The 1,153,433-nt window shown below is 38.4% G+C and overlaps 4 protein-coding genes and 1 non-coding gene across 12 annotated transcripts; 3 read left to right on the forward strand and 2 right to left on the reverse strand.

Annotated features, from left to right (window-relative positions):
* Positions 1 to 219,408: 219,408 nt before the first annotated feature.
* On the forward strand, positions 219,409 to 225,268 carry Magea13 (MAGE family member A13). 2 transcript variants are annotated; one of them, NM_001013962.1, is made up of 3 exons: positions 219,409 to 219,484; positions 221,111 to 221,242; positions 223,808 to 225,268. In NM_001013962.1, the coding sequence occupies exon 3, from the start codon at positions 223,857 to 223,859 to the stop codon at positions 224,799 to 224,801; it is 945 nt and encodes a 314-aa protein (NP_001013984.1). In that variant the 5' UTR covers positions 219,409 to 219,484; positions 221,111 to 221,242; positions 223,808 to 223,856; the 3' UTR covers positions 224,802 to 225,268. The 2 variants fall into 2 exon arrangements, with proteins under 2 accessions (NP_001013984.1, XP_038955607.1); XM_039099679.2 differs by lacking the exons at positions 219,409 to 219,484; positions 221,111 to 221,242 and adding an exon at positions 221,324 to 222,184.
* Positions 225,269 to 425,186: 199,918 nt separating this feature from the next.
* Fgf13 (fibroblast growth factor 13) lies at positions 425,187 to 951,387 on the reverse strand. 7 transcript variants are annotated; one of them, XM_017602169.3, is made up of 8 exons: positions 951,175 to 951,387; positions 948,183 to 949,216; positions 929,405 to 929,612; positions 616,898 to 617,065; positions 501,541 to 501,651; positions 495,797 to 495,900; positions 430,757 to 430,955; positions 425,187 to 426,638 (listed from the first exon to the last, which is right to left on the reverse strand). In XM_017602169.3, the coding sequence occupies exons 3-8, from the start codon at positions 929,451 to 929,453 to the stop codon at positions 426,502 to 426,504; spliced, it is 768 nt and encodes a 255-aa protein (XP_017457658.1). In that variant the 5' UTR covers positions 929,454 to 929,612; positions 948,183 to 949,216; positions 951,175 to 951,387; the 3' UTR covers positions 425,187 to 426,501. The 7 variants fall into 7 exon arrangements, with proteins under 7 accessions (XP_017457658.1, XP_017457657.1, XP_063136412.1 ...); XM_017602168.3 differs by lacking the exons at positions 948,183 to 949,216; positions 951,175 to 951,387 and adding an exon at positions 930,257 to 930,461; XM_063280342.1 differs by lacking the exons at positions 948,183 to 949,216; positions 951,175 to 951,387 and adding an exon at positions 930,036 to 930,270.
* Positions 467,225 to 467,301, reverse strand: Mir504 (microRNA 504). Its single transcript, NR_032743.1, has one exon. It is a non-coding gene; the product is annotated as a microRNA 504 (primary transcript).
* Positions 714,134 to 714,829, forward strand: LOC120099243 (high mobility group protein B4-like). The gene has a single exon (XM_039100304.2). The coding sequence runs from the start codon at positions 714,268 to 714,270 to the stop codon at positions 714,772 to 714,774; it is 507 nt and encodes a 168-aa protein (XP_038956232.1). The 5' UTR covers positions 714,134 to 714,267; the 3' UTR covers positions 714,775 to 714,829.
* A 73,340-nt stretch (positions 951,388 to 1,024,727) lies between the features above and the next one.
* On the forward strand, positions 1,024,728 to 1,025,336 carry Ptp4a1l3 (protein tyrosine phosphatase 4A1 like 3). Its single transcript, XM_039100406.2, has 2 exons — positions 1,024,728 to 1,024,919; positions 1,025,013 to 1,025,336. Exons 1-2 carry the CDS (start codon positions 1,024,815 to 1,024,817, stop codon positions 1,025,334 to 1,025,336), a joined length of 429 nt encoding a protein of 142 aa, XP_038956334.1. The 5' UTR covers positions 1,024,728 to 1,024,814.
* The last annotated feature ends 128,097 nt before the right edge of the window (positions 1,025,337 to 1,153,433 follow it).

Consider the following 1,153,433-nt stretch of genomic DNA (forward strand, 5'->3'; position numbering starts at 1 on the left):
AATGAAAACACAAAAAATATCATTCTATTTCATCCAACAGCCATCCATTATAAGTAACTCCTCAGCCAGGGTTAAGACTTTGTGACCCTGCTCTCCACACCTTCATATGGGTATTTTGTCGGACTTGAATGTGCACAGGTCTTATATGAATGTTGTCATAAATACTGAGTTCATATATGCAGCAGCTCTTGTATCTGGAAACTACCCTTCCATTGTCATCTAATTCCTCTGGCTTTTTTTTGGATCTTTCTGCTTCCTCTTACACAATGATTGCAGAGCCTTGAAAGGCTGAGCACTCCACACTCTCTTCTTCTCTGAACATTTACAAGTTGTAGGTCTCTGTGTTAATAGCCATCTACAGTAAAAAAGAAGCTTCTCTGATGAGGGCTGAGAGATGAGTTGAATAACGGGTATAATGATTACTTATTAGTAGTTGCTTTGATTTTATGCCTGTTTAGCACAATTATAGCAGTAGATTTTTCTCCTAGCACCAAAACTCTGTCTCGACATAGGTTTTTGGCCCGATAATGGTGTCAGGTATTTATTTGATTCTGTGGAGTAGAACCTAAATCCCATCAGAATTGGGATGTTTCCTCCCATGGTGTTCAGGCCACTATTATGTCACTATTAAAAAGTGGCTCTCTTTCCAAGCTGGTCAGTATTGTACCTCCCAAGGTTCACATCTGGTCCATCCTCATCCCAAGGTTCACATCTGGTTCATCCTCCGGGAGCCTGCAGAGCATCTTTCAGCATTTTAGCTAATAGAGAAGAAGCTTTCAGGTCCATGCTAACTTAATTTAAGCATGCTTCATGACTGGAGCATGTACCTTCAGCAACAGTGTCTTACTGTTAAGGTCTGGAGTATAACCAAGGGTTGTGGAAAAAACTGTGATATTTGGCAGTCTACAGGACCCTATTGAACAACAACTCAAGAAAAGATAGCCTAGTCCCCTCTTTTTTTTTTTTTTTTTAGTTCTTAATAGGGATATCATTGCCTGTTAAAGGGTAATGTCATCTTAAAAACAAAAAGAAAGAAAAAAGAAAAACAAAACCCAAACACATAAGAGGAATGCTACTTCCTGGTATTTAGCATGTATTGATCCTGAACTAGCCAATGATTATATCACTCCGGCAATTGTCTGTTTAGTACATGTATTTATCATCAAAATAATGTTTGTGTTTGTTTACTGTAAGTCAGGTACTGTGTTGTGTGCTTTACTTGTATTTATTTGATTTCCATAAATGCCATTTTGTGGCTGGAACTTGTACTATTAATCTTACACATGAGGATACTGAAAGTTAGATAAAGGAATTTACTTGTGAAATGTCATGTATCACTTAAGCTAGAGATCTAAGATATGAAAATGTATCAGTGTGACTCCTACATGAAGTTACCCTTTACTTTACTGTCTCCCAAGCAATTTTATCTTATCAACTAAATTAGATATAGGTTCAAATCCCTCAGTCTATCTTTAACTCTAGAGTCAATCTGTCACCTCCTATTGAGATTATGGACAAATTACTTCAATTCATTACCCTCAATATCCTTGCCTGTAAAATGGGAATAGTATCACTTAATATATAGTTGGTGGTAGATAAGATGAATTTATGTATGCAAAATATTTAATGTAACATTTAGCACATTGTAAATATTAAGAAAATGACACAGGGAATACTACTATTGAACAAAATTTGAGTGTACCATGAAGAATATTGTACCTTTTGAGATGGCACCCAGATCATGATAGCTTATCAGATCATGTTTCTCCATTTATACAGAAATTACCTTTCATGCTCAGCACCAGTACAATAAATTTACTAGTTCTTCTGTAAGGATGGATAATCCTCTTCAAAACTTCAGCAACTTATTACTGTTTTAAATCTATAGACATTATGTAGAAGTTACTACATGTTTTAACATTATGTGAGCAGTGAGAACATTAAAATAAAACTGTGAGATAGTCATCTTGCATTCACGAAGCCAATTGTCCAATAAAGAGAAATATCCGTTGAGAGTACTGAGTAGCATGTAATTGAGTATTCAGTACTACAGTAATTACACGGAGAGGCATAGATGTAGGAAGATGTATAAAAGGTAAATTATAATTCACATCTGAGCCATTTATAACAATATATATTCCTAAAGCACGAAAGAGGTGCAGCATTGTTTCTCCGTTAGTTACTCTTACCATTTCATTTCTGTACTTGCTGTTGTTTTTCTCCTTCCCCCCAGTTCTCATCTCTACTGGGATTGAACTTCATTTTCCTTTTGTGTCCCAATTTTGTATCCTCTCAGTCTCTACCACTCGAATTATTTCCCATAATGTAAATAGTCTTGTCATCGTGTCTGAATCTGCAAGATTCCCCAAACACCACAGAAAATCTATAGCTGCTAAGCATCTGACAAAGAAATGTAGCTATGCCACAGTGTTCATCTTTCCTCTTTGCTTTAAGACCAACGGTACCTAAATGTGGAAGCTCTATAGGTAAATGATAACAAGGCTTACTGTTGATTGTCCATCCTGTAGACCAGGTTGGGTAATATGGTACATATAATAACTGTATGAAAATTATTGTATACTTTTGAATACTTACAGTATTCTCTTTGTCTTACTGAAGCAGCCATTAAATACCGCAGAGTGTAATTTCATATATATATACATATATATATATGAATAATGATAGAATATATACTTTAAGGTACAGGAGTATATCCAGTAAGAGTTGGGGATAAGGAAAATATAGCAGAGATGAATGATGAGAAGGTGATCTATGTTGGACTATGCCTCTCCCTCAAATTTATGTGTTAATAACCCAACCCCAGAAATTGGTCTTATACTAATTGCATTTTTTTGCAGACAGGACTAATGAAGGCAAGATTGTACTTGACCAAAGATAGGCATAAATCTGATACAATTTCCTCATATATAAGGATAGATTTCAGCATACATTTGCATTGATACAATGTAAATTTTACAATTGTAAAATTGCAGTAAAAACGACAAAACTGCTATGATTTTGGAGATAAGCCTAGAGTAAATTTATCCTTGGAGGGTCTCAAAATCTCCCAACACTGCTACAGCTTTGATCTCTAATATTTAATATCCAGAGGCAGCAGGCAATACATATCTATTGTTTAAATCATCCAGTTTTAAGTATTTTGTTACTGAAACACAAAGAAACTAATACTACTACAGGGGCCAACAGAGTATTTAAGCTCCTCGGAGACATTAATGTTCATATCTCTTTATAGTCTCTTCTCCCTATATCCAATGTCCATCTGAAGACATTGCCTCTTTTAGACAAAATCTAGTTGTGATGTTTAACATTATTCCTCAACTTGACTGAAAGCCACAAGATGCCCAGTTAGGTATTAAATATCACTTCTGAATATGACTGTGTGAGTGCTTTTGTAATAGAGTAACATTTGAATCTCTGAACTCAGTAAAACAGATTCTCATTTTCAATGCTACAGGACATCTAATCCATTGAGAGTCCTTTATATAACAAGGTGGCAGAAGGAGAATTTACTCTGCTTACGATGAGACATTTTGCTTCCAGTAAAATTAGTCATTAGAACTTCTAGCTTTCTGCCTTTCAGACCTACAACAGGACTTATGCCATGATTTTCCCATAACTTGTCCCAAAATTCCGGAACAACTGGATTCAGAATGAATTACATTACCATTTATTTTTGGACGTCAACTTTGCAGAGGGCAGACAGATTGTGAGAAACCATAGCATCAATAACCATGTTAAATGCCTTAATAAATGAATCACTCCTAGATCTAGGCAGTATAAACAGATATCTGTCTGCCCTTTATTCTGCTTCTTTAGGCAGCCATTATTAATATACATGCAACAGTTCTCCAGACACTAGCAAATTCCTAGAAGATGACAGTAGACTCTTAATTCTTCTTCTTAACTATGATATATAGATCCACTACTTGAATCATTGTGCAGGGAATAGCTGTTTCGAGACCCCTGGTCCCAAACTATCCCATATGATTGTATATAGACACACTTCAGAAAAAACCCACAAGCCAGATCTCACATTATCTGTTGGTGATTTTCACTGAAAGAACAAGATGGAAATGGGAAATTTACAGTAAAGACACATTCCTAGTCTCTGAAGTATCTGCTAAAAGATACTGAATTCATTATCCTTTAGCACTTTGGCACTAAGGGTGACATTATATTGTGAGTGATGAAGACAGAAGCCTGCCAGGAATTGAAGATAGCTACAAATCATGATTATAAGTTTTTCATTGTAAAAATAATGAAGGTTAAAGAACAAGTTCATAAAGAGTAACAAGGCAAGAAAAATGCTTATTCAAACTCCGGGTCCTATCCACACCCCCACAGACTTACTTAGGGACTTTCAGTAATGCTTAGTCTTCTTTTAAGTTACAGCAATTTTTATTCTGAACATAACTCCTGCATAATGAACAAACGAGCCTTTTGTGATGAATTGGGCTGTATTTGCATTCTCTAACAATGAGGCCAACACTTTTTTCCATATAGAGCCAGGAAGTAATAATGTAGTTTCTGTTACAACTACTCATGTGTGCTATTGTTGTGGAAAAGTGACTATACATTCGCCATAAACTGACACCCATGTTTGTGTCAATGGAAAGTTGTGATTTTAATTGAAAATGGGATTTTTTCATACAATTTATCCTGATAACATTTTCACCAGTTTAGCGAATGGACTACCATTTGTAGAGATCTTGTATAGATAGCATAAAGGGGCTGATATTTGGCTGCTTGGCCTTTGAAACCATATTCCTAATTTCAAAGCTTTGGTGTTCAGATTTTTCCTGGGAAATGTCATTTTAGGGTCTACATGGCTTTTCACTTTATCATCAAACAGAAAAGAGAAATAAATAAGTCTGTCTCATGATCTCTTTTTAGAGCTTCATATTGTCAACTCTGGATTAAATTAATGCCAACCTGTGACCTTTACATTGCTTCTTTTAGAGCATATATGCTCATAAATTTCATCATGAAGAACAAAGAAGAGATTGCCACAGGGTGACTCCTTCAATGATGAAATGATGTTGAAAGAACAGGACGAGACTGTGTCTGGCGTCCTTGCTACTTATCCCTGTCTCTGTCCTTGACAGGCTCAGTACCCACTCACAGTCATCTCAATTCTCTAGTGTAATAACTCCTTCCATGCCCAGTTTATGTGACTGTTGCAAGAATAAAGTCAAAAGATCACAATGAGAAACGTGAAGGCGTTTTGCAAAAGGTTGAATTAAAGCTAAATTCAGCTTTATGGAAAAGAATCATTATTATTGTTATAAATCTTTTCCCAAGGAGGGCAGAAAAAAGAGAGAGAGAGAGGTGTCCTCTGCATAGCTAGAGAACTTACAACTGGTAACAGAATACAAAATCCTCATGGTGTTGCAGAGGCAGGGCAAGGGAGGGCAGAGAACTTCAGACAAAGCTGGGGCAGTTCCGAGCATTCCCCTTAGACTGCCTGGTTGTTGTGTCATTTATATCTAAATTGATTCTTTCCCTCTTAGTTGTTTCCTGGCAAGTTTATTGGAAATAACAGGTGCTCATTATTGAATTCTCTTGTTTGTTTTCTCCTAGATCTATAAAGTCAGTACCAAGCAGCCAGAATTCTTGGACACTAAAGTAAGTGATTTATTTATCTATAGTTATCTATTGTATCATGTGAGATAGGCTTTACTTCTGTGTCTTAAAACTGCTTTGAATTTTAAAGGCCTTATTTTATTGTAAAAACAAATAGAAGTAGCTACTCTGAGAAACTTAGATGTGACAGAAAGGAACAGTTCTCTGATTGAAAAGTCTAAATGTCAGTGCTTTTGAAAAAACACAGGAAAACATACAGAGTCAGGGTGCAGGCTGAGAGGCCAGACTTCATAACATCTCATGGGGAAATGTTTTTTGGCTTTGAGCCTGGAGTGTGAGGACTGTTTTGTCCAGTGGTAGGTGCGGTGTAGTCATACATGAGGGCTGGTTTGGATATAGGATCGGTCAATAAGCTGCTATGTAATGTTAGTTAAGGTAATTATTCACTTGTGAATTTTGTCTTCTCTAGAAAATAAAGTAATCTTTAATGTGATGTGCTCTAAAGATTCTCCTCCATCCACTGTATACAGAATGGGAATTTAAGGACCTGGCTCATAAACCAGTAAAGCCTAGTGTGGAGCTTAACACTCGTCAACCTCAGCAAACACTGGGATGCTGCTGTAAGATAGGAATTGGGAGGAAAATGTTCACAAAGTTTCTAGCCATTGACTTCTTTTATTTCGCAGAATGCACACAATTTCTTTCTTTCATGTCTAGGAGAGTGCAGAGGGACTTCGATGGTGTTTTTTTCAATTGGTATTTCAGATCAATTTCTTATATTGTCTACATTTCATTTTGATGTTAAAATATTTGCCTAGAAACAAATTTTGCATGGTACTGAGCATGAAATTTTAGAATGCATTTAGAAGATAGTTTTGACTATAGATTATGGAAAGCAATTTTAAAACCAGGATAACCTAACCTTGTAGCCTCATCAGAGGCCTTTAATTCCAAACTGGTTCTGCCTATAGGTTGAGTCTAGAAAGGTAGAGTTTCTGGAAAGAAAATAAAGACATGTGAAAGGCTTTCTCCAGAGAAAGAGAAAGAAGATTGGGCTCCAGAAAACAAGGAAGTAAAAGAAACATTTACAGTAGCGTGGAAGTGTTCAAAGGCTCGGGCGTCTAGGATTCATTGTAGTGGATGGGAAAATGAGGTCTAGTGATGGTGCGCTGAGCCCCAGGACAGGTGCAAAGTTCTGCTGGCACTACTCTACAGCTGTGAGTGCTGAGCATCTGTTTACTATCATACCTAACTTGCAGTGCCTACTTTTTTCCCATTCTGCAGACATAGAGATAATTTAGATCTGGCCTCTACTCTTCACGGTTCATAGCTCAGTGAACGTGCTATTTTCATAAATGGCTAGTTAAAATATCTTTGGGTCATGTGCGATGCACAATCCCAGCACTGTAGAGGCTGAGGCAGAGGATCATAAATTTGGGGGCCAGCTTGTTATAAACAGAAAGCTTGAGACCGAATTGGGCTATATCATGAGAACCTGCATTAAAGGGGCAGAATTAAATCATAGTTGAAGACACTGTTCTAGTCTCTTTGCCCAGTTTAGAATGTGACAAAATATTTTTGTTGTGGTCTTGACAAGTGATTCAGAAAGAGATAGAGATAGAGATAGAGATAGAGATAGAGATCGAGGGAGAGAGAGAGAGAGAGAGAGAGAGAGAGAGAGAGAGAGAGAGCGAGCTAAAAGAAGGGGTACTAGACTGTAACTTGGATGAGAGGATACAAAGAAGAAAAAGGGATGGCATTCAGACTTGATTGAGAAGGTGAGTGAATGGCAATGCCGTTCAGGGTGGGGCATCCTAGGAATATTGACTACGTGTGGAAAACATGGAGTAGGTGTGCATCTCTAGAAATAGCCAGCGGAGGTGTTTGTGGCACAAATCCTTCTGTTTTCAACTTCAATTTTTGACCTTGAAGAGGTTGTTTCTCACATATCCTGAGGGGAAAGAACTTGATTCTTTTTCAGGGAATGGTTTATAGTCTGACATCCCGAGCTTTAACTCAGATCTGTGTGTACTAATTACAGTCTAGTTTTTCCATCCTTACGAAGTCCAACGCTTTGCTAATGCTCTTAGGGTTCTAAAATGATGAAAACAAACAAACAAAAAAAGCAGATGAGTGAACGTTCGACTAGTGTCAGCCCATATTTATAAAGTTCTGCCTTATCCATGCCTACCTGAAATTTTAAGATTGTCATTCTCTTAAGGAACCTTTTTGAACGCCATTGTGACAATTAAGTTCAGGCAGAATGAGGCCACATCTCCAGATGTTTTATCAGGCAGCAAGATGTAAAGTGACAAGTACTTCTGTCTGGCATCTCTTCTTGATGCTTTCTTTAGGGCTGAAAGCTTGAGACTTTATTATGTTGGAGTCAATATAGAAGGAATACTGGACTCGTAGTCAGCAAACACCTATTTTACTTTATTGTTTAGTAGCCAGATGACTCTAGTGTAGACAGTCCCTGTAGCTGTAAAGTGATGAGTTAAAGTAATAGTAGTTCCATCTCTGTCAGCCCCAGAGTTCTAGAAAAATACACATAGGGAAGAACTGCGCACAGATGACTACTACAAATTATTCTGAAATGGGCCGAAAGGAAACAATGACTGCTCAACAGCTCTGATGCAGAGATCTTTGAAGGAGCATTAACTGATAGATGAAAGGGCAATTAGAGCAGATTATTGTTCATCAAGCATGTGCCTATCCTAGAAATTAGCCCAGTGCTTTTCTCCCCAAAGGTACTGTCCTAAGTCATACAGATGCAGTTCTGAGATGGAGATAGTCCTGTGTGTTTTTTTTTCTAAAGAGAAAACCATTTGACCTGAGGTTAGCCCAAGAGTGTTGGCTTATTGGACTCCGCTAAAGCCAGAGGTAGCTGTAGACCAAGATAATGCTTTCAAGCTTAGCTATGTAGGGAGTGAAGCAAGGTCTGTGGCAGTCCATATTATCCCTTCAAATTATCTTTCCCATTTGCTGCAAATAGAGAGAAATGTACCCATAATGCATTGGAGTACTGGGACTACTTCTCAAACAGCAAGCACAGCCTTTCCAGTTTCACAAAAGAAGAAGCTGACATAGGCAATGCCTCTGCAGTGTGGCTAGGTACTGTAGAAGGTAATTGGCTCCACTAGGATTGTGGTGAGAGTTCACCTCATCTCTGCACTCTAAGCATCTCTGTCACAGTCAATCAAGAGCCACAAACTAACACAGCCAAATGCAAAGAAAAGATGGGAAAATATACAGTGATTGATGAAGGATTACAGATGTGGGGCTTATGCCCCATAATCAGCCCCTTTTTGGCTCCCTTTCAGAGTGGATCTAGTTACTGACAGTGTTATTCATGGCTTGTGATGACTACACCCATTGAGCATAAGGACGTGAGTGTTCTAGGTCCTGCTTCTCCTCAAGTTCTAGGATCAGAATACTCTTTTCTAGAAAGTTCCAAAGAAGAGATATCAAGAGATCTGGTAGAGACACATTAGATCTTGAGTCTGGGAAGTTTTTCAGGTCCCAATATATTGATGGCAAAATTAAACTTCAAAGTCAGTTTACCTTGGTGGAACAATCAACCATAGATCCCTTTTATGGATGGTTCCCAACTAGAGATAGCACTAGTCCCCTACCCCATCCTGAGTTCTCTTCATACAGGGGACTTTTGGAAATGTGTGAAGACGTTTTAACCTGTTAAAATCCTTGAGGTCCTGCTGGCATTAATAATCAAGAAACTTCAGTGCAGTAAAAAGTCCTGTATTTGGGAAATGACAACTCTGATCTACCAAGGGCCATTGTAGATCCATACCTGGCTGTGCTCATTTACAAAATTGTGAGGTTAATGTCTTATCTTACCCCATCCTTTTCTAACAAGAAAGAAATGGGACAGGAAGGAGGGCAACAGACATTAAATCTAGTCTTTACTCTGGCATTGTACCCTTGTACAATGTTATATAAACTGCCTCATTGCCCTCAGTTTCTGAGTTGGTAAACAGAGAGTTAAAGCTGCAATGAGTGTCAGAAACTAACACAATTCAACATTTTGTGTTCAGTCCTTTTAGATCATTAGAGTATCTGGTCAGCAGATCATTAAGAACTCCAGTTTCTGAACCCTGCCACAGATCTTCTAAGTCAGAGTCTAGGAAAATGGGATCCATGCTTACAGCCAACTCCACACGCTCACAGTGAATCCGGAGAAAGAAAAATAAAACATTAGAAACCATAGTTCAGATATCCAGAACGAGTGAACCATATGTGGGCCAGCATTTTCAGAGTATAAAGAAAATGCTTTCCTTTTTTATTTCAGAACTAAATCAGCATTCATATAATAGAAGGCCTCTCCACAGGACTTTCCTGGTACTGCATGCAAAGTCTCCGTGCAGAGTATTAGGTCATATTGTCAAGCTTGTGTACCGACAAGGGGCCAGAATCTGCTGGAGGTTTCGTGGTAGTGGAGCAAGAGGGTCTCAGAGGTAGCGGTGTGACTTTTCCAGGTGTCAAGACTTTGGTAACTTAGAGGTGTCAGGCTGCTCTTAGAATAGTTGCCTACCAAACCCATGCCTTCTCTAGTAGCTGCCTATAACAGAGCTGAAAGCTCAGGCCTCATGTTCCAATTCATGCTAAAGAGAGAGCACTTCTTTTCAGTCTTAGCTTTGTCTCCATAGTCTGTGTCCTCAGTACAACTCCAACATTTACCTATTTATTTCACTACAATGGATAGAGGTGACATACTGAATGCAATACACCTGCAGAGAATTGATAGCTCCCCTGGGTTTGGCCCATAGAGTTCTTTGCTCTTCTCTCCACCAACCAAAAGGTGAAAGCATCTATCAGTATTCAAAGCCCCAGAGGCAGACTGAAATGCACCTTAGAATAGATTGAGGAAGGTAGCTCCTTTGGCTTAGAAATGAATGAATAATAAAGTGTCAAACAGATTGCTTTTCTTTGTGTGGGAAAGATGCAAGTGTGTGTTCCAGGGAAGCGTTGGAGATTTATTAGCTGGCATTGTAGATGACCTTCCAGCAGACAGACCATCAGTAATCACCCTTTTTACATAATGCAAAGCGTGTGGACCCCAGTTTCTTCAGGGAATCGTAGGCTCTCTAGTGCCTTGGAGAGAATAAATGGAAATCAACTACTGAGCATAAGCCAGTCCCCCCATTTATTGTATACTCTTCGCCAACAGAATATAGGCACTTCCAAATAAAACTTTACACATCAACATGTCTATGGCATTAAAAACATTAAAATTAAAAAATCCTTTCCATAGCCTTCATCAGGTAGAGAAGAAATTAATGATAAAGTCATGTTTGAAGTTTGGGCCTCAGTTTCTGCTCAGAATAAATGTTGAAACCTGCAAATATCCACGATCCAACAGTTTGAAGTGAAGATTTAATTACTGGTAATTAATTTATCGAGCACTTTGCAAAGATCGAACCAAAGGCTAGAAGACAATGTGCTGTCAATAAGGAGGGGGCATTTTATATCTGTTAGAAAGCCTGCTGGGTATTAATCTGCCCTGACAGGAAGAAAACAGTTTGGTACCTGACAGAGTTGATAAATGTGACAAATGTAGGCCCCACATTTTAAAATCAATATGGAATGTTATTTTGGAGCGAACCAGCATCAAGCCAGCATACCAAACTAAATTGCTAACAAGAAGCATGGAGACTAATTGTTTAAATGAATTCCAAGAGGCAGACAACAATTATAAGAGGGGAGATAGAGCAAGAGCATGCCGATAAAAGGAAAATGGCTTTCGCTTGCTTCAGACACACTTTTCTCTAATTAAAAGGATCTTTGGAATGGAAAAAGGGCCTGTTATGGCAGAGCACTCAGAAAATGCAGGCAAGAAATGAGCAAGTGTTCATTAAGCTCTCTGTATGGCCAGTGTGCAATTTGGACCTCAAAGTGTACACTATAAATCAGAAGCGTACACTGCTATGGAGCACTTGGAAGATGCCAGGATCTTTTAGGGCAGATACTCCCAGCCATGCCTTCTGTTTTGCCTGGATCTATTTGTTTACTCAACATTTATCCAGAGCTCCTGAGAGGCATTAGTGAATGGAGCAGCTTCTCTGCTCTCAATGGTACAAGTGAAGGAAGCTCTAGGTGGGAAAATGGTGCCCCATATGATGAGTGTTATGACTGAGCAAAGTGCTGGTGAGGAGAGAGAAGGTGCACCAAGTCAGACCTGTCATGTGGGAAATATGGGCCTTCAGGGTGGGGGAGTAAGGGGGACATCACTGCCTTATAAGAGAAGGGGAGGGGGAATGTGGGGAGGGACTGTGTGAGGGAAAGGAGGCAGTAATTGTGATGTAAGTTTAATAAAAATAAATAAATAAAATACAGGCCTTTCTATCCTGCTTAGAGATGCAGAATAATGGAGTAAATTTGAGCAGGGTTCTGGGATCCAACACCATCCCGGGTTCATAGCCAGCTTTAAGCAGTCACTATTGTGCATGACTTGAGCATAAGTTACTAATTTTTATAAACCTTGGTTTCTTTATTTGCAATGATCACACCCACTTCCTAAGGATACACAGATTAAATACCATGAGATCAGATGACATCCAGTGTGTTCACAGTGGTGTGGTGGTAGACATATTTTTTTTTTTGAGAACAGCAATGCTGCTTTATTCTTTACTAAATGATTTTTAAAGTTCTGAACATTTAAACTGTTGTCCACATTTAACAGACATACGGTGATGTACAAAGAGATTTTGTAATTTAGCTAAAATCACAAAATAAGATTCTGTATTTCCCTTTCTTCGAGCTGAGTCAAGATACATGTTTAAACTTCCATTCTGAAAGGAAAAGATGTTATTGGTAGTTTAGAATTGGTACCTGTGCTTTCTGCTTTCGGTTGTATCAGCAAATGCTCACAGTCTTACCTTAAAGGGCAAGCTATAGAAATACAGACACACATATCAAGCTGCTGATCGCAAATAGAGCCATCAAATTGGGATTATATTTCGGCTCACAAAAGCTCTTTTCTTATCTGTATGCAACCCTACAACTTGAAAAACTCCATTTTTCTCCAGTGATGAAACCTTGAATATGGAAAATACTTTTTTTTAAATCAAGGAATGGTAGCCTTCCTTTAGGTTTGGCTGATTATATTGCTAAGTTAAAAGGACATCAAAGGAGACCAGGCATCCCAGCAGTCTTGGAGCACAGAGATGGGGAACACATCAGGTTAACTATAGACCTTAGTTTCAGATTTTCTGACAGGAGATTTTTTTCCTACATTTATTCAGAAAATATCCTGTGCAAGCAGGGGAAGTATGAAGACATGATGAGCTCATAACCTATATTGGATCACAAGTTTTATCAATGGGGCAAACACCTGTTGACAACTTGTTACCAGGCTTATAGGAAGTGTTAGACATAGAATACTGAATAAATCCATGCTCTCTGTTCCCCAGCCCCAATGAGGCTCCCAGTCTACAGTCCTTACAAAATTATGAATGTGGAATGGAACTAGGGAGATAGCTTAGCAGCTAAAAGAGTAACTGTGTCTGCATAGGACCCAGGTTTGACTCCCAGCACCATCATCGGCGCTCCAAATCATCGATAATTCCTATTCCAGGGTATTTGACTGACCCTTTGGGCCTCTGTGAGCACTGCAAGCATGGGACACAGAAATGCACACAAGCAGAGCACCCACACACATAAAGTAAAAACAAAATGTTAAGAAGATTACTAGGGTAGGGAGAGAGACCCATTTCATCCTTGAACTTTCCTCCTTTGCACCAATGGGCTGTGGTTCCCCTTTGGATTCTGAATTTAGTCCCTCACTTAGGGACATAGCCCTGGGACCGAGAAGATTGCTGTATTTTCAATTATATGAAGCCTAAAATGCTTTGAGGGAAAAAACAAGACAGATAGACACTATATTCAGACATGCAATCTCATCAGCCAGGAAGCAAGGCAGCCAGAGGGTACAGAGACAGCCATCCGTCTTCCCTAGCCCAACCCAAGAACAAACAATCTTCTCTGAATATTAAAGACCTGGGAACAATTTAGAGAGAGTTTGCACTTGCTTTCTCCCATCCTCTTCCCTGAAATGCAATTCTGGTGTTGAGAGAGGTTCTGACTAAGTAGATAATACAGCCACATATTTTCAAAGGCCCTTCCATGGCTTTTTATCCTGCACAGCATCTAATATGTGTCAAACATTTCAGATTCAAGTGAATATGAAAAGCACATCCTCAGTCAGCTTTTCCTTTGGTCAGCAAGTCAGGGACTAAGGTGAAAATCAACTGAGGGGGGGGGGTTAAAGTCCACACTGGGGCTCCTTTGCCATCCATCTCCTCTTACTCCCTCGTAGTTTACTAATCATCTACTATGTTCAGAAATAATATATCAATAGTGGCATTGTTAGGGGCTTTCGACATGGTACTGAACTCTTGTTGCTCTTAGGAAGTCACTTCCCTTTCTGAGCCTGAATTTCCTGACCTTGATACTGGACTTAATTATCCTTTTCAATTAATGGGATCATATTTATTAGATATTTGATATATGGCAGACCCTCACTAAAGATGATCTGACAGGAGAAGTCTCCTCAGAGATTGTACTCCTGTTTGTACCTGGACTCCCTTTCTACTTGAGCCATTTAATGTAAATAAAATATTCCAAAATTCCTCTTGACCTTCCTTTGGGTATTTACTAATCCTTTTGGTCTTCATTTTACTGCCAATTAAGAGGTTAGGCATCCATGCAGTATTAGTACAACCAGATCAAAATGAGCACATTCTGTCATCATTGAGAATCTGTATAATTTAACTGATGCAAATCCTCTGATAATGAGAGAGTTTCATGTTCCATATGAAAACAGATCTCTGGTAATTAGCATCCTCTTGTCATCAGTGTGTTCTGGCGGGTTGGCTGAATGGCTTGGGTCAGTGATTGGCAGCACTCCAAAGCCTCATCTGTGGGGAGTTCCAGCCTCTTTGTAGGCTGAAAGGAAATGATTTAGAAAAGGGACAATCCTCAACACTTCTATTACCTCAAAGTGGTGTTGCCCTTAGCACCCTCTAGGCCAGTGGCCCCAAACCTTTTCCAGTCACCGCATCTCTCTAGTCTACTTTCTGTAGTCCATCTACTAAATTGGCATGTCTGGGGAGGATTTAGTATGTGACTTGAAAAAAGTCTATTTTGTTTTCTCGTACTCCCAATCTTCCCTTCTCTTGAATCTACTGGATGTGAATCTTATGAAGGTTTCATGCCACCCCCACATAACACTAGCCGTACACATGTAAACACACACACACACACACACACACACACACACACACACACACACACACACACAGAAAGGAATGCACCCACTAACCCCCACACTTCTAGGTAGTTTTAAAACAGCGACAATGGGCTTGGCTAAGCTTCAGTGGGCTTGAAGATGTGAGGGGAGTCTAGAGAATTAGTCTAGGAGGCAGGCAGGAACTGGGACAAAGTTTCTGGGGGCTCTGGATGCAGCTGTGGCATGCTTCATCTTCCGTTAGATGTGCTTCCTCCTTACTTTGCTCTGCTCATGACTGAAGTACAGGATTTAGAGTCCAATTCTATGCCTTTAGGCGTTTGTAGCAAGACTAGGGCAGAAACACCCTCTGAAAGGCAGCAAGGAGCCAGGCTTCTCTAATATCCCCTGCACCGTGAACAACATGAGAGACCTATTTCACTTACCGATCCATTAGCAAAACCCAAATCTCTGGGTCTCTTCACTTGTTGCCTAAGATAATTACCAACTTTCCCTTTCCATCTTTCTCCACCTATATCAGTTTGTCCCCTCTTATATTGTAAAGGTTTGTAATGGTTGTATTGTTATACATTCCCACCAACAATGTATAAAGGTGCTCTTTCTCCATATCCACACTGGCATGTGTTGTCTTTTTTATTCTTGATTTTCACCATTCTAATTGAGGTGAGGTGGAATCTTTTTCTTTTTTTCTTTTTTTTTAGTTTGATAAATCAACTTTCTTTTTCTTTCTTTCTTTCTTTCCTTTCTTTCTTCCTTCCTTTCTTTCTTTCTTTCCTTTCTTTCTTCCTTTCTTTCTTTCTTTCTTCCTTCCTTCCTTCCTCCCTTCCTTCCTTCCTTCCTTCATTCATTCACTTTACATCCAGCTCACTGCCCCCTCCCAGTCACCCCCTCCCACAACCCTTAACCATCCCCCTCCCCTTCTCCTCTTAGCTGACGGGGGCCCACTGGGTATCTCCCTACACTGGCATTTCAAGTCTTTTCGACACTAGGCATATCTTCTCCCACTAAGTCAAAACAAAGCAACCCAGCTATTTAAAACATATTCCACAGACAAGTAACAACTTTTAGGATAGTCCCTGCTCCAGTTGTTTGGAATCCACATGAAGACCAAGCTGCACATCTACTACATATGTGTGAGGAAGTCTAGGTCCAGCACACATATGTTCTTTGGTCAGTGGATCAGTCTCTGAGAGCCCCAAGAGTCCAGGTTAGTTGACTCTGTTGGTCTTCCTGTGGAGTTCCTATCCCCCTAGGAGCTGTGATCCTTCTTCCTATTCTTCCATAAAAGTCCCCAAGTTCCATCCACTGTTTGACTGTGGGTATCTGCATCTGTCTGAGTCAGCTGATGAGTGGAGCCTCTCAGAGGATATCCAGGCTAAGCTCATGTCTGCAAGTATTACAGAGTATCAGTGATTGTCCATGGGATGGTTCTCAAGTTGAGCTGGTTATTGGTTAGCTGTTCCCTTAGTCTTTGTTCCATCTCCAATCCCTAATTTTCTTGTAGACAGGATAGGCTTTAGGTATAAGGTTTTGTGGATGTGTTGGTGTCCTTATTGCTCCACTAGGGTTCCTGCCTAGTTACAGGTGGCAGCTTCCCCTGGCTCCATAAACTTAATGTGGTGAGTCACAGCTAAAGATACCCCCATTGATTCTTGAGCAGCTCCCTTATCCCAGGTCTCTGTTCCTTTCTGGAGATGCCCCATACTCCCCTGTCAGCTGCAGGTTTCCATTTTTTCTCATGGCCATCCAACCATCTCCCTGCCACTCCATACACTTGAACCTGAAACCTCCACTTCCCTCCAGATCCCCTCTCCATGCAGTTCCCTCACTCTATCTGCTTTCCATGCCCATTCCATTCCCCTTGAAGTGAGACTCAAGCATTCTTGCTTGTGCCCTTCTTCCAGTCCAGCCTTCTTGGGTCTGTGGAGTGTAGCATGGGCATCCCGTGTTTTATGGCTAATATCCACTTATAAGGGAATATACATGTCCTTTTGGGATTGGGTTTCCTTAACTCAGGATAATATTCTCAAGTTCCATCCATTTGCCTGCACGATGTCTTTGTTTTTCATAGGTAAATAGTATTCCATTTATAGATGTGCCACATTTATCGATTCTTCAGTTCAGGGATATCTGAGTTATTTCCAGTTTCTGGCTATTATGGATAAAGATGCTATGAACTTATTTGGGCAAGTGTCCCTGTGGTATACTCGGGCATCTTTTGGGTGTGTGCCTACAAGTAGTATAGCTGGATCTTGAGGTAGAACTATTTTCAGTTTTCTGAGGAAATACTGAATCAGTTTCCAAATTAGTTATACCAGTTTTCACTTTCACCAGCAATGGAGGAGTCCCCTTGCTCCAAATCCTTGCCAGCATGTGCTATCACTTGAGTTTTTTATCTTATCCATTCTGACTGGTGTAAGGTAGAATCTCAAGAGTGATTTTGATTTGCATTTCCCTGATGACTAAGGACTTTGACCATTTCTTTAAGTGCTTTTTGGCCATTCAGATGCCCCTGTTGAGAATTCTGTTGACCTCTGTGCCCCATTTTTAATTGGGTTATTTGGGTAATTGGTGTTTAAGTTCTTTATACATTTTGGATATTAGTCTTCTGTCAGATGTAGGGATCCTTTCACAATCTTTAGGCTGCCATTTTGTATCATTGATTGTGTCATTTGTCTTACAGAATTTTAATAGTTTCATCAGGTCCCATTTATCAAATATTGATCTTACAGCCTGAGCCATATGGTATTCTCTTTAGAAAATTGTCTCCTGTACTGTCAGGGGTATTTCCCACTTTCTCTTCTATGAGATTTAATGTATCCAGTTTTATGTTGAGGTCCTTGATCAACTTGAACTTGAGTTTTGTGCAGGGTGTTAAATGTGGATCTATTCACATTCTTCTACATCCAGACATCCAGTTAGACCAGCACCATTTGTTGAAGATGCTTTGTTTTTTCTTTGTATCATTTGTTATAAAAAATCAAGTGTCCATTTTATTTCTGGGTCTTCAATTCTATTCCATCGATCAACATGTCTTTCTGTACTAATATCATGCAGGTTTTTAGTCATTATTGTCATGTAGTACAGCTTGATGGCAGATATTCCTTCAAAGTTCTTTTATTGTTGAGAATTGTTTTTACTATGCTGGGTCTTTTGTTTTTCCATATGAAGTTGAGAATTCCTCTTTCAAGATCTATAAAAATTGTGTTGGAATTTTGATGGAGATTGCATTGAATAGGTAGATTGCTGTTGGTAAGATGGCTATTTTCACTGTTAATCATGCCTATTCAAGACTATGTGAGATCGTTCCATCTTCTGGGGTCTTCTTCGATTGCTTTTCTCAGGGATTTGAAGTTTTTGTCACACAGATCTTTCACTTGCTCTGTTATAGTTACACCAAGATATTTCATATTATTCCTGGCTATTGTAAAGGGCATTGTTTCCCTAATTTCTTTTTTGGCCAATTTATCATTTGTATAATGGAAGGCTACTGATTTCATTGAGTTAACTTTGTATCTAGCTACTTTGAAGCTGATTATCAGCTGTGGGAGTTCTACTATAGAATTTGTGGGATCGCTTATATACACTATCATATCATCTGCAAATATCAATACTTTGACTTCTTTTCCATCAGGCCATCTCCCCGCCCCTCCTCACACCCAACCCTAAATTCCTCCACTGCCCTTCCATTTCTCCTCCCATCCAGTTTTCTCCCTTCACCTGTCTTCCATTACCATTCCATTCCCCTTCCAAGTGAGGATCAAGCACCCTTGCCCTCCTTCCTGTCTAGCCTCCTTGGGGCTATGGAGTATAGCATAGGCATCCTGTATTTTATGGCCAATAATCACTTATAAGTAAATATATACTGTGCATGTTCTTTGGGGACTGGGTTCATTTTTATAATTTATATCCCCATGATCTCCTTTTGTTGTCTTATTGCTTTGGCTAGAACAGTAAGTTCTAATGAATAGATAGGGAGACAATGGTCAGCCTTGTCATATCCTTGATTTTAGTGGACATGCTTTAAGTTTCTCTCCATTTAGATTGATGTTGGCTATTGGCTTGCTGTATATTTCTTTGATTATGTTTAGATATATGCCTTGTATCACTGATATCTCTAATATTTTTAAAATGAATGGGTGTTGGGTTTTGCCAAAGGCTTTTTCAGCTTCTAGTAAGATGGTCATGTAATTTTTAAGTTTGTTTACATGATGGATTATGTTAATGGATTTTTTTTTACAGTGAACCATCCATGCATCCCTGGGATGAAACCTACTTGATCATAATGAGTGATCTTTTTTATGTGTTCCTGGATTCAGTTTGTAAGTGTTTTATCGTGTATTTTGCATCACATAAGAGAAATCAATCAAAACTACTCTTTCTATGTTAAGTTTTTGTGTGGTTTATGTATCAGGGTGACAGTGTCATTATAGAATGAATTTGACAATGTACCTTCTGTTTGTATTACTTTGAAATACTTTGCAATACTTTGAAAACTATTTTCTGTTCTTTGAAAGTCTGGTAGATTTCTCCATTAAAACCATATGACCCTGAGATTTTGTTTGTTTGTTTGTTTGGGAGACTTTTAATGACTGCTTCTATTTCTTTAGGGGATATAAGCGTGTTTAAGAAGTTTACCTGATCTTGATTAAACTTTGGTAAGTGGTATATTTCTAGAAAATCACCCATTTCATTAAGATTTTTCAATACCATGGAATACAGGCTCTTAAAATAAAACCTAATGATTCTTTGAATTTCTTCAACATCTATCATTATGTCTCCATTTTCATCCTTGATTTTGTTTATTTAGATACTGTTTCTCTGTATTTTGCTTAATTTGACTATGGGTTTGTCTATCCTGTTGATTTTCTCAAAGAACCAGCTCTTAGTTTAGTTGATTTTTATATTGTTTTCTTTGTCTCTAATTGATTGATTACAGCCCTGATTTTATTTCCTGCTTTCTACTTGTCTTTGTTGGGATTGCCTCTTTATCTTTTTTAAAAATGACATTTCAGATGTACTTTTAAATTCTGCTTATGAGAACTTCCTAATGTCTTTTTTTAATTTTATATTTCTTGGATATCTTACGTAGTTACATTTCAAATGTTATCTCCCTTCCCTCCTCTTCTATAACACCCTTCCACCCCTCCCTGCTTCTGTGAGGATGTTCGTACTCCCACCAACCAATCCACCCTCAATGCTGTGGCATTTCCCTACATTGGGGAAACTTCATGGAACCAAGGGCTTTTCCTCCTATTCATGCTGGACAATGCCATTGTCTGCTACATATGTGCCTGGAGTCATGGGTCTCTGCATGTGTACTCATTGGTTGATGGTTTAGACCCTAGGAACTCAGGTGGGCTTTGGTTGGTTGATATTGTTGTCCCAATGGTGTTGCAAAACCCTTCAGATCCTTTATTCCTTTTCTCTAACTTCTCCATTGTGGTCACCTTGTTCAGTCCAATGGTTAACTGCAAGCATCTTTATCTATACCAGTAAGGCTCTGGCAGAGCCTCTCAGGAGACACCCATATCTGGCTTCTGTCAGCAAGCACTTCTTGGCATCAGCAATAGTGACTTGATATGGTGGCTGTATATGGGATGGATCCCCAAGTGGGGTAGTCTCTGGATGACCTTTTCTTCAGTCCCTGCTCCACTCTGTCCCTGTTCTTCCTCCTGTGAGTATTTTGTTCTCCATTTTAAGAAGGAATGAAGCATCTATATTTTGGTATTCCTTCTTCTTGGGCTTCATATAATCTGTGAATTTTTTCTTAGGTATTCCAAGCTCTTGGGCTAATATCCATTTATCAGTGAGTGCATACTACATGTGCTCTTTTATGACTGGGTTACTTCACCCAGGATGATATTCTCTAGTTCCATCCATTTGCCTAAGAATTTCATGTAGTCATTGTTTTTAATAGCTGAATAGTGCTCTATCGTGTAAATGCACCACATTTTCTGTATCCATTCCTCTGTTTAAATATATCTGGGTTGTCTCCAGACTCTGGCTATTATAAATAAGGCTGCGATGAACATACTCAAGCCTGTGTTTTTGTTCTATGTTGGAAAATCTTTTGGATGTATTCCCACGAGGGGTATAGCTGGGTCCTCAGGTAGTACTATTTCCAACTTTCTGAGGAACCTCTAGATTGATTTACAGAGTGCATTTACCAGCTTGCATTTCCACCAACAATGGAGGAGTGTTTCTATTTCTCTACATCCTTGCCAACATCTACTCTCATCTGAGTTTTGATCTTAGCCATTCTGACTGCTGTGACATGGTTCTCAGGGTTGTTTGGATTTGCATTTCCCCAATGACTAAGGATGTTGAACAATTCTTTAGGAATTTGAGAATTCTTTGTTTAGCCCTGTACCCCATTTTTAAAAATAGGATTATTTGATTGTCTGGAGTCTAACTTCTTGATGTCTTTGTATATATTAGGTATTAGCCCTCTTTCAGATATAGGTTGGGTAAAGATCTTTTCCCAAATCTGTTCGTTGCCATTTTGTCCAATGGACAGTGTCCTTTGCCTTACAGAAGCTTTTTAGTTTTATGAGGTCCCATTTATGTACTTTTAATCTTACAGCATTGGCTATTGGTGTACTGTTCAGGAAATTTTCCTCTGTGCCAATGGGTTGAAGGCTCTTCCCCACTTTCTCTTCTATTAGCTTGAGTGTGTCTGGTTTTATGTGGAGGTACTAGATCCATGTGGACTTGAGCTTTGTACAGCCTGCCACATTTTTTATTGTAGTAAAAATTCATATTCTCTGGTGAAAAATCTGGTGTAATTCTGATAGGTTATTTTTTTTCAAATTCATTAGAACTTTATTATAAGGAACATGCAAATAAAAAATACCACACAGAAAGTTTAATCCGACCCAAACTACATATCTCAATGAACACCTATATAGATAGAGTAGCCATTCTGTAGTTATGGAACTTTATATTGGAATTAAAATTCTCTGTCAAAGAATGTTTTTATGCTCTTATATGTCTCCAAAAAATCGAAAGATCCAGGATACTGTAAACTAGAGAAACTATCAACTACCTTATTTTACAACTCAATTGTCCACTTATAAGTGAAATAGAAGGAAATATGAAATCATATGTATATATGATAAATATGAATAATATATATATATGATATATATATTAATGAAAGCAAAGAGGAGACTTTTTAGGAAAAGTAAAGATCACAGCAGAAGGGAGAAGAAAAGATCCATGATATGCTTGAATACAAATGCCATTATGAGACCCACAATTCATATAAGAAATATACATTGATAATGCATTTTAAAAAGAATACAAAGGATATCTCAAAAGATATTTATGAAACACGTTGGAATCTTTAGGTAGGAGGTATCTGGAAATTCTGTAGTAGTGGAGTCTGGCTGGGTGACGTAGTGGAGTCTGGGTGGGGGAAGCCACTTGTTTTACGTTGCAGAGGGCTGCATTATCGTGTTGTGGCAAGAGTCCAACTCACAGTGATTTCGGCTGTTCCATCCTATTGCATTTCAGTTTTTTTTTTTATTAACTTGAGTATTTCTTATATACATTTGGAGTGTTATTCCCTTTCCCGGTATCCGGGCAAACATCCCCCTCCCCCCTCCCCTTCCTTATGGGTGTTCCCCTCCCAACCCTCCCCCCATTGCCGCCCTCCCCCAACAGTCTAGTTCACTGGGGGTTCAGTCTTAGCAGGACCCAGGGCTTCCCCTTCCACTGGTGCTCTTACTAGGATATTCATTGCTACCTATGGGGTCAGAGTCCAGGGTCAGTCCATGTATAGTCTTTAGGTAGTGGCTTAGTCCCTGGAAGCTCTGGTTGCTTGGCATTGTTGTACTTTTGGGGTCTCGAGCCCCTTCAAGCTCTTCCAGTTCTTTCTCTGATTCCTTCAACGGGGGTCCTATTCTCAGTTCAGTGGTTTGCTGCTGGCATTCGCCTCTGTATTTGCTGTATTCTGGCTGTGTCTCTCAGGAGAGATCTACATCCGGCTCCTGTCGGTCTGCACTTCTTTGCTTCATCCATCTTGTCTAATTGGGTGGCTGTATATGTATGGGCCACATGTGGGGCAGGCTCTGAATGGGTGTTCCTTCAGTCTCTGTTTTAATCTTTGCCTCTCTCTTCCCTGCCAAGGGTATTCTTTTTCCTCATTTAAAGAAGGAGTGAAGCATTCACATTTTGATCATCCGTCTTGAGTTTCCTTTCTTCTAGGGATCTAGGGTAATTCAAGCATTTGGGCTAATAGCCACTTATCAATGAGTGCATACCATGTATGTCTTTCTGTGATTGGGTTAGCTCACTCAGGATGATATTTTCCAGTTCCAACCATTTGCCTACGAATTTCATAAACTCGTTGTTTTTGATAGCTGAGTAATATTCCATTGTGTAGATGTACCACATTTTCTGTATCCATTCCTCTGTTGAAGGGCATCTGCGTTCTTTCCAGCTTCTGGCTATTATAAATAAGGCTGCGATGAACATAGTGGAGCACGTGTCTCTTTTATATGTTGAGGCATCTTTTGGGTATATGCCCAAGAGAGGTATAGCTGGATCCTCAGGCAGTTCAATGTCCAATTTTCTGAGGAACCTCCAGACTGATTTCCAGAATGGTTGTACCAGTCTGCAATCCCACCAACAATGGAGGAGTGTTCCTCTTTCTCCACATCCTCGCCAGCATCTGCTGTCACCTGAGTTTTTGATCTTAGCCAATCGAACTGGTGTGAGGTGAAATCTCAGGGTTCTTTTGATTTGCATTTCCCTTATGACTAAAGATGTTGAACATTTCTTTAGGTGTTTCTCAGCCATTCGGCATTCCTCAGCTGTGAATTCTTTGTTCAGCTCTGAACCCCATTTTTTAATAGGGTTATTTGTTTCCCTGCGGTCTAACTTCTTGAGTTCTTTGTACATTTTGGATATAAGGCCTCTATCTGTTGTAGGATTGGTAAAGATCTTTTCCCAATCTGTTGGTTGCCGTTTTGTCCTAACCACAGTGTCCTTTGCCTTACAGAAGCTTTGCAGTTTTATGAGATCCCATTTGTCGATTCTTGATCTTAGAGCATAAGCCATTGGTGTTTTGTTCAGGAAATTTTTTCCAGTGCCCATGTGTTCCAGATGCTTCCCCACTTTTTCTTCTATTAGTTTGAGTGTGTCTGGTTTGATGTGGAGGTCCTTGATCCACTTGGACTTAAGCTTTGTACAGGGTGATAAGCATGGATCGATCTGCATTCTTCTACATGTTGCCCTCCAGTTGAACCAGCACCATTTGCTGAAAATGCTATCTTTTTTCCATTGGATGGTTTTGGCTCCTTTGTCAAAAATCAAGTGACATAGGTGTGTGGGTTCATTTCTGGGTCTTCAATTCTATTCCATTGGTCTATCTGTCTGTCTCTGTACCAATACCATGCAGTTTTTATCACTAGTGCTCTGTAATACTGCTTGAGTTCAGGGATAGCGATTCCCCCTGAAGTCCTTTTATTGTTGAGGATAGCTTTAGCTATCCTGGGTTTTTTGTTATTCCAGATGAATTTGCAAATTGTTCTGTCTAACTCTTTGAAGAATTGGATTGGTATTTTGATGGGGATTGCATTGAATCTGTAGATTGCTTTTGGTAAAATGGCCATTTTTACTATATTAATCCTGCCAATCCATGAGCATGGGAGATCTTTCCATCTTCTGAGGTCTTCTTCAATTTCTTTCCTCAGTGTCTTGAAGTTCTTATTGTACAGATCTTTTACTTGCTTGGTTAAAGTCACACCGAGGTACTTTATATTATTTGGGTCTATTATGAAGGGTGTCGTTTCCCTAATTTCTTTCTCGGCTTGTTTCTCTTTTGTATAGAGGAAGGCAACTGATTTATTTGAGTTAATTTTATACCCAGCCACTTTGCTGAAGTTGTTTATCAGCTTTAGTAGTTCTCTGGTGGAACTTTTGGGATCACTTAAATATACTATCATGTCATCTGCAAATAGTGATATTTTGACCTCTTCTTTTCCGATCTGTATCCCTTTGATCTCCTTTTGTTGTCTGATTGCTCTGGCTAGAACTTCAAGAACTATATTGAATAAGTAGGGAGAGAGTGGGCAGCCTTGTCTAGTCCCTGATTTTAGTGGGATTGCTTCAAGTTTCTCTCCATTTAGTTTAATGTTAGCAACTGGTTTGCTGTATATGGCTTTTACTATGTTTAGGTATGGGCCTTGAATTCCTATTCTTTCCAGGACTTTTATCATGAAGGGGTGTTGAATTTTGTCAAATGCTTTCTCAGCATCTAATGAAATGATCATGTGGTTCTGTTCTTTCAGTTTGTTTATATAATGAATCACGTTGATGGTTTTCCGTATATTAAACCATCCCTGCATGCCTGGGATGAAGCCTACTTGATCATGGTGGATGATTGTTTTGATGTGCTCTTGAATTCGGTTTGCCAGAATTTTATTGAGTATTTTTGCGTCGATATTCATAAGGGAAATTGGTGTGAAGTTCTCTTTCTTTGTTGTGTCTTTGTGTGGTTTAGGTATAAGAGTAATTGTGGCTTCGTAGAAGGAATTCGGTAGGGCTCCATCTGTTTCAATTTTGTGGAATAGTTTGGATAATATTGGTATGAGGTCTTCTATGAAGGTTTGATAGAATTCTGCACTAAACCCGTCTGGACCTGGGCTCTTTTTGGTTGGGAGACCTTTAATGACTGCTTCTATTTCCTTAGGAGTTATGGGGTTGTTTAACTGGTTTATCTGTTCCTGATTTAACTTCGATATCTGGTATCTGTCTAGGAAATTGTCCATTTCCTGAAGATTTTCAAATTTTGTTGAATATAGGTTTTTATAGTAAGATCTGATGATTTTTTGAATTTCCTCCGAATCTGTAGTTATGTCTCCCTTTTCATTTCTGATTTTGTTAATTTGGACGCACTCTCTGTGTCCTCTCGTTAGTCTGGCTAAGGGTTTATCTATCTTGTTGATTTTCTCAAAGAACCAACTTTTGGATCTGTTGATTCTTTCTATGGTCCTTTTTGTTTCTACTTGGTTGATTTCAGCTCTGAGTTTGATTATTTCCTGCCTTCTACTCCTCCTGGGTGTATTTGCTTCTTTTTGTTCTAGAGCTTTTAGGTGTGCTGTCAAGCTGCTGACATATGCTCTTTCCTGTTTCTTTCTGCAGGCACTCAGCGCTATGAGTTTTCCTCTTAGCACAGCTTTCATTGTGTCCCATAAGTTTGAGTATGTTGTATCTTCATTTTCATTAAATTCTAAAAAGTTTTTAATTTCTTTCTTTATTTCTTCCTTGACCAGGTTATCATTGAGTAGAGCATTGTTCAATTTCCACGTATATGTGGGCATTCTTCCCTTATTGTTATTGAAGACCAGTTTTAGGCCGTGGTGGTCCGATAGCACGCATGGGATTATTTCTATCTTTGTGTACCTGTTGAGGCCCGTTTTTTGACCAATTATATGGTCAATTTTGGAGAAAGTACCATGAGGAGCTGAGAAGAAGGTATATCCTTTTGCTTTAGGATAGAATGTTCTATAAATATCCGTTAAGTCCATTTGGCTCATGACTTCTCTTAGTCTGTCTACATCACTGTTTAATTTCTGTTTTCATGATCTGTCCATTGATGAGAGTGGGGTGTTGAAATCTCCCACTATTATTGTGTGAGGTGCAATGTGTGTTTTGAGCTTTAGTAAGGTTTCTTTTACGTATGTAGGTGCCCTTGTATTTGGGGCATAGATATTTAGGATTGAGAGTTCATCTTGGTTGATTTTTCCTTTGATGAATATGAAGTGTCCTTCCTTATCTTTTTTGATGACTTTTAGTTGGAAATTGATTTTATTTGATATTAGAATGGCTACTCCAGCTTGCTTCTTCTGACCATTTGCTTGGAAAGCTGTTTTCCAGCCTTTCACTCTGAGGTAGTGTCTGTCTTTGTCTCTGAGGTGTGTTTCCTGTAGGCAGCAGAATGCAGGGTCCTCGTTGCGTATCCAGTTTGTTAATCTATGTCTTTTTATTGGGGAGTTGAGGCCATTGATGTTGAGAGATATTAAGGAATAGTGATTATTGTTTCCCTTTATATTCATATTTGGATGTGAGGTTATGTTTGTGTGCTTTCATTCTCTTTGTTTTGTTGCCAAGACGATTAGTTTCTTGCTTCTTCTAGGGTATAGCTTGCCTCCTTATGTTGGGCTTTACCATTTATTATCCTTTGTAGTGCTGGATTTGTAGAAAGATATTGTGTAAATTTGGTTTTGTCATGGAATATCTTGGTTTCTCCATCAATGTTAATTGAGAGTTTTGCTGGATACAGTAACCTGGGCTGGCATTTGTGTTCTCTTAGGGTCTGTATGACATCAGTCCAGGATCTTCTGGCCTTCATTGTTTCTGGCGAGAAGTCTGATGTGATTCTGATAGGTCTCCCTTTATATGTTACTTGACCTTTTTCCCTTACTGCTTTTAATATTCTTTCTTTATTTTGTGCGTTTGGTGTTTTGACAATTATGTGACGGGAGGTGTTTCTTTTCTGGTCCAATCTATTTGGAGTTCTGTAGGCTTCTTGTATGTCTATGGGTATCTCTTTTTTTAGGTTAGGGAAGTTTTCTTCTATGATTTTGTTGAAGATATTTACTGGTCCTTTGATCTGGGAGTCTTCACTCTCTTCTATACCTATTATCCTTAGGTTTGATCTTCTCATTGAGTCCTGGATTTCCTGTATGTTTTGGACCAGTAGCTTTTTCCGCTTTACATTATCTTTGACAGTTGAGTCAATGATTTCTATGGAATCTTCTGCTCCTGAGATTCTCTCTTCCATCTCTTGTATTCTGTTGGTGAAGCTTGTATCTACAGCTCCTTGTCTCTTCTTTTGGTTTTCTATATCCAGGGTTGTTTCCATGTGTTCTTTCTTGATTGCTTCTATTTCCATTTTTAATTCCTTCAACTGTTTGATTGTGTTTTCCTGGAATTCTTTCAGGGATTTTTGCGATTCCTCTCTGTAGGCTTTTACTTGTTTATTAATGTTTTCCTGTGCTTCCCTAAGTGTGTTCATGTCTTTCTTGAAGTCCTCCAGCATCATGATCAAATATGATTTTGAAACTAGATCTTGCTTTTCTGGTGTGTTTGGATATTCCATGTTTGTTTTGGTGGGAGAATTGGGCTCCGATGATGGCATGTAGTCTTGGTTTCTGTTGCTTGGGTTCCTGCGCTTGCCTCTCGCCATCAGATTATCTCTAGTGTTACTTTGTTCTGCTATTTCTGACAGTGGCTAGACTGTCCTATAAGCCTGTGTGTCAGGAGTGCTGTAGACCTGTTTTCCTCTCTTTCAGTCAGTTATGGGGACAGAGTGTTCTGCTTTCGGGCGTGTAGTTTTTCCTCTCTACAGGTCTTCAGCTGTTCCTGTGGGCCTGTGTCTTGAGTTCACCAGGCAGGTCACTTGCAGCAGAAAAGTTGGTCTTACCTGTTGTCCTGAGGCTGCAGTTCGCTCCCGGGGTGCTGCCCTCGGGCTCTCTTTGGTGGCAGCAACCAGGAAGATCTGCGCCGCCCTTTCTGGGAGCTTCAGTGCATCAGGGTTCCAGATGGCCTTTGGTGTTTTCCTCTGGCGTCTGAGATGTATGTGCAGAGAGCAGTCTCTTCTGGTTTCTCAGGCTTGTCTGCGTCTCTGATGGTTTAGCTCTCCCTCCCACGGGATTTTGGTGCAGAGAACTGTTTATCCGGTCTGTTTCCTTCAGGTTCCGGCGGCATCACAGGCAGGGGTCCTGCCGCTCCTGGGCACTCCCCCACGGGAGCCCAGAGGCCTTATACAGTTTCCTCTTGGGCCAGGGATGTGGGCAGGGGTGGGCAGTGTTGGTGGTCTCTTCCACTCTGCAGCCTCAGGAGTGCCCACCTGACCAGGCGGTTGGGTCTCTCTCTCACCGGGTCTGGGAGCAGAGAGCTGCTGCGGGCCGGGATCCGCGGGTGTGGGACTTCCAGTAAACACAGAACGTGCCCGGTCCTAGAGAAATTCTGCTTCCGTGTGTCCCAAGCTCCCCAGGCAGCTTTTTTGCAGCAGAAAATTTGGTCTTACCTGTGGTCCCGAGGCTCAGGTTCGCTCGTGGGGTGCTGCCCAGGCTCTGATAGGTTATTTGACCATTTTCCCTTACTGCTTTTAATATTTTTCCTTGTTTTGTGCATTTGGTGTTTTGACTATTATGTGATGGGATGAATTTCTTTACTGGTCCAATCTCTTTGGCATTTTGAAGGCTTCTTGTATTTTCATGGGCATTTTTTCTTTAGGTTAAGGAAGTTTTCCTCTCTAATTTTGTTGAAGATATTTACTGGCCCTTTAAGTTGGGAATCTTTTTTAGATTTAAACTTTTTTAGTTTAAATTTTTATTTCTAGTTGACACAAGTCTACGTGTTTTATAGGGTAGAGTTTAATGGAATGACTAAAATAGTTTATTGTATGAGACAAAAATCCAGTGTCTTCCACTTTAGTTTTTGACAAGTTGTCAGAACTGCATGACATCTTCTTTGAAAAAAAGTTACCCGTCTTGCTGGCACCAGGCTTTTCCTTCTTCTAGCATGAGGTTCCTAGAGAGAGAAATTCTAATATCTTGGATACCACTGTTTCAATAATCTTATAAAAATAAGCTTCTTCTCTTAGGGAATGTTTGTGTTAGCTAGGAGAGCTACACCAGCACTTTCTTATCCTCCTGAGGTCTATTTTCCATAATGTGTTACTGATTCTCATCCAGGAGTGGTGGTTCCTTTACTAGTCTTCTTGTTAATATTCATAGTTGTTTCATGTTTTATTAACATTTTCATGAGATTTCCAGATGGCTAGCCTACCAAAGCCTCTTTTCTAGCTCAATCCCTCTAAACATATGGTCTGGACTTTTACTTCCCTGAATAAAGAGAGACTTTATGTTTGTTTATGTTTATGTTCTGTTTCCTATCATACTTCCAAATTTTCATTGTACCTGTTCACATTTTCTCTAAAAGAACAACCATTTATTTGTCTGAAGGCAATCTGTAGAACTTACTGATTTGTTTATGAGAAAGTAGGTGGTTGATTCTTCTTTCTTTTATCATATCTACTCAACAGTCAAAAATAAGCTCTGGTCAACTTGAGACCAGACAGCTGACTCAGACAGATACAGACACGCACAGCCAAAAGTGGATGGAGCTTGAGGACTCTTGTGGAAGAATAGGAGGAAGAATTGCAGTCCATAAGGGGATAGGAACTCCACAAGAAGACCAACAGAGACAACTAATCTGGATGCCTGGGAACTCTCAGAGACTGTACCACCAATCAAAAACATACATGGGCTGGACCTAGGCCTCACTGATCATATGTAGCAGATAGACAGCTCACTCATTTTCTGGGTCTACCAACACTTGGAGCTGGGGCTCTTCCTTAAGCTGTTGCCTGTCTGTGGATCCCATTCCCCTAATTGGGCTGCCTTGCCTGACCTTAGTGGGAGAGGTTGTGCCTAACCCTGCAGAAATTTGATGTGCCAGTGGGCAGGGGGCAGGGATAGTTATGGGGTCCCCACCCTCTTAGGGGAGAAGGGGAGGGGGGATGAAGGAAGGAAATTTGTGAGGGGGAGTCCTGGAGTGAGCAGTGATTGGGATATAAAAACCAATATACAAACAAAAACCAACTGATGCCAAAAAAAGCACAAAAATGAAGAGAATCAGACAATCACTTGTTTCTACTACACTCCTTTAAAATGGGGGTGTCCTTTGAATTAGCATTTAAGATAATAGAAGGGATCAAGATGAAGGGAATAAAGTTTTGCAGGAAACACTGGCAAATGAATAGTTCTCAATTACTCAGAGGCTGGGAAGAAAACAGAATGGGGCAAGTAAATATAACATTGACTTTTGTGGTATAAGGTCATTAAGTATCTCAGAGAAAGTTGTTACTGGTTCCTTCAACCAAGAAGTCTAGGTTATGATGTAATGAATTAAATCAACAACAGAGAGGTAGGAGAGATAGGTAGGTGACAGAAATGATATGAAAGGAGAACATGTTCAAGATGTTACCTCCAAAGTGGAGGTGCCTAGAGCAGGAATATGGACAGGGGAATTAAACAGTAGAGACAGGAACAGTTTAGATATGAAAATACTACAAAGACTGAAATTATTTTAAAAAGAATGTCTTTCTGTCCATAAAAAGTGAAAATCTACCCATATATCTATCTTCAGTTTTCGTTTCTGGAACTATAATAAATAATTCTTTGCCTTATACTGTTACAAAACATTTCAATGATGTGTGACAGACATTTCATAAAGAGATATCACAAAAATGTGTTCTACTAACTCCAGAAAGGTAGCCCAGGACATACCAAACTAATGATTGTGCCAATATCCAAATTGATGAGTCAGTGAGTTTTTTTAAGGTTTCTGACAGGAGTATTGGTGAGGGCTTGCTTTTAGGAGCAAAAAATGACTCAAAAGGAGCTGCATCACCAAAAAGTCAAAGAGAATACAAATAATGACTTGTGAAAGTTGCAACCATGGAGCTCTATGTATAGCTTGAAGTAAGAATTTTGGAGGCACTTTAGGATTTTACTACTACAAAATGCCCTCCGGTTTCCAATTATTTGCATTCTTCTTAAGAGCAAAATGTATTCCCAAGAGATTTATCTTATCATAGCATCAATTGACACTGTTCATCTAACTTAATTTTCCATCAGTTCATGCCATCTGAATCTCATAAGATAAATGAAGACAATATCTCTTCTTTGATCTTTTAAAATGATATGTTATTAATTCCCATGATTATCCTGTAAATTATAGGTGAAGGAACTGACACAGGGTGAAGTTAACTTTCTTGTAGATCATCTATTACAGATTAAAATTCACCGTTCAGACTTGAGCTGAGGTATGTGGAAAGTTGTTCACATTCCAAAGAATCACATTCTAATTCCTTCTTGACAAGGAAAGAGTCTCAAATTACCAGCCACTTTTGTAGTAGCCAAACTTTGGATTTAATATTTTCATATCAGAGAGCTAATAAATAACATCAAATTATTTTAGAGTCAATGGATTTCCTAGTAATATTCTAGCAGCAAAGGTGAGAAATACATTAGAACAACAGTGTGAATTAATGCACAATAAAATGACTGTTGGTGACATTAATTAAACCGAATGAGAAAAAAGGGAGAAGGGGGATGGGAATGTGAGTACTGAATACCATTCTGCATTACTGGATATGTGATTCGGGACAAATAGCCTTTTCTAAGCATCAAGCTTCTGCTTCTTTCTTTTAAAAAAATGAAGATGAAATGTTTTATTACTTGAAGATCTCAAGGTCATTTTCAAAATCTTGTAATTCTAACAAGAGAATCCACCAACAGGCAGGCAAATGCCATGCTTTGGCATTTGGTAGGGAAATGAGATACACTTGTTTTGGATTTCGTTATTTCCATCTTAAATGGAAAAATCTCATATACACAGACATTGCTTTGACATCAGAATATACCACAGAGCCCTACAGAACATTACAGGGGAAAAGTGCAGGATCTTTGCAAAACAAAGATAATGGGGGAAGCCATTGATAACCATTACTCAAGCCGCTGTATTTCTGAATACCTGCCTTCTGGGCAGTGATGGGAGAAATGAATGAGGCCTGAGAAGGGGTGATTTCCTGGAACATGCAAAGTGGGGAAGCTCAAAGGCCTGGACTCCTTGGGCATGAGAAGTTACACTGGAATCTCTCCCCTTTCTTCTTCTTACCTGAAGTACCAATTTATAGCTTGCATTTTCCTTCCCTCCACTAAAAACCCCTACAACATGTTTTTCCTCACTGTACAAATACTACGCAATAAAACTAGTATGTGTCAGGTATATACCGTGTGGTATAAAATGCATAGGATATAGAGCCATCATACTCACTCTTTATTCAGAATTTCCAATCCTTCATCTTCCTCAGAGGATTGGAGACAATTATTCATCTTTCAGCACTCAGGCTGCATCTGCCATGAAACTTGTGGAAGGTCCTCTTCCTATCCTTCCACTCCACTTTTTTTCTGTGACCTCTTCCTGCATTCAACCCATTCTCTGGCTGTGATTCATGTAGTTTGCACATATACAATTGTGCAATTCCAGTAGTTTGTCAGGAGCATGAGAAACAGAGTGTTGTGCTTAGGATGCAGGTATGCGATCCGGTTCCCAAGGCTGTCCTTAGTGTCATGACCTAGAGATAGAATCACTGTCCATACTATCACTGGGACCGTACTGAGCACCATGTGTGTTGTCTTACTTCACCTTAAAAATCATTCTCTAGGCTCAGTTGGGCTATAGTCAAAATTACCTGACAGTATGCTAATCCAAGTCTGGAATATCCATTAGTGACCTATCATCCATCTCTGGCTCCTAGAAATGTGCCAGCAGTTAGAAATTACCTCCTCCCAGCTTCATTTCGCTCCTGCCAATATTGCATAAAATTTTATTCATTTGTATCGTTTAAGTCCATATCAACTACTAGCTTGGGTGTGGAAGAGAGAGAGAGGGAGAAAGAAACCCGGAACTGTGTTGCAGCAGAGAACCTATATAGAGAAAATGGTCCTCAGGCGCCTCCAGAGCCATTGGGATCTGATGAAAATGAATCTTGAGGCACGAGATGGAAAACAACCTGAGACAAAGTGATTACAGTTGGCCCGACCACACACTTAGGTTTGCCAAGTGCTGCTTAGAGATTGTTTTCATAGAAGAGCTGCAAAGGGAAAATGCTTCCCCAATATGCTCAGTTTCCTTGACTACAAAGAGACCAAAGCTGCCCAGCTTCCTGAGCCTAGCCAAATGCACCCCTGTTAATGGCAGCAGGGTCTGCTATAAAGCAACCGCTTCTCCTCCAGACAGGGGCACATTAGTCCTCTGTGTCATGCAGATGAATTGGCCTACTATGTACAGGTTATTGTTTTTACTAGAGAGGAGACAACATTAGAAAGGAAAGCCGCCATTATTTTAAAACAGATGCCACAATGATCCTTTCGTCTTTTTTTGTACAGAAAATTAATTTTTCTCTCTGTTTACAGCCATTACCAGTAAGCTCTGGGCTTCATGAAACCACTCATAAATCATAATTGTATTGCTGCAGATCATCAGTGGGCAACAACGTCCTTTTCTGTCTTTTAAATAATCATTTTACAGTAAAGGACCTGCAAAAAAATCAACTAGATTAACATAGGCACTCAAATAAGTATTTGCCAAGACTCAAAGTCTATACATCTCAATGAACTCTTACTAGTACATATTCTAATCACTCCAGTTGTATGCTTTATGTTAACAATTTTGAATCTGTCATTGGAATGGTCTTTAATAAATCACTTGATGGTTCTCATTTTGTATGCTCCAGCATTCCATATACTCATCCACTCGGCCAATTTTGGAGCCACCTAAAATCATTATTCAATTCCAGACAGTTATAAAGCTGCTGAGAGCTCTCTCTTAAAATATGCTTTATCAACTGCAAACAAGGAAATCACCTGTAATACTTGGCTAATATATGAAGATGTATGTGAACAGACTTTGAAATGTGTGCACCTGTGTGCCTGTGCGCCTGTGTGCCTGTGTGTGCCTGTAAGTGCCTGTGTGTGTGCGTGTGTGTGTGTGTGTGTGTGTGCGTGCGTGTGTGTGTTGTGATAGAGAGGAAGAGGGAGAGAGGGCGAGAGAGAGAGAGAGAGAGAGAGAGAGAGAGAGAGAGAGAGAGAGAGAGGAGAGATTGATTGCACTGTAGGAACCTCGGGGAAAGAGTTGATTCTCTTTTCCTGAAGTCTGAAAGCTTACTTACCAAGGCCTTCAGAACCTTTTATTAGCCATAGGATAAAATGCAGAAAGAGGAAAAACTGTCCTGTTAAGTGATTTGTTTGTTTGCTTGCTTTTTACTTCTCAGAGGTGAAAGCAAACTGAGCAGTCCAGGGAGACAGTAAAGGGATAAGTCAAGAAATAAGGATAGTCAGCTAAGAATCACCCAGGCTTTGCTGTGAAAGAACAAAAAATGTTTATGGCAGTTGTCAGGTGAACCTTTACCCTAATTGGAACTACCCAGAAATCAGAGACAGCCACTTCTATGAATCCAAACCAAAGTAGACATCCTAAAAACACTAAGCAGGTCTGATGATGAACACAGTTGAAGTATGAGATAGGCACAGATGTACAGGGACAGAAGGGACAAAGAGGTCCAGGGAAAAAATCAGGTCAAGGTATTTGTTTTCAAGTTCTTAACTCTTAGAGAGCTGAATTCTTGAACTCAGTATGGTGGTTCAATATAGGTCCCATAGTTTTTGCCCAAGCTTAGGTTAGCTGTTGCCCTAGATCCTTAACAGTGGGCTTTTAAGTCAATTGTATGATCTTAGTACAGGCAAAATCACAGTGGTTAACACCAAGAGTTGTCATAAGCACTGAGGCAGGAATATAAACTGCTTGAAACAATGCATGAGCAAGCAGACTGAGAGTCAAATCAACAACTATCATGAAAATTAGACTCTGTGAAGTAAGATGTGCAGTAAAATGGTTTTGAAACTAGAGAAGTAGGTAACTATAGACACTGGGCAGATTGGTAATTAATCTTAGAACTTTTACTCACTTTACATTTGATGAGAGCATGTGATTTTGCCCATAGCTGAAGTGTTTAACCAAGACTGTCAAAATTTCCTTAATTTTTGTGAGTGATTCTCTGTGCCTATAGAGTCAGGAAAGAAGTTGTCAGTTGGCCTAGCTGTGGAGAAAAGAAGACTGTAAATGATAGATATTTCACTCTCTTTGCAACTGCACCCAAATAATTGCTGGGACACTCAGTCTCGCTCACACCTCTCATTCTGAAATCAAGCTGATCCAAGCCCTCCTCTACTTTTGCCTAGATGTCTACTGTAGTTTCTGAACTGGTATTGATGCTTTCATGTTTGTCCCCTGTTCAACAATCTATGCTCAAAACGCAGGTACAGGAGTCCCACTAAGCAATGATACTGAGTTAACTGCAGGGAGTTACTTCACTCTTCAAGCCCCTAACTGTTCTCCCTCTCTCACTGGAGAAGAGAAGTGTCACAGATCTATACAATTAAGCAAGTTGCATGTCTTACTGACTTAATCTCCTACCTTCCTCCTTTCTAATCATGCTGCAGATACACTGTCTTCTCTGCTCTTTTTTTCAATGCCAAGCAAACTTCTACATTGCAAATGTTGCACTTCTGTTTCTGCCGCCTGGGGCACCATCTCCGTGACTCATGCAAAGGTCACTTCTTCATTATCTTCAAGTCTCTGCTTAGACAGCCTAACTTCAGAAAGGCTATCCATGCCTTGTATATCCAGGAAGAGGCTCCCATCTGCCTCCATCATTCTTTTATTTGCTTTTCTGTCACAGCCAGGTATTCTATCTTAGATCAGTTTGTTTCCATATTTCCCACACTGGAATTTGTGGAAACAGAGGCTTTAATTGGCTTTACCCATAACTACATCATCTGCTCCTAGAGCTAAGTCTAACAAATAATAGAATTCTCAGCAAGCACATCTTTATTACTGGTTAAATGAATGAGTCTATGTTTCCCTCCTGTTAGGCTGAGGGGATTCCTTGGTTATGATGGTGTGTATTCAGCACAAGGCTGAATAGAATTTGTGTGTGAAATCAAAGCATACGCTGCATTAATTAATCATAAATCTATTTTAACCTATTAAGTAATCATATCCATATGGGTTTTGGTTCAATGTTCACAGGATGAACCCCAAGCCATCCCAAGCCTGTTGTTGATATATTACCTGATAGCTATTGCATGATGTTATCTGGAATCTTAGAGTGGAAAGATTTTTGAGCTCAGCTCTGAAAACCTAGCAGATGGTATGCAAATGTGATATTACTATCAGATATCACATTTGCATAAGTACTGTATTTTCAAAGGAATTTATTGCTTCACAAAAGGCTGGACTAGAAATGGTACATTATGTGTTTCCCATTAGCTCTCGAATGTGATTGCAGTACAGGTAATATACTGGGTAGCTGTGCTTTGCACAGGTTTGTGTGGTAAACCCTGTAAATCCCCTAGGCAGATCCAGGTATGCATTGATGTAGGATGAAGCCTTTAGAAATTGGTTTGCCCTAGTTTTCTACAATGGGGAATGACAAAATGGGCCTTCATTGCTACTTTTCTGCCTTATTTCCATCTTACCCAGACTGGCTCTGCTATATAGTTTGCTGTGACTAGAACAATCCTGTCTTCATGTCCTCAGCTCCACACATAGAATCTTCCTGAATAGAAGTTTCTTTGATTTCTTCTTTGCCTCTTTAAATTCTACATATCCACATAATGACCAATAAGTTCTGCTCTAACCACTACAGATTTAACTAGTGGTACCCATGTTATCAATCAAGTTTTTTCGTAGCTTTATAAGGATCATATTGGATAGGACATAGGATCTTAAAATATACTCAACTTTTAATCCTGACTTTATTCTTTGGCTGTCTGACTTTAGGAAGGTGACTTCACTTTTAAAGTAAATCAATCAATTCAACCATCCATCTATCCTCCCCCACCCCTCCCTCCCTTCTGTCTCTGTCTCTCTGTCTGTCTGTCTGTCTGTCTCTCTCTGTCTCTCTCTCTGAGATAGGTTTCAGTGTGTAGCTCTTGCTGCCTTGGACTCACTTTGTAAACTGCAGTGGCCTTGAACTCACAGATTTACATGCCTCTGCCTTCTGAGAGTTGGGATTAAAGGCAAGAACTACCAACCAACGCTAGCTGGTAAATCATATCTTACTATCAAAATGGTAAATGGTATAGTATTATAATTAAAAGCAATCAAACCTTCAATGCTTCAATCATACTCATAAGAAGACATAAATAACTTTGTAAAATTATTACCTTATCAGTAAATTGTGGTGATTTCATAGTACATATTACATGATATTAAAACATTATATGGTATCTCATAAGTATATAGAATTGACTTATTAATTTAGAGGTAAATAAATTAAGATTAAAAACATTAAGTGTGACAAATTGAAAAACATTTAAAAGGATATATAATGATCAAGCTGCACCATAGGTCATGTAGTTGATCAGCAAAAGAAATCCTTGTTTAAAGAAGAAAATAATAAAACATGGACATCCAAAAGTGGTGTAACAATTGATGTTCATCAGTCCATAAAAATTAATAGTAATCAGGAAAATATAAGCTGTAGCTAGGTAACAAGTTAGTATAAAAATCAGACATAGAAATATCAGAAGAAATTAGCATAAAAAGGTTTTAAAACAGATATGGTAAATATGTCAAGGGGTTTAAAGGGAAATGTATATCAGGGAAGAAATATAATCAATAGAAAACAAAATAGAACTTTTAGAGCTGAAAAATATAATAGTTGTCATGAAATATTTACTGGATAATCTTAGGAGCGTATTAAAGAATTCCCCCGGAAAAAAAAAAAACTGTTGAATTTGAGGACCTGGCAGTAGAAAAATACAGAAAGAAAAATACAGAAAGGAAAATGACCAAAAAGAACTTTAATGATCAGAGGGACAATGTCTACAGATGAAGCAAGTATATGATCCCTGATTCAGAATTCTGGCTTTAAGTCTAGGAAAAAATGTTTGAAGAAACAATAGACAGGCAATTTCTTTTTAAAAATTTTTGAGGTAAACATATAATTTTATCATTCCATCATTTTCTGTTACTATTTGCTGTCTACAAAGCCTCCATGTATCATTTTTTTTCAAATTTATAGCCCCCCTTTTTGTTACATAGATATTATATATGTATTCTTAACTACAACCTGCTCAGTTTTTGTTTATATAATGTTACTTGTGTGTATATCTTTTCATGGATGGCTATTTGATCTTTCACAATTTGGTGCATTCTTTCCTGAGCAAGAGAAAGACTATTAGGACTGAGCCCTCATGCTCCTTACCCTTCTGTTGGTGATGTCCTCATTTACCTCATATTGGTGAGACTTTATAGGTGGGGTTTACTGACATTATTTTTTTTAAAGTAAATAAATGCTTAGTTTTAAAAGACGCCGGTTGGCTCGGACACCAGAGAAATGTGAGCATGCGCTCCAGCTCAGACCTTGGCTGCCCTGAACCCCTGGTGTAGATGCTCCCATTTCTTGGGCCTCAGTTTCCTCCTCTGCCATCACAGAACACTATTCTGAGGAGTTAACATAGGGTGAGAGTCAGAAGTGCCCACTATCTCCTGTCAGCATCGACCTTGTCCTTAGCGCCAGCCTTTCTCACTGTCATTACAAGATGACAATGCTCTGTCCTATATACCCATGAGAGGCAGACTGAGCTCCTTCGGGAAGAAAGCACAGAGTGTGTGTGTGTGTGTGTGTGTGTGTGTGTGTGTGTGTGTGTGTCCTGGACTCACTCAGCCTGGTCTCAAGCAGGAATGTCACCTTACCCTTCTACACTTAGACTTTTAGTGTGTGTCGAACTGACTTAATTCAAGGTATTGACAGAGGGCCTGACTGTCCCCTGGAAACAAGCAGGAGACAGGAATCATTGTTCAATCCAAGTGGTCCAACTAGTCAACGGTGCCTTTTGGAGCAGAAGAAAGGGAACCCTGGGGTAAGGGATGCTTCTGGGGATTCTGGAAGGGAGCTCTCAGAGGGGGAAGCAGGTTAGTGAGGGGTGGAGCGGCTGTGCTCCCATGGGGCCCCAGAGCCACACCCCCTTCTTCTGCAGCCCCATGTTGAGGGTGCTTTGTACCCCAGCAGCCACCTTTCCCCGAGCATTAGCAGGAGGTCCCAGGCAATGTCTCCCGCTGCAAGACACACTGCTGGGCTGACATTATTTTTAATAAGAGACATAGTCTTTGACCCTCTTGCTATTACGATATTTCTCTCCCTTCTTCCACCATGATCCTTCTTGAGCCTTAGATTATGGGAGTTGTGTTGAAGGTACATCAGTTGGGAATAGGCTAAGCAGTTCTCTATTCTGATTGATAGTACTTTTCTGTAATGGTCTGTACAAAGAGAAGTTTGCTTGTTGCAGAATGAGGACTAGACTTGTTTTTAAGGACAATTGCTTATAGATGGTTGTTAGGCATTGCTGGTTTAGTAAAAGAGTGTCTTTAGGATATCCTCTAAGATCCACAAGTTCACTATTCATGGGTGGTTGGCTGGAATTCCAGTACCAGACAGATTTTATGTTTATTATGTGGGTCTTAAATTCAATTAGAGAGCTCTTGGTTACCAATAAAGTATGCATGCCACTATTGCACCCTTAGTATTTTCGCGCCATACTGGTATTATTTGTGTTTTAAATACATCGTTGGCATCATATCTGGGTAGCATATTTGATTGTTTCCTCTTTAGGAGGCTTACATAGTGGCTTCTGGTACCTTGAAAACCTAGTCCTCATGGAGGAAGTTTTCAGGCCAGTTCTAGGTTGGGTCTAATATATCACGTATCTCAAGCACTTGGTGTCTTCATCAATAGGGAATTATTTTCTGTCTTTGGTGAACATCTATGGGCCTATAACATTTAAGGAGTTTCTTGAGGACTTGTCATGGTTGTTATTGGGACTTTTCTTAGAGAGAAAAAACCCAATCTGGTTCTTAGAGAAAGCATTGTCCTCCCAGATGAGAGATTGTCATTCAAGCTATGTATGCATATGTATACACAGACATACACAAATTGTACATATTTTACATACAGGGATGATAATATGACTCCTTTGGACTTTTTCAGGTAGGCTTATCATTGTTACACTTCTTCTGTATCTATTTTCTTTCTTTTATTGAGATAAAGAGGTTTTTTAAAATATAGGTAGATATAGCTATGCATATACTTAAAAATGAATATAAGTCCCTTTTCAGATACATGATTTACAAAGACAATATCCCCCAGTGCATACCAAAATCTGCGACTGTTCAGATCCCTTTTGCAATGCTCACCTATAACTTTATGTACTTTTTTCTATTCTTTCACCATTTCATTGGATATTTTATGTATTTACATTTCAAATGTTATCCTCTTCCCCACTCTCATGCCCCTCCACCTGCTACTATGAAGATGCTCCCACTCCCACCTATCTACCTCCAGCTCAACGCCCTGGCATTACCCTACACTGGGAAAATGAGCTTTCACAGGACCAAGGGCCTCTCCTTTCACTGAAGTCAGACAGTGCCATCCTCTGCTTTGGTTGGTTGGCATTGTTGTTGTTCTTATGGAGTTGCAAGCCCCTTCAGCTCTTTCAATCCTTTCTCTAACTCCTCCAACAGGGACCCTGTTCTTAGTTCAGTGCTTTGCTGCTAGCATTCGCCTTTGTATTTGTTGTGCTCTGGCTGAGCCTCTCAGAGACAGCTATATCAGGCTCATGTCAGCATGTACTTCTTGGCTTCATCAATATTGTCTAGTTTTGGTGGCTGTATACATATGTGCTGGATCCCTATGAGGGGCAGGATCTGAATGGCCATGCCTTCAGTCTCTGATTTGTTCCTCCTTTTAAGAAGGACTGAAGCATCCACATTTTGGCCATCCTTCTTGAGCTTCATGTGGTTTGTGGACTATATCTTTAGTAATTCAAGAATTTGGGCTAACATCCACTTATCAGTGAATGCATACCATGTGATTGGGTTACCTCATTCAGGGTGATATTTTCTAGTTCCATCCATTCGCCTATGAATTTCATGAAGTAATTGTTTTTGACAGCTGAATAGTTCTCTATTGTATAAATGTACCACATTCTACTGTTGAAGGGCATCTGGGTTCTTTCCAGCTACTGGCTATTATAAATAAGGCTGCTATGAACATTGTAGAGCATGTGTCTTTATTGTATGTGGGAACATGCTTTGAGTATATGGCCAGGTATACCTGGGTCCTCAGGTAGTATAATGTTCAATTTTCTGAGGAACCTCCAGACTGAGATCCAGTGTGGTTGTACCAGTTTGCAATCCCACTAACAATGGAGGAGTGTTCCACGTTCTCCACATCCTCGCCAGCATCTGTTGTCACCTGAGTTTTTGATCTTAGCCATTTTGACTGGTGTGAGGTAGAATCTTAGGGTTGTTTTTATTGCATTTCCATGATTACTAAGGATGTGGAACATTTCTTTAGGTACTTCACAGCTATTCTATATTCCTCAGCTGACAATTCTTAGTTTGTCTCTGTACCCCATTTTTAATGGTGTTATTTGTCTCTCTGAAGTTTTACTTCTTGAATTCTCTGTACATCTTGGATATTAGCCCTTGATCAGATGAAGGGTTAGTAAAGATCTTTTACAAATATGTTGCTTGCCATTTTGTCCTAATGACAGTGTCTTTTGCCTTACAGAGTCTTTGCAGTTGAATGAGGTCCCATTTGTTGATTCTTGCTCTTAGAGCATAAGCCATTGGTGTTTTGTTCAGGAAATTTTCTCCAGTGCCCATGTGTTCGATGCTCTTCCCCACATTTTCTTTTATTAGTTTGAGTGTATCTGGTTTTATTTGGAGGTCCTTGATCCATTTGAACTTAAGCTTTGTACAGAACGATAAGAATGGTTCAATTTGCATTCTTCTATATGCTCACCTCCAGGCTAATGAGCACCATTTGTTGAAAATGCTATCTTTTTTCCATTGGATGGTTTTAGCTCATTTGTCAAAGATAAGTGATCATAGGTGTGTGGGTTCATTTCTGGGTCTTCAATTCTATTCTACTGATCTACCTGCCTGTCTCTGTACCAATACTTTTCAGTTTTTATCACTATTGCTCTGTAATACAGCTTGAGGTCAGGGATGGTGATTCTCCCAGAAGTTCTTTTATTGTTGAGGATCGTTTTTGGTATCCTGGGATTTTTGTTATTCCATATGAATTTGCAAATTCTCCTTCTAACTCTCTGAAGAATTTAGTTGGAAATATGATATGTATTGCATTGAATCTGGAGATTGCTTTTGGTAAAATGGCCATTTTTACTATATTTATCCTGACAATCCATGAGCATGTGAGTTCTTTCAATCTTCTGAGACCTTCCATTTCTTTCTTCAGAGACTTGAAGTTCTTGTCATTCAGACCTTTCACTTGCTGGCTTAGACTCACACCGAGGTATGTTATTTGTGACTATTGTGAAGGGTTTCATTTCTTTCTAATTTCTTTCTCAGCCTGTTTATTCTTTCAGTAGAAGAAGGCTACTGATCTGTTATAGGTAATTTTATACCCAGCCACTTTGCTGAAATTGTTTTTCAGGCTTAGTAGTTCTCTGGTGGAATTTTGGGGTCACTTAAGCATACTATCATATCATCTGTAGATGGTAATATTTTGACTTCTTCCTTTCCATTTTGTATCACTTTGACTTCCTTTTGTTTTCTAATTGCTCTGGATAGGACTTTGAATATATATTGAATTAGTAAGGAGAGAGTGGGCAGCCTTGTCTAGTCCCTGATTTCAGTCCGATTGCTTCAAGTTTCTCTCCATTTAGTTTGATGTTGGCCACTGGTTTGCTGTATATTGCTTTTACTATGTTTAAGTATGGGCCTTGAATTCCTGATCTTTCCAATACTTTTAACATGAAGGAGTATTGAAATTTGTCAAATGCCTTCTCAGCATCTAATGAGATGATCATGTGGTTTTTTTCTTTGAGTTTATTTACTTAGTGGATTACATTGATGGGTTGCCATATAGTAAACAGTCCCTGCATCCCTGAGATGAAGCCTACTTGACCATGATGGATGATAGTTTTGATGTATTCTTGGATTCCGTTTGTAAGAATTTTAGTGAGTATTCTTGTGTCAATATTCATTAGGGAAATGGTCTGAAATTCTCTTTCTTTGGATCTTTGTGTGGTTTAGGTAATTGGGGCTTCATAGAAGGAATTGGGTAATGATCCCTCTGTTTTGATTTTGTGGAATATTTTGGACAGTATTGGTACGAGGTCTTCTATGAAGGTCTGGTTGACTTCTACACTAATCCCACCTGGTCCTGGGCTTTTTTGGTTGGGAGACTTTTAATAACTTCTTCTATTACCTTAGGAGTTATGGGAGTTTTGGGGGGTTTATCTGGTCCTGATTTAACTTTGGTACCTGGGATCTGTCTAGAAAATTGTTTGTTTCTTCCAGATTTTCCAGTTTTGTTGAATATAGTATTTTGTAGTAGGATCTGGTGATTTTTTGTATTTCCTCAGATTCTGTTGTGATGTCTCCCTTTTCATTTCTGATTTTGTTAATTTGGATAACCTCTCCGTGCCCTCTGGTTAGTCTGGCTAAGGGTTTATCTATCTTGTTCTGTTTCTCAAAGAACTAGCTCTGGATTTCGTTGAATCTTTGTATAGTTCTTTTTGTTCTACTTGGTTGGTTTCTGCCCTGAGTTTCATTATTTCTTGCTTTCTGCTCCTCTTGGGTGTATTTACTTCTTTTTGTTCTAGAACTTTTAGATGTGCTGTCAAGTTGCTGGTGTATGCTCTTTCCAGTTTCTTTTTAGAGGCACTAAAAGCTATGAGTTTTCCTCTTACCACTGCTTTTATTGTGTCCCATAAATTTAAGTATGTTGTGCCTTCATTTTTATTACATTCTAAAATGTGTCTAAGTTCTTTCTGCATTTCTTCCTTGCCAAGATATCATTGAATAGAGCATTGTTAAACTTCTATATACACCTGAGATTTCTGTTGGTTTTGTTGTCATTGAAGATGAGCCTTAGTCTGTGGTGATCTGATAGGATGCATGGGATTATTTCAATCTTCTTGTATCTGTTGAGGCCTGTTTTGTGACTGATTATATGGTCAATATTGGAAAAGGTACCATGAGGTGCTGAGAAGAAAGTATATTCTTTTGTTTTAGAATGAAATGTTCTATAGATGTCTGTTAAATCCATTTGGTTCATAACTTCTGTTAGTTTCTCTGTGTCTCTGTTTATTCTTTGTTTCCATGGTTTGTCATTTGCTGAGAGTGGGTGTTGAAATCTCCCACTATTATTGAGTGAGGTGCAATGTATGCTTTAGTAAGGGTACCTTTATGAATGTAGGTGTCCTTTCATTTGGAGCATAGATATTCAGGATTGAGAGTTTATCTTGGTCGAATTTTCTTTTGATTAATATGAAGTGTCCTTTTTTATCTTTTTTGATATCTTTTGGTTGAGAGTCGATTTTATTCGATAGTAGAATGACTACTCCAGCCTGTGTCTTGGGACCACTTACTTGTAAAATTGTTTTCCAGCCTTTTATTCAGAGGTAGTGTGTATCTTTGTCACTGAGGTGTGTTTCCTGTATGCTGCAAAATGATGAGTTCTCTTTACATATCCAGTCTGTTAGTTTATGTCTTTTTATTTGTAGAATTTAGTCCATTGATGTTAAGAGATATTAAGGAATAGTGATTGTTGTTTCCTGTTATTTTTGTTGTTAGAGGTGGAATTATGTTTGTGTGTCTCTCTTCCTTTGGTTTTGTTGGGAGAAGATTAATTTCTTGCATTTTCTAGGGTGATCTGTGTTGCAGTTTTCCATCTATTATCCTTTGTAGGGCTGGATTTGTGGAAAGATATTGTGTAAATTTGGTTTTGTCATGGAATATCTTGGTTTTTCCATCCATGTAAATTGAGAATTTTGCTGGATATAGTAGGCTGGGATGGTATTTGTGTCCTCTTATGTCTGTATGACATCTGCCTAGGATCTTCTGGTTTTCACAGCTTCTGGGGAGAAGTCTTGTTTAATTCTGATAGGTCTGCCCTTATTTGTTACTTGACCCTTTTCCCTTACTGATTTTAATACTCTTTCTTTGTTTTGTGCATTTGGTGTTTTGACTACTATTTGATGGGAGGAATTTCTTTTCTGGTTCAATCTATTCAGTGTTTGATAGGCTTCTTGTATGTTCGTGGGCATCTCTTTCTTTAGGTTAGGGAAGTTTTCTTCTATAATTTTGTTGAAGATATTTACTGGCCCTTTAAGTTGGGAGTTTTTGCTCTCTTCTATACCTGATATCCTTAGGTTTGATCTTCTCATTGTGTCCTGGATTTTGTGGATATTTTGGATTAGGAGTTTTTTGCATTTTACATTATTTTTGATGGTTTTGTCATTGTTTTCTATGTTATCTTCTGCCCCTAAGATTCTCACTTCTATCTCTTGTATTCTGTTTGTGATGCTTGTGTCTATGAATTCTGATATCTTTCCTAGGTTTTCTATCTCTAGGATTGTCTCCTTTTGTGATTTCTTTATTGTTTCTATTTCCATTTTTAAATCCTGAAAGATTTTGTTCCATTCTTTCACCTATTTTGTTGTGTTTCCCTGTAATTCTTTAAGGGATTTTTGTGTTTCCTCTTTAAGGGCTTCTACTTGTTTACCTGTGTTTTCCTGTATTTCTTTAAGGGAGTTATGTTCTTCTTAAAGTCATCTATCATTATCATGAGCTGTGATTTTTTAAATCCAAATCTTGGTTTTCCAGTGTGTTTGGATATCCAGTATTTGCTTTAGTGGAAGAACTGGGCTCTGATGATGCCAAGTAGTCTTGGTTTCTGTTGCTTAGCTTCATGCATTTGCCTCTTGCCATCAGGTTGTCTCTGATGTTAGCTTGTCTTGCTGTCTCTGACAGTGACTTTGTTGGGAGCTATGCCCTTAAAACCCTTCATTATTGATGTTAATATTATATTTAGGGTTAAGTATGACTGGGTTCATTCAGCAGTCAGGATGATTGAAAATCTCCAGCCAGCTGCAGAAGGCTAAGACAAATCTGGTGGTCAGGTTGCCTAGTGATATTACAAACTTGTGACCTTTCTGAGAACCCAACATCCTGTTTATGTCAGCCAATTGCGTGACCACAGGAGCACAGTGTCCTTGGCTTGCATAGATGTTTCCTGGTTCCCTCCTCCCTCTGTTACCACTGCTATTATATAAATTCAGCCTTGTGAAAAAATAAAATTTGTTGCCTTGATCAGACTTTTGTCTTGGTGTCCTTCTTTGAGTCTCTTGTCCTCCATTCTCTCCTAGTTGTTCCCAACCTTCGCTGATGGCCCTGCGTGTCAGGGCATGGCTTGACCCTCCTATAAGCCTTTGTGTAACTCTTGTAGACTTTTCTTTCAGCAGAATCTTGGAATGGAGAGCTGCTCCTGGGTTTGTGTGTGTTGAAGCATCCAGGCAGGTGGCTTGGAGCAGAAGAGTTGGTCTTACCTCTGTTCTCAGGTGTGTCAGTGTTCCTGGTGACTGGCTTTCAGCTCTGGGCTCAGGTAGAACCAGGATGGTTCCTGCCCCTGCTCCTTGGTTCCTGTATTCAGTGGGCACCAAGCAGGTTCCTCTTTGACCAGGAATGTGAGCAGAAGTGGTAGGCTCCCTTGAACTCTCAGGATTGTCTGCACTTCTGAGAGTCCAGCTCTCTCCCCCATGGGATTTGGGTACAGTGACTTGTGGGAGTAGTTCAGCTCAGGGCACAGGCAGAAACCAGAAATATCTTATCCAAGACTGCTGCTGCCTATGTGTGTCCTGAGGCCACCATGTGGGTTATTTAGAGCACAAGAGTTGGTCTTGCCTCTGCTCTCAGGTGTGTCAGAGTAGTATTTTATAGAGCATATGTACCACATTTTCATCTTCCATTCATCCATTAAGGAACATTTATGTTGTTATACTTTTTAGCTATTGTGAGTGGAGCAGCAATGAACATGTTGGAGCCAAAAGAACAACTCCCTGTTTCCTAAAAGGTCTAGGGAACAAATAGCGAGTGCCCTCTTCCCTTTGTTCTGGTCATTTTGGCAAATTACTGGAAGATGTGTGCCAAGGCTACCTGTATTCTGTTTGAATACACAGATAATTTTCATGTTACAGTAGTGACTAAAATCTGGCTTCAAAAATTCTTTAAAATATAAAAATTAATTGACAAATCTGATAAAGTGTGTTACACATGTATTGCTGATATAATTGAACATTTTTTTCTGTAATAGATTGACTATGTATTTCTGTCATTATCTATTAAAATATATATATATATATACATATATATATATAGGACGTATCTGTTTTTATCTGTCATATCTGTAAAATTTCATCTGATCACTCCACCAAAATCTGATATTGCTAAATATTAAAGTGTTCACTCTTAAATAGCAGATTTACAAATAAGTAACATTCTAATTTAATTCATTCAATATGTAGTTTTAAGTTGTACTAAAATTGTCCTCATCCCCTTAATATTATCTTTTCCCCTCCTTGCCCCCCTCATTCAGAGTTTGTTTCTTCATCTTGATGGACAGACTGCTTCAGAAACTAGTCCCTTATGTTCCTTCTCAGTTCAAAAGAAAAGAAACTCTCATTATACAAATGTTCCCAACAGTGTAAGGAAGAAAGAGAGTGCCTTTTAATGAAAGTGCTCAGCAAAGGAACAAATGTTCAAAACTGTTGTTGCTTGAAGATTTGAGAATATTAGGTCATCCTAATAAATCTAAGAACTTTGTCCATCTAGATCACTTTAGCATTTTAAAATAATTAGCTAGACATCTGTTGTTAACAAGAAAGAATTGGCTTTTAAGAAATCGTGATATTTGAATATTTTTTAAAGCCCCTACTCTATGAATGTCTGAGCTCTTACCTAGCATGTGTAAGGTCCTTGGTTTAACTTCTGGTGCTTCAAAAATAGCAAATTGCAAACAGTATAGGCATCTTGTCTGGAAGATACATAGAACTTGCATCAGAACAAGCAGTTCCTGTACAGAACAGCACACAGAGCCATTATTGTGCTGGAATGTAATCAGCCTCACCACTAACATTATTTGACCCAGCAATAGTAATGATCCATTCTGGGTTCAGTTCGGTAATGAACATAGGACAAATACCTATGAGACATGAGACGACTCACTCTATGGCAACTGCTAGGTGAGATATTTGTTTTTAGAGTACTGAGCTGAATGATTTATATGAGGAATATCTCTACCAGGCTGGTTGGCCTTTGATATTCTGTATATTTGGTATATAATGAATCATTATATTATTACACCATATATTTTATATTTTAGTATTATATTAGCCTCTACACATTGTAAAAATTGCCGTTTCTATTGCTTTTTACATAGAGTATATGGTGGCCATATTTCTGACTTGTTTTCCATGATGTAATTTACCCTAGAAAATTGAAGAAGTCTTGTTTAAAATGGTTAATGAAGCTTTGTTTGATTAGGGATTCAAACGATCCTTGTAGGACATTACCATAGTTTTGGATATGGTTTGGATCTATTCCATTAGGGCTCATCTTGTGAAGTATAATTCCCATTGTGAGGAGGCAGTTATTTCCTAAAGAAAATGATATAATAGAAAGGATTATCAAGATCATGGGAAAAGACTACAAAGGCATCCTTGAGGTTAAATTATCTTCTGACCAGAATACCAAAACTCTGGTTGGTTAGTATCAGTTATGAGGCTTGGAAATGCTTATGAGAGTGTCCAAAGACTCATGGCCCATCTCAAGACTCTAATCTGTATTATGGTGCAGCAATCCAGCTTGACTGTGGTTCAAGTGGATACTAAGTCTGATGTATCACACACTTAGTGATACTTAATGATGTGCACATGACTAAGATCCTGAAGGAACATAAAATAAAACATCCACAGAATCCCATTGGCATCCATTGAGAAATCTGGCAGGTCCAGGAGAAGCTTGTTTCTGAAGTGGGGGCAGCTAGCAGAGAGCACCCCCACTAGAGTAAGGCTTATTGAAGCCATGAGAAAAGAAGCATCATGGATAACAAAGACAAATAAAAGGATTAGCATGCAATTACTGCTTGAGAAAATTGTAATCATAAAACTTGAAGCCTTGAGAGTCAAAGTATGTGATGGACATTACAAAGCTATAAAGGAGAGGCTTCGTGGCTTAACTTTCTTTCTAGCATTCTCAGGAGGATAACATCAGAGCATTAGATTTAAGGTCAGCCCTATGGGATTTCAATCATGCCACAGGCTTTCTACTTGCCGATTTCTCTGTGTTGGCATGGGAGTGTGTATCCTGTGCTTGTGTCACCACTATATATTAAAAACAAAAACGAAAACCAAGCTTCTCACAGCCAACCTTGAACTGAGGACGGAGTCTCCAATGGAGGAGTTAGAGAAAGGACTGAAGGAACTGATGGATTTGCCACCCCATAAGAACAACAATATCAACCAACCAGACCCCTGCCCCCAGAGCTCCCAGGGACTATACCAACAACCAAAGAATACGCATAGAGGGACCCATGGCTCCAGCCATGTATGTAGCAGAGGGTGGCCTTGTTAGGCATCGATGGGAGAAGAGGTCCTTGGTCATGTCAAGGCTCAATGCCCCAGCGTAGGGGAATGTCAGGGTGGGGAGGCAGGAGGAAGTGGTGGGGTGGGGGAGCACCCTCATAGAAGGAGAGGGAGGGGGAGGGGATAGCAGGTTTCTGGAGGGGAGACCAGGAAAGGAGATAACATTTGAAATGTAAATTTAAAAAATCCAATAAAAATAAACGAAAAGAAAAAAAGAAAACTTATTTTGATGTTTTGAGTTCACACCTGGAAGGAGTTTGCCTCAGATTTCAGATGAGACTTTCAACTTAGGAATTTGAGTTAATGGTGGAATTAGTTAACATTTGCGATAAATTGGGAATTAGAAGATTGCATTTTGAACTTTGAAAAGGACATCAGTTTTATTGTCCAGAGGAACACTGCTAAGTTTTGAGTATGGTTTCTTTATGTCCTGTAGTGAACCATGTGATATTCTCATTATTATTGTATATATAACTTGTCTTTTTGTGACTGGTGATGAGTACCTTTTCAAATGTTTATTGGTCATCCATGTATTTGCTTTGGTTAAATGTCCAATCATGTCTTTTGGGATATGTATTGGATTATTCACTTACAGTTTATTGGAATGTAGATTCTCCATATATTTCAGTTATAAGTCTCTTGTCAAATGTATGCAATACCAACATTCTCTTCCATTTTGAAATTTACCATTTTGTGAATAGTAATGATTTTATTAATGATATTTATTAATGGACAACACATTTTAATTTGCTAAGTCTACATTATAAACTTTTCTAAAAATGGCAGTATTTTGGACTTTATCCTAATATCTGAATCATCCCCTTGACATAGGCATTTCCTTCATTCAACTAGCAGCCAAGCTTATGTCTATGAATGCTAACTGACCCTTTGGGGCATGTAAAACATAGAAATACACTAGAAATGCTCCCCTTCATACCCTTTCCCAGTCACCTCAATCAAAAACCTGTATTTTCACAAGATCCCAGACAATATATTCAGGGAGTTCTGATTGGTCCTTTGGGATAATGGCTCACCACCAGCCTATCCTGTAACCATGTGGACAGTTTTCTCCTTTATCAATACCACACAGAGTCAAGTTAATGCACCTTCCTCAAGTCACTCTTACAGTAAGACCTTATGTATGTGAATAGGTGGATTTTCATACTCATTGTTGTTAACCATCAGTAATTACTTTTACTTCAGATCCTCTTCTACAGCCAGGGAGCCTCAGGAGAGCATCTACATAATTTTATTTTATATATATTCAAAAACCTGTTTGCTCATCTCTCCTGAGACATGGATGAGTCAAGCAATGTCTTTTCCCTGCCATCTGGCTAGCTCCTGTACAAATTCATTATGTCCCTGCTCTAGAAGAAACTCTATTTAAAACTCATAAACTGGTTGAACAATTACTTTCTTCCCTTCTGTGTTCTTGGTTATTGTTACAGGGCTTTAGTAGACAATATTCCTTTTCCCCATTAATTTGCTCAGCTCTGTTTAAGAAATGTCTCTGCAGGAGAACAACTAATTTATATAACTAAATAGCATTCATAGAAAATAATTATAATTCTGCAATAATAAACTACATTGACATCTGCACATAATGACACTTAAAAGAGTGTTTTACTACAGTGCTTGCTGATCACCACATTAGACCTGTGTTTACAGGAATTTTTCCATTGTGCCATCAAAATGAGGCCTTAGATATACTTCCAAGTTCTAAGTTGAACTGCTTTATCTTTTGGGGAAATGAAATAATTGACTAAGCGATTTAGTCAATAGATCAGTGGGCTGTGTGCAGAATTCTACTTACAAGCTTTATTTTTTTTATTAACTTGAGTATTTCTTATATACATTTCGAGTGTTATTCCCTTTCCCCGTATCCAGGCAAACATCCCCCTCCCCCCTCCCGTTCCTTATGGGTGTTCCCCTCCCAACCCTCCCCCCATTGCCGCCCTCCCCCCACCAGTCTAGTTCACTGGGGGTTCAGTCTTAGCAGGACCAAGGGCTTCCCCTTCCACTGGTGCTCTTACTAGGATATTCATTGCTACCTATGAGGTCAGAGTCCAGGGTCAGTCCATGTATAGTCTTTAGTTAGTAGTTAGTCCCTGGAAGCTCTGGTTGCTTGGCATTGTTGTACATATGGGGTCTCGAGCCCCTTCAAGCTCTTCCAGTTCTTTCTCTGATTCCTTCAACCGGGGTCCTATTCTCAGTTCAGTGGTATGCTGCTGGTATTCGCCTCTGTATTTGCTGTATTCTGGCTGTGTCTCTCAGGAGCGATCTACATCCGGCTCCTGTCGGTCTGCACTTCTTTGCTTCATCCATCTTGTCTAATTGGGTGGCTGTATATGTATGGGCCACATGTGGGGCAGGCTCTGAATGGGTGTTCCTTCAGTCTCTGTTTTAATCTTTGCCTCTCTCTTCCATGCCAAGGGTATTCTTGTTCCCCTTTTGAAGAAGGAGTGAAGCATTCACATTTTGATCATCCGTCTTGAGATTCATTTGTTCTAGGCATCTAGGGTAATTCAAGCATTTGGGCTAATAGCCACTTATCAATGAGTGCATACCATGTATGTCTTTCTGTGATTGGGTTAGCTCACTCAGGATGATATTTTCCAGTTCCAACCATTTGCCTACGAATTTCATAAAGTCGTTGTTTTTGATAGCTGAGTAATATTCCATTGTGTAGATGTACCACATTTTCTGTATCCATTCCTCTGTTGAAGGGCATCTGGGTCCTTTCCAGCTTCTGGCTATTATAAATAAGGCTGCAATGAACATAGCGGAGCACGTGTCTTTTTTATATGTTGGGGCATCTTTTGGGTATATGCCCAAGAGAGGTATAGCTGGATCCTCAGGCAGTTCAATGTCCAATTGTCTGAGGATCCTCCAGACTGATTTCCAGAATGGTTGTACCAGTCTGCAATCCCATCAACAATGGAGGAGTGTTCCCCTTTCTCCACATCCTCGCCAACATCTGTTGTCCCCTGAGTTTTTGATCTTAGCCATTCTCACTGGTGTGAGGTGAAATCTCAGGGTTGTTTTGATTTGCATTTCCCTTATGACTAATGATGTTGAACATTTCTTTAGGTGTTTCTCAGTCATTCGGCATTCCTCAGCTGTCAATTGTTTGTTTAGGTCTGAACCCCATTTTTAATAGGGTTATTTGTCTCCCTGCGGTCTAACTTCTTGAGTTCTTTGTATATTTTGGATATAAGGCCTCTATCTGTTGTAGGATTGGTAAAGATCTTTTCCCAATCTGTTGGTTGCCGTTTTGTCCTAACCACAGTGTCCTTTGCCTTACAGAAGCTCTGCAGTTTTATGAGATCCCATTTGTCGATTCTTGATCTTAGAGCATAAGCCATTTGTGTTTTCTTTAGGAAAATTTTTCCAGTGCCCATGTGTTCCAGATGCTTCCCTAGTTTTTCTTCTATTAGTTTGAGTGTGTCTGGTTTGATGTGGAGGTCCTTGATCCACTTGGACTTAAGCTTTGTACAGGGTGATAAGCATGGATCGATCTGCATTCTTCTACATGTTGACCTCCAGTTGAACCAGCACCATTTGCTGAAAATGCTATCTTTTTTCCATTTGATGGTTTTGGCTCCTTTGTCAAAAATCAAGTGATCATAGGTGTGTGGGTTCATTTCTGGGTCTTCAATTCTATTCCATTGGTCTATCTGTCTGTCTCTGTACCAATACCATGCAGTTTTTATCACTATTGCTCTGTAATACTGCTTGAGTTCAGGGATAGTGATACCCCCTGAAGTCCTTTTATTGTTGAGGATAGCTTTAGCTATCCTGGGTTTTTTGTTATTCCAGATGAATTTGCAAATTGTTCTGTCTAACTCTTTGAAGAATTGGATTGGTATTTTGATGGGGATTGCATTGAATCTGTAGATTGCTTTTGGTAAAATGGCCATTTTTACTATATTAATCCTCCCAATCCATGAGCACGGGAGATCTTTCCATCTTCTGAGGTCTTCTTCAATTTCCTTCTTCAGTGTCTTGAAGTTCTTATTGTACAGATCTTTTACTTGCTTTGCTAAAGTCACACCGAGGTACTTTATATTATTTGGGTCTATTATGAAGGGTGTCGTTTCCCTAATTTCTTTCTCGGCTTGTTTCTCTTTTGTATAGAGGAAGGCAACTGATTTATTTGAGTTAATTTTATACCCAGCCACTTTGCTGAAGTTGTTTATCAGCTTTAGTAGTTCTCTGGTGGAACTTTTGGGATCACTTAAATATACTGTCATATCATCTGCAAATAGTGATATTTTGACTTCTTCTTTTCCAATCTACATCCCCTTGACCTCCTTTTGTTGTCTGATTGCTCTGGCTAGAACTTCAAGAACTATATTGAATAAGTAGGGAGAGAGTGGACAGCCTTGTCTAGTCCCTGATTTTAGTGGGATTGCTTCAAGTTTCTCTCCATTTAGTTTAATGTTAGCAACTGGTTTGCTGTATATGGCTTTTACTATGTTCAGGTATGGGCCTTGAATTCCTATTCTTTCCAGGACTTTTATCATGAAGGGGTATTGAATTTTGTCAAATGCTTTCTCAGCGTCTAATGAAATGATCCTGTGGTTTTGTTCTTTCAGTTTGTTTATATAATGGATCACGTTGATGGTTTTCCATATATTAAACCATCCCTGCATGCCTGGGATAAAGCCTACTTCGTCATGGTGGATGATTGTTCTGATGTGCTCTTGGATTCGGTTTGCCAGAATTTTGTTGAGTATTTCTGCGTCGATATTCATAAGGGAAATTGGTCTGAAGTTCTCTTTTTTTGTTGTGTCTTTATGTGGTTTAGGTATAAGAGTAATTGTGGCTTCGTAGAAGGTATTTGGTAGTGATCCATCTGTTTCAATTTTGTGGAATAGTTTGGATAATATTGGTATGAGGTCTTCTATGAAGGTTTGATAGAATTCTGCACTAAACCCGTCTGGACCTGGGCTCTTTTTGGTTGGGAGACCTTTAATGACTACTTCTATTTCCTTAGGAGTTATGGGGTTGTTTAACTGGTTTATCTATTCCTGATTTAACTTCGGTACCTGGTATCTGTCTAGGAAATTGTCCATTTCCTGAAGATTTTCAAATTTTGTTGAATATAGGTTTTTATTGTAAGATCTGATGATTTTTTGATATTCCTCTGAATCTGTTGTTATGTCTCCCTTTTCATTTCTGATTTTGTTAATTTGGACACACTCTCTGTGTCCTCTCGTTAGTCTGGCTAAGGGTTTATCTATCTTGTTGATTTTCTGAAAGAACCAACTTTTGGTTCTGTTGATTCTTTGTATGGTCCTTTTTGTTTCTACTTGGTTGATTTCCCGCTCTGAGTTTGATAATTTCCTGCCTTCTACTCCTCCTGGGTGTATTTGCTTCTTTTTGTTCTAGAGCTTTTAGGTGTGCTGTCAAGCTGCTGACATATGCTCTTTCCTGTTTCTTTCTGCAGGCACTCAGCGCTATGAGTTTTCCTCTTAGCACAGCTTTCATTGTGTCCCATAAGTTTGGGTATGTTGTACCTTCATTTTCATTAAATTCTAAAAAGTTTTTAATTTCTTTCTTTATTTCTTCCTTGACCAGGTTATCATTGAGTAGAGCATTGTTCAATTTCCAAGTATATGTGGGCATTCTTCCTTGATTGTTATTGAAGACCAGTTTTAGGCCGTGGTGGTCTGATAGCACGCATGGGATTATTTCTATCTTTCTGTACCTGTTGAGGCCCGTTTTTTGACCAATTATATGGTCAATTTTGGAGAAAGTACCATGAGGAGCTGAGAAGAAGGTATATCCTTTTGCTTTAGGATAGAATGTTCTATAAATATCCGTTGAGTCCATTTGGCTCATGACTTCTCTTAGCCTGTCTACATCACTGTTTAATTTCTGTTTCCATGATCTGTCCATTGATGAGAGTGGGGTGTTGAAATCTCCCACTATTATTGTGTGAGGTGCAATGTGTGTTTTGAGCTTTAGTAAGGTTTCTTTTACATATGTATGTGCCCTTGTATTTGGGGCATAGATATTTAGGATTGAGAGTTCATCTTGGTGGATTTTTCCGTTGATGAATTTGAAGTGTCCTTCCTTATCTTTTTTGATGACTTTCAGTTGAAAATTGATTTTATTTGATATTAGAATGTCTACTCCAGCTTGCTTCTTCTGACCATTTGCTTGGAAAATTGTTTTCCAGCCTTTCACTCGGAAGTAATGTCTGTCTTTGTCTCTGAGGTGTGTTTCCTGTAGGCAGCAGAATGCAGGGTCCTCGTTGCGTATCCAGTTTGTTAATCTATGTCTTTTTATTGGGGAGTTGAGGCCATTGATGTTGCGAGATATTAAGAAATAGTGATTATTGCTTCCCGTTATATTCATATTTGGATGTGAGGTTATGTTTGTGTGCTTACATTCTCTTTATTTTGTTGCCAAGACGATTATTTTCTTGCTTCTCCTAGGGTATAGCTTGCCTCCTTATGTTGGGCTTTACCATTTATTATCCTTTGTAGTGCTGGATTTGTAGAAAGATATTGTGTAAATTTGGTTTTGTCATGGAATATCTTGGTTTCTCCATCTATGTTAATTGAGAGTTTTGCAGGATACAGTAACCTGGGCTGGCATTTGTGTTCTCTTAGGGTCTGTATGACATCAGCCCAGGATCTTCTGGCCTTCATAGTTTCTGGCGAGAAGTCTGGTGTGATTCTGATAGGTCTGCCTTTATATGTTACTTGACCTTTTTCCCTTACTGCTTTTAATATTCTTTCTTTATTTTGTGAGTTTGGTGTTTTGATTATTATGTGACGGGAGGTGTTTCTTTTCTTGTCCAATCTATTTGGAGTTCTGTAGGCTTCTTGTATGCCTATGGGTATCTCTTTTTTTAGGTTAGGGAAGTTTTCTTCTATGATTTTGTTGAAGATATTTACTGGTCCTTTGAGCTGGGAGTCTTCACTCTCTTCTATACCTATTATCCTTAGGTTTGATCTTCTCATTGAGTCCTGGATTTCCTGTATGTTTTGGACCAGTAGCTTTTCCTGCTTTACATCATCTTTGACAGTTGAGTCAATGATTTCTATGGAATCTTCTGCTCCTGAGATTCTCTCTTCCATCTCTTGTATTCTGTTGGTGAAGCTTGTATCTACAGATCCTTGTCTCTTCTTTTGGTTTTCTATATCCAGGGTTGTTTCTATGTGTTCTTTCTTGATTGCTTCTATTTCCATTTTTAATTCCTTCAACTGTTTGATTGTGTTTTCCTGGATTTCTTTCAGGGATTTTTGTGACTCCTCTCTATGGGCTTCTACTTGTTTATTTATGTTTTCCTGGAATTCTTTCAGGCATTTTTGCGATTCCTCTCTGTAGGCTTCTACTTGTTTATTAATGTTTTCCTGTGTTTCTCTAAGTGAGTTCTTCACGTCTTTCTTGATGTCCTCCAGCATCATGAACAAATATGATTTTGAAACCAGATCTTGCTTTTCTGGTGTGTTTGGACCTTCCATGTTTGTTTTGGTGGGAGAATTGTGCTCCGATGATGCCATGTAGTCTTGGTTTCTGTTGCTTGGGTTCCTGCTCTTGCCTCTCGCCATCAGATTACCTCTAGTGTTACTTTGTTCTGCTATTTCTGACAGTGGCTTACTGTCCCTATAAGCCTGTGTATCAGGAGTGCTGTAGACCTGTTTTACTGTTTTCTTTCAGCCAGTTATAGGGACAGAGTGTTCTGCTTTCGTGCGTGTAGTTTTTCCTCTGTACAGGTCTTCAGCTGTTCCTGTGGGCCTGTGTCTTGAGTTCACCAGGCAGGTCACTTGTAGCATACACGTTGGTCTTACCTGTGGTCCCGAGGCTCAAGTTTGCTCGTGGGGTGCTGCCCACGGGCTCTCTGGGGCGGCAGCAACCAGGAAGACCTGTGCCGCCCCTTCCGGGAGCTTCAGTGCACCAGGGTTCAAGATGGCCTTTGGTGTTTTCCTCTGGCATCCGAGATGTATGTAAAGAGAGCAGTCTCTCTGGTTTTCCAGGCTTGTCTGCCTCTCTGAAGGTTCAGCTCTCCCTCCCACGGGATTTGGGTGCAGAGAACTGTTTATCCGGTCTGTTTCCTTCAGGTTCTGGCGGTGTCTCAGGCAGGGGTCCTGCCGCTCCTGGGCCCTCCCCCACGGGAGCCCAGAGGCCTTATACAGTTTCCTCTTGGGCCAGGGTTGTGGGCAGGGGTGGGCAGTGTTGGTGGTCTCTTCCGCTCTGCAGCCTCAGGAGTGCCCACCTGACCAGGCGGTGAGGTCTCTTTCCCACGGGGTCTGGGAGCAGAGATACTTACTAGCTTTATGAACTTGAATCTCAATTTCCTTCCTATATGAAATGACTACATAAAATATTCAATGAAAATAAAATTTGGAAAAAAAAGGAAAATGTCATGTGAAGATCAAATTCAAAACCATTAAGGGAATACTTTGGTTCACAGTAATTACTCAATAAATTCCATGCTGTATAACTATTATTTCAGAGAGTGGCCTTGTCTCTTCCCTAGACCTCTATGTATCCTACAAGTGAAAGTTATATTTTATATCTGAATACATATATGATTTTATGCATACACCCATGATATTAGGAATTTGGCTATCAAAAGAGGCCTGGGTAGCTGAAAAGAGAGTATACAAGGGGAAAAAACAAAAATAGCTAAGCAATATATAAAAAATTTTCATTGTCTTTTGAAATTAGGGAATACAAATCCAAACAACTTTTAGATTTCATCTCACCCCAATCAGAATGGCAAAAATCAACAAAACAAGAGACAAGAAATGCTGTAGAGATTTGTGGGACAAGGGAATCCTCATACATTGTTGGTGGGATTGCAAACTGATATGGCCATACTGGCAACCAGTGTGAAGAAGTCTCAAAAAGCTAAAACTAAGTCTACCATGTGAGCCATCTACCTCATTCCTTGAAATTTGCCCAAAGGACTCTGACTAGTCCACAGTCATTTATTCAACCATGCTCATTGCTACTCTATTCTCAATAGCTAGAAAGTGGAAGCAAACCAAATGTCCTTAACTGACGAATGGATAATGAAAATCTAGTCCATATGTACTATGGAATACTACTCAGTTGTAAAGAAATATAGAATGATGAATGTCGAAGGTAAATGGATGAAAGTAGAAAAAGATCCTATTTAGTGACAGAATCCAGATGAGAATGACAAGTGTCACATGTTCTCTCTCATCTGAAGTTCCTTAAGTTCAAATCTTCAGATGTGAGTACATAACCTGGAGTTACTTCAGGAACCCTGAGAGAAAAAACAGGAACCATTCCAGTGAGAGAGTGTTTATGACCAAGAAAGTCTGGCAATAGTACAAGTATGTGATCTGAAGAGAAAAATGGGAAATGGGAAAATTGGGAGGTGTTAATTAGGGAAGGAGAAGTAAAATAAATACTGAAGAAGGGAAGCAGATAAAATAACAATAAAGTACTTATGAAATATATTTTAAATGATAATTTCAGATATGTATCGACAATCCTCCCCATAAGAGCCTAATGCAGAAGCCTATTATTGGCATGACAGGGTGTAGCAGTAAGCCTTTTTTCCCTTCTTTAAATGATTCTTTTAGTTTTCATTACGTATACATGTGTGGAGTCTGTGCACGGGTAGCAGGTGCCCACCAAAGTTAAAAGAGGGCATTTAATCCTCTGGGCCTAGAGTTACAGGTGGTTTTCAGCATCCCAAAATGGGTGCTGGAAACAAAGCAAAACCACAACAAAAGCAGGTTCTCTGCTTGTATAGTATGTTTTCCTGTGCGTGTGTGTTAGCTTTAATGAAAAATTATTTGTCATCCATTTGGAAGTTTACGTTAGCCAAGAATACTTTATACTTGTACAAATTTAGTTAAACATAAAATGTATACATTTATGAATATAAATACTAAGCAACTATACATTTGAAAGACATGTCTGTTGCAAAAGTATATTGTCTTTAATCTTTTGATTTTCCATTCATCAAAAAAGGAGCGTAGATAAAAACAACAGCACATGAGGTCCACTGTGACTACATAAATTGGCTTCTATGACCTGCTCACTTTGGAAGACAGGTAACCAGGCTGGCCTTGAGCACACGATCTTCTTTTTTTTTTTTTTTTTTTTTGATTTTTTTTTTTTTATTAACTTGAGTATTTCTTATATACATTTCAAGTGTTATTCCCTTTCCCGGTTTCCGGGCAAAATCCCCCTCCCCCCTCCCCTTCCTTATGGGTGTTCCCCTCCCAACCCTCCCCCCATTGCCGCCCTCCCCCCATAGTCTAGTTCACTGGGGGTTCAGTCTTAGCAGGACCCAGGGCTTCCCCTTCCACTGGGAGCACACGATCTTCTTATCTGCGCCTTCTGCACGTAGTATTGAATGCTTAACTGAACTAACATTTAAAAAATATAGTATAATTCTTCCAACGAATGCTGAAATACTGCTTCAAATAGAGATTATTCTCCATTAGAAAGACACAACTGGGGGTGGGGTGGGGTGGAGAGATGGCTCAGTGGTTAAGAGCACTGGTTGCTCTTCCAGAGGTCCTGAGTACAATTCCCAGCAACCACGTGTGGACTCATAACCATCTATAATGAGATCCGGTGCCCTCTTCTGACCAGCATATATGCATGAAGAATGCTGTACACATAATAAATAAATCTTTTACTAGATATTTTCTTTATTTACATTTCAATGATATCCCCTTTCCCAGGTTCCCCTAGGGAAACCCTCATCCCATCCCCCCTCTCCCTGCTTCTATGAGTGTGCTCCCCACCCACCCACCCACTCACTTCCTCCTGCCTCCCCGCCCTGGCATTCCCCTATACCGGGGTATGAAGCCTTTACAGGACCAAGGGCCTCTCTTCCCATTGATGCCTGACAAAGCCATCCTCTGCTACAAAATGCCACTGGAATCATAGGTTGCTCCATGTTCACTCTTTGGTTGGCGGCTTAGACTTTGGGAGCTCTTGGGTGCCTAGTTGGTTGATATTGTTGTTCTTCCTATGGGGTTGCAAACCCTTTCAGCCCCTTCAGTCCTTTATTTGCCTGTAGTTTGTTTTCTCAGAGGCTAACTGCCTCATTCACTAGCCTAGGGTTAGTTTTGGAAGCTTCTAGCCTCTGTACATTCTTATCTAGGCCCAGAATGTTTTCAGCCTGAGAATTACTGCTGAAAATACTCACCCTTTCTTGTTCTTTGTGATCTCTGACTGGCTTATTAAACATAGCTGTTATGGCTCAAAGTAATCTCCAAACTGACTGATTCAACCTAGCTTCTCTTGGCCTCTCATTCTGTCTTCACCTGTTTCTAGCTTGTTCTTTCTCTGCAACTTGTCTCTGTAAAACTCTCTCAGTAAAACTGCCTCCTTTCTCTTTCTGCACTGCCCTTCAAGTGGCTTTCCTTTCCTCTCTCTTCTCATGAGAGTTGAGCATATCATATTCTGTCAAAACTTTCTGTGATTCAACACTTTGTCTGCTCCTACAACATTAGGGTTTCTAAGTGACTCCCAAAATAATGTACCTATTGCTGTTGCCTTTGGTTAAACAAGAGGTGGAAAGTAAGTTCGTATTGCTGAAGACACCATGCAATTCAGAAACAAGACCCAGAGGACCCTGATCTGGAACTTAACCTGAAAGCCTCCTCCCTGAAAAGGATGCATCTGTAACACAACTCCTGCACTTAGGACAATAAAGAATTGTTGACTAAGAGTTTGCAAAAAGATTATAATAGTCAGCAGAACAGGAAATATACTATGAGATTTTATGTTCTAGAAATGCTAGAGAAGGCACACCCATAAAGAATAACCTAAATGCCAAGGAACATATTAATGTGGACAGGAATGAACTTTTGAGGCCTCAGCTCTAGACAAAGAACCACAGGCAAAGTGGGAGAAATGGTCTTCCGTAGGGAAGAGTATATCAATCGTTTAACCAATATCTAATGATCAGCCTCGAAAAAACACAAGTGGTATTATAAGACTGAGCAGGTAAAATTTATATACCTGATAATATAGTGTATATTTTATAATTTTGTTTATAATTTATAATATACAATATTATATTATATTCACATGTAAATATAAATTATAACAAATAAAAAATAGAGGCCATGAATTTGAGAGCAAGAGGAGGTATATATATGGGAGGGATTAAAGGGAGGAAAAGGAAGAAGGGGAAGTGGGAAATAATGTAATTATATTACAATCTCAACAGCTAACAAAACATCAGAACCACCACAGATGATGAATTGGTGTGCATAAAGACAGGCAACGAAATGATTCTTAACTGTTGTTCATTTAACTTTTGGGCTTGTTTTGTGGGTCTGGGAACTATGGGGAGATGTGCATGGAGATTAGAAAGCTGTTTTGAGTACCTTTGCTCATTAAGCCAGCTGAAGGCCTAAGGATGCTTTTACAACTTGTCAGCTCTGCCTACAGAAAGAAAATAATGATTTTTTAATGTGTCCTGTCAGAAATTTTCAAGAATTTCTGGACATAAGTCTAGAGGATGCTAATTAAGCATGTGAAAGATTTTTCCCTTTTTAGAAGAGATTGGGGGAAGTGAGAATGCCTAGTGGGTCATATCATATATTTATCTGGAATAATATGCAAACATATCAATGCAGACACTCCAAAAGGCTACTGACTGACTTTTTAAACTACTGTTTATTAGGACAACAGGAAGTCATATTCTTAAGTTCTTTGTGGTATCTCTCTTAAGAACCTGCAAACGTTCCCTCCCTATCCCTTGGCAGCCTGTGTAGGGTATGTGGCACGATGTACCTGCCTGTTGGGATTTTATTGGAGTATAAATTAGCGAGCTTTTACTGTGAAGGCAACTGCTTGGTAGGAAATCAGCTTAATAGCTAAAGGTTACTCTTAAATATTACATTGCACATTTATTTTATGTCCACCTTGGAAAAGTGCTTATGAAGGAGGGGTGTGCCAAAGAACACTATTGATTTGAGAACCCTTTCCTGCAGTTTGGTACATGCTCTCATTAGACAAGCTCTTGAGATGTGAACAACTCTCTCTTCCTGCAGCAGAAACTTGGAGAAAATGGCTGCGCTTATGATGTTGCAATCTCATTTCTGATCCTCCACTATCAAATACAAAATCTTTTGGCCTTTTCTTGTGTTGTTATTTGAACTTCTTCTTTCACCATAAAGTGAGAAGATGGTAATCAGCCAAATTCTTCCAACATTCTAAGGTAACAAGCATAGCACTCAATTCACAAAAGTCCTTTCTTAGTGACGCATTCAATCCTGTCACGATTCTTTCTTCTGCTAACACCATCACTGTGAAGTTACAATCTATAGTGTTCATTTATTATTTGTGAGCATTTATACTAGTGATTTCATGTCTGAATTCATTTGTTCTAATTTAAATTAACTAGAATACTAAAAGTTCACTCATAATCTTGACAGAAGAATTAAAAGAAAGAATGTATCTAAAATAAATGGAATTGTAAAGAAAGACAGACCATGTCTAATATTTGGAACAATACCTAAAATCTAGTGGTCACTGTACAAGTATTGAACTCTAGTTGGTATTCCTCTACCTGTGAAGTAATCTTTCCTCAACTCCAGCGTCCCTCAGAATCCCAAATCTTTTCTGTTCCCTGACTCACTGGTAGGTAGTCCTATTACAAGTCATTCCCTGTCCTTGCTCAGGAAATCCTTGATAGTGTCCTCTACTCCCATTCATCTCTCCTCTTTTTGTACTGCAAATGTCTGGAGGAGTAGGAGGTATCCCTTGTTTTCATAAGTGGTAAGTACCCTTATCCCATAGCCTCCATGGTAAGTGCCCTTATCCCATAGCCTCTATGCTTCATGCCATTAAAGCCTGGAATACTCCTTACTGGCAGGGCTGACTTTGCTATCTTGGAAACTGTCTTAAGCCTTGAATTTTCCTCTTATCCCCAGACTCTTGGCTCAAGATGAACTGGGGAGTTGTGGAAAGGCACTGTAATGTAGTTTCTGAACCAAGCAACCATCACAGGAACTGGCTATAGGCAAGACCTAGCCACAAAACACATAGGACATTGATTTTTATTTCATTCACCACAAAGATTCATGGGATTGATTATGGTTAAGTGACTGTGCTAAGCTAGGTTGATTATAACAACCTCACAGGGCCTTTGGAAGGGAAAAGTAGACTTTTGAGGTGCAATTGCTCAGTTTTAGTGCTTCGACTCATTATCTCCTTATGCATAAACAACTAAAACCCTTTCCCTTGACAGAGCTGGGAGAGGGTATATACTCACTTCACTTCCCTGAATGCCTTGGTTGCATCTACGTAAATTTGAAGTAAGCAATAGACAGAAAAAACATCCAATCTAGTCAACCAAGCTTCTACAAACAAGCCCCTCTCAAGGCAACCTAGCTGGTTTATGGAGGGACTAGAAGAAATTCTTTAGAGGCACACTTGCTAAAACAATAGATTCATATGTCATAACATTGGAAGACACATGGATCTTCCCTACATGGAATGAAATACCCATTGCAGTAGTGAGCCCCCAAATTTTACTTTTAATTTAGTATGTTAAGAGAATGTCCTTCTTGCAATTATTAGTTTTATTTGGCCTTACTATGTTTTCTTATCAATTTTAAAGCTGCTTTTACAGTTCTTACCTCCAATGAGATAGTTTGATAATCACATCTAAGCAGAGAATGGGAAAAATAAGACCGAGCACTACCTTTGTTATGTGCCCTCTCCCAAGAAGTCCTCCTACATTGTGGCTTCTGCTTACGTATCAGAGAAGCTTTACAACAATATGTGTTAACTGAATCGATGGAAAACTGAATGTAACATGGTCATGTTTATCATGCTCTGTTTAAAGCACAAATTTAGAGAGCAAATAACAAGGCGCCTGGCACACAGCAGAAAGGCTTTCAACAAAGGAGCTCCCTGCTTTTTTCCTGCATCCACAAAGCTCTATCCCTCCCAAGGAGTCCTGTTCAAAATGCTGTAGGAAATACTTCATTTCGGGCTGTCTTCCCTCAGCACCTCTAGAGACTTCCTCCCACACAGCTGGTATGTGCATTCAGATGGCAAGTGACTCAGGGATGATGTCAAGAGGGTGATGAAAATCACTTCAGGAGAAAAGGGGACTCTGAAGGCAGAATTGACTACTGCCTCAGAGCCCATTGATCAAACTGAAGAGGTACAGCTAAAGAGATCAGAGGCTTTGCTGAAATGGAATTTGTTAGATCTATTCGTTTCCCCACATCTAAATAATTTGGAAAATTAGGGAAAGCTCAACAGGAAGCATGTAGCTGTTGCTGCCACTGAGGACCTTGATAGCCCAACTTACGTAATTGAAATGGGTACCATTTTCTGACTGATCCAATACACTCTCTCAGATTCTCAATAACATGCTTCTTCCCTCTATTTCTCTTGCCTTTCTGAATGTCTCTGTGTTGTATTGCATGTTCTTGCCTTCGTTGCCTTTGTCTCTGTCCTTACTTTTATGACCTGCTATCTTCCGAGTTGATTTGCTCCTGTCTACTGCACTCACAATTGGGAGGTACACTATTAGGCTTGCAAATAAACGAAGCATTTCACTTAAAAGGAAATGAAATATTTTAACATGTATAACTGTATAAAAAGACAATTGGGTCTTTGATAGGTGCTGAGGTTCTATTCACAAGAGGTATAAAAGCAGAAGTTCAATGGGCCATCGATTAAGAAGGTGGAGAGAGTGTTTACAGTGTGTGATGTGGTCCCTGAATGTTCTGATATTCTATGATCTTAGTAGGATCAACCCTTCCATTTTGCTCATGAAAGAGCTAAGGCTAGGAGTCTGAGGAGACATTGTACCTGTGCAAGGTTTCTGATTTCCTGGCCAGGGCTTTCTTTATTATCATATAGGTTTTCTAAAATAACCTTCAGTCCTGTGTTTTTCTGGAAAATTCTCCTTAAATAAATGAATTTTTGGCTGTCATCTATCAGCTTTGTTCCCAATATAACACTTTCTCTTCCAAAAAACCTCTTCTACCACCAAATATAACACTCATACCCAATAAGGAGAAACATTCCAATTTTTAAGAAGAAATGTGTTTGTGCAAAACTACCAAATGTCCCATTTTTAATGAAACAAACACAAGGGTAGGGGTTATCTATGGAATTTTGCTAACAGCCTCGGCCTCTAGTAAATGCTGTCTATGCTTATTTTCTTTTAATTTTAAAATGTATTTATTTATTTAGTGTGTGTATGCACTTGTGTGTATGCACATGTGCACAGGCCACAGTGTTCTTGTGTATAACAACTTGGCAGCTCTTTGTTTTCTCCTTTTGGGGATCAAAATCAGGTCATCAGGCTTGGTGAGAGGCACCTTCACAGCCTGACCCACCTCACTGACTAGATCTGCCATTTGTTTCATTGTATGTGTTCTTCCATCATCATTACTGATAAAGACACACTGTTGAGCACCTTCTTGTCTGGCTGCTAAAAGAGGAAGTATTCATGTAAGGGTGCCAATCAACACCCTGCATCAGGCAATGGGAGATTAGGGACCAAGAATACTCAAGTGAGCTTGCATGTGAAAGGAGTGCTGGAAGAGATCCCTAGGCCTAAAAGTAAAGCCTCAACATGTTGTATGACAAATAGCTGTACTAATAAGCAGAGAATACAAGTATGTCAGACTCCAGGAACAATAGAAAAAGGAAGTTCAGTTTACTATGAGGCTATATGAAATAACATTGAAGAAAGAGGAAACTAGCTGTGGAAGATGAGAGGTGGCATAAAGAGTTTGGACTTCATTCTACAGCTGCCTGAATGCCACTGGGAATTTCTAAAGGGCAAAGGAGAGGGATAAGCTTCATAGGAAGTATTTATTTTTAGCAGTATTCACTTAGCTTCCATGTGTAGATTTTTGAGACTTGTGATCATAGAGAAATAATTATATGCATGTGTGGATGGAACCAGTGTCTAGGGATATGGGTAATACCTTCTTTGTGGCCTGGTTATTTATGAAAAACAATACATTACATTTTAAAAGCAAAAACTAGAGGGTGTTATTGACGTAAAAATCGATAGATCAGTCTTTAGACATTTGAAGTATTTGGCTAGTTTCTCATTTGAAAGGAAATACAAAAACAAGGTGAGTATTGATTCCTTGTTATAATTATGCATGAGCAAAAGCATCTGTATGCCAGTGACTATCCTTCCTTCTTTAAACACAAATAAACCTAAATAATACTCAGTGTCAAATGAACAATTTTTCAAGTTAACAACAGTAACATGGATTTAGATTCCTATGTATGCATTTAGATTTCTGTGCGTGCAAACTTGCATGTCTCTGCATCTGTGTATGTTTCGTCCTTTTTGTCTTGGTTCTGTTCCTTCTGGTTATTTTGTTCTATTCCTCTTTTTTGTTTTTGCTTCATCTTATTTTACTTTATTTTATATTTTTATTATCCCTTAGCTCTCTATCTGTTTTCCAAGGAGAGACAGAAAGTGTGAATCCAAATGCAGAGGGAAGGAAGAAGGAACTGGCAGGAGTTGGAGGAGGGAAACATATAATAAAAATATATTATATGAAAAAAGTCTATTTTCAATAAAGGAGTAAGTAGTACCTGAGGTATCTGACAGAGAGCTTTCACTTAAAAACAAGAACAAAATTGATATATACATATATACAGATGTACATGCACTGCTCTTCCTGGTGATAATAAAACTTTGTTGTTTTCCATGTTCCCTTCCTGATAAGAATTCTTATATAGAGCTTATTGTGCACTGATATTTACCCACTTATATGCGAAGTAAATATGCTTTAACAGAATCCTGAGGCACAAAAAATGAAACAAAGATGTTGAAAATACAGTTAAAAATAAGAATACTCCTAGCTGAGCAGAGCCTGTACCTCCTTCCCAAAATCATCCACCCACTGCATCCTAGGTCACCTTCTCTCCAGGGTGACCTTCCTTTCTCTCTGCAGGAAGTAAATGGGGGCAGGGATTAGGTCCCTCTGATACAAATGTAACTTGAGGACCCAAGGTACCATTTGTAAATGAATGTGCTGTGATATGAGCTAGATTCTTCTGAAGACAATTCAGTTAGGGTGAGAGTAGAGTTTTGAAACGGGACTGTCCAGTTGAGATGAACAAACCAGATTTGTCTAACTGGTTCATCTCCCTCCTCGTGAAAGTTACTGTTGTAGTTTCAGTCTTCAATGACCCCTAAAGACCCATACACCTAAGATGTGACCTAAAGTGACACTGGGAAGTGGAGGAACCTTTAGAAGGTAGGGCCTAAAGGAAAGAAGTTAGGCCACAAGAAAAGTCCCCTTAAGAGTGAACGTGATTCCATTTTTCTTCTTTCCTACCAACCAGAAAGCAGTCATGTCCTACTCCCATAGCATACTATGTCATTGCAGGTTTTCTAAAAGAAATAAATAACCATATACAAATAAAGCCTCTGAGATTGTTACTAAAAGTGAGAGTGCTTAAATAGCAGTGTTAAGGAATATTATTGCTGTGAAGACACCATAACCACAGGAACTGTCACAAAAGAAAACACTTTATTGGGGCTGTCTTACAATTTCTGAGGTTGGTCCTTTATCAGCATGGCAGGATGCAAGCAGACATGGTGCTGGAGAAAAAAAATAGCTATGAGCTCTACATCAGGATCTACATGTAGTCAGGAGAGAGAGAGAGAGAGAGAGAGAGAGAGAGAGAGAGAGAGAGAGAGAGAGAGAGAGAGAGGAACAAGAACCAGAACCACTGGGTCTGGCTTGTGCTTTTGAAACCTCAAACCTCAAAGCACCCTCCACCCCCAGGGACATGTCTACTCCAGCAAAGCCACACATCCTAATCCCTCTGAAGTAGTGCTACTCCCTGATAAATAAGCATTTAAACATATGAACCTATGGGACCCATTTTTATTCAAATCACCACACTAACCATACCTGAAGCTCTAGGTGGGTTATTAAATACCACATACTATAAAAATTACTTTCAGCATCAAAAGCAAAGGTAAAGACAGAGACTCCTCGCTGCTGAAGATGTTTGAATATATTACTGTTGAATGCGTGCTCAGCTCTAGACAGGGCACTTGTACCATCACTTTCAAGGTTCAGGAAGCATTGCAGAAGACTGGGTACAAATAATATAAGGGCCAGAAGACAGAAGGGGAGATGTGAAATATCATCTTCAGGGTATGACAAAGCTGTTACAAATATGTTGCAGTTAACCGCACTGGTTGTGCCCAAGATTGGACTTGCCAGCAGCCAACAAGGAAATGGGGAAAAGAGTTCATGAGAACCCAGCCTTTCTTGCTGAAGCATTCAGGAGGGGGGTAGTGTTTATCTTTAAGGGTATAAAAGTGAGCCTACCATGCTCCAATGGATAGTGTGAAACCTCTAAACCAGTGGCCACATGTGCTCTCCTGGTTAAAACCAATGGAACACAGAACAAAACAAGGCATGGATATAGGAGAGGGATATGTTGAGTTGAGGTTAGGTGATGAGGGTGAGGGAAAGACTGTAGAGGTGAGGGAGTCAATAGAATGTACTAGATACACATAAGAAACAATAAATCTCGTCAATTAAGAAAAGGAAGCCATTTGCCTTAATTTGTTCTGATTACTCCAACTTTTCTTAGCCTGTATTTCAAGTCATACAAGTCTTTAGGCCATCATGTATTACAAACTGAGATTTGACATCCTGTGACTACACACTGTTAATCAGGTTACAATCGTTGTACTTCTTATTAGTGATAAAATAGGCTTTAAAGTCTTTTCCCTAAATGCTTTTGCTTTTATTTCATGATTACTAAATATCAAGTACCATGTTAATCAATTTACATGCATTGAATATTTCATTAATTCATTGTAACATATTGAATATGAATATTTGTCACTTTTCATAGAAGAGGAACATTATTGAAAAAGAATACTGTCTTAATTAATCAAGATATAAAAGTTGGGGCCAGAAGAGATGACTCTCCAGTTAAGGACATGGCTGCTTTTCCAGAGGGATCTGAGTTTCATTCCCAGAACCACATGTCATCTTAAAACCACTTATCAATTCAGTTCGTGGTGATTCATACCCTATTTTGACCTCTGTGGGCACGAGACATGCACAGTGTACACACACACACACACACACACACACACACACACACACACACACACACACAGCAAAACATTAATACTTAGAAAATAAACATCAATTTTTTTAAAGAAAGATCATAAAGTTTCAGAGTAGAGTCTGGAATTTAGGTCAGCCTCATTCTTGTGACTGAACTGTTAAGTGCCCCTCTGCTTACTGTTATACTATGGTTCCTTCCAACTCCCATGTTAGTTTTGTTTTAGCAGCAACATCATAACTGTAAAATCCTTGATGGGAGTACTCAGTAGGGGGATAAACAAGCCCAGAGTTAACACTAAATGTCTGAGTCCTATGGGAATTAGGTCCACTGGGAAACTTCTGTGGCTATACATTTGGAGAAATTTAAAAAAATAAATAACTCTTCTTCTGATATTTAACCAAGGATCCCAGTATGTGGAAAACATTTGCATAATCCATGGTCTTTTGTTTTGTTTTCCCTTCTTTCGGTGTTCTAATAGCTGTTGGAGTATAACACGGAGGTGGATAAACAGTCATGCACAAAGCCTGACTAAAGTCTGACTTTAGAAGATGTCTTTCTTTTTTTGTTGGATGTTCTTCATTTTCTCTCTTCAAATTCTTAATGATTACTGAGCAAAATACCCATATTTCCATTTTGCATGTGGCCACTTGGCCTCAGAAATTACAAGGCGGAACATGGATGGGTCTGTGGGTCACAAGAACAATAGGGAGCTAGGTTCACATCTCTAACCGGAGCCTGTGTGAAAATGAAGGAGAGCAGGATGATAAATATTTAAAGGAACTCTTTTCTCCAGTGATCGGTATTACAGCCCCTTGAGTGATTTTGTATTTTGCAAATGATTCTGCTGTTAAAAATATTCAATAAAATGGTGGACTCAGAAGAGGTGACCTACACTTAGCTCTGGTGGACTCAGAAGAGGTGACCTACACTTACCTCTGGTGGTTGGTTACTCAGAAGGCTTTTAATGTGTTTGAACCTCAGTTTTCTCTCTGTAAAGTGAGGATGGTAATGTCTACCCTCCATAACTGAAAGGATATTTATGAGACGCCAATGAGATTATCTACTACCTTTATATCCTATTCAATTTTGGGAGGTAAATATACTTATTTAGGTTCCGAGTCCCTGCATATTAATTTCCTAATCAATAGAGCAAGCAATTATGAATATAAAAACAAACAAATGTAAGAGAAAATGTACAAGAACTAGGCCAAACCAAAGAGAACAAAAACCTTGCAGAGAAGGTTACTTATCTATAACTGTGGTATTTTCGAGGTCTTGTTTCTTTTCTTACTGTTTTCAATAACCATCAAGATCACATAAGATCTCATTTCATAGCTCTCAATATGTTACTTTATTACACATCATCTCAAAGTCTAAAAAGAAGTGGAGACCCTTTGGAGGGAATCTATGGATACATGTCTAAGTTCTAAATCCTTGTACTCATCTTTCTCCTCTCCTATTTGTTGGCAGATTAAAAAAAATCTTGTTTCTAAGGAAAAAAATATATGAACTAGCATTTTTATCTGTATGTGAAAAATCTGTCAACCTGCCACTCTTCTACCCTTTCTAGGTAGATAAGACTTTTATTGGATTTTTTTTAAAGCCAGACAAGCCTGCACCCCTCCAGAACTGTTAGTTTCTTATCCTGTTGACTGGTGTGAGATGAGGAACCTAACTATTATTACAGGTCATATTTTTATATAAGCTTCCTTTTATCTCCTGTGGCTGTTCTGACAGTGTGCAGGAAAATTGATCTATACAGTGGCTTCAGTTTGGTGCTTGTATGTCTTAGTTCCAGAGCAAAATGCACAATATGCATTTCTGATATACAATCTGGGTTTATATCTATTTCTTTCAACTCTAGAAATTTCTCCCTTAGAGGAAATATATATCTATTTTAGTAGATATGCAGAAGGACCATGTGCTGTTTCACAAGTTTAGGGATTGGCAATTTATCAAATACTTGCTAGAACTATCTCATATCCATGAAGCCCCCTTTGGAGGTCAAAGGCTTGGCCTAATTTACACATGAATTATCCCAACATTGAACCAGCTCTGTGCAGCTTGACCATTAAAATGCTGTGAAACAGTGACCAGCCATTCATGGTAGTGTTTCCGTCATCACATGCACATGCATATGGAGTGAAAAGGTCATTTTGCAGTTACCTACATTTTATTCCATATTGTCGTATCACCAAAAGCCATTCATAAATGCATTTTCACATCCCTATGGCTTAGCCTCTGGTCTTATCACAGATACTGCCTTAGTAGTTTGGCTATTTCTTAAAAGGCAATAGTACTCCTGGATTAATGTCCTCTAAGGTGTTTCACTAGATTTGTCAAGCTGCTCTAAGGCTGATTTGTCCAGGTGCTCTAAAGCTGATAGATTGAAGCACTTTCAAAGGTACATATGTGCTCAGCATTCTGCCAAATATACCCCATAACAGCAGTAGTGACAAAGAGGAAACAAACCGGAATGATTCCATTTATTTTCTAGCTACTCAATTCTTGCTTAGCTGTTCTTAAGGTGCTGAAATGAAGGCTGCTGATGACAAGGCAAGAAGTCTGCACGAAACAGAAACTTTTCAAGGAAAGGACTCTCAAAGCGAAGAAAAAAGCACGATGTGTCTGAATATGAGGATCAACCAATGATAAGATGGTTTTGTCATTTTTAAGAAAAGAGGGTTGAGTTCCTCACCCAAAGGAGGCTTTTCAGTGGGTATGGTAGACACAACACTAGAAGGAAAAGCAGCACTGTACAGGCTATAAGAACCAGATATCATCCTGGTCTGAAATTCAGACTTAAATTTGTTTGGATGACCTTGAAAAAGTTACTTAAATATTTTGTTTTCTTTTTCACATTCACAGAAATTGGCCAGTATTAGTACCAACTTCATAGCATTGTGAAAGAAAATGAGCTCACCCAAGAACAACAACAAAATGAGTGAAATGTATGTCACACTAGAAACACTTAGTCAGTTACTATTCATATGGTATGTAAGTGAGAAAAAGTCCAGAGTTAGTAATTACAGTACTAGCCAGTCTTGGAGCCACAAGTATTATTAGTCTCTTAACCATCCCACTACTGAGCAATGGGTGTCTATCCTCTTCATCTACCTGAACTGTTGAATGAAATACCCCTCCTTGTTCCTCATCATACAGCCTACACCCTCTGCAGCTCCTATCTTTCTTCATGGTACTTTACCTAAACCACAAAGCATAGCCTAACTGCACAGCACTACCAGGTCCATACTTAACATGTCTCTACATCATTCAAAGTACACCCTCCATCATCACCTCCCACAGGTACACAAGCACTCTTTCTCATGCTTGTTCCAGGACCATGAAATACAATAATGTCATTGACAATATATAGAATATATAGATTTAGAATAGCATCTCAGGCCCATCTTGTTCGTAAATAGGCCACCTTTTCTATATTTCTATGTGCCTTGTCTCTCATAGTAGAAATAGTGAGCACTGCATGGCTTTGCATGCCCCTCTCCTGCTGTCTGCCAAGCAAATAAAAATGGCTGGCTTTAACTGACTGACTGAGACATTCATTACCTGGAGTTCAAAGCCCTTCACTTTATACTCTGTATGGGTGCCAAATCACAGAAAGAGTCCCTTCCTGCACCACAGTCCCTACAACAATTGCTGCCTCAGAGGTCAATGTAATATTCCAGCATGCAACACGAGTGATCTGAACTCACCTGCCTGAGGGTCTCACTTCATTTTGGTGCCTGTGTAGAATGTGAGTTGTTCTAAAAAACAGATTTTTTCCCTCAGAGTTTGAGTCTGGCTATTGATTCCCCCTGTACAGGAAATGAGACCATAGTAAAGAGCTCAAACTTATTTGACTCTCCCAATCCTCTGTACCATCAATCCAGGTCTCAGGCCATTGGCTGAGGACAATAGAAAGCACTAAGGGCTATTGCTAGGTGAAAATTTAATTGAAGAAAATTAATACTATTTCCCCATTTCCAGTTGTCAGTTTATACCATGCCATATTTTCATGGGTTTTTAAAGGGTTGTTGAGCCTTTATTTAGTATCTTCTACTCTTGAATTTCTCTTCACATTGTGAAAACTCTTCCTCCTTAGGACAACCCCTTACTTGCCCAAAATCCTATTGTGAAACCTCGTGCAAGTCAATTCACCTCTTTTGTCTGAGTGTCAGTTTCTATTAGAAATGTACAGAGACAGAGTGCTTTTGAATGTCTTCTTCAGTGGAGTAGCTGAGATAATCATTTATTGTATGCCCACTTACTTCTAAAATAAAAAAAAATATGCTATATTCTGGCTCTGAAAGTCACCCTTGACATGGGAAGAATCTGTCTCTAAACCCACTAGGATTGCATGGACCAGGACAATGATTAGGAAGAAAGAAGCCCCAATGAAATCAATTCTCACTTTCTTCTGTAGATGAAGTCTCCAGAAGGCTGAAGCCATTACTTAGATCCCTAAAACAACGTAGTGACATATAGAGGGAAAAGGACCTCACAGTTGTAAAACCTGCTTTTCAGGCTTGCTTTGCTTAACCACTGTCTAGGTAGCCAAATCACATCCCTTCTCAGGATCTTTTACCCTGTTTTAAAAGAGAAAGTTCGACAAAGTATCTCCTAAGGTCTTCTAGTTTGGATATTCTGCTGTTCTCTAGAAGGGTTTCACAAACAATGTAACTCAGTAGAGTCCCACAATTCTCTACCTTAGGCCAGGGTTTGGTTGCTAAAGGAAACAGATGAGTAGAATTATATGACAATCCTCTCTGCACAAAGGAGTCACACAGAGCTTATTAATGTTAGCAGGCTCATCTTTGTGTCTAGATGATGGGCTATTCATATTATTGTTTTATTTGAATACGAGCAACATGGACAGTCAGAAAAAAAGATATTGGTTCTTCATGGCTGCATTGTATGCTCCCACTCTAAAACAAACACTGTGATCTCATGAGCTCATAAGTAGAGAGGGCTATGTAAAATAGAAGGCACTATAGAAATGTGAGCAGCTGCTCAAATAGCAAACCATTCATCCCGTTGGCAGTCCTGATGAAGCACTGTTTTTGACTGTTGCAATTTTTCTTGAAATAGGTGATTGATCATAGGACTCATGTAACCATAGAAAGATTACCCAGCTTACTGTATTTATAACCTCCGCCCTGCCTAAAAGGAAAAAATGGCTATCTAGCCTTTTAGTCCAGGGACACTTAATTTGGTTTCATTACATTTTAGACTTTTCTTTAAAAAAAAAAAAGCAGTCATTTTTTAACTTGTAATCTGGTTACCTAATGCCTTGCTAAAATCATTAAAATTGATTAAAATGAAGAAGCAATGCTTTAAAATGAAAGAAAGAGGAAAATGATTGGATTTGTAGGTTTTAGATTATCTTTCAGCAAAGATTGAATTGCCTTGATGTTGATTGAATAAAGGACACTCTAAACAATTGTAAACTTATTCAAAGTCTAAACTGTGTTTTCTAGGATGCCTGGGCATGAAGTTATCACTGTCACTTTTGTTTTATAAGCATAGATATTTTGTAATGCATAGATAATGTGCTTTATGGAGGGTTTTAAAGCTCCTGCATATTTATTTAAAGTGTTTTTGCTAAACCAAATAGAAAAAGTTTAGTACATTCCAAGGCACTTGCATTTTCCAATTTGGATACAGAGATTTATGACCTCAGAGCCTCTAATTTACATAACCAAGAGGTGGCAGTATTACATCCATTATATATTCACTATGCCATGTATCACATAACAATAAAAATGAAGTGTGAATAAAATATGTAAAATATATTTCTCTTCTTTCAAAACTGCTAAAACAGTGATAGCTATCCAATACAAGTCATTAAATTATGATGCTTCCTTGTAAACAGCAATCATCCTTCCAAGCTAAGAGCCATGATTTAGTACCACTACTGAGTTTATTACGACTATCAGAATTCACAAACATCTAGCTTGGTTACCACCACATTTTGGCAAATCATTCACTTGCTTTCCAAATATATGTGGAAATCAATTCTAAAAATTACCAGATGCCCTGAAGGAAGACACCTTGTTAATGCAAAACAAAAACAAAGAAACAACACCCCCCAAACCAACAACAAACAAAAATAACCCACAACTTGCACCTCAAAAGGAATAAGAAATAATTTATTCCGAAGCCAAATTTGAGTGACCTTGACCTGGGATCACAGACAGAGGAACACAAACACTAAACTTTAATGTAGCAAGAGCTTCATGAAGGTTTTTTTAAATAGTAACAGAACAAAGAATGCCATAAATCAATATATTTTTTCAAATGTATTGTAGCATCAACAAACAACAAAATATGCTATAGGATTTATGTGCTATTTGATGACATTTTAATCCTTTGGGTTGATAAAAGCTAAGAGTGTGTGTGTGTGTGTGTGTGTGTGTGTGTGTGTGTGTGTATGCATTCTAAAAATGTTTCCCTAATAAACTGAAGGATGTAGGTCTTACACAGAAGTAAGCAAAAATGGCTATATAGGTAAGATAGTACAAGCTAATTTGGCTTGGAACCTGAAACATTGCAATTCCTCCTATCATTGAATTTTTAACCAGCCAATTGGCTGTATAGATGCTTAATGTAGCTGAAGTTCTTCTTCTTTTTTTTTTTTTTTTATTAACTTGAGTATTTCTTATATACATTTCGAGTGCTATTCCCTTTCCCGGTTTCCGGGCAAACATCCCCCTCCCCCCTCCCCTACCTTATGGGTGTTCCCCTCCCAACCCTCCCCCCATTGCCGCCCTCCCCCCATAGACTAGTTCACTGGGGGTTCAGTCTTAACAGGACCCAGGGCTTCCCCTTCCACTGGTGCTCTTACTAGGATATTCATTGCTACCTATGGGGTCAGAGTCCAGGGTCAGTCCATGTATAGTCTTTAGGTAGTGGCTTAGTCCCTGGAAGCTCTGGTTGCTTGGCATTGTTGTACTTTTGGGGTCTCGAGCCCCTTCAAGCTCTTCCAGTTCTTTCTCTGATTACTTCAATAGGGGACCTATTCTCAGTTCAGTGGTTTGCTGCTGGCATTCGCCTCTGTATTTGCTGTATTCTGGCTGTGTCTCTCAGGAGCGATCTACATCTGGCTCCTGTCGGTCTGCACTTCTTTGCTTCATCCATCTTGTCTAATTGGGTGGCTGTATATGTATGGGCCACATGTGGGGCAGGCTCTAAATGGGTGTTCCTTAAGTCTCTGTTTTAATCTTTGCCTCTCCCTTCCCTGCCAAGGGTATTCTTTTTCCTCATTTAAAGAAGGAGTGAAGCATTCACATTTTGATCATCCGTCTTGAGTTTCGTTTGTTCTAGGGATCTAGGGTAATTCAAGCATTTGGGCTAATAGCCACTTATCAATGAGTGCATACCATGTATGTTTTTCTGTGATTGGGTTAGCTCACTCAGGATGATATTTTCCAGTTCCAACCATTTGCCTACGAATTTCATAAACTCGTTGTTTTTGATAGCTGAGTAATATTCCATTGTGTAGATGTACCACATTTTCTGTATCCATTCCTCTGTTGAAGGGCATCTGGGTTCTTTCCAGTTTCTGGCTATTATAAATAAGGCTGCGATGAACATAGTGGAGCACGTGTCTCTTTTATATGTTGAGGCATCTTTTGGGTATATGCCCAAGAGAGGTATAGCTGGATCCTCAGGCAGTTCAATGTCCAATTTTCTGAGGAACCTCCAGACTGATTTCCAGAATGGTTTTACCAGTCTGCAATCCCACCAACAATGGAGGAGTGTTCCTCTTTCTCAACATCCTCGCCAGCATCTGCTATCACCTGAGTTTTTGATCTTAGCCATTCTCACTGGTGTGAGGTGAAATCTCAGGGTTGTTTTGATTTGCATTTCCCTTATGACTAAAGATGTTGAACATTTCTTTAGGTGTTTCTCACCCATTCGGCATTCCTCAGCTGTGAATTCTTTGTTTAGCTCTGAACCCCATTTTTTAATAGGGTTATTTGTTTCCCTGCGTTCTAACTTCTTGAGTTCTTTGTATATTTTGGATATAAGGCCTCTATCTGTTGTAGGATTGGTAAAGATCTTTTCCCAATCTGTTGGTTGCCGTTTTGTCCTAACCACAGTGTCCTTTGCCTTACAGAAGCTTTGCAGTTTTATGAGATCCCATTTGTCGATTCTTGATCTTAGAGCATAAGCTATTGGTGTTTTGTTCAGGAAATTTTTTCCAGTGCCCATGTGTTCCAGATGTTTCCCTAGTTTTTCTTCTATTAGTTTGAGTGTGTCTGGTTTGATGTGGAGGTCCTTGATCCACTTGGACTTAAGCTTTGTACAGGGTGATAAGCATGGATCGATCTGCATTCTTCTACATGTTGCCCTCCAGTTGAACCAGCACCATTTGCTGAAAATGCTATCTTTTTTCCATTGGATGGTTTTGGCTCCTTTGTCAAAAATCAAGTGACCATAGGTGTGTGGGTTCATTTCTGCGTCTTCAATTCTATTCCATTGGTCTATCTGTCTGTCCCTGTACCAATACCATGCAGTTTTTATCACTATTGCTCTGTAATACTGCTTGAGTTCAGGGATAGTGATTCCCCCTGAAGTCCTTTTATTGTTGAGGATAGCTTTAGCTATCCTGGGTTTTTTGTTATTCCAGATGAATTTGCAAATTGTTCTGTCTAACTCTTTGAAGAATTGGATTGGTATTTTGATGGGGATTGCATTGAATCTGTAGATTGCTTTTGGTAAAATGGCCATTTTTACTATATTAATCCTGCCAATCCATGAGCATGGGAGATCTTTCCATCTTCCGAGGTCTTCTTCAATTTCTTTCCTCAGTGTCTTGAAGTTCTTATTGTATAGATCTTTTACTTGCTTGGTTAAAGTCACACCGAGGTACTTTATATTATTTGGGTCTATTATGAAGGGTGTCGTTTCCCTAATTTCTTTCTCGGCTTGTTTCTCTTTTGTATAGAGGAAGGCAACTGATTTATTTGAGTTAATTTTATACCCAGCCACTTTGCTGAAGTTGTTTATCAGCTTTAGTAGTTCTCTGGTGGAACTTTTGGGATCACTTAAATATACTATCATGTCATCTGCAAATAGTGATATTTTGACCTCTTCTTTTCCGATCTGTATCCCTTTGATCTCCTTTTGTTGTCTGATTGCTCTGGCTAGAACTTCAAGAACTATATTGAATAAGTAGGGAGAGAGTGGGCAGCCTTGTCTAGTCCCTGATTTTAGTGGGATTGCTTCAAGTTTCTCTCCATTTAGTTTAATGTTAGCAACTGGTTTGCTGTATATGGCTTTTACTATGTTTACGTATGGGCCTTGAATTCCTATTCTTTCCAGGACTTTTATCATGAAGGGGTGTTGAATTTTGTCAAATGCTTTCTCAGCATCTAATGAAATGATCATGTGGTTCTGTTCTTTCAGTTTGTTTATATAATGGATCACGTTGATGGTTTTCCGTATATTAAACCATCCCTGCATGCCTGGGATGAAGCCTACTTGATCATGGTGGATGATTGTTTTGATGTGCTCTTGAATTCGGTTTGCCAGAATTTTATTGAGTATTTTTGCGTCGATATTCATAAGGGAAATTGGTCTGAAGTTCTCTTTCTTTGTTGTGTCTTTGTGTGGTTTAGGTATAAGAGTAATTGTGGCTTCGTAGAAGGAATTCGGTAGGGCTCCATCTGTTTCAATTTTGTGGAATAGTTTGGATAATATTGGTATGAGGTCTTCTATGAAGCTTTGATAGAATTCTGCACTAAACCCGTCTGGACCTGGGCTCTTTTTGGTTGGGAGACCTTTAATGACTGCTTCTATTTCCTTAGGAGTCATGGGGTTGTTTAACTGGTTTATCTATTCCTGATTTAACTTCGATACCTGGTATCTGTCTAGGAAATTGTCCATTTCCTGAAGATTTTCAAATTTTGTTGAATATAGGTTTTTATAGTAAGATCTGATGATTTTTTGAATTTCCTCTGAATCTGTAGTTATGTCTCCCTTTTCATTTCTGATTTTGTTAATTTGGACGCACTCTCTGTGTCCTCTCGTTAGTCTGGCTAAGGGTTTATCTATCTTGTTGATTTTCTCAAAGAACCAACTTTTGGTTCCGTTGATTCTTTCTATGGTCCTTTTTGTTTCTACTTGGTTGATTTCAGCTCTGAGTTTGATTATTTCCTGCCTTCTACTCCTCCTGGGTGTATTTGCTTCTTTTTGTTCTAGAGCATTTAGGTGTGCTGTCAAGCTGCTGACATATGCTCTTTCCTGTTTCTTTCTGCAGGCACTCAGCGCTATGACTTTTCCTCTTAGCACAGCTTTCATTGTGTCCCATAAGTTTGGGTATGTTGTATCTTCATTTTCATTAAATTCTAAAAGGTTTTTAATTTCTTTCTTTATTTCTTCCTTGACCAGGTTATCATTGAGTAGAGCATTGTTCAATTTCCACGTATATGTGGGCATTCTTCCCTTATTGTTATTGAAGACCAGTTTTAGGCCGTGGTGGTCCGATAGCACGCATGGGATTATTTCTATCTTTCTGTACCTGTTGAGGCCCGTTTTTTGACCAATTATATGGTCAATTTTGGAGAAAGTGCCATGAGGAGCTGAGAAGAAGGTATATCCTTTTGCTTTAGGATAGAATGTTCTATAAATATCTGTTAAGTCCATTTGGCTCATGACTTCTCTTAGTCTGTCGACATCACTGTTTAATTTCTGTTTCCATGATCTGTCCATTGATGAGAGTGGGGTGTTGAAATCTCCCACTATTATTGTGTGAGGTGTAATGTGTGTTTTGAGCTTTAGTAAGGTTTCTTTTGCGTATGTAGGTGCCCTTGTATTTGGGGCATAGATATTTAGGATTGAGAGTTCATCTTGGTGGATTTTTCCTTTGATGAATATGAAGTGTCCTTCCTTATCTTTTTTGATGACTTTTAGTTGGAAATTGATTTTATTTGATATTAGAATAGCTACTCCAGCTTGCTTCTTCTGACCATTTGCTTGGAAAGTTGTTTTCCAGCCTTTCACTCTGAGGTAGTGTCTGTCTTTGTCTCTGAGGTGTGTTTCCTGTAGGCAGCAGAATGCAGGGTCCTCGTTGCGTATCCAGTTTGTTAATCTATGTGTTTTTATTGGGGAGTTGAGGCCATTGATATTGAGAGATATTAAGGAATAGTGATTATTGTTTCCCTTTATATTCATATTTGGATGTGAGGTTATGTTTGTGTGCTTTCATTCTCTTTGTTTTGTTGCCAAGACGATTAGTTTCTTGCTTCTTCTAGGGTATAGCTTGCCTCCTTATGTTGGGCTTTACCATTTATTATCCTTTGTAGTGCTGGATTTGTAGAAAGATATTGTGTAAATTTGGTTTTGTCATGGAATATCTTGGTTTCTCCATCAATGTTAATTGAGAGTTTTGCTGGATACAGTAACCTGGGCTGGCATTTGTGTTCTCTTAGGGTCTGTATGACATCAGTCCAGGATCTTCTGGCCTTCATAGTTTCTGGCGAGAAGTCTGGTGTGATTCTGATATGTCTCCCTTTATATGTTACTTGACCTTTTTCCCTTACTGCTTTTAATATTCTTTATTTTATGCGTTTGGTGTTTTGACAATTATGTGACAGGAGGTGTTTCTTTTCTGGTCCAATCTATTTGGAGTTCTGTAGGCTTCTTGTATGTCTATGGGTATCTCTTTTTTTAGGTTAGGGAAGTTTTCTTCTATGATTTTGTTGAAGATATTTACTGGTCCTTTGAGCTGGGAGTCTTCACTCTCTTCTATACCTATTATCCTTAGGTTTGATCTTCTCTTTTGGAACTTCAGGTAGCAATTTTATTTCTAGACATTAGAAAATATCAGAGAATTAAGCATCACATCAACGAATGTATGAACTCTTTAATGCCATTGAAAAGTTGCCTTTGCTTACCTTCCAAATATTTTTGATCATCTGGTAGCTATAGCATATAATCTATGAGTCAAAATATAGCCCAATTATAGTTTACCTAAGCTACTCAAATCTCCTTTGTTTTACTTTTAGTTTTCTCTCTATAACCAGTCTTAGATATAAAATATAATAGTAGAAACAAAAGGCAGTTAAAAATTGAACGTGTTGGATTACCCATGTCCTGTCAAACTATTCTTAGTATAAAATCAATACCATAAATGCATGTGAGCAGTCAGGGATATGTATTGCAATAGAAATTCTTTTCTAAAACAATTAATTTTTTTTTACTTATTCACTTTACATTCTGCTCACTGCCCTCTTCCCATTCACTCCCTCCATAATCCTTCCCCCTTCCCTTTTTCCTTTTTCCTTTGAGAGGGTGGGGACCCCTGGGTAAGCCCCCTGACCCCTGCGCGGCTAGGTGCTTTCTCTCCCAATGAGGCCAGACAAGGCAGCCTAACTAGTAAAACATATACCACACACAGGAAACAGGTTTTGGGATAGCCCCAGTTACAGTAGTTTAGGACCCACAAAATGGTCAAGCTGCACATCTGCTCCATAAGACCTGGGAGGCCTAGGTCCAGCCTTTGTATGTTCTTTGACTGGTGGTTCAGACTCTGAGAGCCAAAAGGGCCCAGGTTAGTTGACTCTATAGTAGTTCCAATCCCTCCTCCTATGCATCCTTAAGAATCCTCAAGCTCTTACTATGTTTAGGCATGGGCCTAGAATTCCTGATCTCTCCAATATTTTAACATGAAAGGGTGTTGGATTTTGTCAAATGCTTTTTCTACATCTAAAGAGATGATTAGGTGATTTTTTTTCTTTGAGTTTGTTTATAAGGTGGATTACATTAATGGATTTTCATATATTGAACCATCCCTGCATCCCTGGTCTGAAGCCCACTTGATCATGGGGAATGAAGGTTTTGATGTGTTCTTGAATTCAATTTGCAAGAATTTTATTGAGTTTTGGCATCTTATTCATAAGGAAGATTGGTCTGAAGTTCTCTTTTTTGGTAGGGTCCTTGTGTATCAGAGTGATTAATTATAGCTTCATAGAGCGAATTAGGTAGTGCTCCTTCTGTTTCTACTTTATGAAATAGTTTGAGGAATCTTGGTATCGGGTCTTCTTTGAAGATCAGGTAGAATTCTGAACTAAATCCATCTGGCCTGGGCTCTTTTTGATTGGGAGGTTTTTAATGACTTCTATTTTTTTTTATGGACTTGTTTAGAAAGTTTACCTGCTCTTGATTTAACTTTGGTACTAGCTATCTGTCTAGAAAATTGTCCATTTCATCCAGATTTTCTAGTTTTGTTGAATGTAGACTTTTGTAGTAGGATCTGATGATTTTTTTAAATTTCTTCAGATTCTGTAGTTATGTCTCCCTTTTCATTTATGATTTTGTTAATTTGGACACACTCTCTGTGCCCTCTAGTTAGTCTGGCTAAGGGTTTATCTATCTTGTTAATTTTCCCAAAGAACAAGTTCTTGGTTTTGTTGATTCCTTGTATAGTTCAATTTATTTCTACTTGGTTGATTTCAGCTCTCAGTTTGATTATTTCCTGCCTTCTACTCCTCTTGGGTTTATTTTCTTCTTTTTTTCTAGAGCTTTAGGTGTGCTCTCAAGCTGCTAATGTATGCTCTCTCCAGTTTCTTTTTGGAGGCACTCAGAGCTATGAGTTTTCCTCTTAACACTGCTTTCATTGTGTCCCATAAGTTTGGGTATGAAGTGTCAACATTTTCATTAAATTTCAGGAAATCTTTAATGTCTGTCTTTATTTCAACCCTGACCAAATTATCGTTGAGTAGAGATTGTTGTTTCACATGTATGTGGATTTTCTGTTGTGTTTGCTGTAATTGAAGACCAGTTTTAGGCCATGGTGGCAATTTACTGCAAACTAACAGCCGATATCAAATTAAATGGAGAGATACTTGAAGCAATCCCACTAAAATCAGGGACAAGACAAGTATGCCCACTCTCCCCATATATATTCAATATAGTACTTAAAGTGCTAAATAGCACAGTAAGACAACAAAAATAGAACAAGGGGATGCAAATTGGCAAAGAAAAATTAAAGGTATCACTATTTGCAAATGATATGATAGTAAAAATACGTGACCCCAAAATTTCTACCAGAGAACTCATAGAGCTGAAGAACAACTTCAGCAATGTGGCCGGCTATAAAATTAACTCAAATAAATCACTAGCCTTCCTTTATACAAATGATAAACAGGCTGATAAAGAAATTAGGGAAACAACTCCCTTCACATTAGCCATAGACAATGTAAAATATCTTGGAGTAAGTAACTCTAACGAAAAAAGTGAAAGATCTCTATGATAAGAACTTCATGTCTCTCAAAAAAGACATCGAAGACCTCAGAAGATAGAAAGATCTGTGCTCATGGATTGGCAGAATTAACATAGTAAAAATGGCCATCCTACCAAAGGCAATCTACAGATTCAATGTAATCCCCATCAAAAATCTCAACACAATTCTTCAAAGACATGGAAAGAGCAATTCTCAAATTATTCTGGAAAGGCAAAAAACCCAAAATAGTGAAAACAATTCTTAACAATAAATGAACTTCAGGGGGAATCACTGTCCCTGACCTCAAGCTCTACTACAAAGCAATAATGATAAAAACTGCATGGTGTTGGTACAGAGACAGTCACATTGATCAATGGAATACAATTGAAAACCCAGAAATAAAAACATACACTTAGGCATACTTGCTCTTTGACAAAGAAGTCAAAAATATACAATGGAAAAAGAAAGCATCTTTAATAAATGGTGCTGGTCCAGTGGAAGGGGAAGCCTTAGGTCCTGCCAAGACTGAACGCCCAGTGAACGTGATTGTTGGGGGAGGGTGGTAATGGGGGGAGGATGGGGAGGAAAACACCCATATAGAAGGGGAGGGGGAAGGGTTAGGGAGATGTTGGCCTGGAAACCAGGAAAGAGAATAACAATCGAAATGTAAATAAATACTCAAGTTAATAAAGATGGAAAAAAAATAAATGGTGCTGGTCTAACTGGCAGTGTGTTGTTGCCGTATAATTAAAGCTTCGGAAATGGTTCCTCTTGCATCCGTGTGCTCTCACACGCTGTCCCTTGGTGGGTAGTTACTCCGGCTATGCTGGTATGGCCCCACGCCACGCTAGCACCAAGCATTCTATAGCCTAGCATGGCTTTCTGACACAGACTCTGCTCACACTCTTAACAACCCAGTTAAGTCATGACTCAACAAACTGTAACCCAACAACCAGATTTATGTTAAATACTCAATGTACAATACATTCACACAATTAACTTACAACCAATTGATAAGGATATAAACTACCCACCTAGATAAGATAGATAAGATGTCTATAGAAACCCATCCCTTAAGAAATATTCCTAACAACCTGTATCTATGTAGAGATGCATGGCGAGGATCATTTATGTCTGCCTCCATCCCGCTTCTCCCTTTCTGCTCCTCCCTCCCCTTCTAAAACCTCAGTTCCCACCTCCTTTTATTCTCATCCAATGACAGGGCTCATTTTATCTTGTGTCTGCCTTCACCTACATAAGGAAATCACCCTACAGTTTGTATGTAGAAAAAATGAAAATATACCCATATTTGTCACCATGTACAAAGCTCAAGTCCAAGTGGATCAAGGACCTCAACATAAAACCAGATTCACTTAATCTAATTGAAGAGAAAGTAAGAAAGAGCCCTGAACGCATTGGCACAGGGGGAAATTCCCTAAACAGAATCCCAATGTTCATGCTCTAAGATCAAGAATTGATAAGAGCTTGAAGGGGCTCGAGACCTCATATGTACAACAATGCCAAGCAACCAGAGCTTCCAGGGACTAAGCCACTACCTAAAGACTATACATGGACTGACCCTGGAGTCTGACGTCATAGGTAGCAATGAATATCCTAGTAAGAGCACCAGTGGAAGGGGAAGCCTTGGGTCCTGCTAAGACTGAACCCCCAGTGAACTAGACTGGTGGGGGGAGGGCGGCAATGGGGGGAGGGTTGGGAGGGGAACACCCATAAGGAAGGGGAGGGGGGAGGGGGATGTTTGCCTGGAAACCGGGAAAGGGAATAACACTTGAAATGTATATAAGAAATACTCAAGTTAATAAAAAAAAAAAGAATTGATAAATGGGACCTCATGAAACTGGAAAGCTTCTGTAAGGAAAAGGACACTGTCAATAGGACAAATTGGCAACCTACATATTGGGAAAAAATAGTCACTTACCCCACATCCCCTAAAGGGCTAATATCCAAAATATATAAAGAACTCAAGAAGCTAACCATCAAAAAACCAAACAACACAATCGAAACATGGGGTATAGAACCAAACTGAGAGGATTCACAACAGAGGAATCTCGAATGGCTGAAAGGCACCTAAAGAAATGTTCACAATCCTTAATGATCAGAGAAGTGCAAATCAAATGACCCTGAGATTCCACCTTAAACCAATCAGAATGACTAGGATCAAAACCTCAGGTCACAACACATGTTGGCAAGGATGTGGAGAACAAGGTACACTCCTCCATTGCTGGTGGGATTGCAAACTGGTACAACCACTCTGGAAAACAATTTGGAGGTTCCTCAGAAAATTGTAAATATTACTACCTGAGGACCCATCTATACCAATCTTGGAAATATACCCAAAATATGCCCCACCATGCCCCAGGGGTGCGTGTTCCACTATGTTTATAGCAACCTTATTTGTGAAAGCCAGAAGCTGGAAAAATCCAGATGTCCCACGACAGAATAGATTTTAAAAAATGTGGTTCATTTACACAATGGAATACTACTCAGCTCTCCTGTTATCTTCTTGAGACATCAACTTCTTTAGGCCTTTTTCAGTGGGCTTATGACTTCAGCCAAGGGAAAAAAATCAGTAAAAACAAAAAGAGTACATGCCTGAAAAATGACAAAGAAAAAAAAAACTTTTGTAACATTTGAAAAAACTGAAAAGCCTTTCTTTCTTTGATGCTAAAATTTAATGTAAATTGGTTTTTTGCTACATGTGTTCCTTCATATTCTAAGTGACTTCATGGCTTCCCTGTTGTCTCTTGAATAAAGTGTATAGAATGGGCTTGTGGCATATGCGTTTCATCTGGTCAGTGGCTCTTTGATACTGTACTGCTGCTGGGACTGGACTGGAGCCTGAGCCTTTGGGTGGCTGGGTTCCTCTTGGGGGAAATCGTAGAGAAGAGGGTGAGGTGGTCCATTCATGTTTTCTTAAACTGTTTGCAGAGACGTTCAAAAGGCAATTGGCTAAACCTCCAGGCAGTACAGTAGTCTTGTATTCCTTAACATTTGTGTTTAGGTACTGGTACCGTTTTTGTTTAAGAAAATGATCTAAGTTTTGGCTTTAAAGTTTAAGTTATCTTTAGTATGATAGTGATATGAAAATTATAGGATTTGTGTGCAGAGAAGTTTTTTATAGATTGCTTTGTAAAAAAATCAAACGTATTCTACCTTTTGCAATACATATGTGTGATAACTTTAATACTCATGACAGTTAAGTGCAATTATTTCATAGCTCTAAAAATACTACTTTTGTGGGTTCCTGCAGGTGTTTTCATGTCTCTGCAAAGTGACACATTTTGATGCCTTCTTGACAAAGTGGTAGACATTTTGTAATTTCTAGAAACTTTGTATCCATATGGTATCAATGAAAAATAAAGAAAACGAAACTGTGGGTCATCTTTTTTATCTGCAACAGTCAAAAAAAGTAGAAGAAGAGGAGGAGGAGGAGGAGGAGGAGGAGGAAGAGGAGGAGGAGGAGGAGGAGAACGAGGACATCCTGAGTTTTACAAGCAAATGAGTAGGACTATAAAATATCATCCTGAGTGAGGTAACTGAGACCCAAAAGGTCATGCATGGTACATACTCACCAATACGTGGATATTAGCACCCCCCCCAAAAGTACAGAATACCCAAGACACAGTCCATAGAACTCAAAAGGTCAACAAGCTGAAGGGCCCAAATGAGAATGCCTCAGTCCCACTTGAAAGGAAGAAGAAAGAAACTACAAGGGGGGGAGGGAGTGAAGGAGGGACAACAGAGGTAAAGGGGATGGAGCTGGGGAGAAGGGAGAACATGATCTGCTATTGGGTGTGAGAAAAGGACTGAAGCCCTGAGGGCCAGCAGAATGAATGGAGACAGGTGACTTCAGAAGGAAGGAGATTGGGAGAACCCTTCAGAATGTACCAGAGGGCTGGGAAATGAGAGATTCTTAAGACTCAAAGGAGGGGAGGTACATGAAATACCCTACAATGGGGAGAGGGACCTTACTGAACCCACCTCCAGCATCAGGTGATATCAAGTGAGGGATGGTGTTGCTATCCCACAGTCAAAGCTCTGTCCCATAATTCTTCCTCTCTGAAAGAGCTGCAAGGCTGGAAATGGAGAAGAGCCTGAGGAAAAGAAGGTCCAGAGACAGGCCCAAAGTGGGATCCAGCTCAAAGGAAGGCCCCAAGACTTGACACCATTACTGAGGCTATGGGACACTCACAAAAAGGGAGCTATCATGACTGCCCTCCAAAAGACCCAACAAGGAGCTGAAAGAGTCAGATGCAGATATGTGCACCCAACCAATGTACAGAAGCTGCTGATGCCTCTAGTTGAATTAAGGAAAAGCTGGAGGAAGCTGAGAAGGAGGGCAACCCTATAGGAGGACCATCAGTCTCAATTAACCTGGACTCCCGAAGGTCTCTCAGACACTGGACCACCAACCATGCAGCATACACCAGCTGAGATGAGGCTCCCAACACATATACAGCAGAGGACTCCGGGGTCTGGGTTCAGTTAGAGAAGATGCACCTAGCCCTCAAAGACTGGAGGCCCCAGGAAGTATAGAGGTCCAGTGAGGTAGGTGGAGTGAGGACATCCTTGTGGAGACCAGGGGTGTGGGGAGGTATGTTCTGTTGAACAGTTGGAGGGTAGACTGAGAGGGGAATAAAATATGGAGTGTAAAATAATATTCTCAAACTCTGTCCACTGTTTGGCTGTGGGTGTCCGTATCTGTCTCAGTCAGTTGCTAGGTGGAACCTCTCAGTGGACAATGTGCTCCTGTCTGCAAGCATAGCAGACTATCATTAGTAGTGTTAGAGATTGATGCGTGCCTGTGGGTGGGTCTCTAGTTGGGTTATTGGTTGGTTATTCTCTCAATCTTTGCTCTAGTCCCAATCCCTGCATTTCTTGTAGATAGGATAAATTTGGGTTAAAAGTTTTGTGGGTGGATTGGTGTCTGTATAGCTCCATTGGGTTTTCTGCTTGACTACAGGTTCCATATCTCCAATGTAGTGAGTCACAGCTGAGGTCATCCCCATTGAGTCTTGGGTACCTCCTTTGTCCCAGGTCTCGTCTCTTCCTGGAGATGCCCCCTAACCTCCTCACCCCAGTCAGTTGCAGATTTCCATTCATTTTCATGTCCATTTAGTCATCTCTCCTGTCCTTCCCTATACCTGATCCTGAATTCCCCATTCTCCTCCCTATCCTCACTCCCTCCCAATTCTCTCCTATCTGCCTCTTATGACTACTTTATTCCCCCCTCTAAGTGAGATTCAAGCTTCCTCTCTTGTGACTTCTTTCTTGTTTGGTTTCTTTGGGTCTGTGGAGTTTAGCATGGGTATCCTGCATTTTATGGCTGATATCCACTTACAAGTGCATTTCCTTTTGGGACCGGGTTACCTCAGACAAGACATAAAGAGATATTACCTGTTTAAAAATGTGTAGTTCATAACCTGGGATTTAAAGCTAGATTTGTTATATATTGAATGTCAAATGCCTCCCAAACCCATGTGTTTTATAATATATAGGCTTAGCCACTATATGAGCACTATTAGGAGATATTAAGACTTTGAAGACTTGGGGTCTATTGGAGAGAATTTTGGACATCAAAATGGATTTTCTTTGAAGGGAATGTTGTGGCCTAAACACCTTCTTCCTTATTTGTGCTTCACAAATGCCATGATATCTTATGTTCTATTGCTGTGAAGATACACCATGAGCAAGCTAAACCCTTATAAAAGGAAACATGTATGCTACCTTACAGTTTCAGAGGTTTTATTCAATTATCAAAGTCTTTGATTCACAGTCCTGGAGGGGAAGAGGGGGGAGGTGCAGGAGGAGGGGGAGAAGAGGGGGAGAGGGGAAAGAGGAAGAAGAGGAGAGAGGAGAAGAGAAGAGAAGAGAAGAGAAGAGAAGAGAAGAGAAGAGAAGAGAAGAGAAGAGAAGAGAAGAGAACAGAGAAACAGAGAGGGAGAGATATGTAACCTTGGTGTGAACTTTTGAAAACTCAAAGTCCCCCCAGTGACACACTTCCTCCACCAAGGCTACAGTTTGTCTAGTAAGACCATACCTCCAAATCCTTCCTAAACAGTCCATCAACTACGGACTAAACATTCAGATATATGAGGAAGCCAGTCATAGTCAAAGCCCCCAACACGACATAACTGCTTTCCTCTGTTATGTGCTTCCACAATGATGAATCCTTGGCCATAGGCTCCTTAACAGTGAAGGCAGCCAACTTTGGACTGACACTTCTAAAATGATATGTCAAAACATCCCCTTTCATCTTTCAAAATTGATCACTCGGGGTATTTTACTACAAGAATGGAATGTGTTTGACTGGTACAGAGTCTTTTTTATTCTAAATTTCTTAATTGTTCTACAGTAAAATACAAGACAAAATGCCAGTGAGTTCCAAGTATGATTTGGTTTATGGAAACACACTCAGCAAAGAATTCTGTAGTTGTCCAAAGGTATAAAATTGGACTTCATGCTTCTGGCTAATATTCCCCTTAAAAATAAAGATCAAGACTCTATGTTTTTTCTTTATTCAATAAAGAATTTAGGTCTATATTATGAATAGTGACTAATCCAGGAGGAAATAGACAAATGCCAACCTGATTTAGAAATTTATTAACTGACTTCTTTTAACAAGAAAATTAAAGATTTTTGTCTATGTAGTTCCTCTCTCTCTCTCTCTCTCTCTCTCTGTGTGTGTGTGTGTGTGTGTGTGTGTGTGTGTGTGTGATTCCTTGCTACCATTCACAGTGCTGAGGTACCCTAGGTGTAATGATGTCAGTGAGTTTAAGGGGGTCTTTAAAGGGTGATATTGGTTTCAGGAGCAGAAAATCCTGACTTTATATATTTGTGCACAAAGGAACAAATCATTAAGGACTAAGATAGAAGATTAAACAATAAAAACAATAGAATCTATAGAAATCGAAAGCTAAAGGTATTATTTGCAAACATTTTTCATTCCATGGACTACCCTATAGACCCAGGGCTACAGAGCATTCTTCTGCTTGGAAAAGAAGGAGTGAGTGCTCTGAGGCAGAACCATCTGTGAAAGATGACAATTAAAGCAAACTCATTTTTGCTTTCTACCAAAGATATGATTTATAACCTAGTCCCAAAAGACTGAAAGACCCGTGTGCAATGATGAAGACATCTATGCATTGAATTATTAACTTTGTCAGTCCCTATTTTTAAAAAGTCAAGTTAATGTGCTGCCCTGGATGTCTGAGCCTCATTTTCATCTGGAGAAAGCAGCATCAAGGATGACAGCTTCACTTCTCTTCTTCTTTGTTAACTAATGAGTTATCTGAAGAGATGAGTTACAAACAAGCCATCTGTAAACAGGAAAGGGCATGTCTAAGGAGAAAGCCCATCATTATCACTTCAAGCTTTAGATCAACTTTAGTTTTTTTTTTTTTGGAAAGCTAAATATTAACTCTCATCTATCAGCAACACAGTAGAAATTCATTGCATGGTGGTCTGCTGGGCTTTGCCTTGTGCTATATAGGCCTGGTGCATACAATAATATAAAAAAGATGGGTGCTTTTATCTCAGAGAGTTCTATTCAGATGGTAGATAGGCAATTTTAGTCACAGTAAAATACATTTAAGAAGTGACATCAATTTACAGATTAGTCTTTGACCTTGGACACATTAACGTTTCAGGTTCCCCTTTTCATTTGTATGGAATAAGATGTTTATCATCCGTCTTGTTTGTATTTATCACATACCTGCTATATGCTAAGTTTCAAAGTAGTCACATTGAACATAAAAGAAAAAAATATTTCACTGCATGGAGCTTATGGTCTAAATGAAGTGATTAACCAAGGTATGCAAACACGCCATTGACTATAATGTCAGAATTCCATATTTTATGAACAAATATAAAATAATGATGATATAAAGGATGGACATTAACGTTTTGTTATAATGTACTACTAAGACATCATTGTGGAGTAAGATTTACAAATAGATTCCCAAAGAAAGAAGGGATCCAGATATCTAAGGATTCAATGGGAGAACATTCTAGGCAGGGGGAGACAGAAAATTCGGTCTACAGCAAATAAGCCTAATCTGTTGTAGGTAGAGTGAGGAGTGTGGTGCAGAAATGGAGAAAATCCAAAGCAATTAGACGTACAATAAAACTCAGAAGGCCATGATAACTTACAGTTTCATTCTAAATACAATGTGAAGGTGTTCTGGTTAGTTTTGTGACAACTTAACACAATCTAGTCAGGATTATCTGGAAAGAAGGACCTTCATTTGAGAAAATGTCTCCATCAGTTTGGCCTGTAAATAAGTCTGAGGAATATTTTATTTATTAATTATTTACATGGGAGCATCTAGCCCTTTGTTGGTGCCATCTCTCTAGGCAGATAATCCTCTGTTATTTAAGATAGCAGGCCAACCAGAGATCATGAGAGCCTGCTCCTGAATCTTACCTGCTAGAGTACTTGGGAAAGCACGCCCTGCACCTCGCCAAGGCAGCACAGTAGAACTGGTTCTGGATGTTGGTGTTGCATATGAGCTCCCAGGGTGTGAGTATGAGAGAGCTGCCCCTGCCTTTTGTCTACAAGGCAGTGGCACAGGTGAGGGAGAGATGACATCTTCCCCTCCTTTGTCTCTCCCTGTAGAGGGCAGATTGGAGAGCTGGCCGTAGTGTCATGAGAGTGGGAAAAGTGGCCATGTCTCTCATGAGCTGCAACACTCTGCAGACCAGACTCTACACCTCACCTGGGCAGCAGGATAGAGTAGGCCATGTTTGCAGGAGTAACTAATGAGCTGGCCCCGAGGGCATGAGAGTGGGAGAACAGGCAGACTGGCCAGCTCACATAGCTCTCAGGCCCAGGGCTTTGAATTGGCCCACTCGGTCTACGAACTGCTAGAGTGCATGAAGGGCCAAGTCCTACAGATCTGAAACTACAGAATCTCCATAACACTGCGCAGCAACAGGATATACAAGAGGAGTCCCATTGAGGTTCCAGTATTGGAGGAGTATCAGAAGCCAGGGGCCTTGTACCAGATCAAAAGTCATTGCAATGAAAATTTGCAAGCAAAGAAGTGTGGACAAAGGGTATAATGTGGGACACACTGTGACACACTACAACTTCTACAACAAGATTTTTCTCTGTTGAGGTTAAGGTTGAAACAATGGAGCATTGGTATGAGGAGATGGAGAGATGAGTGGGATTGGGGTACATGATTTGAAATTCCCAAAGAACCAAGAAAAAGGTTTTAAAAAAGAAAGTAAAAGAAAGCAAGTAGACCAAGCATCCTTGGAAGTGCAAGCCAGTAAGCAGCATTCTTCCACGACTTTGCTTCAGTTTCTGGCCTGACTTACCTCAATGATGGATTGGATCTGGGATGTGTTAGCCAAAGAAGCCTTTTCCTTGTTCAGGTCACTTTTTATCACAGTAATCAAAATCAAGCTTGGAGAGAAAAAAAGGTATTTGTAGTCTAAGCAAGGTGGCAAAAGGCTTACAGTTTTAAAGATGCAGCTAACTGTTGTGTGGTAAATTGATAGTATAGTAAGGAGTGGTAGAAACAGAAAATAGTTAGGAAGCATTTCCATGGATCCTGGCATGAAAAGATGTTGGCTGAGACTGTGATGGCTATCAGAATGATGGTAAGAACTGCTCACTCAGATTTGATATGCAAGTTGAGATAAAGCTTATGTGGTTCCTGGATGAATTGGTTACACTGTGTATTGGGTAGTCAGGGATCATGAGGTTTTCAATATACTGGGGGCAGTTTAAGGCTTAAAGTAACACTAGCTGAGACAGGGTGCACTATGAGAGCATAGTTTGGAAGAGCTCCAAGTCCATTTTTGCTTATCATCACCATCCTCCTCCTCCTCATGGTCACCATTATTATTATTTTGTCATTGTTGTTTAAGGATTTTTGAGACAAGGCCTACCAGTATATTCCAAGGTATCCTGGATCTCACAAATGTAGCCAACCATTTTGGCTTCAAATTTGTGATTTCCCGAGCTTCTGGCTCAAGACTACTACAGTTACAGGTGTGTGTATCCCAGACTGGGAGGATCCTAAGTGCTTCTAGACATGGAAAGTTTGGTGTTCACATTAAGTATTTAAGTAGAAATGTTGAAGCAGCAGTTAGAAATATGTACTTAGAACTTATATAAAATATGGTGAACTATGAAAGATGAATTTGGGAATTTTCTGTGCAGAGATGATTTTTTAAGCCATAGAGATGGAAAACATCAATTTTTAAAGGGGAAATTGTAGATGAAGAGACGACAAAATATTGAACCTTGATGACTACATGACTCAAATGTTAGACAGATTTAAGTGATACAAGAAAGAATAATTAGTGTAGAGGAGACAGAAGGAGAAGCCACAGAAAATCACATTTGTGAAAAAAGGGTCCTATGGTGGAGTTGGGGAGGTCAAAGCCATATGAAACTCGATAATTGGATAACTGAAGTAGAAACAGAAGTTTCTGAGAAAGGAGGGGAGAATAGTTGCTGGAAAAGTTTCTTTAAGTAGACAACAGACTATCAATGCTGAGGTTACTGGAATTTAATGAAAGCAATTTAAAAATTATTAAGTTTATATGCAAATAATTAATACTGTTATAAAAACTAATGCTTTTCTATTCCCCAAAGTTGGTAAATTCACTTTATGCTTCTCTGTATTTTCACAGTGCATAAAGCCCATTAATCACTTTTGTTGAGTACTAGTTAGCTGTGCTTTAAGCCCATAACAATTTTAAGGCCAAAGAGACTGCACCCATATGAAACACAAGGATTTTGCTACAAGCATTTTGGCATTGCCCACACCATTTTATCCCTGCTAACAATCAGAATCAAAGAGATTACATTTTATCTCAACCTGCATTTCATGACACATATACTACCCAGAGGGATAATACGTTGCCTTGAGTCTTTAATAGAATGCTGTGACCTGGGAAGAATATAAACAGGATGAGTCAAAGTTTTAGAGAAGTAGCTCTAGGTGAACTTCCTAGTTAAGAAGTGCTGTAGATTAGAGGGCAAAACATATTGATTTCTGCCTTGTGTTTAATGGGGTAGTCATGGAAGCAGAGGGAAATCAAACTTGCCCTGGAATATAACTTTCAAACAAGCATTGAATTATTGATATGCAATTGTCATTTTGTTCTCACCCCTAGGTGTCTAATCTATATATATTTGTGACTCAAGCCCTATTCATTCAAAGACAAATGTTGGTGGAAGAATTTATGCTACTATTGACTTCCAGCTGTAGAGCTTCTGGAAGTCACCACTCTTCTCCGTATTCACGTATGATACTCAGCAAAAATGAAACAGATTTTTGACTTAACGAAAAGCAAATACCGAATGCCATCTGAGGTTTACCTGACAATCTTGATAAAAGTAAAGAATCCTCAATGTAGCCAAGAACGAAAGATGATCTGTCTCCTGGAAGAACTCCTGTAATCACCATCCCTAGTTTCTTAAGGCTGAAAATGGAGCTGCTAAGTTAAAAAATAAGCAAGCATTACAATGCATATTGCAGCCTTACATATGTTCATACATGTGTACACACACACACACACACACACACACACACACACACACCCCATACCATTTAATCGCTAAATATTAACTCTGCAAGAACTTTTTCATGGAAAATATAATGAACAGACATATAAGCTCTGCTTGTTGCCATATTTATTTGCAGAGCTGATTGTGCTAATTTCTTCAAACTTTGGCTATGATAAGAGGTGATGGGGAGAAAAAATAAGAAGCCCTGTGATATTGTATAATTATACACATGTAAATGATTCTTTTGTGTATCATCGAGATGCACAACTTATCTAATATCACTATGCTCTGAGAGCTCCAACAGAATAAAAAATAAAGCAAACAACTAGACTTGGGGAAAAGATTAACTAATGCAAAATTCATGAATCCCCTACTCATTCACACCTGCTGTGATTCTATCACAATGGATGAAATGCAGTAGTGAGTGATTTTGAACAATTTTGATTTAATCTTCTTAAAAATACTTGACACCAAAATTATTTAAAATGTGGCTTCTTTGCGTGGTATGTCTTCAGAAGATTTACCCTTTTACAGAGATTTAAATTGAAGGATATAATTTGGTTCAAACTTCAAATGAGAATCACAGAAGCCTCATTATAGTCAAAGAACACTTTACTATCAGTTGAGTCCTTAATTCCCAATATAAGAGTATTTCAAGGTGATATCTTAGGAAGAGGATTAACTCATGAGGATGGAGCCCTCAGACCCCAAAGATCTCTTGTTTGCCCCTCAGCATCTGAAGATACAAAATCAGACCATAATCTTTAAGCTGGAAAGTAAAACCTTACCAGACAAAAGAGGGAGAAGAAATAAATTTATGTTATTTAAGATGTGCAGGATATGTTATTGTTATAGAAACATACATGGATTAAACTATACCTTTTATGCTCATTACTTTTTAAAAGATTTACTTTTATTTTATGCAGACAGGTGTTTTGCTACATGTTTGTATGTGTAACATGCACATGTCTGTCACGCACAGAGGATAAAGGAAGGGATCAGGTCCTTGGAACTGAAGTTACAGGAAGTTGTAAGCCTCCATGTGGCCTCTAATGATGGCCATTAAACTGAGCAACCAGTGATGCTAACCACTGAGCCATCTCTCTGGCCCACTATGCTCATTTCTTAATGGGATAAAGTTTCACAGATACATGTGTGGTTTGCAGTAGCCAGACCTCTGAGTGTATTCCAACTCCAGATGGCTATTACAAAACTAAAATCTATTGGTTCACATTGCAAGTGAAAAGAAGTATACTGGTAGCTGACAATGACTAAAGCAAGGAATTATTCTCTTTCTTGAACATAGTCTCTTCATTGCTGGCAATCTCCAAGAATCTGTCAATTTTGTTCTCCAAGATTTGTGTTCAAATACTAGGGTGAAAGGCTTACTGCTTTGCTTTAAATCAGGCTCCCCCATTTAGACCAATGGGTGATCCTTAAAGATTAAGATTATCTGTGACTCCGTGAAACTTGTTGATATCCTAGTGAAGTGGTTATTATGTGTAGAGCCACCATATCGTGTGTCATAGACTGTATTCAGGAGGGATAGTTATTGCCCACCTGGCATCTGGAACCGTTCATATATAAACAAGATAAATACAGCACCAAATAAAAGAAAAATAAATGATTTGTAACCACATGTGGGTTTTTCCCCAGTTAACCAATGTGCTTCCTTTTGTTGGACTGTATTGTAAGCCTACATACACCTGCATTTTGCAAGGTCATTAATCCTACTTTGCATTCATTTTCTGAAAGTAGTTGAGAAATGGACACAGGAGTCAGGTTAAATCGAATATTTGTTTATAATCCATAAACCAAAATCAAAAGACATAATTTTGTCTGGTTTCCAAACCAAGGTTTTCATATTACTTTCCCTTATGTGTACAGCAGGAGAGCTGCATTTGGAGAAAGTTGGGTCTATAGAGTAGGCGGTACTCAGTTAAGCACATGGAATGCCTTGAGCAGAAGTTACAAGGACAGAAAAGAGAGCCTCCTAGTTTTGCCTTTAGAAACCTGGCCCCAACCTGCCTGTCAAAACCAGGCAAGAGTTAGAGAGACGTGTCCTCAAAAATGGAGAAAGCAAGAAAGAGATATACAGTGGATACCTAGTGATGCCCTGCTGTATCTTAAATCAGGCAAGTCATGTTTGTTCCCTAGGAAAGGAAGAGAGAAGTAAAGACAGGACCTTTAAATGTCTTTCTGATACCACTTCCTCCTGGGAATGAAGCGATAGCTCTCTCCTGGGAAATGAGGACAGAGAAATGGAATGCACTCTACTGAAAATTTTATTTCTCAGGGCCAGGATTATAGCATTTTGCCATTCTTAGCCTATGTATTTTCACTCTGTGTCATAAATATTTTCTATCTCATTTACATTGTCTTCCAAATTCAAATTATAATGACTGTATAATACCCCATCATTAAATCATTGCCACTTTACTAAGCTAATTTGCCTTTATTAAATATTTAGGTGGTTTAATTTTCTACTCTGCACAATATTTAAATGGTCCTTGCAATGGCTGTATTCTACTTTCCTATTGTTTTGTATCATTTCCTGACAATGAATTCTTAAAAGTCGGATTACCATGCCAAAAGGCTACCATACACCTAGATCTACATGTTTACCCTGCCATGAGTAATAAGGGACATGTGCCAATAGACTATACTTTTGTAGTCATTGTCCTTAATAAGATTTTGGCTATAATGGCTATAAAAATCATTTCATTTATGTTCTTGCTTAATTTCTTTTTACATATGCTTGTTTAGTAATTGCTCTCTCTCTCTCTCTCCTCTGTGTGTGTGTGTGTGTGTTGTGTGTGTGTGTGTGTGTGTGTGGTGTGTGGTGTGTGTGTGTGTGTGTGTGGTGTGTGTGTGTGGTGTGTGTGTGTGGTGTGTGGTGTGTGTGTGTGTGTGTGGTGTGTGTGTATGTGTGTGTGGTGTGTGTGTGTGTGGTGTGTGTGTGTGTGGTGTGTGTGTGGTGTGTGTGTGTGTGGTGTGTGTGTGTATGTGTGTGTGTGTGTGTGTGTGTGTGTTTGCTGTCTGCCTGTGACATCTTTATGCATGGTACATGCATATGAATGTGCACCCTTATGTTGAGGTGAGATTAGAAAATTGGGTGTATTCCTCCATCTCTACATTTCCTTGCCTCAAGACAGGGTATCTTTCTGAACCGGAAACTTACCATTTTTGGCTTAGCTATGTGGCCAGCAAGCTTTCAGAATCTGCATGTTTCTGTCCCCCACTTCACCTCCAGGCATGTGGAATTAGCAATTCAGACTCAGCTTCCTGTGCTTTCAGAGGAGCAGTTTTACCTACTGAGCCTGCTTCAGTATTTTCTCTTAAAAATTCTCAGCCTTTGTTATTACATATCTGTTGAGTACGTTAATATTTTCTCATTAATATGAGTTCTATTGCTTTTCTTTTTATTGGCATATATTTGTTGTACATCGAATGGCTTTCATAAAGCCATTTTCATACAAATAAGCAATGAACTTTGACAATGTTCTTTTAATGGTTAACCTTTCCTTTCTCTGTGTTCCTTTGCACTTAGACCGTTTCACTTTTACTTACATGTCGTGTATATGCATGATTTTATGTACTTATGTAAAACATGGGAGTCATGAATAATAGATAACATGTACAATTTGTCCTTGTGAATCTGACTTAATTCACTTAACATGATAATCTATAGTTCTGTACATTTTCTTGCATATAGTATAGTTTTATTTTCATAGCCTACTAAAATTACATTACACACACATGATATATATCAGTTTCTTTATCCCTCTCTATATAAATCTTTGATACATTTATTGTCATTAAATCTTTGATCCAGTTGTTATTTTTCATGTGTTAATGTTTTGTGTGCCTACGGAGATCTAATTTTATGGGGTTTGCTTCATCTGTTTTTCCCCTTTCAATTCTTGAATAGATTCAAAATTAAAAATTCATTCAGCCACTTATTATGACATTTTTGGGGGACTGGAGATATTTTGGAAAATCTTGTCACATGTCTGAACCTTGAACTAGCCCATAGTTTGTAAGTGAATTAGTTAAGCTCCAACTTTGATATGCCCACCACCTTATTCATGCTGAAAGATTCTTTTTAAGCAAGTAAATATGGATCACAGCGGGAAGTATTAACTTCTCACACTTTCCAAAGAGCACAAACCTTCTGTTATTCCATTCACATAAAATACCAGTTGACAGATGGCACTTGCCAGAAAGAAGAGAAGAAAGGCATTTGAATAGAAATTTAGAAAGGGAAATTCTCTCAAGAGAAATACCTGTATGTATGATTGGATATTTAAGAGATAATAAGTCCAAGCCTAAGAAAACAGAAACTCTAAAGGGCGAAATAAATTATGTCCTTAAACCTGAATTAATTTTTAATTAAGTATGTTACTTTCACTGGCTATTTACTCTGTCTGGGCCCAAATTTTCTTTACATTTTAATAAGAGAATTTGGCAAGATAGTTTTATTAACTCTGTTTTAGCACTACTATTGTGATTTTTCATCTATTCATTCTATTCATTCATTTATTTATTAATGGTGTCTTGATACCATCATCCATGTCAGACACACTGCTAGTACTGCAAATGTAATATTAAATAAGAACAGCCTCTGTCTTCACCAAATTTAGTGCGGTATAAATACATTTATTATTTTTATTTTTATTTATTAAATATATCATATTTATAATATATCATATTGAATTATCACATGATGTACTGTACATCAGGAATGAGATCAAAAGACAAAAGATGACTAAATGAAACTTAGGGTGAATAAAGGAGAGAAGAGGTTAGAATCACATAGAGGATTCAGCAGGAGAAAAAGCTGCAACAGGAAGTCTGTGAAGCACAATCGTTAATCTATTGCATTTAGTGTGAAGCACAGTAATCTGGAGATTTATCTAAAGCAAAAAGATAGGGTTGAGCTCATTAGGGCACTCTTGTGTTCGCCTATGGAATCTGGGATAGGGTTTTAGATAGGACAGCACCATGGTCACATTTGTATTCTAGCAGAAGAATGGAGGATTGGGTGGAGGAGAACACAAGCGAGGCTAAGATGAGTTAATGTGCTGAAAATATGTGGCTGTGAGCTTCTTGTGCTTCCAAAGGCTTAAATCAGAAATGATCATGGATGCAAGTGGTTAAGCATTGCATAGCCGAAAGGTCAAATGGAAATTAAAATCCACTCCTTGATCCAGTTGCTTTGTGTAATAATAAGATTTGTTACCCTCCTGGAAGAAACACTGTGTCATAAGTCATATAAAGACTTCATGGAGCTTGTAAGCACTGGTCCTGAAGAGAGTGACTAAATATGAGTTGAGAAATATTTAAGAAAGATATAGAAAAGATTTAATAATACTTTGTGTTGAAAAATTGTAGGTCTACACCAGGTCCTCTATGTATGTGTTATAGATATTAGCTCAGTGTTAAGGCGGGACTCTTAACAATGGGAGTGGGTGTGTCTCTGACTCTTTTGCCTGCTCTTGGAACTCTCTTCCTCCTATTGATTAGCCTTCTCCAGCCTTGATGTCTTTTACCTTGTTTTGCTCTCTCTTGTTTTGTTGTATTTGGTTGTTGTCTTTTGGAGGTCTGCTCCATTCTGAAAGGAAATGGAGGGGGAGTAGATCATAGGGAGAGAAGACATGAGGCAGGGGAGAAGATGGAAAACTGTGGTCAGGATGTATTTTTAATAAAAAAGAAAAAATACAACTACAAAATATCTAAGTGTGTCACTAATTTTTCATCTCATTGAATTTTCATGTGCATAATTCTGAAGTGTATAAAAATTAAGATAATTTATTTAAAGAAAACCCACTACAGTTAGCAACAATTTCTACTTGGAGCATTTCCTACACTGTATGTGGTATACCACAGCCATGGGTTGGGATGACCTATGAAAGACAGCAAAGAGAAATTTCTAGGACCTTCATACTCATGTCCTTTAATTTCTTATTTCTTCTCATTTTCACACAAACCTATTCAGAAAGGAAAATGAAATAAGAAGAGAGCTGGAATTAGAAAGGATAACGGCCTTACCTTGTTTACAGACATAGACAGAAGGTGGGATTCTGGGTTCCCAGCCTTCCAGGCCAAGATCACTGCTTTACATCTCTTGGCCTCTGTGAGGAGCTTGGCAAGTAGACTCACACTACCAACTGAGGGTAGAGACACTGCAACTGAAAATCTACCTTACTCTTCATTAATCATTATGGAAACATTAAATTGAACATAAGAGGTTGCAAGTAAAAAAAAAGTGGATTCAACCAAAAAGAATACTGTGAGTCCTTTTGGGTTAATGAAGCTATCTGAATTGAAAGTGCCTTTCCTCTCTGGCAGACACTCCAACATCTGTGCCTCTGCATAACGAGCTACCCCAAACACTCCTGGAAAAGTAGATATAGATTTCATTCGTTGAGATTGGGAAAAATGGAGGATGAGGAAGATTTAAAGGAAATTATGACTTTTTTGTTTTTTGTTTTTTTGGCATGTGAGACTGCGGGAAAATATAGCCACTACTATTCACCTGGTTTTGTGTCGTTTTATATTGTATCCATAGTTAGAAAAGTATTAGGGCATCTTCAATTCTAATGCACTGTGGGATGATATGAATGGGATTGAGGAGTAAAAGAAGGACATCACCACCTTTCCTCAAAGGCAGATGTAGCCTAGTCCTGCCCAAATCCCCTACTCATATTCAATGTTATTGGGTCTTTCTAGTGCTACTGTATACACACTTTTCTGGCCATTGCTTCTCCTGTTGAAATACTATGCCTCAATTTATGCTCCTAAGTGAAAATTTTCTCTTCCACTTATCAGAATAAAGGAGCCCTGGTTTGGCCCCACGAGGTAAAAATTATTAGCACACATGGTAGGCCCAAGCCTGCGGTGCCTTGTCTATGTTCTTTTTCCTCAAGGCTTAAGGTTATTATGTCTCTCCTCTCACTGTGATCATCGTGCTCATTTCTAACTCTTTTACAGAGGATGGAAATCTTCAGAGGGTTGGATGGGTGGGGTTCTGGCTCAGAAGTCATTTTAGGGTGGTATGGAAAAGGCACCATCTCAGCTCTCCATCCCAGGAGACTATTATATTTCCTGTTTGGCTCATTGGAGGTAAATATTCTGCCCTCAACGCCTGGAGAATATGATTCCTTTTGTTACCTGATGTTTATATTCCTTGGCAACTGCTCATTATGTATCCATGGCAGAGAAAGGTCTAAGCAAGGGTTGAAGACTGAGCGGTGGAAGCCAAAGTGACAAGAGATCCTAGGACATGGTATTTCCTTCACATTTCATTCTTTTTATGGTCTCTGTATCCACTATATCTCTAATCCCACAGTTGCCCCAGAAATGTCAGTCCAACCAACATGCCGTTATAATTGAGGTGCTTTTTATCATTTGAAGGCTTTAGGAGTTAAGCTTAATAACTCGGCTACGATACCCAAAAGACTTTTCAAATTGTAACTAAAGCTTCCTCATTATCTCATTCCATTTTAATTTACCACACATGTACAATATTTGCTTGGCAGAATGATAGCTCACTATACACGACCAGACACAGGTAATAGGAAAACACCCCATAGAGAAATAGGAACTAGATGAGATATGTTAAATAACCCCCTTGTGGATGAATCTAACTTTGGAAGAAAAGCCACAATCACTATGGAAGGTCCAGGACAAGACATCCAGCAGACAGAAATGTCAAATCATGCTCATAGTTTGTTGCCTCTGCACTGTCTAGCTATTCTGTACCCCTACAGTTTTCTCAGGGGGTTCACTGTATATGAAGTTTCTTCTCTAGGGTGGCTTCCCTCTCCAACTATCTGGTCAATCTTTGGTTTCAGACTGCATAGATGTCTGCCTCTTTTCAAAAGCTCTCTAGGAACAGTCAAAGACTATTTTGATTTCTTACACGTCTATAACATTTTAAAATGCTTTCTTCATCTGTGTCAGTGGGAGGCTGAAGTTAGGCCTTTGTACATGCCAGTACTCTCCCATTGGACTACATCCTGGACAATTTTAAATTAATTATTAAAAAGTACTCATTGATCCATTTCTTTTTTTCTTTTTTAATCTTTATTAACTTGAGTATTTCTTATTTACATTTCGATTGATATTCCCATTCCCGGTTTCCAGGCCAACATCCCCCTAACCCCCCTTCCCCTTCTACATGGGCTTCCCCTCCCCATCCTCCCCCCAGTACCACCCTTCCTCCAACAATCACCCTCACTGGGGTTTCGGTCTTGGCAGGACCAAGGGCTTCCCCTTCTACTGGTGCTCTTACTAGGCTATTCATTGCTACCAATGAGGTTGGAGCCCAGGATCAGTCCGTGTAGTCTTTGGGTAGTGGCTTAGACCCCAGAAGCTCTGGTTGGTTGGCATTGTTGTTCATATGGGGTCTCGAGCCCCTTCAAGCTCTTGCAGTCCTTTCTCTGATTCCTTCAACGGGGGTCCCGTTCTCAGTTCAGTGGTTTGCTGCTGGCATTCGCCTATGTATTTGCTGTATTCTGGCTGTGTCTCTCAGGAGAGATCTACATCCGGTTCCTATAGGCCTGCACTTCTTTGCTTCATCCATCTTATCTAGTTTGGTGGCTGTATATCTATGGGCCACATGTGGGGCAGGCTCAGAATGGGTGTTCCTTCTGCCTCTGTTCTAAACTTTGCCTCCCTATTCCATGCCAAGGGTATTCTTGTTCCCCTTTTAAAGAGGGACTGAAACATTCGCATCCTTCTTGAGTTTCATGTGTTCTATGCATCTAGGGTAATTCAAGCATTTGGGCTAATATCCACTTATCAATGAGTGCATACCATGTGTGTTTTTCTGTGATTGGGTTACCTCACTCAGGATGATATTTTCCAGTTCCAACCATTTGCCTATGAATTTCATAAGTCATTGTTTTTGATAGCTGAGTAATATTCCATTGTGTAGATGTACCACATTTTCTGTATCCATTCCTCTGTTGAAGGGCATCTGGGTTCTTTCCAGCTTCTGGCTATTATAAATAAGGCTGCTATGAACACAGTGGAGCATGTGCCTTTGTTATATGTTGGGGCATCTTTTGGGCATATGCCCAAGAGAGGTATAGCTGGGTCCTCAAGTACTTCATTGTCCAATTTCTCCAGACTGATTTCCAGAATGGTTGTACCAGTCTCCAATTCCACCAACAATGGAGGAGTGTTCCTCTTTCTCCACATCCTCGCCAGCATTTGCTGTCACCTGAGTTTTTGATCCATTTGGTTTTGTGTGTTTGTCAATGTACATGTATGTTCATGTGTAAGTAGGTGTGTACCCACCTACATGGGTGTGTATGTAGGGACCAGAATTCAGCCTCTGGTGTTTTTCAGAAAATTCTCCACATTGTTTATGAAAGAGTATCCCTCACACAGCTCTAGAGTTGTAGAGGAGGCAAAGCTGGATGGTCAGTCTGGCTAAGGGATCTCCCTGTCTTCATCTCTCCAACACTGTAATCGCTGGCATGCAGCACCATGCCTGGCTTTTCCTTGTGTTCTGCAGATTACAGAAAGCACTTCCAGACTCAGCTATCTCTGTAGCTGTGTCCTAGGCATCTTTAAACATGCAATACTTTTTTATTATGCAATACTTTTTTCATTCACAGAAGACTTGCAAAATAAGTAGCAGGTATCATGTTGCAATGTGGCACTATTCTCCAGCACATATTATTTTAAAATCACGGTGTGCTCCTGAAGATAATGGCGTTAGCAAAACATTGAATCTTATAACATGAGCTCTATACTTAGCTTGTATTTCGTCAGTTTTTCCATAGATATTTTCCTTTGTTCTTGACCCTAAACCAGGACAATCCATCATCCCATTTAGCTGTAAAGTCTCCTCCAATTTGCAGAAGGTTTTGGTTTTCCCTTGATCTTTTAACTTTGACATATTTGGGAAATACTGGTCAGGTGTTTCTTAACATGCTATATTTTTACAGTAAAAAATATTGTTCTTTTTCTTTTCAATATCTTATTTGTCAGGAGTTATTATATCCAACACACACTGAAGAGAAGAATAACCTTCTACTGCCTAGATGAAAAATAACCATGAATTCCCAGATGTTTGTTGAACTAATAAACTAATAAATGTTTGAGTGAGTACTTAGGCTACATCCAAATCCTCCTTAAAAACTTATGTGCAGCATTCATCACTTTAGTGAATTTATTCCCTCTTATGGATTCCATGTTTATAATTATCATACTTTGTCTTTTCTCTCCATTTATTTAAGCAGTTGCTTACATCACTATGGGATCACAGGCATTTATTTTATACTTTGAATTATATTTCAATACTGCTTCAATATGTTTTCTCATCTTCACTTTCAAGTGTTAAACATAGGCAGATATTTACATTTGACTTCTTTTTGACATCATGTGTGACATTTTATTAGTTTCCTGGACATGGACCCATCTTGTTTTATTGAACTGTCAGTCCTTTGGCTGGGGAGATAGCTTAATAGTTAATGTGTGTGTTGTGCAAGAAGCATGAGGGCCAGAGTTTGTGTTTCCCTAGAACCCATATGAATGGTGGTTGGATGTGGTGTCCTTCCTGTAATTTCAGTCTTGCGGAGCAGAGACAGGGGATCCCAAGAACAGGGTGGCCTAGTAAGATTAACCATACCAGTGAGTTTTGGGTGTGACTGAGATACCCTGCTTCAATCAGTAAAGCTGAGAATCTAATCAAGGGTGGTTTCTAATATCATCATTTGAAAGTCACAAGAATGTGCACAGGTGTGTGAGGACACCTATAAGCATATATGCATGCATACACTCACACGCATGCAAACACACATGCACACTCATATAAAAATGAGAAAAGGGGTCTTGATTAAAGGAATGGTGTATCATATATGTGTCTACAGTGTTGAACGTAGTGCCAAATGCAAACACACACTAGGTCCTAGATTATTGTCTGTTGAAGTAATTAGATGAACAGAAAGATGGAGATGGACAATTGATGTCAGTGGCAAAAGGAGAGCCCAGTAAGTCCAGCCAAGCCTGTGGGAGGCCAAAGTTGACTTTTCTAAAACCATTTTCACTGGGGGTATCAGCTAAAGCAGTTACAGTCCAACTTATGAGCATACCTGCTAAGACAAAGGAATGGTGTTATTGACTGGATACATGAAGACAAAGCATCTCTACTGGTGTGTCCTCAGAAGCATGGCCTTGCAGGTTGAAAAAATATTTTAAGAACCCCAGAAAGCATCAGGTGCACCTTCCTGGAACACAACGTCCTTAGGGGCTCCTTTGGGATGGAAGTTTGCCATGATAACGTATGTATTTTGGATCCTGGTGAGGATCAAGATAGTAGCAGAAACCAGAGTTGTGCTAGTTCAGCCAGTGAGAATGTTTGGATAAGCCATTTAATGCTTTAAGGAAGGCTTTCTCTTATCTCAGTGTTTCTGATGTGTATTTTCATTCTGTTTGGCATCACTCCGATAGGAAAAAGCCAACATTTTAGAATATCTCTAATTCTCACCCATTGTTTTTGGTACGGACCATCAATTCCAGTTTCTGAATCAAAAGATTAAAGGTTCTGAAAGCAAAGCATATGCAGCTCAGAGCAGTTTTGCGGCTGTGTCTATGTTCAACTATTAAACAATTAGAAAAAATGTGTACTCAGAATGGCTTCCTCTTAGGATGCTCAGAAGGAAAAAAAAAAGAGTTCATCATTGTTGTTGCAGTGTGCACCTTGTCTGAACACGTAACAGAGAAGGCCGTGCAGCTCATCAGACTTACACTGGACTCTTCTCTTTCTGCGTCACACTTGTGACATGACCAGGAGTAAATTGCTTAAGCTCAACCCAGCTTCAGTTTTTGCATCAATGAAACAGTGATCAATGTGCCTGTCTAACAGATGATTTTGATAAAATCTTGATAAACCTTCTGCCCCTAATGTGGTACCGTGTCTACAGCAGCTGCTCAAGAATGACACCTGTTCCAAAGGTGTCACACACATTTCTTACTCAGTTTTCTCTCCTTACAGTTGCAAGTCCATGTCTAGTCTGCAGTCAATACCTGATATTGCCCTACACCATCTGAATTCACTGTCTCCTTTCACACAACTGTCATGTCCTGTGACTTACAACTTTTTCTCCCTTTGTGTGTGTGTGTGTGTGTGTGTGTGTGTGTGTGTGTGTGCGTGCGTGTGTATAGCTTAGCTCCAAATGGATCAAACAAGTTTGAATGTGTGACCATCTGTAAAAGGCCAACTAAATCAACTTTCTTGTATTTACTTCCCTCCCTTGAAGCCATCCTATGGCTTTCTTGACAATTCATCATGCCATGTCCCCATAGCACACTCTAGTAAAGTGGGATGGAGTCTCTTGCTTTTTATTCCTGGATAGCCACATTGTTTTCTGATGCAGTGAAACAAGTTGTTGTTTCTGTTATTGCTAATAAAAGGTGAGGAAAACCTTACTTCTCATCAGGCAGAATCCCAATAAGGAGAAGGATTCACACATGGGAATTGATCACCACCTGAAAGTTCTGACTGAAATGCAGTGATTAGTTCTGGCTGTTCCTTGACTTCTGGGTAGCCGCAATCTAAAAGCACAGAGCTCTGGGAGCTGCTCAGCTTTGTCTGCATCCAGCCTGCTCTGGCTGATACAAATAAATCTGAGCAAAAGCCTTTAGGTCAGACTCTGGCAGAATAGCCTATAAGCTGACAACACATAACCAGAACATATCAAGACGATCTATAAAAGTTATATAGCCTGACCTCATGCAGCACAAGATAGAGGTTCTATAATGAGGACTAATTGACCATTTCTAGGAAACCAGTCTCCTAACGCCACCAGGACTTCGATTTGAACTGTGCAGCTGAGAAGACAGTTGGTAAGTGGACAAGATATTTGTTTTGTGAATATTTGAAGAGAAACCATAAAAGAAAAAGCTGAAAAAAATTCATTGTGGTCAGTGGGGCAGGGAAAAGATTAGGGAGCTTACAGTGTGCCTTTCAAAGCACCAGGAGGGCTCCATTGTTAAAGAAAGCAGCATGTGACTGAAAGGTTAAAAGGGGTCACTCTCTGGATCTCCCTCATCATTAAAATAATTTCACTACTTAATATTGGTTGGAAAGTTATTTAGGACTAGAAGGCTACCAGCTTCCTTACAGGATAAGTCTCAAAAACCAGGGGACAAGGACAGGCAGTGTCATTCTGATTGGGATAAGAATTGAAAATGAAATAGACGGGGTTAGCCATCTGTGGAAATCTTTTCAGAAGCAGCCAGCCCTAAGACATGACTGCAAATGTGGTGCTAATGAAATAAAATCAACTTCTGAAACTTTCTCCAAGAAGATGTCAATCAAAATGCCATGTATTTAGGACCTGCTGCAATCTCAGAATTGTTCATTAGATTGGGCATCATAAGAGCTAGAATCCCACACTGACTTGCTAAGTGTCTTTGAAATTGCTTGACCTCTATGGGACTTAAATATTTTATCTGCAGCATACAAGAGGTTTATACCCATCTGATCCAATGTCTGTGTTATCTGAGAACATTCACTGTGATGTGCTATGTAAATTATATAAACCCTAAAATAATGGATTGATAATGTTGATATTGATGACAGCGTTGTTGATGATGATGGTTAAAATGAGAAAAATATGGATGGACATTGGCTGTTTTATAAAATGAAGAATTGCAGTATATTTTCCTGTTAGGTGTGACTATAACTGGGTCTCCCTGCTTGGTCTAAGGATAAGTTAGAATGCTATCTTGTCTGCCTGACACTACACTCCAAACACAATTACTTGTGATTTTTCATGCAAAACCTCCAATCACTTCAGGGTCATTCTTTCCACCTGAACATAAGAACTTTCCTCCCCTTGCCAAGTGCTCTGTTTCCCCCCCCCCATGTTAAAGCATCACCCACTTCTGCAAGCAAGACTTTCTAATTGTGGGAGAAATCATGGTGTATCCATGCCTTAAGCACTTTGTCTTTTCCCCTACCACTTCCTTTTGTTTATTGTTTCCCTAGACATACGTGCATGTAAAATATGTCATGTCAAAAGTATTTGACTTTGTCTGAGTCACTAACCTCAGCCTTTTATCTAAGTTCCTTGGAGCAGGACCCACATTGGTTGTAAGTCTATCCTTAAACATCACTGAGCATTCTTAATTCTTTTTAAGCCAGTCATGGTTACTGGAGACCACCAAATCTCTATCCAGTGTGATATTTTATTATGGGATTCTGTAGTTTATTCCAATATATGCACAGCTTTCTCCCAGGGCTTCCAATTTTACCAGCTCTTTTGTAAATCCAGTACTAGAATTATTGACTGTTTAAGACTGTGTTTGACATTGGCAACATATTGCTACCATATATTATTCATTTTGATTGCCTTGGAGAGGCCCTGAGATCGGGTTCTGAATTGGAAAGAATATTAAACCAAGGCACCAGGGAAATTTTGTTTTAAGTTCTAAGACTATCATCAACTAGCTGTGAAACCTTGGAAAAGTCACTTTATGAGTTGAACTTTATTTTACTTATTATGACATTGAGGGTATCACTGCTTGTCTGCCTGTCTCATTGAGAATTTGTAAAGATTTCATGGTATCCTATGCTTGAGACATCCATAGCATTCACTACACTGTGCTTTAACTGTTTGATATTTTTATGTGCCTCTTAAACATGAGTCACAGTTTTGTGATGGAAATCCCCTCTGTTCCCCCAGAACCTATTAGAAATCCAGGCACCTATGACTGTATGGGGTAAGGATTGTAAAAATGCTCTTCAACTACAAATAGTCTCTTCAGTGCATTACATCATCTCCTGGTGAGGTAAACACTATCTTTGCATACTCGTGTTTAGCAATAGAGTAATAGACTCAGGGGAGTAAACCATGGTGTCCATGGTGATACAAAGAGCTAATGGTGGACAAAGGGGGCAGTCTCACTGTGTATTGACTTCTAGTGCTGTTTATGCCTCAGTATAATAGTCTGTGTGCAGTTTTCTTGCCAATATGTATGATTCTATTCATAGGAATTTTTATCTTTTATCCTAGACCATGTATCATAAAGTCAAGGAAATGCTTGATCTAACCCAGCACTTCTTTTTTATTTAAATTTTTTGTTGTTTAATGAACATTACACAGTGTAAAAAGTGGCCGATAGCCTCATTATTGAACCTTTTATCAACTTGGTTCAAAAGTAACCCATGAGAGCAGCAAAGTCAGTATCAAAAGATTCTAAGCAGGACTCAACCCAGCAAGAAATTGGTACCAAAATGAAGTTAAAACTACTTACATATGGGCTACAGTTTGAGGATAATAAGTCAATTGACAGACAGGCCTTAAATCACGTCAAACTACTTGCTTCTCAGAAACTAAGTATGTTGCTTCTGTTTTGTTAAGGAAATGTTGTTTCAGGATTCTTTATAGCTACAACGAATGCTAAAGGAGCAGTAATCACCTTTAGGAAACAAGTATAGGACAGATTTCTGACACGTTGCAATGCAATTGCAAATGTGGCGACTCAATCCATTACTCTGAAATAGCAGCAGCTGCAGAGGTGTTGTCACCATAGCAACAAAATAAGCATAGCTTGTGGAAGTGGACAACAAGATCTTAGTGCCCTACACACTTCTGTGTGAAAATAGTTCAGAGCAGATTATGCCAAGTCATGCAACACACAAATACCCATTTTAATACACAGAGCACAGTCCCTGAAATCTTTCCTAGGGTCGACTTCTGGGACTCAGTAATGGCAAGTGTACTGAGGAATCAAACCTTGCTGGGCTCTAAAACCCCTGCATGGGATTGAATTCCAGGTTTTGTCATTGTCCTTCTGCCCTAAGAGGATCTTCATATTTCTCATCTAGTATATTGCAATAAGCATTTAAGGAGTCCCCTGCCCTGTTTGTGTGCCCAAGCTGCCTAAATCTTTGTAAATAAAGTAGTTTAGTAGAATATCAGCAGTTGAATTACTTCCTACACTATGCTCTTTTAAAGGTACAAAGTATCTATAACACATTAACAATTTTGTTTGTATCAGCACACTGGCTTGAACTAGTTTTTTCAAAACTTTAACAAACTACTTTAAAAAAAATGTATGTCCAAGCAAAACTGAGTGAGAAGTATGAAGTTCTCACACAACTTGTCCTCACAGGATATATGCCCACAACTCCACCACTGTCTATATCCCTCACCACAATGGTATATTTATTATAATCAATAAGCCTATGCTGACGTCTATCACCCCAAATCCATAGTTTATATTGGGTTCTTTCTTAGGAAACACTGAAATTTACACTGGAATAAAGCTCAATGCCAATTTCTAAGCTTTGTTAGGTTACATTTTGAAATTAAAGATGCCATACTATTTTTAATAATTAGTTGTTCAATACTCAGGTAAGTTCTGGATAATGAATTCTACCATGCCATAAATTTGTTTATACATCAACCCCTTAGGGAATAATTGTTCTCATTAGCAACATTTCCCACAGTGCTGAAGTCTAATTCTTTCCTACTATTAAGGGCATGGTGCCAAGGAACAGTACCAAAAAAGAAGAGATAGGAAATCTGAATTTTGGAGGGAGAATAGAAAGGTGCCAATTTGACAAGTAGAGGAATAACATCTGTGAGCTGAATTGTGTTGTAGCCCAAATCCCTGTATACTTAAATTAACACAAAGAGCCTATTGAGTAAACAATTAAATGAACTTAACTCATAAAGATAGAGCTGTCATCCAGAAGAACTGGTAACACTTTAATCAGCATTTCTTTACCTGGAGTTTATACACAGGGCAAAAATAACCATCTAACAAGCTAAGAAGCCCAATCATGCTGATACTGTGACCTTGGACTTCCATTCTCCACAACTGTTAGAAAATAGGTTATCTATTGTCAAGCCGTCCAGCTTATGGCATTATTTTTGTTTTGGCAGCCTGGGCTGATTAACCTAACCTCCAAAGAGACAGTCACCTATATAAGCATAAAGTAACATAAGCAAGTGTTTGCACGGAGTCATAGGTGATGAAAGCAGACTGTAGATGCCATCTTAGAGCTCTTTGAAGCTAATAGGGAAGCAGGGTAGAGTCTGGTGTGTGTTCTTTACAGTGGTAGTTACTATGCTTTATGAAAAACTTACAAGAGAAGCTAGTCAGAAAATGAGGCTGGAGTCAGGAAGAGTTATTGGAACTGCTGAAACTGGCAGTCGTGATAAAGGATTACCTGATTTGATTTTCAAGTTTCACTCTCCAGTGCTCATATCATCTCTCAACTGAATCCTCCCTAGAGTTTAATTGTTCTGAGATAGAGTGGCCTTATTTCCTTCCAATTTTAGCAACCCCATTTTTCCCCTTCTTGGCAGCCAATCCTAGATCAATGATTCTCAGAGTTTATATATACACCCACAATTCCCCAATTTCTTCTTTTGCTGACAGTTCCAGATCCATGGGGTCTGTAGCTAAATGGCTCAAGCATCAGGAATGCATCCACTTTAATTGTGACAGAGATCTTTTCACTTCCGTTTCTCCTTCAACCTGGTAGCTATACTTTTGTAGTTTGTGTGATAGTTTTCAATGCCAACTCCCTGCAACTTATCTATAGTCACCTGAGAAAGGAGCCTTGAGTAGGTAGGCCTTTGGGCATGTCTGTGAGGTGTTCTCTTCATTGTTTTAATTGAGGTGAGATGGCAGACACACCCTGAGTACAGAGAGCATTATTCTATGTTTGCCCCCAAACATTATAAGACCAGAGAAATCAAGATGAGAGCAAGACAGCACCATCATTTCTTTTTGTCACTAACTGTGGATATGATATAGCCAGCTATTTCAAATTCCTTACTCCCTGATTTCCCTGCACTGGTGGAGTATAACCAGGAAGTTTAGGCCAAACAAATACATTCCTCTTTAATGTTGACTGCAGTTAGGGTATTTATCACAGCAACAGAAACAAACCCACAAAGCTGTGCATGAGGACTAGAACAGTATTCCAACACAAAATATTCTCCTTGTTGATTCTAGAAGGACCTCCAAAAAGAGTTCCTCCTTCATTATGCAGAGGAGAAAGTATAATCTGTTTTTTCATCAGTAAAGTGGTCCTAGCACACTTTTGACATGTGGGCCTGAAAAATTATGCTTATTTGGAAAACAGTGACTCTTTTAGAATTTATCTTCCACCTCTTACCTAGATGACTGGCGTGCTTACTTTATGTTACTCATGTGGCCCAGTTAGCATTGAAGTCATTGATTCAAGGCTTCAAACTTGACAATCTGATATTCTATAGATGTGTAGGACATTTATATCTTTTTAGACCTCTTTATAACAAAGGATGAGAAATTCCATATAGACATGGATAAATAACCTATGAATGTATGTCATTCATCCTTGAAAATTATTTTAATTCACTCTCATTATAGTAGAAAATAAAGATTTTGTCAATCATGGCCACATTTTTGTGACTATATTATTTTTCTCAAAATAAGCTTGGGCTATTTGCCACCTTCACTGGGTATTAAGCTAAACACCATCTAATTCGATTTCTTCAGGGACCAGACCATTAATTAAATGGAGACATGTTGGTGTCTTAGTTACTTTTCATTTACTCTGATAAAATACTCTGACAAAAACAATTTAAGGAAGAAAGGATTTATTTTGCCTTGCAGTTCCTAAATGATATAGTCCAGCAAGGCGTAGCAAACATACCAGGGATGGAACAGGTGGGCCAACTACTCACAACGGAAGCTCCTCCCTCCCTCCCTCCCTCCCTCCCTCCCTCCCTCCCTCCCTCCCTCCCTCCCTCCTTTCTTTCTTTCCTTTGTGCTCTTCCTACTTCTTTTCTTCTCTTGAAGCATGGTCTCACTATGTAGCCTTTACTGGCCCAGAACTCTGTAGACCAGGCTGGCCTCGGACTCACAGAGATCCAGCTGCCTGAGTGTGTGCCACCATACTAAGCTTACTGGTCTGGTTTTTATATTGGAGGCTAAGGACCCAAAACGTGAAATATGGCAACTAAACATCTAGCAGAAGAGAAAGGCCTGTAGGGTAAGTTTGGGAAGCTATTAAGCCATAAAAAATAAATTCTTGGCCATTTTCTACTTGTTATTTGGCCACAAATTTTTATCCATCTGAAATAAATAGTTGTAGGTTTTACTTAAATTCTGTAGCCCAGAACCAGTTCACATAGCAACATCTAGCTACAAGAAACCTTAAGAAAGTGTTTCAATATTATGTGTAGCTTAACAAACTCCCAACTCAAATGCACAAAGAGTTCTTTGAGGAGGAAGTAGAAATAGATGTTGAATAGATAATTGCCCTGGTTTGCAATGCAAGCAAGCCTACTGGAACCACAGTGAATATTTTCTTTGTTTGGTATCAACATTGGAAAATTGTAATTTATGTGTATAGATGTTTTGTCTGTATACATGTGTACATGTGGCCAGATGAGGGCATTAAATCCTCTGAACTGGATTTATAGACAGTTTTCAGTTGCCATGTGGGTACTGATAATTGAACCTGGGCCCTCTGCAATAGCAGCCAGTAGTCTTAACCTCTGACCCATCATCTCCCCAGGCCCAATATGCCACATTAGTTTTATTGTTGTTTACATCATTTGCTTTTTTATTCAGCACTTTTTTTACAAAGTTATTTATTTTCCATTCTTATTACACTGTCCCCTCCCATCCTGTCTTTCCAGTCTCTTCATCTTACCTTCCCTCTCCACACCCACCCCTCTTCTCCTTCTCAGAAAATCGGAGACCTCCCATGGATATCAACCAACCTTTTCACATCAAGTTGCAGTTAGACCAAGCACATCTGCATGTTTTTCTATTGAGGCTCCATGAGGCAACCCAATTAGGGGGAAGGGATCCAAAAGCAGGCAATATAGTCAGAGACAACTCCTGCTCCTGCTCTTAGGAGTCTCATATGAAGACCTAGCTACACAACTGTTATGTATGTGTTGAAGGCCTAGCTCAGTTCCATGTATGCTGGTTGAGTGTTCAGTCTCTATGAGACCCTCTGGGCTCAGGTTAGTTGATTCTGTAGGTTATCTTCAGGTATGCTTGACCCCCCTGGCTGCTTCAATCACCTTCCCTTTTCCACATTCCCTAATGATTGGCTGCATCAGTTTCGCATCAGTTCCTGGGTTAAGCCTCTCTGATGACAGTTATGCTAGGCTTCTGTCTGCAAGTATAGCATAGTATCATCAATAGTGTCAGGGGTGGGCTCCTTCTCATAGCATGGGTCTCAGTCTGGGACAGTCATTGCTTGGCCCTTCCCTCAAATTCTTCTCCAATTTTACCCCTGCGCATCTTGTAGGCAGGACAAATTGAATACCTAAGGTTTTATGACAAAATTGGTGTTCCAATCCCTCTGTTGAAACTCTTGCCTGGTTATAGATGACTGATTCAGGCTCCAAATTACCCATTTCTAGGAGTCTTAGCTAGTATCACCCTCATAGATTCCTGGGAGTTTCCATTGTTCTAGGTTCTAGCTTGCCCCAGAGACTTCCTCCTCCCTATCTAGTTGTCTCTCTCAGTACTGTCTTCCTCCATCTTCCCCCACCTCATCCTTGAATTTTTAGAGATCTGAAGCTTAAGTAACCTGTTGAGAAAAATCACAGAAGCAGTCCACATTAAGTCATTTAAAGTGATGTTTACAGGTAGCAAGGTCTCTTGTCATCAGTGAGGCCAAACTGTTAGACTTAGCACTTCACATGATGCCTAACATTGTTTCCAATTCTCTAAGTTTCCAGGGGGAGAGAACATTCAAATGCATGTAACTACTTTGGCTGTGACATATGTCTATGATCTCAGTTCAAGAGAGAGAAGCAGGAAGGTTTTGACTTAGAGTATGTCTCTGTACACTAAATTTTGAAGTTCAACGGACCTTTGCGCGTGAGAATAGAGGACCGAGAAATAAACCTGCATGGCTGTAGTCACTGAGCTTAGTAAAAAAGTGTCAAAAACATACATTGGAGAAAAGGACATTGTCTTCAAAACTGGTACTAGAAAAATTGGATATCTACATATAGAACAATGACATTGGATCCACATTTTTCACTCTGTGCATAAAATGAAGTCAATGTGGATCAAATACCCAAATATAAGACCTGAAACTTTGAAAGTGCTGTAGGAAACACATAGTAAGAAGTTTCAAGGTAATAGGCATAGGCAAAAACTTTTTAAAGGGCTCTGGCATGCAGGAAATAAGCCAACAGTGACAAATGAGAATGCATGAATTTTAAAAGCTCCTGTAGAGGAAAGGAAAGCATTAATCTTAGGAAGAGGCAACCTACAGAATAGAAATAAACCTTTGCCACTCATCTAGTGGGCAGATAGTTAATATCTAAAATATATAGAAAATTAAATACACAAAGTACAAATTAGCCAATCAATTAGTAAATGGATTCATAAAACTGAAGGATCAATTCTTAACAGAATCAATACAAGTGAGCAATAAATACTTGAGGAAGTATTCGACATTCATAATCTTCTGAGAAATAGATATTGAAACTATTTTGAAATTCCATCACACTGGTTAGAATGACTGTCATCTCTGGAACACATGGGCACTGGAAAAAATTTCCTGAACAAAACACCAATGGCTTATGCTCTAAGATCAAGAATCGACAAATGGGATCTCATAAAACTGCAAAGCTTCTATAAGGCAAAGGACACTGTGGTTAGGACAAAACGGCAACCAACAGATTGGGAAAAGATCTTTACCAATCCTACAACAGATAGAGGCCTTATATCCAAAATATACAAAGAACTCAAGAAGTTAGACCTCAGGGAGACAAATAACCCTATTAAAAAATGGGGTTCAGAGCTAAACAAAGAATTCACAGCTGAGGAATGCCGAATGGCTGAGAAACACCTAAAGAAATGTTCAACATCTTTAGTCATAAGGGAAATGCAAATCAAAACAACCCTGAGATTTCACCTCACACCAGTGAGAATGGCTAAGGTCAAAAACTCAGATGACAGCAGATGCTGGCGAGGATGTGGAGAAAGAGGAACACTCCTCCATTGTTGGTGGGATTGTAGACTGGTACAACCATTCTGGAAGTCAGTCTGGAGGCTCCTCAGAAAATTGGACATTGAACTGCCTGAGGATCCAGCTATACCTCTCTTGGGCATATACCCACAAAATACCCCAACATATAAAAAAGAAACGTGCTCCACTATGTTCATCGCAGCCTTATTTATAATAGCCAGAAGCTGGAAAGAACCCAGATGCCCTTCAACAGAGGAATGGATACAGAAACTGTGGTACATCTACACAATGGAATATTACTCAGCTATCAAAAACAATGACTTTATGAAATTCATAGGCAAATGGTTGGAACTGGAAAATATCATCCTAAGTGAGGTAACCCAATCACAGAAAAACACACATGGTATGCACTCATTGATAAGTGGCTATTAGCCCAAATGCTTGAATTACCCTAGATGCCTAGAACAAATGAAACTCAAGACGGATGATCAAAATGTGAATGTTTCACTCCTTCTTTAAAAGAGGAACAAGAATACCCGTGGCAGGGAATAGAGAGGCAAAGATTAAAACAGACACAGAAGGAACACCCATTCAGAGCCTGCCCCACATGTGGCCCACACATATACAGCCATCCAATTAGACAAGATAGATGAAGCAAAGAAGTGCAGGCTGACAGGAGCTGGATGTAGATCGCTCCTGAGAGACACAGCCAGAATACAGCAAATACAGAGGCGAATGCCAGCAGCAAACCACTGAACTGAGAATAGGACCCCCGTTGAAGGAATCAGAGAAAGAACTGGAAGAGCTTGAAGGGGCTCGAGACCCCATATGTACAACAATGCCAAGCAACCAGAGCTTCCAGGGACTAAGCCACTACCTAAAGACTATACATGGACTGACCCTGGACTCTGACCTCATAGGAAGCAATGAATATCCTAGTAAGAGCACCAGTGGAAGGGGATACCCTGGGTCCTGCTAAGACTGAACCCCCAGTGTACTAGATTGTTGGGGGGAGGGGAACACCCATAAAGAAGGGGAGGGGGAGGGATGAGGGGGATGTTTGCCCGGAAACCGGGAAAGGGAATAACCCTCGAAATGTATATAAGAAATACTCAAGTTAATAAAAAAAAAGAAAAAAGAGAATGACTGTCATCATGAAAATAAATCACAAAAAATACTCAGGGAAGAGAACACTTACACACTGCTGGTGAATGGGTAAACAGCTGCAGCGACTATGAAAATCCACGGTTATGAAAATAGAATGTCCATAAAATCAAGCTGTCCAACTCCTGAGTATATGCCCAAAGGACTCTGTAATGGTACTTTGTCCATTCTCTGATCAGATACTCAACAAGATATAACATATAAGAAGAAGTGTTTGTATTGGCTCACAGTTTGAGGATATAGGTTGTTGTGGTAGGGAAAGTGTGATAACAGAAAAAAGAGGTAGCAGGTCTAACTGAGTCTATAGCCAGGAAGCAAAAGGAGGTGAGCGCTGGCTATCAACTCTCTTTCTTCTTTTTATTTGGTCTAAGACCCCAGACACAGGAATAATACTGTCCACATTTAGGAGGTCTCACTGGAAGATGGACTTGGGGATTCACTGAATCTCTTTGCCCCATATTCACAATGTGGCCACACTGGATAAATCTCCCTTTCCTGCTTTCACCCATTTGCAAAAAGGCCATCTCTTGAGGATACATCCAGAGTTTTTCTTCTAGGTGATACTGTATTCTGTCAAGTTTACAGTCAATATAAACTATCAGATAATCTATGGCAGCCAAATCTATACTGCTCTTGTAGAGAACCTGAGTTCCCTTTCCAACGCCCATATCAGGTAGCTCACAACTGCCTGTGACCATAGTTTCAGGAAATCTGATACCCTCTTCTGGTCCTCCAGGTACTTGCTCTCTCGCATACACATACCTACATAGAGATACACACATATATGCATAAATAAAATCATTCTAAATATCATTCTTATGCCAGTTGACTTGTATAATGTAGCCATTGTATCTTTGTATGTATAGGTATGTTTAGCATATATGTGCACATGCATGTGTATGGATATATATATATATATATATATATGTGTGTGTGTGTGTGTGTGTGTGTGTGTATAAGTGTGCATGTGAAGGCTGGAGATTAACACTTGATGGTGTTTATCAATTCTTTATCAATCTTTACAATTTTATTATTTAAATGCATGTCTACTTTATCTGCAAGCATATCAGTGCTTCATATGTATACTTGATTCCATCAAAAGCCAGAAGAGAGTGTTGGATCCTTGAAACTGGAGGTATAAATAGTTGGTAGCTTACATATCAGTCTTGAGTATAGAACCCTTGTCCATTGAAGAAAAGCCAGTTATCTTAACCACTATGCTTTTATTCACTGTGCTGTTTTTGCAAGGAAGAGTTTGCTTGACAAGGAGTAAGGACTCCACTTATCTGTGTATATAAAGGCAAACACTTACAATGGAATTAGGGACCGTGCTTCATACCCAGCTTTTACATGAGTATTGGTGACTCGTATGTGCTCGTATGGCAGGCACATTAACTAGCATGCTGTCTTCACCCTCTTGGTAATAGAGAACAGCAGCAACACTCTAAGTTTTTTTGGTGTTCAGTTTAAATGACAGAGAGTACTTTGCCTTTCTTCTTTTTATGATAAACATAATAAATAATAATGTGATATTAATGGTAATGTTTTAGTAGACTTTCAGTGTGACAGCAGAAACTTTTTGACTCTTGGACTATTAGCTCAGAGGACTCCAGTCTCAGAAGGCAATATATCCTCTAAAGGTGCCCCTAGACAATGACTTCTGATTTTGTCTAACCACAAAGAATAGGAAGTGAGGACAACCAATAAGGGAAATCAAACAGGGTTTTATTGAGACAGAGTAACAGCTCACTGGTGACCTCAAATTGTTCCCAAAAATTTCACCCAGCACTAGTATGAAAAACAAAGAGCAAAAACAAACACAAAGCAAAAAACAAAACAAAACAAAACCAGGAAACGGCTGTACATTTTCTCACTTAGGTAGTTTTTCCCTCTTGAGAAGAAAATCAGGAGCAGAGAAAAATTATGTATTATATATATCATGTATATTATAGATTGCTTCTATATCACTGTCTCAAAATTATTTTTAAAGTTCACTAGTTATAATAAACTGTAGTCATATTATACTTTATGATAGACATATCCTAGAAAGTTAAAACATTCTGATGCTACTTTTCAAGTTATTAAGTTCTGCTGTTATTCATTGCTTCATTTGATATCCTTGCTCTCCTGTTATGGTAGTCGAGCATGAGTAGTTATTAAACCTGGTCTCAAATGGTTAAATTCTGTCTCTGTGACACACAAAAGGAAATGTCTTCCCTGACATGGAGAGTTGCCTGTTCACATAAGACTTGTTTTGTTCCATAAAAGTATGAGCAGGTGTGTTCGTTTCTCAGTGAAAGCTTTAGAACCTACCCGTGCTGACTGTATTACTTTCCCTAAGTCAGCATAGCCTGCAAGATCTAAAGCACGGTGCCCGAGTGCAATGAAGGTTCAAAGTCTGCAGAATACCCTGATTGAGCACATGCTACAACTGAGCAAGAAATCCATGTTGTTGGAAGTCACGACTCTTTTAATTTTAAAATTTGATTTTTTTTTGGTGAATCGATGAGATTAAGGTTATTTTTAGAAGCATGGTTATACTAAGATTTTAATACTGCTTGTTATATAGCCTCATAACCAGCTTACCTTGGAGAATATAATGAGATATGAAAATTGAATCTTAGCAAGATATCAGAGAAATCAATTCAAGCCAGTTTGTGAAAAGTAGGTTACAAAGGTATCCTATAAGACTCCAGTCTGCCAAATAGACCAATGAAAGAGAATAAAAGACACAGAAGTAAACCCATACAGCTTCAGATATCTAATCTTTGACAAAGGTATCAAAAAACTACATCAGAAAAACAGCCTCTTCAGAAAATAGTGCTGTGAAACCCATGCACAAATAGAAAAATTGAAACTTGATTCATATCTCCCTAACCTATACAAAATTCAATTCGAGATAGACAAAAGACCTTAATCTAAGATATGAAACACTGGCTGGTAGTAGAAAATAGGAAAAGCGTCCCAAGATCTAGGCATAGGCAAGGATTCTTTTTGTGAAAAGACTAGTAGCACAAGAAATAATTCCTAAAATGAACAAATAGACTTGTTTGAAATTAAAGATTTCTGCATGACAAAGAAAACAACAGCAGAATGACAAGCAAGAGAAACAGAAAATTACCAGTTATGCAGTCACCTTAAAAGGGATTAATAGCCAGAATATGCAAAAATTTAAGATATTAAACATCAGATCACCAAAACACCCATTCAAAAAATGTGCAAAATAATTGATAAATAAGTTTCAAACGAACATGCACAAATGGCCAAAAATGTATTTAAACATCATTACCCTTCAGAGAAATACAAATTATGTGTTTTGAGATTTCATCCTACCATAGTAAGAATGTCTTCCATCAAAACAAATGATTACAAATACTTTTGAGGCTATGGTGATAGAACACTGCTGGTAAGAATGTATACTAGCTCATTCCCTATTAAAATCATTAATGGAGTTCCAAAACAAGCTGAAAAGAGAATTAGAATTGCCATAAGGTCCAGCTATACCATACTTTATATCAACAAACATACTTACTTATTCATGTTTATAGCTGACCTCTTCAAAATATAGAACAACTCTGGATGCCTATTAATAGATGCGTGGATAAGGAAAATATGGTAAAAATGTACAATAGAGTTTTATTTGACTCACAAACAGAATGAAATTATGACATTTTTAAGAGAGTGGATTCAACTGGAGATAACTGTGTTTAAACTAAAAAACAAAACAAAAACAAAAAGGAAACAAAACTCAGAAAAACAAGCACAGTTGATCCAAATTTTGCTGTCCATGTTAAAAGTAATTGCAACTTTTAGACAAGTTAGGTTCACCAGTGAAAAGAGAATAGAAGCATTTAATAAATGAATGGCATTGTGATGGTACCTAAGCCTAACGACAGATTCATAGTAGACTAGAATAGCAGTCATATCTAAATCCATAAATCCTAAAGTTCTTTGTCTCCCTCTTAAATTTTCCATGCAAGAAATCCAATTGCTTATGCATATTCTTTGAAAATACCAAATCAGACACTGGAAATGCAGTTCATTTGACGCAGTGACTGTATACATGAAATCCAGCATTTATTCTCCAGCGCTACATAAACCAGACTCAGTAGAGCATCCCTGTGATCCCAGCATTTGGGAGGTGGAAGCAAGAGGATTAGTTGTTCAAGGCCATCCATGTTAATGTAACAGAAGTCTGTTCACACGGTGATCTTGCTTTTAGGAGAGAAAACGTTTAAAAAGTGCTCCACTGAGGCCCAATTCACTCTAGAGGTTCAGTAGTTCCACAACTGCCCCAATATCTCCACAAACACCATGTATTTCTTTTGAAAAGACTTTACAAATGCTTCTGATGATGTGCTGCTACAAAGTTCAGTTTGGCACATAGGTTGCTTTTTATAGGTGGTAACTACTTTATATGGGTTTGAAATGCATTTCAATTTTAATTTGTTTATAGAATTCTTTGTATAAGATACACTACTAATGTTAACACCTACTAAATTAAAGATTCGATTGCATTTTTATAAAACAGCAAAAGACTTTCTTTATCATTAGAGTTCAAACAAAGCTACATATGTGTACACACATATTGTGTACAGGTACAAAGCCATATGTCGTGTATAGGTACATACATATATGGTAAGCTACAAAAATGGACTATTTAAACAAAATTCAAATGAAAGTGGATGCAATGGAAGCTGAACATAGTAGGAACATCTGAAGTGTTCATTTTATTACTAGTCTTGTTTTTTTCTTTTTTACTAGCATATATTGTTATACATAGTCCTGGGTTTAATAAGGACATAAAAGTATATTCTGTTCTTTGATCATGTTCTCCCATGCCCTCATTTTCCTTCTCTATCCACCCCATGTTCTTCGTCAGTTTTGCTTGTGCTTTCATGACATGTGGGCATACTTGATTTTATGTCTTTCTATAGACTTTAAGATATACAAATGAAAGAAGATATGTGATAACTATTTCTGAATCTGACTTGATTTACATGGTATAATTGCCAGTTTATTACTTAAGCGAATATTTAAGAAATACCTACTAGGTGTTAGGTGCTGGATAAGTAATAGTTGACACAAAAGCAAAATGTCTGCTCTCATGGTGATTGCATTAGGAGAGCAGAAGAGTCGATTTGTAGGACTAATCAGTAAGATACACTAGAGATAAAATGAATATCAAAATATGAATTACACAATGTTCCAAAGTAAAAAATGAGTGGCAGGAAAGCACTTATGAAAATGTATAGAATATGACATATCAGATGTGGTATGATTTTATATAAGTGAAATGGGAGACCTCTGGAGGGTATGAATGACATGAATGGATATTATCTGGTAGACATCAGAACAAGATCATTGTTCAAGTCTCATAGTTATTTTTCTTGTGCTCTGATAAAATATCATGACAAAAGAACTTAAGCAAGTAAGGGTTTGTATAGGCTTACACTTTCAGGTGTATATTGTCATGGAGATGACATGATAATAAGCAGGAAAGGCATGTTGGCAGAAGCAGTGATCTGGCTAGTCATATTGGGTACATTCCCAGGAAACAAAGATTAACAGGAAATAAGGCAAGGTTGTAAAAGCCCTAGGATTACCCCTAGTGATGCCCTTCTTTCAGCAAGTTTCTACGTCTTATAGGTTCTACAACAGTGTCTTCATCTGGAAACCAAGTGTTCAAACACATGAGCCTATGTGAGTTCACATTTAAACAACACCCAGCTTTACAAAACCTTGGTTTTCGTCCCAACACTAAATAAATTACATGTGTTCCTACATACCTATAATCTATACATATACATAATCTATAATCTATACATTATGAATTCAGGGCCAACCTGGGATACATGAAACCCTGTTAACCCCAAAAATACTAATAATGAATGAGACATAATTTAAATAAGATGAATGGCATAATTGGTCCCCTGAAGCATTTCCATGAGGATAAGTATTATGGTGTTAAGTATATCAAGGCCTGAATTCTAGAAAATGTCAACTATTAGTAACTTTGAAATTTGTCTATTAAACAATAAGGGGAACAATAGCATACTTAAGAAAAAGACATACTGGTGACAGGCTAAAGTCAACTGTACCTACTTAGAAGCTATCACGATTCAGTCTACCTATGCAGTAGTGCTGTGGCCAGGGCCCGGTGACAGGCGTTGAAGTAAAACTTCAAAGCAGGTTCTATTTGAGAATATCTCCAGGGATTTGTTCATCTTTGCAGTCCCACCTTCCTGCAGAACATTCCTTCCACCTTGAAATCCTTAAAAAATAACTCTCAGGCATCCAGGTAGGATCCCCCTATGTCATGTAGAGATCATACTTTTGAAAGTAATGCTATGTGACAAGACACACTGCTTGTCATTATTCTGTGCCTGGGAATTTATTTTATAGCTGAGAGCTAGAAAAAAGAATGGACCTGAAAGTATGCTCCAAACAAAGATGTGCTTGTAGAGAAGTTTGAAAAATAAGTGGAAAAATAATGGTAGGTTGTCTGCTTCATATTTCAGTCACTGTCCTGTCACTTGTACAGGGCCATGAAAAGAGTGAGTTGACAGGCAGATACTGAGATTTCTATGCAGAACTCCTTGTCAACTTCCATTTTCCATGATACGAAAAAGGGAAATTTTATATGTGAGAAATAGAGAAAAAATGTTAGAAGAGTGTGTTCATACTATATAAAAGATCATATTTGTGAGTGTAGACTTGCTGTGCATAGTAGCTGTACCAGTAGCTCCATTCCTTTTCTTTAAGAGGGTCTTATAAACTAGAGCATTAGCATTGACACCATGGTGAATTAGTGTGTTCAGAGTCTAGTCTGATTCAGATAAATGATAAGGGGCAAAGAGAACAGAAGGGAAATGTCAAGGACGTGGAGGGAAATTTAAAGAGTCATTTTCATTGATTTATTTCTTCATAGAGAAGCGAGATAGCAGACTTGCAAAGCATGGAGAAGGTACTGATATTAATTTGACACTGAGTTATTAGGACAAAACAAATACAAATGAGACACCTATTAATGTCACAGATATTGTTAACAATATAAAGAGGTGTTTTCAGCATAGTTGTCGTGGCACAGATCTATAATTTTATCACTCTAGATTGTCCCAACAGGTTTGTGAGGTTATGGACAGACAGCACCGTGTACATAGCACATCCTAGGCACAATCAAGCTACATACTGAGACTCTGCCAACTCCAAGACGTTAATTAATTATTTTAAAACAGACCTAAAAGTAAAGAGTTCTAGGTCATTGGTTAAAATTACTATCCAGTGCTCTGGTATAAGATTTGATCACACCTAAAACAGCTTAAGTATATAAACCAAAGCCTGGACTTGGTGTCCTTTGTTACACTAACATTTGAATTAGCGATGTATATGGGCTGTGGTAAAAACAAAGCATGAGTATTCTGTCTCACTTGTTGTATATAGTTAAGGTGGGTTAAATATTTTGCAATATGGACTTCACCCCAAAACCATAAGTAGCAAATTTTAGAGAAGCATTGTCAGGAAGGCAGCCCTTCCGCACAAAACAGAATGGCTAGAAAATAGACTACTAATGGGCTCATTCAAGAGGTAGTTCTCCTTCACAGGAAAAACTGTCTCCAAAAACTAGGATTTGACCAATGATAGAAAAGAGACATTTTATAATGTGTGAGTAATGAAACATAGAAAGCTGAACAGTGAGTCCTTCTGAGATACTACTTAAATTGATCCAGAATCTGCCTGGGGAGGTATCAAAGCCATCTTAGATGAAGTAAATTAGAAAAAAGTTAACATTCTTTACTAGTACTGAAACTGGTTCTTGAAGCTGGGCAGTGGGGCACATACTTTTAATCCCAACACTTTAGAAGAAACACTAGATGGATCTCTGAGTTTGAGGCCAGCATGGTCTACAAGGTGAATTTCAGGACTGCTGGAGCAACATAGTGAAACCTCTTCTCAAAAAAAACAAGAAAAAGCAAACAAACCAACCAAAAAATAAAACTAAAGTAAACCAAAACAAGAATTTGATTCACGAATTGGTTATGCTGTTATTTGAAATACATAGTAGACACATACAAAGATGCACACAGAGTTATAACTAATTGTACATATGTTTTTATTTTATTTTTTGTAACACAACAACCATATTTATGTGTTAAATACTCAATGTACAATACATCCACACAATAAACTTACAACTAATTGATAAGGATATAAACCATCCACTTAGATAAGACATAATTTGCTCATCTGACACACAAAATCCTGTACACATCCATTCCTTAATAATAGTCATAATAACTTGTAAATGTTCAGAGAGAAATCTTAACATCTGCCACCATGTTCTCTCAGCTGCTCCCTCTCCTCACTCCAGTCTTTTCTGTCTCTCTAAAACTTTTCTCCTGCCCATCTTTTCTTCTTTTATTTATTTATTTATTTTTTTATTAACTTGAGTATTTCTTATTTACATTTCGAATGTTATTCCCTTTCCCGGTTTACGGGCCAACATGCCCCTAATCCCTCCCCCTCCCCTTCTTTATGGGTGTTCCCCTCCCCACCCTCCCCCCATTGCCACCCTCCCCCCAACAATCACATTCACTGGGGGTTCAGTCTTAGCAGGACCAAGGGCTTCCCCTTACACTGGTGCTCTTACTAGGATATTCATTGCTACCTATGAGGTCAGAGTCCAAGGTCAGTCCATGTATAGTCTTTAGGTAGTGGCTTAGTCCCTGGAAACTCTGGTTGCTTGGCATTGTACATATGTTTTTAAACTTAGGTTTATAAGTATAAATAAATATTGCCCCATACAGGCCTAAACATATAGCCCCTATACTCATCAATCTAGTAAGGATTTGTAAATATTAAGCAAATTGGTAAATATATGAATAAATGTAGGCAGACACTGAGCTAAGTACTCTGAAAGAAAATATTATACACTGAGGAAAAATGTGAGCACTAAAAGTTTATTATATGTTAGAGAAGATTTCCCAGAGAAAGTAATACCGTTTATTTAAAACTCAAAATTTTACTACATTTGGGCTGTAGCTCAGTGTAAGGCTGTAGCTGAGCACTTTTCAGCTGTGTAAGTTCCTTGTTTGATCCCTAGCACACATGTACAAGTACACACATATTCACAGATACATACATATACATACATACATCTTATCTATATATTTTATTTGCATAGCTATGTATAAAAGGTACTTCTTTGATATATATTTCACAAATTTTTGGACTTTTCAAGTATCTGCCAACAATGAACTCATCTAGTCATCCAAAAAAGAAAGCAGGTATGCTTAATGTTGAGTGTGGCGGATTATTCTGTAATCCAATCTCATGAGACTGATGCAGGAGTAACACTCGGGAGTTTGAGGCCAGCCTGAGCTACTTATTTCTTGGTCATCCTGGGCTATAGAACAATACCTGCTTGAAAAAATAATCCAAGTTTCCTTCATAATAGTGTCCTATGTTTTTGCCTATTGGCCTATACTGAGCATCAGGGTGAGGAGCAGGCATGTATGATGTTTTCTGGGCCACTTTGCTTGCTAATGCTTCTTTTTGTTTCAGGCAACGATAACTCTCTGTGTTCCTCTAACAATCAGGACCACATTTCTACCTGGCAGTGATCAAACAGCAGAATAAAATTCTAAGAAACAGAACAATAATAAGACCCAGTATGAAGGCTGTAAGAGGCTAAGCAGAGTGTATTTCAGTAGCATTTGGTTAATATGAAAAAATTAGGTTTCCATATTTTGGGTTAAACTGGAAATTTAAAATAAATTAGCCTAGAAATTTAAGTTTAATTGTAGAACTCTAAATTCTTTTCAGAGAATACATACAGTGTTGAGGTCAGCAACACTGATTAGATTAGAACTAATCTTATTCATAAAGTACTGAATTGTACATACATCAAAATTTTGATGCAAATACTAAGAACAAGAAAACAAAATCAAAGAAAAAGGAAATTTTACTAGGAAGAAGAACAAAATTTAGTTAAAATAATGTACCAATAATCAAGAATATTAAAAGGGGAAAATAATTTTTGGATAAAAAGAAAAACAGGTAATAATAATTATTATATCTATGAAGCATTTTATTATACTTTTATGATCATTTGTACCCTACTTGCTAATTTCTTCTATTTGTCACATAAGAGAGGTGAGAATACTATATTGAGCATGATGACATGACTTTTCCATATTGAAACAATATGTCTTCCTTATTCAGTACTTTTATCACAGGGTTTATTTATAGCTGGCTCCATCATTGTTTAAGACTGTGACACATGGCTAAGGACCATTTCAGACCCAATGAAGTATTAGGATCAATACATCTACTACGAATCCCAAGTCCCTGTCTACCTTTAGACTTCATTATCTTATCTTCACTACTGACACTTTGCTTCAGACACAACTTCAAGAATAAATTAAGACTTCCAACAAGATTTAGGAAACAGCCTGAACTCCCACACTGTGAGGTCCTTGTGTTCTTTTGAGCATAAGTTTCTATGTGACTATATTGACAGTATGAACATCCCCACATACACACACAGATAGAGAGATAGAGATAGATAGATAGATAGATAGATAGATAGATAGATAGATAGATAGATAGATAGATAGATGATGGATGGATAGATAGATAGATAGATAGATAGATAGATAGATAGATAGATAGATAGATGGATGGATGGATAGATAGAATCCCTAACGGATCAAATAAAGATTTCAAGTTCTTGTAGATTTCCTAAGCACATATACTGAGCTAATTTCTTCATGTGGCACACACTTGACACACTCCCAGTAAAAACTAGTTCTTCCAATTAAAGATTACTCATTTCACTTTTAGTTGTTCAGTTGAGAAGCAGTTAAACTTATAATAAGCAGACACTTGTACAGTGTGCAGTGGGAGAACGCAACAAAGGCTAAGAGACTATTTCTGCACTTTAAGACACCAGCAGGGGATATGGGTGGGGGTATGGGGGCAATACCAGGGAGAGCTCCCCGTTCTCAGAGGAGAAGGGAGGAGTTGCTCATACTAAGATGAAAAGTGAATAAATAAATAAATATTACACAAAGAGCCTGACCTTACTACAGGAGAAATAAAGAATGATCAAAGCATATCTGACTCATTTTTCTTCACACTTCCATAATTTCTCATAATGGGTCATGGCTCACTATTTAATTCTACATCTCCCTATTAGAGTATTATTTTATTAATTGTATAAGTTAGCTTTATACACTCAGCAAGATTTTGCTGTGTGATTAGCCACCCCTTAGTTTCATAACCTAAACAGAAAACATTAATTTCATAGTTATATGGATTGGTTGAGAAGTATTTTTGGACTACATCAATGTAACATGTCTCTCCTGACATCATTCTTTTTTCTACAATATATTATGCAATTGGCCAAAAGTCAAATGTCCTAAGGAGTCTCATTTTCATCTCTGGTTGAAATGCTGTTCACTTGAGTGGCTGGGCTGAAAGGAACATGTATCTTTTGACATCTTACATTGTGCTGGGGTTCATTCAAATGGTGATCATTCCAGGAAGAAAAGAAACTTCAAAACACTTGTACTTTTGTGGGTCTCTGCTTATTGCCATCCTTTGCTGCATGAAGTCTTTCAGGAGAGAGTTGTGCTAGGATCTTGTCTAAAAGTATAGTAGGGTATCATTAATAGTATCAGGAGTTGGTTCTCTCACATGAGAGGTCTGAAGTTTGGACAGTCACCATTTGACTGTTCCCTCAATCTTTGTTCCATCATTATCCCTCTGCATCTTGTAGGCAGGCCAAATTTTGAATCAAAGATTTTGTGGGTGGGTTGATGTCCTCCTCCTTCTGCCTGCCTAGTTACAGGAGGTGGCCACTTCAATCTCCATATCCCCCACTGCTAGGAGTCTCAGCTTGCTGAGTCACTATCATAGACTCCCCTTAACCTCCACCATTCCAGGTCTTCAGGTAATCCCAGAGATACCCCTCACCAGTAACATCCCCTCTCTCCCTCCCCCTCCCCCTCCTCATACCGCATTGCTATTCTCAAATCCCTCCTCATCCCCTCTCCCACCCAGTTCCCTCCTTCCAGCCACTACTGATGTCTATTTTATTTCCCCTGCTGAGTGAGATTCAGGCTTCTTCCCTTAGGTCCTCCTTGTTACTTAATTTCTTTGGGTCTGTGAATTGTAGCATGGTTATCCTGTGTTTTATGGATTAAATTAAATGGACAGAAACTTAAAGCAATTCCACTAAGATCAGTAACAAGACAAGGCTGACCACTCTCTCTATTCAATGTAGTACTTGAAGCTCTCAACTGGAGCAAAAAGGTCAAGGGGATACAAACGGAAAAGGAAGAAGTATTGCTGTTCAAAGATATGATAGTATATACATAAGTGATCCCAAAAATTCTACCAGAGAACCCCTAAAGCTGATAAACACCTTCAGCAAAGTGGCTATATCCAAAATCAACTAGAAATAATCAGCTAAGTATCTTATACACTCAAGGATGCAAGCGACTGCTAAAGATTTAAAAATCCCCTAAATTGGGATGTGTGTGTGGTACTCAGACTTCGGTTGAGTAAACAAGAAAATTTCTTTCACAGTGATGTTGGCTGAGGATGACTATTTGTGATAATTTGTTGTGTGAATGAGTGCCGCCATGACCTACCTTGAGATATCAATGTTAGTTTCCCAACTTTCAGTTCTCCACATGTTTAGCTTGGCTTTTGCCAGGCTACAGAACATTTATGCCATGGGAGAGGACCAGCAGAGGCAGGGTATTAATAGATAAGAGAATTGATGCTCTCCTGGTTAAGTCGCAGGATGTAAAACTGCATAGGAGCCAACGCTCAACAGACTCCAGTGTACGCCACATGTCCCTCTGACTTGAAAAGAATAATACTTTAAAAGACAAAATTAGAGTCACATCTCTTAGAAACACCAAGCCTTTCCAAGTCTGTGATCTTTTGCAACTGTACCAATCATATGACTATGATGTTGGTCCTTATAGTAACATCTTGGAAGGTTGAGACAGAAGGTACGTGAGATTGAGAAAAGGCTGTGCATAAAGATCTGTCTGGAGACTCAAAGATGAGTCTATACCAGTGACTAGTTAGAGAGTAAATCAGAACCTAAAGCCCAGAAAGGCCAAAGACAGCATTTGTTTCAATCAGGAAATATGCTGTCAGAGTATGCTTGGGATACCACTTCACAATAGACCCTCATTGTCATTTCGAAGTCAACAAGTACAAAGAGAATCTTCCCCATGCCATTCACTCCGTACCTCTTAGCCTACCTTTCTTTTTACTGGGTCATAATGGCACTTTTTTCTCTTCTCTTCTCTTCTCTTCTCTTCTCTTCTCTTCTCTTCTCTTCTCTTCTCTTCTCTTCTCTTCTCTTCTCTTCTCTTCTTCTCTATTCTCCCCCTCTCTCCCCCTCTCCCCCTCTCTCAGTCTCTCCCCCTCTCTCCCCTTCCTTCCTCTTCTCTCCCTCTCTTTCCCTCTCTCTCTGGTGGCTCTGTTTCCTTCCTTGGTATTTAGCTATGCAAGATAATCCAGCAACTTTGGAGTATTTGTATCCATGTTTAATGACTGCTATTCCTCCCATATATTTGGTGAATTCCTTCAAGCATTTATTTTTAGAAGAGAATCTTTTGTCATTCACTGTGTCCCCAAATTTCCTGCTTTTTATGCCATATTTGTGACATTCAATATAGGGAGAAGGGAAGCCACAACACTATTTACCAAGGTTTCTTCCCTTTTTTCTTATTTCCTTTGTTCTTCCACAATTATCTGTCACTTGCTCAGAAAGGTTTCTGTTAAAGAGGCTGATATGGAATTCATTTGTAATTATAAATGTGTGGTTTGGTAAGTCCAGACAAGTGTGCAACCACATAGAACACTGAAGCTGAGTTAGAGAGCGTGTTCATTACTCAGAAAGTTCCTTATGTACTTTACATCTGCTACCTGCTCTTTCATTTATCTAGCTTCCAGTATCACTTGCTTGCTTTCTCCCTCCCTCCCTCCCTCCCTCCCTCCCTCCCTCCCTCCCTCCCTCCCTCCTTCCCTCCCTCCCTCCCTCCCTCCCTCGTTCCTTCCTTGCTTTTGGTTTGTTGAGACAGTTTCTCCTTGTGTAGCTTGGTTGGCCTGGAACTCATATAGACCAAGCTGGCCTCCAACTCAGAGGTCTTGCCTGCCTCTGCCTCCTGAGTGCTGGAATTGAAGGTGTAAGCCATGAGACACTAATTTCTATGGAATGCATGTTAGGTGTCTGAGTTTAGAGATCATAAAATTAGGACAAATTCATCTATATGTGCTTCTTTCACTTAACAATTTTGAGATTGTGTTGATCATTATCACCAAATAACTTGCAATTAAAATTATACAATTCATTCATTCATTCATTCGTTGATGAAGACAGCTTCCAAGTATAAAGCGGCTTTGAACATTCATGTAAAAGTCATTATGTGGACATACATTTTGCTTCTTTTAGATTAATTCTTAGAAATAAAGTATTGAAATTATTTAAATTCATATGATCACAACAAACTATTTGTCACATGATTTTTCCACGCAGTGTGCATGTTTGGTACATCACAATATGTGCCATTGCTAACATTTTCCACTTGGCCAATTTATTGGGTAAGAATTGGCATTCCAAAGATGTATATTCTTGATTTGCTTCTTTGACATACGATGCTGCAAATATTTTAACAGTTTATTTGCCCTCAATAAAGTGTGTGTTCAAATAAATATTAGAAAAAATGAAATTATATACATCTGGTGATAGCTTTTCTCCAGAAGACTCGAGCATTCCAATTAATAAAGGGCAAATATTTGAACACAGTGCTCATTTTTTTGGTTGTGTCTTTTGAGAAGGAGGATTTCTTTTAACTTTTTGAAGAAAAGTTTATTATTTTTACTTTTCAATATCCTTAAGAAAGTTCATTTTTTATTTTATTTTTTGTGGATATTTTACATATTTACATTGCAAATGTTATCCCCTTTCCTCTTCTCCGTACCCCCTCCCCCTGCTTCTATGAGGATGCTCCCACTCCCACTCCCCACTCCCACCTCAACATGCTGGCATTACCCTAATTGGAGAAATGAACCTTCACAGGACCAAGAGCATCTCCTCCTATTGGTGTTGGATAATGCTCAGCTATTAAAGACTGACCCTGGACTCTGACCTCATAGGTAGCAATGCATATCCTAGTAAGAGCACCAGTGGAAGGGGAAGCCCTGGGTCCTGCTAAGACTGAACCCCCAGTGAACTAGACTGGTGGGGGGAGGGCGGCAATGGGGGGAGGGTTGGGAGGGGAACACCCATAAGGAAGGGGAGGGGGGAGGGGGATGTTTGCCCGGATACCGGGAAAGGGAATAACACTTGAAATGTATATAAGAAATACTCAAGTTAATAAAAAAAAATATATATAAAAAACAATGACTACATAAAATTCTTAGGCAAATGAATAGAACTAGAAAGTTCATTTCTAATCAACATTGCATCTATCTATACCTGCTTCAGATTCCACATTTAGCATGGATTCTCATGATAAATAGATGTTTAACTCCACCTATTCTCCTCTTATTAATTATTATTGGAGTATTTACATCTTCCACACACTTTGTGCGATCCCTACTACAATGTTATTTTTACTAAATTATCTTTTATTTCACGAATATAAAATAAAACACAGTATCTTATATTTACCCGCTTATTCTTTTTGAAATTTTTTTGTGGAACTTGTTTCCCACATAACATAATTTCCTTCTATTACTTTAGCATTTATTTTATTTCAAGTCTGTTAATGGCAAACTGTCAGCTTTACTTATCTGGAAGTACCTTTTATCATTTGTCTTGTTGGATAGATACCGACTGACAAGCTTCCTCTTTTCATTAAAATGCCATAGTCTTCTGCACTATACTGTCTGATGAAGAGCCAGTACGTCTTCTTAATATTTCTTTCATACATGTTATTTTGTTTGGTATTATGGTTGTCTTCAATATTTTATCTTTATAATTTGCTTGCAAGTGTGACCTAGTTTTACTTATTTTGGGTTGTTTATTTGAAATTGTAATCTCTCTTATTTTTTTAGAAAAATGAAGCTATAAATCAATAGTTTGTGTCCTTTTGGAGAAATTTTTATCATCACTTTCCAATTTATGTACTCTTTCAGTAGCCTTTTCTATTTTTATACTAGTTGATTTAGTCTCTATCTGCTACATCTAAAATCTGAGTAATCAAATCAATTTTTATTGATTTTTCTTTTAGCTCTTGACTATTTATCACATTTTCTTATTTCTCTGTATGTTCACTAACTTAATTTTGGACTTAACATTTTGACACTAGACTTGGTTATATTTGGAAAGTTTTCATTATTCACCTGTTACCTTATAGCTGCTTTGGCTTATATGCCAGTAAGTAAGAACTATCAAAACAGCATGGTAGTCTAAGCTACTCCTAATTGCTAAGACTCAACTTGTAACGTTCAAATCATCTAAAAAGAATGCAGTTATATTGCTTGTAGGAAAATGAATGCAACTGGAGATAACCGTATTAAGCAAATTAAGCCTTAACTAAATTGTGCATTTAAGCTCATTAAGAAAGCTATAACTCATTTTCTTTCATTTGTGGTTCCTAGATTCTATAGAGACACATGAAATCATGTATGTATATATGACATGAAGTAGAAGTGGAACTGTCTGACAGAACTAAGGAGTAGCAGGAAAAGGAGGAAAGAGAAAGAGTAGGGGAGGTGGCTCGGGAGTCACATGTTCAATTTGCAGCGTATACTCATACAACCGTGTTATTAAAAAAACACAGTACCTATACAATGTATATATAGCCAGTGAAAATGTAAACGTATACCAAAGTTTACTTTTCTTCTCAATTGGAAGTAGATTGAGAGCCAGCTTCACTGTAGTTCATACTCTTTGGGACCAGCCTTTCTGACCTCTCAGCTGTTTGCTAACACTTCAGTGTTAGGGAGGAATATACTCTGACTAGATTACGTTGCCAACAGTTTTTAGCACTGATTGACCACAGTATCTCTGAACGCCTGTCCTGTACTAGCTGCTGTCTAGTACATCCTCCCTGAGTCACCCCCCCACCCCTGTAACTGCACAGACTATTCAAGAAGTCATGCAACAACCTCTGTCAGACTCCATGGCTTCTCTCTGTTCAGCTCTTTCTTTTCAGTGCTCTTCTGTTCAGATTCCAGCCATTTTGGCATTCCAGAACATTCATTTTAACTTCCTATGGTCAATAGGGTTTTTCTTATGCTTGAATTCACTGCACTTGAATTCCAGGTCTCTGTACAGTGTTTAGGGAATTGTCCTCAAGCAGAAACCTCTCTGTTGCCCAAAGTCTGCAAACTATAGCTTTAAATGCTTTGTCCAGTGCTACTTCTAATGCAAGGACAAGGCAATTGTTTATTTTGGTAGAGAGAAATCTTAAAAGCATTTTAAAATCCTTCACTGTGGTTGTGGGCAATCATCATGCCTCCAGTGAGAGATGTGGAATATAATTATAGCCCTTTAAATTAGTCCTCCTCTTTGAGATGATACCATTTCAAAAATCCTGTACTCATTAGGCTAGAATTAGTAGAAAGTAAATAAGCCTTGTGAACAGATCTTCATGGTCACTATTTAATACTCTACCATTTAGCAGTTATTTTTATTTTTACATGTTATTCAGAGTGCCTACTACCTCTTTGCACATGACTAGGTTCTCTAGTTTTTCATGTGATTTATATTTACAAGACATTCGCTATGACTACAAAGAAACACATTCTACTATTTATTGTTGAGAGCAACCACAACCTAACATGAAACCCAATGTCTAGTGAGAGGGGCAGACAAAGAAACATTATAGGCAATGTATCCAAGTTAGGACACTATCTAGTACAAGAAGCTAGAAATGGACATATATAGAGTATTGCTACCTTTTTTGTTTACCTGATAAAACCATCCATTACCTTGCATATTTATTGATATTTTATTTATTTTTAATCTGTACTCAAACTTTTGTCTACCTTTAAAACCTCCCTTGATATTTCTTTAGCACCCACAGAGACATTCCCTTTAATTCTTGCTACATCATCTACTAAAACACAAGCTTTTGCAGAAAGTATTTTAGTCACAAGTATAAATCTACTGGTTTGCATAGGTTGTTTTGATCACAGCTTATAAATTTGCAATCACATTATTGGGAAAACAAAATGTAATTTTATTGTTTCTTTGCCCATTTACAGAAGAGAATAAAAACATTCATTCAACAGACACTACTTTTATGATTCATCTATATTTAGGTGTTATATAGCTGTCTTCTCTAAATGTGTGCTGCTACAGAAAGTAAGGAGGAAGGACACATAAAACACCCCCCACTCTCCCCTTCATTGACAGGCTAAGACTCTGAGTGACTCTATTTGATAGGTTAAGTATTGACCTACAAAAGCAGAGAAAAATAGGTCAGGGGAGAAGAGGTAAGCCTGATGCAAAGAACTTGAAAGTGGTTGCCTTAGAATTATACAACTTTTAGGGTGATCAAAGAGAAGAAGGCCAAAGGGGTTCTTTCATGTGCTGGAAAAATAGGTTTCAGAACATTCTCATGAAAAGTCAGCAGTGATGTTGCTTAACTGATAACTGGGTTTCCTGGAGACCTTTCCTATACTTTTAGTCTAGCATCAGCAGTTTAATCAGTTTCATGAAGAAAAAGAAGATCTTATTAAAAGCCTCTGCTTTGACTTTTCTCTTTCTCTCCTGCTCTCTCACACACTGTTCCAAATCAACCAGTAAATGACAAACCTACATGATGATGTCTTAGCTCATTAATGTGAAAGGAAGTGGGAGACGTACAGAATGGCAAGTAATGGGCATTAAAAATAACTGCTAATTGATGACGTATTCAACAGTCCAAATGGTGGACCTTTCGCAGCGCTATATTTAGTATGATTTGGATTCATCCATTAAAATTCTTCATTTCAGAGGAAATGGAAAATGGAGTTTTAGATGAGGAAAAAGTGTTTTTTTTAATGAAAAAGAAATGTGTGTAAGACATCCAAAATGCTGAGGATTAGAATCTCAGGAGAATTTGTCTAGCCCCTCTCAGTTCTCAGCCTGTAGTATTTAGGTTCCAATTAATTTGAAAAGAAAATGTATTAAGATTGGTAAGAAATATTTACCATGTAGTATTTAGGTTCCAATTAATTTGAAAAGAAAATGTATATTAAGATTGGTAAGAAATATTTACCATCAGTGAAAGAAAAGAACAATGAAAATTTTGGGAGGATTGTTTTGCCACAGGGTAACAAAAAGGCAAGGGAATTGAATGCCTTATATACTTTGATTGTTAAATGTAAATATATGACATATACATATACATATATATATATATATATATATATATATATATATATATATATATATTGCAGAACTCTAAACGACTGCTTAAGCCGGTGGTTCTCACCTTCTAGGTTACAACCCCTTTGGGGGTCAAATGACCTTTGCCAAGGATCTCATGTCAGATATTTATATTGTATATCATAACAATAGCAAAATTACAGTTAGGAAGAATCAACGAAATTGTATGGTTGGGATCATCACCACAACAGTCAAAGGAATGTAGCGTTAGGAAGGGTGAGAATCACCACCTTAAGCAGAAGTTTCAAATACTGTTATTTAAATCTTCCTGTTCTATTTTATTTCTAAACCTTTTGGAATCCCACTACACCTCTGATTTACTGACTGAATCTCGATTTGCCTTACTTTATCAATTTTTAGGTGGATAAGTGATAATAGCTTCTTTGTGGTGTTATGAGAATCTAGTGAAATTAGAGAATATTATATATAAAACAAATGTTTGGTTAGGTGGAAGTCATTTAATTCACCAAAATGGAAACTCAATGAAGTCATAAAATGTGCCTCACTTATAATTACATGCCCAGTGATTCTCTGGTACCAGACACATGGTAAACATGATAAATAATGAGCCCCAGCCATCCCCTTAGAAAGGTTATACAGTTGTAATTCATACAAGAGATAAAAAGGGTGTTGTTGGTCAATTCTCACAGAAAAAAAAATCCAGAGAGTCAAATAAGGAAGTACTAGGTCAGAAAAACTGACTTTTGGCTCTGCTCTTTAGTTATGAAAATAGTCAGATTACATTGCCTCACCACTAGAGGGCAGAGAGACAGCAGTCTGTTTTTTCTAGCAAGCAGTTGAGTAAATGAAGAGCATACAGTTTTGTCTGAGGTCTTCTAAGGTTTCTTCTTTTAATGATTCTATCATATAAGTGATACCTAATAACATCCCCAAAGCAACATGCGTTTATAGGAAGTCTCTTACATAGCATCATGACTTAATAGTGTTGCATAAAACTATTTGGTAGAGGAACAATACTGAAGGGTTTTGTTTAAAGTGTTAATGGGTGCAATTAGTCTCAGTTTGACTCAGAAGTACCAGCAAATGCATCCATAAAAGTTCATGCAGATATATTTTCCTGGGATCTATTACTCATCATAGTAATTTCATTATTACATTTTCTTGTATTTTGATTATATACTATATTCCTCATCCTGTTCCCTCTGATTCCTTTCTTGTTTTACTTTCCAAACACTTTCTTTGTTGAAATGACTCTTCTATAGGAATACTAATGTGAATAAATAATCTAGAATTTATCCGTAGTCAAAGGAACAACAAAATCAGAGGAACAGAGGTCAATGTGAAGTGGTAGCAAATTCCCATTGTAGAAAATTAAAGTGAAAAAGCTACCACCCAACCCCAAAAGAGACGCTCAGCAACCTTCCAGCTTATGCACAGTAAATAGAAAAGTGAATTTCATTATGTAATACGGAGAACCAGCCATCCCTGAACATTTGATGATTAACATTTGATGATGAAGATAACATGTGGATATTTTATTTTTATGGCATTCTAACTAGAGTTATGAAAGGGATTCACTTTTCAGTATGATTTCAGACCCTCTGACAAAAACAGCTTTGCTGTTTTTATTTGTGCTATTATATTGTATTACCTATAAGTTACTAATAACAATTTGTAGTTAGATTTTATATTATGTGCTTAATTCCAGTCTATTAAAAGACTAACAACTATACTGGATAAAGATGACAGGTGTTAGTCAGAAAGGCAGATATCAGAATTCATATTGTTTACATTCTATCTTTTGTGAGAGCATCCCACCCCACCACTACTCTGTGTGTGTGTGTGTGTGTGTGTGTGTGTGTGTAATATGTGTATTTCTTCATAAGAAAACTAAAATGGAATAACACAATTTTAAACTGTGGCCTTAAGTGTTAACTGTTCCATTTTTTATTTCATTCTTTTTATAAACGAAGAGACAGAGATGTGAAAACTTCCATTATTCTTGAGCTTTGGGTACACATATTCTTTACGTTGTTGCTAGTTAGTATAATTAATCACATGTCAGTATGTACAGAATAGTGGAGAATGTCCAAACATTGTATTTGTATTTCAGGATGGACAGCAGTTTTATTGCAAAGAAAAGATGCCCCACATGATGAGATATTCTTTTCTAGTACAATATAAGTAATATGCTCAACTAGATTTGGTGAGCTGAAGACCTCAGCTGTGTCACTTGGTTGAAACAATGACTATTGTCTTGTTTCACATTAAAATTGAGGTGGCTCAGACTTTGTCCTGTCTTTCAGAGCTGTGCAGTCTGGTGTGTAAAGGAACTGGAATGACTAAACTCATTTAGGTAGGCACACATATACCTATCAATCAGTGACTCAAGCCTCCTGGCACAACTGACACAATTGGAGAAACTGGTTATATTTCATTGTAGAAATATGAAACTATTATCTGTCATGGAGTTTAGGCCAAATTGAGGAAAAAGGTAGAAACTGGCAAGGTTTTTTTTTAATGACTAGAGAATATACTAATATCTACTTAGAGAAGCGCAGGAGGTACAAATAATGCAATGCTTTTGAAATATATTTTATTCAAGATATATTTTAAAGCAATTTTACTGAGATATAATAATATTCATAGCAAAAGTTCACTAATGTTATGTAGGAAATTAAATGACAATGACGTTAGTATAGTCAGTGCTCCCAGGCAACCATCTTCCATCCAACACTCTTATATTTCTAATGAAATTCTATTCTTCTTATGTACTTTAGTCACAATTCTCCTCATTCTGCATCTATTATATGAATGGAATCGTATAAGCACTTTAGCTTAGCATAGTGACTTCAGGCTCATGGATGCAGAGGCATAGATCCATATACCATTCTAATGTGTTGGTAAACAGTATTCTGTTGAACAGATCTACCAGGATTGACGTATTTGTATTGTACAAGTACATGAGTTTTTGGAACATTATTTTATATTATTTGATGAAGTCTGATTTATCTACTTTTTTCTTTTGTTGATATGCTTTGGTGTTACATCCAAGACTCTTGCAGAGGCAAGGTCATGTGATTCACTCCTGTGATTTATAATTATTATGTAATTTTCACTCATGTAATCTATTTTGAATTATTATGGTGTAAAGTAGGTATATAATTACATTCTTTTCCCTAGATATTTTGAGACTATTCTTTAAAAAAAAAAGACTGGGGTCTCTGGAAAGATGGCTCAGTGGTTAAGAATATTTGCTACACTTCAACAGGACCAAAGTTCAGGTCCAAGAATCAACATAGTAGTTTACAACTATCAGTAGTTCTTCAGTTCTAGAGATATTCAGTGTTCTCTCATTGTTTCTGTGGGCAGCAGGCATGCATGCAATGCACATATGCACATACATGCAAGCAAACATGCATACATATATAATAAAGGATAAAATCTTTTTTCTCTTGGCATTATTTCATATTTTTATTGCAGGTTGATATTTAATACTTAGCTAATAACATCCTATCAGGTACAAAAAGGATAAATCATTCATTTATTCCATTACATATTTCTGCTTAGTGTCAACGATACGACTTCTTGGGCACATCATCATGGGCACATCATCACTCTGTCCTGTTATGCATTGACAAATAGCTTCTTTCTATTGTGTGGGAAGCCTTGCTTCTAGAAGATCAGTGTTATGTTGTTTGTAAAAGCTAAGCATACTCTCAGTCACCTGATGCTCATGTTGCTACTTAAGAACAAACCAAATACTTTGTAAGGTAGAGGGTTCATTAAAAATAACAAACAAAATAGTAGCATATAAAAGATAAAATCTTTAAGAATCTACTTTTTTATCATTGCGTGGTTCCTTATCTTTATCAGAACTCACAGACAGGCTTTATTTGTAGGCTATCACTCTCATTGCATCAGTGTTATGCCTACCACAAGGACATTACCATACCGTCTTTTTAAATGAAATTGTAGTAAATTATTCAAATTTATTTTCAAGATTAAATTGCTTTTTGTATGTCTTCTTGATTTGCATATTAATTTATTATAAACTTGTTAATCACTGCAAATGCACAGGGATAGCTAGCATTCAATGTGAAAAAAATATAGAGTGCTCTGATAATTTATTCTCATTGCCAGCTTGACTGGGTTGGGAATGGTGTAAAAGACACCCTTCTGGGTAAGTCTCTGACTGGGTTTACATAGAGATTTATGTGAGAAGGGAAGATGCACCCAGAAGATGAGCAGCACTATTCCCTGGCTGGGGTACCAGGCTGAAGGAAAAGGAGAGGGGGAGAAGGATACCAGCATTCGTGTCCCTCTGCTCCCTCACTACTAAGGAATGTGACCAGCCACATCATAGACCCATTGGCATGCTTGTCCACCATGGTGGACTACATCCCTTTAAACAGCAAGACAAAATTCATCTTGTCTAAGGTTGCATCTGTCAGCTATTTCGTTCTCGCAACTATGGAAGTCACATACACAAAGCATTGAAATCTTAATAATAGTAAGGCTTCCAATCTATGAACTCAAGGTAGCTTCTGTTTAGCTCCCTTTAATTTCTTTTAACAAATAACAGTTCCTAGGAGAAAAGTTTTGCAGGATTCTTTCTTTTTGCTTGTCGTCTATCTCTTATCACACTGTGATATCTCTCCTAGCATCCCTATTGTTTTATGCTCTGGCATTTTCATGGGTAATATTCTTGATGTTAAAGGACACCTGGGCTTAATATAGGTTTGCCATTTAAGTTTTGTGGGATCATTTGAAAATTAAATTTTATTGTATGCTCAAAAGCCCTCTTATTTCAAATAGAGAAAATGTGTGCTTTAAAATTACTATAGCAAATCTATAAATATTAGAGTGTTTTCTCAGTCTCTGGTACATAACGACCATTCAATAGTTGCCATTCTCCATCATACCACTGTCCTATGTCAAAATAAACATTGCCTGAAGATGAGCAGGATCATAGTGCAACCAACTTCTGAGACTATACAATAACCTTCTGAGGATAAGAGTATGTCAAGGATAATTTCAGAAAGGATTTATGGCATGTCCCTTCATTCCCTTACAATTAAGTATGTAAGGATTTACAAACATGTGGAGATCCAAATTTTGCCTAATGGTACTGACAGTGTTAACAGAAGAACAGAACTAGAAATGAAATAATGTCTAATGCTCATTAGTGATGACGCTTGCTGTCATATTCTTAGGTAGAAAAGATCAACTCCATATTGGAGTGGCCTATAATGTTTTGTATAATTAAGGAACCTGAGATCAGCAGAGGAATGAGAGAAAGGTTAAGATTTCAGTATGGGTTTTCTAGAAGGTCCAATGGGTTCCGGGTAGCAGGCTTCCTTATGCTATAAGTACATTTATCACTGGCCCCAGTGCCCAAGTTCTTAAAGGCTTCCCTCCAGAGAGATCAACCCCACTGGCTGTGTACTGATCTGGTATAAAGCCTTTTGTAGTTGCCTATGGTTAGGTGTGAAAAAAAAATCATGTTAAGCTAAATTCAGAGACAGCCTGCAGGAATCTGACCCTGTGACACATTGGGTACTTCTGGGTCTTTCCTCTAATCTTGGTGCAAGTCCTTGTGTCCCTGTAACTCTCTCATTTTACATGCTTTCAAAACCAATACCAAGTAGATAACACTGCATTCTGCTGTGACCTCAGGAAGCCACAGGGCCTTTTTCACCACAGCCATAAAGCCTTTGAAAGCTTAGGTCGCTGAACTTGGAAAAACTGCTTTACCTGATCCTTTACCTGCTGAGCACCCTGGAAACATTCTCTTTATTCAGGCTGTCTTTCACCAAATGAAAATCTTTAAATTAATTTGCATTTACACCCTGTAGCCTTCAGTAGAAGAGTTCTTTTCCTCGGGGAACCTTTCCCATTTCTTCTAGTGCAAACAAAAGCTGCTTCTTCTTAATGGCACTTCTCTTTAGCAACCTTAGCCTCTTTATCCATACTTGGCATTGCAAGCAGCTGTAAATGTAGTGTACTCCCAAGATGCACATGTTTTCAAATGTTTCTATGCCTTTTGCTTTCCACTCTGACTGTAAACTTGCTTAAGAGCAGCAAGAAATAATCATAGCACAACCTGGATACTTATTCTGTGTTGATTTCCCCCAACGAAACCAATTATTCCATTTTGTTTCAATGCAGCTTTACTCAATACAGATCAAATAGATTTTCTTGTTCCGGAATGTCATGACCACTGGACAAATTCCCAAGGGAATCTTTGTGGCTGGCTATCTGATATTACATAAGAGCAGTCTGAATTCCGACATTCATAGTAACACTTAGGTCTTCCAAACTCCCTAACCAATTTGACCATTAAATGAAGCTCAAGGCAATACCCTTCATCTCTAAATCCTTCCAAATTCTTTTTGAAAATTAGTTTTAAAAGTATTCAAATCATACGATCAGGTTTAATCTCAGCAACAAGCCTATTTCTCTGATCTCATTTTTTTTCCACATAAGTACTTTCTCATTGCTGTGATAAAATACCTCACAGAAAGAACACAAAGGATGGAAGGATTATTTTGGCTCTTGGTTTCAGGGACATTTCTATCCTTAACAGGAGAAGGCATTGCAGTGGGAACAATTCCATGCATGGTTTGGGAGGAAAGTAACCAAGAGACTTACTCATGTGATGGCAGAGCACAAGGCAGATTTTACACCAGAAGAACAGTGGACAAAATCGTATTCTGAGGTCCACTCCTAATCACCTGCTTTATATAATCAGGCCCCAGACTCCACAGCCTTCAAAACAGTGCCACAATCTGGGTAATGAGCCTTCAGAATATAAATCCTTGAAAGACATTTCATTTCCTATTCAAATCATAATAGTTCCAGCATATGACAGAGTAGATATTGATTTAACTGCATTAACTTCATTATGAAGAAAAAAATAAAACTCTAAACTTCCTCTTAGAAAAGATGCTGACTTATGCACAGTTTCTTTTTTTCCTTGATATCTTCTGCAGGAGAGACATACTAAATTCTAAGCATCAGAAACATTGCGACTCAGCATTTCTTTTTATATTCTATGCCCAGAATTCGAATTCTACTTAACTGAGCCCACACAAAGAGCTAGACACTGATTTTTTTTGGATGGTCAATAGAGCATAAATAAGAAATGCTTTTACACAATACACCTTTACATTCAAGTGGGAGATAAAGGAATGGAATCAAATAATTCTAATATAATATATGATTCCTTCTCTTAATAGGGTATGTACCATACACTGATATACTAGAGAAAGGAATGTCACCTTACATTACAGACAGACTTATAAGAGTAGAAATATTTACTTTGAATCTTGCAATTTTCTCAGGAACTATTATGATGAAACAGGTGGATAGTTGCCACATGAGAAGGATTCAAAATCCACCTGAAATTAAGATAACTCCTACATGTGCATATATGAGACAAACCAAGAAACTCAAAAGAGCCCACTGGCCTTTTCTTTTGATTTACAGCTTAATCATACGAGCTCAATGAATATTTAGAGACTATATGATATAAAAAGAACAATCAGAATAAGCTATTATGTCTTCTTGAATCTCATTTAAAACCTAATTAAGTCTGGTGGGAAGCTGGCAGAGGCCTGTCTGGGTGGAAGGAGATAGATCTCTTTGTGAAAAGGAAGCATCAGGAAGTCAGTTTCTTCCTCTACAAAATCTAGCATTTTTACTTAAACTATGTATTTCAATAGTGGAAGAAGACACATATGCTTAGAAATAGACATTCTCATTTACTAAATGTTTTTCAGAAATGGTTTCATTTGATCCACAAGCAAGACTTTGAGTAGAAACAAAAATGATGTGCGCTATGGACCATCTTACCCATATAAATAAGCTCCCAGAATGAAAGAAACATGCCCAATGCCACGACACATGTCAATCAGCAGTAAATTGACAAGTAAAAATGATGACTGTTTCATACTAAATACTTTGTTCTCTAATAAACGACAGTTTTCTAAAATCTGCAACTTTTTATGGAGCAAATTATGCTATAAATGTATGATTTTTATTAAATTGCTCCAAGGTAATCTTCACTTCAGTTTAATTGAATTAATTCACTTCTTCATAATAAACCTAATGCATAGTTATATCTATTTTTGGAAAGAGGTAGGGACATGCTAAGTAAATTTTATACTGTAAAATATTGCATTTTTAAATTTTATTTCAATATTTTATTATTTACATTTCAAATGTTATCCTCTTCCCCAGTTTCCCCTCTGGGGACATCCTATACCATCCTTTCTCTCTCCAGTTTCTTTGTGGAGGCACTCAGCTAGGAGTTTTCCTCTCAGAACTCCTTTCATGGTGCCCCATAAATTTGGGTATGTTGTGCCTTCATTTTCATTAAATTCTATAAACTCTTTAATTTCTTTATTTCTTCCTAGACCAAGTTATCATTGAGTAGAGTGTTGTTCAACTTTCATGTGTACATGGGCCTTCTGTCATTTTTGTTGTTATTGAAGACCTGATAGGATGCATGGGATTATATCTATCTTCTTGTATCTGTTGATGCCTGTTTTGTGACTGATTATATGGTCAATTTTGGAGAAGGTACCATGATGTGCTGAGAAGAAGGTATATTCTTTTCTCTTAGGATGAAATGTTCTATTGATGTCTATTAAATCCATTTGATTCATAACTTCTGTTAGTTTCTCTGTCTCTATTTAGTTTCTGTTTCCATGATCTGTCCATTGATAAGTGGGGTGTGTGGAAGTCTCCCACTATTATTGTGTGAGGTGCAGTGTATGCTTTGAGCTTTAGTAAGGTTTCTTTTATGAATGTAGGTGCCCTTGTATGTGGAACATAGATATTCAAGATTGAGGGTTCTTCTTGCATTTTTCCTTTCATGAATATGAAGTGTCCTTTCTTATCTTTTCGATAACTTTTGGTTGAAAGTCAATTTTATTTGATATTAGAATGGTTACTCCAGCTTGTTTCTTGGGACCATTTGCTTGGAAAATTCTTTTCCAAATTCTGAGGTAGTGTCTGTCTTTTTCACTGAGGTATGTTTCCTGTATGTAGCAAAATGCTGGGTCCTCTTTACCTATCCAGTCTTTTAGTCTATGTCTTTTTAATGAGAAATTGATGTTAAGAAATATTAAGTAATTGCGATTGTTGTTTCCTGTTATTTTTGTTGTTAGAGGTGGAATTATGTTTTTGTGGCTATCTTCTTTTGGTTTTGTTGCAAGAAGATTACTTTCTTCTTGTGTTGGAGTTTTTCATTTATTATCCTTTGTAGGGATGGATTTGTAGAAAGATATTGTGTAAATTTGGTTTTGTCATGGAATATCTTGGTTTCTCCATCTATGTTAATTGAGAGTTTTGCAAGATACAGTAACCTGGGATGGCATTTGTGTTCTCTTAGGGTCTGTATGACATCTGTCCAGGATCTTCTGGCTTTCATAGTCTCTGGTGAGAAGTCTGGTGTAATTCTGATAGGTCTGCCTTTATATGTTACTTGACCTTTTTCCCTTACTGCTTTTAATATTCTTTTCTTGTTTTGTGCATTTGGTGTTTTGACTATTATGTGATGGGAAAAATTTCTTTTCTGGTCCAGTCTATTTGGAGTTCTGTAGGTTTTTTTGTATGTTCGTGGGCATCTCTTTCTTTAGGTTATGGAGGTTTTCTTCTATAATTATGTTGAAGATATTTACTGCCCTTTGAGTTGGGAATCTTCACTCTCTTCTACACTTACTATCAGAATCTATGTCTATATCTATATCTATATCTATGTCTATATCTATGTCTACATATAACACATACCAATTTGGCATAAAAAATGTCATTTGGACACTGATGAACTTATGAATTTTGTGATAGGTTCAATGCAACAAATCTTCAGCTGATTCAAGTCATTTGTATGGTTTGCAGTTTTAGGTTAATAATTTGATGAAACTATTCATTGGTATTGTTTTCTGTTGAAGAGGTGGGAATTCTGAGCAAACTCTTGTGGACTACAGAAAGAAGTTGAGTGAACTTTCTAATAAGAATTCATAAATGATAATCAGAAGATCATATTTGGTAGAAAATGTTAAAAAGTTTCCTAAAGGGAGACTCTGAACACTGGGGAGGGAGAAATGATGTAAACAGAAAACAGCAGTGACATATGTTGAGTGGCATGAACAATGAACCAATTAAAGTATGGAGTAATTTGCATTAGGAAAGCTGTACCCAAGAACATACTTATACATGCTGAATGGTATTTGAATCCAATAACATATTGTCCTATAATCATAAATTTATCCTTTAATAAATAATGAAAAAGTGCATGTATCTCAAAATAAATCATATTAAACTATGGTTAAAAAAAAGTTTCCTAAATCACCACTACCACCTAGTTCTTGATGTACATGATTTGGTGGTAACTTGTAAAGTTATATAACTACTGAGACACATCTATAGTAGAAACAAGAATTTATTGCTGAGATGTTTTAGTGTCTGTGAGTTTTAAAATAGATTTGAGTATTAGTCCTGATTTGAAACATCTCATTACCATCATCAAAAGGAATATTTGGTTCTGAAGTCTTCCATATTTACTGTCTATCTTTAAAATATAGCCAGGGGATTTTAGTCCTTGACATTTACATTTATCTAATTTATTGTCCACGGGCTTTGAATGCTTTGAAATACTTATTTAATTTAAATTAATGGCCCATGTACAAATCAAAGAAAGCTAAACTAATTAAGGCAGAAAAGTCTCATCTGGCACATTAAACTCTAAGATTTATTGCAGACATTCAAGATTTGATTTTGATTGCGTTTATTGAATCAAGCCAGGAAGCTATTTTACTTTAATGTTTGGGCTAGGTTAATCTATAATAAAGTCTATCCTAACAATAGAGGGATGAATTCAATTTAGGTCAACATTTGAATGCTCTGTGCCATAAAAATAAATGCTAGATACTGAGATAAAGTGATGACAAGTGCACTTGAAGAAACCCTCAGTCTTCTGAAGAAGAAAGAGGACATAATGTCACCATGGTTACATTTCCTACCTTTTCCCACTGTAAGTTAGGATGTAACTTCCAAATACTTAACGTTTCATATACATACACATATATTTTCAAAGGAATTAGTTGTCTTATAATTGGGTAACAATGCCACACTATGCACCACACGTTAACAATGGAAAACCCCAGTGGGTTTTTTTTTTCCGAATTGCTGGTGGTCTCCCCAGTCTGAGAAACAGCCATAGGGTATGGAGGCTAGCAGTGAGGTCGAAATTTATTTATCTTTGGAAATTCTTCTTTTGTCAAATGTTCTTTGCTATTCTAAGACCAAACGCCTTTGGTTTTGGTAATAAACTATTTCTATTAGCAGCAGGGGAATTAAAAAACAAACAAACAAATAAACAAACAAACAAAAGCAACCTAATTGCTAGGGCTGTCTTCTCTCTGGCTGGCCAGGCAAGAGACTTGGACTCTGTAATGCTTCATGAACCAGAGAGAAAAGAAAAGGAAAGAGAAATTCATTTACACAGACAATGCACACAGACATATATACCTTCATAGACACATATTTCTGGTCAGGCCCAACCATCTGTTTCAATCAACTCCACAAGTTTTCCCCATATTTACATGCCTACACATATACCTACACATGTATGTATGTATATGTATATATACATACATATAGACAAACAGGTATATACATATATACATTTGGATAGGTGGGGAAGAGCACCAGATGCCAAACATACATTTGTGTGAATGAAAGGTACACAGCCCTCAAACCACCAACTTCAATATTTTTCTTCGTTCTTTTTTAATACACTCTTAGACTAAAGTTCTTGAGAAAATTATCTCATAGATAAAATTTTACACAAAATGGGAGTTATAGAAGGATGTTGATATTAAGTTGAAAGCACTGTTTCATTCAATACACTCATTGTAAGTTCAGAGCAACTCTTTAACATGGTCTTGCTTTATCATAGTGCATACCTCTGGCTTTATCCTTAGATCTGACCTAGAATGAATGTTTCTTCCTAGATCACAAATTTTTCCCAAGCCTATTTCTCTTCATAGTGTAGTAGTGAAAGTTCATTGTAGTCCTTTGTTTACTCTTCTATGAGGAGGGTGCACATCCTATTCTTGATTCTAACTTTATTACATCTTTCTGATAAACCAACTAATATAATTTATTAAAACTTTATTCCTAAATTTATTTTAATCAAATCAGGAAATCTTTAAAATCATTAGTTATATAAACAGTATTAATTCATGAAAGTTCATCTTTATGTTGATTTGCAGGAAATTTGCTCAGTAGAGTAGGCTAATGCCCAGGAATCCTTAGGTTATTTAACAATGACAGGAAAGAAGTAGCAGCTGCAAGAAGCAATCCTGAGATGAAGTTTCGTGGGACCTTGTCTCTCAGAGCTCACCTATCACAAAGCATGCAAAAATGATCAGCTATCTCTGAGGAGGTCCTTGGCTAGCCCTAACCTCTTCTAAATGTCTATGTCTCCTAGAGCAAATGTTTGCTCTTGAGGTCCTATATAATGTCCCCCCACCCTTATAGGCTTTTGGCAGTATTGTTGGTTTTCCTCCAGAATTTTATGGTAGAACCCATTTGTTTCACACCTTTCTCCCCAAGCGTGGATTACCAGTGAAGAAGGAGTAAGAAGTAGAAGGAGGCTGAAATTGATGAAAGCCACACATACTTGAATCATAGTCAATAAATCCAGATAGCACTTACCTGGAAGCTTCATCTATACTGGCTGCTTTCATAGTACAAGAAGGTGCTTATACAATACTGGAGGATAAAAGTAATCAGCAATGTTACCTATCTCTGAACGCTGCAAGCTACAGTAACGTGTTCTGGCAAGGTACATCCACTGGTGCAATAGAGAAATGAATACTATAGAGTAGCTCATAGCATTCAGGTTGAATTTAATGGCCACTCCATAAGGTGGAACACATAGCTGGCACCATTACTGGGGCAAATAACAAATGCCTACATAGGCCATAGACCCAAGAATTTCTTGAGAAATACAAAATAATATTGATCCTATCCTATTAACTGGGTATACTATTAAAATTACTCGTAATGACTTATTGCTATGCCTATAGATTAGAACATTTCTCAGTCCTGATAAGAAATGCTACTTACTGCTATAGATAGTAGATTAGCAGATGCCTATAACTGGTCATGGTGCAGAGAATAAAAATTGGCAGTGCTTGGTTCTAAATGGGACATCTATTTCACATCTTTGCTACAAGGCATGGATTTTCATGGAAGGAGGACTAGAAGCCCAAAAGATCCACAGATAGTGGATGATTGCAACAAGAGAGTGCTCTCCTGATGCTTCACATGGTCTCATAGCAGTTGTGACAACATGTATAAGATTTATGTAAACTCAAAACAAACAATTTCAACATGAACAGGGGATTTGGGCTTGAAGGCACACAACTAGTTTGAGGAGCAGTTCAAATTTTTAGCTTTTGGGAAAGGGAGAGTCCATTTTCTTTAAGTGGTCAACCCCTTGTAGGGTGACCATGCTTTAGTGAATGACCCCACATGCAAGAGTATATGAGCAATTGTTAAACTAGATGGAATTTTTTTTAAAAGGACATAGTTGGGTAAATAGAAGAGCTTGATAGATCTGAAGGGGTTAGGGAATGGAGGTTAATCTCAAAATACATCACATGAAATTGTCAAAAATTAGTATAAGTATTTAAAAATAATTTAAAGGGTATAATTTAAAAATTACTCCCAATAAAATATTGATTTCTGTATTTTTTTAATTTTTTAATTTTTACTTTTTTATTGGATATTTTATGTATTTACATTTCTTTTTTTTATATTTTATTTATTTTTTTTTATTAACTTGAGTATTTCTTATATACATTTCGAGTGTTATTCCCTTTCCCGGTATCCGGGCAAACATCCCCCTCCCCCCTCTCCTTCCTTATGGGTGTTCCCCTCCCAACCCTCCCCCCATTGCTGCCCTCCCCCCAACAGTCTAGTTCACTGGGGGTTCAGTCTTAGCACGTCCCAGGGCTTCCCCTTCCACTGGTGCTCTTACTAGGATATTCATTGCTACCTATGAGGTCAGAGTCCAGGGTCAGTCCATGTATAGTCTTTAGGTAGTGGCTTAGTCCCTCGAAGCTCTAGTTGCTTGGCATTGTTGTACATATGGGGTCTCGAGCCTTTTCAAGCTCTTCCAGTTCTTTCTCTGATTCCTTCAACGGGGGTCCTAATCTCAGTTCAGTGGTTTGCTGCTGGTATTCGCCTCTGTATTTGCTGTATTCTGGCTGTGTCTCTCAGGAGCGATCTACATCTGGCTCCTGTCGGTCTGCACTTCTTTGCTTCATCCATCTTGTCTAACTGGGTGGCTGTATATGTATGGACCACATGTGGGGCAGGCTCTGAATGGGTGTTCCTTCAGTCTCTGTTTTAATCTTTGCCTCTCTCTTCCCTGCGAAGGGTATTCTTGTTCCCCTTTTAAAGAAGGAGTGAAGCATTCACATTTTGATCATCTGTCTTGAGTTTCATTTGTTCTAGGCATCTAGGGTAATTCAAGCAGTTGGGCTAATAGCCACTTATCAATGAGTGCATACCATGTATGTCTTTCTGTGATTGGGTTACCTCACTCAGGATGATATTTTCCAGTTCCAACCATTTGCCTACGAATTTCATAAAGTCATTGTTTTTGATAGCTGAGTAATATTCCATTGTGTAGATGTACCACGTTTTCTGTATCCATTTCTCTGTTGAACGGCATCTGGGTTCTTTCCAGCTTCTGGCTATTATAAATAAGGCTGCGATGAACATAGTGGAACACGTGTCTTTTTTATATGTTGGGGCATCTTTTGGGTATATGCCCAAGAGAGGTATAGCTGGATCCTCAGGCAGTTCAATGTCCAATTTTCTGAGGATCTTCCAGACTGATTTCCAGAATGGTTGTACCAGTCTGCAATCCCACCAACAATGGAGGAGTGTTCCTCTTTCTCCACATCCTCGCCAGCATCTGCTGTCACATGAGTTTTTGATCTTAGCCATTCTCACTGGTGTGAGGTGAAATCTCAGGGTTGTTTTGATTTGCATTTCCCTTATGACTAAAGATGTTGAACATTTCTTTAGGTGTTCCTCAGCCGTTCGGCATTCCTCGGCTGTGAATTCTTTGTTTAGCTCTGAACCCCATTTTTTAATAGGGTTATTTGTTTCCCTGCGGTCTAACTTCTTGAGTTCTTTGTACATTTTGGATATAAGGACTCTATCTGTTGTAGGATTGGTAAAGATCTTTTCCCAATCTGTTGGTTGCCGTTTTGTCCTAACCACAGTGTCCTTTGCCTTACAGAAGCTTTGCAGTTTTATGAGATCCCATTTGTTGATTCTTGATCTTAGAGCATAAGCCATTGATGTTTTGTTTAGGAAATTTATTCCAGTGCCCATGTGTTCCAGATGCTTCCCTAGTTTTTCTTCTATTAGTTTGAGTGTGTCTGGTTTGATGTGGATGTCCTTGATCCACTTGGACTTAAACTTTGTACAGGGTGATAAGCAGGGATCGACCTGCATTCTTCTACATGTTGACCTCCAGTTGAACCAGCACCATTTGCTGAAAATGCTATCTTTTTTCCATTGGATGGTTTTGGCTCCTTTGTCAAAAATCAAGTGAACATAGGTGTGTGGGTTCATTTCTGGGTCTTCAATTCTATTCCATTGGTCTATCTGTCTGTCTCTGTACCAATACCATGCAGTTTTTATCACTATTGCTCTGTAATACTGCTTGAGTTCAGGGATAGTGATTCCCCCTGAAGTCCTTTTATTGTTGAGGATAGCTTTAGCTATCCTGGGTTTTTTGTTATTCCAGATGAATTTGCAAATTGTTCTGTCTAACTCTTTGAAGAATTGGATTGGTATTTTGATGGGGATTGCATTGATTCTGTAGATTGGTTTTGGTAAAATGGCCATTTTTACTATATTAATCCTGCCAATCCATGATCATGGGAGATCTTTCCATCTTCTGAGGTCTTCTTCAATTTCCTTCTTCAGTGTCTTGAAGTTCTTATTGTACAGATCTTTTACTTGCTTGGTTAAAGTCACACCGAGGTACTTTATATTATTTGGGTCTATTATCAAGGGTGTCGTTTCCCTAATTTCTTTCTCGGCTTGTTTCTCTTTTGTATAGAGGAAGGCTACTGATTTATTTGAGTTAATTTTAGACCCAGCCACTTTGCTGAAGTTGGTTATCAGCTTTAGTAGTTCTCTGGTGGAACTTTTCGGATCACTTAAATATACTATCATATCATCTGCAAACAATGATATTTTGACTTCTTATTTTCCGATCTGTATCCCCTTGACCTCCTTTTGTTGTCTGATTGCTCTGGCTCGAACTTCAAGAACTATATTGAATAAGTAGGGAGAGAGTGGGCAGCCTTGTCTAGTCCCTGATTTTAGTGGGATTGCTTCAAGTTTCTCTCCATTTAGTTTAATGTTAGCAACTGGTTTGCTGTATATGGCTTTTACTATGTTCAGGTATGGGCCTTGAATTCCTATTCTTTCCAGGACTTTTATCATGAAGGGGTGTTGAATTTTGTCAAATGCTTTCTCAGCGTCTAATGAAATGATCATGTGGTTTTGTTTTTTCAGTTTGTTTATATAATGGATCACATTGATGGTTTTCCGTATATTAAACCATCCCTGCATGCCTGGGATGAAGCCGACTTGGTCATGGTGGATGATTGTTTTGATGTGCTCTTGGATTCGGTTTGCCTGAATTTTGTTGAGTATTTTTGCGTCGATATTCATAAGGGAAATTGGTCTGAAGTTCTCTTTCTTTGTTGTGTCTTTGTGTGGTTTAGGTATAAGAGTAATTGTGGCTTCGTAGAAGGTATTCGGTAGTGATCCATCTGTTTCAATTTTGTGGAATATTTTGGATAATATTGGTATGAGGTTTTCTCTGAAGGTTTGGTAGAATTCTGCACTAAACCCGTCTGGACCTGGGCTCTTTTTGGTTGGGAGACCTTTAATGACTGCATCTATTTCCTTAGGAGTTATGGGGTTGTTTAACTGGTTTATCTGTTCCTGATTTAACTTCGGTACCTGGTAACTGTCTAGGAAATTGTCTATTTCCTGAAGATTTTCAAGTTTTGTTGAATATAGGTTTTTATAGTAAGATCCGATGATTTTTTGAATTTCCTCTGAATCTGTAGTTATGTCTCCCTTTTCATTTCTGATTTTGTTAATTTGGATGCACTCTCTGTGTCCTCACTTTAGTCCGGCTAAGGGTTTATCTATCTTGTTGATTTTCTCAAAGAACCAACTTTTGGTTCTGTTGATTCTTTCTATGGTCCTTTTTGTTTCTACTTGGTTGATTTCCCGCTCTGAGTTTGATTATTTCCTGCCTTCTACTTCTCCTGGGTGTATTTGCTTCTTTTTGTTCTAGAGCTTTGAGGTGTGCTGTCAAGCTGCTGACATATGCTCTTTCCTGTTTCTTTCTGCAGGCACTCAGCGCTATGAGTTTTCCTCTTAGCACAGCTTTCATTGTGTCCCATAGGTTTGGGTATGTTGTACCTTCATTTTCATTAAATTCTAAAAAGTTTTTAATTTCCTTCTTTATTTCTTCCTTGACCAGGTTATCATTGAGTAGAGCATTGTTCAATTTCCACGTATATGTGGGCATTCTTCCTTGATTGTTATTGAAGACCAGTTTTAGGCTGTGGTGGTCCGATAGCACGCATGGGATTATTTCTATCTTTCTGTACCTGTTGAGTCCCGTTTTTTGACCAATTATATGGTCAATTTTGGAGAAAGTACCATGAGGAGCTGAGAAGAAGGTATATCCTTTTGCTTTAGGATAGAATGTTCTATAAATATCCGTTAAGTCCATTTGGCTCATGACTTCTCTTAGTCTGTCTACATCTCTGTTTAATTTCTGTTTCCATGATCTGTCCATTGATGAGAGTGGGGTGTTGAAATCTCCCACTATTATTGTGTGAGGTGCAATGTGTGTTTTGAGCTTTAGTAAGGTTTCTTTTACATATGTAGTTGCCCTTGTATTTGGGGCATAGATATTTAGGATTGAGAGTTCATCTTGGTGGATTTTTCCTTTGATGAATATGAAGTGTCCTTCCTTATCTTTTTTGATGAATTTTAGTTGAAAATTGATTTTATTTGATATTAGAATGGCTACTCCAGCTTGCTTCTTCTGACCATTTGCTTGGAAAGTTGTTTTCCAGCCTTTCACTCTGAGGTAGTGTCTGTCTTTGTCTCTGAGGTGTGTTTCCTGTAGGCAGCAGAATGCAGGGTCCTCGTTGCGTATCCAGTTTGTTAATCTATGTGTTTTTATTGGGGAGTTGAGGCCATTGATGTTGAGAGATACTAAGGAATAGTGATTATTGCTTCCCGTTATAATCATATTTGGATATGAGGTTATGTTTGTGTGCTTTCATTCTCTTTGTTTTGTTGCCAAGACGATTAGTTTCTTGCTTCTTCTAGGTTATAGCTTGCCTCCTTATGTTGGGCTTTACCATTTTTTATCCTTTGTAGTGCTGGATTTGTAGAAAGATATTGTGTAAATTTGGTTTTGTCATGGAATATCTTGGTTTCTCCATCTATGTTAATTGAGAGTTTTGCAGGATACAGTAACTTGGGCTGGCATTTGTGTCCTCTTAGGGTCTGTATGACATCTGTCCAGGATCTTCTGGCCTTCATAGTTTCTGGCGAGAAGTCTGGTGTGATTCTGATAGGTCTGCCTTTATATGTTACTTGACCTTTTTCCCTTACTGCTTTTAATATTCTTTCTTTATTTTGTGCGTTTGGTGTTTTGACTATTATGTGACGGGAGGTGTTTCTTTTCTGGTCCAATCTATTTGGAGTTCTGTAGGCTTCTTGTATGCCTATGGGTATCTCTTTTTTTAGGTTAGGGAAGTTTTCTTCTATGATTTTGTTGAAGATATTTACTGGTCCTTTGAGCTGGGAGTCTTCACTCTCTTCTATACCTATTATCCTTAGGTTTGATCTTCTCATTGAGTCCTGGATTTCCTGTATGTTTTGGACCAGTAGCTTTTTCCGCTTTACATTATCTTTGACAGTTGAGTCAATGATTTCTATGGAATCTTCTGCTCCTGAGATTCTCTCTTCCATCTCTTGTATTCTGTTGGTGAAGCTTGTATCTACAGCTCCTTGTCTCTTCTTTTGGTTTTCTATATCCAGGGTTGTTTCCATGTGTTCTTTCTTGATTGCTTCTATTTCCATTTTTAATTCCTTCAACTGTTTGATTGTGTTTTCCTGGAATTCTTTCAGGGATTTTTGCGATTCTTTCAGGGATTTTTGCGATTCCTCTCTGTAGGCTTCTACTTGTTTATTAATGTTTTCCTGTGTTTCCCTAAGGGAGTTCTTCACGTCTTTCTTGAAGTCCTCTAGCATCATGATCAAATTTGATTTTGAAACTAGATCTTGCTTTTCTGGTGTGTTTGGATATTCCATGTTTGTTTTGGTGGGAGAATTGGGCTCCGATGATGCCATGTAGTCTTGGTTTCTGTTGCTTGGGTTCCTGCGCTTGCCTCTCGCCATCAGATTATCTCTAGTGTTACTTTGTTCTGCTATTTCTGACAGTGGCTAGACTTTCCTATAAGCCTGTGTGTCAGGAGTGCTGTAGACCTGTTTTACTCTCTTTCAGTCAGTTATGGGGACAGAGTGTTCTGCTTTCGGGCGTGTAGTTTTTCCTTTCTACAGGTCTTCAGCTGTTCCTGTGGGCCTGTGTCTTGAGTTCACCAGGCAGCTTTCTTGCAGCAGAAAAGTTGGTCTTACCTGTGGTCCCGAGGCTCAAGTTTGCTCGCGGGGTGCTGCCCACGGGCTCTCTGCAGCGGCAGCAACCAGGAAGACCTGTGCAGCCCCTTCCGGGAGCTTCAGTTCACCAGGGTTCCAGATGGCCTTTGGTGTTTTCCTCTGGCGTCCGAGATGTGTGTACAGAGAACAGTCTCTTCTGGTTTCCCAGGCTTGTCTGCCACTCTGAAGGTTTAGCTCTCCCTCCCACGGGATTTGGGTGCAGAGAACTGTTTATCCAGTCTGTTTCCTTCAGGTTCCGGTGGTGTCTTAGGCGTAGGGGTCCTGCCGCTCCTGGGCCCTCCCCCACGGGAACCCAGAGGCCTTATACAGTTTCCTCTTGGGCCAGGGATGTGGGCAGGGGTGGGCAGTGTTGGTGGTCTCTTCCGCTCTGCAGCCTCAGCAGTGCCCACCTGACCAGGCGGTGAGGTCTCTTTCCCAAGGGGTCTGGGAGCAGAGAGCTGCTGCGGGCCGGGCGATTTCTGTATTTTTAATTTTTTTTTATTTATTTTTACACTCCAGATTTTATTCCCCTCGAAGACAATCCCCTGACAGTTCCACATCCCGTACCTCCTCCCTCTTCTCGTCCCCACTCTCCACAAGGATGTTTCCACCCCACCCACCCTAACAGATCTCTAAACTTCCTGGGGCCTCCAGTCTCTTGAGGATGCATCTTCTCTGACTAAACCCAGACCTGAGAGGCCTCTTCTGTATATGTGTTAGAGGCCTCATCTCAGCTGGTGTATGGTGCCTGGTTGATGGTCCAGTGTCTTGGGGGTCCAAGCTAATTGAGACTACTGGTCCTCCTACAGGGTTGCCTTCCTCCTCAGTTCCCTACAGCTTTTCCCTAATTCAACCAGAGGGGTCAGCAGCTTCTGTCCATTGGTTGGGTGCACATTTCTGTATCTGACTCAGCTGCTTGTTGGATCTTTTGGAGGGCAGTCATGATAGGTCCCCTTTTGTGAACGTCCCATAGCCTTAGTAATGGTGTCAGTCTTGGGGCCTGTTGCTGAACCTTTTTTTTTCTTCAGGCTCATCTCCATTTCCATCCCTGCAGTTCTTTCAGACAGAAAAATTATGAGTCAGAGCTTTGACTGTAGGATGGCAACCCCATCACTTGATGTTCTGTGTTTCTGCTGGAGGTGGGCTCTAGAAGTTCTCTCTCCCCACTTTAGGGCATTTTATCTATGGTTTCTCCCTTTGAGTCCTGAGACCCTCTCAACCTCCCAGGTCTCTGGTACTTTCTAGAGGGTCCTCCCAACCTCCTTCCCCCAGAGGTTGCTTTCCATTCTTTCTGATAGCCCTCAGGACTTCAGTCCTTTTCCCCCACCCAATACCAGATCATGTTCCCCTCTCCCCCAACCCCCATCCCTTTCCCTTCCTTCCCTTCCCTGTTGTGGTTGCTTTTCTCTCCCTCCCAAGTGAGACTGAGGCATTTTTACTTGGGCCCTTCAGTTTGTTGCCCTTCTTGAGTCCTCTGGACTGTATCTTAGGTATTCTCTACTTTTTTTTGGCTAATATCCACTTATAAAAAAGGATTTCTATAAATCAAAATATGTTAAATTGCCTCAAATATTTTTCTGGATTAACTTCTTATCTATGATAATTAGATTATTTTTATATAAAGTGAAATAACTGATAAAATATTGGAAATTGTCACTTTTGATAAACTAGATTGTATCTATTTTATATTAAATGATTTGTATTATAACAAAAACAGTTTTTTATAAATAGCTCTATGTGACAGTACATGCCTATCTTCCCAGCTTCTGAGAGGTAGAGTAAGAGGATCAGAAGTTCTGGACTATCATTAGCTACAATTTGAGGCCACCTTGGCTACATAGACCCTATTTCAGAAAAGCACAGCAAGTTTTTCTGTCTATAGGTTGAAACAGTAGTTATAAAATTGCTGCCTTTGTATACTGCTATAAAGTTGGGAGGCAAAGAATTGGTAAAGAACGTTTTACAGTTTTGTAAAAGCTACTTGTATCTAAACTAGGCATATACTCTTATGTTTCAAAACTCTTATTTATTAAAACTCTACAGATTGTCCCATAAATCTTCTGATCTATGTTTGCCATTGTTATTTTCTTGGATTTTGCTTTCCATGCCTCACCTGCAATTGCCTTTTATGGATGCCCATCTTTCTCACATAAGGTTTTATCACTTAGAATTATATAAGGTTGACTGGAGAAAAATCATGTCACTTGCAGAGAGAAATACATTCCAGTGCACTAAATTCATCTAGTGACCCCATCTGAGTGAATACTGAAGACTGTGAAAAGTGTGAGAAAGATGTGTATCATGACATCATCACACTGACAGTCACTTGGAAGTAATTTGAACTTTCAGTATTAAATCCAAGATTCCTGTTCTGTATATGTTATTATCCCTTCGTCGTCTTTTTAACATCTGATATCTCTAAACTTCCGTTGACCATTTCAGGGATGTTAAAAATTTCCCCATTCATTGATCTCATGCTCCTTGTTATTTTGCTCGGTATTATGGTTTTACTTTATTTTTATTATATCATATCTAAATTAGTCATTAATATGAAAAGGAACAAAAAGTGTTGTATGTTTTCTCTCTTTTGTGGAGTCCAGACACAAATGTATGAGAAACACACTCACATGCATACGTGTATGCATACTCACACATTCAGACATATATGAAAAGGGTAGCAATAAGAGGAGAGGGGGGAAGGAAACATGGGAAAGTCATTTGGAAGAAAGAAAGCATAAACAAATTCAAACACACACACACACACACACACACACACACACACACACACACACGAAAATACCATTAAACCTACTATTTGACATCACAAAAGTCTTACAGCCAAAGAATAAAAAAGATATTATTGTTATAACAGGAATTACTAAATTTCTTCTGTAAATATTTTCAGCAGATTGTAACTAAGTCAACTTAATTGTCATCTAAGCTCTGCTATTGTTCATGCTCAACAGTTCAATGAACAGGAGTAGTAGTGTCCCAGCAAAACTGTCTTATAAAGCTGGTGTGTGGTCTACAGCTAATCTGCAGAACAGAGAGTGTCAGTTTCTGATTTACATACTTAGGGCTTTGTCCAGAGTTTATGAACATAGAGTTTAAAAGAAACAGATACAAAAGATACAAAACAACATAATCAACCTTGTTAACCCTGTTTCTTAAAGATTCAATTTCTTTTTGAGAAATCTATCTTCTTTGTCAACTTTCAGAAAAAAAAGCATAAACATTCTTTATGCAATTACGCCTAAAGCATTAGTATTCTTTTGTAGCAAAGAATTCCTGAAGTATTTCTATCCAGACTTCATAATCAAATTGGCATGGTAAGAAATCCACGGTGTGTGTGTGTGTGTGTGTGTGTGTGTGTGTGTGTGTGTGTGAAAGTTCTGGTTGTTTTCATCAAAAGGCCCTATTCTAATATATAATTTAGTCTATTCTACATTTAAAACCATTTAATTTTGGTACAAATATGGACAAACACTAGAAAAGAATGTGGAGGAGATAATGGATTCATGAGAATAAAATAATTAGAGCTGATTCTACTTTTCTAGTTATAATTGCCCAACAAATAAAATCCTGGTTAAAACTGATTCATGTGTATCTTAGAGAAAAAAAGAGGTCAAGTTTTCAAAAAGAGTGGTATAATAGCACTAGCTAAACAAAATGACTCAATTAGCCTTATGTAACACTGCAGGTTGTCCAATGGAAATGATTTTAAGAATTCTCTTTACTTAATGTTGTCCTGATGACACACATTCTGATACACAGATTCTCTGTTTCTTCCTTCGACATCTGTTTGCCCATATCATGTGGAAGCTATGACATACAACTTTAACCCTCCTCTTTAGGCCCAAGATATTTTTCTTATAACATCTAGACCATCAACCTACTAATAATTTACCATTAAATTAATACCCTGATAATTTATCCAAAGAGCTCCTTATTCAAGATCATAGTTTCTCAATTTTGCAATTGACTGGTTGGTGAGAAAATAAAATGGCTAGCTAATTTGTCTCAGTTTGAGGTAACTTTAAAGAACCGTCTGGGCTCCCATACTTTCCAGCATTTAACTGAGATCTGTTTGCCTCATTTTCAATGCACGTATTAGTCATAGTTATTACCAGCAGCACTTCCCCTTAAAATTTTATCATTAGCCATCTCTATCCCATTATCTGCATCTGCGCACATCCTCTATCCACCCTCCTCCCCTGCAACAGGCTCTCAGGGACTCACACCTCTAGGGGAAGTTACAGGGTTTCTAAGTGCATAAAAGCATATAGTGTCTTTTGAGACTTAGTCATAGAACTTGTGTATATCTTCTTCTACCCATTTTTAAATTATTTTAGTATCTTTCTGCTGTTAAATATTGATGATTAAATAATCTTACTGGTTTTAAAGATGTTTTCCCTTGCATATTTTATAACGAGCACCATTACACATGCAACTTACACGATAAGTTACTTAATTCCATAGTCTTAGAAGGTAGATAATGCTGTTGTCCTTTTGTTAATGGTGAAATAGTAGAATTTTACCACATATTTTCCCAAATACTTGCTTGACCTTTACATGGTATTTGTGAATAATTCCTAGTTCTCATAGCCGTGTATAGTACACAGCTATGAGAAAATGAATAATCATGCTATTTGAATGATATAATGTTGGGGAATTTTATCATTGGAAAGTTCTTATGTTAATGAAAAATTTAAGAATTTTCTCTGAAAATCTGGATTGAAGTGACACATATATAGCACAGTAGAGCCATACTTATCCTGTTTCTTATCTGCAGTCCATCAATGCTGTAGCCTTCAGTGTTCTTGTGCTCATACAAGTCTATTATAATTTAGTCACTGAGGGGTTCTAATGCTGATAGATCGTCTGATATTGTTAAATCTCCTGTTGCACAGCAGAGCAGATATTTTAAGCATCAGGTCAGCTCATATTTGAATAAAGGTGGATTTAGTCACTGATCCCTTCTATTTGTCCTGTCTGCCATTTACCTTAGTGATTACTTTTCTCCAACCTCCCTTGATAATCAGAAATGATTTTTGTGGCTATTCAGATATTATAGAGGGAACATGAATTTAGCAGAGAACTTTGTACAATTGAGAACTATGTCCTCACCTCTCTCCATTAAAGTGAAGAACACGTTTCTTTGAGGAACATAGGGTAAAGTTGTAATGCTTTTACCCACCCAAGTGAAGGATGATTGATTTGTCTTATAAGGTGCCTTCTCTTTCTTCCTCACTTCACAAATACAAGCAGAGCAAAGGCTGCTTTTTTATTCCCAAGAATATAAAATGCTATAATTTAATGCTAGACAAACTTTTAGAAAACATAAATGAGATTAAAACCTAATGATTCTAGACCATAACTTGGTAGACTGGCATCCAACCCTTCATTGTCACTTCTACTGATGATTTTTGATATGAGCACATACACCCTTTTCATCTTAATATGATCAATGGAAGTATTCTCCCAAAGGAGAGCACAGTTTAACATGCCTTAAAATCTGCTCTATAGTATATTATTAGGAAAATGTAGGCTGATAGATGAAGTGATTTAACGTCTACCTCTAAATTGTTGTCATTGCTTTAAAAATGATAATAACCAGGATCCTGAGACAGTTAATAAAAATCACAAATGAAAGCTCATTGAAAAGCAATAAGGTTTAAAAGGTTCTTCAGTGAATGGAAGTGAGCCAAATCAGAACAAATTTTGATTTTGTTGTATTTAGAATTTGTGGACTGTACTAAATTAGCAAATATCATTCAGACTTCCTGACATTAGTATTGTTATTGATATTGCTCATAGAGTGAAATTTCTATGCAGAGAAATTACTTTTGTGAATGTGCTTAGTGGACTACAAAGAGATTTTATCCCATTTCTGAGTCTGGGTTTACTCTACATTCACTTTAGTTGGCAGTAGAAAAGTCATTCTATGAACGTACTGTCTTTTTCAACATTGCCTCCCCATTTTTCAACAGTGTCTCTTTTAATTTATGCAACTGTGATGTCAAATAAGAGAGTTTAATGTGATTTTTTAAATTCTGCAAAATCAGATGAAAAGGGCTTTCCGTCAATTTGTTTTGTTTCCTGTTTTCTAGTTTTAATGATGATATATTATTGCAAAAACTTAAAATTTAATCATTAGATGATTATATCAATACATATAGTTCTATTCCTCACTGTTTAGTGCTCTTTGAAATTTTTTTCATGTAGTTCTTCTTTTCTTATTCAGTGTGCTGACAGTACAAACTAAAAGCCATTCCTACGTTTCTACAGATGGTTCAGCTTTGATCACATTTCCTCAAAGTCTTTTGAATGATGTAGCTAGGAGTGAGCTTTCCATCTGACATGACCAATAGTTTTCAAACTAGAAGTGCAAGTATTTTACAGCAAAGTTTCACTAGGTGTTATTTTCTCTATAATAACTCCTTTGTGAATGTTTATTAATTTTGGTATAAGTTGTACATATCCCAAGCCCTGTGGCTGGTTTTCCTGCGTGATGATTGAATTGGTTTGGTATTTACACTGTTTTGCATGTGTTTTATTAACAGCATTAGCATAAAGGTATGCTTATCCATCTAGCTATTTAGGCTTCTCATCTGCATATGTTTTGGGATTAACATTTGATGCTACTTTCCTTAGCTTTCCATTTTGATATCCCACTGTAAATGTAAATGACATGAGAACAACTCTTTAAACTGACACAATAAAAAAGGAGATTTTTCAAATGCCAATATTAAAATGGGTAACCAGTTTTCTACAGCTCATGTGCGATTTTTTTGTTCATTTCATGTGTTCGATATCTAGTATAATTTCCTCCCAGTTATCTAAAGACAAAGAGATAGTCCCTGGATTAAATTGTGAATTCTTCAAAGATGACAACCTCCTTAACCTTGATTATGGACCCTCAAGATCCAGCATGGTGCTCAGGGGCTATGGTCTTTGTAAATTACAGACTGATTACCTGAAAAAAAAACAGGCATGAGGAGATAGTTAATTAGCAATTAAATTCTGTAATTTATTAAATGGCATTTAATAAGTTCTATAAAATCACACTTAATCAAAAATGAGCTAGTGTCATTTTAAAAGAATAAACATGACAGGCACACTTGCTGGAGGCAAACATGAATACAAATAGTCCATTAAAAAAAGTGCCACATAAGATTGTCACCAATAAAAACCTTGCATACCCCATAATGCCCTTAGTTTTCTTTGGAAGTGAATTTCAGAGAAATCTTCTTTAAACAGAAAAAGCACATGGGTAATTCTGTGCATTCTTGATACCTTTTATTTCTCTAATTCATTATTTAGCTAGGCAACTCTCTGAATTTATGTATAGGAGAAGTAAGTATTGGTAAAACAGTGAACTCATCCCAGAGAACAAACACACTTAAAAACTTCTCATCACTCTGAGCCAAAACATTTGTGCCACTATTGTCCCCCTGAGCATATGTTGTCATGGTGGTTGTTTCTGTAGATTGGTACCCTGTATGGTTCACAGTTGGCTAAGACTGTCATCTTCTCCCCAACAGAGTACATAGCACCTTCCTTTTCAATCAGGAAACAATTGCAAACATCTTAGTTAGGGGAGGACTTTGTGTCTTCCTATGTACAGATGCCAAAGGTATAAGAAGGAAATCAAGAAATAATACCTTTTGTCATGACTTCAAAAATACACCTTGTAATAACTTTGACCAAGCTAGTGAAAGACTTGTATAATGAAAACTTTAAGAAATCAAAAAACAAAGAAAGAAAAAAGAAAAGAAAACTGAGTATGACACCAGATGTCAGAAAGGACTTCTTGCGAGTTGGTAGAGTTCACAGCATGAAAATGGCCACTATACCAAAAGCAATCTAGATTCCCTATCAAATCCAATGGAATTCTTCAAAGAAATTGAACAATGTTGAACTTCATATGAAAATAGACATACACACAAACATAAACTCACACACACAGATAGAGACAGACAAGAGAGAGAGAAAGACAGAGAAAATAGTTAAAATAGTACTAAATAATAATAAAAGAATTTCTAGAGGTATCACTGTTGCAAATTTCAAGTTGTAATACAGACCCAGGGTAATAAAAACAATATGCTATTGGCATAAAAACATACATGTCAACCAAGGAATGGAATTCAAGATTTAGACATAAGTCCAAACAGCTGCCTATCTTTGTACCAGCTGCATGCTGCTTTTACCTCAATGGCTCTATAGTATAACTTGAAATAAGGTATGGTGATGTCTTCTTTTGTGTCTCTACATAATTTTTGAGACTTGTTTGTCTGTGTCTGTGTCTGTGTCTGTGAAGAAAGATCCTGACATTTTGGTTTGGAATGCACTGGATTTATAGGTCACTTTTTTAAAATGGCTATTTTCAAAAATATTAATTCTTACGACCCATGCACATGGGAAGTCTCTCAATCTTTTGGTGTCTTCCTTGATATCTTCCTTCAGTGATTTAATGTTTTTATTGTATAAGTCTTTCACTTCAAAAAAGACTTTCTTTAAAGGCATTCCACAGGAAAGGAAATAATCTCACAAAATGACTAATGAAGTTGTGTGTTTGTTTCTTGATAACAAAAGAAAGTATAGCAAGCAAGAATAAAGACTGTCTATAGAGTAAGGGTAAATGTTTGTCAACTATACACCAGAAAAGAAATTCACATATAGAAAATGTACAGAACTATAATGTACTGAAGAGACAGTTCTAGAAAGAGGGAATACCATATGGTCACTAAATGTCTGCACAAAAACCCACATATACAGGCATTAGGGAAACTGAAAGCTGCTCTGACAGTCAATTTCATTCCATTCAAAATGACTGGCATTAAAAAGTGGCAAGAATCCTTACTAACTGCTGATGGGAGTGTCAGCTGGTACAGCCACTATGGAAATATGTATGGTGGGTCCTTAAAAAGAAAAAGAAGTAAAACAACCAATTGTTATATGCTCAAAACACTCTAAGTGAACATATTGGTAAGATATTGGCATGTCCATTTTAGTGTTGCATTATTTAAAATATCCAGAAAGTGGAAGCAACACACACATCTGTCGCTTCCTTTAAACTTTACTTCTACGCATGGGCCTATTACCAATTAGACTATGACAGTCTATGAATTCATAATATTAAGAGTAATCGCTGATGACTAAAACAAAAAGGTTGTGCTTTAACATTCAAATATGGCCACGTAGTAAATGATTTCAAAAATTTTAAAAATAAAATTGTATCACAAAACAAATAACCCCATTTTATATTGCTAGTGACACCCAAATGTAGTAAGTGGGAGCAGTCAAAACAGTGTATTATGTTTCTTTCACATAGAGCAAATGCTCTTAGCTCTGAATAATGGTGGCAAACATGATTCTAAAATTACAGCTCTTTCTTCAATAGTTTCCCCCTTAAAATGTAGTCACAAGTCATCCTTTGTGAAAGAACACTAAAGGAAGACTACTATTTGGGTAATTTTTAGAGAGCTAACTCATTTGTACTCAATTAGAATTCCTCCATGGGAAAAGATACAATAGGTTTTTATAAGTCACAGTACAGTAATCCTTTCTGATGTAATAGTCACAAGATTGTTTCTCTCTCCATGCTAACCTTTGTCTGTAAACAAAAGAACCATGGAATTAAACTTTATTTTAAAATAAAAAATTATACCTAAAAGCTTATTAAGATCTCTTAAACTGAAGTTCATGTATTTTATTATACAAAAATTGTTTGATAATGTTTTTAACATATTCGTGACTGTACTGGTATGGATTCATAGTTTGAAAGAAGAAACTGCATCAATATCAATATTACACATGTAGCATGAACGTTAGGAGAAAGAGAAGAAACACAATGTTTCCCCTTCTTCCCAGAAGCATTTCTGCCTTAAAGCCCTTTATCTGCTTGGATTAGAAATCACTCTGTTTTGACTCTTTTTTTTTCTCATTATGTAGTCAAGGTGGTTTACAACCAACCTTGGTTGGCAAGTCCTGAAGTTAATGGCAGGCACCACTACACCTGACCTAGATTAGCAATCTGTGAGAAGTGGGGTGGGGGAGGAAAACAAAGATAAAGGTCACCACATTGATTCAATGATTGACCCAAATTAAAAATATCTAACACACATACAACATAGTTTGTTTCCTAGGTTATAATTATGCACAAGGAAGTTGATTCTTACCCTTTCTTTACCTTATGTAATCTGTATCAAGCTGCATCACTTGGATGCTTGTAGTAGTGGTGGTAGCTGTCGTGGAAATTTCTGCAGCAGCAATGACTGTGCATGTATTCAGCACACACTGTGAGGCACACTTTTAAGACTGTGCATGTATAAATTCATTTGATCACACCATAATCACAATGTGCTTCTTACTTATTACCATTTAATGGAAAGACTCTTTGCCATAGGATAATCACGATAGAACACTTTGCCCAAGTGCACAAGGCCGAGTCAGAATTCAGAAATTTCAATCGTTTTCTTGTTGGGGCCTATGCCTTTCACCGTATCATCCTACCACAAAAGGTGAATCCTGGCCATTGGGATGACATAGACCAACACAGAGGAAATGGTAGAAACTTGAATAAGCCAGACATAGGAGAAGTGACCACTGCAACATCTGACTTGTGTGAGATAAAGCTGCTTTGCTTTTGCACCTAGTAAGAGCAGATGTTTTGAATAAGAGGAACATAACTGTCTTGATTTTCCGGAAGAGTTTATCATGCCGGAAGGAGAGCAGTCACTCTGAGGTAGACTGCCTGAAAAGATGGGGAAAGAGGTGAATGTGGGCACAGGGCAGATAATGAGGTGGTGAGTGGCAGAACAGTGGGCCAGGAGAGGCAGAGACCTGGCTTCATAAGCTTTGGATTTTTTCCTGAGTGAAATGGAAAATCTTGAACATCTTTTTGCAAGCCAGTGTCACGGTCTGGTTTAATTTTAACATGGCTATTTCTGGATGGTTGGTTTGTTTGTTTCGAAGAAAATACAGGTTTAAAGGTGAAAGCAGGTAGACCCATTAGTGAGAATTGAATGAACTCAGGGGCATGAAATCTGCCTGAGAGTTCAGGTTCCCTGCTCTGGAAAAACCAGTTTCAATTGGAGCCCAAAGGAACTGGATATTTTTAACCGTCAAGTAGAGAGGGAGAGGAAATGTGTAAGGAAGGTCAAATGGGGGAGTGAATAGAGCATAAGAAAGCTGGTTAGTTCTCTAAGGTTTTAAGTTAGTTGCCACATATAGTAAGAAACTTCTAGATTAGAGGAAAATGCATTTAATGTTTCAATTTAATGTTTCAGAATGCTAACAGACTAGTGAAGCCTCTGTGATCATTGCAGACAAAGGGTAGAAAGACTAGGAAATTTTCAAGACGAAAATCTGACGATTGGCCTTTATGCTCATAAAAGTCTCTCCCACTTTAAACATCTCAACACCTTCTTCAAAACCTGAAAAGTATCACTGTGTTCTGAATTGCTATATGTACTTTCCCTTGGCTTCTTTAATAGAGAGTGGCTCCATTTTCTTCCCAAATAAAGTTGAATATAAGCACAGCATGTCTCCTGTGAATCCTAAGCAGTCTAGTGTGCTATGAAAGCATGATAGATGTTCAATCACTAATGACCTAAGACTTCTTCCAGTATATCCCTAGGCTTTTTCTCTGGGATGCAATGACTGTAGCATTCTGGGAAGGAGGTAGCAATAATGGTTTTATCAATTAGTATATTTACTGTGACTAAATCCAAATGATGAAATTGTTGTTTTTTAAAACCATTTTGAATGTAACACACAGATCATCTGAAACCATTTCTGCAGATTAACTTACAGCCAGTATTTCACCAAATTTCATTTAGGTAAACATCTCTAGAATTAAAGAATCTAAATCTTTCACTCTTTTTCTCAATGTCTCTCCCCTTCTCCTTTCTTCTTCCATCCCTGACCCATTTCTCCTTTCCTCCAACCTGCTTTTCTTCCCCTCTCTTACCAAAGTCTACTCCCAGGCTTAAATAATAATAATGAAAGAAAAAAAATCCTATACACAATGGCTTAAACCAGGCAATTATATATATATATGCATACATATCATATTATATATGCATCTATGATTGTATATAAATATGTCTGTGGTATACATATGATATATGTATATATGACTAAATATACCTATCGTATGCATACATACACACACATACACACATATGCATACAATTATTAGGTACCTATTTATTTACATATACGATATTATAAAAGACTGTAAAATGCCCTGCAGAAAAGCAGTTTCACATTTTGTTATAGAATTCCTTTCATCATCTGTCAATATGCTAAAGTTCATAATAATTATGGGTATCACTCTATCATAAGAAAATGTGTCTCCTGGTTTACCTACTATTACATATATTATACAACTACTTTATAATAGCAACCAAGCTTGAGTCTATTCAATGAATTCATTTAAGCAAGGTAAATATGGGATGTTTACAAAGCACTTATCTGAAGACCAATATATGCACATTTTGAATCATGAGTAACAAACCACATTGAATTCAGGTGATAAAAGTTACAAGCTGCTACTTCAAGTGGAAATCTATTTGCAGACAAGGTGCACTGTGTTCAGTGTTTGTCTTCCAGTATAAGACTGAATCATATTTGGCAGAGAACTCCATCTGGAAACCTCTAGGGATTCATTAAAACCAGATAACACTGAAGCATAGCAAATTGTTTTCTATTTGGACTATAGTGCCAATTTACTAGATGCATGGAAAGTAGGATGATTAAGTAGCATCTTGTAAGGACATACATCTAGCCAGACAGTTCCTTAAAAGGCCAATATTTATACTTGACCTAACTTCTTTGGATCATGAGACCTAAACACAAGTGACAAGAGATGGCCTAATGTATGGATGTCTTGAAGAGTGAAAATTCAATTGCACTGCTTTCTGTTAGAAATATTAGTGCACAGATATGCCTCATTTGTTTGACATAAAAATAGGAATAGTCACTCTGTAGAAGGAACACTAATAGGGGCATTGCCTTCCAGTTCTATTATGAAACATGGGAATCTCAAAGCAGATAGAAATATTTTGTTAGTCAATAGACCAATCTATCATTATTGTAGAGCATTTGGAGAAAAATACAGAAGTAAAATGAAATTCACCTGGAATCTGATTTTTCAGCTGTTATAAATGCTGCCATTTGATGAAATTCTATATTTTAACTATATATTTATAAGCATTTCATCATGTATATTTTGAAAGAAATGTTTTCTACAGTAAAAACTGTTGCTTGTTTTTACATCACTGATGTTGCTTGATTAATAGCCGCATATCTATTCTTTATAATATTTATATGAGTACATTCTATTTCTAGTGTATCTAACCCTTATTCCTCCTCAAACTCCCCTAAATTATCTACAACATGTCCCCTTTCAACTCTGATTTTTTCTTTTGTAATGCACTGAATTCAATTAGAGTTTCCTGTATGCACACATATGCACAGAAGTGAAGTGAGACCAATCACTGGGGCATAAGTAACCTACCAGTGGCCGACTCCCCCCCCCCCCACCCATACAATGATTCTCCCTCTATCAGCAGCCATTAACTGCTAATAGCCTCAGCCAGGGGTCAGGACTCATGATCTAGAAATTTGACTGGCTTGAATTTGTGTATGTCTTACACAGGTGATGGCAGCAGCTGTGGGATTGTCACATCCAGAAGAGAGAGTTCTACAAAAATCTTCCACATACGCTGGCTCTTACAGTCTTTCTGCCATCTCTTCTGTGACATTCTCTAAGCTTTGAGAGGAGGCTGTTGATATAAATGTCCCAATTAGAGCTGATCTTTCACAGTCACTTATGCTCAGCATGTTGACCAGTTATGAGCCTCTGCATTAAGCGTGACCTACTGCAAAACTCTTTCTCTGAGCAAGACTGAGAACAGCACAGATCTACAAATATAAGCATAAATATGTAGAGGGCAGTTTAACAACATGGCCATTTAGCAAAACAAAAATAATAGACAAGCCCTACAGTCTCTGATACCCTCAGCCAAAGAATTAAATCCATAAGCTTTAATAGTTGTTAAGTTTTTAACCACATACACATTACCAGAATTGGTGTGTGAAGCTTATGTTAGCAATTTTGATTAACTGTTCAGAAAATGATTTCAAAGAGGCATAATTGCGTATAATGATATCCCTTGAAAGGGGAAGCACCAATGGATGATAAATAGGTCCTTTATAGGGACAGTTAATTAGTTTGTTCTCTAGAACTCTCTAGTAGGAACTGTTGGCCATTGTACAGGTGGCTTATCTACAAATCAGAAAGCCATAAGTTCTCATTCTAATCTGCCATTAAATTGCTACTTAATCTTGGTAACTTACCTATATATGGAAACTGAAGGGAGCTTGGAGAGGGATATATTTTAAATGCTCTGAAAACATATCTGGTCTAAATAGAAGGATAGAAGGTATGGGTGATATATAAGATACTCAATGATTGAATAGAACCTGCAATTCAGAAAAGCCATCCAAAGTAAGACTGCATTAATGAAAGATGAGAAGAGAGCAAAGAGCCACCATAGCAAGACTCTTAAAATGATTTTCATGGAAAAACACAATAAAACGTCTTTTTACAAAATAAATGTCTTCCCTTTGCTGAATTTGGAATCTTGGTATCAAGATCCCTTGATCTCCTTCCTATCATGAAATTTCTGTTTATTTGTCCACATTTTACTTGCAATCTTTATTAAAGCATTTGAATGGCGTAGATCTGAGGTAAATACCAAGCTGGGTTGTTTATTATACTTGAGTTTAGAAATATATTATCAGGAAGAATATTATATTTTTATCATAATAGAGTTAATCTTTTCTATCATTCATCTGCTATTAGTTCCCCTTCAAATGAACAAGGAAAATAGTTGTATGTATGTATTTGTAAGCTTTAATAATGAGGATTTATTTTTATTTTTTGGCTCAATTTTCATAACTCAGTGTAAGAGAATCTTATTAACTAGGTGGCTGTTTTAGACCTTAGAGCTGACAGAGCAGTTTATGAATGATACAAAGAACAAAGCTTTGACAGGTCTCACAATGACAAAGTGCCAGGCCCTGAGACAGGCAAAAACTATGAATTTCAAAATCTGTCATAAAATTGGTTTGGTTTCAGTAATCATAACTTTCCTTCATGAATGGGGAAGAGAAGCCCCACTTTCGAAGCTGCCTCCTCTTGTTTTCTCCATCACTGCCATGCTGGCCTTCATTCAAAGTCAGCATAGCACCTTTGAGGATGGAGGGGGAGGAGAAAACTCTGGGAAAACTAGAGATTTTGCCTAGTCATTCACTATTCCCAGGCATAAGAAAAAAGGGAAAATGGGTATTGAAGAACAGAGAAAGAGAGAGGAGTGAAGAATAAGAAATATCAAGTATCACCCTGCCACTTCAGTGATTCCTGGGGTCCTCTCTGTGAAATATTTGGGGAAACAGTAAGAAATAGCACAGAGCAGCATTGTGTGCAATCAAAGATATGAAAGCAGTACTACCTTCCCTTAAAGAAACAAACTAAATGATGTAGATTCCTTCCTCACTGACACTTGGATCAAGTGATAGCTGGCAGCATAGCCATAATTTCTCAATTAGTATATTATGAAAATTAACATGGCACCAGGAACTTTGTATAGTAGAAGTAGCCAGATAATAGCATCTGGAAATGAAAGAAAAATAAGGAAGAAAGGCACTTAGAGAAGCAGCCAGAAGTCCCAACATTTGTGGACCTTCATGCACACAGCTGTGAAGGAGTCCCCAATACAGTTCTTGTAGGCCCCGGGGAGACATGAAATTTCAAATTTCTGCCTAAGAACAGAAAGCAAAGGGTTAACTAAATTGCTAAATCAGCAGGGCTGACATGAAACTCTGTGCTCTAATATTCTGTTTGTATCTATTCTAAGTGGTCAGTGGTCAGTTTAACTGTGGTACTTCTTTTTTTTTTTTCGGAGCTGGGGACCGAACCCAGGGCTTTGCGGTTGCTAGGCAAGCGCTCTACCACTGAGCTAAATCCCCAACCTCACTGTGGTACTTCTTAATAGGATGTTGGATCCTGAAATTCTGGTCCTGAGTATTCATAAACACAAACCCCACTTTCTGCTTCATCCTGTTGGGAATAAGCAGCCACTCTGATGTACTTCCTGTCTTCCCATCCCGCACCTAAGTATGATCAAGCACAGCTGGTGCCATTAGGCCAGTCAGACTTCTTTAGAGAAGTGGAAAGATGTGGCTTGTTTTGTGAACAGCAGCTTCCTGCATCTCAGGAACTATCTGTTCTTAGGTAAGTGGGGCTACCAGACTTACTTCAGCCCATACAGGTCCTTGAGACTTGGAAGATCAAGTGTCTTCAGTCTCATAGCTCTCGTTTCCTGCTGTCTTTTCAGTCTAGCTCTTAGTTTTTGGATGAGAAGGCTGAATGCAACAAAGCAATAGTATGTCTGTCTGAGGCATAATTTGAGAGCAGCTTTGGGTGGAGGAAAATTAGCATAAAATGTAATTATTCATATTCTAATATAGAAGGTACACATTCCCCCACAAGCAAGCACAGGGAGATCTCAAAAGTGGCTTAGGGTCCACAATTCCCACTTGTCATTTCAGAGTGTGGGTAGAGTCTGGCCAAGAGACAGATCAATGAGCTGGAGTAGCTTTCGTAATCTTACATAATGCTATCAGGCATATTGTACATCTTTAAAAACCCAGAGAAAATATATAGGGAACTCAGAGACGAGTGTTGTACAAAGTAGGAGCTATGCTGATATAAGTAAGCAGACATGAAAGCCAGATGAATCAGTTTCAGTCCCAGGAATTGTATACATTTACATTTTTGTGAATTTAATCACCTTGATTTGAGTATTCTAATTTATCTCACGGAACTTCTAATAGCACCAATTTATGAATGTTTGATGCAAATTCACTAAATGATATATATGATATGCAATATGTTATATATTATATCACAAGCATGAGATGTAGATTAGGTTACTCTCTTTTGTTCCATTTTGTCCTTTGTTTCAACCTCATGGAAGAGAGGAGCTTGAGACCTGGAGGCACAAGTGGGCCTAGGAAGGTTGAAAAGTGAACAATGACTCAGCACAGTACTCCTCTTCTCCAGAGCATAGGTGATAGCAAACTCTTTGTGCTGTCTGTGCTGTCAAAGGCTCCTCTGTAGCAAGCTAAGGCACTAAAACAAACAGTTCATTAAGTCTTAACATTGAATGGAGTATGACAAGAGGCAGGAGGAAAAAGTAAATGTATTCTAAGGCCTCTTTGGTCTCCTTTGTGCCTCTTTGTGCTGTGAAGATTGCAGGCAGCAAGATGATCTTTCTAAGGGACAGGCTTGTAGAGTTTCACTGTGCTCACTTAGAAGGCCAGGATTTTCACTGCAAATGCCTGATAATGGTAGCCATTCATGAAATCCCACATAGATTCCTCAGAATTTGAAGGGATAAGCTAAAATTCATTAACATTATGGGCCACCTTTTGTAAGAATATGCACCAAGGAAAACATTGCTTTGCTGGGAAAAATGTAAACAAGGGTGACTGCCAAGCAACCTGCCCTACTAGCCTCACCTAGGATCAGCTATAAAAGTTCTACACAGACCTCATGGAGTAGTGGCCCACAGCCCAGAAATACAAAAAGTAAATTGAAATCAGAAAAATAGCTGAAAGATGTAAATACATATGAGTCAAATTATTTCCCTTTCTAAACTCTGCAGGTGCTTTCAGAATGGCCAAGAAAAATCAAATGCATTGAAAAATCCACCACAAATTGTATATGGAAAACTAGAACTCCTTGTGCTCTGCTTTTAGAAAATAAATTAGAATTAGAAGTCATTTCTTTTGTGCAAAATGAAACAAACAAAGAAAAACCAAAATCAAAACCTTAAGTCCAACTTTTTTACAATGGTGCATTTTAAAATGAGTATTCGCCTTATGTAACTTAAGAAATGGGCCTTTGGGGACATAAAGAGAAGAGGGAATGAATTATAATGAAGCAAGCATAAAAGGACACAAGTGTAACCATTTGGTCAACTGCTTTCTCATTGGTCATACTGTTTTAACAACCAATTTGAAGAAATCAGTTGAAAATGTCACTAAACAAAGGGAAGAAGTTATGCGTTTGGTTTCCAAATTGTGTATTTGGAGGTAATACAGTGACATGAAATTCATATTGACATGAGCCTCTCTTTTACTACGTGCTACATGCTATAGCTAAAATCTATTAAGTTCTGATTCTTAGCACCTAAGTAGTCCATGTATGTCTGTTATAGTTCTTTTTGGTGATGAAGGAGATATGATAATTTAGAAAGGCAAAGAAAGAAAGAAAATTAGTTTCCATTAAAATTAAAGGGAAGCATTAGCTGCCTTCATTAAGCCAAGTCAGAGCCATTAGGAAATGAAATTACATATCCCAAATAATGAAGTCTACAGACAGAGCAATAAGTATGGAGTCTATTTCTGTTCTAAATGTATCCAGTATTACTTCAAAACCCTGCCAGCAGCATAATTCATTCTCTCATTTCCCTTTCCTAGAGTTTTAGAACTTTATGTAAGAGGCTAAAATTAACCTGTATTGTAAGACACTTACTAGAAGGTTATTCATGTTTTTAGTCCTTGTCAAACTAGTCTGTTAGATGGAAAAATTTCAAAGGAAGTCCTTTCTTTACTTGTATTTCTTCCATGCTGCTGTATTAGTCAGAGTCCCAGGAAGAATAAAATGGCATGCCCAAGCAGTATATCTGAGGATGGGTTAGACTGAGAGAAGCTGCTGCCATGTTTAGGGTAGAAAGAATCGGAGGAGCAGCAAGGTGTGCTACCAGAACTCATAGGGGCCTAGAACTATGGAGAAAGGATTCATTTAATGGATTGTAACCCTTGGCAAATTATGACACGCACTAACAAAAGCATAGCCAAGTTGGTTACAGGGTGGCAAATCAGTGCCTTGCCTATAATCTGATTCATTCTGTGCTTTTGTTCTGTGCTTTGATCATGGTATCTTCCATGGATTGAATCTGATCAGAAGTCCCAGTTAGGGATTCAGAAAATGCAGTGCCTAACCCATGCAGAACAGCACAAAAATCAGAGCAGAGCATGCCGATCAGTGAGTCTGCAGGAACAAACGGGAAACCAATTCAATTCAACTGTGAACAATAGGGTTTTAAAAATGACAACATTCCTTCAAACATCTCATTTCTCCAGATTCCTTCTCATATATCATTGTTCATAACAAAACTCTTTTGTTCATATGAGTTCACATGAGCATCAATTCTATTGTGTCTGGATAGCCACACATCACTTCCAGCTCTTACATTCTTTCTGGCTCCTTCTCTACAGGGTTCCCTGAGCCTTCAGGCAGGGGATTTAATGGAGACATTCCCTTTAGGACTGAGTATTCCAAAGGCTCTCAGTCTTCACATTGTCCAGATGTGGTTCTCTGTATTTGTTCCTCTCTACTGGGAGAAGGGAGCTTCTCTGCTAATGGTTGAGGCAAGGCACTGACATGAGTATAGCAGAATTTCATTAGAAGTAGTTTGAATGCTGTATTCCTTTAGCAGAACCATACTATGAGGATTTCCCTAGGCCCATGGCTTACCTAAGGTTCTGAACATTGTCAGGAATAGGTATCCAAAATATTTTCTTACTTTCCCTTCTATGTTCTCTATGTACTACAATTTTCTTTTGTTCCTCTCTGTGGTTTTTTTTTCTTTTATTGAAAAGACGTTCCTTTTCCTACACAACATATATTCTGATTATGGTTTTCTTCCCACTTCCTCTCTCATCCAGATCCACACCCTTTCTGTCTTTCATGAGAAAACAAATAGGCATCTAAGAAATAATAAAATAAAATAAGATATCTTCTCTAGCTACACATACAATGCAATAGAGGGCTAATATCCAAAATATATAAAGAACTCAAGAAGATAACCTCCAGAAAAATGCAATAAAAAGGGGGGGATAGAACTAAACAGAGAATTCATAACAGAGGACTCTCAAATGGCTGAGAAGCACTTAATGTAATGTTCAAAGTCCTTAGCCATCAGGAAAATGCAAATCAAAAAGACCCTGAGATTCCACCTTACACCTTTGGCTAAGGTCAAAACTTCAGGTGACAGCAGATGCTGGCAAGCATGTGGAGAAAGAGGAACACTCCTCCATTTCTGGTGGGATTGAAAACTGGTACAACCACTCTGGAAATCAGTCTCGAGATTCCTCAGAAAATTAGAAGAACCAGCTGTACCACTCTTGGGCATATACCCAAAAGATGCTCCACCATGCCATAGGGGTACATGTTCCATTATGTCATAGTGACCTTGTTTGTGATAGCCAGAAGCTAGAAACAATACAGATGTCCCACAAAGGAGGAATGGATACAGAAAATGTGGTTGATTTACACAATGGAATATTACACAGCTATTTAAAACAAGGACATCATGGGTTTTGCAGGCAAATGGATAGAACTAGAAAATGTCATCCTGAATGAGGTAACTCAGACCCAAAAGCACATGCATGGTATGTGCTCACTAATAAGTGGATATTAGACAAAAATTGTACAGAATACTCAGGATACAATACACAGAACTCTAAAAGGTTAATAAGCTGGAGAACCCAAGTGAGGATGCCTCAAACCCTCTTGGGAGGGAGAAGAAAGCAATCACAGGAGGGGGGAGGGAGGCTGGGACCTGGGTGGGAAAGGAGATAGGGAGGGGAAGAGGGAAACATGATCAGGTATTGGGTTAAGGGAACAGAACTGAAGCCCTGAGGGCCAGCAGAAATAATATAAACAGGCAACCTCAGGAGGTAGGATGTGGTAGGTCACAATATACCAGAGACCTAGGAGGTGAGAGACTCTTAGAACCCAAAGGGAGGGAGGGACCATAGATAAGATGCCTTACACTGGGGAGAAAGAACATGGTCTCTTCTCCTCTCAGCTTTAGGACCTTACTTGTTACAGAGCAATGCAGGACTTGTGTATGCTTTTTCAAGTCTCTGTGAGTTCATATATGAGGCAACCCTGTTGTGTGTAAGGGCCTTGATTCCTTAGTGTTGTCCGAACTCTCTGGTTCTTGAACCACTTCTGATTTCTCTTCTACAGAGCTCTGTGAGCCCTGTGGGGAGGGATCTGATGGTGAGATCACTTTTAAGACTAAGTGTTCTAACATATCTAACTCTCTGAGCATTATTTAGCTGTAGACGTCTCGACTTGTTCCCATATACTGCAGGGGAATTTTTTTTATGATGACCAAAAAAATGAATGGATCTATGAGTATAGCAGAGTGGGGTTAGGAGTCATTTTCTTGCTACATTTTGTTGCTACATTGCTAAACTAAAGACCTGGAGCATTTACTTTTATCTTAGGTCCCTGGCCTATCTACCTTAAGGTCTTGGCCACTCAATCAACATTGGGTATGGGGTTCCATCTTGGCGAGTAGGTCTTCATTCAAATAAGATATTGGTGATTATTCACACGTGCTTTGTGGTACTAGTGCACCAGTATATCACCAGGTTATCATTGTAGGTTAATGGGTTGTACCTGACTTGGTGTTTACCTCTCTCATTAGGTACTGGGGAGAGAACCTCCCAGTACTAGTACTAGTATGGATACTAGTCCATTGGAGCGAATGTTCTAGGTAGGCATGAGCTTGACTTCTCCATGTACTGAGTTGTATAGGTGCTGTCTTCAATAATAGAGCTTACTGTCAATGTATAGAGAGCTACCGTCTTAGAAATAGCCTGGGCTTTGGACAAGAACATATAATCCATTCACAGTACTGGAAGCTAGAGCCTCATTTGGGGATGAAAAATGTCAAAATGGGGCTCCATCTTCACATTATTTCCAAATTTCATTTAGATTGACATTGTATATAACAAATCCTGATAACAAAACTAGAAGAATGTGACTGGTGTGGCTGCACTCTCCTTCCAGGGTAGATAGCTGCACTCCTTGAACTAATTCATCCAGTAAATAACAAATACAATGATTTGGTTGAACTCTAGAGGTTTTGTGTTAGAATCTTGATACTTATTGAAGCAGCAGGGACATAGTGGGAGCGGAGCATTTTTCATTCACAAAATGCTATTCATGTCATCTGTGCTGAGGCTTCTTGAAAACCTAATAGAAAGCACATACACCTATTTTGCTTTACTTGGGAAATCAAGTTAGAGAAGTGGTAGATTTCTGCAATTTGAATGGATAATTCTTGCATGTTGGGGTCAAATTTATAGCTGAAACCTCCAGTCAAATACTTCTATGAATTAGTTGTGGTTTCTGTTTTTCTCAACGAAACAGTGCTAAGCAGTGATGGCACCATTAGAAGGCATTTTACTCTTGTCAGGTTCTAAGCCCATGAAAGGCTTAATGAAGATCTTGCAGGACTCGGTTTCAGGAGGTTGGAAAGAAAATAAGTTAGGCTTAGTTCACTTTTTGAGCTTCCTTTCTAACTATGTGATACTTTCTGTTTCTCTACCATGTTATGGCAAGAAGCCCTCACTGGAAACTGAATAGATTATAGTCCAATGCTTTTGTATTTCCCAGTCACAGAAATTATGAACCCAAACTATGTACTCTTAAAACATAGGCTATAAATAGCAACTTATAACAACACTTGAGAGACTACAACCATCACCTAAAGCATGTGGGCAAAGGGACTCTCTCTGGTGCTCTGGTGTGTGTGTGTGTGTGTGTGTGTGTGTGTGTGTGTGTGTGTGTGTGTGTGCGCGCGCGCGCATGTGTGTGTGTAATTATTAGATTCAAAAGTAGCAATGGATGCATGATAGTTTATGAAGTCATGTATATCCATTACCAGACATAATGTTAAGAAAAGACCTGAAATATTTCTAAACTGTTGCCTCGGGTAGATCCTATTTTAATGGATGAAAAAAACCAACCAACCAACAAAGAAACAAAACAAACAAACACACTAAAAGACAGAGTCTTTATTTGTGTTCCTGGATGTCAAATGATTTCTTGTTAAAATATTGAGTATTATCTTATTTCAATGACTAGTTATTTTTATTGGATTTTTTATTTAAATTTCAAATGTTATTCCCTTTCCTGGTTTCCCAGACATAAGCCCCCATCCTATCCCCTTCTCCTTCTTCTATAAGGGTGTCCCCCTCCCTAACCACCCTTCTCCCTGCCTCCTCCCCTGACATTCCCTGCACTGAGAGGTCCAGCATTGGCAGAACCAAGGGCTTCTCCTTCCATTGGTGCCCAACAAGGCCATCCTCTGCTACATATGCAGCTGGAGTCATGGGTCAGTCCATGTGTAGTCTTTGGGTAGTGGTTTAGTCCCTGGAAGCTCTGGTTGGTTGATATTGTTCTTATGGGGTTGCAAGCCCCTTCAGCTCTTTCAATCACAAATAATAGTCTTCAAAAGAACAATGTGGATAATTGCTAAGCAAATAGTTGGCTGGGAATTTCTAAAGTTTTGAAGGTCAGCATCAATTTCAGAAGGGAGAGAATCTCAGAGAGAAGGCAATGCTTAAGGTTCCTTAAGGGATAAATGTCATGTTTAACAATGGAGTCTTAAGTAGGGAGAGGAATAGTTTTAGCCATGCTATAGGGAATATGTTCTATATAAAACAATGTTTAATGCTTTAAAACACTACATCCTAGGCAATAGAAGTCTCATACTACCTTCTAGGGTAAGAGAACAAAATTTTGCTACTTAATATTTCCTATAAATGATCAGGTAAGTTATTTTCTCCATTGGGGAGAATATCATTTTCCTAATTGTTTGGCAAAGATTAGAACTATACTAGTTAGCTCTTCTTGAAAGGGATCTAGAGAAAACATGATACATGAGGGGAAAAAGATCAAGTGATAGAATATGACTTTGCCAACAGCAAATTGAGGACCTAGACTTTGAGCTGCTTCTGGCTTTTTGGCTATTATAGCATTTTCCTGGAGACAAGAAAGCAAGTTAATACAATTCTTAAAAGTTAATCATCAGTATTTTTTATATTCTCAGAAAAGAGAAATACAGATAGTAGTTGATGTTTTACATGGAAATGTCTATGAATATCCCCTGAAATATAATATTTTAACAAAGTATAATATATTGTCTATAATCTATAGTTCTTGAGTTGATAAAACTGTATTATATGTTTAACTTAATACACTAACTGTACGGGATAGTGATTATTGTGTGTAATTTTGTAAATAGTCAGAAAAAACAAAAAAAAAACATTTGAATGAATTTGAATTCAACTGCCACAAATCATATAACAAAAAAGTAAATGAAATCCAAAATTAAATTTCATATATTCAGATTAACTCTAGGAATTATTCTTGTCTGTGTAGTCTGTGTTGTTACATCTTACCAGTGAAAGAAATCCTATGTATTTTTCCAAAAACATGTGTCTACATCTTTTATAACAACTATTGTAATGCAAGCTTTCTATCGTAACCACCCTGCACTGCCACAGGAGGATGACATCTTCCCTCATCTTCAGTATATTCTTCCTAAAAATGTGTAAACAGAACAGATGCAATAGACAATATGCTATTTAAATGCAAATCAAAAACTGAACATATGCTTTTTCTATACTGAATAGTAGAGAAAATTAATTGATATACTTTGGAAAAATAACAAAAATAGTTATTTAAATTTTTGTGGCTGTTTTTCAAATTTCAAAAATTATTAGGGCATATTCATTATATGAAGTGACATGATTTGTTATGACATTTTTGTTTGTTTGCATCACATACTAGGCTCCTGTCTATCCCTGTTTCCTTTGCTTGTTATTCTTCCTCTACTGGCTTCATTCCTCTTTCTATTTTAAAGTAGAAGTAAAAGCTATAGTTCTAATTATATATATATATATATACATATATATATATGGTACACATGATACACATACACACACACATATATATATGTATATATATATATATATATATATATATATTTCTGTCTGTCTATATTCTACATATAAGAGAAAACATATAGTTTGCCTCCCTGTGTCTGGATTTCTTTTCTCTGCGTGATAATTTCCAATACTGGACTGTGCATACAATTATACTGAACATTATAGGTAAGTAAAAGTAATATATCAGTACCATTTTAGTTCAGTAGATAACTCACTATTACTTATGAGTTTCAACTATGCAATACCATGTATTATCTATTTGTGTGTATTTCTTCAATGGTCAACTAACTTTACTGGGGAGATTTGGTTAAGACTGTCAGCACACATACCTCAAAAGAAAATTGAGCACATCAGAAACCACTAAACTGATTATAAATATGGGCCATATAGCTTATTGTAAATATGGGCCACAGAATTTACTATGTTTCTTTCCAAAAAAAATGCTTTCAAAAGGATCCTTTTTGTCACAATCTCAGCAACTGGCAAAGTTGCAGAGTATCTATATCCTTGACTTCTTTTGAATACTTAAAGATCTGCATACCTCCAAGCACATGCAATGCTATACAATGCCATTAAGATCTGATGCTCATTACCAGGCAGGATACCTCTAATGGGAACTGTGATTGCTTTCTGCTACCACCTTCACACCGGTTGACACTCTATCTATTCTATTGAGCTGAAATGGCTTTTCCAGTTGCTGTAGGGAGGTTTTCCTCATCATCAGTGTGAAACGCTGGGCTTATAATAGCCACTGCCTGGAGTTAGAAGCTAACAATCTATTACACCAAACTCAGAATCAATTAAACTGCTTTATTGAATCAATGACTCAAACGTTCATCAAGCATCCTCTCCAAGGCCCTAAAGCACAGCCATTCCTTCCTTACATATCCATTAGCTCAATGTTTTTCCTTCTTTCTAATTCTCCTGTATACCAGTCCATTTTCTATTTTGGCAAAAGATACATACTATATGTGATAGGCCAAGGGAGTGAATGTTAGTATAATACCACCTAATAGCAATTATAATAAAGATGGTAAGGGTAAGAATATGAATAAATAAAATATTAGTATTTACTATCCTAATAATAAATATTTAAAAAAATAAAACGACCAAAGAACCATCAAATCACAAAACTTAAGAAAACAAAATTGTCATGATTAAAGTATGCTCTGTGCCAGGACATTGAAGATAAAGATCCTATACCACACTGCACACGGATGTGTATTTTTTTTTATTATTAACTTGAGTATTTCTTCTTTACATTTCGAGTGTTATTCTCTTTCCCGGTTTCCGGGCAAACATCCCCCTCCCCCCTCCCCTTCCTTATGGGTGCTCCCCTCCCAACCCTTCCCCCATTGCCGCCCTCCCCCCAACAGTCTAGTTCACTGGGGGTTCAGTCTTAGCAGGACCCAGGGCTTCCCCTTCCACTGGTGCTCTTACTAGGATATTCATTGCTACCTATGAGGTCAGAGTCCAGGGTCAGTCCATGTATAGTCTTTAGGTAGTGGCTTAGTCCCTGGAAGCTCTGGTTGCTTGGCATTGTTGTACATATGGGGTCTCGAGCCCCTTCCAGCTCTTCCAGTTCTTTCTCTGATTCCTTCAACGGGGGTCCTATTCTCAGTTCAGTGGTTTGCTGCTGGCATTCGCCTCTGTATTTGCTGTATTCTGGCTGTGTCTCTCAGGAGAGGTCTATATCTGGCTCCTGTCGGCCTGCACTTCTTTGCTTCATCCCTCTTGTCTAATTGGATGGCTGTATATGTATGGGCCACATGTGGGGCAGGCTCTGAATGGGTGTTCCTTCTGTGTCTGTTTTAATATTTGCCTCTCTCTTCCCTGCCAAGGGTATTCTTGTTCCCCTTTTAAAGAAGGAGTGAAGCATTCACATTTTGATCATCTGTCTTGAGTTTCATTTGTTCTAGGCATCTAGGGTAATTCAAGCATTTGGGCTAATAGCCACTTATCAATGAGTACACACCATGTATGTCTTTCTGTGATTGGGTTAGCTAACTCAGGATATTTTCCAGTTCCAACCATTTGCCTACGAATTTCAAAAAGTCATTGTTTTTGATAGCTGAGTAATATTCCATTGTGTAGATGTACCAGATTTTCTGTATCCATTCCTCTGTTGAAGGGCATCTGGGTTCTTTCCAGCTTCTGGCTATTATAAATAAGGCTGCTATGAACATAGTGGAACACGTGTCTTTTTTATATGTTGGGGCATCTTTTGGGTATATGCCCAAGAGAGGTATAGTTGGATCCTCAGGCAGTTCAATGTCCAATTTTCTGAGGAACCTCCAGACTGATTTCCAGAATGGTTGTACAAGTCTGCAATCCCACAAACAGTGGAGGAGTGCTCCTCTTTCTCCGCATCCTCGCCAGCATCTGCTGTCACCTGAGTTTTTGATCTTAGCCATTCTCACTGGTGTGAGGAGAAATCTCAGGGTTGTTTTGATTTGCATTTCCCTTATGACTAAAGATGTTGAAGATTTTTTTAGGTGTTTCTCAGCTGTTCGGCATTCCTCAGCTGTGAATTCTTTGTTTAGCTCTGAACCCCATTTTTTAATAGGGTTATTTGTCTCCCTGCGGTCTAACTTCTTGAGTTCTTTGTATATTTTGGATATAAGGCCTCTATCTGTTGTAGGATTGGTAAAGATCTTTTCCCAATCTGTTGGTTGCCGTTTTGTCCTAAACACAGTGTCCTTTGCCTTACAGAAGCTTTGCAGTTTTATGAGATCCCATTTGTCGATTCTTGATCTTAGAGCATAAGCCATTGGTGTTTTGTTCAGGAAATTTTTTCCAGTGCCCATGTGTTCCAGATGCTTCCCTAGTTTTTCTTCTATTAGTTTGAGTGTATCTGGTTTGATGTGGAGGTCCTTAATCCACTTGGACTTAAGCTTTGTACAGGGTGATAAGCATGGATCGATCTGCATTCTTCTACATGTTGACCTCCAGTTGAAACAGCACCATTTCCTGAAAATGCTACCTTTTTTTCCATTGGACGGTTTTGGCTCCTTTGTCAAAAATCATGTGACCATAGGTGTGTGGGTTCATTTCTGGGTCTTCAGTTCTATTCCATTAGTCTATCTGTCTGTCTCTGTACCAATACCATGCAGTTTTTATCACTATTGCTCTGTAATACTGCTTGAGTTCTGGGATAGTGATTCCCCCTGAAGTCCTTTTATTGTTGATGATAGTTTTAGCTATCCTGGGTTTTTTGTTATTCCAGATGAATTTGCAAATTGATCTGTCTAACTCTTGAAGAATTGGATTGGTATTTTGATGGGGATTGCATTGAATCTGTAGATCGCTTTTGGTAAAATGGCCATTTTTACTATATTAATGCTGCGAATCCATGAGCATGGGACATCTTTCCATCTTCTGAGGTCTTCTTCAATTTCTTTCTTCAGTGTCTTGAAGTTCATATTGTACAGATTTTTACTTGCTTGGTTAAAGTCACACCGAGGTACTTTATATTATTTGGGTCTATGATGAAGGGTGTCGTTTCCCTAATTTCTTTCTCGGCTTGTTTCTCTTTTGTGTAGAGGAAGGCTACTGATTTATTTGAGTTAATTTTATACCCAGCCACTTTGCTGAAGTTGTTTATCAGCTTTAGTAGTTCTCTGGTGGAACTTTTGGGATCACTGAAATATACTATCATATCATCTGCAAATAGTGATATTTTTGACTTCTTCTTTTCCAAACTGTATCCCCTTGACCTCCTTTTGTTGTCTGATTGCTCTGGCTAGAACTTCAAGAACTATATTGAATAAGTAGGGAGAGCGTGGTCAGCATTGTCTAGTCCCTGATTTTAGTGGGATTGCTTCAAGTTTCTCTCCATTTAGTTTAATGTTAGCAACTGGTTTGCTGTATATGGCTTTTACTATGTTCAGGTATGGGCCTTGACTTCCTATTCTTTCCAGGACTTTTATCATGAAGGGGTGTTGAATTTTGTCAAATGGTTTCTCAGCATCTAATGAAATGATCATGTGGTTTTGTTCTTTAAGTTTGTTTATATAATGGATCACGTTGATCGTTTTCCGTATATTAAACCATCCCTGCATGCCTGGGATGAAGCCTACTTGGTCATGGTGGATGATTGTTTTGATGTGCTCTTGGATTCGGTTTGCTAGAATTTTATTGAGTATTTTTGCATCGATATTCAGAAGGGAATTTGGTCTGAAGTTCTCTTTCTTTGTTGGGTCTTTGTGTGGTTTAGGTATAAGAGTAATTGTGGCTTCATAGAAGGAATTCGGTAGTGATCCATCTGTTTCAATTTTGTGGAATAGTTTGGATAATATTGGTATGAGGTCTTCTATGAAGGTTTGATAGAATTCTGCACTAAACCCGTCTGGACCTGGGCTCTTTTTGGTTGGGAGACATTTAATGACTGCTTCTATTTCCTTAGGAGTTATGGGGTTGTTTAACTGGTTTATCTGTTCCTGATCTAACTTCGGTACCTGGAATCTGTCTAGGAAATTGACCATTTCCTGCAGATTTTCAAGTTTTGTGGAATATAGGCTTTTATACTAAGATCTGACGATTTTTTGAATTTCCTGTGAATCTGTAGTTATGTCTCACTTTTCATTTCTGATTTTGTTAATTTGGACACACTCTCTGTGTCCTCTCGTTAGTCTGGCTAAGAGTTTATCTATCTTGTTTATTTTCTCAAAGAACCAACTTTTGGTTCTGTTGATTCTTTCTATGGTCCTTTTTGTTTCTACTTGGTTGATTTCAACTCTGAGTTTGATTATTTCCTGCCTTCTACTCCTCCTGAGTGTATTTGCTTCTTTTTGTTCTAGAGCTTTTAGGTATGCTGTCAAGCTGCTGACATATGCTCTTTCCTGTTTCTTTCTGCAGGCACTCAGCGCTATGAGTTTTCCTCTTAGCACAGCTTTCATTGTGTCCCATAAGTTTGGGTATGTTGTACCTTCATTTTCATTAAATTCTAAAAAGTTTTTAATTTCTTTCTGTATTTCTTCCTTGACCTTTTCTATCATTGAGCAGAGCATTGTTCAATTTCCATGTGTATGTGGGCATTCTTCCCTTATTGTTATTGAAGACAAGTTTCAGGCCTTGGTGGTCTGATAGCAAGCATGGGATTATTTCTATCTTTCTGTACCTGTTGAGGCCCATTTTTTGACCAATTATATGGTCAATTTTGGAGAAAGTACCATGAGGTCGTGAGAAGAAGGTATATCCTTTTGCTTTAGGATAGAATGTTCTATAAATATCTGTTAAGTCCATTTGGCTCATGACTTCTCTTAGTCTGTCTACGTCTCTGTTTAATTTCTGTTTCCATGATCTGTCCATTGATGAGCGTGGGGTGTTGAAATCTCCTACTATTATTGTGTGAGGTACAATGTGTGATTTGAGCTTTAGTAAGGTTTCTTTTACGTATGTAGGTGCCCTTGTATTTGGGACATACATATTTAGGATTGAGAGTTCATCTTGGTGGATTTTTCCTTTGATGAATATGAAGTGTCCTTCCTTATCTTTTTTATGACTTTTAGTTGAAAATTGATTTTATTTGATATTAGAATGGCTACTCCAGCTTGCTTCTTCCGACCATTTGCTTGGAAATTTGTTTTCCAGCCTTTCACTCTGAGGTAGTGTCTGTCTTTGTCTCTGAGGTGTGTTTCCTGTAGGCAGCAGAATGCAGGGTCCTCGTTGCGTATGCACTTTGTTAATCTATGTCTTTTTATTGGTGAGTTGAGGCCATTGATTTTGAGAGATATTAAGGAATAGTGATTATTGCTTCCTGTTATATTCATATTTGGATGTGAGATTATGTTTTTGTGCTTTTCTTCTCTTTGTTTTGTTACCAAGACGATGAGTTTCTTGCTTCTTCTAGGGTGTAGCTTGCCTCCTTATGTTGGGCTTTACCATTTATTATCCTTTGTAGTCCTGGATTTGTAGAAAGATATTGTATAAATTTGGTTTTGTCATGGAATATCTTGGTTCTCCATCTATGTTAATTGAGAGTTTTGCAGGATACAGTAACCTGGGCTGGCATCTGTGTTCTCTTAAGGTCTGTATGACATCAGTCCAGGATCTTCTGGCCTTCATAGTTTCTGGCGAAAAGTCTGGTGTGATTCTGATAGGTCTGCCTTTATATGTTACTTGACCTTTTTCCCTTACTGCTTTTAATATTATTTATTTTGTGCGTTTGTTGTTTTGACAATTATTTGACGGGAGGTGTTTCTTTTCTGGTCCAATCTATTTGGAGTTCTGTAGGCTTCTTATATGCCTATGGGTATCTCTTTTTTTAGGTTAGGGAAGTTTTCTTCTATGATTTTGTTGAAGATATTTACTGGTCCTTTGAGCTGGGAGTCTTCACTCTCTTCTATACCTATTATCCTTAGGTTTGATCTTCTCATTGAGTCCTGGTTTTCCTGTATGTTTTGGACCAGTAGCTTTTTCTGCTTTACATTATCTTTCACAGTTGAGTCAATGATTTCTGTAGAATCTTCTGCTCCTGAGATTCTCTCTTCCATCTCTTGTATTCTGTTGTTGAAGCTTGTATCTACAGCTCCTTGTCTCTTCTTTTGGTTTTCTATATCCAGTGTTGTTTCCATGTGTTCTTTCTTGATTGCTTCTATTTCCATTTTTAATTCCTTCAACTGTTTGATTGTGTTTTTGTGGAATTCTTTCAGGGATTTTTGTGTCTCCTCTCTATGGGCTTCTACTTGTTTATTTATGTTTTCCTGGAATTCTTCCAGGGATTTTTGTGTCTCCTCTCTATGGGCTTCTACTTGTTTATTTATGTTTTCCTGGAATTCTTTCAGGCATTTTTGCGATTCCTCTCTGTAGGCCTCTACTTGTTCTCTAAGGGAGTTCTTCATGTCTTTTTTGAAGTCCTCCAGCATCATGATCAAATATGATTTTGAAACTAGATCTTGCTTTTCTGGTGTGTTTGGATATTCCATATGTGTTTTGATGGGAGAATTGGGCTCCGATGATGCCATGTAGTCTTGGTTTCTGTTGCTTGGGTTCCTGCGCTTGCCTCTTGCCATCAGATTATCTCTAGTGTTACTTTGTTCTGCTATTTATGACAGTGGCTAGACTGCCCTATAAGCCTGTGTGTCAGGAGTGCTGTAGACCTGTTTTCCTGTTTTCTTTCAGCCTGTTATGGGGACAGAGTGTTCTGCTTTCGGGCATGTAGTTTTTCCTCTCTACAGGTCTTCAGCTGTTCCTGTGGGCCTGTGTCTTGAGTTCACCAGGCAGGTCACTTGCAGCAGAAAAGTTGGTGTTACCTGTGGTCCCGAGGCTCAAGTTCGCTCGCGGGGTGCTGCCCACGGGCTCTCTGTGGCGGCAGCAACCAGGAAGATCTGCGCCGCCTTTTGCAGGAGCTTCAGTGCAGCAGGGTTCCAGATGGCCTTTGGTGTTTTCCTCTCGCGTCCGAGATGTGTGTGCAGAGTGCAGTCTCTTCTTGTTTCCCAGGTGTGTCTGCCTCTCTGAAGGTTTAGCTCTCCCTCCCATGGGATTTGGGTGCAAAGAACCGTTTATCCGGTCTGTTTCCTTCAGGTTCCCGCGGTGTCTCTGGCGCAGGGGTCCTGCTGCTCCTGGGCCCTCCCCCACGGGAACCCAGAGTCCTTATACAGTTTCCTCTTAGGCCAGGGATGTGGGTAGGGGTGGGCAGTGTGGTGGTCTCTTCCGCTCTGCAGCCTCAGGAGTGTCCACCTGACCAGGCGGTGGGGTCTCTCTCCCACAGGGTCTGGGAGCAGAGAGCTGCTGTGGGCCGGGATCCGCGGGTGTGGGACTCCTGGTAAACACAGGAGGTGCCTGGTCCTAGAGGAATTCTGCTTCTGTGTGTCCCGAGTTCACCAGGCAGGTCTCTTGCAGCAGAAAAGTTGGTCTTACCTGTGGTCCCGAGGCTCAAGTTTGCTCGCGGGGTGCTGCCCACGAGTTCTCTGTGGCGGCAGCAACCAGGAAGATCTCAGATGTGTATTCTTTACAAATTACTCTATACACTGCAGCCACACATAAAGAATAAAATTTATTATTTAAGCAAAATTAGTTCTACAGTTAATATGATAAAGAGATGTGTATAATCCATTAATAAAATATGTAAAAGAAGAAATTCTATTTCAAAATCAATTTGAAATAATTAAATTGTCACAGAATTAGTAAACTCAATGAAACAGAAGAAAAACTCTTGACATGTATTAGTCATTGTTCTCTAGAATCTCAGAACTTATGGGTAGTCTGTATAGAGTAAGGGTATTTGTTGATGACTTACAGTCTGTAGTCCAAGTCCCCAACAATGGTCAGCAGCAGCTGTGAATGGAAGACCAAGGATCTAGCAGACAGGCAAAGAAGAAAGGATCTTCCTCCTTCCGGTGTCCTTAGGTAGGTCTCCAGCAGAAGGTGTGCATCACCATGCCTGGGTCTGGGACTTGCTTTGTCCAAGATGACCTTGAACTCAGAGATCTCCTTGCCTTAGTCTCCTGGGATTCGTAGCCACTTTGCCTCAAGTTGTCCATACCAAGATCCAGGTCAGAAACTTGTATCTCCCAGCCTCCAGATCAGGATCACAGATGAGCCTTCCAATTCTGGATTGTAGTTCATTCCAAATACAGTCAAGTTGACAACCAGTAATAGCCACTATACTCACATACAAAACATGTATAAATATATAATTAAAATTCTGTATTAATTTAGTAGGAAAAGGAAATATAGCACATATGATGAAGCAAAATTTGGTATAACTTTATAAAAGTAAAAACTGCAATGGGAAAAAACCTGATCAAAAAAAGTGGGTGTTTTAATTTATTTATTTACTTATTTATTTATCAATTTATTTATTTATTTTTACACTCCAGATTTTATTCCCTTTCCAGTCCACCCCATGAGAGTTCCACATCACATATATCCTCCTCGACCCCCCAACCCCCTGTCTCCACAAGGATGTACCCTCACCACCCACCCAAACCTTGGGCCGCCAGTCTCTTGATGGTTAAGTGCCTCTTCTCTGACTGAATCCAGACCTGGGAATCCTCTGCTTCACTTGGGAGGGAGAAGAAAGCAACCACAAGAGGGGAGGGAGGGATGGAAAAAGGGAGGGAGAGGGAGGAAATAATAATATTATCACAAAATTAGTAATAAATATTTTAAAGAATTAAAACTACCAAAAACTATCAAATCACAACTTAAGGAATGGAGAGAGGGAGGAAGAGAGGAGGGAGGGAGGGAGGGAGGGAGGGAGGGAGGGAGGGAGGGAGGGAGGGAGGGGTGAAGGGACGTGGGAGGGAAAGGGTATTTTGGTGGGGGGGGGAGAGGGGACCAAATAATGTGTTTAAGACTTCGTTGCTACATAAAATTCTATTAGCAATTCAAAATTTGTAACAGCTCCCAAAAGTTGTCATTTATATGAATTCAGTAAATACATAAGATACAAAAATATATACAAATAACATAAAGACAATATTTAACCTATTATACTGGCAAGTACATGCAAAATTCTAAAATCAGGTATTGGTAATTGAATATAGAATAGGAATCCTGAGAGAATCCAACTGAGAGGGCAATCTAATGACTTTCTGAAGGCAGTCCAGCAATATGAGCCAGGAACTCTGAAAACCTTCATCAGCTGGAAGACAACTTTTCTGCTTCCAGAAATTGATCTGAAGAAAATATGAAAATCTGAGATTTAGATGAAATAATGCCTACTTTTGTGTGATAATACATTATGCTCCAAGTTATTTCTTATTTTTTCTTTTCCCTAAGTCTCTACAACACAAGGAATAAATTGCTTATCATCAAAATTAAATGAAGAAACCATTGAATTAATAGAAAACATTAGAGATGAGACCCTAAACTTACATGTTCCTCATAAATACAGAATAACCATTTAAAATGCTATTTTTGGAGACTATGTCAATTCTGGCTTCTGGCCCTAGTGACATATCACTTTTACATGTTATAAGTCAAATACTATAAAAAAAAATCTCTCTCACCATCATTCCTGACCTACAGAAGAAATCTAACACTTAAATTCTTTCTTTTTTATTCTTTTATCCTTTTCTAGAGTCCAGTCTTTATCCCCCTCCCTGTCTGCCCCCCAAACTGTTCCCCATCCCACCCGTCCCATACCTCCTCTCCCTGCCTGGTGGTGGTGGCTTGGTGTCTGAGAGATTTTGTGGATCTGGGTTAGTTGAGAATGCTAGTCTTCCCATAGGGCTGCCCTCTTCAGCTTCTTCCAGCTTTCCCCCAATTCAACCATGGGAGTCCCTAGCTTCTGTCCATTGGTTAGGTGCTATTATCTGCATCTGACTCTTTTGGTTGCTTGTTGGGCCTTTTGTAGGGCAGCCATGCTAGGCTCTTATCTGCAAGCAACCATAATGTCAGTAATATGGTCAGGACCAGCAGCCTCCCCTTGAGCTGGATCCCAAATTCTTACTACTTCTTCTCAACACATTCCTAGGGCCCTAAATAATAGTGATTTCTTTGGTTGATGATTCCATCATGGAACATAATTTTCTACTGAGCTTTACAGAATACATCTATTCCTGGGTTTCTACTTTCCAAAGACTTTTTATTGCTTCCTTTACCATTGGCTAGGGTAATTCTGGGTTTCCACATCCCACAGAATGGGGTCTGTACGATCTTCTCTAGTCTTTCATGACATATGTGTTGTGAATGTTTCCTATCAGAGTCCTTGCTAGAGTGTTAAATCTTTTGTATTCTAAAGAAGTATCTTAAATCAGTGGGTTCTCAATAATTCACCACTGGGCTCTAGCTCCCTTGTAGAAGCATGCTCAAATATCATGCCAAGGGGAACTATGACATCTACAGACACATGCCCCAGTGCTTCATTTAATACCTTCCAGCATACATAAAGCCTGACTTAAGTGCACATCAACACAAAAAAGCAGACATGGCATGGTGATATGTACCTGCAAAGCAAGCACTATGGAGGTAAAGGCAGGAAAGTTGGGAGTTCAAAGTCAGTTTTCCATTTATTTAATGTGTAATGTTGATCCTTTCATCAGAAATATGATCTACTATGTCAGGCCCTGCAGAAACTTACTCCTATCTATTGGCTTAGAATCCAGGAAATGAGGTAGGACAAATTAGGGGGATAGAAGGCACCATTTGTGTTGTACTGGGGAGGCCCCTACAGTTTCTTCCCTCATTAAAGAACTATTAACTTAAATTCAGACTGCTGTCTATGCTGCTTCTGGAGAAAAAGTGCCGATCCTGTATCCTACAGATTATGTTCTTTGGCTCTGCCTGTTCTGTCACATGAGGTCTCCTGTTATACTACCAAAGGGCTGCATTACAGAATATCATTACAACTCAGTTAAAAACCAGCACTCCATCATAGACTACATGAAAAGTGTAAAGTTTTGCTTCACACAGCATTCTAAACAAAAGTCTAAAAATGTCGCAAAGACCAAATGTCTTCAAGACTACAGAGAAAATTTTAATATGCTTAAAAAGAGTTTAGATCAAATAAAGTGCTTTCTGACTGTGACAAAAATGAAAAGTGACCAAACAAAGTAAAAATAAGTCAAAATAGATTAACAATGAAAATTAGAAAACATTTTGAGTTGAATAATAACAAAACACAACATACTAGAAATATCATGGGATACAACTAATATGATAATAACAGGAATCTTATGATATTGAGTTCTAGATTATAAAGGAAAAAAATCATACCCAGGCTCTAATAGTACACAAAGAAAAGTAGGAAAAGAAAAGAACACCTAACAAAAATCAAGGACAGGGAATATGTAAAGATAAGAGGATTGGGGCTGGGGAGATAGCCTGGCTGTTACGAGCACTTGTTCCTGTTGTAGAAAACCTGTGTTTGGTTCTCAGAATCCACAGAGTTACTGAAAACAATCTTTAATTTTAGTTCCAGGAATTCTAATGCCTCCTATCACTTCCATTTGCTTCTGAATGCTTGTAGTATGCATACACACACGCGTGCGCACACACATGCACACGTGCACACACATGCATACACACACACACAAACACACACAAACAGACATGCACATGCACATGCACATGCACACACGATTTTTTTAAGGAGCTGTGAATTTGAAAAACTAAGGACAAGCAGATATTTCAAAAGTCAAAGCATACAACCTGACTGGCCAAGAAAAAAGGATCATTAGGTAGATGAGTCAAGAATGAAGAGTACATCTGGGTATGGTGGCACATACATGTAAATCCCAACACCAAGGAGACAGAGACCAGAATCTCAAAATTACCCTGGTCTGTGTGCAGAATCCTAATCCAGACTCTACAACAAGAGCCTGTCTCAAGAGAAGAAAGTAAGAAAGCAGGAGAGGGGGTTGCTATACACAATGCTGGTATCAGTAAGATAAACAATTATTAAAAACAGAACAATCACAAATTCTGTAATTTAAGTGAAATGTATGGGTTCCTTAAAATATTTCAAAACCCACTGGATGAAACTTGGGCAACCTGAAACGTGCTATGTAACTCTAGAAAATGAAATAAATTTTAGCTTAAATATTTTCTAACTAAGAAAAATCTTACCGCAGAAAGTTTCACTGAAAGATATTATCAAGTGTTTAAGGAAGAAGTAATGACAATTCTGCAGAAAATCTTTCATGAAACATAATAAAAAGAACTGCTTCATAACTCAACTTATGAAACCAGCATTCTATTTCTAAGGCAATCAGATAAAGACATTCTAACAAAGAAAACTGCACATTAAAGTCTACCATAGTTTCAATTCAGAAATCTCCAATAAAGTACTGCCAAATATAAGCTCACAATGTGGAAAGAGGAGAATGCATTCTGAATAAGTAGGGTTTCATGTCAAAATAGGTCATGATAATAGTGTTTGAAAGGAGAAACCCATGAAACCATTTCAATAGATATTGAAGAGGCCTTTGAGAAAATTTAGCACTCATTTTTGATAAAAGGAAAAAGTTACAGAAATCTAATAGTAGAAAATAACTTCCTTAACCAACTAAAACTTACAACTCCTAAAAGTTTTTCCTCTTTTGTCATTGACGATGTGCTTTCCTCTATCCATCCTTCCATCCATCCTTCCATCCATCCGTCCATCCATCCATCCACCCACCCACCTACCTATCCATCCATCCATTCTTCCTTCTTTCTTTCCTGCCATCCTTCTTTCCTTCTTTTTGGTACTTGAGTTTTAACCTAGAGTCTTGGATACACAGAAGAAAATGTTCTACCATTGAGGTACATTCCAAGCCTTCTTTTTTATTTTGATTTGAGACAGTCTCATTAATGTTACCTAGGATGACCTTGACCTCACTCTAGCCAAGGAAGATTTTGAATTGAAATTTCTCTTGCCCCATCTTCTTGAGGATGTGAGATTTATAGGCTTAAGTTATCAGGCCTCCTCAGTATTTAGTAATGGGGAAAAGGGTTTACATGAAAAGTGACCTGTCAAAACATTTTAACAACTTACTATATGCTTTTGAAACATGGGTTAATGGAAAATATCAGTGGCTGTGCAGCCTCTCAAATACACACTCTCTCTCTCTCTCTCTCTCTCTCTCTCTCTCTCTCTCTCTCTCTCACACACACACACACACACACACACACACACACATATGACTATAAATGTCATATCACCTCTGTCTGATAAGTATTCAAAATAATGCGTTTTAACACTGTATCCTCATACATACATACCCTCTCTGATTAATTCCCTGCTACCTAGTGCTACCTCCATTTCCCCTGTCAGCCCCAGTGCATTTCTTTATTGAATTATACATATTACCACATGAGTGAGTGTGGAGAAGCACGATGTTTAATAGCATTTTATTGAGAATTTTAAAATCTTCCTTGTATGTAGTTGCTAATCTTGGTTGTTTCCTTGACTATATCTTTAATCTTAACACTTAAAAACATGCTTCTGGGTACGCTTTTGAGAGGTTTTCTTGTCAGACTATCTTCAGATATGTAGATAGCAGCTAGTGGTAGTAGCCAAAATAAAGGAACATAGAAGGAGAAAACTTTTAATACTGCCTGCTTTTTTCATGCTCACTGGCCAAGTTCATTTATTTTTTATCCTGTCGCTGGGGAATTCCTTTAGTGAGCTTCTTCAGGCTTCCAGAACAGACTTAAGAGCACCAGATCTCCGCAGGAATCCACTAAACCTTCAGCACCAGATCAGGACTGCTGAGATATCTAGCCTTTTTGACTGAGCAACTACTGGATTCTTGACCTCTGCATTGTGAGACACCTGTAGTATGAAATATTTTATGTTCCTGGTTCTTTAAATGACTCTATACTATTCTTTTACAGTTGGCTCTTAGACTTCTGGAAACACTAGTGGATATAAAAGCCTTGGAGTCTGAGAGTTAAAGAGAATAAGGAGAGAGGGAGAAAGGAGTAGGAGTAGAATAGAGTAGTGAGACTGGGGAGTAGGTAGAAGTAAGGTCCAGACGACTGAAGGGGTGTGCCAGACAAAAAGACAGAAGATTGAATAGGGATAAAGAAGAGAAGAGATTTTGAAGAGTAAAATAAGAGACAGTTGAAAGTGAATTTGACTAGCAGGCCGAGAAGACAACAGGTGATAGTTTGGCCAGAGGAAGCTGAACTGAGCCAGAGAAAATACCGTTAGGAGACAGATGAAAGAAGAACCCATGAAGAGCCCACAAACAACGTGGATTTGAGATTATAAAGACAAAGAACAAAAAGCAACTTTTCTTTACAAAACCAGAAAACAGCCATTGATCGGCTATCTGAACCACATTATGTACATAACTCTGTTAAATATATCTTTATCTATATACGTGTATCTATATAGATGTAGATGTTTCGATCTACATTCTAAAAAGTTCTGTTCCTTTAGAGAACATAAATACAGATTGTGGTACCAGCAGTGCGTCTGAAGAAACATAATGTTAAGAATGAACTTGTTTAATTGGCTTGATATTATCTGATGCTGATTTTGTAACTAGACAAAATGTAGTTACTAAAGCCTCCTCTGATAGCACGGAAAGGACTAAAAACCATGGTGTGAACCACTTAAAGAACTTATCAAGACAAATGTACTTGCTGATCCTGAATCGCCTCTTGTGGGGACAAGGAGTTCAGTGACTCTGTATGTAAAACTTTTGGTCATTTGTGGAAAATAAAAATCTGGCTTAATGATGAAATTAGCCCACTCCAGATTCACATAGACAAGGTTTCTAAGTTTCCCTTGGAAGAAAACGTTTCCCCAGTAGCCACAGACATCAAATTGCAAAAATCAAACCCAAATCTTCATTATATGATTGGCTGATTTGCAAGCCAATTTCAAATGCCAGCCTCAAAGAATGTCATATTTTAAAATGAAGGTACTCATTGAAAAATGGAAGGATCCTAAAACTTGGGGTGGAGATATATTAGCAGAACCTTAATAATACTCAGGACTTGGAACCCTCCAATTCTGAAACATTTTTTAACCTGAAGACATAGTCATCTTGATTGTATCAGACGATGCATTCTTAACCGTAATTCTCTGTAGCATTTCCCTTTCCACATTTTTCACGCAGGAGTTATTCCTGCGTTATCTGTAGAATCAAGCCACAGTGATGTCCCTAAAGACGAGACCAGGTAAGACAATGTGATATCCTGAAGGAACCCATCATTGCTGTGTAACCAGATTCAAGACTTAGCAGGCTTACAAGCAGGTATACAAAGTGTTTTTCATAAGGAAGTGTTATGAAGCACTGAAGAGCTCAGTGAGTCTCTACACTTGATCTTAGCCAAAAGGCCGAGGAGCGATTAAGATAAAATAAGAGTCTCTTAATTTATCCAAACAAGTCTTAGGGCTATTTATTGGAATGGGTTTCTAGTTAGAGTAGATTGGGTAGCTCAAGTGATTTCTCGAGTTTTGACTGAAGTCCAGTTCACATTGAGTCCCCAGATTCATTCTGTGTGCACTTTTGCAGCTCCAAAATGCATATTCTTTGTGTGCTGGGTAATTTTATGTCTACTTGTCATAAGTTCAAACCACATGGGAAGAAGGAAGCAAGGAATCTTATTAAGAAGTGACCCCACCAGATTGGCATGTGGGCAAGCCTTTATTGCATTTTTTCTATTGACGAATGGTGTGAGAGGAACCATCTCACTGTGAGCAATGTCATTTTTGAGGTGATTGTCATGGGTGCTATAAGAAAGCAAGCTGAGCAAGTTATGAATGCAATAAGTAAGCTCTGCTTCTTTATGGCTTCTGCATTATTTCTTGCCTCCAGTTCCTGCCTTGATTTTTCTCCTGACTTCTCTGGATGGTGGACTATAAGGTGTAGAATGAAATAAAAACCCTTTTCTCCCTAAGTTGCATGTGGTATGGTGATCCATCACAGCAATAGAAACTAGGACAGTTGCCATGCATATATTTAGAATTTGGAATCCCACATTATCCTTTCATTTTACCTCAATATCGGGTGTGTGTGTGTGTGTGTGTGTGTGTGTGTGTGTGTGTGTGTGTGTGTGTGCGTTCTTGCACTTACCACACAGCAACAGAGCTTCTAATCAAAAGCCCGTCTCAGATGTTTCAATGAAAAACATTGTTACTATTTTAGTTATTTTTTCTTGTGACTGTGACAAAATATCTGAAAAGAAGAAATATTTAGTTGGACTTACAGTCTAGGGTATGCTGTCCGTCAAGGTAGTAGAAGTACGAGGATATGAGTACAAGACACTGATGTAATACTCCATACAGTCAGGAAGGAGACCATGCACTTGATGCTCAATTTACTTTCTCCTCTTCATTCAGTCCAGAACCACAGCCATTTCAGCTCATGGTTTCAAAAGTTTCAGTTCATAGTTACCCATCACTCCTCATTCTGTTTCTGTGATGAAGTAGAATGTTATGGAGGAAGAATGTGGTAGAGGATAGCTCCTTGCATTGTGGTACTTAGGAAGCAGAACCATAGGCAATATGTATACTTCAGGCTCATCTGCCCAGTAACTTATTTCTTCCACCGTTTAAAGAGTTCATTAACTCTGACTTTAATACATAAAGAGAAGTGTGCTCTCATGATCCATCCACCTCATCACAGCAGCATCCTCTAGGGACCAAGATTTTAATATATGGGCTTTGGGAAAGGTCTTCTATTAAATATATAACTACTAATTATTTCTTTCTGTTAAATCATTTACTACTCCTTTCCACTGCTTATTTTTTCAATTTTGTGTTTGTATTTCTCTTTTGCTATCATCTCTTCTCTTTTTCTTTGCAGTTAATGAGTTTAGATACATGACATTGCTTTGTGAACCTTTAATGGAATTTAGGGTGGTAGCACAAAAATATGAGGGTTTTCATGTGACATTTCCTTGCTTCTTTGTTGTCTGGTGTATATTACATATATAATGTACCCAGTCTAATTATACATTCTATGAATTTTAATAATTTTTAAATTCTTCTGCCCCCACAGTACAGTTTTAGAACATTTCTATCACTTCAAAAAGGGTTTATGGCCATGTGTTGTCAACACTCACACCCACATCTAGGCCCAGGAACCAGTGATGGTTTCTGTAATTATAAAGTCTTTATTTATATATCCTTATATGAAGAAAATAAAACAATACACATTTCCCTCTGGATTTCTTCACTTAGAATTATGATTTTGAAGTTCACTCATGTAGACTGTATTAGTAGTCTGTCTCTTTTAAAAGGCAAATAGTATCCCAATAGATGGATAAGCATACAGCTTAATTCTTTCATCAGTTGATAGGCTAGAGATCAATTCCCATGGTTTGAAAAAGTATTTTATTTATTTTTGTTTTATGTGTATGGATTATGTACCATATGTGTGCTGTGCCTGTACATGTCAGAAGAGAACACTGGGCTGGAGTTACAGATGGCTGTTAGTCATCATACAAATGCTGTGAAGTGTACGTAAGTCCTCTGCAAGGTCAACAAATGCTGTTGACTACTGAGCCATCTCTCAAGCTCCTATAGCTTTTATTTCATATAAATGAATTTTATATAAATAATAAAACAAACAAGATTGTGGAACATTTTTATAAGTGTTTTGAGGGAACTTTACAAGTCAGTTGGGCAGATAACTGCCATCTGATATGTTTATGCTTAATTAAATAATTTGTCAAAAATATTTATGAAAGTATAAGGAGGATAAATGTAGTGTAACACAGGAGACGAATGGGAGGGAGAAGGGAGTAGAAGAGAGAGTTGATGTTAAAGGTAACTGTCTCCAAAATATATGGTATGTTATGGATCATACCTTGAAACATTATGCATTTTGATCCTTAATCCATACTCGTCAATACTTGCTATTTTCTTTGTCTGGTTGTAGCTATACTATTATGACCTTATATTGTCTTTCTTTTTCTATGTGTGTGGCTGTTTACACACACATACACACACACACATACACACACACACACACAGAGAGAGAGAGAGAGAGAGAGAGAGAGAGAGAGAGAGAGAGAGAGAGAGAGAGAGAGAAACAGACAGACAGTCTAGAGGTCTACCTTGGAGTTGGAAGTCTTCCACAATTGTTCCCCACCTTATATTTTTGAGTTGATTTTTCCCTGAACCCAGAGCTTACCAGTTCAGCTAGTGGTCCAGAAAGACCTACTACCACTGAGATTACGGTTGCATTCTGCCTGTTTTTTCACTTTCTTGTAGGTGTTTAAAATTGGAACCCTGGTCCTAATATGACAGCGAATGCTTTATTGACAGAGTCCTCTCCCTGGGCCTGTGGTTTTAGTTTAGGTTTTCATAACTAATAATGTTGAGCATTTTCATGTGCTTACTTACTACAGCAATGTATTTCTGATGTACTTACTCTCGTACCAGTTCTTTTTTTTTCCGTTAATTAATTTATTTACTTTATATCCAGATCACAGCTTCCCTGCCCTCTTCTCTCAGACCCATGCTGCTGGGGTATGGAAGTACCACTGGGGAGGAGGAAGGAATGAGGGGTGCTTGACTGCATTTACCCTGTGCGGGTGCTGTTTGGTGCTGGGCTTTCAGGAAGTGCTGAGAGCCACTCAGAGAGTGGAAAAACTGCAATCTAAGATGTGGTAGGCCAAAGCTGGGGTTCTCTGACTCCCTGGCATCCAGTTGCCGCTGGAAAACCCACAGAGGAGTTCGGAACAAAGTTGTGGCCCTGTAGGCTGAGTACAATGGCAAGCCTGGGGCCTGGGAATGGGGAACTCCAGCTTAGCTCATTTGCAATTGTCCTTAGCTTAGCTCCAGTTGTCTGGGAGCAGAGAGGTCTTCTTTGGAAGTCTTAGACAGCAACTGGGTAGGCAAAGACCTTTTCCATGCTCCCCATGGCAGTTCTTGATGAAAGAGACAGTCCACATTTATCCATACTGTTTACTGACTGTTCATCATGGAAAATGGATGCATACCACCTCCACAGGGTGAGCCAGAGATTGGTATCTTTTGCAGGGAGGAATGTCTAGGAAGGGAAACTTATTGGCTAAACCCTAAGGGCCTCTAGATATCTTATTACCATGGAAAACTCTGTTTTGGGCTATATGATCACGGGTTACTTTTCCTATGTGGGAAGTGTGGCACGTGTTCTGGGCTAGGAATCCAGTAGGGAGCAAGGAGATACCTACCATCTCGGGTGGATGCCAGGTGGCCGTGGGTGCCAGGTGGCCAGAGTTGCCAGGGTTGCTAGTGTTGCCAGTGTGCCAAGGTGCCAGAGTCTTGGACCCATTCAACCTTGCCAGGTTTCCAACACTCTAGCCACTCTCTTTAGCCACTCTAGTCCACCTCTCTAGCCACTGCAGCAGCTGTGTGGGCAGGGCAGTGCAAGAGAGTGAGCACACCAGCTTCTCAGCCTACATTGTGGTGTGCTAGGGGGTAGGCCTATGGGGCTGGGGGAGGGGTGGAGAGCAGAGAGTGTGTTGATTCTAAAACAAGATCTGGAGAGTGCTATTAAAAGGCAAAGGGGCAGGACCAGGAGTGGAGAATGAGGAAATAAAGCAGAAAGGAGGGACAGGGAAAGGGAGCGAGGAAGAAAAAGCAGTCAGGGAGGAAAGAGTCAGAGAGGGAGGGAGGGAGAGAGGGGGAGGGGAGAGAGAAGGGGGGAGGGAGGGGGAGAGTGCTAGCAGCCTGGACCACTGTGTGTGTGTGTGTGTGTGTGTGTGTGTGTGTGTGTGTGTGTGTGTGGTGTGTTACTCACAGTCTTTGTTTAATCTGGAGTTTCAGTGTGGGTGTGAGAGGGTCACCAGCTGAGATATGAATCAGCTGGGTATGCTCCACATTATAGTCCAGGCAAGGTCCACTGCCTCACATCCTTCAATCCTCCTCTCCTCTCAACCCAGCTCCCTTTCTGTACTATTTTCTTGCAGATAATTTTCTTCTGCATATTCCCTAACACCCTCTATCCACCCTACCGATTCCCCCCTCCCCAAATAGGCTTCATTTCAGCTTTCACTCCATATTGTTTATATGATTATCTCATTTCCCTCTCCTTTTAGGATCTCTTTCTCCCAAAAACTCATGGTCCTTTTTCCAGTTTCATGGACCCACCACCCATACACAAATTTTGAATCTAGATTTCACATGTGAGAGACAATATGCCTTTGTCTTTCTACATTGTGCTTGTTTCACTTAATATGACGATTTATCTCCTACAACTTAAGAGCTTTATATTTATTTAAAATTTAACATCTCAATATCTTCTTTCATGAACCATACCATTGGTATTGTATTTCTTAATTTCAAACTCATAAATTCTCTTCTAACATTTTTAAGTTCTACCTCTTAAATTTTGATTTAATTTTAGGGTTAATTTTTAATATCTTGAGTATTTTCTCAGTAATGTTATGTAGATAGCATATGTAAACAAGAAATTGCATATATGTTTATATATGGTGTCAAAATACCACAGAACCATTTTTCCATAAGACAATCCCTCTCTACCACATTCATTGCACAACTTTACTAAATACCAGTTGATAACAAATATATAGGCATTCATATATTCAGTTCATTTCTATTTAAAATGTCCCCTTTTCCTAATATCATATTATTTTTACTTTTTAGTTTATAATATATTTTGAAATTAGGTTAATGGGTATTTTCCAACTTTGTTTTCTTTCATAATTGTTTTTTAAATATTGTTATCTTCTTTTTTCTAACACATAGCTATTATGAAGAACCTATTTGTGCAAAAACAAATCCACTTGGGAATTCTATACAGATAATTTTCCCACATGATTAATCTATGACTATTAAGTATCTCTGTGTTTATATTTTTTCTTCTCAGCTGTAGTGTATAATCTTCAAAATAACTCTAAGATGGGGATCCTAACTTTTTCATTTAAACATTAAACTTTCATGAATATTATTTCTAAAGACTACTTGAAATAATTTCACCCTCTTTTAGAACTCGAAGATTCTTGAAAAAAAAAGAATTTCCATGTTAATAAAAATAACTAGGTATACATAAAACTATAATTTATATTGTAAACAAATAATGCTTTGTCAATTTAGAGGAAAAGACTTAAGATAAAAATTCAAATTAACAATTTATGCTAATTAAATATAAATTATTTTCAAATATATTTAATTCTTGGCTGTCAGCTTTGATGTAAGAATACTCTTAAGTTTAATACTTATGGTAAATATATGAGATCAAAAAATCTGAAAGGGGAGGGGTTAGGGGGCTGATGGACAGGAAACCGGGAAAGGGAGTAACATTTGAAATGTAAATAAGAAATACCCAATTTAATAAAAATGGAAGAAAAAATTCTGAAAGAATATACACAGAATACTCTATAAATACATTACTTCTTTATTCATGGACATAGAATCCTTAGTATCTCACAATATTATAAACCTTTTTAAATATCATATACAAATTTTTTCAGTTACTTATAGCCACAATTATACTATATACCAGCACATTTGTTTAGCTCACATATCTCTATGTGAGCAATTTTAGGCTATGATTTGCTGGGAAGCTCTGCTAATCGCAAATTTTCTAGAAACTGATGACTCTTTACTGAGTTGGACTGTGGAATCAAGCTGCGCTCCTTTTCCCCACTCCGTTTTCTTTGGTATTCAAACAAACTACCCCAAGTTATTTTATTTCTCTGAAAAAGAGTAAAGTTCCATGAGTAAGGAGCATCACAGAAGCCTCTTGAGGCTTAAACCCACAACTAGTTCACTCTTCTGCCCGCCTGTCTTTCTCCACTCTCCAAGGCAAACAACCCAACCCTACCAAGATGTGAACTTGGGAGGACATGGAGGGAATGTGACTCACAGGATGGATGAGGAATCTGAAAAAAAAAAGGCAACAAAACCTTAGACTAGCTAATTATTGGAATTCTGAAGTCAGTGTGAATTCAGCTATGATTATTTAAAAAAATCACTTTTTTCAAAGCGAATTTCAGTAACAGTTATGCTATTTAACCTGGTATGGTAACATATTCCTGTGATCCTGTGAACTTTGGAGATAGGAAGAAGACCTCTGACTATAAGGGAAAACTGTTTTGTCTGAGGATTTCTTCCACATTCTATGTCTCAAATAAATACATTTCTAAAACAGGCTTATATTGGGTATATAAACCTATACAATATCTCCAATCTAAAGACATCTCAATAATGCTCTGCAATACATAGATAATTTATTTAATATGTACTAAAAACAACTGACTTTGTACTTTTGAATCTGTGTTTTATGTAATTTTTTTAGCCATTTGTATGATTTGGATAGCTATCCAATTTTAATAGCTGTGTATTTGAATACTCCCTCAACATCTTGCTATAAGGAGACTCTTGAGTGGGGATTTAACATTTCAGTTGGTATGATTTTTATAAAGTCAGATTCCACATAACCACTAAATAGTAGAAATATCTCAGTGCATTGCAAAAAGAAAAGTAGTATTTGACATGTAAATAGACTATACTTATTTAGAATTGTAGAATTTATTTAGAATAGTATTGGGAACAGATAGAAATGACAATTCAAACAAACACCAAAAATGTATCAAAAAGCTTGTATTTTGTCTGAATTCATGGTTTTACTCTGGGTTTCTGTTTAACAAGAGAATAGAAATTATTTGACCCAATGAATTCTACATTTCAGAAAAATAAAGAACCAAATTATTTAAATGCAAGAATTTCAAAAATCAGATGTCAGTAAAAGTTTTAGTGTTTCACAGTGTAGACACATTAAAAATATTAGCCCCAAATTCGAATTACCCAAGATACAATCCATAGACCACATGAAGCTCAAGAAGAAGAATGACCAAAAAGCAGATGCTTCGGTTCTTCTTAAAAGGGGGAACAAAAATACTCATAGGAGGGGTTATGAAGACAAAATTTGGAGCTGAGACTGAAGGAAAGGCCGTTCAGAGCCTGCCCCAACTGGGGATCCAGCCCATATACAAACAGTCACCAAATCCTGACAATATTGCTGATGCCAAGAAGTGCATGCTGACAGGAGCCTGATATAGCTGTCTCCTGAGAGACTCCGCCAGAGTCTGAGAAATACAGAGGTGAATGCTAGCAGCCAACCATTTGGACTGAGAACAGGGTCCCCATTGGAGGAATTAGAGAAAGGATTGAAGGAGATGAAAGGGTTTGCAACCCCATAAGAACAACAGCACCAACCAATGCGAGCTCCCAGGGACTAAACCACTACACAAAGTCTATACATGGACTGACCCATGGCTCCAGCTGCATATGGCCTTGTTGGGTACCAATGGGTGGAGAAGCCCTTGGTCCCGCCAAGGCTAGACCCCCCCACCCAGTGTAGGGGAATGTCAGTGTGGGAAGGGGGGGGGTGAATGTGGAGGGGACCAGCCTTATAGAAGAAGGGGAGAGGGATGGGATAGGGGACTTATATCCCGGAAACTGAGAAAGGGAATAACATTTGAAATTCAAATAAAAAAATAACCAATTTAAAGAAAAAAAAATCCACATAGCATCCAGATGGTACTGCGTCTTCAGAATTCCCTGAAATTTAAATGAATCATACATTTTGTTTATAGGTAAATATGTGTTTGGACAAATCATTGGTTCAGTACAAGTCCGCAGCTATTCGCTATTCTGTTGTTCCATGAGGATCATTTTAACAGCTGATTCCTGAGTCCTCATTATTTATAAAGCCTGAGGCAAATGCCGTGTTTTTCCTGACATGGTTCTAGAATATTTCTATCGAAGAAAGGAGACTAATACTAATGATAGTAAGTGATGTTTCTGAGTCTTCATTTTAAGAGTCAGATGGTCAGTATGTTGTTTAATCCTCAGAATTCTAACATTAAATATTATCGTATGCTCATGTTATCAATGAGATAATGAAGTCTTAGCATGGACAAATAGCAGGGACATGGTCTCATAGCTAGTAAACTTATGGCCAATTTGAAGGTATTTCTGTTGAACGGGGCATTTCATTTTTCAATTAGGGACAAGTGGTCTTTTTAGGAAAAAAATCCAAGGGAAGAAATTTATTAGCTATTAAGTAAATGACTCATAAATATGTATTACATATAGAGAAAGATAATTTTAGTCAATGGAGTACACAAGTAAAGTTCAAGCTCTAGGGAGCATATTTAAGCAACGATGAGGAAGTTGTCTTTAAAACAAGGCATAGTTTTCTATTAAAAGCTGATATACCTGCCTTATGAGATATGAAGGAAAGTGTGGGGAAAATGAACCTGGAAAGATAGTTTAGAGTGATGGTAACATATTTTTAATGCTTTTAATAGAAAACTATGGGGGGCTGGAGAGATGGCTCAGTGGTTAAGAGCACCGACTGCTCTTCCCAAGGTCCTGAGTTCAAATCCCAGCAACCATATGGTGGCTCACAACCATCTGTAATGAGATCTGATGCCCTCTTCTGGTGTATCTGAAGACAGCTACAGTGTACTCATATATAATAAATAAATAAAATATTAAAAAAAAAGAAAAAAAAAAGAAAACTATGCCTTGTTTTTAAAGACAATAGCTTGCTGCCATAGAAGATTTTTTATAATCGTGAATGAGGGATTAAAAATGATGAGATCTTCATGCTAAATGGTGCTTTTCTGTACTACTGTTCAGAAAACTACAAGCTTCTGTTATTATGGCAGGACTAATTATGGGAATGTATGTCTGGTCAAGATTCAAAAACCACGGTAAGAAATGTTATCAAAAGACAAAACATGTCTCACCCACAGCTAAGGAGTTATTGGCAATTGATTGCTGTTTAAGAGTTAGAGTCAAATTGAAGTGTGTGGTCCCTGGCTGGCCAAAATCTTCTAGTGGAAGGCTGAATATGAGAAGAAGGCCTAATAAGGGAAGAATATATGGGCAGCACAAATTAAACTTGAAGATGCAAAATTGGATGGGTAAAGAAAGGGGATGGACATTGGAGGACTTAGGAGAGGGCTGAATATGATTAAAATGTCATACAAGATTCTCAAAGAAATAATAAAAATGAGAAAAAATATAAAAGAACTAAATCATAAGACAATAATTTTAATGGGTATGATAGTCTTTATTTAAGACTGAACCCCCAGTGAACTAGATTGTTGGGGGGAGGGGGGCAATGGGGGGAGGATGGGGAGGGGAACACCCATAAAGAAGGGGAGGGGGAGGGATTAGGGGGATGTTTGCCTGGAAACCGGGAAAGGGAATAACACTCGAAATGTAAATAAGAAATACTCAAGTTAATAAAAAAAGAAAAAGAAAAAAAATGAACAGAGCCATTCTTTAGTTGAGGGACTTCTAGGCTGTTTCTAGTTTCTGGCTATTAATATTATTAATAAACTATTAATGAACATAGTTGAGCAAGGATGGAATAGACTATCTTTTAGGTATATGCCCAGGAGTGGTGTAGCTGGGTCTTCGGGTAGATCAATTTACAGTTTTCTGCCAGATTTACTTCCAAAGTGAGTGTAGTCCTTCTATCTGGAGCGTCCATCTCCCATCTTTTTCCTAGATTCATTCCTAATGATCACATGGCACGTACCTTGAGTATCACCACCTTTTCCAAAAGCTACCTTAGCATATAGTCCCGTATTCATCTTAATTCAGTGTATGATTGGTGGACTTCCTATCTCTGCTTCTTCCCTCCTATACTTCTGCTTTTCTACTTTTATTATGTTACAGTAGGCTGTTTTGTTTTTGTTTAAAATTTTTATTGAAAATAATTTTGTTCATACAATATATTCTGATCATTGTTTCTTCTCCCGCAACTACTCCTAGATCTTCCATACCCACTCAACTTGACCCCTTCTTTCTTTATTTAGAAAGAAACAAGTAGGCAAAATAAGAATGAAGTTCAAGGACAGGCTGATTCACATATGGACCCTCAGATTTTGTATCATTTATATTTAATGATGTATTTGCTGAATAAATGAACATACATATGGCTGGGCATCTACTGCATTTGGCAAAGCAATTTAATTTCTTCAGTCATGATGTTAATCTAAAATGCTACAAAATGGAATGAGATGGACTTTCTTTATAATGAATCCTAACTTTTACTGTGTTGGTTATTTATTTTTGAAAGGACAACAAAGGTTTGAACTAAATAATGAGTAGAGCTGAACTATTTCAACCACAATTGCTCAAGAATAAATACCACGGCACACAAAATGCACATTAAATAATTAACTCTAAGACAAATTTGAAGTATTGTGTACTTTTCACATTAAATTTCAGGCACGATTGACTCTACTAGTCTTGTTCCTTTTGTCCACAAATGGGTCCAGTTTTCTTCATTATTAAATTTGATATATTATCTGTGTTTGTAGTAAGATATAGGACCCATTTCCTAATTTCAAATTATTGACAGAAATCCTTGGTAAATATTTGAACTAGTGACTTCCTATTAATATCAAATGCTATCATGATATGAGTAGAGGTATCATATAACTATGAATTGGTACTTTGTGGTAGCATGAAAGACAGCCTTGTTCCTGGTCGAGCTAAGACTTGAAACCCCAGGAACCCTGAAGGGATGGTAGGCACTTTGCCTGTTCCCAGACATCAGGCCCCTGTCACTAGCCGCAGCCCCCCATAGATTTGTGGTTATCAGTCATGTAAGGGCAACACCCCACGCCCTTCAACATATAGAGGATGTTACATATGGTCTCCTAGGCACAAGACAGGTCTCCATTTTAATGAGGTTCCTAAAGACCTGGAGACTAAGCCAATAAGCTTTCCTTCCCAGACGCTTCTCCCTGCAAAAGGTATTTATTTAACCTCGAGCGCACCCTGAGAAGTGGAGGTACTGTTTTATTCATCTACTTTCTGCCACGACAATAAATGCCTTAAAACCACGGACTGTCTCTTTTCACCTGGAGTCATAGAGGAGGCCTTTGCCTACAGAGCTGTTGTCGAATCTGTAGAAGGCCTCTCTGTGCTCCCAGCCACAGCTCCAAGTTCAAGCCAACTGCAGACAAGCCAAGGACTCTCTCCCATTGATCCAACCAGAGACCCCTCCCACCCACCCCCTGCCACAGGCTAGATCCAGCATACAGGGGTGGGGAGGTACTCCATTCTTAGTTCTTCTGTGGCATCCAATGGCGCCTGAGTGTCTGGGAGCCTGAGAACCAGAGGGCCTCTGCCTCCTTGCTTGCAGACCTGGAGATCCCTGAACCAGCACCACTGTCCCATACCTCTGACTGTGCTCCCCACCCCCAGAGCAGTGTCAAGGGTCTGCCCTATGGCCCAACACACACTTGGTGATAGTGTATGGTACGTGAGGTCAACTTTCTATGCTCTGTGCTGGAGTGGACATAACCATACATTACTTGGCTCTTTCTCTAATTTCAACACTTAGGTCTGTGGAATTCTAATACTATAAATTCAAATAGATCTTAATTCTCTTTTCATGGTGTTTATACTGTGATGGAAGCTTCAACTAGGTTTTTGAATTCATATACAAACACCTGTTGATTGACTGGTTCCCTAGTGCCATATGAATCTATCGATATATACAACATATATATCAATATTGAGTTCTTGTATTGGCATGTTATTTCTTATCTGCATCAGAAATTACTTAGTATGGGATAACGTACTACAATTTTCTCTCATAGAGGAATTTAGGACTCAAGATTTCCATCCTGAAAATGTAATGCTTTCATCTACAATGATGAATTGTAGGTCATATTTAGAATATATAGACTTAAGAGGTCTCTATATACATAAAAGAGTGTGTGTGTGTGTGTGTGTGTGTGTGTGTGTGTGTGTGTGTTTTACATGTACATAAGGTAATGTCTGACTGCTGGCTACAGAGATAGATAACCGTATTATCTATTCATTCCAAGAAGCACAGCACCATCATCACTTATTTTGTTATTCTTACTTCACATGATATTTTATTTTCCTAATTGTATACATCATGTTATTCCTTCTCTTGGAAATCAGAATTTAGATGGCCATCAATGATTTATTACAATATCATCACTAATTAGATCAGCCCTCACAATGAAACAGTTAGAAATTTTATTCATGTGCATGATTTAGGATTCACAATATATTTTCTACTTCCCACATGTCAGCATTTGACTATGCATTGTTTAAGGGATTAAATTGTCAATAGAATATTTATAGTCATCTTCAGTACTGTTTGACCTATGCCTCAAAATATGTGGAGTGAAATGCAAGAAGAAAGCTCCAACCTTTCAGCAATTTGAACCTCTTTTCCCTCTCAATTCCATAGACATGCGTGGTCTATGAATATTTGTATTTATTTATAGTTCAATGACTTATACATTAAATAACAGAAGAACATGACAAGTAAGTGAAGGTAAGATTATAGGAAAACTTAAATAATGAGAAACTGATTTTCATATGTATAAAGATTTGATTTACTTTCAGTTACATTGTAAAAATATCTTGAGTTTTGAAATTTAATTGAAATCCCTCCAGGAAAACATCATCAATACATCTTTTTACATTATATTAGTGTTATCTTTAAAGTTAAGCATTTCTTTTTCAAATATCCTCAAGAAAGAACATGGTTTAGTTACACAGAAAGGAGCCAACAGAAATACTTTTGGCACAGAACTTTGCACGCTGTCAGAATATAACTTATTTCTGTGCACTTAAGAATATAGAGAGAAGAAGAAAGAATATATTTTCCTCTCAGAGCTCATTGTTTACTACATTCTCTTTGAGATGAGTGGGATAAAATTAAATAGCTTATAAAGCCCATGATTTTCACCCTTTGAAGCCAAAATAAGACGAGCTTCATCTAACTAAACTTTGTTTATTCCAAATATTCTAACTGTGGGTTAGATTACCCAGGAAGCCCTTCTGAGAAGGACTCTCCATGCTATAATATTTTTTAATAAGTACCCTTTAAATACAAAGCAATGGAGAAGGGAAGGAAAGAAGGAAAAACATACTCTGGGACAAATAAATTTTGATGCATTCCAAAGCAGCCAAATTCAAAGCCCCCAGGGACCTCTGAAACCACTGTTGCAATTCAAAGATAGTACACACCACAGTGTATGGATAGACTGGTCTTACATGTGCCTCAATCAACTATTCATTGTGTCTTGTCCAGCTTGACATGAGTTCTGACATTCAGAAAGGGCCCTTTCTGCAAATAAAATGATCTCTGCCCTAATTACTGCAGATAGTCTGTTGATAGAATTCCCAGTAGCTAGAGCAATGATTCCTCCTCTGAAGGACATTCTGAGCACCACATCACTGTGTCCATTCATTGTGCTAGGCCTTGAAATGCAGAAGTAAAAACAATGTTTGTTCTTGATAAGTCCAGTAAAGGCCTGGAAGAACTCCAGAGATGCTGATGTATCTATATTGAAAGGTTGGAGGAGATGGGGCTTGTATACAAGGCGAACACAGTAGCTCAGGAACACACTTGCTCAGGAAGAATGGAACTTGTGTGTGCTGGTTGGTTTTGTTTTCTTTCATTTTTTTTATTTTACAGGTGTTCCCAACTTGTTGGAAGGTGCTGTGGCACTTACCATAGATGACATCTTCTCTTTGTTCCTCTCCTATAGGTCAGTGTTCTCTGAAAACTCACAGACACTTCCAAAACTATGGTGTAACCTGTGGTCCACTAATCCCTAAGCATCTATCAGTGCAGTCAAGTCAGCATGCAAAATTAGGCATCAAAATAGGTTTCTATGCAAAATGAATATGTACAGCATGATGGACTTGTAGCTTTGTATCATCCTTTATAACAACAATGGTCTTCTCTTGTGGCCTACCTCCTAGAAGAGTCTGAATCAAGTCGTCTAGCGTTCTTATACTTGCAAGCAGAAACAAGATTAATTCCTCATCATGTCAAAAGCCTTCCAAGTGGACTGCTTTCCTGCTTTTTTCTCATTTCTCTGTACTGAGAATATACTATATATGACAAGCAGATGATGTATCAAAAATTTCAAGGGATTATGGCAATATTATTGCTAAACCTTTACCATAGTTCTCAATGACACACAAGAGAAATGTTATATTTTGCAATGCGTATATAAGCTGGTAGTTATTGTTCCCTGCTGATATCTTCCTTTGCCTTGTTTCTCATTACTCCCCCATATTCAGAGTCAGAATGAAAAAAAGTAGTACTCTAAGGATGTCTAATAGCTTGACATCTAATCAAGTCAATATTCTTTAAATACTTCTTCAGCCAATTTTAAGTAAAGGTGTGGAGGAATGAATTTTCTAATGATACAATATTATTCCTCTTTATATTCCAGGTAAATGATTTTCAACATTAATTTATTCTATACAGTTTCTAACTTCTGACAAATTATTGGGAAACAAAGAAAACCATTTAAAATATAACAATTAGATTAAATTTCTAATTCCAAATAGATATAAATTGACTTTACTACTGAATTTAAGTGAGTTTTCTTTGACTAGCTTCAAATTTGTGTTGAAAGGAGTGTAGTTGGAACACGCAACCAAGACATGTGTTGTAAAAACCATTCAACAATAAGAATATGACACCATTAGGACTATATTTTATCTCTTTAAGATATCACATCTTTCAGTTAAAGAACATGCAACTTCTATATTGCCTATTATCTGATGAGTCATAGTTAGAACTATTTAACATTAAACAAACGAAAGCACATAAAATGATAGATTGACATCACGTGTAAGCTATTGCTTTCCTGAATTGGGTTCTAGCCCTAATCACTTTGTCTGGTTAGCCTACGTATTTGTACATTTTCAGTATGCTATAGATTCTTTTTTGAAGAAAAGCTTTTATTAGGGGGTAAAGAAACACATACAGCAAGCACACAGAGAAAAATACCCTCCTCAAAGCATGGGTGGGTTCCTCAAGAAGCTGAAGTCTTGTGCCATAGATTACTTTTTCCCTTTTATTTAGAGATAGATTCTTTTCTCATTTAATATATCCTGATCAGAGTTTCCCTCCCTCTACTTTTTCTTAGCCCCTTTCCCTCATTATCCACCCCCTTTCTGTCTCTCATTAGAACTGAACAGGTTTCTAAGAGATAACAAAATATAATGTAAAAAATAAGGTAAAACAAAAACCATCATATCAAAGCGAAACCAAGAGAAAAAAGAGACCCAAGAGAGGGCCCAAGAACCAGAGGTCTATTCATTTATATACTCAGAAATTTCATAAACACATCAAAATGAAAGCTATAATATATATTCAGAGAACACCACTTCGAACGCTCCATGTTCAGTGAGTTATGTGAGTATTTTCTTCAGCCTTACTGTCAATTTGTGGAGAGCAACGTATTTTTTTTTGCCTACAGCTTGGGTTGTTTGAAGATTTCCACAGGTCCCCTTTGGTCATCAACTCAAAAGGATATAACCCGGATATGGCCATTTAGGACTCCACTATGATTGCCTTAATATATTTTGGGAAGTTTACAGTGCACTCTTTTTCCACAACACCCCTCGAATGCCTCTCAATTCTAACTGTCTCTTACCTCATTTTTTTCTCTTCCCCATGTGATCCTCCCATTCCAGTCACCCTTGGCTCCAGTTCTCCCATAAAATCTATTCTATTTTTACCTCCTAGCAAGTCCTATGTTTTCCTCCAACCCCCTTTACCTAACCTCTTTTTGTCTATGGATTGTAGCTTGTTTACTATCTACTTAATAGCTAATATCCACTTATAAGTTAATGCATGCCATATTTATCATTCTGGGTCTAGGTTTCCATACTTAGGATGACTTTTTCTGGTTGTATCCATTTGCCTTCAAATCTCATGATGTCAAATGTTTTAACAGCTAAGTAATGCTCCATTGTGTAAATGTACCACATTTTCTTTATCCATTCTTCTGTTGAGGGACATCTGGGTTGTTTCAAATTTCTGGCAATTGCCATAGATTCTTAAACATATGCTTCTTGGCTACACTGTTAGGTCTTTCTTAAGAAGCCTATCTTCTTGACAGATTATAATCGTATATAATTATGAGGTACATAGTCATGTTTTATATAGTGGTAACAAATATGTCAAGATAATGAATGGATTCATCACCTTGAATATTCACCATTTGTTACTTCTAAATGTAACTCAATATTTTTTGATTAACATCATGTCATTTTATGATCCTTAGTCTCTAATAACCACAGCTTTTCCCTTTCAACTTTTAAGACTTTTGACTGTTTGATATTTCACATATAAATAAGATTTCACTTAGCATAATGTTCTCCAGGTCCATCCATATTATTCAGAATGACATAATTTCAGTATTAAATCATTCTATCCTATATGTAGACTACAGTTTATATCCACCCATTCATTGATGAGGGCTTAGTTTGATTATATAACTTGCCTACTATATATAGGGAGTCAAATACCTGACCAGTATAGAGTTTCTGCTAAGTCTTATCTATTCTGTGAAAGTTTATGTAAAGCCTTTCTTATCACCTTGAAGCCTCAGAGGCAGAGTTAGGGAATTTTTCATTTCTATAAGGCTATCTACATAACTTCTGGGCTTGCATTCAATAATTGGTTTAGATTTTAGAAACATTTGTGGGGCAAAGATAGTTCAATTTTGAATAGATATAATTTGGAATTTCTTCTAGGACATCAAAGAACTGAGACCCATTATTTTGTTAAATATGGGTAACTTGAAGGTTTACAGGAGAAAATTGGGAAATAATTTCTCATGCTTTCTTGAATCTCTGTGTCTTGAAAGCAGAATATTCTATGTAAAAGTTCTGGATTTAGGAGGGTTTTTAACCAAAATTAAGGTTTCCCAAAGTTAAAGAGAATGAACCCTGAAAGAAGTGATTAGAGGAAACATGATTTAATACAGAGCACTGAGAGCTAAGATCCTATCTCTTATTTTCACTTAGTAATCTGTGAGGTGCTTGAGAGATGTTTCAGTGGTTAAGAGGAGTTGTTGTTTTTGTATAGGACCAGAGTTCAGTTCTCAGAACCCATGAGGTGGCATACTCCCATCTATTACTCCAGTTCCACAGGATCTAATGCCTCTGCAGGCAACAGATAGGCACAAAATGCACAAATATCTATGCAGGCAAAATTCTCACTCATACACATAAAATAAAAACTAAATAAATATTTTAATAAAGTAATGATCAGCAGTTATGACCTTATCTAATTAGCCCTTCATATGTACTTACCTTAAGAGCTGGTGTGTTTTCAGTGTTGTCAAATTTTCAAGCAGAATTCGACTACCCTTTCCTAAGATGTAGTTGCATCATCATATATTTCAATCCTCACTTACCACACAGATTACCAGTCTACATGTTTTATTCTTTTCCTTCTAATGCCAAACATAATAATGTGCACATAGTATAGTCTTTCTCTTAATATTTCTGTGACTTGGCACTTATTATAAGTGTATTTGATACAAAATGAGAAGTGTTTGAAATTGGTCTGATAATAGGGCAATTGTGAGCAGACTCATGCCCAGAGCAGTCTCATGCAGAGGGGAAAAATATGATAAAATTGTGGTATAATGTAGGGAAGGAAGGGAAGCTTCTTCTATGTCTTGTGATATGATTTTGGAGCAATCAGAGAAGATCACAGAGGTTGATGAAGACAAGACATTTTAATGGTGAGTAAGCAAGAATCTTTACATATAGTGCTGACCATCTATATGAGGCATTTGTTGGACATTTTTCATTTAATGTTTAAGAATCACTGTAAAACAGATGCTGTTTTAACAAAAGGCTTAGATCCATTATTAATGTAATTGATTTTCAATGATAATAATAAAGAAAAGTGGAATAATATCTGAAGCCCTAAAGGTTTCTAAGGCTTTTTCTGATATACCAGTTTTTCAAGTCTATTTTTAATATATGTTAGCATGGGCATGATAGGCCACAATACATTAAATTAGTATGTCACAGTAAAATTGTTTGTGGTCAAATAAGTTAAGCATACTGAAGTAAGTAAGTTGATCTTGTATATGTATTGCAGAATTGTCTAAATTTCTTGATATTCTAAGTGTTTTCATTAATCACTATGAAGGAGAGAATTTCCTAAATTAGATTATAGAATCACTTTCTTCATAGGTTATGCATTGCCATACCTCATGAGATTAGTGTAATGTCAGAGTTGAGAAATATACTGCCTTCTACTCTTATAGCAAATACACGTATTAAAATATCTTCCTTTGTTTACAAAGGAAAGCAACCAAAACAAAATTTGTATGACTTCTATGATGCTTTTCATTCAGAAGTTATAAGCAAATGCATCATATGGCTCAGAGGTCTGCAAATGTAGTTTTGCTTGCACATTGTTTTTAGAAGTTCTAGTGTTGCCCTTCTTATAGTAATAAAAAGTATTTGTGCGTCAAGTTCTGGCTATAAACTCTAATAATTGATTATGGTATAAAGCTAGGTGGTCTACTGGTCTTTGATTACTGCTTTACTTTAGTTAACCAGTTGGATTTTATTTCATCTTATTAAAGAACATGATCCACCATGTCTGTGTGTAATTGTGTAAGAAAATAAAGATGGTGAGATGAAGTAGTTAGCCGATACCTTTTATAGTTCCACTTAATTATCAATTCATGTTGATGGCATTCCCCTTAGAACTTCAAAATAAGTGTAATATATACTATCTATTAGTTTGTTATGAGCTAGTTACATTATGATTTCATGTCATTTATGTGTTTGTTTGGGAGTGTCTGTATAGTGTGCACATATGTGTGCAGGGGCAGGGGGAGAGTATGCACTGAGGTCAAAGCAGGTCATCAGATGTCCTCTATCACTCTCCACCTTATTCTTTTAAGGCGAGTCTTTTGCTAGGGTTGGAGTTTGTTTTCTTTCAGCTAGAAGAGCAGCCAGCAAGCCTCAGGTATCTTTCAGCCTCTGGCCACTTCAGTGCTGGAGTTATAGGCATTCACAAGAACACACACAGCTTGTTTTGTGGGTGCGGTATCCACATTTCAACCCTCATGCATACACAAAAAAATATTCTTACCATCTGAGCAACCTCTCTATCCATGATTTTAAGTAAATATATTAAAATACAATTGTAATTCAATTTGATGCAGTATGTGGAAGTATAGGCTCTAGACATACTACTTAAAGTCTCTACTCCTTATTAGTAATGTGGGTGTCAGAGGCCAAGTAACATATACTACCTGATGTTTAGTTGCTTCTTCTGTAGTATGAAATAAAGGTCCCCTGAGATATCTTAATAGATAGCACTTTCTGTCATGCCTGAGGATCTGTTTTATCCCAGGCCCCACATGATGGAAGAAGAGGACTCCAACATGCTGTTCTATGATCTCTACATGTGTATTATGGTACATGTGTTAATGGATGCCCACATAAAATAAAAAAAATGGATAAATAATAAATATATAAATAAATATAATAAAACATTTAATGCTGACACTATAACTGGTAGCTCATTGCTAGAGTGGTTGCCTTATAAGGATGAGGACCTAAATTTAATTCCCAGTCCACACGATATTAAGTAATACTAATCTGTAGCTAAAGCAATATTAAATTTAATGAACACACCTTTACATAGACAGAAAGAGGGAGGGAAAGGACAGAGAGAGGAAAGAGAATATGTGACCTCATGTGTACCTCTGAAATATAGTACTATTCTATCATTATTGATAGATTAACTTTAGGATGTCTCAACTCTTTAATGTTTATGCTTGAGAATCTATTAGAATCTAGCTGTTAAGAAATTGGCTATCCAGCAAGCTAATGAATGTTATACCAGAATGCCTACCTGGTTGTAAAGCAAGAAAATATAAGAAGAAAAAAAAAGTTTTAGAAACAAGTACTGATATTAATTGCAGAAAAGTTTATCTACACAGAAACCAAGGGCATACAAGGCACATTTTTCAAGAGTTCAGCTACATTATTGCAAAACATATCACTAAAGAACAATCAACTACTTTTCCAGACACTACCAAGAAAAAAATCATGTGAAGAAAATAAAGACTAGCATTGACATTAGTAACAGGATACCAGATTAAAAAAAAATAAATCAGAGGCTGTGGACCTTGGCTTCGACAGTAACAGTTTATAGTTTCTCTGGGAACTGAGAGTCTTTGGCTAAGAAAAGGCAAGAATCAAGCCGTACAGAGAGTCACTCTGGACCTTAAACCAAGGTAAGAGGATTCCTTGAGATGGGGGATTCACAGAATTTCTTCTGAAGGGGATCTCATAGAAACATTACGTTGTTTTCCTCTAAAAGTCAGGATAGGGCTTTCAGAGACAGGCATTTTTGATTCTCCGTAGTCCAGTGGAAGTATTTCAGGAAAATAAGAGATGTTATGAAGAGAAAATACTTCTAAGCAGGAGCCTAGCATGTTTCTGTCTCCCGGGAAAGGTTTCATCCAACAGTGGATGGAAACATGCGGAGACCCACAGCGAAACACCAGGCAGAGCTCTGAGAGTCTTGTGGAAGAATAGAAGAGTGGGGGATAGGATTGAGCTAGCAGGAGGGGTTAAGGACACCACAAGACTTACAGAGTCAACTAACCTGGGCTCCCAGTGACTGAACAACCAACCAAAGAGTATACAGGGGCTGGGAATAGCCCCCATTCATATTTGTAGCAGATGTGTAGCCTGCGCCCCCTAACAATTAGAGCAGGGCTTACTCTGACTCTTGCCTGCCATTAAATCCCCTTCCCCTAACTAGACGGACTAGTCAGGTCTTTATGTGGAGAGTATACACTTAGTCCTGATTTGACTTGATGCCCCAGGAAGGCTTGAAGTGGGTCTTGACCTTTTCAGAGAAGGGAACAGGGGTGGAGGGACTTGTAAGGGAGGGAGCACTGGGAAGAGAGGAAGTGGGTAATGGGAGAGAGAAAGGGGTGTGACAGAAATGTAAAGTGAATTAACAAAATAAAGTAATGAGGAAACTGGACAGGCCATGGAAGAGAGAGTGAAAGACAGACAGACAGACACACAGAGAGAAACACAAATTGGCAAGGGAGGAGGGAAAGGGGGGGGGAGAGAGAGAGAGAGAGAGAGACAGACAGACAGACAGACACACACACACACACACACACACACAGAGAGAGAAACACAAATACTTTAAGTCTCCAACCTGAATTACAGAAAAATCATACAGAAACCTATAAAGCTATTTCTGAATCTCTTATGAATTTGTCAAACAAGGGCTGCCCCTCAGTCCCATATTGGTGATCTTAGTGTAGTGAACATTCAGATTTCAAGAGTGTGGCCTCAGGAAGACAGAGATAAAAGATGCTGGCAATTAAGGACATTGTGCTAGCAATAGAGTATTTAAAAATATAGTCATCATGTTTTTTATTAATGGCATATTAATGAAGGAGTAAAGGACTGCTATAAGGAGATAGTTAACAATTTTGATTTATAAGTTGTTATTTTAAAAGAATTAAGAGTAATGTTCCTTTTGCATTTGCATATTATATGTTGAAAACTCCCCTGCTCCACCTCTCTGCTTGTTGCCTTTTCCCCAGTATTTCCCTTTGCAAGAACACATCCTTCCTGTATTCTAATATAATCCACGCCCTCTCTTTTTCCTCTCTCCCCCCTTCTCCCCTTCTCTCTTTCTTTTTCCTTTTTTAACTTACTTAATTTACATCCTGTTCACTGTCCCACTCTCAGTCAGCCCCTTCTACAACCCCTCTCCATGTGCTCTCTTTCTTAAGACCTCTTTCCCTCCATACTGCAGCCCCCCCCCCTTAGTTCCATAACCTATCCCACTCAGTGAAACCGGATGTGAGGCAGACTGTCTTTCTTCACAGCTTCCTGTAATAAGTGGATCTGACGTATAGTGACTTCCGTTCTGGCTATCTGAAGAAGGAGACGACTCGAAGCAGTGTGTGGACTGCTTCCTTCAGCTGAAGGAAGCGTTGCAGGCCCTGTGGTGCTTGAAGGTGAGGATTTGGGAAAAGTTAAAGGTACATTGGAGGGTATAAACCTTTCCTCACAAATAGAATAGCTGTTTCTGCCCCTCATTAGCCCCCTACTTGCTGGCCCTGGTGAGAAAGGCCTGACGCTGTGATCTGGTTTATGTCCGCCTCCATTTTGGAATCCGAGGGGTTTTTTCTCTGATAGTTTTGCCCTGGTCCACAGAGGGAAGCATTCCTAGCAAGGCTAGAAGGACATCAGAGTGGGACAATATTAGAGTCACAAGGACCTCTTCCAGAGAGAGGGTAGCTTCTTGAAACCCAGCCCATCGATGAGGCCTTAGAAACTGCCCCATCATGGCCCTCAAAAGGTTCGACTTCTATATCGTCACTATGTGTGGAAGGCATACGTAGGGCCTGCATAAATCCAAATCAATCAAAGGGGCTCCCACTGCTGAGATGGGCAAGTAGGCTTGAGCTCTCGCCACCAACAAGAATCTTTTTTAAAAAAAATTATTTATTTTCATTCTAGCTGTTGTGGGACCCCACCCCCGTGCCCCCTCTGGGTCACCCTTCCACAGTTCCTCATCCCATTCCTCCCGCCTTGCCTACAAAAGGGAACTCTCTCTCTCTCTCTCTCTCTCTCACACACACACACACACACACACACACCCACACACACACCCACACACACACACACACACACACCCACACCCACACACCCACACACACACACACACACACACACACACACCCACACCCACACACCCACACACACACACACACACACACACACACACACACACACACACACACACATACACTAGATATTCCTCTTCCGTGAAGCCACTTTTCTTAAATTAACTACTTACTGCAAAGGAAAAATTAATTTCTCCCAGGAAGTTTCCCTGAGTATCCAAACCAGCTCACATGCCTGGCAGTAGATGGCCACACAAAACAAGCTTGGAGGTATTATTGGAGATTTTGTTTGTTTCATTATGCTTTAATATATTTATTTTCCCCATACTGGTCTTTTGCTTGTATATTATGGTTTCTGATTTTAATTCATTAATTAATTTTCCCCTTACTGGTCTTTTGCTTGTATATTGTGGTTTCTGATTTTGAGGGTTATTAATTTATCTTTTCTTTTTGTTTCATTTTGTTTTTAGACAATGTTTTTCTGGGTATAAGTTTTACTTGTGTGTGTCTGCCTGCATGTGTTCGTGCCTACAAACACATACATTTGCATGTATGTGTGTGTGCTTGCTTGCATGTACATTAATGCATATGAGTGCATGCACTCACATGCATGTCTATACATTTCTCATTCTCTTAGTTTCATTTTGTTCATTTTATTTTCTTGTTTGTCTTCTCCGTTTACCTTTCTTTTTTGTTTTGTTTGTTTGTTTTGCTTTGTTTCAAGATAGGATTTCTCAGTGTAACCTTAGCTGTCCTGGAACCCTTTTTTTTAAGAGAGAGCAAAGGATGCTTAGAGTTAGAAGGGTGGTGGAGTTGGGTGATCTGGGAGGAGATGCTGGAAGGGAAATGATGATTAGAATATATTGGATAAAATAACTTTTCACTATATAAATATAATATAAATTGAAACTATTCTTTTTTCACTACTAGCCCTAGAAGGCTACAGACAGATATGTCTGTATGAGAATCCCCTCATTTTTTGGTTGTCAGAGACTTCACAAAGGAGGGGGTTGTTTATATGTTGGGTATTTTGTTTTAGATTTTATTTACGTGGGAGGAATCTGAGATGGTGAGATTTGGTTGCCAGAAGGGAAGACTATGAGGGAGGACTAACGAACCTCTAATTCAAGCACATACTGGATTGTGCTGCTACTGCTGCCTAGATCTAAAATATACTAAGCAGGAGTTGCAGTATGGGTCATTTTTTAGCTTTTCTCTTAGGGATGGCAAGTCATTGTCTTAGGGAGGGCAAGTCAGTAGAGGTGGCTATATCTGGTTAACCAAGTAAGGAGACCTAAGTTATGTTAGCTAGTATGAGAACCCTGAATAAAGATAGAAGGGATACCCAAACCCTTAGACATTTGCTGCTCCTTCCCTGGGAGATCCTGCTTTCTGGTTTACTGATTTGTTGTGCTAGTATTCCCCCTGCAGTGTCAAAGGATTAGCCATTTATCAAAGGGAAGTATCTCAGGCCTTTCCAGAGTCATTTAGAGGATGGAGAGAAGACTCCTTTGATGGAAACAGATGGAGTCCAGTCCCTAATTACAGCTCTTGGGGTCTATCCCATAATTACTGCTATTAGGGCCTCTCCATTCCATAATTGTGTGAATCTTGCAAAATCTACTTCCATCTAGCAGGTAACCCTGGGAATAGGACCCAAGTCTGAGCTTATGGTCTATGACCTGAGCTCTCCTATGAGTTGCTCATATGGAAGCTACAGGTACAAAGGGCATGGTTATTGAACTAAGTAATATCCAGAGACCATACAGCAGAAGAGAGTTGATAGGAGGCAGGCCCATGAGACCCAAGAGAACTGTCTAAGGTAAATATTGAAAAAGCCTTTGCCAATGCTGACAGGTTACAAAATGTTCTCATTCTTTCTCTCACCTCCAGACCACTCTCTATAAACTTTCTTTGGCCACTTATTGGAAAACAAATTAGAATGTCCCACAGGCAGAAGCATGATCAAGGCCTTGAGGGCCAGCTAGGAGAGGAGGTTCCTGCAGCTAAAGAGGTATCTGCTGCTGAGGAGTCCCAGGACACCTCCTCATCCTCTGCTTCCGTCCAAGCCACTGCACCAAGCAAAGCAAGTAAAGTTTCTGGTGATCAAGCAGCGGGAGGTCAAAGTACCTCAAAGGCCTACCTATACTCCAAGTTTTTGCTCAACAGTAACCTTCAGAAGAAGGTTACTGATTTGGTGAAGTTTCTGAGTTTCAAGTATATAACAAATGAGCCTGTCACAGAAGCAGAAATTCAGAAGCATGTTGTTAAGGAGTACAAAGGCTACTATGCATTGATCTTCAGGCATGCCTGTGAATGCATGGAAGTGGTCTTTGGCATTGAGGTAAAGGAAGTGGATTCCTTGAATCACACTTACAAGCTCCTGAAAATCCTTGACCTCACTTATGATGGGCGCATCAGCAATGAAGAGGGGATACCGAAGACCGGCCTCCTGGTGCTGATCCTTGGTGTAATCTTCATGGAAGGCAACCGTGCCTCTGAGAAAAAGATCTGGGATGTGCTCAGTGTCGTTGGTATGTATCCTGACCGGCACGATTTTATATGCGGGGATCCCAGAAAGTTCATCACTGAAGATTTGGTGTTAGAGAATTACCTGGTGTACCAGCCTATACCCAACAGTGATCCTACAAGCTATGAGTTCCTGTGGGGCCCAAGAGCCCAAGCTGAAACAAGCAAAATGAAAGTCCTGCAGTTTTTCTCCAAGGTTGCTGGGAGTAGCCCTACTTCCTTCACTGCTTTATATAAGGAAGCTCTGAAAGATGAAGAGGAGAGAGCCCGGGCTCTCCTTGCATCCACAGCCATATCTACTGCTGCGGATAATTTGGGTTCTGGGGAGAAGCCCAGCAGTGTCTCCCACCCTGAGTAAATTAGGCTGGTTTTTCATACCATGTTTAAAGAGAGCAATCAAGCCTTCAAGCACAAGATATTTCAGTTTCTTCTTACTTTCTGTACAGTTTCAGATGTTTCACTTTAAAATGTTTATTAGCTTCAGTCTAGACTCATTCGGTGTATTACTCATGCATGTATTGCTGTATTTCAGAATAAGAGCCTTGTTATTGTTAAAAACGAATTGAGAACATTTTCAGCCTTGAGACCTAGAGGAAGATCAAATAGCATTGTGACTAAGTTTTTCTTAGAAATTGGAATCTTGTTAAATAGTATCTGTAACTGCAAGAAAGATGTAAAAAAAAACTTGGTTGATGCTGGAATTCCTGTATTCTGTTAATCTGCATTGTAAAACTAAAGATGTACACCTCACACACTTGGTTTAGTCAAGACTGCATTAGAAATTAAAGCTTAATAAACTGTACTGACTTGTTTTCTCAGCAAAAAGTGTCTGTTCCTTGGAAGACATTTTAATAATTGAAAATTTAAAAAATCAGTGAGGGTATTTTAGCAGTGTAAAAAACAGTTCATAAAGGGACTGAGGAGATGGGATTCCAAATGACATCTGGGCACTTTGGGGGCTTTGAGAAACCATAGATCTTTTTGTGAGTATTAGTCCTTTTGTTAAGGTTGATGATGGTTTTATTTCTGCTTAGATGAAAGGGGATCCTGAGACTTTTGAGGCCCAGGAATCACCACACAGCTCTGAGGGGAAAAGGTACCCCAATGGAAGGGTATCCTGCTACACGGAAGCACAGGAAACACACAGCTCTCAGGTGGGACTGTGTCTCAATGGAAGGGTATCCTGAGACTCGGGAGCCCAGGAAACACGTAGCTCTGAGAGGAAACCTTAACAGAGGTGTTGCATCTCTTAAAGGAGGGTATCTCTGGCTAAGGTCAGGCGCTCAGGAGCCTCAGCCCTGCTCCTTCAGCATTGCAGCTCCCAGGTAATGGTACCCCCAGCCAAGCTGGGGGTGCTCAGGAGCCTTGCTCCACTTCCTCAGTTCTTCCTTTCTTTTTATTACTTCTTGGCTTCTTCTGATGAGAGAGACATGATCACACAGCAAATCTCATAAAAGAGACATGTTGAGAGGTTCCAGGGTATGGAGGACAGCCTGCCAAGGCTGAGCTTACATAGGATTTCTTAGGCGGCAGAGCCTCCTCTGCATAGAGATTTCCAGACTGAGGATTGGTGGGATTTCAAGTGCTGAGCTTGGAGAGTTCAGGGATTGGTGGCTTTCACTCACATTTTCCTATATCAACACATGGGTTAGGACAGGATGACCCTCTTGGCTGCAGGCAGCTTTGGCTGAGGTGGTATTACTAGGGAGCTGCTTCCAGAGGCTTGTGAGGAAACATGGACAACTCCTGTGATGGTACCTCACAACAACCATAGGCTGAAGATGGAAAAGAGGTTCTGGTTCCCCCATTTTGATAGCTTCTCCAGTGCTACCTTAAGGTGGCCACAGGCCTGGGTGGGAAATAGGTGCCACGGCTTTAAGGGCTCCTGAAGTGTGACTAGTCAGGGACTACAGTGGTGGGAACCAGATTCTCAGTGTGTCTGATACATGAGAGGAAAAACTTGGATTGGAAAAATGCTCAGAGAATTTCTTTTGATCCATGGCTAAAAATCGAATCTCTACTGGGGATGGGGCAGTTATACAAGGTGATTTGAACTCTTGTCCCAGTGCAATTGCACATATTACCGAAGTATAGTATACACAGTACCTATAAACATTTCTGGGAAATCTTATCTACTCCCTGAATGTGGTTGCTAGAATTATCTAGGTTGCAGTTTTGTTCCTGGTATAGGAAAACCCACTCTACTATAAGGTCGTTTATGATTGGGTGATTGTGACTTTTGTTTGAAAAAGTTAAGCAAGGATAGGGTAATTAGTTGCAGTTAAATGAATGAAAATAATGATTCGAATAGATATAAGCTTTAAAGGGAAAAGTCCTGTGAACTGTATACAGCTTGGGGCTATTCCCTCACAAAGAGGTTTAAAATAATAATATATATTTTTCACGAAGAAAATGCATCTGTTTTGTTTGAAAAATTGCATAAACTATTGACATTTGTAAAAAATACAACATGTACAACACAAATATGCCTAGTATTCCATACATGCCCTAAATTCTACAAGATGGATCAAATCTGTTTTACATATAAGAACTCAAGACTCATCGCACCTGACAGCTTGCCTGAGATCATATGGCTAGGGAATGGCAAGTCTGAGAAATGATTCCTGGTCTGAGTTCACCAAGGCCTATACTTTTCCTGCTCTCACAGTTCACTTCTTCTTTTAGCAATGTTTTTAAGCACCATAAAACAGAACCTTTAGCAAAAGTACTGGAAATACACTTAAAGAAGGAAACTGATATTAAAAAAAAGATTCATTAATGAGTTTCTCTAGCATCTCCTAACCAGCACCTCAGAATCTACGCCAACTAGGTACTATTTTGTTTCACCCCAGCACTTTACAAAATTACAGCACCCTTCCCCTGATAAGCCTCTATTCCTCAGATCTAACTCTTGAAACTGGCTGCTGAAAATACCATAACCTCTTTTGAAGGTAATATGTTACTTCCTGTGGAATGACCCCATATTAATTCCCTGACATAGAGCAGTCCCAGTTTCCACAGAAGGGTTCTGGATATCCCACCCCTTATCTGAAATCTCTTTGATCCTTGAGGCAGTTCAATGGATCGTACACTTTGGAAAAATTTTTTGGTGTCTGCTCATACCCACTCATCCCCTTTAATATACTCTCAGATTACTTTACAAATGAGATTTGAGCAAAGTTTGATGGGGAGGGAAGAAGGAAGGAAAATGAAAAACTTTGAAATTAACAAGTAGTATTAGGATTTTAATATGAAACCTTATTTCCTCTTCCCTCGGTGCTTAGGTGAGCTCCATGGAAGAGGCGGCTGAGTGTAAGAGCCAGAGGGCATAGATGAACACCAGGAGAACAAGCCCTCTAAATCAACTAAGCAAGGCCCAAATGAACTCAACAGAGACTGAAGCAGCAAGCACAGGGCCTACAATCAGTCCTCTGCACATATATTATAGCTATTAGATTAATATCATCATGGGACTCCTGACTCTGGAAACGAGAGGGTCTCTGACTTTTTTGCCTGCTCTTGGGACTCTTCCTGTTGGTTTCCTGAGTCCACTTTTCATATGATAGTTTTTGATTAATCTTTTATTTTGTCCTATTTGGTTGTTATGTCTTAGGAACCTGTTATTTTCTAATGAAAGACAGAAAGGGAGTCTATCTAAAGGGAAGGGGAAATTATACTCAGGATGTACTATATGAAAAATAATATGCTTAATAAAAGGAAAAGTGATATATTATTTTAAGCAGGACACTGATCAAATACAGAGACCAATGGGCTTCTTTAGATTGCTAAAAACTAAAGCCTTCTGTATAAATGGCATATGAGAAAGACCATAGAACACACATAGGAAACCGAATCTCTAACACCCTGGAAGATGTGTAGTGGTTCCTTGGTGGACATTCTATCTCTAGTTAGAAAAGTAAAAGGTGTAAAAGGTTAGCCACACATGCATGGCATCTGTGTCCTGTCTCCACTAAACCTTGAGAGCTGGAGATGCAAATCAATGATACAAAAGTACAAGGCTCAATGTTCAATGCTCAATACTACAAAAGAAGAAGATAGAAAAAAATCTTGGCCCCCAACTTACCTAACTATACAGTGTAGCATATGTGCATTTCCTGAGCAGAGAACCCTATACTTTCTGTTTAGGAGTTTGGGGTATTGATTCTTGCATTTTTACTTTATTAGTTTTAATAGAGGTGAGCAAAGGAGTGGAAAACTCCAAGAACATAAATAAAAGCTTCGTTTTGGCTCTATGAGTAATTTTTTACATATACTATCATCATCTCAAAAGGATACCCTAAGAATGGAAAAACTTTCTTCTATTTAAAAGGAATAAGTTTTTAAAGCATTCTTGTATTTTTCTAAAGTATTGATAAGATTTTGAAGTTTGTTTAGAAATTATATCTATTGAATATAATAATTAATTTCTTACTTTGTATAGTTATTTTTTCTTTGTCTCATTCATCTTCAGGATATTTCTATCTCCTTGAGATGAAACTGTTTCTTCATACACAAATAAAGATAATCTAGGAGATCAACAAAGGGTTCTTGGTCTCTGGTATAGGAAGGAGAGAGAGGGAGATTATAGAGAGGACAGAAGAGCATGAAACAGAGCTTGGAGAGAATGAGGACATGGTAGTGAATAACTACGATTTCAAGTTTGCTTCAGACACTTCTCAGTCCAGACGCATCCTTTGGGTTGGTGAAGTGAGCTGTTAATCAATCTCTCTCTCTCTTTCTCTTCCTTTCTCTTTCTCTTTCTCTCTCTCGCTCTCTCTCTCTCTCTCTCTCTCTGTCTCTCTCTCTCTCTCTGTCTCTCTCTCTCTCTCTAAATAAAGTTAGGTTTGGGGGTTTTCTTAACTAATCTTCAAAGGCCCAAGGAAAATATTGTTAATACATCTACATATCTAGTCCTTCTACAACTACCTCCTTTGATATTCTTATGAGTCCCTTCGTTTTTATTATTATTATTATTATTATTATTATTATTATTATTATTATTAACTTGAGTATTTCTTATATACATTTCTTTTTTTTTTCTTTTTTTTTTTTATTAACTTGAGTATTTCTTATACATTTCGAGTGTTATTCCCTTTCCCGGTTTCCGGGCAAACATCCCCCTCCCCCCTCCCCTTCCTTATGGGTGTTCCCCTCCCAACCCTCCCCCCATTGCCGCCCTCCCCCCATAGACTAGTTCACTGGGGGTTCAGTCTTAGCAGGACCCAGGGCTTCCCCTTCCACTGGTGCTCTTACTAGGATATTCATTGCTACCTATGGGGTCAGAGTCCAGGGTCAGTCCATGTATAGTCTTTAGGTAGTGGCTTAGTCCCTGGAAGCTCTGATTGCTTGGCATTGTTGTACTTTTGGGGTCTCGAGCCCCTTCAAGCTCTTCCAGTTCTTTCTCTGATTCCTTCAATAGGGGACCTATTCTCAGTTCAGTGGTTTGCTGCTGGCATTCGCCTCTGTATTTGCTGTATTCTGGCTGTGTCTCTCAGGAGAGATCTACATCCGGCTCCTGTCGGTCTGCACTTCTTTGCTTCATCCATCTTGTCTAATTGGGTGGCTGTATATGTATGGGCCACATGTGGGGCAGGCTCTGAATGGGTGTTCCTTCAGTCTCTGTTTTAATCTTTGCCTCTCCCTTCCCTGCCAAGGGTATTCTTTTTCCTCATTTAAAGAAGGAGTGAAGCATTCACATTTTGATCATCCGTTTTGAGTTTTGTTTGTTCTAGGGATCTAGGGTAATTCAAGCATTTGGGCTAATAGCCACTTATCAATGAGTGCATACCATGTATGTCTTTCTGTGATTGGGTTAGCTCACTCAGGATGATATTTTCCAGTTCCAACCATTTGCCTACGAATTTCATAAACTCGTTGTTTTTGATAGCTGAGTAATATTCCATTGGGTAGATGTACCACATTTTCTGTATCCATTCCTCTGTTGAAGGGCATCTGGGTTCTTTCCAGTTTCTGGCTATTATAAATAAGGCTGCGATGAACATAGTGGAGCACGTGTCTCTTTTATATGTTGAGGCATCTTTTGGGTATATGCCCAAGAGAGGTATAGCTGGATCCTCAGGCAGTTCAATGTCCAATTTTCTGAGGAACCTCCAGACTGATTTCCAGAATGGTTTTACCAGTCTGCAATCCCACCAACAATGGAGGAGTGTTCCTCTTTCTCCACATCCTCGCCAGCATCTGCTGTCACCTGAGTTTTTGATCTTAGCCATTCTCACTGGTGTGAGGTGAAATCTCAGGGTTGTTTTGATTTGCATTTCCCTTATGACTAAAGATGTTGAACATTTCTTTAGGTGTTTCTCGGCCATTCGGCATTCCTCAGCTGTGAATTCTTTGTTTAGCTCTGAACCCCATTTTTTAATAGGGTTATTTGTTTCCCTGCGGTCTAACTTCTTGAGTTCTTTGTATATTTTGGATATAAGGCCTCTATCTGTTGTAGGATTGGTAAAGATCTTTTCCCAATCTGTTGGTTGCCGTTTTGTCCTAACCACAGTGTCCTTTGCCTTACAGAAGCTTTGCAGTTTTATGAGATCCCATTTGTCGATTCTTGATCTTAGAGCATAAGCCATTGGTGTTTTGTTCAGGAAATTTTTTCCAGTGCCCATGTGTTCCAGATGCTTCCCTAGTTTTTCTTCTATTAGTTTGAGTGTGTCTGGTTTGATGTGGAGGTCCTTGATCCACTTGGACTTAAGCTTTGTACAGGGTGATAAGCATGGATCGATCTGCATTCTTCTACATGTTGCCCTCCAGTTGAACCAGCACCATTTGCTGAAAATGCTATCTTTTTTCCATTGGATGGTTTTGGCTCCTTTGTCAAAAATCAAGTGACCATAGGTGTGTGGGTTCATTTCTGGGTCTTCAATTCTATTCCATTGGTCTATCTGTCTGTCTCTGTACCAATACCATGCAGTTTTTATCACTATTGCTCTGTAATACTGCTTGAGTTCAGGGATAGTGATTCCCCCTGAAGTCCTTTTATTGTTGAGGATAGCTTTAGCTATCCTGGGTTTTTTGTTATTCCAGATGAATTTGCAAATTCTGCTGTCTAACTCTTTGAAGAATTGGATTGGTATTTTGATGGGGATTGCATTGAATCTGTAGATTGCTTTTGGTAAAATGGCCATTTTTACTATATTAATCCTGCCAATCCATGAGCATGGGAGATCTTTCCATCTTCTGAGGTCTTCTTCAATTTCTTTCCTCAGTGTCTTGAAGTTCTTATTGTACAGATCTTTTACTTGCTTGGTTAAAGTCACACCGAGGTACTTTATATTATTTGGGTCTATTATGAAGGGTGTCGTTTCCCTAATTTCTTTCTCGGCTTGTTTCTCTTTTGTGTAGAGGAAGGCTACTGATTTATTTGAGTTAATTTTATACCCAGCCACATTGCTGAAGTTGTTTATCAGCTTTAGTAGTTCTCTGGTGGAACTTTTGGGATCACTTAAATATACTATCATGTCATCTGCAAACAATGATATTTTGACCTCTTCTTTTCCGATCTGTATCCCCTTGATCTCCTTTTGTTGTCTGATTGCTCTGGCTAGAACTTCAAGAACTATATTGAATAAGTAGGGAGAGAGTGGGCAGCCTTGTCTAGTCCCTGATTTTAGTGGGATTGCTTCAAGTTTCTCTCCATTTAGTTTAATGTTAGCAACTGGTTTGCTGTATATGGCTTTTACTATGTTTATGTATGGGCCTTGAATTCCTATTCTTTCCAGGACTTTTATCATGAAGGGGTGTTGAATTTTGTCAAATGCTTTCTCAGCATCTAATGAAATGATCATGTGGTTCTGTTCTTTCAGTTTGTTTATATAATGGATCACGTTGATGGTTTTCCGTATATTAAACCATCCCTGCATGCCTGGGATGAAGCCTACTTGATCATGGTGGATGATTGTTTTGATGTGCTCTTGAATTCGGTTTGCCAGAATTTTATTGAGTATTTTTGCGTAGATATTCACAAGGGAAATTGGTCTGAAGTTCTCTTTCTTTTTGTGTCTTTGTGTGGTTTAGGTATAAGAGTAATTGTGGCTTCGTAGAAGGAATTCGGTAGGGCTCCATCTGTTTCAATTTTGTGGAACAGTTTGGATAATATTGGTATGAGGTCTTCTATGAAGGTTTGATAGAATTCTGCACTAAACCCGTCTGGACCTGGGCTCTTTTTGGTTGGGAGACCTTTAATGACTGCTTCTATTTCCTTAGGAGTTATGGGTTGTTTAACTGGTTTATCTGTTCCTGATTTAACTTCGATACCTGGTATCTGTCTAGGAAATTGTCCATTTCCTGAAGATTTTCAAATTTTGTTGAATATAGGTTTTTATAGTAAGATCTGATGATTTTTTGAATTTCCTCTGAATCTGTAGTTATGTCTCCCTTTTCATTTCTGATTTTGTTAATTTGGACGCACTCTCTGTGTCCTCTCGTTAGTCTGGCTAAGGGTTTATCTATCTTGTTGATTTTCTCAAAGAACCAACTTTTGGTTCTGTTGATTCTTTCTATGGTCCTTTTTGTTTCTACTTGGTTGATTTCAGCTCTGAGTTTGATTATTTCCTGCCTTCTACTCCTCCTGGGTGTATTTGCTTCTTTTTGTTCTAGAGCTTTTAGGTGTGCTGTCAAGCTGCTGACATATGCTCTTTCCTGTTTCTTTCTGCAGGCACTCAGCGCTATGAGTTTTCCTCTTAGCACAGCTTTCATTGTGTCCCATAAGTTTGAGTATGTTGTATCTTCATTTTCATTAAATTCTAAAAAGTTTTTAATTTCTTTCTTTATTTCTTCCTTGACCAGGTTATCATTGAGTAGAGCATTGTTCAATTTCCACGTATATGTGGGCATTCTTCCCTTATTGTTATTGAAGACCAGTTTTAGGCCGTGGTGGTCCGATAGCACGCATGGGATTATTTCTATCTTTCTGTACCTGTTGAGGCCCGTTTTTTGACCAATTATATGGTCAATTTTGGAGAAAGTACCATGAGGAGCTGAGAAGAAGGTATATCCTTTTGCTTTAGGATAGAATGTTCTATAAATATCCGTTAAGTCCATTTGGCTCATGACTTCTCTTAGTCTGTCTACATCTCTGTTTAATTTCTGTTTCCATGATCTGTCCATTGATGAGAGTGGGGTGTTGAAATCTCCCACTATTATTGTGTGAGGTGCAATGTGTGTTTTGAGCTTTAGTAAGGTTTCTTTTACGTATGTAGGTGCCCTTGTATTTGGGGCATAGATATTTAGGATTGAGAGTTCATCTTGGTGGATTTTTCCTTTGATGAATATGAAGTGTCCTTCCTTATCTTTTTTGATGACTTTTAGTTGGAAATTGATTTTATTTGATATTAGAATGGCTACTCCAGCTTGCTTCTTCTGACCATTTGCTTGGAAATTTGTTTTCCAGCCTTTCACTCTGAGGTAGTGTCTGTCTTTGTCTCTGAGGTGTGTTTCCTGTAGGCAGCAGAATGCAGGGTCCTCGTTGCGTATCCAGTTTGTTAATCTATGTCTTTTTATTGGGGAGTTGAGGCCATTGATATTGAGAGATATTAAGGAATAGTGATTATTGTTTCCCTTTATATTCATATTTGGATGTGAGGTTATGTTTGTGTGCTTTCATTCTCTTTGTTTTGTTGCCAAGACGATTAGTTTCTTGCTTCTTCTAGGGTATAGCTTGCCTCCTTATGTTGGGCTTTACCATTTATTATCCTTTGTAGTGCTGGATTTGTAGAAAGATATTGTGTAAATTTGGTTTTGTCATGGAATATCTTGGTTTCTCCATCAATGTTAATTGAGAGTTTTGCTGGATACAGTAACCTGGGCTGGCATTTGTGTTCTCTTAGGGTCTGTATAACATCAGTCCAGGATCTTCTGGCCTTCATAGTTTCTGGCGAGAAGTCTGGTGTGATTCTGATAGGTCTCCCTTTATATGTTACTTGACCTTTTTCCCTTACTGCTTTTAATATTCTTTCTTTATTTTGTGCGTTTGGTGTTTTGACAATTATGTGACGGGAGGTGTTTCTTTTCTGGTCCAATCTATTTGGCGTTCTGTAGGCTTCTTGTATGTCTATGGGTATCTCTTTTTTTAGGTTAGGGAAGTTTTCTTCTATGATTTTGTTGAAGATATTTACTGGTCCTTTGAGCTGGGAGTCTTCACTCTCTTCTATACCTATTATCCTTAGGTTTGATCTTCTCATTGAGTCCTGGATTTCCTGTATGTTTTGGACCAGTAGCTTTTTCTGCTTTACATTATCTTTGACAGTTGAGTCAATGATTTCTATGGAATCTTCTGCTCCTGAGATTCTCTCTTCCATCTCTTGTATTCTGTTGGTGAAGCTTGTATCTACAGCTCCTTGTCTCTTCTTTTGGTTTTCTATATCCAGGGTTGTTTCCATGTGTTCTTTCTTGATTGCTTCTATTTCCATTTTTAATTCCTTCAACTGTTTGTTTGTGTTTTCCTGGAATTCTTTCAGGGATTTTTGCGATTCCTCTCTGTAGGCTTTTACTTGTTTATTAATGTTTTCCTGTGCTTCCCTAAGTGTGTTCATGTCTTTCTTGAAGTCCTCCAGCATCATGATCAAATATGATTTTGAAACTAGATCTTGCTTTTCTGGTGTGTTTGGATATTCCGTGTTTGCTTTGGTGGGAGAATTGGGCTCCGATGATGCCATGTAGTCTTTGTTTCTGTTGCTTGGGTTCCTGCGCTTGCCTCTCGCCATCAGATTATCTCTAGTGTTACTTTGTTCTGCTATTTCTGACAGTGGCTAGACTGTCCTATAAGCCTGTGTGTCAGGAGTGCTGTAGACCTGTTTTCCTCTCTTTCAGTCAGTTATGGGGACAGAGTGTTCTGCTTTCGGGCGTGTAGTTTTTCCTCTCTACAGGTCTTCAGCTGTTCCTGTGGGCCTGTGTCTTGAGTTCACCAGGCAGCTTTCTTGCAGCAGAAAATTTGGTCTTACCTGTGGTCCTGAGGCTCAAGTTCGCTCATGGGGTGCTGCCCACGGGCTCTCTGCAGCGGCAGCAATCAGGAAGACCTGTGCCGCCCCTTCCGGGAGCTTCAGTGCACCAGGGTTCCAGATGGTCTTTGGCTTTTTCCTCTGGCGTCCGAGATGTGTGTGCAGGGAGCAGTCTCTTCTGGTTTCCCAGGCTTGTCTGCCTCTCTGAAGGTTTAGCTCTCCCTCCCACGGGATTTGGGTGCAGAGAACTGTTTATCCGGTCTGTTTCTTTCAGGTTCCGGCAGTGTCTCAGGCGCAGGGGTCCCCCGCTCCTGGGCCCTCCCCTATGGGAGCCCAGAGGCCTTATACAGTTTCCTCTTGGGCCAGGGATGTGGGCAGGGGTGAGCAGTGTTGGTGGTCTCTTCCGCTCTACAGCCTCCGGAGTGCCCACCTGACCAGGTGATTGGGTCTCTCTCTCACCCGGTCTGGGAGCAGAGAGCTGCTGCGGGCCGGGATCCGCGGGCGTGGGACTTCCGCTAAACACAGAACGTGCCGGTCCTAGAGAAATTCTGCTTCCGTGTGTCCCAAGCTCACCAGGCAGCTTTCGTGCAGCAGAAATTTTGGTCTTACCTGTGGTCCCGAGGCTCAGGTTCGCTCGTGGGGTGCTGCCCAGGGGCTCTCTGCAGCGGCAGCAACCAGGAAGCTCTTATATACATTTCGAGTGTTATTCCCTTTCCCAGTTTCCGGGCAAATATCCCCCTCCCCCTCCCTTTCCCTATGGGTGTTCCCCTCCCAACCCTCCCCCATTATCGCCCTCCCCCCAACAGTCTAGTTCACTGGGGGTTCAGTCTTAGCAGGACCCAGGGCTTCCCCTTCCACTGGTGCTATTACTAGGATATTCATTGCTACCTATGAGGTCAGAGTCCAGGGTCAGTCCATGTATAGTCTTTAGGTAGTGGCTTAGTCCCTGGAAGCTCTGGTTGCTTGGCATTGTTGTAAATATGGGGTCTCGAGCCCCTTCCAGCTCTTCCAGTTCTTTCTCAGATTCCTTCAACCGGGGTCCTATTCTCAGTTCAGTGGTTAGCTGCTGGCATTCGCCTCTGTATTTGCTGTATTCTGGCTGTGTCTCTCAGGAGCAATCTACATCCGGCTCCTGTCGGCCTGCACTTCTTTGCTTCATCCATCTTGTCTAACTGGGTGGCTGTATATGTATGGGCCACATGTGGGGCAGGCTCTGAATGGGTGTTCCTTCAGTCTCTGTTTTAATCTTTGCCTCTCTCTTCCCTGCGAAGGGTATACTTGTTCCCTTTTTAAAGAAGGAGTGAAGCATTCACATTTTGATCATCCGTCTTGAGTTTCATTTGTTCTAGGCATCTAGGGTAATTCAAGCATTTGGGCTAATAGCCACTTATCAATGAGTGCATACCATGTATGTCTTTCTGTGATTGGGTTACCTCACTCAGGATGATGTTTTCCAGTTCCAACCATTTGCCTACGAATTTCATAAAGTCATTGTTTTTGATAGCTGAGTAATATTCCATTGTGTAGATGTACCACGTTTTCTGTATCCATTCCTCTGTTGAAGGGCATCTGGGTTCTTTCCAGCTTCTGGCTATTATAAATAAGGCTGCGATGAACATAGTGGAACACGTGTCTTTTTTATATGTTGGGGCATCTTTTGGGTATATGCCCAAGAGAGGTATAGTTGGATCCTCAGGCAGTTCAATGTCCAATTTTCAGAGGATCTTCCAGACTGATTTCCAGAATGGTTGTACCAGTCTGCAATCCCACCAACAATGGAGGAGTGTTCATCTTTCTCCACATCCTCGCCAGCATCTGCTGTCACCTGAGTTTTTGATCTTAGCCATTCTCACTGGTGTGAGGTGAAATCTCAGACTTGTTTTGATTTGCATTTTCCTTATGACTAAAGATGTTGAACATTCCCTTAGGTGTTTCTCAGCCATTCGGCATTCCTCAGCTGTGAATTCTTTGTTTATCTCTGAACCCCATTTTTTATAGGGTTATTTGTCTCCCTGCGGTCTAACTTCTTGAGTTCTTTGTATATTTTGGATATAAGGCCTCTATCGGTTGTAGGATTGGTAAAGATCTTTTCCCAATCTGTTGGTTGCCGTTTTGTCCTAACACAGTGTCCTTTGCCTTACAGAAGCTTTGCAGTTTTATGAGATACCATTTGTCGATTCTTGATCTTAGAGCATAAGCCATTGGTGTTTTGTTCAGGAAATTTTTTCCAGTGCCCATGTGTTCCAGATGCTTCCCTAGTTTTTCTTCTATTAGTTTGAGTGTATCTGGTTTGATGTGGAGGTCCTTGATCCACTTGGACTTAAGCTTTGTACAGGATGATAAGCATGGATCGATCTGCATTCTTCTACATGTTGACCTCCAGTTGAACCAGTACCATTTGCTGAAAATGCTATCTTTTTTCCATTGGATGGTTTTGGCTCCTTTGTCAAAAATTAAGTGACCATAGGTGTGTGGGTTCATTTCTGGGTCTTCAGTTCTATTCCATTGGTCTATCTGTCTGTCGCTGTACCAATACCATGCAGTTTTTATCACTATTGCTCTGTAGTACTGCTTGAGTTCAGGGATAGTGATTCCCCCTGAAGCCCTTTTATTGTTGAGGATAATTTTAGCTATCCTGGGTTTTTTGTTATTCCAGATGAATTTGCAAATTGTTCTGTCTAACTCTTTGAAGAATTGGATTGGTATTTTGATGGGGATTGCATTGAATCTGTAGATTGCTTTTGGTAAAATGGCCATTTTTACTATATTAATGCTGCCACTCCATGAGCATGGGAGATCTTTCCATCTTCTGAGCTCTTCTTCAATTTCTTTCTTCAGTGTCTTGAAGTTCTTATTGTACAAATCTTTTACTTGCTTGGTTAAAGTCACACCGAGGTACTATATATTATTTGGGTCTATTATGAAGGGTGTCGTTTCCCTAATTTCTTTCTCGGCTTGTTTCTCTTTTGTGGAGAGGAAGGCTACTGATTTATTTGAGTTAATTTTATATCGAGCCACATTGCTAAAGTTGTTTATCAACTTTAGTAGTTCTCTGGTGGAACTTTTGGGGTCACTTAAATATACTATCATATCATCTGCAAATAGTGATATTTTGACTTCTTTTCCGATCTGTATCCACTTGACCTCCTATTGTTGTCTGATTGCTCTGGCTAGAACTTCAAGAACTATATTGAATAAGTAGGGAGAGAGTGGGCAGCCTTGTCTAGTCCCTGATTTTAGTGGGATTGCTTCAAGTTTCTCTCCATTTAGTTTAATGTTAGCAATTGGTTTGCTGTATATGGCTTTTACTATGTTTAGGTATGGGCCTTGAATTCCTATTCTTTCCAGGACTTTTATCATGAAGGGGTGTTGAATTTTGTCAAATGCTTTCTCAGCATCTAATGAAATGATCATGTGGTTTTGTTCTTTCAGTTTGTTTATATAATGGATAACGTTGATGGTTTTCCGTATATTAAACCTTCCCTGCATGCCTGGGATGAAGCCTACTTGATCATGGTGGATGATTGTTTTGATGTGCTCTTGGATTTGGTTTGCCAAAATTTTATTGAGTATTTTTGCGTCGATATTCATAAGGGCAATTGGTCTGAAGTTCTCTTTCTTTGTTGGGTCTTTGTGTGGTTTAGGTATAAGAGTAATTGTGGCTTCATAGAAGGAATTCGGTAGTGCTCCATCTGTTTCAATTTTGTGGAATAGTTTGGATAATATTGGTATGAGGTCTTCTATGAAGGTCTGATAGAATTCTGCACTAAACCCGTCTGGACCTGGGCTCTTTGTTGTTGTGAGACCTTTAATGACTGCTTCTATTTCCTTAGCAGTTATGGGGTTGTTTAACTGGTATATCTGTTCCTGATTTAACTTCGGTACCTGGTATCTGTCTAGGAAATTGTCCATTTCCTGCAGATTTTCAAGTTTTGTGGAATATAGGCTTTTATAGTAAGATATGATGATTTTTTGAATTTCCTCTGAATCTGTAGTTATGTCTCCCTTTTCATTTCTGATTTTGTTAATGTGGACACACTCTCTGTGTCCTCTCGTTAGTCTGGCTAAGGGTTTATCTATCTTGTTGATTTTCTCAAAGAACAAACTTTTGGTTCTGTTGATACTTTCTATGGTCCTTCTTGTTTCTACTTGGTTGATTTCAGCTCTGAGTTCGATTATTTCCTGCCTTCTACTCCTCCTGGGTGTATTTGCTTCTTTTTGTTCTAGAGCTTTGAGGTGTGCTGTCAAGCTGCTGACATATGCTCTTTCCTGTTTCTTTCTGCAGGCACTCAGTGCTATCAGTTTTCCTCTTAGCACAGCTTTCATTGTGTCCCATAAGTTTGGGTATGTTGTACCTTCATTTTCATTAAATTCTAAAAAGTCTTTAAATTCTTTCTTTATTTCTTCCTTGACCAGGTTATCATTGGGCAGAGCATTGTTCAATTTCCACGTATATGTGGGCATTCTTCCCTTATTGTTATTGAAGACCAGTTTTAGGCCGTGGTGATCTTATAGCACGCATGGGATTATTTCTACCTTTCTGTACCTGTTGAGGCCCCTTTTTTGAACACTTATATGTTCAATTTTGGAGAAAGTACCATGAGGAGCTGAGAAGAATGTATATCCTTTTGCTTTAGGATAGAATATTCTATAAATATCTGTTAAGTCCATTTGGCTCATGGCTTCTCTTAGTCTGTCTACGTCTCTGTTTAATTTCTGTTTCCATGATCTGTCCATTGAGGAGCGTAGGATGTTGAAATCTCCTACTATTATTGTGTGAGGTGCAATGTGTGTTTTGAGCTTTAGTAAGGTTTCTTTTACTTATGTAGGTGCCCTTGTATTTGGGGCATAGATATTTAGGATTGAGAGTTCATCTTGGTGGATTTTTCCTTTGATGAATATGAAGTGTCATTCCTTATATTTTTGATGACTTTTAGTTGAAAATTGATTTTATTTGATATTAGAATGGCTACTCCAGCTTGCTTCTTCCGACCATTTGCTTGGAAAATTGTTTTCCAGCCTTTCACTCTGAGGTAGTGTCTGTCTTTGTCTCTGAGGTGTGTTTCCTGTAGGCAGCAGAATGCAGGGTCCTCGTTGCGTATCCAGTTTGTTAATCTATGTCTTTTTATTGGGGAGTTGAGGCCATTGATATTGAGAGATATTAAGGAATAGTGATTATTGCTTCCCGTTATATTCATATTTGGATGTAAGGTTATGTTTGTGTGCTTTCATTCTCTTTGTTTTGTTGCCAAGACGATTAGTTTCTTGCTTCTTCTAGGGTGCAGCTTGCCTCCTTATGTTGGGCTTTACCATTTATTATCCTTTGTAGTGCTGGATTCGTAGAAAGATATTGTGTAAATTTGGTTTTGTCATGGAATATCTTGGTTTCTCCATCTATGTTAATTGAGAGTTTTGCAGGATACAGTAACCTGGGCTGGCATTTGTGTTCTCTTAGGATCTGTATGACATCAATCCAGGATCTTCTGGCCTTCATAGTTTCTGGCGAAAAGTCTGGTGTGATTCTGATAGGTCTGCCTTTATATGTTACTTGACCTTTTTCCCTTACTGCTTTTAATATTCTTTCTTTATTTTGTGCGTTTGGTTTTTTGACTATTATGTGACGGGAGGTGTTTCTTTTCTGGTCCAATCTATTTGGAGTTCTGTAGGCTTCTTGTATGCCTATGGGTATCTCTTTTTTTAGGTTAGGAAAATTTTCTTCTATGATTTTGTTGAAGATATATACTGGTCCTTTGAGCTGGGAGTCTTCACTCTCTTCTATACCTATTATCCTTAGGTTTGATCTTCTCATTGAGTCCTGGATTTCCTGTATGTTTTGGACCAGTAGCTTTTTCCGCTTTACATTATCTTTGACAGTTGAGTCAATGATTTCTATGGAATCTTCTGCTCCTGAGATTCTCTCTTCCATCTCTTGTATTCTGTTGGTGAAGCTTGTATCTACAGCTCCTTGTCTCTTCTTTTGGTTTTCTATATCCAGGGTTGTTTCTATGTGTTCTTTCTTCATTGCTTCTATTTCCATTTTTAATTCCTTCAACTGTTTGATTGTGTGTTCCTGGAATTCTTTCAGGGATTTTTGTGTCTCCTCTCTATGGGCTTCTACTTGTTTATGTACGTTTTCCTGGAATTCTTTCAGGGATTTTTGTGTCTCCTCTCTATGGGCTTCTACTTGTTTATTTATGTTTTCCTGGAATTCTTTCAGGCATTTTTGCGATTCCTCTCTGTAGGCTTCTACTTGTTCTCTAAGGGAGTTCTTCATGTCTTTCTTGAAGTCCTCCAGCATCATGATCAAATATGATTTTGAAACTAGATCTTGTTTTTCTGGTGTGTTTGGATATTCCATGTTTGTTTTGATGGGAGAATTGGGCTCTGATGGTGCTATGTAGTCTTGGTTTCTGTTGCTTGGGTTCCTGCGCTTGCCTCTCGCCATCAGATTATCTCTAGTGTTACTTTGTTCTGCTATTTCTGACAGTGGCTAGACTGTCCTATAAGCCTGTGTGTCAGGAATGCTGTAGACCTGTTTTCCTGTTTTCTTTCATCCAGTTATGGGGACAGAGTGTTCTGCTTTCGGGCGTGTAGTTTTTCCTCTCTACAGGTCTTCAGCTGTTCCTGTGGGCCTGTGTCTTGAGTTCACCAGGCAAGTCACTTGCAGCAGAAAAGTTGGTCCCTGTGGTCCCGAGGCTCAAATTCGCTCGCAGGGTGCTGCCCAGGAGCTCTCTGAGGCGGCAGCAACCAGGAAGATCTGGGCCGCCGTTTCCGGGAGCTTCAGTGCACCAGGGTTCCAGATGGCGTTTGGTGTTTTCCTCTGGAGTCAGAGATGTGTGCAGAGTGCAGTCTCTTCTGGTTTCCCAGGCGTGTCTGTCTCTCTGAAGGTTTAGCTCTCCCTCCCATGGGATTTGTGTGCAGAGAACTGTTTATCTGGTCTGTTCCTTCAGGTTCTGGCAGTGTCTCAGGTGCAGGGGTCCTGCCGCTCCTGGGCCCTCCCCCAGAGAAACCCAGAGGCCTTATACAGTTTCCTCTTGGGCCAGGGATGTGGGCAGGGGTGGGCAGTGTTGGTGGTCTCTTCCACTCTGCAGCCTCAGGAGTGCCCACCTGACCAGGCGGTGAGGTCTCTCTCCCACGGGATCTGGGAGCAGAGAAACTCCCTTAGTTTTATTAGTACTTGTCTAGTATAACAGTTGTTTACTGAGAATCTGAATATTTAATTTATTATAGGAGTAAATATAAACTAACTTGCACAGATTTATATGGCCCTACTTGAAAAAGGGCCCTTTGTTTGGTTTGATGCTTTATTCTTGCTAAATTGAAATTCTTTCTGTGATATGGTTTTCTGTGGGTAGATTCTAATGGAACAAGGAAGCATGCGCATAACAGGGGAGATATGCTAGGCATTGAATGAGGACTGCAGGCAACGTGTGTGCTAGTGTGCCTATCCAGAGCACACATACAGGTATAGAGCATGTTGGATCAGCATGTGACCCCAGTGGAGTATAAAGTCTAGTACCTGAGTCCATGTTAGGAGCAGTTATGGTGTCAGAAGCTATAGGACATAGATGGAGGCAATTGTTGGAAAACAAAGAAGTTGACATGTCTATTTGTTCCCAGAGCCTAATGCTGCAGCATTTTTACAAATATTAGAGTCCCTGCCCTGAATGTCAGGATAGAATCTGGCTGTTCTCATGGAATAACATGTTTTAGCAAGTCACTGTTCCATAAAATTAGAGAGTGGGGGAAGAGAGGAAGGGAGAGGAGGGGAGGGAGAGAGAGAGAGAGAGAGAGAATAACTATTATAGTAATATATATGTGTCAGGAAATTTTCAGAATATTTCAGACTGTACGATATGTAGTTTTGGACTCTGCAAAATAAACATCCCAGTCCTAGAATCCGTTTATAGATGATATTCTTGCGCAGGAAACAATATGCTTCCCATATTGAAGACTTGTGTTTTTGCACTTTTTTTCTTTCTATTCTACTTCTTTTTTTTTTTTTTGAGACCAGCATTTTTTAATGGTGACTAAGGTTTGGCAATATTATGAACACACACAAAAACTATGCAATATAGAATGAACTTAGTATTTAATATATTTCAATAGGACGAGATCATTTATTATTGAAGTAAAAAATATTCCTTTTCCTTTATTTACTATTTAGTTTATTTACATTACAAATTGTTGCCCCCCCTCTACGAATTTGTTATTCCTTTCCCCTCCTGTTTGCTTCAGAGAGAGTTATGCCCCCACCCATTCATTCTTGCCATCTCACCCCTCTAGCATCCCCCTTCCTTGGGGCATCAGGTTTCTACAGGATTAAGAGCATCAGAGACTAGGAGTGAAGCTCTGAGGGCCAGCAGAATGAATGGAAATATATGACCTGAGGAGGTGGGAGATGGGGGGCTCTAGAGTGTACCAGAGACCTGGGAGATGAGAGATTGTCAAGACTCAAAGGGAGGGACCCTAGATAAAATGCCCAACAGTGGGGAGAGAGAACACATAGACTCCACCTCCAGTAGAAGAACAGGGCATCAAGTGGAGGGATGGGGTTACCATCCTACAGTCAAAACTCTGACCCAGAATTGTTTCTGTCTAAAATAACTGTAGGGACAAAAACGAAGAAGTGCCCAAGGGAAAGGAGGTCCAGTGACAGCCCAAATTGGGACCCATTTCAAGGCGAGGCTCCAAGGCCTGACACTGTTACTGATGCTAAGTGTCCTGCTTACAGATAGGAGCCTAGTATGGCTGCCCTCCAAGCTGCCCAACAAGCAGCTGACTGAGACAGAAGTAAATTCTTATAAAAAACCAATGGACAGAAGCCGGGGACCCCTGTGGCTGAATTAGGGAAAGGTTGGAAGAAGCTGAGGAGGAGGGTGACCCCACAGGAAGACCAGCAGTCTCAACTAACCTGGACCCCTGAGATCTCTCAAGACACTGAGCCACCAACCAGGCAGCATACACCAGCTGATGTGAGGTCCCCAACACATATACAACAGGGGACTGCTGGGTCTGAGTTCAATCAGAGAAGATGCACCTAACCCTCAAGAGACTGTGGAGGCCCCAGAGAGTGGGGAGGCCTGGTGGGGTGTGGGGAGTCTGGGGGAGGTGAGGGTGTGGGGACATCCTCTTGGAGACTGGAAAGGAGGAATGGGATGGGGAGCTGTTGGAGAAGAGAACAGGAGAGGGAAAATGACTGGACTGTAAAGAAAGATTAAAAATAATAGAAAAAAAGAAAAAGCGGTTAAGACAAAGTGGAGAATATAGGAGTTTATTATGGGGCAGGAGCGAGGGTTTCCATTTAAGAGGTATACTAGGAGAGGTGCACTAACAGAAAACATGGTTCAGCAAGTACTTCTCAGTGCTTTCCACATGAAGGACCCTGTCATAAAGGTGGAAAATAGAAAAAAAAAAAGCATCCTTCCTTTCCTTTCCCACTAAAGCCGGACAAGTACCAGCCCATGAATGCTCTGGTTGGTGGCTTAATTTCTGGAAGTTCCCAGGGATCTGGATTAGTTGATACTGTTCTTCCTATGAGGTTGTCAGTTCTTACCCTAACTATTCCATAGAGGTCCCCGACCTCAGTCCAATGCTTGGCTCTTAAGTATCTCCATCTGTCTCAGTCAGCTGCTGGTAGAGCCTGTCAGAGGACAGCCAAACTAGGCTCCTGTCTGCAAGCACACATGGCATCGGTAATAGTGTCAGGGTTTGGTGACTGCCTATGGGATGGATCCCAAGTTCGGCAGTTCTCTAGATGGCCTTTTCTTCAGTCTCTGTTCCATTTTTGTCCCTGCATTTCCTTCATTCAGGAACAATTCTGGTTCAAAAATTTTAAATATGGGTGAGTGGCTCCATGCCTCAAATGGGGGCCATGTCTATATCTACTAGAGGTGGTCTCTTTAGGTTCTATCTCCCTACTGTTGGACATTATGGCTAACGTCATCCCCATTGGGTCCTGGGAGCCTCTCACATCCTTGGTGTCTCGGACTTTCTAGAGATTCCTCTTGAACCCCACTCCACATTGTTTCATATTTCCATTCATCTTCCTGGCCCTCTGGGCTTTTCTCCTGCCCCCCCTTTTCTCTCTCCCACAAAGGTCCCTCCCTCCCTATCTCTGCCATCCATAATTATTTTGCTCACCCTTCTAAGTAGGATTGAAGTATCTATACTTTGGTCTTCCTTCTTGATAAGTTTCATATGATCTGTGGATTGTATTGTGGGTATTCTGAACATTTTGGCTAATATACACTTATCAGTAAGTACATACCATACCTGTCCTTTTGGGTCTGGGTTACCTCACTTAGGATATTTTCTAGTTCCATCCACTTGCCTGCAAGAAAAAAATGCCTGATCATAATCATCTTGGAAATTAAAACAAACAAGAAACAAAACAAAACAATTCTTTCCACAAGGATGATGGCCAGATTGAAGTAAGATCTGGGCCAGCACTGGTAAATATCACTTTTGTGATAATGAAGTATTTACTACCAGTGGCTATTTGGCACATTAGATTATGCTAGTATAACTAGGAAGGAGAAATATTTAATGTAAGTAATTATATGTGGCAAGCGACTAATATAATGGATAGCAAAAATTTAGTTATTGATTTTTAGGGAGCCCTAAAAAGAGAGTCTTATGTTTACTTAGGTTGAATAAAATTTGAGGATACTGTGGGTTACTTTCATAAATCAAGGGTTGGGGCTGGTGAGATAGCTCATTGGTAAAGGTACTTGGTATCCAGCCTGTTGATCTGAGTTTGATCCCTGGGATACATGTTGTAGAGGGAAAGAACTGACTCCTATGTGCTCTCCTCTGGTTTCTGCATGCATGCTTTAGTGTGTGCATACACTACCACACAAACAAACAAACAAATATGATCTGGAGGTTAGAGAGACATCCCAATGTTTGAGAGAACCTGATGCCCTTCCAGAGGACGTGGCTTTTGTTCCTAGTCCATTAAGTCAGACCATTCAAAACTGCCTGTATCTCGCGCTTCAGGAGATTTTGTCCTATTTTGGCCTCTGTGGTACCTGTACATTAGTTATACACATACTCATAAATAATATTTCTTTTAATACTGAAATATTAAATATTTAATATTAAAAATGAAAGATTGTCAAATGGTTGCTCAGATAACTTCATTGTGGTCCCACAAAGTGTAAATAGAACAAAGGAATAACTAATTATATGGGGCAACTTTTATACTTTATAAAGAATTTCTAACATATAGCATGTCTAAGTGGAATGGGGGAAAAGAAGAGATGCTTCTCTGAGTCCATTCCCGGACTGCAGACTTCTGGTTGTATAATCTGATGTTGGAAATGGTACACTCTCAAAAGACTTTTTCCAGCTAGATAGATGTAATACTGAAGTCATAAAGTCACTTAGGCTAGGTGGTTATGTCTGCTTCTATTAAATCCTGGAAGAAATAAACACTGTTAATCTTTGAGATTTATAGTTCTATTTTCTACTCCCGATTTTAAATATTTTATTACTAAAGTTTTGTTATGAGAAATAAGGAAACTAAATAGAAGATTTTTTCTTCAGGTTATCTACATTTTCTTCCCATAAGTCCTCACCTCACAGCTTTAATAGGTTTATAAAGTTATATTCCTACATACTGTCAGGTAAATATGGTGAAAATGGGATTCCTGAGTTAAACAATAGTTGATGTTAATTACTCCTAGTAAATATATTATATAAGTTGATAGAAGCAGTTGCCATAATTAGTTTCTATATTTATAACACTAAATTCATATCTTTTATGTGACTCTTGATTTCAGAAAAATATGACTGATATGATTATTATTTATTTAACAATTCAAGGGCAACAAAAAACAAGTTGATTTAATGATCAAAGTTGACAGTGCATCCTGTACTGCAAGTACTTTATACACAGTGTAGGTACCATCGGAGACAGCATGGTCTTTGCATCAATGAAGCTCATTGAGTAGATGAACAGGTAACTTCTCAATGACAGCTCAGAAATGAACAGCATGAGGGGGAGAAACTGGGAGGTGTGTGGAAGCACAGAAAGCACACAAACCAGCCTAGGTTGAGGTGGGAAGAAAGTGGATTATTGAACACATTTCTGCACCAATTTAGATATGACTTTTATATTGAATATATAAATATGTGTATTCTTCCCTTGGAAACGACTGGTCCTTAGAGCTGCCCCATGTTCCCAGATAATATATTCAGTTTAAGTGCATGAATTTGTAGAGTAGCCAGTATTTTTTGGCCATATTGGTTCAGCCATTAGACAGATTAACAGAAGAATAAAAACCTGAAGGGTGAAATTAGCAAATATTTCTAGTTTTCATGCATCAGAATGCATCTCTTTCAATGACTGCCTATTCTTATTGCTCCAAGTCTTACAATGACTCCTTACCCCGTGGAATGTTGTAGTGTTACAGAACTCTGTTCTTCCTGCATGTCATAACCTTTATCCTCCCTCTTGAAAACAGAGTCTCTAGAATTAAGGGTATGGGGACCTCAGAAGGTTTGATCCAATAACATTTCATGATGAAGAGGAGAGAGGCTCATAAACAGCTCATAACTATGTGTAAGTGATTCAAAAAGCTGTGTAGGGCTGGCCCTTCCATAACAATAACAGCATTGGGTAGCTTTGCTAGGGAGGGAGATTTTCTTATCTGTGAAGTTTTCTAAGCTCCATGCTTAGAATCCATAACTTGTCCACATTTTTGTAAGTAAATCCTTACCCATGTTCTTATGAATAGTATAAATTGAAAACACAGTTATCCAAAGAGTCCAGTGCTTTCAGGTCCAGGAAAAGAAGCAGTCCAGTAAGCAGTTTTCTATTCTACAAAGAAGCAGAAAATCTGCAGCCATGCCCTTTGCTCATAATCATTCTTAGAAGGATTCAGGCAAAGATCCTCAAGTCTGTTTCCTACCTTTCATAGTGGAAGTTTTAGTGAGGTGATATTTCATATGAGACTGTGCGAATTTTGTAAACAGAAGGTCAAGTCCTGGACCTTGCAAGGCATCAAGGAAAGAAACAGAAGGAAGAGTGAAGTATCTTCTCATATTAGAAAGAATTCTAGAGCTGCAAAATGCTGCCTGCCAGACCCTAGACATTTCAGTGTACCACATTTGCTTTACACAAACTTCCATTTAAATATTGTGAGGGCTATGGTTTCAGACCAGCAGAGGGAAATGTCTCCTCAGCATCAACTGAAGGAACCCATGGCTGAGAGAGCACGCCATGATAGATATGCTACACTTTCTGAGCAGTTTCCCCTTTAAGGCTACAATCCTGGTGCTCCTCTTTGATGTTTGCTAAGCTCCATGAAGGGACTCCAAGGGAATGGAGGCTTTCTGGGAGAGGACTCAATTCCTGTCATCAAAGAACCATTGCCAGCCTTTGAAGACACAAACAAGAGGACCAATGGGGGGTATTGGAATGTTTCCCTTCGCACACAGCATATGGGCTGGTAATATAGCCCTCCCAATGTGTTCTCCTCAGTTGTTTCCAGGCAGGATCACAAACTCTCACTGTTTCATAAGTTCATTGTGAGAGAGAGATGTTTGAGAGACATGTTTGAGAGAGAGGAGGCTTTTGTGAGGTAACTGGAGGAAAATGAGTAGGAGAGGAGTCCCAGCCTTGGGAAATAGCAGGAAAAGGTCCAGATGGAGAATTGGGAACTTTCCTTTCCTATACACAAATAGGTACCCTAACTCCTCCTGACCAAGCAGTAGCAGGCTCCTAGGATGCTCCAAGTTTTCCCACTCGTGGCATTTCTTATCTTCTGGGTTAAGGGGGTAATGTTTGTTTTGAGAAAGAGAGACTAACTTATACAATAGCAGAGTGCTAGGTTTGTAGGTGGGTAAAGAGCTTTGAGGGAGGATTAAGAACTGTCCCTTCACCCAGAGAAATACAAGGTACTACTATATATTTCTCAGGAAGAATTATCTGGAGGTTCTAGGCTATAGCTCCTATCTTTTATTTTCTTTATTGATTAATTAATTAATATCAAACTCTGCTCCTTTCCCATACCCCCGACCCCCAAGGTCAAAGGAACACAGGCATTTTGTGAAGTGACTGGACAGGACTGGGGTGAGTGAAGAAGGACTCACAGCTTATCTTAGTATTAGGAGTAAGGAGAAGCTCAGAGAAAGGATTGGGGAAAATATTGAGGGAAGACCAAGGGGCTTCTCCCCAAGGATATAACGTTTCTGGCTCGGCTACCAGTAGCAGCCATTAGTGGCAGGCTCTAGGGGTGTGCTTTTGATTTCCTTAGCTTCCACCTCATGATGTGTCTTCAGAGGAGATGGAATTGTCTCAGTCTTGGTGAATGAGTAAGTTCTTTGTATCTATAGATACATGGAGCTCTAATCCCATCTGCTTAGCAGTACTGGTCTAAAGGTCCAAGACCACAGGAATTGTGCCATTGTCTTGAGATTCATATGGAGGGTTTTAGTGAGGGAGCCCAGACTTGGAAAGCTCAGGAGGAGTACTAGTCTTACATAGAAGGCTTGAAAGGAAACATTGGAGGCTCCCTGTCATCCACAGTAATAGAGATAACCCAGGTTGCCCCAGAAGAGACACAGGTAAACTTCAGGCCAAGTCTTTGCTCCTAATTTTTGTTTTCTTCATTTTATGTTGTATCATAAGAATAAGGAAGGCTTTTGCGTATTTTGGTATTGGGAGTTGTGATAGTAATCCTAGTCTTGAGGGAGACAACTCTTGAAAAACCAGTTGAAGCTTTCCCTATCAACACTGTAATATGTGGGCCCTAAATCAGCTTGTTTAGGGAGATGTTGTGTGAGGTCCCAGCTAAGGCCCTGCCTTGTCTTGTACCATGTTCCCCTGTATATGATGTTCAAAAGCAAGAGTAATGAAAGTTTTTTGTGAAGGAGATGAACTAGGGTCCCCAGTGGAGGAGTTCCCACCCGGAGAAATGTGGAAGCAAGGTCAGTGCCTCAGAATGTACTTGAAAAAAGAGGGAGGATTGAGGTGTTTCCCTTCCCTGATAGAGTGTTCTGGACTTAGGAAGCTCTAGATAGGATGACTGCTATGCTGTTTCAGGGGTTCCTTTTAAAGAGGTTAAGTGAAGTAAGGTTCTGGAGGTGGAGGCTCGACTTGGGTCAGACATGGAGGAGACCTAGTTTGATAACTGACAAGGATGTGAATCTGAGAAAATACTCCCAGGAATCTAGTCCTGCTTTGGCAATTATCCTCGATTGGCTTCTGCTGATTTTTCAGTGTCGTGAGTACACTGTGTCAGAAACAGGAGTGGAGACATTTGTGTCTCTCAAAAACATGAGAATTTACTGGACCACAGGAACTTCACAAGATAGTTTTGTCTGCTGCAGTTCAGTAAATATTCCTGCTTTGACTCAATAAATATGTCCACAATCACAGATTCCTTTATTCAAATCTCAATTAGCATATTAATCTACAAGTCACAATTTATATTTTACACATCACACTGTAGTGTGTGTATGTGTGTGTGTATTCCTGTGTGTGTGTACACATGTATGTATGTATGTATGTATGTATGTATGTATGTATGTATGCATGTAGTAAAATGGCTAAGAAAAGGTTAAAGGGACTGCAGAGTTCAGAAAGGCTGTCATTAAAAAAAAAACAGGCAGAAAGTCTCTGTAGGGAACCTGGTAAATTCTGCAAATTTGAGGTGCAGAGCTGGTCCAGGCTCAGAGTTTAAATGCAGTTCTTGTTGACAGGCAATTTTGAATGTCAATTTTAAGTGGATGGTGTCCCATAGGTAGGAAGCTGCCATAGAGCTAGAGTTCAGGGACAGAATCAGCTTGTTGCCTATGGCAGCTTTTCTAAATGACACTTGGGATATGGTGATAGTTCCATGAGCCTACAGCATTCCAGTCTTGGGATGCTCCTCCTTGTATAGTCCCAGATGGGAGGGTTACAGCTGGTGTGCTCAATAAGCTCTTGTGCTTATGTCAGAATTTATATATTTACAGGTGTTATTATTCATTACTTATCAACTTGGGCCTGCTGGTATGCTAACATACTGTAGCTTTTTCCTTGTTATATAAGTATAATGTAGAGTCATTCTGAATGCAGTTACACTCCTAAAGAAGCAAGTCAAGTCAAACTGTTGCTTTTAAATTAGCATAACTAAAAGACAGGCAACACTGCATGCCTGGAGTTTTGTACTACATAGAATAACCCAGTGGAGGCCCAATCTTTCTCAATACACCCACTGCTCTATTCCTGAGAGCAGGAAGCCAGCAACTCTGGAGGAAGAATTGCACATTCATTTTACCTGATACATTGCAGAGGCTGAAGGTGTAAATCTTAAGCAAGTGGAATCCAAATATAACTCAGTAAGAAAATCAGTGTTTCTTTTAAATGAAGCAGAGCTGTGGTGGTCACATTATAGCAAACCATCTTAACCCAGGTTGGAGAGTTCCAAGTGGACCATAACCCAGTACAAGGTGTATGTGCTTTAAAGATTTGGCTTAGTGGAAAACCTTTTTTTTAAAATACATTTATTATTTGTGTTTGGGCATGTGTACGTGTGTGTACTGTGTTGTGTTGGGGGTGGGTGTGTGTGAAGTCTTTGGAGGTCAGAGGACAACTGTACAGTTGGATTTCTCCTACTCTTCTATGAGCTTCAGGTATTGAGCTCAAGTTGTGTGCTTTCAGGGATCTGCCCAGCCACCTCACTGTCCTGGACAGTTCAGTCACTTCGGCCAATGCCAAAGTCTGCTTTATCACTACAACTACATGCTTTATGTTATCAACTACATTATTTGAATTTACCAATCGTTTGTGAAATGCATCAAATACTGCTTTGAGTTCCTCAAATAACGTGTCTATGTCACAATTACCCATAGGATTTCTCGGATTCTAATGCACTCACGTCTCTATGTGATATTTCTCTCCTTTTGATTTTAATGTTTGGCCCCATAGGAATTTATCAAGTGTCATTTACTCTCTTTTTAGTATTATAGGTGAAAGTGTATCTCTGTAGTCATCAGCCACTTCTGATTCTTTTTCATTTGTATAATTTGTCTCCTAACGTTATGCTTTTTATTACTGTGTCTAGTGGGTTATCATATGAAGATACTTCTGGATTATCCTTCTTACATACTGAAATCTGTGTGATCAATATCCGAGCTTTTCTGAGGTTTCTTCTAATTTTCCGAATATTGGCATGTCTGGAGGTGCTTGACAGTTTATGCTCATTTTGAGCCCATTTGTGTGAATATAGGGCTATGTCATTTGTGCATGCACATTACTTTGGAAAGATACCATTTGTTTTTTAATTACAGATTGTCAGATTATAAATGCGGTGAGTTCTCCATGTTGTGCAGACACTGAGGCGCCTTGCTTGATGAGGACCTTGTTGTACCAGAGTCTAAGGGCTGTTACTCTCCATTTCGCTTCCCTGAAGACATGAGGCTTTCTCATCTGTAATGCTGGCGTTATGCAGGGTAATTAACCACATTGGACCCACCTGATCAGCATCCTCTGTATAGAGACCTGGCTGCCTCTTGAATAGTGTTGTGTATGTCATTTCAAGTATTGTTTTTCAGTCTTTAAATATCTTATATTGGAAGGCCATACAATTTTCTTATTTTTTTTTTGTATTTAAAAAAAAAACTATACAATTAGTTTTGTCAAAACTCTACCTGCATTTTTCTAGTACAAAGAATAAAAACACAACCCGGGTAACATTTTTAAAAATCTATTTCAATACATGTCAATTCTTTGAGACTCATGCAAAGGAACTATACTCTTGGTTATAACAGGGCTTTGTGCCAGTTAAAGGCTCCATGTAGTTTACTGCCTCATACGTTAGCCAGACATATTTTTCAAAGGCTATATATTTGGTTGGTACATATGACAATTTAATCTAGACTCCTGGAGCTAAATTGTATTCTATAGGCTTCTTTGTCTATAAAGATTAAGCATCATAATCATGTGTCATCATAATTTCCAATCTTAATGGTGCAGTGGGTATTGAATATTGTAATCTTGGAAGGTATGGTTTTTTAATGAGTTTAGTATCTGGTCTTGCTTTTATCTTTATGTAAATTTCTGTGGCTTTGTTGTTGTTTTCTGTATAAAATTACTATGATACTTAGGTTATCTTTAGATTTATCTCTCAAAACCAAGCAATTCTTCTAATGTTTTGATATATATATCTCAAGATGTACCTCAGCTATATTCTTACAAAGAATACATCTTGAGGTACATCTTGTTACATATACTTTCTATTACATGTAATAATTTTATGAATTACCCCCTTAATATCTGATAATATACTTGGGAATATAGATAATATAGTCTCTATAATTATTAAGCTATATCACTCATTAGATTGTAAAAGTGGTAATAATCAGGTAATAAAGTTACTAGGCAAAACAGGTATTTATTAATATCCTTTGAGCAGCTACATTATGTTTTGTGTGTTTCACTTACATCTGCCCTTTAATGGGTAACATTTGATAATGTGCTATGTAGGTAGAATAAATGGGGCTTTTTTGTCTTTACTACTCTATATGTCATAGTTTCAAGGGTTTTATTAGTCAACAGCTTTTCTATATTATAACTGTCACATCCACGCCTCAAATGTTTTCTACCTCATATGAGTAGTTCCTTTGCCACTCAGTGCATCTATTTTGTGAAGTTTTTTTTTTATTTCTTGTTTAGTTTCTGGTTGAGCAGTTTGTGACAGGAACATTGCCCTGTTATTTTTCCAGTGATAAATGTGAACAGGTTTCTGTTATGTGAAGAGTCCTGATTTAGAAGTTATTTGGTTATGAATGCTATCTAGAATGGCTGCATATGACATATTAAAACTTGGTAATATATAACATATGGTAATATGGTGGACCAATACAATCATTAATAAAACTTATAGGTATTCTAGTACATTTTTAATATTTTATTTGCTTATTTTTTGTTTTAATTTTCCTCCACTTTTTAGATTTCTTCCTCTTCCCACAAAGTCCACTTTTTAATTTCCTCTATCCCCTTTCTCTCTTTGCCTCTGCTCCCTCTCTCTTCCCTCCCTCCATGCCTCCCTCCCTCCTCCCTCTCTGTGTATATCTACATCTACATTCCACATATGAGAGTGAAAAAATAAACTTCCTATGTCTGGCTTATTTTGCTTGACATTACATGCTCCAATACTCTAATTCTATCCATTTTCCTGGCAATAAAATTATTTCACTTACCTTAGATAGAGCTGAATACAATATTGTTGTGTATATGTGTAATTTTTCTTTGACCATTAATTTGCTGATGAACATATAGAGTAGTTGTAGTCTTGACTATTATAGATATGCTATGATTAACATTGGTCTGCAAGTATCTTTGGAGTCTGATGATCTGAACTCCTTAAAATATATACCAAGGAGTCCTTATATCTTGCTCATATTGTAGTACTATTATTTTGAGAAAGTCCATAGTTCTTTTCATTGTAAATGGACTAATTTATATTCCTACCAGAAAGTATATGAGCTCTCTTTTTGCTTTGTATGTTCATCAGCAATTATTGTTTACTTGATAAATGCCATTCAAAAAGAGTGGAGAGTACCATCACTGTCATCTTGAGTTGTATTTACTAGATGTCTAAAAATGTTAGACACACTTTATTTTTTATTTGGCCATTTGTATTTGTTCTATACATAATTATGTGTTCACATAATTTACCTATTTAGTGACTATACCATTTACTATTTTGGTGTTTAATTTTCTTATTTCTTTATATATTCTATATAAAGAACCCCATAAAACAGAAAAATACAAGATTTTGTAGGCATAATTTTTGTGCACTGTTTAAAGATTATAATTGTATTATTCAAATGCTAGTTTCTGTGCCCTTGTATCTTGTTTCAATGAATTTGGGACGTTTATTCTTAGAATCTCCTGTCTCAAATTTGTATAAACATTTCTCCTCATTTATTCTCTGCCTTGCCAATAAAAGCTAATGAGCCAATACAGAGCTTTAGAGAGAATAACGTGGGGACTCAAATTCTAGGAGGGATAGAGAAAGTAACAGGAAGTGAAGGAGGGAGCCAGGAGGAGAGATCAAGAAAAACATCAGGAGAAGAAAGTAGGATCAAGAAAGGATGAAATAAATGCAAGTAAGACAGGAGTATTGTCTGGGAGGAAGTCTAACTAGCGTGGAGGTTTAGAATGGAGTAATGATTATTCAGTATTTGGCTTATCTAATTTAAACAAATCATAGTGTGATGTATTAGCTGGTTAAGAAATAACTAATGTCACACTAAATTTTGAATTTATATTAAAATAAAAATCTTGTTATAGAATTTTCCCATTCTCAAAGTTGTACATTTATTCTGTTCTTTCTTTCAAAAATAAAGCTTTTAATTTTATGCATTCACAATCTTCAAGTCTTGTTTATTAATAAGAGTTATTGCAGTCCTTATCAGAATGAACATGTTTATGCCTATATCTTGAAGTGGTTCCTCTATTTTCTATATATATTTCAATATAACAGGTCTTATATTAAAAAGTCTTGTCCATTTTAATTACTATTTGTACATGGTGAGGGCTTTGATGGTATATCATACTTCTACATGTGGATATCATACAGACAAAAGTTCTTTGTCTCTAGCCTTTATTTCTCTGACATCAATTCCATCCCACTAGGGTAAGAGTCTATGTGCCTGTGCCATGCTGGTTTTGTTATTGTGTCTTTATAATTTGTCATCTGGCCACTGCTCCTCTGTCTTCGCCTCTCATCTCAGTGAAATAGTCCCGGGATACATGCTATCACTTCTGTGAACCATCACACCCAAATTTTTATGTGGGTTTACGAACTCAGGCCATCAGGGTTTCAGCACAAACACTTTCTTCACCCACTGAACCTTTTCCTTCTCTCTGTACTTTTTAAAAGCTATCATGAATGAAATATGTTTTATTTTTCCTTCTGTCTTTCTTTCTTGGTAAATTCATTATTCGGTATATAGAAAAGATCTTTGTGTGGTAGGTAGGTGTGTGTGTGTGTGTGTGTGTGTGTGTGTGTGTGTGTGTCTGTGTCTGTGTCTGTGTCCTGATTTATCCAAATTTAAGAGTTTTCTAGTAGTCTTTAGGATATTTGAATACAGAATCTGTGGTAGTTTGAATGATAATATTCTCCATAGGCTCAGGCTCAGGTGTTTGAATGCTTAGTTCTCATTCTGTGAAAGTCTTTGGAAAGGATCAGAAGACAAGGCCCTGTCACTGAAAGCACACTGCATTCCAGTTGATTCTCTCTGCCTCCAATATGCAGGTAAAATGTAAGTTTTAGCTACTGCTCCGGTGCCGTGCCTGCCTACTGCCATAGTCTCGCCATCTGGGATTGTTACCACCCAAATTAAGTTTATTTCTTCATAAATTGCCTTGGTTATGATATTTCACCATGGCAAGAGAAGTATAACTATGACAGAACCAAATCTGAAAATATAGTTAATATGACTTCTCTCCTTTCTTATTTATACTTTTCCAATTGTCTCATTACTAGAACTAAGGCATCCTGCACCATTCAGAGGCACTTGATAAATGTCTGTCCCCTTCTGCCTTTGCTTCTGAATTGTCACTTTCAACATCTGGCCTTGTATAATCCCACCTTCTGAGTTGTTACGAGTTCCATCTCGCCAACTAGACAATAAACTCCTATAGGGTAGAAGCCACCTTACTAGTTTGTGTGTGTGTGTGTGTGTGTGTGTGTGTGTGTGTGTGTGTGTGTTACTAGAACTAAGACATTCAGTACTACATAGAGTAACACTGGAAAGAAGGAACAACCTTGTAGCATTCCTAATTATAGAAATGCTTTCCTGCTTTAAGTTTGTTGTAGTTTTTATTGTATTAACATGCCTTCCATCTATTCCTGGCTTCCCTGGGCTTTTATCATAAATGGAAGATAACTTTGTTAAATTTATCTATTTAAATGATCATATGTTTTTATCTGAGTCTATTTATGTTCTGTTTATACATTTTAATATGTCAAACCATCCTTGTGTACCTGGAATAAAACCAACTGAGTTGGAATTTATGATCATTTAGTGTTATTGGATTCAATTTTGCAAGTATTTATTAAGAATTTTTGCATCTATATTCATGTGGGATATTTCTCCATAGTTTTATTTTTTAGTATATCCTTCATCTAGTTTGGCATAGGTATTTTTAATGGCTATTTTATGTATTTACATTTCAAATGTTATCTCATTTCCTGGTTTCCCTTCCAGAATCCCCCTATCACATCCTTTCTACCCCTGCTTCTACAAGGATGTTTCTCCATCCATCTACCCACTCCCACCTCCCTGCCCTGGCATTACCTACATTGGGGAATTAAACCTTCACATGACCAAGGACCTCTCCTCCTATTGATTCTAGACAATGCCATCCTTTGCTACATATGTGGCTGGAGCCATAGGTCCTATGTGTAGGGTACCTTAGAGTCTTGTCCTAACACAGCTGGACTCAGCACATGCACTGTATTTCCCACACAGTAGGGCACAAATCCTTTAACTTGCTCCCTGAGGCCTACAATGTATCATTTCTTCCTCTGCCCTATGTGTTCCTTCTCTCTGGATAAGGTGTTCTTGACTACCACCTGTCTAAATTCAAACAAGATCTAGGATCTGGTGGTAGTAAAGATACTGTACATAGTCTATATAGAAAATGGATAGTGAAGAGGGAAGAAAGGAAAGAGCTAGTTTTTTACTTAGTTCTAAGAATTTCCAGTTTTATCCACTAAGTATTAAAGGCCTATCCCTACAACAGTACATCGTCTATTAGAGAACGTGTTATGGTTGTTATTTGAAATGTATGTATTGTTTTCGGATTTGATGTTCTATTCCTAAATTAGTAGCATCTTTGAACATACTCAAGATAACAACAAGCAAAGAGGTGAGTGGATGGCAAGATCAGGGTCAAATTAATAATCTTTAAACTAAATTCCATTCATTAAGCAATATATTTGAATATGGGACCAAATGCTTATTATCAATGCATTCTCACTGTGTTGCCACATTCCAAACCTGCTTCTAAGAGAACAATCAAAAGATGTTAGTTCTAGTTCTTGGGAATTAATCCAGGATAACCCAGATGATACATTCCAAGGCTGGGGAAGAGTTTATCTAGAGTACATAGTGTTCCTTTCCTTCTATTCCAAGGTATGCTTTTGTTTTTTACTTAATTTCTCATGAATATAAAAATGTCTCAGTTAACAAAGGGACACTGCTTCCAAATATTCAAAGCAGAAACAAGGATAGCATAATGTGTGGTCCGTCTTTACTTTACTACTAGGGTATTCTTGCCGTATGTCCAGAAAATTGCACAGGTGACTATGCCCTGATGATAGCATTTCAGTCATGTCCTAGAACTTTCCTGTATCATCATTCCCTTCCTACAATCAGTCCTAACATATTCCTGTCCAACTCAACAACCTAGCTTGTTGGCCAGCTCAGCATGGTAGCTGCTTCTAAAGGCTGTGCCTTTCATACAATGGCCCAGATTCAGAACATCGCTTTGACATAATACCACACACCTCACCAGAATATTCTGTTCTGGTACAGTAGTAGCATTATGTATATAATTCATGGAGGAATGTTATCATTGATTATCAGTACAACAGAATGGAGAGGTTTGGTCCTTTGGAATATGTTTTAGTCCTGAAAGTTAAGCACTAGTGAATAAGCTTAGCACCCTTAGAAAAGGGATGGAGTTTGAAGAGGGAACTTTTTCTTTTTTTCTTTTTTTCTTTTTTTTGTTCCAGGTTCATTGTATGACATGGTTTTATAATCTTCAGCATAGTGCCATGAAACTTGTCCCCAAACTAGGCCTTTATCCTTTAAGTACATATTGAATTTTATTTTATTAACTTGAGTATTTCTTATTTACATTGGGAGTGTTATTCCCTTTCCCGGTTTCCAGGCAAACATCCCCCTAATCACTCCCCCTCCCCTTCTTTATGGGTGTTCCCCTCCCCATCCTCCCCCCATTGCCGCCCTCCCCCCAACAATCTAGTTCACTGGGGGTTCAGTCTTAGCAGGACCCAGGACTTCCCCTTCCACTGGTGCTCTTACTAGGATATTCATTGCTACCTATGAGGTCAGAGTCCAGGGTCAGTCCATGTATAGTCTTTAGGTAGTGGCTTAGTCCCTGGAAGCTCTGGTTGCTTGGCATTGTTGTACATATGGGGTCTTGAGCCCCTTCCAGCTCTTCCAGTTCTTTCTCTGATTCCTTCAACACGGGTCCTATTCTCAGTTCAGTGGTTTGCTGCTGGCATTCACCTCTGTATTTGCTTTATTCTGGCTGTGTCTCTCAGGAGCGATCTGCATCCAGCTCCTGTTGGCCTGCACATCTTTGCTTCATCCATCTTGTCTAATTGGATGGCTGTATATGTATGGGCCACATGTGGGGCAGGCTCTGAATGGGTGTTCCTTCTGTGTCTGTTTTAATCTTTGCGTCTCTATTCCCTGCCAAGGGTATTCTTGTTCCCCTTTTAAAGAAGGAGTGGGGGCTGGGGATATAGCTCAGTGGTAGAGCGCTTACCTAGGAAGCACAAGGCCAAGGGTTGGGTCCCCAGCTCCGAAAAAAAGAATCAAAAAAAAAAAAAAAAGAAGGAGTGAAGCATTCACATTTTGATCATCCCTCTTGAGTTTCCTGTGTTCTAGGCATCTAGGGTAATTCAAGCATTTGGGTTAATAGCAACTTATCAATGAGTGCATACCATGTGTGTTTTTCTGTGATTGGGTTACCTCACTCAGGATGATATTTTCCACTTCCAACTATTTGCCTACGAATTTCATAAAGTCATTGTTTTTGATAGCTGAGTAATATTCCATTGTGTAGATGTACCACATTTTCTGTATCCATTCCTCTGTTGAAGGGCATCTGGGTTCTTTCCAGCTTCTGGCTATTATAAATAAGGCTGCGTTGAACATAGTGGAGCACGTGTCTTTTTTATATATTGGGGCATCTTTGGGTATATGCCAAAGAGAGGTATAGCTGGATCCTCAGGCAGTTCAATATCCAATTTTCTGAGGAACCTCCAGACGGATTTCCAGCATGGTTGTACCAGTCTGCAATCCCAACAACAATGGAGGAGTGTTCCTCTTTCTCCACATCCTCACCAGCATCTGCTGTCACCTGAGTTTTTGATCTTAGCCATTCTCACTGGTGTGAGGTGAAATCTCAGACTTGTTTTGATTTGCATTTCCCTTATGACTAAAGATGTTGAACATTTCCTTAGGCGTTTCTCAGCAATTCGGCATTCCTCAGCTGTGAATTGTTTGTTTAGCTCTGAACCCCATTTTTTAATGGGGTTATTTGTCTCCCTGCGGTCTAACTTCTTGAGTTCTTTGTATATTTTGTATATAAGGCCTCTATCGGTTGTAGGATTGGTAAAGATCTTTTCCCAATCTGTTGGTTGCCGTTTTGTCCTAACCACAGTGTCCTTTGCCTTACAGAGCTTTGCAGTATTATGAGATCCCATTTGTCAATTCTTGATCTTAGAGCATAAGCCATCGGTGTTTTGTTCAGGAAATTTTTTCCAGTGCCAATGTGTTCCAGATGCTTCCCTAGTTTTTCTTCTATTAGTTTGAGTGTATCTGGTTTGATGTGGAGGTCCTTCATCCACTTGGACTTAAGCTTTGTACAGGGTGATAAGCATGGATCGATCTGCATTCTTCTACATGTTGACCTCCAGTTGAACCAGCACCATTTGCTGAAAATGCTATCTTTTTTCCATTGGATGGTTTTGGCTCCTTTGTCAAAAATCAAGTGACCATAGGTGTGTGGGTTCATTTCTGGGTCTTCAATTCTATTCCATTGGTCTATCTGTCTGTCTCTGTACCAATACCATGCAGTTTTTATCACTATTGCTCTGTAATACTGCTTGAGTTCAGGGATAGTGATTCCCCCTGAAGTCCTTTTATTGTTGAGGATAGCTTTAGCTATCCTGGGTTTTTTGTTATTGCAGATGAATTTGCAAATTGTTCTGTCTAACTCTTTGAAGAATTGGATTGGTATTTTGATGGGGAATGCATTGAATCTGTAGATCGCTTTTGGTAGAATGGCCATTTTTACTATATTAGTCCTGCCAATCCATGAGCATGGGAGATCTTCCATCTTCTGAGGTCTTCTTCAATTTCTTTCTTCAGAGTCTTGAAGTTCGTACAGTACAGATCTTTTTTTTTTATTAACTTGAGTATTTCTTATATACATTTCGAGTGTTATTCCCTTTCCCGGTTTCCGGGCAAACATCCCCCTCCGCCCTCCCCTTCCTTATGGGCGTTCCCCTCCCAACCCTCCCCCCATTGCCGTCCTCCCCACCACAGTCTGGTTCACTGGGGGTTCAGTCTTAGCAGGACCCAGGGCTTCCCCTTCCACTGGTGCTCTTACTAGGATATTCATTGATACCTATGTGGTCAGAGTCCAGGGTCAGTCCATGTATAGTCTTTAGTTAGTGGCTTAGTCCCTGGAAGCTCTGGTTGCTTGGCATTGTTGTACATATGGGGTCTCGAGCCCCTTCAAGCTCTTCCAGTTCTTTCTCTGATTCCTTCAACGGGGGTCCTATTCTCAGTTCAGTGGTTTGCTGCTGGCATTCGCCTCTGTATTTGCTGTATTCTGGCTGTGTCTCTCAGGAGCGATCTACATCCCGCTCCTGTCAGTCTGCACTTCTTTCCTTCATCCATCTTGTCTAATTGGGTGGCTGTATATATATGGGCCACATGTGGGGCAGGCTCCGAATGGGTGTTCCGTCAGTCTCTGTTTTAATCTTTGCCTCTCCCTTCCCTGCCAAGGGTATTCTTTTTCCTCATTTAAAGAAGGAGTGAAGCATTCACATTTTGATCATCCGTCTTGAGTTTTGTTTGTTCTAGGGATCTAGGGTAATTCAAGCATTTGTGCTAATAGCCACTTATCAATGAGTGCATACCATGTATGTCTTTCTGTGATAGGGTTACCTCACTCAGGATGATATTTTCCAGTTCCAACCATTTGCCTACGAATTTCATAAACTCGTTGTTTTTGATAGCTGAGTAATATTCCATTGTGTAGATGTACCACATTTTCTGTATCCATTCCTCTATTGAAGGGCATCTGGGTTCTTTCCAGTTTCTGGCTATTATAAATAAGGCTGCGCTGAACATAGTGTAGCACGTGTCTCTTTTATATGTTGAGGCATCTTTTGGGTATATGCCCAAGAGAGGTATAGCTGGATCCTCAGGCAGTTCAATGTCCAATTTTCTGAGGAACCTCCAGACTGATTTCCAGAGTGGTTTTACCAGTCTACAATCCCACCAACAATGGAGGAGTGTTCCTCTTTCTCCACATCCTCACCAGCATCTGCTGTCACCTGAGTTTTTGATCTTAGCCATTCTCACTGGTGTGAGGTGAAATCTCAGATTTGTTTTGATTTGCATTTCCCTTATGACTAAAGATGTTGAACATTTCCTTAGGTGTTTCTCAGCCATTCAGCATTCCTCAGCTGTGAATTGTTTGCTTAGCTCTGAACCCCATTTTTTAATAGGGTTATTTGTCTCCCTGCAGTCTAACTTCTTGAGTTCTTTGTATATTTTGGATATAAGGCCTCTATCGGTTGTAGGATTGGTAAAGATCTTTTCCAAATCTGTTGGTTGCCGTTTTGTCCTAACCACAGTGTCCTTTGCCTTACAGAGCTTTGCAGTTTTATGAGATCCCATTTGTCGATTCTTGATCTTAGAGCATAAGCCATTGGTGTTTTTTTCAGGAAATTTTTTCCAGTGCCAATGTGTTCCAGATGCTTCCCTAGTTTTTCTTCTATTAGTTTGATTGTGTCTGGTTTGATGTGGAGGTCCTTGATCCACTTGGACTTAAGCTTTGTACAGGATGATAAGCATGGATCGATCTGCATTCTTCTACATGTTGACCTCCAGTTGAACCAGCACCATTTGCTGAAAATGCTATCTTTTTTCCATTGGATGGTTTTGGCTCCTTTGTCAAAAATCAAGTGACCATAGGTGTGTGGGTTTATTTCTGGGTCTTCAATTTTATTCCATTGGTCTATCTGTCTGTCTCTGTACCAATACCATGCAGTTTTTATCACTATTGCTCTGTAATACTGCTTGTGTTCAGGGATAGTGATTCCCCCTGAAGTCCTTTTATTGTTGAGGATAGCTTTAGCTATCCTGGGTTTGTTGTTATTCCAGATGAATTTGCAAATTGTTCTGTCTAACTCTTTGAAGAATTGGATTGGTATTTTGATGGGGATTGCATTGAATCTGTAGATTGCTTTTGGTAAATGGCCATTTTTACTATATTAATCCTGCCAATCCATGAGCATGGGAGATCTTTCCATCTTCTGAGGTCTTCTTCAATTTCTTTCCTCAGTGTCTTGAAGTTCTTATTGTACAGATCTTTTACTTGCTTGGTTAAAGTCACACCGAGGTACTTTATATTATTTGGGTCTATAATGAAGGGTGTCGTTTCCCTAATTTCTTTCTCGGCTTGTTTCTCTTTTGTGTAGAGGAAGGCTACTGATTTATTTGAGTTATTTTTATACCCAGCCACTTTGCTGAAGTTGTCTATCAGCTTTAGTAGTTCTCTGGTGGAACTTTTGGGATCACTTAAATATACTATCATATCATCTGCAAATAGTGATATTTTGACCTCTTCTTTTCCGATCTGTATCCCCTTGATCTCCTTTTGTTCTCTGATTGCTCTGGCTAGAACTTCAAGAACTATATTGAATAAGTAGGGAGAGAGTGGGCAGCCTTGTCTAGTCCCTGATTTTAGTGGGATTGCTTCAAGTTTCTCTCCATTTAGTTTAATGTTAGCAACTGGTTTGCTGTATATGGCTTTTACTATGTTAAGGTATGGCCTTGAATTCCTATTCTTTCCTGGACTTTTATCATGAAGGGGTGTTGAATTTTGTCAAATGCTTTCTCAGCATCTAATGAAATGATCATGTGGTTTTGTTCTTTCAGTTTTTTTATATAATGGATCACATTGATGGTTTTCCGTATATTAAACCATCCCTGCATGCCTGGGATGAAGCCTACTTGATCATGGTGGATGATTGTTTTGATGTGCTCTTGAATTCTGTTTGCCAGAATTTTATTGAGTATTTTTGCGTCGATATTCACAAGGGAAATTGGTCTGAAGTTCTCTTTCTTTGTTGTATCTTTGTGTGGTTTAGGTATAAGAGTAATTGTGGCTTCGTAGAAGGTATTCGGTAGTGATCCATCTGTTTCAATTTTGTGGAATAGTTTGGATAATATTGGTATGAGGTCTTCTATGAAGGTTTGATAGAATTCTGCACTAAACCCGTCTGGACCTGGGCTCTTTTTGGTTGGGAGACCTTTAATGACTGCTTCTATTTCCTTAGGAGTTATGGGGTTGTTTAATGGTTTATCTGTTCCTGATCTAACTTTGGTACCTGGAATCTGTCTAGGAAATTGTCCATTTCCTGCAGATTTTCAAGTTTTGTGGAATATAGGCTTTTATAGTAATATCTGATGATTTTTCGAATTTCCTCTGAATCTGTAGTTATGTTTCCCTTTTCATTTCTGATTTTGTTACTAATCACACACTCTCTGTGTCCTCTCGTTAGTCTGGCTAAGGGTTTATCTATCTTGTTGATTTTCTCAAAGAACCAACTTTTGGTTCTGTTGATTCTTTCTATGGTCCTTTTTGTTTCTACTTGGTTGATTTCAGCTCTGAGTTTGATTATTTCCTGCCTTCTACTCCTCCTGGGTGTATTTGCTTCTTTTTGTTCTTGAGCTTTTAGGTGTTCTGTCAAGCTGCTGACATATGCTCTTTCCTGTTTCTTTCTGCAGGCACTCAGCGCTATGAGTTTTCCTCTTAGCACAGCTTTCATTGTGTCCCATAAGTTTGGGTATGTTGTACCTTCATTTTCATTAAATTCTAAAAAGTCTTTAATTTCTTTCTTTATTTCTTCCTTGCCCAGGTCATCATTGAGTGGAGCATTATTCAGTTTCCATGTATATGTGGGCATTCTTCCCTTATTGTTATTGAAGACCAGCTTTAGACCGTGGTGGTCTGATAGCACGCATGGGATTATTTCTATATTTCTGTACCTGTTGAGGCCCGTTTTTTACCAATTATGTGGTCAATTTTGGAGAAAGTACCATGAGGAGCTGAGAAGAAGGTATATCCCTTTGCTTTAGGATAGAATATTCTATAAATTAGTGTTAAATCCATTTGGCTCATGACTTCTCTTAGTCTGTCTACTTCTCTGTTTAATTTCTGTTTCCATGATCTGTCCATTGATGAGCGTGGGGTGTTGAAATCTCCTACTATTATTGTGTGAGGTGCAATGTGTGTTTTGAGCTTTAGTAAGGTTTCTTTTACGTATGTAGGTGCCCTTGTATTTGGGGCATAGATATTCAGGTTTGAGAGTTCATCTTGGTGGATTTTTCCTTTGATGAATATGAAGTGTCCTTCTTTATCTTTTTTGATGACTTTTAGTTGAAAATTGATTTTATTTGATATTAGAATGGCTACTCCAGCTTGCTTCTTCCGACCATTTGCTTGGAAAGTTGTTTTCCAGCCTTTCACTCTGAGGTAGTGTCTGTCTTTGTCTCTGAGGTGTGTTTCCTGTAGGCAGCAGAATGCAGGGTCCTCGTTGCATATCCAGTTGGTTAATCTATGTCTTTTTATTGGTGAGTTGAGGCCATTGATGATGAGAGATATTAAGAAATAGTGATTATTCATTCCTGTTATATTCATATTTGGAAATGAGGTTATGTTTGTGTGCTTTTCTTCTCTTTGTTTTGTTGCCAAGACGATTAGTTTCTTGCTTCTTCTAGGGTATAGCTTGCCTCCTTATTTTGGGCTTTACCATTTATTATCCTTTGTAGTGCTGGATTTGTAGAAGATATTGTGTAAATTTGGTTTTGTCATGGAATATCTTGGTTTCTCCATCTATGTTAATTGAGAGTTTTGCAGGATACAGTAACCTGGGCTGGCATTTATGTTCTCTTAGGATCTGTATGACATCAATCCAGGATCTTCTGGCCTTCATAGTTTCTGGCGAAAAGTCTGGTGTGATTCTGATAGGTCTGCCTTTATATGTTACTTGACCTTTTTCCCTTACTGCTTTTAATATTCTTTCTTTATTTTGTGCGTTTGGTGTTTTGACTATTATGTGACGGGAGGTGTTTCTTTTCTGGTCCAATCTATTTGGAGTTCTGTAGGCTTCTTGTATGCCTATGGGTATCTCTTTTTTTAGGTTAGGGAAGTTTTCTTCTATGATTTTGTTGAAGATATTTACTGGTCCTTTGAGCTGGGAGTCTTCACTCTCTTCTATACCTATTATCCTTAGGTTTGATCTTCTCATTGAGTCCTGGATTTCCTGTATGTTTTGGACCAGTAGCTTTTTCCGCTTTACATTATCTTTGACAGTTGAGTCGATGATTTCTATGGAATTTTCTGCTCCTGAGATTCTCTCTTCCATCTCTTGTATTCTGTTGGTGAAGCTCATGTCTACAGCTCCTTGTCTCTTCTTTTGGTTTTCTATATCCAGGGTTGTTTCTATGTGTTCTTTCTTCATTGCTTCTATTTCTATTTTTAATTCCTTCAATTGTTTGATTGTGTTTTCCTGGAATTCTTTCAGGGATTTTTGTGACTCCTCTCTATGGGCTTCTACTTGTTTATGTATGTTTTCCTGGAATTTTTTCAGGGATTTTTGCGATTCCTCTCCGTAGGCTTCTACTTGTTTATTAATGTTTTCCTGTGTTTCTCTAAGGGAGTTCTTCACGTCTTTTTTGAAGTCCTCCAGCATCATGATCAAATATGATTTTGAAACTAGATCTTGCTTTTCATTGTTTTTTGATATTCCGTGTTTGCTTTGGTGGGAGAATTGGGCTCTGATGATGCCATGTAGTCTTGGTTTCTGTTGCTTGGGTTCCTGAGCTTGCCTCTCGCCATCAGATTATCTCTAGTGTTACTTTGTTCTGCTATTTCTGACAGTGGCTAGACTGTCCTATAAGCCTGTGTGTCAGGAGTGCTGTAGACCTGTTTTCCTATTTTCTTTCAGCCAGTTATGGGGACAGAGTGTTCTGCTTTCGGGCGTGTAGTTTTTCCTCTCTACAGGTCTTCAGCTCTTCCTGTGGGCCTGTGTCTTGAGTTCACCAGGCAGGTCACTTGCAGCAGAAAAGTTGGTCTTACCTGTGGTCCCAAGGCTCAAGTTTGCTCGTGGGGTGTTGCTTATGAACTCTCCGCGGCCTTTCCGGGAGCTTCCGTGCACCAGGGTTCCAGATGGCGTTTGGTGTTTTCCTCTGGCGTCAGAGATGTGGGCAGAGTGCAGTCTTTTCTGGTTTCCCAGGCGTGTCTGCCTCTCTGAAGATTTAGCTCTCCCTCCCACGGGATTTGGGTGCAGAGAACTGTTTATTTGGTCGGTCCCTTCAGGTTCCGGAGGTGTCTCAGATGCAGGGGACCCGCTGCTGCTGTGCCCTTATCCAAGGGAACCCGGAGGCCGTATACAGTTCCTCTTGGGCCAGGGATGTGGGCAGTGTTGGTGGTCTCTTCCGCTCTGCTGTCTCAGGAGTGCCCACCTGACCAGGCTGTGAGGGCTCTCTCCCAAGGGGTTTGGGAGTAGAGAGCTGCTGCGGGCGGGGATCCGCGGGTTTGGGACTCCCGCTAACCACCGGAAGTGCCCGGTCCTAAAGGAATTTTGCCTCTGTGTGTCCTGAGTTCACCAGGCAGGTCGGTTGCAGCAGAAAATTTGGTCTTACCTGTGGTCCCGAGGCTCAAGTTTGCTCGTGGGGTGCTGCCTACGAGCTCTCCATGGCGGTGGGGACAGCAACCAGGAAGATCTGCGCCGCCATTTCCAGGAGCTTCCGTGCACCAGGGTTCCAGATGGCGTTTGGTGTTTTCCTCTGGCGTCAGAGATGTGGGCAGAGTGCAGCCTCTTCTGGTTTCCCAGGCGTGTCTGCCTCTCTGAAGGTTTAGCTCTCCCTCCCACGGGATTTGGGTGCAGAGAACTGTTTATTCAGTCGGTCCCTTCAGGTTCCGGCAATGTCTCAGATGCAGCGGACCTGCTGCTCCTTGGAAAATTTTTATTTTACTTCTATTCTATTTATGCAATGAAACCTCGATCTTTCTGATTTGGAATCAGACATCAACTCTTATCAGATATCTGATTTACTTGACCCTTGTTCTTGAAATTCTCAGCCTCTAGAAGCATCTTATTATTCATATAATCAGAAAATTAATTCTCATGCATAAAAGTTTAGTTTGGACAATGACACCAAGAGTAATGGGGTTTCTATGGATATGAATTTAATACTCTAACAGAACTCTTCATTGCAAGAAGGAGAACCAGAGACTTGTTCATCTGTTTATGAGCCAATCTGAGGAAGCCTTCCAAGCCTCTCATATATGGAAGGACCCAGAGAGGAAAATATTCTAGGGTTCTTAAGGAAGACTGTATATAAAGAACTAGTCCAGAGACCAAGAGTAGCTGCTACTCAGTCCTGAATCCAGAGTTCTGTATAGCCTGATGAAGGATCTAGGACGAGAGAAGATGTGGAATGTGGGTAAGGTGTGAAGTGATTATACAGGATACTATACATAAATAAGCTTGGGGGGTTGGGGATTTAGCTCAGTGGTAGAGCGCTTGCCTAGGAAGCGCAAGGCCCTGGGTTCGATCCCCAGCTCCGAAAAAAAGAACCAAAAGAAAAAAAAAAAAAGAGTGCTGGTTGCCCAATTCTCAGCACCCAAATGATGGCACACACTGCCTCTAGACCCAATCATAGTGAGTCCAACACCGTTTCCTAACCTAACCACCATGGGCATATGCACATGGTACACAGACAACCACGCAGCCAAAACATTTCATACACAAACATAAATAAGCTTGGAAAATGCTTGAATCAGTATCAGCAGATAGTTCAAGTTTGTATAACGTGGCAGGTCTAAGAAATGGTTCAGTGGCACTCCAGATAGCTTGGAAGATATCCTTGCCTCAGCTGGTGGTCTAGTGGTTAAATGCACAGTGGTCATTTTACAGGGTCTGAAAGCTGCCTTGATACCTACAGGGTGGTATATATTTCTCTTCCTTTTTGTGGTTCAACCATAGAGGCTAGATGGGTGTCAGGGTAGTTTGAGTAATGGATGCTGCAGCCAAGACAGGCAGGAAATACAGTAAAAAGAACTATGCAGTCCAAGACAGGGGAACTGTAGAGAAAATGCCCTGGAAATAATTGCTTTAGTGACACTTGGGTGAACATTGCAAAGACCTTAATTTAACCTGCTGATTAGGTTAGGCTGCATCAACAGAGGTCAATTTGATAATGAAGGTCTAAGGTTATACATTCAACCATCTTATCTCCTGCAAACATGAGTTATTTCCAAACACAGCAACATGAATCTTGATAAAGCCAGAGGGTAACAGAAAGGAAGAAAATGCTCACAGAAAGTCTTCGTCCTTCTGCCTCTCCCTCCCTGCACATCTCTTTCAATACACATAGGCATGCTTGTGCTTATGCATGCATATTTGTGGATTGATCCTAATGTGTGCATTGTTAGTATTCAATCTCAGGTCAGTTATAAATCTCTTGTTTTATAAACACAAACACACAGGCAACCAGCAGTCCTACAATAAAGTTTATTACAGCAAGCAATATTTTGTCCAAGTACCTGCAGACTAGGAAGCTATTATTTATCTTCGGTAGTTGTTGGGCAATGGTTGTCCAAATTTTAAGTGAGGGAGTCATCATTCAAATTGAACCTTTCCATAGAAATATAGTTAATGAACATGAGGAAGCCAAAGCAATTCAATTATGTTATTGTGAGAACATTAAGACCAGCGTTTTGCCTACTCTCTAAACTCTTTTCTCTTGGATTCAATGAGTCCTAACATTCATTTCAAAATCCCAGGCTTCCTCTAAATTGAACTAAAAAGCTCTGAATCAGAAGACCTTTTCTCAGACACAGTCTTTACTGTAGCTATCTAGGTGTCATTCATTTCACCCAATGTTTAAAATCCAAATTTTGTTGTCATACTCTCTGATACTATAAGCATCCTGTGGATCACCAATTTCTGTATCTCAAACATATCTTATGATCTATTTCTTGTTTCCCTGTCCTTCATACATACACTTAGTTTCCCTTAGATACACATCTGTTTCATTCTCAAAAATATTGCCTAATTCCTTCAAGTGTACTATCTCCCCTTTAGATTTTATAGTATCTCTTCTTTTCTACTGACTCCAAATCCCTGTCCTTTATATCTGTCCTTTAAGTTCTCCTACAGGTCAAAAGCTACTGCTTTTACCAAGCAATAAAGACATCCCTCTGACTTTAAAGTATTTTTCCTTCTTTTCAACTTATTTGTGAGTCCTAGTCTACCTTTCTCAGCAAGAGTAGGGAACCTAGATCATCTAGCTTCCACCCGACACCTTTCTCCTTGAACATGCTTCACATTCACCTGGACTGATGTACAAATTGCCTAATCTCGACACCAATCTCTTAAAATATGTGGCTTCATTCCTTTTTAGAACATAAGGCAAACTTATTCTTAAAAGCATTCCATATGTGGAGCTGAGAAAACTAATTTGGGTTTTATAGCACATACTTTAATAACTATGTTCTCACAACTTAAAGGATATTTATTTTTATTTTAAAATACGTTATTTATTCATTGAAAATTTCAAACATCTATATAATGTGTTTTGGTCATATGCACCTTTTAGTAGCCCTTTTAACTCCTCCCATACACCCACCATCTACCCTGCCTTCCACCTTAATGTCCTATTTTCTTTTAAGCCAGGGGTTCAGTTAATACTACCTGTATGTGCAAGAAAAAATGCCACTTCTGTATAGATGTTCTCTTAGCAATGCTTTTAAGCAATTTATTTATTTTTTATTCTATAATCTCGTTTTGTATTCTAGTCATTATCCCCCTCCTGGTCTGTCCTCTGACTATTCCCTATCCCATCCTCTTCTGCCATCTTCAAGAGGATGTCCCCACCACCATACTTCACTCCACCAGACCTCCCCTTTCCCTAAGGTCTCAAGTCTCTCGAGAGTTAGATGCATTTTCTCTCACTGAGGCCAGACCAGGCAGTCCTCTGCTGTATATGTGTTGGGAGCCTCATATCAGCTAGTGAGTGTATGCTGCTTGGTTGGTGGTCCAGTATCTGAGAGATCTCAGAGGTCCAGGTTAGTTTAAACTACTGGTCTGCCTATGGGGTCGCCCTCCTTCTTAGCTTCTTCCACTCTTTCCCTAATTCAACCACAGGAGGTCCCCAGCTTCTGTCCATAGGTGGCAGGTAAGGGGTCTGCATCTGACCCTTTCAGCTGCTTGTTGAGCCACAGAGGGCAGCCATGCTGGGCTCCTGTCTGTAAGCACATCATAGCGTCAGTAATAGTGTCAGGCCGTGGGGTCTCCCCTTGAACAGTATCCCAAGTTGGGCCTGTCACTGGACCTCCTTTTCCTTGGTCTCTTCTCCATTTTTGTCCCTGCAGTTCTTTCAGACAGAAATAATTCTAGGTCAGAGTTTTTGACTTTGAGATGGCAACCCCATCCCTCCACATGATGCCCTGTCTTCCTACTGGAAATACACTCTACAAGTTTTCTCTCCCCACTGCTGGGCATTTCATCTAAGGTCCTTCCCTTTGAGTCCTAAGCATCTCCCCCCTCCCAGGTCTCTGGTACATTCCAGAAGACGAGGGGAGTTCAGAGAGGGAGGGGGTGTTGAGGGGATGATGATCCCTGTCTGCTGGGCTCCTTGGGGTTCCCAGCTGCTGAATTTGTTTGGAAGGGTCCCTTACCTGTTGCCCTGCATGCAGCAAAACTCCTCTTTTAAGCAGTTTTTAACGTTTACTTACATAGTTTTCTTCACGTTTATTGTTTCTGAAATCATTGGCTTTTTATGTCACCTTCTTCTCCCTCAAAGGATAACCTATGCATTCATGTAATTCTTGGAGCAGCTCTACAACTCTTCAATGACATGCAAAATTTCTGGAGAAGCTGGAAATCTCACTCTGTTCCTGACCTCTCTCAGACTGCTTTAGCTTCTTGAGTGCTGGGATTACAGATGTGAGCCACTTCTAATGGCAATACCATGCCTTGGTGTGATTGGTATTAAACACAGTATTTCTGTATTTGAATGGGTGGAATTTGAGTCTATAACCCTTAATTAGGGAAAAACAACTATGAGATCTTATACGTATGGAGTCAGGAGCCCAGAAAATGAATACAATTGTACATTTAATTTTATGCAGGTGCAAGAAACTTATTTCAAAGTGGTGATGAGATTGTATAAAAAAGCCAGATGACTGTAATTTCATGTTTACTGATGGGAACCAAATCTTTATGAAAGTCTTTAAGTTATAGGGAGAATGGGGTAGTGTGTTATACTTGCATCATATTTATCCAATTTTCATTTATTATTTTGTCAAAATAAAATTTATTTCCCCTTTGAGCCTTTTTGTGACATCTCCAACTGAACGTGATTGTGCTCCAAGTTGCCCCATAGATTATTATAGCTCTACCTATCAATTTTAGTCTTCTAATAGTTAAACCCTCCCTTTTGCTGTTTGAACTTGAAATGTACACACTGCTATATATTCAATTCATTTGAGGTTTTACTGTGTTTTTCATGTCTATATTAAACGTTTTATTTTTCTCCTTTTTCTTAAACATATGAAATAGTTATAAGACTTATTTCAGCTCCCTGGCCTGTTAACTCTATCGTTGATGTCGATGTCAGTTTTAATCAATTGCTTTTGCTCCTCAGTATCGATCTTAATTTCATGCTTCTTCAAAATGCTTGCTAATTTTGATTGGATGTCACACATTGAATTGTGAATTTACCCTGTTGCATTCAGGATATTTGTAATTCTATAAATAAATATCCTTGACCTTTCTGCCACGATCTAGATAAGCTACTTTGAAACTATGTGATCTTTTTAGGTATTACTTTGAATTGGGGCAGGGGGGGAGCAGGGCTTACTAATGGCTAATATTACCTTATTAGTAAAGCAATAATTCTCAGAACACTTTATCTCCTGTCCCCAAAATCATGAAGACTTTTACTCTGAGTCATAGGAAGAAGTATGTCCACCCTCACGTGGGTCTAGACTTTACTTCTTATGGAGATATCTACTTCCGACATTCTGTCCTGCAGATTCTAGACACATGTCACTTGGACTCTACACATTCAGTTCAAGGAGACTGCCCAACTGATATATTACAGCCTGCATTATCTCCCAGAAAGTAGATATAGGGAATTATGTGGTTTACCTCATTTGCTTTCTACTTCTCTGAAATTAGTGCTTTCCGTCTCCTGATGAGCAATAAGTTGAAAACTGTTATTTCATAGTTCTCATAGATCTTTTCATAGAGTAAAATAAAAATTCAGTCCTATAATGTATTATAACATGGCATAGAAATCCCATAACCAAAAATGAAAAATCTAAGTTACATAAGCATTATAAATATCTCAAAATTTCAATCTTATTCAAATAAAAATCGAGATTAAAGGATGATGCAACACATACTTATGTTCCTATTGACTTCTTATGTACAGCTGAGAGTACTGAACAAAATTTCAAAAATAAATTTAGTCTTTGGCAATTAAAATATAATTTCTTTGTTTCCTTATATATAATTTTATACTCTATCATTTATGAAACACACACCAATTACATTATTTTTAATTAAAAATATTACAAATACTTAAAAATAGGTTTTGGACTACCAAAAATAAACACATGTTTACTAGATAGTTTGTTTACAGTTCTGACCCACCTTTTGTTGGTTTCTACGCATCCTCTGGCAAGCCTACTGCTTGTTTAACTAGAAAGACAAAAAATGCTATCCAATTAATAAGCCATGATTAGTCATCTAACCTCCCCGACAGCTTCAAATACAATACTGCATAGAGGGAAAATAGCCTGATTTTAATACCCTCAGTTTAAAATCAAGTTTCACTTGAAAATGTGTATTTTGTTTAGCCCTTGATCAGACTCTCAAAGACATGGTTGCATCTGATATTTACATGAAGGACAGTATAGAGATAATATTGTAAAAATGATTTCAAGCATGTTTTATAATTACGAGTGTCACAATATGTCTCCTGTAAAATCTCATAAGACATAAGTTACATTATCAAAATATATTTACCAGTCATTGCTGCCATTAAATACCAATTGTGCTAAGAAATATACTTACTAGTCCCTGGTTTTCTATAAATCATAAAATGTTTCCAAAGAGCAATTAGTATTTTTCATAAACTGTCATTCAACCCATGATTTATTTTTGTTAATGGGAATATTTTATCCTACTTTTCTGTTATTGTACAAATTAATAAGTTTGATGTGAGATTTTTATACCTACATATCAATTTTTTACAGTGTCCTTACTCATTCCCCACTGTCTCTTCCCAACTTCTTAGTGTTCTTCCCCACATTATGTGTTCTGTTCTCTTCTTTTACCTTTCAGCTTGTTTCCTGCCTCTCAGAGTCATCCCTAACATAAATCTAGATTTACCACATGAGAATAAACATGGCTTCTTAAGTTAATGCATTATTAGAACTCACAAGGAAATATAATATAATGGCGTTGTTATTCATAAGTTTATGAATGCTTTTTGCAGAACATAACTGCTCCACCTAATTCTGTACCACTGTAATGTTTTCATCCATCCACTGTCCTAATGAAGTCAGAAAGGTCACTTACATGACTGCCTGTGATTGGATATAGTTTGAGCCAGAATAATATATTCCTATATTCTCCCATTTAGAAAAAACATATTATTTATCTAGATGAACATTTCTGTTTTCTTGCTATGAAGACTATCTTGCTAAAATACATAAATATCCAAGTTTCAGCAAATTATTTTGTTCTAAACGTATTCCTACTGCTTTTCAGCTGTAAACTAGATGCACAATATTTTCAATGGAATTTCTTGTTGGTGTTTTGAATTTTGGTCCTTTTGGATTTATCAGATAGGACTCATTTTATAGCTCAAACTGACCTGGCAAACGCTGACAGCTCCTAAGTGCTAGGATTTAAGGCATGTACCACTATGCTTGAACTAGATTTTGGTGTTTTGAAACACAAGTTTATTTTCTGAAAAAAAATAAGTGAATTAATTAATAAGCACAGATATGTTTACCAATACAATTTACCAACAACATTTAGTATTAATTTCCTTGAAACTTAGTGCTGTTTCTTTCTGCCATAATCTTGTTTCATTTTGTGTTCATTTGCTATATATATGTAAGTTATTTAGTTACTGCTCTGTGCTATTAAACACATACAAACTCAGATCAACCTTAAGCCACTTTGTCACTTATGTGATTACTTTTAATGTCCGTCTATTTTTACTTGTTCTGTATATTTCTGTTACCTTTTTATATGTGCACATTTTCCTGTAGTCTGTAATTTTCAATACTGTATTAGCTTTTGACATTTATCTATTTGTGTACTTATTCATTGTGTTGGAGATTAGTAAGGTCTAGTGTATGGTCCAATATTTTCTTATTTTTCCAAGAAACACTTTTTGTTAATTTTAATACTATTTATTGTATTTCTAGTTTCAATTTTATTACTTTATATTCGTATCTATGTTATTACTATTCTTCTTCTTACCTTGAGCTTAATTTGCTTATGTATAAACTATTTTAGGGTTAAAGTTGACATAATTAAAATATTTTTCTTCCATTATTATACAAGAATTTAATGACATAAAGTTCCTATTAAACAGTTTTATTTGAATGCCACTAATTACAGTACAAAAGTTATAATTTCCCCCAATATATTAAATATGGTTTAGCAAACTATATGTCATGTAATTTTCAAGTCTCTGTGTAGACTTGCCACAATAAGAAATAATACTAATGAGGGAGGCATTTGCACATAATGTATTCAACAATGAAATCACTGCTTACTTCTAAAAAAAACATTGACATGATCACAGCTATTTTGAAGAAAAATCAATCTGGAAAAACAGCATAGATTGGAAGCATGAAATAATGCTCCTTCTTCTAGCTAGCTATGCCCTCTCCTAAAAGAAGAGAGTCTAAGAAAGGAAGATCATTTTTTTCTAATCATAGGGGTCACTGTGGATGTCAACCCAGTATGAACGCACAACCAAATTTACTGGTAATAATGTCATCTGCAATGAAATTAACATACAACTTACCTATATGAATGAGTGACTATCTTAACCATTGTTATTAATAGAAGTATATTTACATTTAATATCTGCTTTTCCAACTGCACTTTGTTTTATATGTGTGTGAGTGTATGTGTGTGTGTGTTTGTGTGTGTGTGTGTGTGTGTGTGTGTGTATGAAAGGATATTGTCTAAGACAAAATCAGAATCTTACAATTTGGGTCACAATAATTTTACTCAAAATATATAATACATATATGTATAGATGAATAGATCATAAATCTTAAAAATAAAAAATCAAAACATTTCAACAAATCTCTGGGAGCATAGTAATCCAGTTGTTAGCAGACATTTGGCTAAAGAGGCAAATAAGATTAAGTTGTAGTGCTCAAAAATAATTTTATATTCTATTTGGAAATGATTCTGCAATTTTAAAAGTTTTTTCCATCTATTTGTTTTCGAGAAGAGCAATCACAAAAGCCATGTTACATAATCAGGGACTTAGAACAGTCTCATAATTTGGTATATCAAAGCAAAGTAATAATTTCTTGTTGCAAATGAAAGAAAGGTCAAGTCTTAGCTATCCATAAACTTAAAGTGTGTAGTGGGACTTTCAATTTCTACTTCTTGCTTTTGTTTGTTTGTTTGTTTGTTTGTTTGTTTGTTTGGTTGGTTGGTTGGTTGGTTGGTTTTGCTTTTGTGGCATTGGAGAAACAGCTAAATCATTATTTGGTATAAAACCTTCTCATCAGAACATCACACTGCAGCTTTCAAAGAACACTTGAGAACATTCTCAATGGCTCACTTATTAATAGTTTTCCATGTAAACTCCTCTCCTAATGTGAAAACGTTTGAGAAATGGTAACATGCCAAGATAGTCTTCCTTACACATGCACACAAATCATGTTTGCTCATAATGTCAAGGTGTTAATAGATTTCCCCATGTTACTGACTGAGCTGTGTCCTCACGAAAGGAATTAACATCCTAACCCATAAACTGTGATTTTTGATTTCTGATGATATATGGAAGGCATTAGAGTGAACACTAATTGAGCATAGCTGCAGTGTTTTAAAAAGTGATGAATAATGTGGGTCGAGGACACAATAGGAGATTGCTGCATGAAGATGAAAACAAGGGATACAGTATCTATCTGACATATACCACCAAAGAGCCCTTATTTGGTGACATGCAGTTGACCTTGCTCTGTTGTAAGTTTGCTTTAGACTACCAATCTTCTTACTGCCTTCTAACTACTTTTAATGAAATAGTATATATTATATTTGTTTGATTATGGATAGTGTCTTACAGACAACTTGTTTCCTAGATGGGTAGGAATTTTGTTTAGAATAGATTATACCAAGAGTCTTACTACTAATTTATTTAATGTTTTAGATGATGAGATTTGAGTTATTGTACCAGTTATAAAGTTGGTACTTGTGGTTTAAAGCTGATGGTAGAAATAGCATGAGCCTTTGATAGATATTGGAGCAGTGTTAATGCATTTGAGGCATGAAAGAAACACGTATATTTGGGAAGGCAGAAAGCAAACTGTTCTTAGGGAAATTACATTCCTCTAAAAGATATAGTTACATATAATGTGAAAGTGAGCTTGTTTAGTAATTGATTCTTTGTAGATAGAATAAAAATGTTAGGTGAAACTCTCCTGCAATATGACAGATGTCCCCGTGAAAAGAGGTATTATAATGTGAAGATGGAGACACTGACCATGGCATGTGCAGATGGAATCATCAGATAATGGGTGTAATGCAGATACAAACCAAGGAATAGTCACTTGGAGGGAGGCAGAGGTGGACAGATAGGTGGATAGGTAGGTAGGTAGGTAGATAGATAGATAGATAGATAGATAGATAGATAGATAGATAGATAGATAGATAGATAGAGTCAATGTGGGTTTGAACGTCTATGTAGAATTGAAAGTATACATTTCTCTTTTTATTGTTTTGTGCTGTGTATTCTTTAATACTTTGTTTCATAATTCATTAAAATACATAATAAATTCACCTTAAGAATTCCATCTATGAAATCTAGAATCTGTACAATGGCTAGTGGCAAAGTACCTTGAATGTAATATATACTGTATATTGCTCCAATTTGTACAAATAATGCTGAGTAATAAACCTTTTAAGATCCTCCCATAATTTAGTGAACTACTGAAGATCAGGCTTTAAAAATGGGAAGTGCTGGTAGCAGGCATTTTATTTCAGTATTCTGATTCGCTACCTGACTAACCTTTGCTTACTCATTGATTAATGTGTTTGTGCTTTCCATGAGCATGGGGCTGAATATCAAATTTGCAGCTGACTCACTACTTAATGGATAGACCAATACACCCTGTTTTAAAATGCCACGTTAAAAACTGTGTAACATAAAATGCAGGAAATTATCAAAAAGAAACAAAAAAGCTTTTACCTATGGTACTGCTAAAAATAATATACTAGTTTCCTTGGTGTTGCTGGAATAAATATCATGACCAAAGGCAACTTGGAGACAAAGGGACCATTTGCTCTATACTTCTAAGTACTAATCCATCACTGAGAGAAGTCAGTACAGTAACTCAAGAAGAGTCCTATTGAAGAAATTACAAAGGAACATAGCTTACTCGTTAGCTTCTTTAACTTGTGTGTCCATTTTCCTTCCATACCAATTGGAAACTGAGAAAATATCTCACAAACATGACCATAGGCCAGTCTGATGGAATCAAATTTTCAACTGAATTTTTCTCTTTCCGGATGGCTCTTGTTTGTGTCAAGTTGACAGAAACAAAAAACAAACAAACAAAGCAAAAAACAAAGAAACCTAAAACAGACAGGAATCTTCTCTATTACCCGGGATATATATCTAGTCTCCCACACATATAAATTTTTTTCTCTTATTTTTTTAAAATAAATTATTTTATTTATTTACATCCCCATGTTGCCTCCCTCCTGATCCTTCCTCCCAGAGTTCTTCACCTCATCCCCCACTTCACCTCTGAGAGAGTGCCCCGTGGGGCATCCCCTTACCCTGGGACATCAATTCTCTACAGGATTAGGCTCATCCTCTCCCACTGAGGCCAAACCATGCAGTCCTCTGGGTGGGGGCCATAGAACAGCCCATGTATGCTCTTTCTTAGTGGCTTAGTTTCTGGGAAATCCCAGGAACCAAGTTAGGTGACAATTCTTGTTCTTCCTAAGGATGCCATCTTTTTCAGTTCCTTTAATCCTTGTCCATCTCGTCCATAGGGTTCCCTGACCTCAGTCCAATGGTTGGCTGAAGTATCTGCATCTGCCTCGGTCAGCTGATGATAGAGCCTCTCAGAGGACAGTCATGCTAGTCTCCTGTCTGCAAGTACAATATATCATCAGCTATAGTGTCAGGGTTTGGTGCCCACCATGGGATGAATCCCAAGTTGGACTAGTCACTAGCTGGCCATTCCTTTAGTCTCTGCTCCATTTTTCTCCCCGCATTTCTCTTAGACTGGAACAATCCTTCAAAAAAACATTGAAGGAGGGTTTACGGCTCTTGCAGAAGGCTAGAATTTATATCTCAGAAACCATGATGCACAGTTTAAAACACTCCAGGGGATTCTTTGCTCTTGCTCTCTTCTGACCTCCATAAATACATACACAACCACACACAAACACACATAGACATGCACACACACACAGATACACACACATACAGACACATACACACACAGTCACATACACACACAGTCACACACACACACACACACAGACACATACACACATACACATGGAGGAGGTGGGGGGAAACAGAGACTAAATCTTGAAAGAAAAGGTTTAACAAGTATCTGTTTTATGTCTATCATGATGTTAGACATTGAGACAATGAGTGACAAATACCATATGACCCCTATTCAAGGAATTTTAATGATATGAAAGTATACACAAAATGACAATTTTGGTATATGATAACAGGAGTCATCTGAATCAGCCAGGATGGCCCTATAGGAAATAGGAACTAAGCTAAATCTTTAAAATGACAGTTAAATTCTAAGGAGATAATTCACACAAACTAAAATTAGATCTAAGAAGCATGCTCCATGTATTATATATACAGTTGAAAAGTGTTGCTAATCTGAAACTAAAATCCGACTAAATGGCTTGTATTTATATTTCCTAAAACCAAATTAATTAATTGATTAATGAGAAAAACATTATCAGAATAGAGTGTATGAAAAAAATGTTTTCAATAAGCAATGCAACAAAAAAGACATACAGTGTGAGACAGTGGGAAGTACATCCGTTTTTCCAAATGAGACACTTGTGCTTACTCTTGGGGAGATAGTTGGCCACTAACAAGTTCTTAGTAGAATAACAGCCTAATCAGATCTCTAAAGAGAGGTATGAAATTTCCAACAACCTATGGTGAATTCACTGAAATGAATAAAACTTTGGAGAGAGAAAACTTTAAAATTGTCTAAGGCTGGGTGTATCTAGCAAAGTGAATGGTAGTTTAAAATGACTGCTAAGGGTAGAGATATGGGTGTGGAAGAAACTTTCAGAAGCAAAATCTTGAAGTTATGTTGGTTGAATAATTGGGGTAATCAAAAATAGGAAGCTTTAAATTATCCTAATGATCTTACTTTAATGACTAGCTGCAGGTGGCTGTTGTTTATTTGTAATGACGTCATATTTGGACAGGTTAAATTGCTAGTGATTTTTATTCTGATTTTTAAAATTGGTTTCTCTGTAAATATGAAATACATTCTCTTGAGTTTCATTTTTCTTGGTGACAAAATAGGAGTGGATTATCTTTGAAAACAGAATATTAAGTAATAAGTAATTTGTTTAGTTCTCATGGACCATCCAGATGGAAATGAGCACTCTTTGTTGACAACACAATTTGATACATTAAAATAATGCTAAAGCTATAAAGTCTAGAGAGCCAATGACACTTATACTTGTAGTTGGTAGAATTAAAATCTTTCTGAAGGGAAACTGTCCCTCAAGATTTTTTCTACTATTGACACATTGATTTAGTAAAAGCAGAATTTTGTAAACTTAATATACAATTATGGCCAAAACCCCATGGTAAAGTTCTAGCTTGTCTTACTTGTAGGATTATTTTATATTTAATATACTTGAATATATTGAGAGGAACTATATCTTATAAGAGGCCAAAGTGCAGAAAAGAGCTAAAAATAAATATATATTACAAAATGCACATGCCATTTTCATCACAAAACATGGCCTTCTGTAAACAGTAAGATGATTGACTTGTTATTATGTGAGCATTTGTAAAAGAGCCTGCTTTCATTCCGGTTTAAAATCTCTGTTTTCTAATATTGATTGAAGTCTTAGATAGAAAATGAGTTTTTCTAGTTAAACATCAAAGAATAAAATGATGTGGGTAAGAATTGAGCTTCAGATGAACATTTTAACAAGGAGACAAGGACATTTATATTAGTCAAGACCTATGAGTACCCCACATATATGCATCAACAATCCACACACACACATTGTGTGTGTGTGTGTGTGTGTGTGTGTGTGTGTGTGTGTGTGTGTGTGTATTATTGAAAGACTAAAGTGCCAGGCATTGAACTAAGCAATTCATTTGCTAATTAATATATTTTTTCAAACAAAAACTATGACAGATATATGGGTATTCTCTTTTTTTTCACTGAGAAAATTGAAACTCAGAAATGTATTCCAAATTTACAGAGAAATAGTAACTTTTCATAGTTTAAAAAGTATTTAAGACTTTAAGACTATTATTTTATGCATTACAAAATATTCATATTAAGAATATGTAAATATGTATGATTCTGTGCATTCACATATGAAGATAGCCATGTATAAAGTTAGAGGTATATGTACAATTATACATAGAGTAAATGCAGGTGCTAATGCATAATTTAATTATATTTTATCATTGTCAAAATAACCATTGCTAAATTTACTGCTTGATTTATGATTCATATAATTTCTCAAGAGGACTAACAGAACATAAATCATGCCTTTTCTGAACAACTATGCAATTAAGTATGCAACATTTTGTTGTGCCATATGTCAATTAATCTTCCTAGATTTGAGACATAGAATGCAGAGTTGAAAACTGCTTCAAAGCTAAGGAAGTCTAACCTTGTTTATGTAAGAAATAGTCCCTACATGGAGGATCCATGGCTTCAGATACATATGTAGCAGAGGATGACATTTTCTGACATCAATGGGAGGGGAGGCCCTTGGTCCTATGGAGGTTTGATGCCTCAGCATAGGGGAACGCTAGGGAAGTGAAAGTGAAGCGGGAGTGGGTGGTGGGTAGGATTGCACCCTCCTAGAGGCAAAAGTGGGGAGGAGGGCTAATAAGATAGGAAAGTTTTAGAGAGGAAGCCAGGAAGGGGGATATCATTTGAGATGTAAATGAATGGAATGATCAATAAAAATAAATTAAAAAATAAGAAAAATGAAATAGTTCTGAAATCTGTTTTTGTGGTAGCTGTCCAATCTCTGCTGTGACTAGCAGGACAAAAGAAATTCATACTATTGATGGTGAAATACAGTCCATAGAACAATTTGCTTTTCCAGTATTTTACCTTTTTATTAATTTTATTTTTAAATATATTATTTGAAAATTTCATACATATACACTATATATCTTAATTCTATCCTCTCTTCACTCACCCCTCTAACGTCTCATGCTGAGCCACTATCTCATCTCCTTCCCAGATTCAATATTTCCTTTTGTACTTGGTTTATTTTTTAAACCCACTGAGTCCAATTAGTGCTGCCCATATGTCCTGGGCATGAAGTCATCCGCTAAGATATACAATATAGGTAACTTTCCAATAGCCAAGCGATCTTCAGGCAGCCTCAGTTGTTAATAGATTTGGGACCTCTGGAGCCCCTCTTCCTGAGATAGAAGATGTACTCTAAATCTGGGTCATATGTTCTGATGGCCGCCTACATAAAAGGACCTGGAAGAAGGAAAGTTTCGCTTTTGGCCTGCTTAGCCTCACTCTCACTTGGAAGGTCATTTGTCCTATTCCTGAGGCATTTCTTCACTGGTGTTAGAACCCATTTCTTTGGGATTCCAACACAGCTCTCTGGCAGCTCTCTAGGTCTTTCCTGGGATTCTAGAAACAGACTGTGACTGTGGAGATATTTAGTCTTATGGACTAAACACCTACCAGATCTTTGGATTTCTATCAGGGACAGCCATTGTTAGACTACTTGGATCATGACCTGTAAGCCACTCCAATAACCCCCCTTTAACATATTTGTTTATTCTATTGGTTCGGTGTCTTTAATACACAAATTCTCTACTCTGGAACAGTCCTCAATTCCCCTCATAAAATTGTTAGTTATCCTGTGGAGTTCCTATCCCCTTCAGGGTCTGCAATCCTTCCTCCTATTCTTCCATATGAGTCCCCAAGCTCCAGTCACTGTTTGGCTGTGAGTGTCTATACATACTATCTTTAGTCAGCTGCTGGGTGAAGCTTCTCACATGCTTCAGTCTGCAAGGATAACAGAGTATCATTAATAGTGTTAGAGATCGGTACTTGCTAGTCTCTGTCCATGCATTTCTTGTAGACAGGATACATTTTGGGTTGAAAGTTTTGTGGGTGTGTTGGTGTCTCATTTGTTCCACTGGGGTTCCTACCAGGCTACAAGAAATGGCTTCTTCAGATTCCATATTCCCAATGTAGTGAGTCACAGCTAAGGTCACCTCCATTGTTTCTTGGGCACCTCCTTCATCGCATATCTCTTTCTCTTCCTGGAGATGCCCCCCACCGTCTCACCGCCTTTGTCAGTTGCAGATTTCTATTCATTTTCATGGCCATTTGGCCATCTTTCCTGTCCTTCCTGATCCTGGAAAGCCCATTCCCCTCGCCATCTCCCTTCCCTCCCAGTTCTCTCCCTCCATTTGCCTCTTATCACTTTTATTCCCCCTTCTAATCTGGACCTTTGGGACTCTCAGAGTAAGAACCACCAATCAAAGAACACATACAGGTTGGACCTAGGCCTCCCTGAATATATACAGTAGATGTGCAGCTTGGTCTTCATGTGGGTCCAAAACAACTGGAATGGGACCTATCCCAAAAAGCTGTTGCCTATGCATGGGATATGGTCTAGCTGGGCTGCTTTGTCTGGCCTCAGTGGGAGAGAAAATGCCTAGCCTTGCAGAGACTTGAAGTGACAGGGTTGGGGGGCGGTTCTCAGGTACCCCCCCACTCAGAGGAAAAGGGGCGGGGGAATAGGAAAGATTGTGGAAGGGGGTGACCAGGACGGGATCAGTGAGTGGGATGTAAAGTAAATAAGTAAAAACAATATTAAATTAAATTAAAACTATTAAAAATCAGCTTTTCACTATTGGGCCAGTGGGTATATCTTGCCATGCAATCATAATTGTAACTCATGGGGTCTACAAGGTAGGTCTGTTGTCTTTTCTTCACCATCATGTAAAGCACAAAAGATATCAATTGTGCATATGTGCACACATGTGAAATATATGTTCTTCCTTAAAACGTGAAAGTATATCTAAATAGAAGTATTTTTCTATTGCTTATCACACTATGGCTAAAATGTAGGTTTGAATTACTAAACTATTGAATTCTCAATAAAGAAAAATAGTTTCTGAGGAGTTCAATTTGATATTCCATTGGAATCTGTGGCAATTTCTAAGCTAATGGTTTAAAAAGCATTAAAATCCTATTATAACTTCTGGGTCAACTGATGACAACAAGAGCTGAAATATTTATGCCAACAGTCTGCAACTACCATGACTACTCCACATGAGCATTATTAGTCTTAAAGCTAATTATTAGGCTTAAGAGGTATCTACTAGGTTGTGGCATCTGCCCATATAACAAACATATCTCCTGAGTATTTATAAAATACATTGACTTAGTGGAGCCAAGTAGAGAGATTAAACCAGGAAAACCCTGCTACGACATTCTTAGCAGGTAGGCTTTCACTATTTGAACACATCCTAAGATTGCTTTGGGGTTTTCTAAATTGCCAGGAGATCTCACTCCTTTTCTGCCCCTCCATTCCACGCACACTGCTTTAATGAGCTTGGACTGTTTTCACATGATAGAGTTACTAAGACACTCCCCCTTGTTTCCATTTCATTCTGTGGCACTGAGTCCAAAGGACAGAAATCTTTTTGTGTTTCTATACTGTGGACTCTGTTGATGCTTCTGTATCTTTTATTGCAACTGGAGTCTGTAGCCGCTGGGACTTTGCTTTACCTTAGCTTCCTCCCTATCTGTCACATTGCATTTATTTTAAATCAAATAATATATATTGATATTTCATTGTTCCTGTGTTTTTCTTTGTTTCCATTTATCACTCTAAGCTGTGAGCAGTGAGGTTTGAGAGCAGACTTTGAAATATGTCAGCTGTGTAGAGCCGAGGTTTGAGAGCAGACTTTGAAATATGTCAGCTGTGTAGAGCCCAGATACCAAAGAGGTTTCCGTAGCAACGGGAGATGTGTGGGGAAGCCTCGCGCACACTATAGCTTAGGAAACAGGATTTATTTTACTGAGGCTTCCCTTCAGACACACAGTTATTTTGTAAGTACAAGGATACTAGGTTTGTGTTAGTTTTAGTACCAAATATGCTAAAACTTCTCGACACACACTTTGCACTGGGTATAAAAAGTGACTAATAGGGAACACATACTGTTTCAAAAATAGTTGGTGTCTTATTTAGGGTTTTAGTGCTATGAACAGACACCATGACCAAGTCAAGTCTTATAAGAACAACATTTAATTGGGGCTGGCTTACAGGTTCAGAGGTTCAGTCCCTTATCATCAAGGCAGGAGGATGGCAGCATGCCGACAGGCCTGGTGCAGGAGGAACTGAGAGTTCTACGTCTTCATCTCCATCTTCTGAAGGCTGCTAGTGGAAGACTAACTTCTTTCCGGGCAGCTAGGAAAAGGGTCTTAAAGTCCACACCCACAGTGACACACCTACTCCAACAAGGCCACACCTCCAAATAGTGCCACTCTCTGGGCTAAGCATATTTAAACCATGACAGTTGGAAAATCAACAGAGCACTATTAGGAGTAAAGGAGTAAAGCTTGTATCACTGACAAATAGCCAAGGAAATCTGTGCTTTCATCATAGATATAGTCACTAAAATAGTGGATGCTTTCTGGCAATGTTTTGCCCCCATCTTTACCTATAAAATGTCTTCTATATATAAAACATTTGCTTCCTACCAAAGTTTGAGAAATGACTTCATCCTTATTTAGCAATGAGCACACCTAAGTAAACCTCATCATTTTATATTTTGGCTACTGTAAAAACCTCGGCTCTCCATTTTTTTTGAGGCAACCAGTTGTTATTTGTTTGACCTGTTATCATTTAATTTAATATCTATAAAATGGTAATCCAATGCTTCTAATCTGTTTGCTTGACCCCTGGAATTATAGTTAGATCATGACACAGATATTGGGCATAGATACTTCCAAACCTACCAGGAAGCAGTCAACCCCAAGACATTATGGACAACTATTCTAGAATAACAGAAGTCCATGTGAATGTAAGAACAATTGTAATTAAACCCTGAGTGTAGATGTAAAACATTTTTGCAATGCAAAACCTTACACAAAATACTTAGATGTAACAGCAATTTGCTCTCTCAAGACTGTTTTCCCGTAATGCTTTTCTTTGTAATGATAAAATGGCTTACTAGGACTCCTTCCTTTCCATTTATTTCCACTAGCACCTTCTATACTCATCTGGCCTTTACATTCCATTATCATTCTGTCAAAAGTCAACTTAATAAGCTTTACAACTCCTACACAATTATTTTGTTAATGTCTAAAGTGACTTCAAGTTTCAACTAGAACCTACCTCAAATTTATGATCAGGACATTTAAAATGCTAGAGAATCTTCTAAAGTGACAGTGAATAAATGTATAGGAGGGAACACAAATCAGTAGCAATATTTTATAATGTCAAGGTCTTACCCAGTTCTAGACTTCAGCTTCATTATTTGTAAGACATTGGAACAAGAATGTGTCTAGTGAATAAGCAGACAATCTCATTTACAGATAGTGAAAATGGAGGCTATATCTCCTAAAATGTAAAAGGAGAGATTTAAAGATGCTTTTAATTTGAAATATATTTTCAAGTCCTTGCTGATATGTAGTTTAAATCTGAGATACATTTGACCGACATGACCATTTTTCTTTGGATATTTTGTAGGGCATGTGACCAATGTCCATATTAATGGAACTCATGCTTTTCCCAAAAATTGGAATTTGGGGCTGCAGCTCAATACTAGAGTGCTTGCCTACCATGTGGAAGGCCTTGGCTTTGATCCACAACCCACACCATATCCCTCAGCCCTAGAAATCTTATCAATAATTTTCTGTTGCTTATAAATTACACAATCTAAGTTTTTTGTTAGAGTGACCCAAATGGACTAAGATAATCTGCATAGTTAAAATAAAGTGTAATCTCCCCTGTCTAGGTTTTATAATTTGTTTGAGAGCACTGAGATGTTCTTCCCTTTAGGGTAGAGGGAATGCTTTAAAATGATAAATATCATTCCGATTACTTGTAACATTTATAAATGCTAAGTATCTGTCATAAAAAATATTAAGAGCTAGCTAAAGCCTCAGCAAGCTATTTCACTAAGGACAAATACTGTCCTGGAGATACCATGAAACTTCCTCTTGGTTCTCCTTTGTTCAGGAGATTTTTAACCAAAAGAATGGTAACTTGACTAAATTTCCTATTCTGCATGTTTTCTATGTTGGTTACTAAAGTGGTCAATGTAATTCAAAATCCAAGTACATATCTATCGAATAATTAGTGTGGTTTAAGAAGCAAATAGCTTATAGTTTAAAATTGGCAAGTACGTATTGAATGGGTGCCATGGTGAATGACTAGTTGGTCCCAAGTTTCTTTCTATAGTCTTACTCGAGAACTTCTATATTTTTGTTTCCAACCAAATGCTTTGATCAATTTTAACCAATGCATTATATTATGGTTTCAGATATCACACATGTTTCCAGTCGGAAGACTTTATTTGAGTGCCAGGTCTAATAGCTGATTCTGTATACTAGACACATCATTTGAACCATGGGCACTTTCCCCAAAAGCAATTTTGTCCATAAGTGAACTCCCTTTCCTACAGCTACCATTCAAATCACATTCACTTCTCTTTCAAAATAACTTTGTTTCTGTTAATAACACACTTGTATTCTCTTAAGATATTCAGGCTTAAAACTTGGGGTTATGCCTGGAAATTTCCACTCAGACATCTCTCACTCCAGGTCTCTCACTCCAGTGTATTAGAGTTTTTCCTTTTAAAAAGATTCATTTCCATGAAAATGTTCCTTCTTTCTCTGCCTAATCCCACATGTTTACCTTCTTGTCCTACTACTAAAGAGGCTTGTTGTCAAGCTCTCAGCTTCCCCATTTCTTCTTACTCCAAATAACATTTTGAGTCAGGTTATTTTTATTGATGACACCAAACAGTTGAGAGATATGTGTAAAACATTATATATATGCATATATATATATATATATATATATATATATGCACTTCAGCTCGTGGTTTTAGAAAGCGGTGCAATAACTCATATCAAGGTATTCAGCAAGCAAAGAGAGAGAGTTTGTCAGGGCTCACCCTGTGCTCTTTTCTCTTTTTACCTTTTTATGCTACACAGGATCTCAGCCTGTAGGTGGTTCTACATATATACAGCATGGGCCTTTCCTTTTAGTTAATCCGTCCTGGAAGTGTGCTGTCTTAATTCTTAGGTATCTCTCATTCTAATCAAGTTGTGAATTAAGATTACCATTATACCTCCTACCATAGAGAGATTATTCTGCATCTCTTAACAGTAAATAGCATAGGTTTACACTAATCCTTACAGCTGTAAACAAAACTCATCAAACACCCAAACAGTAAGTTAAAGTGTTCTACATTCCTTACATCCATTAGCACATGATATACACTAAAAAATAAAGGAGATATGAATAGAAGGTAGATAAGGAATCCAATGGGAGACCAAGGAGTGAAAAATACACATAGAAAAACAAAAGGTTGTTAAACTTGACATTAGCTCCTTAGCTTCAATTTCAAAACAGGGTTAAGCAGAGAAAACAGAAGGATGTTAAACACTATTCCCTTAACTTAAACATCAAAACAGGGTTTATAGATGTCATGGCTGAAGTATTGAATTTTGAGATGATTTTGGGAGATTACATCAAGGGACAAAATTGAATGATTCTCCAAAGAAATAACATATGTAATTTATCTTGCAAGACTGCCATCAAAGGCATTTCAGGCTCCAAACCCTCTAATTTTCTACTTTTCTGAGTTTTACAGAAAATTTAAAAAATAAGCCCTATGTTTATGCTCTGGTCTGAATGTTTGTATTCTTTCCAAATTCATGTGTTGATGTGCAAGCTCAATTGCCTAGCTATACCATCTGCTGTGGCTTGAGCAACAAATTTCGTGGGTTGAAATCTCAACCCAATTAAGATGTGATTGTTTCAGTGAAGTGAATAGGTGTCAAGGGGCACATCATTTATTAATGAACCTAGTGCCTTTATGCACGTGATCCTAAGGACGTCACTGACCTTTCTTGTCATGTAAAGATATATTGGAAGGTTTTATACGGTAGTCATTTCTTCTCATCCTTATCGTGATCTATGCTCAGTCAATAACCAAATTCTGGTCAATTAATTCACCAAACTTTTTTCTTGCTCATATAATTTATCTCAATGTCTACTTCCATGATATTAATCATGATACTATTGTGTATTATTATAATGATTTAATCTTTCCATTTTACTCTATTATCCATAATTTAGAGTTACCTATCTAAAATACCAATATGATTTTATAGCTGCCATTCTAAAACCTAATCATTAATCTCTTACTTTGTGGTGCTTTAAATGAATATAGAAAAGAAATACATAATTCATCTTCTTAGGGATCTGGGGGATTAGGAGGAGGTAGAAAAATACAACACTATATAACCTCTTATGAGTTTTGAATATGAACACAAAATATGATTGTAAGTAACTACAGCAAAAAATTCTTGACAAAAATATCATATAGTTAAAAAACAATAAGACATCTAGAAAAGTACATTCAAAATTGGAAATAGTTTTACCTGAAAACCCAGCTATATCACTCCTGGGCATATACCCAAAAGATACTCCACCATAGCACAAGCCTAGGTGCTCTGTTATGTTCCTAGCGGTCTTGTTTAATGGCTAGAACCTGGAAGCAACCCAGGAGTCCCTCCACTGAAGAATCGATACAAAAAATTTGGTTTACTGATACAATGGAATACTATTCAGCTATTAAAAGCAAGGACATTATAAATTTTTCAGGTAAATGGAACTAGAAAATATCATCCTGAGTGATAACACAGACACAGAAGCCTAGCGTAGCTGTCCCCTGAGAGGCTATACTAGCAGCTGTCTGAGAAAGATACAGAAACAGACAAGCATTGAGCAGAGGTCAGGGAACCCTATGGAAGAGATGGAGAAAGGATTGAAGGAGCAGACTGGGATAGCAACTCCATAGGAAGAACAATATTGTCAACTAACCTGCACCCCTAGGAACTCTCAGAGACTGAGCCACAAACCAAAGAGGAAATTACATGGCCTGGACCTAGTGCCCCGCACAGATGTAACAAAGGACTACCTTGGCTGGCCTTGATGAGAGAGAATGTGCCTAATCCTTTAGAGATTTGATGACCCAGGGTGGGTGGATTCCCTGGAAGGGGGCACTTTCAAGTCAGTGGGAGATGATGTAGAGTTCTGCTAGGTAGCAAGAAATGTAATCGTTCATTTCTACAGGAACAGTTAATAATAGCATTTCTGCCTCCTGCCATGTGACTATGAAATCAATGAAATCATTAGGTGTCTATTTTTCTTTGCATTACTCCCTCAAAATGTAAATCTCAGAGTTCTTCACATATAGTTCTGTGATACACTGCTTACTTAGCATGTTGGAATTCCATTTCTATGTACTGTATCAAAACAAATTAAAATGCCAGAATGCTTCATTAAACTAGTCATTTCTAGCATGAATCCCTTAGAGTACCTATATACTTCATGATTTGTGGTCCAGCCTTGCCACAATGAAAACAGTATACAATGGTCTAGATATTAGGTGTCCTTTCCAAAGAACTAACAGTATAAGAATATACATGTTTATAATTCCTTAACCCCAAAATGTAAGAAACAGCTTTATTTCTGAGTATAAATTTTAATACTTAGAAGTTTCATGTGGTCAATATACTATATATTAATAATATTGAGACAGATTGAAATTTGAAGTATTCATATGCCTGAACTGAAACTTGATTTTTATCACTAAATCAAGGATAAATAATGAAGACAGAGTCCCACATCACTTCTGGTTAAGATTTACTACCAATAAGTATCGATCATAGCAGATGTTTTAAGCAACTATGATATGGTGAGTTTGTGAATATTAGGCACCATAAAAGAGAACATTTTTTTTTGTGTGTAACAGAGTTCAAATTTATTCTGTAGTGATAAAAGACAACTTACTGAGAAATGTAAAATTTGAAGCCAGGCTACTTTAAAGGATGATGAGGATGTGAATGCATTTGAGTGTGAGGATGGTCATATATGAGGGACATAGGGGTATAGGTTGTGGACTGGGGCAAGAGTGAGTTCAAGACATGTACGAACACCAAACAAATCTCATCTTGAGACCAGCAGGAGTAAGGATCATTCCCTCCCTGTTCTGGGTCTGTATACTCCAGGGCATGTAGCCTTACAATCCCCTATCTCCACCATCATTCAGGAAGTCATGTAGCTATATTGGTCAAATTACAAACCGAAGCACATGGAATCCCTTCTTATGCAAATAAATCATTCTCTGCTCCTTAGTAATAGCTAATAATGAATATTCCCCTGAAAACCCTACCCACACCCCAAGGTTTAAATAGGCCCTGTTTCCCCTGAATAAAGAGAACTGTTTCACTGCATAGTACTTAGAAGATCGGTTTCAACTTTCCTCTGGCAAAGAAGAGGTGTATCACTGAAAACCATCTTGTAGACCATGTTACTTAGTCAGATCAAGATCTGCAGATCTGATCCAGCCATTCTGGTTAGGCTTTATCCTTCCAGCACAATGTGCAACAATGTCCGAACATCTTGAGGGAAGAAGCAGGATTCATAATGATAAGCATACTTGCTGGAACACATAGCATGAGAAGAATACCCTGAATACAGAAACAAGGAAACATCAAGAAGAGACTGGGTCAACATTTAGGGTTAGTGAAGGGAGTGAACATGCTATAACCTTTAAAGATAGAATGAAAATAAAGGGACAAAGTATGGAGCAGAGATTGAAGGACAAGCCATCCAGAGATTGCCCCACATATGTGTGTGTGTATATACATATACATATACATACATATATATATACACACACACATATATATATATACATACATATATATACATATATATATACATACATATATATATACATATATATATATATATATATATATATATACATACAGCCACTAAACCCAGACAATATTGATGAAGCCAAGAAGTGCATGCTGACAGGACCCTGATAGAGCTGTCTCCTGAGATGCTCAGTCAGAGCATGACAAATACAGAGGCGAATGCTAGCAGCAAACCATTGAACTGAGATGAGGTCCCTTTTAGAGGAATTAGAGAAAGGATTGAAGGAGCTGAAGGGGTTTGCAACACCATAAGAACAACAATACCAACCAACCAGAGCTCCCAGGGACTAAACCACAATCCAAAGAGTACAGATGGACAGACCCATGGCTCCAGCTTCATATGTAGAAGAGGATGACCTTGTTGGGTATCAGTGGGAGGAGAAACCCTTGGTCCTGCCAAGGCTGGACCTCCCAGTGTAAGGGAATGTCAGGTCGGGGAGGCAGGAAGGGGTTGGTGGATGAGTGGGAGAACACCATCATAGAAGAAGGGGAGGGAGTAGGGGATAGTGGGTTTATGGGTGGGAAACCAAGAAAGAGGATAATATTTGAAATGTAAATAAAATATCCAATAAAAAAGGGGGCAGACCACCAATGGACTGAGCACAGGGACCCCAATGGAGGAGTTAACAAAAGGAGTGAAAGAGCTGAAGAGTTTTGTATGGCTCCAGGTGCATATGTAGCAGAGGATGTACTTATCTGGCATCAAGAAGAGAGGCCTTTGGTCCTGTGAGGGATCGATGCCCCAGTGCAGGGGAATGCCACAGCGGTGAGTTGGGAGGGTGAGAGAGGGGAGGACCCTCACAGAAGCAGGGGAAGAGGAGATGGGACGGTGGTTTGCAGAGGGAAACCGGGAAAGGGGATAACATTTGAAATGTAAATAAATAAAATATATAATAAAAAAGAATAAAATGTCTATTCTTGAAGAAAAAAGATAGAAAAGCAATTTAAGAGGTCATTTTTTTGCTGATGCCAAGAAGTGCTTGCTGACAGGAGCCTGATATGGCTGTCTCCTGAGAGACTCTGCCAGACCCCTACTGATACAGATTAAGATGCTTGCAGCTCACCATCAGACTGAGCACTGGGGCCCCAGTGGAGGAGTTAGAGAAAGGACTGAAGGAGCTGAAGGGGTCTGCAACTCCATAGGAAGAGCAACATCAACCAACCAGACACCCCCCCACCCGCCCCAAACTCCCAGGGACTAAACCACTAACCAAAGAGTACACATGGAAGGACCCATGGCTACAGCCACATATGTAGCAGAAGATGGCCTTGTCTGGAATTAATAGGAGGGGAAGCCCTTGGTCCTGTGAAGGCTCATTTCCCCCCTCCCTCCCCAGTAGGAAAATGTCAGAGTGTTGAGATGGGAGTGGGTGGGTGGGAGGGGCAGCATCCTCATAGAAGCAAGGGAAGGGGGGATAGGATGGGGGAGAAACCAGGAAAGGGGACAACATTTGAAATGTAAATACATAAACTATCCAATAAAAGAGGTCAGTTTTATTCAGCAGTCAATGAAAAGCTATCTTTGAAATTTTTGAGTATGAAGTCAGAAGATTAACACTATGTTTTGGGAAGATTAATCTTGCCATATGATTAATTTCAAACAAGCCATATACATAGGTTCTATGTGATGCCATAGGAGGTGTTTAATTCATACAATTGAAATCTATTTCCTCTTGTCCTTGTCTCAGTAAAAGTAAACCGCTGCGCAAAGCAAACAGGTCAATATCCCTCTACTTACAGAGCATCCCTACTCAATTGCCACTAAGAAGTATTTAAAACTTGTCAGAGTGTTGTGAGGAACTGGGCTATTGGTATAAATAAAGCACAAGCACACACTCTGAAGCTGAGCACTTGAATTACATGTCAATACCCAAACTCTTTCAGGCTATGCTTTGGTTCTCTTTATGATATATCAGTGTGCTGGGGTTGGTCTGGATGAGTTAATTACAATTATTCCACAGTAAAGGAAATAAAGAGAGGACCATCTCGGACATTTATCAAGCATTTCTTCAAGCTGCCCATTATCTTAGGCAATTTCTGTGCATGTTAGTAGTGAACCATTTCTTAGCTGTGTGTTAGTAAACGAATATCTCTCTCCTCCCACTTCACCCAAAATTCCACCCTCTTTTTGGAAGCAATACAAAACATCTATATTTGGCACTGCTTTCTCTTTAGGAACAGGAATAAGTAGTTTTCTTCATTCAAAAATACTTTACTATCAACCACCACAGGAAGCAGAGTGAACTCCAGTCAAACACTATGGATGTCCCTGTGATTAGCTGCCCAAATCACAAAAGGAATGACCAGAATGGTTAGTGATATAACCTCATTAATACTCATTAAGTATGAGCTACAAATGCATCTTCATTGTCCCTCTCTTTTTCACTACTTTTGATTGAATATTAATGTCTTCTCTGTAAGCTGTTATCATCAGATATGTCATGATATAAATTACCCTGTCATGAATAGTCTAAAACTCTAGAATAGTTTTGTTACAGGCATTAGAATAGTTTGAAGATTTTAAAATGTATTATTGGGTAAAATTCTTCAATACCACAATAAAACACAGACCACTGTTTTAGATTTCATAACATCATGCCTATGATACTAAAAATCTCACTTCTCAGAGTTCTTTCTTTTTTTTTTTTTTTATTAACTTGAGTGAGTATTTCTTATATACATTTCGAGTGTTATTCCCTTTCCCGGTTTCTGGACAAACATCCCCCTCCCCCCTCCCCTTCCTTATAGGTGTTCCCCTCCCCATCCTCCCCCCATTGCCGCCCTCCCCCCAACAATCTAGTTCACTGGGGGTTCAGTCTTAGCAGGACCCAGGGCTTCCCCTTCCACTGGTGCTCTTACTAGGATATTCATTGCTACCTATGAGGTCAGAGTCCAGGGTCAGTCCATGTATAGTCTTTAGGTAGTGGCTTAGTCCCTGGAAGCTCTGGTTGCTTGGCATTGTTGTACATATGGGGTCTTGAGCCCCTTCAAGCTCTTCCAGTTCTTTCTCTGATTCCTTCAACGGGGGTCTTGTTCTCAGTTCAGTGGTTTGCTGCTGGCATTCGCCTCTGTATTTGTTGTATTCTTGCTGTGTCTCTCAGGAGAGATCTACATGCGGTTCTTGTCTGCCTGCACTTATTTGCTTCATACATCTTGTCTAATTGGGTGGCTGTATATGTATGGGCCACATGTGGGGCAGGCTCTGAATGGGTATTCCTTCTGTGTCTGTTTTAATCTTTGCCTCTCTATTCCCTGCCAAGGGTATTCTTGTTCCCCTTTTAAAGAAGGACTGAAGCATTCACATTTTGATCATCCGTCTTGAGTTTCATGTATTCTAGGCATCTAGGGTAATTCAAGCATTTGGGCTAATAGCCACTTATCGATGAGTGCATACCATGTGTGTTTCTCTGGGATTGGGTTAGCTCACTCAGGATGATATTTTCCAGTCCCAACCATTTGCCTACGAATTTCATAAAGTCATTGTTTTTGATAGCTGAGTAATATTCCATTGTGTAGATGTACCACATTTTCTGTATCCATTCCTCTGTTGAAGGGCATCTGGGTTCTTTCCAGCTTCTGGCTATTATAAATAAGCCTGCGATGAACATAGTGGAGCACGTGTCTTTTTTATATATTTCTTTTTAACTTGGAAAAAAAGGTTTCCAGTATTTCAATAGTCAGATGATTGCATTAAATATATCTTATATGATACTTAATATTTAATTGGCTACTGTAACTAAAGAGACATGATAATCCAGTGTTGGAAGTCTAAAATGGTTACCCAAAAGCATATGAAATGGAGAATGCCAACACATTTAATTCATTCTTCTGAGAAAGTTACATTACATTAGGCATGCATCCTTTTTCACCTTAGTAAAGAAGCCAACCAAAATATAAAGGCCTGCTTTCTCCTTTAATCCTATTAGCTGTCTTTTGTTTGTCCTTCTATAACTTCACTTCAATATCAGGCAACTTTGAAAGATATTTTTCTCTTTTATTACAGATACCTCTAGATATATAAAGGATTTAATATCTATAAGCCCATGAGTCTAAAATTATTTTCAAGACAATCAAGACAATATTCTTTTCTGTTTTCCAGAAGTTTACCTGTTCTGCCTACTTGGTATTTTCTCCTTTTTCTTTCAAGAGCACTTCAAACTCAGTTTTTTTGAAAGCTCTCATGCCTTAGTAAATATCTCCACATCCACTCAGGTTTATAAGTTGTACTTCTAAGACATCAGCTTTAAAGACCTCCTATGTCCTCAATATATGTAGCTAACAATATGTTTCCTAAAGTCCTACTTACATCTGCAGTTAAATATGATTTTACTCTCTCTAAATGTCTTCCTTTTCAACAGCAATCCCAGGGACTGCCTCAGCTCAACAGGTATTCTACTTTACCTTGTTTGCTCTGTAGACATGTAGCTTATGGCGATGTGCCCTGGGAGCTTGGAATTGCTCTATTTCTTAGTTCTCATGCCACTGGAGAGTAGCCACAACAGGAGGTCATGCCCATAAGTTAGTTACTAGAATTACAGAAGGGATCCAAATCTGTAAGTAGAGAAATTCTGTGTGGAGTACTGTAGAATGATGAGATGATGAGAAAATATCCACAGAGGGTGCAGTAGTTAGGATGCAGGAGCTGAGAATATTGTAATGTCTTTACATGGAGATGTTAGCTTGTCCATGATCTTGATGACCAAGACCATGCTTCTAAGGATGAAGCTTAGCCATCAGAATTCCTCAATGTAATAAAATGGAACCTGATGTATACTTTGATTTTGACAGGGGTCTGCAAGAAGCAAAAAACAGGCAAAAGAAAGATCTGTATGAACACAGACAATAAGGGCTTTGCGGTGCTATAGTGGAAAAAGAAAGAAATTAATACAATCACATTAAAATGTAAGGGAATTTTTACATATTGCTACTTCTATGTTTATTGCAAATCAAATTCACCAAATTATTCAAATTAGATCTTAATCTACTGAAAGTATGGTGTGCTTCATCTTTTACCAAATTCATCTCTATTCTGCCTTTCTTTCCATCTCATTTCTTTACTGAGTTTTTGGGTTTTTTTTTCTCCTATATGCTGAGAAGTACTCTGCCACTGAGTTGTGTTATCTAGCCTGCCTTTTACCAGTACTACAATTTACCAGACTTTAAGAAGCTTTAAGGACTTAACACTTCACAGTCTCTGCCTGGACCTATCTTCTTCCAGTTGTTCCCACTGCTTTCTTCCCCACTTCTTCCAGGCCACAACTCAGATAATATTTTATCACTTCTACTTGTGCTTACCAACCCACATTATGATCCCCTAAAAATGTTAGTTGTACCACAATAAAGTCTTACTCTTTTCTAATTGTTTCTTTCTAGTAGCCCTATGATTTTTAAAATAATACCAATCATTTAGAACATATTCAATAAATAATGTTTGTGTGAAAAAGGAATACATATTGTGATACAACTTAGCCATAAAATATTCCAATGAGAATTGTGGATAATATACTTGAAAGAAATGATCATTATAAAACCTAAACTAAGTTTGATGGATATAATGCCAATAAAAATAAATTAATTAAAATGGCAATTCTTCCTATTAATTACTAACAAATCCTAACAACAGCCCTGCTTGCTTAAGCAGCATCAATCTGGTAGGACAGAATCCAAGAACTATGACAATTTCTGCCAACACCCACTCTGATTCCCCTTTACCCCATCCATCTGTTAACTGTTTCTATTCATGTACTTGGCTGGCAGCTTTGTTTTCAGTCCCATCTAAACTTTTTTTCACCAAAGGAAAATGCATAATCTCAATGTGTAGTACATATTTAGCCTTTTCTTGCTCAAGATTTAGTGCTGGTTCCTTTCCTGGGCATTCTGAATTACAGCCTCATCTTCTCTTTAGTGGTTATCATACAGCCAAGCCCCTTGCCATATTCACCACGTTGCTGATGAGAAATGTTTGGCTTTTTAATGGACTGTGCTAAGCACCTGTTTCATAATGGGAGTGTACAGACACGCTGACTAAGTTGTGTGGGGGCAGTATTACTGTGGAAACTCAGTTTCAAGTTGCTTGAGTAGCTCTGCCTATGGCAATTAGAAGAATAAGAGTGTTTGCATGCTTACAAAATTGTAGGGAGGTGAAGCTAGAAATGAGTTTTTTTAGTATTTAAAATATTAATTTGTTTTGGTTATTGAAAAAAGAAGCTAAACAAAACACCTACAGTAATTATATGGGCTTTCCTCTATGAAGGTTTTGTATGGAACTAAAAAAAAATCTAATTATATCAGTGTTGGGAAGACAATAATAGGAAATTCAACACTGATATAATTAGACCACCTAGAGTAAGGAAGTATTCAAAGCCTCAGACTGTTAACTTCCTTAGAGTAGCTTTTTTTTTGAACATATTATGTAACTCAGGAGACAAAAATTAAAATTATATTCTCGCTTAGTTTACAGTTTAGTTATAGGTCAAATATTTTCATAACCAACTTCGGATGGAGCATGACACATTTATGAGAGACTTGAAATAAGGACCAAGGTTACTACTTGACTCTACAAGATGGATATTGATAGTTCCAACTTACCTAAACTCTCTGGATCTCACACTCCCTCCTGTAACGAGAAGATTGAACATCAATGCTGACCAGCTAGTGAGCCTAAGGGAGGATTTTCAAAACATGATGGCATTTTGGCATTTAGCAGGAAGATAAGAATGATACTATTGAAATAGACTTGCCATTCCTATAAATAAATAATTGTCTCCTCTTTAAATTCGTTTTAGATCCCAATCATTAACATGACATCCTGGTACCTCCCCTCACTCAGTCTCGACTCTATCACCATCCCCTTCTCCTCTGAGAGTGTGGAGCTCCCCCTTGGATATTCCCCCATCCTGGCATAGCTAGTGTCTGTAGGAGAGGGCACATCCTCTCCCACTGAGGCCAAACAAGGCAGCACAGTTAGGGGAATGGGACCCACAGATAGCCCCAACGCAAGTTGTTTAGGGGACCACACAAAGACCAAGCTGTACTTCTACTAAATATGTGTGGTGGACATAAAGAATCAGAATGAAAGTGAACTTATACAGTTCCAAGTTGTCCATATTTTCTAGAAAATAACAAAATATTAACATAAGTATTCAGTTTAAAGAAGCATAATATAATCTCTAGAATAAACGCTAAACAGTCCCAAAAGAAAAATATAATTTGTAAGAAAAAAAAATATCAATTAACCTATGAAGAAGTAGCACAATCAACAATGCAGGGGTCATCACTAAGTAATAGTGAATTTATAGACCTAAATTATAGCATACCTACAATTATAGTCATTCTTAATGGTTAAAAAACAAAACCACACTCCCTACTAGAGATACACTTCATTTATAAAGACACAAGATATTGGAAAACATGCTGAGTGGTCAAAAAGTTGGATAATGTGAACAGTTCATATGCAAAAGCATAACTTGATGTATTATTCCATATAAATAGACTTCAATAAAATATCAACCAAAATAAACTAGAAGATCTCACAGCCAACCTAGCCACAGAACATTAATTCCACAATTTGTTCTGCCTATAAGATGTGCAAGGGCAAAAGATGGAACAGAATTTGAGGGAATGACCAATTAATGACTGGTTTAGCTTGAGACCCATGTCATGATAGGGAGCCCACCACGGGCCCTATTAATGATATTCTGCCGTACTTGAAGACAGGAGCCTGGCACAACTCTCATCTGAGAGGCTTCACCCAGCAGCTGATGAAAACAGATGCAGAGACCCACAGCCAAATGTTAAGTGGAGCTTGGGAAATCCTTCGTAGAAAGGGGAAGAAGGATTAAAGGAGTTAGAGAGGTCAAAGACACCACAAGGAAACTTACAGAATCAACTAACCTGAACCCAAAGGGGCTCATAGAGACTGAACTGCCTAACAGAGAGCATGGGAGGGATCTAGGCCCTTAGCACATATGTAACAGTTGTGTAGATTGGTCTTAATGTAGAACTCCTAAAGCAGGAGTAGGGGCTGTCTCTGATTATATTGCCTGCCTTTGGATCCCATTGTCTTAGCTAGACTGCTTTGACTAGCCTCAATAGGAGAAGATGTGTGTAGTTTTACTGGAAAAAAAAAACAGCAAAAAGTGATGTTTATCAGGATGATGTAATGGCAATCATGTTTATTCATTTGTTTGATTGAGAGGGCTTTTTCTGTTTTATTTTGTTTTCTTTTCCCTTTATGAGAGAGAGAGAGAGAGAGAGAGAGAGAGAGAGAGAGAGAGAGAGAGAAGAGAAAGAAAAAGAACAAGAGAGAACATGGCATTGGGTGGGTAGGGAAGATCTGGGAAGAGTTAAGTGAAGAGAAAATCTTTATCAAAATATATTTTATAATTTTTAAACCATTTTCTTTTTGAGATTATAACATAATTGCATCTATTCTCCCATCCCTTTCCTCCTCCAAACATTTTCACACAATCCTCCTGGTTCCCTTTCAACTTCATGGCCACTTTTTATTGTTCCTCCCTGCACATGTACATGTTTATGTATGTGTGTGTAATTACTAGATATAATCTGCTCGGTGTGAATGGTTTGACTGACCATTTGGTATTGGACAACCAGTTGTTTGCTTTTTTTCCTCTGGGAAAGACTCTTTGTCTTGCTGTCACATTCCTTATTGTCTGTAGTTGTTTATGTAGGGTATAGGCCTCATGTGTTTTCAATCATTCACGGTGACATGTCTATTGTTGTTGTTATTGTTCATCTCACATTTGGAAAGTCATGTTGGTGAGATGTTATGGGTTTACGTTCTGACATTATTAGAAGACATAATCCCACAGCAAACTTCCTGATCCTCTGTCTCTTAAGATCTTTCGGCTTTCTTTTTTTTTTTTTTGAAATATTACAAGTAAATCTTTATTTAAAAGAATAATCACCATTATTATCTATATGGTCTATATAATAATCATATATGATGATAATGTCGGCTTTCTTTTCCACAGTGTTCCCTGAGAGTTGGGTGTGGAAATGTTTTCTAGATTTATCAAATTAGAACTGGGCTCCATAATTCTTCATTTTGATTAGCTGTGGTTTCATGAAATGGTCTCCTGTTGTAAAAAACAGTTTCCCTGACAAGCGATGAGGACTACTATATGTGGGTATACAGATAAACATTTAAGCTATAGTTAAGGGTTACGCTGGTTTACTTAAGTGGTGGTTTTAGGTTCTCCCAGATCCACAGCTTCACTATCTCTGAATAGTTGGCTAGGTTTCCATCACCAGGCATATTTTTCCTCTTGGTGAGTAGGTCTAGAGTCCAACTAGAGAGCTTTCAGTTATTGCCAAGTGTACGGGTGCCACTATTGTGTCTTTAAGGTTGTTGTCCATCCGTGCCATTGTGATGTAGAGGCAACATAGTAGGGTAAGACTGTAACTTGTTTCCCTTTTTTGGAAGCATGGATAGTACTTTCTGTTATATTGAAAGTTACTCCTCAGAGAGGAGATATTCAAGTCAGTTCAAACTCAACACCCTCTGATCCCTGTCTAAAGTTTGTGATGTTTTCAATGATACAGATGGGACTACTACCTTTGTATGTGTCTTTGTATATATCTTTCTTCAAATATATATATTTGCATGTATGTATGTGTGGATGTATGTATGAATGTATGGGGAGAGGGGGAGAGAGAGAGAGAGAGAGAAGTAGTGAGGAAGGTATAGATTTAAGAACGTAAATCAAGAATACGCACACACACATCCACAATTTGAATAAATTTTTATCAATTACTTTGAGTTTATTACTCTTTATGTCACTCAGCATATTGTAATGGCTAAGTGCATATTTATTTCAAGTGCAGAAAATCAATGTTGGAACTATAGAAAAGAAGCCCAAAATATTCAGAGGGACCAAAAGCATACAAGTTTTATGTTTTCTAGTCACTAAATAGAAATCAATAGCAATACAATACCTAGGAAAAGCGATTTAGTAAAAACTTCAAATGACAGAGCAGGAAGAATGAAATTCTAAGAAAATTAGAACATATTTCAACTGAATAATAATGGTTAACAATAGAAACAATGAAGCTATATGACATATTTATATGTCTCAAATGTCATGGGGAGCATATAATACAGTACTTACAGGAACATTTGTTACTTTAGTTTCTTATAAAATGGCTCATCTCTGTGGGTCCAGCAGAGCTGGCCCTACCACTCACTTACTTTAAGATGATATGGGTGCCAGGGAGATGCCCTTCCCACCTCTTGAGCTAGCTATGGTGGTGTGGCCTCAGGTGAGCCATCCTGAGGGCATGGGCGCAGTAGAGCTGACCCTGCCCCTTGCCAGCTGCAGCATGAGCTAGTGGAGTTAATGCTGGAGGGCTTATCCAGGTGGTGCTGGTACCGATACAGGTGAACTAGCAGGCTGACCAGCTCGGCTACCACCCAGGCTCAGATCCAGGGCTTTAATTTAGCTCATTCCAAAATCTACGCCATCTATGAACTGCTTGAGCTCATGATGGGGCCAGTACTGCAGAAACGAAGTGCAGGATCTCCATGACACAGGACAGCAGTATATCTGAGAAGAGTCCATATGAGAATTCAGTATGGATGATGTAGCAGAAGCCAGAAGCCATGCGCCAGACCAATGACTCATTGCAATGAACAAAAGGGTATAGTATGGGACACACTGACACAAGACAGATTCCACAATGAGATGTTTTCTATGTTTATCTGTTTGTTTGTTTATTTGTATGTTTGTTTTCTTTGTTTTTATTTTATTTTGGGAGGTAGGTTGCAAAAGCAGAGGGTGAATATGAAGAGTTGGGGAGATGAGTGAGATCGGGGAGCATGATATAAAACTCAAAACTCACAAAGAATCAAGAAAAAGTTAGAAAAGGTTTCCAATTCAAAAATGTAGAAAAAAGCAAAATAATATGCAATGCTTTACAATATGTAATTTTTATTCATTAATTAAAAATAAATATATTAACATTGTAATGTTCATTACAAAAGCAGTATTTTGTAATTTTTGAAATTAGAATATTTAGATAGTTTTCCACATTCCATTTCCTCATTCTTACCTTATCCAGAAATCAATATATTTTCAATATAGTTATATAAAAGTATATATAATATTTTTTGAATATGTATTTCTTGAATATGGTGGGTGAAGGATCGAGTAGCAATATTTTTAAACTAAATATAAAAAGAAAGTAAAAGCAAATGAATAATGAAATTAAAGAAAACTTTCAGCTAGACCACTTACCTCACATGTTTTACCATGATACCCAAATCCAGTACTGAAAAACAGAAGATGAAATCAGATACTTATGAAGTGGAAAACGACAAACATTAAAGAACATGAAGAATTTAAATACAAAGTCAACAAAACAACATTGTATGCTCATGAATTGGAAAACTTCATAGTTTTCACATGCCAGTGATTGTCAGATTAGCCTATAGATGCAGTCCAACCTGAAAGACAATCTTGCTATGATTTTGGTAGAAATTAATAATTGGACACCCCAAGTGCAATCCAAATTTAAAGACCTGGAATAGTAAAAAGCCATTATAAAATAATTGCAAATTTAAAAAGACTGCAAATTTAGAAAGACACACTACTTTAAGGATTAATCTAAATCTACCATAGTAAATATTATAGCTGTTGTCAGAAGGATTTATGAAGGTAAATTTAGAAAGAGCCCTGCATACTTAAAAGTTTTTAATACACCCCATTGTTGAAAGGAGTTTGTTTTTTAAGAAATAGCAACAGAAGAGCTGAATACCCATATTGAAAAGGAATGAAGCTCAGCCACCGGCACCCTAAACAAAACTTCGCAATGTGTCATTGGCATGAATGTAAAATAATGCATATTGCACATTTGTTCAATTAAAAACAACCTGGTAATATAAAAGAACGAGCTACTGATTCATGAATCAATATGGGAAATCTAAAACTTATGTCAAATTAAAGAAACTTTCCACAAGAAAGTACATACTGTATGATTCCACTTACATGAACTTCTGTAACAAGCAAAACTAATCTGCTGTAGAAAAGAATCAGTGCATTGCCTCTAGTGGGAATGTGGTTGGATGTGACTGACAATTAGGCATTAGAGAGCTTCCTGAAGTCATGGTAATGTTCTGTATTTTAATAGAGATTTGAGTTACATCAGTGTAATCATTAATATTGAATGCCTTGGTACATACATTTCATCTTGAAGAGCTTTCAGTAGAATAAGATAGCTGCATACTATTTGTTTTAAATGTATTGAATAAAGTCAGAAAAATTAGTTAATGACAAAGCGGGAATTCTAGCAAGTAAATTCTAAAATCTAAATGGCATATACTTTGTTTCTCACTGTACCTCTACTTTAACTTGAATGTTTCAAATATTTCATTATGTGTTTGTTTGTCTCTTTGTCTATCCCACTCTTTTGTTGTTAATTATTATTGTTGTTGTTGTTATTATTGACTATTTGTATTCTTTTGGTTTTATTTTATTTTTAATGGATTTTTTATTTATTTACATTTCAAATGTTATCCACTTTCTGGTTTCTCACCCATAAACCACCTATCCCTTCCCCTTTCCCCTTCTTCTATGAGGGTGTTCCCCGACCCATTCACCCAAACATTCCCACTTCCCTGCCCTGACATTCCCTTATACTGGGGTTTGAAATCTTGGCAAGACCAAGGGCTTCTCCTATTGGTGCCCAACAAAGCCATCCTTGATACATATGCGGTTGGGGCCCTGGGTCTGTCCGTGTGTATGCTCTTTGGAGGGTGGTTTAGTCCGGGAGCTCTGGTTGGTTGGCATTGTTGTTCTAATGGGGTTGCAAACCCCTTAAGCTCTTTCAATTCTTTCTCTATCTCCTCCAATGGCGACCCCGTTCTCAGTTCAATGGTTGACTTTGAACATTTGCCTCTGTATTTGTCATGCTCTGGCAGAGCCTCTCAGGAGACAGCTATATCAGGTTCCTGTCAGTATGTACTTCTTGGCATCAGCAATATAGTCTGGGATTGGTGACTGTATGTATATGGACTGGATCCCCAGGTGGGGCAGTCTCTGAATGGCCTTTCCTTCAGTCTCTGCTCCAAACTTTGCCTCTGTATCTCCTCCTATGAATATTTTTCCCCCTTCTAAGAAGGACTGAGGCATCCGCACTTTGGTCATCCTTCTTCATCAGCTTCATGTGGTCTGTGGATTGTATCTTGGGTAATCTGAGTTTGTGGGCTAATATCCACTTATCAATGAATGCATACCATGTGTGTTTTTTTGTGATTGGGTTACCTCACTCAGGATGATATTTTCTAGTTCCATCCATTTGTCTAAGAATTTCATGTAGCCATTGCTTTTAATAGCTGAGTAGTACTCCATTGTGTAGATGTACCACATTTTCTGCATCCATTCCTCTGTTGAAGGACATCTGGGTTCTTTATAGCTTTTGGCTATTATAAATAAGGCTGCTATGAACATAGTGGATCATGTGTCCTGGTTATACATTGGAGCGTCTTTTGGGTATATCCCCAGGAGTGGTATAGCTGGGTCTCCAGGTAGTACTATGACTACTTTGCTGAGGAACCTTCATACTGATTTCCAAAGTGGTTGTACTACCTTGCAATCCCACCAACAACGAAGGAGTGTTCTTCTTTCTCCACATCCTCTCCAGAATTTGCTGTCACCTGATTTTTTTTTTTTATCTCAGGCATTCTGACTTTGTGAGGTGGAATCTCAGGGTTGTTTTGATTTGCATTTCCCTGACGACTAAGGATGTTGAAAATTTCTTTAGGTGCTTCTCAGCCATTCGATATTGTTCAGCTGAGAACTCTTTGCTTAGCTCTTTACCCCATTTTTAATGGGGTCATTTCATTATATGGAATCTTACTTTTGAGTTCTTTGTATATATTGGATATTAGCCCTCTATTGGATGTAGGATCAGTAAAAATCTTTTCCCAATCTGAGGGTTGCCATTTTGTCCTAATGACAGTGTCCTTTGCCTTACAGAAGCTTTGCAATTTTATAAGGTTCCATTTTTCAATTCTTGATCTTAGAGCATAAGCCATTGGTATTTTGATCAGGAAATTTTCTCCAGTGTCCATGTGATCAAGACTCTTTCCCCCCTTTTTCTTCTATTAGTTTGAGTGTATCTGGTTTGATGTGGAGGTTCTTGATTCACTTGGACTTAAGCTCTGTATAGGGCACTACAGATGGATCGATCTGCATTCTTCTACATGCTGACCTCCTGTTGAACCAGCACCATTTGTTGAAAATGCTACCTTTTTTCCATTGGATGGTTTTAGCTCCTTTGTTAAATACCAAGTAACCATAGGTGTGTGGGTTCATTTCTGGGTCTTCAATTCTATTCCACTGATCTACCTGCCTGTCTCTGTACCAATACTATACAGTTTTATCACTATTGCTCAGTAATACTGCTTGAGGATGGTGATTCCTTCAAAAGTTCTTTTATTGTTGAGGATAGTTTTCTCTATTCTGGGTTTTTTGTTATTCCAAATGAATTTGCAAATTGTTCTTTCCAGTTGTATGAAGAATTGAGTTGTAATTTTGATGAGGATTGCATTGAATCTGTAGATTGCTTTTGGCAGAAAAGCCATTTTGCTATATAAATCCTGCCAACCCCTGAGCATGGGAGTTCTTTCCATCATCTGAGATCTTCAATTTCTTTCTTAAGAGACGTGAAGTTCTTGTCATACACGTCTTTCACTTGCTCTGTTAGAGACACACCAAGGTATTTTATATTATTTGTGACTATTGTGAAGGTTGTCAGTTCCCTAATTTCTTTCTTATCCTGTTTATCCTTTGAGTACAGGAAGGCTACTGATTTGTTTGAGGTAACTTTATATCTAGTCACTTTGCTGAAGTTGTTTATCAGGTTTAGTAGTTCTCTGGTGGAACTTTTGAGGTCACTTAAATATACTATCATGTCATCAGCAAATAGTGATATTTGACTTCCTCCTTTCCAATTTGTATACCTTTGACCGCCTTTTGTTGTCTGATTGCTCTGGCTAGGACTTTGAGTATTATGTTGAATAGTGGGGAGAAAGTGGCCAGCCTTTTCTAGTCCCTGATTTTAGTGGAATTGCTTCAAGTTTCTTCTCTTCATTTAGTTTGATGGTGGCTACTGGTTTGCTGTATATTGCTTTTACTATGTTTAAGTATGGGCCTTGAATCCCTGATCATTCCAAGACTTTTAATATGAAGGTGTGTTGAATTTTGTTAAATGCTTTCTCAGCACCTAGTGAGATGAATGTGTTTTTTTTTTTTTAAGTTGGTTTATATAATGGAGTCTGCTAATGGAGTTGCATATATTGAACTATTCCTGCATCCCTGGGATGAAGCCTTCTTCATTATGATGGATGATTGTTTTGATGTGTTGTTGGATTCAGTTTGCAAGAATTTTATTATTTTTGCATGGATATTCATAAGGCAAACTGATCCAAAGTATTTTTTGTTGGGTCTTTGTGTGGTTTAAGCATAACTGTGGCTTCAAAGAACGAATTGGGTAGTGTTCTTTCTGTTTCTATTTTATGGAATAATTAGAAAAGTTTGGTATTAGGTCTTCTTTGAAGGTCTGAAAGAATTTTGCACTAAACCCATCTGGTCCTGGGCATTTTTTGGTTAAGAGACTTTTAATGACTGCTTATGGTACTGTTTGAATGGTTTATATGATGCTGATACAACTTTGGTACCTGATATCTGTCTAGAACATTGTCCATTTCCTCCAGATATTCCAGTTTTGTTGAGTATAGACTTTTGTAGTAGGATCTGATGATTTTTAAAATTTACTTATTTTCTGTTGTTATGTCTCTCTTTTCATTTCTGATTTTGTTCATTTCAATACTCTTTCTGTGCTCTCTGGTTAGTCTAGCTAAGGGTTTATCTATTTTGTTGGTTTTCTCAAAGAACCAGCTCCTGATTTTAAGTTCTTTTTGTTTCTACTTGGGTGATTTTAGTCCTGAGTTTGATTACTGCCTGCCATCTACTCCTCTTGGGTGAAATTGCTTTTTGTTTTGTTTTGTTATAGACCTTTTAGATGTGCTTTTGAGCTGCTAGGGTATGCTAACTCCAGTTTCATTTTGGAGGCACTCAGAACTATGAGTTTTCCTCTTAGCATTGCTTTCATTTTGTCTCATAAGGTTGTTTGTTGTCCTTTCATTTTCATTAAATTCTAAGAAGTCTTTAATTTCTTTCTTTATTTCTTCCTTGACCAAGTTATCATTGAGTAGAGCATTGTTCAACTTCCATGAGTATGTAACCTTTCTGTTGTTTTTGTTGTTATTGAAGACAAGCCTTAGTCTCTGTTCATCTGATAAGATGCATCGGATTATTTCAATCTTCTTATGTTTATTGAGGCCTTTTTTTTGACTGGTTATTTGGTCAATTTTGGAGAAGGTACCATGAGGTGCTGAGAAGAAGGAATATTCTTTTGTTTTAGGATGAAATGTTCTATAGATATCTGTTAAATCCACTTGGTCCATAACTTCTGTTAGTCTGTCTATGTCTCTGTTTAATTTCTGTTTCCATGATCTGTCCATTGATGAGAGTAGGGTATTGAATTCTTCCACTATTTTTATGTAAGGTATAATGTATGCTTTGAGCTTTAGTAAGGTTTCTTTTATGAATGTAGGTACCCTTGCATTTGGAGCATAGATATTCATTATTGAGAGTTCATCTTGGTGGATTTTTACTTTGATGAATATGAAGTGTCCTTCCTTTTATTTTTTGATAACTTTTGGTTGAAAATTGATTTTATTTGATATTGGAATGGCTACCAGCTTGTTTCTTGGGACCATTTGTTTGGAAATTTGTTTTCCAGCCTTTTACTCTGAGGTAGTGTCTATCTTTGTCACTGAAATGTGTTTCCTGTGTGCACCAAAATGCTGAGTCCTCCTTATGTATCCAATCTGTTAGTCTATGTCTTTTTACTGGGGAATTGAGTCCATTGATGTTGCTGTTTCCCTGGGTTTTTTGTTGTTAGAGGTGGAATTATGTTTGTGTGCCTCTCTTCTTTTGGGTTTGTTGAAAGAAGGTTACTTTCTTGCTTTTTCTATGGTATAGCCTCCTTGTGTTCCATCCATTATCTTTCATCAGGCTGGATTTGTTTAAAGATATTGTGTAAATTTGGTTTTGTCATGGAATATCTTGGTTTCTCCATCTATGTTAATTGTTCGTTTTGCTGGATACAGTAGCCTGGGCTGGCATTTGTGTTCTCTTAGGGTCTCTATGACATCTGTCCACAATCTTCTGTCTTTCGTAGTCTCTGTTGAGAAGTCTGCTATAATTCTGATAGGTCTGCCTTTATAAGTTATTTGACTTTTTTACCTTACTGCTTTTAGTATTCTTTATTTGTTTTGTGCATTTGATGTTTGACTATTATGTGATGGGAGGAATTTCGTTTCCTGTCCAATCTGTTTAGAGTTCTGTAGGCTTCTTGTATGATTATGGGCATCTCTTTCTTTAGGTTAGGGAAGTTTTCTTCTATAATTTTGTTGAAGATATTTACTGGTTCTTTAAGTTGGGAATTCTTGCTCTCTTCTATACCTATTATCCTTAGGTTTGATCTTTTCACTGTGTACTGAATTTCCTAGATGTTTTTGGTTAGGAGCTTATTGTGTTTTACATTTTCCTTAATGTTTGTGTCAATGGTTTCTATGGAATCTTCCGCCCCTGAGATTCTCTCGTTTACCTCTTGTATTTTATTGGTAATGCTTGTGTCTATTACTCCTGATCTTTTTCCTAGGTTTTCTGTCTCCCTGGTTCCCTCCCGTTGTGATTTCTTTATTGTTTCTATTTCCATTTTTAGATACTTAATAGTTTTGTTCAATTCCTTCAGCAGTTTGGTTGTGTTTTCCTGTAATTCTTTAAGGTATTTTTGTGTTTCCTGTTTCAGGGCTTCTACCTGTTTACCTGTGTTGCCCTGTATTACTTTAAGGGAGTTATTTATGTCTGTCTTAAAGACCTCTAACATCATCATGAACTGTGATGTTAAATCAAAATCTTGCTTTTCTGGTGTGTTGGTTAATCCAGGACTTGCTGTCGTTGGGGAACTGGACTCGATGATGCCAAGTGGCCTTGATTTCTGTTGCTTAAGTTCTTGCCCTTGCCTCCTGCCATCTGTTTATCTCTGGTGTTAGCTGGTCTTGTTGTCTCTGACAGTGGCTTGACCCTCCTGTAAGCCTGTGTGTCAGCACTCCTGGAGACCAGCTTTCTCCAGTGGGATCTGGGTACAGAGAGCTGTGGCACTGGGTCATCTCTGGGTTCTGTACAAAACAGGAAAGATCTTTTCCCAGACTGCTGCTTGGCTCCTGTGTTCACAAGGCTTCAGAAAGGCTCTTCTTGTGCCAGGAATGTGAGCAGAGTTGTTGTTGGTGTCCCCTGTGCTCTCAGGATTGTCTGCCCTACTGAGATCCTGCTCTCTCCCTAGGGGATCTGAGTACAGAACACCTATTTGTATTCTAATGAGAGTGGATTTGGGTTTCAGTGGGTGAGGAAATAGAAAGAATCTTGAATAGAAAGAAGTTGAGGGAGGAGAAAGCAGAATAAAATATATTTTATTAAAAATCTGTGTCCAATAAAATTTTGACAAAACTCAAGTAGTCAAAAGGAATACATTTATATGTTTATATGCATATACATGTCTGTTTTGTATTGTTTTGTCCTTCCCAATCCCATTCATCTTTCCATCTCTTCATAGCAACCCTCCACTTGCAACCTACCTCCCAAATTAAAATAAAAAACAACCAAAGGCCAACCAAAACAAACATACAAACAAACAGACATAGAAAACATCTCACTGTGGAACCTGTTTTGTGTCAGTGTGCCCCAGTAAGTCACACCCAGAAGTAAGCAATGAATGACAATAAAAGGGTAAAAGAGCCAAGACCGTTTATCGCTGAACCTGCAACGTTCTAGCTCTTCATAAAAGCCACAGCAGTTCTAATCAATCAGCTGTACATGGATATGGCTTCTTATTAGAATTTTGAATTTATATAACATAGTGACTTAAATGACAGCATCTGTGACCCACACCTTCATTTCAGCGTGCATCATGCCCATAACAGTCCCTCAAGCACATAAACTTATGCTCATAAATTATACCCAACTTAAGTTATTTCTAAGTATGAGAAGTAAAGACTTTGGCCTTATCTTTGGGGAGGTGGATTTTTATACACTGAAGACCAAGACTGGCTGGGGGACTCAAATCTTTAGGTCTAGAGAAAGGACTTTAATAAATCCCCAAACATAAAGACATGTATCACAGGGGAATAGCCAGGCCAATTGGAATCAATGTCTATCATGGCTGGAGAGAGAGGATTTGGGGATATATAGAGATCAAATAAGGTAGCGAGTGTTAAGTAAAAAGTCTAGTCAGACAACTTTCCAATTAGTAGAAATCGGGGAGATCAGAAAAAAAGTTGATGATGGTTTAAAATATAGTCAGCTATCTCTGCTTGGCTTCCCACTTCCTGCTGTGTGTGGGTGGAGCTGAGCTCATAGGTGTTGATTGGGAAAAGCAGGACTTGAAAAGACTGTAGATGTTCTGTCTTTACAGAAAGGGAGTAGGCAATGTTAAGTTTTACCTTTTCAATAGCTTCAGCTCATCAATAGAAGTATCTACATATGGTCAGTTGAGAGAAACAGGTAGGGAAGGGATACAATACACTTCTATTTCCAACTCAGATGATGATAATGAGCTTCACTACATTCTAATTACTGACTTTTGCCTGGAGGAACATCTTGGCTTTTCCAATTAACAATAATTGAATGTTATTGTTTATTCTTTGTTCTTTTGCTTTGAGCCCATCCAATTACTGTGTACGGTTTTCATTTTCTTGGCTCTTAAAATTGCTTCCATTATATTTTTTTGTTAGGAGATTTTTCTTAGATCTCATCCTAGTTACAAAGGATTTCCTGCTGTATGTTTAAATCATAGTTAAATTCTTGTATTGTGGCACTTACTAAGAGAGAGGATAAAGTATCTATTTGGTGAATAATGGAAGTTACAAAATAGTGCTTTGAATTTTTTAAACAAATCATTTTCATCTCTTTAAACAAGTATCAGTACAAGATATATGCAATTTAAACTTAATTACATCTTCTTTGCAAACCAGTGACTTCAAAAAATTTTCTTTGGTGATTAATCAATCCAAGAGCCATTCTGTCCTTACTGAATTTCACACTGTGGGGCTCAGTCCACATTAACAACTCAGCAATTTGGCCTTGTTTGTGAAATATTTTGTAAACCAATCACAACTATAGATTTTCCAAGCTAACACTATTTTTATTAAGTGACAAGAAAGTGGTACCTGTTGTAACTCATGTATTCCACACTTGCTGTCTATATCACTTAGTCTGCTTTATTGTATTCTTTTACTGTTCATAGTTTCCAAATGTTAAGTATAAATATTTTCTCCTTTTCTTTATTCCCCCTTTCACCTTTCCTCTATATTTTCTCTACCTTCTTCCTCTACCTTCACTCTCCTGCCTCTCCTCTTCCTCTTATTATTCCTTATAGGGTCTTTCTCATAGCTCAGGCTGGCCTTGAACTCATGATCCCCCTGCCTTCTCCAATATAATAATAGCATTATGAGTCTGTACCACAACACCCTGTTAAACATGAAATAACACTTGATGACAGAAAAAAATTTATACCTTTATTTGCCTCATAATGTAAAATAACTTGGGTAAGAGTAGTATCCCAATGTCAGATGACTAGTATATTTCAGTATCATCCTCTCCTCAATGTACTGGCTACATTTGTGCTATGTGAGCAGCCTTGGGTCTGATGTTAAGTAAAAGGAAACTTTAGGATTTAATGGTTCATCTACAACTTCTTGAAAACATGCTTTTGCCACACTGTGGACTCTCAGGCCAGTTGGCCAATTTTCTGATAGGAAGGAGTAGTATAGAACAGTCACATTTGTAGCTATTTTTCCCAGGCTCATTCAAAAATAATTCTATATTCTAAAGACCAAAACACAATTTTTTTTCCACTTTGTTTTTTTTTTTTTTGTTTTTTTGTTTTTTTTTTTTTAATTAACTTGAGTATTTCTTATATACATTTCGAGTGTTATTCCCTTTCCCGGTTTCCGGGCAAACATCCCCCTCCCCCCTCCCCTTCCTTATGGGTGTTCCCCTCCCAACCCTCCCACCATTGCCGCCCTCCCCCCATAGACTAGTTCACTGGGGGTTCAGTCTTAGCAGGACCCAGGGCTTCCCCTTCCACTGGTGCTCTTACTAGGATATTCATTGCTACCTATGGGGTCAGAGTCCAGGGTCAGTCCATGTATAGTCTTTAGGTAGTGGCTTAGTCCCTGGAAGCTCTGGTTGCTTGGCATTGTTGTACTTTTGGGGTCTCGAGCCCCTTCAAGCTCTTCCAGTTCTTTCTCTGATTCCTTCAATAGGGGACCTATTCTCAGTTCAGTGGTTTGCTGCTGGCATTCGCCTCTGTATTTGCTGTATTCTGGCTGTGTCTCTCAGGAGCAATCTACATCCGGCTCCTGTCGGTCTGCACTTCTTTGCTTCATCCATCTAGTCCAATTGGGTGGCTGTATATGTATGGGCCAAATGTGGGACAGGCTCTGAATGGGTGTTCCTTCAGTCTCTGTTTTAATCTTTGCCTCTCCCTTCCCTGCCAAGGGTATTCTTTTTCCTCATTTAAAGAAGGAGTGAAGCATTCACATTTTGATCATCCGTCTTGAGTTTCGTTTGTTCTAGGGATCTAGGGTAATTCAAGCATTTGGGCTAATAGCCACTTATCAATGAGTGCATACCATGTATGTCTTTCTGTGATTGGGTTAGTTCACTCAGGATGATATTTTCCAGTTCCAACCATTTGCCTACGAATTTCATAAACTCGTTGTTTTTTATAGCTGAGTAGTATTCCATTGTGTAGATGTACCACATTTTCTGTATCCATTCCTCTGTTGAAGGGCATCTGGGTTCTTTCCATTTTCTGGCTATTATAAATAAGGCTGCGATGAACATAGTGGAGCACATGTCTCTTTTATATGTTGAGGCATCTTTTGGGTATATGCCCAAGAGAGGTATAGCTGGATCCTCAGGCAGTTCAATGTCCAATTTTCTGAGGAACCTCCAGACTGATTTCCAGAATGGTTTTACCAGTCTGCAATCCCACCAACAATGGAGGAGTGTTCCTCTTTCTCCACAACCTCGCCAGCATCTGCTGTCACCTGAGTTTTTGATCTTAGCCAATCGCACTGGTGTGAGGTGAAATCTCAGGGTTGTTTTGATTTGCATTTCCCTTATGACTAAAGATGTTGAACATTTCTTTAGGTGTTTCTCAGCCATTCGGCATTCCTCAGCTGTGAATTCTTTGTTTAGCTCTGAACCCCATTTTTTAATAGGGTTATTTGTTTCCCTGCAGTCTAACTTCTTGAGTTCTTTGTATATTTTGGATATAAGGCCTCTATCTGTTGTAGGGTTGGTAAAGATCTTTTCCCAATCTGTTGGTTGCCGTTTTGTCCTAACCACAGTGTCCTTTGCCTTACAGAAGCTTTGCAGCAAAACACAATTTTTTAAGACTACTCTCTTAATAGAATCCTTCAATAATTTATCAAAATTAATTTTTGTGGCCAGGTGTAGTGCTTTGTGCCTTTCATCCCAACAATTGGGAGGACCAGGCAAGTGGATAACCATGTCTCAAATTTTTTTCTTATTAAATATGTTGTTTTTATAATGCTGTACCAATATGTACATGCACACACACACACACACACACATACACACACACATTTCAAAACTTCCTTTATCTCCCCCCATCCCTTTCAAGTACACTCTCATCCATACAATTCCTTTTCCCACATCCATGTTCATTTTTTCATCCACTGAATTTAACCAGGGTCATCTACGCCTGATTAATTTATCAGAGGCTATGCAGATGAAGAAGATGATTGCCTGTTCCCTAGAATCTAGCCAATAGTTTGCTAGGGAGAAGTAAGTAACTGTGAGCCTCTTTCTTATTCCTGATTTACCATTGAGATGTCAAGCCTTGTGCAGGTAGCTATATCTTCTGTGAGATCATGCTTGCAATGCTATATTTTACTCAGAAGATAGTATTTTTCAGCCCTACTCCTTGTCCTTTAACTCTTTTTATTCCCCCCGGAGCTGGGGACCGAACCCAGGGCCTTGCGCATGCTAGGCAAGCGCTCTACCACTGAGCTAAATCCCCAACCGTCTTTTAACTCTTACAGTCCTTCTGTGTCCTCTTTGATGATCTCTGAGCCTTAGAGTGGGTAGTTTTAATGTTTAAATTAAATTTTATCTGCACATCCTTCTGAAGAGATTCAGTACTTTTACCTACTGCAATAAATATTACTTTGTACAAATAAATCACTATTAATATATCTATGGATATTCTCTTTTCATTTAAATTTTTGAAGTAGCTCTCGAGTTAATGTGAGCTTTGTAAAAAAAAAAATTCCTAGGGATGAATAATGAACTATCGTTTGTTGTCTGCACTTTTGCCAAATATTATTTTTGGGACTCGTTTCTATTTCTTGAAAATAGACACTTCTAATAAGGCTGAACATAACATTTATGTAAAGGTATAAATGTAAATATTTAGAATACAGATTGATGTTGTATCAATTTGCCTATACATGAATAGTTAGCTTCCCATTCACTATGTCCTCTCTTCCCAGGCTGCCCTGCATCTCCTGAGCCCTGTGCACTCCTGATGGGTCTCTCCTTGGATGGTCAATGGGGAGAAATTGGTGTCCCCCTGTGGGCTGATGGCTTAGTAGGGAGAATGCTCCATGCAGATCAGCTCTTTGTGGGCAGGTTTCACATCTGAGGGCTGTGGGAACACCCTAGCTCTGGGAAAAGATGGAGACTGGAAGTCTCTTTTACTGTATGTATGTATGTATGTATGTATGTATGTATGTATGTATCTACTTACATGTCTCTATGTGTATGTGCTTGTGTGTTCATATGTGTTTGCCTACATGAAGATACATTTAAGTATGTGCTCATGGATGCCAGTATATGTATACAGGGAGCTGAGGAGCATTTGTGACAGTGGTTTTTTCACTTTACTATTTGGGTCTTGGAAATCAAGCTTAAGTCATCAGACTTGGTGGCAAGTACTTTACTCCTTGAGCCATTTTGCAATATCTAGAATGAATTCTGAACTTATACTTAGAATGTTCTGCTTCACTTGATCATATTATTTAATTGTATCTCTTTCTAAGGCTTTGACTGTGCATCTTTTTTTTTTCTGGTCTGTGAGGATGTCCATGTTTTGTAAGTGATGTAACATGATGCAAACTTAAAGGATGGCAGCCATATGTTGACCAAGGATGTTCATATTATGAATATCATACACATTTATGAATTGAGTAAGAATTTTCTCAGGGAGATATTCTAGAATCAAAATGAATAAAATTTAAAATCTTCATGGATACAATATACATTTTAAAAGTAGACATGTCCATATTTCTTCAGAATGTATGCTCAGTATCCTGAGACACGGCTACCTTGTTTGTAACACTCTCCTTACACAATTCCTTCTTGTTCTTGTCAGGTGTCCAAAGTATAGTTTCTTGGGTGATGTACAACATATTGATTTCTTACAGTTCTTTTAAGGAAGAGTGTTGGTTGGTAGATCTGGAGAGCCTGGGACTCTTGAACTTGCACTACTAAGAGTATAAGCATAAACCTTTACATTCAACCATACTATTTTCTTTTCTCCACTCTAAGATATATTTCATGTATTTCTACCATTTCAGGCAAAATAAAATCATGGTCTTATTTTGTTTTATGAAAATCATTTTTCTGTATCAGTATGAATGTAAACAATTCTTTCCTAACTCAGTGTTCCATTTGTTCCTGTCTTAAAAATGTTAAGACACAAACTAAGTGACCTCAGAATTCCTCTTCAGGTTCTCATGCCTAGGATTTATTACTATGTGCATAAATGTATCGCTTTAACCCATGGAATCAATTTTCTTAAATGTCTTTACCTTTCAATAACTGTTTATTCAATGCTTATGAGGTATAAAAATTCCAATCCAGATGACAAAAATATGAGGAGGAAAAAGTTTTTATTCTGTTAGTGATAGATAACATTATTCATTGACAAAAATTGTGATAGCTGGGTATTTTTCAAGTCAGAGAAGAGTAACCATGGCAACATGGGTTAAATTGACTATTGCTCTATAGTAAGCTGTCAAGTCTTTACAAAATCCTTCACTGTAATAATGATACTGAAATAAGAAAGCCTGACTAATTTCTTAGTTAAAATAAATATAGTTAGTTAAGTAATTTGAATAGACTATTGAAAAAGTCTATAAGAAATTGTATAAGGATTGAAATGAATCTGAATTTGAAATACAAAATAAGATTATCATTTGTATATGCCATTTTGTTCATATCACTTGAATTCAGTAGTCTGAAATCTTGCAAAATTGATAATCAAGAATGGATTCATATTATAAGTGTGTATTATGAATAAAAGGGACATCTGGCCAATTGCTCGAGTAATTAAAATCAAGACATATTTTTTAAAAATTCTAACATTAATATTATAAAAATGATGGACAGAAGGATGCAGGGTATGTGGGGAAATAGCAAATAAACAATGTGAACAATTCTTTGGAAGAGCCACTTCTAGAAATAGCTTGGGATTCTAAATGGAGTGGTTTACATTTGAGCTAGTTATTCATTTTATCTTAACTTATACTTGTGTCATAGCAACTTTTTTCACTACAAAATTTTGCTTCCCAGATTAAGTTAAACTTGAACAGTCATGGTTCATTCCTCAGTATGACATTCTACCAGCAGTGCTAACATAAACTCAACTCCCCAATCCTACTTTAGACACTCGAACTTTCAACTCCATTTTTACCAAGAAGACTCAAGATTAAAACTATCTTTGTTGAGTTCCCTCAAAGTCATTCCGCCTACTTCTGATCAGCCTCTCGCTTCTTTTATTTCTACGAAGAATTGTTCCTCCCTGATATTAAATCTATTCACCCTTAACACCCCTTTGATGAAAGGATTCTCTTCAGTATCTTTCATCTAAGCATCTATAACCTACTTTTGAAATTCTACTTCTTTCCTTTAGGCTTCAAATAAGGCTTTAACAACTGCTTGGTGGGGTATTTACAGGAATCTGTTTCAGACTCTTTAAAGTACAGGGGTTTTGTAGTAGCTATCATCACTGATTTGTAAAACTCCTATCCAAAATGAAACTTTTTCCCAATTCCTGAGTTGTGTTTGAAAGAATTATTTATTACCCTTTATCATCTTAAACTAGCTGTTGAACCATTATTCCTAGTACAGTTTGAACCATTCATCTCCTACATTGATATATTATAATACTGATGTATGTTCTCTATTGCTACATTATTTTAATCAAAACTCTCATTCTTTTATTGTTAATATTACAGCAAAGGCCTCATAACTCATAATATTCTATCTCCAGTTCATCCTTCATACTACCAATAAGGTGACCTCATTATTAACAAATACATGTATTAATACACGGGTGCATGCTTGCGTGTGTGTGTGGTGTGTGTGTGTGTGTGTGTGTGTGTGTGCGCGCGCGCTTGTTTCCATGCTATACACCATGCTAACACATGTAGAGGTCAGAAGAGAATTCGTGGGATTCCATCATGTGTGGACTTAATGTTATCAAACCCGAGTCATCAAACTTGGCAGAAAGGAAGGCACTTCAACTAACTCAAAGGCGATCTCTCTCGTCTCTGTTTCTCTGTCTCTGTCTCTGTCTCTCTGTCTCTATCTACCTATCTCCTTCTCAATTGCTCCTCCCTTTCTCTCCATTTGTCTGTTTATCTCTGAATGTTTCTCTTTGTGTTTCTGTATCTCTGCCTATCTCTCTTCCCTTCTTTTTCAACTTTAATTTCTAATGATTTGAATATTTAAGTCATTCTTTGAAAATTCTGTGCATGTATGCAATGTATCTTTATTATATCTAGCCGTATTACAATTTCCTACTCTCTAGATGCCCCCACAACATTCTCCCTCCTTTATGTTCTTTATATCACTAAGTCAAATTTATGATGCCTGTATGAGCATGGAGGTGGTCCCTTCCACTGGAGCATGGGCAGCTTATAATGGCTACACCTAAATCCATCTTTTACTTTAGAACTCTAATGTCATGCACCAATTTCAACACTTTTTCTCAGTCCAGAGAAAAAAACACTTAAACTAGTTAGCATATGACTGCATCTGAAGCCACATTTGCTGTTTTTTCTATAAACCTTGCTCCTTGGATATACTTGACTCTCTCTTTTTAGATAGGACTCTAGTAATTTCTCATGTTGGTAATACTTGTCCCTTTTAACAACAACCTTCTTCTCGTGTGTATTACAATTCAATGACAGTTTAAATTTCAAATCCACCAAGAAGACTTTTAAATCAATTTAATTACCATATAAAGCAATAAATTTCATTATGACATTTTCATACAAATATCTTGCTTTACTTTGTATTCCTCCATCTACCCTATTGTTAAATTTATTGTTCTGGTAATTTTAATTAAAGGAATATTATAAAGTAACTAGAATGATTATTTGAACATTATTTACAATTAACTGTATGGAAATTTTTGATAACTAATAAGTTGATAAAGCATCTTGAAGTTTTCTTTTGATAACAGACTTTGTCACAAGTTCAAGTACCCATTCATTCCCACTTGAGTTAAATGGATACCATGTGAGCTGCTTTCTAAACTGGCTTTTATGCTCAGCCTATGTTTCTAATATCATGTGAAATGATTTAAGACCTATTTTCTACACAAATTGCCAAAAATAAAGGTGTCCTAAAAGGAGGCTCAGTCAATTTTCTTAAAATCCACATTCACCATTCATCAAACTCTTTATCATCCATCTTGCTCTAGTCTTATATTGTAGGTCTTAATCCTGCTTTGACCCTGGAGGATTCTGCCCATTACCCTAACTCCTACATACAATGCTTAGTTGAATTTGTCTATTTATCTGGTTTCAATTGTACCATTACCCCATAGACAATGTTATTCAGCACCATAAAGACCAAAGGTCAGATCCATGCTTTACTGGAATTATAGGTCAGGTACAACACCTTCATCTTGTAGAAGAACAGAGGTAAAATAATCTGCAAGATCTAATTAATATTTTGTAGCCTCATAACCATAATTCCAGTGGCAAAAAATTCCAAAACCCAGAAATAAATGCAAAAAGTTTGTAATAGATATATCAGTGACATTTTAAACAGAGGCAAAGGTTTTAAAGAGAAGTCTAAAAGTGGTGATGATACCAGTAGGAAGTTATATTGCTTCTATGTATAATTTTTTGACAAGTTATTAGGGATGTTATAAGAACTAAATATAAAAGAACTAAAAAGCACCTGTCAAACAAAGGAAAATAATCTTCATAAACACCACAGCAATAAATAGTAATATTTTTAACAGAATGAAATCTTTGACAATTTGCAGAGTGACTAATTTCCTAAAGCAATTCCTGAGTCCCTGCAGCTCTTGGATGTCTCAGCTGAGTTTACTGTCCCTGCTAAATGACCATTGCCATCTTTCACTTACAATCTTGCCTACCACGCCATCATTCTGATTTCTTACATGCAAAAATAGCTGCCTTTATATTTCATGTCTTCTTTCCAATATCCAGACTAATATAACGCAGTGACATGAATAATGGCCAATCTGCCATACCATGCACTGTACCTCATAGCATGATTCATTGATACAGTTTTGGTAGTGCAATGCTTCTTGATTTGAAGTTCTGGAGGTCTATGGTTTCCTTCTATATTAACTTTGAACATGCCCTGTCAGAATTCTTACGCACCGTGCCTTTGGGCTGAAGAATGATCTTATTTTGAAGAACAAGGACTCTAGAATTCAGCATAGCACTATGGTTTGCACACTGATTTAATCTCCTTTTTGTGTTCATGTCCTTCTTTACAACAGAAATAATGGCCAGCCCATAATTTTACAAAATATCCCATTTCCTTCTCTCTCTCTCTCTCTCTCTCTCTCTCTCTCTCTCTCTCTCTCTCTCTCTCTCTCTCGCAATTATTTTAAGTAAATGAAAAGTCTATCATCAGTGATTTTACTGAGGGAAATCTTAACCATAGCTTATCTGCTTACCTATGATTTTAATCATCCCCACTTCCTCCAAAATTCCTGGGAGAGCATTTCTTCACATTGAGAAACATCCTCTTTGCTTTGGGGATATTAATGCTTTTCAAAACCTTATATATTAAAAGGCATGAGTGGATGGAAGCCAGTACTACGTTTAACTGTGCTAATGACCAATCTAACACAGTACAACAACCTGACCAAACATCATGTTAAGACTGATGCCATGCAGACCTGCCATCATCATTCAAATTACTGGAATTTAAAAGCTATGTGTGATGGCAGTGAGATCCAGAGCTGTTTAAAGGTGGCATGCAGAGCACAGTTTTGGGGGTGTACTTTTCATATCAGATTCAAATAGATGCTGAATTTATACTCTGGGACAATGGAGCAAGCAGTTTTATGGGATATGGTTGACATTTCAACTGATTGAGATATAAATCTCCAGTTTTTGCTAGGTATCCAAGACTGTCAAAGTGACTGAATTGTTTGATTGAGGTAGAAGGCAAAAGAGATCAGGCAAAGACAGGCAGATATCAAAATTGTAAGGTAAAAATTCTGAAAGACAGAGTCAGAAAGACACCTAGTGCTGAAGGCCCAGGAAGAGAACAGGAAAAGGGGAGCAGAGCTCAAATAATGCTATTTCCTCTCTCAGCCCTTTTGTTTCTTGGTTTTGTTTTCGGGCAGGACTCCCACAGGCCTAGATTTTGCTGATGCTTGCCTATGTTGTTTGCTTGTTGGTTTTTAATGCAAGCAAAGTATTGAATTAGTAACGGGTAACTTCCTCCATATTTACTCTTTCATTTATTTTTCCCTATGTTATTTTTTCTTTTCTTGAATATTTTCTTTATTTACATTTCAAATGTTATCCCCTTTCCAGGTTTCCCCTAAGAAAACCCCATTTCATCCCCACAACCCCTGCTTCCATGAGGGTGCTCCCCTACCTGCCCTGGCAGTCCCCTACACTGGGGTATCTAGCCTCCACAGGACGAAGGGCTTCTCCACCTGTTGATGCCAGATAAAATCATCCTCTACTACATATGCAGCTGGAGCCATGGATCGCTCCATGTGTACTCTTTGGTTGGTTGGTTTAGTCCCTGGGAGCTCTGGTTGGTTGGTGGGCTTATGGGATTGCAAGCCCCTTCAGCACCTTCAATCCTTTCTCTAACTCCTCCATTGGGGACCCCATTCTCAGTTCAATGGTTGGCTGTGAACATCCGCCTCTGTATTTGTAAGGCCCTGGCAGGGCCTCTCAGCAGTTATTTCAGGCTCCTATCAGCAAGCACTTCTTGGCATCCACAATATTGTCTGGGTTTGGTGTCTGTACATGGGATGGATCCCCAGGAGGGGCAGTCTCTGGATGGCCTTTCCTTCAGCCTCTGCTCCACACTGTGTCTCCTTATTTCCTCCTGTGATTATTTTGTTCTTCCTTCTAAGAAGTACTGAAGCATCCACACTTTTGTATTTCTCTTTTAGATACTGTAAGAGGAAAAGATACAAAGACAAGAAATGTTCCAAGTTGTTTACTGTATGCTTTGGGAGGTGACAAAATTTGTGCATATCAGTTCTATACTGAAAGTGAGCTATGTGCCAAGCAAGAGGTCTGACTTATGAAGGGGTTGAGAATTCAGTTTTATTACCTCTGTATTCATCTACATCTTCCTTTCCCCATCTCACAAGGTATCACAAGGTGGAGCAATTCTTTCCTTTGTGCATCTTACGCCCTCATAGAATTTCCTTTCTTCTTCCTAATTCCTGTTTTGGGATCAGAGACTGTGATTATTTTATTTCTAGTCACATCCCCATATGACGTGTAATCAAAAGAAAAGGGGCAAACTTTTTTTTTGTTTGGTTTGGATTTGTTTTGCTTTAGCACATATCCCAGGACCTCAATTTAATGCATTTTTGTAGTAGTTAAACTAATATCATTTTGATATGATTTATATACAATGAACTCCTTCCATTTAGTGCTCAAATTTTTTATGTTGAATATATATTTTTCTTTTTCTTTTTTATAGGTTGTTTTATTTAGTAAAATTTCAAATGTCATACCCCTTCTGGTTTCCCCCCACAAACCTCCTATCACATCCCCCTCCAGCCTGCTTCTGTGACAGAGCTCACCCACCCACCCACTCACCCACTCCTGCCTCACTGCCCTAGCATTCTGCTACACTGGGGCATCAATCGTCCCCAGAAACAAGGATCTTCCCTCTCATTGATGCCAGGTAAGGCCACCCTCTGCAACATAAGTTTCTGGAGCCATGGGTCCCTACATTTGTACTCCTTTGTTGGTGGTTTAGTACTTGGGAGTTCTGGGAGGGGGTGTTCTCTTTATTTGTTCTTCCTATGGGGTTTCAAATCCCTTGAGCTCCTTCAGTCCTTCCCCTAACTCCTCTATGGGCATATCCATGCTCAGTCCGATGTTTGGCTGTGTGCATTCACATATGTATAGGTCAGGCTCTGTCACTGCCTCTCAGGGGACAGCCATATCAGGCTCCTGTCAGCAAGCACTTCTTGGCATCAGAAGTAGAATCTGGGTTTGGAGTCTGCAAATGGCATAGATCAATAGGTGAGGCAGTTTCTGGATGGCCTTTCCTTCAGTCTCTGCTCCACTCCTTGTTAATTTGGATACTATCTCTGTGCCCTCTGGTTAGTCTAGCTCAGGGTTTATCTATCTTGTTAATTTTCTCAGAGAACAAGCTGCTGGTTTAGTTCATTATTTGTATACTTCTCTTTGTTTCTACTTGGTTGATTTCAGCTCTGAGTTTATTTCCTGCCTTCTACTGCTCTTGGGTGAATTTGCTTCTTTGTTCTAGAGCTTTTAGGTATGCTGTCAAGCTGCTGATATATGCTCTCTCCAGTTTCTTTTTGGAGGCACTTAGAGCTATGGGTTTTCCTCTTAGTAATGCTTTCATTGTGTCCCATAAGTTTGGGTTTGTTATGTCTTTATTTTCATTAAATTCTAAAATGTCTTTAATTTCTTCCCTGACCAAATTATCATTAAGTAAAGTGTTATTCAGCTTCCATGTGTATGTGGACTGTCTGTTTTTGTTGTTATTGAAGACTAGCCTTACTTAGGTCATGGTGATCTCATAGGATGCATAGGATTATTTCAATCTTCTTGTATCTGTTAAGGCTTGTTTTGTATCCGATTATATGGTCAGTTTTGAGAAGGTACCATGGGGTGCTGAAAAGAAGATATATTCTTTTGTTTTAGGATGAAATATAAATATATAAATATCTGTTAAAACCATTTGGTTCATAACTTCTGCTGGACCTTTTTTCCCATTACTGCTTTTAATATTCTTTCTTCGTTTTGTGCATTTGGTATTTTGACTATTATGTGACAGGAGGAATTTCTTTTGTGGTCCAATATATTTGGAGTTCTGTAGGCTTCTTGTATATGTGTATCTCTTTCTTTAGGTTAGGGAAACTTCCTTCTAATAATTTTGTTGATGATATTTACTGTCTCTTTAAGTTGGGAGTCTTCACTCTCTTCTATACCTATTATCCTTAGGTTTGATCTTCTCATTGTGTCCTGGATTTACTGGATGTTTTGGGTTAGGAGCTTTTTGTGTTTTACATTTTCTTTGATAGTTGCGTCAATGTTTTCTATTGTATCTTCTACACCTGAGATTCTCTTTTCTATCTCTTGTAGTCTGTTGAGGATGCAACCTTTTATGACTCCTGATCTCTTTCCTAGGTTTTCTATTTTCAGAGTTGTATCCTTTTGTGAGTTCTTTATTGTTTCTATTTCCATTTTTAGATCCTGGATGGTTTTATTCAATTCCTTCACCTGTTTGGTTGTGTTTTCCTATAATTCTTTAAGGGATTTATGTGTTCCCTCTTTAAGGGCTTCTACGTGTTTACCTATGTTGTCCTGTATTTCTTTAAGGGAGTTATTAATGTCCTTCTTAAAGTCCTCTATCATCATCATGAGATGCAATTTTGGATCAGAATCTTATTTTTCCCATGTGTTAGGTTATCCAGAGCTTGTTGTGGTGAGAAACTAAGTTCTGATGATGCCAGGTATCCTTGGTTTCTGTTGCTTATGTTCTTGTGCTTGCCTCTGGCCATCTGGTTACCTTTGGTGTTAGCTAGCCTTGCTGTCTCTGATTGGAACTTTTCTCTCGTGTGAGCCTGTGAGCCTGTGAGCTTAAGTGTGTCAACATTCTTGGAGATTAGTTTTCTCTGGGTGAGATTGCGGTCCTAAGGGCTGTGGCACAGAGTCTGATCCTGGGTACAGATTATATCTGGAAGGATACTGTCCCAGGCTATACTACAGTTCCTAGGTCCACTGGGCCCTGGGAAGGTCCCACTTGGGCCAGGTATTGGGGCAGTACTGGTGGTCTCACCTGTGAGCTTAGGTGTGTCAACACTCCTGAGGGACAAGTTTTCTCTGGGAGAGGTTTTGAGGTGCAGAGGACTATGGCACATGGTCAGCTCCTTAGTGCTCAAATTTTGATAGATACATATGACCATGCTGCAAACACCACAGTCAATAAATAGGACATTTTCATCATCCTGCAAAGTTCTCTCCAGTCCTTTTGCCATCCAGGCCTGTTTCTGATTCTAGACCACAAACTACTAATACTTTTGCTATATCATACTAATGATAAGATTTTTTTTCTAGATTTTTTTTCTAGAATTTAATACACATGAAATAAAACTGTGGAACATTGCACCCATAGTTTTTCACTCCGTGAATTCAAGAATCCTTCATATTATCATGCGATCACAATATTTTTTGTATCCCTCAATAAAATTCTTAATTGATTATAATATCTTCCCCCATATTATTCAAACATTTTATCATGAGAAGTGAATAAATGTGTTCCAAATAATACATGATAACTTGTACTGTGTTGCTAGGTAATAAATATCAAGAGATTTCAAGCCCTTTTAGCGTTGTGAAATGAACTTGAATAAATTATCCAAGTATTACATTATTTTTAAATATTAGAGCTATGGAGTAAATTTTCTTCCCTTTTTTTGGCTTTCTCTTTGTCAGCATTCTTAGTTACTGTTTTTATCTTATATATAGATTACTAAGCTATAGTAGTAGTGGAAGGCAGGAAATATATCATAACTATCATTTTCTTGTCATTAATTTGGACTTCTGTCATTTGTATTAGTAACAAGACTGAGTGTCTTTAACTGAATATTTTAAGTCACTTTTTCAACTTGGTAAAGGTTATTTCAAACTATAGCTTAAAGATACAAATGGTCAACTTAGCCTCTTTCACAGACACTAAAATTAGTGTAGCTACTGATAAGTGAATGGATAAAGAGAGCTCCAATAGTAAACCTCTCAGTGTGGAGAAAGCTCACTCCTCCCTCAGGAAAACTTACTTACCTTCTTTTCGGCCATTGTGGTAATACAAACACAAGTTAGATCTAAAGCACATACCCACATATTCACTCTTGATAGAACTGGATTTTCTTGCTTATTTTTTGCACTCAAATATATAAATAGAGCCAATCTCACTTTAGAAACCATTGCTACATAGTGGAATTATTGGCTGTCAGTGAGCAGAGAAGTGACCTGAATAAAAATGTGTTGTAATTGCATTAACCTGGTGATACCATACAGATTTCATTTCAGAGAGGAGAAAAATGGATACAGAGGGAGCAGTTAGAGGTTATGTTTGTTTTTATTTTTGCATTTCAATTAACATCTAAAGAGCTAAACACTCTCAGAAAAATATTTTTCTTTTCTCACATATTGCATCCTGACTGCAGTTTCCCTCCCTCCTCTCCTCCCAGTCCTGCCCTTATCTCACCTTTCTCCCCAGATCCACTCCTCTTCCATTTCCCTTCAGAAAGGTACCTACCACCCAGGGATATCAACTGAACATGGCATATCAAGTTTCAATAAGGCTAGGCACATTCCCTCAGATTAAGGCTGGGAAAGTGAGCCTAGTAGGAGAAAGGGGTCCCAAAAGTATGTAAAAGAGGTAGAGGTAGTCCTCTGCTCTCACTGTTAGGAGTCTCACAAGAAGACTGAGTTACACCACTATAACATATATGTGGAAGGCTTATGTCAGATCTAGAAAGGCCAGATTCTTTATTCAGTTTCCGTAAACCACTATGCCCCCATGTTTGTTGGTTTTCTGCATTTTCTTGTAGAGTCCGTGACTCCTCTGCCTCCTACAATATTTATCTCCACTCTTCTACAGGGTTACCTGAGTTGTGCTCATGTTTGACTGTGGGTCTTTTTGCATTTTTTTCCATCAGTTGTTGGATGAAGTCTCTCTGATGACAACTGGACTAGACACTAATCTATGAGCATAGCAGAAAATCATTAGGAATCATTTCATTGATTTTTTTTCCCAATTTTGCCAGCCCCATTGGTTCAATCCTATGTCTCTGGAGCCTGGCCCTCCAAGCAATGTCGGGGGCGAGCTCCCTCTTGTGGCATGGATAGGGACCCATCATTGGTTGGCCACTCCCATAATTTCTGAACCACCTTTACAGCAACACATTTTGGAGACAGGACAAATTGTAAATTGAAGGTTTTTGTGGCTCTGCTGGTGTCCCATTTCTTCCAATGGAAGACTTACCTGGTTACGGGAGATGGGCCATTCAGGTTTCTTATCCCCCATTACTAGAAGTCTTAGCAAGGATCACCCTCATAGATTCTTAGGAGTTTCCATTGCATTTGATTTCTACCTCGCCTTGGAAATGCCCCCCCCCCCAATCCCAGTTCCAGTAGTCTCAAGCAGAAATTTCTCCTTCCATCCTCTTCTTGCCTGATTCCCTACTGTTCCGGTCATGACCTGACCCTCAATATCTATTCTGTTTCCCTTTCCCAGGGAGAATCATGCATCCCTCCTTGAGCCTTTATTGTTATTTAAGCCTCTCTGAGTCTGTGGATTGTAGCATGATTATCCATTAATATACAGCTAATATCCTATCATAAGTGAGCATATACCATTTTTGTCTTTCTGGGTCTGAGTTACTTTCTCAGAATGATTGTTTTTCTAGTTCCATGCACTTACCTGAAAATTTCATGTTATTTTTAAGAACTGAGTAATACTCCATTGTGCAAATGTATCATATTTTCTATATCCATGCCTCGGTTGAAGAACATCTAAATTTTTCCCAGTTTTTTACTATTGTGAAGAAAGCTGCTATGAACATAGCTGAACAAGTGACTTTGTGGTAAGACATAAGTATATCCTTTGGGTATATGCCAGGAATGGTATAGCTGGGTCTTTGAGGTAGGTTGATCCCTGATTTTCTGAGAAACTACCTTATCGATTTCTTTTTTTTTCTTTGATTTTTTTACTCTTCTTTAAAATTGCATTTTTAAATTGGCATTTTTAATGTTATACTATTTCCCAGTTTGTCCTCCAGAAACTCCCTATGCCATCACACATCACCCTGCTTCTATGAGCGTGCTCCCCCACCCATCTGTTCCCTCCCACCTCCCTGCCCTGGCATTCCTCTACACTGGGGCATCGAGCCTTGACAGGACCATGGGCCTCTCCTCCCATTGATGCCCGACAAGGCCAACCTCTGCTACATATGTAGATGGAGCCATAGGTATATCCCTGTGTTCTCTTAGGATGGTGGTTTTGTTCCTGGGAGCTCTGGGGGGTCTGGTTGCTTGAATTTTTTTTTCTTCTTATGGCATTGCAAATCCCTTCAGCTACTTCATCTTTCTCTAACTCCTCCATTGTGGACCCTATTCTCAGTTCAGTGGTTTGTTGCTAGCATTTGATTCTGTTTTTGTCATGCTCTGGCAGAGCCTCTCAGGAGACAGCTATATCAGGTTCCTGTCAGCATGCACTTCTTGGCATCAGCCATATTGTCTGGGTTTGATGTGGCTGTATATGAGATGCATCCAGGAAGTCTCTGGATAGCCTTTCAGTCTCTGCTTTACACTTCATCTCAATATTTCCTCCTGTGAGTACTTTTATTCCCCTTTCTAAGATCTGAAGCATCCACACTTTGGTCTTCTTTCTTCTTGAGTTTCATGTGGTTTGTGAATTGTATCTTGGGTATTACCAAACTTTTGGGCTAATATTTGCTTATCAGTGAGTATATACCATGTGTGTTCTTTTGTGATTGGGTTACCTCATTCAGGACTATATTTTCTAGTTCCATCCATTTGCCTATGGATTTCATGAAGTCATTGTTTTTGATAGCTGAGTAATATTCCATTGTGTAGATGTACCACATTTTCTGTATCCATTCCTCTGTTGAAGAGCATCTGGGTTCTTTCCAGCTTCTGGCTATTATAAATAAGGCTGCTATGAACATAGTGGAGCACGTGTCCTTGTTATATGTTGGAGCATCTTTTGGGTACATGCCCAGGAGTGGTATAGTTGGGTCCTCAGGAATACTATTAATTTCTAAAGTGGCTGTACAGGTTTGCCCTCAAACCATCAATAGAGGAGTGTTCCCCTTCCTCAACTCGAGATTCTTGCCAGCATGAGCTGTAACTTGTGCTCATTATCGTGGCCATTCTGACAGGTATATAACACACACACACACACACACACACACACACACACACACAGACACAGAGACACACACACATGTGTGTGTGTCTCTGTGTCTGTGTGTGTATACATACATTTTGTTGCTATATATGCAAATAGCCCCAAACCACAAAGAACTGCTACCTCTGCCTCCAGTTTTCTCCTCTCTTCAATGCAATCTGCATGCAAGCATACTGAGTCCATTTAGTATTGTGTCTAGGGAAGAACACTTGGGATTGGATAACCTATCAACAGCTTTTTTCTGAAGAAGACTTTGTTTGTCTTTCTTAGCAGCTCTTAATTCTCTTTCATACTTCATTTAGGAGTAGAGCTCTTATGAGATTCCCTCCATGCATGTTTGGATGTTAACTGGTGATATCATCATGCAGGTCTTGTTTAGGCAGCCATATTGTTAAACTTTCAAAGGTGCTACTCCCTGTCATATGTAAAAGACACTGTGGTGCAGCACAGGTCCTTTTTTTTTCTTTTTTCTTTTTTTTGGAGCTGGGGACCGAACCCAGGGCCTTGCGCTTTCTAGGCAAGCGCTCTACCACTGAGCTAAATCCCCAACCCCAGCACAGGTCCTTTTATGATTCTGTTGGTCCTCTTCCATCACATTCCCTCAACTTTATTGGTTGTGTTAAAGACATGTCAGATGGAGATAAATCTACCATAGTCCATGGTTCTCTGTATTGTGATAGTCTCTGCTACAGAAGAAACTTCCTTGATGAGGGTCAAGAGCTACTCTTATCTGCGTCTATAAGAATATGCACATAGAATGCAGTTGGGAATGATGGAGTAAGAAACTACCTGTACTTCTAGAGAGTTGGTACTTCTCTAGGGTCCAAGGCTTCACCAGTACAGGTAATTGGCTCCACTTACAGTACCAGACAGACTTAAGTCCCCTCCTACTGAGTAGTATTTAAATAAATTAGATGGCTAATGGCACAATACTCCTAAGATGTTAATGCTGCTACTGCATCCTTGGGTATATTTTGCCATGCTGGTCATTGTTATGGTTCCTAGGCTTTATAGCTGGGTAGGAATCTTAATTGCATTTCTCCCTTGGCAGTTCACAAGGCCTCTTCAGAATCTCAGAGCTAGTCGTCAAGGAGGATTCTGAATGTCAAACTAGTTTGAATCTTTTGAATCTTCTTTATGAAGTGTGATGTTTTCAAGAATAAGATCTTACCTTAGAGTTCTGTGAGACAACCACAATTAACAGCAATATCCTATATTGTCTCGTGGACTCTCCCTAATGAAAGATTTGAAGGAAATATTATGTGCTCTGACACTGAGGTTTTATTTAGATAGTTATGACTCATGGGGGGAGCATTATTACCCCTAACTAGTTTAACTTTAAGTTGCTTATATACATATGCATATGCACTTATGAATATTATATATGTAGTTTTAAGTAAACAAAATATCTCTCTATGGCTTTTTAAACCATTCTTAGTACATACATTTTAAAAATTCTTATTAGAATACTGTAATACACATATGCATATGCATCCCACATGATTCATTTAGTTATAAAAAGCAAAATTTTCTAGGTCAAAGTATATGTCAGGCTACAGTATTGCAGAATGAAATTTCTTTATTTTTTTTTTTAACTAGAGTATTCTTCTTTACATTTCGAGTGTTATTCCCTTTCCCGGTTTCCGGACAAACATACACCTAACCCCTCCCCCTCCCCTTCTTTATGGGTGTTCCCCTCCCAACCCTCCCCCCATTGCCGCCCTCCCCCCAACAGTCTAGTTCACTGGGGGTTCAGTCTTAGCAGGACCCAGGGCTTCCCCTTCCACTGGTGCTATTACTAGGATATTCATTGCTACCTATGAGGTCAGAGTCCAGGGTCAGTCCATGTATAGTCTTTAGGTAGTGGCCTAGTCCCTGGAAGCTCTGGTTGCTTGGCATTGTTGTTCATAAGGGGTCTCGAGCCCCTTCGAGCTCTTCCAGTTCTTTCTCTGATTCCTTCAACAGGGGTCCTATTCTCAGTTCAGTGGTTTGCTGCTGGCATTCGCCTCTGGGTTTGCTGAATTCTGGCTGTGTCTCTCAGGAGCGATCTACATTCGGCTCCTGTCGGCCTGCACTTCTTTGCTTCATCCATCTTGTCTGATTGGATGGCTGTATATGTATGGGCCACATGTGGGGCAGGCTCTGAATGGGCATTCCTTCGGTGTCTGTTTTAATCTTTGCCCCTCTATTCCCTGCCAAGGGTATTCTTTTTCCCCTTTTAAAGAAGGAGTGAAGCATTCAATTTTTATCATCCGTCTTGAGTTTCATTTGTTCTAGGCATCTAGGGTAATTCAAGCATTTGGGCTAATAGCCACTTATCAATGAGTGCATACCATTTATGTCTTTCTGTGATTGGGTTAGCTCACTCAGGATGATATTTTCCAGTTCCAAACATTTGCCTACGAATTTCATAAAGTCATTGTTTTTGATAGCTGAATAATATTCAATTGTGTAGATGTACCACATTTCTGTATCCATTCCTCTGTTGAAGGGCATCTGGGTTCTTTCCAGCTTCTGGCTATTATAAATAAAGCTGCTATGAACATAGTGGAGCACGTGACTTTTTTATATGTTGGGGTATCTTTTGGGTATATGCCCAAGAGAGGTATAGCTGGATCCTCAGGCAATTCAATGTCCAATTTTCTGAGGAACCTCCAGACTGATTTCCAGAATGGTTGTACCAGTCTGCAATCCCACCAACAATGGAGGAGTGTTCCTCTTTCTCCACATCCTCGCCAGCATCTGCTGTCACCTGAGTTTTTGATCTTAGCCATTCTCACTGCTGTGAGGTGAAATCACAGGGTTGTTTTGATTTGCATTTCCCTTATGACTAAAGATGTTGAACATTTCTTTAGGTGTTTCTCAGCCATTCAGCATTCCTCAGCTGTGAATTGTTTGTTTAGCTCGGGACCCCATTTTTTAATAGGGTTATTTGTCTCCCTGCGGTCTAACTTCTTGAGTTCTTTGTATATTTTGGATATAAGGCCTCTATCTGTTGTAGGATTGGTAAAGATCTTTTCCCAATCTGTTGGTTGCCGTTTTGTCCTAACCACAGTGTCCTTTGCCTTTCAGAACCTTTGCAGTTTTATGAGATCCCATTTGTCGATTCTTGATCTTAGAGCATAAGCCATTGGTGTTTTGTTCAGGAAATTTTTTCCAGTGCCCATGTGTTCCAGATGCTTCCCTAGTCTTTCTTCTATTAGTTTGAGTGTGTCTGGTTTGATGTGGAGGTCCTTGATCCACTTGGACTTAAGCTTTGTACAGGGTGATAAGGATGGATCGATCTGCATTCTTCTACATGTTGACCTCCATTTGAACCAGCACCATTTGCTAATAATGCTATCTTTTTTCCATTGGATGGTTTTGGCTCCTTTGTCAAAAATCAAGTGACCATAGGTGTGTGGGTTCATTTCTGGGTCTTCAATTCTATTCCATTGGTCTATCTGTCTGTCTCTGTACCAATACCATGCAGTTTTTATCACTATTGCTCTGTAATACTGCTTGAGTTCAGGGATAGTGATTCCCCCTGAAGTCCTTTTATTGTTGAGGATAGCTTTAGCTATCCTGGGTTTTTTGTTATTCCAGATGAATTTGCAAATTGTTCTGTCTAACTCTTTGAAGAATTGGATTGGTATTTTGATGGGGATTGCATTGAATCTGTAGATTGCTTTTGGTAAAATGGCCATTTTTACTATAGTAATCCTGCCAATCCATGAGCATGGGAGATCTTTCCATCTTCTGAGGTCTTCTTCAATTTCTTTCTTCAGTGTCTTGAAGTTCTTATTGTACAGATCTTTTACTTGCTTGGTTAAAGTCACACCGAGGTACTTTATATTATTTGGGTCTATTATGAAGGGTGTCGTTTCCCTAATTTCTTTCTCGGCTTGTTTCTCTTTTGTGTAGAGGAAGGCTACTGATTTATTTGAGTTAATTTTATACCCAGCCACATTGCTGAAGTTGTTTATCAGCTTTAGTAGTTCTCTGGTGGAACTTTTGCGATCACTTAAATTTACTATCACATCATCTGCAAATAGTGATATTTTAACTTCTTCTTTTCTGATCTGTATCTCCTTGATGTCCTTTTGTTGTCTGATTGCTCTGGCTAGAACTTCAAGAACTATATTTAATAAGTAGGGAGAGAGGGGACAGCCTTGTCTAGTCCCTGACTTTAGTGGGATTGCTTCAAGTTTCTCTCCATTTAGTTTAATGTTAGCAACTGGTTTGCTGTATATGGCTTTACTATGTTTAGGTATGGGCCTTGAATTCCTATTCGTTCCAGGACTTTTATCATGAAGGGGTGTTGAATTTTATCAAATGCTTTCTCAGCATCTAATGAAATGATCATGTGGTTTTGTTCTTTCAGTTTGTTTATATAATGGATCACATTGATGGTTTTCTGTATATTAAACGATCCCTGCATGCCTGGGATGAAGCCAACTTGATCATGGTGGATGATTGTATTGATGTGCTCTTGGATTCGGTTTGCCAGAATTTTATTGAGTATATTTGCGTCGATATTCATAAGGGAAATTGGTCTGAAGTTCTCTTTCTTTGTTGTGTCTTTGTGTGGTTTAGTATAAGAGTAATTGTGGCTTCATAGAAGGAATTCGGTAGTGCTCCATCTGTTTCAATTTTCTGGAATAGTTTGGATAATATTGGTATGAGGTCTTCTATGAAGGTCTGATAGAATTCTGCACTAAACCCGTCTGGACCTGGGCTCTTTTTGGTTGGGAGACCTTTAATGACTGGTTCTATTTCCTTAGGAGTTATGGGGTTGTTTAACTGGTTTATGGGTTCCTGATTTAACTTCGGTACCTGGTATCTGTCTAGGAAATTGTCCATTTCCTGTAGATTTGCAAGTTTTGTTGAATATAGGCTTTTATAGTAAGATCTGATGATTTTTTGAATTTCCTCTGAATCTGTAGTTATGTCTCCCTTTTCATTTCTGATTTTGTTAATGTGGACACACTCTCTGTGTCCTCTCGTTAGTCTGGCTAAGGGTTTATCTATCTTCTTGATTTTCTCAGAAAACCAACTTTTGGTTCTGTTGATTCTTTTTATGGTCCTTCTCGTTTCTACTTGGTTGATTTCAGCTCTGAGTTTGATTATTTCCTGCCTTCTACTCCTCCTGGGTGTATTTGCTTCTTTTTGTTTTAGAGCTTTTAGGTGTGCTGTCAAGCTGCTGACATACGCTCTTTCCTGTTTCTTTCTGCAGGCACTCAGCGCTATGAGTTTTCCTCTTAGCACAGCTTTCATTGTGTCCCATAAGTTTGGGTATGTTGTACCTTCATTTTCATTTAATTCTAAAAAGTCTTTAATTTCTTTCTTTATTTGTTCCTTGACCAGGTTATCATTGAGTAGAGCATTGTTCAATTTCCACGTATATGTGAGCGTTCTTCGCTTATTGTTATTAAAGACAAGCTTTAGGCCGTTTTGGTCTGATAGCACGCATGGGATTATTTCTATCTTTCTGTACCTGTTGAGGCCCGTTTTTTGACCAATTATATGGTCAACTTTGGAGAAAGTACCATGAGGAGCTGAGAAGAAGGTATATCCTTTTGCTTTAGGATTGAATGTTCTATAAATATCCGTTAAGTCCATTTGGCTCATGACTTCTCTTAGTCTGTCTACGTCTCTGTTTAATTTCTGTTTCCATGATCTGTCCATTGATGAGCGTGGGGTGTTGAAATCTCCTACTATTATTGTGTGAGGTACAATGTGTGTTTTGAGCTTTAGTAAGGTTTCTTTTACGTATGTAGGTGCCCTTGTATTTGGGACATACATATTTAGGATTGAGAGTTCATCTTGGTGGATTTTTCCTTTGATGAATATGAAGGGTACTTCCTTATCTTTTTTGATGACTTTTAGTTGAAAATTGATTTTATTTGATATTAGAATGGCTACTCCAGGTTGCTTCTTCCGACCATTTGCTTGGAAATTTGTTTTCCAGCCTTTCACTCTGAGGTAGTGTCTGTCTTTGTCTCTGAGGTGTTTTTCCTGTAGGCAGCAGAATGCAGGGTCCTCGTTGCATATCCAGTTTGTTAATATATGTCTTTTTATTGGTGAGTTGAGGCCATTGATTTTGAGAGATATTAAGGAATAGTGAATATTGCTTCCTGTTATATTCATATTTGGATGTGAGGTTATGTTTGTGTGCTTTCCTTCTCTTTGTTTTGTTGCCAAGATGATTAGTTTCTTGCTTCTTCTAGGGTATAGCTTGCGTCCTTATGTTGGGCTTTACCATTTATTATCCTTTGTAGTGCTGGATTTGTAGAAAGATATTGTGTAAATTTGGTTTTGTCATGGAATATCTTGGTTTCTCCATCTATGTTAATTGAGAGTTTTGCAGGATACAGTAACCTGGGCTGGCATTTGTGTTCTCTTAGGGTCTGTATGACATCAGTCCAGGATCTTCTGGCCTTCATTGTTTCTGGCGAAAAGTCTGGTGTGATTCTGATAGGTCTGCCTTTATATGTTACTTGACCTTTTTCCTTTACTGCTTTTAATATTCTTTCTTTATTTTTTGCGTTTGGTATTTTGACTATTATATGACGGGAGGTGTTTCATTTCTGGTCCAATCTATTTGGAGTTCTGTAGGCTTCTTGTATGCCTATGGGTATCTCTTTTTTTAGGTTAGAGAAGTTTTCTTCTATGATTTTGTTGAAGATATTTACTGGTCCTTTGAGCTGGGAGTCTTCACTCTCTTCTATACCTATTATCCTTAGGTTTGATTTTCTCATTGAGTCCTGGATTTCCTGTATGTTTTGGACCAGTAGCTTTTTCTGCTTTACATTATCTTTGACAGTTGAGTCAATGATTTCTATGGAATCTTCTGCTCCGGAGATTCTCTCTCCCATCTCTTGTATTCTGTTGGTGAAGCTCGTATCTACAGCTCCTTGTCTCTTCTTTTGGTTTTCTATATCCAGGGTTGTTTCCATGTGTTCTTTCTTGATTGCTTCTATTTCCATTTTTAATTCCTTCAACTGTTTGATTGTGTTTTCCTGGAATTCTTTCAGGGATTTTTGTGACTCCTCTCTATGAGCTTCTACTTGTTTATTTATGTTTTCCTGGAATTCTTTCAGGGATTTTTGTGATTCCTCTCCGTAGGCTTCTACTTGTTTATTAATGTTTTCCTGTGTTTCTCTAAGGGAGTTCTTCACGTCTTTCTTGAAGTCCTCCAGCATCATGATCAAATATGATTTTGAAAGTAGATCTTGCTTTTCTGGTGTGTTTGGATATTCTGTGTTTGCTTTGGTGGGAGAATTGGGCTCTGATGATGCCATGTAATCTTGGTTTCTGTTGCTTGGGTTCCTGTGCTTGCCTCTCGCCATCAGATTATCTCTAGTGTTACTTTGTTCTGCAATTTTGACAGTGGCTAGACTGTCTTATAAGCCTGTGTGTCAGGAGTGCTGTAGACCTGTTTTCCTGTTTTCTTTCAGCCAGTTATGGGGACAGAGTGTTCTGCTTTCGGGCGTGTAGTTTTTCCTATCTACAGGTCTTCAACTGTAACACAGTTCCTGTTGGCCTGTGTCCTCTGTTCAGTATGCAGGTCGCTTGGAGTAGGAAGGTTTGTCTTACCTGTGGTCCCGAGGCTCAAGTTTGCTTGTGGGGTGTTGCTTACGAGCTCTCCAAGGGGGCAGCAACCAGGAAGACCTGTGCCGCCCCTCCCGGGAGCTTCAGTGCACCAGGGTTCCAGATGGCGTTTGGTGTTTTCTTCTGGAATTAATAATGTGTGCAGAGTGTAGACTCTTCTGGTTTCCCAGGCGTGTCTGCCTCTCTGAAGGTTTAGCTCTCCCTCCCATGGGATTTGGGTGCAGAGAACGGTTTATCTGGTCTGTCCCTTCAGGTTCCGGTGGTGTCTCAGATGCAGGGGACCCGCTGCTGCTGTGCCCTTATCCAAGGGAACCCAGAGGCTGTATACAGTTTCCTCTTGGGCCAGGGATGTGGGCAGGGGTGGGCAGTGTTGGTGGTTGCTTCTGCTCTGCAGTCTCAGGAGTGCCCACCTGACCAGGTGGTGAGGTCTCTCTCCCACGGTGTTTGGGAGCAGAGAGCTGCTGCGGGCAGGGATCAGCAGGTTTGGGACCCCCTGCTAAATACTGGAAGTGTCCAGTCCTAGAGGAATTTTGCCTCTGTGTGTCTTGAGTTCACCAGGCAGGTCGCTTGCAGCAGAAAAATTGGTCTGACCTGTGGTCCCGAGGCTCAAGTTTGCTCCGAACTTTCATGTAGAACAACCACTTACTTATGCATAAATGTGTAGGTTGGCAGTCTGTACACAACTCATGTTGTATGACTTATCTGTATTCCACATGTTACTGCTTAAATCTCCTTATGTCTTTGAAATCATTTTGTTGGGTTGGATGGGGCCTGAATGGTCTCAGATGACCTTTCTGCCCATTCAGGAGCTATGGTGTAAAGACTTCCTCGACCTGGTAAGCCCTTTTTTACTTTTTCCATGGTCCTTTTTCCATGTGTTATCTATCTCATTGCCAAAGATGTTAGGCCAGCCTTGTTCACAAAGTTCTACAGATCCAAGCAAGAAATAGCCAAAGGCTACAAAACCTCTTAAAGCATAAGTGTGAAATCATACAGTGCCAATTATGCCATGTTCTATTGGTTAAGGAAAACTTATGGTACCTCATATTCAAGTAAGCCACTCAATGAAAGTTGGCACAAAGGAGTATTACAAAAACATGTGCACAGAATGAGAGTATATATCAGGATTATCTTTCAAAACTAAATTTCACCAACAATGTGAATCTTTTTATTTTGGTAGATTGTTACAACCATGAAAATATCATAGTATGTAGAACACAATAGAATAATAAATATAAGAATCCTCCAAGACATGTAAACTAAGAGCAAAAGGAATTTGCTAAATCACTTACCACAGGGTAATTGACAAAAGTTAAATATTATTTCAATGTTCACCATTAGCCCCCATTTTCCAACTTTAGACATTGGGGTTAGAAGAAACTAGTCTACCTTAAGTATTCTTGATGATCAGATTCCCTTTATTAACATTTCTAAGGTGCTTGAGCACCACTAATATTAAGGTTATCGCTTTTCCTTCTGATTGTTCATGTCAGTTTCAGAGAAGTCAGCTACTTGGATGTCCCTTAGTAGGGCAAAATAATTCATCCACAAAACCATCACCTCTTCATGAAGTTATACTTCAGTCTGTTGAATGGTTCCAAACTTTCCTTGCTATGCCACCGAACAATTCAAGTTGATCGCCATGTTCTTCCTTAACCTTTCAGCTTTAGAAGAAACATTCCCAGGACCTTCAGCGGTTCTCCATTTTCATATCCCCCTCAGGGCACATATATCCTCTATAAATAACCATATGCAGATAAGCACTTATTTGCCAGTCTTACTTTCAAAATATACTATGTGGAAGTAGATAACAGAACACAGTACACAATGATGATCTGATTTGTATACAGCAAAACAAAGCTGTTCTGTTATCTCTTTTCCTTTGTCATTTAGGTTTGAGTAATGCAAACAAATAGTGCATTAGCTTTTTGGGAAACTACATTTTGGAGTTTACATATTTCTAACAAACTAACCAAATAATTGAACATAATAAATTGTCTCAATCTATTTTTGTTTGTTTATTGTGATTTGAGGAAGTCTATTTTTGTTTGTTTATTGTGATTTGAGGAAGTATGTCATTCTAGCTTCCCTGGAACTCCTTGCATACGTTAGACTGACCTCAAATGTGTAGCTATCCTCCTAGCACTGCTTCTAATGCTGCGATTAAAGCTAAGTGCCATCACCTCAGAACACTACTTTAATGTACTTCTCTTAATAACATGCTAGTAGTGCTCTGAAAACTCTGACCTTCCAAGATCTCTAAGTCGTTCTCCTTGTGCAATTGTTCATCATACAAACGAGCTCAGTGGACTGTTGCTCATCCTCTTAGAGAATGGTATCACAAATATTGGGCTATTGGATTACTAAAGGATAATTTATGCACTTTGTGTAATTATGTAAGAGAAGGGACCAAAACCTGAAATGCCCTCTAAAATCACTGTACCTTGTTTTATATCCTGAAACAAGTTGGACTTTTTTTTGGATTTGTAGGAAGAATGAGTTACTGAACATATAAAGAGAGCAGTGGACCAGGTAGTACTGAAGTGTTGATTTGCCTCCCACCTCTTCTAAATATAGAGAATACCCTCCCTCAGTGTCTTAAACATGAAAGCAAAACTTGATATTATGCATCAAGACTACCATTTTATTAAAATACAATATCCAAGAGATCATGAATACTATAATCTGAGAGGCAATAAAACAAGTAAATTTCATTCTTCCTGGAATGTTGTAACTTTCAGATATTTAAAACGAAGTACAAACCTCACATGTGTTGAAAAACTATTATGAGTGAAATATAATTGCACCTTAACATAATATTATCATTAGCAGAATCTGATCTTTGTCAACATGTTTGCCAAACAGCCCCTGTGTCATGGAGAACAGCTACTATACCATGTACTAGACTGCTTGATAATATATTTTTACTCATTCATATCGACACATAAAAAAACAGAAGCTTGAAGGATTAAATGACCTCCTTCATGTCAGAGCACAGAATGACAGAGCAATACTGAAAGCAAGTCTTTCAGAATGAAGAATGTCCATTGTCACTCGTCAATGGTTTCCCCAGCATCATTTTCACATAATCCACTGACAATGTCTCACTGTGTTTCTAGTTAAGGACTGAGCTCTATGGACCAGACCCTTTTTGTTTGATTGATTGATTTACTTAAAATACTAAAAACTTGTAACACAAAGTTACTTGTTTGAGCAAAAACATAAATAAGTAGCAGAACTCATCTTAGCTGAATCAAGATAACACAATGATTCACATGTCCACCCTTTCTGGACATTTTCTTCTGCATTGCTCTATTATGATAAAACAATTTCTAGGAAAAATATTTATTTTTCTGTTTTTCTTTTATTTCTGAGATTATAATATCATTTCTCCCTTTCTTGTTGTCCCTCTATATCAGTGGTCTTCAACCTGTGAGTCACAATCCCTTTGGCAAAATTCTGTCTTCAAAAATAGTTACATTATGATCCATAATAGTAGCATATACTTACATGCAAGTAGCAAGTAGTTACAAAGTAGCAACAAAAGTAATTTTCTAACTAGGGGGTCATCACAACACAGGCAACTGTATTAAAGGGTTTCAGCATCATTTAGGTTGAGAACCATGCTCTCAACCCTCCCATATACCCTTCCTTGCTCTCTTTCAAATTCATACTCTGTTTCCTTAATTGTTGTTTCATGCATATATAAGGTTCCTAATATGTTGACTATCTCTTTCAAATTCTTTTCATGAGCAAATTTTTTATTTGTTACAAATGTCTTCATTCAAGTTATTAAAAATTACAGATTGGGGTAGATTGGGGCCTAACCACGCCTTGCAGTGTGGCATGATTTAGTTTATTCTAGAACTGCAGGGAAGATTACTCAAAACCTCTCTGACTGTAGTGAATGGAAAAGAGCTGAATACAGCGATCTCTACTGGGTAGTCAGCCTGTACTTTTAATCCAGAAGGGCATCATGAGAAGGAATCAGGACTGCTTTCTCAATTCATCATTTCAAACTCCATAGTGTCAAGGTGCTCCCTCAGACCAGGGTTCATCTCAATCCCATAAGAAAAGACATTGCTAATACAAATACATATTTTGATGTCTATAAAAAAAATTTCATTTAAAATGCCAAATTATTTATATGACAAAGTGAAATAGCCAATGCACACTATTCTTAGCTCAATCTGTCAGAGTACATTTGCATAATATCACAATGTACTAATTTCAGCTGTTTGTAAGAGCAGAACCAGACTGAGCACAGCCAGAAAACAGAGTGGAAGCAGCAGAAGACGCTACAAGACTGCTTTTCATTAATAAAAAAAGCTTCAATAATGGCCTCCAAAAAATAACACTTGTCAAAGCATAAAATGGGTGCTGTCTAAGGAGTATTGATTGATCTCCACAAGCCAGGAAATTAGAAAGAGGAGAGTCATGGTACAACAATTCATCTTTGTCAATAAAAGAAATATGTGTTTCTATTGGAAACTATCTCTTTTCTGGGTTCCTAGGATGAGGTCATTATGAACCGTGCATTTCTGTAGTAACTTTCATGTGTTATCTCAGGAAGTCATTCAATTGCAACAATTACACGTGCTTAGACTTGTCACTTTAAACCACTTTTAATCACATGCACTTACAATAAAAAAAAAAAGCAAAGTACCACAAGGGTAAAATAATCTCCTGTGTATTGAGGACGTTCTCTTTGAAGAACTTAATGTCAGTGAAAACTCAAAGTTATATTCAATTATCTGCCTGGATAGCAATCTTTTCATTAGAAGAGAAGTGTCTTGAGAGCAACCATATCCCCAGAAATGAGATGACTCCCTGGAACAAAACAATACTTAGCCATTCATAATATCAATAAATTAATGGATAAATACTTTAAGATGTACCCTCAAAAATTTGTCTATAAGCAAAGATTCACATATTGTTAAGGATAGCTATGTTTTTGTTTTCAACAAAAATTGTGGATGTCGTATGTGTTAGGTATTGGACAAGAAATAACTATACAGAAAAATAGTTTTTGCCTTCATACAATTTATAGTTTGGTGACAAGTGGCCAAAAGTATGAGATAGATTTCTATTCATGTTAATTAGCTATCATAAAATTTACTTGGGGAACAGGTAATGAACAGGGAAACTTAAATGAGATTTTATTATATTAACTTTCTAAAATTTTATTTTATTTTTTACATATTCACTTTGCATCGTTCTCACTGACCCCCTCACAGTCACTCCCTCTCACAATCTTCCATTCCACATTCCCTTCTCCTTTACGCAGATGTGCTCCCCTCTGGATATCTCCCTGGCACTTCAATGTTTTGCTAGGCTAGGTGCTTCCTCTCCCACTGAAACCCGAAAAAGCAGCCTAGCTTGAAGAACATAGCCCATATACAGGCAACAGCTTTTGGGACAGTCCCAGCTCCAGTTGTCTGGGACTCACATGAAAACCAAGCTGTGTATCTGCTGTATATGTGTGGGGAGACCTAGGTCCAGTCCATATATATTCTTAGGTTGGTGGCTCAGACTCTGACAGCCTCAGGGGTCCAGGTTATTTGACTCTGTTGGTCTTCCTGTGGAGTTTCTATCCCTTCCAGGGCCCATAATTCTTCCTCCTATTCTTCCGTACGTGTTCCCAAGCTCCATTCACTGTTTGGCTATGGGTGTCTGTATCTGTCTGAGTCAGCTGCTGAGTGGAACCTCTCGTAAGCAGTCATGCTAGCCTCCTGTCTATAAGCATAACACAGCATCATAAATAGTGTCAGAGATTGGTGCTTGCCCATGAGACGGGTCTCAAGTTGGGCCAGTCATTGGTTGGCCTTTCCCTCAGTCTCTGCTCCATCTTTGTCCCTGCATTTCTTATAGAGAGGATACATTTTGGGTCCAAAGTTTCGTGGGCGGATTGGTGTCCCTATCACTCCACTGGGGCTCCTTCCTGGCTATAGGAGGTGGCCTCTTCAAGTTCCATATCCCCAATGCTGTGAGTCACAGCTAAGGTCACTCTCCCATTGATTCTTGGGTGCTTTTGTTATCCCGGGTCTCAGTCTTGTCCTGGACATGCCCCTCACCTATCAACTTTATTTACTTATTTACATGTGAGACAGGCTCTCATAATGTAACTCTGGTTGGCCTCCAAGACACTGTATATCCAAGGCTGGACTCCAACTCATGATCCTCTTGCTATAGCCTCCCAAAATGCTAGGGTTCCAGGTGTGCTCCACCACCACAGCACAAAATAACCTACATGATAGAAAATGGGCCTCTCCTGTTTTGTAGGGTTCTTATGATCTATGGATTCTACTTACAATTACATCAAGTTGCTCTTTTAAATTTAGTTTTGTGAAAGCTAAGCAGCTGTCCTTACATGCAACATTTAAGTATGGGAATTGCATTCTCCTTTAGCTCATTTATTTTCACTTACAATGTCTTTCTTCTCTCTATAATATAAATCCACAAGCAAACAGGAAACAGAATAAAGTGTGATACATGCTATGTTATTTACTTTAAAGCATCCCAACCCTTTAATTTAAAACAACATCACCAAAACCAATGGTAAGTACTTCGGAGTCTGTTGCCATATCATCACGGTACTTTTAATTTAGATGCAGTTAATTTCCATAGCAGTTTAGCTGAGAATTTGGCAGGAAACTCCTGAAGAGTTATTCTGCTTCTGCAGAGAATGTGCTTAATATGTAATAAGCGGATCTCCTGTGCAGTGGTGCTGGTTTCATGCTTAAGGTTAAAAAGTACCCTGGGCATTCGTAAGTTAACAAAAGCTTCCTTTTCTCCACCTACATCAGCAGCAGCATTGCTCTTCCTGGAAGTGGGATATGGGTAAAGTCTGCTGGCCTTCTGAAGCTTGTGCACCAGCACAGTGGAGATGATATCCAAAAGTTTTGTGGGTTTAATTTCTATGATTACAAAAAATGGCATACTCATAATTATATATTTGTGATAAACAGAAAAATACAGACAGGATAATAATAACCCACAATCCTATGGCATGAAGCTAGCCAGTTTTATTTTTATTTGTTTATATTTCTGCAACAGAGTTTCACTATGCTACTAAAACTATACTGACTCTCACTCTGTAGACTAGGTAGGGAGGCCTTCAGTTCCCAGAAACCAGTCTGTTTCTTCCTTCTAAGTGTTGGTATTAAAGACATGTACCAGAAAGCCTGGCTTAAGAGTATCATTTTATGTTGGACTAAGTAATTTCACGTTTTTGTCAATCCGTCCATCCATCCGTCCATATCTTTCTCTCTCTCTCTCTCTCTCTCTCTCTCTCTCTCTCTCTCTCTCACACACACACACACACACACACACACACACACACACACACACACTCTCTGTGCGTGCACACACACACACACACATTTAACAAGCTCCTTAGTGAACTTCTCAGTCCAAATTAACGCTAGGTCCTGTGGGTTTCTATTTGATTATTAGGGACTAATTAACACACCAAGGGGAATTTTCACACAAAGATACCATGAAGGACCACTAATGGGATCTTTCTTTTTATTCATTCATTTTAAAAAATTTTTATTTTAGAACATCTCAAACACAAAGTATAATAAATTAATGAAACTACATGTATTCCTTCACTCAGTTTGAATAGCTGTCAATGTTCTATTACTCTTGTTTCTACTCTTGCCCCTAAAACACAAGTAACTTGATTGTTGCATTCAAATACTTTTTTTTCTGTGGATCAAATTTGCATATTTTAAAATGGGTACATTTTAACCACATGAAAAGCAATGACTTGCCTAGCCAGATGGTACCCTAGTATCTCTTTACAAAAAAGCCTCCCTTCAGGAACTTCAAGAAAATGGAATACTGCTTCTTCATGATGGAGAGATGGCTCAGCAGTTAAGACCACACTGTTTACTTGAGGTTCTGTTGTTATCACCTACATAGTGGTTCACAGCCCCAAGATGTCCAGATCCAGAGTATTTGATACATTTTTTCTGCACTCTGTGGGCATCTGGAACAACATGGTTCACATGCATCATGCAGATAAGATACTTATCACATAAACATAATATAAATCTAAGAAAAATTCTACCTCTTCCAGGACTTAGTGTACATGTTCACATATGGAAATGCTCTTGTGTATGGTTCCTAACTTGTTTGTTTTGTTGCTGTGAATATGAATAATTTATTCATATTTGTCATTGATTCCCCATTGGTGTCTATTTGTAATCCATAAATATATGATATTTACCAACTTTACTATTGCTGAAAAATATTGAGCATTGGTAGTTTTAATTACTATGAATTCGAAAACTACACAATTCTGTTGCACAATTTTATATACAGATGTATTTTATCTTACTAAGTAAATGACAAAAGTAGTAATGGGAATTTCAACTTTTATATTTCCTTTTATGAAGAATTGCCTGATTTTTCCAAAGTGGATGAACAAATTATAACTCTACCAACAAGATGTGACGATCCTCATGCACAGTAGCTGTTGCTGTACATTCTGTTGAAATATTTGTTCTATTCATTAGTATGACTCACTCCCTACCAGGTACAAATCTCGGCAAAGGTCTGGTCAGAGTTCAGTGGATACCAATGACAGAATGTCTACAATGTCGTAAACACACACACACACACACACACACACACACACACACACGCACACACACAAACAGTCAGGCTGGAATACTGGCATACAGGACACAGAAAATAAGCACTGGTTATTAGTGGCTATGCCAATCAGAGCAAACTCCCACAATCTATTTCTTGCTATATTTGGGGACAGTAAAGGATAGGGTCTCCTATAGGTATAAGAAACAGAGTTTTTCCTGTTCTACAAGGACAGAGTAGCACTTATCAAGGGTATAAATGAACTTCCTCCTGATGAATAATCATTGTTCTGGGACTAACTCGCCTACCAGATTTTTCTTACCGTATCCTCAAATACTTGGTGGTCATTTTATTGGACCTGATGAGTAGTAAAGCCCATGATTTCAGGATATGCCTAACTCTAGGATACAGGAAAATGGCAGTAGACAAGGACTCATCATTTTGAGGATTACATTAACTCTTATTTTGAAATTTCTTGATCCTCAAGATATGCTGAGCTAGAGCCTTAGGACAGGTAGATTGCATAGTCTTCAAACCCTATATACCTGATGTCATTAGCATGCAATAGCCATACTCTTTCAACCTATGGGTGTGCTTCTAGCTCCCTTCAGTTCTTGACATTCGATCTAGATGTGTTTGTGAAAGATCCAGGAGGAGAAGAAGCCTCATGGAATGTTAATGACATGGAAGTCTCTACAGTATTAATGATTTGGAGAAGCAAATTCCAGTGGAGACAGTACAGGACTAATTCTCTCAGAAGAAGTCTAGAAAGATCCACTGAGCTATATAAAGTTCCACTCTCGATAATGACTGAAAGTTGGAAGGTGACACAGGGAGGGCAAGCAGGGTTGCAGAGTAGTTAGTTTGGGATTAATGAAGCTCTGAAATGAGTATTAAAGGACCATGAAGAAAATACAAAAATAGAAACAAAATTGCAAGTATGTTCATGTTTTTATTGTATTTATGTATGAGAATCACAATGAAACTCATTATTATATATACTTAGCATATGTTAATTTTAAAGGTACACCATTGACTGGCCATGTGATTATGCCTATATGTAAGTCATTTCAGCATTCTTTCTCAAAGTACTAGTAGATGGATTCATATAATTGCTGGATGGGGAAAACAAACCTTGTTGAATCTTTTAGCCAGCCATATGTTCAAATGATATGAATTGTGGTTAAGAGTAAGACCACGTGACTATATAGTCCACATCCTAGTTAACTTTGGGTTTCCCACTTCTTTTTTTTTTTCTTTAAAATTCAGGGCAATTTTACTTCTGAACTTAAGAAGACTCTCCTACTCGTATAGGAGATATTCAGAAAAACCTGACAAACACACAAATTCCTGAAGGAGAAAACAATTGGATTTTCCCATGCAGGCATCAGTAGCCATCTGATACAGTAAATGAAACAAAAATGTGAACATTATCAAAGGATAACAGGTCCATGGAGGAAGAACTTGCTGGAAGGCTCTAGTTCTTCCTATGATTTGCAGACAGACATAGGTAACAGATTCTTAGGCTGTACCAAAAATAATTTTTGATGAAAATCTCAAAAGAATCTAACTTCTACTGATTCCATTTCTGGTTTAACCCCTTTTGGCCTCCAAGGGAATTTGAGAAACATGTGATTGTGTTTGCATTCTTTTTAGAAATATTCTAAAAAACTTTTTTGACTCTATGCCTAGTTTCTTTTTATTCTTTTTTTTCTTTTCTTTTATTTTTTAACTTGAGTATTTCTTATTTACATTTCGAGTGTTATTCCCTTTCCAGGTTTACGGGCCAACATCCCCCGAATCCCTCCCCCTCCCCTTCTTTATGGGTGTTCCGCTCCCCATCCTCCCCCCATTGCCGCCCTCCCCCCAACAATCACGTTCAGTCTTAGCAGGACCCAGGGCTTCCCCTTACACGGATGATTGTACTAGGATATTCAATGCTACCTATGAGGTCAGAGTCCAGGGTCAGTCCATGTATAGACTTTAGGTAGTGGCTTAGTCCCTGGAAGCTCTGGTTGCTTGGCATTGTTGTTCCTATGGGGTCTCGAGCCCCTTCAAGCTCTTCCAGTTCTTTCTCTGATTCCTTCAATGGGGATCTTGTTCTCAGTTCAGTGGTTTGCTGCTGGCATTCGCCTCTGTATTTGTTGTATTCTTGCTGTGTCTCTCAGGAGAGATCTACATGCGGTTCTTGTCTGCCTGCACTTCTTTGCTTCATACATCTTGTCTAATTGGGTGGCTGTATATGTATGGGCCACATGTGGGGCAGGCTCTGAATGGGTGTTCCTTCTGTCTCTGTTTTAATCTTTGCCTCTCTATTCCCTGCCAAGGGTATTCTTGTTCCCTTTTTAAAGAAGGACTGAAGCATTCACATTTTGATCATCCGTCTTGAGTTTCATGTGTTCTAGGCATCTAGGGTAATTCAAGCATTTGGGCTAATAGCCACTTATCGATGAGTGCATACCATGTGTGTTTCTCTGGGATTGGGTTACCTCACTCAGGATGATATTTTCCAGTTCCAACCATTTGCCTACGAATTTCATAAAGTCATTGTTTTTGATAGCTGAATAATATTCAATTGTGTAGATGTACCACATTTCTGTATCCATTAATCTGTTGAAGGGCATCTGGGTTTTTTCCAGCTTCTGGCTATTATACATAAGGCTGCTATGAACATACTGGAGCACGTGTCTTTTTTATATGTTGGGGCATCTTTTGGGTATATGCCCAAGAGATGTATAGCTGGATCCTCAGGCAGTTCAATGTCCAATTTTCTGAGGAACCTCCAGACTGATTTCCAGAATGGTTGTACCAGTCTGCAATCCCACCAACAATGGAGGAATGTTCCTCTTTCTCCACATCCTCCCCAGCATTTGCTGTCCCCTGAGTTATTGATCTTAGCCATTCTCACTGGTGTGAGGTGAAACCTCAGGGTTGTTTTGATTTGCATTTCCCTTATGATTAAAGATGTTGAACATTTCTTTAGGTGTTTCTCAGCCATTCGGCATTCCTCAGCTGTGAATTCTTTGTTTAGCTCTGAACCCCATTTTTAATAGGGTTATTTGTCTCCCTGCGGTCTAACTTCTTGAGTTCTTTGTATGTTTTGGATATAAGGCCTCTATCTGTTGTAGGATTGGTAAAGATCTTTTCCCAATCTGTTGGTTGCCGTTTTGTCCTAACCAGAGTGTCCTTTGCCTTACAGAAGCTTTGCAGTTTTATGAGATCCCATTTGTCGATTCTTGATCTTAGAGCATAAGCCATTGGTGTTTTGTTCAGGAAATTTTTTCCAGTGCCCATGTGTTCCAGATGCTTCCCTAGTTTTTCTTCTATTAGTTTGAGTGTGTCTGGTTTGATGTGGAGGTCCTTGATCCACTTGGACTTAAGCTTTGTACAGGGTGATAAGGGTGGATCGATCTGCATTCTTCTACATGTTGACCTCAAGTTGAACCAGCACCATTTGCTGAAAATGCTCTCTTTTTTCCATTGGATGGTTTTGGCTCCTTTGTCAAAAATCAAGTGACCATAGATGTGTGGGTTCATTTCTGGGTCTTCAATTCTATTCCATTGGTCTATCTGTCTGTCTCTGTACCAATACCATGCAGTTTTTATCACTATTGCTCTGTAATACTGCTTGAGTTCAGGGATAGTGATTCCCCCTGAAGTCCTTTTATTGTTGAGGATAGCTTTAGCTATCCTGGGTTTTTTGTAATTCCAGATGAATTTGCAAATTGTTCTGTCTAACTCTTTGAAGAATTGGATTGGTATTTTGATGGGGATTGCATTGAATCTGTAGATTGCTTTTGGTAAAATGGCCATTTTTACTATATTATTCCTGCCAATCCATGAGCATGGGATATCTTTCCATCTTCTGAGGTCTTCTTCAATTTCTTTCCTCAGTGTCTTGAAGTTCTTATTGTACAGATCTTTTACTTGCTTGGTTAAAGTCACACCGAGGTACTTTATATTATTTGGGTCTATTATGAAGGGTGTCGTTTCCCTAATTTCTTTCTCGGCTTGTTTCTCTTTTGTATAGAGGAAGGCTACTGATTTATTTGAGTTATTTTTATACCCAGCCACTTTGCTGAAGTTGTTTATCAGCTTTAGTAGTTCTCTGGTGGAACTGTTGGGATCACTTAAATATACTATCATATCATCTGCAAAAAGTGATATTTTGACTTCTTTTCTGATCTGTATCCCCTTGACCTCCTTTGGTTGTCTGATTGCTCTGGCTAGAACTTCAAGAACTATATTGAATAAGTAGGGAGTGAGTGGGCAACCTTGTCTAATCCCTGATTTTAGTGGGATTGCTTCAAGTTTCTCTCCATTTAGTTTAATGTTAGCAACTGGTTTGCTGTATATGGCTTTTACTATGTTTAGGTATGGGCCTTGAATTCCTATTCTTTCCAGGACTTTTATCATGAAGGGGTGTTGAATTTTCTCAAATGCTTTCTCTGCATCTAATGAAATGATCATGTGGTTTTGTTCTTTCAGTTTTTTGTTTATATAATGGATCACGTTGATGATTTTCCGTATATTAAACCATCCCTGCATGCCTGGGATGAAGCTACTTGATCATGGTGGATGATTGTTTTGATGTGCTCTTGGATTCGGTTTGCCAGAATTTTATTGAGTATTTTTGCATCGATATTCATAAGGGAAATTGGTCTGAAGTTCTCTTTCTTTGTTGTGTCTTTGTGTGGTTTAGGTATAAGAGTAATTGTGGCTTCACAGAAGGAATTTAGTAGTGCTCCATCTGATTCAATTTTGTGGAATAGTTTGGATAATATTGGTATGAGGTCTTCTATGAAGGTCTGATAGAATTCTGTACTAAACTCGTCTGGACCTGGGCTCTTTTTGTTTGGGAGACCTTTAATGACTGGTTCTATTTCCTTAGGAGTTATGGGGTTGTTTAACTGGTTTATCTGTTCCTGATTTAACTTCAGTACCTGGTATCTGTCTAGGAAATTGTCCATTTCCTGCAGATTTTCAAGTTTTGTGGAATATAGGCTTTTATAGTAAGATCTGATGATTTTTTGAATTTCCTCTGAATCTGTAGTTATGTCTCCCTTTTCATTTCTGATTTTGTTAATGTGGACACACTCTCTGTGTCCTCTCGTTAGTCTGGCTAAGGGTTTATCTATCTTGTTGATTTTCTCAAAGAACCAACTTTTGGTTCTTTTGATTCTTTCTATGGTCCTTTTTGTTTCTACTTGGTTGATTTCATCTCTGAGTTTGATTATTTCCAGCCTTCTACTCCTCCTTGGTGTATTTGCTTCTTTTTGTTCTAGAGCTATTAGGTGTGTTTTCAAGCTGGTGACATATGCTCTTTCCTGTTTCTTTCTGCAGGCACTCAGCGCTATGAGTTTTCCTCTTAGCACAGCTTTCATTGTGTCCCATAAGTTTGGGTATGTTGTACCTTCATTTTCATTAAATTCTAAAAAGTCTTTAATTTCTTTCTTTATTTCTTCCTTGACCAGGTTATCATTGAGTAGAGCATTGTTCAACTTCCACGTATATGTGGGCATTCTTCCCTTATTGTTATTGAAGACCAGCTTTAGGCCGTGGTGGTCTGATAGCACACATGGGATAATTTCTACCTTTCTGTACCTATTGAGGCCCGTTTTTTGACCAATTATATGGTCAATTTTGGAGAAAGTACCATGAGGAGCTGAGAAGAAGGTATATCCTTTTGCTTTAGGATAGAATGTTCTATAAATATCCGTTAAGTCCACTTGGCTCATAACTTCTCTTAGTCTGTTTATGTCTCTGTTTAATTTCTGTTTCCATGATCTGTCCATTTTGAGAGTGGTGTGTTGAAATCTCCTACTATTATTGTGTGAGGTGCAATGTGTGTTTTGAGCTTTAGTAAGGTTTCTTTTACGTATGTAGGTGCCCTTGTATTTGGGGCATAGATATTTCGGATTGAGAGTTCATCTTGGTGGATTTTTCCTTTGATGAATATGAAGTGTCCTTCCTTGTCTCTTTTGATGACTTTTAGTTGAAAATTGATTTTGTTTGATATTAGAATGGCTTTTCCTGCTTGCTTCTTCCGACCATTTGCTTGGAAAGTTGTTTTCAAGCCTTTCACTCTGAGGTAGTGTCTGTCTTTGTCTCTGAGTTGTGTTTCCTGTGGGCAGCAGAATGCAGGGTCCTCGTTGCGTATCCAGTTTGTTAATCTATGTCTTTTTATTGGGGAGTTGAGGCCATTGATATTGAGAGATATTAAGGAATAGTGATTATTGCTTCCTGTTATATTCATAATTGGATGTGAGGTTATGTTTGTGTGCTTTCATTCTCTTTGTTTTGTTGCCAAGACGATTAGTTTCCTGCTTCTTCTAGGGTATAGCTTGCCTCCTTATGTTGGGCTTTACCATTTATTATCCTTTGTAGTGCTGGATTTGTAGAAAGATATTGTGTAAATTTGGTTTTGTCATGGAATATCTTGGTTTCTCCATCTATGTTAATTGAGAGTTTTGCAGGATACAGTAACCTGAGCTGGCATTTGTGTTCTCTTAGGCTCTATATGACATCTGTCCAGGATCTTCTGGCTTTCATAGATTCTGGCGAAAAGTCTGGTGTGATTCTGATAGGTCTGTCTTTATATGTTACTTGACCTTTTTCCCTTACTGCTTTTAATATTCTTTATTTTGTGCATTTGGTGTTTAGACTATTATGTGACGGGAGGAGTTTCTTTTCTCATCCAATTTATTTGGAGTTCTGTAAGCTTCTTGTATGCTTATGGGTATCTCTTTTTTTAGGTTAGGGAAGTTTTCTTCTATGATTTTGTTGAAGATATTTGCTGGTCCTTTGAGCTGGGAGTCTTCACTCTCTTTTATACCTATTATCCTTAGGTTTGATCTCCTCATTGAGTCCTGGATTTCCTGTATGTTTTGGACCGGTAGCTTTTTCTGCTTTACATTATGTTTCACAGTAGAGTGGATGATTTCTATGGAATTTTCTGCTCCAGAGATTCTCTCTTCTATCTCTTGTATTCTGTTGGTGAAACTTGTATCTACGGCTCCTTGTCTCTTCTTTTGGTTTTCTATATCCAGGGTTGTTTCCATGTGTTCTTTCTTGATTGCTTCTATTTCCATTTTTAATTCCTTCAACTGTTTGATTGTGTTTTCCTGGAATTCTTTCAGGGATTTTTGTGATTCCTCTCTGTAGGCTTCTACTTGTTTATTTATGTTTTCCTGTGTTTCTCTAAGGGAGTTTTTCATGTCTTTCTTGAAGTCCTCCAGCATCATGATCAAATATGATTTTGAAACTAGATCTTTTTTTTCTGGTGTGTTTGCATATTCTGTGTTTGCTTTGGTGGGAGAATTGGGCTCTGATGATGCCATGTAGTCTTGGTTTCTGTTGCTTGGGTTCCTGCGTTTGCCTCTCGCCATCAGATTATCTCTAGTGTTACTAGAGGACAGTGGCTAGACTGTCCTATAAGCCTGTGTGTCGGGGTGCTGTAGACCTGTTTTCCTGTTTTCTTTCAGCCAGTTATGGGAACAGAGTGTTCTGCTTTCGGGCGTGTAGTTTTTCCTATCTACAGGTCTTCAACTGTAACACAGTTCCTGTTGGCCTGTGTCCTCTGTTCACTATGCAGGTCGCTTGGAGTAGGAAGGTTTGTCTTACCTGTGATCCCGAGGCTCAAGTTTGCTTGTGGGGTGTTGCTTACGAGTTCTCCAAGGGGGCAGCAACCAGGAAGATCTGCGCTGCCCTTTCTGGGAGCTTCCGTGCACCAGGGTTCCAGATGCTGTTTGGTGTTTTCCTCTGGAGTCAGAGATGTGGGCAGAGTGCAGTCTCTTGTGGTTTCCCAAGCATGTCTGCCTCTCTGAAGGTTTAGCTCTCCGTCCCACGGAATTTGGGTGCAGAGAACTGTTTATCTGGTCGGTCCCTTCAGGTTCAGGTGGTGTCTCAGACGAAGCAGACCTGCTGCTCCTGGGCCCTCCTCTACGGGAACCCAGATGCCGAATACAGTTTCATCTTGGGCCAGAGATGTGGGCAGGGGTGGGTAGTGTTGGTGGTCTCTTCCGCTCTGAAGTCTCAGGAATGCCCACCTGTCCAGGCGGTGATGTCTCTCTCCCACGGGCTTTGGGAGCAGAGAGCTGCTGTGGGGCAGGGATCTGAGGGTTTGGGACTCCTGGTAAACACCAGAAGTGCCCGGTCCTAGAGGAATTTTGCCTCTGTGTGTCCGGAGTTCACCAGGCAGGTCGCTTGCAGCAGGAAGGTTTGTCTTACCTGTGGTCCCGAGGCTCAAGTTTGCTCCTGGTTTCCCACTTCTATGTCTTTCATTCTCTCCTCCTCCATTCTTCTATTTTTGTATCTCTATTTATTTGCAGCATATTTCAGGGCAAAAGGATTCAACTTGATTTTTGTTGGCTGCACAGGACTGGCCTGAAAGGGAAATAGTATTGAGTTTAGATGTACAATTATTTTTGGAATTGTGTCCTTATTTAAAATTCCATGTTTTTTGCCACATAATGCTTATTACAACTATTAAAGAAAATGGATTGGAAAATTTATACTAATTCAAATTTGTAATTTGTTACATTAAGCTTTTCTATCATTAGCCAAGTAGAACTTAAATCTTTTGTTTGAATTGCTAGGAGACCTCACCTAGGCAACTGAGAGTGAAGAGTCACTTTTAGCTAATGACATTAGAATATTCACAATGGCATCATCATATAACCCCCAAATGAGTTTATGTATAACATTGAGTTTTAATACTCTAGTATCTTTTAACTTATAGCCAATGCTTCTGTGATGATAATACCAGAAAATGAATCATTATACTCAGACATGATATGTTAGTTAAATGGGTTTAATTGGTCATACATGTTGTGCCTCTTGTAGTACAGAATATAGTGTCCTGAGTATTTCACTTGCACAGTACAAAAAATCATCATGTAGCATGAAGCCACATTTAGATGGGGCAATAATGTTAGGATTAGCATTTCATGTCAACAACTTATAACTGAAGAATTAGCCCCAAATTAATAACCACTTTAGAACCTTGGAAGAATAGAGATTTCCCAGCATTTCCAAATACTCTATTTGATAGAAACCAAAAAACTGAGGAACTCATGTTGGCACAAAACATAGAATTACCTGAAAATTGGGGAATGAAGCAGGACAGTAGTACTGAGTCTCTAAAGAAGTGTCCTGTAAATGGTGCTTATGGATTTTTCATGGATTCTTTGAAACACAGAGTTGCCATGATGATTACAGTATCCAATTTATAACTACATTTTTACTTTCTTCTTGAGAGCTTGGCAGAAGGAGAAATATCAAATTTTTATCAAGTTTAATTTTTAATACATAGTATTTTCTGTTAGTGATGATATAGAAAGATTTTGCCTTACATTGCTGAAATAAATCTACTTGGTCATAATGTATTTTCTGTTTTATGTATTAATGGACACAATTTCACAAATTTTGGTATGATCATTTTAGATTTGTATATTTGAGAGATGGCATTCTGTTTTCTGTTCCCTGGATGACTGACTCTCAATAAAAAACAAGCAGGCTTCTAAGGGATGACAACCAAACATTGCAAACTAAAATATAAGAAGAGAAAACAAACCATCACATCGAAGGTGGACATGACAAACAAACAGAAGTAAAATGGCCCCAAGAGAAGGCATAACATTTTATCAGAAGTTTTTTTTTCAGACTACAAAATTATTCAGAAAATGTTTTCTCTGTTTCCTAAGGTTGTATAAAATTATTTGTTTCTGAACTATTTGATAGAACTCATCAGTGAAATGATCTGAGCTTGAGGTTTTATTTTGATAGATTTATGATTTCAGTTATTCTGACAGATAAAAGACAATTCAGACATTTTTCTTTCATCTAGTGAGTACTTGGATGAGTTGTGCTTTTGGAATCAAATATCCTGTATAATGTATTAAATCTGAGTCTGATCATTCATCCTTAATAGTGGCTATTTAGAGTTTTCACTCTTATTTTCTTGGTCTTTTAGACTTTTATGAATTGTATTACTGTCTTCAAAAATAAACATTTCATGTACTCTCTTTTTACAATGTATGTGTATCTTTATGGGATAAGTATTGTATATCACTTCAATATAGTGCTCTGAGTTCATTTTGATGCTGTTTTTATGGTGTTATAAAACAGAAAATAAATATTTTCATCTGTTATTTCTTGTATTTCCTATTTTTATACATAATTTTCCCTAACCCTTTCCTTTCTCAAAGCCCTCCCACATACCCCGTTTGCTCTCATTCACTGTTGTTATTTGTTTGTTGTTGTTCTTGTTTGTGATGGTGGTGTTGGTGATACTGGTGGTGGTGGTAGTAGTGTGTGTGTTCCTAAATATATAAATACAACCTGCTACGTCCATATACTATTACTTATATTTATATGTTTTAAGGGCTGACCATTTGGTACTAGACAACCAATTACTGTGCTCTTCCCTAGCTAAGACTGCTTCTCACACTCTCTACATTCCTTAGCTCTCTATGGCTCTTTGTCTATGGGTTTATTAACTCTTCCTTGTTAGCATGTGTATTGGTATCCCTGTTCAGGTCATGTTTAGGTAGCAAAGACTTTATGGGGGTACTTTCTGAAATTCCTAGAATACAGAGTCTTACAGCAAATTCCCAGATCTTCTACCTCTTACAGGCATTAGCCCCTTTTTTCCCACAGTAATCCCGGAACCTTAGGAGGAAGAGTTGTGTTGTAGATATATCAGGTGGGACTGAGCTCAACAACTCTGCATTTTGCTTGGTTGTGGTATACTGTAATGGTCTCCATCTACAATAAAGAAAAGCTTCGTATGTGATGGATGAGAACTGTATTTTATATTGGTATAAGGACAAATATAGTTAGGGGCTGTGTTGGTTTTTTAATGTGGTGGTCGTATTTCTCCTCCAGGGCCTATGACCTCACTAGACCTGGGACAATGTACACATATATCAGTGCCATTGTCAGCTACCATGAGAGAAGCTTCTTATTGTAGTGAATGAACCCAACACAGAAACCCACAAACAATGGTTAATTAGTGTGAAAAAGAGATACTGGAGTACTCAGTCCTAAACAGGATATCTTCATCAAATTCTCTCACTTCCCAGAAGAGGAGACAAAAAGATTGTAAGAGCCAGAGATACTGAATAACTCTAAGCAAACAGTATCCTCCAGCCACAACAAGATTGCTGCACATACGAACTTATAGAGATTTTTTACACAGGTCAGACAATGTCTCAGGGTTGAAAGAAGCAAGTTGACATACATGCATTGTCACCCTTACCCTAGAATCTATGTACAGTTGGTACCCATTTGCAAAGGAAAAAAAATTAGTCTCCTTTAGGGGAGTCTCACTGAAGACACTAACCACTCTCCAGGATAAGCTCTATACCTAGGAAAAGATGAGATGTCCAGCACAAAATGAACTTGATATTTTTGTGTACTTTTTGTCTCATAATTTTGTGAATATTTTGATTTTCTGATTTCGTTTTAATAGGGTTTGTAGGGGGTGGTTCTTGTCTTTGTCTCTTTTTAATTGTTTCTTTAAAAGATAGAGAAAAGAAGTCATGGAGTTGGTTGGCTAAGGATGTGGGGCTGTAGATCAGGGAAGGGTTGAGAGAGGGAAAAAGTATGATATAGGGCGATTGGCTAAGTTTACAGAAGCAGGCATGAATTCCCTTCTATTGAGTGGGCCTTAAGTCCAATTAGGTGTCTGTTAGTTAGACCCAGGATATATATTCCACTATTACACCTCTAGGATATCTTGTACTTTGTATTTAATGCAAAGATTAATATAGTTACACTTGGAATTACAATTTATCATTTATTCTCTTAGAAAATTATGGTTTTCTGTTTTGCTCCTTTTGTTCTTTTAATCTCACATAAAAATAAAATATTTAAATATTTATTCTATATACTATTGACTACAATTAATGTCTTATGAGTCTTAGAAGCTAAATATATGAAAAAATGATAGCCATTATTATATTTTAAAAGATAACTTAAAATTAAAAGAAAATAAATTTTCTTATATCTAGATAAACCTTCCTTAAATGAAGTTTGAACAAAAGGTTTTAAAAACTTCAGTGGGCAGGAAAGACAGTTCATCTACAAATAAACAAATATCAGAGTACCATCAGGCTTCTTATGGATAAATGATATTGGAAAACAATTCAAGTGGCCCTTCAAAATTCAGAGGAACCTTTGACTCAGAGCTCCAACACACACACACACACACACACACACACACACACACACACACACAATTTACCTATATATTATATTTATATTAAATTTTTGAAAATTGCACTAACGCATTAAATGTAATTTAATATTAACTCCCACCTTTCTCCCCAAATCTTATAAGATCCACGCCTACTTCTCCATCCCCTCGTTTCTATTTTTAAATAGTACATTGAGTGCAATTTATGTTCCATACATATTCATGCATAGAAGACATCTCCCTTAAGCTGTTAGTCAGGGGGCTCCCAGCTAGATGCTTAAAACAATGTAGGCTATGACATTGTTACTGATTGCTGACCAAAAATGATTTTATGGCCCTATTACTCTACTGAAGACAGCACAAACATTGATCACAAGACATTGATGAATTAAGTTGATAGTGAAGTTTCCCTGCTGGGCAGCTTTCATTGTAACGGAAAGTGCTTTGATAGCTTCTGGGAAGAAATAGTCTTACTCAGCTGTGAACCCTATGAATGACAAAAATGAACATTATGGCAAGATGTGTCAGTGGGTGCAATAGTGGCACAGATGTGGTAAGAACATACCATTTACGGATGGATTCAAGAGCCACTCCATAGGAAGAGACACATTCATGCTACTATAAATCTAGCTAAGAATCCATGTTTGGCGAGCTTATGGCTCCCAGAACTAAACCCACTACTATTTGATAAATAGAGATACAACTTCCCTCTAAATTCATACTTCTGTCCTCATAGGAGTGCCACTCTCTGAGCACATCAGAGGAATTTATTTGTGGGGTGAAATATGGTTACCTCAGAAACTCATAGCTGGTCTAATGTCTCTCTCTATATATATATATCCATATATATCTGTATATATCTGTATCTATGTATATATATATATATATACATATACACATACACATACATATACATACACATACATATATACACATACACATACATATATACACATACACATACACATACACATACACATACACATACACATACATATACATATACATATACATATACATATACATATACATATACATATACCCTCCCCCCCTCAAGCTCAGGGACCACTAAGAAGAGGTGGCTGAAAATGGATTGTTTTAAAAAAGTGAAAGCTGTATTTTCATTTTTCCTTATTTTGTATAGACACATCGTAGGGGTTGGATAATAAGTATTATTTTTACTGTAATGTCTTCACTTGTTTTTATTTTATTTAATATTTTTTTATTTTACACTCCAAATTTTATACCCCTCCTGGTTCACCCTCTGACTTTTCCCCATCCCATACCACCTCCACAGCCCCTGTCTCCACAAGGATGTCCCCAATCTCCCAATCCGCACCCCACCAGAGCTCCCCACTTCCTGCGGACTCCAGTCTCTTGAGGGTTAGGTGCATCTTTGACTGAACCCAGACCCAGCAATCCTCTGCTGTATATGTATTGGGGGCCTTGTATCAGCTGGTGTATGCTGCCTGGTTGGTGGTCCAGTGCTTGAGAGATCTCAGGAATCCAGGTTAATTGAGACTGCTGGTCTTCCCATGGGGCTCATCCTCCTCAGTTTCTTCCAATTTTTCCCTAATTCAAACACAGGGTTCAGCAGCTTCTGTCCATTGGTTGGATGCATCTGACTCTTTCAGCTGCTTGTTGGTCTTTTGTGGGGAGGTCATGATAGCTCTGTTTTTGTGAATGACCCATAGCCTCAGTAATAGTGTCAGGCCTTGGGGTGCCCACTTGAGCTGTCACTTTGGGTTATCACTGGACCTCCTTTTTCTCAGGCTCTTCCCCATTTTTGTCTTTGCAATTCTTTCAAACAGGAACAATTATGGGTCAGAGTATTTGACAGTGGGATGGCAACCCCATTCCTCACTTGATTCCCTGTCTTTCTGCTGAAGGTGGGGTCTACAAGTTCCCTCTCCCCTCTGTAGGGCATTTATTTAATCTAGGGTCCCTCCCTTTGAGTCCTGAGAGTCTCTCATTTCCTAGGTCTCCAGTACATTCTGGAGGGTCTCCCTACCTCCCACCTCCTGAGCTTGCCTGTTTCCATTCTTTCTGCTGGCCTTCAGAGTCTACACTTGTTATATCCTTTTAATGAATAAATTTGGATCTTTTTACTTCATACAGTTAAATTAGTTGTAATAAGTTTCATTCACTTTCACCGTGTTATTTCCTTAAATTGTATGAGTTACAGACTCATGAATTTCTTCAGCTATGCTCCTGCCCTTTGTTCAGCGCTATGGCGTGCCTTATATGACAGGGCTGTTGTTGTTGTTGTTGTTGTTGCTGCTGCTGCTGCTGCTGCTCCTGTTTTGGTCCAGTTCTGGTTGGCAACAACATAACATTCTGAGTCCTTTGGGAACGTTGGAAATTCATTAGCCTGTTCCTGTATACTGATTCTCTTTTCCCTACCTCATCAGTTTGTTTTCCCTTATGCATGGATAGACTCAATGGGACACCTCTATAGATCTATGAGCATTTTCCTGTCTGCAGCACTGCCTTACAACTTACCAGGTGTATTGATTTCTCTCAGGTCTGCCTTTTTATTACTCAACTCAGAAAACTAGTTAGCTCTGTTCTGGTGGGCCTCTATTCCCATAAAAGTTTAGAGAAATTTTAGGTGATTAATTTGTAATTTTGAAGAAATACCTCATTATTTTCCTAGTCTTTGTGAAAATGGTCTTATAGTGCCTGGTGTTCTATAGAGAAATTGTTGAGTCATGGGGGTTTTCCAGCTTGCTGGATGTTTAAGCTAAGGAGGGGTGATATAATCTCTATTTTCCTTTTAATTTTTCTGACGCTTTAGTAAAATATGTTCTACAAGAAGTGTGTGTGTGTCTGTCTGTCTCTGTGTGTGTGTGTGTCTGTGTGTGTATTCAGATTATACAGTTGTGATGTTTTCATATATGTGTGTATTGTGAAATCTATATTACTCGCAGCCCCCTCACTCCCTCTACCTCCTGTGTTTATTTTGTTCTCCCTTTATGTAGGATTTACAATCCACACTTTGGTCTTTCTGTTTTTTTAAGCTCTATATGCTTTGTGGGTATTATTGTGGTTATTCGGGACTTTAGGACTAATATCCGCTTATCAGTAAGTGTATACCATGTGTGTTTTTTTGTGATTGGGTTACTTCACTCACCACAATATCTTCTAGTTCCATCCATTTGGCTATGAATTTCGTGAAGTCACTGTTTTTAATAGCTGAGTACTACTGCACTATGTAGATGTACCACATTTTCTGTATTCATTCTTCTGTTGAAGGACATCCGGGTTCTATTATAAATAAGGCTGCTATGAACATAGCTGTACATGTGTCCTTGTTATATATTGGAGCATCTTTTGGGTATATGCCCAGGAGAGGTATAGCTGGGTCCTCAGGTAGTACTATGTTCAATTTTCTGAGAAATGGCCAGACTGATTTCCAGACTAGTTGTACCGGTTTGCAATCCCACCAACAATGGTGGAGTGTTCCTCTTTCTCCACATCCGCGCCAGCATCTGTTGTCACCTCAGTTTTTGATCTTAGCCATTTTGACTTGTGTGAGGTGGAATCTCAGGGTTATTTTGATTTGCATTTCCCTTATGACTAGAGATGTTGAACATTTCTTTAGGTGCTTCTCAGCTATTCAATATTCCTTAGTTGATAATTCTTTGTTTAGCTCTGCACCACGTTTTTACTAGGGTTATTGATTCTCTGGAGTCTAACTTCTTTAGTTCTTTCTGTATATTAAATCTTAGCCTTCTATCTGATGTAGGATTGGTACAGATCTTTTCCTAATCTGTTGATTGCCATTTTTACATAATAACAGCGTCCTTTGCCTTACAGAAGCTTTTATGAAGTCCCATTTGTCGATTCTTGATCTTAGAGCATAAACCATTGGTGTTCTGTTCAGGAAAATTTCCCTAGTGCCCATGTGTTTGAGGCACTTCCCCACTTTTTCTTCAATTAGTTTCAGTATATCTAGTTTTATGTGTTGGACCTTGATCCACTTGGACTTGAACTTTGTACAGGGTGATAAGAATGGATTGATCTGCATTCTTCTACATGCCGACCTACAGGTGCACCAGCACCATTTGTTAAAAATGCTATCTTTTTCCCAGTGGATGGTTTTAGCTCCTTTGTCAAAGATCAAGTGACCGTAGATGTGTCGGTTCATTTTTGGGTCTTCAATTCTATTCTACCTGCCTATCTCTGTGCCAATTCTCTACAGGTTTTATCACGATTGCTCTGTAATACAGCTGGAGGGTGATTCCCCCCAGAAGTTCTTTTATTGTTAAGAATAGTTATGCACTCATTGATAAGTGGCTATTAGCCCAAATGCTTGAATTACCCTAGATCCCTAGAACAAACGAAACTCAAGACGGATGATCAAAATGTGAATGCTTCACTCCTTCTTTAAATGAGGAAAAAGAATACCCTTGGCAGGGAAGGGAGAGGCAAAGATTAAAACAGAGACTGAAGGAACACCCATTCAGAGCCTGCCCCACATATGACCCATACATATACAGCCACCCAATTAGAGAAGATGGACGAAGCAAAGAAGTGCAGGCCTACAGGAACGGGATGTAGATCGCTCCTGAGAGACACAGCCAGAATACAGCAAATACAGAGGCGAATGCCAGCAGCAAACCACTGAACTGAGAATAGGCCCCCGTTGAAGGAATCAGAGAAAGAACTGGAAGAGCTTGAAGGGGCTCGAGACCCCAAAAGTACAACAATGTCAAGCAACCAGAGCTTCCAGGGACTAGGCCACTACCTAAAGACTATACATGGACTGACCCTGGACTCTGACCCCATAGGTAGCAATGAATATCCTAGTAAGAGCACCAGTGGAAGGGGAAGCCCTGGGTCCTGCTAAGACTGAACCCCCAGTGAACTAGACTGTTGGGGGGAGGGCGGCAATGGGGGGAGGATTGGGAGGGGAACACCCATAAGGAAGGGGAGGGGGGAGGGGGATGTTTGCCCGGAAACCGGGAAAGGGAATAACACTTGAAATGTATATAAGAAATACTCAAGTTAATAAAAAAAAAAAAAAAGAATAGTTACCTATGTTGGCAGTATCAGGCACGAGTATCTTACTACTGAAAGGCCCTTTAGTCCAAATAACATCTTTGATTAACCTCAAAATTTAAGTACCACTATTGGACCTTAGGGAATATTTTGCCTGGCCAGTCCTTTTTATTTGCAGTCCATTCAGCTGTGTAGGACTATTTATTACTTTCTTTCCTCCATTGGAGGCTTGTATAACACCTTCCTATAAGAGCTAAATCTCAGAGAGAATGCTCCAAAAAGCAATCTTATAGCTTAACAATGTAAGATTAGTTCCAAATTTGTATGGTAGTGCACAAAATTGAATAACAAAACACATGTATTTGTTTCTATATATGTGAATATTTATATGTAAAATATATTTAATAGGTTGTGCCATTATAAATATATAACAGTATAGTATAGTTTAGTATACTATAATAAGATAAAATAAAATGAACACATCAGAATCAAATAAAAAAGATGGCATCATTTTCAATTTTTAAACAAAATATGAAGTTATATATGCATACGTAACAGGACCTTGTTTTTGGAATAATAGAATATGCAATTGGAAAAGGGTATGTGATTTCATGTTTATAGTGGATATCTCTGGAAATAATTATTCTTGTGATAAATTTTATAAATCCTTAAGTAAAGACATATAAATTGCCTAAATATAAAAATTACTGAAATTTACTTAATTTGTTCAATAAAGATATGTGACATTATGTATTATGTGTTAAGTATTATGCACTTTAAAGCATAAAACTCTTGAAAGAGAAAAGGTTTCCTATTTTCAGACCCATATAGGTTCTGGAATTTCTATGCTGTGGGGCAGATATTAAATGAAAGATTCCCCCTTTTTTTGTTATTGTTTTTGTTGATGATGATGCTTTGTTTTTATGGGGTTTCTTTCTTCTTGTCATACAGATTCATGAGGTGGGTCATTGATGGACAACCAATTATTTTCAAAGCACAAATTAACTAGAAATTATTCTTATAGTGAAGTTCTCTATTGGTCTTTGTTTCCACTTTCACTCTTAAGTTTTTGGTTAATATGAACTCATTGGTGTTTTAGGGGAAGTTGTACATTGTTGCATTGGCTATATTACACCGAATTCATAGAGGAAAAATATTTTTGTTGATACTTGATTCAGTTGTCAACAATGCTTGAGATTCTATTGGAAATGTAAAATTTTCTTTTCTATTATGGCCTAACATACCAGTTATTTCTCTTACTTTATGGTCACTCTGATCATTTGTGTATGACTTCCTGACATATGGGGAAATCTTTTGTTTTGTTTGCTTGTATTTATTGCAGAGCTCTGAGACAGAGTACACATGATTCTTTCTGAGAGCAAAGAGAAAGAAATATGAACAGCAGTGATGGAGCTCTGTGAGGAAGAATGGAGGCAGAGACTGTTTTAGTTTTTGATTTTATGAGTTATGTGTTTGAGGCTTTTGCTGAACAGAAATTTATTAGGAAGCTAAGTGGCCAGCATTATAACCAACTTTTACATCTGAAGAAACATTAGGTACTTTGTATTTGTTAATACTTGTCATGAAGTCAGCCATAAACTTTGATGCCACTTACATAATTAAGTTTAGTATGAAAAAAACATTTATAGATCTCTTCTTTATAATTTCGAGAATTTATGTGTGTGGGTGTATACACAGTATATATATGTGTGTGGAAGACAGAGTAAAATCTCAGACAACTCACTCTTTTAAACTTTGTATTGTTTAAGAATTCCATATATGCATATAATGTGTTTTGAACAAATCTATTTCCCATACCCTTTCCTCAAACTCCTTCTTTACCAACCACTTCTCCTTCCTAACTCCACTGTCTCCCTTTTAAAAATGCACTGGTTCTGCTCACTGCTACCTACATGTACACAAGTGTAGGACCATAGCCTCTCAGTGGTCACATTCCCAAATAAAATTAACTTTCTCTCCCCTAGCAAACATCAATTGACAGTATCTTCTCAGCTATGACTGAAAGTTCATAGGCTACCCCATATCTGTGCTAGAATTTTAGCTTATTTGATAATTTTCAATATTGTACATGCAATCACAGCTGCTATGAGTTCATGTTTGCAATATCCTGGTCATACCAGCAAATACTGTGTCATTGTGTACATCTGCTATTTCTGGTTTTAACACTCTTTCCATTCTTTTTGCACCCTCTCCCATGATGATCCCCAAGCATAGGAGTAAAGAGTTGTGACATTTCCTACATGGTGACCAATTACGTGTCTCTGTATTAATCACCATGTACTGAAACAACAGCAACAGTAACAACAAACTTTTTCCAAGGACTCAGAGCAATGACTTATCCAGGATTAGATTTTTGGCTCAGTTAATTGTACCAGTTTTGAATTCCCTCTGGTGGAACAGGCTTTATATCCAATTATAAGTATTGGATATAAAGTTACTAGTTACTGCCATACCATCCATTCCACTATTTCATGCAACAGTAAATCCAACTAGCCAGGTGAAACATTATCATAATTTTAAGCGTTCACACTTAGGTAAGACTATTGATCACTTCTCTTCTCTGGTATAATACAGAACACTCTCCTGCCATCTGAAAGTTAACCAGGAGGGATGAAGCTCCCATGTCAGTTTCAGCTTGATTTTTTCCATGCCCTAGGTTCTTGACATCAAGTTCTGGAGGACAGCTAAGGGAAAAGTCAATAACTTTTAGTTTTGGAGAAGTCTATGGAACTCTACTGTGCAATGGGCTTTGAATTTGTTAGCCTATGGTGTATGAGAGAGGCTTTTTATTCCTGTAATGATGTAAATCTATTTATACTCCTTTTTGTGCATATATATGTGTGTGTGTGTGTGTGTGTGTGTGTGTGTGTGTGTGTGTGTGTGTATAACATGTACTAGCATATATTTTGGGAAGCTTCTACAATAGTAGTCTCCCATATGGAATTCCAAAGGTATTAAGCATTAGTTATTCTTCCTTTACTCTGACTTCCTATTTCCCAACCTCATTTAAGTCTTCCTAGTCCACTATCCGTTTTTTTCTACTTTACATGATTTGTGTTCTATACCCTTCCTTTAATAGATTTATATCTTGTATCCACATGTGACAAAAAAACCTATGGTACTCGTTTCTATGATTATTTCCAATTCCATCTTTCCCTGAGCTCTTTATTGTTATTACATCTGAATAACATTCCATCATCCGCATGCCAGCATTTGATATCTGAATAATAAAAATGTGGAGCATGCATCTATTCTGGTGGTAGTGCAAACTGTTGCGCCCACTATGGAAATCATTGTGGAGAGTCTTTAGAAGGCTAGAAATATGTTTTCTGTATGATCCATTTATACCACTCCTGGGAATATTGCCAAAGTACTCTAACCTTTAGCCCCTCTATCCTAGTGTTCATGATACTTGATCATCCATGTTCATTTCATATTTATTCATGATAGTCTGAAATTGGAAGGACCATTTTTAAGACAGTGTTTTTACCTGGACTTGAGGCTCTCTCAAGTCGTCTCAGGTGGTAACACAACAAACCTATTTCCAGTTCCCTAATGGAGCAATTTCTAGCATGTTCCAGTCTTACCACACTTAACCTTTAAGAGTGAGTTGCAAGAATCAACCTTCTGCCATTATTACAGCCCCATAGACCCCACTTCTAATATGTGTTCAGGTAAAACTGTGGGCTCTTTTTTTTACACATGCTTATTAATGTGACATTAAAATGAATGGGCAGATGCAAGGAGGAGGCTTATTTTAGTTTTCCATTATCTTAAAAAAGCTTTACTATTAATAGTATTTTAATTATTTTCACTAAAATGAGCAAACATGATAAATCGTGAATATTACTGTATATTTTTACTTTGAGGGAAAACACACCTAAACATAAATATTAATTGTATATATGTGAAAAATGACATCATACACCATCCATAATAATGAATATTATATAGTGATTAAACAGAATATATAACCTGGGACCATGCAAGTGAGTATTAAAAAATCATCATTTTCTGTATTTAATGAGGTAGTCAACCATTTAATAGGTACCCTACAGAAGACACAAATTCAGGTGTCCTTTAGTAACAAAGTACTAGGCTTTGTCTCTGAGTAACTTTTTTTTTCTGTTTCTATCATCTCTTAAGCTGCTTAGATGCAATTCAGCCTTTTCTGTGGAAAATCACATTTTGTGACTACACAAAATCACAGCCATTGAGGGTGAGTCACTCTACATTCAAGCAAAATTTTTATTGAGATTAATTTATGCTAACAAGGGTAATGGGCTGCCCGTGAGTGATGATATAGCTAATGTAAAAACATGAACTAGTTCTAAGCATGAGGTGATCTTTGGGATCAGCCAGTTGGTAATGAAGCAGACCTCTTCCACCTCTGAGATGCAGATATAGACCTGTCAATCCCTTATACTCCCTAAGGCCTATGCTTCCCACAGTTTGACAGTAGCTAGTGAAAACCAAAAATGAATTCGGGATTCCTTCACAAAAATCTTCTTGGCACTTAGTGTCTTTTCAGGCACCTAAGCAGCAGATAAATCTTAGCTTTGTGAAATCTGACTGTTTCTCTCTCCTTGTAATGGAGATAAAACTAGGGGAAAAGACCCTCAATCTCTGACACCATAGTGATATGCTGCAAATTGATGTGAATATATTATTGTCATCCAAGTACAGACCCCTCTAGCTCTTACTTTGTGGTCTTTGAAAGACCTGTTACTAATAGATTTCCCTGGGAATGTGATAGCTACTTGATTCAGTTTACCACATAATCTTTGCTTTGCAGAATGTGGGTAGTGTTAGTGGCCTCCTGATTCTTCAAGTGTTGCCAGCAGTGATTTTATATCTGGGGGTGCTGAGAGTCAAAGGGATTGAAGGGTTTCTCCAGATTACTTGTGTAGTATTGGCAATTGTTATCTACATGCTGAGAATCCTCAATAGATGACTTTTGCCTATGCACCAGTGACATGGTTTATTTACTCTTTACATTGCCATCATGGGCATTATTTTTACATTCTTATTCACTTACACTTAGTGTAAGTGTACAGGTATTGCTTTAACATTTCCACCTATACTTACACTGTACTTCGAGCATACCCATCTTATGCTCTACTCCTTTCTGCTAACATTAGTGCAATCATTTCTTTTAGTCTATCTTTTAAAGTTTCCAATCACGAGAGAAAATATACACTACTTTTCCTTTTCTGTCTAGTTTCTGTAAACTTACAGCTCCATTATTTTTCCTGCCAATGTATTTGAAATCCATTCATCTGTTGATGGCCACCCGGGCTGATCCTTGAGTACCAAGAATACTCTTACACTAAACAATGCCCTGCAACTATCTTTCATATGCTGACTTCATTTCCTTTGACTATTATTCAGAATTCTCTAGAGGAACAAAACTGATAGGATAAATATAGTAAAGTGGGAGTGTTAGCTTATACCATGTAAGCTGGGTAGTCTAAAAGTGGCTGTTTTCATACTGGAGAGGATGAGAGCCAGTAGCTGTTCGGTCCATGAGTCTTAATACCCCAGCAGTTACAATCTGGAATGGAAGACCTGGAGGATCTCTGGAGAACTGCTGTTTTTCCCTCCACATTCGAAGCCTGGAGAAGCTGGGTTTTGCTATCAGTGAAGGGAAGTAACAGCAGTGAGAGCAGCGGTGGTGGCAGCAGCAAGATAGATGAATTTGCCAGTGAACCATGAAAGCAATGAGGAAGAACTCCTTCATCTGGTTGCTACTAGTAAGATTTGAGGTATGTCTTTCACCTTCACTAAATCCTGCCTTGAAATTATTCATGGACCTGCCCAGAAACATGTCTGATAGTTGATTCCAGATTCAATCAAGTGGAGAACATGGATTAACTATCATAAGTATGTATCTAAGATGATGTGGATATATTTTATGGTCATGCTTCTTTCCATACCGGATTTCCACCCCCACCAAAAATGTATGAAACTCCTTTTTCTGTGCATTGTTACCATGGTTTGTCCTCAGTATAACAGAGCCCTGGCTGACCTGGACCTGCATTTTAGACTAGGCTAACCTCAAACTCACAGGGATCAACCTGTCTCTGCCTCCTGATTGCTGGGATTAAAGGGATACAGCACAATTGCCCAGCCTGCCATGCTTGGTTCTGTGTTTTAATAGTCATTCTCACTGTGGTGACATGCGGTTGCTAAACTTCCTTTGCAGAGGGAGTCATAAAGTAAAATCTACCTCTTTTACCAAAGTCCCAGCAACAACTGGAGGCATAATTTCACCAAGGTTCTTGCAGGGAAACAAATGAATTTATTGGGTATCCATACAGAGACTATGGGCGGGGTTGCTTACAGGGGTAAGGCACTCTACCACAATCACCACCCAAAAAGCCTTACCCAGCAGGGATGAGAGTTTCTGTGTAGTTGCATAGAGTCCCACTCTAGTCTTCTATGGTCTCTTTATAATCTGGCCGTACCCTCAGGCCACATGAAGAGTTACCAATTGGTAGAAATCAGGTGGAAAATCTCATGCCCGACTCTGGTCTTATATAGGTGTGCAGTGGAGAATAGAAATATAACAAGCCCAGCGGAGATGATCTTTTACAAGCGGTCGGGGTATGGTGTTCAAGGTTAGCTGGCTCTCCATAGTAAGTTCCAATACAGTAGGACTACATACTGAGACCCAGGCTCGAAAAAGTGTGTGTGGGGTGTGAGTTACACTTCTTTTCAAGTCAACACTTGGGGTGCCCTCCACATGCAGTTTTAAAGGCCCTGGGGGACTTACAGAAGTCAATTCTTGAAATAGTCATGCCCTACTTGATTTGCCTTACCATTGTGGCACCATGATTTCATGTTGGGAAGGGAAAGTTCTCTAGCAGTAGTCTGTTTGTGACAGCTGAGTTCAGCCTGTCTTGTATTGTGGCTGTGCTTACTGGGCCTTTTAATTTTACTTTGCTATTACTTTGTTCAGATGTCTTTATCCAAATAGTTCCCTTCTCCTTTTCTGCAAGTATACATGAGTATAAGTGTAGAGTCTGGAGAAGAAAGAAAATTTGATATTTGTCTCCTCCTATCCCTTACCACACACACTACTTACCTGCTCTCATTCACTATAAGGAAGGTTTGGTTTTGGTGGTAGTGGTGGTGTTTTTATCTTTGTTTGTTTTGTTTTGTTTTGTTTTTTCGTTTGACTTTGAACTCCAAGGAAACAAATCTTATGCCCAGTTGCTGGCACTGAGATACTCTTATTGAATTGGTGTGCCTCTCCTTCCACTCATCACACTACATTTCAGTGTAAGGTGCCACGCAAAAGTCAGATTGCAGTTTGATCTTATCACTTTCTGCTTTAGCCACATTCTTGACAGTTGTATTTGGATTCTTTAGGCAGGATCACTGTTCCTCAGTTGTGGAATATTGTTCATGTATTAATCCGTAGGATTTTGGATAAGACCATATATAACATATGTATGGCTGAGATAATGCATCAAGTATATTACAATAATTTTTAAACCACATTGTTGATTTGAGGAAACCATGTGACATTTAATTAGATAGTTTTAATGATAGATAGATAAGAAATAGAGGAGTGATTTATGTTATAGCTCAATTACACAAGTATGTCAGCTTTATGCTACATAGTCACTGTAACGCAGTGAGCCTAAGTTTTTGCAACACTATTACAGTATTTAGTACCAGGTAACAGAATGGGGAGCTAAAAGATGATCAACACTGTAGGGTTTTATTATTCATTTATTAATTATAATTATTTATTGATCTGACATTGATACAAACTTTACATATAAGCATTCCTGGAGTTTATAGAGGCAGGATTCAGAGTTGGTGTCTTCAGAGCTGGTTTTTGTTTCCCCTTCACGATTACACTTGCAACAATTCAACATAACACACTGTCAGAGACAAGAAGGAAGGAAATTTATTACACTCACCTTCTGCTATTTTATCAAACAGAAATAAATCCTGGACACTGTGCCCGTGTCTCCTGAATGAATTCCTCTTCTAACTTTGGACATGAGACCTTAGTGCATCCTTTCCCCTAAACAGAGCACTTTCATGAGATGAATTGTTAGTTAAGACTTGAGAGCTAATCTTCTTCAAAATTTTTTATTGTTTGACCCAAAATAGAAATGTTGACAAGGAAGCAATGCAGTCCAAAGGTCACCCGACAAACCATACAAACATTGATCTCAGTCAGACGGGGATACTTTATTGAACACACACCCTAAGGCTGATCAATCAGGGTTGTAACTCAGAATAAGGGACTGAGGCTACAACTCTGAACATCTTTCTTTGTCAGCCACAATGGTCATAAGCAGGTGCAGGAAGTGCTGCCAAGTGGTCAGCTCTGGCTCAAGACATAGCAGTTTATATTGACCTTTAATTTTATAGGTCCTATGTAAAGTTTTGTGGAATTTCTTAAGATTAACAAACCTCAGACAGAACATATCAAGATATATGATCTGTATGAGCTTGCTCTGAGTTAAGTTACCTTTTCTGTGTTAATGACTGGCAAGCATATTACAGCAACAAAATGAAAGAGCTGGCAGGCATGGAACAAAATGGCTACCGCTATGATGGGGAAGGGAGCTCAACAGGTAATAAGAGGGTCTGTTCTGCCATAGGAGAGATAGAACCTAGCAGTGATTCCTGTGGAATGCACAGACTATGATAAGGCACTATATCTTTTGGTGAGGTAACCCAATAAAGAGATCACTCCTCCACTTAAATTCTCAAACTTTAAAAAAGAACCCAAGGGGTTGGGGATTTAGCTCAGTGGTAGAGCGCTTGCCCAGTAAGTGCAAGACCCTGGGTTCAGTCCCCAGCTCTGAAAAAAAAAAAAAACAATTGTCTAAAAAATGATATGGATTAGGGGACACCGCTAAGTTTAAAACAAATGTTCATACAGGTGTAAAATGTTTTAAGCAGCAGAAATCTGAGATCAGGGTGAGGGCCTGGTAAGAGTCTGGTGAAGCCCTCCATTTTGCATTATGGACACTTACCATCTCACTATGTGCTTGCATTGCCCCCACCTCCTATGAGCAGAGAACCAGATAAATGAGCTCCCTCTCTGGATTCACTGCTAAGGACATTATTTTCATCATCTCAGAAGCTCACCCAATTTGACCCTAATTAACACTGATTAGGCACTATCACTAAATATAGTCATCTCAGTGATTAGACCACACAGGAATTTGAAGGGGGTTTGAGCGATTCAATCCAAAGCAAATGACGAGAGGGTAAGAGAAGCAGGTGGAAAGTGACTAAAGGAGAATTCTTTAAACTTCATGGCAAAATGTAATAAGAGATATCCAAACAAACTAATCTAAATGAAAGTTGCACATTATACCAGTTAACTCAGAAGTAAAATTTTATGTACAAAGCCATTTATATAGGATTCGCAAAGTACTAGAAATTGAGGATAGTGTTGTATAGTAATTTTCTTGAAATTAAAACATTCCATAGAAATTTCAGAAAGGAGTCCCACACCCTCGGATCCCGGCCTGCAGCAGCTCTCTGCTCGCAGACCCCGTGAGAGAGAGAGACCTCACCGCCTGGTCAGGTGGGTACTCCTGAGGCTGCAGAGTGGAAGAGACCACCAACACTGCCCACCCCTGCCCACATCCCTGGCCCAAGAGGAAACTGCATAAGGCCTCTGGGCTCCCATGGGGGAGGGCCCAGGAGCCGCAGGACCCCTGCCTGAGACACCACCAGAACCTGAAGGAAACAGACCGGATAAACAGTTCTCTGCACCCAAATCCCGTGGGAGGGAGAGCTAAACCTTCAGAGAGGCAGACAAGCCTGGGAAACCAGAAGAGACTGCTCTCTGCACATACATCTCGGACGCCAGAGGAAAACACCAAAGGCCATCTGGAACTCTGATGCACTGAAGCTCACGGAAAGGGCGGCGCATATCTTCCTGGTTCCTGCCACCACAGAGAGCCCGAGGGCAGCACCCCGCGAGCGAACTTGAGCCTCAGGACCACAGGTAAGACCAACTTTTCTGCTGCAAGTGACCTGCCTGGTGAACTCAAGACACAGGCCCACAGGAACAGCTGAAGACCTGTAGAGAGGAAAAACTACACGCCCGAAAGCAGAACACTCTGTCCCCATAACTGACTGAAAGAGAGGAAAACAGGTCTACAGCACTCCTGACACACAGGCTTATAGGACAGTCTAGCCACTGTCAGAAATAGCAGAACAAAGTAACACTAGAGATAATCTGATGGCGAGAGGCAAGCGCAGGAACCCAAGCAACAGAAACCAAGACTACATGGCATCATCGGAGCCCAATTCTCCCACCAAAGCAAACACGGAATATCCAAACACACCAGAAAAGCAAGATCTAGTTTCAAAATCAAATTTGATCATGATGCTGGAGGACTTCAAGAAAGACGTAAAGAACTCCCTTAGAGAAACACAGGAAAACATTAATAAACAAGTAGAAGCCTACAGACAGGAATCGCAAAAATCCCTGAAAGAATTCCAGGAAAACATAAATAAACAAGTAGAAGCCCATAGAGAGGAGACACAAAAATCCCTGAAAGAATTCCAGGAAAACACAATCAAACAGTTGAAGGAATTAAAAATGGAAATAGAAGCAATCAAGAAAGAACACATGGAAGCAACACTGGATATAGAAAACAAAAGAAGAGACAAGGAGCTGCAGATACAAGCTTCACCAACAGAATACAAGAGATGGAAGAGAGAATCTCAGGAGCAGAAGATTCCATAGAAATCATTGACTCAACTGTCAAAGATAATGTAAAGCGGAAAAAGCTACTGGTCCAAAACATACAGGAAATCCAGGACTCAATGAGAAGATCAAACCTAAGGATAATAGGTATAGAAGAGAGTGACGACTCCCAGCTCAAAGGACCAGTAAATATCTTCAACAAAATCATAGAAGAAAACGTCCCTAACCTAAAAAAAGAGATACCCATAGGCATACAAGAAGCCTACAGAACTCCAAAAAGATTGAACCAGAAAAGAAACACCTCCCGTCACATAATTGTCAAAACATCAAACGCACAAAATAAAGAAAGAATATTAAAAGCAGTAAGGGAAAAAGGTCAAGTAACATATAAAGGCAGACCTATCAGAATCACACCAGACTTCTCGCCAGAAACTATGAAGGCCAGAAGATCCTGGACAGATGTCATACAGAGCCTAAGAGAACACAAATCCCAGCCCAGGTTACTGTATCCTGCAAAACTCTCAATTAACATAGATGGAGAAACCAAGATATTCCATGACAAAACCAAATTTACACAATATCTTTCTACAAATCCAGCACTACAAAGGATAATAAATGGTAAAGCCCAACATAAGGAGGCAAGCTATACCCTAGAAGAAGCAGGAAACTAATCGTCTTGGCAACAAAACAAAGAGAATGAAAGCACACAAACATAACCTCACATCCAATTATGAATATAACAGGAAGCAATAATCACTATTCCTTAATATCTCTCAATATCAATGGCCTCAACTCCCCAATAAAAAGACATAGATTAACAAATTGGATACGCAACGAGGACCCTGCATTCTGCTGCCTACAGGAAACACACCTCAGAGACAAAGACAGACACTACCTCAGAGTGAAAGGCTGGAAAACAACTTTCCAAGCAAATGGTCAGAAGAAGCAGCTTGAGTAGCCATTCTAATATCAAATAAAATCAATTTTCAACTAAAAGCCATCAAAAAAGATAAGGAAGGACACTTCATATTCATCAAAGGAAAAATCCACCAAGATGAACTCTCAATCCTAAATATCTATGCCCCAAATACAAGGGCACCTACATACGTAAAAGAAACCTTACTAAAGCTCAAAACACACATTGCACCTCACACAATAATAGTGGGAGATTTCAACACCCCACTCTCATCAATGGACAGATCATGGAAACAGAAATTAAACGGAGATGTAGACAGACTAAGAGAAGTCATGAGCCAAATGGACTTAACGGATATTTATAGAACATTCTATCCTAAAGCAAAAGGATATACCTTCTTCTCAGCTCCTCATGGTACTTTCTCCAAAATTGACCATATAATTGGTCAAAAAACGGGCCTCAACAGGTACAGAAAGATAGAAATAATCCCATGCGTGCTATCAGACCACCACGGCCTAAAACTGGTTTTCAATAACAATAAGGGAAGAATGCCCACATATACGTGGAAATTGAACAATGCTCTACTCAATGATAACCTGGACAAGGAAGAAATAAAGAAAGAAATTAAAAACTTTTTAGAATGTAATGAAAATGAAGGTACAACATACCCAAACTTATGGGACACAATGAAAGCTGTGCTAAGAGGAAAACTCATAGCGCTGAGTGCCTGCAGAAAGAAACAGGAAAGAGCATATGTCACCAGCTTGACAGCACACCTAAAAGCTCTAGAACAAAAAGAAGCAAATACACCCAGGAGGAGTAGAAGGCAGGAAATAATCAAACTCAGAGCTGAAATCAACCAAGTAGAAACAAAAAGGACCATAGAAAGAATCAACAGAACCAAAAGCTGGTTCTTTGAGAAAATCAACAAGATAGATAAACCCTTAGCCAGACTAACGAGAGGACACAGAGAGTGTGTCCACATTAACAAAATCAGAAATGAAAAGGGAGACATAACTACAGATTCAGAGGAAATTCAAAAAATCATCAGATCTCATATAAAAACCTATCTTCAACAAAACTTGAAAATCTTCAGGAAATGGACAATTTCCTAGACAGATACCAGGTACCGAAGTTAAATCAGGAACAGATAAACCAGTTAAACAGCCCAAAAACTCCTAAGGAAATAAAAGCAGTCATTAAAGGTCTCCCAACCAAAAAGAGCCCAGGTCCAGACGGGTTTAGTGCAGAATTCTATCAAACCTTCATAGAAGACCTCATACCAATATTATCCAAACTATTCCACAAAATTGAAACAGATGGATCACTACCGAATACCTTCTACGAAGCCACAATTACTCTTATACCAAAACCACACAAAGACACAACAAAGTAAGAGAACTTCAGACCAATTTCCCTTATGAATATCGACGCAAAAATACTCAATAAAATTCTGGCAAACCGAATTCAAGAGCACATCAAAACAATCATCCACCACGATGAAGTAGGCTTCATCCCAGGCATGCAGGGATGGTTTAATATACAGAAAACCATCAATGTGATCCATTACATAAACAAACTGAAAGAACAAAACCACATGATCATTTCATTAGATGCTGAGAAAGCATTTGACAAAATTCAACACCCCTTCATGATAAAAGTCCTGGAAAGAATAGGAATTCAAGGCCCATACCTAAACATAGTAAAAGTCATATACAGCAAACCAGTTGCTAACATTAAACTAAATGGAGAGAAACTTGAAGCAATCCCACTAAAATCAGGGACTAGACAAGGTTGCCCACTCACTCCCTACTTATTCAATATAGTTCTTGAAGTTCTAGCCAGAGCAATCAGACAACAAAAGGAGATCAAGGGGATACAGATCGGAAAAGAAGAGGTCAAAATATCACTATTTGTAGATGATATGATAGTATATTTAAGTGATCCCAAAAGTTCCACCAGAGAACTACTAAAGCTGATAAACAACTTCAGCAAAGTGGCTGGGTATAAAATTAACTCAAATAAATCAGTTGCCTTCCTCTATACAAAAGAGAAACAAGCCGAGAAAGAAATTAGGGAAACGACACCCTTCATAATAGACCCAAATAATATAAAGTACCTCGGTGTAACTTTAACCAAGCAAGTAAAAGATCTGTACAATAAGAACTTCAAGACACTGAGGAAAGAAATTGAAGAAGGCCTCAGAAGATGGAAAGATCTCCCATGCTCATGGATTGGCAGGATTAATATAGTAAAAATGGCCATTTTACCAAAAGCAATCTACAGATTCAATGCAATCCCCATCAAAATACCAATCCAATTCTTCAAAGAGTTAGACAGAACAATTTGCAAATTCATCTGGAATAACAAAAAACCCAGGATAGCTAAAGCTATCCTCAACAATAAAAGGACTTCAGGGTGAATCACTATCCCTGAACTCAAGCAGTATTACAGAGCAATAGTGATAAAAACTGCATGGTATTGGTACAGAGACAGACAGATAGACCAATGGAATAGAATTGAAGACCCAGAAATGAACCCACACATCTATGGTCACTTGATTTTTGACAAAGGAGCCAAAACCATCCAATGGAAAAAAGATAGCATTTTCAGCAAATGGTGCTGGTTCAACTGGAGGGCAACATGTAGAAGAATGCAGATCGATCCATGCTTATCACCCTGTACAAAGCTTAAGTCCAAGTGGATCAAGGACCTCCACATCAAACCAGACACACTCAAACTAATAGAAGAAAAACTAGGGAAGCATCTGGAACACATGGGCACTGGAAAAAATTTCCTAAACAAAACACCAATGGCTTACGCTCTAAGATCAAGAATCGACAAATGGGATCTCATAAAACTGCAAAGGTTCTGTAAGGCAAAGGACACTCTGGTTAGGACAAAACGGCAACCAACAGATTGGGAAAAGATCTTTACCAATCCTACAACAGATAGAGGCCTTATATCCAAAATATACAAAGAACTCAAGAAGTTAGACCGCAGGGAGACAAATAACCCTATTCAAAAATGGGGTTCAGAGCTTAACAAAGAATTCACAGCTGAGGAATGCTGAATGGCTGAGAAACACCTAAAGAAATGTTCAACATCTTTAGTCATAAGGGAAATGCAAATCAAAACAACCCTGAGATTTCACCTCACACCAGTGAGAATGGCTAAGGTCAAAAACTCAGGTGACAGCAGATGCTGGCGAGGATGTGGAGAAAGAGGAACACTCCTCCATTGTTGGTGGGATTGCAGACTGGTAAAACCATTCTGGAAATCAGTCTGGAGGTTCCTCAGAAAATTGGACATTGAACTGCCTGAGGATCCAGCTATACCTCTCTTGGGCATATACCCAAAAGATGCCTCAACATATAAAAGAGACACGTGCTCCACTATGTTCATCGCAGCCTTATTCATAATAGCCAGAAACTGGAAAGAACCCAGATGCCCTTCAACAGAGGAATGGATACAGAAAATGTGGTACATCTACACAATGGAATATTACTCAGCTATCAAAAACAACGAGTTTATGAATTTCGTAGGCAAATGGTTGGAACCGGAAAACATCATCCTGAGTGAGCTAACCCAATCACAGAAAGACATACATGGTATGCACTCATTGATAAGTGGCTATTAGCCCAAACGCTTGAATTACCCTAGATCCCTAGAACAAACGAAACTCAAGACGGATGATCAAAATGTGAATGCTTCACTCCTTCTTTAAATGAGGAAAAAGAATACCCTTGGCAGGGAAGGGAGAGGCAAAGATTAGAACAGAGACTGAAGGAACACCCATTCTGAGCCTGTCCCACATGTGGCCCATACACATACAGCCACCCAATTAGATAAGATGGATGAAGCATAGAAGTGCAGACTGACAGGAGCCGGATGTAGATCGCTCCTGAGAGACATAGCCAGAATACAGCAAATACAGAGGCGAATGCCAGCAGCAAAACACTGAACTGAGAATAGGACCCCCGTTGAAGGAATCAGAGAAAGAACTGGAAGAGCTTGAAGGGGCTCGAGACCCCATATGAACAACAATGCCAAGCAACCAGAGCTTCCAGGGACTAAGCCACTACCTAAAGACTATACATGGACTGACCCTGGACTCTGACCTCATAGGTAGCAATGAATATCCTAGTAAGAGCACCAGTGGAAGGGGAAGCCCTGGGTCCTGCTAAGACTGAACCCCCAGTGAACTAGACTGTGGGGGGGAGGGCGGCAATGGGGGGAGGGTTGGGAGGGGAACACCCATAAGGAAGGGGGATGTTTGCTCGGAAACCGGGAAAGGGAATAACACTCGAAATGTATATAAGAAATACTCAAGTTAATAAAAAAAAGTGTAATCAGAAGATGGTGTATAGAAAAACTATTTTCATATACAATAAAGAGATATTAATATATTGTGTATATTAAGAAATTATTTTTTAAAAATATAAAATTTTGGGGTTGGGTATTTAGCTCCCTGGGTTCGGTCCCCAGCTCCGAAAAAAGGAACCAAAGAAAAAAAAATATAAAATTTTTCTGAAAGATCATTATTGCTATCAAGACATACTTTGATTATTTATGGAGAATTGTAAATTTTCAGAGCATCACTAATCTTAAAATTTTATTCCCTATATTATATTAAATACATCCCACATATTTATAGAAGTGTTTGAAAGGAAATTTGTGAGTCATAAAGAGATATAACTTTAGAGGAACCTAAGAGATAATTCAGATGTACTTAGCCCACTTTGCTCCTATGTGTAAGATCTCTTTAGAAGAATTTGCAATGTTGAAGGCAGTAATATGAATTATTGTGAATTTTTGTAAAATAAACAAATAAATAAAATTCATGTATTTTGACAATTCTAAAAAAAAAAAAGAAATTTCAGAAAGTTCCTGAAAATCCTAAGAGTCACCTATTTTCAGTTTTCTTGTATTGCTTTGGCTCTTATAATTCACTTACTGAGAACACTTGGCCTGGGTTGAGGCAGATATCCTTAAGTTTGATGTCAATATCCTCCATCATGTCACCAACACAGTAATTTAGAATATGAATGGATTTAAGCTGTTATGGGTTGAAAATAATATTAGAAAACATTTACCCTCATTTTCCAGAATCCTCTATCTAGTATTTAGTTTGCAACGCAACAATCACGTGCAATAATTCCTCCCTTCCCAAATACTGCAGTATCTCAGGAGACAGAGCACTGCTTCTTTGAATGTCTCTCAGTATTAGGAATTTCAGCTTCTACTGATCCAAGTCTATTGCTATCTGTTGGTCACCACATGGACGTGGACTGGCACTTGCTAATTAGAGGGCCAAAGGACTCAGCCTCCCAAATTAAAATTAGGCTCTAGACCTGCAATATTTCATCCACTCCACAGAATCATTGACGTTTTGATCAGCTGGTAGGCCCTGCAAAAGCATCTGTTGGAGCTTCTGTCTCGGCACATGCATTTATAGTATTAACAGTTTATAAACCATCGTAAAATAATAAACGTTTTCTTTGTCTTAATAGACATTTAGGGTCTTTAATGTAGCTAAGTCCTCTACTTTGAGCATTTCATTTGCTCACTAGAGAAGTCATTGTTGTTTTCTGGATGCCAGTTAAAAGATAAGAAGAGGCTGCTAGTAAAAATGGTGACTGAACTTGATACCGTGGGGCCTTAAATTCAAGCCTCAAACTGCTTTCATGCTAGAACATGGAATTTGGGGTACTGTGTGTCTATGTGCTAGGATAATGTTCACTCATGCCTGGCTCATGAATGAACTATTACGGCCTTTGTAATGAGAGTTGAGATTTTGCATCTTTGCGTCTATAACTCAAGTTAAACTTATATATAAGTACATGAAAGTCCTTTTGGTTTATGCATATTGACATTGAGTGCTCAGCCATATTATAAAATAATCCTATTTTGGTTTCTGTGGTAGTGTTTCAGAAAAGGTTATTAACTTGATTATTTTTTAATTTACCACATTAAATTAAAATGAATTTTATGATTATTTTTAATTAGGGTTTGATTTTTTGGAAAAATAAAGATGAATTCGCAAACTACTAGATTTCACCATAGGACACACATGACCCCATCTCAGATCCCAGCTGCCCCTCCTGCTAGTCCTCTTCTACTCATGTCCCACCAGCTCCTCCTTCCTTTTCTATGCCACATATCTTTTATTCTGGGAAGGGAAAATGACAATCAAAAAGCACATATTCATAACAGTAGCAAAATTATAGTCATGGGGTAGCAATGAAAAGAATTTTACAGTTGGGGGTCACCACAACATGAGATACTGTATTAAAGGGTCATAGTATTAGGAAGGTTGATAACCACTGTATTAGAATCACCTGATGAATTTCTGTAGGAAAGGGAAATTTCCATCTTCTTTCCATCTGAGTACTCAGCCCTAGCTAACAGACAAAGAAACAAACACACACTGTATTGTATCGGAGACTGGAAGCAAACACCTACCACTGGTTTTGTTTTCCTATTCAACTCCAGCTCTAAGGCAATTTCATTAGATCCTCTGTAGGTAGACTTGAATATTACTATTATTTTCAAGTCCTCAGGCCTATTCTCATATGTACACATGATTAAAAATAACTGCTTTGTATTAGCAGAAGGCTGGAAGCCATGAATATCTTAAATATTCCTGTTATTTTAATGACCCTCTGCCATTATAGAAGAAAGAAATTTCTCTCAGGTTCAGATGTCTTTTTCATTTCATATCTATTTTGGATATAAATGCAAATTACATCTGCTGATGAATGCAAAATTAATAAAACTATTGGTAACCATTTTGTAATTTATAAAGTCCATTTATTATGTTCTCTTTCTTTAAATAGTCTGATCATATTTATTTTGAGACAAATATTTTTGTAATCTCTACTCATCATAGCTAACATTTTATTTAATGTGTATGGTGTTTCAATTAAAAATGTAACATACTTTTAAAAACAATTTCTTCTTCATTAGGCATTTTGGATGGTTGTTTTAAGTAATACTGCAGTGAACGTTTTCATCTATATTACATTTAGTATATTTTGAATAACTTCCTAAGCATAAGTCCCAGAAGTGGAATTAATTAGTGGGAACCCATGAATATTTTATTGCATATTTTAAATTACTTTCCAAGAGGTCTATAAAATGTGTCATAAAATTTTCTCCATTTGAGGATACTGATCCAGCCATATGATTGCCAGAATGAAAGCATATGGTTACAATTTACGTTTTAGAGCTTAATAGACAAAAAGATCTTGTACTGCTTTCTCTTCGAGGTTTGTCCTTGAGTATCAGCAAGGTTAAATGCTGGTCTACTTGTAAATATTTTGCCTGACTACTACTTTATATCTATTTATTTAAAGTAAACCCGGGGGACTAGACAGATGGCTCAGCATTTAAGAGCCCTGTCTGCTCTTTCAGAGGACTAGGGTTCAATTCCCAGCAACCACATAGCAGTGACAGATCTGATACCCTCTTCTGGTCTCCAGGGGGATTGGGTATGTACACATGTGCTACCCAGGTATATATACAGGTAAGAAACCCATATTAGTGAAGAATAATATAGTACTTAAATTAATTATAATTGACTGACATTAAATGATAAAATAATATAAAACTTAAAGTGAGTAGGACCTGAAAAAGTAATACTAACAATAATTTATTTTAAGAGTTCATGAATAATCAAATGATGATGTGGTATGATTTAAAGATTCTCATTATATAATTCTTCATAATAAACTTTTACATTAATATCCACAAAGTAAAATTCATGATCATCTCTCAATATTTAATCTGAACCACAAAAATCTAGAAAAGCTAGACAAAAATCTCCAGCTGACTTGTGAACACGTGAAGAAGGAAGTGAAATTAAACATATATAGGGGCTTATTACTCATCTCTTAAAGTTATAGGCAGTATTAAAGAAAAATGCCATAATCATTTTATATCCAAGTTATACTACACAGTAAAAGAACTTTTAGAAATAATGTAATTTATAAAAAAAGGTCAAAGAATCTACTTTGTGAGGATCTTGCCAATCAACTTTCCAAACAGCTAACTATCTACAACATTTATTTTGAATTCTGTGTTGAGAAAAGTAATGTAGTATTTTATATTCTCTTCTTGTGTACAAAATTAATGTTGCTGAAATGTATTCCAATCAATTTATTTCACTACTATAAAATATTCTATAATTACATGTTGCCTGTTTAACTATGTATTTCTCTATTTGCAAATATTTAGGCTACTTCTCATACTTTCCTCACAGTATTTCCACAGGTCTCTGAGTGCACATGTAGGAATTTTACTGAACTTTATACTGAGGAATGGATCCAGAGAGATACAAATTTCTATTTACACAAAAACGTTTTAAAAACCTTTGCATAAAAGCTTCACTACTTTACATATGCAGTAAGCATACATGAGGATTCCAAATTATGTATGTCCTTTTCTAGTGTTACATAACATTCTGGTTTCAAGGTTTGGGGGAATCATACATACAAACCAGCATTCTGTGCTGTTCCACTACCCATATTTCTTTTTTTTATTTATATTTTATTAGTTAGTTTATGTATTTACAATTCAAAGGTTCTCCCCTTCTCTCCCTCGCCCATCCCACCTCACCTCTCCCCCTGCTTCTATGAAGATGCTCCCATTCCCAGCCCCCACTCCCACCTCAACACCCTGACATTCCCCTACACTGGGAAAATGAGCCTTCACAGGACTAAGGACTTTTCCTCCTACTGATGCCAGTGGCATCCGCTACATATGCCACTGGAGCCATGGTCCCTCCATGCGTACTTTTTGGTTGGTGATTTAGTCCCGGGGATCTCTGGGGGGAGGGGAAGATCTGGTTGGTTGATATTGTTGTTCTTCCTATGGGGTTGCAATCAACTTTAGTTCCTTCAGTCCTTTCTTTAACTCCTCCATTGTGGTCTCCATGCTCCCATAGTTAGCTGTGAGCATCCTCATCTGTATCAGTAAGACTCTGGCAGAGCCTCTCAGGAGACATCCGTATCTGGCTCCTGTCAGCAAGCACTTCTTGGCATCAGCAATAGTGACTGGGTTTTGTGGCTACCAGGTGGGGTAGTCTCTGGATGACCTTTTCTTCAGTCTCTGCTCCACTCTTTGTCCCTGTATTTACTCCTGTGAATATTTTGTTCCCACTTCTAAGAAGGGCTGAAGCATCCACATTTGGTCCTTCTTCTTCTTGGACATCATATGGTCTCTGAATTGATTTTTGGGTATTCCGAGCTTTTGGGCTAATAACCAGTCATCAGTGACTGCATACCATGTGTGTTTTTTTGTGATTGGGTTACCTCACTGAAAAGGATATTTTCTAGTTCCATACATTTGCTTAAGAATTTCATGTAGTCATTGTTTTTAGAGCTGAGTAGTACTTCATTGTGTAGATGTAGCACATTTTCTATATCCATTCCTCTATTAAAGGACATCTTGGTTCTTTCCAGCTTCTGGCTATTATAAATAAGGCTGCTATGAACATAGTGGAGCATGTGTCCTTGTTATATGTTGGAGCATCTTTTCGGTGTATGCCCAGGAGTGATATAGCTGGAACTTTAGGTAGTACTATATCCAATTTTCTGAGGAACAGCCAGAATAATTTCCAGAGTGGTTGTACCAGTCTGCAATCCCACCAACTATGGTGGAGTGTTCCTCCTTCTTCACATCCTAGCCAGCATCTGCTGTCACCTGAGTTTTTTTTCTCAACCATTCTGACTGGTGGGAGGTGGAATCTCAGGATAGTTTTGATTTGCATTTCACAGATGTCTAAGGATGTTGAACATTTCCATAAGTGCTTCTTGGCCATTCGATATTCTTCAGTTGAGAATTATTTGTTTAACTCTGTACTCCATTTTTAATAGAGTTATTTGATTCTCTGGAATATACCTTCTTGAGTTCTTGTACATAGTAAATATTAGCACTTTATCAGATGTAGGATTGGTAAAGATCTTTTCCCAATCTGTTAGTTGCTGTTTTGTCCTATTGACAGTGTCCTTTGCCTTACAGAACCTTTGCAATTCATGAGGTCCCATTTTCAATTCTTGATCTTAGAGAATAAGCCATTGGTGTTCTGTTCAGGAAAACTTCCCCAGTGCCCATGTGTTTGAGGCTCTTCCTCACTTTCTCTTCTATTAGTTTCAGTGTGTTTGGATTTCTGTGGAAGTCTTTGATCCTCTTGGACTTCAGCTTTGTAGAATGAGATAAGAATGGGTCAATTTGCATTGTTCTATATGGTGACCTCCAGATGAACCAGCACCATTTGTTGAAAATGCTTTCCTTTCTCCACTGGATGGTTTTAGGTCTTTTGTCAAAGATTAAGCAATCATAGGTGTGTGGGTTCATTTCTGGGTCTTCTATTCTATTTCATTGATCTACCTGCCTGTCTTTGTACCAATGGCATGCAGTTTTTTTTAATCACAATTGCTCTGTCCTATAGCTTGAAGTCAGGGATGTTGATTCCCCAGAAGTTCTTTTGTTGTTGAGAATAGTTTTTGTTATCCTGGGTTAATTGTTATTCCAAATAAATTTGCAAATTTTTTCTTTCTATGAAGAATTGAATTGGAATTTTGATGGGGATTGCATAGAATCTGTAGATTGCTTTTGGCAACATGGCCAATTTTAATATATCAATCCTTCCAATCCATGAGCATGGGAGGTCGTTCTAACTTCTGAGGACTTCTTCAATTTCTTTTTTCATAGACTGGATGTTCTTGTCGTACAGATCTTTCACTTGCTTGGTGAAAGGCACAGCAAGGTATTTTATATTATTTGGGACTATTGTGAAGGGTGTTCTATTCCTAATTTCTTTCTCAGCCTGCTTATCCTTTAAGTAGAGGAAGGCTACTGTTTGTTTGAATTAATTTTATACCCTGACAATTTGCTGAAGTTGTTTATCAGGTTAAATAGTTCTCTGGTGGAACTTTTGGGGTCACTTAAGTATACTATTATATCATCTGCAAATAGTGATATTTTGACTTCCTCGTTTCCAATGTGTATCCCTTTGACCTACTTTTGTTTTCTGATTGCTCTGGTTAGGTCTTCAAGTGCTATATTGAATAGCAGGGAGAGAGTGAGCAAACTTGTCTTGTCCCTGATTTTAGTGGGGTTGCTTCAAGTTTCTCTCCATTTAGTTTGATGGTGGCTACTGGTTTGTTGTATATTGCTTTTACTGTGTTTAGGTATGGGCCTTGAATTCCTGTGATCTTTCCAGGACTTTTATCATGAAGGGGTGTTGAATTTTGTCAAATGCTTTCTCAGCCTCTAATGAGATGAGCATGTGGTTTTTCCTTGAGTTTGTTTATATAGTAAATTACGTTGATGGATTTCTATATATTGAACCATCCTTTTATCCCAGGAATGAAGCCTACTTGATCACAGTCAATGGTCATTTTGATGTGTTCTTGAATGCTGTTTGAGAGAATTTTATTGATTATTTTGGCATTGGTATTCATAAAGGAATTTGGACTGAAGTTTTTTTTTCCTTTTTAGGGTCTTTGTGTAGTTTAGGTATGACCATAATTGTGGCTTCAAAGAATGAATTGGGTAGTGTTCCTTCTGTTTCTATTTTGTGGAATAGTTTGAAGAGTATTGTTATTAGGTCTTCTTTGAAGGTGAGATAGAATTCTGCACTAAATCCATTTAGTCCTGGGCATTTTTTTGGTTGGGAGAATTTTAATGACTGCTTCTATTTCTGTAGGAGTTATGGGGTTGTTTAAATGGTTTATCTGTTCCTGATTTAACTTCAGTACTTGGTATCTGTCTAGGAAATTGTCCATTTCCTCCAGATTTTGAAGTTTTGTTGAATATATGCTTTTGTAGTAGGATCTGATAATTTTTTGTAAATTTTCATGATTTATTTTGTTATGTCTCCCTTTTTATTCTGGTTTTGTTAATTTCAGTACTATTTCTGTACACTCTTGTTAGTCTGGCTAAGTGGTTTCTCTGTCTTGTTGATATTCTCAAAGAACCAGCCCCTGGTTTTGTTGATTCTTTGTACAATTCTTTTTGGTTTTACTTGGTTGATTTCAGCTTTGAGTTTGATTATTTCATTCTGTCTACTCCTCTTGGGTGAATTTGTTTCTTGTTTTAGAGCTTTTAGGTGTGTTGTCAAGCTGTTACTGCATGCTTTGTTCATTTTCTTTTTGGGGGCACTCAGAGCTACAAGTTTCCCCCTTAGCACAGCTTTCATTGTGTCCCATAAGTTTGGGTATGTTATGAATTCATTTCCATTAAATTCTAAAAAGTCTTTAATTTCTTTCTTCATTTCCTCCTTGATGAAGTTGTCATTGAGTAGAGCATTATTCAGGTTGTATGTGTATGTAGGCTTTCTGTGGTTATTGTTGTTATTCAACACCAGCATTACTTAGGCCATGGTGAATTGATAGGATGCATGAGATTGTTTCAATCTTCTTGTATCTGTTGAGTCCTGTTCTGTGACTGATTATATGGTCAATTTTAGAGAAGGTCCCATGAAGGGCTGAGAAGAAATTATATTCTTTGGTTTTAGTATGAAATTGTCTATAGATATCTGTCAAATCTATTTTGTTTCATTACTTCTTTTATTTTCACTGTGTCTCTGTTTATTTTCTGTTTCCATGATCTTTCCACTGATGAGAGTTGGGTGTTGAAATCTTCCACTGTTATTGTGTGTGGTCCAATGTATGCTTTGAGCTTTAGTAAAGTTTCTTTCATGAATGTGGGTGCCTTCACATTTGGAGCATAAATATGCCGAATTGAGAGTTCATCTTGGTAGATTTTTTTTTCCTTTGATGAGTATGAAGTGTCCTTCTTTATGTTTTTTGATAACTTTTGGATGAAAGTCGATTTTATTCGATATTAGAATGGCTACTCCAGCTTTTTTCTTGAGACCATTTTCTTGAAATTTTTTCCAGCCTTTTACTCTGAGGTAATGTGTGTCTTTTTTACTGAGGTGAGTTTCCTGTATGGAGCAAAATGCTGGGTTCTATTTATGCATATAGTCTGTTATTCTATGTCTTTTTATTGGGGAATTGAGTTCATTAATGTCAAGAGATTTTAAGTAATAGTGATTGTTATTTCCTGTTATTTTTGTTGTTAGAGGTGAAATTATGTTTGTGTGGTTATATTCTTTTGGGTTTGTTGAAAGAATAAGTTCTTGCTTTTTCTTGGGTGTAGTTTCCCTTTTCATTTCTAATTACTCACAAGTTGATTATTTAGTCTATTGTATTACTCATGTTGTTCCTTTCAGAACTTATTTATTTTTATTTCTTTTAAGATTAATACCAATATATTGTTCCTCTTTTAAAACTCTAAATTCAATCATGTATCCCCACTTGCTCTTTTTCACATTCATGCTTCTATTTTCATTAATTCTTTTGACATATATGTGTATATTTTCTTATGTTTGTATGTATGAACTGCTCAATCTGTATAATGTAACTTTGATATGTTTTTAGTCTTTACATGTGTTAACCTTTTTCTTATTAAGCACATCCTGTTTTTAATCTTAATTCGCAATGAATTTCTTGTACATCTATATTAATTATTCTTAATGAAGGTATAACTGTTCTTGAGGGAAATTTTGAAAATTTTATTTATTTGAATGTTTGGAGTATATTATTAGGCTTTAGTGGTAAAAGATAGGAATGTTACATACCCTTCACATACAAACATTATTTTTCTTTCCTAACTGCTAATACCTGCACAGCTATTCATGCAGACGATGAATGCATCTATAAAGCTATATTATATTGTATTAGTGAATGTTTCTTTTTATTATATTATCCATTGGACAATATCAAATTTTTCACATATTTTTCCAGTGGAAGTTGAGTATGTCATGCTTTATTTTTATTGTTCTCAAATGTCTAATATTTTACATAAGTTCAAGCTCAGAGTGATAAAAACAAGATTTCGTAGTTGCATTCCACAGTAATAAAAAGGTAAAAATGAGCTTTAGGCACATTGTGAATATTACATTTTTACATAAATAATAAGGGATTTACAAGCTTTCTCACAAGATACTTCGGGGACCTGATCTCTAAATATCATAGGCTTCACGTTCTGTTGGCCAAGCAATTTGGTTTTTTTTATTATGGATATACTGGGACATCAAGCCATTCCAACCTTCTTCATAAATATGAATCATACCAGAAATATATTTCCAATTGACACTGCAAAGTGGGAGAGAACCTTACAGTAAAGTGTTCCAGGATGGTAGTTAGACAAGAGGCATCAAATGATTACATGATGAGGATTTCCATTTGCAGGCTATTGTTCAATGAATGACAGTTCAATGCTTTTCAATCATGCTCTGAGAACTTCTCAAGTGAATTTGAACTAAAATACATTTTATTTATTCATTTATACATGATAGGGCTATTATAATATTGATTCCGAGCTTCAGTGTATGAATAGCTTCTTGGATCATTTTGCTCTTATTCCTGGATTTCTAGTTCTCTTGTTACTTTAAAACATTATATATTTAGGTGAGAACTCAGTTAGTCCTATTCTCCAGTTATCTGCTCCAAGCTTATCTATCTACTGAAGGGAAGGTTTATTTAAGCTCACAGTACAAAAGGATCATCATGGCAGCAACAGCAAAGTGGCATAAATGTGAGACAAATGCTCACACTGTACCCACAGTGAAGAAGAATGAAATAAAATATTACACTCAGCTCACTTTTTCCTTTTTATTACATCTGGGACCACAGCCCATGAGATATTGCCACCACTTTAAAGTGGCTCTTCCAACCTCTATTACCCTGCTGTTAATTATACACAGGCCAGAAGTCTGTTTCTATGGTGAGTTGAAATCTCATCAAGTTGACAACCATATTTTAACTGTTACGGTGCCTTGGTTTCAATTACCTGAGAAAAAGTGAGTTGACCCCATTTTTCATAGCTCATGGAATCCCAATTACCTGGGTGTCTGGTTAGTTACTATGGGCTTTAACAACAGATGTTCCTGTGTGCTGTCTGCCAATGCATGATTTTCGTGATGCTATGCACCTGTGTATATATGTCCCTCATAAATACTCGATACAAGATAAAACACCCAGGAATCCCTGTAGCCATTCAATTTGGCTGTGGCTAAGTTCATATTTATTAGATCTTTCCATAATTTAGGAACATATATATTTAAGGGCTAAGATGAGCATTTTTAGGTATATCCAGTACACATCTTACTTTGTACTTTCAAATTATATAAACTGTATTTGTACTCTAAGTTCATTGCTAATAAAACTATATATTTATATAGCTAGGGAAACAGAGCCTAAGGGTTTCCAATATACAAAAATTGTCATCTTTGAAGCATTGAAAATGTCCTTATTAGAATGTTCTATATTATACCCCACCATGATTACATAATTTCCATGCTACATGCAAGTATCAAGTTATTTTTATGCCATTAATATGCATAAGTATTGCTTTTTCTAAAGCTATACATTACTAATGCATTTTTTACTATTTCTCTATGACCTTAGGCTGTGTCATCTCTTCTTTAACAGAAGAAATGAAAGCAAATAGAGGATTGCCATATTCACATGCACTGTACCTGTTTACCCAGCTACATGTGTGCAGAACTACCTGAGTGATGCTATAAATGCCAGCTCTTCTTTCCCTTTCCAAGCATCACAACTAACATTCTTCCCCACTAAATTCTTATATGATGATGGGCATGATCTAACAACATCTTCTGTTGAAAAAGTAAAAGAATCCTATTTTCAAGTCTATACTTGTTCCTTTCATTTTCACAGGCTCCTATTAATTATTTACTGCCGGGTAACAAATCCCCTAAAGGTTTCAGCTAAAAACAGTATGCATTGGCCCTCAGTTTCTGAGGATCCAGATATGGATGGGGCTTAGATGACGGAGGAAGCTCGGGATTTCTCATGATGCCATAATTAAGATGCTAGAAACTGGCTCCCATACTTCTACTGGGGCTAGATTCACATCTATACTCCTTCATGTCATTGGCAAGTCTTGGTTATTAGATGGCAGGACTTAGTCTCTTACTGGAGCCTATTAGGAGTTGCTCACTAGATGGCAGCTTCCTTTCTTCATCCCTGTGTATGGAGACAGAGATAAAAGAGAGACAAGGGCCAAGAAAGAATATCCACTTTTTTTGGTAAATTCAAATCAGAAATGATTCATTCTCCTCTTTTGCCAAATTCTAAGATTAGGAGTGTTACTAAATACACTCAAAAGCGAAGGAGAAAAGATTATACAGGTTTGTGACTACTAGGGAATGGAGATTCATGTCATAGTCATTTACACTGCCAACCACACTCTCCTAGTTAACATCATAGTACTTGGTTTTCCTTTCTCGATAACTCCCCACCATTAGGATGGTGGTGTAAACCATATATGCTTAAATAACATTGTAAACCACCTATTCTGACATAACAAAACACCATCAAATGAATGTGTTATAGTAACACAACTGGGACCAGGGAAGTAGATTATTGGGAAAAGAAGCTTGTTGATAAACTTGAAGACCTGAAGATCACCAGGACCCACATGGTAGAAAGATAGAACTTACTCCTATAAGTTGTCTTCAGATCTCTATACAAATATTGTGATGTGCGTATGCTCCAAATAGATAGATAGATAGATGGATAGTTAGGTAGGTAGGTAGGTAGATAGATAGATAGATAGATAGATAGATAGATAGATAGATAGATAGAAGTTAAAACCATACTAACTTAAATGTATTTCTCACAGTTGTGGAGGCTGGGAAATCCAAAATCAGGCACCAGCAGTTATAGTGACTATTAAGGGTTAATTTGTGGCTTCTAAGATTTCTCTTTGTAGTATGTCTTCCAGACAGGAGGAAGTAATGGCATGTATTCCACAGCAGAAAGATGGACTGGCAAAAAGGAAACTCTGATCTCACAGGGGCCTCTTTTATGGGGCGCTAATTCATGGCATCCATGGGATCAGAGTCCTCCTGACTGAATCACATTCTAAGCATCTCAATACTATTACACTGAGGAGTTTGTTTCAATGTGAATTCAGAAGGAGAGAGGCAAACACTTAAATCAAAGGGATGGTTACTGTGAGAAGCACATGAAGTAAGTATTGATGAAGATGTGAGAGCTGTGGAACCCTTGTCTACCTTTGGTGTAATTGTAACATGGCAAGACCAGTACTGTCATTTATAAAAAATACAACATAAGAAAGCCATGTGTCAAAAACTGATGGAAGTTCCAGGAAACTAAATTCAATGGCATATTGGTAAACCTACACATGACAGCTAAGAATGCAATATCTCTGGGATGTAAACCTGACTGAGTATGTCCTATATTACTTTGAGCTACACTCTTTAAAAGTTTGGTATATACTTTTGTCACTTTCTCATCTCACATATTCATAGGACTTTGTATTGCTTCTTCACTGACCTTTTTGTTTTTGGTTTAAAACGGTTTCTTGTACCCCAGGCTATAACTCATCCTAATTACCTCACTTCCCAAATGCTAGGACTATATGTGTGTGCCACCGTGCCCAATTTATGTGGTGCTAGGGACTGACCCCAGGACCTTATCCATGTTGGACATGCATTTTACCAAGCAGCATGCCAAAACCCTTTCACATGTCTTCTGCTTTTTCTCTATTTTACCTTTTGAAACCAGACAATCCATTCTCTTTGAAAGGCAGACTTTCCTTTAAAATTTTTGATCTACCTTAAAACATTTCCTTTTCTATGCTTTGCTTTTAGAACTGCCTAGTCACTTGGGTTTTCTGGTATTCAACTGGGTAGTTTTCCACATGACTTCATATTTTGGATTTCCCACCCATTCTGGAAAACCTCTATATGTTGGAGCCCATAAAAATTGACTACTTTGTTTGATTTTCTTCCTTACATTTGACTGTACAGAGTCACATCGCATAGTTATCTAAATGTTAAAATTACCTTATTGAGACCCTTGATTTCAATCCACAAAATTGATTTCCTATAAACCCAATTATATGCTCAATTGCCTAAACAACTTTCCAGAAAATCCAATATATTCCACTTTTTTTGGTCGTTAATTTTGTTTTGTTAATCAAAGTTTATCTTTGAATGAATATGTATGTATACATGTAATTCACTTTGATTTTTAATACCCATCCTATTCTATCTTCTCCCATCCCTGTGCACCCTCCCATTTCCCCTACATCACTTTTCCATACTTATCATTTTGTTTTGTTATGTAGCTCCCTGAGTTTAGCCAGAGATGTACGTGTAAGCATAGACTTGGAATCATCCAGTGGAGACTGTGGACTCACCAGTAGGTATGCAACTGATGACAATAACTACTCATCTCCCAGAATTTATCTGTAGCCAATAGTTCTGCAAGGAGCAGTAGAGCCCCATTATTCCATCCCCATCAATGACATTCTTGTGCAGTCCCATTCATGCATCACATGCTACTATGTATTCATGCTTACAAATGCCACATCATAGCCAGAAGATGGCCTTCTAATGATCTTCTTTCTCTTTCCCAACTCCTGTATTACTCTTCTTGTCCCCTCTTTAGTCAGTAATGTTCCCTGAGTCTTGGAAGGTATGGTGATCTAAATAAGAGTGAGAGTGACTCCTATAAGGAATACTTGATTCCCAGCTACTTGCAACTGTTTAGAAAGGATATGGAAGTGTAACCTTTATGGAAGATGTGTGTCAATGAGGGTGGACTTTGAGGTTTCCAAAGACTAGTGCCATTCAGAAAGCTTGTGGATCAAGATTCAGCTACTTCCTGCCTGTCATCATGGTCCTCATCATGATGGCCATGTATTCCCATTGCTTGCACCTTTAAGCCCCTAAGAAACTCTTTCTTCTATAAGTTTTGTTGGTCATGCTGCCTACCACAGCAATACCAAAGTAAGTAAGACAGGGTGGGGTGTGACATAAATGTCTTCTTTCAGGCTAAGCATTCAGTCACCACTTATTCACAGAATCTTGAAGCACCTGTGAATATGCATTCGCTGTCATTCACTGTAATTAGAGGCTTCTTTGATTGAAGCTGAGAGAAGTCTTTGTCTATGGCATTAAATTAGTAACTACTTAAAACATGCGTCAGATATCCTGCATATCATATATTTACATTATAATTCATAACAGTAGCAAAATTACAGTTAGAAAGTAGCAAGGAGATAATTTTATGGTTAGAGTCACCACAACATGAGAAACTGTACTAAAGGGCCCCACCATTAGGAAGGGTGAGAACCACTGTGTTAGAGTATATTTCTTAATGATTACTGCTAGAGGATTTTGGTTTAAAAAATTGCAGCTGTTTAGCCACTGTCTTATAACAGAGTTCTTGTTTTTCACTCTTTAGGCTCTACATATATTCATTTTTATGTTTTCCATCAACATAATATTTTATTTACTATTTAGGAGGTTTCTTCAATGTACACTGATCACATTTACTTCCCTTTCCTCCCAGGCCCTCTTCCATCCTTGTGCCTGTAAAAAACAACCAAAACCAAACCAAGACACCACGTTCAATTTGAGTTGCCCATAAACTAATTAGATTTTAGCAAAACTCTCAGTAGCCAGGCTTAAAGAAAACTAAGTACTTCCTCACAACTTCCTTGTCAGAAGCCATCAACTGTGGATTGATTCTGTGGGTTGTGTTCTTGTGATATCCTTGACCCATCTGGTTCCGACAATCCATCCTTCTCCCTTGTACAGGACTCCCTGAGCTCTGCCTAATGTTTGGCTGTGGGTGTCTAGCTGTATTCGCTTCCATTAGTTCCTGGATGGAGCCTTTTCAATGACAATTGGGCTAAAGACATCAATATATGAGTATAGCAGAATATCATTAGAAATCAGTACATTGGTTCTTTTTTTTCTTTTAGTAGACATGTTTAGTTCTATCTTACACCTCAGGTCAATTCAGTCTCTGGGTTCTGGCCCTCAAGACAGTGTCAGGGATGGACTTTCTCTCATAACATGTGTGTGTATCTTCTGCTTCCTTTGTGACTGAGTATGTGGTCAATTTAGGAGAAAGCTCTGTGAGGTGTTGAAAGGAATCTATTTTCTTTTCTTTTTGGATAAAATGTTCTGGCTATATTTATTATATCCATTTGGCTAATAAGCTCTGTTATCTCCATTATATATTTGTTTAATTTTTGTGTAGATAACCTGCCCATTGGCAAGAGTAGGGTACTGAAGTCTCCCACTATTACTGTATATGGTGCAATGTGTGATTGAAGCTTGAGGTTTAATATTTCATTTAAAAATGTGGCTGACCTTAAATTTGGAGCATAGACGTACAGAATTGAGACATCATCTTGGAGGGTTTTTCCTTTGATGACTATGAAGTGGCCTTCCCCATCTCATTTGATTGATTTTGGTTGAAAGTCTATTTTTGACAAATATTAGAATAGCTACACCAGCTTGTTTCTTGTGAGGATTTGCTTGGAAAACTGTTTTCCAACTTTTTACTGTAAGGTCTATCTATCTTTAATGTTGAGGTATGTTTCTTGTGTGCAGGACAAGGATGGATCCTGTTTTAACATCCAATCTGTTAGCCTGTGTCTTTTTACTGGGGAATTGAGTCCATTGATATTGAAAGATACTAACTGGTTTATTCCTGTTATTCTGTTGGTGGTGCTTGTGATGGTAGTGTGTGTGTGTGTGTGTGTGTGTGTGTGTGTGTGTGTGTGTGCGCGCGCGCTACCCTTCTTTTTGTTTGGCTGTTGTGAGATTATTTCCTGTGTTGTCTTGGGTGTAATTAGCCTCCCTGGGATGGATGTTTCCTTTCAGTATCTACTGGAGGGCTATATTTTGGGATAGATGTTAAAATTATACTTTGTCAAGGAATATTGTATTTTTTCCATCTGTGGTACGTTTTCTGCAAAATTAGTGTGTGTGGAGTTCCAAAAGAAAAGGAAGAAGTGAAAATTGGTTAAATTGTACTGTATCAAAAGTATTGCTGTTTAAATATGTGGTTAAGAAAATGAAGTGGAGCCATTGACATAACTCAGTGAGTGAAAGCACATGCCAATAGTCTGACAAAGTTTTATTTCCTGAACACACATTAGGGCACAATCAGAACAAGCCCTGAAAGCAGGTGTGGTGGTATATACCTCTAGTCTAGGAGTTGGGAGACAGAGGCAGAAAAGAACCAGGGAGTTCTAGTCCAATTCAGGTTATAGTGTGGATTCTTTCTCAGAAACAACAACAAAAAGATACCATTTGTAACTGGCATATGAACTGATAGAATACATAACAAGTTATTTAATGTAGGGTTTTTTTTAAACACAGTTGGTATGTATTGAAACTAATAAAATCAGATAAGAAGAAAAAATAGTACCATATATAAAAAATAAGAACAATTCAGTATTTTGTTCAGTCTCTGAGTCATAAATATTTTATCTTGAGTGTTTTGGAGTATCTGGAGTCTTAACTCACTTCCACTTTCCCCAAGATCATATGAGGTTGTTTTCAGGCACAATCAAATGTTCCTCAGCACTTGGAAGTCTGTGACCTAGAAACATTAAATGTCAAAATTGAATCTAAGCAAAGAGCCATAAAAATGAAAAAATCAGCAAAGATATTCAATAGAGATTAAAAAGTTATAAAAGTAACCTCAATGCCTAACAATATTTAGATGAAAAAATTCAATTCTGTAGAACTAATGGTCAAACACCAATATGGTCTCGAGATTCTCATGGTCCTTGCTGTCACTTGAGACCATATTGGGTTTGTTGTCCATGCTGCCTCTGGAGACCAAGTAGGTAGCCATGGTCCTTCCTATTGATTGGCAAGGAAGCTTCTTTTGCAGTGGTATCAAAGACTGCAGACTCATAACTAAGAATGAGAGACACTGAAGGCTTCTATGACAACCTCTTCACCCCCTTAGTAAAGTAGAAACAATATATATAGACTGCAGTGAAAAGAGTCCTTACAACTTTGCTAAGGATGATAAATATAAAATTTACAAACTAGCAGTGGGATATAAAGTAGTATAAGTACTTTAAGAAACTGTTCAATTATTTAGTTTTAAAATCAACATAAACTTACTGTCATTCAACAAACTGATACTTATGTTTTTAGCCAGAAATAGTTATATGCCCCCAAATAACTTGTATATGAATTATCATAGCAGTTTTGTTAAAATTTGTTACTAGTTGACTGTAAAAAATGCAGATACCATTAATAATGCAATGCAGACCCGCGGATCCCAGCCCGCAGCAGCTCTCTGCTCCCAGACCCGGTGAGAGAGAGAGACCCAACCGCCTGGTCAGGTGGGCACTCCTGAGGCTGCAGAGCGGAAGAGACCACCAACACTGCTCACCCCTGCCCACATCCCTGGCCCAAGAGGAAACTGTATAAGGCCTCTGGGCTCCCGTGGGGGAGGGCCCAGGAGCGGCAGGACACCTGCCTGAGACACCGCTGGAACCTGAAAGAAACAGACCGGATAAACAGTTCTCTGCACCCAAATCCCGTGGGAGGGAGAGCTAAACCTTCAGAGAGGCAGACAAGCCTGGGAAACCAGAAGAGACTGCTCCCTGCACACACATCTCGGACGCCAGAGGAAAAAGCCAAAGACCATCTGGAACCCTGGTGCACTGAAGCTCCCGGAAGGGGCAGCACAGGTCTTCCTGGTTGCTGCCGCTGCAGAGAGCCCCTAGGCAGCACCCCACGAGCGAACTTGAGCCTCAGGACCACAGGTAAGACCAAATTTTCTGCTGCAAGAAAGCTGCCTGGTGAACTCAAGACACAGGCCCACAGGAACAGCTGAAGACCTGTAGAGAGGAAAAACTACACGCCCGAAAGCAGAACACTCTGTCCCCATAACTGACTGAAAGAGAGGAAAACAGGTCTACAGCACTCCTGGCACACAGGCTTATAGGAGAGTCTAGCCACTGTCAGAAATAGCAGAACAAAGTAACACTAGAGATAAACTGATGGCGAGAGGCAAGCGCAGGAACCCAAGCAACAGAAACCAAGACTACATGCCATCATCGGAGCCCAATTCTCCCACCAAAACAAACATGGAATATCCAAACACACCAGAAAAGCAAGATCTAGTTTCAAAATCATATTTGATCATGATGCTGGAGGACTTCAAGAAAGACATGAACACACTTAGGGAAACACAGGAAAACATTAATAAACAAGTAGAAGCCTACAGAGAGGAATCGCAAAAATCCCTGAAAGAATTCCAGGAAAACACAATCAAACAGTTGAAGGAATTAAAAATGGAAATAGAAGCAATCAAGAAAGAACACAGGGAAACAACCCTGGATATAGAAAACCAAAAGAAGAGACAAGGAGCTGTAGATACAAGCTTCACCAACAGAATACAAGAGATGGAAGAGAGAATCTCAGGAGCAGAAGATTCCATAGAAATCATTGACTCAACTGTCAAAGATAATGTAAAGCGGAAAAAGCTACTGGTCCAAAACATACAGGAAATCCAGGACTCAATGAGAAGATCAAACCTAAGGATAATAGGTATAGAAGAGAGTGAAGACTCCCAGCTCAAAGGACCAGTAAATATCTTCAACAAAATCATAGAAGAAAACGTCCCTAACCTAAAAAAAGAGATACCCATAGACATACAAGAAGCCTACAGAACTCCAAATAGATTGGACCAGAAAAGAAACACCTCCTGTCACATAATTGTCAAAACACCAAACGCACAAAATAAAGAAAGAATATTAAAAGCAGTAAGGGAAAAAGGTCAAGTAACATATAAAGGCAGACCTATCAGAATCACACCAGACTTCTCGCCAGAAACTATGAAGGCCAGAAGATCCTGGACTGATGTCATACAGACCCTAAGAGAACACAAATGCCAGCCCAGGTTACTGTATCCAGCAAAACTCTCAATTAACATTGATGGAGAACCCAAGATATTCCATGACAAAACCAAATTTACACAATATCTTTCTACAAATCCAGCACTACAAAGGATAATAAATGGTAAAGCCCAACATAAGGAGGCAAGCTATACCCTAGAAGAAGCAAGAAACTAATCGTCTTGGCAACAAAACAAAGAGAATGAAAGCACACAAACATAACCTCACATCCAAATATGAATATAAAGGGAAACAATAATCACTATTCCTTAATATCTCTCAATATCAATGGCCTCAACTCCCCAATAAAAAGACATAGATTAACAAACTGGATACGCAACGAGGACCCTGCATTCTGCTGCCTACAGGAAACTCACCTCAGAGACAAAGACAGACACTACCTCAGAGTGAAAGGCTGGAAAACAACTTTCCAAGCAAATGGTCAGAAGAAGCAAGCTGGAGTAGCCATTCTAATATCAAATAAAATCAATTTCCAACTAAAAGTCATCAAAAAAGATAAGGAAGGACACTTCATATTCATCAAAGGAAAAATCCACCAAGATGAACTCTCAATCCTAAATATCTATGCCCCAAATACAAGGGCACCTACATACGTAAAAGAAACCTTACTAAAGCTCAAAACACACATTGCACCTCACACAATAATAGTGGGAGATTTCAACACCCCACTCTCATCAATGGACAGATCATGGAAACAGAAATTAAACAGTGATGTCAACAGACTAAGAGAAGTCATGAGCCAAATGGACTTAACGGATATTTATAGAACATTTTATCCTAAAGCAAAAGAATATACCTTCTTCTCAGCTCCTCATGGTACTTTCTCCAAAATTGACCATATAATTGGTCAAAAAACGGGCCTCAACAGGTACAGAAAGATAGAAATAATCCCATGCGTGCTATCGGACCACCACGGCCTAAAACTGGTCTTCAATAACAATAAGGGAAGTATGCCCACATATACGTGGAAATTGAACAATGCTCTACTCAATGATAACCTGGTCAAGGAAGAAATAAAGAAAGAAATTAAAAACTTCTTAGAATTTAATGAAAATGAAGATACAACATACTCAAACTTATGGGACACAATGAAAGCTGTGCTAAGAGGAAAACTCATAGCGCTGAGTGCCTGCAGAAAGAAACAGGAAAGAGCATATGTCAGCAGCTTGACAGCACACCTGAAAGCTCTAGAACAAAAAGAAGCAAATACACCCAGGAGGAGTAGAAGGCAGGAAATAATCAAACTCAGAGCTGAAATCAACCAAGTAGAAACAAAAAGGACCATAGAAAGAATCAACAGGACCAAAAGTTGGTTCTTTGAGAAAATCAACAAGATAGATAAACCCTTAGCCAGACTAACGAGAGGACACAGAGAGTGCGTCCAAATTAACAAAATCAGAAATGAAAAGGGAGACATAACTACAGATTCAGAGGAAATTCAAAAAATCATCAGATCTTACTATAAAAACCTATATTCAACAAAATTTGAAAATCTTCAGGAAATGGACTATTTCCTAGACAGATACCAGGTATCAAAGTTAAATCAGGAACAGATAAACCAGTTAAACAACCCCATAACTCATAAGGAAATAGAAGCAGTCATTAAAGATCTCCCAACCAAAAAGAGTCCGGGTCCAGACGGGTTTAGTGCAGAATTCTATCAAACCTTCATAGAAGACCTCATACCAATATTATCCAAACTATTCCACAAAATTGAAACAGATGGAGCCCTACGGAATTCCTTCTACGAAGCCACAATTACTCTTATACCTAAACCACACAAAGACACAACAAAGAAAGAGAACATCAGACCAATTTCCCTTATGAATATCGACGCAAAAATACTCAATAAAATTCTGGCAAACCGAATTCAAGAGCACATCAAAACAATCATCCACCATGATCAAGTAGGCTTCATCCCAGGCATGCAGGGATGGTTTAATATACGGAAAACCATCAACGTAATCCATTATATAAACAAACTGAAAGAACAGAACCACATGATCATTTCATTAGATGCTGAGAAAGCATTTGACAAAATTCAACACCCCTTCATGATAAAAGTCCTGGAAAGAATAGGAATTCAAGGCCCATACCTAAACATAGTAAAAGCCATATACAGCAAACCAGTTGCTAACATTAAACTAAATGGAGAGAAACTTGAAGAAATCCCACTAAAATCAGGGACTAGACAAGGCTGCCCACTCTCTCCCTACTTATTCAATATAGTTCTTGAAGTTCTAGCCAGAGCAATCAGACAACAAAAGGAGATCAAAGGGATACAGATCGGAAAAGAAGAGGTCAAAATATCACTATTTGCAGATGACATGATAGTATATTTAAGTGATCCCAAAAGTTCCACCAGAGAACTACTAAAGCTGATAAACAACTTCAGCAAAGTGGCTGGGTATAAAATTAACTCAAATAAATCAGTTGCCTTCCTCTATACAAAAGAGAAACAAGCCGAGAAAGAAATTAGGGAAACGACACCCTTCATAATAGACCCAAATAATATAAAGTACCTCGGTGTGACTTTACCAAGCAAGTAAAAGATCTGTACAATAAGAACTTCAAGACACTGAGGAAAGAAATTGAAGAAGACCTCAGAAGATGGAAAGATCTCCCATGCTCATGGATTGGCAGGATTAATATAGTAAAAATGGCCATTTTACCAAAAGCAATCTACAGATTCAATGCAATCCCCATCAAAATACCAATCCAATTCTTCAAAGAGTTAGACAGAACAATTTGCAAATTCATCTGGAATAACAAAAAACCCAGGATAGCTAAAGCTATCCTCAACAATAAAAGGACTTCAGGGTGAATCACTATCCCTGAACTCAAGCAGTATTACAGAGCAATAGTGATAAAAACTGCATGGTATTGGTACAGAGACAGACAGATAGACCAATGGAATAGAATTGAACCCAGAAATGAACCCACACACCTATGGTCACTTGATTTTTGACAAAGGAGCCAAAACCATCCAATGGAAAAAAGATAGCATTTTCAGCAAATGGTGCTGGTTCAACTGGAGGGCAACATGTAGAAGAATGCAGATCGATCCATGCTTATCACCCTGTACAAAGCTTAAGTCCAAGTGGATCAAGGACCTCCACATCAAACCAGACACACTCAAACTAATAGAAGAAAAACTAGGGAAGCATCTGGAACACATGGGCACTGGAAAAAATTTCCTGAACAAAACACCAATGGCTTATGCTCTAAGATCAAGAATCGACAAATGGGATCTCATAAAACTGCAAAGCTTCTGTAAGGCAAAGGACACTGTGGTTAGGACAAAACGGCAACCAACAGATTGGGAAAAGATCTTTACCAATCCTACAACAGATAGAGGCCTTATATCCAAAATATACAAAGAACTCAAGAAGTTAGACCGCAGGGAGTCAAATAACCCTATTAAAAAATGGGCTTCAGAGCTAAACAAAGAATTCACAGCTGAGGAATGCCGAATGGCTGAGAAACACCTAAAGAAATGTTCAACATCTTTAGTCATAAGGGAAATGCAAATCAAAACAACCCTGAGATTTCACCTCACACCAGTGCGATTGGCTAAGATCAAAAACTCAGGTGACAGCAGATGCTGGCGAGGATGTGGAGAAAGAGGAACACTCCTCCATTGTTGGTGGGATTGCAGACTGGTAAAACCATTCTGGAAATCAGTCTGGAGGTTCCTCAGAAAATTGGACATTGAACTGCCTGAGGATCCAGCTATACCTCTCTTGGGCATATACCCAAAAGATGCCTCAACATATAAAAGAGACACGTGCTCCACTATGTTCATCGCAGCCTTATTTATAATAGCCAGAAGCTGGAAAGAACCCAGATGCCCTTCAACAGAGGAATCGATACAGAAAATGTGGTACATCTACACAATGGAATATTACTCAGCTATCAAAAACAACGAGTTTATGAAATTCGTAGGAAAATGGTTGGAACTGGAAAATATCATCCTGAGTGAGCTAACCCAATCACAGAAAGACATACATGGTATGCACTCATTGATAAGTGGCTATTAGCCCAAATGCTTGAATTACCCTAGATCCCTAGAACAAACGAAACTCAAGACGGATGATCAAAATGTGAATGCTTCACTCCTTCTTTAAATGAGGAAAAAGAATACCCTTGGCAGGGAAGGGAGAGGCAAAGATTAAAACAGAGACTGAAGGAACACCCATTCAGAGCCTGCCCCACATGTGGCCCATATATATACAGCCACCCAATTAGACAAGATGGATGAAGCAAAGAAGTGCAGACCGACAGGAGCCGGATGTAGATCGCTCCTGAGAGACACAGCCAGAATACAGCAAATACAGAGGCGAATGCCAGCAGCAAACCACTGAACTGAGAATAGGTCCCCTATTGAAGGAATCAGAGAAAGAACTGGAAGAGCTTGAAGGGGCTCGAGACCCCAAAAGTACAACAATGCCAAGCAACCAGAGCTTCCAGGGACTAAGCCACTACCTAAAGACTATACATGGACTGACCCTGGACTCTGACCCCATAGGTAGCAAAGAATATCCTAGTAAGAGCACCAGTGGAAGGGGAAGCCCTGGGTCCTGCTAAGACTGAAACCCCAGTGAACTAGTCTATGGGGGGAGGGCGGCAATGGGGGGAGGGTTGGGAGGGGAACACCCATAAGGAAGGGGAGGGGGGAGGGGGATGTTTGCCCGGAAACCGGGAAAGGGAATAACACTCGAAATGTATATAAGAAATACTCAAGTTAATAAAAAAAATGAAAAAAAAAGAATAAAAAAAATAATGCAATGCAACAGAATACTACTCAGCAATAAAAATATTAGGCTATTTGACGAAAACATGAATCCAAATAAAAAGTAATTACCATACCACTCCATTTGAATAAAACTAAACAAGAAAATTTAATCTATGATAACAAAACTGATAAGTTGCTACATGGACTGGTGATATACATATTAGGGTAGGGAACCTATAGTCATCAGATCACGGTGGAGTTGATCATGTAATGACAAGGTCGGAGATGATCATAAACGTATATATCTTTATTGTAGTGATGGTTTCAAGAATGTACAAATTTGGCACATCTTAAGAAATGTGCAAACTATTATTTTTAAACTATTTTTTCAAAATTCTAGCTTTTAAGGCACTCTTTTTAAAACCAGTGAGGTAATAGTATGAGTTTTCATTCCAAAGATTAATGTGGAAGACTTTAATATGTTTAAGTTCTTTACATTTCTGAACTGAAATCCAATTCAATATGAGATTTTCTTCATTGTTATCTTGGTATATTTTGGGGAAATTAGTTTTTTTTCATCTATTTTCATAAAATCAACGAACGACTTTATCATCCTACTGTCTCACTGTCTTTGTTAATATCATCATACTCAAACTTACTATTACTCATAATTATTACTCTTCATTTTACTTTGGCAGACAGAATAAACCATCATTATATAATACAAATAAAGTCAATCAAAACAGCAGTGCATAGTGTTTATAGAGCATGCTTCTCCTTCCAGATTACCTATTCTCAAGATTCTGGTATACTTTCTCAGAGGGTCTTTCCATATATATTGTTTTTGTACTTCTTGTTTTGTATGTATTTAGATGGTTTATGAATCATTACACTATCATTAGCAACATATTCAAATAAAAAACTAATTTATTGGTTCTTGTCACCTTAAAGATTAAGAGTTGTATAGTGATCTCTGACTACTATCATTGTTCTAAATCAGTGTCCTTATTAATTTTATATTTGTCAACTTGACCCAAGCTACAGTCATCCAGGAAGAGGAACCTCAATTAAGAAAATGCCTCCATCAGGTTCCCTGTAGGCACGTCTGTAAGACATTTTCTTGATTAATGGTTGGTGATTGATGTGGTGGTTCTCGGGTCACTGGGAGCAGTGACACCCATGGGCAATTGGCTGAGGAGGCTATGAGGAGCAAGTCAGTAAGCAGTACTCTACCATGACTGCTGCTTCAGTTCTTGTCTCTATGTCCTTGCTTTGAATGTCCCTGAAATTCCTTCAAAGACTATAAGTTGTTAGGTGAAATAAGCCTTTTCCTCTTCATGCTGCATTTGACCATGATATTTTACCTCAACAATATAATCTTAAAACAAAGTTATCTTTCTGTCTTGTAGGTGTGCTTCCTTGTCTGTTACTTCCTCTTAGGTTTGTTTCTTGTTTCCTTTAATGTTTAACTGCCTTAAATTTCTGAACTAAAATCCAAGTCAATATGAGATTTTCTTCATTGTTTCCAAATCTCGTTTCCAGAATGCTTGGACTTCTATCAGTCTCATATCTATTTGTTCCAGATAATTAGATCACCTGGTTCCACTCATCTGGAGTAAACATCTCTGCCAGGATTGTAACAGGCCCACTTGGGACATTTGCTGTTTCTGAACCAACTATACTGGGTGAGACCAAGCTTAGTCTGCATCCTCACTCTGGTAAGTACACCAAAGAACATTCCTATTAGAGTATATTAAATAGGTTCCTAAAAGAACTGAATTTGGAAACAAAAAAATAGAAATGAGAACTGTACTCGGCACTTGCCTTTTGGGAAATATTACAGGTATACTGTCTCTTTTAGGCAATGTTAGATCAAATTAATTATCTTTACATTATATTTTTCCTGCACATCTTTTCCAAGAATTATTTCCAATTTAACGTATGTCTTATGAGTTATGTAACTTAGCAAGGGAATTTCAAAAAAGAACATGGGTAACATCTCTTGACCATTTCAGTTTACTTCTGCTTCTTAGAGAAAATACTCATTATGTTCTGCAGTTTGTTGGCCATCCTCAAATAAGAAACGTTTCCCCTGTGACTGTTAATTAGTAATAAGTTCAGTTCAGTGTAAAATTAATGCCTCAAATCTTGTACAGATTATTGTATACTTGAGTGGGCTGAGAGATCTCCTTGAGGAAAAGGGAAGGTGTTACCCTAGTGTAAGGTGGGTGGAACTTCTGTGATACCGACAGAGAAGAGGATTAGAGGTTAAAGAGAGTACAACACATTTTTACTTGACAAATAACATTTGGCACAACTGTTGTCCAGATGTGGACAGATTTTATGTCAAGTTTTTCAATCATGGTAAAATTGGATGAACTCTTAAAACCCCTTCTTAATGGATGTATCCCCATGTTCATGTCCTCATAGGCTACTAACTTAAAGTTTCCAATTTAATCTATGTTTTCAGTAATTTACTTATCTCATGGTCCCCTACTCCTTTTGGGCACAGTAAATAACATGGCTACTCCATCATTTTCTTCCAAAAACATAAAATGAGAAACTATACAGCATTTATCTTTTGTACATTCAAAGTCTAAATGTACATCCAAATCTCCATGTTTTGCAACTGATCTGCTGGGCTGTCACAGCCTCTCACTTTTATCATTTCCAAGAAGTTAAAAAAAATTTGTCCAGTACAAACCTTAAAGTACACATGTCAAGTTCAAGAAAATGTGTTCTTGAAGGACTCTCATTTCCATAAAATAGAGAAAAATAATTTATACTTGACTCCTGTAAGTGGTTTGAGAGATCATATATCAACCCCAAATCCTAAAGTTTTTAATCTTGAACCTTTCAAAAAGTGTATGGTAGTAGACTGTCTTTGGAAAGTCTACTTAGGAATTCTTAGCATCTTACAATAGAATGACAAGTTTTAATGAAGCTTATTTATCTCAGTCTATAAGATTTTTACAGATGATCAGATGTAGGAGAAATAGCTCATTAAATAATAAACAACATGAAATTCTAGCTTTATAGCATGAAATAACTGCTTAACCTATTTCAGAAATACCCAACATTTAAAACATGATTATATGATATTTTGGAATTGTTTGTTCTGGTACATGTTACTTTTCCATGATAAGTATCATAAAGTATATACAGAAACATGTGTGTGTATGTATGTATGTATGTATGTGTGTATGAATGTATGTATGTACATACATATATACACATGGCCAAAGACTACATTTCTGTTTTTTTACAGTGACAAGAAGGATAATTTGTTGTATGAAAAACAGCATCTTCTGTGATATGTCAACCTCAAAATTATCTTCAGAACCTTCTGAATTTTATACACATTATTATTTTTAAAAACTACAAATAAATCAAAATATCATGCTTATATTTAATCTTTATGCTGGCTATTTGAAAGACTGATCAGTTAAAACCAGAAGCTACCTACAAATACATTCTATTTTCCTAAAATAATTTTTGAAATTAAGCTTTTTATTGAAATAGCTAAAATTATATATGTTGTTATTTGACTATTTCACAATATGGATTTTATACCTTTAAAATCGTCATAATGTCCTTTACCTTTGCTTTTCTTCATTGTGAAGCCAGGCTGTCTAAACAACCTTGCAAGATTTTCTTAAAATTGAGGGGGGTATGTTAAACTCTCTGGTATACTTGCAAAAATATATTAAACATACTAACAATTTCTGCAATGTTATGAGCAAAATAAATGAGCATATACTTTTGATATGGTCTGCATCCCAGAGGGAAATTCAAACATAAAGCTTATGAACAAAATTGATATTGTGTAATCATGAGAGGAAAAGCCACAAATGCTAGGCTAGCAAATTTTTAAAAAAAATGCATCTATGCTGACATTTTTGAATCCTTGCACAAGGTTTAGATTGTCAGTATTTCCCTCTTCATTACTGAAGTATAAGAACTATTAGCTTCTTAGTCTCTGTCAGTCAGGTTATCTCATACATGCACAGCAGTCTAAGAGGAATTTCCTTGTCTACATTATATAGACAGGTAACTCTTGGTTTTATCCTTGATGTTATATCCAATCTTAAAGTAGAGAGCAAGTTGATAGCTATGCAAAAGAACCACTGGTAATAAAGACAGGATAAGGTATAAACAAAGAGTTATGCTTCAAAAATATCAGAAATTTTATTTCTGTGATGTTATCTGTTTAGTAAAGTCGCTGAGACATGGGACAGCATCATGTATTCTGATATCTTTATCTTTTCAGTTTAGCCTCCATTATAATTTTTGATGGCTATTTGGCCCTCTTTCTGGGTCAGTTTTCAGAAACGCATCTATCTGTACAGCGAGGCATCTGGTCGGTAGCTGTGTGTACCTTGGCACCTTCTAGTCTTGTTGCTGTTTACATTATGGTTCTCCACTGGCAATAGAAACTTGAGACTTGATTAACACAGTTTCTAGATTCTATTCTTGCTTGGAGCTGTTTCTCTTTTCAAATATAATAGTGATTATTGCCTATTTCTTGAATATGCTCTACATATTATGATTGTTTTCATTTTTTACAATTTCAAATACACATGTTATTCCTTTTGATCATATGTCCCCTCCATTCTACTTCTCATCCTCTATTGACTATTCTTCCCCATAGGTTCTACTCCCACTTTTAGGTTTTTCCTCTTAATTTTTGTTTCCCTTCTTTGTGTCCCTAATATTTACAAGGAAGACCCTGGAGCATCTAGTATGAAAGGAGTACACTAATGTAATGCCTTGAAGAGTAGTAGATTCTTTGCCATATTTTAACTTCCTTTGCTTATTTAATTTTTGTAAAATTTTAAAAGGTAAAAAAATTATTTCAGTCTTATAGAAAGTTCTTGAAGTTTGTCTCAAGTTTAATTCATGTCACTTTGAATAAATATGAGTGGAGGATTATTTCCATGGAAAACAAACGAGTGAAGATATTTCTGAACAAGATGCCTCTGCTTCTCTGTTCATTGATTGACAATGATTCCTCAAGGACTGGTGGGTCCTCCCAATCTTTCCCCATCCATGGTGGAAGTTACACAGCTGCTGTGATTTCACGAACTTTCTATAAAGCCTGCTAAAGGAAAATTCATCGGTGGTCTTAACTAGATTTGGATCCTGAATGGTACAACATTAACTTGCTAGGCAACGTGGATTCAATAGTGGCCCAATTGTTATAGGGGCAAGTTAAGTGCATTCTGCTTCAATTTGATATGGGTGAATCATCTATGGTTGAAAACTGACTTATTTTCAGCATTTAGGCCAGTTATGAGTCTCTGCATTAACTACTAACAGACAAATGAAGAAATGTCTCTGATAAAGGTTTAGAGTAGCACAAATCTATGAATAGGAATATCAATATGAAGAAGGTAGTTTAACAACATAATTATGTACTGAAATAGCACCTGTAGGTTTTTCCTAAGGACCCATGTTACACCCCAGTAATAGGGTTTTTTTCCCTTTGTTTTTTGTTTTTGTTCTTGATTTTTTTTTCCCCTCGGTTTACAGTACCAGACTTGGAATCTCTCTCCTGGATCAGGCCTCATTTCCAAAGAGAAAAAGTTCATTCTACTCCAACCCATAAGCTAGCATGTCACTATTGCACCAGTGGGCACAAGTTACTTGACAGACTATTGTTACAACATGCAGAATGTAATGTTGGCTAAGACCATTGATCTCTTTTCTTCCTTTGAAGTCTGAATAATACTTACCAGCATTATGAAAGCTAGACATTAGAAAAGGAATTAGTTTCCTGGTTAATTTTGTATGGATTTCTTGATGCCATTAACCAAAGTGACTGTTGTCATAAGCAACAATGATGTGTTATGATGGGCAAACATGAGAGGAAACAATTGCTTGTGTTGTTTTTGGTTCCTCAATTGTCTCCTTGACTTGTAGGGAGTTATTCATGCTTGGTAGTTAGATTTTCATTAAATAACCCATGACTTCTAGGAACTGTATTATCCACCAATGCCAGGTGGACATACCCATCTGATTATTATTTTTATGCCCTTTTCAGACAATATGTGACACTCTGATTTGCCCTTTACTCATTTTTAATGTATTTTATTATTTAAAGCAATTTTCTATTTTTTTCTTTTTTTTCCTTCTATGAAGCCACAATTACTCATTTTTCCCCATTTTTCTTTATTAACCTGAGTATTTCTTATTTACATTTCGAATGTTATTCCCTTTCCCGGTTTCCAGGCCAACAGCCCCTAACCCCTCCCCCTCCCCTTCTATATGGGTGTTCCCCTCCCCATCCTTCCCCCATTACCACCCTCCCCCCCCAACAATCACGTTCACTGGGGGTTCAGTCTTAGCAGGACCAAGGGCTTCCCCTTCCACTGGTGCTCTTACTAGGCTATTCATTGTTAAAGCATTTTTCAAATTTAAATATATTTTGATTATATTCTTCTGCTCCCATAAGTCCTTCTAGAACTATCTAGAACTGTTTTCCAAAAATTAAAAACAAAAACCAAATACAAAAATAAAACTACACCCACCCAAAACAAAACAAATACAGAATTATAACCAAATAAACATGCATACAGACAGACAGACAGACACACACACACACACACACACACGAGAGAGAGAGAGAGAGAGAGAGAGAGAGAGAGAGAGAGAGAGAGAGAGAGAGAGAGAGAGAGAATACTATGGGGTCCTGAACATGAAGTGTGCTGCTCTGGAGTGGTTAATAAACACCCAGTGCCACTCTATTGGAGAACACTGATTTCCCCTCTCCCAGAAGGTATAAGTGACAATTCAGTTGTTAACCTTTACCCTAGTGGTTAGGTTTTCTTTCATTTTCTCTTTTTAAAAAAATGTAACAAAATAAAACATAAGATAGAACAAAAACTATCATGTCAAATTTGTACAAGACAAACCATGAGAAGGAAAATAGCCAAAGGAAAGGCACAAAGATGGTAACAGAGGAGTATTAGATCTAGGGGAGGGTGGAGAAGGAAATGTGGGAGGAATCACAGGGAGGGGTAACTGTGGTCAGGGTGTATTGTATGGGAGAATTTAAAAAATTCGAAAAAGAAGATTCGTAAACACATTAGTTTGCATACTCAGGAGTCCCTTAAAAACACTAAGCTGAAATCTATAGCGTATACATAGAGAACCTGGCGCATACCTGTGTAGGCCCTGTGCATACTGCTTAGGTCTCTCTGAATTCATAGAAGATTTGTTCATGTTGCTTAAGAGGCCCTTGTATTCTTGGCATGACTTTTCTTTAATATACTGACATGCTGTAAAATTTACAATGGAGACTCTGAAGTACCTAGTGTTGGAATAGCACCCTACTCTGATATCTACAAATAAAACAGATTCCTTGTGATATTTTACATTGTTTTGGTTGAGATGAGCTTTGTGGCACATGGGAGGCAGAAGCAGACTTTATCTCTGAGTGTTCCAAGCCCGCCTATTCTTCATACTGGGTTCCAGGCAAGTCAGGGATCGATAGCATGAGAGTTCTAAAAAATATATTAATTCCTTTGCCTTATTATTATTTTTTGTGTACTTAGGAAGTGGTAGCTGCTTCTATTCAAGTATGGTCTTAGGCAGGTTTCTTTCTTTTTTTTTTTTCTTCTTTTCTTTTTTTCGGAGCTGGGGACCGAACCCAGGGCCTTGCGCTTCCTAGGTAAGCGCTCTACCACTGAGCTAAGTCCCCAACCCCTCAGGCAGGTTTCTTGACGTTTGTGTTAAACCTATGAAGACACATGGACATTTAGACGGAAACTTAAGCATGTCTGTGTGTAATGCAAATGCCTTTGCTTCATGGCATATGCCACTGAATCTACTGGATGTAAGTTCAGTTACTATGGTAGAGTTTGATGTGATAAGGGCGAAAGGAATCAATTTCTTCATTTCTTCACATTTTTAAAAATTTTTACTTCATGTGTATGAATGTTTTGTCTGCATATATAAATGCTCTTATGCCTGATGCCCATAGTGGTCAGAAGAGGACATCATGACTCTGACACTGTAGTTATGGACAGTTGTGAGCCACCATGTGGGTGGATGTTGGGAACCATACTTGGATCCTTGGAGGAGCAGCAAGTACTCATTATCATTGAAATATCTCTCTAGCCTCCATTTCTACATCTTGAAAAATATTTAGATTGTAGTTTTCATGCAAACTTATACTGTAAAAAATATTCAATTATCCAATATTTGTAATATAATCCTCAGGCATAAATGAAGAGAAGCAAGTGACAGAGTATGTTTTTAAGGCAGTCAGTGCACTAAGACTCATTCTAGCCTCATGGTATATAGTGTACTATATCATCTGTCTACATATAGAATAAGGAATTTATTGTAAATAACACACTGTCATAACAAAAAGCCCCACATTCTAATGAATATGTATATGTAGATAGATTATGTATATATATATGTATATATATACATATGTTTGATAAGTAATATATCTATAGATTTATACATATTCCAACATGGGTACTTAGGTTTAATTTGATAATTTTATGTTTTTAAGTCATTGCCTTTATACAGTTTACATATTTCTGCAGAGCCACATATTTGATGCTTAATTCATATAAAATAAAATGATCTTCTTCCTCCGTGATGACATACTAATTTCAGGTAAGGTTTTAATAACATAGATCAATGATTTGGGTAATAAATTGACACCATTTTTCAGATACTATACAATAATAGAAAAACAGAAGTAGCAATAATAGCAATGAGATAAAATATTAAGCTATCATTGAGTATCATTTTTGTTTTTATACCTTTATAAATATAGCTATGAAATATAACTAATAGTTCTCATTTGTCATATTGCAGGCCATCCTCTAACCTCTTTAATTCAATCTTAAGGAACGTTCAAGAAACCTACTATCTTCATTCATATTTAGTATAAAAGGAGACCTAGAGAAACAAATGCTAAATTTGAATTTCCCTAGTGAACTTGGTGGTATTTGGAGCTAGCTTCCCAGCTCAGTGAAACCTACAGTTACTAAAGACTACATCAGCATGGAGAGCACTGAAAGTCCATGAGCTGAACTACTTGAAGAACTTATATAGATAAATGCATCTGGCTATCTATATCCACTTCCTGTGAGGAAAAAGATATCTAGTGACTTTGCAATACATTTAGACAATGAAAAAGAGAAGTAATAATGCTGGTTTGTTGTAAATAATAAGTAATAATTTGGTTTGGTAAAATGACAAAGGAAAGGAATATTCTCAGTGATAAACACTATATCATAAGTTCATATTTAACTTTTTGAGAAATGGAGGCTATTTTTCAAAGTAGCTACAACAGTTTACTTCCCCACGAGTAGTGTACAAAGATTTCATAGCCTTCACATCCTTCAAAATATATGATCTTCATTTTTTAAAATCTATTCATTTCAGTGAACATGTTCCTGGCTGTATCATTGGGATCGTGATTTGCATTATTCAAATGACCAATAATGCTAAATATTCTCTCTCATGCTTATTGACTGTTCTTCTGTAGTCCTGGGAGAAATGTCTACTCGATGAAACTGATTGCATCTAAGTGGGATATTGTATTTTTATTAATGAGAAGTAAGAGTTATCCATTCTAAATACAAGACCCTTACCATATACATATTATTTCCAAATATTTCCTTTTAATATGTAGGTTTCATTTTCACTTTATTTTTATGAATTTTGGAGCATGAAGGTTTTTTTCAATTTTGATAAAACTAGCTTCCTTCACTTCTATATTTAATGTCCTATTTCAGAAATCTGAGATTAGAGTTTTAAAGATTATTCACTGTGGGAAATAACCAATACATTGGGCTTGACTGAGTAGTTGCACACTTAATGGATAGTAGTGACAGCAATTGAAAGACCTGCACAAGATCCAACCAACAAATCGCAGCACAGATAGGAGAGGGGCTCATGAGGTTTTATTGGTAATTAACTATGGCTGCTGCGGGAGGATGAGTCAGTTTTCTTCAGGGATGTGGATCATGAGACACTGCTTATGGTCCTGGAGATGCCCTACATCTATATATCTATGTATACACATGCAGCACTAAATGAGCTCAGTTATCTCCCTCTCTTGGTTCATGAAGCTGAGAGGCAAATTCATAAGGATTATAGGAAATTTGAGGAGTAAGGAAGTGTTTATTTAGTCAAAACAAATTATATGTATGCTTAGGTTCTTAAATAGATAAATAGTTTACACCTAGGTTTCTTCTAAGATTTTAAAGTTTTGAGTTCTAAGAATCAAGTGTATACACAAACAATATACACTTTATGTAATTTTTGTGTGTGATACATACAAGTTACCCAACATTCTGCTTTTGATTTTCTGTAGTGTCTTAACTTTACGTCCATATTAAGTTGTTTTACCACCATCAATGAAAGTCAATTTGCTGGGAATGTTAAGGATTTGTTTCCTACTCCCAATTTCATCCAACTGATCAATACCTACTCTTCTACTAAACTGCCTTAATCACTTCAGCTTTGATGGTGGTAAAACAAGTATGCACACATTTAAGTTCTCAAATCGACAAACAAATTGTTCAGGCCCAGGTTTCCTCTAAGAATTTTAAAGTTTTGAGTTCTGAGAGTTAAATGTATACATAAATAATACAGGTTTAAAGTAATTTGAAGGTGTGGGGTTGGGGATTTGGCTCAGTGGTAGAGCACTTGCCTAGGAAGCGCAAGGTCCTGGGTTCGGTCCCCAGCCCCGGAAAAAAAAAAGTAATTTGAAGGTGTGATACAAAGAAGTAGCCCAACATTTTATGCTCATTTGGCTATGCTCGTGTATTTTACTTCAGAAAAAAATCTTGCATTTTAATAAAAATTACAGCAATTTGGATTTACATAGAAATTGCATTGTGTTATGGCTCAATTTAGATAATATGCTTGCTAGTTTTATATAGTCAGTTAACTGTTATTCAATCAAGTACCAATATCACTGTTACTATTATACACGGGCTTAACATCTACAATTACTTTATTTAAAAATTACCTTTCATAGTATGGGCCTCAGACAATGTCATGGGTGGGCCTCATGAGGAAAAATGTTTCTAGGAACTTGGTGAAAATTCCTGTTTGAGTATCTAGCTGATTCTATGTAATAAGCAAATAAAATAAAATAAAGTCTTCATACAGAAATTCTCTCCCCTATTTCCTTCCTCCTCTTATGCTTCCTATTGGTTCTCATTTTCTCTAAAATCCCTACCTATACATACGAGGTTTTCTGCTATAGAAGTATGGAATAACTTTGTTTTTTAATATTTTTCATTCCTTTAAAGAGTGATGTATAGTTTCCAGTGTATAACTTTTAAATTTTTAAGGCTTTTGTTCTTTTTGCTGCTACAGTTAATGAAATACTCTTCTTTTAAAAACTTTATGAGCATTTGATAATTATATATAATAGAGTATAAATGGGCTACATCATGGCATTTTCATTCAAATATGCAATGTGTTTTTTTAATAAGTTACCTCAATTACACTCTCCTGTACTCATTGTGTTCCAAAACTCATTACATCAATAAATAAATAAATAAATAAATAAATGTAGAAAAAGTGTGTGAACATTTATTAAGTCATATAAATAAATATAAAAGGGGGAGAACATGGTAAACAATGGAATAGTTTTCTTAATTTCCTTTCAGATTATCAATTGATAGGATAGGAAATAATATGTGAATTGGATCAAATAATTTATTGTTATGAATTCAACATAATGGCTTTTTATGTGAAAATTTAGTGGATCATGGACCATCCTGTAATATTTTTCAGTTAAGAAAATTATGATAAAATTTTACATTTTATGTGTACAATGTGAAAATTCAATTCAATATGTAATAATCAAATAAGAAAAATTAGTATTTTCATATCATTTTTTTTTTTTGAGCTGGGGACCGAACCCAGGGCTTTGCGCTTCCTAGGTAAGCGCTCTACCACTGAGCTAAATCCCCAGCCCCGTATTTTCATATCATTAAATGTTTATTTTTTTGCTATAGGAAACCTTAAAACTCCTAACTTCATATTACTTATCAAGTATACATTAACTATCTCTTGAACTATTGACACACAACTGCTTTTTCTAAAGAAGAAAAAATATCCTTAATTCCTCCTGTTGTATTTTAGTACCTTGTATCTAGCTCTGTTTGTTCTATACTTCCTAGCTTCCAGTAGTCATCCAGATCACAGTCTCTACGTTTTGGAAAACAACTTTAGAATTTCACTATACAAAGAAAATATTGAGAGGTTGTCTTTCTATGCCTGAATTATCTCAGTAAACATAGCTTCCAGTTCTATCCATGTTTCCAGAAATGACAGGATTTCATTTTTCATGACAGAATAATATGCCATTATATGAAATATTGGCCATATTCACTGTTGTCACTCATCCACTTGATAGACACATCTCAGTTTTAAACTTTATCATGCCTATGATGAACAGTGCTTGGAGTACAAGTGTTTCTTTGAGATACTGAATTTATTTCTATGAATATATTGTCAGTTAGTACTGAGATTAGTGATATATTTGAAGCTATAAATAATATACTAGAAATAACATCTACTATTTTGCCATTTTCCCTCCATCTTTTACTCCTTCTCCATCCCTCATCTCCCCTGCTCTCCCCACTCTCTCACCTGTGTTTGCCCACAGGTTCCTGTCCATGTGCCTGCCATGGAGTATGTGTGGAGGTAATAGGACAACTTTTGAGAGTCAACTCTCTCCACCAAGTGGGGGTTGGGAACTAAACTCAGAATATCAAGCTTGGTGGCAAATGTCTTTAACTACTGAAATATTAAAACATATTATCACCCCAACATATTTATTTTCTATTTGTCTTAAATACTATTTTCTCTTCATCTTTTTACTGCCTCTTTTTGGGGGTTCTGAAACAGTTCTTTTCTATTGCCCTACCTTAATTCATTTGTAATTTATTGCTACACATCTTTTCACAAATACTTGTCCTCAGATTCCAGATTAACATCTTAAACCTATAGCAGTGTCTTTCCAATTAGTAAAACTCTTAAACATAGTGACATACAAAATAGTGTTCTTCCCCCTTCCCTTATGCTGTTGCCATACACAACCAATCGTTACATTGTGTAAATATCATTACAGTTCTACAGCATTGATCACAGTCTTAAGTTTGGTAACTGTTTGTCTGTATATCACTTTAAAGATCTGGAGATCTAGAGTTTATAGAAAGCTGAACCTCTGTACAGTTTATTCACAGGGTATTTTATTTATTGACCATGACTTCAAGAACTTTTGGTCTCTCTATAGCTAAATATTCCTGGAAATTTTATTTAGTTCTCTTCATCTAGTCTCTCTCTCTCTCTCTCTCTCTCTCTCTCTCTCTCTCTCTCTCTCTCTCTCTCTCACACACACACACACACACACACACACACACACACACACAGTGTCTGGAGTGCTAGTACATTGATGAATTTAATGATCCTGTATTTGGAAAGCCCTTATAATATATAAAGCTCAAATATTGGTCCAGCTGTCCTATTCAGCTATTGAATATTAAAGGCCAGACTTTGAGTACCAGTCTATTCTTGTTTTGAAATGTTCAATAAGTGAAAGAACATTTGGCCTGTAAATATCCAGTTGGTACAAAGGTGACCATGACAGAATTTTATGTATACAAAGAGCTGTAGTTCTATTTTATTAATTCCAGAAATGCAAAGCATTCCTTGTTGCTAAACTCCAGAATACCTCTTTTTCTCCATGACTGACTCTGTTTTGACCTATTTATCTTCATGTGAATGTTTTAATCAAGTCTCAGTAACATGCTGTGCAGCAGTCACAGTTTATAAGTTAATAAATATCTACAGCACGGCAAAGATGCTGGGTTTTCATTCAGTCATTGCCAGGTGCTTTTACTCCAATGATTAGCTTCATGTAGAAGTGGAAACAAATGATTTTAAGAATATGCATAATTATCTAGACTGCAGAGTATATGCAAATACGTTAATATAGTGAAAACTTGGGTAAATCATTAGTTTAAGGAAGTTCATGACTGCCTCTGAGAGGCACAGCAGGGTGTATATGTTTGTTTGTTTGGTTTTTTTTTGTTTGTTTGTTCAAGTGACATTGACATGGAAAGAATACTTGGAAAAAAATAAAATCTGAAAAATTGGGTCAGTCCTGGTTATTTTAATATTCTAAATCTAAACATCATGAATACTACTTGCTCTAGGAAGATATGTGTGATAGACGATTTCATCTGCTTTAAACATCTTCAAAAATGTCTACATAAAAATGACACCTTGAGGGTTAACTTTCATAGAACTGGAAAATGCTCTGTAGACCCCTGGGAAAAGTCATCATCATCTTATATAGCTGTGATTATCATGCAAGATATGCAAAAGGGTGCAATAGTGGCATGAAGGTTATGGGGATAACATAGCTCTGCTGTATTATATTTAACAATCAATCCATGTGCAGAAATACACTCCTAGTACTGAAATTCTGAACAAGAACCCATTGTAGATAAGTTCATATATCTTATTAGTCAGCAGAGTAGAAATAGTATGAAGTGGCATTTTAATTTCATCTTTAAACATACAGATTAGTGCAATTCTTAAGCCACATCAAATAGATTTGCTTGTGTGCTGGACAGCAATTAGTGTAGCATCTCACAACTTGTCAAAGTGCAGAGAATAAGTGTCAATAGAATGACCAGTCACAAATAGGAGATCTATATAATATATTTTCCTCTTAAGGCTCAGGGACAATTATGGTCAGAAAGGATCAGAGTGAAACAATGTCCTCTGGGCATGAGAATACCTCCATACATATGATGTAACACATCTGAGGTTACTTGAAAAGATGTGCATAAGATAAAGCCAGTCAATAATCCACCATGGATAGTGGAACTACTCACATGAATGTCCCCACAACAAGGAGTTTTTCAGTATAAACTGGACTTGGTGTGGTATAAAAAAGGAATATTGGAAATTGGGAAGTGTAGGCATGGGTTTGAAAGGAGCTAGGGTAACTATGATCAAAACACATGGCATAAAATGCTCAGTAGAATATCCAAAAAATGGCCTGTGCCCAGAGCTGACCCGGTTCCATAGCTCTCGGTATACAAATTCTGTGGGGGAGAAAATTGGACTTTCAGAAGTGTGGACAATCCTGCGAGCTCTGGGAAGAACATCACTTCTGCCCACATACCTGTCCCAAAAGGAACCCAACTAGAGCCCTCTGGACACAGGAACTTAGTAGCAGTGAGGGAGAGGATACTTACTGTATCTGCCTGTGCCCAGAGATAAAGGCCAGGCCCCAGCAAGTCTGACACATCTGAGAGCAGAGGTAAGACCACCACTTCTACTCTGAGGGATGCATATGGAGCCCTCAGGACACATAAACCCAGTAGTAGTCTGGGACAGGACCCTTCCAGATTCTGCCTGTGCCTGGAGCTGACGTGGTCCTACAGATCTCTGTACAAAGATCCTTCAGGAGTGCTCACAGACAGGCTTAGAGGAGGGTCAAGTCACTATCAGAGACAGCAAGACCAACTAACTCTAGAGACGACCAGATAGTGAGAGGCAAGCACAGGAACCTAAGAAACAGAAATCAAGAATACTTGGCAATATTAGAGACCAGTTCTCCTACCAAATCAAATACTGGATATCCCAACACTCTAGGAAAAGCAAGATTTTGATTTAAAATCACATCTCATGACAGTGATAGAGGACTTTAAGAAAGACATAAATAACTTCCTTAAAGAAATACACAAGAACACAGGTAAACAAATAGAACCCTTTAAAGAGGAAACACAAAAATCCCTTAAAGAATTACAGGAAAACACAACCAAACAGGTGAAGAAATTGAACAAAAACTATTCAGGATTTAAAAATGGAAATAGAATCAATAAAGAAATCACAAGGGGAGACAACCCTGGAGATAGAAAACCTAGAAAAGAGATCAGGAGTCATAGACGTAATCATCACCAACAGAATACAAGAGATAGAAGAGAGAATTTCAGGGGCAGAAGATACTATAGAAAACACTGAAACAACCATCAAAGAAAATGTAAAACGCAAAAAGTTCCTAGCCCAAAGCATCCAGGAAATCCAGAACACAATGAGAAGGTCAATCCTAAGGATAATAGTTATAGAAGAGAGAGAGGACTCCGAAATTAAAGGGCCAGTAAATATCTTCAACAAAATTATAGAAGAAAACTTCCCTAACCTAAAGAAAGAGATGTCCATAAACATACAAGAAGCCTACTGAACCGCAAATAGATTAGACCAGAAAAGAAATTCCTCCCACCACATAATTGTCAAAACACCAAATGCAGAAAACAAAGAAAGAATATTAAAAGCAGTAAGGGAAAACGGTCAAGTAATATATAAAGTCAGACCTATCAGAATCACACCAGACTTCTCACCAGAGACTATGAAAGCCAGAAGATCTAAAACCATCCAATGGAAAAAAGAACATTTCAACAAATGGTGCTAGTGCAACTGGAGGTCAGCATGTAGAAGAATGCATATCGATCTATTCTTACTGCCCTGTACAAAGCTGAAGTCCAAGTGGATCAAGGATCTCCACATAAAACAGATACATTAAAACTTATAGAAGAAAAACTGGGGAAGAGTCTTAAACACATGGTCACAGGGGAAATTTTCCTGAACAGAAAACCAATGGCTTATGCTCTAAGATCAAGACTTGATAAATGGGACCTCATAAAACTGAAAAGCTTCTGTAAGGTAAAGGACACTGTCAATAGGACAAAATGGCAACCAACAGATTAGGAAAAGATCTTTACCAATCCTAATTCCGATAGAGGGCTAATATCCAATATATACAAAGAACTCAAGAAGTTAGACTCAAGAGAATCAAACATCCCCATTAAAAAATGGGGTACAGAGCTATACAAAGAATTCTCAGCTGAAGTATATCGAATGGCTCAGAAGCACCTAAAGAAATGTTCAACATCCTTAGTCATCAGGGAAATGCAAATCAAACAACCAAGTTAAAAATCTCAGGTGACAGTAGACACTGGTGAAGATGTGCAGAAAGAGGAACTCTCCTTCATTGTTGGTAGGATTGCAAGCTGGTACAACCACTTTGCAAATCAGTCTGGAGGTTCCTCAGAAAATTGGACATAGTACTACCTGAGGACCTGGCTATACCACTCTTGGGCATATACCCAGAAAACGTTCTAACATATAACAGGGACACATGCTCTACCTCTTCATAGCAGCCCTATTTATAACAGTCAGAAGCTGGAAAGAACCCAGATGTCCCTCAACAGAGGAATGGATAGAGAAAATGTGATAGATTTACACAATGGAGTACTACTCAGCTATGAAAAATAGCATTCTGGGTGAGGTAACTGAGTCACAAAAAAAAAAAAAACAAACAAAAAAAAAACAAAAAAAACCACACAGACTATGCACTCACTGATAAGTGGATATTAGCCCAAAAGCTCAGGTTATGCAAGATACAATCCACAGACCACATGAAGCTCAAGAAGAAGGATGGGCAAAGTGTGGATGCTTCAGTCTTTAAATGGGGGGATACAAATATTCATAGGAGGAGATGTGGAGTCAAAGTATGGATTAGAGACTGAAGGATTTGCCTTTCAGAGCCTGCCCCACCTCAGGGTCCAGCCCATATACATATAGAGCCACCACACCCAGACAATATTGCTGATGCCAAGAAGTGCATGCTAACATGAGCCTGATATAGCTGTCTCCTGAGAAGCTGTGCCAGAGCCTGACAAATAGAGGCGAATGCTAGCAGCCAACCATTGACCTAAGAATGGGGTCTCCATCGGAGGAGTTAGAGAAAGGATTGAAGGAGCTGACGGGGCTTGCAACCCTTTAAGAACAACAATACCAGCCCACCAGAGCTCCCAGAGACTAAACCACTACCCAAAGAGTACACATGAATAGACCCATAGCTCCAGCTATTGGGCGCCAATGAAAGGAGAATCCCTTGGTCCTGCCAAGGCCGGAACCCCAGTGTAGGGGAATTTCAGGGTGAGGAGGCAGGAAGGGGTGTGGTTTGGGAGGGGGAACACCTGTATAGAATAGGGGGATGGGGGATGGGATGGGGGTTTATTGGCAGGAAACTGGGATTGGATATAACATTTGAAATGTAAATAAAAAATATCCAATAAAAAAGAATATCCAACAACTAAAAAAGCAACAAACAAAAAACCAAAATAGAATCCAAGCCACACAAATCAACACCTACCAATAACAAAAGAACCAAACGTACTTACAGAGGACTTACATAGAGCTCAGTAGTATAGTGTTTGCCAGCATTCATGAGGCCTCATTCCTAATCCTCAGCAACACAAAACAATGACTTTATAGAAAACTGATACCGTGACATATGCTTTTACTCCTAGTTGATGAGGTGGCTGGGGCAGATGGATCATTTGGTTCTAGAAGTACTATGTAGCCTTTTTCTCTCATCCCATATTACTGGCAATGATTTTAGTGCACTGCTGTCTACACGATTCTTAATGAAGGGGGAAGGTACACCTGAGTACCTTCACGTAATTTCATCAGGATGATACCTAGGTATTTTTCATTCCAGGACTGATATACGCATCAGGCCATATCATGGTAGCCTATTTTGTGAATAGATGACAAGTTATGCTTATATAAATATGAGTTGTAAATTTGGGGTTATAGTGTCTTATTCTAGCTATAATACACCAATTCTTTGTGTAAATGGAAATCATCACAACCCATTCCAAGTTTTGGTACTAGGTAGGAAGATTCTGCCATACTCATTACCTAAAGTGTGGAGCTGGCTTTATATAGCGATTGAAAGACTTTAGAAAATATGATAGACAGTGTATAGATTTCCTTGTTGAGATCGTTGGTATAAAGCTGGATGTTTCTGAAACATCTCAGCGAAGAGGGCAATTTCACCCACTAATAGTACACTTCAGCTTAGGAGGCTTTTCAGGCACTTTAGGATGAAATAATTTGAAGTGATTATCTGTTCTGAGTCTACCACCACTCATGCACAGAATTATTATAATCAGCCTCCACAGATGGAATGATGATCTTATTAGGTATTCGCCCTCTCCACAAAAGGATGGTTGCAAACATGTACCTGAGCCCTCTTGCAGTACCTACAAAATTCCTGTTTGGTAAAACTTGTTTTGCTTTCAAATAATTACATTTAGCACAAAGAAAATAATAGTTTTCTTTTCTACATTTGATTCTAGGCACTATACAGTGTAAAGGCTGGATATACATTCCCTGGGAGTATAGTGAGGTCAGGTGCTATGCCATAGAACATTGCTTGGTTGTTGTTGTTGTTGTTGTTGTCTTTCCTTCTCAAACTATGACCAGCGTCCAATTTAGGAGATTCCCTAGAGCCACTTTAAAACAAAGCAAATGTATAGTCTCTCCAATGAGATTCAAGGACTGACCCAAAGCTTCAGGTCTACCTCTCTACTGCTGTGCTAATAGGTACTCCGTGAAAATAGGACTCTATAATCAGCTCTGTACATAATACATTTTTCAGTTATGCAGAGTTCCTTACCCTGGAGCTCTGCAGTATGGAATGGACTCAAGCACTTTTAATCCAAGGAGGGAAGCATGCATCTACAGTACAATGTAGGGACTGGGAAGAGATTCAAAACCTCAGTCCTACTGTAAATTATAACCACCGGAGTTTAGCTACAGCAGGCTTCAACTCCCTGGCAATCCTGATAGTGTGTGAAAGTCAGATAAGCAACAGTGCTCTCAGTCTTTTGTTTCACCACAGAACCTTTTTATTGATGTATTTTTTAAATTTTCATGAAGCATATGGTAGGGCCAATATGTTTGCCATGAAGAATGTATAAATATATATGCAGTTGAACCTGGGTAGCACCACCACTACTAATAGAGAGTTTTGAATTCTTTGTTTACTTTAATAAAAATAAGCTATTCAAAACAACTCCAAGCAGATATAGGTAGGTGGACTGCAGTGAGCTCCAGGCCAACCCAGTCTACTACAATGAATTCCAGGTCAGATATGGCTATATAGTAAGACTTTGTCTCAACAAAACAAAATAGCTCATAGTCAACCTTTCTGAGAGTTCAAGTTTCCTTCTGGGCATTTTTTTTTGGTTCTTTTTTTTTTCGGAGCTGGGGACCGAACCCAGGGCCTTGCGCTTCCTAGGCAAGCGCTCTGCCACTGAGCCAAATCCCCAACCCCCCTTCTGGGCATTTTGACCCTTGTGTACTCGCACGGCTTTCCTGACCCAATGAGGTGCTGATATGTTTATGACCAGTAGATGTATGTCCCTGAATAATGAACAAAATAAGGCCAGCAACCTAAACAGTCAAAAAGAAACCTGAAGAGCTTGGACAAAGGGAAGTAAGCAGAGGGAGCAAAGTGAGTCTACTGGTGTTGGTATCTTGAGTTCAAGATAGATGAGTAGTCTTACCTCCTTCAGATGGAGCTGGGCTGGGACCAGAGAGTAGATTTTGCTAAATTTGCCACAAGGATATTAGAAATCAATGCCAATATCTCCCTGCGAAAAGTGTGCCATGGTTAGTATGTTATATTTGCTTTGAAACAAAGCCTTTTGTTTGTTTTGCTCCATTCTTGCCATGTTGAGTACTCCAGTCTTCCTTGTCAGACCCAAACAGCTCTGGGCAGCTAGATACAAAGCAAGCACAGGGAAGAATGCTTACATTTTCCTTACAATCTCTGAGATGGAAAGGACTTTAGCTATTTAGTTTTTTTTTCCTCTACAGAGGAGTGAAATGAGCCAAGGGAAGGGGAAAACAATAAATGCAAAACATATCGCCAGCTCAGAGATCCTCCTTCAGGTTGATTGCTGAATAACAAAGGAGGATTCTTGAGTGCTTAACCCAAAAGCTGAGGACAAAGGACACAGTTTAACAGTGTTCACATGAACATAAACTGGAGCTTATGTGAAGTCAGTAACCTTATACATGAAATTTAGGGATTAAGTCCAGCTTCTAATATCATTGATGGCACATAATGTATAATAAATTCACACTGAAGTTTTTTTTTCTTTGAATGAATATAAAGAGTTTATTCGGTGCGTATTTGGGTATACAACAACAAATATTAAACAACTTTTTTTTAACTTTTTATGCACAGGGCAGAAAACTGCCTGTACATGCTATGTTCACTTTTGGAACACAGAGTTTAACAATTATTAATGCACAAATCTTACATATCATGCAACTCTATGCCAAGATTCCAACTTTCTTCCATGCAACAGATATGAAGATCTAAATGGAAACCTAGCTAAGTCTTAAACACTTTTCCAGTAGCAAGTATAATATATGTTGTTTAGGGGGAACCAGTCTTAACATTGTCTTGTACACAATGTTCACGTGCCAAATCCAATGACAGAAGGACTTTTACATGTACAGATGAGACATTTCTTATTTAAACAACACGAGAAAGACAATGCCACTGTTCCACAGTTCCTGTCTTTACACAAGAAGCCACAACAATAGATTAACGTGATACACGAATGGAATTAAGAGAAATCTACACTTGAGGATAATCTTGTTTCAACTTATCTTACTGACTGGGGTTGACGATACAACTCAATTTCTACGCACAAAGTACAGCACAAGAACTTGACCAGAATGCTACAGTTCTAATTGACAACAGAAAAAGGAGAGAGAGGAAGAGGGACAGTAGGAAGGAGAGGGAGAAAGAGGAAAAACCTTAAGAACGCCGTTACTCTGAGTCTCAGATGCCAATTCAGATTCAACCCTGACCTCGGTTGATTTGGATTAAGTGATAGAGTCAATAGAACCATTAATTTTCAGAAACCATAAAGTTGCACTATATGAAAGTAAAGAGTACATTTGAATCAAGCAGAGATAGAAAACACGAAGCCAAGAAAACAGCACAGTTCACAGAATTTGTTTGCCCCTACAAAACATTTAAGCAGTTAACTTTGTTGTTTTGTTTTGTTTTGTTTTGTTAATAATTACTGTGGTCTTTTACATTTTCTTAGTTGGGAAGCAAATTGACCAGCATTCGTGCTGTTAAATATTTTTGCTCTGTTATCTATTCACAAAGTATAGGTGAGATCATGAGAAAATTTGGCAGTCCTTCTTCCAGGTTTAGTTCATTGATAATGCTTGGCATTCTTTTTGCACAAGCTTAATCTAAATTATGGGGCTTTAGTACGGATGATAACAAGGTATAATGGCAGATAGAATAGGGAACTCTGCCTGTGTGTTTGGTAAACCTCACTGATAAGTCTGAACTTTTGGATGAAGGACTGTTAGAAGAATTCAACAGCACCTGGAGGTAAGGTTCTGTTATAGAGCCCTCGTTTTGCCCTCACTGGCTACGTTGATTCATTGTGGCTCATGGATTTGCCTCCATTCAGTACACCAGAGACGCTTCTGCTCTTGGTCGGGGTCCCACTTCCGGATCGGGAGAACTCCGTGAGATCATGCAGAGAGGGCTCCTTGTACATGGCCACTGAAAAGCACAGAGATGGTGTAAAAGAGCTTTAAAGGGGCACACCAATGTATTGTATATTCAAAATTTCTATAACAGATCCTAGGTATTTTCACTTTAAAACTTCTAAGTCCAGGAAGCAAAGTTCATATTTGTTATCTCAACGTAGACATTTTACAGTGAATACATTTTAAAACAATATCTTAAACACAATAAACAACTTTTATTTATCAAAAGATTTAGTTTTGATAACTGAAAAGAAACTTATACCAAAAAGACCAAAATATTTCTTTTGCTTACTAACACAAACATAATAAGTACTTGGCAGAGTGGATGGGACTAGATTAAGTGAATTCTTGTTCTCATTTAGTCCCCTGTAAGGGATTTTAATGCCCAACTTCTATCACAATATTATGTGCAAGGATTAATGAAAACACATTTCATAAAGCTCTCAGATGTTTAAATATAATTTATGAAAGTTTAATATTAATAGTTTACACGTTTTAAAGCATTGACTTTCACCATACTTTAAAATAAAACTCTAAAGGTATTAGCAAGAGTCTAGTATAATAAATGGTAACAATTATTACAGTTGCGCTATAAATCACAGCACTTGCATATACTGGCAGAACACAATGTGCTAAATGTTAAGTTCAGCATATATATCACTACATTTTGTCCTTGTAAGAATGCTATATCTATATGATATAAAAACTCATTTAAAAATTTAACATAGGGTCTGACTGTAGCCTACACTGTTCTGGTAACACTAGGTAGACCAGATTGCCTCTACAGCCTCTCTTGTGCTAACCTGTTAAGTGTTGGGATAACAGTCAAGAACCACCAACCTAGTGAGTATTCTTATATTGAACTGATGATCATGAGGCACAGGTAAGTAAGCAACATTTCAAGATCATTTGGTTAACAATAGAGCATGGCAGCAAATAACTAGAATTCTGGCATTTTGGAGGCTGAGGGGTGATGACAAAGATTTTAAAGCCAGCTGTAACTAGAAATCTACATAGGTGAAGAATCTATCACAAACAACCAAACCAAACACACACACACAATCCACCCATGCAGTTAGGGAACAATGAAGCTGGAGCTTGAACTTGGGTGTTCTGGCTCTAGAAAATGAGCAGTAAAACAGTGTGACACTTATTTTCACATGTGTGCACATGTAGGTAAGGGTAAGTCTCTACTGTAATCTTAGGTAGGAAATCTCCTTTTTTATTTGCACTTTCTGTTTCATGTCTATGCTGCCTGCCCTCTAATATTTCCAACTTTATGTTAATAACTCTTCTGGCTAGTTTTATGTCTATCATTTTACCTGATACAAACTAGTATTTTTTGCGAAAAGGAGATCTCAATTAAGAAAATGCCCTGACAGGATTGGACTGTAGGCTAACATTTTCTTGATTGATTTGGGATGGTCCAGCTCACTGTGTGTTGGGTGTCAGCACTGAGTTGCTGCTCCTGGGTGCTATAAGAAAGCAGACTGAACAAGCCAGTGAGCAGCAGTGTTCATCCCTGGTGTGTGATTTAGTTCTTGCATCTGGGTTTCTGCCCTGACTTCCTTTGTTGATAAACTGTGATGTGAAAGTAAAAGCAAAATAAACTCTTTCCTCCCCAACTTGTTTATGGTAATGGGGTTTTATCACAACAATAGTAACTCTGACTAAAACAAAAATTAGTACCAGGTCATTGGGTATTTCTGTGACAGACCTGAGCATGTGGAAGAACTTTGGAATTTGTGCTGGAAAAGCAACTGAGAATTCAGAGCTTAGTGACACGTTATGGGAACAAATTTATATTTACACACACACACACACACACACACACACACACACACACACACACACACGCCTAAAATCAATGCATGTGATGGAGATGTGGCTTTTGAAGTTTCAGAGGGAGCTTTTAGAGTACCTTGAAGACTTCGTGGGGTCACTTGATATTTTGAATTAATATCTACCAAAGTTAAACTTTTGCTCTGTTGGGATAATGTCATCTGGGACTAAAGAATCTGATGCAGTTAAGAAGATAGTAGAATCACCGAGGCAACATCTTCTGGGAAGGGTTTCCTTAGGGTCAACACTGAGAACTATGGTCCAGTGGTGGCCAAGGCGGTACCTTTTGCTGGCAGCCAAAATAGATGTGTGTTTCCCAGGTGTTAGCAGTTTTAAAGGCATGAAGGACTCATAAAGAGCAGCTAAAGCTTTGCAGTATAAGAGGCAAGGAGAGGACACTGGTGAATATATATCCTCAGTAGAAGTTGAAGGCCCAAGGCTGTAGGGATGGTTGACAATAGACTGGTAGCATGTGTGGGGTAAGAGTCCCTGAAAAGAGGAGTCCAAGAGAGGCTACTGATAAAGGTGCAGTGCTGGTAGAGAACAGATCCCCACATTTTGGAGATGGGATGACCACCAAGGATTGGTTTGATGTGGCTATCCTATGGTTATTCTTTGTTATAGCTAGAAAGTATGTGATTTTTTTTTGAAACATTTTATTGAGAAGACTTTGGAATATTAGACTTTAGGTATTCCAACTTGAACTTTGAACTTGAAAAAGATGTTGGATATTGTGAAGAGACTGAACTCTTAAAATGTTTAAAATTTTAAAGACTATGAGACTTTTTGAAGTTAGAATGCTTTATACTATGGTACTAATATCAACATACCATCTTGGGAACAAATGAGAAAGGAAAGGTTCTAGTAGAATAGTGATGTGTTTGTGTATCTAGGTGATAAGGAGTCAATTGTGGTGGCTAGTTTTATGTCAATTAGACAAAAGGTAGAATCATTTTAGGAGAAAGGACTTCAGGTAAGAAAATGTTCCCAATATTCTGGATGTGGATAAGCCTGTGGGGCATTTCCTTGATTGATGATTGATATGGGAGAGTCCAGCCTACTGTGGGCAGTATCATTCATGGCTGATGGTTCTGGGTTCTAAAAGAAAGAAGGTTGGGCAACGAGTAAGATGTACTCCTTCATGGCCTCTGCATCAGCTTCTGACTTATAGCATTCCTGTCCTGAATTCCTGAGATGAGGGATTTTGATGTGGTAGTATACAATAAACACTTCCCCAATTTTCCTTCCCCAAGTTGTCTTAGGTTATGGTGTTTTATCACAGCCAAAGAAACCCCAAGACAATAGTATCCTTTCTCCTTTTTTCTCTATTAATCTGAAACAAACAAACATACAAACAAACAAACAAACAACTGTGAATGTAAGTTCTTAGAACTATATTAACCAAGGAGTTTTCCTATAAAGGTTATATTCCAACTATAGATTGTTGTCTTTATGCAGGTAAGGGCTGGGGAAGGGCCTGTGATTGGGCAATACGAAAGGGGGCGGGGACAGAGTTTTGGTAAGGGGAGAGAGAGGAGAAAGAGAGAGGAACCAAGATGGAGGCAGAGAAGGACAACCCAGATCCGTGTGGCCTTAAATGGCCACAGGTAATTATAAATATTTCTTAAGGGATGGCTTTTTATAGGACAATTTATCTTATCTAGGTGCATGGTTTATATCAGTATCAACTGGTTGTGATTTTGTTGTGTTGGGTGTTTTGTGGTTTGAGAATTTAACATATAAATCTGGTTACTACATTATAAGCTTATTGAGTTTTGATTTCAGTGGGTTTGTGGGGTTGATACTATAACCATTAGGGCGGTTGCTGAGAATGTGAGCAGAGTTTGGTGGCAGAGAGCTGGAGCTATGGCCGCAGCTGAGACCAGAGAATGGCTAGAAGTAGTGTGGCATGGTGCCACAGAACTGGCTGCCTCTGAGATGATTATATCCCACTAATGCCATATGGCTCGATGATGCCAGCTAGTGAGGGTTTGTGGGTAATTTTATCATTTACCACAACACCCAACCTCCATGGTTAACTTCTATAACCATTTTGGTATACTTTTGGGTTCTTACTAGGGGATAAAATGAGAGTGGATGCTACTCTCAACGACTGAATGTTTACATGATTTTTATAGCTTTGTCTTGATGGTTTTTAGTACTGTGAAATGCACAAAAATTTAAGGATATATGTTCTAATATGGAAGGATTACATTTCACATTCAAAAGCATGAAAATAAATTATTTAAATTAGTTTTTGTACTAGAATCCATTGTTTTTCTAATTTACCTTTCAGTGGTTTGGGCAGAAAATGTGCTGCAGGCTTGTTCTTCTTGACATGGTTGCCTTTCATGATCTCTCCTTCTTTGTTCAGACCCAGATACCACCCTCGGCCGGACTGCTGCTGACGGTAGATCATTGATGAGTATGTCACATAATAATTTTCAAACACTGATTCTTTGAATTTGCACTCAGGTGTGAAATGTTCCTGCAGTAAGTAAATAAACAGCAAAAAGTCAATATTATACAGGTGTGAATTTCACATAGAATAGTTAGAATATGCACTTCAGGAGGTTAGGACATATTTGGATAAAGCTTGTATGAAGAGTATTCTATTTGAATAGGATAAGTTATTATCATTGGGAATCAAAGGCAATTCATATTATATTTTAAGAGAAAAATTCTGCTGATTAGTGATTGGCTTTCTTTGAAGTAGGTAATGGGAAGGTATAGGACTCATAAGTATATGCTGCTGGATTAATTCAAGAATAAATGAATGGAAAGATAAAGCACTCATATGGATCTTCATTTTTGTCAATAACAAAGAAAATGAACATTTGGTTTTGCATTTACTTTTTATATTATTATTATTATTGTTATTGTTATTATTATTATTATTATTAGTGTGTGTATGTGAGTGTGTGTGTGTGTGTGTGTGTGTGATGTATATGTGCATATGTGCGTGGCTCATATGTGGAAGTCAGAGAACATCCATGTGGAGGTGTTGTCTCCTTTCATTTGTATTGTATTTAGGCTCCTGAGATTGAATTTAGGTCTCTGGGCTTTGTATGATGTATGCCTTACCGGCGGAGTCTTTTCTCCAGCCATATGAGTACTTTTCATGGATTTTTTTGGTTATCATATATTATGGTTGCTAGTTGCTTGAGGTTTAAAGCAGGGTTACAATGCAGTTTACCTAGATTTCTACAATAATTCTAAAATGATTCCACGCTATCTTTTACCATAAGGTAAACCAAATTGATATTTTTCAAGTCATTGTACCTTAATTAAAAATAGAATTTACCTCTAACCGCAGTATTTCCTTAAAGTATCAATTACAAGCAAACAATATGGTAAACACGAATTTACAATAATTCTACAAACACAAGAGAATAACCCAGAGTACTTTGAACCCTGGAGTGTGATTTTCTTGACTTGGACTTAGCTATGCTTTCTTTAGAATGGGCCATTCAAATGAAAGTCTGCTATCCAACATAGACTGCTTCAAGAACAAAACCTAGTCATCTTTTAGCCTGTGTGAGTGAACACACACTGACATAGAATAAACATACATTAAAGTGGCCATTAATGAGCGGGACAAAACAAAGACCAGACTTTAATCTGTAAGTAATTCATGGAGTAGTGGAGGGAGAAGGCACTTGGAGGAGAGATATGAAAGATAATGTTATAAGATATTTTTTGAATTTGCTGAGATGTTATCAGGAATAACAGTTGATGATTTTGCCCGGTTTTAAAAGCTCCATTGTGCATATTTTCTAGGCCACTGGTCTTCTTTACACAGTTATCTCTACGGTTCTTCCCTCTTCCATTTTCATATTTAATATCATTCTCAGCATACACACCAGCTGAGCAGCAACATCTGAAGCAATTTGAAAGTTACTTTAGCCAAGGAGGAACACATTTCTCAGCATTTCTTTGAAAAGAAAGCATGCAGGCAAGTTTTTCTTTTTTATTAAACCCTACCACATTCAACAATATGCCAGATGCCCCCATTTGCTCTGCAGAGCACATTTGGCCAGAGGATCTTTGGGGCTTATTTTTATTTAGTGTGGATACGCACCATAGATCTCCCAGGAGTCACACAAATTCAACCTACTAAAGCATAAATGTACTTCTGGGGCAACTGTCACATGGCAGAAACTTAAAAGAGTTCTATTTATGGGTTGTGAAAATTTCTCCTTGTGGGGTTTTCTCAACACAGAGAAAGCCAAAGTATGTCTACAAAGACATTTGATGAAAAAAAATCTCCACATTTTCTCTAGGGATGAGGAAAATTTCTAGAGTTCTTTGTGAATTAAATCATCACTTGGATAGAGTATTCATCCTTAGAAAGTAGGTTTTCTTTTCATAAAAAGTCAGAAATCATTTGCAAGTAAATCTGGTTAATCATCCAGTTGATTAAGTTAGATGATGCTGTTCAACCATACGAACAATATATTCCTGACTGGAGAATGAGTGGATGGGATCAATGTGTATTCTAAGCCAGCTTCCAAAAGAACGCTATGTGTAACATCTTGCGTGATAGCATGTATTTACTAACTTCATATACATTTTTAGATGGTCAATTATGTACGTGAATGATACTTAAAAATTCATAGGCGATTAATGAATCCCATGAATTTATGGCTAGAGCATGACTCGCTATCTATCTATCTATCTATCTATCTATCTATCTATCTATCTATCTATCTACACACACATATACACACACTGTCATGAGTATGGAAAGTGAATCCCAAAAACATATTGTTTGAGAAGAGAAGAGGAAGTCAGATTTAATTCTAACAAGGGCACTGAGGATATTCTCATTGACAGAAGAGATCATTTTATTTGAGTCTGAAGGATGGGGAAGATTGCGACACAGGAAAAAGAAAAGAAAAAGAAAAGAAAAGAATAGCTGAAGCACAGGTCAACACTTAATCTACCTCCTACTTATCCCTTCATTGTTCATTTAGTATCTGGAATTTACCAAGTTTCAGTTGCTCACAATTAAACCCAGGGATATTTACATTCATCCCTGTGCTCTCTGTGTCATAATCCCATGGCCTTCATCTTTGATACTTATAGCCAGTGCTCTAGTGTGTGCCTTTACTATTTGAATAATCCCCTAATTGGTCTTCCTTGTTCTCCTGATGTTTACTTTCCTAAAGTAAGGTTCTCTTCCTCATGAACTCTTACCGACTTCACCTTGCTTATAAAATATGCAAACAATGACTGGATGTTTCCTTTAAAATCCTCCACTAATCAGTCATTCCTATTTTTCAGTCCTCCACCACTGAACCATGCGTGCCTTTCTGAATGTCATTTGTTAGTTTAGTAACTACCCTTCTCTTTCTATGTCTGCTACCTTTCTTCTCCTTACTCGAGGCCTACCTTAAATATAATTTCATTTTGAATTGTATGTGATTTCTCCCAATCTGACTGATTAAATCTATATTGACTCTCAGAGGCTCTATATAGGTCACTAACAGTGTGAGACTTATACTTAGGAACATTGACAGTGAACTTGTTGTACTTCCAAATCTATGCTATGCCACTCCTACCTCCAGCCACAGCAATGACAGGTCATATTGCCTAGCTTATTGAAGACCAGTTAATTAATGGAATATTGATTCACGTGAATGCTAGATTTCAGTGATTGATACTAAATAATGAGAATTACATGACCTATTATAATATCAGATTCCAAAACGTCTGCAGGAATTTCCATTACACCACAGTATAAAATCAGCTATATTTATAAGGAAGCTGTCATTGAATGGACAGATCTTGCATGAGTGATTTAACAGCTCTTAAGAATAATGTGGCACCTACAATGTTAAGAGGAAGTCTTGGAAATTGTTACAACTATTGGAAAATGACAAGGAAGGACTCAATGAACTGAATGCTCTGTCACATCCTGGAAATTTCTTAGTCATTCCTACTAAATTTGGACTCAAATGCTCAGCAGAGAAGAAAATGAGGCCAAAAAAAGCATGTTGAAGCAACCAAAGGAGTGTTCTGTTCTCAGTATGTGACACTGTCATTCTTATCCTATGTTAGAATGAGTAGGCAGAAGAGTCTTGATTCTATTAAAATGCACAAACATTGAACATCCCATTCTATCCTGAAGAGTCCAGCAAAAGGGACCAGGGTACGGTTGCCTCTCTTCAGGACATTATCAGCAAAATAAATAAATATAAATAATGGAATTTGTATTTGGCACAAGCCAAGAAAGCCCTATTTTGAGAAGACCAGGTGGGATGTATATCAAGGAACAAATTTATTTTGATTGCTTGTGGATGCCTGCTCACTGGTGCCCTGAATGAAAGTACCATGGTGGTCTTGACCCAGAAGAGGCGCTGAATGAAGACAGCAGTAGCTGTGCTCTAAATTTGAAAGACAGTAGATAAATATCTGCTATTAGGATAGCTGTATAACTAACATGTGTTACATATTTCTTGCATGGTTCCTAACAATTGCTTAATATGAGTATAAAGTAAAAGGGACTTTGGATCTTACAGCTTTTAACACATTTATTTCTTTTAAAATTTGTTTGCCTCTCATGCTCATACATATTTTGTCAGGTAAATAATATTTTAGTTCATGAAACCATCTGTCTCCAATATCTTCTGTGTTTATGATTTCTATTTGATTCCCTTACAAGTTCCAGATTTGTTTCTTTTTGTGAATGTTAAACGTTTTAGCTATAAGGAATCTGTACTAATTGGTTATTATGATCATATTTTGTCCAAGGAAGGAGAGCATAGGGTAATAATGTCTCAATATAGACTTTGTAAGGTACTATGGGTCATCCTGGATTCATGTACACATAGCCCTAAGATCTAATGGTGTGCCAGAAACATTACTGAGGAGCCCAAAACTTGAGACTAGTGTCAACTGCCATTGTCTTTTAGAGTTCAAAGGAGCAGCTCTTGCTCTGTTTCTACAGTCAAAGTGGCAAAGTACGGGCATAGTACAGTATGCTTGGCCTGCTCGAGTTGGGGCCTTGGCCATAGGAGGCTTAGGGTAGAACAGTGACTGCTCTAAAGTGAGTCCAGTTAGGCTTCTAGTGTGTACCACCAGCAACCGTGACCTAAAACAGCAGGGCTTAATATCTCTGTGTATATTTGTCAGGCAGGTTCTATAAGCACATTTCCAGTATTAAAGCAAACACACCAAGATTAAATACCTTTGTAATTAAAATAAGTAATTTGGCAAACAGAGGATATAATAAGAGGGTTTTCATCCTCCTTTCCCCACTGTGCTCTTGTAGTTTAAGCTATGATACCACTGCAAGGTGACACTGTTACATTTGAGTCTGTATCTCAGCAGGATCGGAAGCTTTGAGGACTAGCACATAGACTGTAAATGTCCTTTTTACACATTTAGCCCCCACAGCATATTTTTAGGTAGGCTGCATAGATACACTTGGAACTAGGGAAAGCAAAATTGTCTACTGAAGTAGTTCCTCCAAAACCTGGTAACATTAAACCTGGATAGCAAGGAATGTCATAACTTTCCACACATGTTTGTTACATCAAGGACATATATCCTAGCATAGGCTAATACTTTTCAATATATTTTGTATAATGTACATATGAGACTTTTAAAGCAGGGACTATAGAGCACAGAAAATATAAACAATTTCTACATTTATACATAGACATCAACAGAAAGATTTACATCCTAGAAACATGATTTCTTTTCAGCAAGTCCTATAAACATTTTAGCAGACTTTTCTTTCTCTTCAATGTCCCCAGTAACCTCTTTCCCTCTTCTATCTGCCAGCGCATTTTCAGCAGACTAATCCTCCAATTAGGTTAGCAATTACTGTCACTAGCAAGGGTCATTCATCTAATCCGGAGCAATGTTCTAATGATAATTAATTTTCTGGATTTAAAATGTGCAGGTTATTTAAGCAGGTCTGCTTTATATATTTCAGTGATTCTGCAGCATATTGAAAATCATGAATTCATTTAAATCAGAGTCAGCTTTTACAAGTAAATGGAATTTTAAAATATAAATTATACCCATGGGGTGACAAGGTAACTACCTATATTTTTTAGCTAGGCCTCTCTTCCATCAGTGATCGCAAAATCCAGGACTAATTATTACATTCAAAGCTTTGATGTTCTCTCCCAGGGTACATTTGAAGCAAACAAACTTCATTATTACTGAGTTCAAAGCATAGTAAGAAAGAAGTTGAAGAGGAGGGAATCAACACTGTGTGTTCTGTTGCCAAACGAATGCATCAATTCATGATAAAAGGAGTATGATATTTTTTCATGTTAAAAATGAACAATGCTGGACTAAGAAATTGAGAGAGGTCCTCTTTATAAGGCCTGGTTTATAGCAGATGACCTACTCATATATGATGAAAAATATATGTAAAGAATAATATCATATGGTGAGATCTTTGAGGCCTTGTACAAACAAAAATAGGTTCATTCTGTCATGACAGCCTCCTAATAAATAAAAGGCTCTTTTATAGGAGAGACATGAATGGCAGGTCAGCACTTGCCTACTAGGGTAAAACCATTGAGTGATGAAATGAGGAAATGAGCTGAAAGACGAATTGTGTGTGTGTGTGCGCGCGTGTGTGTGTGAGCGCGCGCATTTGTGTTTTATGTGCATGTCCCTGTGTTTAGGTGCATATGTGCCTGTTGGTGAATGTGCAGGTATTTATAGTGGAAGATAAAAGTTGCTGTTGGGTGTCTTACTTGATTTTTGTCTAGCTAGTTATTTTGAAACAGGTTCCCTTATTGAACCCATAGTTCATCAGGTTGTCTGGCCACTGAGATCCAGGGATGTATTCATATCTGATCATCAAATGCCAGTGCTAGGATTAGAGCTGTGCACTGGGTCTACTGACTTTGCACAGGATACAAACTCAAGTCCTTATAGTTATATAGCAGGGATTTTACCAAATAAACCCTTTCACCAGCCCGATAAACCAAATTTTCAAAACTTGGAGAGTGGGAGGGAAGAAGACAAAGAGGGTAAAAAAGACAAAGTACTGTATCTGGGGAGATAGCTCAGCAGTTAAAAGCCCTGGCTGCTTTTGCAGATGACCCAGATTCTGTTCTCAGCATATACATATGCTGGTTTACAGCTAGATGTAACTCCAGGTCCAAGAGATCCAACGTACTCTTCTGGCCTTTGTGGTCACCAGGCATACATGTGGTGGACATACATTATAATGCACAGGTAAAACACTTATACACATAAAGTTTACAAAAAGCCTTTAAAATTTAAGTTATAAAGGCAAAACAGTACGTAAGCTGAAAGTATGACTAAAGAAAGCTCCCTATAACAAAGACATGGGTTCACAATTACACTCTTGTCTCTCTGTGTCCAAATACCTAAAATTTCATTTCAATTACATTGGCCTTTCTTGTGAAATGAAGAAAAGAATCTATCAGTCCTATTAACTTTATTATGGTTTTGCCAGAAGATTCAATGAGAAGCTGTCTATGAATGAAACTCTAAAGTAGGGCTTCTTCTGATAATAAATGACCACAAGACCAGGTCAACATATATTCTTCATTTTCTGAGCTCCTTCTCATCTGGAATCAATTTCAAGGAATAAGATTGACCTGTGTGTATTTTACTAATATATTAGAATATAATTCTACACCAAATTAGGGCTACAGATGGATTGTACTTTGCATTCAGTATTCCCCTCAAACCTTGGTTCCCAGGAAACTGTTTTGTCTCCTTTTGTTTTATTTTTTCTGTTTACAATAGGCTGAAATGGCTGTAGTGTTGTAATGAGAGAGAGAGAGAGAGAGAGAGAGAGAGAGAGAGAGGAGAGAGAGAGGAGAGGGAGAGAAGAGAAGAGGAGAAAGGAGGAGAGAAGAGAGGAGAGGGGAGGGGAGGAGACAATACAAGGCAAGAGAAGACAAGAGAAGACAAGAGAAGAGAAGACAAGAGCGGGCGGGGTGTGGTATTTAAATGGCCTTTTTGAAATTTCATGCCATAAAAGGACTTAAAAGTATACATGGTAATTAGCAAGAATTTGAATAGAAATGCAAATTATGCTCAACTATATTACATAGGGCTATTTTTGCCTCATACTGTTACAACAAAATTTCTTGACGCCATTTTTTATGTTCCAGGATATTTCATGGGTACTTTAATTCACCCTAGGTTGACTTCAGAAAACAGCAAAATATTGCTTTTCCCCTACAGTTCTTCAACAATACAGGGCAAATCTCTAAGTGAACACTGGAACTAAAATATGGATGTGAGTCCTCATTGACAGTCTTAATATTGTTCTAGTTTGTATTGTAGGAATGTTGCATAAATAATAAATCAAACAGCAATTTTACAGAAAGACACAAAAAGCCCAGAAGATAATATTGCATGCATACATACATACATACATACATACATAATTAGATCAATAAAAAAAGAACTAGTCTTCTAAAGGAAACAAAACTGACAGGACCCTTAGCTAAAATAAAAGATAGAAATCAATGATCTCAGATGAAAAGGAAAATATAATAAAAAATATTCCAAAAATGTAACATTTTTGCATTGTATTGTGAATGGTGAGCCAGAAAAAAGGAAGAATTCCTGGGCACATGTAGTCACCAAAACATATTCATGAAGAAGAAACAGTAAACCTGCACAGAGTATAAGGAGTCAGAGCGAACAACTCATAAAAAAGCTTCTTGTGGTGGAACATGCCTTTAATTCCAGTACTAAGGAGGCAGAGGCAGGAGAATATCTGTAAAATCAAGGTCAGCCTGGTCTACATAGAGAGTCCTAGGCTAGCCAGAGTGACTATATAGTGAGTTTCTGTTTCAAAATAACCAAACAAGAACAAAATCAGATGGGTTTACTAATGAATTCTACAAAGGAATGAACAAAAGGAAATCTAAAAACGAATGAATAGCAGTGCATTTCAAACCGCTCTCCTAAACAAGAATTCTTTCAAACATGTTCTATAAGCCCAGCTTTTATGATATTTAGCCTGAAAATCGAAGAAACAAAAGTGAAAACAAGATTCTATCAGGTGAAGTTTCTGTACAATGAAGGAACAAATGAACAGGAGGCACCCTACAGAATAGGGATTACATTTACAAACTCTGCATCTGAAAAGGGGCTCGTGATATTGAGATTATGTATAAGTCTATGGAATTTCACGTAACTCAAGCCAAATACCTGAATTATAGCTATAGACATTTCTCAGAAGCCACAGAACTGTTCATGTAGTATATAACAATGCTCAACATCACTAGTTACCAGGCACACGAGAATGTAAAGCACGTTCCTGTCTAGCAAGAATGGCTATCACAAAGACATAAGATAAACAATACTGAGGCTGTGAATCATGGAGAACTCCAGAACACAAGTGGTATAAATATCAATTAGTACAGCTATTAGGGAAAACACTGTGGATACTCCTTATTTTTTAAAAAGGCCATCAAGATGCTTCCTTTAACAGAAGTGCTAGAAATGAAAGCTAGGTGATATAAATTTCCATCCTTGCAGCCTGTGGTGAAAGAAGAGAACTCCTAAAAGTTGTCCTCTGACCTGGAAATGTACACCCTGGCAGTCACTCACCCCGTGTCATAAACACACAAATTACACATACAATAATAAAACCTTAAAATAGAACTATCATATTGGTCCGGCAATCTCACTACCAAAAGTACATTAAAAGAAAATGAAGGCAGTGATGCTTAAGGCACACATCTGCATCCTGACGTTTATTGCAACACAATTCACAGTAGTGAAGAAATGGGGATAACTTTAGTGTTTATCAGCTGAAGACAAGATGAGGAAACTGGAGCGCGCATGCACCGTGGAATACTCTTCGGCTCTCAAAAGAGGGAAATTGTGCCATTTGTAAAAATATGAATCAATTAAAGAAAAAACGGTTCATACAGACTGTAAGAAAACTACACTATATTTTAAACTTAATAAAGAACTTCATTGTTTAACAGAAGTCAGAAGAAAGATTGCTTTTTTTCATGAGTAAAGAATACTCTATTAAAATATATTATGAGGATTAACTCCACATATTCTTTTTTTAATGGAAGGGTTGACTTACATGATACTTTTTTAAAAAAATATGTTTTATTTTAAATTGTGTGTGTGTGTGTTTCTGTGTGTGTGTGTGCATCAGGGACTATGTGCTCATAAGTTGGAGTTGGAGGCAGTGTGAATTGTCCTTCATGGGTGCTGGTAAACAAGCTCAGGTCCTCCGAAAGAGAAGTATACACAGTAATGGCTGAGTAATGTCTCCAACCTCTAATATATATGTTTGAAAGGACTGAAGGAGCTGAACGGGCTTGCAATCCCAAAATAAGAACAAAAATATCAACCAACCAGACTCCCAAGAACTCCCAGGGACTAAACCACCATCCCAAGACTACACATGGACAGACCCATGGCTCTAGCTGCATATGTAGCAGAGGATGGCCTTGTTGGGCACCAATGGGAGGAGAAGCCCTTGGTCCTGCCAAGGCTGGACCCCCCCCCACTGTAGGGGAATGTCAGGGCTGGCAGGTGGGAGGGAGTGGGTGGAGCAACCTCATAGAAGTGGGGGGGTTTCTGGGGGAGGGATCAGTAAAGGGGATAACATTTGAAATGTACATGAAAAATATCCAATAGAAGAAAAAAATGTCAAAAAGAGAAAATTCCATATAATGAAATGTATGCATATGTAAATATATGTAAATATTGTCATGATTAAAAAAGGTGAATAACAAGAACCGGGGATTATATGGGCATGCTGGAAAATGCTTGTAGGGTGAGATCTTGGAAGGTTGAATGAGGGGAGTTGTCATGGGTTCAATGTCACTTTGAGCTAGCTAGCAAGACACTGTCTTAGAAAATAGTCTCAAGAATGTTTTCTACAAGTCAAATGCCCTGTTTAAGCATTTCTTTACTATGATATGGTGGAGCTTTCTACTCTGTGCCAGTGCTCCTCTCTGTAATAACTTCAGAATGTGATCTAAATCCATTTGCACAATAATGACCTCTGAGGAACTTGTAGTCAGCAGGAGAGCAAGCTTAGTAGGTCGAATCTTTTAAAATAGCTCTTGCAAGCTCCTGGCGGAAAATTAAAGCCTAGGAATTCTGAAAATTTTACAGAAGATCCAACAAACCAGCAGGGAAACAAGGAAGGTTACTTGCTTCTATATAAACTGAAAAGGATGAGGATTGCCTATTGAAATGAAAAGCACACCAAGGTGGGTGTAAAGAATGTTTCATATTCCAGGTAACTTCTGGAATAACTAAGCTTCTTTAAAGCTTTACCAAACAGATTCCATATAATCCCACTTACGCAGGTAGGAGAGCAATGCTAGACTAAAGCAATGGGAAGCAGAGTGTAAACTACTACTGGATGTGTTCTACTGCAAACACAGAACCTGGTAAGGGCAGACAGAGCACAAAGACTTCACTGTAAATGGAAGTACTAAGTAAAACCGAGTCACCGAGAGATACTGGATTGCTGCTACTCTGCAACATTTTCAAATTATTTCTTTTATTTATTTATTTATGTATTTACTTATTTATTTATTTATTGCATATGCGTGTGTGCACATGGAGGTCAGAGGACAACTTATAAAATTCAGTTCTCTCATTGCAAGACTAGTTCCTGGAGTTCAAAACTCGAGTTATCAGACTTGATTGGTGGCAAATTCCTTCACTTGCTGAGCCATCACATGGCCGGCCCTTGATTTAATCTTAATAGCATTTAGCTTGATTCCTCATTTCTCCACATTGAAAAAAATTTCCACTTCAAAGGTGAGGAAAAACAACAAAGCAAGCATGGCAGCAGTCATTAATAAGTAATTATATTCTTAAACTTAATATTCCTTTTCTTAATAGGGAGAGTACACATGCCACGGTACATATGTGGGGGTCAGAGTACAACTTTTGAGGAATGAGTTCTTTCCTTCTACTTTTAAGCAGTCCCAGGGCTTGAACTTGTCTAGCGAGCGCATTTATTCACCAAGACATCTTGGTCATTTCTTTATCAACTCAGTTTTAAAACACTTTATCCAAACACCAGTTGTTGGATATGCACAAATATGCCCATGCGCACACACAGAGACACAAACACAAACACAAGTAAAGAAAATGTAAAAATATTAAATAATGAGAGTAGCATTGCATGCTTTTAATCGCAGCAGTTAGGAGGCAGACATAGATAGATCTCTGTGACTTTGAGGCCACTGTGGTCAACATAGTGAGTTCCAGGACAGCCAGGGCTAAGTAGAGAGATAATGGATCAAAGAAACAAACCAGATCAATCAGATGTTTAATATGCAATTTTAACATCTCCTAAAGGATTACATTCCTTTGTCTATATTCTCTGCCTTTTGAACACAGAAAACTTTGATCAAATCTGTCCAGTTTGACTCTCTAGTTTTCTGACTTGCACCTACAAGATGGGAACTACATCATGTGCCTCACCATGAGGGCATGGCATGTGGCGAGCACATTTGCTGGTGCTCAGTGAATCCCTTTCCTACCTTCACTTGCAGTTTTCAAAATAAGCCAAAAGAGATACCATTCTATCCATCCCACTGTCAACCTGAAACTGCAATAGAAAAGGAATGGTTATCAACAAGGGCGAGTGGACTAGAGGAGTCCCTTGCTATTTCTATGTGGGACCAATGTCATAGGTTAATTGAACAAATGAGACTCACTTTCAGTGACTTCATGGCAAAGGTACCAATATGCAAGGTTGCCATCTGGTCTTAAAAGACCTTAAGATTGTAAAACTAAAGTTATTATAATATGAACCAGAGAGCACATATGATACTAAAAGTTTTTCTGAAATGATCTAGAACTAATGGGCCAAATGGCATTTCCATGTCTTGTGTTAATTACTATGCTACAAGAAGTAGAGCATAGTATCGTCTTTTGTTTTAAATTATCATGTCATTGGTTCTACTTTCATAATTTGGCCGAGTAATAAAAACAATAAGGAAAAATCCAACAATATCTTATGCTTAATCAATGCCTACTATTAAACTTTCCTACAACTTTCTGAACAGTTATTGCATTCTGGTGACAGGTATGGGACAATTTAATAATGATAATAATAATAAAGGTAATAGTTATAATGGATTTGGGACAGATTTTTAAAAGAAAATTATTCTCTGAAGAGCTGTGAATGTGTGTGTGTGTGTGTGTGTGTGTGTGTGTGTGTGCGCACGCGCATGGATGCATGTGTGTGTGTGTGTGTGTGTGTGTGTGTGTGTGTCATTGAAAAAGATGTAATGAGAAATGCTCACACACTAGAATGTGACTTTGGCATGGGACCATTCAACTGTGCCAGAAATTCCAAGCAGGGAAGCAGCTTCTCTGAGAGAAAGCTGGACTCAGCGAAAGGCAGCTAGTGCTGACCAATGGCAAGCCCTTATGCTAAGGCAACATGATCTGTAAAGCTGGTCCTGGGTCCCTGAGGAAGAAACAGTCTTAATACAGATTAGCAGACCAGGAAAGCAGCTTTTTCCCATGCTGCCTCTCTTTCCACAACAGGGAGCAGCTTTGCATTTACCTCAGGCAAATCCGCCCCTAATCCATTCTCCTAATCCATGCAAGAAATGGTCCATTCTTCTATTGAAAAATCTCAACCAAGTATTTCAGCTCATTTGGGGGGTTTTCTTTTCCAGTGAATTCTCCTGTACCCTAGAGATTTTTGAGTGAATGTACTGGTATAGGCTCAGTTGTAGATAACAGAGTGAAATTGAAATTAATCTAGGCAAACTCACAAGGCATTTATAAAGAACTCACAAAGAGAAACAGAACGCAGAGAAAAGTAGGATCAAATAGAAAGTCGAGACTACATTGACTTTGTTTCTTCCAATTTGATGATCCTGTGGCGCCAAGATTTCATAAAGAAGGAAGGAAAACACAGTTCCTACTCTCCATTCAAAAAGATTGGTAGAAATCTTTGATCACAAAAAACTAGCTTGCTCAAGGATCAGTTAGCATCTTCAGATGAACCTCAGAAGTAACCCTATTTCTTCTGGGAGATATTGCTTTATTCAATATCCCTTCATCTCTCCAAACAAACCAAACAGGAAAAAGCAGGTTTTTAAAGTACTATGTACTGGACCAATGTCTTGAAAAAGTCAATTAAAACAAAGTACTTTGAAACATGAATGTCACTGTCATAAAGTAAACTATATTTCCACAAGGCACATAAAAATGCATAGATGTGCCACTATGTTGCATTAAGCAAGATGACAGCTCTCTATGTATAACTGTCATCCCTATGACGTTGCGGAGTCTTAGAACACCCAATAACTTGGATGTACAGAAGGCAGCGAAGCCTCTCCTCAGATCCCCTGCTCTCTCTCTGTAGAAATTAAGTATGTAGTACTCACGATAGAAGTCCTAGTTACTCAGCTTTATTGGCTGAAATATTGCAATATTTTACCATAATATGATGTCTTTAAATGGTGCTTGGTGACATTAAGTTTTCAAAACAGGCAAATGGTATTCTTTATCAAAACATGCAAGTCAAAATTTCAAATATCATTTAGCCAAGCAAAACTGTAGTTGAAAACAATAAAATAAAATACATTCTGAGACTGTATAAGAACGATTAGGGTTTTATAAGCTTTGGACTACTATTACCTACTTAGAGTGATTTTCAGCATTCATTTTAAACAGTATAGGCTGTTACAGCATTTGCATGTGAATTCAAGATGCATAAATTATCTTCGCAAGGAGCACTTAAACCTTAAGGTAATTACATAACAGAAATGGTTTCACAAAACTCACAATAACAAACAAATTTACATTCACCCTTTAAAATGATTCCCTGAGCTACCGGTATGCTGATCGTGATCACTATATGCCGTTTATCCACAATTAAATGCACAGGATCGCTTCTTACTTTGTTCTTTTATTGCACAACACTTGCAGCTGGGTCTGAAAAGCTGCATGCTATAAAGGCTGAACTAGACAGCCAGGAGAAATGAATCTTCCAGGAATATCCATGCTGAGAACAGATCCACAACACTCCCTTAGGATATTTTATCATTGTAGGTTTTTACTAAACACGCACCAAATAAAGTCCTAATTTTTTTATATCTCTCTTGCTCAAAATATTTTCACGACTCCCTGCTGCCCACAAGATAGAATCTAAACTCCTGAGCCTGGCAAACATGACCCTCACCAATATGGTACCTGCTCTCTGACAGATGAGGTATGATATTCCTCTTTTCCATCTGTACCAGGAAATAAGGCCAAAGCAAAAAGTGGTGGAGATTTTTTTTTTCCCTCTGATGAATGGAAAAAAAATCTTTTATTGATGAAATACAGTTCTTTAAGGCTAGTCACTGTGGTTATAGACTTGCTAGGTCATAGGGAACGTGTAGCTAATCACTACTAAATTTCTTTCATATGTTCTGCATTATTTATTCTTTAACCCGAAAACAAAATGACTTGCACTTCTTGAAGGACAAGACTGCCCTGTGTCATGCTCTCCCAGTCTGTGATTTAGCAGACAGTGTGCTTGTGCAGACACTGCCAACAGGTATGTGATTCTTCAGAGCGGCCTTGCTAATAATTGGCACCTCATCATCCTTTTGCAGAGCGGGGGGGGGGGGGCGGGAGGGAGAGGGGGGAGGGGGATGTCAGCATGTCAGAAAACTTCAGGCTCAGCTTTGGAATGCAAAAGCACTTTCCAATTGATTATCTCTGAAGACTTTTCACAGCATCAAGGAAGAGGGTAGTGAAACTGTATCTGAACAGAAGGAAGCTAAATTATTTATCTCAGACTAATTCTTAGCAGATGGCTGGTGATGAAAAATCTTTCCTGGCAAATATGCTGTATATTATTACCTTAAAGACAACCAGGGGGACTAAAACATTAAATTCTCAGAATACATTTGTATTTAATCTTTTGTCTCTTTTACAATTTTTTCGAGCTAGGCTTTTACTGCGGAACATCTATTAGCTTTGGCTTCATCTTAGCTCCACCTCACCAATGGCGGTTATTTCAGGCCTGCGCCACTCTGTCTCGGCTTATGGGTCACACTCATTCCACACCGAGTTTCTTCTAATTATCTATGTCTAATATATAAAAGAACATAGCCTCAGGCATTGTAAACCGCAGCACCTACGCTTAAGGAGTGCACCAGCATTTGGATTGCGTGTCTTGTTTTAAGTTTGCAGACATACTAAATCAGGAGTGTTGCTGGACTACTGTCTCTAGGACATCTTGCAACACCATGAGGATACGAAGAATACTTTTCCCAATGATGAAGTAAAAGATGTAACGTTTCTAAGAACAGTCTTCAGAATTAAACCTCCCCATGTAGCTTCTCACAGACCTTTCTAAATTTTGCCTTCCAATGAAAATAAATAGATTAAAAGAAAAGTAAGCATCATAAAGGAACTAGGGTATAGTCAATGCACATCCTTTTCCTTCCCTGACTCGGTTAGGGCTACAGGAGGAGAGCACTCTGGGTTTAGATTTCTCTTCTCCAGCCTATCACTCACTAGATCCTCTTCCTCTGACAGCTATAATTAGGGAAAAGAAACACAGATTTGTTCCTTTACACTTTAATGTCAGTGGTTCATAAAAGTGTGCATGTGCTCATTCCAAACAAAGCAATGATTTTTTTAGATCTTATTTACCTTCTCCATTTCTATGAAAATCAGATAAAGGTCCTTGACTCCAAAAGGAACTAGAAAGAATCACTGTGTAATTTGAGTAGAGGGCCAGAGCTTCTATGAATACCTGTATATCATTTTTCTTGTTTAAGAATGACTGGTATTACCTCTGTCAGACTTACAAAGTTGGTTTATTCTATATACCTTTGTTTATTGTATATACCATTTTATGAGGGTGTTATTTATTCAAGTCAATAAAGTGTCAAATGTATGCCCTGGCTTTTCTCACTACATTCTGACCATCATGACACTCAATACTTTGAAGATAAGCATGTGCCTTCTCAGCATTTGTCTGAAGGGGCGTGTTCCATGATGTACAGCACAGATACATCGATATCACTGAAGTTATCATTTCTGCAATTCAGACCTATTTCAAGAATGTTTATGGAAACTGGATAGCTAGTAACAACAACAACAACAACAACAACAACAACAACAAATACAAAGAAAGAAGGACCAGAGAGATTATAAAGCAAGTGAGAAAATAAGAGTAGTATGAAGATTTTGAGGAAACAATGACACCTTCAGACCTCACAGTTTTGATGGAGCTCCGCATGTTATGTTCAATGGTAAGACATCCATTTTTGCAGAACCAAAAGGAGACCCTATAAATCAAGCAGCTATCAAGGTATTATAATTGGGATATTTTGTTTTGTATAAACATGTGACTTCAATTAAAACACAAAGAGATTGATGTTAAAGGAACAGTTGCTTAAGGACAGATTCCTACACACACAGGGTGACTCTAATGGCTGCATGCTATATATAGATTATCTTAGCAGCATTAACTCCAGTTTACAAGGAGTATTTAACCACAATTGCTTATTGTATTTTGAATAAGCAATAATAGGTTCAATTTTCTCTGCAACTGAGTCATAGCCTAGTAGTAATTCAGAGGCTTAGGGAGGTGCTATACTTCCTTTAGGCCACTGTATCATCATTTAAGGCATAATATACTTACAGTGGTTTATGAATATGTTTCTGAGTCATTTCAGTGGGAGTTGGTTTTGCTGTACTGCAGTGTTAAATGAATGTATTTGGATTTTTTTCTTCTAGCAAAAATGGATGAGATGGTTTGAGCTAATCCTATCTTCTGACCAATTCCATTGTGGCCTATAGAAAAAAAGGTCTGTGATACTTGGTTAAAGGGAGAGGTCTACTTTATGGCTGTGGAAGAAAGTAATGCAACGAAGCTTCATGCAGAGGGATTTACAGGCTCCTTGACAGCATCCAATTTTACTATCCTAGCTGGCCATTAACATCAGATAAACTATAACTGTCGTAAAATGCTAGATTACAATACAGTATAGATCTTTTCTTTTTTTCCTTTTTCTTTTTTTCGGAGCTGGGGACTGAACCCAGGGCCTCGCGCTTGCTAGGCAAATTCCCAACCCCACAGTATAGATCTTATCAATTTACTTGACACTGTTCCATAGATTTCTGTCTTACCCAGAGTCAGAACAAGTTCTTGCACTCATCTATTTATAACATTTGATTTAACCATTCATACTTCGCTACTGTAAGGTAACACCTTCCCTCTTTTTTATGTTACATCAATCATAGTGGCTTCCTAGCTTATCCCTTGAACATGCTAGCTACATATGCCTATCTTAGGGTCTTCAAACTTGCTGATATCTCTGCTTGGAGTATTCTTTCTCCAGATAACCATATTAACATTTTACCCACTATGTGTGCAATGCCATCTGAACATAGTGATGTTCTCAAGCTACCCTAGATCTCCCAGCAGTAACTACTCACCTAATCCTGCTGATATACTCTACAATGGTAAATGATATATGTAGCTGTTTGCACAATATCTGTCTGTTCTTCTATAATGAGAGTTTCAAAAACACAAGGGTCATATTTTCTCCATTTTTGTTCCTCATGCAGAATAGTGACAAGTATTTTGTATTTCTGCCAATATTTATTTCTGGATAGACTGGTGGATGAATACTTGTATGTCGATAGACAAAAAGGTCCAATAATTAATTGTCCCTAGATATTTTAAAATTAGATTTGTCATAAAATATTGTTTATCTAGGTTGTTCTGTGGCCAATAATTTTCAGTGTGGTTTGGATTGGATTGTCTTTACAAGTAAGCATTTATATTTCCAAATAAATTTTAGAAATGCTTATGAGATAAACATGAAAAAAATATTCATAAGCACATAGTGAACGAAGAAAGCAATTAGCTATATACCTTTGAAAATTAACAAGTAATTAATCATTAAGAACAGTGATGGCCAATAAATTTTAAAGAATTATCTCAGAAATATATTGAAGTATAATCATCTCCAGAATAGACTGGACACATCCATTTATTGTGTTGGACCAAACAATATATATTTCCAATGAAAATGCTAGAATTTGGATGTGCTTATTAAGATTTGTTAGAGATTAAAGCATTAAACCTTTGAGAGGAGGTGAACTAAGCATTACATTTTTATGGGCATATATGGGGCTGGGAAATTACCAGCAATAAGGATTAAATTGTTTGTAATTGTGGAAACTGGAAATTGAGTGAGATATATGGAAGGACTCACAGCACATTTTATTGCATTTGACCACAACAAAAATATTAGAAATAGTGATGCTAAGTCAGCAATAAATGCCATAATTTACTAATTGAATGGAACAGAATATTTAATAATACCACTTTAGGAGCACAGTCACCATGTTCTTTTAAGAATGGACTAATTTGAGATGGCAAAGCATGGTACAGAAAGATGTGGGGAAAAAGAATGATTTAATATGGGAGTGCAGTGCTATAGTATAACACTTACGTAGAAGGCATGTAGCCCTGGTGTTCAGTGCACAGCATCATACTGACCAATTGACTTGGAAATTACATTTTACAGAAAAATAAAAACTGTCCCTGTTATACTGATTAGATTTGTTGTTGCTTCTGTTGCTGTTGTCAACTAGACACATGCTTATGTTATTGTGGAAAAAGGAACTGCAATCATGCAAATGCTTCCCACCAGATTGCCCTGTGGGTAAGCTTGTAAGGAACTTTCTTGACTGTTGATTGATGTGGGAAAACCCAGCTCAATATGGGTCATGTCCCTCCTGGGCAGGTGCTCTTGGCGTGTATAAGTTGCACAAGCCTGTAGCAAGACAGTAAGCATCCCTTCTTGGCCTCTGTTTCAGTTCCTGCCACCAAACTCTTGCTGTGAATTCCATCGGTAATGGAGTGTGATTGCAATTTGTAAGACAAATCAAGCCTTTCCTCTCCATGTTGATTTTGGTCATGGCTTCACTAACAACAATAGCAAATAAACTAGGACATGTCTCAAAATTGGCAGGACATGTTATTATATTCATTTATAAGCCATGGTGAGGTCAAAAGGTATATAAGCATGGAATGTCTGCCTTGGTGATAATTAGACTGCTGTTGTAGTGTATCTGCTTCTGTTCTTTATTTATGTTCTATATCATGATGTCTAGATTACAGGAACAGGTTGTGAAGTGAGTAGGGAGAAAGAAGAAGTAAGTAGGAGAGTGACAGTTAGCATTTACCCGAGTTTGAGCAAGGACTACAGACTTTGGAACCCAGTTCCTTTATCCTTCACAGGGAAATAATAATGAAAAATGTCCTCACTAGAAAGTTGATGGGGAGATAATGTATGTTAAGATTTATAAAGAGCCACAGAGTTCACAATAAGAATTTATTATTTTTTTCTTTACCTCTCTTTTTATTCATTTTTTTCTTGGGGACCAGGTCTCACTATATAGCTCTGGAACTCACTATGTACTCAAGGCTGGCCTGAAACTTACAGAATCTGTCTGCCTCTTTCTCCCATGTGCTGGAATTAAAGGCCTGAATCACACCATGTCCAGCAAACTTGGTTTTCTTAATTAAATGCTTACATGTATAGGAACAGGGGGCAGTATTTTTACCATGCTGGCTACCACATAAAGACAGTCACTTTATACCTAAAAATAACATCTGCACATTCTGTTAATATAGAGACCAATGGTTCTCAACCTATGTGTCACAACCCTTTTGTGTCACAGATTAGATATTCTGCATATTAGATAGTTACATTACAATTCATAACAGTAGCAAAAATACAGTTAATAAAGAACATGCACACCGTTTACTACAATGGTTGTACTTATTTACACTCTTACCATGACTTAGTGATTACTTGAGGTTGGAATGGAAGTACATAATGGAAAACAGGAATTACACATGTACAAAAGGCCATTGGTCCCATTAACAGGAGCAATATATACATCGAAATCAAACTGTCAGCACAGTGAATGCTGCAAACAGGATCATTTCACCCCGCGCATAAGCCATGGCAGTAGTGACAGTTGCCTGTAGCATCAAGTCCACTTCAGGGCAAATATAAACTTCTAGGGTTCTCAAAGTGGGGTGATGGTAGTGGGCATTAAAATTGTGTGAACCTTGTGAGGAGGATACAATCTGTTTTTCTCTATATCCTTAATCAGCCATCCTCTGGGAACAGGGTAAGTTCCTCTGGCTTTAAGAATTCCGGGCAAACATCCCCCTAATCCCTCCCCCCTCCCCTTCTTTATGGGTGTTCCCCTCCCCATCCTCCCCCCACTGCCGCCCTCCCCCCAACAATCACGTTCACTGGGGGTTCAGTCTTAGCAGGACCCAGGGCTTCCCCTTCCACTGGTGCTCTTACTAGGATATTCATTGCTACCTATGAGGTCAGAGTCCAGGGTCAGTCCATGTTTAGTCTTTAGGTAGTGGCTTAGTCCCTACTCAAGTTAATTAAAAAATAAATAAATAAATAAATAAAAAAGAATTTACAGACTTTCTTTTTAACATCTGACTAAGAAATTGTCAGGAGATGCCTCGAGAAATGCCCCTCCCCTGCTAGTCTCCTGAGAAGATTTAGGTCTCCAAAAACTGTTTCATTTCAGTATACCTCTTTATGTATGTTTACCCTATTATCTAGGGGTTTCTTATTGTTTTCTGGAGGACTTCACTTTAAATACTGTCTCAAGCAGGTTACTCTACAATAGAAAGTTGCATCTGATAGTCTTCATTTGAGAGTGCTCCTATGTTAGTAGGAAGTGGCTGTGGAGTAGGTACATTGTAACAATAGGCAGCTTGGTATCTGTTTTCTCTAGTAGACAACAGACCTAGAAAAAACTGGCACTGTTTGGCAAGTACTAAGCAACGAGGGGATTGTCATATCAATGAATATTTGGATGAACAGATAGATGGTAAGCTACATAAAGCCCTCTAGAAAGCGGTAGAAGGAATGGAGATTAAAAAGGAGCAAGCCTTGTCTACTTACATCGTTACTAATGGACCCTGGGAAACATGAGAGGCTGAGGCTCACTGTATTGATGAGACAATAACACATGGGAAAACTGAAGACACAGAGCTTAAGGTATGCTGAAGGGTGGACCTGGAGGGATGCCTCAGCAGTTAAGAGCAGTTGCTGCTCCTGTCAAGAAACCAGGAGGTTCAGTTCCCAGCATTCACAGCTATCTCTAACTGTAGTCTCAGGAGACTAATTTTAACAAGATATGCTATGGAGGTAATACCGAGTTTGATACCTGTGGGTATTAGATGGCTGAGAAGCAAGGTACTTTTTAGAGGCTGCTTCCCTAAGCATATTTTAACCAATTAGTAGAAATAATGTTGCATAATGATGATGAAATTATTTCTTTGATAATTAAAAGTCTTTCTTTTCTTTTCTTTTTAGATGTATCAGTGTTTGTCTGCATGGATTTTTGTTTATTGTGTATCTGCCTGACATATATGGAAGCCAGAAGAGAACGTCAGATTCTCAGGGACTGAGGTTACAATACAAATATGTGCTACCAAGTAAGTTCAGGAAATTAAATTTGCATATTCTGGAAGAACAGCTAGTCAGTATTCTTTAACAGTTAGTTGAGCCTTCTCTCTCCAACCTCAATAATTTCTTAACTGGAGAAAGTACATTGCCTTTGGGAACCTCTTTGTGGGAGTCATTCATTCACTGTGACACTAGAATACTTCTTTCATTCACTAAACAAATACTTCATCAATAAAATGTTGGGGTATTATGTTGAGCAAGAGGGATCCAGCGGTGGCCCTGCATGGTGGCCAGGGCAGGTAGCAGGTTGATGTCAGAGCACTATGAAGCACCTTAATGAGGGAAGTAAAAAAACCAACTGCCAGCTACATACATTGCTCAGGTCTAATGTCCTCAAATGGAATGAGGAATGAATGTAATAACCTCTCTCTCTCTCTCTCTCTCTCTCTCTCTCTCTCTCTCTCTCTCTCTCTCTCTCTCTCTTTCTCTTAATAATCCCACTGGAGTTTTTAGAAAAAGACTGCAAGGCCTCCATGGCTTAGTCCTGTGTACTCTGTGTTCAATTCTCACACTGTTCTTCTTGAATGAAGCCTTTTTTCTTTAAGAATTATAGGGAATCAATTTTAACAAGAATAGAGCTAATTAGCTGTCATGTACCTACAAGTTGCCTCTAGGCAAAGTATTATAATGCCAGATTCTGAGAAACAAATGAAAACATTTAGTAGAATTCTTTAAAATTTTATCATCTGGGGTCTCATGTATCATGGATAAACAAAACACTAAGAGATTGGACAAGTGTGATGACATCTACTACTGAAGTAACATCAATCATCCCATGTTCCTTTAGCTCACTAAAACCAGCAACAATAACTTCATATCAGTAGGAGAAGTTAGAGACAGACACTCGCCTCTTTCCTCCAAAGAGCCAATATCTTCTTTTGCATTTGCTTTATAAGGAGGTGTCTGTGGTAGCCCATACAGAAATAGAAATTCAGTTTATTTCCCAGAATTGTGCCTTGTAGAAAAAAGTACAACAGCCCTGTATCTGATTATTTCACAGATAGTAGAAATCACAATCAGAATCATCACATTAAAGCACCTCTTTGATAACTCTGCATCTTTCTTAATTACTCTAGTGTAAATTTTCTCTCTTTCCTTGAGGCTCAGTCATGAAATGAGAAATCATGAAATATAGGCTCCCGTTTCTAATAGAAAAAAATGTAAGGAAACAAAGGCAATTAGCAAGACAGTTAGATTTCACCAGGACAATATTTGTGCTCAGGTGGGAGACATGTATTTTGCTAGGGTAGAAGGAAAAATAAGTCTTCTGCACTCAAGTAATTTTCAAGTAATTTTCTGAAGGAGCAAAAATGTGATCCTGTCAAAACAAACAAGGTTCCTTTAAAGGAAGGTGTGAGCAAACACGGTGAGCAATTAGGAGCAGAGACATTCACTACAACAGTTATTAGCAGGTTGCATGGCCCATGTAAAAAACTAATCCTTCAAACCTCAGTTCCTTTAGTATGAATACTTAAAATTCAAGTGAAGAGTTAATCCAATTATTCTAATTAAACCTTTTAAAATTAAACCTATTAGATTTACTTAGTTTAGGGCAGATAACTAGAAAGTTATAATTATGACAAATATGAATTCAATTTATGAATAAAAAAGAGTAATCATTCCTATGGCAGTGCAGAAAATAACTTCTCAGTGTGTCTCAAACTGAGCATTCAGTTGTCTGGAGTCTGTTAGATTCAGGAGTTCTAAGACGGGCCTTTGGATCTGTCACTAATTAATCAAACATTATTCATCTGACATAATGTGTTGAACATTGGGTTTTCTAGCTTATGTAATGAAATAATGATATTGACCTTCCTCATTTACAATTAAATCATGATGAGTATTATTTTATAAGGTTACATGATCACAGCTTGACTTATTTCTCAAATTTGTGGTTAAAGAAGTTATTTTTTAAAGTGTGAGTAAACCCTCATCTCTCACATATTCTGACAGATACTTTAAGTTGAAAGAAAACCACCCACATCACACCCCAATGATACAAGTGATACAAGTCAAAATATAGGATCTTAACTCAAGCTGATGGGGAAATACAGGCTTGCATTTCCTAGCAACCTTATATAATCTTGAACATTGGTCTTCTTATGGCTCTAATCCTCTGAAAAATGAAGTGTGAGTAACACCTTGAAACTTTGAATGACATATATTCATCATTTCATTAATACCTTCCAAAGAAATGAGCCAAACATGTTTGTAAAGAAAGTTTTAAAATGGTGAAATGTGGCCATTATAGACAGAACCACTATTATTGTTTTCATCAATCATGTGCTTTTTATTAATTTGGTGAAGGCATTGAATATTTACATCTCAATCAAGGTGCTACATGAGTTATTAACCTTAAACTGGTCACCAGAGCTAAAAAGTAATCCTATTTACAACTTGATTGATTTTATAGACAGGGTCTCACTATGCAGCCTCAGCTGTCTTGGAACTCACTATGTGAGCCAGGCTGACCTTAGATTCAGAGGCCCACCCACCTATGTCTTCTGAGAATTGGAATGAAGGGAGTGAGCCACAACAAGTTGGTTTCCACCAACATTTGTAAAAGGAATCCACTCCGTTAAAAGTGAAAGTCTATAGCCTTTCCTTGACCACAAACTAGTAATGGTGGCTCAAATCATTTTATACCATTTGTATATATTGTTTGAATAGTTTCTATCTTGTCTATGCAAAGTAGTAGGCCAATAATTTGGATAAGACTTTCTAGGGTTGTACAGTAATAAGATTATTTAAAATCTATTATATTACATATATCAATATATATTTTTATTCATATACATATAATTTATATGCATATAAGTTATATTTATATATTATAAATATTACAAGGTAATGAATATACTCTGTTTAGTAGTCACTGTATAAAATATAAAGGATGCTTGTGTTGGTGCATGGTGTGATCTCAGCATTTTGAAAAGTATATTCAAAAAATCAGGGTCAACTTCAGCTATATATGAAGTTGGAGGACAGCCTGGACTACATAAGAGGAACTCTAAAACATCAGAAGTATTCCCCAAATACTGGCCTACATTTTCCAAATTCAATAGAAATATTGACTCTGCACCTTTGGATACATATACTACTGGTTGGTTTTTTATTTGTTGTTTGTTTTGGTTTTCTTCAGAAGTTTTCTACTGTTATCAATACTTTACTGGGGAAATCTTGTCTAATAAATGACACTAAATAAGCTAAGATATATACTGGTTACTTGCCTGATAACTATTCATGCTGTCCCTTGCTACATACTATCACAGTTCTTCTTTGGTTGAACACTAAATAAGAGGTGGACAAGTTTACTATGAAACTGTGTAACCTTCAAATGACATTCTTTCAAATGCCTGAAACTCTTCACTAATTGCCATTCACAGATACAGAGTAATGGTACGTTTTGTGTCTCTTACATGACTGTAAAGTGTGATTCTACTCATTGATAAAGAAATCCGTAATTAAGGAAGGACCCAATTTTCCATTTGGAACTTTGCAGTTTCAGTGGAAATGACAGTATTTCAACATGAACTCTGACAATGCTATTGATGCCATATCACTTCATCTTTATTTAACATAGATTTATCTGGTTTTGTTTGTTTTGTTTTGTTTTTGTTACTGTGAGGGTAGAAATATATGCTGGGTATCCATGTTGAGGCCAGAGGCCAACTTGTAGTGATTGGTTTTCTCCTCTTACCATCAGGATGTCAGGCCTGGAGGCCAGCTCTTTTAACTACTGAGCCATCTTGATGGCTCTATGTAATAATTTTGGGTTATGTGCTATAATACTATGTGTTATATATTATACTTGCAAGTCCAGGAGCTGTTTACCTGTTTGGAGCTTTTCCTGTTGCTTATAGTCTGCTATCTTGATGGGTAATTTTAAATAGTAATTTAATTTATATTTCTTACATTACTTTGTTTATAAAAGAAGATAGAATGTGTTCCTACATCAAGTTAAAAATCTACAGGAATAGTTGAAGGTTGGCATTAATTTGTTCCTTTTCCAAGAAAGTTGATCATTTTCATGGGTTTCATTCTATTAGGATGTTTTTGCTTTATTTGACTCAATAATTGGGATATAATGAGAAACAGAATCAAGCTGTGAAAATGTTCATGAGAAAGTCTCACTGAGACTATTTATTTAAATGTGATGCAAAGTTTACCAGTGGAGTTCAACCTTTATCTCCTTAGTCCTAGGGAAGAATAAAGCACCATCCTCAATGAAATTCTAATCTGTGTGTTTACCAAACTTTGCTTCTGTTTAGAGGTAATGGCATGAATCTGCAGAGGAAAAACAAATACCTTAATCTAAGAAATGAGGGGATTTTCATTTACATGAAGCCTTATTCAAGTGTATATGAGAAACATAACAAGAACATTCCACATTAGGAAAGTTGAAATGCATGGATTCCTGTTGGCATCCCCTATATTCTATGGGCCTAGCACCAAATGACTTGCCCAGAGCACTGACAAAATCATAGCCATTGTTCCAGTAATTTCATTATTTTTCCTATAAAATAGATCTTTTCAGACACAAGTACAATGATCGGTAATGGCATGTAAAATAAGAACCCCAAAGCCTCTAGTTATCTATGAACGACTATTTCCATAGCAATCAATATAGGTCCATATTCTTACTGAGTGAAAAGCTGAGTTCACAGAGCGCTTCTGCCATCATTGTAATACACACTGTGCAGCATGAGAAAATTGGATTACTAAACAACATCTCCTAAACAGGATCTGAAATTAAACATAGAATCAGCAATATATAGTGAATCGTTATGCAGAAAATCCCTTTTGTTTGAAAGAAGTGTGTCTCTGTAAGAGAGGAGCAACATGAGAATTGACTGAGGTGGTACATCTGACTTGGCAAGGGGGGCATTCTGAGTCTGTTCAAAAGATGCTTATAAACACTAAAAGCAGTGAGAGCCTCTTCAGTCATCCCATTGCTAATTGTTTCTAATCTCTTCTGCAATAAAAATTTCAGTGTGCTAATGGATAATCATTAAGAAGGAGGGAATGGATTTCGGCAAGCTTCCATTCTCTCTGGTCCAAAGAGGCATCAACTGTTCTTTAGAGACTTTGATGCCAACTGGGTAGCTGCTAGGTGCTCTCCACCAGCATTCAGGCAACGTAAGCGATGGAATGTACCTGCGCTCTAGAGGGCTATACACTTTGGTATTTCTGTTTTTATTATATGGTCCAAAGCCTTATTCAGGGTTTGTAAAATACCTGTGCTTTGTAAGAAGTAGCAGTTTAGATAAGATGAGTCCCTTTCCATCCCCAAAGGCTAGATTCTAGGCTAATGGAGAGGAAAACATCAGCATAAGCTATTCAGGAGTATAAATTGCCTCAACTGGATTTCTCTAGATTTGCATTGTGTAACATAGTGTTCAGGGCAGGAGTCAATCTTCCAAATTATATTTTGTTAGGTAAATATTAAGATGATCAAATGCTTTCTGATTTCCTCAGCCAGGGAAGAGAAATTTAGAAATATGGTAAGGCTAAGCCAGGTTGGAACTAAAATGTTTCTATAGGTATAAATCACATTTTTCTACCAATTAATTTTTTCTAATCAATCGCAAGTTCAATGGCTCCACAAAAATCCATATAGCAGTTAACATTATTTGGTTTATTTATATACATAGCATAAAAATATATCTAGTAAATTTCTAGGAAAGAAAAATCTGCAAATCAGCCAAATCCTAACATTATGGCCTCGTCAAAAACTAAAATGGCCATATCTAAATACAAACTTTGCATACAGATATGCACCGAAGTTTTAAGAATTTAAGAATGGCAATAAATTGAATACCAAATGAGTCATCCTTAGTGACTCTCACTCTCCAATAAGAGAGCATATAATAAAAACATGGGCATGTGGAGTAGACAATTTCATTAACAGACACTCTTTAATTAAAATGAAAAAGATTACTTTGGGTCACATAGACAAAGTACAAATCCAATTTCTAAAGCCAAGTTTTGCTGATATAGTTTGCGTTTTCAAGTTCTCATGCAACAACATTCCAGAATCACAGTAGAGGAACTGTATAAGGGAACACAGCACATTTTGTGTGATTTACCTTACTCTTGAGGTACTCTCCTGTCTCATTTGATTATCTACTAGTTTAGTTAAGTTCTTACTTAGCACCACCACAAGACTACAGTATCTACTTCAATAGAATTATTGATGAATAAATAAAAGGGTATGGCTGCTCAAAAGCCCATTTTGACTCAATAGTACAGTCTCTCATGGGGTACAATCCCCAGGAAGTAGCAACGAGAAAAAACAATCTGTGGGATTAAAGCACAGAAGTATAAAGGCTGCGATGACATGAAGTCCTCTGTAGAGAATGAGACAAAAGGTCATTGAAAACAGCAATGTTAAAGCCTACCTTAACTATTTTCTTTTGTGGCTAGGACTCTCAAAAGCTCAAAGATATTTCAAATTATTTGTAAGGCCTGAAATGTTATTTATATAATTCCATAGCTGCACGTTTCCTAAAGATACATCACTTGTTTCAATGCAATAATCTTATTTACATGAGTTTAAGAGGAATTGCTGAGAAAAGAAAGCAATAACATTCAGCTAAAGAACAGAAAGTTTTAAAGAGACCAGTAGATCATTGATCTTCAAATATTAGTGTGGGGGGGGGTTAAAAAATAATTTGAAGAAAGAAAAGTATCCACAGATGGCCAGTTATAGAACACTTGGCACTTAGGAAATGTCAGGAGGTTTCCCACATAAGTCCAAGAAAAAAATACCTCCTATTAAAAGAAATAGTGGCAGAAGGACCAAGAACTGTGGAAAGAAAGACAGACAGACAAACTGACAGGAAGGGAGGAAGAAAGAGATGGAGGGAGGGAGGAGGGACGGAGGGAGGGAATGCAAAGAAAGCTAGGCCAATAATGGACTGGCTCTTATGATTTGAGCATGGCAGCAGTCTACACTCTCTCAGAACTAGTCAACAAAATGATGGATTGCCTTCTTGAGAAAAGCTTGGGGTGCTATGTTATCATATAACCCTAATTAATAAGGATCCAAAATTTAAGAACATTTCACCTTAGAATTAGTGGCTATCACATTTGAATTCCTGAAAGAAGAGGATGTATTTTTGTTAGACATCATAAAGATATTGTATAACATGGTATATCTGAAAAACATGTAGTAAGAAAATACTTGACCAAGGGTTTTTAGAAAGACACACTAAAATAAAGAGAAGGTGGAATGCGGGGGGATACACTGAAAAGAAGATGGCTTGGCGTCCAAACACTATCAAATTACACATTCTAAACTTTCCTCTTCCAACTGAGTCTCTTATGTCCTCGAGGAAATCTGTCTCTGAATACAAATGTATGTGCTGGGTCTTCCTGGTTGCTGCCGCTGCAGAGAGCCCGTGGGCAGCACCCCACAAGCGAACTTGAGCCTCGGGACCACAGGTAAGACCAACTTTTCTGCTGCAAGAAAGCTGCCTGGTGAACTCAAGACACAGGCCCACAGGAACAGCTGAAGACCTGTAGAGAGGAAAAACTACACACCCGAAAGCAGAACACTCTGTCCCCATAACTGACTGAAAGAGAGGAAAACAGGTCTACAGCACTCCTGACACACAGGCTTATAGGACAGTCTAGCCACTGTCAGAAATAGCAGAACAAAGTAACACTAGAGATAATCTGATGGCGAGAGGCAAGCGCAGGAACAAAAACAACAGAAACCAAGACTACATGGCATCATCAGAGCCCAATTCTCCCACCAAAACAAACATGGAATATCCAAACACACCAGAAAAGCAAGATCTAGTTTCAAAATCATTTTTGATCATGATGCTGGAGGACTTCAAGAAAGACGTGAAGAACTCCCTTAGAGAACAAGTAGAAGCCTACAGAGAGGAATCGCAAAAATGCCTGAAAGAATTCCAGGAAAACATGAATAAACAAGCAGAAGCCCATAGAGAGGAGACACAAAAATCCCTGAAAGAATTCCAGGAAAACACAATCAAACAGTTGAAGGAATTAAAAATGGAAATAGAAGCAATCAAGAAAGAACACAGGGAAACAACCCTGGATATAGAAAACCAAAAGAAGAGACAAGGAGCTGTAGATACAAGCTTCACCAACAGAATACAAGAGATGGAAGAGAGAATCTCAGGAGCAGAAGATTCCATAGAAATCATTGACTCAACTGTCAAAGATAATGTAAAGCAGAAAAGCTACTGGTCCAAAACATACAGGAAATCCAGGACTCAATGAGAAGATCAAACCTAAGGATAATAGGTATAGAAGAGAGTGAAGACTCCCAGCTCAAAGGACCAGTAAATATCTTCAACAAAATCATAGAAGAAAACTTCCTTAACCTAAAAAAAGAGATACCCATAGACATACAAGAAGCCTACAGAACTCCAAATAGATTGGACCAGAAAAGAAACACCTCCCGTCACATAATTGTCAAAACACCAAACGCACAAAATAAAGAAAGAATATTAAAAGCAGTAAGGGAAAAAGGTCAAGTAACATATAAAGGCAGACCTATCAGAATCACACCAGACTTCTCGCCAGAAACTATGAAGGCCAGAAGATCCTGGACTGATGTCATACAGACCCTAAGAGAACACAAATGCCAGCCCAGGTTACTGTATCCAGCAAAACTCTCAATTAACATTGATGGAGAAACCAAGATATTCCATGACAAAACCAAATTTACACAATATCTTTCTACAAATCCAGCACTACAAAGGATAATAAATGGTAAAGCCCAACATAAGGAGGCAAGCTATACCCTAGAAGAAGCAAGAAACTAATCGTCTTGGCAACAAAACAAAGAGAATGAAAGCACACAAACATAACCTTACATCCAAATATGAATATAACGGGAAGCAATAATCACTATTCCTTAATATCTCTCAATATCAATGGCCTCAACTCCCCAATAAAAAGACATAGATTAACAAACTGGATACGCAACGAGGACCCTGCATTCTGCTGCCTACAGGAAACACACCTCAGAGACAAAGACAGACACTACCTCAGAGTGAAAGGCTGGAAAACAACTTTCCAAGCAAATGGTTGGAAGAAGCAAGCTGGAGTAGCCATTCTAATATCAAATAAATTCAATTTTCAACTAAAAGTCATCAAAAAAGATAAGGAAGGACACTTCATATTCATCAAAGGAAAAATCCACCAAGGTGAACTCTCAATCCTAAATATCTATGCCCCAAATACAAGGGCACCTACATACGTAAAAGAAACCTTACTAAAGCTCAAAACACACATTGCACCTCACACAATAATAGTGGGAGATTTCAACACCCCACTCTCATCAATGGACAGATCATGAAAACAGAAATTAAACAGTGATGTCAACAGACTAAGAGAAGTCATGAGCCAAATGGACTTAACGGATATTTATAGAACATTCTATCCTAAAGCAAAAGGATATACCTTCTTCTCACCTCCTCATGGTACTTTCTCCAAAATTGACCATATAATTGGTCAAAAAACGGGCCTCAACAGGTACAGAAAGATAGAAATAATCCCATGCGTGCTATCAGACCACCACGGCCTAAAACTGGTCTTCAATAACAATAAGGGAAGAATGCCCACATACACGTGGAAATTGAACAATGCTCTACTCAATGATAACCTGGTCAAGGAAGAAATAAAGAAAGAAATTAAAAACTTTTTAGAATTTAATGAAAATGAAGGTACAACATACCCAAACTTATGGGACACAATGAAAGCTGTGCTAAGAGGAAAACTCATAGCGCTGAGTGCCTGCAGAAAGAAACAGGAAAGAGCATAGGTCACCAGCTTGACAGCACACCTAAAAGCTCTAGAACAAAAAGAAGCAAATACACCCAGGAGGAGTAGAAGGCAGGAAATAATCAAACTCAGAGCTGAAATCAACCAAGTAGAAACAAAAAGGACCATAGAAAGAATCAACAGAACCAAAAGCTGGTTCTTTGAGAAAATCAACAAGATAGATAAACCCTTAGCCAGACTAACGAGAGGACACAGAGAGTGCGTCCAAATTAACAAAATATGAAATGAAAAGGGAGACATAACTACAGATTCAGAGGAAATTCAAAAAATCATCAGATCTTACTATAAAAACCTATATTCCACAAAACTTGAAAATCTGCAGGAAATGGACAATTTCCTAGACAGATACCAGGTATCGAAGTTAAATCAGGAACAGATAAACCAGTTAAACAACCCCATAACTCCTAAGGAAATAGAAGCAGTCATTAAAGGTCTCCCAACCAAAAAGAGCCCAGGTCCAGACGGGTTTAGTGCAGAATTCTATCAAACCTTCATAGAAGACCTCATACCAATATTATCCAAACTATTCCACAAAATTGAAACAGATGGATCACTACCGAATTCCTTCTACGAAGCCACAATTACTCTTATACCTAAACCACACAAAGACACAACAAAGAAAGAGAACTTCAGACCAATTTCCCTTATGAATATCGACGCAAAAATACTCAATAAAATTCTGGCAAACCGAATTCAAGAGCACATCAAAACAATCATCCACCATGATCAAGTAGGCTTCATCCCAGGCATGCAGGGATGGTTTAATATACGGATAACCATCAACGAGATCCATTATATAAACAAACTGAAAGAACAGAACCACATGATTATTTCATTAGATGCTGAGAAAGCATTTGACAAAATTCAACACCACTTCATGATAAAAGTCCTGGAAAGAATAGGAATTCAAGGCCCATACCTAAACATAGTAAAAGCCATATACAGCAAACCAGTTGCTAACATTAAACTAAATGGAGAGAAACTTGAAGCAATTCCACTAAAATCCGGGACTAGACAAGGCTGCCCACTCTCTCCCTACTTATTCAATATAGTTCTTGAAGTTCTAGCCAGAGCAATCAGACAACAAAAGGAGATCAAGGGGATACAGATCGGAAAAGAAGAGGTCAAAATATCACTATTTGCAGATGACATGATAGTATATTTAAGTGATCCCAAAAGTTCCACCAGAGAACTACTAAAGCTGATAAACAACTTCAGCAAAGTGGCTGGGTATAAAATTAACTCAAATAAATCAGTAGCCTTCCTCTACACAAAAGAGAAACAAGCCGAGAAAGAAATTAGGGAAACGACACCCTTCATAATAGACCCAAATAATATAAAGTACCTCGGTGTGACTTTAACCAAGCAAGTAAAAGATCTGTACAATAAGAACTTCAAGACACTGAGGAAAGAAATTGAAGAAGACCTCAGAAGATGGAAAGATCTCCCATGCTCATGGATTGGCAGGATTAATATAGTAAAAATGGCCATTTTACCAAAAGCAATCTACAGATTCAATGCAATCCCCATCAAAATACCAATCCAATTCTTCAAAGAGTTAGACAGAACAATTTGCAAATTCATCTGGAATAACAAAAAACCCAGGATAGCTAAAGCTATCCTCAACAATAAAAGGACTTCAGGGGGAATCACTATCCCTGAACTCAAGCAGTATTACAGAGCAATAGTGATAAAAACTGCATGGTATTGGTACAGAGACAGACAGATAGACCAATGGAATAGAATTGAAGACCCAGAAATGAACCCACACACCTATGGTCACTTGATTTTTGACAAAGGAGCCAAAACCATCCAATGGAAAAAAGATAGCATTTTCAGCAAATGGTGCTGGTTCAACTGGAGGGCAACATGTAGAAGAATGCAGATCGATCCATCCTTATCACCCTGTACAAAGCTTAAGTCCAAGTGGATCAAGGACCTCCACATCAAACCATACACACTCAAACTAATAGAAGAAAAACTAGGGAAGCATCTGGAACACATGGGCACTGGAAAAAATTTCCTGAACAAAACACCAATGGCTTACGCTCTAAGATCAAGAATCGACAAATGGGATCTCATAAAACTGCAAAGCTTCTGTAAGGCAAAGGACACTGTGGTTAGGACAAAACGGCAACCAACAGATTGGGAAAAGATCTTTACCAATCCTACAACAGATAGAGGCCTTATATCCAAAATATACAAAGAACTCAAGAAGTTAGACCGCAGGGAAACAAATAACCCTATTAAAAAATGGGGTTCAGACTAAACAAAGAATTCACAGCTGAGGAATGCCGAATGGCTGAGAAACACCTAAAGAAATGTTCAACATCTTTAGTCATAAGGGAAATGCAAATCAAAACAACCCTGAGATTTCACCTCACACCAGTGAGAATGGCTAAGGTCAAAAACTCAGGTGACAGCAGATGCTGGCGAGGATGTGGAGAAAGAGGAACACTCCTCCATTGTTGGTGGGATTGCAGACTGGTAAAACCATTCTGGAAATCAGTCTGGAGGTTCCTCAGAAAATTGGACATTGAACAGCCTGAGGATCCAGCTATACCTCTCTTGGGCATATACCCAAAAGATTCCTCAACATACAAAAGAGACACGTGCTCCACTATGTTCATCACAGCCTTATTTATAATAGCCAGAAACTGGAAAGAACCCAGATGCCCTTCAACAGAGGAATGGATACAGAAAATGTGGTACATCTACACAATGGAATATTACTCAGCTATCAAAAACAAGGAGTTTATGAAATTCGTAGGCAAATGGTTGGAACTGGAAAATATTATCCTGAGTGAGCTAACCCATTCACAGAAAGACATACATGGTATGCACTCATTGATAAGTGGCTATTAGCCCAAATGCTTGAATTACCCTAGATCCCTAGAACAAACGAAACTCAAGACGGATGATCAAAATGTGAATGCTTCACTCCTTCTTTAAATGAGGAAAAAGAATACCCTTGGCAGGGAAGGGAGAGGCAAAGATTAAAACAGAGACTGAAGGAACATCCATTCAGAGCCTGCCCCACATATGACCCATACATATACAGCCACCCAATTAGAGAAGATGGACAAAGCAAAGAAGTGCAGGCCTACAGGAACCGGATGTAGATCGCTCCTGAGAGACACAGCCAGAATACAGCAAATACAGAGGCGAATGCCAGCAGCAAACCACTGAACTGAGAATAGGTCCCCCGTTGAAGGAATCAGAGAAAGAACTGGAAGAGCTTGAAGGGGCTCGAGACCCCAAAAGTACAACAATGTCAAGCAACCAGAGCTTCCAGGGACTAAGCCACTACCTAAAGACTATACATGGACTGACCCTGGACTCTGACCCCATAGGTAGCAATGAATATCCTAGTAAGAGCACCAGTGGAAGGGGAAGCCCTGGGTCCTGCTAAGACTGAACCCCCAGTGAACTAGACTATGGGGGGAGGGCGGCAATGGGGGGAGGGTTGGGAGGGGAACACCCATAAGGAAAGGGAGGGGGAGGGGGATGTTTGCCCGGAAACCGGGAAAGGGAATAACACTTGAAATGTATATAAGAAATACTCAAGTTAATAAAAAAATAATAATAATAATAAAAAACAAATGTATGTGCTGGTAAGGATGCGGTGATATCCCCTCTACTCTTTACGCTCACAAGAAATCAAATGTGGAAATCAATGGAGAAATACTACAAATCTTACAGTCTTGGATATGTGTTATTATTATATATGGACAGGTTCAGAAGCATACATAACTTGAAAGAAAAAGAGGATTATTAGCTATTCAGTTTCCTAATAGTTTTCTTGACGATTAAAGTGCTTATTCTAGATGGGATTATCATTCACATTTTGACATGAAGATTTCTTTTTTTACAAAACCAAATGAAATAAATGGAAACCAACATAAACTTCAACTATTCAGTCATTAAAATAATAATTTAAAAGAATATTTTATAACATGAGGTAATATAATTTGAAGACAGCAGCTTTCAAACATTTGTATACATATGGTAATCACAAATATACATAATATATACATATACATATATAAAACTATGCATGCTATATAATATAGGAGTGTGTTTTCACATGTGTGAGAGCAAGTGCACATTTGTGTATGTGTGAGATTTTTTTGCTTGTTCGTGTATATGAGAGTGAGTGTGTGTTTGTCTGTGTGTGTGTGTGTGTGTGTGTGTGTGTGTGTGTGTAGCTATGACAGAAAGAAAACAGGAGGCATGTTTGAAACAATCTATGTTCAACATCAACAACACAGAAATTTCACTAACTAGAGAGAATTATCAATGATAAGTTTCCTTTTCAGAAAAGATCACATAAATTTTCATGAAGCATTGGATTTCTGGTGTAGATTCCGACTTTGAAATTCAGTTCTCATCAACCTTTTTTGCCATGCGGTGGTTGCCTGTGCCTCTGTATGGGAAACCCTGCCCTGCTCTCCCTTCTGTAAGTTTCCAGACAGAGTGCAGACCAGGGTCTCCCAACAGCAGCAGTTCCAACATTCCATTCCAGATTTTCTCTCTTCAGTCGTGATTTTGTGTGAGAAATTGATGACACTTTTGATCTTTTCTTTTCAAGTTGTTTGTTTCCGTCATGAGTTCTGCCAGATGGGGGTACACTGTGGCAATGTGGATCACTTCGCCTCTGTAAATAACTACACTTAGACTTTACAGAAATGTAGTTAATTCAGCCTTGAAATAAAATAGAAGTATTTACAAGGTGTGTTTCCCATGGTTGTCTCAGAATTATATACACCGCTACATGTTGGCCTGAGATCAGCATGTTATCCTAGGGACTCAAACAGTTAACAGTAATACCAAACATTTACTAACTAATTTCTATAACACTACAAAATGCTGTTTTGGTATTAGCTCCGTGGATACTCTTAACAATCCAATAAGTTACGTTCTATTATTGTCTTCATCTTATATGTAGGGAAACTAAAAGACAGAAAGATCAACTTCTTTCCCACAAATCATAAACTTTATAAGCATTTCAGCCAGGTTTCAAACTCATAGAATCTAGTGGATCCCCATTAACTACTCCAGGCATTTTGAAAGTAAACAGTATGCATCATTTATTAATGATACTAGCACTTTCTAAGCCCCAGGACATCAGGATTATTGCCATAGGGTAAACTGGAAGGTTACTGTGTTCTATTGAAGACATAAAAACAATGGCTTTACTAGTGACTATTTTAATTCTGATAGACAAATGTGCAGTAGACTGTAGTATATACAGATCTGACTTTCAGAAAGGAAGTTGCCTTTATATGGGCAGTAGTTAAAGCCACAGGAACAAATTTACTAATGATGAGAGGACACAGGAAAAAAATAACCAGACAAATACTGAAATGGGAAACTGAGGAGGAGAAAACATCAAATGGTTAAGGAAGTAGAGAAAGATAAGTAAGCAAAAAGAAAACTAGTTGTACAGAGAAGAGAGAAAGTAGCATCAGGAAAATTAAGAAAAGCCTTGGTTTCACTGAACAAAGGTGACCAACGGAGTCCAGTGCTGCAGAAGAAAAAGAAGCTAAGTCCTGAAAGGAACTGTGGATTCTCACTGGCAATCATGGAAGATCTTAGCAAGGGGAATGTGAGGATTTTCATAAGGATATGAAAAAAAATTGAACAATTAAGAAATAGATGAAAAGTGAAGGAAGCGGAAGTACCATTGGTGTGTCTGTCAAAGGGAAAGGGACAAGTAAACAATTGGAGGTGGGAGACAGTATCCCAGGTGACATCTTTTGGGATAGAGTCCTGAGAGGATCAGCATACAATTACCCTTGAACATTCAGTAAAAAGGATACTATATCTACCTCCACAGAACATTGAGGAGAGGTAGAAATAGTGGGAATACAGAAGAACTGTCTCTAAAAAAAATGTTGGGCTTTTTCATTAGAAGAGAGTAGTGGACAATAAGTAGGCTCTCACAATACTGATAATTCATCGATAAGGGGTGGAAAATCTTAACAGGTATTGTAGAGACATTTGGATATCTAGAAAGGGAGTGCATGCCTGTGGGCTTAGGATGATTGAATATGATACAAAAAAGGGGGGACAGAGATCTAGTCTATTTAACACCATTGCTAAACTCTTTGCCTAACCTGTTATTTTTGTGGTCTGCCTGCCCAATCCAACTCCTCTCCAATCTCCTCCTCTTCCCTCCATTTATGTCTCTGTCTCTCCCTCCTTATCTCCCTTTTTTTCTCTGCTTTTTGACACGATTTCAACTTTTCCACTCTGTAACCTAGGCTGTGTATCCCAAGCTGGCATCAAACTTGTGGTAATACATATGCCTCCACCTTGTGAAGGATGACCTTATAATCCCAATCCACAGTATATTTGCTTGAAATAGGGTCTCCAATAGCTCAGGCTGTACTTGACCTTGTTATGTAGTCCCTAATGATATTGAACTTTAATCCTCTTACATCCGCGTGGCTTCTGAATATTATGGTTACACTCATGGACTACCACCACACCACATCTTTCTTTTATGTATTTATATTGTGTGCGTATAAGTGTACACACACATGCAAAGGACAACTACTGGTGTTCCTGAGGACCTGTCCACCTTGTGTCTTGGGGTCTCTCACTAGCCTGGGACTTACCAAGTAGGCTAGGTCGGCTCTCCAACCAACTCCAGGGACCCACTTGTCTCTGCTTTCTCAGTACTAAGATTTTTAAGTGCACCTGCCCCTGACTCATTCCTGACCTCTTAAAAGTAGTTTCTGGGGATCAACCCTGAGGTCTTCATGCTTACAATGCAAGTACTTTAGTGACTAAGCTATCGGCCCAGTCCACACATGTTTCTTATTCAACAGAATTTCCTTCCCTAGATTGCCTGTCCACTTCCAAAGGCTAAGAATAAAGTACAAAACATTTTGCATGAAAATGGTGTACAATCTGCCTGTTAAGTTGGTAAGCACACAGTGGAAACAGGCCTCTTTAGCAATGTGAATTTGAGCTTCCTTCCTCACTGTCCTTATTATCTCTAAATTCCTCTCCTTCTCCCTAAAATACTTTAGGATTTCTCCTGTATGCAGAAAAATTTTAACAGTGTGATTTACATTTCGGCACTTTTTCAAAGAGGTTTCCAGGTGCTAGATATAAGCAGAAGATCTTGTGTTTTTCCTTTAGATCTAAATAGTCTGAATCTCAGTATTGCTCATGGGAACTGTTTCAAAGGCTGAAGTGTCAGAATCAGAAAGGAAAGAAATGTGTGGGTGGGAAGTTCTACATGCAAACTTGTCATATTCTTCTTTCATTTTCAGGTCTGAATATGCATGGATGCAGAAATTATAGCTTATTCTCAAGTTTTTATTGTCAGCATCAAATCTAACAGAAATGTCAGGAAGATAAGATTGGTATATTTAGGTGAAAATGTTCAAGAGAGTTGATCATTCACTTAAATCTCAATATCTCTCTCTCTCTCTCAATCTCTCTCTCTCTCTCTCTCTCTCTCTCTCTCTCTCTCTCTCTCTCTCTCTCTCTCTCTCTCCCTCCCTCCCCCTCTCTCTCATCCCCCTCTGTTAATGAGCCCTTTCATTGCCTCTGAGTATACTTTTAAGTTCCTGGGTATAAAGTAGAGAGTAAAATCTCATTTATTCAATTTCACTACTTTTAAGATTTACAATTGTTTAAAAATAGTATAGGGAGAAACTCCTTTAGTGATTCCTTTATATACAGGGGTACAACAGAATTAGGCTAAAGAAGAAATGGTGAAATGGCTTGCACATCAAATTAAAAGATAGGTAAGGGGATCTTTTATTTTTTTATTTGGATATTTTATTTATTTACATTTCAAATGTTATCCCATTTCCCAGTTTCCCCTCTGGAAATCCTGTATCTCATCCACCTTCCCCTTGCTTCTATGAGGATGTTCCCCCACCCACCTACCTATTCCAGCCTCCCCGTCCTGGCATTCCCTTACACCGGGGTATTGAGCCTTACAGGACAGGAGACCCTATTTCAAGCAAATATACTGTGGATTGGGATTATAAGGTCTGCCAATATAAGCAGAGCATGGAGGAAATGGGAGCTGATAAGCTTTAGGAGGATGTGGTCACAGAAATGGCCATGGTTGGAGTATGGTACTTACTAAGGGAAAGAGAAATCTATTAAGAGCAATCTGAAGATAGGAGTTATAAGAGTTGAATATTCATTTGAAAGGGACGAGTACATGGAGAATAGAGTGGAGAGGTGTAAGGATGGAAGTAGGGAGTCTAATTAGAAGGCTATTACAAACATACATGAGTGCAAGGATAGACGAAAATGGCAGGAAGTGGATGTGATGAGAATTTGATTCTGGAATGTGTATATTTAAAGGAAAACCAAGATCTCTTGATGCAAGGACAGGGTTTTCATTTATTGGTATAGAGAAATCTATAGATATAGACTATTTATGGATGGGCTATAAACTGTTTTCCTTTATATCTATTAACTGAGGAACACTTTTTTTTAAAAATATCCAAATGGAGATGTTAGGGAAGAAGCTGGAAATATGATTGTATATTACACAAAATGCCTATCAGGCTGGGGCCACTGATATTTGAAAGCATGAGAGTATTTGGAGTTCAAATGCAGCAATGTAAAAATGCCCAAGAACCATGTCCTGGATTCACCATTGAATCAGCCTGTGAGGTAGGAGGAGGAAACAGGAGAATGTGGTGTCCTGTAAGCCAAGTAAGAAGAGTGATTTCAGTAGGAGAAGTAGAGGAGTGCCAGCTAATCTATGAGAGCTTGAATGAGTAACTAGATACTAGAAAAGTGGAGATAATGTGTGACCTTCAAAACAGCAACTGCCAAAGATGGGTATGGAAGCCTGAATAGAAGAGAGTGGAGTGAGAGCAGGTATAAAAAAACGGGTCTATAATTCCCTGAAAGACTTTCCTACATAAATAGACTACAAGATGGTTAAATATGCAATAAATCAGGAGTTTTTTTCTTGCAAATAGGAAGAATTAATAATGGATATGGCATGGTAGAGAAGTAAATTTGATGAGAGAGACAGAGACAATCTGACACAATTCTGAATGGATACAATGCAGTTGAATCCTGGGCAGCAATGTAAAGGTTGGCCTTCAGTAGGAAGAGGGAAATTGACCTTAAATGCAAAACAAGACAGCCCATACGAACACAGATATAAGTATCTATGGAGATGAGAATATAAAGGAATTTTGTTGTGGCTCAGGTTACCCAGGTCTTCTGGCAACCACTCTCTCATGTAGTTGATTCTACTTTATGTGGTTCCTTCCATAATGAACCAACAGGCAATGTCTCCAGCCCCTCCTTAAATCACACCTCTGTGAACTCTACAATTGTCAGGTTGCTGCCTGAGGAAAGCAAGGAAATGCTCAGTACTCCAGGAGAACCAAGCATGAAATAAACAGTACTTTATCTAGAGAAATTAGCATAATAATAACAACAGAAAAGGAGAATGAAGAATGAGGAATTAGAGAAGAGGAAGAGGGAAAGCCTGAGGTCTTAGTCAGTGGCGGGCACTGTTCTATGGTTCTTTCCAGAAAGGAACATGTTGTGGGTTGCCCTGGAGTTATCTGTATTTTGATGCTAATTCCGCTGTCTCAAGGACAGCTGCCTAGTAGGTACTCAGGAATCAAGTGACTTCACCAGAAGCTTCTCCCCATTGAATTTGTAAAATACAGGTGAGGGACAGGTACAGGATAAAAAGAGGTCTGTCATTAGAGGAGAAGGAAGGATGGGCGGGAGAGAAGTTTGAAGGAAGAGGAAGAGACTGGAATGGAAAGGGGGAGACAGGGGAGAAAGGAGAGAAGCCATGGCAGGACAATGGAGGTTGATGTTAAGATTCTGCTCTGTGTATTGACAGGTTATTATTAATGTTCTTAAGGGATGGATGGTACCGGGCTTTGTATGTTTAAGTGGGCAATTATATCTTATCAATTGGGTCAAAGATTATTGTGTTGTGTGTTCTTTTATGTGACGGTTTCCGTGTAGGAAAGTGTGCGGTGGCAGGAGACACTGGGCAACCATGGAGTTGGGATGTGTTTCTGCCAAGATATCTAGCAGATACCTTGGGGCACTGAGGTGCTGAACCAAGTGGGGGATAAAAGACAACCTTACTTTCTTTTATTTTTTATATTTTTACATCAACAGGAACATGCATAAATCTCTCAACTACATAACTAGTTTCTTCATTGCTTTTTAGATGGTCACCAATAGTAATGAATTTGGAACAAAACAGTTACCATAGTGTATTATTTTCAAGTAGTACCAGTCTAATCCAGAGTTGTCAGAGATGTGGATTTAAATAGGACTGGGTATTGATTCATGATGGTGAGAGATGGAATCAATGGTGCATAAAAGAGTGACATTCTGAGTTATGGACCACCTAAGATATAGGAGAACAGTGAGGACATGGAACTAATAGAGATGTAAAGAGAAGAATGGCTTATAATCCATCCCTATGATGATAACCATTATGAATATTTTACATTATGTCAGAAAATAGGAGCCTAGAGATGAGCCCTGAGTGCCACCTACAACTCTTGCTATTGTGCCCTCTCACCTTCATTTACAGCAATCCAGGTTTCTCACATATTATACAGGAGAGAGATGATATTTGTTAAAAGGTACCGATACTTCTAATTAAGGTGTTTGCTCCAGAAGAAAAATAATGATTCAGAAGCAGTAGAAACATTTTCAATTAGCATGAAAATGACTGATTATAGAAGCACAGGATTTGACAAAACACTAGACAGCAGAAGAAGACATAAGGAAAGGAAAGCTGAAAAACACTTCCTAGGTGAAAATTTTTATGATACATTAAATCCTCAGCTACATAGTTCTACTAAGAAGTCTATACTATGTTAGCCTAGAACCCTAAGAAAGACTGGGTTGTTACTAAAGTAAGTATAGGCTAAGTTCACGGAGTCATTCAGGGCACAGAAGTATTTTTGTTGTTGTTGTTGTTGGCTTTTAAATGGATGACATTAGAATGCTTGGAAGCCACACTGAAATTTCTATTATGGATACTTAGTTAGGTCTCCAATCTTCCAATTTATAAAAAATGAAACTATCCATGTACACGTAAAATGTGCATGGCAGCATTTTCTGAATTCAAAAATAGATTAGCTTTGTGGGAACTGTCATCATTTCTTTATAAAGCATTCCTAAGATTATGAACTCTTTCTCATAAATCAGCCCATCATAAATTCAAGTAAGTAGGAATATGATCAATATTTAAAATTATGTTCAAGTTGTGTTCATCTTTTTTACAGTGAGCTTTTCATACTGTACTGTATAATGGCTGTTGCATTCATGCATAAAATAGAACAGTGGAATAGTGATGAAATATGCAATAATAATTCAGGAAAAGAAGTAGCATTCCAAATGAATTCTCTCTTAATGCAGATAAGTAATCTGTTGGTAGGTTTAGTGCATTCTCTATTCCTTGCAGATACTTGTCAAATACCATTTACAAAGATCTTAGGTCCATGAGAAAAGAGAAAGAAGAGATTACAACCCTCTAATTTTTTTTATATTTTGATAGCATCATATACTTTTAATTGTTATATTTTATTAATTCTTTGAGCATTTCATACTTTTTGATTATATGCACTCCCTTTCCCCAACCTTCCTGGATGCTTGTTCTCTTCCCGCCATATGTATGAGTGTCTGTGTGTGTGTGTGTGTGTGTGTGTGTGTACACATGTGCATGCGTACTTGTGTGTGTTTTCTCATCAAGGCCAATTTGTGCTGTCCAAATATTCTCAGATAAGTGGCCTTCCATTTCCGTTTACCAGGGGTTATACTCTTAGAAAAAACTAACTTGACTCTCCGTTTCCCAACAGTGAGCAATTTGCCAATAGCTTCTTGGCTAAAGGGGGGACTTCATAGCCAATTCTCCCCTCCATCTGAGCTCTAAAATTATCCCAGATTTATACTACAAAACATGAACGTGAGTAAGTGTGGTACTTTTATTTTCATAATGATATTTTCAGCTCATTTATTGTGAAGAGCTTTCAGTCTACAGTCTATAGTAAATAAGGAAGTAAACTCAACCAAATACAACTGGGAACTAAAGCACCCACAAGACATCTCTCTTCTTAGAAAATGTTTAATTTTAAAAGGTCTAAAAAAATCTTTCCATAAGTCATACTTCTTAGTTAATACTGAAGTGTAGAAATATTTTCAGAACATTAGTCCTTCATTCAATGTTCATTCAACAACAAAAATAATGAGAGGGACCTAGTTATTTATTAAACATATAGACTTGACAGATAACTCACAAAAATAATCTCGATGAATTCTAGGACTAAATAATACCATTTTTGAACCTTAGAAATTATGGTAATTTGCTCAATGTCAGAATTGGTGAATAATAGACTACTGGAGCTTGAGATGCTCCAGTTGGATTTCAGGATTAGGTGTCTCTATATCCCTATTTTCTGTAAACATAAATATATGAAAATCAAAAGCTGTTTGTGGCTACCACAGGAATTATTTCCTCTAGGCACCTCTAGATTATAAGATGGAAATTTTCACACATTGTCATTTTTATGGAATGTTCACAGTACTCCCAGAAATTATACAGTAGAGGTAGGCTGTCCCAATCAATCTATAAGTATGAGTAGTTGATCTTCAACACAGTCTCTTTCCATGTTTTTCTATAATTAAATGGATAGTAAGGCCTCATAGTAACTGGAAGAATTACACACATTCCCTATCTTCAAGCGTCTTTTTATGTGGTGAACCCAAGGACTTTATTCTTGCTCTGTGCTTCTAAATACATGGGCAAAAATAGTAATTTTATGAGAGATTCTGTTGTTTAAACGTTATCTTTAACTTCACTGCCTTTTCCAGATTTACAAAAGGAATATATGAATTCTAATTATAATATGGCTTTTCCCTAGCTCATCTGCGAGAGCACAGCAAAGAGCCGTTTGGGCTTACCTTTCCAAAACTTCCAAAGATCAGCGTTTTTGGTACACAATATGACAAATGGAAAGAAATAATTAAGCAAAACTAAGCGAAACTTGGGGCTTTAACACGTCCTATCATTTTAGATGACCAAAACTTACATGTTTTATTTGCTAACAGTCTCTCTGGAGAACTCTCAGGCATACTCTCTTGCCAACAAAAGTAATGGAAATTCTCAGCAATTATGACTTGATAAATTCATAGAAGAAACAAGAGTCCCATGAATATACCAGAAGCTTACAGACATTGGGTAATTGTATTAGTAAAATCTCCTAACATAGAACTGTAATATGTTTGGGGTAAATTTTAATCCTAACTATGCCTACATAGTAGATGTAGTCAATAATAAAAGGTTTTTTTTTTTCCTGAGAAGCCTCAGCTTTTCCTATTTCTGCTGCACTAAGTTTGGCATGAAACTATAGATTGGATAATTACTAACTGGGAGCAAAAAGGCTCTAACTACCACAATCACCCACATTAATTCAAATTGCACAAGAGGAGAAATAACAAATGTTTGGAAGACTGCACCATGGGGGAAACTAAACAAACAGGCTCAAAGAAACAAAAAGCTGACATTAACAGAGAAGGAAAGCATGAATTTTCTCTTACAGCTCGGATGGAAGGCCACTTGTATTGCTTCCTGAACCACCACCCAGAGGCGAGAATACACACTGAACCCTGATTACATGATGTAATAACTTAGAGAACAGAAAAGTGTATGTATAAGCCTATATGAACAAATATTTTCAGTTTAGAAATATCTAATTATGTACTTTGTCATTTACATACAGCAAGTTGCTGTGTTTTGGCACCATTCACACATTTATTTCTTATAATGAGTCATAGAACACTGAAATGTGACATTTTCCATTATTCTGTGAGATAAAGAGCAGGGCCATTAACTGCAGGCAATTAGAAGGCACAATCATCTTTTATTGGTCAAAACCAATTATGTCTCTGGTAGAGACCTAATGCTGCTTTTTTAATATAAATAAACCAGAAAATTGGAGGCAGAAAAGGGAAAAGAATACTATTGCAAAAGATGTCATAGAAATCTATACCACTGGTGTGATTGAGAGTAGATAATAATGGAACTTCATTTCTTCCAAGTTAATCTCATCTACTTTCTGGGATGATAACCTGGGTCCCAGGACTAAAGAGAAAGAGCACCTCACATCTGTTCTTTCTTCAACCTCAATGCTGTGGTTCTTACTTAAAAATCCACAGTGCCTACAATGTTGGAGTTATTTCTTTAAAAAGAAAAACCAGACAAGGGGTTCCCGGAAACAAAACAACAGCATTATTTAGTATATAAGGCAATAGGCAAGATGACAGAGAAGAAAGCCACTCAAATACATAGACTCTTTCCTAAGCTGGAAGCTGCGTTCCTGGAGCTCAGTGTGCCCTTGTAGCTGCCAATACAACTGTGTCCAGCTAGTGATTCCCATGTACAGAAAAAGAGTATTTTCTTCATCACTATTTTGGAACAGGTGATAATACCTTGGTGAACCCAGCATGCATCAAGAAAAGGGAGAGAGGCATAAGTGCACGCAGGTACACTGAAAAAACATTTCATCTGAACTTCCACATAGCTCTTTACTAAACAGTCACATTTTTATTAAATCTTTTCTTACCACATTGGAGTAATCATTCATTTCTTCTCAATCATTGGCTTCTTATGCAGTCAAATTTTGTTCAATTATTAGCTAAACACGTGTAGCATATGTAATGAGTACTAGATAATGAAAGTGATGGAGAAAATATAAAAGAAGGTGTGATTCTTGTCTTCAAATAACTTAAAGTGTAGTTTATGAAACGACAATTCTACATGCAAGAAACATGGAAGTAAGAGATGTATAAAAATAGTGTGCACATTGTACTCTGAGGGCAAAAATTAGGGGAGGTGCTCTAATGCTTCTGCAGCCTTTTCTGAACACAAAACACAAGAAGCTAGTCTGATATTACCTGCCACTTTTTATAATTTCTGTAATTATGATGGGCCAATTAAATCCAAACAAGATAGAATCTTAAAGGACACAGGACCTATCCTCTACTAAGTAAACTTGGCAGCAACACTCCCCCTTTACCGCTTTAGAAACACACAAAATGAATGCAGAAAAAATCAGAAGCAAACAATGCAGAAAAAAAGTCCCATCTCATTGACATTTAGAATGTTCCACCTGAAGGAAAGGGATTCTGTAAGTATTCATATTGAAGAAAACTCTGGTTCACAGCAGGATTTACAGTTGAGATTGTATTTCCATTTAACATGCACAGATACAATAAGGCTGTCTAGAGCTGAGCTTGTAGGTAAACGTTTGTAACCCCAGCAGATGTAAGCAGAAGGATCACCATGAGTTTAAAGCCTGCCATACCTACAGAGACACAAACTTGTCTACGACACCCTTTCCTTGAATTATGTGAGATGACAAAAAAGTATCAAATACTTTGTAGTCCCCGGCAATATTACAACAGCATTTTTTCCTAAGACCAATGGAAATTATTAGAATCTATCTCAATATCTTAACGAATCTGTACATGACTGAGAATTATCAGCAACTAAAGGCAAGCTTGTGTATCTTTCAAAAGCATCAGAGTCTAAAACACAAATGTACATTCAGCATCTCAAAGGAATAAGGTCTTTCAATGTGAACCTACACAATAATAAAATTGAAACAAATGAAAAAATTACAGAATTAATTTCCATTTTATTAATTTGTTTCCATAACATGTAGACCTTTTGGACTGTGCATTAAATTAACAGTGCAAAATTTAAAATCAAATGCAATAGTATTTTGTGATGACATGGCAAGCAAATGGGCATACTGTAGTGTGAAATAATGTAGGCAATATTGCTTTCAGTATGGAAACTGCTATATCAAATATTGTGTCTTTATACTATAATACAAAACTATCTCTGGAACCCTTCACTAAGAAGCTTAAGATGGGGCAAACTTAGAATGGGAACTCTGTGTATAGTAGCAGATTTTCTTTTCATGCCACAATCTAAACTCCTAAATGAGATCTTCCCATATATGAAAACATTTATATCAAGGGTTTCCTGTGAACTTTTAACCCACTATAGATTCTTTTTATAGCAATTCTGCATGGAGCTTCTCGAAAGAGCAATTTCCTCATACAGAGTAAGACACTTCTCCCTGATGAGACCTGATGAGATGGTAATAGTTTGGTGGACACAATAACAGTAAATAAAGGCTCACAATAATCTCATAAAAATACAAACTCTGCAGTCCATTTGTATTTGGGGAAAAATCCAAATAAAAGCATTATTTGGGGGAGGCAGAGATGGCTCAGCAATTAAGAGCACTGGCCGCTCTTCCAGAGGTCCTGAGTTCAATTCAGAGAAACCACATGGTGGCTCACAACCATCTGTAATGAGATCTGATGCCCTCTTCTGGTGTGTCTGAAGACAGCTACAGTGCACTCATATACATAATATAAATAAGTAATTCTAAATAATTCTAAATATTGCCTAGTAACTTTCTTACCAATTCACTGAGAACCTAAATGCTAATAGCATTTAAAATCTGTGATTGTCCTTATAAAATTATAAAGGAACATAATGAACAAATTTGTAAAGTAATTAATTAATGTGCCAAAAATAAGCAACTTTCTTTGTGACACTTACAATTTGGGCCCTATTTTCATTTCTTCTAACTTGAAAACACCCTAAAATTTTTGAGGTCTGTCACAATGAATATATCTGTGACATTTAAAAAAAAGAGCCCATGTTTAACTGTCAGATGCTGTATATACAATAAGTCAGTACTTTAAAATCTCATCTTCCCATATAGAGAGCATTTAATTTGGTGTGACCTCTCTACCAATTGAGGCCTTGATAGTTTTTCAGATTATTGCATTTTGGATTTGATATTATATATGTGCAATGAAAATTCTATCATGTTAAGGTATGAGTTAGGTTGTGTGTATGTGTGTGTATGTATGTATGTATGTATGTATGTATGTATGTATATATATGTATATATATATAAAATGAATTAACCATGATTATGAAAAGCCTAGAATGCATGAAGTGCAGCTTAAGTCATTACTCATTGGTACATAGTAATATTTCAGGAGATAATAATAAAGGCAACCACACATGAGCAGTAACAACAATGTAAAATTCCAAACCAAGTCACTATCCATCCTCTCTCAGATGCTTTTATGGTCAGCATTCCTGTTCAATAGCCTACAACCTACCACAGTAACAACCATATCCTATTAGGTTTTTGATTTTTTAAAAAATGTTGTTTACAATTGTTATCTCAAAGGTTGCAAGTGCTTACTTTTCCAGATGGAAGACTGGCTAGATACAACTGCTTCTATGTTCACCATTCAGGAACATTTGGTCAAATATGCTGAAAATGCTAAATAAACACAACAACTTGATATTATGTATAAGGTCAAATCATTTCAAAATATTTAACAGACATGTACATGATTATTGGTTTTGAGAAATGCACTGAGCCTATTTGAAAGCAACTGCCACCACACTATCTCTTATATACACTCACGTAACTTCCTACAGTCTTTAATTGGCTAAAGTGGGACAGCAATGACAGCGAGTGAAGTGTAGAAATTTTAGGCTAGTTAGAATTTCATAGACTACAAAAAACCTTGGGGAAGAAACTGTTTCACTTTACTATTGCTCCTGCAAAGTGCCACAATAAAAGGGTCCTGATGCCAGTAACGTTAGCTAGGTCTGAAACAAATCACATCTGGAATTGCATCAGCATATCCGACTTTCCTACAATTTTTGACTACCATTATTCTTCAGTTGCTTGCTTGCTTGCATTTTTGAAATGTATTGATTTTTACAATTATATAACCAACGCTAATATGTAGGCAGTATGCTGCCAAATGAGTCCTTTATAGATGCAAGCTCGGAAAAGCAGAACAGTTGGTTCCCTGACAACAAGGATTATGAATGGCTCATGCTAACACAAGACAGAAGACCGTGTATAGACATTAGAAAACAAACAAAACAATGAATCCCACTACTTTGAAGCTTCACTAACATCATTGACAGTTCAGAGGTTTGGAACCAGAAAGATGGCATTTACTGCTTCTACAGAGGACCCAAGATTCTTTCCCGTTATCCTCATGGTAGCTTACAACCATCTGTAACTCCAGTTCTAGGGATCCCCATGCCCTCTTTTGATCTCTACTGGCCATGCATCATATGGTGCCCATACATATACTTAAGTATATACATCTACACGTAAACAAACAAACATTAAATAAATAAATAAATAAATAAATAAATAAATAAATAATAAACATTTCATAGGTTAAAGACAGGAGCGACTGGGTAGGAATGTTGAATTAAAGTATAAATTATGGAGAGGAAAAACGCCTTGCTTCAAAAGATGGAGAGGCATACCTGAAATAACTTGAATGCTATATTAAAATCCTCGTTTTAGGCAGAAGTACAATCAAGGTCTATAGCAAATCCAGGGGCTACACAGAACCACTCATCACAGTTCTGCTGGTCCATATGCTTCAGGTTATTTGTTTGATAATGGTGTATGTCTGTATCAGAAACACTAGCTATCAAAGCGTTTGCTGAGCCTGGTGGCATTTGAATGCTTCAACGGTAGCCCATTGGAATCAGAACTTTTTAGGACCTAATACTTCTATCTGGGGATAGAAGAGTACAAAAGAAACATGAATTACCCAGGTGTCTTTCCTCACTGAGAAAGATGTTAGGAATATAAATGCAATAAATATGGTTTGCATGTACTTGCTTTCTGTAGTACTAGCCACCCTAGTACACAGGGGCAGTGGTAGATGAGTCTCAGGAATTTGAAAAATTCAATGCGCATAAGAATTCTAAAGATAAAGCAAGAGAAAATAGAAGGATCAAAGCTCTGCTGTGTTGTCTCATCATTCATGGCAACTCTGTTAGGATAGAAACCCAAACCCCAAAACACATGCTTTCTCTTATTCAATATACAACATGTTAATGTAGCTTGACTATTGCAGCCTCAGAAAGCTGTATCTCTGGGTCAGCACTGCTTCTCTTTGCTATGGCCATTTTTGAAAAAGAATTAGGGAAGGCTAGCTCTCTGTCCAAAGGTGAAGTGGACTCTGCTATGGGTTTAGTTGCTGATCTCTAATATAATCTACTTATGGTGTTTGTGTGAGATATCTTTTTGAAAAAGTTACAGATTTACAGAGCTTTCAGACAACTCTAAGTAGCGTCCTTTCTTGCTATATTTGAAGAGCATTTCTCTGTCACGTTCACCTATTTTGCCCCATCATATGAAGGCATGGTCTTAACATGATCTGAAGACTGTGTTGTTATATGAAGAGCAAGTATTGTTTAGTACAGCTTGTAACATCCCATAATACACACCTCGTTCCAGCCTTAAGGGCATTCAAATTGTTTCCCTACAAGAAATATTTTTTTTTCTTTACAGTGAGTCTTCTGTTAACAATAGCATTGCCAATCTTACAAGTCAGGTTGGAGGTGAAATAGTACATGTTAATCCTCCCCCCAGTAGATCGTCTTCTAGCATTTAGAGCTCAGAGCCTAGTATGAACTTTACTATGTATATTATGAACCCCAATGTTCTCTGTAAGTATTGGGTACCTAGTACTGGCAGAGACTTAACAGGTATTGCCAGTTGATTTACAATAAAACCTTCTAAGAGAACAAAATCCAAGCATGTTAGGGGAGATTAGACATTCAACTCCATCCTTTGTTGAGAAACTATTGGTAATTCTTGGGTATTGGGAAAAAGAGGATTCGTTTTTCTCTAATAGTGATGCTAACAGTAGATAGACCATACTCCAGAGGCCACACATAGAAGAATATTTGGGTAGCACACACTGGCTTTGATGGAGTGAAAAAAATACCCAACAGAAACAAACATCTAAGAAGGACTGTTATAGTAGCTTTGATTTTATAAGCAAGGTAGATCAAGAAACTTGCTATGCACAGATTTGGGGGGGGGGGCGCTGTTAGTACAGTATTTGTCATAGGTAATATAGTTTTACTTGCTTGAATTTCATTTCTAAGTTATCATTTTCATTTTATAATGTCTCATTCCCAATTATAAAAGTTCTGTGGAATAATTTGTATACTCTTTAACGCATTTTTCATCCTCCCTACTTTTGAGTCTAAACAGTAATACTTAAAATTGTTATGCACTCTTGACTTTTTCAATCATTATGAAAATATTTTTCCTTAGTCAAAATGAATGTCATTTCTAATTTTGACTATTCTTGTTATGTGCTATGCCAAAATTCCTATGATATCTGATGTCCCTATGAAAGGAGGCATTATGTATTATTGCTACTGGCTATATGCAAAAATCCATCCAAGAAATCAATTGAGGTTTTCCCTGTGGTTCTACTTCCAGGGTTGTCAAAAGTAGTTAGCATCAGAGTATCTGATGAATAACTTAATCAGAATTTTTGCACAGATGTGCCATCTCCAGACATATTCAGCTCAAGCAAAACATATTTAACGTATTAGTCAGGGGTTTGCCAGTTATTAACCTTGGTTACAGCTATTATAATGATCAGAGAAATGTTTTCATTTAAAGTTTCTCTCTTCAGAACTCATAATTCCCTTGAAGACTGGTAGTCATTGAAAGCCTCCTATGCTTTCTTTGTGCCTCAGTAATGCACTCACTTACATAATTTTGAAAACTTAGCCATTAAATAGATCAAAAATGGGTGGCAATCTGTTCCTTTAACATATTTTAAATATTTAAATAGACCCGACAGAAATCATAAAATTGGCCCTTATATATTATTATGAATATACATTGTGTCAATACATGCATATCAAAATGTACTTTGGATAGAACTAATACAAGGCTAAGGGTAGAGTGGGGAAATCAGTTCTTAACTAATAAGTACAGAATTTAGCAGGAAACTATTTCATAGCACAGGTTTCTCAGAAATAAGGACAAAATGGAAAAAGTATTAGTGAGCTATTATTTCTTTTCTATTCCACTGTAGATTAAAATAATCAAGAAGGTAAGGACTAAAAATAATGCCATCATTGAACAATATCTTCAAGATATTCATGTGCTTCTAACATAAAATAATGCTAAACAGCCATTGGTTCTCTTCTATACGTTTATTAAAGTCTACTGAAAGTATTTCTAGAACAATTTCCTAATGGTCATGGTAGGTTATATATTAAAAACATAGCATTTTAGGAATAAACTAGTGTCATCATAGCAACAGAGCAATGGATATGAGTTTGGCTTATCCACTCATCTTCTGCATGTGTGAAAGCAGAGAGAAGGGAAACTCTTTTGTCTTTCTTGACAATTATTTTATATTTTAATCCCAAGATAGTGTGTTTCTACAAACATGACTTAACTCAGAGTTAAAACCATGGGACAACTGTTAAACATGTGCCCTGTGACTTCTAATTTAGGTTACCTTTCCAAGTTGGCATCAGAAAGAGATCACAGAGCCATAACATGAGCAGTATCACATCCAACACAGATGTGTTTACTGTCTTTACCTACTGCCACTATTGTCTTTCTGATTTCTGAGAATGTACCATACTTAGTCACTTTCACACTTAAGAACATAAACACTGACTTTTCACCCTGAATAACTTCCTAGCTTTGTTTATTTTGTTTCAGAGACAATGAAAAGAAGATGTTTAAATTCCAAGCTGGATTTGTGTTTATATTTTAAGGAAACTCTTAGCACTACAAAGAATAGTAAACAGGTGAAACAATTGTTACTTGCCAGATTATCATGGTCTTGAAATTTTGCATTTTACTTTTAAAATAATTTCATCATTTACAATTTACATTCCAAAACATATGACTCAGAGATATGTCTGTATAATTGCTGTTACACCATTACAATGCATCCATCTGAATAAAAACACCCATCAAAATTATGATTACATACATGTAGATTATTTGATCATAGTTTTTTTAAACATATGCACCAAAACTGGGAATTTGATTTTTGGCAGTTAAAACTTCTTCAATTTTATAGGAAATGAAAAATGTAATGTTAATTAACTGAAGTAAATAAATGAAGAAAGATTATTGTTTTTAGGTTTGTTTATTATTGTGGGAGAAGGAAGTGCCATGACTCACAGTGTACATATGGAGGTCAGAAAACAACTTCTAAAGGTCCGTATTCGCTTTGGACCATGTAGATTAGATGACTGAGTTTAGGTGATTAGTCTTGGCATCTATCCGGCCTCCCAATGTTACAATCAGAAGGCAATATTTCTTTCTCTTTGGTTTTAACATGACAAGTAACTCATCATTTTCTTCTGTGTTGGATGGGATACTGCTCATGTTGATTTTCAACCTATTTTCATTTATGATGGAAACAATGTCAATTTTCCAAATAGCTCTACTTTAAAAAGCAATGCTTTTTACTAAATTCTCTATGATAATAACCCTAAGCCTTCAATTATCTCATTGATGCTATACAGATTTGACATAATCCAAATGTTTCCCATGTTACATAAGATTTCTAGGAGTTCATTAGTTGCTATGACTTAATCAATGAATTTGTATAGATTTTGTTGTTTCTGCATTAACATAAACACTAGAGAAGTGTATTTACATAATTGAAAATTAGGTCATACACTATATGATAATACCCTAGCACTGAAAATAGCCAGAAAACAAAACAAAATAAAAATTTGCCAATACTGTAAAAGAAAAAGACTGGAAATGCCCTAGTCAGAATATATTGCAGAAATATGACAGCTTAATGCAGTCTGTTACCCTAGACTGGATACTAGACTGAAGAGAAAATGCTATAATGAACAGATCTGTCAATTCATAAAATTGGAAAATGTAGAGTAGATGGGATACAATATTGTGTTTTGTTAAATTTACTGAACTTGAGAAATAGGCTCTGTTGTGTTATTTAAGAAACTACAACTACTGTTAGGAAGAAAACACTGAACTACTTTCAGGTAAGATGCAAAGGATTTCAAATATATTTGTAGTCATCTTTGTGTGTACAGTGTGTGTGTGCGTGCGCACGCTCGCACGTGTGTGTGTGTGTGTGTGTGTGTGTGTGTGTGTGTGTGTGTGTGTGTAGTAGATATACAAGCCAAGGTTGACTTTGGCTATCTTTTTCTATCATGCTCAGCTTTATTTTTTGAGACAGGGTCTTTCATTGAACCTGGAATTCAGTATTTCAAATAGATTGGCTGGCCAGTGAATATATGGGAGGATGATCGTGGCTCACCAGAACCCCAGTGAGCTTTTACATGGATGCTGTGTATGTAAGTCCTCATCACAGAAAGCACATGACTCAATGAGTGATCTCTTCAGCCATTTAATGCTGAAAATTTAACATATTCTTGAGTGGCCCCACAGTATAAGTGAAAGTGGTTGTTTAACACAGAGATACACAGAAATACATATTAGTGACATAAATAGAAGTAGGCTGATTCTCAGTAAAAGGCATGTGTTGTTCTTTGTACAAGGGTTAACCAATTTTCTTAGGGTCTTACAAATCCACTCAATAATTACATATTGAAAAATAAATCATATGCATTAATCTTAATCAAAGCACTTTATGTTAAGTGGCAAAAGCCCTCCACAAAGGGATATGTGTTCTATAATTTGTTCTATAATGTGTTCTATGAATTTTCTAAAGCATGTAAATGTATATAGAGAAAATAGATTAGTGGTTTTCAAGGAGTGAGGGAAAGGATTTGTGTATGCTTGCTAATTGGTATAATTTTACCATTTATGGTAATATAAGTTCTAGAATTAAATAAAAATGATGGTGGCTCAATCCTGCTAATATGTGAAAAAACTATTGAATTATATACTCTACATGAATAAATATTATGGTCTAGAAGCTATATGTCAACAAAGCTGATTATTTAGAAGAAAAAAAGGAAGGGAGGAGCTAAGGATAAAGATATTGCTTAGCTGTTAAAGACTTTCCTGTGAAAGCATGAGAACTTGAGTTAAAATGCCAGGTACCCCAGTGCTGGGATGCAGAGACAAGCAGATAGATCCCTGGAACTAATAGCACACCAGTGAGCTTAAAGTTCAGCAAGAAATCTTTGACCTTCACATACACATGCATCTCCATGCATAACACATACACATATACGTAAAGACAAAAATCATGAAAGATGCAAAAGATAAAGTTAAGAGATAGTTAAAATAGTCAATGACTCTACCTACTAAAATGTCCAGTGGTATGGTCATGGGGTTAGGAGGGCCACTGAATAGAGAATACCTATATACTAGATCGTAAAAGGTCAAAGAACTCAGAGGTGGAGTTGTTGAGTTTATAATCAGCAGGAATTATAAGGTCATCAAGATTATAAAGTACTGTAACCACCACGGAATCAATGTGGTGCTTCTTCACAAAGCTAAAAATGAAACTATAGTTATACTATTATATCACCCCTGGGAAGGTTGCCAAATGACATATATGACATGAAAGAAGAACATAGACTATTTGGGGAAAGGAAAAGAGGAAGCCAACTATTGGGAAGACACAAGTAACAGGAGAGGTTAATGAGGGGCCCAGAATATAAAGTACATGTAATATAATATAATATTCATATACATGTATATACTTCATTAAGCAAATATATCAATAAAGGAACTGTTTTTTGAGGCTTTATCACATGGGAACATATTCCACCTACCATATATGTTTACTTTTATCTTTTCAATTGTATGAAATGTATAAAGTACAGAGTAACAATTGACATATGCATATAACATACACTGATCACATTATACTAACATTCCCATCTCCTTAAACATTTTATGATATTTAGACTTGGTAAAACAGCAAGGTTTAACTAATTTCACAATAGCTAAAGTCTTGTGATGGATGATACAAAATCGTAAAATTCTGAAAGAGTAACTGATGCATTTGGTCTTACACTAAAAATTCTGTTGAACCTTATGATATTCTTTTAAAAACAAATAAAACATAATTATATTACTTTCTCTTTCCCCTTCCAACCCCTTTTATGTACTACTCTGTCTCGTAACCTCTCACAACCAAAACCATCTTTTTCTCAGTTGTTCCATATATGCAGGTGATACACATATATGTCTATAAATGCCTAACTATATAAATATAACCATCTCAGTTAATTCATCCCCAAGGAAGACTATTTGTCCGGCTCTCATTGCTCTTCAGTTGCCTGTAGTTCTTTATCAAAGGTTAGGGCTCCAGAAAATTTCTCCTTTCCATATTCGAAGTCTATTGGCCTTCTACTTGTTTAGGTGTCATTTAGGCAGCCATGTTAGTGAGATTTCTATGGATGTAGCTACCCTGCATTTCTAGTAGACTAGCAGACAGGATTTTAGAGTAGATTTCCTGTTCCTCTACTTCTACAATCTTCCTTACAAGATTCCTTCCCACCCTTAGAAGTTCTCCTTAATGGGAAGCAAATCAGGATTGTCAAAAAGAGAAATTAAGTTCCTTTGTTCTTTGTTCTGGTATAGCTTAATTTCTAAATATTTGTGATAGTGATTCCACTGAAAGAAGATGTATCATAGGCTTTTGAAAATGATACATAAGTCATTTTCTGTATGGTGGGAGAAGAAATGTAATAAATTTAAATTATGTGTAAATAATCTATTAGCAAAGAAAAGCATGTATCCTTAATTCAGACTGAGTAAAGTCCCAGAGTCAGTAATATATGCTACCTAAGGTATGAAACTAGATAAAAATCTTCAGCCTATACATTTTTGCTAAAAGCGATATTGTAGGCTACAAAACAATCTGATGCTTTTGATAAAAGATAATTAGATAAAGATGCCGCTATGAGGTCTAAAATATTCTAAAATAAAAGCCAAATTATCTGCATTTTCACCATCTGTGCCTAGTATATTATATTATCATTCTATTAAATAAATACTAAGAAATTACCAATTTTCCACATTTAAAAATCTTGAGCTTTTATAGTTAATATATATTTCAAGCACATTTGAAAAATTTATTACAAAAGCTTCATGTTGTGAAATATTTATGCTATGAACTCTTTATGTTTTGAGGACTCTCAAACTCTTATGTGGAACTCCTTATTTTAAAAAAAAAAAACAATGGCAAGAAAATTTTTCTCTATGTACAATGAATGGTAATTCCCTGTGGTTCCCAAAAGACTTACGTATATTATAATTAAAAAGAAAATATGCTATAAAATAATGACTAATTAACAATCATCTGTACCAAAGATGGTTTCTCACTGCCACTTGAGCCTATACCAAGTCTGTCCCATGACAATGAGAAAAAAATCAGGAAGTATTTACAGTATAATAATCCCAAGGTTAATCATGTGAGATAAATTGTTATTTCTATGACAATAAGAAAATGGAGTATTTTTTTTATTTAGTAGATTAAAAACATTGAATTCAGATAGAATTATGGGACACAAAAGCAGAAATGCAAAAGAAGAAAATCGAGATGATATTTAAAAGGTTTTCAAAGAATCATTAGTTTTCAAAATCTCAGGAATAGTTGTTTAGAATTGTACACAGAACAGAAAATCTTCATTCTGGTGTATCAATCAGCAAATCTGCCATTTTCTTTTATTTCCATTTGGGTAATAGTTTTTCCATGAACTGAAAAACCAAAGGTCAAATTCTCCCTTTCATTCATTACTTGTATTGACCCCCCCCACCTCCCAACCCACCACCTCTTATTGTACAAATTTGTTAAAAGTCAGTATATGGAAACATATCATTTCTAAGCATGAATGTGAATAGTACTCAGCAATATGGGAAAAAGTAGAAAAAATATGCAGAAAGAGAAAATAGGTTTCCAGATGTTATTATTTGGAAGTGGCCAGCAAAGAAAGATGAAGGAATTTCAGCAGATATAATATTACCAAAATTAAAAAGGGACAGAATTTTAAGCAGGGTCAGTAATATCAACAACTTGATAAAACAAAGCCACTCATCGGAAAACTGCAGCCAGAAACCAAAAATCTATCCCAGTATCTGTTTTGGTGAATAAACTGTTACTGGAACTGATACCTATTAATTTTACTGCCTGTGATTACTTTTGTGCTACCACAGCAAAGTTGAATGGTTATGACAGAAATTGTATGGCCTATGTAGAGAAGATAAATTATTTACCAAGTGAGTTGGCCATAAAGTCATAGAATTCTGTCCTAATAGGGTCTGGAGAGTACATTTTAAATGAGATGAAAATAAAATAGAGTTCCAGAGAGGATGGCCATCAATTTGTTGAAGGGGTAAGAATGAATTGATACATTTATCCTGTAGAAGACTCAGTTGTCTTCCCTAGACAAATAGTTTGGTACATTTCTTTTTTATCTGTACATTTAACTCTTTGATAAATCAAAATATACCTCCACCTTAATGAGAATGTAATTCCTTTCACTGATTTATAATTGCTTGTTTAAGGTTAGTTTTCCTTTATAGGATATGAATATATGTGTGGTTTGAATACCAATAGCTGTCACAGGTTAATGTATTTGATACTCATCCCTAGTTAGTAGAATTCTTTGGGAAGGATTAGGAGATGTGGCCCTCAGGGGAGAATGTATATCACTGGGGGTTTCTGGTTTCAAAAAACTTAACATTATTCCCAGTGTGGCTCTCTGCCTCCTACTTGCAGACTGAGATACAAGCTCTCAGCTGCTGTTCCAGCAGCAACACCTGCCCACTAACATTGTGGAACCCTAAGCCTAATTAAATGCTAAATAACCCTATTAAAAATGGGGTACAGAGCTAAACAAAGAATTCACAGCTGAGGAATATTGAATGGCTGAGAAGCACCTAAAGAAATGTTCAACATCCTTAGTCATCAGGGAAATGCAAATCAAAACAAACCTTAAATTCTACCTCACACCAGTCAGAATGGCTAAGTTCAAAAATCTGGTGACAGTGGATGCTAGTGAGGATGCGGAGAAAGAGGAAGACTCCTCCATTGTTGGTGGGATTGCAGACTGGTACAACCATTCTGGAAATCAGTCTGGAGGTTCCTCAGAAAATTGGACATTGAACTGCCTGAGGATCCAGCTATACCTCTTTTGAGCATATACCCAAAAGATGCCCCAACATATAAAAAAGACACGTGCTCCACTATGTTCAGAGCAGCCTTATTTATAATAGCCAGAAACTGGAAAGAACCCAGATGCCCTTCAACAGAGGAATGGATACAGAAAATGTGGTACATCTACACAATGGAATATTACTCAGCTATCAAAACAATGACTTTATGAAATTCGTAGGCAAATGGTTGGAACTGGAAAATATCATCCTGAGTGAGGTAACCCAATCACAGAAAAACACACATGGTATGCACTCACTGATAAGTGGATGGTAGCCTAAAAGTTGGGGCAACAGGAAGCTCAAGAAGAAAGAAGGCCAAAGTGTGGATGCTTCAGTTATTCTTAGAAGGAGAACAAAAATATTCACTGGGAAGTAGAGGGTGGGAGGGGGCAGGATCAGATATGAGAGGAGATGGGGATGATAGACAGAGGGTCAGGAATTTGAACAGAGGTGTGTAGCAGTTGGGGATGAGGAACTGGGGGTAGCAACAAGGAAGTCCCAGATGCCAGGAAAGCAAGAGGCTCTCAGGACCCAATACGGATGAGATTAGCTGAAATGTCCAACAAAGTGGAGGGAGAACTTGTAGAGACCATATCCAGAGGTTAGACAAGCCTCCTGGTTGGGGGATGAGGCCACCCAACCTTCTGAAAAATTTCACCCAGAATTGCTCAGTCTAAAGGAAACAAAGGGACAGAGAGTGGAGCAGAGACTGAAGGGAAGGCCATCCAGAGACTGCCCCACCTAGGGATCCATTCCATATGCAAACACCAAACCCAGTCACTACTGCTGATGCCAAGAAGTGCTTGCTCGCAGGAGCCTGATATGGATGTCACCTGAGAGTCTCTGCCAGAGTCTTACTGATACAGATGAGGATGCTTGCAACTAACCATCAGCCTGAACAAGGGGACCCCAATGGAGGAGTTAGGGGAAGGAGTGAAGGAAGTGAAGGAGTTTGTACTACATGAGAAGAACAACAACATCAAACAACTAGAAACCCTAGAACTTCTGGGGACTAAACCACCAACAAAAAAGTACACATGGAAGGACCCATGTATATGTAGCAGAGGATGACACTGTCTGGCATCAATAGGAAGAGAAGACCTTGGTCCTATGAAGGCTCCTTTTCCAGTGAAGGGAAATGCCAGATCAGTGAGTTGGGAGTGGGTGAGTGGGAGGGAGAGCATCCTCACTGAAGCAGGGACAGGGGGGATGAGAGAGGGGGTAACCAGGAAAGGGGATAATATATGAAATGTAAATACATAAAATATCCAAGAAAAAAGTAAAAAAGAAAGAAAAACTTAAGTACCGATAATAAATGCTTCTCTATTAAGTTGAAAAAAAAAAAGAAGTTGTCTTCAGCATGGTGTTTTATTACAATAATAGAAAAGTAACTGTTACAGATGAGGATGCTTGCAGCTCACCATTGGACTGATCACAGGTACTCCAATGGAGGAGTTAGAGAAAGGATTGAAGGAGCTGAAGGGGCTTGCAACACCATAGGTAGAACAATGATATCAATCAACCAGACCCCTCCAGAGCTCCCAGGGACTAAACCACCAACCAAAGAGGACACATGGAGGGACTCATGGCTCCAGGTGCACATGTAGCAGAGGATGGCATTGTCCAGCATCAATCAGATGAAAAGCCCTTGGTCCTGTGAAGGCTTGTTTCCCCAATGTAGAGGAATGCCAGGGTATTGAGGTTGGAGTAGGTGGGTGGAAGTGGGAGAATCCTCATAGGAGTAGGGGGAGGGAAATGGGAGGGGGGAAAGGGGATAACATTTGAAATTTAAATACATAAAACATCCAAGAAAAATAAAATTAAAAAATAAACAAACAAAAAAAAAATAACTGAGACAGGGAGTGGGACTGTTGTGAAGGAACTGACCATGCTAATTCTTAAAGGAGTGTAGAAGAGTTTGGACTGTGAACTAGAAAAGTAATTGAATACTGTAAATAGAGATTAATGGGCCATCCTAACAGGATGTTGGAAGACAGCATTGCTTAGAGTCACACAAACAATGGACATCTAGCTCAATGGGTTTCAAAGGGGAACAGTATTTCTAACCAGGTTGTGGCAAAAGCTATAGTTGTTTTCATCCCGTGTCCTAAGAATTTTTTGAGGCTAAATCTAAAATAGATTTCTAAAATTATTCTAAAGTAATTTATTTGGGAGACGAGATTTCAAGATAGCCAAACATTGAGTCCATCACATGGTCATTATTAATCATCATCATTATTATTAAGTTTTATGCAGTTTATTATACAAACAAGTGGGCCAAAAAGAAATACCAAATTCCCGGTTTGAAGAGAAAAAAGCAGTATTGGAAATTTTGCTGTTGGAGCCAAGGCTTGTGCTAAAAGAGATAAGGAGGTTAAGAGGCCTGATCCACAAAGGAATAAAGGAGAGTTGTCTTCCTTGTCACTCAGGGCAAGACTCCACCCATCTAGGCTTCCTCAAAAAAAAAAAAAAAAAAAAAAAAAAAGACAGCAACAAAGCTGCAGCAAATGTGACTCAATGGGGCTAGGTCACATCACAAGCAGGCAGTCAATCTTAGCAGCACTGTCCATTTTATTCTGACTCTAAAATCATAAAGTATACACAAGTTAAAGGGTTGTGAAATATTCCTCCATGGTTAAAAGAGTTGTTGAGGCCAGGCAATTCATGGCATGGTGGTTCTGCATGAAGGCCCTGAGAAGCAACTGTGTAAAGTGAAACCTGGATTATATTGGGGACTCCCAAGATTCTGGGCATGCTAGAGATATGGGGTATCTGCCAGGGTTATCTGTACACAGGTAATGGAATCCGCCTGAGAGTGAGACAGTGAAGCATGAGGCAGGTCAGAGCCGTATAACTCTTCAACAATAGATGTGGAGCTATAGGATTTGGAGTTTTCCCTGATATTATGCTTTGGTCTTGTTTTGGCTCAGCATGTCCTCACTATGTTGGATTTTTTTCCCTTTTGGTATGTAGCTCCTATGGCATTATATATTAGAAATACGTGCTAACTTTTTTATTTTACAAAGGATTACCATTAAGACATTGCCTTGATTCTTGGAAAAAAACTTTGCACTTTTAAACAGTGCTGAGTCTGAAAGGCTATGGGGACTTCAGATACTGGACTAAATGCATTTCACATTATGATATGCCCATATGCCTATGGGGGCTGGGGGTGGAATGTGGTAGTTTAAATGCAAATGGCCCTTATAGGCTCATATGTTTGAATACTTGGCTTCTCAGTGATGGAACTATTTGGGAAGGATAAGGAGGATGTTGTCTTTTTGGAGGAGGTATGTCACTAGTAGTGAGCTGTGACGTTTCAAAAGACTCATGCCATTCCCAATGTGTCTCAACTTCCTGCTTGTGGACTGAGGCATGAGCTCTCAGCTGTGCTACTCAGGGCACCATGCCTTCTCTCTACCACCATAGACTCTAATCCTCTGGAAATGTAAGCCCAGTTAAAGTCTTCTTTTTTAAAACCAAGGTAACTGATTTTTACTATGTCTGTCAAGTCTTTTTGCATATTTGATGTCGAATGAAATTCAGCTAATAAGCTAAAGGAAGAGTGAATACAGATTGTTTTATTTGAAGTGTGAAGAACAGATTTTGATAGTCAGTAATCACCTTTTTCTTAAAGCTAGCAGGTAGTTCAATAAACAAGATTTTTATTTTCCCATTTCTGAAAGCTTAAAGGTTTTCTACGTTGATTGATTGACTAGGTAGGGGGTTGTAGAACTAAACTAAGATAATTACATCCTGTTCTTTTCTTCAAATGCAGGGATTCAAACTAGGTAATAGCAATATTAATAATTTTTTTAACCTGAAACAAGATTTATTGATAGGAATAAAATGCTAACTCTATCTAGTACACACCTTTGATCCCAGCACTAGAGATGCAGTGGCGGGCAGATGTCTATGAGTTTTCAGGCCAGCCTGCTCTACAGAGTGAATTCCAAGACAGCCAGGGCTACACAGAGAAAGCCTGTCTCACCACCAACAAAAAAGCAAGCAAAACATAACAAAATCCTAACTCTAGCACTATGTCATTTAAAAATTATATTTAAATGTAAAACATTTGCTTAAAAAAGTACATTTTCCCCCATGGTACTGATTAAACTGTAGTCTATATTGTTTATCAATATATTGTGTATCGATGTATTTGAAAAATGTTTCAGATATCAGTCTCCTCATTGTTGTTAGAATAAACAGTAAGAATCTGTATGCAGCAAGAGGTTAAGTTGTACCTGACAAAAACCAAAAAAACTGTCCTTGGCAGTATATATCTAATATGAATGAATATCCTCCATCTCTGTGTACACAAAATTATAATAAAGAAATGGAATTATTCTGATTGAGCAATATTTTACAAATATACTAAAATCACACTCTACTCCAGAAACATGACTATTGATCGAAAAATTTAAATGTGCTTAAAAGGACAGAAATGTTTATTTTCTGGATTTGAACATTATATATTGAATGCAAATACTGAATCCTCACACTATAGCCATAATTTTTGACAATTCAAATAATTAAAAAATTAAAATAAAAACAGATGGCAATTTATAAACCGAACAGTTTAGTAATGAATACTGAGGGGTATTTCTCAAACTAGTTTTTGAGTCCTTGAATTGGTTTAAAGATGGATCTCATTAATTTCTTCAGGAATAAATGGGGAGAGATGTGTTTATTTAGTTAAGAAACAACTTGTTTCCCACAGCTGCAAACACTGACTGTTTAATTGGACCTACTATTCCAATGGTGCTGTCTGTCAAATGTTTTAGGTATTTTATTGATTTTATATTGACCATGCTAGTTTTACATGATTAAGAAGAGCTATAATTCTCACCAGAAAATAGTTTGCCTGTCCAACTGATATATTTCCATTAAAACCAGAATCTATATCAAAAGAACATACATTTTCTTTAATATCAGATGAAAACACGAATTGTAAAAACATGCACACAAAGACTCACCGAGGTGTACAAGTATCCCTCGCTGTTCATTGCCAAATACAGCTTGGTTTGAACTCCTTGAATAGCCACCACTCGAAGACCCACAGGGATGAGGTTAAACAGAGCTGAAATGTCAAAGAATGGGAAAATGTTACAGTTCCTAATTTCATGGCTTTTCATGTATTCCATAGTAGTGTCTGGCTTCCTAAAAGCAGTGTAGAATAAATGACTCTAGACATATATATCTAGATACATACAAATATAGTTACATTCTACTTTCTAATGTATTTGACTACTGCTTATATTCACTTAAGTGGGTCAATAACAACATACTCTCAAACATTCCAGGGAGAAGGGAAGACTTTGGTGGAAACATCCTGAACTTTAGAGCACGGGAGGTGGGGAGTATTTACATTTTGGAGGTGGGGTAAAGTGTCAGAAACCACTGTATATACTAAAATAGCATTGCCCTCCTCAAAGTAAGCCCTTAACCCGCTGCTCTAGGCAGTTGCTGAAATGTTCATGGGCACTGTTAGATGGAACTACCTGTTGAGAAATTCCTACACTCTGAGCAGGCTCCTGGCATTTAGTTTTAAAGATAATAGGTATAGGAATAAAAATAAACTATGGGAGAAAAGTATTATTTGATACTTTAATGTGTCCTGCAAAATCATTGCAAGCAGGTTAATATGGTCTTCACTGCTTCGTCTGAAGGTCTTATTGCATGAAACTTACACCCAAGCACTCCTCACCACCACACACCACTCACTGGAGACAACCAGTGGGTGTCCTCCCACCACCAGCTGTCTCTGCCCTCCCACACCACGAACAAAAATAAAACAGTACATTTTTAAAACGTAGTGTTTGCCACACACATCTTTTGGAAATAGCCTGTGCACCTTTCTCTCAGAAGTCATAGACGAATGTTGATGATTTTGCCCTGTTTGGTATGTTGCTTAGGGATGATAACATGGTCTGTTACTTTCATGAACAAGACGTTAAAGGTATAGCTCCCATACATAAGTGTTGTTTCTAGAATTACTTCTCTTTTAAGTATATAGATTCTGTTAGAGGATATATGGTAGTATGTGCAAAAATATTAATAAAGAACAGACAAAATATCTCCTGTGAAGCCTACAGTGTATCTTTTCCTTAAAATGGCACTTCATTTATTACTCAGCATATAAAATGCAGTGCCCTTCTGTTACAGGAAGTAAAGGAGACTAATGGTAAAGGTTACTAGCCAGGAAAATTTGACAATGCAATGTACAAGGACTAAACCTATTATCTTTGAGCACATTATGTATGAGTCATGTCTTGTTCTGTTGATGATACCTTCCTCTCTGCATGTACTCAAAACACATTTGTAGACTGATACCAAACTCTAAGGTAGAACTGCGATCATCTTTTGTGGGAGTATAATAGATGGCAATCGTAGTTCAAAACTCTGAGACCTACCATAAACTAAACAAAAAAATCCATATGGGTCTTTTTAAAGTTAACATCACTGCATACTAGCCTACAATTATAAAACCAACATTGCCTGAGAATACATTAGGTTATAGTAATAGATAATGGAAATAGATAAGAAATGAAACTCAAAATTATTTCTAGAATCTTATAAAACAATATTCTGAACCCTTGTAGTTGTATGAACATTAGAGGTAAACATAGAGGAGGGGAGAAGAGATTGATCAGGGTTGGACTGCTGTGTTGATTTTCACTGCGCTCAGACTGTGGTTTAATGAGAAATGAAATGCCCAAATTTCAAAAAATAGAGTTAAAAGAGAAAGAGACACACAAAACATCAATCCATAGTGCCTATTCTTGAATAGTGGCATTGAACTTGTAGGAGGACATGCACTTCTCACTATGTATCCTAAGTATTTATGAAGCTAGATACTAAGACACAGACACAGACACACACACACACACACACACACACACACACACACACGTACACACGTGTGTGTGTGTGCCAAAACTAAAGAGAGTAGAAAATTGTGAAGTAGTTGGTCATAGACAGAAGTCCAATATTTCCTTACAGACAGCCAAGATAAATTACAAACTGAGTTGGCTGTAAGGTTTTCCGAAGGGGCAATCTTCCCAGATAAAAACACAAAATGCTACAGCAGAAGTAAGCTTGGACCGAATCGCTTCCAATACGCTGTGTTTTCGCTTTCTTTCCTGTCTTTTAAACAGAATCTTGCTTTCTCTGGCAGACCCAAGTCTTGCTCTGCATCTCAGGTTGACCAGAATGTGTAAGCAACTCTCCTGTCTCAGCTGCTTTAGGATTAGGATTATAGGCATGCGTGGACACTCACGGCTTTGCTTTGCCTTCTCTAAATTTGTCATACATTTTTATGGACTTAAGATGAAGCACGAATAATTGAATTTCAGGAATAGTTTAGTCAGAGGCTAAACAGTCTCAATTTCTTCAGAATATAAACAATGACACACGTAATGTAATGCAAGGTAATGCTAATTTCAGGACAGATGTATTTTTTTAAAGTCTAGAAACATACTAGAGTTTTGTATGAATGATCTCAATGGTAACCAACAACTTCATCTAGAGTACATCACTGGGTCATGTGCATTGATTCTGTTCTGTTCTGGTTTGCCACTTTTTGCCACACAAATATACCCACAGTTAATAGAGCTAGACATTAGCAAAATGATATTATTTTGATCAGTATGAAACTTTGCTTAATATGAAATATAACTGATTTCATTTGTGTTTCTAAATGACATTCATTAAGTAGCTAAAATCTTTTCAACTCTTTCAGCCAGATTTTTAGAAATTTTTTGGTTTGTTTGTTCTTACTTTGTTTTAAAACAGGGTTTCTCTGTGTAACCTTGGTTGTCCTGGAATTCACTCTGTAGACCAGAGTAGCCTCAAACTTAGAAATATGTTTGTCTCTGCCTCCCGACTGCTATAATTAAAGGTGTGAGCCACCATGCCTGAACACTTTTTTATTCATTCATTCATTCATTCATTCATTCATTCATTCATTTTGTGGATTTAAGTGAATTTTCCTAGTCTCTATGTTGCTTTTTAATTATTTTCCATTGTGACTATATAAAAACAAACATGTCTAACTTAAGGGGATTCCTTCCTCTGAGCTATGCTCCCTTATGTACCGTGCTGTTGAACAGTACTGAAGATAAAACCAGGCTAGGTGCAATTTCCCCAAGAGATGATAATTAATAAAGCTATTATGTTAATGTGTATTGGAGAATTATCACACACTAAATGGGCAAAACTATTTCAAGTTTGAAAAAAGAGGAAATCTATCTTTTTAAGTCCATTCATTGTACCCATAATAAAATAGCTTTGATGAAATGTCTATCATCTTTGCCATTTTTTGAAAAATGCATAATTTATGATGTCTTACCTGTCCATGGTGAAATATCATTGGACTGATATTTACTATTATAATAAATCTATACAAGGTAACCTTAAATGTGTAGTATCAATCATGGATTTAGAAAGAGATAGACATAAAGCATGAAATTATATGCTTTATCATGTGATCTTGTTTACCACATCAAAGTTAAAATGAAATAAAATCAAGGGAACTGAATGAAATGAGAAAATTATGATGAAAAGAAAAGGGTAAACATAATACTGGGAGTGCATGTTGAGAAAAGCTCTTAAAATGACTCAGTTGAAAAAAGAAAACTTGCGCTGTTCCATCATTTAAATAATCACTTAAATTTAATATTGAAATGCTTGGCTTAGTGGGGAGAGATAGATTGGAATGGTTACACTTGAAAGTTGATAGATCAGTTTAATCATTAAGCATGTGTGTTTTACGATGGTTATGTCGCATAGTAGCAATGAAGAAGTGAAGTTATCTCCTTAGGTTCTGGTTGCACCTCAATCCAATGAAGTCAAGCCCTACTGGCCTCCTTTTTTTGTGATGCTTTCCATTTGCATGTTGCATGTTATAGTAACATTTACCTTTGATTGACTTACCACTATGTTTTAATCAGACTAGGCATGGAGTCTTGTTATCTGGCTATGTTCTTTAAAGGTCTCTGAATGTCCTCAGCATTCAGAAATGACATGCCATACAAAGTTATAAGACAACACAAGCAGGTATGGATATATAGTAATGAAGAAGCATAACCTTCTAAAAATATAAAAATACATAGTAAGAAATGGAGCTGTGTGCATGTGCACTTCTGTGTGTGTGTGTTATATGTGTACCTCCTAAAATGAATACATATGGTATGATCTTTATGAGTTTATCACTCTTATTAGGAGACGACACACTGAATCATTTATTTAAAACAAAACTGTTCATTTTGAGAAAATATTAGAACCAAATATTTCTTCTCTATGTAAACCTGGACATTAAAGTATAGAGAAGCAACTAGATTGGTAGCTAATCTCAAACTGCCCTTTAACCATGCTCACTTTCTTGAGATACTATAAAATAGAGAGTAGCATCCATCCCTTATTCCTTCCCCAAGCATCAATTTGTGTCCATAGCTTGGTGAAACATTTTATTGTAGATCACTGTATAGTGATATATTTTACTTGATTCCAGTGAAGTACTCAGCTTCGTTTGGGCAGTTGTTTCAAATAGGGTAGTATGCATGAAAGAGCAACTAGGATTCATTATAAAACTTTAATATCATCAGGGCAACACAGCATTTGGCAAAACACTGAAGAGCCAGCCATTTAATATACTGGGCCTTCAGCCTGAGATGAACCAAGAGATGCTTCTTCAAGGGTAACTGAAGGTAACTTTCTCTTGAAGTACTATTTCAACCCTCAGCCCAGGAAACATTTTTAAAGGTGTAACATTCTTTAATCCTTAATACTGGAGCACTTATCTAAGGCTTTCCTGCCTACAGTTATGCAGCTCCCAAAGAATGAACTACAGAGAATTCCTTAGCAGCCAGACCTACTTTCCGCGGCTGTTTTCTCAGCCAACAATGGGAATATTTCTAGGAACTAACAAATCTGAGGGAAATGAATCCAAATTTCGAAAACAGAGATTGAATTATGAGAACCAAGAATTTTCGTCCTCAGAAACCAATGAGTAAGTCTGCAGATATCTGTAAATTGAAAGAAACAATTATTAATATTGAAGGAAAGGGGGCCCTATTTGTATTTTTAATTACTCTAAATATTTGTAGACAATGGTTATATAACCAACACCTTCAGATCACTGTGCTTCAGTAATTACAAATAAAACTCCATCTTGATGCATTTCCTTCTTAATTCACCAGTGTGGTCTCCAGTTTAGTTTAAAGAAATCCCTTTGCAGAGCCATGTAAGTAACTCAGTGTAAAATTCCCCATTAGTCTCATTGACACTGGTATAGCATGGCAGGGGCAAAGCCTGTAACAATGAATTATCATGGTAGGAAACCATTCGTGCCTCTTGGGACGAGGCTTGTTGTAAAGAGTGGAGATTGCATGCTATTTCAGGATCGCTGTGTGGGTGAGAAATTTTCTGGGGGAAAAAGTAATAAAATCCAAAGGACAGCCATAAATCTATCTAGATTACCATGGAGATGACATTTGGATCATCCTTCAGATAGTGTCAAGATTATTTGCTCTACTTTGTATTTTAGATGTTTCCATGTTCAACTTCCTGTAGGTGAGCCTATGCAAACAGGGTTTTGTCACATGATCACAGTTTCCATTGACATAAGGATCTGGCAAAGTTTGTTTGAATTAAAAATAAATAGAAAGAACCCAATGTCAACAATATGCTGGTACGTAGTATTTATTTGGCAGTCACTTACTGTAAGTGCTGTCCTCGTCTTTGGTGCCATCAATGGTTCCATCTGCCTGCAGTTGCAAGTGGTAGCCTTGTCGGCTGTAGAGTTTGGTGACTATCCCCTTAAGCTGAGGCTCTGCAAGGAGAACAAGGGTTTGAGTCAATTGATAACTATAGTGGAAGAGATGCAGGGCTCAAAATTCTACTTTAGCATACAAGTTTTAGTGGGGGGGGGAATCAAACTATATTTTGAAAGACTCCTCTGAAAGAAAGAAAACAAGCAAAGAAGTGAGAAGTTTGAGACAGAAACATTAGAATATCTGAAAAAAAACCATTTGATTTCAAAACATTAGTAATACACTAAAGCTTTGGACAAAGTCTACTATCTGTGATAGCTGGCCCTTTGGTACCTAGTGGCACTCCACCTCATTAAACATCCTGAATAAGTTGGCGAGTGGGATAGTCTGCCTTCTGAATAACGTGTTACTTTTCATGTGGAAGGCAAATAAATAGAAAAATAATGTCCAGTAGCTTGCCAGCCAGGTGCCAATCCACCAGCAACCATTCCCTTAAGAATCAGCACAAACTGTAGAAGGCTATGTATTTAACCTGGAATACCATCAAAGGACCTCTATCCACAAAACTGAGGCTTCCATACAAGACGATGAGATGCAGGTAGAAAAACTAGCCATTTCCATCCCTGTCAGATTTTTTTTCTCATGGAAAATGAATGTGAAAAGAACAGTTTCTGCTAATGAGGAGGAAGGAAAATAAAATCATACTTATTTTCAAATTTAATATCAAATACGTGATTACTTAAAACATGGGTTCTTGATTAAAATGATCTTCAATTATGAATCACTATAGATTAATCAAGCATTTAATTTATTTGCTTTTATTGAATACAGACACCTGCATTAAAATAATATGTATTGGTGTCACATAATCACACGTTGTTACCGCTTTTTTAAACAAATATAATTCACAGCTTATGCATTACAAACTTTGTGCAAACTGAAGACGTATTCCTGCTTTTGGAAATTCCAGGGTGTGTAGAATACACAGAAATAATTGATGTAAGAGTAAGTCTGGTTTGCTGTAATACTTTTCAAATAAAAGGCAAGAAAATGGTGCGAACGGTTTATATGGTTAAGAACAATAAATAAACTGCATGTTCCCCTCCTCCCCGCCCCCAAGGTCTACCTTGACGCAACCTGACACCTAAGGCTCTTGGAATTTCTTCTGTCCTGGGAATGTCTTGCCAATCTTAGCACTGAAATGGTCCAAAAGGACCCACAACCTGAAGATGATTTAAGTCCTGTCTTTTGTCTTATATTTAATGTCAAATTATTCGTTTTACTAGTCTGACCAGATCACTAAGATCTTTGACGCAAGGTTCTAGAATTATTACCACCTCCCCCCTCCAGCAAACGTTTCAAAGCTGCCCCACAAGTCACGTCTGTCCTGAAAAGAAACGGAATGCCTAAACAGTGGAAAGCCCTTGGGAGTGGAACCAGGAGGGGAAGGGTCTGGCTGGCAGTGATGAAAGCAAGATAAGGGTTCCCCGGGTTTTCCAGGAGGGGTGGGCAATGAAGTCAGCCCTGCTCCTCTCTGGAGATCTCCAAAGCAAGGGACAGCCTGTCTAGGTTACGCCTTCCCTTAGCCCAGGGGCATGCACACAAATACATGCATGAGACATGTCTGAAGCGGAAGGTGCACCTCCAGGGGAGCTATGCTCCTGGGCTCTGTGCCTGTCCCAGGGCAGTTGCAATGCAGCAAGCCTGTTTAACTGTTACGGAGGAAAAAAAAAGCAATCGCCTTCCCACGCACGCACTCCGGCTAGGGGGCCTCATCTGCACAAGCTAGGATCCAAACTCACCTACGCTTCCATGCCGCCCCCAACCCTCTTCACAGTCGCAAAGTAAGAGAGGGAAAAAGATAAAGGCAAAAGCCCCTTTCCGACCTGGTCTCCTTCTGCGCCTCTTCTTGGAACCAAAGAGTTTGACCCGGGAAAAGACGTTTAACTTGTTTTTGTCGCAGCTGGTCTTGCCTTTGCTGGGGCTGCTGACACACTTGCAGGCATTGGATTTCTCGCGCTCGCGGGCTTGTCTCTTTTGCCGGATAAGCGAGCTGGCGATAGCCGCCGCCATGGCCACGACGCCCACCACCACCACTTCTTCGGGGGCCCCTCTCTGCCTTCGCCTCCTCTTGCTCCTCCGCTGCTGCGCTGCCAACGGCTCGCGCCTTCGCCGCCTGGGTCTCCTTAGCCTGCGCTTGCTTGGCCGGGGCTTCTGGGCACTCCGGCTTCAGTCGAGGAGGGGGCTCAGCATGCCTTCCGAGCTCCTCCGAGGGTGCTCCGGCTCCCGCGCGGGTTCTGGCTGCTTTGGTCCGAACCGACGCCACAGCCCCGGGCCGGGATCGCAGGCGAGACTGGCAGCAGGCAGAGAGCTGCGCTTGTGACTGCGTGCGCTCGGCCCCTGAGCCCCTAGGACACGGTGCAAGTCCGAGCGGCTCGGGTCGGAGTTTCGCGGCACCCCCGCCCTGTGGCGCGTGGAGGGGGCCAGAGGAGGGAGGCGGGCGGAGGGAGAGCGCGCGGGCAGGAGAGAGGCCGCGGGCGCGGGCGGCGGGCGCGAGGAGGGAGGAGGCAGCGCACGGGGGAGCGCGCCCTCGCCCTGGCCCCTCCGGCGCTTCCACTAGTCCTTGCAACTTCGCAGCCTGAAGATCGGCAAAAGTTGGCCGGTGCCAGCTTTCCCGCAGGGATCAAACAGGTAATGGCCTGGCATCGTCGCTGTGGTTGCTGCTCTGGGCGCGGCACCGTCGCAGCACAAGAATTCAGTCGCTGCAGGCACCCTCCAGAAGAGCGCGACAGCCTGGCGGAGGCCCCCTCCTTGCCTCGGCGGCCCCTCCCTCCCTCCCGGAACCCAGCTACTGGCTGCCGCCCGCCTGCCGCCCCCGGCCGCCCCACCCCCCGGGTGCAGAGTCCCCGCTCCCACGAACACCTGTAGGAGATCAAGACACTGCCCCGTCGCCCAAAGCCCTCTTTCCCATTCCCTAAAAGAGGCTTGAGGAGAAAAGGTGATGGAGGAGGCACTAGGGTGAGATAGTTGCCTTGCAGAAGCTGAGATTTGCTGAGCTTTGGGGCTGGGAGGAGAGGGGCGAGGGTGTGCCTTGAGTGCAGAACTCGGAGTTAACCCTAGCCAGAGCCCCAGGAAGTTGCCCAGACTCCTGCACATGGCTCAGTAATAGCCCACATCCCACCAGAGACCTGCGGAGATGTTTTGCATGTCTACACTTGTAGCCCTTCAGGAGAGGAGGCCAGGGCACACAGACGGGCTCAGCCCCCACTATAGCGGCAGCAGCAGGCACTGCAGAGCTGCTCCAGCACACCACGCTGCCACCCAGTGGTTTCTGCTGACTTTTCATTTCTTGCCAAAGTGTGCAGGCCAAATCCCGTTTATTTTTCCCTCGTCGCCCCCCTCATCTGGCCATTTGGGAGGCACTCAGGGAGCTTGGGCAAGTATCACAGGAAACACTGGGGAAAAAAGCATAGATCTTCCATTTCCTGCTTCCTTCTTTTACCTCTTCCTCAAAACCAAGCAGGTTCATCTATATACCCACTAATTCTGGAATCAACTTGGTCTTTTGCTGGCTTATTTATACTGACGGGTTCCTTCCTCAGTCCTTGTAAATGCATTAAGTGTCCATCCACCTCTGTACCATTAGATGCGATTATTTTGCTGTTTTGTTTAATCTCTGAGGCTGAATAGAAATCTCTAATAGGACTCTACCCTTTTTGTACTGGACTCCCTCCTCCTTCCCAGATCTTTTGAGAATAATTAAGATGCAAAACCAATGAATAACTTATCCCAAACCGTCCAAGAAAGCAAAGACCACATCTGCTAAAATGGAGCAAAGACCCCTGGTTTTCTCCCACTGTGCTTGGAATGCCTCCACAGTTGGAACTCCTCTCGTTTACTGTCATCCCATTTCCTTGTCATATAGTCTACATCAGTCAAAATCCATTGAAAATAATTGATGAGTGAGTGGTTGGTATTGATTCCAGTGGAAGAGGTGTCTCCACTCAGAAAGAGCAATTGGTTAAATTCCATGAATAGGAAGGGAAGTAATTTCATCAAGCTAGATCAGAAGAAACCATGACCAGGGGCAGATATTTAGGATGAGTTCACTCTGGTACTTTATTCAAGGGACCCTGTTCTTCAACTCACATCTCTTTTGGAATTCCTGATCCAGTATATGAAAATGCTAAACAAGGACAAAGGGATAGCCTTGGCAAAGAATTAGGAAATATTACAAGGGAATGAAAAAGACTTTCCTACATTCTTTTTCATTCATTTCTCTGGGAAAACTATTTACTATTTGCTTAAATATCCCCGGAATATTTTTAGAGTGCCTGTGGATTTACTGGCTTCTCTGGGTTAGATAGTGTCAGTAAACAGACTCATGAAAGAAGACTTCCGCATATATAGCCAAGAGGGGCAGTTATCATTGTAAAGCACAAGTATGCAAGCATCATCTGCTTCCCTTCTAGTCCTTATCTACCATCAACTATTTTGGTTTTTGACTGTGAATTGAACTCTATGACATGTGTGCCTGGGTCCACCAGGCCAAAGCTGACAACTTGAGTCCACAGGTATTAGCAAATACCTTTCTCCTGCTTTAACTCTTTTCTTCTTAGTTATTTTATAAACTTTATTTTTAGCTATTGCATAAAATATAAAAATAAACTTACTACGGAAGTACCACAGTCTCTTAAAACAAATATACATTGTGTAATGTTTTACATTAAAAACAACTAGTCAAATACTATTTATCACGAAATATGCAAGTTTGTTGTAACTTTTTGTAAATATACAGTCCATTATTCTGTATAGTCATCCTCCTGGGCAATAGCACCCCAGAACTTCTTCCTCCCACCTGTTATTTACACATTGAACAACCTTCCCCCATTAACCTTGCTAATTCCCAAATGGGGGGGGGGATAATAGAATAAGTAAGACACATTCCTTGTCACCATCCAAGAGTTACTTCTATTTCTTCATATTCTCCACCTCATTCTTTCATTTCCGTGGGAAAATATCTGATGTGTTGTTGATGAGACTGGATTGGGATGTCCCTAACTTTCTGTATTCTGTCTGTCTGTAGACCACATGCATTCTCTCTCCTCCACTAAGATGTCTGTGACTTACAGTCAGTTCAATCCAAAACATAAAGAAAGACATCTGCAGGGATTGAGACATGGCTCAGTGCATAATAGCATTTGCTGTTTGTACTAGGTACTCATGTCAGGCTGATCACTGAGGTTCGACAGTCTTCTGGCCTCTGTGGGCACCCTCCTCACCATATGACAGACATGTAGATAGATACACACTAATACACACTCAAACACACACAGGCACACATGCATGCCTAGATATGCATGGGTATGTACATGGAGCAAATGGGTCCCTCTAAGTCATATTGTCCAATTGGCTTAACTATAAATAAAGCATGCTTTTCCTGGTTTCCTACCATCCATTTCTATTTTCCAGGTGCTTAGTATCTCAAAGAAGAGCATGGATACAAGTTTCAAATCCTCAAAGAGGAATCATACCCAAGTTCTATGTATGTCAGGAGGGCAAAATGAAAGACAGAATTGCAGCCTGTCCTAGAAAAATCTATTTGTCTTTTATTTCCTCTCCACTGCCATCTCAGACCAGTAGAATGGCATTTGAGTGGGAGGAACAATAAGAACTCTCTTTTGACACCTGCTTCCAAAACACCCTTTCCCTTGGCTTGCTTTATCAGTACCAGTTCTGCTACAGGATTTTTGGGTACCCTCCAGATTCATAATTTGAACTCTTCTAGGTTGTGTGGGTCTATTTTCCCTTGTTTTCCACATACTTCTTGTTCCCTATTGTATCCACCAAGCTCATGCCTTGAACATATTCCCCAAAAATAAACTTTCTTAGCAGTTTTCTCTATTTCCATTCCTAAATAACTCTATCCTGACACCCTACTAGTCAGGAGACATGTTTTGTTTTTTTGTATCCCCTACATATGAGTTTGGTGGGTATGGTATTCTTCCCGTTGTTAGGAATATCTTGAACAATGTTAGTCACTTCCAAGCTGGATACCTGGCTCCCTTAAAGCAGGCAGCCCAAAAAGTACGCTCTCTGGACAATGTTTTAAACATGGCACTTCTTCCATCTATTTATTCTGTGTACCACAGCTCATTGTGTGATTTCTTTAAAAAATAAACATAAAAATATAACTACTAAAAAAAGAATGTTTGAAAATGCCTGGATGAGCTGCTCCTTAAAAAGCTTTTTAGGTCTGAGTGTCTTAGCTTCATTTTGTGAACACCCCTGCTCCTCCTTATTTTCTAGTCTGTGCCGTTTGTCCCTTCCTACCTCATCAAAATATAAAGTATCCCTGGAATCCCAAAGAGAAATGCTTAAGTCCTTCAATCCCCCCTCTTTGTGATTTCATTTTGAAGCGAGTTTGTAGCACTGTTTTCCAAGATTAATGGGAGTTATCAGAGCATAGAATGCTGATCGTTCTCTGTCAGTGTTTTTGGCAGGCCTCAGATGAGCTTTGAGAAGCTGAGGGGACCTGCTCTCCAGAGGCCTCCCCAGGAAAAAGACAGAAATCCAAACAGATGTGACTGTGATGAGCAGAAAGAAGAGAGTTGAGACAGCCTAGTCAGTAACAGTCTCAGAATCTTTTGAGCATGAAGCAATTGGCTGTCTTTCTGCAACTCTGAAAATGAAAGATTTTGAACACCCTTCCTTCACAAAGTTAAACATTATCACAGCCACTTGCCAGTTCCTTCTTATGTTCTCCCTCTCTGTCTCTCCTCCTCTCCCTCTTCCCCTGTCTCCCTCTTCCCCTCTCTCCCTCTCTTCCTCGCTTCCTCTCTTCCCCTGCTGCTATTTCTCTCCTAACAGTTCATCAAAACCTCTCCATAGCCAATTACAGTTAAGAACTAATAATGAGCTCCAAGAGTGGGAAGGGGGTCAGATTCAAGTGTATCAGGGTCAAGCAACACTGGGACTTTTTCACTCACTGAATAAGACATGGGGATGGTTAGAAGATAGAACAGCAAGTAGCACATTCTATGTTGTCTCTAATTATGTCCAAGAGCTTCCCCCAAAACCAACTGGATAGAAATACAAATGAGGGGCTTAGAGAAAAGCCATTATAATAGGTTCTTACCACTTAACTTCAAGCAGGAAGAAAAATGCAATTTAAGGAGACTTTGTCAATGTCATCCTGAAAATCCAGGAACAAAAAGAATGACAATTGTATTCTATAGAATGGCCTGATACATTTATTACTGCCTAATAAACTAGGAATCTCTCCTAGTTAGATCACTCAGAGGACTTCTACTTCAGGAACAAAAGGCTCCAGAACTAATTTTTACAGAAATCAATTGGCTGTCTTAATTTGCATTCAGAATGAAAAGCCATGGGACCCTCAGAACCACACTAAGGTGGCTTGGTTTTCATTATGTCCTTTCTCTGAGATCATTCTCTTAATACTTAAGCCATATAATTTACTCAAGCCACCTCTGATTTATATTTAAAATCAATTGAGAAAACACTGATTAATTCTGATCCTTTAAGAAGAAAAATCCTATAACCTGCATAAAACTTTCATTGTTCAGTCATAATTTATGAACATTAACACCATAAAAACCCTGATGGTATTAATCACAGCTGTGAATCCAGCACTTTACCATTCAATTAGCCATGGCAGCTGCAAAGCTGAGTTCAAGGCTTCTAGTTACCTACTCTGCCATTTAATCAAGAGACTCTGAAGGGAAATGGCGGATTGCTGGGATGGAATCAAGTTTCCTCCTTGATTATCAGTAGATACCATAAGGGAATGGGCTTAAGTGTCAGTCTGTGTAGATTTACATTTTGTAGGAGGTCAGCACTGTTTTCAGCAAGGATTGTCAAATAGTATAACTGATGACTCATTTTCTGTCTATGGAAGGTTTTATGAGGTGGGTGTATGGGTTGGTTTCCCTCAGGATGCTATTCACCACACTGTTCGTATACCTTTGGTCTGCAGCTAGGAATTAAATGATCTGAGAAGGGGACTAGACTAGCAATGCTGTTATTGAGAAAGCTTTATAAGACTTGGAGTAGTGAGCACCTTTTCCCTTAAAGTGTATGTGTGAAGGCAGTCACACTCATTTTTTAAAAATTTGGTCTTGTCCAACCTGTGGAAAGCACTTTTTAGATACAATGTGTTTATAGCCCAAGGTTGCTTCAGTAGTGTCAGAACACCCAAAGTCAACAACAGCTATCAGATTCTCAAAAGTGAGTTTGCCTCAAGATTCCATTCAACAATTGGAAGATGGTAAAGGGAAGAGTTGCCTCTACCTAAACTGATAGGTTTTAAAGAACATAAAGAAGTTTCTGCCCGCTGAAACTTGGATGTTTTATGAAATTAGAAATGTATATAACACATAGCAAAATATTCAAATGCTGGATTCATTTCTGGCCCAATATGGTTGTTTATACAAATGAAAAGCTGTAGGAAAATTGACCAATAAGAAAAGTGTAGATGCTCTATGTGCATATTACACACTCTGTTCTGCTTTAGAACTGTATCTAGAGTCTTAAATATACTAGAATCCAGTAGATATCCTGGGTATAAATAGACAAGCAGGGTTCTTTGAAAAAAAAAAACAACATATAGTGTCGGTATTATCATGATTTCAATTTTATTGGTGAAGAAAGTGAAGTCTAGCGAGACTAAGTGTTGTATCAATGGTTCCCTGGCAAGTACCCAAGTGGCAGTGCCAGTATTTAAACTGGGACTTCTCAGCCAATAAGATATATGTGTACAAGGCTTTCCTCCTTGGCACTTGGTCTGGAATTTGGGTTGCTGAAGTAGTGGCTGAATATGGCTCTATCTTGGCTTGGGTAAGTGGAAAAGATAAAATATACCATGTTCTAAATTGAATGTGTTTCTTCCTTTGTTTGATAAAAGTGAATTATTAAATAAATAAAAATGAAAACAAGACAGGCAGACTCTAACCATAGTGCATAATACTTTTTACAATAACCTCTTAGAGTGATATATAAATAAAACATAACTAACTTTCTCATAAAAATACAGTTATTATAAACCACTGCTTAATGTCATCCTGTGGATTCCCAACCCAGGAAATAGTTTGACACTAAGGAGGAGTCTGTCTTTGGTAATCTAAGGCTTTTGAATTCTATGAGACCCAAAGGAAATTTCTCATCCTTTATCTCCATCACCACTTAGCAGAGACAAGAAGTTAAAGTACTTCCAATTCTCTCAGTTCTTTTCATACAGGGAAAACTGGCTTTCCACAGTGTAAGCTTTTTTGTGCCATCTGCTTTCAGCTACAGGAAGCTTGAGTTCAGCCAAAAGAGGGAAAAATATTAGACACAGACTAAGTACTTCCATGGTAGGAAGCCCGTCACTATCCGTTTGCAAATAGGGGTTTCTCCAATATCCATTTTTACTAATTTGCTCTCACTTTCCCCTTCTGACAAACAGTAAAAAGTACAATCAACTGAGTGAATGTATTTAGCTGAAGACTCAGGCAGTTTTAAACAGAGACTTGAATGCTCACCTTGGATTTCAGTTTAGAGAAGCAAATAGAGGCATGAAAGGGTCAAAGTTTTGACCTGAATTGCATGTTCAAGCTTTCATTTATTTATTCAAGATTTACATTGCTGAGTAACCAAGGGATGCAAAGATACTAATATCTATAACCTATGAGTATTTACCCCAGTTACTAGTCTGAGTACTTTATTTATTCATATAATGGGTACAACTACCTTAAGGGTTTATTTATCCCATATTCCAGATGAAGTAATTAAAGCCAAGAGAGAATAATTAGTTTGGTCAGCTCGAAAGTGATGAAGCCAGAATTTGAATTCATGTATTCTGAATTCAGATCCCTTGTACTCTTCACTGTCTCTTCCATGATTTGTTTCTGGCAACCAGTGAACGGCAAGTTGCATTTCAGAAGTAATAAAGATGTAATCATAAGAAACACAAATATTACAACAGTACTCAATGTCCAGTGTGTTGGAGGCAGGGAGGGGCGGGGGTGGTGGTGACGGGCGGGATCCTGCCCAAAAAATGTAGACTGAAGACTGGCTAAGAGAGCAGGAAATGTGTTTAACTTCAGAAAACACAGCTCATGACACAGGATGTTAGGGAAAGCTAAGAAGTTACGTAATTTTACTTGTGAATCCAAACTGACCAGGTTCTGTTTTCTAGGTCATATGTCTTCTTCTCAGTTGAGAGACCATTGGAAACTTTGGGTTTTTATGTTTTCATACTTGAAGCACCTGGTAGAAAGCTGAGCTTGTATTGTAACCTTCTCTAGTAGTGTCCTTCTCTGAAATGTTGATTATGATTATGGTCAGGAAGCATGGTAAGGACTGTGAGAAATTGATTTGTTATATGAACATTCAACTGTACATTTGTGAGGTTTCTATTTTCCTACTTGTAAAGCCATTGTGTTTCCCACAGATCTCAGTTCAGCTCATATTGTCAACACTGATGTTCAAGTAGATGCTTGTTATCAATTTATGACTGTCATTAACAGAGTTCAGTAGCAGTAATCCCTTTAGAAAGATGCCAATTAAAATTAACATTACATTGGCATGTATATCACGGTGACTACACATTTCTGAAGAAACAATGGTGGAATTTGGAGTCCAGAGATTTGCACAAAAGCATCATCAGATATTTTATTGTATCTATGTTAAATTTTAATCTAATAATTAAATTCAAATTCTTGTAAAATAACTTTCCTAGCTAGTTAATCCTGGTGATGACTCTATGTATATTTAAAATTCTTATTGAAGAAAAACAACTAGGATCTCATTGGAACTTAAAAGTACTGTGGATCTGGAGAGAGGGTTCATCAGTTTAGAGGTCTGACTGCTATGCCAGTGTACCTGGGTTTGATTACCAAAACCTATATTGCAGCTTACTGTACCTCTAGTCCCAGTAGACACATCACCATATCTGGCTTCCTTGAGAACAACGAACGCACTTAGTACACAAACATATATGCAGACAAACACCCATACACATAAAAATAAATAGAACTTACAAAATAAAAATATTGAAAACATTAGAATCTCCATATTAATGACATTCTTCTTGCTTCTAATATATAGTTTCCTACTTTTTTGCCAGAACACTGTTACTGTTTAATTAAAATAAAATCTTAAGGGACACCAGAATTCTCCATGTGTGTGTGTAATTCACATGAGCACATTCCAACACCTTAGTTCAGATGCTTAGTGTCTTTGAGGTCCTTTAAGAACCAGTGCCCTTTATGAAATGCATAGGCAAATGGATGGAACTGGCAAATATCATCCTGAGTGAGGTAACTCAATCATAGGAAAACATACATGGTATGCACTCATTAATAAGTGGCTATTAGTCCAAATGCTTGAATTACCCTAGATGCACAGAACACATGAAACTCAAGAAGGATGATCAAAATGCGGGTGCTTCACTCCTTCTTTAAAAGGGGAACAAGAATACCCTTGGCAGGGAATAGGGGGGCAAAGTTTAGAACAGAGGCAGAAGGAACACCCATTCAGAGCCTGCCCCACATGTGGCCCATACATATACAGCCACCAAACTAGATAAGATGGATGAAGCAAAGAAGTGCAGGCCGACAGGAGCCGGATGTAGATCTGTCCTGAGAGACACAACCAGAATACAGCAAATACAGAGGCGAATGCCAGCAGCAAACCACTGAACTGAGAATAGGACCCCCGTTGAAGGAATCAGAGAAAGAACTGGAAGAGCTTGAAGGGGCTCGAGACCCCATATGTACAACAATGCCAAGCAACCAGAGCTTCCAGGGACTAAGCCACTACCTAAAGACTATACATGGACTGACCCTGGACTCTGACCTCATAGATAGCAATGAATATCCTATGAAGAGGATGAAGAGCACCAGTGGAAGGGGAAGCCCTTGGTCCTGCCAAGACTGAACCCCCAGTGAAAGTGATTGTTGGGGGGAGGGCGGCAATGGGGGGAGGATGGGGAGGGGAACACCCATAGAGAAGGGGAGGTGGAGGGGCTAGGGGGATGTTGGCCCCGAAACCGAGAAAGGGAATAACCATTGAAATGTAAATAAGAAATACCCAATTTAATAAAGATGAAGAAAAAAAAGAACCAGTGTCCTTACTTCATATTCACTATTCCATCTCATTTTATTTCATGTCTTGAGCAATTACTTTATGTTAATTTTTAAAAGTCCCTAGAGAGACAACTAGGATTTTGTTGATTTTTTAACATATTAACAATATATCTAATTTTTTCCTATGTGTCTAAGGTTATTCAATTATTTTTCTTCAGTTTTGTAAGCTTGCCCATGGACTCTTGCTTTCCTGTTGACTTTTTAACCTCACCCTATTACTTTTCCAACTTCTATTTTCTGTTTATAAAACTTCTTTTGCCCTTCACGATTTCTTACTTCTCTTTCTTAATTACATCTCTTCATCTTTCTTTGAAGAACAGGATGCACTATCGATTCCCTTAGGAAAATTGAGTCTACCAGCTATTTTTATTTTAGTGGAATATACACATACATATAGTAGGTTGCATATTATATTATAGAGCTCTATATGAACTAAAACTATGTTTTTATTTTACAATATTCCTAATATGTCTTTTATTTTTTGATACTGCAACACATTATTCATATCTTGTCCAAATCATAAAGGGTTTTATGCCTTCCTTTATCCCAGTGAACACTTTTAAAGCCTGTTTTTCTTCTACATAGCTGCTGTAGTTTCAATGAGAATGGCCTTATTGGCTCATATATTTGAATGCTTGGTGCTCAGGTGGTTGAACTGTTGGGAGGTATCAATGGGGGTGGGCTTTGAGGTTTCAAGTGTCCATTTTATTCCTGACTAGTTGCTTGTGGATCAGATGTAAGAATTCAGCTACTGACCCAGCACCATGCCTGCCTGCCTAACTGCTGCCATGCTCCTGTTATGGTAGTCATGGCTAATTCTCTGAAATGATAAGCTAGCACCCCAATGAAATGTTTTCTTTCATAAGTCGTTTTGGCTATGGTGTATCTTCATCACAATAGAACAGTTGTTAAAAAAATACCTCATGCTTGACCTTCCAAAGTGCTGGGATTACAAGTATGTACAACTATACCCAGTTACTTATGGGTACTTTTATGTTACTTTATTTCTGGAATACTGCTGACTCGCCTAGATGTTCTTTTATTGTCTTCTTACTGCATAGATCTGAGCGTGGGTTCAGCTTCAGCAGAAAGGCCTTTTTCTATATAACGCACAAGTGAACACTACATAGCCATTGATCTTTATAGGTTTGTGGCTTTAGCTCTCAGTGCTTTGTGGATTTCACTAGCTCAGAGTACAATTTTTTAGATTAATTTCTCAAAATAATATTTAAATTCAGATGGGAAGTCTAATTCCTTATACTACCAGTGCTCCTATATTTTGTGTCCCTGGATTTTGAACCTTGGGTTTTTTTTATTAACCAGATTTTCTTTTTGCCTCCTGGTCTTACGTAGAAGACTTGTTCCACATTAAGTGTTCCACATTGAGCTTCAGCTGAAATAAATATAGGTTTCATCTACTTGTCTGACTGTCTGTCTGCTCATGCATCCATCAATTTCTGCTACTCTTGACATGTCTGTTACTTTTGAATTCCTTCTTTGTGTCACTTGTAGCTTTTGCTTTTGAATTCTCTTATCTATTACTAAAGGCTTATGGTAATATTTGATCTAATATTTCTGTGATTTTTAAGAAACAAGTAAGCAAAAGTTGAACTTACTAGATGACCGCATTCATTCTTTCCTGCTTCTGTGGCTCTATCTATATGACTTTTATGTCATTAAATCTTCTTACTGGGCTGGAGACATTACTGCGTGTTTAGGAGCACTTGCTGCTCTTGCAGAGGACATATACTCATTTCCAGCACTGATATAACAGCCCATAATCACTCTGAATTCCCCACAATACAATTCCCTCCTCTAGCCTCCTGCATCAGGCTTACAAGTTGTAAATTACATACATGTAAGCAAACACTCATACCCATAAAATTTAAATAAATTCTTAAAAATATACAGATATATCACTTTGTTATCCAACACCAAATGGTGAGCCCTGAATACATGTGGACTTAGCAGGCTCAGTTGTGTGTGTATGTGTGTGAGTAGAGATACACACACACACACACACATATACACACATACACACACATACACACACACAAACACACCAAATCATATATATATATATATATATATATATATATATATATATATATGCCCTGAAATTGAAATAGATTAAGGGAGCATATTTGGGAGGGTTTGGAGGGAGAAAAGAGAATAGTGTAATTATACCACAGTATCAAAACCACAAATAGGTTTTAAAAAGTAAAAGATCATATATATGTTATTCTAAATGAAATAATTTAGTATTCTTGGCTATGAGGTATATTATTGGCTTCTCTGCTGTTGAATCATATTATTTTTTTCTTATATTGGTATTTGGGTATTTGATGACTATCTCCTTTACATAGTCCTTTTGCCTGTAACTAATAATCTCAATCCTTTATGATTTTGTCTTAGAATTTCTAAGTTTCATCCTACTCTCTGTTTGTGGGAACTGTTTCTATTCATCTCACGTGTCAAATCATTAACCATTTCCCTTGTGTCAGGCTGAATTGTAGAAAATTAGGAGTGACGTAGTCAGACGTGGTCCTGTTTATATGGAAATTGCAGTGTCATCATTTTACATGATAACATAAATATGTAGCTATAAATTATGATCATTGTTATAAAACAGAAGGACAAAATTTTACTCAGGGACAATACAGAAGATAACAGATTGGGATGTCAAAAACAAGGCTCAAAAAGGAAAGAACATTTTTTTCTGACTCAAATTTTGGTAAAGACCCAGCCATATGAATAATTCAGGAACGAACTACAATTATATGATAACAACTCTAAAATGCTCCATTTTTTCATTAGTTCACATTGCTTCTCCAAACGCCATAAATGGATATTTTTACCCAAATATTCCATAGGCCTGTAAACTAAGCAAATCCAAAACTGAAGTTATTTCACTACCCTGGTTATTGAGTGTTATTTTGTATCCTACTCCTTTCAGGACACAACCACTATCCCAACCCAGACAAAATTATTCTGAACTTCCATGAACCCTTCCAGGTCCTCCTACCTTGTAATCAAGGAGTAACCACGAACTGCAGACTTTAACTTCTTAGTATCTCTTCAAAATGCCTATTTTTAAGACGTTCCCTTACTTGCCCTAATTTTATCAGAACCTCCTTAAGGGCCTCTTCTGCCTCCTGTCTTGTCAGTGATCAAAGAGATTCAAAACTTCCCTTCAACACTAACTAGGTCTTCCAATAACCAGTTTTGAGTGACTCTCCATCATGTATAACCCTGTGTTATCTGGCCCTAGATTTCCTGTCATGTTTGTTTCCTGATCTTCCTTCTCTGACACACTGTCTCTCAGATATACTTGGATACTTCCCTAAAGCATCCCTCCAATTCTTGGGCAATCCAACTGCAGCATTCTTTAAAATTCTATTCTCTACCTATCAGAAAAGTCCACAAAATTATTCTTGTCATTTTGTCCTCTGTGAAACCTTCCCAAGTGCAAATTCCTAGTTTACTCTTCTCTTTCCAAAGTCCCCTGTATAAACAGTAGCAACTATGATACTCATTAAATATATTTGTCTATTTTTCTGCCTTTCCCACAAAGCACTAACCTCTCTAAAGTAAGCATTGGAGCCTCCTTTCTGTGTCTCCATATCTACATATAATAGGAGTTCAGTAAATGATATTGCCATGAGTAAATTAATTAGCTAAGTCTTCCTTTTAGAAACAAGTAGGAGCCACTACAGCAAAGAAATGCAGTACAGGTCCATTTTAAAGAAGTAGACTCATGTATAATACAAATAAAGCCATGTAAGATTCTTGTCATGTTTTAATTACAAATAAATGGAAGTAATGTTCATGTGTTAAAATATAGAGCAATGACTGCTTGCTCCTGTGAAAGGGAAGGTGAATCAAGGTCATTGGTCCATTTTTATCTCTATTCTGACATTAAAATAATCATTTGGAAGTATACGATATTTTCAGATGTGATAAAGCCTTTAACAATTCTGCCTTGTTTGATATAAATGGGAATTGGTGATGACACCAGAGGGGATCTGAACTTGCTCCATTTTACACACCAGAAAACTCATGAATTTGCCTAACATATAATATAGTGCTTTCATTTATTAATATATTTAGGCTTTGTCTCACCTCAGAGAATTAAACAAGAAACGTAAACTGAGATACGGACTAATACAGAGTGAAAGAGTCAAGAGTCAGAAAAGGATGCTCGGGTGTCTTCTGACCCCTACTCAACCCTGCCCTATCCCACCAGCTTTCAGTCTCATTAGTCTACCACCAAAACCCTTTAGCGCTCAGAGTGGTAATTGTCAATTTTGTTGATATTCTAAAAAGTAAAAAAAAAAAAAAAAAAAAAGGAAAAAGAAAAGAAAAAAGAAAGAAAAGAAAAAAATTTCATTCAATCAGTCAAATAACTCCTGACCCCAAAAATTTTACTTCATAAAGCCTGTACCCAGCATCCATTTGAAAAATTCTCCCATCAAATATACAAATTGAAAGTCTAATCCAACCATGAATTACTGTAATTATCCTGTTTGAATGAAATACCCAGCCAACTAAAAGAGGCAAGGTGAAAAGAGCAAAGATTACAAAAACATGGCTCTGGCAGGGGCCTGGGTTTGTTTTTCATGTGTATATATAGAAAAATGGGTAACTCTGTTCCTGAGGTAAACTTGTGACCACATAACATTTTACGGATATCCACCTCTTCCTATATTTTGATGAAAGATTATACAATAATGTGCTTTACTTAGATCCTCTGCCTCAACTAGAATTACAGTTACCATTTTCTTAAGGGCTGCACTAAAATTGAAAATGATAATACCTATAAAACCTCTCCAGTGCTGACATTTCAAAATCTTTTTTCTAATGCAAACAAAATTAAAAAATGGAAAATGTAACCTTTCTCGCCCTGGAGCTTCCGCACAGGCTCTAAATATTGAAAGGCAATGTCTGTTTGAGAATCATGACAATAACACAGCCATGATGATGATGATGATAATGGTGGTGATGATGATGTTGATGAAAGTGATGATTATCATAATAGCAACTGGCATTTTCTAAGTATTTACATTGAATCAAGTCAAGGGCTGTTCTAGATGTGCATCAAGACTTACATCAACCCTGTAAAATAGAAACTATTATTACCCGCATGCCATAATGAAGAAAATAAGGCATGATGATATCAAAATTAAATGTAGACAGTTAGTAAACAGCAGATTTAGCAATGTAGCCTAACCTGGTAACAACAGATATAGTAATACAATAGTTATTTGGTTGGACAGATTGTGAATTTTATGGGTTATTTCTGACCTTTTCCAACTTTCTCCTGCTTACCTATTTATATCTTTGCCAAAGAACTTTCTAGACAATCAGGCTACCGATTTTATAAAAAGTTTTATGAATGTCTTCAAGAAGAAGGAGCACTTCTCTCCTTGGATAATTTATTATTCTGATTTCTATCACCTTTCACAGTTTTGAAATCTGTTCATCACATGGTGAAAGTTCCCTTTGGTATTGCCATGGAGATTTAGATCAATAGTCTGAACCAGGCTCTGCTCTTTACTTTGTGTTGATTATAAAGGGTATTTGTTAATTACTTCCAGACTCTCTCATTGGCTGGCATGACTAATCTCTAATATGTTATAAAGTAGATTGAGGAAATCGAGCAACTAACCTTTTCAAGTTATCTAATATTTCAATTATGCTTAGTAACAACTTAATTAAAACCTGAGGTAGAAAGGTCATCAGAAATATGGAATGTAATCTCAAAAGAAATTAATTAAAATAAACAGAAAGTTAAAATTCATCCTTGCTCTCTGAGACAGAAGGAAAAATAGTGCAATGCAACAGATTGTATATTTAACCCTGGGTTTTCATAAGTGATATATATATATATATATATACATATATATATATATATATACATATATATACATTCCTACTAGTAGATTAGATGCTTCTGCTTCTGTTAGTTTATCTATTTTTAATATTAATCTTATAATGTTTTTTCACATATTAATATGTTTAAGGCCTTAAAGACTGAGTCATATACTCAGACTGAGAAACGTAACGAACAATCCTAGTGAGGAAATCTAGGATGAACTGAATGTGTCTGTGTCTGAATCTAATATGTCTGCCATGGGATTATATATAGAGTTTGCCATCTAGTAGCTTTGCTTCTCTGCAGGAAATAAATAGGTTCAATGAAGAAGACGTGGAAGGGACCAGATGATCATTCACTTCAATACATCCACTTATAAAACAGTATGAACAGTCCAAAAGGAGATGGCACAGGCTTGTCATGAGAGGTAATCCATGGATATGCTCAGAGAGGCTTGTGGGAGGTGTTACACTGATATGCACCATTGCTTACCAGATGCCATAGAATGGAGTCTTGCATTTTTTGGATGAGTGAATCATGTAACTGCATCAGCAGAAACTCAGAAGTGAGAGTTAACAGAATATTTACAGTGTTTTAGAGGCTGGATTCGGTCATGTCATAGTTTCAGGAAAGAGTCTGTAAGTTCTTACCACTTCTTTGCCAAATTTGTGAAAAAGGTGAGTTGTTGACAGTCAACGATAGTATCCTTGTGATACATGATCCATGTACATCGATGTTTAAAATAGCATAAGGTTAAAAAATACACTGTAGCTCTTTGTTCTCTTCTCTTCCCTGCTCTTCCCCTCTTCCCTGTCCCTTTTCTTTATCCCCACTTCCCTCCACTTGCTCATGGCCCACCTTTCCTCTCCTCTACTCTTCTTCTCTCATTAAACCTCTCCATGTGGAAAAAATACAATGTAAAAGAATTTATGATTTTACCAAAGCTGTATAAATGATGCAGCAAGTTCTAACACATTCTTCACTCGGGTTATCTAATATAATATCTTATATACTATACTAATACTATACATTACTATATATACTAATATAGTATATCATCTTATATACTAATCTGATATATACTATAGTACATGTATTGATACAGAAATTAATATTACCATCAGTTAAACCAAACTTTGTTCAGACCTGCAAGTTTTCCCACCACTGCTTTGGTACTACTCTAGGGTCTATCCAGGATGACATATTCCATGGTAGTCATCTTGAATTATAAGTCTCCTCTGGCCTCTGAAATTCTTTTAAGTTTCAAATATTTTTTTGAGATTCATTTCTCCTGTAAGTCACGGTTTGCTTCAAGTTGTCTATTTTGTAACAGATCAATATCCCTTATGATTTCTGATTTGGTTAATCTTTCTGATATATGTGTTTGTGTCTCTAATGTGTGTGTGTGTGTGTGTGTGTGTGTGTGTTTGTGTGTGTGTGTGTGTGTGTGCGCGCGCGCGCGTGCGTGCGTGCGTGTATGTAAGTATATGTTGAGATTCAAGGACAATTTCTGGTATGAGTCTTTGACCTCCACCTTCTTTGTGACAAGCTATCTTATTTTTCCAATTCACATGATAGCCTAGCTGGCCCATTTGCTTCTAGAAAGTCTCCAGTCTCTACCTATCCTCTTGAATTAGGAGCACTTGGGTCATATACATGTCTGCTGCAGCACCTGGGTTTTGTGTGGGTTCTGTGAATTTAAACTTGGTCTTCATTCTTGCCTGCCAAGCACATTAACCACTGGGTCATCTTCCCAGACTGACTTTGTTTTTATTTTATGTTTTCCTCATTTGGAATCTATCTCAAAGGTTATCTACTATAAAGTATTTTCACTTAATGTGGCCCATAGAGAAATAAATAATATTATTTTATGGTATCACAGACCAATATTTGCCTACTTACATGATTTTCCAAGTTGAAATGACTCACTTGAGCATACAGACAATAGGGCCTTATCATGATTATAGGAGAGGAAGACATACCCCATTTGCTCCCTCACTTCTTATAAGAAGGCAGCAAGTCAAATTACTATCTGTCATTTAAGCATACCACAGTCATTGCCATACTGAAATCAGAACAGATGTGATTACTGTCAAGAGGCCTTCACAAGATTACAGGAAACATTCTAGAATAATCTATAGAGGCCTCCTGAAGGATATGAAATGAGTTTACAATTGCTCATGGCCAGGGGTGGGAGGATGGTCATACAGTGTAGGAATAAGGTACATACTATGTAAGAAACCACACTTAGTGTCATTGATTAAAGCTACATGTGGGAGAAGGACTATTTTCTTGGCCTGTTATAGATGTACCATCTGTCACTTGAATCAACACTTGTTAACATCTTCCCAAGGAAAGGCTCACTATATCTATGATATAGTTATGTAGTAGGAGCTACAACTTTCTGACAATCATTGCACACGAAGTCAAACCAAGCTAAAAACATTTTTTTATGTTGCCAGGAGAAACTTCACTCTGATTTTTTCTAATCAGTGCCATGAGATTTCTAAGCATTAAGACTGCCAGCAGCACACATTATGAATTTCAAATCCTTTCCTCTTCAGGAGAGCCAGCTGCAGATGGTGTACATGATTTTAGTAGATAAATGGCATTTAGGACAAACAATATTGTTAGTAGAATGGCTTCTTTCCTAACTGAGGGTACTTGGCATGTACTTCTGTGCTCTGGAAAGTTGACTTGCCTAAACACCATGCAAAATATTAATATAATAATGAAAACTAAAAATTGAATCAATACAGTGCTGATGGACAAATCATGATTTACACTGGCAAAAGGACATAGATGATTTTCAACACCTATGGATACAAATCCTCTTTGAATGGAAAAAACCTGCCACTAATCAGAAACAGTAGTTAAGGAAGATTAACATATACATATGAATTATATATAAATCATATTCAACTATTCCAGTCTATTAAAAATTCACAAACCATAGTGATGGTGATGTTCCAGTGGTGATAAGCACACTTGGCAGGGGGTTATGAGCACCAATGTTGTAACTAGTAAATATCAAAGATAATAATTAGATGTTAGATTTGTTAGATATATGGTAACCCTAGATTTTTGTTTAATTTATATTCTTCAATTTCTTGTATTATAAGATGATAATAAAAATAGCACCTACATTCCAGTGAGATTATAACAAATAACATTTAATATATGTGAAATCTAAATATTATTTGGCATTAGTATGTAATTAGTGAAGTAATGCTCAGTTCAGATCCTCCAGTGCCACCCCCCAACCAACCCAGTTTGCCCTAATCTTGGCTTTCTGAAATGGAAAATATATGTAACAGACTCGTGAAATTTTATTTACTAAATGTGGATACCGGTTAATTTTTGTCAACTTGATACACACTGGAGTCATTTGGGAAGAAGAAACTTCTACTGAGAAATTGGCTTCACCAGACAGGGCTATGCACATGAGGAGGGTGGCATTCTATTGAATACTGATGTAGGAGGTCCCAACACTACTGTGGGGGTGCTATGCCTGGATCCAGGATTGAAAACATGTAGCTAAGAAAGCCCTGGGGAGAAAACCAACAGGTATTGTTCCTCCAAGGTTTCTGCTTCAGTTTCTGCCTTCCTGTCTCAAGTTTCTTACCTAACTTTCCTTCACGACAGACTATAATCTAAGAGGTAAAATATATCATTTCTTCCCCCAAGTTGTTTTCAATCAGTGTATTATTACAGCAAAAGAAAAGCAAATAGTGACAACCGGTCTAACATATGGGTTAATCTAAGTCTACTAGTGAGGTAAATGTTACGATAACTGTTATATTTTAGATTATAAAATCAGAGCAAAAGGAAATCTAAGCAGCTTGCCTATGAAACAGATAAGGGATATCAGAGTCAGGATTTGGACCCCAAAATCTTGACTATGGAGTCTCTCCTTTTAATATTTTGTTTTCCTTCCATAAGAATAGCCTGAATTTTTAAGTACCCATAAATGCCATGCTTATAAAAAATCATACATTTAATATGTTGAACACTCTTGCAAGGTAAAGATTATTTTCATTTTATTTTCCCTCTCTTTCAGATCCATGGCCTTTTTTTCATTGATTGTTGTTACTTACATATTTGTACATAGATATATATTCCTATATATAACCTGCTTGGTCTGTATAATGTTACATGTATGTATGCTTTCAGTCTGACTATCTGGTATTAAATAAGCAATGCTTTTCTCTGGGGGAAGACTATTTCATCTACTCTACGCATTCCTCACTTGCCTTTAGGTCTTTATGTAGGTTGAGGCTTCATGGTCTTTGAGGATATGTTTTTTAAGGACATAGAAAAAATAGAAATTCTTACACACTCTTGGTCAGAATGGAAATTAGTATAGCCACTATGGAAAACAGTTTAGATGTTCTCAAATGCCTAAAAATAAGACTGTATTATACACTACAATTTCCACTGTTAGGTATGGATTCCAAGGAAATGAAACTAGTAATATACCAATGAGTATCTAGTACTCCCATGCTTATAGCAGCAGTATTTAAAATACCCAAGCTACAGAATCAACTAATGTTCAGTGGATGAGTGGATAAAAATGCAATATATAGTCACAATGGACTATTTTTATTCAGCCACACAGTAGATGTATCTTATCATTTGTGGCAAATAGAACTGAATGAAAATACATTACAAGATGTAAATCAGGCATGGGAAGTCAAGTACTACATGTTCTCACACATTTCTGAAAGCTAAGAAAATAAATATCAGAGAAGGGGTTGAGCTGAAGAAAGGTCACCAGAGATTTTTAAATGGAGAGAGAAAATAAGAGAGAGAATAGTGGTACCAAAGTACAGTTAGAATATGTGGAAATCCTAATAGTTCTGATGCTCATAATACAGAAGGATATCTATAACAGTCTATATGATGTAATCATATATTTCAGTGTAGCTAGAGAAAGTTCCAAATATAAAAATGATATTATGAAGAACTAGAAATGCTAAGTAGCTTAAAATTATTTTATAAAATATTTTTATTAATTAATTAATTTGTTTGTTTGTTTACATCCCAAGCATTGCCCATTCTGGTTATACCCTCTCTGAGACCCTCCCTCCACCCCCTCACTTTCTCCTCTGAGAAGGTAAGGCCCCTCCTGGTATTAAAAATATTTCTCCATAAATAAATACATATATTATATGTCAAATAAAACAAAAAACACTAAGTAGGGACTAGAGAGATGGCCCAGAGGCTAAAAGCACTTGCTACTATTACAGAGGACCAAGGTTCGATTCCCAGTCAGTACCCAGGTGGACATTTCCTGCCATTTATAACTTCAGTTCCATGGGATTTAACACCAAAGTCTGGCTTCTGTGAGTACCAGGCATACATGTACACACACATGCATAAGGAAGAATACTCCTATAGATTAAACAAATAAATAAATATTTTTAAAGATTAAGTAGCTTGTAAAGCATTAAAGAGCTAGAGAGTCTTAGATTCTGTGTCAACCACAAATGTCCTGTTAACGCTGCCTCATTGTCTTTTAGCAGGAATGAGATTAATTTCTTTTCTTTGATGGGGGTGTCTATGGGGTCCCTTTGGCCCCTTTGGTCACCATGTCAACTGGATAGAACCTATTACTGCCACTGGAGACTACACTTGGTAGTAAAAGATATCCAATCAGGATACCATTTTCCCTGGAGATCATTGCTGTTTTAAAACTCAGTTTTATACCATATGATCAAGGCAAATGCCTTCAGTGTCAAATTGTCTGGAAGGGGTAGATCATTACAACACCAACACAGTTTCTAGGAAATATGCACATCACCTGTGTTAATGAGGCCTAGGAAACAACAGGCTTCAGTGAAAACTTCCCACTCCCAGGAAAGGACCACAGCTGTGGAGAGCCACAGATCTCTCCAACAGAACAGAAAGAATTAGTGAAGCACCTAAAGAAAGCTATCACAAGATGTCTATTAGTTCAACCTTCCGGAGAATGGATTTCAAGTGAGCAAAATAGCATTGCCTAAAGCCCACAATCACATCACTTTAGGATATGAAGATGTCCTCTCATAGGCAAGGAGGAAATAACTGTGGAATGAATGTACCCTATTTAAATCTTCTAAAGAACACCTTTTCTAGAGTTACTCTAGAAGTGCGTAGGACACCAGTGTGATGAATACATTCCTACAATCTTGCTAATGATTCATCTTTCCTTATCTTTAAATTAGATAGCAAAGGATAGCCTGCTAATATGAAAGCATACTCCAAAGTGTACTACTGTGAGAAACAAGGGGCTGGAAAAATAGGAATAGTATATTTTTTAAAAAAAAAGTTTATCTTCATTGGGTGTTACTTTCATATTACTGCTTATTTTCTGTAAAAATATCTTCTAAGTTCAACAATGTCATAATGCTAAATGTGGAAATGAAGACATATGGGAAAATTTGCGTTTTAACAGTGGCTTTTACTTCGTGGTATTCTAATATTATATGAGCCTTTTGAAAGTGACCATTAGCAAAAGATGAGAAAAACTGTGTGAGTTCTTACTTTGCTCAAGATCTTCATAGGAAGTAAAATACAAACACATTTAGATGAAACCAAAGCATTTTACCAACCACAATCCGTTATAGAATGGCTTACTTGCTTACACTCTACTCTAAACTGACATGGCTTTCACAGATTTACTATGCTAGCTAAATGGGTTATAACTCCTGGCTCACTAACGTTTCAAACTGCAACATATCTCTAATTAGCATTTAACCATGCACAAAGAAAACATTTTTACTTTCTCCTATATCAAAATACTATAATCTACTGAGGCAGAGTCCCTAGGAATTATCAGTGATCATTTATTCAAAATATAGCATAACCAAATTCTCATATTTAGATTAAAATATGAGTTTTATGAGTCTTATAAGTAGTTATTTCTTATTCAGACATGCACAGCATTTTAGGATGTGATTGGTGGATACTATATTAACATTTAAAAGTTCTTTTATTTTTACATTAAGAAATTATGAAACTTAATGCTTCCATATACTAGGCTTTCAATGAGTGGAAAACAGTGGCTATCTAATTTGGACAAGGGGAAAGAAAGCTAAAAGCTCTTACCCAAAATGAAATTCTAGGTGCACAGTGTGGGGAAGGCTAAGATAATAACTCAGGGGAAATGCATAGACTATCTTGCACACTGAAAACAGTGTAGTGGCTCTCTATGGCTAGGAGGGACAGGTGGTACAGAAAGAAAAGACTTTTGAACACATTCTGCAACAAAGAGTTTGCAGAAGAAATAGGTTAGGGTACTATCCAAGAACTATCCAAGGTGCCAGACCTAAAGGCTTGGGAAAAGTGGTGGTGTTGATATTGCTGGTAATTAATGGGAAGCCTGCAATGAACTGACTAAAACTAAAGCAATCAAGCTCAATCTAGTTTGCTCTAACAATACTTTGATCCCAAAGCATTAATGGCATAATGAGGGAAAAATTCCCATTTGGGGACATTGACATAATTTACCTCCTTAGGATTTTTCCCCTACAGTGCCATCCACACAAGTTAAATGAATAGCAGTCAGAAAAACATTACAGAAAAGATTATTAAAGACAGAGTATGTAGAATTGGTCTTAGGCGATTTTAAATAGTAACAAGTTTGGTTGAAAAAAAAATAATTTCTGCAATGAGAAGAAACTATATATAGAAAAATGGGAAAATGCTAGTAGGGAAATGTAGGCCATAAGAGATACTGAATATCTTTAAGGACCAATCAGAGGACTGAATGTACAGGGAAAGGAATCTCTTTTCAGCTATGTACAGCCTAAAAGTATACAAAAACTAACAAAGTAAAATGAAACAGTGAAAGTTTATAATGGTGTGTAATATCTCTGAGGCAACGACAAAGCGCTTAGCCAACACTAAATACAGTCCAGGAAGAGGAGAGGAAGAGAAGGAAATAGCAGATATACATGAAGGGAAAATGGCCCAGAGTATTTCTAAAATCAAAGGACAATATTTATTAGTATTTATCTAAAACTCTTGGGGAATGATTATCAGAATGGATTAGGAAAAGACATAGCAATGAGAGAAGTAGATGTTCAGAGCCAAACTGCAAAACACAGAAGTGAAGCCTTGAGAGTATCTAGAAACAACACAAAATACTATGTACAGTGCAATACCTGTCAGATGGCTGTGGACCATCTCATAGATATAAGGAACCACAGAAGATTATAGAACATCTTGTTTGTAAAATTCTGAAAGAAAGAGAATATGTCAAACCTATATTACAAAGATAGCAAAACAAAACTTTCTTCAAATGTGAAAGTAAATACATTTTCAAGACTAAAGTGGCTAAAGTAACACTTTGAACAAATGAAAATTGAATATTTCACTAAGTAAACTACACAACAGAAATATGGCATAAATATAAATAAATTCCTAAGGCTTATGTGAGACAACATATGAGACTAACTATAAAAATATAAAACCTAGATTCTGGGTCAGGACTGTTAACAGACTATATAGGCTTCGAAATTGGAAATCAAGCATTCTAAATGTAAACAAGTAAAACAAATATTCAAAGAGGAAGTTGAAAAAGGCTTTGATTAGAATGATATTTAATGAACATTATATTTCAAAAATGAAGTGAATTTAAAGCATTCCTGAAAAAGAAAATTATGCATGTAAATGTTTTTCCTTAGGAAAAAAGTAGTAGAGGAAATTACATAGGCTTTGTTTCAAGCATATAGAAAAAAAAGAATGAACTGAACCCCAAATAAGAAGGAAGAAGTAATACAAATTATAAAGTAATTCAGTGATAGAAAGGAAATGGAAATAATTACCAAGGTCAAAGTGAATTCTTTGAAAACATTAATAAAAATTTATATATCAGGAAATATAAAGAAGCTATTAATAAAAAACTACCATTATACAATTATTATTAAAAATAAAAGTGATGACAAAAATATCTAAAGGACAATGAGGGGCTACTTGAGCATGTGAATCACAAAAATTGGAAAAAAACTTGAGCAGATAGTTCTCTCAAAACAGTCAAAATTAGACATTTAAATGTCTATAGCATTAGTTATTGAGCATATGCGAATTTAAACCTTAATGTAAGGCTATGGTCTTCACGCAAAAGGAGTACCATGAAAGATCATAAAATGTGTTGATTTTGTGAGCAACCAGAACTCTCCTCCAACACTGGTGGGAGTGTAAAATAGTGTACCCATTTTTAGAAGATGCTAGGCAGTTATTTAAGTTCAATTTATACCAGCATTATAAACCAACGACAAACAAAACATTTCTCCAAAGAAACCTGCTCTAAAAATGTTTGCAGAAGCTTTCCTCATTAAAGTCCTATGTGGGAAATTAACTCGATGGTCCTGACTATATGAATCTGCAAACTGTCATGTTCCTGCAGTGGAAGAGTACAGTGCAATAAAATGTTGTGTTACTCACATGCACAGAAACATGACTGAATTTCAAAAGTATCATGAGTAGAAGAACCCAGATACAAGCAAGAGCATATAGTGTAATGTTTCCATGTACATAAATTTCTACGATAGATAAAACTAGCCTATGGTGATAGAAATAAGTTGGGTGTTTTTCCTGGTTATAGCAACTGTGGACTGCAAAAGGTATTTCACTAGCAAAGTAAACTACTTTCTAGAGTGAGGGAAATCTTATATCTCTAGAGAATGGAATGGTGCACTTATATGCCTTTTTTCCAATGCATGAAACTCTCCACTTAACATCTGTGTACATGTAATATACACAAATACCAAAGCAACTTTAAAGACTACTTTGTGCTTCACTTCTGTGGGGCTGAGTGAGGCAGGTAAGAGAAGAACCATGAACACTGATAAAAGTAGCATTAGTAGAGAGGACTATACACAGTAAATTGTTAGTGAGGTAGACAGTCATTCTTCCTGTATCAGTGGCTGGTGGAGTATGTATTAAACATAGATCTCTGAGTTCCAACAAGTTCAGTATGGAGTCTCCAACCTTAACCACTTTTTACAGAGGATATTGATGGTACATGATATAATTTGGCCACAGCTGTGATGCATTATTTTCAGCCCAGAATATGGACTTTTATCATATAGAAATTCTGCAGACGATGGACATAATCAAATACTATGACCCTCTTACAGTGGAATTTTGATCATGTAAAGATCTTTCCATCAGAATTGTAACAACTAATCAAAGAATCAAAATGCCCCAGATCTACTGTATCTGAGAAAGTATAACATTATATCAGCCCATTTTAAAGACTGACTTTTGGGTTCATTCATATTCAATTTGGCTCATTTATTTAACTTCTCTGAGCCCCAACTTGCTCTGTATGATCTAGTATTCTATCTTGCAGAGTTTTTAGAATTAGTTACATCTGTATAGTATTAAGGCTGGGCAGGTAGTTGAGCTTAATTAACAGTCTCCCAGTCTACCCATTCTGGTATTTATCCATACTTCCTTCCCTTAATAAAGAAACGCAAAGAAAATACTAAGAGCAAGTGGCTCACATATTTTTAAAAAGAAATATTATTGAGGAGAAAAATCAGAATATGGTTCCTTATTCTTAAGTCTACTCTGATTGCATGTAGCAGAGAACTAATTTTGGTACAACCTGTGGGAATGAGATCCAAAGGTCCTTATGTTGCTTCTAGCCTATATTAGCTATATTTTATTCTGTATTTTATGCCCAGCCTTTGTGCCTGAAACATAGTAAGTTCTTAGTATCTCTTTGGTGAATTCACAAAAGAAGGCACAGTAGTTCTCACAATTTGTACACACTTGGCTAAAGCTTGATATGAGATCCTGTAAAGATTTGAATTGTGTTCCTGGCTAGAAATAGTAAAGGCAATAAGATATGTTTCAGATTATCTTAGTAAACTTCTAAATATCAATGATGAAGTTATGAAGTCAAGCGATTATCAGGATTCAATAAAGGTTTTCTGACATATATAATATTTCTAGTTACTATCATTATTATTTTAGTTCTATTTATTAGTGAGATAAATAAAAGAGGACTGGGCCAGCAAGATGGCTCAGAGGGAAGATAAAGGTGCTGACTATCAAGCCTGATGACCCGAGATCAATCCCCACCACTGATATGGTAGACGGAAAGGGCCAACCCCTACAAGCTACCCTCTGATCTCCATATGCATGATATGGCACGTGTGCCCCTGCTTATACACTCCCAAACATACACACGAATAAGTAAATACAATAAAAAATTAAAGGTGTTGACTATGGGCTCTTCTTCCCTAGATTTTATAATCGAGTGATAAAAATAAGTGTGCTAGTAATGCAATACGAGGCTTACAGAATAGAATAAATAGAATAAATAGAATAGATGGCTTACAGCTAGTTTGACCAGAAAGTATTTTTTGAGTTCTAAGGAGGAGAGAAACCGCATTTAGCTGTGAGGAAGGGACTGGCATCTAGAAAGATATATACAAAAGTCAGAAATATTTATGTCCTTTACTCAAGTATGTTTTTTTCAACATAGTAACACCCTGACTATAAATGTTTTAACACATTAATAATTAGCATATCAGTGAAGCCACCCCAGATCTAGGTAAGAAAAGGTATTTATCTTAATTCTGATTGATATTTGGTTTTGAATTGTCATTGCAACCCTCTTCAAGATGTGTTTAATATAAGATAGCCTCAAAGCCAGACTGAGCCTTCCCAGAAAATGGGGTTATGACCCTTGCATTGTGCCACCTTTCTCGTATCTCAGTACATCATAGTTAGGATACTACATGGAGTACACATTAATGAAATGAACACGTTCCTCTTGATTCAAACAGACTAGGTAGCTGAAATAGTAATTCTTGAAGATCAAGAAGGTAGCACGAGGGGGCTGGAGAGATGGCTCGGTGGTTAAGAGCACTGACTGCTCTTCCAGAGGTTCTGAGTTCAATTCCAAGCAACCACATGGTGGCTCACAGCCATCTGTAATGATGAGATCTGATGCCCTCTTCTGGTGTGTTTGAAGACAGCTACAGAGAACTCATACAAATAAAAAAAAAAGAAGGTAGCACTAGAAATTTATGTTGAGACAGTGTTATGGGTTTTGCTTACAGAAAAAAAAGTCAATCCTCTCTAATTCTAACTTGGCAATGAAAGTAAAAACAGAAAAGAGTTTTCTATAAGGAAGGACATGATGAATGCAGAATTTGGAGATGTTATTTGATTTACATTAGGATGATGGCTAAAATGTGTTCTTCCTCATCAATGTAGTTTTGTCCCAATAGAGCTATGATCTGCTTTTTTAAAAATATTTATTTTATTTTTAAATCATGTATATGCATGCTGTGTGTTGATAAGGGGATGTTAATGTAGGTACCCATGGAGGCCAGAAGAGGACATCAAATCTCATGAAGCTAGAGTCTGTTGTGGATACTAGGAATCAACCTCAGTTTTTATTTGTATGCAAGAGCAGTACACACTCTTTACCACTGAGACATTTCTTCAGACCCCAAACTACAAATGTTTTAGGTATAGTGAACTATGTTTCTTATAGAGAATATTGCTATATTTGGTATTTATGAAGAAAATGTATGCATATCACCAAAGAAAGAGTTGTACTATACATTTTCAATGGCAAGTCCTCTGGAGGCTGGTATATGTCCGAGTTATAGCAACCTTCTTGAGCCATGAGAAAGTCCTGAATCCTAACTCAGTTCTCTAAGAACAAAGTAGAGCATGGAGCATACTGGGAAGTACTAAATTAGGACAATGCGCCTGTATATAGATATAGCAAATTGGCATGGGAAACACATTGAGCCTTGGGCTCAGAAAGAATATGCATACGTTAGTTAAATACATATGCAGAAGTGTGGAAATCTATAGATGTCCTTTGCCATTCACTTCAAAAACTGGAGGTTTTGGAGGTGCAAATCAAGTCAGAGCTGAAGAAGTCTTGGTTATTAGGACAGTTCAGCTGGGCAGGCAAGTTGTGAAGGAAAGGAATTATTCACAGGAAGCCAAGGCCTCCTACACAGAAAGAAACTTGCAAACTGTTAAGTTACAAGTCCCTTTTGGTAGTTTTGGTTTGGCTGTTTTTTGTTTTGTTTTCTTTTGTTTTGTTTTGTAATTTCCATGTTGGAAGGCAACACTATTTTTTGTCAAATCAGATAGTAGCTAATTAAATATTAACAAAACAAACTTGTTAAAATGTGTTCTTTTCTCACCACAAACCCCAGGTTGGTTTCAATGCCAACTCAATTTGCCTATAACTTTTTGGAAACAATGTTATTGTATGCAACAAGACATACTTATATTGCCAACCAGTAACATTGCTGGGAGGAAAAAGCACAGAGTATTCATTTTCTCTCCTAAGACAGCGTCCCTGGAGCCTTTCAGCACCTTCAACAGAAGAGGGCACATTTCCTCTGAATGACAAACATGGGCTACCACTAAAGCTAGGAAGCAGCAAGGGCATTTGTGGTGCTGGCAATTAAGATCAACACATTGTTTAATAATTTCAGAGAAATATATTGAGGTTTTCAGTGTTCTCTCTAGCCATCGTAAATACTCACTGAAAAATGAGCCAACAAACACTATATATACAAGTTATAGGCCAGCAGTAAGAACTGCAATATTATAAGATGGCACTTTCAAGCAGTACCCAATGTTTGGAGTGAGTGGATAGCTTATGTTCCCCCTTTGTATCATATGTAAAATGGGCTGAGAATTGTTGATTAAAACATTATAACTTTGGCTAGAAAGAGAGCATGGCAGATAAATGCAAAAATCTTTTTGGCAACTTCTTGTAAAAGTTTGATGACTTGAGTTCAATCCCCAGAATTTGTGGAAAGGTGGAAGAAGAAAATCTACCCTACAAAGTTGTCTTCTGGCTTCCAGATGACTGTCGTGGCTCTTGTATATTTATACATATCATAAACATACATTCACATAATAATAACAAAACAAAAAATAACTTAATAACTTCATTATTCACAAGTAAGTATAGGTAAGATAATTATTTTTAAATTGTGTTTCTTAAAGTTCCCTAAGAGAGCGAAAATTGCCCTCATGTGTTTTGTATTTTGAAAATTCTAAGTCTATATATTTGGATTATTGGGCAGGAATAATAATTGTCAGCAAATAGAAGTCACAAACAGAAAACAACTGAAAGGGACCTTTAGAAACTAGGGAAGTAGTCATGGATAAGCAGAACGCTGCAAGGCAAAGAAAACTAGCCTCTAAAGAAGCAAATGGCCCTGTTAAAACATAGTATGCTAAAATAAGGAAGTATAGAGCAATGACTATGTGCTCATATATGCCTACAATCCCAGTACTTGGCAGGTTAGGAAAATAGGAGGAGACATTGAAAGGCAAATTCAAGGCCAGACTGCATTACGTAAGATCCTATCTATCAACCAGAAACAAATAGACAAACAAAACAATGTGCAGGATAAAAACACCAAACAAAACAAAACAACAACAACAAAAAAAATCTTGGGTTGCTTGTATAAGATCATGAGGACTTCTATGCTATGGAAGGTTATACAGAGCACAGCTATACTCAGTTATTTAGCATATGTAAGGGCCAAAGAGGCATCAGACTGAACTGGAAAGCAGCAGGGGGGACTTAGGGTGAATGTTCTTGCCTGGAGAGCTGTTCAAGTGAGTTCCTTAGAGAGCTTGTTGATGTGATGGCTCGGCCAGTTTCCCCTGTACATGAGCATTGAAGTGTTTTCCTATCTGAAGGCAAAGAAATAAACTACCTCATCTTTCTTGGGATTTGCTGGTCTTTGATTACATAAGTCTTTGTCCTGCTCTCATTTTCACTGTGCTACCATGAACTGAGTGACATTCTCCTGTCACCTCAGGTACTTTTCATATTCTTTTCAAAAAGGAACACCTGAAGCAAATAAGTCACTGTCGCACCGATCCTTTCTGGACCGGAGCTAGGTTATCCATGAATATACATCTACCAAAATGCGCACGTCTATTTCTAACATTTCATCAATCAATCTTTGTTACATAGAATTAGTTTGTGCTTGAATCTATCCCAACAGCTTAGATGGCAATGTAGCCATTTCCAATTGATAGTTGCACATGTCAGTCTAATAATTGATTGGTAAGAATTACTTGTGTCACAGACCTTACTCAGCAGAGAATGTTTCTCAAGCACAGTGATAAATATAAACTTTTCAGCTATATAGGCTATATTTGAAGCTGGCATACATAGAGTCTGTGGTCCTTTAGGAATCATTAGCAGTTTGTCTGTCCCTATCCATTAAGTGTAAACTATAATGGGTTCATCTGAGACATAGACTATAAATATTAGCTTTTAAATAGTAAACACATGTCACAAATTTTTGGATGATCCTTATCATTATTCTTGTTTTGGCCGATGTAGCCTTTCAAGTCAGCCCTTTCTCCTTTTCATGGGATGCATGTAACATGGAAGATTTATCCAAACCTTCATTTGGGGTTGCTCTAGGACCACCCCAAGTAATATAGCAGATCTTCATATGTACTTTTAAAGAACCATGCCAATCTCAATTAATCACACGAATGTATCCATGCTGCTCAGAAGTTTGGCAACAGGGATTGATTTAGAAGAAACAAAAATACCACAATGAGCCATCACTCATCTGAACGAAATGTTCTAGCAATCTAAAACACTTAGAGAGGTTTACATTTGCTGGATAAAGTTCAATGATAAGGAAAGTGAAAAGAGCTTGAATGAAATATCTTGCCTGATGAAGCTTCTTTATTCAGATTATAAGAAGACTGAAAAAGAAAACAAAAATGTTCCGAGAAATGATGTCATGTTTTTCATACAGCTATGTGTTAAATTTTCCCATCAAAAATTAGCCATTGGAGCAATTTGAACCCTCTAAAAGAAACCCTGCTTTGCTATTTTCAAAGAGCCTTGAAAGCGGCCACTGGTTCCGGTGACCTTCTCTTTTGCACTTGTTTTTCCATATGCTGGAGGCTCATGGGCGTTGGTTCCATTGGCTGACTGCAGCGTGTCCCTGGCCGCCATGGAGGAACAAACACATCCTCTCCCAGATTCCTTGTGGCATTATGGACTGCCTATCTTCTGTGATTTCCCTGAAGATACATCTAATAGGATTCTCAGAATTATTGCCAGAGTGTGCTCTCCTTTCCCTAGCTGTGTGTCACCTCTTTATTTCCTGTCGCTAAGAGAAAAATAGGCTTAAAGCTAATGACAATGACTTATTCTCCTGTCTTTCTACATCAAGTCAACTTAACCCTTGCGACGATGTGTAAGGAGAGTTAATGCAAGTTTAGAAGTAGGAACTCTCTTGAATCAGCACAGTACCATTTACCAGATATACCACAGCTTCCAACCATCAAATATACACACTAATTTTTAACAGCAATATCTCAAAATTTTCCTTGAAGAAACAAAACAAATTCTTTTCCCTGAGTCTAGATGTACAGCCAAGCATCCCATCAAGAGAGAGAGAGAGAGAGAGAGAGAGAGAGAGAGAGAGAGAGAGAGATTTTCACAGAAAGATTCACCCAGCATTTGTTAATTTCCACAAAGACATCAATGCCTAGGATTATCTTTTAAATCTACATCCTTCAAAATACATTGTTTAAATTCTTACCTGAATACGACTTCCTTAACAAAGCCATGCTTCTTTATAAGATGGTCCTACCCAGACAATTGCTGTCTACATTTGAAGCAGACACAGAGAGATCAGAGAAAGTTTAAGGCATATCTAAAGTATTCTCCAAGGTACTGGCCAGAAGCATCAAGCTCGTACTCGCGGTATAGAGAGATCATTAATGGGCATTAGTGACAGACCATTATGACTCTCACAGATCATTAATGATTCATCGTGTAGCAGTATCGTTCTGGCAGTAATCAGACCAATGCTTGGACGCAGTTATAAGCTTGGCCCATACTATTTGCTTAAACTTATTATTTCCAAGCATAAAATTTTATTTTGCCTTCTAGAATTACGAAAAATGGTCTGTAACATGATCCTTCAGCACATCAGCAGAGCTTTTGGAAGTATGCTACCTCATTTGGTAGATGCCTCTCCTAAGGTCAGAAATACTGTATTCTGAAGGCTCCCCAATAGCTTTTGGGATGTAGAAATGGGTCTTTTATTTTGAAATTGAATTATTGATGAATAGAAAATGCTACAAGCAAAACATTTGCAAGAATTACAGTTGCTCAGGCTTCTGAACACTATGTGTAAAAGGTTGAAATTCCATCTTGACTTTCACTTTTTTGCCTAAAACAAAACATTTTCATATCAAAGTCCTTTGTTAAAAATTTACAGAAACAATTAGCAGCGTAAGACAAAGCTTTCAGTCCAATGTAATAAGATTCAACATAGAAAGTACAGAAGCACTCAAACCTCTTAGTATAAAAATCACAATTTTAAGGAAAGGCAAGACCATAAATGAAATCACCATCCTTTTTTAAATTTTGCTTGATAGGAGATCCACTATTTTGGTTAAAAATGCAAATGTGAATGGAAATTTAAGTTATTCCGGGAGAAAATGAGTCTTTTCTATTGAACAGATTGGATTCTCCTTCTGTGTGGCTCTGGGAAAACTTCCCTTGAGTCAGAAAGAAAGGAAATCTGTCTCAAGTTCTGAATATTGTCACTATCAATGAATATTGAAGAATTACTGACACCCACAGGGAGCTATATTTATGGAGCCCATCACCCATTTTCACGGCTATATGGAAAGGAAGATTATGTATATTCAAAAGCATTCCATGAACTTACAGATTTTTCCTTAAGCTTCGCTGCATAATCAAAATTGCCTTGAGCTCTCACTGCTTCCACTTTCCATCCAACACTAAGAGTGCAGTAGCAACAGCTGCAATTGTGAGCCCCTCCCAGAGGGAGCCAGCCTCAAGCAGAATTGGGTTAGCTATGGGGATGGGATTTCAGCAGGAGGCAGAGGATGGAGCAAATTTGTTCTGCTCTCATATCAACCCTCCCCTACTCCCCACTAGCTATCCACAGCCTGAAGACTTGAACATCAGGATCTCTTCAAACCCAAATGGGCAGAAGAGCTATTCCTTGAGAGGCAATACTGACTTCCTAGATGCTTAGCCTGCATGGCTTCATAGAGCAGTGCTCTGGGAAGGGCCTCACACTTAGTTTATTACTTTCCTGTCTTTGTTTAGAAATCCATTAATAGTCTTTGAACAAGGAGCCCCATGTTTTTGCTTTGCAGCAGACTGCCGTTTACAGCCAGTTGCATGCCTTATGAGAATCGTTTACTAAGCAGTTCTGCTTGAAAAGTTAGAGACATGGGGAGCTTCCGAAGGGGCCATGGTTGCCCACTGATTGTTCTCGGACTAGACAGCCTAGATTATGCTCAGACCACCAGGAACATAGTTGTATGTGCAGATTCCTGATGGCAAACCAAATGGGCTAATGGAAGAATTTAGTCTTTAGTGAACTCTTTACACAGGAGAGATGCCAACTTCCTTCAAACAAAAATAGAAAATCCTAATATGGAGGCAGCATCTCTTGGCCACTTTGAGAGCTCTTTTCAAAAGGCACTTCCCACGGGGCGAAATTAAGTCATCGCCATCTGAGTGGTCTTATCAGGTCTAAGCAAGAGATCCAGTCTTTCAGCTATGCTTCTGTGCAGGGTCTGCACAGACCAGTGAACTATGGAAGGGGTCCTCAGGGATACGAGCAATTCAGTCACTTGAAGTCTGAATAAACAAATGAGGGCAGGGCTGACCTAGAGCCAAATAGCAAGACAGGGAAAATCTACTTAGGTTGCTCTCTCCCTCCTTTTCCAGTCACTAGTGTGTTCTTGCTCCTCTCTAGATGCCCACAACTCAACTTCTAGGCCTCTCTCCTGCCCACCTGATGCACCATGTACCTACCGCATGTATTCTGCATTGACCTGTTCTCCTAATCTTCTAATTAGATACTCTCTGTGTATATGGAGGAAAGCCACCAGATTACAAAAAATTACAAGACTTGTCAATTTTTGTAAAAATATTTTCATCTTTGGACACATATGCCCTGTTCTCCAACAGTCATGCATTAAGGTACCATGGCTTCTAAGCAACAGAGTGTCCACTTGGTATTCTTTATCTATGTAAGCGTGTTTTTCAATTTCTTTATTAATTTTATTTTATAAGCCCCCACTTTAGAAAGTTCCTAGAAGGCAGGTTGAGGCTGAGCTGGGTTTTGGTACAGGAGACCACCTCCAGTGTTACAATGCCTATCAGGATTTTCTGAGTTATTAAGGTTCTTCCATACATCTATTACCTCACCCAAATTCTTCTCTTTTCTACATACTAATCTTTCAACCTTCTTTAGGAAGATGTTTTTTTCTGGGAGCCTCTTTTCACTTTTTAAAATTGATTAAGGCCTCTTTTGTAACAATGTACCCAACTTAAGGCTCTATCCTTCTAGTATGAAGCTTGATTGTTTTCAACTGTTTACATGATCCCTCTTTTTAATGGACTGTGAGCAGACAGAAAGCATGGATCCTGTGCAATGTGATGGGCACCTGTGAGTACATCAGATCAATAGAGAACAGTGCTATCCTCAGTGGTGAGGATACTAGAATCCTGAAGCCGTGTGGCTACTATGCCCAAGGGATATACATACTTACAGGCTATCCAGTTCTGCATTGACTGATGTGGGCTGTGACCGCATATGACAATTTTCATTCCAACCGTCAGTGGGAGTCAGGACTCTGTGCTGTGTCACTCATCTTCTCTAATGGTTTTTCTCTCCCTCCCTCTCTTCTGCCCTCCCTAACTTATTTTCCTCCCTCACCCCACGTTCCCCTCCTTGCCTATAAACCTATAATACCTCTCCAAAGTTACAATACATCATCTGTCCCTTCAGGCAGAGTCTAACTAAACAGAAGCTGACAAATCTAGTTAACTCTGCCGAGTGGCCTTTAATCCAAAAGGTTGCAGACTGTCATGCTTCCATTTCTCTGTGGTCAAGCAGCATAAGTAAGCTTCCTGCCTTCCTGGAGGCCCCAATCAATACTCTGCCCTCTTCTTCAAGCCCAGACACATCAAAGGCAATAATGCCTGAGATTTAATCATCTCGAATTAAAATGTAAAGCTGTGTCTTCAGGTCCCCTTGATAGTTTAATTGTTTGGAAATGTCTTCCGAAGCTTACGTAAACAAATTTGTAGCACAATGTCTACTTGCTTTGCTTTCCCCAGCTCTAAGTTGATTAATAAGAACATTTTGCTGCAAACTGAGCATCTCCACTGCTTTTACCCAAGAAAGTCTTAAGCAGAGGGAGAAACTTATAAAACTAAGGTCAGATACATTTTCTATTTAAAAGCACTGGGTATCAAGGAACTGAAACCCAATATCTACATAACCACACTCCTGGATGTTTATAAGATTCTTATAACAGCTAACTTTGGTGTTGAACCACATGTCCTTCAGTAGGCGAGCATATAAACAAACCAGCAATCCAGAAAATGTTAGCAAGAGTCAAGCTAACAAGCTACGACCGATAAGACATGGAAGAAATTTAAACAGTTACAACTAGGTAAAGAAATGCCAATCCTGTTGGGGTATATTCTGTGTGATTCCAACTACATGACAGCCTAGAAAAGGCAATACTATGAATACAACTTTAAAAAGTCAGCATTCGCCAGGACTTGGATAAATAGGTGGAGCTCAGAAGAAAATTTTCAGTCAAACCATCCTGTATAATGCTATAAAGGTACCTACAGTTATTATATGTCCATCAAAGCTTTAAGAACACCAAGAGTGAACCTAATACAAACTGGGGTTTTGAATGATAGTGGTATGTCCATGTAGACTCACTACTATAAGAAAGATGTGTCAATCTGGCACAGAATATTGTTTGGGGGTGCATACACGGGATAGGGTGTGTATGTGAACTCTGTGAACTTTATGATAATGTTTGCTTTGTGTCTAAAATCACTTTAGAAAGCAGTCGATTCAAAATATAAATATAGTTTTTAAAGGAGAAGCTTATTTTAAAAACAAAACGTACCCAAATACAAACAAAACCTTTCATTTTGTCCTGATTATATAGTTATACCAAGTTTCATTTTAAATTTTTCTTTGCTTCTTTGCTTGTTTGACTTCTTTCTTTGCACGTGAGTAAACTTTAGCTTACAGCTGACAAATATGAAGTCCTTGTTTTAGGTCACAAAGCCAGCACCTGGCTGGAAGGCAGTTAAAGTTTTTGAAGGTGGTTTTGAAGTTAAGCTGTCTACCTCTGAAAGCTTCTTCCAACCCAGAGTTTCAATGACTGTTTCACATCCTCCGTAATGTGGTCTGCAGTAAATCTAATTTGGAACCATTGGTTATAAAAAAAAGTCACTTATTTTCTACAATACTAAGGTGTTCCAGGGAGAAGAGGCATCCTGCTCAGAATGGCCTACCCAGTCACATCAGATGCCTTCTTGTTATTAGCTACCAGGATCTGCAACTCCCTTGTATTTTTTCTTAAAGTCAGTAAGCAGGGAGATACTCTGTTTCTTGTAAACATAGGTGATTACTTCAATAATGTCCCGCTGGCTTTTCTGCCCACCGTTCAAGTGCAATCAGCACTGGTAACACCCTGAGATAGGGAAGTCACCAGTGCTGCCTTGTGTGAGTCTAAAAACAACATCTGTTTGTATTTCACACACACACACACACACACACTCACACACACAAACACACACACATACACACACTCACACACACACATACACACACTCACACACACACATACACACACTCAAACACACACACACATACACACACACTCACACACACACATACACACACAGACACACACTCACTCTCACACACACATGCACACACATGGTGGTAAGATTTGAGTAACAATAATTTTTTCATTGAACAATTATGCAATTAAATGACTATGAAGTTCTTACTGCAGTAACTGGCACCTTTTGAACAGTCAATGGAAGGGAGTCAGTTCATACCCTTAGTCAGTTTTTGCCCATTCACTATCTCCTCTGTAATCTCACCATTATCCTTTCTGAAATTTTGGCAGCATTTTTTTTTGAAAACAGATCAATAAGCAAGCAGCCCACAGACATTAACTGACTCCTTATACTAGGAAATTTGTTGAGTTGATTATATATATATGGAAAATATACAGATTTACAAGGCCTGAGGTCTACATACAGAAAAATAGAAATGAACATAGTTTTAAAATATCTTTAAAATATCCAGAATCTGAGAAAACAAGGTATATACACTGAAGAATGAAACAGGACATGACATGTTGCAGACATGTTTGGATTTATCTAAATCAGTGGTTTCACCATGTCCAACTCCCATAAACACTGGCTTTGTTCACTGTGCTCCTACTGTGCTCCTTTCTGTTTTAGAAAATTGGTATGAGGTAGTGTCTGCAGCTAGTATCAGTGCCTCCAAGTATAAAGAGCTGACTAACGTCCTGCCTCTGATGCCCTGAGGAGTCTTCTCAAACATTCTGGCAGAGGAAAAAATAAAAACAATATATTGAATGAATAATGAATTTTTCCACGGGGTTTCACCCATGACAAAATATGTCAAAATTTGTTAAGAAATTGATTCCAGACACATTCCAAATCATATGTCTTTGTACCAGATGCTTGGATCTTATAAACATGCTAGTTAGGTGTGTGTGTGTGCGCGCACATGCTCCTACATGTGTTTATAAAATGCGCATGCAGTAAGGATTGTTCTGAGACATATATATTTACTGAGAATAATGGAAGAGATTCCTTCCTTCCACAATAGCATGTAGTATAGGAAAGATAAAAAAGTTAACTTGATTTCTCCAATTCCTTATTTTTTCCATAAAGAACAAATTAATCCAGAATGGCTTCTTTCTGTGTTTATAGCATCCCCTAGTGGACAAAAACTATATTTCAGTTGGAGGCTAAGTCCTTTCCAACAATGTTTAAGAAACACAAGCAAGCTAATTGGTGACATTAGTCCAATGGAATAATCATCTCTATAGCTCAGATTTGCAAACATGAAAAGCATTTCTTGAACATGCATCATGAAAAGATGGGTCGTTTTGCTAAGAGCCTCTTTCTGCATAAGAAGACAGTCTATGAGCCCCTAATCTCCAATAAACTGATCGTGTAGACAATAGCAGTGGCAGCGGGAAATGTAGTAAGTTGGTTCAACGAGTTTGACAACTCTAAACGAGTTTCCACTAAAGACAATTTAATTTTACTCCATAAAAGGATCAAACTATTTTCAGAAAAGCTACTTGGGCTGCAGTATGGATAATTGTGCCAAAGTGGGGTAAGAAGGGAGATAGGAAACAGATAGGACAAGTATGTAGTATATGTATAAATCCAACATTTAGAAGGCTCAAACAGTGAGTTTCAGGACAGTTAGAACAATATAGTGAGACCCTGTCTCCAAAGACAAACAAACAAACAAACAAACAAACAATCAAAACACCCTACCAAAGCCTGAAATACTGTCTAGCAACACTCTTGGGGAACCTGGTTCTGTTACATATAGAGCAATTTTCACAAAGGCTTGGTTGGCTCTTGGGTTAGGGGAATGTCAGGGAGCTGCTATCTGTGGTAGTTTAGGTGGAGAATACAGTGTAGGAGAGATCTACCCTTTAGGTAGACCCAGCATGTGGCAAAATGGTGAACAACGTGGTGTCCACAACCATACAATATAGACTTAGTTTTGGGCTCTGTTTCTCATTCTCTGTGCTTCCCTGAACCTATTTCTATATTTTTTACTTCAGTTTCCTTCCCTGTGAAATAAATATGTTAGCAAAATGTTGTGATATTTGCTAAACACCTACTATAGTACCTGTACTTATTAAGCACTTGATAAGCATTAATTTCTTCCGTTTTCCTCTTCCCGGCCAGCTTTGTAAGATGTCTGGTATATACACCCTAAATGCATTCCCCAGAATACTCTAGCCTGGGCTTCTATTTGAAAGTATCTAGTGATTTCATCTGTGTTTTCCTCTCGATAAAGGCAGAGGCCAAGGCATTGGAAATAAGCCAAGGTCTCACAGTCCTCAATGACCAGTCTGTGAAACTGCCAGCACTCACCATAGAGCAAGGAACCTGGAAACAAGCCTCACAATACAAGGACAGCTAGATAGAGGAAGGTGTCCCAGTCAAGATGAAATGCAAGTCAACGCACTGGGCATTGTGGGAAATGGAAAGTCATGTGCAAGAAGTACAAGGCTGTGTGCGTAGGGGGGCGATTAACACTGGGGCAATTTCTTGATACCTGGTATCAAAAATGGCAAAACTCAGGTCTTTTCTTTTGTTTTTAAAGCAGTCTATTTACCCTAGAAATTGGGATTCTGGGCCTTAATTGTATTCTGGGCTTTGGGACAAGGAAAGGAAAGGAAAGGGAAGGGAAGGGAAGGGAAGGGAAGGGAAGGGAAGGAAAGGGAAGGGAAGGGAAGGGAAGGGAAGGGAAGGGAAGGGAAGGGAAGGGAAGGAAAAGAACTCAAGTCTAGGACAGGGTTCTCTGTTACAGGACAGGGCTGGGCATATAACTCAGTAATGAACTTGAGTTAGAGGTTGGACTCAGGGAAGGCATTCCGGAGACTGAAGTGTGATAAAAGATCAGGAGATAACCGAGGAGAAGAGTAACTGTTACCTAAACAGGCACAATCTAAAGGAATTATAAAAAACCTTTGCACCAATGGCCTCTTACCTCTCAGGAGGAAGAGAACAACACATTCGTTTGTGTGTACAAGGTTATTGACAGAGGTTAGCCCCTATGTATTCATCATAGAGGAAGACTACCAAACCGAGCCTTATCACAATTAGAGATGCCCATCACAGAGCAGGTATTTGGATTTGAGTTCTGATGTCTTGCTTTCTTTAGTCACAGCAACTTAGAAGAGTATAGACTGCATTGTCTGAGAAGATTCCAGGGGCTAAATCCAAGACATTCAGGCTTAAGGCAATCTGACACTTTAGGAATGAATGAAACTCAGAATGCCAAGGATGACATGAAAGATTTTGCTATGCAAGTTGCTAGTGGTTGGATCTTCTATGTGTCCCTGGCCAACAAAGGCACTTGAGAGTACTGAATGCAGGGTTTGGAGATAGGAAGACACCTGATATTATGAGCATTTCAAAAAGGCCTCACTGGCTGCAGCATGAAATGCAGTGTAGTGGGTGGTTACAGATGTTAAGACTAGAGGAAGAAAGACATTTGAGGCTGTCATCTGTCCACAGAACAATGGTGATAGCCTAACTGAAGACATTGAGACAGTGACTGAAAAATGCAAGGGGCTACCAATCTAATACATAGGTATTATTGAAGAAGTTAGTAAAGAACTCAATATGGAGCCAGAAGCGAGAACGAGGCTTCAGAAAGTAGTCTAAGACTTCTGAACGAACAACTGGATGGCATAGGTGTTATCATCCATCCCAACAGAGCACTGCAGAGTACATTTCCCCACTTTTCTCTTAGTACAGCTAAAGGAAATAAACTTGAGTAGAATTAGGAAGTGACTAGCAGGTAAGCACTATAGGCCTTTTTAGGTCGGGTCTCACCATGTAGCTTTAGCTGTCCTCGAACTCACTATGTAGATCTGCCTGAATCTGCTCCCTTCAGATTAAAAGTGTGTGCTACCATAAGCGGCTCAGATACCTAAAAACTAATTACTTTGTGTCTGGGCGGCACACACATGCACAGATATATATATATACACAAAGTTAGTATTGGATATGTGTATATGGCATGGCAGTGACCATGATCTAAAATAAAGAAGAGGGAAGAAGACTAGAAGGACAGGTTCTATAGTGATGAGATGATGGTAATTGCAAAACTTGGTGGTAGGGGACATGGATGGATGGGATGCTCTCTAGCAAGAATGGGTACAGCGAGATGAGAAGGATGGTGATAGGCACACGTATAGAGATCACTGTGCGGGGTCAGTGAGATGACTCAGCAAATAAAGGTTATCCTCATTACCATTACCAACATTCTGGAAATCATTGTTACCACTCCTGGTGCAGATGTCATTTATGTTTTTATTTATTTGACAAGTGACAAAAGGGATCAGAGTATAGACATGGTTGCAGTTTACTTAGCTAGTGGATAAACCTAGAAGGGAAACAATTTAGTAATGCAATGCGTATTACTGATCACCTATGATGGTTCATGTTAGAAGAAAGTTGTCTCCATTCTCACATGAGCCCCGAGACAATTAGACATTAAGAAGAGCATACTGCAAGTTCATGCATATTTATGTTTGTTACTTAATTTAAATATGTATGCTTGTGCATACTGACAATGTAAATAATTCAAATGTAAGATATTAGATATATACATTTGCATAAATGTGCATGGTCACGTATAGGTGCTCAGGCATGATGAATCATTCTGCAAATGGGACTTCCCAAGAACAGACTGAACAAGATCTAAGTACCAGTAACCTCACAGTAACCTCACCAAGGCTGTCTATGTCCCCGAATGCCTGAAGCTAAGCCTTTCCACCTCACACTGCCTGGAAGCACACAAATCTTTAGTATTGTTTTGAGCAAAGCATAGACCATGGGTTTAATCTGAAATATATTTTTGTGAACAATTTATTTTCCAGACATTTATCCTTTGAGGCTATTTCTCACTGTCAAGAAAAGTCAGAGGTATCTATGTTTGAATCAGCACCTTCCATAACTCATTTTTATTGATGATTGTTTTATAAGCTGAAACATGAAAAGAATCTTAAAATGTGAAATATGTATTTAGGTAACTGACCATATTATAGGTTTCTTCATTTTTCCTATATTTCGTAAGCACTACTGTGTTTATGGAGCTAATCCTGCTATTCAGTCACTGGCTGAAAGGACACTGGATCCCATGCATAGTTTTAGGCTCTAAGGAAATTAAAACTGGATCCAATTTTTGCGTCAGCATGTTTTGAAATTTTGTTATTTTTAAAAGCTAAATGCTGGAAGGCTTTCTTTTCTTTTTTCCCCTTACTGTGACTTAGCCCACATGATAGCTTATCTCAATTGGTAACTTGATCCGATTGACTGATGCCAAGAAGATTAGTAAAGGCAAACGTCTGCATGTATCCCTGAGGGCATTTCTAGATGTGACTGGATAAAGGGGCGTCTCAACTGATGCATGACTTAGTCTACTGATGGCTCAATAATATGACATCACTGGGAAATGAAAGGTAGCAGATGAGGGCTACTTAGAGGAAGTAGGTAACAGGAGAGATACCCTGGGGAGAATACATTGTTTTTTGTCCCCTCCCTGCCTCTCCCTTTCTGCCTACTGATTAGCATGTGGTGAGCAGTTCTGTTCCACCATGCCTCTTCTGCCTTGAGACTCTGCCTCACTTCTGGCTGAGAGTAATGAAGCCAGCCAGCCATGGACTGAAACCTCTGAACTCAGGAGTCCAAATTCTACCTCCTTTAAGTTCTTTCTTTCATGTATTTGTAACAATGAAAGCTGAACAGCCGCTTGCGGGAGAAGGTAGGCACCGTCAATGACTTAGTTTCAATTATCAGATAAGAATACAGTTATAGCAAATGCGTGAGGATTTCTTATGTTGGGGAAATGGCGGCACAGTCAGGAAGTACTTCTCCATTTTGATACGTTGGATTTGTAGAGCGCAAGCCGTCAGGGCATATCTGTTTATCAAAAGAGTGCTTATTTGTATGCATGAGTTTCAAGAGCTGAATTCAGTCAAAAATAAACAATGCCAAACTATAAAGCTCCTGGGACATTTGAGTTGGGTACATGAATTCTATAATCCCACCAAGCATTCTATTTCTGTGGCCAAATATGGACACTGTTGGAATTTAAGACTAATGTCTACGAATAGAAATTTCTCTTTCATGAAATGGCTTAGATTAAGGTGACATCCAATCTCAGGGATGTAATAGGCTTGGGTATGACCTGGCTGACAACATACCCAGTTAACGAGAATAGTTTTGTCCATCAAAAAACAGCAACCAGGGCTGCACAGGTGGTTCAGTGGGTAAGAGCATCCAGTACTCTTTGTACAAGACCAGAGTTTAGTTCCTAGCTGCAACATCAGGTGGCTCACAACTGCCAGGAATACAGCTCTAGGGGCATCTGACACCTCTGGCCTCCACTGGTACATCTGCATATACACATAATTAAAAAAATAAAGTACATCTATAATTGTTATAGCTTTCTTACAGATTAAAACTCTATCAGATACTCCTAGCCTTCAAATGGTGCTTTCATGTCAGAATAGTCTGCTTTTCTGAACTATCTGTGTGTCTCCCTCCTCTCTAGGGAGCTAATACATAGCAATTGAACCTTGTGGAAGAAGAGGAAGAAAAGGAGGACTTGTTGCTAACACAGAAATGAATTTCTGTTCTTAGCACCTGCAACTCACAAAGCACAAAAGCTTCTGATCAAACCATGAAATGACGTCCTAGTCAATCAACTTTATTAATATTTACAGTGTTAGCAATAGATTACTACTATGCAGGCCTACAAGTGACTATTCGACAGAAGTTCATTTACTTGTGTTTTTTCTAGTCAGGGAGTACGCTTAATATATGTAAATGCTGATATTCTGCTTAAAATTGGAGAAAAGAATCCAGGAAAGTGGATGAGGTATACATAATTAATATGTATGTAATATCCATTAAAAAGTGGGCTGTGTGAAATATGGGAGTTTGTTTGGATCTCGTTATGTTCTCAGTACATAATAGGCACCAGTGCAGACATAAGTACCACTGTCAACTTGATTAACTTGATTTGTTCATGCCTCCTCTAAGCCTTATTAAATTTCTTTCCATTTCCTGGCTAGCACCACCTTCCTTCCCCTTCACCTCAGCTTTCGCATTCTCTCTTCTCTATTATCTGGAATTATCATTTCCAGTGTATAGAGGAATGCCTCTCAATGTAACTTCACCAAGTTAACTAACCTCAGACTGCTGTTTGTAGAAGGGAATGTGGGCGGCTAGCATACTTGCCCATAGCTGACTATCAATAGTTTGGAGACAAACTATCAATAGTTTCCTAATTGATTAAAATGAAGCTTGTGCTAGATGGTTTTTGTGGAATCTAGTGTGTGTGTGTGTGTGTGTGTGTGTGTGTGTGTGTGTGTGTGTGTATTTTGGTGGTTAATAAGTGCATAAAATAAATTCAGTATGGAAGTGTAGAATTCAGCATGAAGCTCTGCAGCTTTGTTTCTGTTGCCTGTTCCAACTGTACAGAAGTTCACTGAGTTCTGTAGTCTTTGGCTCTGGTTTACTTTTGTCTGTGATGCTTTTATTTGCAAGTTTTTTTTAAATAATAAGTCTTATAAAATAAAAAATAAATGAAGCACTAACTACATGCTAGAGTGGTTCACAGTATTCTAACTTTTGTACAATTTCTTTATGCTACTATGTATGTTTTTTCTTCTGGGAAGTTACATGTTTTGGTACATTCCAGGCATAGCATATCTACCCTACATGTAGTAATAATGTGGAGACAAAGATTCGGAGACAGAAAGATGTATCCAGTTAACACTGAGGTACTTTGTGTTTAATCGCCCTTCCCCTATTCATATGTTGACGTCCTAAGTTCCGGTATCTTAGAATGCCATTGTGTTTGATGATAGGTCTTTTTCAGATGACTCATTTAAAATGGGGTTATTAGGATGGGCCTTAAGACAATTTGATTGAAGTTATAAGAAGAGATCAGCATGTGCAAAGATTGGGGGTTCATGCACATAAAGGAAAAGCCATACAATTAACTGCCCTCTGTTTACCTGGAAATCTCAGAGAAACCCAAGCTTATTGACACTCTGATCTATGTTTAGCCTCTAGAACTGTTAAAAGCCTCCAGTAGTTTATTATGGTAGCACCAGTAAACAAACACAAGGGTCTTCTCCTTTATTATAGAACTTGTGCTACTCGTCCCTGACAGACCAGAGGAAAGACAAAGCAGCTGAAAGTCACAGATTCTTCAAGCCCTGGGCAGCTTCTCCTTTCCTCCAGCTGTGCAATCAAATTTCAAGCTGGATAAACCAATTCAGCCAGTGCAGCTGTGGAGGGGGCAGGGAGAGCATTACTGGATAGCCTGTTTGAAGCTGGCCTGCTTACAGTATGCTGGTTATTAGCAGGCAGGTTCCTGGAGATGGCAGCATCGGCTAATGATTATTCCTTCAGGCAGCCTGTCTGCCGTTCTCGTGTCTCTTCCTGAACAGTTTGCAGCAAAGAGGGGATACAGGATGCTCCAAAAGGAAAAAAAAAGCAGGGATTCTTGCCAGGGCCATATGCTTCTAGCTAGGATGGGGAAAGCTTTGAAAGAGAACCACTTTCTCTTAGTTAATTGCAATCCCCTTGTTTCAACCTTTTGGCATGAGAAGCCTTCCTGCAAGCCAGGCTGCCTGGGGTACTTTTGCATCATTGCATTGCTCAGTTTGGCTTGCAAATTCCTCCTTCTTGCTACAGTGTTGAAGTCAGCCTCGCCCCCCTCCTCATGCATGTTCTTCCCTGTGACCCCCTGTCAAATAACCAAGCATGCCTATTTCAAGCTCTAGGTTTGTGCTCCTGTTGTCTACTCCATAGTCCGTTTGGAATGGCCTCCTTTTCTCTGTCTCATTCATGTCCTTTAATTTCTTCCAGGATGAACTATTTCCCTTGAAGGCTTTCTTATAGACTCTAAAATGCAATAAGGCCATTTGCTGCATGGTACAGTATATCCCAGAGACACAGCACAGCCCTATGCAAATTGCTGCTACAGAAGCACAGAAGAGGAGGGGCTGAAGGAAATGAGTGCAGTGCTATCTGCATGCCTATTGTGACACTGATTGCATGGCATCTAATCACGTGTTGTTGGAGGAACATGTATGGAGCCACTGACTCTTCGGCCATATTGTATAGGACTTCATGTTGGTTGCTGCTTTCTCAGAACTACTTCTTCTGACTTTATCCCATTCCCTGCCCTCCCTCATCACTTGTGCTTTGTGTACAGTGGTTGCCACTAAGCATTCCTGCAAGATGCTTGCAATGCTCTGAATTTCATAGACATTGAACATGCATTCATGGCAGGTGAACTTATATCCGCTGTGATATCTCAGCAAATACATTCTCTCTTGTTCTCCCTTGCTTTCTTGTTCATGCTCTCATTTCTTGTCCATTTTTTAAAGACAAGTTCTTATTCCATAGTAAGTCTGGCCTAGAACTCACTGTATACTCCAGGCTGGCCTCAAACTCACAACTGTCCTTCTTCCTACTGAATGCTGGCATTACAGTATGAACTACCTGGCTTACATCAGTACACTTTGAGAAAACCTACCAATCAGTAATTTCTCTTTTTCTACTATCAACACCATGCCATTTGGGGACTTAAGGGCTAGATATTTTCTGTAAATTGGGCCTACTGTGCCTAGAAATGTGTATGATGTGAGAGTCTTGGCAATGAACCTACTAGACATGGTAAAAAGAACACAGGAAAAAATGGTCCAGCACAGGACTTCAGGCATTAAAGCATCTAGATTAACAAGGGATAAGAGCAAGGAAAGAGGGGGATAGACTGCGAACAAAAAGAGAATAAGGAGTGAGAACCATTTACTGAGTGTCTACCATTATACCATCTTTGACAAGGAAGCCATGGACTAATTCAGTCTCTCTAGCAATCCTACGATACAAGGTTTGTTATTATACTCATCTCTGCAATGATTTAAGCAAAGTTAATTGACTTTCCAAGAACAGCATAGCAACAAAGAAAATTGAGTGGAGAACTCAGGTCTGCTGTACTGCAGAGATTATTAGCAACTGTGTTGAACTGGCAGATCTCGCATGCTGCATAAGCTTCATTGCTAAGACTCTTTCTTAGTAGGAACGAAGTAAGAGCTCTTCCAGGTAATTTGTGAAGTGAAGGAACAATCATAAGTAAGAACAATCCATAGATACAACAGACAGCACTGAGTTTCCTTCTGGCACAGTTCCAGGGCTTAGTGCCCCTCCCTGCATGTGCAAGGAGGAACACACCCCATAGGAGTGAAAGGGGCCTGACTGGCTTTGCCGTATCACATATCATGGCTCCTGACTCAAGACACTTAGTCCCTGTCCAGCTCTGGGGATGATATTCTCTCCTAGTCTTTTCTGGGCACAGTCTAAACAGGGGAGGATGTTCCACCATAATCTTACCACTTTGACTTGACTTGACCAATGATACACAAACTTGGTACCCAGGATCTGTTCACTCACACCCTGTCCTCTCTCATCTCCTCTCCTTTCCTTCCCTCTCCTTCACACCCCTCGCCTAGATTTCATTCCCTTCCTTCTTTCTCCTCCCCCTTCCCGCCTTTCCTCCTCCCCACACTTCTCCTTTCTCCCAGCCGCTCTCCCTCAGCAATTCTAGTACATGAGAGTAAGTAATGACAAAGGTTATCTTTCTCCTCCCATCCACGAAGTACCAGGCAGTTTGTCTGTTTTCTCTTCTTGATACTCTGTTTCTGTGACTCTTCCTGAAACATCTGGTCCCACAGCTCTCTTTTCTCTTCTTTCCCCTTTTATTTTGTCTCCTTATTTTTATTTCTTTTCTTTCTCTGTGATCTTTCTGAAATAGAGAATTACATTCTAGCCTACTCTGGCCTGAAGTTTATTGTGTACCTCAGGCTGGTCTTGATATTCGACCAACTCCTTCTTAGGTTGGGTATCTTAGGTTGTGAGAGAACCACAATTGCTTGTTACTTTACAGCAAAAATGTTATTTTGATTACAAAAATGATCATAAATAAAAACATTCATCTTTGTTCAAAGGATTCAGCCAGAATCAATATATGCATTCTCTCTCATATAATGCTCATTTCACTTATGCTAATTAAACGATAGATCCACAATCAATTTTTTGCCTATTTGCTAATGGAAAATATTAAAATGGGGCTTGTGTGAATAAATTTATACTGATCCATTTCCCTTATTAATTAATTTATAATAGTATGCATATGCATCAATGTAAATACATTTGTGTGTCAGGCAGACCTGAAGAAGAGGCAGGCTCCTTCATTTCATATATACTCTTTAGAACTGACATAGTAGCAAAAGGCAGGTTGCAGTGGTTTTTAAATCAGTGCAAGCGGGGAGAGTTACACTTTGTTTTGCATATAACCTACACTTAGTTTCAATGCAGATTGATCTGAGTCACTATATGTTTTGCTCATCAATAAAGCAGCAACTTTCTGATTACTTGGATTTCCCCTAGTTATGGGCTTCAAATGACATTATGAATCTGATAAAGCCACTTTTGTTTCAAGATATCCACATCCCACCATGGGAGCGCTGTTTTCACCAAGTAGCTATTGGAGTCCTAACATCTCCTTAGGTATGACTTCCAACTGGTCACCTTCCCGATAAAATGCCATTTATGGCAACTGCCTGAGAGAGAGCTATTTATAGTAAGCAAAGCAGGGCTGTGCTCCAGCAGGCACCTCCTGGGCACTTTTCTTCATCACCTACTTCTCTGGACAAGCAAACAAGGAAAGAATGATGTGTGAATATAGGCTGAAAAGAAAAAAAATGTGTAGAAAGAAGCGGCTACAAGGGTCCAGCTCACCATTACCAGACACAGGGACAGATAGGGGGAGTGACCTTTATTTAGTCCCGACTAGCAGGGTCTCTGCTTGTCTCATTCTGAGGCCAAATTCTGGGGGCTGTATTATCCCCACTGTCCTACTTCTTTCATGCATATATATTTAATACTATTACAGCCCAGTGAGATGACTCAGTGGATAAAGGAACATGCTACCAAGCTTTGTGACCGAGTTAGATCCCTGAGACAGTTAAGAGAGGGAACCAACTCTGCAGATTGACCTCTGATTTCCAGAGCTGTATTGTGATACATGTGTTTCAGGCAGCACAAAGTATATGGAGTTTTACTTGATTTTTTTTGAAAAGTATAAACTTTTTTATTTGAAAAAGCCCATGATTCTTTGGAAGTGACACAAAATCAGTTTCCAGGGGCCAGACCTTAGTTCCCATAACCTCTGTAAAAAACATCCATTCAAAGGGCTCCTGCTCTCCTCACCCAGGTTCACATTTGGTACCTAAACACGAGATCTTCACTTATGGAAAATGGGAGGAGGGTGTGTGCTCAGTGGCAGGCCCTGTCCCAGAGTCCCCTTGCCTGTGAGAAAGCTTAACAGAGAGTGGGTACACACACACACACACACACACACACACACACACACACACACACACACACACACGTTATTTTGATTTGTATTTACCACCATTCTCCTTTCTCATTCCCTGTCAACTTCCTTTTGAACCCTTCTTCTTCCCCAAACGCCCCTTTCCTACTTTCATGTTGCTTATATGTGCAGGGGTACAGGGTTGTTTACTGGATCATGAGCAACATACCCATGGCAACATCACTGAGGAAGCTTTATTCCCTCTTTCGCAGCAATCATTAACTGACAGTGGCTACTATGCTATGGGTTGGACATCCTGCTACCCTCTTTCTCAAGTGCAGCTTGGGAAAATAGAAAGTATACAAAATTATGACTCAAACCCTCATTGACTCTGCTACTTAGAAACCTGGCAACGATGCCACTGCTTGGAATATTCATTCTTCATCTATAATTTGGGTCTGTGAAGGGAAGTCTAAGACTAATAAAAATTAACTGAGACATTCAAGAGATGCCAATTTTGGGATAGTTCTGAAGGTCAAGGTCATATCACTTCTTTTCTATTCCTAAAAACGTGTAATCACGTTAATGGTATGAATGAAAGATTTTGATAGGTCCTTGCTATATACCAGAAACTCTGTTAGGTATGACACATGCCTCAGTGGATTATGTGAGAATGAAGTTAGGGTATATGGGAAGATGACTATTAAAATGCAATAACTCTCTCTTACAAGCATGTGAAAAGCTATTCTAATTCTTGAACTTGTCAATTTTAGAGATGCTCATATGGAAGTCTCTAAATAATGCACAGCCAGTGCGCCCAGATGCAACATCATCTATTTCTTTGAAGATCACCAAACACATTTACCTTGTCTTCCATCAATCCGCTGCATTCATTAGACATGGAATAAGCACAAAGGTGACACCAGGCACTCTGAATGTCTTTGTGCGTCTAGTGTACACTTGTTCTGAAGGAGAAGACAGGGAATCCAAGTCTCTTACAAGCATGTGAAAATCTGTTTCTCTACATTAAGCCCTTCCTTCTTTTGAGTTCCAGTGTGGATCCATCTATCTGCAAAGGAGTAGGAAGTTAATGCAAAACTGCCTAGCTGTTGGTGTCATATGCAGAACTGAGGTTCTGAAACCCAGTGTGGTGGCACCCACTTGAAATCCTGAAGCTGGGAAGCCTGAGGCAGAAGAACCACACATATCATGGAAGTCTGGGTTACATAGTGAGTCAAAAGCAACTGAAAGGAAACTGAGCTTCTGGGATCTCCCAACATCAAGGGCAGAATGTTGGAGATTTGACAAACAACAACAAACCAAAGCAAAAAATCTCTTAGAGAATTTATTGGATGCTGGAAGATCCACGACTGGAGGGTTTGCCCGGATAGTTTCACCCTTACTAGAGTTCAGAAGATTTAGCTACATTGTCCAATGTCACAAAGCTAGTAGTAAGTAACGTGGTCTCTCTAGGTCTCCAAGTATCCTCCAGTATCACAACACACCACATGGCCTTTATCCATGAGTTACTGAGTCAATGGCAGAGTTTAATGAGGATACATATTTAAATTATTAAACATACTCTTTATCACTCTACTAAAATAGAAGTACATCGAAATCTACAAACACACAAACAAACAAAAACAGAACATTCAAGTTAAGACCCAAAATAAACACAAATGGAAGCTTCTCCTAGCTTCTGGAAATGAATGCTAAGTCATGCATTTCATTATCAGAGGAACCTACTTGAGTTTTTATGTCTACTGCCTATATCTGGAAACCCAGTGGCCACACCAATCTTCACTCTACTTCCTGACCTCCAATTCAATTTCTCAGTCTCATCCCCAGCCCAGCCCTGTAGCAGATCATATACAGTAGCCTGCCTGCCCAACTTCCATTCCCTGGGGACTTCACCAAACACTGCAGCAAAAACAGCTTTCCTCTCTTCCCCAAACCCTGACTCATGCTTTCGAAAAAGCAGATTTATGGTCCTCTCTGACCTGAGCGGGTAGAAGCACAGGGTTCTGAGTGCCTAACAGGAACACAGGGTAAAAATTTCAGTCAACTGCAAGGCCTGTGCCAATATTTCTGACATCTCTTGAGATTTAAGGGTCTCCATAATACTATCTGACCTCTCAAATTTGCCACTCAGAACTTAATGAATACTTATGAATTTGACATGTTATTTTGTGAGACAAGATTTTACTATGTAGACCAGGCTGATCTTTTAAATACACAGTTATCCCCTTGTCTTGTCTTGCCACCATACTTGAGAATTTCTCAATCCCCAAATAAATCATGATTGTTGAATTAAATAGTACTCCCCTTCCAGAGCTCTGAGCGCTTTGCCATTTCCACATTGCTCTGGAAATTGGTAAGACCAAAGGCCTTAAATGGGACAGTGAGACAGATGGCAAATCACAAGGCATGGTATATACTGCAATTAACATTAAAACCGTTGGCAAAATCTAATTTTCAAAAAGCAAATTGAAAGATGTGTCTGTGTACCACATCTTCATAACTGGACTTGAGAACAGTAGCTAAGCCTTGGGACTGCCACTATCCTGTACTGTACCCTACCAAACATAAGTCAGCTCCATCAGCAGTGCCCTCAAGGTGGCATCAAATTGTTTACAAAATCCAGAGTACATTTTTAACTTTTTAACTTCAAGTCCTCTTGGTGACATCTGGCATTGAGAGCCATACATCATTCTTTGATGTTCTTCTATCCTTGAGTTTTCTCATCATATATTACACTAGTCATCTTGCTAGCTTCATCATCATTACCGCTCTTCTCACCATATTTTCCGTTCCCTGATTTCTAGTGGTAGATGGTATCAAAGGTCTGTCAACACCTCTCTTTTTGTCTTCTCCATACATTTCTCTTCAGACCAGACCAGTACTACCCAAAAATATCTCTGGGATTCGAGGAATATTCTGTGCTTTTACTAGACAATATGATAACTGCTTATTATACATGGCATTGAATAATGAAGCATGGGTAGTGTAACTGAAGACCTGCATTTTCAAATTGATTTAATTGCACTTAATTTAAATTTTAGTAGAGGTGTTTAGCAAGTGCCTATCTTTCTGGATAATACAGCCATAGAAGTGCGTCCGTATTATCTCATAGTAGAACGTTAGGACGCATGTCCACCAATGTGATTTCTCACTGTCCTTTGATTGGATACCAAGTCCCCAAGATCATTTTGTTTAACTGATATTCAATTATATGCGGAAAGATCCCATAATTCCCCACCAGTAACATCTCCATAAGCTTTGCCAATACAAGTAAAACATGTTAAAATAAATGTTGATCAAAGGACAGTTGATTTTCAAATTCATCTTATTTTGGTGAGAGCTTGTTGGATGGTAGAAAATATATTTAAACAATTGTCCAGCAGTTGAGAAAAAAATCTATGCTCTTCTCCTCATTGATTCTATCTCTTCACTAAATTTAGGATGTAAAGAGATTGGATTCTGGTGTTTGGGAAAGCTGCCAAGTGTTGTGGCTTAGATATCTGTATCAGTGGTCAAACTATTTAGGTCTGAAGCCCAACCCTATCACTTAGCAAGCTATTCAACACTGACACGTTCAGACTATCCTTAAGCCTGAGTGTTCTACTGCAGAAAATGAACATGATAGTAATATTTACCTGACTGGGTTTTGTGCAGATTAAATGAAATCATGCTCCAAAATGTACTCAGTACAACATCTGACACATAGTAATATTAATAATAGTAATATCTAAGTCTGTCTTAGTTCAGTAAATCTGGTTTGGACACGTGCATCCACTGTGAAATTGAGGGACTTTATTTAACTAGCATAACTCCTGAGTAGGCTGAGTCTAACAAGCACCCATGCTTCCAGCATAAGGAGGGCAGCATGATACTCAAAGCAAAGGGGAAATACTGGTAGTTCTATAGCTTAATCGCTCCAAATAACCTTCTTCTTGCTCTACAAAAGGAACTCTTATTGGCTATGTGTCCAGCTTGTGATGAGCCTTTAAAAATCCCTTCCTACCATTGGAGAGCCTTGGAACAGACCCAGGATAACAGTCTAGCTGCTTAGACAACATTTTAGCTCTAACCCTGAGCCACTGAACTCTTTGTAGATCTTCCTGATGAAAATATATATAAATAACTCTCACACACTATGGATGAATAAAATTGAGTCATTTTTCCATCTGAAAGTAAACTTGGCAATGAGCAAATTTCTAATTACACCAGCAGATTTTTACTAACACTAGGGTAGTTAGCAGGAATGAATCTGCTTCCAGCAGGGGTTGTTAAAGTGTACCCTTCAAACCTAGTCCATTGAGTTCTGCTTTAGAGCAGCAGCAAGAACTATTCTCATTTATTTATTCATTTGTATATGTATGGTGTATGTGTGTGTGTGAGTGTGCCTTGACCATGTGGACATGTATGGAGGCTAAAAGAGTAACATGATAATAATCTTCAATTACTCTACCACCGTATTTTTTTTTTCAATAGAGTCTCGCTGAACCTGGAGTTTGTCATTGCAGCGAGACCAGCTGTCTAGTGAGGACTTGGCATTCATTGGCCTTCACATCTCATTACAGAGACTACAGACATGTGTTGCTGCACTTGGCTCTTCTGTGGGTGCTGAGGTGTTTAACTTAGGTCTTCATGCTAGCATGAGAAGCACTTCACATAGCAAGTCAAATTTGAATTTTAAATGGCTGCCAACAGCTCAAAGATAGCTATCTCATGGCACTTCCAAATCTTAAAATTCAGACTCCCTAAGTACAGTTTAATCAGAACACAGTCATAGCCAATTGTTTTTTGTTTTTTTTTTTTATATATACAGTCTGGTTGCTTTCTAAGTACAGTTGTAAACTTGATAGCTAGAATTAAAACTGCAAAGCCTAAAGTATGTATTATCTAGATCTTCACAGAAAGGGTTTATCAGTCTCTTATATAATGTTCTTTTATGAAATCCAGTGATTTACTAAGCCAGTATTCTAAGATCTCTGTAGAGATTCCAATAGGAGTATCTACCTATGTATCTATGTATCTATTTGATTTATGTATGTAGGTATGTCTGTATGTCTGTATATATCTATTTATCATGTATGTATGTATATATGTATGTATGCATCTATTTATCATGTATGTATGTATCTGTCTATCATGTATCTCACTTGTCTGTATTTGCACCCTTTAGAATACTTGAAATGAAATAAAGGTGCATAGTTCCTCTTTAGCCGAGACTTGAGGTGAAGAATTGTAGCCATACCCTCTTGCCCTTACCTACCACGATGGACTGCATGAGCTCAAACTGAATGCCCAAATAAACCCTTCCTTAAGTTTATTCTTGTCAGTTCTTTGGTTTCAACATCATGAGAAGTAACTAAGACACCATCTCATAGAGCCCAGAGGCTGAGAACTTTAACACGGTCATTTATCTGCTGACCAAAAAACCCTGGAGAGTACAGGGAACGTCTCCTGAGCAAGTCCCAGTTCCCTGATGACACAGTTTCAATGCAAATGTGTTTCCCTTCGCAGTTGCTAGTCATGCTGCTATTACAAGCCAGATAATGCAGCCCTTATTTAGGGTGTTTAAATATCTTTTTGAAATTGCACATAATTTATAATGTCTACAAAGGCATAGCTGAAATGGCTGATGTTTCCTTACACCGGAGCAAATTAAGGTATCTATTTTCTCCAGCAGGTGTGTGAATACTGTAACTCCAGTTAATGCTAATGTTCCAACTGTGCACAAAAAAAGGCGAAGTGAATGAGGGAGGTTGTTTCTATTCTAATCTCCTCACAGCCTCCTAGTGCCTCAGTAAGCCTACAGCAGTGGCTTCGTTCTCTTCTTCTTAAAATGAACAAAACAATAATAATCTTGCTATTTCTTTCTTCCAAGGTATAAGTACTACATAATCCCATGTCAGTATTCAATGATGTGTCTCAAAGCTTAATGTGTATACAAAGCCCATTTGCAAACTTGTTAAAATTCAAAATTTCTCTCAGGCAGTCTGGGATGGGGCTCAAGATCCTTCATTTTATGCTGTCAGTCCAGGGACCATGCTATGAGAAGCAAGGCTCTAAATGATACTTCAGTCTTTCACTATTACAATCAGTAAGAATTGGTATGATTAATGATAATTTAAGTGGCCAGAAAATTTCTTCTCAACAATCTTCAGGGAGAACTCTAAGCCATCACTCTAAGATTCTGGGTGCCACAGTTGAGAATTCTTCAAAGAAACAAGTACTGAAGAAGCTTCTGAGTATTTCAAGCTTGATGTACAATAATGACAAGCAGGATATGTGGTTAAGACAGATGTAGCTTTGCATTCTGGCCCAGCTACTTACTAACCATAGGAGCTATGATAAGGAATTTAGCCATTCTGAAATATCAGTTTTCACATCTGTAAAAAGGGAGTGACAGTAGTTGTTTTAGGTCTGAGGACCAGCACTTTCAAGGCAAAAGAATGACAATCAGGAGTTTAAGGGCAGCCTCAGCTACATAACATGGGCCACACAAGACAACAACAACACTCTAAAAGGTCAATAATAATATCAGTGCTCAATGGGTCCTTTGCAAGATCCTTATCACGGTACATCTACTAAAGATCCTTTACTTGTCTATCCCTCGGCACACTTTCAGTTTTTAGCAGCAAGCAGCCTGTCCAAAAAAAAGCACGCACTTACCAGTGACTTTGCAAAGGATTGTTCATTTTTGTGTGAGTCTAGGCCAATAGTCTAGTGGATTTATGGAAATTATAACAAATGACCTGGCACATGTTGGAGTAAACACATTGGCAAGAAGCAGGCCCAGGCCCACAAAATGGGGGCCTTAGGAAACTAGGAGTGTCTCTTTCCCTGAATGTGAGTCTGGAGAAATAAAATGTGAAGCCAACTGACTTTTGAAACCTTTGGAGATAACTGACCTCTTGGCCATGGCATCTCTGTGTCCACAATTCTGGAAGGAGCTGAGACCCAGACTGGAACAGGGGATTTCATGTCACCAATTGATCTCTGTTGGTGACTTTTTGAACTTGGAACTCAATAAGTATAAAATAGAGTAAACAAAGTCACACTTTAAGCAAATAAAGACAGTTAGCATATTTCTTACTGCAATTGCTCTGTAAGTTGGTCATACTCAGCTGATAGCCCGCTCAACAAATAAGACAACCGCTGCTCATTTATCTCAAAGGAAGCAGTAGGCAGGATTTTCTCTCTGCAGATGCGAGGTAATTGGTTTTATTGACGTCCCTTGTCCATGTGATCTGGATATTATTTCCCAATCACCTTAAGGGTTGCCAGATAAAATAGAAGATGCCCAATTCGACTTGAATTTAAGATGAACTACGGATCTTCAAACTTCTCTGTCCGATTAACACTACTAAAGAGTATTTTGTGGTTGTTTCTCTGAAATTCAAATTTAACTAAGTAGCCTTGATTTTTGTTTGGTAAATCTAGAAGTACTGAACATGATGTTTTTGTGTATGAGCAGTTATAGAGGATAATTAGCATAAAATTTCCTGTCGCCCTTCCAGATAAAAGGCCAGGAACTATGGGAGTCAATTGATAATACTCTATTCCATATCTGATTGCTGGATGATATAACTAAGAAGGAGCACAGGGACAATTTTGGAGAAAAAAATCAGATTTTCTCCTTATCTTTAAAAAAATGTTTATTTTTAGCTTATGTTATGAGTGCTTGTGTGCATGTATGACTGTGTATCAAAGCGGTGTAGTGCTGGTAGAAGGCAAAGGAGGGTAGCAAACCCCTTAGAACTGGAGCTACAGATGGTTGTAAACCACCATGTGGGCACTGGGAATTGAACACGAGTCCCCTGCAAGAGGAGCAAGTGCTTTTCATTGCTGAACCATCTCTCCAGCTTCCAGTAAGCACTTTTTTCCTCCCCAAAAGAGGGGATGAAAATATCTCTGAAAGATTTATATTAGAACATCAAGGTTTTGTTGCAGTTCTGTGGAGGCCGTGTGAACGAACACATTCAACTGTTAATCTGAAAAGCAGAGAAGGTCTTTCGTTATGCTGCTGACTGGTTAGCTGTTTCACTGTGTGCTTCTAGATACCATAAACATGTTATGCATTTTTTAAAATGAAGTGTTTCAAATACTACCTGGAGGCATATATAAATATCACTACATGAGGCTTTTATAAAAGCAAGAATCAGTGCTTGATTTGACAGGATATATGCTAAAATTAGAACAACATAGAGATTATCGTGGCCCCTGTGCAATTCCTGGTATGTCTCATATTTTTTAAACATAAAAGCAAGAATTGATGCGGTAACCTAAAAAGAATAGCTACTGTAGACATGAGTATAGCTAATGTGATCATGTCTATTGTTATTTTTATATCTGGGGCAATTTACCTAACAGGAACTTCTTTATTTCAGGTACAAAAGAAGAGAAAGCATCTGTTATGAAAGAACTTCATCGGTAAGCCTGTACTTGTGCCAGCCTCAACTCTAGCTAATATTTTAACCAAACAGAAGTTTGGTTTGGAGCTGTTTACCTTAGTTCCCTATGTTGCATATCAGCACCAGAACATTAGGCTCGCCTTCATTTTTCTTCTTTTTGTCATATGTCCCCCATTTTTTTTCTTTACCTTAATTTTCCTTCTTTTGTTTTTCTCCTTTTTACCTCTACTTTATAGCTTAGGCAGATGTCAAAATTTGGAATCCTCCCATATCAGGTTCCCTAGTGAAGGCTCATGTACTTACTGACCATGCCAGTATTAACTGCTACTTAAAAACTAACATTGAGGGCTCCCAAGATGCTTTAGCCCCTCGAGTCTAGCACCCTGAGTTAAACCTCCAGACCACATGTAACTCAGAAGGAGAAATGGGTCTCTAGTTATCCTGTCATGTGCACTTATATGCCCTCACACGTGACTCCTCATACCCATGCATTATGCACACATGCACATGAAATAATAATTACAAAATAAATTCTTCAAAACGACATTGGACAGGTTTCACTAAGTTCAGTTATGAATAAGCCGAGGTAGGAGAGCAAATTTTTTGTTTTATTTGCTATTCAAAAGCAGATTTCAATCCTTACTTCCTGAGTCAGAAACTTGCTGCCTCAGACAAATTGATTAACTATGATCCTAGCCAAGTAATATGTAGTCTCTGTGACCTATTTAATGGAACATTACTTTGAACCACTTTAAAATTCATAAACAACTCCAGATTCGCATAGATCTTGTTAAGCTTGTGTGGCCACTTCAATTATTAGATCCCGATTGAATCTAGAACACATTACTCTTTGAGGCTTTCTGGCAGAACTAAATATAGAAGTATCTGTAGTGGGCTCTAATCATAGCAGCAGAGGACAGTGTTCTGCATTACCACCTGAAATGACTGCTTTGCTGTTTTAATTTCAAGTAAATGATTTGTCTATATTTTGGCAAAAAAGTCATTTCTAAAAGAAAAAGTAGAGATGTGTTGAGACATAAAACAGGTAAATAACTGCTGTCACAGGAAATTAAGAAAAGGACCCATACAGTAGGATGTAAGTCATCTCCCACAGATCGATGAACTCTCTAAGTCCCTCCATATAGCTTGTTCTGCACTGGGTAGTGTGGCTGAAATCTGTCTGAATGTATAGGACTGTTCTTTCCACTCAGCCACATGCAGGCCTTGCAGAGAAACCCTGCTCTTACTTGGCCCCTAAAAGCCAGAAAAGCAAATGCAGATTTTGCTGTGGGTGAAATTGGTCCATTTCCAACAGTTTAGTCAAGGGTATATTCTAAAACATTAAACACTAGTCATAGGAGCCCCACAACCAAGATCTTTGAAACACTGAATTTGGACCTTGAGACTCATCTGATTAACATTTCACAGCTGAGTCTAACAGACTCAGACAATAGGAATTAGGAGACTCGGGCATTACAACCAAAGTGAATTTTAACTGCACTTCTTTGATAGCAGCTTACTTTTATGGTCTTAGTTCTTTGCTCGAAAGCTTTGGGAATATCACAATAATTAAATTCTGACTAATTCATTGGAAAATAGATGTCACAGAGGGGTGCTATCACAGTTTGAGGACTCATAACACTTAGCAATGACCAAATACCCACATCACCAGATGGCACTCCATGCAAGCAATTACATTTTGGTGACTTTCTATAGCTTCTCTCAGGTTCCTTCAGCTTTACCTTCACAAGCATGCACAGTAGCAGATTGGGAAGATCCAGGTCTTGCCTTACTCTTATGCACAGCTGACACGCAAGTCGCATTTATTCTAGAGACATGAGTCCCAGTATGTTTTGTCCTTTTAGTTTCTCATGCCTTTCCTCAAGTACTTGCCTCTGGTCCTGAATTTCAAGAGGAGAGAATCAGAGGTGCATGCTGGCAGGAGCCTGATATAGCTGTCTCCTGAGAGGCTCGCTCACAGCCAATCATTGAACTGAGAACGGAGTCCCCAATGGAGGAGTTAAAGGACTGAAGGAGCTGAAGGGGTTCACAACCCCGTAAGAAAAGCAACAATATCAACCAACCAGACTCCCCCCCAGAGCTCCCAGGGACTAAATTATCAACCAAAGAGTACACATGGAGGGACCCATGGCTCCAGCTGTATATGTAGCAGAGGATGGGTTTTGTCAGGCATCACTGGAAAGGGAGGTCTTGTGAAGGTTTGATGGCCCAGTATAGGGGAATGCCAGGGTGGGGAGGCAGGAGGGAGTGGGTGATGGGGGCATCATGGAGGCAAGGGGTAGGAGGGTGAGATGGGGGTTTCCGGAGGGGAAACCAGGAAAAGGAATAACATTTAAAATGTAAGTAAAGGAAATATTCAATAAAAGAATAAAAATGAAAAAATTGAGAGAATCTAGTGGAAAGAAATAGGGAAGGGTATTCCTATATAATCCACACAGTAACTGAGAAGAGCAGAAACTTAATCAGTACATTGGTAAAAGTGTTGAAAAGGCAGACTAAAGCTTATGATTTAATTTACACTACAAAGAGCCAGTCAGACCATGCCTTTGTACTGACAGGGATCATAATGGTAGGCGATGATGACAATGCTAATGAAGACACAAAACTTACACAGTGGTGACTATGTATGAGGCGCCACTCTAAGTCGCCTGTACATATCACTGCATTTGATCTTCATGTGACATCAGTGGTGCATGATTCCAGTTTACAGAGGAGGCACAGAAAGGTTGAGCTCTCTGTCCGAAGTCATGCAGCTGGCGAGCCCCAAAATTCACACCCCAACAAACGAAACAGGCTGACAGCAGACTACTTGCTTTTAGCCATCAAACCAAAGTATACACAATATATATGATATGTGTGTTGCTTTATATTACTTTACATTGGCTTAAGTTAAAATGATCAGATATGTTATTTATTCAATTTAATAGAAAATAGATAACACCTGTGAGCACTAGAACTACCTATATTCTTTATGATCTTTAAATGATTTATAACCTTTTAGTAAATTTACCTATAATTATTTTAGGACCTAAAAAATCGCAACTGGCATACTAAGTAAAGAGGATAAGGCCCAAATAAGAAGGAGCCAGGCTGGCTTTGACATCTTAAATATTGTATTCTTCATTTTCCAAATCAAAATGAACAATAAATCAGATATATTACGAAGGTGACATTCACCTCAACTCAATTTTCACCTAAATAATACCCTACTTCTAATTCATTAATTCCACAGGTGGCTATCAAGAATTCCTGCCAGATGTTCTTGATGATGCACAAAAATATTCAGCTGCTACTAGTGTTTGATTTTGGTTTTGGCTCCCAAATGGCAATGACAGATCATTCCACAAGATGGCGCTCCGAATTCTTTGTATTTGTTTCCCCATCATGCTAAAAGTGTCTATTTTCCAACAGCTACCTAAAAACTACAACCATGATTTCTATTTCAGATTTCACTTTTTTCCCCCGAGTGATTATATTAACATGTATCAGACATCTGAAAATACATTATTTACTCCTAGATTCCTGAATGTTTCTTAGGGTATGGGCATACGCTACACTGTCTAAGAGTTAGAATAATTCTCTACTTCTGTGGGTACCTATACTAGAAAGACACTCGACACACTTGCCCATAACAGTGCAATCAAGTAGAGCTTCGTAAGATGTATAAAAGGCCACTGCAGGCTAGAAGATCTTGGACACATCACCTTATACCTCCCAGGGATGTTTCAATTGCATGTTTGCTATCTCTATAGCCAGTTAGCTTATACCAACACTGGCCACCTGGGCCTTCACCTTGGGGCATGTATATCAAAAGTAAGAGATTAAGCTGAATTATCAAATATCCCGAAGATGGAATAGTTATGAAAGTTATATAACATTTACTGAATGTTATATACTATAAAGTTTGCTAAGTGTTTGGAAAGTATATTTTCATCTAACATTATTAATAAAGTAGCTAGCCAACAAGCAGATTACATGTTCTTCTGTAAGTTTTCTGTTTGTTTTGTTTTGATATACCCTGTCCTTTGTGTTGTTTGTCTGTTTTGATTTTATTTTTTTTGTTTTTGTTTGAGAAAGAACAAGATATTTGGGAAGAATTGAGAGATGGAAAAGAATAAGGGCAAATTATAATTATATGAAAACATTTCTAAATACAACATGATTTACAAACAGAAGACTCCTACAAGATATTTTATGTCATAACAGATACCTATTAATAGTCTAGTGTAGGCAAGTCTCAAATATTAAATAATTTCAATTAATCACCATAGCAATAATATTTTGAAGTTATATATACAAAGAAAATAGAATTTGTTAACATTCTCTCTGCTAATAAATGACATGACTGGGATGCATTCCTATGGATATACAACTTTGGGATCTAAAATCCAATATGACAACTCTATTTCATGAATGCAAAATAAATTAGGAACATAAAACAAGAAAGTTCTCTAAGTCTCCTCTACTAATCTAGAACTGTTTCTGAGTTCATGTCTGTTCTCCTCCCTTCCCTATGTTCTTCTCTGTCCTGAGCTCTTTGCTTTTAGCTCCACTTAAGACCTCACTCATCTATCTTCTCCCTTGTAGCTTCTTCCTTCGTTACTGAAACACAGTCAGGATGGAGTTGGAATTTGCACTTTGTAGGCACTTGGCAATTTCATATAGTGCTCACTACTAATTTGAAATAAAACCCCCTGGGATGTAACTGGAGAAAGAAAAAGAAAAACTTTTTAAGTTAACGAAGACACGTGCTCCACTATGTTCATCGCAGCCTTATTTATAATAGCCAGAAGCTGGAAAGAACCCAGATGCCCTTCAACAGAGGAATGGATACAGAAAATGTGGTACATCTACACAATGGAATATTACTCAGCTATCAAAAACAATGACTTTATGAAATTCATAGGCAAATGGATGGAACTGGAAAATATCATCCTGACTGAGGTAACCCAATCACAGAAAAACACACATGATATGCATTCATTGATAAGTGGATATTAGACCAAATGCTTGAATTACCCTAGATGCCTAGAACAAATGAAACTCAAGACGGATGATCAAAATGTGAATGGTTCACTCCTTCTTTAAAAGGGGAACAAGAATACCCTTGGCAGGGAAGGGAGAGGCAAAGATTAAAACAGAGACTGAAGGAACACCCATTCAGGGCCTGCCCCACATGTGGCCCATACATATACAGCCACCCATATAGACAAGATGGATGAAGCAAAGAAGTGCAGGCCGACAGGAGCCGGATGTAGATCTCTCCTGAGAGACACAGCCAGAATACAGCAAATACAGAGGCGAATGCCAGCAGCAAACCACTGAACTGAGAACAGGACCCCCGTTGAAGGAATCAGAGAAAGAACTGGAAGAGCTTGAAGGGGCTCCAGACCCCATATGTACAACAATGCCAAGCAACCAGAGCTTCCAGGGACTAAGCCACTATCCAAAGACTATACATGGACTTACCCTGGGCTCCAATTGCATAAGTAGCAATAAATAGCCTAGTAAGAGCACAAGTGGAAGTGGAAGACCTTGGTCCTGCCAAGGCTGGACCCCCAGTGAATGGGATTCGTGGGGGAGGGCGGTAATGGGGGGAGGATTGGGAGGGGAACACCCATATAGAACGGGAGGGAGAGGGGTTAGGGAGATGTTGGCATGGAAACTGGGGAAGGGAATAACATTTGAAATGTAAATAAGAAATAACTAATTTAAGACAGATGGAAAAAATAGACTTCAACACAAAGTTAATCAGAGGAGATAAGGTCAGCTGAAGGTCTGGAGAGATGGCTCAGAGATTAAGAGCAGTCTTTCAGAGGGCTTGTGTTCAGTTCCCAGCACATACACCAGGAGGGTAACAGTTACCTGTAATTCCAGAGGTACCCAACAAATCTGATCTCCATGAGTACCTGCATACACAAACACACATATAAACACACATACAAACACACACACACACACACAACTACATATAACTAAAAATATAATAAATCTTTTATTTTTAGGAGTCATATCTTAATAAAGGGAATGGGTAATTATAAGGATCAAGGCTGAAAAGCTAACTCCATTGGTAAAGTGCTTTCCTGGCAACCATAAAGACTTGTTTCTAAGAACCCACAAACATAAAGCTGGGCATAATGGCTATGACCACCTGGTCAACTGGTCCAGTCTACATGGTGAGTCGGTGAGTTCGAGGCCAGCGACAGACACCATCACAAACACACACAAAGGCAGATAGCACACAAGGCCTGACAATGAAGTTGTTCTCTTACCTACCAAAGGGACTTAACTGACTTCATTCATTCATTAATTCATTCAATGCCTGAAGAATGTATTTTCCTCTCAGCAGCCAAAGCAGATTATATAAAAGTAGACCATATTTTAAGCCATAAATAAAGTGTTAATAACTAGAAAAATCAAGTAACTTTTTGTATATATCATAATAGAATAAAGTTAGAAATAAACAGCAAAAGAAACTACATAAACATGTGGCAAATTATAAAGTCAATTCTGAGTGATCAAGAAACCATAGAAGAAAACCGGAAGAAAATATAAGCATTCCTAGAATTAAATGAAAACCAAAATACAGCCTATTAGAACCTTTGGGGTACTTAAATGGCAATTTTAATATCTAATTTCAGAGTTATGAGGATGTAGAATAATAAATATCAGACTGAATGTAAACAAATAACTCACAGATGGATTATAATGTCATAAAATCAAGAATAAGCCAAATCTCAAATCTGTACAATAAAATAATCAGGCAAATCTATCAAGAACCAATTAACAATAATCCTGGTTAGGATTAAGTGAAAAGGAACCCGGAAACTGTACTTATGGGACTATGAATCATTGTAGCTATTATAAAATAAATGAAAACTAGAAATACAATTGAATCCAATTATACCACTTTGGGGTATATATCCAAAGGAATAAATGCTAGTAAACATGAGTGGTTTCCATATTCATTGCTATAGTACTCACAATAGTCCAGACACAGAATTGATGTAGTTGTCTGTGAATGTATGAAAGGAAATTTAAATGAGGTACACCCAGTGCAGCATTCTGACATAATGAAGACTGTAATTATATCATGTGAAAGAAAATAGACAGAACTGGGAATCATCATGATAAACTAAATAAGACAGACTCAGAAGGTCAAATGATACACGTTTCCTCCCAAAAGTGAAATCTAAGTTAAAACAAAAACACATGAAAATCGAAGTGTGACTATTTGAGAAGATGACAGGTATCAGAACCAGGAATAGGGACCAAAAGGGTAGGGCAGGGAATAGATAGGACTAACCTATATTATGTAAATATATGAAAATGTCACGATGAAAAACAGTGTTTTGTACAATTATTACATGGCAGGCCCCCTGTGCAGATAAAAAGGTGTAGATGCACATCTACTCACTCCTCTGGACAAAATACCACCATAAACCGTGGAAATATGTCAAGAGGCAATGATATAAAAAGGACTAGAGAAGAGGCAAGGTATCTTAGAACCTCTAGCTTCAAACAAATATGGGATGCAGGCTCATCAGTCCTAATCCCACCAGCAGGCTAATTTCTTGTTGCAGGATATGATAAACCCTTTGACAGTATCATGTAATCCTGACACAAACAACAAAGCAAGGAGAACTGAGTAAGTGTCTGGATCACAATGAACAGCCAAGGGATGTATTCTCTGTCCATTCCACCAAGACTTTGATCCGCTAGAAACTAGAAACAGCATGGGCAAGGGCCAGCCACTCTAACATGCAGACCTACAATGTCTGTCTCTACAGTTCTCATATATTTCTTCTTTAAGAGACATGAGAAATTCAAGTTAAACCAAGCAAGAAGATTCTACCTCTGCTTGACAATTATTTGTCCCCACAAAAGGAACAAACAGACCTGAGATTACATTCTTCTTCCTGCCAGGTAATGATAGAGTAAATGGGTAGAAATAACGAGAAAGGTCTTCCTAAGAAAGTTATTGTTTGCTATTTGTGATTTAGAAATCTCTCCTTCACCCATAAGTACAACTAGAGAGCCTGAAATATTTCATAGTCGAAGCTGACCAAAATAGCAGTGATCTAAAATCTAAGATGCCATCGTTCACGTCTTATTTAGGCATCCATGTGGAATGTGTCAAGAAGAGACTGAGTACTGAGAAAGTGCTAGCTCCTCTTTGGGAGGATGCCCCTAACTGGTTATCTAGTCCAACGAAGTCAGCTCTAAAATCACATACACACAAACAACAAAAATGGACTCAGCCAACTTCTTGTATAAATTCATGAATTTTGATATAGATATATAACAATAAGAGTCTAAGAAAAGATGGTCATTGAGAGGAAGATAGGAGATTGGAGGGTTTGAAAGGAGAAAAGAAAATGGGGGAATGATAGTTATATTTTCATTAAAGTGTATATTAAAAGATGGAAGCTCCTGGGAAAATCTAAGCTGCAAATAAAATTGTAATCCACTAAGTAGGACAGGGTCATCACACTATATCTTTCCTGATTAAGTGTCTACTCAAGGAAAAGGATTTCAATAGCACTCTACCCTCTGAATACATTAATAAAATATATAGGGCATATTTCAAAATATTCAAGTGTCATACAAAGAACTAGAAAAATTTTAAGATGAAGTAATGGCTATTTAGGTCATGTTAATACTGCATTAATTTAGCATTATCTACAAAGATTTTAAAGCACCCATTATAAAAACATTTAGTAGCATTTATTTTTCCTTTTGACAGAAATGAAAATAAAGCAAACTTTCCGAGAATTAGAAGCTAAAAGAAAAAACCCAATGGGAATCATAGAAATGTACACTACAATATTGTAAATCAAATTTTACTAGTATTCAAGAGATTACATTGGGTAACAGCAGTAAACATGAGAAAAGATGAATACGATTTAAGAAGCTGAACAGAAACTATAAAAAAGAGCAAGTACCAAACCAATAGAAGACAGAACTTTCAAATCACAGAACCTTAAAAGTTGATGAAGAAAATGGGACTGAAAGAATGTGTGTATGGAAATAAGCACACAGTCCTCAAATTTGATTAAAATTATACCTCCTACAGATTCCGGAAGCTAACTCTGAATGGGATAAACCCAAAGAAATCATCGGTGACACATATAACAATTAAAATTCTGAAAAAAAGACAAAAAATAAATCTTACAAGGAGCTGGAGAGATACCACAGATTACTCATAAAGGAGCATCAATTTGAATGACAGGAGATTACTCATCTGAAACCATGGAGACAAAAAAGAAGCAGAAAAATATTTCTCAAATACTGAATTTTAAAAGGTGTCTTTTTGTTTGTTTGTTATGAAAGACTATATGAAGGGAATGACTAGAGACTTGGAAAAAATTCTTGCAAACTCCATATTTGTTCTTCTTCGGAATCTAGACTGTTTGAGAAGCTTCTGGAATAGTGGGCTTCCATAGAAAAATAAAAGAGTTAAAACATTACAGGTCGTTGCCATTTTTCTTGGTTATAATAGAACAGGGCAGTTAGATCGGACTGCTGAAGATGACACATACGTGAAACTAGAGCATGGAGAGACCAAGCTACCATGCATCCCTACTGGCTAGCTCACCCTAGTGCTGGGTACATGGTGCATTATCAGATACGTTCCTTCTTGCAGCTGACAGTAATTAACAAAGAGAACCACAATTGGCCACAGTGCAAGCAGCAAGACAGTGCAGAATACTCAGCCTTAAGTGGGACATCGTTAGCAGCCCCCCTCACTTGAAAGCTCAGAAGTCTTTGTGGAAGAGAGAGGGTAAGATAGTAGGAGCCAGAAATTGGGGATAAATGTAAAGAAACAGTGGTTTTCAGATGCAACAGGGCTGTACATATGAACTCACAGGGACGGTGACAGCATGCAAGCAGACTGTATAGGCTCAAGCTAGACAAAATCTCAGCATGGAGAAGGGTAAGGTGGTTGCATAGCCACACCCCTAGCTGAGAGTTAATGCCTCTAGCTGCTAGAAGGAGGGTAGATTGTGTTTAATGATGTGACCCTTGTAGGTCAACTACACCTTAGGGCAGGTTCCACAGGAACTCAAACTGTACTAAGTGGAGCTAAAAAATGTATCGTGATGTTAGGTTGGTACAGATGTAGGAGGGGATTTGGAAAGGGTAAATCTAACCAAAATAACTTCTATGAAAATTTCAAAGAATTAATTAAAAAAGGCCTTAAAAGAAACATGAAAAGCAAGTAAATGCTAGAGAATTGTTAAAGTTCAAAAATAAAAATCACATTGTCCACTTAAATATATACAAAAGACCCAAGTAAATACTATGTAAAAGAGAATATATAAATGACAAATAATGATTTGAGAAAAATGGCATTATCTATCTGGAAAATTAAAAAAAGAACCATGGTAAGTTATCACTACAAAGTTATCAAGACAGCTAACACGTGTGATACCAGAAGGTGCAGGGATGGTTACAACAGGGCATCAGAGCTCTGTGGATGGGAACTGGGCAGTGCCTTATCAATGAATCAGCACATAAAACAATGAAACTCTACAGAAATGAATATGTATACACACAGGCAAATGTATGTGGTACTGTAGAACCTAGGTAGATTTGATGTTTTCTGTAAATGTCAATATCAAACTTATAGTGTAATTATGGGATGTTATAATTGAGGGAATATAGGGAAGTTGTGCAGTGGGTCTCTGGGTACTGTTTCTGATAATTATCTCAATAGCAAGTGACATTTAAAAACATACTTGTCATTCAACTGAAATAAAATAAAACAACCCTTCATGTTCTTATATAGCTAGCCCCACTACTGCCTTTTAAAGTCTTCTAATACAAACCACTGAAAGTCTTCTAATTTCCCCATCTGGATTTTATCATCATTTAATCCATCCTCCAACTTGCAAATGTCAACAACGAACTCCTCATCTTTGTATCCACTGTTGAAGCTCATTATCTTTATTTTACTTTGGGGAACTTGATTTCTTTCCAGTGTCACTCAACAATCTATAATCCGGTGTTTGGACTTGATTTCTCTACTTGTCTACATTTTCCTCTTCCTACCACAGCACCATACCAGCAATTTTCCCATTCCTTTTGACTAGATCTCTCCATCTAGAACTTTGTTCTTGAGTCTTAGGTTGATTTTCTTCCTGGTAAACCATCTTCAACTACCAATAGGCATGTGCAACATATAAACAGTCTCCTGCCGCCTCACTTTTCCATCCCATAGCCCTCCTTCCCACTCTTCTTCTCAGAAATCTCTCTTTTATTAGTCAATAGCTATTATGTTCAGCCTACTTTTTTTTTAATATAAACTGAGATCACTCTGGTCTGTTTTCTGTCTCCTTATCTCTAGAGATTACGATATGCTGTCAAATTATGATATATTGTAAAATCATTAACAATCCTCATGCAGTCCAATGATTAGATACTTACTTTTCTAAACTTCATTTTCTTTAGCCACAGTATAACATACTATGGACAATTATGCCGTCTTTGATATGATCTACTCTTCTCTTGGTTTCTTCAACACTGTATACACTTACATCTATTTCTATCTCACTGAAATTTTCACCTCACTCTGTTTTACAGTATTCCTTTCTTTTCCTTCCCCATAACCTTAATCAAGCCAACAGTTTGAAATACTATGTGTGCGATAGCTCCAGTTCACACCTCCACTAACAGGCTCCATTGAATCCCTGAGATCTCTACATAGATGGCTAATAAGCATTTCAAACACAATATGATAAGGACCAAGTCCAAAAACCTTCCAATCAAATTTCTCACAATTTCACAGTAGTTCCTATAAAAAAGCAAGCATTATTTTCAGGGACTAAAAAGCCTACTGTTACTGGGCATGATGGTACACAAGTCCAGCACTCAGAGTGCAAGGCAAAAGTATCTTACAAAGTTTGAAATCTGTTTGGTCTACATACAAAGTTCTGAGACTAGCTAAAACTATGTAGTATGATACCATGTTTCAAGTAGAAAAGAAAAGAATAAATAAATCAACAAACAAACAGGCGATAGTTGCTCTTTCTTAGTAATGCATTGCTCAGCCTGCTATTCCAGGACTTTCTGTTCGGGGTTTGCTTTCCACATTTCTCCAATGTATAGTACCTGTTTCAAGCAGTATTTTGTTGTTGTTGTTGTTGTTTTGTTTGTTTGTTTTTAAAGTATCTCTGAGACTTCATTGAGATTCTCCTACCCATCCTTGCTCTTGACTTCTTGATGTCCTATATCCACCCAAAGTCAAACATCTCTCACCACCAAGGCCACGGAAACAGCAATTAGCCAACAGAAGGTATCTGGAATCTTTCAGGACCTTAGTCCAGCTAAATCTACCTCTGAGGAGCTGTGTGAACTTGGGCAAGCCAGATAGTCCCTATTAACACTAGCATCCCATTACCCACTTCTAGTTTATAACTATAAAGCCAGAGTTCTACAAGCACCACATTGAAGACAGGAAAAACAATAGTTAATTTTCTTCTTTTCCTTTGAAAAGCCTGTCCAGTTAACCAATGCTTTCATCTATCTTTAGAGAAACAGAAAAATCTTAAATTCCTAAGTGAAACTGCCAATATCAGCCCACTTAATAGTTTACAACTGCAACAAATTTTAGATTAATTTCTCTACCATGTTGGTTCTTGCCTGATATTCCAAAGGAGATGCTTTCTTCTTATTATCTACACTATGAAAATGTTTGAAAAGAAATGAAACGAGGAATGATTAGTTGATATTAAAATTACCCTTTACTCAGGCAGATGGGGCTGTGGAAATTTCAAGGACCTATTGGCCTTTGTAGCCCAGATCTTGTTGCAAAGAGAAAGGATGCAGCTTCCTGAAACAGACACTGAGCGTCTTAGTCTATTAGGGCTGCTGTGACAGCTTCTCATAAGTTGAGTGGCTCAAGCAACATATTTTTTTCCACAGTGGAGATGCTAGAAGTTCAAAACCAGGAGGCCCACGTCCTCAGATTCTTCCAGGTTGCATAAAGCCAACCTTACTTACAGGGTAGAAAACGAACCAGTGAGACACTGCCTGTGGCTCTTCATGCTCTCTATTCCCACAGACAACAACTTCAGGCCACCTGTAGTATTGCAACAGAATGCCTGCAGCAGTCCCCCTCCCCTAGTTCATGCCTCCTGTGGATCCCACAGATTATGTCCACCTGGCTCTACACCAGCAGTCATCCTGCCCCACATGCACACATCAGCAGAGCAGCCTAGTAAAACAGGCAACACTTTCCCAAGCCCTCTCTAAAATTCCAGAAAGGAAACAGAAACCAAGGAACAAAAACAAACAAACAAACAAACAAACACAAACTCAGAAATCAGCACCTAGAACTATAATCACTCCAAACTCAGACATCGAGACACCAGTGTAAGAATAGCCAGGGAAATATGATTCCACAATGCTTGGCTCTCCCACTGCAGCGGGTCCTGAATATTCCAACATAGCTGTCCAAGAAAAATATCCTTAAACCAGCTATATGAAGATGATAAAGATCCTTAAAGAGAAAATAAATACATTCCTCAAAGAAATTTAGGAAATCACAAACAAATAATTGGAGGAAATGAATAAATCACTCAACGAAAGCCAAAAGAAACAAATTGTTAAAGGAAATGAAAAAAAAACTGTTCAGGACCTGAGAACGAAATTAGAAGCAATAAAGACAACACAAACTGAGAGAATTACTGAAAATTGTGAAAGGGGCCAAGAATGTCTAGTTTAACTTGAAAGTCCCTGCCCTATACTGCCTGGATAGTCAGGAACTAGAGACTGGATAGAGTCCTATCCAGTAGAAGCAAACACAAGTCTGTCTGTCTGTCTTTCTGTCTGTCTTTCTGTCTGTCTGTCTGTCTGTCTGTCTGTCTGTCTGTCTGTCTCTCTCTCTCTCTCTCTCTCTCTCTCTCTCTCTCTCTCACACACACACACACACACACACACACACACACACACACACGAAACAATGAAGTGACTGCTAATGATTTTCTGCTATCCTCATAGACTGGTGTCATCAGAATGGCTTCCTCTTGTTGGAGGTGGGAGCAGGTTCACAGACTCCCATCCAGATATTATGTGGAGAAAGAGTAAATTGGAGGTCTCCATTAGTCCTCCCCTGTTGGAGCTCAGGGAACCCCTTGAAAGAAGAGGAAGAAGTCAGAAGAGATCGAGGATACCAGGAGAACATTTCCCACGGATTAACTAAGGAGGGTCCACTGGACTCAGGGAAAATGAAGTGACAAGCACAGAGTCTTATGGGTCTGTACCTATCCCCTGTGATGTTACCGCTGTTACTTTGGTGGGTTTGTGTGACTCAACACAGGGAACAGGGGTAACTCTTGTTCTTTTGCTTGCTTTTAGGGCTCATTTCCTCCTATTGGATTGTCTTGAGGGAATTTGTCTTTTCTTATTGTATCCTCCTTTTTTTTCATTTTTGATTGCTGTCATTTGGAGGGCTGCTCTTTTTTGAAGGGAAACAGAGGAAGAGCACATCTTGTGGAGACTGGATGTGGCTGGAGTAGTAGAGGGAGGAGAAACTGTCCTTAGGACATATTGTTTTAGGGGAAAAAAGTCTATTTTCAAAAAAGAAAGGAAGAAAACACAGGAGAGGAGAGAGGGAGAGGGAGAGAGAGAGGGAGAGGGAGAGGGAGAGGGAGAGGGAGAGGGAGAGGGAGAGAGCGATAGAAAGCTTTATTTTGGACCTCTTCCCATAATGTAACTGTCATATCAGGAGTCTTCCACCTGCACAGAATAATTACTTCCCAATAGCCCTCCCCATTCTAATATCATCACATGAGGACTGGGATTTCAAGATATGTGAATGGTTTGATTAGTGACAAACTGGAGAAAATACCTAATGCCTCTATGCTCTGTCCTTCTACATATCTTAACCATGGTCTTGGAACTGTAGCCTACATAGGGCAGGAACTTAAGAACAAAGCATTTTTGTCCTCAGCTTATATTTTTGATGTTTATCAATTTCAATGACTTTGTTCTCTGGCACTGATAAAATTTGCCACTTATAATGATAAAATGTAACTGAAGAACTGGTAAGATGGCTCAGTGTGTTAAGGCTGTTGCTGCCAAATCAAAAGATCTGAGTTCAATTTCCAGCACCAACATGGTAAAGGGAAGTGACCCCTAGAGTTTGTTCTTTGACTTCCACATGTAAGCCTTTGTATGAATACTAAATGAATAAATTTAATGAAATGAAAAAACATAAATGTAGCTAAAGCATTTTTCTGGTGAGCCTCCTTTGACTCTGCCAAGGGACTCTCTTAGCTTTCCTTTCTATCAACTCCTCTGCAACATAAGCTGTGGGCCAGCACAATAACATTATCAATTTACCTACAAAAGCTGCCTCTTCTACGTATTTTTATTGTGAAAAGATAGAGTGAGATTGATGTGTTAAAAATATAGTTATTCCTCAGAATTTGTAGGGTTTAGTTTCAAGATGACTTATCGATGTGAGACTAAGCTCATGCTAAACTCTGGTGTATAGGTTGTGGTGCTTGTGTATAATATAAACACATCTACTCGTCTACTTTAAATCCTTTCTAGAGCACTTACAGTATTTAATAAATAGTGAAATCTATATAAGAAAAGAATTTCTGTGCTCAACACAGATGTCCAAATGCTCAAAATGTTTGATATATCTGCAAACAAGTAGGTTCATAAGCATTTGGTTAGAGATAGGAAAACTAGAAGGGTTCAGCCATTAGCCACATACAGGTCTCCATTTGTCTCCATGGCATATTTAAAATTTGTGAATTTTGACAGACAAGGTATCAGCTTTGAGCTTTGACTGTAATATTGAAATGTTCACTCTATTTAAAATCTTGGGTCTTTAAAACTCTATTCTCCATTAGCTTCTTCATCTCTTTCAAAATTCCTCCAACTTACACATTTTTGCCCCAAACTACAGATGACTTAAACTGTATCTGGTGGAAATAATTCGGAAGCTATAGAAAGTGACCATGATTTAAAAAGTGTTATAGGTGGCAAAATTCCACTGGTGCTGCTAGCTTCTCAGAATAATATCCTTCCACCTTTAGAAGTCAAACTTAGTTACCGGAGGACAAACATATCTCTGCCCATCATACATAAAAGCATATGTGTCTCAGAATAAATACCCTGTAACATTATATAGCAATAAATTTAATAATACTCTTAAAGCAACTATAATTTCTGTACATTTTATTATTACATTTTAACATACGTGTGAGTAACAAGCTCTTCTGTATGTTCCTCAGCTCACAAAACAGGATTTGAGCATTTCTTTCCTTGTTCCAAATTTCCTATATAGCAGATAACAAAGGTAGGCACTAAATCCATGTTTTGGTCTTTTGCCCATCTCCCAAGTGCCTCCAAGTAAAAGCAAATCATCTCTCTTTTCAATATGAGGTTTAGGTAAATTGCCAAACAGTCAAATCACTAGTATATACAGGAGTAACATGTAACCCAGCTCTGTCACAATCCTGAATCTTTACTCCATTTAATACCACTGCTTCAGTGAGCAAATGGAGCTAGGATGGTTGCAGCTAATTCCATCAGGGATTAGGAGAGCCTGGGGACTTAGGGACATAATAGAAGAGGGATGATATTTTAAAAAGTAAGAGAGAAGCCCTCATCCTATCTTCATATTCCTACTGCCCAAATTTGTCCCTGAACTACCAGATTTTCTATCAAAAATAGTAAAATTATAGAGTCCTGAGCTCTCTGTGGAATGGTGAACTCTTCAAATATTTGTTTATGGTATAGTCCACAGAATCTTTAAATGTTGTGATATTTGGAAAAGCAGCCTTTGTAAATAATACTAAGAATGTTGAAATGAGATTATCACTAATTATCTGGGTGTAATTAAATGTAATGATAAATGTTCTTGTAAGAGAAAGGCAGTAAAACATTTGAGATATCAGAGAAGACACTCAGGATGAAATGATTTGAACAGAGAAACAGTGACTGGAGAGTTGTATCCTATATCCACGGAAACAAGGAGTATCTAGAGTTCTTTGCCAGTAGAAGAAACAAAGTTTCATACCCAGATGCTTCAGAAGAAGCGGTAGAGCCCCGCTGCCAACTGCAGTTTGGATGTGTAGCTTTCAAAGGTAGAAGCAAAGAAAATCGTGTCGTTCTATGCCACCAAGTGTGTGGGAATTTCTCAGAACAGCCACAGGAAATTAACTTATGCTCTAAGCATGGCTTGAGGCACCTCCATCTCTACACAAATAAGTGCATCATTCAATCCATGTCTCGGTTTGAATATTTCAATCCCAATTAATACCCATTTGTGGAATTGCCTGTTTCACACAGACGACAAAAGTTCACCTTAATGGGTTAAAAGCCAAGAGGGTGGTGGCAATCTGGACCTACTAATAATCTTCTGATGTCAACCACCCCTTCGTATAATATGCATATACTAAATTGCTGATGAATATAAAATCTAGGATATTAGCAAAGGAAGAATCAATACCACATAAGTTATATTAGTCTACAAACATAACTACTTTAGCTAGATTTTAGTCAAAGAAAATTACTTAACTTTGTCTAAAGTTTCAAAATGTATTGAATAGGACCACAGGCTTTGGCTTGAACATGAATTCTGACCCCGTGGAAGGTTATATTTTATTGAGCTTTCATGACAAGAAATTTCCTTTCATGTAAAGTTAGGATAAATAGAGTACTGCCTTACTGAAATGCTGCTGATATGAAATATTACACACAAATATGTAATTTATACAAGAACTCACTAAATTGTAGTTGAACTCTAACCATATGAGATCTCAGGCGTAAATAAGCTGTAAGGTTTTCTCCTCCTGAGTTCATCTGGGAATGAGAGGCAGGCACTCACTTCTCAAACCTAATATAAGACTCTATGTGAAAGATGCCTTTTACATTCTGGGTGTCACTTTAAAAGTAGAAAAGTGGTGAAATATCATGTTTTCTAATTTTGAAAATAGAAGATTTCCTCTCTATTGCTAACTTGTTCTAAGGTCTTATAATAAAAATGACTTGGTTCTTTTTCTAGTGATCACAGCCATTATGTTTTGAAACTTGAGGTAAAATTTGATCACATGCGGGAACTGATAGTTCATAGGAATAGACATTTTTAAATGCAACAGATGGGACTGGAGAGATGGCTCACCATTGAAGAACACTAGATCCTTTTCCAGAGGACTTGGGTTCAATGTCTGTCACCCACATGACGGTTCTAAATCATCTGGAACTCTAGTTCTAGAGAGGTCCAATGCCTTCTCCCAGCCTCTGAGGCTATTACATATATGTGGTAAACAGACAGATATTCAGGCAAAACACACATACATATAAAATTAAAGAATAAAAGTTAATAGAGCCATGTATGGTAGCATACACCTACAGTTCCAGCTCCTGAAATGTTGAGGTATACCATTAGACCCGAAGAGTTCAAAGGTAGCCTTTACAACATAGCAAGCCTCAGTCTCACAAAAGATGAAACCAACAAAAGTATATAATCTTCCAAAACAGCTAATGGGCTGAGCCTTGGCATGCTAGTGGATGATGGTATGTACTTTTAGTAACTAGGGTGATTTAATAGTTTAAGGGACATGGTATTAGAAAGGACTGCTTTCTATGAAGTCACACATCACATGAATTTTGACATCAAATGACTCAATTCATTTTCATCTGTTATGCTGGGTTCACAGCCCTTACCTGTGGTCTAAACTATCAGATTTAGTTAGGGGTGTTACAGGGAAGATTTGTCAGTTTGACAGGTGGTCTTTTTTAATTTTCATTGTTCCTTGTCCCTGCACACTGGGAATCTGACAACCGAGAAAACTCTTGTAACTTCTTATTTAATCACTGGCAACCTCAGAGGAAAAGAAATTGACCCCATGTCTCAAAGCAATATTTTTATTTTAAAATATCCTCTTGGGATAGAAGAGGTCAGGATGGAGTGAGATTATGTGTGCTTTTAGCAGTCACCATTACTCTCCCCAAGGCATAGGTTACCTCCCTGTTCTGAATGTCAGTTTAGGGCTAGAAAGAAGAAATGAAACAAAGGAGAGGGGAGAGGAGGAAGGGAAGGAAGAAAAAGAAAGAAAGCAACTGAGAGAGATGACAGAGTCATAAATAACTAAAGCCAGGAATAGTACAATGCATGTGTTTGTCCTTAACTGTAGAAGTATTTTTTTGACATTTTATGCTGTGCCTGACATCATAGAACTTCTCTATGGAAGTATACAAGAAGTCAAATGCAGACAATGCAAATGAGTTTTTATTCATTCTATTGGGAGTTCTCCTTACAACTATGAACACAGGGTATACGAAGGGTCAAGTTATTCTCTCAAGAAGCTAAACTGTAGGTGGAATAGAGCCAAATTAATTAACTCCTACATAGGTTTAAGTTATTTATAAACCTGAGAAATAAGCACAGCCTGGATTTCCAAATGCCTGAAGCTAAAACATTTAACTCTTTAACCACCAGCTACAAATCACTTTAAACCTTATTTCTGGAATGAAGATATTTGACGTTAGCCAGACAGTTATACTTGCCACACATAATGTTCATGTGACATGATTTGGCAAAAACGACTACAATAAATACAATGAAATTGAACCAGAATGAGTACCCAGATTGCAGAGGGTTATTGCTTCATGTTTAATGGGATCCATTTGGAATGAGCATTTTCCTGTATTATCATAGTTAAGTATCTTTATAGTCTAGACAGAATCTTCTGAATTTCCATTTCTGTAGCCTGGCTCAGTGGGACTTAAATGAGCTTGACCTACAGTCTATTTTAGAGGCCAAGCTGTACATGGTATCTGAAGCCCCCAAAACCAAGCCTGTGTGGAACTTACCCAAGAATGTCATTCTAGACAATCTTGTGGCTACTAGAGCCATCTCTTTGTCTGTTTTTAACTGTGTAAGGACACGGTTAGCTTAGTGTCTTTATTGCTGGGAAGAAACACCATGGCCAAGGCAACTCTTATAAAAGAAAATGTTTAATTGAGGGATGGCTTACAGCTTCAGAGGTTTAGTCCATTATCATCATTGTGAGTTGCTTGGCAGAATCCAGGCAGAGATGATGCTGGAGAAGGAGCTGAGAGATCTATGTCTTGATCCAAAGGTAGCAAGGAAGAGACTGGAATTTCACACTGGATGGAACACAGGAAACCTCAAAGACTGCTCCCACAGTGACATACTTCCTCCAACAAGGCCACACACCATAACATATAAATCTATTGGGACAAAACCTATTCAAACCACCACATTCCACTGCCTGGTCCCTATAGGCTTGCAGCCATAACAAACTGAAAAATGCATTTAGTCCAACTTCAAAAGCTCTTATTGTCTATCACAGTCTCAACAGTGTTTAAAAGTTTAAAGCCTCTTCAGAGATTCATGTGATCTCTTAACTGTAGTCCTCTATATAATACAAATCAAAGAGTAGATTACATAATTCCAGCATATCACGGCATAGGACATGTACATTACCATTCCAAAATGTAGGGACGGTAGCACAGTGAGCAAGAAAGAGCTGGACCAAAGCAAGAATGAATATTAGCTGGGAAAACTGCAAACCTTATCTCCACATCTGATGCCAAAGTGCTCTTTAGATCTACAACCACTTTACTTTCATTTACTGCAACATACTTTTTCTGTTTGGGCTGTTTCCACTCTATGTTAGCAGCCTTTATTGGCAGGTATCCCATGCTCTGTCATCTCTAACCTTGTGGGCTCTCCAGCGCAATCCAGTCTTCACCGTCACAGTTGCTAGAACATAGCAGCTTCTGCTGCTATTGTTCTTCATGGTCATCTCATGGTACTGATATCTCCAAACTGATAACGTCTTCTGCTGCAACTGGGATGCACTTTCATCAAGAACTTCTCATATACCTTCATTGGGCCAAGCCTCAACTTTTTTGCATGACCTCCCCAGTCCTAATACATTCCTGGCCTCAGAAAGTTTCCTTAGCTTCAGAGGGAAATTACATCCTTAACTCTAAAGTCAGAACCATGTGGCTAAAGCTGCCAAGATCTACTGCCTTCTGTGGCTGGAACATCGTCCCTTTGTTCAATTTTATCATCACTAGCTTCTGTTTTCAATGATTTCCTTCACTGCATAAACTTGGCTGTTCTGGAACTTGCTCTGTAGACCAGGTTATCCTTGAACTCAGAGATATGCATGATCCTGTCTCCTGAGTGCTAGGATTAAAGGTGTGTATTACCGGGGTTGGGGATTTAGCTCAGTGGTAGAGCACTTGCCTAGCAAGCGCAAGGCCCTGGGTTCGGTCCCCAGCTCCGAAAAAAAGAACCAAAAAAAAAAAGTGTGTATTACCTTACTACACCTAGACCTAAGCTTTTCTTCCTTTTCATATTAGATCTTTATATAAGCATGGCCACTAAGCCTCAAAATCTGGATTAAAATTTTTTGTGTTGATCTGGATCAAAATTGTGTTTCGTACTACTTCAAGATCTGGATCAAAACTTCAAGTTACTGATCATAGGTGTGCCCCAATTTCTGGATTATAGTTCGTTCCAGATATAGTCCAGTTGACAACCAAGAATAGCCATCACAATCTACCCTCTGTCAACTCAGCACAATCATATCTCCTTATGTCAAAATGAAAATAATAACTAAATCATAATAATGCCTATAATGATATAACTGTCCTCTTACAACTGCAAACACATAATAAATTTAGAATAGGTGGCAATGTACTCCTTTCAACATCCTTTTCACAAGATCAAAGCTTAGCTGGGTAGAATCTTGACCTGAGGTCACCACTCACTTAATTCTAATTCAATAGCTTGAATCTGTTTATTTCCTTGAACACCGGATTTAGATTTATTCTACTTCCTGGTGACCCTTTAACCCTTGAACCTTTGTATTTTTCATTCCACCTCAAGATTAAAAATTTGCTACAGTTGGCAAGGCCAGCAATATACACTTACAGTTTTGCCTCAAGGATATATTAATTCTTCTCTTCTATATCGTAACTTAGTTAGAATCAATCTTGATCATCTGTCTCTTCCACAACATATCACATTACTGCTCTGTATTGACAACATTATGCTGATTGGACCAAGTGAGCAGGAAGTGGCAAACACTTTGGACTCATTGGTAGCAGAGGATGGGAAATAAATCCCCCCCCCCAAATTAAAGGACCTAATTCATTGAAACTGTTAGGAGTCCAATGTGAGGCATGCAAAGATATTCCTTCTAAGGTAAGGATAATTCATTGTACTTGGCCCCTCTCACTACCAAGTGGGCATATTTGAATTCTGGAAACAGCTCATTCCTCATTTGGGTGCGTTACTCTGGCCCATATACCAAGTGATTCAGAAAGTTTCTAGCTTTATTTAGGACTTGAAACAGAAGAAGGCTCTTCAACAGGTCCAGGCTACTTTGCAGGCTGATAAATGACTTGGAATATATGATTCAGCAGACCCATTGGTTCTTGGGGTGTCAGTGGCAGACAGGGCTGATATTTGGAGCCTTTGGCGGGGTCCTAAAAGTGAATCACAGAAGAGACCTTTGGGATTTTGCGGCAAAACTCTAACATCTTCTGCAGATAACTATTCTTGCTTAAAAAAAATAAATCAACTCTTGGCCTGCTATTGGGCCTTAATGGAAACTAAACATTTTACAATGGGCCACCAAGTTACCATGGAACCTGAACTGCCCATCATGAGCTGGGATTTATTGGACCCTCCAAGTTATAAAGTAAGATGTACACGAAAACAATCTATTAACAAATGAAAGTTATATATGTGCGATAGGACCTAAGCTGGTCCTGAAGGCATAAGCAAGCCAGTAAGCAGCACCCTCCCTGGCCTCTGCATAAACTTCTGCCTCTAGGTTCCAGCCCTGCTTGAGTTCCTGTTCTGACTCCTACCAAGAATGGATTGAGATCTGGAAGTGTAAGCTAAATAAACCCTTTCTTCTCCAACAGTCCATTTTTTTTGGGGGGTGTTTCATCACAACAATAAAACCCTTGCAGGGTGATGCATTTTTGGCATAGAGACATGGTCAAGTCTTCTCTTCCACATAAATTCAGGTTCAGAAAAATAGCACAAGCACAGAAAAATAATTTTGCAAAATTAGAGCTTTGCTACATTTGCTACATTTGCTTCCTAGGACATGAAGATGGCCTTTGAGTCAGTGATGGATGTGGCAGCACAAGTGGTTTAAGACTGAGAAGCAAATTAAAAGCATTAAGAATTAAGTTCATACTGAACTCTAGCACTCACTTTGGTACAGTGTGTGTTATTTCCATTTGAGTTCAAGGAAGGTGTCATTTCTCCAGGTGACTGCTCCAAAGCGAGGCACATATTACGACATTTAGATTTAATATGCATGCTCATAATTTCAACATTCTTTTCTATTTACTTAAGACATCCTTACCTCCCAAATGAGAATAAAATGTTGACATTAAGCAGCAAGTACTTTGCTTCTAATTTATATCTTCTCAAATCCCATTTCCTGAGCTTATTAATACCACTCACATTTCTCTTGTAGACAGTTAAATTGCTTAAATGTTGGCATTATGTTTTCTCATTAAATGCTCTCTAGCTTTGTAATAATGCATCCTTCCATCAGTGTTTCCTAATCACGTGTCACCTACATCTAATCACTATTGGCTACAATCACTATTTGCAGCCAATACATACATCTTCTATAAGTGGCATATTTTATTAAAATTCTTTATCAATAATTATATCATTATTTTATATGTATATTGGTTTTCATTGTTGAAACCAACAGCATAAGCATACCATATATACCTGAAATCACTTAACTTACTGCTACCTTCTTGCATCCTAAAACTGTGATCATGATCAAGTCTATCCATCTACTTCTTGTACTATTCTGTTTGTTAACCAATTTAGATTCTTTTCATACAAATACACAGGAACTATTTATAAAAAGGCTCCTGGAATTGAAATCATTGATGTATATAAGGAGAATCAGTTCACCTTCAATCTTGTTCTATGCTCTATTGTTAAAAACTTTTAAAAATTTGCACTCTTGACTATCAAGAGCTTCTTTTGCAATGAACAATACTTGAACAATTTATAACTTTAAACATGGATTGTTTACTCTATTATATCATCACACTTTATTTTTGAACAAATATCTTAATAGCAGCTTAAGAATAAAGCTAATTTAAAAATTATTATTTAGTATTTGATGATGTTATGACTCATTTGAAATTTTTAAAAGACTATAATAATTACATGTTGCTACCAACCAAATCGAAAAGCAAGCATTTCTTCAAGTTGTGAAGTTGGTGTCAAATGTCAAATTTGGTATGTTTTTAAGTACGTTACATAATAAAAATTTGCAGATGAATAAACTTTTGCATATTTAAGTTTATAAAAATAACCTCAAATACAGATTGTAAAAACATCTACATGTAATGGATTTGAGGTAGACGAATATACAAAGTAACATCAATATTCCAAGTATTGGGAAACCCTGCTACTTAAGGTCAGAGTCCAGATGGCTCCTTTGAACTCATAGCAAAATGAAGGACTCCCTTTTATAGCTGGGCTTCTGCTTCTCTGACCTTCTCTGTGGAGCTTGACTTACAAAGTCCCTACCTGAGGAAAGTCACAAAGTCCTTGACAAACCTACAAGTTGAACTTTATCTTTCTTTCTGGACAAGAATGCACCCAGCAAGTACGTGGGTCCGTCCCCCCCCCCCCGCCGCCCGGAATGCCTCTCCTTGTAAATGTGGCATTTTCAGTACTTTACACTCTAACCAATGATTTATATTCACCCTGAAATCGCTTTCCCACTCTCCAAGGTTCAAATCTAGCCTTTGTTCACCCCAAATAAAGTGTATGCCCACAAGCTGTCTCACTGAAGATCATTTACAAGTGCTTTTTCACTGAGTGTTGTTTAAAAGAGCTGTAACACTAAAATCCTTTGAGAACATCTTCTCTGCTATAGGGACCTACCCAATGACAGTGACACTTGGCCCAGTTAGCAATACTAGGCAGAGATTCCATCTTCTGAGCGACTAAACAGCAAAGCATACTCTCAGTTGAGTGAAGTGTCAGAATAAGAAAAAAATGATCTTTATTTATTGTAGTGGGAATGAGAATAGAATGGCCTGTATAGGTCGCAGGCTTCGATGTTTAGTTCTCAGTTGATGTACTAGTTAGGAAGACTTAGGATATGTGGCCTTATTGGACTATGTGTGGCCTTGTTAGAAGAGGTGTGTCACTGGGGGTGGGCGTTGAGTCTTCAACAGCTCATGCCTTGCTCCACTATCCCCTTTCTCTCTATCCCTGAGGATCAGGATGCAAAGCTCAAGATACAAAGCTCTCAGCTACTTCTCTGCACCATGCCTGCCTGCATGCCTGCACACCTCCCACCATGATACCAGACTGAAAACATAAACAAGCCCTCAGTTAAACGTCTTCTCTTATAAGAGTCTTTCATCTCAGTGTCTCTTCACAGCAATAGGACAGTAACTAAGACACTAATTTTACATCAAATAGAGAATTATTATTTTCAAATAAATAAATAAATAAATAAATAAATAAATAAATAAATAAATAGAAGCTAAACATCAAGGAAACAAATAACCCAATGAAAAAATGGGTCTCAGAAATTAGCAGAAATCTTTAATGAATAGAAATATCTATGAAATATACTTTTAAAATGTTACCAACTTTACCCATCAGGGAAATGCAAGTTAAAACTATTTGAAATTTCATCTTATTCTAGTCAGAATAAGATCAAGAAAACAGTGACAGCAAATCCTGGCACATACTCATATTGTTTAACAAAACTTTATGTCTTTTCATTCATAAAGCACCATTACTCATGTACCAGTTTTAATCTTAGAGGAAGGGGATAATTATTTTGCCTACCTACTAAAAAGTAAAATTGGCTCAAAGCTTTAAGTGAACATCACTCTGTGGCACCTGAATAGAGTTTGATTTTTTGTTCAACAAGCAGATATTAATAAATAGACAAAGGGATATTCTTTATTTAATTTAGTGACAAATATGGTATATATGGTATATATATATGCATACATATATTATACATGCATATATATCCATATCCAACTTCTAGTCATTTTACTGTTAATTTTGAAGGGTTACTGCTTTGTCCCAAAAATCTCATATTTTTTCCTGGTTTTTAACTTCCTAAATCACAAAAGTAAATATATTCTTACATTTTACTGGAAGCAATAAGCAGATCAATTCTGAAAGAAACTATTCCAACTTAATGGAAGGCTAGAAGGCTAATAACATTAGGAATTGGAATCTATTAGGAAGAGTTTTTAGAACAGTAAATTTGAAATATTATATAGCTGGAACTGTCCATGAAGTGCAAAACAATTAAATGTAGAGTTGCTGTATATAGGAAAGTAGTATTTCACCATGCTCTCAATACCTGCCCCTGACACTCTTATTCTACCCCTGACATCATCTCTCCTCTCAGAACTTTGAAGCCCAGAGATCTAAAGGAGTATCAAATGTAAAGTAAAAAATCATAGATCATGAACACCTCTTTAGCCAGGATAAAGAAAAGAAGCCAAGTTCTATTATAAAGTTAGGCTCCATGGACATATGTTTGAAGCTAGACAACACTGAATGACATGAACAACTGTGTCACAAGAAAATGTCAGCAAGAGAAACAATCAGACTATGGGGGGTGTCCTAGAATAGTGTGGTCTGGGATTTTGGTGGCAGCTGCTTCAGCAGAGCCACAGAAGCTGCTGATGACAGCCAGGGTACATTGGAAACTGTATCTGTCAACACTCCTAAGTGTACCATGGATGTTTCTCCTCATGTACTCTGCCACCAATGTATCTGCATCATTCACCCACAATGGCTTTCCCTGGGAATCTGAGTGGACGGGACTTTAAGACCTTGCATCCTGGTTCAGGCAGAAGGTATCATTCCAGGAGGCAGTGATTATCTCTGGTGCTAGAGAGAGACCACAGAGGGTACAAATGTTTGACATTCTTTGGAAGCCATTCTACTGCCCATATTCTTCGACCATGAGTAAACACTGTGGTGAAACGAGGACATTTCCATTTCCCAGCAAAGCAGAGCAAAGCACAATGTGCACAGTTTGGAAATGTCAAAGTCAAGACTATCTATAGGAAAGCACATTCTCACAAGGAACTTAAATAGCATTGCATTCCATAGCTCTAATTCCTAGATCATTCCCCTTTCCCTGAGCATAGCTATAACCTTCAAGCCTTGAAAATGATCTTTGCCTTCTAAGACTTTAATTTGCACATATCCATTCTTCTACCCTACTCTGAAACTACTCGTGCTTTTTTCCTGAATTCTTCTATAGTTTTATTGCCTCCCAATTAAGCCCAAAGACACATGCCATATAATATACTGTAATGAAATCCTTAACTCTTGATAAAAGTTTTGAAAATAACTAGTAGGAAAAGGTGGCAAATAATTAATACCTCCAGTATTGACTTCTTCTGTTTTTACATTGCAAAATATGTATGTGCATGGAACACTTCTGTTTCAGTGTTTAAAAGATATTGTAAAATCATTACATTAATAAAAGAAATCTCCATTTCTTATTCTACCTCTACTCTATTCTGCTTTTGCTCCCAAATTCCACACCTCAATAAATATTGTCTAACCTAACATCCAGATGTTCAAGTCCTAAACTTCTCCTTCACTTTCCTCATTCATATCTCAGCTGAATCAACCTTCACTTCATCTCATTAATGACCTCTACAAAGCATTTCATAATTTCACAGCCTTTTCATCATCTCTAGAGCTGCTCTAGAGTTTGTGTAAAGTACCATCTTCCATCCATCCTTTTCTTGATCATTAGCCTGGTGACTTTGTCTTTACTGCTGTGCTAGTATAGCAGCCCATTTGTTAATTTTCCCTCCCCTCTCTTCTCTCCCCCTGAAACTCTTTGGTAAAAGAGGTGATAGCTGCTCTCCTATTTCTCATGGCCTTGTGCTCTGCTTCCTAGAGCCCTGATGAGCTTCAGATACCCGTGCATGGAGATAAATGTGAACCCCAAGTTGCAACTTCTTTATCTTTAACATCTTTAAACATTTTAAAGAGCTCTTACAACTTACTGATGATTTTCTAATTTCTTGGCTCATTTTCATGTTTTTTTTCATTTTGCTGATGTTTTCACTACTCTATGATATCTAATATTACAGTAAAAGTGACAGGCAGAATTCTGGTTAGTTTTCTATGTTATATCCTTGTTAAACAGGTTAATAATTACCTGTGAATCACACTTAGCAAACTTGGGCATTTGGCTCCTGTGATAAAAGAATAGCCAAAGACAGGTGTTCCTCTCTCCATCCAGACAAAAGGACGGGCCCTGAGCTGCTTTCTCCTTCAGGACTTCATATTGACTGATCTCCTTAGCATGGCACACATAAAGAATCCAGATGTGTTTGATTTGAAAGTCAAACAGTAACATGAAAATCAGTGATTCTTAATCTCTTTTACAATGCAAAGGCCACCTGTGAGTCTCTCCATCATTATGAATATATTTTATACATTTTCACTTTTCTGTAGGGAATATGTATGCGGTATCTTTGAAAGAAATGTCAGTGAAGCCTGCTGGGGATAAAGGATTGAAGGTTAGATTCACATAGGAAGATCCAAAGGCTTCATGATACCAGGGGAAATGGTAGAAGTGCTGCATTGAGTTAGTCCATTGTGAGAACAAAGTGTGGAGAGAATAGATATAAAATCTGGGGAATTATGCCCTCTAAAATCTCTTCCATGCCAAAGATAGCATAATTGTATGACTTAAGGTCTATAAAAGTTTTTCTGATCCTACTGCAAGATATAATTGCATGATCTCTTTGTGGTTTCCCAGTTTTATTCTTAGTCCTCTGGGCCAGAATTACACATATATGTGTTCGTCTGCAATAAGGGTTCACAGTTTGTTACATGGAATCAAATGGAATATACTTTAGCCTTTGTGGGTCATGTACTGACTCTGTAGCATGGATCTTGTCCCTTCTGTTATTATGATACAGAACTACCAAAGACAATATAAAAACAAATGAGTGTGATAAAATTCCAATTAAATTTTGATTTATTATATTCAGGAGCAGGAAAAATAGTGTAACTATTTGGAGCATATGTTGCTCTTGCAGAGGATAAGATTTGATTTTCTAATACTCTTATGGTAGCTTATAACCATCCATAGGTGCCAGAAATGAACATAGTACACATCCTTACATATAGGCAAAACATCCACTCATATAAAATAGATATAGAAATGCCTTATTGAAAAATAGGTGATAGTGGTTTTGGTCTTCGAGTGATAATTTGCTGATTTGTGGTCTATCATACTCACATTCAAAATAATGGACAAGACCCAGGTCTTGGCATCCTTAAATCTGACCCAATACATAGAGTCTTCAGTAGATAAGTGGTATGTGTTGGGTTCCTTGCATATTTGTTAAAAATAAGTAGTTCTTTATTGTGCTTTGGAGTCCCATCTTACTCCATTAAGTGAAATATTTTTCTTGAAATTAATTTTAAAATAAGATGAGTGTATATTTGGTTAATTTGAATAAGAATGCAACATACATATCAATAGACCAGGATTTGGGGAAGAAAACAGTAAATGTCTCACTAGCTCAGATAATTAACTTAGACAAATTCTTTGGGACCTTAGAGATAAATGAGGTCTCTGGTACCTTCTATTTTGAGGGCTTAATATGTCAATAGGATTTACTAAAATATTTCAAAGTACAGAATTTGCACTATGTCCTCTAATTCTTTTGTGAGTTTAATTTCAGATAATATTATCTGTATTGGCTAAAAGAATAGATTACTCAGACTGAATTCAAATCCCAGATCTGTTTCTTGCTTGTATTACTAGAGGAGAATCACTTATTTCTTTTAATCAAACACACACACACACACACACACACACACACACACACACACACACACACACACAAGCACACACATATGCACGTATGCATACACACAGTATTAGTTCCAACCTGGAAAAGTTATTGTGAAATCAACAAATTATATAACTGCATACCATAAGTACATGCAGGTATACAGTCATTTTCAATATATAAGTCTGGCATTACCTATGTGTATGGAGAAGAGTAATTAACATTTAAAGGATAGGATTAGGGATAAAGTGGTTAATTAATCTTGTTTCAAATGCAAATATTGCAATTGATTTAAGAAAGTGAGACAGTGAAAGGAAAGGAAAAAAAAACTCCAAAGTTTTAGTCCTTGAAAATAAAAATTATAGAATAGCCTTCCAAAATAAAATATCATATTGCCAATACAAAATATTTTCTAACAACAATAAAAATAACAAGATAATTTTTGCCCTAAAATTAAGTGACTTTCTTAAAATATGATTGTAGAGTCAGGCCTCAGTCTGCCAGACTACTCACTGAATGAGAAAATGGTCAACAGAACGTCCTAGTTATAGAACACAGCTTCTTCTGAAGCATCTCAAAATGAACACATATTTCAAATATTTAAAGTAATTGACTGTTTTTCTTCATGGTCTCACAATAAGCGAGGGTGGGAAGAAAATATTAAAAGCATGTAATCAGAATGAATTCAAATGTTCCCATTGTTCCCTCTTTTTGAATGTTTACAGTGATACCAAATGGCATGTTCAGTGGCTGAGAGAATTGAGGTATTTTGTCCATGGTCATATATCTGTTCAATGTCTGAATTAAAAACCTTAGCCATTATACTAAAGATAGAGGTGTAGAAAGTGTTAAAATAGTTCAAGAAGTAGTTAAAAAGAACACTTGGAAACAACTGTGGAAAATTCACATCGGAAGACGGTCAGGCTGTGATGTCCTTCTTTTGGTAAAAACTAATCAAGATCATTAAGGTCTCTTTCTCCAATGACAAAAAGAAAACTCATCCTTTAGTTTTGACAAGGTTGGTAATCTCAAGAGCAAGCAACATCCTCTTTCTCTTGTCTAGAATAACCATGCATTTGGGATTACATTGCTATCCATTTCTTGTCTATAAGCCACGTACACCAGACCCTGCCAACCAACTGCTTTCTGTTCTTTGAAGATCTCTGTTAAATTCTGAAGCTGATCTTTGCATCTTGAATAAAAGACTGAGTAGATGAGAAGTGATATCTTCAGATCTGTAATGTGCTTTTACACAATTGAACAAGGAAGATGGGAGATCGTTCTTTCTATTTGATAAGAAATTATTTCAAATTACTTGGGTCTTCACTGACAGGTGAATGAAGAGCTGCTGAGATACTGTTTGTTAGAGTTAATTATCTTTAAAAAGTTATAAAAACCCAGAAAGTTAAACAAATCCATTTCTGAGGATCAGTAGGAACAGAAAGAAACTAAAGATTGTATTTTTCTCCCAAATGTAGAACATTCAAGAAATTATGCTTTTTTATTTTACTGTTTTAAAATTCAAAAAGGGAAGAAACTATGTACCATCAGAATTTGATTATAGCTATGTAGGTTTTACTTGGAGAGCCATATAATGAAGTCACAGTTGTTGACTATTATCATAATAACCAGACTTTTTACTATGGATTCAGTTGTACATTAAGATGAACCCAGGCTAATACTCAGGGATTTAGAAAGAACAAGACAATGAAATAATTACAAATTTTCAATATGGTATGATACAGAGTCTGTGGCAATGCAAATCTTCCAGAGTGGTGTGGGGATAACGAGTTATAGTGGAGCCACAGCGTAATGGAAAGTCTTAAGAGGAAAGAGTGTAAGTAGAGAGAGTAGCATGAACACAGTCATAGGCATGGAATTCCAGGACTGAGGACAGCAAATGGCATAATGTATTTGCGAAACAGGGTATATTGAGAAGAAACAGAAGAAATTTGACGTGCAGTTTAACTATATGAAGCACTCAAGCAGGATAGTGCAGTAAGTTATCATTCAAACTTTTATGTAGAGAGGGCAACTTAAAGCCACTTCCATTTAATTCATCCAATATAGTTGCTGCAGTTATGAGTACTATATGTAGTACAAATAACTTTATATATACAAATATCATTTTGAGCATTTAATATTTATGCTATATTTTCTTTAGTGACACATTGTTCCTTGAATTAGTAATATACTAATTTAGCTGATACTCAAGAGAACTGCCCTGTGTCTATAGAATTATAAACATATAAAAGATCAAAACATTACATGGATTGGTTATTTATATTCAGGAAATAGGGGAAGCAAAGGAGTGAGGCTGTAAGTCATCTCCTAGTGTTTTCTATTTCTAGCAATTAGAACCAAACAGTACTCAGGCTCTTGAGTTTCTTACCCTAAGCACATATATTTTGAAAGGCATCATAGGTAGGAAAATGAGAAGAAGCTAGAAATATAACATACAGAGCAGTGATTTAGATCAAAGTCACCAAAGGAGTCATGAAGGAGAAACCCCTCAGTGCATACAGAAAGGATTATTAATTGAATATGGGAACATTATATTCAAGTCCCTTGGTGCAAGATATGGTATGGAAGGCATGGGCAAGTTTGAAGGTAAAGAAGAGGAAAGATGAGGAATTTTGCTCTAATTTTTTTTCTACCGAGTTAAACGATCAATTTGCTCCTTGGGCAGCCCCAGACAGAGGTGAGTGAGACATCAGTAACAGTGGTTTTAGACATGTACTGTAGGAGATGAATAAAAGAGATAATAGGTTATGGAACTGATCTGTGGACTTCAGCATTCAGGGGGCAGTCCTCATTCAGTTGAATTTCTATGAAAATGTCCTCAAGCACACACCTCTGGGTGCACTGGTAATGAACATTAGCAATCGTAGCAGTTAAAAGTACATCTGAAGTGGAGCAGTGTCACTGACCTCAGCTACAAAGGGTAAGTTCCACTGAAAGGTGCCTGATACTCCTTTAAGCACATTCTCAGAAACCATGTTATGTTAGTGTGTACTCCTCAAAAGAAAAGGACACGAAGTAGTTGGAGCTCTCTATGCTAAAATGGGTCTAATGTACACCCTTTCCTTCACTTAAGTTTATGGTCCCCCAGGACTGGGAGCATTATCTCTGCTTCAGTAAGCAGGGTGTTGTATCTTGCTGTGGGGACATTATGTGCCTTACTCCATTTGTGCTTAAGAATAATATTTGTGCTCAAACATTTTCTCCTGTGGGTATTTCCTTTATGAGGTGGCTCACTATTCATTTTTATACATGTAGAATCACTGGTCCAAGAAGTTGAAGGAAGCATCTTTCTGAATAGCATGTCCCTAGGCTCACTGAACAGGACCAAGAGAAGGCTGGACCATCATTTCATTCATCTTCTCTTACTTTACTATTCACTGTAATGCCTTCATTACAAAACAGAACAAAACAGAAGCAGACTGCGACTGGCTCAAGGCTTATTGTGTTACATATGAGGATAATACATACATAATACTTATAAAGCACACACAGGAATATGAAAGGCAGGACAAGGGAGGAAATAGAAAGGAGGAGGGCATGGGTATAAGTATATTGCATGGAAGCCCAGATATGTCATTATTTACTACCTTATTCAATATAATCAAGAAGAATGATACCATTCCACTTAATATGAAAAATAGTTATGTAAATAACAATATAGACTTTGTAGGCTTTTAAATGTGAATTTCAATGTGGAAACCATCACATTATACTGGATTAGTGATGATCACCAAATATTTTCTCATAGCTTTGTTTCCAAGGGAAAAAATACTAACCTGGTCCTTTACCTTTCTCACCCCTAGGATAAGCATGCCCTCTCCAAATAGACTGCTGTGTTTAAGTGACTGTTGGGATCTTACTGACCAGATTCGAGTTCTGTTTCTATTTATGTCTAAACTGTTTGATGTGAGGGAGGATAGCTGTCTTTGGCACCTTTTTCTCATCTTCACAAAGTGAAATAAATTATATGCATGCACGTGCACAAACATACACACACACACCCGCACTCGCGTATGTGTGCATGCACATATACACATACACAAACACACTTGATATTGATATCCTACCATAGGTTTACAATTAACTTATAAAGGTCAGTTGACATTTTCCAGAGACAGACTGACAAAAAACAATGACATCTAGGTTTCCCACTATTGTGTGATTATATATATATATATATATATATATATATATATATACACACACACACACACACATATATATATATATATATATATATATATATATATATATATATATATATATATATTGCTATAGTTGCTTTCAAAATGGTAACCAAATTCACATTGGGATGGTATAACGTTTGATGTCTTAAGGAGTTTCTAACTCCTTTGGCAATGAAAAACATGTGTGCTTAGACAGGGTCAAAGATAAGGACTTCTCCATGACCAATTATGTTTGTCCCAATAATGGCAAGGGCATTTGTGGAACAGAGGAGTGAATGAAAAGGCCTTTGATACATCAAGGTCCTCTCTGACATTCAGTTCTTATAATATTTCTGCTTTGTTTTGTAATATTTCCTGTGTCATGCAAAGATGGTTGTCATACAGCTGTCACATTTCGCAGACACTTAATTCTCTGCACTTTTACCAGTTGTGAGTCTCTGTGTAAAACTGCTTTTCACTGCTAAAAGAAACTGCTCTGACGAGGGCTGAGAGTTAGCTACACTAATCCAAACAGTGTCTTTTGGCCATGACAAATCCATTGCTCTCACAAACTCATATTAGCAGTGACTGCTTTTACAAAACCTTCAACTTCAAGGCAGGAAATATTCTAACATAGATGGCGGAGAGGCCCTTGAGGTCCTGCCACTGCATGAGGGCCTATTGTCAGCTGATTGTTTCTGGGGGAGTCCATTTTCATCCATAACATGACCCCAACTATTTTGTGCATGCTTCAGTGCATGGCCCTACATCCATACCTAAATGGAAACCACTAATTGAAGTTGGTAAGGCATTACAAAAGAGCACATGAAGTTGGGAAGGAGTTGTTAGGGGTTTGCAGGAGGACTTGGGGGCGGGAATGTTTCATGGATATGATTGGCTTGTATTGTCTATGTATAAAGTTTTCTAACAATTAATAAATGTTATATGCGAACAAAAAAGCTGTTGGTTAAAAAGTGATTCATCATTTCAGTTGTAGCTGGCTCTGCTTTACAATCATAAAGATCCGTTCTAGAAGATCATTACTTCTGTTCTAGCTCAAATGTTTCGCTGTGTTATTTCCCATAGGACCTTAATGTTATAACTCTTCAGTTTCACAATGCTTTGTCCAATGCATTAGGTACCCTGGAGAAAGAGTTTGCTATTTCTAGAAACCTCTTAACTTTTTTTAGGCTAAATAAATAACATTAGATAACATGTGTCTACAATGTACTAATGATACCCATGTGGCCCAAGAGTTAGCACAACCCTTAAATGCCTAAATCGTTTCCTGCAAGTCATTTATAATGGTCAAAGAAAATCAATATGGAATAAAACAAAACAAACCAACAATGGTGCCTTTCTTAAAATAAGAAGCAAAGTAGTGCATGTCTAATATGCATTTCTCACAAAAGCCTAGTTGCTATTTCTTAAAAATATTCCATTCATGATATCTTCTTTCTGATTTGCCCACTAGGCAGAAAGAGAAACGTCAAACTGATTCTAGGAGACAGAATCAAACCACATAGCCTGAGGCAGATACCTCTTCCTTTATCAAATAAAGTGGTGTGATCTTAGAAAGTTGCACGTGAATCAATGCTTATTTAAATACGGTTTGGAAAGCCTTTACAAAGCAATCTTGCAGTGGATCCATTAGAAAAGTGAACAATCACTCCCATCTTCCTCTTCTCTAAAAGTAAAATGTTCAAAGAGCAATACTTAAAATCTGATTTACTTATGGCCCAAGAAATCCATGCTGAATTTTTACATAACCTAAGAAACTTTTATTGTAAGGACAGAGATTATAGCATTACACTCATTACACTGGTACACTGGTATATTGATGCATAGTATTGAAAAGACAAAGTTTTTCACATCAAGAATCATGCAGAGGTACTTATTTGCCACACAGCTCTCTCTCTATAATATTATATTCTCTGTTGCATTAGCTGCATTTGAAAGTTCATTTTATATGAGAGAAAAATTATGCCAAAATATAGTAAAGCATCTAGGAATGCTGGGATAATCTGTAGACAAAGAGGAGAATGTCAGTTTAAGCTTCTAATGAATGCAGAGTTCAGCCCGAATGAAAGATTGTTATCAACTCCTCCAAGACCTAGGGGAACATCTGATAATATTGGCGAGAAAAAATGTAAGAAGCAGAGGATTGTGATGAGTGCTATGAAACAACACATTCTGGACATGGCATAGCCACAGCACCCAGGAATTCACTGCAGTTATAGAGATCTTCAAAAGATTATGCCCAACACCATTTCAGCATGTATTAGGGAGGGGTCCATGAGGCTCCTCACTCCACTGAAGGACCAAGTGTATTAGCAGCATTTTCTCCAGTGTACCTGCTGAGAAGAAGGCTATGTTCCAGAAAATAAGCCCCACATACATGCATTCAAACAACAGTCATTAAACTCAATGAAAACTTGTTGAGAAAGCAAATTCAGTAGGAGAGGGATGAGGATAGGAGAGAGGCATGGGGAAATGGAAATGACAAAAATCAATACATGTATGTATGATGTTCTCAACGGAAATTTTTAAAAAGATTCATTCAGGCCCAAGTTAGCATAGTCCTTCACAATAAAAATTCTCCTTTGTCTTTTTTTTTTTTTTTGGTGTTTTCCACCAATACTCAAAATGACCACATGAATTGGGTCCCATGGCAGTCTCCACATCATAAAGTTAGGCAAGGAGAGGAATTGGTTCTGTATTGCAACCAATTCTGCATTCCTTCTATTTCACTAGCTGTATCTATGAACACACTGCTGAAGATGAATTCTGAAGCACCTTCATGGTGTCATGGACAGTAGAAGGCTTTAGCAGGAACTGATATATTTGAGAGGATTTTTACAGCTCATAAGAGAATAAAAAAATGCAGAATTAGCCATCAAAAGAGTACTTTTTTTAAATCCAACCTAGTAACCTGCAAGAAAATCCCATATGGAGGCTAATTGTCTCGGTAAAGTAATGAATCTATTGTTCATCCTTCATTTTAAATTTCCATTAAGGAATAACAGCACTCAAGAGCATGTGCTGTGTGTGACATATTCTCTGAATGTCACTTAGCAGTAAGACAAACATACCCTTAACACCAATGTAAAACTCAGTGTTTTCCAATTATAAAAAAAAAAGAAAAAGAAAAAGAAAGTATTAGAGTAGCCATTAAGAAGTAACTGAATTCTAGGTATTTATCGTGCTCCTGTCTGCTTTCTAGAGTGGCATCTTGTGGTCTTAATTGGGAAACTTGTGTCAGCTGTTTTTGATAAGTCAGGAAAACATAGGGTGTCATCTATAGAAAAACAAGACCATTAATTTCAGGCAAGTAGTGACAAGAACTAAGGTACAAGAGTTCCACAAGCTGCCATGAAATGGGGACTAAGGGCGGATTCCAAGGGTATCTCAGGATAGGACTGGTTAGGGGAGATAGAGGAAAGAAGATGTTGGGATTGGAATTGAGCAATGCCTTTACAAGTTTTGTATTTGACTAAGTTCTGCTGTATCCTTTTGTATACAATAAAAGACAAAATGAAAAATCAAGTGAAAAGAAAAAAAAACATTAATATGGAGATTAAGATATTAAATGCATTGGCTCTTCTGTTTATAGATTTTAAAATAAATGAAACCTCTATATTAAGGTGTGTTTTTTTATTAATAGCAGATTCACAAATGTAGTGTTTTGTGGGTTTAGTATAGTGGATACTATATAATATTTTGTGGATAGAAATATGAATGTAACCAACTCTTCTAGAATTGTCAGAGTTACCAACAAAGGTGACACAGCAGTTAAAGAAGATATCTAGTTTAGATTACCTATGATGTCAACATTAAATCACATTGTCTTTTTAATACTATTTGGACTCTCCTTTTGTCTTACCTAAAGTCTTAATTAAACCTCAAGCTCACTTTCATAAAAAACTGAGATAAAATACATATGCTTCAGTATCTCTCTAGAATAGAGAAACCGAATTGTTTTCTGGTAAAAAAACAAAAAACAAAAAACAATTAAGTCTTCAAAAAATGTTGACATGGTTCTTCCTGTTTCTAATCAATTGTCCAATGCTGAGATCAAGGCTCAGGGGATATGAAGTGGCTAAATGCTCTAAGGGAGTATTTCATGAAAGATTCTCACAACTGAATCATAACTCAGGTAGGTACCTACCTACTGATTAAACTTCCCCATGATGCCAGGCATGCACAATGGGCAGCACATAGACCATATGTGTCCTAACATAGCTTTGAATATAGTCCAATCCCTATGTAGATCCTTGTCTCAGAGATTGGACATCTGCTTGAAAACAGTCCAAATTTGGAATAGCTATGAGAATTTTCCAGGATTAAGTAGCAGCTGTGATACTCATAGATGTGTGATACTGAGTTTCTGTTAAGAAGTAGGCTGTTACCTAACAGACAGTAGTCTGAGCAATCTGAAAAGCTGTGACTTTACTCTGTATCTAGTATGTGGCTCAGAAAATGCTGTCGTGTTTACTTTTATTTCTTAAATCATGCTTTGGGTGTAATTGTCTCAACAATATTCAAGAATCAAGATCACAAGTGTTTTGAATGGTTTCTGACATCTTGACATAAACCTAGTCATAGTTGGGAAAAAGGACTATTAACTGAGAAATGCCTCCATGAAATTGGCCTGTAGGCAGTCCGTAGGTTCTAGTCTTGGCTCACTATAGGTATATAGGTATACCATCCCCGGACAGGAAGACCTGGGTTGTGTAAAACAACAGGCTGAGTAAGCCATGGGGAGCAAGTCAGTAAATAGCACGCTCCATGCCCTCTGATTTTGTTCCTGCCTTCAAGTTCCTGCCTTGAGGTTCTACTCAAGCAACCCTCAGTAATAGAGTATAACTATGAGAGATATGATAAATCCTTTCTTCCCCAACTTGCTTTTGGTTGTGGTGCTTTATCCAAGTAATAGAAACCCTAACCAAGAGAATGAGTTTTGACAAAAACCAGTAACTGTCACTGTATAGCAACAAAACTCTCCTATTTTATAAAAGATGCAAAAAAAATCTTCTAGGAAGTCAAGTTTCAACCATTTTAGTAGTCTAATTATTTCCATCATGGCTGAACACTACATTGTTAGGTAACAGAGCAACACCTTGAATCTTTTGTTCTACCATCCAAATTATACAAAACAACAAGTGGGGATTTTAATACTCACTCAGTCTGTTTGCATTTAGCTTGCCTCCTTCTTTTCATCTTACAGACAAAAATACAGAGACCTGAGGAAAAAAATGTCTTACCCATCATTACTTAAATCACTGGCAACCCTTCATTTAGAGGAATGCAAACAAAGCTACAAAGGGACAGAAGGAATCATAATTGCTCTTGAAAAAAATCAAGCAAAATTTTAATTTATCTAATTTAATTGTGGTTTTGCTAATCCTTTAGAGTGTTAATATTCTATGAACCATTATCTGTTTAATTCTGGTATAAAAAATCTAACAAAATTCATTTTGTTACTGATATCATGTGGCTACTGGCAAGGTAAATGAGCCAAAAGTTTCAGGAGAAAATGCGGCTTTTGTGTGTGTGTGTGTGTGTGTGTGTGTGTGTGTGTGTGTGTGTGTGTGGCACTGAACTTGCAGTGTAGCAATGAGTTCAGCATGACCACAATTATGAATACAATTATAGATAAGGCATGTTTGTTGAGACAGAAAGGTTAGATTGAACATTCTAGGCTTTAGAATATTGACTTATATTATGAAAGCATGCAAAAAAACCCTAAAAACAAACCACTGAAGGATAGTTATCTCTTCTTTTAATCAACTCTGGAAAAGAAAGAATGGCCCAAACAGAAACTTTCCAGAAAAATTGCAATATTTTCCTGTATGGGGTTATACTTTGTGTCAGGCCATGCTGCAAATTGATTTCCACCCACTTTCTTATGTGAGAGCTTCTACTCTAAGCCCCTAGAAAGAGACTCCATCCCACTTATTGGGTCTTTTATAGTAGGCACGTGAAAGAAACATATTTGATACTCATAAAATGACCATTGAATGGTTAATTTCGCCTCTTGTCTCATTTTTCTTGCATGAATCCAACACCTTAGCATAACAGGACAGTCTTTTGGAGGAGTTGGGGAAAGACTGGGAGGAGAGATGCAGAATTTGAATTAAGTCACAACTATTGTGTTATGGACCCAAAGAGAAGTTTTGATTATAAGTAATTAGAAATACTATAATTGGATGTAAATAATCTTCTAAACATATCTGCTGGGTTTATATGCTTATCTTGTAGCTCAGTGTTCTTTCAAAAGGCGTGTTTTATCCTTTTGGGACACATGGCTGACTTTGTATATATAAATGTATATGTACAAAGAATATATGCTTCTCAAGTTTCTATGATTGATAAAGTAGTCAATGTATCAGGCTGCCAATGTCAATAGCACTGTGTTATATAACCTATTCTTATCCATCACAATGTCTGCCAGGAATAATTGGAAGAAAAGATAAATCTATCAATTTTTTTTATAAGAAAGAAACAGCAAATATGCCCACTGTGCTTTGTACTCCCTTTCACATACCAAATTAGGTTGACATCATTTTTACATTTCAGTGTTAACTACTTTTAATTATTAGAATGTATTAGCTGATGAGTCCAAGAAAAAATATATGGAAAAATTAGGTAAAAAGATGAAAAATACCACAGTCCTGAAGAATTCTTGATACACTATCAGCTTCCAATTTTCTGTCTACTCCTTGGACCTCCTTTCAGCAAAAGAAAAGATAGTAAAGTCTATGGTTAAAAATCTACTCTTCTACCCTCTGTCTTCTACCATTGAGACCTTTCTTTTTCTTATCGAAAGCTTTGTTCAAATCTAAATAATGGGATAAGAAAACAGCAAGATATCAGTGTTTCACATTTAGCAGGAATACACACACACACACACACACACACACACACACACACACTTTCACTAGTAAAAATTCCATGGCCCTCTATTGAGACAGAATCTACAGTTAGAGTCCAAGATACTGCCTAAAACAGATTTACTTGATAAAAAATTACAGAGAAAAAGGCAGTACTAGATGTGCTCAAGGTGAAAGATAATGAATGTAGTCAGGGATAGGTACATCGATTAAGTACTTACTACCAAGATCTTTTCAGGTCTTGATAAAAAGTACATTCACCAAAAAGTATCTGGGGACTCTATAATCTGCAGTTAGTGCAGCCATTACCTGAATTCAACACTCAGCTCATAACATACTGTTAAGTCAACTGTTTTTCACTGTCAAACTGGTTCTTTTTTGTAAAGTGTTTGATTCAGCAAGATACCTCCACAGCTATATAAGGAATCAATTTCTGCAGAGGACTAAGAGTTGGCAGAAAACTTTAAAGTCATAGAATATCATCCTTGATTGTAGCATATCAATCCACTCTTTATGTCAGGTTAAGATCTAGGCCTGAAGTGATGGCTCTGTGATTAAGAACATTGGCTGATTTTCCAGAGGAGATACGTTCAAGTCCCAGAGGATCCCTTGTCCCCTACTGGTCTCCTTTGGCATCAGCCATGCATGTGGTACACCTATATGCACATAGCCACAGCACTCATCACATAAAATAAAAGTAATAAAATGAGAAATTTAAAATTCCTATTGATGCTCCTCTCTTTCTCTCTTTCTCTCCTTTTTCTCTCTCTCTTCTCCCTCTCTTATCTCCCCCCCCCGTCTCTGCCATTCCAATAAACCTCCTCCACATGAAATAAATCCTAGTGTTATAATATCTTAGGCTATTAAAGTATTAGGACCTTTACTATATTGTCAAACAATACATGAAAAAATCATTCCTGTCAAGAACTCACTATTGGATACATTACAACTGTATATGATTGCTCATGTCCATCTACAAAGGGTCATTTAACCTAACTCACTTTGACAACTCATATAATTTATACACCAGGGTATATGATATATAGAGAGAGTTCAGTTACACAATGAATGTAACTAAGTTACATTGCCTAGATGTTAAAAAAAGTTATAAGAGGCTTACACTAACTAGATTTATTTTTTACCTAATGCTCTTTTACATTTTCTTATTGGAGCCCAAGTCTCCACTTAAGTTTATTGGCCTTTCATTCTCTTAGGTTACTTATTCCACTGCTGAGAACTTCTCTATCACCTCAGCCTCTTTGGATGTCTCCACTACTGTCATGGCTTATTTTACTTTCAGTTTATATTATTATATACTTACAACTTAAAGTTGTACATGTTTATGAGGTATGAAATGACACCACAGCTCTTAATACAGACTGGAAGGCAAGGTCAACGAAACTATCCTTCAGTTCAAAAATTAGACTTTTATGCTAAGAACATTCAAGATCCACTCTTCCAAGAATACTGAAATGCACAATGCTTAATGGTTAGCTCCATTAATTGATTTGTAAGAGAGATTCTTGGAAAAAAAGAAGGGAAGAAAAAAGAAAGAACAATGAACAGGAAAGGAAGAAGGAAAAAGAATCAAACCAGTTTATTGTATAGAATAGAGGAGAGTGGAGAGTTTGTTCGCTTTAGTTATCATTGTTTCATCCTCCTACTTCAGTGTCTGTAAACTATCAGAACACACTCTCTGATCTATGATTCAATTGCTTAGACTCCACAAGAGATATGCATAATTTTTGTTTTTGTGTTTAGCTCATTTCATTAAGTAACTATGTTGTCTAATTCCATCTAAATTGTTATAAATATCTGATTGCCTTTTGTCTTACAACCAAATAGCATTCCATTTCATGTGTGTATATCCTATATATACATATATTTTTATTATCATATTATCTAGTGACAGACCCTTAGTTTGATTAAATAACTTAGATGCTGTGAATAGTGATACATTATAGATAATACATTATTGCAGTAGCTTTAAATCTTTGGGAAAATATAAAGAGGAATAAGCAAAAATATTCAGAAGTAGAAGTGGTTAAATAAAAATGAAAACCTCTGCATAACAAAGGGAATAAGTAACAAGTTAAAGAGACAACCAATAGACAAGCAGAAAATTTTAGAAGCTAAAATTCTGACAAAGAATATATATTCAAAATACATAAGGAACTCAAAGAACTTAATAGTGAGAAAGCAAATGATCTCTTAAGAAATGCACATAGGATCAAAATAGGCCTTTCTCAAAGGACGACATATAAATGGCAAATGGATTCATAAATTTCCTTGCATCACTAATCATTATGAAGATGTAAATCAAATAAGGTTTAATGAGCCACAATCTCACACCCATTATAATAACTATTTTTAACAATCAAAAGATAGCAAGTACTGATCAAGATGTACATAAAAAGAGGCCTTGTCCTAAGGTGCAGCAGACGTATGTACGGTAGGGGTTCCTTAAAGCAACAGTTCTCAGAAATGTTCTTGGTTCTCTGGCAAGAAATGCCAGAAGACAATTCCAGTTCTTTATCTTTTCCTAAGTACTGTAGCTCGAATAATATTTGTGTGGGAGGGACTAAATCCTCAATTGAGATGACAGTCCCTTCTGATGAATGGCTGTAGTTGGAACAATCAATATTCAGGGAAGAGGTGAGTTATATTTATTCTCTGATTTTATCCATCATTTAAATGAATTGAGGGCTACATCTTCAGAGGAAGGGATGTTACAGTGGCTTTAAAGACAAACCAAGAGAAAGCTCTTTCCTTTAGGTCAAGAGAATGAAATCTCTGGCCTTGCTAGGCCTAACATTCCAAATTACTCAACACTTAACAGTGTTGGCTAGATCAAACAAACATGTGGCTAAGGGATCATCCTTCAGGAAGGCAGATTTGCATAATGTCATATTAAAGAGATGGGAGTAATATTTATCCTTTTAATGAGACAATAATACACATTTACTTCCCAGAATTTCCTAGTTCTGTGTGTTGTCATAGAGTCATCTTGAGGTTCTGCTATGTCTGCCCACGACTCAGAAAGATAATTTTTCCTTTTTTCTTTTAATTTCTGTTTTTTTCCTTAGATTCTAGCCAGAGCATAAGTTTGTTCTTTCTGGTACTTTTAGCTTTTTCACTCTTTTTCTTCATGCCTCTTCCCAACTATAGACTGACCTCCATGCCAGTTTAGCTCAAATAGCATGACTCTTTCTCTTCTTCATCATCCTTTCCCATGCGGTTGCCAATATTAAGAGTTTGCTTACCCTGAGCTTCTTGTTTTAAACTCCAATAAAAACCATCCTTGAGATTTAAATAAACAAAAAAAGAATGTAAATTAGTGCAACCATTATGTAAAACTGTTTAGAGGCTCTTCAAACGAAACTAACAGCATTATATATGATTCAGCAATCTCTTTCTTGGTATTTATCTTAAGGAATCAAAACCAGTACACCAAAGAAATGCTTGCTCTTTAGGTTTGAGCATTAGGAACAGGTTGATGAGTCTGTATGTATGTATCACCAGCATAGAACTCATTCTGGAGACATTTTAGGATGACATCATACGGTGTCTGACTCACGAGAAGCAGCTCAGTAAGTTCCACGAATACACTAACTAGTACAGTAATGAATGAAAACTATAGATAGGATTAACGGGGTATGCATGAGCAAAACATGGAGGACCACATTCGTCCCAGAACAGTCTTGTTAGCCCCGGCTTCCCTACTGAGCACAAATATAACCTGGTTTAGTTACTGTGTTCCGGAATGATTTAAAATGCAAAAAAAAAAAAAAAATCTAGGTAATGCACTAGCTCCAAGTTGTGCATTTCCTGTCAGTCCTTAATTCCTTAGGGCAGATTTAGTGTTTCCCTTGTCACGCTGTGCCTCGTACACAGCATAATGCCTCACTTTGCAAAACACTCAATAAATATCTATTGACAAATACATCCATTCTGTTAATGGTGATTAGAAACACTCAGTCACTTGCTGCCTGAAATTAGGGCAAATGGCCCATTGAACTCAAAATACCCAAATTTGCTAGATGAATATGTTGTTTGTAATGATGAATATTTATTGAGTGCTGGTTATTGTTAGACATTATGCTATGCTTGTGGTATCTCTTCAGTACAGCTCTACTGACAGAGAAGAAATAAAGGTTGCATGTTTTAATATAGTCCTCACCGAGGATGATTCTGCCTAACATACCCAAAGCCATTTCCAAAGACAAGCTGCAGTGTAGGAAAAGGTTCTCAAATGATTCTCACCACTTTGGGGACTTTTTTCCCTCCTCAGCAAATATTCTGAGTATATTTAACCAATTACCCACTAAGTGAACAGCTAACCATGTATGCCAATTAGAGATTTACTGAATCAATGCACGCTTCTTCCAACATGGGTCCAAAATACTACCTTCTTAGAGGCAAATCAAATGACTACAGAGGAAATAATAGCTGAAGAAGGAACAAGAAAGCAAAGTTTTTGGCTGCCAGCTTCTATAATCCCCACTTTTTGAAATATCCTTTGTTCCACTCTTGTTACATGAAAAGAGCCAGAGTTTATTCACAGCCTGAGGCAGCCTGCTAGACAAATGTCCTCACTGTATGAATGGTTTTCCTGAACCCACATTATCCCATTGAGGGCTATGATTAGTCTGAGCTTTGGTGGGCTGGATGTAACCCAGAAAAGACTCCAGCAAAACAGCCATGTGAGCTCTACTGCTATGGTGTGTTTTCCTCCAATGAACTATTTTATATAGTAATATATATATTCATATGTGGTAAGTATTTGTATATATGTACATCCAAATCCACCCTGAATAGTGTTCAGGGACCACAGAGTATAAAAATTTTCTTATGTGTCAGTGCCTGTACTTCTGGGTGTGCATGTGTTTGAATAAATTGTGTCATCACAGAAACAATGTTAAGTCTCCGGCAGGGTTTATCCCAGATGTCTTGCCTGTGGAGGTCTGCAGTAAGGGGTGTATATCTAATCCAGAGAATGTTTCACATGCCCATACAGGATGGAGACTAGGGAGAAGGGAAAGGGGAAAGAGATAAAGAGAGCAAGACAAGCAGAGTAACTCTAATATACACATGTTATCAGCCCAATTTCTCTGTCCTGATAGATAGACTAAACAAAAGAATAATGTTCCTCTCACTGCATGGAATTTCATTAGTACAAAGTGCACACAGAAAGTTAGACTTCTAGAGCAATACTTAAACATGTTAACTCTTACTATGAGTGTCCAAATATGGAAACACAGGGGTTTTGAACAGGCCACCACAGAAATACCACAGTTGAATAGGGAGGTAGCCCACAGATTAATTAGAAAAGCCAACATAAAGACCCAAGGTTTTCATGATTAGCTGCTGCCGAAATGTATATAAGAAATACTCAAGTTAATAAAAAAAGAGAAAGGAACCATACTATGAAACATTATGTACTGTTAGAAAAAAATAAAGGAGGTTCAATGTGTTGTTAAAGAAAAAAAAGGCATTTGTATAGAGAACAGGGAGAATTAAAGCATGTGACCCAATCTCAAGGGGTGTGTTTTCATAACCTCCTGCCTCTTGTTTATGAGAAAACCCAATGTAGAGAATACCTAAAATGAACCCTCCATTGAGTTCATTAAATAAGTAATCTGCTCAGAGATTGTAGATAGTTCTATATATAACCTTGCTGTGAGCACTCTCTCTAGTAGTGGATAAGATATGCTGTAAATCTTATATTTTTTTGTCCTGATATTGAAAAGAGGAGGCATCAGAGGACCTGAAGTTGCACAGTGCAGGAAAGATTAGATGTGGAAACCATGCACACTTGACTTGACATCTCCATTAGGACACTGATTAGCTGTGTGACTATGTGAACAATTTGTTCAATTTTTCTCACATATCTACCCTTCAGCCTCCACATCTTGTTCTCCAAGATTAATGATGCCTATCTTTTTGGTGACTGGAAAGATAACTGAAAATATACCTGAAGTGACTGGCATAGACATGATAGGTGCCCATCTATGTAAAGGATAACATGGAACATCCTGCCAAAAACATATCAAAGGTATATCTTGTCCTTCTTTCTTCGTGTTTCAGAAGAGACATGGAGTAATGTGTATAATCCTAGTCCTTGTCAAGAACTACGAAATTGACAGTGATGCAAGCAGTTTGGCAGGACTGAAGTCACTTCTCAGTCTTTCATCACACCAGGCTTAGGTCGTCAGATAATAGTGTTTGAGACATGATTTTGAGGCAGAATGTCCAGTGATGTAAGGTGATCACTCTATGGCTAGTACCTGAGCTTCTTTCTCCAGCACTGTGGCTAAACACCAACTCAGAACACAGTAGGATGCTAAACACATTGGCCAAGTCAAACCAGGAACTATTTTGAGCCTATATATCTTAAAATAGCTAGGACTCATAAACAGATATCTCCTAACACCTGGGTGGAAGTGGACATGTGACTTTCATGTGTTGAAGTGAGTGTGGATTTTGGCTGTGAGGCAAGACAAGGGTAAGTGCTGATAAAATACAGAATGTAAGGTCTCTTGTTCAACAATTCCCTAGGCCTTACTCAAGTTGCTTACTCCGAAGTGCACTGAGAAATGCTGTGCAGTATAACAAATCAATACCTGAACATGTATCATTTAGAATGCTCAGAGTGACTTAGAAACAGGGATAGCAATTAAAGAAACAGGGATAGCCTCCCAATCATATCAGAATCAGTTTGAAAATACACACTGCTGTGATCATTTTAAGCCACAGTAGCTGATATGTCTATGGGATAAGAAGGCAATGCCTCAATGATAACAGCCTCTGGAATAGTTCAGGGCCTCACACCTACAGTCAAAAGTAGCATTTTGTTCCAGGGCAGTAGTAAAACAATAAAGAGGTAGTTATACTGCGTCTCAAATCATCCTTTGGTCTTTTTCCACCTCCTACTTCAAGTACATTCATTCACAGACGGGTCAGGAGGATGCTCTTTTGCTCACATTTAGAAGTTCCATTACACTTTGAGACAAGAGCAAGCCCTTGCTTGTAAGAAAGGATGTTGGTCACAAGGTGGCAGATTACCACACTCCTATGGGAAAGCCTGGCTCACTTTATAAAAGCACAAGATATAGGAAAGGTGAAAGAAAACTTTTAAAGAGAGTGTGTGTGTGTGTGTGTGTGTGTGTGTGTGTGTGTGTGTGTGTGTGTGTGTGTGTTTTGGAAACTGTGGAGCTCTTCCATTCCTCCAACTTCGAAAGATCAAAATAAGTACTGCCTATCCAGCTGTGACCTCTAATCACAGAGAACCTCCTAAAGAGGCCCATGTAATTGACATGATAAAACTTCTGAATTGACAGATGCCACCAAACACCAGGCCTTCTGCCAAGGTGATTTTTTCCCTAATGCACTGATCCCAGCTCTGTAAGGACATTACAATCACCCTGGCAGTCGTCTTCTAAAGTACTTCCACCAGAAGAGCGCCTACAGCACTGCTGTTGGTTGGTTGATTTTGCTCTATGCTAAGCTCAATCGTCAATATTACTTAAAAGGTCCTCAGTTGACTCCGCTGTAAAGATAAAGTTGAGGACTGCTCTGTTAAAACGGTCATTACACAAATGCATTCCTCACTTCCAGGGCTGGCCTGTGAACTGTGATACTGAGAATATTTTTATTTAGTTCAGTTGGTTATCTTTTCCATAGTAAAGGATACGTTCTTGACCTTGGGATCAGTACATTGTTCCCTTCCATCACAAGCTTCTTATGTAGTAGCGCAATAGAAAACCAATTGCATTCCCAGGACTGATCCACATACAGCACACAGGGTAGTGCCTGGTAGCCTGAGAGGAAGAGATCAGCACCCTTGTTTTTTTTTTTTTTTAACTGTATTTATTATCAAAGACCTGTTCTGATAGGAATGCACTATTTACTAGAGCTAGCAGAACTCTTCCCAGGATGAGTTTTGTGGGCTATTAATAGAGGTCAGGAGTAAGACAGTTGCAGGAGCTACAGGATGACCTTTAATAGAGAACTGAATTCAGTAAGACGGCTTCATAACCAGCAACACTTCACAAAACCTTTATCACTCTCTAGGAATGATATGTAATTTATAAAACACATTTCACTCTAAAATTCATCTTTGTGCAATAATATCTGACATGGTGAGTCATTTAAGAAATGTAGTTGAAGGCATTGATTTCATCAACAAAACAAGCATATGGGTCATCTAAGACCAAACCCAGAAGGTTTGGGTTTCAGTGGTAAAATGATTTGCCTTTCGTGCATTGGTCCTGGATCCCATTTCTCAGTAGTATAAGTAATCAATGACAGGCTAAGCAGCACATTCTAGAAACACTTTTTCAGTAAAGGAAAAATTTCATACATTATAGCTGACCCTAATGGGGATATCAGCAAAATGTCATCCAGGTTATGCTTTTATACATGTTCAGCCCCAACCACCTGGGTCACAAGGAAATATTTTCTATGTGGTTTATTAATTGCCTACAAGAAAAGAACACTTGCTGGGGTATCCTGGCCACAGACACTGTTGGCAACAGGTTCCATAATATAGTCATTTTAAGGGGAAAGTATCAATATGGCTTTCATATATGATACTTTGGTTTTGACTCTGAATTTTTTATTTACCACTTCAAAATCTCAATTACATACCATTATAAATCCAGCAGAACTTCAGAACAGCTTCTCATAACAGTGTTCTATATTAAACACATACACATGAAATTGATTATCAAAGTTAGATTCCCGGAGCAGAAACTTTAATTATAATATTAACTAAAAAAAATCTCAACAAGGGAAAATCATTGCTACTACAGTGGAAATGCATAAACTTCAATGTGGTAGGAGATTTGTTCCTTTAGAATGTGGACCATATTTTCAAAGAAAGAATTACTATCTGTCTCTATGGTACAAGCCAGCATTTAGACGGAATTAGGATGCATATATTCAATAAAAATAATAAATGCCCATTGTATCTTAAAATTGAATTATTGGCTGCTACGTATACGCCCTTGATTAGATTATGAGTTTTTTTCCAGAGAGTAGAAACTATGCTCAAATTCTGACTTAATTTTTATATAAAGTGAAGAAATAGGAAAGAGGGGTGATTGTGTTTCAGTTCAATAGATTGCTTCTTGGGATTATTAGGAAACAAGTTGTTTTCAAGGAAATAATTGACGTGCAACTCAAAGAAACATACTTGGATCCATTGTGGAGAAAGGATCTGATTTACTCAGCAAGGCCTTGCATGTGCAGCTCTTATGCTGACCTAGTATTCTATCACTCCTCAGAAACAACAGTCAAGCTGCCATTTGCTTCACTGCGTGGGGAAAGTTTTCTGGTGTCCTTTAGTTATTCTTGAGATCACAAAACAAAGGCAGGGGAACCTAAGTCACACTTGCTCTGCAATAAAAAAATAAAACTAATAAAATCTTTACATTTACATAACCATCAAAACACACAGCCCAAGTTTTTTTATTGAAAATAAATTTCTTCTCAATTGTCATCCTCAATGGGGCAAACATATATCTTTCCTAAAATACCTTTTTTAGGTATTTAGAAGAAGAGGGGGTATACTGAATTGTAACTTAGCAACAAGGGGATTTAATGGGATTTAATAACAGCAGTTTGGTTTTAAACTTTCTAGTAATTCAAATCAATGCTGAACATATTTCCCAAAAGGGAAATTGGCATTCAAATGAAAAAGTCACAACAATAGCAAATAAAAATTTTGTTTTAAAAATGGTAAGAAAAAACCCCTACATTTTCACAAGGCTGCTGCTCATAAATATTCACCTACCTTTTCCCTCTCTTAATAGCTAGGCAAGAAAGATATTCACGGTGTCATGCGCTCGTTCTGAGGTAAAGAAATCAAGTCGAGAGTGAGAATAACATCAGTATTATAGTGATAGACACAACCTCTTAAGTTTTTAGCATAAATTTTTGTTTCCTCTTTGTTGATGAAAATCATGGTATGTTATCACCAAGCTCTGGGAAAAATTTTATTCCCCAAAGGATACTTGTTTGAATGAAAAGTTTGAAGATGTCCCAAGGGATAAGAATGTGTGTGTATTCACACCCACACTCACACAGGAATATAAAACAATATATAGAGGAGAATTCAGTTGTCTGATTGCAAGATACTGACAGGTCACTGAGCTCAATACTATTTTTATATCATGCTAACACCTCCAAAGTTACTTTTATAATGAAAATTTCACTGGTACAGCCAACACTGCAAATCCACCCCGCTACCCTGAAATTCAACAATTTCCACTTGCAAGCTTGGGTATCTTGGCTGTGACTGTCTTTTGTTTTAACATTCTCTAAACATTAAGAAAAGCCCAAAGAGTAGCATTTAGGAAATAGAAGCTATGCTGAAAATAGATTGGCTCCCAGAAGTTGCACTAAATCAGTAGTTTCATTTTGGCACCCATGGCACAGAAAGAGAAAGTGAATAAAGGAACAAAGCTATGAAGATTATACTTTCTCTTGCCAAAAGGCTCCTGGAACCACAAGAAAAACATGTTGGTAATGATCTCCACTCTTCATGCAGCAGCTTTCTTCTAACAAAGAACATTACTGGTATTGGGCCAAATGAGACTCTCAGATATTCACATGTTCTTCTTCAGCCAAATTCCAGTGCATTCATAAGTGCTCGCTTATATCCTAAGTGGGTTATATAGGAATAACCACATCATGGAAACTCAAAGTGTTTGGAACAGATTTAAAGTTTTGTTTTGAAATTAGCTGTTCATTAATATAAGCCTAAATCTAGCAAAAATATAATTGGCTTTGGGGTGTCAGAAAGGAAACCCACAACAATGAGGTAGTTCTAAGAACTTTTGTGCGTAGATTCTTAGTCTTGAACACAATTCACAAGTGTCTTTGAAAAATAGATAACTGAACAAAATTAACTATGCTATCCATATCACATCTCAAGTGGTCATAAACTATAGAAATAGCCTGCCCCTTCATAACCATTTATAGCCAAAAGAACTACCAAGACTTTACAAAAACACAAAAAATATAAAAGCAGGTTGACTTTATCAATTCATTAAGAGAGAAGAAGCTTTTACATAATGTATACAGTCATTTCGCTATCTCTCTAATTTTTATCTTCTTCCATGTCATAGTGATTTTTCTCATTATTCGATTGATAGTTTCCAACATTATGTAAACATCCAAACAATGGACAGACTGGTCATTATTTTTCTCTTGCTATGAAATTGTAGGAATTTATACTTAATGCCAATTAAAGTCTAACACTAGAACACGGTGGCCATGAAACAGAACATATCATCAACATGAATCACATGGCAGTAAAAATGGTATCACGTTGGCACACAGTTTAGCTCCACTATACATTCGAAATAAAGAGGCCTTTAATTTTTAGTAAATACAGCAAAATGTTGCAACTTTGAGACAGAACTAGAAACTATACCTTATAGAATTGAAAAACCAGTTTTGCAAAATTTTTCCAAGTTGCCCAACTGGCCACTTGACACTTTCAAATCAACAAACACGTCATCTTCTAGAAAGAGAAAACTCCCATTTCCTATACGAAAAAAAGCATGTTATTCAAGGACTATCTGTAACACATTTGGTTTGCCGCCATATTGGGTACTTGGGATGTTATCAATCTAGACAGAAATAAAATGTTTTCTTTCATTGGTCTATGGCCACCAACAGCACAGGAATCCATGTTTGAAAGGGTAAAATATGATTGTAATTAGTATTAAAATATCTCCAAAGATAGCCTCTGACGAATCTAATACCACTGATAAATGGTTATAGGAATAATAAATGGAGTTAGTTCGGCTATGTCAAAGTATCAGCCAAGAGGACCATCCATCATCTGGAAAAAGACAACATCTATCTTCAAAACATTACAGGTGAGAAGATAACAGTAACATTCAACATACTGACAACCACTGAATTTAAGGGTTTGAAATGACAGATTGAAAATAAGTTACCTCTTGTAGAGAATCTAATGGCTATTCGCTTTCTAATATACATATATATATATATATATATATATATAATACACATATCTGAAAACATCCATGACAGTGTTCACATTGCGCTACAGGTGGTGCTTGAAAATTAACAGATCCTGTCAAAATATATGTAATAATAGGGGGTCTTACAGGAATCCAATTGATTGCTAAGTCTAAAATCTTGCCATGAAAAATCAAATTTCTAGGCAAATGGGTAACTGAACTCAATCAGTAAATTCTTAAGCAACACTTTTATTACCCAAACCAAAATATTTAGTCTTGTTGCAAGTATAGAAAATCATATATATGATATATATATAATATATATACATAAAATTAAATAATAAAATAATAGTCATTGGTTAAAAATTCTTAGTAAAGTTAAAAACAGTTAATTTCTTCTCAGCTAAAGCGCTATGGGGAAAGAGTTTACCCATTGGAAATGGTCAACATTTATACCTGCAGGTGACTAGTTGTTGACATCAGGGCACTTAGTCAAAGTAGATAGTTTAAATTAGCAAAAGTATTAGTAGAAAATAAATGGAAATGTTTTATTCCATTACCAAAATAAACCTAAACATAGATGGGTAAAGATGTCCCCCTTTCCTGCTTATGAGCACTTATTTTCTTTTTGGAAGAAAGAGAAAGGGACGTTTTGAGTTGTAACATTTTGCTTTTAAAACTATGAACTAGAGCTCAATGCAAGAAATTCTCTTACATACCAAACAAAACCTGGTGTCATTATTTTCCACATCAGAAACACGGCAGTAATGAGGATTTCTATGAAGTTGCAGAAGAACAACTTGATATAGGAACAAAGTCACTTACAGAATACATTTAAACATTATGCAAAGGTACAACTACAGTTGTATAGATGAATGTTGTCACATCCAATGTACACTGGAAAGCTCCATTAATCAGGAATGACCAGAAGAAAATTTCTTACTGTAAAAGAACCTATCACATACATATGAAAAGGTCATTCGGAAAGTTAAAATGCACATAGACAACAATAAAATTATCATATTGCATTTATAATGTGACAAACTCTGAAGTTTGATACATGCAAAAATGATGGAAGGTGAATAAATACCATTTTTTTGCCAGAAGAGTTATTTTAGAGATAGATTTGTGACAAGGACTGGAATAAACACCGTGACAATTTGAGTTTAAGTAAGCAGCAAGTTGAGGTCTCCAAACCTGTATTGAGCTGGAAAAGAAAAACGGGAAAATTCCCTCATGGTTTCCCTAAGACATGCATTCACTGTGGCAAAGGGCAAGTAGACGTGCATTACAGGGGGAGTATGGGAGTGCTTCAGCGAAATAAGTTGATTATAAGCATTTTTCCAAAGCAATGCAGAAGCTTGATGGAGTGGTGAAGAGATAGAAAATTTGAAACAATCATCTCATTATTTCCTTGCAGAAGTGTTATTCCTCAGCTGACTGCTGCTTCAGGAATGGAAGGTGATGGGAACATATTTGGGGAGGTTTTGGCTACAGGACCAAGCAATGTTAGCAGCCAAAATGAAATAGTGTCATGACATCAACCGAAAATGTTTCAGCTGCAAGAAGCGGGATGCTGCACGCTGTGCTGAGATGACTGTATTCAACAGTGTCCCATCTGACATTGCATAACACAATCACCTGTGAGCGAGGGTCTCCTATAGCTGTCACAGGGACCGAACAATACACAGCACACCAGATGGCAATGCACAATCCAAAATGAGAGAGAGAGAGAGAGAGAGAGAGAGAGAGAGAGAGAGAGAGAGAGAGAGAGAGAGAGAGAGAAGAAAAGGGAAAACAAGCAAAACACGTGTCTGTCGTGCACAAACCTTCGGGTTCTGTGTTTTCTTTGTGGTGCACTTGCTTCAGCGGGCAGCAGAAGATTTCGTGACACTTAGCACGAAAGGGGGACTCTTTTTTCTTTAATTCCGCGGATTGGATGGAATCTTGTCGTAACATAATGTATTCCTGTGTGCCAGGGGGGGCGTCATCCAGAACTGTGGTCACCACATAACAAAATGAACTCAAGTTAGCGCTTCATGAAAGCATGAACATCTTCAATCAAACCTACTCCTAAGGAAAACTAATGAAACATTTTCATACAAAGTTTCAAGGAAACACATCTAAGAACTTGGTGATTTCATTTTAAGGGGTTGAAAATAATCCTAGGGAAAGCTAGATACCCACTTTGCTAGCACAAGGAAACTTTAACAGTGTTAAGTTGTACACATAGTGTAATACTTTCATTTTGATAGGGATACTTTATTTAACGAAACAGCACACAAAGCTCCCATTTCCATGTAAGAGACGTTATAAATATTTACAGATGAAATGGCCTAGTGTCTACTAATATCACTTGTTTCTCTTCTCAATCTGATTCTGACAGAGGTCTGACATCCGAAAGAATCCAAAGCCTTGATAAATATCTTTCAGGTATCCACTCCTTCAATGAAAATGAGAGATTCCTGTTGAATGCCCCCCAAATTAACAGCACATCAAAAGTCTGCCTGGCTGAACTATGGAAGAACAAGGCTAGGTTTGCAAATTTGGGCCTTAGATGTCCTCTAGGTTCCTGTGACCTCTAATTTTCATCCTAGGTTCTCTGTGTGTTTCTTAAGCAGGGTTCTGTTTTATTACTGTCTTTCCCTGGAAAAGCTCGATGTTTGCCTTTATAGGGTCCACAGCTACTTTCTTTAGTTTGAAAACCACCCACTAAAGTGGGTGCAAATTTGATTTACATTTGCAGAAACAGGGAACTGACCCAAGAATGGAGGTTTTCTTTCACACCCTTCCACAATGAGGCCACTCCATTTCCCTGGGAGTGAGTCAGTGCCTCCAAAGCTGTGATTAATGGCATGCTGACTCATTCGACTCCCCCAAATACATACACTTAACATGCATTTAGAAGAACTGATAGATACTGCCAGCCCATTTTTTGAAACAGAGAGAATAATACCTGTGGTGTATAAAATAAACAATTTATGGCTCAATTTAGATGATACCCAAGGCTCTGGTCTTGGCAAAGAATTCACAATTCATTGGCTTGGGTCTCAGTGGCTGTTAAAAACGTTCATGTGTCCAGATGCATATGTAGCAGAGGATGTCCTTGTTGGGCTCCGATGGGAGGAAAAACCCGTGGTCCTGCCAAGGCTGGAACCCCCCAGTGTAGGGGAATGTCAGGGGGAAGGGAAAGGGGGTATATAGGGAGGGGAATGGGGTAGGGGGCTTATGGACAGGAAACCGGGGAAGGGAATAACATTTGAAATATAAATAAAAAAATCCAGTAAAAGAAAAACATTAAAAACTTTCATGTGTATGTAGGGGGAGAGATGGTATGGGAAGTCATTTTGGCTTTAGAAAAAGTTTTTGACAGATAGCCTATATGTAAAAATGTTGTTAGTAAAATATGCAAGAAGGTAGTGAATATTTCAGTCTGAATCTCCTCTAGCATTCAGTAGCGGTAATAAAGAAATGTTATATAGACACACCATCACAGCTTTTCCTGGCAGAGAGTTCCCTTCATCTACAGGCAGTGTTACTATAAGTTCTTATAATCTTGTTGGTGAGTGCACGTGTTTGCTAGCAACAGCTGCTATTCAAAGCATTTGCAACGAGTTTCTGTCATGAGCAGATAGTCATGATAATGTACACACAAATTCCTGGATCGCAGCTGAAGAAAAAAATCTGGTTTTGTCACCCAAATATAAAAGAAACTTCTCCAAATTGGGACTCTTAAAAACATACTCCCCATTTATAAAAACCGAGAAATTCCATTTTTAGGAATTCCTATATATAAAACTTTTATTTAGATTAAAGGACAATTGAAGCTAAAAGAGAAAAACATGACTGTTGGGTATTACATATGGAATTTGTTACTAAAGACTATCCAATGAGTATTAGTAAATTGCCTTGCATTTTTATTGTTCAATACCAACAATGATGTCATAAATGGGCATTTCAGGAGATTAATGGTAGACCGAAGTAATAGCCTTTGGCTGACTCGCCAGCCATCAGCTTTTCCCAGCTGCTCATTAATTCCCAGAAAATGTCGTACATTGCCATCATTATTGTTTAATTAGATAGAACCGGTTATCTATAACATATAACACAATTCTAGCAAAAGCAACCTGCTGACTGATCTAAGAGCTAACCCCCAATTCATCATGATGGGGAAAGCATGAAGGTCACCAAAGTGCAAGCTAATTGCTTTCCACGAAATTCCCCTCCTCTCTCTCTCCCTAATTCTTCCCTCAGATTGGATTTAGCAAGTGCGAAAGGTGCCAGGATGGGAGCATTTAAGGAGCCGGCTGAGCAATAAGCACAGGCGCATTACAGTTCCTTGGAAATCATGAACATCTGGGACTTAATGGCTTTGCTCTGGGTCTCTGGCTGTCTTTACTCAATGCCTCAAACATCAGTCAATTCAGGCAAAACAGAAAACAAAGATAGTTAATCTAACAGTATCCTGGTGTTCTGTTGACCACGAGCTAGAAATACTCTGGATTTTTATTACTTGATTTTATTGTATAAGCATTGCTTCACTTGAGTCTATAAAAATACCTGAATTTGAGGATATTTTTAATGAGAAATATGGAATTATATGACAAAATTCACTTGTTTTGGGGGGTTTCCTCAAGTAGGAGAGTGGCTGTGCTTCTGACAGGATGACAGGAGCAGTAGGGAAAGACTCTTGCAGGACTGAGGACCAAGTAGCTCCTGTTGCATTTTCCAACCTTAGATTTATCCAGTCTTAGAATTTTATTAAAATTTGATTTAGCCAAAGGTTTCTGCCATTTTAAGGGTTCAACTTGTCTTTTTGTTTGTTTGTTTGTTTGTTTAAATTTTATAATTTTTCTCCATCTTTATTAACTTGGCTATTTCTTATTTACATTTCGATTGCTATTCCCTTTCCCGGTTTCTGGGCCAACATCCCCCTAATCCCTCCCCCTCCCCTTCTATCTGGGTGTTCCCCTTCCCATCCTCCCCCCATTACCACCCTTCCCCCAACAATCACGTTCACTGGGGGTTCAGTCTTGGCAGGACCAAGGGCTTCCCCTTCCACTGGTGCTCTTACTAGGCTATTCATTGCTACCTATGAGGTTAGAGTCCAGGGTCAGTCCATGTATAGTCTTTGGGTAGTGGCTTAGTCCCTGGACGCTCTGGTTGGTTGGCACTGCTGTTCATATGGGGTCTCGAGCCCCTTCAAGCTCTTTTAGTCCTTTCTCTGTTTCCTTCAACGGGGGTCCTGTTCTCAGTTCAGTGGTTTGCTGCTGGCATTCACTTATGTATTTGCTGTATTCTGGCTGTGTCTCTCAGGAGCGATCTACATCCGGCTCCTGTCGGCCTGCACTTCTTTGCTTCATCCATCTTATCAAATTTGGGGGCTGTATATGTATGGGCCACATGTTCAACTTGTCTCTTTATGACATGTAAACTGCCAAAATGTGACTTATGGTTGATTTTTGGACCCAAGACTCACATCTTTCTTGAAAGGCTGCTGAGTCTCATAAAAACAGTTACCTGTGCGAAAATTCAAATTATATACCTGGTGACTTAGCCTGAATTGCAATGCCCCCAAATCACAGCTTCAGACTCCTACAGGAGCAGTTCAGTGTTGGAGAAGAGAAGTGCACGCACACAAATCCACACATTCACAGACACACAGACACTGACAAGTGGCATACTCAGACATGGAGGGATCAAGAGTGAGTGACTTTAGTAGTGAGATGGGAGTTTGTCATGAGCACACTATAAATAGTTTTTATTACAAAACAAAACAAAACTCGATTGACAATTCTTGGGTGGGCCAGATAAGACCTAGATTTGTTTTCTGTGCAGCAACACTGGGCTAAGTATTACTAAAAATAACCTACACTTCTCTAGCCTCCTCAGCTATTAGCAAGATCGAGGACAGTGCCAAGAGGCAGACAGTCAAGAGGCAGGATTTTGAGACAAACATATGATAGAGAACTAAGCCAAGGTAGCCATTCAGAAATATATCCATTTCAAACTAGAGCTAAAGTACCAAACTATAATAAAATGTAATTTTATCTGATAAAATTAAAAGTTCCAATGAAATTTATCTTTTAAAGTTATTTTAATGAAAGAAGTTAATAATGTATCTTCCCCATGGATAGGGCAGTCTATTTCATACCTTATGAAAATCATACCAATAACTACAGCATTGGGTTCGGAGAACTACCCAGGAATCAGAAGTATGATAAACACTACAGTAAAACCCACACAGTAAAGTACTGCAAAAGTTTAGCCAGGCTCCTGGAGTGTTACCCATCAAGCCCACACAAAATATTCTTATACAAGCATCCCTTAATTACCGATAATCAGGACCATCACTGTTTCTTACCTTCAAAGATTCTAACTCTGTCGCTCATGAAATTTTCCATCATTATTCAAAGATCTCATGAAATTTTCTGTCATTATTCAAGGATATAAAAGCAACCGGGAGGAGCCTAGGAAACTAGGCAGTGCACAAAAGGTACTTGCCTCCCTCACTAGGCCATTATAATTCTCAATATTTGCTGGCTTCAACCAGAACCAGTCAATAAGCCCTCAATTATTTAATGATGTTATTTTTCTGCTTTTGAATGTACTTTTCCGCAAACATGATTCAACATAATTAACGATATGCAATTTTAAAGGCAAGCAAATTTGAGATCGCGAGGGCAAGGGGAATGAATGCAGCAAAGGGACTCTAGCAATCTAAGTTATCAGATATATATTAGTGACTCCAAGAAGAAAATGCTTTAGAAGCCTCATGAAACACAAAAATAAGGCACCACGCAGAGAGTACCAAACATCCTTACAAAATCAGAAAGACAATGAGAAGAAAATGGAGTAATTATCACAATTAGTCTTCCATGTGGCCGAACACCTGTCATGTGGAGCAGTACAAACATCCACAGCGTGTTAGCTCAGCACCTCCACCCAGCCTCCCAGATAACTACCTAATCATATGTATATGATGCTCAGGCGTTACTAACACAACAGATGCTGTCAGGATGGCAGATCAAATGTGAGGGGCTTAGAAAATTCAGTGAGTGAAAGGGGTTGGTACTAATACTCATTCTATTTGGTGAATGGTTATTTCTAAATTTTCACTTATGGTCTCATTTGTGATTTTCTCCATTCCCCAGTCAAAAACTAGTATGTTTCCTTCTCATCTATCTTCAGGTTATTTTGCTCTTTTCACCTTACAATGAAATGCAAATCTACCATGGTGGTCCCTACCTCATTTTCATCACATGCCTATCTTCCTGCTAATAGTAGATTCCACTGGTCCTATAATATACCCAGTTAGGCTGCCTTCAGACCAGGTTTTTGCTGTTTCCCCTGATCCTGACTGCCCTTTTGTGTACTTTATGGATCTACTGAAGTGTAATACCTCAGATATATCTTTTCAGCCAATTTAGGTAAGTGAGATAAGAGCTGTAATTATTTTATCTACATATCCATTCATCTCTTATCTGGGCTTTTCTCATAAGCTCCATGAATAAGGAACATTGTGTCTCATTTGCCTGTGTGCATGAAAAGTCCAGAACATAACCTTAGTCATTTATACTCAAACATTTATTAACCAAATGAAGGATTCTCTTCTTCACTTGGTCTTTCCTCAATAATAAGACTCAGTCACTCTTCCAACTCCTTCATCTCCTAATTTTCTGTGACTTTTGAGGAATATTGTGACATGTTGAGGATAGCTTTAGACTTACAGGCTTTTAATGAAAAGTAGTTTGATACTTACATGCAGATATATGACTCTGTTTATAACTTAATAGCCGCCTGGGGGCAAGAATCATGTCTCAGTCTCTTTGGGGGCTTGTCTTTGTTACTTTTGCCATGACAAAACATTATGGTAAAACAAAATGAAAAACCATAAAAGAAACTATTTAATTTGCAGGTTCACAGATGGTTTCAGAGGGTTAGAGTTCATGCTGCTCATGGTGGATTGAATGGCAGCAGGCAGCCAGGCACAGTGTTGGAGCAATAACTGAGAGCAGACATCTGATCCACAACCCTAAAGCAAATAGAGAACTAACTGGTGATGTCACGACTCCAAAGCAAGATTACATATATACTTGCTTGGAACACTTGTGAAGGCCTAGATACCTGGGCCTCACTAACTCTTTCTAGTTAGGAAACATGGTATTGGCAGATGGTGTTGATGCTGGTCAGCTTTCAGATTCAAAGAACCACTATCCTAAGAGATTTAGATTTGCTCTCCCAGTGTCCCTGCCTCCATGTCGTCGTCTCCTCTGCCTAGTACAAATACATTATATAAACTGGGGGCTCTTGGCTGCTGCTGAGCATTTGAACCACCTGGGGGAGTTTTAAAAGTAAAATACTCATGGTTGCATGCCAGGCTAATTAAACTAGAGTCTTAGAGTTGAGCCCTGAGCGCTGGTGGTTTTCAAAGTTCCTCAGGTGACTTGGATGTGTTGCCAGAGTTGAGAATTAGCATTCTAAGTAATCCTCTGCCTCCCCTTCTGCAATGAAAATCCCTCTATTCTTTTTCCTGGCGCAGGTTCAGATCTCTGATTAGTTTTGTTTTTCCATTCTTCCCATACATCAGTAGAGAGATGGCATGTATCCTTGTATGGTGGCTCTTTTCTTTTCACTGTACCACATCCTACCAATATTTACCCAGCAATTCTGTTTCAGACTGAAGAGGCACAGTGTATTTCTAAGAGGTTCACTACAGCTGATTTCAACCCTAGCCTGTATTCTAGTTTTTCGAAAGATTATCTCATCACTAGCCAGTTTTATTTAATCAAAGAGATCTAACCCCTATCCCTATTAATGCTCAGCACGAACTGGGGACATGAGACATGTGGCTTGTGCTGAAGCCATTTTGTGATGCTGCTTCCCCTCACAAAGGTACCTTTTCTATATGATTCCAATATGGGTTTCCTTGCTCTGTTTCAGATTTTACACCAGTTTTAAGGTCATGGCAGTTAATGCTCATAATAACAAAATGATTGTTAAAACGCACAGGGAACCTTGTTGGGTACTAGGTTTTCATTTAAGACATCATGACAAAGGAGATTGAGAGTGTATTTTGCAGAAACTGTTGCTTCAGATCCTCTAATTCATATTGTAACTGCTGCATGGAAGCAGTGCCTTGGGAGTTTTTAACGAAATATCCCTGCCGAGGATGCATGTCTGGAGATATGAATTTAATTGGATTATGAGTGTGGGTTGGGCTTTGATATTCTAAGCAGTTTTCCTACTGTTTCTAGAGTGCACTGGAGTGGACAAGGATTCTAAGTGAAAGGAAAATGGGGTGGGGCATGAACGTAAGCACAAAGAACTGCAGAAAGATGATACCTTCTGAGTAAGGAAAAACTTTAAAAGAAGCAAGACTTTAAAATGCTAGCCCTTTCATCAAGTGTGGACTATAAATGGACTATCCACAGAGAATGTTTGAAAATCTCTAAGATGGGGGTTGGGGATCTAGCTCAGTGGTAGAGTGCTTGCCTAGCAAGTGCAAGGCCCTGGGTTCGGTCCCCAGCTCCAAAAAAAAAAAGAAAAAAAATCTCTAAGATGTGTGATAGGGTCACTGACAAACACTTTACAACTAATCTATGGTTTCCAACCATAGCTTGTGTATCATGTACCATCAATGTGACCCTTAGATGTTGGGGATCCTTTCTTAAAGTTTAGCTTTCTAAGTCATAAACCAAAGCAACAATTCTTTTTTCCCAAAAAATATTTTATTTTATGTACATGAGTGTGTGTGTGTGTGTGTGTGTGTGTGTGTGTGTGTGTGTGTGTTTGTCTGTGTGTGTATGCATGCTGGAGTTACAGTAGACTGTGGCCCATAAGGTTGCTGTTGAGAAATGAAACTGGGTCTTTGATGATAGCAAAAGAACTCTTAACAGCTGAGCCATCTCTTTAGCCCCCATGTAACAGTTATGTTAACATGCATGTTTCATGTTTTTTCATGGACAATGAAAGACACAGAGACTCTCAACCCTGCCATGCCCACATCACCAGAATCAGAATTTATATTTCCTTAAGATTCAGAGCTTACTGCTATGTGCTAAGCACATTAGAGTTTGAGGTAAACCTTATGCATTTGTTGGTACACAGTCATATAGTTGGTATTAGATTTGGTTTCACCCATTGAGACCAAAAACTTGTTTTGGTAGATGTTAAAATATACTCAGAGAACAGAGTTGGTGAGGGAAGGTCATCACCTACAGTGCTATCCTGAGATAGTACATTTTCTACCTGTTTAGTAGATGATCAACGAAATACCAAGACAGCTGTTCTATCAATTAGAAAAAAATATTGTTAGCAGAAGCATCCATGTGTGCCCAGGATTGATATGTATTCATACATATTCAGCATATCTTAACTATATTAACTAATGCTAAATTTGACTTAACAATGAAAGTGTCTTTCCCAAGTGGGGTGGTGAGGACAAACCAAACCAGAAAAAAATTCAGAGAGAGAGAGAGAGAGAGAGAGAGAGAGAGAGAGAGAGAGAGAGAGAATAAAAATCTTCTCCCATTTGTACTATTGCTGGTAAAGTAAAGCTGTTTTGTGGTCTTAATTGTAATTTTATACTAGAAGTAGGAAGAGTGGTCCATAGGAGAAGGAAAATGGCTGACTCATGGATTATCAAATTGACCAACAAGCTGTATTTCTTTCAAGATGTTATCTGGAATTCCTTGAAAATGCTCCACTGTCACTGACTATATTGAAAACTTTTGTTTGATTTCACTTGTTTGTCAATGAATGCAAGTTGCTTCTGCCCACACTGTTCTAGGAAAAGAAACATTTAACTCATCTTTAAAATCATGTACAGATTGGTCCCAATTATTGCATTTACACATATTTGTCCATAGTCTTCTATGTATGATGGGTATCCTTCAACAAAACAATTTCCAGGCTCCTTGGCACATGAATGCTTTTCCACCCAATTCTGTAGTGGGTATGTGGTGGCAGTGTTTGTGATGAATGCTAGACAGATGTTTTTCCTTTTAAAAACAGTTAGCACAGAAGTTCCAGTTAAGCTCACAGAATGATGTCATATCTATTCAGAGAAATACTTTTGCCTGAAATCTTCTCAACCTTTAATCTTAAGACCTTTCTTATGCAATATCATAAACTCCATTCCTAGAGAGAAGGCCCATTTTCTCTCCCAAGTCTTATCCATTTTGAAAACACTGAAACTAATAGGAAGCAGTGTAGTTTCTTTGCCTGTACACTCTGACAAAAAACTTGCAAGCCTTCTAACCCCATCTTCCTAGAAGTCAGAAGTTGTGTCTCTGAACCATACTATTTCAGAGGGCAAGCTATAGGGACCCTGCAATCCTTTTACAGAATTCTGCCTTCAGCTTTGTATTTCAGAATTTGAAGGCTGATTCAATTCCGATGGGTCTAAGGAGAAGTTTAGTCCTGGTAGTTGTTCTACTTTGGTTTTGGTAGTTAAGAAAACTCTATGTCATGTAGTCTGCCAACTGCTTTGTGCAGGTCATTGGGAAATTCGAGTGCAATGTTGATTCCACACTGTGCAGGCATGGAAAAATGACTGATGACATCAACTTCTACTTCCACTCCTTCATATCCTTCCAAATGAGCAAACTCATATTCCTTTGTGTTAACCAGACAACACTTTTATTTTTAAGCAATCAATTTTCTTATTATTTTGATTCTGACCACTATTCTGTTGTCATATGTGTTTCTGTGACCCACCCCTGCCTCCTGTCACCCCAGTGACACCATTACAGACAAAAAAAAATCACTGAAGTACATTAGTGACCCCTCTTAACTGACCTTTGGGAAAAATCACAAGGCATGTACGAATGTATAGGCTGGTCTTTTAAAATTATCTTTCAGAAACTCTGAAACACAGGAAAGTCATTGTGCTTGGTAAACCATGGCTTCCCACATGCATTGACTGTGCTGGTTAGAGTAGCAGTGAACAGATTGAGAAGGTCTTGATCAGCAGAAGAAGGCTCCTTCAGTTGATCAAGACAACAGATCCAGTCCTCTTGTTTCATTTGAAATATGCACCCATTGAATCCTCTCTGTACTCACTCACAAATTGTACTCAAGCTCATCAGAATGCAGTTAGTATAATTTGGCTTCAGCATCATACTCATCAATTTGGAAACTCAAATGGTCTTCTATACCTCCAGGAAATATTTTTTTTTCTTTCTTAACCTATGTGCTGTAAAGGATTCATCTTTCTTACATAGTTAAAAGCAGCAGTTTCAGCTAATGGAACATAACTCTCAATTAAAATAATTGAAATCCACAAAATAATTGTAATAAGGAAGCATTCCAATTAAATGGGTGCTTTCCTTTGTACCCATGCCTGCCACCATTTCTTACCCCTCATTCAGTAAACAGCATTAGCTATTCTTTTCAAGAAGGCTGTCCCTGCAGGGGAGTCAAATGGAAGAATAGATTGTGCCAGGTTAGAATCCGTTCCAAATTTGTTTGGTAAGAATTTAAAGCAAAGGGTATTTGAGTTTATTTACTCTCACCAGCACTTCTGTTTAAGAAAAAAAGAGGAGGCATTATGGTTGTAAAAGCCTCAAGCCATCAAATATCCTTAAAATAGCATTTAATGATTTAAGTGTAAATGAATCATAAACACTTAGATTTTGTTGTTGTTTTATTTCCTTTTATCGAAGATAGATTATTTTTGTCTCACATAATGTAACCTGGTTATCATTTCCCCTCCATCTACTCCTCTCAGCTCCTCCCCACTGCTGTTCCCATCCAGATCCACCCTCTTCTGTCTTCTATTAGAAAACAAACAGGCTTCTAAGAATGGATAATAGGGAAAAAACCGAGTACATCAGAATTAGACAAAATAAACAGAGGGGAAAGAGCTCAAGAAGAGACACAAGAAACAGAGATCCAATCACTTGCACACTCAGGAATTCCATAAAATCTCATAAAAGCACTAAAGTGGTAGCTGTAATAATGCAAAGGCCACATAAGGTGACAATGAGAGGTGAAATATATAAGTGAAATAAAATAAAACTTAATAAGGTAATTTTTTTTCTTTAAAAAGGAAGGCCATGACACAACATTATGGAGAACAGGAACCTTTAAAGATGCCATTGAATTAATTTTCTGTTGGCCATCTACTGCTGGGCAGGCAGCCTACACTTAATAGTGCTTTGTTTCCCCAGAGAGAGTCCCTTGAAGGAAACGAAGTAGTCCTGGGCACGTAGTTTTCTCTTGGAGACTGCTTCCACGTTAGGGATAGGGCATGTGTCTACTTCTTTGAGCTGTAGGAACTCCCTTGGTGCAAATCTGTACAGGCACTGTGCATGCTGCCTCAGTCTCTGTGAGTTCATATGTGCACCAATCCTGTTGACTTAGAGGGCTCTATTTTCCTGGTGTCCTGGATCCTCTCTGAGTATTATACTCCTTTAGGTTCCTCTTCTCAGGATTCCTTAAAGAATTTGATGGGGCATCCCTTTTAGGGCTGAGTGTTCCAATATTTCTCATTCTCTGCACAATGTCTGTCTGCATATCTCTGTATTTGTTTCTATTTGCTGCAAGAGGAAGCTTCTCTGATGAAAGCAGAACAAGGCATGGATCTAGGATCATATAGAATGTCATTAGGAACCATTTGTTGCTACATAGAACAGTAGTATTTGGTTTTACCCTAGGTTCCTGGGCTATCTAGTCTTTGGTTCTTGGTTACCGATTAGTGTCTTGGAATAGGCCTTCAATGAAATGAGATGCTGGTTTGTTTATCCCATAAACTTTGTGTTGGCGTTGCACTACCATATCTTGTAGACAGGACACCATTATAGAGCAAAGAATCTGTGGCTGGGTTGTTAGATATATTTTATGCAGGGTACATTTCTGTACCAATGATGCTAGCACATAGGTGTGAAGGTTCTAGGTAGGTACCAGTTTGATCTCTTCATAGTCAATAAGTTGTGTGGGTGTTGCCTTCAGCAATGGGCCTTTCTAGTCAGTTTCTGGAGAAGAATCTATAGTCTGGGCAACAGCCTGGATTCTTTGGGATTTCCATGGGACCCCTTTAGTCAACAACTTGATTAGATATAACCCAATCCTGGTATATAAACACTTAGGTCTAACTTCCCCATCGCCTCCCTGAAATACCAGCTCTTCAACTGAGGCTTTAATAAAAGAGCACCTTTTCTTTTTTTATCCTATTAAAAGCAAGGTTCTCCAAGGAAGAATCTAAATGGGAATTAGTACTCATATTTAAAACATATAATATTCTCCACAGAAGGGGAAGAACAAAGATTTAGGAGCCAGAGGGGCGAGGACAATGTGAAAACATGAGCCACATAGTCCCATAAGCAGGGCTCATAGAAGTTCACAGAGACTGAAGTGACCATCACAGAGCCTGCATGGGTCTGCACTAGGTCCTCTGTATAGATTTTGTGTTTATATAACTTGGTGTTCTTGTGGTACTCCTAACAGTAGGAGTGGGGGGTGTCTCTGATTCTTTTGCCTGCTCTTGTTACCCCTTCCCTCTTGCTGGGTTGCTCTGTTGCTCTTTATGCAAGGGCTGTACCTAGTCTTATTGTAACTTGTTAAGCCATGTTTGGTTGATATCCCTGGGAGGCTTGCTTGTTTCTGAAGGGAAACAGAGGTCAAGTGGGTCCACGGAAGAGGGGAGGTGATATGGTGTGGGGAGGGGATTGGGAGGGAATCTGCAGTAAGGAGTAATTTATGAGAGAATAAGTTAAAAAGGAAACAAACCAAACAAAACTAACATGTGTGACGCTACTCACAGTATTTAAGTGATAAAATCAATGTCTCATATATATTCCTTATTTCACAAAATATAGTCAATATTCAAAACAAGTCATGAGGCAGATAACTGTTGCTGTCTCATAGAGAATGAGGGAGATTAAAGAACACATTCTATGTAACCCAACTGTCAAGATGCAGAGCTGGCTTTCCAACCAAGGTCACTCTGCCCTCCATAGTGCACATCATAGCCAGGTAACCCTATCTCCTCCTTGTTTCCATATGTAGGCTGAATGATAGCTTCCTCAAGAATACCCACATTCTATCTGTATAGCTATATCTATATTGCTCTGTGATTGTCAGGAAAATTCAAATTGACATTTCATGAGGATTATTGAGATAAATGTAAAGGAAAGTCAATCATGTCATTTTAGTATTGATTTTCAAATATGCACATGAAATGCTGTTTTATTATGACTTCAACACACACGCACGCACACACACACACACACACACACATTTTATTTCTTTTGCTCTTCTTTTGCTCTTCTTTGATTTCCCTTCTTTGTAACACACTCTTGCTGGTTTTCTGTTTCCACATAGTTCATTTTCTACCTTCATTTTGTGTGTGTGTGTGTGTGTGTGTGTGTGTGTGTGTGCGTGTGTGTGTTTGTGGGTGTGTGTGTCCATCCATGCATACATGTGTAAATATAGATACATCTTGTGATTAACTTGACACAACCTAGAATCATCTGTGAAGAGAGTCCCAATAAGAACTTTTCTACATTAAGTTGGCTTGTGGATATGTCATTGGGGAAATGACTTAATAATTGTTGTGGAAAGTACCAGGTCATGTGTGGAGCGGCTCTTCTTAGACACAGGATCTCATACTATGTAATTATAGAGGAGAGGCTGAACACATGTATGAAATGATGGATTTCACTTTGCTTTTTGACATTGGCTATGATAAGACCTCACTTGACTACTTGACATTCCCACATAGACTTCCTTTTACAGAGAAATTGCAACTTGGCATGGTAAGCAGAAAAAGTCTCTTTCCTCTTCAGTTAATTCTATCAGGATATTTTATCACAGCCACAGAAATAAAAGCGAGAACACCTCTTGTGAGAGAAAACATGGGTTACTTGCTTTTTTTTTTTGTTTTCATTTTGTTTTGTTTTTTGGTGTTGTTGTTTTTGTTTTTGTTTTTTGTTTTTGAATCTGGCTTGGGAACTTAATAAAATGATTTCTAACTCCATATATTTTTCTACAAATGAGGTAGGAATCTTAAAATCCAGAAGGAAGATGAGGAAGGTTAGGTTAGAATTAGGGTTTCATCTACACAATGAAAACAAAAGATGCAGAGGAGACAGTGAGATAAGTCATACTCTGATACTGCTGGCCCTTTGTCCAGAAGAAGAGAGCAGTGATCAAAAGAATAAACATTACTTCTCGATTCTGGGAATGGTCGTGCTTTAGCAGCCAACATGGAAATAACAATCACTGACCTCTAAGAAACTTAATTCTGCTAATGAAGAAAATTAGAACGAGAACAGACCTACAGCCTCTGTAAAGAAATGTAGCTTGCTCTTCCACCATGGAAAGATGTATCCATGATTTATGATCTACAGGACTATAAGACAGTTTAGGTAGTTTGATCTATTAAATTTATGGTACTTGTTATAGCAATAATTGAAAACGATGGGATATTCAAGCTCTGTCTCTAAAGAGCAATTGCCTTTTAATGCTTTCTTAAGTTATTCTGATATCAATTATCAAATAATGTATGTATAATCAATATATTCACTAAGTTTCTTTGAAGATGGTTTATCTGCATCTATATGTGCACTACATGTATAACTGGTGTTCATGGAGGCTGAAGAATGCAGTAATTTCGCCTGGAACTGGAGTTACAGGCTGTTGTGAGCAGCCCTGCAGCTGATGGGAACCAAGCTGATGTAAGCTAAGAGGTCCAAGAGTCTCGAAGACACTGAAATAGAGTTGCATTGAACTGCCCCTAGATTCATATAAGAAGATACAAACTTCATGGCTTAAGCACCTAATATTTGCTGAAGTATAAACTTTTTTCATGGAAAAAATATAAGGGCTCACTAAGAAGAAGAACAGAGTAGAAGTCTCAAGGAAGTATAAAAGAGTGAGGCACAGGACTGTGAAGGGGAAGAAACCATCCAGTAGAGTGTTCTAACAACAAAGGTCCTGAGATTGCTGTATGAAAATGAAGGCCAGCATAGCTGAGACACACAGACTGATTGAGAATGAGATAAAGGCAGCGCTGGACCAAGGGCTACTCATAGACTATCACTATATTACTTATAGTCCGTTTGTACTTTTGTGTTTAGAGGGAGGTTCTCACTTACTATGTATCCCTGGCTATCCTAAACCAGGCTGGCCTCAAACTCAAAAAGATCTGCCTGCCTCTGCCTCCCCACTGCTGGTATTAAAGGCATGCGCCACCAAACCAGATCAATTACTTATCATTGTTAACATAATATTAATGCTATATGAGTATCCATGAGTATTATCTGGGGAATAATGACAACAGAACAAGTTTGCATGTATTTGGCACTTGTGCCATTTATTTAATATGGTCTCCTGTATCCCAAGGGTCAAACTGATCTCTACCTCCCAAATCTTTGGATTACAAACATGCACAAACTGTGCCGGACTTACTTTCCTTTCTGTTTTTGCTTACTTGTCTTCTCACAGGATCTCAACACTCTCCCTAGGCTGGTCTGTAACTCACTTTGTTACTTAGGTTAGCCTTGAATTCACAGACCTCTTCATGCCTTGTTCTCGGGTTACACTGCAATGTTCTGGGATTACAAATGCAAGCCGGCATGCTCAGCTTCCATATTCCACTTAAGAAAAATGTTGTTGACCTGATGTTAGCATAGGAACCTGCAGGTACACAATCCAATCCATAGAACAGAGAGTCATAGGTCCACGTATGTGTGTGTGTGTTTGTGTGTGTGTGCGTGCGTGTGTGTACATGCTTGCATGTTGGTATGTTCTGATTCATCATTCACACTTTTGGAGGAAGTGGTGCACTACTGGGACTATATGAGAAACTAGCATTCCTAGCTTAGCTACTACATTTTCCTTTGTCCATTAAAGTCAGTTCACCAAAGAAAGCATGCACTTGACTATGCTATTTTGATTACATATGGAAGACACAGGACAGGTAAACATTAAAAAGGAAAGAACAAAGAATGGGCTCTCTTGTGACTGAAATGGCAAATCGTGGCTTGCTCCTTCACAGATGGCATAGGTAGGAAACATGCTAATTTAAAAACCTGCTCTAGAAAATCATTGGTTATTTCTGATATTCATGTAGCCCCAGAGGAGTCTTGTCAAAAGCCCTTCTACAAAAACAAAAGTAAAGGACCAGGAACAAAGTAATGCAGGACACATACCTGTATAGGTACACTGCCAAGGGACAAGTGTCAACTGTGAAGTCATTCTTCGTGAACTACATTGGAAACAACTGTCCATAGAAGGAAGCAGCGTAAGTGCCCTGAATGTGATTTCTATTTCTCTCTGATGGCCCTTCTTGTTGGAACACACTATTGTGCCTGAGATTTTTTTTTGAATTAAAAATGCATACTGAAAGGTCTGGGCCTTTGGAAAGTTATCTCTGTTGTCATCTGGAAATTGGAATATGCCAGTCTTCACAACCTTCAAAAATGTTATCTGGAGGAGGTGAAGAATTTCCAAGGTTCCATACATAAGACCCTCTGTTTTCTCCCTAATATATATCTAACTTCAGATTTAAGATTGCTCTCAGGATAGCCAGTGAAAATGGCCTATACAATTAGAAAATGGTCTATACCTATACAATTAAGTATTTATTTTGTGGGTAGTTGAAGAGGTGCTTTCTAAGCTGCTATGAAATTCAAAAGAAACAAAAACCTTTTAGAGTTGTCTAAAGAAGGTTCATTCTGTTCTTTTCTTTCCCATGGCTTTGTGTAACATCCATTTAACTGACAGGCTCTCAGAGATGGGCATAAGATGCATGAAATATTCTCAGCTCCTCGAGGTGTCACGACTAAAATCCTTGTCTAGCAGAGACATCTCCAGGTGAAGCCATGGCAACCATGGAAAAGCATTTTATGCTGAAAACAAGATGGGTCACAGGTATATCTAGGAAGTTAATAGAGAACATGGATCCATCTACAGGTAACATTGTATTCTCAACAATTCTGAAGAAAGCCATTGTATGTAATTGCACCTGCTCTTTAAGAAACTCTGGGAATCCATTAACAATTTTGTGGGAAGCATAAAAGGAATGTGAATAGTTTTTTTTTTTTTTTTGAACATCTGTATTCATGGTGGTTACAGAGAAGTGAAGGAAACAGAAAAGGTAATAAGTATGTAGGCAAACCTGCATGTTAGAACCCAGGAAGCCGAAGCCTCTTGCCTACTTTTTTGGATTCATCTCTGCTTTATCACTCTTGTTTGGACTGGAGTTTGCTTATCTTTCCATAGTAGCCAACTGCTAGCTCACAGTCTAAAGCATTCACATTGTCATGTGACATCCACCAACTGATTCAGTAATAGCTTGAGAAATGCATCTTCTCCATGATTTAGGCTCATGGAAATACTGGGAACAGTAGGAACTTAAAGATTCCCTGGTTTGTTCATGGGATGATCCCAGTTCGTTGTAGGAGAGATATAAAATTAGTGAAAACAGATTTCTACTTAGTTTTATGTGTGAAAATGCCTATTAGATGGGATGTCAATATATGTGTTTAAATACTATTTAGGGTAAGTTTTTTATGTCTGTGGCATGTTTTTCCAATCACTGGAATAAGTGAAACACTGCTGTTTCCAATAGTAACAGCTATCATCCACTCATTCATTGAAAATCTGAATAATGAAAAGGCTGAGCACTTTTGAGTAGGGAAAAATATATTTGTATGATATCATTGGAATTACGTCATTGGCCTTTGTTTGGCTTAAGAACGTGAACTAATACATGAACCCTCCTGTGGCCTTCAGCTTTCTAACTGGTACTACATCTTAGATCTTAGATGTTAGAACTCTTGTCTCATCCTACTTGTGAAAGAATTAGTTAATTATGATGTCTACACCTACACCTACACACACACACACACACACACACACACGCACACACACACACACACACACACACACACACACACCCACCACTTGCTCTATTGAGCATGCATATTTAAAAACCCTAACACAAACATTTAGGGTATTTGCTTAGGAACATAGGAGTACAATTTCCCCACTTCTTAAGTGACGTTCAACTTATTTACACTTATATTTATTTTAAACACATCATTTTTCTTCCCACTTCAATCTTGACAATGATGATTAATAATTCATGTAGATGTGTCCATCAAGGTGTCCAGTGGGTTACAACATTATGTAGTCCCTTCATTAAAATGTGGCTAGAGAAGCTGAGAAGATGAGCCAATTGATAAATGCATGCCATGTAAGTGTAAGGACCAAAGTTTAGATTCTCAGAATCCATATGGAAGATTTCCAGTTCTAGCAGTCATTTATAATCCCAAGGATCCCTAAAGCAAAATGGTTAAGCAGAGCAGATAGAACTGACAAGCTTTGGGTTCAATAAAAGACCTTGTCTCATTAAATAAAGTGGAGAAAGATAAAAAATATCCAACATCACCCTGACAGCCACATGAATGTGAACACACACACACACACACACACACACACACACACACACACACACACACACAAATATATACTGTGAGGCAGAACCTTGAATGAGATTTTAGCCAATAAAATGAAGCAAAGGTAAAGAGATTTTAACAACCCGGTTTATATCCCTCATCAGATGATATTAAATTCCTCAAAGGGGACATTAGTGGAATGGAGAAATGGTTCATACTTTATAAGCACTTGCTGCTGTTAGAACCTGGTTTCAGTTCCCACCACCCACATGGTAGTTCACAAACAATTGTTACTCTAGTTCTAGGGGTTATGAATCCTCCTTCTAGTACACTTATAGGCTTTGAATAAATGAAGTGTCATGTGATCAGGACTGGGATAGGGGCAGGCCCAAAAGACTCTGGGTAGTCAAGGATCTGAGAATGGCCTGTGGCATGACATTTACTAATAAATAATATGTTGTTCCTATAGCTATTAAATCCTTCCAATATTCAAAGGAGCTGAGGAACATGTGTTTCATATAGAAATATAGTACAGTCCATACTTTTAGCAGATCTTGTGTTATTCTGAGAAGTGGGGCCAGCTATATGTCGTGCATTTTGCCATGCCAACCAATATCCAGTGGCATGAATTTTGCTAGTTATAAATGCTATTTCTGTGAAGCTTTGGTTATGAATAATGAAGAAATAGACTGGGTCATAGATTTGCTCTATCTCTAATATATTTGGGATTTCCGTACTGATTTCCCAGGTTTATACACTAATTTCAATCCCCAATAACAAGCTAGAAAGGTTTAGCTTTCCATGCCCATATGCTAACTACCATATGATGCTTTTAGTTTTCTTGATTGCTATCATTCTGACTCAGGTGGAAGAGAAAACTCAATGTAGTTTGAATCACGATGGCTGAAGAAGCTGAATATTTTTCCTGTAAAGCCAAATAATCCAGACATAGAAACATAAGTTTACCTGTATGCCCTCATATATGATACTTAAAAGATATACAGAAAGAAATTAGAGTAGTGGGGAAACAGAGGAGACTGACAGGGTGAGGCAGAAGGGGCAGGGCAAGAGAGGGCAGTGGATAAGTGGGTGCTTATGATCAAAGCACAATATATACATATAAAATATCACAGAGAAGCCCACTAATTTTAAGTTAATGCTTATTAATGATTATGATTTAAAAAGGAAGGAGGTATACTGTTATTTTAAAAGTTGCTAAAATTACTGTGTTCTGTAAAGATCACCATGATAATTAAGCATTTTGGTGGATTCCTTTAATCCCAACTGTCAAGAATTGAATACCTTGTTTAAGCAAATCTTACACAGAGACATGTCAGTCTGGTTTATGGGTGCAGAAGGATTCTAGCTGGATTCTAAACCTTCATCCTCATGTCAAGTTGGAAAAGCACCGCCCTACCTTAAGTAGGATTTATGACTAGGAAAAAGAGGATGAGGAAACCTTGTTTCAAACACATTATCATTTTCTCTTCTTCTAGGAGAGTGGAAGTCACCACTTGTTCCTTGAGTGCCAAGTAAGGCACACATGTCGATATAAGATATAATGTAATAAAGACACATAGCCATAGGCTCAGGCCAATTGGCAGTGATTTTATTTTGATAACCAGCTAATCAAGAATTCTATGAGCAACACTCCAATACCAGCACCCACCCCAAAGCTACTAGTCCACCATTACAGGACCCCAGTAAACAAAGTCAGCTGCTGCAACTGTTTCCTTTCCAATGTAAATTTAGAGAGATGGTCTATAGTTTGAAATCCAATTGTTTCTGCAGGAGACAGAATTTGTGTGAACCCAGCATTAGTTGGTCAAAACTTTGTCAAAATGACAGACAGCTCACTTTTAAAATAGGAAGCTAGGGCCTACAATTATCAAAGCATGCATGGGTTAAGGGAGAAAAATTGTTACTCTTTTCAACAGGCTAGAGGGCATGCTACCGGGAATCTGGGGTATGCAGCTATGGCTACTAAAAGAATGGTGAAAAAAGCAATAGGATCAGTTATTTCAGCTGTACAGAAGAGCAAATCAAAACTGATCCATATGTGCTGTATTTGTTGTTGTGGTTGTACAGCAAAACTCTGACCCAGGGTAGAAATATCCCTATATATCAGACGATTTTGTGGCTAGACCAGGGATTGCAGAATCATCTGACAGCAAGTCCCTATCCTCCATGCTACAGAATCCCCCTTTCTGCAGTGATAAGGAAAAAGAGAGATGATAATCAGTGACAAGTAAGTTCCAGGGATAGTGAGTCCTGGGCTCTGCTATTGTTTCTTACTCATTTCCTGTGGGACCTATGGCATGATAGTTTTTATTGGGATCCTGTGGCACTTTGTCTAAAAACACAGTGCTGGAAGACGGCATGACTATACTGTAAAATGAATGATGATAGGCTAAAACGCCAACACTAATGTGCATGCCTGTACTTGAGGGTACTCTGAATTCCAACCTCTCTTACATTGTGAAGAATATTATGATGGCAATACCAGTAATCTCAGGAATGCTAGCAGCAAGTGTTTATTGATAGTTTATAAGTTCTATTCCTATTGCTAATTAAAAAAGCATTTCCAAGAATCCTCTTAAAGTGCTAAGGTAAGAAAATCTGACGGGTCTTTCACCAACCAGAAAGTAATAGAGTAGTCAAAGGACATGAGTTTCCCAATTTTATCATCCAGCCACTGTTATCATTTCACTTATTATTTTTTCCAGACTTGAAACTCAAGTAGTTCAATAATAAATCTCATTAACTGTGGGTCTCAATATTTTTTCTTATCACTGTGCATGAATCCCAATTCCCTGGGCAATATGATATCAGCAAATTTCCCACAAGTTCCTTCAGTACTGTGACACAGTGAAATTTTAGTTACAGTAAAGGTATTTTGTATTCAAATTGACTTTTTTGTGTACAATTATGGAAAAATTAAAAAATTAACATACTGTCATCATTCTATGCTCTCCTCCATGGAAAGTAGTTGTCCTCAATAAAACTAGTCAATAATCAACATTATTTGTATCTGATGCTATCAAAATGTTTTGCTAAAGTGATGAAAAACACAGAATGTTATCATACTGATATACAGAAAATGCAAGCATAATGTGGTCTCACCACTAGATTCTTAACCAAGTTTTTAAACTTAGCATTTCAAGTTAAAAAATGTGTTCCCCACCCATAAGGAAGGGGAGGGGGGAGGGGGATGTTTGCCCAGAAACCGGGAAAGGGAATAACACTCGAAATGTATATAAGAAATACTCAAGTTAATAAAAAAAAAAAAAGAAAGAAAAAAATGTGTTCCCAATTTAATTTGATTTTGGTCTTCATGGCACCTAAAATAAAAAAGGACAAGTAATTGTAACACGGAGGGAAGCTAAGGCCCAGAGAATTATTGCCTTACGTTCCCCCACCAAAATGCATGACAGAAATAAGAAATTCAATTCTGACACTGTTGCCAGTGAGATTCAATAAAGTCATTATCATATCTCCTGATTCAGCAACTATTACCTCCCAGATGCTGTTCTGTACTCTGTCTTGGGCATCCGGGTTTAGACAAAACAGTGAATGTTAAATAAGTCTTGGCCTCTTCCTGTGTAATGTTACACAGCAGTTGAGAGAGGGAAGGTATATGCATGACAGGTACATTGGTATGAATAGATAAGCTTTTCTTTCTTCAGGGCACCAGGCTAGACACAACACTCAAAAATATCTACCCTGACCACTTTTGAGCAGAGCAAACGGGGGCCTGCTGGGAAACCGAGAGGCAACCCTGAGAAGTCAATGCCCATTAGACAAGGGATTATTCAGTTACAGTCTGTCAGCATTGTTGCCTTTTGAGATTAAATTGCTCCTGACAACTATTTTATGTTTGTTTGTTTGTTAATTTAAATGGAACTACAACAATAATGAAAAGAACTGAAAGGTACTCCCAAAACGGGGTAAGAAATTGTGCTTTTAGAGTGAAATACAAATAACTAATCAGAACCTCCACATACATAGCTGCTGGAATAGATGTAAATCCTTTCCCCCATTGAATTAAAGGGAACAAATTTTTAATTTTCCAGTGTAATGGCAAGAAGATTATAAGGAGCTATGTCTACTGAGTTTGGTATGAATTTAAGTACAGGCAGGTATATAAAGACCAATGTGTGAATGCTGTCAGTTAGAGGCATGGTCATGCTCAGCACTTAGAGGTGGGGAAGTGGAGGTACCACTGTTGCCAAATGATCCACAGGAATTACCCAATTCTAGCTAGTGCTTCTGCATAGCATGTTTTTGCACTGTTAGACTTACTCTTTCTGGCCAAATGGGATAAACTGCCAGCCTAGCACATGTCCCAGCATACATACCTAGGAGTCATGAATTTCCCTCATTTATCTAGTTTTACCATGTGGTAACTTCACTTGGCCATTTCATTTGGCAATTCTGTATATAACAGATGAATTTCTGATGGCAGATTCAGAACTGTGCTCTAGGCCTGACAATCATATCAAGATTCAGGCTTGAGTGTTAGGGGAATGAGTAAGGCCTGAGTCACCCTTACTACTTAAAATTAAAGCTCATATGGATCAGTGAAAGTGACGCAATTACTCATACTATGAAATTTCAGAAAGCTTAAATATGACAGACTACAACAACAGTGCATCAAGCTCTTCTGAAACAAAGAACTTTCCCACTGTACACAGACTAGGAGCTCCTTCAATATTTTTAAGCTGCAACTCATTGGCCGTCATTCCATATCATGATTTGGAAAAACCACGTTAGAAAGTATACTATCAAACCATAATAATAAGCAAGGGAGACTCCTGACACCAAAGCACAAGCCATTAAGGGAATTTTATGTTAACAATGGAAAACTAAAACACATATCTACTAGCTTCTCTATAGTGTATTAAGTATCCATTCACCAATCCCTGATCTACAAAACCTTGATTGTTCAGTAGCTATAGAGGCAAGTCATCCTCAACAATCTGAGGTAGACTGATATCTACTTTTCACTGTGTGTTTGCTATTGAGAAATGGAGAGGCAAAAAAGTAATAATCAACCAGGAATCCAGAAAAACAAAAATAAAAAAGAGGTTCAATTATGTTGCAAAGATATTAAGACAGACAAGGATACACATGGTTGTACAAGACATAAGGGAAAGAATATTAAATGATGTAAAAATTAATTTGTACCCAGTCCATAATCTTATAGCTAGGAGAACCTTGCAATAGGAAGTCAATGCAGGTATCAGGAAGCCTTACTGAGATGATTGTTAATTCAGCCAATTACATGTAGAGAACAAACATTTGGCTTGAATAAATGACATCTACATAGCAAGAGAAATTGGACCAACCATATTATCAAGAATAATACCTAAACGAATGGTAAATCAGTGTTCTCCCTTCCCACTGATCCCAGGAACAGGTAGCAGTCCTAAGACTTGAGGCATATTACTATCTCTTACTTACTAGCTTTGGGATCTTGCCTGAATCATTTGAATTTGGAATATGCATTTCTTCATCTGTGAGGACGACTATATTCCTCTGCATATTTTACAAAGTAATATTATCTAATGTGGAAGACAGGACAATGACTAGCATTAGAATTGCTCTGCATCAGTGTGTTACAGGAAGAATGCAGGGCAATGAAGAGCTCAGGCATGCGAGTTGTACTGACCTTACATATTCGGAGCAACCACTATGGAAGGGGAGCAAGTATTCTCAGGACCATGTTCAAGTCCACTGCCATAGGTGCATCAGCTGGAGAGCTCCAGGACCCTGGATTTTCTTCATCATGCCACATGAAAAGATTTTCAGTAGAAACTTTCTTACACTGCTTGCTACAGTCTATATTTATAAACAGGCATTACTTGAGAGATTTGTTCTCTAAATAATTCCCTGTAAAAGAAGTCGGTGGTCCTACATTCATGCTATGAAGGTGAGTAGAGATTTTCTCGTCTCACCGTACTTTCCCCCATGAAAGTAGAGAATCAGGAATAAGAAGCAATTGTTTGACAAGAGGTTTGTACAATATTGCAGATTTTTAGAAAAGGACAGGCATGATATTCACTCACACACAACTGCAAGACAGCAGGTCGATATGTATTGACTAAGAGCCCAAATAACATAAATGAAGTCCCCCATCCCCATGTATTCACCTACCAGTGGAATACTGAATCAATCACTGTAACACAATGTTGTCAAGACCCTCGTTAAAAAGCTTTCCTCCATTGAGCAGAAAATTAGAAAGACATTCACAGGTGTCCATAATGGCATCTTCAGTGATCTCTAGCTTAAAAATTGCCTTCCCTGGCTCCCATAGACAATGGAAGACAGTAAAGACAGGCATGAGCATTCTGCCTGATTCTGGGGCAACTGGTAAGATAAAATGTAACTCAAATTTGGTATCTGAAGAGAAAAATAGAGTAAATTAATTTCTAAAATGATTTTGCTAACAGTTCTCTTAAGACAGGGTCTGAAGAATCAGATGCTGATCCAGAGAATTGCTGTTGAAGAAATTGCAGTCAGTAGGAGAGATGGAAGTGGAATGAAGAAAGCGAGGCTGTGGTCTCCTCAGAGACAGAACTTTAACCTGATCCTATGGAGAACGCTGGAGGTTGAGCTGTCACATGAGGTTAGCCTTATCTAGAGTGAAAGGGCTTGAGCACCTTGGATATAAAGGCTGGGTTGTAAATAAGCAAAATCTGCTGGCTAATAGGGCTCCTGATAGAAAAAGATGGTGTGAGCCTTAGTGAACAATCATACTCATCGTTACTGTATTGGTGCATGCACTCCAGAAAAGGAATTTAGGCAGAGGATTAACACTGCCAAGTTATCAGGTTGGACATTATTGGATTCTCAACAAACCTGACTTCTTACTAGAGATGTGCCAGTGGTATTTCTATCTCTCTGGTCACATTGTTTTTTGGCTCATTCCCTTTGCAGTCACACTGGAGTACACCATCATCATAAAACCTTTGTAGTTGCTTTTTCCTTTCCCTGAAGCTTTCTTCATGCAAATGTCTGCCTCATTTCCTGTTTTCCTCTTATGGTCTTTACTCTGATGTCTTTTCCAAGTTGCCTTCTGTCATGACTGCCAATGCTGCCAGCCATCCTCCGTGCTTCACTCTTCCCTACCACAGTAATCACCACCTAACAAAATATGTTGCCTTTATGTTTAGTGTTTCCTCCTTCCCTTCTGTGGGTTAGCTCTAAGAGAAAAGGCATTTTCATCACTTTTTTAGAAATTCACAAATGTCGCCTCAATGCCTGTAACAATCAATGCGGGAGTCATCAGCTATTTGTTGAATAAATAAGCAAAATCACCCAACCTTTCTTTATGCCTGAGCTAACTTGAATGTATTTCCAATGCTTACACTTTCTCCCTCAATTTCATCCATACTATTTCCAGTGCATTAGGTTCATTTTAAAAATCACTTACAGTAATGGCTTTGTTTATTCTTACTTTGTATTTTCAAATGTTCACCAAATCAACTACAGTCACTGCATCCACATGGGTTATGAGTCATGTTTGTTTTGAAATAGAAAATGCTCAGAGCTACCAATTTTGCCAGTCATCAGTGGCAAAAGACTCCGAGAAAGAATTCACTGTCATTTACCAAGTGAGCAAATAAAGTTCAAAGGAAAAGTATGTATATTGTATATACTATAAGGAAAAAATGTCCTCCACCAAAGCCAGTAAAAGTTGGATGTGAATAAAAATCCATGTAGCACCCATCAACTGAAAATATCCCTCATGTGTTTCTTCTTTTAGGAAATGTAAATGTATGATAGTTTTGTATTTATCTTATGAGGTATAACTTAGCATTTATGAGTACAATCAATACTTATTGGATACAATGTTTGATCTGGAAGGAAAAGAATACCACTGTGTTTCTGCATACATATTATCTGAAAACCAAATAGTTCACTAACTGGTTTCTTCTCAGTGTGGGCACAAAACAGAATTGCAAACTCTGGGAGACTTCCAGAAGAGTACTTTTTTTCTTTTTACAATATACTGTTTGTGAATGTGTGTGCATGCAGGTATGCATGCATGTGTACATTATATGCACATGTGTTAACACTAGAAGAAGTCAATGTGGAGTCTCGTCCTCAATCAATTTTCTGCTTTCTTATTTTTTATTTAATGTTTATACTTTCCTGAGGGTAGGGTGAATGGTCACAGAAGCAAGAAGAGAATGTCAGATATCTTCATGCTGGCAATAGAGGTAGTTACAAGCCACTGGAGGTAAGTGCTGTGAGCCTAAGTCTAGCACCCTAAAGAGCAGTAACTGCTCAACTGAGCCACTGACTGATTGAGCCCCAACGTTTGCTTTCATGCATGTCCAATAGTAAGGGATCCCAGCAAAGACTCCAAAGCCCTGGTTAATTTATGACTCCCTACTTTCAGCCTTGTAATTTCTCAAGGAGAAAATGGGAATAGCCATCAATTGTATCTTTATGAGAATACCATGAGATGGGGATAAGAGAAGTCTGAAAAACATAGAATTACAAAGCATGCAAAAACTGTGCTGCTTATCAGTCCTGTCGCTGAAGCTTGGATAAGAGTTCTGTTTTATCAGTTTAAGCACTTAAGGAGAAAATGACAGTAGACAGAGAGAACAGTTTCATGAATTGCATGCCAAAGTGCTATGAATATGACAATAGGAATCTAGAATTTAATAGCTACTTAAGATCAGAAATTAGCAGATGTGGTCAGTGTGATCTTCTTAGTCTAATCTTGTATCTCCATACCTGTTAAATAACCAGGGCTGGGAGTCCTGCCAGAAAGAGCATTCTTTGGCCTGTATCCAAGACTACTCCTTTGTCTCTGGTCTAGTATTACTGACTTCATTTGGGCCTCATATGCAGATGTAGTAGAACATGGTGGCTAGAAGTGCAGTTTACCCAGTTAGAATGCATGCTCTGTATGTTACGTCTCTGAACTAGGAATTAAGCAGGCTTCATAATGCCAACACCCTCCCTGAGTCGAGATATCCTCCTTTGGAAAGTGAGTAAGTGAGTATACATATGAATATTGACCTTACACTGAGAGTCGGTGTGAGAATTGTTAAGTACATTTACTGTATAAAATGTCTATCCTGCCGGCAGCCAGTGAGGGCTGCCATACCAATGTGCTACACGTGATTCTGTTTTTGTGTAAGTTGTACCTTTTCCAATCTCAGGTTCCTACTGTGCTCAATGAACAATAAGAAAGCTCTGAACGGCTGTTAGTACAAAAGCACAACTGTCTCAACTGGCCAAGTTGTTGTGAATCTGACTAATGCCTTTTTTGTTGAAACACAATGTGATATCACATTAAGAGCTCTGGACATCAATTCACATGATACACATTAATTCTCTTGACTTCACCACTAGAATATTATAATATCCTAATGAGGAGAGGCAAGTAATTTCGATCTAGATTTACCCCAAAACAGATTCATTACATGAATCAAATACACTAACATGGCCATGTCTTGATTTTTAGGCATCCAAGTGTAATAAGTGTTCCTCTCTATCTCTCTAGGCTCCTTACAGACTGAATAAGGACTCCTGCAGGGACCTCTCCTTCATGCAGCATTTTATTTATGTACTTAAGTATGTTTATATTTCTAGGGTTGATTTCTGCCCTGAATAAAATAGCTCGTAATTTTCCTCTTCCTTGGAGTGGTTTCTTCTTCTATCCCTATTCATTCATCAACTGAACTGATAAGTTCAAAAAGCCCTTGCTCTGTCTCATCTACTATTATTAATATCTCAATATGTCTTCTGTAAAACTCAAAGTAGAGCTGTATGATTACTTCAGTTTTCACACTAGTCTATAACCATCTTGCTAGCTACCATAATGTCTTGTGTCTTAGCTAACTAAAAAGCTAAAACAACTTGTCAAATGTTTGCTTGAAGAAGTAGCAAATGAACAAATGAGAAGCAGAGAAACAATGAAATTACCTTCCTAACTACCATTCTTTCTTTCCGAATGCTCAGGGTGGTAGTTTCAGATTATCAACACTCTTTGGCAATGTTCTACTTCAATGCCCATAAGAAGACTGCTCTCTGAGCCCTATTATTTCACAACAGGCATGGACTATTGAAAATGCTCAGGTGCTGGAACTGAGAAAGACAGCACCCCTTCTCAGTCTTTTGAGTTCCACGCTGAATAATTTGGATCTCAAGGGAATTCTTATGTGCTTGAACCTTCATTTCTCTTCTTTTCTCATCTTGTTAGCCTGGCATGAGATTTGGTTTAGAGCTGTGCAGTTTTGTTCCTCTGAGAACTGTGTGCAATGGGACCTTCACTGGGGTGGTATTTCTCAAGTTTTTTTTAAGGTAAACTATTAACAATTCATCATGTCTCTTTGGCTAGGAACAGAAGAAGTAGAAGGGGAAGAAATGGTGATAGAAAGACAATTGTTTTGTTTTTAGTTGCAAGCCAGAGCCATTTTTCCTTCTCCAACCTCCTGCCTAATAATAAGACCAAGGAAAAGGGAGACAGCAAAATGTTAGTTCTGCTACAAGATCCATAAATTACCTCCCTTTGAAGATCTTGCTTCAAAATCCCTGTGACCTCCCTGTAAATTTAGTGTTCTTGTTATCCTAAAATTTTGAATGAGGGGGTTGGGGATTTAGTTCAGTGGTAGAGCGCTTGCCTAGCAAGCGCAAGGCCCTGGGTTCGGTCCCCAGCTCCGAAAAAAAAATTATTTTGAATGAATAACCTCTATGACCAATTATTACCCAGGATGCATTTTGTATCTATATCACCATTATCAAATTGTCCACAATAAGCCCTTTGTTTGATAGAAACATGATATACAGCACTGTAATTGATAATTTTGCTCTCTACGAAAGCTGTGAGAAGCATTTGCTCAACTAATTTTTTAGTAGAAAATACAGGTTGTTTCCATTCATCAAAACAAATGTGGAATTTCATGAATGAGACAGGAGAGTGAAAGAGAGGTGCGAATAGACATTAGATCCCAGTGAGTACAAGAATAGAAGAAACAAAGTCCAGAAGGAAAAAAGATAATACAGAAGCCAGGATAGGCAGAGTGAAAATGAATTATTTACTACAGTACAGATGATATTGGTCAATTCTGAACATGCTAATCACATTAGCATTTCTAGTATTCCCTCTAGATGTTCATGTAGTCAACAGATGCTTAATGTGTGCCTAATCTGTGCCTTGTATAAGATATGTACTTGGCAATGTAAAGGCAAAAAATGTAGTCCTTGCCAATAGATGGAAGAAAATTTTATTGTTATTTTCCTCCATCTAGAACAAAAGTCCTTTGATTTGATGCTACCACGACAAGCTATGATGGTAACAATAGGCAATCTGTCCCAGATATGTATACCTCTTTAGGATCTTATAAAAAAGAAAACCAACAAATTTCCCTACTGTTAAGGAGAAGAGAACACAGGTAGGTTTTGTAACACATCTAATACCCTGACTCTCTTGAACAAGCTCCTAAAAGAAATGACAAGGATCCCAAAGGAGCAGGCATTGGAGAGTGTTCAAAGAAAAACCATTTACATTCATATGACAGAGAAGAGCTGTTATCAGGCCACCATCCCTGATAACTGTGAACCAAGGGAGAAATGGAGAAAGGTATATCATATAAAGAGGAGTACCATGTGGTTGTGGTGGTGAGACAGAGCTTAGCCTCCCAGGTTGTCAGAATGGCTGGATGTTAAAGTATAATGAAACCCACTCATTTTAAAGTTATGACAAGATGTTATTCAAGTGGTACCTTTTCAACTTTGTCAAGGCAAATACTATAGCCCCACAGGGATTTGACAGAGCCCATCAAGTTGTTCATTCTACAATCATTGTTGTAATACCTGCTTAAGTTTATGGTTGAGTGACGAGTTTCCTATTTAGACAATGAGAGTGATATGGATGGTAGGTGTCATTATCAATGCCATCTCTATTTTTATGAAGTTGCACAACCTTACAATCTTTGCACTCCCTCTTCTGCAATTTTTCCTAAGTCATAGATGTATCTATTTTCTTTTAAGCACACCAAGCATTTAATGCACACTATCACCTCATCTAAATCTAAATTGCCTTTCAATGTTCCCAAATTCTAACACTATCACATTGCAATGTAGGGCTTCAATATTTAAATTTCAGGAAGGGAGGACATTTGGTTCACAGCAAGGAAACATTCAATGTTGCTCTTCTAGCTATAGTGTGAGCTACTTTTAAGGCACTGAAAATATTGAATCGTGTAGTATTGCATCTGGTTAGTATTCAGAATGCAGATCCAGAAGATATATACAAACTGGGTCTAAATCCTAATTTTATACTTAAAAGCAATAGCCATATGCAAGTTATTTGATTATTCAGAATGTGGTGAGATGAATAAAATGAAATCATCAGAATTAAAAGATATCCTGGATATCATAAATATTGTACCTGACATGAAGTAAAAATGTACAACCCATATGCAGCAAAAGAATTAAGCAGGAAACCAGCATGCCTGAGAATAAATGCAGCAGAAGGTCAGCAGGGATGGGATCTGAGATAGCACTGAGATAGCTATGTGGAAGAGAGAATTGATTGATGCTTAGAGACAAGGGGAGTAGGGAAAGAATGATATTTCAGAGGGAGGGAACAGCTGGAGCTATTGTGGTATAGGGCCAGAAATAAGTAGACGCCTGCATGGGCTGACCAGAGGATTGGGCTTCCAAGAATAGCTTCTGCTTTCTGGAAGCCTCTAGTTAAATGCTTGATTGGTTTTGCTGAGCCCTTGAATGCCAGGAAAGGGAAGCAGAGCTCAGATATCAGCTGGTTCTACAAACCTGGGTTTAGAATTCAGGCAGAGACATCTGGACAGTAAACATAATAAACCCCGAGGCTGTCCATCTGGCTTAAGGAATACATTGCCCCATGAACACACTCATTCAATATTTATTCACTTGGGACCCGGGGACATATAGATAAATGTGGGAATGAAGTAAAGGTAAGAACAACGGTGAGAGAGATAAAAGGAATGATATAAGGTTGGAGATCAATGCTGAAATACAACTGGGTTAACATGACTATGGCAGCTGAAGGAATACACACAAAGCTTGAAGCACAGGGGATGGAATATAGATGGGAAAGGGATGAACTAAGAGAACTGATAGAGGATGAGAAACCTCGGCAGCAACTGAAAGGGTAGGTAGCAGGAGTAACATATCTCCTTGTGTTATCTACCCCAAAGCCTAAGGACTATCTAGTTTTCTGAGGTAAACCTCCCATTTTGTGTTAGTCATTTGCCTTCAGGATAGGTCTTCTAACAAATTGATACACAAGTCTTTTCCCCCTGTGACTCTCACACTGAATTGTTACCTACTGCAGTGTCATAGCTCTATTGTTAGGTGGTCTGGGAAGGGATTTGCACCCCATTTTACAGATAAGGAAGCTGATTCCTTTAGAGTTGAAAAGGCATGCCTGGGAGCGCACATTGGGCAGCTGGAAGTGGCAGCTCTGGAAGGACTACCCTATATTCCCTTCACTCAGCTGTGCGGGCGTTCTTGTAGTGAGCTGAGATTCCAGATGAGGGTGACTTAGTCACCAGCCACTGTGGGGTGGGGACAAAATGGAGGTGATAGAGCAAAGCATTACCTGAAGGCTCTCTTGTGTAGTGTCTTGCTAGGTGAGTAACCTTCAGTGTGTCCGAGTAAGTTATATAGCTTGTAATTAGGCACTTGGCATGAGGCCCAACTGAGGTGCCCAGATGTTCCTCGGAAAATAGCAGTATGATACACCTGCCTCTGCCCTGGCCACAGAAGGCATAGAGTGTGCCTCAGCACTCTCATCTAATAAAATCATAATCCAGTGAGCCAACCAGAGGGCACAGAAAAACCTTTCTCCTCCTTTTCCACCAATATTTGCAATAGTAGGGGAACAGGGTCAACTCCACTTTACAACTCTCAGAAATTCAAACTTTTCTGCCTGTACTTAGGATCCTTTTCCTCCTACTGGGTTGTCTTGTCCAACCTTGACATGTTGATATGAGAGTTTTTGCCTAGTGGTAAGCTTCTAATGTAATGCTCACTTGTATCCCTGGGAAGACTGTCCTTTTCTGAAGGAAACAGAGGAGGACTATATACTTCGGGAGAAGGAAGGCAGGAGGGAAGGCAAGAGTGGCGTGCCATCAAGATGTATTGTATGAGAGACAACTGAAAGAAGGCAATAAACTAAATAAAGGGAAGTAGTATTTACTTTATAAAAACAAAAAGAAAATTAAAAGCCCAGAAATATCTACCAACTGAAAGATACATATTTTGTGGCATTATTTTAGTTGAATTGAACTTGTTTGGCTAAAACTTTTGACATGAACTATTGTGTGTGTGTGTGTGTGTGTGTGTGTGTGTGTGTGTGTGTGTGTGTGTGCGCGCGCGCGCGTGCGCGCACGTGTGCATGTGCACAGGGGTATATATGTATACCCAAATTATTTTGTATTCTAAAACTTTCTGGGATGTAGTTGGACATGGAAGCAAGACTAAAAGACTTCTTTCCTACTGATTGGACAGAACGGTTATGGACAGAAATTTTAAATAAATATGACTATCCTAGAAGATCACAGGGGGAAAGTTTTGGTAACAATCAAAATAATTGAGTTGGTTGTGGCAGCACAATATTTAATCCCAGGGTTTTAGAGGCAGTATATCTATGAATTTGATGCCAGTTTCAGTGAACATAGCAAGTTCTAGGAGAATCAAACCTATAAGTAAGATATAATCTCAAAAACAAATCAAATTGGTTATCACATAATTTTATAGTTGTAGTTAAAGGGAGGACCTTGTCAATTTGACAATTTAAGAGACTGCAGTAATTTGGGGATCATTGAAAAACAACAACAATAACAAAAACAACAAAAACAGAAAAACAAAACAAAACAAACATAAACAACTAGAGTTTCATTTTCCCCGAAAGCTGATATGCCAATGATTCAAGGAAAGTGATCCAGCAGAATTAGCTGAACTCATGTTTTCCTCATAAAAACACTCCAGTTCCTGCTGTCAGTTCTGCACTAGAGCCAGGGGATGGATGTGTATCTGAGGTTGTCTCCCATGTGGGCCCCTTAGCCTGGAAATTCGATTTCCTGTAGAATAGATGTTTCTTATTTTCACATATTTGATTTGGAAGAAACTTCTTTCAGGCCCTTCTGCTAATCCCCAGAGTCAATGTTTTTTTATAAATGAAAGGAGAGAGAGAGAGAGAGAGAGAGAGAGAGAGAGAGAGAGAGAGAGAGGCTACAAAATTCTATTTATCAGCACTGTATACACTGCAGAATCAAAGAGGTATCTGATTATGGAGACCATGTTATTATTACCAAGAATGTAACAACACCTACACAAATAATTAGAACCTAGCTGCTTTTCTCTGAATAATTGAGCTGAGCGTGTGGTATGACAGATTATCATCAGCCTGTTTGCTTCACTAAATCTCTGGTGAACAAAATCCAGCAACTTGTGGCTACTCTTTCTTATTTTGTTAGGAATCTGTAAATTTGTACTGCATATAGTTGTACTCAGTAAGTTTGAATGTACTCTACAATGAGAGCTCACATTCCCAGGCTCAGCCTCCAAAGAGAATTAGTATGGTCTTGGGAGGTTTGGAACTTAACAATAGTTTAGTTGCTTCTTTTTCATGGGGGGAAAACAAATTTTTCTGCCGAAAATGACCCAGTGAGAATATTACTGTATGTGTACTGTATTCATAATACAAGCACATAGATTCAATTTAGTATCTATGATGACTGCAAACAATATTTAACTCAAGGGAGTGGAATGTAAATGGGGAATTTGGAAGAAAAAGGAAACAAAAGAAAATCATTTATTTCTAGATGTTTCTGATGCTTTATTGAAACTATGCTCCATCAAGCTTACCTAATATTCATAAAATGTAAATTAAAATGAAAAAACCCCAAGCTATTACTGTCACCCAAAGAGCTACTCCATTCTCACCACATTACCATTGTTAGTGTTATGCATGGGAATTATATGAGCCAAGTACTACAGTGTATCAGAATGGAGAGCAAGCATTAATATAGTTCCCTTATTGATAATACTATGTTTATAAGAGCAAGGAGACAAAGGCTTGATCATGAATCAAACGGAATTCATATTCTCTACAGCAACTCAAATTACTGAAATTTATTGAAAATATTTTGTATCTTTCACACCTCTCTTCTCTGTGACAGATGTTTAAATGAACTTCTCTCTGCTCTGTGTGGATGAATATTTCTTGCAGGAAAGCCTTGAAATATAAAACTCTAAAGAAGCTAACAAGGAGACATAGACCCACTATATAAATCTAATTCTCTGCTAATAGCCTGGCAATAATTTCACGATTATACTTTCTTCAAAGATACCATGCGTTGTTCCTCCTACACAACTCTAGTCAAAGTTTTTCTTTGATATTTCACCTAATGACATTTAAACATTATCCACATTAACAAAACACTGTTAGCTTAAATTTTGTTTTGTTTTGCTTTTTGAGACAGGGTTTCTCTGTGTAGCCTTGACTGCCCTGTAACTTGCTTTGTAGACCAGGCTGGCTTTGAACTCATAGAACGTATCTAGCTGTGGCTCCAGAGTACTGGGGTTAAAGTTGCGTACCACCACTCCTCCTCAGCACTCAATTTAAAAGTTAAGCAACCACATAATATGTTATCAATCAGCCTAATAACACTGGTCAACAGCCAAAGCAGCGATGAACATCTAAATCAGATTTTTTTAGACAAAATAATTACAAAGAAAATTTGAGTTTGTGTTCTAGAAGTAGAATCACAAGCATCTACACTTAAAGATATATCAGTTCTATATGATTTCTACATTGTTTGAATGAGCCCTTTCTTTCTTTTATAGGATAATTTTTTTATTTACATTTCAAATGTTATTCCCTTTCTCAGTTAACCAGACACTAGCCCCCTATCCCAGCCCCCTCCCCTTCTTCTATAAGGGTGTTCCCCTCCCCATCCACCCCTCCTTCCCACCCCCCTCGACATTCCCCTACACTGGGGGTCCAACCTTGGCAGAACCAATGGCTTTCCCTTCCATTGGTGCCCAACAAGGCCATCCTCTGCTACATATGCAGTTAGAGCCCAGGGTCAGACCATGTATAGTCTTTGGGTAGTTGTTTAGTCCCTGGGAGCTCTGGTTGGTTGTCACTGTTGTTCTTATGGGGTTGAAAACTCCTTCAGCTCCTTCAATCCTTTCTCTAATTCCTCCAACAGGAGTCTCGTTCTCAGTTCAGTGGTTTGCTGCTAACATTCTCCTCTTGAGACACTCACATACTTTGTCTGCTACATGCATGTGACTTGGTATCTTGTTTATGGTGAATCCAGAATGGTGGTTGCTGCTTGATGACATCTAACCTATTCATTACCCTTCATTGAAGAAGAAGGTACTTGACATACAGATCAACTAGTAGAGGTAGAGCAGATAGTGATGTAAGGAATGAACAGCCCGTGTCTGTCTCTTTTGACCTCATCTACCCCATGTATTATCTGAGATATTTGAGGAACAATATCAGAAGCTACACACATAATGTCTTAGCAATATGACTGACTATATGTGATCTGAACAATGACAATACAATGGGCTTGCCCAATTGGAAGGGGAAAAGCCCATAATGCCTCAAGCTTACACAAAGTACTATAGGCAATGGAGGGAAACTAGGAGCAGGAAGAAGCATACCAATGGGTTAGTCATTGTCAGTCAGTCCTGGAAACATACATACAAGCAACATTACACAGATTAGAAAGTTTATATTTGGAAACATAAGATACACATGTATGCACACAATATAATTAGTAAAGAAAGAGGCCATGAGTTTGAAGGAGAATGAGAAGGAATATATGGCAGGGTTTTGAGGTAGATAAAATAAAGGGAAATTTTATAAACATAATCTCAGGAATAAATGTTAAAAATGAGTTTATATGACTGACCTACCAAGTAAGGAGGGCTGGCTCCACCCAGCAGCTGTCAAAAGAGGTGCAGAGACTCACAGCCAAACATTAGACCAGTTGTGAGAAGTCTCGTGGAAGAGTTGGGGAATAATTAAGGAACCCAGAGTGGATAAGGACCCCACAGGAAGACCAACAGAGTCAACTAAGCTGGACCTTGGGGACTTGTAGAGATTGAGCCACCAACCAATGGTCATATATGGGTTGGACATAGGCTTTCCTACATATATGTAGCTGATATGCAACTTTGTCTTCATGTGAATCACCCAGTAACTAGAGTGGGGAGTTACCCTCACTCTGTTTCCTGCTTTTGGTTCCTAACTTCCTAACTGGACTTCCTTGTGTATCCTTAGTTGTATAGGATGCACCTAATCCTACAGTGACTTTAGGTACCAGGGTGGGTTAGTACACAGTGGGGACTTCCCCTTCTCAATGAGGAAGGGGAGGGGTGGTGGGAGAGGAGCAAGTAAGGGAGAAATTGAGAAGAGGGGGCTGTCATCAGGATGCAAAGTTAATAAATAAATAACTTAATGGAAAAAACAGACAGTATCTACCCCCAAGATAACTGTAAAATGAAATGGAAATTTTAAAAATTAGTTTATACATATAACAATCTGTTTATAAGTTTATCAGACAACAAAATCTTTACTATTTTCTTCATCAAAGCTATGGTCTTAGTAAAGAGAGGTAGAATGTGGATATAATACCAATTTTTTGGAGGTTGAGGTAGAAGGGTTTCTATGATGTTCATGCCTGTCTGGTAATATGGTGAGTGTCAGGCTAGTCAGGGGTAAATAGCAACCCTCTGTCTCATGAAAAAAAAAAAAAAACAATTCGAAAGAATGTCAAGGCTGATCCTTGTTTTAGGTGACTGGGTATTTTCTGACATGTAGGCAAATATATATGGAGTATGCATCCTTGGAGTCCCCTCCCATACAAGTAGAAATGGGCAGAGCAAACTAGTTGACATACATTATTTTATCAGCTTTGTGTATCTAGAAGGATCTCAGTATAAAAACACACTGTGACTTTCCATGTACCCTGAGTTATCTTTCTTTTCTCTCTTGGCAGCGAAATGGCAATGAGGATGGCTTCCATGAAAAGAGTTACATTAATAATTAATCAACGAAGATTAAAATAAAGTTTCTACCTCTGTGTATGGAATGGAATGTGACAGACAGCATGAGTGTGAGCCTCTTGCATCCATTTCATTTCTTGTCTTAAGAGGATTGGGTGACTGAAGAAATGATCCCACTAGGACTGTTGCTATAGTTTGAGTTTGTAATGTCTCCCAGGGGCACAGCTCTTAAAGGGTTGGTTGCCTGATTGGCACTATTGGAAAATGGTGGAAGTTTTATGAGATTAGCCTAGTAGGAAGATTTAGGTTCTTAAGGCTGTACCCTTAAAGGAGATTGTGGGATCCTGGTCTCTTATTTTCACTTCCTTATGATGAGTTAACCAGCACTTCTCCTCTGCGTGCACCCACCATGGTGTGCTATAAGCCCAAATCAATAGGTTCAAGAGCCCATGGAGTAAAAACTCTAAAACCATAAGCCAAACTAAGCCATTTATTCCTATAAGCTGACTATCTCTGGTGTTATTTCCAGTAATAGAAAGCTAAGAGCTTCTTGATAATAAGTGTGCTAGCTAGTTTTATGTCAACATGGCACAAGCTAGAGTCACCAGAGAGGAGGAAAACCAAATGTCTCCAAAAGACTGGGCTGTGGCAGGTCTGTGGAGAATTTTCTTAATATGTTAATGATGGGAGGGGCATCTCATAGTAGGTACAGACATACTGGGAAGGTGGCCCTGACTTCTATAAGAAAGCAGGCTGATAAGGAATGCCGAATGGCTGAGAAACACCTAAAGAAATGTTCAACATCTTTAGTCATAAGGGAAATGCAAATCAAAACAACCCTGAGATTTCACCTCACACCAGTGAGAATGACTAAGATCAAAAACTCAGGTGACAACAAATGCTGGTGAGGATGCCGAGAAAGAGGAACACTCCTCCATTGTTGGTGGGGTTGCAGACTGGTACAACCATTCTGGAAATCAGTCTGGAGGTTCCTCAGGAAATTGGACATTGAACTGCCTGAGGATCCAGCTATACCTCTCTTGGGCATATACCCAAAAGATGCCCCAACATATAAAAAAACACGTGCTCCACTATGTTCATAGCAGTCTTATTTATAATAGCCAGGAGCTGGAAAGAACCCAGATGCCCTTCAACAGAGGAATGGATACAGAAAATGTGGTACATCTACACAATGGAATATTACTCAGCTATCAAAAACAATGCCTTTAGGAAATTCGTAGGCAAATGGTTGGAACTGGAAAATATCATCCTGAGTGAGGTAACCCAATCACAGAAAAACACACATGGTATGCACTCATTGATAAGTGGCTATTAGCACAAATGCTTGAATTACCCTAGAAGCATACATAGAACACATGAAACTCAAGACGGATGATCAAAATGTGAATGCTTCACTCCTTCTTTAAAAGGGGAACAAGAATACCCTTGGCAGGGAAGGGAGAGGCAAAGATTAAAACAGAGACTGAAGTAACACCCATTCAGAGCCTGCCCCACATGTGGCCCATACATATACAGCCACCCAATTAGACAAGATGGATGAAGCAAAGAAGTGCAGACCGACAAGAGCCGGATGTAGATCGCTCCTGAGAGACACAGCCAGAATACAGCAAATACAGAGGCGAATGCCAGCAGCAAACCACTGAACTGAGAATAGGACCCCCATTGAAGGAAACAGAGAAAGAACTGGAAGAGCTTGAAGGGGCTCGAGACCCCTTATGAACAACAATGTCAAGCAACCAGAGCTTCCAGGGACTAAGCCACTACCTAAAGACTATACATGGACTGACCCTGGACTCTGACCTCATAGGTAGCAATGAATATCCTAGTAAGAGCACCAGTGGAAGGGGAAGCCCTGGGTCCTGCCAAGACTGACCCCCCAGTGAACGTGATTGTTGGGGGGAGGGCGGCAATGGGGGGAGGATGGGGAGGGGAACACCCTAAGGAAGGGGAGGGGGAGGGATTAGGGGGATGTTTGCCTGGAAACCGGGAAAGGGAATAATACTCGAAATGTAAATAAGAAATACTCAAGTTAAAAAAAAGAAAGAAAGAAAGAAAGAAAGAAAGAAAGAAAGAAAGAAAGAAAGAAAGAAAGAAAGAAAGCAGGCTGAGCAAAGCAGGAGGATCAACCCAGTAAGCAGCACCCCTTTATGGCCTCTATATCAGCTACTGTCTCCAGGTCCCAACACTTTTTGAGTTCACCTCCTGACTTCTTTCAGTGATAAATAGTGACATGAATGTATAAGCCAAATAAACCCTTTCCTCGCCAACTTGCTTTTGGCCATGGTGTTTCATCACAGCAAAAGTAACCTCTACTAAGAAAGTAACTAACCATTATCTGGATAACAGTGACATTTGAGGATTTGCTTGTTAAAAAACCCACAAAATTAAATAAAACAAAACAAAGCAGGAAAGTTTCTGAGAACTGAACACACAGGACCAAATTATACAGCAGTTAGGATGAAGCAGGCATCACTACTGTTCCCACCACTCATACAACTCCCTTAGCATGTCCGTCCTCTGACAGATAGCCTAAGATAAATGATACCGCCTCTAGGAAATAACAAGATCACTTTAAGAGTTCCAGAGAGTAGACCATAGAGCAATAATAAAAAGTCAATAAAATTCTCTGGGGCACAACAGCACCACTAGAGCGTTCATTCATGTTTGCTGCTAGTAAGAACAATGAATGGGTCCCTATCTCCAGGGCTTTTACACAAACCCTCTACTCCCATGTGACTCCTTATAAGCACAGAAAGAAAGTAATAATCCCTTGTACTTCCTTCCATGTCTCCACATCCTGAATTTTCAAGGCTGTACTTTATGCCTTGCCCTTGAAATGGCCGTAATATGTCCATGCTTGAACTCTTACACTAAGAAGATATTTGGAATTTGGTTCTGTACATAGATTTGATACTTCTCTTGGGCCTCTTTTACTATAAAACATATTTTCTATATCTTTATTAGAGTATAATTAACAAATAGAACTGAACATATACAGGGAATGGTTTGATAATTTAATAGACATTGTGTAGTGATGCCTATAATCAAATTCACACACCAGTCATTGCTTATCAGTTAACATTTATGTATGGGGATTGAGAACACTCCATGTAATGAGAAATCAAGGTATAAATATACCAGTGTATATAGGAAACTCACAGAACTCAAGCCAAAAAAATCTCAATTAAAAATGGATAAAGTAGATGAACAGAAAATTTTTCGAAACAAATGGCCAATAGGCATACCAAAAAGTTGGCAAAAAGTTGGTCAATGTACTGCTTAGTTTTTGTCAACTTGGCCTAGACTAGGATCACCTAGAAAGTGGGTAGTGTAATTGAAAATTACTACCTTAAGGCGGACCTGTAAGCCATGTATGTGGGATATTCTTTTAATGCAGGAGATCCTACTCCACGTGGACAGTGCTGTTCTTTAGGGAGGTGGGCCAGGGATATATCTAAAAAATAGATGATCAAGCCAGGAGGAGCAAGCCAGTAAGTAGCATAACTCCATGTTCTTTACAGCAGTCCATCACTTAGATTTCCAAGATAATTAAATGTAACCTGTAGGCAAAGTATAAACTTTTTCTTCCCCTAAGTTGTCAGTCTTTTTACCACAGTACAGAGCAAAGTAAGACAATCTAGTCATCGTTAAAGCAAACAAATCAAAGGCACCTTGAGATATCATTGCACACTTGTTGTCATGGCTATAATAAAAATAAAAGACTGGCATGGATGTGGAGAAAGGGAAAATCTCTATTGTCCATAATGTGTAGGAATATGAACTCACACAGCTATTATAGAAGATAGTATATAGATCCACCACAAAATAAAATTAGAACTATCATATAAACTAGTAATCCCATTAGAGGTATATACCCAAAGGCAAAGAAATCAGCACACTGAGATATCCATACTCCTGTGTTCACTGTAGTGTGGTTTGCAACACTGGATCAACCTATATTATCAAACTATATTTTTATTAACAGATATATTAATGAGCCATGGTACATATAAACACCAGAACATGATTTAGCCATTAAAAACAAGGAAATCCTATTCTTGAGGAGTACATAGATGAACTGAGAGTAATTCTGCTATGCAAAATAAGTGAGCTACAGGAAGATAAATACTGCATGATCCCACTTATATATAGAATCTAAAACCATCAAACATAGAAGTAGGGGGAGAGAACAGTATTTCCAGAGATAGGATAGGAAAGATGACAATGACAGTCACAAAAATACAGATGGAACAGAGGGCAGTGTTCTACTGTACAATGTTGTGACTATGGTAAATAATATATTTTATATTTAAAATAAGAGAATAAATTTCAAATTTTTCATCATATTAATAATAAGTACATGAAATGAGAGCTGCATTAATTGGCTTATTATTAATCATTCCATAATGAATACACATATCAAAACACTATCTTAGAGCACATAAATATATAATTATTATGTCAGTAAAAGATATACCAGTGATAAATATTATGGTAGGAGAATTAAATATCAATGTCTCAGCACACAGCAATGATTTCTAAATCATATATATTTATGCTTGTGCAATATGCACCAAGTATTCTCTATTTCTAGCCTCTCACTTTGTTATCCAGCCTGCATATGGTGTCCAAATCTATCTTCCTAAACTACTGCTTTCACCAAATGAGTTGTCTCCTTAAACGTTAAATGGCATTCCACTTTTTAACAATATGGATATCCAAATTCTGTAGCTTCACCTTCATCGGGTTGAATTTAAGCAAAACCAGAGACTTTGGAGTTAAATGGACACATAAGTGGATTGACCTGGCTCCTCCCCAGTTGCTGGAATGTAACTAGGATGCTCAACTTTGCTAAGCCGTTGCACCTTCTTTAGCTCGTACTTTCCCATTTCATTTAGTCTGCCTGCTGTGCCTTCCGAGGTCTTCCTCTGATATCACTTTCTGGATGGTGCTCCACTTAGCCTTCCCTATAGCAGCATCTGTGGACCTCTTTAAGACTAAGGCGCGCTGATACAGTTGAGAGTGAGGGTTTACATCCGTGATACAGCGTAGAGTTCCAGGAGTTTCCAGTCTGCCTCAGTTAACTAATGTAGCTAGATCTCAACACTGAGACCTGATCCACTCAAGTCATCAATAACTGCAGTGAACAACTTGAAAACAAGCCTGAGAGCCACACAACATCGGGTACAGTTCTTTGAAATGTACAAAGGAAAGTCACCAGTGAGACAGCAGAGCAACAGGCAGTTACAACAGATGGGTACAACTGTTACCTCTTTGTCTTCTGTTTTACCATCATTCATAATGTCTTTGGGTTGCAGACTTTGAGAGGCCATCTGAGGCTGAACACATCTGTTCATTAGGCAGGTTTGGGCACAAAGAGTTCCCTTTCCACATATACCAATGACTGGTGATGAGTGTCAGCTCTCATACCGTGTCATAAGATCAGCCATGGCAATTTGTCAGGAAAATGCATTTCAGCATTAGGGCACTGGTCTAGATACAGAATTATAGGGATTTTCTTTCTGTGACAAATGAACCTAAAGTCCATGTCCTTTTTTTCCTTAGATGAGGACTTATCCAAACCCATAACATATCAGGGTACCCAGTCAGGCTTTCACAGACACTGCTGACAAATTACACCATGTGAACAAAATGCAGATACACCACCCACTGCCTCGGAAGTCAATCATCAGGATACCAGCAGGTTTCTCTCTTGCAACAAGAGGCATATTTGCTCTTTCATTTAAATACTCTCTTTCCAGTAGTAATAATTTCACAGAATGGCATCCTGTAGTAGCGATGAAATAAGCAAAAGGAAGCAGGAGAGGACCTCTGTTGTGCACACCTGCTAGCTAACTGCCTAAATACTTTACGTTGTTTAAGGGCAAGTACCATCTATATGACTCACTTATTTGTCACCAGCGACTAGCACGACGTCAAAGCTAAGAGAAGAACACCACCAAACACCTGCTAGGGACCAACCCAGGAACGTTGCTCAGTATTCTGTAGGTGTAAATGGCTTACTTCTCAGCCACCGAAGAACGGTGGCAGGCCTGGCACCCACTTCATGTCTCAGTTATTTGAGGGAGAAGCACAGGAACTGTATTACTTTTACTTAACGCGTCTAAAACCCTGTTGGATAAGTCTTTCCTCAGTATGCTGAAGTATCCATAGCTGCTCTCATTATAGATGAATCAAAAGGTGCGAAGAGACGATAAACTACCTCAAGTCTTCTGAAATAGGGGAAGTTTGTAAGAAGAAAAGAATGAAAATAATTTCTCTTAACATCTTTATAAGATATGAGAGCAATTTATAGATGGAAAGGAGAGAGCCTGCGTCCTGTGTTTGCTATTCCTCGGGCGGTGTGAGGAAGGAAAGCTGCTGAGTGCTTGTACTCACCTCTTCTTCTCACTTCTACTCTCAAGCTTCTCACAAGGGCTCAGAAGAGACAGTCACATTCAAACTGTTGTAGCCGTTCCTGTCCTTGAGGAAACTTGATTTTAGCATGTAGTTCTCTGCCGGTGGGACAGGCATATCCTTTGCTCTGATTACACATTTCAGGTTGGCAGATGTGAAACATTGTTTCAGGTTCTTTAATTCTTATTTAGTTTATTCAAAACTAAGCTGGCTGTTCCTGCTTCTTGAATCTTAAAAAGGTGTAGATGTAGTGAAATAAAGGCTGAGGGGCCTATGGGGTTGGGATGGGTACTATCAGAATTTCAAGAAACTAAGCATTTACTGACTATAGAGTAGAGCGATCTATGTGAGTAGGAGAAACACGAGGACATAGAACCCTATGTTTAAATATAATTTCCAATGTCACGATTCTTAGGCTGATTACAATGCCACTGCTCTGTACATCCGAGCACCCTGCCCAGCCTCACCCTTACAGTCACATCCCACAGAGCATCCTTCTAATTCTGGGAAAGGTCTTCTTATCATCTCTTTCTTTAGCAGAAAAACCAGTGACATCGCTGAGTTTCTCTCAGTTGTGGGGAAGAAACTGCCAATGGTTCCACATTAGAAAACCTAGAGAGGTTTCATGAAAAACAAGCCGATTGCCCCAAGTGACTTATACTCAGGAAAAACTTCTGAATCTCAAGCCATAAAGCAGCTAGAGTGGGAATGAGATTTCTAAATGGCAAATAAAAGCTAAGACAAAAATGAACTGGCCAACCAATACACGGATATCACTGAAGAAACTTCAAAGCAATACATTTATCCCAAAGTAACTTCTCCATGTTTCTTGCAGAAAACTGTCTATAATTTGGAATTATGAACCAGGAAGGTGTTAAATATCCTTAAGTGACTTTCGGATTTGATTTTACTCTGTGAATGAATGTGTCAAGTCCACATATGAGTTAGCATATTTTTATACACCTTGAATTTATGAACACAGAATGCTCTACATTTTAGGGAAAGAAAGTGAAAAGAAGAATAAGAATGTTAATTTTAATGGTAAATGGCTATATGTTCTGTTAGGCCTATGTTCTGTCACAAGGTTCCTTTAATTCATTGATAATAATACATTGTGAATTAACACCATATTCCCTATCTAATGGGTGGGTCATTCAGTGGAAACTAAAGTGCATTGTAAATGCCACCAGCAGCTCACACTACAAAATAAGGTTCAAATCTCCACTAACTCACATTTACATACAGGGTTATGTCCAACATCTTAAGAACAAGTCCTATACAATATTCTGAATGTGTGGCCTCTATCCCTTGGCAGGTATGATCGTTTGAAATATAAAATTACCTATAGGCTTAGATGTTTAATTAAATATTTGTTCACCAGTTAGTGATATTTCTTAGGCAGATTTAGGAATTGTAGACTTGCTAGAGGAACTGTTACTGGGGCAAGCTTTGATGTTTTAAAGACCATGCCATTCCTGGTTCAGTCTCTGTTTCCTGCTTGTGGTTTAAAGTGTGAGCACACAGTATTTCTGTTGCCATGTCTGCTGCTCGCTCCCGTGACTGCTTGCCATGATGGGCTCTTATCTTTCTGGGACTGAAAGACCACATAAGCTCTTTTTTTATTCCCTACAAGTTGCCTTGTCATGGTGTTTTGTGACATCAATAGAAAAGTAACTAATACTACATGTCAAAACTACAACTCTTGATCCTTGTTCCTACACTCGTGCTCCTTCTGTTTGTCTTCCAACCTCAAAGAAAAGAGCACCTGGGAGTGCAGCTGGTTGTTTTCTTGTCTCCATATGGTGAATTTCATATATGCCATCTGCAGCTTCTGTTTGTTCTGCTTCCAATTTTGGTCCCAAATACTACTACTCTGAAAATACTCACCACTTTTACCTGTCCATGTTACTAAAATTCTTCTGCTGGACTCTCCCAGTAGGTTTCCAGTTTGACTTTCCACTTGTACTTTTTCTTTCCATTCTTTTCTACTCAACACAATTACCAGAGTAGCCCTTTAAAACTGAAATTTATTAGACTACCAATGCTCCAAATTGTGTATTTCCCTAGATCACTTAGAAGAAACTCCAAATATCTTACCACAGTCTCCTCCAAGATAGAAGCACATACAAAGTCTGTCTTGGGCACTGTGGTTTCCCCAGCATGTTTCCCATAAAAAGTTAACAAATATATGAACAGAGACATGATAGACCAGCTTCTATTTTTGTTAAAGTGATGATTCCTCTTCCTTCCCCATTTTTAGTATTTAACACTGAATGGACATATATTGATTTAATTACAATACAGAGAGGATTGTTGTTTGCTGGGACCTTCATGCTACCCTGTTACCAGAAAACCTGCACAGAAGAATGGATCTTACTGGGTTAAAAGCATAGCTGACAAGCCTTTGGGATGCACTTGGGTAGGGAGATCAGTCTCTTATGACTTTCTTGAGCCAAAGGAAACACAGTGTTTCCCTTACATCTTCCATGCCTCTGTCCCCCAAGAAACCTCCTGTGACTAATACCCCATCCTCAAGAAGTCACTGTATTTTACATAAGTAGTATATAAACTCTGTGCTCCATAAATTCAAGGATCATGTTTGTCACATTTCTTCAATTAACAAAGGTATATTATACAGAGGAAGTGGTTTATCTTTTCCTCCCATATACATGAGACACTTAATATCAGGGAAAATAGCAAAAGATCTTTCTATCATAGTATAATGGTGGTATAATGACAGAATTCCATCCTCCAAGTAGATTTCCAGTTAGCACAACATATTAAGATTCCCAGAAATTGAATTATTAAAGGTTCCTGATTTTCTGAATCAATGCAGTTTTGAAAAGTCAGTAAACTGGAATCATTCTGAGAATAAATAACCAGACTGCAGTACAGACAGGTAAACATATGGGAATTATAAAAATAATGTTTATAGACATGAAAATTGAAACTAAAGCCTAACAGGATTTATTTTTAAAAGAGATTTGAACAATTGAATGGATGCATTAAACCTTTCAAAGATATAATGAGAATATTTTTCTGAGAATTAAGGAAGAGACAAATCTTGAGATCTAATAAACTTACCAAGCTCCTGGAAAGATAAATCAAAGCAAATCCATGCCCAGACTCATTATAATGAAACTGTAGAAGTCTGACGAATGAAAGTATTTAAAGGAAATGAAGGAAAACAAGATTGTTTATATGATGCAGATTAAATGCTCCAACTTCTTGTCTGAGATAAGTGAAGTAGTTTCTTTAAAGGGATGATGCAGTTGGTAGAAACTGAGACAGCTTTTCCATGCTAGCAGAAAGAAAATTGCAACTACTGTAGTCCAAGTAGAACTGAAAGAGGCAACCGTCTAGGAAACTTTAGCAAGGTATAAGCTTCATTTGAATAGAAGGCCACTAACTCCACGGAGTAGGGTGTATGAGAGTGGCAAGTGAAGAAGGGACAAGCCATCCTGTACTTTAGTACTCTAGAAGTACTAAAGAAGTATTTATCTAGAGAAAAAGAAAGGACTAGTTATTGTACAGTATGTGACCATGATGTGGAAGTGAACTCTGAGAAATAAGGATTCTATGAGTGTTAATTGGAAAGTAAGAATTAATACATGCGATGTTCCTCACAATGCATAGGGAAGAGTAGAGAAATTGAATGATTGTAGATTTCTGAAGCAATATTTTAAGGAAAACAAGCAAAAACACATTAAAAGGGAGTTTTGTATTTGGTTGTGCATGTACTATGGGGGATGTTAAAATCTACACTCCCTCCTCCTAGGATTCTGAGCTGCAGAGTTGATAATGGCAAATGCCTGTTGCCCTGCTCTAGGAAGATCCGTAAGAGAGGAGATTATTTGAATAGTCATACCATAACTGAATGAACATGGCTCTCATTCTGAGTGAAAAACAGAGTCTTTCTTTGAGACAAGATTTCACACTTGCCTTAGGCTCCCCAGGGCTAAGAATATAACAGGAAGCCAGTATTCCTGGCTCATAAAGATCCTTTTGAATCATTTCCTTTTGAAACATTTTTTGAAATTATATTTATTAAATTTATTTGTTTGTGTGTGCATGTGTGCACATGCATACTTGTGCGTATGTATGCATTTTTTGGAGGTACTACATGAGAACAAAGAAAAAAATCACATTGGTTGAAACTTTCTATAAGAAATAGCTGTTTAGAAACACTTAAATAACAAAAGTATGCATCATCAGTGAATTTTATAAAGGAATTTTGGATATATTTACTAATATACTCTATGTTAAAAGAAAAACAGAATTACATATTACTAAATACCAAATAATATAGCTTTAATCGGTAACCTAAAAGCAAAATATGATCAAAGTATTTCTAATGAACTCTAAGTGGCCCGTTGGTACATTCACCTAAAGACTCTTATGTTCTGAGACATACTTAATTAAATAACAATAATAATCAACTGACAAGAATGTTATAAGTTGATCCCGGCCCGCAGCAGCTCTCTGCTCCCAGACCCGGTGAGAGAGAGACCCAACCGCCTGGTCAGGTGGGCACTCCTGAGGCTGCAGAGCGGAAGAGACCAACAACACTGCTCACCCCTGCCCACATCCCTGGCCCAAGAGGAAACTGTATAAGGCCTCTGGGCTCCCGTGGAGGAGGGCCCAGGAGCAGCAGGACACCTGCCTGAGACACCACCGGAACCGGAAAGAAACAGACCGGATAAACAGTTCTCTGCACCCAAATCCCGTGGGAGGGAGAGCTAAACCTTCAGATAGGCAGACAAGCCTGGGAAACCAGAAGAGACTGCTCCCTGCACACACATCTCGGACGCCAGAGGAAAAAGCCAAAGACCATCTGGAACCCTGGTGCACTGAAGCTCCCGGAAATGGCGGCACAGGGCTTCCTGGTTGCTGCCGCTGCAGAGAGCCCCTGGGCAGCACCCCACGAGTGAACCTGAGCCTCGGGACCACAGGTAAGACCAAATTTTCTGCTGCAAGTGACCTGCCTGGTGAACTCAAGACACAGGCCCACAGGAACAGCTGAAGACCTGTAGAGAGGAAAAACTACACGCCCGAAAGCAGAACACTACGTCCCCATAACTGACTGAAAGAGAGGAAAACAGGTCTACAGCACTCCTGACACACAGGCTTATAGGACAGTCTAGCCACTGTCAGAAATAGCAGAACAAAGTAACACTAGAGATAATCTGATGGCGAGAGGCAAGCCCAGGAACCCAAGCAACAGAAACCAAGACTACATGCCATCATCGGAGCCCAATTCTCCCACCAAAACAAACATGGAATATTCAAACACACCAGAAAAGCAAGATCTAGTTTCAAAATCATATTTGATCATGATGCTGGAGGACCTCAAGAAAGACATGAACACACTTAGGGAAACACAGGAAAACATTAATAAACAAGTAGAAGCCTACAGAGAGGAATCGCAAAAATCCCTGAAAGAATTCCAGGAAAACACAATCAAACAGTTGAAGGAATTAAAAATGGAAATAGAAGCAATCAAGAAAGAACACAGGGAAACAACCCTGGATATAGAAAACCAAAAGAAGAGACAAGGAGCTGTAGATACAAGCTTCACCAACAGAATACAAGAGATGGAAGAGAGAATCTCAGGAGCAGAAGATTCCATAGAAATCATTGACTCAACTGTCAAAGATAATGTAAAGCAGAAAAAGCTACTGGTCCAAAACATACAGGAGATCCAGGACTCAATGAGAAGATCAAACCTAAGGATAATAGGTATAGAAGAGAGTGAAGACTCCAAGCTCAAAGGACCAGTAAATATCTTCAACAAAATCATAGAAGAAAACTTCCCTAACCTAAAAAAAGAGATACCCATAGACATACAAGAAGCCTACAGAACTCCAAATAGATTGGACCAGAAAAGAAACACCTCCCGTCACATAATTTTCAAAACACCAAATGCAAAAAATAAAGAAAGAATATTAAAAGCAGTAAGGGAAAAAGGTCAAGTAACATATAAAGGCAGACCTATCAGAATCACACCAGACTTCTCGCCAGAAACTATGAAGGCCAGAAGATCCTGGACTGATGTTATACAGACCCTAAGAGAACACAAATGCCAGCCCAGGTTACTGTATCCAGCAAAACTCTCAATTAACATTGATGGAGAAACCAAGATATTCCATGACAAAACCATATTTACACAATATCTTTCTACAAATCCAGCACTACAAAGGATAATAAATGGTAAAGCCCAACATAAGGAGGCAAGCTATACCCTAGAAGAAGCAAGAAACTAATCATCTTGGCAACAAAACAAAGAGAATGAAAGCACACAAACATAACCTCACATCCAAATATGAATATAACGGGAAGCAATAATCACTATTCCTTAATATCTCTCAATATCAATGGCCTCAACTCCCCCATAAAAAGACATAGATTAACAAACTGGATACGCAACGAGGACCCTGCATTCTGCTGCCTACAGGAAACACACCTCAGAGACAAAGACAGACACTACCTCAGAGTGAAAGGCTGGAAAACAACTTTCCAAGCAAATGGTCAGAAGAAGCAAGCTGGAGTAGCCATTCTAATATCAAATAAAATCAATTTTCAATTAAAAGTCATCAAAAAAGATAAGGAAGGACACTTCATATTCATCAAAGGAAAAATCCACCAAGATGAACTCTCCATCCTAAATATCTATGCCCCAAATACAAGGGCACCTACATACGTAAAAGAAACCTCACTAAAGCTCAAAACACACATTGCACCTCACACAATAATAGTGGGAGATTTCAACACCCCACTCTCATCAATGGACAGATCATGGAAACAGAAATTAAACAGTGATGTCGACAGACTAAGAGAAGTCATGAGCCAAATGGACTTAACGGATATTTATAGAACATTCTATCCTAAAGCAAAAGGATATACCTTCTTCTCAGCTCCTCATGGTACTTTCTCCAAAATTGACCATATAATTGGTCAGAAAACGGGCCTCAACAGGTACAGAAAGATAGAAATAATCCCATGCGTGCTATCGGACCACCACGGCCTAAAACTGGTCTTCAATAACAATAAGGAAGAATGCCCACATATACGTGGAAATTGAACAATGCTCTACTCAATGATAACCTGGTCAAGGAAGAAATAAAGAAAGAAATTAAAAACTTTTTAGAATTTAATGAAAATGAAGATACAACATACTCAAACTTATGGGACACAATGAAAGCTGTGCTAAGAGGAAAACTCATAGCGCTGAGTGCCTGCAGAAAGAAACAGGACAGAGCATATGTCAGCAGCTTGACAGCACACCTAAAAGCTCTAGAAAAAAAATAAGCAAATACACCCAGGAGGAGTAGAAGGCAGGAAATAATCAAACTCAGAGCTGAAATCAACCAAGTAGAAACAAAAAGGACCATAGAAAGAATCAACAGAACCAAAAGTTGGTTCTTTGAGAAAATCAACAAGATAGATAAACCCTTAGCCAGACTAACGAGAGGACACAGAGAGTGTGTCCAAATTAACAAAATCAGAAATGAAAAGGGAGACATAACTACAGATTCGGAGGAAATTCAAAAAATCATCAGATCTTACTATAAAAACCTATATTCAACAAAATTTGAAAATCTTCAGGAAATGGACAATTTCCTAGACAGATACCAGGTATCGAAGTTAAATCAGGAACAGATAAACCAGTTAAACAACCCCATAACTCCTAAGGAAATAGAAGGAGTCATTAAAGGTCTCCCAACCAAAAAGAGCCCAGGTCCAGACGGGTTTAGTGCAGAATTCTATCAAACCTTCATAGAAGACCTCATACCAATATTATCCAAACTATTCCACAAAATTGAAACAGATGGAGCCCTACCGAATTCCTTCTACGAAGCCACAATTACTCTTATACCTAAACCACACAAAGACACAACAAAAAAAGAGAACTTCAGACCAATTTCCCTTATGAATATCGATGCAAAAATACTCAATAAAATTCTGGCAAACCGAATTCAAGAGCACATCAAAACAATCATCCACCATGATCAAGTAGGCTTCATCCCAGGCATGTAGGGATGGTTTAATATACGGAAAACCATCAACGTGATCCATTATATAAACAAACTGAAAGAACAGAACCACATGATCATTTCATTAGATGCTGAGAAAGCATTTGACAAAATTCAACACCCCTTCATGATAAAAGTCCTGGAAAGAATAGGAATTCAAGGCCCATACCTAAACATAGTAAAAGCCATATACAGCAAACCAGTTGCTAACATTAAACTAAATGGAGAGAAACTTGAAGCAATCCCACTAAAATCAGGGACTAGACAAGGCTGCCCACTCTCTCCCTACTTATTCAATATAGTTCTTGAAGTTCTAGCCAGAGCAATCAGACAACAAAAGGAGATCAAAGGGATACAGATCGGAAAAGAAGAAGTCAAAATATCACTATTTGCAGATGACATGATAGTATATTTAAGTGATCCCAAAAGTTCCACCAGAGAACTACTAAAGCTGATAAACAACTTCAGCAAAGTGGCTGGGTATAAAATTAACTCAAATAAATCAGTTGCCTTCCTCTATACAAAAGAGAAACAAGCCGAGAAAGAAATTAGGGAAACGACACCCTTCATAATAGACCCAAATAATATAAAGTATCTCGGTGTGACTTTAGCAAAGCAAGTAAAAGATCTGTACAATAAGAATTTCAAGACACTGAGGAAAGAAATTGAAGAAGACCTCAGAAGATGGAAAGATCTCCCATGCTCATGGATTGGCAGGATTAATATAGTAAAAATGGCCATTTTACCAAAAGCAATCTACAGATTCAATGCAATCCCAATCAAAATACCAATCCAATTCTTCAAAGAGTTAGACAGAACAATTTGCAAATTCATCTGGAATAACAAAAAACCCAGGATAGCTAAAGCTATCCTCAACAATAAAAGGACTTCAGGGGGAATCACTATCCCGGAACTCAAGCAGTATTACAGAGCAATAGTGATAAAAACTGCATGGTATTGGTACAGAGACAGACAGATAGACCAATGGAATAGAATTGAAGACCCAGAAATGAACCCACACACCTATGGTCACTTGATTTTTGACAAAGGAGCCAAAACCATCCAATGGAAAAAAGATAGCATTTTCAGCAAATGGTGCTGGTTCAACTGGAAGGCAACATGTAGAAGAATGCAGATCGATCCATGCTTATCACCCTGTACAAAGCTTAAGTTCAAGTGGATCAAGGACCTCCACATCAAACCAGACACACTCAAACTAATAGAAGAAAAACTAATGAAGCATCTGGAACACATGGGCACTGGAAAAAAGTTCTTGAACAAAACACCAATGGCTTATGCTCTAAGATCAAGAATCGACAAATGGGATCTCATAAAACTGCAAAGCTTCTGTAAGGCAAAGGACACTGTGGTTAGGACAAAACGGCAACCAACAGATTGGGAAAGATCTTTACCAATCCTACAACAGATAGAGGCCTTATATCCAAAATATACAAAGAATTCAAGAAGTTAGACCGCAGGGAAACAAATAACCCTATTAAAAAATGGGGTTCAGAGCTAAACAAAGAATTCACAGCTGAGGAATGCCGAATGGCTGAGAAACACCTAAAGAAATGTTCAACATCTTTAGTCATAAGGGAAATGCAAATCAAAACAACCCTGAGATTTCACCTCACACCAGTGCGATTGGCTAAGATCAAAAACTCAGGTGACAGCAGATGCTGGCGAGGATGTGGAGAAAGAGGAACACTCCTCCATTGTTGGTGGGATTGCAGACTGGTAAAACCATTCTGGAAATCAGTCTGGAGGTTCCTCAGAAAATTGGACATTGAACTGCCTGAGGATCCAGCTATACCTCTCTTGGGCATATACCCAAAAGATGCCTCAACATATAAAAGAGACACGTGCTCCACTATGTTCATCGCAGCCTTATTTATAATAGCCAGAAAATGGAAAGAACCCAGATGCCCTTCAACAGAGGAATGGATACAGAAAATGTGGTACATCTACACAATGGAATATTACTCAGCTATCAAGAACAACGAGTTTATGAAATTCGTAGGCAAATGGTTGGAACTGGAAAATATCATCCTGAGTGAGCTAACCCAATCACAGAAAGACATACATGGTATGCACTCATTGATAAGTGGCTATTAGCCCGAATGCTTGAATTACCCTAGATCCCTAGAACAAACGAAACTCAAGACGGATGATCAAAATGTGAATGCTTCACTCCTTCTTTAAATGAGGAAAAAGAATACCTTTGGCAGGGAAGGGAGAGGCAAAGATTAAAACAGAGACTTAAGGAACACCCATTTAGAGCCTGCCCCACATGTGGCCCATACATATACAGCCACCCAATTAGACAAGATGGATGAAGCAAAGAAGTGCAGACCGACAGGAGCCGGATGTAGATCGCTCCTGAGAGACACAGCCAGAATACAGCAAATACAGAGGCGAATGCCAGCAGCAAACCACTGAACTGAGAATAGGTCCCCTATTGAAGGAATCAGAGAAAGAACTGGAAGAGCTTGAAGGGGCTCGAGACCCCAAAAGTACAACAATGCCAAGCAACCAGAGCTTCCAGGGACTAAGCCACTACCTAAAGACTATACATGGACTGACCCTGGACTCTGACCCCATAGGTAGCAATGAATATCCTAGTAAGAGCACCAGTGGAAGGGGAAGCCCTGGGTCCTGCTAAGACTGAACCCCCAGTGAACTAGTCTATGGGGGGAGGGCGGCAATGGGGAGAGGGTTGGGAGGGGAACACCCATAAGGAAGGGGAAGGGGGAGGGGGATGTTTGCCCGGAAATCGGGAAAGGGAATAACACTCGAAATGTATATAAGAAATACTCAAGTTAATAAAAAAAAAAAGAATGTTATAAGTTTTATATGAGAACGGGCAGTACCTGATGATTAATTTTGATTTCAGAGAGAAATGGGATTAATTTTCCATTATCCTCTACATTAAAAAAAAAAAAACATTTAAAGAAAGGTCAATTTCATAGAAGCCTAGACTCACTATTATTTCTAGATATCATGAAAAGACTGACAGGGGGGTAAATTTGATTTTAGAAAAGTTATCTGGTCCTTAGCAGTTTAACATTTTAAAGCAGCTTGACAAAACCAAAACATTGATTAGGCCACACTGTCATTCATCCAGGGACAAACTTCATGACTGTTCTTTGAATACTACCTCTAGGAGGACAATAAAAACAGTTCTCCAAATTCCCACTACAGAATACCCAAGCAGTCAAATTTTAAGGTTGATATACAGCTGAAAAATGTTACTGTAGAAATGAAGACCGAAATCTGACAAGTCTATAAAAGTTTAAAACAGGAAAACAAGTAGGGATCAATAAAATATAACCCATCAATCACAAAGCAATCAGTCTGGTCCAGGGAAGTGTTTCTCCTTGTTGTAGTGAAGTCCACAGCTGTTTACCTGGGTGCCACTCAGTACCCCGAACTATCCAAAATGTTGGTTAGAGGCTTCTATTGCATCTCAATGCAGCTCGGGCTAAAAATGAGACTTTTTCCTAGCATACTTACAATACTTTCGTTTCTCTTTGGGCTTATATTTTTATTCTTAAGACAGAAGGAAGCCCATCAAGTCAGGCCTAGGATACTTCATGCTCATTGCTTCTTTCAAATAAGAATCTGGCTAACTCCAATCCAGTAGATAAAAAGACAATGGCTTGCTTGGGTATACATTAAGGCATTTGGGGAAAAAATGAAGTATTTACATTCTATCAATCTTGATCAAGTATTTGTAGTCAATATTGGTCATATACAGTATAGTCCACAACTATACTGCACAGTGCAAAATTGTTAATTCAGAGGTCTGTACTATCAGTTGCACTTGGACTTTCTGTCATTCTGATTCTCAAGGGCTATAGACTGGTCATTTATATAAGCCCTATCAGTGCTTATTTTGTTTTTATGGTGCTAGCAGATCAACCTAGTGCCTTTCACATGCTAGCATTTTACCACTTAGTAAACTGCTAGTCCTTTTCTTCAGACAGGATCTTGCTAAGTAGCCCAAGCTGCGCTAAAACTCAAAATGCCTCTGATTCTGGCTCCTAAATGCTAAAATTAAAGCCCATGCCACTAAAGCCAGCTCAAGTAATTTTAATATGTAAACAGTGCCAAACTCCTAAAGTGTTTAGTGAAGGAGACATGTGAATGAATCCCTTGGGCTACTTTTCTTAATTCATTTATAACTGAAACAGAATATATTTAGTGGTAAGACTCAGTAAACTGATGGAATATATTTGGAGGTAAGATTCCATAAATAAAAACATGTAATTTTGTCTAACAAGAGGAACTGAGGTGATATAATCTCATATTCCATTTGTCATTTACTCATTAGGTGTACAGTGCTGCCAATTATTGAAGAGAACTTTGAGATCTCAGTGAATTTATAAAAGAAATAAGTATATATTTGACCCGTTAAACAGAAACAGATAATAATGGCTCAGGGAGATTGGTAGGAGTTTGAACACTGAGGAGGAACATAGCTAGTTCCACTTTGGTTGTGTAGAATAGAATTATTTTACAGTCTTGGATTCTTGGGGAAATGAGATGTTGAACAGAATAGAAGGACCTGGAGCCTGTATGTTCTTTGAAGGAAGGCAGTGACCCTCCTGGGACTGTCATAGGCACATTGTATGTTACTCAAAGGCAGTTCTCCTTTAAAAAGAATACAAATATTTTTGATTAATTAAAGCATATTTATTTACTTGCTTATTTATTTTGAGACAAGGTTTCTTTGTGTAGTTTGGATGTCCTAAAACTTGCTTTGTTGAGCAGGCTGGCCTCAAACTGAAGAGATCCACTTGCTTCTGCCTCCCAAGTGCTGGGCTTAGTGGTATGGACCATCACTGCCTAGCCAACAGTGGGCACTTTGGTTTTCATAAACATATGACAATGATATGGTTGCTCTGATAAGGAATTATACTGGGTGCTAGGATCAGAATGAAAATGAAACTTTATATACTCTCCCAGAGCCAGCATGCTAACAGTACCTGAGAGCTCCCATCAACAAATCAATGCATGGAGGGACACTGCGAACTTGAGCCTACATATAAAACACATAGAATGTATACTGTCTCTGAGGACAACTCCAGTGGATGACTTCCAGTCTGTGTGACTTGGTGTTGTCTTGTTTACTTATCTATCTATCTATCTATCTCTCTCTCTCTCTCTCTCTCTCTCTATCTATCTATCTATCTATCTATCATCTATATTGCATTTTCTTTGTGGGAATAGAATTACACACAAACTAAATTGTCAAGAATAAATAACTCACTGAGCAAGAAGCTCATTCACATCTTACCTCCAATAAAAATTAATCCAGATTATAATTCCTTACAATGCCCTTTAGTCCTCCTTCCTACACCTGCAAAAAAAGGAATTACCATTCCCCATCTGATATATCCTCAATATTAATGTGGAACTGAAGGAATAAAAAAGACTTTCTAGCACAGAAAAATGAGTTATGTTTCGCTTTGTTATGCTGAATTTACAATAATGGTCAAATGTATGATATATTTTAAATGATAGTAAAGAACAGTCACATCATGTGGTCATGTAATGAGATAGCTTCACAGAGATGTGTTGGAAACATGGAAGGGAATTCAAAGCACAACTTAATTGAAAGCAGTATCAAGTGACTCCTCCAGGCTGGTGTGTCTAGAGTCATTGCTTTCTAGATCAGGATCAATCACTGGCTCTGTCATCATTTCTAAGCTGTGACCCCCAACAACAGAGTGAAGTCACTAAACCACCAAGTCCAATTTCACTTAATTACAAAATAAAAGGAATAAAAAAGCAGTGTATGGCATACAGACTTGTTTTGAGGATTAAAGGGTGAATTACAGCAATCAACAAAAGTCAACTATTGGTACTAATTCCATGTTAGGGGTATGCTCATTGCCTTCACTATATTAGATCTTTTCATTCACACAAGCACTCAGCAATTTGAACCATATTTCCTGAGAACCTGACAAATAATGGGCATCACTCTAGGACCTGGCACCAGAGCACTGAATAGAACCAGCAACCTATATTCTTGACCTTCAAGTTCTAGTAAGAATAACAACAGAAAGAATTTATTTTTATTAGATATTTTATTTATTTGCATTTCAAATGTTATCCCCTTTCTTGATTTTCCCTCAGGAAGTCCCCTATGCAATCCCCCTTCCCCTGCTTCTGTAAGGGGGCTCCTCCACTCACCACCCACTCCCACCTCCCTGCTATACTGGAGCATCAAACCGTCACAGGATCAATGGCCTCTCCTCCAACTGATGCCCAACAAAGCCATCCTCTTCTACATATGCAGCTGGGGCCATGGGTCTCTTTCCTGTGTACTCTTTAGTTGATGGTTTAGTCCCATAGTGGTCTGAGGAATCTGGTTAATTGATATTGTTGTTCTTCCTATGGGGTTGCAAGCCCCTTCACCTCCTTCAGTCCTTTCTCCAGCTCCTCCAATGGGGACCCTGTGCTCAGTGGCTGCGAGCACACACTTCTGAATTTGTCAGGCTTTGGCAGAATCTCTCAGAAGACATCCATATCAGACTCCTTTCAGCAAGCACTTCTTGGCATCTGCAACATTTTCTGTATTTGGTTTCTGTATACGGGATGGATTCCCAGGTGGGGCAATCTCTGGATGGACTTTCATTCAGGCTCTGCCCTACACTTTGTCTCCATATATCCTCCTGTGAGTATTTCGTTCCCCCTTCTAAGAAGGACTGAAGCACCCACATTTTGGTCTTCCTATTTCTTGAGCTTCATGTGGTCTGTGGATTGTATTGTGTGTATTCCAATCTTTTGGGATAATGTCCACTTGTCAGTGAGTGTATAACATGTATGTTCTTTTGTGACTGGTTTACCTCACTCAGGAAGGTATTTTCTAGTTCCATCCATTTGCCTAAGAATTTCATGAAGTAATTGTATTTGATAATTGAGTAGTACTCCATTGTGTAAGTACACCACATTTTCTGTATCCATTCCTCTGTTGAGAGACATCTGGGTTGTTTTCAGCTTCTGGCTGTTATAAATAAGTCTGTTATAAACATAGTGGAGCATGTGTCCTTGTTATACGTTGGGACAACTTTTGGGTATATGCCCAGGAGTGGTATAGCTGGGTCCTCAGATAGTGAGTGCTATGTTCAATTTTCTGTGGAACCACCACACTGATTTCTCAAGTGGTTGTACTTGCAATCTCAACAATGGAGGAGTGTTCCTCTTTTTCCACATCCTTGCCAGCATCTGCTGTCACCTGCGTTTTTGATCTTAGACATTCTGACATATGTGAGGTAGGATCTCAGGGTTGTTTTGATTTGCATTTCCCTGATGACTAAGGATGCTGAACACGTCTTTAGGTGCTTTTCTGCCATTCAATATTCCTCAGTTGATAATTCTTTGTTTAGCTCTGTGTCCATTTTGTAATAGGATAATTTGAGTCTCTAGAATCTAACTTCTTGAGGTGTTTTTATATATTGAATATTAGCCCTCTATTATCTGTAGGATTGATTGGTAAAGATCTTTTCCAAACCTGTTGGTTGCAGTTTTGTCCTATTGAAAGTGTCCTTTGCCTTACAGAAGTTCTGTAATTTTACGAGGTCATTTGTCAATTCTTGATCTTAGAGCATAAGCCTTTGGTGTTCTGTTCAGGAAAATTTCCCCAGTGCCCAAGTGTTCAGGGTTCTTCCCCATTTTCTCTTTTATTAGTTTCAATGTATCTGGTTTTATGTTGCCTTTTGCTGTCTTTTTTCCACTGGTGTATTTTAGCTTCTTTGTCAAAAATCAAGTGACCATAGGTGTGTGGGTTAATTTCTGGGTCTTCAACTCTACTCCACTGATCTACCTGCCTGTCTCTGTAGCAATACCATACAGTTGATTTTTTATCACTATTGCTCTGTAATACTGTTTGAGGTCAGGGATGTTGATTTCCCCAGTTCTTTTATTGTTGAGGTTAGTTTTGGCTTTCCTGGGTTTTTTGTTATTCCAAATGAATTTGCAAATTCCTTTTTCTAACTCTATAAAAAATTAAGTAGGAATTTTGATGGGGATTACATGGAATCTGTAGATCACTTTTGGTAAAATGTCCATTTTTACTATATTAATCCTGACAATCCATGAGTATAGGAGATCTTTCAATCTCCTGAGATCTTCTTCAATTTCTTTCTTCAGAGACTTAATGTTCTTGTCGTACATATATTTCACTTCCTTGGTTAGAATCACAACAAGTTATTTTATATTATTTGTGACTATTGTGAAGGGTGTCATTTTCCTAATTTCTTTCTCAGCCTGGTTGTCCTTTGAGTAGAGGAAGGCTGCTGATTGGTTTGAGTTATTTTTATATACAGTCACTTTGCTGAAGTTTATCAACTTTAGAAGTTCTCTGGTGGAATTTTTAGATTATCACATGTTCATGGAAGAACAATAATGGTATGTAATGGATGAGGGGTGAGAAAAGTTTGCTTATGTACTTATTTGTTTGTTTATTTATTTATAAAACAAAATACCATATGTACTACAAATGCACAAGCATGTGTTTCAATGAATCAGACAATTGCAAAGCCTGGGTGTAGCCTAAGTGTCTAGGAATGTACATTATCAATAGTTATTTGACACACCCACATATGCAAAAGAAAAAAAATTAATACAAAATAAACTTGAAACTACTTGAGAGGATCAGGCAGGAGGTAAGGGACCCAGAAGATTCGCAACTCAAAAGTTTCAGGAAAGACCAAATATCAGGGAGCCATAGTGCTTACAGCCACCAAAGGAGCCTCACTAGTCTCAGTATGTATCAACTGAGGATGACAGATGACCAGGAATAGAAAAGCCAAAAGGGTAATGGAATGAAGCCAGACAGGTGGCCATCACCAACACCATCAATCATCAGAGGCATTGAATGGAGACAGACTCTTTGCATAGGTCAAGCCTTGTGTCCTTCTATCAGGAGCAGGGGAGGGAACCCTGAAAGCCAGTGGCCAAATAACTTTGTCACATAGGAGAAGCACAAACCCTTTCAGCTTCACCAACCCAAGGACACTGCGCCAGTAAAACATTATGTTGAAAGATGTGATAAAGTAGAGCTCACTAAAGATGACTTTTGAGCTGAAACCCGATGTTTCAATATTTCTGACTATCAGGCTACCTCCCCCCCCTAATTCAGTCACCTAAGCAATTGTTAAACCCTCATCCTGTAACCCTCAGTTCCAAGGCACAGGTTGCATGTCTCCTTTTCCTGGTGTTCATGTGCTGGTTACCCAGGGATGTGCAATTACATTGACAGCATTGCACCAAGACAGACACAAGAGTCTCCTTTGCAGTCTCGCTAAAAAATCTTGAATGTTAAACTTTAGCAGATTGTTATTCTCCCTGTCCATCCCTGAAGAATAAACCTTACCTTTCCCCCACTCCTTCTTTTCTAAAAATAGACACCTGCCTCACTGAGGTGCTCTGTAACAAAAGGGTTGCTTAGCTCTCCATTTCATTTACTTATCATTCAAGTTGGATAGGACAGTAGTGTTAGTTTCTGCTTCCCCAAGGAATACTGGCCAGTCAGTAAAGCACAGGATAAGCCTTTGGAAACAACTTGGCCTATTTTAGCTAAGGAAATGGGGGGATAACAGAGAGTTTTGTGAGCTTTCCCCACTGCCCAGAATGGTAGAGTACAGCCCCTTGAGATAGGTTATGATAGGACATTTTAACCTACCTCAGGCACTCTCTGCAAGCACCCCCTCCTTCCTCTCTAACAAAGAAAGCAGACACACACTGTTAATAAGACTGTGGGCTGAAAGGGAACTGGGGGTTAGAAATGCAGGTTGCAGCTGGAGTTGAAGCAACTCATCCTTGGAAGGGAGAACAGAAGCTGATTCAAAATACCTAGTGTCTAGGCTCTGCACTTCTGACATCAACAGAACTGAGTGTAGGAAGCAGCTTGTATGGCCTTTGCATTTGCAGCCCTATTCCTATGCTTCAATGAGCATGAACCTAGGGGCTATATTTGGATAGAGGGCATACCACTGAGCATGCTTCTAGAGGGCAAGGATGGGGTTGTGTTTGCTTCTCTGATTTAGGTCATCCCTGTGAACTATTTCGTGTGTGTGTGTGTGTGTGTGTGTGTGTGTGTGTGTGTTTGTGTGTATGATTGCTTTATTAAACAATTCTTATTAGAGAGTTGTGCATCTTTAGAGCTCATCAGAATCTTTCCTTTGTAAATTTAAAACCTAAAGATTTATCAAATGTCAAAATCTGATGAGAAAGTAATCGCAGTATACTAGTGAAAATATTGTAAATTTCAGCAGAGGCTCAATATATTTGCTCTGATAGGCAAAATTAAACGCACAGAAAAGACACAGAAATAATTCCTTATGCCAAAATAGCAATAGTGGTATGTCTGTGGAATGATAGTATTTGTGTTCTTAATCATCATATTCATAGATAGATAGATAGATAGATAGATAGATAGATAGATAGATAGACAGACATATATGCCATCAAATTAGAACATTGTTTTTGCATAAGAGATCTTAATTGGTAATCTCATTTTTATTACTCATTATTTATATCACTTGGAAGACAGTAAATGTCCCTTACATGGATCCTTAAGCTTTAGTTTCTATAAAGGAAGGAGCAAGGCCAGGATAACACACCTTCAGTTTTATAGCTCCATGCTGTGAAATCCCTATTCAGACCTGGCAATTTGAAAAACTGGGCATTATTACTACTTCAAGTCACCATGACCAGAGTCACTGTGTGCTGCAGGAGCTAGTCCTTTCTGCAGAGTTCTGACTTCTCCAACTAACATCACACAGGCATTATTCTACTTTGCTGGTGAGTCACATTTGGCCTGATGTTAGATTTTAAAGTGCTATTGCTGCTAAAGTGTAGGATTAGTAACAAACTATTCAGAATATCTGCCTTTGGTGGAAGCACTTGCTTTATTTCAGATTCTGCAATGGAGTGTTCATTGGAAAAATATGTAACATAGTACATCAGTTATCTCATTTAGTCTTTGCAATTACACTATGAATCAAGACCAAGTATTATTATCTATTATCATCTCCATTTTATACAGGATGAAACTTAGCCTTGAAGAAATAAAAGAGTAGGTGCTGGAATTTGAACCTATATCTTCTAAGTCATGCTAAGTGCTATTCCAAGAATCTCAGTGCAGAAAAAAAATTGAATAGCTAGCTTTGCTTGAGTTTCTGGGTTTCTAATTGTCTTAAAATGGCTTTTCTGCAAGTTAAAGTTGCAATATCCTTGAATAAGAAGAATTGTGTTGTCCTGTTTCCCTGGTCCCTGGAGCCTAGAGACAACAATTAGTACTGCCAAAGCTCCTACCACAGCTCTCACACAGAGCAAGAGGCTTGTGAGTAGGTGTAGAAGAGGAGGAAACAGACCCAGAATGAAGCAAGTGGTAATTATGTTAGGGCCTGTACTCCTCCTATCTGAGAAATGTTCTAAATCCAGAGAGGGTGGAATATGACTGCTGAAGCACAACAATCCCCTGGCCTTGACACTGAGTGATACACTAATGGAGACTTCTTCATTTCACTCTATTGATTCAGTACCAAAGGTCAAAGAGTTAAATACAAGTTTTGATTACCACAGACATCTAATAGAGAAACACTACTTCAGAACTTTTGCCAATATGGCAGGCCAATGAATGTTAGGGCATGTGCCTATCAGGCTAGCAAGGTAGAACAGCCAGTTATCCGTGTAGTGTTGTAACTTGCTAGCCAGGAGGTGTTAGATGGGTCCTATATACCCCATGTTCTTCCCCAATAAAATGGATAAAATAGCTCTCACACCATGTTCCTGAAGATTATATTAGGGTATTTTATTTAAGTGAAACAAAATATTATGAGCATACCACGCGTATTTGGTACCCATGTATGTGAATTACCATCCACATAGATAACTAATGTGGCCCAGAAAGAATGCCTTTTAAAAATTGAGTTATCACATACAAAGTACTTATACTATTAACTTCCTGGCTATCTAGATGTTTAAGATGTCCTATAGACAGCTCAGGGCAGACTAAGGTTGCCAGCTTTCCCAAAGGAGTTACTCTAGATTAACAGCTCATTCATTCAGAGTGTATAAAGACAAGATCAAGCTGCCAACCACACATCTTCCTGCATTTGCCTAAGGGTATCATCTGTTGGAATGTTCTTTGGGGTTTAGGAGTCAAAGACCAGGTCAGAATGGCCCCAAGCAAGCTATTGGCCAAGGCTCTCATTCATGATGAGATAGGAGTGTTTTCTTTTAATACCAGCAACACCCTGCAAGACTGGCAAGATTTGCCACATAAAAAAATAAAAGAGTATATTTAAGAAGATAAGAAGGTAACAACTCTCAGAATATGTAATAAGACCCCTACAACAAAAATAAAATGATATAAATCAGGGGTTATAAGATGACTCTGTGAGAAGAGCACTTGATATAAAGTGGAAGGGCCTGGGCTTAGGTTCCGAGCACCTGTATACAAAGTCAGGCATTGCTGTACATTCCTATAGCTCCAACATTGTAGATGGAGGCAGCAGATTTCAAGACCTTGCCTGAAGAGCATACTAGCCTAAGCAGACAGATTCTACTTTAGTTAGAGACTCTCTAGGGACAGTAAAGTGTCTCTAGATATAGGATAACAAAGACAATCAACAAATCACTTGTCCTGTCTTCTTTCCACATACATGGGCACAAAAAAATGTGTTCCAGCAACACTTGTGCATGTGCCACACAAATAACACATGCTATACAGAATGAATGAATGGGTGTATGAATGAATGAATGAGTGAGTAAATGAAACATATGTATCACACCCAGGTGTATTAGTGCATACACAGTGGCAATCTAAGTGCTAATTAAGGAAGGTTGTGGATTCTCAACAAATCTAAAACTAGGCTATATTTTAAGATCCTATCTCAAACAAAACCCTTAAAGAAATTGAAGCATCATCTTAAAAAGAGACCCCAAATGACTGTACCTTCTGCAGAAGAAGCCACTGTAAATACTGAGTTCATCTTTCTTTATTCTAGAAGCAAAGGTCATGCAAAGAGAGGGAACTGAAGTCAACACAGCATGTTGTAATATAGTTAGAAAAACATACTTTAGTTTTAAGGATATTGAAGTAAACATCTATACTTGTTTCAAATATCACTGCACTGTCCACATTGTCAGGCCTTCTAAGTATGCCTTGTGTTTCTCAATTCTCATTATCTACCATGATCCTTTGGTTTCGGCATTCTTCCAACATATGGGACATCTTGTATTCTGGGTTTTCAGAGCATCTATTTTATTTTGCTTTGCAAGAAACTATCCATTGGCCTGTATGTCTCCTCCTGTAACCATTACTGTAAACATATCAATACAAGAACTGCATTTTCCTAATATCTGTTCTTTCTGAGACACTCAGAATAACACCTTGTTCCAGGAATTACTTGGGAATGATTGGTATATCTTAATGAATACATAAACGTCCAACTCACAGCTAGACATAACATGTTCCTCCAACTTCCAAGGGGATGGTTGGAAGACTGATGACATCCTAGATTCTTGAGCAAACAGCTTCTGACTCTTGGATCCTAGTCTTTTCATATATCCCAGGAGATGGAGCATTTTGTAAAAATGTTCATGGCTGAGATAAAAAAAAATACTAACCCAGACAAATTATGTCCACAGACCTATAATTCTTTTTAAGCCACTCTATTTATGATGACAGAGATTGATTAATTCAAGGTTGATGAATGGAGTGTTTTATCTTGTTAATCTGTCTTCTTCATCTTCTACTGAAGATACATAATTTATTGGTGCCATAATGTTTCCATGGCAATTTACGTTTTGAACTTTTCACAATCATTTTCCTTTGGCATTCACCATGCTAAACAAGAATGGTTGGAGCCACATGGGAGACGGAAAAGGAATGAACCATGGAGATGTGAAAGGTCACTCTTCAAATGAGAGGCCAATCTGAGAACAGAACACTGACTTTACAGAGTTGGGCTCTGAAGACATATTAATCACAAAGCCAGCTAACCATACCAACGAAAGAAAATTGAATGCGAATTGAACTAGGAAGGTTCTAGAAACACACAGGCATTTAACGTACTTTAAGGTATTCAGTTGGGCAAGTATGTTTAGTGTCACAGGTTCATGTAACAGCAGAGATGTCGGAGTTAAAGTCTCCCACCTAGGTTCTGTTGAGCTTTCCACTAAAGCCCCTGTGGGGTGTGTGTATATCATCCTTCAACTTCATCCAGAACAAACACAGAAACAAAAATGAGCTCTGAGCATGAATCTGGAAGAGGACAGTCTGATTCTCACTCTGGCTGCACCAAGTGCTTGTCCTTGACATTTCCTCAAAGCCAGCTTTTTGTTCTTGTGTTGTTCTTGTACAAAGCGAAAACAAGTCCCTAACAAAACCAGCTCATTCAAAGCCACAGCAATAAACAGAAACTACTGTTTCATTACATCTCAGAAACATTTGCAACCAGACAGCATTGTTCTCCTTTTAAGAACAGGACCTTTTTATGATTTTATTCTCTTGCACCTGGGCAGAAAAAGGCTTCTACCATTTAGACACCCCAATTATAGTTGGAATCCTGTTAGTCGTGTGAAAATCTGAAGAATTAAATTGCCTCGAATTACAATAAACAGGGCAAAAAGAGGGGGGAAATTACACATTGAAAATGGAATATTTAAAAATCAGCACTAATACAGAAATTATTTGAGCCATTTTCCCATCCTTTAATGATTGAAGGAAGTCAGCAGCCTGTTCTTGGTCTAGTACAAAAATAAGAATCCAGGAAGAAATAATAGAAACAACAGGTCTTCCTCACAGGATTACATCCAGAGCAACCCTGAGTGAGGACCCTTATTGAGACCCAGTTAGTTTTATTTGTACAGTGCCTCATCCAGGTGAGCAAATGCCTCATTAATGAGAACAGGGCCACCACTGAGATAATTTCTCTTCCTCCAAGTCTTAAAAATTAAAAAAAAGTTGCAAAGAGCCATGGAAAATTTCTCTATGTCTTTGACAAATTCTATTCACTAATTAGAAATCAACCAGTTCTCTTTGAGAATCTACCTCCAGAACAACGCCTGCTGAGAGAGCTCTCCACCCTCACCTCCTACTGATCCCTTGAACACCAATCAGCCAAGTGCTAAGACCTAGCAAAAAACAGACACCAGACAGATGGCTCTTACCACTCTGCCTTAGAGCTGCCATTGTTTTCCACACAAATGCTTGTCCATGTCTTTGAGCTCCATCGTACTTTAAGAATTGTCTAATCTCCGTCATTTTATAGCTACTGCCATACAACACTAAGCCCAGTTCTGAAATCTATCCTACCTTCTTCATTTCTTAAAGATGAACACCTCCATTTTCCGAGGGACTGTCTGTTTCCCAAGACAGCAAGACTGGGGCATCCAGGGTGCAAGATACCCGAATGTCTCTAAGTTTCTTTAGTATTAAGGGCAAGGGGAAGACAACGGCATCACTCAAAGCCACTGTGATTTCTAAAGATTTGTAAAATCCAGACCTTACTAGTGGTTCTATTCTCATTTTGGTCCCTCATTCTCCCTTTATAAACAGAAAAAAAAATAAACAAGAAAACATTATCTTTATATTTCTTTTCTATGACAAAAAAAGAAATGTTCACTGACTCCTATTGGATTCCTTGTGGAACAAAAATGTAGAAGGCTTCTACAAGGAACGTCTTAGTTAATCTCACAAAATGTGATGGGTGATTTCTGGTTTTATTTCAGGTCCAAGAAGAAATGTCTTACAGTTTGTATCCCTTAGCACTCACTATTACTTCTGGGTCAAAGGGCATATCTTTACTACAAGCACTTTTAATTGCTGACTGCAGGATTAATTCTCCTAGGAATCTATGTAGCCTAGGCAGAAGGCTAGACTCAAACATTGCTAAGGAGTTCACATTCCTAGATGAGGACCGTAACTAAAAACTGATAGGAATTAAGGAATAACCAACAACTCCAATTTTCCAACTCGAAGATGTACTCATCACTAGTGTCCCCTTGATGATTCAGTGCTAGTTATCTACAGCTGAAACCTACTCATTATTGTACTTTGTGTTGAGTGACATTCCATTCTTTCCTGAATCATTTCCCTACCCCATTAATGGCTGTCTTAGTTACTCTTCTATCTGTGAGAAAACACCATGACCAGGGAAATTTATAACAGAATGCATTTAATTGGGGGTTTGCTTACAATTTCAAAGGGTAAGTCCATGACTGTCATGGTGAGGAGAATGACAGCAGGCAGGAAGCATGGGGTTAGCGCAGTAGCTGAAAGTTCAGATGTTATCTACAAGTTGGAGAATAGAATGAGCCTGCTGAAATCTTCCGCCAAATTACCAGATTACCAAAACTCCCAAATTAGCTGAAATAATTTCACAAATTACCAGAATCTCTGAAACTACCAGTGATCCAACTGAAATAATTGCCCAAGTAAACTATTTGCATTTGAATCTTGACAAAAAAATCTACTTCAAGAAGAAGCCAAATTAAAGTCTTAACATTGCTCCTCTCCTTCATCATTATTTATGTGTAGAAGAAACTGGCTATGTTCAGATCAGCTATTGTCCATGTCTGAAATGTTTCCTTGAAAAGTTCATATATTATTTTCTTAGGCAGAGACCTCAGCCATACTTCCCATATCATATTAACAGAAATATGAAGTTGAGGTGATAGTCTCATGTCCATGTACCTTAATATTGTCTATCATTCTGTTTAAGATTAAAAGGAATAAAAGGGTGTTATTTATTCATCCATTAGAGTCTCACTAACAGCTTCTGCCTATTGTCATCCCTGTTAGAAGTAATCATGAGTGAGGAATCCAAAACACTCAAAATTTTAAGCTGAATATATACTTCTGTCTATCATATAACAGTTTTCATACACATATTTTAAAAAGGGAACTTCTTGCCATGTGAGCATTATAAAATCATTAAACCTTCAGCACTCCCATCATGGGATTTTTCAGGTCAACTAGATATGTCATAGAGGCCTTCTAAAAAAATCTGCTATGCAGGATGCACAAAACTATTAGTGGATAACTTAATTGTTGCCCTGAAGTCTCCAAATTCCTCTTGACCGAAATACCTTCACTTACCACATCTATACTGTGCCATTTCATAGGAATACATACATTCTTCTGCCAGATCATAAGAAGCAGTTCTGTAGTATCTGTGTACTTTCTCTTGGCTGGTCTTGCTGGTTATAGACAAAGACGCCCAAATAGTTTTAGAACGCCTGCTGATTATAGGGCAACATCTGTTCCACAATCCCCAGTGAGTCAACCATAAGGGTAGCAGGAGATGACTGTAAAAATCTCACTATCCAGATCTGGAATCACAAATCCATAACATATGGGCCACTCTGAGATTTCTAAATACGTATTAGAAAAATAAATAGTCCCCACAATGGTTCAGAACACAGACTACTATTGTGTACAAACTGATTGGAGTTGGCAAGTGAAATGAACCTATTTGTAAGAATTTAGATCTCAGAAAAAAAGGCGGGGAATTTTTCAGAGGTGCCTGGATAATGATGTAAGGGAAGGGTCTGCATTCTAATAGACTACCATCAGAAGTGCATGGCAACAAGTGGGGGAATGCCTACTATTTAGTGAATCTTACTGATAAATTTCTTGTTTTGCTATTGACAAATATATCATTAGGAGAAACATAGAGATGAAAAAGGCAGAAGAAAATCAATTTTCCAATAATTGAATGCTTTTTAAAAAGTCGCATCAATTTCTTTTAAAGACAGGAACATTAGTTTATACAAAGATAAAAGAATACGGCCAAGTTCACATGGTAATTAGGAGCTGAGAATTGAGCACAGGTAAGATGCCCTAACTCCCACACCAAAATTCCTTCTAATATATGAAATTAGTTTTAAATTACTAAGAACAAAACAAGAAGTAAACTTAGGGAGGATGCTATATAGAAAGCAGAAGATAGAAAGCAAGAAAGGATGAGCCATGACACTGATTTCTTATAAAGTTAACAGCATATAATGACTTTCCAATAATTCTGTCAATTGTACAAAAGCAACAGGGAAAGGGGGAACAATTCCATCTTGAAAACTAAATACGCTGAGATGTAGGTGAACAGAGCTATGTCTTGAAACTACTCGTTATTTTTATGGAATAAATATTCATGTCCCTAAAAATGAGTTATGTTGAAGCATCATCCCCCCGCCAAAGTGGTGAGAGGCAATTAGGATTAGACAATTTCAAGGGAGTGAGGATCCTGTGATAGGATGAGAAGAGTATCCTCACAAGAAAAGAGGAAAGACACATAGTTCTCTCTAGCTTTGGAAAGAGGAGAAGCCAGAAAATATTAATCTGTGATGAGGAAAGAAGTCATCACCATTTCTTGAACATGTCGCCATTCGAATAGGCTAGTAGCCTCCATAAAAGCGTGTTCATAGTTCAAACAATCACATATATGATATTTTGGTATACCACCACAAAACAACTAAACAGTCAGACTTTACTTTGAAAACATGAAATATCTTATTTACAGTAACTCCTAAGTGGTGGTTCATGTCTGAACATTTTTTCAGTATATTGAAGGTTATTAAAGCGTGTTATATATTTTGTGATTTTTCTAAAATTTGGTTTTTAGTTTCTTTTCCAAAGTTTCTTTGATATGAATGTATTTTAATACAGGCAGAATGAGAGTATGTGTTTCATATCCCATGGGTCACCATGACATAAGAATCAGCTTTCAGTTCTCTAATTAAAAATAACCTCCTCACTTCATGATGGCAATCAAAGTCTTGGAGCAGCAGGAACTGACTGGAAAAAAAAGAAGCCCTTCTGTCTCCCTCATTCAGCATGTGATCAATTTTCCTGAGTTATGGTGAAAGTATAAGTAATAAAGGTGATTGCTTCATCTGGAATAAAATGCTGTGGGTAACTTTATAAAGCCTCATTCTGGATGGAACACATATCTGTGTGTGTGTGATAGGAGAGGGGAATCATAAGAGCAACACATTTGAGATCAAAAGTCTAAAAATTATGGATAAGTTTTCACTTATTTCCTCTTCATATGTATAAATTCTTTATATTATTTAATGTGTCTATTGGATCTTCACAATCTATGAAGAAAAGCATGGCTCTATTAAAAAGTAAAAACTCATGAACAAATGTACCATGAACAGATGACTTATCTATGCATAGATTAGTTTAACAAAAATAATTAGCATTAATGATAAATCAATAACTCTAACAAATCTCTTTTAATAATAGCCCAAAGATCAGCATGTTTTTCAGTCCTAATTTGCTTTTATATTATTTTTTTTCTTCTTTTATTTTCTGGAGTACAAAGTTCAGGATTTTAAAAATTGCTTAATATACATGATAAATAGTTTTCAGGATACTAGATCATTCTCATGTACACTCTTAAAAATGAAAATTATCAAGGTAGAAGAGGAAGATAGTTTTAGGGGTATCTTTTCACATTAAAAGTACACTTGGTATACAACCCTAAGACTGTACTCTTGGAGAGTTACCACACAGAAATTACTTATTTTAAAAACTATAGTTAATTCTAAATGTCATTCAGTTAGGGAATACATAATTTGGATGGCCTCATAGAAATTATTTGGTAGGGAAATATCAATCACAATCAGTTGTGTTTTATATAAGTCCCTGTATCAAATATTTGCAATATAATATTATGGGGCTATAGAACACAAAAATTGCTAGGAATTAAGGGAGAAAATAGAAGAGAGAGTATAGCAGTAATGGGAAGTCTTGCATATAATGTAATAACGTTAGTGTGTGTGTGTATGTGTGTGTGTGTGTGTGTGTGTGTGTGTGTGTGTGTGTGTGTAGCTTACAGGAGAAAATACATAGTATGTAATTACAGAACCACATGCATATACATATCTGAGTGGATGCAAACTGCAAAGCTTTAATGATTTTGCTACTTCATTATAGGTATATAAGCTGTTAATATTGGAAGAGGCTGTACAAACGTATATAGGAATTCCTTATATTTTTTCTTTGAAGCTATCTGTGAATTTGTAATTATCAATTAAAAGGGAGAGAGCTGAGTGGAAAGAAATCAGGCAAAAGTTCAGATTTGTTTTCATCTTATAGGAAAGCATGTAAATTATTGACTTAAATTGCTTTTTGGTCATAGTAAATAATAAGCGTAGTTTAAAAATACACAGTAATCTTTATCTAGGCTAACTTACAGATATGTTGTTAGTTTTATGCTAATTTTATAGCTGAATTCTGGACATACTAGAAATTGCTGTATAGAAATCACTGTATCAGTGATTATCTGCACAGGACCCTCAGAAGATTTGGCCCATTAATATTAAGGGAAGTAATGAATTAGAAGGCCTACAGGGTAGTGTACAAAGCAGCAAAAGAAAACAGTGAAGGAGATACAAGAGACCCCACCACTACAGAATGATATATAAACAAGTAACAAGTATTTAAAGGGGTAAAGGATTATTCCACAATAAATTGTCTATGTTCTTATATGTAACTCCAGTAACCCATAGGTTCCTCAAATACAGGTGTTTTAATCAGCACTTAGAAAATTCTTAAATCACTTCAAACCCCATTTTAGAAGGTTAAGCATTGAATTAATTTTTGTAAATACACCTCTCATGATGTCAGGAAAATACTTGAAAATAATAATTCATATAATTGAACTTCATGTGGTCAATGAATTGTCTCTTGGGTAATTCAAGCTTTTGGGTTAATATACACTTACCGGTGAGTGCATAACATGTGTGCTTTATTGTGACTCGGGCACCTCACTCAAGATGATATTTTCTGGTTTCATCCATTTGCCTGTGAATTTCATGAAGTCATTGTTTTTGATAAATGCATGGTACTCCATTGTGTAGATATATCATATTTTTTAATCCATTCATCTGTTGAAGGGCATCTGGGTTCTTTCCAGCTTCTGGGTATTATAAATAAAGTTGCTATGAACATAGTGGAGCATGTGTCCTTGTTGTATGTTGGGGCATCTTTTGGGTATATGACCAGGAGTGATATAGCTGGGTCCTCAAGTAGTACTATGTCCAATTTTCTGAGGAACCGCCAGACTGATTTCCAGAGTGGTTGTACCAACTTGCAATCCTACCAACAATGGAGGAGTGTTCCTCTTTCTCCACATCCTCACCAGCATTTGCTGTCACCTGAGTTTTTGATCTTAGTTCTGACTGGTGTGAAGTTGACTCTCAGGGTTGTTTTGATTTGCACTTCCCTGATAACTAAGGATGGTGGACATTTTTTAGGTGCTTTTTTTGGCCATTTGATATTCCTCAGTCGAGAATTCTTTCTTTAGCTCTGTAGCCCATTTTTAATAGGGTTATTTCATTCTCTGGAGTCTAACTTCTTGAGTTCTTTGTATATATTGGATATTAGTCCTCTATCAGATATAGGGTTGTGAAAGATCTTTTCCCTATCTATAGGTTGCTGTTTTGTCCTATTTACAGTATCCTTGGTTTTATAGAAGCTTTTCAATTTTATGAGATCCCGTTTGTCTGTAGTTGATCTTAGAGCTTGCGCCATTGGTGTTCTGTTAAGGAAAATTTCCCTTGTGCTGATGTGTTCAAGACACTTTTACATTTTCTCTTCTATTAGATTCAGTATATTTGGTTTATGTGGAGGTTCTTGATATACTTGGACTTGAGCTTTGTACAAGGAGAAAAGAATGGATCAATTTGCACTCTTACAACATCATGTGTTAAAAATGCTTTCTTTTTCCCACTGGATGGTTTTGGCTTTTTTTTTTGTCAAAGAAAATGTGACCATAGGTGAGTGGGTTCATATCTGGGTCTTCAATTCTATTTCATTGCTCTACATGCGCGTCTCTGTACCAATACCATACAGTTTTTATCACTATTTCTCTGTAATACTGCTTGGGGTCAGGGATGGTGATTACCACAAAAATAATTTTATGGTTGAGAATATTTTTTGATATCCTGGATTTTTGGTTATTCCAAATGAATTTGAGAATTGCTCCTTCTAATTTTATATAGAATTGAATTGGAATTTTGATAGGGATTGCATTGAATCTGTAGATTGCTTTTGGCAAGATGGCCATTTTTCCTATATTAATCCTGCCAATCTATGAGCATGGGAGATCTTTCCATCTTCTGAAGTCTTCTTCGATTTCTTTCTTCAGGGACTTGAAGTTATCGTCATAAAGATTTTTCACTTGCTTAGTTAGAGTCACACGAAGATATTTTATATTATTTGTGACCATTGTGAAGGGTATCGTTTCCCTAATTTCTTTCTCATCCTTTTTATCCTTTGAGTAGAGGAAGGCTACTGATTTCTTAGTTGATTTTATATCCATCCACTTTGCTGAAGTTGTTTATCAACTATAAGACTTCTCTGGTAGAATTTCTGGGGTAGCTTATATATACTATCATATCATCTGCAAATAATTATATCTTGATTTCCTCCTTTTCCTTTTTTAACCCTTTGATCTCCTTTTGCTTTCTATTTGCTCTGGCTAGAACTTTGAATGCTGTATTGAATAGGTAGGTAGAGAGTAGGTAGCTTTGTTTTGTCCCTGATTTTAATGGGATTGCTTTGAGTTGCTCTCTATTTAGTTTGATGTTGGCTATTGGTTTGCTATATATTGCTTTTATTATTTTTAGGTATGGACATTAAATTCATGATCTACCCACGATAAAACCCTCAGATCATGTGGAGCTTAGGAGGAAGGAAGAAGAGTTTGTGAATGCTTCAGTCCTGCATTGAAGGGGGAACAGGATGATTGTGGGAAGTGAAGGGAGGGGAGATCTGGGAGGGAGAGAGAAGGGAGAGGAAATATGGAGAGAGTATCAGGTACTGGAGGGGACAGGAGAAATATCAGGAAATTTAATAAAAATATGTATTCGTGGGGGATGAGGAACTGGAAAGAGCCATTGGAGGGTCCCAGATGCCAAGGAAACGAGTGGCTCCCAGGACCGAGCGGGAATGATTTTAACTGAAATATATAGAGAGGAGGAGATAGAACCCGTAGAAACCACATCAAGTAGATAGTCAAGGCCACTCTTTGAGGGTTGAGGCCACCTACCCACCTGAAAGTTTTTAACCCAGAAATTTTCCTGTTCAAAGGAAGAACAGGAACAAAAAATGGAGCAGAGAATGAAGGAAGAGCCATCTAGGGACTTCCCCACCTGAGGATCCATCCTGTGTTTAGATATCAAACCTGACACTGTTGCTGTTGCCAAGAAACACTGCTGACAGGAATCTGGTGTGGCTGTTCCTTTGGAAGTTCAGTCACCAAGTGACCAGTAGATGTGGCTGCTTAGAACCAACCATCAGACTGAGTTCAGGGACCTTGGTGGGGGAGCTAGCTGAAGGATTGGAGGAGTGGGAGGCGATTGCAGCTCCATAGGAAAAACAACATCAGCTGGTTGGACCATGCATCGTTCCCAGGAACTAGACCACCAACCAAGGGGTATACATGGAGGGATTCATGGCTCTAGATACATATGTAGCAGAGGATGACCTGTCTGACATCACTGGGAGGACAGGCCCTTGGTCCTGTGAAGATTTTGAACCAGTGTAGGTAGAGGCTGAAATGGTGAGGGTGCATAGGTTGGGTGGGTAGGGGAGCAACCTCATAGAGGCCAAGAGGAGGGAGGAGGGAGCAGAGAGGGCGAATGTGCAATAGCGGGATTGTGAAGGGGTTACTGGAAAGTGGGGTATCATTTAAGGTATATGTTAATGAAATGATTAATAAAAATTGAAATGAATAAGAATATTTATTTTTTCATCAGAATTGCTACGAATATGTTTTGCAGTATAGACTCAAGTATGTAAATGTTTCAGTTCTAAGGTACACCATTCTCCTTCTCTGTGATGCTACTGGGTCATGCATTATGGGAGATACTCCTATGAACTTATTCCATCAACGACACTACATAGAACCAACCATCTACGCATACCTTTTTAACCACCCCTGTACACAATTTCATCGCCATTATTGGAAATTCCCTTGGTATTTCTGTAAAAAGATCTCGCAAGTATAGTTTCTCCAAGTGTCTTTTTGGCTTCAGGTGAAGAAACCTATCTTGTGACTTATAAAAGAGGCAATGTTCACAGGATAGCTTGGTTGCAATCTTGTGCATTGATATGTGAATACACCTAATAGTATTTCAAGGATCATTGTGGCAAGCCTCAAAATTCTACTCATTATGCACTTTTCTTACAGCATATATTTTACAATATTTATGTGCTGTTCTGATATATATATATATATACACATATATATATATATATATATACATACATATTCCAATGATGCTAGAAATTCTGATCGCTGGAATGACAAGATACAAGATAAGCTACTTCAGAGTGGCTTTCATAGGGTACTGAAAACCTTATTGAGAAGGACACTATTTTCTACATATCTTACTCACTCACCCCATTGAATGTGCATAGCAATTTTTTTGTCTTGAATATTTGTCTTTAGAGGCGTGGTCTCTAAACCATCTCCATCTTCTCATCTGGACTTTATGCTTAGGTCTAAAAGCAACTTCCAGGCATTCTATGGGTACAGTCTCACAGACTTCCTTGTGGACCTCATTTTTATTGAGAGTACCAAAACTTACAAATTATCTATCATTCATTGGCTACTGTGTGTGTGTGTGTGTGTGTGTGTGTGTGTATTAATTTTCTTTCTATTGCTGTCATAAAGGTACCTACCATGGAGTAGGAAAGGGTTTATGTTATCTTACAGTTCACAGTCTATCATGAAGGAAAGTCACTGCATGAAATCAAGTAGGGCAAGAAGTAAAGCAGAAAGCAAGAAGGAATGTTACTTACTGGCTTGTTCTTCAAGACTCGCTCAGCCTGCATATACATACATACATATATATATATATATATGTGTGTGTGTGTGTATACATATATATATATGTATATATATATATATATATATATATATATTAGACAGATAAGCCAACTAAATATCGTCTTTAAAGGTGACAGAATGGAAAGTATAGAAGATGTCCCAAAAAAAGGTCTGGTCAACTCTAGTTGTGGAACTTCCAATGGCTGAAGAAAATAGAAACATACTAGGGAAAGACTTCACATCAAAACAAGTAAGACATGGAAGTAGAGCTCTGAGAATGGTGTTCGAGAGGCAGAGATGAACACTTAGGGAGTTTAGGTGAATGGTAGTGCTCTAAAACCTACAAGGAAACCAAGAAGCAAAAGTTATCTATGTATATATACAAGTAATATATCCTATGTATGTTTTTAAAATTAAGGTGAATTAAATAGTTTAGTCTAATTCTCCTAAGTGACAGTTTCCTTATTGTCAACATGTACTTATTAACGATTTAGAAATGTTTTACATTCTGGAAGAATAAACATGATTTCAAGGGATTTCGCAAACATATGCCCCATAATTTGAAAAGTATCATTTGACTCTTATATTTCGTTATTAGCACCTAAAAATTATTCTTATTAATTGTGTGTGTCGGGGGGGGCATTTGTGTGTGTGTGTGTGTTTATGTGCATGCCGAGGTATGCATATGGAGGTCAACTTATTGATAACAGTGTCAGTTCTTTCATTTCTACCATATTTGTCCTAGGAAAGGGATTCAATTCCTCATACTTGGTAGCAGGCACATTTACTTTCTATGCACTCAGGATTATTAAAGTATTATAAACTCATAGGCCCAACTTCCAATTATTTCACTTTTAGTGTACCACCCTTTGGCCATGGAGTAAAGTTTGGACTAAGGTAGCCATGCTGAGATAGGAAGTGTGCATAGCTTGTATAGGGCAAGAAGGAAGCTATCACTAAATTAAACCCCAGTGAATAAGAGAGGCTCATTTATTCCCTAAAGCTGATCCATTTATTTTCAGTACTGCTAACTTACTAAAGGATCAAACAGAATATATTTCACTATATGATCAAAACAGAGGGATGATTCACTGACTTTTCCAGGTTGGCACTACATTAATTGATGTGCTGGTACACCCTTGCAAACTCTGTCTTGTACAGCTCCACTGGGTGACATATTGGCAGTCAGACAAGTTAACTCATGAGGTCATTGCAAGAATGTTCAACTATTGTATACTGCCTTTGTTGTTGCCATTTTTACTCTTGTATTATATCAAATGGGGCGAGATTCCCAGACGGCTCATCACTCCCCATCTGGCATTTCTCTGGAAAAAAGGAAGATGACCCTCATGGCCTCGGTTTCTTCTTTCATCTTGGCATGGACAAACCTCCCATGGATCTTGGGCACACTTCTCAAACCAACACTGAAGTCTTTCCTGTCTCTGGACTTTTCTACTTGCCGTGTTCTCTACACAGAATGTTTTGAACTAGATAAACACGTATCTAGTTAGATTTCATCATTCAGGTGTTAGCTGAAATGTCAGTTCTTTTATTTAAAGGAACGGTACTTTCTAACACCTCGGGTGCTCTTTTCCCATTACCAAGGCATTCTGTCTCCAGTGGCATCATTATCTCTGCATTCCTAAATTGATCAAGGCAGGAAAAGATAACCACATGGAAACTTTGATATTAGAATTTAAAACCTTTTGCTAATGAAAAGTTCCTTTTGATTTTCCTGAAGTGCTATGATGTAGTGAAAAGAGGATGCATTACTTAGTACTCTTTTGATTTCAAATGGCAGAAACTTCACTCAAATCTTATTTAGCAACTATGGAACTTTACTAGTTCATGAATGTAATGTCCAAGGGATGTATTGTCTTCAGTCATGAGAAGGTATGAGGGCTTGGACAGTATCAGAGGTAGTCTGCCTCTTCTTTTATGTAACTGGGCTTTGCCTTTTTCTCTGTTGGCTTTTTTCTTTGGTGTAGTCTTTTCTCTTAGCAAGAAGCACAATCACTCAGCTCAATACTACAAATGGAACTATGAACAAATATATATGCTATATGTTCTCTGGGGGTATCATAGTGAATGTTGAACTACCTGGGAATTTGTCCTTGTCTAACATATTGCACAAATAGAGTGGACAACAAAGAGGCAACATAGCAAGATACATGCATGCAAATACAAATAAAAGAAGAGGATAATTTCAGGTAGTAGCAAGTATTATTTAATACACCCTTATGACACACTGGTCAAATTTTCATAATTTATTTCAATTCTACCACACCTTTACAGAGCACTTATTCTGTGCTTACCTGTGTCAAAGTTGTAGCATAGAGAGTTGAATAACCAAGTCAATGCCCTTAAAGGACATGTTTTACTCTACTATGCTCAGATAAGTTAACTAGCACCCACTGTAAGCAGAATAAAATGGAAAATATGGGATACACCCTACACAAAGCTATGATCCTTTCTAACTGGGGAACATCTAATGGGTGAATGAATTAGGAACATACTGGTAAGTATTCCATATTTAAAGTAGTGATTCATGAAGGAGGAGCTCTGACAATGGAAATTAAGAAGAAAAGAGCACTCAAGGATTCTAGGTGAGTGATGGTACTCAGAAGCTCACAAGGAAATCAACAAGCAGCAGTTATCTAGGAAACCAGAGAGAAGATGATGATATTGTCCTGAGATATACTACTTCAGGGGATAGATAGAAAAGACTGACATTAACATTTCTGTATTCACTTGTTGAGAGCCTGTGTATATCAAAATGTGTATATACAATAGTACCACTTAATTGTGCACAGAGTCCCACATTTTACTTATGAGATACATGAATTGTATGGAAGTTACGGAACCCATATCTAGTTGCACAGCACACGGGCTATTGGAACACTCAAACTTTTGACCTTCTACTATGATCTGAGCCTCTTCACAATACCAGCCTGACTCAGAACAACCGATACCTTCATAACTGACAACCTCAAAGATCTTGCTGCCCTACCTTCCTGTTAAAATCCTTTCCAGTTGAAGAAAGGAGCAAGGATGATGACTAAATCCCAACAGGAAGGTTGATTTATTTTAGAAGACTTTCACAAGACTCTTTAAGAAGCACTCTGACAGTGCTAATTTTAACTAAGTCATTGTGAAGCAACCTTGGATTCCTCCATGCAAGGCAAAGTACAAATACAAGTACATGACTCAGCACAGAGCAGCAGTAGCTCTCCCTGTAGTCTATTACCCACACCTCAAAAGGAATGAGGAAGAGCTTCCAGGTTAACAAGGGTTTTGAAAACTTGCTAAGGAAGTACTGCCTATCTCCTTGTCCCAACAATTTCCTACACTAAGACTTTTGTATCAATTGCCCCCAAATCCTTCCCGGTAGATCTTCTTTACATCGTCATCCATTGCCCTGGTATTAAAGAAGGAACTTCCTGGGCTTTGAAATGTGGGCTTTGAGGTGTGGCCTATGATAATGGGAGTGAGCCCCTCTTTACTAAGGTCTCCAAGCAAATGGGAAATGGGTAAGAAAGGACTCAGATTGTAGAAATAGGCACAATATCCCCAGAAATTTGGTCTTAATTTTTAGATCAGTTCCTTTCTGAAAGAGCTGAAAATACTAAATTTTTACTATGACAAAAATCCACAAGATATAAAGTAAACTCAAACTCTTCCCATGATTTTTGTCCTGTCTGCACTCATGACAGCACCCTCAATTGTGAGGAATATAGGGAAGTGGTTCATTAGTCCTTGAGTGGTACATTCAAAGTCAATAATGTAAGGGTGCCTCTAAAGTTACAAATATCTTCTTTAATGTCTCATGCTGATCATATGGTCAATTACTTATTCCACAAAATAATAAGGTTTTATAACTGTATGAGAGACTGTTTTAGACTTTAATATTACAGCATGATGTAAACAACAAAATCTATAACAACAACAACAAAACTCTCTTAAAGAAATACGTCAAACAATAAGCAATAAGCAATTTACTTTTAAATGGGTACATTGCAAATTATAATAAAATTGAAGTAAATTTTTATAAAAATATAATAATAGAAGAAAAACCAAGGGTGCTCTAGTTGATGTTAGGTGATAGAGTGCAATGTCCATCTGTGTGCTAAATGGGAACCTCAATGACACAGCAATAGGAGATCAAATTCTTGAACAAAGTAAAGCATTTCATCCAAAAGGTGTCTGGGAAAATCATTCACCAGGACAAAGAAATTGATAACATAAAGGCCATATGCCTGATACGTCAGAGATGTCTATTCATCTAAAAGCAGTGCGACTTAATATTTATTCATCAGGATCTCCACCATGAGAATATACCGAGGAGAGCACAACCTTTCTCCAGCATTAGTACCTAACTTCTGTGAACGAACTATCCAAAATGGAGAACCATTTCAATATTAATAGAAGCACAATAACAGTAAAAGTATGTTCCTACATGCCTTGATGGTGACTTACTGGCTAACACCATTTGCTGTAGGGTTATATTGATATGATAAAACACCATTACCTAAAGCAACTTGGCAAGAAAAAGATTTATTTTAGCATACAGTTCTGCATCACAGGGTATCACTAAGAGAAGTTGGGGTACAACTCTATCACGAACTTGGAGGCAGAAGATGAAGCAAAGACTATGGAGGAATGCTATTTACTGGCTTGCTCTAAATGACTTGCTCAACCTGCTTTATTATAACACCCAGAAACACATGCACAGAAGTGGCATTGTAAAAAATGGGATTGACCTTTTCATATCAATCATTAATAAAGAAAATGCCTCCACAGAGATGCCTACAAGCTGATTTGGTGAAGGCATTTTCTTAATGGTGGTTTCCTCTTCACAGATAAGTCTAGTTTGTTTTGAGTTAACAACAACAACAACAACAGTAACCAACAAAAATCAGGACACTGCGTAAGCCTGATACCTAAGTTCTGATCCTCAGAAACCTTATAAAAGCAGATGTGGTAGCACAATCTCTCTTATTCCAGCATACACATGGAAAGTGGAAAATAGAGACAGGAGAGTCTCCGGAAGTTTTAGGCAAGCTAATCTGGTTTACACAGCAGTGAAGAGAGAGTGTCTCAAAAATGTGGAAAGGTGAGGAGCAACATTCAAAGCTTGTCCTCTCATCTTCATATGGCTGTACCCATGAATGTACGTACAATCCTGACTCAAAAATATATGCCAAAAAGATAAATGAATGGATGAGTAAATAAAGGTGAAACTTGTTATTTCAGTTTGATGTCTTGCAACCATGGCTCAACACATTGATTTTTGTATAGGAACAACCAAGTTGTCATAGTGTCTTCTCCTGTAAAGTACATTACAAAAATCAACTTAAAGGAGAAATGGTTTCTTTGGCTCACCATTTCATGTTGCAGTCTATCACTGCAGCAAGTAAAGGAGATACAACTTGAAGCAGCTAGTCACATTACATCCACAAGCAAGACCAAAGAGCAAAGCAGTAATGATACTGTTCAGTTTTTTCCTTCTCATATAGTCTAGGATACTCACCCAAGGGAATGGTGTCTTTTCACATCAATTGTGTGGGTAGGACCACACATCCCGCACTGATTGGCATAATCAAAAAATACCTCACAATGATTCTCACAGGTTACTCTGAACTTAGGTCCTCACAGTGGGCTGGAAGGCTTGCTTTCAACTTGTAAAGCTGACAATATTAAGCACTACACAGGTCAATTCTTCAGCCACGTGCATTGTATTTTGTGGACTAGGATGCATTCTTTATTTAACAAGTCTGTCTCTCCAGCTTATTTGTTTATATTGAGTTCCAATATATTTGACAATATTTCTTCTAGTCCCTCATGTCTCAATTCCACCCCCTCACTAATTTCTTCTACACATGCTTAAGTTAATTTTTCTCTTGAACTTATCATAGCTAAGAGCAAATTGCTTGCCCTCTTCAAGCCTTACTAACTTTCTTTTAACTACTGTCTACTCCAGAAGGATGAAAAGTGTTTCTATCATGTGCCAAAAGCATTGAAAAGAAAATGTCATGATCCATTCCATGACTCAGCTCCACATGGACCCACCATATACATGGGCATATGTTGGCACACAAGGATATTCATTTTAATCATGTTAGAATAGGAAGCCAGACAGTTAAACACACACAAATAAGTGTGTACTTAATGTACTGTTATATAACTTATATAATTACCAAGACTATTTAATAACATGGGAAAATGTTTACTATATATCGCTAGAAAAAGAATGGATACATAACTTTATTATTGCTATAACTTTAAATTGCATACATTAATAAAATATTGGAAAATTGTAACTAATACAATGATAACAACTTGATCTTCTCTACATGTTTTAGGCTTTTAGGCACTATTTGAAGTGTCTATGAAATTGTATATATATATATATATATGTATATATATATATATATATATTAAATACAGAGATAGAATTTTAAATTCAATTTTCTCCATGACTAAGGTATGTATATTTAATAATTGTATGCACAGCATCTACAGAGTGAAAGGCCAAATGTTTTTGTTTTGTTGAAACTTGGTTTCATATAATCAGCCCTTCTTGGCCTATAAACTTGCTATGTAGATGAGGCTGGTCTTGAATTTGTGATCCTCCTGCCTCAGTTTCCCTGGTATAGTAACTACAAGCACATGTCATAATATACAGCATCTGAAACTTGAGATGTGTGAGGTTTTCCCATTTTTGTCTTTGGAAAGCAGTTCTCTTGTAGGAAAATATTATCACAGTGCTGCCAGCAAGCCCTGTTCCATAGAAGGTGGATTGTTCTTAGGAAGAGAGAAAACACCAGCATTTCTTTGAGAGCGTTCTGTGGTTGCCCGAAATCAAAGATAAAGGCTGATTAATGGTCTTAGAAATGGTTTACTCCAGTCCCACAATTCCGTACTAAGTTTCTGAATTTTCTCTGCCTTTTCTTTGAGATGTAACATGATTACAAGCCAAAGACATATGACAGTTTCTAAGGTGCATATCTCAAATCTACAGCCATTCCACTATTCATTCCACCCCGAATTTTTACCCTTTGCCATAGAGAGGTTTTTTTTTTTTTTTTTGTTTTTTTTTTTTTTTTTTTTTTAGAACATTAACCCTAGTCTCCTTTCTTACCAAACATGGCATGTTTAGTCAGATACTAAGGCTCTGCTGCTTGGACTTCTGACGACTTTCATTCAATAATGGTTGTCTGTACTTAAAGCAATAATAATTTTTCTTCCTACTACAAGAGGAAATCATACACTCTTGAAAAGGCTTTCAATGGTTGACTGAGTCAGAATGGAAATTGGTCACTTTGACATCAGGAAATGGAAAATCTGGTCAGTCTTTGTCGGTTCTCAAACTAGAAAGCAGATTTAAAGTTAAAGTTAAGGTTGCCACAGGATTTAAGTCAGAAAAATAAATCATATATATATATATATATATATATGTATGTATGTATATATATATATATATATGGCTATGCTTGCCTAATTTTAGCATGGGGAAATTAAAAGGTAAACTTAATAATAGCTATTAAATTTAATTAATAGCTATTAATGTTTCCAAAACAGAAGATGGTAGACAAGTGATTTTTGACTCTTACCCTTTTGTGCTTCTGCACACTACCACAGGATCCAGGGGTAGGTTACAATCAAAGATTTTTCTATTTCTATACCCATGCCATTAACTGATGTTTCTTACATTAATTCTCAACTTATTCCAGTATCTTTCACATTTGTAATGAGTTAACCAGTAAAACACTACCAAAAGTAATTGACTCTATACAATGGATATGTTCCATGAGAGTCTGGATCATACGGACCCTGACACATTTAACTTCAAGCTTCCTCTGCTATCTAGCTAGTATGAAGCCCACATCAATTATTTTTGTGATAGGCAACCTTATGAATCCCTCTCCTATTCTTCAATGATGTCCTACTTTTTCCCAACACCACTTAAGCCTCTTTTCTCTAGAGTCTTTTCCTTAGCACTGTGAGAAGCCACTAATGACCTCCTGCCCCTATATTACCTTAGGAAACTGTTTCCCACCATTTGCCCAAGTTCACTGTAGCAATTGTGTGTGTGTGTGTGTGTGTGTGTGTGTGTGTGTGTGTGTGTATGTTTGTTCTTCTCAAATGATGGTCAATACCTGTTTCCCAATTCACAATCTATATTTTGAAATTCCAGGTAGTACTTGTTTTTAGAAGTGGTACATATTAAATACATTCCCTGGTGCTAGGAATATAGAGCAATGATAGAGAATATGATGCAGAGGGTCCTATGCTTCATCACCAGTAACAAAGTAACAAATAATTACTTGCCTGACAAATACAGACTCTCCTTTAAATTAGCCTTTCCCATTTCTGAAGTCAGTTCTGGCAGAAACACGGTAATTTCCAAAGAATGGTCACCAATCAGTGGAATATTTGGTGTCTAGCAGTGAGGTGTCTGAAAGGGTTAATGAGCTTCACAAATCTAGGCAAATACTACTTGTTTACATTGAAGCCAATATGTTTGTCAAATTCCCAATGGAACATGTGCTGCAGCAAGTGCCTGTTTCTACCCCTGTGCTGTGTTTATACCATAATGAAGCAATGTTTCCATCTGAAAGCTGCTTCAATTCGACTAGTAACTACTAAATTCTCACATTTCACTTAAGCAAAAGCAGGCGTTAGATGAAAGGGTTTCGTTTATTTTTAATGTTCGCAAGCATGAGGTAGATGAACATTGATATGCATATGGGGGGAAAATGTCATCTCCTGATTTCTGACCAGGAGAGTGCTCTCCCTCAAAAGATGAATTTTAAAAATCCAGAAAATAAGACCAAATTGGGAACTGAGGAGATGGTTCAGTGAGTAAAAAGACTCAACATACAGGCATGATCACCTGAGTTCAGATGCAAAAGTTTAAGGTAGCTTCTTACATGCGCATGCATGTACACACGTGCTTGATTGTACACACACACATTCACACACACATTCACCAAATGAAGGTATATGATGGGCAATCTCTCTTTTAAGAGTGTCTGTTGCTAAGACTCATAACCTGAGTTTGATCATGATAACTCAAATTACGGAAGAAGAGAATTCCTTGCAAGTTATCCTATGAATTCCTTACAAATACCATGGCATGTATAAACTCTCCCCATACACACACACACACACACACACACACACACACACACACACACACACACACACACACACACATACAAAATAGGGACATGTACAATCATACAATCAACAGTATATAAAGAAAATATGTTTGGCTGCTACTTAAAAAGGACAAATCTAACAATTTTTTATTCTTTTCTCATTAAAATCAAACCAAGTGTTGTCTCCAACATTGATCTTCAAGAACAAGAACCTTTGTACTAAAACTAGTCCAACTTTCCTTTGCTGCATCATCTTCCCCATGTACTTCTCTATGAGGCTTAGTGTACCTAATCATAAACGAGGACCAGTTGTTTCTGTACATTAGCTGTTTTTCAAAAGTCTGACCCAGGGTGCACACGCAGCTCAAATTACAGCTTGAGCAAACTGATTTTAATAGAAGTAGAAAGTCGAGGGCTGTAGAACTACCCCAAATCTCTACTGGCTGCTCTTGTTTGTAGGACTGTATCCCTAGTAACTCGGGTCACTAAGGTGCACATCTCCTGAATTTAATAATTGGAAATGAAAAATAACAAGAAGGTACAGAATTGAGGAATAAGCCTCCAAAATTAATTTTCTTCTGAAGCAAAGTCCTTATATATTATAAATTGAAAGAGTTTTGTAGAATAACCTGATTTCTGGTCATTTTCTGCCCCTACTCCAATTTTAGGACAATTTATTCCTGAGGTATTCCAAACAGTTAGCAGTGGTGAATGACTGTGAGAGATACCAGCATGCTTACTCACTGGACACAGTGAATTTACTATAGCAGGTTTGTGTCTTTACTGAAGAAATATGACAGAAAAGGATCCCGTGTTTTGTAACTGTTGACTTTTCCCCAGCCAGCAATGAGATTGACAGGGACACCTCTAGCTACAGATGCTATGGGAAACCTTCAAGAGAATACTGTCTAGGACAATATGAATCCCCTTTACTTTAGCACAGATGTTTTTGTAAAACTTCAACCCACCAGGGAGGCAAGTGAGTGTCGAAGCAGAATGCTTTTGTCAAGAATCAAAATGATGAACCAACACCTCTAAGCTGAAGCTGAAAAATAAACTCATTAAAAATAGAACATGTCACATTATCTAGTTTGGGGGCTGAGTTTTCCTCCCTAAAAAACAACTCTGTGGCCAAATTGCTCCCAGCCTCCAACAAATGCAGCATAGCAAATAAAGATATAACCTTCTTCAGTTGATATGCAATGGTTGTGTACTTCTTATTTGATACAAGGAGTGAGAGTAAAGGTAAAAGTTGTTACTTGTGAAATCTGAGTCACTCTGCTCAGCTATACCTTTAATGCATGACTATAGTAAGAAAAAAATCTCAACAAGCCTACCAAAAAATGAATGGCAATGTTCAGATATTGGTCTATGAGTATAAAAGAAGTTGGGAACAGGGTCTACAGCTCAATAGCTGAGCATATACAAGACTCTGGTTCAATACTAAAGACCACCTGTGTGTGCTGTGTGTGTGGGGGGGGGTGTCTATGTTTGTGTGTGTGTCTATGTCTGTGTGTGTGTCTATGTCTGTGTGTGTGTCTATGTCTGTGTGTGTGTGTGTGTGTGTGTGTGTGTGTGTGTGTGTGTGTGTGTGTCTATGTCTGTGTGAGTCTGTGTCTGGAGCTTGGGGACTCTTATGGAGAATACGGGACCTGAAGGGGATAGGAACTCCACAAGAAGACCAACAGAGTCAACTAACCTTGACAATTGGAGCTCTCAGAGACTGAACCACCAACTGAAGAACATAGATGGGGCTGAACATAGGCTTCCCTGCTCATATGTAGCAGATGTTCAGCTTGGTCTTCATGTGGGTCCTGAACAAGGGGAACAGGGACTATCTCTAAAGCTGTTTCCTGCATGTGCCATATGTTCTTCTACCTGGGCTTCACTGTTTGGCCTCAGTGAGAGAGGAGGCATCTAGCCTAGAAGAGAATTGAAGTGAAAGGTGGTGGGGATACCCAGGGAAAATCTGCCCTTTCAGAGGAGAAGGGGAGGGAGTGGGTTATGGACTGTTTGAGGGATGGAAGGGAGGGGTCAGTGAGCATGATGTAAAGTGAATAAGTAAAAAGACATATTTGGTTTTTTTTTAAAGAAACATCACGTCCTGTTTAAATGTCCCTTCTCCATAGAGTTTGTAGGGAGTAACCAGTGATGCCTTTATTTTATACATAGCCATTTACCATTCTCACGATTGATTCTACACCAATGGTTCTCAGTTTTCCTAATATTGTAACCATTTAATACAGTTCCTCATGTGACCCCCCAACCATAAAATCATTTTGCTGCTACTTTATTACTATAATTTTGCTGTTGGTATAACTCATAATGTAAATATGTCATATGCAGGGTACCTGATGTGCAATCCCAAATGGGTTAAACCCACAGGTTGACAGCCATTGTTCTAACACAGCATTTGTAATTTCCAGTAGTGTCTTTATAATTCTAAATTATAACCTAAAGATAAGTGAGATACAGTGTAAGGCAGAAAGCTTAGCATTTTTGTAGACAAACAGCTCTAACCTGTCCTTCCATATCAAGTCACAGTTTATTAAGACATTAAAACAAGAACTCTGACCAGAAATAAATTGAAATATAGCCACACCTGAAAATGGGAAAGTGCAAAAGTAAACCAAGAATGTGATGTTTCCTGAAGTTTCAGTTTGTTCTCTGGTTGGTTCTGTTCACACTGCTGCACTATTGCTGTTGCCAGAGCCAACCTCTTGTTATGGGCTTCATTCACTCTTAGTGTCCCTGATCTACTGGGCATTGTGTGTAAAGGCACTAACACCTCTCAGGATTCAAAGCACTTCTTGTGAAAAGTTGCACCAACTTGTGAGTCTAGAACTAAATGCGAGCCCTACCTCTGTTCTTTACTATGTTAGACCTAAGGTTGGTTGTCTAGGTCTCCTTATATGTAGCATAAACAAAGAAGCAAAAAACTCAATACCACAAAACAAACCGATTTAAAAAATAGACAAGGAACTAAACAGAGTCCGAAGGGGAAATACAAATGACTGAGAAATACTTTTAAAACTTTCAACACCCTTAACTGTCCAGGAAATGCAAATCAAAAGTACTTGGAGGTTTATCCACTGCCTGTGGGAATACAAACTGGTACAGCCACTGTGGAAATCAGTGTGGAAGTTCTTCAAAAGTTAGAAATAGACTTGCAACATAATCCAGCTATACCAATCATGGGAATATGCCCATAGGACTGTGTATTACACTGATACTTGTTCATTAGTGTTTATTTGCTATTCTATTCATGATACCTAGAAAGTGCAAACAACCTAGATGTTCATCAACTGATGAAAGGATAAATGGACAAAGGAAATGTGTATGAAACTCTTAGGTACTAAAATATTATTATTGATATTATTATTATTATTATTATTGCAGAAGTCATTATCTACATCAGTCAAATGAGAATGTGGACAAAGAATCATTCTGTGCCTTACCAAAGTTATATAGCCAGTAAGGCTAAGAGACAAAGTCTATCTTACTCTGGAGCCTAGCCTGTTGAAACAGTATGTGGCAGTCATTTCCCACATTTTTCTCCTACTCTGAGTAGCACATAAGACAGACTAGGGAAAAGAAAGAAGGATGCTTCCTCATCAGGCAAAGCTAAGCAGTCTTTCTCCCCTGTAGCAGTAAAATTGAAGTTAACAAATTATAGTCTTTACAGAAGCATTTGTGGCTAACCCACTCAATGGGCAAGAGCTTACCTAAATTGAAATCTTCTTGCTCACGGTCTTAAGTACAAATAAGAATTAGAGCCATAGTAAACATTGATTTAAAGCTGAGAAGCTACACATAAAATGGTGGCTCTAGCTTTGACAAAACTGTTCTTCACTTTAGCTTCAGGTTATATCCGTGAAGACTAGACTAAGATCATATACCATTTGATACTGCCCACAGGACTTTTCAAATAAAAGCAGAACGTACCTAAATACGAGCAGCATGAGGATATAGGCTCCTTCAGCTTGAAAAGAATCAAGTGCCAAATTCAAATATTTTCCCAATTACTATCCTTCCAGTCCTGTCGAATAATCATCTAAATCTTTGAGTGCTCATATTTTTTTCTTTTTGCTTCTTTTTTTTTCTTTTTTGCAAGAACTGAAGGGGGAGAACAGAACATACAGGACTTTGCTTCTTCTAAGATTTTACTTTTTAAGATTAACAAGCACTGAAACTGTCTTTACTTGCTTCTAAAGACTGATAGTACCACCTGCATGGATTTATAGGAACACTACTATAATGAAATACTTAAGACACTCTCATTCATGCCATTCCTTCTGAGTTGCACTGGTCCTTTGTGACTACCTTCTGACAGCCACTATTTTGTGCTCTGTCTGTATCTTCCAAGAATGTTAAATAAATGTGAAGATGCGCCTATGCAGTGCATGCCTTGTTTGGGTATACACAAGGCATACTTGTGGGTTTAGATGTCTCCAGAAGTCTTTCAGCCTTCAGCGTAGGCAACAATGGTGTTTCAGAGGCTAAGTTTTGAAGTCCTACTTGGACTTCTTGCCTTGACAAACTCACACTGTGTGCTAATTATTTAAACTCATTTTGACAGACTTTTTCCTTGAAAGAAATAATATCACATTGAATTGATATATAAGATAATATCCATAAAGCATTATCTGACCAGGATAAGGGTGCAATTAGCATTGTTTCTTGTATGTAAGAATTACAGCATCCACTACTGTTTGTTCTTTGAGAAGGCAGTTTCTTGCATAGATTTTCTTAATATATAAGTCATTTGTTCAGTGCACAAGCATTGACTGAATGCCTGTTATACATTTATGTCTGTTGAAGCACATCCTCTTTTCAAAAAAAATCTATAGAAATTCACACATATCAATCTCTTAACAGAGATTTTATGTTTTCACTCCTCCTCAACTCTAGCTTGGAAATAAAAAGACACTGGTGGAGGAAAGTCCACAATATAGGGGTTAAACACCAGTGAGTAGAGAGATAAACAGACTGTGCCTTTGAAGGATGGAGATGAAGGTGAGACTGATGTCTTTCTTTACTTCTGCTTAAGGAATCACCTCCATACAAAACTAGGCTATCTCTCTCTCAGTGGGTGCAGAAAAGGGGGGAGGGCTCACTGTGCCCTCCACTGTACCTATGTTTCTCTCTTAGACAAGCTGGCAGAACACTGGAGAGGCTGGATTCAAAGGAAACAAATACTTTGCAACGAGTTCAGATCACATGGGTTAAGGTTACCCAATCATATTATGAACCCAAACCCCAGAGAGTACTCGTGGGACAAGCTGCAAAAATTTTGAAAGCACCAGTATTTCTTCTGGGTTCTTTGTTTGTTTTGTGATGGGGCTTTACTCTATATTCCTGACTGATCTAGACCTTGCTAAACGGGCCGGGATATCCAGCTGCCTCTACTTCCCAAGTGCTGGGATTAAACACATGCATCACATGTTAGGAAAAACCAACCTAAATAACTCAGAGCATCAGGCAGGCTTCACTTTGGGGCCTTATGCTTCTGGGACTAAATAATAATAATAATAAATAATAATAATACATTTAATGCTACCTTGTATTTGTATTCTAAGTCCCTTACTAAACTACAGGCCCATATGAACGTGATCAGTAAATAGCCAGGACTTCAGAGTGTCCCCAGTGCTTGGAGGACACCTACATTATATTAGACAGCCTCGAGCAATAGTTGCCAAATGAGTGCTTCCATGTGGCTGTACACACATTGCTGCTTGCACAAACAAGTGCATACTTCTTTATTACATAAGGAAATTATGCATTTCCATAGACTGGAATTTGTTTGGTTTTTGTTTGTTTGCTTGTTTCTTCTTGTTATTGTTCTAGAGACATATTGTGTAGTCCAGGAAAACTTGAATTCATTTTCTTTTTGTATCAGCCTCTCAAATGTTATATCCTTATATCACAGTGTCCAGTTTGGCATTGGAATTTCTATCCTTCAACCCTCAGTATTGATTGCAGGTAGCATCTTGTCTAATAAATGAGAGATTATATGTTAATATTGGTTGAAAGAGTGACCTAGGTAAATGATTTAGAGAAAGGAAATAAAAAGTCATGGATTAAAGGTGGAGAATCAATGTTCTCTGTGGTTAGTGTTATTTTAAATTTCTACTTCAGGAGAACTGTTAACAAAATACATTACGGAGAAAGGATGAGATTGGAAACAGAGATCTGAAGTCAGTTACGTGTAAGTATTAAAGCTAATGAGAGTATAAAAGGGCAGGGTATAGAATGAAAGAATAAAGCAAGTTCTAAATAAGCCTGCTGTTAGGAGAATGGAAAAAAATAATTTACCTACAGGAGTTGACAGTAAAGGAAGGCAGAAAGCAGAATTGAGTGGTCAGGGGAAAGGGTAAAATAGGGGTCAATAAAACAAAAGACACCAATGAGCTGCTTCCGAGGTCATTAGGGTAGAAAAAAAAAAACCTGATGTTGAATTTCATCAGAATTCAGTGGGGCAGGTGGAGTGATCCTGACAATAACAGTCAAGTAGGAGGAATGAAGAGAATTAGATAATGACTGTGAAATAGAGGCTGCTTGTATGGAAACAAGGATAAAATCTTTATTCGTTCAATCTTTAGGTAACTCAGATTACTTTAAATACATTCACTACTTCATTTCCAAGTCATTACTAGTAAATCTATCCTAAGAATTTGGGAGTTCAGCATCTAAACTGCAGCCTGATCAGTGAGTTCCAGGTGATATGCGACTGCCCCAAAAAGCAAGATGGGTAGCTCTTGAGAACTTGCAGCTAAGGTTGTTCTCTGGCCATCATGGGAAAACAGAAACACACACACGCACACATACACACACACACACACACACAGAGAGAGAGAGAGAGAGAGAGAGAGAGAGAGAGAGAGAGAGAGAGAGAGACATATACACTTAAGCTCAACACAGGGCATGGGCATGAACACATGCAAGCATGCTCACACACACACACACACACACACACACACACAGAGAGAGAGAGAGAGAGAGAGAGAGAGAGAGAGAGAGAGAGACATATACACTTAAGCTCAACACAGGGCATGGGCATGAACACATGCAAGCATGCTCACGCACACACACACACACACACACACAGAGAGAGAGAGAGAGAGAGAGAGAGAGAGAGAGAGAGAGAGAGAGAGAGAGAGAGAGAGAGACATATACACTTAAGCTCAACGCAGGGCATGGGCATGAACACATGCAAGCATGCTCGCACACACACACACACACACACACACACACACACGGAGGAGGGAGGGAGAGAAAGAGAGAAAGAATGAGTGTGTGTGTGTGTGAAAAAGAGAGAGAGAGAGAGAGAGAGAGAGAATACATACTTACATACTTTTTGGTTAAGTCAAAGCAATTTGACGATGAAACTAAACTGGCTGTAGATAAATAAGTCATAGAGGTAAGCTCTTGCTCTGAACTGCAGTGGATTCTGCTCTGAAACAGAATCATGACCTATGTTGTTCTCCATCTCAGTGGAATGGTAAAATGTGTGACCTAGTCTCATTGTACCCCCACCGATGACAGGCACAATTAATGACTTTGTTGTGATATAAAAAGTGAGAGATAATTTGGAAGACATCAAGTAGAGATTGCGACTAAACACTTTTATTCAAAAATAAAGTATCTGTGTACAAAATCCTCCCTCAAAAACTCAAAAATATTCAGATTGGTGGCTAGATGTCCTTCCAAGAAACTGTCTAATTATACATTAAGCCTTCAAAATAAAGTTAAGTTCATTTTTCATATATGCAGATTTGTGAGGATCTCCCTGTGTTGGATAATTGGCTTTAAACACAGTTATCATTTTATTTTGTTTCAAAATGCTTAGAGGACAGGAATGATGTTTAAAACTATCCCCTAAAACAACAACAACCAAATGTCTGAAATTGTATTTTTCCGAAGGTGTCCATGTTTGAATTATATAGCCAGTATATGAGTCAACTGGGTATCCTCTGATCACCTGGTGACAGCATAAAAGCCACTAGTGAGAATACATAAGTCAACCCACAAAAAGATCCAATCAACTGTATCTCTCCTTATCCATACACCAAAAAAGGGTGATGTAATGTTGTAGTTCACAATTGTAAACCTTCATCATATACAGAGTCTCCTAATGTCTTCTAGGATCCCATTTACCTAAAAAGTCCATGCTCAGAAATTCAGGACCAAACTAAGATGAATCTAGGATCTGTTTATGTTCTGAAAAGGGGACTCACACACACACACACACACACACACACACACACACACACACACACACAGAGAGAGAGAGAGAGAGAGAGAGAGAGAGAGAGACAGAGAGAGACAGAGAGAGAGACAGAGGCAGAGACAGAGACAGAGAGACAGAGAGAGACAGAGAGACAGAGAGAGAGAGTATGTTCAAAGAAGTAGACTTAATAACTTTGATAGTCTTGTTCCTGAAGATGCTCTCTTTGTCAGCGATATCTCCTTGAACTATACTTATGATCTGTATGTCTTGGGAGGAAGGGTTTTAGATAAGCTACAGTATCTGTAGTTGATACTATTATTCTCTCTATTTCTTCAATAAGAATACTGAGGTAAAAGGGATGAATCATCTGTCCCAAGGTAAATACGGAATAAGTGAAAGGGATGAGATGCCAAAACTCATGTTCCCATTTCTACACAATGTATAGACTGGAGTAAAGTATCTCTCTGAGTCAACAAGCACTGGATGCTATCTGCACTGACAAGTAAAGCTGACCCCCAAATAGCCACAGTAGGTGTTTTGTCCCCATATACAACTGCACAGTAATCAAACCACTTAAAGAGTTTCTTGGAGGCCACCTCTAGCCTTCCCCATAGTCCAGCTTTGAATTACCTACAGCCCAGGGACCAACATACTTGATCATATAAACAGTAAGAAAATGTCGTCTTTGTCTCACTCTCTTCTAGCTTTCCTGAAAAAAACATTACTACAAAACTAATTTTTCCTATCCATAAGAAAGAATCCATCTCAGGATTTTATCAGCAAATCTCTGGAGAGTACATTAAGAATCTAGTCTTAGTCTCAATGGTGTCTTCTAGCTCTTCAATTCACAAGCAGAATACAACTGATGAAATTGTCATTAATATTGATTCTTTACAGTATGTGCTTTTTGAGGATTTTGTTTGTTTTGTTATTCAACTTGGAAGGTTTATTTTAATGTTTTTTATAGACCATTTACTGGATTAAAAAAAAAACTGAGCCTGACATCATTTCTGCAAGCTTTAGACTAAACCACATGGTATTGGGTACAGGGACAGACAGGTAAACAATGGAATAGAATGGAAGACCCAGAAATAAACCCACACACTTATGGACACTTGATTTTTGACAAAGAAGCCAAAAACGTATAGTGGAAAAAAGAAAGCATCTTTAGTAAATGGTGTTGGTCTAACTGGCAGTCTGTATGTAGAAAAATGAAAATAGAAGCATGTCTATCATCTTGCACAAAGCTCAAGTCCAAGAAGATCAAGGGCCTCAATATAAAACCAGATACATTGAATTAAATGGAGAAAATGGAAAAGAGCCTTGAACTCATTGGAACAGGGGGAAATTTCTTGAACAGAACCCCAATGGCTTATGCTTTAAGATCAACAAATGATAAATGGGACCTCATAAAATTTCAAAGCTTCTGTAAGATAAAAGACATATTAATAGGACAAATTGGCAAAGTACAGATTGGGAAAATCTTCACTAATCACACATCTGATAGAGGTCTAATATCAAAAATATACAAAGCACTCAAATGGTTAACTTTCAAAAACCAAATATCCCAATTAAAAATGGGGCACAGAGCTAAAGAGAAAATTGACAATAGAAGAATTGCAAATGGCTGAAAAGCACTTGAAGAAATGTTCAACATCCTTAATTCATCAGAGAAATGCAAATCAAAACAACCCTGAGATTCCACCTCACACCAGTTAGAATGGCTAAGATAAAAACTCAGGTGACAGCAGATGCTGTCGAGGATGTGGAGAAAGAGGAATACTCCTCCATTGCTGGTGGGATTGCAGACTGGTACAACCACTCTGGAAATCAGTCTGGAGGTTGCTCAGAAAAGTGGACATTGAACTACCTGAGTACCCAGCTATACCCTTGGGCACATACCCAAAAGATGCTCCAACATATAACAAAGACACGTGCTCCACTATGTTCATAGCAGCCTTATTTATAATAACCCAAATCTGGGAACAACCCAGATGTCCCTCAGTGGAAGAGTGGATACAGAAAATGTGTTACATTCACACAGCAGAATACCTTCCAGCTATTAAGAATGAGGACATCATGAATTTTGCAGGCAAATGGAGCTAGAAAATATCATTCTAACTGTGGTAACCAATCATCCTGAGTGTGGCAAGCCCGATGCAAAGGACATGCATGGTATGTATTCACTAATTAGTGTAAAATAGCCAAAAAGTATAGAATAGTATAGAATACGTAAGATGCAATTCACAGACTGCAAAAAAATTAACAAGCAGAAAGGCCCAAATGAGGATGGGGTGAAAGTAATCGCTTTAAAAGGGGGGCGAAAATAATCGCTGGAAGCAGAAGAAATGGACATGGGTAAAAGAGGAGAGGTGGAGGGGAAAGGAGAATAAGATCAAGTATGGGGGTGGGACAGGAAAGAAATCCAGAGGTGTGTGAGAAAAGTTGAATGATGTATTTGCATCCCTGAAACTGAGGCTCTCCAATGAACATGTTCACATAGGAGAGCATCTGGTCAGCAATACACAGAGAGATCGTACAATATAATATGATATTTCTTCCTTCCAGATTCCTCACTGAGAAGCTCATGACATCAAAAAATAAAACTCAGGCTGTAAGATGGTTCAGCAGTTAAGAGCACTGACTGGTCTTCCAGAGGTCCTGAGTTCAATTCCCAGCAACCACATGGTGGCTCACAACCATCTGTAATGGGATCTGATGCCCTCCTCTGGTGTGTCTGAAAACAGCTACAGTGTACTTATATATAATAAATAAATCTTTAAAAAAAAAGAGGGCCTACATGTAAATGACTGAGCTTGGCTGCCATTGGTCAGCTCAGGGATGACGTCACAATTACCTTCTTTGACCCAACAATGCCCATCAGCACTGAAAAGGCCAGGCCCTGGCTGAGGCACACACAGAGGGAAGATTTCACCCCATGGAGGACACTGTCTAGGCTGCTCCTGTAGTGAAGACCAATCGCTGCTCTCCAATCAGCAGGATCGGAATTCGTGCTTCTATAAACATGGGAAAAGACAGCAAAGTAAGACCGAAAGTGAACGTCTCTCCTTATGTCCATTTTATGATGGACTTCAGAAATCAAATGAGGGAGCAACAGCCAAACAGCTACTATGACTTTACCGAATTTTCTAGAAAGTGTTCTGAAAAGTGGCGGACCATCTCGGAGCAGGAAAAGAGGAAGTATGAAGCCCTGGCCAAGCGAGACAGAGATCGGTACCAACGTGAAATGAGAAACTACACCGGGCCAAGGAGGGAGCGAAGAAGGAGGGATCCGAACGCACCGCGGAAGCCACCATCCTCGTTCCTGCTCTTCTCCATGGACCACTTTGATGAGATAAAAGAACAACACCCAAACTGGACTGTGGCGCAGGTGGCCAAGGCTGCCAAAAGAATGTGGTCCAGGTGTTCGGAAGTGGACAAAAGTCACTATGTGGAGAAGGCTGCGATTCTGAGGGCCAAGTACCTTGAAGAGCGGGAGGCCTACTACCACCAATGCCAGCGCGGGGAGTAAAACTTCAAGGGATGGGGCAAACCCAATCTGAAACAATAAACCTCATTCAACTGGCTTTCTGGCTCTGGTGTTTAGTGTTTTCTGATTGTCCTTGCGTGCTATGCTGTTACCACCAGTGAGTGGTTTGATTCAGGTCTAGCCTTGGGGAGGATGGCTCTCAGAGAGGCAGCTCTAAGACAGGAACTGGCTGCAGGACCCAAATGGCCTAGGTTGACCTGGGTGGTCAAACACATGCGAAAAGCCATTTGTGTACAGGGAGCCAGCCCCACAGATCCTTTGTGACCAAAAATGTAGTGATCGGTTCAGAGATTTCTTAATACAAATCCTAGCTTTTGCTGCGACTTGCCATCTCATGGGAATGGGACCAAAAAGACAGCGAATTGTGCTGTCTGTGCATGCAAGCATTTTGATTTTGATTACAACTCTGGGTTTGGAATCAAGTTGTTTGGATTTTGACACATTAGGACCATGTAACCGGTTAGGGTCCATGTAGGTCCTCCAGTCTCTTGAGGGTTAGGTGTTTCTTCTCTGACTAAACCCAGACCGGGCAGTCCTGTGCTGTATTTGTGTTGTGGGGGCTCAGATCTGCTACTGTATGCTGCCTGGTTGGTGGTCCAGTGTGTCTGAGAGATCTTGGGGGTACAGGTTAATAGAGACTGCTGGTCCTCCTACAGGGTCGCCCTTTTCCTCAGTTTCTTCTAGCTTTTCCCTAATTCAAACACAGGGGTCAACATATTCTGTCCATTGGTTGGGTGTAAAAACCTGCATCTGACTCTTTCAGCAGCTGCTTGTTGGGCCTTTCAGAGGGCAGTCATGGTAGGCCCCTGTTTGTAAGCATGAGTTTTGTAGGCAAATGAAGGGAACTAGAAAATACCATCCTAGTGAGGTAACTCAGACTCAAAAGAACATGCATGGTATGTACTCACTAAGAAGTGGATAGTAGCCAAAAACAACAAAATAGACTACCCAGGATACAGTCCACAGAACTCAAGAAGGTTAACAAGCTGAAGGGCTCAAGTGAGGATGCCTCAATCCCACTTGGGAGGAAGAAAAAAAGCAGTGGGGGGTGTGTGGGAGAAACCTGGCTAGCTGGGGGATAGGGAGGGGAAGAAGAACAGGTATTTGGGGGAGCAGGACTGAAGCCCTGAGGAACAGCAGAAAGAATGGAAACAGGCATCCTCAGGAGCTAGGAGATGGGGGGATCCTTGAGAATGTAGCAGAGACCTGAGATGTGAGAGACTTTCAGGACTCAAAGGGAGGGGGGACCTTAGATGAAATGCCCTTCAGTTGGAAGAGAGTACTTGTAGAGCCTGCCTGGTTGGTGGTCCAGTGTTTGAGAGATCCCGGGGGTCCAGGTTAAATGAGACTGCTGGTCCTCCTACAGGGCTGCCCTCCTCTTCAGCTTCCTCCTGTTTTTCCCTAATTCAACCATAGGGGTCAGCAGCTTCTGTCCATTGCCTGGATGCACATATGTGCATGTGAGTACACTCTCACTGTCTTCAGACACACAAGAAGAGGGCAGCAGATCCCATTACAGATGGTTGGGAGCCACCATGTGGTTGTTGAGAATTGAACTCAGGACCTCTGGAAGAGCAGTCAGTGCTCTTAACTGTTAAACCATCTCTCTAGCCCATCTTTTCATATTTTTAAATGATTTGTGCTTTTGTTTGTTTGTTTGTTTGTTTGTTTGTTTGTTTGTTTGTTTGAGAAAGAGTGTCTTGGAACTCAAAGAAATCCACCTGTTTCTGATTGGATTCAAATCAGTAGCCACCAGGGTTTGAGAGATGGCTCAGCAGGTAAGAGCTCTGGTTGGTTGGTATTGTTCTTATGGGGTTGCAGGCCTCTTCCAGTGTTTGAGAGATCTCAGGGGTCCAGGCCAATTGAGACTGCTGGTCCTGCTACAAGGTTGCCCTCCTCCTCAGCTTCCTCCAGCTTTTCCCTAAGTCAACCAGTGGGGTCAGCAGCTTCTGTTCATTGGTTGGGTGCACAGCTACAGTGTGCTTGTATAAAATGAAAAAAAAATCTTTTTAAAAAGTAATTAAAACTCAATGTTAAGCTTTTAGAGTGAGACATACAACTGTGGGTGTGGATAAATATGTTTGGCAAACATTACTTTAGTTCCTCACAAAATAACCTTAATTTTAGTATTTAAAAAAATCTGACTGAACTGAACCGGTCACACAGTCCCTGCACCCAAATCCTGTGAGGAAAAGAGCTGAACCCTCAGAAGTGCAGACACTCCTTAGAATTCAAAGGAGACAATTACTTACTTTCTGTCCACATTCCTGACCCAAGAAGAAATCACCTAATGCCATCTGTGCCCCCTGGGCTCAGGGACCTAGAAGCAGTCAGAGGCAGAACCCTTCAGGATTCTGCCTGTGCTGAGAGTTGAAAGCCAGTTACCAGGAGCACCTACACACCTGAGAGCAGAAGTAAGACCAACTTTTGTACTCCAGTTGACCTGCCTGGTGGACTCATGACACAAAAAGGCAGAAGTCCTCTGGGACAGGACACTTTCGGTTTCTGGCTGTGCCCAGTAGCAACATTTGTAATGTCATGCTAACAAAATGTTTGAATGGATAGTTATTAATGATTTTGAGGAACAGAGGGAGGAGGAGTTATGAGGTGACTAAAAACAATTTCTAAATAGGCTTAAAACTTCTAAATATGTAATGCAGCAGAAACTAAAGACACCTTTAATGATGGGACTGTCATTTCTAGCACAAAATCCTCCTATGCATGCCACATATTACATCTTAAAGTTGGGAAATCCAATTTAATGATGATAAAATTTAAAGTAGTTTCTGTATTAATATACCTCAAATATACCAAGATATTAAAGCTTTGATGGCAGTGGAAATTTTATCATAAGTATTTTTTATTCAAGAAGCTGGTAATATAAATTTATGTGAGTAGCATCTGCATGTGTGTGCAGGTGTGGGTATGAGAACAGGTCAACATTCTCAGGTGTCTTCCTTGATTCTTCTACACATTGTTTTCTGAAACAAAATTTGTCATTGAACCTGCAAATAATGGATTCACAAAAGTAGATGGTACATATGCCTCAGGGATCATCCTGTCTCTGACCCCCTATGCTCAGGATTATAGATGTTCCTTTCCATGTGGTTACTGGAGATCTGTTTGTGCACAAAGCACTTTACCATCTGGGCAATCTCTCCTGCTCCAGGTGGTCTATATTCAGAAGAATAAACATTACTTAGTCATTGGTTAGTGATTTTTTAACTAAACGATTGCATATAAATTATCTCCAATTACATGGAAATAATAATGCTATTTTAACATTGAAGCACTGGACCTATGTCTGCTAGCCACGCCACGCACTGTTTTTCTGTTTTGTTTTTCCAGTTTAATCTTCTATTAAAGCTCTTTTTATCTTTTTTATTGGCTATATTTTATTTACATTTCAAATGTTATTCTCTTTTCTGGTTTTCCATCTGTAAGATCCCTATCTCATCCCTCTCCCCCTTCTTCTATGAGTGTGTTTCCCCTCTCCAAGCACCCCACTTCCTGCCTCCCCACCATGACATTCCCCTACACTGGTGGCCTTGGAATTGAGGGAATAAGCTGGTTATCTTTGAAGTTCATGGACAGAGGTGAGGTATTCAGCTGACCATGATAGTCTACATTTTGGAGAAGTCAGAATACTTAACATACTGACCTTTGTGTAATAAAGACCTTGGGTATGGAATGCTTATCTAGCAGTGATGCTACCACCACCATACTTCACGATGCAAGCAGATTGTAGGTAGCAACAGAAGGAGTTAGATGTGTACTGACCATACAAGTAGTGGGTGTAAAGGAAGTCAGCTTAGTTTGGCAACCCTGATTTCTCTAATGAACAGTAGGCATCATTCTAGAAAAAGAGATCCACCTTTCCAATGGGTGTATATCATGATGGTAGTTAATACTAATTGCTAACAATTATAATCAAGAAAGCATTCAGGTACTGAGATCGACCTCGCTATGTTTTTCCTTAAGTTATTTTATATATACAAAACAAAGAGCTACAAAGGATGTTGGTTCGGAAGATAAGAATCCAAAGATTTGAATCAGGAATGAGTAGAGAGGGTCTCTCCATTAGCTCTTAGAGTCTGTAAGTTAAACTCAGGGAAACATCTAAATAAGGTCCCATAATTTCCCAACTTTATACAAGCTATGTAACCAACAATAAGAAAATGCTAAGACTGAACCCCCAGTGAACTAGACTGGTGGGGGGAGGGCGGCAAGGGGGGGAGGGTTGGGAGGGGAACACCCATAAGGAAGGGGAGGGGGGAGGAGGATGTTTGCCCGGATACCGGGAAAGGGAATAACACTTGAAATGTATATAAGAAATAAAGTTAATAAAAAAAAATATAAAAAAAAAGAAAATTGCTACCTGATTGGATTGGTTAGATGAGTTTATACCACTGCATGTTTAAGATTATTTTATTTTTTTTGTCAACCTGTTTTCTAAGAAATGGCTTTCATACTCTAATATATAACATATAAATAAACAGATTTTAAAAAGCAGTTCGCTGAATTTAAGGACACATAATGGGCTCAGGGCAGACTAAGAGTTGATGTTTTGACTGTATGAATTACTGTGTAACTTTGAAAAATAAAATTACTAAAGAGCTCCAAACCTCATTATCCTCATTTTAAGGTAGATAGATAACACCCCCCATTATAAACACGTTATGAACATCATCAGAAAGATTGTACAGACAGCATCTAACAATGCAATGAGTCCAACACATAGTGACTATTTGATATAAATTAACATCAAGGTTAAAACACTAGGAAGAAAACTTGAGATGTGGACTGAATCCATTAAGTGTTCTGTTTTGTGGAGTCCAAGATGAATGCAGGCAATTGCTTGGCCATTTAAAACTAGTAAGCAACTATTAATTGTCACAATTCTACATATAACGTTTTGCAAAAGTTAAAAAAAATTTCGCCAAAGTTGAAAGTGAATGACCACAGCATGCCAAACATGGAATGAATAATTTAGAAAGCAAGTTGAGGGTGATCAAAAGACTTGGATGTTTGCTCTGGCTGCATTTAACTTCTTTGAACTCCAGTTTCTAAATCTGGAAAGTATATGTAACAATCCCTGACTGATAAGTTCAATAAGCTTTTGTGAAAATCAGATGAGATTTAGAAGCCTGTGTTATCTGTAAAGAAATTCACAGTAGGAAACATTGTTATTTTCACCAACTTCCATAGTTTTAAATAGCCCCTCAGTACACAGAAATGCATTTATCTGTCACTGAACCTGCTAACATCCTCTTGCTCTGCAAAAAATCAATAGGCAGGAACTGAACCATTCACAAAGCATAGAAAACATTCAGAGAACTGGAATGGTTCTACTTTTGTTCCTGGGGGATATTGGAGGATAGCTTCATAAGAAACACTTAAACAAAGCATTTGGATACTATAAAGCATTGTGTTGTGACACAGAAAAGTGGATCTTGATTGTGATGGCCACGGGACAAATTCGAATCACTTCATCTGTAGCTGAGCTATCACGCCTCCGAATCTTTTTCCAATTTATAATTGAAAATTTTGCCATAGCCATTTCTCAATTGTTCCATTGTATAAGTATATCTAACAAGTAAAACAATAGAAATAGCATGTGAGGCAAGACTAACAGAAACTCACATAATCATGGGTATCTGGTATACGTTATATGGTATATGAATAAACTATTATGGTGAATATGTTAGAAATTCTTCCATAGAATATTTTTGATTTAATGAAACAGGTTCAAATGAGAAGAGGTACATTTATCTTTTTATTCCAGATAAAAGGATTCATGTAGAACGAGTCTGGATTTAAAGTCAGATTTCTAGTCAGACCTGAAGTCTAGTACTTACTAGTTTTGAAACTTAGAGTAAATCGCCTTGGTATCTCTAAATGTCATTACCCCCATTTTTAAAATGAGAAGCAAATTATGTTGCTAAATGATAGCATGGTTTAAGCTTTAAAGTCTTATTACAAATGCCTGAATAGATAATATGTATGTTCTAAGCACTAACTTCTTTGATTCATTCATGCTTCTACGATAAGGATGTCTTGTGAATTGTGTTTGAGTAATAGCTATGTATATATTAAGAGGCTAAACCCACAGACATTAGAGGATCTGATATCTAGATAGTCAAGACTAAATAGTAAATCTGTCACAAAATGATTGCAAATCCATTTGACCATGATCACGAATTGACTGCAGGCCACTTATTGTGCCAAAAGATTCCTGATGAAGTCCTAATGTCTAGTGCTTTAGAAGGTGTCTACATTTAGAGATAAAAGTCAATAAATAGATTAAGTTAAGTGAGGTTATATATATGGGGTTCTAATATAGTCTAATGTGTGTCCTTATAGTAAAAATAAATTAGGAAACAGATGAGGGCAGAGGAAAGATCATGTGAAAACAAAGGAAGAGGTCAGCCACTTTTATGACAGAAAGACAGACCTCATAACGACCGCCCAGAACTTTTGCTGTGAGGTATTTTTATCGTAAGAGCCCAAAGAGGTCAATTTACCCAGAGAGAAGGAATGGGTATGTTGTGTTTCTTTACTTCCTTGTGATATCCAGAGTATAAAACAGTGCCTATAAACTATCCACTATGATTTGATATGAAGACTCATTCTAAAATAACTTTCCTGATATTTCTAGATAACTAGACAATGGGCGAAAACTAAGATATAATACTATGATTGACATTTCACATAGACGCTCACTGAGGGTCAGCTCTGAGGGATCTAAAAACAACAACAACAACAACAACAACAACAACAAAAACAAATAAACGAAATCAACTCAGGACACGAAGTATGTGCTGAACTTCACCCCAGTTGGAGAAACCTCTAAATGTTACAAAATAAAATAAAATAAATTCCTCCAGAACTGAAGCTTTAAGAAAGGTATCCTAGAAGAAGATTAATTGGTATATTAAAATTTTGGCTTTAAAAGAATAATCAGGTATGCTTAAGGATATTGTGTGTTCAATACAGGAGCTTTTTAATCAGTAAAAAACACTTAATATTTCTCAAAATCATGTTTCTCATTGAACCATGAAGACAAAATACACATGAACTCTTAAAAGTCTTGAGGTAAAAGATTCTAAAATATTTTTTACATGTATTTTATAACTTAGGTTATGGGGCTAAATCTCCAAGTGATGTCAACCAAAGATCTGGCAAGTTCACTTCATACACATTATGACTTACTGGTGGCAGGGACCATGGTCTATTTTTCAGTTTATAATTGTCACTATCTACCATGTTATATCTATCCCCTGAACTAGTTAAAACAGAAAGATTGCTCTTATTCCAAACTAATGGCTTATGAAGAATGAGCAAATAAATTAAGAGAAGTGGCAAGGAACAAATATGCTCATTTTTCTGATCTATTAGGCAAGCGTTACTATTTCTGTTTCACATGTGCTGGAAAAAAAGTCTGTGATCTTTCCACTACAATGGAATAGTAAGAAGCACAATTGGTCAAAACTGGCCTGTTTGAGCAAATAAGAATCAGAAAGGAAGACTTTTCAAGTAGCATATCATGAATAAAGTTGTAGAACAAGTTAAAGGTGGAGATGATTGGGAGAACAAGAAAGGGCTTTCTATGTCGGCAAAGTGGTAAACTTTCACATGTAGACTGAGACCAGAGTATGAGGACAAATACAAATACATGCAGATCTAAAAGGCTTTGATACATTCTAAAAGAAAAATAAAAATGATAATAAATATACTTACACACTTTGGTCCCTATAATCATTTTGAAAATAGCAACAAAAGCAGTAGAAACAGTTCAAATGTATTATCTCGAACCCTCCCTCTGCCCATTCACCACAATAGGAAGATGTTCAAAGAGGAAGTGTTTAAATCAAAAGCTCTATTCTTTTCTATTATATAGAGTCATTCTAATATGTGTTTCTATCGTCCAGACTCAAAAATTCATCGAATGAATGCGTGACTTACAAAATCAGTTCACATACCATAAAGACATAGTTTGTGAATACAATTTTCCTACACCAAAGAGAATCCATTAAAAAATAAAACCATCCTTCATTGCTTTCCAGCTATAACTCATTTTAAATTCAGAATCACTTCTTAGCTCACTGTTTTATACAGAAGTAATAGGAGTCACTACAAATATGAAGAAAAACAATAACAATCTTTTTTGAGTGCCTACTCTATACAAGATTGTAAATTTAAAGCCTATAAAACACTAAATACATTGGCAATTTACATTAAAACATCATTTTGGAATTGATAGAAATTGGATTCACAGTAATTAAGTAATATACCCACATATTAGAGTTCTGTATTTATTTCATCTCAAATTCCTTGCTTTCCTTACTGACTAGCACTGCTTCAAGCCTTCTAGGCATGGTGGCATTTCTGATATTCTAGGCAGGCATGGTGGCATTTCTGATATTCTAGGCAGGCATGGTGGCATTTCTGATATTCTAGGCAGGCATGGTGGCATTTCTGATATTCTACCATCAGGGAGGTAGAAGCTGGAATTTAGGCCAATATAAGCGACTTGGCAATACCTTAGTTCAAACAAAAGTAACAACAAACAAAAATTTACTTAGATATAACTATAATATCCCATAACTGGGACATTATTATATGACTCTGTCCATCTTAATTACAGTTCTTAGTGAAATTGTTCTTTATGGCTTGGAGTTATATAATTATGTCTGCCATATCTGTGCCAGGATGTTTTGTCATTAGTATTGATTAATGTATAAAGACTGGGCATTACTCTTGTATACGAAAGACTATGTCTGTAAATACAGATTATTTACTGTTGGTAGATCAACTTCAGTTTCATGGTTCTGCTTACAAACTGATATAAGGAGATATAATGTAACTCTATTTTTTAATGTGGATGAACTTCAATATATTTTTTGCATTTTTACTGAATATTGTAAGTATTTACATTTCAAATGTTATCCTCTTTCCCACTTCCACGCCTCCCATCCTCCATCCTACTGCTTCTATGAGGATGCTCCCCCTCCCACCCACCCACTCCTACCTCACCACCCTGGCAATCACCTACACTTGAGAAATGACCCTTCACAGGACCAAGGGCTTCTGCTCCTACCGATGTCAGATAAGGTCATTCTCTGCTACAGATGCGGCTAGAGCCATGGGTCCCTTGGTGTTTACTCTTTGATTGGTGGTTTAGTCCCTGAGAGCTCAGAGGAGGGGGGCATGGTTGGTTGATATTGTTGCTCTTCCTATGGTGTTGCAAACCCCTTCAGCTCCTTTAGTCCTTTCTCTAACTCCTTCATTGGAGTCTCCCATGCCCAGTCTGATAGTTAGCTACAAGCATCCTCATCTGTATCAGTAAGGCTCTGGCAGAGTAACTCAGGAAACAGCTATATCAGGACCCTGTCAGCAGGCACTTCTTGGCATCCGCAATAATAACTGGGTTTGGTGAGTGCATATGGGATGGATCCCCAGGTGGGGCAGTCTCTGGATGGCCTTCCCTTCAGTCTCTGTTCCACTCTCTGTCCCCATATTTCCTCCTGCGGGTATTTTGTTCCCCCTTCTAAGAAGGCTTGAAGCATGCACATTTTAGTCTTTCTTCTTCTTGAGCTTCATAGGTCTGTGGATTGTGTCTTGGGTATTCTGAGTATTTGGACTAATATTCACTTATCAATGAGTGTATACCATGTGTGTTCTTTTGTGACTGGGTTACCTCACTCAAAATGATATTTTCTAGTTTCATCCATTTGACTAAGAATTTCATGAAGTCATTATTTTTCAGCTGAGTAGTACTCTATTGAATAAATGTACCATATTTTCTATATCCATTCCTCTGTTGAGGGACATCTGGTTTCTTTCCAAATTGTAACTATGAACATAGTGGAGCATGTGTCCTTTTTATATGTTGGAGCATCTTTCAGGTATATGCCCAGGTGTGGTATAACTCAAGTAGCACTATGTCCAATTTTCTGGGGAACCAATAGACTCATTTCCAGGGTCATTGTACCAGCTTGCAATCCCACCAACAATGGAGTAGTGTTCCCCTTTCTCCACATCCTCCTCAGCATCTGAGTTTTGATCTTAGATATTCAAGAAGTGGTATGTCAGGGTTGTTTTGATATGCATTTCCCTGATGACTAAGGATGTTGAAAATTTCTTTAGGTGTTTCTTGGCTATTTGATATTCCTCACCTGAAAATTCTTTGTTTTTCTCTGTACTCCATTTTTAGTAAGGTTATTTGATTCTCTGGAGTCTAACTTCTTGAATTCATTGTATATTAGATATTAGCCCTCTATCACTTGTCGAATTGGTAAAGATCTCCCATGCTCATGGATTCACAGCATTAATACAGTAAAAATGAACATTTTACCAAAAGCAATCTACAGATTCAATGCAATCCCTATCAAAAGTCCAACTCAATTCTTCACAGAGTTAGAAAGAGCAATTTCCAAATTCACTTGGAAAAACAAAAAACCCAGGATAGTGAAAACAATACTCAGCAATAAAAGCACTTCTGGGGGACTCACCATCCCTGACCTCAACCTGTATTACAGAGCAATTGTAACAAAAACTACATGGTTTTGGTACAGAGACAAGCAGGTAGATCAATGGACTAGAACTGAAAACCCAGAAATGAACCCAAATATCTATGGTCACTTGATCTTTGACGAAGGAGCCTCCTAATACAAAGTGGTCAGCCATAAAAACATATATACACAAGCAACAGAAAAAGAGTCAGCATGTTGATTATTTTATATTTTCACACATACACACATATGAGCACATACACACACATAAGAATAAAGATTCAAAGAAAAAGCATCTATCAACTTGAGAACAGGAAAGGATAGAGGGCATTGAAAGGAGAAAAACTGGAAAGGGCTTAAGGGAGAAAAGGAAAGGGGAAGTAATGTGATTGTATTTTGATTAAAATATATATAATTTTTCCTAAAATAATACAAAATCAAATTAAATGAAAAAAGAATAAGAACAATACTGGCTATATATTGTAGTGATTAAAAGGCAGGCTTTTGAAAACACAGAAAAAGATTTTTTAAGTATATACTGGAAAAATATTTTTCAGCTACAAAATATGAACTGTAAAATGATAGATTAGCTTTATTGAAATTAAAAGATAATTTACATCCTAAAGATGAAAATAAGAAACAAGGTTTATACCTTGCTTCTAGAATTTACATCCAGATTGTATTTTTAAAAATGCCTACAAACCAATTCTAAAAATATGAACAATTCGATAAAAGTAACGGAATTTAAAGGGGCTGGGGAAGTAGCTGTGTGGGAGCACTACCTAAGCAAACATGATGGACTGAGGTCAAATTTCCAGCACTCACATGAAAAGCTGAGTGTGCAAATGCCTGTTACTCAGCACCGTGGGAGTGTCACTAGAACTTTCTAGCTGCTAGCACATGTCTGGGTACAGTGAAAGACTGTTATCACAGGAATAATAAAGAGCAATTAAGCAGGGCACTTGACATCCTTCTTTGCCTGCCATATGTGGGTGCCTGGACCATGCTACTTCCCATATACAAACATGAAGATAACACATATACACAATCACATAATGCATAATACAAAATATACTCATACACGTACAAAACTGAACAAATGCTTCATAAAGAAACATCTAAGAACCACATACTTGAACCACAATGATACAGAACACAAATGCTGAAATAGCTAATTTTTGAAGAAAAATGTAAATATTAAGTGCTGACAAAACTGGCAAGTGTCCACAAATTTCCTTTGTCAGTAATAGGAACATAAAGTGATAGACTGGAAATATGCTCAGGAATTCCTTGGAATGTTCACCCATACTCTTCCCATGTCACCCAGGAAATCCACATCTGTAAGAAACGTGAAAATGTCGGTCTGAAAAAGACCTGAACACAAATGTATCTGGAGTAACATACACCTGGGAATGATGATCAAACTGTTTTGTATTCATGTGCTGCGAAGTGACTTAACGGAATAAAGGAATACATAAACACAAGGAGTGACTGATAGACCTAAAACTATTGTGAAGAATGAACATGCATGACAACTCATGTTTGGAGAAACTTATATAAAGTTCTTTTTTTCCATCTTTATTAAATTGGGTATTTCTTATTTACATTTCAAATGTTATTCCTTTTCCCAGTTTCCAGACCAACATCTCCCTAGCCTTCCCCCTCCCCATCCTCCCCCCATTGCCGCCCTCCCCCCAACAGTCTAGTTCACTGGGGGTTCAGTCTTAGCAGGACCCAGGACTTCCCCTTCCACTGGGGCTCTTACTAGGATAGTCATTGCTACCTATGAGGTCAGAGTCCAGGGTCAGTCCATGTATAGTCTTTAGGTAGTGGCTTAGTCCCTGGAAGCTCTGGTTGCTTGGCATTGTTGTACATATGGGGTCTCGAGCCCCTTCAAGCTCTTCCAGTTCTTTCTCTGATTCCTTCAACGGGGGTCCTATTTTCAGTTCAGTGGTTTGCTGCTGGCATTCGCCTCTGTATTTGCTGTATTCTGGCTGTGTCTCTCAGGAGCGATCTGCATCCGGCTCCTGTCGGTCTGCACTTCTTTGCTTCATCCATCTTGTCTAATTGGGTGGCTGTATACGTATGGGCCACATGTGGGGCAGACTCTGAATGGGTGTTCCTTCAGTCTCTGTTTTAATCTTTGCCTCTCTCTTCCCTGCCAAGGGTATTCTTCTTCCCCTTTTAAAGAAGGCGTGAAACATTCACATTTTGATCATCCGTCTTGAGTTTCATGTGTTCTAGGCATCTAGGGTAATTCGAGCATTTGGACTAATATCCACTTATCAATGAGTGCATACCATGTGTTTTTCTGTGACTGGGTTACCTCACTCAGGATGATTTTTACAGAGAACAATAACCTTTCATGAAAAAAGTAGAGATTGCTTTGGTTTCGAAGTGGATTGTTTTAAGGCAGAAGGATTGGGAACAGTAGATTCATGGATCTCTGGTTTCCACACATGCTTACTCATCAAAGCTGCCCATGGACAGGAATTATAATGCTGATTTTGTGACCACACCTTAGAGCTCTCCATTAGACTCTAAGAGTGGCACCATTGGGTCCTCCACTTTAAAAATAGCTCTCATGATGATTTCAATGTCCTCAAGTCTTAGACAAATGTAAAGAAAAATTGATGGAGTACAAGTCTCCAATTCTTCTCTAAAGCATGAGGCCAAAGAGAGAGGAGGAAACTCAGTAAGTTACACAGGTTAGTTCTGGGATAGACATTGCTTTTACACTCCTGCCCAGTCTCCATTTTTAGGGGTAAAGATGACTGGAAGTGAATACAATACTTTCAACACAAGGCTTGCAGCCTGTGGAAATGGCTCATTGGCTAAAATGCTAGCCAGACAAGCATAAGGATGTGAGTTTGGATCCCCAGGACTTACTCAAAAAATTCAGTGCAGTGAAACATGCTTGAAATCTGAATACTGGGAGGCAGCGACAGGAGGATTCTTGAAGCTTACTAGCTAATCTGTCTAGTCACACTGATTAACAACAACTTTAGTGTGAGACACTGTATGTATACATGTGTTTTTTAAAGTGACAGAGAACAATTTAACAAGATATCCAGTGTCAGGTTTGGTTTCCACATGCATGTGTGTCAGCACACACAATTGTACATGTACACACATGTGAAAAAGAAAAAATACGAAATCAGATGTGAGAATCAAGGGGCAGATCTAAGATAGGCAAGGAGAACAAACACTCTCTCTCTGAATCCTCAAAGTAGATACAGCACACAAGTCAGTTGCATTCCCAATTTCTATTGCTCAAATGATAGTGCTTCTATTTACCGTATGTTTTTGAATACAATGCACCCAGATTTACTGGGAAGCAAGTGTGGAAGTCCAAGCTCTGTCAAGGAAAAGGGACATGACCTTGTATTAGTCAACTCTTTTTTTTATGTGACTTACCTTTCTCATATGAAATAATAAAGACACTGGACTATATCATGAGCTTATACACTGTTTTTCTCAGAACTTCCTCAGATACACTCTATAGTTGAGAGTAGTGGTGAGCACCACTTAATCTCTGCCTCTCTCCTACCTTCTTCAACCACCGAGTGTTCTAGTTGAAGTAATTTTCAGAGGCAATGACCTTGATAATCTAAAAGGTTGTCCCTAGATAGTACTGAAATTCAGCATTCTACATGTACAAGCCTCCCTGCACTGGCTAAATTGAATTATATGTACATATGGAACAGGGCACTTCTCTGGGAACAGGTCGTGTAGCTTTCATAAAATCCTCAAAGGAGTGCAGAATTCCTGCTATAAGAGATGCAGAATGGTAGATTTTATTAAGCCATTACACTTTTAATAAAGAGCAGATACAAATTAGGATATTAGTTTATAGCTATAAAAAATGAAGAAATAACAAGAGAATGGAGAACAAGAGGCAGATCAATTCCCATCTAATCTTCCTTGTCAGAATTAGAGAAATCACCAGGCACAAAGTCTCTTTAAACATGAGACAGAGGGTATTGTTCAAGCTAATTAGAAGGCATTGTCACGATGAAAAACAATTAATACATTCCTAACAGAGTATCAGATGTGGAACTGATTTCTATGGTATTCACAAAGGCTAAGCACAGCTGCTGTGTGCTATTTAGAAGGTGGAGGAAGAATGAACAAGCACCAGAATAGATTTACTTTGCTCCTTCAGATCAGATTTATGGTTAAGACAATGAGAGCAGATGGGAGTTAAAAGTTCAACTGCCTGAAATAGAATCCCCGTTTGACTTTCTTGGCACATAGTAGGCACTCAATACATGTTTGCAGATGGGTTAAGAGATTGTCCCTAATCATTTGCTGCTAGGAAAATTGAACTCTTTTAAGTGACCTTTGGCCATTTACATGAGTTATGAAATGCCTCTTATATTTCTAGACATAGCCTAGAATCCTTCTCATTGAAAGATTTTTTGGACCACTCTCATTGTTGGGCAGTACTACTGCAGTAGTACATGTATGGTAGCTTAGGAAACAAAATACCTGAAAACTATTACTCCATAGCTGGCACAGAAATTGTTGGTTACCTCCCTTCCCACTGACTAGGTTAATGACAAAGTACATATTCCCTGGACCAACACAGTCTGGATGACTTCATTAACTTGGTTTAGCACATGTGTTCAATTGTCTCTCTTTCCTGACTTCATAGCAGCCTGTTCCCTCTTGCTATGCTAAGGTGAATTGGAAATACCTTTCCAGCTAACTGCTTTATCTTTAGTCATTCAAAGAGGATACTCAGAAGTGGGAGAAACAGGGTAAGTGATAAGGAACTTTTCCAAGCAAAGAAATAAAGTGGTAACAATGATGGTTCTCTTTGTTAGTTTTCTTCTTATTCTCCGGGCATGCATAATGTACTGCGGTTGGAATCAACTAGCCACATTTTGAGTTGTAATTCTCAAAATCGTGCACTGAACAAGGAGCTTAATTTGAATGGTTTCATTTGCTTGTTTTATCCTAAAAAATAAATGATAGATACAATTCTCCCATTACTCCCTTTCCAGATTCCAATCATGAAGAACCTTCCACTGTGATTCTATCCATTATTAAAACTATTAAAGTGTCTGAAAACATTCTGGATTCCTTAGTTTCAAGTTCTGCTATTAGAGGTCGACAGGAAAATGAAGAGGAATTCAATGAATAGATGCTCGTATAAGCCCACCAAGAAATCTAATGGATGTTGATTTGGACATTTAAAAAAAATCCTCAGTTCTATTTCTGCCTTTTGGGTACTGGCTGTGGTAAAGGGGGCTGGGAACCAAACCAGAGCCTCATACATGCTTTGACATTTAATATATGGAAGAGTTTGATTTTATTTTGTTTTAAAATTTCATGTGTCAAATGCATCAATCATTTTCTTTGTTATTTCTACCTTTACATTTATAAAATAAAAATACCCAGACCTTAAGAATTATTTAACTCTCTTATAGCTTTTCTTTCCTTTGCCTTTATAGTTAATATTTCAATATATCTGAAATTCACTTTGTCTATGTTGGGACATGGAGTAAGAATCTAATTTGATACTGTCCTTCAATAGTCCAAAAGTTACTCAATACTTTCCTCATATCTCTTGAACATTCCATATTTACAGTTGTTTATTCTTCCCATTTTTGTGGTTTTAAATATTATTATGCTATAAGGTCAATATATGCAATTTAGAGGACAATTTTTAAATTCTGTATAAAGGAGCACCATTAAAGGAAGATAATCTTTTGTGATAGCAGATGCAATGTCAGGCCTTCATCTTCACAGAATTACTGTGAACTGAAGTAGAAATAGGTATGGGTCTCAGGACAAACAAAGGCAGAAGTTTATGGATGAGAGCAAGTCCTGAGGGTTGGTGGGCTATGACATCTAGGCAATCAACATCAAGGGCATCTCACTGGAAAGACTATGATGAGAATTATTCACAACAAAGGAAAAACACAAAGCTGTACAATTGGAGAAAATGAAATGAAAATTGAGGCTGTCTGTAACTAATCACCACTCAATTAGTGTGTTCTCAAAACTGGCAACGAGAAGTACTGAAAGGAACAATTGTCCCGTCTCCTTCCTTTTTCAGCTGAGGAAACCAAAGCCGCCTATTGTGAAAACGCTTTCCCTAATTCAGCTAACTATTAAGGACCTGAACAAAATATGTACCTTGTATGCCCAATATTGTTATAGTCTACCTTGATGCTACTTGGAACAATGATGTAAATAAAAACAACCCTAATTCTTACAAGCCTTGATAATTATTACATAGCAAGAAGATTTGAAGGCAAGATTAATTTATCTATGTGAGGGAGATTTCATTTAATTTCATATTTTAATAAGCTGTGGATACAATGATATACGAGCCAATTTTCAGGAAGAAATAGTCATTCCTTTCACATTTTTTAAATGTTTTGTTGTTAAATTTTCTGGCATTTTCTTGACTTGAGTCACTGCTGGTATGTAATAAAATCAAACAGTTACAACTCTTTCAAGCTTCTTCCTCTTGTGCACCTTCCCCCCTTTGCCATTTTTTTCCCATTTTTCCTTTCCCCTATTCTCCCTCCCTTTTCCATGTCCTCTCATTTTTTCATGGTCTCTATCACACTCTCTGCTCCCTGCCTATGTGCCAGCACAGAGATGTGTAATGAGGAGAGAGAACTGAAAAGGGTATTGTCCTGTTAAATGGAGGAAGTCATGAGGGCAATGTCTGACAAGCAACTAATGAGAAACAGCAACCTCAAACTACAGAAAGGTAGAAAGCAGGCAGAAATGCTCCTTCTCCTTAGACGGAATGTTCACAAAGGCAGGCTTGAAAGAGGAATAGGCAATTTCTAGAAAAATAGAGGGTAAGGAAATTACTGCAGGCAGAGGAAATGGCGTAAGGAAAGACACAAAGGCGGTAATAATGGAAGAGTATATGTATTTCTTATTTGTTTCTCCCACTAGGATGCAAATTTCATGATAGAAGGGTCTTTTGTCTCTATTTGTCACTAAGATATACCCAGTGTCTAGACAAGTACTTGGCACACAGATGTGCACAGAATGAAAAAATGCCGCATTGCCAAGGGTATGTGTAGTTTGGATGGTTAGAAAATAAGTAGGAATAACAGTAGTTGAAACAAAATACAGAGCAGAAAGGATCTGGCCGAACTCTGTACATCATTCTAAGGAATTAGCCAATTATTCTGTGCAGACAAAAGAAGTCACTAAAAAGGACTGTACAGGACAGTGACAAGGTCAACTGTGTAACAGAATTTCGATGTTGGAGTAAATTTACAAACTGGGGAGAAAGGTTGATTGGAGGTAAGGAAGACTGCTTGGTTATTGTTAGAAATTGTGCCTGCGCAAGAATATGAATGAAAGTAATGACAGTGGGATGGGGCTATCTTTAAGCCAGGAACTCAAGAGAACTTCATCAGGAAACAGACTTGGGGAGGTGGGTATCAGAATAAAAATATTTAGGTTGACTACACACATTTTTTTAACTTTTCTGGTTGTATCATGTACAAAGATGTGAAACACACAGGGCAGAGTTATTTGTACAGAATGATCAAATGGAGCAGATATGCAAATATGGCTCATAGAAGTTCTCAAAATAAAGTCAACTTGTGGGATGTGACGTATATAAAATATGTGACATGGTGAGGGGTGTTATTACTAATTTGATTGTTTCATGAGAACATTTGTCTTGGATCCTAAAGCACAATGTTTTAGGGGATCGATTTCATTGGAACATAATTGCAACAAATAAGAGAGTTCATGGCTTGTCACAGTCTTCCATAAAAAAACAAGAACAGGAAACTAAACGTGATAGTGTAAAGCCAAGGTACTCCTCTGAAGACACTTGGCTCAAGGATTGTTCCATATGTTCACCCCGCTTCATTGACAAGTAAGCCACTCAATACAAATAAATAAAGTTTATCACAAGGGCAAAGCCTGGAAATGTCTTCACATAGAATAAACCGAAGTCTGAGGGTATGTGTGTATATGGTCATAGATGTTACATACATACACATACACATATACATTCATACTCAGTGCTACATTGCATTTCACATACATGACATGAATACCTAGCCTTATGGAGTCAAACTTGAGAGAAGAAAAAGAAATCCATGATTTGTGAGCAATAAGTCTATTTTGAACAGTATTTCTATTAAATTCTCACAGTGTGCTTATTTTAAATTTCATGGGGGCAGAAACATTGCTCATTGTGTTTGCCATTGTATGTACAGTGTCATAATGGAGCAGTCAATAAATATTTTTTAAACAACTCACTGGAGACTTGGTTGGCAGACAGTTGTCAAGCCTCATTTTATAGTGAGTCACACAGCGAGTAAAGGGCACAGTGGGGATTTAGAGTCCCTTTGTTCCCATAGTCTTTGCTAGGTTTGCTATGTCATATTGTTCCCCACAACAATGTTGGAAGGGGAGAAGAAGAACAATATTTAGTAGTAGGTGGGCTACAGAAATAATGCCAATTCTGATGCTCCTAAAAAGAGTCCTCTCATAAAGCCTTTGATCCAAAGCTCGCTGTGATGTTTCTAGCTCAAGAGTGCTTCCACTTATGTTCTGCCTAAGAACTGTTAGGAGAAATTCTGTTCCCACAAAGCATCAAGGGGGCACAGGAAATTGGCTGGTGACTAACAAAAGTACACTTGGGAGTTAATAGATCACTTCCAAACCGGCCTTTATCTACTGGACATTTCATCAAGATTTTCAGAGCCTCCTAAGTCCTCACCTATTAGCCATATTTTTGTGGTAATCAAGTTCTATTTTTACATATAATGGAGAATACTAGGCTTTCAAGTTCCATTATTGAGAAATTACAGACAAATATTCCTTTTAGACACTTAGATAATTAAACTGAGAACACAATAGCCCTTTCATCTGACACCATAACTTACTGGTAATTTGAAGAGTCACTCAACTTAAAAAAACATATTTAGTTTAAGCAGTCAACAAAAATTAATAGAGCTGCAGAAACTGCTTTTTCATTGGAAGAAAGACTAGAAGCAAACTTTCGGCAGCAATTGCACAGACCATATTCTGGATATTCTGTATATAAACAAAAGCAGGCTATTACCAAGGACTAGTACAAAAAAGGGGTAATTTGAATTCCTGCTTCCATTTGGGAAGATTACATGTACTGTGAATATTCTATTCTGTCCAAATGGCCAGTAGAAATATAGTCATTCTTTCTCTTCCAGGTACTGCCTAAGCCTGTTATGGGTCACAAGAAGGGCATGGAATTCTAGAATGCATAGGGAGAGGACACAGAGGTAGGACAATTGAATGAGATTGACCCTGGGGAAAAATTAAAGGCTACCTCAATGTTATTTTTCAGTACCAAGCTCAGGTCAACATGTAAGTTCAAGAATGAGTAGAAAACTGAGGTAAGAAATGGGGTAAACTAACAATTGAGGATGAGATAGCACAGAATTGGAAAGAAATTACGAGGCTAACAGGACTGGGGTATTGGTAACTCATGACTACTAGGTTTAAGCTCCACGGCACATTGATGAAAAGAATGATAGGGGATGGAGAACATGGTTTTCTATCTGGGAACATTATATCCATCTTATTATACATCAGTTGGGATATTCTAGTCCTAGGAAGCAAAGCCCATGCAAGCCTGATAACCTGCCTAGTTCTTGCCACCCTGCAAACTTGTGACCTCAAGCCTACTTCTAAACATTTCCATTGAATAATTATCTCCTGTTTAAACTTAATTTTTTTACTCTTTAAGGATAATTAATCTAGGAAAATTTAACTGAAGGAAAAAACTATATAATATAAATTTAACAGTATTCACGAGGCTGTGTTTTAAAAACGAGCAACTATGGTTTCTCTTACATATATGATGTAATTAGTCTGTACATTTCTCACAGCGCTGAAAATAGAATGCTTGGTGGGTCAGCATTGGGCTTTGGTAATCAGGTGCCGTGTAATCAAGTGTGACACTTACTTATCAATACAAGCGTTGTGATACAATAGTTACACTAGTAGCCCAAGATGTTACTATTGTTACTGTCAGGTTTTTTTTTTTTTTAAGACAGGTTCTCATCTAGTCTTCACTGACCTCAAGTTTACTGTGCAAATAAAGCTGATACTGACATGTGAGTTCTCTTGTCTCTGTCAGCCAAATCCTGTGAGTGCAGTAATGTATTATCACTTTTCGTAAAGACTTCTTTTAACCCCTAAATCAAAGTTCACAATGGTATTAAAGATTTCTGTGCCATTTCTTGTGCCAAATATTGTTTCATTAGTCACATTTGGAGTTTAAATAGCAATCACTTCTGTGATATTTTGATCATTGTGGCCAAGAGTTACTTGACATATTTCTTTTGGCATTTGAGACTGATTAATTCAAAATTGCCTAGGCTTGTTTTACAATGGAGAAACATTAAGGAAAGGACTAAAACTCGCTGTGTGCATGGCGTTGTGCTGTACACGGAGAACTGTTACAAGCATTGGCTCTCAGAAAGCCTATGGCATATGCACAGATGAAGGCACTGACTTAAAAGTAAGATGGGAAGTCTTGTTCAGGATCACATAGCTGGGATTCAATCCCAAGGGTTCTATTTCCAAGCTCTTCTACAGCACAATGCTAAAGTGTTACATAACCACTTTGATGTGACTAGGATATCTGCAATAAGGGACAGGTTAGTCTATACTAGATTGAGACCATATAAGGAGGAAGAAGAGGAAGAGGAAGAAGAGGTATCTGTTATACCAGGAGAGTATGTTGTAACGACAGAGAAGCACAGGGATGCCAATGAAGCTAACAGCAGTTTCTGATGCTACAGTAGAAGAGTAGGCATACAGGTTGGTTACCATATGAAAAACAAAAATCCCAAAGGCTTTAACATCTAGGCTAAAAAGACTGCATCTGCAAGGCAGTTAAGAGTCTATAGAACATTTAAGAATAGCAGAAGGTTACTCTGGCACATGCTTGAGTGAGATGAAGCTTATAGCCACTTAAACAATCCATGCAACAAGGCTTGATGGAGTTGTATGGGATATGCTCATCAGGTTTTGAATCACTGTTCACTCTATATTTGTTCCTCTCTCAGTAGAAAATGTGTTTTGCAATACTGGGGATGGAAGCTGGGGGACCTACACAAAGTAAGCAAATTTTCTGCCTTGAAACTGTATAACCAACCCTATAGAAACACGTTGAAAATTTTAATATGGGATGGTACACAGACTGAGGAACAAACTACTGCTGTTTTTAGGGTGGTCTTCTGACAAATGTTATCTACATTACACACAGGGCAAAGAGAAGCTTCTTGCTTTTGGGGACAAACTCAAAGCAAGGACCATTTTCCTCTGGCTTTCCAAATCTGTTTTAATAAAACTATTATTTAAATATATGTAAGAATTTTCAACAATCCTATTTCATATTAAATAAAAAGTAGAAGTATATGTGAGAATTTTTCAGAAAAACTCAGTATACTGAAAATGAATTAAGGTGGGTTATTAGCTGACAGATGAAATGGCATTTTGTATAGAGAACACAGACACAATAACACATTTGCGATTTGATTGCTGAAATTATAGTTCTTTTATCCATGGCCAAATGGAATAAAAGGTCAGAGTCACCATTTTCTCTACAGAAGGTTGCTAAAGGTATCATTTTAATATGGATATATTCCACGAATAAAAAGATGCTTTACAGTGTCCTATAAAATAGCTTCTTTTCTAACACGAAATGTTCAAGTCATTTAAGGTACTAACTATGACTCAGTGTATGTTTAAAATGTCCAAAACACTAACAATGGACTGTTTTAACCAAGTGAATTGTAGCTGAGAAAGGACTTGTATTAGGAAGCCCATATCTTTGTTCAGATTGAGTAGACTGGCCACAAAAGTAGTCTTAGCATCAGAATGAGTGACTGTTAGTTCATGTGGTCCAACCCCAATCTATTTTCCTTCCAAGTAGGTAAAGCCAGTGCTTGCAACTTCCTCACTCCACCTTTCATTCCTAAGAAATTAGCCTGTTCATCAAATGCATCTTAATATTAGTATCAAAGATATCTTACTGTCTTTAATTGATGTAAACATGCTTACAAGTCCATGTATCTGAAACCATATTTGGCTGAGGATTTTGACTGCTAGAAAGTGAATAGGAATGAAAGAGAGGAAAGACAAGAAAGGTGAGCAGAGCCAGAGAGAGAAGGGAGAAGGAGGGTGAGGGAGAGAGAGAGGGGAGAGGGAGAGAGAGAGAGAGAGAGAGAGAGAGAGAGAGAGAGAGAGAGAGAGAGAGAGAGGCAGACAGACACAGAAAGACAGAGACAGACAGAAAAAATGAGATAGGAAGTAAAAATGGCAAAGCCAAAGGAAACTGTGCAACTGATCACTTAAAACAGGCCTCCTGATTCCCTGGCACCAATATTATCACAGAGCATTCCCTGTTCGTGAGTGGTTTTCCTGTAACGTAATTGTGTTCCATTTGGCTTATAACTGTTGCTATATAAATGCATCTGCATGTTTGTTCAAATTAGATATAATAATAACTTCATTTTATCATTCTGGCAACAACGTTACAAGTGTACAGAGGAACATGTGACTATAAGTTTCATTGGAGAAACCATAAACAAAAGACTTTCTGTCCTTGAAAGGTGTGAATATGGAGGGAGGGATATATAAGAAGGGATTAGAAGGAATAGAGGAAGGGGAAACTATATATATATATATATATATATATATATATATTATGTGTGAAAAGAATCTATTTTCAATAAATTAAAAAATAATTAAAATGTTTCCATCCTCAAAAAATCCCAGTAGACAGAGTTTTATGCTAAGCCATTGTTTCTAATGAGGATTGGACAAACTTTAACTTCTCTCTCTCTCTCTCTCTCTCTCTCTCTCTCTCTCTCTCTCTCTCTCTCTCTCTCTGTCTCTGTCTCTGTCTCTCTCTCTCTCTCTCTCTCATCTTAAAAGCTTGCCTCTTTGATAAGTGGCTATTAGCCCAAATGCTTGAATTACCCTAGATGCCTAGAACAAATGAAACTCAAGACGGATGATCAAAATGTGAATGCTTCACTCCTTCTTTAAAAGGGGAACAAGAATACCCTTGGCAGGAAAGAGAGGCAAAGATTAAAACAGAGACAGAAGGAACACCCATTCAGAGCCTGCCCCACATGTGGCCCATACATATACAGCCACCCAATTAGACAAGATGGATGAAGCAAAGAAGTTCAGGCCGACAGGAGCCGGATGTAGATCGCTCCTGAGAGACACAGCCAGAATACAGCAAATACAGAGGCGAATGCCAGCAGCAAACCACTGAACTGAGAATAGGACCCCCGTTGAAGGAATCAGAGAAAGAACTGGAAGAGCTTGAAGGGGCTTGAGACCCCATATGTACAACAATGCCAAGCAACCAGAGCTTCCAGGGACTAAGCCACTACCTAAAGACTATACATGGACTGACCCTGGACTCTGACCCCATAGGTAGCAATGAATATCCTAGTAAGAGCACCAGTGGAAGGGGAAGCCCTGGGTCCTGCTAAGACTGAACCCCCAGTGAACTAGACTGGTGGGGGGAGGGCGGCAATGGGGGGAGGGTTGGGAGGGGAACACCCATAGGGAAGGGGAGGGGGAGGGGGATGTTTGCCCGGAAACCGGGAAAGGGAATAACACTCAAAATGTATATAAGAAATACTCAAGTTAATTAAAAAAAAAAAAGCTTGCCTCTATGTAAACTTATTGTCCTTTCTGTCCTACTTAGTTTTCAAAATTTACAAATCTAGTCACACTATGAGAAGATGACTCAATCAGTGTTTCAATCAACAGAGGGGGAGGATGGGGAGGGGAACACCCATAAAAAAGGGGAGGGGGAGGGGGATGATTGCCCGGAAACCGGGAAAGGGAATAACACTCGAAATGTATATAAGAAATACTCAAGTTAATAAAAAAAAAGAAATTATGCTTTGGATTTAAAAGGGACTTATGGATATGTCTAAGCACATGGGTCATACAATATTCACAACCAATTTTACATAGGGGAAAACTGAGGTGTTGTGAAGTTGATATGGTGTCCAAATTAAAAATGGTATTGGGGGGATGCAGACCAATATTTGTCTTGTGTTAGCTTATGTTCAGAGCCATTAGGGAACCATTTAGTGTTAAGCTATTTTGGTACTTTAGAAGATATACTGATAAAGAAACAACAGACAGTACATGTATTTGGGGAACTTACAACTAAATCTGGGAAACTTAAACCATAAGATAGAAATTGATAATGGTTAAAATACTTTCACTCCCTAACAAAGCACCTTTTACAGTAATAGGGAATTAATATGAGACAAGCATTCTCAATTACAGGCTTATAGTTAAGGTTTATTAAGTAGTAAACAGGTATGAAATCTCAAGGTCAGTCTTCATTTTCAATGAATGTACCCACTCGACTACATAGACTGCAGTCACGCAAATATAAGACAAATTATTAATACATAATAAGACAGAGATACACTAAGTGTGAAATCAAAACATCTGAATTCTAGCAAATCCGGTAAGTAGCAAGCATTATCCTGTTGGGTGAAGCCTGTGCTTCTCCTAGTGTTTTATCTGGTTATTTGTAACCAAGGAAGACATTTTGACATTTGAATGTGTCTCAGAGAGCGAGGAGCCCGGGATACCTGTCCATCTTTTAGAGTCTCTTTTCCTTCTACCATTTTCACATGGCCCTTCTCTCAGTGAATGAGTGAAGTAAAAATTCTGACCAGTGTCCATTTTAGCATAGAACTTTATCTACATCATCCTAGGGGGATATTCTCTCTAGGATACCTGACAACAAAGGATAAACAGAATATAGGTTCTGAGGGACAGGTCCTAGAGAGAGGAGTCTTGTTTCGTTCTGGTGACAAGCCATGACAATACCTCTGGCTTTCTTCTTAAGAATTCAGTGGTAGCATGCTAGTCATAAGGAAATATGCAAATGTACTTTTTCTATCAAAACGCCAACCTGATACCCACGCAGAGTAGCTTGGGAATCAAAATTGTTTCACCATTGAGGTTACATTGTATGCACAAACCAGAAACTTATTGGGCTAACTGAGCAAATGTAAAGATTAAATAGAAAATATACATAAAGTATATGATATATTTATGGTGAAAACTATGCTGGATACAACCTTCTTTTCTTTTAAGATTTTTTTATTTATTTTATGTATGTGAGTACACTGTAGCTGTCTTCAGACACACCAGAAGAGGGCATCAGATCTCATTACAGATGGTCGTGAGCCACCATGTGGTTGCTGGAATTGAACTCAGGACCTCTGGAAGAGCGGGCACTGCTCTTAACCTCTGAGCCATCTCTCCAGCCCTGGATACAACCTTTTTAACTCACATATACACAAATATATCTCAAAGACAAGAACAGTTACAGGGGTTCTTGAAACACCCATAGTGTTTTATTTAAAATGCAATCGAGGAAAAAGAGAAGAAAGGATGGGAATTATTTCCATATTTTTCAATCTGGACTTCTCAAATGTTCTGAAGCACTCTTTACCCATTCCTTTTAATGCCTGAGCAAAACTTCATCTAATTTTATATCTTTAATACTAGCATCACTCTACTCTGGCAAATTCGTTGAAGCGTGTAACATCCTACGACCTAAACTCTTAACTAGAAATCAGAAAGATTCAAGCACCCCATGAGTGTATCGACTCATAACCACTGATGACTAACAGCTTCATGTTGCCTTTACCATGTGGGCTTCATTAGTGAGAGAATGATTTCTTTTAGAAAGCAAATTTTGCATCAGGTAGCACTTTGTTCCTGCAATTAACTACAAAATGGGAAACGGCTCCTAAAGAGCATCTCATGAAACAGCTGACTGATAACCGTCAATAATCTCCAGAGACCTGCAATGAACATCAGTGCTATGGATGCTCCCACAAGTATTTCTTTTAACCACTAATATTAGAAAATCGTAGAAAAATACCATGATACACAAATCCAGATTGATTATTGGACAAGAATGAATAGTATTTACTGATCCTTTCACCCAAATTTGGCTGACTTAAGACCTATGTGTTTGAAGGGGGAAAATGTTAAAAGTGGTCAACTAAAGTAGACAAGATAAATTGAAGGGGTTCCAGATGTTATAACCAGCAAATAAACATGGAGACCAGGCCTTTGGTATAAACATGAAAAGTAGACAAAAATGAGTAAGATTCCCTTTCTGCTTTCTACAAGTTTGTGAGGTAAGAGGTGTCAATGTACATTATACACATATGTGAATTGTCAACAATAAATTTAATTGATAAAAATATATAATAACATTCTATGTAAAACCAATAAATTTGTTCAGGATTGTAAAAGATGGAGATCCTGTTCTGGACATCCATATGGCTAAATTTTAAGGATATTATGCTAAATAAAATAAAGTAGTTATAGAAAGTGTGATAGTTTTAATAATTGTCAAGTTGATATAGCCTAGAACTATATACAAAGAAGTTCTGTGAGAGAGTGTCTACACTGGGTTAGCCTATGGATATGTCTATGGGAATGCTCTTAAGAGAGTTGATGTGGAAAGACCCAGTCTACTGCAGGTAGCAACACTCCATAGGCAGGAAATTCTGAACCAAGAGCGGAAAAATCAAGCTGAATATAAGGAAAAGAGAGAGAGAGAGAGAGAGAGAGAGAGAGAGAGAGAGAGAGAGAGAGAGAGAGAGACTCTTAAGTGAAATGCAACCATTTATTTGAATTTTCTGCCTTGTTGTTGACTGTAACCTGAAAATATGAATCCTTCCTCCTCTAAGTTCTTTTTTCTTTTCTTTTTTTCAGAGCTGGGGACCGAACCCAGGGCCTTAGCGCTCTACCACTGAGCCAAATCCCCAACCCCCTCCTCTAAGTTTTTTAATGATGTTTTAAAACAGCAATAGAAAAGAAACCAAAAAAAGGTCTTATGCTACAGACACCATATGCACTTTTAAACACTACCCAAGCTTATAGAAGAGGGTAATGGTTGGCATTAATTGAAAATTGAGAATTGTTTTTCAACTTGTGTGATGTTTCAGTAGTATGAAGAGGAATGTTCCTGTAGTTACAATTTTGTTAAACGGTTAGATTTGATATTAGTTTCTCTAAACACAATAGATTATAAAAGGTAGCTTGACCACTGGATAACAAAGACCAGCCTTTGGTTTGTGGCTTATTTGTTCTCTAAGCAGAGGCAAAGTAAAAACGTGAAGTATTGAGCTTTTGTCAGATCACTAGGAAGGTTTATTTTAATTTTTGTAATGTTTCCTTTAAGATCAACAAAGAAGTAATGTTACTGGTTATAATTAAAATGAGAGCAGTTCTAGAGTTTTCTTCAGGTAAAATATAATTACCTATATCCTTAACAGAATAAAGGTACTTGGGGAAATAATGCCAGGACATCTAACATACCAGTACAAAAATCATTTAGTTAAACAGTAGCCTTCTTGCAAAGAGCTCCAATGGGGGGGGGGTGGTCAACATGTACAACATTTCTCCTAAAAACTCCTGTACAGGAAGCAAAGATGCTATCAGTGTCCTCCATGGGGGCAGGTTTATGTACAAAAGGAAGTTTAGGTTGTTTCTAAATCATTACAAGTATTTTGTACTAAGGAACTCCGTGCTTCATAGATTCACAGGTAGGAACTAGTATCCCATAATTTTTACTAGTTTATTTGGTCTTCAGGCAGCCATAGACTCTCAGGATTTAAGGAGGTATCAAGGAAAGATGTGATAGAGTGTCATGAAGTAAAAGAAAGAGAACTAAGAATTGGTGTCTCGGTGAGTGGCTGCTTCCCAAGACCGCCCAACTAACAATCTGGTAAATAGTATGGACTGTCCTATGTCGTCTGTACAAGATCACTATCATAAGACAGCAGTACTAAAAGCAACCTGAGGTTGAAAGCATTTATTTGGCATATACATCATGAACATCATGATGGAAAGCAAAAACAAGGACCTGGAAACAAGCCAATTAGAGTCCACAGAGGGGTGCTGCTGACTGGATTACCTCTCTTGACTTTCCCTTATCCATATTCCCTATAAGACCTTTGCTAGCAAAACCCAGAGGCTGAGTAATATTATAGACATGCAGGACAGAAGAGGTAGAAAGGTTTTCCAGTCATTGAGCAACTGAAATCCAAGTCCGTTTCTTTTCAGAAGAAAAAATCCAGAGAAGAACAAATCCAACCTCTGACCAGTGACAATTAATAAGGATCTTGGTTATCCCTGAACTTCAGGAAGATGGTTATTTATAAATGAGTGATTATTGAAGATGGTTCATAACTTACCTATATATAATCGTAAAGAATCTTTATTAATTACTATTTTTGAATACAAGTGAATCTTAAAAGGATAATTTTGTTAGTGAAATAAATATTTATTTTTTAGTTGCGTATGTTTGAGTGTTTTGTCTACATGCATGTAAGTGTGCCATGTATATTCTTAATGCCCAAGGAGTACAGAAGAGGCATTTATTCCTTGAATTAAAGTTAGTTATGAGCTGCCATGTGCATGCTGGGAATAGAACCCCAGTCAACTGAAAGAGTGGTGGACATTCTCTGAATAAACTCACTATGGTAGTTTATCAATATGTGAAATAAAATACTTCTGGTCATAAAACTTCAAATATTATTTTCCAGTAAGATGTCTTGAGAGATTTGAAAAACTACTAAAGTAGAACAGGGCTCACACTTAATGCAAGCACATAGGAAGCTGAGAAGAGAGCATCACAAGCTTGAGTTTAGCTTGGGCTGTATAACAAGTTCTAGGTCCACCTCAACTCCATGTGAGACCCAGTCTGAGAGAAAAAGAAAGACAGATGGACACAAAGACAGGACGATATGCAGGCAGACACTGAAGAAGGAAGGAAGGAAGGAAGGAAGGGAGGGAGGGAGGGAGGGAGTGAGGGAGGGAGGGAGGAGAAAGAGGGGAAAAAAGAGAGGAGAGAAAAAGGAAGGGGGAGAGGGAGAGGGAGAGGGAGAGAGAGAGAGAGAGAGAGAGAGAGAGAGAGAGAGAGAGAGAGAGAGAGAGAGAACATAGAACATATTTATGTAGTTTGGCTACTTAAAAAACTGTACCTTTTTTATAATCAACTATTGCATCTCAAGACTTTACACTACGACTCATTATTTTTATCATTGTGCCTGAACACAGGTTATTATGCGTATTTGACAAGTGGGAAAACTGAGGCCTAGGAATTGAAGAGCTCACCTAAATGCCACACTGCACGTGCATCCCAAATATAAATTTTAAATACAAATCAGCTCGCTGCAGGCGCCCATAGCTGCTGCCTTTCTGCCTATGTACACAGATGCTTTATGCTTTTGCTCAGCGGCAGCAATGAACACTCATTCTATCACCAATATTGAGAATCAGGTAACTGAAGTAGGACTTTGTTGTCATGTATAAAATTTCTCTCCTTTCAGTCTTGAAGAAGCTGATGCACAAGCCTGGCTCAAAATCAAAGAATGAATGAATGAAAGTGAAACCATGGACTACTTTCCTGAGACAATATCAAGCATTTGGAGCAGAATTTGCTCTGTATCGAGAGAGCTAAGTACTATTAATCACTTCAACATCAGGAGCATGTAGAGCTTCACATGAGAAGGGAGATGAGGATATTATTATACACCCAATAGAAACACTATGTGACATATCAACCAATTTACCTATACAGTTTAAGAAGCAGAATATTTCCAATTAAAATTATCTTAAAAACAGAAATATACTATATTCAATTTTCTAATCCCATGCTAATGAGCAATATATAGAAACAAAGAATCAAAGAAAGTAAGCATGGAAAATTAACATAAATAAAAACACTTGAGAAGTTATTCCTTATCTTCTAACACTTTAGGAAATCTTTTATAGTGGTATAATATTGGTTGAGCAACAAATATTGGAAATGAAAAAAATCTCAAAAGACAAGAGAATAATAAAACATATCAGCAGTACGAAAATACATATTGAATTAAATGTCCCATTTATTTAACACCCTAAGGGATATGAATCTGCTTAGCATGTAGCTAAGAAGTTGGTTTTATAGATAAGATGGAGAAAAGGCCTAGTTGGTTACTGCTTGTCTGAGATGCACCAGGAATGTGTGTCACATCAGCAGAAACAAGAGCATGTTTAAGGGAGGTGAGTCATCACCTTCTTTTGTAAGGACCTAATCATTTAAGTATTTACACTCTGCTGGATCACCATCCTGTTTATCCCTCTACAGTTTAAGCTCCCAAACTCTGCTCCAAAGCCAGCAATAACCATTGGGTTTATTCTAAATACCCTGCCCAGATTATTGGAGCTTGAAATAAGTTTCAACAACAAAATGGAAGGTACAAGTCCAGCAAATAGCTCCAGATATGCGGCTCTAGAGAGGAAACTCAGGGCTTAAATTGAAAAACCCAAATTCCAAATTGGATAACTTTCAGCTAAAGTGAAGATTAACTGGTGCTCATTTCATTGAATAATTTTGTCACGGATCAAAGTGACTTCTTCTGGGCTTAAAGAGCAAATAAAGTTTTCTGGTCTAAATGGTGTCTAAAACCTTAATACTACCAAATTAACTGGTGGCTATTAGTGGCATGTATCAAAGAATATTAATGAATTCCTAAAATCTTATCAGAATGATCTTAGAGATGGCAGTGTCATTACATTTACTCAACTAGCTATTATTCAGCTTTAAGCTATAAAATATGTACTTAATAAACTGGTGATGAAGTAAGTATATCCTGTTTATTATTTATTTCAGTACTAATGAGTGAACAAAAATTTAATCTGTATTATTTCTTTTGTTACCTATAATCTTTAGAAGAGATAAAATGTACTTTCATTATAATAATGTAAATACCTACTCATCAAAAAAATAATTTGATTGGTGAAGTACAATCATAGCTTTCTCTGGTTTCCCATTATTTCCTAGTGAGCAACAGCAAGTGTAATACCTTTGCACACCTAACTCGCAGTCCATCTTCTTGGAGTTTCTTTGGTGAGTTCTTTACTTAACTCTCATTAGCTGAAATCTGGGCTTTCCAAAGATTGCATCATTAACCCTCTTCTCTTCTACATTTTTGCTCTCTCCTGCTGTGAATATCATCTACTGTCTGGTTCAACTCTCCATATGCTAATGAGCCTCAAATGGTCTTATTTTCTGTAGTACACTTTTTTGACAATTAAGTCAGCCAACCAGATTTTTAATCCTCACTACAGGCGAGAAAGCACATAGAACGTGCCTTCTAACTATTTTCAGAATGGATGGATAAGTAAATGGATCTATGCTGTATAATGATAAGCTATTATTGCAGATGCCTTGGCTATGTGACACACAGCAGTAATGTGTATTTAAAAGTTCAGAAGCACACAGATATAAAAATAAGAAAATTACCCATGATTTTTTTGGAAACAATCCAGGTTCTGAATGTGAATAATGTCATTCAAAATGATTCTATACCTTCACAAGCATACAGAAGAAATAGACTTGAAGATGTATGCAAACATTAGTTTATATGATTGATACATGGGTGCGAACAGAGAGCCCAAATGCCCTCTATTTTGGCAACTCAAATACACCATTTACAACTGGGGAGAAAGAGAGTGCTAATCCACATTGCAGCATCTCTTAAAAACACAGGAATATTATAAATACTTATATCACATTTAAACAAATGATGAAAGAGAAACATGTGATGCTGTGTTCTGAACACATTTGTGGGATCTTTCCTAATGTAGACTTGGAATGTCTATGTTTCCTCTTCAGTCCATTCAGCAATATGTAAAATTACTCCAGTGATCACTAAGAATAGAAGTTAATGATTGGTTGGGGATTTAGCTCAGTGGTAGAGCGCTTGCCTAGCAAGCACAAGGCCCTAGGTTCGGGCCCCAGCTCCAAAAAAAAAAAAAAAGAAAAAAAAAGAAGTTAATGATTGTTAGTACATGTTTTAGAAGCTGAAGTCTGAGGTGTATGCATTTTCCCTTTAATTGACCTCCTTGGAAGTCTATTGACATGTATATATAAATCAAATCTGTGTTCACCTTGTAGAGAATGTTTGAGAACAGGTTTCTTACTTTGAGTATATCACATTTTTATTTTAAAAAGGAATGATGGTGTGTGTGTGTGTGTGTGTGTGTGTGTGTGTGTGTATCTATATATACACTTGAGTATGAGTGCAGAGACTCAGAAAGGGTTTCAGATGCCCTGGAGTTGTACTCATAGGGGTTTGAAGCCAATCAAGTCTGGTGCAAAGGCAACAAGTTGTTTAAGCTACTGTCCATCTCACCAGATCCAATAAAATGTTTAAAAATTTTCCATCTAGGAAAATAAATAGTACTTGCATTCTTACAACAATGAATTTATTATCTACTAAATTAAGGTAAAAGTTGTTTACTCTGGATCACTATGATCAATACAGAGTTTTCTTGAGCAACTGATTTGATGTTCCTTAACTTTATTTTATTACCAATGAACCCTGTCCACAAGACCAAGAGGCAACTCTGATCATGACCACTATTAACACAGTTGCCTTGTTGCACTTGATCACAGCCAAACTTGACAGCTCAGGATAAGCACCCTAAAAATTTTCCAAACTCAAATACTATCATAGGAAACTCTACTCAAATTAAGGTGCCAAACATATAGAAACAATGGTTATTTATTTTCATATTTAGTCATTTATGTGCTGCAGCAACTTTCTGGTATTGTTACAAACATTGAGAGTAGGCAGATCCCATCTGAAAATAGTATTCATAATTAGAGGTCTAGCAGAGACAGAACTACAAGAAAAAATGGTCATAGTTATGGGAAATAGCACAGACATCAAACCATAATAGGAGACTGATTAAATCTGACAGTTGAGTCACACAATGAACTCTATGTAGGCATTAAAAATGATGTAAAAGTATGATGACATTGGAAAATATTCTTGATCTATGCTCAGTAGGGAAAAAAGTAAGTTATAAATCTGAGTAATGTTAAATGACTTGTTTAATATATAATTAATATGTGAAACATACACAAAAGAGTCAAGAATATCCAACCCCACACCATGTGCATAACCCTATCACATTAATCCAACTCTTAAAGTTAGAAATGCCAAATAAGCCAAAGCAACCACTAGCCTTAAATTACTAAAACATTTTTCATGGATTCCTATCAAAAGACATTTAAAAGCACATACAATTAATAAAGTGCTGAGAGTGTTTTTGAATATCTTTGAATAGTCTATCTGAAAAATATGTGTTCATGCCTGGAGACTGGCTAGTATTTGAAAAATTACAGATTTTCTCTTTTTTGTAGAAATACCTCCTCTATAACCTCTTAAGTGATCCCTATATATTCTTTGTTGACTTCACAAATGAATATAATGTGTTTAGTTTATATCCATCCTAAGCTTGTCTCAAGTATTACCAGACTGTTTCTCCATACCCCCCCCAATTCCATGTATTCTCCTTTTTATATAACCTGCAGCAGCAATGGTTGATAATATAAGACCTGTAAAGATCAAACCAGCCAATACTCCATCATAGAAATAGAGATGATTCACACCCCACATTGCTGAAGAGCTAATGGCTGTTGGTGACCACTGGGAGAAAAAGACTCAGTATTCTTCAGTGGTGTGGCTCATGGAAGGAGGCCATGTTCCAGTGGATGTCACTGTATGGCTATATACATACAGGCAGTACAATTTAAATATATGTGTTACAAAATGATTATATATATTAAATATATGTATCATAAATGATTAGTTACCTTCTTCAAAGTAATTAAGCAACTCAATCCAAAATTACGGTCTATAGGGATCAGACTGTGATTAGATATTTTCTAAAGTGCCGTAGTTTATCAGTAAAAATTTTAAAAAATACAAGTTTTGTTGTTTAGTAAAGATGGATAACAAAAGCTTTAGTTTAAAAAGACTTGGGTTTGCTCTCAGGAGAACCTCTAGTAACATATAAAAATCTTCTATGTCAGGAGAAAGGATGTTACCTCAAAGTAAACAAAATTTTGTATGTATAAATAAACTGAAACTTTGGAAAACGTTATCCTTCTGTAGACCCTAACATCTCATCATATAGATGTCTTTGGAAATTTTAGAAACATCAAACTTCCTTTGAAATTAAAATACCAGGCTTATAGCAGCTGATAGTTATATAAGGCTAAAAAATCAGGAACAAAGAATTTTAGGGATGCCTCAGAGTTTTCTAGTTAAATCATACTAACATGATAAGGCTGAAGAAGCTGATTTAAGGATCTTAGAAGAAATATGTCTGAGGGTCATAAAAATAGAGTGTATCAAACAATACTGGCCTTGAAGAGGTTCATAATGGATGGGGAGGTGTCGTAAAGCCCTTTTTCTCCCTGCAGGATTATTGGCTACAGATTCTGAAAAGAAAATTTGTTGTCTTTCAGTATGTACTCTCAGCTGAGCACACCATGCTCCAGTGGATATGTCCCAATATGTCATCACATAGCCAGTGGGTCAGAAAACATATCTAAGAAACGTAAATTTGGAAAGGTATTTGGGGGAAAGGCTGTATTGGTGTCCGTGGTGGTGGGAATAAGACAAGGTGGTATGAGAGTACTCAGAATGGATTATACAAAAACATGATACTTATCAAATAACTTTAATTAATACAAAACAGAGTTCATGGTTCATGTCAATATCAGTACTTAGAAGAGGAATTAAATTCAATAAATCAAATGGCTCAGTAGATAAGAGCATATGTTGGTTTAACAGGGAAGCCAGCACCCTCATTATGAAGTTCATAACTGCCTATAATCTTAACTCCAAGGTGATCTAATACCTCTAGACGCCACTGACACCTACACGCAGGGGCAAATACCAACACACAGTAATACAGAGACACATAACTAAAAATAATAAGAATAAATCTAAAATGGAAACTCTTTCAATCTTTGAATGAAGTTAGTTACTATCCCTTTCACAGACACATTGCATTTTTGCTGACTCTGGTACATCCACCTTTCAAGAGACTTAGAAAATTCTGGTTAACATTCTTGTCTTCCCATCTGGGCTCACTATATGACCTGGATATAACCCTGGACATCTTTGCATCTCGTTTCCTCTTCTAAACCTTTCACAGATGGGCTGTGTCACTGCCAAAGGTCTTTTGGGCTCTGACCTTTATAAGTGTATGTAGCTCCACTTCCCTTTTCCAGAGAAAGGAGATGGAAATCAGGAGTGGAGCCAAGGTTGCAACACCAGAAACAGTGAAAATGGATGACATTTGGAAACTTCATAATTTCTATTGTATTCCTTTAAAAGTTAAAGAAAAGAAGGGAAAGGGAGGAAGGGAGGGAGGAAAGAAGGGGAAAAGAAGAAAAGAAAGGAACGAATGAATGAATGAAGGAAGGAAGGAAGGAAGGAAGGAAGAAGGACGGATAGATAGATAGATAGATAGATAGATAGATAGATAGATAGATAGATAGATAGATAGATAGATAGATAGATAGATTAGGGGACATATTTTTAGGGGACTTTTTAAAAGTACCTATGAAAGTTATATACCTTGTGTTCCCAATGACCTATAGGAATAGCATAGAGTAACCTTTTCCCAACTGTCACCAGAAATCAAAATCATTTAAATTTCAATGACTGTATAACCTCTGTATACAGAAGTCCCAGATATGTGAAAGCTGAGACAGGAGAATCAAATTTTTAACACCAATCTGGGCAACATGGGCAACACAGCGACTTTATCTCAAAAATGTGTTCATTTCTCATCCATCAACAACGGTGAGAATACTGTTTGCACATATATTATTATCAGACTTTAAATCCTTACCTGTTTGATAGCAATTCACTAACATCTCATTGTATTAAGTTATACTCTTCAAATCATGATTGTGTTTAAAATTTTCATGAGTTATTTCCTCCAGCTTTTCTCTCGGGCTTTCACTCATTAAATCCTCAATTCAACAGTGAATTGTATAGCAGGGATATTACCCTTTTGTGTTATATTACAAGTATTTTCCAGTATGTCAGTTGCTTTTTTAAAGATTTGTTAAAACACAGTAGTCTTTGATTTCATGTAGTCAAATTTATTAATCTTTTATATATTTAAATTTTTGTCATCTAGAGTTTAAATATGCTGAAAACTTTCCCTTGCAATAAATTTTCTTGTAAACATTTTGTGTCTTGTTTTTGCATTTGTTTAAACATGCCCATCATACATTTCACTTGGAAATGTAAATGATCCTGTTTTGGTTAGGATGTCTCTTACTATAGTAAAATACTTCAAGTAACAACATAAAAATGAAGCATAGAGTCTGGAAAGGTTTCTCAATGGTTAAGAACATTTGCTATTCTTGAAGAAGACCCAAATTCAGCTTGCAGCATGTACATTGTGATTCACAACCATCAATGACTCCTGTTCTAGAGGATCTGATGACCCTCTTCTGCCTTTAGCAGTCACCACAGCATACATGTGCTATATGGCTATCCATCCAGGTAAAAGACTGACACATCAATCAGAAAGCAAGAATACGTGTAAAACTTGTTAGTAACATAAAATCCATGTATTTCTTACCTTGCATACCCTTAACATCAACAGGCTAGCCTAGAGCCATCTGAGAAGAGAAGCCTCAACCAAGGAATTGCCTCTATCCAGTGAGTCCTGTGGGCATGTCTGTGAGGGATTGTCTTCAAATATTAATTAATTCAAAAAGGCCCATTCACTGTGTACAGTGGCAGTTCCTGGGAAGGTAATCTTAACATGTTCAGTGAGCTATGGAATGAACCATACACCAAGCTAGTCCAAAAGCTACAGTCCTCTGTAATTCTTGCCTTCAGGTTTCTGACAATGACTCCTTCAATTACTGATCATGAGTTGGAAGTATAAGCCAAATAAACCCTTTCCAGCACAAGTTGACTTTGACGAGAATGTTTATTACACTAATAAATGAAATTAGAAAGGGTACTAATAAATACATTAAGAAAACCATCAATTCTTAATATAGCAAAGTGATACTATATCAAGTCATCAGAGCTAATATCAACACTCATGAAACATAGCAAAATCAAGTGTATATGTTACCTGGAAGGACATAATATTTCTCTGCCATTTTAACTTAGCCATTATAAAATTTCATATAGGTCTGAAAGTCTGGCTAATGATACATACTTGCCTACTTGCTAGTGTGCAGTAAGGGGGAGGAAAGGAGGGAAGGAGAGAGAGAGAGAGAGAGAGAGAGAGAGAGAGAGACAGAGACAGAGACAGAGACAGAGACAGAGACAGAGACAGAGACACAGAGAGAGACACAGAGAGAGACAGAGACAGAGAAGAGTAGATGGGGAGGTGAAGGAGGGAGAGAGGAGAGAGTATCCACATAAAGGAACATTGTATTAAGAAGTCATAATTGAAGATTAAATATAAACAAGAGAAGATTAAGATTTGTGTCAAAAAGACACTGAAATAGATGGATGGATAGATAGATAGTTAGTTAGATAGATAGATAGATAGATAGATAGATAGATAGATAGATAGATAGATAGATGATAATAGAGATAGCCAGACAGCCAGACAGCCAAACAGACTAAAGGATCCTGCATGGGATCCTTGATGCAGGAACTTTTCTAGAATAACTGGCAACATCTCAAAAAAAAGTTGCAGTTCACTTAACAGAGAGATATAGGAATGCCATGTTAATCTGTTTCCTGTAAGTATAAGATTATTTCACAGTCATACATAAAAAGGCCCTCCTTGCTGATTGGTCAATTATATCCAGTGTGACTACCCGGAAGAATAAAGTAGATTTATGTTTTGCACACATGTTGTCATGACAACTCAGAACTAGCTTTACAGTTGAATGCAAACATTTCCTCATTAAACCTTGTAAGAGTGGTTCTAAGTGAAAAACAAAAGCGTGAAAACTAAACAAAGCAAATTCCTACTCTGGGACATAGTATAGTTTTATGATAGTAGATGCCTTATTTAATCAGAGCCATGGTTTTTATATCTGGTAGGCTGGACCATTCCAGAAAGTATAATAAAGGTAGAATGAAACCAAGCATTGTGAAACATACTTGTATCCCCAGCTACTCCGGAGGCTGAGGCAGGAGGAGTGTGAATCATCTCAGGTAACTTGGAAAGACTGTCTCAAAGAAAATTTGTAAAGGATTAGGAATGTACTGCAATTGAAATTGAATAACATTTACCCAGCATGCTGGTGGGCCTGGGGTTAATGTCCAGTAAGTAGCACAATAGGCAAAAGCAAAAATGAAATGATACTAAATGCTAGCCTAACGATCACATGAGTTAAGATGGAAAAGTATCTTTCACAGAACCAGAACCAGAATCGACCAAATAAGTAACAAATCATGACAAGTAACCACACGTTTACACTTGGGACCCACAGATTAAATGTAACATTTATTGAAACTACTTCTGCTTGTTGGATATGGCATGACTTGGCTCCTCTACTGACTGTAATCCCACAGTGGAAAGCAGTCTGTCCACTGTTGTTGTCATTTATTTTTGTGTGTCTGCCATCAGGATGCTAAGAATATGCTGCCTTAAACAACCTCAGTGCTGATGGCAGCCTTCTGATTGAGTATTACATGGTAGAAAAAAATGAAGCTTTACTGTGTCCCTCTCTTCTTGTAATGGCATAATTTAATTTGGCCCCATTATCTGACCCCATCTAAACTTAATCACCTTCAATAGCCAACTGTCTAAGGGATCTGATACTAAGAGATATACAAGAGATATACGTTCAACATATGAATTTGCGGGGAAACAAATATTAAATGTATACAATTGTTATTATATTATCTTTTAAAAGTCAGACTTTCTAAAAAGTTTGACTTATTGGCAGGCAACATATAATGTGTTTTTTTCCCTTAGTATCTGCATCAACATTCTTATAGACTTAATTACTAGAGATTTATGTTTTTAACCCTGCCTCATATTTCATTAGAGAATACACTATATTACTAATTCTCTTTTGTCCAATTCGTTCAGTATTATTCATATAAATAATGATACATACAGTATGTTAAAAAGCAACATAAACAAGGGTATCCACCACTGAGAGCATTTCCCTACATTGGTGAATATTCTCTAAACATGCATTTTAACTTCCTATTGATTGAGAAGAATTTCCTAATACTTTACTAGGAGAAATGAACCGACAATGAATGTCTCTGTTTTTTTTTAGGAAAATGGCGTGATGCACATTTTGATTCTCTATCGCAAATGAATTCATCCTAGTGAAATTGCTAGATCAAAGGCTTCACAATATTCAAGATTTTTATAACTACTGCCAAGCTGACCTCAGAAAAAGCTGTGCTTCATGGTTTATTGTAAGTATCCATGATGCTGTACTTTTACCAATACATGCCATCCTTCTTTTAATCTTTGATTTTATAATGCAGAAAATTTTCTCTTGTATCATTTTTTCCTTCATTTGACATAAACATTCTAATCCTACTTACATGTGGATGATTTCAATGGGTGAAGTCTGGCACATTATCTTCTTGGTTTTTATATATTTGGATAACAATATATGTGTAGAAATGAAAAATATATCAGTCATATTAATTTTTGTAAATAAATGCTACTTCGAACGTTGAAGCAATTTTCCCAAGGTCAGTGATAAATTAAAGATTATTACACTCTTCTTGGTTGTCATCACAACCTGAAGTTGCTAATTCGATGCTGAGGAAGAAGGCAATCTATGCTCTTCCCAGTGCAAATGAGTAGGTAACATATATAATTCAGTGATAGAATTGCCTCATACTTCTACTCTTTTCCAGCCCTTCCATTTTAGCTTTACCTTGGCAGAAAGCAATGGGAGCAGGGAGTAAGGCAGCTGGGTCTGGGAGGTCTCCCAAGCATAACTAGAACATATTTTATTTGCTTCAGCATTTGGCTCTACAGCAGTACTTGAGATGACAGTCTGTGAGGTGCCTCAGGGCCAATCACATGGCCTCCCTGCTGATGTCCTATCTAGGTTGTACTTCCGCCCAACCCCCAATCCCATTCCCAGCATGTCTCCAGTGAGCTTAATGCATGAAACTCCAAAAAGAAATGGGCCATTCTAGGTACAGCTGCTTTCTACCATACAAGCATGATCTTAATTTGAGTTTCTCCGCTTTGAAAGATACAAATGCAGGAATTCTTTCAGAGTTCATTTGTTTTTAAATCTTTTGAAAATACTCATGCCCTTCAAACCAGGAATAGACCTTTGTGGTAAACAGTTTAAACATTCTTTCAAATGATTTAATATTAAATAACTATCAACATTAGAAAAATTACATACCCAGTGTGATGATTTTTGTATGCTTGGTCCAGGGAGTGGCATTATTAGAATATATGGCCTTTTTCGAGTGGGTGTGGCCTTCTTGGAGTATGTGTGACTTGGCTGTGGGCTTTAAGACCCTCATCCTAGCTGCCTAGAAGCTAGTCTCCTCCTGTTTGCCTTTAGAACAAGATGTAGAACTTTCAGCTCTACACTATTGCTGCTTGGATGCTGCCATGTTCCTGCCTTGATGGTAATGGACTGAACCTCTGAACCTGTAAGTCAGCCCCAATTATATGTTGTCATTATAAGAGTTGCCTTGGTCATGGTATGTGTTTGCAACAGTAAAACTGTAAGGTACCCAGAGTCACATATATCGCACATATGCATATGTGTTTACATACACACATGATAGTTTTCAACAGATTGCATGAATAAAGACATTAGATATGAGCACAGAGTTTGGAAGAAATGAAGTAGAATTAATTTAAAAAACCTATGAGGAACTATGAGGAACTACTATATCCCATTTAACCCACAAACTAACCCGTCAAATGGAATGTTGGGATGGCCTCCAAAATATATTACATTAATTCTTATTTCAAGGTCCCTGAGCTACAGAATATCTCAAGTAAAACTCAATCAGGTGACTGAGTGGCATTACTTCAGGATGGTTCTTATTAGAGACAAATAGATAATGGTTTCTATAAAAAATGAACTCTATGGTAGGTTACCATGGTTTCTATGTTACATTTGGTATCGAACTGGAAGTAAAATTGATCATGAGAGAGATAGACTATTAATTTTTTTTCCAGATTGCACCAAAAATCTTGAGTAAATTTGTACAACTCGAAGTAAATATAAGATAATTCCGGTAGAATGGATTGGTCAAAATCTTAAAAATACAGCATATCTGCTCAGTATCATAGATGATGTGTAATGGCTCAATGCAGTGTAACAGGCCGAAATTCTTAGTTTTGAAGATAGATAAAATAGGATGACCTTCTGCAAAAATAGAGGCCCAAGTCATGTCTCTAGCCCATAGATTTTTAGATTTTATGGAATGTGTCTAATAGAGAATTCCTACTGAAATCCTATGTTTAAGTTTATGAACTCCTTTGTAATATCTAAGCATGTTTCCACCCTCTATGTATGGATGCTAAACAGCCACCTTCTTCTCCTGCTATAGAACCCTAGATAGTGAATTAGTCTTGCATTGTACTTCCTTTTGGCATTTATCAAAAGACCCTCCCCAAATCCTTAATGGGATAAAATTCTTAATGGGATAGATATTGTTCGGGGTCAAAATACCTTTGAGTGGGCGTGTGGATGGGAGGGGGGAATGGGGATGATCTGGTAGGAAATAGGGGAGGGTAAACCATTATCAGAATATATTGTATGAAAAAAATTACTTTCAATTTAACAAAAATACACTTAAAATATGTCCTACGTATTTCAATGGCCAATTGATCATAGGCTAACCTTTAACAGCTAGAAAAGGCTTGATTAGTAATAAAACTCCATTGTTGGTCATTTCAGGCATTTCATATGCTTGTATTTTTCATAAATATTAAACAACTTTGAAATAAAGTTAGAATACTTTACAATTTACAAAATTCAAGAATTGTTGCCTCAAATGTTCAATCAACACCAGAATGAGCTATAGAATGTTTTCATCATTGCAAAGGAAAGCACAATGCTCTTTAATACTGCTGAAGCCAAGAAGCACTTGCTGACAGGAGCCTGGTATGTTTCCTGAGAGGTTCTACTAGCACCTGACCATTACAGATGCAGATACAATGTATCTGCATTACAGTGTAATTACTATTACAATGATTAAAGTCAATCATTGGAAGGAGCCCAGGGACCTCAATTGAAGAGCTAGGGGAAAGACTGAAGGAGCAAAAGGTGATTGCAACCCCATAAAAACAACAATATCTACTAATTGGACCACCTGGAGCTCCCAGGGACTAAACCCCCAAGCAAAGAGAATACATGGAGAAAGCCAGGACTCCAGATACATAAGTAGCAGAGGATGCCTTTATCTGACATCAGTAGAAGGGAGGAAGGCTTGATGCCCCAGTATAGGGGGATGCTAGAGGGGTGAGGCAAGAGTTGGTGAACGGGTATAGAAGCACCCTCATAGAGGCAAAGGGAAGGTGGTAGAAAGGGTATGAAATGGTAAGTTTGTAGAGGGGTAACTGGGAAGGGGATAGTATTTGAAATGTAAACAAATAAAATGATTAAAAAATGAAATTGTAACTTTCCTGTCAAACCATCCCATGCCTAGCAAGTAGACAGATGTTTTGTGTCACTATAGATTTTCATAAGATGTACATTTTAGGTAAATAAAATTAAAATTATTTTAACTGGTAAAATGTAACTATTTTCACTTTTTATGGAAGGGAAATGTGTATCCAGCGAAGATTTTTTTAAAAAAATATTTTTTCAAGAGTACACAGGTAGAAAGGGGACAGTTATAGAATAAACCAGAGTGTGCTTGGGTCTAAAGCCCATATTCCATTTCTTTTTCCATCCTGTACCTCCTGAACACTGCTTTCATCACTCTTTTGTTACAGGAAGTAGAGTCATTTAACATGTTCTTTAGGCACATGATGAAATATACTGAAGACTTGTCTGCATGTAATCAGACAGAGAGGCACTTGCTTGAACTATTACATTATAAATCCAATTCTTCACTGAGATAGTAGAGAAAGGAGAGTGTTTTTCAGCAGCGCCTCATTAAATAAAGCACTAACACAAAGGCCAAAGAAAATACTGTTTCACATTCTAAAGATCGTAAGAGGTCAAAAGTTAAGAACGAGAAGTTGAACTAAAAATAATTAGAAGGAAAGAAATGACTTAGGAATCCTATGCCTTGGGCAGGGGAGACTTATTATAAGATAATGATTAAAAACAAACCCAAAATCTATCTTCCTTCGGCTGAAGAAATTTTGGTCCTATATTGACAAAAGGGATCCCCCAAAACTAAAATATAAGTGAAGGGATTAATAACTAGGCAAATATGGTAAGTATATATTCACATGATGCAAAAGAAAGGGGTTTTCAGTAATTGTTGCTTTCATTCAAAAATGTCACATTGACCCTGGAGATGAAGCTCAGAGGAAAATAAAACAGACAACCTAAGCTCCTACAATTTGGCTAATAGTATGGGCATATCAAAGTCCACTACCTCTTACATATTTTGTTCCTTCTGTTTCATATGGCGTCAATCACATTTTCTTATATATTAATAAAATGTATAAAGTATGGTTTAAAAGCCACATGTTATGACATATGTTTGTATCTCAGTGGGAAAGATAGAGCCAGTTAGATCCTTGGAGTCTGCCTCACAGCAAGCCTAGCCTACCTGACAAGCTCCAGGCCAGGGAGAAGCTCTGTCAAATGTGGGTGATAGAATTGTAACTAAAAATATGTATATCCTACAGTAATGTGGTGGTGTAGTGCTTACCTTGCTGAAGTGCCAAGGGTGGAAAAGGAGAAAGGATAATTTTGAGAAATTGGTAAATGAGTATAAAGTTATAGTTAGCCAAAATATATTCTTGTACTCCATTGCATGGTAACCAAAGTTAACAAAAAAGTATTTCATTATACCTAGGGTAGGATTGTTAATGCTATTGCACAATAAATAATAAATGCCTGAGATGGTAGATATGCTAGCTACTCACATTAATCATTATACAATGTGTGTGTGTGTGTGCGAGTGAGTGAGAGAGACAGAGAGACAGAGACAGAGACAAACAGACAGACAGACAGACAAAGAACAACAGAGACAGAAAGAAAGCATCCTGGGTGTATTTCATGAATATCTGCACATTAAATGTAAATTACTGTGGTATTTTAAATTTAATATACCAATTGTTCTCAACTTCTGAGTCACAAGCCCTTGGGGTTCAACAAACCTTTCACAGGGGTTGCATATCAGATATCCTGCATATCAAATATTTGCATTATGATTCATAACAGAAACAAAATTATAATTACAAAGTAGCAGTAGAAGAATTTTATGATTGGGGATCACCATAACCAGAGGGACTCTATTAAAGTTTTGTAGCATTGGGAAGGTTGAGGACGAGTGGTATAGAAGAAGAAAATCAATAGTAATTCAATTTCCCAAAATGATATTGTAGTAATATTTTCACAAGTGAAATATTAAAACTTATGTTTCATAAGTAAAATATCACTTTTTTATCACTTAAGTGTTATTTTCAAATTTTTTAAAGTTTTATTTTATGATTTTATTAGTAATAAAAGTATTAACTAAATATTAATTAGTAACAACATGATTTTTACTAAATACTAAAAGTATTTATTACTAAATACCAGTACTAATAAAAGATAATTAAATATAACATATAAGCAAAGTATATGTAGCCCCAAAATAAATAACAAAGATATTACACATATAAGGTAAAAAACATAAGTCTACAATTATAATAGGAGTTTTAGCATACATCTCTCAGAAGATGACAACTCAACCAGGCAAAAAATGAAGAGTCATAGGCAATTTGAACTACATAATTAACAAGCTTGATGGCATTGAACCATATAGAACTCTGCACTCAATAATTAAAGAGTACACATTCCGTCCAAGCACACACAGAACATTAGAAAATCTAGTCACATTCAAAGCATGAGGAAACCTCTGTATATACAAAATAAATGCTATAGTAAACTATATAAGCTCTTTCCAACATTCCAGCATCTAAGAACAAAGACTAACAATGGAGAGGAAGGAAAAAAGGTGGAAAGAGATCTATCCATCTGTATACTTAGAAAAGGCAGTATAACTCATAGTTCAAAGAAAATATTTCAAATAGAGTAAATGCAGTAATTACTACAACAATGAATACTTCAGTCATCATGTCAACTTTGTATACTTTCACTATGGATGTAGAGAAATCAAAGAAATCACTGGCTTTGCTAGTCTTGGTCAGAAAGGCATAGGAGTCTTTTGCTCCTTTATGTCTAGTGCCTCTTCTCTTCCTATACTGTTTATCAAGCCCAGTTCTCACTATTTTTTAATGAAAAGCCTTACCTGTACGTTTGTAAGCTGACTAATGCCAACAGTGACTCTGTAATATGAACAACAGATCACTAGAAGATGTCTCCACTAAAGCCAGAAAATGAAAGGAGAAAATTTTCTACTTTTATAAAGTTTTCCCTACGAAACATGCTAATTTTTCCTATTCGAAATGAATAAATATATCCATTCAATGAGATACTAAGAAAAGTCTTCTACAATGCTATTATCAGTTCCTAACCGACAAAATTCCAAGTACCTCAAGTCTCTCAGAGCTTACATATACCATTTTCCTTATTAGTAGTCCATTTGACGGACAAAAAAAAAATTGCACTGCTTTTCAGATCTACAATATTAAAGTAGACCAGATGACCAGATACACTAGTTATTTTTGTATCAAGTAAAATGACTAACATCTTCTATAATAACTCCCTGAACCCCATAGGGTACAAATAAGAACTCATCTATATATTCTTACAAGAAAAGGCTAAAGCGAACTAAGGTTTGAGGACCATGTAGACTCTAAAGAACTATTCTACTTGGCCCCAATAGTGGCAATCAGTTGCAGACATTATATAAACATGAGGTTGTGGCTGCATGATAAGCACTATTAATGAATCTCAAAAATTAAATTTCATAACATCTTCGTATATCACAGGATACCATTATATTAAAAAACAAAAAATACTCTTCTAACATTTAATAGTACAAAATGCTTTCTTAGCTAGTTGGCAACACAAAAGCAGAAGGTAGGCTGGATTTGGATTGTGGATTTTGTCTTATATCAGGAACATCCACAACATAGCAATTGCAAATCTAAACATATTTTCAAATGTCTTTTATCAAAACAACAACAAACAGAATGACATGGTAGAAAGACAAAAAGAGGAAGAACAAGAGAAAGGAAGTGTAGAAGGAACACAGCAATATTGTGAACTGTTCATTACATATCTAAGAATAGTACTTGGTACACACAATATTAATTTCTCTCTTAGTGTCTTCATATTATCCAGAATCATACCTCAAAAGAGAGAAAAAATAATACAGGTAAATAGCATGAAGATTGGTTCAATGAGCATGGTTGGTCACTGGAAGACCACACTGAATATTATATGATCATATTCATGATACAATCAAGGAAAGGTCAATAATATGAGGCTATAGTATTATAATGGCTATTCCTGGTTGTCAACTACATTCCTGGAATGAACTACAATCCAGAATTGGAAGGCTCACCTTTGATCCTGTTCTTGAGGCAAAGTAGCTATGAATCCCAGGAGCTTAAGGCAAGGAGATCTCTGAGTTCAAGATCACCTTAGACAAAGCAAGTCCCAGACCCAGGCATGGTGGTACCCACCTTTAATCTGGGACACACCTTCTGCTGGAGACCTACAAAGGACATTGAAAGAAGGAAGATTCTCTCTTTTTTGCCTACTGCCTGCCTTGTGGGACTGAGCCACTGCTAGGTCCTTGGACTTCCATTCACAACTGCTGCTAATCATTGTTGGAGAGTTGGACTACAGTCTGGGAGATTTCAATGGAAAAAGTGAAGGTAAACGTTATGTGTCTGGAAAGAGACCAGATTATGCCCATATGGAGTCCTCAGATGAAGAGGATGAAGAATTTCAGTTCATTAAGAAAGCTAAAGAACAAGAAGCAGAGCCTGAGGAACAGGAGGAGGATTCATCCAGTGACCGCTTACTTCGGCGGTTTTCAGAACCGCATTAGTGAAGATGTGGAACAGAGGTTGGTTCGACGCAGAAAAAAACAGTGGAACCTGAAGTAGTAGGAGAAAGAGACTCAGAAGTGGAAGGAGATGCTTGCCGCATGGAATGGGAAGAGAGCAGTGATGAAGAGGAGGAAGAAATTGATGATGAAGAAATAAAGCGGCGCCCTGGCATGATGCGGTAGTGAGCACAGGAGAGGAAAAATTGAAGAGATGGAAGTCATAGAGGTGGAAGACGAAGGACGCTGTGGGGAGGAGTCAGTCAGAGTCAGAGTCTGAGGAGTACACAGACAGTGAAGATGAAATGGAGCCTCGGCTTAAGCCTGTCTTCATTCGAATGGAGGGTCGGGTGGCAGTTCAAGAATGAGAAGCTGAGGCATTGAGACAGAAGGAACTGGAACAGGAAGCAAAATGCATGGCTGAGGAGTGGCGAAAATACACCCTCAAGATTGTAGAAGAAGAGACCAAGAAAGAGCTACAGCAGAGTAAGTGGTCCCTTGCTGCCCTGGATGCACTCAATACTGATGAGGAAAATGAGGAGGAGGACTATGAAGCATGGAAAGTCCAAGAGCTCAAAAGAATTGAGCGGGACAGAGAAGACTGAGAAGCACTTGAAAAGGAGAAAGCAGAAATTGAACACATGAGAGACCTAAGACGGGTATCATTTTTGCTAAAACAGACATGTACATATATAATTATTAGTGCGCTTCAAGATGAGACACTATCTATGTCCAAGTGAGGAAATATCTACAGTGTGCATGTCCTAATATTTTTATTCCCTATGCTTTCTTCTGCTTCAAGATCTCCATGCTGCTTTTGTCCATAAAGATTTTCTATAGTGTGTTTGAAACAGTTAATAAATGGTTGTGCTTTCTGAATCTTGAATGTTCCATTGTCTTTGTACCTTTACTACAGACTGGCTCTCTTCTAATGACACTTATCTTCTAGATAAATTCTCAACTGAAAGGAGTTATTTTTTCATTCATTCCTCATATTGCAGTACTAGAATACTAGTTATTTGGCTGTTGTTGACTGAAATTCATCATCGTAATTATAGGAGCTTTATGTAAAACTCCCTGGTTTCGTAAATAGTGTTCCTGATGTATATTTCTACAGGCTTCCTAATAACTTCAATACTCAGGTCCTCCTCAGTATTACTTTGGAACTTTATTTACTATCTCATCCAGTCACCTTAACAGTCTCCTCAGAGAATGCTGCTATCCACCACTGATATCTTCATTTCCTCTTAGACTATCATACCTTTCCTGTCTTGACTTTCTTCCCTGCCTGAATGAATACAGTTGTTACAAAATAAAAATGACTTAATTTCACCCTGCTCCCTCAGCTTCTTTCCAATGTATGATTCACTGAAATCATAAATCCGGATTCAGTCCTACAGTGGATCCTTTCTGATGCACAGAGCCGAAGAAAGGCATGACTGTTTGGAAGTCTAGCATCATTAAATACCCTTGACTTAATACTAAACACCTAGGTCTCTGGGTCTTATAATCTTTCTGTCCCCCTTTCTGGAGCTTAAGGTGGGAAAGTTGTTTTGTAGATGTCTCTATTCACTGGGACGAAGTTCCATAACTCATCTTGATTGGCTGTGGTTTCTTTAATGATCTCTATCTGATGCAAAGAGAATTTTCCTTGATGAGGTTTAAGACTACACTTACCTATGGGTAAAAGAGCATGTATTTAGAATGTAGTTAGGAATTATTTGGGCTTAGTAAAGTGGTGGATATAGATTCTCTTCGAACATCCATGATCTCAGTAGCCCAGGGCACACTAATTAATTAGCCAATGTCAAATGGTCAGCCCTGAAAACACACATATAAGTAACATTACATAGACTGAGCTAGTTATGTTTAGAAATATATATCTACATAAACATACATACATATAACAACAATTAATGACAAAAGCAATTAATTGTAAAGAACACTAAGAGGGGGATATGCTAAGGTTTGGGAGGAGGAAAAAGAAGAAATAAATGATATAAGTATATTATAGTCTCAAAAATGAAAGAAATACCTAAAACATCCACAATCTGCATACTTTTCTGAAGTATCTGCAGCTTCTTCTTTATCCATTTCATCAGGCCACTCTGTATTATTAATAAAGTTGTCAACAAAAGTTCGTGCATGGCCTAGAGCTCCAGCTCAACAGCTGTTGATTGCAGATGTAATATGTGGCCAGCATTCCTGGTTTATCAACATAACTGAGGCTCAATTTTTATCCTTTTAACATTACCTTATTATAAAAATATTTGTAAATAATTATTCCTGTTGTCTGTGGCTTCTGGGACACTAGTTCCGAAATGCCATCCCACAGCTCAAGAAATGCCCCACTGTCCTTTCAAATGATAAATTTCCTTAATTGTTCTGAATGTGTAAAAACTATTCATTCCTCCAGGATGTCTTTTCTCTATAAACCCAACTCTTCCTTCTGCCTACTCAATCCTTTGAAAATACAAACTCTATGTAATAGTTGTCTCTCCTCCTCCACATCCTACTCATATTAAATCTGATAGGCTGAATTCCAGTCTTTTTAATGTCACATTTATGGACAACAACATGTTCAGCCTTGACCTCACAACTACAAAATACTAAGGCTAATTCTCGGCTTCCCTACTCTGGTGCTCTCTTACACAGGTGACAGTGTCAGCCACCTTCACATCTTGAAATGTTCTATTTCTGCTTGTTACATGTATAATGTATGCACTATGTTCTAGTTACAACTCTGTATTCAGGGCACTCTTTACAAGATTCTAAACTGATATTGGTATGTATATGTACAATTCTACTATTATATTTAAATTCTCATTGTTCCAAATTTCTTGTTCTTTTACCACTTCATCAGTGAAATAGTCTTTTTATAATTTTCAATTACATTTTCAGATTGACCAGAGAACTGCCCGACATAAAGCAAGTCACGTAGTAAAATTTTATTGAGCTGAAATCTAAAGTTACCAAATATCCTTCTTAACTAAACAATTGGCCAACTGAAGAAAACAAAGTAGACAGAAGTAAAACACTGAACTTCTAGTCACTGTCTATTGTACTTAGAGGTAGGTCAGAGATTAGCAACTCTAGTGAATTTACCCAGGCATGTAAATGACCACCCACATGGTTTTTTGCCTTTGGTGGTAGGCCCAATGGCTGTCTCTGTGTGTCTCCTTAGCATTCTTGCCAGCAGCTTGGTGAGAGTCAGGAGTTGGAAAGAGGTGGGAGAGCTGGAACTTGCACTCAAGCAGCTGATAGGAACAGCAGGCATGGGGACCATTGGCTGATGCTCTAACCAGCATACAGTCAGCATTCTCCCTGAACCATAACCTAGTATACCTTAGCACAGCCCATTCCAAAGTACCAAACACCAGCATAATGAAAACCAGTGGCAGATGGACTAGGTCTTGATTTCTGCAAGCAGTCATTTTGGCATTATGCACCCAGTCTCTGAGTGTTTCTCCTCCCAAGATTAATGAGGTCACCATGGGAGTTTGTGAATAGACACAGGAGGTGAAACTGCCACATTTCTTTAGCTCCTCTTTTTTGGCTGTCAAGTGAAATTACCCAGTGTGGCTTTAGTAGTGCCCAAGGCAATCACCAATTTAGCACACATTACACATATCCATTGCACCTCCTCCACTGTGCCCCTTATTCAAAGTGGCATTTGATTGTTTGGGAAAATATTTGTTCTTATGTAAGCTTCTTTAGACCTTATAAAACATACTGTCACTTGCAATCTAAGTGGTACAGAGCAGTTTACATAATGCAACACTGATCATTTTGAATTTCAGGGTGGCATCACTGTACAAGACTTTTCAGTAATGGGATAAAGCTCTTTTTCATCTATATTTCCTAAAAATACAAATGTTTAGAAACTTGATTATATGGTTAGTAAACTCTATAAAATACTTTTTGTGCAAGGAAATATATGTTGTACACTATTTTTCCTGAGTCGAATGACTCAGTTCTAGCTTTTAAATGCTCAAACTATTGTGTCCCTAAATATAATCTCATCCATAGGTTGCACTTACTTCATGGATTTAGTTGTAACTTGATATTCATGCTGACAGTGGCATTTGCAAATGCAACATAAATTAACACCAGTGCTTGCTTATTGAAAACACAGACAGGTTTGCTCAAAGTCAACTTTTCATTCAATATTGATAAATAGATATGCATCTTTAAACATGCTAAATAAAAGGCTAGGAGCTATTTTTACCCTTTTCTTTAATGTCACTATAAATAAAGAGGCATAAAAACAGGTAGATAAAGTATTAAAATACCAGCTAAGACTCAGGAAAGGAATTCAAGGACCAATATACACATGTTCTCCTACCCAGCCATTTGTTGTTTTCCAAAATATGTGAAATGCCATGAAGAGTCACGATATAGTTCATACAGACACTTATAAATGTTTGTCATAAACTAGTTGCTTCTACACACACATGGCAAATTATATTGAAAAATCTAAGTCTAGTATCAAACTCTTTATTCAATGATAAATGTCAATATTTAAGTTCAGATTGCTCTAATTTTATTTGCCTACAGAGGAAAAGAACTAACACATACATTTCATACCACTGAATCATGTATACAAAGCCCGGATCACAATGACTACATGTTTTATTTAATCAGCATCACATAATTGTATTGTTAATATACTCACATTAAAATGTAACTTAGTATTATATATATAATTTATTTTTATTTTTATTTTTATTTATGCTATTTTATTTGTTAGTTTTTTAAGTATATGTATGTACACCACAGGTGTGCCTGCACAGTGAAGAAAAGGATTTGGATCCTTGGGATCCAAAGGTGCAGATGGTTGTGAGCCACCATGTGAGTACAGAGAACTGATCCACAGTCCTTTACAAAAGCAACAAGGGTTCTTAACACATGAGCAATTTTTCTAAGTCTAAACTCACTTTTTAAAATAAAATTGCTGTATCACAGATAGAAAACATAAAAATCACAAATAGAAGCATCGCATAACCAGGCTAAGGTAGCCAATGGAATACTTCTCCTTGGGTCTGAAAAAGAAAATTGGAATTTGGGAGTAATGAAAGCATTCAGACTTTACATTAATAGAGATAGTAATCTTTGATCTCCTTTTCATTGACAAAGAAAAAAATCAGGCATCTGTGTTATCAGAGAACAAATATGACAGTGGTTCCATATACATTATTAAATTATATCCATCCCATGTTTAGTTCAAGGCTGTCAAGAGAAGAAAGAGAAAAAGAAAAGGAAATATGCATAGATAAATAGATAGATAGATACAGATATAAATATATAGATATACAGATACAAAACACACAAATAATAAAAATATGTTTGAGAAATACACTGATGTAAGAAAAAGAAACAAGAACTTGGAAACTATGGTTTGGATTTCCATCCTAGCCTAGTCATGCCAGAAGCCTCAAGGACATCATTTTCTCCCTAAAAGTCTCACATTTCCTTCTATAAAGTGGGAACAAAAATACCTCGAAGGATTATTGAATATGCAACTGGATAATGTTAAAGAAACACATATCTTGCTTGGTAGCTGTTTCATAATAGGAACTTAAATGAGCTAAATGAAACTGGGTTTGTCTATTTGGTAATTGCCAGGAAACAAGAAATTAGGACATTATCAAGAAGTTCTCATATTCAGTCTATGTATAGCATCATATATAATTTAAAATACTACCAATTGATTAGGTAAATAACTGGGTCAGAGTTAGGCAAACATTTTCAATGAATGTCAGGAAAAAAAGTTTTTTTTTTTACTTTGGATATCATATGATCTCTGTCACAATCACGCACCTCTATTCTTTTTTTTCTTTTTTCTTTTTTTTTCGGAGCTGGGGACCGAACCCAGGGCCTTGTGCTTGCTAAGCAAGCGCTCTACCACTGAGCTAAATCCCCACCCCGGCACCTCTATTCTTAAAACAAAACCAGTAAGAGACCATGCATTAGTTACATTTTGCTGATGTGAATAAAACAGTGTGACCAAAAGCAACTTAGGGAAGAAACAATTTCTTTTTGTTTATGACTTCAGAGGCAGAGTCATTCTGGTGGAGAGACATGGGAAAGAGACGCTGAGAGATCACATCTCAACTCCATAGAGTAGGCAGAGGAACTGTGAGCTATTGGAGCCTACTACCAATAACATACTTCCTCCAACAAGGCTGTAAACCCTTTCAAATAGTTCTGGGCACTAAGGACTAAGTATTCAAATACCTGAGCCTATGGGCAAGTTTCTCATTCAAACTACATGGATCTCCATAAAAACAAACGAGCTTATTTTAAGAAAACATTACTTATAAAAGCAAGTGAGCAGCAGTGGCTGTCATTTTAATCTTTGCTTTCCCCATTAATTGTTTTGGCTGTAGAATACTTTTCTCTAAATAAAATATCCTGTTGATGACAAATTTGAAAGGCAGACTAAACTGGATCTCCAAACAATTAATCCTCTAATTTCATACTTATGAAGCCCTTAAGGTCTTCCAAATTATACCTCTAGGGCTCCTTGAAGCACCGTCTGAAAAGCAGTGTTGGAACTGGAAGGAAGTCTCTCAGAACATGTGTATGGTTTGTAAGCACCAAGGTAGTAGTTTCATTTTGGTAGAAAATGAGGATGAGACATTACAAAAAATAGGGCAGAATCCTCAGTCCTCTGGACCAAAAACAACTTTGATTAGACACTGGGATGCAACAGTTGTGAGGCAGGAATCAGCCAAGTCCCTGAATAGCCTAAGGTGCTCTGTTATGCCAGTAGAGGCAAGAGGGAGCTCATATACATACATTGTGCCTACTGTTTCCTGCTCTGCCGGGATCGCAATGACAGAGCATCCACAATAACTGGTATGGATAGATGTTTCTTTATTCAGTTTTGTGCCACCTTCTTGTGGCAAGTTAACAATTTAGTCTGAGGTAGCAGATCACAAAGAACTTTAAAGGCAGGAAGAAGTACTTCAATAGGCTTTCTGTTCTTTGAATTTTGTGGTAACAGGAAGACATGGGCTTATCTGAGGGTTCTACTTTTCTGGTGTGGTAAAACAATTAGAGGACCAGAGTATAATGGTACTCAAAAAGATATGAGCACGCTCAGTGGCTAATTTGTTTGTAGGCCTTCATTTTCTTCTCAACTACATTGGAGAAACTTCCCATTTGCATTTGGATTATATCAAAACAAAATTAAGGTTTCTGTTAGCTCTTGCTTTATTAAATACATAAATTGTATTTGGAAATGTAAATTACATTTGATAGTTTTCTTTCTATATCTTATTTATATAAGGACACTACATAACTAAGTAATGTTAATAAATGAAATGAAAACGGTTACATCTGGTCAGAAACTTTGAGAAAAAGGAGCTAGAAATTCACCCTGACTCATGAAGTCAAAGACCGTGCCCTCCTTGACATTTGGATTGAACAAACTTGGATCAGTCCTGTATTTAGGTAAGAAAAATGTTACCAGGTGGCCATGAAGCTAACTATTATAAAGATAAGAAAGGTCAAAGTGATCTGCTAGCTTGCCCAAGGTAACACTGTTAGGAAATAGATGAGGAAATTTTGATTCTGAGTTCAAAACTATTTCTGATATATTGTATGTTCTTTCTGAAAGGAAAAAGTCAAAATCTCCTTGTGAAAAATATGCAATGTGAATGCATATGCGTTTTTATGATATCTACCTCTGTTCTCTTGCATCTGTCAGACTTAAGTAATCTCCTCTGCCTTAACTAAAAGGGCTCCTGCACAGGTCAAAGCTCTAGAAACTTTAAAATTGTTGTAGTGGATAATGGTTTTAGAAACATTCAAGGGTATCAACTAATAATATATATTTTCCAGTATACAGCATGTCAAAACTGCCAATTACTTTGAGATGAACTGATTTTTCTCTATTAGTGAATGTCTTGTTTTAATCTTTAATATATAGGCACAGAAAGTTAGAAGCAGATAAATGTGGTCTCCATGTGCGAAGTATGTGCCTAAACTCTCCTCTGACTAAACAATAAGGTCCGTCCTTCTCCAAAAATAGCATCTGCCAGCATTATATATTTGTTCTAGTTGACTTTCAAATAATGAAAGAACACACATCGTAATCACTACCGCAAAATCCACTTACAGAAACTGAGTCTATGCCATGCTGTACTAGTTGTACAGTCTAGCAACTGTACTAGTTGCTAGAAATATTATATAACCAATCCCATGCCCTACAATGAATAGTTTAGCAAGGAGATGCTCCCGAAGTAATCGCCAGCCAGTAAGACAAGTTGCTCACTAAGAAACATACCTGAAAACAGGGGGAAAACATTCTGAAAAGATTGAGAAGTATATAGTATCTAGACCAACACGTGGAACAAATAGGAGTGGCTAAGTCTGGAGAGAGGAAGGGAAGCCTGTAATCCTACTGGAAGAATTGTGCATGAAGGCACACAGATAGAGAGATTGGAGTCTAGCAAGTAGGAGAAGTGGGCTGTAATTAGAATTGTACATGGAGATTAGGGGGATGGGAAGGAGTAAATGGCTCAAAGCCTAAAGTCATAAACAGGAACACAGTCTTGAAGGAGTGCAGAGCCTGTGGATGAAGTATCCTTAGTGGTCCAACGGACCAGTAAGTAAGCTTACAAAGTCATTTTTATGTCAAATAAATGGTTAAGGATCACAAAGAGTGTCACTCATGATTTATGAAATTATAGCACACTTGGAATTGGGGATGATTTGAGAATTCTACTGATTTTTGACCTTTGCCATTGAAACAGAAACATTGTGTCATTACAAATGTGTTAGGGCCTCCTGGGTGATAAAGCTTCAATTTTTCCAAATCACTTTAGAAACCAAGTAACAGTCAGATGCTGTCATACCCATGGCGGTTTGTTGCCTCTCGATTCTCTGCTTGAAAGCTTAAAAAGGGCCCACTGGGAGTCTCCAAAATGTCAGTTCTGTCCATTTCTCCTTTTACTAACATTCATGAGCTTGGGTTAACTATTATTGCTGGGATAGTACATTGTAGAAGTGGTTTGCTATTTGTTTAAATATCCTTTATAGTTTCATAATCCTTTAAGGCTTTTTATAAATAAAATATCACCTATAAGTCTACTGTTCAATATATGTTATATGATCATGTTATACATATGTATGTATATATGTATGCATGTATATATTTTACATATCATATATAAATAAAATATTATATATCATATATATGCATTATCTATTCATGTTTATACAACAAAAGCACTAAGTCTTTGGTGATATCCAGAGCACTGCCTGGCAGTAAGCAAGTTTTAGGTGAGAATTTCTGTCCTAAAACTGAGGGTAGGCTCAAACTTAACAGTACGATGTGTTAAGGTCTAAAGAATAAATGTTACCACCATATTTGTGTATTTCTGCCACATTCATCATCATGCTCCAGAACAGCTTGATATTTTGGTATAAAGCAGAGTGTTAATAGAATAGAATAATGCACGTAGAGTCAAAAACCTGGGTACTACTTTTGGGTTTCCAACTACAACCATATCTTTAAAATACATGACCCTCCCTAATCCATATACTAAGTACATATTTTTTGACTCATAGGTTGGTTATGAACACGAAATAGACAATGTTCAGAAGCCTGTTTTTAGAATTGAAAAACAGTATAAAATATAAATGTATCTCATTCTTTTTCCTTTTGTTGCTATAGAAAAATCACAAGATTTGTGTTTAAAAAAACAGCATACAGCAGCTAAGAGCACTTACTACTCTTCCAGAGGTCCTGAGTTCAAATCCCAGCAACCACAAATCCCATCTGTAATGGGAATCTGATGCCCTCATCTGGTGTCTGAAGATAGCTACAGTGTACTCATATACAATAAATAAACAAATCATTTGTAAAAAAAAAAAAACAAAAACAAAAACAAAAAAACAGCATATATTTATTCTCATGTGGTTCTGGCAGTTAAAAGTCAAAATTACTTTTACTGAGTAGAATCAAAGTATTGCTATGGATGCACTGCTCCTTGATCTTGAGAAGAAGCCCTTTATCTTTCTTTGCCAGGGTCTAGAGACATGTTAGCATATCCTTGTTCAAGGAATCCCTTTGCTCTGACTCTTCTCATACAATCACACCAACTTCTTTACTTCTTCCTCTCCCATTCAGCACAGATTCTTGTAGTTGTAGCATATCTATCCATGTAATCGAAACTGATCTGCTTATCACATCTTCCTTATTCACAACTCTAAAATTCTATTTCACACCATGAGAAAACATACATTCTTCAGGGTTTAGAGCATATTGAGCTTTGGGGAGGCATGAGTCTAGTGCAGTTATATAGTAGCACTGTACTGAATAGCCTTGATTCATCCCTCTTGATTACAGTCTAGTTGCTTCCCATGTGCTGCTCCTCAAAGATTAATGTCTGCAAGTCACATCACTACACGTCCCTTATATTTTGGCTTCAAGTTAAGTTTGGCCAACAGGTAGAATGTTGCCAAGAGGGGGAAGGAAGGAGGAGGGGAAGGAAGGAAGGGAGGAAGGAAGGAAGGAAGGAAGGAAGGAAGGAAGGAAGGAAGGAGGGAGGGAGGGAGGGAGGAAGGGAGCAAGGTAGGCAGGGGAAATGTCCTGACTGCCAGCTTCCTAGGGCCTGAACTAAGTTGCATTCCTATTATAGACCACTGCTGTGAGCAGGCTTGATCCATGCAGTTGCTCTTCATTCTGTAAGTGCCGCTTGCCCCACTTTCATCAGGAAAAAGGTTGGGAAGAACTCCCTGTTGCTTGTGTTAGGATGTGTTCAAGCTTGCTGTCTATTGTTATAATAAAGACCATAACCAAAACCAACTTGAGGGAAGAATGATTTTATTTTGCCTCAAAGGTTATAGTCCTTCACTGAGGATAAGTCAGGGCAGGCACCCAGGGCAGTGACCTACCCAGAGACACAGAGAAATTCAGCATACTGGCATGATCTTCATGGATTATTCACCCTGATTAATTATATGGGATCATATGCTCGAGGGTAGCAATACTCTTTGTGGGATGCACCTTCCCATATCAATCCTCAAGAAGGTGCCCTACAGATGTGCCTACTGGGCAATTTTATGGAGATGTTTTCTCAATGAAAATTCATCCTTCCCACATATGTCTAAGTTTGTCTCAGATGCTCAGTCCTTCTTAGAAAGGGAGGAAAATACACACGGGAGGAAATACGGAGACAAAGTGCGGAGCAGAGACTGAAGGAAAAACCATTCAGAGACTGTCCCACCTGGGGATCCATCGCATATACAGTCACCAAATACAAACAAGATTGCAGATGCCAAGACATGCATGCTGACAGGAGCCTGATATAGTTGTCTCCTGAGAAGCTCTGCCATGGTCTGACAAATACATAGGTGGACGCTTGCAGCTAACCACTGGACTGAGAACAAGGTCCTCACTAGAGGAGTTAGAGAAAGACTGAAAAAGATGAAGGAAAGGGTTTGCAACCCCATAGGAAGAAACAACAATATCAAACAACCAGAGCCCCCAGAGCTCCCAGGGACTAAACCACCAAACAAAGAATACACATGGAGAGACCCATGGCTCCAGTGGTATATGTAGCAGAGGATGATCTTGTCGGTCCTTGGTCCTGTGAAGGCTAGATGACCCAGTATAGTGGAATGCCAAAGTGGGGAGATGGGCAGAAGTGGCTGGGTAGGTGGGTAGGGGAGAACCCTCATAGAAGCAGGGGGTGCTGGGATGGGAAAGGGAGTTTCCAAAGGGGAAATTGGGAAAGGGGATAACATTTGAAATGTAAATAAAAAATATCCAAGAAAAAAAAAAGAAATGAAAGAGGGAAAAGAGTAGCCAGGACATGCTATTCCTACCTTGTTGTGGTTTCTTCATGCCTATCTCTAAACTCTTGCTGAGATTTTTTAGTAGACCCATTTTTTTTATTAACTTGAGTATTTCTTATATACATTTCGAGTGTTATTCCCTTTCCCGGTTTCCGGGCAAAAATCCCCCTCCCCACTCCCCCCTCCCCTTCCTTATGGGTATTCCCCTCCCAACCCTCCCCCCATTGCCGCCCTCCCCCCAACAGTCTAGTTCACTGGGGGTTCAGTCTTAGCAGGACCCAGGGCTTCCCCTTCCACTGGTGCTCTTACTAGGATATTCATTGCTACCTATGAGATCAGAGTCCAGGGTCAGTCCATGTATAGTCTTTAGGTAGTGGCTTAGTCCCTGGAAGCTCTGGTTGCTTGGCATTGTTGAAGGGTCTCGAGCCCCTTCAAGCTCTTCCAGTTCTTTCTCTGATTCCTTCAATGGGGGTTCTATTCTCAGTTCAGTGGTTTGCTGCTGGCATTCGCCTCTGTATTTGCTGTATTCTGGCTGTGTCTCTCAGGAGCGATCTACATCCGGCTCCTGTCGGTCTGCACTTCTTTGCTTCATCCATCTTGTCTAATTGGGTGGCTGTATATGTATGGGCCACATGTGGGGCAGGCTCTGAATGGGTGTTACTTCAGTCTCTGTTTTAATCTTTGCCTCTCTCTTCCCTGCCAAGGGTATTCTTGTTCCCCTTTTAAAGAAGGCGTGAAACATTCACATTTTGATCATCCGTCTTGAGTTTCATTTGTTCTACGCATCTAGGGTAATTCAAGCATTTGGGCTAATTGCCACTTATCAATGAATGCATACCATGTATGTCTTTCTGTGATTGGGTTAGCTCACTCAGAATGATATTTTCCAGTTCCAACCATTTGCCTACGAATTTCATAAAGCCGTTGTTTTTGATAGCTGAGTAATATTCCATTGTGTAGATGTACCACATTTTCTGTATCAATTGCTCTGTTGAAGGGCATCTGGGTTCTTTCCAGCTTCTGGCTATTATAAATAAGGCTGCGATGAACGTAGTGGAGCACGTGTCTTTTTTATATGTTGGGGCATCTTTTGGGTATATGCCCAAAAGAGGTATAGCTGGATCCTCAGGCAGTTCAATGTCCAATTTTCTGAGGAACCTCCAGACTGATTTCCAGAATGGTTGTACCAGTCTGCAATCCGACCAACAATGGAGGAGTGTTCCTCTTTCTCAGCATCCTCGCCAGCATCTGCTGTCACCTGAGTTTTTGATCTTAGCCATTCTCACTGGTGTGAGGTGAAATCTCAGGGTTGTTTTGATTTGCATTTCCCTTATGACTAAAGATGTTGAACATTTCTTTAGGTGTTTCTCAGCCATTCGGCATTCCTCAGCTGTGAATTGTTTGTTTAGCTCTGAACCCCATTTTTTAATAGGGTTATTTGTCTCCCTGCGGTCTAACTTCTTGAGTTCTTTGTATATTTTGGATATAAGGCCTCTATCTGTTGTAGGATTGGTAAAGATCTTTTCCCAATCTGTTGGTTGCCGTTTTGTCCTAACCACAGTGTCCTTTGCCTTACAGAAGCTTTGCAGTTTTATGAGATCCCATTTGTTGATTCTTGATCTTAGAGCATAAGCCATTGGTGTTTTGTTCAGGAAATTTTTTCCAGTGCCCATGTGTTCCAGATGCTTCCCTAGTTTTTCTTCTATTAGTTTGAGTGTGTCTGGTTTGATGTGGAGGTCCTTGATCCACTTGGACTTAAGCTTTGTACAGGGTGATAAGGATAGATCGATCTGCATTCTTCTACATATTGACCTCCAGTTGAACCAGCACCATTTGCTGAAAATGCTATCTTTTTTCCATTGGATGGTTTTGGCTCCTTTGTCAAAAATCAAGTGACCATAGGTGTGTGGGTTCATTTCTGGGTCTTCAATTCTATTCCATTGGTCTATCTGTCTGTCTCTGTACCAATACCATGCAGTTTTTATCACTATTGCTCTGTAATACTGCTTGAGTTCAGGGATAGTGATTCCCCCTGAAGTCCTTTTATTGTTGAGGTTAGCTTTAGCTATCCTGGGTTTTTTGTTATTCCAGATGAATTTGCAAATTGTTCTGTCTAACTCTTTGAAGAATTGGATTGGTATTTTGATGGGGATTGCATTGAATCTGTAGATCGCTTTTGGTAAAATGGCCATTTTTACTATATTAATCCTGCCAATCCATGAGCATGGGAGATCTTTCCATCTTCTGAGGTCTTCTTCAATTTCTTTCTTCAGTGTCTTGAAGTTCTTATTGTACAGATCTTTTACTTGCTTGGTTAAAGTCACACCGAGGTACTTTATATTATTTGGGTCTATTATGAAGGGTGTCGTTTCCCTAATTTCTTTCTTGGCTTGTTTCTCTTTTGTGTAGAGGAAGGCTACTGATTTATTTGAGTTAATTTTATACCCAGCCACTTTGCTGAAGTTGTTTATCAGCTTTAGTAGTTCTCTTGTGGAACTTTTGGGATCACTTAAATATACTATCATATCATCTGCAAATAGTGATATTTTGACTTCTTCTTTTCCGATCTGTATCCCCTTGACCTCCTTTTGTTGTCTGATTGCTCTAGCTAGAACTTCAAGAACTATATTGAATAAGTAGGGAGAGAGTGCGCAGCCTTGTCTAGTCCCTGATTTTAGTGGGATTGCTTCAAGTTTCTCTCCATTTAGTTTAATGTTAGCAACTGGTTTGCTGTATATGGCTTTTACAATGTTTAGGTATGGGCCTTGAATTCCTATTCTTTCCAGGACTTTTATCATGAAGGGGTGTTGAATTTTGTCAAATGCTTTCTCAGCATCTAATGAAATGATCATGTGGTTTTGTTCTTTCAGTTTGTTTATATAATGGATCATGTTAATGGTTTTCCGTATGTTAAACCATCCCTGCATGCCTGGGATGAAGCCTACTTGATCATGATGGATGATTGTTTTGATGTGCTCTTGGATTCGTTTTGCCAGTATTTTATTGAGTATTTTTGCGTCGATATTCATAAGGGAAATTGGTCTGAAGTTCTCTTTCTTTGTTGGGTCTTTGTGTGTTTTAGGTATAAGAGTAATTGTGGCTTCATAGAAGGAATTCGGTAGTGCTCCATCTGTTTCAATTTTGTGGAATAGTTTGGATAATATTGGTATGAGGTCTTCTATGAAGGTCTGATAGAATTCTGCTCTAAACCTGAGTAGACCCATTTTTATGTTATCCTCTAATCACTCATTTTCTTGTACTACCAATTTCCTGTTGAGACTCTCTACAACTGAGAAGACTATTTAGAATAATTTTGGAAAGTATACCATGAAACTTATCTGGTCTCTCTCCATTGATCTGTCTGGTTGAGAGTGTCAACGCTATTTTCTATTTCATGTAAAATAATTCGAACATTGGGTTGTTTCCACTTCAAGACTTTTCTAAGCCAGCCCTGTGGGGCATGGTGGTTATAATCCCAGCTCATTGTGGGGGTGGAGTCAAGAGGATTTCAAGTTTGTGATCAGACTGGGGGTGGTCATTTGAATGAGAAATATTACACTAGCTTTAGGGATCTGAACACTTGGTTTCCAATTGGTGGAGCTTTGGAATGTGTGTTTACAGCCTTGATAGAGGAAGTCTACCAGTTCCTCTGGCATCATTTAGAGAGAGGCCGGATTTTAGAGTACACAAGCATATGCACCTCCATCTTCCTGTCTCTGATGTATGATCTTGTTTGGCATTCAAGATGTGATCTCTCAGCTTCTAGCTCCTTCTACCATATCTGCTACTTGCTGTAATGCCTCTGCCTCACCATAATGAAGCCTGGAACTTTCTTGAACCATAGACCGTCTCTTCCTTAAGATGCTTTTGTCTGTGGTGCTAATAGATTAGAATACAGAGTAAGTTCAAGGTGAGTCTGTGAAATGGAGAAATACCTTGTCTCCAAAATAAATAAGGATCTGGAGAGATCGCTCCTCCAAAGGACCTGTGCTCGGTTCCCAGCATCCACATAATCTTATGTCCATTTATATCTCCAGGTCCAGGAGATCTAACACTTCTAGCCTCCTAAGGCACCTACACCCAAGTGAACATACCCACACGTAGACAAAACACTTATGCACAATTAAAAACAATAAAAATTACTATTAAAAATATGTAAGTTAAAGAACACCAGGCACTGAGCACATAGTAGAGTGCTTCCCTAGCAGGTTCAACCTTCAGCACTGCAAAAGAAGACAGACAGAAAGAAAGAAGAAATACCTTTCTGTTTGTTGTTTCCTTGATCTAGATTGTTCTTTCCACTGCTCCTTATCTTAACAATTGCACTGGACATCTCTAAACAGAAGTACTTGAGTGATTCTCTGATTTAAATTAGAATAGAATTCTCTATAATAGTACTGCTTCTTTCCCTCATATCATTTTTCTTCATTTGCAAACCTTATTTGCTTTTCTGCCTCCACAAGGGCAAGGGATCAATGTATCTTATTCTTCACTGTGATCCCCTATGCTGAAGCTGTGTACAAGGCCTTAAATGTGTTTAGTCATGAACAGCCAACCTAACAGTGGAAGGAAGTGTTCTGCAGTATCATTAAATATTTAATCTTATTTAATCCTTATGAAAATCAAGTGGATGAATAGATATTAAATTTTCCCTTACAAAACAGGAAGCCAATACTCAGTGAAGGTAAGTAACTCACTGAAAGTTAATCAGTTAGAAGCATGGAAGAGATATTTGAATCCAGGCATTCATTGCATCCATTGCTCTGTGACTCACACCAATAATGGCTAATGTTTATAGAGCACTCATTTGTGCTGGGCTTGAGCAAAATACTTTATCCGTCTTCGTTGACTGAATGCCCATGATAACTCTCAAGTTTGGTAATCACAGTCTTTACTTCATAGTGAAGCATAAGGATGATGAGGTGATACAGCTTTACAGGAAACACACATACAAAGTTGTGACGTGTCAACTAAGGGTCAGTTGCTTTTATTCTAAATCTCCTTCTTTGCTTCAAGAAGTGCTAAAGTCACAATATGCGAGACACCAAAATCTAGAATCAGATGAGACTTTCAGAAAAGAATTTGGTCTAGATCTTCTCAAAAAGATGAAACATTAAGTAATGCATTTACTAATGGGAAAACAGCACAGTAGAATCAGTTGGAAAGGAATAGCAAAAGTCTAAGTCCTCTTTTGCTTCTGTGTGTTCCAACAAAGGAAAGAAATTAACTTAGAAAGGCAGAACTGAAGCTTGACAGGGTAGTGAATGCCTGCAATCTAAGCCCAGACTCTGAGACTCTTGATGCAGAAGAATCTTGAGTTTGAAGACAGGTAGCCCAAACTGGATGGTCAGGACCAAGATAATGAATTACAGAATGGTAGAGCACTAACAAAGAAAGCTAAGAAACTTTCTTAATACTCTGGGAAGTTCATGCCTTTAATTTTCTTTCATCATCACATAGCTTTGTAAGATAGGGGTTGCCACGTGTTCCCTTTTTGCAGACGAGGAACTTGGGGTGTGGAGAAGTTTAGTGGTTTGGCTTCTTCTAACTCGAAAGTGTGGTCACATTCTAGCCCAGATGCATGAGTGTGGTTACAGTATGGGAAAGAAGCTGAAGATCATCTATACTTTTACAAGTCAGTGAAGAAAAACGCAATTTGAGGAATTTGACTGTACTGTAGCATAAAGAAGAATTGTGAGAGACAGGGCAGGGAATATGCATGGTAATAGAAAAACCTTTTCTATGAGATTGAAAACATTAAAGGACACTTAAGAATCAACATATACAGATTGCCAGGGCAGGGATAGGACAGAGATTAAGAGTTGCTTAAGAAAACAGAACTGTAGACAACCTTGTATGTTAACATAGCAAAGGATTTTTTTAATTTCCTATTATGTATAATTGATATGTCAAATCCATTTTCTATGACAACACATTTAAATAAATAGGATAGTACTCTTGAGAGGATTAGGTAGGATTATAACATGCATAAAGAGGCACTGGTACTTATAGAGTCATGACACCCTATTTCTAGGTAATTCCATCATTGTGCAAACAGCACAGAGAAAGTACTTAAACCATGAGGGCTCAGGTGAAGCTGGAGGATATGGTCTTATATGAGCACTATCACAAAGGCAGTTGTCCCAAAACATGATTACTCAATGCATCCTTGTGTGGCTAGTGGTTGTATAATTAAAATTTCTCTCAAAGTTCTCTCCCATAGGATAGGTTATTCCTATTGGCACCTAAAATAGATTTTAGAATTTCTTTTACCTTCCTATAGATAATCATACACTTAACTGGTATTTATTGAGCAGTTACTATATATTGAGCACACTATACCTGGTAATCCCTTAGCTTGGCACTTCCAGAAACATCTACATAGTTCCAAAAAGCTCATCTAACTACTGAGGTAAAGTAGATTCTGTCTAACCGAAACTATAATTCTAACTATCTTCAAGTAACCATAATGACTATTTTTAATTACATTGATCATGCCAAAATGAAGCATGTAATAAAAAAGCTGGCACAAGCATCAATAAATATAGAATGAAAACAAATACTTATTTTGTTTTTTTTCAGAAAGGATGGTGGGCACCAGAGAGCAATTTCTGTTCTCATAGAAGACATAGGTCCAAATTCTAGCAACCACATGGCAGCTCACAGCTCTCTGCAGCTGATGCTCCAGAGGATCACATGTCCTCTTCTGATCCTTGTGGGTGCATGCATGCACATCATGTAATTTTGCATATGCAGACAAAAACTCATAAGTGCAAAAATGAACAGTGTCTTCTAAAATATCAGAAGTTGGGGATAGGAAGATAGTACTGTAATCCCAGTACTGAGAAAATAGACACAGGCAGATAGATGCCTGATGCTTGCTCACCAGCCAGTCTAGTCTGCTTAGTTCAACGCCAGAGAGAGAACTTGTCTTAAAAACAAACGAAAAGACAAATACACAAACAAGCAAAGTATATAAAATCTGTAGTACAGCATCCAAAGTTTTCCTCTGGCATCCACATTCACATACATCTACATAAGTATGAACACTGCGCGTGCACCCACACCCACACACATACACACACACACACACACACACACATACACACACATATACACACACATACACACATACACACACATACACACACATATACACACACATATACACACACATACACACACATACACACACATATGCACACACACATATACACACACACATACACACACACATACACACACACACACACACACACACACACACACACCATTCTATTCATGGTGTTTAGCTGTCTATACAGGCAGGAACTTGTCTCACTATTCAAGCACACGAGTGAAGTTGCTGAGCTGTCTATCGGAATATAACAATTTTGTATTGACAATACTGGGCATTTGGCTGTTAAATAAAAGAAGGTTTTATCTAACTTGCCTAATGCCCTAGGGTTTTACTACTGTGAACAGACACCATGACCAAGGCAAGTCTTATAAATGACAACTTTTGGTTGTGGCTGGTTTACAGGTTCAGAAGTTCCGTCCATTATCATCAAGTGGAGAACATGGCAGCATCCAGGCTGACATGGTGCAAGCAGAGCTGAGAGCTCTACATCTTCATCTGAAGGCTGCTAGTGAAAGACTGACTTCCAGGCAGCTACTACAAGGAGCCTAAAACCCAAGCACATAGTGACACACCTACTCTAACAAGGCCACACCTCCTAATAGTACCACTCCCTGGCCCAAGCATATACAAACCATCACATTCCACTCCCAGGCCCTTAAAGGCTTGTTCAAACACAAGAGACTATGGTGGCCATACCTAAACATAGCATAATAAAAAGGTGCATTTAGTTCAACTTCCAAAGTTCCCATAGCCTGTAGCAATCTCAACAAAGTTAAAAGTCCAAAGTTCAAAGTCTCTTCTGACATTCATCCAATCACTTAAATGTAATCCCCAAAGCAAGTCAGGAAAGCAGCTGGGGAAACTCCAAACTCTGCATCTCTATGTCTGATGTCACTTTGGTCTCAAGATCTCTAAGTCCTTTTTCATCTTTGTTGACTTCAACAAAGTTCTTTCTCCTGGGTTAGTTCCATTCTCTGTTAGCTGCTTTCCTCAACAGGTATCCCATGTCTCTGGCATCTTGACAATTTTGGGGTCTCCAAGGCAACTTAAATGGTATACCTTCTTGTTCCAATGTCTGGGATCCACACATGATCTTCTAGGGTCTACCAAAGGGCTTGGGTCACTTCTCCAGCTTTGCCCTCTGTAGCTCACGTTGATCTACTCCATTGCTGCAGCCGTTCTTGGTCATCATCCCATGGTACTGGCATCTCTAATATACTGAGGTCTTCTCTACAAGTAGGCTTCATCAATAGCTTCCCATAAGCTTTCTTCATGGTACCAAGCCTCAACTCCTTTGCATGACCCCTTTAGTCCTGGGCTGTCAACTGCAATTGAGGCTGCACCTTCACCAATGCCTTTCCCTGGCCTCTCACAGGGCGAAGCCTCAATTGCTCTCCATGATCCCTTCATGCCTTCAAATCCAGTACCACCTGGGTGATTCTTACACATTACCAAGCACAACTGCAGTACGAGTGCTCTCAGAAAACACTTCCCAGAAGATTTCACCTCAGTGATGCTGTTCTCTTTTTAATCACAGCTAATTTCTTTACTCCAGCTAACCAGCATCAGTTGTCCCCGTAGTCCCTTCTATTATTGACTATAAACCCAGAGCCAAATGTCTGAAACTGGTGAGTTCTGCTACTTGCTGGGTCTGGAACATGGCTACCCGCCTTATTCAAGTTTATCAATGGTGAGATTAAAGATGTGTACCACTACACCTGGACTTAAGCTTTTCTTCACCCAGGACTTGCCCTATCTTAGGCTGACCTTGAATCAAAGATCTGTTTGGCTTTATCTCCATGGATTAAAGGTATGTACCACTATGCCTGGTTCTCAATTTAGCTGGGTAGGATATTGCCCCATAGTCCTACTCCCTTAATCTACTCTCTCCTAGAAAATAGGATTCAGCTCCATTCCACTGCCCGTTTCTTCTTTGATATTTAAACCAAATGTTTTATATTTTTTTTCCTTTCTAAGCTTGCTATGCTTGTTCAAAACACTCTTCATGAGACTTAACCAGATAACAAAGTCTCTTTTGGGCTTGTTTGAGACTTCCTTTGTCAACGCAATTAACCTTAGCCTTAGGCAGACTCCTCAGACAAGTGCAAAAGGCAACCCATTCTTTACAAAAATACTACAAAAGCAATCTCTTAAGCCACATACTAAAATTCTTCTCTACTGAAACCTCTTAGGCCAGGTCTGCAGTTTAAATCATTTATAGCAACATAGTCTTCTATATTCCTATTAGGCTAGATCATTAAGCCCCACTTAAAACATTCCATGGCTTTCCAAATCCAAAGTCCCTAAATCTGCATTCTTCCAAACAAAACCATGGTCAGTCCTATCACAGCAATACCCCAGTCCCTGGTACCGGCTTCTGTCTTAGTTAGGGTTTTACTGCTGTGAACAGACACCATGATCAAGGCAAGTCTTATAAACAACAACATTTAGTTGGGGCTGGTTTATAGGTTCAGAGGTTCTGTCCATTAGGACCAAGGTGGGAGAGCATGACAGCATCCAGTCAGGCATGGTGCAGGAGGAGCTGAAAGTTCTACCTCTTTAAAGACTGCTAGCAGAATACTGACTTCCAGGCAGCTAGAAGAAGGATCTCACCCTAATAGTGATACGCTTACTCCAATAAGGTCAAACCTCCTAATAGTGCCATTCCCTGGGCCAAGTATATACAAACCATCACATCTAATTTAAATAAAACTCACAGAGCAATAAATGAGCCATCATTGCTTGTATCTTATTTCTCACTTAAAATCCTAAATTATGCTGTATATAAAATAGTGTTTTATTCTTATCAAAATATGGCTGTTCTTTTAGGTTCAGACTAACACGCTAACCTGGGTTTAGCAAGGCAATGGCAAGTACATGAGAAGTGAATGATTTCAACTAGGCATTACACCAAAAATAGTACACTGACCTTGGTAGGTTTAGACTATCTTTAAGTGAAGTAGATAGAAACAGAATCAGGTCATTGGTCGTGGCCATACTCAGGAGCATAATACATAATCTCATTAGGCATGATGATAGTACATTTTCATGGTTGTAAATTGAAATTGATGAATACCACATGATCACCACAGTATACATTGCTTATCTAGTAACATCAATTTATGGAATATTTGATTTAATACTAGAGTACAGGTAATAATTCTGTTTAATTTATTAACTTAAGTATTATCTTAAAAGATGAATGAAACATTGTAATTTGTAATTTAACCACTTCTGTGAAATGTTCATCTCAGCTGATTTCTAGATGATCTTTGGGGTAAGACCTTTTAAATATTTTAGGAAATGATAAAATATGAAAGTGAGGTTACTCATTTAAGACATATCAGTATAGTATTATATTTCTATTTCACAGAGTTGGGTTTTTAATGAATTGATTAGTGAATTATAATATCATTAAATTATTCTATGCTCTAGTTTTAGAATCTAAGGAAGGAGAATTCTGCATTTTTCTATAGTTGCATTATCTGTCCCACGTAGGTACATTATAGATTCTCAATTTTAACTATTTATGAATTAATGAATATCTGTTATGAATAGTCTACGGAATAGGTACTACTGCATTTCCCTTTCCTGTGTATATATGTCTACAATCATTAGCTGGAGTGATAGACCCAGAAAATGATGAAGAAATTATCTACTTAATTTCAGATGTAGACACTGAATTATTCTTCCCAATTTGAGAAAGCTAATGAATATTAAAGGACCACAAGTATTTAACCTTGGTGATTTCTTAACAGGTTAAACAGAGAATTAATGTCTGATTTAGGGATTTACCCCCTAGGCAAAAAAGTTTGAAATAAATACTAAAAAAACTTAAATATAAACTTCCACAGAAGCACTGTGAATGATAATCAATAAGTATAAAATGACAGTCCAAATGTCCATCAACATGTGTGAACAAAAAGTATTATGTCTATCAATAAAAATATTATTCAGCAACACTCAGGAGAGTAGACGCTTCACCTCCCGTGGGCAGCACAGTAGAGCTGGCCCTGATGATGTGAGTGGAATGTTATGGAGCCAGGGCTGCTGAAGGCAGAAAAGCTAGCTCCGCCCCTTGCTGGCAGCAGCACAGCTAGGTAGAGGCAGTGCTGCAGAACTTGCCCCAGTGGTTTGGGTACAGGAGAGGTGACAGCCTGACTAGCTCAGATGACCAGTTCAGATACTTCCCAAGCCCAGATTCAGGACATTGGGTTTGCCCACACCCCAATATCTATTCCATCGATCAATTAATGAGCAAATGAAGCAGCTGTTCCTACAGACCTAAAGCTTCAGGATCTCCAGGACAGAAGGCAACAATGGGATATCTGAGAAGAGTCTCAGTAAGGTTCCAGTATAGAGAGTGTCGCAGAAGCCAGAGGCCTTGAACCGGACCAATGACTCATTGAAATGAACCCCTGCAAGCAAAGGGTATATTGTGGGACATATGGTGACACACCATAACTTCCATGAGATTGTATTTTTTTGGACAGGAGGTGGCAAGGGCAGAGGGCAGATATGAGGGGAGGATAGGGAGATGAATGGGATTTGCTTGAATGGTGTGAAATTCACAGAAAACAAATAAGATTCTTTAAAGAAATATTATTCAGTATTAAAATCTTAACACACACACTATAATATGCATGAACTACTGAAAATGTTATACTGAATGAAAGGAGGCACATGCACCTGCCGACCACCACATGTTATGGAGTCCCTTCCTATTAAACGTTCATGATAAGCAAACACATGAAGAGAATATAGAAATTAGTGCTGGCCAAGGGCTTAAGGGAGAGGCAATTGGAAGAGTACATGAATATAGATTTTCTTCGGGAGTGATGAAGATGTTTGACAATTAAACATAGTGTATAAATTAGTGATTTTTGCCATGCACGGATGTGGGCCACTGTGCTGATATGTCAATTTACAGTTACCTTAAGGAGAGTCCAATTCAGAAAATTCACATCTTTTTCTTTTCTCTATGGATGGATATTTAAGTTACTTCTAGTTTTTAGGCAGCACAAATTGGACTTGAGGATTTATTAAAAATACAAAGAAGGCATGAAGTTGAAATGTGGATATCTCAGAGGAATACAAAGGGAATTGGAAGTGAAGTAATTTTCAAAGAATAAAAGAAGATAAATTGAAAAGAATAAACAAATAATTGTTTCTTTATGTCCTATGTTCATTCCTAGGAAATTCTTCTTATGAATTTGTGGTAATATTGTCTCTAATAGCTCCATCAGCCTTTTGAAACTGTGAAATATATGCAAAGGTATTCCCCCATTGGTTTCATGAATTTACCGAGGATTTTTCCTTAAAGCATATCAATCCACACCATCCTTAAGGGATGATAACCAAATAGTCATACAAAAATCTTTTTGTGCTGTTGTCTCATACTCGGATAGTTCTTTTTACATTGTACCTTTAGTGCATACAGAATTTACCTTCATTTGTGTTGTGAAGAAGCAGTTCTATTTTTATTGCCATTTAACACCATATCCTGAAAAAAGCCGCTCTTTACCTACTGACTTCAGCAACACCTTTTTCATACAGCAGGTGCCCATAAATACTTAGATCTGTATTTTCCATTTGGTACCATTGATTTTTTGCCCACATTTATACTGATACACTCATCTCCTTATATTTAATTCTATATCCAACAGGGAAATAGTTTTATCATTCTTTTTTACATGAACTACATAAGTATTATTTTGAGTTTTAAAAGCTAAACACGGTGTATAAATTAGTCATTTTGGCCATGCAGTGATGTAGAATATCACTTATTTTATATAGATCTTGTTTTCTGCTATGTGATAAACTGTAACTTTTCACAGATACTGTATATTTCAATTAATTCTGGTTTGTTAGTTTTTCTTAAACTTTCACCATATTTATTAATGAAGTTTCATTGTTTTTCTAAAAAATTAATGGGAAAACAAAATAATTTGATTTTATAAATATTTACTTTGCATTAAGCTATTTTATTGCATTATTCTTTTATGATGCTTTTAGTTTTATAAATATGCAATATACTGATACATTTTGTCATATTTCCTATTTATAAAACTTATTTACTCACTCTGGATGGTATTTTTCTTGTTCCATCCATTCGCCTGCAACATTCATGGTGTCTTAGTTTTTAATAGCTGAATAGTATTTTATTGTGTAGATGACCACATTTTCATGATCCATTCTTCAGTTGGGGAAGGAACATCTGGGTTGTTTCCAGTTTCTGGCTATTACAAAAACATCTGCTATGAATGTAGTAGAACATGTATCCTCATGGTATGGTGAAGTATACCTGAGTTTTGAGGTAGAACTATTCATAGTTTTCTGAGAAACCGGCAAATTGACTTCTAAAGTAGTTTTACAAGTTTGCACTCACAACAAAAATGGAGGAGTGTTCCCCTTGCTCCATGTCCATGCTTTTGTTCCTTGATTTTATTTTTCTTAGTCATTCTGATGGGTATAAGATGGGATCTCGGGGTTGCTTTGATTTGTCTTTTCCTGACGACTAAAGACATTAAACATTTAAGTGCTTTTGGGCCATTAGAGATTCCTCTGTTGCGAGTTCTCTTTTTAACTCTGTACCCATATTTTTGATTGGGTTATTTGGTTAGTTGCTGTCTGACTTCTTGAGTTCTTCATATATTTTGGATATTGGCTCTCTGTAAGATGTAGAATTGGTGAAGATCTTTTCCCAATCTGTAGGCTACATTTTTTTCCTATTGATGGTGTCCTTTGCCTTACAAAAGCTTTTCAGTTTCGTGAAGTCGCATTCGTCAATTGGTGATTTTAGAGCCTGATCCTTTGGGGTTCTGTCCAGGAAGTTGTCTCCTCTACCAATACATTCAGGGGTATTCCCCACTTTCTCTTCTATTAGATTTAATGTATCTGGTTTTATGTTGAGGTCTTTGATCCACTTGAACTTGAGTTTTGTACAGGGTGATAAATGTGGATCTATTTACATTCTGACATGTTGTATGAACTCACTTCTAATTCTACATTAGCTATAAAATGGAGAAAAAGCTTGTTACGATCCATAGCCCCCACACACACACACACACACACACACACACACACACACAAACTGGGTAATGAAAGGGTCCCAAGGGAGGCCTCAGGAATCTCACTCAGAAGGGGAAACTAATAGTCATTGGAGTTGGATGGCGAGAGGATACTGGGTAAGAGAGGGGTTTAGAAGGGAAACTGGGATAGTGATCAGGTGTGAGGAGAGGGCATCTAGAGACAGTGAAGAGTGAGCATGAAAATCAATGTAGGACATCATAGGACTATCAGGAGGCTTGGGATGACCCTAAGTGAGTTTCCTACCAGAGGTAGATATAGACACTGAAGTGGCCACCTCCTGTAGCAAGGCAAGACTTCAAGAAGAGGGAGGAGGACATCAATCCATCCACAAAACCTCCAATCTAAAATGTGCCTTGTGTACAAGACATGCAGGGATAAAGATGGGACGGAGACTAAGGGAACAGCCAACTAATGGCTAAAACAACTTGTCCCCCATCCCATGGGAGACGGTAAACCGTGACATTATTAATCATACTCTGCTATGCTTGCAGACAGGAACACAAAGTAACTGTCTCCTGAGAGGATTCATCCAGCAGGAGATGGAGACAGATGCAGAAACCAAATCCAAACATCAGGTGGAGTCTAAGAAGTGTCTTGTGGAAGAGTGTCAGGTAGAGTTGAGCAAGCTGGAGGGGTCAAGGACACCAGAAGAAGACCTACAGAATCAACTAACCTTGGCCCCTGGGGCTCACAGAGACTGGGCCACCAACCAAGGAGTGTGCAGGGCTGGAGCTAGGCACCCTACATATTTGTAGCAAATGTGCAAGTTGGTCTTCATGTAGAACCCTAACAAGTGGAGGAGGAAATATCGGGTCTCCGTTCCCTACCATTGGATCCCCTTTCCCCTACCTGGACTGCCTGGTTGGGCCTCAGTAGAAAAGGATATGTCTAATTCTACTAGGGCTCGATGTAGCAGGGTGGGGTGGTACTCAAGGGGGAGGGTCCCTCTTCTCTGAGCAGAAGGGGAGGAGTCAATTGAAGGAGGGATTTGAAATGGTAGGACTAAAAGGAGAAGGAGGGAAGCTGCAGTTTGATGGAAATTGGATATAAAATAAATTATTAGAGAAAACCTCATTTTGTGTCCTAGACATATAGCATTAATTACAGTCTACAAAACAATGTTGATTCTTGGTCTTAATGTGGGAAAACCTTGTCCTATTTCTGATGTATGAGAAATGTAATTCTTATTTCCCAAATTACTTTGGTGTTTGCTTTTGATTTATATTAAATATGCTTCACCATGTCAAAATGAATTTCTATTTTCATTGAGCATTCTTTCAAAGTGTTTAAACTCTATTTTTCTTTTTGTTGTATCATTACTAATATAGTTTTTAATCTAAATTCTAATGTATCTAGGGTTTTTTGTACTTATAAATTACTGATTATTGAATCAGACTTTCCATTGCTAGAATAAACCTAATTTTGAAGTTACGTTGTTCCTGTTGCTCTCCTCCAGGATCCCTTATCTCTGTAAATATATAGAGGGTTTTATTGACAATCTGGGTATCCAGATTCTATTTACATTAATGAGCTAATGGAAACCTATCATTTGTTTGGTAATGTTAAGAATCTTGGTTTCTGTGCTATCCTGCCATTTCTGGTCTATCCTGAATACAATGCTTCTGTCCAGCAATTCACAGTCTTTTTTCATCTAGGAGTCAGGATGGCAGCTGGACTATAGGAGAAAACCAGTCTGAGTCTGCTAAGTTGTCTGCCTATGCAGATGTTATTTCTATCTTGCTGACCTCAGCCACACCTGGCACAGATGGCAATGTATGTTAGAATCTCTTGCCATTTCTTCTGATTTCTGAGTCCTGTCCATTTGTATAATCAGTAGAACAATCTGGGTTGCCTTTTGGGTAAAATTGATTACATTTGGGAAGAATGGAAACCTTGTCTTGCTATAGCTCATAGCCAGATCATTTGAAACTCTCTTCTATGTGCCAACAAAAGTCTAGAACTCTTACCATTTTTCCCTCTTCTGAATCAGTTCCTCCCAAACTATAGCTCAGTTCATTTCACTTATTCAGTGAAAACATACCTGACTCCATCCATAGGCAAGGTGCTTGGTACTGAGCAAGCCACCTGAACTAACAAGATGGTGTAAATGAACTACATATAACATAACCAACCACCGAACCATATCTCCAGGCAATTTGTTTTGTCTTTTGAGCAGGGAATTGGGTAGAGGTGAGGTCAAAGCCTCCACTCTCCCACCCCCAGCCCAGTGGTTTTGAGGGCTGCATGAGATCATGAGGGTCCAGAGACATTGTTCATATCTCTAGAAACATGGTGGACAATGTCAGCTTCTAGAGTCAGAGCAGATAAAACAGAAAACTGCACGCAATGCTTGTCTGGCTTGAGTTCTCAGTGGGCAATTTCTAATAAGCAACCACTAACTATAGGCTCGTGGGCTCCTTCTCTGGTAATAGGAGATGTGTTAACAAGACAATGTGGCACAGTGAAGTATAGTGGAATAAAAGAAATAGGGATAAGATTCACACTCTGTAAGTCTTTCCATTTAGCAACCATTGCCAATAAAGCAATTGATTTTCTTTCTTGGTTGTTAACTAAGAGTTTCCCTGAAGCAGTAATCTTTTAAGACACTGCATTCCAAATGCAACAGTGTACTAAGAAGGGCAGCTCATTATCTATCTCAATTACCAGCACCACTTCACAGAGCCTTGTTATGAATCAGCATGGGCTCAAAAGCATAAGAGACGACAGAAATAAAGAGGAGGGCAGAAATGGATGAATAAATACGTAACTAGAGAACAAATCTGAAAATAGAGAAAGTAACAAAGCAGTCTGAGTGCTGACGACAGTGAGATTAGTGGGGATGTCTCTCAGAAGATATTTTCAAGTGTCGAAGTATAAAAGCATCATATGTGAAAGTGGAACGTATGCTACAGCTGTACAGAAATTTATATTTTCTGGTAGGAGTTGGATGTCCCCTAACTAAATTCTAGAGTCATTAAATATATCCCATATAAGTGGGCAGATACAGAATGGTGGCAAATTTAAACTTTTGCCAATAATTCAAAAATCACTGAAACCAGTTAGACACTTATATGATGTACCTAAGTAGCATGTAACTTATCACTGGAAACCTCTGGTGACTATCATAAGCTCAGTCCTAAAACTGGCTCCCATAATACTAGCACACATTGTACTAAATGTGTCAGATACTTGTGATTCAAATAATAGAATCAATAAGACCTAAGGAACTCCAAGGATCAGTTTGCTTGGTGAATTTTCAACTTACTTATGCTTTAGAATTTTTATTTATTTTTAGTAACATTTTTATTTGCTTACATTATTATTTTATTGGTTATTTTATTTATTTACATTTTGAAAGTTATCCCCTCTCCCAGTTTCCCTTCTGCAAACCCCCATCCCATCCTCCCTCCCCCTGCTTGTATGAGGGTGCTCTTCCACCCACACACACCCACTTCCTCCTGCCTCCCTGCTCTGGTATTCCCCTATAATGGAGAAATGAGCCTTCATAGGACCAAGGGCTTCTCTTCCTATTAATGTCAGAAAAAAAACAGACTTTGCTACATATGCAGCTGGAGCCATGGGTCAGTCCATGTGTACTCTTTAGTTGGTGGTTTAGTCCCTGGGAGCTCTGAGGTGTCTGGTAGGTTGATATTGTTATTCTTCCTATGGGGTTGCAAACCACTTCAGCTGGTTTAGTCCTTCTCCTAACTCCACCACTGGGGACCCCATGCTCAGTCCGATGGTTGGCTGCAAGCATCCCCATCTGTATTGGTCAGGCTCTGGCAGACCCTCTCAGGAGACAGCTATATCATGCTCCTGTCAGCAAGCACTTCTTGGCATCAGTAGTAGTGACTGGGTTTGGTATCTGTATATGGGATGGATCCCCAGGTGGGGCAGTCTCTGGATGGCCTTTCCTCCAGTCTCTGCTCCACTCTTTGTTCATGCATTTCCTTTAAACAGGAACAATTCTGTTTTAATATTTTTGAGATGGATGGCTGGACCCATCCTTCAAACAGGGGACGTGCCTAGTATCTGGATATGGTCTCTTCAGATTCTCTCTCCTCTTTGTTGATTATTTCAGCTAGTGTCATCCCTGTTGGGTCCTGGGAGCCTCTTGCTTTCCTGGCCTCTGGGACTTTCTAGTGGCTACCCCCATCTCCCATTGCTACATACCTCTGTTCAATTTCCTGATTCTTTGTACATCTCCACCATCTCCTCCCATACCTAATCCTGCCCCCACCTTGTCCTCCTCTCCCTCCTTTCTTCCTCCCAAGGCCCTCCCACCCTCTACCTCCCATGATTATTTTGTTTAATCTTTTAAGTAGGACTGAAGCATACACACTTTGGTCTACCTTCTTCTTGAGCATCATGTGGTCTGTGAGTTGGATCATGGGTATTCCGAGCTTTTTGCCTAATATCTACTTATCAGTAAGTACATACCATGTGTGTTCTTTTGTGATTAGGTTACCTCCCTCAGGATGATATTTTCTAATTCCATCCATTTGCCTGTGAATTTCATGAAGTCATTGTTTTTGACAGCTGAGTAGTACTCCATAGTGTAAATGTACCACATTTTCTGTATCCATTCCTTAATTCACTTTCCAACAAAGGTGTGTGTGTGTGTGTGTGTGTGTGTGTGTGTGTGTGTGTGTGTGTGTGAGAGAGAGAGAGAGAGAGAGAGAGAGAGAGAGAGAGAGAGAGAGGGAGGGAGGGGGGAATTACAAAGTGTATATCAGTAGATGATAGAAATATTTGGATTAGAGTTGGGGAATCATGTCTCATATCTCTGAGTTCCTCTCGAACTTATAAGAGATGCATGTGAAAACCTGTGGATGCTGAACACAGCTTCTAATTCAGTGGTCTGACTAAACTAGTCATTTTCTCAATTGGGAAGGAAAGCCAGAATATCAAAGCAACTTACTCGGGGTTTTGTTATAAGTCAATATCTGGTCTAAAGTTTGAAGTTAAACATCTCTACCCCTAGTCAAAGGACATTTTTCTTGTCTAGAATTCCACCTGTGCATTTTCCTTGCCTTACGTTGTCCTAGAAAGTGAGACATAGCACTAACTTCTCAGAAGTCCATCCATGTTAAGCATATGACTGATTTTAGTTCTGTCTTGAAAGCTGTTTTGGCAAAACTAGATCTTTCTCTTCTTTTATGGCATGAATCCCGGAGTACACTATTGAAGATCTAGGATGCAGCATAAATCTCCAAATATCTGGTTTCACCCCTTCCTTTTCCACAAAGACTCTAAGAAGGCAAAGCAATCCTGAGCAAAGTGAAAAACACTGGAGATCTTCTGCTGACTTTAAAATAAAAATGCTTTTCACACATGTATTAAAATGTCAAAAAAGTAATTATTAAAAATGTGTGCAGATATATTACACAGCTAAAGTAACAAAATCAATACAGTTATAGCATTAAAATGACACATAGCCCAACAGAACAAGGTCCAAGAATATAGAAATTGATCCATATATAGAAAGTACTGACTTTTGGTTAAAAAGCACTAAGAACATACACCAGAAAAAAAATACATAGTTTAATAAATTATGCTGTCAAAGTTGCTATGCAGGTGCAAAGAAACCCTAGATTACTTCCTTTCACTGTACACAAAATCAATTGGAAATAAATCAAACACCTAAATCTTAAGTCAGAAACTCTGAAATCCTACAAAAAAAACATAGAAGTGCTTCGCAACATCGATGTAGGCACCCGTTTTTAAAATAGGCTCCAAAAGAACGAACACTGAAAGCAAACACACACACACACACACACACACACACACACACACACACACACACACACACACACACACACATATATATATATATACAGGAAGAAATTAATTATCTACAAACTATCCTGAAACTGATGTCTTAGTGTTTTATTTCTGGGAAAAGAAACCATGACCAAGGTAATTCTGATAAAGGGCAACATTTAATTGGAGCTGGCTTACAGTTCAGAGATTCAGTCCATTATCAGCATGACAGGAAGCATGGCAGTGTGCAGGCAGGAATGGTGCTGGAGGAGCTGAGAGTTCTACATCTTAGTCCTAAGGCAGCCAGGAGGAGGTTCTCTCACTCGGACAGTAACTCACTTCCTCCTACAAGGCCACACCTAGTCTATCAAGGCCACAACTCCTAATAGTTCCATTCCCTGGGCCAAGATTATTTAAACCATAAAGATTATTTTTAAATAGGAGGACTTGGCTTGAAATGCATTCATCTGTTCATCGTTATATGATATGTAATATATCGTTTATTGCAATTAAACATTGGTTCCAATGTTGTTTGTGTTATATTGGTATATAAGAGCCTAGCATTGGTTATAATGTATATTTACAAGAAAGTTTTAAGTTAAAAGTAATAAATTCCATATATGATATGCTTAAATCTTACTAACACACAGATACACAGACTCAGACATAGACACAGACACACACACGCACACACACACACACACACACACAGAGAGAGAGAGAGAGAGAGAGAGAGAGAGAGAGGAGACATCTCATAAATACAAGGTTAAAATAAATTAATTTATATCACTTTTCATTAAATGCAGAGTATAGGATTTGAAAACCTAGTAAGGCACACTAATTTTATCTGTAGTCCACAATCTTATAGAGAAGAGAGTCTCAGAATTAGAACCAAATAAGGATGACCTACCACAAATTGCTTTCCACAAATGAGTTTTCTAAAAAGGGTAGGTGATCACATTCCACAGGCTAGACACTGAGGAACTAAGGTGAAATACAATCATAGGAAATCAGAAAGCGAAATTTTGATGCCAGCATAGCCACTAGAGTGTTAGCAACTCCATGTGAGAAGCAAGGACAAGACTGAGAGAAGGCAGCTGTCACGTGATGAGGATTAGAAGGTTCATGTTTACAGTATTTCTCTTAATTGTCTTTGAAAAAAAGCACAAATTCCATGAAATTACAGAGCATTGTTGTTATTATAAGGGATTCTGAAACTGCTGAATGTACTTTCAACACGATAGATTGTGCTGGGAATCATTTTAATTCAGATTCTCATTTGGTATGAAAGCAATAAACATCTTTTTAAAAGATTTTTTTTCTCTGCTCTAAGTGGTTCTGAGTAATAATGTAGGTGTAAATCTTCTTAATTCTTCCTAAGCTATTTGAAATTCTTAATCATGATCAAAGTGTAAGACAGAACAAGATATTATATGTATGTCATTAAAAACGATCTGCTGAAAGTCATTTTATGTTTTCTTTCTCTGCTTTAAATATCATAGCTCTAAGTGAAGAAGCAAAATTTCAATGTCAGGCAACTGGCTTCTCTTTCAGTTGAAGCCCTGGAAACAGGTTTTCCTCCTAATGATCTATTTTAATCTCTGCACATTGACAGGGCAAGGAAGAAAAGTTGAGAGAGGGAAGTGCCTAGAAAGGAGCATGAAACTGGAGAACTTCAAGACTTACCATCCCACCAAGTCCAGCTTGGCTAGCCTTCTCCATTTCCTTCTCTGAGGCTCAACTTTCTTATACATAAAAGGATGAATCCCTGGACATTTTAGAAAACATAGGAAAATATCTCACCCAATTAAGGTTGTACATTTTAAATTATCTAAGATTAATTGACGGAAGTCAGTCTTTATACTGTCTTCTGAGTATATGTTCAGGATGTTTCAAAATAATAATTATATATATATTATTAATATATATTAATATATGGTATGTATATACACAAAAGTAGATAATATTAAAGAGAGTGGCCATATCAAACATTGAAAAGTTTATAAAACAAATGAAATGCTTATACCCTACAAGTATGAGTATGTCATATTACAGCCACACTGAAAAAGTTTTGTGTATACCACAATAATTATACTAAGAAGTTTGTGGTTAACCAAGTACATTAAAAACATAAGACATAAAACATTATGCAGAAAAATCATTCATAAAAGCCATGACATAGAAACAATTCAGTAATTATAAACTGATGACTATTGAATATTAGTGTGCTACTGAGCAAATATTAGCGTGCCCATATAATGTAGTATTATTTGGTGAGGATAATTAAGGAGACCTATGATCACTACAACATGCATAGCTTTAGAACTACAGAATTACATATTAATCGTCTCATGTTTATGATCATCAAGAGTAAATAAATTCTTCAGGGTTCCAGGTTATACTTTTTATCCTGTGATGAGAAATCACATCTGAGGAGGGAAAAGAAGAGAGAGAGTCTCTGGGAGGTGGGAGCTCTGGATTTGACATTTGCTCAGTCTGCAGCACGTACTGACGTCCATAGCTATGCTTGCTTTGCTTTCTTAGATGAGTGGCATACCGCTCCAAACGACAACAAAAAATGCCTAAAGAGTTTATTTAAAATTCAAATATCTCTGTGTTCTGGATGAGTATTAATGCTATACAACCAAAACTACATGCATCTTAGAACAAAACCCTAAAAAAGGAGTGGCATAGCTTTGATGTCATTTCTTCCTTTACTCCCTAGCACGATTTCAAACTTCTTTCATATCTGGATAGCTGATATGAGGTAATTTAAAAAAAATGAATGAAAACCCTCAGACTGATTGTTCCCTTTCATTCATCTTTCTTTCTTCTCCTCTATCACTCAATGATCCATATATCTAACAAATTCTGACTTTAAGCCTACACAGGCACTGTTACATAGAGGAGAAAAATGTTCTATTGTTAGAGATTTGGCCATTAATCTCCTATCCAGATGTTTAATTAGGTAATGATATTAACAGTTTCTTTACACATATGTGAGAAGTATAGAAATATAAGATAGGGGGAAAATCAATAATATCAAAAGTTATATCTCTTCTGGTTTGACTATAAAAAAAATCTCAAAAAGACAAGTGTACTAAAGGCTTGGTTTCCCATAGATGGACTTTTGAGAGAAGACTATATCATGAAAGCTCTAACAACATAACAACATCTGTAAATCAAGCTACTTGAGAATTTGTAGATAAATGAACTATTGGGGGGAAGAGCAGGCAGAGGGCTGAGGATGGGGCTAAAGAGATGGTGTGGTGGCTAACAGAACTTACTGCTCTGAGGACATGAGTTCAAATGCCAGCACCCATATCAGTCAGCTCACAAACACTTATAACTCTGCTCTGAAGGATGCAAAGCCCAGTTATGGATTCTGTGAGCCCTTGCACACACGTGCACACACACACACACACACACACACACATAAGTAGAAATATAGGTAGGTAGGTAGGTAGGCAGGCAGGTAGGTAGATAATAGATAGATTGATGGGTCAATAGATAGATACATAGATAAAATTCTTATTAAAGGAAGTGTCCCCGGTAGAGGAAGTAAATAACTGCATCCTATCTCTGAAGAAGAGTAATTCCATGGCTTCTTTGTGTTACACACACTTAGTGCTTCCTAATTGCCATTCTTAGGTCAGTTGTTTCTCTCCACTACAGTGGTTTTGCTGTGCCAGTCTTAAATACAATTGAGGCAGTGCATTCTGAATTAGAACCTGTAAAATCAGGAGACACAAGAAATCTCCCCCTTTAAAAGTTGATCTTTCTTATATATTTGTGGCAATAATGAAAAGAAATACTAGAACTGTTTGAGTGCAAAGCCACATCAACTAATATATTGAACAATTACAAATGAGAATGAATGTAAGTCCTGTATGAATACATAATTTATCCATGCTCTTTCATGTATGCAGACAGAATTTCAGATCAAACACGAGAACCCACAGACACTATCATCTAAACTATGGTGATAGGAGCCTGGGTAGCTACATGAGATCAGGTGCTCATTTGATCTCTGCTGGCCTTCTCTTTTCTTCTCTCTAGAAAGTTCTATGAATTCAAGGGGATTCATCAACCGGAAGTTACTCTTCAGAAACAACTTCATCTTTCATGTTTTAAAGTAAGGGAATGGGGTAGAGAGAGAAAAGGCATTTGAGTGTCACTTTTATTATTAGTGTGGTCAAAAGCCTAAAATTTATGCTGAACTTTGAGAAACCCTTTTCCAATATTTAACAAAAACCAACTCAAAGTTAAATGATTAAAAAATTACCACCAGGCCTTTTTCTTTCAAAAACTTTTCTGTAATGAATAAAGTTAAAAAGTTATTTTAAACACACACACACACACACACACACACACACACACACACACACACACACACACACACACAATTTAAGCTATTTCGATTCAGCTTGAAATTTGAGGCTTTGAATCTAAAATCCTGAGTCATCTGACCCCTTACTCTCCTCAGCAGAAAACTGTCGTAGCGTGTGCCTGAGTAACACCTCAGTCACAGAGAGTGCTTTAACCAGTCTTACTTTTTTCAAGGATAGGAGGAGAGTATTCCCAGAGTTTTAGAGAGTCTGGAAAGGTGCAGAAAGGACTCTTTACTTTATTGCTTCCAATTTTTCAGTCACAGGACTGAACTTTGCCAAGAGATCCCTCAGGTGGCCCAATACATATTTCCTAGAGATCCTGGAGCCATGGGTAAAGTTTCCTTGCACAAATGGACTGTACATAGTCTTTTCCAGATTTTTTAATTTTGCCCTCTTATTTTCAACTTCAATTTCTATGAAAATATACCTTAATCGTTTAAATGTCCACATAGTCTTCCATTCTTTATCCATGCCCACACCATTAGATGTGCAGTTTATATGCAATAACATATTTATTTGTGTATCCCTAGTCAAATACAAGGATGTCTTTATGGTAAATAGCTAAAATAGAGGTCCTAGGTATTTACCATAGGGTATAGCGTTTTTTTCTATATTCAAATGCTCTCTAAAAGAGATATACAAGTGCATTGTCTCTCTTTTATTTTTTATTGGATAGTTTTTATTTACATTTCAACTGTTATTTACTTTCCATGTTTCCTATCCATAAGCCCCCTAGTTCACCATCTCTTTTGAGGGCAGGCATGCTTAGTAATATCAAATTTGGTAATGCTTGATCATTTGATAGTTGTAATTTTTTTAATTTATATTTCCCTCACTGTTACAGAAGATAGCCACCTTTTGTCATATATTGATAAATTAATCAGATTTTACTTTCTGTCAATTCTCTGGCCAGATCTTAGCACATGTTTCAATTAACTGCCTTTTCCATAATGGTTTTTCAAGTACTTTATAGTTTGTGCATAGTAATTTTTCATTATTTATAGAAGCTAAAAATATCTTCTATCATCCACAGGATCATTATTTGCAACTTCTTTTGTGAGGTATTTTAACAAATAACAGGTTTTACATTTAATGAATTGAAATTTATCAAGTTTTTTCACAGTCTACATGTGGAATTTAAAAAGTCTTCACCCTTAGATCATTAAAATATCCCTTAAAGCACTGGGAAACGAACAATTTTTTTTTCATTTCTAGTTTGTTAATTCATCTTGGACTAGGTTGGAATATTTGGTTTTGTTCTATATGAACAGCCAATTGTCTCAGGACATCTTTTTCATTTATTTGTGGTGCTCTCAGTGTTATCTACGAAGAGATTTTATTTGCTCAGACTGGGTAACTTTCTGTAGCTGAGCCTTACCTGGAATTCAGTCTGTAGGTTCAGTTAATACTACATTTACAAACTCACGGTTATTCTCCTCCCACAGCCATTTGAATCCTAGTTCACAGGTTTGTGTCACATCAGCTAGCTCACCATGTCCCGTGGCTCCTGGAAGCCTGTTTTTAACATTCCCTTTTGTACACTGAGGTTCCGTTTACATTGGTACATTTGTTCCTTCCAATACTGAAATCATGCATTCTGATAATATGGATAAATTTGGACAAAACGTTTATTTTCATCTCACTTGGTTTTTCCAAAAGCACTGTCTTTGAATTGTTCTACAAATAATTTAACATCTTTATAATATTTAGTCTTCCAAACAATTAAAATGTTTTAGCACTTCTTTGTTAATGCCCATGATCCTCAATGGCATTTTTGATTTTCTTCAAAATAGAAAAAATTGTTGTTATACATTTAATTAGTTTCCTTAAATGAAATTGTGTGTGTGTGTGTGTGTGTGTGTGTGTAGACTTACTTCCCATTTTACTGAGTGTATGAATGGGATTTTAGCATTTCTAAATAAGTAGTTATCTTCCAAAATTCTAATTGTATGGTAATCCTGCAAATGAAATAAATACTGGAAGAAATAGAGTTATGTTCATGAAAACTGATTACATCCTGAGCTCAACAAATTTCTGTCAATTTTGCTCTATCATTAAACAAACTAGGACAATTACTGTTATTTCAAACATTGCCTTTTAGTTTGTACAAAATTGTCTTATCAAATGTACTTCAGAAACATTTTAACATTTTTCCTTCAAACACTTAAATTTGCCACTTCTGGTTGTTCTACATGTAAACCATTTTTTTCCTTTTAATTTTCATTTAAAGTATATTTGTTTTTGAAAAATCATCTTTTTCTCTTTAGAGTGCTCTACCTTTACAAATAAGTCAGTTATCTGGATTTTGCTGGTTTTTTTTCCTGTTAAAGTGCTTTTTAATAGTTCTTTAGTTAGCTTATTCTCATTTTGCTCATTAAATCTTCCATCTTCGAATAACTATTCTTATACATGCAGCACCATCTTTGTCATTTTCCTTCTTTTAGATGTAGGTTTCAATTAGTAATTCAGTTCTTGGAAAATCTACAAACTTGCTAGTGATATTCACCTTCATATTTGAAATTTGTGTCCTGTGCAATGATTTTCATAATTTAAGAAATAGTTTCATGGCCACTTCCATACCTTGTCTACAATCATACAAGTTCTTCCAAACATTCTATAACATTCATAGTAGGAATTCCTTGAGTTGATAGATACCTTGCTGTTTCGAAACAGATATTTAAATCTCTTGGAATAACTTGATCAAAGGTTTTTGTTGTTGTTTTTGTTGTTGTTTTTAACAATGGTGAAATGGTAGAGTCTGTGAATTGTAGAAATCTAGGAAGTTTATTTTTAAATTAGGACCTTGTCCCATTTCCCAGTCTAGTCTAGAACTCCCGTGCTCAAACCATTTTCTTGCCTCAGCATCCTGAGTAGCTGAAACTAATTTTAAGGGTTTCAGAAATATTATGGCAATTTTGAGGATACTGTGTTCCAGATGAGCCTGTGCTACGGAGAATGAAATTGTCCCTAAAAGGGGGTGAGAGAGAGCATAGCAGTAAAGAGCGCTAGCTGCTCGTCTAACAGACCTGGCTTCATTCCCAGCACCCATTTGTCAACTTACAGCCTTCTGTGACTCCAGGGGAACTTATGTCTTCATTGGGCCTTTAAAATTTCCAGGCACGTACATGGTGCACAGGCATGTCTATGTGCACCCAAACAGACACATAAAATTAATAATTACATAAATAAAGAAAAGAAAATCTTGCCCAGTGTCAATATGTATGAATGTGTATGTACTTCAAATATGTCATATATCATGTCATGGAACAATTAAAGATCAGTCTTACTAACATTTTAAAGTTAGGTTGAAATTTTTTCATACACGTAGACTTTTCATGTTCTTTCTTTTAGTTTGTTGTTTCCTATGCTTTATTTGTTTGATTTAATCATATTTACCTAGTTTTCCTGTTAACACTAGTTCTTTGGGAATTATAGCAAAAAATAAAATAAAATCAATGGCCAAGTTAAAGTCACAGAGGTTTCCTCTGTGTATTTCTCCATAGTATTTTCATGACTTTGATTCATATATAAAGACTTTGAAACCACTTTGAGTTGATTTTTATTGCTTTAATTTCATTCTTCTACCTTTTATCACTATCACTATCTTCCTGCTACATAATGAAATGGTATAGAAGATTTTTAAATCTCATTCCTTCTCTCGATTTTCCATGCCTTTTCTCCTAGAATTTCAGCACCATCTTAATTTAACCCTCTGAAAGCAATATTATTGTTTAATATAGCCAATGTTTATTTCTACTTATAATTGATTGTTAATAATGCTAACCATATTGTTTGCTGTAATGCATGAATTCTTCATTTTAATCAACATATCCATCTTACAAACAAAATATATCCCGGGTTTTCATATTACCAAGCCTTACTTTTCCACTTTCAACAGTATTCTTGTATCAACTCAATATCAGTATGTTGAAAACGTTTTTTCATTGTGTATTCCAGTTTGTGGATTGTTTAGCCTCGTTTGTTTGTCTTGGCTCTTCTCCCTTCATTTACTCTGGAGGTAATCTGAGTTCTTTCTCTGTTCTTCTCAAAAGAAATCTCAGTAATACATTGTTGATGCTAACCAGCCCAAGGCAAGGGCTACATGTTTTAGAATTGAAAAGATCACAGCACAATCTTGGACAAGTTACTCAAGTTTTCTTTGGATTTTTTTGGACTTGTGTAATAATTGTAAGACAAACAATAACATCACAATCCCTGTTATGAAGTCCAAACAAGAATATTAAGTTAAGGTAGCTAATATACAGGAAAGTTAAAACTCTTTTATGCAGTGTGTGAGTGTGAGTGAGTGTGTGTGTGTGTGTATGTACAAGTTTGTGAATGTGTATGATTATCAGGGCCAAAGCAAACATGGGGAGCTCAGAAGACAACTCACTTCCAAGAGTCATTTTTTTCTACAATGGAGGTTCTGAAAATTAAATTCAGGTCATCAGGTATGGCGGCAAACATCTTTACTCACTGAGCCATTTGCAGACATGAAGATTATAATACATAATAAATGTCTAGGCACCTATATGCTGCTCACTCTATTCCCATTTCTTATGGTCAGAAACTAGTTATTCTTTCTTGTATTATAAAATCTGTGCACTAATTTCAGGCTTTCTATTAGGAAAACAAAAGCAAAACAACAAACAAAATAAGTGGATACATTTTCCAGGAGAAAGAATCATTCTTCCTTGTGGGTTGGATAACTGGTAAGTTTCCCAGTGGATGGCCTCACACCCCTGAACATCTAGACAGCACTAATTAAACTTAGTAAGTCATTCAAAATAATAAGAAAGACATGAAAATGGTGGTAAAACATGATGAAATGGATATGAAGTTAGTTGTGAGGTAGGTTGGGTATATATAATCATTACTCTGTGTGTATGAAATTCTTAAAGAAATAAAAATAAATAAAATGAATTTGCCCATCTAAAAAAATAAATAACAATAAGGAAGAAAAGTTTAAGGGCCAATAACGTGGTTCAGCAGGTAAATCCACTCGCCAAACCAAGCCTGAGGACCTGAGATTGATCCCCAGGACCCACATGGTATAATGAGAGAACTGGCTACAAGTTGTCTTCTGACCTCCCAAACTCAGGCTGTGGCATTTATAAGTAAAAATCATTTTTAAAAAAAGTTTATTTATGTATATGAGCACACCGTAGCTTCAGACCCACCAGAAGAGGGCACTGGAACCCATTACTGATGGTTGTGAGCCACCATGTGTTTGCTGGGATTTGAACTCAGGACCTCTGGAAGAGCAGTCAGTGCTCCTAACTACTGAACCATCTCTCCAACCTCCAAGTAAATGCTTTCTTAAGAAGGGAAAAGAAGTGGTTAAGCTTTCCCCATTTTCCATGAAGATGTCAGACCCAAGATCTTGCCTTATTCTTCAATGAACAAAAATAAAAAATAAATAAATAAATAAATAAACCAATTTTTTTAAAAAAAATAAATATGTAGTGGTAGCATTGTTCCACTGTGAATGCTGATCAGACACATAGGATTCAAATCTTCATTCACACAGCTATTTGTTTTCTACTCCACTTGGACATTGTTTGAAATTATTACAGGTTTTAGTGTAATGAATAGACAAGAAATTCTTGCCAAATTTCAATGGTTTAGAGGGAGCTGATAAAACTCTGAAAGGTCTTCTTTTTAATTATGCTTGGAAGTGTTTAACTCAGAACAAAATGTAGTCCTTGGGCTGTATTTTCTGGTAGCTGGCACTAAATTGCTTGTTACTGTTATCAGTTTCCTAAATATATGTATTTGTGCTTAATTACTGCTGACTGCTGGGAAGTCTTCTGTTGGGCCCTTTGTTTCGTAATCTAGGAGGAGAGGACTGTAGTGTCATGTCAATATTCTTCCACTGGCTTCAAAGCCAGCTTTTAATTACAAATGTACAACTCACCTAGACTATCAAATACAAAGGGTTGAACCTAATACATATTTTAAGAACTTGAGTGAGTCCAAGTTAGCTCTACCTTCCTTGTATCAAGGAACAAAACACATTTGTTGAAAAGCTGTAACCTAAAGTGAGGTTATACATAGAAACAAATCTGAGCACAAATACTCTTGCCTCATGAAATTCACACAACTGAATGTAAAGAGTAATAAACCTTATTAGGTTCAAGGATACGAAGAACCTTGCCCCATGCCAAAAAGTCTGTCTTTTGACCCTATTACTTTTATTTCATCCTAGATAAAGGCACTACCATTTCTTTCCTAGCTTACTGCCAACAGTCACACAGTCCGCATGCTTCCAGAGTAGCTGTTGCTTTAATCTGTTCCCCACCTTAAACTAAGTGTCACCTGTTGAAAATACTTTCCTAAAATTTAGACTTCCCATTGTCCTTACACTATGATCATGTGCTTCAGCAAGGAAAAATTGGGTTTGGAAGGCTCTACTGATTGCTTCTTGCCTCAGTCTTTTGATGTGTTGTCTCTCATGTTGGATTTCCAATAATCCACTTAAAAATGGACTGTACTCTCCTCTTATGCTTTATGATTTTTGAGCTAGTTCTTTCATGAATCAACTTCACACCATTACCTCAATAACTCTTTTGTCATATTTTTTCTTCATATATCAACCCAAGTTTCTTCCTACAGACATGAAATTTTATCAATAGTGCCCCAGATTGAGCCTAGGTCTCTCCTAACATGTAGTTTTTCTGTACAGATCTACGACGTTTTGCAATAGTGAAATATAGTAGTGTTCTGGAAAATGCATGACTTTATTCATTCCTAGTTCTTCTTCACAACATTAAACTATGAAAAGATCATGATTAAGTAACTGATCCATTGAGGATTTGAATCTAAGAATTCAACATCTCCTTAGTCCATCTTCTTTTAGCCTAGCTCTATTTTGCTGCCCTTTTCCCTCCCTCGATTCCACTGGTGTGTGATTTTCTTTCTCCTTGTAATGAGAGAGAATACTGGAGAATACCAATGGCTTCATAAGAATTATTTCCACTTCTGTCTAAACAAACATTGGCTACTGCTTTCTGCCCTGGAAGAAACTTCCTTATAGTTAGAAAACATAATGTAAACCCTTAGAATACTATGATTAGGGCATAGCTACCTCAGTAAAGATGACTGTTCCATAATGTCTTCCTTCAAACTAAAAGCCTGTTGTGAGAAAGCAATATCTGCCAAGGCTGGACCCCCAGTGAACGGGATTCTTGGGGGGAGGGAGACAATGGGGGGAGGATGGGGATGGAACACCCATATAGACGGGGAGGGGGAGGGGTTAGGGGGATGTTGGCCTGGAAACCAGGAAAGGGAATAACATTTGAAATGTAAATAAGAAATTCCCAGTTTAATAAAGATGGAAAAAGAAGAGAAAGCAATATCTGCTTTATGTATAACTCAATGTTTTAAAAATCACTTTTCCCACCTAATTCATGTGGTATGAGCATTTCAGATACTAAGAGAAGAAGGAGATGAAATATAAAGAAATAGAAGAAAAATAAGAGTCAATTTCTTCAGACTACACTTGCCTCCCTTCCTGCCTATTTTTCTATTTACTATGAGTTTTGAGCCAGTCCTTTGTTTTTAAACCCAAATGTAATTGTGTATGGAATTACCCATATCACATCAGTGACAAATGGTTTATATGTACATGTACTTATCCAAATATTGTCCTTTATGTGGCTTGAGCCTAACAAGCAACCCACATTACTGATTATTTTCCCAGTACCCTTTGCTCACCATTTAAAGCTCCATCCATGCAGATGGGCTTCCCTATATTTAAGTTCGCCATTAGCAAAAACATCACATAAATGGTTTCTCTGGTCACCTTTTCCTGAAGCACCCCATGGGCCATTATTAAATTCTGGTTTAGAAAAACCCAAAAGTACAAAATGAGAATTTCTGACCTGAAATTTGGTCTAATTATCACATGGCCAAATACAATCAGTGCGGTCATTAGAATAAATATGCAGGGATGGAAATGCAAAATGCATTCATTTGGATACTTATTTGCTTTCCCAGTATCTAGCTTTCATGTTCACCAGATCTGAAAACACAAATGCAAAAGAGGGGAAGGCCTACACATCATCTTCAGTGTGTACAAAGATTAATATTTATTTGCTTTAATGTAATCAACATTAGTGGATTCCTTTTCATTTTAAAGACCTAATGTTTTCCCCTCTGTCATCTGATCAGCTTGTGAAATATAGTATTGAATGAATTTATGAACAAGATGCAATGCTTCAGCTATCAGAATGTTTTTACTAAGTTATGATAATGTGCAGAACTGAACACTGGAAATCACTTAAATGAGGCAACAATCTGACTGTCACCTGGAAACTGAGGTGGGTGGAAAAGGGCGGTGGGCAGTTTCATTTTTTCTCTCCATAACCCTCTGATCTTTTAGAAATTTTAATCAAGAACTCACTGTATTGAAGTTGATGATTCTGCTAGCATATTTTACAAATTTTTCTCTGAGGTTTGCCCATCAGTATCACTTGTACTTTAGCCTCCCACGAGGAAGCACAGATGTTAAAGGCAAGAAGAAAGACTGTCCTGAGGAGTTCAGATTTGAAGAGGGAAGTATAGTTGGATCCAAGTCAGTTTTCTCATACTCCTGAATCTATACTGCATTTGAAATCAGTTCATTATGGCGCAAAGGGTCAGATAAATGGGATTCAGTGCATAGCTTTTATTCAAATGTATTGATTCTATATTAATGTCACTGCTTCCTTCTTGACTTCACATACCTACTTACCAGATCCATTGGTAATAGTGATTAAATTATGGATGAGACTCAACAAAACTGTCTTCTATTTGAAAACAGCCTCTGGAATATCACTAGTGGAAATCAATGGGAGTGTTTGTTACTGATTCGTTTATAGAAAAATCTGTCGGGAAGGTTCTTGCATATTAAAAGAAAATTCACTTTTTAATCTCATACCAAATTTGGATCATACAATATTTGGAAAGTCTGTTAAGTCATTTCAGTGCAGAATCCAATATGGGGTAGCTCCATATAACTCTTGTAAACAGTGCCTTGCCATCTCTTTGTCACCAGCCCATAGCCCAGTGGCAGTACTGAATAAACACCCGATCCATATATACATACCAAAACACACTCGCTTGGTTTTATGAAGCAGAATAATAGCCAAACAAATCAGCCACAGTCACTGAGCAGAGACTTGAGAGTAGCATAGTAGACAGGCATCTTTTAACAGACAACAAACAACACATGTTCTTTCACATATGGAAATAAAAAAGAGGGTGGCCTAAATGTAAATTAATGGATTACTAGAGGGTGGGAGAGGGGGATGAAGGAACTTTGGATAACAGATCAAAATCAGAGGAGAGGAATATGTTTTAGTGTTTCACAGCAGAGTGTGCTGACTAGAGCTCAGAATTACCTTTTATATATTTTATTGAGACCTGGAAAAGAGGAGTTCAAAAGCTCTCACTAAAGAAATGATGCAGATAGGAAGATATGAATATCCTGTTATGATGAGTGCCCACTATGTGCATGTGCAGAAATATTGCGGTTGACCTATTAACACATATCCCTAAAAGTAAAGGAAAATAGTAAAGGAGAAGAACCATTGGAGAGTAGTTTAGGATGCACCTATAAATAGTACATAAATATCTTTTTTTTTTACTATGTGAATGTCCCAAAAACAATTTATTTATTTATTTTTTTATTAACTTGAGTGTTTCTTATTTACATTTCGAGTGTTATTCCCTTTCCCAGTTTCTGGGCAAACATCCCCCTAATCCCTCCCTTCTTTATGGGTGTTCCCCTACCCATCCTCCCCCCCTTGTCGCCCTCCCCCCAACAGTCACGTTCACTGGGGGTTCAGTCTTAGCAGGACCAAGGGCTTCCCCTTCCACTGGTGCTCTTACTAGAATATTCTTTGCTACCTATGAGGTCAGAGTCCAGGGTCAGTCCATGTATAGTCCAAATAAAGCAAAAACATGACTGACAGTTAAGAATTAGTCACAGGAAGCACTCACATACAAAAAGTATTTGTTACCTATGTACTGGTCAGTGTGCACTGTCTCACTGAGCCTGCTCCATGATCCTATGAAAACAGGAATTTCCTATTTGAAATGAAGAAATTAAGGGGGGCTTGGAAAAAGTGACTCCAATGACACATGATTAACAATTGAGGGGATCTAAATCCATACCAAAGTCCATCTCATTTCCTCTTTGCCATGGTTTCCGTGACCAGACTCCTGATTGTCTTAACCAGTTTATTCAGCACATATTAGCCATAACAACTTATGTCTGCAGGGTTTTGTTGAATAGTTTGTTGTTTATTTATTTAGTTTCTATAGTGATGGAGAGAGAGAGAGAGAGAGAGAGAGAGAGAGAGAGAGAGAGAGAGAGAGGAGAAATGGGTGAGTTCTTTGCAAATAAACTTAAAATAACCATCTTCATGCTAGACCTTCACAGAGCTATAGGATTTTCTAACATTTGTTCTGCCGTTGGTTTACTCTAATCATAATCATCACATAATGAAGATAGGCTAGCCATTTTCTGCCGCACTCATTAAGCCCAATAAAAGAGTGTGTAGACGATAATACTATCTATATAATATAAGTTAACACCAAAGAATGGCTATAATCTGTATTTACTTAACATGTTCAATTCTTTTCCCCCAATGATTGTATAAAGACTTTGAAAGATATCTAAAACTCAATGTTATTGTGGGATCATGAAGCAGCTACTGTCCCAGTTCCATAATGAATGCAGATCAAATACATTGGAATTGGAAAGGTAAATTTAATTTACTAGTTTCTGTCTACATGTTCTGCTTCTATTTTCTTTGATAAGATTAGTGAACAAAGTTCAGAGGACTTTTTTAGTACAAATGGTTTCCCATAATGGCAAATCAATCTGCCCAGGCAAACAGAACACTAAAATGCTAACAAGAAGGAGCTATCCTTGAAAGATGATCCGATTTCCACATAAATATACTGGCTAATGTTTAAGTGAAACTTCATAGAGGAATAAAGTCAGCTAAAGGACCATTTTCAGCCTTTTAAAGCAGTAACTAACTACAAGAAAAACTGCAGAAGTATGCACAAATTGTGCCCACTCTAATCAATCTTGTGTATTTCTTTCACACTGTTACAAAATATATTTCATAGAAGAGTGGACCATGCTCACAGCAAGCAAAGTGTAGAAGCTGAATTCAAGCATAACTAATTTGTTTCTTAAGGTGGATACAATCTACAGGATTCATCAATCCCTCCTGATCAACTCTGTTAGGGAGAATCTATTTCCAGAATGTATTGCTTTTATTGGTTTAATGTCACTGAAATAAGACTCTTGAAGTACAGGTTGGTGTTTATGGGGAGAAAATAAACACTGTTTAACACGACAGTTTTAAGTATGCTAAAAAAGGTGATGTGTCTTGCCTAGACTGATGAAGTAGAAGCCAGGAATAGATTTCAGAGTAAGTAGAAAGGAAGAGGGACAGGTTAGGTTGAAGAAGATGGCTCTGTAGTACACATGGAACCAGGAAAATAAGGAGATGTAATCAGACATGGAAATAAAGGAGGCAGAAACAAATTTTAATGAGTTCACTCATCAAAAATAGACACCACATGCTCAGAAGAATAGTTGCTGCTCGAACAAAGAGCTGTTTCCCTATAGCCACTTTTAGATTTTACTCCTTTTTTATGTGTGAAGGTTTGCAAATATGAGGGAAAAGAGATGTATGATTTGTAGGTCAAATAGCAACTGCAACCTCAGGTGCCATTCCTTAAATGTCATGCATTTTTTCATGGAAACTTTCCAAGTAAGCTAGATTGTCTGGCTAGCAAGAACCATAAATCCATCTGTCTATGCTCACCTACTAGTAAGAGTATAAACGTGTGCCATCGCATCTGAATCCTTAAAACAGATTCTAGGGATCCAACTAAGGCTTCCATGTTTACAGAGAAAACACTTTCCTGTCTGTGCTTTCTCCCCTCTGCTCTCCATTTCTTTTAGATTTTCTATGCACAGGAGGGATAAAGGATATAGAACAGGACTGTATTCATACTTTCACCTCATCCAAGAGTTAACATACTGACTGAGCACGAAGAAGATAGTATGGAAGTTGCAAGAAGCAAAGAGAGATCTATGAGCACACCAGTTTTGAGGTCTAAAGGTTTAGGAACTGAGATACTAGGCAGAAGTGGTTAAAAGTATTGAGTGTGATGGTGCAGAGATTGCCCAGTGGTTAAGAATACATCCTGCTCTCCTAATTTGAGCTTCGGAATCTACATCAGGTGGTTGGTTCAGAACAAGTCATCTCTAGGGCTTCAACACTTCTGACCTCTACAGACACTTACAGCCATGTATGTTCACACACACAAACACACACACACACACACACACACACACAGAGAGAGAGAGAGAGAGAGAGAGAGAGAGAGAGAGAGAGAGAGAGAGAGAGAGAGAATAAAATTTTAAAATTTTAAAATGTTGAGTATGGGACATAACATTCTTAAATTAAAAGCTGCTATAAAACTGGTTACCTTAGTTATAAAATTTTCAGTAATCTTCGTGAATTTCCATGAATGTCATGGGTATTGAGTCCATACCCGTGGTAATGATGGTGATGATGGAAGAGGAAAAGGAGGAAGGAAGAGCAGCAGCAGGAGGAGGAGGAGAAGAAAGCTTCACCTAGTGCTCAGAGAGTCTGTACTCTTCATTACCATCATTAAATGACCAGACACATTTTTCATTGAGTAAATTAGTGGCAATACAAGGTAATAAAAAATTTAAAGACAGACTCACATTCTGTGCAAACATGTGCCATGAATTTTCCTAATATTAAACATTCCATGAACTCAGTGACAATCTCTCTTACTAATATACACAAAGTTTGTCTGCTATTCCATCACCCACTGTCTGTTTGTAGCTAGGAAAGCTACCTTCAAGATTCCTGTATAGATTTATTACATGACCAGTTTTAAAGTGCAAGAGAGCACCACCCATTAGGACAAGACATTAAGGAGACTAAGAGGGAACCTAGGGGAAGACTCCATCTAACCCTCATTTCCCGTGTTCTACTCTTCTTCTACAGGAAATCTAACCATGTTAAATCCAACCCTAATGATTTCTTGCCTGATCCCAAGCAGCTTAGTGCTGCTGGGAGAACACAGTTGTGCTGCCTTTTCTTCTCTCAACTGACGACTCAAGCCTGCAATGGAACCTTTAATGATGTCTACTATCTTCATAGAACTATTCATAATTTCGTTTTGATGCTTATACCACTAATCCCTTCTTTTACCTTGTCGCCAAATAAGGTCCAAGCTTTTTACTTCACAGATAGAAACCCCTACATTTTTCCACCACAGTATTTACATGCCCATCAGTATCTGTGAAGTATATTGGATCCCATACGTTTTTGGCCAATCAAGGTAGAAGCTACTCTTGGCTCCTCCGGCAAAGTCTATGTCACTGTGTCAACCTCAGTGTCATAGTATCTCCCTTCTTTAAAATACTAAAGCTAGTTCGGGCCATGCATTTCCATTCCTTCAGCTACCTGTCATCTGACCTTTCCCTTCCGTGTTACAGACTACCTCAGGAAAAAGCTATCAATTCATACATACCCCTCCATTGAAATGCTCTTCACAGTCCGTCAAAGGGGCTTCTGTCCCCACTATGTCACAGAAATACTCTGATAATCCACAACTTCCATGTAGTCATATCTAAGACAATTTTACTCTTGGAGTAGGCATATGGCTCAGGGCTACAGCACTTATTATGCAGAAGGGCCTGGGATCGATCCCTAGAAATTTTAGAATACTCTAGAGCCCAAAGTTCAGTCTTTGTCACTTCTCCCAGTTATTAAAACAGCCAGACCTATCTCATTATTGATGACAGTTAAATACATGTTTTTCAGCCTAATATTCCCTTCGAACTCCAATTTTATATATTCAACTACTTTTGTCATATACTTATATCTTATATGTTTGCTGTCCTTTAAGAGTTAAGAACAAGGTTCACATTGGTGTTGTTTATACTACAGTGGAGCCATTCCTGATTCCGCTTTCTTACTTGCATAAATTCCTCACTGATTCTGAGATTGTTGTTTGTGTGTTGATCCTTCAATTCTTTTGGGAAAAGTCTAGCATGTAGAACACTGAGATGATAAAAGATTATAATATTTAAGGTCGCACTTACTGGGCATCTGTGTGAGTAACTATGTCTGCACAGAACTTGACTAAGTCAGTGAATGAGACCTTAATCAAAAGAGCAGGGATGACCAGCAGATACACAAAGTATGCTTGGCAAGCAAATATCTATTTTTGATCTGTATCCAATGTCAGGAAAGCTTTCACTTCCTTCCTTTGTTGTCACTGAGTCCAAACCTGTGTCAGAGAAATCCCTACCCTTCAAACACACCCCAGAATAATCTCAGGAAAGATACTAAAGGCTTGGATATACCTGCATAGCGCTCTAGAAATAATTCAGCTTCAATAATGAAGGGCTGTTGGCTCAAATGACACATGCAAGAAAATGATTGAGTCTGGCTGAGATGAATGAAGGGGGTATAGCATCTCACTAATATAAACTTGTGAATTTGCAAGACATGAATCACAACAAAGAAATTATGGTAAATATAAGAGTAAATAAAAAGGAAAGACGAGAAAGGAAAAGCAATGAAAGGAAGAAGGAACAAGGAAAGTATAAAATGAAATAGGGTGAAAATGAGAAGAAATAATTTAATACTCTATATAGAAAAGGTTTACCTTGAACTCATTGAGATCTGCCTATGTCTGCATCCTGAATTATGAGATTAAAGGCATACACCACAATCCCTAAATTGTACTCATTTCTTTGAAGCAATGAACTTGTATTTGTTCAATGTAATGACAGAACCTAGGACTGAGTAGCCCAAAGGAGCCAAAAATAATTTTGGGGAGGCTGGTGTGCTTGTTTTAGGGGCCACTGAACATCCCAGAAAGCACAAACAGGCACATCTCTATTTTTGTCAAATTCATTCTGTCAAACAGAAAATTGAAATAATGTATAATCAATGTTCTGTTAAGGACAGGAAAGAGTCAGGATTAACTGTGCAAATGAGTATGGTGTTTCTTTTCCTGTTGAAAATATATACAACAAACCAGGTAAGAGTTGCTAGGTAGATAGTGTTGTGCATGGGTTATATGCAATTGATATTTAAGTAGGATATATTATATGAATTTCACTGCAAGTGAAAAGCAAATTTAAACCATGAGCATTGCACAACAGTAATTTCTTTAAACGTATTTAAGGGAGGGGGATGTTTGCCCGGAAACCGGGAAAGGGAATAACACTCGAAATGTATATAAGAAATACTCAAGTTAATAATAAAAAAAAAAACCGTTTTGTTTTGTCTAATATGGAGACACCACACATATAGACAAACATTTTAAAGGAAACCTTGTCCTTTTGTTTTAGGGAAATAAATGTATCATTTATAAACATGGTTTTCATCATGCTTTAATCACAAGATGTTAGGATTAAAAGTTCAAATACTTCCTGTTATAGAATAGAGAACACAGGGTATGAACAGATTTAGAAGTCAAGTGTCTTAGTCTAGTATTCTTTCTGAAATTATTTGCTGCTGCTCTAGTGCTCATTTAACTTTCTGGACTACTTTAAAGAAAACTATTTTTAAATAAATTTTTAGCCTTCATGCCATTTTCTGAAATTGGCTCTGTGAACACAAATTTTGATATGCTATACACTAACTGCATGCTTTGACACTTGTGTAGGACAAATCTTCTCCTGCCTTATTTGATAGAGTTATTTCAGTTGAGAAAACAGGCAGTGGATTATAGATTAACTCAGTAATGCTTGACTCAAACACTTTATCCCAGGGAAGTTCAAAGTTTCATTCAGGCATCCAAAACACTGTTATTACCACAGCAGTGTCTCTGCTTGCACTGTTCAAACTGTCCAGATGTCATAAATCAGCTACATTGTATATGTGAGGAACAAAAATGTATTTCCATCCATAGCCAAGGAAATAATACCTTGCTTGTTTTTTATAAGGACTAATTTAAGAAAGATGATCAAATGAGTCTTAAATGTGTTTCTCCCTGAGTTGGAAAGTATAGTTGTCTGTGATCTGTCCTTTAAAATCAAAGGATCCTTGCCATGAGGCAGCAGAAAGAAGTCTTTGAAATATTTTAAGTCACATGCAACAAATTTGCAGTTTTGCCACATTTCCACATAATCATTTTGACTGTAAACTGAAGTGCACTTTTTCTGCAAAGTGGCAGCTTTTCAGAAACAACCTGCTAGGCTTTGGCTGTCTAAAAGTTTGGGTGCCTTTGGAGAGATTATTTTGAATTGAATCTTGGCAGCAGTCTCCAACAGTTTATGCCATGGTATCCAGTACCTAAGACATTCTACATACTGATTTGATATCAGTCCTAGAATGAACATGGTAAATAATCTCATCTTGTAGAATGCATACCAAAGATCCAGTGTGAGTGATGGCATTCTAAGTGGGAAGTTGAGTTGATAGGAACAGAAAAAATATAATTTCTGGCAATGTAACTTTTATCAGTGAACATAATTTAGAATGAAGGTCAATTTTATAGTGAAGGCTTTTAATACAAAAAAAGAGTCTATATAATACTAAACAGATTCGCCATGGTCTGCTACAGTTAGCTTCATTCAGAAACCTCACTCCCCCCCCCAAAAAAACACCCATTTTTTTCTAAAACAACATACATATATAGATGTAGCCCAAATACCAAAATTCCTAATAACCTGACCATTTTAGAGTTTTCAGTCCAGGGATGAAATTAAGAGGCTATACAACTGATGTGATTTTCACAATTACAGTTTTCTACAGCAGACCATATTTGTAGAGTGTAGTTCTAAAGGGTTAACAGGTTCAAATGTTTCTGTTCCCTCAAAATTCACATATTGAAATCTTAATTCCCAAAGTGATTGATAGCAGGGCATTTGGAAAGTTAATGATTTAAAATGACCTTTGACTAACAGAAATAACATCCCTATAAAATAGCCCACAGAGTACTCTTTCACACTTTCTATCATGTGGCAGTCAATGAGAAGGCACAATTCATGTCAGGAAATAGACATGATCATCCCGCAGACATAAAGCATCCTGATCTTGACTGTCTTAGCTGAAAACGTATAAACAACCAATGCAAATGTTATAGCAGCCCTAAAAACCGATATGATAAAAGCCCATAGTAAGTCCCTGTGTGTGTGTGTGTGTGTGTGTGTGTGTGTGTGTGTGCGCGCGCGCGTGTGCGTGTGCACATATGTGTGTTTAAGAGAGGGGAAATAAGAGGAAGCAACTGAGGGCAATAGTAGAAGCACTCAGAAGATTCTTGGCATATAGCACAGTAGATGGGTCATGAACTCTGGCAACACAATCTAATTTCTTTCAAAAGGAAAACCAAAGTTGAAAAATCTCTGTACAATACAAATGGTAAAAATCTTGAGCTCTTAATAATAACTTAATTGAATCAAATACAGCATAACCGTTAGAAGACTTTTAAAGATCCAGATACCTTTGTGCACATTTCCATGTTACACATAGTAAAATTCTTAAGAAGGAGTAAAAATAAAGCTTTAAATGTCCCCTTTGTGTTCTTATAGATCTTCACATTATTAAGCCCCTGTTTTTGTTGAGAGCTGACAGAACTGACCTTTGATTAACAGAAGTTTTAGAAGCAAACTATCTGGCCTAAAATTTTGCCTCTAACATTTCACTTCTTCATTCAGACCAGTATCCTCAGACACCATCCCATAATTTCATCTCTTATGTATTCTTTCCTCCATTATAAGCTTAAAAGTTTAAGCATGTGTATATCCTAGATATGATTTAAGGAGTTAATGAAGTGAAAATTGTAGAGTTCTTCAAGTTTCCTATAGCAGAGAAAGTCCCCAATAAGTGTCAATGGCATATATACAAATATTTTTCTTTGTTATCATTTTTATTAAAACTCTTTTAAATCTCAGGTATAATAGGCACATAAAACTGACCATTGGATAAGTTTATTCACCCACATCACAATAACAAGGTTTTTAATACTGTTCTTGCTAACAATTGAAAGAGGCGATAAATTATATAACAATGTGTGAAGCACCCTGATCATGGTGAGTTATCTTAACATGAAGTAATTTATGTAAATGACTAATGCAGTTGTAGGTTACATGCCTAGTAAAGACTATTATAGATGAAGAAATTGACATCATTAAGACTAGTAGTAACACAACTAGAATTTGAACTCATCTGTTGTATTTGAAAGTTACTATCAATAATGATATCAAAAAGTAGAAAAGCTAAGGCTGGGGATATAGCTCAAAAGAAGAATACTTACCTAGCTGATATCAGAGCCTGGGAGCCTTCTCCAAAAGCACAGGTATAAAAAATTAAGACCCAGATTCATTGAGTTCTTACTATAGCCTTGGTGTGTTGACTAAGGTAAAGTGTGTGCCACAACTATGTTAGACAGATTCTTCATGATCATAAAATGCTGCCTTTCAGTCCAATCGCTATAATCAGATATATGCTGAAAAAAATAAGCCCATGATGCAAAGAAAGACTTTGAGCTTGAAGGAGAAATTACAGATATATAAACCCTTCTTTGCAACTTGGGTCAGAATCTTGGAGCTGGCTACAAAATTGAACAGCAAGCATTGCTAATAACCTCTTTTGCGAGAGCAGAAACCTGAAGTCAAAAGAGGAATAATGCATTTCCATCACCTCTCACAAATCTCAGCATTTGAGCAAACTTTGACCTTCTAGTCATGTGGGAGTCAACCTATCATCGACCAATGGTTCTAGCAGGGCACTGAGGCAAATGATAAATTTGGCGCTAAATGTTGACCTTCAAGAAGCCCACTGTCTATGAGGAAAGAAAAAGAAGTCATGCACTATTGAGCTAAAGGTCACAAAGGCATCTCATCACCACAATATGTGCATTCAGAGGAAAACACCCTACCTGACTGGGACAAGGACATCAAGAAAAGTTGAGTAAAGGAGAAGATATCAATGAGTGACAGAAAAAGAATCACAACATAGGGGAAGAGGTGAGGAGTTAATACAAAAAAAAAAAAAAAACTCTGTATTTTCAGCTACCTTGGCTAGTAATGAACCCAAGTAATGGGAGACAGGGTCATGATCAACTACTGAGCCAGGGGGCAGCTTCCCCTGGACATGCAACTGGACAGGGGATACTCTTTCAGATTTTGAGTACAAAACAAAGCTGATAGAACTGGGCCTTAGAAATATGTGTCATGCACTGCTTTATGGCAAACACTGGAAAGGAAAGAAACAAGAGAAGGGAGGTGGGGAAACTAGAGAACAGTTGGGAGTCTGTTTGTTGCAATGCATAGATGAGAGATATAGAGAGCTCACCTGAAATAGGACAATGGCCTGGAATGTGGAGAAGTAAGTACATAAAACATATATTTCCTTCTTCTCTACTGTCTGTTGGAAATCAACAAATGACACCCAAGTGATCTGAAGCAGTGAACAGTCCCAAATCACACATTCCTAGTGATCTTTGCCCTGAAAGGACTTGACCAACATAAAATGCTTCTGATTTCCCAGATTTTCTATGTAGAGATGGATTCAGTCAAAAACTGACATAAGAGGACCAGCTTTTCCAAATCTTAAATTGTATGATGTAATCAATAATATTCTTCTGAGTGTCATTTTTTCAGGAAGCAGCTTGGGCATCAAATACTATGTAGAATCCTGGAAGTACTAATTACTATCTTTACTGTCTGGTTATCAATTCTGGAATGAATTTGTCTTTGAGTAATGAGGATCTTGTTTCATAGCTAGAGATTTTCATCAAACTTCAAACAATAACGGCATCCAAATCTCTGAACTGGAGGTGACAGAAAGTGGCACTTGACCATGATACATATCTGCTAGAAGTTAGTATTTATCTATTGAAATTGCAATAGTAACTGGGAGTCATAGAAAAGAGGACATTCCATAATTAATTCTCTACCATGTTCTCAGATGTTCTAAGATATCTAAGAACCTCAGCAGAGAAATACTCCTTGTTGTTGCATGCTTATATTTATTTTAATCAGAGCTATGTATGTATTTTATTATGATATTAGTGATGATATCTGTGGAAAAATAATATAGTATATTATTGTTTTTGGTTTTGTTTTGTTTTGTTTATCCATCTAAAGTGAGTTACTGATCTTAAAATAAGCAGTAACACTGGAAAAAGCCATATCTGTGCCAATAGAACATACATCAGATCATTTTATAAGACTAAATGTTCAGAGTTCTCCAAAGCACACCCCAGGGCACACCCAGCTGCCCTGAACTACATGCTATCCTCCAATCTCTGTGGTCTGACCACTATTCTGCCATCTTCTACCAGACCTGCTGGGCCAGAAACAACCAGGCTAGATCTCCTTTCCCATCTCAGGGCATGCTCAGATGCTCTAAGACATGCACTGCACACATCTTCTCCATCTCAGCTGTAGAAGATACAACAGACAAAACTGATATATCAGTCAAATGTCCAGAAAAGACCTAAACTAGAATAATAGTAATAGAAGAGGACAAAGAGTCTTAGCTTCAAGGACTAGAAAATATTTTGTAGAAGATTTCCCCAACCAAAAGAAAGAGATTCCTATAAACATATAAGAAGCTGGCAGAATACCAATTAGACTACATCAGAAAAAGAATACCCATCCCACCCCATAATAATCAAGACACTATATCTACAGAAGCAAGAAATAATGTTAAAAACTGCAAGGAAAAATAGCTAACTAACAGACAAAGACAGACCTATCCGAATTACACCTACCTACTCAACAGAGACTCTAAAAACTAGGATAACGTGGATGTCTTGGAGCCTGTAAGAAACCACAAATGCCAATCTAGACTATTATAGCCATCAAAACTGTCAATCATCAGAGATAGAGAAACTGAGATAGTCCAAGAAAAATGTAAACAATATCTGTCTATAAATCAAGCCCTACAAAGATACTGGAAGGAAACTCCAACCCAAGGAGGTTACCACAACCTAGGAAAACAAGAATTAAATAATTCCAGACTAGCAAAAACAGAATATAGGAAAGACACACACAGAGAGAGAGAGAGAGAGAGAGAGAGAGAGAGAGAGAGAGAGAGAGAGAGAGAGACATTCGCGCACACGGAGGGAGACAAAGACAGAGACTAACACTAACTCCACCAACATCAAGATAAGAATTAGCAATCATTGGCCATTAATAACTCTCAACATTAATGGTCTCAATTCACCAATTAAAAGACATGGGTGAACAGAATGGACACAAAACCAGGAACATACAAAAAACACATCTGAGCAACAACGATATTACCTCAGAGTAAAAGGCTGGAAAGGGGTTTTTCAAACAGACACAAGAAACAAGCTGGAGTACCAATTCTAATGTCTAATAAAATACACTTTCAAACAAAATTAATCAAAAGAGGTGGATAATGACACTTCGCACTCATGAAAGTGTAACTCCAACAAGAAACCTCTCAATTCTGAACATCTATGCCACAAATGCAAGGGTACCCATATTTGTAAAAGGAATATTACTAAAGATTAAATCATACATTGAACCACACACATTAATGGAGGGAGACCTCAACACCCAACTCTTACCAAATGAGTGGTCATCAAGACAGAAACTAAACATAGAAATAATGAAAATAACAAAGGTTATGAATCAAAATGACCTAACAAATATATACAAAACATTTCACGCAAACATGAAAGATTATACCGTCTTAACAACCTATGGAGTCTTCTCCAAAATTGATGATATAGTAAGTCACAAAGCAAGCTTCAGCAGATAGAAAAACATTGAAATAACTCCTTGTATTATATCAGAACACCATGCATTAAAGCTGCATTTCAGCAACAGAAAAAAACAAAGCCTACAGTAGAAACTAGATATCTCTCTACTCAGTGATCATTGGCTCAGGGAAGAAATACAGAAAGACGTGAAAGACTTTTTGAAATCAATAAAAATGAAGCCCCAACATACCCAAACTTATGCGTCACAATGAAAGCAGTGCTAAAAGGAAAATTCATAACATTAAGTTTCTTCATAAAGGAATTGGAGAGTTCTGATACTAGAAACTTAATAACATATCTGAAAGCTCTAAAACCATAAGAAGCGAAAATCACCCAAGAGAGTAGACATTGGGAAATAATCAAATTTAGGGTTGAAATCAATCAATTTGAAAAAAAGAGAACAATAAAAACAATCAACAAAACCATGAACTGATTTTTGAGAGAATCAACAAGATAGACAAACTACATAAATGTACAGACAGCATTCAAATTAACAAGATCAGAAATGAGAAGAGAGACATAATGACAGATAGTAAAGAAATTGAAAGAATCATTAGGTATTACTTAAAAAGCTTGTATTCCAAAAAATCAGAAAATATATACAAATGGATGATTTTTATAGATACATACAAATTACTAATGTTAAACAAAGATCAAACTAACTATTTATATTGTCCTAAGTAGTCATATAATCCCCTAGAAAAATGGAAGACATAATTAAAAGTCTCCCAACCAAAAATAGTCCAGGGCCAGATGGTTTTGTTGCAGAATTGTACCACACTTTCAAAGAAGAGTTAATACCAACACTCCTCAAACTACTGTAAAAAATTACAAGAGAAGGAGCATTATCAAACTTATCCCATGAGACTATAGTCACTGTGATACCTAAAGAACACAAAGACTCAAAAAAGAAAGAGAATTTTAGATCAATTTCCCTTAAGAACGTTGATGCAAAATATTCAGTAAAATACTTGCAAACTGAATCCAATAATACACCAAAAACATCATCTATTATGAACAAGTACACTTCATCCCAGCTATGCAGGTATGGTTCAATATACAAAAATCCACCATGTAAACAAACTTAAAGAAAACAAACACATGATTATCATCATTTGATACTGAACAAGCCTTTGACAAAATCCCAAAACGCCTTCGTGTTGAAAGTCTTGGATATATCAGGGATACAAAAGGCATAACTAAACATAATAAAACCAATATGTAGAGTGTTCCAATAGCCAACATCAAATTAAATGTAGCAAAAATTATAATAGTTCTACTAAAATCAGGCATAAGACAAGGCTGCCCAATCTGTCTCTATCTATTCAACACTGTGCTTGAATTTCTCTCAGAGCAATGAAACAACTAAAAGAGGTCAAGGGGATACAAATTGTAAAGGAAGAAGTCAAAGTATCAATATTTGCAGATAATATGCTAGTATACGTAAGTGACCCCAAAAATTTTACCAGGGAATTCCTACAGCTGATAAATATATTTACTAAAGTAGATTGATAAAAAATTAACTAAAAAAAGTCCGTAGCCCTACTATATACACACAATGAACAGACTGTGACAGAAATTAGGAAAATAGTAACCCTTCACAATAGCCATATTAATATAAAATATCTTGGTGAAACTCCAAGTAAGCAAAAGGCCTGTGTAACAAGAATTTCAAGTCTATGAAGAAGAAAATTGAAGAAAATATCCAAAGATGGAAAGGTCTCCCGTGCTCATAAGTTAGTCATAAATGGCCATCTGCAGAATCAATGCAATTCCCATCAAATGCCCAACACAGTTGTTTACGTACCTTTAAATGGTAATTATTATCTTCATATTGAAAAACAAAAAGAAATCCCAGGATAGCTAAAAACAATCCTATGTAATTCCAGAATTTCTGGAAGTATTGCTCATCCCTGATCTCTAGATATAGTACAGAATGATAGTAATAAAAGCTGAATGTTATTGGAATAAAAAGAGACAGGTTGAGCAATGGAGTAGAATTGAAGACTCAGAAAGAAACCAGCACCTACAGACATTTGACTTTTGAAAAAGAAACTAAAGCCATCCAATGAATAAAGAAAGCATCTTCAACAAATGGTGCTGGTCTAACTGAATATCTGCATGTAGAAGAATGCAAAAAGACCCATATTAATTACCCTGCATATAACTCGAGTTCAAGTTAATCAAAGAATTGAACCTAAAACCAGACATAATAAATCCAGTAAAAGAGGAAATGGGGGAATTGCACTCAATATATTGGCACAGAAGACAAATTTTGACACAGCATACCAATAGCTCAAACACTGAGAACAATAATTAATAAATGGGACCTCATAAAACTGAAAAGATTTCCAAAGCTAAGGGCACCATCAATGAGACATAGAGCAGCCTATGGAATGGAAAAAGATCTTCTCTAATTCTACATCCCAGAGATCTAATTACCAAAATATATTTTAAAAACTCAAGAAATTAGACACTAACAAATCAAATAACACAATTAAAAATAAGGTTTGGATCTAAATAGAGGATTCTTGGGTGTTTTTTATTAGCTATTTTATTATTTTTTTCATTTTGCATATTTTTTCTTTTTTTCTCCATCTTTATTAAACTAGATATTTCCTATTTACATTTCAAGTGTTATCCCCTTTCCCAGTTTCCCCTCCAGAAATCCCCCATCCCATCCCCATCCCCCAAAATTTGTCCTATACAAGACATGCAGGGATAAATATAGAGCATAGAATGAGGGAACAGCCAACCATTGTCTGCCCCAACTTAAGACCCATCCCATGTAAGAGAACCAAACCCTAACCCTATTAATGATATCTATGCTTACAGATGGGAGCCTAGCATAACTATCTTCTGAGAGGCTCTACCCAGCAGCAGTGGATGGAAACAGATGCAGAGATCCACAGTCAAACATCAGGGAGAGCTTGGAGAGTCTTAGGAAAGGGTGAGGGATAGAAGTGAGCAAGAGCTAGGGGTCAAAGATACTATAAGATCCACAGAGTCAACTAACCTGAGCCCATGGGGGCTCACAGAGACTGAACTACCAATCAAAGAGCATGCAGAGGAGAGATCATCTAGGCCCCCTACACATTTGTAGCAGACGTGCAGCTTGGTCTTCATGTGGGTCACCTAACAATTAGACCAGAGGCTGCCTATGACACTGTTGCCTGCCATTAAATCCCCTTTGCCTAACTGAACTGCCAAGTTGGACCTCAGTGGGAGGATTAGCTGCAACCACCTGATGTTCCAGGATGGGGTGGTAACCAAGGGGGGTCTTCCCCTTCTGTGAGTAGAAGGGGAGGGAATAATAGAAGTGACTTGTAAAGGTGGGGCTACGGGGCAGCTGCAATCAGGATTTACAGTGAAATAAATAAATAATCTAATGAAAATAAAAGTTACCACAAAACACTAAAAATGGATCAACCACAAATATGGGCCACCAGAAGAGGCAAGACCAAAAACACCTGTGGAACACTGCTGGCCAAATCTGACTATAATAATCTTATCGTCATGGAAAAGAGATAAAAAGTTAATCCAGTCAACTTTCAACACCGGTCATAAAGTCTGTCTCTAAGTAGACATAGGACACCTTTTATGACAGTTACACCCAAGTTTTCACAGCTAAAGGATGTCTTGCCATCAAATTTGTTTCTTGGCTATTTTAGCTTACTACCGTTATTTGGAATGGCCTACTTGGGCTTTAAACATCTGCTGTTATTAGGAGAGCCAGAAGACAGTGGTGAAGCAAGTGGCAGCTGTAACAGACTCAAGAAAAAGAAAATAAATTCTAACCGTTCACCAGAAAACTCAAATGAGCTCTAAACTTTCAGGTTTACTGCTATCTCAGATATTAGTGGAGAGTATAGAACAAAGTGCTCCATTATTTACTGTTTATAAACTGCTCTCCTAGGGTAGAAAAACGTATCCGCTTGAACTGGTAAGGACGGTATTGGTTGGTTGTAGCTTGCTAGTTTTCCATAAGGTCAAGATGTACATATTGGATAGTCCTCAAAGCACCAGGTCTATAGAACATGCAAAAGAGCATAATAGTATATGAGTTCTTATAACAACTCTCACAGCTGGATTTATTATTTCATATGTCTTCAATGACAAGCACTATATGTGATAACCAAGTTCATTAATACAAATTAACACACTAGGTTCTCCAAACATACCAGAGTGGGAACTATTATGTGTATCAACAGATGAAAATATTGAGTCTAGAAAAGATGCAAAGACTTGAACAAGGTCACTTTTTTATCTTTATTAACTTGAGTATTTCTTATTTACATTTCCAGTGTTATTCCCTTTCCCGGTTTCCGGGCCAACATCCCCCTAATCCCTCCCCTTCTCCTTCTATAGTGGTGTTCCCCTCCCCATCTTCCCCCCATTACCACCCTCCCCCCAACAATCACATTTACTGGGGGTTCAGTCTTGGCAAGACCAAGGGCTTCCCCTTCCACTGGTGCTCTTACTAGGATATTCATTGCTACCTATGAGGTTGGAGCCCAGGGTCAGTCCATGTATAGTCTTTGGGTAGTGGCTGAATCCCTGGAAGCTCTGGTTGGTTGGCAGAACAAGGTCATTTTTAATAGATTACTCTGGGGGTAGAACTTCTATCTAATATTGAGATGAGATTGATGGGAGGACTAGTAAACCCAATACACACTTCAGATGTCATTTTTCCTTCTTACAGTCTCTCTCTGGCATCTGTTGCCCTGCATTCATTAGACAATGTCTCAAGAGAAGCTTTCTTTCTTCAACTTGGGATAAGATATAGACGATCACAAACTCAACAAACAAGATAACACTTTTGACCATTATGATATGTGAAAATTTGATCATAGGATAGTGTAGCACAAGGCACAGAATACTCAACAGGTCAATACATACCTGAAATTCTGAGAGGAGAAAGTATAAAAGACATTTTGGGTGATCATAAACATAATCCTTTGAACCTTACCTTGAATCTACAATATGATGTTAACTACTTGAATAACTTAGCTAAATGTTTTAAGATTTCAATTTATACACATCTCTCTTCCTCTGTATAGTCTTTTGTCATGTACTAGCAGAATAACTTTACCAAAAAAAAATCTAGCAAATCACTTCTTTATTAGAGGGTAGGAAAAACTGTGGGGTTGAGTGCCAATGTCACAAAATAATACCTCTTCTTTCCTGGAGAATATAGGACATTTAATAAGATCCAACAGTCACAATAAATGAATGAAGCTCAAATGGTGAACTTTCAGACTTTGTTCAATCACTCAATGAATTTTTAGAACAAGACATCTTCACATTGTCCCTGAATTCATGACTCTAAGTTAAGTACACTGAGTTTAATTCAGCTCCAGTAATGTACCATATCATGAATAATGTCTTTCATGGTGTTTATAATGTAAAGACAGGTAATATAGAGTCTTTTCTTCCTCAGACTTCTCTTGCACTTTGTCACAGTGATGAAAAAATCACAGAGGTCAAAATAGTGATTATTTCATAAACTAAACAATAGATTCTAGAATAGATAGATGGTAGATAGATAGATAGATAGATAGATAGATAGATAGATAGGCAGACAGACAGACAGACAGACAGACAGACAGACAGACAGACAGATCAGGGGAAGTATATTATTCCAATATAAATAGAGCTCAAAGTAATAAGTAAGAAGACACTCTTGGAAAAAATAAGAAGCTAGGCTACTGAAAAAAATCACAAAGGCCTTACAATTTTTACAGTAAATTTTAAGTGTCCAAAGTTCTTATATAATTAGTTCCATGTTTTCATCATGCTGTTTTAGTTATTGTGTGGAATTGAAATTAAAAAAGGAGTAATACTAGAAACAAGGGTCACAATGACACTACTGATAATTAAGTTATAGCTCAAGATGCAGCAGAGAATAATGTTTGACAATGTTATTAGCAATAGAGTATACAGAAATTAACAAGAACTATCTAGATTCTTAGAAAATACATTTTAAAAATGACTCAATTATGGTCTAAAAATACATTTTAATTTTTTTCATTAAGCAAACACCACTTAAAAGATTTCACATATTGAAGTAACAGATAATTTAGCTATGTGTAAACTGTTCAAGAGGAAAACAGGTAGAAACATTTTTCAGCTCACTTTATGAGACTACTCTCACCCTAGCACCAAAATATATGAAAATAATATGACAAATAAGAAATGCATGCTAATGTGACTGGTGCACATAACTGCAAAATGTTAAACAAAATACTAGCAAATGAAATCTAGCCACTTATAAAAAGAAAACAAACCATGACTAATTTGGGTTCATTCCAGGAATTGGTTGGTTTTAATGTTCAAACTCTATGAGTTCAAAATTATACACTGTTTTGAAGTATTCAAAAATAATGAGACAAAAATCGCCTGCCAAATGATACTATCAATGATAGAAAATGAGTTGGGTAAAAGTGAACATTTACTTATACTTAGTTTTATGAGACCTAAAACTAAGCAATGAGTTCTCCAACCTATCTAAAGGAAATACTTTGGAAATACAATCTATAATAACATAGTTGAATTTTCAGTTGAAAACTCAAGAAGACAACCATGGACTGGAACCACTGCAATTCACTATCACTCTGTCAGTTGTAAATGGTAAAGCAAAAAATGGAATAAATGACATAATGATTATAGAGAAATAAATGTATCATTATCTGTGTGTGTTTTCATTGGCTACATAGAATTAAAAATAATCTTATAAATTATTAAAATTTTATTTAGAGAATTTAGTGGGGTTGCTAATAATAGGCTCTAAATTCAGGTATTACTGCATTTATCAAGCTACAGTTTTTAAAAGTTTTAATTCCTTTTAATCTCTCCATGAATGTATTAAATATGCTTCTTATATGCATATTTCACAAAAAAAAACAGTTTAGCACATTTGTAGGCAGATGGTGCTGTGTTGCTCTGATATTCCTTGGGGAAGAGGGTTGGGCTTGGCCCAAGACTGTGCCACAAAGATGGGCCAGCTGAAGGTTGTTAAAGGAAGCTTCCTCCCATGACTCCACATCTCTGCAGAGTCTGAGGAGGTTAGCACTGAGCATCCTCCACTCCCTGTCTATGACCATCCTTTCCTTAGCTCTCTTGACCCGAGGGTACCAGGAAAGATATTATCCCTCTGCACCTTGACCTTGAAAGAGTATTTTTCAAAACAATCACTGGCCAGCTCATCTCAGCCTCCTGATTTCTTTTCACTGTCTGCTTGTGAGCACAGACCATCTTTGCCCTGGCCTTAGAATGTCATGACCAACTGGATCAAGCACAAAGTATTTGCTGGGTCTGCCTGACCTAGCTTTGCTTTTAAAAAATACAAATGGAAAGGAATAAGGGCTTTGCAAGACAAGAACATGTCTAACTTTTAAAAAAATCTCTATTAAAGACAGCAAAACCTGCCAATCTGTTACACACAGCACCAGGTTTTACCTGGGCTTCTTGGCTGTAGGGAATAATATTGAAGAGGCTGCTTCAATATCAAAAACTAAAGTGAAATAAAGCATTCTGCATCCTAAACCTGTCCTGTCACTAATAGAGAACCCAGAGTTGGCCTTGGGTTCATTCAACTTCTGTGATTGGCCTGCCAGCCACGAGTACTTCATTTTTCTGTCCTGGAGCCTGTTGTTGCTGCCTGTGATGGTTTGAATCAAAACGGCCCTATAGGCTTATAGGGACTGGCACTATTAGGGCAGTGGCCTTGTTGGAGTTGGTGTGTTCTTTTTAACAGTTGCTGTGGCCATGGTGTCTCTTCAAAGTAACAGACAAACCCAAACTGAGACAGAAGCTGGGACCAGGGCATGGGGTATTGCTCTAAAGGCCTGACCATGTTTTAGTTTTGAGGTATGTGGACTTTTTGAATTTGTATTGGATTAAAGCTGAATGCCTTGAGGAGAATGTAATGAGCCATAATAGTCTCTGCATGGATGACAGTGGTACTGAGGGTGACTGAAACTGTGGAAACGTGGCCCAAGGTTTCAGAGGAGAACATCAGTGTGTGACCTAAAGACCATTATGATGTTTTGGCAGAACGAGGCTGAATTTGCCCTTGTTTAAAAAGTTTGCCTTACTCAACAGGTACAGAAAGATAGAAATAATCCCATGCGTGCTATCGGACCACCAGGGCCTAAAACTGGTCTTCAATAACAATAAGGGAAGAATGCCCACATATACGTGGAAATTGAACAATGCTCTACTCAATGATAACCTGGTCAAGGAAGAAATAAAGAAAGAAATTAAAAACTTTTTAGAATTTAATGAAAATGAAGATACAACATACCCAAACTTATGGGACACAATGAAAGCTGTGCTAAGAGGAAAACTCATAGCGCTGAGTGCCTGCAGAAAGAAACAGGAAAGAGCATATGTCAGCAGCTTGACAGCACACCTAAAAGCTCTAGAACAAAAAGAAGCAAATACACCCAGGAGGAGTAGAAGGCAGGAAATAATCAAACTCAGAGCTGAAATCAACCAAGTAGAAACAAAAAGGACCATAGAAAGAATCAACAGAACCAAAAGTTGGTTCTTTGAGAAAATCAACAAGATAGATAAACCCTTAGCCAGACTAACGTGAGGACACAGAGAGTGCGTCCAAATTAACAAAATCAGAAATGAAAAGGGAGACATAACTACAGATTCAGAGGAAATTCAAAAAATTATCAGATCTTACTATAAAAACCTATATTCAACAAAATTTGAAAATCTTCAGGAAATGGACAATTTCCTAGACAGATACCAGGTATCGAAGTTAAATCAGGAACAGATAAACCAGTTAAACAACCCCATAACTCCTAAGGAAATAGAAGCAGTCATTAAAGGTCTCCCAACCAAAAAGACCCCAGGTCCAGACGGGTTTAGTGCAGAATTCTATCAAACCTTCATAGAAGACCTCATACCAATATTATCCAAACTATTCCACAAAATTGAAACAGATGGAGCACTACCGAATTCCTTCTACGAAGCCACAATTACTCTTATACCTAAACCACACAAAGACACAAGAAAGAAAGAGAACTTCAGACCAATTTCCCTTATGAATATCGACGCAAAAATACTCAATAAAATTCTGGCAAACCGAATTCAAGAGCACATCAAAACAATCATCCACCATGATCAAGTAGGCTTCATCCCAGGCATGCAGGGATGGTTTAATATACGGAAAACCATAAACATGATCCATTATATAAACAAACTGAAAGAACAAAACCACATGATCATTTCATTAGATGCTGAGAAAGCATTTGACAAAATTCAACACCCCTTCATGATAAAAGTCCTGGAAAGAATAGGAATTCAAGGCCCATACCTAAACATAGTAAAAGCCATATACAGCAAATCAGTTGCTAACATTAAACTAAATGGAGAGAAACTTGAAGCAATCCCACTAAAATCAGGGACTAGACAAGGCTGCCCACTCTCTCCCTACTTATTCAATATAGTTCTTGAAGTTCTAGCCAGAGCAATCAGACAACAAAAGGAGATCAAGGGGATACAGATCGTAAAGAAGAGGTCATGGATTGGCAGGATTAATATAGTAAAAATGGCCATTTTACCAAAAGCAATCTACAGATTCAATGCAATCCCCATCAAAATACCAATCCAATTCTTCAAAGAGTTAGACAGAACAATTTGCAAATTCATCTGGAATAACAAAAAACCCAGGATAGCTAAAGCTATCCTCAACAATAAAAGGACTTCAGGGGGAATCACTATCCCTGAACTCAAGCAGTATTACAGAGCAATAGTGATAAAAACTGCATGGTATTGGTACAGAGACAGACAGATAGACCAATGGAATAGAATTGAAGACCCAGAAATGAACCCACACACCTATGGTCACTTGATTTTTGACAAAGGAGCCAAAACCATCCAATGGAAAAAAGATAGCATTTTCAGCAAATGGTGCTGGTTCAACTGCAGGTCAACATGTAGAAGAATGCAGATCGATTCATGCTTATCACCCTGTACAAAGCTTAAGTCCAAGTGGATCAAGGACCTCCACATCAAACCAGACACACTCAAACTAATAGAAGAAAAACTAGGGAAGCATCTGGAACACATAGGCACTGGAAAAAATTTCCTGAACAAAACACCAATGGCTTATGCTCTAAGATCAAGAATCGACAAATGGGATCTCATAAAACTGCAAAGCTTCTGTAAGGCAAAGGACACTGTGGTTAGGACAAAACGGCAACCAACAGATTGGGAAAAGATCTTTACCAATCCTACAACAGATAGAGGCCTTATATCCAAAATATACAAAGAACTCAAGAAGTTAGACCGCAGGGAAACAAATAACCCTATTAAAAAATGGGGTTCAGAGCTAAACAAAGAATTCACAGCTGAGGAATGCCGAATGGCTGAGAAACACCTAAAGAAATGTTCAACATCTTTAGTCATAAGGGAAATGCAAATCAAAACCCTGAGATTTCACCTCACACCAGTGAGAATGGCTAAGATCAAAAACTCAGGTGACAGCAGATGCTGGCGAGGATGTGGAGAAAGAGGAACACTCCTCCATTGTTGGTGGGATTGCAGACTGGTAAAACCATTCTGGAAATCAGTCTGGAGGTTCCTCAGAAAATTGGACATTGAACTGCCTGAGGATCCAGCTATACCTCTCTTGGGCATATACCCAAAAGATGCCTCAACATATAAAAGAGACACGTGCTCCACTATGTTCATCGCAGCCTTATTTATAATAGCCAGAAGCTGGAAAGAACCCAGATGCCCTTCAACAGAGGAATGGATACAGAAAATGTGGTACATCTACACAATGGAATATTACTCAGCTATCAAAAACAACGACTTTATGAAATTCGTAGGCAAATGGTTGGAACTGGAAAATATCATCCTGAGTGAGCTAACCCAATCACAGAAAGACATACATGGTATGCACTCATTGATAAGTGGCTATTAGCCCAAATGTTTGAATTACCCTAGATCCCTAGAACAAACGAAACTCAAGACGGATGATCAAAATGTGAATGCTTCACTCCTTCTTTAAATGAGGAAAAAGAATACCCTTGGCAGGGAAGGGAGAGGCAAAGATTAAAACAGAGACTGAAGGAACACCCATTCAGAGCCTGCCCCACATGTGGCCCATACATATACAGCCACCCAATTAGACAAGATGGATGAAGCAAAGAAGTGCAGACCTACAGGAGCCGGATGTAGATCGCTCCTGAGAGACACAGCCAGAATACAGCAAATATAGAGGCGAATGCCAGCAGCAAACCACTGAACTGAGAATAGGTCCCCTATTGAAGGAATCAGAGAAAGAACTGGAAGAGCTTGAAGGGACTCGATACCCCAAAAGTACAACAATGCCAAGCAACCAGAGCTTCCAGGGACTAAGCCACTACCTAAAGACTATACATGGACTGACCCTGGACTCTGACCCCATAGGTAGCAATGAATATCCTAGTAAGAGCACCAGTGGAAGGGGAAGCCCTGGGTCCTGCTAAGACTGAACCCCCAGTGAACTAGTCTATGGGGGGAGGGCGGCAATGGGGGGAGGGTTGGGAGGGGAACACCCATAAGGAAGGGGAGGGGGGAGGAGGATGTTTGCCCGGAAACCGGGAAAGGGAATAACACTCGAAATGTATATAAGAAATACTCAAGTTAATAAAAAAAAATTAAAAAAAAGAAATACTCAAGTTAATAAAAAATAAAAAAATGAATTGAGAAAAAAAGTTTGCCTTAGGCAAAATTAAGAACTGTGTTAATTGCATTGGCAGAGGGAATCTCAAAACACACTAGAATGGACTCTGTCATGTAGTTTATAGTGGTCACTCTTATGAAGATCTATAATGAAAAGGAGCAAGCTGAGCAAGGAAAAATACAAAATATACAATTTTAGTAGAAAAGGGGCAGCAGGAAGTGGAATAGAGCTATGTCCTGTGTTAGAGGAAATAAACAAAGTAAAGAAAAGCCTTATACTAAATGGAATAAAGAGAGTGGTATCCTTAGGGCAAGAACACACCAAGGTAGGCTTCAAATTCTTGAAAAGGAATTAAAAATAGTTTAGATCTAAGCATGTTGGTACATGCCCTTAATCCCAGAATTCAGGAAACTGATGGAATCAGATCTCTAGTTTCAATGCCAGCCTGGTCTATAGAGCAAGGTCCGGGATAGCCAGGCTTAGGCAGTGACAGAAAGCACTGAAAAGGGAAAGCTGGTGAAGAGGTTATTGAAAAGGGGGCACATGTTTCAGTCTGAGCAAGCAGCAGAACTTGAAAGCTTTGGCGACATGGTTCTGGCATTAGAGTGAAGGCTAGAAGAAAGGGGTTATCAAATCGCCCTCTGTATCTAAGGAAAACTGCTAAGGCCAGGTATGTGTCAGGGGTGTTTACATGAGGAGGTCCAGAGAGGCTGTGTGTGAAGCTGTGAAGGTAAAGCCTGGATTGCCTTGGAGACCCCAAGAGGATAGAGATATCAGAGCTGTGTGATACCTGCTGAGGAAAGCTGCTAGCAGGGAGTGGAGCCAGCGCAGGAAAATGAAGTGTGCTGCTGTTAACAAAGCCAAAAGGAGTTGAAGATCTGAAGATCACTTTGACATCAGACATGAAGATGCTGCGTTTGGATTTTGTCCATCTGGTTTTAGTCTTGCTTTGGTCCAGTATCTCCTCACTATGCTCTCTTTCCTGTTTTGGAAAGGTAATGCATAGCCTGTGCCTTTGTGTGTTAGAAGTATTTTTAATTTTGATTTTACTGGGGAGTATATTTAAGAGTCTCAGGAGAGACGCTGAACTTTGGACTTTTAACAAATTTCAGACTGCTGTGGACTATGGGGACTTGTGATGTTAAACTAAACATATTTTGTATTGTGATATGGCTACAAGCCTATGTGGCCAGGGAGTGGAATGTGGTGGTTTAAATAAAAATGGCCTCATACACTCATAGGGAGAGGCACTATTAGGAGGTGTGGCCTTGTTGAAGTAGGTACTATTTTGTTTAAGGAGGTGAGTCACTAGAGACTGGGCTGTAGCTTCAGATGTAGAACTCTCAGCTCCTTTTCCAGCACCAAGCCTGCCTGGACACTGCTGTGCTTCCTGCCTCTGCACCTAGCGGCCAGCCCCAATGAAATGCTTTCCTTTGTACGAGCTGCTGTGGTCATGCTGTCTCTCTACAGCAATAGATCCCTAACTAAGACATTGGCAATGAAGGTGAAAGGAGGACTGAACCCTGGGGCTGATCAAGCTCATTCTCCAGCTGATGCCATGGAGAAGTGCAAGGGGCTCACTTCTACCTCCAGCACAACAGCACCAATTGAGCTTTTAGAAATATGAGACTGGAGATGAGATTCCCGAGAGAATTTTGTAAATTGCTACTTAAAAGGAAGCAAAGCAAAACAAAACTGAAAAAGTAGGAAAATGGCTATTATAGGACCTTTGGTCATGAAAAATCAACTAGAATCAAGATCATTAAGTTCTTAAGGCCCAGGATGATCATGTGAAATATTGACAGCAATTGAGAGGCATATGTAAATGTGGTTGGGACTCACCCACACAATGCAATGCCATAGTCCTACCTGCCATTGGGTCTTCAGCAAAAACTGCATATGTACATACACACAGAAAGAGAGAGCCAGGGGGGGGGAGGGAGCGAGGGAGGGAGGAAAGGAGGGAGAGAGAGAGAGAGAGAGAGAGAGAGAGAGAGAGAGAGAGAGAAAGAGAGAGAGAGAGAGAGAGAGAGAGAGAGAGAGAGAGAGGAGAGCAAGCACATATTGCCAATAAGAAAACATGATGTCTTGGATCAGAAGGTGATTTCACAGCACAGCATGGCATAACAGAGACAGTGTGAGCTAGAGCTCACAGAAGTGGTCAGAATACCGATCTCCCACATGCAACAGGCTATGCACTAAGAATATTAGCGGAAGATTAAAGAGGTGAAGAGAGGAGCTGCTTTGCTTAAGTATAGTAGAGGCAGAGAACTAAGTGTTCTTGCCTGGGGTCAGAGCTTGACATTAAAAGAGACAGAAATGCAATTATAGTGGTCATGAAAGGAAAGGAAACAGGAAACAGATACAAGGCAAAGGAGATGGCAAGAGACAGAGAAAACAGAACAAAGGAAGTACAAGAATACCAACTAGAAGCACAAGGTAACTGATCAGGAGCCCCAAACATAGCATAAAAAAGCAGACTATCACCCCAATATTTGGTCCTTACTAGGCCAAACTGAGGTTTCTTAAGTTCAGGCATCTGAATTCATTCAGAAATCTAATATATTCACGTCTATTGAAACTGAACAAGCCCACCAACATTGGGAACAATTTGTTGCTAAGCCACACATGCACCAGGCACAGAGTATCAACTCTGACCTGCTGGCAAATTGCTATTTGTATCAAAACCTACACTCTCCACAAAGTCATAGTGACAAGAAGCCAATACTGAATCATTGCTACAGAGATTATTAATACAGTGATTTCTTTAGAAATTGATAAATGAATTTTTTAATCATCCTTGAAGCCAAAAACTATTGACTAGGCTGCTACAGATGCCTAAAGCCTCTGCGGTTCATTTTACTGCTGTTCCAACTGGGGCGCTTGTTTAGAACATATGCTACTAGCTCTGCTTCATAATCACACATGGTATCATTACTTTTCCATAAGAAAAGGGTATGCAATTTTGAATAAGGACATTTGATCGGCTTAATATTACTGTCTTTCAAGAAAATTGAAATAGCTGGAGGACTGAAAATGAGAATATATAGAAGTATAAAATCTTCAGAACTAATATATTGTTGGCAATGGGTGCAATCAATTAATGCCCCAGTCTTACGTAGCACAAGGAGGAAAATGCAAATTAAAGACCAAGTATAGTGCTTCAGCAGACCACCAGCTCCCCTGTGTCGTAGCTCTGTTAAATTGGTACAGAATAGGATTTTGCTTAACATGTGCATAAGTCACAGTCATAGTACAACATAGAGCGCTGTTTTCTGTGAACTCTCTCACAATTATATCTGTTCACCATGTTGTTGACACATTCACTGATACAAATGTATTGAAGATAGAGCTTACAAATAGAGGTAATTCTGATGGTCATTTTCATTACATAATGTCCTTCCCTGTCCCTTTGAGAAACATAGGCATAGTACAAAGCCTCAAGCCATCTTCTACATTATGCAACTATCCGCTTTTCTTGTACAGTTGTCCCTGTGGTGGTAAGAAGATCAGTAAGGTTCTCAGAGAATTTGGGTCAGTGTAGAAGAATGACTGTACAGAATGATTGGAGCCTCTCTTTATCACCTGTCTTTGTCTGCCCCCTCTCTACTTTGCTATGCTCACTCCTCCTTGAAGGTAGAGAACCAGCCTTCCCTTTTCTATGAAGCTGTCATGGCTTTGCTCAAAATATCTATGACATTTATAATACAATGTGGTATCTACAGCTACTTGGGTTGTTTATGCATGCACATCTCCTCCTCCCCCACTGCTTTATAACATGATAATTATCATCATCAAACAGCACGCTGAGGTCCCAACATATACTACAGTAGAGGAAAATAAAATTATGTGTATAGAGAGTTCCCATTTTAAAGAGCCTGCTTCTGTACTTGCAAAGCACATGATTCTGAAAAAGTCACCTTATTTGTCTGATATTAATTTCTTCTCTACAAAATAGAAAATAGGAATTTTAACATTCAATGTACCTGGGTTCTGTAACATGATTATTACGATGCTAAACAGAAGTGACAGTGGCCCTAGAAAACTGTTTCCTCTTCTATGAAATTAGAATAGCCACCCCCTTGATGACTGCTCTTTTTAGTTGCCAAATGAAAGGGCCAGGCTATGAAGATGGCTCAGTCAGTAACACCCTTGTAGCACAAAAATGAAGACCTGTGCTTAAATCTCAAGAACCAATGTAAAAAAGTTCCATATACCTGCATTCCTATCACTATGTTGGAGTCCTGAGGCAGAGACAGTAGGATCCTTGAGCCTTGCTAGCTAGCAAGTTTAGCAAAATCAGTAAGCTCCAAGTTCAGAGAGAAGCTTTGTCTCACAGAGTACAGTAGAAGGCCAGAGAGGACTCCGCATGTAAATGTGCCTACCATCAAGCCTGACAGTATGAGTTTAATCCCTGGGACCCACAGGCTGGAAGGAAAAAAACAATTGTTCCCAAATTTCCCACAAATTGTGCTTGACATCCATAAGCAGTTTGTGCCTTCTCTCTCTCTCTCTCTCCCTCTCCCTCCCTCTCTCTCTCTCTCTCTCTCTCTCTCTCTCTCTCTCTCTCTGTCTCTCTCTCCCTCTCTCTCTCTGTCTCTCTCTCTCTCTCTCTCTGTCTCTCTGTCTCTCTCTCTCACACACACACACACACAAAGAGAGAGTGCACTATATAAATAAATAAGCAATGCAATTAAAAATAATAAGATTGAGGTACTAGGGAGATGGTTCAGTGGTTATCAGCACTGCCTGGTTCAGTTCCCAAGGCTTACATGTCATCTCACAAGTGGATTTAGCTTCATTTCCAGGGAATCCAATGCCTTCTGACATCTACATATATCAGGCACACACGCATGGTATACATACATACATGTAGGAAATCACTAACAGATATAAATTGAAATAAATAAACCTTTTCAAAAATGTTGGAGAGTGACAGAGGAAACTTTGTCTTCCATGTTTATACAACCACATCTGCATGCACACTTGTGCTCACACACATATTCACATACCAACAAGGAAATACATGGAAAAATACAGAAAATGACCCAGGTCTGGGCCTAGTACATGATAATGCCTGAAACAAATGATAGGGACTATTATCGTGCTCCTGAGCACGTTCATGAGTCACATTTGACCCTTTACGGTAAGGGATTATCCGCGAATAAATAAATCAGTGGCCAGGAGGAAACCTGAGGGCTTAGCTGGCAGGACAGGCAGTACATCCAGAGCCTGATGACAGAGGGGAAAGAGAAAACTCCCTGAAGCTGTAGTACTCTGGCTAGTTTTATGTCAACTTGACACAAAGTAAAATTGTCTGAGAAGAGGGAATCTCAATTAAGAAAATCCATAAGATCAGGATATAGGCAAGCCTGTAGGGTTAGTGATTGATGAGGAACACCAAGTCCATTGCGGGTGGTGCCATACCTGGCCTGTGGTCCTGGGCTCTACAAGAAAGAAGACCGAGATAACCTCCTGAAGAAAGGAAGCAGCACCCCTCCATGCTCTCTGCAGCAGCTCCAGGTTCATGCCCTGTTTGAACTGCCTTCTCTTTATGATAACTCTTATGTGGAACTGTGACTTAAATCCACCCTTTTCTCCCCAAGTTGCTTTTTGGTCATGGTGTGTCATCCCAGCAACAGTAAGCCTGACTAAGTTGCCTAGTTATATGGAACTATGTACAGGTAGTGACTGGAGCCCGATTTAGACAGCCAAAGAGCAAAAGGGCAGGAAGAACATATTAGAAGTAAAAGAATAATGAGCTATTTTGAAGACTAATACATGGACCCATAAATGATGGTAGATAATAAGGCAGGGTAAGAGTCAAGACTCTAGAAAGCATACCTTCATTTGTTCCCCAAAGGAAATACTTGTTCCACCACTTGCACTTTCTCACAGCACAATCTATGCATTACTTTCAATATCACCCTATATGCAATGAGAAATGAATGATAACTTGTCACATATTCATTCGGTAAGGCCTCTCTCTGGTACTTCCTCTCTCCTCTCTCACTAGTCTCCCTACTACCTGAAATAGGATTAGGTAAAGAAGGAGACTTCTATGCACTAGTTAGGATCAAAAATTTGCTGATGAAAGTATGCCTAAGATGTATATATGGAGTTCATCAAGGACTGGACAACTGTATAGATGGGTTTTAAACTTACCTTGCCAAATGGACTGCAGTGGATTATGCAATACACACCACACAGTCTAAGGAGGAAACCAAGAAGACTCCGAGATGGGAGGTGAAGAAAATCACCAGGGACAGTCCCCAAGTAGTGCCTCTGTGTGGTCACTTATGAGCAAGTGAAGAAGCCTCTAGAAATTTCCAGACGACTTCAACAGCTTGTAATTGTCCTTTGCACAGAGATCGTGCTATTTTTGTCTATTGATATTCTGCCTTTAGTATAAATGAAACCCTGGGGATATAAAAGTGATTAAGACCCAGTCCTTCCCTTAAGGTACACAGTAAAATGGACCAAAGTAAATTGTGTGTGGAGAAGTAAATTGACATTATCAAGAAAGCGTGATAGGGGTACATGCTAGGCACCTTCATAAATGACCTCCAGACCATCATACTACTAACTACAGAGTAAGTTAACATATAAACACCTTTGCTGTGTGGGGGAGAAGCATATTGAAACTTGTTTCTGTGCAATGACTTTCCCCAAACTAGAGCAATTAGTTATTTATTACAAACTCACTACCTATAAGAAATCTCTTAAAAAGCCAAGGGGGAGGGAAAAAACCTAGGCCCTACAGATGGAAAGTAATCAAAAAGGCTTAGGTCGCTGATAAAATATGCTGATCCTGAAATATTTATCCTTCACTGCTGAAGAAAGAACGATTGGGTTATGAAAGATGCCCTCTCAGGCCATCTGCCAAGGCTAAGTCTGAATCTCCAGTGGATCTTTGGAAGGAGAGTTTAAAATAAATATTTATAGATGTAAGCAAAGAACAGGAGAAAGATGGAAAGAGGAAGAGATGGAGGAAGGAAATGGAAAAGGGGTAGCTGTGTACTTTTGGTAGAAACCCCTCACCTTCTCAAGATTCTAGTATACATGGATTATATAGAGACTTATTCATAAGTAGGTATTTAGTCCCCATGAACATAAAAATTTTAAGACACAAGAACACTGAATATAAGTCAAAGACGGTGATGACAAAAGCAGATCATGAGAAAGAGCAAGATGAGAAGCAGCAAAAGTAGCAATATCAATCATGTCAGTAACACCTACTAGTGCCTAAATTACTGAACACACTGTGGAGAAGTAGCAAAAGCCAGAGTCTGGAGTCAAGTCTTGTCTCAGCCGCTTTCTTCCTACCCACATAAAACTTCAGATTTGTTATCTATAAAACGAACTTATAACCTCTATTCTAAATGTTGAGGCTGAAGATCAAATGAGATGGTGGAGGTGAACAGCCTACGCAGTGTTAGTTCTCATGTTTTACTAATTCTTTTCCCATAGTGCAACACTGAGTTTGCTATAAAATACTGTGTTTTAAGTGAGGTGTGGTGACCCACAAGTATAATTCCAGCAACCAGGAGGCCACAGCAGTGGATCTCAAGGATCTCAAGTCAAAAAAAGTTTAGACTATATATAATGACTCAAAAAAAAATGCCCAGTCCCAAATCTCTGGACCTAAATTATAGATCCAAAGGAGGTCTGGTTTTGCAGCTAATTCCACTTCATATCCACACGGCACATGTAGGAAACTATGTACAAAAAGTATACCATATGGTTCAAATATCCCAAGCCTAAGGACCCCTGATTGCCAGCAATTGGCAGCTATAGGAAGTTGGGCAGATGTTCTAAGTGGAGGTGTGTTGAGACACTAGTGCCTCACAAGCCCGGCTTTGTCTATGAAGTTTCCATAGAACAATGCTTTGTCTGCTTGCCTCAGAGGCAAAGCCAAAAGAATAGGCATATTATAGATTCAAAATATTTAAGTGTCCCAATATGGCAGAGCTCAGAGAATCCTACACAGGAAGGGAGGACAGATTGTAGGAGCCAGAGGGGTCAAGGACACCACAAGAAAAACCACAGAATTAACCAACCTGGGCTCAGCTCATTGGGCTTCACAGAGACTGAGCTATGGACAGGGAGTATGCATAGGACTGTCCCAGCACCTCTACATATATATTACGTTGTGTAGCTTAGTGTGTATCTTATGGGACTTCTAGCAGTTGGAGCAGGGGCTGGCTCTGACCCTGTTGTCTGCTTTTGGAATCCCTGTCCTTTTACTGGGTTGCCTTGTCCAGTCTCATTATGAAGGGAGATGCCTAGTTTTGCTTAATATGCCATGGTTGGTTTGTTTCCATGGCCGACCTGCCCTTTTCTAAAGAGAAATGAAAGAGGAGTTGATCGGGGACAGAAGGAGTTGAGAAGAGAAATTGGGAGGAGAGGAGGGAGGGGAAACTACGGTTGGGATGTTGAAGGAAAAAAGAAAGAAAGAGAATAAATGTATTTACATAAAAAATAAAATATATGCCAATTCAAATCATGGACACAGTTTTACTTTGTCGTTTTTCTTTTCTTAACAACAAAGTTCTTGTAACTTAGAGAAATAATCAACAATATATGTGCAAGTAAATAAAAGCAACTAAAAAAAGTCACTCGTACTAACTATAAATAATGAATTTCCATGTATATCTTAAGATTTCATTCTGTACTTATGCAAATGGGCTTAAAAAACAATGATACATAGTGATTTTTTTTAAGAGAGGTCTTTGAGAGGCTTTAGTTGTGGCTCAGACATATGAGCTGGAGGACCTGAATTTAGATCCACAGAATCTTGTAAAAATGATAGGCACTGATAATCCCAGAGATGGGAAGCCAGAAAAAAAAGAGGACCTCTGGTTAACCTGCTGAGCCATGTAAATGAACTCTGGGTTCAGTGACAAATTCTCTCCCAAATAATAAGATGCAGAGCTAATAAGGAAGACACTAGCTGTCACACTTTGACCTCAATACACATATATTCACATCCACAGACATACATGCATGCATATACAAAAGTAAATACATATAGGTGCATTCATATGCACAAAAAATGAGTTTTAAATAAGATGTTAAGTGGAATTTTTTTATTGGACATTTTTTATTTACATTTCAAATGTTATTCTCTTTCCCGGTTTCCCATCCATAAACCCCCTATCCCATCTCCCTCCCCTTCTTCTACAAGGGTGTTCCCCCTCCCCAAACACCCCCATTCCCACCTCCCCCTGACATTCCCCCTGAACTAGGGGGTCCAGCCCTGGCAAGACCAAGGGTTTCTCCTTCCATTGGTGCCTAACAAGGTCATCCTCTGCTACATATGCAGCTGGAGCCATGAGTCTGTCTGAGTGTACTCTTAGGATGGTGGTTTAGTCCCTGGGAATTCTGATTTATTGGTATTGTTGTTCTTATGGAGTTACAAGCCCCTTCAGCTCCTTCAATCCTTTCTCTAACTCTTCCAATGGGAACCCCATTCTTGGTTCAATGATTTGCTGCTGGCATTCCTCTCTGTATTTGACATGCTCAGAAGAAAAATGTCTGAGGAATCCAAGGAAGAAATAAGGAGAAATTGTATCAAAACCACCATAAACCGTGTACTTTCCATTCTCTTCATAGTTAGGACCTTGTCCAGTAGTATCTGTCCCTCCTCTGGGACAGAGGAGGCCAGCTCATGAATATTACTTACAAGTTTATCAGAAATAGATTCCTGTTTGCAAATAAAACAGAAGGTAAGAAAAAGAGAGTAGGATAAGGGGAGGAATGGGAGAGAAAGTGAAGATGAGAGGCCAGGTGAAGAGATGGGATGGGATGGGATGGGATGGGATGGGATGGGATGGGATGGGATGGGATGGGATGGGCTAGGGAAAGAGAGGGAAAGGAGAGGAGAGAAGAGAAGAAGACAGAAGGGGAGGACTAAGAATGGCTAGGGAAGGGGAGAGGGCAAATGTGCCCTATTTGTTGAAGATAGGCTGAGTAATAGCTGCACAATAGGGATCTGTATCACTCATTCTGGTTACTGTGAGGAGGAAGGGAGCATTCACAGACTATCTGACAAATGTTTGCTATGAGAACTAGAAGGTAGCTCATGATTAAGTTATTTGATTTCAGAGAACACTGATCATCACTGTACAGCACCTTGGTGATGCAAGTCTGCGAGATCCTGGGTGCATTTCTAACGTTCAGGAATTTTTTTAAGAAAAGAAAATCTGAGGCTGAAGGCCTGGCATCAGACTCTAAAGACAAATGATGTTTGCAGCAGTGATGATGAGGACAGAACTGGGGATACCTAACACTGAATGACTTTATTACTTCTAAACAAAAATTCTGATTAAAATATACCAATATTAACTCTATTTTATAGGATTCCAGCATTTCTGCCAAGAAAATTCTGTTGCAATGCCACAGAAATTGTCCCCAATGAAACTGTTTCAGTTTATGAATGCTATCTATTTCTAGAAAAAACAGCACACTGCTGCTTGTCATAAATGGGAGAAGTTTACATAAGAGAAACAAAACAGTACACCCAAAATGAACAGTACATTTAAAATAAAACACTTGAGCATTGCCAAAAATGAGCATAACAAATAGCTCATACATTTTCTCCATTCTAAATTCTTTACACATGAGGCATTTTTCAATCCCCAGCTTTTACCTGACACATTAAAGTTTAATCATGAAATTAAAGGGTAAAGAATCCCTCCCTGCTCAGCTGATAGCTAAAAAGAAAATAAGATATACAGGCTGTGATATGTTGGAAACAGTGCAAACATTAATTCTATAAACATTTGGGAGGAGAAGTAATAATAAATTTTAAGACCAACAAAACTGAGATCTTATTTTTTTACACCAAAGAAAAATCTGCTTACTTCCTTATGTTCAGAAGACAGAAAACCCACATGCTTTAGAGTCAAACAGACATAGAGTCTTGCTCTAATTGTCTCAATTCATGACATTTGTCTAAATTTCTTCATTTCTTGATATCAATTGTGAGTTACGTTATACTTATTTCACAGGGCAGTTATGACCTTGAATAAAATAGATATTTATAAAACTGAACACTGTATTTGCTGTATTCTGGCTGTGTCTCTCAGGAGCGATCTACATCCGGCTCCTGTCGGTCTGCACTTCTTCAGCAAACCACTGAACTGAGAATAAGTCCCCTATTGAAGGAATCAGAGAAAGAACTGGAAGAGCTTGAAGGGGCTCGAGACCCCAAAAGTACAACAATGCCAAGCAACCAGAGCTTCCAGGGACTAAGCCACTACCTAAAGACTATACATGGACTGACCCTGGACTCTGACCCCATAGGTAGCAATGAATATCCTAGTAAGAGCACCAGTGGAAGGGGAAGCCCTGGGTCCTGCTAAGACTGAACCCCCAGTAAACTAGTCTATGGGGGGAGGGCGGCAATGGGGGGAGGGTTGGGAGGGGAACACCCATAAGGAAGGGGAGGGGGGAGGGGGATGTTTGCCCGGGAATAACACTCGAAATGTATATAAGAAATACTCAAGTTAATAAAAAAATGAAAAAAAAAAACTGAACACTGTATAACATGTACTAACCTCTCAATTGACGCTAAGCATTTAGTTATCCTGTCTTTTTATAATCACAACTTAAGATATGATTCTCGTACTATACAATTCACTCTTTTAAAGAATGCAATTCATTGATTGTTCTGAAAACCAGCAATTGTGTAACTCTTTGCAATTCTCATCTTACAATATCACCACATCAAGCATGAACACATGCACAAGCATGAACAGAAAGCACATAAAAGCAGAGCAAGCTTGGTGGCTTCCTTTAATCCCAATACACAGGAGGAAGAGATGACAAATCCCATTGGCAAACTCCCTAGGTAGACCAGAAGGAACTGGCAAGCTCAAAATTCAGCAAGAGACCCTGTCTAAATAAATAGAGTACAGAACAATCAAGAAAAATACCCAATATTGACATTGTTGGTCTTCCACAGGTGCACACACACATATGTGCAGGAGCATCAAGCACATGAGTCCACATGCATGCATAACACACACACACACACACACACACACACACACACACACACACATATAATCTTGGAGCTAGTCAAAGCAGAATTCAAATGCAAACTCTACTATATGCTAGCTGTGTGGCCCTTGGTTTGATCCTTCCCTTCAGCTTCAGTTTCTCCACTGGAAACAGAGGCCATAAAAGTACCTGTCTAATAAGTTCACTATACCAATGCACTAAGTTCATGTACATAGAGTACCTACTCAGCACTAACCCATAGTAAATGCTAGAAAAAAATGCAGCTGTCAATATTCCAGCAATCCCCTCCTTCACATTATGCTTATTCTCCCTCTCATGTCTTTTTATCATTCTGCTAGAATGAATCCCCAGACTCCAAAACAGCACATCATTCATAATAAGCACAACATGCACTTCATGTATTAATCACTTGTGTGCACACACATGTGTATCTCTTTTCTTTTACACTAGGTACTATTCCAGAAAATAAAAATGTTAGCAATGGTAATAACACAGAATAAAAATCATAGAGACAAATGTTAATTGAAGGTACTTTTATCCAAGAGCTATGTCCATGAATATTGTTGCCCAAATAACAAAATTAATATCTGGGATCACTTGCAGAGAGTTAGTGAAATTCAGCCATATTCTATAGCTCTACAACAATCCACTATCTCCCCAGGATTTCCTCTTCTTTCCAGTTTATGAACCCATACCAGACAGACTCTCTGACAGCTCTGAGAAATTTTAATTAAAGATTCACAAAGCTAGTAGACTGTGAAGTCACAATTTGGACACAGGTGACCTCACACCCAAGACTACCATACTCTTTTAGCTATATTATATTCCAACCTTGGTAGAATCATTAATGTGTTTTCACGAAATCAAAAGGCTATACCATTCAACAGTAAGCATTCCTATTTCAAACCAGGTAGCAGTTGATTATATTTGGTCTACTATTCAAATGCAATCTTAAATTTTAATGACTCTATTCCTTCCTCTTTAGTAAAGACCCATTCACAATTCTTCACACCTGGTGATAATGTGTTTTACATAGTGCACATGTGGCAGCATGATGGAGTAGAAAGAGAAGAGAATTGGGAGACAGATACAAGGCCACTGACTGCTTGACTTGGCCAAATGCCTGCTACTCTCAATCTCCATGCCCTGTTCCAGAAAATCAGAAGTACTGAACTGTAGATGACTAAGAGTTCTTCCGGCTGTAATATTCTCAGATTATTTGGTGTCTCTAGGCAACATAAAACTGACATTGGAATTTCTTAACACCCGCTTAATTTAAATAATTAATGTCCCTGCAACTCCAATGACAAGCCATCAAGTGACTTAATCATGAGTTACTCAGAGAAGAGGAAAGAACTGAGCTCTCTTTCCAAAGCCCCAAGTCCTGGAGAACTAGAAGCTGGCCTATTAAAGGAAATGAGGAAAATTCACATTCATCAGGAAAATGCCTTCTGTATAGAGAGTCAGAATTATTTTGCCTTAGAGTAAATAAACAAACCCCACTAAGCAAAAAAGAAAAATACTTCTTCTCTGGAAAATATGATTATCTAAAATACAAATGCACAAAATAAATGATTCTAGGGCAACTGTTCACAGAACTAAAGGAGATAGGTGGGTATGTAGTTCAAGAGGCCTATGTGGATTAAAATCCTGACCCAGATGGTTAAATTCAATGGAAAAAAAGAAGCTAGGACAGTTCTGCTTACCAAATGGACATTTATTGATGAAATTCCTAGCCCTGGGTCAGGAAATAGGCAATCAGACTCAATAACAATTAATCTCCTACATATAAGAATTCACGGTCTAATGGGTAAAATGGGCATGAAAAAGAAAGGTTTATTGGGTTTGAGTTCACATGCCCAGCTCCTCTCAGCCTTCTTTATCATAAAAGATGGAGACGATTTTCCTCTATCTCCATATATTTTTATTATTTAGAACAGAGCTTTATATTCATTAGATACCTCTCAAAGGGAACATGGAAGATGAAAGGTAGGGAAGACGACTTTCTCCTTTTTATTACTACATAAAATACAATCTCAGTCAATAGAATGTGTATTACACATTATATGTTCACATTCCCTCTCCCAACTCCTCCTTCTAGTCATAATTTCTTTCATGAAATCCTAGATGTGGACACAAAATGTCAAGCGTTTCTACCTATGAATTCCACAGGAAGACTACCGAGCATCTCAGGTGCAATGTCTCCCAAAGTAAATATTTGCTATCCAGAAACCTACTCCTCCCAGTCTTCCACAGCTCAAAAAAAATGCTACCAATCATCCATACTTTTCACAGGCTCTTTCAGGTTATCATCCAATAACCTTTCTTAACTGCAAAGTGACCATGAGCCTAGATAAAAAGCATGTCCAAGCCCTTTTGGTAGACAAGAAGTAAATGAAAGTCACTGGGTGAGGCTTGAAATCTAATGGAAATGTCATCAGTAAGAGGAAGACCCTTTGGCCTCTTCTGACTCCTCTCTGATTAGAAGACTGTCAGACATATTAGAGCAATAAGCAAGTTTAAAGATTCAAACATAAAAATAAGCTTAATTCCATAGGAAACTAACAGCCAAAGTTCAAGGAGAGTGTCAGTGCACCCTCTACTCCAAACTATCTTCTAGATTCCTTTCATGTAAGAAATGCATGGTCAGTCTACTATTTTTAAAGGTTTCTGCAATTTTGAATTGAATAGCCTTTCTGATACAAATTCTCCCCTCAAATATTTGTTACCCTCATAGTATTTCCAACCAGTTTTTGACAAGTATTGATTTCTTTGTTTTGACATTTTGCTGTTTCCTTCCTCAAGTAGGACTATCAACTCCTTGACTTTACAGACTACTTGGTTCACAATCATGCATCACATGACTGACACATAACAGGAGTATAATGAACACTTATGGTTTGAATTTAAGCTTGAATTTGGTGTCATATGTAATGGTCACACTGTTTCATTTTAAACAAAACCACAAGGAGTACATGAAATCAAATAATAAATGAACAAATATAATAGACCTTCCCAAAACTTTATTGAGCATTTACTAGTTACACATTAGCAAAATCAACCAGATGGATTGTGGACCATTTTGAAATCTTAACAGAAAGTACAGATTGTTAATTTTCTTTTAAAATATAAATTTCTAATTTAGTGAGAGGTTCACATTATGAAAGTGTGATTAATAATCTTTAGTCTATTTTTCTCACATTTAAAATATGGTTTCCTATCAGTATTTTCCCCTAGATCCATAAAATTCACAAACCAATACTTCTAATTTGTCATAAAAGAGTGACTTGTTTGGGGTAATTAATATACAACAGACTATAACAATCCAATTGTAGGAGTATCCAATCTGGTAGTCGAGGTTTCCACATAAGTACTCTTGCCATCTTCATGAATCTTGCAAAAGGCTATAAATATTAATACAAAAGTGTCTCTTCTTATTGCTAGCCTAGACAGATTTTTGTGGAAGCAATGCTACAAGTTGTTCTGGAACTTGAACCCTGTTGCTCCTAGTTGGTGAAGAATGGGAAAAAAGAGGATGGAAAAATTACATTTTATAATATGGCTACTTAACCAAAAAGAGAGAAAAGGACATTGGAATTTATGCTAATGAGATAAAGAAAGGCTAAGTCAAAGGACATCCAACAGGAGGGAAGACAGTTTATAGTGTACACACTCCCTTCTCATCCATGGTAACTACCTGATTACTGATGGCTTCCCGGTGGAACACTAATGAAAAGCAAATCACAGCATTTTGTTATTAACGTGGACAGTAAGAGTATCAGTCACCACATGAGCTGAAAAAATGCCAAGTGGTAAGGATTTCTAAAGGGATTCATAACAACAATAACATTGACCATTAAATGAGGACTCGAGATTCTACTGGATGTGATTTTGCACCTGATCCTAGTAGCACTTAGTAATATCTGGAGATACATTTGATTTTCACAACTGGAAAGGGGATACTACTGGTATCTAATTAGTAGAGGCTCCGGATACGTTAAGTATCTTTAGATGCATAGCATGATCCCATGCTGCAAGAAAATAAAGAAATCTAAAATGTAAGTGACTGAGAAATGCCATTTAAGCCATTCCCCTATGCTATAGAGGAAGAAATTATAATCCAGAAGGAGTATGTCTTGATCATGCCTCTCATATTATGTATTTCGTTCCTGTATTTCCATTTATCTGTCCGTCCATGCAAGTATCCTTTCTTTCATCTGTTGTCCTTAGCTTAAAATTTTACTTGTATACGGATGCTGCTACTTTACAAAATATGAAAAACACTTCTTAATCTACAGGAATTGTGGATGAATAGGAATGTAGGTACTTCTTTTCAAAAGAGCCTATTGATATTCAAAAAGGCATATAATTTTATGAGCTAAATCCAATACACACACACACACACACACACGCACACACACACACACACACACACACACACACACACACACACTGTATCACATACATACCTCCTTACTGCCCAGGACCCAGATAATGAGTTCTCTTGCCTATGCTTCCTCAATGGTCTACAGTGTCTGGATCAACTCCTTGGTATAAGGCTCTGAGTTTGGGCCAGAGTATGAGATAAAATGCTATAACTAATGAAACAGTTCTCTCCCACTAGGGATTTCCAAAGATAACGAAAGAATGAAGCTTAAACACGAAAAATATGCCACCAGGTAGGCTAAATAACAGCTTCTGGAGATTACCCAGTTCTTCAAGATCCAGAATAGGAAAATGGAGAACAAATGGCTATATGGCAATCTAAAGAAGGTTTCGTATGGAAGTCACAGTAATAGGTTCTTGCCTGGGCAGATATAAGAAGTAGATTATTGTGGGGTGGTAGTTTGTGAAAGGTACCCTGGTTCCTGGTTCAGATAGGTCTTATCCTTGGAGAACCTAAAAGGGAAGGCAGGCACATTCCAAGTTCCCCCAGAGATCAAGGTCTTATTAGCTGCAGCCCCCCAGAGAACCCTGTAGAGAGGTTTGAGATAGACCAGTCACGTAGGGCAATGCCCCAAGTCCCTCCTCCGCAGGTGAAGATTTGACCACAGGTTACATAGGCTCAAGACAGATCAGTCACAGAAATAGGACCATACCCCCCAAATATGTAGATGAGGTCTTCCCAAGCTGTCAGGCCAAACCAATAGGAAGTACCTGCTGTCAGACACTGACCCATACAAAAACTGTATTTAAGAATCGTGTTCAGGATTTAAAATGTGCAGAAATTATTCCATCGTCTGAGAGCTTCTGTCATAAGGACTGTAACACCGCTGCTTGGGGAAGAGATCTGCTCTCTGGAAACCATCACCATAAGCTCCCCTGCACCCCTCACCTGCTAGTCAGTCCTTGCTGGCTAAGCCTGGCCTTGAGGGTGGAACAACACCTGTCCAAGTTTTCTTCCCTTCTCCTGAGCACATGCACCTAGCTAGATCAGAGAACTTCATGGAAAACCTCCAGCATGGAGGCCCACAGATTACGTTTTATAGAAATATATGTACCTAGAAGTGGGACAAGTCCACAAAGAAGGATCCTTAAGTCCTCTCAGTTTTAACAGGTTTGAACATTGAGGAAAACTAACATAATATTTCTGAAACACTTTTTAGCTGTCCTACTCAATAGCCAACAAGCATTATCACTACCAACATAGAGATCAGATCTCTATCTTGGTACACAATGCTCTTCATTCCATACATTCAACCTAATGTCCCTTTACAGGAACTTTTTCAAAGGCACCAAATGGTGTGCACTTCATCATCAGAAATCCATAGTTCTCTCCCCTTTCCTTCCTTTGCTAGTGTCTGAGTCCTTCCTTTAGTCACCCAAGTTCTTTCCTATATTTCATACTCACTGGTAGTTTATATTCCCTCAAAGATCATAAAACTCGCATATTCATGACAACTATATGAATAGAGAGCGGTAAATAACATTCCACTCATTGATTTCAAATTATAGCATGGCTTCCTTTTATGTTTTGGTGTAACTTAAGAAGCAAAGCGCTTGAGCATTTGTCACACATTGTTGCTAGATCATTAATGAAACTATTGAGAAATGAACCAACCATGATAACTCTGACTTGATCGAGTCATTGTAGATTTATAACTTAATAGGTATATTAAGAAGTGACAAGACAACAGGGGGTCTATTTGAAGGAAGTATACCATTGATTGGTGCATTCTTGGATATTATACCTTATTCCAGTCCCCTTCCTCTACAACTCTTTGCTTTCTGACCACCAGGAGATGAATAATTTTCTCTCTCATACCCTTCTGCCGTGCCTTATTTAATCACAGAAACAAGGGACTCAGCAAGCCATGGAGTGAGGTCTCTGAAACTAAACACATCTCCTAAAGATACACTTTCAACTCCATTTCACCATTGGAGAAAACAAGGAAGAAAACCATGATGTGAGCTGCTGAGATCATTCCCTTCTGAAGAGGGATTCAAATTTCGTTCCCGGGGGCCCAGAGATGACTGCTTTCCACCATGCTGCACAGCATCCTAAGGAGGTGCATCCTCTGTGATGTCTGTCAGGAACTCCTGTCTCTAGCACTTACCTTGTTGTGTAGAATTCTGAAGCACAGAGTCCGTTTAACTTAATCTTCATATGGCCTTTGGTTATTGCTATAAATTGTCAGTAACAACAATTACAGACATCTAAATAACCTTTCCAATAAAATAACTGAATGAATAACTTCCATATGACATACACCATTTCAATTGGCTGACGTAAGTTCATTCATTTATTCTACACAAGAACTCTAGTATCTTAATTCCTACCTAGTAGGTGAAGCACAAAACATTAAAAGCACTTGCCAAAGGCATTTCGATTAGCAAACCATCAAACCAGGTTTAAATTTAGGCAATTTGGTCTCCTGTTGTCTTCCAAATCACAACCTCTTGCATTCAAACGCATTTTATCTGCATGTTAGCTCTTATAAGTATATATAATTGTTCCTATTTTTACAGAAGAGGAAACAGAAGTTCCAAGATGTTAACTAACTTGCCCAAGGTTCAAGGATCAATAAAAAAGATTTGGGAATTAAAATCCAGTCTTGTTCCAGAATTCATATTCATTAGTTAACACAATATTTTTTATTTTAATTATTTTTATATGTACAGATGCTCTAAATTCATGTATGTGTATGTACCATGTACATGTATGTGATGCACAAGGAGGTCAGAGAGGGTTTCAGTCACTTCCAACTAGAGTTATGGATGACTGTTAGCTGCCTTGTGAATGCTTAGAATAGAACCTGGCCCCTCTGGCAGAACAACAAGGCTCTTAAAGATTGGGATATTTCTCTAACCCTTACATTATATTATTTTAAAGAGTTATTTGTACCTCTCTACTTGACTATTAGACTATTGAAACAATGCATTGAAAAGGAAAAGAATTTCTTCAGGAATGCCATGCTGGGAGAAGAAAAGAAAAAAATCAAGTGGAGGAATTTGTTTCCTTGTCAGACCCGCCTTACAGGAACTGAAACCCATATAATAATGGGTCAGTGGAGGCTGATACCACATCCACACCAGGACTCCTTAGAAGAGTTTATCCTTGGCCCTCTATTTTATCTTTGCTTTTACTTCAGAGCCCAAAGATTGACTGGCTTGAGGGGTTCACTAAATCTCTTTGCCTTCTTTCCAATGTGGCCACATTGAATAAATCCCATTTTCCTTCTTCCCATTTTTAACTTGGTTCTTTTAATTGGCCTTTTGAGGGTGGGTAGCTGGACCTGACTTGGACACAAGTTAAGATTCTGAAGTTCAATTACACTATAGTCCCTGAAAATCTATAATCCTCTTGAGTCTCCCAAGTTATACCCCCTTTCAGCCTCCAATCAGAAACATCAGGCACTAGCCAAAGAGAACATTTTCAACCTCCACTGCTACAGGCCTCCCAAGAATCTCCTTTAGGCTTTTGATCTCATTTAACTTGGGATATGCCACAGTCAGCTGCATATCCCCATGGTTTATAGGCTGTTCAAAGACTTAAACTCCTGCCTCCCTAGCCTCAGCCTGAAGTTATTCCTGAACTGACAGCCAGATTCACAACTGAAATGCAGATGACTAATGAAGGCAGAGGAGGCAGGGAAAATGACAAGTGTATTACTCATTTTAGAACCATAAATGGACAATTATAACCTTACTCACTAATAATTTCAGGTGGCAGTCTCCTGACAAGGAAGGATGACTCTCTGACTGTGATAGTGGAGAATGGTGAGGGAGAAGCACATAATCGTTTATTGTTGTATTTATTTCCCCTTAGGGTTTCCAATGTAGTGGTTCTGACATCACAGTAATTGATTATATTTTCTTCTGCTCCTCTTCAATAGATAAAGCCTGTCACGAAATGTCTTACCAATTCTCATCTACCGTGAAATAATCAAAATGCCCGTACATCGCCACACCCAGTGAAAAATAAGTATGTAAGATTGAGAGAGAGAGCAAAAGGTGGGAGGTGGAGGGGAAAAGGAAGAGGAATAAGAAAGGGGAGGAGAGAAGAGAAAAGGAAGGGGAGAAAGAGGAGAGAGTGGAAAAGCATGAATCTGTATTGGGATATTTGGACTCAGGAAGTGGCCCAGCTTGTTTGATCATGAAGAAGGCAGTCAGCATGTTAAGTCTCAACAAGAAAGCATACATGGAAATGAGAATCAAGGTAGACACAGTTTATATACTAATCAGTCCTCTAAAATCAGGATCTTTTCCATACTATATAGTTCATACTAAGTAGTTCTAGGACCGGTCAGGAGTCAAATGGCAGGAAAAAAATGTAGACATAAGACTTGATTGTGGTTTCCACCAGAAAAACCAGGTGACGTAAGCAGGTTTAGGATCAACTGGTTTTAATCAGTTTAGGGGCTCAGTTTCAAGGGGCTGTAATATTAAACTAATCCTGGGATGATTAAGACAGGAGATACTGTGTGAGATTTTATGACCTCTCCATAAAGGGGGTAGTTGGACTATTGATATAAGAAGGCACACCTGACTTTGTTTTTGAATCTAGAAAATTGCCAATACTGGAAGGGAGACATCCTTTCATGACTACCCTTTCAGGACCTTTGATGTTCCTATGACATCAAAGTGTCAGAAAACAGAAGATACAGTTATGTCAAAAACCTCAATTCCATTATCTAAAACAGGAGACGGCAAGCATGGTCGTGGGTTATTTTGGAAGCCAACATCATTATCACTAAGTTCAAGTCTCTCATTAATCCTTTAGTTTCATAGAAATGAAACTATTGGGTAAAACTTACAGTAAGTTTGGGCAGTGGTGGCGCATGCCTTTAGTCACAGAGAGGTAGGAGGATCTCTGAGAGTTCACAGCAAGCCAGGTCTACAGAGTGAATTTCAAGATAGCCAAGGCTACACACAGAGCAAACATGCCATGACCCCTACTTCCCCCTCCCCCCGAAAAACAAAACCCTCACAGGAAAGCCGAACCTTATCCAAGCAGGTTTTCATATCTACCACTTTACTGGGACTGTGTGTGCCACATTCACCATTCACTTCCTTCCCCATTGCTGCTTCTTAAATCAACTTTCAGTTCTCATTCAACATTCTTGTGGAATCTTAGAATCTAATACTTAAAACCCTCTGAGAACAGAACTGCATCCAGTGATGATTTCCATTTTTCCTCTCTGGCTACTTCTCATTCTCTTCTAAATGTATAATAATAAAAAAAATAATAGCTACATCACAGACTTCTCAAAATTATCCTATTCAAGGCTACTGCTGACTGCCATGCAAATCTCCCCAAGATTCTTGTTCTTAGGAAAGGGGAAAGCAGTTTCCTCAGTCCCTCCTACCAAATTCAGCAGCATCAACATTGCTTCTCCTGTCCCTCTCACACCCATTTCCAACACATTAGCAAAACTTGAAATCTCTTTCAAAATAGCTTCAGGAATTTAGCCCTGGGGCAGTGTTTACCTCTGTTAAACACTTTGGGGGAGGTAACTCTTTAGTATGTAAATCTATTCTGTTCACTATAGTGCTCAAATCCAAGAGAGGCCAGTAGGACATGCCCCCACCCATATTTTAGAAATCAAGCCTTTCCAAACTTTGCCAGGTCCCAGGAGGTGGGGTTACTCTTGCTTGAGAACCACACCCCTAAGGCAATCACTTCTCAGGACTTTATTCCAAGTGCTAGGAAATTGGATCGCATCTCTGTGACCTCCTAAATATTGTCCTCAGGCAAGACAAAAATCCAGTCTTTTTTTTTCTTGGACATTTTATGTATTTACATTTCGAATGTTTTCTCCTTTCTTGTCTATCCTATACTCCCTCCCTCTTCTTCCTGCTTCTATGAGGATGCTCCCACTCCCACCCACCCACTCCCACCTCAAAGCCCTGACATTCCCTTACAAAGGGGTAATGAGCCTTCACAGGACCAAGGGCTTTTCCTCCTATTGATGCTGGACAATGTCATCCTCTGCTACATATGTGGCTGGAGTCATGGGTCCCTCAAATGTGTACTCATTGGCTGGTGGTTTAGTCCCTGGGAGCTCTGGTGGGGTCTGGTTGGTTGATATTGTTGTTCTTCCTATGGGGTTGCAAACTCCTTCAGCTCCTTAAGTCTTTCCTCTAACTCCTCCACTGGGGTCCCCTTGTTCAGTCCAATGTTGCCTGCAAGCATCCTCATCTGTATCAGTAGGGCTCTGGCAGAGCTTCTCAGGAGACAGCCATATCTGGCTCCTGTCAGCAAGCATTTCTTGACATCAGCAATAGTGACTGGGTTTAGTGGATGCATATGAGATGGATCCCCAGGTGGGGCAGTCTCTGGATGACCTTTTCTTCAGTCTCCGCTCTACTATTTGTCCCTGTATTTCCTCCCATGAGTATTTTGTTCTCCCTTCTAAGAAGGACTGAAGCACCGTCATAGCACTTCCCTGTTCTAAAACCCTTCAAAAGATTGTACTGGCTTCTTTCAAATCTTGGTATTCTTATCACTGAGAAAACCCTACATGATCAAACCTCTGTTACAGCTTTCAACCTGTGTCTCTTGTCACTTTCCCCAACACCCTCCATACTGCCTCCTTTCTGATCCTAAAGCACAACAAGCAGTTTTTGAACACAGACTCTTTGAACCTACCCTCTTCCCTGCCAAGACTGTTCTTGAATTCATAGGGTCCCCTGTTATGTTGAGGTTACAACTTAAGTATATCCTCCTACAAGTGATCTTATTAAGCTAAAAGGCTAACTCTTTAAGGGTCAGATCACAATCTGATGTTGGGTACTTCATGGTGTGCAGTCTTTAGTAGAATACTAGCCTCTAACAGACTCTATCTTTCATTTACTGTATCTGCAACACTGAGACAAGGTCTCAGCATGCAGATTATGCTAAATAAATGTTCATTTGCCTAAAATTTTGCCATACACTCATGTGTCGTTTTGACAGGTAGAAAAATAAGAAGGGCATCAATTGTCCTGATTATATTTTCCTTACCCTCTCTGCTCCAGCACATAGAACTTCTATTGTCCTTATTGAGAGGACCAGAAATATTTCTTATTTATACATGAGTGATATACTTGTACTCTATACCAGACTGAAGAATTACTCAAACTAATCAATCACATACTCCCAGGGAACCAGGATATGTCATCCAGTTGACACTACCAAATCTTCCACAGCCCTGCTAACTCCTTTTGTTGACATGTGGAAGGAACATTTATATATTTTCATAGAATCCAGTATATGTGTCTAAGAATTTTCTGTCAGTCTGTCTGTCAATTAAAAACTGTCATTTTTGGGACAGTCTTTATAATCCCACGGTATGACTCTCTCCATCATCAATGCAATGAATAGTAGTCAATTAAGACAATACATGATATGCAGAAATCTTTACCTGGTAAAAGCCCAAAAGATGTGGCAATCAAATGCTTTCTTTCTCTAGCATAAACCTCACAGTCTGTCTAATGCCCTTACGGGTGTTAACTCTGAGACTTTCAATCCTCTAATAATAATCTGAATGTCCATGCTATACCCAGATCCTATAAGTGAGCACAGGAACTTCCTTTCACAACTATGCTCACCACTCACATGAAAATGGGAAAGACAGGACTAGAGAGATACCTAAGTGGCGATTATGGATCTGTACTAGGTTCCAGAAGGTTCCACCATTGCCATCATGGTGGGAAACATAACAACAAGCAGGCAGGCATTCTGCTAGACAAGTAGCTGAAAGCTTACATCTGATTCACAAGCAAATAGCAGAGAGCTAAGTGGGAATGGCTGCACCTTTGAAACATCAAAGTACACTCCCCAGTGACATACCTCTTCCAGCAAACCCACATCTCCTAATCCTTTCCAAACAGTTCCACCAACTGGAAACCAAGCATTTAAATATATAAATCTAGGGTAGGGGGTCCATTCAAACTACCACAGATGCCCTGTCCACTATTGAGTACTATAATCAAGTTAGAAAAGCCACACAGGATACAGCACAATTAGAATGAAGGGCATGCTAAATAAAAGCTACAGATGAGCATAACAAGTCTGGGCTTCCAAGTGGGAACCTGTTGACACATTTCCTCTGGGAAGAGGTGCTACTGATAAACCTCATCTGAGCTTCATTGACAGCAACATTTTAGCAATCAAAATAGGGATCTATTTCCCCAAAGTGCATAGAACACGCTTTATGCTGCTGTCTGCAAGGCAGGAAAAAAGATAATTTGTTCATTATAAGGACAAAATAATCATGACATTGAACAAGAGTCCATTAAATAAAATCTATACTGGAATCGAGGGGAGACATAATAAAAATAGAAATTGCTAAACATCTGACTTCAGGAATATTTAGAAGTCTCCCTGAAAACAGCCTCCCTACAGGGCTATTCATATTTAGGAGTAATTATTTCCTAAATGTCTTCAATTTGATTCAGAAGAAAGAAAAAACTGTTGACCCCAACACCAGCAATTTTTTTGGCAATAAAAAGATATCCGGTGATTTCTTTCCTCTTGCAAAATTATAGATTTTGTAGAGTTCCGCTTGCCATTCATTTAAAAAATAATTAGTGAAGAATGAAAATGATTTTTTTTGCCTTTGAGGAAATGCCAATACATTCTGGAAGAGTTCCTGCATTAATGATGTGGTTCCCTGGCCCTTAACTGAATGCTAGGTAAATTGATTAAGCAAATGTGGACTGGGTACCTGCTTTGTGCTAGGTCAGCCTTTAGGGTAGGCAGTATGAATGAAGATGGATGCTGACAGGTTGCTGTAGGGTCAATACTTTGGAAATGGGTAGTGTGTTAGGGATAAATGGCAGATGATAAGTGCAGGTTGCTAGGATAAGTCCTGATACTCATGTATGATTTCCATACATATTTCTCCGAATTACCTATATGTTAAATGTCATTTGTACCCCATGTACCTGCTACAAATGATTTTTATCTCTGTCCACCTGGGCTTCCTTATCTGGTCACATGAGGTTATTTGACAACTGATTGGCCTCAAGCAAGTTACTTCACTCCTATGAGCAGAAGCAAGCACATCTATGTCTTAAACACAGTATACATTTCAGCAATGAGTCATGGCTAAAACAAAAGGATTTTATTTATATATAGCCTATAGTGCCTATTGCATTGTGAGACAGATTTAAACCATTGGAAAAGAGATTAACACATAAAATATACAATAGTTACCATCTGTGACTGTCTAGTAAAAATTTAAGGACCTCTATCTTGGAATGTCTTCCAGTTTCTCTACATCTTAGATAAGGCTTCGGCTAAAAATCTCTCCTCTGGGAAACTTTCCAAGAACTTTTGCCCTTCCAAAGGAGTAAACCAAGAGAATTTGTACTTTCTTCTTATGTGTACCCCCACTTAGTACTCAATTAATGCTAACATTAGAGCTTTAATTATACTGGGTTAGAATATTTGAATGAAATCCAAGAGAAGAATTTTTGGGACTTTGGCTTATTTATCTATGAATTTGAATACTTTAAACACAGGGTGTGGCCTTGAAAATAGTTTTTTATGACATACAAAGCTATCCCAGTAGGCATTCAACAGTTATCTGGGTACTTATTTCAAGTCACACTCATGGCCCTTCAGCCCTTCAATGAGAATATTGACCACTTGAGGGAGCTTTTCTCTACTAGATAGGTGAAGCTCAATGACACACAGCAAGAAAGTCCAACTTACCCTACTCCTTACTAGGAAAGCTCTTCTACAAGGCCGTGAGCCCTAAAAGCTATTCCCAAATCATTCTGCACTCAGTTACCATGTCGTAAGAACAGCTCATCCAGGGTCTGCTGGGTGAGCCATAGCCCATTCTTTTGGGTTTCCACCTCCTTTATTCAAGCTTAGGACAATCAGTTCCAGCCAAACATATGCCCACCACATCATACACAATCTGCTTTGAGTACTGCCTTCCTCAGTATACATCAGCATGTTCGTGGGCCTGACTTTCAACCAGGCTATTTCTTTGGTATTAATCTCAATAGCAGATGGATACAGTGCCACAAAAATAGCACTGGACTTGGAGTCAGAAGAGCCATGTGTTACTAATGGCTTCTGCACTCTTTGAGTGTGAGGTCTTGCAGTGACACAAACTTTAGCTGCCTTTTGTATACTTTGTAAATGACATTGTCATAGGCTCTATCTATATACTCCTATCTGCAAGTAGTAATTCTCAAGCCATAGGAAAGTATCTACTCCCTTGAGTGGGCAATTTCAGAGTCACCCAAGCCTCCTGAGTCACTGTATGCCACCTTGGGAAGATCTAGAGTACAACCTTCCTCTCGTGAAAATCCAAACTAGGTTAGAGAGCAAGAAAGATAACTCAGTGGTTAAAGCATGCTGGCTCTTCTTCTAGAGGACACAGGTTCAATTGCCAACACTCACACAGTGGCTCACAACTCTTTGTAGACACAGTTCCAGGGGATCTAACACCCTTTTCTAGCCTCAGTAGGCACCAAGTATGCATACGGTGCACAGATATACATGCAGGCAAAACATCCACACACTTAAAATAAAACTTTTATTTTAATAATAAAACTATTATTTAAAGAAGTAGGTTAGATGGCTGTGAGAAAGATAGCAACTCTTATCTCTCAAAGGTCTGGCACAAGAAAAGAGTAGAAAACCCAATGCCTGTGTTGCACAAATGGAAGAAGGTAATATAAAGTGTTGTCTTCCAACTTTTCATTTATTTTTGGCACTTAGCACAGAATGCCAGTCTCAAACGGTATACTGAGAACAAAGAGCCAAGGCTGCTAGTCGTGGGAAAGTTAGCACCAACACACCTGGCAATCATGAATACTAAGGGAAGAAGATGCCAAATATACCTGTCTTACTTAAAAGTCACTATGTGAGCAAACACCATGACCAAAAAGCAAGTTGGAGAGGAAGAGTTTATTTGGCTTACACTTCCACATTACTGCCTATCATTTAAGGAAGTCAGGACAGGAACTGAAGCAGGGAAGACACCTGGGGGCAGGAGCTGCTGCAGAAGACCATAGAGGGGTGCTGCTTACTAACGACTTGCTCCTCATGGCTTGCTCAGCCTGCTGGCTTATAGAATCCCACAAGCCCAGGAGTGGCACCTTGCACAATGGGCTGGTCCCTCCTCTATCAATCACTAATTAAGAAAAATACCTACAGACTTGCCTACAGGTCAAACTCTATACAGAGTTTCTTAATTGGGGTTCCCTCCCCTCAGATGGCTTTTGTCAAGTCAACAGAAAACTGTCCAGCACCTTAACTCATTAAGTATATCACTGGGAAGCCATACTCAACAGGACTTTCACATTTCTGCTATAAAGGAGATAACTGTAGCTACTCCTGCCAGTGCAATAGGAGCTTGGAATACCTACACAATCATGACCCACCAAGCCCTGGAATACCAGGAGTCAAAGTACTTTAAAGTATTGCAGTTGTGCTCTTAGGGTACATGGTTCTAATGCGTTTCAACATGAGATTGGGCAGAAATTAAATAGGGGAAAGTTTGTCAGTCCTGCAATCGTGTTTTGATTTGGTAGAGGGATTGATTATTACCCTGAGTTTAATTACACTTTCAAGATTCTTCAGGGCTCTGTATTCTGAAAGTACTTCTGATTCTGTGTTCCTTAACCTGGATTTACAGCCTCAGTTCTATCCATTTCTCACTCAGGGACTTATCATTCACCCAGGAGCTTAAGAAAACCAGCACGAAGACTAGAAATATTTGGGTTACAACAGCTCTGGGATCCAGCTCTCATAAGTCAGTGTTATGCACTGTCCTCAGTATGAGACTCGCAAACCCAGTAATTGGCTTTTTTTTTTTTCTGTATCCAAGAATAGGCATGTTCCTCAAGTTGTCCAAGGCTATTCTCTTTTAATTTTTCTGACCCCAGAGTGCTTGTGCATTTCAGTCTTTGCCCTAAATATGACCCAATTTCTCACAAATTCTCTGTTGCCAATCACAAGGCTTACCTGGTTCTCCAAACCACTTATTATAAATTTTCTCCAAGATCTTGATGTAAGATCTTGATGTTACCCTTCTAGAGCTTGTGCTAGCCTGTCTGTGGTATGTGAGGTTCTCTACCAATGTCCTTCCTCACCTGGTCCCTGCCTACTTTAAAAGGTAGAAATGTTCCTTCTATCAGATGGGGGTAAGTGTTAGAAGCTTGGGACTTGGCATGGTAAAGTCATGCAGTAAAATTTCAGCTCTGCTCTTTGTTAGCTGTGTGATCTTGAATAGTTTAACTAATGTTAAATTGAGTTTATGAAACGCCAATAAGAAGGTTGCTTGTCTTTTCTGCTGAGTTTGGTGGTACACACTATACTCCTAGCACTTGGAAGACTCAGGCAGGATGACGACTTCAAGGCAAGTGTGGGCTGTATAGTAAGACCTTGCTTCAAACAAAATGAGAGAGATGTAAGGAGGAAGAGTGGGAGGAAGAGGAAGAGAAGGAGGAGAGAAAAGAAAAGGATTATTATGAGAATTAAAAGATTATATTTATTCATAAATGACCATTTGTTTTCCTTTGTGAGGTATTCTATTAGTCAGTCACCACAGAATAGAGAGGATCCTAGTGCTGCTAACAAACACACGGAAATTAGTAAGTGTTTTGTAACTGCTACTTATGACAATGATAACAATAGCCAGGGAACATTTCATTTCAAGTGTTTACTAGACACTCAACAATACATCCTGGCACCTGCATGTTCTGTTTGGGCAAGGCAACATTATGATCAGTCAGAACACTGCACTTAATTTGGTTGAGAATTTAGCTCGGTGCTAGAGGACTCAGCTCAGAAGTACAAACCTCTGTGTTCTGTCCCTAGCACTGGAAAATATTAAGTAAGGAAGCTTTTTGGGGAAATACTCCATCTAATGTTATGGAGTGACTCTTCCCAAACCTGATTTTTCAGAAAAATAATGAGAAACTATATATCTATATATCTATATTAATAAACATGATATAGAACATGTGTAATTTTTATTGTAAGTGCACATACTATATGCTATCTAGATGTAATTAACTAAATCCATCTTTTCCACTTTCCTTTATACACATATGTACATTATATGATATACATAGTGACATAATGGAACATGTAATGTGCATAATACCATGCAGAATACTTATCATTAATTATACATTCAGGTGTATTAGCTCTGAATAGAAAGGCTACTTCTTGGGCTGGAGAGATGACTCCGCGGTTAAGAGCACTGACTGCTCTTCCAGAGGTCCTGAGTTCAATTCCCAGCAACCACATGGTGGCTCACAACCATCTCTAACGGGATTCGATGCCCTCCTCTGGTGTGCATGAAGACAGCATGCACATATGCATAAACTCGATAAATAAATCTTAAAAAAAAAAGAAAGGCCACTTCTTTAAGGCACCTCTGTTCAGACAATCAGTCTAGTTCAGGATGTGATGCTATGGGTAAGGTATTGCATATGTGCACAGCAAGGAAAGAGCTACTCATTTAGACTTTTGATATGAGCATCTAAGAAATATTTCATCCTAGAGATGGTACCCAAATAGGAAGGAATTCTTTATCCTGAAAAGTGAGAGACCATACCCAAAGCAGTGGCAGAAAGTAAGAAGACCATGGGCTGCCACACTCACTCAAGCTTCTCATATCCTGTTAAGGAGATAGTGACTAAAACATGCCACTGTCATGGCAGCACTCTCCAAGTCTTTCCCACACTGAGACATCCAGATAAAATAATCGTTCCCTTGAAAGATGTCATATATAGGTACAGTTCTAGACTGACGTTCATCTTCCTCTTTAAACTATGATCACCTCTGCCTTGCTTGCCTTAAAAATGAGGGTCATTCTTTGACCTTATATCTCACAAATTGTCTAAGACTTCAGAAAGCTACTAGTTTGCTCTTAGGACATTTTCTACATCCTACAATAAGGATCACTCTTAAATTTGTGAAGTGGTTTTTACAATGTATGCACAGTGCTAGTAGCAAGATGGTTTATACAACCTGATCCTATTACATTGACTTAGCAAATATTCTAATTTTTCCCATGTTTTTGAAATTGAAGCAAGGTATTTCTCCATGTATTTAATGTCTTTTACCCCACCCATAAGGATTGTAGAATTTTATTCAAATAAATCTCATGTCCTTAATTGAATTAATATCCAAGTATTTAATTTATTCTGTTGCCAATGAGAATGCATTTTCCTCCTCATAATCATCAGTTGTTTGCAATTAAAAGCATGTGTTCATTTCTCTTGGAGTTCTTGACGTTGCTAATCTCATTTATACCCACTGTCTTATGATGAATTTGTGTGCCTGAGATATACACAGTCTTTTTCAGGTACAGCCCCAGTGCCTTTCACAGCTCCTGATATATAATAGGTGCTAGGTCAATTAAAGATTTGTTTGACTTTGTTTGTAGATGGCATTCATCAAATTTCATTTTTCTTACTAACAGTTATGGCTCATGTTACTAAAATTACTTTCATAATGATAGCATTTTCGTCCTGACTTCATCATTTTAATGCTTCCTACTTTTTATGAGGACCCTCTCTTTTCTACATGTACATGCGGGAGGCATATATACATATGTGTACAGAGGCCTGGGTTTGATGTTGGATATCTTCTTCGATCACTTTCTACATTTTTTTTTTTTGGTTTTCAAAATAGGTTTTTCTGTGTAGCCCTGGTTGTCTTGGAACTCATTCTTAGTTTGGACCAGACCAGCCTCAAACTGAGAGAGATCCAGCAGCTTCTGTCTCCCCAGTGCTGGGATTCAAGGTGTGCACCACCAGTGTTCAGCTGCTTCCTCATTCTTTTGGTACTGAGTCTTGAGTTCACCGCTACAGTTAGACTAGCTGCCCAGGAAATTCCAGAGGTTCCTATGTCTTCATCTCTGCAGACTGGAATTACAGGTATGCAGAGCCACAACTCGTTTTAATGTGGATCATGGTGTTGGCTTCAGGCACTCCATACCTTTTCTAACTGTCCACACATTGTATTCTCACTGTGTGTTTATATTGTGATTACAATGATTATTTTCACTTTATTATCTTGTATTCCTGAGTTACATTCCACCTGGAGACTTTTTACTTTCATTTTTGTCTCAGCACACCCCAGGCTAGCTCAGGATAAAGAACAGACTGGCCATAAACTCATGATTCTTCTCTTCCAATTCTCAAATGTTAATATTAAATGACATTTACCACCATGCCTAGCACAGATAAAATTTTAAGTGGTTTTATTTTTTATTTATAATTGTCAATAAATAATGAATATCCAGAAGTACAGTTAGCTTCTATCTTTCTTTCTTTATCCTTCTTTCTGATGTTAACATTGACATAATATTTTCACAAAGTATAGATTAGGAATTAGATCAACTAGTATCAGTTAAATACTTAAAAATCATTTGTGAGAATTTTTTTATTATCATAGAATATGGCATAGGAAAAAACCCCTGAAGTTTATACTCAGAGTTCTCTGGACCCAGATGCTAGCTGCTTCGTTTATTTGCTACGTGATTCAGGCAAGTCACTGAACTTTCACGAGCCTATATATCAGCTGTAATGTGATTTTACTAATAGCCTAATAGTCCCATAGATAATTAGTAAATGGATTAAAACTTATATATGCAGAGGTGTGTGTGTGTGTGTGTGTGTGTGTGTGTGTGTGTGTGTGTGTGTGTAAGAGGTGGAATGAGTGAAGAAAGAGGAGAGAGAAAAGGGGTGAACAGCCGGAGGATGAAGCAAACTAGGAGGCAGAAGGAGAGAGAGACAATGGTGGCAGCAGAAACAGCCAACTAGTTAACAGTAGTACACAGTATAAAATCATTATTAGCACTGCTCTGGCCCTTGGACTTTTTTATTAATCTACTGTGGCTAAATAGCCATGGGTTTTGTTGGTTGCTTGGTAATAACTCAATGGCTTCTTGTGTTTTTCTCTGGTATTGATTTATTCATGTTTCCTACTTAATCTTGCATGAGATTTTATGGTTTGTAATTTTGCAGGGAGTCATTCATGCTCATTCTGATTTATCTGATTTATTAGCATACAGTAGAAAGTCCTCTTCCTGTATCTTCTATATTTGTTCCCAGGCTTTCTGTCTCAACCTTAATTTAATGATTCTGTTCCCTCCTCCATTTAAAGTTAAGCACAAAGTTGCATTTTTTATTTTTTAAATCATCTATATATCTTTTCAGCTTTTTTCCAGAGGTTCATTTTAGCTTGTGGGCTTATTATTCACCCACCCACTGTTTCTGCCTTCCAGCAATGCTCCTTCTTAAAGACAGGAGGTGCAAGCCCAATTCATTATGTATTACCTTTCCTTCCTGAAGAACATAAACATCTAGTGAAACTCATCTTCCTCTAAGCACCATGTGAGCAACAACACATATTATATTGCTATATTCAATTCATAAAAGTTCAAAAAACTGCTTGCCTTACTGAACAGTATGAGTGATTGGTCCCATACTTTTCTCAGAATCAAGGCATTAGGACTTTTATGAGTATGCTGTTAATTTGCTATTTATCTCTTAGTATGGGTTCAATAAAAGCTTTCTTGTTATTTTTATCTTTTCATATTTACAGAGTATGTATTTTATTCCATTAATTTTAAGAATGAACTGTATACATTTGTGAAGATGTTTTATCACCATCTTCTGAGTAAATAATATGATTAGCTTGAAATTCATGTTGTCCTCTTTTAATTAAAATAAGAGCAAAATAACTCTAAGAAATGTATGTTTTACTTTTTATATTCTAATCTTAATTATGGGAATTTTTCCAAAGAAATATTACATGTTCTTAGTTAATTATCTAATATTTCTATTTAATATAAGAATGACAGTTTAAGCAAAATATTTCAATGTGTTAATTTTAATTTTAATCAAATGTAGGATTTTCATGACATTTGATATGACTAACACAGTAAGATCTCCAATTAGCACAAAAAAATACCATTGAGCTATACACACATTTCTAAGTAAATAGTCTGGCTCATAAGAGAAAAGGCCATGCACTTCTTGGTGGAAAAGAAATAATACTGTGAACAAATACATATTCATAATTCCAGTTTATACAAAGGTGTTTTCATTGAAAATATTCTTGGATTTCTTAGTGACTGATAGAGATTACAAACCATTAGTTACCAGTATTTGGCCATGTAACTCTTTGTTGCTCAACATGTTGAAGAACAAATATTTTTCATGAATTACACTTTGGGAAATACTGTTTACCCAAAGGTGGGGCTGCCTGGCTTCTGGAAGAAGGTTTCCCAGGCAAGGACAAATCTATATCAACAGAAGACTGCTCAAGTTGAAAGAAGTTTTTGAAGAGCTATGAATAAAAAGACAAAATGTAAGTAAGAAGCTGGAGTACAGAAATTATAGATGATTAAGATTCAGCTGGTGAGAGAACTGGTTCAATGGCTATTGTTTCAAAGGACCAAAGACAGAGGCTGTCCTTCTCAGGTTACACAGAACACATGCCAAAAAACCCCACATGGACCAGTGCCACGACATATTTAAGTTCTCTACTTCAGGTGGATATTCAAAGCTATTAGCAAGCACCCTATGTGTTCCAAGTCCAACTTTTCTCCTATTTTTCAATCCAGCTCACCTTGTCTGTTCATTTTTTTCTTCAAGCTTAATTTCAATATCTATCAGAATAGCTCCTCCTTCCCTCGCCTTTACCTGCTACTCTTCCTGTGTCAGTTTTTCTTGGCTCTGGAATTTTCCTCATACTGCTTCATCTTAGTGGCTTGTCTCTTTTGGTTGACTATGAGCACACTTAAGCATGACCTCCCATACAACCACTTTATCTGATTTACGTCCCTAACACAAAATAACTTCCTGAAATACTCATGGTTGTCATCTAGCATCATGATTTCTATACAGGACAATTTATCAACAGCCAAGCCTTCCTTAAGTAGAGGGACTTTGTGGGTCACTGTTGAGACTATAAGATACAACCTGGAGTAGTATAAAACATAACACATTTGATGAGTAATTGAACATAAGATCATTAAACTAAATGGAAATTATCACCCCTTTGAAAAGCTCTTTCTATTTCCCCTCCCCAAATCTGGGACAAATGTTCCTACTGTGTGCTACCCAAGGTCACCAATCTTCACTCACTATATTGTAATTTCATGCTTATAAAGCAGAACTTCTAACTTAAGTGTGAGTTCGGTGAAAGGAAAGGAATTGTCTATATTGAAATCTATAACCACACATCAGAAGACTCAAGAGTACATCCAGGTTTCATGATTCACTGGGATTCACAGAATTCAGGAAATTGTCACACTCACATTTACAATGAATTCCAACAAAACACACAAAGCAAAATCAGAAGAGGGGGAAATGCACAAAAAGCAAAATCTGGATGAAACAGAACGAAGCTGCCCAGGGTTCTCATCCAGTGAAGCCACACAAAATATACTTAATTCCTATACCAAATTGTAGTAACACATGTGAAATGTCAGGCACATTCATTAAACTCAGTACTCAAGGATTTGGCAGGCAGAAGCTGGACATGCAGATACTTTCTGCCAAGCATATAGCAAAGTTCCAGACACCATAAATGAAAGGAAGTGTTCTGCATGAGCCGCATTGTTTGCTCAGACAATTCAGACACTATGCCATTTAGAAAACTGTTGAGAAACTTCTGAAATTCAAATTCTCAGGTGCCAGCCAACAAACTCTCATGCCAGCTAGCCTTTCAAAAGAGAGCTAGCAGGTCTTCTATGTCATCTCTTGTCTTCACAATCCATAATTCCCAGGACTGTTCCTGATATACAATACTCATTCATGCAGCAATACATGAAGAACGAATGAGTGGCAGACAATGGAACAGACCAATCACTTATGTTATCCCATGGCTTTTACAATGATCCTATAACCAAAACATCCTAAGTATAATTGTTAACCGATAAAAAACTGTCTCTGAGAGGTTAGAGAGAATATTCAGAGCCACAGCAACAAGGCTAGAATTTGATTTCCTGGATGCCTAATATATCTACTGTGCCACTGTCTTCAGAGCATAAGTGGCTATTTGGGAAGAATGTAACAACAGCACACAAGTCAAAATTGGTAACATAAATAGTGTGGTTAAAGAGAAGAAACATCCCAAAATGCTTTTAGACCCATGCCAAATATGTTTGCGAAAGTTCTCAAGAGGCATTCATTGGGTCGTGGGCAATTTATGCAGAGGATGCCACATCCTCTTTGGGATTCCTTCCATTCTCTGAAGCCAACCACTTAGCTAGGTGAAAACTGAGTCATAGGCCACTATACCATTTAGAAATCAGGTGTAAGCCAGAGGCCCACTCATGCTCATCAGGTCTAAGCAGATGGAAGTCAGTCAAAGGACTCAATTAAAGGTACCAAAAGCCTCCAGACTTTCAGAATCCAACAGTAGTGATTGACAGGGGGATATGTTTCCTGTTCAACTTAAAATGATTTACATGCATCTAGGGAATAAAATAATCTAGCCATTAGAAGAGTCTTAATTTTTGTGGGTTCATTTTAAGTTTATCACTTTATTCATTGAACAAATGACTTTGTAGAATAATATGCCAAGCTAGATACTAGATGCTAAGTTCCCAGAGAAAATAAAGTTCAGTGTACAATGTAAAAGATACATAAGGAATGGTGTAAGAAGAGAGGTCTGAGATGATCAAAATGTGAATGGTTCACTCCTTCTTTAAAAGGGGAACAAGAATACCCTTGGCAGGGAAGAGAGAGGCAAAGATTAAAACAGAGACTGAAGGAACACCCATTCAGAGTCTGCCCCACATGTGGCCCATACATATACAGCCATCCAATTAGACAAGATGGATGAAGCAAAGAAGTGCAGACTGACAGGAGCCGGATGTAGATCTCTCCTGAGAGACACAGCCAGAATACAGCAAATACAGAGGCGAATACCAGCAGCAAACCACTGAACTGAGAATAGGACCCCCGTTGAAGGAATCAGAGAAAGAATTGGAAGAGCTTGAAGGGGCTCGAGACCCCATATGTACAACAATGTCAAGCAACCAGAGCTTCCAGGGACTAAGCCACTACCTAAAGACTATACATGGACTGACCCTGGACTCTGACCTCATAGGTAGCAATGAATATCCTAGTAAGAGCACCAGTGGAAGGGGAAGCCCTGGGTCCTGCTAAGACTGAACCCCCAGTGAACTAGACTGTTGGGGGGAGGGGGACAATGGGGGGAGGGTGGGGAGGGGAACACCGATAAGAAAGGGGAGGGGGGAAGGGGATGTTTGCCCGGAAACTGGGAAAGGAAATAACACTCGAAATGTATATAAGAAATACTCAAGTTAATAATAAAAAAAAAAAAAGAAGAGAGGTCTGTGTACTGGAGAAAAGTGGGCAAAGACACTGCGGTAAAGGTGATTACATTTTACCACTCCTTTCTTTAAATACTATACTGTTTTCTTTCTGTGTATCATAATGGTTCTGAACTTTAAAGACAGATGTCTTATTGAGAGGAGCATCATAAGCATATTGTCTCCAGAGTGCTTTTCTAAATCAATGCTAGTTCAAACAGAAGACATTACCTACCTCTCACCACAAGCTGTCCTATATCTCCTGCTCCTTGTAAGTCATACCACCTTGTTGGTCGATCCAGACAAGAAGGAACATGTTTTTCTTTTACTCCTCCCTTGTCCTCACAGAAAAACTCTATACTTGACCCACAGTTTGCCCATCAGCCAGCTCTTCAGGTGAACTTATTTTCTTAGTTAAGGTTACAATTGCTATGTTGAAACACCATGGTCAAACACAACTTGGGGAGGAAAGGGTTTAGTTTACTCACAGTTCCATATAACAGTTCATCATCAAAAGCAGTAAGGGCAAGCACTCATTCAGGGCTGGAGCCTGGAGGCAGGAGATGATGCAGAAGTCATGGAGGTGTGCTGTCTACTGGATTGTTCCCCATGGCTTGCTCAGCCTGCTTTCTTATAGAACTCAGGACCACAAGCACAGAGACCCACAGTGAGCTGGCCATCCTCTGTCAATCATTAATTGAGAAAATACACAACTCAAAATGATGAGCCCCGAGATGTGTTTTAGTGACTCTATAGGCCTTTCTTGGTCTACTAGAATTTACAGTACTGACTAACCATCACCACCATGAAAAATGTCTCACAATGCAATTCAGTGAACATTATGGTCTGTAAACACAAAGCCATGGTCTTCATACACTTTGGGAATCACACACTGATTATCTCAGGACCAGAAAAAGAGGTCCCCGGAGTTCAAGGCTGAACAGAGACATTTAAAGACTTCAAATAAATGCTCTGCCAGAGGAGCCTAGTGTCACAGTGAGCCAACCCCATGTCTTCTATGGGACCTAAACTGGTACTTTAAACACTGGTTCTTTAGAAATGCATCTGTTTCCAAGCTGAGTTGTGATAAATGTGTTTCATCACATTTTTCCTAAGCTGTAAGCAATGACTGAGATGTTTATTGTCAATATTTTAGTTGTCAAGTGAGAAAATAGCACAGATAATCAGTTACAGGTTCTGTGGATAAAAACGACAACTGAAAGAGAAAATGATAAAAATATCATCACATAAAAACATAAATGGCATCACAGACAATCAAATAGACAAAGTGTAAAATTTTAGAGAGTAACAGAATTCTTTCCAAGAATACCTCAATTAAGTACACGGTTCTTCAAAATTTGTTACTAAATAGCATATCTTTATTTCTTAGTAGTTTAAGGGAACAAGTGGCTTTAGACTTTCAGGTGTACAAAGGTTAAGATCAAGGAGTGCCTGCATTTAATTCATAGTTCAGTTACTTTCAAGACTTGTGACCAGTGACCTCTTTGAGCCTTGCCTTCCTCCCCACCTTTGAAACTGCAGAGATAATCCCTGTCTCAATCATTGCTATAAAGGTTAAATGCATTAGTAGAGAAAAAGAACAGAATGAAAACTCACCAAATGCGCCTTCCATTCATTGTGATGGTGGCTGTTTTTATTCATATAGAACATAAGCTGAAGGCTGAAGAAAAGCAGGCAAGTGGTAGCTCTGATAGATTTTTGAGTGAAAAGAAAAATGGGTACTTAGAGAATTACCCAAAGTTATTCACTACAAAATGTAACAACGAAAGTGTCAAAGATGGGGATTAGCACTGTAATTTTTGTTGCCCTCCCCTTGGTACTGGTAATTGAACACTGTGCTCTGTGTAAGTTAAGCAAGCACTCTACCACTGAGCTTTATACTCAACCCTAAGGCTTAGCAATGTAAATACTCTCTTCAAGCTTGATAAACCAAAATAAACAATACAAACAACCCAGGGGATTAGAGTGCCTATGGGAAATGTCTTGCCTTGAACCATGCTATAGTGATTTTGAAAAGGAAACCTAAGGTCTTTAAACTCATTGATGTCTAGATATTTATTTGGTAATCTGGATTATTGATTCTACATAACTCATGGCTTTATTAGTAGACCCCGTTGTTTGAAAAATCCACAATGCCTCCATGGCCATCTGCCGGATGCCTAACACATTTCCAATTGTGCAATGCTTTGTAAAAGTCAACAGGTTTCCACACATCAGCCATAATATATATCAGGCTAAATGTGGAATATTTGCAAAATAATAGCAGTGGAAAAAATAATTATTATGCCCCTGCTCCAATTGGAATGGACAGTAATTTTGGATTAGAAACATTTACATGAATAGAAGCTTAATACAGTGTAAAGGGGTATATACTTCAGTACTGTTGGCTTCCTAGGGTTACAGGTGATTTTTAGCAAGGTAAGTGCTCTGCGGATGTGATGGTTCAGCCAAAACAGGCTGCCCCCTTTCTCTCTGATTTGGATTTGTTTACACCAAACCTTTTCTAGACTTGAAGGCAAACTAACCCCCCCCAAAAAAAAAAAAAAAAAACAAGAGTTTCTACGAGCTGGCGACTATTTCCATCCAAGGTGGATACAAGCCCAAGTCTCCTCCAGGCAACGACTGCAGAGAGTGAGCTATGATAGTTATGATATTCCAGATCTGGTAGCAAAACAAACATGGTGATACATGCCTGGAGTTCCAGTTCTCAAAAGACTAAGGCAATAGGATTTTTGGGAGTTAGAGGGAAACCTAGGCTACATCGTGAGAGCCTGTCTTAACACACATACAAACAAATGCTGGCCCAGAGGTTTCCAAGCACAGTGTCTCTTAAGCCAGGCTGACTGTATAAATCTACTCAAACTTCTAATGCAATATGAGGTTCAAAGAACAGTGTTATGTTGCTTCCCTTCCCGGTACCTACCACTCGAATATGTTAGTTGCTCCTTGCATCCATACTTTCTATCCCAGTGATGATCTCTAGAAAAGATCCACTCTCAAGCTGAAAATTATTCGTTCAAAAGGATAGAGGGATATGTCATGAAGAATAAAGTGCTCCCTCTGGCCCTTCTCTTTCTGTGCTCACTCAGCGCTACTCTCCTCACCACCACAGTCAAACTCTTTCTACCAGAATTAGCTAGGAAGGCCTAGGTAAACCCTGGCCTGCATCCAAAGGACTGATTGTAGTCCAGCCCTGTTCTGGACAGTCGACTTCAATCTGGATGAAGTTCTACCATGCACTAAGAAGTAAACAAAGAACTTATTTTCTAGGAGGTCAATTCTGATTGGTACTAAATTTAATGTCTGGTTCCAAGCTATGCATAGTAGTTACATGCCTAAAATTGCAGCTCTCAGAAGGCTAAGGCAGTAGGAATGTTGAGTTCCAGGCCATTTGAGGTTATATAGTGAGCTTCATTCTTGAATCCTATAAAATCTTGATACTTTCTTGCTTGCTGCAACTAGCCTTAATAAGGACCAACAATTTAGTTAAGAATCCTACCCATGTTAGAATGGCATCAGAACCTCCATAGCAATGACACTCAATACTTTGATCTTTGCATCTTAAAAATAAGTGAGAACCAGTAGAGCAAAAGAGGGCTTTCAAGGGAAGTACTATTGGGTGCTACAGAAAACTAGTATTGTTGTGGGCTATACTTTTTTATACTTATCATATGAAAATACAACTAGTTTCAAGCATGGTGGAGAACATCTGTAATTGCAACACTCTATAGGAAGATGAAAGAGGATCAGGAGTTCCGGGCCAGCCTGGGCTACCTAGCAAAACCTTTCCTTAAAACAAAATATAAATAAATGAAATTTAAAACATCAAAATATGAATGAATTTTAAAAGCTATTGAATTATTATGTAAATTCAAATTAAACCTAGCACATATTCATATGAATAAAGCAATTGCAGAGTGACAAATCTTTTGTGAAAAGAATTATATTTTATGAAAAGTAATCATAGTTTTAAAACAACCAAAATGCAAATAAGAAGAAATTTTATACTTTTACGAATCTCTTTAATGCCTAGCTCAATGGAAAACAGGTAGATTCTTATGTCTGCTTCTGCTTTCAACTGGTAATATATTGTTCCTGATGAGATACATGAAAAAGCTCAAATAGTACATACACATTGAACTCAGACAGGGTAAGATATTTGAATCTCCCTCAAGAAGCATTGGCAGCTTCCCTGAAATTGGTTCATGGTCATCAAAGTCAGGGAGAGGTGAGGAAAAAGGATTATAAAGAGCCACATTGGAAGAGATGAAAAGTGTCATTATATTCATTATGGTGACAGTTTGATGGGACATACAAATGTCAAACATCGAATTATAAATAAGGCCAGAGATGATGGCTAATTCCAAGGAAACAACATATCTTCTAGATACAACAGGACAAATGCACATGTGAACTCATGGAGACTGTGGCAGCACAAGGACGGCACAGGTTCAAGACAGACAAGGTACCAAGATTGAGGGTAGGAAGTAGACATGGGCTCCCACCCACATTAAGATGCTACCTGCAACTGGTACCTGAAAACTAGTTTTCACCCATGGAGTGTCGTTCAACAAATTAAGCACACATAAGGTTAGCAGTAGTTTGGCTAATACAGAAGGAACTCAATGGCATTTTTATAAACTTTCTGGGTCAAAGTGCATTGTTTTGGTATTTTTTTATCTTGCTGTTCTTTTGCTTGTATATAATGATTTCAGATTTTGTGTCTTTATGAATTTTGTTGCAGTGTGTTTCTTATGCTTTTCCTTCTCTCACCCCACATTCATCTCACCAGTCACATCCAGAATATGTCTGCTTCTTTAGAATAGAACTTCATCGTGCTACCCAGAGACCACCTTCTTATACATAGGCACTATAGCTCATGCCACGATGTGTCAAAAACAAGCATAGTATTGCCCCAGTACGAGAGTATGTTTGTTGGGGGTAGCCCACTTAGTAAAGCACGAAGTCTAGACTTACAAATGAAGAAAATGAAAGAATGACTCCCTGAAGATACCTTTACAAAATAGTTGAGTTAGAAGGCTGAAGTGTAAGTGGGCTTTCTAGTATCAGTGGTCACCGGCTTATAAATCTATAAAATATTATGGTAAATCCCTAAAAGGCTTTGCGGAAAAGCATGGATAAGTAAATATTGTATGTTTGTCTTCAGTACTCAAAGGCCAGGAATGGTCAACAAAAGCCACATTCAGAAATCTGCATTTAAGCTATTCACCTTACTGACTATGCTCTAAATATGGAGTGCACAGGCATAGCAAGCCCTGTAGTCCCAGAAATCTGGATACCTGGGAATTATGGGGATTATCTTGAGAAGGGTCTAGTAGAGTCCTAAACTCTCTCTGCCCATAACACAGAAATTTGTCAGACAGGTAGTCGTGTGCCTATTTTGTGGACAGTACCAAATTCCCAATGCAACTTTGACTTACTGAAAACATCATTACTTTTCAAATGCAACTTGGACTTGGTCCCTTGCAATGTTAAAATGGCCTTGACCTTTTCTGCTGTCAATCTGGGTAGCTTTGGTAATGTATTTACAAGACCCTATTATTTCACTTCAGGATTCTTTTTCTCTGCTTTTCTTCAACTTTTCCTTCTATTCGTTCAGAATGTCACACTAACTTTTTTTTAAAATTGTAATACTTAACACATCATTCATTTGCACAATTTTAAAGGCTTTTCATTTCTAGACCTATCTACATAATAGAGACTACTGGAATCCTTGAGATTAAGGATGTAAAAATTACATTATAAATATGGAAATGATAGGAATCAAAGATACTTTGTGTGTAATAGACTCAGGGTCTCAGTCTCCACAAATGCTCAAAATTGAAAGTTCTCCTATTTGTAAGGGATCCCCACTCATTGTATCTGTCTAGGGCGTGTGATGAGAGAAAACTGTTTAAAGTGCGCTAAGAATAACAGCTGAGTATCTGGGTCAAAATTCCCATTCAAGTAATTACATTTTCCTAACCAAATGCTAATTAGCACTACTTAAAAACACTGTGAGATAGTGTTACTTGATAAGATTATTTGGCCAGATGCATGTCCACAGAACTGAAAGCAACACAGATACCCACATAGTTTACTTTTTCTATGAATTAAAAACCTGGATTCCCTTATTCAAAGGTGACTCTCTGCTAAAGGCGCATTGACAGCTCATTAAGACAAATAAAATTCATGCATATATTCTTTATAAACTCTTCACAACTAATACTGAATCCATCACTGACTTGCCCAGAAAAAGATCCCATCTAAGTGGTTCACTCCTCTAGAAACCAGGTAATAATGGGAAAAGGAACAAAGCAAGTCTCTAGGACATGCACACCTCTGCAGCATGAGCACACGTGTGTGCACATGTTAACATACACACACGTATTCGTACACACACACATACACACACACATACACACACACACACAAATAAAATAAATAATTTTAAAGCCAAAATTTGATCACGATTTGAAACCTTCTTGAACTAGTTGAGAGTCATAGACAAGACAGGATCATAGAAAAATTGGATCATATTAAGATTAAAAATGGCATGTTTATAAGCTGGTAATCTGCATAATTGTTTTATGTTATATTTATAAGTACATTATAATTATGCCACAAATGCAAAAATTCACTCTTAACAACTTTTAAGTATCTAACTGAATTGTAATTTGATTTTTCCCTTAAGAATGTAAATTATATATAATACTGTGTGCTATAAAATAAGTAAGCTTTCTATTTCTACTTCTTATAAAGTGCAAATATGTATGTAATACCTAAAGATTAATTTTATCTTTGTTATTGAAATATCATGTGTGGCCACTGGGTATGGGCACTAAAATGCTTTTTAGACCAGTAGTGAAGAATTTTGAAAGCTGTAAGAAATGAAGATAAACTCCATTGCCCAAACAGAAACATATTGCAAATGGACAGAATTTGAATTAACAAGGAAGTACATCTGTGTACTAGGATCAGTGCATCGAGAGGAAATCATTCCTTAACGCATGTGCATCCAGGTAAAAAACATATCCAGAGAAATAGTAAGTTCAGAATGAACAAGCACAAAAAGATAGAGGAAGCCCTAGGCAATTACCAGGGTGATAAAATTAAAAAACGAGGTCAGTCTGTACTGAGCTACAAGAGTTCCTGTGGGGACCAGTGGACAGGCCACACACACAGAACCCTTTAACCATATGCTAAAACCTAAGAACTGATGTACCAATGGAAACAATCCCCTCTAGGGCATGGGCTACATACTGGGGCCAATTGTGAACCAATGTAGGGGGCTGTGTCTACAATAATGTCTAGAATATCCTGGAATGGAACATTGTCCATTGAGTTCTGCTTATTCTCATTTGGGATTTCAGGACTCCCAGCCTCAATGAACATCCCTTGCCTTGACTTGTTGAAATGACTTTCCACTGTCCTGGGAGAGGGGAATTAAATCTCTGAAAGAATGTTTAAAAATGTTCTAAACGTTTTGATCCATCCTATGACAAAGTTGAATATATTCCCATGCTTCGGTTACCTGCAGGTTCTTGTGCACAGCCTTCATCTTGTTCGGGAAAGTATTCTCCCATTTTGTACTTTCTGCTACATGACTCCCTCTTCTTCTCATTTTTTGTCTCATTCACTCCGGTTTCTCCCATGTTCATTCAGAACTGAAGTTGAACTGAGTCGTTCTGTCACGGGCCTCTGATAAATGAATCCAGGAGTATTTAAGGACTCACTGGACTGTAAACTCTGGAGAGGCAGGGTTAGTCCTTATCTTTTTAATCAATACAACCCCAAGGCCTACTCCAGTTTGACAGTTCATTCAAGTATTGATCAGATTGAACTGAAATGAATGGAAGAGAGATTTGGCACCTGGCGAGGGCTTTGGAATGTTGTTAATTCATTCTATAGACAACTGAAAACTTCAATTACAGGCAATTCCCACCTGGATTCTATTGTTCCAGCTAGTTTTGTTTTTACAGGAATTTTCTCACTGTCTATTGCTACAAGGAATTGTTCAGGCACAAGTGCCAACACGCTTATGAACACATTTAAAAAGTCCTTAAACTTAAACTCAAGAAATTTGAGGAGCTTGACAACTTGTTGCATCCCTTATCATGCTTCTAATGTTTCCAATGTTCACTCTGCTCCAATGGTAACTCAGTGCATGGAATTAAGATGAGTGGGACAAAATTTCTTCTGACTTCCTTCTTTGGGTTCTTGTGCTAATTGTTCTTAATTCATATGAATTAAATTATTCCTATTTCTCAGCATACAATAGAAGGATTTCATTTTTCTCAATATGAAAAGTAGGGGAAAGGAACATGAAAATAAATCCTATTGTAGATTAAATTGTGTCTTCAAGAGAAGAGAGGTTCAAATCCTCTCCCTCAATAACTAGTAATAGGACATTATTTGAAAAATAGCACCTCTCCAACTGCATAGGTAACAATGAATAGACTTACTAGGCTTAGTAAGGGCACCAATGGAAGGGGAAGCCCTTGGTCCTGCCAAGGCTGGACCCCCAGTGAACAGGATTCTTGGGGGGAGGGCAGTAATGGGGGAAGGATGGGGAGGGGAACACCCATATAGAAGGAGAGGGGAGAGATTAGGGGGATGTTGGCCTGGAAACTGGAAAAGGGAATAACATTTGAAATGTAAATAAGAAATACCCAATTTAATAAAGATGGAAAAAATAAAAATCAGCAAAACAAAAAAAAATGCTTTCTATTTTTCAAAGTTAAAAAAAAAGAAAAAGAAAAATAGCATCTCATGATGGGTCAACAAGGTGAGGTAATAATGGATCAGAGTGGGCTATAATCTGGGGATTTATGTGCCTCCAATGTGAGAGAAACACAGAGAAAGCACAGAGCAGTACATGCTCACATACAGAAGGCTCTGATAAGACAAAGAAAATAGACTGAAACACCAATGGCTTCTAGCCACTACAAGAAGCTAAAATACTCTTCTCTCGAATCTTGAGAAGTAACCTGACCCTGGTAGTTTCTTTAGCTCAGGTTTGTGTTGTTTCAAGGAATCAAAGTTGTGAAAATATTACCCTGCAGTCCTGGAAAACTATTACAAATGCCATATTGAGAACATACCAAACTCATAAAGAAGTCTTCTCATTTCATGTAAGATCTAATATATCTGAACTAGTCCTTTTAGGCAACTTCTCATTTTCTAGTAGTGGGATTTCTTAGGTCTGCTGGCAAGATGGGATTCTGGCTATGTACAAAGCCAGCACATGGGCAAGAGCTGGAAAGGAGAGCAGAAAATAGCCTTGCTTAGATGACTCTAAGGCTGGTCTACCCAGAACATTTTGTACTGAACACAAAGCAGTCCATAACTCATCATTTGAAGATCACCAATGAAGTAATGTATTTACCCAAACAAAAATTAACAATGAAGTGGTACCCTGAACAACATATCAGTTGTCTCAAAGGGATAGATAGGCATGTAACATGTGTGGGACCAAACAATTATGAACAAGGGCTCTTCTGGAAATAATAATTTAGAAAAGAGGACCCAAACAACCATCGCATTTTAATTTTAGATGTCCCCAATACTAAAATGACAATAGGCACTGAATACTGGCAATAACAAAAGACTCAATTGCCTTTCATCAAACAAAGGCTTCTAGAGACAAAAAGTACAGTCTTATGATAATAAAAATGATATGAAATGTGCAGCCACAACCCATGGCTTAGTCCACAGATCTGAACTTATGTAAGGGAAAATAAAACCATGTCTTTGTATTTAAAAAACACTGAGCCACAAAGAATCACAATGCACTTTTCTTTTCATTTGTATGATAGCTAACATTAATCCAATTGCCCTTAAATTGTACCTAGTACTCTTGGAAGACCTTTTATTTTGAAATATCTAATGTAAGCCAGCAACACTGTGAGGTAAATAGCTGTAAGGCATTCATCCTCTAGGTTAGGAAATGGAGGCCCAGAGAGGCAAAGTCTGTCACTTGTCATGTAGCTTGTATGCTAGGGATAGAGAATACCAAGCCAAGCTGTGTAGTCCCCAGAGTCTGTTTGGAACTTTTTTCTCCCCACCCTCTTTTTTTGGATTTCTGTTTTGCTTTTTAGTTTTTGGTTTTTGGTTCTTTTGCTTTGTTTTTGTTTGGTTTTGGTTTGGTTTTTTGATAACGACATATCTCTGCATAACCCTGGCTGTCCTAGAACTCACTATGTGGACCAATTTGGGCTCTAAATCAGAGAGACATGTTTGCCACCACTTCCCAAGTGCTGGGATTAAAGGCATTTAATCCCACCACCATTGCCTGGACTGTTTGGAACTGAATGGTCCGTGTGTACCTTTTAGAAGCGGGAGCACATATAAAAACAAATAATTTATACACGGCTAGTAATAGGTTTATAAACAGTAAATGTTCAATATATGGAGTGTCAAGGATACCCCTGCACTATGTGCTTAGGTGTTAGGTTAAGACTCATGCAGAAAATATTTTAGTCTACTCCAGCTATCTTCTTCCAGAGAGCTCTCCTGTGTCAGTGCTGGTAAATTGCTACCAGAAGGAAAATCCCTCAAGTTCCCACCAAGAAACCTAATACTGAGATGGGAGCTGGCAAAGGGATCTAATTTTTCATTTTGTTATTTGAGACAGGGTCTCCAGTATGGAGTCCAGTTTGGCTCTGTACTTGAGGTCCTCATGCTGAGGACTTGCTTACCCTCTTTACTTCTAAAGAGGGCCCATGAGTTATCTGCAGCAGTCTGCAGCTGTGGACTTCCTGACTCACCACGGGAGAGTAGGAACTTAGAATAGCTTAGGGACAAAAAGAACTGCAGAAATGTTCAAAGGCTCGTACTGACCAAATCCCAAAAGTCTTGCTCTAGTGGTGATTGTGGTACATCTATAAAGGATAAGTGTGTCTGTGGTGAACATCCAGTGGCTAGAGAAGATCACGCTAAACACTTGTCCTGGAGATCCACTTCCTCCTATTTGCATAGCAAGAACTCCCAACAAACACCAGGCCAGACAACCAAATAGTCTTCTGAAATTCCTCCTCTCCACCCTTCCAAAAGTACTTAGAATACTGACTTAGAGATTCCTCCCCTATTATTATTACTATTATTAAAGCATCTTTTCATAGCAACTGCCAGGCCAGGGATAGGCAAGCCACAGCTGGAGGTTGTTTATTAGGGTAAACCACAGACATCAGAGGTTTCACCGATGAGAGCAAAGAAATCACTAGAAATTGGACTCCGAGGGCTTCTCTGCATGGTGACAATAGGAAGCTTTCCCCATGAATTTAAGACGTTACCTCTGCATTTGGAACTGACTGACTGGTCTTTCCATTGAGCTCCATACCTAGAACCTATCTAACTGCCATGTCAAGGAAGACCAAGATTTAGTAAGGCTTGAACAAATATATTCTATTAGTCAATCCTTTTTATAGGGACAGAATTCAAGGTTGTGAATATAAAATTAGACATATAGCTTTGGGAAAGACCTTACCAAAACCAGTAGATCTATACACAAAATTTTTAGATTAATAATTAATCCATCTTTGCATATAGATTCTTAAATATAGTATGTGGGAAAACAACCTCACTTTTTTTTTTCAGGTTTACCCATACATTCTGGAGTTGAACAACTCTAAGGCACCACCAGACTTTAGAGCCTCTGCGTAATCCTCTTCCATTGGCTGTGTTTTGATTCTGAACAACAGCATACTGTAAAGGTGACAAGATGTATTTGACAACATATTTTATCAGAATGTGCTATTTATCCCTTATTGGTTGGCTTAGAGACTTTTCTCTTGCTGTGATAAAACACTATGATCAAGGCAACTTAGAGAAGAGTTTACTCTGGATGTGCAGTTTTAGAGGAGGAGTCCATGACCAGCATGTCTTAGAGCCACAGCTGAGAGCTAACTTCCGGTCCACAAACATCAGGCAGAGAGAGCTGGGAATGATGTGGGCATATCAAACCTCCAAACCGGTTCCTGTTGGCACAATTCCTCCAACAAGGTAACAACTCCTAATTCTTTACTCAAATAGTTCGACTGAGGACCAAATATTAAAACATATAAGCCTTTGGTGGCCATTCTCAAATATAGATCTTATTTGTTAAGTCTTATCAAGCATGACACTAACCAAGGAGTTTGTTACAAACTAGGGCTCATTCCTAGGAATTCTTTCAAAAATTCTAACAGAGGAGGAGGAAGTAGTTGTTTAATAAAATGGGGTTTCATTAAACTTTCTTAATCAGTGCACTTTGGCTCCCCTTCCTTTTCCTGCATGCAATTGTTCTACTTGCTAGAACTTTCCCCAGTTTCTCATCTTCTCTCACCTCACTAAGCGAATATTCTCATATTGAACACTTTTTTCCTAATCTGACATCGCTCATCTCGTTTGTTTATTTTTTCCATCATGATCTAAGTACGAATCTTCCTGAAACTATATGAGGAACATCATACCTCTTCCTCAAAAAATCTTCAGGGACAATTCAAATCTTTTTAACAGGATCATTCATATGAAAAGTAAACATAAAACAGCCAAAAATACAGGAAAAATGAGTTAAAACATATTCACGATAGAATATTATGTAGCCATTGTAAATGCTGTTTTAAGGATCATTTAGTCACATTACAATATATTTACAATACTATCCACAATAATATGGAGGGAAAAGAAGAATGAATGATTCTCCCCTGAATAAATACTAAAAATAGGTCCCCACAAAATGTGACTGTTGTTTTCCTCTTGGAAGAATTATGCCACCCTCTTTGTTGTTCTCTATTTTTGAGGTTATGTATAACACACATGTAATAAAGAAAACTGTGGTAACACACTATGTAAATAATGCATAGCATTTCTCATTTCGGATTCATTCTGTTAAACCTAGAGTTGAGAATGTACAGGATTCATGCTACTTGGCTCAGCAACAGCATCAAACATACTTTCTCTCTAGCCACAATGAAAGAAGAGTCTTCTTCCTCACCTATGGACCATATTCCTCACCGGAGGGTAGTTATCCTGGAAAGATGCCCTCTCTTTTGTCATGACCACAACCATTAGACTTCTTGTTCAACTTTCAAGTTTCGTGCCAAAAGTCATATCCGCCAACATTGTTTCTCTGATTCCTTCCTGATGAAAGCTCCCCCCCCTTTATTCTTCTCTATAGCAAGTCATTTGCTAGTTTATTTGTTCATTTGTTTACTGCTCAAACAGCTGCATGTCCATGAACATGGCAACTGACAAGCCTTTCCTCCCTGCCACAAAGTAAGCACTGGGGTAGCAGAGATAGGCAGAACAGTGCTCAATGTTTCACTTGGCTCAAAGATTTAACAATCCCTTGTAATAAAAGGAATGTTAAAATGAAATAAAAAAGTAAATTATGGCATATTTTGGAAAGTCAGTATCATTTGATTCAATGTGATATTAACTGCTAAGTTAATTTAGCATGCTGAAGGATAAATAGAGTCATCAAATTTTCAAGCTGAGGATATTGCTATATCACATCATAGGTTAGACAAGGAATTTACAGATTAACACGTTTGAGCTTTATAGCATATAATACATTAGGGTATGAAAAAAGTTCCAATTTCTCCTACGAGGACCTTTTCCAAACTGAAGTGAATGTAAAGCCACCATAGCAAGCAGGACTTCAAGCAGGCTACTAGGAAAACCCAGGAGCAAAGGACGTGATTCCAGATAAGATTTTAAGGAAAGGATTGACAATATGACACTATTCACTCTCCTGACTAGTAGCATAGTAAGCCTCTGCTTTGTTTCTAGGGCCTTTTTGCCCTGCATTAGATCACAAGAGGACACTACCATCTTCTATCCACTCACTCTTTCAGGAAGGAGTCCTTTATAAAACCCCTTAGTTATATATTCAACTCCCTTTACGTTAATGTCTCGATCTATTTCCCATTACTTAAGAAACAATGTCTAAGCTTCTGACCATGGGACCGGCAATCCTTCATGATCTGTCCAAGTGTTATGGTTTGAACGTGAATGTCCCATGAAGGCATGTGCTGAGAGTTTGCTCTGGAGCTAGTGGTGTTATTTAGGAATGCTTTGAAAACCTTAGGAGGTGGGGCCCAGTTGTGAGAAATAAGTAAATAGGGTAAGCCTTTCAAACAGTAAGTACTGCCTGTTTCATGCTCCACTCTCTGCTCCTGGCTCCACTGGGATGTGAGCACCCTCCACGTACTATATATATGCTCTTGTCAATGAGGACCAAACTGCTTCTTACTATGCCTTCCTTTGGTGCCACAATGTTACACAGAAACCCTCTGAAATCATGGTCCAAAGGAAGCCTTTCCTTTCTGAAGTCATTTCTCTCCAGTAATCTGGATACAGTGACACAAAATTATTCAGGACAGCCGGTCTCTGTGACTATTTCCACCATCCTTCTTACCTCTATGCATGTTCCTCATTCTTTCTCTGCTCCTGAGCAATAACAAATTATATTCTTTTCATATTTCAATGTTGTAAATTTTGATTCACTCACCAAGACTCAAGGCAAATATCGCCTCCTCTAAAAGTCTCCCTTAAGCAGTTGTTCTACACAAAATAATACTTCCTTTCTTTTAGATTCCTGTGTATTAGATACACTATGTTGAAAGTCAACTGAAGTGCTTCGACAAGTGTTCTATCTCCTTGACCAGAGTGTGAATTATTTAAGGAAGACATGATTTCTGCATACATTGCCCTAGTCATGGTAGCTAACATATGTCAACATTTGATAAATGTTTATGGGAAGATAACAAGCAAACATCAATTCAAATATATTCTACTTACAGAGATAAAAGTATCCAAGTCAGTTCAGAAATCTCTTGTTTACACACACACACACACACACACACACACACACACACAACTCTAACATGTCAACACTGCCTTTATCATAGAAACATAGAGGTTCGGTTCACATCAATCTTCTAAGTTCACCCTGAATAACTTTCTATTTCCATTATTTGAGGCACATGTAATGTCAACACCTGAAAATTAAGAAATCTCACTCTGAAAGATGGTAATAATATCATTACAGACAAATTATATCCAACAACAACAATATATCAAATACCTGGGCAGCTGTCAAACCTCAACTGACCTTGATTCTTCACAAATTATATGTAATGCTACTGTGAAAGATTCTGATCACCAATGTCTCTTGAATGCAACCCGGGCATGTTATAACCAGTGTGTTACATCTGAGCTGATAAGCCACAATGTGGAGCTAAAGGAGAAGCACAGAAACTACTCAAAATTTCTTGTGCCACACCAGTGAGCTACAGTGGATAAAGGAGCTTGCAGCCAAGCTTGATGACGTCAGTTCATTCCGAAGAACTGACATAATGTCCTCTACACACACACACACACACACACACACACACACACACACACACACACACACAGATAGACAGACAGACAGACAGACAGACAGAATAGTTATATGCAATAATAGTAAAATTTAAAAACAGCAAAAATTCTGGGACAATGTCTTAATGCACCTTCCGGAAATGGATTCTAAGAAAACACAGAGGCATGAATACCTGAGTAATTTTTAACAGGTTATAAAATGCAACTTTACCAAAGCACAATCTATAAGCATCTATCATTAAGAGAAGGCTTCACACGGCACAAATATAAGACTTTGGATTTGAAAGTGAAAAATCAGGATATTATTTAATGCTTAAAATCATACACATAAGAGCACAGTTCACAGATACTTTATGAGAAATGAACTCTTTTCATGACAGGGTAATACTTTATGGGTAAGACGTCAAGTTTTTTATCCAAGTAACTGTTACTTAAACTGGATTTTGTAAATTCTTACAATAAAATCACTCAACCAAAATTTAGTAAATTACAAGTTTAGTAAACAATTTTCATTAATTTTCATTTCAAATACACTTTGAATAGAATTTAAATAGAATTGTATCACTTTTCCCTCTCCCTTTTTCACTTCAGCCCTGTCAGTTACCTCCCTTCATCCCCTCCTATGCTCCCCGCACTTCTCATTGATATGTACTTCTTTGTTTGTAAATATGTGTGTGAGAGCATGTATGGATATATGCAAAAGCTGATTAGTTTACCTTTGTTGCATGTGTGGTTTTAGGCTAACCACTCTTGGACAACCAATAATGGGGCACATTCCTGGAAAAGTTTAATTCTCTTCCCAGTAGTCATTAGTTATTTGTTTAGGAGAGAAATCCTACAAAAAAAATCCCCATTTCCATGTTCCCATGTCACTGCCATCGTTTTGGCTGTGCATGTGCAGGCTTTTCTGGGATGGCTGTTTCATTGCAGACTTCCAGGTATTTTGCCTCCTAACAATCTGTTCACTCTCTCTCTCTCTTCCACAAAGTTCTCTGATTCCTGATGTTTAAATTGTGACACAAATGTATCTGAGGGGACTGGGTGGAGGCTCCCTGTAACCTGTTGATCTCTACCACAGAGAACACTACGCAAGCTGTCAAAGGACGGACACAGCTCTATGAATTTGTAACACATATAGACAATTACCAACATGACAAAATATGCAATTAACAGATGTCTAATTGAATGTGAGGACCACTCAACAGGAGGGAAATCTTACCTGATGCTAGAAACTTAGCCAAATTCCCAGCTCTAGTGAGGTCCCAGACCTCAGGAAAGCATCTACTGCCACCACATTGATAGACCATCATAATTCCTTACTACATTCTAAATCTTATTATTAGACCTACAGATAGTGGTAGCTACTGCCCCTCATCAAAGAAGCTTCTCTTTACAGCATATGGAGACCATCACAGAAAAGGTACACAATATTTGTGAAAGATCTGTAATTATAGGTAAATCTCCAAAACTGTTTTGTTACATAAATCCAGTTTTAAAACCACTATTTGAAATATAATTTCCTTTACTTTTTTGAATAAGAAAGGAACATTCTTCTTGATAATACATAGCACATTTTGCTTTCTTACTACTTAAGTGTGTATTAGCATCTACATTATTGAATAGTTGAAGAAAGGGAAGCCGCTGAGGTAAAGTTACTACAGGAAAATCCCTCTATGTGAAGCCGAGACAGTGAAAAGCAAATGAGACACTGTCAGATCTACCACTGCCTCCACATATGCAGTTCAACAAACGAGTATGAAGAATGCTTAACGGAATGAAAACTGGATCTTTACTGATTACATACAAATGTTTCCTTTGTCATCATTTCCTAACAAGTTGCTGTAACAACTACTTGGATGGGAAAAGCAATCTAGACAGCCTTAAAGTATAGACTAGGATGAGCATGGGTTATGGGCAAATACACAATTTTATGTAATGGGGCTTGGACAGCTTTGGTTTTGGGAATCAGTAAGGGGTCCAAGGAGCAATTCTTGCAGGAGACCTGGGTGGGGTGATGTTCTTTCTTGATACTTAGAACAACAATAATAAAACCTTTAACAGCAATAATAAAACATGGTTGTGGCTTGCACCAAATTCAGAATACAACTAACTCCCAGAGAGTAAGCCATAAATAAGGGACCGCATCAGTAAATGTTTGGTTATTCTATGTGATAGGGTATCTTACCTGATCATTGTTTATATTATTTTTATAGCTAAAATATTTTGAAACAACTTTTCTTTAACCTTTCACTTTACATTCATCTCCAAGCCCCCTGCTAGTCACACCCTTTTACTAATTTTTTCACATTCCCCATCTCCTTCTCCTCTGAACAGGTACCACACCCAACTGGATATACCTCTCCCCCACCACCTGCCCTGGCAGATCAAGTCTCTGTGGGGTACTTCCTCTCCCACTGAGGCCAGACAAGGTAGTCCAGCTAGAGGGTATATCCCAAAAATACAGGCAACAGCTTTTGGGATAGTCCCCACTCAGAGCAACTTTTAAAGTCAATGTTATGATTAATTCCTTAAAACCCTTTTGGAAAATATAACTAACAGTAAAAGGATGCTCATTTTGTTAACTTGAAGGTGCTCTTGTTAAGGAGAAATTTTCCAAATGTAAAGTTTGAAACCAATGCTATAACCAAGCAGACAGGTAGACAGAATTCTGCTTACAATAAAGAATATTAATAGCCAAAATGTATCAAGCATTTACCATATGACAGGTACTATGCTGAGTACTTTATATGAATCATCTTCTCTAATCTTCACACAAGCCTACTGAAGAAGGTACAAGCTTGATTTATGTTTGAAAAATAATGCAGTGGATACTGAAGAGGATAGAGAAATAAAGTTCCCACAAGAAATAGCTGAATTCTATTCTCCAAGGTGTTGTTATGACATTGCTTTGATACATAAATGATTCAAACATTTCACAAGTGAAAACTGTGCTTTGTTCACAGTCCTCTGTCATAAACTCTTAACACACTCCACAGCAAAAGTTTGCTTCTTCCTTTCTAGACACACACACACACACACACACACACACACACACACACACACACACACACAAAGAGAGAGAGAGAGAGAGAGAGAGAGAGAGAGAGAGAGAGAAAGAGAGAGAGAGAGAGAGAGAGAGAGAGAGAAAGAGAGATCCAAACATATGTAGAATGTTTTCCCCTAGTGGGTCCTCAATAAACTTGGTTGTTTTAAAGTAGTTTCAATATATGACTCAAATATTAAAGCTCAAACACGGCTCTATTTCTGTTTTATTTATATTAAATTCCCTGCTGTCCCATAACAATCTTTCCTATTTTACAAACACTAGGAAATGTTTGAATTGATTCTTAGTCCCTTAATATCAGTGAAATTCAAGTTGAGTAACAGTGTGTATGAGATGAACCTGATGGCTCTCAGGAAGATGCAGTCTATGCAGCTTACCTCAATAAAGGGACACATTAACCCTTTCAGGACAGGATGTTATCCAGGGTGACGACAATCAGCCAGGCCAACAGAATACTTACTTCCTAATTCAAGCATCAGGCTTGTGTCCAGACTCCTACTCACATTGCTCACACTTTGTTTCTTCCTTCCTCTCATCCTCTCTCCATTTTCTACCCTTGCCTAATCTGACTTCCACTTGACTCTCAGCACAAACTTGGTATTTGATCCATCCTTGGTTTCCAAAGGTTTGCTTTCAGCCATGCAATGTTATCCAAGGAAACTCTACGCGACGCTCTAAAGACAGAAATTTTCAAAGGAAAATAAGGCTAAGTTTTTCCTGATTGGCAGACACCACAAAGCTATGAAGACGATTTAGATAGCATCCCACAAACCCTACACCGATACTCTGAAACCTCACATTAATCTTTATGTTCATGCTCCACCAGGCAGAATCTGCTGGCAGACAGAATTTTTCAAATCAAGATACAAATTTTACATAACACCTGATTAGAGTAGGAGACTTGCAAATTTTATTACCCACGATTTTTTTAACCTCAAATCAAGAACCAAAAGACACTTTAACTTCCAAATTTATATTAGAAATATGGCAGCCCTTAGGTGACTTCTAATGCCAGACAACAAATACTCACCAAGCATATATTTCAGGCTAACTGTGAAGGGAGATTCAAAGATGATATCAATTGTGGTTGGTTCAAATCCTTAGACAGATCATGACATAAAAGAACAAAAGGGTTACAGATCATCTAAGGGCTGCATGCTAAGTCAATGAATGGTAATGTAAAAAATGATACAGGAGGTGCTCTTTGTTAGACTCAGTATAGCAGAGGCCTACTTTCTTCCCCATTCCCATAGAAATGAATAATGCCTGACAGTGGGGGAAAAGTCCTAGTCACTGAGTTACCTAAGCTTCCGTTTATTTCTGATTCCATCTGTTTCATTTTGCTTTCTTCTGAGTTCTCCACAGTCTTTCTCCCCTACCTTAACTGCCAGTATCAACAGGTATAATCAGTAAGCATCTTAAGGCAAAGGGTGGAAACTGTATGCTAAGCAAGAAAGACTCTCTTATCATTTCCATAACTTTGCATGATAGGTCGTATGGTAATGGTGTGAGGTAATGCTCAGCAAGACTACAGACAGACCCAGACTACCTTGTCTGCTACCATGGAAACCCCCAATCCTTACCTCTGTTTGTATTCTCTTCAAAACATTGACAGTGCTGTGCGCTCTTCAAAGACAGATTTTTTCAGATCATTAAACCTTTGTACCTCCCAGTGTGGTCATGTTAATCATAAAATTCCATTCCTGCCTTCATTGCTCAATGACTTTTTGTCTTTCTGGGATCAGTGGCCAAACTTTGTTCACTGAGATTCTCTGGAGTCAGGACATTATGATGTCCTATCAAAATTTCAAAGACCTGGCATTTAATCTAAGATACACCATTATTTTTTCCGTGCCTTTAACCAGTAGTTTGATTTCCTTGGTTCTTAGCTGCCTCTTTTATACAAAACAAAAAAAGCATGTTCCAGTCATTCATTGATGTGTTTTAAAGAGCAAGAAATATGTTGGATGAAAAGCAATTTCCAGAATCTATACTTAGCCATACTCAAATCTTTAGATAAATCTTTTGCACTCTCTGGGCTTTAGTTCTGTTACCATAATAAAAGGTGCAAATTGCCTGCTGTTTGGAGGCCAACTTGGGGCTAGAGGAGTTTATAGAACATAATCAGAGGCAGTCAAAGGGCCAAAGTTCTGATGAGATAGCAAGAGCTACTGAATGTAAGATCCATATTGGGGAACTGTGGGGCACAAAGACATTTTAAAAAGTGGGATAGGAGGAACAGTGAGATAACGGGTAGGAAAGTAACAGGTTCTTTATCTTCTAAGGGATATGTGCTTTCTCTTCTTCAGAGGAAGCCTCACCTGCTAGCACAAGGTCCTATTGTTACTGTTCAACAAACATTCAGAAAACTAAAATCTAAGGAGGGATATTGGAAATATCTTCACAAGTTCCAGACTCTACAGATGTAATATTAATACTTAATATCTTCGTGAATTAGGTAGAAGTAAGAGCTTGGGAAACTGCTAAGGACAACTAAGAGCTTCCCCATCATATTCTCTTTCCTATCTTTTGTACAGCGGTGGCTTTGTCTCTTAAGTATCTGAATGTATGATCATGAATATGGAAGTAGAAGATGTGAAACATATTGCTTACTATATGCGATCAGAAGAAACTTCCAAATGTTGATGTTTATAGTACTACAGAAAATGTTGATGAGTCTATGGGTTTTTTCATACTAAAAACCACCACATCAGATAAGGAACTTTTGCATCGCTGTGAAGTTTGAAGTTGAAAACATAGGTGATGGGAAGGTGTAGATCCAGAATGTAACTACCAGAGATAGACTACCCCAGAAGACAGCCTAACAGTAAAGGGATTTTAAAACAACATACACATGAATTGTGCCTAGAAAAACCATTACAATGCGCTTCATGTAGATCTCCACCTATAGAATACACTGTCATGTCTATAATCATAATTTGGGTGTGAGCTCTATAATCATAGTCAATTTCCTTAATTCTTTGTCATAGCTTCATTCTAGTTACCCTCCTACTTTATCCTTTAATTTCATGAAAGAATAAGGGAAGAGCCTCTTCATCTATATTCTAGATCACTTGTATGTCACTTTCCTTAAATAATTTGACTCGATGAAAGAAAGAAAATCAACTACTCAAACCAGCACACAGACTCTGTCTTTTTAAAAATTAAATTATACACTGTAAGTCAATGACTTAAGAATGGCTCTATATTTTTGCTTCCCCCTTTACCTACTCAGATTTCTATGCTGACATAATCTTGTTTGTCTTTGAGGTCAGGACACCAGGAAGTCACAAGCCCATCCCTCTTCATGTAGACTACCCACACTGGTTATAACTATGGTAATTCTCCAAGCGACAATCAGACAACAAAATATCTCACTCTACAATCCCATATGCATGCTAAGTGGCATATATTTCAGATTCATTACAGTTGACAATGTTATGATGATTAGAAAGAGATATAAAAGAACAGAAAAGGATAGAAATTATCTACCCATGTTCTCAAAACATATAAAAATGCCTTCCCTTTATAATCTCTCCTTTTTCCTTCACTTCTTAAATGTAATTAAACAGTGTTAAGAGGTTTTGAAAAACCTCTAACATATCTGTTTATTCATCTGTCATGTATAGCATTTGTGGTTTCTTGGCTGATCATCTGGCTTTGTATTTGTTCTGGAGTAAAAAAGACATGAGATAAAAAGTTGCTAACAAGATAAAGAATTGGTATATGCAGGTGGATCAGATATTCAAGTGACATTTTAAGAATAATTTTACTTTATAAAACATTTAACTCTATGACAATTATTCTATGATACTGTATATATGATATACCAGTTGTTTAAGAAGGAACTATTAAACAATACAAAAAATCACAAGAACGGAAAGCTATTACCTCGCAAGTTCCCATTTAATCAAGGTCTTCTCCAGTATTAAGACTTACTTAATGATAAGGAGTCAATTGGGAAAGACTTTAAAAGTTCTTCAGAGCACTAAGATAATAATAACGCAAAATATACAGAACACAACAAAGTTAGATGTCGCATGATAAGACTACTGAAGCAACACACCAAGACCTAATTCTTAATTTTAATATTTTGTTTTCTTTTCCATTGCATGTCAAGTTTTCTTAATAATTTTTTCTCTTTTCCTAATTTTTATGTTAAGAGAAATTATAAAAACACATATTTCCACAGAAAATCAGTTTTCAAATTTTATTTCTGCTCATATATTTAATCAAGCAGTTTTGTGATTCTAAGACATAAAAAATTACATCAAAAGACAATTTCATCTCTGTGAGAAAAGTATGTACCAAAAATAATTTCAAAGGAGAATAAAGATCTCATTTGGCTCAGGGAATCAGCAGTGTCAGTCTCTCGTGGCAGGAAGGACCTGACAGAGTACAGCATTTAACATCAGGGCAGCCAGGAAGCATAGAAAAGGGAAATGCACAAAGAGAATGCTTCTACAGTTATATCTTAGCAACCTACTTCCTCCAACTAGGCTGCATCTCCTATTTTTTTCACTACTTTCCAAAACTGCCATTATATTTTGACGTTAATGGACCAATTCACTTGGTCAAAGCTCTTATCATCTTATAGGCCCTGGAAAAACCCACACAGGCGTACCCAGAGGTAGGCGTCAACAAATGCTGTAGTCACTAACACTCACGATTACTTCTACCAACTGAGTTAAGGTCCCAGCTCACTTACTGCCTCACAGCATGGTAATGGGCAAATCATTTCACTGCTAGGTACTTTTCGGTCTCAATTAGTATCATTTTATTTCTTAATTCACTAAATGATATGATGAGGACAAACCTAAAAGCCACCTTAAATGATTTCTAAGATTGCATGGGGAAAGTCTTTTGTAAATAGGAAATGGCTACCACTGCATTTTAATATTAACATCTACCTGTGAGTATGGGCATCCTTTCAATATGTCTGATGTATTTTTAGGTTGTGAGTACCCTACATGTTTTATAACACCAAAGTTGACATTTAATAGACATTTGGTGAAGACATAAATAACTGCTAAATAAAAGACTATCTCCTATATTTTCCCATGATATGCCAATATATTTCCTGTGTTCCCTTGCCCCAACTATAAAGCCCAGACTAACATAATTTACCAAATAAATTTTAATTGATGTATGATTTAGCCAGGATAAATCCATCCTTAACTCTCCATGTCCATATTTAATATTATAGTACCCCTCGATCATATTTGAACTTCACTTTCTCATGTCAACTGCTACTGCCATAGAGCCTTTCCTGACATACATCACCCTTACCATGTTACTTCTGCAACTTTAGAATACATCTATTTTTATATGCACAGAATATACAGTTTGGCTTTATTTTTTATACTCTCAAATTGCTGACCATCACTTCAGATTCAACCATCTGTGATCACCAATTATCATTTAAATTCTTCAGAGGCAAATGCTTCCTCTGACAAATTCTTTACAATAACTAGCACCATGCTACGCACGAAACTAAGCGATCATCTATCAGAACTTATCACACACACACACACACACACACACACGCGCGCGCGCGCGCGCGCGCGCGCACTCCAAACTGAAGTAGCCACTGAAAGAATTAGCCGGTGTTGAATTCTAAAAACAACAAATGTCTTTGCTGAGATTAAAGATGATCAATTAGAGGTATTCACAAACTGTTAATATCCCTTAGATTGTTTCAGTATAGAATAGACTGGGTCTTGCAAGATTGTTAGAGATTTTTGAGAGCAACATAGTGGAGGATAAAGACTACCTCAGTACTTGGAGCATGAGTCAGGAGAGGGAAGCACATCAGGTATGAGAAAGAACAAAAGCAACAAAAAGCACTAATCTCCATGCTGAGAAGAATTGCAATCAAAGTGGCAGGGGTCCCAGAATCAGTATGTCATATTGGTCATAGGAAAGTACTCTCTACTTTTTCGAACACCTTGGTGGTGAAATTATAGGAACTCTTTCTGGGTCTGTGGCTACAGGAGTATACTATACTATGTCCGGGAGCTCCCAGCCAAGTGCTGGCCTAGAAATCTGGTCTAGCAGCTTGACTTGGAAACACTTGGGATCAGATGGCCTGAGAAACCATTCAGAATCACTGGGAAGAGTAGAAGAGACTTCCCATTTGGGAGCTGCTGATTAGGGAAGCTAACTGTCAGAGTATTCTGTGGGTACATCCATTGGTTTCTGGTGTTTATGGGAATGGAGATGAGCTGTAAAAATTTGGAGAACCAAAGGGTGAGCACACAAGATGCAAAACAGTCAGATTGCTGCATTCCTATGGTGCTTCCACATCCACAATCAGCCGAAAGCACAGGAGAGGAGGAGGAATCTCCAGAAATCTTTGCAGATCATTCATTAAGAGGAGTAGGACAGCCCGGAGTACTCACAACAGGATGGACCCACAAACCATACCTTCTGGTTGCTAGGCAAACAGGATAAGAAGAAGAAGAAACCAAATAGCATGCAGACTCTGTACTCACCAGGTGGTGTTGAGCCTAAGTGGGCACAGAAAGGAGAAGTGGTCCAAATTTCTTACTGCTACACACAGGCTGACCTCCCTGGAGGACTACAAACCTGTTCTCCTGTTTATTTTTTAAAACTCTATTTCCAGTTACTACCTTTTGTTTTCTTTATTTTTCTAGTATTATATTTTGGGTTTTTTTTTCTTGAATTTCTATATAGATGTTTTTGTTCATATTGATTAATTTAAATATGTAGATAGGAATTTTATTCCTTTTCTATGTAGCATCTTTTCTGTTCCTTATCATTCTCTTACCTCTTCTTTACCTTTAATATCTAGTATCTTTCACTACATTTGTCTTTTCTTGGTATAGAAACCAGGTTGACCTCTGGCTTGTTGCTATCCAGACTCAGTCACAAGAGTACTAAGATAATAGGACTCAGTCAGAAGATCAAATAATTTTTCTCTGTTTTACATGTTGTTAATGTATGTTGCCTGTTTATATTTATCCTTTTGATAATAATCTTTGCTAGATTTCTCTGTCTCGGCTTCTCTAATTATTCCCTTCTATTTACTTTTCTCTTTTTCCCTTTTATCTGGCATTTTCCTTAGTATTGTGTTTCTTATTTTTTCATTTGTATCCTTATTAAATACTATCTTCTGAACTCCAGAAGTACCCTCTTTGCTCATTTTCCCATGTAATGTTATTATAGTCGTCATTGCTGTTAATTGGTTATTATTGTATTTCCCTAGCTTTTCCCTATAGGTTGGCGCTCATCTCTGAGAGATTCTGAGGATCAGATCTGGTTGCTTGAGCATGTTGAATAAGTGTTTTATGTACCGAACTACACCCAGAATCCATTCCTGAGAATGAATTCACTCTACCACAGCCTAATCCAATCTGAATCTCAGTGAGTACTTAACTGAAGGAATATGAAAGATGAAAATTTCCAGATCACCAATTCAAATAAAATACAAAACAAAACAAAACAACCAGCTGAGTACAAGAAGAATACATGGAAGGATATAAAAGAAGAATTTAATAAAGAGCCAAAGACTCAAAAAGAATCAAATTGAAGCTTTGGAATTACAAAGAGCCAAAAGTCAAATAAAATGTCAATTGAAAGCCTCCCAGATAAAGGAGTAGAAAACAGGATAGCTAAGGCTGAAAGACAAAGCGAATGAACACATGTGATAATAATGACAAATAAGATATTAACTGCAGAATATATGACCTTTAGATACCATGAAGAGACCAAGGTTGTAGTTCCTGAGTGTAGAAGAAGAAAAGGGAGGAGTAATAAACTTAGGGAAATGCTGAATGACATAATGCCCCAAACTTCCTTAAATCTTAGGAAACAGATAGGTAGGGACAGGAGACTTTTAGAGCCCTAGCAGATTTGAACAGAAAAGAATTGCTGCATATCACATCATAGTTTCAAAAGTACAGAATATCAACAAGAAAACATGGAAAGATGAAAAAGGAAAGTTCTAGGTCATGTAGAACAGCAAACCTATCAGAATAACAGCACATCTCACAAAAACAACTCTAAAATTCAGGAGAGCCCTAACAAAAAGAACTAGTACTTTAGACTATGCATCCGGAAACCTTTTCCTTCAAAATCAAAGGGAAAAATAAAGACAACTCCTCGTAAACATGAACTGGAAGGATTTGTGGAAATTAACTCAGTTCTGCACAAGATACTTAATGGATTCTACAAACATAAGGATAAGCACAGTAATGAGAATGTGGTAAAAACAAAATGTCATTATAAGAGTAACAATGACGTAAATGATTATTAGAAAAGACTCAAGCATCAGAGACAAACACAATGGCAAGAATTAATACATTCCCAACAGAAATAATTCTGAATGTTAAGGGTCTTGATTCTCCACCTAAAAGATAGTCTGACAGACTAAATTTTATAAAGAAGAGCCAACTGGCTGAAAGAAATATACTCACTGTCAAAGACAAACAGTCTGATAACAAAGGGTTGGAAAAAGATATCCAAGCCAACAGATCTTTAACAAAATAGCTACATCCATATCAAGTCAAACTTCATCAGAAAAGACTAAGCTATCACTGCATATTATTAAATGAATAATATATAAAAAGGACAAATCATGTATACATGAATCAGTATTCCTAATGTCATAAAATAAAAGACTCAGGCAGATTCCTAACTGACTTGACTTCAGTATGCCATCTCGTCAGCATCTATGTCATACACACACAGAGAAAGACAGAAGAGAGAGAGAGAGAGAGAGAGAGAGAGAGAGAGAGAGAGAAGATACTATCGATCCACTAATATCTATAGACTATTCCATGCAAGAGATTAAAAATGAGCATTCCTTCCAGTAGGTTATAAAAATTTATCTATTTAAAATTTATTTAGGGCATACAGCAAGTCGCAGCAAATATAAGAAAATTTCAATCATTTTTATATTTCATTAGCGTATAGTGAATAAGACAAGAAATAAACAACCAGAGAAAGTACATACAATTTAAAATAGAAGATTGAAATGTATATACATATGAACAATGTGTCATCCAAGAAAACAGGATGGATTAAACAAGAAAACCTAGAAGTAAATGAAAATATACTTTACTCAAATGTATGGGATAGAGTGAAAGCTGTTTTAAGAGGAAAATACATAGCTATACTCCTAAACACTATTGATGAAATGCCAATAGAGACACTATGGAAAACTGTATGGAAGTGACTTGAAAAGAAAATGTAGGCAAAGGGATCAGGTAAACATGGTACAGAGACACACTGGAGTTGTATTCTCCTATTAAGAATGAAATAATGGCGTGGGAGAAATGGCTTAGGAATTAAAGAGCACCTCTGCTCTCAGAGAAGACACAGGCTCAGTTCCTAGCACCCACATGCCATCTCATAGCCATCTGCAACCAGAACCCAGGGGATCTGATGTCATCTTCTGGCTTCTGTAGGCACCAGATACATACATGGCACATGCATACAGGCAGGTAAAATTCATATGCATATACAATGATAACAGGCAATTAAAAAAGTAAAATTATCTAAAGCAGGGCACTGTGATGCACACTTGTAATCCTGGGATTTGAGAGACATGTGCAGGAGGAGGATCAAGGGTTCAAGCTCATTCTTTGTTGCTAGCTATGTACTGAATTTGAGACCAGCTTGGACTACATGAAACACTCTACTAAAAAAAGAAAAGCACAAAAGAAGAAAACAAGTCAAGCTGTTACAGAAAATAGATGGATCTAGATATCACATTAACATAAAGCTGACTGGTACAGGCAATTATCACAGGACTGGGAGTGATTGCTCAGCAGTTAAGAACACTTCCTGCCACAATGGCTTGAATCCCAGTTCCGACAGTTCCAATACCTTCTTTCAACCTCTGAGGGCACTGAACACACATGATCCACATACATACACATGAGCAAAACACACACACACACACACACACACACACACACACACAATTTTATTTGTTAGATAAAATTATTTTAAAAGACAACTGTCAAGAATTTCTCTCATATGTGAAAGATACTTTTGTTTTTCTGTTGATTCAACTCCTTCATGACCTCCTTTCCCCCATGAGAACCCAGTAATCCATAATGAGTGTATTAACCACTGCAATAATAATAGCAAGTACTGATACAATGCTTATTGTGTGTTGCTATTCTAAGTATCACATGCATTAAATAATTTAATCTGTACAGCAACTATGATGACTACTAATACTATTATTCTCATCTTGCACACTAAAGTTGAGGTAAATACTGTGTGTGTTTATCCAATACACCACCGCAATGTCCTTCAGTGTAAGATTTTAAATGTTCTCACTGGAAGTGGTCTACAGTGAGTAGTATAAGGGCTACTTTGATAAACATTTCCAAAAAGTTAACAAAGCTCAAATAGTGGTGGTCAGCAGTCAACAGGATCATTGGTCTTTTTGGTAAAGAAGCTGAAGCATCAACAGGATGCTGCTTTTGATGCTCTGGGTCATTTAGTACTAAAGATCGATAGTGTTTTCATAATGTAATGACAGCAAGGAAGCAGGCTGACAGGCTTTCCTGTTGACTTGAAACTACCACTATCATAATAAATCATCTTCTATTTAACAATAGAAAATTGCTCAAGTATTCCTTGGAGATTAAGGGATTATCCAGATGAAATTATCTCAGGTTCAAGAGAATGCTTTGTGGTAAAGAGAGCTTCTAGAGGAGCTGGATTAGGTTCACAACCACCAGCAACTCCAGTTACAGGAGACCTGACACCCTCTGATGGCACCAGGCACCCACGCGGTGAAACCAAGCATATATTCTTACATGTGTCAAGTGCTAATTTAGGGGAATGTTTTGATAAAAATAAGATGTAAAAAACAATTTTCTTTGGATTACGGAACAGCCTTTGACCAATAAAGGTCTTCCAAAAATATCAAGTCTATTAATTAAACAAAATATGGTGATTTCACATACATTGCTCTATGCTACACACTTAGTAGGTGCTTAATATTATTACTTTGATTGTAAAGATCTGCAAAACTGAAATGCACCAAGGGTTCCAAGTTCTTGCTTTCTTTTCATTAGGACACTTCCACCTCAGCACACCAAGTCCTATTACAAATACTTTCCTGAACATTAGAGGTAAGAGGCAAACATGTGGCCCCTTCCCAAATATAGAAGTTATTGATCTATGAACTTGTTGGCTGTAGTCACAAAGATTTAAGTATCACATATTCAGAACTGGTCCACAGGAGGTTGGAGCAGTCGCATTTTGTTATGGGTTTGTGATATTCTTACGAGATATTCAACTGTGCCCTCCCAAGCAATGGGTACCCACACTTGCCTATCTGGGAGATAGTAAGTATCTAGTACTCTTAATCCTTAACTGTCACCAAATATTGAACAAGGGTCACTCATTTTCATAATTTCTGACTCACATACCACACAATGCAAGTGGAACCACTTATCACCTGTACACTGCAGTCTTAGGAGTGAATGGTTGATCTAGCTGATAATTCCTCCTAGTTTTAAGAGTCAAGTGGTTCAGAACAGTTCAAGTTAAGCTATGCAGCAGAGAGATGCTCATTCTTCAAAGAGTTCAGAATATTTCATGCTTTCGTTCCTAGAAATGAAAATCCAGCAAGCTTGCATTTGTAAATAAGCAAGTAGTTTTAGCGCCGATGCAGGTATGGCTATGGGGACATAGCAATTTAGTGCTTGTAAATGTTATCTATGTGCATATACAGAAATTTCCAAGGCTGCAATGCAAAAAAAGCTGTTAGTGCATTTTTAAGACTCATATAACTGGAGGCTACATTTGCAATTCTGCCTTGCAAAAATTCTACAGAAATGTATTTAGAAGTGATTTTACTCTTCTTCAATAAAAGCAACTCTAAACACCTGAATTCTGGATGATACAATTTTTAAAAATTTTCTTTTCCCTATGCAGCATGAAAAATATGGCAACCCGCTTCTCCCACACAACTTCGTAGGTGCCTCTTAAGGTTTTCATATGTTACCTTCTCATCAAGTCTCTCTGAACGTGATCAACAAAGTCATAGCTGCAACCTTTTACAGTGTGCATGGGGTGGGGGAATGGAGACGTATACACAACAAATTAAAGTCAAAAGGAAAGAAACTAGATTTGACTTAATACTATGTTGTGAAGTGTAGGACAATGACTGCCATATAAAATATTGTGTTGGCTAGTTTTATGTCAACTTAACTTTAAACTAGAGACCTTTGAGAAGGAACTTCAATTGAGAAAACTAACCCACAAAATTGGCCTGTTCTCAAGGCAGTAGTACTAGTGTAGTAGTAGTAGTAGTGGCTAATGCACGAGGACCCAGATGATGGTAGGCGGTACCACCCCTGGCCTGGTGGTCCTAGACCATGTAAGAAAGCAAGCTAAGCAAGAGAACAAGACAGCAAACAGGATGCTTCCATGGTCTCTGCACCAGTCCTTGCATCTCAGCTTACTGCCTTGAGTTTCTACCCTGACTTCTCTGGATGATGGACTGCAAAGCTATAAGATGGAGCGAGCCCTGTCCTCCACAAGTTAATTTGTTCATAGTGTCTAATCACAGTAATATAGAGGTTAACTAAGGCAGTATACATGAGCAATTGTTGAAAGAACGTTGAATGGGAAAACTTAGTTTTAAGGCTCCTGTCGGCCTGCACTTCTCTGCTTCATCCATCTTGTCTAATTGGGCTGTATATGTATGGGCCACATGTGGGGCAGGCTCTGAATGGGTGTTCCTTCTGTCTCTGTTTTAATCTTTGCCTCTCTCTTCCCTGCCAAGGGTATTCTTGTTCCCCTTTTAAAGAAGGAGTGAAGCATTCACATTTTGATCATCCGTCTTGAGTTTCGTTTGTTCTAGGGATCTAGGGTAATTCAAGCATTTGGGCTAATAGCCACTTATCAATGAGTGCATACCATGTGTGTTTTTCTGTGATTGGGTTACCTCACTCCCGTTGAACGAATCAGAGAAAGAACTGGAAGAGCTTGAATGGGCTCGAAACCCCATATGAACAACAATGCCAAGCAACCAGAGCTTCCAGGGACTTAGCCACTACCTAAAGACTATACATGGACTGACCCTGGACTCTGACCTCATAGGTAGCAATGAATATCCTAGTAAGAGCACCAGTGGAAGGGGAAGCCCTGGGTCCTGCTAAGACTGAACCCCCAGTGAACTAGACTGTGGGGGGGAGGGCGGCAATGGGGGGAGGATGGGGAGGGGAACCCCCATAAAGAAGGGGAGGAGGAGGGATTAGGGGGATGTTGGCCCATAAACCGGGAAAGGGAATAACACTCGAAATGTAAATAAGAAATACTCAAGTTAATAATAATATATATATATATATATTGTAAGTGTTGTTTTAGGGGAAACCAACTTTTTCGTGTCTTTCATTTACAACATATTCCTGATTTGCATGACAGTATCCTACCAAGAAAAGCATTAGTGCATACTCTAGGAAAATTTATTGGGAGGCACTCATTATGATCACCTCAAATGGAAGACATTTGGTCCTAGCACAGACACAGGGGAAACCAGCCCTCAGCAATAGCTGAATTAACCTTGTTTTGTACTGAAATAAATCAGACCCAATATTAAGGAATTTATAAACACCAGAGGGCCAACCTGTAACTATTTATGGGAGAGGGTATGCTGAGTATTTCATAACACTTTCTCAAAAGTTTTGTTGCAATAATTACCTTCAAAAGCAATGCACAATTCTTCAGTATGAAAAAAAAGCTGAATTTCACTAATTTTGTTAGTTAAAAGCTTTGGTTCTTTTCTGTACTTGTCCGTACTAAGAGTAACTATCTCCTTTTTAAGCTGTAACATAACACTGCCTGCCATTGCAGACATCTATCCTCTGATGGAGTGATGCCAAATTACTGGCCCTATCTAGTGTTAGTCTGTAGGTCATTACTGAGGGAAACACCAATCCATGCCCATTGCCCTTTTTACTAGGATTGATTCTTTTTTTCTCAGTTGATGTTTTTCACTTTTCAATTTGGTGTTTCCAATCAAAAGTATAAGCTACACACCTCTGCACAGTGGCCTCTTTTGTTATCCAAGTTAGCGTCTGGACACTGGTTCCCCATTGGAGTATGCCAGTCCTACAGTCCCTCTACAGCTGAATATGGAATAAAGTTAAAATGCAGGGTTCTTTTCAGAATAGCTTTTCAGGAGCTTTTCTCTGCCATACTGCACCCCCTCTCTTAACAATTGCCTGCAAATTCTTGAAGGTCTAAACTAGTTAAAAGATATTATCATTCTAATAATAGCACCTTAAGCCTTTATCCAGGATCTATCATTATCATCCAACTTTTACAGATGGGACTACTGAGGTAAAGCACTTAGGAGATGGCTCAGTGGTTTGGAGAGGAAGCTCATGGCTCACTGGTAAAGATTATGTACTGCTTCCAGGTTTTGTTCCTAGAATCCTCGTCAGTGGCTCATAACTACCTACCTGTATTCCTGCTCCAGAAGACCAGATGACTCTAGAACTCTAGGACACCACAGCGTGTGCATGCGCGCGTGCACACGCACACACAAACACACACACACACACACACACACACACACACACACACACTTCTAATTTAAAAATATTTTTAAAACCAGAGAGAGAGAGAAAGAGAGAGAGAGAGAGAGAGAGAGAGAGAGAGAGAGAGAGAGAGAGAGAAAGAAAGCTCAGTAGGTAAAATTGCTTGTAGCAATAACTGATGACCTCAGTTAAATTTATCAAATCCACGTGCTAAAAAGATAGCACCAATTCCATACAAATTGTCTTCCTGCCTCCACACATGTGCTATGGCACACATATGTCACACACATACATACAAATAAATCTTCAAACATTATGCACTTTCCATCTGCATCATATCATAGGGTTTCCCATTAAGAAACCCTCCAAAGTGGGTTGCTGCCGCTGCAGAAAGCCCCTGGGCAGCACCCCACGAGCGAACCTGAGCCTCGGGACCACAGGTAAGACCAAACTTTCTGCTGCAAGAAAGCTGCCTGGTGAGCTTGGGACACGGAAGCAGAATTTCTCTAGGAGGCACGGTCTGTGTTTACCGGAAGTCCCACACCCGCGGATCCCGGCCCGCAGCAGCTCTCTGCTCCCAGACACGGTGAGAGAGAGACCCAACCGCCTGGTCAGGTGGGCACTCCTGAGGCTGCAGAGCGGAAGAGACCACCAACACTGCTCACCCCTGCCCACATCCCTGGCCAAAGAGGAAACTGTATAAGGCCTCTGGGCTCCCGTGGGGGAGGGCCCAGGAGCGGCAGGACTTCTGCGCCTGAGACACCGCCGCCGGAACCTGAAAGAAACAGACCGGATAAACAGTTCTCTGCACCCAAATCCCGTGGGAGGGAGAGCTAAACCTTCAGAGAGGCAGACAAGCCTGGGAAACCAGAAGAGACTGCTCCCTGCACAAACATCTCGGACGCCAGAGGAAAAAGCCAAAGACCATCTGGAACCCTGGTGCACTGAAGCTCCCGGAAGGGGCGGCACAGGTCTTCCTGGTTGCTGCCGCTGCAGAGAGCCCCTGGGCAGCACCCCACGAGCGAACCTGAGCCTCGGGACCACAGGTAAGACCAAATTTTCTGCTGCAAGAAAGCTGCCTGGTGAACTCAAGACACAGGCCCACAAGAACAGCTGAAGACCTGTAGAGAGGAAAAACTACACGCCGGAAAGCAGAACACACTGTCCCCATAACTGACTGAAAGAGAGGAAAACAGGTCTACAGCACTCCTGACACACAGGCTTATAGGTCAGTCTAGCCACTGTCAGAAATAGCAGAACAAAGTAACACTAGAGATAATCTGATGGCGAGAGGCAAGCGCAGGAACCCAAGCAACAGAAACCAAGACTGCATGCCATCATCGGAGCCCAATTCTCCCGCCAAAACAAACATGGAATATCCAAACACACCAGAAAAGCAAGATCTAGTTTCAAAATCATGTTTGATCATGATACTGGAGGACTTCAAGAAAGACATGAACACACTTAGGGAAACACAGGAAATCATTAATAAACAAGTAGAGGCCTACAGAGAGGAATGGCAAAAATCCCTGAAAGAATTCCAGGAAAGCACAATCAAACAGATGAAGGAATTAAAAATGGAAATAGAAGCAATCAAGAAAGAACACATGGAAACAACCCTGGATATAGAAAACCAAAAGAAGAGACAAGGAGCTGTAGATACAAGCTTCACCAACAGAATACAAGAGATGGAAGAGAGAATCTCAGGAGCGGAAGATTCCATAGAAATCATTGACTCAACTGTCAAAGATAATGTAAAGCGGAAAAAGCTACTGGTCCAAAACATACAGGAAATCCAGGACTCAATGAGAAGATCAAACCTAAGGATAATAGGTATAGAAGAGAGTGAAGACTCCCAGCTCAAAGGACCAGTAAATATCTTCAACAAAATCATAGAAGAAAACTTCCCTAACCTAAAAAAAGAGATACCCATAGGCATACAAGAAGCCTACAGAACTCCAAATAGATTGGACCAGAAAAGAAACACCTCCTGTCACATAATTGTCAAAACACCAAACGCACAAAATAAAGAAAGAATATTAAAAGCAGTAAGGGAAAAAGGTCAAGTAACATATAAAGGGAGACCTATCAGAATCACACCAGACTTCTCGCCAGAAACTATGAAGGCCAGAAGATCCTGGACTGATGTCATACAGACCCTAAGAGAACACAAATGCCAGCCCAGGTTACTGTATCCAGCAAAACTCTCAATTAACATTGATGGAGAAACCAAGATATTCCATGACAAAACCAAATTTACACAATATCTTTCTACAAATCCAGCACTACAAAGGATAATAAATGGTAAAGCCCAACATAAGGAGGCAAGCTATACCCTAGAAGAAGCAAGAAACTAATCGTCTTGGCAACAAAACAAAGAGAATGAAAGCACACAAACATAACCTCACATCCAAATATGAATATAAAGGGAAACAATAATCACTATTCCTTAATATCTCTCAATATCAATGGCCTCAACTCCCCAATAAAAAGACATAGATTAACAAACTGGATACGCAACGAGGACCCTGCATTCTGCTGCCTACAGGAAACACACCTCAGAGACAAAGACAGACACTACCTCAGAGTGAAAGGCTGGAAAACAAATTTCCAAGCAAATGGTCAGAAGAAGCAAGCTGGAGTAGCCATTCTAATATCAAATAAAATCAATTTCCAACTAAAAGTCATCAAAAAAGATAAGGAAGGACACTTCATATTCATCAAAGGAAAAATCCACCAAGATGAACTCTCAATCCTAAATATCTATGCCCCAAATACAAGGGCACCTACATACGTAAAAGAAACCTCACTAAAGCTCAAAACACACATTGCACCTCAAACAATAATAGTGGGAGATTTCAACACCCCACTCTCATCAATGGACAGATCATGGAAACAGAAATTAAACAGTGATGTCGACAGACTAAGAGAAGTCATGAGCCAAATGGACTTAACGGATATTTATAGAACATTCTATCCTAAAGCAAAAGGATATACCTTCTTCTCAGCTCCTCATGGTACTTTCTCCAAAATTGACCATATAATTGGTCAAAAAACGGGCCTCAACAGGTACAGAAAGATAGAAATAATCCCATGCGTGCTATCGGACCACCACGGCCTAAAACTGGTCTTCAATAACAATAAGGGAAGAATGCCCACATATACGTGGAAATTGAACAATGCTCTACTCAATGATAACCTGGTCAAGGAAGAAATAAAGAAAGAAATTAAAAACTTCTTAGAATTTAATGAAAATGAAGATACAACATACTCAAACTTATGGGACACAATGAAAGCTGTGCTAAGAGGAAAACTCATAGCGCTGAGTGCCTGCAGAAAGAAACAGGAAAGAGCATATGTCAGCAGCTTGACAGCACACCTAAAAGCTCTAGAACAAAAAGAAGCAAATACACCCAGGAGGAGTAGAAGGCAGGAAATAATCAAACTCAGAGCTGAAATCAACCAAGTAGAAACAAAAAGGACCATAGAAAGAATCAACAGGACCAAAAGTTGGTTCTTTGAGAAAATCAACAAGATAGATAAACCCTTAGCCAGACTAACGAGAGGACACAGAGAGTGCGTCCAAATTAACAAAATCAGAAATGAAAAGGGAGACATAACTACAGATTCAGAGGAAATTCAAAAAATCATCAGATCTTACTATAAAAACCTATATTCAACAAAATTTGAAAATCTTCAGGAAATGGACTATTTCCTAGACAGATACCAGGTATCAAAGTTAAATCAGGAACAGATAAACCAGTTAAACAACCCCATAACTCCTAAGGAAATAGAAGCAGTCATTAAAGGTCTCCCAACCAAAAAGAGCCCAGGTCCAGATGGGTTTAGTGCAGAATTCTATCAAACCTTCATAGAAGACCTCATACCAATATTATCCAAACTATTCCACAAAATTGAAACAGATGGAGCCCTACCGAATTCCTTCTACGAATCTACAATTACTCTTATACCTAAACCACACAAAGACACAACAAAGAAAGAGAACTTCAGACCAATTTCCCTTATGAATATCGACGCAAAAATACTCAATAAAATTCTGGCAAACCGAATTCAAGAGCACATCAAAACAATCATCCACCATGATCAAGTAGGCTTCATCCCAGGCATGCAGGGATGGTTTAATATACGGAAAACCATCAACGTGATCCATTATATAAACAAACTGAAAGAACAGAACCACATGATCATTTCATTAGATGCTGAGAAAGCATTTGACAAAATTCAACACCCCTTCATGATAAAAGTCCTGGAAAGAATAGGAATTCAAGGCCCATACCTAAACATAGTAAAAGCCATATACAGCAAACCAGTTGCTAACATTAAACTAAATGGAGAGAAACTTGAAGCAATCCCACTAAAATCAGGGACTAGACAAGGCTGCCCACTCTCTCCCTACTTATTCAATATAGTTCTTGAAGTTCTAGCCAGAGCAATCAGACAACAAAAGGAGATCAAAGGGATACAGATCGGAAAAGAAGAGGTCAAAATATCACTATTTGCAGATGACATGATAGTATATTTAAGTGATCCCAAAAGTTCCACCAGAGAACTACTAAAGCTGATAAACAACTTCAGCAAAGTGGCTGGGTATAAAATTAACTCAAATAAATCAGTTGCCTTCCTCTATACAAAAGAGAAACAAGCCGAGAAAGAAATTAGGGAAACGACACCCTTCATAATAGACCCAAATAATATAAAGTACCTCGGTGTGACTTTAACCAAGCAAGTAAAAGATCTGTACAATAAGAACTTCAAGTCACTGAAGAAAGAAATTGAAGAAGACCTCAGAAGATGGAAAGATCTCCCATGCTCATGGATTGGCAGGATTAATATAGTAAAAATGGCCATTTTACCAAAAGCAATCTACAGATTCAATGCAATCCCCATCAAAATACCAATCCAATTCTTCAAAGAGTTAGACAGAACAATTTGCAAATTCATCTGGAATAACAAAAAACCCAGGATAGCTAAAGCTATCCTCAACAATAAAAGGACTTCAGGGGGAATCACTATCCCTGAACTCAAGCAGTATTACAGAGCAATAGTGATAAAAACTGCATGGTATTGGTACAGAGACAGACAGATAGACCAATGGAATAGAATTGAAGACCCAGAAATGAACCCACACAGCTATGGTCACTTGATTTTTGACAAAGGAGCCAAAACCATCCAATGGAAAAAAGATAGCATTTTCAGCAAATGGTGCTGGTTCAACTGGAGGGCAACATGTAGAAGAATGCAGATCGATCCATGCTTATCACCCTGTACAAAGCTTAAGTCGAAGTGGATCAAGGACCTCCACATCAAACCAGACACACTCAAACTAATAGAAGAAAAACTAGGGAAGCATCTGGAACACATGGGCACTGGAAAAAATTTCCTGAACAAAACACCAATGGCCTATGCTCTAAGATCAAGAATTGACAAATGGGATCTCATAAAACTGCAAAGCTTCTGTAAGGCAAAGGACACTGTGGTTAGGACAAAACGGCAACCAACAGATTGGGAAAAGATCTTTACCAACCCTACAACAGATAGAGGCCTTATATCCAAAATATACAAAGAACTCAAGAAGTTAGACCGCAGGGAAACAAATAACCCTATTAAAAAATGGGGTTCAGAGCTAAACAAAGAATTCACAGCTGAGGAATGCCGAATGGCTGAGAAACACCTAAAGAAATGTTCAACATCTTTAGTCATAAGGGAAATGCAAATCAAAACAACCCTGAGATTTCACCTCACACCAGTGCGATTGGCTAAGATCAAAAACTCAGGTGACAGCAGATGCTGGCGAGGTTGTGGAGAAAGAGGAACACTCCTCCATTGTTGGTGGGATTGCAGACTGGTAAAACCATTCTGGAAATCAGTCTGGAGGTTCCTCAGAAAATTGGACATTGAACTGCCTGAGGATCCAGCTATACCTCTCTTGGGCATATACCCAAAAGATGCCTCAACATATAAAAGAGACACGTGCTCCACTATGTTCATCGCAGCCTTATTTATAATAGCCAGAAAATGGAAAGAACCCAGATGCCCTTCAACAGAGGAATGGATACAGAAAATGTGGTACATCTACACAATGGAATACTACTCAGCTATCAAAAACAACGAGTTTATGAAATTCGTAGGCAAATGGTTGGAACTGGAAAATATCATCCTGAGTGAACTAACCCAATCACAGAAAGACATACATGGTATGCACTCATTGATAAGTGGCTATTAGCCCAAATGCTTGAATTACCCTAGATCCCTAGAACAAACGAAACTCAAGACGGATGATCAAAATGTGAATGCTTCACTCCTTCTTTAAATGAGGAAAAAGAATACCCTTGGCAGGGAAGGGAGAGGCAAAGATTAAAACAGAGACTGAAGGAACACCCATTCAGAGCCTGTCCCACATTTGGCCCATACATATACAGCCACCCAATTGGACTAGATGGATGAAGCAAAGAAGTGCAGACCGACAGGAGCCGGATGTAGATCGCTCCTGAGAGACACAGCCAGAATACAGCAAATACAGAGGCGAATGCCAGCAGCAAACCACTGAACTGAGAATAGGTCCCCTATTGAAGGAATCAGAGAAAGAACTGGAAGAGCTTGAAGGGGCTCGAGACCCCAAAAGTACAACAATGCCAAGCAACCAGAGCTTCCAGGGACTAAGCCACTGCCTAAAGACTATACATGGACTGACCCTGGACTCTGACCCCATAGGTAGCAATGAATATCCTAGTAAGAGCACCAGTGGAAGGGGAAGCCCTGGGTCCTGCTAAGACTGAACCCCCAGTGAACTAGTCTATGGGGGGAGGGCGGCAATGGTGGGAGGGTTGGGAGGGGAACACCCATAAGGAAGGGGAGGGGGGAGGGGGATGTTTGCCCGGAAACCGGGAAAGGGAATAACACTCGAAATGTATATAAGAAATACTCAAGTTAATAAAAAAAAAAAAAAAAAAAAAAAACTAAAAAAAAAAAAAAAAAAAAGAAACCCTCCAAAGGTTTATCCAGAACATTCATTTAAAATAAAATCTAACTCTTCCTCACCCTCATAGCCAACATCACAGACCTTTGTGTACCTAAACTGCCTGTAAAGCCTCATGCCTTTCCACCTATAAAGCATACCACGAGATTATGCCTTACATGTCTTCTTATACATTTCCATTTGCAGCCCCTCTTCTTCCTTTTGTTCCATTCTTCTGTCTTCTTTGCCTTTAGATGTGCTATGTCATCTGCTTGTGAATCTTTTCAGCCTCCTCTTTGTCAGACCAGCTCCTCATGCACTTTTTAGATACCTGCAGATCCCTTCCTCAAAGAATTTCCCTTTACTCTACAAGACTGAGTCAACTGTTGTACTTTGAGCTTACACAACTCCAAGGAGCACTCCTATGGCATCACTGGCCATACCATGTCCTGATGCCTCTTTGTCTATCATTTTGCTGGAATGTGTGAACCTCTAGAAGCCAGATATCATACATAGTACAATCACTTTTGGCAACACTTACAATCAAGCCTTACGCACACCTGACACCCAGGATATAACCATAAATAGATGACCTAAGAGTATTGGAGAGATAGTCCAAGGGTGGTGAGAACTGGTTGCTCTTGTTGAAGATCCTGATTCAGTTACCAGCACCCATGTAATAGTTCACCACCACCCATAACTCCAGTTTCACGGGATTTGGTGTTCTGACCTTTGTGGGCATGAGGCGTGCATGTGGTACACATATATACAGGCAGGCAAACACTCATGTCCATGAAATAGCCAAACCCAAAAGTAAACAAATGTTTTTTAAAACTAAATGACATGACTGAACTATCTGGAAAATTTTGTGTACAATATTTGGGGAAATATGATGAGAGTGTATTGCCTTTCATTCATTACTGAAGTCAAAGCTAAGAGGCAACATGAGTGATGTTTGACTTGAAGTCAGAAATGAGTTGTGTTCTGCCTACTGACTTCCTACAAGGTGTCAAAAATAATAATGTATGCTAAATAGCAATGGTCTTTTTGACTTGTAAAAATTCATGACTGACTAATAGCAGCCATCTAATGACATTGCTGTGTGAATAAGGCTGATTAGGATTCTTTCGGGTCTCTTGTACCTTACATGCTTCCAAAGTTTGCATTTCAAGTACCTTAGTCATTTTGATTTTGATTCCAATAAAAAAATGCACAGTTCTGACGCACATATGGCCTTCTGATCATGGAGCACACAGTTAACTAAACAAACCTCAAAGCTATCAACCTTGCCCCAAGGATAAAATGGCTTCTACTTGAGATTTAATAAAGTTAGTTTTTTGTTTGTTTATATTTTATTATTTTGAGATAGGGTCTCATTATGTGGCCTTTGCTGGCCTGGAACTTGCTCAATAAATCAGACTGACCTCAAATTCACAGGGATGTACCTGCCTCTGCCTCTTGAGTGCTGAGATTAAAAGTGTACACCAACACTCCTGGCTGGTATCTAATGAATTTTGTTCATTTTAAAAAAAAAGTTATCCAGAGGCTTTGTTTGAAATTAGCAATTAAACAAATATATTCTCATTGAATCTACTTGATTCTTAACATATATATTTTTTCCTTTCAAGAAACCTCCATGCTAATCCATGGAAAACAATATTTTATACATCCTTTTTGAAAAATGTGTCATCAATGCCATTGTCCCTTGGAGTTGGAATGCTGCAATTCAACATGTACAAGGACTCTCCATGAAAGCGACATAACTTACTGCTCAGGGATAAGGGATTTCCTCCCATTTTTTAAGTCAGCTATAGTCTTGCTCATCCTCCAACCTTTATGAGCAATGCTTGCTCCTTCCAGAGCATGCCTCTTCCTCCTCATTAACTGGAAAATGTTTGGCATATTCCTGCTATCACTGCCAATGACATTAAGCTCCCTTTACTGTCTGGATTGCCTATAACATTCTGCTCCTGCTCCTCTACTAGAGCAGTATCTCCTTGCCATTCATCCTATCATCACCTCACAAAGCACACAAGGAGGAACTCCCTCCACACTACTGTTTCCATAGTACATGGCAATGAGCCTTCCACATAATTAGTGATCTTTGAATGAATGGAGTCAAGATTCACAGGCATGTGTCTTTAAATTGTTGTCTTTCACCTGAAAATAAATTTATCTGGGTGTTCCAAGTCTATATTACTAGAACCTTTATTAGAAAACAGAGTCTAATTTGGGAGATGTCTATTTCTGGAAAGTTAGAAGGGCGCTGGAGTAGGTTCAGAAGTCAGCAGGGGACATGAAAAACAAGGGTTTAGAGCCAATACATGGAGTAGGAAATCTTTGCCTTAATATAAGCATGGCACTCAGTTCTAGCTGTACACCTTAAAGCCACATGCAATATCTATGCACATTACCTTCAGTAATAGCTGAGAGAAACAAAAATTCCTCCATCAGAGGAGCCTTCTCAGATCAAAACTAAACCAAACCATACACTTGGATCATTCCTCCCTTGATGCCAAGTTTTCACCAAATGTTTCTGCCACTCCTCACAAAGAATTAAAGACAACTTTTCCTCCATACATAAATCTCCTGCCACTCCTCACAAAGAATTAAAGACAACTTTTCCTCCATACATAAATCTCCTGAACATAAGCCATGTCTCACATATAAGAAAGAAGCAGATAGAAACAAATAAAAATGTCAGATTATTCCAAAATTTCTATTCACATGAGCATGTATTTTATTTTCTTTATGGGTAAGGTTCAGTCCTAGGTACTGAGAATCCAGAGAAGAAGAAGAAAGACTCGGTGTCCAACAATGTTTTACTATAGTGCAAAGGGCCTAGGAAGACACGGTCAACCCAAATGCAGGCATGGAGGGAAATAGAAGTATAAATTCAAAACAGACACATCGAATTCTTAAGGGAACCTAGAGTAGTTCCAGTCTCCACTCCCAAATTCTAAAGTTGCAAGTTACTTGGTCCTTAAAATTTGGAGATCTTGTTTCATTATTTACTATGTGTGGTGATGTTCACTGTCAACTTGACTAGGTTCAGAATTACTTAGAAGACACAAGTCTAGCCATGGGAGCAAAGATGGTTATCCAAGAGATTTAACTGGAGGGGACAAAACATACCATGAATGAACTCCGCACCAGAATGTGGACTGATTAACAGAATAATTATAAAGCAAAGAACAGGCTGACTGCCAACAGTTCTTCCTCTGCTTTGTGACTGTGCACACATATGACCAGACCAGTCATGCTTTTTCTATCATGATGAACTGTATCCCTTAAAACCATGAGACAAAGAAAAATTTGTCTTCCTTATCTTTCTTTTGATATTTGATAACAACCATGGGGAAAGTAACTAATTTGTCATGCCATTTTAATTAGTCTAAATATGTTAAAATAATCTTCCCCATCAATTAAGAAGAAGGATTTACTCTCGCTTTCTTGAGATTTTATTTTTTACCTTTATCTGTGTTTATACTTTTATTTGTTTGTTTGTTTTCCATCAATTTATTTATTTATTCACTTTACATCCCAATTACCACCCTTGTTCCTCTAGGTCCTCCCTTCACACAGTTACACCTCCATACCCCCTGAACCACCAACCAAAGAGCATACATGGGCTGGACCTAGGGCCCCCACACATATGTAGCAGCTCAGTCTTTATGTGTGTCCTCCAACAATTGGAGTGAGGGCTACCCCTAAAGCTATTGTCTGTATCTTTATTTTATTTAAATGTATGCAAGTGTAGAAATCAAAGTAGCTTTTGTTTTTTTGTTCAAGACAAGATCTCACTGGACAGCCCTGACTGATCTGGAACTTGCTTTGTAGCCCAGCCCAGAATGACCTTGAACTCACAGAGATGCCTCTGCCATTCTAGTGGGATCAAAGGTGTGCACCACTAAGATGAGTAATACACTCATTTTATAACAGTACTATTCATAATGACCAAAACGTGGACATTAATTAAATGTCCACCCATGGACAAGAAAATAAAACGTGATCAATGAATTATTATTCAACTTTTCAAAGGATAGAGATTTTGACACATGTTACAAAAGGGATGACCTTCAAGGATATTATGGTACATAAAATCAGCCAGTCACTAAAGAGCAAACACTATATGGATCTACTCCCATGATCTATCTAATGCAGTTGGGTAATTCATAAAAACGGACATTAGAGTGACTGTTTCCAGAGAATGGGGATGCAGAAATGAGAGGTTGTTTAAAGAACATAGTTTCAAATTTGTATAAGAAAGCTATAGACATTAGTTACACATTCAATGCTACAAAACTTCATTTAAACTTCAAATCTTTTATCTCAATGAAGAGTAAAATGAAATTTAAAAGAGGTATTCATTTATAATGCCCACTTGGTAGAATTGTTGTGAAGACATAGTGAGGACAAGAAAATATGGTTTAGGACACAAAAACCCCAAATGTGTAAATTGTGTAGAAATAGTGTATACTCCCCTAACACATAAATAAGAAACAAGTAATGCTTTTGTTCTTTAATCACTGGTAAATATAAGGGTATCAAAAGAGATGAACATACTTTTAGAAGCTGCTATTTTGCTTTTATGCAGGAAAACAAGGCAAGCCTTTCTATTTAGGTCACAGCAGTTACTGTAAACATTCCAAGGAAAGCTTTTTAATAACAGCCACCCACCTGGTTTCAACCATGGCATGTCACAGAGTCAATGGAAGAAAGGTCAAGAGAGAAATCTCCTGGATCATCAAAATCAAAATATAAGTAACCTCTTTTAAATTTAGAAATAGTGATAGAAGCCATTGCTCAAATACTGAATTCAGATTTGACAAGTCCTTCTGGCTTCAAATCACATTTGTTCGTTCGATGATATGATCAAAAAATCCTAAATATTTATGTCTAATATGGATTTTGCTATCGTTAGTAAAGAGTATCCTGGTTTCAAACTGTGGAAAATTGTCAGATGAGAAATAGGCACCACTTTGTTTCCTATCCTTGGACATGCTACTATCTCTCTGAGGCCTGACCATCCTCTAAACTGGGAAGGTTGTACAGAATGATATAGTGTCCCCTCCAGCCATTGAATGTCTGACTCTGAACCTGGAGAGTCAGACGTGCCAAGAGATGTTTATAATTCTAGTAGTGACTGAAGCAAAAGGAGGATGACTTGAACTCAGACTTGGCTATACATTAAGATCTCTCTCTCTCTCTCTCTCTCTCTCTCTCTCTCTCTCTCTCTCTCTCTCTCTCTCTCTCTCTCCTACATATGAGACAGACATACAAAGAGACAGAGAGATCAAATGAAAAGTAATTAAAATGTTTGAAGATCTCAGCAGCAAACATACAAGTAGACACGTTGAGTAATAGTTCACAGCAAGAATTGCTAGAAACTTCAACAAGAAACCACTAAGATTGGCTTTTCTTTATTTATTTTTAATCAAGCATCCCTTGATTCCTAAAGAAACATCCTGGTACTCTAGAGATAATAGGATTCAAAGGAAAAACTTAATCAAACTCTTCCAGTATTGTAACTACCTTCCCATTCACCAGTAATGTCCAATACCTGGTATGGTTTCTATAAACTAAGAATTTACATCAGAGAAATATGGCCAAAGTCTTACTCTCAGCAAAGCATCTATATTCATTTCTTCCATCCATGTAAACTAAGGAAGTCAACACTGACTTGAAGGCAGCGTACAGGTTTATTATCCTTCTCCGGGTTTTTCAGATCCTACGGAGATGCTTTTGCACTAAAAATCAATACAAGATTTTCCAAGGTGTTCAGTTTTGTCACTTGTCTGAATATAATGGCCTCAGAAGAGAAGATGAACTGCCTTACTTCCTTTTCCTCCTTTTTTGTGCACTGTGCCCTTTCAAAGTATGCTCTGTGTGTCATAAATTCAAAGGTTGCTTTTATGTCCGGTAAGGTAGAAGGAGGATGCTGGGTGTTTTATTAAATTGTGAAATCTGTCAAAGTCCCAAAGACTCATGTGATACAAACCAGGTCATCCTATGCATCCTGAACTCCCGATTCTACCAGAGAAATAGACAACATTTATAACTCAAAATAACTAGCAGCAATAGGTCAATGTGCTTGATGCTCATGAACCAATTATGTCAGACACTACTCGTTAATCATCAGATGAGGAGAGGTAGAGGCTCACCTACGCCTCACACAGGCTTCACCCAGTCCTTCTAAAAGCTACCAACTATGAACAGGAAAGCAATATGTAGAAGAATAATTCCTCTCCCTGTTCTTGACTGGCAACGAAATCTCTCCCACCCCTTGCCACACTGAGAGTCAAGGTACGTGAATGGTCAAAGCATGGACATTGACATCTTCCGTGTTAGCGGTGTCCAGAGATTTGTTAGCTCTGAATGGCATCTTCAAAACTCCACCTCAGTCCTTTAGAAAGACCTGAGTTTTTGAATTTCTTCCTATCTTCATTTTTTTTCTTTAAGAGTGGTTAGGGAAAGAGGGAAAAATGGACTTGATAAAAGAGAAAGGAAGAATTAAAAAAACAGAGAAAAAGAAAGCAAACAACTTCACATTCTATTCAAGCTGTGATCACAGGAGCAATGCGAGGGCCTGAAGCACTCAGGACTTTGGATCTAGTAGCAGCAGATGCAGATCTCAGGGCACTACCTCACCAACTAGTGTCAAATTCCCACGAATCTGTGAAAAACTATACACTCTTCTCAACACACAAATGCACATTTACACAGCTTATGGAAACCCTGTGATTGCTTTTCAGACCATGTTTTCCAGACTTACCTAGAATTAAAGAATAACACAGATACATACACATTATGTGCATATATGTGTATATGTAGCTTTGTAAGCTTCCCACCTCAGGCCTGCTTAATCAGATGCTCATGGTGGGGCATATATGTTGTGAGAAATTATGCTAATGTCCAAACAGGTTCTAGAAACACAAATTTGATGGTTCCTGGAGTACAGATCAACACTCTGCATCTGCATGTTATCTGACATTCTTGAGAGTTTAGCCTCCCAGAGCCCCAGTGGGTATGTAAGTACCAGATCAAGAACTCCTTGACACTGGGCGTGGCTGCATATAATTAACTCTAGCCTTGCACAGGCAACAGCAGCCAAAGTCAGGCAGATCTCTTAGTTCAAGGCTGGCCCAGTTTGTATAAAGAGTTCTATGCTAATCAGACTTGAATAATGAGATATTGTCAAAAAAAACCAACAACAAGGATTCCTTTAAGCAGATGACCGAGAAAGGGCAAAGTGCCTCCTACATGAAGAACCTGGGTCTTAAGCTTGTACATTCTGAGTTCTGTGAAGGCACGGGGTGATTATATGTTGCATTTGCAGCTGTATTCTCCATGTCAAAAGCAGCTCCTGGCACACAGAATTTATTAAGTAAATCAATCAATTAATGAATTTAGATACAAATTAGTTAATAGGAAATAATTTAAACTGGAAGTTGACTCTCAGATACAAACATGAATCTACTGATTCATTTCTATTGCCCAAAAGCGAAGAATCCCCTAACTTATATAATCAATATGAAAGTCACTATTATTTTAGTAACCTTACCAATATCAATAATGACCAAATTCTAGATACTTGTTTTCTCTTTGGTCCTTTCCACGTGTTAATTCGTTCAGTCTGAAACACGAATGCTTGAAATTAGGATACAAACACACACATATACACACAGTAGAAACAGCCTTCCCATACTAAAACCCTGACCCCTAAAGTCAAAAAGATGTAATAAGAGCTACAAACACAATAAATATAATTTCTGTAACTCATGTCCCAGTTGGACTCCCTGGGTCTCTAGTTAAATATATACATATTCCCTGGCTTTGTTCCTAAGGTAGGGGAGGGAGAAAGAGAATGACGCTCGCTCAGCATAAGTCTACATTGCATGTAAATCCCTGGTCTTTCACCAACCTTTATGTGTTTCTTGCCTATGAAATGTTGAATCTAGAGCCTTATAGTAAGAGTCTCAGATAACAGATTCTTAAAATAATCATGTAAGAAAAAGGTGACTATCTCCAGTGTAAGAGTTTAGAAAACAAATAATAGAGAAACTTCAATATGAACTCAAGTCTCTAAAAATTCATATTTTCAATGATACATCATTTTTATGTAATTGATGGCAGACGTTGTCACACACACACAGAAAACAAGTTATATGGTAATTAATCCAGATGGCTGCTGTCCTTCTAAGGGCTTTGAATATATATGGGGGCTTGTTTGTTTTATATGCAATTTATTTTTATTTTATGTTCACTGGTGTTTTGCCTGCATGTATGTATGTGTGAGGGTGGCAGAAGCTCTACAACTGGTTACAGTCAGTTGTGTGCTGCTATGTGGGTGCTAGGCATTGAACCTGGGTTATCTGGGAAAAAGCAGTCAGTGCTCTTAACCACTCAGATGTCTCTCCAGTGCCAAGTGTATAGTTAAATTTCATTTAAAGGAATCTAGGAAGGATGTTGTTGAACACTGTCACTAGGTAACACATGTATTGAATACCTGTCTAGTGACGAGATCACAACTTAATAGGGGTAAAAAGATAGAAGCTGAGAAAAAAATAAAGCACGAGCTATCTAGAGTTGCCTACGTGTACTGCCGGGTGAGAGATCTATAGCCTAGTTCAGGGAGCTAGCAACTCCTGTTCCCAGGGACAAAAGACTACCTGGAGAATCAGAGACTTCCTAGAGGGAACAGGCTAAGAGTGCTCTAGAATATGGGCATCACAGAGCAAGGAATTATAGAAACTGAAGCAGAAATATCAGTTTGATGGTAATCAATATCAATTTTTATTGATATTATGTCACAGTACTAATTACATATTTGTGTATATATCCATTGAAAACTGAGAATATGAGTAAAAACTATAAATATCTAAACACGCAATGTAAAACACTGGTTTTAAACCTCCCTAAATGCTGTGATCCTTTAATATAGTTCCTCATGTTGTGGTGACCACCCCCTCAACCATAGAATTATTTTTCTTGCTACCTCATAACTGTAATTTTGCTACTGTTATTAGTTGTAATGGAGATATCTGATACGCAGAGTATCTGATATGTGACCCCTGTGAAAAGGGTCATTACCCACAGGTTGAGAACCACTGCTCTAAAGGTTCCTTTGAGTGGCTGCTGGGAATGCAGTGTAGAACATAGCACATTCTAAACGACCACTGAGCTTTATTTCCAGCCCTTTGTGCATATTCTTAGAGAATTATTCTAAGGATTATATCTGCTGTGTGTTTAAACATATGAATAGGTGTTCACATGGTTTTAATTTTGAATTTACAGTTTTATGTGTGTGTGTATAATTTACATACAGTCCAATGGCAAGGATGCCAAGGAGGTGTAGAAAAAACTTTGATTCACAGACACAAAATCGCCATCTGTCTCTTATCATACCCAAGTCCACACCCAGTGCACACACTACAAATGATGACAGATTCAAGACAGAAGAGAACCCTGAACCCTGGTGTCAGGGATCTGGCAGAAATGAAGATATCCTAGAAACACTTCAGCCTCTCAATCTATCAAACTGTTGAGAAAATAGACCCCAAAGAAATGGGAAATATCCCCAGGAATTTCATGCTGACCGAAGAAAAAGTCATGAGCCACAGCATGAACTTGTGTCTCAGAAAGAGACTTCACACATTTCTAATAGTTTTGCCAGACACAGTGAGACTGAAGCCTAGACATGGATGGGGCCATGGTAGGCAGGGATATACCTTAACCAGGATTGCTTAGATATACAAATCTTTGGACTTCTATGTAAACTTTAATCTCAACACAGATTTGGGAGGTTCACTGAATCACTCTGTCCCTTTTCACAAGTAGCCATACTGAATAATCAACTCCTTTTTCTACTTTCCACTATTAATTTGAGTCTTCCAGTTGCCCTATTGTAGATAAGGGCACAGGCTGTTTAATCTCACTTATATGTCATGGAAGGAAAATGACCAGGTAACTGTTGATTCTGTTTGATTCCACACACATATTTCAAACTATTCATGTCTATGAGTATGTTGAAGCAAGCACAGAGGAAACACTGGGAAGCAAATATTTTTAAAACTTAATCTGCAAAAGAAACCTTGATTGATATTTCCTTTGTGCATTTATGATGTTCCAAATTGTCCTCAGTGAACATGCATTATTTCGTAATCTCAAAAAAGCAATGCAATGAAACGTAAGCAACAAAAAAAATCACAAATAAATTCAAAAGAGCCAAGAGCGTTTTGTTCAAGATGAATGCTCAGTTTTGGAACAGCTAAAACTGAATTAGCATTCACCAGAATACAGAATGCAAAAGCAAAATGCCTTGGCCAAGCCCTTTCTTCAAGGTTCTCAATGGAATCTTAGCCTTTTATGTTGGTCTTTGAGATGTGTGTGTCAGAGAACTAGGTCCTGGGGCAGAAACAGGGAGGAAAGTAATTCCTCCCATCAATCCTGGAGTTGTAGCTGCATATCTTAATGCTTCTCTCAGGCCTTGAACCAGCTGGAGCACCGAACCGAGGGCATTCACGGCTCCAGGCAGCTTTCTACATCCAAAACACAGGCGTCCTGGCCTGAGCTGCAGCTCTTGGTGAAGCTTCCACTCCAGTGGCTCACATCACAGGCATGAAGAGCAAGGGGGCAACCCCTCTGCTGCCCTTCCTGTTCACAGCTGCCTGGAAGGAGCTTTGTCATGCCGGGCACCACGCAGCTCCGCTGCAACTTTCACCTTTGGTGACACAACTTTTCCGTGTTTCTTTTTTAGGCAGCTGCTACATCACGAGGTTAATGAGCACGCTGAGGTTTGTAATAAAACCGCCTGCCAGATACATGGCGACTGCAGGACACTAGTTGACCAGGCCTTCCACAAGGAAGGCCAGAAAGCCCAGTTCCCAGCTACTTGGAAAACAAGTGCTCCCTGGAAGGAGAACATAGAAGGAGCACCCTGCCCTGTTTGCAAGAGAATGACTCTCATTGTTCTGTGAGCTCCAAAAACCAGTGCAGATCCTAGAGCTCTTGGAAGACTTAACATTTGATAAACCCCCCCAAGGGGAGAGGCAAGCTTACACACAGAGAATCAAAGGCGAAATAAGCAGGTCAATTCTCAATGCTTTCAAAGGCTGGCTTGAAAAAGATTCTGAAAATATCTATGGGCATATTCAAGACTACATCCAGCCTGTCTTCTTCAGGTTGTTTACTTCTACTTTTATCAGAAGATAAATATTTTAAGAACTGGAGCTGTTTACTAACCCTCAGTTTCAGAGCAGACGAAATGCTACCTATATTATCTAGAGGGATTTTTTTACAAAGCTGAATTTCATGTTTGTTATTAAACTTACCTATAACCACTCAATAGACCCATCACTGTTAATTATGGCTGTTAAATGTAGGTTCCTGCAGCACAGAGGAAAACATTACAGGATTCCCAACTTTGAGAACTATAATTAATATGCTTGTTCAAGGAGGGTGTCTCTGTTAACAAGATATATTTTTGGAAATATTATCTAACTGAATGCAGCATAAATAGTCGGAAAGCTAAAGCTTACATTTTAATTTTTCCATTTAAAATTAGTTATATAATAAGTAATGAAAAGTTTATTCCACGCAACTACATTTCAAGGAAGTGAGGGGGGATGGTTTCACTCATCAGTGTTAATATAGCTATCAAGCGAGAAAAGCAGAAAGGACACGCCTCCAATTAGCCTAGCGCACCCAAAGAGAACACATTCACATAATCAATCCACTGACATCTGTTGACTAGACCAAGAAGGAGGGAAAAATAGGAGAGGGAGGGAGAATTGAATAGGAAAATAAAACCTGATTCTGATGAGCAGCAGACTGAAAGCATATACCATGTAATGAAAAATAAAACAAGTGGAGTTTTCCTCAACAGTGAATTAAGATGTGTGTGCACAGGAACACGAGTGAAGAAAACCTCCCAGATATAGCGCTGGAAAACTACACTATTGTATCCCAACTAAGAACTGCTTAAATGTGATAGTCATATTTGCATGGCCCATTCCTTACCACAAGGGCTCAAGGCAATGGGAAAGTGATGCAAAACATACTTTGCAAAATTAAAAGTTAAAATACCCAAGGCCCCTAGGAAAAAGCACAGCTTTTACCATAGGAATTTTTTTTTCAATGCTTCAGTCTAGGACCCATTACGATATGCTATATACTAGTAACTCAAAGAAAAATCGATTATTTCACTGGAAAGACCAAACACTTAGGAATCATGCATGTATGAAACATTCTCCCTAATTGCATCCATGTTGGTTGGTGGAATTAAACTTAGATTTGTGAAGATCGAGATCTGAAAACATTTAAATATCCTGTCGAAAGCTATATGCAACAATGGTTAGGAAGTAAATGTGCCCTCAAACAAACCTGGCTCACATCCTCATTCCTTTATCTTTTTATTTTAGAATTTACTTACTTACTCCACAGTAATTAATCAGCTACAAGTACATTTAAATTGATGTGTGTGGACAACACAAATATCAGAATCTTACTGAAAGAGCTGTATTCTGGCTCTGTTCATGTCCGTGAAAGACAGAGATAGAACCAAAGATTCAGTACAGATTGACAATGACATCAGACTAGACCGGCAGCACTAGTCATGACTACAGTCAAACATTATAGAGCACAAATGGTATAGAGTAACGGTCTCTGGCCTTAGGACTATCAATCTCAAATTGTGATTATTGCACAAAATGGTTCCATCTCAGAGACTCAGTTTTTTCATCTGTCAAAAGTAAAAGAAGTATGAATATTCTACTTCTTATAAATTATTCTAAGAGTTTAATGAGGCATTTCACATCAAAACTCTGGCATATAGTCATGGGCTGAGCAACAAAAATCACATCTCCAACTTACCTAGTATCAGAAAGGTAAACATTGATAACCTGTTCCTTTAGTTTAAAGCTTTGTCTCTGGTGAGCCATAGTTACAATAGAAATATGATCAAGCATCTATGGGAATAACCCATCAAGAGGCAATCTAGTATACTGCCTTCTGACAACAATGAAGAATCGAAAAGAACATAGTAAAGGTGGTGCTTTTGTTGTACCATTTTGTTTGCTGGAAACACGGTTTCAACCCAATTTGTCTATAAATTCCCAAATCCAAAGTGCTAGGATTATAAGAACGAAGTACAATGTATGGCACATCATTTAACAATCATGGATTTATTACTCTAAAACCAAGCATGAGCCAGTGATTTACAACTTACTGCTGTATAACCTTATACAAACTCTACAATCTGTCTGGGCTTTCCTGGTGCCATCTGTAAAGTTTATATAGTGCACATTGTATCATAGTGCAATCATTATTTAACTTGGCTGTCACAGAAGCAGAACATGGGCTAGGGAGATGGCTTAGAGCAGTAGTTTTCAACCTTCGGAATGCAACAACCCTTTAATACATTTCCTCATGCTTTGGTGACCCCAACTGTAAAATTATTTCATTGCTACTTCAAAACTGTAGTTTTCCTAGTTTTATAAATTATAATGTAAATATCTGATATGCGGGATATATGATATGTTACCACTGTGAAAGCATTGTTTGAACCATACCCATCACCACCATCAAGAGGTCACAACCCACAGCTTAAAAACTTAGAGGTTAAGCATGCTTGCTGTTATTCCAGAAGACTGGAGTTTGATTCGCAGTATTTATGTTAGGCAGCTCACAACTGCTTATAAGTCTAGTTCCAGGGAATCTGACATCCTCTTCTGGTCACATGAACACACACACACACACACACACACACACACACACACACAACACATACACATGCACATAAATAAAATAATTTATACACATACATAATCAGTACCACAATTTATAAAAAGACCAAATGAGATACATAAAAATGATATATACCTAATAAGTAGTACCTATTCAATAATGTCGGTGCTACAGTAATCATGACAGTGATGATCACTGTTCTTCAGTGATATAAACAGAAATTGCTGCTGCCCAAAGAAATTATTTGCCTTGCCTAGGTCATTCAATAATTACTTCTTATTGGCTAACCAAATATACCACTATTAAGTGCTCTAAGGTGAAGTAAAGTAGAGGTTTTCAAAGAAACCAGATAACAAGACAAGGAGAGGTATCAACAGGGAAAGTATACTGAAGGGTGAGGTGGTGCGCCATTATATACAAAAGAATAAAATAGTTTGGTATCTGACCAAAGTGTACTATTGGTAATAAAAATCAAAACAGTAGTTTTTCTTTAACATGATAATTGACTTGAAAGAGTCATGAGAGAATGCTGTAGGTTGACAATATTCTAGATAGTCACACTAGTGCTAATTATATGGATGTAAACATTTCTCAAAATTTATCGACATGGATCCTTTGGAGATGTTACATGTTACTACATGTAAACTTGAAGTACTAAAAACAATGCGGTTGGATCAATACTATTTTTTCATTAAGCATTTTCTATTTGGGCTTCTGATTATATATAACTTTCACCAGATAATTATTTTATTTCTTTCTACCCTAGACCTATTGACAGGATCCAGAAAGAACAGACTTCCATAACTAGGAATTTCTTTGAGCCAAAATCCAGACCGAACCTGATTCTCCGCAGACAGACCAAGCAAGTAACCTAACTCAGACCAGACAGACTGCACTGAATGTCAATAAAACTATTCTTCAACAAAAGTCAAGGGTACTGCCAGATTTTAGAGAATCACCAGGAACAACTACCACCCTCTGGCCTTAGCCTAGGAGGAAGGTCACTAGTTAGAAACACTAATAACATCTCCATTTGAAATTAAAAGCTTAAATGAATTTAGTGACTTGGAGTCAAAGGTAAGGCATGAGACCTCCTTTACAGTAATCTCCACACACAGTAATTGTAATTTATGCCTAATGTTGATCACAACTCAGATCTCATAAGGAAACTGACCTCTATATTTAACTATTCCTCAAGATGAAGAATGTATCTCTTTGCAAAAATATAACCCCTTAATTTTCATGGTTAATACCCTAGAAAACATTTCCCTAGAGAAAACAAGTGATCATCCGCTCAAGAAGAAAATAAAATTAAGCACTAGAAAAATAGTCAAAATAACTACTATAATTAAAAAATAAGCACATTTGTCTGTAAATGGCACACCTCCAAAATTGTTTCATCAAGCTATGACATTCAACCAGGTATGGTGGTGTCCACATATAATCACAAAGCTTAGAAGATAGAAGCAGGGTTATCATGAGCTCTAGGCCAGCCTGGCCTCCACAGAATATTCAAGATTAGCTTCCAACCTTGTCTCAAGAAGATGGAGGAGAAGGAGGAGGAAAAGAAAGAGAGGAGAAAGAGAAGGAGGAGGAGGAGGAAGAGGAGGAAAAGAGAAAAGAAACTGCCAAATAAAAGATTTAATCAAATATTCACACCTTGTATACCATAAATAAATAACCTGTATTTCAGATTAAACATAAATGATGTTAAACATGGCAATGGCCCTGAAATCTACTCCTCAGTCTATACTGGTAAGTCACAGTCATGACTGTGTCTTCTGAATAGGAAAATGTACATCAGTCATTCCAGAAAATGACTTACACGCATATCTGTGTTTTTGACTAATTGTTAAAACCACATTATGTGCGGTATCATCACATCTCAAAGGTAACGTTAAGCTGAGCACAGTAACAGACGTGTAGGCTCCCCTGTTCCCATCATTCTTTAATTCATGTGTTCCTTCTGCTTTGAATTGTTTAATCTTGGCAATTATTTTCCAATCCTTTCAAATTTCTCAACTCCAAAAATATAAGCCATAATGAACCAGACACTAGAAAGCCTTTTTATTGGCTATATTTGAGGAGCTGCAACACATTCTGGTTGTTCTGTGTTGATTGTAATTCCCAGAATGAGGAGTTGATTTGGGCATAAAACAGCACAGCTGCAGAGAGACCTGAAATGCTAACAGCTTCATCTTCCTATACTCATTGCTTCAAAAATGAGCCTTCTGGCTTACCATCCAAACACGTATCCCACTGTCCTGCTCCTAATCTAGTCCCTATATCTATCTCTCTGACACACATATGGCCCTCCATGACTTCCTTCGTGTCAGTTCACACCCTGCTTCACTTAACCTAACATCCATTTCTACTCCATCTTTATCTATATCACTAGCCCTCGGAGGCAGCCTGTCCACCTTTAATGAGTTGAACTCTATTCCTAAGAGACTTGATGGAAATGGTAGTAAGGTAGAGAGGAGTTACCCCATGCTTTATCCTGCTCCCCCTTCTAGCTTGAGCATTTGCCAATAAAGAAACTGTGCACATACATAAACAAGAATGAAGAAATCTGGCAATTGTGTGGATTCATCTCCTGTCCTATACCCATCAAAATGTCAAGGAGTCTTGATTAGAGACCAACCCTGGCATACCATCTCCCTGAAGCTGTGATCACATTCACCACAGAAGAGACTATGAGGTTCATGACAACTGTTTACAAACCATGGGTCCATGATGGCATGATGAAAATAAACAAACAAGCATCTACATGAGTAATAAACGGATTATGATCACTCTTTTTAAATACGAGGTCATCTCCGTCATGACATCTTACCAGTAAGCACCACCTGTTCTAAACACCTGCTTTGCTTGGCTGTAGAGTAAGCCTGACAGTAGGTCACAGTGGCCAAGATGACCTTTGGTAATGGAATTCAGAATTCAAGCCATGTTATGCCGATTATCCACAATAACCTGTGCCTCCTGGGTAGGGGTAGAAAGACCACTAGAAGTGCCCAGCAAGGAAAAGAAAAAGGAGATGTGTCCATACATGTCACAGTCCACTACAGCAGCCGCTGTGCAAATGGGTAGCTTCACAGACTATGCATGGAATTGGCCTCCATCACTCAGTGGCCAGCATGAACTCAGCCCTGATGCAAGCTCTCTCACCAGAGGACCTACAGCCCATGTAGCATCCAAACAGTTATACAACCCTGTGGTGGTAGGACTGAGCACAAGGAGGAAAGTGTATTTATATCAACATATCTAACTCCAAATATGAACCAAATGAAAGATTTGGAGTAAAGAATCAGCTAGCACTTGTACTTGATCCTGAAAAGATTTAGTATCAATTGTCACCAGCTACAAGTTGTCCAGGGCTGTGGGAACAGCTGCAGTAATTTAGACACAGCCTTAACTGAGTACATTCCTAACACAGGCATACTAATAAATCTTATGTGATATGACACACAGGGTCAGTAAAACCTATGCAAATATCTATTTGCACAAAAATATGTTATGTGTTTTTCTTCCTTGAGATGGAAGTAGTATTCAAGAACTACATGACCTAAACAAATATATATATATATATATATATATATATATATATAACCATTTTAAATTGTGTTCAAACCATAAGTTAGTGCAAAAACATGACAAGAGGCCCTTGTAATTAATTTTCTAACAGAATCAAGTACCCTACCCTGCATTCTCCCAAAGAGAAAAGTCTAGCCTACCTGGTGACATTTTTGAAAAGAATTATCAAAGTTCCGAAGAAAAGACAATCCACAATTTATACGCTTTAAATGACAGTGGTTTTTTTTTTTTTTCCTCTTTGCTTGAGGTAAGGGATTTGCTTGTGGGGGTTGAGTTTTGTTTTTAATTTTAAAGAGAGCTGTTTATTTTTAAGACAAAGTTTCAGCTTGTGAGACAGGCTGGCCTTAAACATACCTCAGTTTCTGGAGTACCAAGATTACAAGTGAATATCACTACACCCAGCCCAAACCACATTTCATTCAGCAGTACAAAATACGTTACTGATTTACTTACTATGTGTGTTTTAGAAAGTCTAGAAAATGTGGTACTCTATAATAATCCTCAATGTAGCAATGATAGGCTGTGGGCATGAGCCCCAAATGATAGGGTGGGAGGATGAATTTAAATGAGCAGTAGGCTGCAAAACAGATTATGAAGTTCATTCAAGCTGTTACTAAATTATTTGACTTGATTCAATCATTTGTCACAGCATCATTCAAAACTAAATGTAGTTTGAAATGTCTATTAAATATTTTAACCCATATCGTGCTATGTTACAAACACTATGCTAATGAACACCTGAGATTTGAAAACAGCAAATGTGACCTATATATAGGACATTTCAAATAACCAAACCTCCTCATAATGTAAATATATTTTATTGGTTCAAATGCTGAATAGGTCAGGTATTGTTCATTCCCAACATTATCTTGGTGGTATAAGATACTTAAAAGGAGACAAAAAGCTAATGAATACTTGACATTCACTCTTTTGAGCATGCTCCAAAGTCTAAGACCAACAGCAAGGCTGAAAGGGCAATCTTGCTTTTAACTAGGAGAAAATCCCCATTTCCTTTCATAAGTAAACACCCTTCTTAAAAGCTGCCCTATTAAATTAATTTATTTTAATTCCAACTGCAATTCTAATGGCTAATTCCACAACTCCTACATAGAGGAATGTGTTTTCAAATGTGAAGAGTCAACATAAGAAAATGTCATGACCTAGTAAAAAAAAAAAAGATAATAATATTGAGTTACAGAAACCTATGCTCCTGTGTCCATACTTGTTAATCCATTCTGAACAATTGCAAATTATAGACCTAAAACAGCAAGTCATTTTCTGTGAAATCATTTGGCTCAGGGTCCTTCAAGTGAAGACTGAAATGAGTCCTGATTACCACCTGATGGAAATCAGAAACTAAAGTTCTAGCCAAACAGTTGAAACCGTCCCACGTTCAAGTGAGGAGTTACCTTATCCACCAGATGCTAAAATGTTTAGTTGTCTTTACTTCTCTGAGCTCTAGGTAGAAAATGGTGCCTGAGGTAAGGTATTGTGGTATAGCTCAGTGCTAAAGTGCTAGTCTCACATGTAAGCTCCTCACATATGGTCTTCACCGTGTCAAAAAAAATTGAGGCTCCTTAAGTCAAATCTCTTTATCCTATGAGGGCATCTTTGAAACCTGCTATAATTATGGCAGCCATGGACACATGTAAGGGCAGTTCTACCTTCATAACTTACTGGAACAGGTAATATGTGTATCCCAAATGGCCACTATGTCCCTGTGGGTCCCCAAACCCTAAGTTGACACCTCTGACCCTTAGGACAGCAGACTTAACCCTCCACAAACTTTCTGAGCCTTTAGTCAACTACATTGCTTAGTGGTAAGAGAAACACCTTCGCTCAGAAGTAAGAGAAAAGGCCCTGTACTGAAGACTTTGACAACTTTCTACGGCTGGTGGCTGGGGGAGGGAGGAAAGCTGACATTGCCTTAGACTCTCCTAAGAAAGCAAGTACTGAAAGAAGTAAGGAGAGAAGAAAGGGGAACAGGGGAAAGAGTGAGAGAGAAAGGAGTGCTTGGGCTCATGAAAGAATTGATACAACCCCCTGTCCCCATGCACAATCAACAAGGGCTGGGATTCCTCCGACTCCCTGCTGTTGCAACCCCACTTTACCTGGAGTGAGTTTCTGCATTTCAAGGTACCTGTGGTTCTTAGGACCTAGCCCAACCCAATGTCTACTGTAGTTATTTGGACACACAGGCACCTGAGCCTCACCCCTCTTCCAGACCTTGCCCCTTGCCTATCTTAATGCCCTGGTCCTCAAGGCTGCTGTCTCCAGCTTACATTTCCCTGCCTAGGTGGGCCCTCAGCAAGACAACCTCTAGTACAAGCTGGTGGTAACAGAGGACACCCCTTCCTTTTCTTGAGTTCTAACCAGCCTGAGCCCTGCTCTGCTGCATGTCCCCATCCTGCCTGCGGGAGGCCCCCAGGCCGAGAAGTACACTCTAGGGGACCTGGGACCAGGTTCCTTGGGCCAGGTGGCTATATCCCAGGGAGCTGAGGAAATGAATTATGCCCTCCTGCAGAGGCTCACTCCCACTAGGCACCAGTGGCAAGGGGACAACAGCCTTTGTTCTCCCGGGGCTTGGCAAGGCTGCGCTACTGAGGCGCAACACGGGCGGCGCCAGGGTATCCAGACTGCTCACTTTTGCACGCGGCATGTCAAAAGGTGCACGTTCCTGTCTTCTCCCTTGAGTGCAGTGGGTAGGAAGTTGGGGAGTAAGGGGTGTGAGGTGAGAAGTATGGGGGAAGGGTTCTGCATATGGGCCAGGCTCTTTGTTTGCATTTGAGGGCACAGCAAGGGGGGTTGAACGTGGGTCTGTGCTTGGGTCCTGAGAGTGGGACAAATTCCTGAGTATGTCACCATGTTGCACCCGCGCAGCACACATATGCACACTCTCTGGAGCGTACACACACACACTAACAGGCACCCACAGAGAGAGGCAGAGAGAGAGAGAGAGAGAGAGAGAGAGAGAGAGAGAGAGAGAGAGAGAGAGAGAGAGAGAGAGAGAGGTCCAGTCTGTAGCAGGCAGATCCGTTCCCTGCGCTCCAGGCTCCTGCAGCTTCTTCTGCCCGCAGCGCGGCCACCATGCGTTCAAAGGGGCAGTGGAAGAAACTGGAGGGACTGGAGGGGCCCCAGTTCCGCCAGGATGGAGGGAAAGTGGTGCAAACCCACACTTCCTCAGAAGCCTAGACCTCCGGGTTTTGTCCGGGGTCGCAGAGGTCATGGGCACCTTAGGGTCTAGCACAGAGACTAGGAGCCACTGGGCGGCGCGCACACAAGGGGGCGAGGGCAACCTAGCGAAGGGAAGGAGGCGGACTGCCCGGTGGGCTTACCCTTAGAAGCATCTTTCTCCTCTTTGGGCTTGGTCACCTTTCCACTCATAGATCCCAGCTTGCTTGACAAGGTTCGTCCAGGAGAAGGAAGTCCTCGCCGAGCTGGCTGGACTTGCGAGAGCGCTTAGGGCGGCAAGTCGCGACCGCGAGCTCTCAGTGTGGCTCCCGGCGGAATCCGCTTTTCTCCCGCTGCCGCCGCTGCCGCCGCCTGCCAAAGAATGGGGAGGAAAAGAGAGGGGTGAAGGAGGAGCCGCCGCCCGAGCCTGAGCGGCCGGCCGCGGGAGGAGCCGCTCGCCGCGCTCCAGAAGTGCAGAGACAAAGCGGGGTGGCCGCCGCTCCAGCGCCCCGCCGCTCCTACCCGCCCTCGGAGAGCCGCGCTCAGGAACCTCCGGGCACCCGGGAGGCGCAGCCGGGATCCCCAGCTTCGCCGCCGGCCTGCCCGGGCTCTTTGCGGGTCGCTCGCTCCACGAGCGCCGGCCACGCCGGGAGTTGCCTGGGTGTTCTGCCCAAGCTCTACTGGGCTGCTTTTCCCCGCCTCTCCCAATCTGCTGAGGGCCGCCAACTCAATCAAAATAAAACCCCGAGGAAGGTTTTGTTTAAAAAAAATCAAAACAAAGACGAAAATATTCACTTAAAAATAACGAGCCTCCCCGAAAGGGAAATGTTTGAACATGTGATGAGCAATGTGTGAGCCTGTTACACCGCAGAGCCGCGCAGCTTCTCGCCCGCGGGGATTCGGAAAGGGAGGTTCGCTCCTTTCTATTTAATCCGCTTCCAGATCCCAGTCTTTCGGCCAAAAGAGGGGCCCCGGAGTTGCTGGCCGGCAGATGAGCGGGAACCAAAAGCCCTTACCTGTTCTCTCTCCCTACACCCACACCCCCTCGGAGCTCGCCTGCTCCCTCGCTGCCACTCTCAGGGCAAAGAACTCTCTGATCCCAGAGAGCCAGGAATCAGCACTGGGGTACGTTCTATATAAACCACAAGGTGTGGGCACGCGGGGGGCGGTGGGGGGGGCGGCGAGGGCGGGGCTCCACAAAGCCGCCTGCCGGCTGTAGTAAAAACAGAGCTCGGCAGGGGCGCGCAGACGTCAGCTGCCGCCTTGCAAAAGCCTGGCAGCCTAGCGGAGTGCGGGCGATCTTGTCAGCGGGGTGTTCCCTATTTCCTCGGACAGGCAAGGTCCTCCACTGCTGCCACAGTGGGCTCTCTCGATCCCCTTTGAACAAAGAAGCCAGGAGTCCTTAATCTCCACCCTTATTACTCCCTAGACTTCCAGTGCTTGCCTTTCTGGCTGCACTGGTTGCCACCTACACTTTGGGGACTCCGCTGTTGGCAACTACGGTGAAATCTGCCCTGGAGTCTGTGACTCTTCACGTCTGGCCAGCTGTCCAAGTTGAGACAGACTGGTTCTCCAAGAAGGGAGAGAGGGGATCTGGCTTGCCAATAGGGCAGAGACTGAAACTGACCTATTGCTTGCTGCTTCTCACTGGCACCACCACACAACCCTCCTCCCTGTAGTCCCCCACTGCTCAGGTTAGCCAACCTCCTGTGAAGTGAGGTGAGACAAGCCTCTAGTGCTGCAGAAAGATAAATAGGATCAGCCTATCTCCCAGGCTACACTTCTGACAACCCAGGGAAGATCCCTAGTAGAACTGAAAGGAAAAGCCGCTCTGAAACCAGAAATTGTACATGGGACATAAGGGGAAGAAGAAGTCAAGGGATAGGAAAGGAGGCGCAAGGAGGCCAATAATCAGTCCCTGGTGTTAGGAAACCTTTTCCCCTACTGTCCTTTCTGTCAGTGGGGACAGATGGGTGTTGTTAAAGAGTGGAGTGGCCGAGGGCATGGCTTCACAGAGCCCTCAACCCATTCATCAAAACGTACACTGTACCCTGCCTGTGGAGATGTGCTAGCGAGCCCCAAGCAGAGAAACCATTCACTCCATCCCACCTCACTCCCACCCTCTCCTTAATTTGGTTTTGTTAATGATATTAAACCAGGCGAAGAAATCATATAGATGGATTAGTCCTACTGAATCCCAGGCAGTAACTCAATTACAAGAGCCTGCTGTGGCTTTCAAGACCAGGAGTGTGGGCTGGCCCTGCTACCAGCCAGGGTCTAAAGGTCAGTAATCCTCTAAACTCAATTTGCAGCCTCCATGCTCAGTCTGAGAGGAACTGTAGGCCTGCTTTTCTTGCAAATAATATCTAATAACCTGGAGCTTGATGACACAATGTAATTACCTAAGCCAAGGTTAGACCATTAATTAACATCAGTATTCAGATAAAGAAGAAATTTCTTTTCAAAAGACAAAAATTAAAATGGTTGAATGTGTGTTTGGAGAAAAGGACAAGAGAAAGGCAATTAAACAAAAGGTTCTCGTGTGTAATCTATACCCAATAATAGCTACCATTGTTTTAATGCCTGACCTGTGCCAAGAAGTGATACTCAATCATTGCATCAGTACCTTATTTAAACTTCCTATCATCCCTAGTAAGTGTTCATATTATTATTTCTATTTTCAAATGAGGAAATCAGGCCTTGTACTCCCAGGTACTAAGCTTACAGACATAAACCACCATGTCTAACTAGCTTTCTCTACACTGAATAGTTTTTTTAAAAGGTCACAGGCCTGGTTATTTGTGGAGCCTGGGTAAGAATCCAGGTGTATCTATCTCTAACACCGAAAGTGTTCTTTAGCACATCACCTCATAGCACTTTCCTCAGCCTCTTAAAACAAGAGAAACACTTCACTTTCACTGGACATTTCTTTAAAGTCTTTGTCAACCTCCTTAAACACACCACATACATACACACTACACAAACACACAAACACACACACACAGACACACACACACACACACACACACACACACAGCATCATACTAGGTCAGTTTCACTCTCTGTCCTTTTGGCAAGCCAGATCCCTTCTCTCTCTTCTTGAAGAACCAGTCTGTCTCTCAACTTGGACAGCTGGCCAGAGGTGAAGACTCACACTGTGTGTGTGTGTGTGTGTGTGTGTGTGTGTGTGTGTGTGTGTGTGTGTTGCTCGATTCTGGTTTTCCTATACAATTTGTTTTGTCTGTCTCCTCCTGGTAAGCTTGCACAGGGTTACCACATTATGGTTTTAGAGGGTTCTTTGTCTTTACCAATAATCTCTACCCACAGCTCTATAGTCAGCAAGACTAACATCCAGCTGGAAGCCAGATATAATTCTTCCTTAAAAGACAATAAAACAGTAAGCATAGCAAACACAGGTGAAGTCTCGGTTAGCTAATATCATTGAGGTGATGTAGCGAGATGTCTGCATGGGAGAGTGAATGAAGCGCGCGTGTTCATGAGCACAAGTATGTAAAATTGTGTTCCCTCACTGGAAATCATCCAGCAAAAGAAATAATCAGAACATAAAAAAAATAAACACCTCATGCAAAAACACTATAGTTTTATATATATATATATATAGTTTTATATATATATAGTGCCTGTGTTGAGACAGATCAATGGTCATCATTAGAGCTTTCATGCCAAACCCCAGGAATTATGACTATTCAAGTGCACAGCCAAGCAATGGTATCCAAATAAACTTTCTGACTCTGCTAGTGAGATTATACTCAGCTATGTTTGTAAAGGAAATGGGTCTGCTGCATTTTTATCTCCTCCCACATGTTTAATATGGAAATACCATTAGCACTGGCTCCAATGAATCTGTACTCTGGCCTCCAGTGCCCAGCTCTCAAATACTTGGTAAGGAAAATGACCTGGTGAAAGAGGCTCTCACATCTGTGCCAGGATGATCAGAAGGTGGTCCCTGCAGTGCATAGGCAGACCACCGAGACATTTGCTCTGCCTTGCTTTCTTCTGTTTCTGGCAAGGTCTCACTGTAACTCACGAGCTGTCTTAAATTCACAAGCGTGCTGTATCTCCCTTCTCTAAGTGCTGAAAACCATGGTAGGGCTCAAAAGTTCCTCAACCTATACTATATGGTAGAAGTTATGCTTTCTTAATTTTAGAGTAAATTGGAAATTATCAGACAGAGATGTCTAACCTACCTGGTGGCCTATTTCACACCATCATCATGTATGAAGCATAACCAACCGCTCTGGAGAGTTTACAACTAGGCTGTCAAGATGATGGTTTATGCTGATCTCCCTGACAACAACCCACATTGCTGGCAAGTCAAGAAAGAACTGCACCTTAGATATACAATCCACATTACCAGGTAATATCAACTTCATCTCACATCTGGCTGCATTCTTGTGAGAGACCATTTGAATTGAGAACTATTTAATGGGATCCTTTTCAAATTCCTGGCACAAGGACTTGTGACACAAATTAAGTAGTTTCATTGTTGTTGCTTTTAGCCATTCCTGTAGTTTACATGTAGTCCAAGTACCCACTAAGTGTCTATTATATAACCAAAGACTTGATCTTCAGGGTAGCGCCATTTAAAGGTGAAGAGGATGGTCATAGGCATATGTATGACCCACTACAGAACAGGTTTGAGACAGCAAAATCTGCCTTTGTGACTTTCTATTTATCGAGGTAAGGAGTTCTATACTCACACATATAATATATAGCCCTCATTTCCACCATGATATGTGTGATGTGACCTCTTGACCTGATACACACTCCTGCTGAAACTCTTCTTCAGAGTGAGGAGTTTTCATCTTGATGTTTGAACTTTCAGCTTTGCACAACTGAACTAAATAAGCCTTTCTTTTTATCTTTATGAAATGAGAAGCCTCGGGTATTTCACTGCAATGTAAAGATAGTAATGCAAATCTGAGTAAAACAGCTGCAACAGTCATGTACTAGAAGCACAGAAGTTCTTGCACACCTGTAAATTCACATCATTTCATTGTATATAGTTAACATCTAATACACAGCTAATTGAATCCATGATGTTTTTGTTCTTTGAACAATAAAATGTGGTAGAAGTTATGCTGTGTCAGGTCCTGGAAAAATCTTTAAAAGATCTGGAAAAACTTTCTCTTGGGGGAAATCCAGCTACTATGTAAGACACTTGATATCCTGACATTCATGATGTGAAGAAGCCCAATGTCATAGTTACTTTTTGTCAACATGACACAAAACTAGGCAATACCTGTGAAGAGGGAATCTCAACTAAAGAATTTTCTGAATCAGACTGGTCTGTGGAACAATTTTTTGATTGCTAATTTATGTGGCAGGGTTTACTATGGGTGATATAGTCCCTTGTCAGAGGTGCCGAGGTTGTTTAAGAAAGGTAGTTGAAAACTGGGCTGCCTTGCCTGGCCTCATTGGGAGAGGATGCAACTAATTCTACTGCAACTTGATGTGCCAGAGTGGTTCGGTAACCATTGGGCCTCCCATTCTCTGAGAAGATGGGGAGGAGGGGCATGAAAGTGGGGCTGGGAGGAGAGGAGGGAGAGGAGACTGCAGTCAGGATATAAAGTGCATAAATACATTAATGAGGGGAAAAGGTAGTTGAAGCCAGACATGGTGACACACACCACTAGGGAGGAAGACACAAGTAGAACTCTATGAGTTGGAGGCCAGCCTGGTCTACATAGCAAACTTCAGAACATCCAGGTCTGTTATACAGACAGAGGGACTGTCTCAGGGGGAAAAAGGAAGGTGGGGGGAGAAAGGAAGAAAGAAAAGAGAGAGAGAGAGAGAGAGAGAGAGAGAGAGAGAGAGAGAGTTGAACAAGTCAAGAGAAGCAAGCCACTAAACACTATTTCTTCACAGTCTCTGTTTCAGTTCCTCTCTCCAGAATCATGCTTTGAGTTCCCACCTTGTAGGCCAAGTAAGCCCTCCCAAGGTGGTTTTGGTCAGTATTTTATCACAGCAGCAGAAAGCAAATCAGGACACCCAAACTGGCCTTCAGTAGGGGTCGTGTGAAAGAGTGTGGAGGAACACAGGTGATGGCAATTACCAAAATCCTAGCTATGTGGCCTAAGTCAGACAATCTCAGCTTGCTGCAGACAACCAAGTTAAAATTTACCAGATTTTAAGAGGCAGAAAAGAGCCTTCTTTTTCTGTACTCTATCCAGATCCTTAATCCACACAATTATGATAAAACTGGATATCATTTAAAGATAGCCAGCTTTGGTGTGCTCTGTTACACAAATGCTTAATAAAGGAACTGAGAACCCTAGATTACTTTGGACCCAAGATTTTCTGTTTCCTGTTTGCCTGCTATGGCTCAAACTAGATTTTAGAAGGGAATAACAGGTATAAGACAGGGAGATGTCAATAATTTATCCACCAGGTGCTTAACATTAAGATATTCACAACCCGGGGCTGGGGATTTAGCTCAGTGGTAGAGCGCTTGCCTAGCAAGCGCAAGGCCCTGGGTTCGGTCCCCAGCTCTGAAAAAAAGAAAAAAAGAAAAAAGAAAAAAAAAAGATATTCACAACCCACAGCAAGCAGATAGGTGATTTTCTGCCTCCTGTAAAACTAAGCATTAGGACCATTATAACTGTTCAAATTAGAATGCTTGTGAGAAATTGACAGTTTTAAATGTTTGTCTCTTGATTGTTCAGGGAAGGGGAAATTACTGAGACAGACTTTATTGGAAGATTCAGTCACACTACAAAACAATGGATATCACTGGGCAACAAGAGCTATCCATCAAGAACCCCTATCATTTCACATTTCAAAACAATAGACATCACCGGAAGCATGGGATGTCTATCATGAATTCTTATCATTGCACAGCACTCAGAATTGCCTATGACAAGGAGGAGTGAATGGTCAACATTGGCCTTTATCTCACAGTTTAAAGTCTGTATTAACCACTCTCTCAACACTCAGAGGAACCTGGAACAACATCTCAGAGGTTAAGAACACTGGTCGCTCATCAAGAGGACCTGGGTTTCATTCCCAGCACTCACAAGACAGCTCACAACCATTGTATCTCTAGTTACAGAGTATCTTTCTCTTTTGACTTCTGTGGACACCAGACATGAGTGTGGTACATACATATGTAGGCAAATCAGTCAAACACACAAAAATAAATAAGTCATTCACAAACAAAAGACTTTGCCATCATTTCTCAGCACACAACATGGCCCAGGTAAGATTCTCAAAGTTTGTCAGGTTCTGTTCTTGCCTTTACTTTAGCAATCATTCTGATAATGGTAAAAGATTTTTCTTGTCGAGAAAATCTTAGGTCTAATATTTAGTTATTAACAGATTCGTGCTTGGCTATATCTTCACTTCTCTGACAAAGATGCCCAGAAATAAGGGTTCTACATAACTCTTCAGGATAAACTCCCCAGATGCCTATCCCAACCATGGTCTACCACAATTCCTATCATATAATAAAAGGCATAATAAATATCCCACTTCATAATGCTATTCATAGATCCACTAGGTTTCTTGCCTGTACCAAATATTTACTCATATTATGTCATTTTATAATCAAAGAAATACTGCATTACTATCAGCAGGCCAATTCTTCAGAAAGGCAGAGCAACTTACACAAACACAACCACTAAGAGGCTTATCCAGGCCAATGGCTCAAATAAGTCTTTGCTTTCAAAATTTCTTGTTCCTTCCTCTCTATAATGTGACATGTTCTGCACTTATTATGGAATAACCAGCAACTCTGAGAGTTCCACAGAGAAATTCATGCACCCAGACAAGAGCAGAACTCTCAGGACTTACAGGCTATTGCATTGTTACTCTGTCAATGCTAGACTCTAACCCAGTATGGTTGACACAGAGGTATGCTATTCACATTCCACTTCCATGAGCGTGCTGATGGACAGGTGTGGGGATTGTGGTAAGTGGGCATCACCCAGCTGTCACTTATGCCAGGGTTGCCTAAGATGCAGAGCTGCTTAACCAGAAGTCATGGCATTCACATAAGAATCCACATTGCATAACTGATTTCTGGCCTAATGTCAATACTCTCAGAGACCCCATTGCTCCATAGCCAAGGATCTGGCTGTCCTTCTTCAAAGGTCACCTAATCACTCTGCTCAGTCACGCCTTCTCACTCTTCTTTACCCAGTTCCTGATTCCTAAGGGAAATATCCCACTACAAGCTTCAAGGTGGGTTGCCACATTTTTATGGAATTCGGTCTCTTACATTTCTCCCTGCTTCTCTCAAATTCTGTCTTACAACCCAAACCTTTATTAGAAATCTTTCTTTTCTTCTAAAAGATTGTGAGAGGTGACTAGCCTTTCGACACTGTGATATGACATTGTCATCTAAAAATTTGTTGGGCCATAGGCATAACTGTCAGGGGAGATATGTGTGTGGCCTATACATCACAAGTTAGACATGCCTTGTTTATATGATCAGTGTTCCTATGTTTTTCGACTGAGACTTCTCTCTTGGGTAATTCCTTGAAAGCTTTTCAACCATATCAAGATTAGAGGCCTGTTTTTATGCCTATCACGAAAATCATATTCAAGTGGTACTCTATGTAGCTATAAAAATTTAGGAAAGAAGAACTATAAACAACTACTGAAACAGGAACAAATACAAAAAAAGCAATTTGGGTCAATGATGACAAGAAAATTATGCTTATCTTTCCTTCCTTTGAAATTGCTTGTAATACAGTTGTTTTGTGCCATCCAGTGCTACACTACTGTAATAACCTACTCAATTTTAAGAAAACAAAAAATTGTTCGAATAATACTTTTGATGTCCCAGTTGGTTAGTTTTTGCTCTAGGCCAAAGAATATACAATAAAGGCAGGCTTGGTCTGTACAGCAAGTTTCAGGCAAACCACTGCTATATACTAAGACCCACCGCAAAGGAAGAAAGGAGGGAAGAGAGAAGGGAAAAGGAAAGAGGAGGGAGAGGGGGAGAGGGAACTAAGAATGGGCAATTTATCTGCTCATGTCGTCATCGATATTGAATAACAGTATCAGGATTTTGCCTCAGATTTATTTTGTTTCAAAAGCCTATGCTGACATTTTCAAGAAGTCTCTGATTGCCATCAGATAGAAGACTCGGGAAAGATCTGTCAATAAGGAGTGATACTTGGGATTTATTGAGAGTGGAGATGACAGTTCTGAGCCACATTGAAACTTCTAGTCAAGAGTACTATGACACAGTTGAAGTGCAGGAGTCCCTTCCAGTGGCTCCCTTAGACCCTCCTATAACTCTAGGCTCTCCTTGTCTTCCTTTTGAGTACTGGGCTAGTAGAGTGCATACATGCTCAGTACCCCATCTGAATGACTTTACTGACTACACCTGCGAACTTACCTATCCTTCTCACTTCCTGGTAAGGGTAGGGACTACATTTCCCTGAAGTCTCTTCCTTGTAATCTAGGGGTTTAGGTAAAACCACAACTTTTGCCTCAAAAGAGACAAACATGAGTTATCATGGCCTGTGGAATACATATTTAATTCATCCCCAATTCCAGATTTCAGAATGGAAACAGTTTCATGAAATTTCTGTAGTAATAGAACAAAGTATGCCATGAATCAAAGTACTTTTCAATATACATTGGTGGAAATATTAACAATAATGAAGAGAAACCTCAGCCATAGGATTCGAACTCCTATATGCCAAACATTTTAGTTGCTGAAAACTGGTTTTATTAAGCTAATACATTCCTAAAGGTTTTCATCTGTGCGAGGAATGGCTCCATAGGAGGCTAAAGATAGCCCAAGATAAATTGAAAATTGTCACTGGCCCTAAAGCATTCCAAACTTTCCATAGTCACCGAAGTGAAGAAGGCTTCAGTTAGAAGATACAATTTCTTTTTGGAAACATTTGTCCATATACGTTAGATTTTGTTATTGAGAGAAACTGAAATCTAAGATGATCAGAGTAAAACAGGCTTAATATTCTTAAGGTGCTATGAATGGTCAAACACCATGAATGAACATAAATCTCTGAGTTCCTGCTTCCTATTAAGTTTATGTAACTAAAACTGACAACTTTACATGATTCTAACAAATTTTTATTTTCTTGTTTTCTACAGAGATTCAAGTTGTAGTGATTGAAGATATTTTTCTGACCCCCTAACAAAAATGTTCTATATATTCACTCTTCTCATGCCTCCTTTTTAAAGAAATATATTAAAATTAAAATATATGAAACCCCTTAACATAGTACTATAATTTTATTAGATTTATTTAGTGCATGCATGTATGCATTTGTATCAGGATAGGTATATACGTGGAGGATACATATGTGCATGTGCATATATATGCATAGGCATCAATATTCATGCCTTAGCATTCAGAAAACAACTTGTGAAAGTCAGTTCTCTCCTTTCACGGAGGTTCTGGATCAAACAATGGTAACCATGCTTGTGAGCAAGTGCATTTACTTGCTAAACCAACTTGCTGGCATAACCTCATAATATTTTAGTGATTATTTTTACAACTGTACTCAAACTATTACAGTTATCCACCCTGAATCTCACCACCAGTCCTGTATTATTATAGAGCAATTCTTTGTGAAGAAGTATAACTAGAGTCCACTATGTGAGAAGACTCTAGGAAAGTGAGAACTTTAGCTTACAGTGTTTCTCATTGCAAACTGCGTAGTACTCATCTTTCCAGAGCAAAAGACTTATGGAAGCTTACGGGAAGCAGCTAAATATGAGTTGTGTCCTGCATGTTGTGAGAGTCTTGGCAAAAGAACTGCTGTCTTTCTTACTCTGTTAAGTGCAAAGTAAATCATTGATGCAGCACTATAAAGACCTCACAAAAGGAGACCAGAAACTGAAAAAAAAAAAACTGATCCATATGCCTGCTGCCTTAAGACTTCAAGAGGATAAAAAGGAATTCATTAGGACAACAGATGGGGACACTATAAACCTAGAAAGAAGATTCTTCCCCTAAGAATTTAGTTTTTTACCAATTGAGAGCCATATTACAACTTGAGTTGCTACCCCCTTGACCACGAGGCAACTTTAATAAGCTATCAACAAAAAAGTTTAACTACTTTAACTGAAGGACAGTTAAATGGTAACTTATAAACCACCATCCTTTCCAATAATGAAATATATGTATAAATGTTCAACAGCAGCATAAAATAGACTTTCTGGTACTTCAAAAAAGGAGAACTGTGGCTGAGATAAAAAACAAAACAAAACAAAGCAAAAAAAAAAAAAAAAACAGCGACCAGGAAGATAACACACAGCACAAAGGCAAAAATATCAAAATGAGCATTGTGAGGGTAAACAATGTGAGAAATTTCAAAGACAGATCTCAAAGAATACTAAGAAAAGGATGAAACAGAGAATAAGGTAAAGCAAAAATGGAAAAGGGGTTCTTTGAGTCCAACAGCTACATTACTGAAATAATTGAAATTATGCAAAAGTAAGCTCATCAAATGTAAGAAATGTACTCATAAAACACCAATGAATCCAAAGTGAAATTTCAAACAACCTGAAAGTCATAAAAATTAATCACTTTATTCTAAAATATAGATGGCATAGAAGAAGCTTTTCCCAGGAAAATAACCTATATATTCTTTTAACATTGACAAACAAATATGAGAAGAGAACTTAGATTAGTATTTGTCTTATGATGTTTTGGAAAGAATCACAAATACAATGAGGAAGAAATAAGAAAACGAAGAATAAAAATTCTAGAATTAATAAAATAAAGGTTATTCTTTGAGAAATACCAATGAGAAGATAGCCCTCTTGGAATTCAGATTAAATAATAAATAAATACTTCCAAGTCTTAAAATGTGAAAGGAGATATAACCAGCAGTAAAGACAAATAAGAAATTTAGATGTGAAGAATTAAATGCTAAATCTTTAGTAGCAATGTTTGAAAATAATTTTTTTCTTTTAGTAAACTATATAGACTCATTAAAAGGCAGAAATTTTCAATTGCCAATTTATCAAGTAAAAGAATGAAACAATGAATAAGTATTTATCATTGAGCAAGTCACCACAGCAAGAAAGTTCACAGGTTTTTATACTACTGTAAATATTTGAGGAAATAAATATTTCAATATTATTTAAATTATCTAAAGCTAAAATAGTAAGCAACCCCTTTAATTATTTTTATAACATCAATCTAAATTTAATCTTCAAACATATTTGGATATAAATGCTGACATTTTTAATACAAACCAGGAGTCTTTGAATAAAGTTAAATTGTGACCAATTAGAATGTGGTAAATGCCACCTTTCCCTTTGTTCAGAAATTTTTTCAAAGTATTCATATTTTGTACCTTAATTTTGGAATAAGCCAAGTGTGTTGACATAAAGAATTAAATGAGATGGAATTGTGACTCTTTCCAATGTAGGCCTTAAGTGGCCTTGGAAACACTTTCCTTCCTTCTTGTATCCTTGCAATCACCTTGAGACTAGCTCCATGGATATTATTGATTTGATTGATAGAAAAATGAGAGGTTTCTTAGGAAAAATGGGGTACAAAGCATTATGGCCTGGAGCAACAGCACCAGACAGATCTACAGTGACAATTAGAGTCGCTTACCTGAGCCCAGAATAGAACAAGCAGGATCTGACTAATACAAAGACCCACAACTAAAAATTACACACACACACACACACACACACACACACACACACACACACACACACACACACCACTGAGGCTTTCATTTTTTGCATCACCAAACTTACTAATCTATGAATACTATTAAATTTGGAAATGTGATAGAGGTTCAGTAACTCCCTCATCATAAGTTATTGCATCAATAATTTGCATCCTAGAGGAAAATAATATAAATGATATTAATATAGCCTTAAAAGTCATTTGATATTATTTAGCTCCACTCTTAATATGTTTTTAAGTTAAATAAGATTAACTTATCTTGAAATAGTACAGACAGTTTACCAAAAATGGATGAGAAATATAATCACAAATGGCGAAGCACTGACCCAATGAAATAAAAATGAGAACTAGCAAACCATGCTTCATATCTCTGTTATTAATCATAATAGCCTTAGAGTTTCTAGCTAATGAAAAATACCAAAAACTAATATAAATACCTGTTTCTAGCTAATGAAAAATACCAAAAACTAATATAAATACCTGTATCTATCCTGATGTCTTTATCTGTTAATGTTTTATTTGTAAAACTAAAAACAAAATCAATCTAACAAAAATCTATGCAATCTATCAGAGAATTGGGTAGGTGGAAGAATATAAAATTGTTTAACACACGTGTGCACACACAGAATATAGTGTTTCTCTATTCAAGTAGTAAACACTGAAATGAAAATGGAATAAAATTATATTCACAGTAATGAAAATACCCTATATGATACTGGAATACTTGAAAAAGCCTCAAGTCGGTATGAAGAAAATGGGAATGCCAATGTGAAAAACAAAAACAAACCAAATGAGTCAATTAACAAGAAGAGCTGATATAAGACTTCAATTTTCTCAACGTCAATATTATATCTTCAAATTCCAACTTAAATCCACAATGTGTTTTTTTTTCAGTAGAAAAACAGGATATTCACATAATATATTTTAATACTTATATGTATGAATAAATGCCCTAGAATAAGCATGAAAATTAAAAGAGAACGGGAGGAAGGGAACTAAAGAAAAGAATACTTTCTAGACATCAGACTATACTCTAAAGTCACTGTAATCAAATGAAATGACAGCAGCACATAATAATCAACAACGTGATTAAGAACGAAGCCAATTATGCACAATTATACATATACAATCATTTAAGACATTTAAAGCATAACAAAAGTTGGTATTTCATTTCAGTTCAGCAAATATGGATTGGAAATGCAGTATGGATGCAATAGGCTATTAATTTGAAAAAAAATTAGGTTCTATTTACCTAAAATAAAATTATATGTATATGTAAAGAAAAATATAAAGAATAGCAAAAATTCTGTGATGTCTTCAACCCTTCAATGGAAAGAGCCTCTTAATTAATTCTTCAAGCTGAGAAGTCATGACTGTCATTTTACAACATATGGTTTCTCGGAATTTGGGCAAAATCTCTACAATTCAAACAGATTAACAAGACAGTGGAAACATAGCTATACCTAGGAAAGACATGAGTTTATAGTGATAATATAAAGGATGGACTCACAGTGCAAAATACAAGAAACCCTACAAATTGACAGACAGGGAGGAGGAAGAGGGTGAGGAAAAGGAGGAGCTGCAGCACTTACCCGAGCTGCAGCTTTGCATAAGTAACTTTTTTTCTTCCCTAAAGAATTCCGACTGATATGAAGACATTTAAACCAGGAACAGTAAATCACCAACCAATTTCACATGTAAGACTAATAACATTTACAAAGTGTTCTAATAGGGTTAGAGAGATGACTCAGTGGTCAAGAGTGCTTTCTGCTTTTTCAGACTGTGGAAGGCTAGGTTCAGCTGCTAGAACTCGCATACCAACTCACAACTATCTGTACCTCTAGTCTCAGGGGAAGATCCTTCTTCTGAGTTTGGTGAATTTATACACACACATAGTGCATACACATACATGTACAGCCAAAAACAGTTATAAAAGAAAGTGCTGTAAGGTCAACATAGTAATATTGCAGAGTAAAGTATACTCCTGACTTGCTAGTGCAATTGTGAATTTGTTATGTGCTTTTAAGAAAGCAATGGAGCAACACTGAGTGAAATTAGAAGCAATGTTCATTTTTCAACCCAGTTATTTTATTCTTGGGAATCTATTACAGACTAAGAAAAATGGCAGCATGTAAATATATATATGATTTTGCCTTTTGCTAGCAAAATGTGGAAGTAAAATTAATGCCCACAAAAGTAGAATTGCTTGGCTAACTTATTTTCATCTATATAACAACATGTTCTCTGAGCAATAAAGACTCAAATTAAACAATTATAGGTGATTTGTAGGTTTTGTTGAATAGGAATAATAGAACAATAGCAGTAAATACTGATTTGACTAAAAAAGAACAAAAAAAAAAAGGGTTGGGGATTTAGCTCAGTGGTAGAGCGCTTGCCTAGGAAGCGCAAGGCCCTGGGTTCGGTCCCCAGCTCCGAAAAAAAAAAAAAAAGAACAATACTGATTTGACTAAATATTGAGTACTTTATGTAGCCTAGCCTAGTCTAGAACTATGTAATCAAAACTATCCTTGAAATTAGAATCCTCCTGCATCTGCTACTCAACTTCTGGGATTACAGGTGGGTACCCAGCTTTGGTTTATATTTCCAACTCACTGAATCCTCATAGCCCTATGAGGTGGCTACTATTATTCTCATTTTCTGGGTGAACAAAATAAACCCCTAGAGAATCTAAGATCACATTACCAAGGAAAGGCAAGAAGAATGTGATATGGAAAAGTGTGACTGACTACATAATTTCTATACAAATTGTAATTTAAAAGGTAGGCACAGGCATATGTGCACATAAGCAAACTATATATGTTTACTACAATTCTAGAAGAGCAAAAATGTAGAAGAATACATACTAAATTAGCAATATAATTATGCATTTTATAGTTGTATTATATTATATACACACATTATATATTGATCTAAATATATATTATTTAAATATATATTGTTTTAAAATTAAGAAATAGCCACATTTCAACAATGAACAACTCTATAGCATATGTAGTTTCTGCTCTGTATATGGCCAAAAAAAGAAGTCTATTCCAAGTTCATTCAGATTACCAGTGCTTCATGCAGCTTGCCCTCCTCTGTGACCCCGGCATTGTGTTCATCTCTTCTGTATGGCAGAAGAACTGTATTTAAATGTGCCAGGAGCTTCCCATCCTACTGAAGCCAAGAGACTCCCTGGAATCTAGTCATTGCTATCTTAAATTGTACAACCTAAGAAGGCTTCTAAGACCCTCTAACTTACACAAACCTCAGATTTAAGAGATTTGCTTCATATACTTATACCATAGACGAAATAAAACTATGTTGTACGATGTCCTACTCTCACTTCCATCTACAGCAGAAAGATATAATACTTTTATTTTTATTTATTATTATTTTATGTGCATGGCATATGAATGTGTGTGTTATAGGCGAACGCTTCAATACAAGGAAGCAAGATGTCAGTATCATGTATCTTTTCTCTATAGCTCTTTACCAGAAAGGCCTCTTATTTTAAGTGTGGCTAGATTTGCTGGCCAGCGAGTCCCGGGGATCCTCTTGTCTTCCGTCCCAGCATTGGAATTTGAGGCACGTGCCACTATACTCCTCATTTTATGCACATAGGTTCTGAGCATCCAAACTCAGTTCCCCTCATGTGCCCTGAAATCTTGTGCCCTGAAAACAGAATTGTTATCATCCTCATAATGGGATGAAGGACACATTGTACTCTCAAGCTTAAGGTGTTTCCAGAGACAAGATGGGTTGTGATATTGTTTCCAATGAAGCTTGTGCTCTTGGGAAAAAATGATCCTTTTTGTTTGTTTGCTTGCTTGCTTATTTTGTTTGCTTGGTTTTGACCTGATTTTAAACTTATATTTTTTTACATTGACTTATTTTTGCTTTTATTTCTTTTATATAAGTGATAGGTTTCATAAAGTTTTATAGAAGTATATCAAGTATTGTGACCATATCTATTTCCTGCCCTCCCATTTCCCTCTCCTCTTCCCATGACTTCTCTTTATTCCCATAGGCAGCCTTCCTTCTACTTCCACTGCATATATAATATATTATGTAGCTGAATATATTTAGGATCCACAAGTGAGAAAAATGCAATATTTGTCTTTCTGATCTGGTAAAGAAATGGTATTTGAGCTACATTCACTGTTTCTGAACATAAGGTCAGTATCAGATTCCCTGGAGTATTTAAAAATTCCAGTTCTACTGAATCAGAATTCCAAGAAATGAGATCCAAGACTTAGCATGTTTAAAAAATCCTCCATATCATTCTTATGTACACTACAGTGTAGACCATAAGCAATCACATATATATGGGAATGCAGAAAAAAGACACAGGAATCAAAGGCAATAACAGGAGGAAACTGATCAGGTTTGAAAGCAGAATGGAAGATAGTCTCTAACTCGATTTTACTAGGCAATTTAGAGTTAGTAAGATTGCAAAGGTAGGCAAGGGCTTCCACACACAATGCCAAGCGAAGGAACTTTAACTTGATTCTGAAACAATGTAAATCATTGATAAATTTAAACAAACAAATAAAACAATAGCAGAACTGCACCTCCCCAGAGCCTCCAAAATTGAACATTGCATCAGAATTACCAGGGTTGTTTGCTGAAAAAAATCCCACATCTACAGCACTATCGCAGACCTTCAGAGTCAAAATTTCCAGGGATATAGCACAGAGTTTAAAGTTCTAAAGAATCTTCCCAGGTGATTTTTTGAGCCATTTTGAGCCAACCTGGTAGTTTGTTCGTGATTGAATTTGGGACTCGGTGTCTTTCCTGATGGATACATTTGTGAAAAGTTTAGTTTGTACATAGGAATTTGATTATTGGACTCACTTGCTCAAAGTTCTAGGCATAAGGGCATTATTTAGAAGTAACTTGCAATAAATCTCCTTATTCAGCAAAAGAAAAATAATTTATGTTCTCCATAGCATTTCCATAAAATACATACCTAGGGTAAATGCAAAACCCTTGTCAACTTTTAGTAAAATGTTACATGTTTGTGTGCCTAGTCGGTAGTAATGCCATATGGCTCCACTAAAAGTAACATGGGGAAAAGAACTGTGAATGTTCACGTTTCACCTAGTCTTACAACACAGTGAATGAGCCTCAAGATGATACTGAAGAAAGTAGAAAGTGTTAGGAGGATGTGCTACTAAGCAGAAGGCTTAACCTGAAAATTGTGGTCATTTCGAGGTTGCAGGCAAAGGTGAAGCAATAATGCAGCTAGACCAGATAGTCATTTATTGTGACTCATGCTTTAATGAGGATCAGGTTATATAACATTCAGGGTGATTAATGTAAGTTCAAAATTTCATGTTTGTTATTTGGGCACATGTATCTTAAAGATAGAAGGCAAGAAGAATAGATGTGGAGAGAACACATATAATGCTTAAGTGTTTTTCTGATGCATTTTGTAAAAGTATACAAAGGCAGTTCTGAGTCAGGAGGTTTGTTGCCACAAGCTTTGTGGTATTTTAAGAGTGTCATCTTCATTTAAAGAAAGTGTATCTCATAAAAGCATGTCTTAATTTCTATGAAAACACCATTATTGGCGAGTAGGGATCTAGCCTAGGAGTTTGCTTAGCACGATGCTCAAAGCCAACCTGAGCCTTCCAGTATCGAACTGATTAATTTTCCTTTCAGTGGCTCCTACCTCTCATCCAAACCTTGCCAAATCCCCTACAGTTCCCCTCCTTTCTCAAGGCTCATCACTGTGAACAGTCTAGAAACCAGAAATCTATCTTAACAGCAGCATTTCCAGAAGGAAATAAAATCCAATCAAGTATTTTGCAAATCTTAGTTCAAATGAATCTTTCCTAAGGACTTCCTGAACTATAGGGATCAATTTCTGGTCAACTCTAGATTATACTTTGCTGTTACATGGCATAAAAGGTGAATAGAGGTAAGCAATGTCCTGGGACAAATGCAAATTCACACAGTAGTGGGAGAAGAAAGAAAAGGAACCTAGTCAAAATAAAGCCTATCTGGGTATAAAAATTGAGAGAAAGTTAAGTTGAAAAGTTTAAGTGTTTTCTCGATAACTAATCACTTGTTTTTGTGGTGGGAAAATAATTAATTCCCACATATTATCGTGGTTTTTTTTTTTTTTTTGGCTGTTTTAGGAGTAAAGGCTTTTCATTTGTAGATTCTGTCCTGCCCTGACATTTGTCTCCCTGCCCCAGACAAAGGAAACTTGGGCCAGTATTACCCAACAGAATCCAAATTCCTGAAGCATTTCCCCCAGTGATTCTCGTTTCACCTACCTTAGAAGTGGAGATGCGGTGGGCCTGGTGGTGAAGAGCAAGCAAGGTCCCACCATTAACCAAAGCTTAAAGGGCCTGGTTTTTATTAGTGTCAACGGTCATGCACTCCTGAAGCCAGGAAGATTCTTGGTCATATCATCACCATGCGTTTCCGAGGTTTTCAAGAGTCTGCATCAGGGCCAAAGTACTCCCAAGTCCTAAAGTTCCCCTTGGATTTAAGGGCTTCAGGCAAGAAAAAACAAATAGAGAAGAATCTCAGTGGCCAGTGGACCCCGTTCAGTTCATATCGGGCTGTTCTGAGGAGTGGTAAGTCACAGGGTCTATACTGCAGCTATTTTTAGTGAAACCAAATTCCTTCCCCAAGTTCTCCTGCTTCCAATTTGTTCTAAGTGTAGGAGACCAGCTGTGGGCAGATCATCTTACTGGACCAAGGCTCTGTCAAGGCGAAGGCACCAAAGCGGAGAGGTGGAGCAAAGTTCACAGAGTTTGGTGAGATGTCCCTGTTTCAGTCTCTCACTATCTCCAGAGGAGGATCCTTTGGAAAGGAAAGTGTTACCGTACCCAATAGTGGGCTTTTCCCTCTGTTATGTCAGAAACTTGATATGTAGATGACATCATAGAGGAACAATTGGAGAAACTGGCAGCCCTTTCACTTTCTTTTCTAGCTCCCATAAACAACACAGGCACACAAGTGTTCAACAAGTTCTGCAGATTAAATCCACACCTTGGCCAAATTTAAAACTGGTATCACCATTGTGCCAAGCCAGGGATGAAAGGATGAGGAGAATCTGTGTCTTGTCACTTTGAAGCTGTCGTTCATTGTTCCAAGGGGTCATTTTAGTGGAGAGGGAAATTCAGAGAAGTTTTTTTTTTTTGGCTTCAGTCTTTGGCCACAGGTGTTAATTCAGAAGTAGACAGCTCTCTGGGCTCCTGAGAGTGCTAATTGCCTTCTCAGATTCATCTAGGTAAGTGGTTTACAAAGTGTGGGCTGTGACCCATTACACAGTAATACAATCTATTCAGTAGGCTGCCATCTGCACTTAAAAAATGAAAAGAAAGAAAATGGTTAGAACAGAATGCAATAAAACAGAATCAAGACTGGAAAATAATGCATTGCTTGCAATAATGGTGACGTCTTTAAAATTCCTATTTCTTTTATGTGTGTACACCACATACAATGGCTTTCTTATTGTATCTCACAGTACTAATTGACTTAAAAATATTGATCTGGAGCATTTGGTAGAAAATAATATGAATCCCAGCTCATCTTCAATTTTGTAAATTCTACAACAACTTCTGTAACCCTTAGTTTGGAGAGTTAGTTATAACACTGCACTGTTTCTTCTTAGTCCTCTTTAACTATTTTCACAATGATATGTTCATCACTACTTTTCGGGAGAAAGAGTCAGAGTTTAGCTGAAGCTCCCTGTCAAGTTCAAGTACTTATTAAGAGAGAAGAGCTTGTGCATGGATTTACGTCTGACTCCAAAGTATGTGCTCTTAATAACTTGAGACCACTTCTCTCTTTAATTGATCAAGGTTAAAGTCATTAGTTACACAAATGTAATAATAGCTTTATATATAAAAGATAAGGGTGGGAGAGATGGCTCAGAAGTTAACAGCATATTCTACTCTTGCAGAGGATGAAACTTCTATTCCCAGCATTCATGTCAAGTGCCTTGCAAACCACCTGCATTTTCAGTTCCATGGATATCCAATTCCTTTGGCCTTGGGGGTATACACACACACACACACACACACACACACACACACACACACACACACATGCACACAAACACCACATACACATACACACACATGTATACATATGCACACACATACACAAATCTATTTTTAAAAAGAGAGTAAATAACTTGTAATAAAAGAAGATGATGAAAACGTTTAGAAAACTAATATCAGATTCATAGAAACTTTGAGCAATCTTTTCATAAACTAAGTGCATCAATTTGAATTTGTGGCCTACTTAACTGACAACTCCGTGTCCCAAATTCAGCCTCAAGATTCTAAAGAACACCTAGAGAAACAGTGAAAGAATATGATCACTAAGTTTTATGTTTTCATGATCTTGCCCCTCAAGTTTCTTCAATTCACTTCCACTGAGAAATCTTGTCCCAGGGCGCATTTGGTTTTTATCTTTTTATAGTTTGAGCTAAATCAGTTCAACCACTTTTGAGTTGATGAGGGAAAAAATCATACTTATTCCATTTCCAAAATAAGCTCTTTTGGGTACACAGAAAGCTCAGAAAAGGCTGAAACTTTCAAACTTCCCACTTCACATATGGGAACGTCTAGGTCCTCATTACTTTTAAAATTATTTTTTAAATTCCTAGTGATTTGCTCAATTTGCAAACTCCTGGGTGCTGTTGTTTTTGTAATTCCCATAGCACAAACCCTGTGTGTGTGCCCAGTGTATTCTAGTACTTGCCTCAACTTGTGCCACCATTTGGAAAGTGTGGATGTGTGCGGGCGGTAGGGGATGTTAATAGAGGGAAATACAGAATATTGGAGGCTGTGCTGTGGGGCCTCCTGTAGAGCCACTACAGGATTGCTGAATAGATGAAAAAGGCCCAAAAGGCAATTTCCCGGTGTTTGTTTGTTTGTTTGTTTGTTTGTTTGTTTGTTTCTTGGTTCCTAGCACAACCCAACACAACAGGAAAAGGCTGCTGGCTTCCTGGTATAATTCTCTCCAAACCTGTGAAGGCTGAAATTTGGCCTACTGGCTATTAGCTCCTCAGTAGCAGTTTCTGGCCACTTGTCAGAGCTTCTCCGATCTATTTAAAGTGAAAATTAATTGAATTGCAAACATGAATAACATCTCCAGGCAAAATGTTTTCCATTTTTTACCAGTGTCTTCACCAGGCACTAGGGCCACGGGAACTGTGGAGAGTCCAGTCCAAATCTCAGTTGCCTACCATGGGGCCTACAATTTCCTGGCTGAGCTTCACTCTGAGGGACAGTCATTCAACCCCACCTGCAGCCACATCCTTCCGAAGCTTTCAAAACAGGAACAGTTGTCTCAGTCCTCGCGTTCTCCTGGCTATTCTATTTTTGCCAAGCAGGAATAGGATATATTACAAGCCTGCTCTGGCCAGAGTCGGGCTGACTTGTTTAAAGGGAGCCCAGATTCCAGTACTCCCCAGCCCAGAGCTTGCTCTTGGCCCTGACTGTTTGAGTAACCAACTTCATGGAAACAGTATCACAAGAACAAAGGGAAGGGTTCTACTTCTCAACCTTCCCATTCTATCTGAAGCTTCTAGGAACAAAGGACATTTAATAATAGAATCCCTCCTCTGTTATTTATAGCATCAATTGCTGAAAGCTGGTTTAGGCTTATTTTTTAAAACCCCAGGCTTTGTCACAGCCTCCCAGGGAATTGGAGCAGAAGGCAGCTACTAGCAGTTCCACTTTGCAGACCAGGAGACTGAGGGATCAATGCAAAGAGAATCCCTTCAGGACTGGACAATGAATGAGAAAGAGCTGGTAAGCAGATCCTATTAGCATTGTGCTAGGAGGATTCAGCTGTGTTCCTTTGCTCACTAGTTCATACCCATTGGCCTCATAGAAGCCTGATGATCCTTTTGGGCTTCTCAGCTGTAACTGAGTAAGTTAAGGTGTCCAGTGTTTTAAACAAATAAATGCCAAGAGTCCAGAATAGCAATGGAGAAATCCTTTGTTATAAAAGACTTAAGAGACGGATCAGATCCCTACAATGTGTGAACCCTGTTTGGATCATGAATCAACCACACCAAATGCAAGAACATATATGTGAGATAAGAGGGATGATTTTACTGCTACTGTTTATTTAATAATGAAGGAACTATTAATTTTTAGATGTGATAAAACTACTGTGTTAAAATTATTAAACCATTTAAAGACACATACCCAGTGGTGATAGGTGAAATGATATGATTGCTGAGAATGGAGAAAATGTACACAAGAAACAAAAGTGCCCCTTGAGCCAATAATTGCTGTTTCCAAATAATAAACACAAATATGTTGTACTTTGCTCTTTAATTTTGCATGCACCTGAAATTTTCCTTAATAGATTCATATCTTTGTTTATTTAAAAAATTTACATTTTACCTTTTTTTATTTTATGTATACTGGTACCTTCCCTGCTTGTGTCTCTCTACCAAATGCATGCCTGGTGTCTGCAAAGGCTAGAAGATCCTCAGAAAATAGTTACAGACAGTTGTGAACTATCCTTTTGGTTTTGGAAATTACACTTAGGTCCTGTGGGAGAGCAACAAGTGCTCTTAACTATTTTGGCATCTTTCTCGCCCCAAGATTCATTTCTATTTTTAAGTATGTGTATGCATGTGACAGCATAGTTTGTACATATGCATTTAGTGACCTTGGAGGCTAAAAGAGAACATTGGATCTCCTGGAGCTACAGTTGCAGGCAGTTGTGAGGCCCCTGACGTGAATGCTGTGAACTAAAGTAGAGCTTCTTCAGTACCTGCTTTTAGCCACTGATGCATTTCTCTACCTGCCTTGTTGCTTTTGAGAAGAGAAATTATATTGTACCTACTCTCAAAGATTTTCCAGGGTCTACATTTCCTGTGAGACTTTATGCACAATCATTGTCTATAAGCTACAACAGTTAGGAAACTTAAGATGACAGCTTGTTGGTGTGGGTACATCTAGCACCCTGACAAAACAATGACTTGAACAGCCTTGACTGACATGGGATCCAGTATCATTTCTCTCACTATCATGAACTTACTAAGTGGTTAATGTCTGATGGACTGGAAGGGCCCTTAGACTCTAAGGTAGGGATACTGAGTCTTAGAGGCTGCAAGTGACCTTCCCAAACCACATAGTAAGCTGGCAACCTAAACAATTAAAAATAGAAAGCCATTGAGTTTCTATACATGTTGTCTATATTTGTATTCATTCCATCCCATCTATACACACGTGTGTACACATGTGCATACACTCAGACATCTCCTGTGTTAAAATTTTACCCTCTAGTAACTCAGAATATGATGAAAACTAAGATGCAGGATAAAATTCGCAGAAAGATTTCATTCTACAAATAGGCACTTTGATATAGCGAACACCTTATAGGGCACCATATGGTTATAGTGATAGCCTTTTATAAACACTGTCCAGATACAAGCTGGTCATGAAGATAGCATATTCATCCATAGCTAAAGTATAGAACCAAAAGTACTGAGAAAACAGAAGGAAGTACTGATAAAGTACAAGTGCATATCAGAATGACCCAAAGAACATTAGAGTAAAATCCAAGGTCATCAGGTAAGATATGTGTTCAGAAATGAGTGAAAATGGAATGCTGTACCAGAAAAGTGCACCCTGAGTGGGATGAACAGCATAAGCATGAGTATGGTTGTGGGATGAATGAGTTCATGGGAGCAGTATACTTGCTAAATGGCATCTGTATAGGAGAGATAGTAATGGCCTGAATTAGGATAGACGTAGAAGACCCAAGGCAAAGAATGTATTCTTTGGGTTCAATGGATTCCATGGTACTCTCTCTCTCTCTTTCTTTCAACTTCAGAGCTATGGTAGTAGAGGAAATAGAAGTCATATGCTTTAGTCACCTAATAAGGTTTAATTGGGTCAGAGTGCCCCAGTTCTATGCCAAGCCCCTACTAGACCATAAACAAAATCCACAAAGTCAGACAAGGAAAAATCTAAGGTTACTGCTCTTGTGAGACTTGAGATAGGAGGGCTGTGGGTGGAAAGCACCAGCTAAGTGAACATCTCATTTTATTCCACTTAGAAACACTGAAAAGGATCAATAAGGGAATGCTGAGCTGAGCAGGGAACAGAGAGGGAGGGGGACGGGGGAGGGACAGGGGAGGGAGACAGACCCCCTTAATCTGATCATTCAAACAAAAAGAGCCTCTAAATAAAGTGATAGGAAAAGAAATTGAGAGTAGAAGTTACAGGAATTTGATCACAGAGGCATGAGGATTTGGAGAGGTCTCCCACGAAAAAAGAAGACTCTGAATTGGGAAAAGATATGGAGAAAAAGTCAACACGATTACAATATACAGAGCTGAGAAGAACACAGCCTGACATTATGTTATAAGGACAGAGAAGGAACAGACTACACATGGCCTTATGGGTCACATTAAGGAGTTAGAACATTATTCCCTGAAGCAATTGCAAGTCATTTGAGTGTTCTAAGCTAGAGGCTTGAATGTTAAGATTTGCATTTTGAAACATATTGCTGGCAATATTATGGAACTTGACTGCTAGATACAGGAGCAGAAGTAAGGGCCTAACTGGCCATCTTACAGAAAAGTGAATAAAACTCAACAGTGGGTTTGGGGTGCGGGAGTGATGGTTACGCAGTCAAGAGTACTTGCTACTCTTCCAAAAGACCAGAGTTTGCTTCCCAGTACTCACATTGGGCAGCTCAAAATACACACACACACACACACACACACACACACACACACACACACACACACACATCAGTAAAAAAAAAACCAACAACAGTAGTCTACAAAAGGTGATGTATTAACCAATTCTTTTATCATCTCTATGAACAAATACTCAACGGGAACAACTTGTGAGACAAAAAAAGATGTCTTCACTTCCAGTTCCAGAGGCTTTAGTTTATGCTTTCTTAGCCACAGTTGATTGGGCAGAACATGGTATCACGACCATGAGCCAGAGGAGAGTGGTTCACGTTAAAGCAGAGAGACAGAGGCAGAAAAGGAATTGTGATAGTCTGAAATACCTGTCACCTAGTGCCCTATTTACTCATGAAGCTTCTGTGGCCTCCTGAAATAACACCAAGAAATCATCACATAAGCCAATAGGGAGAGGATTTCATATTGAAACCATAACAGGGTGATAGAATGAATATGAAAAGTGAAGAAGCCAGGGCTCATCAGTAGGATCCTGGTCACAGTAGCTTAACAGCAGAGATGGATGCTAGGACAAATAAACTTAGAGAATAAAGATAATGAATTTAGTTTGGCATCTGATAGATGTTCAGTACTGGCTGAGCAGGACTGCAATTTGTAGGCCAAGTAAACAAGCAACCAGGGGAGTCATGGTGCTCTATTCTTTGTTGCTTTTCTTGTTGCCTGCATCTGATAGCTGGGCTTTCTGTGAGCTCTCTTCTTGGGTTTCTTGTGAAATCAGTTCAAACTCTCTTCTTAAGGAATTTTTTGAGGATCAAGTTTATTTCCTAAGCAGAGTGACAGAGACAAGAAGCTTGCATCAGTCTGTCAGTCCTAAAGAAAGACCACAGGGTCATTACCATTTCCTATTTGTTCCTGGAGAGACTTGTGATTTACTACACAAGCATGACTTCATTTGTTTATTATAAAGCCATGTGATGAAGACAGGAAATGAAAGAGTTGACACATACACAGGCTAACAAAAGAAAAATGAAGTACCATGTCCAAGTCACTCAGCAAATCATTTCACCCATGTGCCTCTGGGACTATGTTTGTTGTTGTTGTTCACCCTTTCACTCTTCCCTTTACAGTGACTATAGCACTAGTATATGGTATGGCACAAGGAAAGAACATACCAAGAACAGAATGAAAGATATATTATTCATCATACTTAAACACAGGGAATAGTAGCACTTTCCAACAGCTCTTTAAATAATATGTAATGTTACTAGATGAAGCTATCTAAATAACTTTTCCACATTTGCTGTCATTATATGTATACATACATATGGAGTGTACTCTTTGAAGACCCTCTCTAATAACATTGGGATCTGAAGCATACAGAGACAGCACCATTTTCCCCAGCATACTGCCAATCAATGCCTCACCCACTCATATGTGTATATATATATATATATATATATATATATATATATATACACACTCTAAGTGTGTGTGTGTGTGTGTGTGTGTGTGTGTGTGTGTGTAAAATTACAAAGTGCCAAGTATAATAAATCATTTACTCTAGTCTTTTAGAAGCCATATGATATTTAGTCCAAAGTAATTTAATCAAGGGAAGTGCCCTGGACAGACAAAGAGATTGTCATCTGGGAAAATGAAATTTACAAAGGAAGTAGTGCACCTTCATTCCAGAAGCCTGGATCAGCAACAAAATTGGCAATGCTCCAGATGGGAGCATCAGGTTAAGGGGATCCAGACAGGAGTAAAGTGGTCGTTTTATTGGAAGAATTCAAAGAAGAAGTAAGAGTAAAGAAAGCAAGCCAATGTTAAAGCAGCTTAAGTCCTTCAGGCCATGACCTGCTCCTGTGCTTAAGGTAACCTTACAAAGAGGTGTTTTTTGTTTTTTGTTTTTTGTTTTTTTGAAAATTAATGGTTGATGAACAAGGAGGCAAGAAGTAAGGGTTTTCAATCTCAAAATATATTTTTAGGATTTTTTATTGTGAGAAAACCCAAACTTTAATTAGTAAAGCTGGCTCTTCTACCAAGCTGAGCTTGGCCCTGATAATTTAATAAGTATAGATTTAGTAGAAAGAAATCTCTTTTCCAATTATTCTAATAAAAATTCCAGAACTGATTAGAGCAGCAGTGGGTAGGAGAGGGGTTCACTCGGGTTCATACCCATAGCTGAAGAACAATTAGAAACTGGTGGCTGCAAAGAGACAGAGAGTCAAGTTCATTTAATATGGCCTCTGGCAGTGCCCATGTGTCACAGGATGGCCCTGCAACTATGGACATATTGGCAACATTAATTGGATTCAATGAGTTTTAAAGGAAAAAAGGTAAATGAATATGTTGGAAAGATGGCTCAGCTCTAGCACTTGTTGCTCATGCAGAGAACAGGGATTCCGTTCCAACACCCACATGGTAGCTAACAATTGGCCATAATTCTCATGTCAGGGAATCCAGTACCCCTTTCTGGCCTCTGCAGGCACTGCATGCACATAGTATCCAGGCATACATACCCAACAAACACTCACACGGAGAAAATAAAATTAAATCTTTTTTAAAAAAGGAGTTCATGAAGTTGAATAAAAAAACTGGGAGAGGGTGATGGGAGTCATTGGAAGGGATGCCGTTAGAGGTGGACTGGACTAAAATGCACCCTCTTTGTGTATTACACTCTCAAACAGTGATTTCCAGAATTGAGTGTCATTGGACTGATGAAGTCATTAGTCTTTTTTATTTGATTTTCTGAACAATGTGCTAGTATGTAGGCCTGGCTTGTCTGGTTGTTCTCAAACTGACAGAGATATGCATGCCTCTGCCACACATGTGCAAGGATTAAAAGTGGGCAGCACAATAGATACCCAGCTCAAGCTTTTATTTCAATTGCATATTTTTATTTACATTTCAAATGTTATTCCCTTTCCAGGTTTCCCACCCATAAACCCCCTATTCCACCCCTACCCCTGCTTCTCTTAGGGTGTTCCCCCACCCATCCACCTACCCCTTCCTACTTCCCGTTTTGACATTTCCGTACACTGGGGGGGGGGTTCAGCCTTGGGAGGACCAAGAGCTTCTCCTCTCATTGGTGCCCAACAAGGCCATCCTCTGCTACATATGCAGTTGGAGCCATGGGTCTGTCCATGTATACTCTGTGGATGGTGGTTTAGTCCGTGACAGCTCTAGTTGGTTGGCATTGTTGTTGTTATGGGGTTGCAAGACCCTTCACCTCCTTCAATCCTATCTAACTCTTCCAACCTGTGTATGAAACTCTCAAACAATGATTTCTAGAATTGAGTATCATTAAACTGATGAAGTCCTTGTTCTCAGTTCAATGGTTGGCTGTGAACATCCGCTTCTGTATTTATCCGGCTCTAGCAGAGCCTCTCAGGAGACAGTTATATCAGGCTCCTGTCAGCATGCACTTCTTGACATCAGCAATATTGTCGGGGTTTGGTGGCTGTATGTATATGGCTGGACCACCAGGTGGAATAGTCTCTTAACGGTCTTTCCTTTAGTCCCTGATCCAAACTTTGTCTCCATATCTCCTCCTATGAATATTTTTGTTCCCCCTTTTAAGGACTGAAGCATCTGCTTTGGTCATCCTTCTTCTTGAGCTTCAGGTGGTCTGTGGATTGTATCTTGGGTAATCCGAACTTTTTGGCTAATATCCACTTATCAGTGAGTGCATACCTAATGTGTGTTTTTTTGTGATTGTGTTACTCACTCAGGATGATATTTTCTAGTTTCATCCATTTGCCTAAACATTTAATGAAGGCATTGCTTTTACTAGCTGAATAGTACTCCATTATGTAAATGTACCACATTTTCTGAATCCATTCCTCTATTGAAGGACATCTGGGTTCTTTAAAGCTTCTGACTATTATAAATAAGGCTACTATGAATATAGTGGAGCATGTATCTTTGTTGGAGAATATTTTGGGTATATGCCCAGGAGTGGTATATCTGGGTCCTCAGGTAATACTATGTCCAATTTTCTGAGGAACCTCCAGACTGATTTCCAGAATGGTTGTACCAGTCTGCAATCCCACCAACAATGGGAGTATTCTTCTTTCTCTACATCCTTGCCAGCATCTGTTGTCACCTGAGTTTCTTATCTTAGCCATTCTGACTGGTGTGAGGTAGAATCTCAGGGTTGTTTTAATTTGCATTTCCCTGATGACTAAGGATGTTGAACATTTCTTTAGGTGCTTCTTAGCCATTCGACTTCCTTGCCTGGGAATTCGTTGTTCAGCTCTGTACCCCATTTTTAATAGGGTTATTTGTCTCCCTGGAGTCTAACTTCTTGAGTTCTTTGTATATATTAGATATTAGCCCTCGGTTGCATATAGTATTGGTAACGATCTTTTCTTAAACATTTGGTTGCTGTTTTGTCCTATTAACAGTGTCCTTTGCCTTACAGAAACTTTGCAATTTTTATGAGGTCCCATTTGTCAATTGTTGATCTTAGAGCATAAGCCATTGGTGTTCTGTTAAGGAAAATTCCCTCGTGTCCATGAACTCAAGGTTCTTCACCAATTACTCTTCTATTAGTTTGAGTATATCTAGTTTTTTTTTTAATTTTTTATTAAGGGGAAAAATATCCATAGGAGGGAATATGGAAGCAAAGTTTAGAGTATATATATATATATATATCCACTAAAACTAGATAAGATTGATGAAGCTAGAAAATGCATGCTGAAAGGGACTGCATATAGATCTCTGCTAAGGGACACATCCAGAGCATGTCCAATACAGAGGTCAATGCTAGCAGCAAACCAGTTTTGTGTGGAGTCCTTGATCTACTTGGACTTAAACTTTGTACAGGACCATAAGAATGGATAGATTTGCATTCTTCTCCATGCTGATTGCCAGTTGAACCAGCACAATTTGTGGAAAATGCTGTCTTTTTTCCACTGGATGGTTTTAACCTCTTTGTCAAAGATCAAGTGACCATAGGTGTGTGAGTTCATTTCTGGGTCTTCAATTCAATTCCACTGATCTACCTGCCTGCTTCTGTACTAATACCATGCAAATTTTATCACTATTGCTCTGGAGTACTGCTTTAGGTCAGGGATGGTAATTCCCTCTCAGAGATTGAAGGTAAGTCTTTATTGCCGAAGACACCACACACTTGGGACATGGGACTTAGATGATTTGAACTAGATCTAATATGATAGCTTTCTTCCTCCAGGTAGCTTTAAAGTGACAGAAAATACTATGCCAGCTAATGAGGGAGGGAAAAAAATCAATAGCCCTATCCATCTGTGATACCTACGATAAGTAGCAATGGCCAGCATGGCAAGATACTTCTAAAAACACTACAATAGTGGCACTCAGATCTTGGGGGTAACCAACAGGTGTCTAGTTGGACATAAGGCCAACTCGATAGGAAGGAAATCAATATGGGATTAGAAACTTAGCCAACTACCTGGAATAGTGATGTCATGAATCTTAGACAAGAACCTATAATCAACATCTTGCCAAAGTAGCATAATTCTTAACTGCATTCTAAATTCTTACACTCAGAGTTGAGTGTTGCTCTCTACTCTTTATACCACATAGAGACTACTACAGAAAACCATAGCTGGTCATTATGCAGATATAAATGGACTGTAGAGAGGCCAACTCTCAATAGATACATCTTTGACACAGTTCTTACATCTAAGGCTCCTGAAACACCATGGAAGAGAGGACCAAAAGATTAAAACCACCAAAGCATCAAGAAGTCTTCTATGAGGATTTGTCTCTTAGAAATGACAGGGAGGCTACATTCATGATATCTCAAAAATATGGCTGACTAAACAGGACCTAGGCAATAACAATATCAATAGTCATGCTAATGTGGAAGAGAAAACTCTCTTAGGGTCCCACTCCTGGACATAAAACAACTGCTGAGAGAGGGAGTATTAGCCTCTCCCAGAGCCCCTAATTGGTGGTCCTGTACAAAGTGGTTATCCTTGAAATCATACCACGTTACATTTTACGAACTTAATGGCTTATTTTTATATATTAATACATGTGTGTGTGTGAGTGTGGGTGGGTGTGTGTCTGTGTGTGTGTGTGTGTGTGAGTGAGTGTATGTGCATGTGTGTAACCATCTAAGAAAAAGGCCATAAATTTGAGAAGGTTTGAGATCTACAGGAGGGGTTGGAGGGAAGGGAAGGGATATGGGAGGGTTTGGAGGGAGAAAAGAGAAGAAGAAAATGATATAATTATGTTTTAATTTAAAAATAAGAGACATTTATATAAAATGCAGTTATAATATCAAAAAATAATAAAAACAGACTTTTTAAAAACAGAAGTTTCACACATGCCATATCCAACATCTTTTCACAGCCAGTCTACCCACATTTTTCTCCGGGATCTACCCTAGTAAGGCTCCCTAACCTTACCCATACATGCTACCTTCTTAAGTCACCATACCTAGTATAGGTCCTGTTGTAAAAATATAAAAATGAAAAAGTATAGAGTCTTTTACCCCACTGGGTCTACACCTTGGTGCCCCAAGATATCTGCTAGATATCTTGGCGGAAACTCATCCCAGCCGCACACTTTCCTACACTCAAACCCTCACATAAAAGAACACACAACACAATAATCTTAGATCCAATCGGTAAAATATAATTGCCCACTTAAACATACAAAGCCCAGTACCATCCATCCCTTGAGAACATTAATAACAACCTGTAAATACAGAGCAGAATTTTAACATCACCTGCCATCTTGTCCTGCCAAGGCTTCTCTGCCCCTCTCTCTGTCTCCTACTCTCCTCCTCTTCCTTCAAACTTCTCTCCCGCCCATCCTTCCTTCTCCTCCAATGACAGGCCTCTTTCTATCCTGTACCTGCCCCTCACCTCTACTTTACAAATTCAATGGGGAGGTGGTTCTGGTGAAGTCACCAGAGTTCTGAGTCCTTGACTAGGCAGCTGTCCTTGAGGCAGTGGAATTAGCATCAAAATACAGATAACTTCAGGGCAAACCACAACAAGTCCCTCATCCTATGTCCAGAATTTGTCTAGCCAACCCTGCCTGATCAGCAATCAACCTGTAGACTTCAACCAGGACTCACATTGTCTACCTTCCAACCTATAGGTCTCTCCCATGACATAGCCAATCTTTAAATCCAGCCAAATATATCTCTACACTCCAGTCTAGAATCAGGACATATATACAGAATGCTAGCCCAGTTTCCTTGTTCCACCAGACTTCATTCCTTACAAACTGTTTCCAACATCTATGCACAAGCCATCTGTATATGTTATCTGCTGCCCAACCTGCTTTGTTCTCCAGACAGGTCACAAAAATACGAGAGAGAGAGAGAGAGAGAGAGAGAGAGAGAGAGAGAGAGAGAGAGAGAGAGAGAGAGAGAGAGAGACTGAGATTAAGCCAGCATCATTCCAAAATGTACTACTCCTGTAGGAAATGTTTTCCAGTGAGAGTTACCTCATCCAGATCATCCAGAATACTGAGATTATAGATGTGTCCTAATACTCCCTCCTCCTGGTCTGTCCTTTTGACTGGAAGAGTCCAGTATTAGATTAATTTCATATTTAAACAGTCATGCAATTTCTCAAACTCTTACCAACTCAAAATACAAGCCCAGACACATATGCAGGGCAACTTTGAAATAATTTTTATCTAGTCTATATAATACACTGTAATAGTTTATAGACACCATCAAATGTAAGAACTACAAGGTTGTTACAGGTTTTTCACTCTTTGTAGCCACACATCATGAAGACTTGTAAGCTTTTTATCTCCTCTTATCCAGAATGCTGTTTTGTTGCTGCTGTTAATAATGATACTATTTGGTGTGTTTAATACATGTATCTAAATTGTTAGAGATGCACCTGCTAGTGTCTAAATCCAGGTGTTTAAACAAGGACACTATTCTAAAGCATAATCTCTAAAGAGAGAAAAATATTAAATTCTGGTTTTTATGGTTGCTTTGTTGGGTAATTGGCTAATATATGCTTCCAAAATTGAAACTGAAAAAATTTTGAATTGTTCTTAGTAATTTCTTTCCTCATATCTCTTATAGGAGTCACTATTTCAGGCACTAAATGTTGATACAGTTAGTATATTTGGTTCCAGAAAAATTTAGATAGGACTTCCTCTTGTTAAGATAATTTAAATGGAAAAGTTGGCCAACATCAAATAATATTATGTAATGTGAATTTAGATATTGAGAGAAAAGCCAAGGAACTGAAAACCAACCGTTGCTTATTTCTTCTGTATAGTTTATGTGGACTTTCCATGACAGAGACAAGAGTTGCATGCAGGGCCTTGTCTCTGGAGCAGTTTTGCCAGTTCCAAATACAATTTTTTAAAGTTACCTACATGAACCATAGAACATAGAATTTGAAAGAACAATCATAACTTCATTACAGAATTTAAAGAACACACACACACACACACAGAGAGAGAGAGAGAGAGAGAGAGAGAGAGAGAGAGAGAGAGAGAGAGAGAGAGAGAGAGCTCAGTGAAATTGAGGAGGAAGAACTTAAGAATAAACAGCTAAGCAATGTTCAAAAAAAAAATACAAGTATAAGGCCAATGGAAAAACTGAAGACAATTCAGGACATAAAGGTAAAATTCAGTAAGGAAATAGAAAAACTGAAGAGGACTTGAATGGAAATGAAGATGAACTTGAGAAATCCATTAATTCATTTCCTGAAAAATTGCCAGCCACAGCAGTCAGGGAAGCAGGTAGTCAATCTTCAGACCTCCGCTTTCTTGCTTCTTCTCCAAATCAAATCCCCCATTCTCATCCCAAGCTCTGTAGCAGACTACTTGTTGTGGTCTCTTTTCCCTTTCTGCCCCCAATTCCTAGAAAACAAAGCAGATCCTGGTGGAACATCTTGCTTTCCTCACTCCTATGGGTGTCCCGGGTCTTTTCACTTCTATCCAATCCCCATCCCTAATTGTCAGGCCCCAATACCTATAAACACTTGTACCAGGAACCCCCAGTGGCCACAACTGCCAGGATCTCAGAAACATTCCCTTACCAGGTAACCCAGAACTAGCACACTCTCCTAAGGACCAGAGAAGGTCACAGACAGCAAGTTATAAAACATACCCATATTCACAAGACCAGATGCCAAATCACAAAATCTAAATCATTCCAAACACAGATGCCTAGACACCAGCATAAAAACACAGTAACAGCTATAACTTCACTACAGATCAGTAACTCTACTACAGTAGTCCCTGAAAATGAGATGTTGTATAAGAATTATATAGTCTGGCTAGCTTGTATAAATGACACAGAAACCTGGTATTTTATTTGACAAGGTGTAAGCCTACATAGGGCAGGTTCTGAGTTATTGTTACTTACATCCAATCCACAGGCTCCATGTTACTTGTTAAACTCTCCTCTGGGCTGTTTCCATTCCACTTCTCCTGGCCAAGTGCTCATGATCTATCCGGCTTCATGGAAGCCTCCATCTTTCTATGTCTCTTCTTTTCCCTGCAGTCTCTCTTGAGACCCGCCTCATGAATCTCAGGTCCCACCTATCTCTCTCTAATGCCTAGTCATAGGCTCTAGTGTTTTATTAACCAATAAATTGAAATTGGTGAGCAAGGTTTATGCAACAAAGTCCAGAGTATATGATCATTCATTCATCTGGGGGCAACCAGATTTTCAGGTGGAGAATTTTGCACTGGAATACATAGCAGCACCAGACAAACCCCCAAAATTTATTTTGTCTAAATAAAAAGGTTTTCTCTTACAATAATAACTGAAATATAGTAAGAATGAATATGAAAGCAATTCTGAAAACTATAAGATAAAATTTATATTCACAAAGTCCAGTCTACCTGTATTTGATAACTTTGGATAAAGTATTCTATTCTGTCTTGCTGAGTTCAGAGCTTTATACCTAAATCATTTTTATTATAACTAGTATTACTAATCTAAAAACATCTTCTGAGACCTAAAAGCACCTGGCTGCCTGGACAGTCCCCCAAAATTGTCTCCAAAACATTGGAGCATCCATTTTCAGCCTTCTGGCCCAGTATACCTGATAGAATGTTTTTGTGGAGCAGGAATTACAAAGGGCTAGCCTACTTTGTCCTTGCAAAGCTCAGCTGTTGACTTCCCTGTATCCATGTTCATCCATTTTGGACAGCATTCTATTTATAGTTGAAGGAAGAGCAATTCCTCACCAGTGGCGACTTGCCACATTGAAACAAATTCTATAGGGAAGTTTCTAATGTTCATCATCTTCTTTGAAGTAGAAACGGAGCTTCTGCCAGGAACACACTTGTCTCCTATTCCAAATAAGTCTTAAATTAATAAAATATCTTAAAATGCAATATTCTGTGGTTATTTGAAGGTTTTTGAAGACTATTTATATTATATCTGAATAGACGAACTTTGTCTTTACCTGTTTACAATCAGTTCAACCTATGAAGCATATTTTGTGATTAACTAGTCAAGTATCTAACAGGATTATAAGTTTGATTGACTATTATTCATACTACTTAATTAATCTGAACTGTATAATAGAAGCTTAAAGGGGACTAGAACTTCACATATATATCATGAGTCATCTAGGTACAATAAATACCTCAAAGGAGAGTGGAGAATATGTCTACACAGTATATTACAACAAAAATAACCTTGGTTTTGTCAATATACAAAGATCTATACAAATGTAAGATTATTGGCTATAAAATGTTCTTTGGTTTAACAGTAGATCCAATAATCTACCCCCATTTTTTATTATTCCTATATCATTCCTATATCATCCCTTCCTTTTCTTCTTATCATCTCTACCTATACATAAGAAAAAAAGAAAAAAGAAAAGGAGAGAAATACCTGAGTCCAATCTCCTATATAGTTTTGTTCCTGATCAAGACCACTGAATAACTTATAAAAAACTCTTTATATTATATAGTATAATATATAATTATAACAAGCATCCATCGCCCAATAGAAGAATCAAAACCTCCACCCTATTTTAAGTAAATGGAACCTCACTCTTTTAAAAATGCTTCCTGCTGATTCAGAGCATACTATTCCTTTTGAAGAGCCCAAGACGATTGGCAAACTGGTGAAGTCTTAAGAAAGCTATCTGTGGCATTTGTTGTGCAGTCTCTGCATGCTTAGAATGTTCAGTCTTAAGTGAAGTCCTGACTAGATCAGTCTGTAAGGCTGAGAGATCATCTAGATCAGCATCTTTCTTTGAAGTTATCCTGGAAGCAAGACTTCTGAGGAGCCAACATTGAGGCAGTCTCAAGTAGGACCAGACAGCGTGCTGAAACTGTATACCTCAGCATTTCAACATCCTGAGAATGAATCTTGTCAGGGCTGTACTGACTTCATTGGTATCTATAAATATATGAACTGTCACAAGTAATATTTAGTTATATATTAACATATGTATGGAATGTGCAAAGTATGCAGATCAATTAATGAAGATCCTTTGCTTTCAGTTTGAGCAGGTAAAAAGCATCTTTTATTTTTTATATATAAGCTAGTTTGGACTGAATAAACTAGAATATAAATTTTTTCTTATGCTGTTCAAATGAGTTGCATGATAAATCCTGAGGAACCAACAAGGTATATTGAATACACATAAATATTCATGTCTTAGCAAGTCTTAGAGCTGATTCCATATAGAGGCATCAGCATATACATTACCTGTCTTGGTCTTTTTATTTTGTTCTTCTTGTCTGTAGCCAAGGATATTAGGGAGTCTCCCTCTGTCAAATCTAAGTTTAATCAGCTTGGACAGGATCTGTAATTTTTCTTTACCTGTGTGAACATATACAAAATCTCTTCCCCAGTGTAACACATTTCCTGTCTTCCATTCTGAGGTTAGGACATTCTCAATATAAACAAGTTGATTTAGTTAAATTAGTTCTTTTCATAACCCAATGTCTCTCAGAGCTATAGGTTTTTTGCTTGTTAGCATTTTTAAAATGGAAGTTAATAAAGCACTATCTCGGGAAGTATCTGTTACTCCTTTTTGTTTGTTTAATATCTCCTTTAATGTACAATTGGATCTCTGCACAACTGATTGTCCTGTATGATTGTGTGGTATACCTATGATATGTTTTATATTATACTATGTAAAAAATCGCTTCATTTTACTAGAGACAAGTGCTGGAGCATTGTCAGTCTTAATTAGTACAGGTATTCCCATAACTTCTAATAAATGTATAATTAGAGAATCTGCCTTTTCAGAAGTTAAAGAATTTGCCCATTGAAATCCTGAATATGTACCTATATTATGGTGCACCTATTTCAGTTTATCAAACTTTGCAAGATGAAACACATCTATTTGTCGAATTTCATTTCTTTGTGCAACTTTATGGTTATTTCCTGAAGGTAATTATACAGTTTGGTTATATAAAGACCAAATAGGACATTCTTTGCAATTTCCTTGGCTTATTGCTTAGTGGTTGAAAATTCTTACTTTAAAACTTTTTTGTTAACATGGTGTTTTGATGAAACTCTGAAGTCTCTAGCATATGTCCTATCAAGACCTAATTAATTTTAATCATTACCTTGTGCTAGAGGGCTTGGCAGACTGTGTGGGATCTGCTATCTGTTATATGAAATGGATGATTCTTATTTCTGATTTTTTGTTGTAGTTAAATAAACAGTGACATTAATTTGGAATCATTCTGGATAGGTTCAACAGCTTCTGTACGCAAAACAACTCTTTTTGCATATTGAGAGCCAGTTACTATATCAAGAAACTCTTGAAAATTTAATAACATCACAAGAATTGCATATAACTCTGATTTTTTAACTTAATCATAAGGACTCTCAACCTCCTTACTTATATTTTCTGACTAATGTCCTGAATTTCCTGATTTGTTTGTTTCAGTTTAAGAAATTGATTTCTCTTTTATTTTACAAGGGAGAATACAATTTGTTTCATAAACTGAAGTAACTTGCTTTTGGGGTATTTGTTGTTAATTTCTCCAAAAAGAATAATTGGAAGCTCTTTGCCAATGTTTATTTTCTGCCCATAATGAGGCAATCTCAGCATTGGTAAAAGATACCACAATCTCAGCTGAATGTATTCAAGTAATTGATGAAATCTCCATTTTTCTTTTAGTATTAATTCACAAATAACTTCTAAATAGATCTTAAATTTTTCTTCTCTTTGTGTGTTAAAAGTATCCATTTTAAGATATAATATTCCCTTTGCATAAGAATTACTGTAGGAGAATGAACAGAAGGCAGGATAACTGAAAATACAGGCCATCATTGGATCATTACAATTTATATGGATATCTTATGGTTTCTTTTCTACCAGAGCCGATAAATTTTCAGCTACAGCTGATAATATTCTTGGACTATTCAAGTCTTTATCACTTTTCAAGGTTTGAAATAAATTATTCAGCTCCTTAGTAGTCAAACAAATTATAGAATATAGACAGTTCATATCCCCTAGCAATTTTTGAAAATTGAACTCTGAATTAATGTCTGATTTTTACTTTCTGTTGTCAAATTTGCAGGAGATTTCCCTTATAACCTAGATAATTAATAGAATCTCCTCTTTGTATTGTTGCAGGAGCAATTTGTAAAATCAATAAGGTAAAACTCTATTTGCTTCATTAAACATCATTTATAAGGTATCTCCATATGAATTTGTCAGCAAAATGTCATCCATATAATGGTAAATTATGGATTGAGAAAATGACTTACAGAATTTTTCCAATGGCTATTGTACAAAATATTAGCATAAGGTAGGACTATTCAATATTCCTTGTGGCAAGACCCTCCAGTGATATCTTTTGGATGGCATAGAGTGTTTAGTTTTGGGCACTGTGAAATCAAATCTTTCTCTATTTTGTTCATGTAAAAGAATTGTGAAAAAGCAATCTTTTAAATCAATTACTGTAATAGGCCATTACTTAGGTAACACAGAAAGCAATAGGATTCCAGGCTGTAAAGAACCAATTGGCTGAATAATTTTATTAATTACTTTCAGATATGTCAACATTCTCCATTTGCCAGATTTCTTTTTGATGACAAAGAATTCCAAGGGCTGGTAGACTCTTCTACATTTGAGCTTCCAGCTGTTCTTAGACTAGTTGTCCTACTACCTGTACTTTTTCCTTTGTCATGGACCATTGCTCAGTCCAAACAGGTTTGTCAGTTGACAACTTTAGTAGTAAGGCCATTAGTGTTTTATCAGCAGTGGCTCCCCCAGCTAAAATTGAAGAGTTGGCCTCTGCTGTAGCCTGTCTATAGACAGTCTTAACAGCTTGTAACTGTCTTTGATAACATTAAAATTTTTCTATGAAAAATAGCATCTATTTTATGACTTGTTTCTGAAGTTGGACGAATGATAATCTGTGTTATCTGTTGTAAAAAGATTTCTTCCCCATATAGTACATGACTATACCATATGGCCTTAATTTTGCGATTTGACTCTGTCCCTACACATTCAAGCCAGCTGATACTTTGTGTTACCTGGGATAAAGTTCCAACTCTTTGAAATTGAATATCTACCTCTTGAAGAGGTCAATGTGGAGGCCAAGATTGTGGAGAGATTATAGGTATATCAGCTCTGATATTGACCATTTCTTCAATTACAATATTGTTTAAAAATATCTTTAGTTTGGAACTATCAGCATTTCTAGAAGTTTGCCAAAATACTTCTTTCTTGCTCCTTCTGTGCATTTGGTTTCATCTATAGAATTTGCTCTGACCCTGATATTTGTTTTTTTTTTTAATGTTTAAGCTCAGAAAAGTGGTATTTAGTTGTTTTGTGGAAGAATATTTCCAATGTTTGGTACTGTAACCTGTGAGAGGGACTCTTGGGCATTTTTTGATAAGGGTTTACCTCGTTTGTCCATTGTTGAACTAAGTCCACCAGTCCAGTGTTAGCCTTTGCCACATCTTTTGTCTATTCCATAAAATATAGGCTCCTTTCTGGAATTAGTTTGGGTTTCTTTGGAATTACTTTTGAAATAACCTTGCTCACCACAGTTACGAGTTTTGTGTGTTTGAATTCTCTTAAAACCTTTAGGGATGTTTTCCTCTACTAAGGTAATCAGGTGAATGAGATCTAATATTAGCAATATTCCTAATCCATTCATTAATAGGTGTTCATTGTGTCTTTAAATGTCTGATACCTCTCTGATTTCAGCATTAGCATTTTCAAAAGCCAAAGATTTGATTATTGCCTTCCTAATTAGCAGATCTGATATCTTTCTATCTACAGCTGAAGTCAATCCTTGTAAAAAGTCAACAAATGGGGGCTGGGGATTTAGCTCAGTGGTAGAGCGCTTACCTAGGAAGCGCAAGGCCCTGGGTTCGGTCCCCAGCTCTGAAAAAAAAAGAACCAAAAAAAAAAAGTCTGAGAGAGTTGTGTTTATGTGGAGAAAAATAGCGACTGAATAAAAAGTCAGCAAATGTTTCTTTGTTCCCAGGCATTTAGGCTGCCGTGTGATACAATAACAAGTTTTCTTCATCATAGAGGACTTGCATATCTACCTCAGCACATTGTTCTTCACTTAGCAGTTGGTTTTTAGAAATATTGATAACTCCAATTTTTATTTCTCTGTACTATTTCCCTAGCCTCTTCTCTCTACCATGAAAGCCATTGTAATTGTTCAGGTTCTAATATTCCTTTTGTCATTCCTTTCCAGTCCTGGAGAATTACTCTATTTTTGACCACCTGGGAAGTCATGATTTGTTTTACAAATAGTGAATGCATTCCAAAATCAGTAGCAATTTTCTTAATTTTTCTTAAATCCAGCACATCCACAGGGTGCCATTCATATTCCTCATAAACTTGTGGATGTTCCGCACCTGATGGCCTTTGTTGTACACTAACTGGGTAAGCTAAAGTTCTTCTTTTCTAACAACTTTTGGCTGATTGTATTGAGTTTTATCTGTCAATATTTTAAACTTTTCTTTTAAGGTCTATGCTTATTTTTCATACCTGTCCTGCGCTTGTATCTCTGTCATCCTTATATTTCATTCATTTTATTTTATAAAAATATGTAACCTTTCTTCTAATGTTTGTCTCCATATTTCACATTTTCCCCTGCCTTTTAGACATATGGCTATTCTCTTCACTTTGATTCATAATTTTCTAAAATATTTCTTCTAAGGCTCGTGATTTTTCTCTAAGTCTCTGTTTTTTTGAAAAGACAGAGTAAACTGAAAAATATTTATTGGGATAGGAATTAAGCTATTTGTTTACATTTCAAATGATATCCCCCTTCCTAGTTACTCCTCCATAAACCCACCACCCCATGATCCTCCCCTTTGCCTCTGTGAGGGTGCTCCTCCATCTACTCACCTTTTCACCCACTTCCGCCTCACCGCTCTATGATCCCTCTACACTGGGGCATCGAGCCTTGACAGATCTAAGGGCCTCCCCTCCTATTGATGTCAGATAATGCCATCCTCTGCTACATATGTATCTGGAGCCATGAATTCTTCCATGTACACTCTTTGGCTGATGGTTTAGTCTCTGAAAGCTCTGGGTTGTCTCGTTAGTTGATACTTGTTCTTCCTATGGGGTTGCAATTTTACCTGGTCAGTAGTTTTGTGTATTGATTTCTCTGGTATGTTATTTGTCTCCCTCTGGTGTTCTGCTCAGGACACTACAGTGGTTTCTCATTCTTCCGTTTGCAGGAAGGGGTGGATTATAGAAAAAAAGATGGCTTCTGTGTTTTTGAGCTAGTGTTGGCCTCTGTCTCTTATGCATGACACGTTATGGCCTTTTCGCCTTTGGAAAAGTGGTACGAGTCCACCTTCATGCCCCTGATACTAGGTGTGGTTTGCCTGGGACTCATCCAAACTCGATAGAAAGGTTAAGCAATAGATAATAGAGTATTTTCCCCAAATTTACCAAACATAGATGAGATGGACACAGAGTACATGGCTGAGGGAGAGAAGTGCATAGTGAGGACAGAATGTTAAAGCAGTAAAAACCTTGGCAAGACTCAAATATCAAGTAACTTGGAGTGCACACCTGGGTTTTCTAGGATAGAAAAATAGATTAGGGATAAAAGTCCAGTAATTGCTCTAAAGCTTTGATTAACTAAACTCATAGGACTCTGCTTCGATTACAAGGGGACTGGCTGGGTTATAATCAATGGAGTTAATAAATATCATACAACAACAAGACCCATCAGAAATGATGGGATTTAAAATGGTAATAAAAAGACTTTTCATAACAACAACAAAAAAGCTCAGGACCTAGTTGGGTGATGATGTCACATGCTTTTAATCCCAGTACTTGGGAGGCAGAGGCAGGCAAATCTCCATGCGTTTGAGGCCATCCTGGTCTCCAGAATGAGAGTGAGTTCCAGGACTGTCCAAGCTATTCAGAGAAACTCTGTCTTTAAAACAAATGGTCAGGATCATATATATTCATGTCAAAATCCTACCACGCTTTCAAAGAAGAGCTACAGTCATTTTTTCTTAAACTACTCTTTAGAAAGAAACTGAAAGAGCACTCATAAACTCCTTCTGTGAAGCCTGTATGAGTCTAATACCAAAACCACATGAGGAAGACAAAACAACTGTAAAATGAAAACTAGTGTCCAAGATCCCTAATGAATATAAACTCAAAACCGTTGAGGCCTGCTCCCCTAGCATAGCTGCAGCCATTTTGTTCCATCTCCACTAGCAGCTTAATACTGTTGCTGTAAAATGCCTGTCAGTCATTGACACAGAAAAGTAACTTGACTCAGAGCAAGGACATGCTGATCACATATCCTATTATGTTCTGTATGTTATGAGGCTTATTAATCTTATATTTTTGCTTGTGAGCCTAGCCTTTAACAGCTGAGCCATCTCTCCAGCCCGAGGCTTGTTAATCTTAAGAAATTTCCCAACTATAATGTCACTTAGGACCTGTCAAATTAAAGGTCAATGCAAACTGTTATGTTTAAAGGACCCTGAGTCAGTACTGACCACTGGTTCATACATCCAGCACCTTCATATGAGTTCATTGTGGGGTTTTGCAGTTTTAGTCTTTATGAGCTGGCCCTGAGAAAAGTTTGGTGTCATAGCCTCAATTCCTAAGGTGTCTGAGCAATGTTCCTGATTGATCAGTCGTAGGGTACATTCAATTAGCCATCCCTGTTTGAGATCAGTGTTTGTTTGTGGGGTGACTCCTGAATTCCAACAAAATCTACTAAATACAAGCCTTACAACCAAAATATACATATACTTCAATAGGATTATCCACCATGACTAAGTTGGCTTCATTGCTGAAGTGCAGGGATGGTTTAACATATGAAAATCCATAAAAATAATAAATCACATAAATAAACTTAAAGAAGGAAAGCATATAATCCTCTCAACAGATACAGAAAAAAATGGAAAAAAAACCCCGCAAAATATCATCATGGTAAAAGTCCTACAGAATGCATGACTAGATAAAATATAACTCAAAACTAGAAAAGCTATATATAAAAAATGCAAAAACCACCAATGGCTTATGCTCTAAGATCAAGAATCGACAAATGGGACCTCATAAAACTGCAAAGCTTCTGTAAGACAAAGGACGCTGTCATAAGGACAAAATGGCAATCAAAAGATTGGGAAAAGATCTTTACTAATCCTACGTCTGATACAGGGCTAATATCCAAAATATACAAAGAACTCAAGAAGTTAGACTCTGGAGAGACAAATAACCCTATTATAAAATGGGGTACAGAGCTAAATAAGAATTCTGAGCTGAGGAATATCGAATGCCTGAGAAGCACCTAAAGAAATATTCAGCATCCTTAGTCATCAGGGAAATGCAAATCAAAACAACCATGAGATTCCACCTCACACCAGTCAGAATGCCTAAGATAAAAAACTCAGGTGACAACAGATGCTTCAAAAGGAAGTGGAGAAAGAAGAACACTCCTCCATTGTTGGTGAGTTTGCAAACTGGTACAACCTCTCTGGAAATCAGTCTGGAGGTTCCTCAGAAAACTGGACATTGCACCACCTGAGGACCCAGCTATACCTCTCCTGGGCATATACTGAAAAGATGCTTCAACATATAACAAAGACACATGCTCCACTATGTTCATAGCAGCCTTATTCATAACAGCCAGAAGTTGTAAAGAACCCAGATGCCCTTCCACAGAGGAATGGATACAGAAAATGTTGTACATCTACACAATGGACTTAGCTATCAAAAACAATGACTTCTTGAAATTCATAGGCAATGGATTGAACTAGAAAATATCATCCTGAATGAGGTAACCCAATCACAGAAAAACATACATGGTATGCACTCACTGATAAGTGGATATTAGCCCTAAAGCTCGAATTGCCCAAGATGCAATCCACGGACCACATGAAGCTCAAGAAGAAGGATGACCAAAATGCAGATGCTTCAGTCCTTCTTAAGAGGGGGAACAAAAATATTCATAGGAGGGGATAGGGAGGCAAAGTTTAGAACAGAGACTGAATGAACAGCCATTCAGAGCCTGCCCCATGTGTGGCCCATATATATATACAGCCACTGAAACTAGATAAGATTGATGAAGCGAAGAAGTGGAGGCTGACAGGAACCGGATATAACTCTCTCTTGAGAGACACAGCCAGAACATATCAAATACAGAGGCTAATGCTAGCAGCAAACCACTGTACTGAGAATGAGACCCCTGTTGGAGGAATTAGAGAAAGGATTGAAAGAGCTGAAGGGGCCTGCAACCCCATAAGAACAAAAACGCCAACCAACCAGAGCTTCCAGAGACTAAACCACTACCCAAAGACTATATACATGGATTGACCCATGGCTCCAACTGCATATGTAGCAGAGGATGGCCTTGCTGAGCACCAATGAAAGGAGAAACCCTTGGTCCTGCCAAGGTTGGACCCCCAGTGTAGGGGATTTCGGGGGTGGGGCAGTAAAGGGGGATTGGATGGGGAGGGGAACACTCTTGTAGAAGAAGGGGAGGGCAGGGGATAGGGGGCTTATGGACAGGAAACTGGGAAAGAGTATAACATTTGAAATGTAAATAAATATCCAATAAAAAATAAAAATAAAACATGCATAGCCAACATCATCCTAAACCAGCAGAAGCTTGAAGCAATACCACTAAAATGATAAAGCAGACAGGGCTGTCCTCTACCTCTACTCCTTTTCAATACTGTGTTCAAAGTACTAGCTTGGTAAATAAGGTAAGAATAATATTAAAGTGATATAAATAAGGAAAGATATAAAATATTCCTACTTGCATATGACAAGGTACAATGCAATAATGACCTTCAAATTTTTATCATTCTAGAAATGATAAAAATTTCAGCAATGTAACAAAACACAGGATGTAGTTGAATAAATACATAGCTTTTCTATACATCAATAAGAAACAGGCAAATATGGTTACACTTTCATTCACTATATCTTCAAAGAAAATAAAATATCTGGAGATAACTATAACCAATGAAAGGGCCTTTACAATAAAAGAAAATTAGACCTCTTAAGAAAAAATGGAGAATGAGACTTGAAAATAGAAAGACATCCTGTGCTCATGAATTGGTAGAATATTGTGAAAATATGTTGTCAAAAGCTATTTATAGGCTCAATGTAATCCCAACCAATATCCATATCTGATTCTTCACCCAAATAGAAAAAAAATCTTAAAATTTAAAGGAAACCACAAAAATCCAAGATTACTGGAACAGTTTTAAACAAAAAGAATGATGTCAGAGGGATTATAATGTCAAATATTGATATAATATAGAACCATAGCAATAAAAACAGCATGGTACCAGAACAACAACAAAGCAAAACAAAATAAAAAACACATAGACAAGTGGAACAAAACTGAAGACCTGAACATGAACACACGTAACTCTACCCACTTATTATTTGACAAAGATGCCAAAAATATACACTGGAAAAGAACAAAGCAGTTTCAACAAATCATGCTGGTAAAACAAATTGTCCATGTGGCGATGAATGAAATTAGACACACATCTATCACCTTGTACAAAAACTAACTCCAAATGGATAAAAAACCTTAATGTCACTCCTGAAAGTGCTAGAAGAGAACATGAGAAATATCCTACATGATATAGGTTTAGAAAAGGACATTCTGAACAGGACACCATTTACCTGAGAATTAAGACCAACAATTAACAATGAAATTTCATAAAAGTAAAAAGTGACTGAACAGCTAAAAGTAAATAACCCAGAGGAAGCCCACATAATGGGAGAGAATCAGAGTCAGAATACATCTAACAGAGGATTCATATCCAGAATATATAAAGAACTTAAGAAAACAAAGGTTTTCTTAAATGAATAAAAATAAAACAACACAAAATTACCCATTCAATACATGGGCTGGGGACCTGAACAGAGAGTTTTAAAATGTACAGTATCCTTACCATGTTCATGGTAGAGTATCAGAAGTGCTAGTTATCCTCAAAATGATACATAAAGCCATGCATGACCTTTGCTAAAAGGAGTGTGTTCACTGACCAGCTATAACACAGGCAAAAAGCACTCAAACAAGTAAGCCATTCTATCTCTCTGTCTTCTTTTCTTCCTTGAGGTTAACTGCAGTTGTCTTTCCTGACTTTGTGTGGAGAGGATGGTAATGTTTCTTGTGGCCCAGGAATCTCAAGATATTACTGTTTTTCTCATTTTAAAGATCCTCGCATGCAGGTGCCTAGAAGGTTCATAGTGATTCCAAAACTCAAGTGGAGCTTAAAGGGTTGATCTTGTCTAATTCTCTTTCACATTTTGTACATAAGAAGGCAGGATTTCAAAAGGATAAGAGGAGGTGGCTTAAGACCAAATATTTTAGGGACAGAGGCAAGTGTAAACACCAAGACTGAAAGGCCAGTGCTCTTTCTCCTGCTACACAACCCTTGTAAACTTTCACTTTCTTTTTACATAGTAGAATATATTTCATTAACTAAACCAATTTGTCTCAAAGTATCATTATAATAAAAGTTTTAGGAAAATAAGGCAAGAGCCATAAGTGAGCAGTATTCCTCCAAGAAAAGGTTCATCGTTATACTTATCCATCAAGGGATCATTGTGTAGTGAAGGTTGTGAGGGAAGAAAACCCCCAAGTCTTGAGAATACACTCTTAGAAAGCTTTAAAGTTAAACTGTATGGCCAAAAAGATGGTTCAGTGGGTAAGAACATGGGTTACTGATGATCTATGTTCCATTGCAAGAACCCACATGGGAGAAAGAAAACTTTTTCCTTTAAGCTGTCTTCTGTTTTCACACATGCATGGTGACATGAATACACACACACATACACACACAAACACACACACACACAATTAAATTACAGGTACAATATTTGAATGACTATTAACAATTATAGCCAAAAAAATCCTTATTATGTACCAGGCTCTGGTTTTAGCCATTATTAGTAATCCATCCAGTACCCATAAGATTAAATTTAAGTTGCATTGTACATGTTCATTAAAATTATACATAAATATTTTTAAGTGATCAAGTGTTTTTTAAAAAGTGTTTTAACTCTATTTTTGCATTATACTTTTTCACAAGCTTCAGCAGATGGATAAACACTGGTCTACTAAACTTGGAAAGATCAAACCAACATCTATCATCTTTCATTTATTTGCCTGTCTGTTTCCTTGTGCATCCATCTCTCCATTCATTCATCTAACTATCTGTTATTACCAATTTGTTCACATAAAACAGACACTATTCTTGGCACTAGTGGTAGGAATACAGAAAGGATACACAACACAAATGCTTGAGTTATTCACAGTTTAATAGAAGAGTGTTAAGTAGGAACAAGCCACAGAGCAGAAGCCAGTGTTAACAGTGGCCTCATGGTGTGAATAGGAGTCACATTATCTAAACTAATTATTGGTTTAAAGGAAAATCTTGAGAACGATTTCCTCAAGTTCCTTGCATCGTGGCACATACATATAATACCAATGATGGGGAAACAGACAAGCAATTCTCTGTGAGTTTAAGGTCAACTTGGTCTACATAGTGAGTTTCAGGCTAACCAGGGTTATGTAAGTGAGACTTTGGCTTTTAAAAAGATTGTTAAAAAAGACTACACTTAGAGAAGATTAGATATAACATTAGGAGACTCCTGCAAGAATTCCTCAGCTTCTAAAGTCATAGCACCTAACTTATTTATGACTTTTGTTGCTGTGATGAGACGCCATGACCAAGAAGAAGGTTGAGGGAAAAAAGGAGATTATTCACCTTACATTTCCATATTGTTGTGCATCATCAGAGGAAGTCAGGACAGGAATCCAAACAGGGCAGGAACCTGGAGGCAGAAGGTGATGCAGAGGCCATAGAGAGGTACTGCTTATAGACTTGCTCCTCATGACTTGCTCAACCTGCTTTCTTATAGAACCTAAGACCACCAGCCAATAGATGGCATCATCCACAATAAGCTGGACCCTCTCCAATCAATCACTAATTACAAAATCGCCCTACAAGTTTGCCTGCAACCTGATCTTATAGGAACATTTTATTGTGGTTCCTTTCTTAGAAATTACTTTAGTTTGTGTCAAGTTGACATAACACTATCCGGCACAATGCACTTAAAATTTGGACACAAATCCCATTTCTCAAGATAAATACGTAAGTGTACTTGTGTATGCATTTCACCTTTTCATAAATGAGTTTGAAATCTAACTTCGTCACTGGCTGGCTGTGAGGCTTTGTTATCTAATTAGTAAAATGAGTGCAACAATAGCACTTGTCTCCCTCTTAGGGAGGTTGTGATGGAAAATGTAAAAGTGTGTGTTAAGCACCTGCAGAGTTTTGGCAATCAATAAGTCAGAGTTCTGTTTTCTTTCCCTAAGTGGAATTTAATTTTCAAAAGTAGTAGAATGGCAACATAGCCAAGAGGGTGAACTGATCTTTTCTTTTTTCAGATGGAGTCTATTTCTTCCTGCTTCCTCTACAATACAGATTACTTTGTCTGGCCTCATTTTCCCAAGTGGCTTCTGAGAGCCAACCCTGTAGATAATTCAAAGTCCTTTGGGCTACCCAAAGAGGTCAGATCACTGCTCAGAGTAAGAAGCAACCTCCAAACCCCTTTGGGGAAAACTTCTACCTGAAAGGACTTTAGTGCCTTTTCCACAAAGACTTTTAGAAATTCATAGTTGAATAGCACTCTCCAGTTCTACGAGAGTAATGGGGTGGTTGAAGATGCTGTGTCTACCCTTTCGGGTAATCTCCCATACTAAACTTTGAGCATGCAGCATATACATGTAGTAAGTGTGTATGCAGCCGTTTTCTCATCCCTTTCTCTGTGGTTCTCTATGTCAACTTTCCCTCCTCTCTCACCTCTCCCCCTTTCTCTTTCCTTTCCTGTCTTCACTTTCCTATCTCCCCTCCTTTCCCACCCCCATTTGTGCCAAGCACTATCCATGGGCAAATACTCTTTTACATCATTATGTCCTTTATACATCAAGACATAGCCAACATAGCAAGCCAGCCAGTTAAGTATCTCATGAATAGGCCTTCCTTAACAAAAGATAAGGAATCTGGGACACAGAAAGTTAATAAGTTGCTTAAGATTATACACCCAGGAGAGAAACACTAGCCCAGATTTATTGAACATCTACAATATGGCAGGCATTTTTTGTCTTTTATTTCCTCATTGAGTTTTCCCTGAAAACGTATGGAACTGTTATGGTTCTTTTTGTTTTATAGATGGGGAGCCTCAGAGAAATGTGGTGAGTTGGTCAGGCATGACAACAGTGGTACATAAACCCATGACTATGTATTTAGCCAGCACTGTCCTGTTAACATATCTCATGGACTCTCACAGTTCACTTTGGCAGCTTCCTCACATTTATTCACTGTGTGTCTCACATTTTAATGATGGAACTGGTCCCAGAAGTCTCCTCCAGTGCTTTGCCTGTGGTCCCCATCAATTCTTTGAGGCCTGCTGCTCTTCTACTTGATACTGTGACTCTAAGGAACTGCAGTCCAAACACCTGGACTCTTATTTTCACTACTGCTGTGGCAGGGTAAGCTCAAGCACATAGTATTTCTAATCTGTAAGTCTGGCTAATTCACATCCTTGTGTGGGATTTTTAACATTGGAGGTAAGCCAGAGGCTGCACTGTTCTTCAATAGCTGGAAAATAGCCTTCCCTGGGAAAGACTGACACTAACACAGAAAGAGTAGAGACAAGAAGGGGGAACAATGACTGAATGAATTCTACTCAAATCTCCCTGAAAACCATTCTTGAAGGGGCACCCCCAGGGACTGTTACTTTCATAAAAACCAACCAGAGTTCACAAACCCTATCTTCTCTCCATTGCAAGTGCTTTATACATTCTCTTGAGTATCACAGTCATCATAAGGGTGTAAGTCTTTAACAAACCAAGAATCTAGAAGACAGACTGGGTACCTTCTTACATAATTGTATTTGAGAGGTACACAGAACCACCCAGATGGCTACTTTATGATTAGGGAAAGTTAATTGTGAATAAGAGAGAGAAAGCATCCAGAGACACCAGGAAGAGAGAGAAAGTAGAGAGAAAAAGTAGACCGAACATAGCCAGGGCTATCAATGACATAGAGAGAATAGCACTGGGGGTGAGGTGAGGATGATAGGACCTTGCAAAGAGAGGACGGATCTGGAACAGGCCCGAGGTGCGAAGGTGGAGAAGGCTTACATAACCAGAAGAAATCTTTTTCTATAATTCAGCAAGAATGGAGCCTAGACTCAATTTTGGATCAAGTCAATGGGCCTGCCCTTTTGGAGGGGGGGCAATGGGACACCCTTTGGATCTGACAATAGTTCCATTTAATGATCACCTTCTTTCCCTTATGCATGCCTGACACTATGTTCTGTGCTTCCTGTAGGTGCTGACAGGCTTAGAAGAATAGTTCTCACTTATCCATGGGGAATACCTTCTAATACTCCCAGTGGATGCTTAAAATTACAGGCAGTACTGAACTCTACTCATGACTGTTTTTGTTCCTCTGCAAACGTGATTATAATGAAATTCACTTTATTAGTTAAGCACAATAAGATATAAACAACATTAGTACTGAAATAGAACAATTATGGCATTATACCACAGTGGAAACCATTTAAAACTTTTATTTTTTTTCTGGAGCTTTTAACTTAATGTAGTCAGACTGGTTGTCCATTGGGAAGTAACTGAAACATGAGGAATGCAAAGGTGTATAAAATTGAGGACAGCTATACGTCATATTGAACAAGCATGACAAGGGTGTGTTTAGATCACTGGACTTGATAACATAAATTTATCGTGAAATTACTTTATAAGACTATCAATGAACAGACATAGTCATCCCTGTAACTCCCCTCACATTGTCATAGGAATTCCACAGGGATTCCTGTCACCTCCACCAGAAAGTGTACCTCACCTTTGTAAGTATCTTGAAAACGTTCAAGCACAGGCAATCCTATACCTGCTTTTGCGAAGATTACAGGGGGATCTCTCTGATCTGGTGGGGACTGACTCATATTCTGTTTAGAAAAAGACTCTGAGACCATATCCAGGTTCAATTAGAAACAGAGTCAATAAGTAAATAGCCATTCTTGCCAGAGGCTAAATATTCTGAATTAAGAATGCATATAATATCATTGCTATGCTAGCAGCAGAAAGTCGGATTGTACTAGTTAAAACATGGTACTGAGTCTCAATCCTAGAGTTTGAGGTTTAGTTGGTTTAGGGTGAATTCTAAACTTTTATACTACTTAAAACTTCTCAGGTGATGCTGATGAGAGCCAAACTTTCACATGAGTCTTAATCCTTTTGCTTTCTTATAATAAAACAGATTCTAATTTAATAAGTCATGGGAGGAAACCCAAAACTCTATGCCTTATTAGCACTTAGGCAGTTCCTATATTGTATCATAGGTCATACATCCCTTGAATAGAAAGTCGGTCTGTCTCTCTGTCTTTGTCTCTGTCTGTCTCTGTCTGTCTCTGTCTGTCTCTGTCTGTCTCTGTCTGTCTCTGTCTGTCTCTGTCTCTCTGTCTCTCTGTCTCTCTGTCTCTCTCTCTGTCTCTCTCTCTCTCTCTCTCACACACACACACACACACACACACACTGTTAGCCACTATTATTCCAGTTGCTGGCAATATCAGTTCTATCACCTTTGTCCATCTTCCAAAAGGGAGAGGAGAAAACAAGAAAGCAGAAAGAGTACATGGCTGGAGAAAGTAAGCATAAGTCTCATGAGGGCAGAAGACACACAATGGATAAGGAGTTGTTATTTCACAGTGGTTTAAAAGACACCTCTTCCTTCTTGTGAATTGCTCTCTTGAGTAGTTTTGTAGGTTTTTCTCCCTCTGTTCACAACCTTTTGTTATAACAACTTTGTAAAGTGGAACTAAGACTTCTGTGTCCAACATTGGAGTTAATCATAAATAAGCTACAATCTTTATGTATAAAGTGTGTTGAACAGGCAAGGAAATACCAAGAATCTACTGACTTACCACTAATGGGGGAATGAAGCCCATATTCTCTACCATAATTTAAAATTTCTGATCATTCTGGTATAACTATGATCATAATTGTAAAGGGAATTCTCGTGTTCTGTTTTCCCACACAAGAACATCAGTAAATGGAAATAGCAACATATTAACTTCTTTGTAAATATTTTGCTCTTAGGCTGCAGAAGAGAAGCAGGGAAGAAATGCCTCTGCAGATAAGAACACTACCTGCATTTCCAGAGGATCTAGGTTCAGTTCCCAGCATGCATTTTGTGTCTCACAATCACATATAAATTTAGTTCCAGAAAATGCATTACCGTCTTCTGACCTCCATAGGCACCTGCACACACAAGTGGCACACATACTAACACCCAGGCACACAGTCACATACAAACACACACACACACACACACACACACACACACACACACACACATTAGATGGACAGATGATAGATAGATAGATAGATAGATAGATAGATAGATAGATAGATAGATGATACATTGATAAAGTAAAGATAGATAATACAGAAGCAAATTATATTTAATTGAAACAGCCATGATTAGAACCTTGGTGCTCTAAAACCACATGCACAACAGTAATATCTCTGGTTAACAGTGAGATAAAACATGGGTATATACTAACAGAGAAGAAAAGTCTAGATTACATAATATAGCTGTAAATTCAGAACAAATACTTTAACTCTTAGTCCTCTTTTTATGGAAAATACAACTTACCAACTCAAAGTAAACTGTCAGTTATGGGTTTTATCCTAGGTTCTTTGTAATAAATATTTCACTTGCAATGTTTACCATTTTCTTATCTATTTTAGGAGTTGGAGGCTACATAGAATCACTATGGCTTGCTTCACATCTATATCATTTTTAGATCTATTTATTTTATTTTCTGTGTATGAGTATTTTGCCTACATGTGTATATACACCCAGTATGGACATGCCTGGTGCTCACAGGGTTACAGATGGTTATGAACCAAAACGTGCAGGCTGTGGAACTGAACTTGAGCCCTCTACAAGATCCGAAATGATTCTTAAGCACTGAACCATCTTTTCAGCCACATTTGCTATCCTTGATGAGTTTAAGTTCTGGGACGGTATTCACTGTCTATTTCGCTCATTTTGTCTATTCTTTGCTAGATTTTGTATCATGAGGAAGTGTGCAGGTTCCATTCTCATCTTCGTTTAGGTGGCCCCACAGATGGTCTGCATCATTTTCTCTGGATTTGCAGCGTTCCCAAAGCTGCTGAAGTATTTATAATCTACATCTTAGAGTCAAAGGAGCAAGGAGGAGTATCCCTCAGTCCTCGCTATCATTTCATACTGTTGTCTGCTAGTTTTAAGGGATGAAAGTAGATCTACTCACTGCTTAAAGAATGGCTTTGGAGCAAGATGCATCTACGGGCAGAAATCTTGAGGGGAATGAAGACAAGACACAGGTTGATTCACTGCCTTCTCATCTTGGCAGAATGAACCTGAACCATTCTGACTAGTTTACCAGAAAAGAAGTGACCACAGAAGGATCTGAGATCAGAGAAATGTGTTTGGAGATGATTTCAACCTACAGGAATCTACAGCAGCTGGAGGAAATGGCTGAATGGTTAATGGATTTAGGTATGTAGCCAAGCTCTATGTAACATTCAGAGACCAATGAAGCCTTATTTCCTCAACTATGAACTAGAGTCGTTTCTTATATTGTTGTCTATTTTATACCTTTTAGCTTTATCTCTGATCAGTGATGTTAACATTTCGGGGAAATTTTTCCTCATAAAGTAAAAGTTGATGTAAGGTGATCTTTACGCATTCTCTTGGGAGGCATGAATATTGAAGCCTGCCAAGTGTCTCATTAACTAATGCCATACTGATGACAGCCCTGGCATGTGGCCCTTCCCATTAGTTTAGAACCACATATCTGTTTCAAGTGAAGATATATTTTATCTGAGTTCAACCAACAAAGATGTCTAAATCAAATACATGAACATTTTAATAAATGGACAGCATTATTTAATGAAATAATGTTGACGAGATACTAGAGCTTATGTGAAAAATTCACATGGCAGCAATTTGCCCACATGTAGAAACATAGTTTTTAAAAATGAGTTTGTCAGACTAGAGAGATGGTTCACTTACTAAGAGCACTTGTTACTCTGTCAGAACACCCAGGTTCAATGCCCGTCAGGCACAGGGTGGCTCACAACCACCTATAACTCCAATTTCATGGCCATTTATACAATTTTCTGGCCTCTGTAGGTATCAGGCATACATATGTTGCACAAACATACATGTAGCCAAAATATTCATACAAATAAAACACAAAAACCCTGAAAGATGAAGCTTGTTTGTGTATAGTCCTTTATTTCAATGGCACGCTTAGGGATTTATAAAAAAAGAACTTATTGGAAGTATACACACTAAAACTGACTTTGATTGTGGTGTAAAATGCTGATTCTATTCTGTCAGGAAGAAAAGAGTATCGTTTATAAAACAATACTTAAACTCATCAGAAATCTGATAACATAAGACAACCTAGTTAAATGAATTCTAGAATAAGCAAACCTTCAAAGGAAACAGATCTATTTCATGTTTGTGAAGGCAGAGGAGAAAATGAAGGTATCACACATGGAGTTAATCAGAATTGGCTCAGTAGTTAAGAGCATTGTCTATTCTTCCAGAGGACTCAAGTTTGATACCCAGCATGCACGTGGTATCTAAGAATCATCTGTAACTCCACTTACAAAGAATCCAGTGTCCTTTGGGCCTCAGTGAACACCAGACCCACATGTGAGACACAGATATATACAGGCAAAATACTAAGACATGTAAAATGAATACATCTCTAAAATATCATGCTATTTCAATTAATTCTCTTTTATTCACTTTTCACTCCAACCACAGCCCTCCTCCTTTCCTCCCAGTCCTGCCCTTACAAATATCTCCCACATTATCCCTCCCATGCTCTTCAGAGAAGAGGAAGCCCTGCCTTGAGTACTAGCCCACCCTGGGACATCTAGTCCTAGTAGAACTAGGCACACCCTTTCCCACTGAGGCCCAACCAGGCAGTCCAGGTAGAGGAAGGAGATCCAAAGGCAGGCAACAGAGTCAGAGTCAGCCCCCAGTCCAATTGTGGAACCCACAGGAAGACCAAATTGCATATTTGCTAAAACTGTATAGAAGGCCCAAGTCTAGTCTTTGTTTGCTCTTTGATTGGTGGCTGAGTCTCTGCGATCCCTCATGGGCCCGGGTTCGCTCACTTTGTAGGTCTGTCGTGCTGTCCTTGACCTCTCCAGCTGTATTTCTGTAACTATTTGAAATTCTGATATTAAAGTTGGTCTTGGATTTTGAAACAAGGAGGATTCTTTACCTGGACTGTGTTGTAATCATCTGTGTGCCAGATAACCTGTCATTTTCATCCAGCTTTTACTTGTATTTGGAGTAGAAGTTTGATTTTTGATTTCACTTCTATTTCAGTTTTGGTTTTTAAAAAGTATTTATTTATTCTTATGTGTATGAATGCTTTGCCTGCATATGTCTGTGCATCACATATGCATAGTGCCCACAAAGAACATCAGATCCCCAGAGAGGGCAGTTACAGACTTTAATGAGTGATCATGTGTATAGGAAAATGAACCTGGGTCCTCTGGAGGAACAACCGGTTCTCTTAGCCATTGAAATACTTCTCCAACCTCAAACTCAGTATCTACTGACGAGAAGTCCTTTTGGCTTGACATTTGTGGGAACTGAAATAATGGTAAGCATGTTAATGGCATAATTGAATTTGTATGACTGATTTCATATGCTTTATGCTTCATCAAAGTTAATATTACTCATATGAAGCTATGTTTTCATGCTTAATTTGCTCTGAAGAACTTTCCCTCAGCAAAAATGTAGATTCATTAGAGTGCATTTTGATTCAGCATTCAAAGTTTCTTACAGCTTCTCCACAAGACTACTCAAATGTATGACATGTGTCACAACATTAAGAAAGAGGTGATGAAGCATGCTTAGCCACTGTCTCTCATGTTGTTTTCCTCTGATGGTTCCCAGTCTCTGTAGTATTTATTGTTAAAATGTCTCTCATAGTGTTTTCAATTTCTGAATTTGGATCTATAAAGTTTTCAAAAAACTAATCATTTTGCTCAAATAAAACTAACAAACACTGACATTTCTTTGTTATTGAAGCCATAAAACTTCCAAATTTTCTTGGGTTACAATAAAAGTTAAGATGTTTTGGCTATAAATTCATAGGCTATATTTTACTGAAAGTATCCTCCACTTTATTTTGTTGCTATTTTGTGGAGCTCCTTGTGTCACCCCTTTTTCCCTTGAGACACAATTTTTCTATCTGTCCAAAGAGGAGGGCCCAGAACCAAGTTCATTTTACATTAGGCTTACCCAGAATCACATTTTTGTGTAGTACACTTTTCAGTAACATTTATTAGATTAGTAAACTTATGTGTTATAAATTAATATCCAACAGAAAAAATACAAAAAATTCACAAAAACACAAATGCTGTAGTCAACAGCCATCATCACTTCAACTTATATTCATCCAGGATGCATTGCTCTTTAGAGAGATGAGAGATCCATGTTCATATTCATTTTAAATACAGCCGTCCTTATTGAGACCAAGAGAAGAGATGTAGCCAGGCATTTTAATGAATACCTTTAACCTCAGCACTGAGGAGACAGGGGCCCATCTAACTCTTTGTGTTGAAGTGCAGCCTGGACTACATAGCAGGTTTCAGGCACTCCAGGGCTATATAGTGAGACTCTATCTCAACACCTTATGAGAGAGAGAGAGAGGGAGAGAGAGAGAGAGAGAGAGAGAGAGAGAGAGAGAGAGAGAGGAAGAAGAAGGAGGAGGAGGAAGAGGAGGAGGAGGAAAAAATTGAAAATCCATCATAAGAAACATACCCCATTCAAAAATATGAAAGAGAAAACAATGAAGATTTACAAAATATGAATTGGTTTTAATAGGTAATAGCCTTCTTTTGCTTTGTACTTATCCTATATTTTTATGGTTTTTGCTTGAAGTATTCTCTAGCTTAAATATGAAGAACCCAAAACTGTCCATTTTTTGTGCCTATTTCTTCTTTTTGTTTACTTTCTTACTAGTACTATGTGATATATATAGTACTAATGAAATTACTAGAATTTATTTGTGCATATCCCAACAAAAATAACATAGCTGACTACACAGAAGAATCTTCCAGAAAGCTTCCCTTAAGCTTTTCAGTCCACCACTCACATCAGTACATTTTTTTTAAGTTTCTTGCTTTAAAATTTTTTTTATTAACTTGAGTATTTCTTTCTTTTTTTGGGGGGGGCTGGGGACCGAACCCAGTACCTTGCGCTTCCTAGGTAAGCGCTCTACCACTGAGCCAAATCCCCAACCCCAACTTGAGTATTTCTTATATACATTTCCAGTGTTATTCCCTTTCCCGGTTTCCGGGCAAACATACCCCTCCCCTTCCTTATGGGTGTTCCCCTCCCCACCCTTCCCCCATTGCCGCCCTCCCCCCAACAGTCTAGTTCACTGGGGATTCAGTCTTAGCAGGACCCAGGGCTTCCCCTTCCACTGGTGCTCTTACTAGGATATTCATTGTTACCTATGAGGTCAGAGTCCAGGGTCAGTCCATGTATAGTCTTTAGGTAGTGGCTTAGTCCCTGGAAGCTCTGGTTGCTTGGCATTGTTGTACATATGGGGTCTCGAGCCCCTTCAAGCTCTTCCAGTTCTTTCTCTGATTCCTTCAACGGGGGTCCTATTCTCAGTTCAGTGGTTTGCTGCTGGCATTTGCCTCTGTATTTGCTGTATTCTGGCTGTTTCTCTCAGGAGCGATCTACATCCGGCTCCTGTCGGTCTGCACTTCTTTGCTTCATCCATCTTGTCTAATTGGGTGGCTGTATATGTATGGGCTACATGTGGGGCAGGCTCTGAATGGGTGTTCCTTCAGTCTCTGTTTTAATCTTTGCCTCTCAATTCCCTGCCAAGGGTATTCTTGTTCCCCTTTTAAAGAAGGAGTGAAGCATTCACATTTTGATCATCTGTCTTGATTTCATTTGTTCTAGGCATCTAGGGTAATTCAAGCATTTGGGCTAATAGCCACTTATCAATGAGTGCATACCATGTATGTCTTTCTGTGATTGGGTTAGCTCACTCAGGATGATATTTTCCAGTTCCAACCATTTGCCTACGAATTTCATAAACTCGTTGTTTTTGATAGCTGAGTAATATTCCATTGCGTAGATGTACCACATTTTCTGTATCCATTCCTCTGTTGAAGGGCATCTGGGTTCTTTCCAGCTTCTGGCTATTATAAATAAGGCTGCTATGAACATAGTGGAGCATGTGTCTCTTTTATATGTTGGGGCATCTTTTGGGTATATGCCCAAGGGAGGTATAGCTGGATCCTCAGGCAGTTCAATGTCCAATTTTCTGGAGAACCTCCAGACTGATTTCCAGAATGGTTGTACCAGTCTGCAATCCCACCAACAATGGAGGAGTGTTCCTCTTTCTCGGCATCCTCACCAGCATTTGCTGTCACCTGAGTTTTTGATCTTAGCCATTCTCACTGGCGTGAGGTGAAATCTCAGGGTTGTTTTGATTTGCATTTCCCTTATGACTAAAGATGTTGAACATTTCTTTAGGTGTTTCTCAGCCATTCGGCATTCCTCAGCTGTGAATTCTTTGTTTAGCTCTGAACCCCATTTTTTAATAGGGTTATTTGTCTCCCTGTGGTCTAACTTCTTGAGTTCTTTGTATATTTTGGATATAAGGCCTCTATCTGTTGTAGGATTGGTAAAGATCTTTTCCCAATCTGTTGGTTGCCGTTTTGTCCTAACCACAGTGTCCTTTGCCTTACAGAAGCTTTGCAGTTTTATGAGATCCCATTTGTCGATTCTTGATCTTAGAGCATAAGCCATTGGTGTTTTGTTCAGGAAATTTTTTCCAGTGCCCATGTGTTCCAGATGCTTCCCTAGTTTTTCTTCTATTAGTTTGAGTGTGTCTGGTTTGATGTGGAGGTCCTTGATCCAGTTGGACTTAAGCTTTGTACAGGGTGATAAGCATGAATCGATCTGCATTCTTCTACATGTTGACCTCCAGTTGAACCAGCACCATTTGCTGAAAATGCTATCTCTTTTCCATTGGATGGTTTTGGCTCCTTTGTCAAAAATCAAGTGACCATAGGTGTGTGGGTTCATTTCTGGGTCTTCAATTCTATTCCATTGGTCTATCTGTCTGTCTCTGTACCAATACCATGCAGTTTTTATCACTATTGCTCTGTAATACTGCTTGAGTTCAGGGATAGTGATTCCCCCTGAAGTCCTTTTATTGTTGAGGACAGTTTTATCTATCCTGGGTTTTTTGTTATTCCAGATGAATTTGCAAATTGTTCTGTCTAACTCTTTGAAGAATTGGATTGTTAATTTGATGGGGATTGCATTGTTATTCAAGTATTCTTACTGTATGTATGTAAAGGGTTACCTATTTCTATAGTTACAAATATTTTCATTCAGTTAATTATCTGTTTAGATGACAAAACTTGCATTATTTATGTTCTTTGTTGATGACTAGAACAATATGTGTTTCAAAAAGAACTGGCTTCAAAATGTTGGGATATTCAGTCATTGTTTTATAGTAACCTATTATCATTGTCCATTACTATAGTGTACATTCCAAGAATGAAATTAGCTTTTAAAAAGTTGTCCATTTTTAAATTATTCTTTCATATTATATAATATTAAACACAAGAGCTGGGATTAAAATATGGAATTCTGCTGTATGCGGTGGTATACACTTTAATCCAACACTTGAGAGGTAGAGACAGGTAGATCTCTGTGGGATCAAGGGCAACCTAAGTCTTTGTAGTGAGTTTGAAGGCAGGTAGGGCATTGTAGAGAGACTCTGTATCAAAAAACCAACCAACCAACCAACCAACCAACCAACCAAACAAACAAACAAACAAACAGAAAGCAAGGAAACAGCAACAAAACCCTTGGAATTCTGTCATGATCAGAATTCTTAACCATCATGTTAGGTTGTAAAGGAGATGGATATTCTAATATTTATTCCACAAGATTATTTGACTACATAATGCAATGCATTATTACTTAGCATGAGTACAAGCATCTATTATAAGTAAATAAACATTGACATATTCCTAGTCACATTACTGTGAGTAGATTAAGACATCTTGAAAATATTTAGTGTATCTATTTTATGTGTATGAGCATTTTACCTGCATGTGTTATATATAATTTGTATGTCTTGTGCCTGAGCAGACCTGAAGAAAGCTTTGATTTACCTGGAAAAGGAGTTATGATGGGTGTGATTTATCATGTTGGTGCTGGTAACTGAACCTTAATTTTCTTCAAGAGAAACAACCCATCATTAAGATACCTTAATCATGTATTGAGTCTATTGTATCTAGGCATTTAATTACCGAACTGTGAGTTTGTCAGATAATACTAGTAATTATTGAGTTCTCATAATATGCCAGCATAGTACTGAATGCTTTACATGTAGCATGTATAGCAACACTCTGACAAAGTTACCAACATTAGCCCTTCTTTTATGGAAGTAGAGTTGGAGACCAAAACAAGTTAAATAACCTTTCTAAGGTTTTCAGACCCTTGTGGAGTTCCAGTAACTTAAATTCAGTTTCTTGTGTGTCTGGCTTAGCTGACTTGATTACCCACTCAAATTCATTCTCAAATGCCCCTGTGACCAGGGTCTCTTTTCTCTTTCAAAGCCAATGAGTGACTAGTTCAGTGCTGTGTATAGTATTTAAAAGAAATTAGGGCAAGTGACTTTTTAAAAAAGGCTTATTTGGATAGTCAGAATCTGATTTCTGTTCAGGAACATTTTAACATAATAGTTATTTCAAAATGTAAATTAGTGATTTTCCCAAAGCAGACAGTACAAGTAAAACATAAATTATGTTTCCTAGCAGTATCTGAATAATACATATGCATGGTATGAATTCTTAGTGATATTTTAAATTTCAAATTGAAATGCGATCACTTATATTATTGTTTGATTAAAACTGTTGAAATTAGTGATGCATCATATTATACCAAATGCAAAGAAAAAGAGAAAGTTTCAAAAGGCAAATTATATATGAATATGTGATGGTTTGAATAAGAAATGCCCCTGTCGGCCCATGTGTTTGAGCACATGGTCCATGTTGGTGGCACTTTGGGAAAGGTTATAAAACCATTAGGAAGTGTGGAGTCCTGCTGGAAGCCCTACTGAGGGTGGGCTTTGATGTTTTATAATCTGGCCTCACTTCCTGTATGATTGCTATGTTTCTTGAGTGGATGAAATGTGACTAGCTAACTTCATAGTCCTACTGTTATGTGAATCACTCAGAGTCCAATAAAGCCAGTGTAGGACATGAATAACAAGTTACTTCCTACTTGGTATCCAATGTTTATAGTATACGTTTTATGGTATGATTCATATAGGCACAGGACTTCATGAGTAGTTTTATATATTTGCTCTCTTTGGACACTCTCTCATACACACACACACACACACACACACACACACACACACACACAGGCACACACAGGTACATACACATATACATACTCATAAAAGAAGGGGGTCTCACCGCCGGAACCTGAAGGAAACAGAACGGATAAACAGTTCTCTGCACCCAAATCCCGTGGGAGGGAGAGCTAAACCTTCAGAGAGGCAGACACACCTGCGAAACCAGAAGAGACTGCACTCTGCACACACATCTCGGACGCCAGAGGAAAACACCAAACGCCATCTGGAACCCTGGTGCACTGAAGCTCCCGGAAACGACGGAGCAGATCTTTCTGGTTGCTGCCGCCGCAGAGAGCTAGTGGGCAGCACACCCCAAGCGAACACGAGCCTCGGGACCAGAGGTAACACCAACTTTTCTGCTGCAAGAGACCTGCCTGGTAAACTCAAGACACAGGCCCACAGGAACAGCTGAAGACCTGTAGAGAAGAAAAACTACACTCAAGAAAGCAGAACACTCTGTCCACATAACAGGCTGAAATAAAACAGGAAAACAGGTCTACAGAACTTCTGACACACAGGCTTATAGGGCAGTCTAGCCACTGTCAGAAATAGCAGAACAAGGTAACTCTAGAGATAATCTGATGACAGGAGGCAAGCACAGGAACCCAAGCAACAGAAACCAAGACTACATGGCAACATCGGAGCCCAATTCTCCCATCAAAACAAACATGGAATATCCAAACACACCAGAAAAGCAAGATCTAGTTTCAAAATCATATTTGATCATGATGCTGGAGTACTTCAAGAAAGACGTGAAGAACTCCCTTAGAGAAACACAGGAAAACATTAATAAACAAGTAGAAGCCTACAGAGAAGAATCGAAAAAATGCCTGAAAGAATTCCAGGAAAATAAACAAGTAGAAGCCCATAGAGGAGACACAAAAATCCCTGAAAGAATTCCAGGAAAACATAATCAAACAGTTGAAGGAATTAAAAATGGAAATAGAAGCAATCAAGAAAGAACACATGGAAACAACCCTGGATATAGAAAACCAAAAGAAGAGACAAGGAGCTGTAGATACAAGCTTCACCAACAGAATACAAGAGATGGAAGAGAGAATCTCAGGAGCAGAAGATTCCATAGAAATCATTGACTCAACTGTCAAAGATAATGTAAAGCGGAAAAAGCTACTGGTCCAAAACATACAGGAAATCCAGGACTCAATGAGAAGATCAAACCTAAGGATAATAGGTATAGAAGAGAGTGAAGACTCCCAGCTCAAAGGACCAGTAAATATCTTCAACAAAATCATAGAAGAAAACTTCCCTAACCTAAAAAAATAGATACCCATAGGCATACAAGAAGCCTACAGAACTCCAAATAGATTGGACCAGAAAAGAAACTCCTCCTGTCACATAATAGTCAAAACACTAAACGCACAAAATAAAGAAAGAATATTAAAAGCAGTAAGGGAAAAAGGTCAAGTAACATATAAAGGCAGACCTATCAGAATCACACCAGACTTTTCGCCAGAAACTATGAAGGCCAGAAGATCCTGGACTGATGTCATACAGACCCTAAGAGAACACAAATGCCAGCCCAGGTTACTGTATCCTGCAAAACTCTCAATTAACATAGATGGAGAAACCAAGATATTCCATGACAAAACCAAATTTACACAATATCTTTCTACAAATCCATCACTACAAAGGATAATAAATGGTAAAGCCCAACATAAGGAGGCAAGCTATACCCTAGAAGAAGCAAGAAACTAATCGTCTTGGCAACAAAACAAAGAGAAGGAAAGCACACAAACATAACCTCACATCCAAATATGAATATAACGGGAAGCAATAATCACTATTCCTTAATATCTCTCAACATCAATGGCCTCAACTCCCCAATAAAAAGACATAGATTAACAAACTGGATATTCAACGAGGACCCTGCATTCTGCTGCCTACAGGAAACACACCTCAGAGACAAAGACAGACACTACCTCAGAGTGAAAGGCTGGAAAACAACTTTCCAAGCAAATGGTCAGAAGAAGCAAGCTGGAGTAGCCATTCTAATATCAAATAAAATCAATTTTCAACTAAAAGTCATCAAAAAAGATAAGGAAGGACACTTCATATTCATCAAAGGAAAAATCCACCAAGATGAACTCTCAATCCTAAATATCTATGCCCCAAATACAAGGGCACCTACATACGTAAAAGAAACCTTACTAAAACTCAAAAAACACATTGCACCTCACAACATAATACTGGGAGATTTCAACACCCCACTCTCATCAATGGAAGGATCATGGAAACAGAAATTAAACAGAGACGTAGACAGACTAAGAGAAGTCATGAGCCAAATGGACTTAACAGATATTTATAGAACATTCTATCCTAAAGCAAATGGATATACCTTCTTCTCAGCTCCTCATGGTACTTTCTCCAAAATTGACCATATAATTGGTCAAAAAACGGGCCTCAACAAGTACAGAAAGTTAGAAATAATCCCATGCGTGCTATCGGACCACCACGGCCTAAAACTGGTCTTCAATAACAATAAGGGAAGAATGCCCACATATACGTGGAAATTGAACAATGCTCTACTCAATGATAACCTGGTCAAGGAAGAAATAAGAAAGAAATTAAAGACTTTTTAGAATTTAATGAAAATGAAGTTACAACATACCCAAACTTATGGGACACAATGAAAGCTGTGCTAAGAGGAAAATTCATAGTGCTGAGTGCCTGCAGAAAGAAACAGGAAAGAGCATATGTCAGCAGCTTGACAGCACACCTAAAAGCTCTAGAACAAAAGGAAGCAAATACACCCAGGAGGAGTAGAAGGCAGGAAATAATCAAACTCAGAGCTGAAATCAACCAAGTAGAAACAAAAAGGACCATAGAAAGAATCAACAGAACCAAAAGTTGGTTCTTTGAGAAAATCAACAAGATAGATAAACCCTTAACCAGACTAAAGAGAGGACACAGAGAGTGTGTCCAATTAACAAAATCAGAAATGAAAAGGGAGACATAACTACAGATTCAGAGGAAATTCAAAAAATCATCAGATCTTACTATAAAAGCCTATATTCAACAAAACTTGAAAATCTGCAGGAAATGGACAATTTCCTAAACAGATACCAGGTACCGAAGTTAAATCAGGAAGAGATAAACCAGTTAAACAACCCCATAACTCCTAAGGAAATAGAAGCAGTCATTAAATGTCTCCCAACCAAAAAGAGCCCAGGTCCAGACAGGTTTAGTGCAGAATTCTATCAGACCTTCATAGAAGACCTCATACCAATATTATCCAAACTATTCCACAAAATTGAAACAGATGGAGCATTACCGAATTCCTTCTATGAAGCCACAATTACTCTTATACCTAAACCACACAAAGACCCAACAAAGAAAGAGAACTTCAGACCAAATTCCCTTATGAATGTCGATGCAAAAATACTCAATAAAATTCTGGCAAACCGAATCCAAGAGCACATCAAAACAATCATCCACCATGATCAAGTAGGCTTCATCCGAGGCATGAAGGGATGGTTTAATATATGGAAAACCATCAACGTGATCCATTATATAAACAAACTGAAAGAACAAAACCACATGATCATTTCATTAGATGCTGAGAAAGCATTTGACAAAATTCAACACCCCTTCATGATAAAAGTCCTGGAAAGAATAGGAATTCAAGGCCCATACCTAAACATAGTAAAAGCCATATACAGCAAACCAGTTGCTAACATTAAACTAAATTGAGAGAAACTTGAATCAATCCCACTAAAATCAGGGGCTAGACAAGGCTGCCCACTCTCTCACTACTTATTCAATATAGTTCTTGAAGTTCTAGCCAGAGCAATCAGACAACAAAAGGAGGTCAAGGGGATACAGATCAGGAAAGAAGAAGTCAAAATATCACTATTTGCAGATGATATGATAGTTTATTTAAGTGATCCCAAAAGTTCCACCAGAGAACTACTGAAGCTGATAAACAACTTCAGCAAAGTGGCTGGGTATAAAATTAACTCAAATAAATCAGTAGCCTTCCTCTACACAAAAGAGAAACAAGCCGAGAAAGAAATTAGGGAAACGACACCCTTCATAATAGACCCAAATAATATAAAGTACCTCGGTGTGACTTTAACCAAGCAAGTAAAAGATCTGTACAATAAGAACTTCAAGACACTGAAGAAAGAAATTGAAGAAGACCACAGAAGATAGAAAGATCTCCCATGCTCATGGATTGGCAGGATTAATATAGTAAAAATGGCCATTTTACCAAAAGTGATCTACAGATTCAATGCAATCCCCATCAAAATACCAATCCAATTCTTCAAAGAGTTAGACAGAACAATTTGCAAATTCATCTGGAATAACAAAAAACCCAGGATAGCTAAAGCTATCCTCAACAATAAAAGGACTTCAGGGGCAATCACTATCCCTGAACTCAAGCAATATTACAGAGCAATAGTGATAAAAACTGCATGGTATTGGTACAGAGACAGACAGATAGACCAATGGAATAGAATTGAAGACCCAGAAATGAACCCACACACCTATGGTCACTTGATTTTTGACGAAGGAGCCAAAACCATCCAATGGAAAAAAGATAGCATTTTCAGCAAATGGTGCTGGTTCAACTGGAGGTCAATATGTAGAAGAATGCAGATCGATCCATGCTTATCACCCTTTACAAAGCTTAAGTCCAAGTGGATCAAGGACTTCCACATCAAACCAGACACACTCAAACTAATAGAAGAAAAACTAGGGAAGCATCTGGAACACATGGGCACTGGAAAAAATTCCGGAACAAAACACCAATGACTTATGCTCTAAGATCAAGAATTGACAAATGGGATCTCATAAAACTGCAAAGCTTCTGTAAGGCAAAGGACACTGTGGTTAGGACAAAACGGCAACCAACAGATTGGGAAAAGATCTTTACCAATCCTACAACAGATAGAGGCCTTATATCCAATATATACAAATAACTCAAGAACTTAGACCGCAGGGAGACAAATAACCCTATTAAAAATGGGGTTCAGAGCTAAACAAACAATTCACAGCTGAGGAATGCCGAATGGCTGAGAAACACCTAAAGAAATGTTCAACATCTTTAGTCATAAGGGAAATGCAAATCAAAACAACCCTGAGATTTCACCTCACACCAGTGAGAATGGCTAAGATCAAAAACTCAGGTGACAGCAGATGCCGGCGAGGATGCGGAGAAAGAGTAACACTCCTCCATTGTTGGTGGGATTGCAGACTGGTACAACCATTCTGGAAATCAGTCTGGAGGTTCCTCAGAAAATTGGACATTGAACTGCCTGAGGATCCAGCTATACCTCTCTTGGGCATATACCCAAAAGATGCCCCAACATATAAAAAAGACACGTGCTCTACTATGTTCATAGCAACCTTATTATAATAGCCAGAAGCTGGAAAGAACCCAGATGCCCTTCAACAGAGGAATGGATACAGAAAATGTGGTACATCTACACAATGGAATATTACTCAGCTATCAAAAACAATGACTTTATGAAAGTTGTAGGCAAATGGTTGGAACTGGAAAATATCATCCTGAGTGATCTAACCCAATCACAGAAAGACATACATGGTATGCACTCATTGATAAGTGGCTATTAGCCCAAATGCTTGAATTACCCTAGATGCCTAGAACAAATGCAACTCAGGACAAATGATCAAAATGTGAATGCTTCACTCTCTCTTTAAAAGGGGAACAAGAATACCCTTGGCAGGGAAGAGAGAGGCAAAGATTAAAACAGAGACTGAAGGAACACCCATTCAGAGCCTGCCCCACATGTGGCCCATACATATACAGCCACCCAATTAGACAAGATGGATGAAGCAAAGAAGTGCAGACTCACAGGTGCCGGATGTAGATCGCTCCTGAGAGACACAGCCAGAATACAGCAAATACAGAGGCGAATGCCAGCAGCAAACCACTGAACTTAGAATAGGACCCCCGTTGAAGGAATCAGAGAAAGAACTGGAAGAGCTTGAAGGGGCTCGAGACCCCATATGTACAACAATGCCAAGCAACCAGAGCTTCCAGGGACTAAGCCACTACCTAAAGACTATACATGGACTGACCCTGGACTCTGACCTCATAGGTAGCAATGAATATCCTAGTAAGAACACCAGTGGAAGGGGAAGCCCTGGGTCCTGCTAAGACTGAACCCCCAGTGAACTAGACTGTTGGGGGGAGGGCGGCAATGGGGGGAGGGTTGGGAGGGGAACACCCATAAGGAAGGGGAGGGGGGAGGTGTATGTTTGCCCGGTAACCGGGAAAGGGAATAACACTCGAAATGTATATAAGAAATACTCAAGTTAATAATAAAAAAAAAGAAGGGGGTCTCAAGTGTGTGTTCCTCAAGGAGGTAAGATACAAATTAACAATACTCCCATGCTCCGAGAACCTAATGTGATGAAAAAAATGTAAAATTAGTATTTACAAAAGAAATTTATGAGGAATGTCAACGAAACAGCAATATTGTTCTGTAATAATTTCTTTACATATGCAAGGAAAGGATCTCAAATCCTGACAATAATTCTCTCTGTAGATTAGATCACATTAAAATTCATAGGAAAAGAAAACACTGTGAGTGGAGAATTGGAATTTCCCCAGCTAGAAATAGTTCAATATTTAAATTTTATTTATTTGTCATTGAAACTGATTTTTTAAAATTAAAGACTAGCTGATTTTATTTGGATTGTTTGTTTTCATAACCTTTAGGTCTTTTAGTTCCTTGTTTACTCATGACACTAATCTTTTGTCATATGAATAGCAATCAATAATTTTCCTCCATTCTGTGTCTATTTGTTTCACAACTCCCTTTGCCATACAGAAGGCTTTTAGTTTCTGGAGGTCCCATTTGTTGACTGACTATCTTATTTCCTGTACTGCCAGTCCACAACTACAGACCCCCAACTTGCTGGCCTATTTTCTATTTCAATATCCTTGTGAATATTCATGTGACTATAGCTGCATGGATTTCTATTTGAGTCCTCTGTTCTAATGCATTGATTCATGTACATTTTTGTTGTTGTTGTTGTTGTTGCTGCTGCTGCTGCTGTCTGTACTAGCACCATACTGTTTTTCTTATTAGAGCTCTAAAGTATATCTTGAAATCAGATATGTGATAGCTCCCACAGCATTCTTTTGAATCAGGGTTGTTTAGGCAATCCTTGGTTTCCTGTGCCTCTATATAAGTTTTTGAATTTTTTCTATGTTTGTTCATTTTTTATGTCTGGAATTTTGGTTGGGGTTGCATTGAATCTGTAGATTGGTTTGGGTAACATGATCATTTTTATAATATTAATTCACAAATTAATATCATTTGAATCCATAAGCATTGGAGATTTTTCATTCTTTTCATTCCTTCCTCAATTTCTTTCTTAAATGTCTTAAAATTTTCATTGTACAGGTCTTTCATCTCCTTGGCTAGGTTTATTCACAGGTATGCTTTTGTGGCTTTTGTGAATGGAATTATTTCCCTCATTTCTTTTTCAGCTTCTTTGTCATTGTGACACAGGAAAGCTGTAGAAGTGAAATGGAACAGAAAATTCTACAAAGATGAAATACATAAGAAGTACACAGAAAGAAAGACAAATAAACCACAAAAAGAAAAAACTGAAAAATACAACATGGAATCAAAATTCTAGTAAGGTTTAAAAAAAGAACAGAAAATGCTCAGACAAATCATGCTCTCTCTCTCTCTCTCTCTCTCTCTCTCTCTCTCTCTCTCTCTCACACACACACACACACACACACAGGATTTAGCTCAGTGGTAGAGCACTTACCTAGGAAGCGCAAGGCCCTGGGTTCGGTCCCCGGCTCCCAAAAAAAAGAACCAAAAAAAAAAAACCTTCAAAATATATTAATTTCCACTGTTTTATTGTTGTTCTATTCTTGTTTGTTTCTTTGTTTTTAATTACCTGTTTGGAGAGAGAGAGAGAGAGAGAGAGAGAGAGAGAGAGAGAGAGAGAGAGAGAGAGAGAGAAGATATGGAGTTGAATGGAGGAGGCAGAGAGGAGCTGGAAGGAAATGAGGGAAAAGAAATCATGATCAGAATATATTGTATGAAAATTTCTATTTTCTTTAGATATTTTCCTTTTGATTTCTTCTTTTCTCATATATTACATACAGTCTCCAGTTTCCCATCTCTCCCCATCCCCCAGTATCTCCTCTCCACCTTCCTCTCAGATCTACCCCACATCCCCCCAGAAGAAAGGCAGGCCACCCAGGGACATCAACCAAATACAGCACAACAAGCTACAGTAAATCCAGTCACATATCATCATATCAAGGCTGCTCATGGCAACGCAGTAGGAGGGAAAATGTCCCAAAGGCAGAGAAAGAGTCAGAGACAGCCCCTGCTACTGTTGTCAGATATCTCACAAGAGCACTAAGCTACACAGCAATAATATATGTTCAGAGGACCTGGGTCACATCTATACAGCCTCCCTGATCTCTGAGAGCCTGCTTGAGTCCTGGTCAGATGATTCTGTGGACTGTGTTCTTGTGGTGTTCTAAATACCTCTGGTTCCTAATCTTTCCTCCTCCCCTTCCTCCTCCTCCTCCTCCTCCTCCTCCTCCTCCATGGGACTCCCTAATCTCTGCCTAATATTTGGCTGTGGGAATCTCCATCTGTTCCCATCAGCTGCTCAATGAAGTCTCTCTGGTCTCTCTGAGGACAATTATGTTTGGCTCTAGTTTTAGCACATCATGCAGACATGACAAACTTTAGGCTGGAGATTTTATGGTTGGGTTGCTGTTCCAATCCCTCCACTGGAAGTCTTGTCTGGTTACTACAGATCATTCCTTCAAGCTCCACATCCCCCATTGCTAGGAGTCTTAGCTAGTGTCAACCTAATAGATTCAATGGAATTTATATTGCACTAGGTTTCTACCTATTTTCCAAAATGCCCTTCAGTTCCATTCATCTCTACAAGCACTCTCTCCGTCCACCCTTCTCTACCTAATCCCTCCTGTTGCCATTCCCAGTTGCCCCCAGTCTACCCACAAAATCTATTTTATTTCTCCTTTCTAGGAAAAATCATATGTTCCCATCATGAGCCCCTCTAGTTATTCAGCTTTTTTGGGTCTGTGGACTGTAACATGATTATTTTTACAGCTAATATTCATTTATAAATGAGTACACACTATACTTGTGTTTCTGAGTTTGGGTTATATGTTTCAGAATGATTTTTTTCTAGGTCCATCCATTTATCTGCAAATTTTATGACATCTTAGTTTTTAATAGCTGAATAGTATTCCACTGTATAGATGTACTACATTTTCTTTAACCATTCTTCAGTTGAAGGACATCTATTTTTTTTCCAGTTTCTGGCTATTATGAACAAAGCTGCTATGAACATAGTTGAGCAAGTGTCTTTTTAGTATGGTGCAGCATCCATTGGGTACATGTTAAGGATTGATCTAGCTGGGTTTTGAGGTAGATTAAATCTCAATTTTCTGAGAAACCCCCATATTGTTTTCAAAAGATGCTGTACACCCGCGGATCCCGGCCCGCAGCAGCGCTCTGCTCCCAGACCCCATGGGAAAGAGACCTCACCGCCTGGTCAGGTGGGCACTCCTGAGGCTGCAGAGCAGAAGAGACCACCAACACTGCCCACCCCTGCCCACATCCCTGGCCCAAGAGGAAACTGTATAAGGCCTCTGGGCTCCCGTGGGGGAGGGCCCAGGAGCGGCAGGACCCCTGCCTGAGACACCGCCGGAACCTGAAGGAAACAGACTGGATAAACAGTTCTCTGCACCCAAATCCCCTGGGAGGGAGAGCTAAACCTTCAGAGAGGCAGACAAGCCTGGGAAACCAGAAGATACTGTTCTCTGTACATACATCTCAGACTCCAGAGGAAAACACCAAAGGCCATCTGGAACCCTGGTGCACTGAAGCTCCCGAAAGGGGCGGCACATGTCTTCCTGGTTGCTGCCGCCGCAGAGAGCCCATGGGCAGCACGCCGTGAGCAAACTTGAGCCTCGGGACCACAGGTAAGACCAACTTGTCTGTTGCAAGAAAGCTGCCTGGTGAAATCGGGACACACAGAGGCAGAATTGCTCTAGGACCCGGCACGTCCTGTGTTTACCGGAAGTCCCACACCCACGGATCCCGGCCCGCAGCAGCTCTCTGCTCCCAGACCCCATGGGAAAGAGACCTCACCGCCTGGTCAGGTGGGCACTCCTGAGGCTGCAGAGCGGAAGAGACCACCAACACTGCCCACCCCTGCCCACATCCCTGGCCCAAGAGGAAACTGTATATGGCTCTGGGCTCCCGTGGGGGAGGGCCCAGGAGCGGCAGGACACCTGCCTGAGACACCGAAGGAACCTGAAGGAAACAGACCGGATAAACAATTCTCTGCACCCAAATCCCGTGGGAGGGAGAGCTAAACCTTCAGAGAGGCAGACAAGCCTGGGAAACCAGAAGAGACTGCTCTCTGCACACACATCTCGGACGCCAGAGGAAAACACCAAAGGCCATCTGGAACCCTGGTGCACTGAAGCTCCCGGAAGGGGTGGCACAGATCTTCCTGGTTGGAGGGGCCGCAAAGAGCCCGTGGGCAGCAGCCCACGAGTGAACTTGAGCCTCGGGACCACAGGTAAGACCAACTTGTATGCTGCAAGTGACCTGCCTGGTGAACTCAAGACACAGGCGCACAGGAACAGCTGAAGACCTGTAGAGAGGAAAAACTACACGCCCGAAAGCAGAACACTCTGTCCCCAGAACTGGCTGAAAGAAAACAGTAAAACAGGTCTACAGCACTCCTGACACACAGGCTAATAGGGACAGTCTAGCCACTGTCAGAAATAGCAGAACAAAGTAACACTAGAGATAATCTGATGGCGAGAGGCAAGCGCAGGAACCCAAGCAACAGAAACCAAGACTACATGGCAACATCGGAGTCCAATTCTCCCACCAAAACAAACATGGAATATCCAAACACACCAGAAAAGCAAGATCTAGTTTCAAAATCATATTTGATCATGATGCTGGAGGACTTCAAGAAATAAATGAACACACTTAGGGAAACACAGGAAAACATTAATAAACAAGTAGAAGCCTACAGAGAGGAATCGCAAAAATCCCTGAAAGAATTCCAGGAAAACACAATCAAACAGTTGAAGGAATTAAAAATGGAAATAGAAGCAATCAAGAAAGAACACATGGAAACAACCCTGGATATAGAAAACCAAAAGAAGAGACAAGGAGCTGTAGATACAAGCTTCACCAACAGAATACAAGAGATGGAAGAGAGAATCTCAGGAGCAGAAGATTCCATAGAAATCATTGACTCAACTGTCAAAGATAATGTAAAGTGGAAAAAGCTACTGGTCCAAAACATACAGGAAATCCAGGACTCAATGAGAAGATCAAACCTAAGGATAATAGGTATAGAAGAGAGTGAAGACTCCCAGCTCAAAGGACCAGTAAATATCTTCAACAAAATCATAGAAGAAAACTTCCCTAACCTAAAAAAAGAGATACCCATAGACATACAAGAAGCCTACAGAACTCCAAATAGATTGGACCAGAAAAGAAACACCTCCCGTCACATAATTGTCAAAACACCAAACGCAAAAAATAAAGAAAGAATATTAAAAGCAGTAAGGGAAAAAGGTCAAGTAATATATAAAGGGAGACCTATCAGAATCACACCAGACTTCTCGCCAGAAACTATGAAGGCCAGAAGATCCTGGACTGATGTCATACAGACCCTAAGAGAACACAAATGCCAGCCCAGGATACTGTATCCAGCAAAACTCTCAATTAACATTGATGGAGAAACCAAGATATTCCATGACAAAACCAAATTTACACAATATCTTTCTACAAAACCAGCACTACAAAGGATAATAAATGGTGAAGCCCAACATAAGGAGGCAAGCTATACCCTAGAAGAAGCAAGAAACTAATCGTCTTGGCAACAAAACAAAGAGAATGAAAGCACACAAACATAACCTCACATCCAAATATGAATATTAAGGGAAACAATAATCACTATTCCTTAATATCTCTCAATATTAATGGCCTCAACTCCCCAATAAAAGACATAGATTAACAAACTGGATACGCAACGAGGACCCTGCATTCTGCTGCCTACAAGAAACACACCTCAGAGACAAAGACAGACACTACCTCAGAGTGAAAGGCTGGAAAACAACTTTCCAAGCAAATGGTCAGAAGAAGCAAGCTGGAGTAGCCATTCTAATATCAAATAAAATCAATTTCCAACTAAAAGTCATCAAAAAACATAAGGAAGGACACTTCATATTCATCAAAGGAAAAATCCACCAAGATGAACTCTCAATCCTAAATATCTATGCCCCAAATACAAGGGCACCTACATACGTAAAAGAAACCTTACTAAAGCTCAAAACACACATTGCACCTCACAAAATAATAGTGGGAGATTTCAACACCCCACTCTCATCAATGGACAGATCATGGAAACAGAAATTAAACAGAGACGTAGACAGACTAAGAGAAGTCATGAGCCAAATGGACTTAACAGATATTTATAGAACATTCTATCCTAAAGGAAAAGGATATACCTTCTTCTCAGCTCCTCATGGTACTTTCTCCAAAATTGACCATATAATTGGTCAAAAAACGGGCCTCAACAGGTACAGAAAGATAGAAATAATCCCATGCGTGCTATCGGACCACCACGCCCTAAAACTGGTCTTCAATAACAATAAGAGAAGAATGCCCACATATACGTGGAAATTGAACAATGCTCTACTCAATGATAACCTGGTCAAGGAAGAAATAAAGAAAGAAATTAAAAACTTTTTAGAATTTAATGAAAATGAAGATACAACATACTCAAACTTATGGGACACAATGAAAGCTGTGCTAAGAAGAAAACTCATAGCGCTGAGTGCCTGCAGAAAGAAACAGGAAAGAGCATATGTCAGCAGCTTGACAGCACACCTAAAAGCTCTAGAACAAAAAGAAGCAAATACACCCAGGAGGAGTAGAAGGCAGGAAATAATCAAACTCAGAGCTGAAATCAACCAAGTAGAAACAAAAAGGACCATAGAAAGAATCAACAGAACCAAAAGTTGGTTCTTTGAGAAAATAAACAAGATAGATAAACCCTTAGACAGACTAACGAGAGGACACAGAGAGTGCGTCCAAATTAACAAAATCAGAAATGAAAAGGGAGACATAACTAAAGATTCAGAGGAAATTCAAAAAATCATCAGATCTTACTATAAAAACCTATATTCAACAAAATTTGAAAATCTTCAGGAAATGGACAATTTCCTAGACAGATACCAGGTATCGAAGTTAAATCAGGAACAGATAAACCAGTTAAACAACCCCATAACTCCTAAGGAAATAGAAGCATTCATTAAAGGTCTCCCAACCAAAAAGAGCCCAGGTCCAGACGGGTTTAGTGCAGAATTCTATCAAACCTTCATAGAAGACCTCGTACCAATATTATCCAAACTATTCCACAAAATTGAAACAGATGGAGCCCTACCGAATTCCTTCTATGAAGCCACAATTACTCTTATACCTAAACCACACAAAGACACAACAAAGAAAGAGAACTTCAGACCAATTTCCCTTATGAATATCGACGCAAAAATACTCAATAAAATTCTGGCAAACCGAATTCAAGAGCACATCAAAACAATCATCCACCATGATCAAGTAGGCTTCATCCCAGGCATGCAGGGATGGTTTAATATACGGAAAACCATCAACGTGATCCATTATATAAACAAACTGAAAGAACAGAACCACATGATCATTTCATTAGATGCTGAGAAAGCATTTGACAAAATTCAACACCCCTTCATGATAAAAGTCCTGGAAAGAATAGGAATTCAAGGCCCATACCTAAACATAGTAAAAGCCATATACAGCAAATCAGTTGCTAACATTAAACTAAATGGAGAGAAACTTGAAGCAATCCCACTAAAATCAGGGACTAGACAAGGCTGCCCACTCTCTCCCTACTTATTCAATATAGTTCTTGAAGTTCTAGCCAGAGCAATCAGACAACAAAAGGAGATCAAAGGGATACAGATCGGAAAAGAAGAGGTCAAAATATCACTATTTGCAGATGACATGATAGTATATTTAAGTGATCCCAAAAGTTCCACCAGAGAACTACTAAAGCTGATAGACAACTTCAGCAAAGTGGCTGGGTATAAAATTAACTCAAATAAATCAGTTGCCTTCCTCTATACAAAAGAGAAACAAGCCGAGAAAGAAATTAGGGAAACGACACCCTTCATAATAGACCCAAATAATATAAAGTACCTCGGTGTGACTTTAACCAAGCAAGTAAAAGATCTGTACAATAAGAACTTCAAGACACTGAGGAAAGAAATTGAAGAAGACCTCAGAAGATGGAAAGATCTCCCATGCTCATGGACTGGAAGGATTAATATAGTAAAAATGGCCATTTTACCAAAAGTGATCTACAGATTCAATGCAATCCCCATCAAAATACCAATCCAATTCTTCAAAGAGTTAGACAGAACAATTTGCAAATTCATCTGGAATAACAAAAAACCCAGGATAGCTAAAGCTATCCTCAACAATAAAAGGACTTCAGGGGGAATCACTATCCCTGAACTCAAGCAGTATTACAGAGCAATAGTGATAAAAACTGCATGGTATTGGTACAGAGACAGACAGATAGACCAATGGAATAGAATTGAAGACCCAGAAATGAACCCACACACCTATGGTCACTTGATTTTTGACAAAGGAGCCAAAACCATCCAATGGAAAAAAGATAGCATTTTCAGCAAATGGTGCTGGTTCAACTGGAGGTCAACATGTAGAAGAATGCAGATCGATTCATGCTTATCACCCTGTACAAAGCTTAAGTCCAAGTGGATCAAGGACCTCCACATCAAACCAGACACACTCAAACTAATAGAAGAAAAACTAGGGAAGCATCTGGAACACATGGGCACTGGAAAAAATTTCCTGAACAAAACACCAATGGCTTATGCTCTAAGATCAAGAATCGACAAATGGGATCTCATAAAACTGCAAAGCTTCTGTAAGGCAAAGGACACTGTGGTTAGGACAAAACGGCAACCAACAGATTGGGAAAAGATCTTTACCAATCCTACAACAGATAGAGGCCTTATATCCAAAATATACAAAGAACTCAAAAATTTAGACCGCAGGGAAACAAATAACCCTATTAAAAAATGGGGTTCAGAGCTAAACAAAGAATTCACAGCTGAGGAATGCCGAATGGCTGAGAAACACCTAAAGAAATGTTCAACATCTTTAGTCATAAGGGAAATGCAAATCAAAACAACCCTGAGATTTCACCTCACACCAGTGAGAATGGCTAAGATCAAAAACTCAGGGGACAACAGATGCTGGCGAGGATGTGGAGAAAGAGGAACACTCCTCCATTGTTGGTGGGATTGCATACTGGTACAACCATTCTGGAAATCAGTCTAGAGGATCGTCAGAAAATTGGACATTGAACTGCCTGAGGATCCAGCTATACCTCTCTTGGGCATATACCCAAAAGATGCCCCAACATATAAAAAAGACACGTGCTCTACTATGTTCATAGCAACCTTATTTATAATAGCCAGAAAATGGAAAGAACCCAGATGCCCTTCAAGAGAGGAATGGATACAGAAACTGTGGTACATCTACACAATGGAATATTACTCAGCTATCAAAAACAATGACTTTATGAAATTCGTAGGCAAATGGTTGGAGCTGGAAAATATCATCCTGAGTGAGCTAACCCAATCACAGAAAGACATACATGGTATGCACTCATTGATAAGTGGCTATTAGCCCAAATGCTTGAATTTCCCTAGATTCCTAGAACAAATGAAACTCAAGACGGATGATCAAAATGTGAATGCTTCACTCCTTCTTTAAAAGGGGAACAAGAATACTCTTGGCAGGGAAGAGAGGGGCAAAGATTAAAACAGAGACTGAAGGAACACCCATTCAGAGCCTGCCCCACATGTGGCCTATACATATACAGCCACCCAATTAGACAAGATGGATGAAGCAAAGAAGTGCAGACCGACAAGAGCCGGATGTAGATCGCTCCTGAGAGACACAGCCAGAATACAGCAAATACAGAGGCGAATGCCAGCAGCAAACCACTGAACTGAGAATAGGACCCCCGTTGTAGGAATCAGAGACAGAACTGGAAGAGCTTGAAGGGGCTCGAGACCCCATATGTACAACAATGCCAAGCAACCAGAGCTTCCAGGGACTAAGCCACTACCTAAAGACTATACATGGACTGACCCTGGACTCTGACCTCATAGGTAGCAATGAATATCCTAGTAAGAGCACCAGTGGAAGGGGAAGCCCTGGGTCCTGCTAAGACTGAACCCCCAGTGAACTAGACTGTTGGGGGGAGGGCGGCAATGGGGGGAGGGTTGGGAGGGGAACACCCATAAGGAAGGGGAGGGTGGAGGGTGATGTTTGCCCAGATACCGGGAAAGGGAATAACACTCCAAGTGTATATAAGAAATACTCAAGTTAATAAAAAAAAATGTAAAAAAAAAAAAAGATGCTGTACCAGTGCGAACTTCTACAAGCAATGAATGAAAAGGGTTCCACATTCTTACCAGTATGAGCTGTCATTTGTGTTTTTGATCTTAGCCATTTCTGACAGTTGTAAGATGGGATCTCAAATTTGTTATGATTTGCATTTCCCAAATACTAAGAATGTTGAACACTATACTAACTGCTTCTCAGTCATTTGAGATTCCACTACTGAGAATTTTCTGTTTAGATCTGTACTCCGTTTTTAATTAGATTATTTAGTTGATGTCTAGTTTCTTGAGTTCTTAATGTATTTTGGATCTTAGCCCTCTATAAGATATGTAGTGGATGAAAATCATTTCTGATTCTATAGGCTCTCACTTTGTCCTATTATCCGTGTCCTTTGCCTTACAGAAGCATTTGAGTTTCATGAGGTCCCATTTATTTTTATTTTTACATTTAGAGAATACTTTATTAGTTTTTGTAATCAAACCCACGTAGATAAGACCTTACATATTTAATACAGTGTGTTACCCCTGTACAAATGGAAAAAACTTAAGTTCAACATTTCTAGACCATTATGGCTGTTAATTTCTGTACAGTCCAACTCAACACAGTAAACGGGGATACTTTTTTCCAAAGTTGACAGCACAGCTAAAGTTTCAAAAAATTCAAATTATATATCTGTATATATATATTTATATTTATATAAAAAGACCAATAATAGCAGTGTGTTATACATCAACAGCAGCAACAGCTTTTCCAGGTTCTGCAGTCATCTGAACAAAACTGTAGAGACATCCAGCACACTCCATTAAAAAAAAAAAAGTAAAAAAACAAAACCCGAGAAAACAGCAGAGTTCTGTTACTCTTGTGGTACCTGGCACCATTTTTTTTTAAATTAGCTTCTCAATCATCATCTGGAAAGAAAACATTCTGAGCAACATCATTAAAAGCAGCTCTGATAAAGCACGGTCACTACTACGTATCATAAAGCAGGTACAAGCTATTTTACATCCATAGAGGTATGATACAGTACTGTCCTACATCTATAATACTAGAGGATACAATTTAAAAGGCATTATTTGAGACTTGATTCTACTTTTCCAGCAGAGGGCCCAAAGGATGGTGTGACACGGCTTTGTAAAGAAACATACTCTAGACAGGATTTCCTTTCACTAGTGGCACAGTTCTAAGGATTCATTCTCTCCATGAATGTCAGCTAAAACCGTTATTAAAAAAAATGAAATATCCCTAGAACAAAACCGTATAACCACCGGATTCACATGAAGATGACCTAGTGGAGACAAGCTGGACCTCACCTTACCAACAAGCTATCAAATCTGTTATGTTTAAACAGTGAGACCTCCAAGGAAATGAGGTCCCATTTATTAATTTTTGACCTTTGTGCCTAAGCTGCTTGTGTTCTGTTTGGAAATCTATCTCTTGTGTCAATGCATTCAAGGCTATTCCCCACTTTCTCTTCTAACAAATTCAGTGCTTCTGGTTTTATGTTGAAGTCTTTGACCCACATGAACTTAAGTTTTGTACAGGATGATAGTTGTGGATCTGTTTGCACCTTTTAAATTCAGATATCCAGTTAGACCAGTAGTATTTATTGAAAACACTTTTGTATTCACTTATGTATATTTCTGGCTTCTTTATAAAAAATCAGGTGTCCAGGAGTATGTGAATTTATGTCTGGATTTTTTATTTGATTGCATTATCAACTGTCTGCTTTTATCTCAATACCATACATCTTTTATAAGTATTGCTCTGTACTACAGCTTGGAATCAGGAATCAGGAATGGTTATACCTCTGGGTCTTCTTTTATTGTATAGGATTGTTTTATCTACCATGGATTTTTGTTTTTCAATATGGAGTTGAGCATTATTCTTTCAAGATCTGTAAAGTATTGTGTTGGAATTTTGATGGGGACTGTGTTGAATGTACAGATTTCTTTTGTTAAGATGATCATTTTTATTTTGTTGATCCTACCAATCTATGAGCATGGAAGATCATTCCATCTTCTGAAACTTCCTTCTTTAAAGACTTGAAATTTTTGTTATAGATGTCTTTCACTTGCTTGATTAGAGTTAATCCAAGATACTTTATATTATTTGTGGCTATTGTAAAAAATGTTATTTCCCTGATTTCTTTCACAGCACCTTTGCCATTTGTATATAAGAGACTTACTGATGTTTTTAGTTAATGTTGTATCCAGCCATTTCCTGAAAATGTTTATCAGCCTTAGGAGATCGTTGGCAGAATTTTTGGGATTGCTTCTGTAAACCATCACATCACCTGTAAATTATAATACTTTGACATCTTCCTTTCCAAATTGTATCCCCTTGATACCCTTTACTTGTTTCACTGCTCTAACTAGAACTTCAGGTACTACATTGAATAAATATGGAGAGAGTGGATAGCCTTATCTTGTTCCTGATTTTAGTGGAATTGCTATGACTTTCTCTCTATTTAATTTGATGTTAGCTATAGACTTGCTGTATATTGCTTCTAATGTATTTATGTATGAACCTTATATCTCTGATCTCTCCATGATTTTTATCATGAAGAGATGCTGGATTTTTCTCAAAGGCTTTATCACCATCTAATACGATAAGAATTTCTATTTTCAATTTTAAAAAGAAATATAAATAGATAGGAAACATTTTTAAAGTTCTCAACTTCCTTTATGTTCAAAGAAATACAAATTAAAACTATTTTTTTTTCATTCCAGTCAGAGTGGCCAGAGCTTCCAGGGACTAAACCACTACCCAAAGATTATACATGGACTGACCCAGGGCTCCAAGTGCATATGTAGCAGAAGATGGCCTTGTTGGGGCACCAATGGAAGGAGAAGCCCTTGGTCCTGTCAAGGTTGGACCCCCAGTGCAGGGGAATGTTGGGGAGGGCGGTAAGGGGGGTGGATGGGAGGGAATACCCCCATGGGAGAGGGGGAGGGGATGGAGGCTTATGGATAGGAAACCGGGAAAGAGAATAACATTTGAAATGTAAATAAAGAAGCACATTTAAGAAAAAATAAAATTAAAAAAAAAGAATATAAAGGACAATAAATGTTGACATGAATGTGGCAATAGTAAATGTAAGCACTGTTGGTGGGAAGATATTACAGTCACTTTGAAAATTAAGTCTGGAGATTTCTCAGAAAATGCAAAATAAAGCTGTCATATGGACAAGGTGTACCACTACTGGGCATGCCAAAATGCCCCAGTATTCTACTACAGAGACTGTTTTCAGCTGTGGTGGTACATAGCTATAATCTCAGCCCTTAGGAAACAAGGGAAGGAAGATTAAACATTTCATGCCAGTGTGAGTTACATTGTATGACCTTATATTAGGGGGAAAGAATGAAAAGGGCTCTAACATTGAAAAATGGTATGATTTAAAGAACTCAAAGTCAGTATCCTAAATCATATGTTAAAGACAGATGAAGAGATGTTCATGAACTGGAAAGAAAGTCTGAGGGCATCATTGAAAGTTCAACACAAAGGTGGAAAATCTAAGCAAGAAGTCAAGAATCATGAACCAAATGGCAATCAGTGATTTTTAGAACTGTATACGATGGATATTATTTTTGTCAGAGTTTAAAATGTGTGAAATTTGCTAAACCTTTAACTGCCATGAACAAAAGAAAGTCATGTTGGCTGGTAATATTATAGCACCAATAACGGGTTACAGAAAACAGTGTGGTAACATAGTTTAAAGAGAAAAATAACAATCTAGCAAAGCTATATACAGCTAAACTATCATTCTACAGGGAGCATAAAATAAACAATTTTATAGACATATAAATCCTGAGTCTATTACTCACAGACTAACAAAATTACTAAATGATTTGCATCAGGAAAAGAATGTAGGGGTTAGAAAGTGTTAAATGCAAAAAGCACTGTAAACCAATAACTGCATAAATACCTCAATAAATCTACTTTTCTTATAGTTTATAAGACCTATAAAACATTCACCACGATAAAGACACTCTCACGGGGCTTTACCACAATCCCCGAATCTGTTACTGATATAATTTACTTTGTAGATGAGAGAACTAAGACTTGAAAAACTAAGGCAACACCCTCACAGATTCACAGCCAGTAAGTACAGAGGCTGCCTATAGAAAGTTTGCTCCTATCCACTATCTAGTCTTTAATAAGCATCAATTATTTTAAAAACAGCATTAACACTGTTAATTAAAGGTGAAAACAAAAAAAATAAAAAAATAAAAAAATAAAAAAGGTGAAAATAAATATTTAAGCAATAGTAACATGGAAGATGAAAATCAACATAATATTATTTTGTTCTTCAGTAAGATAGTAATCTAAATTAATATCAGTTTCTGAGAAATAGAAAGAGCAAATATTTAACCACAAAAAGAGCAGAAATAAGATATGTAACGAACCAAGGTGGGAAGCAAATCCTAGTTGAGTGTAATGAAAATAATATCAAATACATAATTATTGTGGTTTGAATGAGAAAGGTTTACTATTGTCTTGGACATTTGAAAACATATTTCCAGCTGGTAACATCACCAGAGGTGGGCTGTGCTGTTAAAAGCTCTGTGCTACTCTTAGTTTGCTCGCTTTGTTTCATGCTTGTGCTTGGACTTGTGACCTCTCGGCTTCCTGCTCCTGGTACCATGTTTGTTGACCACTTGTTCCCATGCTTTCATGCCATGACAGATCCTTATCTGCCTGGAACCATAACTCCCTCTCACACCCTCGGAAACCTCTTCCTTTTATCACTTGTGTTTACTTCTTGTATTTTATCACATTAACAAAAAATTAGCAAATGTAGTAATGAAGGAAACTGTCAACTAAAAGAAGAAAATATATTTAACACTTAAATGATGAATGAAAATAGAATTTATCTACTAAATGAGTGAATCTCATACTGTATCAAAAGTTAGTCAGCCATATGCTTTATGTGACGGTTACAGCTAAAAATTGTGACATGGAAAATAAAGGTATGGAGGAAGTTACACCAGTTAAATACTGACCAAAAGAAGATTGAAGTCATGATATTAATATCACACAAAATAGGTTGTTCTATGTATAACATGAGGAAAGAGACACACTAATTAGCAGTAAGCAAAAACTCCAGATGGGTCTGATGACACATATCTGTAATTGCAGTACTCTGGAGTTAGATGTTCAAGGATTGTGAGTTTGAGGTCAGACTAGACTACTACATAGTGAGACCCCATCTCAAAAAAGAAAAAAGAGGGAAGGGGCTGAAGAGATAGCTCAGCAGTTAGAGAGAGAGAGAGAGAGAGAGAGAGAGAGAGAGAGAGAGAGAGAGAGAGAGAGCAGAGACAGAGAGAGACAGAGAGAGTTAAGATATAGTAAAACACAAAAGATTGAAGTTCATTTGTATAAATCTTCAAAAAATAAGATAAATTATATTAGTGAAAACCAATCAGCATGAAAGAATATAAAGATCACAATGTAAAAAGTAAATATTCTTAAAAAAAATAAAAAAGGGGTTGGGGATTTAGCTCAGTTATAGAGAGCTTGCCTAGCAAGCACAAGGCCCTGGGTTCAGTCCCCAGCTCTGGAAAAAAAATAAAAAAATAAAAAAATGGCTCTCTGATAAAAAGATGCTGGAATGAAAAGAGGTAATATTACTACCAATACTACAGAAATGCAACCATAATAAGACAATATTTCAAACATTATAAAATCATAAAACTGAAATGTAGACAAAATGAATAACTTTCTTAAAAGTTCCTTGACTTGATTTACAATACATATATAGACACAAAAGCAACAGGGAAATTTAATTAATAGTCAAAAAATAAGCAGGTGGTCAAAAACTTTTAAATCTCCTAGACTAAAAAATTACATAGCATAGGTAAGTTTTCAATAAAAGGAAAAGTCATCAATTTTGTTATGGTCTTAGAAAAATTTAACTTTAAAATAAAGGAGAAAAAAGAAAAGATTAAAAAACAGAAAGCAAAATTACAGGGGAGTTAAACTTGGGGACATAAATGCACAAATTCTAAATGAAACATTCAAAAGCTAAATCATCTGAGTAGTTTTGAAAAAAGCCTCAGGATCTAACTGGATTCATTCCAGAAACTAATGAAAAAACAAGAAAACAATCCTACTCCTTAAATGCAAAGAAGTTACTCAATTAAAATCTCTGTGAATGTGTGATCTAAACATTATCAAAGTAGAATTTCTTTAACCTAGTAAGAGTTATTTATAAAAACTGCAACAAATACCGTGCCTTATAATTAAATGTTAGAAAGAGGAGTCAAAAGTTACAGAGAAAGCTAATTAATCTTTTTCATTTATTCCCTATTAATTAGCACTCTCAGCTGATGAAGATTTTTAAAAGTTTCAGAACATAAGAACTGTAAGTAAAGAAAGAAACATTTTCACTCTCAGATAAGACAGTAGACTGGAACCTATCTGTGGGTGACCCAGTAGAGGACAAGAGTTAACATTAAATAACAATAAACAACAACAACAGCAGCAGCAATAACAACAACAAAGTATTCCTGAGAGAAAAAAGATATGCCTTCATCATATCCTCCTCTCTGCAGAGGAAGAACCAGGTGCAACTGGTAATAAGCAAAAAAAAAAAATTCAGGTGAGCAGTGGCTTCCAAGGACATGAACACTGCAAGAATAACAAATGCAGAGATGCAACCAGGTCATGTACATACTGTGAGGAGACAGATCCCTGCATAGGTTGTGGTGACAGTCACTGGCAATAATGAAGGAGCAGCTGAGATTATCAGTACTCTGAAAAGAATACTCTGAGAAAGAAGGATCTCTGGATCCCTTGTGGGCGAATGAACTTGCTCTAGCATCACTGATGAGCCCACCTATTGAGCAAGGCAAACATGAGTGGACTGTGTGTCTTCATACCCCTTCAGTTATAGAGAATCTCATGTGGAAAGACAACAGGTTAGATATGTTATAACTGCCAACCTAAGGGGCTCAGAATTGGGGATTCCACAGTAAATGGAACCTGAAACAGAAACCCTTCTGAGCAGGAAGGACATAGTGACTTAACTTCTTGGAATTAGTGAGATAACTAGCAGCCCCCTACAGCTCTTTTAAGAGTTCTACAAAGGACAGGAGAGAAAGAGAGAGAGAGAGAGAGGGGGGGGGAGAGAGAGAGAGAACCACATCTACACATCTATTTCAACTAGGAAGAAATACTATTATCTTCCAGTCAATTTCATTTTTTTATTTTTATGCTTACTTATTTCCAATCTTATGACACTCTTTTTCTTTGTTTACACCTATTATATATTTCTCTATTATATTTTATACCTCAAAACTTTGTGTTCATTCGTAATTTATCTTATTTCCCCACTTTTCCTATTTCCTCATCATTTTTCTACATTTTTAATATCTTTAGATTTACAAATGTATAAACTGTATTTTCTTTTCAATAAGTACACTAGTGCCACTGTTTTGTAACTTTATCAGGGATATAAGTGATGTAGGCAAACATGTGGCAATAGCAAGTTAACACCAGAAGTGCTGTCAGACTAATATATCTGTTACTTTAGTCAGCTTCTGCAACAAATAGTAGCCAGAAAAACGAATGCAAGTGAAGAGAACTCGCCAGTAAGATGTATGTAAAGCAAAACAAACACAAAGCAGAAAATGGAAAAAAAATCCTGAAGGACACATTCATCCCAATAAAAACAATAAAGAAATGAAGCAACATAAGAAAGAAAGGCAAAACCAAGATGCTATGGCACCTCCTGAAGCCCACAACTCCTCACTGCTGAAGCCAAGCATGAAATAACCCAATGTACCAGAGAAAAGATGCTTTTTAATAGGACTACTAAATGAACTATCAAATGCCAATGAACTATAGGACACCCAAATAAGGGTTGATGAAGTACGGAAATCAATCTAGGACATGTACAAGAAAGATTTTTCAAAAGTGGATTAAATAGTAAGTAATTGAAGAAGAAATTAAGAATCACGGATAATAGTTTGGCATGGAAATTGAGAAAAACAAGCAGAAATGGGAGATAACTCAGGTGGTACAGGGCCTTGCTGCCAAGTCCAATGGCCTGAGTTCGATCCCCCAGATTCATATTGTGAACAAAGAACTACTTCTCACAAGTTGTTCTCTAGTCTATGTATGTGTACCCTTCTAACACACACACACACAGAGACAGACAGACACACACACACACACACACACACACAAACACACACATTATATCATACACACAGAATAAAAGATAAAGTCCCATAGCCATATGAACTGATGCAGAAATAGCCTTTGACAAACTAATAATTTATCCTCATGAACATAGTGAATTCTAGGCTGCTCTAGGATACAAGACACCCTGCTTAAATACACACACAAACACCACTACCACCACTACCACCAATACCACCACTACCACCACCACCACCACCACCACCACCACCACCACCACCACCACCACTACTAACGCTGTCATAAATACTTTCAGCAAAGTGATAGCACATAAAACAAATATATGAAAAGTAGAAGCTTTACGATATCTATAATAAAGTAGTGGAGATCTTAGGAAAATCATTCTCTTGGCACAAGCAGGATTCAGAAGGGTCCTTCCCATGACTGCTCCTACGTCCCTGAACCAAAGGGACACAGCTGGCACTAGGCAATTCCCTCTTGGGTTGGGAATGTGGGCAGAGGGTAGTCTCCTCTGAATTCTCAGGAGTGCCTGCATTTCTGAGGGTCCAGCTATCTCCCCCACGGGATTTGGTTGCAGGGAGCTCTAGTACCTGATTTTAATGGGATTGCTTCAAGTTTCTCTCCATTTATTTTGATGTTGGCTTCTGGTCTGCTGTATATTGCTTTTACTATTTTTAGGTATGTGCCTTGAATTCCTGATCTTTACAAGGCTTTTAACATGAAGGGTGTTGAATTTTGTCAAATGCTTTCTCAACATCTAATGAAATGATCATGTGTTTTTTTTTCCTTTTTTTTTGTCTACATAGTAGATTACGTTGATGGATGTCTATATATTGAACCATCCCTGCATCCCTGGAATGAAACCTACTTGATCATGATGGATGACCATTTTGATGTGCTCTTGGATTTGATTTGCGAGAATTTTATTGGTTATTTTTGTGTCAATATTCATAATGGAAATTGGTCTGAAGTTTTCTTTCTTTGTTGAGTCTTTGTGAGGTTTAGGTATAAGCATAATTGTGGCTTCATAGAATGAATTGGGTAGTGCCCCTTCTATTTCTATTTTGTGGGATAGTTTGTACAATATTGGTATGAGGTCTTCTATGAAGGTCTAATAGAATACTTCACTAAACCCATTTGGTCCTGGGCTTATTTTGGTTGGGAGACTTTTAATAACTGCTTCTATTTCTTTAGGAGTTATGGGACTGTTTAGTTTATCTGATCCTGATTTAACTTTGGTACCTGGTATCTATCTAGAAAATTGTCAATTTCCTCCAGATTTTCCAGTTTTGTTGAATATAGGCTTTTGAAGTAGGATGTGATTTTTTAAAATTTCCACAGATTCTGTTATTATTTCTCCCTTTTTATTTCTGATTTTGTTAATTTGGATATAGTTTCTTTGTCCTCTGGTTAGTCTGGCTAAGGTTTATCTATCTTGCAGAATCTCTCAACAAACCAGCTTTTTTTTTTTTTTTTGATTCTTTGTATTGTTCTCTTTGTTTCTATTTGGTTGATTTCAGCCCCGAATTTGATTATATCTTGCCTTCTACTCCTCTTGGGTGAGTCTGCTTCTTTTTGTTCTAGAGCTCTCAGGTGTGCTATCAAGTAGCTAGTGTAAGATTTCTCCAGTTTCTTTACCAGGGCACTTAGTCCTTGGAACTTTCCTCTTAGCACTACTTTCATTATATCCCATAAATTTGGGTATGATGTGTCAGTATTTTTCTTAAATTTTAGGAAGTCTTAAATTCCTTCCTTATTTCTTCCTTGACCAAATTATCATCGAGTAGAAAGTTGTTCAATTTCTACATTTCTCTGGGCTTTCTCTTGTTTTACTGTTATTGAAGACCTGCCTTAAGCCATGGTGGTCTGATAAGGTGCATGGGATTATTTTAATCTTCTTGTATTGGTTGAGCATTGTTTTGTGACCAATTATATGGTTGATTTTGGAGAAGGTACCATAAGGTGCATTGTTTTGATTTAGGGTGAAATGTTCTGTAGATATCTGTTAAATCCATTTGGTTCATAACCTGTATGGGTTTCACAGTGTCTCTGTTTAGTTTCTGCTTCGATGACCTGTCCATTGTTGAAAGTGGGGTTAGGATTAGTGTGGGTTTAAATGTGTATTTTGAGCTTTAGTAAAGTTTCTTTCATGAATGTGGGCACCCTTGCATTTTGGAACATAGATGATCAGAATTGATACTCTCTCAGTGGATTTTCCCTTTGATGAATATGAAGTGTTTTCCCTCATCACACTTGATAACTTTTGGTCAAAAGTCTATTCCATTGGTTATTAAGATGGGAATTTCAGATTTTTCCTTGGGATGATTTGCGTGGTAGAACTTTTTCCATCCTTTTACTCTGAGATAGTGACTCTCTTTGTTATTGAGATGTGTTTCTTATATGCAGCAAAATGCTGGATCTTGTTTGCATATCCAGACTGTAATCTTATGTCATTTTATAGGTGAGTTAAGTCCATTAATATTGAGAGAACTAAAAGACAGATGACTCTTGGTTCCTGTTCTATTTGTTTTGGTAGGTGGCTTTATGTGCTTGTGGTCCTCTCGTTTTGGCTTTATTATGAGATGCTTAATATCTTGTCTTTTCTTTTATGTAGGCACCTTCCTTGTGTTAAAGTTTTCCTTCTAGGATCCTCTGTAGGGCTGTATTTGTAGACAGATACTGTTTGAATTTCATTTTGCCCTGAAATATTTGGATTCCCCATCTGTGTTGATTAAGAGTTTTGCTATGTATAGAAGCTTAGGCTGGCATTTGTGCTCTCTTAGAGTCATTATGACCTCTGACCAGGCTCTTCTGGCCTTCGTAGTCTGTTGAGAAGTCTGGTGTGATTCTGATAGGTCTACCTTTGTAATTTACTTGGCCCTTTTCCCTTGCAGCTTTTAATATTCTTTCTTTGTTCTGTGCATTTATTCTTTTGATTACAATGTGATGAGAGGATTTTCTTTTCTGGTCCCATTTGTTTGGTTTTCTATAGGATTCTTGTACCCTTATGGCCATCTTTTCGCTAGGCTGGGGAAGTTTTCTTCTATGATTTTGTTGAAGACATTTTCAGGTTCTTTGAGCTGGGAATCTTCATTCTCCTCTATTTCAATTATTCTCAGATTTGGTCTTTACATTTTATCCTGAATTTCCTGGATGTTTTAGGTTCAGAGTTCTTTACGTTTAGAATTTTCTTTGACTGTTGTGTCAATCTCTGCTAAGGTATCTTCTAGACCTAAGATTCTTTCTTCTATCATTTGTATTCTGTTGGTGATACTTACATCTGCAATTTTTGGCCTCTTTCCTAGATTTTCTGTTTCCAACTTTGCCTCCATTAGTGTTTTCTTTATTGTTTCTACTTTTGCATTTAGGTCTTGGACCGCTTTATGCAATTCCTTCACCTGTTTATTTGTGTTTTCCTGTATTTCTTTAAGGGGTTTATTTGTTTCCTCTTTAATGGCTTCTACTTGTTTCCCTGTATTTTTTTAGTGAGTTATTTATATCCTCCTTAAAGAACCTATTATCTTCATGATATAGGATTTTAGGTCACCTTCCTGATTTCAGGTATGTTGGTATATTCAGGGCATGCTGTGTTGGGAGAACTGGATTCTAAAGATGCCCACATATACTGGCTTCTTTGCTTGTGGTCTTATGCTTGCCTCTGGCCATCTGGTTATTCCTAGTGTTTGCTGGTCTGAGTGACTCTGTCTGGAATCTGCCTCCTTTGTGCCTGGTTGCTACAGGTCTCCCAGTAGGCCTTCATCCCTGGCTGTAGCAGATCTCCTGTGGGGCCTTCCAACTTTAGGGTCTTCACAGCAGCAGAGAAGATGCTGATCTGTTGCCCTGGCTGTAATAGATCTCCTGGAGGACTTCAGACTTTTAGGTCTTCAGAGGAGCAGTCAAACTGTTGTCCTGTGTGAAGCTGTTCGGGGGGGGGGGTATGGACTGTGATTTCTGTTTCCCTGTTTGCAGCAGAACTCTCAAGAGACTTTCAGGCTTTGGGGTTACTTGTCCTGCATGGCACAGACTCCCTTGATACCTTCTGACTGTATTGTCAGTTGTCCGGTTGCCCTGTGGACCGAGGAACTCCTGGGATGTTTTCAAGCTGTGGGGTCCTGGGTGCAGTAGATCTCCTGGGATGTCTCTGCTGTGGTGTCAAATGGCCTGTGTGCAGGAGAGCTTCTGGGATGCCTGAAGATGTGTTATCAAATGCTTTGAATGCAGTGGTTCTTCTGGTATGCCTCAGGATATGGTGTTTTCTGGGGAGCAGACTACATAACAGTCTTTCCCAGCAGAAAGGACTGGGTCGAAAGGGAGTAGTATTTGGTGGGTGGAGGTTTTGGGTTGGGATGGGTCCCCAAGTCCACTGGGTTCCCAGTGGCATCTGTGGGACTTTGGGAGGGTTCTTACCAAATGCTCTGAGTGCAGTGGATCCTTTCGTATGCCTCAGTATATAGCCACTTCAGGGGAACAGACTAGCTAACAGTCTATAGATTCTAGTTTCAAATCTTTTGTTATGCATTCAAGCTGGAGCACAAGTAAAAACCAGGAAGGTCAAAATGAATCAATGGAGTTAGATTCCTGAAAGTAAAGGGTATAGTAAATATATAGGAAAAATGAACCTAGAGAGGGACAATACTGGGAGCAAAAAGGTTCATGCATATAGTAGGCATTAGGAATGACAAATAAGATATAGACAGCTTAACCAAAATGAAGGGTACATGAAAAGGCTATATGGAAACACAATATTCCAATCTAACACAACAAATTCCAATTATGAGGGACAAAAGAACATAGGTGACTTGAAAAGAACGAAGATATAATCAATGTTAAAGATTTAAGTGGTGCTTGGAGATACATGGAAGGAATATGGGGGGTAGTTGAATCCATACTAAACATTATCAAGAAGCCTTATGGAAATTCAGGAAATTCCCCACTGTGTGTGTGTGTGTGTGTGTGTGTGTGTGTGTGTGTGTGTGTGTGTGTAATTTAAATGGGAGTTCAAAAGAGTGCTCAGAATGTTCCTCCTAGACATGGATGACTAGATGAAAATTTCAAATCTCAGTGTCAGGCATGGGATAATTCCCTGAGTTTTTGGTTCCCAGAGGCACCCAAACAACACAGTGGTAAGAATCTATTGCTGAAAATGCTATTAAATTTGAACACAAGACATGGAGAAATCAGTGTCAAACTGACCAGGAAACACTCTTTGTGTTGGTTAGCTTACATAGTGCCAGAAGATACTATGCAGGATTCTGGGAGAGAAAAGACATGAATTATCTTGCCTAATATTAAACTGTGCAGGCTATTACAAACTGATTTCTGTAAAGATGTGCTTACTAGTACAATAATGGTATGACAGATATGGGGACAGCTAACCACTTAGTTATTGGATATGAGGCCAACTTCATAAGCCCATGGGTGAAGAAGCCATAGATTCTAGGGGAAACCTATTATTGCTCTATTACTAAATGCATATGATGTAAAACTTTCTTCTACATATTTATGTTTGTATGCATAAATTTGTGTTGCTCCCAAATTTGGTCAGAGAAGATTCATATTGCAGTGGTTAGTGGTTTATGCAAAGACCCATAACTGGTCAATGTTCTGAATATAAATAACTCTTAAGTGCTTAGCTGCGGATCGATCTTTTTATATTGACGTCTCCCCATCAAATTAAAGTACAAATTAAATGTACTATCTCCATAAAATATTCATTCTTCTACAACTCTCTCTCTCTCTCTCTCTCTCTCTCTCTCTCTCTCTCTCTGTGTGTGTGTGTGTGTGTGTGTGTGTGTGTGTGTGTGTGAGACGTGGGGGCAGAGAGAGATGATGATGATGCTATAGGTCATGAAATTAGGAAGGGGAGCATGAGAAAGGAGGAATAGAGATTAAGGGAAGGGAGAAAGGGGAAGAAAAATAAAAAGTGTTGGGAAGATGGCTCAGTGGGAAAAAGGATTTGCTATACAATTGAGTTCAGATGCCAACTAAGCATTAAACAGTTGTGTGCTGTGGTCTATGTCTGTAATCACAGTGGCAGAGAGATAGATACATACACAATGTTACTGGGGTTTGCTATTCAACCAGTCTAGTCAAATTAGTAAGTTTCAGGTTCAGTGAGACTCAGTCAAAATATAAGATAGAGAAGTGATTGGGGGAATATCTGACATCAACTTCCCTTGAACCTTGAAACAGCATGCAGACATATGCCTACATGAATGCATAGATATGTATGTCCACATTAGAAAATTGAAAGAAAGGGAAATTGAATGTTTATAAAATGAAAGCAGAACAGAGTTATTAGGAGAAAGAGATGTAGACCATAAGGAACAAGGCCACAGGGAATGGGAAGGGCAGGAGGAGAGAGGGATGGATAAGAACAAAATATAGTCAATAATGCCATAATGAAGTTTATGCGACCTTAACTAATCAAAAAAAAAAAAAAAAGAAAGAGAGGCAGGTATACCTTTAATCCCAGTGATTGGAAGGCAGATGCATGAGTTGAAGGCTGTATGCCTCTACATAGTGAGTTTCAGGCCTGCCCAAACTATATAGTGAGACCATGTCTTAAAAAAGAAAAGAAAAGAAAACGAAAACGAAAATGTTTCCACTGCTTTACTAATAATGGGTTACAAATAAATGTTATCTGGCCAATAAAATCTGAAAATAAATTGCCAAAAGTAATATCATTGCCCAACAAGATTTGAGAATCACAATCCACTAGCCCAAATAAAAGTCAAAGAATATACTAATGAATAAATTACATAAAAATGCTTAGGACTCTCCATCTGCAAAGCACTGGGTTCAATGTTCAGCCCTGAAAAAAATTGTCAAATATTGTGGATAAACTTGAGAGATGATCTAAAAAATGGAATGTTTGTGATTAGACAAAAGAGATCATAGCATCTATGTTCCACACTCTAGCTTAATTCTCATGGAATTTGACCATGAGATCAGAATTCAGAATATATTTAATTTTTCAAGTGGCAGTGATTTCACGTTATTGTTACCTGATTCTTGTCACAGTTGTATTTGATCAGACATGTTAAATGCACTTTCCTGCCAGCTTTATTTCCCATCTACTGCCAAGATGTCTTGCTTGATGTTTTCCCATACCCCCATGCACACCTGTGGGACAACGCTTGGCAGCATTTGCACATTTATTTTCATTCTGGGTAGCAGATGTCTTCGCATTTGATGGAAAGTGTGGTTAGTCCTGATTTCTTTTTACATTGGTTGACTTGAAATCATTTTTAAGAAGACAGAGCCAGTCATCTCTTTACTTCAGTCATCGCCAAGTTATTCTTATTCTGTAAACAAATTTTAAGGAAAATGTGCCACTTTTCACATTTTCAAGTCAACATTTTGTCATCTGTGTAACTGTATACAAATAATTTTTAACATATTTTAATGGAGTGGCAAAATCTTTCTTAAGTATTCTCATCTAGTCCTGAAATACTCCCTCCTTTGCACTGACTTTGTACCACCACCTTATTCCCTCCTCAGAATTCTTTATGTGGTAATGTGTTTATTCTTGACTTTATATCCAAATTCAAATGTAAAATAAAATTAATTAAGCTGTTTGTACGAATGCATGTCTCTGTGTTATGGTTTTCCTTCTAAATTGAATTACATATTGTCCACCACTGTACAATAGAAACCATTATAAATGATTGCATATGGTTGCTTACCTGTTGGGAGTCCTGGACAGGACAGGTGTCTCAGTAGTTAGGAGCAGATACTGCTCTTATAGAAGACCTGGCTTTGGTTTCCAGCAGGCTTGAGGAGGCTGATAACTATCTGTAATTCCAGGGGCTCTGCTAGTCTCTCCTTGATTTCATGGACATCTGCACTCATGTGCACACACGCAACTGAAAACAAACTAACTAAAACTTAACTTTAAAGGACTCTTTAAAAGGTATGGGACTGGGCACGCGCATTGGCTCTGGGCTGCATCCTGCTTGGTGACGCTCCTTGGGCAGCTCACTGCATGGTCGTCTGGTGGACCTGCATCTCTGCCGCCACCCCGCGACGCCCACCCCCGCCAGCCCTGCTGCTGCCACCTGCGCCGCCCCAGGATCGGCTGTATGATTAGGCCACAATCTTCAATGACTAGACACGTTCCTCAGTTCTGTGGTGTTCTCGATCACACATTTACGGAGTAGAAACTTCAGAAGAAGGGCAGTGGACATTACTGCCCAAGCACAGCACGACCTCTATGCAGACAACTGTAGAACTGTAGAAATTCATTACTATTCCACTAAGAAGCCCCCATAAGACTGGATAACCTGGACACAGTCGTGTTGAATTGAAATTTGCAGAGCATTTTCCAAGAGCTCAGATCTGGACGGGGTAAACCTCAGTGCTCTTCCTTTGTATTGTCTCAGTATTCCTGGATTGAAGAATCACTGCTTCTTGTTAGGAGGTCCACTTCATTGCCCGTTTCTCCTGATTCATACTCAAAGCATTGAGAATTGGTAGACTTCAGGTTGGGTTTTTTTTTTTTTTTTTTTGGCTTTTTTGTTTTGTTTTTCGGTTTTTGTTTTTGTTTGGAATCATTTCTGTATTCAATTTTTTAATTCTTTCAGAACCCTATTGGGTGTTTTTTTAAACTAAATTAACATGGCTCGAATGAACCGCCCTGCTCCAGTGGAAATCACATACAAGAACATGGGATTTCTTATTACACACAATCCAATCAATGTGACTTTAAACAAATTTATAGAGGAACTTAAGAAGTATGGAGTTACCACAATAGTAAGAGTATGTGAAGCAACTTAGGACACTACTCTTGTGGAGAAAGAAGGCATTCATGTTCTTGACTGGCCTTTTGATGATGGTGCACCACCATCCAACCAGATTGTTGATGACTGGTTAAGTCTTGTGAAGATTAAGTTTCCTGAAGAACCTAGTTGCCGTATTGCTGTCCGTTGTGTCGCAGGCCTTGGCAGAGCTCCAGGGCTTGTTGCCCTAGCATTAATTGAAGGTAGAATGAATTATGAAGATGCAGTACAATTCATAAGACAAAAGCAGCGCGGAACTTTCAACAGCAAGCAACTTTTGTATCTGGAGAAGTACCGTCCTAAAATGTGGCTCCGCTTCAAGGATTCCAATGGTCATAGAAACAACTGTTGCATTCAATAAAAACTGGGGTGCCTGATGCCATTGCCTTGGAAGAGGAACTGCTGATGGGACCTGATTTGTCATTTACCCAATGTGCCCACTTACCTGTGGAAGCTCCACGGGAATATTGAAAAAGTTTTACCAGGCCACAAGCTTGACAGAATTGCAACCTCTACATTTGGACTATGATCAACATGTTTGGACACTTAGCAAAAGATTTTTGCTGGTCAGCATTTAAAATGTGCTCATTATTTGTACCAATTGAGTAATGTCATTAAATATACTCCTCTGCCAGAATATTATTAGTCTGTAAGGACTTTAGAAGGATTAGGTGCAATATTTGTATATTTTTAGCATCATACAGAATGAATACTCCAAGGACTAAGAACACTCCAGACCTTCCATGGTGTATTCCTTCAGTCATCTCAAACACTGCATGACTTTTCTTGTTATCTGCCTGCTCACTTTGTGTTTACATCTCCCACACTTACACCAGAATCCATCAGGTTTGCTTAGTCATCATTCTTTTTTTTTAAACTAAGTCTTGCGATGATCATTTAATGTCTCTGTCTTATTTTGTGCTATTTGGGAAACCTCCGTTTGAAAATCAACTTTGTTACAGAAGCACATATCTTCAGTAATGTCTCCAGACAAAAAGCCTTATAGTAAATTTAATGTTTGCACTCAGGTGCAACCTGACAGGGAGGGCCTGAACAAGAAATGAGAGGAGGCTATTAAATATTTTTAGTAATATGTTGCCCTTGTCTTGTGCAGAACATGTAGAGTATGTTCTTTAATTTAGTAAATATTTTTAAGACGTAGAGATACATTGTTGTAGCTAACCACTTAATCAAATTTTCTGAAATTCTTGTGTTTTCCATACCTATCTGAAGTTTTCCAACTTGTTTGAATTATGGTTTTCCCCTTCTCTTCCCAATCTCTTGCAAAAAAGTAAAAGTGGGATCTGCTAGTGAACTGAGCAGAAATATTTTATACGCCTTTTGAGCTATGTAACTTAATAATTGGATACTTGATCATTTGTTTTATTATGTAATCGATAAAATGGTGATGTGTATTAATGTTAGTTCAACCATGTATTTATACTGTCTGGGAATGTGTGGTTATAGTTCTGTGGGAGAAATAGTTTGTCAGTATTCACCATCTTGTAAAACCTTAGTGTAAGAGCTTCAACATCTAAATAAATGAGGAAATGCAAAAAAAAAATAGAGACCTGAAAGTAAAACATTGCAAATTAATTTATTTTCCCCTTCATTTGTTTATCCATTCCACGGGGGACATTAACATTGACACGACCCCCTTCAAAGTAGGGTACATATTGCTGCTGGCTAGAAGTAAGGAGTCTATGACCTAAATTTGGAATAAATAGTTATACTCAGTGAGAACATAGGGTTACTATTAGTTGCTGGCAGACCATAACCAAGGGAAGTGCCAGATTTTATGTAACAAATTAATTTCTTAATGTATTGTGTGAGGGTAGGGTTTCATTTATTATGTATTGTAAAGAAGAGGATTCCTAGAAAGAAGTTGTCTGAATAGGTTGATGGGCTGATGAAAACTGCAATGATTATGGAGAGATTGGAATTCTGATGATAGCCTAACCACAGTTCCATCTGGGTTATCTTTAGCCCCCTAATGAACCATTCCTAGGCCACCTCTCAGATAAAAATACTTGAAACATATTAAGAAAGCCTTCATGTTCACCAATGGCATCTGAAGTTTATAGTTGGACTTCCTCTGTCTGATATAACCATCTGTTTAATGTTTTCCACCAATGAACCTTTTAAAAGCTTTGATTTACATCTTTTTTTCTGTTACTGTAAAAATACAAATAAGCTGCTACCACATTGGGATGTGGAACCTGACATGAATTAACTCCATGTTCTGGGCCATTGTCACTTAAATTAGGCTCCAGAGTAAATTCTTACTCCCTTTAAGGTAGAAGCTGTCTTTTTGCACTGACAGCATCTCAGAATGACCAGTATTTTCAATAGAATGAACACTACTTTTGACAGTATGAAATAGAATATACTGTTACATTTGTTAATACATTTTAGAAAAGGAGAACTGAGAAGATTTGGTCACATAAACAGGTACAGAAAGAATCTGTATGTAGTATTTCTAATCCCTTTCTTGAATTTTTAAGTTACATGCCAAAATATATTGAAAACATATCAGAATGTCAGTGTTTTGTACAGTTAAATGGGCATGTATATTATAGAAGACAGTGTGGAGGGTTCCTTAAAAACAATTAAAAATTAAATTATTATATAATCTACAATCGTATTACTGGAAGAGAATCTTTATTGGAAGAGGTGGTAGAATATATATTACATACATTTAAAAGATGTAAAGTGCATATGGTAAAGAGCCCTTGCACTCCTGCATTCTTTAGAGGATTATTCACAAGACCCAAATTATGAAATGAAGAGAGTCCATCAGTGAACAGGATAGATAAAGAAAATGTGATATCTATTCACAATGGAATATTGTTTAATTTTTAAAAGAAAGAAATCTTGTTCTTTCTAATCACATGGATGCACCTGGTGGACATAATGTTCAGCGAAATAAAGAAGATTAATACTAGGTGATCTCACTGATGTTTGGAGTATAAAAAGATTGTCGTAGAAGCAAAATGTAAAATTGTGTTTACCAGGAGCTACTGTTCAGGTATCTGGATGAAACACCCCTCTTTGCCACCTTTTAGCTGGAAACCAGGATGCAAAATTAAAGCTAACAAAGGGATAAGTTTAGGTCATTTTGGAAATTATGCTGACTAAAATCAATAAATTGTTTATCTAAAAATTTCTGAGAGAACAGGTTTTAAGTCTTAATTATTACAAGAAACTGAAAGTGAAGTTAATTCAAAATAGCCAGTGGATGGACATTTGCCATGTCAAGTTATATATAACAAAGCTAAATCAATTAAATTATGTTTAATAAACTGTCAGTGCGCCATGCTGTGCAGTCAAATTAAATGCATTAGAGAAGACTGAACATACAGGGTCCATTTTCTTGGGTATATTCATTCCAATTTTAAAGTGGAAATTTACTATACTGTCATAAAGTCAAAAGTATCTGAGACATAATTAAAGAAATGGTTGCAAACTATTACCACTATTCTTTGGAATATATAGACAGAGAGTTCAGTGTTAGTGTTCTCTATATTTGGTATTTATATGGTATCTCATTTAACTCATCTGACCAGCAACTAGTTAGTGATTTATGGGACCTAAGAAAGATATCTTCTCCAAAGAGCGGCAGGACTCCTGCGCCTGAGACACCGACGGAACCTGAAGGGACAGACCAGATAAACAGTTCTCTGCACCCAAATCCCGTGGGAGGGAGAGCTAAACATACAGAGAGGCAGACACGCCTGGGAAACAAGAAGAGACTGCACTCTGCACACATCTCTGACACCAGAGGAAAACACCAAACGCCATCTGGAACCCTGGTGCACAGAGGCTCCCGGAAAGGGTGGCGCAGATGTTCCTGGTTGCTGCTTCCGCGGAGAGCTCATAGGCAGCACCCCACAAGCAAACTTGAGCCTCGGGACCACAGGTAAGACCAACTTTTCTCCTGCAAGAAAGCTGCCTGGTGAACTCAAGACACAGGCCCACAGGAACAGCTGAATGCCTGTAGATAGGAAAAACTACACGCCCGAAAGCAGAACACTCTGTTCCCATAACTGGCTGAAAGAAAACAGGTCTACAGCACTCCTGACACACAGGCCTATAGGACAGTCTAGCCACTGTCAGAAATAGCAGAACAAAGTAACACTAGAGATAATCTGATGGCGAGAGGCAAGCGCAGGAACCCAAGCAACAGAAACCAAGACTACATGGCATAATCGGAGCCCAATTCTCCCACCAAAGCAAACACGGAATATCCAAACACACCAGAAAAGCAAGATCTAGTTTCAAAATCATATTTGATCATGATGCTGGAGGACTTCAAGAAAGCCGTGAAGAACTCCCTTAGAGAAACACAGGAAAATATTAATAAACAAGTAGAAGCCTACAGAGAAGAATCGCAAAAATGCCTGAAAGAATTCCAGGAAAACATAAAAGAACAAGTAGAAGCCCATGGAGATGAGACACAAAAATCCCTGAAAGAATTCCAGGAAAACACAATCAAACAGTTGACGGAATTAAAAATGGAAATAGAAGTAATCAAGAAAGAACACATGGAAACAACCCTGGATATAGAAAACCAAAAGAAGAGACAAGGAGCTGTAGATACAAGCTTCACCAATAGAATACAAGAGATGGAAGAGAGAATCTCAGGAGCAGAAGATTCCATAGAAATCATTGACTCAACAGTCAAAGATAATGTAAAGCAGAAAAAGCTACTGGTCCAAAACATACAGGAAATCCAGGACTCAATGAGAAGATCAAACCTAAGGATAATAGGAACAGAAGAGAGTGAAGACTCCCAGCTCAGAGGACCAGTAAATATCTTCAACAAAATCATAGAAGAAAACTTCCCTAACCTAAAAAAAAGAGATACCCATAGACATACAAGAAGCCTACAGAACGCCAAATAGATTGGACCATAAAAAAACACCTCCCGTCACATAATAGTCAAAACACCAAATGCACACAAAAAAAGAAAGAATATTAAAAGCAGTAAGGGAAAAAGGTCAAGTAACATATAAAGGCAGACCTATCAGAATCACACCAGACTTTTCGCCAGAAACTATGAGGTCAGAAGATCCTGGCTGATGTCATACAGACCCTAAGAGAACACAAATGCCAGCCCAGGTTACTGTATCCTGCAAAACTCTCAATTAACATTGATGGAGAAACCAAGATATTCCATGACAAAACCAAAATTACCAAATATCTTTCTACAAATCCAGCACTACAAAGGATAATAAATGGTAAAGCCCAACATAAGGAGGCAAGCTATACCCTAGAAGAAGCAAGAAACTAATCGTCTTGGCAACAAAACAAAGAGAATGAAAGCACACAAACATAACCTCACCTCCAAATATGAATATAACAGGAAGCAATAATCACTATTCCTTAATATCTCTCAATATCAATGGGCTCAACTCCCCAAAAAAAGACATAGATTAACAAACTGGATATGGAACGAGGACCCTGCATTCTGCTACCTACAGGAAACACACCTCAGAGACAAATACAGACACTACCTTAGAGTGAAAGGCAGGAAAACAACTTTCCAAGCAAATGGTCAGAAGAAGCAAGCTGGAGTAGCCATTCTAATATCAAAGAAAATCAATTTTCAACTAAAACTCATCAAAAAAGGTAAGGAAGGACACTTCATATTCATCAAAGGAAAAATCCACCAAGATGAACTCTCAATCCTAAATATCTATGCCCCAAATACAAGGGCACCTACATACGTAAAAGAAACCTTACTAAAGCTCAAAACACACATTGCACCTCACACAATAATAGTGGGAGATTTCAACACCCCACTCTCATCAATGGACAGATCATGGAAACAGAAATTAAACAGAGACGTAGACAGACTAAGAGAAGTCAGGAACCAAATGGACTTAACGGATATTTATAGAACATTCTATCCTAAAGCTAAAGGATATAACTTCTTCTCAGTTCCTCATGGTACTTTCTCCAAAATTGACCATATAATTGGTCAAAAGGCCTCAACAGGTACAGAAAGATAGAAATAATCCCATGCGTGCTGTCGGACCACCTCGGCCTAAAACTGGTCTTCAATAACAATAAGGGAAGGATGCCCACATATACGTGGAAATGGAACAATGCTCTACTCAATGATAACCTGGTCAAGGAAGAAATAAAGAAAGAAATTAAAGACTTTGTAGAATTTAATGAAAATGAAGGTACAACATACCCAAACTTATGGGACACAATGAAAGCTGTGCTAAGAGGAAAATTCATAGCGCTGAGTGCCTGCAGAAAGAAACAGGAAAGAGCATATGTCAGCAGCTTGACAGCACACCTAAAAGCTCTAGAACAAAAAGAAGCAAATACACCCAGGAGGATTAGAAGGCAGGAAATAATCAAACTCAGAGCTGAAATCAACCAAGTAGAAACAAAAAGGACCATAGAAAGAATCAACAGAACCAAAAGTTGGTTCTTTGAGAAAATCAACAAGATATATAAACCCTTAGCAAGACTAAAGAGAGGACACAGAGAGTGTGTCCAAATTAACAAAATCAGAAATGAAAAAGGAGACATAACTACAGATTCAGAGGAAATTCAAAAAAATCATCAGATCTTACTATAAAAGCCTATATTCAACAAAACTAGAAAATCTGCAGGAAATGGACAATTTCCTAGACAGATAACAGGTCCGGAAGTTAAATCAGGAACAGAGAAACCAGGTAAACAACCCCATAACTCCTAAGGAAATAGAACCAGTCATTAAAGGTCTCCCACCAAAAATAGCCCAGGTCCAGAAGGCTTTAGTGCAGAATTCTATCAGACCTTCATAGAAGACCTCATACAAATGTTATCCAAACTATTCCAAAAAATTGAAACAGATGGATCACTCCCGAATTCCTTCTATGAAGCCACAATTACTCTTATAACTAAACCACACAAAGACCCAAGAAAGAAAGAGAACTTCAGACCAATTTCCCTTATGAATATCGACGCAAAAATACTCAATAAAATTCTGGCAAACCGAATCCAAGAGCACATCAAAACAATCATCCACCATGATCAAGTAGGCTTCATCCCAGGCGTGCAGGGATGGTTTAATATACGGGAAACCATCAACCTGAGCCATTATATAAACAAACTGAAAGAACAAAACCACATGATCATTTTATTAGATGCTGAGAAAGCATTTGACAAAATTCAACACCCCATCATGATAAAGGTCCTGGAAAAAATAGGAATTCAAGGCCCATACCTAAACATAGTAAAAGCCATATACAGCAAACCAGTTGCTAACATTAAACTAAATGGAGAGAAACTTGAAGCAATCCCACTAAAATCAGGGACTAGACAAGGCTACCCACTCTCTCCCTACTTATTCAATATAGTTCTTGAAGTTCTAGCCAGAGCAATCAGACAACAAAAGGAGGTCAAGGGGATACAGATCAGAAAAGAAGAGGTCAAAATATCACTATTTGCAGATGATAAGATAATATATTTAAGTGATCCCAAAAGTTCCACCAGAGAACTACTAAAGCTGATAAACAACTTCAGCAAAGTGGCTGGGTATAAAATTAACTCAAATAAATCAGTAGCCTTCCTCTACACAAAGGAGAAAGAAACCGAGAAAGAAATTAGGGAAACAACACCCTTCATAATAGACCCAAATAATATAAAGTACCTCGGTGTGACTTTAACCAAGCAAATAAAAGATTGTACAATAAGAACTTCAAGACACTGAAGAAAGAAATTGAAGAAGAACTCAGAAGATGGAAAGATCTCCCATCATCATGGATTGGCAGGATTAATATAGTAAAAATGGCCATTTTACCAAAAGCGGCCTACAGATTCAATGCAATCCCCATCAAAATACCAATCCAATTCTTCAGAGAGTTAGACAGAACAATTTCCAAATTCATCTGGAATAACAAAAAATCCAGGATAGCTAAAACTATCCTCAACAATAAAAGGATTTCATGGGGAATCACTATCCCTGAACTCAAGCAGTATTACAGAGCAATAGTGATAAAAACTGCCTGATATTGGTACAGAGACAGACAGATAAACCAATGGAATAGAATTGAAGACCCAGAAATGAACCCACACACCTATGTTCACTTGATTTTTGACAAAGGTGCCAAAACCATCCACTGGAAAAAAGATAGCATTTTCAGCAAATGGTGCTGGTTCAACTGGAGGTCACTATGTAGAAGAATGCAGATTGATCCATGCTTTTCACCCTGTACAAAGCTTAAGTCCAAGTGGATAAAGGACCTCCACATCAAACCAGATATACTCAAACTAATAGAAGAAAAACTAGGGAAGCATCTGGAACACATGGGCACTGGAAAAAAATTCCTGAACAAAATACCAATGGCTTATGCTCTAAGATCAAGAATCGACAATTCGGATCTCATAAAACTACAAAGCTTCTGTAAGGCAAAGGACACTTTGGTTAGGACAAAACTGCAACCAACAGATTGGGAAAAGATCTTTACCAATCCTACAACAGATAGAGGCCTTATATCCAAAATATACAAAGAACTCAAGAACTTAGACCGCAGGGAGACAAACGACCCTATTAAAAAATGGGGTTCACACACGCGGATCCCGGCCCGCAGCAGCTCTCTGCTCCCAGACCCCTGAGAGAGAGACCCAACCGCCTGGTCAGGTGGGCACTCCAGAGGCTGCAAAGCGGAAGAGACCACCAACACTGCTCACCCCTGCCCACATCCCGGCCCAAGAGGAAACTGTATAAGGCCTCTGGGCTCCCGTGGTGGAGGGCCCAGGAGCGGCAGGACCCCAGCCTGAGACACCTCCGGAACCTGAAGGAAACAGACCGGATAAACAGTTCTCTGCACCCAAATCCCGTGGTAGGGAGAGCTAAACCTTCAGAGAGGCAGACAAGCCTGGGAAACCAGAAGAGACTGCTCTCTGCACACACATCTCGGACCCCAGAGGAAAAAGTCAAAGACCATCTGGAACCCTGGTGCACTGAAGCTCCTGGAAAAGGCGGCACATGTCTTCCTGGTTGCTGCCGCTGCAGAGAGCCCCTGGGCAGCACCCCATGAGCAAACTTGAGCCTCGGTACCACAGGTAAGACCAAATTTTCTGCTGCAAGAAAGCTGCCTGGTGAACTCAAGACACAGGCCCACAGGAACAGCAGAAGACCTGTAGTGAGGAAAAACTACACGCACGAAAGCAGAACACTCTGTCCCCAGAACTGACTGAAAGAGAGGAAAACAGGCCTACAGCACTCCTGACACACAGGCTTATAGGACAGTCTAGCCACTGTCAGAAAGAGCAGAACAAAGTAACACTAGAAATAATCTGATGGCGAGAGGCAAGCGCAGGAACCCAAGCAACAGAAACCAAGACTACATGGCACCATCGGAGCCCAATTCTCCCATCAAAACAAACATGGAATATACAAACACACCAGAAACGCAAGATCTAGTTTCAAAATCATTTTTGATCATGATGCTGGAGGACTTCAAGAAAGACGTGAAGAACTCCCTGAGAGAACAAGTAGAAGCCTACAGAGAGGAATGGCAAAAATGCCTGAAAGAATTCCAGGAAAACATAAATAAACAAGTAGAAGCTCATAGAGAGGAGACACAAAAATCCCTGAAAGAATTCCAGGAAAACATAAATAAACAAGTAGAAGCCCATAGAGAGGAGACACAAAAACCCCTGAAAGAATTCCAGGAAAACACAATCAAACAGTTGAAGGAATTAAAAATGGAAATAGAAGCAATCAAGAAAGAACACATGGAAAAAACCCTGGATATAGAAAACCAAAAGAAGAGACAAGGAGCTGTAGATACAAGCTTCACCAACAGAATACAAGAGATGGAAGAGAGAATCTCAGGAGCAGAAGATTCCATAGAAAACATTGACTCAACTGTCAAAGATAATGTAAAGCGGAAAAAGCTACTGGTCCAAAACATACAGGAAATCCAGGACTCAATGAGAAGATCAAACCTAAGGATAATAGGTATAGAAGAGAGTGAAGACTCCCAGCTCAGAGGACCAGTAAATATCTTCAACAAAATCATAGAAGAAAACTTCCCTAACCTAAAAAAAGAGATACCCATAGACATACAAGAAGCCTACAGAACTCCAAATAGATTGGACCAGAAAAGAAACACCTCCCGTCACATAATTGTCAAAACACCAAATGCACAAAATAAAGAAAGAATTTTAAAAGCAGTAAGGGAAAAAGGTCAAGTAACATATAAAGGCAGACCTATAAGAATCACACCAGACTTCTCGCCAGAAACTATGAAGGCCAGAAGATCCTGGACTGATGTCATACAGACCCTAAGAGAACACAAATGCCAGCCCAGGTTACTGTATCCAGCAAAACTCTCAATTAACATTGATGGAGAAACCAAGATATTCCATGACAAAACCAAAATTACCCAATATCTTTCTACAAATCCAGCACTACAAAGGATAATAAATGGTAAAGCCCAACATAAGGAGGCAAGCTATACCCTAGAAGAAGCAAGAAACTAATCATCTTGGCAACAAAACAAAGAGAATGAAAGCACACAAACATAACCTCACATCAAAATATGAATATAACGGGAAGCAATAATCACTATTCCTTAATATCTCTCAATATCAATGGCCTCAACTCCCCAATAAAAAGGCATAGATTAACAAACTGGATACGCAACGAGGACCCTGCATTCTGCTGCCTACAGGAAACACACCTCAGAGACAAAGACAGATACTACCTCAGAGTGAAAGGCTGGAAAACAACTTTCCAAGCAAATGGTCAGAAGAAGCAAGCTGGAGTAGACATTCTAATATCAAATAAAATCAATTTCCAACTAAAAGTCATCAAAAAAGATAAGGAAGGACACTTCATATTCATCAAAGGAAAAATCCGCCAAGATGAACTCTCAATCCTAAATATCTATGCCCCAAATACAAGGGCACCTACATACGTAAAAGAAACCTTACTAAAGCTCAAAACACACATTGCACCACACACAATAATAGTGGGAGATTTCAACACCCCACTCTCATCAATGGACAGATCATGGAAACAGAAATTAAGCAGTGATGTCGACAGACTAAGAGAAGTCATGAGCCAAATGGACTTAACGGATATTTATAGAACATTCTATCCTAAAGCAAAAGGATATACCTTCTTCTCAGCTCCTCATGGTACTTTCTCCATAATTGACCATATAATTGGTCAAAAATCGGGCCTCAACAGGTACAGAAAGATAGAAATAATCCCATGCGTGCTATCGGACTACCACGGCCTAAAACTGGTATTCAATAATAATAAGGGAAGAATGCCCACATATACGTGGAAATTGAACAATGCTGTACTCAATGATAACCTGGCCAAGGAAGAAATAAAAAAAGAAATTAAAAACTTTTTAGAATTTAATGAAAATGAAGGTACAACATACCCAATCTTATAGGACACAATGAAAGCTGTCCTAAGAGGAAAACTCATAGCGCTGAGTGCCTGCCGAAAGAAACAGGAAAGAGCATATGTCAGCAGCTTGACAGCACACCTAAAAGCTCTAGAACAAAAAGAAGCAAATACACCCAGGAGGAGTAGAAGGCAGGAAATAATCAAACTCAGAGCTGAAATCAACCAAGTAGAAACAAAAAGGACCATAGAAAGAATCAACAGAACCAAAAGTTGGTTCTTTGAGAAAATCAACAAGATAGATAAACCCTTAGCCAGACTAACGAGAGGACACAGAGAGTGCGTCCAAATTAACAAAATCAGAAATGAAAAGGGAGACATAACAACAGATTCAGAGGAAATTCAAAAAATCATCAGATCTTACTATAAAAGCCTATATTCAACAAAACTGAAAATCATCAGGAAATGGACAATTTCCTAGACAGATACCAGTTATCGAAGTTAAATCAGGAACAGATAAACCAGTTAAACAACCCCATAACTCGTAAGGAAATAGAAGCAGTCATTAAATGTCTCCCAACGAAAAAGAGCCCAGGTCCAGACGGGTTTAGTGCAGAATTCTATCAAACCTTCATAGAAGACCTCATACCAATATTATCCAAACTATTCCACAAAATTGAAACAGATGGAGCCCTACTGAATTCCTTCTACGAAGCCAAAATTACTCTTATACCTTAACCACACAAAGACCCAAGAAAGAAAGAGAACTTCAGACCCATTTCCCTTATGAATATCGACGCAAAAATACTCAATAAAATTCTGGCAAACCGAATTCAAGAGCACATCAAAACAATCATCCACAATGATCAAGTAGGCTTCATCCAGGCATGCAGGGATGGTTTAATATACGGAAAACCATCAACGTGATCCATTATATAAACAAACTGAAAGAACAGAACCACATGATCATTTCATTAGATGCTGAGAAAGCATTTGACAAAATTCAACACCCCTTCATGATAAAAGTCCTGGAAAGAATAGGAATTCAAGGCCCATACCTAAACATAGTAAAAGCCATATACAGCAAACCAGTTGCTAACATTAAACTAAATGGAGAGAGACGTGAAGCAATCCCACTAAAATCAGGGACTAGACAAGGCTGCCACCTCTCTCCCTACTTATTCAATATAGTTCTTGAAGTTCTAGCCAGAGCAATCAGACAACAAAAGGAGATCAAGGGGATACAGATCGGAAAAGAAGAGGTCAAAATATCACTATTTGCAGATGACATGATAGTATATTTAAGTGATCCCAAAAGTTCCACCAGAGAACTACTAAAGCTGATAAACAACTTCAGCAAAATGGCTGGGTATAAAGTTAACTCAAATAAATCAGTTGCCTTCCTCTATACAAAAGAGAAACAAGCCGAGAAAGAAATTAGGGAAACGACACCCTTCATAATAGACCCAAGTAATATAAAGTACCTCGGTGTGACTTTAACCAAGCAAGTAAAAGATCTGTACAATAAGAACTTCAAAGACACTGAGGAAAGAAATTGAAGAAGACCTCAGAAGATGTAAAGATCTCCCATACTCATGGATTGGCAGGATTAATATAGTAAAAATGGCCATTTTACCAAAAGCAATCTACAGATTCAATGCAATGCCAATCAAAATACCAATCCAATTCTTCAAAGAGTTAGACAGAACAATTTGCAAATTCATCTGGAATAACAAAAAACCCAGGATAGCTAAAACTATCCTCAACAATAAAAGGACTTCAGGGGCAATCACTATCCCTGAACTCAAGCAGTATTACAGAGCAATAGTGATAAAAACTGCATGGTATTGGTACAGAGACAGACAGATAGACCAATGGAATAGAATTGAAGACCCAGAAATGAACCCACACACCTATGGTCACTTGATTTTTGACAAAGGAGCCAAAACCATCCAATGGAAAAAAGATAGCATTTTCAGCAAATGGTGCTGGTTCAACTGGAGGGCAACATGTAGAAGAATGCAGATCGATCCATGCTTATCACCCTGTACAAAGCTTAAGTCCAAGTGGATCAAGGACCTCCACATCAAACCAGACACACTCAAACTAATAGAAGAAAAACTAGGGAAGCATCTGGAACACATGGGCACTGGAAAAAATTTCCTGAACAAAACACCAATGGCTTATGCTCTAAGATCAAGAATCGACAAATGGGATCTCAGAAAACTTCAAAGCTTCTGTAAGGCAAAGGACACGGTGGTTAGGACAAAACGGCAACCAACAGATTGGGAAAAGATCTTTACCAATCCTACAACAGATAGAGGCCTTATATCCAAAATATACAAGGAACTCAAGAAGTTAGACCGCAGGGAAACAAATAACCCTATTAAAAAATGGGGTTCAGAGCTAAACAAAGAATTCACAGCTGAGGAATGCCGAGTGGCTGAGAAACACCTAAAGAAATGTTCAACATCTTTAGTCATAAGGGAAATGCAAATCCAAACAACCCTGAGATTTCACCTCACACCAGTGAGAATGGCTAAGATCAAAAACTCAGGTGACAGCAGATGCTGGCAAGGATGTGGAGAAAGAGGAACACTCCTCCATTGTTGGTGGGATTGCATACTGGTACAACCATTCTGGAAATCAGTCTAGAGGATCGTCAGAAAATTGGACATTGAACTGCCTGAGGATCCAGCTATACCTCTCTTGGGCATATACCCAAAAGATGCCTCAACATATAAAAGAGACACGTGCTCCACTATGTTCATCGCAGCCATATTTATAATAGCCAGAAACTGGAAAGAACCCAGATGCCCTTCAACAGAGGAATGGATACAGAAAACGTGGTACATCTACACAATGGAATATTACTCAGCTATCAAAAACAACGAGTTTATGAAATTCGTAGGCAAATGTTAGAACTGGAAAATATCATCCTGAGTGAGCTAACCCAATCACAGAAAGACATACATGATATGCACTCATTGATAAGTGGCTATTAGTCCAAATGCTTGAATTACCCTAGATCCCTAGAACAAATGAAACTCAAGACGGATGATCAAAATGTGAATGCTTCACTCCTTCTTTAAATGAGGAAAAAGAATACCCTTGGCAGGGAAGGGAGAGGCAAAGATTAAAACAGAGACTGAAGGAACACCCATTCAGAGCCTGCCCCACATGTGGCCCATACATATACAGTCACCCAATTAGACAAGATGGATGAAGCAAAGAAGTGCAGACCGACAGGAGCCGAATGTAGATCGCTCCTGAGAGACACAGCCACAATACAGCAAATACAAAGGCGAATGCCAGCAGCAAACCAGTGAACTGAGAATAGGTCCCCCGTTGAAGGAATCAGAGAAAGAACTGGAAGAGCTTGAAGGGGCTCGAGACCCCAAAAGTACAACAATGTCAAGCAACCAGAGCTTCCAGGGACTAAGCCACTACCTAAAGACTATACATGGACTGACCCTGGACTCTGACCCCATAAGTAGCAATGGATATCCTAGTAAGAGCACCAGTGGAAGGGGAAGCCCTGGGTCCTACTAAGACTGAACCCCCAGTGAACTAGACTATGGGGGGAGGGCGGCAATGGGGGGAGGGTTGGGAGGGGAACACCCATAAGGAAGGGGAGGGGGGAGGGGGATGTTTGCCCGGAAACCGGGAAAGGGAATAACACTTGAAATGTATATAAGAATTACTCAAGTTAATAAAAAAATGGGGTTCAGAGCTAAACAAAAAATTAACAGCTGAGGAATGCCGAATAGTTGAGAAACACCTAAAGAAATGTTCAAAATATTTAGTCATAAGGGAAATGCAATCAAAACAACCCTGAGATTTCACCTCACACCAGTGAGAATGGCTAAGATAAAAAACTCAGGTGACAGCAGATGCTGGCGAGGATGTGGAGAAAGAGGAACACTCCTCCATTGTTGGTGGGATTGTAGACTGGTACAACCATTCTGGAAATCAGTCTGGAGGTTCCTCAGAAAATTGGACATTGAACTGCCTGAGGATCCAGCTATACCTCTCTTGGGCATATACCCAAAAGATGCCCCAACATATAACAAAGATACGTGCTCCACTATGTTCATAGCAGCCATATTTATAATAGCCAGGAGCTGGAAAGAACCCAGATGCCCTTCAACAGAAATGGATACAGAAAATGTGGTACATCTACATAATGGAATATTACTCAGCTATCAAAAACAATGACTTTATGAAATTCGTAGACAAATGGTTGGAACTGGAAAATATCATCCTGAGTGAGCTAACCCAATCACAGAAAGACACACATGGTATGCACTCATTGATAAGTGGCTATTAGTCCAAATGCTTGAATTACCCTAGATCCCTAGAACAAATGAAACTCAAGACGGATGATCAAAATGTGAATGCTTTACTCCTTCTTTAAAAGGGGAACAAGAATACCCTTGGCAGGGAATAGAGAGGCAAAGATTAAAACAGACACAGAAGGAACACCCATTCAGAGCCTGCCCCACATGTGGCCCATACATATACAGCCATCCAATTAGACAAGATGGATGAAGCAAAGAAGTGCAGGCCGACAGGAGCTGGATGTAGATCGCTCCTGAGAGACACAGCCGGAATACAGCAAATACAGAGGAGAATGCCAGCAGCAAACCACTGAACTGAGAATGGGACCCCCGTTGAAGGAATCAGAGAAAGAACTGGAAGAGCTTGAAGGAGCTCGAGACCCCTTATGAACAACAATGTCAAGCAACCAGAGCTTCCAGGAACTAAGCCACTACCTAAAGACTATACATGGACTGACCCTGGACTCTTCCTCATAGGTAGCAATGAATATCCTAGTAAGAGCACCAGTGGAAGGGGAAGCCCTGGGTCCTGCTAAGACTGAACCCCCAGTGAACTAGACTATGGGTGAAGGGCGGCAATGGGGGGAGGATGGGGAGGGGAACACCCATAAAGAAGGGGAGGGGCAGGGATTAGGGGGATGTTTGCCCGGAAACCGGGAAAGGGAATAACACTCGAAATGTAAATAAGAAACACTCACGTTAATAATAATAATAACAACAATAATAATAATAATAATAGTAATAATAATAATAATAATAATAATAATAATAAGAAGAAGAAGAAGAAGAAGAAAGATATCTTCTCAAGTCTGGCAGATTAAAAGCCCCATTCATTGTTTATTACATCTGCTTTCTTTTCTAGCATTCAATTGTGTTGACATCGTATATTTCACTGTGAAGTTCAAAATGTACTGTTTGGCTCAACCAATAAAAATCCATAACCCATTGGTCCTCTTAGGCCTTAACAGAAAGCATCTTCCTGCAGTTGATGGAAATGATCATGGAGACACTCAACCAGACAACATGCAGTGAATTGAGAGACTGTGAAGTGGTCAGCCCTAAGTGGGATGGATATACATACCCCCAACCCCAACACACACCCAGGTTTTAAAGAACTTAAAGGAAAGGGAGATAAAAAGATAGTAAGGCACAGGGAATTGATGACTTCAAGGAAGCAGTGTTTTATTGACACAGTAGGGCAGACATACCCATTAACTCATAGTAATGCTGACAGCATGCACAAGACCTGTTCAAGCTCAAGCCACACAAGCTCACACTAGCTGAGGGAGTTATCAGCATCTGATAGTTGCTGGAAAAGAGGGAATTAGTCTTCTTTGATTATATGATTCCAATAGGTTCACCAAACTCCAGAGCAGGCCCCACCCCCAAGACTAGCTGTGTAAAACAAGCTGTACTCAATGGGAAAAAAGAAAACACAAAGTTGGGTAGGTAGGGAGTTCAAAGTAGTTATAAGAGTTGGGGGGAAAGTAGTGAATATGTTCAAAATGCATTTTCAAAGAATGAATCAAAATCTTCTTTTGAAGTCTACAATCAGGTGTGATAGCACATGCCTTTATTCCTAGCACTTGAGAAGCACATCCATGTCTGTTGCATCCAAGCCAGTAAAGTGTATGTAGTGAGTTCTAGAGTAGCTAGAGTTACAAAATGAGTGAGGACACGTTGATACATAGATGTCTAGAGAGAGAGAGAGAGAGAGAGAGAGAGAGAGAGAGAGAGAGAGAGCGCTAATGAACATGAAGATAATATAGAGGCTTGTTAAATTTGAAAGACTCAAATATAAAATATGTGTATGTGTATTACTTAGTCTCTACTACTACCCTACCATCACTTACCCCCTCTTACCCACAGAAATGCCTTCTAAATACTCTGTGCAAAGAACACTTGAGAATAAGGTAATAGCCAAAGTTTAGTAAGTAGGATATTGGAATCAATCATGAAAACTTTAGGGCAGAAAACTATGGAGCCTCTGGCCAGTGGCATAAACAGAAACTGCTAAGCTTCACTTTGGATGTACAAAGTAAACTTGAGTCAGGAAGTAGCTAGACTTGAGCATCTACAACACCAAGACTGTGTGAATAGCATCACAAAAGCACACTGTTAGATGAAAAAATGTACAGACACAAAAGTTATACTGGCCTGAGATAAAATCCTGGTTCTCCAGCCATGTGCCAGTTGAGTAATCAAAATGACACTCATCCAAAAGCACCTGGACTCACTCTGCTGTTTATAAAGGGGGAGTTATTATGCCTATCTTAAAAGATTACTGTGAAAATAAAAGTAACTTAGATGATTTTGTGAATTAGATCCTGGTCAAATCTAGTAGAAGAGTAAGCAGTGATTCCAAGGTCATTCATTTTGTGCTATACTCTAAAAAATTAGATTCACATGAGTATTTTGATTGTATGTATGAATGGGCACCACTTATGAACTGTAAACATTCTCATCAATGGACAGGCCATCTAAACAGAAACTAAACATAGGAATAATGAAACTAACAGAGGTTATGATTCAAAGGGAACTATCAGATATCTATAGAACATTTCACCCAAACAAAAAGAATATACCTTCATCTCAGTACGTCATGGTTCCTTCTCTAAAACTGATCATATAATTGTACAGAAAGCAAATCTCAGCAGATACAAGAATATTTAAATAACCCCCAGTATTTTATCATACCACTATGGATTAAACCTGGACATTAACAACAGAAACAACAAAAAGACCACAAACCTATGGAAACTGAACAACTATCTACTCAATGACCACTGGGTCAAGGAAGAAATAAAGAAATGAACGACTTTCAAGAATTTAATAAAAATAAGGAACAATATACCAAAATTTATAGTACACAATAAAAGCAGTGCTAGCAGGAAGTTTATAGCACTAAGTGCTTTCATAAAGAAATTGGAAATATCTCATACTAACAACATATCATAACACCTGAAAATTCTAGAACAAAAAGAAGTGAAGAGGAGTGGAGTGGATGGCAGGAAATACTCAAACTCAGGGCTGAAATCAATAAACTAGAAACAAAGAGAACAATACAAGGAATCCATGAAACAAAGAATTGGTTCTTAGACAACATCAACAAAATAGATAAACCCTTAGCTAAACTAACTAAAAAGAAGAGGAATACAAAAGTAAGAAAATCAGAAATGAAAAGGGGGGACATAATAACAGATACTGAGGAAACCCAAATAATCTTTAGATCTTAATGCAAATGACTGTACACCACAAAATTAATGAATAGTAAAGAAATGGACTATTCTTGATAAATAGTACTTACCAAAGTTAAATCAGTATCAGGTAAAAAATTTAAATAAACTTGTAAGCCCCAAGGAAATAGAAGCAGTCTTTAAATCTCTCAACCAAAAAAATCCTAGGGTCAGATGATTTTAGTGGCGAATTCTACCAGACCTTCGAAGTACAGCTAACAACAATACTCTTAATTGTTCCATAAAATAGAAACAGAAGGAACACTGCCATGTTCATTTTAAGAGGACACAATCACCATGATAACAAAACCACACAATGGCTCAACTAGGAAAAGGAATTTCAGATCAATCTTCCTTATGAACATTGATACAAAAATGCTCAATAAAATACTAGTAAACTGAATCCAAGAACACATAAAAAACATCATTTATTATGATCAGGTCTACTTGATTCCAGAGATGAAGGAATGATTCAAACTATGAAAATCCATCAATGTAATACACTATATAAACAAACTGAAAGGGGAAAATCACGTGATTATCTCACTAGATGTTGAAAGAGATTTGGACAAAATCCACCACCCATTCGTGATAGTCTTGGAGAGTTCAGGGCTACAAAGCACCTACCTAAAGACAATGGATACAATATACAGCAAGCCAATAACCAATATCAAATTAAATGGAAAGAAACTTAAAGAAATCTCACAAAAGTCGGGGACCAGACAAGGCTGCCCACTTATTCAATATAGTGCTCGAAGTCCTAACCAGAGCAATAAGATAACAAAAGGATATCAAAGGGATACAAATTGGAAAAAAAAGTCAAAGTATCGTTATTTGTAGATAATATGATAGTTTACATAAGTGACTTCCCAAAAATTCTTCCAGAGAACACTTACCATTGATAAACATCTTAAGTGAAATGGCTAAATACAAGATTAACTAAAAATGAAAATCAGTAACTCTCTTATATACAAATGACAAAGGGCTGAAAAAGAAATCAGGGAAACAACACCCTTTATGGTAGCCACAAATAATGGAAAATACCTTGGGTAACTTTAAAGAAAGTGAAAGACCTGTATAATAAAAAGAATCTGTTATTGAAAGGATTTACTTTTCATTAATTATTTTATTTATGTACATATTTATTTACATTTGATGTTCCAGCATAGGGGGATGCTAGAGCAGTGAGGCAGGAGTGGGTGAGTGGGTAGAGGAGCACCCTCATAAAGGTAAAGGGGAGGGGGCAGAGGATGATAATGGGGGTTCTGTGGAGAGATAACCTGGAAGGGGGATATCATTTGTAATGTAAATGAATAAAATGACTAATACAAATAAAATTAATTAATTAAAACAACAAAAAAGAGGGAGAGGAAGAGTGGAGGGAGCCAGAGGGTTTAAGGGCATCACAAGAAAACCTAGAGAATCAACTAACCTGGAGCTATAAGGTCTCACATAGACCAACCAGAAAGCATACATGGGACTGACCTAGGACCTCTGAACATATGTAACAGTTGTGCAGCTGGGTCTTCATGTGGGTTTCCTAAAGCAAGAGCAGGGTCTCTATCTGACTACATTGCCCACTTACTGGGTTCCCTTGTCTAGCCTCCACTTGAAAATATGTCTAGGTCTTCTGCAGCTTGATATCCATGGCATATTTGCTTGTTGATATCCATGGGAAGCTTCCCCTTCTCTGAAGCCAAGAAGAGGAGGTGTGGATGAAAGGAGGGGAGGGTCTTGGAGGAGAGGAAGTAAGTGGAAGCTGTGTCCAGGATATAGAGCAAATAAATTATTAATAAAAAGAATCTTTTTTTCCATTTGTAAAAATCAGATCATGATTTTAGCAAAGATTGTACTACATCTTTACAGCAGCTTTGAGATTACCAACTTAACTGTATACTTACTTTTCTATAGTAGTGACAAAAATATCCCGATGTAGGGAAATTACAGAAAGAAGAGGAGGGGGGGAGGAGGAGGAGGAGGAGGAGGAGGAGGAGGAGGAGGAGGAGGAGGAGGAGGAGGAGGAGGAGGAGGAGGAGGAGGAAGTCATTTAGGCTTATGGTTCCAGAGGGTGTGAGAGACATTTTCTTCCATGTGATAATACTTAAGAGTATAAATCATTCAGGTCATGGACACTAATATCTTCACATTTATGTATCTTTAATTTATTGTATTAATGCTAAATTTCTCCCTTTCTTTCAGAGACAAAGTATCAACATGTAGCTTAAGCTTGACTCTAACTCAAGGTCCCCCCATATCGGTATTCTCATGTTAAAATTAGACATGTGACACCTTGTCTGGCACTAAGCTATACCATCTATAAGAAAACATTTTGTTTGTTTGTAAACAAGACCTTGGTGCATAGCTCAAGTTGGCCTCAAACTCATGATTTTTTTCCTTCCCAAGTAATAGGATCACAGGTATATACTATCATACCTGCTTGTTTATAGTTTTTAGCTTCAAAGCTTTGCTCCTTTTTGATATAACTTATTGACAAGATTTTTATTTTTATTTTTTGATAATATTGTAAATGAAATTCACATCAGAAATTCATTTATAAATTTTTCAGTGATAATGTATAAAAATACTGTTAGGTTCAAATGGACATCCCAGATGGCAGTGCTGGTGATAATGCCCTAAACAGAATAACCACAACTGATTGTTATTAGGTAGACAGAAACTTAAACTCATCATTTCTCAGGAATCTCATAAGGCCTTCTGTTTACTAGGACAGACACTACTTCCATTAACTAGACATCATCTAGTTCCTGATTGACTAACACAAGCAGCCTACAACAGATCAAAGCTGTCATACGAACTCCTAGGCTTTTCTTCAGCACCTCTCCTCCCACCACTACCTGTCCCCTGAAAACTGACCAGGACTTCCCGGTGGATGATGTTCTCTGTCCCCTGAGAGGCAGTCCAGCAGCTGGACTCCCCAAATAAACTTTCTCTGCATCTATGGGATGCTCTAATTTGGTGGTTTCACTGCACCCTCTCTTAAAAATATAACCTTTTCTTTGTATGCTGATCTGTATCATGGAACTAGTCTGAACTTATTAGAAATACTGGGAATTTCTTGGGAATTTTTATATATAAGATCTTGTCATCTAAGTGTACTTTTACTTCAAGTTTAGATACCTTTTTTCTAATGTAATTAGTCTGGCTAGAACTTGTAGTACATTGTTGAATAGAACCAGCAAAGCAAGTATCGCTGCATTGTTCTGAATATTAGAGAGAAAGCTTTCAGTCTATCACCAATGAATGTATTGCTCCCTGGGGACATTTTTGACAAATGTCCTTTATTATATTGAGGAAATTTCCTTTTATTCCTAGTTTTCTTGGCCTTTTCCCCAAAATATTCCATGGACATTTCATTCTCCTAAAATATTGTGGTTTGTTTGTTTGTTTGTTTGTTTGGATTGGGTTTCTGTTTTCTGTTTTGTTTTGGGTAAGTTCTCCTTTCTCCCCATTAGTATAGCTGACTCATTTTTTAACTAAACACCTCCTGGTAGAGATACTTGCAATGAGCAAGGCTCACGATAAACTCTGAATATGAAACATTTTGCAAGTCATCAGCCAGGTCCAACAATGAAATGTCTCCAGGTATGACTTTAAGAGGGCATTTGTTTTTCTTTGGTGGCTGCTAAGTTATTCATTTTCTTTCTTCTTTTAAATTTTTATATTATACTCCAGTCAGTATCCCCCCCACCCCTTGTCTGCCCTCTGGCTGTTCCTCATCCCATACCTCCTCCCCCTTCTTCCAGAGGATGTCCCCACCCCTTCCTCCACCCAACCAGACTCTCCACTCCCTGGGGCTTCAATCACTCCAGGGTTAGGTGTTTCTTCTCTCACTGAGGCCAGACCCAGCAGTCCTCTGCTGAATATGAGTTGAGGGCCAGATATCAGCTGGTGTATGCTGTGGCAAAGTGTCTGAGGGATCTCAGGGGTTCAGGTTAGTTGAGACTGCTGGTCTTCCAATGGGGTCTCGTTTTCTTTTTTCTTTCATTTTTTATTAGTTATTTTATTCACTTACACTTCAAATGTTTTTATTGGTTATTTTATTCATTCACACTTCAAATGCTATACCCCTTCCCAGTTTCCCCTCCATAAGACCCCTATCCCTTCCACCCCCTGCCTCTATGAGGGTGCTCCCCCATCCACCCACCCACTCCTGCCTCAATGCCCTATCATTCCCCTGTCCTGGGTCATCAAGCCTTCAGAGGATCAAGGGACTCCCGTCCTAGTGTTGCCAGAAAAGGCGATCCTCTGCTACATATCTAGCTACAGTCATGGGTCCCCTCCTGTTGGTTGGTGGTTTAGTCCCTGGGAGCTTTAGGGTGGGGGATCTGGTTGGTTGATATTGTTTTTCCTATAAGATTGCAAACCCCTTCAGCTCCTAAAGTCCTTGCCCTAACCTCTCCATTGGGGTCCCTGCATTCAGTCCATTGTTTGGCTATGTACATTCACATCTGTACTGATCCAGCTCTTGGCAGAGCCTCTCAGGGGACAGCTATACCAGGCTCCTGTTAGTAAGCACTTCTTGGCATCAGCAATAGTGTTTGGGTTTGGTGTCTGCAGATAGGATAGATCCCTAGGTGGGGCAGTCTCTGGAATGGCCTTTCCTTCAGTTTCTGCTCCACTCTTTGTTCATGCATTTCCTTCTGACAGGAGGAATTCTGGGTTAATATTTTTGAGGTGGGTGTGGACCCAGCCCTTAAACATGGGCGGTGCCTTCCACTGTATATGGTCTCTATAGGTTCTATCTCCTCTTTGTTGGGTATTTCGGTTAAAGTCCTGTCCGTTGGGTCCTGGGACCCTCTTGGGTCTCTAGCATCTGGGACTTTCTAATGGCGACCCTAGTGGTTCCCCTCCCCTACTGCTACACACCTACCCTCAAATTCTTGACCCTCTGTACTTCTTCCCCATCTCCTCCTATATCTGAACTGCTTCCCTTTTCCCCCTCCCCTTCTTCTCTTCCTCCCAGATCCCTCTCTCCCTCTACTTCCAAGAGATTATTCTCTTCCCCCTTCTGAGTAGGATTGAAGCAACCACACTTTGGTGTGCTCTTCTTTCTTCATGGGTTTCCTATAGTCTGTGAATTGTTTCATCGGTATGCCAAGCTACTTGTGGGCTAATATCCACTTATTAGTGAGTGCATACCATGTGTGTTCTTTCGTGACTGGGTTACCTCGCTCTGGATGATATTTTCTAGATCCATCCATTTGCCTATGAATTTCATGAAGCCATTGATTTTGATAGCTAAGTAGTGCTCCATTGTGTAGATGTAACACATTTTTTTTTTTTTGGTTCTTTTTTTCGGAGCTGGGGACCGAACCCAGGGCCTCGCGCTTCCTAGGCAAGCGCTCTACCACAGAGCTAGATCCCCAACCCCATTTTCTAGATCCATTCCTCTGTTGAGGGACATCTGAGTTGTTTCCAGCTTCCGGCTATTATAAATAATAAGGCTGCTATAAACATAGTGGAGCATGTGTCCTTGTTGTATGTTGGAGCATCATTTGGGTATATGCCCAGGAGTGGTATAGCTGGGTCCTCAGGATGTGGATAAAGAGGAACACTCCTCCATTGTTGGTGGGATTGCAGACTGGTACAACTCTTCTGGAAATCAGTCTGGTGATTCCTCAGAAAACTTGGAATAGTTGTACCTTGGGGTGTAATTTTCAAGGCTGCTCTTGAGTATAGGGAAACGGGATGGGAACAGGGAAAGCTCAACCAAGGCTCATTGTTAAAATCCAGCTAGTTTGCTTGAATGAAATGCTCCATGAGTGTTTGAATAACTTAGGATAGTTTCTTACATTTCAAAAATGCAGATATTGCAACCTTTGTGTCCCTTACTTTATGCAGATGTCATTTTTAGTTGTCCTTACTGAAGCACTTCTATTTTTTTCTTTTTTTTCTTTCTCTTTTTTTATTCTAGATTTCTTTGTCTCTAATCTTGGAAATTTTAGGTTAGTTATCTGGAATTATAAAGGCTAGATAATCTTCAGGTTATTTTTCCTACTTAACGTGCACACTATTACTTCTCACAATGAAATATGTTTATTGTAAGCTGAATTTTTTCAAATTTAAAACTTTCCATGATGAAATACGTGAATACTGCTGATTCCCCGATAGGTTTTTATGAGTTTTAATATCATCAATTCTGGAATGCATGATAAAGTTTATATTAAAACAGCACTGTGTCATAGTTTAATTTTCACTGTTAAAATTATCCTAAGTGCTATATACTATAAGACAGCAGCTTCTGTAAATAACATATTCTATGAAGTACATAAAGATAGTCCAATTCTAAACCTTTCCAGACAGTAATGCTACTGTGAGCTGATTCAAGTTCTTTTGATGGGGTGGAGCAGGTAAATAATATTTTACTTCTGCAGGACTCCGACTCAACCTCAGGAATTTTTAAACTATCCAAATCACTACCATCTCTATAAAATTCATTGCATGGAGAAATAGGTAGAGATTAATTTAAAATTCCCAATGTTTTAGTTTGTACCATTATACGCTTAAAGCTAGAAGAGATGGCAGAGGTAGCTGCCTCTTTGTGTACACTGGGACACTGAGGCCCAGCTGGGCAAAAGAGCATCTCAATGCCATTTATGGCTAGTAGCAGAGTGGAATTAGAAACACACTCTATTGCTCTTCTCTATTAGAACAGTCTATGACTCTCAGCCTTTTTCTCTTAGCCTCCTGTTTATCTCCATGTCGTTTTGTAAACCATTCTAAAGGCATTTTCTCCACATTAATGAGCAGTTAGAAAGGAGACAGCGGTGTATTTTTTAAATCATTAAATCATATTTGTATTTCAAGTAATGTGATTTCTACTTGGAAATAAATTAAAATGCCAAGATAAGCCAGGGCTCCATTGCAGACCAGATTCTCCTCCTTCCAGACACCAGCCAGATCACTGTTGGCAGAAAAGTAATGGCTGGCAGAAGTCTAGTTAACCCTTAGTGATGACTCGACCATTTATACAGTCAAATTTTTATAATGGTCAAGAAATACAAAGTTTACTCACAGCCCTGACAATAGATAAAATCTGTGTAATCTAAAGTCTTGAGATGAGGAGTAATACCTGCAGTATATGCAGCTAAAAATGAAGCAGTCTAAGAGGAATTATTATGTGGAGAAGCCAGATAAAATGCCACATACACAAAGATAAAGAAAAATTACGAAGCTAGCAATGGTGGCATATACCTTTAATCCAGCTCTCAGGATTAAAAAGGCAGGAGGATCTCTGTGACTAGAGAGGCCAGCCTTGTCTACAGAGTGAGTTCCAGGAAATTCATGGCTACACAGAGAAACCCTGTCTCAAAAAAGGAGGATGAGAAGGAAGAAGAATGTATATATATATATATATATATATATATATTCTTGATGTAAAAGAGCAATATAAATAAACAAATAAATAGGAACATGTAAACAATTTTTGCAGTGGAAAACTAGTAGTAACTTAATATTCAATTATGATTAAGTAAATAATAATTCCTCTATTTAGAAATCATTTTGGTCAACATATAAAGTCATGGGTTTATCATTGTACTTTGCTCATATTTTCTACACTACCTTAACATTTGTCTCTGGCCTACCACTCCCCTCATATAGGTTACCGTTTGCTTTCATGTGATATATAATATACATGAACTATATATATATTCAGTCTATATATATGTACATATATATATATAAAACAAATTCTGGAGTCAATATATGATAAATGCATTCAATATGTTACCCAAGTTATTCATCTAGAAAATATGCAGTGTTTCCTGTTTTAAAGTTTAATATTTAACAACAACATGAAATGACAAAGTGATTAATTCAGAAGCAACTAAGCAAAAGTGAAGAATGAAACCAAAGGTTAAGAAAAAGCGGACCCTGATCAAAGTGAATGGTGCTGACCAGGAGAGGCCTGAATGGCATGTTCTGGCAAATACTACTATGCGGGAAGGGTCTAATGTGGGAATGTAGGGGTAGATCCTCTGAGCTCCAAAGTCAGTTGCACAAAAAGAAAAGAAAAACTGTTCCAACCAAATATTCCCCCAAGCAGTGTCTAGCATGTTGCCCCTAATAAGCATTCTATAAATGTTTAATGACTGAATAATGATAAACAGATACACAGCTATTAGTCACTCATTAAGGAACACATTTCTTACTTAACACAGCAGAGGCAAAATTGGCATGATTTCAGGCAAACCTCCAAATTTATATTTCAGAAAGAAACACTTCATTTACAACATTCTGGTATATTCAAATAAATATATACACAAAAGATTACTCACTTGACTGTATTTCCATGGTTTCCTGAGTTTGGGGAAAATATGTTTCTAAGCATAGTGCAGAAAATGATGTATCAAATTAAAATAACTTCTCATCTTTATGAGATGATAAATGCCAAGTTTGCTTTAAAGGGGCCAAGAAGAGTCAGCTGTGGTACAATTCTTACTCTGGATCTAATGCACTATGGGATGTTGAACAGCTATGTCCCTTGCATGTCAAAGACTCCATCTAAAAAAAATGTCCTCCAGACCTAAGAGAATGATGCCACAACTGGCTGAGTTCAATGTCACTTCATCCAAATATTGTTAACAAACAAACAAACAAACAAGTAGATAAGACTGTGCATACCTGTCCCATCTCAGTCAGGTTTTCTCATACAAACTATGCACATTCCCTCTCCTCCAATGAGTTAGTTCTGCTTAAAGTTAGCCGCATGGGTCACAGTTGATGCTGACATTTAGCAAAACACATTGATCTTACAATAACCCCGAGAGGACTGATTGATTGTACAGATGGACCACTGTTCTCCATTCTTCAGTAATAGCTATGACATATTAGGGTGTGCTTTTAAAATGTCCCTGAGATATTCCATCAGATGGGGTGACACTGCTGCTTATCAGTGCCACTGCATGTGAGTAGAAGGCATTAACCCTTGGCATACACTACTTTTATCAGCTATCCACGGAGAGGAAAGGATCTCACTTAGTAACTTTCGGTTGCTTACTTTTTCACTGGAAGAGGAAGCACATAAGCAAATAAGAGTGACTGAGTTGCTCTCTTCATCCTGTACCTCATTTGTCTCATCAGTGATGCTGACTTTATTTACTTCTTCAATGTCCTTCCTTGGCATTTACTTTATGGGCACCCAGAAATTGTTTTCCTGTATATTAAATAAACAAAACTATCCTCTATGATGCAAATATCATTTGCATTACCACAGAACTTTTAAAGTTTTTAAAGTTAGGATGTAATTATAATCACCTTCACTTAACTTTCCTCTCCACAAACCGTCCCACTACTCTTATTCCCTCTCAAATTCATGACCTCTTTTTATTTATATTATTACATATATAAATGTATAAGTATATAATTATAATCTGATGCATTCATTTTTCTTGTTTTAGGTACATGATTTCAGGACTGACCCTTGGTATTGCATAACCAATTAGGGGCTTATATCTGGGGAAGACTAATTTTTCTCTCTCAGCAGTGATTCCTGATTATCTAGGGTAGGGACCCCTGCTGTGAAATTTCTTTCTTCCTCATGATCATGTATATTGACAGTGTCATTGGTTGGGTTTTGTTTAGACAGGGTTATTATCGAAGTATCATGCTGTAGTTTCCATGCCATTTCTACAGGATACATTCTCAAAGCAGACTTTCTGGTCCTCTGGCTCCTACAATCTTTCCTTCCCTTCTTCTGCAATGTTCCCTGAATCTTGGGCACAGGAAGTAATTAAATAAAACTATCCTCTATGAATGAAGTACAACATGCTGAATCTGCTTAGGGTTTTTCTCATAGGAAAAACTTATTTCTAACTCATAACACAATCCAGTACAAGTCTTCATGGTTGGGTCTCTCTCACATTGTGATCCAGGACCAAGCTTTCACTAATTTTTCAGTGTTTTCTCCATTATATTTATATAGAGGACCACAAACAGAGGCTCACATGAACATAGGATGGTCTAATATGATAATAGTGCGTGTACATTTCATGCCTATTTTATATGGTATGGTTACACAGCCATAACTTATCAAAGAGGAATCATAAAATTATAGTTGAGGTTTGTGTTTCCGAAAAGTAGAACATGAAAGCTGGTGAGTACTAGGATTGTCTTCTACAACCTCCAAGGTCAAGGGTTGTTCCTCACTGACCAACCCTACCTGCCCTTGGGGATTGGAGAGTTGGTTCAGAGTCAAAAACATAGACTCCAGGAGCAGGTGAGAAACGCTGCAGCTAGTTCATCTGAACACTGCTGTAAGCTCCTTTAATACCCTCCATCCATGCCCCCATTGGCCCCAAGAAAGCATCTATTCTAAACAGCAGCTCCAGATTGGCTGGCATTATTTGCACCAGCAATCCTTGGTCTCTCAGGTAGTCCTCAGTTAGGTCCTCTTTCAGGACTGCTGGTGTCACAGGCCATCCTCAATTAGGTCCTCCTGCAGGAGATGTTTTTACAGCTGCACAGGCCCCAGCATTTACATAGAGGTATCCCTGCAGTTCCTCCTACAAAGGGTCTCCATTCTTTGAGTTTTTTATTGAGGAAGAGAAATCACCAAGTCAATGTTAGAAATCTGAACAAGTGGGGATCCTGAAACTGACCACAGCATGGCTAATAAATCCTCTAAATAACCTAGAGTGAAGATTTAGAGCACTAAATTAGTGGTTATTTGAATGAAGACAGAGCTTTATACTGACAGAAGGGAGCAGCTTTCTGGCAGTAAAGCATTCAGTAGCTGAGCCACATAATTAGAGGTGACTGACAGGTGATCCATGCCATGCACACTGCCTCTCAGCCTGAAAAATGCTGCTCTGCTGCTGCTTCAAAGTTGAATACAGCAGGATGAGTATGGAATGAGTAGGATGAGCAGGATGAGTAGAATATGGAAGTGAGAGGTTGCATCAGTTCCCATGTGACTTTGAACAGATTTCTAGGCTTTGGGCGGTTGGGCTTAAAGGAAACAAACCAGAATTTGGAGATAAACAGTTTGGTGTTGCCAGTTACCTGGTTTGAAGATTTGAAAATACACAATTCCATTTGTTTGTTTTGTTTTTTTAAGTCTAGCTTTTCTCATCGATAATATCAGTATAATAATGACACCTTTCTCACAGAATTACTGGGATGTGTTAACTGTAAAGAAGTAACTGGCACAAAACTTAGTGTGTTAGTTTTAATTTTCAACTTGCCACAATCTAAAGTTACCAGGGAAGAGTGTCTAAATGATGGATTATCTCGATCAATCCTGTAGCCATGTGTCCCGGGGATTGTCTTGGTCACCCTAATTGATGTGGGAAGGCCCAGCCCAGTTTGGGTGGCATTATTTCCTGAATTGGGGTCCTAAGCTATATATGAGTACAGAGAGTGAGCTAAGTATGAAGTATTCATGTATTTATTTCTCTGTTGATTGTGGATGTGATATGATCTGCTATTTTAAGTTTCTTCTGCTGAACTTCCCTAAGCCCTTTCTTCCCTTAGTTACTTTTGGTAGGGTATTTTATAGCAACAGAAATGAAACTATGATGGCTAGAATATAATAGATCCTCAACAGACAGTCTCTGTCTAAATATATTATTAAATCACTTTGCAGTCGAGGGCCTGCTTCTGCAGCCTCTGCTCATCTCTCCAGTTCAACCAGGGGAAGAACAGACAGAAATGATGAAGTCAGAAAGTTAAAAGGTCCCTAAAGAGAATCAAGGGAATTTGGCTGTTATTCTAAAGATGATCTCTCCCAGTTAGCTTCAGCTATCAACTTCACACAGCTCAGAGTTATCTGACGTAGTCTCAATTTAGGGAATGACTCAATCACAATGACCTTTGGGAATGTCTAAAGAATATTTCTTGATTACTAATTGATGGAGGAAGACCCATCTCACTGTGGGTGATACCATCTGTAGGCTGCAGAGGCTCAGTGGTACACAAAAATCTGGCTGGCTGAGCAAAATTCAGTGACCAAAGACGTAAACAACTTTCCTCCATGATTTCTGCCTCTGCTCCTGGGTGAATCCATGCCTCAACTTTCTTAATGGTGGACTGTGAAATGCTAAAGCATTTCCACTCCATGTGGCTTTTGACTGTGCTGTTTGTCACAGTAACAGAGAGCAAACTAGAACAGAAATTGCACCAAGAGGGAGGTTGTTGCTCTGGTGAACCTGATCATGTTGTTTTGGCGATGATTTGGAAATTTGAGCTAGAAAAGATGATTAGCACTCAGAGCTTAATGGGCTGCTCTTTGGGAACTTGGGATATAAGAAAGTAAGGAGGAATGCATACAAGTGGGGTTCTGATGTGCATGTTTCCAAAAGAAACTAAAATTTTATGAGGTTTGTGTGTGTGTGTGTGTGTGTGTGTGAGAGAGAGAGAGAGAGAGAGAGAGAGAGAGAGAGAGAGAGAGAGAGAGAGACGGACAGACAGACAGACAGACAGACAGGAAGAAAGACAGATAGACAGACAGACATTTTGGATCAAGAGCCTGTGGAAATGAAACATTTGCTTCAGCAGAACAATGGGTAATCGTCAGCAGGGGCTGACAAATTAGCTGTGATAAATGAGAGATCAGCATCATTGCTGTGAAATCTCCTGTGAAAAGAAATGAGTTTCCTCACAGTCAACACAGAATGTGTTGTTGTCTAAGGGGGCTAAGGTTGTATCTCCAGCTGGTAACTTAACTTAGCAAGCTGTAAAATTTCTTCAGTGTAGTATTGGTTTGGGTGGCATGTACAGGTCAAGAATGGACAGTGGCTCTCTATGCTAGTATAGTAGCTCCTGAAGTGACTCTAGGAGGGGGCATTAGTTAAGGTACAGCCTCAGTTACAGTGGAGACTGCAGGATATTGGAGATGCCATGTTTGTATGATGACTATCGAGGGCAATGGCAGGTGTGGAATGGAGTTGGCCTAAGCCTACAAAACATGCTAATTTTCAGTGGGTTGCAGACATAGGGACATGAAACTATTCAAGCCTTTCTGGAGCCAGAAGATGAAGACCAATTCCTAAATTCTAGCTATTGAGCTGCATGACTTGATTAACATTCCTTTGTAGGGAAAAACTCTTGTGCAGTACATAAAAGCATTAATCTGTCAGTAAAATTTCAATGGTCAGTACCAAAGCAGGAGAGAAATGACGGAGAAAAAGAGGAATTCTGGGAGAGTCAGGCATGGGAAGCTTTAGCACCAAAACTCGGTGGGAGTTGAACTTATGAAACTAAGGAGAGGTAACCAGTCATGTGGCAGAACATAAATAGTCTAAATGCATTGATATAAGTTAAGAACTAGTTGGGAAGTAAGACTAGCTTAAGGCCATAAGCATTGTAAATAAAAATAAGTCGCCATGAACTGGGGTGGGCTTTGAAAAGCCAAAATGGTTACACTCTTGATTTAGGGTTTTGCTTTGATCTTATTGTAAATATAGTCTGCTCCTACCCTCTTGGAATAAGAAAGTATTTAGATTGCTTGTTATTTTACAGATGCCCGAAGGTAAGAGACTTTGGATACTTCTAAAAAGACACTGAACTTTTGAAGCATTGAATTAAAAAAAAATACTGTGGATTTAAAAACTCTACTGTATTTTATATTATAATATTAATGTAAGATCCCTGGACTAAAATGTAAGGGAATGTTCTGGCTTAAGGTGATATGTTTGTGTGTCAAGTTGACTAGGAGATGAGTCTCCTAGTTAGTTTCAGTTATAATTTAGAATTTGATATAGCCTCTGCATTCTCTGGTAGAACCTAGAGTTTTCTGAGGTGACTGTCTCAATCATACCAGCCAATATGAAATATGCATGGTTGTGGGGCATCTTCTCAATTGCTAATTGATGCATCATGGTCTAGTCCACAGTGGATATTACCATCTCTAGACTGGGAGATCTGGTCAGTATAAGAAAACTTACTGAGTAGAAGATAGAAGGCAAGACAGAAAAGCAATGCTCATCCATGGTTTCTGCCTTTGTTTCTGCTCTGTCTTCCTTTAATGATTGACTGTAACCTGAAAGTGCAGGCCAAATAATCCTTTGCTTCTCCAACTTTTAGCCATGGTGTTTATCAGAGCAACAGAAACTAAACTTGAACAAGATCCTGTGGGAATATTAGAGCCTGTTTCCTAAATGTAATTTGAAGATTAAATGACGTAATACATTTTGTTCCTTAGTCCAGACTTTTGAATCCCAAGCATCAATATGATGACATGTGTTATTCCTCTTCCGAAGAGTTGAAAGTGATATGGGCTTGCTGAGGGGGAAGAAATTGTTGTGTGTCTCTGGCTGGCCTCCAACTTGTCAATTTTGTAAAGGATGAGAATGGGATACTGGAAGGTTTAAAGTAAGTCATGAAGATCTGGAGATGCTGCCATAGTGATACTGGCTCCCTCAGTCCAACTGTATAGAGTGATGTCTGCAGGCAGGATGAGATCATACCTCAGTAATTCTTTGCATTTCAGAGGGGGAAATGCCTTGCAAATGTAAATCACTAATATTTGAAAACCAGATGCCACGCTTTGAAATAGAGCTTGCCTGTCTTCAATATCTCGTTATGTATCCACAGCACAGGGGGAGGGGGGAGAAGCCAACTGTTTATACCCAGTAGTATTTCTGGTAACTGAACTTATTAGTTTAAAAGACAATATTTACAGAGCTTACAAAATAGCACGCTTTCTGTCCGTAGAGACCTGTTTTAATTAAAGCCCTACCTTTAAAATTCATTAAAGTAATCAGTTCTAAGCGATTAGAGTTTGCATATTAGATTTCAACATGTGAGTGCTACAAAATCTCCTCCGCAGGTGCAGGAGGCAGTGATTTAAACAATTGGAAAGATATCTTCTTTCATTTAATTTCATTTCCGTTTTATTTAAAGGCATTGACTGGGTAGCTGCAAGAATTTTACTTTTATCTTATGCAGATCCCATCATCATTATTGTCACCTGGGGAGACTTGTGGCACAAGCTGGTGCTCGTTCATCTGGAGAAGGTAAAGAAAGGGAGTAGCTGACTATTAGGAGACAAAATGTAACCATGTTTGTCTGCCAGAAAGACCCTTTGCTTTTCTCCTTTAGATCTCTGGTTGCAAGAGCTCAGTTGAGCAGCTTAGAAGTGTAAGAGTGTAACAGAGCCCACAACTACTCCAGCCATTACTGCAATGCATGGAACATATACAGTGTGTTATCTGCATGTTATGCTTTGGGGGTCTCATACCAACACTATGAAGCAGGGGTTTTAGTCATTCTCCTTTTTTAGATGAGCCTCAGAGAGACTGTCATTTGTCAAATGCAAAATAAATATTAACAAGCAAGAAATCGGAACAGGAAGAGGAGAATTTGTGTTGGAATTCCCTTACGACCACTTTCTACAAGTGAGCTCTTTGGTATTTAGTTTGTTCATATGTAAAACAGGAATAATTAGGTCCATTTTTATAGTGTTGTAAGGAGGATCAAATTGGATAACCCAAACCATTTACTACAGAGGTTATGCCCAATATAGGACAGCAATTATTTGTGAAACTAGCTATCCAACTGTCAGAAATCAGCACTTTTTTGCCCCAACCACTTCCCTTGCATTCCCAAAAAAGGAGGCATAGATGTCCTCAAGAGACAATATGGGGACTTAAATCAGCTTGGGGGAAAGGAGTATAGACTAGTGCTGAGCGTGAGGATCTGTAGCAGCAGGTACCAGGCCCCTTGTTATACAGGTTTCCTGGAAGGCACTGATTGGTATCCTGATAAAGGCTGACAGTACAGCGCTAACAGCTAAGCTCTAAAAGAGACCTCAGATGCTTCTCTGATAAGAACAAGTAGTCACTGCCAAAAGAAAAAAGAAAATGCACCCTTAATGGCAACACTTTTTATCTAGCCTTATTAATTTCCACATTAAAATACCGAGGCTTCTTGGTCACATAACAGCTGGAGAATGAATTTTTCCACTGTGGTTCAATGTAGGTGGCTCCATCTTACTAAATTTATGGCTCTGGGGGGAAATACTGAATTCTTGTGAGACAAAAGAGGGTTTTTTTTTCCATCAAAGGTAGTTAATCGTGCAAGGACTCATACATAGTACATAGAACCTGTCCCTTCTGTTCTGATTAGCCAATCTCATCAGGTTATGAAGTCAAGCTCCCACCACCAGAATGTGAGACAGTTACCACCGAAGTTAGATATAAAAAACAGAAGCCATCCTGGCTAAGTATGCTTGCTAGACTGGTTTGATCTCAGAACAACCTTTTTATTATAAGAATTACCGTGTTGGAGTACTTTGTCTCTGTTCTTGTGTTCCCTTTGCAACACTGATATTATTCTTTGTTTCTAGTATTCCTTTATGCCTTTCCCCATTCATAATGGCATAACTACTCTGCTGGAAGTTTACAAAGAACTAAAGAAGAGAATGGTGATGAGAAAAAAAAATACCTTTTCAATTCCTGAGACCTTATCCCCTGTCACAGTCTCTTTTTTTCTTCTGTCCCCACTTCTGTGGCTCCTAAAAGTCATCCTTCCAGGCTTCCCTTATGATCTTTTACCCCTTGCTATGATATTTTTAATTAACATTTTCTCAGCATATTATGACTATATTCTTTTCCCTACTAAAGCTCTTTCCATGCCATCCTTACTGCCCTACTCACCCAACTTCATAGCCTTCCCTCAAAACTTTCCAAAACTGAAAATCAAAACAAGCAAGAATAAGACAAAAAACCCATAAAAACAAAAAACGCACACACAGACAACACATACACAACCCAACACACACAGACAACAGACACACACACAGACAACACACACATAGACACAAAGACAGCACACACACACACACACACACACATATCATGGAGTTAGTTTCACATTGTAAAACTAACATGCATGCAATGCAACCTCCCTGAATTATGGTTGATATACCTAATAATATTCTACTGGAGAAAACTGACTTTCCCTTTGACAGTAAGCATCGATTGCAAATAGCTTTTTGGTTAGGGTAGGACTTTGTATCCACTTCCTCTTCTCAGTACTTGCTTGTTATGCTTACTCTCATTACCTCTGTAGGTTAGGTGGTCACCACTGATGTTGTCTATTCTCAAGGCCCTGGTAAGGACAGATCCTGCCTCAGTACTTCTGATCTGGGTGCTCTTATGAGAAAAATAAACCATAGAATGATAGTTCAGGGATCTGCTCAGGACATATCTGCTTTGCAAGCTATGGATTTTCTGCTGAGAATAAAGAATATATGCTTACAGATGGGTATTCAATGGCAGAGTCATACAAATTTTCTCCTGTCCCTGAGGGAAGGCTATTGCCTATTCCTGGACCAGGTTCTCTCGCCGTTGAGCTAAGTATAAGAATATAATGGTAGGTAAGAAGGATACAGTCTAACCTCCCCAAAATCTAAAATAACTCTCAATTTTAAAAACAAGTTTATTTGCCCATTTATTTACTTAACTTGTATGGATTAAGCTCATATTTTGTGCCAAGTCATATGGTGGGTTTTGAAAATACTGATGAATCAAAGTACAATATCATGGTTAATGTTGATTTAGCTTGACAGATTCAAATTGATTATTAACCTTAAAGGCCATTGAGGAAAAATCCTCCCCTCAAAGTCAGCTTTGGACACCAACTCAGGTATTTCTTAGGTAATATTAAAGAGGGAAACACAACTGTACCTCTTTAGAGATTTAAATAGCACATAAACAGGTGGAGCTATGAGAACTCACTAAAGAAAAGTGAATTTCTTCTGGTCAAAAGAATGGAATCTTTTTTTCCATCTTTACTAATTTGAGTATTTCTTATTTACATTTCAATTGTTATTCCCTTTCCTGGTTTCTGGGCCAACATCCCCTAACCCCTCCCCCTCCCCTTCTCTATAGGTGTTCCCCTCCCCATCCTCCCCCCATTACCACCCTCCCCCCAACAATCAAGTTCACTGGGGGTTCACTTGGCAGGACCAAGGGCTTCCCCTTCCACTGGTGCTCTTACAAGGTTATTCATTGCTACCTTTGAGGTTGGAACCGAGGGTCAGTCCATGTATATTCTTTGGGTAGTGGCTTAGTCCCTGGAAGCTCTGGTTGGTTGGTATTGTTGTTCATGTGGGGTCTCAAGCCCCTTCAAGATCTTTCAGTCCTTTTTTTTTTACTTCCTTCAACAGGGCCCCGTTCTCAGTTCAGTGGTTTAATGATGGCTTTCGCCTATGTATTTGCTGTATTTTGGCTGTGTCTCTCAGGAGAGATCTACATCCAATATCAGTTAGCCTGCACTTCTTTGCTTTATCCATCTTATCTAGTTTGGTGGCTGTATATGTATGGGCCACATGTTGAGCAGGCTCTGAATGGGTGTTCCTTCTGCCTCTGTCCTAGACTTTGCCTTCATATTCCATCCCAAGGATATTATTGTTTGCCGTTTAAAGAAAGAGTGCATTCCCATTTTGGTCATCTTTCTTGATTTAATGTGTTCTGTGCATCAAGGGTAATTCGAGCACTTGGGCTAATATCTACTAATCAATGAGTGCATACCATGTGTGTTTTTCTGTGATTGGGTTGCCTCACTCAGGATGATATTTTCCAGTTCCATCTATTTGCCTATGAATTTCATAAAGTCATTGTTTTTGACAGCTGAATAATATTCCATTATGTAGATGTACCACATTTTCTGTATCCATTCCTCTATTGAAGGACATCTGGGTTCTTTCCAGCTACTGGCTATTATAAATAAGGCTGCTATGAACATAGTGGAGCATGTGTCTTTCTTATATGTTGGGGCATCTTTTCGGTATATGCCCCAAGAGGTATAGCTGGGTCCTCAGGTAGTTCAATGTCCAATTTTCTGAGGACGCTCCAGACAGAGTTCCAGAATGGTTGTACCAGTCTGCAATCCCACCAACAATGGAGGAGTGCTCCTCTTTCTCCACATGCTTGCCAGCATCTGCTGTTACCTGAGTTTTTCATTTTAGCCATTCTCACTGGTGTGAGGTGAAATCTCAGGGTTGTTTTGATTTGCATTTCCCTTATGACTAAAGATGTTGAACATTTCTTTAGGTGTTTCTCAGCCATTCGGCATTCCTCAGCTGTGAATTCTTTGTTTAGCTATGAACCCCGTTTTTTAATAGGGTTATTTGTCTCCCTGCGGTCTAACTTCTTGAATTATTTGTATATTTTGGATATATCAGTTGTAGGATTGGTAAAGATCTTTTCCCAATCTGTTGGTTGTCGTTTTCTCCTAACAACAGTGTCTTTTGCCTTACAAAAGCTTTGCAGTTTTATGAGATCCCATTTGTCGATTCTTGATCTTAGAGCATAAGCCATTGGTGTTTTGTTCAGGAAATTTTCTCCAGTTCCCATGGGTTCGAGATTTTTGCCCACATTTTCTTCTATTAGTTTGAGTATATCTGGTATGATATGGAGGTCCTTGATCCACTTGGACTTAAGCTTTGTACAGGGTGATAAGCATGGATCGATCTGCATTCTTCTACATGTTGACCTCCAGTTGAACCAGCACCAGTTGCTGAAAATGCTATCTTTTTTCCATTGGATGGTTTTGGCTCTTTTCTCAAAAATCAAGTGAACATAGGTGTGTGGGCTCATTTCTGGGTCTTCAATTCTATTCCACTGGTCTCTCTCTCTCTCTCTCTCTCTCTCTCTCTCTCTCTCTCTCTCTCTCTCCTCTCTCTCTCTCTCTCTCTCTCTCTCTCTCTCTCTCTCTCTCTCTCTCTCTCTCTCTCTCTCTCTGTACCAATGCCATGCAGTTTTTATCACTATTGCTCTGTAATACTGCTTGAGTTCAGGGACAGTGATTCCCCAAGAAGTCCTTTTATTGTTGAGGATAGTTTTAGCTATCCTGGGTTTTTTGTTATTCCAGATGAATTTGCAAATTGTTCTGTCTAGCTCTTTGAAGAATTAGATTGGTATTTTGATGGGGATTGCATTGAATCTCTAGACCGCTTTTGGGAAAAGGGCCATTTTTTACTATATTATTCCTGCCAATCCATGAGCATGGGAGATCTTTCCATCTTCTGAGGTCTTCTCCAATTTCTTTCTTCAGAGGCTTAAAGTTCTTATCATTCAGAACTTTCACTTGCTTTGTTAAAGTCACAGCGAGGTATTTTATATTATTTGGGACTATTATGAAGGGTATCGTTTCCCTAATTTTTTTCTCGGCTTGTTTCTCTTTTGAGTAGAGGAAGGCTATTGATTTATTTGAGTTAATTTTACATCAAGCCACTTTGCTGAAGGTATTTATCAGGTTTAGTAGTTCTCTGGTGGAACTTTTGGGGTCACTTAAATATACTATCATATCATCTGCCAATAGTGATATTTTGACTTCTTCTTTTCCAATCTGTATCCACTTGATCTCCTTTTGTTGTCTGATTGCTCTGGCCAGAACTTCAAGAACTATATTGAATAAGTAGGGAGAGAGTGGGCAGCCTTGTCTAGTCCCTGATTTTAGTGGGATTGCTTCAAGTTTCTCTCCATTTAGTTTAATGTTAGCAACTGGTTTGCAGTATATGGCTTTTACTATGTTTAGGTATGGGCCTTGAATTAGGTATGGGTGTTGAATTTTGTCAAATGCTTTCTCAGCATCTAATGAAATGATCATGTGATTTTGTTCTTTCACTTTGTTTATATAATGGATCACGTTGATGGTTTTCCGTATATTAAACCATCCCTGCATGCCTGGGATGAAGCCTACTTGATCATGGTGGATGATTGTTTTGATGTGCTCTTGGATTCGATTTGCCAGAATTTTATTGAGTATTTTTGCGTCGATATTCATAAGGGAAATTGGTCTGAAGTTCTCTTTCTTTGTTGGGTCTTTGTGTGGTTTAGGTATAAGAGTAATTGTGGCTTCATAGAAGGAATTCGGTAGTGCTCCATCTGTTTCAATTTTGTGGAATAGTTTGGATAATATTGGTATGAGGTCTTCTATGAAGGTCTGATAGAATTCTGCACTAAACCCGTCTGGACCTGGCCTCTTTTTGGTTGGGAGACCTTTAATGACTGCTTCTATTGCGTTAGAAGTTATGGGGTTGTTTAACTGGTTTATCTGTTCCTGATTTAACATCGGTACCTGGTATCTGTCTAGGAAATTGTCCATTTCCTCCAGATTTTCAAGTTTTGTTGAATATAGACTTTTGTAGTAGGATCTGAAGATATTTTGAATTTCCTCTGATTCTGTAGTTATGTCTCCCTTTTCATTTCTGATTTTTTTTTTAATTTGGACACACTCTCTGTGTCCTCTCGTTAGTCTGGCTAAGGGTTTATCTATCTTGTTGATTTTCTCAAAGAACCAGCTTTTGGTTCTGTATAGTCCTTTTTGTTTCTACTTGGTTTATTTCAGCTCTGAGTTTGATTATTTCCTGCCTTCTACTCCTCCTGGGTGTATTTGCTTCTTTTTGTTCTAGAGCTTTTAGGTGTGCTGTCAAGCTGCTGATATATGCTCTCTCTCTTGTTTCTTTCTGCAGGCACTCAAAGCTATGGGTTTTCCTCTTAGCACAGCTTTCATTGTGTCCTAAGTTTGGGTATGTTGTACCATCATTTTCACTAAATTCTAAGAAGTCTTTAATTTCTTTATTTAATTATTACTTGACCAGTTTATCATTGAGTAGAGCATTGTTCAGCTTCCATGGATAAGTGGGCATTGTTCCCTTATTGTTATTGAATACCAGCTTTAGCCCGTGGTGGTCTGATAGGACGCATGGGATTATTTCTATCTTTCTGTATCTATTGAGGCTTGTTTTATGGACGATTATATGGTCCATTTTGGAAAAAGTACAATGAGGTGGTGAGAAGGAGGTATATCCTTTTGTTTTAGGATAGAATGTTCTATAAATATCTGTTAAGTCCATTTGGTTCATGACTTCCCTTAGTCTGTCTATATCTCTGTTTAATTTCTGTTTCCATGATCTGTCCATTGATGAGAGTGGGGTTTGAAATCTCCTACTATTATTGTGTGAGGTACAATGTGTGCTTTGAGCCTTAGTAAGGTTTCTTTTATGTATGTAAGTGCCCTTGTATTTGGAGCATAGATATTTAGGATTGAGAGTTCATCTTGATGGATTTTTCCTTTGATGAATTTGAAGTGTCCTTCCTTATCTATTTTGATGACTTTTGGTTGAAAATCGTTTTTATCCGATATTAGAATGGTTACTCCAGCTTGCTTCTTAAGATCATTTGCTTGGAAAGTTGTTTTCCAGCCTTTCACTCTGAGGTAGTGTCTATCTTTGTCTGTGAGGTGTGTTGCCTGTAGGCAGCAGAAAGCAGGGTCCTCATTGCGTATCCAGTTTCTTAACCTATGTCTTTTTATTGGAAAGTTGAGACCATTGATGTTGAGAGATATTACAGAATAGTGATTGTTGCTTCCTGTTATATTCGTATTTTGAGGTGAGATTATGTTTGTGTGCTCTTCATCTCTTTGTTTTGTTGCCAAGACGATTAGTTTCTTGCTTTTTCTAGGGTGTAGCCTTGCCTCCTTATGTTGCGCTTTACTATTTATTATACTTTGTAGGATTGGATTTGTAGAAAGATATTGTGTACATTTGGTTTTGTCATGGAATATCTTGGTTTCTCCATCTATGTTAATTGAGAGTGTTGCTGGATACAGTATCCTGGGCTGGCATTTGTGTTCTCTTAGGGTCTGTATGACATCTGTCCAGGATCTTATGGCTTTTATAGTCTCTGGTGCGAAGTCTGGTGTGATTCTGATAGGTCTGCCTTTATATGTTACTTGACCTTTTTCCCTTAGTCTTTTTAATATTCTTTCTTTGTTTTGTGCATTTGGTTTTTTGACTATTATGTGACAGCAAGAGTTTCTTTTCTGGTCCCATCTATTTGGAGTTCTGTAGGCTTCTTGTATGCCTATGGGTATCTCTTTTTTTAGGTTAGGGAAGTTTTCTTCTATGATTTTGTTGAAGAGATTTACTGGTCCTTTGAGCTGGGAGTCCTGCTCCCTTCTATACCTATTATCCTTAGGTTTGATCTTCTCATTGAGTCCTGGATTTCCTGTATGTTTTGGACCAGTAGCTTTTTCCGCTTTACATTATCTTTGACAGTTGAGTTGATGATTTCTATGGAATCTTCTGCTCCTGGGATTCTCTCTTCTATCTCTTGTATTCTGTTGGTGATTTTTGTATCTATGACTCCTTGTGTCTTCCTTTGGTTTTCTATATCCAGGGTTGTCTCCCTTTGTGCTTTCTTTATTGTTTCTTCTTCCATTTTTAATTCCTTCACCTGTTTGATTGTGTTTTCCTGGGATTCTTTCAGGGATTTTTGTGATTCTTCTCTATAGGCTTCTACTTGTTTATTTATGTTTTCCTGCACTTCTCTAAGGGAGTTATTTATGTCTTTCTTGAAGTCCTCCATCATCCTGATCAAATGTGATTTTTAAATCAAGATCTTACTTTTCTGGTGTGTTTGTATATTCAGTGTTTGCTTTGGTGGGAGAATTAGGCTCCGATGATGCCATGTCTTCTTGGTTTCTGTTGCTTGGGTTCCTGTGCTTGCCTCTCACCATCAGCTTGTCTCTGGTGTTACCTTTTTCTGCTGTTTCTGACAGTGACTAGACTGTCCTACAAGCCTGTTTGTCAGGAATGCTGTAGACCTGTTTTCCTGTTTTCTTACAGCCAGTTATGGGAACAGAGTGTTCTGCTTTTGTGCGTGAAGTCTTTCCTGTCTACTGGTCTTCAGGTGTTACTGTGGGCATGTTTCCTGAGTCCACCATACACGTCGCTTCAAGCAGAAAAGTTGGTCTTACCTGTGGTCCCACAGCTCAAGTTGCTCTTGGGTAGCTTCTTTTGAGCTCTCCGTGAGGGCGGCAACCAGGAGGGCCTGTACTGCCTTTTCCAGCCCCCCCAAGCACCAGGGTCCCAGATGGCATTAGGTGTTTTCCTCTGGAGTCAGAAATGTGGGCAGAGTGTAGTCTCTTCTGGCTTCCCAGGTGTGTCTGCCTCTCTGAAAGTTTAGCTCTCCCTCCCACGGGATTTGGGTGCAGAGAACTGTTGATCTGGTCCCTTCAGATGCGGGCCTTGTGTGGACTGCAGGGGACCTGCTGCTTGAGTGCTCCTATCTTCCTGTTGCAGAGGCCCTATCAGATTTCTTTTTTTTTATTTTACATTTCATGTGTTATCCCTTTTCTTGCTTTCCCCAACATAAACCCTCTATCCCATCTCCCCTCCCCCTGCTTTTATCAAAAGAATGGAATGTTAATTTTGCCTTTAGCCCTAGGCGAAGACATGACATTCTTATCTGCTTCAACGATTAGAATATTACATATTGTTCTTTTCCCTCTTAAAAATTAATCTAATTCCTGGCCTGTCAATCACCTGGTCAGGAAATCACCCTACAGGAAATCTGATTCAACTGAAGAAATATTAAGGAGATGGGAAGAATAATTATATCCTTAATGAGATAATACACATACACATCTCAGATGCCCTTCTTCTGATGCATCTGGATATGGGGTTACTGGCATGCAATATATCTCCACATGCCAACTACAGTGAGTTCTTACTCAAAGAACATGACTTTTCAACTTTTCTATTTATTTTTCAGGCAACATCCATTACCTTAAGCACACAATCCCTGACACTTTAGGACTTCTCATTTTTTCTCTGAAATCTTTCTATCCTATCTAGTGCTGCTTTCAGACCTCCATTGTTGAATATGCCACCTTATAGTAACAGTTCAGTGGAACCTAGGTTTTAGGAACTGCTTCTACTATACAGAAGCTCTTTCCCTTCTTCTTCCTTTTTCTAAAGATCTAATCTCTAATCATATAATAATAGTTGTTTGTAAAGTCACTCTCTTGCTGTCCAAAAATTTAATGCACTAAGTTAACAAGAATAACCTAAAATCCACTGGCCTGGGGTTGTTTTGAGGGCCACCAATTTGCCTAGAGCCCCAAGTTATGCTCTACTGAGGTAAGACACCAAAGGTCCATTACAGTCAGGACCTTACTTTCCCCATTGCAAAAGTGTGGGATGATGTCATCATACAGGTGAGGCAGGTACAGGAGAGAACGGGGTCTGTCATTGGATGAGAAGGAAGGATGAGTGGAAGAAAAGTTTGAAGAAAGAAGAGGAAACAGGAATGGAAGACAGGAGGGAACTGCAGAGAAGCCGCCATGGACAGAACATGGAAACTGACACTAAGATTCCACTCTGTGTATTTACAGGTTATTATGAATGTTCTTGAGGTATGGATGTGTACAGGGCTTTGTATGTTTAGGTGGCAATTATATTTTATCAACTGGATCAAAGGTTATTGTGTTGTGTGTTCTTTCATGTGGAGATTTAAGTTTAAGAGAGTATGTGGCAGCTAGGACACTGAGCCACACAGAATTAGGATGTATATTTCTGCCATGGTGGCAGCCTGCCTTGGGAACTGGATGGGTAGAGAAATTGTTGCCAGGCTAAGAGAGAGGACTTCAGCAGTGTGATGTGGGATGGATCAAAGTGGGTGAGATGCATTGCTGACTGAGATTAAGATATCTAGCAGATATGTTGGGGCACTGTGGTGTCGGACCTAGAGTAGGTAAAACGATTGATCTACTTTTTTAAAAAATATTTATTACATATAAGTACACTGTCACTGTCTTCAGACACACCAGAAGAGGGCATTAGATCATTACAGATGGTTGTGAACCACCATGTGGTTGCTGGGATTTGAACTCAGGACCTCTGGAAGAGCAGTCAGTGCTCTTAACCGCTGAGCCATCTCTCCAGCCCCCGATCTACTTTTTTTTTTTTATAATTTTACAACAACACAAAAGGATCTAGAATCACCTAGAGTCAACCTTCTGGGAACCTGTGAGTGAACTTGTAGATCAGGTTAACTGAGGTGAGAGGACCCACTTTATATGTGGGTGGTGCCATTCTATGAGCTATGGTACTCAACAAAAGAAAAAGTAGATGCAAGCAGAGTCAGCACCCATCTTTCTTTGCTTGTTAATTACAGATACATTGTGTCCACCCTTCTTGTATTCCTGTTCAATATCTTCCTCATGATGTTAAACTGTATTTTCAAATCAGCCCAAATAAGCCTTTTATTCATTAAGTTTTTTGGATTTTGTTGTTGTTTTATCAGATATTTCATCTCAGCAATGAAAAATATAACTAATCCATTGTCTCAAGTCATATGATACTTAAAGTCTAGAAAAGGATGAATAATATATCCACCTAGTATTGTGATTGCTTGCTTGTCTGCTTCCTTGCTTAATGTGCAGGTAATGATGGGGGATATGTGGCTAAGACAGAAAATAATGGGGAGTTTCAAGGTGGAGGATCATGGAGGTTTTCCAAGGAAATGAATTTGGTCTGACTTCTAAAGGATGTTGAGTTATCTGGATACATCTGGTAGTTTGAATATGCTTAGTTCAGGAAGTGGCACTACTAAGGGGGTGTGGCTTTGTTGTAGTTTGTCACTATGGGGATGAGTTTTAAGACTCTCCTCCTAGCTACCTGAAGACAGTCTTCTCCTAGTGGCCTTCAGGTGAATATACAGAACTTTCAGCTCCTTCTACACCATGCTTGCCTGGATGCTGCCATGTTCCCACCTTGATAATAATAGATTGAACCTCTAAACTTATAAGCCAGCCCCAATTAAACGTTGGCCTCATAAGTGTTGCTTTGGTCATGGTGCCTGTTCACAGCATTAAAACGCTAACTAAGACAGTACCTTAATACTGTGCTTTTATAACAAAAATACTTAGTACTAAACACTTTATAAAGAACATTTTATTTACCTCATGATTCTGGGGTAATAAAGTTCAATTTTCATGGTTTGGAGAGTGACTCCTGCTGCATTATTTTATGACAAAGAAGCAGAACGGGAACCAGCCATGTGGGTAATGGACATGTGAGAAAAGAAACAGGAGAAGCGAAAAGGGACAGATCTATTTTTTTCATAAAAATCTTTCACAGGGAATAACATGGCCTTAGGATGACTAAATTTATCTTGTCCAAGAGTTATGCAACATGACATAATAATCTACAAAAGGTCTTATTATCTCCATACTATTTTTGTCGAGGGCCAACCTTCCAGAACATGAACCCCTGGGGAAAAACATATCAAAAACACTAAGAGACAAAGGCAATAAGAGACAGGTTAGTGGATGAGAGAAATAAAGACAAATGAGAGACATGGTAGGTCTCCAAGAAATAAAAGTTTGAGACAAGTTTAAAGAATTGAAGATCTAGTCTCCATCTGCACCCAAAGCTAAGGCTGTCTCACAGTCGTCCATACACAAATCCTGTCCAGAGAGAGCTGGTCTCTCAGAAATGCTCTCACTCCTAAGATCACAGGCTCACAGGCCAACAGGAGGGACAAGCTCCAGTCAGAGACAGCTAACACCAGAGATAACCAGAAGTTGAACCTCAAGCACAAGAACCAAAGCAACAGAAACCTAGGCTACTTAGCATCATCAGAACTTAGTTCTTACACCACAGCAAGTCCTGGATACCCCAACATACCAGAAAAGCAAGATTTGGATTTAAAATCATATCTTATGATGGTAGAAGAGGACTTTAAGTAGGAAATAAATAACTCCCTTAAAGAAATATAGGACAACACAGGTGAACAAGTAGAAACTCTTAAAGAGGAAACACAAAAATCCCTGAAAGAAATACAGGAAAACACAACAAAACAGGTGAAGGAATTGAACAAAACCATCCAGTATCTAAAAATGGAAATAAAAACAATAAAGAAATCACAAAGAGAGACAATCCTGGTGATAGAAAACCTAGGAAAGAGATCAGGAGTAATTGACACAGGCATCACCAACAGAATATACAATATAGAAGAAAGAGTCTCAGGGGCAGTAGATATCATAGAAAACATTGACACAACAGTCAAAGAAAATGTAAAATGCCAAAAGCTCCTAACCCAAATCATTCAGAAAATCCAGCACACAATGAGAAGATCAAACCTAAGAATAATAGGTATAGCAGAGAGAGAAGACTCCCAACTATTTTTTGGTGGTCCAGACCATATTTATTCATGACATTAAAACATACTTGGTTCTCATTTTATCAAAGAATAAATTTTCACATTTAAGTAATGTAATAATTTATAACAGTAATACCTCTAAGGCATTATTTTATGGTGATCATATACATATTTTAAATACACATTTAAATTTTAAATAACACATTTTATTTCCATTTTACAATATTTCAGTAAAGGGACAGTAAATACCTTCAACAAAGTTACAGAAGAAAACTTCCCTAACTAAGAAAGAGATGCCCATAAACATACAGGAAGCCCACAGAACTGCAAATACATTGGACCAGAAAAGAAATTCCTCCCATCACATAATAGTCAGAACAACAAATGCACAAAACCAAAAAGAATATTAAAAGCAGATGTTATACAGACCCTAAGAGAACATAGATGACAGCCCAGGCTACTATACCCAGCAAAACTCTCAATTACTACAGATCTCCATCTATGGTAATCAAGATATTCGATAACAAAACCAAGTTTACACATTTTCCTGTATACAAGAAACATCTCAATAAAGAAAGATACTATCTTAGAGTCAGAGGATGGAAAAAGGCCTTCCAAGCAAATGGTCCCAAGGAAAAAGCTGGAGTTGCCATTCTAATATCAAATAAAATAAACTTTTGACCAAAAGTTATCAAGTGTAATGAGGAAGGATACTTCATATCCATCAAAGGGAAAAACCACTAAGAGAAAGTCTCAATTCTAAACATCTATGCTCCAAATGTTAGAACATCCACATTCATAAAGGCTATTAGATCACCACAGACTATGGGTGATCCTCAATAACAACAAAACAGAAAGCCTACATACACATGGAAGTTGAACAATGCTCTACTCCAGGATAACTTGGTCAAGGAAGAAATAAAGAAAGAAACCCACCAAATCCAGTCACTATTGCTGATGCCAAAATGTGTTTGCTGACAGGAGCCTGATATCCAGGTCTCCTGAGAAGCTCTGCCAAAGCCTTACTGATACAGAGGAGGATGCTTGCAACTTAACCATCAGATTGAGGATGGGGACCCCAATGGAGGAGTTAGAGAAAGAACTGAAGGAGATTAAGGGGTTTGAAACTGCATAGAATGAACAACAACATCCCTGATCTCACTAAACCACAAACCAAAGAGTACACATGGAGGGACTGGTGGTTCCGGCCACATATGTAACAGAGGATGGCATTGTCTGGCATTGAATGGCATTGCCAAACAGCAAGAGAAGTCCTTGCTCTTGTGAAGGCTCATTTCTCCAGTGTAGGGGAATGCCAGTGTGGTTTGGTGGCAGTGGGTGGGTGGAAGGGAAAGCATCCTCTTATAAGTAGGGGGAGGGCTGGGTATGGGAGAGGGGACAAAAGGGATAACATTTGAAATGTAAATATATAAGATATCCAAATAAAAAAGAATTGAAAAGCTGAGGGTAATAAGCAAAAGGAAGAATGATCTAAATGAAATGGTAATCTTAGTGGGTTGGACCTAATGTCCATGAATATGAGCTTGGGTGTTTTGGGGTGAATATGAGTTTGGGGTAATAGAGAGATGTTGGTGGTTTTTAAGCAACTGGATGACTAAATTTGACTCTTATGATCATTTATTTTTTAAACATCACACAAGGAAGGAAATTCCATTATGTAATTTTCAAAGAACACATGCTTTAGTAAATTCTTTCTGCCTTTTTTTCCTATCTCCTACTATGCCTAACTACATTTGTAAACTCTGTCTGCCCCATGTCTTTTTCTTTTTGATGCTGCATGTCCTTTTGCCCACCCATCCTTCCTAATTGCCCTTTTTATCTTCTCTTGGTCTCCTTTCTAGGTTTTTAGGTTTTTCCACAATGATGCCCATTTATAGGATAAGAGTCACATATAAGAAAGAATATCCAGGTTTCTCTTTCAGAGTCTGAATTATTTTCCTTTACTATTGTACTTTCCAAATATACCCATTTTCCTGAAAATTTCATAGTTAATTTTTTCATAAGTGAGATTTGGCTGTTGTCTATAAAATAGAAAGGTTTATGAAAGGGAAGTTCAGACCAGCTCTAATGGGATTACCCAGTTAGTGAGGGTAGTAGCATTCACTAGGAGATATTAAGAGGGGATGAGAAAAGTAAGGCACCATGGATGGGTAGGAAGATGCCAAACGTGAGAAAGATCACATTTGCAGTGGGATAAGAAGATGTTGAGTTCAGCTTGAATAAAGTAAAATGAGTCTGGTCACACAAGTGGGCAGTTTGATAAATAGATCTGGAACTTGGAGAAGGAAAGGAGCCACCTAAAAGTAGAAGTCTGCCTGCTGTCAGTTAGTACAGTGGTGAAAATTGAAGACAAGAAATGGCAGAATTCACCAAGGCAAAATGGAGAGTGAGCACAAGAAAAGCACAAAAATAGCGCTCTAATCAATTCCAATAATTAAGAGTCAGGTAGGAGAGAGTAAACCTCGGAGACTAAAAAGAATCATTCAGAAATGTACATTCTGGCACAGAGAGCCTTTGAAGGATGATGTGGCTTTTGACATAAATGGGACATAAGAGACGAAGACTGAAAAATGTTCATTAAAGTTAGTAAGACAGAGGTAATCAGGCAGCGTGAAGAACCCACTCAACTCTTCCTGTGTTTCTTTTATCTGTGAGGCACCATTCTGATGGCTGACATTAACTCTGTGTGTAGGGGTTCCACTTCTAGATCTTCATGGGGCCTTTTGACCTTTTCCCAAGCCCACACGTGTATTGAGAAAGGTATCAGTGTTGTGACCACCTCCAGCATGATTCTCCAGGTCTCTGAGTTATGCCCAACTGATTGGTGTTCCTGGCATCATTTTTATAACTACCACTTATCACTAATTTGGTCCTAATTCTGGCTCCATGGCGTTTTTCCTTTTAAGGGCTAATAGTTATGCATTAGCTACAATTTATTCCTACAATTACTTTTCAAGGGCTCAGCAATGATAGTAGTTTTCAATCCCATAGTGTAAAATGTGTTTTCAGGGCTATTATCATCACATAATCATATAAATAAGTGAGTGAACAAATTATCCAAAGCAAAAAGCTGTCAGACCCCAGGCACACCATCTTATTGCTTAGTATTTCAGGTGCCTCTCAGTAACTTTCCTAAGCTCTGGGTGGGCATGCAGAAATTAAAGCACAAGAATAGATTACTAAAGTAGCAAATTTAAAAAAAGAAAATCTCGTCCTAGAAAATTTGATTATGCAGATGTCACAAGTAAGTGGACAGTTATTTAAAACTAGAAAATACATAATTAACTCAATCAAATGCAGGATCACAATTTAATTTCTATTTCAAAATCACTTGGTACTTTCTTACATACAAGAAAGAACTGTGTATTGAGAGCTAGATTTACCTCTGTAGTTCACCCATTAGCATCTAATTTGATTTAAAAACATTAGTTAACACTTGGACAAAACAGCTCTCTCTTACTGTCTGGCTGTGTTTAAATTTACTAGGAGTAAGTGGACAATATATATCCAGGTTAGCATAAAAGCAATGTAAAATTGTGAATAGAGGAAACCAAATGTAATATGTGTTAACCTTTTAATTCAGATAATTATTCTAATTCAGATTCTCCCTGTCTAGCCTTCTTGGTACACAAGCTTTGCTGTCCTGTCTCTTGATTACATCTAGTTAAGCCCAGGAAAGTCTTTTTATTTAAGAAAGAAGACAGCATCAAAGGTATCACCATCCCTAATCTTGTAATGTGTCCCCCAAATAGGAATGTCCTTTATCAAGGCCTTCTTGACCTTATAGAACTTGGTTAATAACAACAGGTCTTAATTTCAGTGAAATGACAACTGCTTTGGTTCAAAACTATTATCTTCCCAAACATTGGTGTATTCTTCTTGATGAACATGAGTTTTCATCAGCTTCTCCAGTTCTTGTTTTTATCTCATTTCCACAAAATATCTATCACATAAATGAGCTAAGATGCAATCAGACCCCTAAAACTATCAGAAGTCTGGATTTCGGTTGTGTTTGGATAATTGTTTCTTTTATTTAAATTTTTATTATTTCTCTGTGTGTCTGGAGTTAGATAGATAGATGAGAGAGACAGAGACAGACAGAGAGAGAGAGAGAGAGAGAGAGAGAGAGAGAGAGACTGAGAGTGAGAGACTGAGAGAGAGAGAGAGAGAATATTACGTAGATATAACAGAGGCACATGTGTTACAATGTGTGTAGAGGTTATACCACAGGTCTTTTGGGAAATAGTTCTTCCCACCATGGGTTCTAGGGATGGAATTCAGGTCATCAAGTTTGCTTGGTAAGTATCTTACCTACTGAGCCATCTGGCAGGGCCCCTTTGTTTGTTTTTGCTGAACTTTTTATTGGTTAATGTTCATTGTACCATATTTTAAGTTTGAAGTATTTAAAGATTTATGTACCTCTCTTTGAGATTGCTACAAGTTTGTGGAGGTCACAAAGGATGTGTGGAATAAGCTCTACCTGCAGATGCTAGGAATAAGCTCTGGACCTCTGGAAGAGCAGTAAGTGCTTTTAACTGATTACCGATCTCATCATCCACATATTTGTTTTTGGTACAACTCTCTGATATATAACCTGTAAAGTATCCAGCATTAGATATCATAAACTCGCATAGTTCTACACCACTTAGCTTTGCTAAGTCTCACCAGCAAGGAAGAGAAACAACAAAACAACGGCACATGAATTTTAGGAGGACATTTTATTTTAAACTAAATTACTTAGGGATATATTTTATACTTTAAGAAAACTATAGCCTGGCCCACAGCTCCCTGCTCCCCATGGGAGAGAGAGCTCACTGCTCAGACAGGTGGGCACTCCTGAGACTGCAGAGCAGGAGAGACCTCCAGTACTGCCCACCCTTGCCCACATCCCTGGCCCAAGAGGAAACTGTATAGGGCCTCTGGGAACAAGAAGATAGGGGCACTCAACGCTGCGGTCCAGATACCACCCAGATCTGAAGGAACGCGGTCAAACAGCTCCCTGAACCCAAATCCTGTGGGAGGGAGAGCTAGATCTTCAGAGGGGCAGACATGCCTGGGAAGCCAGAAGAGACTATTCTCTGCACACATTTCTGACTCTAGAGGAAAATGCCTAGTGCCATCTGGGCCCCATGTGCACAGGGTCCCTAACGAAGGTGAGGCAGGTCCTTCTGGTTGGTGCCCTCACGGAGAGCTGAAACCAAGTTCTGAGAAGCAACTCCAGGCCAGAGACCAGAAGTAAGACCAAATTTTCTGCTCCAAGTGACCTGCCTGGTGGACTCAGGAAACATGGCCACAGGAACACCTGAAGACCAGAAGACAGGAAAGACTACACGCCTGAAAGCAGAACACTCTGTTCCCATAACTGACTGAAAGAGAACATGAAAACAGGTCTACAGCACTCCTGACACACAGGCCTAGAGGATGGTCTAATCACCGTCAGAAATAGCAGAACAAGGTAACACCAGAGACAATGTGATGGCAAGAGGCAAGCACAGGAAACCAAGTAAAAGAAACCAAGACTACATGGCATCATTGGAGCCTAATTCTCCCACCAAAGCAAACACTGAATATCCAAACACACCAGAAAAGCAAGATCTAGATTTAAAATCACATTTGATCATGATGATGGAGGACTTCAAGAAAGACATAAAAAACTCCCTTAGAGAAATGCTGGAAAACATAAATAAACAAGTCTATAGAGAGGAAATGCAAAAATCCCTGAAAGAATTCCAGGAAAACACAATCAAACAGTTGAAGGAATTAAAAATGGAAATAGAAGCAATAAAGAAAGCACAAAGGGAGACAACCCTGGAGATAGAAAACCTAGGGAAGAGATCACAGATGCGATTATCACCAAAAGAATACAAGAGATAGAAGAGAGAACTTCAGGAGCAGAAGATTCCATAGAAAACAGGGACAAAACTGTCAAAGATAATATAAAATGGAAAAAGGTACTAGTCAAAAATATACAGGAAATCCAGGACACAATGAGAAGATCGAACCTAAGGATAATAGTTATAGAAGAAAGTGGAGACTCCCAAGTCAAAGGACAAGTAAATATCTTCAACAAAATCATAGAAGAAAACTTCCCTAACCAAAAGAAAGAGATGCCCATAAGCATACAAGAAGCCTACAGAAGTCCAAATAGATTGGACCAGAAAAGAAACTCCTCCTGTCACATAATAGTCAAAACACCAAATGCACAAAATAAAGAATATTAAAAAGACTAAGGGAAGAAGGTCAAGTAATACATAAAGGCAGGCCTATCAGAATTACACCAGACTTCTCACCAGAGACTATGAAAGCCATAAGATCCTGGACAGATGTCATACAGACCCTAAGAGAACACAAATGCCAGCCCAGGTTACTGTATCCAACAATACTGTCAATCAAAATATATGGAGAAACAAGGTATTCATGACAAAACCAAATGTACACAATATCTTTCTACAAATCCAGCCTTACAAAGAATAATAAATGGTAAAACCCAACACAAGGAAGCAAGCAACACCATAGAAAAAGCAAGAAACTAATTGTCTTGCAACAAAACAAAGAGAAGACAAGCACACAAACATAATCTCACCTCAAAATACGAAGATACCAGGAAGCAACAAGCACTATTCCTTAATATTTCTCAACATCAATGGACTAAATTTCCCAATAAAAAGACACAGATTAACAAACTGGATATGTAATGAGGACCCACCATTTTGCTGCCTAGAGGAAACAAACTTTAGAGACCAAGACAGACACAACCTCAGAGTAAAAGGTTGGAAAACAACTTTCCAAGCAAATGGTCTGACGAAGCAAGCGGGAGTAACCATTCTAATATCGAATACAATCGATTTTCAACACAAGGTCATCAAAAAAGATAAGGAAGGACACTTAATATTCATCAAAGGAAAAATCAACCAAGATCAAATCTCAATCCTAAATATCTATGCTCCAAATACAAGGGCACCTATATACATAAAAGAACCCTTGCTAAAGATCAAAGCACACATTGCACCTCACACAATAATAGTAAGAGATTTCAACACCCCACTGTCATCAATGGACAGATCATGGAAACAGAAATTAAACAAAGACAGAGAAACTAACAGAAGTTATGAACCAATTAGATTTAACAGATATTTATAGAACATTCCATCCTAAAACAAAAGCATACACTTTCTTCTCAGCACCTCATGGAACCTTCTCTAAAATTGAACATACAGTCGGTCACAAAACACGCCTCAACAAATTCAGAAAGGTAGAAATAATCCCATGTGTCCTATCAGACCACCATAGACTAAGGCTGGTCTTCAATAACAATAATGACAGAAATCTCACATATACATGGAAGTTGAACAATACCCCACTCAATAATAACCTGGTCAAGAAAGAAAGAAAGAAATAAATTAAAGACTTCTTAGAATTTAAAGAAAATGAAGGTACAACATACCCAAACTCATGGGACACAATGAAAGCTGTGCTAAGAGTAAAACTCATAGCTCTGAGTAACTGCAGAAAGAAACAGGAGAGAACATGTATCAGCAGCTTGACAGCACACCTAAAAGCTCTAGAACAAAAAGAATCAAATACACCCAGGAGGAGTAGAAGGCAGGAAATAATCAAACTCAGACCTGAAATTAATCAAGTAGAAACAAAAAGGACTATATAAAGAATCAACAGAATCAAATGTTGGTTCTTTGAGAAAGTCAACAAGATAGATAAACACTTAGCCAGACTAACGAGAGCACACAGAGAGTGTGTCAAAATTAAAAAAATCAGAAATGAAAAGGGAGACATAACAGAACCAGAGGAAATTCAAAAAATCTTCAGATCCTACAACAAAAGCCTACATTCAACAAAACTTGAAAATCTGCAGGAAATGGACAATTTCCTAGACAAATACCAGGTACCACAGTTAAATGAGGAGCAGATAAACCATTTAAACAACCCCATAACTCCTAATGAAATAGAAGCAGTCATTAAAGGTCTCCCAACCCAAAAGAGCCCAGGTCCAGACGGGTTCAGTGCAGAATTCTATCAGACCTTCATAGAAGACCTCATACTAAAACTGTCCAAACTATTCCACAAACTTGAAAGAGATGGAGCACTACCGAATTCCTTCTATGAAACCATAATTACTCTCATACCTAAACCACACAAAGACCAACAAAGAAAGAGAACTTCAGACCAATTTCCGTTATGAATTTTGATGCAAATATACTCCATAAAATTCTTGCAAACTGAATCCAAGGGCACATCAAAACCGTCATCCATCATGATCAAGTAGGCTTCATCCCAGGCATGCAGGGATGGTTTAATACATGGAAAACCATCAACGTGATCCATTATATAAACAAACTGAAAGAACAAAACCACATGATCATATCATTAGATGCTGAGAAAGCATTTGACAAAATTCAACACCCCTTCATGATAAAAGTCCTGGAAATAACAGGAATTCAAGGCCCATACCTAAACCTTATAAAACTCATATACAGCAAACCAATAGCTGACTTTAAACTAAATGGAGAGAAACTTGAAGCAATCCCACTAAAATCAGGGACTAGACAAGGCTGCCCACTCTCTCCCTACTTATTCAATATAGTTCTGGAAGTTCTAGCCAGAGCAACCAGACAACCAAAGGAGATCAAAGGGATACAGATTGGAAAGGAAGAAGTCAAAATATCACTATTGGCAGATTATATGATAGTATATTTAAGTGAACTACTAAACCTGAAAAACACCTTCAGCAAATTGGCTGGGTATAAAATCAACTCAAATAAATCAGTAGCCTCCCTCTACAAAAAGATAAACAAGCTGAGAAAGAACTTAGGGAAACGACACCATTCATAATAGTCCCAAATAATATAAAATACCTCGCTGTGACTTTAACAAAGCATGTGAAAGATCTGTAGGATAAGAACTTCACATCTCTGAAGAAAGAAATTGGGAAAAATATCAGAAGATGTAAAGATCTCCCGTGCTCATGCATTGGAAGGATCAATGTAGTAAAAATGGCCATTTTACCAAAAGCAATCTACAGATTCAATGCAATCCCCATCAAAATACCAATCCAATTCTCCAGAGAGTTAGACAGAACAATTTGCAAATTCATCTGGAATAACAACAAACCCAGGATAGCTAAAACTATCCTCAACAATAAAAGGACTTCAGGGGGAATCACTAACCCTGAACTCAAGCAGTATTACAGAGCAATAGTGATAAAAACTGTAGGGTATTGGTACAGATAAAGGCAGATAGACTATTGGAATAGAATTGAAGACCTGGAAATGAACCCACACACCTATGGTCACTTGATTTTTGACAAAGGAGCCAAAATCATGCAATGGAATAAAAAGATAGCATTTTCAGCAAACGGTGCTGGTTCAACTAGAGGTCAGCATGCAGAAGAATGCAGATTGTTCCATTCTTACCACCCTGTAGAAAGCTTAAGTCCAAGTGGATCAAGGACCTCCATATCAAACCAGATACACTCAAACTAATAGTAGATGAAGTGGGGAAGAATCTCAAAATCATGGGCACTGGGAAAAATTTCCTGAACAAAACACCAATGGCTTATGCTCTAAGATCAAGAATCGACAAATGGGATCTCATAAAATTACAAAGCTTCTGTAAGGCAAAGGATACTGTTAGGACAAAATGGCAACCAACAGATTGGGAAAAGATCCTTACCAATCTTACAACTGATAGAGGGCTCATATCTAAAATATGCAAAGAACTAACGAAGGTAGACTGCAGGGAGACAAATAACCCTATTAAAAATGGAGTTCAGAGCTAAATAATGAATTCACAGCTGAGGAATATCGAATGGCCAAAGAGCACCTAAAGAAATGTTCAACATCTTTAGTCACAAGGGAAATGCAAATCAAAACAACCCTAAGATTCCACCTGACACAAATCAGAATGGCTAAGATCAAAAACTCTGGCCACAGCAGATGCTGGCGAGGATGTGGAGAAAAAGGAACAATTCTCCATTGTTGGTGGGATTGCAGTCTGGTACAACCATTCTAGAAATAAGTCTTGAGGTTTCTCAGAAAATTGGACATTTCAGTACTTGAGGACCCAGGTATCCTTCTCTTGGGCATATCCCAAAAGATGCTCCAACATATAACAAAGACACATGCTCCACTGTGTTTATAGCAGCCTTATTTATAATAGCCAGAAGCTGGGAAGATCCCAGATGCCCTTCAACAGAGGAATGGATACAGAAAATTTGGTACATCTACACAATGGAGTACTACTCAACTATCAAAAAGAGTGACAACATGAAATTCATAGGCAAATGGGTGGAACTAGAAAATATCCTGTGTCTGGGACCGGACTAGACTGCCGGACTGAGCAAAGCTAAAGCCCTGCCCTGAGCAGATTCCTGAGAAGGGCTTGACCTTTTCAAACAGAGGACAGGTTCCCGGAAGACTGTTGCCTCATTGTCTAAGGAGAACATCTTGCTGTTTAATGATTCACCTTATGTCCTTGGGCACTTCCCAGTACTCCCCCTGCCCTAAGCTTCAGTTCCTGCTTCAATTCCTGTCTCAGAGTTTTAAATGCTGTACATTCCTCTCAATAAACAGACCTTGACAAGGACACTGCTTGGTCTCACTCCTCTTTCTCACCTGTTCTCCCACAGGTATGGGTCCCCGTCGACCCCCATGAATAACTGAGTCCCCACTGGCGGGGGCAACCTGAGTGAGGTAACCCAATTACAGAAACACCCACATTGTTGCACTCACTTATAAGTGGATATTAGCCCAAATGCTTGAATTACCCAAGATGATCAGACTACACGTGAAGGATTAAAAATTAATAATAAGCCGCCTAGCTACCCAAAAAGAAGAAGTAGGGTCTGTGAGAACATGAACTTTTCACCCCTCCCTTGCTGTACAATGGTTCCCGGAACATTCTTGCATGAAAAGTTTCCTGGAACAGCCACAATGACCCATAGCCTCCGGCCACAATGGTCCAATGGCCCTGTAAAATGTCACTACCCCTAATCACAATGTCACAAAGTCCTGGGTGTGTTGCCTAGTGTTACACATGACTAGCATATGACCTAAATGTATGGGCAGTTTATGGTTTTGGAATTCCCCTCCTCCCTCCCTCTTGATCCCCCTGGTTTGTGGTTTTTTCCTTTATAAGCTCTGTGAAAATTCAGGTCGGGGTCGAACTCCTCTACTCCCTGTGTGGCGTATGAGTCTCGACCCCAGCATGCTGGCCTGAGCTCTCGTTTCATCTCGCTTACAATAAATCTTCCTCGTGTGATTACAGCAGGTCGGTGTCTGTGTCCTACTGGGTGCGCGTCTTTCCCGAGACTTGAGTGGGGGGCTCCCTTCGGGGGTCTTTCATTTGGGGGCTCGTCCGGGATCTGCGCGACAACCCAGGGGTCCTAGACCCACTTGGAGGTAAGATTCTCTGTTTTATCTCAGCGCTGTGTCTGGGTCTGTGTCTATGTTCTGTCTGGGAATCTGGTGCGATCGCTGTTTCGGTTTTGCGGACGCTCAGTGAGACCGCGCTCCAGGAAGGAGAGCGGGGTGGATAGGGATAGACGTGTCCAGGTACCCACCGTCCGTTTGCCCTGGGAGACGTCCCAGGAGGACACAAGGGGGGACCAGGGACGCCTGGTGAACCCCATCTGATAGGTCCAGAGGAGACTTTACTCCTTGACGACCGGTTTGTTAGGCAAGGTCTGCGACCTGCCGATCAGTTTCAGTGCCTCTGGTCGACACGAAGTCGACGTCGGTTTTGTTTTCTTTTTTCTCTTTTGTTTGTGCTCGTGTGTGTGAGTGTGTGTGAATTAAGTCCTGTAGTCTGTGTTTTTCGGTACCGGTTTAAGGTCTTAGTGCACTGTCTGGGCAGAAGAAGGATTCCTGCCCTGTGCACGGGTGGAAGAAGGTTCCCCACCCCGAAATGGCGCCTGTGAGTAGATGAAGGATTCCTACTCCGAATAGTCTTTTTCTTTCTTTTTTTCCTTTTTAGAAAGCGCACCGGGGGACGCCCCAATCGCGCAGGCTCTGGGACGCGTGAGAGACGTTCCACGAGCCAGCCTTTGTCGGGTCCTGGCTCTGGGACGCGTGAGAGACGTTCCAGGAGCCGAATTTTGTCGGGAGGACCCGGCAACGGACAGTCAAAAAGATCTGACTGTGACTTGACTTCGGAGGTCGAGTTCGGCTGCCTATTTGAGTATAGGCACGGACAAGTGTGCTTAGATGTGTTAGTGTCTATTGTCTGTATTCTGTTTCTGTGTTTGGTATCCCAGAAGCAGCTAAGGTTAAGCTGCAGTTTGGGCCAGGTACTGAAGGTACCAGGTATCTGTGGAAATTGGTTATAGGATGCCTTGTCTTGGTCTTGTTTGTCTGGATTGTTTTCTGTGGTATTGTCCAGTGTCTTTTTGACTTTTGTTTCGTGTTTGAATTTGGACTGACGACCGTGTTTAAAATCTTGGACCGACGACTGTGTTTGAAATCATGAAACTGTTTGCTTTGTTCGTTGAAGAGTTTTACTTGGTCCCCTTAGTGCTCAGTGAGTAAGGAACTTAATCTTATGGACCCTGCTCTAGTGGCGGTGTGTTGGTTGATAGCCAAAGTTAGTTTTTAAAACAGTGTTTTATCTGTGCTTGTGCTCGCAGCCAGCTGAGATAAGCTAGAGAAGTGAGTAAATTTTGCTTGGGAGCAAGGAATCTTAAAGGTGGAGTTTCAGCCGGTATGACACTTAGTGCGTAGCTGCCTAAAAGATCAGAAATGCTGTTAATAGGCTATAAAAAAGGGACAGGCTGTGTTAGAAATGCTACAGAAGAATAATCTAAAAAGGCTGAGAGCTAGGTGGGGCTATAAGGAAAACAAGAATAGGAAAGGAATTTCTGACCTTTGCTCACAGTAGGAGAGCACTCATTTAGAGAAGTTCTTTAAGGAAGCCTGCCTTATCTGCTGTCTTTATTCCAAGGGAGGAGTCAGTCTCCAGCACTAAATTACTTGGAGGTGGCCAAGGTCAGGATTAATGTTTTCTTTTCCTTGGCCCCTTTAAACCCAGTGAGACAGTTTGGTAAAGGGCTACTACTGAGGTCCTGATAGCCCCAGGTGAACTGGTTACAATTCTTTTATCAGCCCCCTGGCATCTAGCACCCAGGTTCTAACCATCTCTCCATCCTGTTGTTATTAGTTGTTACTAGAAGCCTAGTGTCATTTGGAGGCTGGTTCTCTTGAGAGGCAAAGCCATGGAGCTGACACTGACAAAGGCCTTTTTGTTCCAAGAAAGGCCTCCTGGTTTAGCTGTGTGACTAAATGCTGTTTGCCCTCTTCGGTAGACTCTATTCTCAAGATTCTCTTGTTTTCTCACCACCCCATTTGATATGCTTGTTAGTAACTGTTACAGGTCTTCTTTACCACCGAGGAAAGACGGAATCCTACTAGAGGCCAGAAAAAAAAAAAAGGGTTCCAACACGCATAGAAGGCCCTCACTTCTGCCTGCTCTCTTCATACCCCTGAAGGTAGGGAGTGCTCCAGGTCTGCCCCCAGGCTCCAAGGGTGGGTCTCCTAGGGGCTGGAAAATGCCCCACCAATCTGGCTAAGATAAAGGAAAGGATATGAAGAGAAAGTTACAGAAACTTGAAGGGTAAAGCTAAGTCACTGAGAGAGTTATTGTAAGTTGCAGAGAAAATAAGTTGATGCATGGTTCAGGGTCTGTGCAGAAAAGTGGACAGCACCTAATAGCTGTAGAAGAAGATGCAGAGAGACTGAAAAAAAAAGAAAGAAAGAAAGAAAGAAAGAAAGAAAGACAGGAAGAAAGAGGTAAAGAGCAGGAAGCTAGGGAAGAAAAGAGACAAAAAGAAGAGGAAATTAGAGAGCTAAAGAGAGATAAAAGACAAGAGAGGAACATATACTGGCCACAGTAGTTAGGGAACTTAGGAAGATAGTACCTGGCAACAGAAGAGAATTCCTGGCTAAAGATCAGTGTGCCTAATAAGAAGAAAAAGGACATTGGGTCAGGGACTGCCCCAGAAAGAACAAGAGGGGACACTGGAGAGCCTCTTGGTCCTAGAGTGCTGGCTATGTACAGAAATAGAAGGGAAGTGTGGATACAGGGACCCAATGCTCTGTGCTCCTATGCCCCCCAGTGGGCCAATATCCAAAGACCTTGAGTGCAAGGGGCTACTGGCAACGAACAATACTTATGGACTGCCCGAAGAACAGTGGACCTTGGCGTGGGCCGGGTAACCCACCCACTAGTTCATGGTCATCTCTGACTGCTCCTATCCCTTGCTCATGAGAAAATTGCTCTCCAAAATGGCTTGCGTGGGCTAAAATGACTGAGTGAGGCCATGTGTATGCATATCTACAGACTGTGTATGTGGAGCTTAAACCTGTCTCAGTGCAGCAGTACCTGATGCTGGGAGATGTGTGACTTAGTCCTGATCTGCCTGGAACACATCACTCCTGCCAGCCGGGCACTAACAATTATCACCCAATCCAGGACTTAAACTGTGATAGACTGGCTGATGTTTGCCTTTGAATAGAGTGTCCCAAAAGATGGGACCACTGGTCAGCTGCCATGGACTAGATTCTCCACCTGTTGGGGGCAATCTGGTCACCTTGCTGCCCAATCCGACCTGGAGCCACCACAGCACGAGTGTCAAGCACTGGCAGAAGCCCATGGGTGGAGGAAAGACCTCTGCGACTGGCTGATTGACCCCTGCTGAAAGCCGAGGCTACCTTGTCCACAGACGGGAACAGTTCTCTTCATGAAGGTCAGAGATAAGTGGGTGCTGCCATGGTGGACAACACAATGTCATCTAGGATGGCTGAACCTCAACCCCCCAGTACATCAGTGCCGCAGATGCCTTTGCCATCTCTTGGATGTCCTGATGAAGCCAACAACTGTGAGTACTATTCATTGCTCAGGATATCAGGAGAGAAGAGATTCAGTGACATGGGGCAATAACGAAGCAGATCAAGTGGCTCGAAAAATGGCTATGCAGGAGCCTATCCTGGTTGCAGGCCTGCAAGAGACAGCCACTGAGAACTAGGATTGGACTAAGGGATGGCCTCACTTAGAAAAGGCCCAAATTGCTTAAAAGATAAAGGACAATGGCACACTTGAGGGGAAAGCTATACTCCCCCAGAGAACAAAGAAAAGACTCACTTTGCCAAATACAGAAATGGACTCATTTAGGAGATAAAAAGTTTGTCCAAGTAGTTAAGTGTATGTAATAGACTTTAAGATTTTAGCCAGAGAGGCAGTAGAAAGTATAAGGTATGTCAATAAGTGAATGCTTAGCAAGCAAACAGGGCAAAGAGACCTAGAGAGTTTGGTGAAAAGTCGAAGTGAACTTCACTGAGATAAAACCAGAAAAATATAATCACAAGTATCTCCTAGTGCTTGTAGATACTTTTTCAGGAATAGATAGAAGCTTTCCTCACCAAACGAGAGACGGCCTCTGCAATCATCAAGAAGATACTGGAAGAAATCTTCCCCAGGTCTGGAATGCCCAAGGTAATCTGGTCAGACAACGGCCCTACTTTCGTTGCCAAGGTAAGCCAGGGTGTGGCCAAGTATTTAGAGGTCGATTGGAAATTACATTGTATTTACAGACCTCAAAGTTCAGGACAGGTAGGGTAAATAAATAGAACTCTAAAAGAGACCCTGACCAAATTAACCATGGAGACTGGCACAGACTGGGTGACACTCCTTCCCTCTTGCTCTCTTCAGAGCAAGAAATACCCCTTCCAGATTCAGCCTTACCCCCTTTGAGATCTTATATGGGGCCTCAGCCCCCCTGACTGTATTAGATGATGTTACTGAACCAACATGTCATAGTGCCATAGTAATAATGATTTGTGTGCCAGGCTAAAAGACCTACAGGTGATACAGAAAGAAATCTGCTCACAGCTGACAGCAGCCTATGCCCCGGAGACCCCTGAGACATCCCATCAGTTCCAGGTTGCAGCTACACTGAGTCCAGACACTCGAGCCTCGCTGGAAAGGACCGTACCTGGTGCTGCTGACCACCCTGACAGCTGTCAATTCTCAGCCCTCACCAGCCGTGTACTAGCTGTTGGGGCTGAGAGCTGGGACCTAGAGGGAAACTCAGTCATGTTTGTCCTGGGTTCTATCAAGATAGGTGTGGGATAGGCTTGATTTCCATTACAAATGATGTAACATTGCATATGTTAGTACTCTTAACACTTCTTGGGACTGTGCCTCAGGGATCACAGTCCGTATAAGCTTAGAAGTTCTAAAAGCTAGTCATGACCTTGGTGGATAGGCTTGGATAGTGTCCAGGTTAGAATCCTCATGTTAAGACTACAATACCAAGCTGTTATGCTAGATGAAGCTGAGTTCTCCATGAAGTTCTAGGATTAGAACTATTAACAAAAAAAAGAAGTGGGGAATGAAGGATTAAAAATTAATAATAAGCCGCCTAGCTACCCAAAAAGAAGAAGTAGGGTCTGTGAGAACATGAACTTTTCACCCCTCCCTTGCTGTACAATGGTTCCCGGAACATTCTTGCATGAAAAGTTTCCTGGAACAGCCACAATGACCCAAAGCCTCCGGCCACAATGGTCCAATGGCCCTGTAAAATGTCACTACCCCTAATCACAATGTCACAAAGTCCTGGGTGTGTTGCCTAGTGTTACACATGACTAGCATATGACCTAAATGTATGGGCAGTTTATGGTTTTGGAATTCCCCTCCTCCCTCCCTCTTGATCCCCCTGGTTTGTGGTTTTTTCCTTTATAAGCTCTGTGAAAATTCAGGTCGGGGTCGAACTCCTCTACTCCCTGTGTGGCGTATGAGTCTCGACCCCAGCATGCTGGCCTGAGCTCTCGTTTCATCTCACTTACAATAAATCTTCCTCGTGTGATTACAGCAGGTCGGTTTCTGTGTCCTACTGGGTGCGTGTCTTTCCCGAGACTTGAGTGGGGGGCTCCCTTCGGGGGTCTTTCACACGAAACTCAAGAAGGATGACCATAAAATGTGGACGCTTCACTCCTTCTTTAAAAAGGGGAACAAGAATACCCTTACAAGTGGATAGGGAGGCAAAGATTAGAACAGAGATTGAAGGAACGGCCATTCAGGGGTTGCCCCACACGTGGCCCATACGTATACAGCCACCAAACTTGATAAGATGGACGAAGCAAAGTGCAGGCTGACAGGAACCGGATGTAGATCTCTCTTGAGAGACTCAGCCAGAATATGGCAAATACATAGGCAAGTGCCAGTTTCAAAGCACTGAACTGAGAACGGGACCCCGGTTGAAGGAATCAGAGAAAGGACTGAAAGTGCTGAAGGTGCTTGACACCCCATATGAACAACAATGCCAACCAACCAGAGCTTCCAGGGACTAAGTCACTAACCAAAGACAATACATGAACTGATGCTGGGCTCCAAAGTCATAGGTATCAATGGATAGCCTAGTAGGGGCACCAGTGGAAGGGGAAGCCCTTGGTCCTGTCAAGGTTAAACCCCCAGTGAGCAGGATTGTTGGTGGGTGGGTGGTAATGTGGGGAGGGTGTGTGGCGAACACTCATATAGAAGGGGATGGGGATGTTTTAGGGGGACATTGGCCTGAAAACCAGGAACAGGAATAACATTTGAAATGTAAATAAGGAATACCCAATTTAATAAAGATGGAAAAAAATTTTTTTAAAGAAAGAAAAAATGGGGTACAGACCTAAACAAAACATTCTCAGCTAAGGAATATCGAACGGCCAAAAAACACCTAAAAAATATTCAACATCCTTAGTCATCAGGGAAATGCAAATCAAAACAACCCTGAGATTCCAACTTACACCAGTGAGAATGGCTAAGATAAAAAAATCAGGTGACAGCAAATGCTGGCGAAGATGTGGAGAAAGAGGAACACTCTTCCATTGTTGGTGGGGTTGTAGACTGGTACAACCATTCTGGAAATCAGTCTGGAGGTTCCTCAGAAAATTGGACATTCCACTACCTGAGAACCCAGCTATACCTCTCTTGGGCATATACCCAAAAGATGCTCCAACACACAACAAAGACACTTGCTCCACTATGTTTGTAGCAGCCTTATTTATAATAGCCAGAAGCTGGAAAGAACCCAGATGCCCTTCAACAGAAGAATGGATTCAAAAAATGTGTTACATCTACACAACGGGCTACTAATCAGCTATGAAAAACAATGACTTGATGAAATTCATAGGCAAATGGAAAGAAGTAGAAAATATCATTCTGAGTGAGGTAACTCAATCACAGAAAAACACACTTGGTTTGTACTCACTGATAAGTGGATATTGGCCAAAAAGCTCGAAATACCTGAGATACAATCCACAGACCACAGGAAACTGAAGAAAAAGGATGATCAAAATGCTGATGCTCCCACTCCTTCCTTTTGTCTTTTTTTTTATCTTTATTAGCAGGAGTATGTCTTATTTACATTTCGATTGTTATTCCCCTTCCCGGTTTCCAGGCCAACTTACCCCTAACTCATCCCCCTCCTCTTCTATATGGATGTTCCCCTTCCCATACTCCCCCCATTAACACCCTTCCCCCACAATCACGTTCACTGGGTGTTCAGTCTTGGCAGGACCAAGGGCTTCCCCTTCCACTAGTGCTCTTACTAGGCTATTCATTGCTACCTATGAGGTTGGAGCCCAGGGTCAGTCCATGTATAGTCTTTGGGTAGTGGCTTAGTCCCTGGAAGCTCTGGTTGATTGGTATTGTTGTTCATAGGGGGTCTCGAGCCCCTTCAAGCTCTTTCAGTCCTTTCTCTGATTCCTTCAACCGGGGTCCCGTTCTCAGTTCAGTGGTTTGCTGCTGGCATTTGCCTCTGTATTTGCTGTATTCTGGCTGTGTCTCTCAGGAGAGATCTACATCCGGCTCCTGTCAGGCTGCACTTCTTTGCTTCTTCCCTCTTATCTAGTTTGGTGGCTGTATATGTATGGGCCACATGTGGGGCAGGCTCTGAATGGGTGTTCCTTCTGCCTCTGTTCTAAACTTTGCCTCCCTATTCCCTGCCAAGGGTATTCTTGTTCCCCTTTTAATGAAGGAGTGAAGCATTCACATTTTGGTCATCCTTCTTGAGTTTCACGTGTTCTGTGCATCTGGGGTAATTCAAGCATTTGGGCTAATAGCCACTTATCATGAGTGCATACCATGTGTGTTTTTCTGTGATTGGGTTACCTCACTCAAGATGATATTTTCCAGTTCCATCCATTTGCCTATTAATTTCATAAAGTCATTGTTTATGATAGCTGAGGAATATTAAATTGTGTAGATGTACCACATTTTCTGTATCCATTCCTCTGTTGAAGGGCATTTGGGTTCTTTCCAGCTTCTGGCTATTATAAATAAGGCTGTTATGAACATAGTGGAGCACGTGTCTTTGATATATGTTGGAGCATCTTTTGGGTATATGCCGAAAGAGGTATAGCTAGTTCCTCAGTTAGTTCAATGTCCAATTTTCTGAGGAACCTCCAGACTGATTTCCAGAATGGTTGTACCAGTCTGCAATCCCACCAACAATGGAGGAGTGTTCCTCTTTCTCCACATCCTTGCCAGCATTTGCTGTCACCTGAGTTTTTTGTTCTTAGCCATTCTCACTGGTGTGAGGTGAAATCTCAGGGTTGTTTTGATTTGCATTTCCCTTATGACTAAAGATGTAGAACATTTCTTTAGGTGTTTCTCAGCCATTCGGCATTCCTCAGCTGTGAATTCTTTGTTTAGCTCTGAACCCCATTTTTTAATAGGGTCGTTTGTCTCCCTGCGGTCTAAGTTCTTGAGTTATTTGTATATTTTGGATATAAGGCCTCTATCTGTTGTAGGATTGGTAAAGATCTTTTCCCAATCTGTTGGTTGTCGTTTTCTCCTAACAACAGTGTCTTTTGCCTTACAGAAGCTTTGTACTTTTATGAGATCCCATTTGTCGATTCCTGATCTTAGAGCATAAGCCATTTTTTGTTCAGGAAATTTTTTCCAGTGCCCATGTGTTCGATATGCTTCCCCACCTTTTCTTCTATTAGGTTGAGTGTATCTGGTTTGATGTAGAGGTCCTTGATCCACTTGGACTTAAGCTTTGTACAGGGTGATAAGCACAGATCGATCTGCATTCTTCTACATGTTGACCTCCAGTTGAACCAGCACCATTTGCTGAAAATGCCATCTTTTTATTCTATTGCATGATTTTGGCTCCTTTGTCAAAAATCAAGTGTCCATAGGTGTGTGGGTTCATTTCTGGGCTTTCAATTCTATTCCATTGGTCTATCTGTCTGTCTCTGTACCAATACCATGCAGTTTTTATCACTATTGCTCTGTAATACTGCTTGAGTTCAGGGATAGTGATTCCCCAAGAAGTCCTTTTATTGTTGAGGATAGGTTTATCTATCCTGGGTATTTTGTTATTCCAGATGAATTTGGAAATTGTTCTGTCTAACTCTCTGAAAAATTGGATTGGTATTTTGATGGGGATTGCATTGAATCTGTAGATTGCTTTTGGTAAAATGGCCATTTTTACTATGTTAATCCTGCCAATCCATGAGCATGGGAGATCTTTCCATCTTCTGAGGTCTTCTTCAACTTCTTTCTTCAGAGTCTTGAAGTTCTTATCATACAGATCTTTCACTTGCTTTGTTAAAGTCACAGCGAGGTATTTTATATTATTTGGGTCTATTATGAAGGGTGTCGTTTCCCTAATTTCTTTCTCGGCTTGTTTCTCTTTTGTGTAGAGGAAGGCTACTGATTTATTTGAGTTAATTTTATACCCAGCCACTTTGCTGAAGTTGTTTATCAGCTTTAGTAGTTCTCTGGTGGAACTTTTGGGATCACTTAAATATACTATCAGATCATCTGCAAATAGTGATATTTTGACTTCTTCTTTTCCAATCTGTATCCCCTTGATTTCCTTTTGTTTTCTGATTGCTCTGGCTAGAACTTCAAGAACTATATTGAATAAGTAGGGAGAGAGTGGGCAGCCTTGTTTAGTCCCTGATTTTAGTGGGATTGCTTCAAGTTTCTCTCCATTTAGTTTAATGTTAGCAACTGGTTTGCTATATTTGACTTTTACTATGTTTAGGTATGGGCCTTGAATTCCTATTCTTTCCAGGACTTTTATCATGAAGGGGTGTTGAATTTTGTCAAATGCTTTCTGAGCGTCTAATGAAATGATCATGTGGTTTTGTTCTTTCAGTTTGTTTATATAATGGATCATGTTGATGGTTTTTCGTATATTATACCATCTCTACATGCCTGGGATGAAGCCTACTTGATCATGGTGGATGATTGTTTTGATGGAAAAATATCCATAGAAGGGGATATGGAAGCAAAGTTTAGAGCAGCGACTCAAGGAATGGCCATTCAGAGCCTGCCCCTCATGTGGCCCATATATACATATACACCCACCAAATCTAGGTAAGATTGATGAAACTAAAAAATGCATGCTGATAGGGACCGGATATAGATTTCTCCTAAGAGACACATCTAGAATATATCCAATACAGAGGTCAATGCTTGCAGCAAACCACCGTATTGAGAGCATAACTCCCTTGTGGGGAATTAGAGGAAGTACTGAAAGAATTGAAGGAGCTTGCAACCCCATAAAAACAATAAAGCCAACCAACCAAAGGTTCCAGGGACTAAATCACTACTGAAAGACTATGCGTGGACTGACCCAGGGCTACAACTGCATATGTAGCAGAGAATAGCCTTGTTGGGGCACCAGTGGTAGGGGAAAACCTCGATCTTGCCAAGGTTGGACCCCCAGTGCAGGGGAATATGGGGGTGCAGTAAGGGGGATGTATAGGGGGAATACCTGTATGGGAGAGGGGGAGGGGACGGGATGGGGACTTATGGACAGGAAATTGGGAAGGAGAATAACATTTGAAATGTAAGTAAAGATATATATCTAATAAAAAATTTTAAAAAATGAAGGGCAGGGTGACAGGAATGGGATATATATGTCTCCTGAGATAGACAGCCAGAGCACATCAAATACAGAGTCCAATGTTAGCTACAAACCATTGATCTTAGAACGAGATCCCTGTTAGAGGAATTAGAGAAAGGATTGAAAGAGCTGAAGGAGCTTGCAACCCCATAAAAACAACAATGACATTCAACCAGAGCCCTAGGGACTAAACCACTACCCAAAGTCAATACATGGACTGACTCATGACTCCCACTTCTTATGTAGCAGAGCATGGCATTGTTGGACACCAATGCGAGAATAAGTCCTTGGTCCTGCCAAAGTTGGACCCCCAGTGTTGGGGAATGTTGGGGCTAGGTGGAAGGGAGTGGCTGGGCAGTGGAACAGCCTTATAAAAGTAGGGAAGGGTGATGTGATGGGGGATTATTTCCAGGAAAATGGGATAGGAAATAACATTTGAAATGTATATGAAAATAATCCAATAAAAGAAAAAGATTTTAGAAAACTATAATGATGACTGGCATAGGAGTCGCAGCATTTTACTCTCTTACTAACAATGGATGAATTCTCCATTTCTCCATATCCTGGCTAGCATATGTCATCTCGTTTTGTGATTATAGCCATTCTGCCTGCTGTGAGACTGAATGTCAAAGTAGTTTTGTCTGCATTTCATGATAGCTAATAATGTTGACTACTTTTAAAGTTGTTTATTAACAAATTTTACATATTTCAACAGATCTCAGTTCAGATCCATATTCCAGTTTTAACTCTGAAAAACGTGCATAAGTCTTTTGCCTGTCAATGCATATGTATGTGTATGTGTTTGTGTATGTGTATGTATATGTACAAGGTTCATGCCTGGTGGCCATGGAGGTCAGAAAAGTGGGAACAGATCCTCAGGAACTAAAGTTATAGATGGCTATAAGCGACTATGTTGATGCTCAGAGCTGAACCTGGGTACTGTGTTAAACCAACAAGTGCTCGTATACACTGAGCCATTGTGACAGCCCCAACAATAGCCCATTTTTAATTCAGTTAATGTTTTCTTGATATTTAATTTCTTGAGTTTTGTTTGTTCTAAATTCCAATTCTGTCAGATATCGCTATAAAAGATAGTTCTCCCATTCTGTATGCTGCATATTCATTCAAATGACTGTTTCCTTTGATGTACAAAGCTTTTTGGTTTGATGAGATCCCACTTGCCAATTATTGGCCTTATTTTGTAAGATATCCAAAGCTTGTTTATAAAGTTCTTACCTTTGCCTAGAAATATTTCCCTATTTTCCCCTAGTAGTTTTTAAGCTTCAGGTTTTGTGTTTTTGCCCTTGAGCCATTTAAAACTGGTGTTTGTGTAGACTAAATCTTCATTTTTTCTGCATGTAGCTGTCAGATATCTATTTGTTGAGGATGCTGTATTCTCTAAAAGGGGTAATTTTTGGCATCTTTGTCAAAAATTTGGAGTCTATAGTTGTACGGCACTGCATCTATGTTCTCTATTCTGTTAGATTAATCTATGTGTCTGGTTTTTGTGCCAATGCCATGCTATTTTTATTACTATGGCTCTGTACTATTTGAAATTAAGTATGGCGGTACTTACTTTCTAGCTGCACTCTTTTATTTAATTAATCAATGTAGTTACTTTTCCAGACATTTTATGTTATCTCACTCACTCTCTCTGATGCTACTTCTCCCTTTCTGCATGTCTACCATGAGGTTGCTTACGAATGCTGTGGCTGTGTCTCTTCTTTTTCCTTACCTTCTTTCTGGCATCTGCAGATGTTTACACCTTACTGGCCTTATCAGAGTTAGAAAACTCTGACACAATTATCCTTGGGCTTCCTAATGAGTTAATTTCCAATTTATTTTATTAGCAAGATTAAGAAACCCCCTAAAAGGGAATCCTAACTTCTGTAGTAACAGCACCTCCTTGAAGTTCCTACTGCACTCCCTGTGACAGCTAAATTACACTATGTTATACAGATTCTACAGCCTTGCGGCTAGGGTTCAGGATTCTCAGCTCAGCTCTGAATCTCAACTCTCCCACTTACTTTCCCGCAGAAATCTCTCCTGTTTTAGTAATTCCCTTTATAAACTTGGTCTCTTGTAGGATAAGAACTTCAGAGTTTCTGTTGTGAGACTTCTAATATGCCATCCTACCCAGAAGTCATAATTAAGTAGTGTTCAGAATCTTGATTAGAAAGTATTTGTTGGGCATTTGGAAGTCTCTTGCAAGCACTATGTGCCAGGCATGTATTCTATATTAAAAGAATATAACAGTGAGTGCCACAAACAGAAGCTGTCTTTGTGAAGCTTATATTTCCATTTTCCCTACAATCTATTTCTGGTGCAAATTGCATTTCTGTCATCATCACTGGGGCAGCATATAATCTTCAGGGAGTAGAGCATCAAGGTAGTATCCCAGCTGTGTGCCATCAGTGGCTGACTAGGGATGTGGCACAGCTTTTGTGCTCATGCCTTTCTAAGATGGCTTTACTTAGAGTTGGGATCCCAAGAGATGAGACAGCTGCTGAAATAGAGATAGAATCCTTCCTATTACACCTAATATTGGAATCTGTCACTTTTCTGAGTCTGTTCTCTCTGAGTTCCCTCAGTAGATTAATCCATGCCCATACACATACAGGCAGCAGAGCACAAATGAGATTCAGTGAGTTATTACAACAAAGAAGACATAAAGGTGGGTGGGAGATGTGGTGGGAGACCTAGGAGAGTGGTAGGGAGAAATGGGACAGATATGATTAAGATGTGTTGTGCACATGGATTAAAATTTCAAAGAATTAAAAGCCCAACTAATTTTTATAAAGACTTGATCCTCATTTATAAATGACATCAGTCCCCTGTGACAGAGTCAAAAATGTTGAAGGTCCAATCTTGACAAAACTACGGACATTAATTTCAAATAAATGAAGCACCCCAAAATATTTTATGTGGTTTATGTGGTACACTATGGTTAGAGTTCCCAGATTGCTCAAGTGACCTTAGCTATGGATATTCAGAATCCTAACTTAGATCCATTTATGGGCACAACCCTTGTTATGAGATTTGCTTCATTATATTCCACACAAGTTTTGTGGCAGCTCTGTATTGAGCAGTCTACTGGCATTATTTTCCTAACAGCTCAGTTGGTGGTTAGTATATTTTACAACAATGTATTTTGAAATTAGAGTACATAACTTGCTATTTTGCCCATATATAGTACTGCTGTGCAGTATTTTTCTGTGTAGTGGTTTGCCACAAAATAATGTAGCTTGTTTGGTTATTTTTTTCTTACAAAGGTATGGAACTTAGCCCGAAATGTCTCCATGGTATACCAGCATAATTTTACTAGACATATGGGCATTACCTCTAACCAGTAGTCTCAGGCAACATGCTTTGACCAAGTGGCAATACATACACAAGTGTGGTAGCTGTAGTCTCCAATTATTCCCAACTTTAGGTATGCAAAGCTTATATATATGAGGCAGGATAACAGAAACTGGGGCTCCCCAGAGGCAGGCTTCATCTCATTCATGTTGCCTGAACTTTGCTCTCTGGGGTATTCGAGACATCAGGCGCTCCTCTGCCAGCTGAAAAGCATACTTTACTTCAAACCTCATTGTGTGTATCTGATCATAGCTGTTAGCACGCCAGCACTTCACTGGCACTGTACGTCTGCTCTGCTTCCCCTACTCACATTGATTTCATCAAGCTCAAGATTTGTGGTAACTAGCTTTGCAATCTTCTTTTCCATATGTTATATGATTGTATTGTCAAATTCACAGTCACCTGTGACCCTTAATCATGCTTAGAATCAGAGCTATGGATTCCAAAGCAGTTGGTATTGAAAACCCCCAGTTAAGTCCAAGTCAATTGTGATTGCTTCAGAGGAAGAAAAGATGGTGTTGCTTTATCTTCTCTTCATTCTTGTCCACAATTCAAACCATGGAATTAATATGCTTATTATTTTCTGAACTATAGCACTTCAAGGAAAATATTCTATCAAGCAAGCTCTTATACCACTTACAGTATGAAAGATACTCAGAAATACAGATTGTACCCTCAAACATTAAAAGTTTTATTCTATATTTTGATTGCTTATTACAACAGTAAAATCTGAAATACATACAAGTTTCAAATATAAGGCATAAATGAAATAATTGTGTACAATAGAATGTTCTGGGCTATAGATGTAGATCAATATTGGGACAATTGTCAAGCTATGTGAGGTCTTGGGTTCAGTCAAAAGTACTGCAAAATAAGGTAAAAGAAAGGAGCAGGATACTGGCTAAATTGAATGTGTCTGTTCTGCTTAAAAACTTACCAATATAGGTCTGGTGCAGGCAAACACAGATGCTTTGAGTTTATATTTGCAATAGCTAAGTCATGTCCAGTACAGGGTATTTCATAGCATCCTTCCCCATTCTTTCTGTGATATCTTCCACAATGTTACCTGAGCCTTGGGGTCCAGAGAACGTTGTAATGAATGTCTCATCTAGGCAGAGTCTCAGAATTTTCTCAGAATTTTGAATAATTATACTATGACTCTGCATTAACCCATACCTGCTACAATTAGAAGATTTTCTTATCAAGATGAGAGCATCATAAATCTGTAGGCATGAACATAAATATTTAAAAGTTTGACAACATGACCAGCTAGCTAAACAGCACCTTAAGTTTCCATTCTAGGGTCTCTGACCTCCGTATCAATGGATTTTGACCAGATTTACAATAGCAAGCATGGAAACATCAAACAATGGAAATAACACTTGATTCTTAGTTTTATTTTGAATAAAGAAATAAGAATTCTTTATCCAAGGTAGACATAGATTCTATTTTAGATCTTCTAGCATTGTACTCTATAATATTGTGTAAGCCCCTCTGTATTATTTTTGTAATGTATTTTATGGTACACTGTTTCTTTAATAAAATAGATTATTAGTGCCTTGAGAATTACATGCAATGTATTGTTATCATATTCACCTCTTCCCCAATTCCTCTCGGATATTCTACCTTATCTAACTATCCAACTCTGTGTCCCCTTTTAAGAAAAACAAAACAAAACAAAACAAAAACCATGATCATTCAAATCTAATTTGCCCTAACCATAAAATGGCATAAATGTTACAAGAATAAAGAACCACTTTCTCATTATTTTAGACTCACTCCACATGATGAAACCCATGCCTGGAACCATTATCAGGGATAAGAACCTGTGGCTAGATAGGCCACAGGCTCTAAGAGATAACCAACCACTATTCTGCTAAACAGGCACAAATTAAACTATTATTGACTTATCATTATACTAGTAGAAAAGTGCATCCCTTAACTCTCATCATAGAAACTTCTGTTTCCAGTAAATGGCAATTACTGCAGATAACCACAACAGGTCAGGGTATATCAAATAAGAGATTATAGAATGCCCAGCTTTAAATGAGACATCCATGTGTTACATTACCTACTACCATGAACTAGTAATCATTGAACAAGATAAGGCATAAAGATAGTAAATTAATTTAAATGTTGTGCATTTAATGTATAGAGTGTGAATGTGTTGATATGATTCGCATGCTGGAAGGATTACTATAATCAAGGTAACTAACATATACATCTCAATATAAGTACCATGTTTAGCATAGCGTAAGAATATTTAAGAATATTTTCTGGTCTCCATCTGTGCAACACAGTCCTCCATACTGAAATTCCAACCTAAGAGAGAGATTGTCTCCCAAGAGTGCTGACACACATAAGATCAGAGGCTCACAGGTCAAGAGGAGAACAAGCTTCAGTCAGAGAAAGCAAGAACGACTAACAACAGACAAAACCAGATGGCAAGAGGCAAAAACAAGAATCTAAACCACAGAAACCAAGGCTATTTGGCAGCACCAGAACCAAGTTCTCCCATTACACAAAATACTGGATATCCCAACAAATCTTAAAAACAAGATTTGGATTTAAAATCACATCTCATGATGATTATAGAGGTCTTTAATATAAATAACTCCCTTTAAAAATACAGAACAACAGGAAGGGGCGGCGCATATCTTTCTGGTTGCTGCCGCCGCAGAGAGCCCGTGGGCAGCACCCCGTGAGCGAACTAGAGCCTCCGGACCACAGGTAAGACCAACTTTTCTGCTGCAAGAAAGCTGCGTGGTGAGCTCGGGACACACGGAGGCAGAATTCCTCTAGGACCGGGCACGTCCTGTGTTTACCGGAAGTCCCACACCCGCGGATCCCAGCCTGCAGCAGCTCTCTGCTCCCAGACCCCATGAGAGAGAGACCCAACCGCCTGGTCAGGTGGGCACTCCTGACACTGCAGAGCAGAAGAGACCACCAACACTGCCCACCCCTGCCCACATCCCTGGCCCAAGAGGAAACTGTATAAGGCCTCTGGGCTCCCGTGGGGGAGGGCCCAGGAGCGGCAGGACCCCTGCCTGAGACACCGCAGGAACCTGAAGGAAACAGACCGGATAAACAGTTCTCTGCACCCAAATCCCGTAGGAGGGATAGCTAAACCTTCAGAGAGGCAGACAAGCCTGGGAAATCAGAAGAGACTGCTCTCTGCACACACATCTCGGACACCAGAGGAAAACACCAAAGGAAATCTGGAACCCTGATGCACTGAAGCTCCCGGAAGGGGCGGCACAGATCTTCCTGGTTGCTGCCGCCACAGAGAGCCCGAGGGCAACACCCCACGAGCAAACTTGAGCCTCAGGACCACAGGTAAGACAAACTTTTCTGCTGCAAGTGACCTGCCTGGTGAACTCAAGACACAGGCCCACAGGAATAGCTGAAGACCTGTAGAGAGGAAAAACTACACGTCCGAAAGCAGAACACTCTGTCCCCATAACTGACTGAAAGAGAGGAAAACAGGTCTACAGCACTCCTGACACACAGGCTTATAGGACAGTCTAGCCAATGTCAGAAATAGCAGAACAAAGTAACACTAGAGATAATCTGATGGCGAGAGGCAACCGCAGGAACCCAAGAAACAGAAACCAAGACTACATGGCATCTTCGGAGCCCAATTCTCCCATCAAAACAAACATGGAATATCCAAACACACCAGAAAAGCAAGATCTAGTTTCAAAATCATATTTGATCATGATGCTGGAGGACTTCAAGAAAGACGTGAAGAACTCCCTTAGAGAACAAGTAGAAGCCTACAGAGAGGAATCGCAAAAATCCCTGAAAGAATTCCAGGAAATCATAAATAAACATGTAGAAGCCCATAGAGAGGAGTCACAAAAATCGCTGAAAGAATTCCAGGAAAACACAATCAAACAGTTGAAGGAATTAAAAATGGAAATAGAAGCAATCAAGAAAGAACACATGGAAACAAACCTGTATATAGAAAACAAAAAGAATAGACAAGGAGCTGTAGATACAAGCTTCACCAACAGAATACAAGAGATGGAAGAGAGAATCTCAGGAGCAGAAGATTCCATAGAAATCATTGAATCAACTGTCAAAGATAATGTAAAGCAGAAAAAGCTACTGGTCTAAAACATACAGGAAATCCAGGACTCAATGAGAAGATCAAACCTAAGGATAATAGGTATAGAAGAGAGTGAAGACTCCCAGCTCAAAGGACCAGTAAATATCTTCAACAAAATCATAGAAGAAAACTTCCCTAACCTAAAAAAAGAGATACCCATAGACATACAAGAAGCCTACAGAACTCCAAATAGATTGGACCAGAAAAGAAACACCTCCCATCACATAATTGTCAAAACACCAAACGCACAAAATAAAGAAAGAATACTAAAAGCAGTAAGGGAAAAAGGTCAAGTAACATATAAAGGCAGACCTATCAAATCACACCAGACTTTTAGCCAGAAACTATGAAGGCCAGAAGATCCTGGACTGATATCATACAGACCCTAAGAGAACACAAATGCCAGCCCAGGTTACTGTATCCAGCTAAACTCTCAATTAACATAGATGGAGAAACCAAGATATTCCATGACAAAACCAAATTTACACAATATCTTTCTACAAATCCAGCACTACAAAGGATAATAAATAGTAAAGCGCAACATAAGGAGGCAAGCTATACCCTAGAAGAAGCAAGAAACTAATCATCTTGGCAAGAAAACAAAAAGAAGAAAAGCACACAAACATAACCACACATCCAAATATGAATATAACGGGAAGCAATAATCACTATTCCTTAATATCTCTCAACATCAATGGCCTCAACTCACCAATAAAAAGACATAGATTAACAAACTGGATACGCAACGAGGACCCTGCATTCTGCTGCCTACAGGAAACACACCTCAGAGACAAAGACAGACACTACCTCAAAGTGAAAGGCTGGAAAACAAATTTCCAAGCAAATGGTCAGAAGAAGCAAGCTGGAGTAGCCATTCTAATATCAAATAAAATCAATTTCCAACTAAAAGTCATCAAAAAACATAAGGAAGGACACTTCATATTCATCAAAGGAAAAATCCACCAAGATGAACTCTCAATCCTAAATATCTATGCCCCAAATACAAGGGCACCTACATACGTAAAAGAAACCTTACTAAAGCTCAAAGCACACATTGCACCTCCCACAATAAGAGTGGCAGATTTCAACACCCCACTCTCATCAATGGACAGATCATGGAAACAGAAATTAAACAGAGATGTAGACAGACTAAGAGAAGTCATGAGCCAAATGGACTTAACAGATATTTATAGAACATTCTATCCTAAAGCAAAAGGATATACCTTCTTCTCAGCTCCTCATGGTACTTTCTCCAAAATGGACCATAAAATTGGTCAAAAAACGGGCCTCAACAGGTACAGAAAGATAGAAATAATCCCATGCGTGCTATCAGACCACCACGGCCTAAAACTGGTCTTCAATAACAATAAGGGAAGAATGCCCACATATACGTGGAAATGGAACAATGCTCTACTCAATGATAACCTGGTCAAGGAAGAAATAAAGAAAGAAATTAAAAACTTTTTAGAATTTAATGAAAATGAAGGTAAAACATACCCAAACTTATGGGACACAATGAAAGCTGTGCTAAGGGGAAAACTCATAGCGCTGAGTGCCTGCAGAAAGAAACAGGAAAGAGCATATGTCAGCAGCTTGACAGCACATCTAAAAGCTCTAGAACAAAAAGAAGCAAATACACCCAGGAGGAGTAAAAGGCAGGAAATAATCAAACTCAGAGCTGAAATCAACCAAGTAGAAACAAAAAGGACCATAGAAAGAATCAACAGAACCAAAAGTTGGTTCTTTGAGAAAATCAACAAGATAGATAAACCCTTAGCCAGACTAAGGAGAGGACACAGAGAGTGCGTCCAAATTAACAAAATCAGAAATGAAAAGGGAGACATAACTACAGATTCAGAGGAAATTCAAAAAATCATCAGATCTTACTATAAAAACCTATATTCAACAAAACTTGAAAATCTTCAGGAAATGGACAATTTCCTAGACAGATACCAGGTATCGAAGTTAAATCAGGAACAGATAAACCAGTTAAACAACCCCATAACTCCTAAGGAAATAGAAGCAGTCATTAAAGGTCTCCCAACCAAAAAGAGTCCAGGTCCAGACGGGTTTAGTGTAGAATTCTATCAAACCTTCATAGAAGACCTCATACCAATATTATCCAAACTATTCCACAAAATTGAAACAGATGGATCACTACCGAATACCTTCTATGAAGCCACAATTACTCTTATACCTAAACCACACAGAGACACAACAAAGAAAGAGAACTTCAGACCAATTTCCCTTATGAATATCGACGCAAAAATACTCAATAAAATTCTGGCAAACCGAAATCAAGAGCACATCAAAACAATCATCCACCATGATCAAGTAGGCTTCATCCCAGGCATGCAGGGATGGTTTAATATATGGAAAACCATCAACCTGATCCATTATATAAACAAACTGAAAGAACAGAACCACATGATCATTTCATTAGGTGCTGAGAAAGCATTTGACAAAATTCAACACCCCTTCATGATAAAAGTCCTGGAAAGAATAGGAATTCAAGGCCCATACCTAAACATAGTAAAAGCCATATACAGCAAACCAGTTGTTAACATTAAAATAATGGAGAGAAACTTGAAGCAATCCCACTAAAATCAGGGACTAGACAAGGCTGCCCACTCTCTCCCTACTTATTCAATATAGTTCTTGAAGTTCTAGCCAGAGCAATCAGACAACAAATGGAGATCAAGGGGATACAGATCGGAAAAGAAGAGGTCAAAATATCACTATTTGCAGATGATATGATAGTATATTTAAGTGATCCCAAAAGTTCCACCAGAGAACTACTAAAGCTGATAAACAACTTCAGCAAAGTGGCTGGGTATAAAATTAACTCAAATAAATCAGTTGCCTTCCTCTATACAAAAGAGAAACAAGCCGAGAAAGAAATTAGGGAAACGACACCCTTCATAATAGACCCAAATATTATAAAGTACCTCGGTGTGACTTTAACCAAGCAAGTAAAAGATCTGTACAATAAGAACTTCAAGACACTGAGGAAAGAAATTGAAGAAGACCTCAGAAGATGGAAAGATCTCCCATGCTCATGGATTGGCAGGATTAATATAGTAAAAATGGCCATTTTACCAAAAGCAATCTACAGATTCAATGCAATCCCCATCAAAATACCAATCCAATTCTTCAAAGAGTTAGACAGAACAATTTGCAAATTCATCTGGAATAACAAAATACCCAGGATAGCTAAAACTATCCTCAACAATAAAAGGACTTCAGGGGCAATCACTATCCCTGAACTCAAGCAGTATTACAGAGCAATATTGATAAAAACTGCATGGTATTGGTACAGAGACAGACAGATAGACCAATGGAATAGAATTGAAGACCCAGAAATGAACACACACACCTATGGTCACTTGATATTTGACAAAGGGGCCAAAACCATCCAATGGAAAAAAGATAACATTTTCAGCAAATGGTGCTGGTTCAACTGGAGGTCAACATGTAAAAGAATGCAGATCGATCCATGCTTATCACCCTGTACAAAGCTTAAGTCCAAGTGGATCAAGGACCTCCACATCAAACCAGACACACTCAACCTAATAGACGAAAAACTAGGGAAGCATCTGGAACACATGGGCACTGGAAAAAATTTCCTGAACAAAACACCAATGGCTTATGCTCTAAGATCAAGAATCGACAAATGGGATCTCATAAAACTGCAAAGCTTCTGTAAGGCAAAGGACACTGTGGTTAGGACAAAACGGCAACCAACAGATTGGGAAAAGATTTTTACCAATCCTACAACAGATAAAAGCCTTATATCCAAAATATACAAAGAACTCAAGAAGTTTGACCACAGGGAAACAAATAACCCTATTAAGAAATGGGGTTCAGAGCTAAACAAAGAATTCACAGCTGAGGAATGCCGAATGGCTGAGAAACACCTAAAGAAATGTTCAACATCTTTAGTCATAAGGGAAATCAAATCAAAACAACCCTGAGATTTCACCTCACACCAGTGAGAATGGCTAAGATCAAAAACTCAGGTGACAGCAGATGCTGGCGAGGATGTGGAGAAAGAGGAACACTCCTCCATTGTTGGTGGGATTGCAGACTGGTAAAACCATTCTGGAAATCAGTCTGGAGGTTCAACAGAAAATTGGACATTGAACTGCCTGAGGATCCAGCTATACCTCTCTTGGGCATATACCCAAAAGATGCCTCAACATATAAAAGAGACACGTGCTCCACTATGTTCACCGCAGCCTTATTTATAATAGCCAGAACCTGGAAAGAACCCAGATGCCCTTCTACAGAGGAATGGATACATAAAACATGGTACATCTACACAGTGGAATATTACTCAGCTATCAAAAACAACGAGTTTATTAAATTCATAGGCAAATGGTTGGAACTGGAAAGTATCATCCTGAGTGAGCTAACCCAATCACAGAAAGACATACATGGTATGCACTCATTGATAAGTGGCTATTAGCCCAAATGCTTGAATTACCCTCGATCCCTAGAATAAACGAAACTCAAGACGGATGATCAAAATGTGAATGCTTCACTCCTTCTTTAAATGAGGAAAAAGAATACCCTTGGCAGGGAAGGGAGAGGCAAAGATTAAAACAGAGACTGAAGGAACACCCATTCAGAGCCTGCCCCACATGTGGCCCATACATATACAGCCACCCAATTAGACAAGATGGATGAAGCAAAGAAGTGCAGACTGACAGGAGCCGGATGTAGATCGCTCCTGAGAGACACAGCCAGAATACAGCAAATACAGAGGCGAATGCCAGCAGCAAACCACTGAACTGAGAATAGGTCCCCCGTTGAAGGAATCAGAGAAAGAACTGGAAGAGCTTGAAGGGGCTCGAGACCCCATATGTACAACAATGCCAAGCAACCAGAGCTTCCAGGGAGTAAGCCACTACCTAAAGACTATACATGGACTGACCCTGGACTCTGACCTCATAGGTAGCAATGAATATCCTAGTAAGAGCACCAGTGGAAGGGGAAGCCCTGGGTCCTGCTAAGACTGAACCCCCTTTGAACTAGAGTGTTGGGGGGAGGGCGGCAATGGGGGGAGGGTTGGGAGGGGAACACCCATAAGGAAGGGGAGGGGGGAGGGGGATGTTTGCCCGGAAATCTGGAAAGGGAATAACACTCGAAATGTATATAAGAAATACTCAAGTTAGTAAAAAAAAAAAATACAGAACAACACAAGTAGACAAGGAGAAGTACTTAAAAGGAAACACAAAAATCCTTTAAAGAATAACAGGAAAACACACCCAAACAGGTGAAGGAATTCACCAAATCTGTCCAGGATTTAAAAATGGCAACAGAAACAATAAAGAAATCATACTCTCAGAAGTGTGGACAATTCTGAGAATTCAGGGGATACCACAGCTACTGCTCAATTTCGTTGCCCAGGAGGAACTTGCCTAGTGCCCTCTGGATACAGGAACATAGGAGCAGTCAGCAGCAGGAACATTCTGGATTCTGCCTACTCCCAGATCTTAACCAGTCCCACAGCTCTCTTTACCCAAATCCTGTGGGGGAGAGAGATGGACTCGCAGAAATGAGGGCAAACGAGAGCTCAGAGGAGACAACTACTTCTGCCCACAATCATGACCTATGGAGAACCTGCCTACTGCCATCTGTGCCCTCTGGACACAGGAACCTAGGAGCAGTAAGGGGCAGAACCCTTCCAGTTTCTGCCTGTGCCTAGAGTCAAAAGCCAGTCCTGTGGAGCACTGAAACACCTGAGAGCAGAGGTAAGACTAAATCTTTTGTTCCAAGGGACCCACCTGGAGGCTTCATAATAAGGGAACCCAAGAGCAGCTCTCTGTTCTCACATCTTGCTAAAAGAAAATAGCTCTACAGGATTCCTGACACACAAATTTAAAGGAGGGTAAAACCAGCATCAGAGACAGCAAGATAAGCTAACAACAGAGACAATCTGTTGGCAAGAGGCAAGCACAGGAGCCTAAGCAACAGAAAACAAGACTACTTGGCATTGTCAGAGCACAGTTTCTCACCAAACCACATAATGGATATCCAAACACAGGAAAAGCAAGATTTGGATTTTAAATCACATCTTGTGATGATGATAGAGGACTTTAAGAAGGACATAAATAGCTCCCTTAAAGAAATACAGGACAGCACAGGTAAACAAGTAGAACTCCTTAAAGAGGAAACACAAAAATCCCTTAAAGAATTACAGGAAAACGCAAACAAAGAGGTGAAGGAATGGAACAAAACCATCAAAGAATTTGAAAAGGGAAATAGAAACAATAAAGAAATCACAAAGGGAGACAACTCCAGAGATGGAAAACCTACAAAAAAGATCAGAATACAAGAGATAGAAGAGAGAATTTCAGAAGCACAAGATACCATAAAAACATCAACAAAAACTGTCAAAGATAATGTTAAAAACAAAAAGCTCCTAATCCAAAACATCCAGGAAATCAAAGACACGATGAAAAGATCAAACTGAAGGCTGATAGGTATAGAAGAAAGCAAAGAATCCCAACTTAAAGGGCCATTAATTATCTTCACACAATTAAGGAAAACTTCCATAATCTAAAAAAGAGATGCCCATAAACATACAAGAAGCCTACAAAACTCCAAATAGATTGGACCACAAAAGAAATTCCTCCTGTCACATAATAGGAAAAAATGCCCCCATAAAAGAAAGAATATGAACAGCAGTAAGGGAAAAAGGTCAAGTAACATATAAAGGTAGACCTATCAGAATTACATCAGACTTCACACCAGAGACTATGAAAGCCAGAAGATTCTGGGCAGATGTCATACAGACCCTAAGAGAACACAAATGCCAGCCCAGGCTACTATTTTCAGCAAAACTCTCAACTAACATAAATGGAGAAAAAATATACTGCATGACAAAACCAAATTTACACAATATCTTTCTGCAAATGCAGCCCTACAAAGGATAATAGATGAAAACTCCAACATAAGGAGGGAAACTACACCCTAGGAAAAGCAAGATAGTAATCTCCTTGCAAAGAAACCAAAAGAAGAGAGACTCACAAACATAATTCCACCTATAAAAACAGGAAACAACAATCACTATTCCTTAATATCTCTTAATATCAATGGACTCAATTCCACAATAAAAAGACATAGACAAACAGAAGGGATACAAAACGTGGACCCAGCATTTTGTTGCATACAGGAAACACACCTCAAAGAAAAAGACAGATACTACCTCGGAGGAAAAGGCTGGAAAAATTTTTCCAAGCAAATGTTCCAAAGAAATAAGCTGGAATAGCAATTCTAATATCGAATAAAATCAACTTTCTACCAAAAGTTATCAAGAAAGGTAGGGAAGGACATTTCATAGTTATCAAAGGAAAAATCCACCAAAATGAACTCTCAATCCTAAATATCTATTCCCTAAATGCAATGGCACCTACATTCACAAAAGAAACCTTACTAAAGCTCAAAGCACACATTGCACCTCACACAATAAATAATAGTAGGAGATTTCAACATCCGACTCTCATTAATGGACAGGTCATGGAAACAGAAACTAAACAGAATGTAACAGAAGTTATGCACCTGTCCTGGTGAGGGTTTTATGGCTGTGAACAGACACCACTATCAATGCAAGTTTTATAAAGGACAATATTTAATTGGGGCTGACTTACAGGCTCAGAGGTTCAGTCCATTCTCATCAAGGCAGGAGCATGGCAGCATACAGGTAGGCATGGTGCAGGAGGAGCTGAGTTCTACATGTTCACTTGAAGGAAGCCAGGAAAAGACTGTGCATCCTCAGGCATCTAGGAGGAGGGTCTGCAAGCCCATCCCCACAGTGACACACTTTCTCCAACAAGGCCACACCTTCTAATAGTGGCACTCCATGGGCCAAACATATGCAAAGCATCATAGCACCAAATGGATTTAACAGATATTTATAGAACATTTCATCCTAAAATAAAAGAAAATACCTTCTTCTCAGCATGTCAATGTACACTCTCCAAAACTGATCACATAATCAGTCACAAAACAGGCCATAACAGCTATAGCAAGATTGAAATAATCCCATGCATCCTATAAAATCACCAAAGAATAAGGCTGGACTTAAATAACAACAATAATGATGGAAAGCCTACATACACAGGGAAGGTGAACATTGCTGTACTCAATGATAACTTGGTCAAGGAAGGAATAAAGAAAGAAATTAAAGACTTTTTAGAATTTAATGAATTTAGAATTTAGAATTTAAGGCATAGCATAACCAAACTTATGGAACACAATGGAAGCTATGAAAACTCATAGCTCAGAGTGCCTCCAAAAAGAAGCAGGAAAGAGCATACATTACCAGCTTGACAGCACATCTAAAAGCTCTAGAACATAAAGAAGCAAATACACCCAAGAGGAGTACAAGGGAGGAAATAATCAAAATCATGGAAGAAATCAACCAAGTAGAAACAAAAGGAGTGTACAAAGAATCAACAGAACCAGGAGCTGGTTCTTTGAGAAAATCAACAATATAGATAAACCCTTAGACAGACTAACCAGAGGTCACAGAGAGTGTATCCAAATTAACAAAATCAGAAATGAACCCACACACATATGGTCACTTGAAATTTTACAAAGGAGCCAAACCATCCAATGCAAAAAAGATAGCATTTTCAGTAAATGGTGCTGGTTCAACTGGAGGTCAGCATGTAGAAAAATGCAGATCGGTCCATTCTAACCACCCTGTAGAAAGCTTAAGTCTAAGTGGATCAAGGACCTCCACATCAAACCAGATACACTCAAACTAATAGTAGAAAAAGTGTGGAAGAATCTCAAACACGTGGGCACTGGGGAATTTTCCTGAACAAAACACCAATGGCTTATACTCTAAGATCAAGAATCAACAAATGGGACCTCATAAAACTGCAAAACTTCTGTAAGGCAAAGACACCGTCATTAAGACAAAACAGCAACAAACAGATTGGGAAAAGATCTTTACCAATCCTAGATCTGAGAGAGGAGTAATATCCAAAATATACAAAGAACTCAAGAAGTTAGAATCCACAAAGTCAAATAACCCTATTAAAAATGGGGTACAGTGCCCGGAAACCGGGAAAGGAAATAACACTCGAAATGTAAATAAGAAATACTCAAGTTAATAAATAAATAAATGAATAAATAAATAAATAAATAAATAAAAACGGGGTACAGAACTAAACAAAGAATTCTCAGAGGAGGATATTGAATGGCTGAGAAGCATCTAAAGAAATGTTCGTCTCTACTCCCAAAACCCGTGGGAGAGAGACCTCACCGCCTGGTCAGGTGGGCACTCCTGAGGCTGCAGAGCAGAAGAGACCACCAACAGTGCCCACCCCTGCCCACACCCCTGGCCCAAGAGGAAAATGTATAAGGCATCTGGGTTCCCGTGGGGGAGGGCCCAGGAGCTGCAGGACCCCTGGGCCTGACACAGCGCCAGAACATGAAGGGACAGACCGGATAAACAGTTCTCTGCACCCAAATCCCGTGGGAGGGAGAGCTAAATCTACAGAGAGGCAGACATGCCTGGGAAACCAGAAGAGACTGCACTCTGCACACATCTCTGACGCCAGAGGAAAACACAAAACACCATCTGGAACCCTGGTGAACTGAGGCTCCCGGAAAGGGTGGTGCAGATCTTCCTGGTTGCTGCCACCGCGGAGAGCTCGTAGGCAGCACCCCACGAGCAAACGTGAGCCTCGGGACCACAGGTAAGACCAACTTTTCTGCTGCAAGTGACCTGCCTGGTGAACACCAGACACAGGCCCACAGGAACAGCTGCAGACCTGTAGATAGGAAAAACTACAAGCCCAAAAGCAGAACACTCTGTCCCCATAACTGGCTGAAAGACAACAGGAAAACAGGTCTACAGCACTCCTGACACGCAGGCTTATAGGACAGTCTAGCCACTGTCAGAAATAGCAGAAAAAGTAACACTAGAGATAATCTGATGACGAGAGGCAAGCGCAGGAACCCAAGCAAAAGAAACCAAGACTACATGGCATCATCGGAGCCCAATTCTCCCACCAAAGCAAACACAGAATATCCAAACACACCAGAAAAGCAAGATCTAGATTCAAAATCATATTTGATCAGGATGCTGGAGGACTTCAAGAAAGACGTGAAGAACTCCCTTAGAGAACAAGTAGAACCATACAGAGAGGAATCACAAAAATCCCTGAAAGAATTCCAGGAAATCATAAATAAACAAGGAAAAGCCCATAGAGAGGAGTCACAAAAATCCCAGAAAGAATTCCAGGAAATCATAAATAAACAAGTAGAAGCCCATAGAGAGGAGACACAAAAATCCCTGAAAGAATTCCAGGAAAACACAATCAAACAGTTGAAGGAATTAAAAATGGAAATAGAAGCAATCAAGAAAGAACACATGGAAACAACCCTGGGTATAGAAAACCAAAGGAAGAGACAAGGAGCTGTAGATACAAGCTTCAACAACAGAATACAAGAGATGGAAGAGAGAATCTCAGGAGCAGAAGATTCCATAGAAATCATCGACTCAACTGTCAAAGATAATGTAAAGCAGAAAAAGCTACTGGTCCAAAACATACAGGAAATCCAGGACTCAATGAGAAGATCAAACATAAGGATAATAGGTATAGAAGAGAGTGAAGACTCCCAGCTCAAAGGACCAGTAAATATCTTCAACAAAATCATAGAAGAAAACTTCCCTAACCTAAAAAAAGAGATACCCATAGGCATACAAGAAGCCTACAGAACTCCAAATAGATTGGACCAGAAAAGAAACACCTCCCGTCACATAATAGTCCAAACACCAAACGCACAAAATAAAGAAAGAATATTAAAAGCAGTAAGGGGAAAAGGGTCAAGTAACATATAAAGGCAGACCTATCAGAATTACACCAGACTTTTCGCCAGAAACTATGAAAGCTAGAAGATCCTGGACAGATGTCATACAGACCCTAAGAGAACACAAATGCCAGCCCAGGTTACTGTATCCTGCAAAACTCTCAATTAACATAAATGGAGAAACCAAGATATTCCATGACAAAACCAAATTTACACAATATCTTTCTACAAAACCAGCAGTACAAAGGATAATAAATGGTAAAGCCCAACATAAGGAGGCAAGCTATACCCTAGAAGAAGCAAAAAACTAATCGTCTTGGCAACAAAACAAAGAGAAGAAAAGCACACAAACATAACCTCACATCCAAATATGAATATAACAGGAAGCAATAATCACTATTCCTTAATATCTCTCAACATCAATGGCCTCAACTCCCCAATAAAAAGACATAGATTAACAAACTGGATATGCAATGAGGACCCTGCATTCTGCTGCCTACAGGAAACACACCTCAGAGAAAAAGACAGACACTATCTCAGAGTGAAAGGCTGGAAAACAACTTTCCAAGCAAATGGTCAGAAGAAGCAAGCTAGAGTAGCCATTCTAATATCAAATAAAATCAATTTTCAACTAAAATTCATCAAAAAAGATAAGGAAGGACACCTCATATTCATCAAAGGAGAAATCCACCAAGATGAACTCTCAATCCTACATATCTATGCCCCAAATACAAGGGCACCTACATACGTAAAAGAAACCTTCCTAAAGCTCAAAACACACATTGCACCTCACACAATAATAGTAGGAGACTTCAACACCCCACTCTCATCAATGGACAGATCATGGAAACAGAAATTAAACAGAGACGTAGACAGACTAAGAGAAGTCATGAGCCAAATGGACTTAACAGATATTTATAGAGCATTCTATCCTAAAGCAAAAGGATATACCTTCTTCTCAGCTCCTCATGGTACTTTCTCCAAAACTGACCATATAATAGGTAAAAAACAGGCCTCAACAGGTACAGAAAGTTAGAAATAATCCCATGCGTGCTATTGGACCACCATGGCCTAAAACTGGTCTTCAATAACAATAAGGGAAGAATGCCCACATATACGTGGAAATTGAACAATGCTCTACTCAATGATAACCTGGTCAAGGAAGAAATAAAGAAAGAAATTAAAAACTTTTTAGAATTTAATGAAAATGAAGGTACAACATACCCAAACTTATGGGACACAATGAAAGCTGTGCTAAGAGGAAAACTCATAGCGCTGAGTGCCTGCAGAAAGAAACAGGAAAGAGCATATGTCAGCAGCTTGACAGCACACTTAAAAGCTCTAGAACAAAAAGAAGCAAATACACCCAGGAGGAGTAGAAGGCAGGAAATAATCAAACTCAGAGCTGAAATCAACCAAGTAGAAACAAAAATAACCACAGAAAGAATCAACAGAACCAAAAGTTGGTTCTTTGAGAAAATCAACAAGATAGATAAACCCTTAGCCAGACTAACGAGAGGACACAGAGAGTGTGTCCAATTAACAAAATCAGAAATGAAAAGGGAGACATAACTACAGAATCAGAGGAAATTCAAAAAATCATCAGATCTTACTATAAAAGCCTATATTCAACAAAACTTAAAAATCTGCAGGAAACGGGCAATTTCCTAGACAGATACCAGGTACCGAAGTTAAATCAGGAACAGATAAACCACTTAAACAACCCCATAACTCCTAAGGAAATAGAAGCAGTCATTAAAGGTCTCCCAACCAAAAAGAGCCCAGGTCCAGATGGGTTTAGTGCAGAATTCTATCAAACCTTCATAGAAGACCTCGTACCAATATCATCCAAACTATTCCACAAAATTGAAACAGATGGATCACTACCGAATTCCTTCTACGAAGCCGTAATTACTCTTATACGTAAACCACACAAAGACCCAACAAAGAAAGAGAACTTCAGACCAATTTCCCTTATGAATATCGACGCAAAAATACTCAATAAAATTCTGGCAAACCGAATCCAAGAGCATATCAAAACAATCATCCACCATGATCAAGTAGGCTTCATCCCAGGCATGCAGGGATGGTTTAATATATGGAAAACCATCAACGTGATCCATTATATAAACAAAGTGAAAGAACAAAACCACATGATCATTTCATTAGATGCTGAGAAAGCATTTGACAAAATTCAACACCCCTTCATGATAAAAGTCCTGGAAAGAATAGGAATTCAAGGCCCATACCTGAACATAGTAAAAGCCATATACAGCAAACCAGTTGCTAACATTAAACTAAGTGGAGAGAAACCTGAAGCAATCCCACTAAAATCAGGGACTAGACAAGGCTGCCCACTCTCTCCCTACTTATTCAATATAGTTCTTGAAATTCTAGCCAGAGCAATCAGACAACAAAAGGAGGTCAAGCAGATACAGATCAGAAAAGAAGAAGTCAAAATATCATTATTTGCAGATGATATGATAGTATATTTAAGTGATCCCAAAAGTTCCACCAGAGAACTATTAAAGCTGATAAACAACTTCAGCAAATTGGCTGGATATAAAATTAACTCAAATAAATCAGTGGCCTTCCTCTACACAAAAGAGAAACAAGCCAAGAAAGAAATTAGGGAAATGACACCCTTCATTATAGACCCAAATATTATAAAGTACCTCGGTGTGACTTTAACCAAGCAAGTAAATATCTGTACAATAAGAACTTCAAGACACCGAGGAAAGAAATTGAAGAAGACCTCAGAAGATGGAAAGATCTCCCATGCTCATGGATTGGCAGGATTAATATAGTAAAAATGGCCATTTTACCAAAAGCAATCTACAGATTCAATGCAATCCCCATCAAAATACCAATCCAATTCTTCAAAGACTTAGACAGAACAATTTGCAAATTCATCTGGAATAACAAAAAACCCAGGATAGCTAAAGCTATCCTCAACAATAAAAGGACTTCAGGGGGAATCACTATCCCTGAACTCAAGCAGTATTACAGAGCAATAGTGATAAAAACTGCATGGTATTGGTACAGAGACAGACAGATAGACCAATGGAATAGAATTGAAGACCCAGAAATGAACCCACACACCTATGGTCACTTGATTTTTGACAAAGGAGCCAAAACCATCCAATGGAAAAAAGATAGCATTTTCAGCAAATGGTGCTGGTTCAACTGGAGGGCAACATGTAGAAGAATGCAGATCGATCCATGCTTATCACCCTGTACAAAGCTTAAGTCCAAGTGGATCAAGGACCTCCACATCAAACCAGACACACTCAAACTAATAGAAGAAAAACTAGGGAAGCATCTGGAACACATGGACACTGGAAAAAATTTCCTGAACAAAACACCAATGGCTTATGCTCTAAGATCAAGAATCGACAAATGGGATCTCATAAAACTGCAAAGCTTCTGTAAGGCAAAGGACACTGTGGTTAGGACAAAACGGCAACCAACAGATTGGGAAAAGATCTTTACCAATCCTACAACAGATAGAGGCCTTATATCCAAAATATACAAAGAACTCAAGAAGTTAGACCGCAGGGAAACAAATAACCCTATTAAAAAATGGGGTTCAGAGCTAAACAAAGAATTCACAGCTGAGGAATGCCGAATGGCTGAGAAACACCTAAAGAAATGTTCAACATCTTTAGTCATAAGGGAAATGCAAATCAAAACAACCCTGAGATTTCACCTCACACCAGTGCGATTGGCTAAGATCAAAAACTCAGGTGACAGCAGATGCTAGCGAGGATGTGGAGAAAGAGGAACACTCCTCCATTGTTGGTGGGATTGCAGACTGGTAAAACCATTCTGGAAATCAGTCTGGAGGTTCCTCAGAAAATTGGACATTGAACTGCCTGAGGATCCAGCTATACCTCTCTTGGGCATATACCCAAAAGATGCCTCAACATATAAAAGAGACACGTGCTCCACTATGTTCATCGCAGCCTTATTTATAATAGCCAGAAAATGGAAAGAACCCAGATGCCCTTCAACAGAGGAATGGATACAGAACATGTGGTACATCTACACAATGGAATATTACTCAGCTATCAAAAACAACGAGTTTATGAAATTCCTAGGCAAATGGTTGGAACTGGAAAATATCATCCTGAGTGAGCTAACCCAATCACAGAAAGACATACATGGTATGCACTCATTGATAAGTGGCTATTAGCCCAAATGCTTGAATTACCCTCGATCCCTAGAACAAACGAAACTCAAGACGGATGATCAAAATGTGAATGCTTCACTCCTTCTTTAAATGAGGAAAAAGAATACCCTTGGCAGGGAAGGGAGAGGCAAAGATTAAAACAGAGACTGAAGGAACACCCATTCAGAGCCTGCCCCACATGTGGCCCATACATATACAGCCACCCAATTAGACAAGATGGATGAAGCAAAGAAGTGCAGACCGACAGGAGCCGGATGTAGATCTCTCCTGAGAGACACAGCCAGAATACAGCAAATACAGAGGCGAATGCCAGCAGCAAACCACTGAACTGAGAATAGGTCCCCTATTGAAGGAATCAGAGAAAGAACTGGAAGAGCTTGAAGGGGCTCGAGACCCCAAAAGTACAACAATGCCAAGCAACCAGAGCTTCCAGGGACTAAGCCACTACCTAAAGACTATACATGGACTGACCCTGGACTCTGACCCCATAGGTAGCAATAAATATCCTAGTAAGAGCACCAGTGGAAGGGGAAGCCCTGGGTCCTGCTAAGACTGAACCCCCAGTGAACTAGTCTATGGGGGGAGGGCGGCAATGGGGGGAGGGTTGGGAGGGGAACACCCATAAGGAAGGGGAGGGGGGAGGGGGATGTTTGCCTGGAAACCGGGAAAGGGAATAACACTCGAAATGTATATAAGAAATACTCAAGTTAATAAAAAAAAAAAAGAAAGAAAAAAAACAAAAAAAAATTGGAAAAAAAAATGGGGTTCAGAGCTAAACAAAGAATTCACAGCTGAGGAATGCCAAATGGCTGAGAAACACCTAAAGAAATGTTCAACATCTTTAGTCATAAGGGAAATGAAAATCAAAACAACCCTGAGATTTCACCTCACACCAGTGAGAATGGCTAAGATCGAAAACTCAGTTGACAGCAAATGCTGCAAGAATGTGGAGAAAAAGGAACACTCCTCCATTGTTGGAGGGATTGCAGATTGGTACAACTACTCTGGACATCAGTCTGGAGGTTTCTCAGAAAATTAGACATTGAACTACCTGAGGTCCCAGCTTTACCACTCCTGGGCATATACCCAAAAGATGCTCCAACAGACAACAAAGACACATACTCCACTATGTTCATAGCAGCCATATTTATAATAGCCAGAAGCTGGAAAGAACCCTGATGCCCTTCAACAGAGGAATGGATACAGAAAATGTGGTACATCTACACAATGGGCTCCTAGTCAGCTATCACAAACAATGACTTCATGAAATTCATATGCAAACGGATTGAACTAGAGTATATCATCCTGAGTGAGGTAACACATTCCCAGAAATAAAAAACACATTTCATGTACTCACTGGTAAGTGGATATTAGCCCAAAAGCTTAAATTATCCAAGGTACAATCCTCAGACCACATGAAGCACAAGAAGGAGGATGTCCCAAGTCTGGATGTTTCACTACTTCTTAAAAGGAGGATTAAAAATATTCACAGGATTAGATATGGAGACAAAGTTTGGAGTTGAGACTGAAGGAACAGCCATTCAGGGCCTGCCCCACATGTGGTCCATATAAACAGCCACCAAAAATAGATAAGATCTATGAAGCTAAGAAAGGCATGGTGACAGAAGCCAGATATAAATGTCTCCTGAGAGGCACAGCTAGAGCATTTCAAATACAGAGTGGAATGATAACAGCAAACCATTGATCTGAGAATGGGATCCCTGCTAGAGGAATAAGAGAAAGGATTAAAAGAAGTGAAGGGGCTTTCAAACCCATAAGAACAACAATATCAACCAGCCAGAGCTCCCCAGGACTAAACCACTACCCAAAGACTGTACATGGACTGACCCATGGCTCCAGCTGTGTATATAGCAGAGAATGGCCTTGTTGGGCACCAATGGAAGGAGAAGCCCTTGGTCCTGTGTAGTTTGAATGCTCCACTTTAGGGAGGGATGGGAAGGGGGTGTGGATGGAGAGAGGAACACCCTTATTGAAGAATGTGAGGGGGATGGGATAGGGGGCTTGTATCTGGGAAACTAGGAAAGGGAATACCATTTGAAATGTAAATAAAACAATATCCAGTAAAAGAAATAATAGGAAGGCAGAAAATAATCAAAATCAGGGCTGAAATCAGCCAAGTAGAAACAAAAAGAACTATACCAAGAATCAAGAAAACCAGGAGCTGGTTCCTTGAGAATATCAACAAGATAGGTAAACCCATAGCAAGACCAACCAGAGGGCCCAGAGAGAGAGTTTCTAAATTAACAAAATCAGAAATGAAAAGGGAGACATAACAACAGAATCTGAAGAAACTCAAAAAATCATCAGATCCTACTACAAATACCTATACTCAACAAAACTGGAAAATAATGTGAAATGGACAATGTCCATTATAGAAACCTGGTACCAAAGTTATATCTGGATCAGATAAACCATCTAAACATGTCATAATACATAAAGAAATAGAAGCAATTATTAAGTGTCTCCCAACCAATAAAAAAGCCCAAGACAAGATGGGTTTAGTTCAGAATTTTATCCGACCTTCAAGGAAAGCTGATAAAAATACTTTCCAAACTATTCCATAAAATAGAGAAAGAAAGAAACTAACCAATTTCTTCTTTGAAGTCATGATTATGCTTTACCTAAACCACACAAAGCCCCAGCAAAGGTAGAGAACTTCAGACCAATTTCCTTTATGAATATTGATGCAAAAATACTCAGTAAAATTCTAGCAGCTGAATCCAAGAACACATCAAAATGATCATCCATCATGTTCAAGTAGGCTTCATCCCAGGCATGCAGAGATGGTTCAACATATGGAAATCAAACAAAGTAGTATATTATATAAACAAACTCTAGGGAAAAAGACCCACATGATTATCTCATTAGAGGCTAGGAAGCTCTTGACAAAATTCAACACCCCTTAATGAGAAATGTCTTGGAAAAAAATCAAGAATTCAGGCCCTTACCTAAACATAGTAAGAGCAATATACAGCAAACCAGTAGCCATGATCAACTAAATGGATAGAAACCTAAACAATCACACTAAAATCAGGGAGTAGATAAGGCTTCTGCTCTCTCCCTACTTATTCAATATAGTACTTCAAGTCCTAGCCAGAGCAATCAGAAACAAAAGGAGGTCAAAGGAATACAAATTGTAAAGGAAGAAGTTAAAATATCACTATTTGCAGGTGATATGATACTATACTTAAGTGACCCGAAAATTTCCACCAAAGAACTTCTAAGCCTGATAAACAACTTCAGCAAAGTGGCTGGATATAAAATTAACTCAAACAAATCAGTAACCTTCTTCTAATAAAAGGATAAAAGGGCTGATAAAGAAATTAAGGAAATGACATGCTTTACAATAGTCCCAAATAATATAAAATACCTTGGCGTGATTTTGACCAAGCAAGTGAAAGATATGTATGACCAGAATTTCAAGTCTCTGAAGAAAGCAATTTAATATCTCAGAATATGGAAAAACCTCCTATGCTCATGGATTGGCAGGATTAATATAGTAAAAATTGCCATTTTGCCAAAAGCAATCTACAGAGTCAATGCAATCCTCATCAAGATTCCAACTCAATTATTCATAGAGTTAGAAAGAGCAATTTGCAAATTCATTTGGAATAACAAAAAGCTCAGGATAGTGAAAACTATCCTCAACAATAAAAGAATTACTAGGGTAAGCATCTTGCCTGACCTCAAGCAGTATTACAGAGCAATAGTGATAAAAACTCTATGTTCTTAGCACAAAGATAGGCAGGTAGATCAATGGACTAGAATGGAAGACCCAGAAATTAACCCACACATCTATGGTCACTAGATCCTTGACAAAGAACTTATAACCATCCAATGGAAAAAAAGATAGCGTTTTCAACAAATGGTGCTGGCTCTACTGGAAGTCAGCATATAGAAGAATGCAAATTGATCCATTCTTTCCACCCTGGACAAAACTCAAGTCCGAGTGGATCAAGGACCTCTACATAAAACCAGATACAGGCAAACTAATGGAAGAAAATGTGGGGAAGAGCCTCGAACACATGGGCACTGGGGAAATTTTCCTGAACAAAACACCAATGGATTATGCTCTAAGATCAAGAATCGACAAATGGGACCTCATAAAATTGCAAAGCTTCTGTAAGGCAAAGGACACTGTTATTAGGACAAAAATGCAACCAACAGATTGGGAATAGATCTTTACCAATCCTACATCTCATAGAGGACTTATATCAAATATACACAAAGAACTCAAAAAGTTAGACTCCAGAATGACAAATAACCCTATTAAAAATGTGATACAGATCTAAACAAAGAATTCTCAGCTGAGGAATATTGAATGGCCAAAAAGCACCTAAAAATGTTCAACATCCTTAGGCATCAGGGAAATAAAAATCAAAACAACTCTGAGATTCCACCTCACACCAATCAGAATGGCTATGATTAAAAACTCAGGTGACAGCAGATGTTGGTGAGAATGTGGAGAAAGAGGAATAATTCTGCATTGCTGGTGGGATTACAAGCTGCTACAAGCACTCTGGACATCAGTTTTGAGGTTCCTCAGAAAATTAGATATAGTACTACCTGAGGACCCAGCTATACCGCTCCTTGTCATATACCTAAAATATGCTTCAATATATAACAAGGACACATGCTCCAATAAATTCATAGCAGCCGTATTTATAATAGCCAGAAGCTGGAAAGAATCCAGATGCCCTTCAACAGGGGAACATATACAGAAAATGTGGTACATCTACACAATGGAGTACTACTCAACTAATAAAAGCAATGACATCATGAAATTTTTAAGCAAATGAATGGAACTAGAAAATATCATCCTAATTATGGTAACCCAGTTACAAAGAACACACATGGTATGCACTTACTTAGAAGTAATATTAGCCCAAAATCTCAGAATACCCAAGATACAATTCACAGAGCATATGAAGCTCAAGAAGGAAGACCAAAACTGTGGATGCTACAGTCCTTAGAATAGGGAACAAAATACTCATGAGAGGTAGAGTATGGGACGGACTTTGGAAGAAAAGTAGAGTGGGATGGGGAAAAACGGGGGCAAGATCCGTGATGGGAGAGGACATGGATAATATACTGAGGGTCAGGAAATTGAACAAAGGTGTGTAGCAATGGGTGATGGGGAACTGGGGGTAGCTACCACCAAGTCCCAGATGCCAGGATAGCAAGAGGCTTCCAGGACCCAGCATGGACGAGATTAGTGGAAATGACCAACAAAGGGGAAAGAGAATCTGTAGAGACAATATCCAGAGATTATTCAAGGTCCTGGTTGGGGGAAGGGACCACCCATTCATCTCCAAATTCTTAACCCAGAAGAAGGGTTCCTGTCTGAAGGAAATATGCTGACAAAATCTGGAGCAGAGACTGATGGAAAGGCCATTCAGAGACTGCCCCACCTGGGGATTCATCCCATGTACCATCACCAAACGCAAACACTACTGCAGAAGCCGAAAAGTGCTTGCTGAAAGGAGCCTATTACAGCTGTCTCCTGAGAGGTTCTGACAGAGCCTGACAATTACAGAGTTGGGGGCTCACATCCAAGGATTAGACTGAGCATGGGGACCCCGATGGATCAGTTAGAGAAAGGGCTGAAGGAGCTGAAGGGTTTTGAAACCCCATAGGAAAAACAACAATATCAACCAACCAGACCACCACCATCACCACCACCACCCCCAGGCTCCCAGGAACTAAACCAAAACACCAACTACCAACCAAAGCATATGCATGGAGGGGTCTTTGTCTCCAGCCACATATGTAGCAGAGAATGTCATTGTCTGGCATCAGTAGAAGGAGAACCCCTTGGTCCTCTGTAGGCTCAATTTCCCCAATGTAGGGGAATGCTGGGGTGGTTAAGTGGAAGTGAAGAGTGAGGGTGGGAGAGGGAACACCCTCATAGAAGTAGGGGAGGGGAGAGGGTGGTTCTGGAGGGGAAACCAGGAAGGGGATAACATTTAAAATGTAAACATATAAAATATCCAATAAAAATATTTAAGATCAATTCTCTTGGCAAATGTCCAGTATACAATACAGTATTATTACCCACAACTCTAGACTATAAGTCATATCTCTAGAAGTATTCATTTCCTTATCTCTTAAATGTGAATTAAATTGCCTTTAGGCACTAAAGTGCCTTTGTTTCTAACATGCCTTGCCCCATTTCCAGTCTTTCATTATGAGGTTGTGAATAAGTAAGATGTCCCCAGTGACACTTTGAAAGAATACATTTTATTGATACTTGGTGCATATATACACATTAGATGATTTGGGACTGCATATAGTGGCAGCATTCCCACTTGGTCTTTGCCCAGTAATGGTGATATATAGGTTTAACTCATAAATAATTGTGAGCAGGGAAATTTGAAAGAGATGCTGGCTAAGCAGTTTTTGCCCGCAATCCATTGATTAGTTAGTCCTTTACCCAAAAGCATTGAGGCCATTAGCTTCTTTGAATATTGGAAAAGGGGAGCAAAGCCTTGTCTGATGGAATTCATTAAATAGCATAAAAAGAAAGAAGATAAGCACGAGAGGGTGGTGAAAAATCTGTGAAATGCCCTTCTCTGTCCTGATAGGATGAGGCACACATTAGTTCACAGCAGCTGTGGTTGCCTACCCAAGACCCACCTAATATCAAGCTAGTCAAAATTCCAGTACTTATAAAAGATGAGTTTCAAAAGTCCTACCCATAGCTGAGGAACTATTGACAGTTGATAGCTGTTAGAGGAGCGAGTTAGCTTTCTTCGGTGTTACAGGCACTGCAGGGTTGCCCCATGTTCTAGTGAATAGCCCCACATCGGTAAGGTATAAGTAGCACTAATAGGACTAAGTGTGTTAGATGAACAGGAGAATGATGGAGAAGAAAGGGAGGAGGAAGTGGATGGGGAGGAGAAAAGAAAAAGAAAGAAAGGAAAAAGTGAGAAAAGAAATTTGGAGGGGGACTTGTCAGGGGACTGGGGAAGTTGGAAATGAAGTTAGTATGGATATGACCACAAAACACTGTATACGTGTGTGAAATTAAACAATACAATTCTCTATATATTTAAAAAGAAATATCAGTTTTCAATGAGGAACATAATATTAAAAATGTGATGACTGAAGTGTATCTAAATGATGTCCTTGGTGTCCTGTTTAAACCAGTCTAGAAGGTTCTACATTTGGTTCTTGGGATTATAGTGGGAAAGAAATAGTGGAGGGCCAAAGGTGAAGTTTACATAAAATATCTCTGTTTTGGTGGAATTTATATCCTGAGATTCCTTATATGATTTTACTTGAAAAAAGCATTTTTGTCATTTATGATAATATGACAAACAACCCCACCCCACACAAAGATGTAAACATTCTAGTTCCCTAAGCTTGTGCATATATTATCTTATATGGCAAATGGAAGTTAGCAGGTAAATTTCAATTAAGAACTTTAAGAGGATAAAAGTTAGATTATATGAATATATCCAATATAATCATAGAATTCAAATATGAGGGAAGCAGGAGAGGCAGAAAGGAGTCACCTAACAATAGAGGTCCTGGTTTCAATGAAATAGTCACTAGCAAGGAGTGTGGGTGGCCTACAGAAAGTGGGGCAGGCAAGAAACAAATTCCCTTCTAGAGTGTCCCAAAGAGACAAAGTCCTAGTGGCCTCTTGATTTAACTTCAGTGAGGCCCTGTTTGCCTTTGGATATCTATAGATAGCTAAAGATAATGAATGATGTGCTATTTCCAGACATTTGTGATGACCTGTTGACATTGTGACACAACCCTGTCACCTAAAGATTTTATGCTGGAGAATCATGCAATCAAGTCACAAAAGAATAAATAAGTAAATCACAAAAGAATCTCTTGATGATTTGTGTAGGTTATATAATGTTGGATTACCAAATTTGACTGCCAGGTAAAGTCACTTAAAAAAGCTACTGTAATACTTTTAGAAATTAAATACCTTATCACTAAAACATCTGATCACTGTCTCATCCTTGTTTTCCATTTACATATAGACAAAGGAAATATTTTTTGAAGAAATAAGATATCACTATGTAGACATGGGACAAGAGATGTTCATGCCTTAGCCTCCCAAGTGCTGGGATTATATAAGTGATTACATATATCTGTCATGACATCAGTCCAGAAATGGAAAATGTTATCAAGAAATGACCAAGTTCTAAAGATCTATTTAACAGTTCTAGATGTGGAAAACATGTATTTTTCATATATCATTCTGCAAGGATTATTGCCCCACTCAGTTTGCTGGCTTCTGCTCCAGTCAGTCACCTTAACTCGAGAAAATTACTGTGTATTTTCTTCTCTAATAAGGAAGAGCTCTGTCCATGTACTGGCTGATTTTCTGTCAACTTGACACAAGCTGGAGTTAACACAGAGAAAAGAGCCTCCCTTGAGGAAATGCCTCCATGAGATCCAGCTGTATGGGATCACTGGTGGGAGGGCCCAGGCCACTGTGGGTGGTGCAGTGCCTGAGGTAGTAGTCTTGGGTTCTGTAAGAAAGCAAGCTCAACAAGCCAGGGGAAGCAAGCAAGTAAGTAAAATTCCTCTGTAGCCTCTGCATCAGCTCCTGCTTCCTGACCTGCTTGAGTTCCAGTCCTGACTTCTTTGGTGATGAACAACAATGAGGAAGTGAAAGCTGGATAAAACCTTTCCTCTTCAATTTGTTTCTTGGTCGTTATGTTTTGTGTAGGAATAGAAACCCTGACTTGAAGTGCTGACACTCCTGAGAAATCAGAGGAGACTAGCCTCTGCCAACATTCCCGAATCAAGAGGGAATCGCCTAGTGCCATCTGTGACCCCTGGGCTCAGGAACCTAGGAGCAGTCAGGGGCAGGACCATTCTGATTCCTGCCTGCACCAAGAGCTGAAAGGCAGTCACCAGGAGCGCCTGCACACCTGAGAGCAGAGCACTCTGCTCCAAGAAACAACTGAAAGAAAACAGTAAAACAGGTCTGCAGGAGTGCTGACACAGAGGCCTAAAGGAGGGTCAAGCCACTGTCAGAAACAGCAAGACAAGCTAACACCAGAGACAACCAGACGGCAAGAGGCAAGCCCAGGAATCTAAGCAACAGAAACTAAGACTACTTGGCATCATCAGAGCCCCGTTCTCCCATCAAAGTAAATACTGGATAACCAAAAACACTGGAAAATCAAGATTTAGATTTAAAATCACATTTTATGATGATGATGGAGGACTTTAAGAAGGATATAAATAACTCTCTAAAAGAAATACGAGACAACACAAATAAATAACTAGAAGCCCTTAAAGAGGAAACACAAAAATCCCTTAAAGAATTAGAGGAAACTACAATCAAACAGGTGAAGGAATTGAACAAAACCATCTAGTATTGAAAAATGGAAATAGAAACAATAAAGAAAGCACAAAGGAAGACAACCCTGGAGATAAAAAACCTAGGGAAGAGATCAGAAGTCATAGATGCAAGTATCACCAACAGAATTCAAAAGATAGAAGAGAGAATATCAAGGGAAGAAGATACCATAGTAAACATCGACACAACTGTCAAAGATAATATTAAACACAAAAAGCTCCTAGCCCAAAACATCCAGGATACCCAGGACACAATGAGAAGATCAAACCTAAGGATAATAGGTATGGAAGAGAGTGAAGGGCCAGTAATTATCTTCAATTAAATTATAGAAGAAAACCTCCCTAACCTAAAGAAAGAGATGCCCATAAGCATACAAGAAGCCTACAGAACTCCAAATACATTGGACCAGAAGGGAAATTCTTCCTCTCACATAATAGTCAAAACACCAAATGCACAAAACAAAGAAAGAATATTAAAAGCAGTAAGGGAAAAAGGTCAAGTGACATATAAAGGTAGACCTATAAGAATTACACCAGACTACTCACCAGAGACTATGAAAGCCAGAAGATCCTGGACAGATGTCATACAGACCATAAGAGAACACAAATGCCTGCCCAGGCTACTATATCCAGCAAAACCCTCAATTAACATAGATGGAGAAACCAAGATATTCCAAGACAAAACCAAATTTATACAATATCTTTCTAAAAATCCAGCCATTGAGAGGATATTAGATTAAAACTACAACACAGGGAGGGAAACTACACCCTAGGAAAAGCAAGATAGTAATCTCCTTGCAAAGAAACAAAAAGAAGAGAGAGACACAAGCATAGTTCTACTTATATCAACAAAAATAAGAGAGAGCAAACATCACTATTCCTTAATATCTCTCAACATCAGTGGACTCCGTTCACAAGTAAAAAGACATAGACTAACAGACTGGATGGTTAACGAGGACCCAGCATTTTGCTGCATACAGAAAACACACTTCAGTGACAAAGACCAACACTACCTCAGAGTAAAAGACTGAAAAGCATATTTGCAAGCAAATGGTCCAAAGAAACAAGCTGGAATACCCATTCTAATATGGAATAAAGTCAACATTTAACTAAAAGTCATCAAAAAAGATAAGGAAGGATACTTCATACCCATCAAAGGAAAAATCCACCAAGATGAATTCTCAATCCTAAATATCTATGCTGCAAATTTAAGGACACCTACATACATAAAAGAAACCTTACTAAAGCTCAAAGCACACATTGCTCCTCAAACAATAATAGTAGGAGAATTCAACACCCCACTCTCATCAATAGACAGATCATGGAAACAGAAATTAAACAGAGTCATAGACAGACTAAGAGAAGTCATGAACCAAATGGACTTAAGAGATATTTATAGAACATTCTATCCTAAAACAAAAGGATATAGCTTCTTCTCACCACCTCATGGTACTTTCTCCAAAATTGACCATGTAATCGGGCACAAAGAGGCCTCAACAGATAGAAAAAGATAAAAATAATCCCATGTGTCCTATCAGACCACAATTGAATAAAGCTTGTCTTCCATAAAAATAAGTAAAGAACGCTCACATGTACATGGAAGTTAAACAATGTTCTACTCAATGATAACCTCGTCAAGGAAGAAATAAAGAAAGAAATTAAAGATTTCTTAAAATTTAATGAAAATGAAGGTACAACATACCTAAACTTATGGGACACAATGAAAGCTGTACTAAGATGAAAACTTATAGCTATGAGTGCCCTGCAGAAAGAAACAGGAAAGAGCATATGTCAACAGCTTGACAACACACCTAAAAGCTCTAGAACAAAAAGAAGCAAATACACCCAGGAGGAGTAGAAGGCAGGAAATAATCAAACTCAGAGCTGAAATCAACCAAGTAGAAACAAAAAGGACTATTCAAAGAGTCAACAGAAGCAAAACCTGGTTCTCTGAGAAAATCAACAAGATAAATAAATGCTTAGTCAGACTAACCAGAGGACACAGAGAGTGTATCCAAATTAAGAAAATCAGAAATGAAAAGGAAGACATAACAACAGAATCAGAGGAAATTCAAAAAAATCATCAGAAACTTCTACAAAAGCCTATATTCAACAAAACTTGAAAATCTTGAGGAAATGGACAATTTCCTAGACAAATACCAGGTACTGAAGCTAAATCAGGAATAGATAAACCATTTAAACAACCCCATAACTCCTACAGAAATAGAAGCAGTCATTAAAGGTCTCCCAACAAAAAAGACCCCAGGTCTAGATCGGTTCAGTGCAGAATTTTATCAGACCTTCATAGAAGATCTCATAAAAATATTATCCAAACTATTCCACAAAATTGAGACAGACAGAGCGCTATCGAATTCCTTCTATGAAGCCACAATTTCTCTTATACCTAAACCACAAAAAGACTCAACAAAGAAAGAGAACTTCAGACCAATTTCCCTTATAAATATCAATGCAAAATTACTCAATAAAATTCTTTTAAAGTGAATCCAAGAACACATCAAAATAATCATCCATCATGATCAAGTAGACTTCATCCCAGGTATGCAGGGATGGTTTAATATATGGAAAACCATCAATGGAATCCACAATGTAAACAACCTCAAAGATAAGGACCACATGACCATATCATTAGATGCTGAGAAAGCATTTGACAAAATTCAACACCCTTCATGATTAAAGTCCTGGAAATAACAGGAATTCAAAGCCCATACCTAAACATAGTAAAAGCCATATACAGCAAACCAGTAGCTAACATTAAACTAAATGGAGAGAAACTTGAAGCAATCCCACTAAAATCAGGGACTAGACAAGGCTGCCCACTCTCTCCCTACTTATTCAATATAATTCTTGAAGTTCTAGCCAGAGCAATCAGACAACAAAAGGAGACCAAAGGGATACAGATTAGAAAGGAAGAAGTCAAAATATCACTATTTGCAGATGATATGATAGTATATATAAGTGACCACAAAAGTTCCACCAGAGAAATGCTAAACCTGATACACACCATCAGCAAAGTGGCTGGGTATATTATTAACTCAAATAAATCACTATCCTTTCTCTACACAAAAGAGAAACAAGCTGAGAAAAAATTGGAGAAACAACACCCTTCAAAATAGTCTCAAATAACATAAACTCCCCCGGTGTGACTCTAACTCAACAAGTGAAAGATCTGTATGACAAGAACTTCAAGTCTCTGAAGTAAAAAATTGAAGATCTCAGGAGATGGAAAGATCTCCCATGCTCACGCACTGGCAGGATTAATATAGTAAAAATGGCCATTTTGCTGAAAACAATGCACAGATTCAATGCAATCCCCATCAAAATTCCTACTCAATTCCTCACAGATATAGAAAGAGCAATTTGCAAATTCATTTGGAATAACAAAAAACTCAGTATAGTAAAAACTATCCTCAATAATAAAAGACCTTCTGGGGTAATCACCATCCCTGACCTCAAGAATGATTCAGAGCAATAATGATAAGAAATCTATAGTATTGGTACACGGACAGGCAAATAGATTAGTGGAATAGAACTGAAGACCAAGAAATGAACCCACACACCTATGGTCACTTGATCTTTGATAAAGGAGCTAAAGCAATCCAATGGAAAAAAGTTATCATGTTCAATAGATGGTGCAGGTTCAACTGGAGGTCAGAATGTAGAAGAACACAAATTGATCCATTCTTATCACCCTGTATAAAGCTTAAGTTCAATCAGATCAAGGATCTCCACATCAAATCATATACACTCAAACTAATAAAAGAAAAAATGGGGAAGAGTCTCCATCACATGGGCACTGGGGTAAATTTCCTGAACAAAACACCAATGGCTGTGCTGTAAGATCAAGAATCGACAAATTGGAGCTCATAAAACTGCAAAGCTGAGAGAGCTCTCTGCTCCCAGACCCCGTGAGAGAGAGACCCAACCGCCTGGTCAGGTGGGCACTCCTGAGGCTGCAGAGCAGAAGAGACCACCAACACTGCTCACCCCTGCCCACATCCCTGGCCCAAGACGAAATTGTATAAGGCCTCTGGCCTCCCGTGGGGGAGGGCCCAGGAGCTGCAGGACCCCTGCCTGAGACACCTCTGGAACCTGAAGGAAACAGACCAGATAAACAGTTCTCTGCACCCAAATCCCGTGGGAGGGAGAGCTAAACCTTCAGAGAGGCAGACAAGCCTGGGAAACCAGAAGAGACTGCTCTCTGCACAAACATCTCGGACGCCAGAGGAAAAAGCCAAAGACCATCTGGAACCATGGTGCACTGAAGCTCCCGGAAGGGGCGGCACAGGTCTTCCTGGTTGCTGCCGCTGCAGAGAGCCCGTGGGCAGCACCCCACGAGCGAACTTGAGCCTCAGGACCACAGGTAAGACCAAATTTTCTGCTGCAAGAAAGCTGCCTGGTGAACTCAAGACACAGGCCCACAGGAACAGCTGAAGACCTGTAGAGAGGAAAAACTACAAGCCCGAAAGCAGAACACTCTGTCCCCATAACTGACTGAAAGGGAGGAAAACAGGTCTACAGCACTCCTGACACACAGGCTTATAGGACAGTCTAGCCACTGTCAGAAATAGCAGAAAAAGTAACACTAAAGATAATCTGATGGCCAGAGGCAAGCGCAGGAACCCAAGCAACAGAAACCAAGACTACATGGCACCATCGGAGCCCAATTCTCCCATCAAAACAAACATGGAATATCCAAACACACCAGAAAAGCAAGATCTAGTTTCAAAATCATTTTTGATCATGATGCTGGAGGACTTCAAGAAAGACGTGAAGAACTCCCTTAGAAAACAAGTAGAACCATACAGAGAGGAATCACAAAATCCCTGAAAGAATTCCAGGAAAACATAAATAAACAAGTAGAAGCCCATAGAGAGGAGACACAAAAATCCCTGAAAGAATTCCAGGAAAACACAATCAAACAGTTGAAGGAATTAAAAATGGAAATAGAAGCAATCAAGAAAGAACACATGGAAACAACCCTGGATATAGAAAACCAAAAGAAGAGACAAGGAGCTGTAGACACAAGCTTCACCAACAGAATACAAGAGATGGAAGAGAGAATCTCAGGAGCAGAAGATTCCATAGAAAACATTGACTCAACTGTCAAAGATAATGTAAAGCAGAAAAAGCTACTGGTCCAAAACGTACAGGAAATCCAGGACTCAATGGGAAGATCAAACCTAAGGATAATAGGTATAGAAGAGAGTGAAGACTCCCAGCTCAAAGGACCAGTAAATATCTTCAACAAAATCATAGAAGAAAACTTCCCTAACCTAAAAAAAAGAGATACCCATAGACATACAAGAAGCCTACAGAACTCCAAATAGATTGGACCAGAAAAGAAACACCTCCTGTCACATAATTGTCAAAACATCAAACGCACAAAATAAAGAAAGAATATTAAAAGCAGTAAGGGAAAAAGGTCAAGTAACATATAAAGGCAGACCTATCAGAATCACACCAGACTTCTCGCCAGAAACTATGAAGGCCAGAAGATACTGGACTAATGTCATACAGACCCTAAGAGAACACAAATGCCAGCCCACGTTACTGTATCCAGCAAAACTCTCAATTAACATTGATGGAGAAACCAAGATATTCCATGTCAAAACCAACTTTACACAATATCTTTCTACACATCCAGCACTACAAAGGATAATAAATGGAAAAGCCCAACATAAGGAGGCAAGCTATACCCTAGAAGAAGCAAGAAACTAATCATCTTGGCAACAAAACAGAGAGAATGAAAGCACACAAACATAACCTCACATCCCAATATGAATGTAACGGGAAGCAATAATCACTATTCCTTAATATCTCTCAATATCAATGGCTTCAACTCCCCAATAAAAAGACATAGATTAACAAACTGGATACGCAACGAGGACCCTGCTTTCTGCTGCCTACAGGAAACACACCTCAGAGACAAAGACAGACACTACCTCAGAGTGAAAGGCTGGAAAACAACTTTCCAAGCAAATGGGCAGAAGAAGCAAGCTGGAGTAGCCATTCTAATATCAAATAAAATCAATTTCCAACTAAAAGTCATCAAAAAAGATAAGGAAGGACACTTCATATTCATCAAAGGAAAAATCCACCAAGATGAACTCTCAATCCTAAATATCTATGCCCCAAATACAAGGGCACCTACATACGTAAAAGAAACCTTACTAAAGCTCAAAACACACATTGCACCTCACACAATAATAGTGGGAGATTTCAACACCCCACTCTCATCAATGGACAGATCATGGAAACAGAAATTAAACAGAGACGTAGACAGACTAAGAGAAGTCGTGAGCCAAATGGACTTAACAGATATTTATAGAACATTCTATCCTAAAGCAAACGGATATACCTTCTTCTCAGCTCCTCATGGTATTTTCTCCAAAATTGACCATATAATTGGTCAAAAACCGGGCCTCAACAGGTACAGAAAGATAGAAATAATCCCATGCGTGCCATCGGACCACCACAGCCTAAAACTGGTCTTCAATAACAATCAAGGAAGAATGCCCACATATACGTGGAAATTGAACAATGCTCTACTCAATGATAACCTGGTCAAGGAAGAAATAAAGAAAGAAATTAAAAACTTTTTAGAATTTAATGAAAATGAAGGTAAAACATACCCAAACTTATGGGACACAATGAAAGCTGTGCTAAGAGGAAAACTCATAGCGCTGAGTGCCTGCAGAAAGAAACAGGAAAGAGCATATTTCAGCAGCTTGACAGCACACCTAAAAGCTCTAGAAAAAAAGAAGCAAATACACCCAGGAGGAGTAGAAGGCAGGAAATAATCAAACTCAGAGCTGAAATCAACCAAGTAGAAACAAACAGGACCATAGAAAGAATCAACAGAACCAAAAGTTGGTTCTTTGAGAAAATCAACAAGATAGATAAACCCTTAGCCAGACTAACAAGAGGAAACAGAGAGTGCGTCCAAATTAACAAAATCAGAAATGAAAAGGGAGACATAACTACAGATTCAGAGGAAATTCAAAAAATCATCATATCTTACTATAAAAACCTATATTCAACAAAACTTGAAAATCTGCAGGAAATGGACAATTTCCTAGACAGATACCAGGTATCGAAGTTAAATCAGGAACAGATAAACAAGTTAAACAACCCCATAACTCCTAAGGAAATAGAAGCAGTCATTAAAGGTCTCCCAACCAAAAAGAGCCCAGGTCCAGACAGGTTTAGTGCAGAATTCTATCAAACCTTCATAGAAGACCTCATACCAATATTATCCAAACTATTCCACAAAATTGAAACAGATGGAGCCCTACCGAATTCCTTCTACGAAGCCACAATTACTCTTCTACCTAAACCACACAAAGACACAACAAAGAAAGAGAACTTCAGACCAATTTCCCTTATGAATATCGACGCAAAAATACTCAATAAAATTCTGGCAAACCGAATCCAAGAGCACATCAAAACAATCATCCACCATGATCAAGTAGGCTTCATCCCAGGCATGCAGGGATGGTTTAATATACGGAAAACCATCAACGTGATCCATTATATAAACAAACTGAAAGAACAGAACCACATGATCATTTCATTAGATGCTGAGAAAGCATTTGACAAAATTCAACACCCCTTCATGATAAAAGTCCTGGAAAGAATAGGAATTCAAGGCCCATACCTAAACATAGTAAAAGCCATATACAGCAAACCAGTTGCTAACATTAAACTAAATGGAGAGAAACTTGAAGCAATCCCACTAAAATCAGGGACTAGACAAGGCTGCCCACTCTCTCCCTACTTATTCAATATAGTTCTTGAAGTTCTAGCCAGAGCAATCAGACAACAAAAGGAGATAAAGGGGATACAGATCAGAAAAGAAGAGGTCAAAATATCACTATATGCAGATAACATGATAGTATATTTAAGTGATCCCAAAAGTTCCACCAGAGAACTATTAAAGCTGATAAACAACTTCAGCAAAGTGGCTGGGTATAAAATTAACTCAAATAAATCAGTTGCCTTCCTCTATACAAAAGAGAAACAAGCCGAGAAAGAAATTAGGGAAACGACACCCTTCATAATAGACCCAAATAATATAAAGTACCTCGGTGTGACTTTAACCAAGCAAGTAAAAGATCTGTACAATAAGAACTTCAAGTCACTGAGGAAAGAAATTGAAGAAGACCTCAGAAGACGGAAAGATCTCCCATGATCATGGATTGGCAGGATTAATATAGTAAAAATGGCCATTTTACCAAATCAATCTACAGATTCCATGCATTCCCATCAAAATACCAATCCAATTCTTCAAAGAGTTAGACAGAACAATTTGCAAATTCATCTGGAATAACAAAAAACCCAGGATAGCTAAAACTATCCTCAACAATAAAAGGACTTCAGGGGGAATCACTATCCCTGAACTCAAGCAGTATTACAGAGCAATAGTGATAAAAACTGCATGGTGTTGGTACAGAGACAGACAGATAGACCAGTGGAATAGAATTGAAAGCCCAGAAATGAACCCACACACCTATGGTCACTTGATTTTTGACAAAGGAGCCAAAACCATCCAATGGAAAAAAGATAGCATTTTCAGCAAATGGTTCTGGTTCAACTGGAGGGCAACATGTAGAAGAATGCAGATCGATCCATGCTTATCACCCTGTACAAAGCTTAGGTCCAAGTGGATCAATGACCTCCACATCAAACCAGACACACTCAAACTAATAGACGAAAAACTAGGGAAGCATCTGGAACACATGGGCACTGGAAAAAATTTCCTGAACAAAACACCAATGGCTTATGCTCTAAGATCAAGAATCGACAAATGGGATCTCATAAAACTGCAAAGCTTCTGTAAGGCAAAGGACACTGTGGTTAGGACAAAACGGCAACCAACAGATTGGGAAAAGATCTTTACCAATCCTACAACAGATAGAGGCCTTATATCCAAAATATACAAAGAACTCAAGAAGTTAGACCGCAGGGAAACAAATAACCCTATTAAAAATGGGGTTCAGAGCTAAACAAAGAATTCACAGCTGAGGAATGCCGAATGGCTGAGAAACACCTAAAGAAATGTTCAACATCTTTAGTCATAAGGGAAATGCAAATCATAACAACCCTGAGATTTCACCTCACACCAGTGAGAATGGCTAAGATCAAAAACTCAGGTGACAGCAGATGCTGGCAAGGATGTGGAGAAAGAGGGACACTCCTCCATTGTTGGTGGGATTGCAGACTGGTAAAACCATTCTGGAAATCAGTCTGGAGGTTCCTCAGAAAATTGGACATTGAATTGCCTGAGGATCCAGCTATACCTCTCTTGGGCATATACCCAAAAGATGCCTCAACATATAAAAGAGACACGTGCTCCACTATGTTCATCGCAGCCTTATTTATAATAGCCAGAAAATGGAAAGAACCCAGATGCCCTTCAACAGAGGATGGATACAGAAAATGTGGTACATCTACACAATGGAATATTACTCAGCTATCAAAAACAACGAGTTTATGAAATTCGTAGGCAAATGGTTGGAACTGGAAAATATCATCCTGAGTGAGCTAACCCAATCACAGAAAGACTTACATGGTATGCACTCATTGATAAGTGGCTATTAGCCCAAATGCTTGAATTACCCTATATCCCTTGAACAAACGAAACTCAAGTCGGATGATCAAAATGTGAATGCTTCACTCCTTCTTTAAATGAGGAAAAAGTATACCCTTGGCAGGGAAGGGAGAGGCAAAGATTAAAACAGAGACTGAAGGAACACCCATTCAGAGCCTGCCCCATACGTGGCCCATACATATACAGCCACCCAATTGGACAAGATGGATGAAGCAAAGAAGTGCAGACCGACAGGAGCCGGATGTAGATCGCTCCTGAGAGACACAGCCAGAATACAGCAAATACAGAGGCGAATGCCAGCAGCAAACCACTGAACTGAGAACAGGTCCCCTATTGAAGGAATCAGAGAAAGAACTGGAAGAGCTTGAAGGGGCTCGAGACCCCAAAAGTACAACAATGCCAAGCAACCAGAGCTTCCAGGGACTAAGCCACTACCTAAAGACTATACATGGACTGACCCTGGACTCTGACCCCATAGGTAGCAATGAATATCCTAGTAAGAGCACCAGTGGAAGGGGAAGCCCTGGGTCCTGCTAAGACTGAACCCCCAGTGAACTAGACTATGGGGGGAGGGCGGCAATGGTGGGAGGGTTGGGAGGGGAACACCCATAAGGAAGGGGAGGGGGGAGGGGGATGTTTGCCCGGAAACCGGGAAAGGGAATAACACTTGAAATGTATATAAGAAATACTCAAGTTAATAAAAAAAAGAAATGTAAATAAGAAATACTCAAGTTAATAAATATGGGAAAAAAACTGCAAAGCTTCTGTAAGGCAAAGGACACGGTCATCAGGACAAAACAGCAACCAACAGATTGGGAAAACAGCTTTACCATTCCTACATCTGAAAGAAGGATAATGTCCAAAATATACAAAGAAATCAAGAAGTTAGACTCCAGAGTGTCAAATAACCCTATTAAAAATGGGGTACAGAAGTAAACAAAGAATTTTCACCTGAGGAATATCGAATGGCTGAGAAGCACCTAAAGAAATATTCAGCATCATTAGTCATCAGGGAAATGCAAATCAAAATAACCCTTAGATTCCACCTCATACCAGTCAGAATGGCTAAGGTCAAAAACTCAGTTGAGAGCAGATTGCTGGCCAGGATGTGGAGAAAGAGGAACACTCCTCCATTGTTGGTGGGATTGCAGATTGGTACAACCATTTTGGAAAACAGTCTGGAGGTTCCTCAGAAAATTGGACATTGAACTGCCTGAGGATCCAGCTATACCTCTCCTGGGCATATACCCAAAAGATGTTCCAACATACGACAAAGACACATGCTCCACTATGTTCATAGCACCCTTATTTATAATAGCCAGAGCTGGAAAGAACCCAGATGCCCTTCAATAGTGGAATGGATAAAAAAAAAATCGTGGTACATCTACATCATAGTCTAATATTCAGCTATGAAAAACAATGCGTTCATAAAGTTCATAGGCAAATGCATTGAACTAAAAAATATCATCCTGAGTGAGTTAACCCAATCACAGAATAACACACTTGGTATGCACTCACTGATAAGTGAATACTAGCCCAAAAGTTCGAATTACACAAGATGCAATCCACCGGCTACACGAATCTCAAAAAGTAGGATGACTAAAGTGTGGATTCTCCCACTCCTTCTTAAAAAGGGGAACAAAAATATCCATAGGAAGGAATATGGAGGCAAAGTTTAGAGCAGAGACTGAAGGAACGGCCATTTAGAGTCTGCCTCACATTTGACCCATATATATACAACCACCAAGACTAGATAAGATTGATGAAGCTAAGAAGTGCATACTGACAGGAACCGGATATAGATCTCTTCTGAGATACACAACCAGAGCATGTCAAATACAGAGTTGAAGGCTAGCAACAAACCACTCAACTGAGAATGGGACCCACATTGGAGGAATTAGAGAAAGGATTGAAAGAGCTGAAGGTGCTTGCAACCCCATAAGAACAACAATGCCAACAACCAGAGCTTCCAGGGACTTAACCACTACCCAAAGAGTACAACACATGGACAGACCCATGGCTCCAACTGCATATGTTGCAGAGGATGGCGTTGATGGGCACCACTGGGAGAAGCCCTTGGTCCTGCCGAGGTTGTACCCCAGTGCAGGGGAATGTCGGTCGGGGGGATCATCATGGTGAGTGAATGGGGGGGCACCCTTATGGGGGAGGGAGGGTGTAGGTGGTTTATGGACAGGAATTCAGGAAGGTGAGTAACATTTTAATTGTAAATAATGAAATATATTCAATAAAAAAAGAAAAGAAATGACAACAGTTTAAAGAAAAAAAAAAACCCTTACTAAGACAGTCCATAACCTTCAGCAGTAAACAAGATAGAGCAGAAAGTGACAAATGAACCTGGATTTGATTACTGGGACAAAATAAAAAAAAAACTTGAAAGACTGCATGTGAGCATGTGTACACACAGTCCAAAAGAACATCTAAAATATCTTATTTTTAGCCTCTTACAGCAAAGACTGGCAGTCTTATTTATATGTCTCTATTACATAGCTTACAATTGCAAGACCGGGTCTCTCTCTCTACCTGTCTCTGTATGCTGGGCAGCTGTTGGAAAGTCTACTTTCCCAAAGCTTCTCAACAAACCCCAATAACAACCCAAGGCCATAAATACTAGTGGTGTTTAGTTGTTTTCTGGCTAGTGTTGTGACATCATGCTGGCTTTTCTATCAGCAAATTGTTCTGCTGGATCTAGAAGCCAAAATGCATTTAGTCAGTGAGTATCATGTTTAAGGTATTGTGCTAAATAGATATTTTACATGAATCATTCTATTTGTTTTCAAAATAATGCCTTGAATATAATACCTGTATTACATTGATTTCCAATTCACAGACAAGACAACCACAGTACTAAGAAATTCAAACATTCTAGTGTTTATCTAGTTACAGTACAGTGCTTAGGTACACAGTATCACTATTTCCAAAGTGGTAGCAACCAGTAATGATATAAAGTTACATACACATTACTCATAGTCACTGTCATAAAATCTTAACTTGAAGTCATGTTTATTCCCCATCACCACTAAGAATTCCATTTTGTATTCCTTAGCGGCTCTCATGGATGGCCTCTTCTTTTAGTTACTTAGACATCTGTATTAAAAGTTTATTTTATATTTTTAATAATTTATCAATTATCTATATAAACAAACAACATATACTGTTTTTATGTCTTAGCAAACAACTAAAATGAGCCCACACTTTGACAACTTGTGTGTGTGTGTGTGTGTGTGTGCGCGCGCGCGTGCGTGCGTGTGTGTGTGTGGGTGTGTGTGTGTGTGTTTAATTTTACTTTATGTGGGATGGAGAGATGACTCAGAGGTAAAGAGCAGTGACTGTTCTTCCAGAGGTTCTGACTGAGTTCAATTCTCAGAAATGACATGGTTTCTCACGACCATTTGTACTGGGATCCTATGCTGTCTTCTGGTGTGTCTGAAGATAGCAGTAATGTACTCACGTGGATTAAATAAATCATTCGAAAATGTGTTTTGTATGTATGAGTTCTTGCCTACATGTATGTGTACTCCATTCATTCAGTACCCACAGAGGCTAGAATAGAACATTGATATCAAATTTCCTAGAAGTATTATAGATCAATGTTTCTCAACCTTCCTAATATTATGACTCAGACTGTGGTGACCTGCCAACTGTACAATTAGTTGCTAGTTCCTAACTATAATGTTTCTATTGTTATGAATCATGATGTTAATATCTGGTATTCAGGATATCAGATTTGTGACTCTCAAAAGGGTTATGACCTAAGGGTGGAGAACCATGGTTATAGCTATGAACCACCATGTTGCTAGGAACCTGAACACAGATCTTCTGCAAGAACAACATATTTATCTCTCTAGCCCAACTTGTGTTTGTTGTCTTTTGTTTGGTTGGCTTTTGGTTTTATCAACCTACAACTTTCAGGATATTATATGATATCTTACTACAGAATTTTTATATGAATTACTTTTATAAGTTATCTTCATTATGATTGATGGATTTTGTTTTGTTTTTGCATTATTTTGTATTGTTTCAAAGCTATCTGAACCCCAAAATTAATGGCATTTTTTCTCTCTCACATGTTGGTATTAGTTGCATATTTGGCTTGGAGTATGAGTAGAAGTCAGGAAACTGGTAACAGGCCAGAGGAAATACATCTATATAGGGACATGGTAGATTATGGATAAAATAAAAACAGTACAGGAAATATAGCGGGCTAAAGCATTCAAGTAGACAGTGGAGTGATGGAGATAGGAAAAATGAGAGGGCAGTGAATGGGTTAAGCAACTTGAGATTGGGAGTGGTGATATATCCTGGGGTAGTTTTATTATTCAGGATTGTTTCAGCTATCCTGTGTATGCTTGTGTGTGTGTGTGTGTGTGTGTGTGTGTGTGTATGTGTGTGTGTGTGTGTTTAAATGAAGCTAAAAATAAGCCCTTCAAGAGTTGTGACAAATTGTCTTGGCATTTTGGTGAATATTGCATTGAATCTGTAGATCACTATTTGGTAGGATGACCATTTTTACTAGGTTAGTCTTACCAATACATGAGTGTTGTGGGGTCTTTCCATATTCTGATATCTTCAATTTTGAAGTTTTTAATCATTTAAGACTTTCACTTGTTTAGTTAGAGTTACTCCCAAGATAATTTATATTATTTGAAGTTATTGTGAAAACTGTTCTTTCCCTCAGCTTCTGTTTATCATTTGTATATAGGAATGCTACTGATTTTGTAAAGTTAATTTTGTGTGCTGCCACTTTACTAAAAGTGTTTGTAAAGTGTAGGAGTTTCCTGGTATAATTTTTGGGTCACGTATATGTACAATCATGTCATCTGCAAATAAAAATACTTGAACTTCTTTTCTAATTGTTTTACAGATACATAGTAATACAAACTTCATAGAATTGACACAAAATAACTCAAATAACTCATTGGTCAATGTTATAGCAGTGAATACCCAGACATATATCAAAATGCCTATAGACATTGATTTTATGTAAAGAAGCCAGAAATACTCATCAAAAAAGAAAACAATATCTTTAATGGTGCTAAAACTTGAACATTGCATGAGGAATCCAAATAGACCCATACTTATTACCCTAAACAATACTTATCTTCACATGAGATCAAAGACCTTAAGCAAACGAACAAACAAAAAACAGACACACCAGAGCTTATAGAAGAGAAAGTGGGGAATAACCTTGGAAGCATCAGGACAGGAGAAGACTTTTTATACAGAACACTGTCGGCAAGACAGAAGCTTAATAAAGCTGGACCCCATAAAGTTAAGAAGCTTCCACATAGTGAAGGATACCATCACTCATACAAAGTGGCAGCTTACAGAATAGAAAAAGATGTGTACAAACTCTTCATATAATACACAGCTAATACCCAAAATATATAAAGAACTCAAAATAACTAGATATCAAGAAAACAATTGATTTAAACAGGGATACAAAACTAAACAGATAATTCTCAAAATAGGAAACTCACATGGCTGAGGAACATTTAAAGCAAATATTCATTGTTCTTAGTCATCAAGGAAATCCAAATCACAACTACCTTAAGATTTCATCTTTATAAGTCAGAATGGCTAAGACAACACAAAAATGACAGTTCTTGTCGGCAATGAAATGAAGTACATACATTGCTATTTGAACTTGTACATCCACCAAGGAAATCAGTGGGTTGGTTCCTCAGGAAGATGGAAATTGATCCACCTCAAGAACCAGCTATAATACTCTTGAGAATATACCCAAAGGATGCCTGATCCTACCACAGATACGCTTGCTAAAAGTGATCGTGGCCAGAAATTGGAGGCAATCTATATGTTCAATAACAGATAAATGAATAAAGAAAATGTACTGCATTTATACAATGGAATATTACTCAGTTTTTAAAAATGAGATGATAAAATTTTCAGGTAAATAGATGAAACCAGAAGAAAATCATCCTGAGTGAGGTAACCCAGACCCAGAAAGACAAATGTGATATGCATTAACATATATGTGGATGTTAGCTATTAAGCCATTGATAATAAAGCCAAAAATCTGAAAGACCACAGAAGTGAGGTATAGAGAAAGGAACAATTAGGGAGATGTGAATTGCCCTGGGAAAGCAAAAATAGAACAGACACTTATGGATGAATAATTGGAGAACTGGCTTGGAAGGATGAAATGTGCAGGGGAAGTGCAAGGGTTTGAAGGAGTGAACATAGGAGGGGACATCTAAGGACCATTTGAAGAGTCTTGGAAACCTAATACAATAGAAGCTCACTAAAATATATCTGTATATGAAGGTGATCTAAATGAAATTACCAAGTAAAAGTGGAGACAGAAGCCCTGACTAGACATCTCTTGTCACCAAATGAAGCTTCCAGTTCCAGGAATAGGTTTCATCTTATCGAGTTATTAGCCAAAGGAGTCCCATGGGAATCCTCAAACAACCCTGTCTGTTTCAAAGAGTATAGACTGCTCTGCACAAACTGACAACAGGGCTCCATTCCTGAAGACAACACCTACACAACTCATTGAACACAGATAAGTTGAGCTGTTCCTTCCATGGAGCAATAACCCCTATTTGCTGTCTCTGGTACAGGAAGATACTTTGCATACTGCCAAAGGAGAACATAAACACCAACCTAAACACAAACTCTTTGATGTACAATGCTATTCTTCCTGCAACATATGCTATGGCAATTGTGTCACAAAATTTGTGGGAGCAACCAACCAATATGTGACTTGACTTAAGGTGCATTCCACGAGATGGGACCCATACCTGGCCCTATGTAGGTGACAAAGAACCTGGGATTAGATAGCCCAGGGACCTAGGGCAAAACAAAATACTACTGCTTAAACAACAACAAGAACAGAACAATAAAATGACTAATAACAATAATCCCTAATGACATTCTGCTCTACCCATAGATCAGGGCCTTGCTCAGCCATCATCAGATAAGCTTCCTCCTCCTGCAGCAGATGGCCCACAGCCAGACTTTATGCAGAGAATGAGAGACCTTGGAATACTAAGCTCTAGTATAGGGTATTTTCATCAACGCCCTTGCCCCAGGGCTCAGGGAACTCTGTGGAGCAGGAGGCAGAAAGAGTGTAAGAGGCAGAGGTGAAGGAGCATGAGGAGACAAGGCCTTTAAACTCAGGAGGACTGATGCACACATAACCTCACAGAAACTAGTAGATGAAAAAGGCACACCCCTATCCTTAACCTAGAACCTATTTCCAATCAATAGCTGTGTTTGTCCTAGGTAGGGTTATAATTGCTGTGATAAAAGACCATGAAACAAAGGAAGTTATGTAGGAAAGGATTTACTTGGTTTATACTTCCTTAGCGTTCCTCATCTTCAAAAGAAGTCAAGAAAAAAATTCGAACAAAGCCAGACCCTGGAGGCAGGTGCTGGTACAGAGGCCATAGAAGAGTGCTGCTTACTGGCTTGTTCGCAATGGCTTGCTCAGCCTGCTTTCTTATAAAACCAGCATAGGGGTGGCCCATCCACAATGTGCTGGGGACTCTCCCATCAATCATTAATTAAGAAAATGTCCTACAGGTTTGCCTATAGGCCAATTGTATGGAGCCATTTTCTCAATTTAGGTTACCTCCTCTCAGATGACTTTAGTTTATGTCAAGTTGATAAAACAATTCAGCAAAAGTAGGATAGGATTAATGAGGAGCATGAGAAAGTGTAACCAAAACTAGAAATGTGTAAGAAAGCCTGATGAAATCTCCTTAGTATATAAATTATTTACACACACACATACGTACACACACACACACACACACACACACACACACACACACACATACAGGGAGAGAGACAGACAGAGACAGACAGAGAGACAGACAGAGACAGAAAGAGACAGAGACCTGAGACAGAGACAGAGATGATAGAGACAGAGTGTTTTAACAATTGTCCACATGGGTCAACAATGCTGCTTCCGAACTACATAGTAAGATCAGATACAGGTAACCTCGATATGAGTCATTTGTCAGTGAATCTCCACAAAGAACACAAGGTAGTGTACTACTATTTGTTTTGTTTCTGTTTGTTGCTCATCATAACCAGGTGGTAAAATCCTATTGCTGAAGGTACCACATGCTTTACAAGACATAGAAAAATCAAACTGGAATGAAACTAGAAGGTTCCTTCCTATTGACTCTGTTTCATTGTGCTAGAGGTGCTGTGCGTGGTATTGATAAAGAAACTACATCAGCAGGAGAAAAGATATTGGTATTGTTTTTCCAAATGGCCACGTTCTCAAACTCAATTTTAAATATTTATATGTATATACATAGATCTGTGCTATTCCTAACCTTAGTCAGAGAAGCTTCTTATTAGAGAATATAGTGTTCAATGGAGAGTCTCATAAGTAGATGGGACGTCTGTATTAACATGTCTCCACCATGTATATATACAAGGCTCAATGAATATCAATGTAGAGGATGTAGAAAAAACATAAGCACAGGAGGATAGAAAGGAGTGCTATGAAAGTGTGGTCTCTGGACATGACATGGCTGTTGTAGGCACAAACATAGAGCAAATGTGGTTATGTACATAAGCCCTACACAAAAGCATGAAAGCTAAAAATGCTAACATGGAGAGTTAAGGGTTTCCTTATACACCTTTGCCTAACTATGGAACTAATGGCAGTTAATAGCTGCTCAGGAAGTGAGAGTCACTTATTTTGTTTGTGGGGGTATCATTGATAGGTTGTCTATGCCCAGTGGATGACCCTCCCAAAAACACTTGGACATCAATAATTTAACTTGATGGGTTATAAAAAATAAAATGGGGTTATAGAGTTAGGATATGGAGAGATGTTGGAGGGTATCCAAGGTGCTGGAAGGAGAAAGTAGAGATGGAAAACCAAGACACATTTTATATATGTTTGAAGTTTTCAAAATTTAAAAATTAATACACACATGTGTGTATATATATGTGTGTGTGTATATATAAAGTCATAATCTAATTTTTGTATTACTGTGTTTAATAAAATATATTGAAATCTATACATGGGAATCCATGTTTATAATCCTAGAACCTGGTAGGCTGAGGCAGGAAATTCATAACTTCAAGGCCATCTTAAGGAAATATAGAGAGACCAAAGAAACAAAAAAGGAATAGAGGAGGAAGGGAAGGTGGGAAAGTGAGGGAGGGGAGGAAGGGAAATAACGGTGAAGGAAGAAAATGGGGAGGTAGGAATAAAATAATAGAAAAAATTCCTGTAGTCATAAGCTTCTTCCTGTTGTTTTTTGTATTATGTGTAATGAAGATTTAATTTTATTTTCCTCTATATGCATTACTCATTCTATTCAAATCATGTGTTTAGTGATACTTCCCTAACATCACTACTTGGAGATATTGCCTGTGACATGAATCTATGTTACATGCATATAGGTGTATAGTTGATTGCTGGACAAGCTTAACAGGAAGCATCCCCTAGTCGTCTCCTACTTCTGCTAGTCTCTTTCCTTCCTCCACCCTCCCTACTGCTTTCAACACACACACACACACACACACACACACACACACACACACACACACACACCAATCTGGGAGGCACAAATGAGAGAAACATGTAATGTTGGTCTTTCTGAGTCTGATTTATTACATTTAAGATGAAGGTCTGATTCTGATTGTATCTGTTTTCAGCAAATAAAGTAATTTGTTTTTTTTTCCCTCGTTCAGGATGTTTTTCTATTTTTTTTTAATTTTTTTTATTAACTTGAGTATTTCTTATATACATTTCAAGTGTTATTCCCTTTCCCAGTTTCCGGGCAAACATCCCCTCCCCCCTCCCCTTCCTTATGGGTGTTCCCCTCCCAACCCTCCCCCCATTGCCGCCCTCCCCCCATAGTCTAGTTCACTGGGGGTTCAGTCTTAGCAGGACCCAGGGCTTCCCCTTCCACTGGTGCTCTTACTAGGATATTCATTGCTACCTATGGGGTCAGAGTCCAGGGTCAGTCCATGTATAGTCTTTGGGTAGTGGCTTAGTCCCTGGAAGCTCTGGTTGCTTGGCATTGTTGTACATATGGGGTCTCGAGCCCCTTCAAGCTCTTCCAGTTCTTTCTCTGATTCCTTCAACGGGGGTCCTATTCTCAGTTCAGTGGTTTGCTGCTGGTATTCGCCTCTGCATTTGCTGTATTCTGGCTGTGTCTCTCAGGAGCGATATACATCCGGCTCCTGTCGGTCTGCACTTCTTTGCTTCATCCATCTTGTCTAATTGGGTGGCTGTATATGTATGGGCCACATGTGGAGCAGGCTCTGAATGGGTGTTCCTTCCCTCTCTGTTTTAATCTTTGCCTCTCTCTTCCCTGCCAAGGGTATTCTTGTTCCCCTTTTAAAGAAGGAGTGAAGAATTCACATTTTGATCATCCGTGTTGAGTTTCATTTGTTCTAGGCATCTAGGGTAATTCAAGCATTTGGGCTAATAGCCACTTATCAATGAGTGCATACCATGTATGTCTTTCTGTGATTGTGTTAGCTCACTCAGAATGATATTTTCCAGTTCCGACCATTTGCCTACGAATTTCATAAAGCCGTTGTTTTTGATAGCTGAGTAATATTCCATTGTGTAGATGTACCACATTTTCTGTATCCATTCCTCTGTTGAAGGGCATCTGGGTTCTTTCCAGCTTCTGGCTATTATAAATAAGGCTGCGATGAACATAGTGGAGCATGTGTCTTTTTTATATGTTGGGGCATCTTTTGGGTATATGCCCAAAAGAGGTATAGCTGGATCCTCAGGCAGTTCAATGTCCAATTTTCTGAGGAACCTCCAGACTGATTTCCAGAATGGTTGTACCAGTCTGCAATCCCACCAACACTGGAGGAGTGTTCCTCTTTCTCCGCATCCTTGCCAGCATCTGCTGTCACCTGATTTTTTGATCTTAGCCATTCTCACTGGTGTGAGGTGAAATCTCAGGGTTGTTTTGATTTGCATTTCCCTTATGACTAAAGATGTTGAACATTTCTTTAGGTGTTTCTCAGCCATTCGGCATTCCTCAGCTGTGAATTCTTTGTTTAGCTCTGAACCCCATTTTTTAATAGGGTTATTTGTCTCCCTGCGGTCTAACTTCTTGAGTTCTTTGTATATTTTGGATATAAGGCCTCTATCTGTTGTAGGATTGGTAAAGATCTTTTCCCAATCTGTTGGTTGCCGTTTTGTCCTAACCACAGAGTCCTTTGCCTTACAGAAGCTTTGTAGTTTTATGAGATCCCATTTGTTGATTCTTGATCTTAGAGCAGAAGCCATTGGTGTTTTGTTCAGGAAATATTTTCCAGTGCCCATGTGTTCCAGATGCTTCCCTAGTTTTTCTTCTATTAGTTTGAGTGTATCTGGTTTGATGTGGAGGTCCTTGATCCACTTGGACTTAAGCTTTTTACAGGGTGATAAGCATGGATCGATCTGCATTCTTCTACATGTTGACCTCCAGTTGAACCAGCACCATTTGCTGACAATGCTATCTTTTTTCCTTTGGATGGTTTTGGCTCCTTTGTCAAAAATCAAGTGACCATAGGTGTGTGGGTTCATTTCTGGGTCTTCAATTCTATTCCATTGGTCTATCTGTCTGTCTCTGTACCAATACCATGCAGTTTTTATCAATATTGCTCTGTAATACTGCCTGAGTTCAGGGATAGTGATTCCCCCTGAAGTCTTTTTATTGTTGAGGATAGTTTCAGCTATCCTGGGATTTTTGTTATTCCAGATGAATTTGCAAATTGTTCTGTCTAACTCTTTGAAGAATTGGATTGGTATTTTGATGGGGATTGCATTGAATCTGTAGATTGCTTTTGGTAAAATGGCCATTTTTACTATATTGATCCTGCCAATCCATGAGCATGGGAGACCTTTCCATCTTCTGAGGTCTTCTTCAATTTTTTTCTTCAGTGTCTTGAAGTTCTTATTGTACAGATCTTTTACTTGCTTGGTTAAAGTCACACCGAGGTACTTTATATTATTTGGGTCTATTATGAAGGGTGTCGTTTCCCTAATTTCTTTCTCCTCTTGTTTCTCTTTTGTGTAGAGGAAGGCTACTGATTTATTTGAGTTAATTTTATACCCAGCCACTTTGCTGAAGTTGTTTATCAGCTTTAGTAGTTCTCTGGTGGAACTTTTGGGATCACTTAAATATACTATCATATCATCTGCAAACAGTGATATTTTGACTTCTTCTTTTCCGATCTGTATCCCTTTGACCTCCTTTTGTTGTCTGATTGCTCTGGCTAGAACTCAAGAACTATACTGAATAAGTAGGGAGAGAGTGGGCAGCCTTGTCTAGTCCCTGATTTTAGTGGGATTGCTTCAAGTTTCTCTCTATTTAGTTTAATGTTAGCAACTGGTTTGCTGTATATGGCTTTTACTATGTTTAGGTATGGGCCTTGAATTCCTCTTCTTTCCAGGACTTTTATCATGAAGGGGTGTTGAATTTTGTCAAATGCTTTCTCAGCATCTAATGAAATGATCATGTGGTTTTGTTCTTTCAGTTTGTTTGTATAATGGATCACGTTAATGGATTTCTGTATGTTAAACCATCCCTGCATGCCTGGGATGAAGCCTACTTGATAATGGTGGATGATTGTTTTGATATGCTCTTTGATTCGGTTTGCCAGAATTTTTTTTATTAACTTGAGTATTTCTTATATACATTTCAAGTGTTATTCCCTTTCCCGGTTTCCGGGCAAACATCCCCCTCCCCCCTTCCCCTTCCTTATGGGTGTTCCCCTCCAAACCCTCCCCCCATTGCCACCCTCCCCCCATAGTCTAGTTCACTGGGGGTTCAGTCTTATCAGGACCCAGGGCTTCCCCTTCCACTGGTGCTTTTACTAGGATATTCATTGCTACCTATGGGGTCAGAGTCCAGGGTCAGTCCATGTATAGTCTTTAGGTAGTGGCTTAGTCCCTGGAAGCTCTGGTTGCTTGGCATTGTTGTACATATGGGGTCTCGAGCACCTTCAAGCTCTTACAGGTCTTTCTCTGATTCCTTCAACGGGGGTCCTATTCTCAGTTCAGTGGTTTGGTGCTGGCATTGGCCTCTGTATTTGCTGTATTCTGGCTGTGTCTCTCAGGAGCGATCTACATCTGGCTCCTGTCGGCCTGCATTTCTTTGCTTCATCCATCTTGTCTAATTGTGTGGCTATATATGTATGGGCCACATATGGGACAGGCTCTGAATGGTTGTTCCTTCAGTCTCTGCTTTAGTCTTTGCCTCTCTCTTCCCTGCCAAGGGTATTCTTGTTCCCCTTTTAAAGAAGGAGTGAAGCATTCACATTTTGATCATCTGTCTTGAGTTTCGTTTCTTCTAGGGATCTAGGGTAATTCAAGCATTTGGGCTAATAGCCACTTATCAATGAGTGCATACCATGTATGTCTTTTTGTGATTGGGTTAGCTCACTCAGGATGATATTTTCCAGTTCCAACCATTTGCCTACGAATTTCATAAACTCGTTGTTTTTGATAGCTGAGTAATATTCCATTGTGTAGATGTACCACATTTTCTGTATCCATTCCTCTGTTGAAGGGCATCTGGGTTCTTTCCAGCTTCTGGCTATTATAAATAAGGCTGCGATGAACATAGTGGAGCATGTGTCTTTTTTATATGTTGGGGCATCTTTTGGGTATATGCCCAAGAGAGGTATAGCTGGATCCTCAGGCAGTTCAATGTCCAATTTTCTGAGGAACCTCCAGACTGATTTCCAGAATGGTTGTACCAGTCTGCAATCCCACCAACAATGGAGGAGTGTTCCTCTTTCTCCGCATCCTCGCCAGCATCTGTTGTCACCTGAGTTTTTGATCTTAGCCATTCTCAAGGTGTGAGGGGAAATCTCAGGGTTGTTTTGATTTGCATTTCCCTTATGACTAAAGATGTTGAACATTTCTTTAGGTGTTTCTCAGCCATTCGGCATTACTCAGCTGTGAATTCTTTGTTTAGCTCTGAACCCCATTTTTTAATAGGGTTATTTGTCTCCCTGCGGTCTAACTTCTTGAGTTCTTTGTATATTTTGGATATAAGGCCTCTATCTGTTGTAGGATTGGTAAAGATCTTTTCCCAATCTGTTGGTTGCCGTTTTGTCCTAACCACAGAGTCCTTTGCCTTACAGAAGCTTTGTAGTTTTTTTTTTTTTTTATTAACTTGAGTATTTCTTATATACATTTCGAGTGTTATTCCCTTTCCCGGTTTCCGGGCAAACATCCCCCTCCCCCCTCCCCTTCCTTATGGGTGTTCCCCTCCCAACCCTCCCCCCATTGCCGCCCTCCCCCCATAGACTAGTTCACTGGGGGTTCAGTCTTAGCAGGACCCAGGGCTTCCCCTTCCACTGGTGCTCTTACTAGGATATTCATTGCTACCTATGGGGTCAGAGTCCAGGGTCAGTCCATGTATAGTCTTTAGGTAGTGGCTTAGTCCCTGGAAGCTCTGGTTGCTTGGCATTGTTGTACTTTTGGGGTCTCGAGTCCCTTCAAGCTCTTCCAGTTCTCTCTCTGATTCCTTCAATAGGGGACCTATACTCAGTTCAGTGATTTGCTGCTGGCATTCGCCTCTATATTTGCTGTATTCTGGCTGTGTCTCTCAGGAGCGATCTACATCCGGCTCCTGTCTGTCTGCACTTCTTTGCTTCATCCATCTTGTCTAATTGGGTGGCTGTATATGTATGGGCCACATGTGGGGCAGGCTCTGAATGGGTGTTCGTTCAGTCTCTGTTTTAATCTTTGCCTCTACCTTCCCTGCCAAGGGTATTCTTTTTCCTCATTTAAAGAAGGAGTGAAGCATTCACATTTTGATCATCCGTCTTGAGTTTCGTTTCTTCTAGGGATCTAGGGTAATTCAAGCATTTGGGCTAATAGCCACTTATCAATGAGTGCATACCATGTATGTCTTTCTGTGATTGGGTTAGCTCACTCAGGATGATATTTTCCAGTTCCAACCATTTGCCTACGAATTTCATAAACTCGTTGTTTTTGATAGCTGAGTAATATTCCATTGTGTAGATGTACCACATTTTCTGTATCCATTCCTCTGTTGAAGGGCATCTGGGTTCTTTCCATTTTCTGGCTATTATAAATAAGGCTGCGATGAACATAGTGGAGCACGTGTCTCTTTTATATGTTGAGGCATCTTTTGGGTATATGCCCAAGAGAGGTATAGCTGGATCCTCAGGCAGTTCAATGTCCAATTTTCTGAGGAACCTCCAGACTGATTTCCAGAATGGTTTTACCAGTCTGCAATCCCACCAACAATGGAGGAGTGTTCCTCTTTCTCCACATCCTCGCCAGCATCTGCTGTCACCTGAGTTTTTGATCTTAGCCAATCGCACTGGTGTGTGGTGAAATCTCAGGGTTGTTTTGATTTGCATTTCCCTTATGACTAAAGATGTTGAACATTTCTTTAGGTGTTTCTCAGCCATTCGGCATTCCTCAGCTGTGAATTCTTTGTTTAGCTCTGAACCCCATTTTTTAATAGGGTTATTTGTTTCCCTGCGGTCTAACTTCTTGAGTTCTTTGTATATTTTGGATATAAGGCCTCTATCTGTTGTAGGATTGGTAAAGATCTTTTCCCAATCTGTTGGTTGCCGTTCTGTCCTAACCACAGTGTCCTTTGCCTTACAGAAGCTTTGCAGTTTTATGAGATCCCATTTGTCGATTCTTGATCTTAGAGCATAAGCCATTGGTGTTTTGTTCAGGAAATTTTTTCCAGTGCCCATGTGTTCCAGATGCTTCCCTAGTTTTTCTTCTATTAGTTTGAGTGTGTCTGGTTTGATGTGGAGGTCCTTGATCCACTTGGACTTAAGCTTTGTACAGGGTGATAAGCATGGATCGATCTGCATTCTTCTACATGTTGCCCTCCAGTTGAACCAGCACCATGTGCTGAAAATGCTATCTTTTTTCCATTGGATGGTTTTGGCTCCTTTGTCAAAAATCAAGTGACCATAGGTGTGTGGGTTCATTTCTGGGTCTTCAATTCTATTCCATTGGTCTATCTGTCTGTCTCTGTACCAATACCATGCAGTTTTTATCACTATTGCTCTGTAATACTGCTTGAGTTCAGGGATAGTGATTCCCCCTGAAGTCCTTTTATTGTTGAGGATAGCTTTAGCTATCCTGGGTTTTTTGTTATTCCAGATGAATTTGCAAATTGTTCTGTCTAACTCTTTGATGAATTGGATTGGTATTTTGATGGGGATTGCATTGAATCTGTAGATTGCTTTTGGTAAAATGGCCATTTTTACTATATTAATCCTGCCAATCCATGAGCATTGGAGATCTTTCCATCTTCTGAGGTCTTCTTCAATTTCTTTCCTCAGTGTCTTGAAGTTCTTATTGTACAGATCTTTTACTTGCTTGGTTAAAGTCACACCGAGGTACTTTATATTATTTGGGTCTATTATGAAGGGTGTCGTTTCCCTAATTTCTTTCTCGGCTTGTTTCTCTTTTGTATAGAGGAAGGCAACTGATTTATTTGAGTTAATTTTATACCCAGCCACTTTGCTGAAGTTGTTTATCAGCTTTAGTAGTTCTCTGGTGGAACTTTTGGGATCACTTAAATATACTATCATATCATCTGCAAACAGTGATATTTTGACTTCTTCTTTTCCGATCTGTATCCCTTTGACCTCCTTTTGTTGTCTGATTGCTCTGGCTAGAACTTCAAGAACTATACTGAATAAGTAGGGAGAGAGTGGGCAGCCTTGTCTAGTCCCTGATTTTAGTGGGATTGCTTCAAGTTTCTCTCCATTTAGTTTAATGTTAGCAACTGGTTTGCTGTATATGGCTTTTACTATGTTTAGGTATGGGCCTTGAATTCCTATTCTTTCCAGGACTTTTATCATGAAGGGGTGTTGAATTTTGTCAAATGCTTTCTCAGCATCTAATGAAATGATCATGTGGTTCTGTTCTTTCAGTTTGTTTATATAATGGATCACGTTGATGGTTTTCCGTATATTAAACCATCCCTGCATGCCTGGGATGAAGCCTACTTGATCATGATGGATGATTGTTTTGATGTGCTCTTGGATTCGGTTTGCCAGAATTTTATTGAGTATTTTTGCCTCGATATTCATAAGGGAAATTGGTCTGAAGTTCTCTTTCTTTGTTGTGTCTTTGTGTGGTTTAGGTATAAGAGTAATTGTGGCTTCGTCGAAGGAATTCGGTAGGGCTCCATCTGTTTCAATTTTGTGGAATAGTTTGGATAATATTGGTATGAGGTCTTCTATGAAGGTTTGATAGAATTCTGAACTAAACCCGTCTGGACCTGGGCTCTTTTTGGTTGGGAGACCTTTAATGACTGCTTCTATTTCCTTAGGAGTTATGGGGTTGTTTAACTGGTTTATCTGTTCCCGATTTAACTTCGATACCTGGTATCTGTCTAGGAAATTGTCCATTTCCTGAAGATTTTCAAATTTTGTTGAATATAGGTTTTTATAGTAAGATCTGATGATTTTTTGAATTTCCTCCGAATCTGTCGTTATGTCTCCCTTTTCATTTCTGATTTTGTTAATTTGGACACACTCTCTGTGTCCTCTCGTTAGTCTGGCTAAGGGTTTATCTATCTTGTTGATTTTCTCAAAGAACCAACTTTTGGTTCTGTTGATTCTTTCTATGGTCCTTTTTGTTTCTACTTGGTTGATTTCAGCTCTGAGTTTGATTATTTCCTGCCTTCTACTCCTCCTGGGTGTATTTGCTTCTTTTTGTTCTAGAGCTTTTAGGTGTGCTGTCAAGCTGCTGACATATGCTCTTTCCTGTTTCTTTCTGCAGGCACTCAGCGCTATGAGTTTTCCTCTTAGCACAGCTTTCATTGTGTCCCATAAGTTTGAGTATGTTGTATCTTCATTTTCATTAAATTCTAAAAAGTTTTTAATTTCTTTCTTTATTTCTTCCTTGACCAGGTTATCATTGAGTAGAGCATTGTTCAATTTCCACGTATATGTGGGCATTCTTCCCTTATTGTTATTGAAGACCAGTTTTAGGCCGTGGTGGTCCGATAGCACGCATGGGATTATTTCTATCTTTCTGTACCTGTTGAGGCCCGTTTTTTGACCAATTATATGGTCAATTTTGGAGAAAGTACCATGAGGAGCTGAGAAGAAGGTATATCCTTTTGCTTTAGGATAGAATGTTCTATAAATATCCGTTAAGTCCATTTGGCTCATGACTT

The sequence above is a fragment of the Rattus norvegicus genome, chromosome X (genome assembly GCF_036323735.1).
Source record: "Rattus norvegicus strain BN/NHsdMcwi chromosome X, GRCr8, whole genome shotgun sequence".
Lineage (NCBI taxonomy): Eukaryota > Metazoa > Chordata > Mammalia > Rodentia > Muridae > Rattus > Rattus norvegicus.

Coding starts and splice junctions, on each gene's coding strand:
- LOC120099243 (XM_039100304.2), top strand. CDS start 714,268: ATGGGAAAAGACAGCAAAGTAAGACCGAAAGTGAACGTCTCTCCTTAT.
- Magea13 (NM_001013962.1), top strand. CDS start 223,857: ATGTCCCACAGGCAGAAGCATGATCAAGGCCTTGAGGGCCAGCTAGGA.
- Fgf13 (XM_017602169.3), bottom strand. CDS start 929,453: ATGAGTGGAAAGGTGACCAAGCCCAAAGAGGAGAAAGATGCTTCTAAG. Junction 501,652..616,897: donor AGAAAACACAGAACCCGAAG/GTTTGTGCACGA, acceptor TTCTCCTTGCAG/AGCCTCAGCTTAAGGGGATA. Junction 426,639..430,756: donor TCTGCCCAAACCACTGAAAG/GTAAATTAGAAA, acceptor TGTGCTTTTCAG/TGGCCATGTACAAGGAGCCC.
- Ptp4a1l3 (XM_039100406.2), top strand. CDS start 1,024,815: ATGGCTCGAATGAACCGCCCTGCTCCAGTGGAAATCACATACAAGAAC. Junction 1,024,920..1,025,012: donor CTTTAAACAAATTTATAGAG/GAACTTAAGAAG, acceptor ATTCATGTTCTT/GACTGGCCTTTTGATGATGG.